The sequence below is a fragment of the Cavia porcellus genome, unplaced genomic scaffold (genome assembly GCF_034190915.1).
Source record: "Cavia porcellus strain 051 isolate PalLab524CR breed Dunkin Hartley unplaced genomic scaffold, mCavPor4.1 scaffold_12, whole genome shotgun sequence".
Taxonomy (NCBI): Eukaryota; Metazoa; Chordata; class Mammalia; order Rodentia; family Caviidae; genus Cavia; species Cavia porcellus.
Window position 1 is genome coordinate 55,585,286 of NW_026947495.1, and position 1,153,433 is coordinate 56,738,718.

A 1,153,433-nucleotide genomic window follows, 5' to 3' on the forward strand; every position below is an offset into this window, starting at 1 on the left:
TGAGGTATCATTTGAAATCCTCCTCAGTGGTTACTCACAGGGTGAGTCCAAAGATTCAACACTGGGCTGGTCAGGTATTCACCCTTCCTCTTCTCCCTAGATGGTCCTAGCCTGTACTGTGTGTTGGCACTGTTATTAATAGTGCTGTTATCATTATCTAAAGTTCCCTAGTTGCTCAGTAAATTACATCATAACTCTATAAAAGCCTATGAGGTGATTAAAATGAGTCATATATGAATAAAGATTTTATTCATACTTCCTAAATATGATGATATAATTTTAATGGAATTAAACCTGAACAGGTGAAAATAATAGTTAATTAAATCCAGCTATAATTTAGTTACTAATATCTTAATGCTGTTCCAAAAACAACTAAAGAGTCAATGTCTAAAGCACATTGCCAAAAACTAACTGGCAGGCCAGTATTTTGTGTGCACTAAATAATAATATGACATTTTAGTATTTATGCATTTGTTCTTTAATTCTACAATTCTCAGCTGGACCCTTTTGTGAGATTACCTATCAAATGAGGGAAATATAGTTGTTGCACCTTTAAATCTCCATTATTCTCATCAGTGACATGTTCTTTGATATTATGCAGAAAAAGCTTCCATACTGCAGGCATACACTGTGCCTTATCCTCAGTTTTGAACAATATGTGGTAGAGATGGTCTCTTTTGAAACTTGTCACCCAACATACTTAATAGTAGATGGGACTTTGAATAAAGGTCACAATAAATAATGTCCCCAATAAAACAAAACTATAGAGTCAGCAAAGTTGATTCCACTGAGCATTTTATTATTATTGACTTTCGTCTTTGGAAGAGTTACTTAATTTTACTTATCCTCATTTTTCATTTAAAATAATGGTGAAAATACAAAGTCCTTACAGTTTCTGTAAAACTGAGAAAATAAATGTAAAGTACCAATAAAATCTCTGGCACAATGCCTTGTAAGTCTAGATGTTATTAGTAAGGGGAAAATAGAAGGAGAAGGAAGACTGGGAGGAGGAGGAGGAAGGCGAGGACAAGGATGAGGACCGGAGGAGGAAAAGGACAAGATGAGGAGAGGGAGGAGGAGGTTATGCTGTTTTTCTTGAAGAGTGTTTTATAAACTTTAATAGATTCTAATTTTACAGCAGTTTTAGCTTTAAAACAAAACTGAACAAGAGGTATAGAGATTTCCCATTTACTTCCTGCCTCACAAAATGCAAGATCCTTGTCAATACGCCCCACTGGATAGGTGCAATTTCTAGAATGGATGAGTTCACGCTGACCCATCCTACTCACATGACGTCCCTAGTTCACATTAGGATTCATTCACGGTGCTGCATGTTCAGTCTGTGGGTTTGACAAATGGCACAATGATGCATCCACTGTCATCCACCATCTTGGAGAGTAGTTCCCCTGACCTAAAATTCTCTGTTCTGCTTGTCCTCCCTTTTTCTCCCTTAGCTTCTGAAAACCACTTGTGTTTTTACTGTTTCTATAATTTTGTCTTTTCCAGAATGTCACAGAATTAGAATTAACCAATATATAGACACTCAGACAGTTTTTCATATGCATTTAAAATTTCTCCTCGCCTTTTTATGACTTGAGAGGTTTTTTTTTTTCTTTGTAACAATAAATAATATTCCATTTTCTGGTTTCCCAGAGTTTATTTCACCAGACATCTAACAATTTGGTTGCCTACAAGTTTTGGTAATTATGAAAAACTGATATTTACATCCAACTATAGCTTTGTGTTGAATATAAATCTTCAACTCCTTTGTGTAAATACCAAACAGTTTGATTGCTAGATCATACAGAAGAGTATCGTTTGTTTTGTGAACAACAGCCAAATTAGGCTCCAAAGTGGGACTCTTAGCTTACATACTTGCTAGCAATGAATGAACGTCCCCGTTTTACTGCATCCTTGCCAGCATCCTTGTCAGTCCTCCGCACATCAGCGTTTCTAATATGAGGTACACAGTGGTACCCCACTTTAGTTTCAATTTGCGTTTTCCTGTTAACATAACACACAGAATAATTTTATATGATTTTTTTCTATCTGGTAAGATTTCTTGGTAAGATTTCCACTAAAATCCTTGGTCCGTTTTTTTATTTTTACATTTAGTTTAATTGAGACATAAATGTGTGAAAGAATACACAGTAATTGTGTACCATGTGATATCTATCTATACATAGATAGATTTTTGTGTAATGCTTAAATGAAGTTAGACGTATCTATCTCCTCGGTCATCTATCATTTCTTTATTGTGGAAACTCAAAATCCTTTCTTCTATTTGTCTGAAGTGTACAGTGCATTATTGTTAGCTATTGTCACCCTACTGTAGAATAGCACACCAGACCACTTTGTTCCTAAGTGCAACTCTGAACTCATTAATCAAACTTTATGCATCCAGTCTTCACCATCACTCCCCACACCCTCAGTTAACCTCCAATATACCCTTACCTTCAGCAGGCTTGACTTTCTAAAATTCCCGTGTGGTACTTGTCTTTCAGTTCTGACTTCCTTAACATAGTGATTTCCACTTCTAGTCATGTTGTGACAAATGACAGAATTTCTTTTTTCTTTAATTTTCTTTTTTCTTTCTTTCTTTCTTTCTGTCTTTCTTTCTTTTGTTCTTTCTTTCTTTCTTTTTTGCAGTCAATAGCATTCCATTATATTTATGTACCACATTAGCTTCATCCACTCAACAGCTGGTGGGCACTTAGAGCTTTCCTTGTCTTGGGAGTGGTAAATAATGCAGCAAAAATGTGGGTGGACAAATATCTCTTCAACATACTTGTTTCACTTGCTTGGGCTGTATCCATCTCCTGGCCTGGAATTTTTGGATTGTATAGCAGTTCTATATTCAATTTTTTGAGGGATCTTCCTATTCTCTACAACTACTGCTCTAATTTTTGTTCCCACCAACAATATGTTATTGTTTCTTTTTTTCTACCTCCTTACTAACTGGACCATTTCTTAAATTAGTTAGTTGCTTGTTTTTCTTACTGTTGAATTGTAATTGTTGATTTGTATATTTTAGATAATAGTTCTTTATCAGCTATGTCCTTTGCAATTTTTTTGCTTAGATTATGTCTTTTCTGTTTTTATTCTTTTGCCATGCCTTTCCTAGTGCACATATTTTTAATTTCAGTTAAGAATAGCTTATCAGTTCTTTCCTTCTTACAGCATGTTACTGATACTATATCTGAAAAGTCATTGCTAAACCCTGTAGATTTTCTCGTACATTAACTTCTAGGAGTTTTCCAATGTTGTGTTTTACAGTCAAGGCAATGATTCATTTTAAGTTAATTTTGTGAAGGTCATAAAGTCTACATCTCACTCTATTTTATTTTCATGGATCTAGACGTTCAGTTGTTCTAGCATCAATCGTTTAAAAGAGGAAAGTTTTATTTCTTCAATATTATTAAGATATAATCAACAGATAAATTATATGTAGCAGGGGGATGTGAAATGTGATGTTTGTGATAAAATGTGGTGTCTGTGTATGTGCACACATTATGAAATGATTAAAGTAAGCTAAATGACTTGCCTGTTAAGAAATTTTTAATGAACAATAACAAAAAAGTGAACCAAATGAATTCCTAAAATGATATATTTCTTTTACATCAGGAAAATAAGTCTTTAGCCTTCAAATTGAAATGGGAAATGTAGAAAAATGAATGAATTCACAATGTATAAAGACCTCTTAGAGAAGCATTAGTATTTTGAAATGTCCTAATCATAAACTTTTTACTATGATCATCTAGAACACCTGCAAATCTGGATTAATGAGTGAAACCAAACTCATGCTTGGTTTTACCTCAGAGTGAGGTTATTAGCAACACTATGACTTTATGTATGACAATGACTCTTTCCTATTCACATATTCTTTCAGATAGACTTAGGTGTTGTGTGAAGAGACCAACTACACTAGATTGCACAGAAAGCTAAAATAATGACACAGTGCTATTGTCAAACAGTTATGACCCACACGAACATAAAGTAATACAAATGTGACATATGCAGTGCAACTTGGCGTTTAGTAGACCACAGATACATAATTAAACATCATGTTGTTGCAAAAGACCAATTAAACACTAAATATGAAATGCAAAATACCCAAAGGGATTCTATTTATGATCTATTTTTCAGTTTACTAATTTTGTCTTTTGCAGTCTCTAACCTGATGTTAATTTTCAACTTACTTCTTACTTTCTGATATAGTTTAACTTCTGAATTAGCTATTTCTTTCTTAAATTGTTATTTCAATTTCCTCATCAAATTTTCCATCTTTTTATATTTTGGTCATGTCTTACATTGTAATAAATACTGTCAATCAATAAGATTATCACAAAATTGTTGTGTGATAATTCAAATACGCCTAATACCTGCTTCCAGATTGTTATGACAAAATCCTGTCTCTTTACAATTGAAGTCAATCATTGTATAAATGGATCCTGCAAAACTCCAGAAGATCATTCAATGCCTACTTTGAGAACTTTTATTCTAATAAGATGGAAAACACAGAGGAAATAGATACCTAGATGTATACAAATTACCAAAGCTGAATCAAGAAGTTATAAAAATTTTAAATAATTGAGTATCAGCCACTGAAATTGAAGATGTAATTAAAATCTTGCCAACAGGCAGGGCAACCTGCTGGAAGCGGGGCATGGGTAGTACCCAGGCCCCGGCACCAGAAGGCCAGGTGGAGCCCCTCGCATTCCTACACTTGTGCTCCCACCCTCTGACCCGTGTCAGGCCCTGAGGCACGGGAACCTGGTACAGGAGAGAAGAGATGGAACTCATGACCAGGCACTTGCCAGGCAGGTGCTTGCCAGGCAGACACTTATGCCACTGAGTTAAAATCTCTGGCACAGAACTTCATCTTCAAAGAAGTAACATCCAGAGATTCTAGGAAGATGGTGGAACAGTAACCAGCAAAGTAAAAAGTCTCTCTGAGTAAAACAGCCCAGATGCTGGAATACAGCATTCTGGAGAAGACCAGAGGGAAAGAAATAGATCCCCTCAAGCCAGGAAGAAACTAAAGTGAGAATCAAAGCACCCAGAGAGAATAAAAGAATTTAAAAACTTATTAAACAGAAGAAAGAAAAGAGAAACTTAGAAGGCAGTAGCCAGATGCACTTTCAGAGCTGGTCCCACTGTGCAAAAAGCATTACTGGAATCCCACAATACACAGTCACAGTGAAGCTGGAGCTGGCAAGCCCAAAGGCCTCTCCAGGAAGACACAGTGGTGGAGTGGAGCAGTGGGCTGGAGAGCTGCACTGGCTGTCAGTGAGTGTGGGGTACTCAGTCCTCCAACGGGAGTGGGCGATTGGCTAGTACTATTTTGGAGTAGGACTGGATAAGCCCAGAACCAGAACTGCAGCCATCTTCATTCAGCCACTCCTAGGGCAAAGCAGAATGGTGAAAACTGATTGGACTGAGTCCCACCCCTGACCACCATCCAATAGTCAAGGTCGAGGTTGCCCTAAAGCTATCCCTAACCAGCCCCACCAGGTGGCACACACTAAAGTGGTGAAGACTCCCAGTGGTTAACTAGCTCAGAAGGGAGGTAAACACAGAAGAGATCAGGAGTTGCACACCTGCAACTTCTGAAGCAACAGCATCTGACATAAACATTTTCATGAAATTATAAAAGAACCTAAAACAGAAATACTAATACAAGTAAAGGAAGAAAAATAATAAAAGAAAGGCTAAGCACCTCTCAAAAAGACACAGATGGAAGAATAAAGGAGTATAAAAAAGTAGGGAAATCTTTGATGAAGAATATACAAAAATTTAGAATACATGAAACAGATTCAAAGAGATTACCAGGAAATTAAAAACTCCATTGAAAACTGGCAAAACTACTTTAAAGAAACTAAAGATAGATCATCAAACCTTGAAGACAGGTTTGCAACTTGTGATTATGAAAGGAAAAGCCTGTTAAAAATAACAAGGAACCAGGAAGTAACAATACAAAGGCTAGAAGAAGACAGAGAATCTATAACTTAAGAATAAAACACAAATGAAATACAAAGGCTATTTACAGAAATAAAGAAAACTTCCCAAGCATAGCAAAAGGGAATGATATTCAGATATATGAGGCATACAGAACTCCAGCCAGCTATAACCAAAGTAGATCTATGCCCAGGAATATAATAATCAAGATCCCAGAAATTCAACATAATGACACAATATTAAAAGCTGTCAGATAAAAGAAGCAGATCACCTATAAAGGAAAACCCATCAGAATCGTAACAGACTTCTCAACACAAACTATCAAGTCAAGAAGAGCTTGGAGTGAAATATCCCAAGCCATGAAAGAAAATAACTTCCAACCCAGATTGATGTACCCTGAAAACTATCTCTCAAACTTAATGGAGAAACAGGATGCTTCCATGACAAAGAGGAACTGGGGAAGGTCATGACCACCAATCCAACCCTACAAAAAATACTGAAGAACATTCTAGAGAGAGAGAAAAAGACCATGGTTTCAGGAACAGCAGCAGAAGGGGGTCACTGAATGGGGCAGACAGTGGAATGAAGGGGGAAAGTAGACAAACAAAGGCAAAAAAATAGCATGGCAGAGAAGGTTGGCCATAATTGCATAAGTGGATGTCCACACAGACAGAGTGGATCAGGAGATAAGGTCCATCAAGAAGCTGTATACAAGAAATATAATTAACTTGAAAGAGGGTTTATGGACTGAAAGTCACAAATGAGAAAATAATGCTCTATGTGACAGGAAACCAGATAAAAGTCATCCATCAGCTGCAGATTGGTTAGATAGGCAACACTTTCATGCAATGGAGAACTACTCAGCTTATAAGGAAGGAAATCCTTGAGGCTCTTGTTGGTAAATGGATACAACTTAAGATCATGCTCAGGGGTAAAAAAGTTCAGAATCACTTAGGTAAATAGTGGGTTGCCTAATTTAAAACCTAAAAGAATTAGTGAGATATAAAATGTGCAATGAACCCTGTGGAAGAGAAAAGAGAGAAACTGTCTAAAAAGGGAAGGTAGTGGACATTGTTAATCTTGTATCATGATTTAAAACCCATATTGTTTTCATCACTCTGTTTAGTTTGGTTATATTCTGTTCCAGTTTGTCTACTTGTACTAGATTTGATGGCATGGACAGCTGTTTCAAAGATAGCAGGATATACTACAGTAAGCACTTTTGATTTCCTATAAACCTAATTTGAGTCCTTGTATTGATTTCACTGTCTTGTTTTGACTGATTATATTTGGATCTGTTTTTTTTTTATCACTGTCTTGTTCTGACTGATCTTATTCAAATCTATTTTGTTTCATAGTATCAAGTCTGAGGGAAAAGGCAACTACTCTGAAAACATTAAGATTCACTATGATACCCATTCTGGTTTGACTATTACCTTCTTTTTGAAGTCTTATAATGTCCCCAATGTTTTGCTTTTATTGATTTCATTCTGTATTGTTATGTTCAGTTTTATTATGCTTGATGATATGGTCAATTCTATTGAAGATAACAAGAGACATTATGGTAACCATTGTGGATCACCTTGCATTTTGGTTTTAAGTCATGTACTATGTCCATCCTTTTGTTTTGACTGATCCCATTTTGTTATCACTCATTTGGTTTTATTCTCTTCAAAAAAAAAACTTGACCACAAAGAAAAACCCACTTTCTGATGGGTTACAGTTGAATACTACAAGAAAATTACAGAAGCTCTAATATCATTATTCCTCAAAGTCGTTAATGAAATTGAAAGGATAGTAATTCTCCAAAACTCATTTATTGAAGCAAGTGTTACTTTGAATCCAAAACCAGAGAAGGATCCAACCACAAAGAAAACTACAGGCCAATTTCCCTACTGAACATAGACACAAAAATCTTTGATAAGATACTGACAAGTTGAATGCAACAAATCATCAAAAAAGATTATACACCAAATAGGATTCATCCTAGGGAATCAGAGATGGTTCAAAATATGCAAATCAATTAATGTAATGTGCCATATCAACCGAGTCAAAGGCAATATCATATGATCATCTCAGTGACACAGAAAAATTGTTTGACAAAGCTTAACACCCAACCACCATAGAAACCCCACAGAAAATTGGAATAGAGTGTCCTTATCTCAATTCAATAAAAGCCATTTTTGACAAACCAACAGACAACATCATACTAAAAGGTCAAAATATTGAAATCTTTCACACTAAAATCAGATAAAGAAATAGAAACAGCAAATAAGTATATAAAAATGTTCAATGTCATTGGTAATTTAAGAGATGCAAATTAAAGCAATGATGATATGCTACCCCACTCCATAAAGAATGACAATTATCAAGAAATCAACCAATAACAAATGCTGGAGGGGCTTCAGAGAAAAATGAACTCTTCTCCATTGTTTGTAGGACTGATGCAACCACTGTGTTAATAAACCAGGGTAGAGATTTCTCCAACTAAAACTAGAAGTTCCATTTGACCTAGCTATTTCTCTTTTTGGTATCTTCCTGAAAGAATTAAAAACATCATACCACAACAATATATGAGCACCCATGCTTATAGCAGCACAGTTTATAATAAGCAAATCTTGGAAACAGATTCAGGTTCAACAGATGATTGGATAAAGATATAGGGATTTTTAGATAATGGAATACCACTCAGCAATGAAGAAGAATAAAGCCGAGACATTTCTAGGTAAATGGCTGTGCCTTGAGACTTACCCCTAAGTGAAATTAATTGAACACCCATGTGTAAATATTGCATTGTTTATCTGGTGCAAGAAAACAAAAGTGTAAATAAGAACCAAACCGTATACTAGATGTTATCAGATAGGAAGACACTCAAATGGGAAGGAGAATTAGAGATGGGGAAAGGGGATAAAATGGAATTGAAAAGCAAAGAATGAAAATGAAGCTTTTATAAATAGAAAAGGGAAGAGACTCCCAAATATGGAAGGCAATGGGGAAAATTATATCATGTATAAGTACAAATTCTCTGTGATGAATGATCATTATGTATATCTAAAATATAAAATAATAATAATAATAATTTAAAAATAAAGTCAATCTCTGTGTCTTCAGAAACAAAACTCAAAAAGCTTCAGACAATGTTACCTTCATTAAGGATATTCAAACTTTTCTCTACTAGTCAGATAGAACAGAGGGGAGGGAGGAGCTGACCATCTTAATTTAGGATTTCACTGAAAATCTATGAGTTCCTTTTCTCCCTAGCCCTGAGACTGCAGGGAATCCCCATTCACCTTTAAAATGCTTAGATGGTATTTCTGGCCTCATTCAAAGTGAAGACTGCAAATTTGTCGGTTGTCTTGAAGCTGGGATTGCTATGTTTGAGTCAATGAGAGTCACCAATGCTTTTATCACAAACCTGGTTAAGCACCAATATTTTTACTGGTTTATCTGCCTTGTGCCAGAAACCAATATAGAATCATCAATCACTGGCTATATGCAGTCTGTCAAGCACTACCAGGGACCAAGAAGTTGCTGCAAATCATTCCAGAACCAGTTCTTCTTTCATTCAAGAGCTTCAACTGTTACATATCCTCCTTGTAGATACTTGTTTGCTCAGCATCATAAAACGTGAGCCATTGTCTTCACTAATTTGAGGCTTGCAATTATATCTTGAAAAACTGCAAAATTTTAGAATTTAGTGAATATCTCGAGGAGAAATTAGAATGTATGTATGTATGTATGTATGTATGTATGTATTTGGAATTGAAACCAGGAATCAATGAGCTATACCCACAGCCCATATTTTTTTTTTTTTTCATTTCAGACTGGGTCTAGAGACTATGATGCTACTACCTCATCTCCCTCCGGGCAGTGCTAGGATTACAGGCTTGTGACACCACACATAGCTCCTACTTTCTAATTTTGTCACTTCCATCCTAAATAACTGCCAAAAGTTTTGTCATTCCTCATTCCCAGCAGAGATCTTCCTGATCCAAACCTAGATTTCCAACCTCTAGGTGCAAAAGAAAAAAAAAATCCATAAATATTATAGACATAGTTGCAAATCCTTAGTTCACATTTGCAAGGTTTTTATGTTTCTCGTAGTCCCTTTGGTCCTTACAGCCTTACAGTTTGGTTGGCCTCTGGTGCATTATGTATATTATCTTTGTGATTGAGCCAAGGGTTCTAACTGTTCTCTGTGGGAGCATTGGGTTGACATTAGCTAGTTACTTCATTCCACAAGAAAAATCTCATGCAAGCTTCAGTTAAATCCAATACAGCTTTTAATACCTGGAGACGAAGTGTCTAAGCACTGTGAAGATTGAAGAATGTTTACAATTTGAGGAAGGGGTGTGGCTTCCCTTTGAACTCTAAGATCTTGATATGAGTAATCATCTTAGAGTTTTTTTTTTACCTGTGTATTTTTCTACCTGTGTGTCACTCATCAATCCATCCACGTATCTTGCTTTCACAGAAATATTGTGGCAATGGATTAGATTGTTATTCAATAAAAATTAAATTCAGTGTTTGCACCCAGGGAAATATTGAGTGGTCATGACCCTGCTGCTGCTGTTGTCCTTGCTGTCTAGTCTCACTGGCTATAGTGAATAAACATTTTATTGCCTCCTCCAATTGTCCTGCTCTTTAAGGTCTAGCTTTCCTAAAGTTCTAGCTATTTTACACTGTTTCTCCAATAAGCCAAATTATGTTAACTAATGTGTTTTATAATGGAACAATTTTTGCTTGACCTTAAGTTAACTAATGGATGCTGCTGTAGTTTTTACATTTATTGCTTTTACATTAACAAGTATTTTATAATGTGTCACCAATCTACCCAATTAATTTTTGTAAGGTTAAATTACTTGTGTTTGAAAACTATAAAAAACATTGAAAAATGTATAACAAGAAAATATATAACATCTTTTAATATCTGCATATTTAATACAAATACATTTTCTTTCTGAAAAGCTAAAATGGAAAATTTGAAGAAAAATTTTCAGGAGTGAAATTTAAAGAAGCAAGTGAAAAACTAATTAAATCGAATGAAAAAACAGGGAGTTTGAATAAAGAGAAACGATGAGAGAGCAAGAGGTCGGATCTTTCAGTAATCATCCATACTTCAAAGGGCAAAGCCAACCTAAGCATCATTAGTAACTATTTCCAGGCACAAGAATAGAGTATATTTCATTTGTATTACAAGATCAACCTCATAATTTAAACTATCAGAATTTTAGATCTAGTGCCATTTTTATATACATAGGTATGTAAAATGATAGTAATTTATTATGCGTTATGTTAGAGTAATAATTGCCCCTGAAATAATTGGTTTATATCTATTATCTTGTGTAATTTTCACAGCAACCGTTTAACATTGCCAGACTTCGTTCCACTTAATCACAGGTCAGCAAACTGGGAGCATAGTCACCATAGAGGATGACTGTAGTCAAAGCAGTGCTGAGATCCTGGGCTGCACAAGCTTTGTCCCATATAACTTGCTGCAAGAGGGACACGGTGTGTAGGTGTACTGTTCCATGTGTAGCCTCCAGTCACATTGGAGACTGAACACTTGAAAGATGCCTCATGCAGCTGAAGAAGTGAATTTTAAATTTCATGCAATTTTAATCAAGTAAAATTTAAATGGTTGCATGTGTCGAATAGCTACCATGGTGGGCAGTATGAGTGAACAGTTGGATAATACAGGGTGCTGAAAATATTCAGCGTATTTGGCAAAATCAAGTCTAACTGTTTCTTAGAGCTAATGAGCTGACATATCAACTCTTGACTTACTTTTTAGTGGAAACAAATATTATACATGGAATAAACTATGCACTAACTTTTATTTGTAAATTACATATAGTTTAATTGTAAATATTTTCTGTGAAATAGAGGACATGCATAAGGTGTCTTCCTTGGTTGAAGGGCAATTTACTTTTTCTTTATTTGGGTTTGTGGTGAGGCTGGCTGGAAACATGCAGCATCCCACACTTGGAAAGTAACAGAAAGATAGAGTGGTTAGTTTTATCTTTACCTAAAATGCAATAGTATTATAGAACTCAACTAGCAATTCTAGTTGACTTCCTCCTTTCTTCTGAAGCAGGCTGACAGGGTGTGCTGAGCAAGTGGTGTGACAGCAAAGGACATTTAGTATGATTCTTGCAGGAGCATGGGAGTGACTCCTTTTCCCTTACATATCCAATCCTGTGGTGATCCTCACACCAATAATGAACAGGATTGGATATGTGCTCTATCCTCTCTAGAAAGCTTTCTCACTTCTCTCTCACAGCCTTTTCAACCAAACAAAAGACATCTTTTGCGTATATAATTATACAAGTAGTGTTTTACTTTCCTTCCCATGCAAGCTGGAAAAGTGAAGTAACATTTGGCATATCTAAGACTATTTTACAAAACAATAGTTTCCTCTTCCAAAGAACTTATGTTCATTATTCCTCCAGAATGAAGTGAAACTTTGCCTCCTTGCTTTATATCCATACTCTCAACTCTTAAAAGATTTAAATTAGTTAGAAAGTTCAAGTCATTCAAGAACTTTAATCCCTCCTCCCATTTCCTCTTCTGCGCCAGTTGTGTTTTACACTTTGTTCAAAAGTTCAGAGTCTGCCTGAGGGTTGTGGCTGCAGAGGGAGTTTGATTGACTGCACATGTGTGAGTGCCACACACACACACATCACCCACCCGGGACACTTTGAGGAAGACGCCCTGCGAGACACACTTCTGAAAAGAGTGCTTGGCTCTGGCCCACCTATACAGAGCTCAGTTCCTAAAAATAGGTGCTTGGTTGCATCCTTGAAACTCACCGCTAAAATAAATTCAGCCATCATCCCATCCACTTGTTGAATAGACCTGTCCGTGGAGCTGGTCTCCACTTCACTTGCTTCAGGGGACTGGGAAATTTGCTGTACAGGAAACGAGGGAGGAAGCTACTCAGTGAAGAATTATAGAGATATATGACATTTCCATGAACTTGGGGTTAAATCTATTATAAAAGGTACGTGGAATACTATCATTCATTCATGTGTGCTTCCAGGACTGCAAAATGCTCTGGCTCATCAGTGACAATCAATGAAAGCCATAGGTCAAATTGTCATTGTTATACAAGGAAATATTCAGTGGGGTTTTGTTATTATGATAATATTCATCATTATTTTATATTATGAAATTTAAGTCTTTATATATGCAACTCTTTGCGAAAAAGCATTTGTCATAATACTGAAAAATAATGAACCCAATTTAATAAAGTCACTGGTAAAAATTTTATAACTTGCAACTAAAGAAAAACTGGATAAAAATCAGTTTGCCTGTAATAGGCATAAATTAAAGTAATACATTAGGAAACACAAAATGGTGTTTTTTAAAATATGGTGATGAAAAGAGGAGTTTGAAATATTTTCAACTGTCTCAGCTTGCTCAGAGAGATGTAGGTAAATTATTCTTTTCCAGTTTTAGTTTGATTCTGTAGCTCTCGCTCTAGCCATGGGCTCACCTCCTCTGGGAGTTTTACTGGAATAAGGATTAAAGACCAAGGTTCTTACACATTTTGCAGAATTAAGAAAAGCATTTCCAGTTGGATCTGCCAGTCCTAATTATCATAACTACAAACTTAAATAGAGAAGACTGAGATTGTACTTTAAACATACCATGCCCTATATACTGTTTCAAATGGATTTTTTTTCTGTCTTCGATTGCCTGCAAACACCTTAATTTGGTCCTGTTGTGCCTTAAATGTTTAGATGTTAAGAGACTGAGTGATTTGGAAAAGACATTATAACAGAATTTCCTAAGACACCAACTAAAAGCAAGGACACTTTAAGATTACATAATACAGCGTTTAAATTTAGCCAGCTGCTGCTGAACTGAAAGATATTTTATTTTTACCAGAACTCTATTTGGTCACTGACAAGCTGTAGATTGTTTGAATTATTTTAAAATTTCATGCACACAGTGCCAAAGGATAAGTAAAATATTTGCCTCAACTACATTCAGTACCATGAATTTTAATATGAAAGAGCACTTATTTAGGGTTTTACTAGGGATTGCCGGTGTGTTTAAAATGTTGGGGCAGAATTAGAAAGTCCTGGATTTTATGCTTGAATATTTTTCTACCCCTTTGCTTCCTCTGAATGTTTTCCCTTCTTGCTACAACCACATGAGCAAACAGCTAGATCCATTTTTAAAAGTCAGCATTTCTCGTATCTGCTATGTGGCAAAGTGCCAGCAGTTTGGGCAAAATAAAGTCTGGACAGCACGATTCTGTTTTCATCAAGTTTAGGGTATCTCAACTGCCTGAAAAATGAGAGTAGACATTCTTCAAGGATCACAGAGGTCTTCACTTCAGAACATGTTGCAGGAGAAATGTCAGGCCCAGCTTCATGTCTCCTGTGATCACAGAGGGAAAGAGTGTTGCCTTTCCTGGGGCTGCTTTGGGGGCAAAGCCTGTAAGTTCATGGATAATTTACTGATGTTTACTGAGACAGCCACCCACCATGCAATCTGTTGGAGTATTCTGTCTCTTACTGCACACCTGCCACATTGAAACATTTTTGCACACCAATATTCTTTTTACAAAGTCAATTGGAGAGCTCAGAGTCCTGTCTAGAGTTAGTAATTTATAGAGCAGATTAGGTACTTAATAGACACCTGGAAATGTAATTGCAAGATTTCTGATTGATCAGTCCATGGGGGACAGAGCTTAATTGGCAGAGTAGTCCTTTTTATTTGCTTCCAATTCCATCTTTTGGGAATATTGAACTTACACTTTCAAATTTAACTAAACCGTAATTTGTTTGTCTCCTATTTCTGAAACAAACACTCCTTCTTCCAAATCACAGTTTCACCCCTTCAAGGGTGATAACTCCAGTCCTTTCTTATTCAGGAACAGTGCTGTTAGAACTGAGTTATCCCGTAAAGGCGCACTGTCTTTATCCAGCTGTGTGGGAGTTTGTATTATCTGTTTCCTCACCCTACCTCTAACATCAAATGTTGTATCTTTTCCTAAAACAAGCTTCCTATCTCCTCTATCTTCCATACTCTGGAGCCTTGTAATTAATCAGGGCATTTCACATTTCTTTTGCTGTTGTTATTATCAACAGTGACCCAGAAACTCACCAAAATCTCTTTTAGACATATTTATAGGGGAATTCAGTCATAGTCTCTCTCCCTTTCTCAGGGCAGAAGCAGGACAGAATCACTCATCTCTGTGATCATTTTTCTTCCACCTGGGCTCCATTCTGAATCTACCCACCAACCCCTCTTACATCTCCCCCACTCTTACATGTCATGAGCCATACCCTTAGAATATGTGAGACACCAACCCTCAGAAACTTCTAGTGGTTCTGCACCAGGAACTGGGGAGAAGGACCATGTGTTTGTTTTTCAATAATTTTTGAAAAAACATCTATAAATCCAGACAAAATTTTTCACATTATTTGTTCTCTGAAACATTGAAATGTATCTCTTAAAAAATTAAGTAGTATGTTTTGACTTGTATAATATAATCACTAAAAGCATAAACAGTAGTTACAATTAGGCAATAAACAAAAGATTTTATTTCCTTAAAATGAGATCAATAGATTAAGCCAGTAATATTTTTATTACTTTTGATGCATCAAATGCTTTATATGTATGTATGTATGTATGTATGTATATATACATATAGAGAGTAATGTACATATTTATATATTTATATAACGGTTCTCAGGACTTTATAGGACTAAATAATGGTATGAATATAATCTGGAAGTGAGCAGCACAGTAGTTAACCCAAATTCCTGGTGGACTAGTGCACTTCTTAAAATTCAAAATACTACCATAGAATAAAGGAATTTATCACATAGATAACACAAAGAACCTCAGAGCCTAATTGGTTTAACTTCTGTAAGCTCTATATTAAGTAAACAGAGGCACAGGAACACCAGTTAGTAACTCAGATAAGGTTTAAGTGCAGAGCCCAAAACCAGCTCTCTAGAGTCTCAGTGCCACATGTTACTCAGCAAGTCTTTGTACTATAATGTCAACCACACTTCACCCCAATGACCTGATATACAATGTGAGGTACATTTTGATAAAGCCTTATTTTTCCAATACAGCCTTTTGTTTCTTTTATTTTGCTTTTCATGTTTCTCTTAAAATAAGGACCAACTGTGTAAAAGGAAACCTAATCCATGTAGTTAGATGAAAATAGTCAATTCAAAAAGTAATGATTGATTCACTTTTCTTGTTACTGAGTACTCGTGTCCATCTTTTTTGTCAATCAAGATTCCTCCTGATAATCCTCACTGTCTTATCATTAGACAGCTCAATTTCCACCAATATTTTTGGCAGACTTTCAAGCAATCTTTGCCTTTTTATTTTTCTAATAGTATACATGATAATTAGTCATCTAGAGCTAAATGCTTTAAATATGTCTGATTCTTCAAAATAATTAATTCCCAAGTTGTTCCAGGCATGCATATGATTTCAAATAAATATATTACTACAATGTTCAGTTTGGGAAGTTTTAGATTTCTAGTTTCTCCTTAGTCAAATATTGAATAGCATCTTCTCCCCAAATCTGAAGATATCATTATGTGTATCCCTAAATGAATTAACTGGATAGTTACCAACACAGAAAAAAGGCAAAAAATTACATGTCACACAAGTTCAACATCCCAGTTCAACATTAAAAATGGTTTTAAATCATGTGCCTAGTGCTTTTCATAAATTTAGTAAATGTGAATTGAATAAAAAGTAATGTTCAAATGATGTTATTTTACTTTTAACTCATAGGAATTTAAGTGTTTTGCAAATGATTTGCAGGTGGACCTCAATTGTGATGGCTTCATATTAGAAATGGTCAATTTATTTATCTATTTGGAAATTGTCTCCCTTTCTAAATCTTTCTTCTTTTTATTTAATTTCTATGAAAGTTTTCTCGATTTTTTTTAACTCAAGAGCCATAACCATCTGTGCAAAGCGTCCTCAGTTGACCAGAATTATCACAATACTATCTCCTATAAAAATATTTTACGTTTTTAAAGATATGCATTTGAATGTTAATAAGAATAGTCACATTTAAAGCACTTATTTGCACTATAACTTCATGGATGATTTATCAATATCTACATTGAGGTTTCTGTTTGTTTTTAGTCAGCACTGTCCTATTATGACAGATTTGTGATATCTAACTGGTAAGCCATTTAGATAAGTAATTAGAAGTGTGTAAACAGCTATAGTGATTAAGTGCTCCAGGGAAATAGTGAAAAATTTCTTTGTAAAGTTAAAGATCACTGTTGATTTATCTACTTTTTTATGTTGGAGTTTTTTAATTTCTACCCATAGATCACTTCATCAAGTTAGAATCCTCTGGGAAAGGCAAAGACTAAATTATGTTTATTCATATGATTAAAGGTTGCTGATTCTAACTGCAAGCTTTACATAAAAGGCACTGTCTCTGCTTCAAGTGCATCCGCAGCCACTTTCCTAGGCACGTTAGGGTAGAAGTCAGCTGCTTTTTTACTAAGATAAAGCCAGGCAGCCTTTGCCAGTTGGCCTCAGGGGACAGAGCAAGGGATGCACAGAGGAAAGCAGCTGCCAGGGACCAACAATTTGATCACCTCCTTCTTTCCCCTGCACCATTCTGCGGTGCTCAAAGTAGGAACAGGACTTCAGTAGGATCTTGACAACTTTAGTAGGAAATATGCTAGTCCTCTGAGTCCTAGAGGTCTCAGAAACATTTATTTTTAGGAATGGAAGTGTACTAGGTCATGTCTGATTTCAGTCACTGACTCATTCTGAAATAGAAATAATTTCAAGATTCGTCATCTCTCCATCATCCAGAGCTGGACAACAGCCACACTTTTCCTCTGTGAAATTTCAGAAAAATGCTTTTTGGAAGGCACATGTTTGTGTCTAATTTCACCCCTTTATTTCACAAAATATCTAGTCCACTTATCACAATTGTCTATTCAAAGCTAGTATTTATAGTTTCTAATATCCCATCTTTAAATAGAAGCAATAAATTATCTCAGACTTCAATTTTTAACGCTTTTGTTTATTTCACCATTTGACTTAGCTGGTCACACTTTTGGGCTATGTTCTTATGCTACATTATTAACTTTTCTTCCAGTTATCTTCACATATATGTGTACGTATATATTTTCTTTCTGCAAAGCATACCACTACCTGTGTTTCCATAGTCTCCATTTCTTTCAAATCCTCAAAGTCTATTAAGATATTCAAAGAATGATGACTGTTTCTTAAATAATGTCCACTATCAACAATATCATGCATAATGATACCCATTTTAGTTTATTGTGTAATACTGCGTAAGACAGCTTGACATAGCTTTCTGCAAGTATTTTTACTGACAAAGTACAAAGTTAAATTTTAATAATAATAGTAAAATTTTCCTACGCAATTAATCTTCTAAGAATAGATATATAACAGGAGTTTCAGCAACTGATATATAAAATTTCATTATTAATAGCATTTTCACACTTTGATCAATGCTTCAAGTTAGAAAGTTTTCATAACTGATCTTTCTGTTTAATTTATGATATTTTTAATTCCACTTCTAGTGCCAGGGGGATAGCTCAATGGCACAAGTGCAACTTGCTTGGCCAATGCAAGATCCTGAGTTTAATTCCCAGTTTCAAAAAAAATCCATTGCCATGAAGAACCTCTGGAATATCTTTGTTGACCCTAAATATATAACCATTCTTAAAATACACAAAGTAGCCTCTATCAGCATTATCACACCATCATCTTCTAGAGATAGTGGAGATCACAGAAGAATTCTACATGACACTATATACAGAAACCAGAAATTCTCTCAGTTTGACCATAATGAACTGAAAGATTTTAAAACCAGCTGCCTGAGTTTGAATTCTGGCTTGCTCACCTGCCTCCTAGTTGACCCTGGAAAAATTAACAACTCAACTTAATTTCCACGTTGGAAAATAGAGATGCTAGTGTTTGTCGTATAGAATATCTGGAAGTTTAAATAAATTTATATTAATAAAGTGACTTAAACTTTACTGTTTGGCACATAGTAAGTACTTGGCACATAGTAAGTGTTAACTAGTAATAATATCATTATTATTTAGTATTTGATGCTAGTTTAAAAATCATTACTAACATAATCTCTGGGATCCATATTTGAATGTGAAGTACCAAATTATTTGTAGGTTACATGTTCAAAATAGCAACCTAGTAAAAACTGTTTAAGAGAGAATGTTATCTTGCTTAATAGTCTTTTCTGTTGTTGAAAGCATCCTTATATTTCACAAATGTCTTTTTCATGTTAAATTAAAATTTTCTGTTCTCTCTGGAATTGTAGAAATACATTAAGTGCCCTCTCTCTATTATATTTATGTCAATACTTTGTGAAAATAATCTTTCAGTTATTCTCATATGATTGGCATCACATCACACACAGACACACAGAGCTAAAGACACCAATCACCTTAATCCTAATGGCTCCAGGTTCCAACATAGCTACTCACAGCGCACTTTGGACCTTGTCACTAGTGTGACCTAGTCTGTAGAATCAAAATACACTCATTTCTCACAATTTTCTCTCTTAATGTTTTCCACTGGTTACTGATCACTGCTGACTGATCTGGAACCTCAGCATATACACTACATTTTCAGTATCTCATGTCCATAGCTCCGTCGAGCTCTGTGTGCCTCAACTCTCTCTGTCTTTCTCTGTCTGTCTGTCTCTCTCTCTCTCTCTCTCTCTCTCTCTCTCTCTCTCTCTCTCTCTTTCTCTCTCTCTCTCTCTCGGATCAATTCACAGTAGCTAAGTAAAGATGGGAAGAAAACTCACACTCATTCATGAGGGGTGTACTGAATGTTTGACCTGGCAGATCAAACTGCTTATCTTGGAAATATAAACTAGAAAAGGCAAAGGAAAACACACTGGCTGAAGGAAAGCAAAAAAAAAAAAAAAAAAAAAATCAAAGGGCAGTAAAATGGTGCAGCATTTCAGATTCAAGAGGAAAAGCTAAACCACAAGCAGGAAAACATATCAAAGATTAGAAGTGAGAGGGACAAGTTTCGATGGAAAGAGCATATACTTCACAATAAAAGCCGAGTCCAAGCCCTGTGTCTGAGAAGTTCCTTGCTCTAGATTTCAGGGGTCATGTTGAGACCCTAACGAAGCTGTGCCAGCCTAATGCCCACTCAGCCTGGCCCTTATTGCCAACTTCAGCAGCACAGCTCACACTGACACACTCGTTCTTACACTTTGTTCTAAATCTGCCTCAACAAAGCCAGTTCAGACCATACACAAATCTGCCTTTCTTTTTTTTCCTGTTTTAGACAAGATTGCGCTTTGTAGTTCAGGTTGGCCTAGACCTCACTGTGCAGTCAAGGATGCCCTTAAACTCACGGCAGTTTCTCCTGCCTCAGCCTCCTGAGTGCTGGGATCACAGGTGTGCACTGCCCAGATTGCTTTTTTCTTTTTAAATTCCCATTCCCAAACTGCTGTGAGTGTGAGCATGTATGTGTGCACATGCACAAACATGTGTTAGACAAAATTTCCTAATTTTGTATGTATGCTGCGAAGTGAGAAAAGCTTCCTAATTTTTCACATATGCTAATATTCAACAATCATTTTATTCCCTTTTAATTGACCCCTTATTACACTCATCATTATCACTGTGTTCTCTATTTTAATACACTACTGAAAAATTTGAAAATAAGCAGGAGTATGTGGGCAATTTAAGAAAAACAGCCACACTGAATTTGAAAGGTTTTGGCCACATGAAATAAAGGTTTAGTTACCAGAGTCGTACATTGAGTGTAACTCAGGTGAAAGAGAGCTGATGGAAAGTACACATAAGACCAAAAACAAATGCTGCAGGTACAGCGCTGAGAACATAAGTGTCTGGCTGACGGGAGGTGTGTGTGTGTGTGTGTGTGTGTGTGTGTGTGTGTGTGTGTGTGTGCAAAGGCAGGCCGCAGTAGACATGTGTTATTTGCACCTGATCAGAGCCACTCGCCAACTTCGAGCTCAGGCTCAACGTTTTATGAGCAATGATGCAGAAAATGCTGCAAAGCACCAGCATTTTGAATTCTTCCTTCTGTGATACTTTCTCTTATGGCAGCCAAGAGTCAGGTTTGGTGAGGTTTATGACATTTTCCCGGGGCCCTGTACTTCTAGTGAGTGGAAACGGGCTGAGCACCACATCTGCTTTCCCTGGCCAGCTTCCCACACAAGAGTGCACTGGGACACCCTGAAAACCTACAGAGGTCTCATAAAACAAGGAGGCCAGTGCACCTGATGACACGGTGCTCTAAAGAAAAGTGTGGGTACATCTGTGTAAGCGCACTGGTGCCTGTGTGCTCTGTGTGGACTCTGCTCACTGGACCAAAGAGGCTAGTTTTCTTCTTCTGGAGTAAAATATGATGAGAACATGAACATATTTGGAATTTTTTTACTTATAACCTTTTTCTAATTGAATTCTCCAGCTATGTAATAACAAGAGTTCTGGCAGAAATTAAACTTGGCAGACAGCCCCAAGTTGACTGGTTTCACTTTCCAAGCAAACATTCTTGCACAGTTCTAATTTTCACTTGTTCTTGTGATGCCCTGCTGAGAATTTGGGAGAATGAGCTGGGTTTAATTGTGGAATGCTCACAGATTCACAGACAGGCATTTATTTTTGTTGTCTCCTGGAAGCGCTGATATCTACTTCCACATAACTTCTCTGTGTTGCTTAATAAATTCTCTTGCAGAATTTTAAATTTGTTTTCTGCTCTTTAAACAAAGATAATAAAAGAAGGTAAGAAAATCTGTCAGCAGCAACCATGAAAAGATCAGTGTGGGAATTTACAATATTATTTCAAGCCAAAATTATTTCATAAATGCTCAATGGAAACAAATTGCATATATACCATATTAAATGTTAAGTAATTTTGAAGCTGGTCACTTTAGTCTAAAATATCAGTTTATTTCTTGACAATAAAAAAGTTTCAGTTCCATATTAAAATGAAGGTTTAATAACCAGTTTTACCAAAATGTTAAGGAAAACATGCTTCTCAACATCAGGAATAATACATAGATATAGTTCTTTCAAATGCTAAACTATATCTCCCTCCCCCGCCGAGGGCCAATGCACCATTTCTGGACTGTGCTGATATATGTGTACCAAGCTGTAAGCTGATGAACCTAAGAGAGTGTTCCTGAACTTATGATAAATTTCATTTTGTGCACTGCTGGATTTAAAGATAAAAAGCTGATGCTGAGTTACCGGCAAGTGATTGACAATCTACAGTTATAAAGAAGTGTCTAAATTTTTAAAATAACTTTGCAAAGAAAGAAAAAGTTGTTTAACTTTACCATCTGACTTCCTTTTAAGTTGTCCTAAGGCAGTAGTGGGAGATCAAACTAAGTAAGTGATCACCCAAGGTTTTTGGTGCAGAAAAGAAGAGATTTTAGGAGACTGATAAAACTCTTTAAAGTTGTAAATGATGAATTTCATGTGGAATTTTAAAAAGAAGCCCAAGTCATAATAATTTTGTATTGCTTTTGGCATTTGCCTGTTCCCCACTCTGCAATCTTCTTTCTTCTCACCTGGAGTTTAAATACCGTTGGTCTAGGAAAACTTTGCTTGCAAGTGTTAATTAAATTCTTTGTTGTTCACAGATGCTACTATCTTAATGTGTGTGGAAAAGAAAAGATTTCATTTTGAATAACATTTAAAAGTTGATTTTTTTTTTATTTCATCCCCTTTTAAAACAAGTTAAATAAACAGCATAAAATGATTTCCTCCACTTACGATGCACTTACGAAATTAGGTTTTAAAGGGGGGGGGGGATACCCATGCCAATTTTATAAGACAAATAACTGTAAATAAATTAAGGGATGATGAGACCTACTAACTATGCAGTCCATCTGTATCCTAAGCAGGGAAGACTATTAAATTACAGTCCACTCTTTGGACTGTTCCTGGTACCAGCATATCATTAGAACTCTGACATCATCTCCTTCTTTTGCAATGACATGCTGCATGTTTGTATGCAAAAGGTATTTAGGTCACGTTAACAGTGACAGGAGAGAGCAACCATAACCAAGCATGAGATTGACTCAAAGTTTTGATACATAAAAATTACTATAGCTTTAATATACAAAAATTCTTTCTCCAAATTGTAAATATCTTGGTTAGAGTATGTACAGCATTATCCAGTATCTCTTCCAATTTAGGAGACAGTAATCAGAAAGCAATGTTGACACTACAAACATTTGAACAAGATGCCAATTATCTTTTATTTTAGAAGCGTAGAAAAACATACAGCTTTGATAAGACAAATAATACCCAAAGATAATTCCTAACATTTTGATTTGCTATTAGCATTTTATCATCACCAAAAATAAATGATTAAAGGCAAATTATTTGGAATATGTTGAAGGCTTTGTGTAGAATATTTCCAAATATATTACTACTTCAAAAGAGTAAATTTGCCTGCAGAATAGGTTATTCACTAAATAGTATTGCATTATTGAGGCATTTTTACTTTTCTACATGATTACTTAACATTTCTAAACAGTTTTCAGTAGAAAAATTTGAAATTTGTGTGGTTTCCTTTCTTTGACTAAGTCTATCAGTCATTACATTCAAAAGCAACAAAAATCATAGTATGCCACAGTTTATAGGCTTACAGAAAGCATTTTCAATAAGAATTTATGTGTGATCATTAAAAAGTTTGTACAATTTCAGAGACAAAATTTCTCTAAGGTAAAATTGAATGATTTAACATATATTCTATTGTTCAAAGGAAAAATGTTATTAATACAAGAAAATTTGCCACTACATCTATGTCTAAGTTGGTTAAAGTTAGAGTTTTATGATTTGGGCTTTCTTTTAACATTCTTAGTCCTAATAAATTTTGGATGCTATCCTGGGGAGAAGAGAAGGTTAGGAAGAGAGTGATAACTTGGGAAAACTCTAAAAACAGATCTAGACCGTGATCATTCGGAATACTTTGAGCACAGAAATCATTTAAGTAACAGTAAATAATTATCTTTTCTATCTCTGTGCTCAGATAACTTAAAGATGGGCATACTAGCAAATTGTTTTCCAAAGCTGCAGATTATTAAAGGTTCCACTCTATTTCATAGTATTTTTTTAATCTTTTAAATACTAACAACATACTTGGAATAAAACAAAAAAGTTTGGTACATATTAACCAGCTTCATGTGGAATTTTACAAAGATGTGAGACATGAAAATTTGTAATTTTCTTAAGGAGAAGACAACTTTTAAGCTATTATATGGGTTATATTCATCCACCAATGACCTGCTTTGACCCTGAATAAGATCAATTTTTGTGCATTCCAGAGGCTTCCGCGTGCTGCAGTCTTAAAGAGGCAGGCACACTCGCTGTGAGTCATAGATTGGCTTTGTGGCTGTCCCCAGGGCTGGGGTGATGAGCTCATTTACTTCCTCTTTCTCAACTTTTCATTTTAACCCTAGAAAACAGAAAGAAGATGCAATTCTTTACACAGGCATTTGTCACCTAGAGAAGAAATCACCCAGAAAGTAGAATTTTAAAAATGGAGAATCCCAGAAAAACGTAAGAAAAACAGGAATGAGCAAATATAAATTTTTAAAAGTGTAGGGGAGCAAAGAAGTTGGAAGACAAATTTATACCAGAAAAGATGGCAGCTCAGTAAGAGAAGGCATAATGTGGAATGATAAGATTTTGAAATTTTCTAGGACACAATTTCAAAAGAAGAGGACAGAACTCAATATAAATAGAAAAAGTACTCAAATAGAATATCCATATTCAGAGTAACTAAATATAATAATGCTTTCTCACTAAAGGTACTTTTTTCCCCACAATGCTAAGTTTTGCAATATAGAATACTTACAGCGGCATTATAACACGTTATAAAGGAAGACTCAATTCCTTTGGTAATAGTCAGAAGGATGACAAAGTCTTAGAGAGGGAACCAGTCATCATCACCTGGGCTGGTCTAGGAAAATTCACTATGCCAAACCCCCTTCTTAGAGACCCCGTAGGAAATTTTTTTTAAAAATGAGTATCTCTTTGAAGTGATACATCTACAGTTTTATAGAAAATATGTAGAGCAGAGGAAACCATGGAGATTCCTTTGGACAGTAAAGAGTAGATTTGTCCCTAAGCTTGATATCCTAAGGTGATTTTCATGAACTTTACATTTCCTGGGGAACTCATGTTGCTTACTAGGGAAATACTGGCAGGTCATTCTCTAGTACTGAGCACTGATGAAGCAACATGTTGAATTCACATACCACTGATGGTGACTTTTTTCTGTTGTATATTCTTTTCTCCAATACCGTAGCCATATGAGTAAGTCTATGTTTCCTTGCTTGTCCAATCCTACACAGAATTATCCATTCTTTCATGATATCTTGTGCTCTCTTTGTTTCAGTCATCATGGTAGATAGTTGGCTTATAAACAGAAATGAAATAACCTCTTTAAAGGAGGAAAGAGTTTAGATTCACATGAATCAGATTCAAATTCTGTTCTCACTATTTACTGACAACTGAAATTTGGGAGAACGCTACTTTAAAACTCCTTAAAATTTTGGAAGATGACAGAAATATTCATTATTTACTATGTGGAATATAAGCCTAAGTCTCACTTTGAAAAGATTTTATTGACACTAAACAAGTGGACATCTCTGTATTATCATTACCATTATATAGAAAAGAAAGAAGAAGACTTAAAGAAGCAAGCAACTTGGTGAAATTCAAACATTAAATGGCAGAAAGGGACTGGAAATCAGACACATAGCTCCAGAGCCAATGGCTTGTCCCTAGTGAGTCTATCTCTTCAACATACGCTTACAAATCTGTCCTAGAGGAGCTTGTGAAAGAAGAAAGAAATGAGGACAAGGGACTTCCAGATGCACTGTGAGTGTCATTTAGCACAATTATAAATGTAATTTTCAAAGTGGAGGGCAAAGCAAAGTGAGCTGCTTGTTTCTGGGGTACAGGGGACTGCAAGAGAAATTCAGCTCCCCTGAGACTATAAGTGATATTCAATCCTTTCCATCTGTTTGGACTTCATTCATTTTAATCTGTTTTCATCCCAATGCAAATAAATGGGGTTTGGGACAATGGTGGGAATGTGTAGTGCTTGCCACCCACAATAAGGAGGGTGCATTGGGAGCTTCTTCAGACATGCCAGTTTCGTCAGAAGGACCAGCCATCTGGAAACTTGTTTTATCCAGAAATGAACACTGAGATGATATAGACTGTTTTATTTCTGGTTTTAGAAAGAAAGTTAGATCAACATTTCTTAAGACCATATTTCTGAACAATCTCTAGTGTTTTTCTTTTCTTCTCCTTTCAAGTGGCTCATGACTAAATATAAGGGTGATTAATCTGTCCCCAGCGCTCAGCAATGTGATTGGTGAGCAGGATATGGAAAATAGATGTTTGTTAAAAGAATGTATGACTAAAGTTTTTCCTTTCTCTGTTCACTTGGATATGTACCAAAATCCCTTTTCATATTCGATGTCTATAAGGTTCAAAGATTATATATATAACTGAATAATTTACTTTTATTTCTAATTCTAATCTCAAGTTTATAAGAATGAAAAGGAACCATTTAAATCTACAGAAGTTTAGCATGTAGTTTTCCTTTGATTTATCTCTAGATGACATTGATATAAATATTTAGGAAGTATCTATGTGTAGCTATTTAGAAAGCAGAAAGGCTTAAATTCATAACTTTAATTAAAAATTTACTTAGAAATTAGTGTTATATTTTAGAGCAACTATGTTTACTTAAAGAGATTGGGTGGAGTTCAATAAACATGTATGCAAGTTTACCTTCCAAGCCAGCAGGCTTTGCCATTTTTTAAAATTTAATTCTGTTGTAATCATTGTTTCTTAACTAGTAAATGGGAATAAATCACATGCCAGATATGGTCGTTAAGAGAATTAATGGTATATTACATGTAAAATGATTAACTTGTAACAGAGTCTCATTAACAGATGGTTACATATGTCTGATTGTGCTAAAGAAGTGGCCAACAAAAGATTTATCCTGTAAAAATATGCATCATCTACAAATATTTAATGATACTAATTAATTTGACCATTTTGATTAAACAAATTACTTTATTCAATTATCGATTTTAACTGGCCAAATCTCAAGCTAAGCAATTAATTTTAAAATGTCTAATCCTTATGTGATTAAATGTTCAAATAGGTCCAACCTAGCAAAATTTTTATACTAATTATTGTCAAAGTTTTTATTAAATTCTATTCATAACTGTTTTACTACCAGAAGTACTTTCTGTGAGCTGAGTTGCAAAACTTGTTAACAATTCTACAGAACAAGAAGTTATTACTACTAGGAATAACAATTCTGTTACTTATGGGGATTAGAATCTAGATAGACACTAGAGTCATATATATATCTATATATGTATATATAGATATATATGCATATATATGTGAGTTTCTTCAGTGCATGACAAGTAATTTCAAAGATGCCTCTAACAAACTATAGTTGATTTACATACAAGAGTGTAATTTGGAAAAAAGTTGGAAGTGAAATATACTTTAAGAAAAATCTAGTAGGTAGTGATTTCCGCCTGGGACAGATTTATGTATACCTACAGGTTAATGGTTACATTAGTTTCCTACTGGTGAGTTGGCAACTTATCATAACAGAATGTTACATAAGCATGAATTTAAATGATGGTACTAGGGGTCCAAAATTCACAAGGAGTTTCATTGCACCAAAATCAGTTTAAGTATTTCCAGAAGTGTTCAGGAAAATCTGCTTCCTTTGGATTTCCAGCTTCTGGAGCTGATCACCAGTATTGCTTCCTTCCACCTTTAAAACCAGCAGTATTTCTCCTCGACCCTCTCTCCTAATTACTGTCCTCACATCTCCTCTCTCACTCTCTTGCTCTCCTTCCTCCTTCTTTCTCTTATTAAGACCTTTATAATTATACTGACCCACTTCTGGAGAATCCAGAGTAATTTTCCCATCTCAAGATCCTTAACCTCCTCACATCCTCAAAACCTCTTTACCATGTAAGGTAATATACAATAGGCTTTGGGGAGCGGGATGTAAGCATATATGGGATAACTAAAACTTGTCTTCCACAGTGCTCCATCTGCTCTTCTTTCTATGAGAAGACGCTAGCTATAAATGATCTCTCTCAGTAAGTGGTGAACAAGGAGAATGGTGGTTAGGGAAGAGTCAGTAGGGAAGAAAGCTAATCTTTTTCATCACCACGAGATACATGCATTTGTTAATGAAAAAAGCACAGCACAGTAATCAGAACGGATGGATTACAGAGAAGGAACAAGGGAATAGGATAACAAAGAGATTAGTTTAAGAAAGGATTTCTGCTCTTTCTGGAAGGATGCCACAAGATAGCTTTTATGCTAGCATGGCACATTCTCTCATTTGTTTTATTCCTTTGCCCTTCCTCCTGTTTTTATTTTTTTTTTTTTAAATCTGTGAGTCAGTGCAGGACTGTGCTCTACACTTACTCTTTCATTTTATTCTCCTTCTATATCTCAATTTTATAACACTCAAATAGGATAAAAATATTTAAAACTCAAGTTGATTACAAATTTTATTTGGCAGCAGCATTTTGAATGTTTAAAAGACATGAATTTTCTTATTAGTCAAGGGATATGCAAATATTCAGAATTATAGAAAATTTTACTCCTGCTAATGGCTCTGAGCTTATGATACATCTATTGGTATGAGAGCCTGTGCGCAAATCCAACTCTGGTTATAGGTCATATTTTTAGTTTTGATAGAATTCAGTTTATCACTCTCCCAACTCAGTTCTAAATCAATTTTCCAAGTAATAAACAGTTGACTTCTTTATAACACATCCAGAATAAAATAGCACGGCCACTACTGTGTCCCTGCAAGCACCCGGGTCTTCTCACAGATGATATCTAGGATCGCTGCAACCCTGGTGCATTTCACTCGATCCCGGGGGGGTGGGGGGGAATACATAAAGATTCTTGATAGATCTTAGCAAATTGCAAAGAAAATATTAAATTATATTCTAGGATTTTTTTCTTACTAATCAGTTTAAGTTGCTATTAAACTTCATAAATACTTGTGAGTCGGGTGTATATGCTAGATCAGCATATAGGAATTTTTGAAATATTTTATTATATAAATATTTTGATCTATTTGCAACAGAAAAAGGCATCATTTTCTTGTTTGAACTTAACCTTCACCAGTTACTGCACACGGGGAAGGCCGTGTTTTGGACACTTGTGCCTCTTAAGAAACAAGATAGAACTGAAGTTAAGCTGTAAGCCCTTGGAGTATGAAAACTTGGCTTCCCTTCCTCCTGAGAAGCACATCAGCCACCTACCTGGACCACACTGTATAACCTTCCACACCTCTATTTCCTATGTATAAATCTATAAAATGGAGATAAAAGTACAAACAATCTCTGTCTCTAGTGTGGTTAAGGTCATGAAACGGACTAATACCTGCCTGATACATAGAATGTCCTTTATATGTATTTATTATTTTTTTTACTTGTGAATGATTTTGCAAGTTCTTTATTCACATCTAAAAATATTAGCATTTTTCTGAATTGTCCCTATTAATAATTAACACTTACATACTATTGCCCACATAAGATCATTTATTTTGAGTGTTTTAATTCAGAAAATCCATCTAAAATCATTTTGTGAACTACTTACATTTCTCTGAAGACTTTCATAACTTTATAAAATATATCAATTTTAGCCTAAATGGTATTTCATTTGCTGTTTTCTGTGAGGCTAGGATTTCTTAAAATTTTCCTCAAAATCATTACCCAGTTTACCCCACACAGTTTCTTGGTGATGCTATAGTTTCATGATTTCTGCATCTTTCGCTCTCACATAGATTCATGTTACTAACTCAACCCTACGATTCAGTGCAGAATTTCCTCTTCTTGGGATGCTTTCCTGGACACCATCCCATTGACACTCCAGATATACTAGGTCCTCCCCAAGGTTCCCAACTCGTCTGGTACAAACCAGGAAAATATCACACTAAACTTCTCTCTATGTCTCTCTCTCTCTCTCTCTCTCTCTCTCTCTCTCTCTCTCTCTCTCTCTCTGTCTCTTTGACTCTGTCTCTGTCTCCCTCTCTCTTTCTCTTTCTGTCTGTCTCGTTGCCTCTGTCTCTGTCTCTCTGTCTCTCTCTCTCTCTTTCTGTCTCTCTCTGTCTCTCTATCTCTCTGTTTGTCTCTCTCTCTCTCTTTCACTCTGTAGACTGAGGCTCTGGAGGATAATGAAGGTCCCTTTTGCTTTGTGTAATCTAAGGATAAAGAAGATTAATGAATAATTATTTTAAACTTTATTCATTATACAATTCAAATAATTTAAGTTTACGATTTCATCTGCTAAAGATGGAAGATGTCTTACAGTTCCTCACCTGTAAATTTCTCTTTTGTATTTCTGATGGCTTTTTTATGTCTCTAAACTATACTAATCAGCATATAGTAGTCTATAATTGTTATGGCTTTGTAGTAGGACGATAACAATAGAATGGTCGCCTATCTCAGTAACTGTAATTCGTTTATATGCATACTTTGCCTGAATAGACTTAGTCATAATAACCTTTCTTCATTTATATTTGCCTGGTAATTCTTTGCTCAATATTTGTTTAAGTTCTATTTTACTTTAGGTTTATTTCTTGCCCATAAAATACGGTTGAACTTACTTATCTTCCTCTTTCAGTATGAAGTCTGTTCGGTGGCTACTTGGACAATAAAAACATACTTGCCTGGTGTGTGCCATATATTAAAGTATTATAGTTTTTGAGGCTTTGTTTTTCTTTGTTGCTGTTTTTTATATGGCCTGTGTTTGACTTTTTGTTGCCTTTCACATGGTTGTCAACTCAGATTCATACAAAACCTTGCTTCACAATCCTAAAATTTCAGTAACTCATACTGGTTCTGGAGTTCCCTTCAGCTTTCAGTGTTGGAAAGGAACATTATAAAAACATCTGAATGATGTTTATCTAGAAACTCTTCATGTCTGCATTATTGGAACATTTATCTTTTCCTTAAATTTAGATGTTGACAAGTATTTGCCAGCACATTGGTGTGTTTAACTTTATTCTGAGTTATGGAAAATGGTTTCAGTCTAAATTTCATTTTCAACAGTGTAATTCTTCTATTATACCTTATTTGTTCTTCCTATTTCCTGAATTGCATACTGCAATGATTTTTGTTTAGATTTTGCAGCTTTCCACTTTCGCCATCTTCTTTCATATTCTTGCTAATGCTCCTGATTTTCTTTCTGTAGCATATATTTTTCTACTTATCTTCAATGTGCATTTTAATTCTCCTAAATACTTTAATACTTTTAATTTTTTAGTTCTTTTCTCGTTCCTTGTGACTCTCGACATTCTACCTCAGCCAGCAGAAAACCAGACGTGACTAACCCAACCCAGGCACTAACAAGTAGTACTAGAAAAAAGTTCAAAGTATTTTTTACTTTATTTTACAGACTTTTGCATAATCCACATTAGGCAAAAAAGATAAAAGAATATGACGATTCCAAAAATCTTTAAACAATGCTAGAGTAAGATAGCTCTAAAGCAACTCATATTTAATATTTATTTTTCAAACAATGACATCAATTACATTATTATGAAATTGTCTTTCTAAAATAGGTTTATTCATAGCTACACTGTGGAAATATGTCTTTCATGTTCAGAAAATAATAAAAAATACTAACATGTTTTAAAAGTAGCTGGGAGAGGTGGCTTAGGACCAAATGCCCAGCACACTGGGAGGCTGATGCAGGAGGACAGACAATTCAGTCCTGGGCAACTTAGCAGCTTACCAAGACTCTTCAGATGAAAGATGAAATCTGTTTCTGGCTTTAGAAATAAGCTAGTGACAAAGTAGTTGGTTTTGTGATCCTTGCACTTTAGAAATCTTCTGCCTGACATTTTTCTTATTCTGACATTATTTTTGAGAAATATAGTCTCTCTATCAAGCTGATGACATTTATTACCAAACTGTTACACTGTGAAGCTCTTAGGGCCACGCTTATAACTCATTTCAGAATTTTAGATAGTTGTTTATGAGATATAAGAATAGACTTGTCATTTCTTAATGTTGTATGAACATATCATCTTTATAAGCTGCTGAATTCCAAATTTGAAACTTCCTGAAGGAAATGTTTAGCATGATTCATATGTTATGCAGCAGTGACCCTTCTGAAATATCTTGTGATATCAGTCTGTGTTTGTTACCAATTCTCTTATAAATAACAGATGTTATAAAATTAGAAAATTCCAGGGTATGTTAGCTACACTGACTATTCTTTATTTTGTCTTTGACATCGAGGAGTTATTATTGCATCACTTCCAAGGAAACACAGAAGAGTAACTATACAGCCACTTCTATGACTGATTGCAGATGTGTGAAAAATTTTCAAAAAAGGACAATGATTCTGCTTATAAATATTGTACCCTTGTGCTTTTGGAAAGTGGTTTGAACATGTACTCTCCATAGAAAGTAAAATTCATGCAGCCAATGTATGTGCCTGGGAAAATATTATTCATTGATTGATTTAGGATTTTTTTTTAATAGTAGAAAGAATTTTAGGTTGAGGCTTGGAAGGTAGAATTCTAGTCACGTGGTGTTTTGTGATTTTAAAACATAATAATGACACAGATGTGGTGTGGTGGCAACAGCCTGTGATTTCAGCAGCTGTGGAAAATGAAACAGGAGGATGGCATGTCTGAGGCCAGCCTGGGCAGCTCAGAGAAACTGTTTCCAAATTTTAAACAAACAAAACCAAAATACAAAGCCATGGTATACAGTTTAACACTCCCTGATTTAACCCTTTGTATTGAAATACTAATATTTAGTATTACTAAACTAAGAAGAAGGAGAATGACAGTAGTGATAATAAGTTGGATTTATTTGCATTACACAAGTACTTATGTTTTAAAAAATTATAACATAAATCTTTCTCTACAAGAATTTCCAAATCTTATGCATACTAAATGTTTTCTTAAGATTGTATAAGTTTCTCAAATAAACCTCTTTTGTAGAACTATCAATAAATACCTTTTAAAGAATTTTTAGAATTAAAAATAAAAGAATTTCAGAATTTTTATAAAAGAAATTTCTATCTTTCATATCTAACTATTGTAACGATAACATCTTGTAGTTTTTAGTATTTCATTTTCTTACAAATTACTTACCTATATGCTACTTCTACTTCACAGGATATATTTTATTTCACAAAGACTATTTTTAATGACCTGCCAATTATGTTTGTAAAACAAAAAATACATAAACTCATTCTGTACTTGGTGGGTGATCGATTCTAAACAGTGAATGAGTGACTTTCTAATGGGTAAAACAAATACTGACCAGACACACAACTGTGAGGAAGAGAATTTTATCTGGGCTCCCAGTTTGTAGAGGTTTCAGGCCATAATTGGCTGGCTCCAAGGAAGGTGGATGCAGAGAAGAGGGAGCTCGAAGCATGACAGCCGGAAGCTGAGAGAGAGATTGAGAGAGAGAGAGAGAGAGAGAGAGAGAGAGAGAGAGAGAGAGAATGATACCTCCAAGCCAGGCCCCCAGTGACCCAGCTCCTCTAACCGGCCTTCCCAGTTACTTAGCCATAAACACATTAGTGAACTAATCTTCTGATGAGTATCACAATCATGATTCAGTTGCTTCCCCAAAGCCCCACGTATAAATGAGTAGGAGCCTCTAGGGAGATGTCTAGGTGTAAACCATGACACACAGCCACGCTCTTAACTGGAAATTTAGTGGAGTCTACTGAATGTCATTGGATTTTTTTTTTTTTTTTACTTATATGTACAATGAATTACTTGCAAACTCAAGAGACAGGGAACTTGCATCATTGCACAATATTAATATTTATAATGCTTTCAAACAAAATAATCACCTGAAAAATTTATTTTTCCTCTTTTCCTTTCCACGGAGCACTTGAGTTTTTTAGCTTTTTCTCTTCTCTTATGTTTGCACACTGATTTCACCCTTCCTTATGTTGCCATAGGTTTTGCATGACAGCAAGCATACTCATTCGTTCTCCTGTGTCCTTTCTCTTTAAAATAAAAACATTCTAAACTCATTTGATAGTGCTCCTCAAACTCAAATTCACCCACAATTTTTAAAATGGGCATTATAAGGTTGGATCCTTCATGTTGCCGTCTTCTTTCCCAGAATCCCTAAGGGAAGGGCTATCCTGTCAACCCAAACATTTACATCAGGTATTATCTGCACCAAGTTAGGAGGATGTGGGTGAACTCCCTTAGAGTAAACTAAACCGGAATCATAGCCTTGTTTCCCCAGGAAGAAACAGACACACATTGATTTAGAAGGTTAGAAAACAATATGGATACAGCTCATTAGCACAGGTTATTTTTTTTTTTTTTAAACTGGGTGGCCCTGTAAGAGTCTGGAGTTAACGACTGGGGGAAAAGTGAGAAAAATAAAAATAAAAATAAAATGTTGGGAGGACACATTAAAATGTTGAGTCTTTTTCTTTATGACCAAACTAAAATGTCTGAGTTATGGATCCAAATATTTTAATGCTGAAGCCACTGATTTCTTGAACCATAACCTTCGGTATTTCCAATACCTTGAAATTTGATAAGAATTTAGTATTTGAAAAATAAATACTATGTGCAAATTGTAGCAAAAATAAATAGGATGAGTATCCATCAATATAAATAAATGAACACTTCTAAACAGTATACAAAATAAAATTTGATTATTAATGTATAAAAACTTTAGGGGATGTATTCAATCAAAACTATATAGAGTTCATTCATGATAAAGTAAAAATAGTACAGTTGAATATAAAATTAGCTGGGTAGGTGGATAATCCACATGGAAATATATAAATATCTTTTCTTTAGCCTGTAGAAGCCTCCTAGAGATTTGTGGGACTCTCATTTTACCAGGATCAATTGAAATAGTGGGCTTTTGTATGGATAGGAAATGTGGATAAAAGGTGAATCTCAAAGCTAGCTAATACTTATTTCTGAGAATTTATCACTATTATGCAATAATAACATTCACATTTATATTTTTCATTTTGGATAACATTCCAAATAAGTGTTATAATTTTAATTAAAGTATGTGAAAATGATTATTTGAATGAGAAATCTCTATGAAACAAGATGAAAATAATTTTGAATTTTTTCTGAGCCACAAAAGTTGTTCTCAACTATCATTATATATGTGAACTTTGAAGATATTGATAAAAAAGGCAAACAATCCACTAAGAAGGTTCAGCGTGGGGCTGAGGTTTGAGGAGAAGCAGGGAGTGATCTGGCTTTCTACTATCTGTTGTTTGGACTTTGGTTCACAGTGATTGTATCAAACCAATCCAAAAGATAAAGTATGCTGAAAAGTCCTACCCCATGAATATCAGGCACTACTGTTCACAACAGTGAAAGGCAGGAACATGGATGGATGAGAATATATACAGTACATGAATATACACACACACAGACACACACACACACACACACACACACACACACACACACACAAATGTGTGTGTGTATACTCCTTGCCCATCACTGATTGGCCCAAGAAAGAGCTCTTGAAATGATTTTGGAATAAAAATCACATAAACTAAATAGTAAACCAAAAGGAGATGATAACATAACAAGGAGCTCTAATGTGAACAAGGATATCTAGTCTCAAAACCAGTCTTGGCATACATAACTAAATAACCTTGTAGAATCAGGTAAACATGAGGGTCCTTATAATTATATTCTCTAAGCATTTCCCTACACTTTTCACCTTAAGAAGTATTTAGACATATGTTTCCTTATGCTTAAAAGGATTGAATTCTATTGAATTAGACTCACCGATCTCTATGAACTTTCTGTCTACTATTATTTTGTAATCAGACAAATATTCTTTCACTATTTTCCACTTGTATAATTGCAGCCACCCTCTATTTTTGTCAGGTGGATGGCTTACATGGGAAACTATCAGGCTTTCTGCAATGAGTTATGACAAAGCTCATTTTAAAAATACGATTACTTTTTTCTTATGTAACCTATGCCTCTGTAAATAAAAGAAAAAATTCCATGGTCTATAATTCTCGCAGTAGTCACATATTTTAGCTAAATCTATTACCTTCAGAGTTAGAGGTTGAGATAAGAATTAAATTTGCAGACTTGCTAAAGATTCAGTCTAAGCACATTCAACTCTGCAGCTTGGGAATTGGGCAGTCATGGAGTGTGTAACTGCTATGAACTTCTGTTCCCTCCTAAATACACTTGAGAGACTAATCACACCTATCTCATGAAGCTGCTAGAGAAGTAATGTAGACAATACTTGGAATATTCACATAACTATAACACATAATACTTGAGGAATATTTATTTTTAGCATTGCATATCTATTAATAAATAGCTATTTCCCATCATAATAATTGCAGGAGGGACTTTTTATGTTTATATAAGCATTTGCTTCTACACAATCATCTGGTAGCTTTGCTTGAAAGTTTGAAGAAAAGAGAGTGACTGTAAAACATTAAAAGTAACATGATATGGACTGGGAGTTCAGCTCAGCAACATAAGTGTCTGCCTGGCAAGAGGGAGGTCGTGAGTTTGATGTCAGTTATCAAAATAAAATAAAATAAAATGATATACTGCAGTCTGAATTTTGATACTAGGGTTTTTTAAATGCCTTCCTGTTTATAAGGTGTTTATACTTACTTATCAAGCCTGACACATAACTGAGCATGCTCCATTCTCTTTCAGGGACTGTTGGCCCTACTGAGCAGGAGCGCAGTGCAGCTGGGAGCGTGAGTGCCTCAGATCTCCAGGAAGGGGTCTCGCTGAAGGAGCGGATGGCGAGGTACCAGGCAGCTGTTTCCAGGGGCGACTGCCATAGCTTCTCGGCTAATGTAAGCTGAAGCTTTTCTTTAGCCTCTGTCTGTCCAAAGACTCTTCTCACTTTTGCGAACAAGAATAATAAATACTAGGCAGTGGGATAAAGTGAAAAAAGGCCAAATATATTGTAAATCAAATTCAGACCACTGAATTTAACCATCAGCCAAACTACACGTTGGTTATATGAACTTGAACCACTATCCTAACCCTTCTCTGAACTAAAGTTTCATTAACTGAAAAAGGGTAATATCACCTACCACCTAGGGTCTTGATGAGGAATCAAGGAGATAATTTATAAGTAAGCCATAAGACACTGTATAAATGTGTTATTAGTGTCATCATTATAACTTAACCTATAGCTGTTCTCTTCAGGAAGGTTGAAATTAAATTCAAATTTTAATAATGTGAGTTTGCATGCTGCCCTCCTTAGTCTCATATATGGTTCATTTGAAATTCTCTGGCAGTATAATTTCTTTTGCTTTTCTCTGTATGCACTAAATCCATTAAGAGAGGCTTAATCAACATAGAAATGAGAAAGATTAGCTATGTAGGCATCTGCAAAACCAATTATGATTATAGAAAACTGCAGGATTCAGAAAGACCACCAATTTTTAGAGCCAACACATAATAAAGTCACATTCAAAAAAATTTACTAGATTCTGGATTCTGTGCCCTTCAGCTTAATGGAACATAACAATATTCTTTTATAATTATATTCACTAAATTAGATGTGTTGCATCTGAGAGAGACAGAGAGAGAGAGAGAGAGAGAGAGAGAGAGAGAGAGAGAGAGAGAGAAATGAGGCCAAAATGTAGTATTTCAAAATAGCTACTCAACATTATTCTTTACAAATTATTTAGAGACAAGGCTGACTGTGCCAAACTCATTAACAATGCTGCAATTCTATATGACATTTAAGTTTTTACATAGTCATTAAAATACATTGCAGACACACCAGTGATTTGGAGTAAGTGTACAGAACTGACACAAGTCACTTGCAAAACAAATAGAACCAGTATGCTGCCTGCCAGCCTTCTTAGAGAGCACCCCCTGCTGGATTGTACAGGAATTTTATTGCAAATTGATCTTCCAATCTGAAAAAAAAAAATGATTTGGGGAAAATAGCTTATTTGATTATTCTGGTTAAAGATTGATTGTTTAGTAATCCATCTTTCATTTAGAAAGATTTACATCCTGCCAATTGTTCATGTAATATGCCCTAAAACTAATATATATTGGCATGAATTGTATTAAATACAAAAGGCTAATAATGGGCAAATAGGTAAATTAATTCTATTATTTGATATGAAATTTTAAAAATCAATGCTGATCTGAAAATCATCTGCATAAAATGTTTTCATTACTTTTTGTTTTCCTTATTTTATGGCCATTTTACTGGCCAAAAATTTGAGTTAACATTACATTTAGGAGATTACCTTGACAATAAGTCAAGGTAAATTCCTAATTTTTCATCATCAGTAACATTTTAATGACTTTAGTTTCTGCCTCTCATACAGACAGCATTTTTGCCTTAAAAATATCCAATTTTCTTTGACTTTAAACTAATAATGTGATAAAGAAGAATATATCTGTTATTTCACAGGATTCCTGCTGAATATATACAAGGAAAAAAATTGCTTTGTTTAGGAATGCACCTGCTTAGCTTAGTTAGTGCATGAAAATTTTGTCCAATCCCCCCTACAAAACATTATCAAACCTACTTGTGACAAATCTCTGTCTAAGCAATGAATTTAACTATTTTAAGTGCAAAATCTGCCCCTCGTGGATTTAAAGTCAAACTGAATTTAAGATATTTTAATCATGTTTAGATAGCTAGCAAAGATCAATCTCTCTTTATCTCATATCCAATCAAATAGTACTTGGTTGGACAGTGGAAGAAATATTCGTTGGGCAATGAATTAAAATGTCAGATTCTGTGCTGTGTTACTTTATTTCCTTTATCTTTTTAATACAATATATCAGTGTAAAATATGTTGCTATGACCAGCCTATAAAAAGAAGATTTAGGAACTCTACCCCAAGGTTTTGTTAGGACTTGAATTAGAATCACTATCCATCCAATTTACAAATTTATGTTATTTCCATTAGGCCAACAGCTCTTTGTAAAGAAATGGATATCTGGGCAATATATTTATCTAAATTTAAGTGTTGGGTATTTAAATTATTTTGTTTTATTGACCTATCTATTAGACCCCAAATCTTATTTCCAAACCAAAAATTAAGAAACAGAATAAGATAAACATAAAAAGATGTGGCACAAAGCAGTCTCAGTTATGTGGTCATTAATAATAAGTTAATTGAGATATTTAGAATATGCTATGGGCTTATTAATTGTGATATATCAATTTGACTTGAGTAAGAATTGTCTAGCTGGTTAGCAAAGCTCTGCTGTGTCTGTAGGTGACTGACATCAAGGAGGGAAGACCCACTCTAAACCAATAGCCTTGTAGCTTGAATGGACTAAAAAGAGAAAGGAGGAGGAAGAAGTTCCTGTCTTCACCATCACCTTAGATACTCATCTTCACCTCCTCCAGGCTTCCAGGAGCAATCCTTTAACTTTGCATGGAATCACCACCCGTCTCTGCAGTTAGCTCCAAGATGTGACCTTTGACTGGGTCCTCCAGCTGTCCAGCTTACAGACTGCCATTTTGTATTCTTTCACCTCTGATCTAGTTTCATAGGTAGTCATTGTAACCTTACCTTCTAAACCTTTATATAATCATATATACCTCATATTAAACTTTAACTGAACTCTAACTGAAGCAGATTTTGGTACTGTAAAAATGGAGCTAGAAAATGCTGTAAACTGAACTTGAGATGTGATTATGGTCAAAGCTCAGAAGGCCAGAATGCTGGTAAAAGTGCAGATTGTAAAGACTAGATTCAACAGTATTCAGATGGAAACAAGGGCTCCATTGACAGACTCCAGACCGTGTATATTATTAAATACTGACAGAAAATTTGTCTGCTTCTTTCATGTCCTTAAACTGGTGCAGAAAATTGAGAATAAGGCCAGTCAGCAAATTAATATGGTAGAAGAAATTTCAAGGCAGCCCAGCATTAGTGTTGTGGCATAGGTACTGTTTGGTGCTTTTAGTCACATTTATACTGAAAAGTAGGAGGAAAAAAACCATTTTAAAAGTTTTCAGTTTTTCCAGAAAGAAAGAACCCATAAAGATAGTGCAAGGAATAGCTCGATTTCTGAAAAAGAGAAGAAAAATAAAACCCAAGTATTTTGGATCAGGATATCAGAAAAAATGGTTAAAGGCTATATCAAGAATCAGCAAGGCCTCATCTTCTTACGGGTTTAAATTTTCAAAAGTGAAAGATTTTGCCTTGAGAAGAAAGACTACAGGCACACTGCTCAACAGCTGCCCTGCAAATTGATTTTCTTGGATTCAATTCACAGCGCTCAATCGTCTAAGCACTAGGAAGATTCTGCAGCCATCATATAAGGGAGCATGGCTACTGCTTGAGCTAGTGCCAAACCTAGGTATCATCCATGTGGTGCTGGTTTTGTATACATGCACAATGAAATAGTTATGGGATTAAGGAGGTTTTCACCCAGGTATCATAGAAAGACTTTGGATGACAGGCACTGTGCCCTTGAAGCTGTGAGAGTGAAGCCAAAAGTGCAAAAGAGACTCCAAGAAACTGGATAATCTGGGAACATGGAATGTTTGAAAGAAGTCAAATGGAGTGAGCAAAGCCAGACCAAAAGAGAGCCCATGAGCTAAAATCACCAACAACATTGTAGGGGTGGAATCACCCAAGCCATTTGGAGTTCCACTTCACTACATTTTTTTGCCAGCTTCTGGACATGGAGCTAATGTTTACCCTGCTGGGATTCTGTCTTGCTTTGTTCTCATTTCTTTCTATCCCACTACTTCTCCATTTTGGAATGGAAATGTTTACATTGTGTCATTGTATGTTGGCAGTGTTTAACTTCTTTTTGAAATTTACAGGAGCTCCTAGCTAAGAGCCTCCCTTAACTCTCAGAGGAAATGTTGGACTTGTATTTTTCAGCAGTGCTGGAACTGTTAGAACTTTGATGACTCTTAGAGATGAAATAAATGCATTTTGCATAAAGAGATACGCACAAGCCGTTCAGGTGCCAGAAGCAGAATGTTAAGGTTTATATTTAGATATCCCCACAAATCCTCAAGTACTCAGAGGTGGACCTTTTGAAATGTGATTGGGTAGTAAGGGATTTATTGTTGGCTGGTTGTTGGGAGGTGGGATTCTGGTTGTAAAAGTTGGCCATCTGCCTCCCCAGCTCCTCCTTTAGTTTTCTGTTTCCTGGATTCCTTCCCCACCCTCCCTTTGCAATGCCATACTACTTTGGAGCCAGCTGACTCTGGACTGAAATATAAACCAGAAAAAAATTCTCTTTGGATATTTTGTCCCAGCTACAAGAAAAGTGATTAAAACACAGTACTAAAAAGACAAAACTCATACAAGTGACCTCATCTGAGCAAGGCAGAGGCAATCCAGGTGCAGTGTATGCCTCTTTAGCAAGTGCTGTGTTCTCTCCTGGGTAGATCTTGCTGTCCAAGCTGAGCCCAAAGACACCTTACTGCCACCACTCACATCTCAGAGCCTTTCTTTCAGCTGAGTGGATGTGTTGCAGCTGTGTCTGGAGATAGTAAGGGCAACAGAAGCAGGGTGAGGGCTGCTATGAAAAATAACCAACCGTACACTCGTTTTCTTGTGTAATGTGGTCCAGCTCCTAAAAGCAAGGCCAAAGAAGAGAAATGAGTATATCAGGGTTTTAATTAATGTGGTAGAAGGGAGGAAACTTGTCCAGGATGATAATTGATGTTTTTCTGAAAATACACTTACTGGGAAAGTATCCAGTTCTTAATATAATTAACGTGGTTTATCAGATTGATTTGCAAGTGATTTTTACACTATTTATAGTTGTTTGAAACAATAAGATTCTTCTTGACAATATTTACCTAAATTTCCATAATTTTTTATATTTTTATATTAATCTGTATATCATCTATCCAGGGACATCCCTTATGTAAATTAATGGGATAAGTGAAATATTGTAGCCTTAATTTACCCTTCCATTTCTTTACTCTTTCTTGAATTTCAAAAGGTCATACATTCTTATGACCTTTCATGTAGTGAATTGCAGTAATTGATTAGAATTTTAAGTATGTTGTAGAATTTGATAAAATATTTATCTAGTATATAGAAACATACAGTTATATCTCTTCTTTACATACAGCATTTTCTGGAATATCTGACAGTCCATGGAAATAAGGAAAGGTTATTCGCTCAAAAATTCAGCCATCTGAGTCTTCACAAGTTTCAGATAATCCTGCATAGCAGTTCAATCTCCAAACTTCTGAAGTAGGAGAATCAAATCCTGAAATAAATGCTGTATTTTTAGCATCTGATTGAGAAATTGCATATTCCAGGATCCCAGGTGTCCACAGTTCATGGTTTGGGAACCTCAGCTCCCAGGCCTCCAATTTCAAGGCCTTAAGGTTTCCAAGGTTATATCAGGACTGCACCAGACCTCAGGAGACCTGCTGTGCTTTGCAGAGTGCTGTGTCTCCTCCCAGCAGCAAGCAGACTTGGAAGCTTCCTGGAGAGGGACCTGGCATGGATTCCACTTGCTTCAGAGTTGTCATCTCACTTGGGCTTGAGTGCCTTCTGGGCTGTGGGGTGCACTGATTCATCAAAAGCAAAATCCTGAGCAGCTCCTGCACTGCTTGTGAGGGCGTAAGATTAGACAGTATTCGTCCTTGTTTTGCAAGTTGCTTCCAGAGATATGTAACAGAATCAGTTTTTTCATCTGTAAGATGATAAGAATAGACCAGACCTTCCTAACGTTAAAGCCCAATTCTGACTTCCAGTGAGAATTTAGAGAGGCATCTTGAATGAGCCATTCCTGGAGTAATGGTGCAGTGTTCTTCTACCTGTTCTTTGAGGTCAAGGATTAAGAAAAACAACCGTGATTCAAATTTCAGTGACAATGTTCTGCAACACTTTATTTTGTTCATCTTTCACAATTTAAATAATCTTTGGAGTCAAAAAGACTTTAACAATTATTCTGAATGTTTTGCTTAAAAATGCTTTATATTTTAACAACTAGTTGTGAGTAAAAATTCAACCCATTACTCTAATATCCACTACTCTGATAATATATTACTAGGGAAATTTATTTTAATAGATATCATGTCCAGACATCAAATTTTATTTGAAATGAGAATTAAATCAGTATTTTGAAAATTCTTCTAATTTCAGTTTAGAGAGAGTAATTTTATTAAGGAGTTCAGTACAAGCTGCTGAAATGATTGTGTATATTTCTAATATACTTCTCATCAGTAATTGTCAGTAATCACAAAAATAAACATGAGAATTCCATTCTCTTAGATGTAAGATTAATTTTCCTTTTTCTTAAATCATCCCAGATGATGGAGGAATCCAGCATGTGCACAGTGCCTGGTGGTTTGGCCAAGGTGAAGAAACAGTTTGAAAAGGATGAAATTACTTCTTCCTGTAATACATTTTCTCGATTCCAATACCAACACCAGAACAGAACTGAGCAGGTAACACCACTATGCGTGACGGACAAATCTTGTATGACTGAACTTCTCTCACTAGTACAAACTACCCTTCTTTGGTGAAAATGTATGATCATTATTCATATTTTAAAAGTTACACATGGTACAATGGCACCTGCTTGTGAGGCAAGAGAATCACAAGTTTGAGGGTAGGATGGACAGCATAGCAAGACCCTGTCTCAAAATAAAGATTTTAAAAGCTAAGCATGGTGGTGCATGCCTATAATCCTGGCATTGTGAGATCCTGAACTAAGAGAATTTCAAATTTGAGCCCAGCCTATGCAATGTAACAAGCAGTGAGACCCTGTCCCAAAGTAAAAAAAAAAAAAAAAGAGGAGGGAAAGAAAAAAAGAAAGGAAGGAAGGAGAATGGAAGCAATGGAGGGAGGGAGGGATAGTGGGGGAGGGGAGAAAGAAGGGGGTTAGGGATGTAGCTGAGTGCAAAGGCCCTGGGTTCAATTCCCAGTACCATATACACAAATATTTTTTTTTAAAAAACTCTAGTGGTAAGTCCTGTAACGTTTACAGTGTTTAGGTTTTATTGGTCTTGTTCTGTACTGTTTTGTTCAGCTTTATTAATACCTAATGATATAGGCAATTCTTTTAAGGAAGCAAGAAGCATTATGGTAACCATTGTTGATAACCTTGTACTCTGTTCTTACATCATGTGCTATGTCTATCCTTTGTTTTGACTGACTGCTTTGTTTTGTCATGTTTTGTTTTATTCTTTTCCAAAAAAAAAAGTAATTAGAACTATGGGAGTAATAAAACCCAAAATGTGTAAATTTTGTTGTAAAAAAGAAAGGAAAAGAAAGTGCTCTAAAGGATACAACTGCAGTGTGTTTAGGTGTGTTAAGATAGATGACCATATTACTGAAGTTTTGTCAGATCATTGAACATAACTGTTTGCAGTCTCACCGTTTGAATGTCCACTTTGTATGCTTTAATCCCGTAACTTGAACAACTATTTCTAAGATGACATTATGTAATCTATTAAGTAGTGATTTCTTACTTTTTTTTGTAATTCTGTATTACTTGTACCCTTACACTGTTTTGTTTTGTTTTCTCTTTTTTTTCCTTTTAATTAAAAAAAAAAAAAAACTCTAGTGGTATAGCTCAGTGATGGTGTTCTTGTCAAGTATATAGGAGACCTTGAGTTCAATTCCCAGTACCTGAAATAAAATTATTTTTAAAAATTTTAGAAAATTGTCCTTAAACATATTTGTAGATTTACTTATATACCTGCAACATTTTGCTATATGAGGCATGCTGGACTATACCCTATTGAGGGTCTCACGTTTTACACACAGATGAAAATTCAATAGCCTAGAGTAGCCAATATACAAACAAAAATTGAAAGCAGTGGATACACTGAGCTTTGCTTCTAGGTGGTAATTCATGACAAACTATCTGCTGATTGTTTTGCACAGATTAAATGCGAATCTGTTTATTGTGGGAATTTTTATTTTTCTTTAAAATCATCAAAAATTGAATACTGGAACCCAGATGTTATATAAAACTACATAATACAACTGCTACATGTTACATAAAATTTTTCCCTTTTCATTCCTTCATTATCATATATCACCAATATTGTCATGAGCTATAATAATATTCAAACATGAGAAGCTAAGTAATATATCTCAGCAGATGGAGCTTGATACTTGGAAAGGTTGTAATTTTACTGGAGGCTGATACACTTAAGACTGTGTTTTTCTGTGAGAAAGGAGGTAACTGGGGAATGAAATTTTGTGTGGGAAATAAAAATGTACTTAATAATCTTTTAAAATTCACATGACGTATAGCGTTGCCTTTTTTTTAAATGAAGCTTTTGTCATTATGTGTGGCAAGGGAAAAGGAAGCACTTCAAGGAGAATGATTAAAAATCTAATATGTGAACTGTGATTTATTTTCTTTTTCTAAAAAGTATAAAATGTGCAATATAACTAGCTCAGTAAACTTATGGCTATACTTCTACCTAATGTTGCCCAAGGAAAAATAACCTAAATAAGAAATTGAAATTGGGCATGCTGGTAATCTAATTTAAATGTTGTAATACAGGAGTCTTGGAATTAACCATAGATGTACGTGCTTACTTGAAATTGATGAACAATACAAAATAAAAGTATGGTAGTAATTTAAGTAAATTCTGCATAGAAGTATGAGAAATGTCTTTGTGGACCCCTTATTGCACAGGAGAGCAGTTTGGACTTTGGAACTTTGAATCTGAGATTAGCCATCATCTCTGCCACCTTCCTGCTGAGTAATATAGACCCAGGGCCACCTTCATGAATTGTGACTCTTGAAGTTACATAGGAGCTTCAGTCTCAGAAGGACTTTGACATAGTTTAACACCATAGTATTTCCAGCTTGAAATTCTCAATAACATTTGAACAAAGAATCCCACCTTTTTATATTGTGCTGGATCTGGTAAAATTATGTAGCCAATACTGCATAGACCAAATCTCTAATTCCCCCTCCCAAACCTTAGTTCAAGTAAGGTAAGGAACCTTATGAGTTATGTACCTATCTCATGAAATTATTGTGGAGATGATAAGTGTGATCAAAAAATATGGTGAAGATTTAATTTTTAAACATGTATTACAATAAAAGATGCATTGCCATTAACCACTTCAAAATACTCTCCCTGGGGCTGGGGATTTAGCTCAGCGGCATAAGTGCCTGCTTTGCAAGCACATGGTCATGAGTTCGATCCTTGTATCGATTAAAAAAAAAAAAAAAGGAAAAATACTCTCCATCACTATGAACACAATTGTGCCATAAGTTTGTTGCTCTTGGAAACAGTTCTGAAGTTCTTTTTGGTCCTTACAAGGTAAATCAGAATTACAGAGAATGCAACTGCTAAGGGCCATCCAACGCATAGATAGGCTCATAAAATATAACAGTGCATCCTCATCTACTTCATTCGTTGGACTTGGTTCTGTTTTACTTCTAGCTCTTCCCCAAAGTTGAAATGAGCAAGAAATGTAAAAGTTTTAACTGCGTTCAAGCCATTGAGAGAGCCACAACTAAAGACACTCACAAAAGATAATTATCAGAACTGCTCCAGACAGGGGCATGAAAGATGGGATAAAGGTGCTCAAAGCACAGGGGAGTATTCTGAGTATGATTAATGGCACCATGCCTTTTATCCCATTTAACCATGTCCCGTATATTTTAATCACATCTCATAAAATACGACAAACAGCAATTTATGTGAAAATATTATCTAGGCAACTTTGTATCAGTTCAGACTTTAAAATTACAAATGGCAGGAAATCTAGCCAAAATGATTTAAAGCAAAAGAAACATTATCTATCCAAAGAGGTACATTCTTATGGAGAGGAGGTTTTATGTAAACTCTAGTGATGTATCAAGAACTGGCTCACACCAACTCTGTAAATATTAAATTTGGGGGGAATTTTTTTTTTTATTTTAAAGGGAGTAAAACAGAACAGTATAAAGAACCAAAACAAAATAGTGTTAGGACAGTAAGAAATAAACAATCATTGCTATATTGCATATTGTTTTCCTCTAAATAGTTGCCCAGACTACCAGCCCCAGACCTGCAAAGTCAATCAAACAGCACGAATGTCGGTTTACTTCCCTGCTTCAGTTACTAGCCTCTCAGCCTGTGTGGTGTCTGGTGGCTTATGGGTGAGGGTGGGCTGGGAGGCAGAGGCAGCTTCCTCGCTGTTTCTCCTCAGCTGACAGGCCTCCTCCGGCACCCACGGGTGCTGCATGACTCCTTTGGTGCTCCTCTCTGGCTGAGAAGGCCTCTGCTAACACAGAAGGAGGTGGCATGGCTTCCCTGCTGCTTCTCCCCAGCTGGCAGGACCTCCACCAGTGCGCAGAGGTTGGGGCTGCCTTGCCGTCTTGTTTCTCCCCTTCCAGCAGGGCCAATGTCCCTGGGTTTATTTTCGCTAAATTCCTGAATTATCTCTTTGCATGAGTTTCAAGTCTCAGGTCCAATGGTTCCTGGGTCCACTGCTTTCCTCCTTCTCTTCCTCATGTTGCTATATTCCAGGGTCTGGACAGCAAAACTTGGATACGTTTTTTTCTCTGCTGCTCACCACTCTATCATTCTCCCAGAAGTTGAGGGATTTTTTTTTTTTTTTTGAGACCAAGACTTGCTATGCAGTGCAGGCATGTTTTTAGCTCACTTTGTAACCAAGGCAGGTCTCAAATTTGCAGCAATCCTTCTGCCTCAGCCTCCCAAGTGCTGGGATTACAGTCGTATGCCATCATACCCAACAAGGAAAAATTTTTAAATCACATGATATCATATTAATATCTTGAAATAGGCCATAGCAAGCATTCTTTTACCAGGAAAACTGGTAATGAATGACCTTTCCATGATGACTAAGGGCATAGATATTAGAGAGATCACTTGCCTTCGAGGTCCTGTTCCCTTAACCGTCTGACATTAGCTAAGGCTCAGAACTTCTCTGTGCCTCATTACCCTCACTTACAAAAGCAAGATTATAGCAGTAACCACCTTATGGGCTTGTTTAGAGAAATAAGTACATTTGTGTTTGTAGTAATTAAAACAATGCCTGGACCTTATGAGCATTGCCATCATTTTGTATTAAAAGTAAGTATTACCTAAATCATATCATTTTTTCTTGACCTCTTAATCTCACCTCCTCTGGATTGGGTCCATCCTCACCCAAATTTCCTGTAGACTCAGAATTCTTTTCCCAGTACAAAACCACATTGCGTCTAATGGGCTCTGAATGGAACAAGAGTGTTCATCCTTGAACAAATTGCTGCAGCTGGAGGTTGCTGATTGGCTTAGACTTCTAGACCTTGTTTACATAAGTGAAAATTCTCAATATATGTCTATCAAGAGAAAATATGTGCTAGGGGAAATAAATTCAAAGATACACAAATCTCCACTAGTAAGTCCCTGAAAATATAGTTTATTATATTTGTAGACTCCACTGAGAATGTGAACATAATTAAAATGCATGGCTCTGGGATCATGTGACTTCTCTAAACTTCCCTTTTCTATCCCCACATGTGATAGGAATACCTATATTTCCCTGAGAAATAAATAAGCTTTAATGATACTATAATACAATAAAATACAATATGAAAGAACTATAAGTATTAATAACTTAGTAATTCCCTTTTAATCAAAGTCCATTGCATGCAGAATTCTGTGGGGAAATATAGTAAAAAAGTCATTTTCTACTTTCTAAAGAAAACTTCATTACCACTGGAAATTTGTGATAAATGCCAAATTTCACTATAGAGAGGAAAGTGTAAAAATTATATTTTAGATATTCACTTAAACTTTTAAATCTGTTTAAATGCATTCCAAAAACTCTTCTATCAGCAGGAAGTGAAGACATTATGTTTGCTATTAGGTGAATTTTATTCTTACTAAGATGTTTTTTGACTATGGCAGTGTTTTCAGTGTGATTATTGAAAGTACTTGAGATCAACCTCTCCTAAATCCTTCCCTGGCCAAATATCTTAATTTGGAAGTCAAGTTTGAGTTACGAGAAAGAATATTTGATTTGGGCGTGTGACAATATTTAATGTCACATTTAGTAGTAATTTCAATAAGTGTAATAATTAAGTCCAATATGCTTTGCTTCTTTGTAATATATTGTAGTCAGACATTTGAATTAGCCATTTGGTTACAGTTTGTCCGGGAAATCAGTAATTGCCCTAGACAAAATTTGAAAGTTGAACCATCTCTGAGATTAAAAGCCCCTTCTGCTTGCTGATGGATCAGGATGTTTTATACATAGTGAAAAACTGTTCTGAAATAGAAAATAAAAGGGAGCCAGAAAATACAGGAACATTCATTTAGACATTTAGGGACATTAATTCCAGACATTTTAAAGAGGACTGTGTGCCATTTGTATATTCTAGATTCATGGATCTTTATTGTTCTGGCTGTTTAACAATTAGCAGTTACACACCTCTGGCTTGTGGAGCATTATGAAAATTAGAAAAAGGAGCTATTCTAGGTCCCTCAGGGAGAGGAGGAGGTGGTAGGCAAATTCTGGTTTTTATAAGGATAGGTTGGGCTATCTTGATTAACTTTTCCCTGCTGGTTAGTTTTTAATATCACTCATTTGACTTTTCTTCTCCAAACGGCCAATATCGCCTCCAGTAAATATGAATGGCACCCAGCTCTCTTTATGAAATTATAAATCTCTTAGCATGTTTTCTGTTGATATTTAAATTGGAAACATCACCTCAGTGTTGTTTCATTTTGCCTTAGTGTTGAGGTTCCAGTATTCTATGCCAGTAAAAATAAGTAGGCTCTTAATATTGGAATGCAAAGGAATACTTCTGAGGAATATTCTTTCCCCCGTTGCTATAACAGATTCCCTTTGTGAGAATCATTCTAAATAATCCATCCCCTAACCTCAAAGGAGTATCCTCAAGATATATTGGAACAAGTACCAGAATAAATGTGTTATGGAGGTGAAATCGTCATTGTCTCTCCCCTGATTTTGTTTTATTGTGTTCTTTTTATGATCTCTGGTATTTCTAGAAATTCTTTTTTTTCTGATTTAGCAGATTTATTAACATATAATTTCTGTACCATAAAATATACCCACTTGATGAGTACAACTCACTAACTCCTAAGTGTATCTGCAGAGCTGTGCTGTACCACCACAATTTGCTTTTAAAATACTCCCCCAAAGAAACCTTGGACCCTTTAGCACTCTAGGATTTTCTTAGTGTTGCATTCCTACAGTCAGGCTTTGACTTTCATCTTCTTATGCGAAGCTCCCCTTCACTTCTTTTTCCAAACTTTTATGCCATACTGAGAAGTTCTTTACATATTAATTGTGAAGCTCTGGAAGCCTCTTCTTTTCTGAAGTTGCTCACTTTTTTTCTTTTTAAGTGGCTTAAGTAGGAAAGAGAGATGGAACTCCAAACATTTTGGAAGTAATCAGTGCAAGTCAGCCCTTAGGTAGTCGCTTTCATGTTAAATCACTGTACTGCATCCATGTCAAGTATCAAAAGCATTCTTGACCTTCAGCCTTCCACTGACTGTGATGCAATGAATGACAGTATATCTATCTTTCCACCTACATCTGCTCTTGCTAAAATCCAAATGTAAACACTCGTGCTGTGAAAGATTATGTGGATTTGGAACATTCTCTGGACAATTTTAGGTTGATAGAAAGCATTTTTGACAGCTTGTGACAGATACTATCTGACATCTGTGTGCTTCAACCTCTTTAAAGGTGACCTATAATTATTTTCCAGCAAATTAAATATACTTTGATAAACTAAATGTCCATATTGCAAAGTATTTCTTGTATGTGATTCAAACCAACCTTTAACTTTTAACGTACTGCATAATTTTTCAAGGTCACATAAATTTCTGTTAACAGCCCTGACATAACTAGATATCAAAACCTAAGTTATAATCGAGGATGTGTCATGTTATATTTTAATTATGTGCACCATTTTAAAATGAATATTACAACTGAATAACAGTATTCAAAATGAAGCAGTCTGGAGTAATAACCATTTGGATCCAGAATCCAAAAACTTGAGTTGTAAATCTTTTGAGCCAGCTACCCACATTAGTCTGTTTTGTGCTGCTACAAGAAAATGATACAGACCAGATGACTTTTAATTTATAAGTTTATAATTTATAATGAATATGACTATTGGCTATTAGTTCTGGAAGTTGAGAAGTATAATATCAAGGTCCTGGCATTTGGCAGGAGTCTTGCCACAACATAAGGTGACAGAAAGCAAGAATATGAGAGGAGAGAGACAGAACAAAAGAGAGAAACAATGGTATTCCACTTATGAGGGTGAGCCTGAAAACGTCTTCAAAGTCCCACCCCCCAATACTATCATCATGGTGAATACTTTCAGCTTGAGATTGGGAGGGAACAAATATTCAAACCAGCAGAATATCAAATCTTTTCTATAAAATGAGAATAAAATACCAGGATAATTTTAAGAAAATAAAAACAATGCAGTTCATGAAAAACCCTTAGCATAATATCTGACATATATTAAACTGTTCAGTCAATGCTGGCTATTAGCATTCATAGTATTTCCATGAAAGCTGACAGAGGACATGATCAAGTATTAAACTGTCTTGAATTAGAATATGATTCATATAAACACTTTATATATGTGCAGAAATACCAAGGACTACTGTTTTTTTCCTGAACTTCACAATTTAAGATTTTTAAAAGTTCTATTTTTTCTCTGGGTGACAATTTCTGCAGTTCTTTATAATATTTAGAAATTAGCTTAAAATGAGCATTCTTATACATGCTTTGGACATATGTTTTGCTGGAGTCGTTGGTGCTTCTAATGAATATTTTTAAAATATACAGTAGAATATCTTTTAAGGAAGACTGGTTAGCCTCATCTAAGACAAATGAGACAAGCTGGACATCTCCAAAGGCAAGGAGAGGAATGCACATAAAATATAGTCTGCTTGAATACATTACATCTCCATGATGCCACAACACATGAAATTTTGTTTTTTAAGTGGAAGCAAATGAATAGGGTAGCATTTGATTCTGGAAGCTGTTTTATTCATAGCAGAGTGACAAGGTGTTCTGAGAAAAAATAGTATAATTAATATATAAATTGAATTCAGCAAAGAGAAAAGGCTATACAACTTGAATAAATGAGCAAAAATAGGAAGATCTGGGAATGGGGGTGCTGTTTATTTTCTATTTCTACTGGGGCTGAAATTAGTGTACTGTGTATTGTGGTTTCTCAGCACGTTTTAGTTGATGTACAGAAGGAAAAGAAAATAATTTGTAAGGGGAAGGAACCATCTCCTGACATTTTATACCTTGTGCAATTGGAACAATGAAGATAGATAAATTTCTAAAATTGTCTTCATAAAAAATTTGTTCAATATATGAGGCTATTATGCACAAATTCTAAGATATAAGAGCCTCTATTTGCCAGAGAACTGCTTCTTTTAAGTTGATACAAATGAATGAACCTTCCTGACCTTTCTCCAGAAAGGCCAGAGAATGCGCTTGAATCTCCCACTGGCTGAATGATGATACCAGAGTCTCCCGTTGGTCTCCTCAGGGAAACAGAAACAGCACAACTCTTGTCCTCAAGAGGCATATAAATAAGGCTTATAGATAGACTAGATGGACCAGGTTCACTCCTTTAAAAATTAAAACTCTAATAACAAATCTTCTCCTATTTTCTCTTTTGATTTCAGTCCTTTAATCAGTTTATGCTCGTTCTCAGTGCCTGTGGCTAAAAGGACTTCAGTGATGAAAGAACATAAAAGACTAACTTTTTAATGCTGATTCAGAATTAGGAGACCAAGAATTCACTAAATAAATATTATGGCCTCAACTAATTATCACCAGTACCACATGAGGACGGATCAGCAGGAGCTCCTTTATGCAGAATGCAGTTATTAACTAACCACCCCAGTTCTCAGCTATGTCATTCAGCAAGTCAGCTTTGCTACACACCAAAAACTCACTTCTCCTTTCAATGTGGATAGAAGCAGTTATGCAAACTCTGGGTGTGGGTTTATAGATTCATGCTTCAATTGATCTCTCTCTCTCTCTCTCTCTCTCTCTCTCTCTCTCTCTCTCTCTCTCTTTTTGTCTACTCTTCCATTCTGAGCTGTCTCTGCCAGGGTCATGACTGTCCACTTCATTACTATGAGTCTGTGTTTATGGCCCTCCTGTCTTGTCACTTTAAAGCTGGCTTTGTCTTGTTAATCAATCTATGTTTGTGTCTCTCTTTTCCACTCACATCCACCTTCTTATACTCTCTAAATCATGGAGGAGCCACATACTGGTTTTTGTAGGAACTGAATCCACAGAATTTGTGTTCTGTGACAAATTTTTGTCATTCAAGTTATGAAACAAATTAACCATGTTTAAAACTGCCTATGCCAACAATGGGGAAAATAAAAGAAAAATATACTCAGGATAAAAAGGTAGTAAGCCCTTTTCTGTAAGCCCAAAACAACTACTAGTTCTTTTGTCCCTTTAGACTGCTTGAGAGTAATCTGTCCAGAAATTCACCCCATAATTCTTGGGAAGCCCTACCACCTTCTCTGCTCCAGCTTCCTCTGACTGAGCTCCAGAGACGTAGTGGTGATGACTTGCAGTGAATCTTCCATCTGCTGCTTCTCAGGCCTTGACCTGGGCTTGTTTAGAGATGTCCTTATACATCACCTCTTACCTCTACTCTGATTCTATTATGATTTAAAATCCAGTCATTTTTCCTATCGGGCTGAGGCATGACTCAGTGGAGGCTCTGGGCACTTAAGCTCTCTTTACTTGTGTTTATATACTGGAATTCCCTGGGTAGCTAAGGTAGTTCTGATTTAATTGTTCTAGAGTATGGTCAGGGATTGTGGCATTTGATAACTCTCCAGATGATTCTACTGTTCAGCAATGAATATGACAATGCAAATCTGAGTCAAGATTTGTTATCTCAGTAAGAACCACTTCCCCTCTTCCTTTCAGATCTGAAGCTAATCCTCTGCCCACATCCCTTGGTCCTTCCTCTGAGCACAAAGCCTTTCTGCTCTGTTCATGCAATCATTTCTCTTCAGATGCCTACTGCCATCAAATAATAGAACAGTGGATTGTGCAGAACAAAAAGAAAGCAGGGGCTTAAAGAATTCATGGTGAAAACATAAATACTAGTCAGCCAAACATCCTATTTAAGGCTCCTCTAGCAAATATAGTTAACATTTTTGTTAATGGTAACCATATTAAAATGATGAGTTGTTGTATATAGATGTTATATTAGAATATTAAGAATAAAGAATAGAATTATAGAAATCAACCAAAGGTCTATTAAAACATTTAAATTAAGCTATACGATTAGAATAAAAGTAGACCAAATGAATTAATAATTGTATCATTTTATTAGATAAATATACGGTGAAAAGTAGGATTCAATTATTGTGGCCTTTCATTAAAATTCTATTTTCTTAAAATTATATTATCTACGTACTTAATGATATTTATATGCCAATAACATTATTTTGTCAAAAACAAAGAATATTATTTATTTGGAAAGTAAAAAAACTTATTAAATAATGCAATAGTGATGCTCAGAGTCATTTCACTTTTTACATAACTTAACCACTGTTCAGACGTTCCCTGGGATACAGGGTGTGCTCATAAAATATAATAAGTCTTCTCAGATCTACTAACATACTACTTTATAGCCACACACTGTAACTCTCAACTTCTGCTGTCCTCAAATGAAGTTGATGGTAATTGCTGTCTGCTGAAGCATAACCATAAAGTTTAAGTCACAGTCACTTTGTAATTTTCCATTCAACTTTTTGCTTCAGAGCCTGTGAGTGTAAGTGTCGTCCAGCTGGCACATAGATGGGTTCACAGGCCATTCTAATGAATCATTATAAAGGGAAACACATTCCCATTGCACACCGTGGGCACCTGCAGAAGGTTAGCATGAGTCTTTGGTGGAAATTTCATCTATGTGAAATACTGCAGTGTATATGCTGCACCAATTCAGTGTCAGTTCTTTTACTATTTTGAGGGGGGAAAAAAACCAAAATGAACTAATTTTCCTGAGAGCATCCATGGATTTAAGAACATTAACAAATGAAGAGTTCTTGACCCTTTTTCCTCAGGAATCCATGACCTCAGAGAGTGGTACAAATACCCAGAACTAAGTTGTAAGCACAGACTCAAGTGCTTCGAATAATCCTGTTCTAGTTGGTTTCTTTCTATGACTTATCTTAGTCATTGTTCGTAATCAGAGTGGTGCGAACAGTGTTTACCCCATTAGAGTTCCACTACTACAGTTTCTCTGCTCCTTAATGGCATTCTGGGCCTATTGTTTCTATAAACCTATTTGTTCTAGTAGAACATATTTTCAATTTCATTTAGAGAAGAAAAAGGCATTTATATCCTCCATTCCTTTAAAATACAATGCATTGAGACAGGGCCCCAGGTCCTAAAGGGAGTAACACCTGAATCCTTCCCCAAAGGCAAAGGATCTCAGCAAAGCAGCTCTTCCACATTTAAACAGATGATCTTAAGAAAGATTCAGTGTTGATAAAGATGTGAAATACAAACCTTTTGACATAATGAAATCTTGTGTCTGTTATGAGAAGGAAAGATAATTTTGAAAAGGTTGAAATAGAAGAGACATTTGTATTTCCTCTTCTCTCTGAAGGCTCATGGTAATTAAAATTAGAAATTACCTTTAATGTTATTATATTGAACATACTTCTCAAATTTAAACCTCGTATTTTCCACTATACTAATAAAATTAATTGTGTTTTCAAATTTTTATAATGGAATGGTAAGTCACAGAATTTTTAGTTTTTAGATACTTACTTTGAGACACCAGAGAAAATATAACAAAAGAAAACATTAACATTACAGATTCATTATGCTTATGGAACTTAGGGAAATCTGAGAAACATATTGTTCCGTGTCGTTCCTTTTATGAAAATGGATGTCCAATAAGTACCTGCCATCAGAGGATATTATTCGGTTATTTTTGGTTCTGGGTCACTATTTCTCAAAATAAATCCATTGTCAGATCTTTGAAAATGCCTGGGTTGTGTCAAGCTTGCCTATTCTTCAGGGTATTCATGTAGAATATAATTTGCATAATTAAAAACAAATTATCATGCTAAAAAAACCTGAAGAAGCGGAAAGCTGAGAAAGGGAAGTGACACTAAGAGGTTCTGTCCTGAGAGTTACACTGTTGGAGAAAAGTGTTTCAGAAATTCTTAGATTTTTTTCTTGCTTCTTCACAAATCTTGGCATCACAGAAGGAGTAAGTGTATATCTTCTCACAACTTATTCTGCATCCCTCTCTACCAAGTGGTCTAGGAAGTAAGCTGTTCGTTGGTTTAGGAAGGAGAGGAAGCTATTTCATTCACCCTATCAGAGGAACAGGGAATATATCCAGATTAACAGGAGAAGTTACACAGCTTTGATTTTTCTTATCCTTGAGTAAATAAATACCAGTGCCCTCTATGGACATCAGTAAATCTTACTATAGCATTTGAAACTGATTCCTTGTCCATGGGGTATCAATCATGTAACTGAATACAGCAGTACAATATATTGTAATGTTTAAAAGTATTTGGAGGAGATTTTTGGAATTTCGGTGACGTCAGTACTTTACTTCAATTCATGAGTCTCTTTTCATAAACTTTTTGCACCCTCATTCTAGAAATTAAACAAGTAGAATCCCACCAAGTACATTTCCTTCTTCCCCACCCCTTTCAATAGAAAAGGCTTTCACTCTTCCCCACAAGTTATTTTCCTGCCTTTCCTCTTAATACAAGCCTTTCGTTAGTGTACAGAGATGAAAATAATAGGAGCATTATGTTTATCTTTCAAGTATATCACAAAATTCATGTTGAGCACTTACTACTTTAAAATGTTAAGTTTTGATTCTAAATATCTAACTGATGGGAATCCAGTTAATACACTGTAATCATGATACAACTTTGTCATTGAATTACATTTTGCACAGTATTTTTCTTCATATCTTCTTTATTAGTACACATCTGTAGAAAATAATGTGTGCATCCCTTATGAGGTGTTGGCACGTGTGCATAACACACCTTAATTTTTTTTTCAACACATTTCCCTTTTTTCTCTCCCTTCTCTCTTGATCCCTTAGCATTCCTCCGTAAAACCCATTTACTGCTTATGCTGAATGTAATTAATTTTTAGAAATCTACAGTGATAGAATTTTAAAGAAAATTGATGGCATTCAATGTGTTAGGCCTTATATATTCCTTAATACTTACCAACGTGCAATCGACAGTAGCTGTTTCTCTTTCATTGCTTTCCTGACCTCCATCATGTAGTTTTTAGAATTCTAAGTAAGACTGAAATCAGTTATGACTTGTTTGCTTGATTTTTCATTTCCATTGATGTCAAACTCCCTCCATAACCCAACAGTCTTGTCTTTACCTGAATCGCTTTCCACTCCTGAAGTTCTTGTAGCTACATTCACCATTGCTGTCAGAAATATCCTTTTGGTTTTCTCCATCTTTTCCTTACTTTAAAGAAAACCTTTATTTTAAAATAAGGATTGAAATATCCTCAAATTATTTTAAAATAGGGGTTAAAAATCTTTATTGTAAACAAAGCTCAGTTAATTCATTTCTGGTTGTAATTAACATGTGTCCTGAAATGCTTTGTTTGTGCAGATAATTTAGATCATCTGCACGAACAAATGAAATGCTTAGATCAGATTCAAATCTATTTTCTTCATTATTACTCATATTTTATTTAAGGATTTAAAATGTTATTCTTTCCAGTGAAAAAGACTTGTAGCCAGGAACATTGAGACAGACTGTGAAAGAAACAGGCAAATTTGAGTAATAAGAAATCTTCATGACACTCTTTGCCGGAAAACTGTGCTTTCTCAGAATCTTCTTACATGTCCTGGAAAACACACAAAAAATCAGACATTAAGTGTAATGTGTATTGAATTCTTTATTAACAAAAATGTATGGCATTGCATTTCTTGTGTTTTAAACTATCTTCCTTTGGATTAAGTAAACCTCAGTGTTCATGAATAACATTTTCTGAGCCACAATACTGAGGAATTTACTGTATTTTCTTTTTTCCTTTATTTTTTTCTTTTTTCATCTGAACTCCATTTAATCTCCACCCAAAAAGTTAGAAATATTCATCACGAAGAGAAGCTGCAAATATACACACAGTTCCCTAGCCTTCTTGTTATCTCACATCTGGACCTGTGAATCAAACGTCACTGACCGAACACCTCCATCTGAAACTCTGCATGAGAAGCTATTGACACAAGAAACACAAAATCAATATTGATGATGGGTGTTGACAGGAGAATAGCTACCTCTAGTTTCAGTTAATAACTATTCTGGAAGCAGAGATAGTATATACCACTGATGGCATGAGCGGTGGATGTGTCTGGCGCTCAGTGAAGCAGCAAGGGTGTGGTCCCCAGATGGTTCCACCATTCTGTTCTCCTCTATTATTCCACCCCCTCCTATTCTCTAAGTTTCCTTGGGTACACTCCCCTTCTCTGTCACCCAGTGTCCCTCTGATGAATCTTCTTTGCTGTTCAAATCAGTCAAATACTTAAAACTGCAAATTGTAACTGATTTAAAAAATAAATAATCGGTAAGTGTTAAGATTTTATTGTCAAGCCTGAAGTCATAAAATAATGCCTCTTATGAGAGGAATGAGTGCAACAAGCATCTTATAATAGTAGATCAGGGACCGTAGAAGAAGCCGCATTGTAGAAGTGATGTGATCACAAACTCACTCTCTGGCCCTCTTCAGAGAACATCCCCATGTCCCGCGGACCAGAATGGTTTGGAAGGATTGTGATATGTACAGGTTCCCTTATTCACTTTCTCTTTGGTTAAACTTCTCATTTATCTGGTAGACCAAGAAATATATGTATTTGAAATTGCTGCTTCCTTAGTTTCTAGACTTAACTTTGTAATGCAATGCTTTGGTAAAAATCGACAGACATCAGTGCAAACTACTCATATTCAATCTTCTTCTTCTTCTTCTTCTTCTTCTTTTTCTTCTTCTTCTTCTTCTTCTTCTTCTTCTTCTTCTTCTTCTTCTTCTTCTTCTTCTTCTTCTTCTTCTTCCCCTCCTCTTCCTCCTCCTCCCCCCCCACCCTGCGTTGGTTTCTAAATCCTAAATTATTAGAAAAATGTCTGGTACAAGGGTGCAGTAAACAAGCCAAGATGGTAATCACTAATGTAACACTGACGAGCCAGTTTTTTTTACACGTATTAACTTGTTTCTTCCTCACAATAACCTTCTAAGGTAGACACTACTATTTTTTTTTTCTTTTCTAAATGAAAATCAGACACATGGAAAACCTAAGTAACCCTTCCATGGAAGGTAGACAAAGGTGATATTAACCAGGAAGGCTGTCTCCGTACCTGTCCCTTATATTTATTTTTGTTTTTATTCTGATAATCAGTAAGTACCCATTATATACCAGGCACAAAAATTTAATAATGAAAATGACACTATTTTGCCATGAAGGAGCTTATTCTATCAGAAGCACAAACATGTAACAAATAATTACGTGTGAGGTGTAGTAGAAGCTACAATAGAAAATATAAATGAGGCTCTCTGGGAAATAAAGAAGTTGTGATAAAATTTAATCTGAATGAAAGATGGTCCAGAAGGACATCTTAGGGCAGAGAATACTTCAGCTGAGACTTGAAATAATTTCTCATGCGTACAGACTATAAGAATTTAGTGAAAGCACAACTTGTACAGAAGGTAAAACAGCATGATTTATTTGTGAATATAATGAAGAGTAATTGAGGCATGAAGGTGGAAATGTAGGCTCAAGTTGATAATAGAAGGAATTATAAGGCATGTTAAATAACTTTTACCTTATTCACAGATGATCAAGAACTATTTAAGAAACTTAAACTGAGGAGCAAGATGAATAGATATCCCTTTAAGAAACATGATTTTGACTGTGTAAGATTGATATAGAGGACATTAAGGGTAGATGGAAGAAGATAAATTAGGGGACTACTGAAATAGTTCAGATTAAGTATAAGAGAACTTAAATGGGTCAGAAGTTCTAGAGCAAAAAGAGTACTGTATTTAAATAGCATTCAACAGTATGTGCACAACTTAAAAATCAGCTGCCTGTTGCCACGAGAGAGGTAGAATGTTATTTCTCAGACCTAGTTTGTGCTCATTTATAGGAGATTCTTGTTAACTCTGGTTATTTTAGAGAATATTTTCTCTTCTTGTGCAAAATTTTTGTATATAATTTCACTGCTCTTAAGGTTTCAGCTTCTTTTCTTACACATTTAGACTTACTTATATCCAAGCTCATCTTTGATTTTAATATACTTTGTGTTAAATAGAAATATTATGTATGTAAAGATAACTTTAGCATATATCTACATAAAATTCTAGAAGGCACCTTTTATTTACTGAATATTCAGTGTTTTTTATGCAAGTTGCTGTTTTAGTGTGTCAAATCCTGTTATTTATGTAGCTAATGTTTTTGATGACCCCATTGAGAGTGCGACTTTTATATGCTCTTTTTATGAATCTTCAGCTGTTTTGGACTCTGAGATATGGCTCTATAAATAATAGCTTTAGAAAAGAAGAGGGCAAGGTTCTTCCAGCAGTGAAAGCTAATGTTTCTTATGTGGAATCCTCCCTTTCAAAAGACAAATGATTTTGTTTTCAACTAAGAACTTTGTATTAAAAATATCATCTGTTCTTTATAGCTAAAAATGACCAAAGCTTAGTTGCAGAAATTTATAAAATAAATTTGCATAATTCAGGATGTGTATATGCTTAGAATTTTTGTCACAAGGGAATATCATTAAGTAAGTAAGTATATATTTTGCATTTTGCACAACTAATGGAGTTAGATAAAATGAAGAACATTATTACAGAAACACAGAATGATAGTACCAATGCTTATCATAGTGCCACACAGCTAGCTGATGTTTGAGAACTGTTGACTGAAAACACACATCCTTAGGTGAATATATCTAAGGTCACTCGTATTTAAACATTCAGTGTTTTTAAAGGAAGAAGCATCTTAATTTTGTTTCAATGCTTTGCATCATTAGTCCCTTAAAATACAATGATCCTGCTAGTAAACTTCCAAAACTTTAGGTGAGACTTACACTGGGCCAAATACAACTAGAGATTTCACTCCTGTATGTACAGGGTCACACAATAAAATTCAGGTTTAAGTGTTCCTTAAGCCAGGTATGTAATCTCAGCACTTGAAAAGCTGAGCAGGAGGATTTCCATGAGTTCAAGGTCAACCTTGGCTACATAGCAAGTTCAAGGCCAGTTTAATCTACACAGGAAAGCTCTAACTCAAACTGACACTCTCAAAAATGTGTCCTGATATTTCTTTACCTTAAATTTTTTTCTCATTCGTATAAATTTAAAATAGGAATAAATGTTAGTTTTCATTGTCTTCATAGTCTCACAACTTCGTGTTTTGATGTGGCCATGTTCTGCCTAGTGCGTTCCACTGCTGCTTCCATAAGGTGCTGGGAAGCTTATCAGACTCACCACTCAACATTCAAAAGCAATTCACTGGCATAGGACTTAAATATAACTTGTTTAGTTCCACTAATATAGTTTATTTAAAAGGGCTGTTGGAAAATACATTTTCCTTGTTTAAATGCTTCTCTGTCTTCCTGGGAATGTTTTTTGCCTTTTTGTATTCATTGCTTTTTTGGCCTAGATGTTTTCCTCTACCTGGTGGTGCTTAGTGTCACTGTGCTGCCGAATTTTCCATAGACATTCTGATCATTTGAACCAGTATCAAGCAGCCTCTTTTTGAGCGCACTTTCTAAAGTGACTGACATCTCATTGCTCTAGACACCTGCTTCAGTACCTAACAATTACGAAAATGTGCAGTATCAAAAGTTCTCTGTCAAAGCTACAAAATAATCACAGGATGATATGGAAAAGTCTAAAATCCCTATTTTTAAAACAAGTTAGGAATCAAATAGTTTTCACAATGTTGGGGAAAAAGCTATTATGTTCCCATGCATTCCTTCCTTGACACTTCGTTAGGCCTCTGCTGTTCACTGGGAATCTAAATACTGTGAATGAATCTGCATGCAGTGGACTAAGAGCTCAGTCAAAGGAGCAGCTCTTATTAGTAAATGTTGATTGCACAATGTGGTGGGTAAAAAAATATAGAGCTGTGTATCGACAATCACAGAAATAGGAAAAAAGAAGCAGAAACCTCTCGAAGAAATCAGGAGATATTTAAAGGGAAAATAAGTTTTGAGCCACATTATTTAAAAAACAAAAAAAAAATATATATATATATATATGTATGTATATAGACACACACACACAAATGATGTAAAAAATTGAGTTAAAAACAAAGGTATGGCAGATTGTACACTGCAATCTTTAGTGCACATTAAAAAGAAATAAGTTTCAAAATGAAACTTTTTAAATGTATATAAATCAAATCCAATACCATGTACCATTCACCAATTTTATACCTATCATTTAAAAGAAATAACTAATTATTCTTTCAAACCTTTAATGGATTGGTATTTTTGCTATATTTTTGTGTTGTTTATGTCAGTTTGACAAATATGTAAATAATTTAACCATTTTGTTTTATTGATCATATTAGTAATGGGTAAATGTTCCAAATTACTGACACAGAGCATGAGTTTCTAATTTTCCCACTCTGCTGAAAAGCTATCATCTACCGTTCTGCCAGTCTTTTCTTTTTTTTTTTTTTTTTTAATTCAGGATTCTTCTAAGAATCACAATTATAGTAATTCATCATCTTGTAAATATAATTTTTAATTGTTTTCTAAAAATAACTTTTGTTTTTACTCATTGTATTCAAATGAGTATGCGTTTGCATTTTTACTCATAGAAACTTACAGTGATATTCCTAGGATGCTAGAAATCACAAACCAGCTAAGCAGATGTGATTTTCTGCACTAGAAAAACCTTAGATGTATGTGTCAGCAACCAACTTTTTGTAATATATTTAGCTAAAAAATGACTTGATACCAGATTGGTATGAACCATGCAAGCATCATAATATTGTATAGTAACTGTGCTTCATTTTCTCATTTAGATTTCAGTTACAGCATAAATATATTTTCTCCCTTTTGGTCACTTCCTGAGATGAAACACTGAGTCCAAGCATGATTTAGTAATTTGCCCAATACTGTAGTTTGCCTAGTACAGGAAGGAGTTAGTACTAATCCCTCATTTCTGGATACTGGTTAATCCACTTGCGAAAAGCATTTTGTTCCTTGCATTTTGGTCCATATTTCAACTTAATTTTAAGGAACTAATCTCATAAATCATTTCATGTGAATTTATATGTAATATTCTGACCAGAATTCTTTATTATATTTTATTTGTTTAATTTAACTTCTACCTGAGCATCATAATGATTCATCCTTTTCTATAACTATATCATCTATAGACACAAAAAATTTCTTCTGGGAAAAGAAAATCAGACCTAAAACCCAGATTATACTATTTGCAAAATGGGAAACAATAAAAGATAGTGACAAAATCTTGGACTATTTTAAGACAGATTTTATGTAAGTTACAGTAACCAGGGGGCAGTAAATTTGATGCATTGATGCTAACGTACCAAACTAGTGTAGCAATTACAGTTCTATTTAGTAATAGCACATAAATGCTGAAGTAGAAACTAACAACTATAAACAAAATTTATGCTCACTTGCACAGCTCATGTTGTGCCATCTCCGACAAGAAAACATATTTAGAGATTGTAGGCATAAATTGTTTTTACGTCAGTGGATACATACTAACCTCAAAGTGTTTGCTCCAGAAAAATGAAAATTTTAAGTGTATGTCAAAAATACACTTATTTACACTTTTCTACTCTAAATATTTTGCATTTGTTTTTCTCAGCAGAGGGATTCATGTCAATAACTCTACTCTCGTAGTATGATAATTAACAGCATGTGTCTGACATTCAAATTTCTCTGGGTACCAGAAAGCTTTAAAAAAAAAATAATTCCAACTTGGTGATAAATGGTTGATAATGTAAGAAACAGTGACCTGGAAAGCACATGCCTCAGCTGAAAGCCCAGCCACATTGTCTCAGCCAGATCATGCTGTCTTTGAACATGAAACCTGTATTGTCAGACATTCATTTTTAAAAGCAGGGGGAAATTCTGATTTTTGTCCATGTTTACAAATCCAAAATTTTAAAATCATTGCATAAATCAATCAAAATATTTCATTTGTCACAGCTGGTATTAGCATGTAGGCTGCTAGGCCAGGTATGAGCTTATAGAAGTGATCACAATACCCCTTAATAATACCGCTGTCTGTTCAAAAAGTACTTCTTATTTCTGAGTAGTTCATAGAATATTCTTATTATATCTACTGGGGGAAAGATTCATCACTGATAGGGAGCTGTCATTTGTATCCATGCATTTTTTTTCTATCCAGTCTTCAATGATATAATTATTCCCTCCAGCACAAGGCTACTATGCATTAACTAAAGTTTGATGCCGCAAACATGTTGTCATATAAAATGCTGATTCCTTGGACTTAATGGAAAGAACACGGATTATTTACTTTTATGTTCTTTCTTTAGAAAATAAAGTGTTTTGCTCATTATTTTACCACGAATACCTAGAACAGTCCTGGGAAAAAGAAGTTTGAATAGAATTAGTTGATTAATGAAAATGTTCTATTTTATCCATCCATACATTCGCTGTCCATTCAGTATATGAACTTTTATTTAGCATGAACTGTATGTCCAGCATATTATGAAACATTGCTATGTGTAAAGATCATTAACTAGAACTAGGAAACTATTTTTTTGAAAAAGTCAATGATCTTCAATTATATTCCACTAAGTATATCCTACATTTTAAAGAGGAATGCCAGATTTTGCATTTAATTCTTAGACTTTCAGAGAACACTTCACATTCTTTTATTAATTCTGCTTTCTAGAAAAGTGTAGTAAAATCAGATTATACTATATAATTTTAAATAAGTGACTGACTACTTCTTGGTTAATCAGACCTGTAACGTATTCTGTGACCCTTAAGCATGATTTTTCAACTTTATTGGATTAAGAAACACCTAATAAATTAATAGCCACACTCCTAGTTGTGTTTAGATGGGTCATGGAGGCATGACCTTGTATATTACGTATGATTTCTAGCTGGATTCTCTTTGGCACTGTTCCCTTCTCCTGCTTCCTGACCACTATGAACTAAGTTGCTTTGTTCAGCAGTTCCCTTCTCTCATGATGCTTCCTCTTCAGAGACAATTCAGCATGGACTGAATTCCTAAAACCATAACCAAATTAAACCTCTCCTCCCAGCGAGGGGACTGTAGCTAATACATATGCCAAATAATTCTGGAGGAAGGGAAAATTGTAGACTATATAGCTAGTATCAAAAAATACTAGTCAAGAGTTCATAAATTTGTACTTATTCTAGGTTTCATTAAGACTTAATAGTTTAGAAGTGTTTAACATATTGTAAAAAAAGTTAGCAATCTTAATTAGTACTCATGTTATACTGTTCTCACTTGATTATTCTTTGCTAACACATATTTTAAAATCATGTTTCAAAGCTAGTTTTGATTAGTCGCATAAGTATAAAGATAAAACTGAAGCTCCAACTTCAAATACATGTGTCTTTACAAAGAGATAGCTGCTCATACATTTATTTTTTCAGTAAGATGTTTAGCAGTTTTTCAACTGGTTGGTTATATCAATCCATCTCAAATTTATAGCAGAATTATATTCTGTAGAGAGAATAGAGATGGATAAACAAAATTATTAGGACCTCCAACTTTTCAATTTTGTGGGTCACCTATCTAATTTAACAAAAGTAATGCAGTGTGTTTTGTCAGATTTTTCTTTCTGGTACAAAATACTGATACTACAACTTTGAAAAGAGAGAGATTTATTTTACCTCAGTTTGTGAGATGTCAGCTCATGGTTGGCTGGCTCCAGGACCAACACATCATGGTAAAGAGTGTAACGGAGGAAACTGTTCACTTCACAACACCCAGGACGCAGGCAGCAGTTGGAAGCACACCCAACAAGGGGCCAGGAACCAGATAAGTCTGTAGGACCGCACCTCCATGACCTCTGTCCAAGCCCTACCTCTTAAAAGCCCATTCAGCTATCAATTACAAATGGGTTGACTCTTCCAATCCAATCACAACCCAGTCACTTCCACAGGAGTCCTTCTATCCAATCAAGTTGACAATCGCAATTAACCAGTACACTCTATATATGAAGATAAGGAGATGTCAGTATCATGATATGGCCTGTTTATAATTGCACTTATATGGTTTACTCAAAACCATATGCACTTAATATGGTTTACTCAAAATTTATATTACACATGACCCTAACAAAAAGGCTGAGATGTGGTGCTACTTATAATTTAGAACTGGTTATTTTTAGTGCACATGTATGGTATACTAGAGATTGAACGCAAGACATTTTCACTAACCTACATGCTCAGTCTTTCAATATCTTTAAACTTTTTTTTCCAATTCAGGGGATGGAACCCAGTTTCTTACTTACTAAATAGTGCTCTACAACGGAGCTATACTCCCAGTCTTTTATTGTTGTTTATGTTGTTCAGAGGCAGAACATCATCTCGCTAAGTTTCTAAAGGACCCAAGCTGTGTTCTAACTTGCAACACTGACTCAGACTCCTACAGTGCTAACATTATTGAAAAATACCACTCTACCTAGCTTAGTGTTATGTATTTAATTCAACTCTAGATGCATATTAATATTGGATGACCAATTTCAAGACAAGAATATCTTTCTGAAATATTAAGATGAGGCTTTGACACAAATTTTTTTTATGATTAAGAATTTATGTGTTCTATGTTGGTAGTATCATGGTGATCATGGCTGTCTTCCAAGCATTCACATGTTCTTTCTCATATGAAGTACATTAGTAGCATTTATTGCTTACTGAAGGTGGGAAGAATTATCTATGACCTAATCCCCATAATTTCTGAATGTGTTAAATTTTCTTACAAAGAGAAATTAATATTGCAAGCTAAATAAAGTTGCTCATCCACTGATTTTCCGACTGGAATATAATCCTGGATTGACTGAGTTGTTCCAGTGTAATCATGAAGGATTCTAAAATGGAAGAGGGAATCAGACAAATGACAGTTGGAAAATGTTCAGTGTGAAAAAGTGGGGGCCAGAAGAAAAGGAAGGAGAGCAGCCTAGAGTTACCAAAGACAAAGGAATGGGTCCTCCCTAAGATCCTCAGAATAAAACGAATAACCTCCTAACACTAATCAGCACCCAACGAGAACCATTCAGGGTTTCTGAACTACAGAAGTGTGAAATAAAATTATGCAGTTTCAAACAACTGAATTAGGAGTCTTTTGTCATGGCAACTAAGCAAACCGAGGAAGTTATTTTTCCCAAAAGTTTCTGTCACTGAAATTAATAAACCAGTTGAAAATTTCAAACTTAAGGCAGTTTTTTTTTAATCTGTTTATTTGTTTGCTTGCTTATTTTCAGGAGGTAATCCATAGCAGTCAAGAAATGAAAAGAAGTGAAGAAATTTCCAAAGCAAATGAGACTGATGTTCTTGAGAGAGAAATGGTAACTACTTAGAAAAACAATACTTTCCCAGTAGTTTTCAGAACTGTGTGCACATTCTAACTTATGGTCTTTCTATTTTATTGTCCTTTAAGTATTTACTGTCAATGCATACAACTGTTTCTTTCTCTACTTCTGAATCAAAATTTAACAAACAATAAAGCAGGCACTCAAAAAATATGACTATATTTCAAATACGTTTTATTATAATGAGTTCCTATATTAAAATAAATGATATAAGCTAAATTGACATCTCTCCATGTATTAGATGAAAATCACTGTAAAATGAAGATTATTATTTGTTGTACTCAAATCGCTGACTTCTTCGAAACAGCTGTTTAAATTTTCTTTAAACACAGGTCTCTCATCTTGAAAAGCACACAGAGCAAACAAACCAAGCTTCTCAGTTCAGTCAGTATGTCCAAGAAACAGGTAAGAGTCTAGTAACATTGGCCACATATCACTTTTCTCTCCGTGTTCCTGAGCTTGAATGAAGGACTTCCAAAGCCCAGTCTTTCCCAGCGAGTAACATTACCAACTCTAACTCATAGTTGCAAATGAGGAAGGCTAGTGTTCCTGCGTAGAAGTAGATTTTGCCAGGGATAATTAAATTCTGTACCTTTCTAAAGTAGCCCATTGCCCACTAGCCTATCAAATATGCATCCTAAAACCCCAACATGGCAAAGTAGTCACTTTGGTGTTTTTTAGGTTTTTTGTTTTGTTTTTAACCTCAGGAAGTTAAAGAAAATTTTGATGCTTATTAAGCTCTCTGAGAACACAATTACCTGGATTATATTAATTTCATAACAAATTTATGTACTAGTTTCCAGTTCTCCAACATGGAGATAGATTAGACTATGAGAAAAGTTCTATATTTTTGCAAGATTAAGCATAGTTATCTTGCTTATCAAAAATGAAAAAGCTCTGCTGCCCTGAAGATTTAATCGATCGCTAACCAAAACATTGTTTAAATGCCATAACTGTATCATTATTTTGTTCTGCATAAAGAAAGCCTTTGTCTATTCTTTTGTGTTTGTTTTATAATTTTTATTATTTTTGCCTGAACATAGAAATAGAATAGCTTATAGAAAATTTGGAAAGTACAGAGAAGCATTCATATTTTCCCCCATATTTCCTGCTACATTCTTAAATTACACAATAAAATAATGTTACAAGCATAAATTTTCCCCTTGAATTTTTTATATGTATTGGGGGAAGTTTCCCATAGCATCATAATTCAACTGAAGCATAATTTTTGTTCATTATATAATATCCCTGGTGTTTTCTTTGTTGTAGTCATTGACACACCTGATGATGAAGAGATGCCTAAGGTTTCAACTAAAATTTTAAAAGAGCAATTTGAAAAGTCTGCCCAGGAAAAGGTCCTCTACTCTGGCAAAGAGACAATGTACCCAGCTAAGGAGAGTAAGGTAATGTAATTTCTCTACATAGAAATGTATTAAGCATAAAATCAGACTTAAATGTGTAAACTCTTTCAATCAATAAACATTTGACCTTTTTTCAGCAACAACAGCAATCAAAAAAAAAAAAAAAATCCCGAACTATCATGTATTCTATTTCAAAAGGACCATTTTGATCTAAATAAGAAAAGAATTAGTATAATTTTTTTTCACTAGAGAAAATGAGGGAAAAAAAGATGTATACTGAGGAGTATGTAAACAGTAGATAAAGTAACAAAGTCAAATTGTAATGTCAGATGTCACTATGTTCTGTTTAAAATTCTCAGGAAAACAAAACAACCCTCAAAGGTACTTGAGGACTTTCACAATTTCTCTGTAGATTACTCAGCAGGTTACATTAGTAAAGGGGAGAAAAGTAAGAATATGTACAAATAGTCACAGATACATTGACTGGGTAATATAAGTTGTTTACATAGTAAAAATAGATCACAAGAACAAGTATCAAACATTGAATTCTACTCCTAAGTCTTTAGATGGAGTATTTATTTCACCTGTTTGTTTTGTTTTGTTTTGTTTTTTTCCCAATGAAGATATCACAGCAGAGTCCTGATTATGGACAGGTAAAAGGCTTTTTTTTTTTTGCAAGCTTTCACTACTACATTAATCTTCATAAGCTTCTTTTCCCCCTTAAAGATTGAAAGTGAATATGAAGAAATTATAAAGCCAACATCAGTTGTGGGTACCTCTTCCTCTTATGCTTCAACCAGCCAGAGGAAGGAAACATCAGTTTCAAGATACAGTGATCATAAAGCCACTTACTCAGCTCTGAGACAAGTTGATACCACTGCTCCAGGAGAGACCGAAGAATTTCCTCCTCCCCCGCCGGATGTACTTAAAACTCCAATAGATGTGACAGCTTTTTCTCAGTCCCCTGAACTCCCAAGCCCTCCTAGAAGACTACCAATCCCCAAAGATGTCTACTCCAAGCAAAGAAATTTGTATGAATTAAATCGTTTATATAAACACATCCATCCTGAGTTAAGAAAAAACTTGGAAAAAGATTATATTAGTGAGGTTTCTGAGATTGTTTCCAGTCAAAAGAACACAGGGAGCTCAGTTTCAGCAGATGTACAACATGCCCGGTATGTTTTTGAAAATACAAACGATAGCTCTCAAAGAGATCTGAACTCTCAAAGAGAATATTTGGAATGGGATGAAATTCTAAAAGGGGAGGTTCAGTCTATGAGATGGATCTTTGAGAATCAGCCATTAGATTCCATCAACAGTGGTTCTCCAGGCGAAAATAACAATGCCAAGGGCATTGCTGATCAAGAAATTATCGCTGGTGGTGATGTGAAGTATACAACATGGATGTTTGAAACTCAACCCATAGATACGCTGGGAGTTCATTCTCCTAGAGGTGGAGTAAATGCTGACAAAATTCCTGAGCTGGCCAGAGGCGATGTCTCCACAGCCCGGTGGATGTTTGAAACAAGGCCATTAGATTCTATGAATAAAATGCTCCAGAATCAAGAAGAATTAGCATCAACTATTACTAAGGACATAACTGGGGGAGATGTAAAGACTGTGAGATACATGTTTGAGACTCAACATCTGGATCAACTTGGACAACTTCATTCAGTAGATGAATTTAATTTACTGCAACTCAGGTCTGAACTTAAAGAAATTAAGGGAAACGTTAAGAGAAGTATAAAATATTTTGAAACCCAACCATTATATGTTATTAGGGATGGGTCAGGTCAAATTCTAGAAATCAAAACTGTTCACAGAGAAGATATTGAAAAGGGGGATGTAAGAACAGCACGTTGGCTGTTTGAAACACAGCCTCTCGACACAATTAGCAAGGACATCACAGAAATTAAAGTTGTCCGAGGGATATCCATGGAAGAAAGTGTCAAAGGTGGGGTGAGTAAAGCAAAGTGGTTATTTGAAACTCAACCTTTGGAAAAAATCAAAGAAGAGTCAGAAGATGTCATCACTGAAAAAGAAACAATCATAGGCACAGATGTCTCCAAAAAGTGTTGGATGTTTGAAACCCAGCCATTAGACGTTCTCAAAGAAACATCTGATGCAAATCCTGTATTAGCTGAAGAGATAATAGGGGGCGATGTACAAACCACCAAGCATCTATTTGAAACACTTCCAATAGAGGCCTTAAAAGATAGTCCTAATGTAGGAAAGCTTCAGAAAATCACCACCTCTGAAGAAGAAAAAGGTGATGTTAGGCACCAAAAATGGATTTTTGAAACCCAACCACTGGAAGAGATTAGAGAAGATAAAAAAGAATACACACGAACTGTGAAGCTTGAAGAAGTTGACAGGGGTGATGTCAGGAATTACACACACATCTTCGAATCAAACAATTTAATTAAATTTGATGCATCACATAAAATAGAAGTGGAAGGAGTCACAAGAGGTGCTGTGGAGTTAAATAAATCTCTCTTTGAGACTATGCCATTGTATGCCATTCAAGATCACCTTGGAAAATACCATCAAGTAAAGACAGTCCAGCAAGAAGAAATCCTAAGAGGTGATGTGCGGAGCTGCAGATGGCTTTTTGAAACAAGACCTATTGACCAGTTTGATGAGAGCCTTCTTAAATTTCAGATAATTAGAGGAATATCTGCACAAGAAATACAGAGTGGAAATGTTAAGTCAGCTAAATGGTTGTTTGAAACCCAACCTCTTGATTCAATTAAATACTTTAGTAATATGGGAGAAACAGAAAATAAATCTGAACAAGCAACAGATACTGTTAAAGGGGATGTCAAAACCTGTAAATGGCTATTTGAAACCCAGCCAATGGACTCTCTTTATGAAAAAGTTTCATTACTGACTGAAAGTGAAGAAATTCATAAGGGAGATGTCAAAACCTGTACATGGCTCTTTGAGACTCAGCCACTTGATACCATAAAAGATAACTTTGAAACAACAGTCACCTTGCAAACTGTAAAACAGGAGGAAATTCAGGGTGGTGATGTTCGTACAGCATGTCTTCTTTTTGAGACAGAAAATTTGGACAGCATACAAGGAGAGGAAGGGAAGGAAACCAAGACTGTAGAGATGGATATCCAACCTGGGGATGTCTCCAGCATGAGGTACAAATTTGAAAATCAATCCTTAGATTCTATAAGTTCCAGTTCAGAGGAAGTTTTGAAAAAGATCAAGACACTAAAAGCTGAAGATATTCAGAAAGGCAATGTCTTAAATTGTAGGTGGCTCTTCGAAAACCATCCAATTGACATGATAAAAGAAAGCCAAGAAAGTGAGGCATTAGTAAAGACAGTGACAGACATCAAAGGTGGGGATGTGAGAAGAGGATGCTTTATCTTTGAGACTTTTTCTTTAGATGAGATTAAAGAAGAGTGTGACCTTATCAGCACCAAGAAAATAAGTACTGAAGAAGTCGTAAAGGGTGATGTAAAAAGCTACACAATGCTTTTTGAAACCCAGCCACTCTATGCAATTCAAGATCGAGAAGGGTATTTTCATGAAGTAACAACAGTTAAAAAAGAAGAGGTAATTCATGGAGATGTACGAGGAACAAGGTGGCTTTTTGAAACAAAACCACTAGACTCAATTAATGAATCACAAACCGTGTATATTATTAAATCTGTTACACAAGAAGACATTCAGAAGGGGGATGTTAGTTCTGTCAGATACAGATTTGAAACACAGCCACTAGATCAAATTTCAGAAGAATCACGTAAAATTGTGTCCACTGTTGACCACATTCAAGGTGGCAATGTGAAGATAAGCAAACAATTTTTTGAGTCTGAAAATTTGGGGATGAACAATTGCGTAAGAACTGTAAGTATCAATGAAATACAAAAAGGCAATGTTAAAACATCTACATGGCTATTTGAAACTCACACTGTAGAAGAATTGAGAGGAGAAGGGTCAGAATATGAAAATATCAAGACAGTTACCCAGGAAGATGTACAGAAGGGAGATGTTAAACAGGCAATATGGCTATTTGAAAACCAAACTTTGGATTCAATTAAAGATGCAGATGAAAGCATCACAAAAATTGCCAAGGAAGAAATCCCAGCTTCCGATGTCAAGACTACCACATGGCTCTTTGAAACAACACCTATTCATGAATTCAATGAAAATAGAGTTGAGAAGGTAGAAATTATTGGCAAGAGCATTAAAGAAACCTTGAAAGAGCTTTACTCTCAAAAAGTGATTGAGGTTCCTGGAATTATCATTGAAGCTGATGAAGTTGGTAACGTCCGAATGGCTAAATATAAGCTAATGAACCAAGCATCTCCCGAGATACAAAAAGAAGAAGTTATCAGGGCTGATCTTGGAAATATAATGATGAACTTACTTTCCAAAAAAGACTGCACCAAAAAAGAGATCATGGTTAGTGAAGAGGAGAAGGGAAATGTTAACTTGACTAAAACTCAGTTGTTAAACAGATCAGCTGAATTTCGTGCTGAAAAAGAGGAGGTAGTAAAAGGTGATGTGCAAGAAGCAATTAAAAAACTGTTCACAGAGGAGAGATCTGCCAAGAAAGGCATTTTAATCCAGGAGGATGAAAGAGGAGACATTAATATGACCATCTATTGTCTTCTTCATGAAAATGCTGGCGATACAGTTAAGCATGAAGAAGTAATAGGAGGTGATGTAAGACGTACCATTCATAATTTGTTGTCTTCCACATCAAACAGCGAAGTATCTGAGAGGGCTAAAATTGATGCCTCTGAGAGAGGAAACGTTCAGTTTTTCACAACGTGCATAGAGACTGGAGCTTTAGAGTATCTCAAACAACTTCAGACAGGGCAACATGAAGCACCAGCAGCTAGGAAGAAAGAAAGAGAAGAAGAAATAATTGGTGTTGATGTGGAGCACACAAAATGGTTGCTAAACAAAAGGCAGTCGCAGGTTGAACGTACTGTGAATGAAACAGACATCATTCCAGGAGATGTGCGTAATACAGCAAAAGTTTTTATGACAGAGTCTCCCAGTACATCTTATAAGACAAACAAAGAAGAAATTATAAAAGGGGACTTGAAATCAACACTAAATTCTCTCAGTCAGGCCGTAAGTGAGACAATAGTGACTAAAACAGAAAAAATAAAAGGCGACATGCAGGCTACGCTCAAGTCACTTAAAGAGTCAACGCAACAATGGAAAGAACCTAATCAACCTGATGCCATCCCTGGTGATATTGATAAAACAATTGAATGCCTTGAAAAGGCTACAAATACAAGGACTGAAATTCTTAAAAAGGAGCTTATACGAGATGATCTTGAAATGACTTTAAGGTCTTTGAAAGAAGCACAAAGAGGTTTCAAAGAGGTAGATAAAGAAGGCAAAATTAAAGAAGATGTTTATGCAGAAACTACAGGATTTTCAGAAAAGCAGGAAACAAAGATTCATAAGGGTGCTGTCCAGAAGGCCAAAGAAAGCATTATTCAGCCAAGGCCAGGGCCACTTGACCAAGATACTCTCTATCAAACTGAAGGTAAATCTCATTATGGAACTTCCACAAAAGAAAGTCATCCAAAAGCCCCCAAATGCACTGTAAAAATTGTCATAGATCGTGAACAAAATAATGATGGGCTTGAGAAAAACCTTAGAAAACTTTCTAATTCATACCATGAAAGTACGAGAAATGTGTTGGAAACAGGTGACAGATTGAATGTCTGGACTGGTACTACCAAAGAACAGCAGCTTAGAGATGTATACATGAGTGGGCAATTAACTTCAACGATGTCCATGAAGGAAAATCTAACAACTAGGGAACCAGAGACAATGAGGCAGCCAAAGAAGGGAGACAGCTCAAAATCTACCCAATCAATTGATAAAACACTTGGAAAGCACCAGATTCAAAGCTGTGAACTGAGAAATGACCATCAGAAGACTGACGCTTTCCATGTAGAGAGTCCTAAAAAGAGCAAAAATATTAAAGTACCAATGGAGATGCAAAGTCCTACATCCAGTAGCTCCAAGCATCCAGTTAACGTGCAAGTTGGAGAAACATCTGAAATTACAAAAGGTTTCCAGAAGCAAACAATGCTAAAGCAAGAAATGCAATATTCTAAAAAGGATATGAAGAAAGATATCATGAACTTTCATCCTTTTCCTGTAGATCAAAACATATCCAATGTAACAGAAGAGAAAATCTCTGAAAAAAGTAGCAATAAATTCAAAGCAACTGACAAAAAGCAGAAAACTGATGTTTATCTGGAAAGCCAGGACTTTTTAATGAAGACAAATACTTCTAAAGACTTAAAAATGGCAATGGAAAAGTCATTTAATCCAGTCAATTTTAACCCTGAGAATAATATGAGAGAAAGTGAATGCTCCCTTCCACCTCCATCTCCTCCTCCTCCTCCACCTTCCAATGCATCATCTGAAATTGAATTTCCTCTTCCTCCTCCACCTCCTTCAATCCTGTTTCCTGAAAAAAATGAATTTCAGCCTCTGCCATCCCCCGAGAAAATAAGGGCTGAATTCAAAAGCTGCCCAAGCCTCCCTCTTCCTTCACCACCAGGAGATGAGAAATCTGAAAGAGAATGTGCATCCGAGTTTCTACCACCTCCACCTCCTCTAACTCCACTTCAAAAATCAGCGCATCTTCTTTCCTCCTCTGTTCCAGAAAAACACAGCAAAACATTCATCCAACAGTATTCTCAAAAAGAAGCCGCAAGCTCTCAGCAAACTTATTCTCATGCTAAAGTCCTAACAAGAAAATCACCACCTCCCACATTGCCCAAGCCTAAATTTCTCAAGCTAAACAAAGATAAAAACAATCAACTTTCTTCTAAAGGTGAAGTGGGAAGCTCCCTATCAAATATGGAATATAAAACTATTCCCTTAAAGCATCAGGAAAGAACAATGGTGACAACTAGCAGGGAGCACATGGACAGCAAGCAGGATATGGTGAGAAAAAGTCTTGATGAAAGAACACAGATATCTATTGATTCTACCAAGTCTCTCGCCCAGACCATTCCAGAAACTTCAGCACTCAAGGGAGAACAGAAAGTACCTCTCATAAAATCTCACTCGTTTCCAGAAAGTTCAAGTCAACAGAGTCCAAAACCTTACATGAGAAAGTTTAAGACACCTTTAATGATTGCAGAAGAAAAATACAGACAACAAAGGGAAGAGCTTGAAAAACAGAGAAAGGAAAGTTCTCGGTACAACACAGTCAAAATAGAAAGCCCAAATCAAAAGATAACAGAGTTGGAAAAGGAAATGCTGTCAGAAAAAACAAACAAGGAAATACCCCCACCCAGAATGGATTCAGAGCTCAGTGTGGGCCAACCTAACCCAGATGCTCAGGTTGCAAGACTGTGCTCTGACAAAGAACTTTCTACAACAACAGCAATGTCAGTCACTACCAATAGACACCAGCATGTTCTAGCAGCCTCTAAAGACAAAAACAACATGAAAAAGGAAGTTTTACAGAGCTCAAAGGATATTAAACAATCTAAATCAGCTTTTGAAATTAACCAGAGTCACCAAGAATATAGTGCACACCAAACACAACAGAAGTGTGTGGAGCAGTTGAACTTGCATCAAAGCAAATCAGCTTCCCCAAGTTTCAAAGTTAAAACCATCAAACTCCAAACTCTAGATCAGACATTGAATAAAGCAGACCAGAGCTTCGAAAGCCATGTGAAACAATCTGTAGTTGATACTCAAACCATTACCAAACAACAGTATCAAGACACTGAGACAACTGAAGCAAACACGGAATATAATAATAAGCAATCTGTGACTGAACGTTTTTATCAACCACCCAAGGAGAAAAGAGTGACAATACAAATGCCTACAGAGTCTGCAGAAAAGAGACATGAAAATAAGTTCAAGATAGTTCCTGAGAAGCAAAGAGAATGTAGGGAATCTGACAGAGAGAAACTTCTAGGGAGTGAATTAAAAAATCATGGATCATCAATAATCAATCCAAAAGAGGAAAAATTCATAGTTGAAAGAAAGCAAGAACATTCGACTAATCAGTCAGCACTAAAGGTAGTCAAGCCAGAGGTTGCTGATGCACATCTAGATTCACAGACTAAGAATTTTCAGCAAAGCTACACACAGACTTTTGAAAGTGGAGTTGAACATAAACAATTGTCCCAGCCGTATTATAGTCTGCAGGAAAAGAAATGTCTCAGAGATAAGGACATACAACAGAAACAAGCCTTTTCCAGTACTAAAGATTCAGGGCAAGAGATTTCACAGAACAAATCTTCATTTTCCTCTGTGAAAGAATCTCAGCAGGGTGATGGAAAATGTGCTGTAAATATATTGGAGTTCTTGAGAAAACGTGAAGAACTACAACAGATTTTGTCTAGAGTAAAACATTTTGAAACAGAGCCAAGTAAAAATGGCCTTAAAACATTTCAGACACTGCTAAATATTACTCCTGCATGGCTGATAAGTGAAGAAAAAAGAGAATATGGAGTTCGCATTGCCACAGAGAATAATTTAGAAAAAGTCAAAGAAGAAGTAACACATATCAAAACTCAAGCAGAGGATATGCTTGCATACTGTGAAAATATAATTCAAACAGTCATGAAAGCCTCCCAAACAGGAAGGCAGGGAAATAAATTTACCACTCTTAATGAAACATCATCAAAAGTTTCTAGTACTAATGCAAGCTGTGGTAAAAAGGTTGAACAGAAAGAAAATAAAATTGTAAAAGAAAAAACATTACACCACCAAGTAGCAACTCACAAGGAAGCAACTGCTAATGATTATGCAAAAACTCATCAAGAAATTAATGCAGAGGATAACAAGAGTTGTCCTCCCTCTTTAAAAAGTCGACCACCATCACCCACTTTTATCACAATTGAGTCTTCTGCCAGACGAACAGAAAACCCTCCTAAAGACGAGCTTTCTCAGTTCCCTGTAAAGGATAGTTGTGTGGAGACCCCACCAAGAAGACCCATATCACATGTGTCTAGAATTCACAGAGCAAACAGCTCGCCCTCTCCACCCAGGAGCCGCTCAGAACAACTTGCCAAGCTCAAAGACACCACTGCAAAATTATCTAGAGGAATCATCCCCTGTACACCAGTAAGCCCAGTTCCAGTTGCAGAGAAGAGGTCAGAGATCATCTTGTCTCCAGCATCGCTTCGTCGTCAAATTAAGATAGAAAGTCGTGATAGAGAGTCTCCGCCTACGATCACAATACCTGTAGGTATAAATCCTGTCAGCAGTGGTTCCTACAGAGAATCCATGAAAGCTCAGGAGGAAGTTAGGAAAGTAGAGAAAAGGGAAACGTATGTTCACCAAGATGGAGTGAATTCCATTAATGGCATAATGCCTGATACTGAAAGTTACGACGCAGTGGAAATCATCCACAAGGTGGAAGCGCCTCTCCTGTCTGAACGTCCCCAGAGATATGAAGCAGCCAATCAGACTGTTCAAATGGCTGAAAATTTTATGAATGACCACAAAAATGACATAAACAAATGGTTCAGAGAATTTGAAGACGGTCCAATTTTTGAAGCAAAATCACAAAGGAGGGTATATGCAAATGGAGATGTAAACCATAACATAAAGCAAGAAAGTCATATGTTTTGTAAGGAGGAATTTGGATCAACATCCTTAGAAAACACTAATTTTACAGACTTTTCTTACAAATATCCTGGAGAGCTCCGAGAACAAAACTCTGTTCAACAACCCAGAGTACACTCTGAAGCAAGGTCTCTAAGTGAACACTTCTCAGGCCTGGATGATTTTGAGAATCAAGTTGTTGGGTCAAAGGTAATATCCTCATCATCACACAGCTCAGAAATTGGCAAATCTGGCTTTGACTTCAAGCATGCCCCACCAACCTATGAAGATGTCATTGCTGGACATATTTTAGATATCTCTGATTCACCTAAAGAACTTAGGAAGAATTTTCAAAAGACATGGCAAGAGAGTGAAAGAGTCTTTAAAAGCCTCTATGCAGCCTCAGATGCTTCTGCAACCGGCATGAGAAGCACCATCCAGGAGGAATCTGCATTTACAACCGGTAAATGAGCTTGAAAAGTGTGAAGGAAGACTAACTCACTTAAAAGCATGTTCTGAACCCAACATGATTTACAGTGGAAATAACCAAATAGAATAACCCAAAACTAACAGCTTCCCCAGTGCACTTCCATCTTCTTTTACTATGCCTGATTTTTCATACTTTCTTTTCACAAAAGCATCTCTTACAGCATGATCCCCTTGTACTATGTGGGAATAATAAAAACTTTTATGTTGATTATTGGAAACTGTATTTGTCAAGGTAAACATAGGATGAGGCAGCAAACAATAATTATTGCAAAAATGTTTAAAATATTATCATTAGGTATGTATTAAATAATATATCACATTACTAATGGTTAAAAAAGTTATTATTTCATACAATTGTTTTAGATGATGCTGGATAACACTCTTTAGCTGGATACTGATGCCCTTTTAAATGCATTATTAAGAGATCACTGAATTAATTTCAGTATAATCTAGTAGTAATTCAAGAAGCAGTTTACATGCCACAATGTGTTTCAGCTTTTTATTTTCTTTTTCCAGTACCAGGAGGCTAACTCAAGGCCTTGCACTTGACGGGCAGGTGTTATACCATTGAGATATATTTCTGCTTTTTTTTCAAGGATTTTTATGCATCTGTATCTGTGATAAGAGTATACATAAAGAATTAGAGTTTTTATATATTTAATTATTATTACTGAATTAGAATTAGATTTTCTAATACTTTCTTACAACTGACTGTTTTACCTTTCTAAAAAGAAATGACAACTTCCATTGACCAGCTGGTCAGAAAGAACAACACATCTTAAAATTTGATTATATTTGTAAGGAAAGAGATTTAAATCATATAAAAAGTATACTTTTTTAGCATCAGAGAACAACTCATTTCATTAAGCCTTCCCTACTTTTTTAATTAGTGAGACTTTGTAATAAATGGATTTGACATAATTAATGTGCATCATTAGTGTACTCAATTCTTTTAGAAACATCGAAAAAAGAGCAAGCTTAAAAATAAAAACTGCAGAAACTAATAATTATGCCTGTATCATATTTGCAACATATGTGTCTAGTTTAGAAGGTTAATATGGTTTCTTAATGTGCTTGCTTCTGGCATAATTAAGCAAAGCTGTCTAATTAATTTCTAATTCTAATTCTTTCAAGATAGCTCAAAGAAAACCAGAAAATACAAAGACTCTGCTGTTGAATACAGAAATGTGACCACACTAAAAAAAAAAAAAAAAAAAAAAAAAAAAAAAAAAAAAAAAAAAAAACACACTATTCATAATCCAGGTCTAACATATGTTTTTCCTTGTTTGTTTTTTTGTACAAAGAACTATGAGCATAATATGAAAGCTTAATTATCCTCACAGGAAACAAGACCTGTGAGATAAGTGAAGTTTCCACATCAATTTGAATCACAATAAAACATTGGTTAGCAGTGTAACCATATAGGGATTAACTCTCACTCAGAAAAACTAGGAAGTTACTGTAGGTACTAAGAGAAGTATGGAAAATAGATGCAAGAACTCAAAAGGCTCTAGAATCTAAAATCATTTAAAAATGTTTCTAAACATTTCAAGATATTCAAATCTTATTATATTATACAAAAGAATTGGTGTCATAGAATTGGTCCTAAATTGTTAAGAAAATAAACACTGTATGATATGATATCCTTGGCTTAAAAAATGTTTGTACTTTAGAAAAATGTGTTCAGAATATTTTAAAAATCTTTGGACAGAGGCATAATCTTAGTATATATGAGAAATTCAATTATCTGTAACAAATGATAAATTTTCTCAGGCCCCAAGGCTGAACTTACTATTGATATTTAACATATTAAAGTGAATGGGTATCTTTTGTTTATCTTTATTTGATGTTAAAATGCCATTTTGTGTAGTGGGTAAATAATAGGGGTATTAGGATAATATTAATCATTGTACCAACTCCTTAATCCTGATGCTAATGTAGGTTGCATCAATCAAAGCAATAGAAAGACAGTAGACATAGAGTTTTTCCACTTTAATTGCCTGGCCAATTAATACTGCTGCTGGTTTTGTCATGTTTTAACAATATGATTGGAAAGAATACCATTTAAGCCTTTGTCAATTTTTATTTTTAGAAACAGCTGCTCCAAGACAAGGAAAAATGTACACTTTGTCAAAAGACAGTTTATCCAATGGAATGCCTAGTAGCAGACAAGCAGAGTTTTCATAAGTTCTGCTTCCGATGCCACCACTGCAACAGTAAACTGAGGTAAAATGTTTTGTGGTTTGTAGAGCAGATATTCAAAGAGCCTGAAGTGTGTGCACATCATCGTGATCCTAGGTAGACGTAAATTTCTCCAGCTTTTGCTGCTGTTATCAGTCCACACAGCTGGACGTGTTCATGTTGCTTAATCAGTTCCTATGACGTTTTCCTTTTGAAATTTTGCTTTCCTAATCAAATCCAGAAGCTGTTCTTTGCTTCCAACATAGAAATCAAGATAACAAAAAACAAGAGTCACCATGCAAATCAGGATTTCTAAGTTAGTATTTTAGTCCAAAGTCTATATTAGATCAGGAGTCTGTCAACTTTTTCTATAAAGGGCCAAGGTAGTAAACATTTCTCACTTTGTAAGTCAGCTTGCTCACTCTTGAGACACAATAATAACACCTACAATTTAAAGGAGAGATTAAACTTGGCTCATATTTTAAGGGATCCCGTCTGTGGTCAGCAGGCAGAAGCTTTATAATTGAATGGTGGAGCATAGGTGCTTAATGTGTAGTGGCTGGTAGATCTGGGGCATGGTGCCATAGAAGGGGCCAGGAATCGTATCTAGCATGGCACGTCTTATCTCCACACCCCACACAGACACACCCGGAAGTGTGCTTCACCAACCTGTTAATCCAGTCACATTGGCATATCAGAATTAAAGATCACTCGGGTCACACTGTTTCTATGAATACTCAGCTTTCTACAAGAGCACCAAAATACTTGCACACAAGTGTGCAGCTGTACATGAGTGGCCTGGCCATGTGCGGATCAAAACTTCAAATGCCAAAACAGGTGTTAGGTTTTAGTTGAAATATGTTTGAGCTAGATTATAGAAGCTTACAAAGAAATTTAGAACACAATCAATGACGTCAGAGGAAAATACTCTTTATTCTCCTATAACAATAGAAGCACACTATCAATACAATTACCAATACACTCATTTTCCAAAACTCTTGAAGTAAATGCATTTAAATGAAGGTGGCATTTCCCTTGGCTATAGATTGAGATGTTGAAATTTATTTTGCTGGATCTAATGTGTACTTCTTAGAATATAGTTTTTCTGGCCTTAATTGACAATGTCAAACAACCCTTATTGCAACATTCTTTTTCCTTGGTTTCCATGACAACACATATCCTGGCTTTTCCTTTTGCTTCTGGATGTTCCTTCTCAGGCACCTGTGTATGTGACTCTTTCTCTGTCCACAAATATCAAATATCATGTTAGGGGTTCTTTAGAAATCTATTATAGGAGTGTATTTTTCTTATTTTTCTATTTTTTCCCATTCACTTCTGACCTGTTATAGTCCCTATGATAATGATTGTGAAATCCCTATCCCTAACCCAGATCTCGCCTCTGTACATCAAATCTCAATAATGAGAATATTTCTCTGATTAGATTTTTCCATAGGTACAGCCAATTCAATATTATTCATTTCCTCTCCTGCACAAAAATTATCTTTGGACTGTATAGGCTAAATGCCACTGTATGAGTAAATGACATTAACTAAGTGACCAATACATGAAGCTATCTTTTAACTTCTTCCCTCTCCTTCATTCTCTACATCCAAGCCATCACCAAGCCCTGTAATTTATTCCTGGCAAATACTTGTACTTTTTTCTCTATTCCCACAGTGCAGCTATTTTTCAAGAAATGATCACCTCTCACCAGGATTCATGTAACAGCCTTTGTGTGTAATTTGTCTCCTATCTCCAGCACTTCTTCCCACCACAGAAAACCTGTCTCAATGCTTTGCTCATAATGTAGTAAAATTATCTTCCTGAAATGTAAAACTGAGGTACTTACCTTCTTAACATCTATAATAACTTCCCCCTTCCCAACAAATCTAAAATGGAATCATGCATTAAAACACAATTCAGGATCTGGTACCTTACTGCTAACACTTCTATCTATTCCTACTTTATCCCATGTACATGTTACTTTTCATGTAGACTGAATTTCTTCAAGCTCCCCCAAATGACTATTTTTGTCTCTCATACATAGCCAGTTAAAAATATCAAGCTACTCCTTGGAGGAATTCCCCTTAACCCTGCTCCATAAATCTATTTAGCTAATGTCCACTCATTCTTCAGACCTCAACTAAGACTATATCTTCCATGAAGCTTAATTTGGTCTCCAGGAATGGGTCAAATGTCCTTCCTAAATGCTCCTACAGCGTCCCCTGTGCTTGCCCCGTCCTTAACATAATCTAATATAATTTCCCTAACATTAATTGTGTTAATATTTTCCTTTCAAACATCTAGTATAGGGCGACATATATTGAGGACCCAAAAATGTTGATTCAAGAACTGTTTGAGATATATATATATATATATATATATATATATATATATATATAAAATAAACTAAAATATAAAGTTCAGTAAATTATTGTAAAATGAGTGTTTTGTAACTACTACCAAGGCCAAGAAATCTAGCTTTGTATGAGCCTCATCCTAATTACAAATGGCTTTCCTCTCTCCCATAAGTAAATAGTTTTCTTCTGTCACTTCCTTGCATATTTATACTTTTGTCTTCAAAGTGTGTTTTCTTAAACAGTATGTTTTAGCCTTGACATTAAATTTGGTATGTATTTAAAATCTTCTTAAATTCATATATTTGTCCTTTATTCTTTTATTTTATTTGTGAAGACCCATGACTTATGACCTGTAGATTGTTGAATTAACAATTAACAATTGCACAATTAACAATTAACAATTGCCAGAATTAACAATTGCACACTCAGTGCAAGTCAGCATGTTCCTTTGTCTTCCGTTTTTCCAAACCATTAGCTAGATCTAGAGCTTTGATTATTTCTTTCCTGAGAATATGTAAGTAGTGTTGGCAAGAGTATAACATAGTACGAACATAACATCTAGTTGTCTTTTGTTCATTGATCACAGCAAATATTAGGACTTAATACTTGAATTTACTTTTTGACATTTGCAAAAATGTGATACTCTAATTTCATAATTTGTTTATCACTTCTTAAAACACTTTTACAAAGAAGTAGTTCCCCTTATCACTTTACTTATGCAATGGCACATTTGGTGGAGGGAAGACAAAATAAATTAATTCTTTCCTTTTATTTACCAATTAATACACTGATTAGTTATTCAGTAGTATAATAAAGTTGTTCTTTATCACTTCCAAAACTTTACTAAATTTTTACTAGTTCATTGGATTCAATCAAACACAATAATTATTACTGAAGCTTAACTTGCCCTCTCCCTGGTCAGCGAGTACCGTTTTTCTTGAGTCCTTTTGACAAAATCCCTAGTAATATTTGAGAACTCCTTTACTATCTGGAAGGCCTAGATACTCCAAGATATCTTTAACATTTTCTGCCCCAGAACCAGATGCTATTTTTACTTGTCTTTAATATCTTTGTTTTTAATTCTTCACATCTCTTTGTTTCTTTTTGAGCACTCAAAATTTCACCTTTATGTTCTTTTATTTTTTCTTTATTTTCCTATGACATTTATTTGTTCTTATGCTTCTCTTACTTTTATTGCTAAAAATCTCTTCCATTTTTTCCTGATTCCTATTTTCTGCTTTCTGAAGTTACATATGAGTTTTTCTAATTCTTTCAGATTTTATCGTAGTCTATCTTAGTTCCTCACTTCTGGCACCACAAGTTAAAAGAAGAAGCATTTATATTTCAGCTCATAGTTTGTAGATGTTCCAGTCCATGGTTAATGGATTACAAGGCGAGTTGGCATGACAGAGGAGCGTGACAGGAGAGAAACAATTCATGGCATAGCAGGCAGAAGGCAGCAAATCACAAGCAACAAGCTTCTCTTTCCTTTTTATCCCAGCCAAGCTACAATCCTTTTGGGTGGTGTTGCCCACACCCAGAGTGGGGCTTCCATTATCCATACCCAGATCTAGACAAAAGTGATTTAGTGGATTTGTCCCATATCACACACCTTTAGTCTCAGCATCACACTCTAGATCCAGCCATCTCCAAAAGTCCATGAGCACATGAGACTTTGGGGGGACATCTATATACAAGACATAACATATTCTAAATGTCCTTTGGTTCATTTTGGAATCCAAGGATAAATTTTTTATCTGTTTTAGAGCCTGTTTTGTGATATGTTTTCATTAATTGCAGGAACAATGCACCTTACTCTTTCATGTTGTCAAAACAACTTAGCCTAAGAATTTACCTCATTTTTATAAATAAAATAGTTTCCCCAGGCTTCAGCAGATGACATTCAGAATGGCTTTTCTGATTTCACAGATATACTTCTATTACTTTTCAAATACTGTTCAAAATAAAATGTGGATAGATCTCTGGGATTTCATGGTCTCTTTTTTCCACTCTCTTGTCTTGATCCAGGTCTTCTGTTTCATATCTGTTGTTAACCTGCTCAGTTTTGATCCCACACTCATTTTTCCTTCTCAGTTTCCTTCTCCAAATGATTGATAGTGAATCGGTTTTGATAGATCAGTCTATAAGGCTCTTCAGTCATTCTTAACATGAGGCATTTGCACATCCTGGCCACTGGAAAGGTGAATAAAATATCCTCCCAGAGTTGGCAGCTATTCTCTGATTTATTCTGATACTTTCAAGAAATACTGACTTGTTCTGTGAACTCAGATGGATCTCTGCAGACCTATCAAGCACCTGTCTTACTCCCTTTACTGTCTCCCATAGAGATGAGACTGTCATGGTGGTCTCATGCCTAATGGTGGTTTGCATTTAGCCCCTTCAGGTTATCTTCTCAGTTTTGTTAAGTGTTACCCATCGGTTCTGCTATCTACCTGATGTATTGGATTTTATGTATACATTCAGAATTAGTCAAAATTATATTCTTTCCCCTAACAAAGGTGATTTTAAATTTATCAAGCATTCTGTTTATTGACCTTCTTGAGGCTCAATGAGAAATAGCATAAACAAACTTTCGGATTAGTTTAAAATCCAGCTAACAAGAAAATGCATGGTGTTTGATTCATGTGCGTGGGCTATTCAAGATTTATTGAAAGTAAAACCATTCACATAAATCATCATTAGCACAGGTTTATTCCTACCATTCTATAATTGCACTTGCATTATAGAATATACCAATATATTATATCAGTAAGTGGCATGTATCATAAAATTGTAAATAGTTCAGGAGATATATCATGAGAAGTATTAGTGATAATTATTATCTGACAGAATTGTTTAATTAGTAGGGTCATTCTGATTGCTAATAAATTAAGTTTATTGAGTCTGAATCATTACTAAAGTAGATAATTTCTTAATTTTCTATGAATTTACAGTAAATATACAGAATGCTAAGTGTTTCTTTTTTTTTTTTTCTTTCTGGCAGTTTGGGAAATTATGTATCACTTCATGGACAAATATACTGCAAACCTCACTTTAAACAACTTTTTAAGTCTAAAGGAAATTATGATGAAGGTTTTGGACACAAACAGGACAGAGATAAACATAATTACAGAAATCAAAGCAGTTCAGGGGACTTTATTCTCAATGAAGAACCATGTGTATGTAAAAGCACTACAGAAAACCCTCTTATACCTGAAGATCTTACAAAATATTTAGATGCTGGTGACACTGAGTGGCAAAGGGATGATCTGAGAAAGTTGGGAGAAAGAAGAAAATTAAATATCATTTGGCCTCCTTCCAGGGAAGTGCCTAAGAAAAACTATTCCTTTGAAGAGGAGCTCAAAATGAGGAAGCCTCAATGGCCACCTGAAATGATTACTCCTCTATCCTCTGAACTTAACACTGAATCACTGTCAGGACAGTTTAAAACTCTGGAAAATAAAGAACCAGACAACATTTCTCTCCTACAATCGTATCTGCTGTCTACCCCTAAGTATCAGAAAATGGATGTTATAGGCATCAAAGAAATGAGAATATATGAAGCCAGAAATGATGACAAGAAGGTAGGAAATACGAATGTGCAAGATAAGCTGAATGAAGCAGAAGATGCAAAGAATAAAAGAATAAGTGGAATGGATCTTAATGACGACAGAAATGTGATTGTGCAGAGTGTTGAAAGGGAGAAAAATGGAAAAACTAATGAACCTGACGGTGCAGAAGTTTTACAGGTTACTAACGCTGATGATGAGCTGGTGCCAGAATATCACAAAGGGAATTTGAATAATAATAACAATAATGTAACAGTCTCGAAACTGAATAATTTCAGGCAGAAGACATCTATTTTAGAGTTTCCTAACCTATTACCACTGTCAAGTGCTACAATCTACACTGCAAGCAAGTACCAAGTTAAAACATTGGGATGTGCATCCAGAAAGTCAGAGTATATTTGAATCTGAAAAAAATGTATTTAAGGGATTACTCCCTGCAGATCTGGAGAAGCAGACTGACAGAGCAACTGCTGGCAGTCCTGCGCAGTCTGCCCAAATCCAGGCTTTGGGGCTTCCTGGTTAAGGGAAGCTCAGTAGCATTCTAACACAACTCTTTTAAACACTAAAGGAATCCATCCAAACAGCAGAAATATACACTTTTCTATTTTTAATGAATATGATCCAACCTGTATTTTATTTTATTTTTTAACTCATTTTTATTAGTCCATGTTTAGAGTCCATCACAATGACGTTCACCTTGGGGATCTGGTACATGTACATAACACATCTTCATTCTTTTCTGATCCTCTTCGGCACCCTTCGCTCCCACTTCCCATCCCCCCTTTCGTCATCACCTTCCCTTTTTCCACAGTGCTATCCCCTTTTATTGTTTCACAATGTGGTGAAGATCACTGACCTACCAAGAAAACTTTTGCCCTACCAAGATCATTTTGAGTGTGATCTATCAGATAGTGTTATATCAACTTTCTAAAAATGCCACGTTTGCATTTAAGAGAATTTGGAAAGGTCACCAAACACTTGGTGTGACGAAACATGAGCAGCCCACGTGGGTGGAAACACACATGTTGCTGCTCAGAGCCTGGAATAATGTGCAGCTCCGCCTCCATTTTCCAGCCTGGAGGACCATCCCGAACTGTCTGTGCGAGAACAGCGAGGCACAGGTCTACGGTGAGATCAGTGAGACCGACCGAAGCATCTCTGGCCATTTGCAGTTCACACTCACCCATGGAGAGATAGGGATGTTCTGTAATAAGACTTTAAGGACTTGAAAATGTTTTGTTGATTTGTAACAATTATAAATCACATGTGTTTCACAAAGTGATATTTGCTGCATTACATTTCATGATTTGTTGTAATTCATTTTAATCTAATTTTATCCTGAATTTAATGAAGTCATGAAATAATATGTCTACATTTTCCTCTCAAACAGCACTGACATGTATCACTGTTTTTCTATGTAACATCGTGGATGTGAGACTCTCTATTACTGCTATTTATTAAAATTCTTATACCTTCTATAAAAATTTCTGCTGAAATAAAATCAAATCATCTGATATACAAACTAATATATTTCTGTAATTTTTTTTCAATTACAAATTGTCATCCTAAGTGTTGTGTTTTCAAACCATTAAGAAATATTTGTTCTAGCACAGGTATTTATCTACTTTACCTCCCCCACACACACATATATCTAAATAATCTTGGGAACTATAAAACCAAAAATACAAACCAAAACCACACAGGATTAATAGGAGCTATAAATATTGCGATCCTTTTTGGCTCTATGTTTTAAAGATATGACAGTTATTATAACTCTTTAAATAATTACCCATATTAAACTATCATAGATTGTCTCTCTAAGCACTTAATAAAAAATATCAATTTTCTCCCAGAATAATGGGGAGTCCATAATCAGAAATAAGCAAAGAAAAAGAAAAGATTTTAGAGGACAGTTAAATATATTAGGCACATTGTGATTTCATTTCTTACTATATGAAATTGATTACTATAAAATCATATCAGTGAAGTTTTTCAGGCTTTTTAGAATCATATTTTTTGACATTATTTTTCTGTTACAAAAGAACATTCTTTTGAAAATTTGGCTTCTAAATTATCTTCTGCTTTTACCTTTCCTCAAATACATTTAATGATTGAGAAAGAAAAACTGATAACATGAATATAAATGAGTGACTTATTATAAATTTGGATAGTGCACATATGAAACAGAACTTATCTCATATTCTCCAACACAAATACAAACCATTGACTTTCTATAAATACAAAACCAAAATGCAGTGTTGAAAACTACTTCTTTTAAGAAAGTATAACACATTCTGTCTTGTGAGTTACTGTGCTTCAACAGACATGTAAGACTTACACTGCATTGATTCACTAAGGTTGCCACAGCTGAACACCAGAGACTGGGCAGCTTCAACAACAAAAGTTTGTGTTCTCTGGGAAGGGTGGAGGCAGAGTTGTTTCTGTCAGAGGACTATCCTCTTGTCTTTCAGGCAGCTGTCTTCTCTTGTGGTCCTCATGTGCTCTTTCTTCTATGCACTCCATCCCTGGTTTCTCGTCTTCTTGAAAGGACATGAGCTCTATGGATTACGGATCATGCTCCTAACTTCATTGAATGTTGGTTATTGTTAGTTATTTCCTAATAGATTGGTGTTGGTACTTCAACGTAAGAGTTTTTCAGGGGTACAATTCCATTTGTAACACACATTTTATCCATTTTAATCAAATAATGTGAAAGGATGCCAAGAAAATGGCAAGCCATGGGACACTAACAGCATTTTTTTAATTTAAGTTGAATTATTACACCTTGCACTGCTCTGTATCTTAATGACTCGACGTTATTTCCCCAATCATTTATGCTAAGGTAACACAAATTTCTATAAAGGAAGAAATAATTTATGAAAACTCATGACATGATATTCTAAATTATGGTTTCTTAGTACAAGTGATCCTTTTACAAAAGTACCTCTTGTTTTCCAAAATCTTCTACTGGGACCCTGTTCACTTAATCTTGTAGTCCAGTCCTAGTCAACTCTGTCAGAATTTGGCTTGAAAATAAACTGACACCTCCATCAAGGAAAAATGAATGCCAATTATTCCTCTGTTCACTTTCATTTAAACAGAAAAGTAGTTTTAAAAATTAGAAACATTTTTCATAATTGTTGGCTGTGTCATCTTTATTAGACATGTAGTAGTTTATAAAAATTCGAGTACACTTTAAAAATCCAAATGTAGTTTTATTTACTAATAGTTTCACTCTAATTATGACGTCTTTCATCTAAATAGCCAGCTTTGAGGACTATACCTAAAAACACAAAAAAATTCAGCAAGATATCTTATTCTTGCAGGCAGTATATTATTTTGCAGGAGCTGTCATAATAAAGCACTACTGAGTGACTAAAGTAAGAAAAAATTATTTTTCCTCCATTCTGAAGGTTAAAAAAGCCAAAATTCAAAGTGTCAACAAGTTTGCTCTCTCCCTTGCTTATCTTTTCTCTGTGTTTGCATATGTTCTTCCCTCTGTATGTGTTCATATCCAATTTTCTTCTTGTAATGACACCACCCATAGCAGATTACCACCAAACTCAGTGACCTCACTTTTTTTATAATTGCCCTTTAAAGATGCCTTCTCCACATGGAATCATAATGAGGCATCCTGGCTGGGACTCCAACATAGGAATCTCAGGAAGGTGTAATTCAACTCTTCTATACAGCAACCACATTTAATTTTTAGTTTTCTAAACATGTGGCTATTAATATTATGAAATGACCTCCCAATAATTTTTCACTTGAAATTTATATCAAATAACTCTGTAATATGTGCATTAATGCTGCAAAATGAATGTTTCTAGAAGCACTATTCTATTACAAAGACATCCAGATGGGCTCCTGATAGACTAAATGCTGTACTACAGAAAACTCCATGGAGGCAGACTTTGGCATGTAGGAGCTTTTACATTATTTATTCAATGCTAGGCCTTCCAATGGGTTTTGTAAAATGTATTCCATCTCCAAGCATATTGTACTGAATTGTCTTGTGAAGCTTCCACACAATCACTCGTTGTGATGGATTTGGGGCTCGAGGCAACATGTTCTATGGATTGGCTATGGTTTACCCTCAGTCCCACCCATTCCCAAATGTTCAACCAGCATATGAATATGATGTTTTTCCCAAATGTTCAACTAGTGTATGCCTATGATGCATTTTCCCCTAAACCAATAATTTTCTGTAAACATCTCTAACTTCTAAAGACATTAATTTTTCAAAGAACTGGAAGGTTAAAAAATGCATATTTTGCTATATTTTGATAGTGATGACTGACTACTATCCAATCGAAGAATAGGGAATATTTTCCATGGCTAAGAAAATGAATTTCAAAATAATAGTTACAGATGTTGAAGTAAAAGAGAAATGCAGGTTAATTTTTTCTTCTCTTTTTTTCCTCTCTGCAAATGTTGCTGAGAACCACTAGAGGTTTTCAAATATAAAATTTTTGAGGTCTTCAGATATTAACAGTGATATGAAATCTCATCTCCAAAAAAAAACTTACATGGAGATAAGAAATAAGCTAGAGAAGTAATACCCACATTCAAAATAAAAGTTATAAGAATATTTGAGAATTACTAAAGAGAGTTGAACCTCAGCCCCCTGAAAATTAACTCTAGAAGAAGACAAATATTTTTGCATGAGTAGAATCTAAAAATAATTTAACTTCAGTATTGATAACTACTTTGTAAAAACTAGTATAGCCACCTAACTACATCTATTTGGCATACATGTTTTACCCTTAAAAATAATGAGAAATAGTAAGACTTAAAAATGTTTACATGTAAATGAAAGAGTAGGGAGAAAAGAATGCATACAGAATGGTCATTATCTTTTAATACAGGACCTTCTATAGAAAGTAAAACCAATGGAAAATGAACAGAAAATTTGACAAACATCACCTAGTTTATCACCCTTAATAGCCATCACTTACTCACTGATGTGTGCATGTGCGTGTGTGTGTGTGTGTGTGCTCACGCATGCACGCGCACACAGAGTAAATAAATCTGCTATCTTATGCTATGGGTAAGTCATGCTGTCTCCCACACAGAGCTCTCAGACTAGAAACAGTCATTCAGAATGTAAAATAATCAATTAGTGTTACATGTGGATGTAAGAAACCCAGGACAATGTACCTCCACAAAGTTTTGCTAAATTAGAATGCCGCAGAATAATAGCAAAAGGATAGAAATGTGTTTTAGGTTTGATAACGTCTTTCTTTTCTCATAATGTACTTAGTTGTAATTTTTTGTTTGTGAAGTTTGTGGTACACACCCAAGATTCCCCTTCCAGAAGTACATTCACAATTGCTAGGATCATTGCCCACAGAAAACCTTTAACTGTCAGCCCCCAGCCGCCTCTCTAAAATGAACTGTATGCAATTTGTGATCAATGAAAGGGAAAATCAGCACAAATCTTAAGGCTCACTCCAGGTCAATTCTTTGTAGGGTTGGCCAAGGATTCCCTTAAGATGGCAAGTAAGCTCAACTTCAGTTCAATTCCTGTGTGTTTTCTATTCCCTTGGTATCAACAGTCACAGCCTAATAAGCCCCCTTGTTAACTTTAGCTCACAACCACCATTAGGATGAACTCAACCTGGACCAACTGATATTAGTATAAATCTTATCTGCCCAAGAAAGCAGACACCATGATGCTATTTTGGAGCTGAATTCTTTTCTGCCTGGCTGACAATGGGCACAAGGTGGCAGTGCAATTGTTAAAATTCTGAGCACCGGTACACTAAGATGCTTCATTAACTGAGGCAAATGCCTAGTTTGGTGGCATGTATCAAACATTTGAGGCATAAAAAGAAATAACAATTGCAATGAAAATCAAAATGTAGTGACTAGCAAAGCTATTGTTCTGGAGAAAAATGAACAAAAAGCTGAGCATGATTAATCAACAGTTAAAAAAACTGGGGACAATTTCACTGTAAGAGTAAATGAATCCCACAGAAACATAGAATGTTTTACCGAGATTAGGCACTATGTAGGGGTGAGTTTTACTCTTCTACAACCAGTAATATATTCTAAACATGCTTCTCAAAGTAGTAGCAAAAATAAGGGGAAAGAAGAAGAGATAGTCTAGACTTATAATTGGCACACTACTTACTGCTCCCTCATTCTGACAATGTCAGCAAGTCCTAATCAAAGAATCAAAATAGGCAGATAAATGATGCATGAGATAGAAAGTGTGGCAGGTTAACTAACGGTCAACTTGTAACACCCAGATGAACTGAGTTAGTGTGACTCTGGGTACGAATGGCCCACCTAAGGATTGTGGCCAACAGCATAAAAGCAGAACTGGGAGGGGAAAATGATATACTTTTGATTCTCCTGGAGAAGTTTTTTGTACCAGTTTCCTGATATGAACTCAGCTGTTCTTTTCATTGGAGGAGCTTGAGTCCTCACTGTCACTGAGGATGGCTGCAGTTCTCTTCAGGGGAGACTGGTCCTTACCTTGAGTGTCACTTCCTGGAACCAGTGTAGATCCCTCAGCCCACTGGCATAGATCTTTCTCCCCACTGGTGTAGACTTTCAAGCCTTCACTGCTGACCTTTGGGCCTTCCCAGTGCAGCCTTGATATAGACTTGCATGAGACACTGCCATGGGCTCTTGACCTCCTGCTGGACTCTTGGAAGACATTGCATTGGTTTTAGGTCTTCAGCTGCACTGTAGGACATTGCCATGGGATCCAGGTCCTCAGATGTATTCTACAGGTTTCTAGTGTGTGGATAGATATCCTGCACTCAACTGCATTTGACTTTTTGGGTGAATATTAAAAAATAATCCCATGAATTATGTGTTCTTGTATTAAATCTATTCTTCTGGAAACCCGGACTATATTAGATACAGATAGATAGATGAGATAGATAGATAGATACATAGATAGATAGATAGATAGATAAAGATAGATAGATAATAGCAACAGTACAATGCCTAATTCCTCCTATAAAGTTAACTCTTAAATTTCACGAGATTTAAGGTTGTGCCATAGGATAAAACAGAACATAAATTCAGCTAAGTTTCAAAGACAGTGAAGAGCCACCTATACAAGAAACCAGTACAGGATTCTAGTCATTGGAAACAGAAAACAGATCACCAATCTAAGTGCTAGAGCATTTAATTACAGCACACAAAATCATAGCTTTACAATGTCTACCCTCTACAGATTGCAGACCCCTTCTGAATGTAACACTAGTAGTGTAACCCCACGCACCCCACTCCTTGAAGCAGGGAACAATCCCAACACTTCACCCAGTGAATCTGAAATACAAAGCATTGATGGAAGGAAGAAGGAGATGGTGCCTGATGGCCACGTGCACACATACAGCTAAGCAGTTGCAAGAGAGGGGTTGCATGTGTCAGATATGGAGGGATTTAGGGTAGACTGAGTGAGCTCTGCGATTGCAAAGCCTTTCAAGCTGGCCCACACACCCAGTACTTAGCACAGTTCCTCTTGGAAACAATGGGGAATCATCTGGCTGTGCTTGGGCCTCTCCCTATTTTGATCTCTTTTCTGATCAGTGAAGATTTAAAAGGTTCAAAGAAGTAACAATTGATCATATTTACTGATGTATCCACCCTGCAGTTTAGTGTGCGTTAAAGATGCTGAAAGCTATTTATTATACATTTTGTTTCTATCCTTGGTCTCATTATCTTCATTTGGCCATATAGAAGTTTCTTCAGACAAATTGGGTAAAAAGTGAGTTCTAACATAATTCATTGTTTTTTGAACTTTAACCTAAAATATTTATTAAACCAGTAAGAGAATCAATGATTGTGTAACTGAGATGATATATAAAGCATAATTAATACTGGTAATCTCTAAGAACAAATGATGAAAAAAATTGATTAAATACCACGAGTTATCTCATCATCTTTTAAAAATATCCCCGCATTTAATACTTTGTGAACACTAATAATCTCTAAGAATATATAATGAAAAAACAATTATTAAATACCATGACCTTTCTCATGATGTTTTAAAAGTCTTGATCCCTGAGTTTAATATCTTGTGTATATGTATATACGTGAATGTGAGTACAGGCATATGTATGTATTTAATAATGCCCAAATTATGAAAACATTAGTATCAGCAATTTTTCAAAGCTGTTCATTTTTTCCTAACAGTCCAACATGTTTAATTTTGATGCCATCAATGTCACCAAATTTGAATACAAACTTGTTATAAATTGACAAAAAATTTTTTTCAATAAACATGTATCATTAACAGGATGATATTTTGTGAATTTTTATTTGCTTTACATGTGTATTGATTTGCTGTTTTTATTGTAGATTGTGCTGATAACCAAATGCACAACTATTAACATAATTTCTTACAAGCATGCTATAGCTTTTCAAAGTGTCCTGTTAATCTCTTCATTTTTTCATCTCTGCTGTTCATAGCAGATTTATTCCTGCTCAAGCCTTCTCTTATTTCTTTAATAGAAGTGGCTCTCAAATGCACGTCACCTTCCCTGATCCTTTCTCTGAACCTCAGATCAGATGGACACCTGCCTACTTGCCAGTTTCTTTTGACTCTTTCAATGACACCTTAAATATAACATGCTACCAAAAAAGCGTCACCTACCTCTAACCTCAAATTTGTTCCTCTTGCAATACTTGCAATAGTGTCTCAGACACTATTATTCAACCATTAGCTAAAACTAGAAATCCAAGAGTCACATTTCCTACCTTTATTTCTTTTATCTACTGCCATCTAAAAGCACCAAATACAGTTAATTTTTGCTACTTAAACAGTTCTGACTCTAATATTTCTCTTCTAATCACATCTGCAATTTTACATGTCTTTTAAATTACTTGATTAATGCTGCTGACAGCAACAGACTCGCTTGCCTTCATACTAAATGAAAACACAAGATAAGAACTGAGTGTGATTTAACTCTCCAGATTTCCTCAATTCCTAGAAATATTTGGCATTAGTGGGTCTTTGATAATTCTGTTGACTCGCTTAACATAGAAATCTAAAACTTGAACCATAGTGCATAGTCCCAGAATAACATATAGAAGTTAGTAAGACTATCTTTTGGAAGTATTTTGGAGGTATATACAAAATATCCTCTGTTAATCACATTGATAACATGCTTAAAAATAATGACAAAGAAACAACAGTCCTACTTTTGGTTGTCAATCTAGATGCTAATGATAACCTTGGTCTTATTTACAGACCAATGGATATATGAGAAGGTTTTGTCATTCCAAGTAAAGGTAAGTGGATTTTATAAGAAAATACACATAGACACACAAGTTTGAATATTGCATGGTCTCTTTTGTATGAAGTTCTCTCTCTCTTTTTTCTTTACTTCTCTCTCTCCATATATATATATATATATATATATAAAATTATATATATATATACATATACATATATATAAAATTATATATTATACATATACATATATATATATAACTATATATATATATGTATATATATATATAATTTAGATATAATAATTTTTTTACACTTTTTTTTCTTTTTATCGGTACCGGGGATCGAACTCACGATCGCCTGCTTGCAAGGCAGGTGCTTATGCCGCTGAGCTAAATCCCCAGCCCCTTAGATATAATAATTTTATAGATTTTTTATATGTTTCAAAATAAGATATAGATAATAGGAAGAAAGAGAAAGAAAAAGGTATTATAATTCAGTGTGGACAATATATCTAAAAGTGTACTGTGACTTAGTAAAATTGTGTTACATGTTTTAGACATTCCTTGACCTAGTAGTCTGCTTTTTAATGTATGTATATGGTAATTTACTTTATATGATCTTATAAGATATATAATGTATCTGGAGACTCTGATGCTGGAAAAATAAAAGGAAATGGAAAGTGGGGTAAAGAAGGGTATTGGAATGGGTTATGTGCATGTACTAATCCCCTGCAGTGAGTGTAATCATTGTATACTGCAAACAATTACTAATAAAAATCTATATACCGACATACTACCTGAAAATTGTCAAAATAAGCCCAGTATTTAAGAATAGATATGCATGCATGCACACACAAATATACACATGCACAATCTGTATTAATGTTCAGTATAAGAGCTTTTAAAGTGTGTGTTTTCCTTATACACTAGGATCAAACATCTGCACATTAGCTTGGATAGACCATTTGGTTATTTAAGGATTGGGAAAAAAGTTTTTAACTTATTGATAATATTTCAAAATATACTTATATAAACAAAATGGTATAACAGATGAAATTTTAAATGAACTAACCTTTCACTTTTTCAAAATTATGATTTACATGGTAGCACCACTCGTTTTTGCTTAGTATAAAATTAATACATGAAATTTCTATGATCATTTAAATAAAATAGGGAAACCTGTGGAGTCTAGAGGTTTAGGAGAATTTTTAACAAGTATTGAAAATGAAAATAAAATGCTCTAAGTTAACTATTACTTAACTAAAATTTTCAGATAAGCAAGGAATCAATTATAGTTAATTAAATAATTACTATACATATGCATATAAAACATTATAAAGTGGCTATGAGTGCACCTTTTTGGTACAGCACTGACCTAGCATGTACAAGACCCTGAGTTCCAACCCCAACACCTAAAAACTGTACATGTACTCAACTTTTGCTGTGTTCCAAGCTTAGAACAGGGACAAGCACTATGGTCTTGGATCTCAGTAAATTCCCGCAAATATCCCACAGATATGGTATGACATAAGGTTTTATTACTTTTGGTGGAGAGTCTATAAATTAGGTTAAGTTACTCAAACAAATTTACTCATTTTTGTCATAACACAGACCAAATTCGATCCTAAATTATTAAAAAAAATTACCAAATATTGTTTTTCTATATATAGATGGCCTCTCAACATTTTTTAAGCATGCTGAACATATTTTATGATCAAGTTGTTCACATACATGCATAAATGTGAATACACATCAGTAGTGTGCTTATAGATATAAAAATTTGCACTAGAGGTACATATAATATATAATGCATTTTTATATTGCATTTCATGTGTGCATGTGTGTGTTATCTGCATGCACATGTGTGCGTGTACATGCACACATACTTACTATACCATGGATACAGCCAGGTACCTATACCTTTATAATCCAAGGATGTATTTATAATGCAAAGTAAAGAACAAAAAATAAGATCACTTATTGAAAATGTCATCAACTGCCTGAAATGCATGTGAAGGAAATTTATCAGTCCGTCTGTCTGCCTTAAAGGCAAGCAAAAAGCAGAACAGCTCTTTTTAAATCGATGAAATTAACAACAGCAATTGAACGTGGCAGAGAGACGTTAGGTAGGAGCCAGTGTGTGTGGGGCCTAAAGACTGCGAATAACTTAAAGACATCAATGCCTCTGCTGCTAGTGGCTCCCTCACTCTCTGTGTGGCTGTAAAACATGGCAGCAGTTGTCTCTGTGCCAGGAAATGTCTGAACGTTACAGGTTCAGCTCTAGTTATGTGAAATAGGACAGGAACTATTTGCCCTAAATACTAAATCTTTTAATTTTCAAAGTGCTAAAATATTTAACTGGAAATGTTTCCAATACTGGAAGATGTGTTTAAATGTCTACTATATAAAGAAGAAAGGAAAATCACATACCTATTTTTTAATTCATAAGAAAATTATTATATCTTCAGCTTTTCAAAAAGCCTACTTTAAATCACCCATGGAGAGATTGCCTACAGAAAATGTTAAATTCCAGGCTTGTGTTGCCATCCTGCCCAGACTACTGGTTCCCTTCGACTTTCCCTGGTGTCCTCAGGGAATAAAAACGAACTTCAATATCAGCAGAAGTAAAACATAATGGCCACATTTACAGAATAATTTCTACAGCTATTTTTATTCCAAGGCAGAAGGCAGGGAGTTGCGAACATAACCAGCACACCTGGATTTCTGCCACTCCTGCTGTCAACGACAGTCTTTTACAAGACTCTCAGAAAGGTTTTCCCTGTTGTCTACCTTTTAAGCTTTCTTCTAACCCTGGGGTTACCTACCCCTATGTCAGCTTTTCCAGCTTTTTTTCATTAGTTCCAGTATTCTGCTCCTGTCTACTGAGAGCTAGCATCAGATGAATACCTAAGGAATAAATGATAAATGAATGGGTGAATGTCAGAGGTTCACGTAGGAATCAATGGTAGCCCTTTTAGAGAATTCTTAAGTCCTTTGTCCCAAAATGCAGCTACCAATAGAGAATAAAGGGATAACGAAAGGGAAGAAGGTCACATTATGGAATGCTTGCATTTTTCCAAAGTTCAGGTTATTTAAAATAATTAGTATCTCCAGTTGATATTATTTTATATTAAAATATATGGGACATGCTTTATAATTAAGTCTTGTCCATTTAGTACTAGCAAGATGCTTTCATGATAAGATAATATCTTTAATCAAAGATTTTTAAGTTTTGGAGAAGTTAAGCTCTTTAATTAAGGCTACTTCCCCCCACAAAAATGACATCTCACACTGAGTTGTGCAAAACTGAAGAGACAGTGACCAAAAATTACTGTTCCTAATTTGGAAGATCTAAGAAGCAGATATAGATGGAAACTATTAAATAGAAACTTAGTTAAGTGAAAGTGATAAAGGGCTGGAAATACAGCTTGGCAGCAAAAGCTGGCAAGCGTGAGGTCATGAGCTCGATCCCCAGTACAAGGAAAATAAAGTAATGAAAAGATTGTTGGAAAATAAATGGTGTAGCAATGTAGCTGGGAACTACAGGAACTATTTGCCCTAAATACTAAATCTTTTAATTTTCAAAGTGCTAACATATTTAACTGGAAATGTTTCCAATACTGGAAGATGTGTTTAAATGTCTACTATATAAAGAACAAGAACATTCAGGAACTACAACAGGTGAAGTGGAAACCAAACAGACAGTGCTTCTATCACTAAGAAGAGGTAACAGTGGATTCAGATTCGAGGACCCAGACCTCAGGATCAAAGGCATTCAAAGAATGTACAAATATAACTGACAAAGTCTGAAATTCCAGAAGCTCAAGACAAAAAAAAATCTTATCTCTTGCTCAGAGTACAACCTGAGGATGGGCTGATGAGGAAGAGAGTCTATTTCATAAAATCCTTCCGAACATCAGTCCTTTCATTTAGTGGCCCTGTCCTCGCCTGAGACCGTGAAGCCTTTTAATTGACAGGCAAAAGTTGATGAGGCTCAACTGTTGGGGATTTCCAGGGGCCAGGTCCAGGAGGCTACACATCATGTTTGCCTACACTAACACTTGGCCAAAGCTTAATGATACAGTCCCAGCTACCTCTAAGGAAGTCTGCGGAATGTGGTCAATGCTGGGCCCAGGAAGGAAAGGAAAACTTCCGTTTAAGGGGACCTCTGACACTGCAATAGAAGCATAGGTTTTCAGATAGAAATCACATTTATCTTTTGTTACCTTTTAACTGAATACTGTTAAAAGTCTGTAGCTTAGTGATTTAATACATATATATTAGGCAAAACAGACACATGAGCAACATCTAGCACATTGAGCAACAGGAACCTAGAAGACGTTTTAGACCAGCAGGACATAGTTTCAGGAGCTACAACAGGTGAAGTGGAAACCAAACAGACAGTGCTTCTCATTATAGAACCAAAGGTGGGGGATCAGGCAGGCTGGATTTCGAGGGAATTGGTAAGAGAACTGAGGGTGTGACCGACTTGGTTACTGCTACAGCCTATGAGGTTTACAAAACCTTCTGCCAGCAACTTGAGAATTGCTTCTACAACTACAAGATTGGGAAAAATAGAAAATGATGAGGAGAGAAATGAATGAGTTAGCAAAACTTAGACTCCAATCTCAAATTCTGATGGATAAAGGTGCAAATTTCAAAGCTGAGCATTAGGGTTTCTAAATAAACATCCTGGAAGAAGAGCATTCTAAAGCTGAACATGAATATGGTTTGGATCAGCATTATCTACTGTTTTGCATTATTTGTGACCTCTGCCTCTTTGCTAGAGCAAATGACAGGCAATTGCATATTTTTGGAGCCAGGTGATGGCATATTACAGACCCATAGGTCACATAGCATCGCTGCTGCCACTGCCACCTCCCCTGCTGCAATTCTGTCCCAACTCTTTTGCAGGAACACCTTTATATGTTGCTCCATTTAAGACAATTTAGTTTTGCCTACAGTTTTCCTTGGGAATTGTGTGTGTTCTCTTATATTTTTCATGCATTATTCAAATTCAGTGCCTGTGTAAGTTTTTACAAATAAAAAAATTCTGGCAATATTTTGGCAAATGTGCTTATTCTTTTAATCTGTGTCTTCAAGTCTGCTGAAAATGCCTATTCTGTTCCTGTGAAAAGAACAGAAAAGTGGCCTTTCAGAGCCTGTATGTATGAAACATAATATATTGTTAATTTACTAATCACTATATTAGTTTTTCTTTCAAGTCTTAAAATGTAGTTATATTTAGAGATACCTGTTTTTGATGCCTAATGAGACACAGATGTTTTCTAAAGCCTATTTGAATTCTAATTATTGAAATATGCCTCAAATATATTAACTAACAAGTTAATTTGACTTTATTAGATATAAAATTACTATCACCTACTATGAATAGTAAGTTAAATGTTTAGGGAAAACAAAGAAAAAATCCTTCCTGTAGAAAAGGGTTTGGAGGCTTATTTTTCTCAAGCAAATAAATAAATGATTTATGATGCAATAAACCGAAATACAATTAACAGATTCAGATGCCATCTCATAAAGTTGACTTTTTTCAGGATTTATCTTAAAAACACCCTGTTGATCTGTCATACTAAATGAGCTTTTTTATTTTAGATGTGTATGTGTTTTACATAGACTTCTCTAAATGATGAAACAATGTTCTCATGCTGTGCTTTTAAATTTGATTTTGTTTCATCACTATTGTGGACAAAAGAGAGGAACTAGAAATTTTTCATTTTCTCCCTGTCAAAATTCCCAGAAGCTAAAGTGTGACTAAGCTTTGCTGGTCTCTTTTGTGTCTTCATCATTGTCCTGCCATTTCAGGCATTTTAGTCCCCCCCACTGCGACTCCTGTCTTCCCGGATTTGGACGGGTCTCCCTCTTGCTTCTTTCAGCTCCACTTGGCTCCACTTCAGTTTTCACATACAGCTCCTCCAACTACAAATTGGGATCACCCAGTCATTACCAGTGACACTAGGTAGTGATACGAGACTCACTTTTCAACCTGTTGGACTCCGGCTCTTTAAGCTTTAACATCACTCTGTTTGCAGAGCTTCTGTTTTTGTAGCCTTTTTGATTCTATACTTCTTATCTCTCTTGATCTGGTGACCTTTTTCAGTCTTCTTTTGACATTTTGAACTGTCACAGTTTTGTGGTCTTTGACTTTGTGTCTCCTTTTGTCTTGAGGATCTTTCTTTAGTCAGGAAATCCTGACCTGGTTTTTCAAACTTCAGACATTATCCTGAAGCTGGTCATGTTGAAGTGGGCCCTGTCATAGGAGGTTCACTGATATCTATTTTCTGAAATATCTGATACCAGTCACTGCCTACCTCAAAACTATCATCTACATCCATTTCTATAATAAACAACGCTATGAGTTATGTTTACTTTCTAATTGTTCCTTTTATGCATATCCCATGACTTCTTCCTCCCTACCCCTCCTTGGAATATCTGTTCCTCAAAAGATGCAGCTGTAGTTCCTCCAAGCATACACTCTGTTTAGCCAGTTTATCCACATCCATATTCAATGTGAATGGATAAATTCCACTGACAGGTTTCTAGCTCTCCAGACTGGACCTTACACCCCAGCTTTTTAATTGGGTTAATTTATGTCCCATACGTGTCTCCCAGCATCAACTAAAAGGTTGGGTATGTAGCTTTGATGTTGAAAAAATGATAATAAAAGAGAATCATGAAAACGTATGCTCAACAAATAATATAAGTCAAAAAAGAATAAAAACAGTCTAGAAATCTTTAGAAATGATTTTGGTTTCATGCTTACAAAATAGAAAATCAGGTTTTAGAAAACATTTAGATATCAAGGAAAAGAGTTTGGTAGGCAGTGGAGATAAGGATATGTAATGCAAGGAATAGGAAAATTATGAAAATCAGAGTAAGTTAATCAACTAAAAAATAAATGTGATATAGTAAATGCACTGAAGCATGAGGATCTGGGGGAAAGAAAACTATAAGTGATTTTCCAAATGATAAAGGGAAGAAAATATTGCTTATATTGCATTTTCATTTTTAATGTTTGGAATTTGAATGTTATGAGAATGTACTGCTTTTCTATTGCTGCAGTAACTGCTTCTCATGCATTTATATTCTCACTTTCTAGTGGTCAGAAGCCCCCAAACTAAGAGATCCACATGGTTTTGCTCTTCTTAGTGTCTCTAAGAAAGAATCCACTTTTTTGTTGTTGTTGTTTGGTTTTTTTTTGTTTGTTTGTTTTTTTGGTTTTTTTTTTTTTTTTTTTGGCTCCACATGTCTCCTATAAAGCTTTGTTCAGGAACCTTTATATACCAGGAAAAGACTCATCTAGGAGAATCATATCATCTCAAAAGCTGACTTAGCCACATCTCCCTTGAGCCATGGCCAAAAGTTCTGGGAATGGGGAAACAATTTGTAAGTATTTGGGCAGGGGATTAATTACTTTAGCAAAGAGTGACTCAAAAGGAAAATAAAAATTATCCACATTTCAGAGTTCCATTTATTCATTCATTAACATGTTAGTCTTATAATTTTTTTTAAAAATGGTATAAAGAACTTCATGTTTTTTTAAAAGCATTTTCACTCATAATCATTTCTGAGCTTTAAAAGAAACCTAACAATTTTTTTTTCTCTTTTAAATTTGAATTAAATTTATTTTAAATGATACATAAAAATGTAAAAATTGTACATATTAATGAGGGGCAATGTGATATTTCAACACATGTATACAGTGCATAATGTTTAGCTCAGACTATACTTACCTATCACCTCAAACATTTATCAGTTTTTTATGGTGAAAATGTTCAAAATCTTTTCTTCTAGCTGTTTGAAAGATATAGTTCATCATTGTTATCATAGTTTCCTTATTGTGTAACAGCAGAACTGCTTGTTCTCTAACTGTGACAGTATCAATTTACAGCTATTCCCTTCACTGTCTTTCAACTGTTCTCAACCTCCATTAGCTACCGCTTTACTCTCGACTTCTTCTTCTAATTCTTCCTAGTTCTAGTTCTAGTTCTTCTTTTATTGAGGTAACATCCTGTAATGTTGCTTAGACTGGCCCTGTACTCATAGGCTCAAACAATAATCAGCCTCCAAGTATCTTATACTACAGGCGTGACCTACCACACCTGACTACCTATCTTCTTTTGAAAAGTGTCTATTAGACCTACTGACCATTTTTAACAGGTTGCTGTTTTTACTACTGAATGTTTTAAGTTTATTATATGTTGGATATTAACCTTTTGTCCAACGTAAAGTTTAAAAAGATTTTCTCCCACACTGTAGATTGTTTCTTCAGTCTGTTGATGGTTTCGTTTGCTGTACAGAATCCTTTTAGTTTGGTACAATCCCATGGGTCTATATTTTCTTTAATTTCCTGTGCTTTTATGGACTTGTTTAAAAGATCTTTGCATATTCCAATGTGTTGGAGTATTTCCCCTATGATCTCTTTTAATAGTTTCATAATTTGAGGTCTGACATTGTTTTTGATCAGTTTATTTTTGTAACTAGTGAAAGGAAGTGTTAGTTTCATTCTCTTGCATGTGTATACCCAATTTTTTCAACACCATCAACAAGTTTCTGCTGTCACCATGCATGATCTTATCACCTTCATTGAAAACTAATTTTCTATAGATGATTAGTGATTGAATTTTCATCTAGGTTTTCCATTCTGTTCTATTGATTTATCTGTGTTTTCCTTATTGAACCTTGTTTTAATTACTATAGATTTATAGTGTACTGTTTTTTGAAGTCAGGTATTGTAAGGCCTTCTGCCTTGTTCTTTTAGCTTTAAGTAGTTTTCACTATGAGAGTATTTTTTTTTTGTGGTTTCAAACCAATTTTAGGATGGTTTCATAGTTACCAAGAATGTTATAATATTTTTGTAGGAATTTCATTGAATCTGTATATTTTCCTACTATGAACATTTTAACACTAATCCATAAACACTCCATGAGTGTGTCCACCACAATTTCCTTAATCCATGTTTTACACAGTTCATTGTGAAGATCCTTCATCTCTTTCACTAGACTTTTTTTTCAGTATTCAACAGCATTTTCTTTTGATTAAAAAGAAAGAAAAATTTCTGGATCTTCAAGAAGTTTCACAGAAAAAAGAAACAAACAAATAAAATAATATAGATATTGAATGATAGCCAGAAAGATGTAAAAAGTGGAATATTGTCCAAAATGTATTATTATTTTTTAGAAAATGGCAAACTGTTCTTCAATCATTTCTTATTTTATTGATAGAAATCCTGGTGGTAACAATAATAACTATTTTTTTAAAACACAAAACTGAAAGGAGAAAATCACACAAACTTTTGTGTGGTTTTTTTCTGAAAATATGCACATACACACAAATGGCTCTCCTAATCTGATGAAAAATTCTAGAGAAATAGATCTCTAGGTATTGTAGGAGGATATTCTGACATCACAACACAAGACTATATTATCTTTATATTACCCCGTGTTAGCCCTATATCATGAATACATTCATTGTGAGTACTTGATGCACATAATAGTGCATCTTATTTCTTTGTTGCCTTTCTCTCCCTCCTCAAGATTTATATTTTTTAAGCAATAAAGTATAACAGAAGAAAAATTACAAGTATCCTATCTTGTATAAGCCACACTAAAATGGCACTTAAAATTAAGTGTGAAACTCCTCTGCCAAAAGCTGCTGGGCAGCCAGAAGGGATCAGAGCTTAGAGATAGCCAGCAGCTAAGCCACCAGTAAAAATTTTGATGGCTTTGGCCAGAGCAACTATTTACCATGCAATACTAGGAAGCTGAGGACCTAACTTACTGGGCTAGAGGGGAAATGGTGTCAGGTAGGGACAGTGCCAACATACAAGAAGAAAATTATTACCTTTTTTTTTTATAACTTCTGCAAATTTGGACAGACACGAGTGTATGTGCAGAACCCCGATTGTGGGACTCGCTTTGAGTGTGCTGGTTGTTGCAGTAAGAAGTGGCATGAAGGTAGAGATGCTTAAACATTCATGAAATTAGAAGTCTCCTTAAATTTTGAATAGTAGAAGCTGTGGCAGCCAAGCAATGCCTCCGGCAAGATTTGAAATTTTGATAGGGTGCTCATTTCTTCTATTTTGTCATAATTAAAATAGCTTTCATTTAAAAGTCAATGTATTTCATCATTAAGAGATAATCACTACTGTTTGCAGAATGTAGAGAGTATATATAGATATATAAAATACCTATACACAAATGATGTATAAATTTTGCATATATATAGAATGTTTTATTTGAAAAGCATAACATGTAAAGTATCATCTATAATTTTTTGTGCATAACATATATATGTATGATTTATGCATATTTTCACACACAAACTTTTATTCTCAAATCTGCCAATTTTGTAGAGAATTTTTTCCTAATTCACTTATATTTAGGTTCAATTCTTCTGCTAGAAATTTGATGAGTTTTGAGCAATGCATCATGTCTGGCAACCATCACTGTAGTTTCGTATAGAATAGATTCCTGGGATAAAATAATCTATAGCATTTCCTATGTTTACCAATCCTACTTTGAGTCCCTAACAACTACTGTCTCTTTACTATCTCCATAGTTTTGCCTTTTCTAGAATATTATAAATATGGAAAAGCAATATGTATCCTTTGCACACTGACTTCTTTTAGTTAATGATATGCAATTAAGATTTCTTCAGTTATTTGGGCAGCCTGTTAGTTTATTATTTTTACTTTTTTTTTTTTTTTTTTTTTTTTTTTTTTTTTTTTTTTTTTGCGGTACTGGGGATCGAACTCATGACCTCACACTTGCCAGGCAGGTGCTTATGACATTGAGCTAAATCCCCAGTCCCCTTACTTTCACTTATGAATAACAGCCCATTCTGTAGATGCACTGCATATTATTCATGTACTTACTTAATTCTGGATGATGATGAATAAAGTTACAATAAACACTTGTGTCCAGGTACAAATACTGAGTATAGGCATAATTTTTCGAATCACGCCTAGATATGGCTAGATAAAAGGAATGTGGTTACTAGGTCACATGGTAACACCATCCTTAGCATTGCAATCAACAGCCAAACTGTTCCACAGTGGCTGTACCACTTTGCACCCCACCAAGAGAGTGAGCCTACCTTGGGCTCAGGGCTCCACCAGCAGTTGGTGGTGTGAGGTTGCAAACTGCAGGCCACAGCAATGTGTGTGTATAACAAAACCTCACTGTTTCACTCTGCATTTCCCAAGTGACATATGATACTGAACGTAACTTCAGATGTTTATTTGCCATTCATGCATCTTCTTCAGAAGTCTCTTGTTTACTTGGTTCTTCTTTATTTGAAAATTTGATAGTTTTGCTTACTTACTATTGAGTTTTAAGATTTATTTTCCTATTTTGGATATAAACCCTTCATCCAATATGCTTTTGACAAATATATTCTGAATGTCTGGCCTATATTTTCATTCTTTTTTTTTTTACTAGATATTGCACAAAGTTTTTAATTTTAAGTAAGTCTAAGTTATTAATTTTTTTCATAGATCAAATTTGTTTCATAATCTGGCGTTTTCTCTTAGCAAGATCTAGAATATGTTCCTTGCTATTATGTTTGTAATGTTTTATAGCATTTTTTGAAAGAAAAATTAACTATAAAGAGAAAAATAAATATGAATGTTTTTTAAGTTTATTAAGCATAAAGTAAAAAAATCATTTTCTGTCTTATGAATAAACAAATGTACTATTTAAAATACAATTTATATCATGTATTCTGTATTTTTATGATTATTCTTCCTTAATTTAATTTCTGCTATAGTATTACCATTATTGCAGTGTCAAGGCATTGTTGGAAGATAATCAGCATGTCATTTGGTTAGACTATTGAAAAATGGCCTTTCTTAGTAATATAGAATAAATACTTTTAAAATATAAGAATGACACTTTGGACGTAAAGAACAGAGTGTGAGAATGAATCTGAATCATAAAATCATTCGAATTAAAAATGAAATTTAAAAGCGAGTTCTAGGTAGTATGTAATATATACAGAAAGGAAAAGATACTGTGTTTTGTGCCATATCTCCTTTATTCCTCACAATTCCCCTTCAAATCAATGATTACTGCACTTTCCAAATGATAAAACCAGTGCTACGGAGAGTTTAGCAAGCCTGCATCAGACAACTGATGTGATACAGCTGGGTTTGGAACTGAGGCCTGACTGACTGAAGAGCTTGAGCAGTTTCAACTACTCAAAGAGACATAATTACCACACAGGACTAAGTAAACCACACATTGGACACAAATAGTTCTCAGGTGAGTGGGGTGTGAGGCAGGGTTGACACACACATAACTAGCTCTTAGTGTGTGGTTTAAAAACACCTCACATGATGTGATGACAAGTGTCAGGAAAGGTCAATCACAACTGAAATAAATCAGGAGGCAGAGCTTTTCGTCTGTTTGAGCTGATTCCCCTTTTCTCCTGGACAGCTACACTACATTTCTCACACTATCTTAGAGTTATTATGCATATGATTTCCAGATCTGACCCTAAGAATCTCCTAACCTTCGTCTTTTTTTTTAATTCTCTGAACGGATTCTTGAATAACAGAATGCAGTAAGTATTATCCATCCCAGCTGAACTAACAAGTGTAAGACATAAATTTCCTATACGTTAAGCCAATAAAACATCTAGATTTATCTGTCATATTATCTAGTGTTGCCTTGACTGACATAAATTGTACCAGAAGTGGAGTTCTACAAACAAAAAGTGTTACAAACAAAAATCTGAATATGTGTGATTAGCTTAATAATTAGGCAGCAGCATAAAAGAAAATTGATATTATAAGTTAAAAAGGTGTAAATGACATATAGGGTGAAATATTTGAGGAAATTGTTGTCTACAAATGAAAATCGCAGTGTCCACTAAGACTCTTGACTAGGAGAAACTGAAAATGCACTCTTGTAATATACATTATTTGTTAATGCACGAATATAACAAGGTATTTTTAAAAACAGGGATGATACTAGTCAAGAATTGCTATGTCTCCAAGAAGTGATGGCCGGAAATAGTGAAAATTAGTGAAATCAGATAATGCATTAAAAAATCTTTCTGGTTGTAATTCTCAAACATTAGGAATTATAATTTGAAAATACATTGAGTACTTTAATCATTGATTTGTATTAAAAGGATATCTGCCTTATCCATTTCTGTTGGTCTCAAAGAGATTCTTTACCAGGCCAGAAGAGCCAACACAAAGAAAAATAAATGGAGTTTAAGAAATATAAATAATGAAGAACTTCAAATGTGAATACTAACACAGAACTACGTGCCAATAAATAAAACAAAAAACTATTATAGTTTTGAAGAGTGGCACTGAAGAGAAATCTGAAGTTCAGGCTTTTAAAACAACAATGACAGTAACAACACCATCAAGTTCCCAAATTTGCTTCACCAAGAAATGGGATAAAACAAAAGTGCATTTGCCCCACCGTAGGTTTTAGGTGTGATCATAGAGAATGGTTTATAAGACAGACCTTCTTGCAGATGAGAGTATGCAGGAGACTCCCCCCTTGGAAATGAAATAGAGATCGGGCCTCATGAAGAATTTTCTCCTCAACTGGGATGGGAGAGTTTACAAAATCCACAATAAAGGGTTCTTGATTGCTATAAATCAGTGTTTCCTTGCTACTCCCACTATTTTCAATTTGTAAGAAGATAGTTTTCTGTTACTACTGTATTTACTGTTGTTCATTGGGTAGGTAGGTAGAGTCAATTTGATTTTAATTTATAGTTTTAAAAAGGCACATCAATTCTGATAGAGAATAATACTCAGCATGTTTTGATTCTGACCCAGATATACTGTGGCTGGGAACTGGTTCCTCCTTCTGAGTTTTAGAGAGTTTTAACTGAAGTAGCAAAAAAGGACAGACTGTAGTAGAAATTGATGAGCTACTTGATTCCTGTTTATGTGGCCATGTCATTGAGTTCTAGCCAGTAAAATGTTCAAGTAAATGACACATGCCATACCCAAATGATCTTTCTTATCTTCGTGTCCATCCTTCCTCTGGAAGGGATTCTCAGAATGGTTTTAAAAGCTATCTACTGAAGATGAAGCAGAATGAATGATTGTATGAAGTAAACACTTTTGTTACTTCTCTTCAATGCATCAATAGAACAAAAATTCGTATGGAAAAGATTCTTATTTTATTAAGCCATTAGTATATTGGAATTCATCACTTGCAAGACAGTACTTCTTCCAAGTGAAATTGAAAAAAGACTTTTTCAGAAAGAGAAAAGATTAAATGGAATCTGAAGTTCACTTGAAACAAAGAAATCGTGAGACTCGATTGAGCAACACACCAAACAGACATTGAAGCAAGTCAACTACCTCAACGTTTTAAAAGATCATTCCTTCTCCAATGTACTAATTAATAATGGTCATAATGATCTATGCATCAGCATATATGAAGATTTATCTTCTAAGTTTTTTGACAACTCAATATTATTATGCTTATTTTTAAAATGAGGAAACAGACACATGGATATATAAACATCTTGCTTAGTGTCACATCTCTTGTGATTTAGACTTTGCATTTTAACTTAGCTTGGCCTTGTCAGAGAATGCACATTCTTAATATTTTTAATGTTTAAAAAATTTACTGATACACAAAAGACCTCACATTCTTACTACTTAATTCATTCTATTTTTCAGAAAGCAGGGCACTTAACATTTTCTTTTCCTTTCCCATTTGGTATCAACGAACTTGTGTGTATGATGGTTGAAGTCTTCAGGTTGAGTGTTCCTGAATGATGTAAGTCAGACTTTGGCTAAAAATATTTTCAGTTAACCACTGTACAACGGTCGTCACTTAATATTCAAAAATCTATAAAATATGAACCTCACCTGTGTTTATGCTGTTGGCCTAGATACTCGACTTCAGTGAATATAGATATAACACGTTAATGGCCCAATGGATCCTTTTCATTTGTTTCTCATGAAAAGACAAAAGTTTGCTTGCACATATTTTAGGTCTTTTTTTTTTTGGCAGATCTGAAACTGTGCTTTGTGTAATTATTCTGTTACTCTCCAGAAAATTATGATGATCTTGCCCCACGAGGCTAAAGTCCAACAAAGAGGATCTATGTTCTATGCCAATTTCAGCTGCTGGAAATTATCTTCCAGTTCAAATTCACTGTTTCTTTTAGGTTTCAATATTCTTCTTTAATTTCTAGGAATAAATTTTTTCAGTGTTAAAAAGATAATTAGTTACATTAAAAGTACTTGGAAGAATGGCCATTTTCACTTTATTGGTTCTTCTTACACAAGAACAAGATACGTCTTTTTATTTTCTGATATCCTCCTCAATCTCCTTTTTCAGAATACTTTAGTTTTCAATGTAGAGATCTTTTTACATCTTTTGTTAGATCTATTCCTATGTATTTCATTTTTTGGATGCTATTGTGAAAGGTGTTGTTTGCCGAATTTCTCTCTCAGTGAGTTTGTTATACATGTACAGGCAGGCTATTGATTTTTTTAAGTGTTGACTTTGTACCGAGCTACACTACTGAGTTTGCTTATTAAATCTAGCAATTTTCTAGTCAAGTTTTTGGGGTCTGCTCTGTAGAATATCATTTTATCTGCAAATAATGATAACTTCTTTTTTTTTCTATCTTTATTCCTTTTATTTATCTCTCTTAACTAATTTCTCTGGCTAATGTTTCCAGAACTATGTTGAATAGATGTGATGATAGTGGACATATGTGTCTTGTTCCTGATTTTAGAGAGAAAGCTCTAAGTTTTTGTCCATTTAATATGATATTGGAAGTTGGTTTGTCATAGATGACTTTTATCAGGTTGACATAAAGAGCATCCATTCCAATTTTCTGTAGCGTTTTGGTTTTGTTTCATTTTATTTTAAAGAGACTAAAACAAAACAAATCAGAACAGAACAATGCAAGCAACACAGGACTTTGAAACAAGACAACACAAAATAAAAACTAGCTACCATAATATTTCCTGTTTTCAAAATAGCTGTCCATACCTTCACCACCATAAAGTCAAACAAAACAAGATATAATAAAGTGGATCAAAACAAACGAATGAAAGCGTTATTATGTGTGACAGTGTGGCAACTATTTTGAAGAAACCAACAGACATTATAGTAGCCATTGTTCATTTCCTGTTATCTTGTTTTGAAGTCCTATAATAATGTATTCATTCGTTTGGGTGTTTTGTTTTGTTTTGTTTTCTGCTTTCTACTGTTTGAGATTTTATTACGTGTGAAGTTATAGACAGCTATCTTGAAGAAAACAAGAGATGCTATGGTAGCCATTTTTAACTTGCTATTGTCTTATTTTGCAGGGCTTTTTTAAAATCATGAATGGGTAGTAGACTTTGTCAAAAGCTTTTTATGAATTTATTGAGATGATCATATGATTTTTGTCTTTGGCTCTGTTCATATGGTATATTACATTTATGGATTTCCATATATTGAACGATCCCTGCATCCCTGAGATGAATCCAACTTGATTGTGGGGTACAATCTTCTTGACAATTTGCTGCAATCTGTTTGCCAGTATCTTACTGAGGATTTTTACATTTATGTTCATTAAGAACAATGGCCTGTAATTTTCTTCTGAGTTGGGTCTGTCTGTCATTTTGGTATCAGGGTAATGCTTGCTGCCAGGAATGAATTTGGGATTATTGCTTCCCTTTCAATTACATTAAAGAGTTTGAGAAGTAGTGATGTTAGATCTTCTCTAAATTTCTTGTAGAATTCAGTAGTGAATTCATCAGGGTATTGGCTTTTCTTTGTTCCTAGGTTTTTAATGACATCTTTGATTCCATTGATTGAGATTGATTTATTTAGGACTTTTATAATCTCAAATCAGATTTGGTAATTCACATGTACCTATGAATGTATCTGTTTCTTCTTCAGTTTCCATTTTATTAGAATACAAGTTTTCAAAGTAGGTGTAGATCATCTTCTGGATCATCTGTAGGATAGATTGTGCTTTCACCCTTTTCATTTCCAATTGTGTGGGTTTGAGTATTTTCTTTCATTTTTTGATGAGATTAGATAAGGTTTAATCAATTTTATTTAATCTTTCAAAGAACCAACAAAATTGCAATGGCATATCTCACAGAATTAGACAAAACAATCACAAAATTGATCTGGAACCAGAAGAGACCTAGAATAAATAGCAAAGTCAATTCTGGGCAACAAAGCAGAGCAGGAGGCATCACAATCCTGACTGGAAATTATACTCTAAAGCTACTATGATAAAACAGTGTAGTACTGAAAAAGAAGACCCAGTGATCAATGGAACCGATTAGAAGATCTAGAAATAATTCCAAACATACCAAGATATCTTATCTTTGATAAAGTTGCCAAACACATTCACTAGAAGAAAGATAGCCTCTTTAACAAATGATGCTGGAGAAACTGGCTCTGGACATGCAAAAAATTAAAATTGAACACGTATCTTTCACCATGTACTAAACTAAATTTGAAATGTATCAAAGACCTAAATACTAACATAGAAACATTAAATCTTTTGAAAGACAGAATAGGTAAAACTTTTGAAGACACTGATGGAGGTAAAGACTTTATGAACGGAACCCTATCTATCACAAAGTGTCAACAACAGGGATCTCATCTAACTGAAATCTTTTGCTCAAGCAACAGAAACAACCAACAGGGTGAAGAGACAATGCACAGTGTGGGGAAAATATTTGCCAGCTGTTCCTCAGACAAAGGATTCTTACAGAGAACATATAAAGAACTCAAAAATATCAGACCTCCCAAATTTAAAGACCCAATCCAAAAATGGGCATCTGAGATAAATACACAATTCTCAGATGAAGAAATACAAACAGCAAATAAATATATTTAAAAAGTTCAAAATCACTGGTTATTTGAGAGATGCAAACTAAAACAACACTGAGATTCCACCTCATCCCAGAAAGAATAGCTATTATAAGAAATCAATCAGTAAAAAATACTGGAGGAACTGTGTGGAAAAAGGAATCATGCTCCACTGTTGGAGTGTAGATTGGTGCAACCACTGTGGAAATCAGTACGGAGATTCTTCTAAAAACGAAGGATGCATATCCCATTTGACCCAGCTATTTCCCTTCTGGGTATCTTCTCAGAAGAATGAAAAACATCATACTACAGCATTATGTGTGCACCCATGTTTACAGCAGCACAATTTGTAATAGCTAGATCTTGGAAACAACCTAAATGCTCATCAACTGAGGAATGAATTTAAAAGATGCAGTATATAATAGAGTACTACTCAGCTATAATGAAGGATAAATGAGAGACTTTTATAGGTAGATACAACTTGAGACCCTACTCATCAGTGAAATAAAGCAGATGCACATGTGTAAACACTATATTGTCTCCTTATTATGAGAAGCTGAAAGAGTAAATAAGATCCAATATGTACAATAGATATTGTAAAATGGGAAGAAGTTTCAAAAGGAAAAAGAAACTGGGGTGGGAGAATGAATAATAAAAGGGAAGGAAAAGAAAAATTATATATAAAAGATGGTTAAAATAGTTATACTATTAATTTCTCTTAGTTCACTGAAAAGAAAGATTTGTGCTATTACTATTTGAACAATAAATGTCAAAATCTTGTACTCTGAGTAACTAATTTAAAGATAACAATATTCAATGTATTAACAGTTGTTACCCTCCTTATTATCTTGTATTGAAGTTTTGTGGAGTTTTGTAGAGGTTTTTTGTTGATTTGTTTTGATTATGGGGGTTGAACTCATGACCTCACACTTGCTAGGCAGGCACTTACACCACTGAGCTAAATCACCTGCAAAATTTTGTTACTTTTTTTCTTTTAAAATAAAAAAAACTATAAAGTAACTGGGTTAGTACTTTAGTTCAGGATTCCTACTGAAGGATTTCCAAGTTGCTACAAATGCTTCAGACTTTTATATAGTATTCACTAGACAATCTTGTGGTGATATTTTTAATATGTTTGACCAGAGGATGTAACTCTTGCGTGATGTTAGATGGAGTGTGGCTTAGCATTGGATTTATCTAGGGAGATTTCTGTTGAAGATTTAAATATCACCAGGAGGAATGATACGTCCCTGTAATCCCAGAACTCTGGAAGGCTAATGTAGGAGGATCACAAATTCAAACTCAGACTGAGTAATTTAGCAACTAAGTGAGATCCCTCTTCAAAATTAAAAAAATAAATAAATACAGGGCTGGGGAGGTATTTTAATATGAAGACCCACAGTTCAATTTCTAGTACACCCCCAAAAAGATTTAAATATTATAGATGAGTGACTATAAGACAGTTTACCAAGATAGTAGAAAGGAGAGTGAGTGTTTGTGGAAGAAAGTCAAATACAAATAATGCATATTGTCACCCCTATGTTTCTTATACAAAATAATTTTTTGAACCAAGAATTGAACTCACAACCTTGAACATTCAGGACAAGTGTTGTGCCTCTGAGTTATTTCCCTGGCCAACAAACTGATATTTAAATGTGACATTTCTATAACACATAAGCCTCATTTATTGTTTAAAATATATCCTGATGAGAATATCATTTACCTTATCCTGTGTAGTCATATTTTGCAATGTTCTTGTTATAAATATTTATAATTAATGTCTCAGTTGAAAAGTACTTGATGATAATCTGAATTGCTTTTCCAAGAATGAAGTACTTGACTCAAGTCAAGTACTATATAGGTCTAACTGGTGAGTATAATTGAGAAAAAAATCTAAATACAGTGTATACTCATTAAAAAATTGCATCCAAAAAACTGAATGATACAAAATTAGAAATAGTTGTAACTACTATTTTTTAAAAAGTCAAATTTGTGAAATAGTGGATTTTGAATTTGGAAATACATAAAATAGCAAAGAATTCCTATATCATGGTGAAGAAAAATCATCTGTAAAGGAACAAGGTTCTAATTAATTTCTGAAAGGATTGTAAGCTTGGGACATGGAGATGGCTTCTAGATTGTAATATTTATAATATTTTAATTCATGTAAGCCACATTTAGAGAAAACTTTGAAATTGAAAATCAGATTTTCACCTTATATAAATAAAGATTACTAATGAGTGATTTTTAACTACTTTTAAAGTTTTACTTGTACTTTCTAATCACAACAAAAATTCCTTTCTCCTAGAAGCTAAAGACAGTTGAGCATGACTGAGTTTACATGAAAAACAGCTGCAATCTTATATGATGTTGTAGTCAGGGTTTACCAGGAGAACAATTAGAATCAGGAGACAGAATTTATAATAATATTTTATAATGGTCACCCAGAGTTTAACACAAGAAAGTGCAGGAAATCTATCCACAAAACTATAAAGACAGATATTGAGCCTAGGGCCTGAATCCCACAGCAATGCCCTGCATGAGTCCAGACGAAAACCAGTGGGGTGAAGGAGCTGTGCTGGTAGATTGAGGGTTCTACACTGGAGCCCAGAAGTCACGCTGAAAACAAGGACCAGAGCTGCCCTGAAAAGCACCATAGGCATCCTCAGCAGCACCGAGATCCCGAGCTCTTCTTGATAAGAACAGTTGAGTACATGCCAGAAAACCAGCATGATGAGTCTGTCCTGGAGGTTAAACAGCACATATTTTCGCCTCTGGAATCAGGAAGCAGTGCTTGATGCAAGGACTATAGCTCCCCCAAAGTGAACCACAGCCATTCTCACCAACAAGTCCTGAGCTCCTCCAATGACAATGATCAAACTCACACTATGGAAGCTAGTCATGTCGAGCTCCTCTGAGCTCCTCCAAGAGAACCAATGGCTCAAACAGCAACACCTAAAGAAACCCACATCGCTAGCTCCTCTTCTCCACTTCTCTATTTATGCTGGCAACTTTCCTCAGGTGGGCCATCTACATGCAACACCATGCTGATTTAATGCAGCTGGTGTTAAGTTGACCATTAACTTATATATCTGCATCTATATCTATATATCTATATCTATGTATCTGTTATATATCTATAACAGGTGTTAAGCTCTTAGATATATATACTTAGCTTTCTAGAAAACTGTAATAGTCTTGGTTCCAGAGAACATACTAATTTATTTACTTATTTTTATATTTACTTACTTATTTTGCAGTACTTATTTTGCAGTATTTTGAATCCAGAGAATTTGAACTTAATTGTGTCCCTAGTCATTTTTATTTAGAGACAGAGTCTCACTGAATTATCTGATCTGAACTCAGACTTTCAATTCTCCTGCATCAGCTCCAGACCACTAGGATTACAGGCATGTACCACTACACCTAGCTTCTACTTTACTTTGGGGGAATCATGGCAAATTTTTTGAAGGTACATTATGGAGGCTGAATAATGCCCTTGTTTAATTTTTATGTGAATCTGTAATATTAATTTTATGTTTTATTATATTAAACAATATGCATTTAATAGGAAAATAAAATATCAATAAAATAAAATATTTAATGTCTAATATATAATGAGTGTCTAGAATAACATCAACATTTTTAACATCACTTCTTTACCTGCTTACAAGATCTAAAAACTATAACAGCAGAAGTAAATTCCTACATGAACTACAATGAAAATACAAATCAAACTCTACCACAGAAATAATCTTTGCTTCAATTATCCCACCTAAAGTATTTTTCACATATGACAACAGAATGTTCCACACTCAAGGCTCACATGGACAGCGTGTGTGCTTGGCTTTCCTTTCCTGTCTGGCAGGCTATACTGTCACCTCTCTTGTCTTCCTCTTTTGTTAGGAGCTTCCTATTAAATTATTTAATGTGCACTTAGCATGAAAACAAATTATCAAGAAAATATCAAATTTAAAATGAGTGTTTGTAATAAACATCAATCTTTTCTGTCAATTATTTGTTTGCTTAAAAAATTTGAAAAATAACGGCAGATATAAATTCTTGTGTGAACTACAATTCTTATGTGAAAATATAAATAAAAGTGTACCACAAAAATAATTTTTACTTCAATATCACACTTGAGAACAGCATGAGTACATAAGTATCACTTACACAGATAGCAAAAGTGTTTTGTTTTTCTCTTTTCTTTGGTAGACCACACTTGACATCTTTCTGGTCTTCCTGTTTTTTTAGGAGATTCTTGTGATGTTTCACTGAAGAATTCTGCTCCAGAATTCTTTTGAGTTCTTTGGGCAGATATGTACTGTTTTTCCTCCGTTGTAATTGGTCAATTCCCAATTCCCTTACCAATCCAATAAGAAAATTTCTTTGTGGTATTTTGTGCTTGTTATTTTTTCTAAACTATGAAATTAAGCCTTACATGTTTAGGATCAAGCAAAACATAACCATTGGCCAATGCTTAGTATTTCTAGTGACATAGTTTTGCTGCCTAACTCCTCAAAAATATCTACCCTGCTTTTCATTTTGTTGTAAAATGTGACCATTTCTGGCTTGTTTTGTGCTGAGGATTCACTATCAAATTTTTGTTTGTTTATCTGTTTGTTCATGTTGAGACAGGGTCTGGTTATGTAATGCAAGCTATTCTTGAACTCTCTGCGTAGCACAGGCTGACCTAGAACTCATGGGATCCTCCTGCTCCAGTATACCAGTCCTGGAATTATAGGTGTACATCACCATGCCAGGCTTCACTATCAATCTTATCATCATGATGTAACATGGACAGTATAAACACTGTTTTGTTTTTCTTTGCCAGATAGGAGGTCAACGTATACCTTTCTGAAATCTAAACACTGTTATATATTTCTTTACTGTGAACTTGAAACATTTTTTTCAGGAATCTTTCCTTACTCTTGTGAATAGTTTGTTCCTGTGATGGTCAACTGCTGTTCTTTTAGCAAATGCAACATCAGTGGGTAACCAGAGAATCCATTGTGGAATGAGATACTTGGGTTACATTATGAAACAAGTACATATGTTCACTAGTTCATATTGTTACTGCACAAATAAAGGCCTGGTGGCCAAGTTGCAGCATGCATTTCTACATTCAAGGTGTAAAATGTCTTCACATCTACCAGGACACACATGTTTATACCCTATTTTGAAGGTTTATTTGGCATATCCTGCCAAAGTTTTAGCAACCGTGAAATGATGTAAGTTGTCCGTCTGTTGTCTTGGTTTAGGACAGTGTCTCAATTGCTTTACAGTTCAAAACAAAGTTTTTAAAATTGCAAATAGCAGTCAAATTTTTGATTTTTTTTCTTTCTTAGCAGGTTGTTTTGTCATCAAAACATAGGCAGCTTTGACGGAAAATAAATCTTGAGTGTCATTATTGTTCTAAAACTCTCAATATCACATCTGTCACTTCACCATAAATCCTTTAGATTCTGAAAATTAGAAATCTTGCTAAGAAAGCTTTAAATTCAGATAGTGAGATATCATAGTAAATATATATTTGAGTCATACTATTGATACATAGAGGATGTTTTACTTGTATCTCATTATTAGTGCATTTCAAACCCTTTTGTAGCCTGTCATCCATTATAATTTCCTTCACTGAAACAGTGTTGGCATTCCGCCTGAAAGGTTTCACCCCTGGCAAGAACTTCGTAACATTTTCTGCCCTAGTTCTAAGGCTGTGTGGCTCAGGTTTACATAACCATTTCATATCATTTTAACTTGTCAAATATTTATTTACATTACTGTTTCATCCTCATCGGAATCAAGGTCTCCTTTCTGTACTCCTCTATCTGTCATATCTTGCTAACTTCTTTGGTTTATGTGTTCCAAGTCATCACTGGTAGCTGAGTCACTTGACTTACTTTCAACATCCTTCAAAGATGTAAAAGCAGTTTTTCATGTGACATTATACATGAGGTAATTCTACAAGAAAAATCAAAATAAAACATTTAACAAAAATTATAAATAAATGAAAATACAGCACAACACACAATATGGGTAAAATTCACTTGTTTAAACTTTGACACATGTGCATGCAGTGTGCATCCACTTGTACCAAGTGGATGAACACAAAGATTGTTTCTTGTATTCCCCCACTGTAGCTGCTTAGATGCACAAACAGCAACCATTATGCTAAAGTACATATATTTATTAGAAAAATATGGTAAGGGCACTTTCAATCCTGAGGAACAGTTTTTAGTTAAAGCCTCAGAATTCCATTATTTAGGCAGTGTATAAAATAAAATATTTGGCTGTTTTTTACTTTAGACATTCAACAGAAATGTGAAAGTCTATTCTATTTCCTCCATGAATGCAAGGTGTTCCATAGCACTCTGTGGGTCTGTGCATTCAATGTGCAAGGCAGAAACAGCAACGGCCTTGCACATTTCACTGACCAATGGAACAGCACACCCACCTCCCACTAACAGCTCCAGTTCAACAGCCAAAAGAGTAGAATGTGAATAACGGTACTAAAGCAGTCTGCTTATTTCTCAGAAATGCAGAAGCGAATTTAAAATATCAGTCCTCCTATAAAATATCAAACCACTGATAAACTGACAGCAAAGTTTACTGTATATAAAATAAGCATGCAGCCAGCCTTTCTCATAATATGACAGGAAAATAAGAAATGGAATATTCTATGGGTTGACCTGGTATTACAGGTGCAAAGACTGAGCCTGCCTCTCAGAGCAGAGAAGGTTTTAGGGAAAAAAAATGAAACTTAATTTTTAGAAAGTAATTATCAAGCAGCGTGGTAGCATAAAGTCCTATTGATCCAAATTTCTGTTTCTGTATGAACTTCACACACTTGCATGACTGGGCATCAGTAAGAGCTAATGATGATTCATGCTCTTAGTTACAGCAGCCCAGTCCCTAGGCACTCAGCTTTGACCTTTTATTAGCACTTTTCTCCCAATGAAAGTAAGATCATTCTCTAGGCACACTTCCTAATCACTCTAAATGACCTGCAGAATTAGTTAAAAGTCAGGCTGGGTGAGGGGCTATGATCCCAAATGAAAGTAAAGACTCCGTCTAAGGGAAGATGCATCTAATTATGTAATCTTGTCAATGATCCTGGGAAACCTTGGTGTTGCAGATAGGGGTTGTGAGGAGAACAATTAGAAACAGGACACAGAATTTTATGATGGTCACCCAGAGTGAAACACAAGAAAGTGCAGGAAATCTGTCCACGATACCAAAGACTCAGAATATTCAGACAAGGGCCTGGATCCCACAGCAATGTCCTGCAAGGGTCCAGATGAAAATCTAGAGCCCATGACAATGAGTCCCATGAGACCAACTGAAGGTCTAGAGCCCATGAGAATAGCTCATGCCAGTCTATTTTATGAATTCATGCTGGGAAGGCCTAAAAGTTAGCAGTGGAAGCTAAAAAGCCTATGCCAATGGGATGAAGGAGCTGTGCTGGTAGATTGAGCGTCCTACACTGGAACCAAGAAATTATGCTCATAACAAAGACCAGGACTGTCCTGAAAAGCACCACAGCCATCCTCAGTGACATGGAGGTTCTGAGCTCCTCTGATGATAAGAACAGTGCAGTACATGCCAGAAAGCCAGCATGACAAGTTTCTCCTGGAAACCAAATAGCACACTTTCCTCTGGAGCCAGGAAGTGATGCTCAATGCAAGGACCAGAGCTCCCCCAAAGGGAACCACAGCACTCTCACCGACAAGTCCCAGAGCTCCTCTGATAACAATGATCAAATTCACACTAGGGAAGCTAGTCATGAGGTTCTCCTCCAGGAGAACCAATGGCTCAAACAGCAACACCTAGGGAAATCCACAACGCTTCACTCTTCTTCAGGTCTCTATGCTGGCAACTTTCCTCAGGTGGGACATCTACACTTTAGCCCATGCTGGTTTATTCAGCTGGTGTTAAGTTGACCACCAGTTTTTAATCCATAACACCTGGAAAATAAAATTATGTTAAAATTTTATTGAAATAAGTCATAATAGGTTTAATTTATAAGAATGAATGTGACATATTATCAGTTAATTTCAAGTTTTAGTTTTCCTTTCCTTTTCTTCCTAAAATTCCATGTAACATTTACACATTCATTTCTGATTGATCGAGCATTATCAAACTCCTAGCACTATATTGGGCACTTAAGTTGCATTACGTTATGGTAATAGAGAGGTCATTAATTTTTTACAATTAGTTTTCTAGTGTCTTGTGCTTTAAGTGGTTTCTGATGCTCATATTGATTAATGAAACCATAAAGAACTGCTACACAAACAACTGGGAAAGTGTTTCTTATCTCCTGTCTCTAGCTGCTCTTCTGACTGCTTGCTCCTCAGTGCACACGGATGCACACACATGTCCACGCCTCCTTTTCACTTTTCAATTCATGTCAGACCAATGCAGTATGTAGGTGCTCTTCAGTGACCAAGGATGGAGGAGTAAAAGAAGATTCTCTTAACTAAAAAATTAAATTCTCTTACTCATACAGATTACCTAATTATAAATTATAAAATTTGAAGATGGACTCTAATAAGATAAGGAAGTATCTTTATTGAAATTTTGGTAATGGTTTGGTTTGTGTAACATTATCAATTGAAAGATTTCTTGAACCATAATGTCAATAAAGACTGTCAGTAATTTAAGACTGTGTCAGGTTCTTTATAAAATATAGTCTTCTGCATAATTACTCACCTCTATTTCAGAATACTGAGTAAAAAATAGCTCTTTCCTAATATTAAAGAATAAATTATAGTACAAAAAAGTATCCCATTTGAATTGTTTCTTCATTCTGTGTGGCTCAAATACTTCTCATTCTAATTATCATACTTCAATTCTCCTTTCAATACTTGTAGTCCAAAAGCTAATATGTTTCACCTTGCAGTATTTTAACAATCTTTTTCTCCTCTGGGATTCCACAGTACAAAATTACTTTCTGGTTTCTTTGTAAATTCCAGATTAACACCCATTCCAACATGCATCATCCTTTTTTTTTTTTTAAATTAGAAGTGATCTCTGAGATTTGTTCTGCTATATTTTGCTTTGCTACATTTTCCAAAAGAACAATGTATTTTCCTTTTTGATTTTCCCTTTTACTCATATATTAATGAATTACATTGGTACTCTATGCTCCATAAGAGATATGTTCAAAGACTCCCAGTTGATGCCTGAAAACAGGTATAGGATTGAACGCTATGTGTCTGATATTGTTTTCTGTACATACATAGGTATGATATAATTCAAGTTATACATTAATGACAAGAAGAAATAAATAATTAGGAATATTACAAGAGAACAACTATAATGTATCATGTAATTTATATGTAACAATAAAACAAAAAGTGAATTTCACATAAATTAAGGTATGAGCCTTTGTACTTGTGTATTTCAATCAGTTTGGAAGAGGCACGTTGTAGGAGCAAAAGAAAACTTTCTAATTATACAACCACAACAAGGAAAGATTACTGATGGCCAATTCATCATACAATTGGCAAAAACGCCTTTTTGAAACTTAATGTAGTCATCTGTGGAAACAGATATTACCCACCTGTGGAGAACAGGGCTAAAATCTTGGAAACAACTCAATTGCCATCAATCAAGGAATGGATAAAAAAGATATGGTATTTTTATACAACGGAGTACTACTCAGCTATAAAGAAAGATTGCATTGAGGTTTTTTTTATAAGTAAATGGTAGTAACTTGAGACCATACTCATAAGTGAAATAAATCAAACTCACATGTGTAAATACTGTATTGTCTCCCTAGTGTAAGAACCTGAAAGAACAAATATCATCCAGAATCTACAATATCATGTAAGGGTAAGAAACTGCTTGAAGACAAATAGTAACTGGGATAGGGGAAGGGAGGAAACAAAGAAGGGAAAAGAAAAAAAGACATAAATTTGTGTGTGTATACACACACACACACACATAGCTAAGATGATTATATTACTATTTGTATTAATTCTTGGAAAAGAACAACAAATACTCATATGATTAGATCAATTTTTCGTGTCTACATCTGGTAATCTAAGTAACCCTTTTGGAGGTAACAATATGCAATATTACAACCATTGTTAAAATCCTATCGTCTTGTTTTGAAAATCTATACAGTTACTGTTTGGGGTTTGTTGTTGTTGTTGGTCATCTCTTTTGCTTTTGGTTTTCTTTTCTGTGTCTTTTTTCCCTCTTAAATAAATAAAAAAAGAACAGGGCTATTATGAGAATTAAATGAGTTCATATTGGAGAGCATGTAGTATTATCATTGAATTTCAGTTCTTCACCTTTTTAGCACGGCTTTTGTGTTAGAGCTCACTATGGCTTGCAGTTCCAATTATAAGTTAATCCTCACATCTGAGAAAGGCAGCTATTGGTTTGATTATGCTTGCAATTTCTATTTCATAGATAAGGAATACTGAGAAAGTTTAACTGACTGGCCTGAGATTAGTCACCCAGACATAACCAGAATTGCAACTAGACAGATTTCTCTTAACTAGTTTTCTGCCCACTAGATGTAACTTTTGTCACAACTGACTCCAGCACAGTAATGCAGTTCCTATTCTTAGGAAATATAGATTTTTCTGCATCAATTAATATGAATTTATCTGACAACTTTTAAAGAGTTGGTGAGTCATTATTAATATAAATAGAAAGCAAGCAAATTTCTTACTCTGTTAACAGGTAGAATGAATTTGCTCATTGCACAGGGAGAAAAACAAATATAAGTATACAGAGAAAGAAAAAAAACATGAAGAAGTTAATTAAGTAAAATTGGTTCATTACATGGTCACATAATTAAATGACACTGGACTTTCTGCCCAACATATTCATGAGTTAGGGGATATAGCTCAGAGGTACAAGCTTCTGTTTGGTAAGAACAAGGTCCTGAATTTGATTCCTGGTACCAAAAAAGAGAAAGGAAGGAAGGAAGGAAGGAAGGAAGGAAGGAAGGAAGGAAGGATGGAAGGAGGGAGGGAGGAAGGAAGGAAGAAAGAAAGAGAGTGAGAGAGACAGAGAAAAAGAAAAAAAGAAAAAAGGAAGAAAGAAATTCCATGAATTTTAGAACAACACAAGACAATGTATCAATATTTATGCCCATTTCAGCTACTTTTAGATTTTTCTTGTTTTTATCTTCTATATTTCATAGTTTTTATTGTCAAGAAGTTGTTAACTGCGCAGATTTGTTTTGATCAGAGCTGTTTACATATAGCATTAATGAAGTGTGATACTAGTGTTACATCTATAGTAGGCTGCGGATTGACTTTGACTTTTATCTTTTGTTAGGCAATCACTGGAATTCCTTAAGTAATATGGTATTTAGGACTCATATATTTTCTAATATAACTGTGGCAAAATAAAAGATAACATGGAAAATATCACAAAATACTTCAAAATGGCATATGGGGCAGGATTAGAAAGAAGAGCTATAGAATGATATAGATATTTGAGTAGGCACACTTCTGCAAGTTTGTAAAATGCTTACCACATTCTAGTCAAGACTATCTCTTTTTTGCTTTCCTTTGTTTTCTTTCTTTCTTTCTTTCTTTCTTTCTTTTTTTTTTTTTTTTTTTTTTGGTACCAGGAATCAAACTCAGGAACTTGTCCTGGCAAGATTAGTTTATGCTTGAAGATTATTCTAAATTTATCTTTTATCAGAGATATTTGTAAATTGTGTGTATTGTAATTTTATAATACTAAGATTTAAATTTTAAGAGTTGTACATTTGCCAAATATAAAATACCTCCCCTTGTGAATAAAGCACACTTTTTTCCTTCTCTCCCAGTTTTAAACTTTGCTCTTTCATTGATTTTCTCATATATTTAAAGAGGGTGTTGAATTTATTTCAAGCTACACAATAATAACAAAATCTGCACATATAATTTTAACTAAACACAAGACAAGGCCCTTTTCAGATTAAAAATTCAAAATCCACATGTGTTTTGGTTTTAAAAACTGAACTTACTCTCTGTATGAATATAGTCATTTCTTAAAGAAGAGACCCATTCCCAAGCAGGTTAGTGGGAAGACACAAGGAAACTGAACAGAACAGGGAAGAAATGCATACACATTCTTATATTCCTCAGCTTTCCCATCACAGGCATACAAAACCTGACCTCCGCAATTAAAAGGAGGGGAGTTTTAGTTTGACACAGGGTTTCAGGAGACTCAGTCCATGGTAGGATAGTTTCAGTGTAGCAACGTATTTCTGGAAGGGCTTAGTGGAGCAAAGATCCTTAGCTCAGAGTAAGGGAACAACACCAGAGAAAGGGCAAGAGACAAGACGCAGCACTCAGGACTTACTACCCTCACACATTGCCCAGCCATATCCAGAAGTGTGCTCTAATCTCCTGGAAGCTTCTCAAGCCAAGCAAGTTGACACAGTTAAGCATAATTACTACATTTCTATAGAAATATCATTTTCTTAGGGAGCTCATAAAATTTAGGCAGGGCATTGTTTTAGTAATCACGAGACAGACGGTTTTTGATACCGTTGGTGTTTTTTTTTTTTTTTGTTTTTTTTTTTTTTTTTGGTTTGTTTGTTTTTTGAGAAAACTGAAGTAAAAGGTGTAAAAGATGATCATTGCAACAGTACTTAAAAGTAGCAGTATCTGCAGCAGCATAACTAAAACATACTATTTCGAGCTATTTGCTAGACAACTCTAGGTGATGTAGATACTTGTTTCCTAATCCTCATAACAACTTTGCAAAGTTGGTTTGACGATCAAAATCAGAAATGGGTTACTCAGGCCAAGATCCCTAGTCTGGTAAAACCTCCATGGAGACTTATCCCCTGCCCAAGGTACAACACTTATTAGTAGAACTCTGGACAACTGAGACACACTTCCCTGGTGGGAAAGAAAACCCTGCACAAGGAAAGATCATTACAGTTTTGAGGAGCCAATGGCCTGAGGAAAGTTTGTCATTTTCGTTTTCTTTTCTTGCTAAGTAACCTCACTTCCCCGGTAGTGTCTGGGTCAGACACATTCATAGGAACACTTCGACAACGTGGAAAATTGTAGGGAGATGTAAGGGCAAAAGAATAGAGTTGTTTGTTTAAATCACCTTTCTGCATGCTCGTTTGGTTTGAGGTGGGTGAAGATGGGGCAAGCATATCTGTAGGAAGACAGGAGAGGTCCACCCGACCTACGCGATGTTCTCACATTGAGAACATCTCTCCATGTGACTCTTCATAGCTCGGGCACTTCTGGGCTGACTGCTGGGAGTGTTCCGAGCCTGCCAAGTACCGCTCTTTCAGCTGCCAAAGGGAGGAGGACGGGGGCGCTGTCTGGTGACTATCTGCAAGACTCCTTGGAGGCAGCGACCACCTCCTGGCATTCGATCTCCAGCAGCGCCGTTTATACTCGAGTCCCAAGACCCCCAGAACAGCGATGCCAAGACTCTGAGCCCCGGGCCGTGGCTCTGGAGACGAGTCACCCGTGCGCCCTTTCCTGCCCAGGCGCGCGCAGCTGGCACCCGCGGGCGCCCCAGGGCCCGCTGCTCAGGCCGGGCCTGCCCTAACACCGCAGCCTCCCGGGCCACGACCCCCACGCGCGCGACCCTCGCGCCTCCCCCACCCCCGAGCCCAGCAGCGTCGCCTCCTCTCCCGGAAACAAGCCTGCTGAGCAAAGGCGGAGGAGAACCCTGGGCCTTCCGCTCTGATTGGTCGCCCCGCCGCGCGGGGCGAGGCAGCGATTGGCTGCCGGGCGTTGTCAGTCGCGGAGGCCGGAGCCATCGCCGGGGAGGCGCAGCCGGGCTCGGGGCTCGGGGCTCGGAGCTCGGGCTGCCGCCGCGGCTGCTCGGCTGGTGCCGCTGAGCGGGTTCGCGCGCTGCCCACCCGCCGCGCGCTGCCCCGCAGGAGGCCGCCGGGGAGGGCGGGCCGGAGCGTCGGGCTCCGGGAGGCGGGGGCGGCGGAGAAGTGATGCTGGCACCGGGGATCCGGGCAGCGGCAGCCGAACAGCGGCGTCTTCGGGACCCTGGCTGCAGCGTCCTCGTGGCCAGCGGGCCGGCAGAGCGGCCGGAGACCACGCGCCTGGCGGGTAAGGTGCGGCCCCGGGACCGCTTCTTTGATCTCGGGAACTCGGGGAATCGCTAGGCGCGGCGCAGCTCCGGCATCCGGACAAAGGTGTTTGGGACCCGCACCGCGAGTCGCCACGCTAGGTTGGGCTGATGCCCGTGCCCGTGCGGTTCCAGCTCGTGCGTTCTCCCTTCCACGTTGACAGACTTTGACTGCGCGTGGATGGCCGTGTGTGTGTGTGTGTGTGTGTGTGTGTGTGTGTGTGTGTGTATGCGCGCGCGCACGCGGTCTGGGCTACTTTGCAGGGAGAGCAGTAGGTCCCCTCTGCATGGACCGATGTCCTTCAAGCATCCAGGCTGGGATGGAATGAACAGGATGCTCTTAGCTCGGCGGCAGAGCGAGAACGCAGAGCGCACGGAAAGTCTACGGTGGCTCCTAAAGAGCCCGACAAATTGAACTTTATTGCGGCAATGAAAGGAGCTGTGGCTCCCGCGCACCGGGGGAGAGGCGCGTTTGCGGAGGCTCCTCAAAGTCCCACTCTGCGCGGGGACTTGGAAGGGGAAAGGCGGAAGGAGAGTAACTGTGGAACCGCCTCGCTGAGGAATACGGGGCAGCAGAAGTTGGGGCGTGCGGTGGGGGACGGAGGCTAATCTCGGAGATTGGTGACTTTGAGGTGTCCGAGGCTCCACAGAGGATACTTACTACACTTTTCAGGAGCGAAGGTTTGGTGTGGAGCGAATTCTGCTCTTAAGGGCGCGGCAGAGGCGCCTGCTCCGTGGCGTCTTGGGCCGCAGGTGTCCGCAGTGGGACAACTCGGCCGAGGCGGCGCGGACTCTGGTGCGCTGTGGCCGGCACCCAGGTGCGGCCACTGCCTCCGCGGACCACCGTGGCGCGCGCGCGCTCCGGGACTGAGAGCCGCTGGGGTGCGCTGGGTGGCTGCCAGACGCTGGCGGGCGTCTGTGCCCTCCAAGAAAGTTCAGGCCCGCAGGGACCTGGAAAACCAGACCGGAGCACTTTAACCACCAAAGGCAAAACAAGTTTACTACCCAGCTTCCTCCAAAGCTTGTGCTGCCTTTGTCTCATATAGAAATGTTTCAGATTATAAGGCCAGTGGACGTTCTATGTGCGGTGCCACCCCTTCCACAGAAGGTGAATTTTATGCGCTTCTGCAAATGGATGGTGCTGTCGGGCTAAGTCCTGATCTTTATAGCTCAGTGCAGTGGTTTTTCTGTCCCTGTTCAGGACGTACAAACTTAGTCTTGGAGGGTGTTTTCTATGTGGCCTGTTGTCTCCGTAGGAAAACTTCTTGAAATATCTCAGTAATAAGAAACTGTCCTCAAGCCAATTCCAATGGGAAGAATCTCTGGGTCCTTGTAAAGTGCGATGTAGTTGCAGGGAGGAATGGAGGTAGAGAGGGCAACTCCCTGCCTGCCTGCTTTAGGAAAAAGAACACTGGCCAGGTCTTCAGCTGGTGGCGACTGTGTCTCGCGGGTACACAGCTTCATAATCTCTTTGATTGAAAAAAATCCCAACAATGCAAAAATACTCAAATCTAAACAGCAGAAATCACTTTGGTTGAGCTCATTTCTGATTTGGTAAGACAGACAAAATGAAAGTAAGTCCTCTAATAGAAGTACCCTAGGTGATTGGGAGGGAGCTGTCCAAAATGTCAGACAGTTTTCAGCAATCTTTGCCTCTCTCTCTCTCTCTCTCTCTCTCTCTCTCTCTCTCTCTCTCTGTGTGTGTGTGTGTGTGTGTGTAAAGATTTTATTTTCTCTCAATTTAGTAACTAAGTTATTCTAAAGCACACAAATAATTTATAGTAAAATAGCAATGATGTTAGTTTTATTTTTCATCACTTGATGAGATGTAAATAGAATTACTGCGTGACTCTAGTCCAACATTTATTATACGTTGTATTTATGTTAGTAGAATATTGGTGCTAAATATTTCTATTTAGCATGCATCACATATAGATCAAAAGTCTGGTTTTCTGACATAAAGTATAGGTTGTTAGGTTTCCATGCACCACTGACATGTCTCCGGATGATTATTTACTATTGCAAAATTGTAGTTATTGTAATTTTCAGGATATTACTATTACTAATCATATTAAACAGTTGGTTTTAGTTTTGTGTTTCATTTGTGCAATTCTGTGGGCTGGCAAAGTATGCTTGCTTCCCCCTATAGGTTGATATGGAGGGAATAAGATTATAAAATGTTATACATTATTAATAAATATTTTTAAGTAATCTTAAGTCAAATCTATCACCAATAACAGCGAATACTAAAAATGGAACTTGGAAAATTTTAACAACTTAGTTGAGAAAGTGATATTTACAGTGATATCAAGTAACATCTTTTAAATCCACATTATATTTTAATAGGAGCAAGCCACAAATCTTAAAATGGAATGAGTCTTTGTGTTCATTATTTAAAGGTGATATATTTTAAAAGGGGAATTCTTGCTTTGAGATACCATTTTTTTCAGGTAATTAAATATATTTTTCAAGTCACTAAGGCAAATATGAATTACAAAGAAATGTGTCAATGGACATAAATTATTAGTCTGAAACAGTAGGGAGTATGTTTAAGTGTAAGTACAAAGGCACACGGGCTATGTGTGGAGAGGCATTGATGTATAGGTGGTAATGGGCAGTGCTAGCCACTCAGTTTATACAAACAATTCAAGTTCTGCCAGTTCTGCAAATTCAATTTTGACTTGTTTTGCTGGAGGGCAGCCCATGAGCTCAGGCTGGCATATATTCTAGTTAGATTTTAGTAACTCAAGTAAATGTCAACTTATCAAGACTCTAGGCCACTAGATTTACGTTTTGACCTATACCAAATTTTAATTTCAGTACTTACTGGTGAACTTTTCTGAAAAGATTATACCTCACATCAAGAGCAATACAATAATAGCATTACCCTATGAAATGAAAGTTGTCAAATAATTACAATTAGAGTTTGTACATTGGTATGTATGGTAATGAGATCTATTTTAAGGTAGTTTGTTTCCAATCATGATGAAGTCATTCCTTTTCTAAAACTAACAATTTTAGGGGAATTACAGAACTCAACCATTAATCAGAGATCTGTTCCCATTCCCCCTCTCTATATCTCTCTCCTTTTCTCTGACACATGCACATACAGAGAGACACACACATGTAGTCAAAAGGAATGTAATCAGAATGTAACCACACTGCACTTGATGGGTTCACAAATCCATGGTGAATGATGAATGTGCTTCACAGGAGAATATTAAGTAATGTTACTAATTATGACATAATAGTAAAATTTAACAAATTGTATTCTGTGCCTAGTATGTGGAGAACACTTTTTTAGTTGCAGGCCGATTCAAAGACACTTGCCCTCAAGAAGTTCATGTTCTATTGGCGGTAAAATAGGTCATGAAAATAATAAATAATATAGAATATTTATTTCTTATTAACCTATTAATCTATCTTCTAGACTCCGTACTCCATGATCTAATCTCTCTGTTTCAGTTTCTCTCTAATATTCACCCATCCACATAAACCTATGTGAGTAAATGTAAGGACTGCAGACTAATTACAGTAATCACCAAATATGTGTTACTGTTGAAGCTTTTACAAGAGCCACAAGAACATGGCATGAGATGGGAGAATAAAAGCCAACAGAAGAAATTCCAAGATGATTAATAAATGAAATGCCAACATATTTGTCCTTTAAAGTAATGTAAGAATTAAGTCAAAATATTTTTCAGAAGAACTAAAATGGGAAATATAAAATGGGACAAAAAATAGGACATTACATTTGTTTTAAGTAAACAACATTTAAAAATATATTTATGTCTGTCCAAAGTTAAATTTACATACTCTTATCCAAAGGAGATGAGGGAGTTGATATTTGTGAAGACAAATTCAAAAACGCATCAAAAGTTTCACGTTCTGTACTTTTAGTAAAGCTAATAAAAGCTCCTGGGGCTTGAGATTAGATATTTCTCTAAAGTTTATGAATCAGTAAGAGGCCTCTGATCTGATTTTCTAATAATAAATATGAAAACAATTGAAAAATTTCCATGTAATTTTGTGTTTAGTTAATATGTACTTGAGGGACAAGGGATGTAGATAAGCAGTACAGAGCTCATCCAGCACGCAGAAGTCTGCAGGTTAGGTCCCCAGCGCTGCAAAGAACATTTTAAAAATCATTATGATTATGCAGTGTCTTAGTTACTTTCTTATCACTGGGACACAATACTGGACTATCTGGCTCATGGCTTTCAGAAGATGTAATCCATAGTCAGCTGTGTCCAAGGTAGGCATAGCATAGCAGAATGGTCTGGTAGAGAAAAGTTGCTCTAGTCATGGTAGCCAGGAAACACAGAAAAGAGGAACATGAGACCCTAGATCGTTGCCCCCTGATGCCTGTGTACATCCAGCCTGGTCCAGCCCACTAACAGCAAGTTAGCTATGGACTTATCAGAGGACTAATCCATAGACGAGTATAGCATTTGTGTCTCCACCATCTCATTTTTCAAACACTCAAGGATTTGGAAGTTACCTCATATGTTAAATCTTGACATACAATCTAATTACAAATAAACATAACAAAATTGTATTAGGTTTTAGTCTTTTATATGTAAAAATATGCAGTTATGAGTCCAATTTCATGTTTTGTGCTTTTGTTATTTTCTTTGAAGCTTTTAGCTTACATTTTAAAATAATATTATTACTTACCCTCCTATGAAGAGTAGGTCTTAGCTTGATTTTCAAAAGCTGGTTTTGAATGATATTTTCATATTGGAGGAAAGCTGAAATTGTACTCCCAAGAAGCTATACTATATAATGAATTAGTGTCAACTTATTCTCAGTTGTAATGTGACAGGGTATTATTAAAAGACACAAAATGCTAAGTTATTTGTGAATAGATTTTTATCATCCAGGAAAGACTTGCAGTACTGCTGTAATGCAATCCAGGCTTGGGAGATAGGGAAAGTCTTCTGATACTGTCTTCTTAATAACTATGGTTTTCTCCAGAATCAAGAATATATAAAACGCTCACTTAAGCCTTTACTTTTTCTGCTTTACTTTTTCTTCTTTCTGCCCAAATTGCAAAACTTTAAAAAAACAATGTGTCGTAAAAGCAGACAATCCAGAAATTGATTGTCAAAGTTAGCTCACAGTCAATCTTGGCTGATTATGAAATTGTGTGATGATAGCTAAGCAGGCGTCAGATACTTTGAGCTGGGAAGAACCCAAGTTGTAAACTGAGTTCCCTTGTAAGTCCTGTGTAAGGAAGAGCTTTATTCCAGGAATTTGATGTTAAATGCCTCAAAGAGAGTTGAAAATATAGCCAGATCTAGAAACATATTTCATAAGTGTTACATATATGTTTATCCAGTCAGTTTTTCTTTTGTGAAATAGTTATGTAAGATGAAACAATGGCATGTGCACATTTATACATGTAACATTTTAATATTTGACATAATATTCATTGAATCAGTATCATGTTAGAACCAAGAAAATGGTATATCAGCATGCTTTTGGGGATAGTATCTAAGATTTATAGGGCTAAAGCAAGTTTGTAGGTGAAAGATTATGTTTAGTTGAGTTTTGTCTTTCATATGTTGGTGTATAGAGACTGTAGAGATTATCTATAGTCCATAAACTAGAATCTCTATACCAGATACTTTGTATGGTCTGTGGAATTCTAAGTGATTGATAGATGAGTTTGGGGACACCAGAATATTCTAAAATGGTTTACAAGCCGTTTTATTTTTGAATGTTCTGGAGAAAGAAAAAGATGTTTAATAAAAGATAAACAGCTGCTTTTCAAAGTTAATTTTATAAAACAACATACACAAAGCAAAAATCTGGGCAGAAGAGGAAAACCTGCATGGAAGATAAAGGGATTCTAGAAAGCTAGGACCTCTTTTTTTTTTTTTTTTTTTTTTTTTTTTTTTGTACTCAAAAAAAGGGGGAGTTAAAATTATTACTCAGTTTCACTAGAAAAGAACATTCTAAAGAGATTATTAGAAGATACATCACTGTTACAAAATGAAAATTTCTAGCTAAAAAGATGGTTATAAATGACATATTGCACTTGCTTCTGAGTTATTATAATTAGCATTTTGTTTACTCATTCTTAGGAAGTATTTTTATGACACATATAGATGGTGTGAGGGCTATATAAATTCCTCATTGTTGTAGTCAGGGGTTGTGAGGAGAGCAATTAGAATTAGGACACAGAATTTATATTATTATTTTATGATGGTCACCCAGAGTTAAACACAGAAAGTGCAGGAAATCTGTCCACAGCACTGTGAGACTCAGAATATTCAGCCAAGGGCTTGGATCCCACCACAGCATTGTTCTGCATGCTCCAGATGAAAACCTAGAGCCCATGACAGTGCCTCCCATGAGTCCAGCTGGAGGTCTAGAGCCCACGAAAAGGGCTTACACCAGTCTGTTTCATAGATCTTTGCTGGGAAGGTCCAAAGGTCAGCGGTGGAAGCCAGAGTCTATGCTGACGAGATGAAGGAGCTGTGCCAGTAGGTTGAACGTTTTGTACTGCAGCCCAGAAGTGAAGCTTCCCCTGCTGGAGCCAGGAGTCATTGCTCAATGTAAGGACTAGAGCTCCCCCAAAGTGAATCACAGCCACTCTCACCACCAAGGTCTTGAGCTCCTCTGATGATAATGGTTGAATTCACACTGGGGAAGCTAGTCATGAGGAGCTCCTCCAGGAGAACCAATGGCTCAAACAGCAACATTTAGAGAAACCCACAAGGCCTACCTCTTCTTTCCCACATCTCTATTTATGCTGGCAACTTTCTTCAGGTGGGCCATCTGCGCTCAGCACCATGCTGATTTAATTCAGCTGGTGTTAAGTTGACCACTAGTTTTTAATCTGTAACACTCATTGAATAAAATTTGTGAGAAATTATCTGTGGACCCTACTACTCCATCAAGGATAATTGCCAGGGGCAACTAATTCTACAATTAGTTGTGGAATTTGGTGCCACTAGACAAGAAATTTGTTAAGTTTACACATGTACCATGGCTTCCTGAATGGGGCTTGGGTACTAATAGACTTCTCTAATTCTGTTTGTGTCTGGGCCAGCAGTTAAATGAATAATACCTATTGATCCCTCTCAGTCAACACAGCTATCTAATCACAACAGAAAATGTACTATTTTTATAATGAGCAAGAAAAAATAATAGCTTACATTGATAAAACTATTTTAGTAATTATTTTGACCTAATTTTCTTTATCTGAAAAAAATAATCTTGTGCTTCTAAACTTGCTGACTATAATACAGAATAGGTCAATCTGAAATTACTTGAATTTAGCTAAATTAGTTATATTCTTCTTTATGTTAATTCCTTTTCTCTGTCATCTTTCTACACATGCTATATATATATATATATAATAAATTATATAAATATATATAATACATTTACAATGAGTCTCAAAGAATGCAGTAGTTTATGAAATAATAATTTTGAATGTGTATGATTGTGGCAATGTGCATACATACACGGATTTATATAGACAATTCTAGCCTAATTCTAAAGACATTGTTGCAAAATTTATGGAGATTTAAAAGTTTATGTGAAATGACAGGTTACAATAGCAAGAAATGTTTTGAAATAAAAATTGAATTGGTTGAAATTACACAGTCAAATATAATAAATAACCATAAGGAATTAATACAAGATGGTACCAGCACATTAACACATAGATTAACATGAAGAAGAGAGAAAAAATACTTCTGACATAATGTCTAAAATATGTGAAAATAAAGTACAGTATAAATGAATCAATCACAAATATGTGGAGAACATCTTAAAATGATTAATATATGCTTCTAAGAATATTGAATAATTCCTCATGAAAATATGCACTTCACCCCTCTACTGTATTAATTCAGATAAAGTGAAGAGTTAATATAAACAAACCTAAAACAAGACAGAAGAAAATAATAACCTAATATGAACATAATCTGAACAACATAAATATTTGACCTCATAATAAGTTAACAATTTCAAGTCCAAATATGTCATAAGAATAATTGCAAATAAATTATAGAAGTATATTATAGACAAATACCAGGAATGGTTATTATTAACTCTTAAAAGTATTTTCCCATATTTGAGCATTTCTCTCAATATAGTTATTCCCAATTTATTAACTCTTTCAATGTGTTGAAAAACTTTAAAGAGAATTATTTATGTTCACCATTTTATCCAGAGAGCCGTACACATAATTGGGGTACAGTAAATACTATCATTGTCTTCTAACATATCATACATATTCTGAAATAAAAAGGATAAATAATTTTGTAATTTATGTCAAACTAAAAGATAGAAAGCCAGTAAGCATTTAAAATGTTAACTTACTGATAAAAATTAAAGACAGCTTTTTATTGAGAGTTTTGCACTCTGAGAGACTGAAGCAGGAAGTTCATGAGTTCACAACTAGTTCTGATAATTTAGTGAGATCCGTTGTCAAAATAAACAATTAAAAAGGGCTGTTGATGTTCATTTAGCGTGAAGCCCTGAGTTCAGTCCTCAGTGCAAGGGAAAACATGATACAGAAAAGGAGGACTTTAGATTCTTATAAACTGCTAATTAAGGCTACTTATCCTTGGTCTTTATAGAATTCTTCAGTTCCATGCCATAGCAACCAATCAGGAATAATATTAAGAAATAGGACCCCCAACAAAAAGAAGGTATCCTGCAGTTTACAGAATAAAAAGGAGAGAAAAGAAAATGGTTGCAGACATTATGGGAGACATAGATCAATTCTTTTACAGAAATCATCACTAATTAGATGAGTGAGTTTGAACCTTTCCCTTTCTGTATTTTCCATTTGCGTCAGTCACAAATTCCTGAATGTGTAGCAGACTGGATCATTGGGCATGTTGATGGTTAGTACTACAAAGACCAGATTCCGCAGAAAAATCAAAGAACTGTTAAGCAGCAAAAGGTCAAATGGTCCTGGGCAGAACAACAGACTGCTATGTGTATGAAGAGCTTAGAAATGCTCCCTTTATTTCTTTTGTAGGAATCAGTTTTATATAATTAACTACATATACACAGTTTTATTAATGTGCCATTTGTACTAGTTTGAAAGTAGGAATATTTTGACCAATACAAGAGGAATGCTTGTATATCAGCGGTGGCAAACCTATGGCACGCATGCCACAATATGGTGTTTGTATCACTGAAAACTCTAAAAGGTTTGCCATCCCGGATATATAATATTAAATAATGATTTTGACTTATGACTTTTAAAAAAATAACATAAAAATTGGTAATAGCATTGACAAATGCTGATGAAATGATTGCAAAATAAACAAAATACAATATTTCATATGAAGAGGACACTACATTTGCACATATGAAAAATTGAGATAAAATATGAACTTCAGTTATTTTTGGAAGGCGTGATAATGGATTTTTTGCTTTTAAATATATAAACTTTCTTGCTAGGAACAAACACTACTTTAAGAATTATACAAAAATCTACACTAAAACAAAGAAAGCAAAAGAATAATTGGAGAAATTGCACTGATTTTACATCTCCCAGTAACTGTCCTGAAAAACCACGGGACTGATACACTTAATTTTGGAGTAAATAAAAGTAATTGTGCAGTATTATTTTTTCTCACATTAAGTTATTACGTATCTGAAACTGAAGTTTGACTAGTTCCTGGGTGAAAGAGTTTTAGGAATAATTTGGGATTTTGTTTCCAAATCTTTTTCTACTGGTCACTTTCCCATTGCAGAGACAAAATTCCCAACACCTGCGATTTAAAGCAGTAGGAGTTCATTACTGTTCACCATGATAAAGTTATGAATTCATCCGTGAATTAGTCCTTTAAGGCGTCTGGTGGCCCCAGGGTCCACTCACCTTCCAAAGGGCCAATCTTTGACCACATGAAACTTTTGGAGCACTTTTTAGATGTAAATTATAACACTTATTTCAGACCTATAGAGATATTGCATTTTGGGCTCAACTAAAGAAATTCTTACAAATAGAACAAGTTAAGAAAGGAATAAGAATAGTATATGTATGTATCTCACCAATAGCCTTGCTAATTTGTATAGTAATGGTACCAATTTTCATTAGCTCAAACTTAAATTGAGCCAATATGAATATATTTTAAGAATATAATGAACAACAGTCCAGTCTTGGTTGTTTTGTCGTTGTTGCTTTGGTACTGAAGAGAACCCAGGACCTTTGCATTGAGCTGCTTGAGGCAGGGTCTGTCTAACTTACTAAATTGCCCAGGCCTGATCCTCTTTCGACTGCCTCCCAGGGTACTGTCTTTATAGGCATTTGCCACCATTCCTAGTTTAGCAGTTTTATTTATTAAGTGAAGAATATTCTGTTAAATTTGATTGTAAGAAAGCTGAAAACCAAGTTTTTTATGTAATTCAGGAAACATATAGACGTATTAAGATTTTGAATTGTGTTTTCTCTTGTTCATGTTACAGATCACAAATTATAACTTGTAATGAACAAAGCTGTCTGGATATAGGCATGGGTTGAATAACCCTAAAAGCATATTTATGTTGCTCTTAAAATATATTTTTGAGCAGAAGTTTATTCTAGCACACTGACTAAGCTTTGCACAGGATAGTGTTAAGGATCTTATAAACGACTTGGACAACCATTGAAATTACTGGAAAAACAGAACTAGAAAAAGAAAATTGGGTATTCATTTTCTATCAAGTCTCTGCCTTTCTGTACTTCATGGAGATATGTACTCTAGAAGTAAAGTCTGTTCCAGTGTCTACGATAAGGTCAGTGTTGTTTTCTTTTGTTACACTGATGTACTTGATTTTTAATATACAATATGCACATGATTACAAGGACGTACAATAAAAATTCTCCCTCTTTTATCACTCTATCATATACCTAGTTAGCATCACCTCATATAGTTTGCTAATCTTATTAGTTTCTTGGTATCTATGATGACTAATTTTATGTGTCAGTCTGACTGGGAAAAGGAATGACTAAATTGCTGCTAAAATTGCTGTATTATTTCTGGGAAGATATCTGTGGAAGAGTCTCACATTGGAATTGTGTTAAGTTTTATATCTAGATGCCCCTTCAAAGCCTTACGTGCTGATACGTAGTGCTTTGCAGAGGTGACTGGATCACAGGTGTGTGACACTGGATTATGAGCATGTGATAATGGATTAGCTGACTAATGAGTTTATAGCTGAGTGAGATATTTGGAGATGAATCCTGGTGGGAAGAAGTGGGATATAGTATCTATATTTATATCTGTATCTATATCTATATCTATATCTATATCTATATCATCTATATCCATATATCTGAAGGCAAGAAAGATGGACTGTCTCAGATCAGGCAGGAGAATGAACTTACCCTTCTGTCCTCTCCATTTATGCTCCAATGCATCCAGTAAGTCCTCTTCCATTGGGGACACCTTTTACTTGGGCTACTAATGTATATGTTCCTCCTATTCCCTTGAGCACTCTGCTTCCTGGCTGACTTGCCATGAACTGTTTCTCTGCCGCCATGCCCCTCTGCCAGTCCACTTGGCCTCAGAACTAGCTGACTGTGGACTTAAATCTCTACAAACTGTGAGCCAAAACAGACCTTTCTTCCTTTAACTTGTTGGTGACATGTATTCTGTCCCAGCAATGAGATAGTAACTAAGATAAATTGGTAGCCCGAGTAAAGTGGGCTCTCCCAAATTTTGGGGCAGGGTGCTTACCAGATGTGTTAGAGCATGAATAGAGAGGTAGAGAAAGGGGAAGTTCATTCTTCTGCCTGATCTGAGACATCCATCTTTCCTACCTTTAGACACTGGCATTTCTGCTCAAGCTCTGGAAATCAGACAGAATCCTGAAAGAGCAAACTTGTCATTCCAGTTCTCTGGCTTTTGAACTCATTAAGTTGCACAAAGACTTTGTAGGTCTCCAGATTGCATATGGCAGATCATGGGACGGTCATTCTAGTTAGTGCATAAGCCAAGTTCTATAATAAGTCTCCTCTATCCTTGTCATATATATGAATATAAGGAGGCCTTTATGATTTCCTCAGGCAATACAGGATTAATTCTCTCAGCTGGTGTTGGGAAGGCAAGTACCACTGGAAGAGAAAGGCTTCTTTTGGGAGTGTGATAACTCTTTCACTGGAAGAGAAGATTCATCAGACTTCAGGAGCCAGTGTTCCCAATTTCATTAATCTTCCCATACCATCCCATTCTGACTTATGGTATCCCATTCTTTCCCTGTTAATACCCTCATTTTATTGGACATTGTGCCAGTTTAGTTTGTGCTGTAATTCAGCCAATCCCAGGTGAGGTTCTGTGACTTTGCAGCAATATCAGCCCTGCAACTTCAGGAAATAAGGCTCTCCCTTAGTGCAAAATGTGGGCCTTCAACTGGGGCTTCAAATATTTAACCTTATCCTTTCCTTGCACCATTTTGTCCAGAAACATTAATAGTAACAGCCAATATCATTTTATCCCTAGTTTTTCAAACACTGATCAGAAATATATAGAGTCACTTAACTCATTTGTTCTTACTAGTAGTAATCATTACAGATGTAGTTATCTCAATAAACATTTCATGTGTAACAGCTAACTATCAGTGTTATCTTTATTCCTGGAATAGGAATTAGATCATAAAATCATAAAATCTAATCAAATTAGAGAGCCAATTTCAGAAATCCAAGATCTTATATAGTTAATTCATTTTAAACATTCTGTTTGTTTGGGGTCACTCTTAGGACCAAAATCTGTATTATTTAGGAATGTGTACAGAGAGGCATATAAATATTTATTACAAGAATTGGTTCATGTCATTCTAGAGAACCATGATCTTCCATCTCTAAGCCAGAAAACTAGTGAAGTTAGTGTTGAATCTGAAGGCCTGAGAGCCGATGTTGTGATCCTTAGCAGAGAGCCAGAGAGCCAAGATAGTCTATTTCTGAGGGCACCGTATGTCTTGTCTTAAGGAGAGAGTGAATTCACTCTTCTTTTACCTTTGTATTTGTTTTGGCCTTCAAAGTACTGGAGAATGCCCACTTGTATTGGTGAAGGCACTCTTCGCTCAGTCTCCAGTTGAAACTCTGCTCTCTTCCAGAGACACCACACAATAACACCGAGAAATACTAATTTACCAGTTATCTTGAAATGTTTAGCCAATTCAGAATTGACACATGAAGATAAGCATTATGTAATCTTCCCACAGATGGTTTATGCTCAAACACTAAATATTTTTCTTTTTCCTCAAAATTTTATATAAATTGAAGCATATTACATACATGCTTTGCATCCTGGTTTTTAAACTCAACATTCTGAGAGAATCACCAAAGTTTATTAATAAGAAGCTCCCACATTCATTTTTACAACTCCATAATATTACATTTGTCCAAAGTTCTATAATTTATTTGTTATTGGTTCCCTCCTGCGAACAATTATACTTTTCCAACCTTCTAATTAACACGACTAATGCTAAAATGACTAACCTTGTACAAAAATCTGTAAGATCCAGAAAAGGAGTTGCTGGTTTAAAGTGTATGTGTACTTCTTAACTTGTAAGTGTATGTGTATTTGTTCATTTTCACATCTGATTATCTTGCCTTCTTTGACTTTTGTATGGTTAATAGAGCTGAAAAGAATTGGACCAAAAACCTGATTTTGTGGTATTTCCCTAGAGACTCCTGTCCGAGTTTGCACTTATTTACCGGCATGCTTTCTATGTATGCAATTTATTGTAACCTAATCTCATTTGGTGATTTCCCAGCCCTTGTTTAACCACCTTGACCACAAAGATAGTCACCACAAAAAAGCTTTTGTCAAAGTAGTTCTTAATTTTGGATAGTCTCCTTTCCCATTGTATGATTTACTAGATAAATAAATTTTATGAATGATATGAGAACTAGCTATTCTACTAAGTGACAATATTAAAAATAATCATACCCCATGTTGGCAAGAATATGTGAATCTGGTACTTTCAGACACTCTTCATTACAATTAAAATCGGCTCAACCTTTTTTGAAAGGAATTTGGCAGTATATAGGAGAAAAAGCCTATAAAGATATTCATACCATCTGATCTATTAGTATTACTTCTGGGAATCTATCCTAAGGAAATAGTACAAACTGTGAAAAAGGTCACATATTTGAAGATGTTGATGAATGTATTATGTGTAATTGAATACCTGTATTAGAAGTAACTCCAGTGGTCAACAATATAATAATGTACATATATTTCATTATAATATACAACCTTTACAAGTAAATATGAGGATTACAATATAAAAATACAAGTGCTATAATGTTTCTTAGGGAAATGTACAAAATAATACACATTCCTATTATAGCTAAAACAGGTACATGTGTATGTAATCATTATTATAAAGCTTTGTAAAATGGTAGGAAAATATGATTCCCTTCTACACTGTTTAATTTCTGTTCTCCAGAATATCTGATGACGTTTTGAATTTTTAAAATGCAGTAAAACACAACTACATCTTTCCATTTGGTTGTATTATTTTGGCACTGTCCCTCACAGCTTTTGGTGGTTCTGGTTTCTTTGCCACTATTCAGGTATGTATGACTTCGCATCTTCCTTTTGTACCAGACGAGTTCATCCCAGACTTTGCCATAGGTGTTGTCCTTGAAAGTACTCTCTCATGCCCTTCTGTGTGCAGAGGATGCCTTAATTACTAAGCTTCCTTTCGGTTCCATTCCTCATCATACTGTTTCTTTTCCAGAAGAACACATTCAAATACATTGACCAGTTGTGAACCTGCTTCCTGCCACTTCTCACTTTAATCTGCTAACACTCTTTCCTTGCTCACTAAGTTGTTGTCATGTTCAGCTTTCACTTCCTAAAACGCACACGTCTTAAATTTTTGCCTTTAATGTTTTAAAAAAGATACTGTATCTCTTAGAATTTATATTCTTTATCAAAAATGTAATTTTAATAGAAATTGTTTCAGAAGTAAAAACAAGTTCACCCAATTCATTGGTCTCCCAATTCTTTATTAAATTCTACATTATTTCATTAACTTTGACTCACAGAAAGTTAATAATATGACAAAAAATCATGCATACAAATTTATTTAACCCAAATAATAGCTATGCACCAGATAAGATTGTCCATAGTAGTAGTCTCCCTTTAATAAATCAAGTATTTAAAATACAATAAGAAAATTATCCATTTTACATATGAATTAATTCATTAATTTCAAGTAAAATGAAAAAGGAGCAGCATGAAGTACATATCTTTCAACACTAACGCTGGGAAATGAATGTAGCGGCATTATCTCTCTTTATTGAAATGCATTTTATATCATAGTGTATCTATCTTTGGCAGTTGATTATCACATTATCTTTAAAGTATTAGGTTCACAGTTAATTTACAGAGACTACAATGAAAGTAAAGTGTCATCTCACATTTGAAGCACTATCTTTGCAGTTTCATGTACTTATCTTTGCTGTCAAGTGAAGTAGGTTTGAATTTCCCCATAATAAAGCTGTTTCCGATATTTTCATCAGTGAGTACATGACGCCATTTTGAAGCTAGAGGATGGTGAGGTGCTGTCCAAATTACCTGCTTGTGCTATAGCCTTTGGGCATTGTCTTCCAGCACTATCATTAAAGAAAAGGTGAATTTAGAACATATTCTGGTTTGCTTCTGTGTGCTACATCTCCTCTTTCTCTCTCCACTGTGCCCTTTTGGGCCAATAGTGCAAGACCTTTGTCTCTTCCTAACCATATTTCACCCTCAGCTCGTCTACATTTTCTACCAATACCAGTTGATAATAAAAATAGTTGTATATCCTTGCATGAAAACTTTTTAAACAGCTTACCAACCTGTACAAACATATTCAAAGTCATATTTATATCTGAATATTCATTCTATAATTAGAAGTATGAATACCATAACAGTTTGCAAATCGAGTTAAATGTTATTTTGATAAATAGGAAAATGGTTTCTAGCTCATTAAGCTTCATATTGAGAACAGTGACAAAGTAATTCTTGGAATATGAATTTGTGTTATGTATAAAAGTGCTAATTATTTTATTTTATTTTATCTTATTTTATTTTACTTTTTGGTACTAAGGATTGATCTCATGACCTTGTGCTTGCCAGGCAGGCACTTTTGCCACTGAGCTAAATCTCCAGCCCTATAAGCATTATACTATTTAATACTTAGTAAAATTAGCTACATGTGGTGGCATATGCTATAGAGGCAGGAGGATTGCTATGATTGAACCCAGTCTGAGCTTAGTAACAGCGAGACTGCCTCAAAATAATAATAATTTTAAAAAGACAACTCAGAAAAAGCCCTAGGTTTAATTTTCTAAATAAATAAATAAATTGTACAGAACAGCATTTCCAAAGTTTACAACTGAGTTTTTGATGAAGTCAGAATTCATCAACAGAAACTCAAACAAAAATTTCACCCCTTTTATTTGCTTTTTGAATGTAGGATTGTTGTTCATCTTTTCCTATTCTGTTGAATAAATGCAATAAATGAGGCAAAATTTCTAACAGATACATTCCTCTGCATGTTTATATGTGTGTACGTGTAAACATATATACGTCTCTGTCTATATCAATACATAACAACCTACCTCACTTAGCTAAGACACTGCTTATAATGTCTTCCTTTAATTCATATCTTTTCTTGTATATAGGAGAAATGAAAATCTTGGAAAACTTTTAATATAGATGTACACTATTATTTTAACTCTTGCCTTGTATTGGAGGAAAATCTCATAGGAAAGCACAGAAGAAAGAATGATCTCAGCATTGATAGCCCAATGAGCACGGTGGTGGGAGAAGAGGAGATGCACCCTGTGTGAGCAGGCAGAGCGTGCCAAGCTTCCTCTGCTCTCCTGACAGCCCTGGCAAATCGTGGACAGGGCTGTGGCCCAGGCCAGCCCTTTCATAGTACGAGGAACACTTTGCTATGATACTTTATTGTTTCACATTTGAAATTTGAAATTGCAGAATACATTAATTGATATTTTTAAAATCAAATTTGCAGAAATCTCCAGTAAGTTTTTTTCTGTAGACTGAGTTTAAAAATGAAGCCGAGAAACCTAGCTAATAAACAAACATTTTTTGAGAAGTAAAAAAGTGAGAGCATGGTAGCTTTCTTCTGTTAGATTTGGGGATCAGGGGTCCTTTCAGCCAGTGATAAGAAAATGATTCCCTGGGCTTCGTTGTTCTTTTTTAACCGAGATAAGATGAGATTACACAGTGCCTTTACAATGATAAATGATTGGGATTCTAAACTTCTCATCATTTTTCTCTCCTGAAAAATAATTTTTAAAAAATCTAAAGCAATGTTTTCAGTATTTTGAAACCTCATGATCAACTTCTATTTCAACTGGAGACTTAGGTCTCAAACCCTGTTTCCTGACCATGTTAGTCTTATTCATTGTTCTATTTATATCTGCAACTTTACCAGTTACAAAACTAACTGACCTGTGAATATCTGCCTTAACTTCCAAGGTGTGGTGAATCTCACGCATTCTTTCTTTTCCATCTAAATTTATCAATGCTTTATTCTAAGAAATTCAGTTAAGTCATAGCAGAGATTATTATAAGTAACTTGGTCTATATTTGATGGTAAGTGTTCTGGGTGAAAGGTTAGACCTGACATTAATCATTATTGCTTAATTTTTCTTTCCTCACATTTACTTTGCTTTCATTTCATATATTCGGTACTGGTTTTAAGTTAAATTAATGTACTGTAAAATTTCAAAGACATAGCAAGCAAGAATTGAGACTATCTGAGAATGGAGAAATAGATAATATATACATGTAGGGAAGATAAAAACTCAGAGTTTATGTACCTTAAAATTATATTCTCACTTTTTGGTATTACTTTACTTTTATGAATATCTTTTGTGTATGTGCATAGGGAACTCAGAACATGTAATATGAACAATTATGTATCCTGGCAGGATTGAATAACTGCATTGGTATATCTTTTAGAAATCACCTATGTGGTCTAAAAAATCCTCCAAATTAGTAAATACTTAGTACCCATCTGACTGTGAAGTTACGTTATGATTCCAGAAACCTGATTTACTAACAATGATTGATGAAATCACAAAAATAATTTATAAAAACGAAGTGGAAGACTTTTAAAGTTTATGTGGAAAATACATATTTGGTAAACAAATGACACATATTTCATTTTAAAACAAGTATTCCATAATTAAAAATCTTTATATATTCCTTACTTATACATTGGTTCGAATGCTTTTCAACAAAGAATTTCGTTCAAAATGGATAAAAACTATATTCCAACTAAACTAATAGCATCACTGTCTATTTGACTACTACATGCATGCAATGCATATTAGTTTTTTTTTAAAAAAATCAAGTGTATATGATAAAAATAGCAAAGACAAGAATATGAAAGATTTTCTGAATAGAGTTGGAAAAACAAATTATTTTCTTTTAGCAAGATTTAGTATTGTTTATGAATTTTTCAATCAAATGCATTATTTTCACTGAGTAATATTTGTAATGATGATCATATCTCCCTTCTAGAATGCTTATTTATGTTTTTCTTTTGCTTGTCTTTAAAAGAAAATAATTCAAAAGTATACAGCCTGAATCAGAGTTATAAATGCTACTGTAATTGTTGAGTGTACTGCTGTAGAGACTGGGAATACAGCAGTGAGAAAAATAAAGCCCCTACTCTCCTAGAATTTATGTTTTAGCCTAAAGAAGGAGACGCTGTAGATAAACAATATTACACCTTAGGTTGTCTGAGAAGAACAAAAGCAGAGGATGGGAAAAAACCTTTTTAGATGCGGGACAAAAGTATTTTAAGTAATGTAGTTAAGAAAGATTATTAGAAGATGAAATGTTTGAGTAGAGAAACTTGGATTGTTTGAGGGCTGAGCCATGGGCATGTATCTGAAGCAATCTGCAGGTGAGTTGCTGTGGGAAGCGTGAGTCTGGTGTGTTAGAGGCGTTTCAGAAATCAGGTATGACCTGATGGAAAGAGTGGGGAATAGTGACCCAGGGTGAGGTTGAAGAGGCAGCCAGAGCCTTTTAATGAACTCTTTGTAGGCAGAGGAGAGATTTCAGTGTCTGTTTTATTTCAGGGTTTTGAATGGGAAGGTGGGGTGCTGTTTCTTGGCTCCCGTATATGGGACTGATGATAGGAGATGAGTCCAGGCCTGTTATAGAGGATTGAGAGGACTGGTGACTTTGGAGGCCTGAACTGCAAACTCCTCTGCTGTTTTCAAACATTTGGGAAATTATTTATTTTGTTTGCTGAATCACATTTCACTCAACTTTTATTTAAGGACATTGGCAGATATCAATGTGCTGTGGACTCTTATGGGAACAATTTTATGAATTTACGGAGTATGCACATTTTATTTTTCTTAAGGCTACATATTAATAATTAAAACATGAACAGATTTAACTACATAAAAGTTAAGTATACTAATTACCATTTCCATCTTTTCTCTTCTTAAATTTAAATACTACTCTGCTGCTTATCACTTCATATGTTTTCACTGCCCCATTTGGTTTATGTTTGCTGATCTGGAAATACTGAGATACATGCCATAGTCATACCCAGAATTCTACTGCATGCACAGATTTGTTTTGCAGGACTTGGGGTTCAAGCCCAGGACCTTAAACATACTAAGGAAGCACTCTACCACTGAGCTACAAGTGTAGGCTTATATACCTAGAATTTTAAACCATTGAATCAGCTTAGAATCAGGGGTGCAAGAGATAGAAATCTAATTCAAAGTAGTTTGGAGGAATTTATGGTCTTACAAGCCGGGACAATCCATGAAGTAAACTCAAGCATGTCAGAATCAAGGTTTTGGGTATCCATTTGGATGTAATGATAAGTAAATATTTCTGTTTAACCTGAATCTTTGAATTCTGCTTACTTCTACCTAATTCTCAGGCATGTATTATCTATTATATAGAATGTCTATATGTATCTATTATATAATGCCTATAATGTCTCATTATATTATACTTAATATGGAATATATTTGGATAAAATGATGTGGCAATGATGGAAAAATTTGAACAATATTTGAATCAAACAAATGTCACATGGATAACCTATCTATTGTTGTTCACTTGAAACTTTTCTGTGATTGTGATTTTTTTTCCAAATGAGAAATAAAATAAAAAATAACCATTGTAGGAATTAGCATATTGAAATATTTAGGTGAAGATGCTAATATAGGTGTTCTAAAATAAAAATGTATTTATTATGTTTATTAGGATAAAAAATCAACCTTGAAAATCTGTATATCAGTGTGATATAACAGAGTGGCAAAAGAATCATTAAAATTATGAACTGAAGATGCAATAATTGAAAGAAGGAGTTTACTGAGTAAGTTAACAGATTAGACACAACAGGAGCTAGAAAAGGTCTAAGAGAAACAATGATTGTTACATAAAGATATAAAAACAAGGAATAAATAGTTGAATTACTTTACATGCATTTAATTAAAGTTGCACAAGTAGAGAAAAAGACAAAAGTAGCGTTTGATGGAATAATGCCTAAAGCTTTTTCAGAACTGTTTTAAAAGCTCAACATAAATATTATAGAATCCAAAAGACCACAGGTCAAATTTTTTTTTTAAGAAAAATAAGATATTATAGTAGCCATTGTTCATTATCAGTTGTTTGGTTTGGAATGTCTTATAATACTTTCATTCTCTTGAATAGTTTTATACTATTTTGTTACGTTTGATACTATTGTGTGAAGGTATGCTCAACTGTTTCAAGGAAAAGAAACATTATGGAAGCTACTGTTGATATCTGGTTGTCTTGTGAAGTGCTGTGTTGCTTGCATTGTTTTGTTCTGATTTGCTTTGTTCTGTTCTCTTTTGTTTTATTCTCTTTAAAATAAAAAATAAAATTTCAAAAGACCACAGGTAAGTTAGAAAAAAGAAGGTAAATTATAGTTAGGTATATTATCATTGAATTGTAGAAATACAAAAATAAAAAAGACATTTGCTTCAATAGTTTAATTTTAACACAATTAAAAACACCAGGGGAAACCAGGATACAGTGAAATGTTGAGTTCAGTGTACCGAATGAACTGTATTTACTACTGAACTGTACCTGAAAAGCGGGAAAAAATGTTTAGACCAAAAATATCTTGAGTTTATCACTAGCAAAGCTGCATTAAAAGGGTTACTTTATATAATAAGAATATTATCCCAAGGAGACCAGAAGCAATAAAGAGCAATGAAGGTGATAAATGTGTGGCTAAATCTAAATGAAATTTGGGCTCTTAAAGTAATACTGAAATAGAGTAAATTGAATTGAGTGATTAAAATACATAGGAAAAAGTAATGTGAGTCAAGGGAAAGTTAAATGAAGTTAACTTTGTTCTTTGGTCCATGAATTTTCTGAAGAGGAACATAAAACTTCGATAAATTATGGATGCAGCTGTAATTTCTAGTGTAAATGAAAGAAAACAGAAAACTTTTAATAAAAAGTTAAAAGTTTTTATTATATTTTATTACATTTATTATTATCTTATTACATTTTAATAATATTTATCTTATTACATTTTAATAATGGAGAGAAAAGTATAATGCTAATTAAAAAGAGCAATCTAAGCAAAGATCTGAAATATGAGAGAAACTGTTTAGTACATTGGAAACAAACAGGAAACATAGGATGGTATAGTCACATCAAATTTTTGATAATGATATATAATGGAAACTGACTAACTACCCGTTTTAAAAGATAAAGATTGTTAAACTGCATTTCAAAAATTCATCTGTAATCTGTTTTCAAAGAAGTAGCTGAAACAAGAGGATGTGGAAAGTTAATTTGAAAAAAAACAAAATAACACATAGGAAACATACCAGCACTGACTTTGATTCTGATTGGGCAGTGACAGATCTTTTAAAATAGCACACTTGTTTAGATATGGCTAGTTTGAAGTGTTGCAAAACTGTAAATCAAAGAGAACTACCATGCCAGTATTAATATTTTAAAAATGATTTAGGATACAACATAGAATTTAATTCACATATATACATAAGGAGATTAAAATTGCTACAAAGAACAAGCCTAAAAACATAGCACTAAACTATGAGTACCATTCTGTGGTAGTTTCATTTTATTTGTATGGAATACTTTTCTTTCTCCTTCTATCTCTCAAAATACATTTGGTTGCATTAAACAATGTCCCACTGTGATGATCTGCAGAGTGATTAATTTGCTAAGTGCGCCAGGTCTTACATTTATCACATTTGATTTTCCTCTCATTAAGGGAAAATCCAGTTACCATTACTTTTGCCCTTTCTATGGAGACCTTACTGAATTAAGCCTTCCTTTGATCTAACTTGCTGTACATTTTTTACCCAGCTCTTCCCCATTTTTCTTAGTGGGTTCTGTATCTCAATCCTTAATCCATAGTTAAGTAAGTTACTTAAAATACTTAAAATAGTTAAGTAAATTACCCAAATAACCTTATGTAAAAAGTGAAAGGATATTGCTTGCTGTCAACACATTGAACAATTAATGGGGCAGATTTAATTTAAACATGGCTTACTGCCTACAGAAAGATTAACCAAGGGTATTTTGGATCTACATTTAGTCTGAATCTCCAGGTCCAAGGGACTGTGGTAACTCTGATGCTTTGATGTCCTTCCTCTAGGAGGTAAGACCAAGTACCCTTTCAGTGTAGACCATTTAGTTATTCTTATTCCACAGTTTAGACCGTGGCATTATGATCTTACTTGACTTGGAACTGTCCATATGTGGAAGGAAATGTCTAGACCTGGGTCTTTGAGTCAGTTTCTTTCCATCATTGTGATCTTGATAGATGCACAGCAAGTAAGCCTTCCCAACAGGAAGCATCCTTCCTTTGAAGGCTTGTCAAAGCTCAAGACACTTGTAGTCACTTAGATTTTCTTTTGTTAGTTTTCCCCTTTGGCCAGAGAAAAATGTGCATGTGTTTTTTGACTGCTCATCCAAAATCCTGGAGTGTGTTAAGAATATCCATTCTCACTCTGCACCCACTAACAGTAACACACTTTGTCATTACGGTAACTTTCTTAGTGAGATCATATCCTATTATGAGAATCTTAATCACTCACATAAAAGAATGCACAGTATTAGTAAGGTGTTTTGTAATTGAGCTTAGTGATGCACATGTGAAAACGTTTTCTACTCATTTATATAAGAGCTGCTTGTGACTTGTTTTCACATAAACTATTGAAAAATGAAGTTTTTCCAAAGAGACGAGGGGGTGATTTGCCTAGATGCTAAGAAATTGAAGTGCTTCTTGGGATGGGCAAGAAATTACTCAAAGTATGTTCGTGCCCTCTAGTAATTTTACCTGGCTTCTAGGAGCAGCAGACTCAGCCAGTCACTCACTACCATAAACAATTTGACTTTCACTCACATGAGCACTAGAACTAATTGTTATATCCAGTGTGCTCTTTAATCAATGTTTCTCTGGCTGTAAATGTTAACTAGCTCCTCTGATAAAGATGTAATTTGTACCAGGAGTTGATACATTACTTAAGGTTTTGTCAAGTTAATTGTTTGTGTAGAATCAAACTATGGATTTATTTTGTTGTTTTAAGAAGCAGAAAATATTCAAAAATATAAACAAGCATTTATTTATCATTTTAAATTACTGTTTTGTTAAGAATTCATATTTCATCTCAGCTTGCATATAAATAAGGCACACTTTTCTATGGGAACATTTTTCCCCCTCTGTGTGGTAAGGCTTGGACTGCTGAACTATTTCAGTGCATTTATATTGACTGAAATTATGAGTTTATTTTATATTTTAGAGCTCGTCAGAATTTTGGACTTCTTTCTCATGAGTAAAAGTCATAGAAGAAATATTCTGCATAAATTATATGGGTATATAAGCTTACATCCTAATCAGAGTCTCTTAAATCTTCATGTTGACTACCCATTTCTAATTAGAGATCTTTCATGACTCAGTGCAGTATATGCATTAGATTGTGACATATCTCCAGAATGAGAATACTTAATAAATTATGGCTCATAAACATCATTAGAATAAATCATGCATAATTAGTAAGAAGTCTGTTATGATAGTATGATATATATCCTTTGATTTTTATACTTAATTGAAATATTTATTAGCTAAACTTTCAAAATATACAGAGCTCATTTTATATAATAATATGCATATATGCCAGAGAATAATAAATATGCTCTTTTCTCCAGATTATCTCATATTTAAAAATCTCTTTTAATGGTTAGCAGTTGTAAATTTGCCTTTTATAAAGATGCTCCTGAAAAGTATTATTAGTATAGACCCAAAATGATGTACAACGTGCTATCATATAGATTTATTATGTTCTGTTTATACATCAACAGAAAATACTACACTTTTTTAGTTTGGAATTGGTCTCATCCAGAGTACATTAACTGGTGGTCTATGGTACGATACTTGGTTTCCTGGAAAAAGATAGAATGACAATAGCCTAACCTTAATTTCATTATCCTCTGCTTTATACTTCCTATATTTTTCATGGGTAGCTGAGAATCTTCACTGCTCAAATGTTTCTTTTCAAATATGAAGAGGATAGCATCTTACCTCGCTCAGAAAACTTTTAAAAGGATCAAATAAGATATTTGTACCTCAAAGTCTTAGACTGGAAACCATGATATTAAGTGGAATGTGTCAGCACCCAAGGTTAAATATCACATTGTTCCTCTTACATGATAAATCTAAAATATAAATAAGGAGCAAAACAGAAGATTGATAGTATGAGATAGGGGAAGAAGAGATGGAGGGAAGGGGAAGGAAAGGGAGAGAAAGGGAATGGAATCAAAGATTTGAGGAAAAACATGGAAATATACCCTTTGTATTTGGAAAGGGGGAAGGATGAGGAAGGATGGGAGGAGTAGGAGATTATGTACATGTACCAACTCTCCATGATAAATGTAACCACTATTTGGTGCAAACCAAATAATTAATTTTTAAATCAATGTATTAATTTAAAAAATCTTGGACTGATAGAATCCAATATTTATAGTTTCCTGTCTTATATGGGCTTTGGGCTTGACTTGCTTTTCTTGTTCTAGAAACTTGAAGTGCAACATTAGGTTGTTTATTTGTGTTTGTTTTGTTTTACTGTTGTGAGAATTCACTGCTTTATATTTCCCACTTAGGACTGCTTTCATTGTTTCCCACAGATTGGAGTTTGTTGTATCTGCATTTTCATTTAATTGTAGATGTTGTTTAATTTGTTCTTTAATTTCATCTTGACCTGCTGGTTGTTCAGGAAGGTGTTATTTAATTTCCTCATGTTTATAGAGTTTTTGTAGTTTCTTTTGCCAATAATTTCCAATTTCATTGTACTATGGTCAGATAATATGCATGGAATAATTTCAGTTCCTTTGCATTTACTTAAGCATGTTCTGCAGGCTAATATGTTGTCTGCTTTAGAGAATGTCCCATGTACAACTGAGAATAATGTGTATTTTGATGTTGAGAGGAACTTTCTGTAAACATTTACTAAATCCATTTGTTCATGGTTTGTTTTGTTTTTAGATATTTCTTTGCTGATTTTTTGTCTAGTTGATCTATCTTTTTGTGACAACGGGGTGTAAAGGTCCCCTGTTACAACTATGTTATTCCTTATTTGATTTTTGTATCTATTATTATTTGTCTTATATAATTGAGTGCTCTCATGTTTGGTACATACATATTTATGTTGTTATCTCTTGTCCTTGACATTTCCCTAACAGACGTCTAATGACCTTCTTTATCTCTTTTGATCATTTTTGATTTGAAGTTTACATTGCCTTCTAACAGAGTAGTTACCCCTGCTTTTTTTCTGGGTTCCTACTGAAAGGATTATTGCTTGTTATCCTTTACTTTCAGTCTATGAATTTCTTTTTCAGTTAAATGTGTTTCTTGAATGTAGCATATTGTTGTATCTTGTTTTTATATCCATTCTGCCAGTCTACTACTTTTGACTGGTGAGTTGAGACCATTTACACTGATGGTTGCAACTGATGTGCATTGGTTTATCTTTGTCATGTTATTTTACTACTGTTGTTTCCCTGCTTTTACCCTAATTAGTTGCTTGCCTGGCCTGTTGGTTTCTTTCTATTGTTCTTGGAATTGTGGTCATTTTTATCTCTGTCTAGAATATCTTTCAATACTGTTTGTAAGATGAGTTTGGTGGTCATGAATTTTTTGAGTTGTTCTTTGTCATGCAAGTACCTTATTTCTCCATTATTTTTGAAAGATAGTTTTGCAGAGTACATCAATCTGAGTTGGAAGTTGTTTTCCTTCAGGGCTTGAAATACTGAACTCCAAGATCTTCTTGATTTAACGGTTTGTGTTGAGATGTCTGTCATGATTCTGATGTGTCTTCCTTTGTAGATGATGTTTCTTTTCTTTCACAGCTTTTAATATTCTGTTTTTGTGCTGAATTTCTGGGATCTTGATTATTATATGTCTGGATATGGATTTATTTGGTCATGGATAGTTAGAGTTATATACTTGGCTTATCTGTATGCCAGATTCTGTTTCCATGTTTGGAAATTTTGTGCTATTACTTCTGCAAATAGTCTTTTTATATTATTTGTGTTGACTCCTGCTTTCTCATTGACACCTATGAATCTTAAATTGTTTTTATTTGCATTGTTTTACAGCTGTTGAATTGTTGTTTCCTGATCCTTTCTTATTTTTAAGAGATCTTTCCTTTCACAATTGCTACTTGTGATCCTGTCTTCAAGATCTGAAAGGCTGTCTTCAGTTTTGTTCAAATGACTTTTCCAGCTTTCAATAGAATTTTTAATTTCTTGGATAACCATCTGAATCCGTTTCATGCATTCTATTTCTGTCTGTTGTTCTTTCTGGGTTTCCTTTATTTTCTTATCATTTTTTGTGTGTGTGTGTGTGTGTGTGTGTGTGTGTGTGTGTCTATCACTACTATAGATAGAACATTTCCTTTATGATTGTTGTCATTTCTTTTTTACCTGAGAGATTATTTCTGATCTGGTTTTCTCTGTAGCCTCATGAATTTGTTTCTTTACTTTGGTTGCTGTCCTTTCAGCATTTTCAGATATGCATCTTCCATTTTCTCTTGTCTCATTATCTGCTGGACTTGTTCTGGGTGAGCTGGAGGTTTGAGATTGCATCTTGTTTCTGTATCTTGTCATTTTCTATTTCAAAAATTTTGTTTTCTGTGTTGATCTCTGTAAGTTTTCGTAGTAGTTAGCTATATCACTAGTATCAAATTCTCTCTGGAAAAAGTTTGTTCTTCAGGATGTCTTCTGTGTGTAGGAGGTTCTTGCTTTGTGTCTGTCTCAAGATCCTACCTTCCAAGTTAATCAAGAGTGAGACAGCTGTATCTGTTTGGCTCAATTCCAAGTTCTTTGATGCTGGCCTGTTGTGAAGATATTACTCCAGAGCGTCCCAGTATTGTTATAGAAGGGAGAACTGGTTATGATAGATACAACATCCTAGCTGAAGTAGTATAATCAGCAATAACAATAGCATCAAGTGCAGTTGAAAAACTGACAAACTGTGGTAGCTATTAATTTTGTACCTTAAACCATAGGAGTAAAATCTACAATTAATATGTTATGATTGATACATTATGTCAACTTGACAAGTTTAAAAGTTTAACTAAGTGACTCAGCAGCCATCCAGGATTTTACTTTGTAAATATCATTGTCTTGAGCAAGAGAAGAGGAAGGGGGTGGTGTGAGTGCAAGGTTTGCCCTGGGTAGGAGGTGGATAGGCTGCATACACTATAAGGGAAAATAGGCTTTCTCTTCCCTCTTTTGTTCTTTGCTTTTGCTGATGCTGCCTTGAAGTATTTCCCCTTAGCCATGCCAGCCTGCTTGGAGCCAACTGATTATGGATTGAAACCTCCAAAAGCTATAAACTAAATAAACATTTCTTTCCTTCAATTTGAATGGGGGTATTTTGTTTTAGCAACAAGAGAAAAGTAACAAAGACAATAACAGAATCAATCACAGATTGGGAGTTTGTATGCAAATTGTTTGCTCTTGGTAGAGTGGTTTTACCCTGTGGTGAGAAATTAAGCAGGGTAGTAGATTAAGCACAGATAACTGAAAAGAAAATACAAGCGAAACTGGAGGACAAAAGATGATCATAAAGCTTTGGGAAACTAAGGGAGAGGGCAGAAGAGAGAGAATGAAGAAGTAAGCAAGGGATTATCTGAGCTTGGGCTCTGGGCAGAGGGAATGGGGTTATTTTTTTGTGGTTGGAGTTCTCCTTAGCCATTTAGAAAAAAGAAAATAAAAATGATTTTAAAAAAGGAAAAGAAAATGAAAAGGAAATAGAGAGATAGAACATGGGCACTGATGTTCAGTGTGTCTTTGTCCCTAAGCACAATGCTGGTTCACCTAACTTACCACCTGTTGACTAGTATTGCTATTGTTGCTTCAAACTTTTCCATGTCACCAGTCCCGCCTGTCTATCCTTGCACCCTAGTTGGGACCCTACTGTCCCTCTGTTCTCTGAGCCTTCCCTCATGGTTCACCTCAGACGTGGCAGCATCGAAGGGAGGGACTGTTCTCTGGACCTTCCTGGGCAGTTCACCTGGGTCACAGTGGAGGCAATGAGAGGGGCCCAAATAGAACATTATACAATTCAAAACGTCTTTTGTCTTATGCCTTCACTAATAAACATAATACCATTTAACTTGCTAAGCTAAGCAGAATTAACTCCATTTCACAGTCCGGACTTCTTCATGTTTACTTCTTCACAGTCTTGTTTACTTCTAACGCAGTAAGTTTATGCTGAGAGAAGATCATTTGAAAATCTAATGATAGTTTTGTTTTCACAGAAATGTTCCCCTTGACTTGGTAGGATAGATGCACTTTGAAGCATTTTTCCTCATTATCTCATATTTTGATGTTTATTTTATATAGTTTCTCTCTTGATAATGTGCAAATGTTTTTCAACATTAGCCTTTTACATATTTGCATAGTTCCTTATAACATGAGAAAGATCTTTCACATTTAACTAAAACATGGAATAAAAATTAAAACTTTTGCTCAATTTCTATCAGAGTTATGCTTTTTACCAGCATTGTGATAACAGATACAGGAGGAGTGAGAGAATTAGGATGTTTGCTGCAAAAAACATGCCATTAGACTTTTTTCTCCTTTTGGCAGGAGATTTAAGAAACTAACACCTAAAATATTAAAATGCATGTATAATAAGAAACATAAAATCTACATTGGGAGGTTGTCTTAGTCACTTACCTCCTTTCTGGGATAAAATACTCTACACCCACAATTTAAAGGAAGAGAGGCTTATTTTGACTCACAATTTTTAAAGAATTCTATCCATAGTCAGCTGGCTCCAAAGCAGAAAGAACATAGTGGAAGGATCAGTGGAATAAGCTGCTCTGGTCATGGTAACCAGGAACCACAGGGAGAAGGGGAATACTTGTGGGGAGATAAACTCTTCCAGATCACTCCTCCAGTGACCTACCTCTAACTGAGTCCCACCTGCTAAGAGCAAAGTCAGCTGCTGAACTCCTAGTGGATGAATATACTGATGAATGTAACAACCCATGATCCAGTCATCTTCCAAATTTCCTGCACATGAGAGTTTAAGGGGTGGTATTTGAAGTCTAAACCGTAACAGAAGTGGACATTGGTTTCATAAAAATTTTACCATAGAATTTTCACACCACACAGTGTTTCCTGGCCTGTAATAGGTAATTGAAAAATAATCATTGCATAAATCTCAGTTTTGCTAATTTCATTTAAAGAGTGACTTAAAATATCCAGCCATCACAGGTGTACTACACCTGCTATATACTATATCTGTGACATCCACTTTTTATTTTATGTCTGCCCATAACCCACTCAATACTGGCCAGACCACATGTCATTTCTTTTAGACTTGTCACTTTCCATCAGAGGGCTTTCTTTCAACTCCTGCATAGGGCAGGTTGTGCCTGTTCAGAGGTTACTGTTTTAGCTGGTAGCATGTTGAATTTGGAAGTAAATATCCAGCTTCCTTACCCCCAAATGGGGATATATCAAGAGACATATTCTATATGGTCTTCCAGCATTTTCCAACTAGATAAGAGGCCAAGGCAGTAACCTACTGAGGAATATATACTGTATTGGCATCTTCTTTTCTTTATCTCATTTTTGCATGCCTTATTGGTACTCTCTGAAGTTCCCCTGTAAATAGCTATGTGCACTCAGTTTCTCATCACATAGTCTTATTCTAGCAATCTAAACTAAAATACCCTATTTTCTGCACAGTTCTAAGGGTATAAGCTATGGGAAAATTATAGTTACCACTACTGATGTGATAAACTGGTTAAGTTTTGCTTTGCATGTGTTTTTAAAAAGTTCTCAGTTTTTATCACTTTTGAGTTTTGGAATTGTAACTGTTTCATTTTCCTGGAACACTGAAGATTTACTGAGGGAGTATTTTAGGCTTAGAGAAATAACAAAGAGAGCAGCTGTAATTATTTCACTGTGAAGCATGGTAGGCAATAGATACATTTATGTCAGAGGAGAGGCCAAAGCATTTGGGTTATTCCAGCCAAACACAAATGAACACTGTGTGTATAGCAGAATCCAGACACCAGTTCAACTGCTTGGGATAGTGGTACAGCAGACAAGGGGGTATATCAAGCTTTGTATGGAAGAATGAGCTAATGACCTTTGGGTAAGGAGAAGAAAAAATTAACCTGCTTTAACTTGGCCAACACAGCACAGTCTTGTTGCTTTTAGTGATAATTTTAGGAAACACTTGAAAAATATGTAAACATCCAGAACAGCCAGACCAAGTGAGCTTCTTAGAAGCGTAATGAAGAAGTCTACCGTCTTATTTCCAAAAAGCTTTTATGTTCTCAGTAAGTAGCAACATCACAATTTTAAATGGGTATGTGTTTCATATTTACAATATAGCACACATATTTTCATAAAAATTCAAAGGTCAGATAAAAAGAATAACTTGTATCACAACAATTATATAGGAATCAATGTTTCATATGATTTTTAATGTTAAAAGTTACTGCTTCTTGTCCAGGAAGGGTTACAGGGTTTTTTTTTTCCCCTAAACAAATTTTATAGTTTAAACCCTGAAGTTATTTTATTAAAAGAAGGAGAAAACATACTTTCAGGATTCCTGAAAGATGAGTTTTTCAGGTTGCAAATAGAATTGACTTGAACAAAAAAATAAAAGTTATTATTAGAAACTGAATAAAACATGATAAAACTTTGTGAAAGATCAATTGATTGTCTCGTATGATAAGATTTCTTCAATTTTAATATGATGTTTACATTAATAAAATACTACTGAAACTCAAAAGCCAACGTATACATAGCCCTATTCTCTGAACAAGTCTAGAAGTTATAGGGAATTTCTTTATAATTTTTTTTTAGATCAATAAGTCAGATCCTTGCCTTCTGAACTTCTCTAAATTAGGTCCTTGTCCTTTGAGGAAATTTGGTGTTCAGAAGATAGAAAATATCCAACTTATATTTTTTACACTTATTTTCTATGTGAAAGTTTAAGTTATTTTTATATTCATTAAGATTGCATAATTATAAGCTTAACATTCATTGATGTTAATTCTCTTCTTTGGGTTCAGGAATGTGGCCAGTGGTACTCTTTGCTTAAGGACAAGAAAAAATTCCTTCTCCAACATCCTGGATTCCCTGAGGTGTCTGGGCTTTTAGCCAGCCTCCCTAGGAGAAATACTCAGCAGCCATGGCCTTTGGACTCCTGCATGGACACAGGCTGAGAAAAGTCTCTGACAAGCTGCAAATCAGTCACACAAAGCTGGCTGCAAACAGGCCAGCAGGGTCTGAGCAAGCCAGACGGTCCAGCCCATCAGAGTCTGCAGGTGCAATTTGCTGTCCAGGTTACCTTTTTTTTTTGTTACTTTTGCACTCCGAGAGTACCAGCCTGTTCTGTTTACAGCTGTATAGAAGGAGGCTGACTTCCAGACAGGTCAAATGGCTTTAGAGAACTTCGGCATTAGAATCCATTGTCTTGCTCTGTGATGATTTTAAGACCCTTTGTGAAGAATGCTAATGATCAGGCCATGCTGAAAGTTGACCTCTTTTTGCTTGGAGTGCACATTTAGAGCACATTAGGAGTAAAGCTGTATTAGTCTCCATGCCCTTGATTTTATTTCTATAATAGACAGATCTGCATGCCATCATTCCTAAACTTTTAAAAGTTTTGTCCTCACCCCAGTTTTCTTTTTCTTCCTAGATATGTAAAAGAGTTTAAAAGAGTTTAAATTGAGGTGACACATTTCCAAGTCTGTAATATTGCAGTCACACTTAAATACAACAAAAGCTTGGGATGATCTTCACCTGTGATATACCTGCAGAGATGCAAGTGCTGATAACCTTTCTGCAAACAATAGCCACTGCATTTAGGTAGAAAATGAAGAATAGAAGATTTTGTAAGTCACATGTTCAACTTTCTCATGATTCTCTTATAGAACCAACAGCATTGGCCTAGGTAGTTTTTGCCATGAAAATAAAACAAAACAAAATAAAATGAAACAAAAAACAAAAGCAAAATATTTTATCCTTACTTGGACCTCAAATAACGAAACTTTTATCACATAAACCAGTGGCATAAAAGTCATGACACATATGATATTTGTAATTCCTCAGATATAGCTTTTGCACAACACTGTTACTGTTTGTGTTTTATATCAGCAGCTAATACTACTGGGTGTTTGCCATATACCAAGATGCTGGGCCAAGCTTTTGTTAGAACTATCCTATTAGAACTTCACAACTGCCTGGTGCATAAGCTTCATCTTCAGAGATGAACACTGGCTCAGTAGTTAAGTTACTTAATTACTTTCATGAATTAGTGTTCAAGCCATGATTTGAACAGTTGAATTAAAATCCTGTGTGGATGTGGTTATTCCATGTTTTGTATTGCTTATCTTCTACTTGAAATACAGTAAAGTCTACTTGACCACTCAGATTGAAGAGCACCCTGATATTGTGATTTTTTTCAGTATTTTTCTATCCATGCAACTCAGCATTTGAGTTCTGAACTTTTTTTTTTGTTTTGTTTTGTTTTTTGTATTTTTCTGTGTGCTGGATACAAAGCGGTGAGCTGCATACTGAGCTATGTAAGACTCCAGTGCTGGTGGTATAGATCTAGGCTTCCAGATTCTTTATAGAACTGCACATTGCCATCTTTGCATGAAAGAATAAAATCTGCCATTCATTATTATATTTTTCTCCATTTTCTCTTCACAATGCATTCACATCAGTACGTGGAAGCATAAAACCATTTTTGAAGCATATTAAGTATTGTTACCTACACAGATTAAAAACTAATATTATTAGGCTATTTTTCTTTTTTTAGAAAACAGTATGTGTTTTTAAAAGTTGCAAATCTAAATGATTAAGTGAGAAATGAGACATTTAAAGGAGGATACTCTAGTTGTATAACACTTTTCTTTTTAGGGAAAGTGTTCACTTAATATCTGCTTTAGGTTAAAAGGAACATTTCCAAGTTTGAAGCCATCAATTACCATGAAACAGCTCCCCCTCCCTTAAATATCATAGACAATGAAAAATATAAAGTCATTTCTTTTTAGGAAATCATAATAATTGGAACAGAAAGAAAGTTTGGAACAGAAAGTTTTCATGAAAAGAAAACTTTAAAGAAAAATGAACCTGGGTACAAAAAGTCAGTGAGCTCTAGGAACAGAGAAAAAGCTGAAAGATAGGAAAAGAATTAAGCCAGAGCCTTCATGTCATTCTCTTTTCATATTGGCTTTGCTGTGTTAGTTAATGCATGATAATGGGACCCTCAAAGTGGTTAGTGTACTAAAAGGGAAATAATTATATGCCAAAAATTATACTTATATGCTATTAAGAAAAAAAAAAAAAAACTTCGAATGTTTTTCTTTATACAAAAAGTAGTCTCAGAAAAAATGTTCCACCAAATATAAAGTCATTGATTTTAGCATGTAAACAATTAGGTTGTCCTTAACAATGGCTAAATATTTGTATGTGTAGTCCCTATTTTTTTTTTTTTTGCCTCCTATTAAAGCATCTTTGAATTACACATTGTTACCATTCTCACCTTATAACGTGTGTCAATCAGTACACAAGGAACATCAGTGTTAGGCAAGAAGAGATCTCTTTCAACAATATCCAAACATCATATCTAAAGAGACTTCTGGAATCCTCCAAACCATCGATCCTTTACCCAGACTAGAATGGGGATGGATCTCTCTTAACTTAGGCAGCAAAATATTTTCTTCATTATTCACTCAAGTATCTTACCTTTTCCTTCATTTTTATCTCCTTACATAATTTAATAATTTACTTTTAATATTATAAATAAAAAGTTCCTCTATCCAGTGTTAGCTACCGTCCTTTTTCTGTTGTTCGACATATAAATTTATCAAAGTAGCAATCTAAATTTCCCAAATCCCATTCATTCCTACTCAATTAATTCTGTCCCAACTTCTGATATTATCATTCCTGAGAAATGGTTTCAATGAGGTCACTGTTAACATCCCTCACACTAAATATAATTGTTGGTTTATTTTTTGCCTTACATCTTAAAAGCATCCAGTAACTTTGATATACACAAGACATTTGTGGGAGGGTACTGGAAACTGAACTCGGGATCTTGTTCTTGCTAGGCAGGCACTCATGTTGTTGAGCCATATCCTAGGCCTCATCCAATAACTTTGGTTACTCTTCCTTTATATTCAGAAAATCTTCCTTGAGGTGTGAGACAGTGTTAACCTGGTTTTCCTCTTAGGATTTGGTGATTCAGTCACAGTCTTTTTAAGCATTTCCTCCACTGTCCATTATTTAAATGGCGCAGGGTATATTTTTCCCTTCTTCATTTATTAACTGTAGTGGTATTTGGGTGCTACCTCATAATAATACACTTTGGGTTACTATGAAATCTACTATGAAGTATAATGATAATTTCTCTAGCTCTCTGTCTCCCTTTTTCTTTTATCTTTCTTCCCTTCCCTTCCCTTCCCTTCCCTTCCCTCCCTTCCCTTCCCTTCCCTCCCCTCCCCTCCCCTCCCCTCCCCCTCTCCCCTCCCCTCCCCTCCCCTCCCCTCCCCTCCTCTCCTCTCTTCTCGCCCTCCCTTTCTCCTTTTCTCTCTCTCTCTGTCTCTGTGTGTCTGTCTGCCCGTCAGTCTGTCTCTCTCTTTCTTTTTTCTCTTTTTTAACTGGAATACTTATCCAAAATTTAGTATTTAAAATTATTAAAATGTAGCACTGTAGTATATGTTTTTCTTGAATATTTCAAAGTATTTATATGTACATTAACATCAACTAGCTAAAGGAGGGTAGAGAAATAACAAAAGACAAGTAGAGAAATTAAAATTGTATATAATTGGGATTTGGGGAACATGGAATTTTTTTTTTCTTTTTTCATGTTTTTGGGAAAGTGTTTGCATTATTCAACAAACAAACAAACATCCAAAGCTATTAATTGATTAATGCAAAGCTATTAATTGATTTTTCTTATAACATGTTAACAAGAAATGAAAAACATGTTTGAGAATAAAACAGCAGTGAAATTGTTTTTTTCAATGTTTAAAACGTTAACATTGTTGTGCTAATATTGATTGAAGTAATTTTTATGCCCATATTTTGTACTTGAGTGACTAAAGATAATCTTGTGTAATTTATTAACAATTGTTACTTTTCCATTATTTTGTTGTGAAAATTTGTTTTACCTTTTCTTAATAAATAAAGTAAAAAAAAAACTTTAGATTGCATTGTTTCAAGTTTTTCTTTCGTTGCACAAACTAAAAACTTACTGGCCTAATTATTTCTATATTTGCATTCTGCATTCTGAGAAGTTTCCTTTTAGAAAAAGAATAAGTACCTGAAACAATCCATAAAATTCTAGGCTTTTGAAGACTCAATTTCATTAAAAGGAGCTGTCTATATTATAACAAGTTGAAACATATGAAATCTCCTTTTTTATAAGTTTTTAATAAGGAAACATTCATTTTAGGATGAATATTACCTAATTTTCAAAATATCAGAATTTTAAATGACTCGAAGAAACCAGCCAATGACACAGTTAACCCGTAAAACTTACTTCTGTTGTATTACCTATGTGGAATGAAGTCACAGATTCTTTGAAAAGAGAAAATTGGTTTATTCTGACAATCTAAACAAATGGACATATAGTTAAATTTATCAGTTTATTTATATGAAAATAAATATTTTGGGAATTTCTTCTACAACATACATTGGAAGGAATTATTCTGATATAAGCTGTCACTTACCTTCCAATGCAGGCGTCTCTGAAAATATTGATGGTTATATTTTTCCAAGAAAAACAATAAACTAGTGTGATAAATAGAATTCAACTCCCAGAGAGGTAAAAAGAGAAAAAATTCATAATTAATGTATAAACATTGAAATTTTATGATTTATAATACTTTTGAAATTTCGAGAGTGCCTTGCTTAAACATTAAATAAGAAGCTATTCATGTTTAAAATAATAATTTATCATACATATCATATATATATATGTGAATATATATATTGCACACGTGAATTGCATATATATATATATATATATATATATATATATATATTGCATGCATAAATGTGCTGTAGTTTTTCTAGAATAGGCTTGGTAATTTCGCAGCTTACTTGCGTGATATTAGAAAATTAAAATAAGTGATTTGGATATTGAGAAGTAGTTGTTAATAATTTTGCAGGGGAAGGAATACGAGATTCTGATGCTCACTATCATGGATTCCTAGCAGTTTTTATAAACAATCTGTCAAAAGATATGGGGGCTGGGGATTTAGCTCAGTGGCATAAGTACCTGCCTTGCAAGCAGGCGGTCGTGAGTTCAATCCCCGGTACTGGTAAAAAGAAAAAAGAAAAAAAAAAGTGTAAAAGATACGTGAACTCCAAGTTTTTTCTCTTTGTAAAGAGTTTATAACAATCACGTAGCTAAAATTCTCTGGGACTATGATGCTGTCTTTGAATCTGAATTACTGGTGATCATTTTAACCTTGATTTTTAAACTTATAATTTAAAATGCTAGTTTATTCTGTTCGTCTCTAAATGGGGGCGTTCAGACACAATCTTCAGTGATAGAAATCCGACAGTTTTTTTGATGAGTTTGGATTGTGTTATTTTCCTCACAATTGAAAACAGAGGCAATCAGTTCAAGATTCATCACTGTTGGTATGACTAACCATTTCCACTTTTCTCAATTGCATTATCTCCAAAACAATGCTTTCATTTTCTATTTTCTCATCATTTTTTTGTGAAATGAAAGCAAAGCAGAATAAAACATTACGATTGCTCAAACAGTTGCTGCTGTATAGACAAAATGTGTTTTACAGAACAGCTTCACGGTGCAGCGCAAGTAGGCAGGTGGTCCTGCTTCGCTGTTTGAAATATTTGCTTACCAACTGATGTTAAAATGGTCATAATTGAACAAATGATGGAAAATTGAAGAGCGTGAGTATATAAGGTACAAAAGTAGGTGTGACCTGCATGTTGAAAATATGGAAGATGCATTTTTAGTGATGAAATATTTCCTAAATACAAGTCAGTTTCTGGACTGTGAAATCTTTGGATAAGGCCTGTGTATTTTTTGTTCAGATCACAGATTTATTTGAGCAGTTATTTGAGTTGTTGGTGTTCAGAAAAAAATTTTAATGTATGAATGAATGAGTGAGTGAATGAGTAAGTGAGTTTTTTTTTTTTAAAGTAAATTTCTAAAGCAGCTCAGTAGTGGGACAAAATAGGCAGCTACATTTAATATACAAAGTATAGAGAAGCTGTTAGTATTAGGCATGAATAGTCAGAATGGAAGAGTGATGAAACTTTGCTTTTTAAGAGAACATAATGCAGCAAAAAGAACAGTTTGCAGTCATATACCTTATTCACAGATTCTGCTTATGAAACTTCAAATATTGAGAGTTTCAGTGAATTACTTCTACTCCCTTTTTTCATTAATAAAACTAAGCTTAGATCTTTTTCATTCATAACATGGAAAAATTATATTTTTCTCAGTGAGTTTCCTGTGTAAAATATTTCTTAGTTTTATGCTTCCTGTTTGTACAACATTCAGAAACTAAAGACCTCTTTTTTCTTGACTTGACAAGTTATTGCCTGCATCGTCTGTGACATGGTGCTCTGAAGCTACACCTTGTGTCTAGAACTTAACATTGGCTCGATTGACCAATTCCTTTTCTGCATTCTATCAGTGATACTCTGTCACTGCCAAGAGCTTGCTCGAAGCAATTTCGGCTCCCAGTGTTTTCTATGGTGGCTTAGTGTTATAAGCTCACATTAACTGTACTTTCTGAGTGGTCAGGTTCAAGATTTGGCTATATTATGGCATCTGGAAATGCACTAGTATTTTACTTCCAAGTGAATAGTAGTACTGATTCAAAATACAATTCAAGTTATAAATATAAATTTTGAAATTTCTACAGGATATGGGCCAGGACTAGCACACCTCTAGTGCTTTTTTTCTTTTTATTAGCTTCAGAGTTGTTATTATCAGTAGGGTTTTTGTAAAAATATTGCTATGTAAATGGAAAATCTGAAACTCTAGAAATCTTTACTTACTTTGAGTACCTCAGTGCATGACATAGAGTCCAAATTAAATTACTTTTTCGTAGATTATGAGTGTCACTTTGATAATAACAATATATACATTTTCTGCATGCCATCAAAATGTAATTGATATTTCTGCCTGGTGCTGGCTTGTGTTTGCCATTGTTTCTAAAGTATCTATTTGTTTTGAGATTAACTGATGATATGTTTTAATTACTCATACCTGAAGTGTTATTTTATTAACTTCTGAAACCAATGAGAATGATTTTTATCTAAGAAACAGCACACTTATTTGTTAAGTAGCGATTACGGAAACATTATGAAGATGAAGAATAATGTGATTGGCTATTGCACTAATCATGTTGGCTAAATGTTAGATTGTTAAACAAGACTCACAAGATGAAAAAAGACAATGTTTCTGAATTTAGTTATAGTGCAAAAATTATACAATATATTAACAGTATTTCATTACAGATATGCATCCTATCCAGTGGCTATTTAACAGCAAGGAGTCAGCAAGGTTCAGGTGCAAGGTCATATTATCCCTTTTAGTATAAATCATACCAGCTGCACTTTCTCTCAGTTCAGGAATCACTGACATGTGCACTTAACTCCTTGGAATCAGGAATCTCAGATGAAATCCCAGCTAGATGAACCTGCTTGTCATGTAGGCATACTTTTGCCACATAACCAGTCTCAACAGTAGGCCCTTTCAGGGTCTGATGGAAACCAAGTCAAAATCATCCCTCCTGCATTATCAATATATGATACTGAGAGCTGGTGCAAAAGTTTCTGGACCCATAGTTATAAAGTGACATTATTAGTGGGCACATTTCATGTATAAATCAGGTGCCAGTCCTGTGGCAGGTACCGTTCTTATTTTAGTACAATAACTAAGTCCGGTTCCGGATCTGCCGGAGTCAGCTTATCTGGTACACCTTTCCTGAAACAAGTTTAAGAAAGTGTAATTTTACACAATGGTGGAAAATTGACCTACAATTTTACTTTTGTTATTTCCTGAAATCCTGTTTAATTGGTATTTTTTAAAGAACGAACTCACAATGGCAAAAAAAAAAAACAAAAAACAAAAAACAACAACAACAACAACAACAACAACAACAACAACAAAAAAGAGGTAATAATGGCTACCCAAATCTGGAAACCAAGAATTAGACAGGCAAGTGGCAGCTAATTTATCAATTGTGAAAAAATGTAAATCCCAAAGTAGTGACACTGAAGGTCAACAAGCTGCATCACAGATCCCCCAAGGGTGTGATTTGTTCAGATACTTAGCTTTGGAAGTAAGTTTAAAGTAGGGGGGAAAGCAGGAGTGTTGATCAAAATTCTGTTTCAGAATACTGAAATCTACTACTTCCTCCTGCCCATCTGCTACACAAATGCAGGATTCAATAGATTGACAGAAAAAGTCAGATTGTTGTTCAATTTAGATTTTTGCATGTGTCAAGGAAGACATGAACTACACCTCTGGTGAAGTTAATGAGAATGGGAGCACAAGGACAGATTTTAAGAACTGAAAAAAATAAACAACAAACAAAAAGCAAAACAAAACTTCACTTCTTAAGAGTTGTGTTGGACCCTGGGAACGTTCCTATTTCGATTTTTTTTTTTTAACCTTATAGTGTGGGATGATTATGTCTCATCATTTACTTACTTTCCAGATAATATTGTTAACTTTTATTTGGGTGCTTGCTTTGTATTACTTGTGTCAATTAGCACCAATTACTATATTATAATTGAATAGAATTTAGCACATGACCCTGTTCAGATTTGATAATAAATAGAACACTGCAATTCAAGTAATTTAGGTACTTATAATAGTTAGTCCATTAGTAACCCTCAAAAAATGACTAATGAACTATGCACAGAAGAACTTAATGATAGCATGGACCATTTGACATTTGACTGCCTTCAAGATTAGCATGAATGGTCACCTAAGCATCTGGTATCTTCTCAACCATCACCTAGCAGGAATAATATTTTGAAAAGTAAAGGGACCCTATTCACTTTAGTCCCTGTAAGGTGATTTAACCATGCTTTATAATTCATTATGCTAAAGACAGTTGATGAAGCATGAAGCACTCATTTCTGAATTTAGTTTTAAAGGAGGTCATGAGCTGATTTTCAAGTTTTTAATTCCCTCTGAAATCAACTTTGAAGTAAAGATATTTTGGTCTCTCTGTGTCTCTGTCTGTGTCTCTCTTTGTCTCTGTCTGTCTCTCTTTCTGTCCCCCCTCCTTCCTTCTCTTTCCCTCCCGGTTTTTATTTATATTATTCAATAGCGACACATATTTTCTTATTATTTGGGTAGTTACTGGGGAAAGAAGAAATTAAGGTGAGAAATAAAATAATAAAAATAAATTTATATTCCTTAAAGATTAGATCTACTCCTTAAAAATGTACTATTTTAGCATGTCATGTTTAATAGTTGATACATTTTCTTATTAAAATCAGATAAGACATGATAAATAGAATACCAAGATGTTTTAACAATTGAGAGTTTATTTTAATTAATATTTTAATATAACCCAAAGTTTATTTGCACAAGCTAATTCTGGAGTTATTTCATATAAATTATGTGTGTTGGATGTGGGATTGGTTTTTTTGTTTTGGTTGTGGAAAAATTAATTTTCTTGGGACAATTACCCTTTAATTTTTAAGTGACTGGATTCTGTAATTGTGTTTTTGTAATATTTCCCCTTAGTTTACATTCTTGCTTATTTAGACTTTTTCTAGTAACACCATGCTACCATTACTGTCTTTCTAGGGTTCTCATGCTTTTCATATCATATCATTCACTTTTCAAATTTAGGTATAGTCTGTAGTTTTTCATACATATATGGGTCTCTAGGTAAAACTCCATTCCATGTATATAACCCCAAGTATTTTCCAATACTTCTTATTCTTCATTTTCTCTAAAACCTATATTAAATAGAGAAAATTCTTAAAATAGCACAACTGATTTTATTCTAAAAGTGAATTGATATCTGCCTTTCTAGTGACAAAAACAAATTTGACCATCTATTATTTTAATGTATATATATTTTTTGTGTACAGACAGTGTACTTTGTATCTGCTCAAACTTGCCATTTTAGAAACCACTATTTGTAAATATTCTTTATTTAGCCTACTTACAGCTTTAATAGATAAGGTAGACTAAGAAGTATATAATTTCATTTTATCTTCAAGAACCTTAGAGTTTTAGTGCTGCAAGAATTTTTAAAGCTCTAATGTCTTTATGTTAGAGATGAGGAAATGGGGACCTCGTGAAGCTTAGAATTTTACCCAGAGTTCTCCAAGTAAATGGTAGCTGGCTCATTTGTTATTTTATTGGAGACTAAAAACACGAATTTCAATGAAAAAGATTAGCTATATGACTTGTATCTTTGCTTATTCTTGCTTTCTCAATTACACTTTCCAGACAATGGACTCTTTGCTATATGTAAGTTGGTGTGAACTTCGGAGGGAAACTTGATGAATCTATGTATATGGGATTCCAGCACTCATAGACTGAAGTATTTCTTTGTTAAACCTGAGTCTTACTGGTTTATACCATGTAAGATAATGTGCAGAAGAATCCTCTGCACAGTGTGGGCTATAGGGGCGGGGTTCATGGTTTCTGAGTTACCCAGAAAAAATTTACCATTCAGAAGGTATTTGCTCTAATGGTCAGCAACACAAATCCTGATCAGATTAATAATTAGTTGGCACTCACACTTACCTCCAGAAGACCTCTGAAGGTAGTGCAGACCCATGTGCTTAGTGTTAGGTTATGAGCATTCTCACATAAAACAGGTTAGAACACTTGGCAATGCAGGCTGTTCATAACTCACAATTAATTGGTTTTATTGGTTGGTTATTGCTTCTATTTATTTATTTCATGTGTAGAAATTGAGTGTAATGTCTTCGTTTCCTATGATTAGTCTTCACCTCCTTTTAAAATACAAGTAGTCATCAATAATTATTTCCCCTTTTTAAATTTCTTAGTGCTTTATTAGTCCACCTCAAAATCTATAAACTTATAGATACAGGCAATGTACTAACTAGTTTGCTTTAAAGCAATAGATGATCTACAACAGCAGTTCTAAATTTTTGCCTCTGGCTTGTATCTGGAAATTTACCCTGAGTCTGGCCCAAGAAGACAAGACAATTGTAATTTTATTTTATTGGTGTAGTTGGCCCACAATTCCATGTAGATATCCCTTCTTCAAACAGTAAAGCTTTGGTGATAATTACATAGCCTTCGTAGATGCCCTCCAGGTTTCCAGTGTTTGCTTTCCTTCATTATCTCCACAAGCCTCTTCTATAATAGGAGTGGGGTTTGGATAAACTAGAAATGATTGGAGGGGATTCAGCCTATTGAGAGATAACATGCTTACATAAGGTCTAGATTAAATTACAGTTGGATGTGAAATTGTTCTTTAATTTTAAATGAACTATGAGCCAAGAAACATATTTTCTTGTACTTTCTTGTAATGTTTACCAGGGGATATAGATAGCATAATATAAGAATTTGAGTATATAAAATTGTTTATGAAGAGTCATTATTCCTTCTTTTGCTGTCCACTCCAAACATACAAACACACACATGCACACATGTCACACATTCATGACATATGTACATATGAACATAAACACATCCTCATACAATAAAATTTTTCTTAAAATACTTGCAATGTGAAGAAATATCTGACCAGGAATCATGCAGTGTTTCCTGTATGATTTATTTTTTTATCAATAATTTCATCATTTGGTAGGTTTCTTTAATTCGTTCAGAATGCTGAAATAGATTTTTCTGTTCATTGTCATCCAAACTGTTTAAAACATAGCAACAAAATCACCTCCTTTTACTTCAAATATTCTTTCCTTAAGTAATTTGTCACTAGAGACAATGTAGTTCATCACATAGTTACTGCATAGGGTATCTGTGTTTCAACTCTCAACTTTAAGTATCTATTTATAGCTATATAAAACTACTATTCTTTGTATTCAGTGGCTTCTTAGCACTTTTATGTACAAATCACTGAGAAGTAGCTTATTATAGAAGTGATCATTCATTTTTGTTTTCTTAAGTTATTAATAATAAGGAATAATCAATGTCATTAGTCTCATTTGGCCTATTTCTCTGGATTCCAGAAAAAAAAATATTTATACTGGCTTCCTTTAACTGTCACATGGGAAAACTTTGCAGTCCAAGCTGAAAATGAGCCTTGAATTCTATTACATTTTCTTGTGTGAAAAGAAAATGCACTGAATGTTATGGGCATGTTAATAGGATTACATATTTCCAAGATTTTTTTTTTTTTTACAGAAGTGGCCTAATTTCCAATTTTAGGAAAATGTAATCAGGTCAAAATGGCTACACACAGAAGAAACACTTGATCTGTTGCTCTCTCTTATTTGTAGAAGTGCAGAGGCATCATCAAACTGTTAAACTGAGATAAGTAGACTTTTTGTTCATCTTAGTTTTTAGTCTTGGCAAATAGATCTTGAAAGATACTAGATAAACTATCAGCTATGGTGTGAATGCATCAACATGAAACATTAAATAATCATCAAGCCTAGCCTTATTTATCTCAATTAGCAATACTAATATTAAAAATATTTAAAAGGGGAAAATGTCAAAAGTATAAAATGTTGAAGACAAATGTGAAATGAGAAAACAAATAGATGAATGACTCTAAATAGATACCCAAGAAAATTTAGTAAATAATGTGACATTACAAATCAGTGAAAGAATCCTAAATCTATACAGGAATGGTATTTGTTTTATCTTATAAATAAAATGATATACTTACCTTACACTTTTCTAAGATGATAAGTGAATTTAAAAACAAAATGCGTAAGCCAACTATTTATACTTTTAAGAGAATTTCCTTAGAAGAATTTAATGTTGGCACATTAAAAGATTCAATAATCAAATAATAAAAGATGAACAAGTATGGAAAAAGAATTTGCAATAAATATAATACTTATTTAGTACATATAAATTAATATATATTAGTATTTATTACATATAAAATAATTTAATAAACTATAAATAAATGTAAGTTAATATTGTCAGATTGACAAAATTCTTAATGCTAGTTAATCTGAGGCTGCAGAGGAATAGAAACTCTCTTAAAATGTGGGTGACATTTAAATTAGTGTTGTCATCTTGGGGAACGATTCGCTCAAATTAAAGATGTACATAATTTTACCCTAGCAATTCTCCTTCCAGATATATTCAATAAAGAAGTTCCTGCAAATTTGAAAAAAGAAACATTTATAAAGATAATCACAAACTATATTCACTGCAGACTGACTGCAATGATAAATGAACAGAAAAATGTAAATTCTTACTGAAAGTATGCAACAAAAACTGTATTTATCAATATAATTAAAATAAGAATGTTGAGCTTTTCAAAAGCAAATTGCACAATAATATAGTGTGTAAAAACAAGATTAAAGACATACAAGAAAATTAGTAAAATATAAGTTTGAATTCATATATGGAGGGGAGAGATGGGGGTGTGTACAAATAAAAAGCATTTAAGTATAAGGAATGGTAGCCTATACCTATTTGGGCAATGCAGTGTGATCCTGTCTCAAGGTAAAAAAAAATTTTTAAAGTAAATGAAGATATGGCTTTGTCTCTATGTTCAGTTATCATCCATAGCCCTCAAGAAAGCATATTAAGATGTGTATAAGGGTGATAAATGTTAAATTCATGATATGCAATTATTTGGAGTTAAGGTCACACAAAGGAACCTTTGTGGTTACTTTAAATTGGGAAGTAGTTTATTTGTAAACTACTTTTTAAAGTGGGTGGAGGATTCTGTGGTGTTTGATGTATTATTTTCTTTTTTGGTACCAGGGATTGAATTCATGACTTTGCTTGCCAGGCGGGCGCTTATGCCACTGAGCTCAATCTGCAGCCCTTGATGTATTATTTCCTATATATCTTTTGTTAGCTTAAAATGTTTTATGAAGAATTTTTGTTGAGTATCAGAAATTTGATAAAATCTGAGGCTTACTTTTCCAAGAAGAATGAAATGGTTCATAATACAACCAAAATTTCTACTAAAAGTAGAGAAATTAATAAATTGTAAAAATAATATGGAGAACCTATCAGAGGTGAACTGAAGATCATCAGTAGTCCCTGAAGACACTATTGAATCTCTATATAAGTAACCTGTTATGTGTGGCCTTGGCTCCAACAGAGAGTCAAGCCTAGGAACAAAGAAGCAATTTTTTATAACCTCATTAATCTAATGAAACTTAAATGTTCTCAGATATGTGTATGGTTTTCTACTTTGACATGTCCTAATTGCTGACACTGCATAAGATTTAACCAAAAACTATAAGCCAAATGTGATTTTTTTTCTATTAGTCTTATGCTTAGAAAGTAAACAGTGGCCAAGGGTGAGAATTAGGGAAGGTGTGTAAGAGAAACAGATGAGAAATGAAAGAGCTTATAGGAGTGACTAGCCTTGATGAAATTCCCAACCTCTATGTCCCCAGAGTCATTTAAAAATCTGGAAATAATTAGAAACTTGCCTGATAGAAATTGTGCTCAGAGCTCAGAAGTTCAGAATGCTGATAGGAATGTAGACACTGAAGGCCAGGCTCAGGAACTTCCAGTTGGACTCAAAGCTTCCATTAGCAGTTGGACTAGTGGGCATGTGAGTTGTTACACTGTGGCATAAAATTTGTCAAAATTTTACCCATGTCTTGAGACTTTGCAAGAGACTAAGACTGGCAGATTTAGGGCTGGGGATTTAGCTCAGTGGCATAAGCACCTGCCTTGCAAGCAGGCAGTCGTGAGTTTGATCCCCGGTACTGATAAAAATGAAAAAGACAAAAAAAAAAAAAAAAAAAAAGATTGGCAGATTAATTGGTATAGCACAGAAGTTTTGAGGTGATATTTTGGAAAATGTAGCCACTGGATTGACTATGAATATCATAAAATTTGAAAATCCTTAGAATCAGCTTCATAATTTTCTTCAGTTCTTTTTCTGATAATGCATGAATCATAATATTTTAAATGTGAATCAGCCTTAGTGAAAGATGGAAAACATATTCAGCGAAGAAATAAGACAGAAAGCTTGTAGTTTGAGATTGTACTAGTTCAGAGTAATGTAGTCATGTTTTGGAAACCAGTTTAGAATCATTTTTTTTCTGACAAAACTCAAAGTTTAGGAGGCTATGTGATCTAAAGAAATAAAAAGATAACATAAAATTTAAATAAAATTAATTATCCATGTGAATGTAGTGTAGTCATCTAAGCTTGGCGAAATGAAACACTTAGAAAATGCCTTCAGCTGTAAACCTCAGAAAAGTCCAAAGTGTGGCTACAGACGTAACTCAATAGTATAGGATTTGCATGGCATGATTGAGGCCCTGGGTTCAAACCCCAGAACTAAAAATATGAGAGGGAGAGGGAAGAGGGAGAGAATTAAAGGAAAGAGGAAGGAAGAAAGAAGAGAAGGAAAGAAAAAGAGAGGAGAAAGGGAGAGACAGAGAGAGGGACAGAGAGAGACACAGAGAAAATGACTGATAATTCCTGCATCAGCAATCTGGGAGGCCGAGGGAAGAAGATTGCTTCAAGCACAGCCTGGGTAACCTTTTGTAGGTTACCCCAGGGCTGTAGTTCAGTGTGAAGTCCCTGGATTCCATCCCCAGAACTAGGGTAAAAAAGAAGGAAAGGAGGGAGGCAGAAAAGGAGAGGAGAAAGGAGGGAGAGCGGGATGGAAGGAAGGAAGGAAGGGAAGGAGTCCACTAGATTTTGGTAGCTTTTTCAGGCTGGATTAGAAGGGGCTCACCAGATGAAGCTAACAGGTGAAGAATAAAACAAGATATGCTTTAAAAAATCTTGCCCTATGATTTCTACCTGCATAGCATTAACTAAAACTAGATAACATTTCAAAATGTTGCCTATATTAGAAGAAAAAGGAGAAAGGAGTAATGGGTAGGTTTTTGATGGTCAGTTTGTTTCCACATGATTTTGTTTTTTCTGGGTCATTAGAAAAATACATAAAAACTATGACTGAAGAGGATAATGAATCAAGGAAATACGAATGTAGCAGGTAGATAATGTGACTCGTGACTATCACTGCAATAAAACAAGTAAGTGTTTTTGCTTTTGTTTTAGCATGTAAGGTTTTAACATACAAAGATGAGATGAACTGTTGAGTCACAGTTTGGTCCTGTATTGGTAAGAAGAGGCTCATCCACTTGCTGCAAATCCAGCTCACCTTCCTTTCCAAACTGAAGAGAAAGGACAAGTGAAGCTGCAGAGTGGAAATATTTTATATCATTTAAATTCATTTAGCACACGATTGTGCTGGTATTTTATTTTGATCACGTGTTCATAATCAGCAATGTTTTTTTCTTCCTCCTCATCCTAATCAAACACTGTCAAATTAAAGTATACTTGGGCCTTTGGTAGATGAATGAAATGACATTTGTAACTCTCCTTGGGGATGTTACTCTACCTGGTTACAGAGCAACATGCTAAGTACAAAAAGTCGCTAGGCGTGGTGGTGCAGGCCTGCAATCCCAGCACTTGGGTCGCTGAGCAAACCTTGTTTGCTGCAAGGCTGAGGCCAGCCTGGCCTACAGAGTGCGTTTAAGGCTAGCATGAGCTAGGAGGGGGCGGGGTGCTTGTTGTTTCTTGGTAGTATCCTTATGAATATAGTAGTATATCTAAGACAAACTCAGATGGATGTGAAGGGAAACTTCTACTGCAAAGTAAGTACTTCTTTATTTGTAGAGTGGGAATCATTGCTTCCTTTTTGGTGGCGTCTTAGATTAACTCTCAATTTTCCAGGGACTCCTCAATGTGAGACATAGAAAGATCAAGTGAAAATTGATTTAAAAGAATATGTGATCAGCTTAAATTTTATTAAAGTATTTAGAGAATCACTTCAAATTTATATTCAAATGATAAATATGGCTTACAAAAATAAAAACAGTACTTGGAGAAATTTGAAAAGTTTAAGCTATAATTTGAAGTTTAACTTTAGTGAAAAATTATGTGAATTTCAATTATAAAGTAGTTGTAAACATCAGCAAAACAAAGGACAATCATTTTAAAAATACAAATTTCACATCATGTCCTAGAGTTTAACCCAAAAACCTTTCTTAAACATTGAAGGAGTTTAAAATGAACCTTCTATGTCACCTAAAATAAAGTTCTAATGTCATTCTTTTTGCATTGTAAGAAAAGATAGATAAGAATATTTTTAATTATAGAATGCTGCAAAAATATTGGTGTGGGAATTCATTCAACATTTAATTCACAGCCAGGAGTAAGTCTCTATGTCAAAATTGTTTGGGATCCCCCTGTCAGTGTTTGAATAATATAGTCATCATGACTTAAATTTGCAAATAGAAGGGATAATCAAAACTTAAGATGAAATACTACTAAATGTTGAATTTTCATGTTTTGGCTATAATTCCTTTTGTAGATTTTTTTAGTTCTTTGCTATTTACTGTAAGTATTTCATTTAAATTTCTGGGGGGCATATAAAATTCCATCATAATAACTTTGTTCAGGCAATTGCAATAAATAAAAAAAATATATGTATATATGTATATACACACACACACACACACATACATATGCTATTCTAATTTCAAGAACAAGTCATGTAAAATAAGAAAACTAACTCTTGTGTACATTTTTCCCAACACTTAGGTTATTATTGGTTTTAGTGAAATCAGTTGCAAGAGAATGACTGTTTTTGTATGTTTAAAAGAGTTAAGTGGGACTAAAAACTGAGAAAAATATTTTGCAATAAAGAGCAGAGGATAAAAATACAAGTGATTGTGGTGGAAGGTATTGGTAGATTAGACTTTCGAGTTGGATGCTATTACAGGTTCAGTTAGTACTGATGAAATACAATAACTACAGGGATAGTTTCTTAGTATTCTACCCTTGATTACATGTCTTGTAATAAATCGTGGGCAGACTTGGTGTTTATTTTGGCTTATGTGCAATTTCATGGGATTGACTAGGCATCCAGAATCATATCAGAAGGTTGGCTTCATATTCTCTGGCTTAAGGATATTTATAAATGGAGGCCCCCTGAGATAACCATAAAATGGAAAATTCAAGTATCATAAAGTAGCCAACTCCTGCTCACACAAACACGCTAATGAAGGACTTTGGATATTGAGGTTACTAGCTGCCATCTAAATTGAAGGAATATCACATCACAGATGGGGAGGAAAGGAGGGAAAGAAGGAAGGGAGGAAAGAAGGAAGGAAAAGAATATTCTTCATTTCATCACAAAACCAAGATGTGTTGAGCATGTGAAACAGAAATAAGCATGAATTTTTGCTACATAGTGTTTACTGCCTGAATAGTTTGATACTCACTATTGATGGTAAAATATTCCTTAATTATATTGTGTGTGTCTCTTGGTCTAAAAACAACTGAACAATAAGGCTGTTAAAATAGAAAGTCAAAAACAATGCAGAAAAGAAGAAAATATATTAATTCGTACACAGTTATTTAACTCTGTAAGGCCAAAAGAAAAATAATTATATTCAGGCCCATAAATCACATTTGATGATAAAAAGAAACATGCCAATTCTAGCTGTGAGACTGAGCAGATATATTCCTGATACTAACTACACCAAAAAGGAAAGACAGTATTTGGTTGCTGTTATTATCAGAATTTGCAAGGGAATAGATTTAATACAGGATACATAATGTATAGGATTGTTTTATAATATTTACCCAAAAAGTGAAATACCGAAGAGTGCAAGAGGTCTGTCTGTATGCTACAGACTTGAAAAATCCATCTGAGACTGTGGAGCCCATGGCAATGTACTGCATTAGTCTAGCTGGAGGCCTAGGGCCTACGATGATGTCGCGTGCAAGTCTATAACAAGGATCCGCACCAAGAAGCCCCAGAGGCCAGTGGAGGGAAGCTACACAGTGTGTACCTGCAGGGTGAAGGGTCAGTGCCACCAGGCAGATGGATCTGCACTTGAGCCAGGAAGTGACACTGAAGGCAAAGACCAGAGCTCCCCAGGAGAGAACTGCCACATTCCTGGCAACAGTAGGGCCATGGAAAACTTCTCCAGGAAGATCGGCAGTATACAATCTTTCCCTCCCATTCTCCTTTTAAGTCATTTTGGCAGCAGTCCTTAGGTGGATCTTACACTTCCACAACCACGGTGACTCAGCTCAGCTGGGCATTTCCACTTTAAATTGACCACTGGTTAACCCATCACAGCTGCCTCTGGTGAGCATACTCGAGGCACTCCATTCTCATCTGACGTTTCAATTAAGTGTCAAAGGTTCTATTTCATCCCATTTGAGCAATAACAAAACTGAGACTTAGAAAATATCTAACTGCAAGCCAAGGTCACGTTGCAAATGGGTGACAAAGTTGAGCTCATTCTTAATTTTTTTCAATTCTTTACCCAGGATATAATTATGTAGGCTAAAGATGTTGCACAAGATTAAGATATAAATTAGTATATTCTTTGTCTCTCTTCCTTTCTCTTCCTTTCCCTTCCTTTCTCTTCCCTCCCCTCCCCTCCCCTTCCCTTCCCTCCTTTCTCCAACCTTCTCCTTTTCTTTTCTTTTTGGTACTGGGAAGCAAATCAAGACCTTGCACTTACCAAGCAGGAGCTTATGCTACTGAGGTCTATCATCGGCCCATAAGCTAGTATTTTCAGTACTGAGTTGACACACATGTAAAATGTTTTTAACTGAAAATATCTAATGTGTACTTTTGGTTACAGATTTGAACAAATTATGTTTTATTTAATCAATACATATTTACTTTGACACTGTGTACCGATTTGAGTCAAAGATAGTCATTTCTGAGGAATAGACAAACTGACTGGTCTTTTGAAGCATCTCAAGTATTTTTCTGTAACTTGGGTCATTGAAGTAAAGTGTTTTTCCAAGAGAAATGATCCTCTGTGTTTCACATAGACAGTACACTCAAACGTCATATCTATATAGACTATTACAGCAGCTTTTCAACAGAGATTCTTCCTGACCATTGTAAAAGGAATACAAAAGTATTTTCTTTAAAAAAAGGAAAAATAGGATCTTCGGTACTGATAAAAAGGAAAAAGACAAAAAAAAAAAAAAAAAAAAAAAAAGGAAAAATAGATTTTGATCTGGTCAAGAATATGAACCAGTGCTTGACTGAAATCCCAGAGGTGCATGCACCCTGTCGAGCTGAGCAAGGAGCACAGGATCATAGCATTTCTCCTCTAGATTCTCTGGTTTGAGCAGCACTGCCTCGTATTTAGCCATGTGCCACTCAGGTGTAAAATATATTTCCCTGAGAATACAGTTTGGATTGAAGTGCTGAATAGTGATAGTGACAGTGTAAATTTGAATTTGTATTTTGGAGTGATTTCATTCAGAGTTGATATTGAACCGTCATATATAAGTTATTAGTGTAGTCCATTGTAAGTATGATTTGTTGAGAAGAGCAGTTGGTTTTTTATTTTTTTCTTTTCATACTTGACCTCTCCTTAATTTCTTTAATAGCAGTTAGGGCTCAGCATGTGTTCTTTTACTCTCTTCCTCTTTTTAGAGTAAAAGATGTACAGAGAGTGAAATACATCAGTTATTTCTTTAGATCTACTTCTGTTTCTGGGATTGGTGATATCATATCCTCATCATAGAGGTGAATATGTGTCTTTTTTATTTTGCAATGAGACTGGCGTGTGTCCTTTTCATCTAAGAAACAAGATGAAAAGAAACAGTCCATCTTCTGAGGCTGTTTGTGCACATTAATAATCAGCCTTAAACTACTATATGGAACTCATATAATTTCACTAATTTCACTAAAGTGACATAATTTTCAACTGATATGAAATAGACAATAATGTAATTAACATTCTATCAAACCATGTTTCATTTTCTTGAAAGGTACTTTATTGAAAAATTTTAGAAGTCAGTTTAACCAAACTGGAACATTTTTGATGAAATAAATAACAAAATATGGCTGATATGTGCCTTTTCCAGAAAGATGTGTATTAATTAGACTCATTTTTTTAGCAGGAGAGATTAATTAGCACAACAATTTTGGTACTATCAGGAAGACTACTCAAAATAGGATTTTGAACTTTTCATGGCAAATATTAACATCATCACTATTATTATTTTGAAATAAGGTCTCAATATGTAGTTTCAGCTGGTCTTGCACTCACTATCAAGTCCAAGCTAACCTCAAACTCATGGCAATCTTTCTGCCTTAGACACCTGCATACAGAAACTACAGGCATGTACCACCACACCCAGTGACATAGTTATTTTTAATATGTGTTGATTAATAAAATAAGTCAATGCCCTGGTTACTAGAGCCAATTTAGAAGACTTATAGGATCTATGTGTTTTGAAGGAATTATTCCAATAAAGTAAAGCCAGAAATGTTAATTATTTGCAATGCATTTATTCTGTAATCCTTTTTAGGTATCCTAACAGTTGGTAAATATAAAACATGATGTCTCATTGAAGTCTTGATCAAATAGCAGAGGTTTGAAATGCACTAAAATATACTGTGGTGGGTTCTACAATAACTTCATAATTCAAGTGTTTCAGGACAACAGGAAAGCATTAATTACACTGGATGCTTCACAAGTAGTTTTACTGAGAGGAGTCTTTTAAAACAATGTACTGTGAGATTTGTGTTGATCTGCTCATATGCTCATCTGGAAAAAAACATTAAATGGCCCTTATATATTTTTATTGAAGGAATCCTGATTTATGGTATTATTTTTCTAGCTTATGTTAGCACAGAAGCGGAATCCCAATTTCAACTAATCTTATACAATTATTTTTTTTTCTTGGAAGCATTGTACCAGTGACAATTTTAAATAATTCTCATGGATACTTTAAATACTTTATATTATGTACATTTTAGTTTCTATAAAAAAATAACAAATTTGTGATTTGGAGGCAGAGAGCGCATATATCATACAGTTCCTAGAAGACGAAAATAAATCTAATTCAGTATTGCTGTTGATTGTTCCCTGTATATACATAATAGAGTACAAAACCTTCAGGCTCAGGAAATAAATGCTGGCTACAGGATATTTTCATTTACTTACACATTTGAATTTGTGTAATGTATATCTGCCTACAATATATTTTTACTTTACTTTAGTTCGAATAACCTAAAACTAAAACAGCAAGTTTCTCCTCGTAGCCCCTTAATGATCACCTATACAGACTTGCAGAATCATCTCGGAACTGGCCTGTCATTGTTGATATGACACAAAATTCTAAAATGAGTAATAAGAATTATGCACAACGAAGGAGGATTTGGAATCAGACATTTTATTTGCACGATGACAAGACATGTTAGAATATTACTTCGTTAGCTTCAGAAATAAAAAACTCACAGATATCACAAGTTTGATTAAAAATAGTGAAGATGTATTTTCTTTGAGTATATAAGAATATGATTAGCCCTGGTGCTACATGCCAGTAAGCCCGTTACTCTAAAAGCCTGAAGCAGAAAGATCACAGGTTCAGACTCAGCATGGGTAATTTAGTAACTATGAGTCTATACTCTCCCCTCCCCCTACAAAAAAAAAAAAAAAAAAAAAAAAGTTCAAGGGACAGGGATACAGTTCAGTGCAAAGGCCTTGGGTTCAAACTCCAGTACCAAAAAAAAAAAAAAAAAAAAAAAAAAAGAAATATGATTATACACACAGTATCAACTCTGATATGATTAATTACTGAACAGTAACTTTTAGTGAGAGCCAAATTTGGGGTGTTCTCAGACCAAATTATTCTGGTTATGAAAAGAATAGAATCATTTTATATAGCTCAAAATTAATGTCCAGAGATTTATCAGGCCTTATGATGAAGGCCCTGATACATCTTTCATTACATTAGTCAAAGAAAGAGGTCAAATAAATGCAGTTATTTTTCCTAGCAAGTGGAAAAATCTATTGTATTTACTATCTTATTGCAAACAATTAAACCTCAGAGTAGTTATCACCAATTTTAAAACTAAGTAATACTGGCCCAAATGTAAACAACTGGGTAATATAATCATGTGGATTCTATAAGCATGATAGGCACTTAAACTTTAATAAGTTTAAGAAAGAGCCTTACAGATTCATTGTGAAAACATTTCATAATAGTTATTATTTTCTCGGTTTGATTAACTTATTCTTATTTGCTGAGTCACAAAGGATATCCCTTTGAGACTTAGGCCTTTCTAGTCCTGACTTAGAATAGGTGATGTCTAGGGAAGAAGAGTATGAGCCTCACCAGGTGGGCATTTACCTTTCTGACTGTTAGTAATCCTGTCATCGAATTTGACTCTTCAAGAATTATCCTTTGTCATGAGGATATGTGACCAGTGTTATCTCTTTAATTATCTGATCAGCTTCCCACCTGATTTCTTGAATTTGTGTTTGAGGTTCTGCATCAGCAAGTTTCACCTTTTTTTGCTATTTAAATTGAGGAAAATTGAATAATATGTGTACTATTCTATCCTTAAGGCTTTCTGTGACTTCGAATTTAACAGAGCTGCTTACCTTTCAAAGTGGTTTGACATTTTCAACGTGTGAGTAGTGCCCTAGAGTTTACATGAAAATGTGTGTAGAGTGGGTCTCTACCAAATCTGTAATTCTTTCTTGTCTCTCCCTTATTATCCTGGGCTTGCCACTTTTAAAATAGACATCATTTATTTTTGTAACCATGTAGAAAAAAACAAAATGCTTAATTTATGTTTTAACCTGAATGAGTTGAATTGGTATCTAGAAAGCCAAATGAATTAATATCTTTAGATACCGGCATCAAGTTCACTTTAAGAAACTACTTTGGTATTTAGAGTAATAGAAAAATTGACACTAATTTTGTCACTTTTCTCTCCTGGCTTATCCTCCCATATCCAAAATTTATTTGCTATGACCTTAGATATTTTTCTTCTTTATTTTTGCCTTCTGTAAAATAGAATATAAATTAGTCATTACTGATTTATAGAACTATTGTGATGATCAAAGATAGTGTACATAAATCCAAACCTTGTACAACCTCTTCATATAATGCATATTCAGTAAAAGCTGTCACAGAATTATTATCAGAAACAGCAATATACTTTCTAAAGATAAAAGTTCTGGCAAATTTAATACAGGTTTAAAACATTGTCACGCTTAGATACATTTAGCTTGTTTTATGTGGATATATTTTTAAATAAATTGTATATTGTTTTATCTACTTTATATGATGAATACTGTTTCATTGAGGTAATGCTTTGACACTAATTTCATTTCTTCCTGTTCTTAATAGATTGTTACCTTTAAGTTCACAGATTATCTTCATGTGTAAATAGGACTCAGTAGCATACATTTTATTGATGCAAGTCTTAGAATTAAAATTTGCCTTAAAGATGAAGCACTTTATAGAACTGAGAATGTTTTAATGGTATTAATTGACCTAAATCCAAACTTCTTTCTTTTTCATCTTTAATGAACTAGTCCATCTTCTGCTTCAGACTTACCTTCTGCTAACCTACTTCTCTAATAAAGACTGAAATTCACATTGTGACATTACAGATTTTGTCATTCACTCAGGATGTAAAGAATTCCACTCCATACCTCTCAATATGTGCATATTCATTCCAAAAACCTTTCCTGAAGCTTACATATTACAGAAAGCCTTTCTAGATTACTTCAACTGGTTACAAGCTGAAGAGCCCCCATTATAATTTTACTACAGAGTTTTAGAATGTCTGTCTTTTCACATTACAATGTGATTATAAACCTCCCATTTTCTATTTCTTAATATATTGAAAAAATCTCCTTGAAAACATAAGAGTCTGTGCTGAAGACGTATACCTGAGGGAGTAGAAAATTTTGCACCTTGAAGGCACATCACATACATTTTTTTGTGAAACTGACTTAATTCAGATTTTAATTCATTATATGGGCATTAAATATCATATTGAATGGTAATTGATGAGTTAGATAACTCTATAATATTATTCTATATCACCCAGTTCCTTCCTATAAGAATTTTATAATGTAGCATATCCATACAATGCTGGTACATATTTGAAATTAACTCCTTTCATTTGTTCTATTAAGTTAAATTGAAGAACTGAAATTTAAAATTATACTTTACTTCTTTTTTTTTTCTTTTTTTTTTTTTTTTTTGCCTTTTTCCTTTTTTTTTTTTTTTTATCGGTACCAGGGATCGAACTCATGACTACCTTCTTACAAGGCAGGTGCTTATGCCGCTGAGCTAAATCCCCAGCCCCTATTATACTTTACTTCTAATCCATACATACCATAAATACAATATAAAAATAGAATTCCATTTATAAAAGACTTTGTGTAACATATGTAATATCTATGCAAAAAATTATAAATGTATAAAAATATTTCTAATTGCCAATTAAGGACCAGTCAGTCTTTTCACAGGGATAACAAAAACACCTTTGTATTTACATCCTTTAAATTTTAAACAAAAATATGATAATTGAAAAAGAATTTCAGTGCATATCAGACCAATGAAAAGCATAATATTAATTCCAACACTCATTTAAAATAAGCTTTTTGGTAAACTCCCAAATTTCTTTGAATTATAGTTTATTCTTATTTAAAGATCAAAATAGTACATGGGCTTCCCACCCTGCAGATTGTTGGGAGATTAATTGCAGTTATATAAGCAGAAGAGCCTCTAATCTCTGAATTGCTTATGAGAGAGATATAATTATTGTAATAGATTGGAATGCTTGTTTCTAGTATTCTAGGAAAAATGATTCATCTCTCTAAGGAAGGGTCCATGCTTAGCCCACTGCTTCTCCTGTGTTTTGGCGACTTTTTTCTGGTTGCTGGGACAAAACACCTGACACTCAACATGAAGGAAGGAAAGGTTTATTTCTTACAGTTTGTGGAGGTTTCAGTCCATAATCAGCTGGCTCAAAGGCTGGATGGCACAACACTGGGGCAACAGTTCAAGGTAATAGCCAGAGCAAAAGGAGAAAAAAGCCTCTTCTCCAGGGCTTATATTGAACACAGGCCACTTGATGTGGCACTCACAAAATCTCCTTGCCACCCTTGTGCAGGATGAGGATATTTACAAAGTAAAAACAAGGCTCCCTGCTGAGTCCTCAGTTAAACTAACCTGCTCAAGTTGACACAACCATAACATCCTGTGTTCCCTAGAACTTTGTTCTGAGAAGTTCACAAATCCCAGATTATACAAAGAGTTTAGAGAATAGACCACATTCCTGCTCCCTCTATACTTGCAAACACATTGTGGTTTGGTGTTACCTACTAAGATTCTGCATTTCTGATGCCATGGGGCCGAGGCTGAAGTGGAATACCTGTAACATTAACTGGGGTGCATGTGTCCTCTAACCATGGGAAACAAGCACTGTAAGGGTCATGTATACTTTCTCACCTCTTAGTTTCTGGTGGCCACATTTTCTGTCCTCAGCAACCTTAAATGAAGCCTGGTCTCTTTGCTGGATAGCCATAGCTGCATTTTTATCCTGACTGCCTTAATGAACTATCATACTTCTTCCCTTCCCCTCAGTCCCTCCCGTCTCCTCTCCTTGTCTCCTTATTATGAAGTGAAGCAGTATCATCTACACTTTTGTCATCTTTCTTGTGTTTTTTGCACAGTCTGGGTTACAACATGCTATTAATGTTGCAGATGTTAAGTAGCATCCAGATATTTTCCTCCACACACACAAAATAGAATTTTTATTTAATTCTTACTGGTGGCATAAAAAAATAAAATGCAGTTGTCCTTCAGAAAGCAGACTAGACTTTGGGAAAAGAGATTCAATGTGATAAATTAAACATAGTACACAAGTATTTATGAAAGAATGGTCAAGATGGAATGTCTGTTGAGTACTGAGTGATGACAATTGCACATTTCTGAATTTTCCACATGTTCAGAACAGCATAATGGAAAAAGAGAGAAGATGAAAGTCAAGGTGACCGAGACTTTTGAAGACTATGAAATGATCCCCTTTACTTCCTCCCGTACTTTCCATTGCAATGAAGTCCTAAGAATATTCCTGATTTTTAAAAGTCAATTGCTATTTGCTTCATTTACCAATATTTAAGGAGATTCTGTGATTGCTTTATTTCTCCACTTGACATAAACCTGTCTTCAGAGTTTGTCTATGGAAGTGTGTTAGCTCAGGATCTCGGAGGCTACCAAGAGCAGGACTCATTGAGTGACAAACCCTAGTGATCTACACTCAGAAAAAACAGTCCAAAAGGAAGGAAGAATTGATGTTCTACACAACAACATAAAAAACAGAACAGACTACAAGGTAATCCCATATTTTAGAAGGCTGACTCTTAGGCTAACAACAAAAATTATCATGTTCTAATAATGAGACATATTAATAGCAAATAGTAAAATCAGGATAGTGTTTGCAGTGCCAAGAGATTTTTATGGGTACTGCACATTTCAAACAGAATTTATATAGAATTAAGACTGAGAAAGTCAAGCAAAAGAAATCAGAAAGACTCTATTTCTTTGTTATAAGTATGTTTGATTTTCACTGATTGATTCAATCTTGACCAAGTGATGACATTAGTCCCTTTAGGAGTTTCTTTCAGTCAGACGTAATAAGGTACAAGTAATCTCTCCTTATTTTCTCTTTCAACTTTATTTTCTCGTTCAGTTGTTAAAGAAAAGCAATTGTATATGGGATGACTAAGAAACAGTTACTTTCTAGAGTTTTATTTGGGACTGATGAAGTTTTGAGGTTGTTTATTCTGATGTTAGATTATCAGCCATGTTTCCAAGCAGTTAGTCATCAATTCATTTAGTGATATCGACTAAAATTGAGCCATTGTGCACATTAAGTGACCCATGGCCTACAGTTTCATAGCTTTTTCAAGTGCCATGGTATTTCAAAGATCCATTCATTGTGTTGTGATATTCAATTATTTTTTTTTTACATATGCATTGCTCCATATTGATAAGGAGTAGATTTCTAAGATCATCATCAGTTTAAGAGATTACTACAAGACTTTCAATTTCCTATTCTGTCACTCTATTATTGTATCTGGCATAATTAGTAAAAATGAGTAAGGCCTGCCAAATAAGGGCTGTGGTTATTGATTAACTGATACCTCCTGCAGGTTTTGAAAAGGAATTTGTAATGTTGCCGTTTTGATGATGGAACAGCAACCGTCTTTTTGTTTTTCCTCATCTGTAGCCATGATGACAGTGAAATGTTAAGTAGTTAGTTGAATTCATAAAAGCATGAAAGGTGGAAATGAATACATTTTTCTGGTATTTTTACTGTTCTAGAACTACGCTACCTTTTTGGCACACTTTCTTGCCTGCAAGATACAAAAAGCCAGGAGAAATTTCAACCACTTGTGTGTCAGCTCTTTTGTCTGATAAGCACATTTTAGAACAATGTTCTTCCGAGGTTGCCAAGCTGTATAAAAGCTTTCATCTTTGTATAATTCTCTTCCTGACTTATTATGAAGCTGCAGTGTCATGATCTTTCTAAAATAAATAAAAGCCTCACGTTATTGCCAATTTTTCTTATTTCCTTCCCTTTCACAGCCACACATCCACAAGACTAGTTGTTTGTTCCTTTGTTAAATCTCTTTTTCTTCCCACTTCCTTTACCTTCACTTAGGCCAAAACTCTGATAACCTGCTCAGTTTGTTAAGGGCCCATTAACAGGGGTTTATCCTTTAGGGTATCACAATGCAAGATGTTTTCAAACTTTAGAGTGGATGTTTATATTTTAAATTTTATACTGTCAAAGAACATTGCCATTAATTCCCCTTAAATTAGTTCCTCTCACTTCAAACACAATTCTCATGGCTCTTGCTACTTTTTGAAGTAGTTCTGAAAGTCCTCTTTCATGGGTGTCCTTAAGTCATGTGATAAAAAAGTGTGCCAAATGCTGCTGCCACTATATGCCATCCAATAATAGAATCGCCAGCTTGTAAAACAATATGGTATGGTTACATCCACCTTATTCATCATATCTAGCACGATGCAACTTCTGTCTCTTACCCAAAGTCACAATGACTGTGACAGGTAAACATTTTAAATGAATTCTAGACCTCAAGGCAGCCATGACATTGCTACTGAATATACTCCAAAAGAGGACTTCCAGACTGCACCAGAAAGTGGTAAGAACGATGTGAAAAGTGTGGTCGAAGTGAGGAGGAGTGTTTTTGAGGAGGATTAGTGACAATGTAGCTTTAATACCAATACATTTTTAAATTTAAATATTCACCATGCTTTCAATCACACTTTATATTATTTTTATTCCCTACTTTAAATTACTTTAAATTGTCTCCCTTTCTATGATTTGCATTGCTCCTCTGCCCAGTTTAATTCCAATTTATTTTTGTATCATTTTCACTTTGCTATCACCAACCATCAGTTTCCAGCTGACTGCTCACTAGAACATGGTTCAGGTGGCAGGGTTGAGACTGCCACCACTTGCGCTCAGTAGATACCTGCTACTATTCCTCTTCCTCAGATATCTTAAATCTTTCCATCCTTCATGACCAGCCTCAAATTTAATATTCTCCCTAAGTGGTAGCTGAACAAAAGCAGCATGTACAGTGGGCTTTAATTAAAATAATGTAGGGAACCAGCTGCATTTGTTACCTAGAAATTGATTAATGAGCTGAGTTTCATTACCTATTCAAACATATGTCTCAGGATGGTAATATCTTTCCAATTTAACCTTGTGAGTGACTATTTTGAAGACTTTTGAAGGTTCTGAGAGCCCTAAAAGTAATTTGAAAATTGTGTTTAGTCTGAAAATGAACAGTTCTGCTACCTTTCTTAGATCACCACTGTTAAAACTACATTGACTAGAGCTGCATTATTTGGAGAGTGTTATGGGTTTTGTCTAGATGTACCCTCAAAGACTCAATCATACATGGAGTAATCACATAGCACTTTTTTCAGAGCTGGCTTGATCTGGAGTGATGATACTGAGATTAAGGGTGTCTAATTATTGAATCTGTCTACTGACTGGTTTAGTAACACCCTGATTCCAGTGGTCTAGACAGGATATAAAAGAGGAAGAAAGAGCAACTAAGGTCCCTTGCTTGCTCTTGCCTGCCTCCTTGCCATGGGTGTTTCTTCTCTGCAATGCCCTTCTGACATTCCACCTTGCCTTGTTGCCAGCTGGAATGAGGTGAAAACTCTATAAACTGTAATCTAAATAAACCTTTCCTCCTCTAACTTTGAGTGTTGAGTATTTTGTTTCAGTTACAAGATAAATAACTAACAAAGATGAAGGTAAGATTGAGTGATCTTATTGATTTCCTGTGGTAGGTTGGGAGATCCTAACTGAGAAAGCAGAATATGATCCTTAAATCAACAGGTCCATACTTCTGTATCACGTTGAGTGACTTTACAGTGTTAGTACATACAGAAATTGTCAAAAAGTAATGCCTTTTGCTTTTAAAAAATCTGAGTGATATATTCAAATACAATGCCCTTCTGTATACAGTCCTAGGCTTATAGTTTATTATCCCCACACCATTTATATTCCATGAAAATATTTATTATAACTAGTCCCTTATGTCTTATAGTTCTGAAATTTAGAATACCTTTTCTTTATTACGAAAGTAGTTTTTATTCAATCATTTTTTTAAAAGAACCAAGTGACTGATTTTTTCAGCTATTAATTTTGAAATGTGTGCAATTAGTTTGATCATTGTCTTGAGCATCAGATACCAGTGATGGGCATTTTAAATAAAATGTAGGAAAATGAGCACCACAGTCATCCTTTTCTTCAAAAAGGACGATTAATGGTAAATATAATATAATAAGACATGCAGTTGGGGTAATAAGTGTGGGAGAGCATTTTTGTTTTCAATACAGAAAAAGATCAAATCGTACAGATGATTCATACAGTGCTTCACAGTGTTAATAGCAACTGAGTGTATCAAGTTCTTCAAGGAAAATGAAAAACTAAGCACAACTGGTGGAGTGTGAAGCTCAAGATTGGTTAAATCTCCTCTGGCAAGAGAGTTGCCACCCTAACTTCTCTCCTCTGTGCACTGCAGGAATTTGATGGTAGGTCGATACTTCATTTATGATACATCATGAATAGGGATGTTTGAAAAGAGGGTATTTTGCACATACCCTGGTAACTATTGTTACTTTGCTTTTGAACTGACTATAATAATGAAAACGAAATAAATCTCTAATACATGTATGTCATTGGATAAAATTTTGTGAATGAAGGGTGGATGAAGAATAGAGTGCTATATAGGATATTTTAAAGTATCTCTGTCCTAAAACTGTAGCATAATGTGTACAGTTTTTTAGTAGATAAAAATGTGTCAGTTTTGTTTATGCCAAACTGTCACTCGACTATCATTCTAATTTTAAATTTCTGTGTCTGCCACACTGTGAATAGGTTGTGGTGTATAAACAAACACTGTGTCAGTGACAGTTTGATGTTTAATGAAAGCAAGTTACAAATCTCTTGGCAAGATGAAATTTTGTGAATTAATCATTATATTTGATTTAATATTTTCTAAAATTTCAGACCTTTTTTAAAGTTAGGTCAAAATTTTATTTTAAGATAATTGCCAAATTGATTTTAATAAAATTTAAATTGCTATATTTAGAAATTAAGTTTACACACATAGTAAATATATACATATGTATATCCACAGCAATGTGTTGCTACTTTCTAATAACAATTTAATCATTATTAACATGGCATTTCAGTTCGCAAAATGAATAACTCACAAATGCATTAATAATTTAAATGTAAATGAAGTTGTGAAAATATTTACATTTTAGGGAAATCATTAACAAATTTTAACATGACCATTGCAAATAATTTTCTAAATATAATTTGTGTGTGTGTGTGTGTGTGTGTGTGTGTATGATAAAACATATACTGTATATGTGAATATATGTGTATACCGTGCTTTCTAGAACCTGGAATTTAAGACAAGTTATGTAAAAAGTATGTAATGCAAAACTATATGCATAGTCAATGTAATTTTAGATGTGTATTTTAATTTTTGCTTAAGAGGTTTTCATTTATTCCATATTTTCTCCACTTAAGTTGCATTTCTTTTGTGATAAAAATTTAAAGTAAAATAGGTATAGAATATTTAATTGATTCGTGTTACAAATCTAGTGAAAACTGTGGTTTATAAAACTAAGAAATATTTACTTTCAAAAATTTTATTTGAAAAATCGCTTTATTATTATCAGTAGTATGAAAATGACAAACTATAATATGATAATATTTGCCTCAGTTTTACTCAAAATAAACCATTTAGTATATTAAGTTACATTTAAATACAGTTTGTCACTTGGATAGTTTCTTAAAGAGGAATTTTCTTCCTCTCCTTTTAAGTCTCTGCCACTACAACTTTGTGTCAAAAAGCCAATCAATTCTGTCAGGGACCAAGACGGTGCTTAAGAAATTGAAAACATTTCTGCTGGCAGGTTCACTATTCATTTTTGACACTGGCTGGTACAATATTGAGCACTTTAATTTATTGAAGTCACTATTTGGAAAACAAAACCCATACATTCTTCTATTTCAACATTTCATTCTATCTGGACACAGTTCATAACTTTTTAATAAAACATTGCACATTAATCCTTTTAACTACAATAAAAATGATAGGTAAAACTATAAACTAATTTGAATTCAAGATTCATTTTTAACATTTCCAGAAATCATGAGGTATCAAACTAAGAGCATTTTGAATGTGGAGTAAAGTGAATTTCTGTTTTGTTCTGTTTGATCTTCATGGCTTAGGTATTTTGGATAGGATTTAAAATACACAAGACTTCTTTCTTTCTTTCTTTCTTTCTTTCTTTCTTTCTTTCTTTCTTTCTTTCTTTCTTCCTTCCTTCCTTCCTTCCTTTCTTTTTTTCTTTTTAAAGCCAAATTTGTTTATTTGTTATTAATCTTACTGCTGACTTATTTTTTGCAAGAGATAAGATGGAAGCTATAGCTGAGCTGGTCATTTGAATGAATTTGAGAACCAGAGTTGAGATGGTCAGGAACTGAGACTAGGTCAATTATCTCAGAAAGAGCTAAGCGCCAAAGTAAAGGGACCAAGTCCCGAGGTACAGGTAATTCTCCCTCTCTCCCTGGGAGAATTGGTGAGCATAAATAATGTTTAGAGTCATGTAAGAGAAGAAGAATTCTGGGTGATTTCAATATAGGGTGTTGAAATTTAGGATTTACCTTTGTAGTGCATTCATTAGAGATACATTAGCACAATTAAACTGACATAATGGTAAAGTATCTGGCACATCCTAGTTCGTGGATTTTATTTTGTCTTTTTGTAAACAACTACATACAAAGATGCTTTTCATTGGTTTCTATTTATGAGTACAATTAAGAAAATCTACTCAATTTTGCAGAGCATATTTGTGAACTTCTTTTCAGTCATAACTTAGCATTTTACAGAAGGCTTAATCTGAAGTTGTCCAATCTTGTGCTTATTAAATCATGTGAAATTAATAATCCTTTATTGCAATGTGATGTTTGAGCTACTAATACTGTATATGTGCTATGCTATATTTGATTTAATACTATAAAATATGTGATAGTGTTTTAATGGATTTTATCTGTGCATGTGGCAAATTTCTAGCAGTATATCCAGGCATCACAAACATGTTTTGTCTTAAAAATATAAGACATAGGGGAGTTTTAAAAGCAACAATCATGTCATTGTAATCCATACATTACATACAGATAAGTATTGCAAATATCCATCTGTATCTTATTTGAATGAACACGATCTTCCTAACAGATCCTAGAATATCTGAAGCTGAAACCTCAACTTGTTGAATTTGTATTTAATGCATAACCAAAATTCTAATGCCTAATACAAAATTCTAGCTGCATACGACTCCCTTGAGAAAGGCCCAAAGTAAATCTCTGCATCACTCATAGCTGAAGTGATTCTAAAATTTTGTGGTGTGAACCTTGTCATAACTTTACAGTGTCCACTTCTGATATAGTAAGACTTATAGACACATTTTTACATCTATCCTGGGAATTTCTGATGAGGAAGACTACATTATTTGAATGTCATGGTGTTATGTACAGGTAGAAAGTGTAATATCCTGTGCCAGTTATCTCCTTGTGAGTTGCAACAGAAAATTTTCCACCTCAATTTTAACATGTGGCACCTTTGTTTTGCCCATTCAGGAAATCTGTATACCCTCCCTCAAAGTGGTTGGTTAAGTCTTAGGAAATGCATTTACCTGGTTTCACTGGTTTTTGTTTTTGTTTTGCTTTGTTTGTTTTCTGTACTTGGACTCAAACTCATAACTTGTGCTTATCAGAGAGGCGCTGTGCTACTGAGCTGTATCCCTGGCCCTTCATTGTTTTTATGCATCATTTGTCTATCTCAACCAAGAAAACTTCACCTTCCTCTAATTTCAGTGGTACAGAAAGCAGCAACCTCTCGAAAGCTTAAGACATGTGATAGTGTTAAATTCTACCAGGAAAAAAACAAAACAAAACAAAAACCTTACATTTTGAAGTGCATTAATATATACTAATCAAATAGTATCAAAAAAAGCACAAAACTTAATTTTTAGTGAAGGCTGCTTTCTTCTTCATGTATGTCTTTTTTCAGTAAAAAAAAATCAGTGGTTTAAAAATCCAATGATGTGTTTTATATATTTTATTTTAAAAAGAAAAAAAGCAAAATTTCAAAATATGATGATTAGGGAGCAACAATGGTATATGCATTGTGTATTATTACCTTCAACTGAGTATCTCAGTTACTCAGAATATATATCTGCATTTAATCATCTGAACAATACTAGCACAGACCTTTCTCTTCGATGAGCTCAGAAAACCAGTACATCTTATCTTTCTTTTATATATGTAGTTTCTTTTAGTCTTTCACACTAGTGGCACAATACAGTGTTTACACATGCGTATCTGATTTATTTCACTGGTGAGTATGGTCTCAAGTTGCATTAATTTTCCTATAAAAGTCTCCAGTTTATCCTTTGTGACTGAATAATACTCCACTGTACAAAAGTACCACATCTTTTTTTTATCTGTTCCTCAGTTGATGGGCATTTAGATTGTTTCTAAGATTTAGCTGTTACAAATTGTAATGCTATAAATGTGGGTGCACATATATCACTGTGGTATGATATTTTTAATTCTTCTGGAAAGATATCTAGAAGGGAAATAGCTGGGTCAAACTGGACACCCAATCCTAGCTTTTTGAGGACTCTCCACACTGATTTCCGTAGCACAGTGATGGATTTTAACTTGTAAAGGTTCTCTTTCATTCAAAATCAACTGAAATAGGATAAAGTCATATAAAGTGAAATATAAGCTGTTGATATTTACATACTTTATATTTCTACCTATATATTTTGATATAAGGAATTTGTACGCTAGATATTGTTATATTCTGACAGATACAAATAAGCTTAAATTTGTAGTAAACAAGTATTTCTCTAATGATAATAGTTTTTAAACAATTAAGGATGTACTTAGAGAACATCATTATAATCAAGGGACTGTAAATTCACATATTGTTATTTCATACAAAAGACTAAATCCTTGAAAATATCTAGTTAGTAGGAATGCTACACATCAGTGGTTCCCAAAGTGAGCCCTCAGAACAGCATCAGTATTACATTTTGATTTCTACGAAATGCGATGTCTTGGACCTCACTTTAGAGCTAGTGAATCAGAAGCTGCAGATGAAGCCCAGTTCATCCTTTATCAAACTCTCCAGGTGGTTCTCATGCATATTTCCGTTTTAGATCTGATCTGCGTAAATGGAAACATTATTTATAATTGGAATGTATGACCAGTTGTGCCTTAAGAAAGCAAGACAATTCTCCAATTGAATGTTTAGAAAAAAATCTTCGTTAAGGAAGCAGTTAAGTGATCCAGCAAAAGCTGAGAATGCACAGCAGTGTGAAAACCACAGAGGCAGCTGAACAGAGGTTAAAGTCAGGTGTTAATCAGAGCACTGACAATTGCATTGTCTCCCTTCATACAGCAGACCGTGAGCCATGAACAAAAACCCAAAAGGACAGATAGGAAAAAAAAAATCCCTGCTTTTCCTTTGTGAGAGCATCTTACTGCTTAGTATTCTTGGTGACTATTCATCTGTTTCCTTCTTGTCAACATGCTGACACCCAGCACCAATCAACACTTATTCCTGTTTCCTTGTTTATCTCCCTCTTTGCTTTTCATTCTAAAACCTTCTTTGTCCAAAATCAGAGTTTTAGATTCTAAGAAAATGACCTGCCACTGTAACAAAGATTTTATAAAAACATACATGCCATAGTTCAAAGATATGTATTTGGTAAAGCCTCTGAAATATACATTGTTTCGTCAATTTTAATTTTGAGAAGTCCTTGGACATGGTGTTACTGATAAAGATACAGTGATTCATAAAAATATGAATAAAATGTAATTAGTGCCAAAAATATAGCTATACTTTCTCTTGCTTTTTCTGTTTTCACATTTCTCAACTTCCTCATTTCTGCCTTTCTACTCACTTCTTATAAATCTGAGGTGCTAGCCTCCATTTGGCTCCATTTTGTGTCTTTTGTTATTCCTCTTTGTTTCAAACTTTCTGCCTTGATATAAGTGTCTTTTCCAAATCTCAAGCAAGCCATTCTTTTTGTATTTATTATTTCATTTACTTATCTACTTTTTATTTATTTATTTTTTCTTTCTCTAGGTTCATTTATTCAAAATCCTTTATAAAATATCTGCATCCCTTTGTCTCTTTCTGTGATAGAATACTTCCTTTATGCTGTGTGCTTTAACCAGGTTTTGATCTCACCTGCCTGAAAAAAATTCTATTGTAGCCCAGGCTGGCTTTGAACTCTTTGCAGTCCTCCTGCCTCAGCCTCTCAAGTGCTGGGATTCAGGCATGTGCCATCACACCTGGAAAAATTCTACTTCTTACTATTTTTCTCTTTTTCATTTTCTTTATACTCTTTTTCAATAAAGTATTAACTACTCTGAGCAAAAAGCATATTGTGTGCAAGATTCTCAGCTTGTACTGCTTCACAGCCGGGTGAATAAGGCATGGTTCTTGCCCACAAAGAAGACAGCAAGCTCAGTGACTTTGACTCATTCTTCTAAAATGTGTCGCATCCATTGTCAGCTGAGAGCTCAGGAATTCAAGATAATCATTTTATTCATTGTTACTCACTTTGCTTTCATACTTGTCTCATTTTCTTTCTTTCCCTTAAGATCTATTATAAAAAAATCCAAAGGCGCTTCCTTAAAGTCCTTTAAAATATCTCATCAGTAAGTGGGAAATTTTATTTGAACCTTAAGTGTTTGAAATGTAATAACCACAACAAAAATATGTACTATAAGAATCTACTTTTCAAAAAAAAAAAAGAATCTACTTTTCAGGTGATATTATAGTGTATCTAATTTTTCCTATTAGCTCAATACCAGATTCTAGAAAAGATTTTTTTTTTTCTCCCAGGTCATTCTCTGGGCTTTACAGAATAACTTGCAGTCTAGGAGATGGAATGAAAGGCTTGGATTTAGGACTTTTGCCCAGTTCTCTTCATAGATCAGCAACTGAAGTTTAAGAACAGTTGGGGAATGGGAAGCAATCAGAAAGAATTATGTTCTTCCTGCACTTTCAGCTTGAGCATTTGGTAAAGCTGCCTGGAAACCTGGCTTCCAACTACGCATAACACTGCAGGTTATGTTTCATTTATTCTCACTAAAATATGAAGAGCTTATTCCACTGTGAAAGAATCAGAGGTTCAGGCTCTAGCATGCCTATTGTTGTTGCTGTGATGGTTATAGTATTTTTTCTTAATTGCCCCTAGTTTGCAAGATGCTAAACAGAAGACATGAGATCAGTTCTGTTTCCTTAGGGAGTTCAAATTCATAATAGGTCTATAAATACACACAAAAATACATACATGAACAAACATTTATGCCATCGCAGAATTTTCAGAGATAAAAATGGCTTTTGCTATTTTCAAGTTTTGGAGTTTTTTCCCATTTTACTTCTTTTGAGCAGAGATATAACAACAGATTGCTTGAAAGTCACTATTCCATAAAAATGAAAGCATGCACACTAGCATAAAAGTAATCAGGATGATGATAATGGCAATAATTACCAACTTTATATTACTGAACATCTCTAACAATAGATATATGTACAAAATTGCTAGATAGAAATATTTATTCTTAATTTATATAGAATGACACTGAATCTCAGAATGGCTAGATAATTGCCTAAAGACCAATATTTTTACATGGCAAAAAAATCAGAATTAAAATTGCTTTCAGAAAACATTATTGCTTCTCTAAGATTAACCTGGCCCTCGATGCTAACAAGTACATATAGTAAATAGTATCTTCCTTACAAAGTGTTCATATTGCTGTTGACATGGCCCATCAACTTGAAATCATGTTCAAAATCAAATATAATAACACAAAAAAATTAACTTGCATGTGTGGCTCCAAGTCTTTACTTATATGTACTAATATATAAGAAATTAAAAGTTAAAGCATGTGCTACCAATAAATAGGCTATAAAGTATAGAAGAGTTTTGAAAGCAATAGAATGTATTTCATGGCACTGGATCAAGTCATCACACTTCTGTGGTATAGCCAGGACAATGAAGGAAGTGAGATAGGAATAGCAAACCACCCGACTGTGAGTGGTGAACATTAACATAGAACCTAGGGTCTTCTGTTGGTGTCTGTTGTGGCTTGTTCAAGTGTCCCTGCAAAGCCTCATGCAGTCATAAAGGCAGCTAAATCTAGCATTTGTGATTGATTCATTGTCTAGCGCTGCAATTGGCAGTGTGAGTGCTGCGCCTGCCCAGGGGAGGAGCCCTATACAGTGTAAGAGAGGCAAGGAGGTGTCCTCCCTTTTCCCCTTTTGCTCTTGTTGCTTGTGGCTGCCATGAACGGCTGCCCCGCAGCCATGCCACCCTGCCTTGGCGTCAGCTGAGTATGGACTGAAACTGCCCAAACAGTAAGCTAAATAAATCTTTCCTTGCTTCACTTTGGGAGTCAGAAGAGAACAGTAACCAAGACAGTGTGTTACTCACTTTCCTGTTTGCTGGGACAAAATACCCAACATCTGCAATTTAATGAAGACCTTTCTCTTGGTTCACAGTTTCAGTCTGCATTCAGCAGGTGGCTCCAAAGCCGCAAAGTAGAGATGGCATGGAGGAAGGGGCGAGGGGAGGAAAGCTGCTCGCCTCATGGCAGGCTGATATACTTTTCCTGTTCATGCACGTGGAGGCAAATCTCTTCTGAGCAGATCTCACCTCCTAACAGCAGGTCAGTTATAGCACTCCGTAGTCCAGTTACCTTCAAAGATCCCCCTCTCTGAGCACATGATTGTTTTGCGGGATATTTTAGATCTGACCTACAGCAATTGTTTGTTGTGTTCTTTAAAAGTTATGATAACAGTTCATTAGGAAAAGCTAAAACAGTGTTTCAGTTGTCTGTTAACCCAAAACATGGAGATTTAACTCATTTAACTCAACATTAATCATTGGTTTTCTCATTTGTCTGTGACTTAGGCAGGAGTCTGGGGAAGGGAATATATCTGTTCCATAGATGTCAGCTAGCTTATCAAAACAGAGCTAGAGGAACCATCACCACAAGGTAGATCACACGTATTGGGCCATTTGGTTCCATTTGTTAACCAGAGGCTCAGAAAATACAGACTTCCTTATCGTGGGTCTCTGTGCAAGCCTGAGGACAGTTCAGCATTTTTGTTTTTCATGGAATCTAGATTTCTGTGGAGCACAAAGGTATAAACTGCCAGGTCTGAAGTTTGAAAGAGAGAACTGGCTCATTCTGTTAATTAAGTCTAGTCAGGGGCTAAACCAGAAAAAAGGAAAGAAAGTATAAAGTAAACAAGACTTTGAAGGTGTATCTCATTGGAGTCCACAGGTGCAATAGTTTACATTGTGTTTACTTAGATTAAAAAGCATAGAGACATAGTATAAAGCTTTAAAAAATTTTCTGATAAGATACATATATATAAATAAATTTAAGCTAATGAAAAACGTCACTTGCTTCCTCCAATAAACCTACAAAAAGAATTTTTAAGATCCAGGGCCCAAATGGGGGTTTAGCTCAGTGGCAAGGTGCCTGCCTGGCAAGCACAAGGTCATGAGTTCAATCCTTAGTAACAAAAAAACAAACAAAACAAAACAAAACAAAAAATCCATAGTAATTTTAAAAAGTTCTCAGGTTAAAATATATTTGCCAATTTTTTTCTCCTTATAGCAATAGAATCAAGATTTGATAATTGGATTTTAATTAAGTATTTGTAGTGTGGGAATATAATGATACTGCATAGCTTTGGATCATCTTTGGGGGAGACACAAGAGAATAGCCTTTTTTCATATTATTGTTTTAACTTGAAGAAATCAATGGTATTACAAGGACTGTTTTGAGGAGTGTTAGCATATTCAGTTTAGAGATGAGACAGCTCTGTGTATTCTGATTTTAGCTCTATGCAACAATAGGAATCTGCAGTTCTGTGTTAAGTATTATAAAGTCAATCATCATCACCAATTTTATGTATAGGAAAGATATAAAATACCTGGAAATAAATTCTTTCCTCTTAAACGTACAGATTAGCCCCAAAAGGAGCTCAATCAAAAATTTTTATAGTTACTCACAAACTGAAAAAAACAAAACAAAACAAAAACAAACCCCTCCTTTCTGGTATACAAGACTAGCTTGCTTCCCAGGATATTTATCAAATGTTACGTCTCTCTGGCTCGTCACCCCTTACACTTGTCTAGACATTCTTTAAATCATAAATAAGACTCTCTGGAGTGTTTCAAGGCATAGCAAATCAAATATAACAGGACTTCAAAAGCCAGATTTTTCACATTTATTCTTCTACCAGTCTTGTGAGCAGGAAAGGGAATTTTCTCTCAGGTAACACTAACTGTGGCACTCTGCTATGAATGTGGCTTTCTGCAGCAGCCAGGCTAAAATGCTAGGGGACCAAATAGCTGTATCGGGGACACTTTCCCTCTGAAGAATAAGAAAAATATGACACCTTCACCACAAGGAATTTATAGACTAGAAAATGTGAAGATTCTGGAAGCCGTTAAATGAGAGCCAAGAAAAGACTAATTTGAGAGAAAAATTGTCTTCTGGAATATGTGACCAGCATGTTCAATTTTCACACAGGTTTTGTCCTTAGATGCCTTAAAGTTTTATCCTGATTTTTTTCTTTTATTACTTTGCTTGACAATAATGTAAGAAATGTAGTTTAAATCCAGAAACTAGTAAGAAAAATGAACTTCTGTGGAATCATTACTTGTGATGAGCCATAAAGCCTAAGTATTATATATAAATTTTAGAAGCCTCAAATCTCAGTGCTTCCTTTCCACAGTTTCTATAGGTCCTTCCTTAGTTCCCTGTGCCTGGCTCCCTGGGCAGCAGGAGTAACAAGATGCCTGTGCTGCCTTCACGGTGATACAGAGATTATGGAAGTAAAATAACACTCTCAGCCAACATTTCCTGCTATGATGTGGGCACTCATTGTCCTGTAGTTCTGCACACACCTGGTACTTTATTTGTAAGGTTTTAAGCAGTATACAGAGAAGAATCACTTCATTCAAAATACTTGATTAGGAACTGTTAATTAAGACTTTATGTGATTTGTGATTAAGAATCTAAATTTGACCTTTCTGCAAATAAAATTATCCTTAGAGTTTTCTCTTATCATTGATAGGCCTCCTGTGATTCATGTCCTTTCGAATTGTAGGATCCCTTCACCTTTGCTGTTCCAGTGTAAAATGTTGCAGTGCTTTAATATGTCTATTGGTTATTGCTTCCCCACTCCACTAGTCATAATCTAGATGAGATTTAATAGCAGCCAATTAAAGATAAAGAATTTAATCACTATATATTTTAGGGATTAATTTGACTTTTTTTTTTTTTTTTTTTTTTACAAAATTTTCTTTTCTAAGCCATTGTTTGGGAAGATATAGCACATATCTTTGTGCATGCGTATATCTAAATTTGAGTGATTTTGTGTAGGTGTTACTGTGTATGTCTTTAAAGAACAAAGAGATTCATCTATTTGATACATTCCTGGCTGGGCACACAGTGAGGTCTTTGTGTGTTGACAGATGTGTTTCAGAAGATAATTAAGCTGTTTTGGAGACCTTGCCTTTTACTATTTTCATATTCAGACTAGTAAGAGAGAGTAAGAGAATAGAATATTCTATGACTTTTCCCTACAAGATGGGGAAATTAAAGCAAAAGTTGCCTAGAATGACAGGCTTAGCAATGGAGATGTGAAAGATGCAGTTTTTATTTTTATTTTATGTTTTGCAGGAAAGCGTTATAACATAGATGTTATACTTTGAATGATAACAGACAAAATTAGAATTTTGAAATATTACACTGAGTAAATGAGCGATTAGAAGTATTTTACATTAATTCACTACCAAATCATCTGAACTGTGAAATAGTTCAGTAAAATATGTATTCCTTGCAAAAGCAGGGATAATAATATTCAATTTTGTTTTAAGCATTCAAGCATAGATAGCTGTATATTAAGTGGAGGAAATGAGGCTACGATGATTTTGCAGTTCTTGAGTGAGATTGCTTTTAGCTTCAATACAATATGTACAACAGCCAACAGTAAAATGGGTATATGATATTAAGTATAATAGCAGTTTTGATTAAATAAAGGCTACATTTTAGAAAATATCTTAACAAGTGCACATTGGACCAAGGAGCAAAGTGAAATTCTGCTTAATGTGGAGAGAAAAAAAAAAATTCTTCATTGCAGTGTTTTATATTTATTTACTTACGGAAAGTCCTAAAGTTTTTTTCTTTTTCTTTTTTTGTCATTCCACTTCAATTCTAAAAAAACAGTTCCAGAGTTTTGTAAAATAAAAAAAGTAGTAAAAAAATCTCTATCTGATTACTGAGAAATGAATATCCTTTATTTGTATTTGTTTATTTGTTTAGCAATGAAAGCAATGATGGTTGAAATTAACTGTAATTGAAAGTAACTGCAAAACAAGTCACTGTTCAGATTTTGTAAGCCAAAATTTCTACTAGTATCCAAATATCAGCATATGTTCTCACTGTGAGATTTTAATATATCCTGCAATGATCATGCAAATTCTTCATTATTGTGCGTATAGAGAGTTTAGTTTGCATTATTGCCTCTTAAAAGGCCAATATTGTATCCATATAACTGTTGGACATGTACTTAAACTGGTTCATTTTGTTAAACAAATTTCTTAAAAGACCACATATTTTATGCAGTGCCAATACCTGCAAAGACTAAAAGACAGAATCCAGAGTTCCTTAAATGATTTTACTCCACATACATTTCATAACCATATAATCTTTGCTGTAAGTAGTTCTGGGTCTTGCAGAAAGAAAAATCAGGAAACAGGCCTACCTTCCAGTAGACCATAAACAGATGGAGGTTCCATTTTGATGACTTTAAGAGGGAGAGACTGGTCTACTGGAGGAAGAAGAGAATAGAATAAAAAATTCTCGGGGGCTGAGGATTTAGCTCAGTGGCATAAGTGCCTGCCTTGCAAGCAGGCAGTGGTGAGTTCGATCCCTGGTACCGATAAAAACGAAAAAGACCAAAAAAAAAAAAAAAAAAAAAATAGATTGTAAAAAAATTATCTACTTCTGGTAGAGAATAATAGAAAAGGGAAGGTGACCAGAAAACATAGCTACATATAATTAAGTGGTGATATTCAAATTATTTATTTTTGAGCTTTGTCTCTGATCCTTTTTTAAAAATTTGTTATTAAATCTCCACCCTGCACTTTGCATGAGACAGGGTCTTGGTAAGCTGCTAGGATGTCCAAATGGGGATAAAACTTGAGATTTGTGCACCACCATGCCTAGCTATCATTTTTTAAAAAATAAAATACCATATTTCTCAATTGCATGAAACAGTAATAAAATTATGTTAGAAGCCATGAGTTGCAAAGTATTAGGCATCTAAAAATCCTCATCAAGAAATGAGGCAACAGTGTTGTACTGGAAATTGTTCCCTTGGAGAAAAAAAGAAAGGATAGCAATCAGCAGAGCAGCTACTGCAAAATTTCTAGTGTAAGTCAAGAATTTCAGAGCTAATTTAATGGTTCTATATTCACAAGAATGATGGGCAAATTTTTTGTGTGTATTTTGGCTCAGTGTTCATTTCCTGTGCTTCCTATGAAGGTGATCAAAAAATGTTCATGAATATTGTCATAGTATGTCACAAAACTAATTTGTATTAAGCATGAACTATGGTTTGTGTCTCGATGTCCCCCTAGAGACTCATGCAGTGACAGGACTATTTCAGAGGTGGCTGATTCTGGAGTGTGTAATGGGGTGGTTAAGGGTGTGTGATTAGTGAATCAGTGCACTGATTAGTTTGGCATAGATCTGGCTAGGATTAAGGGTGTGAGTGCCGCACCTGCTCTGTATATAATATGAGAGGCAGAAAGAAGCTTGTCTCCCTCTCTTGTTACTTTTGGTGTCTTGTGGGCACCGTGAGCTGTTGTCTGTGATTGCCCTCTACTGCCTTGGAGCCAGCGCACTGTGAGACAAACTGTGAGTTACATAAAACCTTTCCCCTCTTCATCTTGGGGTGTTAGATATTTTGTCTCATCAATGAGAGAAAAGTAATTAAAAGAGCATGCATCTTCAATTCTTCTTTGAAAATTTATTGAATGTGTACTTTTAGTAAAGAGTATATATTACTAAAAGGGCTACATTTAGAACCTAAAGATTAAACGTCCCTGCTAATAATATGATGATGAAGTTAATACTGAATCTGTATTATACTTACTATAAGAAAGCCTAGAAATGCTTAACCTATTCTTGTGGATTACTTTAGAAACTTTCAAAAATAGATTGCCCTGGTTTTTTAACAGGTTGTGTTTAAATTTTAGATAAAATATTTAACACCCTTTCTGAAAAAGATAGTAAGTTGGAATTAATAAATTATTAGATGCAATTGAGTTCTTAGGGATTAATTTATTCTCTTTATTTCATAAATTAAGAAACAAAGCCCAATGTGGTGGCACATGCCTGTAATCCTGGCACTTGGGAGGCTGGAGCAGGATGATCATTATAAATTTGAGGCCAGCCTGAGCTATACAGTGCAACACTGGTGGGGGTTGAGGGTAAGGCAGAAGGGGGTGGTCAGAGTGGGTTGAGGGGAGATAATTGGAACTGCAAAAATCCATATATTCATAATGAAGAAAAGTTAATTATAAAGGCTTAATTCTGAATATCTAATAAGAGAATAAATATTTAGACAGTATTTTTGTTACATCACTTTTGAAGTTTTAATCAGAGGTGAAATTTTGCAAAGTTAAGAAATTTTATAATATACTCACAAATATAAATTGAGTTGGATCGTCTGACTTTAAGATCTTTTTCAACAAGTTTTTCAAAGTTGACAACAATCTACCATAAAATGTGATTAAAAGTTGTAACTTAAATTTTACAAATTTAAATATATTAGAGAGTACATTTCTAATATAAATAGTCCTATGAATTCTGAAGAATTTTATTCATTAATTATCTTTAAACAAGAGTTACTAATTTTACACAAACTGATTCTTTATGAAACACAGTATGTATCATCATAACAATGACCAAGTTATCAATGGAAGAAAAATCACAACCAATATCCCTCACAAATATAGATAGAAAAATTCTTAATAAGAGCAAATTGAATCTAATAAGGCACAAAATAAACAAACTATGACTATGGGATATTTATCCCATAAATGAAATGCTGTTTGAATATTCAAAACACGTTTTCTGAGGAACAACATCACACAATTATTTCTGTAAGTGCAGGAAAAATATTTGACCAAATTCAACACTCAGCTCTTTATGATCTTTAAAAACTGTTAAAAAGCTGAAAATATATGAGAAAATCCTCAGGCATTTAGACTATAGAAATGTATGAATAACATCATACTGAATGTCCCGTATCATATTAAATGCAAAGCAATCAGGCTCACTGTTACCAATTGTATCCTACCTTTTATTGAAGTCTCTGGCTAGTAAAATAAAGAAGGAAATATTAATAAAAGGCCTGCATATTAGAAATCAAGTAATAAAATTATAATTGCTTATTTAGAAATTTCTACAAAATCTAAACAATACTTACAAAATTTCTAGATGAACATAGGAATGTTACAGTTAAACAAGTCAGTATTCTAAAAGTAACTATCTTTTATAAAAGCAAACAAAATGAATTTCTAAGAAATTAATAGTAATATGAAAAATAGCCTAGAAAAGTTTTACAAAAGTTATGAAAGACTTATCAGCTAACTACTATGAAATATTGCTGAGTGCAATTAAGAAATACCTAAATAAAAGGTAGGATATGACATGTCTTTAGAAGACTCAATATTATTAAGATACTAACTCTCTGAAAGTTCATCTGTTGATTTAACACTATTCTAGTAATAATGTCAGCATTTTTATGGATCTAAAATTTATATGAAAATAAAAATATCTGATATAAAATAGCCAAAATGATTCCGCATACAGAGTTACACTATTCATACTGACTGATTTTAATTCTAACTCTAAAATTGTAATAATAAATACAAAATGACATTAACGTATAGATTCATATATCAATGGAGCGTAAAAGAGAATCCAGAAATAGACCTACATATTATACAAAGAATTGGTTATTAAATAAATTTTGAAGGTATTGAGAAAAGAACATTTTTAAGAAATAATTTTGAAGCAGTTTATGGGAAAATGAGCCCCAATTTTATTTTATATCATTGGCAAAAATTAATTCAAGATGTATCAGTAAACTGAATTTAAAAGATGGCACTCTGAAGCTTCTAAAAAAAAAAAACCATGGAAAAGTATATTTAAAACCACTTTGATAGGTTGGACACACAGAGCACAAATCATTATAGGAACATAATTTAATAGTTGCATTTCACCTAAATTTAGAATTCTGCTTTTTGAAAAATGCCTTGAAGAATACTGTAATATGAAAAAGTCTTCTACAGACTGAGAGAAAATATTCTCAATACATATATATTAATCAAAGAACTGGTGTCCAGAATATGGAAAGAATTTCCTTAATTCATAGAAAAACAAATAGGCAGAAGACAAAGTGGGGAGCAAAAGACATGAACAGATACTTCATGAAAAGAGAAGCTTAATGTTATCATTTGTGTTTAAGGAAAGATATAGTGATATAATCAGCATTCAGTTGTTGACTTGTGTTTTTTCTACATTATACTCTGATTGATCAGAAATGCCTTCCTCAATATTTTCAATACTGGCTGCACATGATACAGTGCATCAAAGCTGGGCTTCATCCTACACCAGAATCTTAAGGCTAAGGATCCTAGAGAATCAGTAGTATTAGAAAGCTTTTTGGTGATTTTTAATAAAATCTAACTGGGACTTACATGAAGTGTTACCCTTCTGCCTCTAGATTTTATTATTATTATTATTCAGCTATATTAATTGGGCAGAACAATGGATTTTATTGTAGCATTTCCATACATGAGAGAAGGAGTTTCACTGTGACATTTCTGTGATCACACTGTGATCATATCAAGCCTATTTCCTGCCTTTGCTCACTTCCTGTTTCCTAAAAGTATATCCTTTTGTTTCTTATCTCTGTTTATTCATCTACATATGAGGGAAGACATGATCTCTGCTTACCTTTGTGTGTCTGGCTAATTTTGCTTTACATAACCTCGAGTTTCATTCTTGTTCTTGCAAATGATGCAAAGGATTCCATTCTTCTGTATGGCAGAATAAGACTTCATTGTGTAAATTTAAGCCATGAAAGTCTGGTTTACCACTGCCAATTTTATGAAGGTAAACTAGGCATTATGCAGCAGAACAATTACCTCAGGAGCCAGTACTACCCATTTCCTTTAGTGGAGGTTGACGGTGTGGGCCAGAAATGGATGACTTTAAGAATGGTAGAAATAAATTATTGGGTTTAAATTGAACTGTGAGTTTTACAGTTGCTGGATGACATTTTCCCATGTCTCCATTTATAGGATTTTCAAACCTCCCTTAAATCCCATTTATATAAAGTCAGAGATTCCACTATTACTATTTTTTCTCATATGGCAAAACCTCTGGTTTAAAATCTGTGATCTAATCATGGTTTTGGCATTATAGCTTTTCTTATTACCATCCTACCCTGCAGTGTGAGGTTTTTCTCCCTGATTTGTTTTCCTAAAATCCCCTGTCCTCCTCTTTATTATCTATTACTTTTTTTTCGTTTAGCTAAGGATATTGCTCACTGTTACCATTTATATTTGACCTTGGTCCCTTTTTTTCCTGCCTCTCTCTCTCCTTCACTCTCTCTTCTTTCTTTTCATTCTTCTTTCCTCCATCAAACATCCTCTTATAAGAATCACTCAGGAAAAATAATTGGACTTCTAACTTAGAATGAAAATCAATACTTTCAAAAATAGTCAATGTTAAAAATAGAATTGACATACGAAACTGTAGAAGGCACACCTTGAAATTAATCTTGGTGAATATAGTCTATAGAATTAAATAGGCTAAAATTCTTTGCAGGTGAAATCATAAAAACTGTAGTGCAGTGTTGAGTTTGTGTGGTTGTTAAATATCACTTTTCATAAATTTTCATAATTGTCATTTCATAAATTTTCATAAATTGTCACCTTAACCTCAGAGGCTATGCCTTTACTGATCCCTTTCAATGATACAGTGCGGTTCATATGAGACAGTGAACTTTTGACAACTATGAAGAAGACAGTGTTAGTATGTCTATCAGTAAAATAGAACTTTCTGGTCTTTCTTGGAAGCTTAAAGTTAGACCTGTATTAAGAAGCCCTTCTTCCTCCCTGAATAATACAGATGCATCCTAGATAAACCTTGCTAATTGACACTGCACATTTCTCTAAAAAAGTTAACTTTGTATGGTCACTCTCTCAAGATCTTTGGAGGATCTTATAGGATGCCTACGTGGTTTTAAATCTGAATTAAGCATCTCCCAAATCCTGATCAACTCATTCCCTCACACACATCCTGTATTCTGTGATTTACTTGGCAAAAGTCATTATCTAGTCAGTTGCCCAAGCTAGAATCCTCTGATTTCCCTTCCTCTCTCTTCCCTTGAGGTTCCACCAAATGTCTATCCTGCCACCTTTGCTTCAGAGCCAACCTTCCGCCCGTGCCTACTGCACTGCTGCTGTTGCCTCTACCTAGCATTCCCCTATTTTATCCTTCTTTTTCTTGTATTGACACATGTGACTGTAATTCTCGTTCATGTGTAAAACTTTCATCTCGCCAATTTCTATGAGCTAAAAACCTAGCCTTCTCTATCTCCAAAAGTCTCTCAGTGGAAGTTGGTTTCCTCCTTACTCTTGCACCCCCATCTTCTTCAAATCAGCAGCAGTATTGTCAGTAGCATCACACTGTTTCCATATCAGCAGCTAGCAACAGGCCGACCACTGTGCTAAGGATCAACCATCATATTTACTCTGTACCACAGCAGTGGTGTGGAGGAGGAAACTCAAGCTTGGGGAAGCTCAGTAAAATCTAGAAAGTAAGACTTCAACTTGTAGCCATTGCAACCTAACAGATGTACTTTCACCACTGTTTTGCTGTTCTCAGTCGAAGGGCAGACATTCTTAATATCATATCCATTTGTCGATATGTTATTTCTATCTTATCCCTCCTCTTTAACATCCAATGTTCTCCTGTAAGATGATGAAATTTCACTTGCCTCACAAATTCTAGCTTAACAACTCCATCCCTTACACAGGATGAATCACTTCCAGTTATTCTTGAGTATATCTATATTTAAGTCATCTTATTTATAATTATTTACCTATCTGCCTCTTTTTAGCTAACTTATATCTTACTCATCACCATCTTTTTTTGATAGAAGATTTTTCTCTGGCATGGAAATTTGTTTGGACTTATTTGAGTAGCAATGGCAGTAATATTAACTAACATTCTTAAATAATCTGCTAATCAGAGCATTGATGTTTTCTTGTATCTGCCAAGAGACAAGAAGCTTCTAAAGGCCACATTGTTAGGAAATAACAAAATAGGAATTGGAAATGAAGCAACGATATTTCATAGATACTGCTATACTATTATACAACTTTCCTTTATCACAATAATTGCTTTGGAATACTCCACCAGTGAAGGTTTGCAAATCTATTTAAGCAACACTTTTTCAGTCCTAACTCGAGTTTTATCAATGCATTTACCAATTTTCCAGCGTGTAATGACTAGAAAGAGGACTGCTTATATACTTTCATTAATATTTGTGGAAAATGTTTTCTGAGTAAAGCAAATAATGTCTAGTTTCTTAGAAGTCTTAATTCTTTCCTCTTTGTCTTGCTACAGTGGTAAAGGAAAAACAAGTTGATTTCCTACCCAAAGTCTTTAGTGGCTTTTGCTAATTGGCATAGACAACAATTGAAATAGATTCACAGTGGGAATTCTGGTTACCTTTTCTTCAGCAAGAATCTAACACAATCATTCCTCAGTAAATGCTAATGAAATTCATCTAGATTTTGAAAGCGCTCTGGGTGCCTGAGCAGGGCATTTTGTGTAAGACTGTATGCTCATTCGTTATGAAGAAAGTGGGGATTAAAAATATAAATCTTCTCAAATCTAGTTGATTAGATTACTGCCATGCTGGTCATAAGATAAATAACCCTTAACCTGCTTTAGAAAACAAAAGTGGTTTCAGATTAAGTTTCAGATTTTTTTTTTTTCAGATTTTGAAATATTTTCATATTTGTAATATCTTAAGGATTGGACCAAATTTAGACATCAAATTAACTTACTGTTTCATATACATCTTATATATGTAGTCTCCACATAGTTTTATTAACATTTTAATGTGCCAGCATTTTGACTGAAAGTGCCCATGAGATCAGGCATGGAATTTTGCGCTTGAGTCATGTTAGTGTTCCAGAAGTTTCAGATTTTGGACCATTGAGGATTTCAGGCTTTTAAATTAGGCATATTCAACCTGTACTAAGTTTGGGATAGGAAATCAAATAGAACAATGAAGACTAAAAACACCTAACAAAATAATATAAATAATTGTTCCTAATGGAGAAAGAGCAGCTGAATAAATCAAGAACATGTTTTTAAAACACAGTCAACTCCTGTTTCCTCTAAATTCTGACTCAGTATACCCAGGAAATTATCAAATAGTGAATTTTTTTCAAAACTATTTTCATGTAATTTTGATGTATTGTAATGAATTATAAAAGGGAGTAATAAATCATATTATGAGCTATACACTGCCATTCACTAGTGTGAAAGACTAATGCAGTATATATATATATATATATAAAATCTTCCTTCTGACATGTAAATTTTTCTTTCCAATAAGAGGGCTAGGATATATGACAGGGGCTAAAATCCTGCTGTGAAATGTTCTATTTTTTAAACTGGACAAAACCATAGCCAATCTGTTACTGGATTCTGGGTGCTAGAGTCTCCTTCTAGAAGGGATTTTCTGTGTTCCATTTGTCCTGAGCAAAGAATGGGTCAAGAGTAGAGTGAATAGTAGCAAAATTTTATTAGCGTTAGGAAAAGAAACAGGCTGGGCCCTGAATGTTTGGGCCAATTAAAAGTAGGAAAATATGCACACCATACAGTGCTAGGACAACCAGCATGAGAAAGAGAACACGATGTCAAAAACTCAATGTGGACTGACTTTGTATCACTCAGTCCTGAGCCTAACATCAGGTTTAGGCATTCCTAAGGAAAACCTGCTCAGATTCTTTTTTATTTTTTATTTTTATTTTAAAAAGAGAAAAGTCAGAAAAAAAAGGCAAAAAACATAACAGCAAACTCGAAGGTTTTTAAAACAGAATGAAATAAATTTAACAATGGTTGTTATATTGCATATTATTCTCTTTTTTTTTCAAAGAAAGAAAATAGAAAAACAGAAAAGAAGGGTAGAACAATACCAAATTCAAAAAAATTATCATCATAGAATCACTAGGTGATACTTACTCATTGTTGTCTTAAAAAATAGTTGCCAAAGTCACAAAATCAAAGCATCCTGCTCAGATTCTTGTGAGAAGTCCCTGTGCAGAGCTTTGGGAATTGTTTTTCTCATGTGTCCTGGGATTTTGTAATTAACAAAGCATGTCTATTTCCGGACATTCTAGTCTCCTGTCTCAGATCTTTATTTTAATAGTATCTTAAATTAGTTTTAGGACCAAATTCTCTCTTTTTTCCCACAATAAATGTAGCCATAGCCCTCACACGAATGAAAGAGAACTGGATTAAATGAAATGAATGCATAACTGCTCCTGAACCCTTCTGGTCCTTGACTCACCCTTTCGAGTGCCTGAGGACTCTGAGGTACACAGACCTAACCATGAGCAGGTAACCTAACCACCTCATTTCACAGGTGAGGAAACAGTGAAGCCACTGGCCTTGGAAATCACTGTGAGAACAAGACTCCTCCTTGCCACTTGAATACTCTTTGCATTAATGTTGTTTAAGTCTGCCAAGAGAGGGCATAAAAAGATCTAATAGTCTGCCACTGCCCTCATTAACATTTTGATCAACAATATGCCATTCCTAAACTTGGATCCATGAATGCAAAAATAAATGGAAAAATACATATAAAATTAAGTTGGTTTCATTATCCTATTAAAGGAACCATTTGAATTTTGTCAGTTGGGAAAAATCTAATAAAATCAGATGTAATATTATTAAGTAAAGTAATATAATGAAGCTTCAATTTTATAAATTTGGATCTGGATAAGGCCCTATATGGGGGATGATATGTTATCGCATCGTGTGAAATCACATTGGGTCTTTCTTATATATACTCAACAGCAAAATATAGGAACTAGTTGAGGATCATTTAAATGAGTAAACATTACAAAAGGAAATGATGGCTAAGAATTAAAACATTTAACTCAATGTTGTCCTCGTAAGTAACTACTGTATTTGCATTTAAAAATTCCAAAGAGGCTTATCTTTAAACCATGAAATTTAAGTTGTTAATAAATGTATATATTTAATTTAAATTCATTTGTTAACAGGTAAAGTGTAGAATTTATTGGTTTATGTGCATTTAATTTAGTTTAATAACAGAAAACCACATAATATTGTAAATATACTTGATTCGGTAAAGAAAAAGCTGGCTATGAAACACCATTCTCAAGCCAACCTCAAAAGGATTAAAATACCATATTTTCTTCAGCTAATGAAATACAGAAAATATTGCCTTTTAAATTATGATTTTATTTATAGCAGTGAAGGATATTTGAAAACAATACATATAACTTTAAAGGGATGCCACATATTACATCATTAGTGGCATTTCCTAAAGAGCAAAACTTGAATAAAAATGTAAAACAAATATTGAATATTTTTGAAAAACAGGTGGCATTGGGCAGAGTTAGATTTCCTGTCAGTAGCATTCAGTATCACTTTTTTTTTTTTTAATTTTTTATTTTTTGTCTTTTTCCTTTTTTATCGGTACCAGGGATCGAACTCACGACTGCCGCTTTCAAGGCAGGCGCTTATGCCGCTGAGCTAAATCCCCAGCCCCCAGTATCACTTTTTAAAAGGAGCATTCTAGATGGAAGAACCCCTTAGGAGCATTTTGATACAGAATACTGCATTTATTGAAAGATACTGGGTAGCAGACAAAGAGGCACCACAAAATTCAGGGACCAATTCCCGACTGTGCAACTCACTGCTGAGGGTAGCATCGGTTTTGCCAGATAGCATTTCTGACTGCCTTGATATCCCCCATGTGACCTGAAGGAAGAATCTGGGCTTCAATCATAAAACAAGTTAAAAAATAACAAAATGTTTTGTTAAGGCAAACCGTCTGTTCCAAAGCATCAGAAAGAGACTGAGGAAGTTTCCAGAAGCCTCCTGGGGCTCAGGAGTGGGCTCACTGGAAGCCATGGTCTCCCGGGATTCATTCAAGTGTATCATTTATTCCAACTTCCTTAGACTTCTAGGGAATAACTGAGAGTAGAAAGTGAAAATACCTGGAATAAGTACTCCATTTGGTGAACCAGGCCTCTAGGCTCAGTGTGGAGGGAAAACAGGAACAAAATGACCTTGTAGCTGTGGCTCTCAACACAAGAGAATCACCGTGGGATCTCCAAAATAAATAAAACCCAAACATCTGGGCTGCACCTTGGGTTGATTAAATCATAGTCCCTAGGCAATGGCACATAGGCATTGGAGGGATGTGTTAAAAACCCAGTAGGTGATTTAATGTGCAGCCAGTTTTGAGAACTTTTGTTCTATAATAAGGATGCATGAGCAGTATTTCTCCTAGAACTGAAGGAAGCCATCTCCCAGATAAAATCATACATCAGGAGTTGGTAAATTTAACTTCTGCCATTTTAACTAAAGAGCATGAAGGTCTTGAACAATTAGGGAAACTATCTGTTATTTATTTATTTATTTATTTATTTTTTTGTGAACAAAATAATTTTCTAGAGTGTAAATTCTCTCTTTTTTTTTTTTTTTTTTTTTTTTTCTCTTTAAGTATTTGGAAGAGACATTTCCAAGAATATATCAGCATTTGGCTGTTGGGAAAAAGTAACAATCTGGTTATACACAGAGCCAATATATTATGTAAGAAGATCATCTTGTCATTGATTGAATTCTGTGATTCTCGTGTGTCCATGAATATTTTTGATTAAGTCAAGCCTTAGATTATATTTCCCTATAGTTAAAAGTGTTGGATGAAGATCCTACCTCTGTTCAGTATCATAGTCTTTCTCTTTGTAAGTCAGGGAACAAATTCAAATGCTTAGACTTCAGTAGAAAGCAAAAACATATACATATTTACATACGTACCTGCATACATACTGAAAAAAGAAACCCTAAAATGTCAAAGAACCTGGGTTATCATAAGTGACTTGGTACTATTTTTGTGGTCCTGTCTGAGTAGCTGAAATTCCTGTAGGAAATCCCTAACCTGTCTCCTGTCATTGCATTTTCCACTCACTGATAATGCTAATTCCAGTGAGGTCAACTGAAGGCTATAAGGCTTTGCAGATGTCAGCATAAATAACAGATCTCAGAACTGGAGAATTTAAAGGAACCAACATATAGTAAAGTAGAACTGTATCTTGGGTTTAGGAAATTGGGTTGCTCACAAAAGGACCCTAGTAAAGACCTGTGGTGTAAGAGGCATAAGTCTACTCACCTATATTAAAAAGCAATGGCTAGGTGACTTTTTATTGAGAGAGCAATCTCAGAATGAAAAGTGGTCACACTGGAATCAGCCCTGTGGCAGAAAGACATATGCTATATTAAGGAAAAATAACAGTAGAAGCCTGACTAATACCGTGGGTCATTGGTAAGCAAATGGGAAAATCTCACCTAAGTAGGACTTTTACTGTGTGTTTCATTGAAAACCACTGTATTCTATTGATACAAACTACCTCCCAGTAGGTAGTAAGCAGGATGCCGTTCAATTGCTTGCTGCTTGAATTAGAATTTATCCCAGGGACTGGACCTAGACTGGTATGCAAGTGGAACTAAATCACTAATTCAAGTGGGAGGAGGCACAGAGATACAGAAGAAACAAGGCAAGAGCCTGTAGAGTTTAGCTCCTACTGTGCATTATCCTGGTTCTGCCACTTCCAGAAATTGCCAATGGTGATCTACCACACTTCAAAGAAAATGAGCTCACTTTCCATTGCTACGAGTTAACTTTTTTCCTCCTTTTCACATTGCTGTTAGAGACAGAATACCAGACATGTTGAGAACAAGGCTCCATTTGAGGATTGTTGTCAGGTTTGACCTATGCTCTGAGTTGTGGCTCCCAATTCAAGTGCACACGTTGATACCGCAGTTGGAGCTTTCTCAAAACTAATATACTAATATCCTTTCTTATCTCTGTGTTATTCCAGAAGTTCTTCTATGCGCTCTCCTTCCATCTGTAATCCTTTCACCTCCAGATCCTGAATGGAATACAGGATTCTTTATTTTATGTCTTTTGGATTCTTGCACTTATTTATTTAATGTGTCTTCTATTTGGATAAAAACAATGCTTCTGATTTCTGTGAAAGAAATGTCTGCATCTGAAGCAAAGGAAGCGGTTAGTAAATGAATGAATGAATGATGATTCAACATTCCCATTCATTTTAATTCAGCACATCACAACATAAAGAACATTTAAGGTTTTCTTATTTATTTTTAAAATACATTAAATCATGACCATCATCATCAAAAGTGACTTTAGATAAGGAACAAAGGAACTGGCCTTAATTATTCTAATCCATTTTATGAAATTTAAGACAAAATTTCTGACCTCTGTCATCTAGAATTACAAGCAGACACAAATGGATACTCTGTAAAGATTTCTAGTTTATTGGATTCCTAAAGATGGCAGTTATATATTTAGTCCTATCATCTACAGTCTTCTGCATGAATAAGTACTTTTATTGTATTATAAAAATTCTGTCCCCCTTAGAACATAGTAATACTATGCAGATGAGTGAGTGAATTGGGTAACTACTTTATGTGGCAGTTTTGATTGTAGTTGCATAGACACTGTATCATGATTACTTTTTTAACTATGTGAGCTCTCTGGGGCTTATTTTTTTGTTCCTTTATTATAGCTTATTTGTTATTCAGAAAGTTTTACATAACAGTTTTGCTGCTTTGATAAGACTTGGAAATTACCTTATAATGTTGGATTCTAGGCCTAATAAATCTATGATGAATTACAATTGTATGAATCATGGGAATAACTGATAAAAAAAAGTAATGAATGCTCTTACGCCCACTGCTGCTTGCTTTAACGGTAGCTTTCATGAGGTAAGTATAATTTTGCAAAAGTTTAATCTAGATTAACGTAGCATAATAGATTTTTGTTACAAATGTGATCTTTTAAAGTTTCCTGGTTTCAGAGGATTGATAATCTAGGAGCTTTGAGCGCAGTCTTCCCAGATACCATTGCAATTGTTTTGTTCTTTGCCCATGCCAAGTTTATCCCCATTTTTCCCTTCAGCGAATTTGTTTTCCTTCTGCTGTAAATGGATTATAGTTTCTACAGGAAGAGCAGGATACTCACTTTGTCTCAATTTTCTGTCTCTTGCACACAAGGCAATGCCTTGCATTATAAGAGTGCTCATTAAATGCCTGGTGCATCCTCAAATGGTTGAAGCTAAACTGCAACTTCATTGTGAACAAGATTAAGGTGAATGTGACTGATGAGTGTACTCATCTTCAAAATGACTAAGTATTGAATCCATTCCATGACCTCAGTGGTTGTGTCTTTTAGGTATCTGCAGAGCTCTACAATCTCTTTCAGTTCTATGTGTGTTGTATTCTTGTGGCATTTGTGTTAATCAGGCAAGGAAGATGGTTGATTTTTTCTTTCATGTGGTCTTTTTTTCTACTCTTGCTTGAGTCCTACCTGGGGTAAATGAAAGCAGAAATATCTCTTCCTTTGTGCTATGAACTGTTCCTTAGGATTGCATCTATAAATTTTTAGCAGTCATCTAACTTGAAAAGTTTGCTTTCAAGGACAAAGTGTTGGGAATGTGAAAGAATCTGAAGAAAAGTAAGGAAAAAAAAATAAAAGGAAAATTTCCCAATAGAGTATTATTTCACTTTTAAGGATATATATTTCTTGGCCTGTGGATTTGGTTTGTTCATAAATCATTTTTAGGTGGGTGAAAAATTGTAGCACACCGTACCTAAAACTGGTCCAAGTAAATTGGGTTTGGAGGCCCGTGCTTGTGATCTCAGCCCTCAGAGACAGTAGCATCACTTTGAGTTTGAGGCCAGCCAAGGTTACATAATGATTTCAAGGCCAGTTTGAATACAGAACAAGACCCTGTCTCAACAAACGAACAAATAAACAAACCTACTCCAAGTAATTTTGATACTTTTTGTTTTTGCTAATTCATGAAGAAACAACAGAGGCAATTGCAATAGCTTCAGGATTACTCATGATAGGTGGGTCAAAGTTAACAGAATCATTATAGAATTTAATCTGTGAAACTTGTCTTGAGATGTACCAAACTGTACTATTACTATTTAAAAGTTGAATTATTTTTAGTATCCAATAAACTCTAATTAATGTATTTGGTTAGAAAGTAGTTGAAGCAGCTACTTTCCAACAATCTCAATTAAAAAAATAACAGAAAAGAATATTAAAACTTAGCAATAGCAGAATTGGTATTTTAATTAATTTTTAATAACACACAATGTACTCTGACCCCCTAGGTTATTTATTTTAATTTTCATAAATAAGTCAAGAATAACAGTTAATAGTGAAGGCTATATAATAATGTACCCTTTTTTTAAAGAATAAACATTTCTGCAGAACTTACACATAACTGCAGCAAAAGTGAACTATTAAAGATAGAAATGGCAAAGTAAGTTTCTCTGATAATTTTCTCCCCATAGATAAACCAGTTTGAATAGCTGTAAACACACTAAACTATCTTCACAAGAGGTAAGGAAGCCAAAGGAGAGCCCATAGCTCCTGGCTTTAGTGTAGTAAAAAGAAAAGAAACCTTGAAGAGAATACAAAGCAAGAAACTGCCAGACACCCTATCTCCTAAGTATCATAGAAAAAAAGATGCCTCTTGCTGAGAGGAGGGACAGAGAATTCAGGGTAAGCTTTAGATTTGAAATCCAGTACCAGACCCACTATGATGAAACCCAGTGCTGGGCAGACCCCCATGATACCAATCACAGACCACAATTCATGTTTCAAAGTGCTAGCTATGACCGGGGCTAGAATGTTTGGCCCCAACCCTCCTCCAGTCACAGGAAATAGAACAGGGAGAAAATTCCAGCCCCTAAGAAGCAGAATTAATGCTGATGTAGGATTCTATGTTGAAATTCAGTGCCAGGCCCAACATTGTAACACCCAACATTAGTTAGAAAACGAAGCTTAGCAATTATCTAACACAAGACCCGGCACAAAGTCTCTTGACCTACTGCTGTATTAAGTGGATTATGTGGATGTCTTCACAACAGTGAGACTGGAGTTTCTTTAGTTGAGCCAGCTTTGAAGTGGGTCTGGGGTACATCCCTGTCCCAAGACTATGTGAGTACCTGTAACAGGAAGACTGAGAGGTGACCCACCTTAGCATTAGCCTTAGTGACCAAAGAACATCTATATCATGAAGCCCTAACTTCCAACAACACAGATATCTCCAGGCTTGTACTTAGACATGGAAGCTCTGGACCTCCCCCACCATGAGACAGACATCTCAGTGAAACAAACTTTTGTTTCATCCTGCATCACAACTAGGGCATGGACCAATCTAAGTCTAGGCTATGTGACTGAGGTATGACTCTGTTTACTATCAGCGCTAGTGACCAAGGAATTACCTTCACAATACTAGTTCAACCTTGGACAGTCTAAAACTCTTCTTGCTAGGGTAAGAGTAGTAAGTACAGGACCTTGCTTTGGAACTTAGTGATGGCCTGGTAACATCTAGTACTGGGAATATCCACAGAGCCGCTATTCTAAAACCTAAAGTCTCAAGAAGGCCCAGTGCCAGGGAGACACACATGGCCACAGATTATTACTTATTGCAACCAGCATCACATGTGGCTGGATGTAGTGGTCTTGGGTGACAAATCCATCTCTACAGTAGGAAGCCTGTAGCACTGTGGGAATTCATTCTGCCTCAGTGCTGTCCTGCCTATGGCAAGCTTTGGGCTCAAGCTTTGGGCTCAAGACAGCTTTGTGGAATTGGTGGTCACAAGTAAGACATGGGACTGGGGGGCTGCTTCTGCCATAATGATTTTGTCAAAACACCAGGCCAAATTCTCCAGTGTCCCACACAGGGTCCAGTTACTATGGACAAGATGTCCAGGGCTAGCTAGGCTCCAGCTGGAGACTTGCACTGATGGACTAGCTTTTTTAAGTAGTGTTGAGTTCATGTTAACCCTAACTATAGGTTTTAGACAAACTGGGGCTTCGATTAATTTCTGAAGAAGAAAGATTGACAATATCCTAACAGCACACTAACTGCAAACCTTGACTTAAGTGTCAATTACTGTTAAAATAATGACACTACAGGCTCAGAAAATGAGGAGCTTGCTTAGAATTTCTAGGAAAACAAGCACAAACAAGCCAAATTACAAATATTGTAATAAAAATCTTATCCTTCTCTATGCAGACAATGTTGAAATCAACAAGTACCAAGAATTTTCAGTATACCATGACCTCACCGAATAGTCACAGTAAGGTACAGGAAGTGATGTGGTAATAACCAATATGACAGAATTCTCAGTATGACAAATTTAAAAATAGTTGTTTTAAAGAAACTCAGTAAACTTCAAAAAAGCAGAACAAGATGATGCAATACTCTAACAGAAAATTAATGGAGGGAAATAGTGTTTACAAATCAAACATCTTTGAACTGAAAAAATATACAATGTGATAAAACCAAATAAAGAATGCCAGTAGTAAGAAAGCTCAGATAGAAAAGAGAACTAATAAACTGGAAAGCAGTCTACTTGAAAATTCTAGTCAATGGTGGAAAGAGAAGGAATGCAGAGGAATGAAGAAAGCCATAGGAGGGTCTGGGACTGTGGCACAGTGCCTGCCTGGAAAGGGCAAAGTCCTCCAGCCTCCAGCAACAATACTGGCCCAGGAGAGGTAAACACAGAAGACAGTGAGATCAATACACCTGCAATGTCAGAAGCAACATCAAGAAATATTTTCATGACATTATAGAAGAACTCAAAACAGAAATACTAATACAAGTAAAGGAAGATATGAGATTAATAAAAGAAATGCTAAGCACCTCTCAAGCCACAGATGGAAGAATGGAGCAACATAGAAAGGGAGGGAAACCTTCCATGAAGAATATTAAAAAAAATCTAGAATACATGAAACAGGTTCAAAGGCAATATCATCAAATTAAAAACTCCCTTGAAAGCTGGCAAAATTGCTTGAATGAAACTAAAGATAGATTATCAAACCCTGAAGATGCAATGTGTGATTGCAAAAGGAAAGATCTCTTAAAAGTAGCAAGGAACCAGAAGCTTAACAATAAAAAGGCTAGAAGATGACAGGATTTATAACTTAAGAATAAAAAATGTAAGTGAAGAAGCAGGGGTAAACATAAGTGAAATACAAAGGCTAATCACAGAAATAATTAAGGAAAACTCCCCAAACATAGGAAAAGAAAATGATATTCAGATATATGAGACATACAGAACTCCAGCCAGCTACAACCAAAAGAGATCTACACCCAGACAGATAATAATCAAGATACCAGATATTCAACACAAGAACAGAATATTAAAAGTTGTCAGAGAAAAGAAACAGATCACCTATAAAGGAAAACCCATCAAAATCACAATAGTCTTCTCGAGAGAAACCACCAAATCAAAAAGAGCGTGAAGTACTCCAAGCCTTGAAAGAAGATAACCTGCAACCCAGATTGATGTACCCTGCAAAACAATCTCTCAAAATTAATGGAGAAACAAGATTCTTCCATGACAAAGAGGAGCTGGGGGAGTTTGTGACCACCAATCCAACCCTACAAAAAATACTGAAGGACATTCTAGAGACAGAGAAAAAAAAAAAAAAAAAAAAAAAAAAGCCATGGTTTCAGGAACAGCAGCAGAGAGGTCTCACTGAACAGACAGTGGAATGAGGGGGAAAAGTAGACAACCAATGGCAGAAAAATATCATGGCACACATGAGGCAGAGAAGGTTGGCCATAATCACTAACATAGAGGGCTTGGATACACTAATAAAAAAAAAAAAAAAAAAAAAAAAAAAAACAGAGGCAGAGTGGATCAGGGGATAGGGTCCATCAGGCTACTCTATGTAAGAAATACAATTAATCTGAAAGAGAGCTTATAGACTGAAAGTCAAAGATGAGGAAATAATGTTCTGTGTGACAGGAAACCAGAAAAAAGTGAGGATAGCTGTTAGAAAGACATAACCCTTCTATACAATGGGAGAACTTCTCAGCTATAAGGAAGGAAAACCTTGATGCTCTTGTAGGTAAACGGATGCAACTTGAGATCACAGTCAGGGGTAAAAACATTCAGAATCACTTAGGTAAATAGCGGGTTGCTTCCTGAATCTAAAAGCTAAAGGAGTTGGTGGGACAGAAAATATACAGTGCACCCTGTGAAAGTGGAAGGGGAGGAACTGTCCAAAAAGGGAAGGCAGTGGACATTGTTAATCTTGTATCATGATGTGAAATCTGTATTGTTTTCATCACTCTGTTTAGTTTGGTTATATTCTGTTCCAGTTTGTCTACTTGTACTAGATTTGATGGCATGGACAACTATTCCAAAGATATACTATGGTAACCACTTTTGATTTCCTACTAACTTAATTTGAAGCCCTGTATTGCTTTCACTGTCTCATTTTGACTGATTTTATTTGAATGTTTTATTTGATCACTCTTTTGTTTTGATTACTTTTATTCAAATCTGTTGTTTGATAGTATCAAGTCTGAGAATATAGGCAACTACTTTGAAGACAGTAAGATTCACTATGATACCCATTCTGGTTTGACCATTACCTTCTTTTGAAGTCCTATAAATGCCTCCGATGCTGTTTTTATTGATTTTGTTCTGTACTGCTATGTTCAATTTTACTGTGCCTGATGATATGGGCAATTTTATTGAAGATAACAAAGAGACATCATAGGAACCATTGTAGATCACCTTGTATTGTAGTTTTAAATCATTTTCTATGATCTATCCTTTTGTTTTGACTGACCCCATTTTGTTTGGTTTCTCATTTGGTTTTATTCTTTTCAAAAAAAAAAAAAAAAGAATGCCAAAGAGGTAGACAACTTTATTAAAAGAGATTATAACAGAAAATGACCCAAACTTTGAGAAATATTCAAATATGCAGGAACAGAAGAGTCAAAGGTCACCATTTAATGCCAACGTCATATTATCATTAAGCTTTCAAAGGGGGAAAGGCAAAGAGAAGATTCTCAGCTAGTAAAATAAAAGGAATAATACATCAGGATGCCAGAATTCACCTAAAAGAAGGCTTCTTATTAGAAGCTTACTGGTCATGAAAGCAGCATGATTTTCACAGTATTGAAGGTAAAAGACTAAACTGCAGCTGAGAATACTGTATGAAATAAAGGGTAAACACTTTCCCAAATAAAAGTTGGGAGATTTTATCCCCATTAAACCTCATCTAAGGGAGTTGCTAAAGAGAGGTCTTCAAATTAAAAGACACATTAATCAGTAAGGATATATCAGATATTGCGCCTGATCCCAGATGAAGTACCAGTACAAATTCAGAATGCTCTGATGTCATAAACAGAGCACATTAGTGCCTTTATGTCTTTGATATAAAGACTGAAAAAGCAAATGAATTAAAATAGCTATAGTAATATGTTAAATCGTTAATATAGGAAGATGTAAAGGGTATATACATAACCAAATTGTGCAGGAAATTGTTTAATCCATCAGTCTCTCCTTTATATTTTAAAATAGCTCGCATAATTAAATCATGTTTTTTGCAACACTCCTGATAACTACAAAGCAAAAATATACAAAAGACAAAACAGAATTTCGGACTCAAAACCCTATTGCAGTAAGTCACTTAACCACAGGGAAAACTGTATTAGTCAAATCAAGAAGAACCACAATAAAATTAGAAAACAAGTTACAAGCCAGATGTTGTATGTTTATTATCCCAGCTACTTGGGAGGCCGAGGCAGGCCGATTACATGCTAACTTGCCAAGGCCTTGTCTTAAAATAAAAAATAAAAAAGATCAAAGATGGTCAGCAGTCTTCAATACCAACACTATAGAAAGCAAAACAAAAACTAGTTATGAAATGGTTGTAGAAAGGCTTATTTATTTATTATATGGAATGAAAATGATTTAGTTGTCTAATTAAAATACATAGATGGGTTGGATTTAAAAAAAATATGTAAGACCCAAATAGTTTGCTTTCAAGAACCACATATTGGACTCAGCAAGAAGACAAACCATGCCTTCCCTTGAGCAGCCATTGCACAGGCTGGGAAACCAAAAGAGCCTTCCCCGCCCCATCCCCACAAGCAACTGTCTGATTCAGAGGACTCCTGGTGAGATGATAGCAACTAAGGTGAAAGGACTATCTTGGTGCTTGTATTGTTTGCTTGACTTTGCAGGCCTGGGGCTGATGTCTGGGCATCTGTTTGGAGGATGGCAGTGTGCATTGTGGTAATTGTGGGAGATTTCTTTCTATTTTTGAAATCCAGTTTTGTTTCATTTTACTGTTTTGTTTTATTCCTGTATCTGGTAACCTAAGCAACTATTTTGAAGGTAACAGAAGCAGTATAACAACCATTGTTAAATTCCTATCATCTTATTTTTGTTTGTTGGTCTTTTTGAGACAGCATCTCACTATGCAGCTCAGGCTGGCGTTGAGCTCACTTTGTAGCCCAGGCTGGTCTGGAATTTGCAGTGATCCTCCTGCCTCAACTTCCCAAGTGTGGGATGTCACTATGCCCAGCTCCTGTCATCTTGTTTTGAAAACTTATATAACTATAACTGTTTCTTTGTTGTTGTTATTGTTGTGTTTTACTTTTGTTGTTTTTTAGGTTTGTTTCTTAAGTTTTCTGTTTTTTTTCTTTTTTTAAGTAAAATTTTAAAAATACAGTTAAAAAATAACTACATGTCACCTCTAAGGGCATATAAGAAACAGTATACTATGATATTACATAAATGGATTCCAAAAAGAAGCAATAGCCATTTTGGGTAAGAGAACAGTAGACTTTAAATCAAAAGTAGTTAAAAAAAAAAAAAAAGAGAGATGCACCCACACAAATACATAAAGCAAATATTAATAGACCTAAAGCAAGGGATTTACTTGTATACAATAACAGTAATGAATTTAAGTACTTCATTTCAGATGGAGTACTGGACAGTCAACAACAAAAAAATAGTCAAAGAAATAAATGAATTAAATTGCACCTTCAATCAAACTGCACCATTGCACCTGTCCCACAGCTAGAGAATACATTCTTCTCATCAGCCCATGTGACAGTCTTCAGGTTAGATCATATAGTAATCTATGAAACAAGTCTCACGAAATTTTAAAACTTGAAATACTTTTTGTCACAATGTTATAAAATTGGAAATCAATGAGAAGAAAACTGTGCTTGCATTTATAGTTATAAGTACAATGAAAAAAAAACAACTTACTCTTGAAAAACAAACAAAACTAGGAGGGAATCAAGAGAGAAACTTTAAAATTTCTTGAAACAAAGGAAAATGAGACATAATATACCAAGACCTACAAGATACAGCACAAACAACTGGGGAAAATTTATACCAATCAGTGGTTACATCAAAAATAGAAAAATCTCAAGTAAACAACCTGTCACTGCATGTAAGAAACTAGAACAAAAAGAAGAAATGAAATATAAAATTAGTAGAAGGAAATAGAAATAATAAAGATGAGGATGGAAATTTTAAAAAGAAATAACCAAAGCAAAGGCTGGTTCTTTTAAAAAAAAATAATACAATTGATAAACTCTTAGCTGGACTTACTAAAGTTAGAGAAAATATTCAAATAAATCAGAGCAGATAAAAAGTAGACATTACAGTGATACAACAGAAATACAAAGAATCACTGGTGATTATTATGAACAAGTACACGCCCAAAAATGTGATAACCTAGAAGAAATGGGTAAATTCCTGTATGCTTATATCTTACCAAGATTGAATCCTGAAGAAATATAAAACCTGAACAGACCAATAACAAATAACCTAAAATTCTATCATCAAAAAAAATCCTAGGACCAGACCATTTCACTACTGTATTCTACCAAACATTTCAAAGGCAGAAAATTATTCTTAAATTACTCAGAACCTTGAACAGGCGGGAATTCTTTCAAACATATCTATGAAGGCAGCCCTACTCTGATACCAAAGTCAGGCAAGGGCATAATAATGACTATCAACCAATACCTTTGCTAAATATAGATGAACAATCTTCAACAAAATACTTGCAGGTTAGATCTAATAGCACATTATAAAGGTTATTCACTGTGATCAAGTGAGAGCCATTTTAGGGAAGTAAGAAATCAATCAACATGATAAAACACATCAGCAGAATGATGGACAAAGACCATGTGACTATCATAATAAATGAAGGGTACACTTTGATAAAATTCAAAATTCCTTCATGATAAAAATGCTGAGCAAGTTGAATATAGAATAAGCATACTTTCATATAATTAAAGCTGTATAAAACATTATAATGAACATAGGAAAACTGAAATATTTCTTTAAAATCTAGAATAAAACATATATATATATATATATATATATATATATATATATATGGCTACTTTCTGACCACTTTTATTGAATACAGTACTGGAAGTTCTAGCCAAAGAAATATAAAGAAAAGGACTAAACAAAGGGTAATCAAACTGAAAAAAGAGGAAATTGAATTTCTACTCTTGAGTATCATTTTAGATGTAGAAAACAAAGATTTAACTAAAACATTGTTAAAACTTGTAAATGAATTTATCAGATTTGCAGTATTCACAATCCAAAAATTTGTATTGAACCATAAAATCCCCAAATATCCATAGAAATCTTAAAAAGAACAAAGAGGACATATTGTACTACCTGACTTCAATACATGCTTTGAGTCCGTGTTCTTAAAGAGTTACATAAACCAGTTGAATGTAATACAGAGTCTAGAAATAAACCTATATATCTATAGATAGCTGATTTTCAGAAACAATACTAAGAATATACATGGAGAAAGAGCAGGCTTTTTGAATAAATGGTGGTGAAAAAACTGGATATCCACCTGTAGAAAATGCAAGTAGAACCTGTATGTCATGAGTTACAGAAATTCAGCTTTAAAAAGACTGAATTCCTGAAAATAATGAAAATATTCAAACACAAAGACAACACGAGGTAGATGCATCAGGATATTAGAGTGGACAGAGATTTTTTGAACTAGCCCACCATAGTACAGGACACAAAATCAAGCATAGGAAAATGGGATTACTTTCATCTAAAATCTATTGCACAGCAAAGAAAAAAATCATCAGAGTGAAAAGACTACAGAATTACAGAAGACATTTACAAACTATTTATCTGATAAGGAATAAATATCCAGACTATGAAAAGAATTCCAAAAACTCAACAGCATAAGAGAAATAAATAGGTTTAATATCGGGTAATAGGGCTCAAGGACATTTTTCAAAAGAATACACAAAAATGTCGCACATTACTAATCATCAGGAAGATACAATTCAGAACAGCACTGAGATACAATTCACGCCAATAAGAATGTCTGTTATTAAAAAAAAAAAACAGAAGATAACAAGTGCTCGCAAAGATGTGGAAAGAGAATGTTGCACACTGTTGGTGGGAATATGTACTAGTATATCTGTTATGGAACACACTAGTGATGTTCCTCAGAAAATTAAATAGGACCGCATAGGTTCTAGAAAACCCACCACTTAGGTTTACACTCAAAGAAAGTTAAATCTGTCTGTGAAGAGATCCCTGTAGTCCTGTGTTTCCTGCAGTACTATTTACACTAGCCAGTAAATGCAACGAACCTATGTGCCCACTAACTAACTGATGAATAGATAAAGAGAATATAGTTTCTGTACATACTGCAATATTATTTAGCCATAAATGGAATTCTGTCATTTTTGACAACATGGATGGAATTAAAATCATTGTGTTAAGTGAAATAAGCTGGGCATAGTATAGATGTTCTCGCTCATATAGATAATCTAAGAAAAATGTTCGCATAGATGTTTGGAGTAGAGTGGTGATTGCAGAAGGCCGTGGAGAGCCAGACAGCTTAGTAGGGGGTATGAGGAAAGATTGACCGATGGACATAGCACTTCATTATATTTATACACGAACAGTAGGGCAACTATAAATAGTAATTGCTGTGTATTTTGAAGGTCAAGAAGAAAATACTTTGAATATTTTCTTATAAAAATGATAAATGAAGTGATGATTGTGTTTAATCTGCTTTAAATGTATACATATATCAGAATATCACACAGCATCCTGTTAATTTGTAATTTTTGTTTTGTAAAGTAGTTGAAAAATAAAGTTGACCTAAAATTTTTAATTTATTTCTGATGTTGGTAGGGTTTTTGTTTGCTTTTTTATTTTTTCATGTTTAATATTGTAAATATGCAGAAAAATTACTATCCTAATCATTTTTTATGCATAGAGTCCAGGAGCAGTAAGTGTATTCAAATGATTTTTCAGCCTTTACTTTCCATTTCTAGATCTTCTGAATCTTCCCAAACTGAAACTTTCTACGTATTAAGAAACAGTTGTCTTTCCTTGGTGCGTGGAAATCACTTTTCTACTTTTGTCTGTGAATTTCACTCCTATGAATTTAAATACATCTATAGATTTATATCTGTCAATACAAAAAGATGCAGATGACTGTCATCTCAATGGTTTCTGGTTTAATAGAGTCACTCTGTGACTTGGCGGGAACCCGCCCAAGCATTGGGGTTTATATAAAGTCAATGTGGATAGTACCCAGTGGGTGCAGTGCAACATGCATGGACACAAACGTGGGTATCTCGGGTCAGGAAGGGGGAGCATAGGTCTGTTCCCTGTTCTGTTTCTCCCCTAAAACAAACATAACTTGCAACAGAAATGTGGCAGAAAAAAATCTACATAGCCCTCATGTTTATTAAAAATAATTTATAGATATTAATATATTTATATATTTATAATGTATTCTAAATGTTACATACTTTTAAAAGGACCAATGATTATTATCAGGGATTATTCTTCTTAGTAAAGATGTTCTGCTTTCAATTACACGCACTTCTGCTGTATAACATTTTGGAATCATCTCAATAAAGCCTTTCAAAATAATGTGGTAGTTTATGCAACTGAAGTCATATAAATGTCACCTTTTAATACTCATTTCTTAGAGCAGGAGTTAAAGACCATAAATGAACCAGTCCTGTGCCTTATCTTTCAGAGCCCTCTCCCACTTTTCTGATCTTGTGCTAATTTGTATAAAACTGGACATGGTATGAACAATATTGTTCAATATCACTATATTTAAATACAGCAGTTTTAATTTTTGTAACGTATTTGTCTGTATATATTATATAGGCAACCCCCACCCCATTTTGGAATTTGCTTGTTAAATTACAGGCAGAGATAGTTTACATTTCAAATACATTACAAATTTTTCGAGTGAGAATTCTTATCTAAAACAAACAAGTCATTCTTCATATTCAATTTTAGCTGTGAGATTAATCCAAAGTAAAATAATAAAACAAACTACTGTCTTAGTGCTTGTACATTTTGACAATGAAACCTCCGTCTACCCCAGAATTATAACAATTTTCAGTAAGGTTCACTAAAACACAACATTTGGGTTAGAAAAAAAAAAAAAAAAACCTTTAAAGCCAATAGTCTTTGGTTCTAATTTAAATATCCATACTTTTAAACCAAACACTCTCCATTTACTACAGCTATTCAGAGGATTTTTGTCAGTTCTTCTAAATTATGTCTGTCATTACAAAATCTAGATTATCCAAAAATTAATCATCATAGTTAGCTCAGAAACAAAACTGCCCCAAATTTTCCATTGGGCAAGGTATACATGGCTGTACCTTTTATATAAAATAGGAAGTTGCAGCAATAGAATTTGTTAGCTATTATTCCAGATGTGTACATGATATTTTGGTGCTGCAGCTTTGATGCAGTGCTGGTGAAGCTGGGATCTTTATTTATGCTAGGGATTCTTTGAAGTGGCTCTTTTATTAAGATAAATTGGATGCGAGGACATTTTTATACAGTGTTTTTCAAAATTCTTTTAGTGTTATATTACAAAGTGATAGGTAAAAATACACATTTTTTTCATCCCCAGTACACTCTCTAGTACATATTCCCTGTTTCCCTCCAATTTCCAAATTGGAGTGGTGTTTTACAGGTAGAATAAGGACCCCCAAGAACAAAACTGAAAGTCTCAGATTATGAACCTCTTCATGAATTTGGAATTAGTGAGTAGCAGTAATTCTATCCTCTTTCAATTCTCCTTTTTGTTTGTAATGGGAATATCTAACACAGATAACCTATGCTGTTCTGTCATTGTGATTTGTAAGCAGATCATTTGTTTTCTAATGCCACAAGTCTGCAGATGGAGAAAAATTTTACCCCAAAATACTTTAGTTTATTTCCAAAGTCTTACCTACATCAAATTTGGAAGACATTTAGAACTTTTTAGGAAACAAAATTGGACAAGATGTTTTAACTTTGAACTAACAATGTAATGGGTAGAAACTATTAAGATATTGGGATGAGTTAAATGTCTTTTTCCTAGGAAATAGATACAAATCTTTGGACACCCAGATATCCATGAAATTTGTGAAGGTTATTGTTAAAGGAACTTTCCAAATTACCAAGTCAAAGATCTTGAGTTCAGAGATTATCCTGGATTGTTGGGTGGCCCTGATATAACCACTGTGGTCCATGTCAAGGGACACAGAAGGAGTCCACAGGCAATGAGATGATACAGGACTAATATACTCTGAGAATGGAGGAAGGAACCACAAGCCAAAAAATATAATTATTAGCTCTAGTAACTGGAAAAGACAGTGAAACCAGTTCTCCACCCAGAAGGAACTCAGGCTTGCTGGCACCATCACTTTTGCTTTGTGAAACTGATTTCAGACTTTTGACTGTTCTTATTCTAAGACAATAAACTCCTGTTCTTTTAAGCCACTAACCTTGTAATAATTTGTTACAAAAACGATGGTAAACTAGTACAGGAGTCCTAGATAAAACTGCTTTATAATGATAGATTCTGTTACAAAAACTGTTGCTTCTTTGGATATTAATTCACAGTTCTTGAGAAAATGTTAAACAAAAACAAAAACCTCTATGTAGTGGGGTTATGAAGTAAAGGTCAAGAATAGCCACGGTATTCATTGCTGATTAAGAACTAAGAGGGATTTTACAATTGAATAAGATCGTTTGAACTGCTATCCATAAAACTGCATCAAAAACCATTATCTTAGAGTTGCTGAGTATTTTCTATCTTATGCCCCCACCTTTAGCCTCCAGAGAATTTCAAGTTGGACCTGCAGAGACTCTTTTGAAAGTTAAATGCAGTTCAAGGGCTTCAATCCTTCGTTTCCCTGCTGAGACAAAAGATACACTAATTAATGGCTTTTATGAAGAACTTGGCTTCACTGGAAATAAAACCTAATAATTCCTCTGAAGAGTTCATATCTAATTGGTATTTAGCATAATTTGATTTGAATCTCATAGAAAACAGCTGAATAAAAACAGTTGTTATTAAGGATACAAAATTTCTTCAGTTTTAGCTTAAGACTAGTCATGCTCTAAAAGTGAAATACTGCTTGTAAATCTTTTTCTATAGTGCACTGAGTATTGTTTTGCAATGGTGTGCATGTAAAACTGCTAATTAAACAGAATAAGCCTTACAAAGAACAGAGGAACTATTTCATTAAGTAAACTAAATCTTTACTACCTGGAACTTTCAAAAACAGTAAATTTTTCAAGAGTTAAACATTTTCTGCAGAGAATTTTAAAAATTTAAATATATATACATATTATGTGCACATACATATACTTGGTTTTGTTTAATTTTATACCTTTTAGATGGAAATGTTTATAATATATAATTGATATTTATTTGTGATTTTAAGCAATACATATAATAAAAGTTACATCTTTTCTTCAGGGATACCATAATACCGATAACAAACCAAAGTGCAAGCTTCCTGAACCTGTTATGACATATAGCACCAAAGACCAAAGTATGTTTGAACATCATAGCTGTGGTCAAGGGGAGCATTAAGTATGGCTTTGATCGTTCCAAAAACTAGTGTATAAAAGTATAATACCACTCATATAATGCAAAAGATGGAAAATAGAACTCATCCTGCTACTGTCAAGTAAATAAATTTCTTCTGAAGGTGCTCATAAGAATGGCATCTCAAATGCAGTGAACAAACTTCTTGATAACTTCCTCATGGTTAATATGACAAATGAAGTTTTCAAATAAAGAGCCTTTATATTGGCTAATACAGTGAATACTGAAAAAAACCTTAATCAGAATCTGCCGAGTCTTCAAATCCAAGACTTCCTACCAGATTTTGAAATTGAAACCCATTAAAGGCAATGTGACTTTTAAATTAATTTTTCTACTTCTTACAGTCTTAAGTAAAACCTAATTTTTGCTCATTGATCATCCTTTCCATAGATCAGTCTTCTCTTCAATCGTCTGTCCTACTTTTCCTTCTCTGCTTCCTCATTCTTCCCCTAAGTCTCTTCTCTATCGATTTTTTCCTTACTCCTTTGTTTTGTTTCCTCCCTAATACATGTTTGTTCTGCCTCTCCTTTCTTTTCACAATTCCTGTTGAGATCCTTTTAATCTAAACTGCTTAGTCCTTCTAATTGTGGTGGCAAAGCCGATAATCCCAGCACTGAGGAAGCCGAGGCAGGAGAACTGCCATGAGTTGGAGGGACAGTGAGTTCAAGGCTAGCCTGAGCTATATAACCAAGCCTCTGTGTCAGACAAACAAACCAACACTAAAGCTTAAATAAAATATGTAGCCAATTTTTATGGGACAAATCAAAATAAACTATTTTAAATCATTTTTAAATCATTAAATAATGTGAGTGGAAGGCTTTCTCCTCAATACAGTTTCCAGCATTGATATCATTAATATAGCTTAAAAGCTTATTGAAATACCCTGTTTTTACTTTGTTATATTGACCAACCTTGAGTGAAAATGGATCTTTGGACAGTGAAGAAAGGAAGTTAAAGAAAGTCAATGACAAATGATAATTTTCTACTTAAATGTTTGATATTGTGTATATGGCAAACAAATTATTAAGAATTGGCCTGCTGTCCTGAGTGTTTCTGAGTTTTGGTATCGTTTGTTTCTCCCTCCATACTTTTGTATTCTCAGGGCCTGAATTTTCTTGTCTTGTAAATACATTTGATTAACTCTTATTCTATCCAAGAAGGTGTTTATCAATTAAAAAAACAGATCAATAAGTAGGATGCGCTTTTCCCCATTTTCCAGTGTAAATCTAAATTCTGCTGCAATTAAAGCAAGTACTAAGTGGTTAAGAGTGTAGCTCAGTAATAGAGGGTTTGCCTACCATGTGCAAGGCCCTACATTTGAATTCCCAGAGCTGACTTAAGAAAAAAATAAAGAAGACTTCTCATTTAGCTAATAATGCTGAGCCAGCCCTTTGACTTAATTTTTACAAAAGTAATAATATGCACCTTGAGTATCATGAAGTAGTTCATCATTTTTATCCATACAAACTAATGATAGTATTTTTATATATTCTACATTGTAAATCCTATTTACTGGCTTATAACTTATGTATAGATCTTTTGCTCTCTACCTTGAACAAACTTTATGTTTCAGTCTTTGAAGAGATGTATTTGATGTCAATTCATGCTAATAACATTATGCAACTGAATGGTTTAGGACTCCATGAAAAACCAAAAATCTGAACGTTTTCACACTATCTGAAGTCTGGAGATTACAGATTCCATTAGGTAGTAGTGGACAAAAATTGAGAGACAGTACTTTATCTTATTTTACCACTCTGGGTTCTTTTCTGTCCTTTCTGCCTCCTTTATCACAAATATTGTCATCATAAGACTGGCCCTTTGTTCTCGTCTCTATTACTAATCTTATTGTCTTCCAACTTTTAATGCTCATAAGAAAATTTTATTGGATGTTTAATGTGTACCAGTTATAAATCTTTCATTCACAACTTTCCTTTAGATTTGATGGAGTGCTGAAATAAAGATTAAAGCAATTGTTACACTTTAAGATACTATGAAAAATAAACTATAAAATATTAACTGTTCATAAGAGGAATAACCTTCAAGATTATTCATGAGACTCGCTTGAGGATCTTTGGTGTTAGCTCTTTTTTAAACTTTTGGGCAGTTCAAAGCTGAGGAGCTCTTCCAGTCCTGGTTATTATAGGTCTGACTAGGACAACTGGTCAAAGTGTTTAGTCAGTTGCTCATTTGCTTTATCCCTCTTGCTGCCCTTCATTGATTAAGTGTGTCTTAGATGCCAGCTGCAGGTCAGGAACTGCACCAGGTATTGCCTATACATAGCAAGACGAACTTAGTTCCTATCCACTGCAATCTGCCAAAGTCCTGTACAGTGCCTTGCACTTCTACACTGGAGCTGTGTCTTCAGGTATCTATCTGTCAGCATAGAACTTTCTATATCAAGACTTTCCTGACTGTAAACAGTCAATAAGCAGCGTTCACTGCTCCCAGCAGTCCCAGCAGCTCTAGATGTAGCAAATGGCCCTGGCCATGCTTGGGAGGGAAATTTTTACAGGCATTACAGGCCCCACTTCTCATTTCATTGAGGTGCCTTGGATAACAGTGGTACAGGGGTGTAACAGAAAGCAGCCAGCCACAGCCTCCTAAAGCTGTGCAGATACAGAGTCCCAGGTGCAGTGTGCTTTAGAAACTGAACCAGAACCCTCTCTACTAGGAGTCACTTTCCGTAAATATGTATCGTCTTCCTTAAAATACACACAATGTATTCTGGTTTTTTTTATGAGTCAAATCACTAATTTATAGGAAGAATACAAATGAAAGGAATAAAACAATTTTTTTTTTTATGTAAAGGAGAAATGCACCCAGTATAAGTCTACAGCAGTGTAACAATACTGTGCCACTGGAAAACATGTTTAGCATCAATGACAGATGGTTTGCATTCATCCTTCCACTTTTTTAAATGTTTTTTCTTTCACTTTCAATCATTTAAAATTGTAATAGTTATTTCAAATGCCAGCATTCTTTGTGTTGTTTTCAGTTTCTTTGACTTATTTTTATTGCCTGTGTTTCTACTAGTTCATAGAAATTGTTTTTTAACATTCTTTAAATTACTCATTTAATAAAAATTATTTTTCCCCTCTTAGTGAGATTTATCTTGGAATCCTTGATCTCCTATCCTGCTATGAATTATTTGTTTTCTGTTCACACTACCCTGTATGAGACTTCTTTTAATTTTGTTTCTATTTTAGATGAGCTGAACTGTAGAACAAAAAAGTATGACAGTTGCATCCCAGAACTTGTCTTTATTTTACTCTTATTCTTTCTTAATGGCTCTGTTGGACATAAAATTCTAAATTCAATATCTGTTCTCCTTCATATTTGAACATGTCACTCTGGTATTATTTGGCATTTATTTTTCTCATCCAAAGTCTGGTACCAAACTATTCTGTTACACATCATCTGATATTTTAGCCTCTATAATATTTTCATTCTCCTTGGGTTACAAGAGTGTGTGTGTGTGTGTGTGTGTGTGTGTGTGTGTGTGTGTGTGAATATACAGGCCTTTTCTTATCTTCTGGGCTTAATATTGGTGAGTCATTTCAGTCTAAAAACTCTGATGAGATGTAATTTTTTCACATCTTTGATTATATCTTCCCTTCTAGTTCTTCTGTCCTCTTTTTCTTGAAATCTTTTTAGATGAGATCTCTGATCTTCTAAACTCTGTTCTTTCTCATATTTTATTCATATTTTCTGTGTCCTTTAGTATTTTGAAAGAAGTTCTTCCATTACCTCTTATCCGTCAAAGCATCTCTAGTCACTTCCTACCTATTTTCCCAGCCTAATCTCTGTTGGGATTTTTCAGTTTGAAGGGTTTATGTTTCCTATAATTAACTACACCTTGAAGTCTACACAACTTTTCTTTCTTTCTTTCTTTTTTTCTTTTTCTTTTGCAGGGGGGTGGTGGCTATGAATTGAACTCTGAACTCGCATATGCCAGGCAGGTGCTGCCCAGCTGATCTATACACCCAACCCCTAGATGTCTTCCAGAACCTTGTTGCAAAAGCTCTCCCTATTCTGCTCCCTTCACTCTGTGGATATGTACTTTTTCTTGTGCATTATCACTGTCAATACAGTGAGGTTTATAAAAGACTGGAGGAAAAACTTGTGTAACAGCTTGGCTGTACTGAACTGAATAGGACACACATGTTTAATATCTTAATTGGATTAGTATCTAATTTTAAAACCTGATTTGTGTAGCAAATCTGGTCCAAAAGGTTGCCATTACAGAGAGAAAGATACAACTTCAACTTACACAGACATGAATTAAATAGAAATTTCTCTTGTTCCATCCAACCACAGGAATTTCTAACAGATTTTGTTTTGCTTCAGTTGTCTATTTTTTAATCACATTTTTCAGACATAAATAGGTACTTGGCTTGAGTATGCCGGTCTCATAGGATATAGTTAGAAATAATCATTGCTTTTGTGGTACAACTGCCTCCTTAAACCTACTTGATGAGAAACTACATACCTGCCACTGGAAAAGCCTAAGCCTAAACAAGACTTGTTACTACAAAAGAATCCCAGTTAAATTACTAAAATGCTTTAGTCCCAGATAATCTAAAATAATTCCAAATTGTGTTTAAAATTAGTCTTTGTGTTTCTTTTCTGTCAGTGGGACAATTTCAATTTTCAGTTTAATTGGAAATAGAAGGAAACAAAAGAAAGAGTCTTACATTTTCTGAGTTTAGCAGATATTTAAACCTGCCTCTTTCAGTGGACACTTTTGTGATTTCCTGAGGAGTCCCCAGGTATGTCCTTCTGTCTGCGTTTCTGTTGAACACTATTTCTCCTTTGCCAGATTTCTTGTGAGCTCTGACCACTGATGTCCTCTTTGCTGGGAAGCTACCTTCTTTAGCAATGTCCTTTCGCAGTGATGCTGTCTCTTAATCAGGTAAATCCTTAGCTACAGGACTGCAAGGGATCTATGTCAATCTTGGTCATGTTTTGGGGAGGTTAGAAGACAGCATCCCCAGTTTGCAGATAAGGGCCCATCCTCTCAAATTTCGGTAGTGATGGTGATCTCTCTCTCTCTCTGTGTAGTTCAGCACCCACTCTCATCCCTTTTGTTTCACCAAAACTGAGTGAAAGAGTCAGATTTTAGCAGCCCAGGTTCATACTTCTGTGATACAATATTGAGGACAAGTTTGAAGTATTTTGGGGAAACTATAAGGAAGATTACTTAGGCTTGAATTAGGTGACTGGAGTAGAATCCCACTAAAAGCAAGGAATTAACTGGAAATGAAGGCACTGTTACTAATAAATGGTTTATGGCTGTCTCTAATTTAGGGATAAAAGGTTCTGAGTGAACACAAAGAGTGGACTGGCTTTTAAGCATCTAGACAGCATCGATTGGATTGATTAGGGATCAAATTAAATAATAGAGATATTATAAACAAACTCATTAGCTGAGTTAAATGGATTTCTAGAAAAAGTTTATAAAGGTTCATGCTTTATTTTGAACTTTATTAATAACAGAATTTCAAAAGCTTAAAAAATTGAGAAGCATGGCAAAAATATTTCTTTTTATTGCCTCATGACTACATACTATAGTTTTTTAAAAAGAAAGATCAAAATAATATGGGAATATTATTTTGGGAATACACATATTATGGGAATATACATTTAAGCAGGTGACTCATAAGTACAATAAATTCTGGAATACTACATTTTTATAGAATATATATATGGACCACTTATTTACTATCAATTCTGAGAAACCAATTGTAAGCTAATAAAGAGTTATATATTAGGTAGTTTCCTAGTAATTATGTTTTTGAATTAATCTGCATAAAACCATATGAAGTATTATGATTAATTCCATTGCACATGATAGATAAATATAAATAGGACTCCTAAATAACTCTTGGACGTCGCACAAGTAGTAAACAGCAGAACATAAAGTAAAGATCAAGCCCTCTAGTCCCAGAGCTCAGCTCTTAATAATTAGATTCCCAAAAGTGATTGAATGCTTGCAAGTAAATGGAGATTATCATGGACCTTGAGTTGTCCAACAAATAGAAGTCAGAAGGTCAGATTTTTGAAATTCCTAAGTTAGCTGTATTTCCATTGTATAAGATTTTGGGGGATGATTTGAAACAATCAGGAAATTTTCAAAAATGCTATTCTGATAGAACAATTAAAATGCAAAAAAATTAGTAAATATATTATTTCAAGGAAATAAAATACCCAATTGCATTTACTTCTAAATAATGAGCAAGATTTGGCTAATTTGCCTATTAATATAAAACATGTTTAAAAATGACTCTACTTAACTCGCTATGAGGCCACATGATTATGTGCTTACTATTATCTTGTGGCCAACGTGATCAAATGATGACTTGAGGAGGAAATGCAAGGAGGGCGTGGAGTCCTCTCTCTGCTGCTTTAAACTAGGACAGGTGTTCTCTTGGGGAATTCTCCTGGATCAGATGTTCATACAAGGGACAACCCTCCGGAGAAAAGAACTTGAAATGGGTAGGTGAACGGTGTGACTATTAGCTTAGAGAGAGAAGGGAAGAAAAGAGCACATGTTTATTTTTTAATATACAAAGGTTAAAGTTTCTTCATGAATGAGCTTTGCATCTTTTATTTCTGTGTTTGTTATTGGCTTGATTCCATGAAGTAAGGACAGATGGATATAAATAAAACATTTTTTTCATATAAGGAAGTAATTTGTGACTAGGGAGTGTTTGAGTATTAAACTAGAGAAAAGTTCAATTAATTAACAGGTTGTTCTATTAAGCAGTAATCTGTTTTGTTTCTTTACTGTTCAATAGTCTGTTTACCTAATACTTGTTGGCTGATATGCTGAACTTGCCTATTTATTGTGATGTTGTGAAGATGCGTCCCAATCAGTTTAAATATGCTCACCATAATGTAAGTCCTCTTTTCATTGTGAAAATTCATGTTATATACCACATTGATTCTTCACTCATTGTAGCTTGCTCAAGGACATCTCCATTAACAAGTGTTTTACCTTTGCATAGATTTCAAATGCTCTGGTGATGTGTACTGTGCTCAAATATTGCACATCTTTATATAAAAATGAATGAGTGCATCCTGACACTGTACATGGATTCCTCAGAACTTATGATAATTAGGATTTTTAATTGCTATGCTTTTGTTTCTGCTAGGTTATGGCTGCCTTCAAATCATGTGTGTTACATATACAGATAATTCATAAATTTATTTTTGTTAACATGAGCACAACAAAAATTCCTGAATGCCTATAAAATCAGTCTTCTAATTATGTCATGGCTACTTACTGCTATGGGAATGTTTGATCTGTAATTTAGAAAAGGTGGCGTGTTCAGTGGTTTCTTTTCATGACTGTGTCATTTTAACTACCATATTACTACAGTAATATAGTATAAAATCATATTACTACAGTACTCTTGTTTTAAAGCTTTTGAGACTTCTTAGAAGAATAGCCAGCGTACAAAAGCACTTATTTAAATTAAGTAAGTATGAAGTCACTGTTAGTCACATTGGAAGCAAATAGTTTATTCTATTATTAAGTAATCACTATCATTTAAAAGAAATAGGATTTGCAGTGCATTTAATAATCTTATATTAGCCAGTTTATTATGTTAAGAATATTTAAAGAATATTGAATTTCTGAAGGTTTCTAATGTTAACTCTAACAAGGCAATCATTATTTTCCAAAAGCTAATCTTATTATAACAATCATTTTTATGATGATAATGAGTCCAGTTTCCTAGGGTGTTAACGATTATTATTGGGTCCGAATGAATCAGAAGCTGAGAGGATATTATTTCTTGTGAAGAAATCATATGCAAGTTCATGTTAAATACATGATGGGATTATGATATATAGAATCTTTGTTCCATTATCAGACAAAGGAGTGAGTGTGTGTGTGTGTGTGTGTGTGTGTGTGTTTGAAGCTATAGAAATACTTAATCATTAGAATCCTGTGCCTTTCTCTCTCTTTTTTTAATCAGTACCAGGGATCGAACTTACGACTGCATGCTTGCAAGGCAGGTGCTTATGTGCTGAGTTAAATCCCCAGCCCCTCTGTGCCTTTCTCTTAAGTGAAATGTAAAATATTAAATTACTACAGATAGTGCAGGGTTATGATTTCAACTGAAGTTACCCATAGGGAATTATGACATAAACAAATACAACAATTACCCAGAGAAGCTCAAAAAAAACAGTAGACAATGATAGACTCTAACAACTCAAAAAGTATGGAATTATATTGAACAACTATAGTTGAATAAACGAAGTATGCTGACTTAAATACATAGGAAAATAAAAAGACAAGAAGAGGACTGTGTGTGTGAATGGGCAACATTTGGGGAAATGTTTTTATCTTGTTGAGTTTTAGCATAATTGAAATATGCTAAAAAAAATTTTCAAGATAGGTAGAGCACCCAGAGAAAAGGAGCCAGATACTGAAACACCAAGAAGCATCTCAACAGCTCTTGCTAGGTTTTTTCTTTCTTAAAAGTTCAGTCATAGCTTAGGAACTATCTTTAATTTTGAAGCAAAGGATGAATGCATGTGACACCAGTTTAAAATAGCTTTAGGGTAAGTTTAGGGTTTAAAAAATGCTAAAACATAGAATTATCCCTTAACACTCCTTGTTTTTTGGTCCCGTTTTGTGGTGTTAGGGGCGGAATCAAGGGTATCATACATTCTAGGGAAGAGCTCTGTTATCCAGCTAAAATCCCAGCCCGTCAGCGTTGCTTTCTGAACAGGGCCTTGCAACAGTTTGCTGGACTCAGACGTTCACCTCTTCCATGAGGGTCTTAAGACCCACTTCAGGTGAGAAGGGAGAGAGAATGTGAAAGACAGGTTTCTGTTTCTGCTGTTTTCTTAAATCCATGGTGCCATAATTTGGGGCAACTTACGCTGAAGCCCATCAATGCCTTCCCCTTACCATGAAAAAAAGTGCAGTAGTTAAAAGTAAAATATTGTTTTTCGATTTATATGCATGTGTTTCAGATTAGGATGTGACAAGCATTTCTTATTTCATTCATTATCAAAAATGTTGAAAACCATGAGTGTAATCTATCGGTCTTTTCTGGAAATGTGTTGTATTTTAAGATCTTTAATTTACTTTTCTATCTCAGGACATTACCCAGAATTCTCTTCTTCTTTTATTCAGGTGTTCACTGTAACATACATGCAGTAGGCAGTGGTTCTGAGAATGTTTGACAAACATTTAGGTATAAAACTTAAAATAGGAGCATCCCAACAATCAATTTTCTGTACTTCTTTAACCAAACTCTGTATAGTCAAAGCATAATTAGAGGTTACCCTAACCTTTTGAAATGATTTCAAAGTACAAAGCAATGCCAGGATCATTTCAATTTTTTTTTTAAACTTTATGTGCTTCTTTTAGGAAAAAGAAATCTGTAGAAATGACCTTATAGTGTCAGAGATTCAGTCATTCTCTTATTGTTTAATCAGAATGGGTAGTGAAAACAATAGATCATTATTTAGGGTGAAGTTTTGATGGGAAGAGATTTGTTAATTCCAAAGGATTTTTTTGCACTTTAACTTCTCATTTTATAATTTTATATTGGAGCTGGGCTCAGTAGTAGAGTGCTTGCCTTGCATACATGATGCCCTGGGTTGTACTCCTAGCACATGCATAAAATTAAACAGTTAACTTAATTATCTATCTGAAATCTAAACTTTTCTACTGTTTTAGTTATTGCAGCACACATAATTAATTGATTTAAGGGCTGGAAACAAATCAGAAATTGAAAAAACAAAGTTTTTTTGAAGGTACATATAAATTTACTGTTTCACTCTCATCACTTACTATATAAAACCAACTGTGATTTCATTGGGCTGGAGGTTTTGTTCAGTGGTAAAGTCTTAGCATGCATGACCTTGAGTTTGATCTCTGTTACAAAGAGAAAGAAAAGGAAAATACCTTATTAATGTGAATGATTAAAAGATTTAGTCTACAAATTTAATTTTCCTTATACTCCATGAAAAAAATCCACTTACTATTTAGGGAAAGTGAAAGTATGGTGAAAAGTTCCAAGGTTGCAAAGTATAGCTTTGCTTTCCTTACAATAATGTAAACAATAAACACAATTTTTCTTGCCCACTATTGAGTCAATCAACCTGATAAGTGTCCAAGAAAATTCTGAGCACTGTTTACTTGCTAAAGAAACACAGAAAATGGAGTGAATATTGATTGTGAATAAAAAAGACTTGAGCATATATCTTGATGTGGCAATTGACTATGTAACTATGGCCAAATGACATAACCCTCTGAGATGCAAAAATTTCATTTTTGCTAATTAGCTTTAATTTATAAATTACAAATAACTAATTAGGCTATAATCTTTATGTTACGGTTGTCATTTTTGCTCACTGTGTGTTACATTAGTCCTAATATACCACATAACCATTTTCTTCCTTATTGATTGAGAGCTATTTATAAGATTCACAAAAAGTTAAAGATGATTCCTACATTAGGGTGCAAAAAAATTAGGGTCGGTTTTTGCCATCAAGCCATTTTTATGAACTGTGAGATCTTTCACTGGTGTATGTGCTGGAATGGAATTCAGAGCTTCATGTGGTAAGCATGCAAGCAACTGTGGAATGTTAAAAAGATTTTTATTAAAGATTCATTAAAATAGAAATGAATGCATTCTTGATCTAATGCACACTATATAAACACTATTAGAAACCCTCAATCAAGAACTGTTTTTAGTGTTGTCAATTAATTCATTGTACTATGGACTAGTGACAGTGTACTTCCAATCTTCCTCCAGGATTTCAGTATCAAAATCTTGGTAGCCATGGGAATGATGAGTAGGAGATATATTCTCTTACTATACATGCACAACCCAAACTACTGTTTTAATTTTTAAACAGATATTTTTGTAAATGAATACATGTTAATGCTTTTCAAAAGAGGATATCATCTTTGCAGAGTGTTTATTATGTTTTACATGCATTCTCTCATTGAATTTTGTAGTAGCTCAGTCTAACACGTATATTATTTCCTTTTCCACATAGGAAATGCATCTGAAGGTGGCAGTGTCATCTCTTCAGATTTATAGGGTCAGTCAGTTGCCAAATCAAGATGTATGCTTTCTTAAGAAGTAGATAAAAGAAGCTAGAATTAGTGTTTTTATGGAAATTCAGTTGTTTCACTGGTCTATCATTAAAGGATAGTTTCTAGAATAGTAGCTAGTTCACAAGTGAGTAGTTTTATGATTTTACTTAACCATTAGGTTCAGTGATTTACCAACAGTCAGAGTTGTGGCCATTAGAGGTATTACTTTCTCACACAAATACTAAGTGCTCTGACAAAATAAGTTTTCTTATTACTGCACTGATTTAAGTACTAAAATGATTGTTATGCGTATCTTGATCCAATAATTGTACAACATGAATTTCATAGCATAATCAGTTCCACGTATTGTAGTAATGACTCCTAACATTAAGCATTGTTTACTGTTTTGCAAAATTTGCCTTGTGTTCTGCAGCATAAAGGTTTTTTATCTCTTGAAAATATTGAACTTTGGTGATAATTTAATATTTACTTTTTTGCACGTGACTTATTTCCATCATGGATCTCTATCTTGTAACCATTTTAGCTCCCTTGATTGAAAGCAATTTTAGGAATCACTTACATGTATTGTTTCTATCAAGCCACTGATTCTCAAAATGGCACACAGCTCTCATCTCTTGTGCTAAAAAAAAAAAAAAAAAAAAAAAAAAAAAAAAAAAAAAAGAACCTTCAGATTTCCAGGAATCTATAAAATAACTATTTCATCTCTCCTAGTTTATTAACTTTCCCTTAGATCTGAGTATAAAAGAAATGATTTAACTAGGGAAAAGAACTTACTGCAAAGCCTAATTTTATCTTCAGTCTTAGAAGCGAATACCCTTGGAATTACGGTATAAACCATGAGTGAGGAGAAGGGTGGAAAAAGGAGAGCCTTGTCTTCTTATAATATTTAAATGAGTTGACCAGAAGACAAGCTGACTGCCCCAGTACCATAGAAACCAAATGTTATGTTGTATCAAAGGTTATTGCAAAGATTCCAAAGAACTCAGTGAACATAAAGGCAATTACAGAATTGAGTTTGTCCTCACTAGTGGCTTTCCTACCCTCCTCATAAACAGGATTCCAGTTTTACCAAAGGTTCTAGATGATATCACTTTTATAATGTCTTCTCTTTGCTTTCCCCTCCTTCTCTCATTTCCATCTGAGCAAGATGTCTAGGAGGCTTTCTGGAAAGGCTCTCACTCCACTGGAAAGAACTGTGTCTTTGCCTTTGTGAGTGCACACAGTGGCCTGGCACCAGCTAGCCCTGGAGTGCTGAGACTGCTTCCATTAGTGTCACTCTATGGGCATGAAATATTTTTTGTGGTAGCTGGATTGCTTACTACCAGCAATGAGTTATCAGAAAACTGATTCTGTGCCCTCTGGTGCAGGAATGCTACATGGAAATAAAAACACCTTGACTACAGCTCAGGAAAATGCAACCAAATTACAAAATGATCTGTAGTCTTATCTAGTAAAGGAGAAGTAAGCCTTATAATTTAACTGTTGGGAACTATGATGTTTTCAAATACGATTCTATGAAGGTGACTCCAAATTTATTTAGAAGAAAGAGTTTCTCACCATAAGTAAATGAAGAATTAGTGTTTAATCACTGCCCATAAAATATAATATCCTTCAAATATTAATTTTCTCTTCTCAAAAATGGTGTGTACTGTACAGACAGATCATAAAGAAATATTTATCACGAAGAAATACGTTTTCTATTTGTCCAACACCATCTTAGGAAATAAGAAAAATATAAAAATGTGAGGCGTGTGTCTTGTCCATATGTAGATCATACATGTGAAAGATAATTATGGAGGACCTCATTAGGTAGTCATACTGAATTATAGCAACAATTGCCTGGGAATTCGGGCAATACAAAAGACTGATAGGAGATAAAGAATTTGAGGTAGTGTTGAGAAGTCAAAGTGAAATCATGAGTTCATATTATCATTCAAACTCAAAGAAAATTTTGAATCATACCGGAATTGGAGTATTTATAGAATCAAGATGTGTCTACAACTCTGAAAATCTACAAGGGGAATTGTGTTTTTGGTGTGTTTGTTTACTTTATTCACCACCTTTACTACAAAAACTCCCCTCAGCCCAACTGTATCAAAAACAGTGGATCTGGATAGCAATGTTATTTCCCAGAAGATTCCAAAAATATGTCATGTGAACTTATCAAACTGGACTAAAGCACTGCTAAAATTAGAATATTTGGTGTTAAGGAAAACATTTTTTGCCTTTGGAATTTGCTCTGTATACTTAAAAGGCAATTAAATACCAACATGATGGAATATTTCTTGTAAGATTAGTCCCAGCAATCTAATATCTGGCTTCCTTCCATCCCTTAGAGCATCGCTCCACAGTGAAGCTTTAGATCAAAGGTTTTTGATGCAATCTAAAGTGCTGTGTATATTGCAGACTCAGAAATGATTAAAAATTTACATATGACTTTTGTGAATTGGAATGAGTTCCTCATTTATGCGTGCTATAATTTCAGCTGGCAATATTAGTAACCAACAGAATTCTGGAGTATACCCATAAAATACCCAATCTCAATGACATTTCACTTAAACTGTTAAATAATGGGTAGCTGCTGGATCGTTTGGAAACCAATGAATGGTAATTACAAAAAATAACAAGAAACAGTAATTCAGTAAATGGACTGGATTGAAAATAATGTGGAGGCTTAAGGCTTAGGAGTATGTCATTCAATATAGAGTCATCAGTCATGGTATGGTTTTCTTTATATAAAGTCATTATGTATTTCAAGAGCTAAGGACAGATTCACAAACCAGAAACACTGACTGTACATGGACTTAACCCAACACACTGAGCACTGCTTGACTTAAATATGTCCTTTGTATCTCTAAGATGTTTTGAAATAAACATAAATCACCCATGACTAATCTGTTTATGATGATGTATATATTTCATGATAGTTGGCCATGGATACCATATGAACCATTGTATCTTTGTCCATTCTCTTAACTACAAATAAAATCAGTCTCAGAACATATGTAGTCTTCACTTTAAAAAATTTTTCATTCAAGAACAAATAATGCAAATTGCAAGTCTCACCTTCTAAATGTAATTTACTGTGTAAAATATGACATAAATATAGTTGTTACATTAGTTACTTTCTCATTGCTGAGACATAATACAGTAGCCAACACCTACAATTTAAAAAGGAGAGGTTTATTTGGCTTATAGTTCCAGTAGGTTCAGTCAAAATCTGTTGCCTGACTACAAGGAAGGAGAAGCATGATGGAAGAGTCTGATGGAGACACACAGCTACTCACCCTATGAGAGCCAGGAAGCGAGAAACAAGGAAGGATCCAGGGACAAAGTTGCTCTTCAGGGTCACAATACCTGTGACCCACCTGCAACCAGGCCACACCTCCTAATGGCACATGCAGTTAATGAATTCAACAGGGAGTGAATCTACTATGAGTAAAATACTCTCATGATCCAGTCCCCTCTTGAATATCTGAGGCTTTGGGGAGACATTTTAGTTCTGAACCGTAACATTTTACACCTGATGCAAAAAAGGCTTATTATATACCTTTCACTATGAAAAATGAATTTAGTTCAAAGAATCACCAAAGTCTTAACAGCTAGCACTGCTGTAAAATGTAAGTCCAGAGTCTCCTCTGGGACTCAAGGAAAATTCTTAGTTGTGAACCCATGTAATAGCAACTGTTTCAAAAACACTCTACATAGTCCCAAATTCAGAGACACTTCCTTTCTGATGGAACTGCAAACTTTTCAAATTATTTAGCTCTGCTTTTTCACCCCTGATTTTCATTGTAGTCTGGCTAAAAACATCCAGCAATATCTATGTCATAGTCTGAAGATTGGAACGTCTTGAAATTTCAATCTTTAGATTAGTCCATTACCCTTAATCTCAGTCTTTTTGAAAGTCTTATAATGTAGACAAAATGAAAGCAAATTTTCTGCCAGAGCATAATACAGGTGGCATCTAATCTGTTGATAGATTCCTTGTTCCCAACTAAAGCCACCTGAGGCTGGCCTTTTATGTTTATATTCTTATCTGGATTTTGGTCTTCTGAGCTCTGATCAGCAATACATATCTGGCAGTAATCACAACAATCTTTAGCCCACATCTCCAAACTCCTCCTATAAACTCCTCCCCAGAGGCTCTAAAACATATCTCAGGTAAGGTCCCAGCAACAGCTCCACTCCTTATACCAAAATCTGTAGTGGTCACTTTGTCATCGCTGAAACACAACATCCAGTAACCCATATTTTAAAGAGGAGAGGTTTATTTGCCTCAGACTTTCCCAATAGGCTCAGCTCAAAATTGGTTGATTCTGGGGACTAAGAATTTAGCTTAGCAGCATAAGCAAGCATGAGACTATGCGCTCAATCCCTGGTACAAACAAAACAAAACAACAACAACAACTGGTTGGTTCTGTGACCTGAAGAACACACTGAAACAGCTTGACAGAGGAGAATCCAGGAGCAAAATACACCCTTGCAAATCACAATTGGAGTGACCCACCTCCAACCAGGGCTTATCTCCTAATAGCACTTCTAGATATTGAACTCATCAATAAACAAGTTTATTAATGAGTATAGTACACCTATAATCCAATCATCTTTCAAAAATATGAGACTTGTGGAAGGTATTTTTAAATCTAAATCATAATGTTCCACCCCAGCCCTGAAAAGGCTCATCTTTATCTCTTTCTGTAAAATGTATGTACTTCATCTATAAAAGTCACTGAAGTGAATCTTTTCGATTGTCTCAGTTGCACATAGGTTCAAACTAAATCTTCACCTTAAAGTTCTTCCAAGAACAAATATGAACTGTTAGCCCTTACATTTTACAATTAATTTATTATGTGAAATAGACATAGTTCGTGTATCAAGTGGAAAAGGTTATCATTTGAAACAAATACTATCAAAAGTAATTGATACTTTTAAAAAATGGCTTATACATTTGCTAATAGTTATTCTGTGTTTACCAATACCAAAACATAATCAGAATATCATCCTGGATATTGCCATGGGAAACAAAGAATTAGAAATTAAGATCTCATTCTTTGGTACTGCATTATCTTATACTGTAAGTACTGACCACTTGTAGCTGATTAAATTTATCATTTTAATTAAAATTACATTTAAATATAATTAGAAACTCAAAATTTTAATTTCACTAGCCAAATTTGCAAGTGTTCAATACCCAAAAGTGATTTTTGGCTACCACTTTGGACAAGGAAGAACTTTTCATCATCATAAAATATTTTATTGAGCAAGTGCTTGAGTCTGGGAAGAAATAACTTCTATACACTTGAAGACAGAGAATTCAAAACATTCAACCAAACGTAAAGAGTTAATACTGTAGTATAAAATAATATACTTTTAGGCTCCGATGAACTTAATATAGTTACTGTTTGTATTTAAAGTTTGTCCTCAAAGACATCACAAAAGAACAGATGAATATTGGAGATTAAAAAGGAGATGTCTTCGCAAATGCAAACATTTAGTTTTTTAAGCAGTCACATATTTTACTGGATGTGCCAGTGTCACTCTCCCTTCTCAACAGTTCAGCTAAATCCATAAAACAGATAAAAATTATCTAAGTACTTCTATCAAAAAGAGAGCTTCTAAAAAAATCACACATAACTTCAAAACAAATAGCCAAAACCTGGTTTTATGAGTGTGGCTCATCAATTTTTCCTGTGGACTGAATGTGTCACTCTCAAAAGTCATATGTTACATCTGTAGCTCTCAGTGTGATGGTATTTGCAGATGGGATTCTGTGGTGACAGATCCTACATCGTGGGACAATTAGTGCCTTTGGAAGAAGAAATTTGAGAGAAAGATTTCTGACTTTTCACCGTGTGAAGATATAGTGAGAAAGAAGCAATTTGCAAGAAAGAAATGAGAGCCCTTACTGATGAACTAAATCTCTGCCAGTAGATTTGATCTTTGACTACTTTGATCTTCGACTTTGAAATTTCTAAGATTGAGAAATAAATGTCTGCTTTTCAATCTACCAAGTTGAGCTGTTTTCGTATAGCTGAGCAGAGTAAAACAATCCCCTGTTTTCACTTAAAGATTGATGAAATGTGGTAAGATAAACAAGATTTCTTCAGAAACAGGCTGTAGTGGCATTTCCCATTTCTCCAACAGAGTTCGTCTCTCCAGTGTATACTATGTGAGAGGCAGTTCAATAGAAACCTTGACCAGACCCTCCTTGAGTCTCCTGAAGACTGGAAAACAGTTATGACTGAATCATAAATTACAAATATATGTGCAGTTTATTTCACTTAAAAGTATGTTTCCTTGGTTCAAGTGGGAAAGGGCATAAAAGAAGAGGAAAACAAGGAAAGAAAAGCTTTAAAAATCAGAAAAGAAAGATAAGACAAACAAATACTTTATAAATAAGGAAAAAAGAGGTAGGAGGGAGGGAAAGGAAATAAGAAAGAATCAAGGTATACCATATATGGGTACAAATTTCATATGATAAAATTAATCATGTTTACCTAAACTGTATAGTAAACTTAATTAATGAGGTGCAGTTGTACAATTGTTAGTAGTAGACAGCTGGACATGATCACTAGAGAGAGACCAGACTCTTGCTGTGGAATTAACTTTCACTTCAAAAGATTAGACAAGTAAATGTTTGCATTTCCCCTGACCCAAACATGGTTTGTTGATGTGGACATCAGCCATGAGTCCCAGGATGGATCACTTTCTGGGAAGAGATAATTTTATGAAGGAGTCGTTTAGAGTGAACTACTGCAAAACAAGAAGAGGAGCTCTCTCTCTCTCTCTCTCTCTCTCTCTCTATATATATATATATATATATATATATATATATATATATAGCATTAGCCAGAAAAAAAACATTGCTATAATCAGAGAAATGCAGCTGGGCCATCCCAAGTAACAAGAACCGGAAGCTGCCTAGGGAGTGTCTCCAAAGAGAAGAAGCTCATATATTTGGGCTTGAAATACATAGGACACCAGTGTTGTTCCTACTTCAAACAAGGAAGGTCTGTGTGCTCTTTCCTTTGTCTTTTGTCTCCTCACCCAACCTGAGGGATTAAGAGGCAACATTGTGGAAGAAAAAAAAAAAAAAAATAGAAGCTCTTCTATCAAAGAATAGTGAAGTTGACTATGCCTTCTTTCCATGTTGGAACACTGAGCCTAGGGTTGGGTTTCAGCTGGAGAAAGGTGAGATTTTCTACTGGGTTCTTTATTCTATTAATTTAAACTAATCCTTGAAAGGCTAGAAAGTAGCTTCAAAAAGCAGAGGACAGAAAGAAATATGAGAAATTATGTGAAGGGACTTTGGTAGAAAGAATTTGCTTTTTGCTCACAATCCATCAGGGCCAATCTTCACAACCAGATACACATACCAAAACTATTTCTCTCTGAAAGTTAATAATTTGGAATCCTTTCAAAAACTTGTTAAAATGCACACAATATATTGGCAACCACAAATTAAGTGTGTGCATCCAACTTAGCAAACTATTTCTGTTGAGGGCTTGTTGCCATTGTTCTTTGTGGGAATAAATACCAATCCAAAGAGCATTGTTAAGTAGCCCAAAACCCATAAACAGGACCCAGGAGATTTGGTTATAAGATATATCCCTGTAAATGCTTTTGAGGGTTTCACTTTCAATTTTCAGTATCTCCTTTTTCCACATTTGCAGATTGCCAGTGCAAACTTCTAGAATATAAGTCTGCCCTCCTTCATAAGGCAGGAAAGTTTGTCTTATTAATTCCTGATACCAAGAACAGTGCCTTGCACATAGGAAATATTAAACACTGAATGGATGCCTTTTCTGCTTAGCTCCCAAGAATACTGTACAGATAAGCTGAGGTGGTAGACATGACAACATGTTTTAAGTATAACATCAAAGCCAGAAGTAGACAAAAAGTAGCATTATCCAGGATAGAAATGCTTTGAAATGTCCAAATACCATCTTTTTCAGACAGATTTAGTGTCCCTAATCATTCAACTATATTTAAAGTCTAATGGGCAAAGTTGTTTGCTTTGACATTTCCACTCCGGACTGCTTTGAGCCATAGTGAGAGGGTCTTGAGAGGAACCAAAAAGGCAAAAACACAGAGATTTTGAAGCACAAGAAAATCTCTCTAAGAATAAATTGGAAGGGATTTCATGATAACTATCATGCTGCAAAATGAGGCGAGGTGCCAAAGACCTGATTTTTATAGGCACCTCTAAATGATGATGACAATAATGTAATTCTAGATCACTGGACTGGCAACTAGCGTAATACACAGGGAAGCGCAGATGCTAAGGTTTCATTGATCACTGAAATGCCACCTGCTAAAATGCCAGAAGGAAGACATAATTAAAATTACATAATCTGAGGAAGAGCTTTTTTTAACCTAATTTGAAAGTTTCAGAAATATTCTTACAGTAATATATGTATGTGCGTGTGTGCGTGCGTGCTCATTTTAAAAAATGAAGCAAAAATGGTTTGTAAGCCATATTTAGATTGAGACAAGTCTGTAAGTCCTACAGCTCTTTCATCCCCTCTCATTTTTCTATAACTGACAAGGAGAATATATACTTTTGTAACAGCCATTTCCTTTTATAGCCAAGGGGGTTGTTGTGAGGAATCGTGGAATTATAGCAGTAATAGAAGTCTTACATATACTACACCTGATTTCTAGCAGCAGACAGACAATGGAATTTGAAAGTATTCGGTTTAAATTCTGTGCCTTGGGGTGAATGTGGGAGAAGAAAGAGCTCTCTTTTCCCATCATTTTGAAGTCAACATCACATTTTAACCAAATGCACACACATATGCCTGTACTTCTTTCCCCAGCTGCTCCTTCTGGTTAATTTGTTTACTTCCACAAGCTAGGACTGGTTTTATCAGCTTCTCCTGCTACTATAAATCTACCCTATTATCTAATATACAGTAGTAAATAATTTGTATCTGTGACTAAAAACAGTGCCGGCCACCTCTCGGGTGATAGGAATTCGGCAAACCCTGCAGTCTCTCTTTATCCACAGCAGACAGAATCCTACTGTTTGTGTCCTTTTTTGAGTACAAATCCAAAAATGTGAACTTTACGCATTTCTTTGGCAGTTACCATTTACCACTTCAAACTAATTTTGGAGAGTGCAAATTCTTGAGTGGTTATTTTGTATGACTCATGCCTTTCTCATATTTTTCATGGAGTAACGCAGTGACAAGTTACATAAAATAATCAAGAAACTTTGCACTGTGGACTATTAAAAGAATAAATTCCACCTAAGGAAAAAATACATCTATTTAAAAGAAGCATTTATCTCAAATAATGTGAATTTAATGGATTAAGAACAGTGCAGTGATGTAGCTGAGGGAAAAAAGCACTTTTTCATACTTACTCCAGATGATATATAATTCTCCAATTGCACGCTGTGCAGACCACTGCCAGACTTGGGTTATTGGAATTAACTCCTCTAGCAAATTAGTATGGGAATAAGAGAATTGCTATGCTGCATGGTCTTTTGCTTGATTTTCAGTGCCAGATTTTCTCAGGTTCCTTTTTATTTTATCCTGAGTTTATGCACATAAATGTGTATTTGTATCTGAGTACCAAAACTATAATGATTCATTGCTTTTCTACATGATTTATATGCACTAATTTTGTAATTATGAGCACAGTGGATGCATGTGCAAAACCAGAGGCATTCAGAAAAGAGTGTCCATTGAATTTAAATGAAATCAGAATTCCTATTTAAACACAACTCACTAAATATGATTCTGACGTAAGCATAGTATACCATTCTTTGCTACATTAAGGTATTTTTTCTTTATTTCTACAGCAGTTTGTCAAGATAAAGAAATATAACTTGTAACTTTCAGAACAACAACCTGGAGATTAATTCCTGTGACTTCAAAGAAAAATATTATGCATATACAATACACATTAAAACAAAAAAGAGACAAAAGGTGAGCTACTATTGAATATGGTCTCTATTTTATAGATGCAGTAGATTACTTTCCTCTACTGTAGAGCTCTTTCCTGAAAAACCATATTCTTAGTTTTTTAATCCACTGTATTGCTAAGAAACTGACAAGGCACTCAAGATTTATCTTTCTTTCAGTTTATAAGGGACAGAGCAAAGCAGTCTCTGTTGTATTTACCTTTGTGTTTAATACCTAGCATGATGCCTTGAACAAAAACAGTCTTAATTATTGAGGAGATGAATGAGTAGATGAGAACAGTAGTCTGTGTAACCTGAAAAATTCAAAGCTCTCAGGGATGCTTATGCTCTGGCACTAAAAACATAAAATGGTACAGCTAAAATGGTAGAGTGTTAGGTGTTTAAATTGAAAATACCCATACCCTGGGACTTTCCAGTTCACTCCTAGACATATATTGGAAAAATGCATGCTTCTGTGTACCAGATTACATGGTAAAATTTATATATTGCAACATTGTTTCATCTCTTTCCAAGCTGGAGTAAACCTAAATGCTTCCCAGCATTGGAATGGATAAACAAATTATGATTTTCCAGAGTGAAATATTACATAGCTATTAAAATTAAAGAACAACCACAACTCAACTTTAAAACACTATGTTGACCAAAACTGAAAAGTACAAAACAACATGTTACTTATAAAATGTTCAAAAATGATCACAACACACTTATATAGGTTCCTTAAGCAGGGACAATGGCATTACCATAACAAAGAAATTAGTCTATATCCAGATATTTACTTCTATGGTAAAGAAAGAACATTGTGACAGAGAAAGGCTAAGTAGTATATTCTATTTTTTGCCTCTTTTGTTCTTGTACTACTGACCAATTTATGAATTTTGATTAGATTTCCTGTGAAGGTGTTGTGCACATGTCTGTAAATATAACATTTTATGTAGGAAACTAATAAAAACAAGTAGAAAGCTCAACTCATGTTTACAAAAATCTATTTAAAGCTGTTAGGAAATATATTTGTCATGAATTGCTCTATGAAGGCACTGCTGCATTTCTCTTGTTGATTAATATTATACTTAATGAGTCTCTAGGATCATTTTCAATATTAGAATCATAAAGTATTGATATCCAAAGTCAAATAGTTCAGTTCTTTACATCATAATGAAAACACTGAGACCAATAGGCATTGGCTATATTTTGTCAACCCTGAGTATTAAAGGCCTAAAATGTTCCCTTTGTCTCTATCCCTAATTTTATGTCATGGTATTCCTAAATTATTCTTCTTATCATTGAAGTTATAAGCAGATTGTCCAACAGAGACTTTTGAGACAGAAATCATTACAAAAGCAAATTTTATTTTATTTGTGACCTTGCATCAAAAGACTCTGCTTTACAAAAGTGGCCCAGATTTCAGAAATAACATTCCAGATTTATACTGAAAGTAGAATAGGAAAGGCATTACAAAGATGCTAGTCATTATAAGATTTGTTCTGCATATACAGGAGAACAATATTTATGTGCACATAACCATTTACTATTTAAAAGTGAATTAGCTTAGAACATGATTGTTATCATTACTATTCAGTTTCTCACATGCTAAAATCATCTATAAAATAAACAAAAAGTTAACAAATGAAGGGAAATGATAGTTAAAGATCAGGTTTTAAAATTCAGAATCCAAAAATATATAATCAAATAGAGACAACTGTGCAGCCTAATGAAGTACTTTACATTTAATTACTGGTTGTTTCTGATAACTATGTTGAGATATGTAATATATCTTGCAGGAAAGAGGAATTTGATAGGATACATTTTCAAGTCTGCCTTTAGGGTACTCAATAATGAGATCATTTGAATATCATTTAGAGATTATACTTCAAACCTTCAGTCCTAATTCTAAATTCTTCTTCTTCCACTCATATTGCTTTTTGCATTAACTTATTTGTTATTTTGGACTGTGCCTGGTTCCAAAAGGAACTTAAAGCAATTTACATAAAGGTGGGGAGTATGAATATCTTAGTCCACCATCTCAGGTTTGCAAATATGTCATTTTAAAAAAAAAAAAAATATGCATTCTCTGTTATTTAATTGCTTCTGACTCTGGAACCCCAAGAGCTGGCAATAGTTAAACTTAGTCCTTCCTGGAATCTTCTTCATCCCTGGGGTCTTTGCACAGCTTCTATGTCTTTCAGAATATCATGGACATTTTTTTAGGTCATAATCTAGACAGGTGGCTACAGTGAAGCTCTGTTGTCCCCGAATGTACAAACTTCAGTTCTCTTGCTCCAGAGCTGACCTGGGGGTCTCAGGTGTTTGGGGAAGGCTAGCTGTGGCCCAGGCTGCCAAAATACCCTACACAGCCTCTCCTAAGTCTGCAGACCTCCCTTTGGTGCTGGCAGAGGAATGGCGCATCTCTGCTCTTCAGAGTCTCATCTGTCATTCTTGGGCTTCCCTGCTTCCTTTCATGTTTCTCCTGATGTTTACGTGCAAATACCTTTTTCCATCTTCCATAAAACCTTTGTATTTTCTAAAGCTATAGGCATCTGTAATAAAAAAGTAAGAAATATTTGCAAGCTATTTTTTTGTTCTCTGTCGTGTTCCATGCCCACTCCTGAGGCCACTTAATACAGTCTGTTACCTCCTAAAATGAGGCAAACGAAAACTGCAAATGTTGGCAGGAACGAAAAAAATGAGCACTGTATTTATCACTAAATACAATTCAGCATCATGTAAATAGAGAAAATACTTTGAAATTAAAAAAAAGTAAAAAATGATCAAAGTCATGAGAAAAGGATAGGTAGAGAATACAGTACTCTAAGTAAAATTAGCTTTTTAAAATAAGATCATATGTAATTCTCAGAGGTGGATAGGAAACTGGGCTTTGAACAAAAACAAAAACATACAACAGTGAATGCTCTTGAGAGAAAAGTGAATCACTTGCTTCAGAGTCCTGTGGCATACCAGATATGTATTGTCATTCTTCATTCAAGAAAATACTGGTTTTAAAAATAAAAGCCTGTGAAACATCCCTTGTGCATATGGAATATCCACCATGGTGCCATTTGTTTGATTTGTTGCTATTATTTGTTGAGTTTTTATTCATAGGTACCCCTCATCCTCAATCATAATGGAAGCCGAGAACACAACACTAAAGGACAATTTGAGAAAGGACTATTTTGTAAGAGGTCAAAGTAATTTACTCCAAGAACACAGTTCTTTGTCTTTAATTAATAAATATATTTATCTACTTTTCCATTCAATTCCAAAGAGGATTTTAGACCCTTACATAAATACCTGACACTAGCAGAAATAAAATACATTTTAAAAAACTGAAGTGTATTCAAAGATAGAAGCCTTTAGAAAGTAGAATTAAGCAAGTGTTAAGTTTAGGATACAAATACTGCATGTTAATGCTTTGCCGAAATTTTTCTCTTAGTTATAAATTCACTTGGAGGCACAAACGCTGGACACTTCACAATAGTCAAAAGTAAAAGTTAATAAAGTATATAGAAAAATGTAGTTTGATACTTTAGAGAAGTTTCTACCATGTTCTACATGAAGAAAAAATACCCAAATAATGAAAAATGACCTTTACTTTAAAAATTAACACAGCAAGAGCCATACAGATTGCTAATGGAAACCAGAAAACGCTGTCATTGAGAAAGCAGAGGTTTCTCAATGAGAATAAAGAGACTGAGTTTGTGTTTCAGCAGCCAAATGTGTGACCTCAGATAATTATCTCCCTGTGAAGGACTTCAATTTCCTCCTACAGAGATTAAAATCTCCAACTTTATAGGGATGTAAGGTATAAATAATTTCTGCAAAGACTGATGCTTGACCAGTATCAAATGGCAATTTATGTTAGTCTCAACTCTTGTCTTTATTCATGATTTTGGTTGAATGAATGCTTTAGATATCATACCAGACACTGGTGAGTAGTTAGCATGACAGATTAATCCTCGATCACAGACAGTTTGGATTAAATGAGAAAGCAACAAAAAGCAAAATACTCTAATAAGACATTGTATAGTAAGATACCATAATGATGGGTTAAGGGGACCTGGAATGAGGATAAACGATGCCAAGGATGAGTGGTCTCAATTATAAACAAGTCAGCTAGGGAAGGCCTGTAGTGAAGGGGTGAGATGACAGGCACAGAGCTAGTAGGAGGGATGCGACACAGCAGAGGGAGCTAAGTAGACTCCTTATCAATGCATAAGGAGAAGGATCATTCCATTTTCACAGAAGAAAGTGAATGAGAAGGATAGTGAAAGTTGAGGTCAGCGAGCTAATGAGGGGCCAGGACTTAGAGCACCATGTAAACCCTTTACAGCCTTCTAAATGAAATAAGAGCCACTGGACAATTTGAGCACAGTGATATGATCTGGCTTATATTTTAATCAGCTGATCTGATTTCTTTGTTGAGAGCTAGCTATGTAAAGAAGAAAAGAAAGGGAGTAAAAAGAAATAGAGGGACTTTGGGTTTATGCAAATGTGTAGCAGTAGTAGCTTATCTTGTGGTTCGGTGTTAACCTCCAAGTGGTGAAACTTTTTCAGCATCTAGGTGCTTTTCTAAATTAGAGGCAATACAAACTATGATGAAAGACTGCATATAGTTGTCAGAAGAAAAGAGGAGGAAGAAATGACCCCAATGCTTTTATGGCCTGAGAAAATAGACAAACTGAGTTGATGCCTACTTACTGGAGTCATAGGGGTACTAGGGAAAGATTGTGGGAAGAGCCAGGTCTAGAGACAATAATATCTTCATGCAGTGTTCACATTATTTTTTATTTCAGAGCAAAATTATGGCATACTCCTAAATGGTAATTCAGAGAATGTAGTATAAGTGTACAGTTTATTGAAAGTCTAAATGAATCAAGAATATAATATAAGAGATTAGGAGAAGTGAATGGACTGCTTCAGGCAACCTTCTTTATTATTTCTTGCAGGTGCAGTTGTTGTTATATTTGGACAACAAAGAAATCTTTGGCATTAACCTGTAGAGTCCTTTATGCAATTGCCCAGGGAATGTCTATGTGCTTTGACAGTCAATTAAATGGACAGTGCAATTAATTATCTGCAATGAAAATAAATAAAGAGTCTCAGCTGAGTGGATAATCACCTCACCTGTGCATGGAAACAGGCAAGAGGGTAAATAGCCAGGAGTAAACATTTTTTTTTTTCTTAACCAAATGGGAAAATGAAAGCTCTTAATTTTTGTTCTACTGAGCATTACTCTAATAACTTTTGCCTGACAATGTTTCAAAGCAACTTTGTCAATCACCTATCACAGAAAAATTTCAGTAGCAGGCCCATGAGAGTTTTAATGTTAAAGTAATATAATTTCTTGATGAATTCTTTAGGCCTAATTAAATTGCAAGACAACGTCTCCAAACAGCTAAGTAGGTTAACCTTCTCTAAGATGTTATGATTAAATGCCAGTTTAGTGTTGAAGGATATTTTCTTGAAGTATTTTTTTTTTCTTTTAGAGTATTAGTCCTTAAGTCATTTTTAAACAGTAATTGGACATGTTGTCCAGTTCCCTATTGATACTTCAGTTGCTTTGGGATAGTAAGTATGGATCACATACAACATTCTGTGTAGTCTGGTAAAGGAGCATGCATCCAAGTAAGTCCAGAGGCATTTTAAATTATAGAATGCATATTTTAAAAGAATGGATGAAGCATACTGCACTTCAGAACCATTTAAAACTGTTAACTGAAATTCATCAGACTGTAGCTTGAGATATTTTTTAGTTGGGAGGTCCTCTCTGCTAAGAAGAATATTTAGAAAATACTAAAATGGGGAGAAGTATGCAGTACGATATTGACAAATAGGGAATGAAGCCATAAAACAATTTATTCATGAATCAGGGTCGAAAGGAAATAAATAAAGATGGGTCTGTTCTTGCTGCAGGCCAAGAGAATTTTCCATAGAAGTATGCCATTGTCCTTTTGGCAATACAGTATAAGCCTCCCAGGGCTCAGAGGAGTAAACTTCGAGACTGAAGACAGGACACTTACATGGGGCCTACTGAGTCACACAATTCAGCATCTTTTATACCTGGTAGGAGTGCTTTACATGGGAACTCCGAACCAGCAAAAGGACTCATGATGACTGCAATATTCTAGAGACTTTGAAGATGAAATTGATCTGGGACATTAATCATGGTGAACTGGGACAATAGCATTTTAATACTGAATGGAAGGTTTTGTTGACTGGATATTAGTAAGATTGGTCTTAATAAATAAGGTTACTGGTGCAGCTGAAAGAAGACTGGAGCTTACCCATCTAGTCATAGAACCAAGGAGCTCCACAAAAACAGGGAGAAGCATGCAGAAATGAAGTTACCCTTCTGGAGCCATGCATTGCTTTGGAAGCCCCACTCCTCCTCCATACTACACCAGCATATTACAATCCAGTCTTCTGGTTAGGGCTTCACAAGAATCTCTACTAGCTTACACATAGAAAATGAGGAAGTCTAAGAAGACTCTGTCTTTTGTGAAAAAAAAATCAGAGGTATATAGGGTTGCATTTTTGAATTTATTTTTAATTTTCAGAGAACATATGAAAAGGTTTTATTAAAAACAACACAATATTCAAGAGAGAGGAAATCATTTTCTAAATAAACTTTTTTGAGCAGATTTAGATTTACAAAAAAAATGAACAGAAGATAACACGGAGTTCCAATATATTCCTGTCCATACACATTCATAGCTTCCACCACTCCTAAGATCTGCAAATACAGTAATATATATGTTATGGATGATGAACCTACATCAGTACATCATGATTTTCCAAAATTCATAGATTACTTTAGGATTTACTCTTAATGTTGTGTTTTTAATGAACAAATGACTTATGATAATAATGTACCATTACAAATTCATTGCAGTTTCTATGCTGCCCCCAAAATCCTATTTTTGCCATCTCTTCATCCCTAACTCCATCACCAATGCCCATCTATCACCTGTTACATTATTTCCACATTTTATTTGTTGAAAAGCAGAGTTTTATTATTGTGCTAGTTGCCTTTCTAAGAATATCATAAAGTCAGAATTATACAGTATAGAGCCTTTTCAGGTTGGCTTTGTTTTCACTCTGTGATTTAGTGAGAAATTTCATATTCTGTTTCACTTGTTATTTTGACAATGGAATGAGATCTAGACTACATCAGAAGAAAGATAAATAACAGGAGGAATTACTAAAATGAACTGAGAGGAAACAAAAATTTGAAGAGAAGAATAATGTGAGCAAGTGAGGTTCTGAGGTTGTGGAAGATTTTCAAATGTTTTAGAAGTAATTAAGAACAGAAACTGTATGACAGAAAATTTAATGATTGTCACAGATATAAGTTGGAATTATACAATATGGAGCCTTTTCAGGTTGGCTTTGTTGTAACAGTGATTTGGTGAGAAATTTCATCTTTGATTTATCTTTTTATTTTGACAGTAGAAGGAGATGTAATGATAAACATTTGGCTGAGCTTTTAAAAAGTTGTGATGTGGAGAATAATATCGAATTCTGTAATAAATCAGAAAAATTTGAATAAAAGTGAAAGGAAGACAAACCTTTTTTTTTTTTTTTTTTTTTTTTTTTTTTTTTTTGTACCAGGGATCAAACTCACAACTTAGTACTTTCCAGGTAGGTGCTTATGCCACTGAGCTAATCCTCAGCCCCTTAGAAGACAAAATTTTGAAGCTAATGATACAATTTGGCATATGATAAAATTCATAGCATACATTTTAAAATTTTAACACATGGACATTTTAACAGAACTGAAATTTAAGCAAAAGGAATTCAGAAGCCTTATGGAAGGAAATGGTGAATAAATAACACTTTGCTTGCCAAGGAAGATGCATTTTTAGATCTCTCTTACACAGTTGTAGAAAAGAAATAAATAACTAGCCTTTTTCCATTTTGTTCCATTGCAGAAATATTCAGATCTACAGAAAAGTAGGGAAATTCACAAACCCAAAATATCTGCAATTTTAACATTTATTGACTTGTAGCCTCTGGCTTCCCCCACATCTCCTCTCATTCTCCCTTCCCCAGTCTTTTATGTCATTCCAGGACAGCCTGTCATTTTATTTATAAGTAAACATGGTATACACATACACAAACACACATAACAATTATTTTTAAACAATGTAACTACAAATTATTACTGTATTAAAAATAAATACTTCTCAAAATTCTGGGAAGGTGGCAGAACAATAAGCAGCAAAGTAAAAAGCCTCTCGGAGAGAAACAGCCCAGGTGCTGGAATGTAGCATTCTGGAGAAGACCAGAAGGAAAGAAATGGAGCCTCTCGACCCAAGAAGAAACTAAAGTGAAAAAAAAGAAAAGAAAAATTTAAGCATAACACACTTTCACCAAAGACCTTGGCAGGAAGACGCAGTCAAGGAGGGGAACAAGGGGCCAGAGAACTACACTGGCTGGTGGTGAGTATGGGGGACTCAGTGCTCCTGCGGGAGTGGGCAATTGGCCAGGCACCATTTTGGAATTGGGCAGGATAAGCCTGGAACCAGAACTTCAGCTGGCTTCATTCAACCACTCCTAGTACAGAGCAGAATGGTGAAAATTGCTTGGACTGAGTCCTGCCCCTGTGCGAGATCCAATAGCCAAGGCTGAGGTTTCCCTAAAACTATCCCTAACCAACACCTCCTGCACAGCACAGACTAATGGGGGTTAACCAGCTCAGAAGCAAGGGGCCAGCCTGCCCTACCCCTGCTAATACTCCAGCAGTCACCAGCACATTGGGGAAAGCAGCAATCCCTAGCCAGCACACTTCAGAGTAACTATAACCAATACAGGAAGTGCCACGGACCCCAGTACCCACTTGTCTGGAAGAAACCAGAAACATGGCCAGAAGAAGAAACAAAAGGCGGTCTCCGGCCTGCAATCCAAGCAGTGCTGGCCCAGGAGAAGTAAACACAGAAAAGAGAAGGAGTTGCACACCTGCAGTTTCTGAAGCAACAGCAACTGAAATAAAGAAAGGTATGAAGCTATAAAAAAACTTAAATGTTATACAAGTAAAGGAAGATATAATAAAAATAATAAAACAAATGCTAAGCCCTTTTCAGGAAGACACAGATGGAAGAATGGAGGAGCATAGTAAAAGAAGGGAAACCTTTGATGAAGAATATAAAAAATTTAGAATATTTGAAACAGATTCAAAGAGATTAGCAGGAAATTAACTCTGTTGAAAGCTGCAAAACTGCTTGAAACTAAAGATAGACTATCAAATCTTGAAGACAGGTTTGCAGCTTGCGATCACAAAAAGAAAGATCTCTTGAAAAATGATGAGGAACCAGGAAGTAACAATCCAGAAACTAGAAGATGTCAAGAGGATTTATAACTTAAGAATAAAAAATGTAAGTGAAGAAGCAGGGGTAAACGCAAATGAAATACAAAGGCTATTCACAGAAATAATTAATGAAAACTTGCCAAGCATAGTAAAATGAAATTATATTCAAATATATGAGGCATACAGAACTCCAGCCAGCTATAACTATAAGAAATCTATACCCAGACATACAATAATCAAGATTTGAAAATTCAACACAACAGCAGAATATTAAAAGCTGTCAGAGAAAAGAAACAGATCACCTCTAAAGGAAAACCTATCAAAATCATGACAGACTTCTCAACAAAAAACCATCAAATCAAGAAGAGCTTGAAGTATTCCAAGCCCTCAAAGAAAATAACCTGCAAACCAGATTGGTGTACCTTGCAATCAGTCTCTGAAAATTAATGGAAAACAAGATGCTTCCATGACAAAGAGGAACTAAGGGAGTTCGTGACCACTAATGCAACCCTACAAAAAATACTGAAGGATATTCTAGAGACAGAGAAAAAAGAACATGCTTCAAAAACAGCAGCAGAGGAGGCTCACTGAAGTGGGGAAAATGAAGGGGAAAAGTAGACAATCAATGGCAGAAAAATAGCATGGCAGAGATGAGGGAGAGAGGTTGGCCATAATCACTAACATAAATGCCCTCAATACACTAATGAAACACAGGCAGAGTGGATCAGTAGATAAGGTCCATCAAGATGCTCTATATAAGAAATAGACTGCAGCCCTTCCAGGGGGAGAACTAGCAGTGTCTCCTGAAATCCACGCCATGTTGGAACTTAGGACTCTGGGAAGCCAAGCCAGCACCTCCCCTCCCTGGTAAGCGGAGGCAGGGTGGCAGACTGCAGCCCTTCCAGGGGGAGACCCAGCAGTGTCTCCTGAGATCCACGCCATGTTGGAACTGAGGACGCTGTGAAAACAAATGACCATTCTGCCTCCCTGCTTTGAAATAGTGAACCTACTGCTACATGGCCTAGAGTCAAATATCCCACTTCCCCTATCCTCCTTCTCCTCCTCCTCCCCACCCATTAGCAAGTGGGAACCAGAAATCTGAGCATCTCCTGGGAGGTTGACCATAGCAAATAAGGGGGACTTCCTTCTGCCATTTCTTTGAAGGCAAATGTTTTTATTACTGTTTTGCTCTTTTCTGATTAATGGTACTGCTCTATTCAATATTCTGTTTTGATAAGTTCTATAGTGTTCTATATTTCATCTCATTTTGATATACGGGATTGAAAGAACAACTATTATAAAGATAACAAAATATACTGTGATACCTATTACTGTTATCCCGGTAACCTGCTGTGAACTTCTGTACCAATTTCACTGTACGATCTTAGTTGGCTTTATTCTGACTTGTTCTGTGGTATACTTTCAAAATAAAAATTAAAAAAAAAAAAAGAAATATAATTAACCTGAAAGAGGGTTAATAGACTGAATGTCAAAGATAAGAAAATAATGTTCTTTGTGACACAGAACCAGAAAAAAGTGGGGATAGCTCACCCATCAGGGGCAGATTAGTTGGGAAAACATAACATGTCTATACAATGAAGAACTACTCAGTTATGAGGAAGGAAAACCTTGAGGTAGGTAAACGGATGCAACTTGGGATCACAGTCAGGGGTAAAAAGGGTCAGAATCTCTTAGGTAAATAGCAAGTTGCCTCTCTAATCTAAAACCTAAAGGAATTAGTGAGATACAAAATATACAGTGCACCCTGTGAAAGTGAAAGAAGAGGAACTGTCTAAAAAGGGAAGGCAATGGACATTATCCTGTATCATGATTTGAGATCCATATTTTCATTTCTCTGTTTAGTTTGGTTATATATTGTTCCAGTTTGTCTTCTTTAACTAGATTTAATGGCATGGACAGCTATTCTAAAGATATACTATGGTGACCATTTTTGATTTCCTATCAACTTAATTTGAAGCCCTGAATTGCTTTCACTGTCTTGTTTTGACTGATTTTTTTCAAATCTGTTTTATTTGATAGTATCAAGTCTGAGGGTATAGGAAACTACTTTGAAGACAGTGAGATTCACTATGATACCCATTCTGGTTTGAGTATTCTTTTGAAGTCCTATAATGTCTCCAATGCTTTGTGTTTATTGATTTGTTCTGTTTTGCTATGTTCAATTTTATTATGCCTGATGATACATGGGCAATCTATTAAAGATAACAAGAGACATTATGGTAATCATTGTAGATCACTTTGTGTTTTGGTTTAAGTCTTGTACTAAGCCCAGCCTGTTGTTTTGACTGACCCCATTTGTTTTCTCTCTTATGGTTTTATTATCTTCCAAATAAGTAAATAAATAAATACTTCTGGAATATTACTGAACAAACAAAGAGTGTGTAAATCTCCCGTTTACATATGTACTTTTAATTTATAAAAATAAGGATCAAATACATTCACAAATCATTTAGATGATATTTTTAAAGCATAATTTATTCTATGTGTCTTTTCCTATTTTGGTATCACCACATTTTAATCATTGAAGAACACTTATTTCTAAATTATTTGGTGGCAAATGCTTTGATTAGAAAATTGCACATTTAAACATGTTTTTTTTTCATGAAATTAAAAAGTGTCTTACCCTCATAACTCTCCTGAATAGAAAGAGAACAAAATAAATGTATATAAAGAAAGAAACATCGGTGAAGTTGTGACATGGAAGTTTAATTAAAATATGATTGAGACTTAAAACTAATGTTTTTATAGTGCATAGTGAAAATATCATCTTGGTTTCTTCAAAGCAAAGATACATAATGACAGAATATATTATCCATAGTTTTTTTTAATAAAATCTTATTAAACTTATTTTTTGCAATGTAGGTTTTGTAACATTTCTTCTCATTCTTCACATGGGTGATTTAAAAATCAAAGCAGATTTTAAAAGGTATAACTTCTTTTTGTATTTTTTCTACAATTTTTGCTTCATGCAATTTAAAAGAGCAAATATACTGAAGAGGAGTTATCTAATTGTTTATTATTTGTTACTAAATTCTAGCCTCAATATGTCTGAGAATACTATAAATGATCTTGTATTTTTTCACTAATAGGTCATTCAGCAAAAGCCTGGAATGTTGCTTAGTTGGGTACTAAATGATTCTTACTGCATCTTCCTAATACAGATATTTGAAAAAAGATTCCAGCTACAATCTTTTCCACTTTATGTTTAAGTTTGTTATTTCCTTAATGTTGACTCAGTAATGAGTGTTCATTATGGGCATTCCTTCATTTAATACAGTGAGGTATTTTTTAAATAAAATATGAATCCTTGTATACATAGCAAATAGTCATGTATGAGTCATGAAATTCTAGTGTTTGTATCACTGAATTTCTTCTCTAGAATGAATTATACTGTGTTCTGCAGAAAATTTGTTGTCCTAGCACAGAGAACTCATCTAGGAGAAAAGCCTGCCTGTAACCAAACAGAAGAGCATTTACTAATCATTTAGCCATTAGCTTAGGCAACATAAGAGAATCCACTCTGGAAAGAAACCATGAGTCTGCTCTGTATAAGAAAGACCTTAGGGAGACATAAGAAAATGTGCAGAATATGAAGGAGCCTTTTGCCACAATGGTAACCTTTACACAAATTAGAGAACTCATGTGAAGTAGCCTCACATTGCAAGAGCCTTCCATCATCATTTATCTTTTACAGTAAATGAACAAAACTATATTGAGCATAAATCATATGAATACTATTTATATAGAAGTGTCTAGTCTGTCTTTCCAAATCAGGACCTCACACAAGAAAGAAAACCTATATGTATGATCAGTGTGGAAGAAACTTCATCCAGAGTGTACAATTTCATTTGTGGAGATATATGAAATGGATGCTACATAAATATAACAAATATGGAAAATACTTTATTCAAGTAATAAACTATGATTCATAACAAAGAATAGATGCTAAAGAAAATCAGTGCCCATTATCACTGTAAGAAAGTCTTCACTAACAATTTATTGTTTTAAAACATCAAAACAAATTCACACTCGAGAGAGCCCCCTTTCTGTGAACATTGTGGTGATACTTGCTTTCAAGCTCCAGATTTGGTGTCCACAAGAAAACTGATTGGAATAAAATTTAGCATGGGTAAAAAACAAGAAAGTCTTATTTACCAAGAAATATACACTTTTAAAAATACAGGTTTACTTAAAAAGAGATACATAGTTTTTAAAATACTGTGTGATAGTGTGGACAGAAATAACTTCAAGGCGGCTTGGACTCAGAAAAAATTTTGTTGTTAGACATATATCTGAAAAGTTTAATCTGCTCAGTTTTGTAGTATTACTCTATTACTCAGTGAACAAGAGGACTAGCTATAGGGATACTAGTACAGTAAGGGTTATCAAGTAGTAAACTCAAAGTTACATGGCAAGCTTTTAACATTTTTCAAGTGAATTTAATGGGGTTAATGTTTCATTGTGATTGGAAAATGTTACCTGTGTCCATTTTGGTTTTTTGAAATGATATTTTAACTGCTATCCTAGAAAATGACCAGCTTTTGTGTTTTCATAATTGCTTCAAAGAAAACATTGTCTTTGTTTGGTAGGCATGAATTGCTATTTATGTCTTGGTCTTCATCTTTTTCTCTTTGCCCCCAACCCCAACATGCACCATAGACTGAATCAGCATTCTTGCCCATTGAGAATACTACAATTGATTTTAAGTAATCTTCCTGTCCAGCATATGGCCTCCTGTAATCCACCTGTCACAGTGATTATGAAAATGACTCATGTTACATCTGGGCTCTAAACTTTTGTCTCAAAACAAAGTGTGAAATGTGTGTCAATACCTATGACAGTCTAAACAACCTGGACCTGATCATCCTTCTAACTTTGACATCCTTCTCATTTTCCCCTTTCTCTAACTGTTTCAGGCTCCCTGGCCTCCTTGCCTTCCTTCAGTCTGCCAAGAATAGACTCACCCAAGAACCCATGAATACATGACTACCTCTCTATTGCCTTCCTCCCCAGATACATGGGACTGCCCCTCAGGACTCTCAAGTCTCTATTAGGGGTGCTTCTTTGGCCACATGATTAAAAGTAACTACTCTTCCCCTTACTCTGTTCTAATCTTCTTCCTTGCTGTTAGTCACGATGTAGAAGCCTCTCTCTCTCTCTCTCTCTCTCTCTCTCTATATATATATATATATATATATATATATATATATATATATGTAGGCTTCCATTAAAACTGGAATATGAACTGCATTGTTAGGTCCTCAGTTACTAGATCTTCAGTTATTCAATAAATAGCTGTCTAGCAGATGTGACTTTTTCTCATCTCCCACTTGGTTGACCCAATCCAACCAAACATGAGACATAGTGTGACTTCCAGCAGACGCCAGTTTTGCTCTTAGCCTGCAGCTCCCAGATCACTGCATCCATTCCTCTTGAGCACCATTGGCTAAGCCATTCAACTACCACAATAGTCAGAAGATATTGCTTCCAAGATTAGCTTCATACTGGTTTCTATATATGAAATTTTGTTTGCTTACACTCAGCTGAGGCATATTTTCCAATATAGAAAGCAAGGGCAGGGATCAAAGGCCTAGTAACTGTGGATTTCTCAGAGAACATTCTATGAAAACATTCTCATATATGACTATTTCCTTGGAGAATATATTCCCAAGGTAGTTACTAGATATTCATTAAATTTCTCTTGTTCAGTATCCCCCTGGAGATGGAAGAGGTCTGTGTGCACTAATTTCAGTGCTTCTTGTTTGAAGTGCCTTTAACTTAAGCTTCTGCATGGGCTGAGCATTCTGCTAAAAGAAGCAGATACGTGTTTTCTATTTGCTTTTAATAACATGTACGGTTTTGAAGGGCAGAGAGGATCTCTGTCTAGGTTACTTTTAAAACTTGTATACCCACTTAGATATTCAAAACCATTATGAAATATTCTCAAAATCAGGAAGGTTTTCATGGAGCGTGGCCAACTGTGTCTTCTGACCTTGAATTAAGAGAACACTTTATTGATAAACTTACTATCCTGGTTAAATCTGACACTTGGAAGTAGGCTAGTCCATCTGTTCAAATAGCTTAAAGCTTTTGCTGTCCCCTTTATCACCAGAAGTGATGGAGACAGTGCATATTTTCCAAGTTTCACATGTCTGTCAGCCACAACTAGATCCCCAACTGCTCAACTATCCATGTCCTCAGTGTCTAATGCTACTATTCAAGTCCCAGATTTCCTTGACTCTCAGGGAATACAATTTCTATGACCTAAATAGGAGCTGTTCACATCTTCAGTGCTATGTTACGATCCATAATGGACACTGGAAATATATAGTATGCTATGGTTGCACAATGCCAATTCATTGTGTAACAGGATGACAGAATAACACATTTAGTTTTAGTTTCCAATGAGGCCAAAAGACATTGAAAATAATAAGTGACAATTTCTCTTACGTTCTAAAGTATCATACTATCTACACCTGCCTTGAAAATGAGGTTTTCACTTACTAGATCACTGGTTATCTATAAAAGAGAATAGAAGGGATTTTAAAAAGTGGTTAGACACAAGAGAGAAAATATTTTTATAAAAAGTTGCCTGCTATGACACATTTCCACAGAGGCCAGCAAAAGGGAAACAAGACTCACCTCCTCTAAATGCAAGCATCAAAATGAAGTTTTGAGAGATCTTTCAGAAAGTATGATGGACTGAGACTGGCTCACTGATAGAACTCTTACCTAGCATGCACAAAGCCATGACACCAGGCTAGAGGAGAACAGAGGGGAAGAAGTTTTCCAGAAAGCATGATGTTTTCCCTGGGAGTTTAGTGACACATTGAGAGAAGAAAGGGCAAGAAAGTGAAATTAGCTCGTGACAGACCAGAATAAGATGTGATTGGAAAATAACTGTTTTCTCAAGGCCTGATCAGAAATAGTTTTGTAAGCAGAGAATTACTGGGGTTTTCTAATTGGGATTTTTTCCCCTAAGAGTGTAGGCTGGAGATCTGATGAAATTCCAGAGCATGTGGATGAATCCAGACTTTTGAATACCCAGATCTGCAGTGAAGGTCGTGATGTCCCTGTAAACAACCAATTGGACAATGCATCAAAGACTTTCAGCAAGAGTTACCAACCAAAGAGTGTTTTTCAGAGAATTTACAAAGCACACCACGGATTGAAAGTTACAGCTAAATACATAGTGAGCTAAAAAAGTATTGACTACAGCCTAGGACTTTTTCAAATTGGGAAGCTGTTCTCTGTTACTTATTTTTCCCTGCCACCTTTCAAACTTCAAAGGGCATTGGCAATCTCACTGATATATTCTGCTACTGATGGAAACATCCAATGAGTATTTACAGCTACAGTAAATAAGAGAAGACATTTAGCAAATTTTTATCCATTTCTTCTCTCTCCCTATTTGGCTTTCAAATGTGTAGTAATTGGTTACAAGTTTAGTCTAGTATGTTCTATGACATTTCTCATTTGTCTCTCATGAAACCTTGCTCAGTAATAGCTAGCTATTTCACAGCTAGATTATTTTAGAGTTAAATATAAATTTTCCCAAATTCCGGGCATACCTTTATTTTTATCCCTTATATTGCTCTCCTGAAATTGCATTGTTATTTTGAAAGGCATCAATGAGAAGTTTTAAGGGATCATAAATCATGACATATTAAAACTTTAAATATATGAATGTGGAATAAATATAAACTCAAAATATTAATTTAACAGGGCATGAAATTTGAGGTTTGAAATTATGCCTTGTGGAAATTGTAGTTTTTCTAAAATTCTGCGTTTTATATTGAAATGATGATGCAAGTGTAGTTTCTGTACATGTATAAATAACAGTTTTATTCCTATATGTTTCAATAATGTTTTCCTTTCATTGAAATTTGATATGTCCATGTTTTCTTTGTCACAACATTACCTTTTTTTTCTTTGAAGTATTTCTCCCCCTCCCATTAGTTGTGTTATCTCCTTCAGGAATGTGAATCTTTTTGCTGAGTTTTATAGCTCTTAAACTAATCTTTTAAATTTCATAGCTTCTTTTTCACAAATGTCTTTTCTGCTTTCCTTTACCGAGCTCTGAGAATGTATTAATATGCCTTTCCAGATCTTTAATTTCATTATTTTGTTCACAGTTGTTGTTTCTCTTTTGCTCTGATTTTTATTTTATTTAATCCTTTTGAAATTTGAAAAATAGTGATCACGTTTTAATTTTCAATAATTCTAACTAATAAACGTGATTGTTGACTGATACTGTATAGTCTGAGTTGATGTGTACTAGTTACTACTAGGATTATTTCTCTCTAGTAGTCCTCAGGGACAGTGAATCTAGATTGTGAATGTAACTTCCTTGCTGCCATGTATTAGACTGGGTTTGTCTGGCCAAATGTACTCTAGTATTACATACAGAAATACTTGCATATCAAGATTTCTGAAGAGATATAGGAGCTGCCTGGGGTGCGATTCCACTTTTGGCTTTGGCTTCAGTAGCCACAGATTTAATATCTTGTAGTTGCTTTCTTTAGAGATCTGTTCTTCCAATATTAGCTGGGGCAAGCTCAGTAATTGGCAATTATGAGAACTGGGGAATTAAACAGTGTAATTTTCAGTTATTTTATTAATGAATCCATTGATTGCTAACGCTTAGGTCTTCCTCCCTGATCCTCTTACCTCCGGTCTCCGGTTTATTGCAAACAACTTTTGAGAAAACTCATTTTTTAGCAGATCTGTTTTTATACAACTATGAGTTTATAAATTTTGTATGGTTTTCCACCGGTCTTATGCACACTATCATCCAGAAACTAAAGATTTAATTTGATTCCACCCTCCTTCTTCACCATAATTTTATTGAGCTTATTTTATATTTCTTTACATTTTAATGGTTCAGTAATGTCTGAAAAAGTGTGTTCAGATGCCTTCCAGTTTTAATAACCTGGATTATTGTATGTAGACTTCCCATTATTAAAAAACAAATACATCTTTTTAAATGTAGCATATCTTGTGATTCTGAACTAGCTTTTTGAACTACTTGATTTGTAGATAATTAATATATAACTGATTATGGCTTCTCTCTCTCTCTCTTTCTCAAATTCTTAAATCTTCTCAAACAAGGGACTTCATCAGAGTGGTTGAGGTGAAGAGAACCACTCTTCTTTTGATACCATTAGTGAATAATAAATAGCAGTGAACCCATTTCCTATTTGTATTTTATAATTTACTATAAAACACGTAAACATTAAGGATAAATTTAATGTGGAAACTGCGCTGGGAAAATGTCATGGCTCAGCACTGTATACATATTTTTTACCTTATCAGGCTTGAGTGTTTGGGTTTCACATCTACAAAGGTTGCATTCAAAATATTCTCCAGTGATTTTTCTTTCTAAGCAGCCTGAACTTTTATTGACTATCAGTTTTTTTTTTTGTTTTGTTTTGTTTTGTTTTTTACTATTTCCTGAAAGTAATGGAGGAATCTTTTATCCCTTGCTCTACAAGAGCATAGACATTCAGGAACTTGTTATCTGTCAAAGAAGAAAAGAAAATGAATATGCATAGGGTAATTTCAAAACGCTTTGTCCTGTTCCTGGGAGAGCCTTCCAGCCATGCAACCTTCAGAATGTAAACAGAGATGAATGAATGATTTAGCAGTAATATTGTTTTCAATTTTGATATGAGTTTAAAAGTGAAAGTTATTCAGGGTATCCTTTCATTCAAATTAATCTTCCTGGAATCCTTCATACATTATTCAAAACTCTATAGTGGAATGACCAATTTCCCCTGTATAGAGGGTGGTTTATTTTCTTTTGAATAGAGCCTTGCCAGCTGCAGAAATAACCATAACTCAATGACAAATTTTTAATATAAAATATTTTAAAGTGTTTTTGAAATACTTTTTTCTATTCCTTTCTAGTATACGTGTTTATTGTCAGTCTAGTTTATTAGTGGCTAAATAACAGTATAGTCTCATCAAAGAAAGAATTAACACTCTATTGGTATTTAGTAGATAATTTTAAAATATATCTTATTTTGTAAACAATTTATAATCTAGTCGCGGTTATCTGTGTGTCTCAGGAAATTTGTTGATAATGAAAGATAAACATGTGACAAAGCCATCAGAGTGTAGTGATAGCTGGCTGCACTCGGGGGCTCAGAGTGTGCAATCTCATCCAGCTTCAGAAATGTGCATTTGCACGACACTCAGTGATACAAGCATAAAAAATGGACTTTGAGAAGCACTAAAATATGAGCTTTAATGAGCAAATTAAGTAATCAAGTTAACTAAGTAAGCAAATTAACTAAGTAATATGTCCAGTGGTTTTTCTTTGTCCCTGAATTACAAAGAGTATTAATAATTCTAAGTAAACTAACCATTGTTACCTAATTTTCACATTCTTGTTCCTGAAGAGCTGGCTCCATGGAGAAATGTAGAATCACAAGGAAGTGTTAAGTAATCTAAGAGGCTTGCTTAATCAAATCTCAAGTATACATCTTCACCATAGAGTGCTATAGTCAGCCAGACAGGTGTTCAGCTAGACCAGCAAGAGTCCTTCTCCAATCAATACACTCTTAAATCCTGAGCTCTTATATTCTACACTAAAAAGAGAATCCTTTCTGCATCATCTTTTTCTCTATTACATGGTTTCACAACATTATTTTTCACAAATATTATAATTCATTTTATCACCGTATTACATTTAATTGCTTCTTTACAGTTCCCTAAAATTCCTACTCTCCTAGACAGAAAGTCAAGATTCACTTCAGGGCTCATAGATTAGGGTAGACTTTTTTTTCATATAGATCTCACATTTCCTGTTATATTTCCTGCTTTTAACATTTTTTTTAAAAGTTTCTTACTTGCTGGTTAGCCTTATTGACTATATTTCCTAAATCAGGTGTTCATCAATTAGATGAATATAGGAAATTAATACTAATTGTCATAAATTTAATACAAGAGCTCTAATAGTTGAAGGCAAAATTAAAACAAGGCTTGTAGGATATATGTTGGTTTAGAATCATATAGTAATTCTGTTTTTCTAATAGGAAATTGAATTTTATGTACAAATGCACTTTAACCTGACAACTGGACAAGTCTCAGTGGAGTATTAAACTGACTTTTTGTTTCAATGGGAAAATGTTTGACCAAGAATTAATCCTTTTCCTTTTTTCAGGTAAACTTTTACTATCATTAAACTCTGTGGAAGTTTTAGAAACAGATCATTTTAAAAACATGTAAAATGAATGAGGCAGTAACCACGATTTCTTTGTGATGTTCTGTCAAACTAATTGAATTTTCCTCTCTGTCAGAATGATAGGCCTGATATATCAGTTAAAGTAACAGCTGTAATTTACCTTGACTTTAAATGAGGTTCAATTTCCACTTGCTTGGCATACAAATTAGGAGGTTTTTAGGCTAGAATCTTCCAGGGTTAGAGTTTATTTATCCACTCCAGAGATTTATCCAAAGCTCTCTAAAAATTTTATATCTATGCAGTTAGGTTTGCAAAATGTTATAACCATGTTTGTATAAAAGATAGGGAACTCAGTGTGTGTGTGTGTGTGTGTGTGTGTAGAGAGCGAGCCAGAGAGAGACAGAGACAGAGACAGAGACAGAGACAGAGAGACAAAGAGACAGAAAGACAGAGAGAATCTGCAAACAAAATGTCAGCTTGGTTTGAGCCAACACACATAGCAGCATACCTGTGTCCCAGTCCCCCCCAAATGTCTTTCCACTTAATTACCTGCGGGCCCTGGAATACTTAAAATCAACTCCGTCACTTACTAAAGGCAAAGAGAAAAGAAACAGAAATGTGGAGAACTACAGATAAATATTTTACAAGTTCAGAGATTTTTTTTCACATATAATCGATACAGTAGGAGAGGTGTGATTCTGATTATGCATCACATCAATCTCATCTACTTACTTAAGTGTCAATTTTGTTCTCCTGGAAAACCAAGAGAAGAAGGTTACACTGGAAATGAAAACCCTTTTGAATAGGAGTTGATAGTTCAGTTGATAAACTGAACTCCTACCTGTTTTTTCATGTGATACTCAGACCATCTCTGAGGGGTAAGATGACAGTTGTACTATAAAAGCATGTTTTCATATAAGAAAATTAAGGTCAATAAACATTAGTCTTTACCTTACACCCATCAGTTCAGTGTCCACATATTGTGCTGTTGTCACTGCACATACGATGTTTAAGCCTCACTTACCATTGAGAATCTGGAGGCACACACAGGGCCTGCAGATTACCATTTTATGCACCTAAAATGAAATAAAGAACAGCCCTAAGGAAAGGGAATGTCCTCCTAGAGAATATGTTTCAAAGTGCCAAACTTTTAACTCACCTAACTAAACAGCAAGAATTTCATGCAATTAAGTTCCAAGTTTTTGAATTAAAATTTCCCTACTTAAGGATTTTCATACGTGAAATAGACTATATTTTTGTATGCCTCTGATTCTACCAGATTCAGAATCTAAAAACATGAGTCCTTTCAGGTTAATGACATTTGCTCCTACAGAAACTATAAGTGGATCAAAGTTAGCTTTTAGTATTTTCCAAGAATCAAATTCAAGTTTTACCACAATTTGCAAAATGCACACAATAATATATTTTGTCACAATATGTGACAAAATACATCAATGTCATATCTACAGAATTGATTTGGTGGACAAAAAAAAGAATTAAAATAAGATTGCCATTGCTCCATTAGTCACTTTTTATGTCTGGAAAAATTACTCAAATATCCACAACTTAAAGAAGAGATCTACTTTGTTTCCAAAGGACTCAGTGCACGGTTGGTTGGTGGGCTCCAAGGCAGAAACTGCTTGGTAGACAGGCAATGACAGAGGACCATCCTCAGCTCATAGCAGCGGGAAGCAAGGAGAAAAGACAAAAGTCAGCCAGAAGAATGTAGGCTTCCAATTCACAATGCTACTGATCCACCTCCAGCCAAGCCCCACTCCTAAAAGCACATTCAGCTACCGAACTCAACTGTGGATGAATCAGCTATGAATAGAGTATCTCCATGATCCAGTCACCATCTAAACACATGAGTTGTTTTGGGTGCATTTTTTTATCTAAACAATACCATTTCATCCCTGACCTCCGGAAAGCCTCATGCCCATCGCATTATGAAAAACATATTTAGTCTTTCACTAAGACGTGGCAGAGTCATAACAGAATTGCTGAAAAGTTCAAGTCCATGGTTTCCTCTGAAACTTAAGGTAAACTTTTAACTGTGGGCTCCTGTAAAAATTTAAAAAAAAAATAAAATGAATGCAGTTAAATACTTTCAGGATACAATGTCACAAGTTAAATGTTCCCATTCCAAACCAAAAGGGAGGAATAAGAAAACAGAAATCAGATGATAGAGCAAAAAACACTGGGGCAAGTATTAGATCCTAATGCCTGTGTCCAGCACCTGGGGGAAGTCGTGACAAGATGTGAGCCACAAGGCTCAGGTAACCCTGCACTTTTGCTTTTGCCAGTTGCAGCCCAAGTGGCTTCTGTCTTGAGCTGGCTCCACTCATGCTGATGGTTTTCCTGATTACATGTTCCATGTTCCCAGCACCTCCAACTTGCTGGAATTCCCCACTCCACTTGAGGCTTCATTATCACACCTCCACATATTACCCTCTCAAAGGCACACTTTGCACTCTCCCAAGTCTTGTGAGAGCTTAGTGGAAGCCTCCATGGCTGCACAAACCTTGAGTTTTCATGTCTGAAAAACCAGCACCACGTGGCTAATGCCAGGCTATGCTGCCAGAGGAAGAAGCATCTGATCCCCGTGGACCACTGCTGCAGTGTCTCTTATTGTTCCAAGGTACCCCAGAATTTGGTGGGTTCCCTGGGGATCTCTCAAAACCAAACTTTGAATTTTGGTGTGTTTGAGTTTATGATTGCAGGGATCTTGCTAATTTTTGAAATGCCTTTAAAATATCTTTCCTATTGTTCATATTCAAAGTACTGTCCTGATGCAAACTGCTTGGCTTCCTTTTAATGCCAATCTATTGAGAATAATAAATTTGAGACAAGAGAATAATGTATTTGGTTCCTCAAGACACAGGAGAGTGAAAAGGCAGGACACCAACTAAAAGGGTAGAGATGATTCGATAAATTTATAGATGATAGATGGAGAGACAGACAGACACATACATACGTGTATTTATATACATATATGCATATATAGATTGATTTTCTTGTTGGCCATGGTTGGCTGATTCTAGGTCCAGAAAATGGAAATAAATGAAAGAAATTCTGAGAGACAAAGAAGTTCTTTATCAAATAAGATGCTTTCTTACTGAACTGCTAGAAGCAAGTCAGAATTCAGAAGGATTGGTTATAATTATAATCCCATCAAGCTATCTTCATGAAAAAGCTCACAAAATTTTCAAGGTCCCAAAAATTATAGCTTGTGTGTTTGTGGTAGACAAGCAATGTTTAAAAAAGGAGTATCTTGTCTGTAAAGGTCAAGACAGATCATCAGAAATCAGCCTTATAAAAGTAAACCAATCAATCACTTTCTTAAAAGTTTACAATATTCACATTTTCATTTATTGTAAAGACTTCAATTAGTAAATGTGACCCAGATACTATTTTTCTTAGAATATGAAATGCAATTCCTGATGCATGTGGTATGTACCCTTTTCTTAATGACAACAAAATGAAATTTTTTGCATCCAATTGTGAAAGGTCACCACAGCAATAATTCATATAGATTATTTTAAAAAGCAAAATAGTCTGATGTATATTACCAAAGATTATTCAATATTTTGTTAAGGACATTGATATTTTAGTTAAAATGGATTTTGGATTAAGGAAAACAAATTCTAATCAAATTATTTTAAGAGGGAATTCTGAGGATCTCTACTAGGTAAACAAATTCAGATGTGGTTCAAGGAGCTCTGTTCTTTTTGTGGTTCTGCTTTCTCTGCATGTTTGTCTGAATCGTTTTTCATGCTCAACAGTTTTGACATCAAATATTTGGGGACCTTTTCCCTCATACCAAGCAATTCTTTGAGACCAGTGAGTGCCCTACAGTTCAATTCAATTCTGATACTAACCACTTGGAATTAATGTCAGACTCCATAGATTTAAAGGCTCAGTCCCACAAGATTGCTTCCATTTCAGAGGCCAATTGCAAACAGCAGGACTCCAGATTATCCACACTTCTGTGGGTTATCGGGAATTCCTCTGATGCCCCCCTCAGCCTTAATGATTTGCCAGAATGGCTCACTGAACTTGGAAAGACATTTTACTTACTATTACCAGATTATTATAAAGGATACAACTGCAGATTACAAACAGAAGAGGTGGGTAAGGCAAGATGTTTGGGTTGTGTCTTGTTTCTTCTCCTCTCCCTGGAGGTCAAGGATAAAGCCAATAGTTCTAATCCCTTAATTCATTAGTCAAGCCCTGGTCTTTTTTATGACTGGCCCCCATTCTGAATCTAAAGTTATCTAACAACTTCTAGCCACCATGTAAGTCAACAACATACAAAAGACAAATTTCTTTACACCTAAGATTCCATGTGTTTTAGGAGCTGTATATCAGGAATGAGAAACAAAGAACAAATACATATTTCTTATTACATTGCAGTTTTAGAACAGCTTCTGTACAAAATGTCCTCCGTACTCCTTTATCAAATTTACAAATAGATCAGAAATAGAAAATGACTTATAACTGTAGATGCATAATTGAAATTGCATTTCTGGAAGCCATCATCGAGCCTCTCCTTATCTGTTTTTGGTCTGAAATCCATCCTATGCTTACTTCTTAAATTAATCTTTGTTGTGAATGGAATGGTCATGTCTGATGATAGTGATCTTAATTGAGTCACTGGGACAGGTGGGCTGAGGTTACCCTCTGTTTCGTAGCCAAGGCTAAGTGTCTTAGTTCTCAGAAACTTGTACACTACCCAGAAGCAGAAGTAGCATTGTAGAATTTACTAGGCATATAATATCCTGGGCCCCATTTTAGAACAGATGAATTATAAACTTTGAAGTTCTTCCCCAGAAATCTATTTTATTGAGCTCTGTGTAATGAATGCACACTATTTATTCTCTTCTAATATTTATTATGATAAAATGCATATAAGATTCATCAATCATGACCACTGTAACTATATTGTTTAGTAGTATTAAATACACTTAAAATGTTGTACAGCTATCATCACCAGACAACTCCAGAACTCTTTTCATGTTGTAAACTGAACTTTGTATATTAGACAGTTTCTTGTTACTGTAACAAAATAGTGAGATTGGCTGCTTTATAAAGAAGCTATGAAGCTTACGATGTAAGGTGCTTAAAGTCCAAAGTTAGATGGTTACAACTGTTCAGACTACAGTGAGATTCTCTGGCTATAAGACAATGTCCACATGCAAAAGAAGCATTGCCTAGCTTTATTGTAGCCTATGCTGAGAAAAAAATAATTCATTCAAAGATTAGCATTAAACTTGTCTGAAAGCAGTGCTCAAAATAACCTAATAACCTTCTACCAAACTATACCTCTTTAAAATTACACCATATCAATACTTTCATACTGGGGACCAAGCTTCCTGCACATGAAACTTTGGGGGACACATTTAATCCATATCCAAATTCTAGTACCCTACAACCATTAAATAGTAACTTACCATTCTCTCTTTTCTTCACTGTTAATTACCATTCTATTTTCAGTCTCTACAATTTTGGTTACTCTAAGCATCTCACATAGAAAGTAGAAATACACAGTAGCATTTATCATTTTTGATTGGCTTCTTTCACCTAACACAATATTTTCAAGTACATCCATGTTATAGCTTGTGTCAGGGTTTCCTTTCTCATTTAGGCTCAATGTATATACATATCTATCACATTTTGGTTGTCTATCCATCCATGGACATTTAAGTTCCTTCCATATTTTAGCTAATATGAATAATGCTTCCATGAGTACAAGTATAGAAACATTTCTTTGAGATGCTATTTTCAATGTTTTAGTATATACAGTACTCAAATGGAATTTCTGAATCATATGGTAATTCTATTTTTAATTTTGAAGGAATTCTATACTATTTTTCCCAGAGCAGTTATACCATTTTATATTCCCTCCAAAAGTATAAAAGGGTTCTGATTTTTCCACATTATTGTCAACACTTATTTTCTGCTTTTCAAAAAATAGTAGCCATTCTAATGATTGTGAAATGATACCCTACCGTATATTGGTCTATATTTCACCAATGACTTGTGATTTTGAGCTTTTTTTTTTCTTTCCATTTTTTGAACATTTGTGTGTCCATTAGTACAAATATCCATCTTATAACAGTATCATAATGATTAAATTACTGTAGCATTATAGAAAGTTTCAAAACAGGAAATCCACGTCCTGTATTCATTTGGAATCACTTGAAATTTAATATAAATTTTAAAGTAGAATTTACTATGTCTGTAAAAGAGTCATTGGGATTCTGATTGGGATTTATTGAACATGTAGATAACATTGAGTAATATTAACATCTTATAATTAAGAAAATGGACACGAATATGGGGTTTGTTTCCATTTGTCTTTAATTTTTTCAGTAGTTTTATAGTTTTCATTGTACATTTTTATCAGGTTGATTAATTACTATGATTTATTTTTATGAGATTATTATGGAATTATTTTCATGCTTTTGTAAATAGTCCATTGTTATTATGTAAAAATTCAGCTGAGTTCTGTTTGTTGACTCTGAATCCACCGCTTAGCTGAATTCACCACTTAGCTGAAAATGCTCGTTTGTCTTATATTAATATGTTACTCCTACTTTTTTGTTGTTTTTTTTTCTTTGCTTAGTATTTGGGTGGAATTTTCTTTCCACTCCTCACATCCAATCTATTTGTGTCTTTGCATCTAAAGTGAGTCTTTTGTAGATCACATTTTATAGATTATATCTTATACATTACATTTTGTAGATTACTTCTCTATGTCTTTTGATTGGAGAGCTTAATTCATTGACATTTAATCCATTTATATTTGAAACAGTTGCTCTTAAGGAGTAAGTTACTTCTATCATTTTGCTGTTTGCTGTTTACCTTATAGCTTTATGTGCTTCTTTTCCAGCACTATTCATTGGCTGGAGTAATTCTTTAAATGAAATGTTTAAATTATTTTCTTATTTCTTTTGTTGTATTTTCTTTGACTATATTTTGTGGTTATCATGAGGATTGTAGTCAACATCTTAAAGTTATAGCACTCTAGTTTGAATTTATGCCAGATTAAATTTAATAACATAAAAAATTCTAATTCTTTTTATTTTTTTTTCTTTTTGATATGACAATACTATACATATATATAGAGAGAGAGCACCAAAACATAAAATGAGCCTTCTTCAAATATATTAATCTTTGAATTTATATAAAAAACAAAAAGTTGAGCTACAATAATGATTGTTTTTAAGAGTTAAAAACCACTGTAACATGAATACTTGCTTTTAAAATAAGTCATAATATACCTTTATTAAGATCTTTATTTTTTAATATAGTTTCAAATTACCATCCACTGCCCTTGCATTTCACTTTGTAGCATTCTCATGAGCATTCCATGTAATGTAGCTTTGGTTTTTCTGAGAATGTCTTCATTTCTTCCTCCTTTTGAAGAATTTTGCTGGATACAGGTTTCTTTGCTGACAGTATTTTGTTGTTGCTGTTACTTTTTTCTTTGACAGTGGTTTTTGTGTAGTAGTTTTAAAAGTTTATTCCTTTGATTATTTCAGCCTATTGCCTTTGGCTTCCAAAATTATGATGAAAATCTGTTCCAAATCTCATTGTGGATCTTCTATATATGATGAGTCACTTTTTTTCCCTTTCACAATTCTTTTTCCTGGGCATTTGCAAAGTTTGATTAAAATATATCTTGTTGTGAGCCTGAATTCTCATCTCACTTGGAGGTCTTTTAGTTTCATTTCTGTTTATAGTCATGTCTTTTACCAAATTTGCAAAGGTATTAGCCATAACTAAATCAAATATTCTCTTCACCTGCTGTTCTCACTCTTCCAAACTCCATGTATTGGTCCTTTTGATTATGTCCAACAAAGATCTTAAGCTTTTCCTGTAAATCTTATTTTTTTCTTTTAATTGGACTCAATAACTTCTGTTGTTCCATATTTAAGTTTTCTGATTCATTTTTGCCTGCTCAAATTTGTCTTTGAGTTACACTACAGAGTTTTTATTTAAATTATTATACTTTTCAGCTTAAGGATTTCTTTTTTGTCTCTTTCAAAAATATATGTATATCTCTCATTGGTGCCACAATTTTGTGCATTCATAATTCTGCTAAATTCTTCCACATCTTCCTTTAAATGTTTTAATTTCTTTACAAGAGATAATTTTAAGTATTTTTCCAGTACATTTGTCATCAATTATTTAAAAGTTGTTTTTATCAATTTATTATTTTATTTTCAATGGCTATACTTTATGATTTCTTTATATGCCTTGTTAGGTTTTTTACTTGACAGTTCTCTATTCTATTCTAATCTGTTCTATTCTATTCTATTCTATTCTAATTCTGTGATAATTCTGGAAATTAATTCGCCTTCAGGTTTTTCTGATTTTTACAATTTCTATTTTTATTATGTTGGGGACTAATTAATTTTTTTTTTATTTTTGGTATTTTTTTTGATTATCACAGAGACTAATTCCAAATTTCTTTCTTTTTTTAAAATTTTATTTAAAAGGAAAAAGAGAAAAAACAAAACAAAACAAAGTGGTGTAAGGGTACAAGTAGTACAGAACTACAAAAAAAAAATAAAATAAAATAAAACAGTAAGAAATCACCAGTTAATAGATTACATATTATCATCTTAGAGATAGTTGCTCAACTCACAGTATCAAAGCATACAAAGTGGACATTCAAACAGTGAAACTGCAAACAGTTGTGGTCAATGATCCAACCAAAAACATTAATATGGTCAGCTATTTAACACCCCTAAACACACTTGCTGTTGTATCCTTTAGAGCACTTTTTTTCCTTCTCTTTTTTACAACAAAATTTACACATTTTGGGTTTTATTACTCCTTAGTTCTTATTACTTTTGGGGGGGGGGAATAAAGTCAAATATGGCAAAAAAAAGCTGTCGGTCAAAACCAAGGATAGACATAGCACATGATGTAAAAACAGAGTACAAGGTTATCAACAATGGTTACCATAATGTCTCTTGTTTCCTTAAAAAGAATTCTCTATCTCATTAGGTATTATAAAGTTGAACAAAACAGTAGAGAACAAAACCAACAAAACTTAAGCATTGTAAACATTACAGGACTTCCAAAGGAGACAATAGTCAAACCAGAATGGGCATCTTAGTGAAGCTTATTGCCTTCAAAGTAGTTGCCTATACCCTCAAACCTGATACTATCATACAGAATGGAACAGAGTCTAATCAGTCAAAACAAGATAGTGGGAGTATTATAGGACTTCAAAACAAGTTAATAGGAAATCAAAAAAAGTTACTATTATATATCCTGCTAATTTTAAAATTTTCCCCTTAATTAAAAAAAAAAACAAAAACAACAAAATAATTTTTCTAAAGAATAAGGGAGAGATTGAGATTAAAGAGGACATAACAATATAACAATACAGGTCAAAGCATGACTGTTTCAGCAACCTAGTACTTCACTACCAAATAACCCGACTTAATAGTAGTTACCATAGTGTCTGTCTTTTTCCTTGAAATATTTGAAAAAACTTCATATACTATAGCTTCAAATATTTCCATATCAACAAGCCCAGAATAAAGCCTTTCCAATTAATAAGTGAAAACTTTATAAGGCTTCAAGGCCACATAATGGGGAATCATGATTACCACATATTTTTATATATTTGAATCATTACTTACATTAGGGAAACTATTCGGTATTCACACATGCGAGATTGATTTATTTCACTTATGAATATGGTCTCAAGTTGCGCCCATTTATTGATAAATATCTCAATGTGATCCTTCTATATAGCTGAGTAATACTCCATTGTATAGAAATACCACAACTTTTTTATCCATTCATCAGTTGATGGACACTTGGGTTGTTTCCAAGATCTGGCAATTACAAATTGTGCTGCTATAAACATAGGTGCGCATATATCACTGTGGTATGATGCTTTCAGTTCTTCTGGGAATATGCCTAGAAGTGGAATAGCTGGAATAAATGGGACTTCCAATCCCAGCTTTTTGAGAAATCTCAAGACTGACCTCCACAAAGGTTGTACCAGTCTACACTCCCACCAACAGTATAGGAGAGTTCCTTTTTCCCCACAACCTCTCCAGCATTTGTTGTTGTTGGTTTTCTTGATCCTGGCCATTCTTTCAGGAGTGAGATGGTATCTCAGTGTGGTTTTAATTTGCATTTCTCTAATGACCAATGATGATGAACATTTTTTTCATGTATTTATTTGCCATTTGTATTTCTTCATCTGAGAAGTGCATATTCATCTCAGATGCCCAGTTTTGGATTGGATCTTTGAATTTTGGAGGTCTGAGTTTTTTTTAATTCTTTATATGTTTTAGACAGGAGTCCCTTATCTGAGAGAGAGTTCACTAAAATCTTTTCCCTGTTTGTGGGTTTTCTTTTCACTATGCTGGAGATTTTTTTTGACATGCAGAAACTTTTTAATAAGAAGTGTTCCCAGTTTTTGATTCTGGGAAGTATTTCCCGTGCGGTTTGTGTCCTGTTCATGAATTCTCTACCTACTCCTATGTCTTCAAGTTTTCTACCCAATTTGTCTTCCAATAGATTTAGTGTTTCTGTTTTAATATTCAGATCTTTGACCCATTTAGATTTTAATTTAGTACATGGTGATAGACATGGGTCTAGCTTTAGTTTTTGGCAAATGGAGAGCCAGTTTTTCCGGCACCATTTATTAAAGAGACTGTCGTTCTTCCAGTGAACCTGCTTGGCTCCTTTATCAAAGATAAGGTGGTTGAGTGTGTTTGTAGTTGTGGTTGTATCTTCTAATCTATTCCATTGATCTTCGGCTCTGTTTTGATTCCAATACCATGTTGATTTTACTACTGTTGCTTTGTAGTATAACTTCAAGTCAGGGATTGTGATGCCTCCTGCCTTGCCTTTGCTGCTTAGAATTACCTTTGCTATTCTAGGTCTCTTCTGGTTCCAGATGAATTTTAGGAGTAGTTTCTCTAGATCTATAAGGTATGTTGATGGTATTTTTATTGGGATTGCATTGAATCTGTATAACAATTTTGGGAGAATGGCCATTTTCACAATGTTTGTTCTTCCTATCCATGAGCAAGGGATGTCTTTCCATTTTCTGAGATCATCTTCAATTTCTTTTTTCAGTGTATTATAATTTTCCCTATATAGATCTTTCACTTCTTTCGTAAGAGTAATTCCTGAATATTTCATTTTTTTGCTTGCTAATGTGAAGAGTGTGGTTTCTCTTATTTACATCTCTGTGATTTTGTTGTTCGTGTATAGGAATGCTATTCATTTCTGAGTACTGATTTTGTATCCAGCTACATTACTGAATTTATTTATTGTATCTAAGAGTCTTTCAATGGAGTTTAGGGGGTCTTCTATGTAGAGTATCATGTCATCTGCAAACAATGATAATTTAACTTCTTCTTTTCCTATCTTTACCCCTTTTACTTCTCTCTCTTGCCTAATTGCTCTGGCTAGTACTTCCAGTACTATATTAAATAGGAGTGGTGATAAAGGACATCCTTGTCTTGTGCCCGATTTTAAAGTAAAGGCTTTCAATTTTTCGCCATTTAGTATGATGCTGGCTGTTGGTTTGTCATAAATGGCCTTTATTATATTGAGGTAAAGACCATCTATTCCAATTTTCTGTAAAGTTCTTATCATATATGCATGTTGGACCTTATCGAAGGCTTTTTCTGCATCTATAGAAATGATCATGTGATTCTTATCTTTGGCTTTATTGATATAGTAGATTACATTTATTGATTTATGTATGTTTAACCATCCTTGCATTCCTGGAATGAATCCCACTTGGTCATGGTGTATAATCTTCTTGATGATTTGCTGCATCCTATTTGCCAATATTTTATTGAGGATTTTTGCATTTGTGTTCATTAGGGAGATCGGTCTATAGTTCTCTTTTTTAGTTGGGCCTTTCTCAGGTTTTGGGACTAGAATAATATTTGCTTCCCGGAATGACTTAGGAAGGATTGCTTCCCTTTCAATTTCATTGAATAGTTTGAGGTGTGTCGGCATTAGGTCTTCTTTGTATTTCTTGTAGAATTCTGCAGTGAATCCATCTGGGCCTGGGCTCTTCTTTGTAGGTAAGATCTTAATTACATTTTCAATTTCATTAACAGAGATTGGGTTATTCAACAGTTTTACATGCTCTTGATCTAGTTTTGGTACTTCATGTGTTTGTAAGAATCTGTCTATTCTGTGTTATCAAACCTTTGAGAGTAGAGGTTTTTGAAATAGGTGTTGATTATCTTCTGTATTTCTATTGGGTCTGTAGTGATTTCACCTTTTTCATTTCTTATTGCATGAATTTGAGCTTTTTCTTTCCTTTTTTTAATAAGGTTGGCTCGGGGCTTAACGATTTTATTTATTCTTTCAAAGAACCAACTCTTTGATTCGTTGATTCTTTGGATTGTTTTCTTAGTCCGTATTGCATTGATTTCTGCTCTGATTTTTATAATTTCCTCTCTTCTTTTGGCTTTGGGCTTGACTTGCTCTTCTTTTTCTAGCTGTTTGAGGTGTAGCATCAAGTTATTTATTTGTATTTGTTCTGTTTTCCTGATGTGGGAACTCAGTGCAATAAATTTTCCTCTGAGGACGGCTTTCATTGCATCCCACAAATTCCGGTAAGTTGTATCTGCATTTTTATTTTCTTTTAGGTACTGTTTAATTTCTTCTTTAATTTCTTCTGTGACCCATTGATTACTCAAGAGTGTGTTATTCAGTTTCCATATTTTTCCGGATTTTTGCAGTATCTTTTATCATTAAATTCTAATTTCAGAGTGCTATGATCCGATAACATGCGAGGGATGATTTCAACTCTTTTGCATTTGTTTATATATGTTCTTTGAGCTAATATATGGTCTGTTTTAGAGAATGATCCATGTACTGCTGAGAAGAATGTGTATTCTGATGTTGTTGCATGGAACATTCTGTATATGTCTATCAAATCCATTTGTTCACAAGTGTTATTCAGTTCTGTTATTTCTTTGCTCATTTTCTGTCATTAAGGTCTCCTGTTACAGTTGTGTTACTGATAATTTGAGTTTGTTTTCATTTCTGTTAGTAGTTGTTTTATATAACTGGGTGCTCTGGAGTTTGGTGCATGTATATTTAAGATAGTTATCTCCTCCTCTTGGAGTTTTTCCCTACTGAGTATGTAGTGACCTTCTTTGTCCTTTATGGTCATTGTTGGTTTAAAGTTCATGTTGTCTGCAAACAGAATGGCTACTCATGCTTTTTTTTTTTTTTTTTTTTTTTTTTGGATTCTTGCTGCATGAAGTATTGTTTTCCATCCTTTGACTTTCAGTCTGTGAGTATCCTTCTGGGTTAGATGGGTTTCCTGTAAACAGCATATGGTTGGATTTTGTTTCTTGATCTATTCTGCTAGTCTGTTTCTTTTGATTGGTGCATTGAGACCATTTACATTAATGGTTATTACTGTTAAATGCTGGTTTATTGTTGACATGTTATCTCTCTGCTGTTGTTCTGTTTAATTATCTGCTTTGCTTAGTGGTTTTTTCCTTTGTGTATCTAAACTGTCTTTCAATATTTTTTGCAGGGTTGGTTTGGTGTTCATGAAGTTCTTCAGCTGTTCTTTGTCATGGAAATATCGTATTTCACCATCAATTTTGAATGATAGTTTTGCAGGATACATCAGTCTAGGTTGGAAATCATTTTGCTTTAGGATCTGGAATACTTCACTACATGCTCTTCTTGACTTTATTGTTTGTGCTGAGAAGTCTGCTGTGATTCTGATAGGTTTTCCTTTATAAGTGATCTGTCTTTTCTCTCTGACAGCTTTTAATAATCTATTCTTGTGTTGGATTTCTGGGATGGTGATTATTATATGTCTGGGTATAGTTTTATTTTGGTTATGACTATTTGGAGTTCTATATGCTTCACTGATCCTGATGTTGGTTTCTGATCTCATGCTTGGGAAATTTTCAGCTATTACTTCTCTAAATATCCTCTTGACATCCTTTATGTTGTCTCCTTCTTTTTCATTAATCCCTATCATTCTTATGTTATTTTTCTTTGCATCATCTTGCAGTTGTTGAATTGTTTCCTGATTCCTTGTTATTTTTAAAAGCTCTTTCCTTTCCTGTTCACTAGCTGCAATCCTGTCTTCAAGGTCTGAAATTCTATCTTCAATTTCATTGAGGCGGTTTTTACAACTTTCAGTGGAGTTTTTTATTTCCTGTATATCTCTGTAGATGTGCATTATGTATTCTGTTTGTTTCTTATATTGCTCATCTAGGGATTCTATCTTTTTGTTTAGTTCCTCCAATTTTTTAACTGTGTTTTCTTTAGATATATTCAGAATCTCTTTCATTTCTTTTATCATTTCTTGTTTTTCCTGGGAGATTATTTCGAGTTTGTATTTCTTTAAAGCTTCCTGGAGTTGCTTGTTAATTTCAGTAGCTATTGTGTCCGATATTTGAGGTGAATGGCATATATTTTCTTCTATATACATTGCTCCTAGGGTTTCTTGAGATGGGCTGGATGTTTGAGATTGTAATTTGGTCTTTCGTTTTGTCATTTTCCTATATTTCTGTGTTTCAAGTGTTAATTGAAAACTTCCTCAGGGTCTGTTGGAAATCCCCTTCTATGTTCGCAGCTCCTGAGACTCTGCCACCCCGTCACCCCAAGCCACTGGGCCTGTAGAACCAATGGCCCTCTTCTGCCTGTTTAGAACTCCGTAGTTCCAGATAAGCTGGGCTTCAGGGACACTGTGCGCCCACCTGCTTGTTGGAAGCTCCACAGTTCTCCAAGTGCAGCTGGGATGGGGAGGCGGATGTAGATGCCTCAAACCCACTTATCCACTTCACTGCACCTGGAAGCCTGCAGGGTCCTGAACAGTCTGGGCTTTGGGCAGAATGCACTGAGCACTTACCACAGGCCGTGGGGCATCTGGAACCTGCGATGCTCCCCTGCTTGCTGAGATATCCACAGTCCTCCAGACACACGGGGAGGTGGATGCAGGCACCCCAGATCCACCCAGCCCCTCCAGTGCACACCGATGGTGAGGTGCAGGAGTCCCAAATAGGCTGGGCTCTGGGGATAGCGTGCGCCCGCCTACTTGTTGGAAGCTCCACAGTTCTCCCAATTAATTTTTGTAGCCTACATCTATTACAAAATCAGAATAAAATATAAAGTTAAAAATAATTTGGCCTCTGCCTTCCTCTGGGTATGTTCTTTCAAATTTCCCTACACATGAAATTGTTTTCATATTATTGTCTTTATTCTCTGTCTCTCACAAAGGAAAAAAAAAATGATGTGGGGAAAAGGGTTCTGCCTCATTAAACTCCTTAGAGGTCACTCCAAGGTCTTTCTAATAATGGAGGGAGGTGCAAGAACAATGGCTGCTCCCCTCACTGTCTGCAACCCTGTGATAAGAAGCCATCATCATTAGTTAGAACACAAGTCCGTAATATTTACAGGGCATCATTCTTTTGCCCACCAAAGTCCCAAAGCCATGAGAAGTTACTTGCAGATCTCTGTTATGAGACTGGTCTAGACACAATGTAGGCAGTACTAAGTAGACAGCTTAAATTGACTAAAACTAATCACAATTTCCCATCCACATCTCCTTGAACTTGCAAGCCTCCAAAAGATTTAGAGTTCTAAAATTGTTGCAGTAGATAATTCTGCTAGTGTAGTTATTATCAAGGTGGGAAACAAATGACTCTTCTTGTAAGTCCTGTCACACATTGTTCCAGAACTCTCTCCTCTCTGTGTGCATTAAAATTTGAGAAAAGTTGGTTTTGACTAATCAGAGGCCATATCCATATCTAGCAGTAAACCCTCAAAAATACAGGTACTACTCAATTGTAGTGAGTTGAAATGTACTTTAGACATAATTGTAAAGTCAACCACACGTGAAACATGTAAAATATATTTGTTTAATAAGGTTAAATTTTCCAACACATTATGTTTAATGAAATAAAATTAAGATTATTTCTTAGGATATGTTCTAAACAAGATAAATTATTATTTATTTGGTTTGTTTTGTATCATTATTTATGATTATAGAATTATATACCCCTGAACAGATATTTTAAAATACACAAGTTTTGTTTATTTTTTTTTATAGCCAGGCTGAACTCCTCTCTCAGTGTTTCCAGAGCTGGGATGACAATCATGTGCCACCACACCCAGCTTATATTAGCTTTATTATAGAGGGTATAATTGAACATAAAAAAATAGCTTATAGTAATGGTGGTAAACCTATGGTATGCATGCCTTAGTGGGCTGCTTGTCATCCCTGAGAGCTTTAAGAAGTCTGTTATGCTTATAGCATTGAACTATCCCATTTTAAATATATAAATATATGTATATGAATATGTATGTTTTACTCTCTTGCAATATAAAATGTTTTTTTTTTTTTAAATCTGTCTGGGGGAAAATGCCCCGAGCTATATACAGTTTTCCACTTGCCATCAAGTAAATAACCTGCCTGTCCCCAGAAGATATCAGTGTGTCATCACTGTAAAAGGAAAGGGGCAATATACACAACGTACACCATAGTGTAATATTTTAACGATAACTCTATAATAAATATAAACAACTTTAAAATATCTAGCAAAATATACTTTGAATGTGATAAATTTTGAATGTTTACTTTACTTTTAATATAATTTAATTGGAAAGTATAGAACGTGATGTTTGACAGTGGCCATCTTTGACAGTAATCTCACAGTACTCCTTCTGTCTTAACAATTAGTTCTCTGCCACTGAAATGAGCCACTTCAGACTCAAAGTTAATTTGCACTGTAAATTTGAAACTCACTTGTTTAGGCCAATCCCAATACTCCTTAATGCTGACTCGAAATTTATGAGAGAAAATGGCAATATAACAAATCGTTTCAAGATCTTAAGAGTTTTTCTGAACTACCTGTGGTTCTCTATTAAGAGAATCTGATTTCCATTCACTCATATTTTTCATAGTCAAATTATGCCCCCCCCCCAAAAATTGTCAACTTTATTCATCTTTTTCCTATTATCACTGATGACTTGAATTTGGGCACTAAAAGAAAGGCAAGACTTAAAAACTATCTGATATTAAAAGTTGGTGCAATTTCGGGTCATTAACTTCAGTGAGAAGATAGGAGTAATAAGCTAAATATAGTTAGCATCTGTTGGCTGGATCATGGTCATAATCCTACAAATTCCTTTAATATGTATTCTTCTTGTAGTGATCATTACTACACTATAGAAGGTGATACATTTTAAAAAGCTAAAAGTAAGTGTGTTCTCATTCTATCTACATACTATCTCAAATATGGAGCAGAAAAAGCATCAAAGGATACACTTTAATCAGAAAGTTAAATTTCAAATATGACAACTGGAAAAGTCCTATAGAAGCTTGTTTTGTGTCACTTCTCTTAACAGATTGTTGAGCATGTTAATAATACAGCAAGTGAGAATGATTTGTGAACCAAAGTCAATTTCCACTTAAGCATCTACAAAGTATCTTAAACCTTCCCCTCAAGGGAAATTCCATCTCTGCAAAATCATTCTTAATGAGTTGCCCTATTATATGCGGTTTTTTTTTAAATATCTATTCTACGTATTTTCTTTTTGACAGAATTAAGTTTCATTGTTTTCTTATTATCCTTTTACTGAAGCTAATTTTTAAGATTCATTAAGGCAGAATCTGTTACTTTGCTTGTCTTCTCCGTAACTCCACCAAAAATCAGAAAGATAGCACAGTGTGATACATCTTAAAGTTTATTAGAAAGAACTTTAAGGTTCTGTGCATGAGTCTATACAATTATCTCCACCTATAACATTAATAATACAGTAATAAATGGCTTTTCTACTGCTTCCTAAATACAAAGTACTACTTTAGTATTTTACATGATTTAGCAGTATAACTCTTATGAAAAAAGGTAGATATTAGAAAAACAAAATCTCATGATCAGGTGAGGTAAGGGAAAGACAAGCACCCAGAAAGTTTGTATATTAAATGTGGGTTCACTCTATCATCTCACATACAGGTATGCTCAAGTAATAATGGCATATTTGAAGTATCTACCAACAAAGGTGCTAACATTGATGTACTTCAATACTCTTAAGATTATGTAAGACTTAAAGCTAAAGCTTTGCATGTGTTCTAAAAGTAGCCACTCATCTTTTTCGTTATAAATTTGAAGCAAAGGTTATTTAAAAAGGCAAGTATAAGAACACATGTCAGAATACATACAAGAATAAACTGAGAACTGTAGTCATTTTGTTTGAGCTTCTTAAGAGAAACAAGACATGTGGCAATTCATTGAAATTTTACTATAAAGACAAGAAGCATCTGTAAGGTGAGATCTGACAATTTGGAACTGTAGATCATGTCCATGGCAAGTCCTCTCTGCCCTGATGACCTGAACAAGAGCAAAGACAACTCAGCCTTTGGCTGACCCAACTTTTAAACGTCTGCCATACTTCGGTGTGAGAAATGAAACTATTCCATTTTAATCTTTAATTTCTAAGTAAAATGAATATATATAAAGGATCTTTCTGAAACAGAATTCAAATAATTTATATGAAGTACTCATTCTAGAAACCACAAATGCTTTGTGATTTTTTAAAAATCTCTTTTCTTTCAGAGAGGGATTATTAAGGGGACCGATGTGTGTAGCTTAGTGACAGTGTTGTGGTTTAGATCTAGAAATGTTCTCCAGATCTCTCATGCCCTCAGAGGCAATGCTTTTGGAAAGTTATGGGATCATTGGGGCGCTATGTTCATCAGTGAATTCATCCCTTGAGTGTGTGATTTAGAAGATGAATCTCCCCCCTCATGGCCTCCTGAAGGTGAGCAGCTTTTCTCTGAGGCAGGCTTCTCCACCATGTCCTTCCTGTATTGGAGGCAGCTGCCTGTGGACTCAATCCTGTAAATACCCTGAAGCAAAACAAACTTCTCTTTTAATTTGTAGGTGTCAGGCATTTTGTCCCAGTGAGGAGAAAATAGCAAAGACAGAGAGCTTGCCAAGCATGCATAGTACCCTAAATTCAGCCCTGAAAACTAATAAAAAAAAAAAAAAACTGACACATTAAACACACAATTACAAATCATATAATGTTGTTATTGCAGGAATTTCTTAACAGAGGCAACTAGAAGATGAGACACTAAAAATGTGATTTCTTAGTGTCTATGAAATAGTCATTCCTCTCTTCAGACAGTAATAAAGTTTATACTATTTTAAATTGACTTTTTTGGTAAGAACAATTAAGAAATTAAAATTGTTCTTTACTGAATCAGATTTTATTTTACCAACTCAAAGTTCCATGATGTTACAATTTAAAAAAAATATAATCCAACCCAATTCCAGAAAAAATGTATGTGTAATTTGAATGCTAATAGTAGCTTGTTCTTATCAATTGAATGAATATAATCAGAATTTATCCTATATAGTATAGTGCAAGACAACGCAGTGTAAGTTGTATGAGCACAAGGGCTTGAATTCTGATGATTTTCACTTAAAAGTTCAACTTTACTGATTATTAGTTGAATGACTTTTGTTACCTAAAATTTCCTAACTTTTACTTCTAAACAGCTGATGTAAACATGAATGGAAAAATTTACCAGAAGGACCCTTGTGGGAAACAGGTGATCTAATAGATGTGAGCTATTGTGTGCAATAAATGAAGTTAAAACGTTATAATATAACCTCAGTGCCCTACTGTTCATTCATGTTTTTCACAGTTAGCTGATCACAAGAAAATTTTTATATTTGCATTGACATTGTGGGCCAATCTGTTCAATTCTTCCTTTGGTCACATGAATAAAATACTAATTTAAAGTATCCATGTGATTCTTTAAAGAAAATGTTCTCAATAACAAACATAAATGTAGGAGGCAGACAAAGCGTCCACACAAATTATTCTGGAGGAACCTGCTAGTTGTTCCAACTAATTCCTTAATATTAATGTAATATATTTTTCATTTCATTCTTAAGCTAGAAAAAGAAAGCATTTAAGTAGTAAGAAATTTGAAGATACTTTAAAAAGTCAAAAATTAGTTTTCTTAATTTGTTTGTATTTTTAATTTTGCTTGCAATGTTCATAAAAAGAATAAATATTTTGTCTCTGTTTCTGATGCTATAAACAAAAAATCTTATGTGAGGTAATTAATAAATAAAAGAAATATATCTTTCACATTTCTAGAACCTGGGAATTTCAAAATCCCAGTCCTACCTGATTCCATGTCTGCTCCCTAGATGCTTCATTGATGATCGTGTCTTTTAGTTTATCCTCAAGTGGCAGAAGCTACAAGGAGGATGAAGAGCTCCCTTGTGCCTTTTCCAGTAAGACCCAATAATTCCTTACATGAGGACTCCCTTCAGGGATTACTCATTTCGTGATGGCCCTATCTTACAATATAATCACACTTATGATAAAATTTCCACATGTGAATTTGGGGAGATATGTTCAGACCATAACAGATACCTATATACAAATATACTTTTGAGAAAGGCAAGTATACATTATTTATAATCATCTAAAACACCATTCTGTAACTGAGATTAGACGGTAAGATACATTAGCTCCAAGTGATAAAATACAAGTTATCACCAGAAGGGAAAGTGAACAATTTAATAAAGATGTGACTAGATTTTTTTTCTTCCTTCTCTTCAATAAGGTTATTTCTTTCCATCATGAGGGGCATTTCTCACAATGACCTTTGTGAAAGAGCAATTCAGTGACATTGCCTGTGGAAATCTTCTGCAGCTTCTAAGTCAGTCCTAGGTTTTGCTGCAAGGCAAAAAAGCGTATTGTTCCCAATCAGAATCCAGTGTGCTGTCTTCAAGGACTCGCTGTACTATAAATGCGGCTCCACCTCTCACCGTGAGCTTTTATTTTAAAAAATAAGATGCTAAGATATTCGAAAGGAAACAATAAATGTGGTGATCAAATATGCAAATATTCAACACACATTAAGAAATTTGTGTGTTATGTATGATTATTGTGAGCAGGTCTGTCTAGAAAATAAAAGCTATTATTTAGATCTCAGTAAGCTAGTAACTTGTTTCTATAATTATTAGCTATTAACATGCGTTTCATTTAAAAAAAAAAAAAGTGGCACTACACTTCTTTAGCAGTAGGCCCTGGATGGATGGAAATTAGTCAGTGATTTCTTCTTGTTAGTCTAGTAGCCAACCTAGTTGAGAGCTGTACATTCTGAAGATGGGAAAAAATTGAAGGGAAGGGTAAGCCACATGCCTAGCATAGAAAGGAGCAAAGGTAACCACCTGAGGGCCTCATTAATATCAGACCCCCTTATTGAGTTAATTGATAATCTATTGCTATTACTCTTTTCTCCTGAGAAAAATGTAAAATGAAAATGCACAAAATAATATTCATTTGGTTTATTCCTACACTTAGGGCCTTCTCTTGGCCTGATTTTTGATAACTCAAATACTTCTTAGCAACTGTGTTGAGTTATAATAAATTCCAGTAGGAAAAACTAATAAAGAACAAGCATATTACATGAAAAGTCTCAAAGACCATCTTACATCTTCGAGTTATTATTCCACATATTCAAACCCCTGTATTATAAACTGTTGGCTGGCGATTCTTTGTTTTGTTCTGTCAGCCAGAACTCTGATATGATGACAGATGACTGGCAGGGTTGTGGTACTTAGAGAAGATGGGAGCAGAGGCCGTTCTTTAAAGATGATGATGGGATTAAAAAATTGGCTTTTAAACCAGAATGCCATTTTGTGTAGTTTGTCAAAAGTCTTTGTTTCCCACAACTGGAAACAATCAAATAAGCAAATTAATTCATATACTTTACGAACAGTAATTCATATGTTCATGCTACAGTTAATATGCATACATAAAATCTGCAGTATGTGGTATGAGAGTAAAATATTCGTTTAGTCATTTATTTAAAATATACATATTAAGGTCCTTATAGTGGCATATACCTGTAATCTTAAGCTGAGGTAGAAGGATTGTAAATTCACAGACAGCTTTGGCAACCACAGAAACCCTGTCTCAAAAAGGAAGAAAAAAAAAAGTAGCTAAAGCTGAAATGACTTTTTAAAAAACTAGATAGATAGATGATAGATAGAGAGGGAAACGGACACAGAGAGGGATAAGCTATCTATATATGCATACCACACACTCTCCAGGAAAAGAAAACTTGCACAAATATTTTAATACTAAGTTTACTGAGACATCATGAGAGTAATACAAGTTAACTTTGGTCTCTACAGTTACAAAAGTTGCTCAAAGTAGTGGTCATTAATTTCCAGACATTTATGAGTACCCCAAAATATTGCTTGGATAACCTTGGTCACTGATACTGCTGCACATATATTTTTAATTTCTTCTCTAAGGGTTGGCAGTGTAGTGGGTTTTCTGTGATACACAACATCCTCTAAGCTTCCCAATATGATGGGAACACCATCTGTTGAAAAAAGTCATACTATTTTTTTCTTTTCCTGAAGTGTGTATGTATTTTTTGCCTGATTCTGTATAATATATATGTATGTGTGTGTATGTGTATATATAAATGAATAGCACTTAATGGTAAAATCAAATTTATTCAAATCTGTGAATTTCAAAAATCAATATAACTAACCACATGTACAAAATAAAAAATGGAAGTTCATCTGGATAAATACAGTAAGGGATTTGGTTCAAAATTAACATTTCTTCCTTATTTAATAACAACTCTAGGATAGTGGTAACAATGGATTTTCTCAATCTGACAAAGCATTACATTTAGTATGGATGACAAAACTTATAGCATATTAACAAGACGAGGATCCCACTGCTAGCACTTTTGTGCAACATCATACTGGAGGAATTGCCCTCTTTTCATCTCTGGGCTCTCTTACTGATTAATTCCACCAGCAATCATAGAACAGCTTTATGTCCACCCTATCATTGGCTAAGAGATCAGCCATATTTCCAAATGGTACTTATAATCACACCAGGCAATGCCAAAGCCATTTCATTGCACTTGAAGAGTTCATCAAAAAAAGTAAGTCATTCTCCTAAAGAAATAACCAAAGTTTCATCTACTGTAGCAACTGTATAATATTTCCCTTTCTGACTATATTTTCATTTGTGCAGAATGATGTTTCTTTCTAGAAGTGTGTTATAATTGTTCCTTTCTCAAGAGTGGTATTAAATTTTGAAAACAACTCTGTTCCTTTATGATGATACAGATCATTTTCTACAAGTGAAAAACTGTAATTCTTGGCATTATTTCCTATACTTTTGTCAAAACTTTTAATATAATTATATATCCATAAATTTAGCTTAATGTATCAGAATAATAAAAATTATTCAAAAGTTTCTTGTTGCTTAAGTGGCATAATCTATGTTACATTTGGGTTAATAACTGTTTATATCAGGAGATATGTAAACAAGAAACTTCAGGATGTTACTCCCTTCATAATATTAGAACAATCATGGTGAGCTAGCTTAGTTCTGTAGTGTACCTTTCACCTTAAAATTTAAAATTAAGTGCACTACTATTGTTATTAATGACCATGGTGTGGTGCAAAGGATGAGGGACTACTCAGAGTTACTGTCCAGTGTAAACTCCAAGAGGGCCCAGAGGGCTACCTTGCTACGATCTCTCAGTGCAGAGTCTAGGCAATAGCCCCAAACTGAACTTCTTTGGCTATTTATTGCTAGAACCAGGAAGCAAGGATGAAGGACAAAAGAAGGACATTTGTGCATCCATATAGGATACAGAAGGGACAGGGTAGTCTGCTACCTTACTGACCTAGGACTAATGTAAATCATTAATTAGAATATGGAGCACACAAAAGCCAGAGCATGCATTCTTTAAGAAAATATGTTTTGATTCTGTTTGGACTGTGGCCCTGTAGACTATCTTTATCTTTAACTATCCATTCCTGGAGGTTGAGGCTGGTGACTCTAAAAGTCCCTTTATCTCTACATACCCACCAAAATACACACAGCTGCCCAAAGTCTCCTGCACTATGATATTTTTGACTCCTTACACAGTACAGCATTTTTACTTGAAAAAGCACTAGTCCAACAGTGATGTGTGTTGCTATCTGAATTGTATCTATTTTTATGTAAAGTCTTTGGTTTTGAGCTAGAACAAAAGTGAGACATTTATCAGGATACCAGTGAATTTTGTTTTAGTGAAGGATTCAGTTCAGCATTTTGTTTAAACAAACACAGGGGACCCAGTTTTCCAAAAGTAGATAAATCAATAACAAATATAAAAAAAAATTTCAAAAGATTAGAAAAGCAGATAACTTGGTTGTTTGTGAAAACAATATTAATCTACAGGAAGAGAAACTGTTAATTAGTAAATTTACCAAGATTTCTGATCTTGCAGTCAACATTTTTAAAAAATGAATTGTATTTCTCTATAATGCCAAGGCAGTTATCTGACAAGGTGATGCAAACCATATATTTATAAAAGACATATATAAGAGATTCTGCTGTGCTCTGGGTTAAATTTTGTATCCATAAAAAAGAAAATATTGAACTTCTAATCCCTGGTATTTCAGAATGTCACCTTATTTGGAAATAGGATCTTACATAGACAATAAAAGGAAAATGAGGTCATCAGAGTGGGCCTCATCTAGTAAGCCTGAGATGGACACAGAGGAAGGACACAGCCACAGAACTGAAGAGGCATGCATGTTCTCACCAAAAAAAAAGTCAAAGATTTCCACAGACCACTAAAAGCTAGAGAGAGAGAGAGAGAGGAAGGAATGTTCATAAATCTTACAGGATGTGGGGTCTTTTTAATACCTTAATTTTAGACATACATAATTTTAGACAGTCTGAAAACAGAAAATTCTACACCTAGTCCCCTAGTTTTGAGTGCTTTATTATGGCAGAGTTAGGAAACTAATGCAGTTCCCATTAACATTATTTGTTGCATTTAAAACATTTGAAAGTCAATAGAAGTCGAATAATAATTACCTATTGTCAGGGGTTGTGAGAACAATTAGAACCAGGACATTGAAATTATAATATTGTTTTATAATGGTCATCCAGAGTTAACACAAGAAAATGCAGGAAATCTATCCACATCACTAAAGACATGGAATATTTAGTTGAGGACCTGAATCCCACAGTAGTGTCCCACATGAGTCCAGATAAAGACCTAGAACTCATGATAATGCCTCCCACAAGTCCAGCTGGAGGTCTAGAGCCCACAGGAAGGCCTCAAACCAGTCTCTTTTACGGATCTATGCTGGGGAGGTCCAAAGGTCAGTGGTGGAAGGGTGAAGGAGCTGTGCTGGTAGGTTGAGGGTTCTACACTGGAGCCCAGAAGTCACACAACAAAGACCAGGGCTCTCCTAAAAAGCACCATAGCCATCCTCAGTGTCTCAGAGGCCCCAAGCTCCTCTGATGACTAGCACAGTCGAGTACATGCCAGGAAGCCAGGGTGATGAGTTCATCCTGGAGACCAAGTGGCACATACCTTCCTCTCTGCAGCCATGAAGCAATGCTTGGTGTGAGGACCAGACCTTCTACAGGAGAACCTAACAGCTCAAACAGCAACACGTAGGAGGACCCACAATGCCTCAATGCCTCAATGCATAGCTTCTCCTCTATATCTCCACCTATGCTGGCAACCCCTCTCAGGTGGTACATCTACACTCAGCACTACACTGATGCAATCCAGCTGGTGTTAAGTTGCCCACCAGTGTTCAATCCACAACACCTATTTAGAAGGAAGAGTGAACTAATGAGAGAGAGACACACACATCTTCCTGCCATTACATTATATACTGGCTCCACCCCCAGGCAGGTGTAGCATTCACACCACCACTCCAAGCGCTACACAACAAACCAGTCACAAACTAGATTTAGTTGTGTCCATAACTGCATGAGGCTTGGGGGCCATTGACATAAACCATGACAGGTATAGAATTTTGAGATCTTAAATTTAGTATTAAAATGTTTTCCTTTGTTAACATCAATAATAGTATACTGGTACTAAGTATACTTAAACAAGAAGTGTGCAGATGGGTCTGTGATAACACATTCTAACTATTAATAAAGTTCATGTTAAATTACTAGGAATAGTGCTAACAAATAAATCTAACAATACTCAGCTCAAGGATAGAGCTTTTTGTCCGGCATGTGTGAGGCCCTTAGTTCAATCACCAGTACTAAAAATATAGAACAGATTATAATTGTCATTGGTCTCTGAACACTCAGTTTGTCCTTTTGTCCACTTTTAAATGTAATCTTGCATCACAATAGCTTTTCCCTCAATCATACTCATCATATATATTCACAAATTCTAGTATCAAAAGCTCAGTAGTGCTTCTTTCTGACTTTAACATCCGTGTCCCCCTATTTGATTCCTGAGGGAGTGCATTCAATGCCTCTAATTTAATAATTCCATGGGAACGAAGTTCACTGATAAATCATCCCCAAGAATGATCCGAGTAATCATTTTCTGTTGTCAGCAAATCATTTTAGAAAATACTAAAAGTCTGTTAACTTGTATTTCTCAGTTCCAGTAATTAAATATTGAAGACAAAGAGTAGTCTTTCTATGTTCTCTTTCTCCTTTCTCTACTTGTGAAATTTCTTTTAGGTTCAGGATCCTAACTTTCAATTCTAAACAATAATATACAGATAGCTTTGTAATCCAATGCAGGGCATTAGAATATTGCAAAGATTTGGTTTTTAAGTAATACTTGAGAAGGGCTGTATTATTTTAATATCTACAATAAATATTAAGTATTCTTCCTTTTTCTTATGTGACAATGATTTTGAAATTTCAGTTGGAAGGAGCTATACTGTGACAGAAGGTGCTGCAGCTTATCTTTAGAGTTGAGATGGGCCCTGACCCATAATCTCTACAGCACATTCCTACTCTAATATAGTGTTATGATCCACTCAATCCATGCTGGAGACTTTACACTGTTGCTTTAGATTATGCTCACCATTCTTATAGTTTTACTTTATGACATTAGTAGCTTCTGAAACTTTAGTTTTACATAAAGGATTTTAAAAAGCATTGAGGAAATTAAAAATTAAAAACAAACCATGTGCTTATTTTTCTTCAAAGCTTGATCAATTTAAAATGATTATTATAATCAAGGTTTCAGGGACTCCATCCTAATTACTCTACATAGGAAATAGGTTTTGTGGCTTTTGGCCACTTGATATTTTGTTATCTTTTGTGCAGGTATGAAGGAGAGTGGACTGATGGAAGAGATTCATTATAATGTAGTTTCAGTTCCTTGATCCTGTCCAATGGGGAAAAGTGAAGACAAATCTGCTACAAATAGATAAGCAGAATACTGGATAAACAAAATTAGAAGGCCATTTCTTCTTTAGGATTCTCTCCTGAAAGGCCCGTAGAGATTATTTCTGTACAGGACCTGAAAATCAATCAGTACATATTAAATATGTGCACTTTGAAAATAGAAATTGACATCTGATTTATTATATCACATAAATAAAAATAAGACTGTGTAGAAAGAAACATTTTTATGCACAAACCATCCTTTCATAGGTGAAATAATCATTATCCTTTCAAAGTAAACTGAAAAGGAAAAAGAAAACCCATACACCTAATCCAATCTTATAAATTACTTGCATTGAAAATGAAAGATAGCTTTTGGAGTTGACTGTTTAAGACAGCAGATGTAAAAATTGAAATTTTGGCAGTCCCTGTCAGTAACTAATGAGCTTTGGGGAAACCCAGCTGATACAGACGTTGCGTAGATTACTATCGAAGCTAAAGGGATCTAACACCTACAGTGCACCATCTTCAAGGTGGCACATGGAGTTGACTAAAGTAGCTTTTCCAAATGACTGATAGGATTATGTAGCATTTCAAAAACCTATCTAATGTCATATTCTTCAGGGTACACAGAATGGACTTTCTCATCACATACACATATTCCTTCAAAGTAAAAAAATAAAAATTCACAGTGCCTTAAATTCTTGATGACTGTCTTACATGTCCATAAAATTGTATGTAGATTTTCTTTTATGATTGTTAGCCCTGCTATACCCATGGAAGTTATCCAGTTTAAGGGTTCTCAGTAAGAAATCCAGAGAATTTGGTCAGATACTAGGAGAACAGAGAGAGAGTATGACCCGCTGTAGTAGGAAAAAGTGCTAGAGGCCATGAATATGCAAGGTTCTTGTACTTTGTAGTAAGGAATTCCCTTTCTGTGATTGGTTACGTTATGATTTTACAGTTCACTTCTTTGCTATGAATGGCTGTATACGAACTAATTTACTAGCAACTTTCAGTGTGTTGATCGTAAATATAATTAGTACATGGTTGCCTCTGTTTTTTTCTGTACATCTGGATGTAGGTTTTACAGGGATATACAAATCAGGCATTTTCTCTCTATGTGTTGGCACTGAAAAGATGCTGCTAAGGGACTTAAAGGCGAAATTCATGCATAAACATTTTCAGTTACTCATATAGCTCTGTTATATCAATGTGTGTGTTTGAAAGGATATAAAATTCAAGTGGATATGGAATATATTGACAAGCAAGATCATGAATCCCTGTGCAAAACATTGTGGCTCCAATTTTACTCGACCTTTCTAAACTATCTAACACTGTATCCACACCCTCCAATTTAGCAGTCCAATTTAGGGTTTCTTCTAAAGCCTAGTCTCACTGTGGGCTCTCTACCTTGTTTCCAGAAGATCCTTCTTGGTGATTCATAGCCTCCAGTGACTTCTGTTAAACTTTAGCATAAAGTTCAAATGTCTGATCACAATCTAAAAGATCCAGCAAAAATTCATGCCTATCCAACAGACTCTCATTGTTGTCTAAAAAACAGCAGGCATCCTTTCTCTTCTCTGAAGGTCTCAAAACTTTTGCCTTGTTCTTCCCTCTGCTTGTCGAGTGAGTCCTCACTCTTCGTTTTTGTGACTGACTTGTGCTCTTTTGTGTGGCAGCATCAAAGGAGAAAAACTGTCAAATGTTAAGTGAAACATGGTGAAAAACTGCAACCACCTGCAGAGGCGTTGGTGCTTCCATTTGTCTGAAATTCTTTATGACAAATTGTCACACACATGTGGGAGTGGTCTGAATTCCTCTATTTTTTTTAAGAGTAGGAGAATTATTGGAAAAAGTATGGAGACTAGGAATAACTCTTGAGAGACAGGAGCGGCCCCCGATAGTTTGCCAATGTGCTCACTTCTTAAAGGCAATTTTACAATGCCTAAATTCCTGTATGTTTTTATCAGAAAGTGAAGTCATCTTAAATCATTCTATATAGAAAATCAGAACTGCACAAAACAAATGTAACCTAAATTTGGGTACTTAATTTGCATAATTAATATGAAATCTGTGTTAAACACATTTTGTGTTCTCTAATCTGCAGTAAATTCTACTTAAGACCAAATCTATTCACAACAGGTAATAATTCACATGTTTAAATCATATGAATTCATTTTTTAATCAAAGATTTATTGAGCATTTTCTATGTATGTATATATATATATATATATATATATATATATATATATATCTCTAAAAGTTGTCATGGATCATTTTCAGTTTTTTTGGTACTGAATATTGAACTCATGACTTTGGGCTTGCCAGGCAGGTTCTTGTGTTGCTGAGCTATATCCCCAAGCTCTCAGTTTTTATGTATATTCTTTAAAAATCCATCACCTGAAGAGTAAATACATTAAATTTTAAAGATATTTTGTTCTCTTTTATGCTTTACCTGACAATGTTTTCTGCATCGTCACTGGACTGGTCACTGAGAATACAAAGTTCCTGATTTCAGTGAGCTCTCACTCTGGCTGAAACGAACTTGAAAAGTTTTCAGTATTCTGTTAACACCAGCATAATAAAGTTACAGGGTAATCACTTAATTGTGAGAGAGGTGGCAGTGCTTCCTTTAGCTGGTTTACCTGGAACATCTAACAGTATTTTAATTCGAAAGAGAAGAATAGAGAGACCTGTTAATAACAGTGTCTCTAGGCTTCCCCTGACACCTGGGACTAAAGGTGGCTTCCTTAGTTTCTTTCTTCTGCTTCTCTCTTAGCAAGTTTCTTCCTTTGCCTGATGGTCATTAATGATGACAGTCAGAGTAGCAAAGTGTGTTTGTGAGTAAACCAGGTCTCGGAGAAACTTAGAAGGAAGATGGATAAGGGTTGCCACTGAATGGGTGGAAAATAAATAGAAAAGGAACATAGAGACGTGTAAATAGTCATCTCTTTTGGACATCCTATTACATTTATGATTTCAAGAATTTAAATATCCTGAAGAGGTATACAGTAATGTAAAAAATATGCCCATTACTTTGAGTTCTGTGACTGAATCATAGAGTACACTGAAAGGTTAGTGGAAATTTACCAGGAAGACAAAGAGATGGCACCCAACCAGAAAAAACAAAATGGTTTAATAGCCACAGTCAGTTTTCAGACAACCAAAAGTATTGAACGTATCTATAAAGTCACAGGACATCATTATGAACATTTATCATTTTATCAGTTCAGAAGATAGCATCTCTTATCAACTAGGTTTGCTTCAAGTTACATTTCAATTTGGGGGCTACAACCAAAAATCCTTTATATATATATTTTTTTAATCTTATACAAATTTTATTCTTCTTTAAAATGAACCGCTTCTAGTGATTCAGATATTTAAAGAGGCGTATCCATTTATACATGTCAAACACCATGAATTGAAATTTCTTCTCATTAATTAAAAAAAGAGAAAAGCCCTTAGTGTTCACATATTGAACATTTGAGATTTTTGCCTAAGTAAGGAGCACTGATAGTCCATGACATGAGAACTTAGGGTTTTCCCGAGGAGCCAAGTTGAACACATACTCAGGGATAACTATTCTCTCAAGTATTTCATAAGCCTGACCAACTACTTTCTCTAATTGTAACTTTGTAAACATTTCATCTGAGGAATCAAATACAACACAAGCCTAAGAGATCCGTAAACTTACGGTGTTCACCTTCTATAACTGTCAAGGATTTATTGTCCTCAAGCAGTATCTTCTGTTTGTTGGGAAGCAAGTTTTTATTTCAGTGCAGATAGATGACATACAAGGTAGTAACATTCTTTTCTTAGCTGTAGGATAATATCTTGGGCTTCTCTTACTTTGGATTTTTCATCTTCCAAAGCTAAAACTAACATTCTGCTGTATTGGTAATTTTTCAGCAGTGTATAAGCATTGGTTGGCACCATGCAGGTATAAAGGATCTGAGTTTACCAATGTCTGCCAAGTTTTTATTCATTTTCTCTTTCATTCGCTTCTTTATGTCTTTTTTTTTTTTTTTTTTTTTTGTACCTGGGATCGAACTCATGACCTCATGCTTGCCAGGCAGGCGCTTATGCCACTGAGCTAAATCCCTGGCTGCTTCTTTATGTCTTGAAGACTATCTTGAAAAGACTTTTGCTAGAACCTTTCCTAAACCATCTTCTGCCTGAAAATCTGCGGCCTTTCTCTCAGAGGGACACTAGAAACGCCAAAAGGGGCTGACAGAAGGGAGATGGCTGAGCCTCATCAGACGTGTCCAAAACGGTACCGTGGATCAACCCTTCTGCAGCTGTCGCTCTCTGCCTCACATCCGAATCCCCTGCAAAGCTGTTCCAGCTTGCGTGAGCCCAGTGTTCCATGCTTCAGGCCTGCAGCACCTTCTCATGTCCCCACTACTGCTGCTGCCACATTAAAAAATCTAGGATGTATGTATCTTAAACATTCTGTGTGAGCTGTCTACTCCCTTGTTAAAAAGTATAGTACCCCATCAGAAGTAAAATTTGAAAATTCCATTATGTATACATCCTACTGCAATGATGGCTTTCTTAAATTTTTGAGCAGAATTAAGCAATTCATTCCATCACCACCAATCCATACGTAATTTAAATGATAAAGTAGAATTATTAAATACAGGGCTGCGTGGTTGTGGCTCATACTTGTAATGCCATCACTTTGGAGGCTGAGGCAGGAAAATCGTCATGAGTTTTAGGCAAGCCAGTACATTCATGACTAGCGTGAACTACATAGTAATAAACTGTTTGAAAACACACACACACACACACACACACATATGCATGCATAACAAACAAAAAAACAAAGAAGGAAATGAAAGAAAAGTAAGCAAGAGCAAAATAAAACACAAAAGCCAAAGAGGTCACCATATGTGAAGAGTAGAAAAAAAGAAAACAGCTTCAGAAGGCCTCTCTTAAACAAATATTGTTCTGTAAATAATTCTGTCTGCAGAGTATGGAGAGAATTGACCTTTTACTTTCAAACTGTTTGATCACATTTGTGTTTTCATTAATGATTCAAGCTGTAGAGTCATCAGGTTGTGGCCATCTTTGACTTTCCTTGGCTACTTTATCATTCCAATCTCTGTCTTCTTTAGAATCCTAATGCCCAACTCAAAAGAAAACCAAAAACTAAGACATTAACAAATGCTTTTCACTTAAGATTCTTCTCTGCTAGGAGCACATGTGCCTTTCTGTGTTGGGCTGATTTAAACTCTTGTACATTGTGAGGAGGTTGACAGTTTAACCTTTTGGACAAACGTTAAGAACATAAATTAAAAGTGATTTAAAGTCATGCTGGCCACGGGATGACGTAGTAAAAAATGCTATTTGTAATCAGGAGACCCTCACAAGATGTTTAATCTGCCATATACCTTGATCTTAGACCTCCAGGCTCCTGAAATATGAAAAATAGGCTTATGTTATTTATAAGCAAGCAAGCAAGTGAGGGAGGGAAGAAAAGGTAAAAACTCATTTAGTAGCTAGAGCTGCAGGGTTAAATGACATCTTTGGGTTGTGAGACCCAGAACCACATGTAAATTTTACCTCATAGGGCCCACATCATATTTATTACTCCAAGACAAGTAATGACTGAATATGTAGAATAATTGTACCTGAGATTTTAAACCAAAACTACCTGCAAGAACAGTTTAAAAATCCTAAGAATAAAATTGGAAAATAGACCAAAGAAAAAGGAAGATGAAGCAGTGAGACACTATAATAACGTGAAAGTGAGTTAACAGAGAAAGGTTTTGACTAAGTCTGTAATATATTACTTCAGTTTTATCCCAATTGTAAGTTACCAGACCATTTTATGGGCACTCTAATGTCAGTAGAAGTGCATGTCTAACAAAATAATAGAGTGCATTACCAATTCTTCTGTGATGACCACTGCAGAGGAACTATTATACCCATTTGTCAATGTTCCTTGGTGTCTAATAGCTTTAAAGAATGGGAAGTTGTAAAAACTGTTCAACATTTTAAAGGTATTATTTCTCCTCGGACACATTTCATTGAATCATCAATTTTGAGTAGGTCATTTGTCCACCCATGCCTTTCCAGTAAACTAACTGAATACAACAAAACCACATTTTGAATGACAACAGAAAAACTAACAATCTGTGAGTGATATTTGAAAGGTGTATTTATTATTTCAAACAGGATTGATATTTTATTACACTCTGAAGATTGAGGTTACCAAAGAACATTAGAATAGAATATACACAAAATAAATATTGAAAATAATAAAATGTGTCTTGCGAAAAAATAGCCTGGAGGACAGAAATTGCACCATAATGAAGACATACTTTACAGTGGATACATTTAGCAAAAGCTTTTTGAAGCTAGTTTATGAAGAGTTTATAGTGGTGTAGTTACGCAAAAATGCTTGCTGTACCAGCTCTAACTGCAACCTTCATTCAGTAATCCCTGTTCCCAACTCTCTGTTCCATCATTTGTAAAATAGAGGACAGGATCAGGTGATCTACATAGTCCCTCCCAGATAGATGGTGTCGTGGTGCTGAGTGACAGAACTAAAATAAAGATAATTTTTTAAAAAATTGAAAAAGACGGCAGTGTGGAACCAGTTTTTCAAAATTTCTTCACATATTTAAGTTGCAGCCTTTCAATTTTTTGGATTATGTACTTTTCAGTTCCAGTTATTCTATGTACTAGTTTTGGGACCTTGTGCAGATCACTTATTCCTCATACTGAAAAATAAAATTAATGATATTATTATATGGGTACATGAAGATTCAATGAAGTAGTACAGACAAAATTTAGTACCAAAAAGAGTTCAATAATGTTATCATTTATTGTTGATATCTGGATGATATATTATTATCCAGCCAAGGATTATTTTATTCTTCAATTCCTTATTTTAAAAATCCATCTGTACTTTTTGTGGATTATTATACTTGACATTGATGTTCCATTATTTGCAGGGAAACATCTTTGCCCCCTGTTACTTATTACTTGGTTATTTAAATGTGGGTTAATATGTTTCTGCAATGGTATATGTTTTTAATGTATTTGCTTATATTTTCAAACTATAAGTGACTGAGAAGGAAATGTAAAAAGTCATACACGCAAAGGAATAAAACACAGCTCTCCTTGTCTTCTGCTAAGTTCTGGTTAACTATCTAGGTCTTGCGTATTGGTGACAGAAGACATATTCTTGGTGATTGTGGTTATATAGTGTTCTGATATAAATAGACCCCCTTTTGATTCAATTCAGAATTTTCACAGCAGTTTTTGCTTTGTTTTCCACTCTGCCTTCTTTTTCCTGCTGAGTTCTTACACATTTTTCTAGAATGCGTTATCTGCCCTGTGGTCCTCTGTAGTCTTGGTAACTCTTTGACATAAACCCTGAAGGAGCGCTGACGTGGAGACTGCCCTGAGGAGCTCTGAAGTTGGGTCATTAAGAACTAACGGAGCTCCTGCTCACTAACCCATACTCCTCAAGGGTTTAGCAGCACCTAACTGGGGACACCCATCTTGAAACTATTCAGCTTTGGACTCTCCTGTTATCAAGCTGGAGTCATTTTAGGCATGATGATTCTCATCTCTTACTACCATGGCACTGGGAAACTCTTATTCCTTCTCAGTCCCTCTCTGCCCAGACCTGCCTGGCTGCTGCAGCCTGGTTTGAAGGATGGCCAGTAAGGTTGTTTTATTCTCAGGTTCCAGAGCAGATGTGAGATGATTCCTCAGTGCAATAGCTATTAAGCATTTTGGAAGGTGTTTATCATGCGACTCCCTTAGTCAGGGTAGAGGGCCGTGTGGGTTATCTTCTTTCTGTTCTTCTTGTATTTCTCTTTCCTTTCAATTGAAGGAAAACCTCCACAGCATTACTTATTTTTTCCACTTTCTCTATGGACTAAACCTTTTGCACTGAATCCTCTAGATTTGGCTCTTGATATTTAAATCCAAGCATTTAGAATATTTTTCTCTCCAGCAGCTGGTACTTGCAATTCAGAGCCATGGTTTTAAAGGCTATTGTCTGCACTGTTGACTTACAAAGGTCAAATTAATTGCTCAGAGACCAAAAAATGTTTTTTATTCTTTCTGAATCACCCTTACCCAGAGGCACAGAAAAAGTGGTCTCTGCTTCTTAAGTCTAATAGAAAAAAGAAAGCTAAAAGAATTCAAAAAAATCAGCACCTGCTTCAATATCAAAATACTCACTACCAAACAAAAGTCACAGCAGAATACAATGACAGGTATTCTGTACATGTACCTGTAATTACCTGTCTCCATATGATAAGAGAAATACAAAACAGTAAGTGTAATGGTAATATGCTTCTATGCTAACTTTAATCTTCACCAATTACAAAAAAATTAATGTTAAAGTGTTTTTCTATAACAGCTACATGAACTGAGTTTGATTTCCAAAATCTTCCCAAGTGAACATGCTGTCTTCGTTCAATCCTCTTAGCAGTGGGCAGCATTGATTCATTTATGTTTCTTATATGCCAAGCACTGGTAATCAATAGATATAAAGAAACAATAGATATGACCCTAAGCTACTAAAACCAGAATTTTCTCATGAACAAAAATATACATAGTATCCCTTTCAGGAGAACCTCCCAATCCCCATTTTTTGTTTTGTTTTGTTGGGTTTGTTGTTGTTGTTGTTGTTTTGTTCTTTGTGTTTTTTTTGCAATAAGTTTATGACTTGGAATCCTCATTTATTCTCTCTGGCAATAATCACTGTAACTGTGTATTTGGCATTTCTTTCTCTACAATGATAAATCTATCATTGTAATATGCCCTAGTTATCTCTAGATAAACAATTTTAAGGCCATGTTCTAAAAATGACTCCTCTGAATGAAAACTACAGTACATAGGAAACATCTGTTGGATATACTTCCAACCTAATAGCTATAATTTTCCCTGAGACACAACTAGTTGATTTTCAAAAACTAGGAAATAACTTCGTTAGGGTAAATGATACAAATTTGGTATAATTCTCTTCTTTGTTTGTTCCTGTAATATAAATAGAACAGAAATCCATCTATCCTTGCAGTCCTTTGCTAATAAAATAATCTTGCAGTGTGACTCTAATTACTCAATAATATGTCAAAATCTAGAGTTGAATAACATTTTACAGTTGCACAAGGGATCTCTCAACACCCCATTTATCTAGGTTTTAAAACAGTGATATTTTAAACCATCTTTATTTTTATAGTCTGTGATCTGATGACAAGTCAGCATGACTTAAAGATGATAATGAGGTTGAAATAAATATACTCTTTGTATATGTATCTAGGAAATATATATATATATATATATATATATATATATATATATATATATATATATTTGGAATGTATCTACAAACAGTTGTCAGAGTAGCTTTTCCCCCAGGCTTGAATTTGGGAGAAAATCAACTGCCTTTCAACCAGCAGAACTTTCTGTGTTTTTGGACAAATTTCACTTTAATTGCTATTGGTTATCTATAATTTGAATTTATATATAATTATAGATTTACAATTATATATTATTGTTATTTTAAAATAGCTCAGTCAGCCTTGAGTAGAATCAGATAACTCATAAGAACAAGCTAGATTATGCCTCCTTTTCCAGGGAAGATACCCAGTGTTATTTTTTATCAGTTTCAAAATCTTTACTAATTTGTCCATTCATATAAGAGAAAGGATGTTCAGACCTCACAAAACCTACCTGCGGATCCCTTAGGACCTCTATCTCTGTCACAGACAACAAGATCCCCTCAATTTGGCTGTCTCTCTGGGACCCTGTTTCTAACCACATTTTGGTCTTCTATGTGAGCCCTTAGTCTTAATGGAAGATGTGGCTCCCCTCAGACATGAACACCAAAGAACCTACGTGGCAGAGTTTTAAAAGTAGATTGACAAAAATTCCCGGATCTTTACATATGAAGATTTTTGCATAAGGGCAGATAATACTAACGATAAGCCAAGACTGCAGCACCAATGACCTACCTGCTTCTTCCCTCTTTCCTTGCTTTTCTCCCTCCCTTCCTCCTTCCCCCTCTTCCTTCCTTCTTTCTCCTCTCTTGTTCCTTTTCTTACTCCCTTCTTCATTCTTCCTTTACTTTTTTCTTCTCTCTTTCTTTTGGAAGTAGAGGGTAATTTTCACATAGTAGATACTACTCTCTCTCTCTCTCTCTCTCTCCAAATATATATATATATATATATATATATATATATTTAAATTTCACGAAAAAATAAATAATACTCTGTGTGTATTCTGTGAATGAGAAAATTCTGCTTGAACAAAATACATGAGAAGTATTCAAGAGTATAGAATTAAATAAAAATCAGGCAAAATCAAGTATGTAAGTATTTAACAACATCTGAATTATCAGAACAGTACAAGGATTAGTGTAGATGACACTTTTACCATTCCAAAGCGAGACGGTCAATTAATGATTATGAAGCACATCTATTCATTCCTACTTCATTTGGGACGTTGAGCATCATTCCTGCGTAATTTCTAAGCCTTCTGTATACATTTGTCATAGTTCATCACAAATGACTTTAAATTATCTTTGTGTGTTTATATTGACTTATCTTCATGGGCTAAGCTATGAATTACTTTAGAGGGAAATTTTATGTGCCCAGTACTTTTCACGAAAAATAACATATAGTAAGAGGCAATAATAAACTTTTGAATTTACCTAAACTATGTATAAGTAAAGCTAATCCCTAAAATGTGAACTTTGGTCTCAGGTCTAGTTCCAAGTATTTTATTTCTGCCTTCAAAATTATTTCATTTCTCTTAGGTTGGTTTTAGTGCTTAATAGATTCATTAAATCAGAGCTATTTAACATTTGCTTGAAGAACAGGAGAGAAAGGTCTCTCTTCCTGAACACAGCCCTGTAGACTGAAGGTCCTGATGTGATGTCTCTAGAAGTTATTGGAGAAGAAAGCTGTCACCATGCAAAAGTTATTGGAAGTCACCTCGGATTTTGTCCCACAATCATGTATCCTGCAGATTGTGATTGAAAAAGTGTTAAGTGACAGTATTTATGAAATTTTTGGAACCTTACAAACTCAATACCATGATTTCTTTGTTGTATTTCTATAATACAATATATATGAAAATGTAAACATGAAAGAATGACCAGAAATACAGAGAATTGATCTTCACATTGTCCGAAAGAAACAAATAAGTATAAAGCAAGAATATTTTTGTTTGTTTAGTTTTTGAGACAAGGTCTTGCTATTAGTTCAGGCTGGCCTTGAATTCATGACAATCCTCCTGCCTCAGCCTCACAATTGCTGGGATTACAGATGTATGCCACCAGGCCCAGCTAACAGTTTAACTTTAGTAGTGTTGTTCTTATTTGAGACAGGGTCTTGCTTTGTAGGTCAGGCTGCCTTCTAATCGCTAGGTAGCCTCAAATTCATGGGAATACTCCAACCTGAGCTTCCAGAATGCTGATATTCCAGACAGCTGAGTTAGTTAGAAATATTATAGGCAGTCAGACAGGGCTAGATCCTTGAGGGAGCTGGCATAGAGGACCACATGTCTTGCAACCTTTAAGGAGACAAATACCTCCCACCGTGAGCCAGATCTCAAGACAGAAGCAAAGCAAATACACTGATATCCCAAGGATTGTTAGTCTAAAAAGTTCTCTATCAGCCTGAGGAAGTCAGGAGTCAGCATCCACCCCACTACAGGAAGAGTCACTGCTGTTAAGCATGCTCACTTACAAGGTGACTTGCTTCCCCATTTGTTCCTGATTTAATCAATTTTACCTGAGCAATTAATCTTACTGGTTAACCACAGTTCAGTCCCACCTTAAGGCCACCTTGTGAGTTCCCATTTTTCCCCACCTTGGACCCATCTCACCTCCTGGGTTTACTCTATAAAAGTCCCTAGAAAAGACAGAGTCTTTGGCAATCCACTCAATACCCCTTCTGTTCCTCAGACAGAGTTTCTGTCTCTCAATAAATATATTCTGATCTTAACCTCCATTGTTCTTAAAATTCATTCTTTGATTTTAGAGAATGTGAATTTGTATCAGACATGTACTAGGTTGGGAGTTTCATTCCCCTATATCGCTGGGATTACAGGTGTGAGCAGGTTGAGATTACTGGTTTAAACCAAAAATATTAAAGTGGAATTGAAGAGTAGAAATTAGAAAAATAGAAGGAAAAACTATGAGTTTTCTAGGAAAATGTTCCATTATGCCAACCTATTTTATCAACTATTTGAGAATAAAAGAAAACATTTTTAAAATATCATTTGTTCAAAGTTTATAGTTTTCTTAAATGTTAACTGTGTAAAACCTAAAAAGACAAGAAATATAATTCTTAAACAAAAACAGGATTTCTTTTCAGTTATTCACTGACCAATGTGAAAAGATACAGTATTAATTTACTTGACTGAAATTTGCCAGTGTTTTCAGAGAGTATGAAGTCTTTCCTAGTGGGGATTGTTCTCTAGAGTTCCAGTGACTTTAAGGTTCAGGTAGATGATCCTTTTGTTAGTAAAAGGTAATTCAAACCTTGCATTGTCTAGTCAAAACCTGAGAAGTTGACTAGAGACCACTGAGGAATTCATACTGTGGACAGTTGATTGACTAAACCTAGAACACTGGATTATTCATCATGGCCTTCTCATTCCTAAACTAAGTTTTAAACTGTTCTCTGTTATTAGCAAGTTCCATTTTAGAGCATTCTTTTAAAAATCATATTGTTTTCTAGTAGACAGTTTCACAAAGTAAACAATTAGCATAGGCTTCCTTAGTTAAAAGTATTGGGAATAATCTTAATTTAATGTCTCAGATTTTATTTTTTTCTCTTACATTCTTTCTTCTGTTTTATGCTATAAATGATATTTCCTGTTTGTAAAGAGAAAACCAGAAAAAGGAACAGGATGATCTTTCATAATCCTGCCCTATATATTGTGCTTGTGATCTCACAACATCAAGTAATGATGTCATGAACCAAAGGAGGAGGTTAGGAGAATTTTTTGGAAATATAAGAACATTAGCTCCTAGATTTTCAGTAGGGGTCTTGTGTAAGTGGCCCCTGAGGCTTTTTTGAAGGGTATATTATACAGTAAAAGCTAAAGTTAACGATGCTTATTATATATACCCTATATATGTCTCCCTTCCCTATTGGGTCAGTATTAGCAGAGTGACTGTTCTTGTAATCCTATAGTCTGATTCTTATTTGGTGCATGTTGTACCCATTTTGTGATAAACAGCAGCTTGAGATCAAACTATAAGTAGTCCAACCTCCTCCAGTGAACCCAGATAGACATAAGACATATTTGTGGGTGACCCGAACATCTGTACCCCATACTCCCATCTTTTTCCAGTAGTACCTTTGGCCTTTGTGTGATGGGAAGTCTAATCTCAAGCTGCTGTTTTTCTCAGGATAGGCTTGCAGGGCTGGCTATTGCACCTCCTGTTAGAAGACCTGATTCTGGTCAAATTTGCTTCCAGCTACAATCTTGGTGCCTCTCAACTTTTGCACTGGGTTCCGCCAGGGCTCAGTCCCTCTCTGACTGTCCACTGATGTCTTTTTAACTGAGGCATCTATAATAATATTGGGCTATGGAAATTTTTATATACATTAAAAAATGGTATTGCCCAGAATGGGATTTCATTAAGAGTATGGGGGAGGTTGTGAAGGGAAGATGCTAATCTGAAAGTATTTTGTGTTAGGATGTCAGTCTAGTTACAGTTATACGCTGCATGTCAAATGTCTTGGCCTAAGCTTGAATTTATTGTGAGTATGTCTAATGCTTCTTGGTAGGAAAGCCTGTAAATCTCTCACTGGCAGCAGTTACCAGACATAGATGCACCTGTCCTCCCAGCTGGGATTTGCTCATGGGAAAGAAGGTGACTTCACACCATTTTATCGTCATGGACAGCTGTAAACATCAAACCGCTTAGGGCAGAACTGATCTAAAATCTTATGATCAAATAAATTCCACTTGAAAATATTTTGCTTTTCTTCATTGGTTCATTAAAAAGTTTCAAGACATAGTTTGATAAAAATATTTTCCATCTACTTTTGTTTTAATGACTTAGTGAACACCAATATTTTCAGATCAGATTAGCTTGGAATTTATTTTAAAGTCCTTTATTCTGTTTTTGATGCAGGCATTATAAAAACAAGGCGTCTCTCAAGTCTTGACCATAACTCTTTGTTTTTGCCCATTTAAAAAATATTTATCTTTTTGGCCCTGAGCATAAGCCCAGAGTCTTGTGCATGCTTTGTAACTGCCCTACCACTGAGCTAATCCCCACCCCCCTCCTCCCCTGACCTGTCCTAAGTCTCTTCCTCCCTTCCTCCCTCCTTCTTCCTCCCCTACCTCCCTTCTTTTTTATCTTCTTTCTTTCCTTCCTTCCAGGCAGGATCTTAGTAAGTTGCTCAGCCTGGCCATTTGAATTGTCTATTTTCTCCTTACAGACTGAGCTCTGTATGAGTTGGTCTATCTCTGTTTGGTTGTCACTTTTCTGTATCAGTGGGTCTATTTCTAGGTAACCATTACCTTCTCTAGCATACTGCCATTCTGCTAATTCTGTGTATATTTATTTATGCTTGTTCAGTCCTTCCTAAGTGGACAAATATTTGAAAAAATAATGAACTGGTTTTCACTGAATACGGAGATAAAGATCTCTAAAGATTACCAGATTCAAAATCATTCTAAAAACTGAGAAGAGACTTTGATTTTTTTTTTGAACTCAGTTATAAATGAACTACAATAAACTGTACAGATTATAAGAGCACAGTTCCATGAGTTTGTCAGGTGTATGTACTCATGTAACCAATATCACTGTCTAAAGGTCGCACTTTTCTATTACTATAGAAAGTCCTCTCATACTAAATTATAGTTAATTTCTTTCAGCAACTGTCCTGATGATTATTATACCTTATTTTTGCCTTTTCTAGAACTTCATATAAATATTCCCATAATGAATATGCCTTTTTATGTGTCATGTTTATTTTACTCAGTTTTAAAGTTTTCTGATTTATACATACTGTTCTTCTAAATAACTGGATTAAGGAAAGTCAAGAAATCTCCCATGCTGGAACTACTAGTGGACAGGAAGAGATTTGGAGAAGGGGTAACAAGTGTAAAGGGAGGAGTTGAGGAAATTATCAAAGTATGGAACAGGAATATGAGAATATGCCAAAAAGAGACTCACTATTCTCTGTAATTAATGTATGCTATTGGAGACCATTTTCATGGCATCAGTTATCATGGACCCCTACAGTGAGTCCCCAGTCTTCTGCCAGACTTATGGCACAAAGAAAAATAGAAATAGACAAGAAATACAAGGAATTGGGGTTTTGGGTAATCAGTGTTCTCTGGGAACAAAGACCAGGAGTTTCCAGCTAGCCACTGTTTTATGACCTAGTTCAGTGGGAGGGGTGTGGAGCTTTCCCTGGAACAGCATGGAAATAGTTGTTGAAAGGGCAAATTTAACATCATAAAAGATACAAGTTAAGATTCATCCCCACACCTGGGTACTATTTTTCCCTGTGTTGTCCTCAGAAGACCTCATCCTGCCCCATGAGTGCCACAGGCACACTGATCATCAAGATCACAGTAGTGACAAGTGATGGAGAGGAAGCAGGATTTCCGCATTCCAAAACTGCCCACAAGGTGGGGCAAGGAGGGCTCTAATTCCTGGTCCCTCAATATACCAGTAAAAAAGGAGAATTATCCATGAATAATGAAAGACTGTGCTATTTAAAACAACAACAGTAAGAACAACAATGTCTGGAGAATTTGTCAGACATTTTCTATCTCTAATGACTTGTTCTTACAAATTCTAAAGATACACACATTGATTCTTAGTAAGTGAACTTTGGAAAGGCCATCAAACTCACGTAGTTCATTATTATAATAAGACACTTCATAAGCAGATTGTTTGAGGAACCGAGCTGAGAAATGGGGCACATTCTAGAGCCAGTAGCACAGCCTGGGCTCCAAGCCTTTCCAGCTCTACATATTCCTATGCCATTGGCATCCTTTTTCCTTAAAGTCTCCTGTGTATGATGATGTATGCATAACAGGCCATAAAGTTAAGAGCTCCCAAAATAAATATTCCCCTGAAAGTCTTCTTTAAAATACATCCTCAGTAATAGTAGTAGTAACTCTTTAGGGCTGTAAAGGGTGGTGTTTGGGTAGAATTGCTAAGTAAGTTTACAAAGAAACATAGTCAGTTTGCAGGCAGTGAAAAGAAGCTTGCCAAGGAAAGCCTGTGGAAAATGGATTCATCGAATTAGAGCAGTCTGTGATCAACTGCCAAAGCCAGCTTATTTTCTTTGCTAGTTCCAAAAAGGGATGGCTGGAACTTTGTGTTGATGGAAGGCTATCTCACAGAGCATGCTGGCAGAGGATACTTTTTACCGGCTCAGGTCAGCGTTATTATAGACTTGATGGGGTACTTATGGCACTGGTAGGGATTTTTAGGTCAAAAAAAGTGTCAGTATAGAAGATTAGGGGCCAAAATGTGCTAGTTTATCTCTGAGTAGAGCAAAGTAATAAAACAGTTTTAGGGAAGCAACAGAGACAAACTGCTTGAACCTAATAATCTGCTTCTATTGCAGAATTCTTGGTATTACTAATGAGACCACAATACAAAATTTTGCCTAGGATAAAAAAGCGAATAATTGTGGAAAAGAGTTAAGCGTGACTTTTTAACAGGAAAAGACGTTTATTCAAAGGTAGATAAGGAGACGATTATAATATGAGAAAGTAAACTGTTTTCAAATTAAGTCTTCTCCAAATACAAATTACTTTGTCCAAGACAGTCTATTTGCAATTTTGTGGCAATTTTATACAGTAGCAAAAGGAGAATTTGAAGAACTTGCCTGAAGTGCTCATGTAGACTGAAACTTTCTAATTACTTGTTTCTAATTACTTGTAATTTTTTTTCTTTTCCCTTAGATCTGCTGGAGACTCTTCAAGAGTTGCTCAACCCAGGAGTGGAGAGATTCAGTGAATGCTTTTCCCTGATAGGAATGCAGAAGTTTTCATCATAAGGTAACAACTGGTTTCTGTCTTTAGTTCTGTGTCTTTAGAAATGTATGAAAAGTGACTTACAGTAGGCAGAAATATTAAGGGAGCAACAGATACTTTGCTTTTTGAAATCCGTACAGGGTTTCCTGCTTGAATTTATTTATAGCTTTGTACCATTTCTTGATTTGTATCTCCCATGTGAAATATGCCCCAAAGTAATTGCTCAGCATATATTATTCTTACCTTTGAGGTCAGATGTTATATAGAAGCCAGGATAATTGTAAAGCACCAGCCGGCTACTTTGGAATAGATACAGCATTAGCAGAGAAGATGGTAACATCCCTGTGACACCCAGAAGAGGTGAAAGATTGGCACTGCCTAGCAGCTCTGGGATTGGAGTGGTCGAACCTCAGGACATCTGTGAATGATAGTGTGGGGAAAGTTCTGTGGGGAGCAATAGTTGCTTTGCTTTTTGACATCTGTACAGGGTTTCCTGCTTTTTGTACATCTCTATAACTGAAGTTTGGATTTCTATGAGGTTTTAGATTTTTAAAAAGAAATGATCCTTTAAGTCCTACATTTTCACATAAATTTAGTTTTATCCAACATTGCCCAATGCCACTGATTCCTCCTGTCAACAACTTAAATTTAGAACGTGTTCCTTTTTCCTGTTCATCCACAGTGGTAAAGAAGCTCTCCTCTAGAGGCCTCAGGGGGATGTCTCCTTTTGGGCAGGAGCTCTTGTCATTCCAGAGCTGTGAGAAATCTTACCCAAACGGTCTGCCCCTGGGATTATAAGGATGCCCCATAGTCTAAGATAGTTGTGTACTTTAGATCTCTGGTTTACTCTGCAGAAGCTCTGATTCCATTATCTTAGTGTATTCATACAGAAAATGATTAAGGATTCAGTGGTTTGGGGCCTGACTCAGATCCTGACTGAACACTGGTAGGTTTCAGAGTGGTGGAGCTGCACTCTGGGAAAACCAGCAGTGTCATCACAGATGCTGACACCTAAGGCGCCTCAGAAATAAGGGGGAACACCTGCAGTGCCCATGGCATCACTAAATAAGACTGGCAGAAAACAGTCTGTAGCTACAATTCATGATTTGGGAGTTGTTTTATCATTTGCAAGAATTTTTGTCTTATCTTGGCTTGGTTTGGTCTTGCAGGTTTTGTGTCTTAGGTTTTGCTTTTGTTTTATGAGCTAGAGAAAGAAAATGAGAGAAGAGGAAGATGGAGAGATTAACTTTTTAAAATTTACAAATCTTAGTATAGGTTTAGGTTTAGGTTTACAAAAAAATGAATTTGAAATTTCCATGCAACTCTCTAGCCCAATAGTTTCTTTGGTTGTTAACATGCTGTATTAGTATGATACACTTATTAAAATGGATAACCCAGTATTGTTATAGACTGAAGCTCAGGGTTACATAAGTGTACCCTGTTCACATTGTATCTTCTATGAGTTTTACAAATCTGTAATATTTCCATCACTGTCATATCATACAGAATATTTATTGTGCTCTAAAAATGCTCTGTGTTGTTTTATTCACTTCCCCCTGTCTCAGCAGAAACCCCGGCAGTCTCTGATGTTCTTTTAACCTTCTTTTTAAGATGTAATAAAGTAGGAATCATAGCATACATAGCTTTTTCAGATTTGCTTCTTTTGTTGAGTAAATGTGCTTTAAGGTTCATGCATTTCTTTCTCTCTCTCTCTCTCTCTCTCTCTCTCTCTCTCTCTCTCTCTCTCTTTCTCTCTCTCTCTTCCTCCCTCCCTCCCTCGCACTTTCTGTCTCTCTTGAGGGTTTGTTTCATTGCTGAATACTATTTCATTGAATGAATGTCTTAGTTACTTTTCTTTTTGCTAAGACAAACCCACTATATAGTCTAGCAATTATAGTTGCTGTCCTCCTGCCTCAGCCACCTAAGTGCTGGGATTACAGAGATGTCCTACTACGCCTGGCCAGAACTTCTTTTAAAGTTACTTACTTAAAACACTTGCCTACAGATTTCTGAATAGATGTGTTTTTGACTCATTGGGACATAAAGAGTATGATACTGGATCAAAAAGTAAGAGTGCACAGTTTTATAAGAAACTGTTAAACATTCTTTTGCAATAGTGGTACAACTTTGCATTCATATCGGCAATGAATAAGGACTCCTACTGTTTTTCATCCTCAGATGTATAGTGGGTTTTTCAGTAACTTCTGCTTTATTTATTAGCTAACTAGTTTTTGCAGTGCTGAGCATTGGATCCATGACCTTTTGCATGTTAGACAAACACTATCACTGAGCCGCATCTCCACCTGTCTTATGTTTTAATTGGTTAAAATCTAGTTATATTGAAAAGAGATTGTGACTCTCCAGACTACTCTGGATTGTGAGCTGCTTGTATCTCTTTGAGGACTGATACATAATAACATTGATAAAAATTTGAACTTTTCCTAGCAAACCTATAATGTTGTTGTGTTTTTTGAAACACATGTTATACTTCTGAGTGTGTTTGTGTGCCTACTATGCTCTCCTAAGAGTAAAAACATGTTTCTAGTAATGCATCACTGAAATGAAAATGTGTAGAGCATATCAGAGTTACTTTATTTCTTTCTATGAAATGTGCAGGTGCTATAAATCTTAATATTAAAATTACCCATGTTTAATCCTATTCAGTGCTAGCTTTCTGCCATGAAGAACAATGTCATATATATAAAATTAAACATCCCTAATTTTGTATACATGATCTTTTATTTAAATGGCTCAGTGTATAATTTTTGCTCTTTATGATTCCATGATATATAATACTCATTCCATTTGCACATATTCATTATTTAGATTTTGAATTTTGATCTGAATTATCTTCATGTGAAAACTGAAAGTGTGTGAAAATAGAATCTTGGAACACTTAGAGATGGCAGAAAAAACACTTAGAGATGGTAGAAGAATATTGTCCTTTGAGGATGGCTGTCATTTTCTGTTCAAAGCTTTAGTGCTCTTCTCTAGAGACTTTTCTAGATCCCTTCCCAGCTTTTCCTTCCAAGTTAGGTCCAAGTTTTGAAGCAAGAGTTGCTTCCTAAAAGAATTGCCAGTCAAAATTTTTCAATAAAATGACATGTGTAGTCTACCAGTCTACCAGTGTTGCTTTTCTCTCTTGGAGAGAGAGAGAGAGAAAGAAACAGAGAGAGAGAGAGTATATTGTATGTTACTAGGAATTATGTACTGGGACTACAGGTTAGTGTCACCATATCTGCTGTTTTGCAGTCAGAAGGAGGATGGTGAATAAAGCATGTCAGAATATTTGTAGAAGGACAAAACATTTACTTATGACCATTAAAAGGAATTCATATCTTTTAAAATATGATCACAGTGTAAGTTGAACCTTTGAATATAAACATGAATTGCTTTCCCAGAATAAGAAAATGGGGTCAGAGGCACTTCAAGGATGGGGCCACATATTCTTGAGTAAATGGACCAACTACTTTTCTTTCATAGTTTCAATGTCTTTTGGAACACAATTATTGTTTACATTTTAATTCTTTCAGTTCATGTTGCCTAAATCGATCATTAATTATAAAACATAGATCATAGGTTTAGGAAACCAACAAGTATTTCATAAATGACAAAGAAAAAAAAAAAAAAAGGCTAACTTCTTGAGATTTGACTGAGGAGTGGAAAGATCAGGCTGAATCTGATAGTCATACTGAGCTCAGCCTTAAATTCCAGAATAAGAAGTTTTGACTTATCCTTACAGTGAAGGCTTCTGAGAAGGATAATAAGAAGATAAATTTAGGTTTTGAAGAAGAAAATCAGCCAACAGTAAAGGAGATGAATTAAAAACAGGGAAAGCAAGAAATGCAATTAGCATGCTAATTAGCTCATTACCATGAGCAGGAACCTGGACTAGGCTGTTGACCTCCTTGGGAAGGCTGGAGAGGGAGGGTGTTGACAGAGAAGGTTTCTAAACTCATTAGGTTAATGGTCATTGATCACCTTTCAAGTGCTGGTCAGTAATCTAGGCCAATGAGACCACCATAAAATCAGAACATATTCTACCAGGGTGCTGTGAACTGCTTCCCTCTCATTCCTCTGTTGAAATCCTAATCTCTGAAGGCATAGTATTAGAAGCTGAGACTTTTGGAAGATATTAGGATTAACTAGCAACTTGTAAGAAGTGGCTAAGGAGCTAGCTCTCTCTTTCTGCCATGTGAGTTTACAAGGAGACATTGGTAGTCTGTACCCTAGAAGAGGGAGCCCCAATGTGCCAGCACCCTGATTTCAGATTAGGGGCCTCCAGAAGCATGAGGGGTAAATTCTTGTTATCTGTATGCCTGGCATTTCTGTAAACAAAAAGAATATTAAGCACTAAACATAATTAAATAAATCCAATGTGTTAAAATTTAGAAATGTTCTGCTTAGCAGAAAAAAAGGGGGCTGGGGCCATGAGCAGTGTTACAGTATCAAGCAGGGCCAAAGGAACAGGCCTCCGCAAGGAGGTGAGATTTGTGCCAGTATTTGAGGAAGGGAGTGAGGGAGCTCTTGCCCTGAGCAAGGGCATTCCAGGCAGAAGGCCAAGGAAGTCCAGGAAAATAATAATGGGGGCTTGAAAAGCCAGTGGAATCTGAAGAAGGAGCATTGTGGTTGTGAAGACCATTGATGATTCTAGCTAGAGCAGCTTTGATACCAGCGTCAGATATCCTGGTCTCTGCTGCTCAAGTGTCAGTATGCAGGAGAACAGTAAGGGTAAAAGGACTCAGGTTTTTTTTTTGTTTGTTTGTTTTGTTTTTTTTTAATTTTTAAAAAAAAATTTTTTTAAGAAGCAAAATAGAAAAAAGGGTAGAAATAATACAGAATTTCAAAAAAAATAACAGTAAGAAATCAACACTAGCTAATATATTATCTTAGAAATAATTGTTCGAGTTATAAAATCTAAGCTTATAAACAAGCAGACAAACAATGACAGCACAAAGTATTCTTTTCGATGAACTAGCAGAGAGGAGTCAGGTTTGTCATTTTTGTTCCAGGCTAAACCTGAAGAAGATGCAAGGATTGGCATCTCAAAGTATGTGATATGTAAACATGAATATGTCACAATAAAACTGAATCCTCTACGTAACTACCTCCCCTCCCACAAAAGAAATCAACACAAAAGCTCTTCAAGCTCTAGGCTTAAATGCTTTTTATGTGGAGCAGAATAGGGAGGGTCTTCCTAAGCAGCATGCCCAAACATCACAATGGATTTTGACCTCTTGTAGCTAGCTACTAAGTTGAGTGTTAACAAGGCCATATGGATTTTGTTAATCTAAATAAAAGTTTTCCACTAGCTTTTCCATGAAGGTTCTTTTCAGCCAGGAAATTAGGGAGAGTTGGAAAGGGAACAAGAAAGATAATTTCAAGGAAGCCCACCATATGATTTTCATATAAAATTCTAAAATAGAGAGGTCTTGCATTCTATACTAGATACTAGGTACAGGAAAAATCCAAACTGACATAGTCTACGCCAGCCTTGAACTTAGTATATGTCCCAGGCTGGCCTTGAGCTCAGGATCCTTTTGCCTCAGCCTTCCAAATGCCAAGATTACAGGTGTTCAACACCATGCCAGCTATCCGAGTGGTTAGTTTTCAACTGTACATTTAAAACACATTAATAATGCCTTCAAATCTTTCTTGGGTAAAAAGTGTTGATAAGTTTGAAAGACTAAAATTAAATATGTTAGAATTCAAACTGAAGGTGTGGCATCCCCTTTGCTCTACCTGTCTGCTCTGATTCCATAACAAGGTACAGAGGTGACATAGTGAGGAACTGAGGTGTCTGTGTGCTTTCTGGGGGTGATACTGCAGTGCTGCTTAATTCACGGAAATCCCCTAACTTTCTTTGGGTCATTATCAAAACTTGGTTTATTAACGTGCAAGGCTTTCTAAATGTGACATGTCACTTTTTTTTCTTCAAAAAGCCCAAGAAACACATGGCTAAAATAGGGTTAAGAGTGGAGCCCACTATGTGATAGTTTCAGTAGCTTCTTACTGTGTATTTTTAAAGGTTTGTAAGAATTCAAGCAGAGCAATGACTCAATACTCTCAGTTAGAATTTTAATGATAAAAAGAGTATATAGAAACCAGTGATTTAAAATTTGGTACAGTCAGCCTTGGTTTCTGCTGTCTTTATAAACCAGAAATAATATTGAATATTAAAACGTTTTCCTGGGCCTAGGATTTAGCTCAGTGGCCTAAACGCCTGCCTAGCAAGCATGAGGTCATGAGTTCAATCCCCAGTACCAATAAAATAAAATAAAATCTTCACGAGATAAAATACTTTTCTATGTTATATAACAGTACAGACCAAGAAAATCATTTACAGAAGTGGGAGTTTAGACATTTAGAAAAATAATGCATTTCAATATAAAGGCTGGGCTTCTTTGAGAAAGTGTGCTAATGTTGACATGAGAGATGGCAGGAGTTAGCTGAAAGTTATCTGGTAGTAAGGAGTTTTGTGAAGGAGATCAGATGTGTGTTCAAGGTCAGCCCTTAGCCCTTTCTCTTTCTTCTTCCTTCAGATAGCCATCATCATGCCTCCTGTGAAAACCCACTTTCAAGAATGCATCAGCTTTTTATAATTTCTAAACAATGTGAATTTAAATGGTAATAGATTTAAATGCTATCTCCATTTAAAATAATTACAAAACAGCCTGTTTACTCTGTATGTATGATCTGGGGGACTTTATTGGTCATTTTTTGATTTAGAGGTTTCACACTTGATTATTTTTACTTCTGTTTTATATTAGAGGAACTATATGTGGTTCCCATAATTGTAACATGATGCGGTTCTCATTGCTTTTAATTAACCTGCTTTTTCCACAATTGATGTGGCTACATTCATAAGCAAATCAAATATTCTGGTTGCACTAGTTTGTGTTATTTTTTACTATTTATTGTGTGATACCTACATTGTTATGTTTCAAATTTAAAACATAATCTCTACACTTTCATAATCTATAATAAGTATCACAATTTTTCCTTGAAGGCATTGTCCTAGAAATTAATTTTTTAAAGGCCATGTCATTGATTTTGTTCATTGGAAGAGGAAAAATATCAGTCATAAAATGAAGATAGACAGGTAGTATATTTGTTATTAAGAGACTCAGGGATTTGGCAGTAAAAATAAATCTTAAGAAAAAATTGGCATATTATATTAAGAGGAAGGGATTGGAATTGTTATATTTGACAGCAACCCTGGCAACAGAATAAGTAGTTACTTAAAATAAAGGCTTTTAAAAAGCTTTTTATTTCTATTAGTCATTGTAATAGGATAAAAAACAGAATCCTTAATTTTTATAAGCACAGATGTATGCATAAGTTTTTTGCTTCAATCACAAACTACTTAAGACTCATGCTTTATAGAAGCAAAGTAAGAGAGAAAATAACATTTATCAAACATCCAAAGCCCCCACATTAGGGACTGAAATAAATTGTTTTCCCTTTCCCAGCAAAGAGCAGAGAAAGAACAATTTGGATGGAGGATAGAAGTTAACTAAATGAGTGTATGTGGCTGGGCTGCAATCTAGAGGGACCACAGTGAAACCAATGTGATTATCTATCTGCTCTACCGCTGGAAAACTTAGGCAAAATCTAGAGTTGAGGGGTCCTGGGTGCATGTGTGTGTGGGTGTACCTGTGTGCATTTGAGATATGATCCAGAGAGAGGCAGATGGTTTTTGTTGCTTTGGGAACATCACTTCACCTTCTTGCATCTGAATTTTTCTGAGAAAAACATCCACTTAATGTCACAATAGCCTTACAGGAACAATTTGATGGTTCCTGCTAAAAGCCTGTAAGCACTCTCAGGATAGAAGATCGGGTTTTACAAAGGTTTCACCAGCCTCTGTCGATCTTAATTTAAGGAATTGAAAACCTGATGGGCTTATTTACCTATCCATCAGTTACAGAGAACAGAAGGCAAGAATAATTTTCAGAAATTATTAAAATGTTAGTCAAATCACCAATTACAGATTCACTATTCAGTGGTAATTCTAAACTATGGGTTCAGTGTAACTCTCCAGAATATCTTCACCATTTTAAATAACAGCTAAATAGGAAACATTTAAGTGTCACAAAATGACCTCTAGAGCAATTTCTTATACTGTGGTTTTTGTTTGTTTGTTTTTCTGAATTGTGGATGAGGGTTCAGCCATATCTGAGCTGCAATGATTCTTGAATATGTTGCTGGTACCAAGAAGTTTTTTGTTTTCACTAGAGTAGCAACTACTGTATATAAGAGGCTGTAGGCTACACCAAAATCTTACATTAATCAACATTTCATTACTGTGACAAAATCTATGATACAGACAACCTAAATAAAGCAGGACAGGTTTTCTTTGGCTCATGACTTTATAGGTTTCAGTTCATGAGGAGCTGGTTCAAAGGCAGATACAGAACAGAAGAAGGGTGTGGCTTAGGTGAGCTGCTTAACTGTAGCATCCTGGAAGCAAGAGCAGGAGAAAGGCCATAGAGGAAAGAGTCACAGACCAGATAGAGTTCTGAAGGTCATATCCCTGTGACTCACTATGTCTCTAATTCTCCAACTAGGTCTCTAATTCTAATAACCTAATAAGCTATGAATTTGTCAGTAGGTTTCCCTGACTGAAGTCACAGTCCTAAGAATCTTCACCTGGTCCAGAAACAGCCAAGATCATCAAGCATAGGTATTATAAATTGATTGAGGAGAAGAAAATTGCTGTTTTGTGCTTGTTATTAAAGTAAGCATACTTTCACACTGATATTTTTATGAGCTGCAATGATTCTTAAATATGTTTCTGGTTCATAAAAAGATCAAGATGGCTGACCATCTTTTGGCTAATGCTTTTAGGGTTTTTAATTCGTGTTCTGATTCTAACTTTCTCCTGAAGTGAGTATCCTAATCTTTTAAAGAGTGATTCATGGGAAGAGGTTGATCCCAATAAAATAATTAATTATAAACTCATTACTAACAGTTGATTGTCAGAACCACAATACTTTACTGATAACGTCTGTCATCCTATCTGTGAGACCATTGGCTTTAAATTGAGACATTTAGATTAATCACTAGTTTGCTTATAAATTCCTAAAATAGCAATAGGATACATTTTTAAATGAGCATCTATAGAGTCAATAAGGTCATGAAATTTAGGATATTTTTTAATAAATTAAAGTGTAACCATCAATTAAATAAACACTTTTTCACTAACTATATAAGGTTCTATGTCTTCAAAATAAATGGAAATAAGCTTGAATTCACAAAATGAGGGTTATTTTGATGTCTCAATTGATTTGCATTGCTATATCTAAACACATTTTTCTTTGAACTTTTCTAATTTTCAGGTTTTAGTTTTTTTCCCACTAAGTCTTTCAATATACTTTCAAAAATATTTCCTGATTTTAAAATGCAAACTCAAAGGTATCAACAAAACAAGATTAAAAAAATAAAAACAACTATACATTTTATTTACAAAAAAGAAAAGACAAACAACATGAATTTTATACCTGTCATTTCATTGTAATGTGAATGTGAAATCAATTTGATCTTTCCCAAGTTTTGAAGCCTTTTTACTCTTGAAGAGATCTCTGAGTAATGCTAATTAATATATATTAATGCTAATTAATATCCACAGCAGCAAAAAAAGAATGTCAATGAGGCTGAAGCAGCACTGGGTTGCTACTATAGTAATTAAATACCATGGACTGTACCTGCTTGCAAGCAAGTGCCTGCTTGCTTCTTGACAGTAAGCCTTCAAAGCAGTGTTGATCTTGAGATAAGTACATGAACAAATTGCATATGACATTTATGACAAGACTCTAGAGTGCCATTTCTGTTCTAATTCCTAAAAGTGTTAATGCTTGCAAGTTTTAAGTATAGTAGTAAAGTAAGTATGAGGTCTCACATGGCTCTACATTTTATTCTCTTTACAGTAGAAGCAATAGATAAAAGACTATGGATGGTTCATTCACTCTTTCAACAATATTTTTTGCAAATTTCATAAATCATTTCATAGTTAATGAAAAACACTATACAGAAAAGAACAAAATGAAATGAGCAGATGTAACAGAGTGCCTCCTTGATGTCAGAATGCTATGGAATTCCCAGGAGAAAAATAAGCAAAGGCAAGGGAAGCATCCAAGCAAAAATAACCAGTATGTTGCAAGGACAGCATCACTGCAATGTTCCCTGTGCAAAGCTGTAGGACCACAAAGGCAACTGAAGAGGATTTCAATTAATATTTTGCAACAAATTATTTCATGATGCTTTTAAAGTTAAGGTTATTGACATCATGCCCACTAAAACTTCTGAAATGTTTTCTTCATAACCCTTCTTCTTACCCAAACAAGGACTGATTCAGGTATTACAAAAGCTGTTGCAAGTTGTGGGTAGACCTACTGGGCATTTGTGGGTGGTTATTTTTGAAAATTTCAAAGGCATATGTGCTTCAAAACAAGACTTCAGAATATCTGCTTCCCTTCACTAAACCACCAACAAGACTTCTCCTGAACACAAGCAGAAAAATAGAAAAAGCCTACTAGTAAGCTTTTATTAAGGTAGACTCTTTAAAATCTATTTAAAACCTCTATGTCGTATTTTATAACATAAAGATGCAATAGTTTGGAACTAAATAATGATCTCTAGCCTACATTTCCAGTGACATCGTCCAACACAATTCATATACTTTGGTCAAGCTAGCAAATAAAAACTTCCCCAAATGCACCTTATGTTACATCATTTCCAACAAATTCCCCTAATTTGTCCACCAATTTATTTCCTGTCAAATGACCATTGGCATCATGATACCATCACTGACAACCTCATTTCAGAGTAGACCTTTGTTTTTCAATTTTAAAATCATACAAGCCTTTTATTGCCATTCTGTATTTTTGGATCCCTGTCTACTTGACTTATGAAATTTTAATTATCTCCATTATGTTGAAATTTCAAATGTACTTTTATTATGTAACATTGTTATATGCGTTGGTTCTATTTACATGCCAGATGTATTTACTTACTTATATTCTAGGTGTTTGTCTTTCTAATTTACCTTTGAAATCCTTTGAATTCAGTGTGTTTAGCCCATATTCAGTGCTGAATAAGTGTACATTGCCAGCTGATATAATAGAATGGAGACTTTGCAATAACTGCTAAGCACCAGAAGTGCCACATCATCATCAAGAACCTCCTGGCTCCCCGGGTTAATGTGCATTAGGTATAATTCTAAAGCAGATTAATTACCACCAATCATGAAGAACTTAAAATACTCCAAGAATGTAGAAGCTACACTTGAATCACAATGAAGTTTAAAAAAATCTCTCTGCCAAGCCTATAGATTGTCTACTGTTATTTAGTTGGCCTTATTTATTTTTTGGTAATCATTTCCTGAGAATGTGCAATTCTAATTCTAGTACAGAGTCTGTATCTTAGGATTGAGTTATAATTAGCTCTGCATTACACATTGTATGCAATTATATGTCAACCATAAAATAAGCACTAGCCAGTTTTCAGAATCAGAAAAGAAATCACCTTTAAGGTATTGCTTTTTCCCTTTTCATTCTGATTGGTTTTCATGGGAAATCAAGTTATAAAACCATTTGGTACATAAAGATATGTCTTTTCTCTTAAACTAGTGGTAAAGAAACAATAGAAAGAAAATGGTGTGTTACAAAGTAGTAGCTTCCTTTAAATTCTGTTGATAGCTAACTGATTGATGCGTCAATTAAACATAATTCATAGAGTCATAAGAGATAATAAGTACATATTTCTCTATGTACCAATGCGGAGGTAGTTTGAAAATATATTAAGAGAAAAAATAATCAAGGTAGAGACCAGTAGGTAGGATATACTATACCATCTGTGTAAATATAAGTAAAGCAGAATACAGTATAAGTGATCTGTATATATGCAAAGGATATGTTGAGAAAATAAGACAATGCTGGTTATACTGATTGACTTTGGAAAGGAAAAGAAATTATTAAAATGAAGAGATAGAAAAGAAACTTTTAAATGAATATATTTTATGGACTTTTATCTTCTAAATTTTGAATCACATAAATATATTTAACTAGTATAAACACCTTTAAATTAAGAAAAGATAAACAAAAGAATTTTCAGTGACAGAACCAATGAAAGTTTTCTGAAAAACAGACTTGTATCATGCCTGTAAGGATCTGAAAAAAATATCTTCAGAGCTCTTCCTCTTAATATTGTTGACATTCACAGATCTGTCAGTGTTAGACTCCAGGATCTGAGCAGAGTCGTCAAGGAGGTAGAAGATGGAATACAATATCTTGTTCTCTATGGAAGGGCATGGGAGTAGATACCAATAATCTACATACTCATGAGGTTTGAAATTTGAGCACATTTTCAAGACAACTCAAGGAACTCAGCTCACAGTTCACAAATGCTTCCTCTATAAGACCTGGGAAAAAGGAATAGTATAAGTAAAACAAAAAACAGCTTTTATATCCTATGACTGCTGAGCAAATGATCATAGATAGGGATGCACACACTATTTCCATTCTTCTCTAGAGCTCAAATACTAACTGAAACAATACACCTCCTGTGGAATCTTTCCCAGCACCCCTTAGCAAGTATAAATTCTCCATCCTCTGTGCACCAAGAGTAAGCATTATTTAAATGTTTTAAATATTTTAACTTCTAGCACATAGATCATCATGGCTCATGGCAACCTGCTTTTGCATATAGCTGCTTTCCTTAAAGTCTTTTAGTCTTTTTCATCCTTACATCAGTAGCATGTGTTGCAGTAAAATCCATGGAGTAGAGATTTAGTATTTTTGAAATGAGTGAATGACTTTGAAAGAAAAAGGACACTATGCAAAATGAAAGACTAGCTATAAGATGATTTAGAATACAATTTCATTTCCTGAAAAATGAATTACCTGGACTCATAGGAAAAAAAATGGAGTCCAGATATACTTAAGGAAAAGTGTTGGGTAGGAACCTTGATGAATTAATAGAAAAAATTAGTTAAACAAACTTTTATGAAACAAGGAAATAAAATTGTATACAGTAAGGTATAAAATGTATAACCTTATACCAAGTCATGCAAGAATGCAAGTGATAGCATTTCAGGGAGATAAATAAGACTTGGAATGTACTAGGACTTCAGGAGACAAATCATGCAAATATCATAATACAAGTAATACATGGCATAATAGAAATATAAATGAAATGCTACGTTGCTTGACTTTAACATATGGCTTGGATTGGATAGTGGAGGTGATTCTGGGTGGGAGAATTAAAACAAGTATGAAGCTATATATTTCATGGTGTGTAAAACAAACATCTAGTTTCACTGATTGGAGTGCAGAATGCATAAAGAGAATGAATAGAAGATCAAAGTAGACAGATTAGGCAAGGCAGACTGAATGTTTTACATAGCTACCATTCGAGGACTGTAGTTAGTAGTAGATATGCAACGTAAACATTCAGGGCCATGATCTTAGTGTGCTTCAACAAGACTAACACTATACCCCTGGAACACAAAAACTGTCCTAGAGAAATTGTCCTGTATGTCTTTTTAAAAATGATTGATCATTCAGAATTTTAGTTTCACTGCAGGAACAGAAAGATCAATGAACAGGAGATAGCAAACTTGGAGGTAAAATAAATAAAATGTGAAATTTTAAAAAGCAGAATTATGCACAATTATTTAGAAAATGCATGTAACATTTACACTAACTTAGAAGAAAAATTGCATTGCTATCTTATATATCAGTAGCTAACACGAAAAGGGAACTAAATGAGTTTATAAAACTGTGCATAAAACCTTTGACAATTTTATTTAGTAACTGTTAAATATCGTCATTCTTATTTCCTTAATTTCTAAGGGCAAAATATTGTAGTTAGCAAATGTCTTTGGGGGCTGGGGATTTAGCTCAGTGGCATAAGCGCCTGCCTTGCAAGCAGGTGGTCGTGAGTTCGATTTCCGGTACTGGAAAAAAAAAAAAAAAGATTAAAAAAAAAAAGAAAATGTCTTTGTTTAAGCTCCTTTAACACAATGCCTCAGACTGGGTGGAATATCAATAACAGAAATTTATTTCTTAGAATTCTGGAGACTGGACGTCTGAGATCAGGATAGCAGCATAATCAGGCCCACTTATGGGCAGTAGACTAACAACTTCTTACATCCTAACATGATGGACAAAGGAAAAAGAACTGTTTTAAAAGAATACTAATCTCATACCTGAAGTTCTACTCTCCAGAGCATTAATTTTCCACAGCCACACACCTAATGCCATCCTAAACATCCAAGAATTTAATGCCATCACACTGGAGGTTAGGATTTAAACCTATGGAGGAGGTTGGTGGCTAATATGTAGCTCATAACAGTAAAAAATTCATTTTTATTCAAAATAACTTCATTTACAGATGCTGTTTAGTAATGTTTTCCCATCAGTGGATACCAAAAGTTGTACTCTAAAAATGAATCAGTGTTTTAGGACTCTGAAGAATAAAAAATTGCACGTGATTGGCATGTTCTAAATTATGTTCTATAAACATTAATCTGTTCAGTATGAAAACAAATTTATTAAATGTTCAGGAGATGACATATGGTACTACTTATTTCTTCATATAAATTTTAAAAATTGAAGAAAATGCTTTTTCAAAGATTGCCACTAACCTGTTTAGGCAGGAATTTAACAAGCTAATCTCTTTTTTTCTCATAAGGGTTAAGGGAGCTAACAAGTTTTAGATTTATTGCTGGCCCTTTTGTTTACAGAGAGTAGAAGATGAGTGTCAGGGTTCTTTTTATCATAACAACATGAAGATGGACATCATTGGAATATCCACTAATTTTTTGACCCAAGATGGAGGAGACAAAGATAAGCAGTCCTTTTGGAATAAAAATGCATTGCAACCTAAGAAATACTTAATAGGGACTGGGGATTTAGCCCAGTGGCATAAGCACCTACCTTGCAAGCAGGTGGTCGTGAGTTCGATCCCTGATACCAATAAAAAAAATAAATAAATGTGAAATTTTAAAAAGCAGAATTAATAGCACTCACAGACAGAGATTTCTTGCAATTCGATAAGTAAAAGGATCAAATTTTTGGAAGAAAAATGGACCAACTCATAAGTAGTTAATTTAAAACAAAGTAAAATGGCTGTTAAGCATATAATAAAATCACTCTCACTTATGATAAAATTCAAATTAAATAACACATAAGTAATAAACACTTATGTACAGTTCACGCTTTTCTAGACTCTTGAAACAAGAAACAACAACGAACAATAAATAACTGCAGCCTTTAGCTGTTATCTAAGGAGCTTACAGGGTAGTAAAGGTAATTATTAAATATAAGCAAGAAAGAAAATGTTATATTAAAAAGTGATAACTGCTAAGAAAGTAGACATAGAAACTGAATAGGAAACATTGGACATGAAATTGTTATTTTATTGAAATGGCCAAAAAAGACCTTTTGAAAAAGAGATTTTTATATGGTTCATGATTAAGCCATCCTAGGATCATGTGAGGTAGAACAAAGGAGTAGAGGGTGAGATAAAAAAAAAAAAAATTAAGGGAAAGAGAATAAAGAAAAATCACCTAGACTGTGTAATTCATTAAATAGAACCAGATTTTTACTCAGAAAAATGCCAAAGATTTGGAAGGCTAAGGAAAAGTATTGGCATGATCTTCTTACCTTTTTAAAGAATTAGTTGCTCTGGCTGTAGTGTAAAGAGCAGAATAAGAGAGGTTAGCAGAGGCAAGGATGTGAAATAGTCCGAGTGAGAGATAGTGGTGGTTATGTTGGAAAGAAAAGTTTCCAGCAGGTACAGTTTGGAGGTAGGTATGGGAGGTGTGCTGACAGTCAGACATGGAAAACGAAATACAATCAAGAGGCAGATTGTCAAAGCAGATGCAAGATGAATTATAGATATTTCCCAGTATGAAGTTTACTGATAAATCATAGATATCATTAGTGGCCAAACACAGCAAAGCATTCTTCCTTGGAAAGGTAGAAGACTATCAAATTCAGCTCTCTGTACCATGTCCTTTGCTCAACATGTCCTACAGTGTCTGAGGACAGGCTCTTGCTCAGACTGTGATATGCAAGTAATATATGTGATAAACTGCTTGAACAGGAGATGTCTTTCAATTGTGAAGCATCTTCTTAAATCTCATTAATTTTATAGCTTATGTGATCTTTTTCATGGAGCTATGCTTTTATAAATCCACAGGCCTGGATTCTTATTTTCGCTTTGTTGGGGGGTTTTCACTGTTAGATTTCAACATACACTCCACTAAAAGCGGTCCATAGATAAAGACTTCCCTCTAGAAAATACCATTTATATCTACTCCAACTGTCATGGCGTGTTTACAAAGGGATCTAACAAAATTTTCTATATTAATGTACAATTCAGTAAAATATCTAGAACGTACATATAAATTTGGAAATCATTAGCATATAAATAGTACTTAAAGCCATGAGATAGGATTTGATAATCAGGAGAATGAGAAGAGATAGAAAAAGGAAACCTGAAATAGCATTAGAATTCATAAAAGTGAAGTGGTAAATGTTAATCATGAGTCTTAGATTATGCATACTATTTTATTTCGAAATTTAGGTTTATGTAAGTTGTCTTTGAAATAATCATAGAAATGAGAGAGAATATTTGTTATAATAATTATTTTATTTAATAAAAAGACATTGAAATGACTCAAATGATAGAAAATAGTTAATTGTGTTCACTTATCCAATGACTAATGAACAAAGACTTGGAAAACAATATCCATTTATCTTTAGATACTGTGAAAGCATATATTTTTATGTAGATTTTTAAAATCAGGAAAATCTTCCAAATGTTAGAAGGAGCTATCACTGAGCAGTAGGTGGTTTTGTTTTCTACCTTCTTTGTTTTCCAAATAAATTCATTTAATGAAAAAATATAATGATAGTTAAGAAGGTAGATTAGAAATTAATGCAAAAACATTTTGAGCTTGTTGATTTTAATTCAGTAACACATTTACTACTGAGCTCTTTCGTCATGTCAAACAAAAGGGAAACAGCAATGAAAATAGAGAAGGTCCTTCCTTCATGGAGCACACATTCTGACAAGAGATTTAAAAATTAGAATAAAATACAGGTATACCTCAGTTCAGCTCGCAAACAGAAGCATTGGGCAAAATTTTGCTTCTGTTCACAACTCCACATCAGGTGACAAACACTACCACAGTCATCTTCCCCTGAGTAGCTGGATGAATTAAATTCATGAACTGAGGTATCACTGTATGCATAACATATGCTAGGCAGTGACAAGTTTATGAAGAAAATTTAGGACAGAAAGCAAACTGTCTAATTAATAACATACTTTGAAATAAAAGTTCAATATGAAATGGATGTTGACCTATTAACCATCATTTTATCATTGCCAGTGTTAGGTAAGAAAAATTCAGTACCATGCCAGTATTTTGATAGCTGCTTTCATAGAAATTTATTATCAGCAATAATGTATCCTTGCATTCTTAGCATACTATGAGTTACCAGAAACAAATTTTGATTTTAACAAATACTTAAGTCTACATTGAAATATTTTTCTTCTTTATTCTATCAGTGTAGTGAAATACATTGAATGATATTCTAATATAAAATCAATAATGTCTTGGAATAAAACTACTTTTTTAAAGTTAATTATATAAATTTGTATAATATACTTCTATGTGTATTTTATATTTATAAAAAAATGTAAATTTATATTGTATATTGCTTTTATATATAAATATGGTATTTAGATACATTTACATTCATTAAGAAAACTATTATGTCTTTCTGAATTGCTTGAAAGTATTCACAGCACCATCAATGGAATATTTATGCAATTTATGCAAAACATTTTTTAATTAAATTGAAATTCAAACCTCTAGATCTAACTACTGGTTTCCAGAAAATTTAAGAGATTCAGAAACCCAGTTAAATGATACAAGGGACAATCTGCCATATATAATATAGCAAAAGTTTAACAAGAGAAGTGACTTGGTTTCTTCATCTGATTTTGTAGCAAATGCAAAGGTTTTCACCTACTATAAGGAATTGGAAAAAATATGTTAGCTATTACAGATTATTCTTTACATTGTATCTTATACCCTGTAATACCAAAAAGGGGGAGAAAAAGGAGGGGAATATTAGAGGAAGAAGAGATGTAATTAACAAATACAAATTGTGTTGTATTGTAACTTGAACAAAGCAATGAATTTTTTAAAATTACTGCCTTTTAAAGATGTTGAGGGAGTTCAAGAAAAATGATAAGATTTCTAGAATTAAAAAAACCTTTAAACAAAATTAAAGTGAGATAAAAATTAAAAATAGGAATGGAATAAGTAATGTAAACAAGCCACCAGTCAAATGGATTATATATAATGCGCACACTCATTGTAATATTCTATTTTATTTTGATATTGAAAATGTCTACCATAAAAAGTCAAAAAAGAGATTGACAGAGATTTGCTTCCATTGTATTTCTATTTCTATACCCTTATGTTGTCCTACTCTAAAAACAAACTCTACTTGGTTTATTTTTAACTTTGAGAAAATTGTCAAAATAAATATTTTATGAACTATATTTTTAGACACAAACATTCGATAACAATTATTCCATTTAGTAAAATAAAAATAAAATGTTTGGGGTTAAGAAACTAGTAAGATTTCCTAAAATGATATTAATTCTTAAACATAAAATGATTTATCTAAGCTATCTAAGGTGCTCTGCAAGAAAAAAAGGAAGTGTCCTTGTTTTCCTCTCCTTTCTTCCAATCTCTCTGTAATGGCCTCTATCAAAAGAATCTCCTTGAAACCCAAATAGCAAATGAAAACTTAAGTTTACAAAGTCAGAGCCCTCATTTCACAGAGCTGAGTATACACAAGTATGCTTTGAGCTGAAGCATATGTTAATAACTGGCAATCGAGTATAATATGGCATTCACGTTTGTCTTGTAACCAAGTAATACAAAGGACATAGAATAAAGAAATGATATTAACTTTAGGAACAAACAACTAAGCTTAGCACATAACTTTTAAAATATATTTAAAAAGCTAAAACTCTTAAAGCTTATCATTTTATCCATAATATGGAAAGAATAATGTCTATTTCATAAGGTTATAAAGAAAAATTAAAAAGTCAAAAAATTATACCTGGTTAATAAATGTCAACTGTTATAATATTTTATATATTTTATATGATTAATTTACATTATTATCATTGCTTTATGTTTTACTTAAATGATTTTCATATAAACATTTCCATGTGTAACATGCACATTTTACTTACATGTCTTAAATAGAAAATATTTGCATTTTACTTAAAAATGAAAGTGTAATAAAATGTAAGAATATGAATATTTTGATAACTTAGGAATTAGACTGTTTTTATTATGATTCACATATTTATGTTTCTACTTTAATGATACTCTATTTAGGCAACAAAATAATACTTACTAACTAAAATAATTAACATCTTCATCCAGAACTAAACTAATGTAGTTCAGAGAGAATTAGATAATGCAATTCATGCTTTATAAGTAAGCCTCTTACTTTTTCATTGATTTCCATTAGACTAGGAAGAGCACTGGTCCAGAAACAACCATGAATTGCATTATCTAATTTAATTAAGGTGAACTGGAAGTTCCTCTAAAGATTCAGCAGACAGAAAACTAAAATTGAATCTTAAACTTGCTTTGTAGTGGACATAAGCTTGTGTCATTTATCATGATTATTCACTCTTACATTCCATGAGAGAAGTTTATGAATAATTCTATAGATATCAGGCTGCATTTACATGGGCAAAGTAGGCTTTTCCATAAGCGAATCAATTGCTCACTTCAAAACAATTCTACGATAAAATCCTATCTTTAGTCTTACGAGCCATATGTCCGATTGGGTGATATTCAAGTCTATAAAACTCTTTTATTACACTCAGTATAGTCTCATTTGATCCTAATATCTGTGAACTCTTCTTGCCATGAATTTTCTTGGCAGAGCATGCAATGTGCTTACATCAGTACAACTTTGATCTGAAGTGATTTGAGGGGAATTGATATTTTTTCAGGACAAGGAGAAAAGTTAAGGCTATAAAAAGAGATCAGGCATTAAATGTTTTCTTCAGGTACCTGGTAGCAAGCTGACATACTTCAAAAGTTCTAATAAATAGAGAATGAGAAGTTGGCTGATGGGCTGTAAATGGCCAGACTGTGTTCTAGATTTTGATCTAAATATCATAGATGCCCACCTTTCAAACAATTCCCAAGATGATGTTCATATGAGCTACCTACTAAATGTTGGATTTTTACCAAACCATTTGTTTTCTGATATCTACAGAGAACAAATACTCAGTATTCAGTATATATTTGTTTTATTCATTCACATTTTGTCTTAATGTCCCCAAGAGTTTTTTTTTTTTTTTAATTCACCTATTCTTTTAAATTTGCTTCTTGTATGAGTCCAAACAACTTAGGTAAAGGTCTAGTAAATTCAATATATCTCATTATGAGGCTCCTGCTAGAAAGAACAAAATGGTTAATGCTAACTTAAAATAAATTTATGAAAATATGGAAGTATTCATAGTCCTTATCAAAGAACATAAGCATTTCATTATATTTTATGGGATTTTTTTGCTAAGAAAAATATATTAAAATTAAAAGTGGAAATAATTACACATATAGATGTATAACCTGTTTTTACCCATTCTATAATAATTCATCAGATGCTCCTCAAAATACCACTATGTAATATTCCATTTTTGATACCTACAATCATTTGTTTAATGGTTATCCAAATCTCAGAATTATGGTTGTTTTTATTTTTATTTGTTAATTATCAGAAATAATTCTATAGTGAACATCCTTACATCTAAAAATCTACCCTGTTTTCTTTGATTCTTTAATCTGAAGACTGACATTGTTAGGGTAAAAGTTTTAGATTTTTTTTTCAAGTATTTATTATCACTTTCCAAGAATTTTCCATTTCCCAAAGCTGTCCCAATTATTCTGCCACTATCACAACAGAACAGTCAATTCTTTATGGTCTCACTACTAAAAATCATAAGCACTATAACTGTATATAATTCCTAGAACTTGTGTTGCACAACTTCTTGTGTTTATAAGCCAATGTATGTTGTATACTGCATATAATTCTGTGTGTTATTTTACTACAGCAAAGATTATGTCACAAGTCCATATTCGCTTCTTGGAAATTAATGAATGTAGACATGTATCAACATTAAGTACTTATACTGGTGCTATTTAAAATTTAAATTATCTATATGAGGCCCAAAATATACTGGGTATTATTCATATGGCCACTTTAACACACACATACACCTGCTACAATATGATATCAGCTGTAAGATTTCTAGAAAGGGAAGTCAACTTCGATAAAAGAGACTTTAAAATCTAATGAAATGTAGAGCCACTAAATGTCCAATCTATAGGAGAAATCCATCAGTAACTTTTGAGGGCAAACTAAATGTTTGAATCTTCTCCAGATCTAATTATCTTTTTTCAGAATTACTTCCTCTCCTGGCTTTGTTCTCTTTTGCAACAATTATATCATTTACAATTAAATGCAGAGTAAACAACATATTGGCAATTTTTTCAGCTTTCTAGAAACATCCGTGTACAATAGAAAAGGGTCGATTAATTCCCTACTTAACCCACTTGAGTTCAAAATAGAATTTTTTGGATGAACTCTTAGTGTGAACTTTTGAAGAATTTCCAGTGGTTATCAATTAAAGAATATGCTTCCTTTGCCAACAAGAGCCTACTGGTGTCTTTCACCTGTGCTTGTACATCCATATAGAATACATGAAAAATACTAAACAGCACTTTAGGTGTTTGAAAGAAATTGCCAGTCTAGAATTTGCCTGGAGCATAGTGGAAATGAAGGATGTTCTTGGTGGTGGTCTCTCAGCCCTCCCTCCCTATAGTTGTTGTTGAACATTCAGGGCCTCCTAGAAGAGCAGACTCATGAACATCCATCTCCCACACTCTTCTGTTTTTTTCCCAGCCATAGTCTGAGTATGACTTTAATCACAATTCTGCACTAATAAAATTGAGCTTGCTTATCTCAGATTTTCAGGAAGAAGATCTTACTTCAAAGAATGACTTCAGTGGTGGAAATTAGATCAATGTGTCAAGTTACACACATAATATTACTTAAAATTTAGTATTACCATATCCTAGTATACAAAGAGTGCATAAGTGAAAAATAATTCCTTCTCCTACTCTTATCCACCAGTCACGGTCCTCTTCCTCAAGACCAACCACTGGTAGGAATTTCTTGTGCATCAATCCACTAGTATCTCTTGTATTTATATTTTAAGTGATTTTCCTTGTCTTTTTTTTATACAAGTGACATCAGTATATACACAATGTACTTTTTTAAAAAAAAATTAACAATATCATAAATTAGTTTTGGAAAGTACAACCATTCCATCTTCTTTTTTTTAAATTTTACTTACAGATTAAATAAAACAGAAAAACGGTAGCAATAATACATACCTTCAAAGAAAAAATTAACAGTAAGAAATTGCTAGTTGATGATTACATATTGTCCTCTTACAAATATTGTTCAAGTTACAAAAGTGAAGCATTCAAAGTGGGGATTCAAACAGTGAGACGTACAAACAGATCTGTTTAACTATCCAACAAAATCTTAGTAACATGTTTATCAATCCTATACATTTAACCATACATGCAGTTATCCATACCTTCATTTATGTTAAGATTAAATAAATCAAAGCAGGCTAAAATCACTCTGAACAAAGAATAATAGTATTGCTGGATTTCACATCATGTCACTACGGGATCAGCACTGGGTAATGTAGTAACTCTTTTTCTTCAAAGTAGTTGTTCATTTCATCATGCATTATAAGATCATTTCTCATAAACTGTTTATAGGTTCTACACGTGACCGAGTCTCAACATGTATTTCCATCCTTTCTATATTAGAGGGAGAAACAAAATAAAGCAAGACAAAACAAAACATATTCCTATAAACACATGAACCAAAGAAGTCAGATAAAACTATTGTACAAGGTGTTCTACAGTGGTTACTGTGTGGTCTCTTGTTATCATAAATAGAATTCTCTATATCATCAGACATAATATAATTGAATATAGAAGCACATAACAATATTAATAAAAACAAATCTTTGTAGATAGTATAAAACTTCAAAAACAGATAATAATCAAACCAGAATCAATCCATTTTCATGTATAGAAGTACATAATAATATTAATAAAAACAAATCTTTGTAGATAGTATAAAACTTCAAAAACTGACAATAATCAAACCAGAATCAACCCATTTTCATACAGTGCTATTTAACCAGTCACTTTGCAAGTTATTTAAAGTATTTTTCAAACTTTTGCTGTTATAGACAGTATTGCAGTTGACTAGACTGTACGAAGAAGGTTTTCTGAACATAGAATGTGGACCATTTTAAAAATTTTAATATAAAGTGACAAACTGTCTTTCATAGAGATTGTACCAACAGTTTACTTTTACTCTTAAAAACATATTACAACAAACATTAGATTTCTGCAAGTATAAGGAAAACTTTTTAAAATACAAGTGTAAGTTTCCTTTAAAGGGATGTTGGAATTTTTGTCATACTATTTTTTCTTCAAGTCATATCTATTTAATTACTTGCCTTGTTTGCGTATCATTAGAAGAGAGCTAGTTGATCTTTCTGGAATTTAACCAACCATTAATCACGCCAGAGAGAAATCATATCTACTGTAACATATCAGGTTAAGCATGATTCTGTAACCATTCTCAACACATAATTTTTCAATGCAGATAAATTTTTTTCTCAGTGACTATAAAATGAAAAATTAATCCAGTTTATAGATAATTAGCTATGTTTTCTGAATTATTTATATAATGTATAGTAAATTGTTTAACTTGTTATCAGAATGCTAATCAAAATTTTATTTATTTTAAAAATTGCATTTTAGAGAGACTGTGTTTTTTTTAAAAAACAGATAGCACGTGTACATGGTAGCAAATTTGAATTCAAAGTAGTGTGCACTGAAATTCACTGATCCTTGGTTTCCTTTTAGTCAGATATTTTTCTCCCAGAATCAAAATACTTTTAATCAATTTGTTGTAGAAGACTGTGTTTATTTGTGTTTATGTTTTCATAAGTATATATAGTTATCAATCCAAATAATCATATGTCAGTGCCTTACTTCCTTTTCCCTAGGCAATATTTGTATACTGGATAGATTTACTCTCATCAATAACAGTAGATATTTAGGTTATTTGTAACATAATTTACCTAAATTACAAAAAAGTGCTACAGTAGAATTTCATGAAAATGTGCCATTTTCTCCATGTATAAGAACATCTGCAGTCTGAATCACTAGCAGATCTCCTAGACAAAATAGTTGCTTCATTTTCTGTTGATCCATGTGGTTAAATTGCCCTTCATGGCACATTTTACCAATTACACTTCCGTTTCCACATACCTCTGTATCTGAGGGCCTGTTTCTGCACATCCTAAACAAACCGTGTGCTATCAATATTTTGGTACTTGCAAATACTAAAGGAAGGAAATTCTGGTGTGCTATAGTTGTGGATTTTTTTTGCTTTTTGGTAGTTTCCTTTTTATTTTCTAAATTGGAATTCTTTATTTGGTTTCACTCTACTTTTATTTATTTAGCAAAATATTCAGTATCTTTCCCAGTTATAAATATTCTTTGTAGACAGTATTTTAATATATTTGTTATTTTGGAATGATTTTATATTTACAGGAAATACTGCAAAGGTAAGACCTCTGTATTCATTTATTTAATTTTGTCAGTGTAAACACAGGTTGGGTAATACACGGATATTCATATGTGTATAATTATTGTTGTATCTACACCTGTGTATATTTTGTACGTAAACATAAACTCATGTTTGTGTCTCTAACTAATCCATTAGTATAAGTTTCAGTCTCATCTTCCTTTCTTATTTGTATGTAGCTTCTATTACTCTGACAGTGTGAATTATATTGCTCTCTACCTTCCCTGGTCCTTTACTTGTGGTTCAGTCCCAGAACACTTGTAAAGCATTTTCAGAATTGTTAACCTACATCCGTAGGAGAAACAAATTTACTAACTAGAATTTTCGTTGTAGTCTAATTTGGAATTTTTATACTATTTAAGACATTGAGTATCATTTCATATGTAAATAGTATTGGTAATATTTATTTATAAATATTTTGTACTGATAACATTAGTGTTTGATCCCTATCAATTGCAAATTTCTTTTCCATTTTGTTGTTTGACTATATATATCTTTTATCCATGGCAATGCTTTTATTTTATGAAAAATATAATCTCTATATCTTGTGGATAAAGCATTTTTTAAAAGAACTAAATTCATTTCTTTCTACTTGGAGGACATCCTTAATACATTTTTCTGAATAGTTGGGCAACACAATTAATATAATTTTTTCAATACTAAATGATTTAAATGAATGTATTCATACCCTTATATACCCATATTGAACTTTTTTGTATGGCTTTTACCCTATTCTTATTTTGCTTTGTTTAATTTTATTGCTGGAGGAAATTGCACCACTAAGTACTGAATTACTATAAAATTTGTTCTAAGAAATATGCAGCAGACTCTGTAACTAACTTGTAACAGTATGCAGGGAATGAGAATTACATCTTTAGAGGGAAAAATATCTCAGTCGATATGAAATTTTCTCCCAAAGGAGAAATTCGCACAAGGGAATTCAGCACCTTGAAAAGATACCCAAACTCACAAGTGTTCGAGTCACTTACATACCATGGTGAGGTATTTGCATATAGTCTCTGCGAATCATTCTGTATTCTTTAATTATCTCTGGTTGACTTATGATACTGCAATGCAAGTATTTGTCATACTTTATTATTTAGGCAATAAAGACAAGGTAAAATTGATACATGTTCAGAATACAAATAATTTGCTTCTGAATATTTATCATCTTTGGATAGTTGAATCCAGGTCTGTAGAATTGACAGATACAGAGGGCTGATTTATATTTCCAGACACAGGTATATCTATCCCAATATTTATTTGGACCCATGTTTCATGCATCTCTATATTTTATAACACAATAAATCTAACATTATGCATTTACATAATCATAATATTTCCATTCAGATCTTACATGATTTGAATGAAACCTACAACCTACAACCTTGTTCTTGCTAAAATTGAAGACGTGGAGGTTTTTAAAGGTGGAATGGCAGATTGGGAATGTAGCTAAGAGATGGACCACATGAATAGCATGTGTGAAGTTCTCAGTTCCATCCCAACACCTCAAAAAAAGGAAATCTAGTGCCTTTCCTAGGGTTGAATGCCTGTGTAATGGCCATAACAAATTTAAATCTGCCCACTTCAACTAGAAAAGGAATGTTTTTAAAGCTATTTGACCATATTGTTATTTTCAGAAGTGTTCGTAAGGAAAAAAAAAATCAAGTAACTGTCCTTTTATAATTTTAGCTGAGTGGTCAAATTGTACAAGAATATAAAGAATAAGATTTGATGAAAATTGAGAAAAAAACAGTAAATGTTCTTTGCAGTATGCTATCAAGATGTTTTCAGCTGTGTAGCAGCCAGAAGAAAGAGGTAAACATGATCTTTCACCTGCATTTAGGGTAAAAGCTACATTTCTTCCTGTGGTTTATAAGTCCAGACATAATATGACCCCTCCCCGTCTCTCTAACCCCATTTGCTCAACATTTCTGCTCTTTGTGCTTCAAGTATCCTTGACTGATTTCTGCTCTGTTCTAAGAAAATTTCAGCTTTTTTTCTCCATTATCAGGGATTTCATGTTTTCTATTTTTTCTGCCTAGAAAATTCTGCCTGAAGGTCTTTCATATCTGTCTTTATTTATCCTTCTGTTATTCTGTACTTCTGTAGTCCCTGGCCTGTCTCTGGGAGCCTCTCCTCTGTTTATTTGATACCACATTGCCCTGTTTATTTCTTCCAGAAAACTTACTTCCATCAACTGAGGAAGGAGCCTGTTCACTCCTTTAGAAGGACAAATAGGATTAGTATCAAGTGTGTATACTGGACAGTCAGTAATGGTGGACCTTTTCAAGAGTAGCGTATGAACTGCAACCCAAAACACACCTATCACAAAGTACCAATACTACAAGTAGAACTAGATATAGAAGTTTTGGTTTAGGAAAAAAAATCATATATTAATCTTTTATCTAAAAAGCCACACACACATATGTGCCATAGGATTTCCACACTGGGTTCAACACTCTGCAACTTAAGTTCATATGACAATTAGCAAGCCACTTAGCATCTTTTTGTCTTTTTTTCTCATATATAAGGGAGCCTTAATGAAATACTTTGATGTAAAATAGAACGGCATGCTTTATACAGATGTTTGGTTAATTCTTTTGTTATTAGTTCTGAGTCTATGCAACAGTGGTAGAGCACTAAAGAGAAGACTCTTAACATTTTACGTTATAAGCGGTTACTGGAATACTGTTTTGTTTTCTAAGTAGAACTCTTAGTCTCTTACTTTCTAGCTTCTTGTTTTTGACCCTCCTCATTTCTCTGCCCCCTTTAACAGTCAAACTCCTTTGAAGGTTGTTTGCACTCTCTGCCATCTCCCTTTACCTATTGATCCAATTTTTATTGGATTTTCTTCCTGGCACTCCACAGGGACTGCTTTACTGAATGTCTCCAGTGGTCTCCACCTCCCTAAACACAATGTCATTTATTAGTTTTCATCTTGCTTGACCTACTAGCCAGAGTGACACATTGACTACTTGATTTTTAATGAACAAATTCTTCACCTAGCTCCTAAAAACATGGCTCTCTGCCTAGCCCCTCTCAGTTTTCATTACCAGGTTCTCATCTCCCCAACTCTAAGTGATGGTGAAACTCTAGGTTAAACCTTTGATTCTTTCTATATTTGCATTCTCTACTAAGAGATTTATTTAGCACATCTTAAATCACTTATCTATATACTTAGCCACTCCCAAATTAATATTCCCAGCCCAAACTTTACGTTGATACCACATTCTTAACATTTATCATCTTGATATTTCCAATAGGGTATCTCCTAGAATTCTCAAGTTTAGCATATCTAAAACTTCTTACCTTCTCACCTACTTCCCAAATAGTACTACGGACAACTATTGCCATGTCCATTTACATTGGATCCATCCTTCAAGTAGCTCAGAGTCATCTTTGTCTACGTTTCCTTATTTCTTAGATCTCATATTTTATCAAATTCTAGTTACATCTTAAAATATACTGCAGAACTCCAGCATTTTTCACCTCACTTCATTGCAAGCACTTTCAGCACTGCATTCCTGCCTTTCTAGTACAAGAAAAGCATCATTTCTTACCTGGATATTTCAATATCCTCCTGCTTCACTCTTAGCTCCTGTCTTCACTCTCACCTCCATATCTGTCCTTCATAGAGTAACTAAAGCAAGGCTTTTAAATTATTATTTCTCAGGTCACAAGTGGAATCCCAAGGTGCTTTAGATAATATCCCACATCTTTACTGGAGCTCATGAAAATTTACTTGATCTAGTCCCTGTTTACTTCTCCACATTTACTTGCTACGATCTTTCCTTGTCTGTCCTTCCTTGAACACAAAAGGCCATCATATCTCTGTGACATTAATCTATGTTTGGATTATCTTCCTTCAGATTATTTCCAGAGCTTTCTTCCTTATTCCATTTAAGGTTCTGCTCAAAAGTACCTTCTGCTTGGACAGATTCTAACTTTTCTGCCCAATGCCAACTAAAACAGAACCCCGGCTCCTTGTCCCTCACTTGAGATTGGTTTTGCTTGTTACATTTACAGTGTGTGCTATGTTTTTGTCTGTTTCTCCCAGTCCACAATAAGTCTCACGAGGGAGTCAGCTGTCATGTCCCAGCTCCCAAGAGGATTGGTCACTAATTGTCTTCCAAAGGAAAGAATGAATGGCTTCTTTTAAATGTAGTATGTACGTGCTGCTGCAATTATTTCTTCAATAAAGTTTTAATCTTTTTTATTTGATTGGACTGAATGATCCATGTTCTTTGATAATTGTTTTAAGTGAAGCTATGAAATAGCTGTTTCAAAAGTGAAAATCAAGGAGAGATGAGAATCCAAAAGCTCATGTGAATCAACTTCACCCTCCAGCCTGCACAGCAGTCTGGGAACTGTTCCTCTTTATTGAATGTTTATCATATTCTTATTACCTTCTCAGCCTTTCGCAATCTTAACAGGAAACATTTTCAAATATTTAATTATTCTTTCTATTGAATGCCTTTTTTTAAAGTCAAATCAGATTTGATCACAACTGTTTCAGCTAATTTCTTTTGTTGATCTTCTAGGGAAATAGAAAATTTCATATACAAAATGCATGTTCAGCACAGGGGTACACAGTAACCGCACTAATGCTTGTCAGTGGTTGTAAATTGAATTATGTGTGGACAGGAAAGAATTCTTTAGCCATTTTAAAAACCTCAGGATTTTGATTATGAAACTTATTTTTATTCATTTAATTAATTTGGTTATTATTCATTTAATTAATTTGGTTAATCTCTGTTTCACCCTCCACCAAAACACATAGAAAAGCAACACTTAACGCTGAAATGATAATCTGAAGTTTATGAATGTAAAAGTAATGATTAATTTATCTCAATGATATTTTATAATACTCATCTGTGTGCCCCCTGGAAATACTCAGTACAACTCTGAGGAGGAAATCAGTAAGGAAATAAGGAGCTAAAGTAGAAAGAAAAATAATGTCTCCAAGTTGAAAGTCATTTTCTATGTTTGTTACTTTGAAAAAAGATTAAATGGAGGCTGGGGCTGCTTTCTAATCAATCAGGTCATTTTTTTCTTTTTCATCATGTGTTAGAGCATCTCAAGTCACTCTGATCGGCTTTGAGGTGGGAAAATGAACTACTCTTGAAAAGTAGAGCTACACTGAGGTCATGCCTTTATTAAAACAAGGAAAAGGCACATTTCCAGGACAGAAAAGTCTAAGTCAACTGCTTTTCTTTAGGTAGTACATAGCTTGTTTCTGATCATTATTGTAAAGAAGTAAACAAAAAAATTAAAACTGAAACACTGTAATGCCACCATCAAACAGACTCATGATTAATATTTTTGCATTTCTTTCCTGATTTTCTTCTATCTGTGTTTTAGCATGTTAATGAAAGAACAGTGTAAATTATAATTATGGGTCTTGACTTTGTTATGATTTTGGGGGGGGGGTGCTGGGAATATAACTCAGGGCCTCACATTTGCCTGGCAGGCGCTGTTCCGTATATCCCTGGCCCCAGGATCTTGATTTTTGATTAATATGACAATGCATCCCTGGTTCTTACACATTTGATTTAAATTGTCACATAGTATCTTCACATTTATTAATGTGTATTAGTTTACTTAACCATTTATTTACTTTGGATATTTTGTTTACTTCTAATGTATTATATAAAACTCTGTGTGTATGTGTGTGTGTGTGTTTTGCTGAGGATCAAACTCAGAGCCTCATGTATACTCTGCAAATACTCAATCAGTAACTACAGTCCCTATGTAAAACTTTTCTATTATTTTTGAATAAGTTCCTTTTAACAAAGAAGAATTTGGGATCAACTGCTTTCAAAGCTTGTCTTCTTTCTAGTATTTTGGTCTCATGCATTTCTCATCATTTTATTTTAAATAACTAATTTGGATCCATAAATTACTCCTTGACTATCACGGTTAGTTTAATTTGTTTGTTTTTGCAACTGATGAAAATTTTCTCATGTCTTTAGCCATTTGTGTTTCTTTCTTGGAGACTTCTGGAGTATTAGTATTTAATATAAATACTTCCGCAAGTAATTTCTGCAAATCAAACAAAACTAGTCCAACATACATTTAAATTATATTTTTGTTCTGTTTGGTTTATCTCAGTACTGAATAATATTTTTAAAATGTTCAAAACCTTGTAGCATATAATGTCCAAGCATTTTCTTTAAAAAATAGTACCAAATCTGTTTATAGGGAATATTGTTATAAACAGATTTGTTCTGTCTTTTGCTTGTCCCTTCAAATCAAGTAAAATATTAACTCTTCATATTTTCAAATATTTTTTTACTTCATTCTCATCTATACACATGCATGCATACAGGCAATCAATTATTCTTTAGATTTTAGGAAAATGGATAAATGAAATAGCTTCAGTACTTAGTAACTTTTATATATGACCTCTATATATTAACTGTGTTTCTTTGAAGCTATATAAATATTTTATTTCATTTTCAGAATTTTTTTGCTAATATAAGATGTATAATTGATTTTTATATATCATACATCTCTTATTTATAGATTAGTTGGCATTTTGTATGTAATATATGGATATGAAGAAAGATATGATGCTTCCTTCTCTCTAATCCATTGACTTTAATTTTATCCTTGACTTATTGCACAGACTAGAACCTCCAGCATAATGTCTACAGTACAAATGAACATCCTTGAATTACTCCCCTCTTTAGCTGTACTTTTCACATACATGCTTTTGTTTGTACTTTTTCTGGTTCCTTGTTTTTTTTAATAAGTGAATGTTCATATCTATCATTTATTGGAAATTATTAAAAAGATATACATTTAATTTTTTATCCTATCAAAATAGTGTATTATTGATTTTAAATACCAACTCAAAATTATTATTACAGTAGTAAACTTCACTTGTCATACTCTAGTATCCTTTTTCTTAATTGTACGTATTCATTTTACTAATATTTTGTTAATAATTCTTGAGTCTGTTTTGGTAAGGGATTTTGGTGTGCAATTTTCTTGTGAACTACATATATGTAACTATCTAGTGTTTTAGTTCTATTTATAGACACTCAAATTGCCCATTATTATTGTTTTGTCTAATTGTCATTTAGATTCCCTTTCAATTTTACCAAATTTTTTGCTTAATATTCCTTTTTGTGTCTCATTCTATCAATTTGCAATCATTTTTCTTCTTCCTGGAAGACAGCTTTTGAAAGGTTTTCTAGTGAGGTCTTTTAGTGTTGGTACCCAATTATTTTTCTGAAAATATCTCTCTGAGTGGTTAGACATGTATCTGACTCAAAATTAATGTGATTATTTCCTCTTAACACTTTGAAGATGATATTCTTTTGTCTCCTGTTTTCCACTATTGCTATTGAACTGTTTTACAGTAATAATTCATTTTTGGTAACTTGCCTTTTTCTCTAACTGATACTATCTTTCTTCTTTCCTTGATATTTTTACCATTTCCCAGCAAGATATGTACATTACTTTTTATTTATCTTGTTCAAGATTCACACTTACGAGGATGACTTTCATCAATTTTTAGCTCTTATCTCTGGAGGTTTGACTTTTCTTTCTTTCCTTCTGGAATCTGTTATATGCAGTAGAACCGCATATCTCTTCATTTATTCTTCATGTCTCATCCTTCTCTCTCAACTGGTTTTTCATATTTTGTACCTTTTACTTTCTCTTTGTTGTAAAGTAATTAATTTCTTCAGTTCAACTACCTTATTTAATAAGCAAGATCTTTTTGTGGGAAAGTAGGAGTAGACACAAAGATGCAGAACCTTTTAGGAATTAGGGAACAGAATTCATTCTGGGATTGCCTTGCTTTATGTTAAAAATATTAGTCATGAATACTTTTGTGGGTAAGCATTTTTAATGGAAAATTGTTGTAGCCTATGGAAAAGCGAACTGGTAAATTTGAGAAGTCATAAATACATTGAATATTACAGAAAATAAATTGAGATCCCAGGGTAACAGGTGAACAAACACATGAGCTACCAGAAGGGTATTTAGTTTCTCTGTCGAGCATCCTATGAACACAAACATGCAGAGAGAATAATATGTACATAGGTTTTTATTTTGGGGGAGGCATGGCTACAGTTAAATTTGGCACTCGTAGGCAAATTTGGAAAGTGTTATTACTATCTCCTACAATTTTAGTAATCAACTTTAGACTAGTAAATATATGGGAGAGGGAAATGAATATTTATTAAACATTTATGATACTCTGCATTAGGCTTGGTGTATGCCTAATGACATGCCTTAGACATCGAGATGCTGAAACTCAGAAAAATCAAGCTTGGTCAGCTGACAGAGTTAATCTAGTGCTTCAATGTTTTACTGACAGGCAACTCATTTTACTGAGAAAAAGGCAGCATAACTCTTTGAATTTGTTCAGTTTGAAATGAAGGGGAAAAAGTCAACAAAAAATAAGCAAAAAGCATAGGAATATGATGGAAAGGAATTTCTTGCCATCCTCTGAAATTTAACAAATGCCACCTTACTTTCAAGGAATAAATAGCTGGCATTTATTGTATTTTTCAATGCAATTAGATTAGGGTTTTCTCTTGTGTGTTAAAAAAAGGATTCAGTTTATATTAGTCTATTGGGCCACTCTTATCATGTACAATATAATGATAAGAGCCATTATGAGTTAAACTATATATTTTGTACTTAATTAGTATAAAAGGTCAAAAGGCCCTGTTTTAAAAGTGTCTTAACAAAATATGTTCAGCGTGGTAGCATTCCAGTTGGATACTGTAATTCATACTAGGTATGCAGCCTCCTAAATGTTACTCATAAAAAAGACAGAAGGAAAATAAGAAGAAAATGAGACCAAAAAACCGGAAAGAAAAGGAAAGAGACAAGAAGGTAAGGAGAGGGAACAAAGGAAACAGTAGAATGGTAATAAAGAATTTTTAATGTCCTTGAAGCAAGTGAGGGATGTCTCACTAACAAAGGACATAATTTCTTTCTGTAATGCAGATTGTAAAACATTTTTGTCTTTGAATGGTAAGTGTTTAGAAAGAAAGCTACATAAACAACCTTAGTCATCACTGTCCTCCAACACCTTCTCACTTATATTTGGAAAGTTTTTCAGAGTAGTTTACAGTGCTTTCTTTGCTGTGAGTCTAGCCTTCGGGCCCTTGACCAAAGCAATTTGTGTATTAGAGATTAGGGTGTGATTTTGTGTTGAGATGAGGAAGAGAAAGAATATGCCAGAAAAATAGGAAACACGTTGGTCTTTTTTACATGAGATTTGTGAGAGTGCTGTAGGAGCTGGTGCACTTGTGCCCATCTATTCTGCTATTCTAACTTTTGCACAGTTGGCTGCAGTGTGGACAAAGAGCCTCCTGCTCAGTGTAGGGAAATAGACTAAGAGGAAACTGAAAATTCAGGTCTAGCTGCCCTTCTCTGTAACCATGTTTTGGATTGTAGACCTGATCTGCCTCGTTCTTTTCCAACTTGATTTTCTGAAAGCCCACCAGATGTGCCAGACGTGCCAAATGTCCCAGATGTGCCAGATATCAGTCCTGTACTCCAATGTAGTGAACGCACTATCTACACAGACGGCAGGTCTCTAACAGAATCCTGGGAAGACTGTTTAGAAAAACATACAATGAGAAAAGATTTAAAACTAGAGAGATTATAGTTATATATTATTCCTTCAATTGTACCTCCCCTGTTTCTTTTTCATATGAAACAAGCTCAACTGCTGAAGTCAATCCATAGAAATTATTCTTAATTCCTCTCCTTTCCTGTTTCTAAGAACCTCTTCCACTCCATCAGCAAATTTCCTCAACTCCCCTTCAAAACCTTTCTTACCTGTTCTCTCTCCCTATGTGAACTTTCTCCACTTCTGCTCCTACTGTGACTCAAAATACTCTAAAGTGTGTGACCCATGCAGCCCTCGCTAAACATTTTGCTATAAATTCCTGGTTGCTTGTTATCACTTGTTAAGTTTGTGCATGCTTCTTCTGATGCACATCATATTAATCTCAGTATATTATGATTTATACTACATTGGCTACCAGACAACTAATAAACTAAAAGATTTTATCAACCCTAAATAAAAATTTGATTTGACTGACTTAATTACATACCTACATATACAAATACAGGTATATGTGTACATCTTGAAAGTTTATCAATGTTAAATTCATATGCATATATACCAGTAGATTCATGTATATGTGTATGTAGTCCTGACAATAGTGGAGTGATGGAAGATTTAAAATCTAAAATGTTGATGAAGGCACATCATGGGTATCAATATAAGCTTTGTGAGCAAGGTTTTATTCTTTTTGTTTTATAATGTGGGACAACAAAAGACTCCTTTGGGAACCCTCCTTCCTTTAGATTCTAAAGCATTAGTGATGTATATCTCCTCAATGTACCCTGGGTGGCACAGTGAATGTCTGTTTGCCACAGACAACTTGTATTATCCTCCAAACTGGGTTCACCTTGCTCATTAAAATTAAAAATTTAGAAAAATTCAGTCCATTCTTGTATAACCCAAATACTATCTTAAAACATTATCTCAGTCATAGAAACTGCTTAATTTAATATGAAATGAAGGGTAGATTTTAAATAAGAACTTCTGTAAAATATTTAATTGAGTTACTTAGTTTGCACAAAAAAATAAAAAGAAAAGAAAACCATCTAAGCCACCATAAAGAGCATGGTAATTGGCATGGTTGATGTTAGGCTGAAGGATGTGAACAAATATAATTTATCTGTCTGTCAGGTCTAGTTGTACCTCATCAAGTCCATGAGTGATCCTTCATCTACCCCAAATTATTGCCTTGTTACTTGTAGACAATCCAAGCAAAACATATCTGATTGCAGTCCGTTTATAATCCCTAACATACAAATGGAAAAAAGATAAATATGCAATTTGTTAATCGTTAAAGACACTGTGCTAAAAATTATGAAGGAAGTGGTCTAAGAATAATAAAAAATGAGCTAATCTTTTGTAAACATGAATTATGACAGCCTCTATTCTTCTCTCAAAAGTATAAATGTGAGTAGAATTCTCAAAAAGAGCTTTAGTAAAATATTTTTATTTTTTTCTATCTAAAGATTTGGACTAAAACAGAGTTAGCTTTACCAGTTAAAAAACCGTTTTTCTATTAAGCAACAAATGAGACCCCCCAAATACCAAAAAAAAAAAAAAAATCTGAAAGTGCCAATATTTATAGTTTCTCAGAGGAATAAATTTCAGTATCCTAAATAAACCTAAAACAATGCAAAAACAGGTTTTGCTCTTTGAACAAAATGACATATATTTTGAACCTCAACCTGATGTGCTTGATGGTACTAATATATTTTGGAGAAGACAGGATAATACTGATTATTCTTTGACATTAAAGCATAAGCTGTCAATTATGTAAATTTTGGGCAAGAGAATTATTGTTAAATCACTTGCAGAGATGTACCTATCCTCTTCTAAAAGTCATCTCACAATTTACAAAATAATAATCTTTGTTTGATTTTTACAACTTCATTTTTGAGATTATTAGAAATTGAAATTAAGTAAACATAACATAATTTGGTTTACAAAAAATATAAATGACCAGTTATGGTTTTAATTTGAATTTAATTTAAATAGTTTTATATTCTGTTTTGTTTTTTGAGGCAGTGTCTCATTAAGTAGGTGAGGCTGGCCTTGAACAGACTGTGTGGCCCAGATTAGTCGCCAATTAGCAGTGATCCTCCTGCCTCAGCCTCCCAAATAAATGCTAGAATTACAGGTGTGTGCCACTGCACCTGGCAAAATGATTTTCTTGAATGCTTTTAATGATTTTCTGTTTTCCAAACCTTAACTAATAACTAAATCAACAGTGATTGGTTATTTCTCCAACAGTTAAGAAATATCTCTATTTTTTCAGGAGAAAAGGCATATTGAATATGACTCAGATTTTCTTAAGAACAGGTAAAATCCTTTAAAACAAAGTAGTCTAAAACCAGTTGGCAGAAAAAGCATTTCCCAAGTATTGTGCTTGGTAGAACACTAGTCCTCATTTCCTTTCCTGCTGTTTCTCTCTCTCCAGTCAATGTAGAGTGAAATCAGTAGGAAAGACAGCTGTTTAGACCAAGAGTCACCAGCATCCCTCAATCCCAGGTCATTTCATCCGCCTCATACTCCAGGAAGCACCTGCCCCTATCCCAAATCAGGGCACACCCAGGCCAGCAGCAGCCCTGTCCCTGGGAAGCTTGCGGCAGACAAAAAAGTCTCAGGCCCCAACCCAGAGCTAAAGAAGGAGAGTTTGCATAGCCAAGACCTATAGAGGATTTTCTCACACACTAACCTGGGAGAGGTTCTGCTCTGACCATCTTAACTTGTTGTCTGTGCACAGAATGCTCAGGGTTTTTTGTTTGTTTTGTTTGTAAGTACTGAAAATTATGTCTCATTCTCTTTTGAACCAATTTATACCAAAAACCAACCACCTCCTGTTATTTCTTAGAGATGCCAATTGGTATGAAATGCCTTGTATGTTTTTATTGTTTCTGTTATCTTTATGCCATTGGCTCTAACTGGTATATAAAGATACTTTCTTCATGTTTTTTTTTTTTGATGGACCATTAAATTTACTTTTATATTTTATCTCACTCCCCAGGAAATCTAATTCTGGAGAATTAAATTATCTTCTCTATCAAGCCTTGAAGAAGAGGTCAGAATATTGGACTAACACAGCAACCTCATTCCAACAAGGCTACCAACCAAATAGCAACAATGAGGATTAACAGTGAATAAAAGTTTCAACTTTCCACTGTTGGCACTTAAAAATGAACAATTAAAATAATCCAAAATAAGAGCATTCTTTATTTGGATGAAATTTTGAAAGTACTTTAAAACAGTTATTTCTCGGAGCCAACTGGTAGCGTTTTTATAATTAATAGTTCATTCTTAGTTTATTTTAAATTGACTCTTCATACATATGTTTTTCCCTGAAGAGTAAATCCTGAGCCTTAGTTTCCAACATGTTACTCATTTCACTTTCTTACCACCACAGTCTTCCCATTGAGGCAGAAAACAATTTATTTTCCTTTCAGATTTTACTCTGATTATATATGATCAAGAGTATAAACTGTCAATTTTAGCTTCTCTGACTCTGATTAAAGATGCTTCTCCTTTCCCAGCCCATATTCCTTCATTTCTATTCTCTGCCCCACATCTTAAGTATTAATTTATTTTGTAGTAGCCAATTTACTTGCAAATGAAATCAGATGAGAAGTAAAATACCATTTTAGGAAAATTGAAGTTATAAAATGTTAGGGAACGAATGACCTGTTTTGTGTTCTACCTCTTTCTTACAGATACATGAGAGGTGCACACAAAGATTTAAGCTATCCACACAACAGTGAAGTAGACAAAGGATTGGGGCAATTCAAGTTCTTCTAGCATAACCTCAGTATCTCAGTTCTGGTCTAGAAAAGTCTGAAATATTTGGAAATCTCCTCAATTCTCTGCTCTCTTTTTCTCCATACAGAAAGCTTGCTCTGGGGTCAGTGCAAAAAGCCAGAACACTGATGGAAGGCCTGCTAGATCTGTATATGTGGTGACTGTGTCATCCTCCAGAAATTTTTCCCAGCTCAGCCCAGACTCCTAATTGTGGTCACATGGGCTGCCAATTACCTAGCTCATTATTCCTAATTAACCCATTGTGAATGTCCATAATCATTCATCTCTATGATATCATCCATTCCCTTAGAAGATAAATCACCCTGTGGAAACAGAATTGGATTTGGAGGTTGCAACATGAAGCTCTGGGTCCTAAAGCTGTAGCTAGTGGCTCTTTGCCTCAATCAGCTCTCTGAGTTCTCCATTTTTATGGTAATGTTGGTAGTGATGCTTACCTTAGAGGAAGGGGCATGTCAAAGTCATTAAATGCTCTTTATAAAATTTTACTAAACCAGTGTTTAAATAAGTCCAAAAATTGTGTTTTCGGCTGATTTTATTGAATCTTTTTATATTTTTCTACTTGCCCTTTCAAATGTTTCCTTTGTTGTTTGGCTTAAATAATGTAAGGTGGCTTTTCTGTCTGCTCTGATAAGAGAAAGGGAAGACTGCCCTTTTATAATTTATATTCACTTTCTGTTTTCAAAGTTTTTCTCACTTGTATCCAATTTCTTTTCTAAGATATTTCAAGATTTAAAATAAGGCTCAAGAAGTGATTCTGCTGTGAGATATCACGCAAAACACATAGATTGCTGCAGTTGGGCACCCAGATGGAGGTTTTGCTGTGAGCTCCTTCTGTGTTTAAAATGTGCACAAGTCAGGATCTGTCATTTCCCCCTAAAAAGCTCCATATCTGAGAAGAAAGAAACACACAGCCATACTGCCTTCCTCTGAATACAGCTATGTACACTATTGTGATTTAGAGGCTTTTACTTGTTTTATGCCAAAATAAAATGAGATATAAATTCAGCAGAATACTCTTACAAAGAGAAGGGTATTTGGGAAGACAGAGATCTACTTGTATAAGGTATTTTTATTTTCTCAAAGATGGTTGAGAATATAGCAGGTATGTTAATGAAAAACAAGCCCACCAAACAGAATTCTTTCCCTATCAGATGCAGTGCTGTGGTTTGGATCCTTGACTCCACAAAGGCTCATGGGCTCAGATATAGGGATTCAGGACCCTAATTGCATTATGGGGGCCCTGAGGCTCACTTGCTATCAGGAGGTGGGGCCTGGAAGGCTGTGTCTCCTCCCTGGCTCCTTCCCTCCTTCTTCTGCTTCCTGACAGCCATGAGCAGCTATCCCACTGTCCCCTCAGTATTTCCACCATTGCATCCCTGTGTTTGAACCGCTAAAGATGAACTTCAACTTCTAAAGTGGTGAGCCAAAATAAACCTGTCTTCCTCTAAACTGCAGGTATCCGATAACATGTTCCATCCAGGAGAAAGTAAATAAGATAGATGGACAGAATGTTTTCACTACTGTGAAATCCTATAGGTCTTTGCATTATTTTCTAATAAAGCTTTTCCATATATAGTATCTCTTAAGTTTTGCAATATATATCTTTAATACAGAGTACACTATTTTATAGAGGGAGTTTTAAGGTGTTGTTATGAAAACAGCTATAAATACTCTTAGAGGAGTTATCTTAAGTAAACATTAATAATTTAAAAATTAGACTGAAAATGATTGGTTTAGAAGTTGATATTTTGTCCAGATATTTTAGAAAAAAAAATGTATAAATTATAGCAGTGATGTACATAGTTAAGGCATTGAACTTGAAGATATATAAAGTTTGTGCTCTCAGTTCAGTTGACAACACAGGGAAATTATAATTTAAGGGCTGTGTACTTTAGAACTGTGGGATTTATCCTACAATAAGGATTACTTTGTTAAAACTATTTTTTTAATATTTAAATACATTAAATATATTTAATAATTACTCAGAAATGCCATTTGTTTAGTATTTTTATTTCAGATCACATAAGAGACAAATTCATTCTGAGCAAGAACTATATATTTTCAGGCAGTTGAGATCAAATTAATGAATTTTTTGAAATTTTTAAAAATATTAGTGCTTTGGTGAAGAAATAGAGTGAAATAAAGTGGCATTAGAAAAACTACATAACATGATTACGCACCACATATAAGTACAGGCAATGTGTTGCAATGGGAATTGATAAATTGTCAAAAGAAAAGTATATATTTAAAATACAAGAAAATTTGGCCTGGGGATGCATTTCAGTGGTATGTAATTTACAAATGGCCATGAATTCAATCCCTAACAGCACATATAATAATAATATAATAATAATAATAATATTAAAGGGAAGAGAGTGGATTGAGAAAAAAGAAGAATCATGTATATGTAGACATTCCCTATAATTGATATGATCATTATGTTTATCTAAAATATAACAATAAACTTAATTTTGAAAAATTTCAAGATATGTGAAAATTATTTTAAAAAGTAAACTAATCATTTATCTTGACTGTTTAGTAGTGGAATAGTTAGCTGTAGGTACTATATAAGTTTCTGTATCTGAAGGATTATTTTATTAGATTTAAAAAGTATCATGTAGGACATAATTATCATTATGACAAAGTATTTATAGGGCAAAGAGAAGAAAGATTAGAAACAGTATTAGAATGAAAATCTTATGATTCATGACCTTGACTCATGACTTGCCTATATATTCTTTCTGTTAGAACTAAAGTATTTGCCTATGAATGACAGGAAACCAGATATATATTAACTGTAAACAAACACAGGTTTATTTTTCTCATATAACGAGAAATCTGGAGAGGTAGCCCATGGCTAATGCAGTAGTTTCAAAATGTCATTAGTGCCTCAGGCTCAAGTCAGCTCTCCTTAGCATGTTGGTTTGTAGCCTTATGGTATACCCTCCAGGCAGCTTGTCACATCCAAGACAGACAAACCAGCCACAGAAGAGAAACTGTGCCCATTTTATCAGGAAGATAAAAGCGTCCCCAGCATACTTGTATCCCCTGAAGAAATCTGTTTAGTGTTTATCAGTCGGAACTGAGTCACATGGAGACTCATTAAAGATAAACAGAAAATAGAATTGTCATGATGTCTTTGACCAACTTTGATCTAACACCTGACCCATACAGGTACAATGTTGTCAAGAGAAGGAGAATTGATTTTGAAAGGCTAACAAATAGCCTCAAACACAAGGACCCAAAAGCCCCTAAGAAGAATTCTAGGTGCCAGATAACCAGAGTTAAACATAAGATTAAGGGCACAAGACCAGACCAAGCCAGCCAAAGATGTCTGACATCAACTGCAATGAATTTGCCAAACAGCAAGTCTGAAGACCAGTCTCACAGAATGGCATTCACTTCAGATTCCAGCCCCAAGTTAAGGGGTTACCAGGGTTACCCACATGTCAGATCATCTTGCTACTACGCTGGCTCCTGGTGGACTCTCAAGGGCTCTGTCATTTGTTATGATGACTCACAGAACTCCAAAAAAGTATTCTACGTTAAATGAAAGTATATTATAGTACAAAGCAATGAATTTGGTTTAACCAAAGAAAGAAACACATGGAACAATGTCAAAGAATGATCGAAATGCCAAACTTCTAAACATTTCCTTATGCAGTCCTGACTTGAGGGTGATACAGTGCCGAAAGTATTGTCAGCTAGGGAAGTTCACCTCAGCCTTGGCGTCCAGAGTTCTCACTAGGACTCAGTAGCATACTGCACAAATGCTAATCTATTTTTTTTTCTTTTTTTAACAGATGCTAATCTTTAGTCTGGGTCCTTTCTCGGATGTTCAGGATTTATTCTCTAGTACCTCCAAGTGATCAAAAATGATGTAGAATTTTCTTAAGCCTCCACCCCATAACACATGGTTAGTCTGTCTGTGATCAAAACCTTCAGGCACAGAAGGACTCCAGTCAGGCAAGACACTTAAGGGACTTAAATACCAACTCCTGGTCTATGGGTTAAACTGTCTTTGGGTAAAGGTATTTCTTTTCTACACAAAGAAACTGAGAGGCAGCTCTCATATTTCTGGCATCCAAATGTACTACCCATCAATTTGTGGTGTCAAGTTCCTGTTTAATGTAGAAGTCTCTAGCCCTATACATTTTTTTTAACCTTGAACTTTCATCCTTCTACTCAAATCTTGTGGTATAATCAAGCATGTTCCAATGCCACTAATCAGGAGGAGTAGGAAGCATTCTTAGTACCAGAAAATATGTGTCATTTCCCCCGTATATCAACACTGATCCCAAGCTACTTGAGGCAAAATGCATTCTTAATTTTCATTTTCCTTTGTCCCTTCTGGCCATTCTCTAGCAGCATTCAACATCACATCGTGAATTCTGCTCAGCCCCCATGATCTGGGCACCCAAGGTGCTGAACTAAGTTCTTACCTATCTCAAAAACTGAGCTGTTGCCCATGTGGGCTTAGCCCCACCCCAGCAGCACATCCTTGGTCTCCGGATACCTCAAAGAGTTGTCCTGCAGCAGCTGTTGTCCTGTTCTTGCCACTGCCACTAATACTACTAGAACCTCTTCACAAGGAAGAGCCGTATGTTCTACCAGATCAATGGTCATTTAACTTCCTACATGGCCAGGCTGCCTTGGCCATGACTATCCATTAAAATTGTGTGAAAACTCATAATGGGAAATAAGGAATCTGATAAACTACTTTATTTTGTTGGGATACCTACAAAAATTTGCACTTAGTGACACTGCAAGCCAGTTAAAGAAGTTAAAACAATTTGGAAAAAGTCACAGAGGTGGAGAGTGAACAGACCAGAAAAGAAATTGTGAGTTCTACCCTTGCTCTTCCTTTGCTACTTGCCAAAAGGAACTGGATCCAGCAGACTTGCTGCATGAAATTTTCTGTGTGCAAAGCTTATTAGATATCATAGCAATCTCTTTAAGTTTCTACTACGATGAGTAAACCAGTATCAGCGAGAAAGAAAATCTCTCTGTTTGTGACTCTGAGACTCTAAACCTTTCTCTGGCTCAGTTATTTCTTTCATTTTTAGAATATTAAACTCATGAGTCCTATTCCATTTCATTCAGCCACTGCATTCAGAGTCACCAGTCTGCTTTCATTCATGATAGAATTATAGCTTTAGATCAGTTCAATAATATACCCCTCATTTTACTAATGGGAAAACAAAATTATAGACTTTACCAAATTAGTAGCAGAACCAGAATGAGATCCCAGATCTGTTTTCTCATTATCTACTATCTTCTGGGCATGTTTTAGTTTCGAGCTTTGAGAAGGAAATGAAAAATACAAATCAAGCTTGTAAGAGAGACTTTCTACCCATCTCCACTCATGTTCAGTATCGATTCTTTGCATGCTTTAATAAGGCGCCAGTTTCTGGAGGCCTGAATTTTAATAAAGCCAAATGACTAAGTGGTGACAATAAGAAGTAAATGGAAATTTTTGGGATGTCTTAAAAGAGGTAGAGTGGGCTCCATCTGCTGTGTGGAATGCAGACATATTGCTGGCACCCCAGCCACCATGTTGGAATAAGTAGTTTTGGAAATGGAACCATTAAGATAAGAAATATAATATCTGGAATCTGACACTGTGAGGATGTCATGACACCCCTGAATTGCTTATTGAGACATATCTGCCTTCCTACTTCTGTCTGTCAGAAGTGAATTTTTACTTTAGATTTAAAATAAAATCGCTCTCAGTTGGATTTTCTGTCCCATGCAGTCAGTTAATATAAAATGACTTAATGTAAATCATCTTTTTATGTCTTTTGCTTCTTAACATTTAATATTTCTGTTCAGAAATGTATTTTAGTACATTCAAGTCCTTCCTCTCATTACATATTATTCATCATCTACAACCCTTTTATTAACATGGGCTTTTATATTGGTGTTTATTGCTTTCTGAGAATGTCTTTAGTCTTTAAATCCTATGTAGCACCACTTACCAATGGAAACGTGTTCAGAAAAATGTGTTATCAGGTGCCTACTTCACTGTATGCACATCATACATGTCCTGTACACACTAAGATGCTATGATGCCACTAGGAAATATAATCTCAGTGACCAGCTTTGAAAATGCTGTCATTTACAGAGACATTATTTGTCATGTGACTATAGTTTATAATATGTTTGGGACAGGGTTTACCCACTCTTCAAGATCATTTCTATCACTCACAATTTTCAGCTCATTACTAAGTGAGTATTTTTGGCACTCAATCTGAAGCGGTGCAGAAAAAATGAGAAAGATAAGGAGACAAAGGAGGAGACCTTTAGTGGAATGGGAGAGTTTCATGGGGCAGGGAGGGTTCTCAAATGCAAACAAAGAAGTGGGACTATTTTTATTAGTTTTGGCTGGGGGAGTAGTTTGGGAGCTGGGCAAAATGACATATTAACCGCTGATTTGAAGGAGCATCTGCCTATGTAAAAGAGGAGACAGATTTACTAGGGGCTGGAGTGGAGGCTTGGGTGGTTGTGGAGTTTTAGGACTGGAAAAGGCTTAGCGTAGGCGCAAAAGGTGGTGGGAGGTTTAATCTCTGGAATGAGAAGGAGAACGTAGAAGTTACTCTTGGAGAAATAAGTTGTTTCTCTGGATCCGGTAGCAAGTTAGGAAGATATAGCTAAGCCCCAGGCTAACAGAATCTATCGATTACTATATAAATGCATAAATATCTCAGTAAATAACTTGAGAATTGTATTATGTAAATGTTTAGTTTATTACCAGCATAAATTATTTATAGTATTAAAAGCAACAGCTTGTGTGTGTGTGTGTGTGTGTGTGTGTGTGTGTGTGTGTGTGTGTATTCCATACTTCTGAGGCAGGTATTAGTATCATTCTTCAAAGAAACAGAATCAAAGAGGTTTATTAATCTGCCTTTGAAACTTCTTAAGATGCTTGTTTTGCCAGATAGAGAAAGAACTGAATACCAGCCTTTAGAATATAGACAGACCTTCCACCATCCCCTGATGATACCTTAAATTAACGGATGGCACTGAGCTCTCCACTCTGTAGGGCATATCCTAGATGGTGTCCCTGCCACCTAGAAGCTTCAATACCATTAAAGGCATTACTGTGATAATTCCTTCATATCAGCAAATAATAATCACTTTTCTTGTCATGTTCAGTGCTTAGCCACATCCTTAGCAACAGTGTCAGGATGCCGTCCATACAGGAGAGTTCTGCCTAACACTAATAGTCAGGCCATCTAACTGCTTTCTGTCCATCCCAGCAGCAGACATATGTGGCATCTGGTGAGTATTTTATAAAATCAAAGAATCCGAGTCTACATGATTTGAAAATATTAAAGAAACTTGCTATCTTTTCCCAACCTATCATGAACCTCAACTATAGTTACCATTAAATAATTCTAATTTTATTTTCCTTTTAGTATTTGTATTACATTGTCCCAAAACAAAAGAGTTTACAAGAAAACATACCTTAGAAATACTCTTCTTTGTTCAGGTGAACAGCTGTATGAGACTTACCTTGCTTTTTTATATTTTCTACAAGTTTTTTTAAAATAATTTTTTGGTCCTCAGTTCTTAACTTGTCACTGTTTTTTGATTATCTATAGTAACATTTCTTTCCATTTTCTACTTCTTAGTGAAGTTACTTATTTTACTACCCAGCTCAAAATTAATCCTAACAAGTGGCTCTGATCTCAGAAATAAACACTCTCCCATTTCGATCCATTACCATTTTCTAAGGAAGCAGGAGAAAGCAGGTAAAATATGGAGATTGATCTCCAGTGGTGAGGTAATTTTGTTTAGTGCATTCATTTAAAAAATCAAGCTGGGGCTAGAAGTATAGCGCACTGACAGATCATTTGCTTAGCATGCATGAGGCCTTGGCTTTAATCCCCAGCACTGCCAAACATTTCCAAAATACTTTTAAAAATTTAACTGCATTTGTTATCCTTTAGATGGAAGTCTGAATATTGAGAAAGATAGCAAAGCTTAAGACATACACAACTGATTTTTTAGTCAGAGATGTGACAAATTTCTGGAGCTTTGCCTTTAAGAGCAGCCTGTGTCAGTATGACTCAGATAAAAGAACACCCATGTGTTCTTTTCCAGCAATAAAGTTTCTTGTGAGTCAGTTTCTGTGATAGCAGAATGGGAAGGTAAAATGATCATTTCACAAATTTTGATAAGCTGGAGCTACGTTTCATTTTCCTACAGCCTTGATGTATTTGGAGGTAGAGAAAGGAGTCGCGATACTCAGTTTCTGTCCTACAGAAGGAAGTGGAATTAGTGGTTGTTCACCTCCTCAGTGGAGCCCAACAAACACTGGGGAAATGGTGTGTTTTGCAGTGGGCTTTGGTGAGGACTTTTATTTAATTTATTTTTTGAGATTATTTACTTTTCATTTTTAAAATTTTTATTGATACACATTTTCAGTACCCAACGATTATATTCCTTGTGAGGAGTTGATACATGTACAAAAACACATCTTAATTCGCTCCCTTCTCTTCCCCCTCTCTCCATCTCTTGACTCCCTTTCTTTCTGAAAAAGATCTATCTCCCTATTTCCTGTTGTATATCTTTTGTTTTGCTCTTTATTTATATTATAGGTTTCTTATCTAAGAGAAATTATGAGAAATTTAAACTTGTGTGTCTGATTTATTTCACTTAACATTGTGATCTCAAGGTGCATTCACTTTCCTATACATTACTCAAGTTTTGTGTTCTTTATGAAGGAGTAGTATCTTCATGTATCATCATCATGTATAATATGTTATCTTCATTAATCAGTTCATATAGTATAGGCTTCTTCCAACATTCAGCCTTTATGAATTATAATGTATATATGTAGATATTCATGAATCATTATACAGACATCTTTAACTCTTTTGAGAAGATACATAGAAGGAAAATTAAGTCAAGTGAAATTTCTATTTTAAGGGGTTTTTGTTTGTTTTTGAATCCCCATTTTTATTTCCATGTGGATTATACTAGTTTACATTCTCACCAACAGTGTAGAAGTGTGCATTTTTCCCTGCAGCTTCACTCAAATTTGATATTATTTGATTTCTTGATGACATCCATTCTTTGTGGAGTAAGATGGGATCTCAGTGTTGGTCTCATTTGCACTTCCTTAATGGCAAAAGATGGTGAACATTTTTAATACATTCATTGGACGTATATTCTAAGAAATGATGACTTTTTAAAGAAGTTCAGTTCAGAAAGAGATAAAAGGCAGGAAGCATCATCTGAGGTGGAAAACATTCCAAAAGTGTTTTGTTTTTAGATGTGAGAAGCTTGTATCTGTGGATTAGGTAGGGTCAGCCAACTACTATAATACCTACTACACCTGTCACTTAAACCCAACAGTCTCACTTAACATTACAGTTCAGCGAGAGCCGGACTTAGTGGGCAGGTCTGCAGTTGATCAAGGATCCAGGTTCCCTCAATCTAGTTACCTTCCATCCTCCACAAACCCGGATGTTCTGTATTAGTGAAAGGAGAACACAGAGGACTGCACAGGAAGTGTTACGGTATATGCCCACATTCTACTTGTCCATTCGACAGCTCTTACTTACAAAGACCTCCTAACTCTAAGGGAACCCAGAAAATGTGACTTTACTGTGTTCCAGGAGAAAATGGAAAGAATTTTGGTAAACAGCAAGCCTTCCTCTGCTACAGAATAATTATAAGCTGGAAAAGAGCCAGTATCACACACACAAAAGGTGATGAAAAATAAGTAAAAATGTATTGTTGACTGAGTGGGCAGGACATGAGATAGAAGGCATCAATGGAGATGTTCCCCCTTTGGACAAGGGGTAGAAAAATTCATCCTCTGAAACTACATAGAAGGTCGCATAAGTGCCAGTGGATATCCAACCTAGGATTGTGCAGTCACCAGATTGCCCTGTAACCTCCGGGGGAACTCATGAAACAGACAACAGATACATAAGATCACTATGTAGAGTTGTGCATTGTGTGTGTTGCACAGAAGTACCCTGACAAGAAAGCAAGAAGGGATGATATCTGTCAATAGTTGGCCTCTAAACCCCACACTCTAAGACTGTTTTTATATTCTTCCAGGTGAGCCATACATTTTTCTCCCCAATGGAATCACCTTCTGTCTAAGGAACTACGAATTGCTCAGGTGCCTTTTTCTAATTCAACCATGCAAAGAAGGTACTTTACCTCAAATTCGTACAGAGAAATTACATGCTACCAGCTTCCCTGCTGAAGAATAGGAGGGACTTGGACCAGGCTAAAGCAGACATATGAAAAGTGACACTGTGTATCTCTGGGTGGGAGTCTAATAGCCCACTTGAAGAGACTTTGGAGAAGGGTTGTATAATATCAGAGCTGGGTCTTTGCATTATAATTTTACTATATTTGAAATAATCCTGCTTTCTAGTATAGTAGGCTATGGAACAATTCTATCATTTCTAGGGTTTTTAAAGAATTCCTTAAAAAAAAAGACCTCCTTAAATAAGACTTATCTTCACAAATAGTTAGCTACCTACATTTTGCTTGCAATGGAAAAGCCCCAAAATAGCATTGCATCTACGTTAGCCCCTAAAAAGCTGGATGACCTTAACAATCTCTTCACATCTATGAGTCTACACCTTCTTAGCTGCAAAATGCCCATTTTGTTAGGACTCACAATTCTTTGAATACATGATTAGCAGTTTACCTTTCAGTTATGACGTTTCTAGATTCTAGGATATATAACAAGCATAGCAATTTACACAAATATATTTTCATGTAAAAATTTAGGAGACCCAGAACTGTACAGCCTTGTAACTATAAGTTCCTTTAAAAATAAAATTATTTATTTAGAACACGAAAGTAAAACATTATTTAAATTTATATAAATACTTAGCACTAATGTAAAGTAAGTAAATATAAAAATAAATTTATGGCAGAATTTAATGAGTACTTACATTTTATAAAAGCATTGGTTACATAGTAAACATGCTATTGGTGTATGTGTATTATTGTTATTATAATAATAACTACTGTGAACACTCTCTCCTCCCTAGGACCAGTATTATACAATGAATATTTCAATTGCAATTTAAAATTCTTCAAAATTGAAGTTGTATTTTAGCAGCATTTGGAATTAGTTTTTAGAACCTTTCATTCTGGTATGGCTTTGATTTTCTCCAATGAGCCTTTACTGAAATACTTTTTTCGTTTGGAAAATCAACTGGAATGATTATATAAATGCAAATAATATAAATATCTAAGCAATAAACTGTATAAATTTCTGAGCAGTATATTATCTTTATGTTTTTAATGTACATTGTATCACATTTTGTTGTTTTGCAAATTTTGTTTTTAGTTGTTTTCTCCATTGGTCTTTTGTCTGATCATTTCTTATTCTGTAACAGTGGTTATCATCAAATGTTCAGAACTAGCATGCATTGTTGGTCATCTTTGAGACAGTTCTATTTTATCCCTGATTATATGATCAAAACAGAGTATCAAATATTCATTGAATCATCATTGAGATTTTTAATCCCAATGAGGGAAACTTTAAACCTAGTTTTAGATAAGAATATCATTTTTTAAAACCTAAATAATAACCAAATCCAAAGCAACAGTAAAATCTTCATATATAAAAATTTGCAATGGACAAAACAAATGGAAGCAGTATTCTGAATGAGAATTGTGAGTAATCTAGTTAAGTATGTTGTAATAAAGCTCAGGATAATAAAATGTTAGGATTAGATGTTGTTCTGGCTAAGGGTTACAAGTAGAACAAGACAATATGGGAAGTGCAGGAAATGTGTCTATACACTAAGACCTAAAGAATCCAGCTGAGGGCTTGGATCCTGTGGCAACATCCTGCATGAGTCCAGCTGAAAACCTAGAGCCATAACAATACCCCTCTGTGGGTCCAGCTGAAGGCCTAAAGTTCACAATAATATCTCATGCAAGTCTGTTTCACAGATCTGCACTAGGAAGGCCCAAAGGTCAGTGGTGGGAGCTAGAAGGTCTAAGCCAGCATGATGAAGGATCTGTGCTAGTAGGTTAAAGGTTCTGCAATGGAGCCAGGCAGGGATACTCAAAGTAAGGACCAGAGAGCCCCTGAAAATTACCACAGCCATCATCAAAGACGACAAGGTCTGGAGTTCCTTTGACAGTAAAAACAACTGAGTTCGTGTCATGAAGCTACATGACAACCTTCTCCAGGAAACTGAAGAACACACATCTTCCCCTCCTGAGCCAGGAAGCACTAAAAAAGACCACAGCTCCCCCAAAGTGAATCATAACCATTCTCAGTGACACCAAGGTCCCGAGCCAAGTTCATATCAGGAAAGAACCTTGATGTAGTCCTCCAGGAGAACCCACAGCAACAGGAGAACCAGCAACACCACGGAGAAACATCCATACTACTTCCTCTCTAGTTCTCTTTTGTTTTTTATCTTTGCAGCAGTGCTCAGGTGGGCCTGCCACGCAGCACCACGCTGGTTCAGTACAACTGGTATTACAAGTTGGCCACCAGTTGTCAATCCACTGCAGAAGTATACTAGCAATCCAATAGTAAGAAGTTCTTTACAGATGAAGAAATTGAGACTCAGAGAGGCTCAAAGCTTCCCGAGAAAGCACAGCTTTTCAGGAGCACAATTTTCAGATTGTGACTGCTATCAGGATTATTTTTCTTCACACATCTCAAACAATTTACACAGAATCCTATGGCTCCGTTCCATCCCCAGCTCCACATAAAAGTTTATCTGGGACACTATCAGAAGCCGTCCTAGGCCCACTATCCCAACTATGAATAATAAGCTCAGACCAGACAGAGGCTTAGCACAATCTTACATCTAAATTATTTCCTGCCATGGTTCATTTTCTTTGTAATAAAAACCAGATCTTTTTCCTTGGGAGCAGTTTAAACTTGCAGTTTTGGAACTATAACTATGAATATGAGGTTCTTAATCATCAAGATATTTTTCTCAACACTTAAATTGATGTTCTTTTCAGAAATTCAGAAAACAAATTTTGCAATCACTTTTCATACTTACTGAAAAGAAAGTAAAAGAACACACAAAAGAGGCATAATTATGTGGCATATTTAATCAACAACTGTACAGACAAAATGTCAGAAATAAGGATGCATGTCCAATGACTCACCATGCTATGGATTTGCCTCCAGAGCTTCAGTATTTATTAGAGAAATAACATAACCTCGTTAAGAGCACGACTCCTGGTCCCTGGCCTAGATTCTAATGCTGGTGCTTTCACCTGAAAAATGAATGGCATTGAAGGAATGATTTCTCTGAACTTCAGTTTTTTTAAGAGTGTACTTTCTTCCTGGTGGTTAAGAGGATCAACAGTAATAATATATTTGCATATATTTATTGTCATGCCTCACATGAAGTAAATACTGCACTTTCTGAAGTTGATTCCTATGCTGTATAAACTACTGGGCCAGGGATTTAGCTCAGTGGCATAAGTGCTTGTGTGGCAAGCATGAGGTGGTAAGTTCTATTCCTGGTACCAAAAATAAATAAATAAGTTAAATAGCTAAGTAACTTGAACGTCTCCTCCTGAATTAATCAGCTTTTCTATTGCTAGGACAAAATGAATGCTAGACACAATGTAAAGGAGGAAATGGCTTATTTATCTCCTGGTTTGAGACTTGCTTCCATTGCTCAGTGATCTAACATGAGGCTGATTATCATGGTAGGAGGGTATGGTGGAGCAAAGCTTCTCCCTTCATGGCAGCTGGGAAGTAGAGCCCAAGAGCAGAGTGACAGAAATGAAAATGTTAAAAATCAGATATAGTCTCCAAGGTCACCCCCCCATGACTCACCCAAATATACCCAAAAATGTGCTCCACTAATCTGCTGGATATCTCTTAAGGCAGCCAAATTAACAATCACTAAAAAATGAATGACAAGAAATACAGTATCGCCAAGCAGAGAAACACCTTTCCCAGTGCCAGTTATACAGAGAGTGCTCTAGAAGTGGCTGAGTGTACCCAGGATCAGGTGGCCAACTAAAAACCCAAGAGGATACTAAAGATTGTCTCAAAACCAAAACTATTTTGGATAATAAAAGGCTTATAAATATCTGAATAAAAATTCTTTTAATTTATCCTTATCAATGTATAAGACTATATTGATAAAATAAGCAAAATTATCTTTAGAATGACTACAAAGCCCTGTCTACCTTTACTTGTCAGATGTATTCTTTGTGTTCTTTCTTGGTCTTCCCAGTTGTATACCATGAAAAGATTCTGCAGCTCATGAAATTATTTAACACGTGTGACACTGGTCAGTCAAATACTACAGAAGAAGCATAGCTCTAACTTCCTTGTATTTTATCATAAAATAGTTGATACAGATCTCACATGATATGCAAATTATAATTTGTGTGATCCAATTGATTAGGAAATCTATATGTATTAGGAAAACACAGAAGATGGAGAAGTATGAGAATAGGCAGTTTATGAGCATATTGAACTTTAGCTTTGTGTATGGGCTATGATGTGGGAATTTTGCACATATTATCATGAATAAAATTTATTACAGTCTCATGAAATGTACTTATGTCAGAAGCAACTTTCCCAAAGGTCGCATAACTAGTCATTAGCTCAGAACTGCAAGGTCCCAATTCTTTCCATTATATCATATTTCTATGATAAAGTAAAATTCAATCGTTTATGGATGTTTTCTTCTTACCAGCATATAGCTCAAGTACTTGTCAATGAATTACCACATCTGGAGCTATTTCTGTTTTTTGCTTGCATTTTCCTCTTATAAACTTTTATAAAGGCTGCATTCCAGGAGGAAACACAGGCTTTTCTTCAAACATAAAAATAGGCTAATGGCAATGACAGGGATGACTGTGAAGGGGGAAGAAAAGCAAGTGGTATTGCCAAATCTATATTAGGAGTTACAGTCTTCATTATACAAGAACTCAGGCATGTCATATTGTGAAATAGCATATGATAGAAGATACAATGTGGAGCTATGATGGATTCCATTTACCATATGGTGTGTTGCTACATCCTATTTCCTTGGGAATATTCTAAGGATGAAAGGAGAATGGAATCTTTCAAAAATGTATTGAATAATCATCTGAGTCTGAATGGATTTTGATTATACCAACATGCACAATGACTCAACAAGGATAATGAAATACCACGTTCTCAGAATGCACATCACACCATTCTCTAGCTATCAACTTCAGTCAAATATGAATTGTTTCAACAGGGTAGGCTCTCCAAGGGTTATCCTGTGACTCCCAGGGACAACTTATGAGGAACCAATGCCAAAAGTGACTTATGAATTGCTAATTGGCATTCATAACAAATAGAACTTCACATTTTCAGTGGTGCTCTGAAACATGAGTAGTGAAAACAGAAATCTCTTTATTTTTGTTTTTGTTGAAAGGATTTGGCAGTGTTATCTAGAATAGATTTAAAATCATAATGCAGAACATTTGCCTACTCAGAGGCTAGATAAAAAGAATGCTGATTTAATCATTATCCTTAAAGCTTAGTATTACTGAGGCACTGAAACAGAAGAGGCTAGATACTCCTGTAAGAGATGAACAAAGCACTTTAAAATATTTTAATGTGAAAAAGCTCACCTTGCCTTTTCATGGGGTATAATGAGAATGTGCAATTTTATGGTTAAAATTAGTGTCAAGCATGCAGTTGAAGGATTAAAATGTAATATAATAATTACATCAAGAGGTTACAGTAACAAAACATTTTAGAATTTTTAATTTCTGTTTTAAAGTTTGTCTTCTCAATTTCGATTTTAAAATGTTGTATTTTGATTAAGATATTTCAGCTCAAGAATTGTACTGCTTCATTAAAATTCTTAATAAATATTCTTTTTTTTTTTTTTTTTTAAAAAAAAAAAAACAGTGGCAAAGTTTATTCAAGAAAGCACAAGTGAAGAGGGGAGTAACTGGGTCTGCGGAGAGAGCTTGAGCGGAATAAAGAGAGAAAGAGGGAGAGACCAAAGATACAAGTAGACGCTGCGTCTGGGAAACGCAGTGTGGGGAATGGTGAAAAGTTAAGCCAGCAACATTCCACGTGGCTGCCTTTCTTTAATAAATATTCTTAAAGAATATTCATTAATATTCTTGATAAAGAATATTTTCCAAAGAGTTGCACAAAGCATGATCATGGTAGGTAAGCTATTCATCTTTACCTTCACTAGCCAGTGTGGCCTTAGCTGAGAAATGCTCCTTAATGTGAACTAACATGCTCATGTAGGAAAGAGAATTCCATGCTTGTTTCTTTATTCGGGATGGCATTGAGGACTACTTGTTCTCGTGTGGGAAAACTAATTTATTCCTTAGTATGCTAGCTTCTGGCATCAGGTTATTGTTTTCTCAATGACCCTAGGAGTTAGGTAATGCTATATTTGATTTGCAGCAAACGTGCAGAGAAGGGAAAAAAGACTAGAAGCAATATATATCCTTGGGTCTAACCAGCATTCAGTTCTGAACCTCTGTGAGTCTTAAACACCTAGCTAGACATTGTAGGTCAGTCTGCATGGCAGAATAATAATATACACTGCTGTCAGAATTGCTAATGTATAAGCTAGTTATTTACATTAATCCATAGTCTTTCTAAAATTTCCTGTTTGTATACCTCAAGGTAAATTATAAAATGAGAATGGAGATGAGTTATGTGATCAAAGACAGTTTCATTTAAATATTTTTAGTTTGTATATTTTTATGAATTAAAACATTGGCCAACCAAATATTCTTTATTGCCAAGAGTGTCACCTTTTCTCATAAAAAGTTATGAATATTTTTACCTTCTCAACTAAAGTTATATTATTGTGATGCAAAGTAATAAAATATTTGGCACTAGAAGTTACTCTATGTGATGGAAATTTTATGTTTATTATATGTTATTTAATATAATTGTTTGGCTCAAAAGTTTCAGTGGAACAGAAAAACATTATATATTGGATTTTAACACAAACCAATGTTTGGCAGAGCAACTCAGCTTACTCCTCTCTCTCTCTCTCCCTCCCTCCCTCACCCCCCTCTTTTCCTTCCAGTGCTGGCAATAAAACCCAGTTGTAGGACTGAGCCACATCCCCAGCTCTTTTGTTTTTTGTATTTTGAGACAGAGTCTCATTAGTGGACTGCAGTTTGTCCTCTTCCTGCCTCAGCTTCTGCAAGTGCTTAGATAACAGGCATGCATTACTACACATAGTTTGTTCTGTTTTCTTCTTTGAAAGCCAGCATTAGAAGCTGAAAACTTAGAGCAGAAAACTCTGTTGCCAACCCTAGCTCTACTCCTACTTGATAAGGTGATCACAGACCACAACTTACCCCACAGTCCTCAGCTATGTGCCATTTTTCCTTGGTAACTTGAATCTAGTAAGAAAGATAAGGGACATATGCTGGCTTCCTTAACTCACCCAAGACAAATATAAATTATATGCTTTTCTGTTCCACATAAATAAACATCATTGGCTTGACTGGGACCAAGAAAAGTTTTTATTGAAATTTCATTCTGGAAAGGAAGAATCAAATCTATTTGCAGGCTTCGCTTTCACAGTAGCCTTGTAGTCACTTGAATTCACTGAAGCTGAGACTGCAGCTATAGCCAGCTCCTTTCCCTGTTCAAGGAAAAGAGGGAGAAAATCCCACAATGCATTGATGCACTTATTTCTATATTTATTTGTTCTTTCTTTAGAATGCAGACCTTTCTTCCAAACCAGTGGAATGACTTATTAAGCCATTCACAAATCTAAGTGTGATTAAGAGACATGCCCTGAGTTCCACCTAGATTTATAATGCCCTCTAAATTTTTACATTTTTTATGTTTTATCTCTAAAATAGAGACAACATGTGGGAATGTGAAAAGGATTAGCCTTAGGTTATCTGAAAAACTGCTTTTGAAGCTTTTTTTTTTTTTTTTTTGAAAACATGGTTATGGTAAAAATAACAAAGAGAATGAAAAGAAAAATCAAGTTTACACTAGATTCACAGAATTTTTTTGTTTCATTGTGATTTTGGGAATGATATACTGTAATCTAATCTCATGAATAACCAGAGCTTCATAAGTTTCCGAGTTTGCTAATTGGGGCATATAACTTGTTAATACGAATGCCGAAACTTAAATCTGCAGCTCTTGGCTTAACAAAGCAAGCATGAATGTGCATTGGTAGAATGGGAGCAAAAGCTTATAAAATAAAGAAGGGTGGACATTTCTCTGGGTACCGAGATCCATTAATCCATCCCAAGCAGGACCAGTGGTTGTGTCCTCCTGAAACAGAAAAGAAGTGAACTGACATACAGCTAAAATTGATCTGTCTTTTAACAACCTCTTCAATGGCAATTTTTGAATATTAAATCAACCACCATCTGAATTGCCTGGGTAGTTCTTAGAGGTGGATATTGTACTATTTCATTTAGTCCTACCAAATCAGAATGTCTGGGAAACAGCCCAGAGCATCTGCATTTTTAACAAGCTCTTCAGTGACTCATATGCTCACAAGTTTGAGAAAGCCACTCAGAAGAAGCTGAATTTTAAAGAAGAGCAATGAGCTCTCTGAACAGGATCTGAATGTATCTTATTTTTCATTGTTGTTCTGTTTCTTAAAGTTGAAGAGAGCATAGCTGTATTAAAGTAATATTAGTACAGTGACTTTGGTGATTAGGAAACTATTTTTAAATCAAAAAAGAAATAGAAGTAATCTGTAAGACTGTGGATAATAACACTTGATTATTTTTCAAATAATGCTCAAATGAATATAATCCTTTGGTTTAAATATAGGAATTGTCTTTTATTATGCATAGAATTTATGTTTATTTTTCACACTCCAAGGCCATCTCAAGGATGTATTATGCTTTCTGCATCATTTGAGCAAAGATATTATTCTTGAAGTTTTAAATTTTAAATAAAATAGTATAATAGTAACAGTGATTAGTAAATTGATTTTTGAAAAAATATCAGTAGTTACTATGCATATTTTGGTTAATGGTTTATTCCAATGTCTTTTGTTTTCTTCTTGAATTAATAAATTCCTATTTTCTGAATAGTTTGAGATTTGCAGCAAAATTGAGGGGAAGATACAATGATTTTTTACATGTCCTCTGTCCATACTTAGAAATTGTCTTCCCAAATATCAATGTCTCCCAGCAGAGTGGTACATTTATTACAACTGATGAATCTGCATTGACACATCATAATTACACAAAGTCTGTATTTTCTTCAATTAGTCTTCATCGTTGGAGTTTTGCATTCTGTAGATTTGGACAAATGTAGAGAGACATGTGTCTATCGGTATAGCATCATACAAAATAGTTTCACAGCCCCAGAAATCTGCTGTGCTTATCCTAGTCCATCCTCACACAACTACTGATCTAATATCTCCATATTTTTCTTTTTCTAAACACTCATACTATTGGAATCTTGTTTCTTTACGATCAAATGCTACAATAAGTGTTTAAATAAAAAAACTTATAAAAGACACATTGTCTTTATCCCCTTCAATTCACTCTGCTATCCTTCTAATACACTTATCTCATGGCTTGGAGTCTCTTTTAACACTGAACAATGTACCATAGTTTACTGATATACTCAGTTACTGAGGTACATCTATTTGCTTCTGTGTTGTGAAAATTCTTTTATAAGCATCCATGTGCATGTCTTTTGTGTGGATATACGTTTTTAGTACCTCAAGTAATTGCCAAAGACCAAGATTGCTGGAAGATATCAAAGAGTAAATTTTTTCCTCTGGTTCTGTGAATTTTCATGCCATTGTCTTAACTTTGCCTTTCACTTTGACTTTCTTAACTTTCATAAACTCTAGCTTAGCAATTATTTCTTTTGTGGATTTTCTCTTTGGTATTGTATCTAAAATCTTGTTGATTTATCTAAAATATTCTAGATGTTCTTCTGTGTTCGTTTCAAGGACTTTATATTTTGAGTTTTATTTATAAGCTTATAATCCATTTTGAGTTGATTTTAGTGAAATGTGTAAAGTTGGTGCCTGTTTCATTTTTTGCATGTGAATGTCCAGTTATTCTAGTTACTATTGTGTAACAGATATCTTTCTTCCCTTACACTGTCTGGGCTGAGTTGTCAAAGATCAGTTTATAGTTCTGTAGCACTGTTTCTATACTCTGTATTCGGTTCTCTTGATCTACCTGTCAGTTCTTTTGGGAACACCATACTATTTTGATCACTGTAGCTTTATAGGAAATGTTGAAGTGAAGTAATATTGGTCCTCTAATTTTGTTCTTCAATATTTTGTTGGCTATTGCAAGTCATTTGTCGCTATATAAATTTTACAATGAATTTGTCTGTAGTATTATTAAATACCTTGAGATTTTGATTGAGACTGTGTTGAATCTATAGAGCAAATGTGGTGGAATTGCCATTTTGATAACACTGAGTTTTACTGGAGCCAGGAGTTTAGCTCAGTAGTGTTAGTGCCTTGTTGGCAAACAAAGGTTTTGAGTTCAATCCCTTGTACCCACACACACACACACAAAAAAAAAATCAGGTCTTACTATCTTTTAATATGAAATGTGTATTCATCTATATCATTACTCCTGATTTATTTCTTGAAGTTTTGTAGATTTTTATAGAGGTTATATACATATTTTATTAGGTTTATATCTAAGTATTTCATTGAAAGAAGGAAAATATGAATGGCACTGTGCTTTAATTTTAAAATTCAGCTTATTCATTTTTCCTATATAGGAAAGAAATTGACTTAATACTATAGCCTGAAACACTGTTATAATTATCTACTATCTTCAGAAATTTTATAAATTCTTTCGAATTTTCTACATAGATAATCAAGTCATCTACAAAGACAATATTATGTCTTCCTTCCCTTTACATTAGCTGGGGCTCCTGATGAACTTGAAAATGAGTGGTAAAAAGATACAAACTTATATACAATGTATTGATGGATCTTGTTTCTTGATCCTCTTTCCCTGTGTTTCTTTTCATTGCTGAATTGAGGCCATCTACATTAATGGTTACGACTGGCATACATTGGTTTGTCTCTGCCATGCTATCCTGCTGCTGTTGACCCTCCACTTTTCCCCTTCATTCAGTTACCTGTCCTGTTTGGTGATTCTCCTCTGTTGCTGGTCCTGGAACTATGGTCATCTTTATCTCTCTCCAAGATATCCATTAGCACCCTATGTAGGGTTGATTTTGGTGCTCGTGAATTCCTTCAGTTGTTATTTATCATGGAAGTATCTTGTTTTCCATCAATTCTGATGGCTTTACAAGGTACATCAGTCTGGGTTATAAGTTGTTTTCTTTCAGGATTTGAAACACTTTACTCCAAACTGTTCTTGACTTGATGTTTTATGTTGAGAAGTATGTTGTAATTTTGATTGGTTTTCCTTTATAGTAATCTTTTTCTTTTCTGTAACACCTTATAATATTCTGTTCTTGTGTTGTATTTCTGGTCTTGATATCATATGTCTCGGTGTAGGTTTATTTTGGTTATGGCTAGCTGAAGTCCTATATTCTTCAATTTGCTTGGGAAGTTTTCTGCTATTACTTCTGTAAATAGCCTTTTTATTTAATTTGTGTTGACCTCTACTTCTTCACTGTTACTCATCACTCTTAAATTATTTTTCTTGCGTCATCTTGCAGCCATTGAATTGTTATTTCCTGGTTCCTTGTTAGTTTTGTTTTTTTTTAATTTCATTTAAAGAAAGACTAAACAAAACAGAAAATAGGTAGAAATAATACATACATTCAGAGAAAAAAATAAACAGTAAGAAATCACTAGTTGATGTTTACATATTGTCATTTTACAAATAGTTGTTTAAGATACAAAAATGAAACATGTAATGTGGGAATTCAAACAGCAAGACCACAAACAGTTCTGTTCAACTGTCCAACAAAAACTTAGTAACATGGTTGTCAATCCTATACACTTAAACATACATACAGTTATCCATAGCTTCATTTATGTTTAGATTAAACAAACTAAAGCAGGTTAAAATCATTCTGAACAAAGAATAATAGTATTGCTGGATTTCACATCATGACACTCCATGATCAGCACTGGGTACTTGTAGTGTCTTTTTTTTTTTTTAATTTAGTTTAAAGAAAGATTAAACAAAACATAAAACAGGCAGACATAATACATAATTTCAAAGAAAAAAATAAACAGTAAGAAATCACTAGTTGATGATTACAGATTGTCGTTTTACAAATACTTATTCAAGATACTAAAGTGGAGCTTATAAAATGGGGATTCAAAAAGTGAGATTGCAACCAGTTCTGTTCAACTATCCAACAAAAACTTAGGAATCTGGTTATCCATCCTCTACACTTAAACATACTTGCAGTCATCCATCTCTTCAATTATGTTGAGATTTAATAAACCCAGGCAGGCTAATATTACTCTGTACAAAGAATAATACTATTGCTGGGTTTCACATCATGACACTCCAGGATCAGCACTGGGGTTCTCCAGACCTGTGAAGCTACACTGGGGCTTCCCTGATAGCCAGGGGTACATGATGGTGTGGCTGCATCTCTCAGCCTGCCTAAATTGGGACTCCCCAATGGTGGTAGGCACACAGGGGTGTGTTTTTCTGATTCTCCTTGTGTTTGATGGCTGCCTAAAAGAAGCAAGAGTCTCCAGTGATGACATACAGGGGCACAGGGCTTACCTGGCTGTGAATCCCTGCTCATGCTGGCTGACCACAGGCTTCCAATGGCAGTGGCTGACAAGCAGAAGCAGATCTTTTTCTTTTATTTTTTTTAGAAAGACTTTAATCAGTATTCAGAGAAGAAAGGGCTGTATCATATCATATAGTGATCTTAAGAAACAATACTGCTAAACATTCTTGGAGATTGTCAATATGTATTAGCAAATCAAAGTTTTGAGGGCATCCTATAGTTATATATGTTTGTCAAACTTTTGAATCTTGATTTAATTTTTAAGCAGATTTAGTTTCACAGGCATAGGCTTTTTCACTATTCACATAATTTTTGTCACAATAATTTTCATTTAAAACTATCTTGGAAAATGTTAAGCTCCATAATTCTCACTCTAGAGAAAGGAAATCTTCTATCTTTGAAAGATTCATTTCTCCGAGGCATCACCTTCAGAAAGAAATCCACCTTGGAAGTAAAGGGCACTTTTACAAGAGATACTGAACAACATAACGGGAACTTCGATAAGAAACACAAGATGTCTCCAAAATAGGGTCTTGAATCTACCTTCAGTGAATGTCTCAGCTTTCACAATGTGGGAAAATTCTGTATAGGTGATAACATGGGAGTTGGTGGACATCTCTGGCTCAGATGTGCATGTGTCCAATAACATTAACTTGACATAACACTGGAACACAGAATATCTATAGAGAGCATTTCCCGTAAGATTGTTTATTAAGTGTTGCTTATAGCAGTCAGATGTTTGGTAAGACAAGACAGCAAACAGAATTCTGTATACTTTGGAGGTTATGTATTTTGAGTAGAAGGTCAACGTGCAGACAAAAACAGTATTGGCATTTACTTAACAAAGAATTCTCTCTTGGTTCTTTCCCAGAGCCTCTGAGACAGAGGCATGCTCCAAAATTTCCTCCAAAGACATGTGGCTCTAACCAGATACTTAGATCGTGGCTCAAGTTACCATCCAAATTTTCAAGCTATGGAATAAGAGTTTTTAACCTGTACCTTCCAAAGGATCAAGAGTAACCAGCAATTCTAATCAACTATATGAATTACAGTGCTATTCCTGTGGCTTAAGTTTAAGCACGTTTTCTTCAAAGTGTATATACTGCAATAGTTAATCTTGATTTGTCTACTGGATTATCTACTGGAAGCCTAGAAAATGAGTAAAAAGTACCTCTGAGTGTGTCTGGGTAGGTCCAGGAGGTACAACATTGGAGACAAAATCTGGTCCCTAGGCTGTTCCTCTCTCATTCTTTTCCTATGCTGTCTACTTCTGACAACCATGAATTTAACAGCTTTCTTCATGATCCTTTTGCCTTGAAGTTAGCTAGTCAAGGAAACAAAGCTGTAAAACCATGAGCCAAAATAAACAATTCCTCCTTAAAGTTGTTCATCTGAGGTATTTGTGAAGGTGACAGAATCTGATCAATATACTTGCCAACATGAATTAGCCAAAACATGTAATTCCAAAGAAATAAAAATAATCAACCTGCTGAATTGGGTGATTTGTATACTTGCAATTATATGAAAATAACTATGTCAAAGAAGAAAAAGAGAAAAGAAACACACAAGTTTTTAAAGAAATAAAAGTACCATAATTTCGCTGTATGAAAACCAAAAGTAATAAGAAAAATATTTCACATTGACAAAATTTTAAAACAGTATGGAATATATGTGTTGACTATTACCTTTTTGTGTTTTTAAAGACAATAACAAGCATAAATGCAATTAGTAAAAACAGAAGAGAAAGTCAAAATAATTAAAATGAATGAACTCTATTTACATTATTAATAAACAAAGTCAATTAGTAGTTGAAATTTTTGCCTCCTCTAAATGTCTGCTTTCTTGGCAGTCCCTTCTCTTCAGTAACACTCCATGAAAAATATATGAATTCACTACGTGCAGAAATATTTCTAAGTAAGTACTCTGCTATAAGTATTCCAGTTCTTAGGGCCTGGGGATTTAGCTCAGCGGCATAAGCACCTGCCTTGCAAGCAGGCAGTCATGAGTTCAATCCCCGGTACTGATAAAAAGGAAAAAAGGACAAAAAAAAAAGTATTCTAATTCTTAATTATCAGACAAAAGGCAACCCTCTCTTAAGTAACTGATATTTTCAGCTTTAGGGGAAAATTCATCCAGAAAACATGTTTCAGTTTTGGGATATAGAGCAAACAGTTGCTATCCTTCTTTTCTTAGTTTATTTAAGATCATCTCTCCAAGTGCAGTAAACTCGCCACACCAACGATAAGCTTATAAAATAAAAAAGACAGTGTTTTTTGGCATTATCTCACCAATGAAACAAAGCCTGGAATTCATGAATGTTTAAGTAAAGCCTGCTTCTGCTTGCCTATCTGGTACACCGCTGCCTATAGTGGTCCCTACCTCCACTTTGCACAGAATATTTCTCTGTCCAAGATTTCATCTTTTGTTATTGGTTGCTGCAGCAGTGTTGTCAGCTGGTAAGTAGCTGGGCTCAGTTTACAACAAATGAATTCATATGTTTTAGTAATAAGGTCAGAGCCTATGGGTGTCAAAAGGGCCCTCCAGTGATTTTTTGCAGTGTTTGGTGAAGGATGCTGGTATGTGGATGGCATAAGGCTGCAGAGGAAAGACCAATTGGTACTTGCTCTGTTAATTATAAATAATAAGAGAGTAAATTAAATCTTGCTGTATCCTTATCCTGATTCAAAGAGACATCAATTAATTGGCGCTTCTCACAGTTCCCCATCAGATTATACCAAGTTGTTAAGGATGCTTACTCAAGTTCCTGTTCCCAAAATGTGTGCCATTTCTGCAATGGCAGAAGATAATCTATGTATCAGAAGGATGGGCACTAAGGTAAAGCAGATGTAAGATGAGAAAAGAAGCTTGCCCTAGTTTGCAAAGAGATGAACTTTTCTGAAAATAATTTCAGAAAAAAGTAAAAGCCCTTTTAGCTAAGAAAATATAGTATCCAAAAATATATTTTATTACTTGATTAAAACAGGATTATCCCAGAAAACAGTGTGTGATTTTTCATTAAGTGAATGGAAACATAAAAATGTATAAACTTTTAAAAACTGTTTAGAAGACTTTTGAATTTGGCTAATACCAGAGATGACAGAAAATGTGATTAATTGCCATTCATAATTGCAGTTTCATTCCAGTGGTTATTGCTTGTCAGTATCAATTAATAGCTTAACAAAAACCTCATTCATTCCAGAATATTAAAGAATGGTGGCTTGTGGGAATTATGCTAAACTAGCACTTTCAATTAGATTTTGAATTTTATAGGGTACTGAATAATAGTTTATGAGTTTATAACACTAAGTACCAATGAGTTATTATTGAATAGTAATTACTATAATTACATATGTTTATCTGGAGAATTATAATTAATAATAGTCTTTATGTTTAAAAATAGAATATTACACTTAATTTTCACCTAATGTATGGGTTCTTAAATGTTTTGCACCAGGGAATATGTTGCAAAAATAACATGCTGCAATGATCTAGAAGTGTAAAGAATATGACTGTTAGCCGATTAGGAGGGAAAGATGACAAGCAGACAAGGTACAATGCAAGACATTACACTTCTGTGCACACAGTGTATAATCTAAATTCTGTGCTCCAGTTTTCTTTTTCTTTTGCATAAGCAATTTACCATATGAATTTATAAGGCAGGAGTATATAAAGGAACAAAATGGAATGCAGTACAACTTCCTACTTCAGAAGATTGAAATTTGAACATTAGTCTGCTTCCAGAATCTTTTTGAATTTGTTTTCCAAAACTATTTTGTTTATAGAATTCAACTTTCCATCAAACTTTAGAAGATACGAAAGCATATACATTTCAAATTTGATGCCATAAAATACAAGTTTTGCATTTAGTAATACATATAAAAACAGTCTACAAGGACATTTCATATTCAAATAATAAATTCAAGAAGACCAGAAAATCCATTAATCAAAACCTCAGAATTCATAACTAAAATCTGATAATATTGTTAAGCCTAAATATTCATAGTGCATTTGACACCTACTAAATCAAAGTCCAATTCCCTTTTCAATAGCATGGTTGTGCCAATAGCATTCAACTAAAAAAGAAAAATATTCAGAACTGTTTGATAAAATTAAATGAATGCCAAAAGAAGGCCTGGTATTTGGGAAACATGTCGATCATATACTTGATCCACTGATGTTGTAATAATTGTACATTTAGAGTTGAGAAAAAATGAATCCACTAAATCACAGGCTGCTGTTCTTTATTTAGATTGCTGTCCTCATCAACTGATTTATTGAATTATCCAAATATTGTACTTTTAGATGAGCTTAAGTTATGCCATGCTTTATTGTATGTTATTGTTTTTCCTTAATGAATTAGGAACTTTGCAGAGTTCAGAACATAGAATTACAGTTTGAGTAAATTTAAAGCAAGATGATACCATTTAGAAACAAAGAAATGTTACTTCTCTTAGTCTACTAAACTTCGTTCACAGACATTATGTGAGCTACCATTAACCATTCTGCCAACACAGGTGCCTCACATTCCTAAGGACAATTAAGCCTTGCCTTTTATTTTTTAACAAACTTGTGCTTAGACATTTTGATGTATCTTAAATACAAAATTATAGATTGCCTCTAGAATAAAGTAATCTGTGCTCTGTCCACACCACCTTTCTTCTTGCTGGTTTTACACCTTACAGAAAATAGCTTTACTTATCTGTGCCTTGGTAGTTTTGTTCATAAAATGGAAGTATATTGTACCTAATTGCCCTGTTTTAAAGATTAAATATATAATACACACAAACATGTACAGGAGTACATGAACATAGTGTTGGCTAAAAAATGAAACTTAATGACTTTTAAAAGCTGACTTCACAACATTGTTGCTATCCTGGATGTGGACTTTTCTCCAGCCGGGCACATCCTCACTGACTTCAGCTCTTCAGCCTTGCCTGTCCATGTGGTATAGACCCCTAATGCTATTTTATAGTGTTCAACTCTGTGAGGGCTGCAGCTTTGAAAGGAATGTCTTCTACGTCTTCATACAAGTCATTCATAATAATCATCAAAACGTGGCTGGGTAGCAAGTTCCTTGGCACACTAATGGTGGTATCCTCGTCAAGTGAAACTGATCCATGAAGCTCACACTTTCTTTAAAGTGGTTCATACAGCTTTATGTCTGCTATTACCATTTTTCTCATACATGTCTATCTCGTGTATGAGGCTATCCCGAGAGATATTATGAAACCATTTTCTAAAATATGTATTTATAAAACTAACAGTGTGCATTTCCAAATCTCTTCCAAATAAAGTTTTACATAGATAATTTTTATCTCAAAATCACATGTTAATTAAAGTTTTAAATATGCAATCTAGAGGCTTACTCGAATATATATCCCTGCATACAGGAACAAACAACAAAGGAAGATATACCACTAGAAAAGACATTATTATCACTTGGAAAAAAAGAAACCAAAATGACAACAAAAGAATATAAACTGACTTTCAAGGTGTCTTCAAATGCTTTGCAACAAAAAGTTCACATTTTTGTTTTATGAGATACATGTTAACTATAGCTCTTTAGGCATCTCTATTTTGCAGTACCTTCCCCAACTATATATACTTATCTGTAAAAGATCTTTAATAAATCAAAATTCATACATGCAACATAAAGTACAATGTCAGAACTACAGTTTTTGAACTTTCAATTTAATAAATTTTGATGAGGCCCAAGAATCAAGCTTTTATTCCCGGTGATATTACAAGCACTCCATAGACCTCTTTATTTAAAGGCTTTCTTGACATTCAGTAAAATTCTTTCCTTTTTAAAAATGAATCATTGTGGCCCCTGTAATAAACATACTTTTCCATTACTTTAAAAATTAAAATGTCAAAATTTACCCATAAACAGTTTCTTGATCACATAAATATTGTATATGAAGAACTATGCCTCTACGATTAAAGCAGTGTGATTTGAAACTTAATTACACTACTCTGATTGACTTAACTAGATAATTGCTGATCTCAATTACACACATAGATAGGCATAGAAAGGCATAGACTAAGGAGACTATTTCAGAGAGGACAGATTTAGCAGGTTTAATCAAATACTAACTTTCTTTTCCCTCAAGTTTTCTGGGTAACATCTGATAAAATTCAGGGCACAGCCTCTATCAGAAGGCTTAAGATTCAGTCACGGTGACTGCATAAGACAGACAACCATTAAATATCTGTGCCATGAATGAATGAATGTAGACAGGGCTTCTCTCATCAAGAAAAAATAGGATTGTTGAATATCAATTGGCTGTCTTAATCACTTTCTTCATAGCCAAGAAAAAGTACCTGACACCACAATTTAAAGGAAGAGAGATTTATTTCTGGCTTACAGTTTCAGAATTTTCAGTACTCATATGGTCAGCTGGCTCCAAAACAGAAATAGCCTGGAGGAAGAACACAGGGAGAGGAAAGCTGCTCACATTATGGTGGCCAGGAAGCAGCAAGAGTAAAGGCAGAGCCAGGGTCAAGAACTTACGCTCCAGGTCACAGCCCCAGTGACCCACCTCCAGCCAGGTCCCATCTCCTGACAGTGAGCCAACTGTTGCACCCTCATAATCTATTCACCTCCCAAAACCAACTTCTGAACACACAAGGCTTTGAGGACATTCTAGATCCTCACCATAGCACGGTCCGGTGTCCCATCTATATCAGTGCCATGTCCTCCAATTTTACCTACAGCCATTCTGCCAAAAAGTGAGAGGTGAAGGAAATTAATGCCACTATCACCACAGTGACACCGCCTTGACCCCCTGTCACCCTTGTATGATGGTAACCCTTCTGCACTCTAAATCACAAAACATGTAAGGAGAAAATGCTAGACAAAAAAGGCTGCTTCTCACTTCTTTCAACTACCGTTATTCTAGATCTCTGGGCGTAGCAGGCTGAATATGTTGCAGGACTTTTATCATGTCATGGTCCACCATCTTTTCTCCTTGCTTTATCCTTCCACTGGGTACTGTTGATTCTAGAACAGACAACCACTTGGTCATGTAAGTAGCTTGTAAAACCGATGTCTTCTTAGTATGACTGACTATGAAATCTTGATAATCTCAAGGGGCAGTTATAAAATCTCCCACTCTGTCTTTATGTGTCTGTCACCTTTCTGAGTGCACCACTTTGAGGTACAAAGCACCTCATTGTGTGGCGGGTAGACAAACTGAAAACAAGTGACTGTACTCTAATGCTAACAACCACTTTGGAAAAGTTCCTTCCTGTGCCTCAAGATACAAATTTACAGACTAGAAAGACAGTACTAGGTTAATAAAGACATCTATATAGAAACAAACACTTATATTTGATGACATACATCTGGATGTTAGAGCAGATGTTTTGATTCCTTAAAATTAATCAAGATGCACCAATTGATCATTTAATCCATGCAGAATGCTGCCTTCCATAATGAACATATTTCTTTTCCTGACTCAGTCCCTCTTTTAAGTTCAACCATATTTCTAATTTGTCTATAACATAGCACTTTTTGTGGAATATGGCTTCAGGGATTATAAACATTTAAATGAATTGCCCATGGGTCATGCAATGTTTTGAAAGAAATGTTAAGGTTACTTCACTCAAGAACATTCTTAATTAGTGAAATTAACTTAACTTCCCCATGGTAATTTACCGAAAAACATTGAGAAAAGTCAAGTAAAATATTTCCTAGTGAACACACACAAAATCTGCCCCTATAACCCTATTAGACACTTAACTTGTCAAGGTGTCCTTTGAAAATGATTACATTAAAATCTTGCATAATTGGAGTAATGAATTTTTCCCTACACCACATTATTCTATTTGAAGATTATTATCTATCATAAAGCTTAAGCAATGTTAGTGAATATTTCCTGTTGCTTTTCTGAGAGCTCAGCATTATATGGACATGTGAACAATCACTTGCAGGCTTGTAAAGCACAGCACTGAGTCCTGGAAAAGGTCATTCAGATTTCACCCCAGTAAGTGGAGAATACCCAGAACATTTCAGGAGAATAAGAGGAAGCAATTCTCAATTGCACATGTGAAAATTTTATTTTGGAGCATTCTAAGACTTTCTAAAAATGAAGCAGGGTGCATTGGTGGCAACAGCTAAAGACTACGCCTTCCCCATCCCACATTATGTCCATTAACATCACATCTCTGAGAACAGAGCTTTAAAAGGCCCCTGGAGTCATGACACATAAAAGCGCTAGACCAACATTTTCCTTGTTTGCATCAATATATTCAAACTAAATTTTCTTGAGATTGTCTACAAAAGAAAAACCTCACCTTTGAAAATCAAGCACAGGAATCTTTAGCTTCTGTAATGCATGCATTTTCTTGAGAGAACAGAGTAACTAAAATCAGAGATATGATATGGGTTCTCTTAAAATTCTAACCAGTGTCCTGATAGAGTTTCAAGAAGCAAAAATATCCTGCAAGGGAATGAAGCTGTGTTCCTGAGTTTTAATGTAATACTTTTTCTCATTTACATGTGTTTCAGGGAAACCTGGCAATGTGAAAGTGGGTGAAGTTCTGGAAGGTAAGAAGTAGTGTAGATGGGGGGCATTTGAAGGGCAAGCATCCTGCTCTTCCCTGCAAAATTCTGCTACTCAAACCACAGAACAAAGTGTGTGTAATAGGAAACTTAACAATACAGTGAGAAGCATTCCTTTTAGCAGAAAGGACGATACAGAGGGAACAGATGGTGGTGAGTGTGTGGTGTGTAGGGCAAAGCACTAAATACTCTTTGACAGAACTTGCCCCCAGATAGAACGGCAGCACCAGGGCTTAAATCATTTTTTATATCGCTCATTGACTTTCGTTGCCTACCAATAAGTCTTCAGAGACTGAATTTAGTTTCCAGCTTCACTTTCCCTTTTTCTGCTAACATTACATGTCCTATGCTGAATTTGGTTAGCCCATGACCCCAATTTTGATTTCCTCACCCTTTTTCGATCTTTTCCTCCCTTTACATGACATTTTTATAGAAAGCAACTATTACCCCAGCTATTGCTATTTGCTTTTCACATTTTGCATAGTAACCCCTCCAACAACAAGAACAACAACAAAAGCTAGAGAAGGAAAGTGGTTCTCTACCTTAACCATACATCAGAATCAGTTGGGCAATTTTTGGGATTTTATTCTATTGTGATTTCTTCTTAAATTCTGGTGACTTTCCTACAAACAAAGAATAAATCTCTGCAAAGCTCTAGTATGAGCCATCTGAACAGAAGTGTTTTTTTTCAAAATATCTTCTGAGGACCAGTATTCAATATGTTTCTGTAAGTACTGGGTCAGAGTCTTCAGAGATATGAAAGGATTTACAGAGATTGTTGTAACTGACCATAAGCACTGCTGAGATAACACAGTTGGTTGAACTGGAAGCCAGGCGTTCCTGATACGAAGATATTTGGCTCAACTTATCGTAATACATATTTTACCATAACTGCTGTTGTGTTTATTAATTTGTAACTCCCACTTGTGGAGGGCAGTAATTTGACTTTATTAGTATTTCTGACTTTCTAGTACCTTTACAAAATAGGCTATTGGAAAGCAAGTCCAAGATGGAAAGTAGGGGCTGGTTTTGTTTTGACTCAAGTTCATAGGCTTTACAAAGGCGATCATACAAAGTGATCTGTAAGTGATGCGGTTCAGAGTTTTGATTGACTTTAATCTATTCTAAGTGACAAATTAAATCAGTGCTTCTCAAATTCAAATCATCCTTTCATCTTCTTCACACCATTGGGAGATACAATGTTGGATAAAATGGAAGATATTTTGATGAAATTCTTCATTACTGTATTGCATCTTTATCAACCAGATTTTCTGTAGCAACCTTCAGAGAGGGTTAAGAAAAGGTAATTTTTTAAAAATGTATATATTGAGTAATGTGGTGTTTAGGTCAAAGCACTAAATACATTTTTAAATGTATATACTTGACTGAAACTTATGCTCTTTTCAGATGACACAATTGAAACAAAAATAAAAACCCATTGAAACTTATTCTGCTATAGTTCTTCTAAAGTAAAATTGATCATTGAAACAAAAGTATTCCATTAGTTTGAAATTTTGTCTCTTTCCCTTGAGTTATCTTATCTAATTGGTTATTTAAGTGCATAATTATTCTTTTCTTTCCTTTTCTTGGTCTTGGGAACAAAGATCAAACTCCACTCTTCTTTTTTTAATTGCACCGTTGGGGTGGGTGACAATAGATTAGATTTTGTTCATCAAATTATTATCATCTAAGGACAAAGTAATGTTTCGAGGTGAAGAGAGTAACGGATCTTTCTCAGAGCCTTTTCTTGGAATGGTAGACATTGTGAGAGGGAGGAAGCTCCAAAGGACTAAAGCTGAGGTGTCTAAAGGCACTGATGTGTGGGTACAGTTTTCACTGGTATGCGTCCGATTAAATGACTTAATGTGGAGGCAGAATGGCCTTTTATTGTAAACAGTACCCTTGTCTTTCATTCATCCTATTCTAGGCTTAATATAAAAAAGTAGAACACTATATTTATTACAAAACATTTCTTATTAATAAATTCTTAAATTCACTGGGTTGAATTCCAATTTACTCAATTTTAAGGTTTTTTTTTTCCCCTACAGAATAAGGGATTTTTTTATCATTCAAAGCATTGGCTGATAGCCAGCATTATAATAAGATTGGATAATCTATTCTTGTCCAAAATACACTTGCAATTATGATGAAAACCCTGACATAAGAAACTAACTTCACTATAATATGATATGTGTTACAATAGAGGTACAAATAAAATATTAAAGGATATTGTGCCTTAAAAATGTTAAAGTAAATTTCTAATAATCATTAGATTCCTACTTTTCAAACAAACTGGCCTATTACTAATTTAGGAAACAATTTATAGTTATTTCCTTATCTTTCCTCTGAGATTTTTTAATTGAATGGAAAATACACTTACACAAGTAAAATAAACTAATCTATGCAGGATTGACTGTTACTTTAAAGCATTTCTTAAACAAATTCATCTGGATATCAGCCTCTCATACAGTTCTTAGAAACTGGGTGCTTTCTCATTCCAGTATTGCCAAGTCTCCCATACCATACATGCATTTATATCCAGTGAAAATCATAAATAACATAATAACGACAGAGAACTATACTACATATCCAACATAATGCCCATTACATCAGAACATTAATTTCAGAAGCTTTTGAAAAGCCATAAAGTGGGTTTTAATTGATTTGAGGAGCCTTACTCCAAATATTCCCAGAATGTAGCTGTCCTTTCTATGTATTGTCTGTTGGGACTCACAGGGACCCTGAAAATTAGAGTGCCCCGAAATCACTTCTTAGATCTGCATTGTGTTTGTGATTTGCTAATGATGGTTAACGTGACGTGTTCTGTCCTCTGTGCATATGGGTCATGGTGATAACAGCAGTAGTCCTTCTCTGCCACAGGTTATCAGCAGTGTGCAGGGAGACACTACTGAGATAGAAGGATAGTTCTTCTCCAGTGAACTGATTTACAATGAAAGGAAAAATCAAGCCCATGTTTTTTTGGTCCATCTCCCAGATTATAGAAACTGACTGTCTCATTAGTGATTAAAACACCAGCTGTTAATGACTTGGAGCCAGTTGACCGGTTTAATTATCTTGGAATCTGGCTAAATTTCTCTTCTTTTAGCCAACATGGGGATTTCTTTCTTTTTAAACTCACCCTAAAGCAAAAAATTTCCAATGGTCCTGGAAAGGGAATATCTCTGCTTTCCATGGATTTCCAGGTTTGGTATGCTTTTGCTTTAGTGATAGTTACAAGCACTATGCAACTGGCTTTGTGATTAATACTGCAGTAACAACATGAATTTAATCACAATGTACACAGTTAAGCTGAAAAACTGTGTTGTTTTTATTCTCTGAAACTACTCTCATCTCTTTCACTACCCTTCACACAGCAAGTAGTAGAACTAAAGTGTTAAAGCTAATCCAAACATAGCTTGGGGCCAACCATTTAGTCTCTCTACATTTAACTGTTGCTTTTGAAAATTATTTGGCTTTGCTGTTTTTCCCTCTCTTATTTTGATCCTTCTTAAGCTAGTGTTTGGGCTATGGGGCAAGGCTTAGGTGATCCAGCACACTGATAAGGAAGGATTTATGAGTCCCCTATTGATCCTTGAGTCTGTGCTGGCAGGCAGGAGTCTACAAATAATGATTCACCCAGCCGCATCACGGGGCCCTCTGCAGGGCTGTGCTGCTGACTTTAGAGCATGGTTGAACCTCTCAGGTCCAGATCAAGGCCCAGGGATGATGTGGTGAGCTCAGTCTCCCTTTCATATGCTTTCACTGTGTCCTCCAAGGCAGCCCACTGGCCCTGCCATTAGCCTTTCTGCCATGGGGCTGAAACAGCTGCAGGGCTGTGGACTAGACTCTGCCTGACCATTTCCTCCTGCTTCCCTGGCTTGGTGGGACAGCTCCCTGTGAGTCAGAATCTACCCCACATTTCAGTCTGCCCTCAGAGCCCCGCAGAGAAAGAACAAGGACATCCCTGCTCTGGGCGTTGTCTTAAAATTCTGTAACATTGCTGCAGATTTGGCCCAAAGAAATGAAGTTAGGACCCACTCGACTACCCTTATGTCTTCTCCTTTCTTTTCTTTTCTTTTCTTTTCCTTTCCTTTCTTTTCCTTCTTATCTTTTCTTTCTTTGTTTATTTGTTTCTTTCTCCTTCCTTCCTTCCTTCCTTCCTTCCTTCCTTCCATCTTTTTGAATGGGAAAGGAAAGGATGGACTTTCTTTTTCTGTGTTGTTTTTTCTTCCTTCTATCTTACCCAACTTTCCTGATGTATTTGCAAAAGGAACTATTCTTTACACTGGCAGAAACTTTATAATCTGTCGTTTCCTAATGTAGAACTTCTTATTCTGATGCTAAAGACATTTTAGAAATTAATAGTATCTTCTATTGCTTTCTATTCTCCTCCTCCTCTTCCTTCCTTTATAAGGTCCTTTCTCTCTCTCTCTCTCTCTCTCTCTCTCTCTCTCTCTCTCTCTCTTTCTTTCTTTCTTTCTTTCTTTCTCTTGTTAAAAGTACTGAGCACTAGCCCCCTTTTGGGGATGTTAGAAGGATGAAGAAGTAGCTTATAAACAGTAATTTACAAAGAGGTCACTTATATTTGCAAATATATTTGTTGCTTTAGTTTTAATATTCATCTTCAGATATTAATACCTTAAGCTAGTGTAGATTTCTCCAGAGAGTATGAATGTCATTTGAGACATTTAAATGTTTTAAAACTTGATACTGGCACATTTGAGAAACTATTTACTATTGATCATATATGCTTAATCTATAACATATAATCAGTAATTTTAATTTTTGTTGTTTTTATTTTTTAATAGTGCTGAGGGTTTGGCCCTGGGTCTCACACCTGAAAGAGGAGAATCCACCACTGGGCTTTTTAATGAGTTGCTTTAAATATTCAAAGCAGTAATCCTTAATTTCTTAAACAATGTTATAATATTTTCAAGAATTTGTTAATAATTGTGAGCTTTCTACTTGTAAAATATTTTCACACTCACAAAATTAACATTGCATACAACTTAAAAGTAATATCAGGTATTAAGTTCTGTGTCTGGTAGGTTTCCAGACATGTCAGAATGACTAAATAATACAGGCATAAGTGATTAAATCATCAGCCATTTATGGTCAACTCAAATTTTCAGACTCTCATCTCCAGAGTTTGGACGGTTGAACTGAAAGTCCCAGCACTATAATCATGCCTTGGTCTCCAGGGCCCATTCTGAAGATACTTAGGGCTTTCTAGCAACCTTCACAATGCAAAACTCACTCTTTTCATTCTGTGTATTCCAAGAGTTTTAGGAGTTATATGGCAGGAAATAGCAGCACAAAAATTTCCCCCATTATTACAGCCAAGTTAAACCTGAGGAGCTCTTGGTAGTATCGCAGTTCCAAGTTCAGGCAGACAGAGAATTCAAATCCAAAATAAATAAATCGGTTCTAAAAATCAACTAATCAAATAATAGAAAATATTTTAATATTTGAGTAATTAATTTGACCTGGTGTTTCACAAAAGAGGCTACCCAAGGTCAGCAAACATAGGGAAAGATGTCCATCCTCAGTACCACACTGGACATTGGAGAGTGTCAAATTAAATCAGAAAGAGACAATGCACATTCACCAGAACATTTAAGACAATGACAACTCCTATAACATGGAGTAAATGGAGTATTCATACACTACTGGTAAAAATGTAAATTTGTGTACCCATTTTTTTTTTTTTTTGGTCTTTTTCATTTTTTATCGGTACCAGGGATCGAACTCTCAACTGCCTGCTTGCAAGGTAGGTGCTTATGCCGCTGAGCTAAATCCCCAGCCCTGTGTACCCATTTTGAAAAACTGTTTTGCTAAGCCTAATATAAATGAATATATGTGCTTCAAAAGACAGACATATAAGAAGTATGTAACATGATTTATATTAAAATAGTGGGAACAACTCAAATAATCACTCAAGTAACTATAGAATCATCAAACTTTGAAGTAATGCTTAGAAGATTTTGCAGTAAATACTTAGAAAAGAGTATACAATTGGAATAAAAGAAAGATAGGTGCTTTGAAAATAATGTTAAGTAACTTCAGCAGCACAGAACAGTGCACACTGTATCAGTTCATTTTTGTGGAACTAAGAACGGGACCACTGATCTATCTTACAAGAACAAATAGTGATTATGTTTCAAGTCAGCACAGGGGAAGTACCTGAGCTTGTAGTTACATGGGTGTGTACATGTGGTAAACATTAATGAAGTTATGTACCTTTGTCTGTTTTTCTGTATTTTGTGTATACTTCAAGGTCTAAAATTTTACTTTAAAGGAGTTGTTCAATTTATGGAAGACTTTTGTTTCAAACAAAATCCTTTAATTCTTTCTCATTCCAAAAAATAGTGGTTTTAAATTCCAGAAGGCTCCCGTGAGCATTCTGCACAATAATAAAAGGATATCCTGCAATACTTTCTGTAGAGTTGAATTGGTGGTTGCAAATAAAAAAAGGAGTCATATTTTCATAGTTGCTCTCAACTATACTAGCAAAGTTGAGCATAACGAAAGGTGAGGTATTCTGAAATCCCTTGATAATCAATATCACACACAGAAACAATATCAGAATATTAATAACAGGGAGGTAAAAATTTTACAGATAAATTATATTTCTTTTTCTACTTATGTGTATGGTTGAATTTGCATACCTTTTTATAGAAAAACAGAAGCTTCTGCATATACAGAAAAACTAAAAGTAAAATAAAATACAAAGTTACATCACATTAGAGTATGCACAGATGGGGAAAAAGAAGTCAGAAAAATAAATAATGCACTAAAATTAGGTGACAAATGTTGGTTTGCTTCAACCATAGGTTTCAGTTAAATATCTGGTATTATATTACCTTCTTTCAAACAGAGTGAATGCAGTGCTTTTCGTTGTGATAATTTCCAGCCTTTCTCTCTAAGGAATATTAATTACTATTCTTCCTTCTAAACTCCAGTTGCTCTATTACTTGTTATCACTTAATTGATCTTTATTATATTATATCTTGTGTTGCAGCAGTTGTGTGTTTATAAAGCAATTATTTTTCTTTGAAACAATTTTTCTATAAGACTAGGATCCTTGTAATATATAAGAAATACTCAATATATTTTTATTTATGTATCAAATGTTTGTTAATTATCAAATATGTATTAGCACCTTTTCAAATACAATTTGTTCTTTTTAGTCCTCACATACTAAGTTATTTAGTTCCTATAAAACTTATGTCAGCTAATTACTGTTAGTTTCATTTTATGACTCAGATAACCGAATCACTGAAAATAGGAGAAATTCATATAATAAGTGTACTAGCTCCAGACCTAAATTTCTAAATAACAAAATCTTGACTATTTTTAGCTTAGCATAGCAAAGTAGGAAAAGGAAACTTGTATGTTTCATGAATAAACTTTTCTTTAGAGTGTTACCTTTAACTTAATCATAGAAACGTTTTCTTTGTTTCAGAAAATATAGAACATAAAGTTTGTTCTCTGTAATTACTGAGGGTTGAGCTTTCACCACTCATTATTCTACTTGAAAATTCTCCAGTCTGGTATTTCAGTATGTTTATCTTACCTCAGAAAAACTTATACAGTCTTGTGAGTATAACTGAAGAAGTGTTAACTAACTATTTGACTATCTTTTATAAACAGAATTCAAGTCCATAGCTTGCTGACTCAGAAAAAGAGCTGCCATGTTATACCATAAAGGTTCATTAGATGTAAGAGTTCAGTGCTCTGTTAAATATTTGAAGACTAAAAATTGATTAGAATTTATTTATGGATCCTGATAGTCATTACATTTCTTTAATAAGGTCATGCTCTTATTGGCTGCCATATACTAGCATTGCTCAATAAAGTCACTGTGCTACTGAGAATAGCCATTATTGTGTTATGTCCAGATAAAATACCTCCTGTTCCCAAACAGGACACCTGGTCAAAACATGTGGGAACATAAATAAATTTGAATCACCTGTGATTTCACTCACTTGTATTTAATACTGATAACATTATGGTTCTTTTCTCTTTTTCCTAAAAAATTTAAACCTTTTCATTATTTAAGGAAAAAAAGAGAAAAAGAAAGAAAGAAAGAAAGAAAATAAATAAATATGCTCTCACTGGTTCGAATATGGTTACATAACTGATAAATTATGTTTATAAAATACTGAGACTGATTAGAGCCAATGGATTTTTTATATACTGTTACACCTCCTGAAATTTTGAACTTGTATTCACAACACACAATAATAAAGGACAGAACCAGTTTCTTACAACCACATCAACAGTGGTTATTATTTTTCTGTCTTTATCAGATTCAGTGGTATCACAGTATTTTCATTTGCCTTTATTTGTTCATTAAGATAATTGAATGTTTTCCATGTGCTTGTGTCAATAGTTGAACTTCTGTGAAGGATTTTTTCGTTTATGCCATTTGCTTGTTTCTTCTCTATTACACTACTCATGTTTTCTTAATAATTTCTAAGGTCCCTTTCCTAACATTTATCCATGTGTCTTTCTATTAAATATGTGTCCATTTATATAACCATTTTATAAATATATAGACATCTCTCTTTCTATATTTTTCTTTTTATGTTTTTGCTACAAGGTTTTGACTTTTAAGTCAAATTTAAGTAATTGAAGCTAACAGTCTTTTTTTTTTTTTTTTTTTGGTTCTCAGAGATATGCACTGGAGAACCTTTCCTATCATGCATTTAAATAAATGCAAACATTCCTTTTAAGGTTTTTATTATTTTATTTTTACATTCAAAATGAACCTGGCTAGAGCTGGACATAGTGGTGCATGTCTGTAGTTCTAGCACTCAGGAGGCTGAGAAAAGATGACTGCTGTGAGTTCGAGGCCAATTTGGGCAACATAGTAGGTTCAGGGCCAGACTGACCTACGAAGTAAGACCCTGTCTCAGAAAAGAAAAAAAAAAAAAAGCCAGTGAAAAACCCTGGCTAAAATTTATTTTGTTACAAGAAATAAAGAAGTGATCAAAACAATTTTGTTTTTAGAAAAAATTTTCCACTTGTTTTAATACCATTCATTAAGTAACCTATAATTTGCCCACAAATTTAAATATCTCAATTTTATAACATTTTGGTTATAAAATTTCTTCTATTTATTTCCACCAGTTTATCTTTATGTCCTGATGCTTGTACTGCTTGTAATATACTTCTAATTGTAATGTATATTATTATATATTATTTTGGAAAAATGTTCTACAATCTACTTTATAATTTTATTATGGATACAATAAAATATTCTCTGTTATCTAGAAGCATAAAATACAGAAGTTTGATTATTCTTATTTCATTATTCTTGGAAACCATGATGCTCTGAATAATAAATTTAGCAAAAATGACTCCAGAGAGTTTCAGTAACACATTGTGTATTAACATCAGCTTTAATTGCATCGTTTTCTTCATTCTTTATTTTTTCACTGGCTTTGTTGCCTTATTTGATTATTTTTTGAAAAAATCTCTTGTACTGTGTTTATGCCTGCTAACCATCTTTCATCCTATTTTGAAGTGATGTGAAAGTATATATAAAAGCTTTCAACAGATTCTCAAAGGAATTCATGAACATAAAGATTAGGAAACACTATTGTATACATTTAAACTGTCTCATTAGTGGCCAAAACTGAATGCAATTTCACAAATTTCCTCAGACTAAGACTTTAAAAATCCACATGACTCAAATGGCTCTGACATTATTTGAAGAAATGTATGCAAAATAAAATGTTAATGTCTAAAGTTATGATGCCAAAATAAAGTGCCACCCACAATCTGTAGCATCTTTTTGTTTTCAGAATAACTGCAACAAAAACTCCCACTTGGAAAACTAGGATATAAAACAGCAGAGACTGATATGTTGTCTATACCTTGTGTCATAGCCTGGCTAACAAAATTCTTTCCTTGGTTCATTCATTCATTCTTTTATTTCATGCATTCAAAGTGTACTGAGCTCCCTAAGTACCGGGGGGGGGGGGAGACAGAGAGAGAGAGAGAATGAATAAGGTATGTATATAGCAAAACAGACAACAAGATACATATAATTCATGATGACCACAACTCTTTAAAGGGAATATAAAAATGAAGCCATCTATATCATACAATCTAGCATTTTTCTTCTTAAATGTTTAAACATGTAAATACAAAAATAGTTATGCAATAGTTGTATGATAAGCAATGGATTTATGATAGTGAACAAAATAGATTAGAAATCCTTTTCTCCTGGAGTCTCCATTCCTATAGAAAAATAAGAATAATTAAAAAAAAATAAAAGTCAACAAGAAGTTCAGCGTTGCTCAATATAGTGAAACATTAGAAAATTGATAGAGTAGGTATATGAAAAGTTATGGATTTTAGACTAGGTAGGCTGGGAAAGTGTCACTGTGAACAAGCTTCATGAGCAGAGAGGGTTTTGTGACAGAGCCCTGCTCTGGAGACATGGAGAGCAATGCAGTTGTGTTGCTGAAGCATAGAGGAGCAGGCAATAAAGCTAAGCCAACAGGGACGGGTCTTGGAGATCACTGGAAGCCCCTTATCTCTTGTAGAGGTACTGGAAGGCAGGGAGCCAGAGGAGTGACTGAATCTGGTTTCTGTTTCATTGGGCTCGCCATAGCTTCTGTGGTGAGCACAAATAGAGAGGGCTGCAGACAGGTCCTCCCATAGAGAAGCTACTTCAGAGACCCAAAGAAAATATGATCATGCTTCTACTAGGGCACTACTGGGGGGAACTGGTGAAAGGTGGCCTGAATATATGTTGAGGGTAGAGCTAATATGATTTCCCAAAGGATGAGCTGCAAGGCTTGAGGGGAAGAGAAGAAATAATGATAGTGACAGGGTTCTGGCAAGAGCTAGAAATATAGCATGTTGCAGTTTTCTTAGATGGAAAAATTTATGGAAGGTACAGGCTTGAAGGGAAAAGATCAAGAAAAGCAAGTGGAAAGGTCAGTGGCCTAATATTTAGAGTAGAGGTCTATGCTGGAGGTACCAATTTAGAAGCTTTCAGTGTGTTTATAGTTCTTAAAGCATGAGGCTAATCCCTTTGCCAAGCACCCCTCCTGACAGAGGAATGAGATTATAATCAATTAACCCCTGGCTCCTTATCCATTACTCCTATCAGACAAGCATTATGGAAGATGCTCCTGCCAACAGTAGAGAGATGCTGTGTATCTCTGTTAGCCCACTTTCTATTAATGTAGGTTTGCAGTGTGAAAATGTCATTGAGTATGCAATGGAAGACCCAACTGCTACAACAGACTTAGTAATTTTCTACAATTACAGGTTTTTGGATTGTTTAATGATCCATCAATCTCTTTCTATTCACTGAATTCTATGGGATAGTTATCAAAGTCAGAGATGCTGCACAGGCATGGCTTTGGAGGATAGAACTCTTTCTGTGAATTCATCTCACATAAAAAGGCTCTTTGTTCTGTCAATCCTCTAGCCTCATTTTAACGATCTCCAGCTTGGCCTTTGCTTCCACTGAATTTTTACTCTAGACAAGTTAAAACACTAGCCTTGAGTGGAGGGGCATGGTTAATCTTCCTTTGGAAAAGACATCTGAAACAGGTACTACAGGCAAAAGGCTAATCGTTTCCTTAGTTATAGAGAGAATTCTACAATGGAATGAAATGGAGGACACACAGAAAAATAAAATATGATCAATGTTAAGCTTAATAAAATAGATGCATGGAATTGCACTGGGATAACAAAGGAGGAAGGGGAAGAGAGAGAGAGGAAAAATAAAGCATATTTAGGAAAAGAGACAAGATACAGATAATTCATAATTACTGTAACTCTTTAAAGGGATTATAAAAATGAAGACATCTATGTCATTCAATCTAGCATTTTTCTTCTTAGACATCTAAACATGTAAATATAAAGATAGTTGTGCAAGGATATTATTGATATTTTTGTAATTTTAAAAATATCAAGCTTTAATACATATAAAAAGAAACCTAAATATATAATTTATTCTTATCATATAAAGAAGTTCAAAGGAATGAACTATTTCTATATGTATCACTGTGAATGTATCCAAAGATTCTGAGTGAAAACAATGAGTTGCACAGACGTGCATATAAAATAATACCACTTTTGTTGATAAAATAATTCTGTTTGTTGTTTGCATATCAACAATAATTTTAAATGTCTGGAATTCTCCCATAGTACTTATAACAATGATTACAGGGTATGGGCCAAGAAATCAGAATTTCATTGAGTAAAATATTAATAGTAAAATAATGGTAGAAATTCTGTTTTTTGACAAATTTAATTGCTTTTAAAAAATGAATTAATATGTACCAAGAAATTAAAAATCAGAAATAAAGCCTTTAAGGTGAGTTAATATAGTAGAAAAGAAAAATGATACAAAGAAGCATTAGGAATGAAAATAAAGGAGCATGAGATGATGCTGCTGCATGAAGGAAGAGCACCACCTTTACTCTCTGCCCAAGTCATGGGGTGCAGCTCAAAAGCAGTGAGCCCAGGAAAGGAGCCAACTTGGTGTGGAAGGTTTCAGGATGGTGCGTTTCAAACAGTAGAGAAGATATGAGGCTGTGTGATGCGAAGAGCAGAAAGTATCAGAGATGTAAACTGGGGACTTAGCAGGAAGAGTCAGGCGAAAGCCATGAGGAGGGCTGGACTGCTGGAAGGGTGTGGTCTCCTACACTGTGTTACTGGTTGTCTCAGGTGGACATAGTTTGGCTGTTGGAGACCATGTACTGTAGCCATCATGATTACAGACTTTGTTTCTTCCTATCATGAGACATTAGACAGAGACAAAATCAAGCCCTTCCCACACCCTGCTCTAACAGATTGTCTGCTTTCTCTGGATAGATGATTAATTCCATAACTTTCTTTTTAAATAAAGATGGCAATATCATCATTAAAAATAAGTACATAAATAATATTCTAGACGAGTATTTTCACCATGTAGTAAAGTAATACATGTTTTCTATTATATGGGTTGGTTATTATGATTCAATGTGTATTATAAAATCGAATTTGCCTGTCATACTAATAAAATTCTCAGTGTTTTTTAAACTTCCTGAATTGAGGAGCACTTAATTATGGCTTCACAACCATGACTACAATGGATATCAATACTTAAGTAATGAACAGAAACAAAAGCAGTATTTTACTCTGTTTTATTAAATAATCAGGAATCCACTTCTGTATTACTTTGACATAAATGTATATTCATTGAAGAACCAGGAATTTAATTCTAAGAGCACAGAGCTCTTCTGGGGTAAGAGACCTTTAGCCCAAACATTTGATTTGAAAGCAAATGGTAGAGCTGAACACTGAGCACACAGGAGAGGACCAGTGGGGTGGGTGTGAGACACAAGGCAGGGAAGAGCAGGTCAGGGTGCCTGGTGTGGGGGCCAGGAGACGTCATCACAGAAATGATGAAATACAGCAGCATGCCAGGGCGCCACAGCTGGTCATGAAATTCTTCAGTGGTGATGGGACAAAAATATACACATATAAGTCAGTCTGACTAAAAAATCTGGAACAGAGTTGCCTCTGAATCTTCATTCAGTGTTGCCTCATGGATACATTTAACTATTGTAAATCTTGGAATGACACACAATTAAACCAAAAATGATCCTGCTTAATCTGAGGCTAGTAGAGCCTTTATATTATCCACAGACATTTATATGTGTGAATATGCACAAGGAGACTTCATTTAAAACGTCTTACTCAACTGGGTTTTACAAGCAAAAATAAACTGCCATTTTGAGTATAGGACTAGGCATGGAAACTACTAGCAATGGCCAATGCCTTTCACTGACGTCTTCATTATGGAGACAAGAGACGAGGCTAAATTATTCACTTTAGAAATATAATTTTCAACATTAATTCCACCAAGATGTAGCTAGCACACAATTTAATACTTCTGCAAATTAAAACATAAGCTTATGCACTAAGTTATAACAAAAATAAAAGTTGTTTTTTCCATTTAAATCTCAAAGGCCCATGTGAGAGAGATTAAAAGGTCTGTTTTGTCTTTTTTTGTCTTGGTATATGCATGTCATGGTTATTCTGAGTCTTTCCAGAGGGATTTAGGCTTTTCAATTCTTTTGACTTTATCTTCTTACCTTTTAATACCGCTGCTTTGTAAGAAATAAAATAGTCCTCTGAGCCTTCCTAGAAGATATAATTGTGCAAGACTCCCTGGTCTCCTTCTTCAGCTGCTAATGGTTAATTGGTTTGTGCACTTGCAATTTGGTCTCCTAAGGAGAGAAATTAAATTTCTTCCTTTTAGCCCAAAAGAACATGGATATTTTTTGAATGTTTTCATCTTATATAGACTTTAAGGCAATGCGTTGAGCAATAGTTGAGGGGAATAGAACAAGAACAACGTACTCAAGAGGATAGTGTCATTACTGAGTACACCAGTTATAAAAGAAATTACCTAAGATGTTAGGCATCTTATTTTACTGTGCCTGCTGACCGTAACATGGAAGTCTAGATACAGTTTTATTTTTACATACTTGCTCATTTGATTGAAAAAATAATGATAGTGTTCTGTAGAGAAGGTTTTTAGTCATTTTTTTAAAAAAATCTAACTTCCAGACATGGTTCTGCCACTTAGTAGTTATGCCACTTTTGACAATGTACTTAATTTCTAAGCTTCTTTGCTCTCATATGCAAAACAAGGGCAATAAACTTAAAGAATAGCTGAATTAGTAACACTCAAAATGCCACACAATAAAATTTCAATCAATAATAGAATTTTATTAGTTTGATATCCACATGATTTCTTAGCCCTTTAGATTTTTCTCTGGTAATATAAAAATAAACAAATGATATTTTAGAAAACCATAATACATTGAAATAAAATGTTTGTTAAGATGACCACATTAGTGTGCATAGCAGCTGAATAATTTAGAGGAACCTTAGCACATTTATTTCAAGGTTTCCTTAGGCAAGGTTTCAATGTAATTATCTGTAAAATAAGAACGCCATAAAGAACAAGCAGAAATGATATGAACTACATGGAATAAGTAGAAATTCCAAGCTATAAAACAGTGTTCAAACATCAGTTTTTTTCTTGGAAGCCATTTTTAAATTCATCTAATTCCCTTATGTGAAAGATGAGACCAATAAGAAAGAATGTATAACTTACCAAATTACACAGATGGTAAAGGAGAATCCCATATTTAAGGAACACTGTTCAAGAGTGTTGTCTGCTGGTTGCTAAGGTGTGCACACTGTCATATTTTGTTGTTACCCTTCTAGTTCTTTGATATATCACTGCCATAGCTATCATTCAGGGCCAGAATATAAAAAATCAGCATAAAACAAGGCAGCCAACAGATGTTGTAGAAGGTCTGATTCTGTCTTAGAAAAAGGATAACCGCGCAGTATTTTCCCATCTCACCACATCACCCGTTGTTATGGTCACCCTGTATCTACATGTTTCCCTAAAGCCTCATGCAGTCATAAGTGGGCTTTTCAGAGGTTGCTGGATATGGGGTGCATGATGCTGGGATTGAGAATATAATGCTAGAATTGATTCACAGTGTGATGTGGGTATTGAGGTTGCTTCATCCTGGATGTGAGTGTTACTGGCCCAAACAGGGTGTCTCCTGGATAGAATATGAGACAGAAAGAGCATTGCTGCCAGTCACATGCTGCTCCCACTGCCTTCTACCTACCTAAACCTACTGTTTCTCCTCTGTGATGCCCCTCTGCCCGGGGCCAGCCAGTTATGGACTGAAACCTCTACAAACTGTGAACTGAAACAAGCCTTTCCTCCTTTATCTTTGGGTGTTGAGTATTTTGTCTCAGCAAAAAGGAAAGCAACCAAGACACCCATGTTTCCTGAACTAGTTCCAGTTGCAAAAGCATCACCAAAAGTTTCCAGCCACATGTGTTTGAATGAGATATTATTGAAGCAAAGCCCTAAGTTCAGTAATTTATTTCTGGAAAAAAAAATTACTTCAAATCCAGACAGCCATATGTTTGACGTTACCCTTTACGCTCATGGAGAAAAACTTTTAAGATTGAAGCTCCAATAACACCATTTCTGAATACAACATACAGCTTTGCTCCCCCCAAAATAGCATACTCAAGCTATTTTCAGAAATTTAAATATCATTGAATATCTTGGCATTTATATGGAAAAGTAAGTAGTGATGAGAATAGGCCTGTTCACTGAGAACTGCTCACATAAACTAAAGAAACGGAAGTTCACTCCACTAGGTGTTCACCAATCCTGGGATAGCCTTGATATTTAGGTAGTTTGTATAGTTCTGGAAGTTAGTATGGTTCTCACATATATTTGTTCAACTAAGCAACTATCAGATATTATTTGGGTCTACACCAACAGATGAAACTATTTTGTATTATTGAAACAAAAGTGAAATTGATAGCCTAATCAATTAGACAACCTAAGCTACCTCTATATTCAAACTCTCATGTCTAATTTTTATATTACATATATATCTATTCAAATATAACATACATACTCTATATCTTCTATATATTAATTTATATGCACATATTATAGAATACACTTTTTTATTTTAATATTCCAAAATATTATCCAAATAAACTATTAGTACTTCAAAGGCCAGGAGAGTAGCCTTTGTAAATAGCAAAAATATTCAGTGTGAATTACTTAGATGTTAAGTGTTGTGAAGAATTTAGTTTTATGTCTGTTTAGGAGTATTCATAAACTATAAAGAGAAAAACATTTCCAAAAATCCTTAAAAATAATTTTTAAGAATATATTCACATCATAGCCTCAAGTATAATTAAGTTGGTCTACCCTGAATAAATAGAGTAAAATGCTTTTCTCTAACATAGGTCATGTGTCTGTTAGTAATAGCATATGGAATCGGGTTTTATTCATTAGTCAGGTATTTATTACATAATTCTCTTTGAAGCAGTATCTGAAATGGCTTTAACTGTTCCATTTTTATTAGTATAAAACCATAATGCTTAATACTCTTAGAAGATAAAGTTAATTATAAGGAGGGTTTAATTAAAATATGTTCAAAAATATGTGTGTTCTATTTTCTTCATCTTTTCTATTGTCTAGTTCTATATTACAGAATTATAGACTCCCAGAACTTAAAAAATATCCCACAGAGAGAAGTCAACCTGCCTAACAGCTCCCCTAGAAATGAAAACATTAAGGCTCTGAGGGTGGTAGCTTACTCAGGTGAGCCCCAAAACAGTAGAATCAGGACTCCCCAGTTCCTAATTCTCACTGTTACACCAAACCACCCCTGTCTGCAGTTCCTTTCAGCACTGGCTCTGGCTGCACGGTTTGTGGTTCTCTCAGATGCAGAAATTATCATAACTAATAATACTTTGTGATGAACAGGGTTTCATTCTGTGTCATTATGTTTTGTGTGACTTTTTAGAGCCTGGAATATAATTCATCATAATAGAATACAAAATAATGAAAGAAGTGGGAAGTAATGAGATTCCACTATATGAAGACAACAAATCCAAGAGAAGAAAGATTTCTTCAGTTTCCCATGATATTAACAAATTCTTCATCTGTACACTTAGGAGCGCATTATGAGCTTCGTTATGCATTAGATTTCACATTCCATAGGTGGCAAAAACAGGCATTTTTTCATGATGCAAGTGTTACAGAAAGCTGAGAGTTTTGTGGACAGTCTCCCCAACATGTCATAGGAGTATCCATAGATGAAATGTTTTTGTTCTGTCGCCAAACTGTGTGTCTGTTTGTGGTGGAACATTTCATTTTGCACCTTATGCATTCTTACCTTAGATAAACATTATCATAGTCTTTATCGCAGTGTCTACTGCATTCCTGCCAAAATTATTATTGCTACAGAATTAAACAATTCTGATGCACTACCAACTGGGCATGTGTTTTTCTCATTTCTGTCTGGTTCTTTCTGTAGGACAGTTAGTTGTACCCAGGGCATTAAATATGTGGTTCATTAGTTATAGTTATGGGAAAAGACAAAGAAAGCAAAAATGGAACATTTATCTCATTTATATCCGTATTGTAGTACAAATGTGTCTTTCATATGCCGCATGCCTCTATAAGCAACTACTTTTGTGATATATGATGCATTATTTATTTCTGTTCTGAATGGAGAGAGCCAATTCAGAATAATAAAAATCCCTGAGGAGGAAATTTCTACAGATATGATCAAGGGTGAAATTATTTTCAAAACCAAAGTAGGAAAAATTCCAGCAAAAACCTAAGAAATGATCACAATGACAATATTCTGCAATCAGTCTCCAGCCCTCTTTAACAATTGTAAGGCCACATTGTTATACAGAGAGGTTTATAAAATTAAAACTTTGCAGCTGTTAACATTCTCCAGTATTTAGTCTTATTTGTGTGTTTGTTTGCGAGACAAGGTCTCCTTATGTAATTCAAGCTGGCCTTACGCTCACTATGTAGCCCAAGCTGACCTCAAATTGACAGCGATCCTCCCGTCTCAGCCTCCCAAGTTTTGGGATTACAGATGTGACCCAGCACACTCCCCTAGCCATTATTTGTACCAACTTTATTGACGTATCATTCATAAACTATACCATTTACTAATTCAGAAGGCACAATCTAGATGTTTGTTTTTCATTCACAAATTGTTTAACCATCACCACAATCAATTTTAGACAATTTGCCTCAAGTTCACCCTTTTGCTATTACCCCCTAAACTCTTCCCCTCTGATTTTCAAGATCTAAGCATCAACTAATGTATTTTCTGTCTATAGACTTACCTATGTTGGACATTTCATATAATGGAGTCACATAATGTATGGTTATTTGTGTACTGGCTCTTCCACTTAGTGTAATGTTTTCAGATTTTTTCCAGGTTTAGCATTTAGCAGCATTTGATTCCTTTTTATGTCTGTAAAATATTCCATTGTATAGAAACACCATATTTTGTTTATCCATTAATTATGTGCACTGGAGACAGTTGTTAATATCCTTTGGATTTTTTAAATCATGTTGCTAAAGACGCATTAACAAATTTTGGTGTATTTTTTTTTTCATTTTCCTGGTGTATTCTTTGGGACAATTGCTGAATTGTATAGCTTTTTATATTTTAAAATAAAATGTGTATTCATACTTAAATAGATTATTGTCACCTCTGTGGAGGACAATTAGATCCTCCTTCATAGCCAACCCTTCAGCCATAGAGAAGGTGCATCATCTCTTTGCCTGGTTTCCAGATTAAACTATTTCAAAATCTGTTGTCTCAGTCACATTTGGTTCAGCCTGAAATTGTTCTAAAATCTCAACAATTTTTGGCCTTCATACTTTGGATAAATGAGCATTTCACTATGAGGATTATAGTATTCGTTTATTGACCACTCTTATTTGCAGGTCCTATGCTAAATGTTCTACCTGTATTTCTGTAATCCCTAAGGTTCATAGTATTATCCCGGAATTATAGGAGAGAGAACCAAGGCTCAAAGAACTTGAATTACACAAAACTACAAGTCATCTGCTCAAAACCATGATTCCTTTTGCATACTGAGCTGTTCCACATTGAGAAGTTTTTAACAGTGATCACAAGTAAGATTATTCCTTAAACTCTATATAATTACTCAAGCTTTTCACATATAGTCCCAAATGTGAGCAGAAATTACTGTTATACATTCAATACCAAAAGTTTATTAACTTCCAAATTTCTCTTTTCTCACAAGTCAAAATAAGAAATGTTTTCTATCAAAATACCAAACAAAATACTACTTGTGAAAATAACCATACTCCCATACAGTTTTAATGCAATCCCAATCAAAATACCATTAACATACCTCATAGATCTAGAGAAAACATTCCTAAAATTCATTTAGAAACAGAAGAAACCTAGAATAGCAAAGGCAATTCTGGGCAACAAAGGCAAGGCAGGAGGCATCTCAATTCCTGACTTGAAACTATACTACAAAGCCACAGTGATAAAATCAGCATAGTACTGGCAAGTACTTCATGGTACTAGACCTGAAGATCAATGGAACTGATTAGAAGACACAAACACAACTACAAAGACACTCAGCCACCTGATATTTGACAAAGGGGCTAAACATGTTCACCAGAAGAAGGATAACCTCTTTAATAAATAAGTGTTGGAAAAATTGACTCTGCACATGCCGAAAACTGAAACTAGATCCATACCTGTCATCATGCACAAAACTAAAGTCTAAATGGATAAAAGATCTAAATACTAAAACAGAAATACTACTGAAATACCAAGATCTATGTTCTAAAACAGAAATCTACTGGAAGACAAGGTAAATAGAAATCTTGGAGTCATAGGAATAGGCAGAGAATTCATGAACAAAACACAAACTTCATGGGAAACATTTCAAAGAATCAACAGCTGGATTCTCATATTGAAAAGTTTCTGCACTTCAAAAGAAATCACCAGTGGAGTGAAAAAGAAGACCCACAGAATGGGAAAGAATTATAGCCAGCAACTCCTCAGACATAGGACTTATTGAAAAACATCAAGCCCCCCAAATTCAAAGACCTTCTCCAAAAATGGGCATCTGAGATGAACATACGTTTCTCAGATGAAGATATACAAATGGCAAATAAATACATGAAGAAATAAATGTTCACCATCGCTGGTCATTCAAGAAATGCAAATTAAAATAGCATTGAGATTTCCTCTCACTCCGGAAAGAATGGCTACCATCAAGAAATCAACTGATAACAAATATTGGCGAGGCTGCGGAGAAAAAGGAACACTTCTCCACCGTTGGTGGGAATGTAGGCTGGTGCAGCCACTGTGGAAATCACTATGGAGATTTCTCAGAAGACTAGGATTGGAAGTTCCATTCAATCCAGCTATTGCCCTCCTGGATATTTTCCCAAAAAAACTGAAAAGTTCATGTCACAGTGATATATGTGCACCCATGTTCATAGCAGCACAATTTGCAATTGCTAAATCTTTAAAACAACCAAAATGCCCATCAACCACAGACTGGATGAAAAAGATGTGGTATTTTTATACAATGGGATATTACTCAGCTATAAAAAGGATGATCTTGCAGTCTTCATAGGTAAATGGAGGCAACTTGAGACTATCCTCATAAGTGAAATAAAATCATATTTATAAACATCACATTGTATCTCTAGTGTAAAAATTAATAAGAACTATAGGAGTAATAAAACCCAAAATGTGTAATTGTTATTGTAAAAAAGAGAGGAAAAGAAATTGCTCTAAAGGATATAACTGCATGTATGTTTCAGTATGTAAGTTAGATAACCATATTGCTAAGTTTTGTTGGGTCATTGAGCAGAATGGTTTGCAGTCTCACTGTTGAAATGTCTACTTTGTGTGCTTTAATTTTGTAACTTGAACAACCATTTCTAAGATGATGGTGTTTAATTTATCAACTAGTGATTTCTGAGTGTTTTTTTAAATTCTGTATTATTTCTACCTTTTTCCTGTTTTGCTTTTTTTCTCTTTAAATAAAAATTTAAAAAAATACTTATAAATGAAAGTTTCAATCATGAGTGCATGCATATTGCATGCATATTTTGGGACCACAGATATCTAATCTGAAAAATTTTTTAAATTAGCATAAATATCTACAGCTCAGGCATACATTTTAAATTTATATTGCAGACTGATATGAAAGTGACTCCCTATGAAAATAGGAACTATGAACATCTTTCTCATTGCTGTGAGAGCATGAGTCAGCAGAGTAAAGACAAGCCATAGACCGGAGAGACAGCAGTGTGTGGGAAACTGTAGCAAACATATCGCAGAACTAGATGAGCCCTGAGCAAAAGCACATCAAGTGACAGAGCTTCAGTGCTACCCAAATGAAGAGCTCTAGAGAACTCAGCTGCTCACCTTGGACAAAGTGTAGACCACACTGACAGGAATTAAGACCACCGCAGACATTTGGCTAACACTCTTTTTGAGACAACTGCAGATTCTGAAAGGAAAAAAAAAAAAACAAAAAACCCTTAGGAGTCTCAAGTGTTTACTCAATATTTTGTTAGAAGGAGGTGACCTTGTATTAGTACAACAAGAAGTGGTAAATTGTTGTGATTAATAGTAAAGGCCATGTATTGACTAGTTATGAAAATTTTTTCTGTTAACTACATGTGAAAAGATTTCCATCAGTAGTCAGTTATTCATTCTAATCTTTACATTTCCTTTACAAAACTCTTGAGTTTTAAAAAAGAGAGACCAGGTACTTTCAGAGTTGGTTATTTAGGTGGGCTGCTGCATCTGACCAATGCAGAAAAAGATAAACAGCACCCTGGATATTTCTTTAGCAAAATTTATTCTTGTTTGACTTCCATAGGTGTAAGACTGCCACAAATTCTCCTTAATTGGCACAGTTAAATACAATGACATTATTTACAGATCTCTTGCCTGGAAAGCTTGTTTCCTTGGTCCTCCTCTTGGCAAGAATCAAGGATTATACTAAAGTGTAGTTTTCAATGCATGTGTCATCACAATTTCAATATAGAATTATGCACAAAGTGTCCCCCTATTGTTACAGGCAGTTGAGTTAGTTAGAAGTATTATAGGCAGTCAGACATGGCTGGGCCCTTGAAGAAACCAGTGCAGAAGACCAGATACCTTGCAAATGTGGGGGAGGCAGATACCTCCCGCTGTGAGCCAGACCTCAAGACAAAATATCGAACAAGTACATCTACATGCTAAGAATAAACATCAGGGATTGATATTATAAATAGGTCTCTATCACCCTGAGGAAGGCAGAGGAGTCACTAACCCAACCCCTACAGACACAGCCCATGCTCTATATTCATGTTCATTTGCTATGTTTCTCATTCCCCCATTTGTCCTCGATTTAATCAAATTTCCCTAAACAAATTGTACCTGTAATCTTATTGGTCGACCATGGTTGTGTCCCACCTTATACCCACCTTGTGAGTTCCCATTTTGTTCCTTACCTTGGACCAGCCTCACCTTGTGGTTTTGCTCTACAAAACTCCATAAAAAAGACGAACTCTTTCACAATCACAACCCACTCAGGACCCCGTCTGTCGCTCCTAAAACAGAAGCTTTCTTTCTCTCAATAAATATATTCTCCTCCGTTGTTTCTAAAATTCATTCTTCGATTTTAGAGAACACGAATTTATACCAGACAACTAATGGGTTAGGAGTTTCTTTCCCCTGTATCACTATTAAGATAACTAGTTCTAGTTCTTCATTTGCATTGGTCGGATGGAATCTTCCATGTGATTTTAAAACTTTCCCCACTTCCACTCCCAATTTACGTGTCTTAAAATTACATAGATTTGCAAAATGACACAGCTCTACCCAGCAGGAAGTCCCTAAGCCAGTGAGTCAGATGAAATAAATTCCCCCGCTACCTCATTCTCAGGCTTAGACTGTATCCAGGTGGAAGTAATATTAGGAAGGTAGAGCAGGAAGAGGAGTGGAAAGGGAAGAAACAAGAATTAAGATGTGTTATATACATGTACCAGTGCCCCACAAGAATGTAATCGTTATGTACCTCAAACATGTACTAATAAAAATTTTAAAAGTTTAGTAAAAAATTTTTAAAAAGAAACTCAGCAACTTAGAAAACCTGAATTTCCTAATACGGAAAACATTACTATTCCAGCCTCAACCAGGAGGTGGTTGTGAGTGAATAACAGGTTTTGGAAGGCGTGAAGCTGGAGGTGACTATCCCAATGTGCAGCTGAAAGGAACATCACCAAGTGGCCTCTTCTTTTGCACCAGTGGTCCTTGCCACCCAGGATAATGGCAGGTCATTAGAACTGCAAGCTTTAGTCCTTGTACAAGTCCATATTTTACAGACAGTTCTACTGATGCTCCTTACCTGTTTGATTTTCTTGCTATCAGATCATGTCTCCTTTCCCTTCAAATTTGAATTGTCCTCACTGGGGATTTCATGAAATACAAGAGCCACCCACTGTGTAAAGGCAGGCAGCCAAGACGCTAGAAACTAAGGGGTAAGCATGGAAAACATTGTTTCAAACTGATGCCTTTTAAAAGATTGTTTTTCAAATGTTCATGGAATCAGAACTATTACAGTGATATACAATATAAGATTTCTATGTCTAATTGAGTGATCTCAAATCAAACAACACAATGAAAAGATGCCTATAGGAAAATTGCCAAAGAATAAAATAATTACAGCACTATGTCTAAGAGAAAATTTCTTGAATCGAGTACATTTTTATATAAAACTTTCAAATCACTTTTATATAAAACTTTCAAATTATTCTATAATAATCATTTTTTTACATTGCAAATGTACACTGAGTTTTCTGTTTCTGAGCTGACTGTGATCTCTGGGTAGAGGGAAGGTTGCTTCCAAATGCAGAGAAACGTTAAAATAACAGTGCCAACCAAGCTTTGATAATGGCTGAGGTGCTCTCAGTTATTGTATTTGATTTCAAGTCCCACCAAAGATTGCAAGAATTTGCACCCCTGGAAGTTACTTTCAAAGGACTTAAGAGTTTTGCTAAACATTAAAAACAAAGAATGAGGTTAGTTACACAATTTGGGAATGTGTGTTTTATTTTTTATCACTTCTATTAGGAAATTTACTCAGAATCACTTAAATATTTTGCTCTTAAATTACTATAATTTCCACTTGCTTGTGTCCTAAAGGGAAAATGTTTTAGTCTTATACCCCTGCAATTAAAATAATACTAATCCAGTGCCACTCTGCTCATAGCAACAATGATTCAGGGTAAAGAAGAAAAGTCAAAACTGGAAGTCTAAAAAGAAGCATCTCCCAGATGTCACAAGTTTAGAAAGATAACTAGTCAAGAGCAAAGGTAAAGGAAAACACTGAACAAAGAGTGAATTTTTAAAAATACAGGGAGATATAGGAAGTCTATTAAGATAGGAAATGGAGACAGATAGGGTTCATGCTAAATCTATGATGGCTGTAAAAATAGGGAGAAAAATAATGGACAGACAAAATAAATCTGGGAAGGTCATAGGCAAGAAGAGTGAGTGAGTCTTTGAGCCTTACAACGTTTATGCAGGTGTGGTATCTGATGTTCTCTGTCCTGCTGTGTTAGATCTTGCAAGAACTCACCACTGTGTGTGACGGAACCAGAACGCGAGATTGCTCACTACAGGGGAAGGTACAGAAGAAAGCAAGCACCACTCCTTTAAAGTTAAAATAAAGTTAACTTAAAGTTAAATCACCTATTTCTTTCCCCCACTGCTTTGGCACTGAGTAGAATATAGGACATAATTGACCCTAAAGTAAAATAAAAAGAGAAACACCAATATATGGTATTTCTCTTTATCATTAGAGAAAACAGTAACAACCATTTCATTTAGTTAATTGGCTACACTTTGATTATCTGTTGCTCTGTAACAGTACCCCAAACTTATTGGCTTCAAGAAATAAAATAATTACGATCTCTTACGAGCCTGTGGGTTGTCTAGATGCTGCTGGAATGTTCTTTTCTGTGTGTAGTTGGCTGGAGGTTTGGCTGGCCTGAAACGTCTAGCAGAGCTCACTCACAAGGTTAGGAGTAGCTAACGACAGGTAGCTGAGCCTTCAGCTTAGGTTGTTAACCCCAGCGCCTTGTGCCTTCTCCAAAAGGTTTTTCTGTAGAATATTCATTTCTCATGGCTGGTGGCTGGATTCAAAGAAGGATCATCCGCACATGAGACTTGAAAGCCACAGCTCTTTTAAGGCTCAGTGACATTAGAAGTTGCATGATAATATTTCTGCCATCTTCTTTTGTTCAAGACAAGTGTCTGAGGCTCAGATTCAAAGTAGGTAGAAAACTCCAGTTAAAGGACAGAAAAGGTGAGGAGCTACTTGCAGCTTTTTGCCCATTACTACCTACCATGTTCAAAGCACTCAGGCAGATGCTTTATCCATTCTAATTTTTATAAACCTCAGATTCACAAAACAAGTTATACTCAATTTGTCAACTAAAAATTGATGTTCAGATGATAGAGGTAAAAAAATTAGGTAGAATTTGGATATGACTCCTTCTCTATATATAGTGCAAATAAGCTATACAAAGGGTGTGTAGGGTGGACAGTGGCTTATATATTTATTAAGCAAATGGTATGGCTGTTAGTGGCTCTGAGATTATGAGCTGAGTCCCCTGCACCACACCTATCCTTTTAAGACTTTTAAGATACTTTTTAAGACTGTGAGGCTTATTCAATTTTCACTGGTATAATTTTCTGTACTGTCTTTTTTCCTTGTAGTTCCTCCAAATAAACAGGTGTATTGAGTTCTTGCCATTAAAATTAACAAAATAAGGTTGGAGCAAATTATATGCCTCTAAATTTTTCAATCATGGCCAGTTCTGGCCTGATCAAATATACTTAATTGAAAGAAACCTAAGGGGAACATGCTTAGCTGAATTGAAAGTAACTATTATTACAACTAAATTAAATCCAAACAAATTGTACTATAAAATATGCATAGCTATCTAACATTTTAATTCCATGAAAAAATTATTCCTTTAAAGTTCTTCCTTGTAATTTTTCTTGAGTACTGTTTTAAATTTTGTTCTTTCAGGCTATAAAAACTGCATGACAAAAAAAGCATTGAATTAAAAGTAGTTTTGTCTATATAAACATCTGGTTGGATAGGTTTCTTTTCTGCTTCTGCTTCCTTTTTCACCAAATAGATCAATTATATCACTGTTTTATGAAACAGACATATAGAAAAGTTGAAACTGTTTGAAGTTTTGAAACTTATTCATAAAGAAAGATTAAAAGACTGGTAAGATTTGGCTTAGCCTAGTAAAAACGTATTAGGAAAAACAAACTTCTCTCACTAATAGAATTTCTATATTTTATGAAAAGAAGACAAATGAGAATTGAAATGAGTTATGGAGTGAGCAGATTTCTTTACAGGTAAATTTGACCAAAACAGTATAAAAATGCTAAATTGGACTTTCATAGAGAACAATCTTTTGATGTAAGCTGTTTTTTTAAAACTATGAAGGTTTGCATATAGTCCATACTATTTAGAGGGGTAGATTCTGCATGAAGCCATGGAAACAGGTGAGATGACCTACAGAAGTACCTATAGGTTAGGAATATATGACATGATTGGGTGCAGATTCTTGAGTTACTGGTCAGAAATATGCACCACAACAAGGTTAATTTGCTTAATCAAGATCATTGACTGAATTAAAAAAACATTCTAACAAAGTGACTTTTTTCATTGATTCTTAGTAAATTGATTCTACATAAAAATGCAAAACAAGAGGAAAAGAAAGAAGAAACAAAAACATGAAGTCGAGATAGTCCTACTATATCACAATGAGTTTGACATTATCAACAATGTACCACCATCATTTTTCTTTTTTATTATTTAATTCAGCAAGCATCAGATTTTGGAGTCTGTGTAAATCTTTTATTTCGTGCAGAGAATAAAAAAGCACATGTAGACTTTCTGGGCAGGATTTTCTGAAATATGGGTTCAGTTCATATTTCATTAATCAGAATTCAGTCAAATGACTTACCTTACTTGCTTACTTCACGTTACTGGTTTATTTTTTTTATTGCTGGCACATTCCCAGGACTAGTTGTGTGTGTGTGTGTGTGTGGTGTGTGTGTGTGTGTGTGTGTGTGTGTGTGTGTGTGTGTAGGCAGGCAGGAGAAAGTAATAAAGGTAGAAGCAGATCACATTCTTTCACCAAAAGTGCAACACTAGAAGGCATGAATGCCTCAAACACAAGACTGTTTTTAACTCTTAAAAAAAAAAATCCTTCGAAAACACATGTTGGATTTTTTAGTGCAGACTCCTACTGTAATTTCATTTGAAAATCAAACTTGCTGTGAATTACACTAGAAATTCTCAAAGCTAAGCAATGAAATAGTGTAATTTTTAGCAAGTGCCAACAGTTTTCATGTGAATAGGGCCTTTATTAAAAATATTTTAACACTCCTGTGGATTAATAATGTGTGAGCAGAAAAAAGACATGTAGAGCCTAGCGCAATTATCCTTCCATCCCAATTATACTGTGACATTAAATCTTGTGACATTTAATAAGCAAGGCCATTTCACCCATGGCTACTTCTAGTGCAGACAATTTATGCAACAGTGTTCCCATAGAAAAAAATATGAAAGAAGGCATTCCAACATGCTGATATGTCTAACAGCCCATGAAAATTAAATAAGGTGGAGCAAAATACATAAACTGTTAATATTATGATTACCTGGTACCTGAGACAAAAGAAAGATCAATTAACAACACTGACTATTAATCCATCACAAAAAATAAAACAAATGGAAATGGATAACTAATAGGTTAGCTAGTTGTCTATAAATAGGAATTGAGAAAGTTGTTTTTCTTCTCATAGGCAGCATTTAAAGCTTTTTTCATAGTGTATGTTCATCTCACATATTTGGCCTAAATGATATTTTTGAAATTTTAATAAATAACATTAAATTTATAAAATGCCTTGTTATCTTAAAGAGTTTAAATTTTTATATTTGAGTTTGAATTATCTAACTCTTAAATTATTTTGGTGTCATAAATACCTAAACTTTGCATATGTGTGCATGTATGTCTATGTACTTTATCTGTTATTGGCTTCTGACATATTTCCTTTCAAAGGGAGAGTACATATGTCTAACATTTATTCTGAATTAACTAAAATGCTACTCTTAAGCTATTTAGCATCAAGTAATAATGAAGAAAATATAAGAAGTGCTGATAAAACCTCTGTTAAGGTCCATTATTTTTATTTTTTATCTTTATACTGCTGACATGATGGGGGAAAATGTATAGAAATCAAATCAGCAAATGATACATTTGCATGGCTGTGTTATACCTCAGGGAACCAAAAGGAATTTCTAATATATATCTGTTATTTTTGAGCAACAGAGTTTTCAAGAAAATTTACTGGATTTATTTAAAAGCCATATTTTTGCTAAGCTGAAAACTTTGTACTATAAAATGTCCTCTAGACTAATTTGGTCTTATCAAACAGATGAAAGTCCTTCACTGAATCAGGGAAGAGATTATCTGCTAGAATCTTGGACTAGTTCATTATTTTAAGAAACAAGTATCATAGTCATTAGTGTATCTGTTGCTCATTTCTATTTTAAATGTTCCTTCCAGAAAATAAGGCCCATGACTGACTTACCTGTGTAAACTCATGGTTACCAGCCGGTTTGTGACTATTAACATAGGCAGAGGCTATGTCAATTGTCATGATCATATAAATGGTTTTTGATATTTAAACTATTCAGATCCAGAGGACAATAACACTTTTCTTCTTTGTTTTCATGACTTGGGTTTAAGAGTTATCATAAATAAAATCCTAACTCCTGTTTGGGGACATTCTTGATAATTTGAGCATTTTTATTATTTCAACAAATATAATAAATGAGGGAATTAATGTCTATTTGAGTTGTTTGACCTAGAAATAATAATAATAATAAATAATAAATGTGAAATCAAGTTGATTTAAAAAATGAGAAAAGCATAACATATGATAAGGTGTATCAAATGGTTTTATAACATCCTAAGAGCCCTAGGGCTTGTCTTCCCCTCTGTTCTACCCCAACCACCAATAGTATCTTCTTCCCCAGGCTGGTTCCCTGTGATTTAGGACAATTTCTAGTGGCAGCAACATCTTTCCTTTTTTAAAGTAAGAGGAAAATAGAGAACATAGCTTCACCTGTTTTCTCCTAAGAACTAAGAAGACCTTTGTAGGTATCACTGTTCTTAAACTAATTACTAGGAAAAAGATGGAATCCCCAAAGACCAATTGCAATATTCTTAATCCTCTAATTGACCTTTTCCTTTCCCCATGGAAAAGAACTGGAATGGGTGTTGTGGCATCAACCCCAAAAACCCTAGAGGGAGATAATGAAGAAACAGATGTAGAATAAACATACTAAGGGGCTAATGAACCACCACATTGAGAGAGAAACACAGAAAACAAACCATGCAGAAGAGTGAAGTTAAAATCAGAGGAAAAATAATACACCCAGGACAAACAAAAACTATTGCATTGTTTTTTAGAGTGCTAAAATTTTACAAAAATTTATACTTGTTAATAGAGATATTTTATTTTTCAGGGCAAAAGATCATATATACTTAAGATGAGAAGGCATATAGTAATGTCTTTTAGTTAATGTTAACTCATGATTTGGGGTAAGGGTTCCACATAAGAAGGACTGATTAGTCCTGTTTCTGTGGGTGTACTTTATCTGCATGCAAAATTTTAAATATGTAAGTGTTGCTATATCAGACAGTTTGTTACAATTTGCAGAGCACAGATAATTATGTACTCAACTATACTTAAAATCAATGAGCTTGTCTGTGATACACTTTAAGGAACATTTTGGTAAGGAACTTTCTTTTGTTCACATTGGATAACAAAATTTCTTGTAGAAAACCTATCTCCACCATCATTTCTGTAGAGAAATTTATCATGTTATAATCAGCTACCAGTTCTAAAATGTACACAGTTGTTATACAAATATATCAATACATAGCCTCAGGAGTCTGATACCTTCCCCTCCTCAATGAAGGAAATGTCACTAAAGGGAGCCATAGTCAAATAAAAGAACCACATCTGATATGATACCCATTCCAAAATGGCTGCCTCCTTAATGAAATTTACCCTGAACCAATCCAGACCTCAGAATCTCAGGAAAGGAACAGATGTTTGTGTTTGGAACAAGAGCCCTTGCCTATTGATGGGACCAAAGAAAAATCCTCTTAGAATCTAGAAACCTAAGTCTGTTTCAAAAGCCAATGAACTGTCAGCAGAAATCACAGCCCAACCTGAGAGCAAAAGTTTGTTTCCAGGATACTTCAAGCAATACTCTCTGGTTTATTTACGGGCCAGAGGGAGGCTACTATTGAGAACTCAACTAAGTGATTTCCTGGATTGATTGACTTTGCTGTGAAAGTGTTTTCAACTGTCCTATTTCCTCTGTAGCATAATCCTAGGCATGTGTATACTTGCCCATAGTATGTTTATTTTTAAATAACTAGGATTTTTATAATGTAACATTTTCTACCTATGAAACTGTAGCAAGCTGCCTTTTCTGGAGGTAACTTGTAGCTCTTCATCATTTGTTGTTGTTGTTGTTGTTTTATTTTGTTTTGTTTCTTTTTTTTCAAAATTCTCCTTCTGGCTAAATCTAGAATGCATGCTGGAGTTTCACTTATTAATGCATTGAAAACGCACCCAAAAAAATCATTTTTACTTAAGTACTTGTTAAGATCATAGATAGAGAGTTGTAAATAGCTATTGCTTTGGAGCTATAGTGAAGACACGGAACCTGCACTACCTGAAGTTTTAGAATGAAGATTAAAGGAATAGCAGTTAGTATGCCTGTATTTCACAAAGATTTTGAGCTGAGAAGTGTCTCCGATCACAGTTCTCTCTTGGTCAAACAAACTGAGGATTTGTAGAAATGAATGGACAGCAGTTTCACTGACCTGCAGTGCCTTACAAGGTCACATGTGTTCACCAGTAAAGTCCGATATTTTCATATTTAAAACTATGGCTTCTGAAGCACACATCTAATATTCATCTCTTACTGGATTAGTGAACCTAGAACACAGTACGTTAACCTTAAAGATGACTTTGCCTCATGCAAGTTGTCTTCCACTCCTTTGTTGAGTTGAAACAGAAACAATTCAGATATAAACTCAGAAATCATTTTCAGTCTGGAAAATAAAATCCATCATATTTCTTCTTTGATGAAAAAGAATACCTAACATATTGTTTAATTTGAAAAAATGAACAAGTGACCTGGTGATGAATTACTTTAGTTCCTAACATAACTGGGAGACAGCTTATAAAAATCTCTTCATATATAATGATTAACAGTAGGGCTTTTGGGGAGTTGGTGATAGCCTGCGGAAAAACAAAAAATTGACTTCATTCTGTAGCAGTATGCAGATTCATCTGCAGTTAACAAAATTACTAATTTCTTTATATGATCTGGCTTTTGCCTTTTATCACTGAAAAGTTAATTTATGAATAGTGAACTAACAAAATCATTATTTTCTCCCCCGGGATAATATGTTTGCAATAAATGGGACATTAACCTTTTTAAAGCTAAAGCCTGAAACTGAGTCAAGTGGTGTTAGCCAGTGTTAGTATGTTTTTCTTTTTATTTTTTGTACAGATGAAGTATGTTTCCTACTACAGCTTGATAATGTGCTTTGCATGATGTATCAGCATAACATTCCATAATGCAAGCTAATCAGTTTTGTGCAAATTCTTCATATTGCATTTTCCCTAAAAATATTGAATACACTGGGTTCTATCCATTCTTTAGGGTTCATTATCCAGATTCCTTGAAGTCTGATTTTCCAAATTCCAGTATCCTTTTGTTTCCTTTTTGAAACTACTAAACATTTTACTATTTCTCAAATATTCTGTAATATTTTTGTGTGAGTTTTAGAATGAAGTTTAAAAATCCTTGTAAAAAAATATTTTGGTATTGATGTCAGCCTGTAATAGTGGATCACAGTAGACAAAGTCACAAACTTGAGAAGGACATTGTACAATAGCTCCTATTTTTAGCTTATTTAGAAAGCAGGATCTAAATATTTTTATTATGATTCAGAAATCTTTCAAAATTAACTGACATTGCTGATACATTATTAGAAATCTATGTTGCATATAGAAATTAAATAGAATATTTTAATCAACATATCTTAATCTTGGCCAATTTATTAAAGAAGTAACCAGTTAGAGTAGTCTGCTAGATGAGAAAAAAAACATAATGAACCTTGAACAAGTTTCTACTTGTATCACTTAACTCTGGACCAGAAAATTGAATTATTAGCATAAATTAAGGAACTCACACACACAAAAATAAATATATATGAAAAAATTGAGAATTGAATATCCACTATTGCCTTAAAAGCAGTGGGGACAAACAAAAAGATAAGAAAAAGACTAAGAGCTTATTTGCAGTCCAGGAGAAAAGTAAAATGAGCTAGTGTTAGTGTAATGTACAGTCTTAACAATGTATACATTCCACAGCACTATATGTCAACCTCTAAGAAATATATCTTTGGTAAACAATTTTAAAATATTTTAATGTTAGTAAAGTTGTCCATCATAGGATTTTTCTTTTACAGTAATATAGATAATTTATATACATAAAATGTCCAGTAATAGATGATCAAAAAATATAGTCCATTCTTACAGTATAATATTATGATCCATGAAATTGTACTTGAATATTTTATGATTTAAAAAGCTATTTATGATATATGTTGTTCAGAAAACAAGCAAGATATAAAATATTTTTCTATTTTAAAATATATTACACACATAAAATTATAAAAGAAGTATGAAAATAAATTCCTAATACTGATTACTAATTACAGTTATTAATATGTTTTTTTATTTTGTCTTTCCAGTTTTTAAATTACTTTGACACATTACTTCTGTAAATGAAAAAATGTTTAAAACATTCTTAAGCACTTTTCCTATCTTTTATATATGTTGGATGAAAAGCTTACATTTTAAAGAATTGATAATTAGCGATTAACTGATTTCTTTGAATGCTTCATCTTATAGGAGCTAAAGTAAAAGTAGGCTAAAGTATTGCAAAATTTCTTTATACTCTATATTCTGTATATTTGTTTTCTGAAATAGTTTTTGTTTTTATTTTAAAGAAAACAAAACAAAACTGAACAAAGCAAATCAAAATAGAACAATGCAAATACACAGAACTTCAAGATAACAAGAAATTGGCAGTGGCTTCCATAATGACTCTTATTTTCTTTGAAATAGTTGTTCATACCTTGGCACATAATAATATCAAACAATAAAATAGTATAAAATCAATTTTAAAAAATAAAAGCATTACAGGACTTCAAAACCAGATAACAGGAAACGAACAATGGTTATTATAATCTCTCATTTCTTCAAAGCAGTTGCCCATATCATCACACATAATAAAATCAAATAAAAAACAACAGAATAAAACTAATCAAAACAAAAGAGTAAAAGCATCATAGGACTTCAAAACAAGATGATAGAAAAATCATCACTGGCTACCGTAATATCTTGTTTTCTTTAAAATAGCTTATCATACCATCACACATAATAAAATCGAACAAAAGAAAGCAGAATAAAACCAATTAAACAAATGAATGAAAACATTATAGGACTTCAAAACAAGATAGTAGGAAATCAACCATGATTACCATAATACATCCTATTATGTTCAAAATAACTGCGTACCATCAGACACAAGACAGAACAAGACAAAACTTAACAAAATTGAGAAAACAATACCATAGTTCAAGACAAAACAATAAGAAATTAAGAGTGGTTACCACCTTCCCCTCTTAGGTGTTTTCTCCTCTATAACTTTTATAATATCTGTTGTGCTTTTTGGCTCCCACTAACTCTATTTTTTATTACTAGGGTTCACCTGTATGAGTACAAACTATTTCGCCCATGAACATGATCTCCAGTTGTATCTATTTACCTACCAGAGTTTCGAGATTATCCTACTTTATAGCTGGGTAGCTTTTCATTGTATGAAAATACCACATCTTTCTTATCCATTCTATGGTTGATGGGCAAGTTACCCTTGCTTTGTTTTTTCAGGTCTCCTGTCACTTGGAACAATTGTTTTCTCTCCTTTGATTTTCAGATTATGAATTTCCTTTTGAGTTAAATGTTTTTCTTTTATACAATATATTGATGGATCTTGTTTCTTGATCCTCTCTCCCTGTGTTTCGTATTATTGTTTAATTTGGGCCATCTACATTAATGGTTATAACTGGCTTACATTTGTTTGTCTCTGCCATGCTATTCTCCACTTTTTCCTTTCATTCAATTGTCTGTGTTGTTTGGTGATCCTCCTCTACTGCTGTTCCTGGAACCATGGTCAACTTTATCTCTCTCTAGAGTATCATTTGGCACTCTGTCATGAATTCCTTCAGCTTTTCTTCATCATAGAAGTATCTTATTTTTCAATCAATTTTGAAAGATAGTTTTTCAGGGCACATCAGTCTGGGTTGGAAGTTGTTTTCTTTCAGGATCTGAAACACTTCACTCCAAACTCTGCTTGACTGGATGGATTGGGTTGAGCAGTCTGCCATGATTCTGATTGTTTTTCCTTTATAGATGATCTGTTTCTTTACTTCAACAGCTTTTAATATTCTGTTATTGTGATGAATTTATGTGATCTTGATTATTCTATTTCTGGATGTAGATTTACTTTGGTTATGACTATCTGGAGTTCTATATGCCTTGCTTACCTGTATGCCACATCATTTTCCCATGTTTTGGAAGTTTTCTGTTATTACTTCTGTAAGTGGCCTTTTTATTTTATTTGTGTTGAACCCTGCTTCTTCACTGATACCTGTCACTCTTAAATTATGTTTGTTTGTGTCATCTTGCAGCTGTTGAATTTTTATTTCCTGGTTTCTTGTTTGTTTTTTGTTGTTGTTGTTGTTGTTGTTTTTAGAGATCTTTGCTTTCATGATTGTTAGCTGCAATCTTGTCTTCAAGGTTTGAAAATCTATCTTCAGTCTCTTTCAAGTGGTTTGCCAGCTTTCCATTGACTATTTAATTTCCTGAATATCCATTTGAATCTTTTTTTATGTATTGTAATTCCTTTCTGTATTGTTCATTCAAGATTTCCATCATTTTCCTATGCTCTTTTGTATCTATGTCTTTTTTTAGATATGCTGAGTAATTCTTCCATTATGCTTGTGATTTCATCTTTTACCTGAGACATTATTTCTGATCTGATTACTTTTACAGTCTCATGAAGTTGTTTCTTTACTTCAGTTGCTATCCTATCAGAGATTTCAGGTGTATGACTTCCATTTTCTTTCATGACTGTATTTTCCAGACTTGTTTTGTGTGGGCTGGAGATTGGCTTTCACTCCTTTGTCTTGACATTCTCTTGGGTTCCTACCAGCAAGCCAGTTATAGGGCACCAGGCATTTCCCACATTGGTAGCCCCTCCACATTGTAGGGAAATGGGACAGGCACCTGTGTCCCTCTGACATCAGGTTTACAGGGAGATAGCAGGGCATGTGTGGGGGTTCTCTAGACCCGTGCAGCTACACTGGGGCTTTCCTGATGGCCAAGGGTGCATGGTGGTGGGACTGCACCTCTCAGCCTGCATGTCCACACTGGGACTCCTGTGATGGTGGCAGGCACAGAGGCGTGTGTTTGTCTGTTTCTCCTGGTGGATGATGGCTGCCCAAAGGAAGCAAGGGCCTCCAGTGGTGGCCTGCAGGTGAGTGGGGCTTACCTGGGTGCATGTCCCTCTCTTGCTGGTTGCCAACAGAGAGCAAGCCGTTTGGTGCCAGTGGCCAGCATGGTTCTCTCTTCCCATGCTGGCTGTCCACAGGAAGCAGCTTTCTGGTGGTGGCAGCCAGCAGGGTTAGGTCAATCTGCTGGTTCTCTCTCCCACACTGCCTGCTTGCAGAAGCAGCTTTCCATAAAACAGTTTTTATATAGTAAAGATCTTACAAGAAAACATGATCTACGTCACAAGTGTAAAAATTAAAAATAAGGACTTTAAAATTAATTATTAAAAAACAAACACCCATTTCTAATAAGTTTTCTAGTAAACCTAAAGTTATTTTTTCTTCACCTTCAAATGTCTGAGAAACCAATAAAGAAATATTAATTTTGTATCCATTAAAGGTTAAGATAAAAATGAAACCTCTACTTACACTATTATTCAGTATTTTTCTGGAAGTTCAATTATAATAATAGATAATTTTCTAATACTAGTAAAAGAGATAAACTGTGAAATTTATTATTTGTATGCAATGTGAATGTTCACTGAGCAAAACCTAATTGGCAAATAGATATTTATAAATGACCAATTTAGCTATACTTGATTACTTAAAAATTCATTGGTCCTCCATATATATCATTCATAATCAGCAACAAAGATAATGGAGGGAAAATTTCCTTCAATTTAAAATAGCTATTTAAAAGGCCAGTATATAGCTCAATGGCAGAACATTTGCCTAGCTCTGAGACCCCCTATGTATGGTAGGTACTACATCTTCATTTTCCAAGCAATGAAATTGAAGTACAGAAAGGTTTCTCATTGCCTGAAGTTGCATAGTTAATAATTGGAGGAGCCACAGTTTGAAACCAGGTAGACTGGCTCTTAAGTCTATCTTTCCAAAATGATGTATACCACTCAACACTCAAGAGGTATTGCAATGTTTAAGAGATACAGGTAAGTGAAGTCACTGCACAAGAAAAGGAAATATAGCCTTTGACAATGTTGTACATGATAATTACCAGAGAGCAAAAATAAGCCAGCCATTTTGGTGCATATCTGTAACTCTAGCTAGTCAGAAGGCTAAACAGGAGAACTACAAGTTTGAGGCCAGAGTGGACAACTTAATGAGTTTCTGTCACAAAAAAGAGTCAGAGATGTAGCTCAGTGCTCCATGAGTTCAATACCCAGTATGGAGTGTGGGAGATAAAGGAGATTAATAGCAGGATATATTGTAGTAACCCACTTTGACTTTCCATTATCTTGATTTAAAGCCCTGTATTGCTCTCACGATCTTGTTTTGACTGATGTCCCTCTATTCTGTTTTGCTTGATAGTACCAGGTTTGAAAGTTTAGGCAACAGCTGTGAAGATAGTGAGATTCATTTTGATGCCCATTCTGGTTGACTATTACCTACTTTTGAAGACCTATAATGTCTCCAATGTTTTGGTTTTGTTGGTTTTGTTCTTTAATGTTTTGTTAAATTTTATTATAACTGATGATATAGGCAATTCTATTAGAGATAGCGAGAGGCATTATGGTAACCATTGTTGATCACCTTGTATTATGCTTTTACATTATCTATTATGTTCACCCTTTTGATTTGACTGATTCTGTTCTGTTATGTCACATTTGGTTCTACTCTCTTCCAAAAAAGTAGTAAGAACTGTGGGAGCAACAAAACCCAAAATGTGCAATTGTCATTGTACAAAAGAGAGGAAAAGAAAGTGCTCTAAATGATATAACTGCATGTATATTTAAGTGTATAAGATAGATAATGATATTGCTGAGTTTTGTTGGATCATTGAACAGAACTGTTTGCAGTCTCACTGTTGGAATGTCCACTTTATAAGCTTTAATTTTGTAACTTGAACAATTATTTCTAAGATGACAATATGTAATCCATTAACTAGTGATTTCCTACTGTTTATTTTTTTCTGTAAATCTATATAACTTGTACCCTTTCTCTGCTTTTTTTCTTTTTCTCTTAAATAAAATTTTAAAAAAAGATTTAAAAAATAAAAAATGTTTGATTTTTCAGACCACTAATGATTAAAATGTTGACTGAGTTTCCTAAGGAGTTAGGTGTGAGGATAGAGAAACAAAGGCTTGTATTCTGTTGGCAGATGAATGCGTTTCTACGGGACAATTTTGCAAGCAGTACTAAAATTTTTTAGTTATGCCTTTACACTCAGTAACTAGTGATTTGAAGAAATTAAGGAAGTATGTTGTGTGTGTGTGTAAGAGAGAGAGAGAGAGAGAAACACTGTAGTTATATGCCTGAAAATATGCACCAACATGCTAAAGTTGGTTCTTATTGATGGAAATTTTTATTTTTATGTAAACTTTCTTGTATTTTCTGATTTATTTGAAATAGAATGTGATTCTGATATAATTAGAAAAATACAGTTATATTTCGACAATGTATGAATTAACTCAAATGTCCTCTACCATTATGAAGAACCAAATTGGTTAGGAATACTTTTGGCTGAATGGAAAAGTAGGCAGTTCCAGATCTAATTTAGTAAGTGAACAATATTTTTAAATAATCAGGAACTTTCTGTTTGTCTAATTCCCAACTCTTAAGCAAGTCTGCTCTTCTGTTTTGTATTTAAAACCTCATGTTATAAGTAGGCTGCCTTAGCTCTTACCTTTACATTCATCCAACAACTACACTGAAGGGAGGAAATATAATGGCAAAGATGTGGAGAAGACTCATGCTGTCTCAGTAAACTTTCCCTTATTACCCCTTTATCTGCTTACCCATGTCTACCCTGCCTATCATTGACCAGGAAGTATGGTATTCCCACTGCCTGCTTAGCCTATGAACCAGCACAGGGGCTGAGGCAGGATTCCCCCTACACTCTCAGCATGGCTAAGATATAACCCATTGCCTTGTCCTCACTGGAACAAAATTAGGCTTCTGTTATCTGTGAGAAAGGTGTGAAGGTTATGTTAAGTAGGCCTATCTGCCACAGGATCTGAATGGCAACTTAGTAAACAAGACAGAGCAGCACCTTCGCATGAGATTTGCTGGATAACTAAACTGAAACATATTTCAAGTTAATCACACCATTTTACTATCATTTTTAATATAGAAAATACAGAATCATAGATATCAAGAATATAAAAATCACCCAAGCCAGTTCTCTTCATTAATGATTAAAATGGGATCCAGCAAGGTTATAATTTACTCCACAGCGCTTGGCTGTAACGGAAGAGCCCAGCCCCGTCTCCTATGTTTAGCTTTTAGCATGCTTGATTCTGGGTAATTAGAAGCAGTGCTATACTGGACTTCTCTTTTATTGTTTTGTCAGAATATTTTTTTCATTTATCATTTCCTTGTTTTCCCTCACTTTCATCATTCCTAATCCAAATGAAAGCCCTGTCACATTTTATGTTGGTAAAAATGAATAAACTGAAGTGAAAGTCCACAACACATTGAAACTTTTCCTTCTTACTGGCTGCCCCACTGTGAGCACCACTTACTTCTACCTCAGTGCCACTTCCCCACTTGAGTTGAGTCCTCAGTTCCCAATGCCTAATAGTTAATGATTCAGTAATTTTTTAAAAAAATTTTATGGGAAAAAAGGTAAAACAAAATTTCATTACAACATGATAGGAGAATAATAATAGTTAATACATTGCATATAATTATTATTTTTAGTTAGTCATAGTATAAGATATGGGCATAACAGTTTTCCAACTAGCACAAACCTTCCTTTTCAATTAATTAAGAAACGCTAACAGTATAACTAATTTGCATTTTTTTCTCTCTTTGCCTTTCCCCTTTCCCCCATTTTATTTGGTTTTTCCTTTTCAACAGTTTCTTCCCATTTCACAATATATACTGTAACCTTATGTACTCTTTTACACTTTATTTACTATTTTGGTTTCTCACACCAGGGAGAAAATGTTTACACATGTGAGTTGGATTTATTTCCATAATGAATATGATCTCAAATTGCATGCATTCACCTATAAAAGTTTCAAGTTTATCCTTTATAGCTGAATAGTACTACATTGTATAAAAATACCGTGTCTTTATTATCCATTCCTCCACTGATGGCCATTTGGATTGTTTCCAGAATTTAGCTATACAGACTGTGCTGTTGTAAACATTGGTACACATATATTACTGTGGTATGATGTTTTAATTCTTTTGGAAAGATACTTTGAAGGGAAATAGCTGAGTCAAGTGCAACCTCTAATCCTAGCTTTCTGAGGAACCTCCATACTGATTTCCACAGTGGTTGCACCAGGTTGCCCTCGCCAAAGGTGGAGAAAGGTTCCTTCTTCCCAAAAGCCCCACCAGCTTTTGTTATTGGTTGATTTCTTGTTGACAACGATTCTTTCTAGAGTGAGGTGGAATCTCTATTGTTTTGATTTGTATCTCTTCAATGACCAATGATGTTGATTTTTTTGATACATTTATTTACTATTTGCATTTCTTCATATGAGAAGTTTGTATTCATGTCAGTTGCCCATTTTTGGATTGGGTCTTTGAATTTGGGGGGACCTGATTTTTTTTCAGTTCCTTATACGTTCTGCATAGAAATCTTTTGTCTGAGGGACAATTGGCTAAGATTATTTCCCAATCTGTAGGTTACCTTTTCACGCAGTTGGTGATTTTTTTGGATGTGTAAAAGTTTTTTAATACGATGAGATCCAAGTTGTTTATTCTTTGTAGTATTTCTGATGTAGTTTAAGTTTTGTTCATGAACTCTGCCTATACCTATGTCTTTAAGATTTCTACCTATTTTCTCTTTCAGTAGATTCAGTATTTCTGTTTTAACATTTAGATCTTTGATCCATTTTGACTTTAGTTTAGTGCATGGTGATAGACATAGATCGTTTTAATATTCAGCATGTGGAAAGCCAGTTTTTGCAGCACCATTTATTAAAGAGGTTATCTTTCTTATAGCAAACATATTTAACTGTTTTGTCAAATAAGATGACTGGGTGTGTTTGCATTTTGTCTGAATCTTCTAATCTATTCCATTGATCTTTGGGTCTGGTTTTTGCCAGTACATCTGGTTTTATCACAGTAGCTTTGTAATATAATTTCAAGTCAGAGATTATTATTCCTGCTGCCTTGTTTTTGTTGCCCAGAATTGCTTTTGCTATTGCAGGTCTCTTCTGGCACCAAATGAGTTGTAGGGATGTTTTCTCTAGATCTCTGAGGTTTGTCAATGATATTTTTGTTGGAATTGAATTAAATATGTATAATAGTTTTGGGAATATGGTCATTTTCACTAGGTTTGTTCTTCCTATTCATAAGCAAGAGATATCTTTTCATTTTCTGATATCCACTACAATCTCCTTTTTTTAGAGTACTATAATTTTAAATGCTTGACTCTTCTGCTTCTTTTGTTAGATTGATTCCTAAGTATTTCATTTTATTGGATGCTGTTATTAAGGGTGTAGTTTCCCTAATTTCTTTCTCATGACTTTGTTGTTTGGGCACAGGAATGCTTTTGATTTTTAAGTGTTGACTTTGTATCCAACTACACTACTAAATTTGGTTATTAAATGTAGAAGTGTTTTAGTGGAAATTTTGGGACCTTCTATGTAGAGTGTCATGTCTTCTTTGAATGATAGTTCAAATTCTTCTTTTCTATCTTTATTCCTGTTATTTGTTCTTTTTTTTTTCTCTGATAGTTCTTGCTAATGCTTCCAGAACAATATTGAATAGGAGTGGTGATAGTGGAATTCTTGTTTTGTACCTTATTATAGAGTCAATGCTTTCAGTTCTTGTACATTTAGTGCTATGTTGGTTGTTGGTTTCTCATAGGTGGCTTTCACCAGATTGAGATAGAGGCCACCTATTACAATTTTCTGTAGTGTTTTTATCATGAGTGGGTGCTGGACTTCATTAAAAGCCTTTTCTGCATCTATTGAGGTGGTCTTATGATTTTTGTCTTTGATTCCATTGATATGGTATGTTACATTTATTAATTTGCATATTTTGAATTATTCCTGCATTCCTGGGATGATTCTCACTTGGTCATGGTGTTTTTAATCTTCTTTACAATTTACTGAATTCTGTTTGCTAGTATCTTACTGAGGATTTTTGCATCTATGTTCCTGATGGAGATTGCCTCTAGTTCCCCTTTTTAGTTCAGTCTTTTTCCAGTTTCGGTATAGAGTAATGAGTTAGAAAGTATTGTTTCTCTTTCAATTTCATTAAATAATTTGAGGAGTTTTGACATTAAATCTCCAGTAAATTTCTTGTAGAACTCAGCAGTGAATCTGTCAGGACCTAGGCTTTTCTTTGCTAGTAAATTTTTAATTACAGTTTCAATTTCATTAACTGATAATAGATTTTTCAGAATTTTGCCACTAATTCCCAGTGTCATTGCACTATGGTCAGATAATATGCATGAAATAATTTCAGTTCCTTTGCTTTTACTAAAGTATCTTCTATAGGCTAGTATATGACCTGTTTTAGAGAATGTTCCATGTGCAACTGAGAAGAATGTGTATTCTGATACTGTTGAGCAGAACATTCTGTAAACATCTACCAAGTCCATCCATTTGATTACAGGATTAATTCAGTTCTGTTACTTCTTTGCTCATTTTTTGTCTAGTTGATCTCTCTCTTTTGGACAATGGGGTGTTAAGGTCCCCTATTACAGTTGTATTATTGCTTATTTGATTTTTCTTATTTGTACCAAGATTTGGTACATACATATTTATGGTTGTTATCTCTTCCCCTTGAAGTTTTCCCATAGTAAGTATGTATCAACCTTCTTTATCCATTTTGATCATTTCCAGTTTGAAGTCACATTGTCTGCAAACAGAATAGCTGCTCCTGCTTTTTGTGTGCTTTCCTATTGCATGGAATATTGTTTTCAATCTTTTGACTTTCAGTCTATGAATTTTTTTTCAGTTAAATATATTTCTTGTATGTAGCCTGCTGTTATATCTTGTTTCTTGATCCATTCTTTCAATGTTTCTTTTGATTGGTAATTCCAGACCATTTACATTGATGTTATAACAGATATGTATTGGTTTATTCTGTCATTTCTTTTTCCCCATTGCCACTTCCCTGTTTTTTTCCCTCTGTGCAGCTGCTCGCCCTACTAGATGGTTTCTTTCTGTTGTTCTTGGAATTGTGGTCAGTTTTTATTATCTAGAATATTTTGCAGTACTCTTTATAGAATTTGTTTTGTGGTCCTGAGTTTATTCAGTTGTTCTTTGTCATGCAATATTCTTATTTCTCTATTAATTTTGAAAAGTAGTTTTGCCAGGTTCATCAGTCTAGGTTGGAAACTGCTTTTCTTTAGGAATTGAAATATTTCACTTCAAGCTCTCTTGATTTGATGGTTTATGCTGAAAAGTCTGAACCATAATTTTGATGGACTTTCCTTGATAGATAATCTGTTTCTTTTCTCTGACTGTTTTTAATATTCTGTTCTTGTGTTGAATTTCTGGGATGTTAATTATTATATATCTGAGAATAGATTTATTTTGGTCATGTTTAATTTGAGTCTATATGATTCACTTATCTATATGTCAGATTCTGTTCCCATGTTTGTAATTTTTCTGTTATTACTTTTTCAAATAATCCTTTTTATCTTATTTGTGTTAACTTCTGCTTTTTGATTGACACTTATTAGTTTATATTGTTTTTCTTTGTATCATCATGGAGCTGTTGAATTGTCATTTATTGATCCCTTTTTATACTTAAGAGATCTTTCCTTTTATAGTTACTAGTTGTGATAATATCTTCAAGATCTAAAAGTTTATCTTTGATTTAATTCAAATGGTTTTGCCAGCTTTCAGTGGAATTTTTAATTTCCTGGATATGTGTTTGAATACTTTTTCATGCATTCTATTTTTTCCTCTATTTATCTGTCCCACTTTCCATTCTTTTTCTAGTGTCTATTTTTTATCTCTCTCTCTCCTCTAGATTTGATGAGCAATTCCTTTATGAATATTGACATTTCTTTTTCTTTACCTGAGAAATTATTCTGATGTGATTTCCTCTATAGGTTCATGAATTTGTTCCTCTCAATTTTTATCATTTCAGTAACTTCAGGTTTGTGTCTTCCATTTTCCTCTGTCTTGCTGTCTGCTGGACTTGTTCTGGGTGGACTGCAGGTCTGATACTACCTTTTGCTTCTGCGTCTTGTCATTTTCTATTTCAAAAATTTTTATTTTGTTTTCTATATTGATCCTTGTAGGTTTTTGTGGTAGTAACTATATCACTAGTATCTAGTCTTCTCTAGGGAAATTCTGTTCCTCAAGGATGTTTTCTGTGTATAGGAAGTCTATAGTTTGTGTCTGTCTGAAAATCCTGCCTTCCCAATTACTTAAGGGTGAGATGTTGGTATTTGTTTGGCCCTTAGTCCTTTGATGTTTGGCAGTGGTGATGTTTTCCAGTACTGTTACAGAAGGGAGAATAACTGATTACAACAAATATGACATCCTAGCTAAAGTAGTATAATTAGCAATAACAATAGCATCAAGCACAGTGTAGAAGCTGACAAACTGTGATAACTATTAATTTTATGCCTTAAACCACAGGAACAAAATCTACAGTTATATAACAGAAGCAATCATGAATTAGAAACTGATATGCAAAGTATTTCCACATAGAAGAGTAGTTTTACCCTGTGGTAGGGAAATTTAGGAAGGACAGTGAATAAAACAAAAATAACTGTTCTATTTATCTTTGTCCCCAAGTGCAACACTGGTTCAACTTAAGCAACTGTTGTGGGAATATCAGACAGTGACACCCCAATCCTCTCATTGCAGCACAAGGCAAATAATGTCAGTTTTGGGGGTGGCCTTACTGATGATGTCAGTATTGATCATTTGTGTCAGAATATGTCTTACCAAGTTTCTTGTGTTACTTTTCTCCTTCGTAGGTCATAAGTTAATGACAGGGAAATACTTTGTGGCAGTGTAAATGTTCTGTTTCTCCTCCATCACTCCCACCTTTCTGAAAACTATTATTACTATAGTAGTTGACAAATGATTTCCTAGCTCCATTGCTCCTGGTACACTTATTAGTATATGTTCTAAAAGAAGAGCTTTCTCTTCTCTACTATTTATTTGTTTATTTTATGAGTGTGGCTTTACAAATTTTTATATTATTCTAGAAATTATACTAATATGTATTGTTCTAATAGGCAAATTTTCCCAGATTTTGCCAGTGAAAAAGCTGGCTTCTATACCCACCCTGCTCTACCCTTTACCTTCTGGATAAATTACTTAAGCTCTCTAACCTCTGTCTTTACCCCATAAGAAAATGACCTAATGGGTTTAGCACCTGCCACTATGTAATGTCACACCCAAAGAGCATGATCGTCATATCAGTATTTGGGTGCAAACCTGACTCACTACACATATCCAACAAGCTGCATTAATTTTTATAATTTACCAAAGATATTTTTATGAAAGTAGAACTGGCATATGAGTGGATGTTCTCCTTATAGATAAGAAGGCCTATTTCTTCCTGTCTGTGTATCACTGAATATTGACAGTTTTAAAACAGGCAAGTATTACAATACTGTGATCTAGTTGCTAGATGCCTACAAACAACTCTCTTGAGTACTTCTGATCGCCAACAACTTTCATGTGCACATCTAAGAAGTTCTTCCTTTGATTCTCGTCTGTTCTAAACTTGTTTATTAACAATTTACCCTCTCTGGTGGCTTTAAAACATACCTGGATTTTGATAACTCTCACAAATATGACTCTAATTCAGAAGTATTTTTTGTTTGTCTCCTGCTCTCTCCCCGATGAATGTCCTCTTAGCACTTTACTGTCTGGCACTTACCACAATTTTTCAATTAATTATGTGTAATTATATGCAATCATGTATAATCACCCTCCCACTGGAGGGCACCAAATACTATGGTTTATGAGGTCAGAGACCATGTCTGTCACATCCATTCAACATGCAGTGGAAGCCTGGAAATAATAGCTGCTTTTTGAAAGAACATTTCTGTACTTGAAAATATTTTTAAGGATGAACCCTGTATGTACATTGCACTGTGCCTTTTTTCTCCTCACATTGTCATTCAAAAGAGAAAATTAGCATGACAAAGAAACCAAATTAAAAAGTAATTTTAATTAGTTCCATGTTCATCATGAAAACTGGCATCTCTCATACATTTTATGGCAATTTCTACCTTGGTTGTCTGTGTGGGGAAGCCCCAATGTGTAGAAATAATGCCACTGTTTCTTATAGTGTTAAAATGTGCTTTTATTATATTATATTTTATGTTCAGTGTTTAGTTCAGCATCTATAAATGGGTGATGCTAAGTATTTTTTCAAAGACTGAGTTTGCACATGAAGCTAAAATCTTTGGAATCGATGACAAAAGTAGAGAAACATACTGTCTTCTTTGAAAATAGCTATAAAAAAAGTTAAGTGAGAGCCTGCAGGTGAAGACAATTTGGAATGTTCACAGAACAGGCTCCCTACCCCACACGGCTAACTCAAGGTGAAATATGGTAGGAGGAGAGGCAGAGAGATAGGCTAGGATCCCAGCTGTTGAGACCTTTTGAGACTGTTAAGGATCTGAGATTTACTTTTGTTTAATGAAAAGGGAAATCATTAATGATTGTAAGGAAGGGCATCATGTGATTCAAAGTATGGTTAATCCTACCTATTGGCAGATTCCATATTTGAAAATTCATTTCCTTGCTAAAATTTATCTGTAAACCCCAAATCAGTACTTGGGGCACTTTCAGGGCACAGAGGAGTGAAAAAAACGAGTTGCTTAATGCACACATTCCCAGCTGAAGCAGAACAAGGTGACACTCTTTTTATTTCAACTTTCATGGTAACTTTTTTGTGATCTTTTTAGTGCCCCATTTCTTGCAAGTTATTGTGCCTTCTCTTGCTACATTAACTGTTTAAAAAACGCCCAAGAATCATGCTGAAGGACAGCATAGAAAGCCTGTGATGTGCCTCCCAGAGATGATACATGTGTTGATAAGCTTCATCTAGGCATGAATCATGAAACTGTTAGCCATACACTCAAGAGCAATGAACCGGAAATGTGTGTCAAAGAAAGATATCATTGAATAGAAATAATCACATGGCAAGATTACGTATTGATTGGCCGATAAAAACTTTGAGACCAAAGGCTCATAGGAATATATCTTAATATTTCCCATAAGAAAGACAGATAAGTACAAAGGATTATACTTTGTATTGATTTTATAAAGCATAACTGCAAATAATGGGAATCACCAATACATGTTTAAAAGATCACCCTGGCTATGACATGGAGTATGGGTAATAATAGAAGCCAAACAAAATACGGAAGATGAAAGTAATCTACAATGGCATTATGGTGGAAGTACAAACCAAATTCAAGAATCAAGGATTGCCTAGAGATAAAGACTCATGGAAAGGACTCTTTGGGATCCTGTCCAGCCTTGTCAGTTTTTCTGTTTCAAATCCCCAGATTCCATTTTCCCAAAAAACTTCACTATGTGAAACTGTCATTTTATATAGCTATATGCTTACAATTTAACTAAGTATATAAATACAAATCTTTTTTTTTAAAATCCTCACAGAATGAAATTGATATTGACCATTTCATACAGATTATGTTCATTATTTTTAGCTAGTTTGAGCCTATTTCTTTTATTTTTGACATAATTAATGGGCTTTAAATGACTAACAATTTTCTCTCAAAAGATGTGTTTCTCATCAACTTATAAAACTGCTACTAATCTGCCTAAAAAACAGCATTTTGAACCTTGTTATCATCTAGAGAGCCTCAAAAAAGATACTCTCCTTCCCTGCCATCAAACTGCTCTCCTTTCTGTGGGAGAGTTCTTAGCACATACAGCACTATGCTTGCTGCCATGGTGGTATCCGTGAAGTGTCCACCTTTACAACCTTTAATCAATTTAATTATGATTTTATTTCTTGATCAGAGGATTTTCTACAGAGGAAGTAGGCCTGAAAGAATCTTTTTTGCCATTAATCATAAAGACTTCTTTTTTAAAATTCATATAAAATTTAAGAGGTTTTTGGTTACAGTAATTAAACAATGAAGGCAAAACATACTACTTTAGCAGTGAGTCTTTAGAAGCATATACTAAGCCAATAGATAAATAAACATATACCATATGGTTGTTACCTGCTCAAGTCCATGTTCCTTTCTTCTCAGCGTGTTTCTCTGTTGTGCAGGTTCCCTCCTCCTTGTGTCCCTGTTGTTGGGAAAGACAAGCCCCCCAGCCCCACACATTTGGAAGTTGAACTGTCAGCCCTGGGTGATCATTTCACCACTTCTACCAGGTACTGACTTAGGAAAATCATGTGAACCAACTTTGGCCAGAGACCCAGGAGAAGTCTGTTAGGAAAACTTGAGAAAGATTGTCCACTGATGAAGATATGTATGAGATAAACACATTTCTAGATGAAAGGTTCTGTGGGCTAGTGGAACTGGAAGATGTGTAAGCCATCTTTCACCCACTGTGGCCCAGGTGTGAAGACAGAAAGCTGTTCTTTGAGTTAATAAGTGATATTTGACATGCGATTCACTTCTAGTCCTTTAATTCATCACTCCTATGGAGGAAACTTTATTATCTACAATTTATTATTGATTTTAATCTTCTGTGCCTTTTGGTAGCCAAGAATAGCCAATATGGACCACACTTTAGGATTTTACTAGGTTGTCAGTACAAGATGCACATATTTGTGCATTTTGATATCTGTGAAAAATGTATAATTTTGATTCAATAAACTTAAGAGATTTTTTCATTGTTAAGTGTATTCACAATATACAAAAGCACTTTAATTAAATATACAAAAGCACTTTAATTAAATATACAAAAGCACTTTAATTAAAGGTGTGATCTGTTAAAATGTGATCATTAGAACCCAGAAAAATCAATATTCACTTGAAACAAACAAGATAATGAATCATTCATCATATTAAAAAATGCCAGTAGACCACAAAACTAGTCATAAACTCAAGATGAAATAATCAAGATTATGATATGTTTTGATTCTTTCCAAATATGTTTTTAAATATAGTTAGCATTGTTTCCATTTAAAAATTCATACCTATTAGCTATTAAAATACAGTCATATTTGCGTAACAGCATAAATTGTGAATGTCAATTTTGCTATATTATAGCTTGAATGGGGATAAGTGATGTCATTGTATTAAATCATAACATTTTGGAGAACATAAAAGACATGCAGACAAGTTACTATAGGACCCAACAATCTTTTAATCGTGGCATTGGCTATTTACTCCTCCCAGAATGCCATGAAGTAAAACTGGAGACTTTTCAGGGGCATTAAGACAAGTTCAAGCAGAAAAATCATTCCAGCTCAATTTTGAAAGGATGCAAGGGAGACAGTGGGCTAAGGATTTCCAAGAAAGGCTGTCCAAACAAAATCGTGCAATCTACAACAGCTAGAGGCAGTGAGGCCTTGAACAAAAATGCTTGAAATGTATAGAGTAAGGTAGGATGGAGCATAGTATACACTCCCTACCAAATTCTTTCTTCTAGGTGGTTTGAAATGACAGTAACAAAATTCTAATCTTTGTTCTCTAAAGAGTGTTACTTTTCCAGTCACAAATATGTTGACATCATGCACAAGTAAGAATTAGATCTTCAATTGTCCTCAATATGCTGCCTTTTTTGTCCTGATTTTTTCATTATATTTAATTTTTGTTTTGGTCAGTACACAATAACTGTCACATTTTTATGCATGCATAGAAAAAGTAAAACAAAAGTAATAACAGTTTACTCAGGGTACATGCCAACTCTACGCTAAGAATTTTTTGTGATGAAGACAAGAATTATTTTATTTGTGAAAAAACTGAGTTTAAGTAGCTTGTCCAAGGTCAACTAGTAAACATAAATGAGAATTTGACTCCAGGTCTATCTAATCCTCAAACTTAAATTTGTATCTACTATATTATGCTTCCTCCTTGCTTTTTAAGCATGGATTTAAATAGACAAGATTAGCTCTTTGTTTTGAAATGTTGGAAAAGGAGGTGGGAAATATTTTTTTCTCTTTCTGTAAGTCTATTTGTTCGTTTTTGCAAAGATCCATTTGCTTTAGTGTGCTATTTGGATTAAATTGTATTATAATGTCTGTGAGAAATGTAGCATTTATTAGTAGGAAATAACACATAAGTACCTGTTTTATCTAAAAGATCACTAAATAGCTGTCTAAAGATTGGTCAATTCCAACTGATCAACAAGCTAGTGATTTTCTATCAGCTTAAAGTATTTATTGTTCCCTTGAGTCAAATTTTATTCCATAAAGTGGGGTAAGCCTAATCGGAGAATAAATTTAATGTGTGCACCAGGAATAATATACATTATTTTGTCTTCTACAAATAATTTTTCACAGATGTACTTTGAGCCCCAGAAAAATTCTAGAGGTCTATAGACTGAAGTACAGGTAAAACAGAAAAGTATGAACACTTCCATCTTTTTCTTTCAGATAATTTAAAATCCAAGTCATGTACTGTTCTAATTTTTTTAAAGGCCAAAAAATGCCATAGAAATAAAAATAGATGGCTAACCTTTGAGGCAATTCTAACCTAGCCATCCTCATTCTGACCTTCACTACTTCAGTCCATTTGTAATCTCCTTATTCTTTATCTGAAGTGATTTTAAATATATTATAATAGGCTAAAGCATTTGCTTTTACCAAGCATCTGTATTTAATAACTAGTGCAAAAATATAACTGTGTGCCTATAACATTATTATTTCATCAATAAGATAAAAAGATAAAAAGTCTAAATATCAAAGGGAGAAATCAGATATTACATATTAAATCACAGCAGCCCACACACTTATTTGTATTTTCACATCCAGATGGAAAAATTGGCTAATTACCAACTATTTTACATGTCAAAGGAGGGTGGTGTTAGAATTAACTATACAGCATGATTTATTCCAAACTATAGTTTCTCTGCAATTTTCTTGTAATTATATTTTTTCTTTTTAATTTTTAGAAATTGGCTTTTATTGGCTGTTTTCATTTAACTTCTGTAATGATTGTAATGACTTATGAAATACCTCAGGGGGGGCAAATTAAAGCAAACCACAGAAATCAATGCATGTAGAGATCTTTTGGATATTTGTTTTCTGCTTGAAACCAAGTCGTACAAATTAGAAACCACTTGGGATGATAGAAAGAAACAATGTCTAGGCCTCCTTTTCATTGTTGTTGTGTTCACATCAGCACTTTCAATATCTAAACCATGACAATATTTGCTGAAAACTCCAAAACAATTTCACTTTGAAGGGAACAATTTTCAGCTCAACTGAAACTACAATAAAGGGGTTAGGGAAAAAGAGAAGAAGATTTAAAAAGAGACCTAAAGTTGGCCATGAGCAGAATAAAAAATATTTTAGTAAACGCTATCATTTCCTTTTTGGTTGTTGTTAAAGTGACAGTACAGCCTAATTGTATCACAATTTTCAAATTTTAATTATTGAATTTATAAATAATACATACATAATGATGGTTCTACTTCTAATCCAAGTCCACATAGCTCTTTTGGTTGACCTCCATTGAGTATGTGTGTTCTGTTAAGAACCTTTGTGCTCAGTGGTATCCATACACATATTCATTGGCTCCATACTGCAATATATCACCTCTTTAGTAAAAATCAATATTTCTCTTTACAGGGGCTGGGGATTTAGCTCAGTGGCATAAGAAAAAAAAATATTTCTCTTTACAATTCATGGCAAGCATGTTGGTGTCTCAGTAATATATTTTGAGGCTGAAAATGTTGCCATATTGTCAGAAATACATCTCCACTTACACTCATGATTCATTCTCTTATTCAAAAACCAGGTAAATATCAAATAAACCTATATTCTTTCCTCCTTCATGGCTTTGACTTGCCTTCTTTGTGTTAATATCAAATTAATAAAGAAACTAAAATAAATGAAAATTAGAAGATGGTTATATATACCTATATCTCCTTAAATATAGTATTCTGTGAGATTCTAACAGGTCAATTATTTAACCACCAGACACATTTAGTAAATATTGAATTATGGGTGCATTTAATCCCTGTAGAGACTCTTGGGGTCCACAATATGTTAATGTACTTATAAACATGTCACTGTCACATTATTAGGATATTTTGGTATTTAATGAGGTATACTGGGAAGCAGAAAGGCACAGATACCGTGTACAAAGTTTCCCAGACTTATTTAATTATAGAACACTTTATTCATAGAACACTTTCTTCAAAATATAAACCAACTGTGACAGTATGTGGTTTCACTGTGATTTTATTAATATCGCCACAAGATAAATGCCCCATAAAGGCCAAGAGTATGTCTATGTTTTTTCAACATTTTATATCCAATGTCTGGCACAGTATACAGCATCTGGACTCTGTTGGTCTAATTACACTTTAGCTCCAGTAGGGCACAGGTCTCAGTAATTTGCATTATCCATCTGTGATAAGTGTGGCAGGCTTTTTTTGGTGGGATTTTTTTTTTTTTAATCGGTACTGGGGATTAAACTCATGACTGCCTGCTTGCAAGGCAGGCGCTTATGCTGCTGAGCTAAATCTCCAGCCCAGGCAGGCTTTTTTTAAAGTTAGAATTCATTTTTGGCAGTCCTTGCTTTTAAAAAGAAAATCATCCTGTACATATTAGCAACATTGTACAGCTCTGCATTCACCCCAATTAAGATACAGCGTGTTTCCATGTCTGCAAGTTCTCTCACACTCCTTCAATGCCGGCCCTGTCCCCTATTTGCCGTTGTCCCTGCCAATCACCTAGTAAGTGATGTCTGTCCCTATCATCCTACCTTTTCTAGAATGATACATATATGGAAGCAGAACAGTAGTGGACCCTTTTGACTCTGACTTCTTCCTTCTAACAAAATACATTTGAGATTTGTCCACGTCATGGATTGTATCACCTTATTTCTTTTATTGTACATTAGTGTACCACCATGTGAATGTACCACACTTTGTGTGGCTCTTCATCTCTTGGTGGTATGTGAAGTTTTTAAATCCTTGGCAGTTATGAAGATGGACCCTTGTGTACAGGTTCTTGTGGACTTGTGTCCCCATCCCCCTTGAGTACAAAGGAATGAAATGGCTAGATCATAGCATAAGTATATGCTTAACTTTCTAAGTCAACTACCAAACCACTTTCTGATGTGGCAGTATCATTTTTTATTCCTACCAGCAATGCATGGAAATTCTTCTTGCTGTATATCCTTACTAGTATTGAAAGTGTCATAGTTTTGTTTTGTTTTTTTACATTTGGGACATTCTAACAGGCATGTGGCAGTTAGCTCAGTGAGCTATGAGTGCATTAATCTAATGAGTGATAATGTAGCATAGTTTTCCATGTGCTTATCTTCTATCTGTACATATTTGCTGAAGTATCTGGGTTCTTTTTTGGCTTGTTTTTCAAAATTGGAATGATTGCTTTCTTATTGCTGAGATTTGAGAGTTCTGTACATATTGTAGTGAACAGTCCTTTATTACATCATCTTGTATCTACTTTTTCCAAAGTGTAGTTTGGTTTTTCATCCTCTTAACAGTGTGTGCTGTGTTTTTGACTTCAAATGATTTTTCTATCTTGGTATCCTGTTGTGAGTCGAAAATAATAAGCTAAAACTACTTTGGTGGAGTTTCTGTGTCAATACACAGAGAGCTTTCACTTTTACTCCATTTGAGTCTATGAGAGTAAACTTTCAGGGGACAGAGTTGAGACAGTTGTCTCAACTAGTCCCCTAATTTAGGAATCTGGCTTATAACACTCTATAATCAAAACTCTTTTCTCTGACTCCGACCTTAAACATAGGTGGGTTTCTGGTGATCTTTAAAGACACAAACTTTGAACATGGTCACACTTGGCCTCTCTGTTTCATCTTGATTCACAGCTACCAGCAGGATGTATCTCGAATACTGCAAATAAAAATATAAACTGGTTGCTTTAGATCCATTGATCAAGTAAAATTTGTAAAATTCACGCATCTTATATTTCCGATTTGATCACCAAACTATGTAAATGTAATCAAAAAATGGAGGACAGGGATAAATTATGTAAACTTTATGGGACTTTGGTGGCAAGTTACCAGGTTTCCATCTTCATTATACTAACTACAAACAGTGAAGCACTATATTTTACTTCTTATAAAGATGTCCAAAGGAGTAAAGTAGTGATCTATTGTTTGGTGTATTTTTTTCAGATCCCTTAGTGTGCAAAAGTTTATTTGTTTTGAATAAATGGCTTGCATAATACTAAGCAGTCTAGAAGAAAATACATGAAGTAAGAGGACCAAAAAAATAGAAATTTATGCCAAAGTTACGAGCAATGAATGCTAGTATTTACAACTTACCGTAAATTAGACATAAGAGAAGTGAAAATTATTTTTCTAAGATATGTGATATTGAACAAATGAGGGATTATGGCAGAGATAGATACAGTAGTAGTAGTGTCTTTTTGAGATGACTTTTATTCAGCGTGAGCATGACTAATCAACAGAAACAAAACCCATCATGTTATAAAATTTAAAAGATAGGAAAGTTTAGGGCTTCAGTGTAAAGCTGCCATTGATTGGCAAAGCCAGTGCTGTTTTGAAGATGGGCAAACTACAAATACTTGGCATGAAGTTATTAAACCTTAGAATCATTAAAATAAATCCCCATGGTTTAATTTCAAGGTCTACCTACAGGCAGATAATTTACTCATCACATAGATGAGAGTGCCAATACACACAACTGCTCTTATTTCTCCTCATGAATTTAAAAATGTATACTCACATTTGTTTCATGCATGAATTATGTTAACATGAGCTTCAGCTAAAGACAGCTCCTCTAGGGAATCTTTTCCTTCTGTCATGATTTATTCAGCCCCAACTATATATCCTCTATCATTATTCTCTTAATGTTTTACTTTAAATTAACCTGAAGTCATTTTTAAGTGAACCTCAAACTAAACAGTAGTATCAGACTATTGGGTTAGTAACATTATTTCACTAAGATATGTAAAATAAATATGAAAATAAAAACTGTGCATGGACCTAAAATTGTCTTTCATGATATACTTTGTGAATATTGTTCTATATCTTTGTAGGTTTCCAAGTGCAATATATATATATATATATATATATATATATATATATATATATATGCCTGTTGACATTGCAGGTGATACTGGTTCCTTAAGTTCTTTCACTTAAATTTGGAAATTATGTACTAAATAACTACATAGCCGGGCCCATCATGCAGCTGGCCTCTCTTGCCTTTTTTTCATATTTAAAATTAAAACTTTTCCAACTCAGTGTTATAGTGCTAGAAAAAACTACGTATGAGACATGTAAAGGATAACAAAAAAAAAAAAAAACCCACAGTATACCCTAGAGAATTGAATTACCCTCTAACCTCCGCCTCTTGTCAGTAAGATAGAGATACAAGCATTACTAACAACTCTAAATTTTTTAAGGATTAAATGATATTAGATACATAAAACACTGAATCACAATTTATTAAATTTAGGAATATTGTTTGGCTATACAGAATATGAGGTAGAGGATCAAGTTAAACAACATCCTGAGGAAACAATAAAACAAATTTGATTTCTTTAGACCATCAATGTACGTTTTTAAAATGTGGAGGGAACATTGTTCTAGATTATTAGAGATTTACAAAACTTGACAACCGAATTCAAGATGTGAGCCAAGTTCCCAAAACAATCAATACTTGGCAATATCTTACCTATAACCAGATATTAGATTATATTTGACAATTATTGTTGTTTTCATTAGATTAAAACAAAAAGCTACATAAGACCGTGTTCTTAGTTCTGAGTAAAAGGTGCTACTGTAGTTAGGAATAAAGTGACATGCTATCAATAGTTTAATTTCAAATAATTCAACCAAAAAAAGACAGATAAAGGATAGAATAAGCAAATAGGGCAAAAGTTTTGCAATTTTAATCTACAAGGAGCTCTATAAGAGCTTATTGTATCAAACTTTATGCTTTTCTATGAATTTGAAAAATCTCATAGTATAGAAAAATTAAGTATATTGCTAAGGAAAGAGATTCAATTGTTTGGTTTTTCCCCACATTCATGTATTGCTTTGATACTATTTTTAAGTGTTTAAAATAAATAAATTCACCACCATAGAGAGAACGGAGCAAAGAAGAAGCAGTATACAGAATCACCACATCTCACTGAGGAAATTTTTCTTTTTTCCTTCTTTCTCTCCTCCCTCCCTCTTTGTCTCCCTCCCTTTTTTTCTCCCTTTTTTGTTTCTTTCCTTCCTCCTTTCCATTTTTTCTTTCTTTTTCTGGAAAAATAAACAGGGAACTCTCAATCCTTTTTCATTTTGTTTTATTTCATTTTAAGATAAAGGAGATTTTTCTTTCTATATTTTCAATATTGTTTGATTTTTCCTACATTCGTATAATGCTTTGATGCTACTTTTAAACGTTTAAATTAAATACATTCACTGCCAGAGTATTTTTAAATGATTACAATTAACTACTTAACCAAAATTATCAGAGTTTCTTTGAAATAATTTTCCGTTGAGTGCAATAGGGCACATACTTACACCAATCCTTCTGTGCAGAGTGGCAGCTAGAGACACTAACTTGACTATAAAGATAGCAAAGGTTACAGAACACAGACAGCTGGGAAAGAGAGAATGTTTGTCACTTATGCCATTTATTTGAATATAAGAAATACACAGTTGCATGTTCTTTAGCTTCTGCAATTTGCCAGTTACAAAATACAGTGTTGTGTATATGGTCTTCTTCACTGCTAAATAAATTTAAAGTTTTCTGCTGGAATACATTTTGCTTGTCTCAGTTGCAGTTTTATAGAGTAGGATAACCAGTAGTATTCTTCAGATCTTTTTCTCCTTCTCTTTTCCCTATTTCTCTTTTTCTAAAGAGATTAAAAAAGAAATTGAACTGCACTAGGAAGTAATGGTGAGACTAAAAACAACTTTGTCAGCAGTTGAAGACATTAAGACTCTCGATGCAATATTAACTGCATCACCAGTTTTTCTCCTGCTTGCTCTGAGTGTGGCAGGATGTGGTAGAGCATCTAGCACCCACTCCAGTCACTTGCTTCTTCACCAACTTAAAGACAAGGTGGACATTCCCAGTATGCCTCTAGGACAACTCTCACCCACACTTATTAGTTGCTGCTCAGGCTATTCCAGTTTGTTAGGCATTTTGGCAGTAACCCGTGTCTACAGTAATGCCTATAGGAAACGCAATCACACACCCAGTCACATGAGAATCAAGATGGATTTCTGGTACTGCTACTTCTAGTTTATGAGGCACACAAGTAATATTTCAGCAGAATAGGAACATCTGAATTCATTCTGCTACTCTTTAGGAGACCGAAGCATCTAAGGGATTCTATCATTAGCATTTTGACTCCATAAGAACTACCGCCACCGTACTGATGCATACAGCAGCAAGATGCCTTCACCTTCAACCCATCACTGATTTGCATGCTTATATACTGTACACATATATTCTATGCTTCCTCTTTCTGAAATTCCTACCTATAGTCACTAGGCCAATAATGAAAATAAATTAGATAACAAGTCAACAATAAAAGCAATAGTGAACAAGAAAGAAAATCAGAATAAAGTATTTGTCACCCGTAGGATAATATATAGTACTTTCTGGGATTCAGAATAAGAGCAGCAAGTGGCATTTCCACAAAACTATAGCAGTGCTGGTGAAGTCAGTACACTGATAGAGTAGCCCAATGGACTTATCTAATCAGTTTTAAAATGAAATATGAAGATCTATAATTTAATAAATATTTCAGCAAAATACAGATAAAATGTGTTTTGTGCTAGTGCATGATAAAGAAATATTTTAACATTTTAATTCCTAAATAAAATAGTATTGGCATAGAAGCAATACTCTACAAATAAAAACAGCTTAATGAAATGATAATTTATGAATTAAAGTAAAACTGAGTTACCTTGTTTAAAACAAGCTGCCGTGCTCCTTGGCATTCCATGTTCAGCAAGCTGTTGTGTCATGCAATGAGATTTTATGAGAAAAATACCATAAGTCAAAGAGAAGAAAAGAAAGAATGGAACAAATACTTGAGAGGCTCTCAGGCATGTCATGATTTCAGTGTTCAGTGTAGAATAAGTTAGCTATGACCTAAATGACACTGATGTAAGACCCTACATTTTTGCCTAATTGATGAATAATTTTGAAATTGATACTTGATTCACTATGCTCTATAATTTATCATGTTTGTCCCTCTATTAAAGCAAATAGATGGATTACTACCCAAAAATAATAAGAAAAATGTTCAGTTAGAGTCATAGTTACAATTCTCAAATCTTTCTTCAATATCCTGCTTTTAATTGTAAAAGAATCCATTAGCAGTTTAAAAGAAACACCAAACTGGATTCTACTCCTTCATGTCCATACCTAACAATTCTGTTTCTTACTATGGTTATACTTTTTATTTCAATTGACTTATTTATCATAATAGCAAGATGCTATACTTAATTAATTAAAAATTTTCAACCTCTAATTAAGATATGAGGCACTCTGCCTCACTGCCTGGGTTCTGGAGGTTTTGAACTCTAACAAGCCAAGCATAAGGCCCTGGCACCACACTCTGGGATTGCATCCATGACATACATGGAGTATCCAAGCTCTGCGCAGCTCAACCTAGTGCAGTACATCACGGGGATGCCCAGCCAGCCTTATAAGCCACAGAACAAAAGTCTCCAGTGCCATAGTTCAGGAGTGTGTCTCAGCTAGCCATGGAATTGAAGCTCTGCCCGGGACAGCATTCCATGCAATCCATCATGAGGGTGCCTAGCCAACCATATGAATCCCAGGGGAAAATGACAAAATGAAAGAGTAAGATGCAATCTCCATCCTCCAATCCATTAAGAACAAACCCAACAGACAGAAAAATGGAAGAGACTGCAAAACACAAAACTGAACTTTCTTAAATGATAGCAACTGACGTAAAGAAACAACTCCATGAAGTAATAGAGGAAATCAGATCAGAAATAATCTCCGGTACAAAATGAAACGACAAACATTATGAAAGAAATGTGTGTGTCTAAAGAAGATTTACATTAAAAAATAGGGGAACATAGGAAAATGATGGAAACTTTTGATATGTAAGACAGAATTAGAATGCATGAAACATTCAAAGGGAAATTCAGGAAAATAAAAATTCCATTGAAAGCTGTGAAAACTGCCTGAATGAAGCTGAACATTGACTCTCAGAACTTGAAGACAGGATGGAAGCTGACCATCATGAAAGAAAAGATCTCTTAAAAATATCAAGGAAGTAGGAAACAACAAGTCAACAACTGCAAGATGATGCAAAGAGAAACAAACAATAGATTATCTTCCCATGACACCTATCAATCTTATATTGTCACTGCAAATGACATATATGTGTTCCAATTATGAGAGCTCTGAGCTAAGTAAGAAAAATCTTAATAGACATAAAAATCAAATAAACAATAATACAGTCATAATGTAGGGCCTTAACACCCCATTGACACAAAGAGACAGATCAACCAAACAAAAAATCAGCAAAGAAAAACAGAACTGAATGAAACTTGTGAACAAATGGACCTAGTACATGTATACCAAATGTTCTACCCAACAACATCAGAATATACATTCTTCTTAGCTGCACATGGATCATTCTCTAAACTAGACCATATACTAGCTCACAGAACATGCTTAAGTAAAAGCAAAGGAATTGAAATAATTCCATGCATATTATCTGACCATAACAAAAAAATGGAAATTAATGACAAACCCCAAAAACCCCATAAAAATATGGAAATTCAATAATGCTCTCCTAAACAACCAATGGGTCATAGAAGAAATTAAACAATATCTACAATTGAACAAAAATGCAAATATAAGTTACCAGAACCTGCAGGACACAATGAAAGCAGTCCTCAGAAGGAAATATATAGCACTAAACTTACATAAGGAAAATGCAATAAACACAAATAAACAACCTAATGCTGCACATCAAACTTCTAGAAAAAAAAGAGCAAGTCAAGCCCAAAGCCAAAATAGTGGAGAAAATTATAAAGATCAGAGCAGAAATGAATGCATTGAAACCAATAAAACAGTACAAAGAATTGATAAAGTATTGGTTCTTTGAAAGAATTAATAAAATTAATAAAACCCTAGCCAACCTTATCAAACAGAAGAAAGAAAAACTCAAATCCATGCAATAAGAAATCAAAGGGTGAAATCACTACAGACCCTGTGGAAATACAGAGGATTATCAAAATCTACTCTGAAAACCTTTACTTTCATAGGTTTGATAATACAGAATAAATGGACAGATTCCTAGAAATGTATGAATTACCAAAGCTGAATTAAGAAGATGTAAAACTGCTGAGTAACCCAATTTCAGTTAATGAAATTGAAAATGTAATTAGAACCTTACCAACAAAGAAAAGCCCAGGTCCTGATGGATTCACTGCTGAATTCTATAAGACATTTAGGGAAGATGTCAACACTCCTCAAACTCTTTAGTGAAATAGAATGGGAAACAAGTCTCCCTAACTCATTCCTAGTAGCAAGTATTACCCTAATACTAAAACCAGAGAAAGAACAATCCAAAAAAGAAAATTACAGGCCAATCTCCCTAATGAACATACATGGAAAAATCCTCAAAAAAATACTGGCAAATCTAATGCAACAAGTCATCAAAATGATTATGCACCATGATCAAGTGGGATTCATCCCAGGAATGCAGGGGTAGTTCAACATATGCAAATCAATAACTATAATACACCATATCAACAGAACCAAGGACAAGAATCACATCACCATCTCAATAGATGTGAAAAAAGCTTTCAACAAAATACAGCACTCATTCATGATTTTTTAAAAAACCCTACAGAAAATCAGAATAGATGGTCTCTACCTCAATCTGATAAAAGCCATGTATGATAAACCAGTGCCCAACATCTTACTAAATGGACAAAAACTGAAAAATTTCAACTAAAATCAGGAGCAAGACGAAGATGTCCATTATTACCATTCCTATTCAATATAGGCATGGTAGAAACATTAACCAGAGCAATTAGACACACACACAGAGAGAGAGAGAGAGAGAGAGAGAGAGAGAGAGAGAGAGAGAAATAAAAGGAATAAGGTTAGAAAAGAAGTGGTTAAATTATCATTATTTGCAGATGATATGATACTCTATACCTAGAAGACCCCCAAAACTCCATTTAAAGACTTCTAGATATAGTAACCACATTTAGTGATGTAGCTGGTTACAAGGTCAACACTCCGACATCAATAACATTCTTGTACACAACAAACTCCCTGAGAGAGCAATAAGAGAAACCAGACCTTTCACTATAGCATCCAAAAACATGCAATACTTAGGAATCAATCTAACAAAAGAAATGAAAGATCTATACAGAAAATTATATTACTCTGACAAAGGAAATTGAAGAGGATTTCAGAAAATGGGAAGCCAAAATATTGTGAAAATAGTCATTCTCCCAAAATTGTTATATGCAATTCCAATCAAAATACCTTTTGCATACCTCACAGATCTACAGAAATCATCTCTAACATTCATCTGGAACCAGAAGAGACCTAGAATACCAAAGGCAATTGTGGGCAACAAAGGTAAGGCAAGAGACATCACAATTCCTGACTTGAAGCTATATTATAAAGCTACTGTGATAAAACCAGCATGGTACTGAAATAAATATAGACCTGAAGATCAATGGAGTAGATTAGAAGATACAGCCACAACTACAGACACACTCAGCCACTTCATCCTTGACAAAGGTGCCAAAAATGTTCACAGGAAGACAGATAGCCTCTTTAATAAGTGATGGAAAACCTGGCTTTCCATATGCAGAAAACTAGATTCATGTCTATCAATAAAATAAAATCAAAATGAATCAAAAGTCTAAATATTAAAACAGAAACACCAAATCTTCTGAAAGACAACATAGGCGTAAATTTTGAAGACATAGGAGTAGGCAGAAAGTTCATGAACAAAAATCAAACTGCTTAGGAAATACTTCCTAGAATCAACAACTGTGATCTCGTCTTATTAAAAAAGTTTTTGCATGTCAAAAGAAATGTCCAACAGAATGAAAAGAAACCCATAAATTGGGAAAATATCTAACTGTCCCTCAAACAAGTACTTTTAACATATAAAGATTTTTTAAAAATCAGGCCCCCATATAAAGAGTTTTAAAATTTGTATAAAGAATATTTTTAAAACATATAAAGAATTTTTAAAAATCAGGCCCCCAAAATTCAAGGACTCGGTCTAAAAATTGGCATCTGAGATGAATACACACTTCTCATATGAAAAAAATACAAATGGAAAATAAATATATGAAAGCATGTTCCATATCATTGATCATTATAGAAATGCAAGTTAAAACCACACTGAGACTCCATCTGACCCCAGAAGGAAAGTCCAAGATCAAGAAATCAACCAATGCTGGAGGGGCCGTTGGAAAAGGAACTCTTCTACACTATTGGTGGGAGTGTAAGCTGGTGTAACCACTGTAGAAATCAGTGTGGAGATTCCTCAGAAAGCTTGTATTAGAGATTCCATTTGACCTAGATATCCCATTTCTGGGCATTTTCTCAGAAGAATTGAAAACATCATACCACAGTGATATATGTGCACACTTGTTTATAACAACACAATTTGTAATAGCCAAATGTGGACACAACCCAAGTGCCCATCAATCAAGGAATGGATAAAAAAGGTGGTATTTTTATACAACAGAGTACTACTCAGCTATAATGAAGGATTGCATTGAGACTTTTATAAATAAATAGACACGTCTTGAGACCATACTTATAAGTGAAATAAATCAAACTCACATGTTTAAATACTGCATTGTCTTTCTAGTGTAAGAAACTGAAAAAGTATATACGATCCAAAATCTACAATAAATACTATATATGGGTAAGAAACTGCTTGAAGAGGCAAAGTAATTGGGATAGAGGAAAGGAGGAAAGAAGGTAGGGAAAAAGAAAAGATACAAATTTATATTTGTGTATATATATATATATGTGTGTGTGTGTGTGTGTGTGTGTAATATAGCTAAAATTACTACTACTAATTGTATTAGCTATTGAAAAAGAAGTTAATATTTGTATGATTGGATCAGTTTTACATGTCTGTATCTGTTATTCTAAGCAATCCTTTTGAGGGTAACAGTATGCAGTGTTACAACTATTGTCAAATTCCTATCATCTTGTTTTATAAATCTATACTATTATTGTATTGGGTTTATTGTTTGTTTGTCTCTTTTTATTTTTATTTTCTATGTCTGTTTTTTTTCTTAAATAAATAAAAACAAAGTAACTAAGACATGAGATTTACTTAGGTTTAAAAATATTAAGAAGTAATATCCATAGGAGCCCAGATGAGATGTGAGATGCTTATATGTGTTCTCCCTTACTGGAGCATATATTATTCTCTGTAGAAGAGATAAAAGTGTATGTTACTCATGATAAACCATGTGATAGATCGCTGAGGATAGGTATTGTGAGCTATAATGACTCAGTATATGTAGCATCAAGTCTAAGAATGTCATGTTGCAAATTTGACTATTTCCATGCCATACTAGATATCAAATATCAGATTTACTTATTATTATATAATTAACTTGCATTTTAGTAATGAGTTTTTGTTCTCAATTTGAATGTTGAAGTGTAATAAAATTATTTATTTTTATATATCAAGTAAAGACCTATAAAGACTATTTGACCAAAGAGAAACATATTAAGGAAAGAAAGCCCACTTATTTGCATGACTTCTACTCATTGTTCATTCATAATTTTTGAGTAAATTAAAATCTTATATGCTTTTCACAGATTAATTCAAGAGCTATATAATAAATAAATAGACAGGTAGATAAACAGACAGACAGACAGAGGGATAATGGACAATACTATGACCAATCAGCTTCCCTTTGAATTACACACCCACAAAAATAACCTTGTCCTAACAATACAATAAAAACCCCCACCTAAACTTACAAGGATTTTCTTTTATTGTGCATAATCTTTTTTTGGTTCTCTGTGTATAAATGTTGTAGCCTTCTATATATTCACACAAAAAAGTATTCTGCTGCTAGGGCCGATCAAAGAAATAATTTAGTTGACATCCAATCATTGAAGAATTACAGGTCCTCTGCATGTGGTTCACACATCAGTTCCACTCATCCCCTTGATGTCAAATCCCAAAGACCCCACTGGAGAAATGATGTGCCATATGGAAATGGATGAAAGAGAACTGCATTTGAGGTTGTCTGAAAAACAAAAAAAAAATGTCATTTTAAGATTAAATGACAATTAGAATATTATCTGTTGGCACTTCAACTGGCAACAGTTTGATATAAAATGATGCTCCAAACATCTCTGGGGATAAATTCTTTTGATCTGAGCAGAATGTTATGATGTACCAAGTAGTGATAAAATATTTACCTGACTGTAAAGATTCTTTTTTCCCTTAGAAAAGTTGACCTCATGGTTCTTCCCCTTCTGTGAATGCTGCCTGAGGTCGTCACCTCAGCCGTTGCCTCAGAGTGACAGAGTGGAGACAAAGGCAGGGGGTAGGAACGGCACCTTACAGTAGCCCGCAGAGCCTTACTGTACTGTGGGGTTTTCCTTAGGGCATAATGGGCTCTCACACAACTCTGTTTTAAGTACTAAGGATGACAGATTACCTGTGTTTTTCTTTTCTACTCTCATAGAAGTTCTTTTATTTTTAAACAACAAGATGCTGTCCAAAATTATGACAAACCATGTCCAGAAGTCTTTAAATTGTGTTTTTGTGATTTAAGTTTGATTTTCCCTCAGAATCAACTCCTTTTTCACTATATTAGTTTATTTTCTGCAGATTGTCAATCATACTATAATGTCCTTGGGCCAGATATAGCCCCGAGATGTGTTCTCTTACATTGAACAGTATCATCAAAATAACTGAGTTAAATGCCAGCATTAGGAAACAAGGGAGATTTTACGTAAGAATTGTTAGCTTCTGACTTTTCTCCAGTAGGCCTCAATCTTCCCATTCTAAACCTTAACATTGGCTCATTACCCTCATTTCTATTGTGATCTAGACTTTTGAACTTTGGACCTCCAGTTTAGACAGACAGAGTCATCATCCCCTAAATGAATGTCCTGGACAAATCATTGATGTAACATTCCATCAGATTCTGTATATGGGGCTCAGCCATGATCTGAGTACCTTTAAAATATTAAACTTAACCCCTGTTTTTGTTCAAACCCTAAATAATGGCATCTCCAAATGAATTTCCTTCAGTAACATTTTGCTAATTCTAAACCAAACAAAAACCAATTCAGAAATTTGAGTAGGGCTGAAATACAGAGATTAAAAGCACAAAATGTGCCCCCAGAGTTCTGCAGGAAAAAACATACCTGGAACAATAATTATAATAAAATGCATCATCAATATTTTAATAATAGATATCATTTATTAAATATCCTAAGTTTTAGGCAGAGTAAATTTTTATGTCTCTATACCCGTCGTGTCTTCCCATTCTCTCTTCAAACCACTCCAGACAGTCCAAATTTCCATATGGTCCACTGAAGCAATAGTAGTACTTGCCAAGTACAAATATTGTGAGAATTAAACGGTACCATCCATGTGAATTTTCAAAACAATGTTTGGTAAATAGTAAGTTAGCTATCATTATTATTCTTACACTAATACTAATACTTCTCATGTTTGCAGCAGTGTTTGGCACCATTGAACATTCCTTTTTCCTTGAAAGATCGCACTTGGTTTCTACACCCTCCTTGGTTTCCTCGTAATGTGACAGACTTCAGTTTTATTTTCTGGTTCCTTCTTTAGTCAGACCTTCAACTACACCTCTTTCTCTTTCCTATAGTTTCTCCCTTTCCCTCTCCCTCTCCCTGTTTGTCCTTGTCTCGCTCTCTCCTTTCCTGTATCTCTCCACAGTAGCCTTATCCTGTCCCTTCGTTCAGGTGCAGTTTACCTGCAGTCTATGTTCTCACGATTATCAAAAGTGTATTTCTAGCCTGGATTTTTTCTTTAAGATTCAGGCTGGCATAACCAAGTGCCTTCCTAAAATATCTATCAGAACTGAATTCCTGATTTCCTTCATATATTTTTTTTTCCATTTTGCCTCATTCTCCTGAAGACCTTTTTCCCATAAACTTGTAGAATGATTTTTTTTTTTTAAGTTTCAAACCACTCAGTCCACCTTGCTGAGAGCACCGTGTAGCTTGCTGACATCTCTGCTGGTGTGTGATGGCTGCTTACTCTAACTGCAAACTTGGGGAGACAGAGTTCAACAGCATTCACTGTTTCTAGCGACTGCCTGGGTTTGTCACTTGCTGCTGAAATTCAAGAATAAGAAAAGATGCTGGTCACTAAATCATTTTCACCACCTGTGCCTCCAGCCAGGGATTTATTTTGCCCAAAGACCTACTGAACCTTAAACTATACTTGGTTTGTATCCAAGGGTCATGAAGACAAGTACTGTAAACAGTGAAAGCTTCCGATTACAAACTACTTACTTAGTTATGTTCATTTGGCCAATTACTTGATTTAATTTTACTCTCTGATTGCCTTTTGGGATTATGCTGAATAAATATAATCCATTAGAAAGTGAATATTCTTCTAGTGATTCTAATACTTGTTCTTCCTGAAATCTCCATATAAATCGGTGTTCAAATGTCACCCCATGAGAGAAGCCATCCCTCATGAGCTGATCTCTCATGAGGCTTGAGGACCCATTCTGGACTCATGCAGGAGAAACGAAAGGCAAATTGCAACCTCAAACTGCTTTGCTTTTCTTCTAAGACATTATATATTTATTGGTTAAATTGTTTGTCACAGCAGTTGTTGTTTTGATTGATATTGTTGTCATTGGTTCTCTCCATAAACATATAAACTCCACAGGGGCTTCATATGTTTTTGCCCTGCTGTATTCCTAGCACCTAAAAAAATTAGACATCTAATGAGCAGACATTAAATTTATAAATGATTGAATACTACTAATGTGTAAAATATATAAAAACTTAAAACAATGATTTCAGAGATCTCATTCTGCACCTTTTCACATTTAAAAATCTGAAACCATAGTTATATGCAAAGACAGAAGGAAGCTACACGGTAAAAGTCCTGAACAAATTCAATACACCAGGATTATATCTCACATCTGAAGTTAATTGTTCATTAAAACTTGTGCCCATGCCATTTGTGGAATTCTTGGTTACTAAAAAACGATAAAGCTAATATACACTAAATCTGTCTTTGAGTTGTTGGGGAAAATGATTTCCCCACACTAACAATGAGAATTCAATCATCCTTTCTTTTCCATTGATGATTCAAATATTTTAAAGGTTCTTTTTCATTTTTTTCTCCCAGGTTCTAGGTTGCCTCTTTATTGAATGTTTCTAATTTTTATTAACACTAACTGTGCATATTAAAAGGGTACAGTATATATTTCAACATATATATACAGCATTAAGTAATCAGCATTTCCCTCTCCCAGTCATTTCTTTACACTTAGAACCTTCAAACTCCTGCCTTCTAAATCTTTGCAAAATATATTATGCAATGAACTCTAGTCATCCCACTGTGCTGCAAAACACCAGAACTTACTCCTCCTATCAAAATGCGTGTTGATAACCATTATCGAATTTCCGTTTACCCCTTGTCCTCTCTTCCCATCTTCTAGTAATCATTATTCTACCTGCAAGTTGACTTTTTTTAGCTTCCACATATGAGACAGAACATACAATATTTGTCTTTCTCTGTCTGGTTTCTTTAACACAGTGTCCTCTAGTTGCATCCAGTATGGAACAAATAGGATTTCATTCTTTAGGCTGGGTAATATTCCACCATGTATTTATAAATCACATTTTCTTTACTTATCGGTTGGTACTCACCTACATGGATTACACTTCTCAGCTATTGCAGATAGTGCTGCAGTAAACATGAGAGTGCAGAAATCTATTTTGTATGCTTACTTTATTACCTTTGAATATGTACTCAAGGGTGGAATAGCTGAATCACATGGTAACTGTATTTTTAATTTTTGGAGAAACTTCCATACTGTTCTCTACTGGCTATGCTAATTTACATTCCTACCAATGGTGTATAAGTTTCTTTTTTCTCACATCCTCACCAGCATTTATTTTTGTCCTTTTGTTAATAGCTGCTCTAACTGACATAAAATGGTATCCCATTGTAGGTTTGATTTGTGTTTCCTTGACAGCTAATATCATTGAACATTTTTGTTAACCACTTGTATTTCTTCTTTTAAGAACTATCTATTCAGATCATTTGTCTTTTTAAGGGGATTACTTGTTTGTTATTATGTGTGGTTAGGCCATTATATATTCTGAATATTAATTCTGTTAAGTGAACAGTAGGAAAACATTTTCTCCCGTGTTGTAGATTGCCTGTATATTCTGTTGATTTTTTCTCTTGCTGTGGGATTTATCCCAGTGATACAAGGACAGTTCAGCATACAAAATCAACACATGTGATACATCAAATCAATGGAGTCAAGGAAAAATTGTGATTACTCAATAAGTAAAGAAAATATATTAGATAACACTCAATCCTCTTCATGATAAATCTCCAAACAAATTTGGCATTAGAGGACCATATCTTTACATGACAAAGGCTATATATAACAAACTCACAGCCATCATAACACTAAAGAAGGAAAGTCTGAGAGTATGTTTTAAGATCTGGAATGAGGCAACGATTCCCACTCGTATTTCTCTTGCCATCTTACTGCTCTCACTCAGTATAGTACTAGAACTTTTAGCCAGAGAAATTAGGCAAGAGAAAGAAATAAAAGAAATATAAATAGGAAAGAGAGAAATGAACTTTTCCCCGTTTGCTGATAATATGATTTTATATATAAAAAACCTAAAGACCCCACTGGGAAACTGTCAGAGCTGATGAATGAGTTCAGGAAATTTGTAGGATAATAAATTAGCATGCTAACATCAGTAATGAATTTATATAACAAGCTTCCTGAAGGGTAAATTGAAAATGCAATCCCATTCATTATTGCTACATAAAATAAAATAAGAATAAATTTAACGTAAAAAGTAAAAAACTTCTACAACAAAAATTATAAAACGTTTTTGAAATAAATTGAAGAGGATAGAGTGAGAGAGAGAGAAAGAGAGAAAGCGGATAATTCATGTTCATGAGTTAACAAAATTAGTATTGTTAAAATGTCCATACTACCCAAAGGAATATGTAGATTCAGTGTATCCCCATCGAAATACTAATGATATTCTTCAGAGAAAAACAGACCAAAAATTAATACAAAACCACAAAACACCCAAATAGCCAAAGCAAGCCTGAGCAAAAAGAGCAAAGCTACGACCATTCAATACCTGATTTCATGACATACTGCATGACCCTAGTACCCAAAACAGCATGATGCCGAACTAAAACCAGATGCGTAGACGAAAAGAACAGAATGAAGATTCCAGAAATTAACATACACTTCTATGACCAAACGATTCTCAACAAGGTGCCAAAAGCAAACTCTTTAATAAATGGTGCTCGGGATACCAGATATTCATGTACAGAGGTTGAAAGCAGGTCCCTATCTCGTACCAGTTAGAAAAATCAATTCAAAATGTATCTAGGTCTTAGTGTAAGACCTGGAATCTGAATGACGAGAAGAAAATAGAGTAAATGCTTCAAGATATTGGTTTAAGCTATAATTTTTCAGATGTGAACCAAGAGCACAGGAAACAAAAGGTTAGAAAGAATGGAAAGAAGGAAGGAAGGAAAAGGAAGGAAGGAAGGAAGGAAGGAAGGAAGGAAGGAAGGAAGGAAGGAAGGAAGGAAAAGAAAGAGATGGAATTTTGTCTCATTTCCTAAATGACACGTAAGGCATATTGTGACTTGATGAAAATGTATGACATCTGTGTGTACAGCATGTGAGCTTTGCTGGTCAGGGAGATTTACTGTTGTGACTTGGATCTCAGGGCTCTTTTCATCAGAAGTGGTAGAAGCAAGAAAAGAAAAAATATAAAACCAAAGCAATCTGTAGAGCTTTGCAGTGATCACTTAGAAACCCGAATTGTGTGAACCAGACCACTACGAACAGGAAAAGAGAAAGGAAAAGATAGGCAAGAAGACCATATTACTTAAAAACTACATAACATGTGATGTTCCCACATGTACTAATCCCTTTGGATGTTACACATTCTTCTAATTTTACCTCTCATGCGGCTCATTTAAACTGAACCATACTTGTTTACCAATGTAGACCGTGTGTGTAAACTGGCAGTATGATTTAGAAGGTGTGAGACTCTTAGGTACCGTATGCAGACTGGTGTGTGGCAGCAGAGGGAATATGAACAGGGATTATCCTACAGGCAATCTGAGGCTGTGCTCTGCGGGCTAAGTGAACTGGAGGCCTGAAGCAGCAGCTTGAATTGCCTTTCTGGTACCTGCATCTCTCTTTTGTGAATAGACACTGACAACATCTGTAAATTGCATGGAATAAGAAAGGCTGAAAAAGAACAAAATAAAACCTAGCATCAAACAGTGATGTAAGATGAAAGTGACACACATAACCCTGAGTGGCAAAAGTTCACAATTCTGAGAATATTTAGAATAGTTAACAATAATCACTTTTTCTATTATGCTATCACTTTTTCTATTATTTCTATTAGAAATCATTGGAATGCTAATTTTGGGGCCAAGTGTTACCTCTACAACAAGGACATATATGAAAGCATTTGAGATGTTGCAGATGAGAGAAAACAACTACTGGCAAAAAAAAAAAAAAAAACATATTGTCTGGTTAAAATTGGAGAAGGACGACGGTGTCCTATAAAACTTCAAATGAGTGTCACCATTGATTTGCATTACAGCATTTTCCAGCTTTTAAAAAGCCCTGAGAATTCTGTACCTCCAAATGTTAAAAGAAATGTCTTTCAACTTCACCTATTGAATTGATCTTAAAAACATTTTACCAGCTTTTATTCCCACTAATATATTCCTAATAGATTTTCTTTTGCATTTCCAAACTGGAGCCTTCTTCCCAGGACTGTGATATTGAGTTTGTTATCTCAAGCTTCACTCCCATTCAGTCTCCGACACATGTTGACTGAAAGTGCTTAATTGGCACTGAAGATTTACTAGCAAAAGCTCAAAACATCACTTTCCAAATACATTTCAGTGTGTTTTCCATTTATTTTGACTACAGTACCACAAAGAGTACTGGACCAAAGACTTTCTTTATCTCCTCCCATAATCCTCCTCTTGTTATCTTCCAGCAGAACTATTGAAGCAGGCAAGGCTTAAGGAGCTGACTTCTGAATTGCATCCAGCCATCCCTTGCTGTCCGGGGAAGACTGCTTGCACAATGGACCACCATACACTCACCACCCTGATTCATTTTTCACAGTTGTCTCCGACCTTTTCTAGCAATACCAAAAAAGAAAGGATGAAAGAAGAATTACTACAAAGAAACATAATGCTGAAAATTCTTGACAATACTAAATTCTCCTCCCAAAAGTGACTAACAGCTTTTCTGGCACAGCAGTGCAATGCTGACAAGATGTGTTACTTAACTATCAGATTATGAATTCTGTAGGGGAAACCTTTGGACAGTATCAGAAATACAAAGCACTGGTACACTGAGGGCTAAGTTATCATCACTTCTCTTGGGCTTCTGTGGTTTTAAAAACGTTGGTACTTTTTCTCCTCTCAGTGCCAATGAAAATTGATAATTGGGGTCAAGTGGGGGACATGTAGCTGTGACAGAATGACTATGTGAGTTTATCATCAAGAACATGGCTCTAAAAACCACGAATAAAAATGTAGAGGTAGCTGATACTCTTTCCTAGCAAATATTTGCCGTCCCTTTTAAGAAATCATGGACTTTTAAGTTGGAAGAAAGCCTAGTAAATGTCTCTTTTCGCCCTTTTATAAAAGTATCCGAGGCTCGGTGAAAAGAAATGGTTTGGTACAAATAGTGAATTAAATTTCCTGTCGATAAGTTGAGAGAGGGAACGAAACCTTGGTAAGCATCACCACAGGATTAGCACAGATCTGAGAGCTCTTCTAAGGGAACCAAGCAAGTTGGGCAAAGAAATAGAAGGCTTCCTTGTTTTAGCCTTTCTGGTTGTTAACGGGTAGGACCTGCAGTTTGTGCCAAGCTGGCCTCAGTCACAGTTGTCTTGATTAGCAGGAAGCTCTTTCCTCAGGTTTCTCCAGGAGCACAGGAAGCTACTTTATTAGGACCCTGGCCCTCCTGCTTCCCTCCTTCCTCCAGTCCCTGCCCACCCCATAGTCTCTTTTTCTAACCCAACAATGCACTTGCTGACACAGCTGAAGCTAACTCATTGTGAGTCTCTGGTCCCTGTTTTTGCTTTGTTTCCCAGCCTGCCCTCAGCTGCCATCACGTGATCTAATTAACCCTCATAGCTACAGAAGTGGAAAAATCAGATACTTGTAAAAATGCATTCATCAAACAAAACTGAATTGGCACAGTGCTGAAACTATTCATTCACTAGGAGGCGTGAGGACCCACTTGGCCTTGTGAATTGTTTTTTAAAAAAAACAAGGAAAGATATTAATAGCGTTAGACTGATCAGTGATCACTTCTTAGCTAAATGTAACATTTCTCTGATAATGAGTTTTGAAAGCAGATAGGTTTTAACGGATTTATATGGCTATTTTGCATCATTTATAAGATCTTAATGTAAAAGTATAATTTTTTTCAAGGCACTGGTACCACTGGGCTATAAGAAGTATTCCAGAAATCTACTTGTTGAAAGAGTAATAGTAAAGTTAATTGGCCTCCAATTAGTTTGTCTTATTTTGTTTGCCTTTGATAGTCAGTGTTCTCATCGCATCCTTCATCCTGGAAACTGCTCTTATTAGACTTTTCTCAAGACACCCACCTATAGTCAGATTACAACTAGACATGAACCATCCCAAATTCTCACACATCTCAGGGAAGAAGTAGCTATGTCCCTCTAAAGGTACCCAACGCACCGTACAAGACACCGAGCTTAGCGACTCTGACATTTAGGCAGAACATTTCTTGAAAATCCAGTGAGGTTATATACATTTGAATTGATGCATTTTACTTGGCCTGTATTTATTATGTTGCCAAGTCCCGTCTGACACAAGTCTTCAGAGATGAGTTGCAGATAAACAAGAAAGAAGGGAAGCCAGGAAGACGACACATCTGTGGAGGAAAAAGCTCCTTCCGTGGCTGATAGCTCATGGCAGCAAGCCTATCCATCTTATGAGACTGTTTCTTCCTCATTCTAGTCAGAAGAGAAAAATACAAAGGAAGAATAAAACGTGGTTCCATGAAATAATGATGCATGTGCTATTTCAGTGATTCATCGTTGAATCTGAATACCTGAGAGGGTATGAGAAGAGGCCAAACAATGACTTGAACATCGGTATTTCTTCATCTGGATTTCTCTTTGCTTCCAATCTGGAATCCCTGTCCCAGAAGGACTCTCTCTCTGACCACCTTGTCAAAGTTCCAGCTCGGGATGTCCAATGGTGCTCATTCTTCCTGCCCCAAATCTACTTCTTCCTCCCAAGCATTCTGTTTTTAATATTGGTTCCACTGTACTAGCTTCTCAGTTACAAACCTTGAAATCATTGTAAATTTTTAAGCACTGATTCATCCCTAGGATGTTCCTTCTATGTCAGTAAATTGCACATTCATACAGTCTTTTCTTTCAGGCTCAGTGTACAGTCCCAGCCTTGTAATGACATTCTGGAGTGGCATCAAACATCCTAACCAATCATCTCCCTATAAAATCTCCCATGTTTTCAGTCCACCCTAAATGCCATTAAATTGCCAAATGTGGTTTTATCGTATAATTATAGTAACCTTACTTAAAACTATTGGATGCCATCTGCGTGGAGGATACTGTCTAAACTCTTCATACCAGATTAAGGACATTGTTTGTCTGTTCCCATACTACATGTCTAGATTTGCCCTTTCCTTGTTACAATATGAACTATTACACTAAAAAGAGTCTTCATCTTTTTTGCATGAGTAATGCATTCTTCCTGTTACTTGTAAAAAATATCATTATACATCCCATCTGTGATTAATTTCTGCCTATTTTTAAGATACAATCTATAAATCACTTACCATGGGTAATATCCTCATCCATCTATACCCCAACTAATCTAAACATTATGTTTCAATTTATAGAATAATGTATCCTTCCTTTTAAAAAGAAAATTGTGTAACATTGCGTTTTGTATGTGATGTCTATGTTTTTCAAGTTCAATAGGTGATCTCAGTGACACCTTCTTTAGCTGTCAAAGACCACAAGTGCCCTGCAAATGTCTTTAATTATCTTACCTTTGTTTTTCCATGTGATATCAATGCATCTATTTTTGTGAAAACACTCCATCTTATCTGATTAACCCAGTTAATTGCTTTGACTCATACTGCAGCTTATTCTCTTCTACATTAATCCAACTAGATATTTTCCCTAGTTTTTATTTGTTTCTCTCCTTTGTTATTCCTCTCAACCTTCACAGAATCTTTTTTCCTGCTTGAGTCATATTCAGAGCACTCTACTTGAGTAGATGCATTGGCTCCTGCTTACCCAGGACAGACTTTGAGCAGCTCTTTAAGCAAACTAGTAATTGCAGAGGAGGTGATGATAGATGTCAAATGCTTAGATACCATAGTGTCAAGTTGTGGACAAAGTAGGAGCAAATATGTTTGTTGGTGTACTCACTGGTCCTGGAGTAGATTTTCTTATTAACACAAGTTTACTGACTCAATCTAGCCACAAACAGTCCCATATTTTCTTTTTGTAATTTTTATTTATCTCTAATTTTAGTTAAATTTTGAAGATAACAAAACCTCAGACATTATTCCACTCTAATGCATAAATAACCAATACTTTTAGAATGTCCTTTTCTCCTTCTTTGTTTTATTGAGACAGAAATCATATAATATAAAATTACTGATTTCTAAAATGCATGATCTAGGGGCACTTAGTATTATACACAGTATTATGCAACCATCACTACCTTTGAGCTCCAGAATACTTTTGTCATCCTGAAAGGAAATCTAGCATCCAAGAAGTAGTTATTCTCCATTTTTCTTTCTCCTAGACCCTGTCAAACACTAATTTGATTTGCATCTTCATAAATTTACAGATTCAGAATACTTCACATAGTTTGAATAACTTAGTGCATGATCTTTTATGTCTAGTTGTTTTCACTTAACATTCCATTTTACAGAGCCATCCATTCTGAGGCATTTTCTCTTTATGATTTAATATTCCACCAGATGGATATGCTCAAATTATTTTTTACTTAATTTTTATGTTGATTGTCACTCTTGTACAGAAATATGTTTTTTCTGTATTGGCCTTCTATTCTGAAAATTTACCAATTTGTTTATTAGTTTCAGTATTTTTATTAGTTTGTAGAATATTTAGGATTTATCAGAAATAAGATCATTTCATCAATGAGGAGAGTTTTTCATCCTGCTTTTCAGTTCAGAGATCTGGCTGCAACTCACAAGACAGTGTTGAATGGAAGTAATTAATGTAAGCATCTTTGTCTTCATGCTAATCTTTGACAGAGTTTTTGGTCTTTTATCACTGAGTATGATGTTACCTCTGAATTTTTTGTAAATGCCCTTACTCAGGTTGAGAAAGTTTCCTTTTGTACCTACTTTTTGGAGTGTTTTTATTATGAATCAATATTGAATTTTTCTATATCCAGTAGTTATAATAATTATGCATTTTCTATCTTTATTCTATTCATTTCATGTATTATTTGACTGGTTTTCTTATGTTGGATCCAGCCTACTTCCGAATACATAATGTTGAGATCAAGCTATTGAATTCAATTTGTTGGTAATTTGTTGAGACTTTTTGCAATTTTATTCACAAGGAATATAGGTCTATCATTTTTCTTTCTTGGGATATCTTTATCTGGCTTTGGCATCAGGGTAACGCTGGTGTTAAGGCTTGTGTTTGGATGTCCCCAAAGCCTCATGCAGCTATAAATGGGTCTTTGTTAGAGGTAGCTGGATCTAAAATGTGTAATGCTGGGATTGATTATGGTGCAATGCTTGGGTCAAAGGCACTAGGATTAAGCATATGGACAAGATATAAGGGTCAGTATGATCTGTAACTGACCTTTGCTTCTTTGCTGCTTTTGTTCACTATGAATTATTTCTCCTCTGCAATGCCTGTCTGCCACGCCACTTTGCCTTGGAGCCAGCCAAGACTGAAACCTATATAAACTGTGAGCTTTAGCTTTCCTTTCACTTTGAGTGTCAAGTATTTTGTCTCAGCAGTGAGAGAAAAGTAATGAAGACAGTTGACCTCACGGAAGAGTTAGAGGTATTTATGTCTTTTTGGAAGAGTCAGAGAAAGACTATTACTAATTTTTAACTGTTTAGTGGAATTCATCAGTGAAGCCATTGGTCATAACCTTTTCTTTATTGGAAGTATTTGATTATTCATTCAATTGCTTTATTTTTATAGGTCAGTTCAGATTTTGGAGGGAATTTGTGTTCTCCATACCTTCTCTGGTAATGTTAACTTTCCTATAAATTGTATAGCAGCTTTGTATGAATATTCAGCACAAAAGGGGGGAGGGGAAGGAATAGAGGGGACAGGAGGGAAAGAAACTGAGACAGATGCTATATTTGTGTTTATTAGTCACCCTGAAAAATACAATTTAATCTGAGCAACACTGTACCCCCCAAGAAATCCTCTGATCTGACATACATGTTTATTACTTTCTCTATGTATCCACCACCTTTTATAATGAGTCCATTAAATTGTCTTTCAGCCTTTTCAGTCAATAATTATACATCTCTATTCAGAGGAAAAAAGGAGATAAGATCTAACACGTATACACAAAGCCTAGCAGTTTCTACAAGCCCAATCATCAATGAACTTTTATTGAGCACTTACTATGTCTCATCCACGCATGTTGTTGAATTTTGGGTATACAGTAGTGTTCAAAGCACAATTATCAAAGTCCCATCTTATGATTCCTTTTGTCAAAGACTCTGTTCACAAGACTGATTTCCATCACATGCAGAGCTCAATAGTGCTGTTGAACAAAACAGTTGAAGACTCGCATGCCAGGGGAAGCGAAAGACTAATTCAGCAATGATCCCAGAGCTTCTGCTGCCCAGGAAATAGTTCATGGTGTCACTCAGGAAGTATTGTGAAGCTATATAAAGGAGCATGTGTTTGCAACTCTAACCCTGACAAAGAAGCAGTTCTTCCTGCCAAAGAGAGTAGAATAAATCCCTTCCCTTTGTCCCAGCACTGCTGATCTGGCAGAGAACACAGGAAGTTCACAATAGATACAGTGTCACAGGGTTAACTAAACCAACAAGCGCCACATTAGGGGTTAACAAGGAAAGCAGGAAGCCAGCATTTGCAGAGTCTACTGGACAGAAGCAAAATCCTGAAACCACTGAGAGAGGCGGTACCCAGCATAATCTCAACCGCCAACCCTGAGATAATCTTCCCACAGCTCACAGGGCAAAAGAAAGAAACAGCCACTCTCAGAAAAGACACCCTGGGAAAAGAGTGGCCCTGGCCACAGAAAAGAGAATCTGCAGAGTCAAAGCCAGACAAGCTTGCTCCTACAGTCCTAGCATAGAATTACAGCCAGCCCTGGCACTGGATTCCAGCTCTGCCACTGTCCCACTGTGACATTGTGTAAATCACTGCACCTCTCTGAAGCTTTAATATTTTGTCTCTGAAACAACCTTGCAAAGTGTGAGAACTGGAGAAAACAAATGTAAAGTAAACATTTGATAAATGGTAGCTGTTTGTGCTCTGAAGAATGTGTTCAGGTGTCACAAGAGAGTCTCTTGGTAGTTTTCTTAAAGGTCTAGCGTGACTTGTGCTATTCAGAGTCAGGGATCCAGTGAGGATGCCTGCCTTACAGCTGGCTTTCAGTTTCTTTCAGCTTTGGTGTGCCCTAGTCAGGCATTACTTACAGATTTATGTCTCTCTCACATCTCCTACTTCCTGCCCCCCCCCACCATACTAGGTGCTGTTTAGGACCAAACCCATGCTTACTCATCTTTGTTCCCAGGAATGCTCATAACTTTTGCACATACTGGTTACTCAATAAATATTTAATACTCTGCATGCCTTTCCTTCATCACTTTTTTTTCCCTTAGAAATTCATACCGTAAGAAAGCTACAGTTATTTGTGCAGGTATACATACATATGGATCTGTGCACAGACATACACATGAGCTTCTGTGATTCCCTCATAACATCTTCCCTATTTATTGAAGGGACTTTTAAAAAATTTTTGTGTATGTGAACTGCAAAAATAGCAAAAATATATGAAAAATACTCTCCTGCTGGGCTTCAGAAAATGCAAAGGAGTTCCTTAACTTGTTTGGTTATTTTTCTATTTAGGACTTTGAAAGTACTTGATATTAAAAGTACCTAAAGAAATTAAGATTTGAAACAGCAGGCAGTTGCTCGAGTATGGTCAATGTGTACACTGACCACAGCACCTCATTTACTATTCTTTGTTGCTGGTTTTAATCTTCAGACTCACATATACCAATTTTAAACCCCTGAATACTCCATGAGCTCTTTTATGAAAACTCTGTCCTCCCTGTGATGATCTCACTGTTAATTATTTTTTAATAAGCAACTTCACTCTACGGATCCCAGAACTTGGCTGAGTATGCTAGTGTTAAAATACAGACAATGTGAAAAGGGCTACAGTATTTCCCCGGTATCACAGAATTGTCAAGACTTCAAGATGAAAGAGCTTTAGGAAAAAAAAAACCTCTATTCTCTCTTCATTCTTCAGGGCTGCATTCTTCTGTGTTATTCAGAGGAAATGCAAGCTCAACCTCGAATAGGCATCCTCACTTTCAAGCTGTGCCTGCACACAGAGTCAAGAGTCTATTTGTGTTTTCTTTTTTTTCATTTTTTTATTAAAAAAAGATTAAGATAAAAGAGGACATAACAAAACAGGTCAGAACAGAACAATTTAAGCAACACAGTTTTCCACTACAAACCAATCCAACATAACACTAGCTACCACAGTGTCTCTTCGCTTGAAATATTTGAGTATACCTTGATATACTATAGTATCAAAAATAAAAAAGACAGTGTAAAACCATTCAAGAGAGTGAAAGTTTTACAGGGTATTCAGAACCAACTAATAGAAAACGAACAAAGGTTACTATGTCACCTCCTTGTCTATAAATATTTTGTTTATGCTATCACATATAATAAAATCCAATAAGATACAACATGATAAAACCAATGGAGACAGAAGAACAAAAGCTTGGTGGGACTTCAAAACAAGATGTTTTTAAATCATCACTAGCTATTATAATGTCATGTTTTCTTCAGAATAGCTGTTCATACCATCACAGACAATAAAATCAAACAACCTAGAATAAAACCATTCCAACTAATGAATAAAAACATCATAAGCCTTCAAAGCAATATAGTGGGGAATGTGATTACCACATACTTTTATGTATTCTTACCATTTCTTATACCAGGGAGACTATATTGTTTTTATGCACGTGAGTTTGATTTATTTTGCTTATTAGTATGGTCTCAAGTTGCATCCATTTACTTATAAAAATCTCAGTGTGATCATTCTTTACAGCTGAGTAGTACTCCACTGTATAAAAATACCACAACTATTTTCTCCATTCCTCAGTTGATGGACACTTAGGTTGTTTCCAAGCTCTGGCGATTACAAATTGTGCTGCTATAAACATAGGTGCACATATATCACTGTGGTATGAAGTCTTCAGTTCTTCTGGGAATATGCCTAGAACTCAAATAGCTGGAACAAATGGGACCTCCAATCCCAGCTTTCTGAGAAATCTACAAACTGACCTTCTCAATGGTTGCACTCCCACCAATAGTGCAGAAGAGTTCCTTTTTCCCCACAGCCTCTCCAGCATTTGTTGTTGGTAGTTTTCTTGATCCTGGCCATTCTTTCTGGAGTGAGATGAAATCTCAGTGTGGTTTTAATTTTTGTTTCTCTAATGACTAATGATGATGAACATTTTTTCATGTATTTATTTGCCATTTGTATTCCTTCATCTGAGAACTGTGTATTCATTTCAGATGCCCATTTTTGGAGAATTTGGGGGGTCTGATTTTTTTTTAATTCTTTATATGTTTTAGACAGAAGTCCTTTGTCTGAGGGACAGTTCACTTCACTAAGACTTTTTCCCAGTTTGTAAGTTTTCTTTTCACTATGCTAGAGATTTCTTTTGATGTGCAGAAACTTTTTAATAAGACATGATTCCAGTTATTGATTCTGGGAAGTATTTCACGTGCAGTTTGATTCCTATTCAGGAATTCTCTACCGACCCCTATGTCTTCAAGATTTTTACCCAACTTGTCTTCCAATATATTTAGGGTTCTCTGTTTTAATATTCATATCTTTGATCCATTTAGATTTTAATTTAGTACATGGTGATAGGCATGGGTCTAGTCTTAGTTTTCAGCATATGGAGAACCAGTTTTTCCAACACCATTTATTAAAGAGACTGTCCTTCCAGTGAACATGTTTGGCCCCTTTATCAAAGATAAGGTGGTTGAGTGTGTTTGTAGTTGTGGTTGTATCTTCTAATCTGTTCCATTGATCTTCAACACCAGTACCATGTTGATTTTACTACAGTTGCTTTGTAGTATAACTTCAAGTCAGGGATTGTGATGCCTCCTGTGTTGCCTTTGCTGTTTAGAATGGTCTTTGCAATTCTAGGTCTCTTCTGGTTCCAGATAAATTTTAGGAGTGATTTCTCTAGACCTATGAGGTATGTTCGTGGTATTTTTATTGGGATTACATTGAATCTGTATAACAGTTTTGGGAGAATGGCCATTTTCACAGTATTTATTCTTCCTATCCATGAGCAAGGGATGTCTTTTTCTTTAAACTGCAAGATTTAAAGTATCAAAGCTATTTTAACAGTTACAAGTTGTGTTCCACTCCTGCACTGACCTAGTGAGGGTTTTCTATTTGGCTGTATCTTCCAAACACTTACTCTGTCCATCATCCCCAGTCACCCAAAGGCCCTTCATTCATTCTTTGGTCTCATCAGTGAACACCCTAAGCCACTGGGTGGGAACTGTCTACACACTCTAGATAGTAAGTCCTGAGTATTACTCTGGCTAATCAAGAAAGAGAAGGCATGAAGCTGGCTATTGAATGAACTTAACCTGAACAAAGAGCTAGAAAATTATTAAAAGTAGGCCTTGAAGTCAGGGTAGGTGGGTGATGTTCAACTTTCAACCCTTACTAGTTCATGTGATCTTGGGCATCTTAGTTTTGTAAGCCTCTGTTGCCTGTTCCATAAAAATGGAAATAATATTGCGGGTCACAGGAGTTTGGTGAAGACTTAATAAATTAATGCTCCTGATGTGCTCACACCATGTAACACTCAGAATACACTGGATAATATGTCTAGCTATTATCAACCTCAATGAATTGAACTGGAAAAAACAAACGACGTAGCTCTTTGTTACCAACGTCTGCTCTGTTGTCAACTGTTGCACTGGGTGTTCGCTGAGTGCCGAGATGTCCCTGTGTGAATCTTATTCTTGTTTTCCTGTTCTCCACCTCTCTAAAAACCACTGCACATGTCTACATCAGAATTTCCTTACTTTTACTAAACCTGACCTTTTCCCTTTTTTGAAAAATATAAGACTGTATTTGTGACTCTGAGGTTTTGCAGTGACGTCTTTCCTGTGCCTCTTAGCCCAGACAACTGCCCAGTAGGTCAGTACTCAGTGCCTCTAGTTGTCCAGGGAAGATGGAAAAAGCCTCTGTGGTAGAATGAATCACTAAGTTCATCAGTAAAGTGGAGCAAAGACAGTTTCTTATTATTCTTTGAAACAGTATTCTGTCCTATAAATTTGGAATTATACTTCTTACCTAAAGATTTAATTAGTAGATTTTCAAAGCTACTTAATCCTTTAGAAAAAATTTATCAACCTCAATAAGATCAACAAATCTCTCCTGATATTAGCTATATATGTTTTTAAGTTGGATCTTAATGTAAGTAAAAAGATTAACAGCAAGACTGTTTACCTCTTTAATCTAGAATCTCAAACAACACTCAAGCCCAGGGAAGGCTAACGTTTATTGTAACTCCATAATGTAGCTCAGAAGAGTAGGAATTAACTCAGTGGAAAGAGGAACGCACTGAAGAGTTCAAAGGAAAATAAAATGAAACAAAAAATAGCCCGCACATTTGACCGAATTCAAATCATTGTTCCTTATTCCTCAACCACAAATAACACTAAATGCGATTATAGATTTATAAAGTAATGAAAGATCTGAAAGTCAATGTATTGTAACACACATACAGAAATTACAGAATTGCACAGAAATTAAATATTATTCTTAGCAGAGCAGCTCAGAAAGCGTATTTTGGTCACGGGAAGTTTATTTGGGGGTGAGAACATGAGGATCCATTTAAAATCGTTTATTGACAGTTGGTAAATCACTTTTTTTGCATTTTTCTCTTTGTAGTACAGATGGAAAGATAACATCTCCCAAACTCATTTTTCATTTGTACATATGTGTGAATTAGCCAGTGAAAATTATAAGTTTTCTTTGTGTGCTTTATTAAATTCTGTCAAGCTGTTATTACTACTGATTTTATATTGTCTAGTACTTATGAAAATTGACAATATAGGCTATGAGCTCATCTTTCCAAAAGACTTTTAAATGTCTTCTCAAATATCAAGCAACTAATGAAAATGCCTAAGTATATAAATACCTAAGCTCACTCACCACTTAACACTTTCATTTATATAAATAAATTACTCAGCTTGGAAAGTGTTAGAGGATTGCATACACTATGGCAGCCACTCTGGAGCTCCTTTCCTCATGACACAGACTGAAAGTCTCACTGCTAGTTTAGGTATTAGACTGTCTGGGGGACAAAAACACCTGCTGTTCTTCTCTTCCTCTCTGCTGGGAATTTCCCAGACTCATATACAAGGAGAATGTTCAACTTCCTAAAACAGCAGAGGCTTTCCAATTAAAAGCAGTGAATAATCTTCCTGCTGCCTGCAATTTCCTACCCAAATGGTGTTCCATCACTCACCCCAAACTATAATACAGTCTAGTTTCACTGTTAAGAAATTAGTCATTTTTTCTTTTTCCCTATGGTTCAATGCTTGACTCTAATCACAGTGATTCCATGGACGTTTTAAGACAAATAGCAAAAACGAAGTAATCTCAAAAAATTTAAAAGATCATTGTCAAAAATAGAAATATTTAGTGTCTGAATTCTCCCCTTTTTGAGTTATATTTAACAGACTTGAATTTTATTGCAAGGCATTAACAATTTTTCCATCCTCTTCTATATGTATTTTCCTTAAAACTCTGAGGAACTTGAATTTAAACCACTATGATATTAAGGAAGAAGAATTGTGCTTCAGTGTCCTGTGCTTCAAGCATGTAATTGGAAAGGAAAAGGCATCAAAAATGAGAATAATCACAAGGTATTTGGGCATCAAGTTGGCATATCTGAGTTGTGATTTATACTGGATTAGTCATTCTAAAGCTTATTGTGGCAACACCAAAGGGAAAACTTAGCATAGTATATAATCTATATTGAATTTAACCGTATTCACTTAATGAGTACTCCATTTGGGCACTCCCCTAGTAGATGTAGTCTCTTGGTTTTTGAAAGGCATGTAAGCCTAGAAGGATCTATAACCCTTTTCTCTAATACCTTAGAAAACTAATAGTATTCAACAAACTGTATTTGTTACCCACAGTGCTATGGGATATCACCATGAAGAAGGCAGACCTTTTCTTCCAGTGACAGAGGGAACTTGGGAAGAGGCAACTAAGAGAGAGCGTGATAAGGGGCTATAAGAAATGGTTTTTCAAAGGGGTGGAAAGGGGCGCCAGTCTCTGCGATAGGCAAAACTGGGAAGTAGAAATGTGACGAGGGTACAGCAGAGAAAGACATAGTCAGCCTGTGCCTGTTCCTTTGAGATATCTATAGCACATTTAAGTGGAGGCGTGGGGAAAAGTTGAGTTTGCAAATTTTGAACCTCAAGAGAGATACTTTGGCTGGAGATTCAGATGACGAATTGTCAGATTTTGGTCATTGAGATCAACAGGGAAGAATATGGAGCATAAAAAAATAGCCTATTTAAACAAAAAAATAAAATAAAATCTTCGTTTTTCCTAGTGCATGTTAATTATACACGTGTAAAAGAAGTCTTAAGAATTAGTATTAACTACAGCTTTGACTCAGGAAAGGAAGTCCATGTAACAGCCCAAAAGAGAATAATATCAAGTGATAAAAGATATAAGACAGCACATCTCCACAACAAGAAGGGAGCAAGGATCATCTTGAAAATAATCCATTTAATTTAATGCTAAGTTATAATATTAATTATATTTAAAATATAAATCATACTATATAAAAATATAAGTGAACGGCTAGATACACTTTTCTTTTCTACTTCTTATATGGCCAACACACAAAATTGATTCATGTGTCTCAGAAGCTACAGCATATCTGAGACCAGAGGGTAGAGAGAGATTCATTCCCATCAATGTAAAGAAGCTTCTAGTGACAGGTGCTATGAAAAATAGAGTTTACTGTGAAGATTTCTATTGCTTCCCTAAATTTAGTTCTCAAATATGCATTGTATTCCTACTGTTAACTTTAGAGATAAAGTTATGAAGAACATGCATGAGGTCCTCACATTTTTGAAGCTTCCATTCTCATTGAGGGAGACAGAATATTAATATCATTTAAAAGTTTAAACACACACGAAAAGCTATCAAGTAGTGATGAATGCTGTGGACAGGATTAAAAAGCACTGCTTGTTCCCTTCAGCTGTGATATCATGTTAGATGCTAGTAGAAAAATTCTCCAACATTGCAGAAATTGGTGAGTTGGGAGAAAGGAAACAATTGTAGGAGTGAAGTTTCGGGAGGGATTTTGGAAGGGCATGGATACAGATCTCAAATTAAAGTGTTGGCCTTGACAGAAAATCTCGAGGACTCTGCTCCAGAGAATGAGTTATGTACATCTCGCCTCAACTCTGTTTTTACAGACTTCACAGTGAAGCCTGAAATCAGCATTTACACTGGGGGGATTAGCAAATGCTCTTCTGTTTCTTGAACTTCTGTTTGTTAAACATTTACCAACACATCACTGACAAAGAGTAAGAAAAGCTTGGTGTAGTTTATTGTAAAGAGGAAAGGCATTTCTTGTTTGATGATACAGATTTATTTTCATCAGAAGAATGTTATGTAGGAGATTTGAGGCATTTAAATAAAATTTAGGTGGCTACTGTCACTGAATGCCACATAGATTTGTGTACCTGGTAAAAATTTGTAATAAGTGATCCCAATAATCCTGCCAAACTCTTGAGATGTTACTAGAAAAAGATTTCTAAGAAGAAACAAATTCAAGTTCATTTTTTTGCCTTTTTAAACTTTTAAATTTTTTCCCCAAAAATGCAAATATAAATTAGCCACTAATAAATTGTTCCTATTTTTGCTGTCACCACTCTTCAGTCACTCATAAGTTTCATTTAGAAAAGCCTAAAATTTTGTGATTTAGACTTTTATTGCAATTCCAAAAAACATAAGAATCAAGTCAGAGATGGAAAAGAGGTACACATCTGAACAGTTGAAATAGCAAAACTAGTATGAAAACTGTAATTTTAAAAACTTGGCTGGTTTTATGTATTTTGTTTGAGATTTCTCTTTTTTAAAAAGTTGTTGGCCTTTGCCAGCAGTAGTTTCATTATGTTTCTTTGGCTCAGAGCTACAGTGTGTGACAGGATAGTTCAGTGCATATAATAAGAAGCCTTCAGAGAGTGAGCAGCCAGAAGAAACTTCCAATACTAAAATCGTATTAGACAAAGCATTGCAATTTTATCAAGATAAAATATAAGGGAAACTTTAACAAGTGACAGTTATGCATGTTAGAAATTTTCTTCTACCCTTTGTGGAATATTTATTTTACTTATTTTTCAACAGTTCTAATGACCATGATTCCTGAGACATACACATAAATTATATGGAGGCAGGAGAAAAATGTTTCACATGGTTCATGAACTATAGATGCAACTACTAAAGTTTCCCTGTGCTGGGCTGTTTTTGCTCTTTGCTAAAGCCAAAGATGTATTTGTAAAGAGCTCATTTTAACCACTGCAACGAAGGTATTTCTGTAATCTCATGTGGTTGCATATATGTGGGTTCTTTTGCAGTAAGTCACTAATGCACTTCATATCCCTGGTCAGCAATAGGCAAGTCTTTGGACATTTCAGTGAGAAAATCTCTTCCCTTTTTCTTAGAGTGGAGAAAAATTATTACTCCTACTCTAGAGCCAGGGCCTCCTGCTGGTGAAGAATGACTGAGAGACACAGTTCCCTTAGTTCTAGGACTGTTGGCACTCAAGTCCAGTTTTCATTCAAGCACAGGAGGTCTATTTGTTCTGATCTGAATTTAATCTTTCCCCTAAAGATTATTTCCATGACAGGGCCATTACTGGGGAACTAGTCTCCATATCACTGGCCCAATTCCAAGAAAAAGTGGTGCCCATTTGTGGAGTGACATCTCACCAAGAGTAATACTTCTTGACAGGGAAATGTGAAGTTTATGCAGCATGTTCAGCCAGTTCATCTTACCACTCATTTATTTAGAGCTTTCTTTTGTTATTCCCTTTCCTCAATCAAAGATGAAAACCCACTTGCTATTTCACTTTTTGTTGTGCTTGTGTGGCTCTCTGCTTTTTAGAAATGAAAAGAGTCATGGGTAGGGTGTGTGCACTTGGTCTGTTTTAAGGATCCAAAAACAGACTGTGTGTCATGGCAGAAATTTAGATAAATTCAAGGAGACTGAGTAGAAGGAACACACTGAGAAAATCCTATTATTGTGATTTGGCTTTTCAGGTCTCAAGAGCCTGAGTACTTTCCATTTCTTAATTGCAGGCATACTATTTCTAGAATAATTCATGAAGGGATTGTGTGAATTAATATCTGTGAAGAATCTTTGAAAATACAAGCTGTGAGAGTGTGAGCTTCTTGTTAGTGTGCACATGAGTCTCACTGTGGCCAGAGCTGTTTTCGTCTACACCTTTGTGAACAGACTTCTCGATAACTCTTATATCATTGGTGTAGGATACACAGATGCTGACATTTTCTTTATCTTATCAGAGAAATTTCACATAACTACATCATGGCCACTTCCTGAGTGACAGTGATTATATGATTGCTTTGCATTGTAAGGTAAACCTTGTTTCAGAAGGTTAAAAAGTGAAAAATATTGCAGTTCAAACAATCAATGAAATAAGGAAATGAGGGAGAATTTCCTAGATGGCCGCATCACATGTATAAATTTGATAAATAGCCTTTGAAGAATTGTTCCTGATAGTTTGTCATTGTTAATGTAATTTGTAGTCCTCAGATGTGTATTTGATCAACTGGAATAAAAAGAAAAGAGGATTTGTTATTATACTCATTGGTTTTCTTCTGAGTACATTGGAGCTGAACTTCTCAATATGGGATGGACAATCACCACCATCACTCAGCCCACAAAGAAAGTAATTGAATAAGTGGGAAAATATTCCTTTAAATCTGAAAAGCAGTGTGGTCACCCTCTTGTCCCTCAATTACAATGTGTGAAATACTGTTAGTATTTTGTTGAAGATGCTTCTCTGACTTATTGTATTTTATTAAACTCCAAAGTGTTTTTTTTTCTTTATTTTAAAGAGAATAAAATGAAATAGAACCGAACAAAGCAAGAACAGAACAATGTAAGCAACACAGCACTTTACCACAAGACAACCGGTCATCAACAGTAGCTACCATAATGTCTCTTTCCCTTGAAATAGTAGAGCATACCTTTACATACAATAGTATCAAACATAACAAGATACTATAAAACCATTCAAAAGAATGAAAGCATTCAAAACCGAATAACAGGAAATGAACAATGGCTACTATAATATCTCATTTTCCTTAAAAAATTTATTTATGCCATCTCACATAATAGAATCAAATGAAAAACAGTATAGAACTAGTCAAAACAGAACAAAAGCATGGTAGGACTTCAAAACAAAATGATAGCAAATCAGCAATGGCTACCATAATGTCTTGTTTTCTTCAAAATAGCTGTTCATACCATCACAGACAATAAAATCAACCAAAACAGAATAAAATCCATCAAACCAATGAATAAAAGTATTATAAGACTTCAAAACAATATAATAGGAAGCCATGATTACCATAAAATATCCCATTATATTCAAAATAGCTGCCCCTACTATCTGACAGCGTAAAATCTAACAAAATAAGACAGAACAAAGCCAAACCTAACAAAACTGTGTAAACAATGCAAGAGTCCAAGATAAGACAATAATTAATTGACAGTAGTTTCTGCCTTTCCCTTCCAGTTTTTTCCTCCCCTTTGCTCTTATATTAACTATTTTGCTTTTGGATCCCATTAACTCCTTCTGTTTCTTATGCTAGGGTTCACACATATGAGTTCAAACTGTTTCAGCCATGAACATGAACTCCAGTTGCATTTATTGACCTACAGGAACCTTGAGATTATTCTGCTTTCTAGCTGGGTAGCTTTCCACTGCATGAAAATACCGTATCTTTCTTATCCATTCTGTAGTTGATAGGCAAGTTACTCTAGCTTTTCTTTTTTTTGCCTCCTGTCATATGGAACAATTGTTTTCTCTGCTTTGATTTTCAGTCTATGAATTTCGTTTCCAGGTAGATGTGTTTCTTGTATACAGTATACCAATAGATCTTGCTTCTTGATCCAGTCTCCACAATAAAAAAGCCACTCTTTTTATTACTGACCGTCTACATTAATGGTTACAACCAGCTTACATCTGTTTGTCTTTGCCCTGCTATCCTGTTGTTGGCCCTCCACTTTTCCCCTTCATTCAATTGCCTGTCCTGTTTGGTGATCCTCCTCTGCTGCTGTTGCTGGAACCTTGGTCATCCTTATCTCTCTCTAGAATATTCTTTAACAGTCTATGTGGGGTTGGTTTGTTAGTCATGAATTCTTTCAGTTGTTCTTTATTGTAGAAGAATCTTATTTTTCCATCAATTTTGAAAGATAGTTTTTCTGGGTAGATCAATCTAGGTTAGAAGTTTTCTTTCAGGTTTTGAAACACTTCACTCCAAACTCCTTTTGACTTGATGGTTTGTGCTGACACGTCTGCTGTGATTTTGACTGGTTTTCCTTTATAGGTGATCTGTCACTTTTCTCAAACAGCTTTTAATATTCTGTTCTTGTACTGAATTTCTGAGATCTTGATTATTATATGTCTGGGTGTAGATTTACTTTGGTTTTGGCTAGTTGGAGTCCTATATGCCTCACTTATCTGCATGCCAGATCCATTTCCCATGTTTAGGAAGTTTTCTTCTATTATTTCTATGAATATCCTTTTAATTTCATTTGTGTTGACCCCTGCTTCTTCACCTACACCTGTCACTCTTAAGTCATGCTTCTTTTCATCATCTTGCAGCTGTTGAGTTGTTATTTCCTGATTCCATGTTATTTTTAAGAGATCTTTCCTTTCAAGATCACTAGCTGCAGTCCTGTCTTCAAGGTCTGAAAGTCTATATTCAGTCTCTTTCATGAGATTTTGCCAGCTTTTGACTGAGTTTTTAATTTCCTGCATCTCTCTTTGAATCTGTTTCATGCATTGTAATTCCTTTCTACATTCATTCAAGGTTTCCATCATTTTCCTATGCTCCTCTTTATTGTCTATGTCTTCTTTAGATTTGCTCAACAATTCTTTCAGTATGTTTCAGTTTCTTTTTTTACCTGAGACATTATTTCTAATTTGACTGTTTTTACAATCTCATGAATTTGTTTCCTTACTTCAGTTGCTATGCTTTCAAAGATTTCAGGTGTGTGACTTTTGTTTTCTTCCATGACCATATCTTCTATATTTATTGTGTGGGCTAGAGGTCTGAGTTTGCCCTTTGCTCCTTCATTTTGATATTCTCCTGAATTCTTCCCAGCAAACTGGTTGTGGGGTCCCAGGCACTTCTCAGGTTACCTATCCCTAAGAAGGTAGGGGGATGGGACAGGCAGTTGGGTTCCTCTAATTCCAGATTTACAGGGAGGTGGTAGGGTGTGGAGGGGGCTTCTCCAGAGCTATGCAGCTACACTGGGCTTCACTGATGATCAGGAGTACATGTAGGTGGGGCTACTTCTCTCAGCCTGTGTGTTTATACTGGGACTCCCACGATACTGGCAGACACACAGGGATGTGTTTGTCTGATTCTGCTAATGGATGATGGCTATCTGAGCGAACCAAGGGCCTCCAAAGGTGGCCTACAGATGCCTAGGGCTTACCTGGCTGAGTGTCCATGCTCCTGCTGGCTGCCTGCAGAAAGGAGCCTTCCAGTGGCAGCTCCCTGATGGTGAAGGTGGATCTGCTGGTTCTCTCTGCCCACACTGGCTGCCTGTAGGACGTCGCCTTTTGGTGGCAGTGCACAGTGGGCATAGGTGAATTATCTGTCTTCTTCAGCCGATGCTGGGCATGTGGAGGAAAGGGCCTTCTGGCGTCGGCCCTCATAGGGCAGAGGCTGGCCTTCTCCTGGTTCTGTCTGCCCATGCTCTGTGCATGGAGGAAGGGGCCTTCCACTGGTGGCTCCAAGCAAGCCCCAAAGCAATTTTTTTTTTTGGTCTTTTTCATTTTACCAGTACCAGGGATCAAACTCACGACTGCCTGCTTGCAAGGCAGGCGCTTATGCTGCTGAGCTAAACCCCCAGCCCCCTCAAAGCAATTTTTATAATACACTATGGCAAATACTAAACTGCTGCTTGGAAAAGCCCATTATGAAGCGACATTAATTCTCTGTAATCTCAGGAAGATCAATCTGTAGATTGATTTCTTCAAACTGATGAAAGGTCTGTCTTCTTAGGATGCTGTCTACTCAATGCCAGGAGTTCTAAATTGTTGTTCTAGACTAGGATTTCTCAATCTCACTACTGTTCCCATTTGTGTATCAATAATTCTATGTTGATGGAAGTTGTCCTGTGTATTATAGGTTTTTAATATCATTCATCTCCTCAAGGTATCAGAAACACTGCCCCTTCACAAACGTGACCATCAAAAATGTCTCCAAATATCCTCTGGGACACAAAATTCCCCTTGTTTGAGAACTACTACTGCTCTAGGGTGCTCTTTTCCAAGGTAAAAAATCCAAGAAGAGATGCTTCAGTAATGCATTCTAGTTCTTTTGATTATGGTGGTCAAATGGAAAGTGAGAAGATGAATTAACAAAAGGTTATATGCAAACCGTAAGTGAGGAAAAATATTTCCAGATTCTAAACTCCATATCATGAAGCTACATGAAGCTATACTCTGAGATAAGTTAGGGTCAGGGAAATGTTGAAAGACAAGAAGGACAGCCTCTGCCTCTCTCACTCTGAGGAATTTTTTGCAAAGGAGTAAAATAAAACCTCAAAAGTGTGAAGAAACATCCACAAACATGTAATCATGCTTTCTTCATTGCCCACAGTATCTTGACACCATATTTTTTTTCAGAGATGACTTAAAAATTGCAAGTTTTTCCTCAAGATAGAGATTCAAAACAAAGAAGAACAACAGATATTGTGCTATAGTTGAACTAAAATACTATTATAACATCAGCTCTGTTCCTTTAGTAGTTTATTCATGTATAAAATATTTGTCACCTAGCTGCTTGCACATAGGCACATCTTTTTAAAACATAAATCATCTGTTCTTTAGTATTCAAAAGTTAAGTCATGACAGTTCATGGTTTCCTTTTTTAAAAAAACACCTTTTTTAAAGCAAATTTGAGTTCACAGCAAACTGAGAGGGCATTGCAGAGATCATGAGAGATAGCACAGGATCACATAACTTCTGCTCAAAGCCCTTCAGTTGCTCCCTTTTACTTGGAGCAAAAACCATAGGACACACAAGGGTCTGTGAGTCCCCATTCTGTGGTTCCATCTTTTATGTTTTCCTTTTGTTCACTTTTTGTTACCTGTACAACCTTCTTGGTGTTCTCAGAACACATTAATTCTCACTCCAGAAGTTTGTACCTGCCATTTCGTTTACTCATCCTCCCCTTCCAAGGATATACACAGGCATCACTCCGTTACACTCCTTTATCTCCACTTCCGCTTTAATGTCTTCTTTTTAACAAGAATTTTCTGTATGTCTTATTTAAAGCTGCTGTCCCATCCACTACCCACATCACTACCTTTCCCCTTATATTCTTCTAAATTTTCCTCACAATACATATGTTCTACTATATTAATTCCTTTTTGTTTTGGTCGATCCAGTCTTCCACTCCTCCTAAGAACAAAATTGAATGAAAATGAATGGACTATTAGTGTTTTGTCACATATTATATCACAAAACTTTGATATATATTATATCTATTGAATGGATCATGATGAGGTTTAAATATCCTTATGACATGGTTTGAAATTCATGAAGATAAATAAGATATCATTAAAATAGTTTTAAAGTATCCAATCAGAGAAGTTTATGGAGCTTTAAGATATCTTGATATTTAATTTTGAAGAATGTATTTCAGGCTTTATGGCTTATGTATAGGGTTCCCCCAAAGCCTTGTGTAATCATGAGTAGGCTTTTCATAAGTGGCTGACTCTAGAGTGTGTGATTGGTTTACTGTCGAGTATTAGGTCTGGGGGTATGAATACTATGCCTCCCTGGAGCAAGTAGCCTGCATGTAATATAAGGGAGGAAAATAGGCTTGCTTTTCCCTTTTTGCTCTTTGTTGTCTTACATGAACTGTTGCCTCTCTGCCATGTGCCTCTCTGCCTTGGAGCCAGCTGACTGTTGATTAAAACATTTGCAAACTGTGAGCTAAATAAACCTTTCCTCCCTTAATTTAGGACATCAGGTATTTTATCTCAGCAACAAGAGGAAAAATAACCAACACATAAGCTATATTGGATATGGTCTGTTTTTTAATTCCTGTTGCCTTTAGAAAAAAAGAAGCAGGAGTCTGACATAGGAATAGTGATATCCCAAAAAGTTTTCATTATGAAATTTAAATATGAAGTTTAGTAAATGTCTTAAAATAACTGTGATTTTGAAATGCATAGATATTTCATAGAAAAACATCAATCAAAAAGGGAAAAGCAAGCCTATTTTCCTCCCTTATAGTACATGTAGGCTACTTGCTCCAGGGAGGGCATAGTATTCATACCCCCGAGTTAATTAATTTGGTATAAAAGAAATACATAAAATTAATGTTTCAATCATTTCATTTCTTGAAAAGCACATTATGAAAGGATAACTGACAATACATGTGGACATTGTATGTGAGAGAGATTTGCTTGTCCCACAGTTTTCTTCATTAGAGAAAATGTGTGTGTAGAATGAGTGTTTAATCTCCTCAGCCATGAAGGTCACGCCCAACAAGCCCACTTCTTTTTTGCTTTACCTAGAAACCAGAGGAGTAGGCACAGCTAATAATCTTCAGACAGTTAGAAAAGGGGAGATCAGGGTACAGAACTCAATAAAGGACCTTTGACTCTACTTATCACCTATCAGATGCACACACTTACCCCCAAATCTCAAAGGTAATATCCTATGTTAATGCACTCAACCAGCCCATAGATGCTTTCAGCATTTCATGTTCCTCCATATTCCATAACTGGGACTCTCTTTTGCCTCAACTAATAGTTCTGGAAAGCCTCTGGAAATTGTTCCTGAGACCATCATGGCAGTTGGCTTAATCATATTGTGTTGGAGGGAAATGGCACTTAACTTTGCATACTTCAGAGCACTAATATAAGGAAAGTAAGCAAGAGTTTCTCAGGTACCACTCTGGCTTTACGAGATTGAGAGAAGGCATCAGTCCTAAGTGCTCCCAATAAAGACTGAAAAGAGTCTTAGAGCAATTGCCTCCATAGAGAAGTTTCAAGAGATCCTCAACTATTTAGCCAGAGCGACTAGAATAGGTCATTCTCTCCCTAATTTAACCAAGACTGGAAGAGGTGACCAAATACAAGAGTACAATGCAAAATTTCAATAACAACAGCAAAAAAGAAAAAAAAAAAAAAGAACTCCATAACTTTCTATTAACAGAGGTAAAGAAAAGGAGATCCATTAAGTTGCCTGAAAAATTCAATGTAATATTTCTAAGGAAGCTCAATGAACTATACAGATTTTTTTTTAAAAAAGCTTTCTTAAATCAAGAACATGATATATGAACAAAAGAGGTAAAATATATTCCACAAAGAGACCAAAATTGTTAAAAAGGAACAAAATAGAAAGTCTCCATTGGTAGAATACAATGGAGAAAATGAAAAATACAATAGAGAACTTCAGTGGAGTAGCTGATTAAGCAGAAAGATCTGTGAACCTGAAGACAGATCATTTAAAAATATCCAATCAAAAGAGAAATAGAAAAAGTAGTGAAAAAGTATTATAAAACACTGTTTTGACTTACAAACACTATTAAGTAAACCAATTTACAAACAATGAGAGTGTCAGAAGGAAAAGGAGAGAAAGATGCACATTAGTAGAAAGTGAAGAGGCAGAAAAAGATAATTCTCCGCCAGATACAATAAAAAAATGAACAGAAGTGGATATATTTACATCAGAAAAAAATAGATTTTAAGTTAAAAAAAACTAACAGGAGTAGGAAGATCATTACATAATGAGAAAGAAGGATAACACTTTACAAGCAGTCAATATTGAAAATCTAAATATCAAAGCAAATATTAACAGAACTAAAAAGCTACAGACCACAACACAACAATGTCCAAGACTATAGTACTCGACATTGAACATATAGGTCATCCAGACCCAAAAAAAAAAAAAAAAAAAAAAATCAGTAAAAAAAGAGTACACTTGAATTATACCATAGATCAAATACCATACAGAACATTTTATACAACAGAAGAAAAATACAAAATCTTCTCAAGTACACAGAGAGTATTATCCAGGATAATATTTTAGACCATAAAACAAACAAATTTTAAAAATATTGAAGTCATATCAAGTATCTTTTTTTAACCACAGAAATAAAAATCAGCAACAGGAGAAAAATTGGAAAGTTTGTAAATTTGTGTAAGTCAAGCAACATGCTTCTGAGTAGTCAATGGGTCAAAGAAGAAGTCTAAAGAAAAGCTTTTTTAAAAATCTTGAAACAAATAACCATAGAAAAAGTCTAAAAGTATAGGATGCAACAAAGCAATCCTAAAAGATAAGTTTATAGTGATAAAAGCATTGCAGAAAAGGAAAAGTCTCAAACAACCTAACTTTAAACCTTAAGGAACTGAAACAAGGAACCAACAAAGCAAAAGAAACATTAGAGGAAAATTAAGTTGATTAAAGACTCTAAAATGTTGGAAATAATCAACAAAACTAGGCTGTGCACACTGTAATCTTAGCTACTCCTCAGCTCAAGAGGCCGGGGCAAGAAGATCGCAGACTGGAGGGCCAGCGTGGGCAATTTAGCACGGACCTGTTTCTAAAATAAAAGGAACTGGGGGAGGGTGTGTAGCTTAGTGGCGGAGCACGTGACTAGCATGTGCAGGGCCCTTGGGTCAGTCCCCAGTATCATGAAAGGAAAGAAGCAGAGAGAAAGAATGGGGGAGGGGTTGTGGATAAAAAAAGGAAGAGAAAGAGTAAAGGACATGATCAACAAAACTAAGATTTAGTTTTCTGAAAAAGTAAACTTAACAAAAATCTTGAGAGACTTGTTTCAGGGGAAAAAAAATATTCGAATAAATGAGACCATAAATCAAAGAGGAGACATCACAACTGATACCACAAGAGTATAAAGAATCACGAGTCTACTAGGAAACATTATATATCAGAAACTGCATAATTCACAAAAAATGGATAAATTCCTCAAAACATGTAGCCTACTAGTCCATTGTAGGAAAGTGAGGAAATAATAAAAACTTTCCACCAAAGAAGTGCAAGACCAGATGACTTCACTGATGAAATCTACCAGTCATTTAAAGGACAATTAACACCAAACTATGTCACAGACTTCCAAATATAAAGAAGGAAAGAACATTTTCGATTTCATTTAATGAGGCTAGCAGTATCAAGATGCAAAGCCAGACAAAGTCATTAGAAAAAATTACAGATCGGTATCCCTGGAGAACATAAACACAAATAACTAGCAAATCCAATTCAATAACACATAAAAGGATCGTGCACAGTGATCAAGTGGAATTTATCCCTGGGATGTAAGGGTGGTTCAATTCCCAGAGTGTAAGAATATGAAAGTCAGTTAATGTGATAGATCTTACTAAATTGAAGCACAAAAATCTTTTGCCAGAAAAGAGTTGGCTCCAGAGAAGTGGTTTAAATGAAGTAAATTACACTTATAAAGACAAGAGTTTCATATTTCTTGTTTGTGATATCTAAAAAGAGTAAAAGGGAAAGACAATTTGAATGTAGAGGGGAGACTATTGAAGAGAATGAGATTGAGGAGAGAGAGAGAGAAGTGGAATGGAGGATAAGCAGAGAGATCAGATCATAGTATGACATACGTATGCATGAATGTGCAACCCCAAAATCCATTGTTTTCTATAATTAATATGCGCTAATGAAAAATAAAATGATCTGGTCTCACAAACTTAAAAATATTAGTCATCTCAATAGATACAGAAGAGGCATTTGATGTGTTTAAAACAATTTGGTGATAAAAACTATCAGCAAATTAAACAAATAGAATATACTTCAACATAATAAAGGCTACACATGACAAACTTACCATTAACATCATACTCTATGGCTGAAAACTTTTCCTCCAAGATCAATGACCACTCCACTGCCAGTCATAATGGCACATAACTATACTTCTAGCACTCTAGAAGGCTGAGGCAAGAGAATGATAAGTTCTTGCCCAACTTGAACCACTTGATGACCTAGTGAGAATCTGTTTTGAAGTCAAACATTTCAAAAGACCTAAAGTTGTAGCTCTGTGCAAAGACCCAGGGTACAACCCCCAAAACTGAAGAAAAAATGCTATCTCATTCTATTGTTACTATAACAAAATACCACAGACTATAATTTATAAAGTATAGAAATTTATCTCTCAAAGTTAGGCAAGGAGCTCAAGATCAAGGTGCCAGTAGATTTGGTGTCTTGTAAGGACCCTGGACTCTGCCTTGAAGATGGCATCTTATTGTCACATCCTTTAATGGGGAAGAAGATTGTATCCTCACATAGTAGAAAGGACAGACAAAAGAGACCCAAGCTCTCTCTAAAGTCTCTATTATAAGGACTTTAGATCATTCATGAGAGCAAAGTGATTCTGGTCTAATCACTTGTCCCAAAGACTACATCTTTTAATATGATCACGATGAAGATAAAGTTTCAATATGAATTTGTCAGGAAATACTTATTCAGCCAGGGCAAATGCCCATTCATACCACTTCCATTCAGCATACTACTGAGAATCCAGTCAGGTTAATTAGACAAGAAAAAGAAATAAAACGGGTCCACAAGAGGAAGAAAGAAAATTGTCTTTGTGCAAATGACAAAAGGTTGTGTATATAAAAAAAAAATCCTCAAAAATCTACTACACACCAATGCAATAAGGAAATTCAATAAAATTTCAGGATTTAGCATCAACATACAAAAATAGATAGATTTTTATCCAATAACAATGAAACATCCAAAAAAGAAGTTAGGAAAATAATTCCATTTATAACAACATCAAAAAGAACAAAATAAAATTAACCCAAGTAGTGAAAAATTTAAACTATTTTTAAATAGGGGACACAAATACATAGAAAGTAGCCTGTTTCCGTGGCTTGCAAAGATTAATATTGTCAGAATTTCTGTACTGTTCACAGCTCTCTCTAGATTCAATACCACTATCAAAATTTCAATTATATTCTCACAGAAATAGACAAACAATCCTGAAATTTATAAGGAGCAAAAGACCTGAATTAGCTAAGAAATCTTTAACAAGAAGAACAACGTAGGTACTTCCCAATTTCATGGTGTATTACAAAGCTTCTGGAAGCCTAGGATATATGACACTGTATAAGAACAGATGTATAGACCAAGGGAGCAGAATGAATAGCTCAGAAATAAATTTACACGTATGGTCAATTTATCATCCCAAGGGAAATGGATAGTGTTTTCAATAAATTATTTTGTGAAAACTGAATGCAAAAGAAAAACATTGGGAAGCTTAGCTCCCACCTTATTAACAGATCAGCTCCAAATTTATTAAGAATTTAAACATAAGACCTGGATCTGTAAAACTACATGAGTAAAACCTTGTAGAAAAACTTTTGACATTGCAGTGGTCAGTGATTTGTTTGGAGATGGATCCAAGGAAACAAGTAATAGAAGCAAAAGCAGACATGCGATTACATAAAACTAAAGGACTGCAGACAACAAAGGAAATCAAACAGCAAGTGAAAAAATAGCCTATGGAATGTGAGAAAGTATTTGCAATTGATATATCTGATAATGAGTCTGAATACAAAACATATGAGGAGCCCAAAATTCTCCACCTAAAATAATTCAAGCAAATCTACTAGCAGCTTGATCTTCAGTTCCTGGCCTCATAACTTTACGAAATAAATATCTATACTTTATAAATTACTCAATCTGTGGTGTTTCTAGCTCAAGAAATACATAACCTCCAAGGAAAGTGTGCAGCTAGAGATCTATGGCAAGGACAATTCTACCAATTTGAGGAGGCAGCACAGTTCAATGATTCAGAGCCAGATATTCCAAGTGTGAAATCAATTCTGCCATGTATTTGTGCAAAAGCCTAATCCCCATGTGCCGAAAGCCTTTTATTATAAGATAAGGATAATGGTAAGTACTTGTCTTTAAGAACTAAGAACTGCATAAAGAATGCACATAAATAATTCTTACAGTGTGATGGAGAAATTAATTTCACCAACCCAATAAATGACCACAAAGTACTAAAAGGCACTAATTTATAAGGGAATGGATAAGGGAGTCTGATTATCTAATTTGAAAAATTTCAAATGATTTAATCATAAACTTATTAATTTCATTATAGTGAATTTTAAGGTCTCTTTGAAGGTTTATAAAGTGCCAACATAGTCTACTGAGACTGAGCCAGCAGCATGGATCTGTGTATGAATATGTGTGTCTATATTGGGGTGTCTAAGGGGGGACTATCTAATAAATTATAAAATCAAAAGTTCCAGTCATCTGGAAGTTAACAAACTTAAGAGCTGGGAAATTCACATAAAGAAAGAATTTGAAAAATAGATGAGAAGTGGTAATTCCTATGAAGAAGCCCTGGAGAATACTGTGCTGCCTGGTGGGAAGGTTCCTTTCTACTAGACGCCCTCAGGGAAGACTTTATAGAGAAGCTTAGAGTAGGAGAGGAAAATGAATGAAAAGGCAAACTGCTAATCAGCTTGTGGTGAACTATAAATGATAAACTAAGGCACTCTACTGTTAATAGGGAATACACAAACTATCGAGAAATAAAACAAATGTATCCCAGGAAGAAAATAATTAGGTCTTAAAATAAAAGGAACTAACACTAACTTTTAGGAAGGACCAAAGTGATAGATTCTGTGGCTTTTGAAAAAGTAATTACTGTTAATCAGTTTAAATCCCCTGCTGGTACACATTTGCTCCCAAAGTCAAGTATTTAGGGATACACCTGAACAAGATTAGTACCTTGCACAATACTTTGCCATTAATAAATAGTTTATAAATACATATTTACAAAATTAACACCAAAAGTCTTATAATGCAAGCCAAAGAGTCTTTTCAAAACTAAGTATCTTTTTCAAGATGGGATTAACATAGCAAAGTGTCCAATTAGCAATCACAACTGTCATAAGAATTATCTACTGTAGAATTATCTAGTAATTATCTACTACTGGGGATTTAGCCCAGTTGTGCAACACCTGCCTGGCAAATGTGAGGTCCTGAGTTCAATTCCCAATACAAAAAAAAAAAAAAAAAAAAAAAAAAAAAACCTAGTTAATATTTAGAATATAGTTAGATATTAATATCTACTTTTTTAGTCTATAAAAGCCTTTCAAGTTGAGCTATCTCTGAGACTATCTGAATAATCAAAAATTGTCCTCCTCGTTTTTATCGCTAAACAAAGATTAAAAAGTAATCACTGACTATGATAATATTTGTTAAGCATGATTAATCCTAACAGCTAAAATTGAAAGTTAGATATTAACTAGTTCTGAGTTAAGCTTTTGTGATTTTATTTGTTCATGGAAATTATTGTTTTAATTAAAGACACAACCATAGTAAATAGCAATAAGTGGCTCAGGGTCTACATGCACTACCAATTATAAGAATTTAATGTATATTAGACACCACTAATACTAGTATTAAAAGAGGAAGGAAATGTGCATTCATATTCAGGGGCCCATGGCTGTGAGTCCACTGTTTGTACTTGTTATTAAGACGGTGCCTGCCAACAGTCTGTTCAGAAATACCCATTAGAGATATAAAACAAGAGTCTATCTTAGCTTATTAATGGAAAGTTAATGAGTCAAAAACATGGTCTCAGTCGCTCCCTGCTTCCTCTCCCACTGCAGACATCTTTCTTTCTTTTTCTTGGAAAAATGTTTAGTAAATGATCTCTTTTATTTTCTGTTACCCAAGACTAACATGTAGAAATGCACTTCTAACATAACATGATTACATCTGGACTGAAAAACATTTTGCTGTAGCCTCCAGAGGTTTTGTCAAAGAATAACAAGTATATGAATCAACCAAATTGTCATCGAGAATTTAATTTGTTCAGAGCTGTGTAGAACCAGGTTGACTCAGAGGAATCTACGACATCCTGCTTTGGACATATGCACACAATATCCTGGAAGATATATTATTGATAAACTGGGCATAACTTGATGAAAATATTAAACCAATGAAAAGAAAAAGAAAAAAACTGTCACTGTCTTAGGAAAAAGAATTTCTATTTTGACTATTTCAAAATGCTGGGCAATTTGACATTCAATAAAATGAAATATTTCTTGTATATTTGTAATTATATATAAAATATTTTATCAAATTGTGAAAAACAATTTGCTTCCAGTACATAGGCAAAGCTATAACGTATCTCTTCCCAAAATTACTTCTGACTAGATTTCAAGACAAGCAGCTGCGATGGGACTTGGAGCCGAAAGTACATTTTCTAATTTATAGCCTCAAGCGTGGTACCCAGGACTGCAGCCTGGGCTGCCAGGCAAACCGTCCTCACCTTGATGGCTGGGCCCTCATGTAGTACACACACAGTGCTCTTCTTGCTTCTGACATGATTATTGTCTTCCATTTCCTACACTATGTGAATAAAATAGTCTCTGCTTGGAACGTTCAAGTCAAATCAAGAAATGGTCTACCATAGCATAAGAAAAACCGAACAGTTTGAAAATGGTTTCATGTTACTTGGACACCTGTCATGCTCCAAGCCCTGTTTTCATAGCAAATATTTTATGAATCATCTTTACTCTCCAAGTAAATTCAGAGACAAATTACCTGCATAGACTTTTTCAAAGAAACGAATACAATTCCTTATATTGTGATTTAAAAGAGAAATGTGGAGCAGGGCTGGGGTAGGGAACACAATGAAGTCATAGACACGTGGACATCTGGGCAAGGCTGGACTCCCAGGAGCCTCACAGTGACTGACCCAGCTGCAAAGGCCGACTGATTTGAGTATTTTAGTAGGCATTACTACTCAAGAACAAATAAACAAACAAAAATCTCTGAACAAAATGCTCTTTCATTCACTTAAATGACAGCTCAATTCCTGAGAAATTCAATATATATTTAAACTATACTATGTCTTTTTTTATATTAAAGAGATTTTAAAAAAGGACATAACAAAGCAGATCAGAACAGATCATTGAAGCAACACAGTATTTCACCAGAAGATAACCCATCATTAACAGTAACTACCACAATGTCTCTTTCTTTGAAATAGTTGAGCATAACTTCATATACAATAGTATCAAACCCAACAAAATAGTATAAAAACATTCAAGAGAATGTTTTTTACAGGGCCTTCAGAACCAAATAACAAAACAAACAGTGGCTACTGTATTATCTCGTTTTCCATAGAAAATGTGTTTATACTTTCACACATAATACAATCCAGTAAGGTACAGCATAGGGAACAGAAGAACAAAAGCATGTACTACACCATGTCTTTATGAAAACAAAACAAAACAAAACAAAAAAAAATGGTTGCAATCTTGTATAATTATATCTGGATATTTCACCTTCCTGCTATGGGAAAACCACATAGGACAACTCTGTATGTAGAAAGGCTGGCATCCCAGGCCCCTGCCAACTAGATGCTAATACACACTCTGCTTTTATAATTCCTGGGCATCCCCCAAGGAATGGTACTGAGGTTATTGAGAGCCATAATGTTCTCAGCATGGTATGTGATCACCCACCATTTCTGTGTGCTGCTGTCCTGGTAGGTCCAGGCCATGCCTATCAGGACTCCTTGCCCATAAAGATGAGCAGACTATCTGGCAGCTTCACTGGTCTCTTACACAGGCTTAAGGTGCCTGGCTGCTTCTACCTCTACAGGTGGGCTTGGACACACAAGCCCTTCAGGCTCTGTACACCTCTCTCTGTTTTTAAGAATAATTCCTAACGAATTGAACATGCAAAATACTGGGAAAAAAGATTTAATACAAAGTTTTATGAGTTTTTTCTCAAAAATATGTGAAGGAAAATGTAAGATTTTCCTTCAAGGAAGCAGAAGCTAGTGAACGTGCAGCAGTAGGTCTTCCAATGAATACACGCAGTCTGTCAGAACTCAAGTTGTGTCAGTGATGGGGAAATCACATTTTATCACCTCCTCCATTCTTGCTTAGGGAAGTTCTATATAATATTTTCTACATAAATAAATTCTAAATTAAAATCTCATCACATTTCTCGCTTTACCAAAATCTTCAGTAGATTTTTTTTTATTCAAACATCTTTAAAGAAAACCACATACCCAGAAAGGAAGAATAAAACAGAGGAGGGAGAAAAGTTGGAGGTAGGCATAGCTGAAAGATACAAAGTAACAAACAGAAGGAACTAGTGGAAAAATGTAACACAACATGGAGACTACAGGAATAACAGTATCAGTAGTATTCAGGAGTATTTCTAAATGAGATTTTAGTTGCTTTATAATGAAGAAGGCATAAGATGATGGCTATTCATTCATCTCATACGGACATGCTTTCCTTATGTATCAACTAACAATATGCTACACACTTAAATAACATTTATTTTAAAAGTATTTTTAGAAGTAGATTTTTTCTTCAGATAAAAAGGGGTACATAAAAATACATTTTATTCATGTGCTCATAATATCATTTCAGACCATAATGGACCCGTAAACCTTCGTAGTCCTATGGATTATGCTACAGCTGAAAAATTCTGTCATTCAGTATCTTTTAATGTGCCTTTCTGATTGGATCTGTTCTGATACACAGATGCTGTTGTGGTTCAGTTGCCTGCAGTGTTTGGCACAGAACATGCTGCATAGGTTTGTAGCCTAGAAGCATGAGCTACACCACACAGCCTCGGAGCATTGCAGGGCAGACATCTTGGTTTGCAGAAGTATGTTATTATTATGTTAACAGTCGCACAGTGACAGATGGGCGAAGGAGGCATCTTTTGATAGCCACATCATTAAGTGGGGCTTGGCTGTCTATGAAGAAAATAAAAGCACCTGCACTTTAGCTGGACCTGGGATGAGGCCTGGCACCCTTCTCACCCAAGTGTCTCCTTGACAGCGTCTGAAGCAGTTTTGCAGATCTCCCCGTCATAAGAAGTACTGAACCCCGATTCAGCCCATAGTCTTACATGGGCCCCAGGCTCTGGCTCCAGAATCCCTCCCTCAAGTTATCACATCCCCTTGCTCAGTGCCACCACACCCTGCCGGGGCTGGTTCCCTAGGTCTTCCTCCTGTGTTTTAACTGCTCCCTCTCGCCTGGCCCCTCCTTACCTCCTGCTATCCAAGGAAACCTACCCAATCTTCTGTGCTCACTCTGAGATGTTTCCTCTCACACCTCTCTGTGATCAGACCTTCACCTTTCCTTCCCATCTCACTCTGCTCTGTCCTCCTTCACGGGTTTCTTACTGGCAGCCGACTTTGACAGTGAGCTCACAAGGAACCAGAAACTGTTCTTAACCCCTTTCAGTATTAACCTAAGTCTTCCTTGTGAAAATCTTGTGAAATAGTCACTAATCGTGTCCTCATTTTATAGACAGAGAACTGGGATCTAGCAAAGCTAAACAATTTTCCCAGGGTTATTCGAGATCATTGCACTTTTTAAAAAATCTCTTCTTTACACCTGCTATCTTTCTCTACACTGCGACCAGGAAGCCTCCGCCACATCTTGCTCATCTTCAAATCCTTGCTCTCAGTAAGTCCTAAGTGCTGTTGCAAGAATCAAAAGTAGTGTTTTCTTCGTGGGATCAGCCCAGGAAAGGGGCTGTAACTCATGAATTCATAAAATGTCAGTTGGTTTTCCCACAATGATTTTTTGTTTTCCAGTTCCCCTCCCTGCTCATAAAATGAGAAAGCTGAGAATGCTAGCCCATAATACAGCAACTTGCAGTTCAAGTAATAAAAGAAATTGAAAGCATCTACAAGTATATTCAAGTGACAGATTTCTAACATTTTTTAACAGATTTTAAGTTAAAATACTAAACACGTGTTCATGTAATATTTAAGATTATATATTAATATATTTTATATTTGTGTTAAATTGAATTATCATAAGTAATAAATGAACACATTTCTCTTTTATTGTTTCAGATGTATTTATTAACTGTGGTTTCAACTTTTTTGATCTTTTTATACCTATTCTTTGTACCCAGCCATTCATGGCAATTACAACCATTTTTCACCAGCATATGTTCTTAATTTGGGGCATTTAGAAGTCTCTGAGAATTTTCCAGATCTTGATATTTCAGAGCTTTTAATAGTTAAGATTGTGACCCTCAGAATTCCTCAGCCTCTAACTCTATGTATTACTAGCTGGATGGCATTAAGTAAAGTTACTCATCATCTCTGAGAATCAATTTTCAGACCCATGAAATGGATTATCTTAGTTACTTCCTCTACTTCTCAAAATGCTTAACCCAATATCTGATTCATTGCACATGCTCAAAAAATATTATTTTTAAATTTCATATATGTCTTAAGAGACTAATTTTTAAAAATAAATGTCTCAACTATCTATTAGATGTGGAAGAGGCAGAGTATCCTTTGTCACTTTGATCATTCTGCTGTATCAAGTTGCATATATTTCTTTTAGTTTCCCTTTACTGATAGAATGAGAATGTGTTATCTGATATTGGTCTTTCTAATTCACAAATATATAATATATGAGTTCATTCTACTTAATAAACCATATCAATTTTTAAATTACTTTTTTTTCACTGCTCTTTGGTGAAACCTTGAAACTTGGCATTTTCTAAATGCTAATTGCTTTTTTTTTTTTTTCTCCCTCGGGTAATTCATTCAGAACACACACTTTTGATGTGGGATTAGTCTTATACAAATATTTTGCAACTAGAAAATATCAAGTAAAAAGTTAAAACTTTGCTTTAGATGCAGAGAACATATTTATTAAAATGCACCAATGATTTACAGTCACCGTACTGCCTGAAGTCTCCAATGGGGCGATTCTGCTTTCTGTTTCTATAGTTCAGGAAGCTGATACATAAAAAGTTCTTAATAAGTCAGTCTGTTGAGATGTTTTGTTTTGAAATCCAGAAACAAAGAATTTTGAGAGGGAGAGCCAGAGGGGTATTTACTATGCATTCACAACTGAACACCAAAATCTGCTGTTGTTTTGCATAACACTGATGAAAAGTCATCCTTTCTATGACTAAGTAGCCAAACTTCCAAATCTTTTGACACTGGATGGGGATATTTTTCAAAGGGGAAGGGTCATAAAAATCTATTCAGTCCACACATATTGTATGTTTTTATATGGTCAAACTATTTCATTCAATGTTCTGTAAATTCACACATCCTGAAAGAGCTGTGTATTTGTGATTCATGTAATTTTCAGTGAGTGAAACAGGCATTACAAGAGGCTCAGGATTTTGCTAAGCCAATGCCACAGAAAATATCAGTGCAGAACTAATACAAGGAATTAAAGACTTTTTTTCATATCTTCCCTTATTATTGATGCTGAATTTACTTCTTTCAAAGATATGAAAGTATTATTTTTTCATTATATGTACGGTAAAATAAGATAGATAAAATGAAGTATAACACAAAATAAGTTATACATATTTGCAAAATCTGATCTAATATAGAGGAATAAATTACTTTTTTTATTTTTCTGTGAATGTGTTCTAGACACTTAAAACTAAAATGAAGTAATTTTTTATTTATAATAGTGATGTTATGATCACTGTTATTATTTAACTAGAAGGCATAATAACAAGGAAACTGAGAAGGGGACGGAATGGCAGTGTGGAGAGGAAGTTATTGCATCACTGCACTGTAGAGGACACAGATTACAGCACGCCATTCGAAGTAGAAATAATGAGCTATTACAGAACTTTGCTTCGAGGAATGAAGTTGTAGGCATCAGATGTGCATATTTCTGCTCATTGCAAAAATCTATTTTAAACCAATGTTTCTTAATAAATAAAGTAGAGAGTGTGAGGAAAATTAGTTTTGTTCTTTTTAATGACCTCAGTAAACTATGAAAGTATCACCATTGTGAAACAACTCCCAGCATCTCAGTTCCAAAGAATCTCAGAACCCTGTGAGCAAAACCTTTCATAGCAGCCCACCAAAGTCCTAAGGATTCCCACGGTGTCCCTGCTTGACTCCAGCATGGACCGAAGTAGGCAAGGACAGTGGCAGTGCAGTCAGACAGGTGGGTTCCAGAAAACTCGCCAAGTATTTTTTTTTTTATTTTAAAGAGATTAAGATAAAAGAGGACATAACAAAGTAGATCAGAACAGAACAATTTAAGCAATGCAGTATTTCACGACAAGACAACCCGATACATCAGTGGCTACCATAATGTCTCTTTCCTTGAAATAGTTGAGCATACCTTTATACACAGTAGTATCAAACATAACACAATAGTACAAAATCATTAAAGAGAATAAAAGTATACAGGGCATTCAGAACCAAATAACAGAAAATGAAAAATGGTTACTTCATTATCTCATTGTCCATAAAGATTTGTTTATACCATCACACATAATAAAATCCAATAAGATACAACATGATAGAACGAATGGAAACAGAACAACAAAAGCATGGTAGTACTTCAAAACAAGATGATATTAAATCATCACTGGCTATTATAAAGTCTTGTTTTCTTCAAAATAGCTGTTCATACCATCACAGATAATAAAATCAAACAACAATTTCAACTAATGAATGGGAACATTATAAGGCTCCAAAACAATGTAATGGGGAATCATGATTACCATAAACTCTTATGTACTCTTACCATTTCTTACACTAGGGAGACTATACAGTATTTATATGTAAGTTTGATTTATTTCGCTTGTGAGTATGGTCTCAAGTTGCATCTATTTATTTATGGCTATCTCAATGTGATCATTCTTTATAGCTGAGTAGTACTGCATTGCATAAAAATATCACAACTTTTTTATCCATTCCTCAGTTGATAGACACTTAGGTTGTTTCCAAGATCTGGCGATTACAAATTGTGCTGCTATAAAAATGGGTGCACATATATCACTGTGGTATGATGTTTTCAGTTCTTCTGGGAATATGTCTAGAAGCAGAATAGCTGGATCAAATGGGAATTTCAGTCCCAGCTTTTTGAGAAATCTCCAGACTGACCTCCACAATGGTTACACCAGTCTACACTTCCACCAACAGTGCAGGAGAGTTCCTTTTCCCCCATACCCTCTCCAGCATTTGTTGTTGGTAATTTTCTTGATCCTGGCCATTCTTTCTAGAGTGAAACGGAATCTCAGTGTGGATTTAATTTGCACTTCTCTAATGATTAGTGATGATGAACAGTTTTCCATGTATTTATTTGCCATTTGTATTTCTTCATCTAAGAACTGTGTATTCATCTCAGATGCCTATTTTTGGACTGGGTCTTTGAATTTTGGGTGTCTGATTTTTTTTTTAATTCTTTATATGTTTCAGACAGAAGTCCTTTGTCTGAGGGGCAGTTCACTATGACTTTTTCCCAGTTGGTGGGTTTTCTTTTCACTATGCTTGAGATTTCTTTTGACATGCAGAAACATTTTAATCAGACGTGATCCCAGTTATTGATTCTGGGAAGTATTTCTGTGAAGTTTGATTCCTGCTCATGAATTCTCTACCTGCCCCTATGTCGTCAAGATTTTTACCAAATTTGTCTTCCAACAGATTTAGTGTTTCTGTTTTAATATTCATACCTTTAATCCATTTAGATTTTAGTTTAGTACATGGTGATAGGTATGGGTCTAGTTTTAGTTTTTGGCATATGGAGAGCCAGTTTTTCCAACACCTTTTATTAAAGAGGCTGTCATTCTTGCAGTGAGCACGTTTGGTCCCTTTATCAAAGATAAGGTGGTTAAGTGTGTTTGTAGTTGTGGTTTTATCTTCTAATCTATTCCATTGATCTTCAGATCTATTTTTATTCTAATACCATGTTGATTTTATTACAGTTTCTTTGTAGTATAACTTCAAATCAGGGATTGTGATGCCTCCTGCCTTGCCTTTGCTGCTTAGAATTGTCTTTGCTATTCTAGGACTCTTCTGGTTCCAGATGAATTTTAGGAGTGATTTCTCTAGATCTATGAGGTAGGTTGATGGCATTTTCATTGGGATTGCATTGAATCTGTATAACAGTTTTGGGAGAATGGCCATTTTCCCAATATTTATTCTTCCTATCCATGAACAAAGAATGTCTTTCCATTTTCTCTTCGACTTCTTTTTTCAGGGTATTATAATTTTTCCCATATAGATCTTTTATTTCTTTCCGGAGATTAATTCCTAAGTATTTCATTTTGGGGGGGATGCTAGTGTGAAGGGTGTGGCTTCTCTTATTTCTCTCTGTGATTTTGTTGTTAGCGTATAGGAATGCTATTGATTTTTGAGTACTGACTTTGTATCCAGCTACATTGCTGAATTTATTTATTGTATCTAGGAGACATTCAATGGAGTTTTGGGGGTCTTCTATGTAGAGTACATGTCATCTGCAAATAATGATAATTTAACTTTCTCTTTTCCTACCTTTACCCCTTTTATTTCTCTCTTGTTTAATTGCTCTAGCTAGTATTTCCAGTACTATGTTAAATAGGAGCGGTGATAAGGGACATCCTTGTCTTGTGCCTGATTTTAAGGTAAATGCATTCAGTTTTTGGTCATTTAATATGATGCTGGCTGTTGGTTTGTCATAGATGGCCTTTAACATATTGAGGTAAAGACCATCTATTCCAATTTTCTGAAAGGTTCTTATCATGAATGAATGTTGGACCTTATCAAAAGATTTTTCTGCATCTATAGAAATGATCATGTGATTCTTACTTTTGGCTTTATTGATATGATGGATTACATTTATTGGTTTACGTATGTTGAACCATCCTTGCATGCCTGGGATGAATCCTACTTGGTCATGGTGTATAATCTTGATTATTTGCTGCATCCTGTTTGCCAATATTTTATTGAGGATTTTTGCATCTGTGTTCATTAGGGAGATTGGCCTGTAGTGCTCTTTTTTAGTTGGGTCTTTCTCAGGTTTTGGTACTAGAGTAATTTTTGCTTCCAGGAATGACTTAGGGAGAATTGCTTCCCTTTTGAGTTCATTGAATAGTTTGAGGAGTATCAGCATTGTCTTCTTTGCATTTCCTGTAGAATTCTGCAGTGAATCCATCTGGGCATGAGTTCTTCTTTATAGGTAAGGACTTGATTACATTTTAAATTCCTTTAATAGAAATTGAGTTATTCAGAAGTTTTACATCTTCTTGACTCAGCTTTGGTACTTCATATGTTTCTAGGAATCTGTCCGCTTCTTCTTTGTTATCAAACCTATGAGAATAGAGGTTTATGAAATAGGTGTTGATGATCTTCTGTATTTCCACAGAGTCTGTAGTGATTTCACCTTTTTCATTCCTTATTGCATGAGTTTGAGCTTTTTGTTTCCTTTTTTAATAAGGTTGGCTATGAGCTTTTCAATTTTATTTTCAAAGAACTAACTCTTTCATTCATTGATTCTTTGGATTGATTTCTTAGTCTCTATTGCATTACTTTCTGCTCTGATTTTTATAATTTCCTCCCTTTTTTTGGCTTTGGGCTTGACATTGCTCTTCTTTTTCTAGATGTTTGAGGTGTATTATCAGGTTGTTTATTTGTATTCATTCTGTTTTCCTGATGTGGGAACTCAGGGCAATATATTTTACTCTGAGGACTGCTTTCATTGCATCCCACAGATTCTGGTAAATTGTATCTGTTTGGTTTGCTTGTAGGTATTGTTTAATTTCTTCTTTAATTTCCCCTGTCCACCCACTGATTGCTGAAGAATGTATTATTTAATTACCATGTGTTTGTGGGATTTTTGAAGTTTCTTTTATCATTAATTTCTAGTTTTATGGCACTATGATCTGATAATATGCATGGGATAATTTCAATTCTTTTGCATTTATTTAAATATGTTCTATGGGCTAGTATATGGTCTGTTTTAGAGAATGTCCCATCTACTGCTGAGAAGAATGTATATTCTGATGTTGTTGGTTGGAACACTTTGTATATGTCTGTTAACTCCATTTGTTCACGGGTGTGATTCAGTTCTGTTATTTCTTTGCTGATTTTCTGTCTGGTTGACCTGTCCCTTGGTGTCAATGGTGTGTTAAGGTCTCCTGTTATAATTGTGTGACTGCTTATTTGAGTTTTCATTTCTGTTAATACTTGCTTTGTATAACTGGCTGCTTTGGAATTTCATGTATATATATTTAAGATTGTTATCTCTTCCCCTTGAAGTTTTCCCCTAACTAGTATGTAGTCACCTTCTTTATTTCTTATGATCATTCTTGGTTTGAAGTTCAGATTGTCTGCAAACAGAATAGCTACCCCTGATTTTTTGGGGGTTCCTGTTGCGTGATTGCTGTGCCTTGTTGAGCTACAGACTCAAACAGCACCTGACTTATGTTTCACTTATAAGACAGACATTAGGTGAAATCATCTTCCAAGATCCACTCAGTTCTAATATTCTAAAATTGTCTTGATTTGAAAATCAAGCAACACAAGTTCTGAAAGCAAATCCAAAGCATTAAAAATGTCTATTCGATTTTCACAGTTCTATTAAGTAATATATATATATATATATATATATATATATATATATAGCTGTTGTCTTCGCAAATAGAAATAATTTCACTCTTCTCATGCTGAGGCTTTACAGAATTCAATAAGACCATGGGCAAACCCAGGTCATTTCTCCAAAGTCAAACTGATGACTGTTGTTAACCAGAAAAAACATCTGGAAAGCCATCTGCTACAGTTCATGCTGGGCCTTTCAAACTCCAGCTATTTCCTGCTATCACACACAGTGTCCTGAATAATTCTGTAACCTACTAGACCACCTTCAGTGGATTTTTCAGGATAAGGATACTGCCAGAGACAAACTGATTTCAATGGAGGAGGACAGGTTAGGTATGACCTTGCTTTGAAAGCAGAGGCATGAATTAAGCATTTTTCTGCAAGTTATTTTAAACCAGAAAGTGTCACTTCTAGTCAGAAGCACAATTAATTAATCTATATATTCTATACCAGTGCATGTAGGGCCTGTTTGGTGGAGTCACAGTGGCATTATGAAGCATGTGGGTCCTACGGCAAGGGTGCACCTAGCACAAAGCAAAGATATCAGCCCCACATGGACATTGACAACATAGTGTGATAAACCTCAGAGCAGTGGCACCAACCTGTAACCGAAAGATTCTGCACAATGCCATTAGTGCAACTCAGACTCTGAATGGTGAAAAATTATAACGAGCTGTACTTCACTGGTCTGCCTCGAAGTAATCCCATAGAGGTAAACCATAGCAAATTAGTTGCATATTCCAAAATAATGAATTTTTACTTTAAAATTGCCACAGCTATTTTCACCGCTTACCTTTTCCATTTAATGGGAAACCAAATTCTTTCATTTTGCCCATGATGTTGTGACTTCTTTCTAAAACTATTGGAACCTTGATGTCATATGAGTCATTCCGAAGTATTGTTTTAGTCTTCATCCTCTTTGCATCTTGTTTAGACCATTGTACTCCGTTGGTCTCTATGCTTGGCTAGCTCGGATTTATTGTTAGTTGATAGTTTAACTATGGCATTTTGTTCAAAAACATAAAATAAGTAACATGTTAAATTTTCAATTGATTAAAAATTGTCTAATAAGTGTGAAAGTATTAGTCCCAAATTGTAAATATTTCATCACTTTGTATCTTGCCAGCTTTGGTCCTGTAGTTGATTCTGTAGGGTTATAAAAATGGTCCGGTTTACATTGTAAATTGTAAAATGCCCTGCCACCCTGCACACAGCTCCCAGCCCATTCATAAAACACTCAACCCTGACCACTACTCTCTAGTTTCACATTTCTCCATGACCTTTCATTGTAAAAGCAAAGATTCTAGGGCCACTTCATTCAGGACACATCAGGAGCTACTCTATTCTAATAATTTAAAAAAAAAAAAAAAGCAAAGAATCTCACACGTGAACCTGTATGAGAATAAAACCCAAAGAGATTTTTTTAAATACAAATTCTCAAGCCCAAACCTTAAATCCTGAGTCTGATTAGTGTTTCTGGGTTCACAGCCTTAGAGATCTCACCCAGCAAGGCTGAGGTAGCTTCTTCCCTGGGAACTTCTGTACTTCTAACCTCTCCCTCATCTCTCTACTTACTGTAAAGTTCTTGCACATAGAAATCTACATCCCAGTACCTAACAGAGCACTGGAGAAATGGATGCCTGTTCATCATTAGATTTTTTTTTTTTCAGTGCAGGGGATAGAAACCCAGGGCTTCATGCATATTAGGCCATAGGTGTACCCCTGAGCTACCTTCCCAGTCTCGTAATTACTTTTAAATGCCATAAGCACTACTCAAAATAATTCTGTCTCATTTCACAAATTTAGAAAGCTCTGAAGTTTAATAACTATCTAAAATGATTGAACCAAGTGTTCTGAGGTTGAAAAAATGTACAGAATATTGGGTTTGGTTCTGATTAACATCTATTTCTAGTTATCCTCAGAAAAGAAATTCTAATGTATGACTATTATGATCATTGTGAAGATGATTTATAAACATGAGGATTTTTTAAAAATGATTCACTTGCTTTTAATTTCTGAGTTGTTAAATTCTAATGGCACAGATTCTCTAAATAAACAGAGCAAGAATGAAATTACATTGTTCCTTTGTGTCAATGTATTAGTGTTGTCACATACAATTCTTCCTTAATGTCTTTATTTTTAATATCATAGAGTAGACACCAGTTTGGAAAGCTGTGGGGTGAGCAATGAATCTGAACCTAATTTTCTTTAAAGTTCATAAAGCTCTGTTTTCCCATAATTCTAGCCAGTGCAATCCCCCTATAACCCACTTTCCCAGGGTATCATTTTGTTATAAAGTGATATTTCAGCTAAAAGCACATGTAAGGTGATTGAGCTACTTAAGTGCCTTGTGTGACTCCTCACGAGGAACTGTGGTTCAAGAATATGGGAGAATTAGTGTAGTGATTGCTTTATTCTTGTGTTTTGGCCCTTGTGGATGGGAAGACACACTAATAAGATGTAAGATTGACTTTTACGCTCTTCTCTCTAACGGGAACACTTTTCCTCTTCACCTAGACCTTTCCTCCTGATCCTTCCAATCTCAGCTTTGAAGTCACATTCTTCAGCAAGCTCTTGTGGCTCCCACCAGGATTAACTGCCACTTCTTTTATTCTCATCATAGCACCAAACACTGGGCATCAAAATTGTACCTTTCCTGTCTGGTTTCTCCATTGGACTATGAGTTTTTGGAGTGAGAAATGCTGTTGCACTTTCCATTGAATCTCCAGGGTTCAGAACAGAACTTAAAATAAAATAGCATGCGATAAACATTTATCAAGTAGCTCAATGGTTTAGGTGTATTCTTTAATATAAATCACCGTGTATCATCACAACCTTCAAAGTACTTAAATTTTTTTCTTGACCTTGTTTTTATACCTCCAAGCCCTGACATATTATAGAGTGTCTAATTTTAACACAGGAATAAATTATACAGGCTGAAAAGACTGAAAGCACAACAATCTGTGTTCAGTCCTGACTCTGCACTGAGTAGAAAGGTCACCTTTGTCAGATTAGTATGTCTTTGTGGTACTGTTTTCTTAAATTGGATAGTCTGATTTCTAGCCTCAAAATTTTATTAATTCTAAAAGCATTTATATTTCAGGCAAAATGTATTTCAATGTTAAATATTAGCCTCTTATTGTCTAATGATGTAATAATAAAACTTTTTGTGATGCTAGTTTTTAACACTAATACAATGATTTTAACCACATAGCATTTTCCTCTTTGTGCTAAGCAGAATGAATAAGAGAAAGAAAAGATAACTGGTGGACAATAATGCTGGTTACGGCTTTGTGGTCAAATCTGTAACCAATGGCAAAAATTTAAGGATTGGTGTAGGCGGACAGCCTCCTGCAGTTCATGTGTTGCCCTCCCTCCAGTTAGTGAGAGCCATCAAGTGGTCAAATGATACCAAAGGAATCAAAGCAACATTAACCCAACCATCTAATCGGGATATGAGTCACAACATGGCCACTTCCTGCTCTACACTGAAGAAATAATGGGAACATCTTTTCCTTTAGTGTCTCTCGGGCTGTACAAGGGTCTGAGGAACTAATGAGATATTATCCATGGTAATCTGACAAGTGACCATGGAAATGTTTACTGTGAGACAGTGCACACTGCTACACAGCCTTCCTTTGAAATAATCTATCAGTAAGTATTTCTTAAGCACTTAGTAACTATGAAACACAGTTCTAGGCATGGTTCGAAAAGAAGCTCATTCATCTTTCCAACTAAGCAGAAAATGGCACATGTAAAAAGAAATAAACAAATAATTATAGTTATTTTCAGAACTTCTGGAAGGTTTACTTTATATAAGAAGATCAGTGGCCCTATGATTTGAATTGAGAGTTGCCAAGATCTGATGGAGATGATTTCAAGCAGATGCAAAGGCCTGGAGACAGAAATGAGCTTGGCATATTTAAGACATAGACTTGTGATGGTAGAATGTTACACAGGAGGTCAAATATGAGTCCAAGAAAAGAGGCAGAGGTCAACCCATAAAAGAGCTTTGTGGACTCAAGTGAAGAGTTTGGGTTTTAAGATAGGCATGGTGGCACGTGGCTGTAGTCCCTGTCATTTGGGAGGCTGGGGTCACTTGGGCCCAGTTCAACATAACAAGATCCTTTCTATGGGGGGCGGGGGGATAAGTTTTGTTCTAGGTAGTAGAACATCACTGGAGAACTCTAAAACTGTGGAGTTATCTACTCAGTGCCCCCAATCACTGCTTGTCTTAGCTACATTTCTCTTTGCTGAGACTACATACCAGGAACTCAAAGTTAAAGGGGGAAAGATTGCTTTAGCTCACAGTTTATACAGGTTTCAACCCATAATTGCTGGTCCGAGGCAGTGGTAGATGGCCGAGGGGCAACAGTTCGTGGCTGCAGAAGATAGCAAAAGCCACAAGAGAGAGTGAAACAAGCCTCTTTGTGCCCCTGATATTGTAAGCAGGCCCACCTTAGGGCAGGTGCAGCACTCACACTGAATTCCAGCACTGGACAGTGAATCAATCATAACTCTAGATTCAGCCATCTCTGAAAAGCCTGCCTCCCATGACTGCATGAGACTTTGGGGGCACATCTAGACACACCATCACACTGTGTTAGCTGTTTTCTCCCTGCAGAGAGAAGGACAGGCAGATAAGCAGAAAGGCAGTCTCTCAGGGAAACTGGAATCAACTAAGCACATGTGTTGTTTTGTTTACTTAGACCTGTTAAATATTTTATTCAACCAGCTTCACTTAACTGAAAAGGTCACTTTTAATTTATTTAGTATTGGCTTGCTTTACTGAAAACCTAAACAAGATCAGGAGTCATTTGCAATAAGTAGTGACTATCAGTCTATGATCCTGGAATTCAAAGTGAATGATTATTAGAATTTATTCCTCTTTGTTGACTTATTAATTACTTTTAGTATTCCGTTTTGAGAAAATCTCAAGAAGGAAGGCTAAAGAGTGAATTTGGATTTATGGAGAGCTTATTTTAATAAAACCTTCCCATGCTTTATGCAAAATTAGGTTTATCGATGAAAGCATATCCTACATGTCATCTGACTATTCCCACACAGTTATCCACAATTATTTACTTGGTGATACAGCTTTATACTTAGTTAGAACCTTATCTGATAGTTTTCACCTATTCAAAAACCTTCTCAATCTAAATTAAGATGTTTTAGCAGAGAATGAAACATAATAATAACGGCATCAGCAATGCTTATTCATTTATATGTTTTAACATATTTAGCCACTGGAGGTATCTTGATACATCTACTATGTGTTCAAGTTTACAAAATTTAAAGGAAGTATTATTTTAAAAATCAATCTAAGGGGGGCTGGAGATTTAGCTCAGCAGCATAAGCGCCTGCCTTGCAAGCAGGCAGTCGTGAGTTCGATCCCTGGTACCGATAAAAAGGAAAAAGGCCAAAAAAAAAAAAAAAATCAATCTAAGTATTATCAAGAACAAACAAGCTGGTAGTAAATGGCCATAATATCAGCACTCTGCAGGGTGAGGTAGGATGATCATCTTTTCAAGGCCAGCCTGGGTACGCAGTGAGACCCCATCTCAGAAAAAAAAAAAAAAATCAGTCAATTATTTAAGAGTATTTAAGCAAGTTGAAGTGTGCAGATCACCACTGTGGTCCTGTTCCAGGCTGCTTCCAACATGTGCACATATGTGCAAGGATTCCTGTCTTCACTGTGGGTATCAAGGCCCCCAAAACAGAGGTGATCAGGTGTACACATTGACCGCTGACTATAAAGAGGCAGCTCCCTGTGGCATCCCTGCAAGGTATGACAGTCACGCCCTCAGAGCTACAGTACAGGAAGGGGCTCATCTAGAGAGGTACTTCTAAATCACCCAGCAAGAGGCACTTTAATTTGAGTGTGCGCGTGTATTTAACAGGACTCAAAATCAAGCCAGAATTCTTGAAATTTAGGAAAAGCTCTGGTTTATTCCATGACACAAAAAATTTTGCTCAGAACCTGAGTGGCAAATTGGTCACAGACAGACCATGAAAAGCTCTCTTAGGTAAGTATTGACCTTTTTAAATTGGCTTTGGAGAAACTATGAAACATAGGATAGATATTCCCCAGCTGGTGACTCTGACAATTATTCTCATTGAAAGAGTGAGTTTGAGACTTATCATATTACCAACATTTTAAACAAAAATTATAGAGTATCCCAAATTGCTTCAGTCACATTTCTGATTTAACAGTGAATGTATTTAAATGAAAAAGAGCTAACGGGTTTGGTAGTCATGGCAACATGATATGAAAATATACCATATCATTCAAGTCTATTAGCAAAAAAATACATTAACATTCCAGAGGTTCTTGATGTCCTTTAAATACTGCTAGCAGAGGAGGAATGAGAAAAAGGAAAAAAAAAAAAAAACAGAAGCTCTGAAGCATATTTAATTTCTACTAGGAAAATGCAGATTAGAAAATAATATAATCTAGATTCCAAATAAATTTTGCTAAAAATGAAATTGATATTTATAAAGAACATGTTGGACATGTTGGTAATATACAGCTGCAGTCCCTGCATTCAAGAGATTAAAGTTGTGTATCCCTGCGAATTCAAGGCCAGCCTGAACTACACAGCGAGACTCTATCTCAAAGGACAAAATAAATAAAATAGTAATAGTAATAATAAAATGAGAAACATACAAAAAAGTAATAGAAAACAAATTTGATCCCTTACAACTGCACTGTCTGTCCTTCAAGTAAAGCCTAAAAGTGAAGAATAATTTCATATTTTTTACCATTTAAGTGTGTTGCTTTTAAAACATAGAATTTGTGACTATTAATCCAAGAAACAAAACTCAAGAATCACAACTTTTAAGTTTAAGCAAGCATGCCAGATATTGGAGCTTTACTCAAAATCATAAGATGGAAAGATGATTAAATAAAATTAGTGCAGATAATTTAAGACACAGAGAGGCAAAAATGGAAATCATCCAAGTCATATTCATTAAAATCCCAGCTAACATTTTGAGGCCTATTCTTAACGTTTTCATGACAGAAACCCATATTTAGTTGTACACTTTTTCTTATAAAAATAGAATTAAACTATGCATATTTGTCTGTAATTTAAGAATGTAAGAACCTGGCTTTGATGTCTGCTATACCTGAATTCTAGTTTAAGTTCTTGGTTCCATTTCCAAAGGTGTGTTTTGAGGCCCAGCCCCAACTGCTTTTATGTGAAAAGGGGGGTGTAATAAAACCAGCTCTAGTAAAGGAGAATTTTCAGACCAAGACAATATTAAACCAAATGAAAAAAAGACAACCAATACATGCCAAAACAGACCTGGCAGAATGTTAGAATTCTCTGCCAAAGATTTTAAAGTAACTATCACAAAAATGCTTCAACAAGCAATTATGAACACACTTAAAACAAATGCAAAAAACGGCCTCAGGAAAAAAAAAAATCTCAGCGAAGAAACAGAAAATAAGGACCAAACAAATTTTTGAACTAAAACATTTCTAACAGCATTTTTAAAAACTTACTTTATAGCCTACAAACAGGATGGAGAAGACAAGAGAAAAAAGTGAACTTAGAGATAAAATAATAGATATTATTCAATACAAACAGAGACAAAATAGACTAAAAACAAATGGAACATAGCCTCAGGGACCTGCAGGACTAATGCAAAAATATACTTAACATCCTTTGTCATCAGAGTCTTGTAGGGAAGAGAGAAAAAAAGATAAATTTCAAAAACAGTAGGAAAAAATAATAATGAGAATTTCTCCAATTTAGACAAAACAAAAAATAAATAAATAAATAAACCTTAGTCCTATAAATTCTAGAAGCTAAGTAAAATCTTAGATAGAATCAACTGGTAGACATTCATACCAAAAAATACCATAGTCAGATTTCAAAACTATTCTTGAAAGCAAGGAGAAAAAAACATATTATTTATAGATTTAAAAAATCAGTAATTATGGGTCCCAGAATACATTTTTAAACTTTGGAAGGATAATAATTCTCAACCTAAAATCAGATATCTGCCCGGTGTGTGTGTGTGTGTGTGTGTGTGTGTGTGTGTGTGTGCGCGCGCATGTGTGTATGTGTGCATGTGTGTGTTATCTGTATGTTCTCAGATGAAGGAAAATTGAGGATAATTGTGGCCAGAGACCTGCCCTGAAAAATTGGCTGTAGAACAGTATCTAAATGGAAGTAAACAATTAAAGGAGGACTCTTGAACCATCAGAAAGGAAGAAGGGAGAAACAGTATTCATTTTCATCCTTTTGAGTGGGCAGCAAAGGATGAGGCTGGTCACCTTGTGACGACTTTTGAACTCTTCTTAGGAGGCTTTGTGGAGGCTTGGCAAGGTCTGGAGCAGACCTGCCCTGGCATTGAGTAGTGTGACCTGACCTGGCACTGAGGATCTCTAAGGGTATCCAGGTGAGCCAGGAGCCTGGGATGTGGTGACCCGGAGTGAGAGGACAGGGACCTAGATGGGGACGTCTGCAGAGGACCTGATGATAAGTGGTTTGCTACTGGATATAGTTAGATGTTAAAGTCCAAAAGGGTCACTTTGAATTGATCATACGGGAAGATGGAAAGAGAGGCTTTGTCCAGGACTATGCCAGAATTTTTAATAACTGGAAGCATAATGTTAGAATCAACAGATGGAAGAGGGTTCTAGTGAAATGAAAATGAGGAGGTCATAAATTTAGTAACTAGTCCGTGAGAAGTAAAGTTAGAAAAAATTATATGCCCTGGTTGTTTTATTCTCATATAAATATCCAAAAGCCACATTTGTCTATTTGCATATTAACACCACCCTCAAATTTGAAAACTTCACAATAGTCAAAACCATTAACTATGATATAAACTATATGTATACAGTGATTGAATACAACAGAAAAATGATAAAGCTATCACTTAAAAACAAATGTTCAAAACTCATGATTTAAAACATATTTAAAAATTAATAACCACTTTGAAGTATAAACATTATGTAGCATCAAGTAATAATTAACTATAAAATACGAGTGATAGGCATACTTTAGCATCCCAATAAATAATCTATAAAAATAATTGCATAAAGTGTACAAAAACAATATTTCATAAAGTATAACATATATAAAATTCAACCAACAATTTAAGAAAAAGATAGTGAATATTAATTTTCAAAAATGTGAAGTCCTTAAAAAACTAGGTTATCATTGTTTTAATTATGTTTTTGGAGCACATTTTCCAGATCTTATTTAAAAAGTCATTCTGAACCCAACGGGGTCGGGGGAAGAGTGAGAGAAAAGTGATGACCTAACTCTGAATAATTTTTCTGGTAACTCCTTCATTGTCAAACAATTCTGAGTCTTATTTGAGATCGCTTAAGATAACTTTTGGTTATTCACAAGAGCTGAAACATGTTTTAGTGAACGCTGCAGTTTGTGTTGCAAAGACTGTAGTAGCAATTTATATTTCCTTAGTTTCATCACTTTCAGATGGAAAGTCTCCTCAGAAAGTCTTTGAACTAAAGGAAGAATGAATTATGCCAAAGTAGCTTTGTTGTTTTCATTGTTCTTCTGCAAGTAAATAATTTTAGAAGTTATTTACATGTAGAAGAATGTTTTCTAAGCAGATTTATCTTTGTTTACATAAAATTTTAATGAGTTTAAAACTGTGGCTGAATTATAAGATGGAAATGAATCGAATTCATCTGTTAAAAAATCTGAACTAACAATGAGGTTACAAGTCAAAGGCTGAGGTAGCTCAGGGCTGGAGTGCTTGTGTCGCGTGTGCAGTCCTGAGTTCAATCCTCAGCACCACAGTACAAAAAATGTTTAAAAACCACTATCTCAGTTCTTTAAAATACTATAAAATAGAAATCTGATGTTTGAATTCACTAGTAGATAATTTTCCATTGTAGTGTTTTAAAAGTAATTATAGCTAAACTCAAAGACTGAAATTATCAGTTACAGATTGTTTCCCGTTTTATTCCTCCTCTTAGTCCTTTTCTCCTTCTTCTTCCTCTTTGTCTTCTTCTTCTTCTTTCTTCTCCCTCTGTCTCCCCATTCCTCTTCTTTCTCCCTCCTTCCTCCCTCTCTTCTTCAGAGGCAGTCATAACATGCCTGTATGTATGCTTGATATGACTCTGATTCAAAGTGCATTGGATTTAAACTTTGTATAATGCTAATCATTCCTACATGAGATAGCTAAATATCCCATCTGCAATTGTTACTGTTACCTATATTTCCTACAATTATTATCAAAAAGTGACTTCATTTTCACTATCATTTTATTGTCATGAAACCACTGGAAATATAAAATGTATGGGTTCACCAGAATTTTTCATATTTAAATAGTACCAATAATTATTATCAAAAACTAAATTATTACAAGAATGTAAGCATTAGCATGAATGAAATATTTTGACTACTTAAAATCCACTAGAAGTTCCAACAGATCAGATCAGACAGCTATGACAACTATATCTACACTGTATCTTCAGCGCTTGAATTTTGCCTAGTGTACAGGAGCTGTTCGATATATATATATATATATATTCTAAATGAGTTTTTTAGAATGTGCATTTCAGAATACTTAAATTCTGCTATGGAATACAAGAAAATAAGATGAATGTGTTAGGCACAGAAAATAATTTAGAGTCTTAAAAGGAATAGGCAAAATTCATAATCTATATTAGGTAGAGATAAATAAGTAAGCAGTTTTTGAAGACCAGAAAGAATTGATAAGATGTGTCTTTGTAAGTGCATTAGGATTCTCCAAAGAGGAAGACCAACAGGACTGATACAGATATAGATACATGCGTAAATATATATATATATATATATATATATATATATATTTATATATATAAAGACACTCGCTCCGGGAATAAGCTCACATCATTATGGAGACTGAGAAGTTTCATGTCAGGTTCTGTTTAAGGTGATCACTCTGGGACACAAGCAGCATGGCTCAGTGCATGTGCAAAAATCTCATAACCAAAATGTAAGTCTCAATCCAAGACCAAAAGGCTTCAAATCTGGGGGAGAACTTCACAGGCTGGTGCAAGTTCTGGACCCCAAAAAATCAGAAGGCTGGAGTTCTTATGTCTGAGGCCAGGAGACTGGTCCCAGCACCAGAACAGAAAATAAAACCCTCTTCTCTATGTCTTTCTTGTTATCTCTCAGTTCCTAGCCTGTTGGATGAGGCCTCCTCACACTGAAAGCAGATCTTCCCATTAAGTCCACCAATTCACACATGAGTGTCCTCTGGAAACACTTTCACCCATACCCCCACCAAGGATGCCTTCCTGGTTCTCTAGTAAGGCTAAGTATCCTTCATCCAGTCAAGCTAAAATTAGCCATCACAAATAAAGTAAGAAGAACTTATGTAAGTTCCTAACATATGCATCATATGCTAAAATATGCTAAAAATGAGAAGCCCAATAGGCAGGTGCATTCAATCACCTCATCCTTAATGACAAATCAGATCCATTGCTGCTCATCAGCTTTAGTAATGTACAGTTTTGACCAAGTGTTTTCCCCTCTTTTATATAGAGTGTATGTGTGTTGGTCTTGCTGTTCTCCATATGTCAAGCTCCTCTACTCAGAACTCACCCTTGGATCTCATGAGCACATCATCATTGTCAGAGAGAGATGGAACATAAAACATTTCATGATCCAGAATTCCAGTAGTGGTCACCTGTTCTTCTGGCATATATTCAGCCCCTTCGTGTGTCTCTTTCTTCTCTCCATGTGTTTAAACCAATTTAATGTACCAACTGATTCAAAATCTCCTAGTTTAGTCTGTGAATTTTTAGTTCCATGACCTTTAGGGTAATTTGTTTAATCATGTGTCTCAAGTCTACCTTGCACCATGTTCCACATGACACAATGTTCATGAAATTATCTATGTAAATATGTTTTACATTATAATAAAAAACAAGCAAACTTACTTTGTAAAATTTTAAAGCTTAGCACAATTTCCCATTTTTTCTTTCCAGTGAGTTGGTTTGAGAGCTAAAGTACACTTATTATTCACATGGTACAAGCTCTGTAAGTGCCCTGTGGTTTAATTTTTATGTTCTTTTTTGCTCTTAAGCAGATATTTTAACTTTAATGGGCCCAGATATTTTTTTGATTAAAGTAAGAATAATAGGAATTCTTAAGAGTTTTTAAATTACCCCAAATCATAAAAGTCAAATGCCAAGTGCCATCTACTTGATAACATAACTATAAATAAATTATTCAAAAAGAAAATACCATCATACTTTTTTTAAATCATTTGGGATTCTGTTATGTTAACGCAGTAGATTTATCATGGCCTGTGGATAACATAGGAGGAGGCCAGTGAGATGGGCTCATCTTTCAGTTTCTCCAGATATGCAATTCAGGTCAACTTGCAACAAAATCATCATCCAGCTAAAGGAAGGAAGACTACAAGAAATCAGACTGACTCAGCATGAGATGTAAAATTATAGCCCTCATGGATACAAGAGCAACATGCCGGGCTGCTGCACTTGGGTTTGAGTTTGTGGGGCTCTCAGTGGGAGCACAAGTGCCCAAGGTCCTGGTGTAATACCCTACAGAGAGAGTGGAGAAATGGTAATCTAATTTCAGGTATTTCAAGGGGCTTCCTTTGTTTATGAGCCTTGCAATTGAATATCAGTAGACTTTCAATTAAATATCAACTTGAAAATCAGTGGGAGATAGAAATAAAAAAGAGACCATAGAGATTGCACCAGATGCTAATGAACATGGCAGACTCCCAAAAGAGCCAAGAAAGCAAGAACTTGACAGCACAGATTCTTGAGCTCTTCTTTATTAAGCTTGGCAGAAGGCTAAGAGTAATATAGTAATATAGTAGTCCATTTCCCATTCCTATAACAGAATACCCAAATCTTGGTGCTTTATCAAGAAGAGAGATTTGTTTAGCTAACAGTTTTGAAAACTGATAGTCCAAACAACACAGCACTGGCTCTGGGAAAGGCCCCCTACCCTGACTAGTTCACAGCAGGGCAGATGGCATCATGGTGGGAACATGTACAAGAAGAAGAAATGACAAAAAGAGTCAGGAAGCCAGAGAGAACCTGGGGTTCTGAGAGGAGAGCTAACATAATCTCTACTAAAGTCATGACCCCAGTGACCTAATGATGTCCTTTCAGCTCTGCCTCTTTTAAGTCCCACCATCTCTTAACAAGTCTCCTACTCATGAAACATACTTGGAAACATACTTCAGCCGTATCCTTATCACAGCAGTGAGGTCGGGTAAGCTCAAGTAGGGATTCAGCATAACCTTAGAATTCATACAACTTTGTGAAGACCAACGAACAGAGAAAGAGACTGTTTATGGCAGGATTCTCCATCTACAATCTGCTTGTCAGGCATAACCATAATTTGAAGAACAATACTTCATTAAATATGAAGAAAATGAAATCTCCCTTTTATCAGCTGAATATATTTGAAAAGTTCAAGTGTTTCATCTTGTAAATTGACACTAAGGATAATTTCTATACTTTCCAAAACTGACATTCTGTCTGATCCCTTAAATATTTGATTGTGCCCTAAATGAAATTCTCTCTTCCTCTCTTTCTATTAACACTACAGGATTCTTATCCAATTCCAGCCTTCTCAGATGTTTCCCTCACTATCTCAGTTAGTTATTATTATACAACCAACTACCCCAAAACATAGACGCTTAAAGAATATGGTGTCTCTCTCACAGTACTATTGACCAGCTACTGTAAGCTGAACAGTTCTTCTCCATGTCAGATTTGGCGGGTTCCTACGTAGCTATTTTCACTGAGATCTCAACTGGGAGTGGCACATTCAAGGTGGCCTCATTCACATGTTTGGAGATGACATCTGTGACTGGAACAGGTTAAGGCTCACCAGACCTTTCTTTCTGTCATATCTGATGTGGCATACATCTGTGAGGGCTAAAGCAAAAGCTATTAGACCTTCCAAGATCTAGGTCTAAAAGTTTTCAAATGCTATTGCTACTGTTGAAAGCTGATCAGCAAATTCAAGGAACATATCACATTCAACTTAAAGCCACAATCCCTATGTCTCAATAGGAACAACGGTCAAGAATTTACATAGCATATCTATGCATCCATCCTCATCTTCCCAACCAATAAATATTTCTACTGCTGAAAAGTGGATGTTAGCTCTCTTTACTTTTTTTTAAATGGCTTTGCTACTCAAACTCTTCAAGCATCCCCCAGGACTTTCTGTAGTTTGACAGTTCTGGACTGCTTTTGTTCTTGCAGTGAGCCATGATCTCTCATTGGAGTCTACCCAAGACATTCTCTACTATGTTATTCCTCTTATCTAATTTACTTCCAATCCCTGTTTAGGTGTCAAATTAACCATCACTTCTACAATAATCACTCTCCATGCCCCCAAGATGGGTTTAAGTCTTCCCCTATGGATTTCAATAATATTCTGTCTCCTCTTGTATTATTTTCCCCATGGATACTGAAGATGCAACCAAGGGCCTCGCAGGGCTGAATGTGCACTGGGCCACTAAGCTACACCTCCAACCCCAGTCTTTTGTTCTTGACTTCACTCTGAAATTGATGTTGTTAAATGGTGCATAATGGTTTCCATATCTAGCTTGCTGAGTAATCTTCTAACTTTCTTTTGTCTGGGCTATTTTTCACTTGTCATTCCTCCAAATCCTTAAACATTACTTACCTTTAATTCAATAGTTAGTTAATTTAAGAACAGATTCTATCCAGATATTTATTCCATGGAGAAGGAAAAGGTGGAAGAAGACAAAGAGAGAATGGGGGAAGGTATTAGGGATAAGAAAGCACTCAGTGAGCACTGCCACAGTGGCACCTATGTTACACCAGGATTCTTCCATCTAGTTGAATCTGCTCACACAGTGGAGAGAGTATAGCAGGGCTGGCCCTAACTTTTGTCGGGCCAGGGGCTTGAATGCAAATGAAGGCTCATATACTGTATACTACATGCCATTAAAGCAACCAAATATGAGTGAAACTATGGTTGGGTTTTGTTGGTGGTGGCGGTATTTTGTTTATTTATTTGTTATGGGCGTGAGGTGAACCCAAGGCCTTTGCACTGGGCTACATTCCTAATCCTGCTTATTTTTTACTTTGAGTCAGGATCTTACTAAATTGTCTCGGCTAGGCAGCCAGGCTCCTGTGTCAGCCCTGTAAATATTCAAGATGACAGGCATGTGCCACAACACCTGGTTCAAGAACAGTATTTAATCATGCCATTCAGAGCAGGAAATCAACACACACTTGATGAATTGATGAATTAATAAGTAAATACACAAACTTTATTTAAAACCTTTTAATTTGCTCTTATTTGCTAACATGTAACTGTGTACTTCTCAGCTCAACCAGAGAAATTCCTGTACAACCTGATTGCTCTGTATTTCTAAGACTATTTCCTGCTGTTTATCAAATCCACTCTTGGCTTTCATTTTTATGACAACACAGTAATTTTTATTACTGTTTCTCCCTCTTATCCTTTGATGAACCACTTGATGGATTTGTTAAGATACAGATCAGGGTGTATTATTAAAGCCTGAAGTGACAGGAATGGAAAGAAGATGACAAGTCTTTCTTAAATAACAATCAAACCTGGTAGTTTTCTGTGCTGATAATGCAGCCTTGCAATGTTGGACACCTCCTGTCCTCCCAGCACTGGCAGGGTGTAGTTTTCATCTCATGACCTGAGGTAGTCATCTCAGCTCCCTCCACCACACCCACCTGCTACCCAGACCTGTGGAATTCAGGAGAAGCAGTGGTTTTGCACTTACACTTTTAAGACGCTACTTATGTCACTTTTTCTTTTAAGACACTGTAATATCCCACTGTTAGAAATCAGGAGGCACATGGCAAGATCCCAAGGCAAGGAAAGATGAGAGAAAGTCATTCTTAGCTGGTATCCATGTGCCCAACTACAATTTAAGGATTCTGTTCCTGAAGAAGGAGAGAATAGACCTTGAATATAAAAAAGTATCTTTGCAACACTTTCATTTATAATAAATACTTGTTGCATAATCCTTAAATACTTGTTACATGATAAATACTTGTTACCTTATATTAAATACTTGTTATTTTAAAAGCTTGTTACACAATAAATGCTTGTTGCCTTATAGTCTTGAGTTAGAATAACATTCCAATTCTAATCCTTATTAGTTGTGTAATCTGAAGCAAGTTATTTAACGTTTCTGAATCTCATTGGCAAAATGTAAAATGCAGTATGGAGTTTTCAGAGCTATTGAGAGAAATAGTGCATATAAAACACCTAGCGGGGCACCTGGCATGGAGTGGTTGCTCAGTAAGCAGTAGTTACCATGGTGATTGGGTTGTACTATATTCTTTATTAAAACTTTTCTGACTTTCTTTAACCCTCAGGGAATTCCTTGTCTTTACACACAATTTCAACATTTACTAATCAGTTCCATGCCATCAAACAGGTCTGCCCTTGTTTCTTCTGTTATGTTTCTGTCTCTGCAACTAAGAAAAGCACCATCTCATATTTCTGTTTTATCAACATGCCTCACAAGATAATAGCATAATTGGTCAAAGGGTAATATAACTGAGACTCATGTAGAACAGCCTTAAGCTAGGATCAAGAGACAAGAATAGCATCCATATCATAGGTTTTCCATGTTACTTTGAGAAACATGTCAACATCTTGCTGTAAATGGGAATATAAATAACAGCAGTGTAGTCCAGCTGGGTCTTGTCAATACTAACACTTTCAAGAAGACTTGTACAACTCTTTTGTCAAAGATGAATTGTGGCAACAATGACTTTTCTAATTACTTAATCTGAGGATTGTACAGTTATTATGCACTTGAACTTTGGACTTAATCTATGGCCCCCCTTTTTTTAATCTATAAAAGCAAACATAGTGATCCTAATACATTAGCTTATTATGTGGGTTAAATAAGATAATGCACATATATTTGCTTGCTCAATACCTTGAACACAGTAAGAGCTTAATGACAATGAGTGGTTGTTGCTGTATTATTTTTTCTGTTTTGCTCTCAAGATATATATTGCCTTGATTGATCCAATGACATTCCAAAAATCTGGAGAATTTCCCTGGGTCAAACAAAAATGAACATATTACATGGAAATGACTAGATTATGAGATTAATGGTTTTAACAATTGCATACCCATTTTCAAAGTTTAAATATAAATTTCTGAAGTCACTTATGATCTGATAATTGACTGAAATAAATAAACCAGGAGTGAGTCAGTTAGAGAAAGTAATCCTTGCCATAAATGGCCATGCAATTCTGAAAAACTGGCCCCTTTGGTCCAAACTCCAAGGTCTGTCCTTGGGCTGTGATGGCCGTTTGCATTCTCAGATGATGGCTGTCATCAGAGATCTGTGATTATTTTCAATGAGATATCCACTCTCTCGTTTCTCATTTGAGAAATGGGCTCAGTCTTCTACATTGAGGGATTCTTCCACACAGCACAACTTGCTATCACTTATAGTGGACTGCTCAGTGAGTTGTAAATGATTTACCTGTCTTGATAACACGGCCTGTGGTTGCTATAAAAGCTAAGAAGAATCTTACAGATGGTGAGAAAGTTAATCAGAAAATTCAGAATTAAGATACAATGACCTAAATGTTATAATAGAGGTACAGACTGATTATTTGAAAGGGTGGAAAGGGTCTGAACTGAGCTGACACAATTTTTCCTGAAGACTATAGTTCAAGAAGTAGACACACAAAAGCATTGATTAGATTGATCATTGAAAACAAACAAACAAAATTTAAAAATTAGATTGTGCATACATTTCATCAGCAAAGCACCTGCTTGGCAAGTGCAAGGTCTTGAGTTTGATTTTCGGTACAAGAAAGAAAAATATTACAAAAAAAAAAAAAAAAAGCAAAAGTTAATTAGCCAATCATTAGACAATTACACACTTTTACCACTTGAGCTGATATTATTCGCACTGATCCATTTGTTTCAGAAACACTCAATTTAGTTTCTTTCTTTGTACTGTTTTCTTTATCTCTTAGGAAACTTTTCAAAAATATAAACAATATACCATTAAAAACATGTTTATGCTGAATATTGTTGTGACTGTACTTCATAACTGACTTTAAAAGAATATACTTATGCTTGTTGTATAGCTCCTGGTCTGGCCTTAGAAACCTTGACAGTTTCTCTGTGTTAGGAGTTAGTTTCGATAAATATGTTTTGTAAATTAGCAGTGATATAGAAAGAAGTATTTTGAACCATCTTGGTTATGGTGGATATTTTATTTATACCTGACTCAAAGTATTGTGGTTTGGATTTTATTTATGGCTCATTAAGCCACATTTTCAGGTTCAAAAATTCTCCAAGAAATAAACAGTAAGGAAAAGGATTTAAAATTATTTTAAAGCACTCATTTTAAGGTCATTTGTCTCCTATTCTGCAATCCATTAGTGCATAAATGGATTTAGATGGAAAAAAGATATTTTAACTGAGGTATTAGAGATTATCGCCTACAAAGTCCCTGATGCTACAAATTATCGAGCAATTCAAGGTTAAGAGGCCCACCCCATCTAGGCAGAGGTGGGAGTGAACCACAGAGGCCATCCAACTGCCAGTCCACAGGGTTTTTCTCCACACCAACTTGTCATTCCTGATTACAGGGAAAAGAAATGCAAAATGAACTCATTGGCTTTCTTTTAAAGCTTCTGAAACTTACATAAAGCATGAGACTTTGACAAGTTCGTTCAAGGGTAAACCATTGCAAGAAAACTTACTGAAAAAGAAATAGTGTGTGATCATTCATAGTAAAAATAAAAAATAATATTAATAACCAACAAAACACTGATGCTCAATAAATATTTGACCTTTGGAAGTTCTGCATCTGCATTTTTGAAAACCTATGATTGCTCTAAGGCAAGAACATGAGGCTTTCAATGCAGCAGCATTTTTACTCCTTATCTTTGAATACAGGATACATCTTCAGAGGATGTTTGTGGAAATTCCATCCCCAAAAGGAATCTATCTTTAATGCTCAGAATGGAAACAAAGAGGAATGAAGAGATCTAAAAAAAAAATGATTCTTCTCACTTAAAATAAATTTTAAACTATTTTATTTTGCACTTAAAGATAATCAGAAGCCAAATGTTATGGGAGAAATAGTCTACTAAAGAGTTACTGCAAATTTGCAAGGATCTGGATTTTTCTCTTTTTTTAATATAAGCATGCACTGTTTTTTGACAGTACTATGATATAACTTCATATTTGTTTATGAACCAGTAAAGTGACTAGTTAAATAGAGGTGCATCTGTATATAGACAAATTTGTAAACATCATTTATGTAACATCGTCTTGCAGAAACTGTGGCCAGACAGGGCAAGGTATGTATTTTACTGGTTTCTTTGCCATGAATTGCAAGTTTAAAGATTTTTTACTAAAATCCCAATTAACCAGAATACTATAAGAAAATTTGCAGTTTCTTAGATACAACAGCGCAAGTGCATATTCAATCTGTTAAAATCTGCATCTATATATTTATAAGATCTGAATTTCATGAAAAATTAACCAAATCATCAATAAAATATTACAGCACACCTTACAAAGCAATATTGAGTCAATATACTTTGAAAAATTTTTAATCAGCATTTAATATAGTTATTTCTATATAATGCTTTCAAGAATAACAGTCAGTACAGCAATCAATATGGGAAAAGTTAGTTTTTCTTGATAATAGGGTTTTGAGGTTTATTTTCTTAGAAAAAGTTCACTGTCACCCCACCTGTGAAGCACATAATTTTTTGAAGCACTAGTTTTGGAAACTGATCTGCCTAGAAAAGAAAATAAATGTTTTCTGAGATTTAAAGTCTTATTCTCAATGATTGAGTTTCTAAAGTTTATTAGTATCATAAAAATTTATCTATTCAAAGAGTTACAGAGGGTACAAATCGATGGCACATTTATTTACTGACATAACTTATATGGTTTCATAAAATATGTTGACTCAGTGGTCTGATCATCTAATTCAGAGGCTGGCAATACACAGTGTAGCATCTATGGGGGATCTCCTTCTGAAGGTGGTGGTCATTTTTGAATCCCTATTGTCTTGTTTTAAAGTCCTGTATGATTTTCATTGTTTTTGTTGGGTTGGATTTTGTTCTGTTTTGTTTTGTTTGATTTTATTGTATCCTATGGTTTGGACAGCTATTTCAAAGATAACAAGATATATTATGGCAGCCATTTTGGGCTTACTATTGTCTTGTTTTGAAGTCCTTTATTGCAGTCATTGTTTTATTTTTATTGATTCCATTCTGTCCTGTTTTGGTTCGTTTTTACTACGTCTGAAGGTGTCTGCAGTGATTTTGAATACAGCAGGAGGCATTATGGTAACCATTGTTGATTTCCTATTGTTTTGAAGGCTTGTGTCATTTATACTGGTTTGTTTTGATTGGCTTTGTTCTGCTTTGTTTTGCTTAGTTTTATTCTCTTTAAAATAAAAATTTTTCTAAAAATTTTTAAATAAATGTGGCTTCTCAATGGAAAGCCTGAAGAAAGGAAGACTAAGTTGGAAAGAACAATGCAGTTTGGGTGAGGTCATGATGAAGGGTCCACCAGGTTGTAGAATGATCTAGGAGGACAGTGACCCTCAAGCTAAATCTGAAGCAAATGCTGGGTTCAGGCTGCATTGTGACTCAGGGTGCACCCAGGAGGAAGAGAGGAATAACAACTATCTTCAAGATGATATCTCCAAGAAAACATGAATTTGTCAACAAATAGAGCGCAGGACCTTGATTTGACAAATTATCCTCTCACAGAACATCCTATCTTCTGCCTTCATAACTGTAATTTCTTGAATGTTTACCATGTCCCTGGATTATAGCTAGCACAGAATAAACTTAGTAGTCACACAATATTGCGAGATGAACACTATTAGTCTTTATTTTATAGATAACAAAAAAAGAGAGAGAATCACTTCATACTGTTTGCCAATGCACACTAGTACAACAAGTTCTATCAGGAATAGGCTACATGGAAATTCAGAAGTGTCTGGGGATGGAGGTGACCAGCTCCTGTGGGAAGATAATTTGGTAGTTGCCAGAGGTAGTGAGAGGAGAGGGTCAGCCAGGGATCACCAAGGTGCTATGTTTGGGGGGATAACTCACTGTACAACCACCTGTGGGCAGAGATCACAGGCCCTAATGCCTACGTAGCCAAAGCTGTCAAGAGGATTTTAAAGAAAATGAGCTGCTTCCTATAAAGATAACCTACAATCATCGTAAAGCCTCCTTTCTAAGTGCATTGGCAGAGTAATGAATGCTGGGTTTCATAACAATAAAAATAAGTTATGTCCTAGACCTGATTTTTCCCCCTAAGGGTTGTTAAATGAAAAAAGTATTAAAAGCTTATGACTTCTTTATGCCGTTTTATATCTTTACTGAAGCAGACACTCTGGATCAAAACTTAATTAGTTTAATATAAATTGATGATTTTTAATAATTGCAAATAACATTTAATATGCAAGGATATTTTCTTCCTTGACTAAAATTCAGGTAAACTTTAAAATTTGCCATGAAGTTTCCTAGCCAGGCATTTTGAGGACAGATACTGTTTGGCTGTCCTCAAAACACTCCATCAAGCCTCTTTTGAGTCCTTTGTGAGAGGTCTAGTGCTTTACGACTGCATCATATTTGGACCGGTTAACACCTGAGATAGTTTCTCATCCATTTCAAATTATGCCCAGTAAAATCTGGCAGGTCAGCTCTCAGCCTGAATTATGACTGAGTTTTAAAGCAGTTGAGACTGTAGGGAATCTGTTCTGTTTTAAATTGGCAGTGCCCCCCAAACACTCATTTTGAGGGCTTAATCCCCAATGCAACAATATTCAGAGGTGGGACATAGACGTGTGATTGAATCATGAGAGTGCTGACCTTATGGATGAATTAATCCACGATGAGTTCATAGCTGAATGGACTGTTTAGGTGATGAGGCCCAACTTCAGGAAGTACAGGAGTGAGACTTTAAGGCTTTAAGGGTATATCTGATTCACAGACCTCTCCCCTCCTCTCCTCTCCTCTCCTCTCCTCTCCTCTCCTCTCCTCTCCTCTCCTCTCCTTTCTATCATGAAATGAGATTAGTGCAACCAATCATTGTCTACAAACATGAACCAAAATAAATCGTTCCTCCTTTAAATTGGTTAAGTCTTCTCAAGTACCTTGTAATAGAAACAGACTAACATAGAATCTAACTCAGAATCCTTCACAAAACAAATATTACATATTCATGCCACTAGTGACGTTAGGACCTACCATTCTTAACTAAACTCCAAAGCAGAAGCTTTTGCATATCTTTATATTATGCAATCTTACTATACCAGAAGTTCCCCCTTATTGGTTTTACAAAAAGCCCTTACCCCCTGCCACGTTATACCCTAGCATGCCAAAAGCTCTGAATTTTTCTTTGATCTCTCACCAGAAACAATGTGTAAAAGAAACCAGGACAGAAGAGAAAGAATCTCATACTGTAGAATCAAGTCTAACTAAGATTCATACCTGTGCCCACAAAATATTAAACATTAGTCTTAATTATTCTGAGAAGTATTTTATCTGATGAGTAATCATACCCTTCAGTTCCTGGGAGGGTATGATTAAAATAGTGTCCATATATGTTGAAGAGCACAGGATGGTGTTGGACAACATGAAGATGAAATAGTAGCTGGTTTGTTTTACATCCTATACATCTTTAATAAGCAAATTCCCCTTTACAGGAATTACATATTTGAGATATTAATTTAAGAGGGATGATACATACTATGAAAATAAAATCCAGTAACATTATGTGATGATGTGTAATTCAATATATTTAGAACCCTGGAAAGTGAATAATAAAGCTATTCCTGTGGAAATGTATTCAGAAAATCAAATTCATTCCCTGAAGTGCAGTACAATAAAATCGAAACAATGTTACATGATTTACAGTCCTGTAATTCAGACTTTTAAAGTTTTCTCATGTCAAAAACAAGGGATTATTTCTCTCCTCTTCCCCAACTATATACATATTCTACAATGACAAGGAAATTTACACATGTGTTCTTAAGTTCCAATTTAAACCTCTTTTTAGCACCCTGTGGTAGTAAAATATTCATATAAATTATGTAAGTGCAACTGGTTTAGAAATGTGGTTATTTTCTCACAAAATAAAATGGTGTATTAATCCTATCTATTTCTAGAAAGTAAATTCTCCCCCATAGATATGTATGAAACATCCCCCAGGGTATTGAGGAGACAATTAATTAAGTTTATGGGATAGCCTCACAAGTCTATCACTGCCCAAAATTTGTCCATGTGGTTTTTTATTTTATCCTCCCAGAACTCAAAAAGGGTATCATTTTTATATATTTTGCAGGGGAAAAATTAAGGCTTCATGAGTTCTAGAAACTTCCCATGTGCTGTAGAACAATGGGATGGAAAGGATCAGGTTTTGATCTAAAACTAAAAGGGGCTGCTGTGACCACTGAACCACCGTGGTCTCTGTTAGACACCCACCCAGAAGATATGCTGAGAGCAATAGTACAGGGACTGACTTCGTGAATGGTCAAGAACTTGACTTATGAATGCCTCACCCATGCTAAGGTGACACAGGAGGCACCTGATCGTAGGAAGATTTTTTTTCCCCTCTCTCTGTCTTTTCTGTGACAGTAGATACTGATGCATTAAAATTATCTTACGGCAAAAACAGGGATATCTGAACATTATAAAAAAAAACTTGTACTCCTGAAATAGAGGGCATCTGCTAACTGGCTACAAGTCATTCTGAAGATGGCACAAAATCATGCTACAGAAACCACAGAGCTCTCATAAACTTCGGTCACTTTTTCTGTAAGTGACATCTCTTTATGGGAAGAGGAGCTAAATCTGGAATGCTTATGAAATGACTGTAATGACAATACCTAGAAATGGATGGCCACAAAAACAAAAACTCTTCCTGAACCCTAAAAGACTCCTACTGGCCCTTCAAAACACACGAATGTCATTCTCTCCCACTGTCAGAAGTTAATTCACGATTAATGACTATTAAGTCAAGGAAAATGAAGGTTCTTTCTATTCTGCCAACTATGACAACCTGTCAAAATATTTAAGGTATGATGATTAGCGGTTTTTATACCTAACAATTCTTTTAATAAAAATAATACTTGCTTACTGAATGACACTCAAACAATATGGTAATATGCAAAGAGTAAAATAAATGAGATGTGAATACCATTCTCTAGAGGAAATCTGGCTTCCTCATCCTCCTAAGCATACACAGCCACAAATATTCACTTATATAAACAGTAAATAGTAGTATCATGCTACACAAACAAATGTTAATGCACAGCTGTCTAACCTACTTTTTGAAAAATATAACAGTACCTTGTCTTAGAGATTTGGCTTCTAAAAAATTGAAATAATTAGATTGAGCTGGAATTACATTAGACAGATAAATGCTCTAGAGCTCCAAATAGGGTATTTCCAGAGAGACCAATGTTAAATTAGTTGGGTTTTTTATGGAAATTAGCATGAAAAACTTCAATAAAAAGGGGGGGAAAGGTAAAAAAATTGATGCATCAAGAGTAATTCTTTCATCACATCATTTGGAATCTTAAATAAATTACTAAAGAGTATAGTGTTAATTTCTAGATAACCAAAGTAGCTGATTTATTTTCCATTTTAAAGTGTAAAAAGTTTTCCAAAAATAAAAGTAAAAAAGAAATGTCAAAGCATCATCTTTCCAAAGATATGTTTTGTTTTTTTGTTTGTTTGCCTTTTTAAAACATCCATTCCATTATTTACAGAAAATAGATGGAGGGAGGGAAGGAGGAAAGGACACTGGAGTTCTTGTGATAATTGAATTACTGGTCTGAATTCTTTGCTCCCGCACAGCAGTGTTCCATATCACCCATTCTTAACAGTGGGGAAGGGGATTTTCCCCCCTTTTTGTCTCTCGGATTGGCTGTGACTGGCATGAGAGTTTGAGAACACCTCCTAAAATACAGAGCATTGTCTTTCCATTACTACAACAACATACCAGAAAAAATCAACTTACAAGGAGAAAATGTTATTTGGCTTACAATTTTTAAGATTCCATTACTACAACAAAGTAGCAGAGAAAATCAGCTTATAAGGAGAAAACATTGTTTGGCTCGCAGTTTTCAAGATTTAGTCTACTGTTGCTTGGCTCCATTGCTTGTGAGACTGTGATGGACATGGTAGGCAGCACGTGCTAGAGCAAAGTTGCTGACTTCATGGTGACCAGGAAGTGAAGGGTTTTCCCTCAATGGTCTCACACTACACTCTACTTCCTAAAGGCTGTGCTATTTCTCAACAGCACCACAGACTGGTAACCAAGTCTTTAACACAAGGCACTAAAGGACATTTCAGGCTCAAAATATAATAACACAATTAAGGCAGGTTTGAATATCCTGGAGCAAATTCAAATCCTAGACATTCAAATCATAGGCAAATTCAACCGTACTCAACTGAGATGAGTTGAACCCAGTAAACTTATACTTTGGGATGTGAGCTACTGAGTTCTACATAGCTACTGATTTGTTACACAGTACTATTGTTGTAATAGTTGATTTATAATAATTGTAAGTTATCCAAAAGATAAATTTGTGTCAGCTTTAATCTGTGAATATCTCTCCTTTGCAGTGTGGTTAGTTATGATATTCACTATAGGGAGAAAGGCAGTACAGGCTTGACCCAACCCTTGCCAATGTAAGGGACTTTGGAATCCTTATATGTAAAATAAGGATATTTTTCTAGTAATAGCAGTCATGAGTTTCATGACAACAAAATGATTGGCATCGGTCTGTATTTGGTAAATAAATAATTTACCAAATTAAAGCCTTCAGGATATAAAGCACCCATCCAGTTAAAATCCTCATGCCTTTTAAAACCATGATATGGATGGAGTTGTGACTACAAATAACAGCCTCACATGCTCTAAATTTTACTGGGACACTAACTGTTCCAAACATCCTTTCTTAATGGAGAAGACATCCTTAGGAACTGATCTCCTTAGGAATGGAGATCACAATAAGATTCCATCATTTAGGATCACACTTTCCTGTATGGTAGCTACCAAACACATGTGACTATTTACCTCTCAGTTCAATTAAATTAAGTATCTATGCAATTTCTCAATCATACTAGGCATATTTTACAGGCTGTGTAGCCATACGTGACTGGTGGACACTGTGTTGGGTAAGAGAGATACAAAAATCTCAGAAATTTCCCCTGGAAAGTAGAGGAAAGGGGCCCAATCCATTAATCATCATCTCCTAAAATTAGGAGTCTAAACCCTTTGGAGCTGAGGGCTATGCATTTATAAATCATTTTAGGAAGGAAAAAGGCTCAAAAGAGAGGCAATTATCAAGTGTAACATCACCATACAAAAGCTACTTTAACTGATACAAAAAGACTCAGGATACAGAAATTTTAACTTTTGCCATTTTACCTGTATTATCTGTCATTCAATAAAGCTTTATCTTCCAGCAAGGCAAAACAAATATAAAGATGTTGTGGCAAAGAAGGCAAAGGACTCTATAATCCTTGCAATTATCAACCAAAAGCAATGTGGGCTCATGTACCTTGAGTAGTTAAAATTTATAAGATTATATAAATCTTAATACTATTATTGTGAATCTGAGTCTAATATTATGAGTCTGAACTTGAGTTAACTTAGGTCTTGACTTGCTAAACTCCATATGTATGAGGGGCTGAGGGGCTTCTTAAAGAAACAGTGTCCAGTTTGGTTATTCCTTGACAATGAAACAACAAAACAGAAAGACTAAGAGCGGCCACCCCTTTTGTTACAGGCTAATGTATTCACCTGACTCCTCAATTTTGATAGTATAAAGGGAATAGTAGGAAATTTTGCATTATGTGGGAAACAGAGCTATACTCATAAATAAAAATGAGAAACAAAAAAAAAAAAAGAAAAAGGACTAAAATTGCCTATTTCAGTACAAAGCTTAAAGTACACATGAAACATCCTCAAGGTCTCTCAGATATAATTTTGGAGATAGTTCACCAAGGCGCTAAATTTTCCCACAAGTAAGTATTGCAAATTCTACCTTCTAAAGATCACCTCACTGGGTCTGGGGATTTAGCTCAGCGGCATAAGTACCTGCCTTGCAAGCAGGCAGTTGTGAGTTTGATCCCCAGTACCGATAAAAATGAAAAAGAAAAAAAAAAATAAAAATAAAAATAAAAAAAAAAGATCACCTCACTAATACCTCCAATATTGCATGCTTTCCACTAAAAACTTTCCACTCCCTATCAAGAGGTTCATTCCATGTTCATTCCCACCTGAACCTGTGAAGGCCACAGAGCATGGAGGAAATTAAATCACTTTAGATTTGTGCACCATTTAACAATGGAGATACATCTTGAGAAATGTCTATTAGGTGATTTTGTGGTTGTGTACATGAACATAAAGTGTACTTACCCAAACCTAGATTCTATAGCCTATCGTGTACCTAGGTCTGTGATATTGTCATTTCTTCTAACTTGTACGCAGCATTTTAGTATACTGAATACTATAAGCAACTGAACACAATGGTAATTATTTGCATATCTAAACATAGCAAAAGTACACCATGAAAGAAAAGAAAAATAACACACCTATAGGTACTAACCATGAGTTGAGCTCTCAGGACTGAAAGTTGGCTTGGGTGAGTCCATGAGGGGCGCATGACTGAACTTGTAGATTACCACGTATCACTTAGACTTCACAGTCTACACTTGGGCTAACTTGATTAAAAATATTTTTCTTTATTTAATAATGAATTAACCTTAGCTAACTGTAATTTTTCACTGTATGCGCTTCTTAGGTTTTCTTTCCACTTTTTGACTCTTGTAAAAAACAGTTTAAAACACACATTCATCACACTGTTCTGTAAAACAATTTCTTTGTGTCCTTACCATATGATATTTTTAACTTTTAAAGGTTTTCAATTTATTTTTACTTCTTAAACTTTTTTTTCTATATCTGAAACACTAGCCCACACATTAGTGTACGCCTGTGCAGGGTCAGGATCTTGACTATTGACACCTTCTAGCACCTCATTTTGCCCCCTAGAAAGCCTCCACGGACATAACATACCTCACCTCCTGTGATGACAGTGCCACATTTTGGAATCATCCTGAGGAACTACCTAGTGCCACGCTTTTGAGAAAGATGTCCATGGCAGCCTTCTTTCTTTCACCAAAGACTTATAATCTCATAATGCTCCATGAGTATTACTCTATTAACAAAAAATTTTTAGTGTTAGAGCCCATGCTTTAAAACGATTAAGGAGTTGTTGAGATCTGCAAAAGCTTGTTAAAGTTTCTACTGTGGGTTTATTTGCATGAAGCTCTCCCTTTCCTGAAGTGGTATTTTTTTTTCCTGTTCTTCATCTGAGCCTTCCTAGCACAGTTCCAGCAACTCCTCAGTAGCCAGTGCCTCCGCAACCAACTCTAGAAGCTGCTCTGTGTCACCCTCATCCACCTGCAGGCTAAAGTTGCTTGTTGTCTCAAACAGGCCTGTTAGCTTTTTATTTTCTCTCCCTTGGCAAGTCATTTGAAATAACAGCCTGCTCTTGACTGCCTTCTTCCAGATGCTATCCATGTATTGCTTGATGGCATTATTCCCAGACCAAGCAAGGCTCTCGATGCAATCATAGATATTGTGATACTTCCATAAAATGCTCATGATCCTCTCAGTGACTTCCTTAAAAACAGCCAAAACTCTCATCTATTCATTGGATCGAAGAAGTGATGTAATAAAGATAAATTATAAAATAGGATGTGCAGAGGCATTGCCACCCAGAAGCAAGAGCTGGAAAGGTATGCCATTCTCCAAACAATACTTCTCTCTGACACTGGCACTGCAATTCAGGAGCGCATTTTGGAAGAGAAACTGGGTCATTACTTCTTATTGCTCCTGTAGTATCCTGACACTGTGTGTTTCTTGATATGCTAAAGGCCTTGGGATATCACTGTGTCAATCACACAAATTGTTTCAACGTGTAGCCTTCAACATTGTCCTTAAGCAATATCATTATCTTGTCTTTAAAAGCCTTAAAACCTTGGCCTCCCTATGGATAAAAGTTGTTTTATGTATCCATTTCCAGAACAGGGAGATTTTATCTATATTGAAGATTTGCTCTGGCAAGTAAGTTTCCTCGGTTATTGGCTTATCTGGTTTCAAAACGTTCTTCAGTTGCCTTCACATTAGCACCCACAGACTCGCCCCTCCCCTTTCACATCGTGTGATGGATACTGATTCTTGATTCATCTAAATTACCTAAAGCTACCAGTACATTCATGTCATTGTCAGGTCCAACCTTTTGTTTCAATGTGGCACATTAACTGTTTGCTTTAGCCATGATTGTCATGCTACAAAGTGGGAAATGCTTGTGTGTCTGGTCTTCAATCTAAGCCAGTAGAAGTGCCTCTGTATCTGATATATCCTCCTTGAATTGTTTCTCATTGCCTTCAATGAAGCAGATTCTTTTAGCAATTTCTATGAGTTTATTCACGTCCTTTGAGACTGTAGCTATAGAGCAACGAGACTGGCTGGTCTAGGAGGCAATGTCCACCCTGATTTCCCACCTTCACCGCCTGTAATCAATTTTGATTTTATTTTCAGGTCAATCACTTGACACAACTGCATACTGGCAACAATTTACTGTGGGTTTGTTTTTTTTATTCTTAGGGTCTGTGATGAGCAAGACGACATGAGATTAAATCAAGCACAAGAGAAAATGAAGCAATCAAAATACAGAATAAAGATGAGATGTAAAGGCTATTGCCTGCCTAACACGACATATTGTTTCACAGTAAACTATTTTTATAAGTCAAACGAATACACACTGATTAATGATAAAATATAGGCTATTAAATACATAAACCAATAGCTGTCGTTTATTTGCATTCTCAAGCATTACATACGGTACATAATGGAATGTGTTATATTTTTATACCATAACACTACTAAGTGGTAGGAATTTTTCAGCTCCATTTTAATCTTATAGCACTATTGAATATGAGGGTCACTCATTGAAAAATCCTGGTTATGTAGCACATGACTCTGCTTTTTCAAGCCAGTTCATAAAAACCATCATGCACTCTTGCCTTGTTCTCCTTCCTTGTTCCCTTGAGATATGTCATCTTGCAATAACCTTGCATTGGACCCTGAAGAAGTCCATGTAACCTGTGCAAAGGCACGTATGAAAAGGGAATGGGTTCTCAAGCTTACAACCCCAGCTGAGCATTCCACCAATTTCAATTTGTATACTAACAGCTATTACAAATTTTTCAGCCATGAGAGTGAGCCTTCTTGAAAGTATACTCTCCCTGCCCCAAAATCAGCACCTTAGCAGATGAAGTACAGAACTGAGACAAACTTCCCTGTTAAGCCTGCTCATTGAAGATTCTCTGGCAAAGTAAATGATTATTGCTGTTTAGACCACTACCTTTTGGGGTGACATATCCTATATTCATGGTAACTGATAAAAGTATTTTTTTGCAATTTAAAAACTTAGTGACTTAAAGCAATACAAATTTTATATCTTACCATTCTGTAGAAATTCAACATGAGTCTTATGGGGCTAAAATCAGGTAAAGTGTGGGCTTTACACTTTTCTTAGTCATTCTAGGAATTCTGGTGGAGAAGTAGATGGCTTACATTGTTCCTTGTCAACTCTGTTTTTACACTCTTCTGTCTCCTAAATCTGTGAAATTTATGAATTTTCTCACCATCCCACACACAGTATTACTGATCTGTGCTGCATCTCACCTCAACATAATATTCCTCTTTTCTTTGGTTTCCAAAAGTAGCAAATCAAATGAAACAAAGCACAGTAATAAAAGATAAACCTTACAGGCTGATTTTCCAAAAAGTGCGAGGAGCCAGAAAGGCTACACCTACTTACTAAGAGCAACAGAGTCATGCTTTCAATCTGCTCATGGAGCACCAGGTTGCTTATTCTGCTTCCACGAATGGCTCATCCTATCTCCTTTTCAGCAGGACAAAAGAAAGTGGAATCGTGCAATGGGTGGCAGAGCTGGGGAGCCCCTTCCAGCCCTGACCCCACCCTGACCTGCAGCTTTCTTCTTGTGTATACAAATTGCATTGCTCACCTGACCTCTCAATTTTCCTTTCCCTCACCAGTATGCACAAGAGGAAGAGAGAGACAGAAATGTATTTCTAGACTAATATAAACAATGCCACCTACCTCTGTCTCCTAAGAAGGCAGAATGCTACTATTTTACCTTAAAATATACTTTCTCCTTTATTCACTTGCATGAACATGAAGAAAATATTTGTGTAACTTTGATATTGAGGGAATACTGTGAATTCAGTGGTCTAAGGTCTTTAGGAAAAATGTGTTTTTGTGTGGAGTTTTTTTCCCCTCCTCATGCTCTCGGGTGACCCAGAAATCAAAAATCAGGCAGTACAAGCAGACTGAGACAGTTGCTAATCAACACATCAAGATACCTAGTAGTGTGTGCCTGAGAAATGAGACAGGCAGTCTTGCCAGGAGCTGTCCTTGTCCCAGAACGTGGTGCCAAAGGCAGGAAGAATAACAAACCCAAGCATAATCTAGGGTCTGTAGGAGTGCTTCAGAGTTTCCAAGGAAATTAAAAACTAATAACCAGATTACACATTGTAAGCTCTGTGCCCTGTGGACTTCTGCTGAATTTTGGATGAGAGAGAAGGGAGGAAAGGCAGCTAGGGAAAGAAACAGATCTTTCATTAACAACGGTCACAGATGTGGCATAAACTCCTCTTTTTCCTACCAGTGCCCAAGGACTCATGAAGTCATGGATATTTGAACTATGTTAAAATTGTGTTAATATTTGTGTAGGAAGGTAGGTTAAGCCTTGATGAACAAATTTTAGCCAGCAGAGTTGCAAACGATTTGAAGAATTTAAAACGCTATAGCCTCAAATTGTAACAAAAAATGGCCCCCCAGCCAGTACACTTCAGTTTGTTAGTTGCTCAGAGAATAGTTCTAGTTGCAGTTCTTGTTACTTTTGTTTCCTAGAAATAGCCAATCACTATGATGCATAGTGTAAGAACCAATCCCCAACTGACAAGCCAATCTGCCTCTGTGCTTCCTGCTCGCTTATCCCATATAAAACCTAGTCCAACATAGATCAGCGCAAGTTATTCTGGGAATGATCCTGATCAGTTCCCATCAACATAAATAAATCTACCTCTAAATCCTGAGTGTGCTTTCATTGTTTCTGCTTACAGGTGGCACAGTGAAGGCTGCAATCAGGAAGCCACATGGAAGCACTAGGGGTCAAACACTGTGTCGTGATGAGCAACATTCATGTATCATATCAACTCATGTAATTCTTAGCAAAAAGGCATATTTCTCACATTTCCAGGGAGGCTAAGAATTTCTGCAAAACCAAGCTGCAACCCTAGCACTACAACATGCTAAGATCCAGTTGTCTCATCTGTGGAATCAGATAATTCCTACCTCCCACTTCTCATTAAGTGAAGATATAGGAAATTACTTGCTGGGCACAAAGTGTGGCCCATAAATAACACATGCTTAGTAATGGCAAACGTACATGTATATTTGTGTACATATACATAGTATTTCTTTACCCTACAGAAGAATTGATCTTGTAAGCCAATTGGGGGGCAGACCCTGCTTATTAGAATAAAAAGCAACATTCTAACTGGGGTTTTCTGGACCACTAAAGGAAATAGTTTACCCTGGGTGCAAAATATAGATTTAGTGTTCAAGGAAAGATAAACAAAAACCATTTCTTGACTACCACTTCACAATGACTAAGAAAAAAATTTAAATCCAGAATTAAGTATAAGAATGAAACAGGGCCAGGGATTTAGCTCAGCATGTAAGCACTCACCTGGCAAGGGCGAGAACGTGAGTTTTATCCCTGGTACAAAAAAATAAAATAAAATAAATAAATAAAAGAATGAAACAGTAAAAAATAAATAAATGAAAACTGAAAACAAAACACAAAACCAACACAGAAGTCTTTATTACTGTAACTTATGTATTATGTATGTCTTATATACTCAAGAGCCTTGGAATAGGCTTGGTGGGATATAAGGACACAGAAATTAGAAGCACCTTGGAGAACATCTAATCTAAAACTTCCTATTTGACACACAAAGAAACTGTGGCTCTTTGCACGTGAACCTCCTGGCCCCAAAGTCACCCAGGAGGTGACGAAACTGCTGGGAAAGTTCTGCTGTTGACTTGGAGTCTTCCCTCTGGACGACAGAGGGACCTTCTGGGTCATGGTGAAATGTACACATACAGTGCAATGCAGGTGCAACTCCAATGGAATTCCAAGTACGTTTTTCTGTTTTCCATTTGTTTGAAAACTTGGAAGTATTTTTGCCGAGTTGTAATTTTGTTTAACATTCTCCTGCTTGACTCTTCTCTTCCTTTTATTTCTCACTCTCTCATATCAACCAGCAAGCCTTACGGAAGATGCCTTTAAAACATACCAGTCTGGGCTAACCCTAACCCTCTTTTGCCTGGACAATAGTCTGGTAGCTTATCTCCTCACTTTCTCTAAGTATAGGTTGGTTTAATGAATCTAGTAAAGCCTTCCAAAGTGCTCTGCTGCACTGGCGATAATACCCAAATGCTCTATGTGGTATACAAAGTCCTGGGTAATCTGGTTCCTGCCTTCCTCCTCCTCCAAGTCATCATCCACTTGGTCCTATGCTGCAGACATACTTGATTTCATTGTCTTCCTGAACCGTCCCAGTTCCTTCCTATCTGAGAGCTCTAGTGCTATGTTGTTTCTCCCTGGAGTATTCCTCTATGAAAGCCTCCTGCATCTAATTACTTCTTGTCAATCACATCTGCACTCCATGTAACCCCTCAAAGGTACCTTTCCCAATGACCGAGTCTAAATAAAATTTCTAGTCACACTGTATCTCATCACTGTTTTATTTTCATTGCAGCATTTAATAACTTCATGTTTTATTTCTGTTTGATTTATCATGGTAATCCCAGCACCTGTAACAATGTATGACAGTAGCAGATGTTATACATAGATAAAATGAAAGAATGAATGAATGGCAGTACAAATAGCACAGATGGTACGGGAGAGTCCTCTGGACCACTGAAAAGACCCGCAGACTAAAAAGAATATATGAGAAACAAGCTTGTAACACCAAATATTATTCAACTTAAGGGTAAAATGAAACCACTCACATGTTTTCTTGAACCTCATCCTGCTACTGCAATTTCCACATAGTAGGCTATTTCATCACAATTGTTCTGTACAAGTACCCTAAGTCTTGTAAATAGATATAAAATTAACAACTTCTTTGTGTGTGTATTATATAGACCTTTATTAGCTTTATTATATTCATTTTATTTTTTTATTTAAGAGGAAAAAGAGAAAAACACAAAACAAAACAAAGCAGTGTAAGGTTACACATAATACAGAACTACAAAAAAAAAACATAACAGTAAGAAATCACCTGTTAATAGATTACATATTATCATCTTGGAAATAGTTGCTCAAATCACAGTATCAAAGAATACAAAGTAGACATTCAAACAGAGAGACTGCAAACAGCTGTTATTCATTTTATTTTTATATCTTTTGATTTTCTCTCATTTCTTTCTTTTTATTTTATTTTATTTTATTTATTTAATTTTATTTTTTGGTACTGGGGATTGAATTCATGACCACCCACTTGCAAGGCAGACGCTTATGCCACTGAGCTAAATCCCCAGCCTGTCCTCTCATTTCTTAAAGGCTTTCAGAAACATTCCTTTCTAAATACCTATGTATTCCAGCTATAGGTTGATTTCCAAATTTTAGTCCAGACTTTTAATAATAGAGCAGTAAGAAAACACCATGAAAAGGAGCATGGACCCTAAGCTTATATATGCCTCCTCCATTTAATGTTTGTATTTTCCCAAAATCTTCTAAATGTGTGGCTGAATGAAATGGCCACGATTCATACAAGTTAATTTCCAAAGTGCAAAGTTAGCATTGAAGAAACAAAAATAAAAATAACGTGAAAGCCATTGAGTCCCTCTGCCTGAAAATAATGTCACACACTCAGAGCTCCCAGGTAGCCTTGCCATGGACAGCAGGCGACCAGTAGCCTCCAGGCGAGCTAAGGCAGCCTTCCCTCTGAGGAGCAGCACCCTCCACACAGTCAGTGCTTGAAGTGCTGGAAACAGTGTTCCTATAACTCTTACATTCTGAAGGGGTTTGTTTTTGTTTTTAATCTGAGGGGTCCTTGCTTACTAGCCATAATGGGCTAAATCTCTAGTTTGCTAGATTACCCTCTGTTCACTTGAGAAAACTTGAATTTGAAACATCTTCTCCACCCTTTTTATTTTCCAGATTCTTTTGTGGATTCGGTTACCCATGGACTTTGAAACAAGAAGATTGCCTGAGGTGAGGGACACGGTTATCTCTATTTCAAACTCTAGGGAAAATCTGTGCTTCTTTTTGGATGTGACTTGCATCTTTAATAGCAGAGTAGGAAAAATGTGTTCAAAGTTAAATTTGTTTAAGTAGATGTAGTATTGGTTACTATGTTGTCAATAAGAAAAGCAATTTCATATCAAAGGATAAGATCAGTAGCCACTTTAGAGAATGCCCATATGAGAATATTAGATACAGTTTTTAAATTAGATAATAATTAGTCACACTGACTAATGCTAGTTACTGACATCTCAATTACTACTTCTGAGCAGACAAATAAGTACATGAGCCTAAAAGTTTTAGTCACAATGTTTACTGCTGCTGAAACATTGGATTCATTCATAAACTTGATACTCACTTCCAAAATCTAAACCAAATCGTTTTACAGCTTATTAACTTACTACAACTTGACTGATAATAACAGTGCAAAAATGTACATAAATTACAAAACTAAGAAATAAAGGGTTATGAGAGGTTTCTTCAAGAGGGTGAACGTGAAATGGGAGATACAAATTGAGCTACAATATTGCATTATCATAAAATGCAATGAAAATATTATAATATTTGAAAAATATATAAGAAAACATCTACTTCCATGAACCTAACAAACCCACTTGTATTTAAGCCTACTTATATTCTTTGTTGCCACAACCAAGCTCATAATTATCAAGGTGTTTTTTTTTTTTTTTTTGTCTTTTTAATTTTTTATCGGTACCAAGGATCAAACTCGTGACCACACACTTGCAAGGCAGGCACTTATGCCGCTGAGCTAAATCTCCAGCCCATATAATTATCAAGTTTTAAAAACAACAAAATATTCCTTCACACACCTCTACCTTAATTGATTAATATTTCCATCATTATTATTTTTCTTTCAATATAGAAATATTATTATAGATGCAATTTTTAAAGGATAGGGATTTTTTCTCTTTCTTTCCTTAGAATACATTTTTTAAAATGGATTTGTCACATCTATGCTTCTGAACATTTCTACAATTTTTAGTAGATTATACCAATTTATTTTTTAAAGGCATAAAAATAATCCTTCCTCTGGTCACACCCAGGATCCCAGATTCACATCAATCTCACCGGCCAAGGAGAATTGATGTAACTGTCTTTCTGCAATAGATTGGAAAATATTGTCTTCTTCAGGCTTTCATTTTTACTTCTGCGATTAACAGGAAGATCATTTTAACCTTTTAACTAATAATTTTATTTCTCCTTCCATGTGGTCTGTTCCAGAGTTTGCTCAGGGCTAGGGCAGCATTTTCAGCAGGAAACCAAGACTCATAAAGCACAGAGGCAGAAAGGCGGAGGGTATTGTTTGGATTATAGATTGCACAAGAGGGAAAAGCAACACAGGAAGACACAAATGAAACTGCGACCAAATCACAGAAGGTCACAAAAGGAAAAGCAACTATGAGACTTAGAGGTTCTTTTCCTCTAACAGTTCTGGCAGATATAGATTAGCTGTTCTTAAAGGGATTTACCCAAGTTTATTTCATAAACAGTAATAAATCTTGTTTCCTGCATCCATTCAATGCATGAAACAATTATGTCCTGTGGTCTCCAGGACAAGGATATTTGGTATCTCTAACCACAGGTTGAACATGTTCTTTATAAGCACAGCTCTAGAATGTCATTGTTAGTTTTTTGTAATCAGTGGTATTTCAGTTTAGGAGAGAGAGTATCTTTCCCGATTCACCACTAGGTTCATGCTTGAAAACCCTATAACAAAAGAGAGATTAACAAGATAAGTACACATAAGTTTGTTTAATACAAGTTCCAGGTGACATAATGGCCGTCATAAATCAAGACCCAAATACATGAAAATACTTATCCTTATATGGACAGCTGTGCAAAAGATGCTGGGGGGATTAAGTAGCTGGCCTTGATTATAAGAAACAAGCAATCTAGTAAAGCCTGTGTATTCAGATTCTTCTTGACCTCCCTGTGTGACGTTTCCTCCTTCCTTCCAGGTCAGATAATTAAGGCATGAGGTTCTTCAGGGAAGAAAGGAGGTTGATCAAAAAGAGACCTGTCTAGGTTTGATGGTCTGCTTTGGGGTAGAATACTGAAACAGTGAGAAAACTTGCTTCTTGGCATTGTGCTCATTTCATGGTATCATGTTCTGAAACCCATCAATAGTTAAATAAGAATTCTACTTTACAATTTGACAATGTACACTACATTGGGTTATATATTTGATTCATGTTACATCGTCTCACTAATAGGTTTATTATTAATATATGAAGCAATCTAAAAGATAGCATTTGTTATTATAGCAATCAAGGTCAAGGAAAAAAGTCCAATATTCAGTCTGACTACCAAACCACATTATCATATCTATTCCAAGAGACTTGGAAATTATCCCAAACTTCATGAATATAATTTCTTTTTATTCTATTCATTTTCTATTTTGGGGGGGGGCATGAGTCAGATATGTGTGTGTATTTGTGCTTTCAGATGTTTTTAACATACAAAATGTCTTAGTTGTTAATTTTAGTAAATAATGTATTATTTGATGCATGGACACATTCAGTAAAGATGTTCTTGATATGTTATAGCAATAGGAATAAATAATAACTGACTGTAAGTATCTTTCTAGCATGGAAGTTTGTGTGCTAGGATTTGATTCAATGTGATCTTATCTAATCTGTGAGAAATAGAATGTCATGTCTATCACTGTCCTATCACTCACCTAGAAAGAAAAAGTGTTTGATTACCAGACACAATTGCTTTCCTAGAGCGACTTTGTTTCTTTTAATCAGAGGAATGGGTGATAAACCCAAGAGCAATGTAAGAATTATGGCCTGGTGCCAGGCTTCCGTAGTAAATGGAAATAAGCAGTGTGAGTTGTATTTCTGTTTTCTGTTTACCCAGTAGTATAACTTTGAAAACAATTGCATTATTAAAATTCACGTATCAAAAGCTTTAGCAGTATTCCATATCTAAAATTCTACCAACCTATATAGTGGCTTCCCTTTAATTCTTATTGTAGTTAAAATATAATATTTTGGTCCAGTAAACTGCCTTGATAATACAACTTTGAAGATGTAGCAATTTGGCCCATGTTTATCAAACAGTCCTTACTCTACATCATGTTCTAGTTGAGAACTGGCTTTTAAAAGGTAAAATTGTGTTTTCTCTTTATTTGGTTGGTTTCTGTGGTTTGATGCTAGCTATTTGTTGCTAATTTATTCACTTATTTGGTTTCTCCTGGTAAAGAGCATATTACAGAGATAGTAGCAAAAAATTCTGGGTGGCAGCTAAACATTTAACTGTGTGAATGTTTCACCTACATCACACCAAACGTTTGGCCACTGGAAATTATTCTCAGTTTGTATTCAGATGAGATGTCAAAAGCATTGCTTACCTTAAAATACAACTTGCAAGATCCATGAAGTGTATCTCAGCAGGGGAGTTTAACAAAACAGAAGATTGCTAACTAGCTGCATAGTTACTAAGGAAGGATTCTCGGGGCAGAACATAAGAGGCCCTTTCACTCTATAATTTAGTAGTCATCCAGTGAGTATATGCATTATTGTTCACACTAAACTTCAACGCAGGAAATGATGCATTGGAGGGTGACGTTAATTTTTTTCCCCCTAAAAGTCCCATGCTGCATATTTATCCTCTCCTTAACCTTTGCTGAACTGTTGATATGCTTGATTTTTGACTGAGTATATTACATGGAGCTTTCCAACTGGCAGCTTCCTGCCTTTTGTGTACCAGGAATACAGTGTATTATTCTAAAAGTTACCCTAGAGAAGAGGAGCAAAGGATGACTCAACCATGTGGAGGAAGCTTTGAGAAACTCATATGAATCACCCTGTGGAATTAATGTTCTCACATGTTTTCTCTCTCTCTCTCTCTCTCTCTCTCTCTCTCTCTCTCTCTCTCTCTCTCTCCCTATATCTCTCTCCCTCCCTCTCTCTTTCTCTCTCCCCCTCTTCTTTCCAACAAACGCTGTTCAGTGTTATTCATCATTGAAAATACACTCTGCTACAGACGATTTAGTTTATGTGCCAGAGCAAATACACAGTTACAGACAATTTATTTAATGCAACCAGAAAGTCTTGGTATCTGCCAATAGGTCCTAGTCGGAACAAGAGGAACAAGGAAAGCAGGAAAGAATTTAGCAAGCTTAATGCAGAAAAGGGAGTGTTTATAAATCTCATTGTCTGTGTTACATTTGATCACTTCCTGTTGTAAAAAGGTGTCTTTGTGGATAGACAAAGGCAGAAGCAGAAAATAACAGTCCAATTTAGAACTTCCCCTGTCAGAGAATAGCAGGCATGTTTTCAGAGAAGTACAGCAGTGTTGTACATTATAGTTGTACAACCTATAGAAACAATATTCAAACAACAGTTGCAAATACCAGGACAAAAACAAGAAATAGTCCTCAAAATGAGGTAGAGAACTAGGGAAATCAGTACTGAGTGTCATGACTCAAGCTAGTTTCAAAAGAGGGAACATGCATGAGAGGCAGGGAGAAAAATCAAGGAAGACTCCCAGGTGTGTGGGTGTGGCTGACATATTACAAGGACAAACATCTCTGGTCACCTATGGCTCCCAACACACACTGGCCATCAGGCAGCAATGGCTGTGAACCTGGGCAGTACTGGTCATGTAGCCAGGTGCAGTCCAGTCCTATTGGGAAGGAGAGGTTCGGAGCAGTCAGGACTGTCACTCACCGTGATGGTGACATCATTTTCTTTTCAACTTCTGACCTCATGCGGATAGGTTTGTCTGCTCCCACTCTTTCTTTAATAGTATTCTGTAATAAATTGTATCTGTGTTGTTCCTTTTTATTGCTTTTTCTGTGCTGCTTTTGTTGAAAAAGAAATTATTTTGTGGGAAGAAGATGAAGAAATCAACTAATTGGTCTCTTTCAATGCTAAATTGTAGGACCAGTTGATTACTTGGAATCTTTGTATAATGATCATAGTCTTTAATGCAAACTGCTGCCTAAATGTACTGTAATGTAAGTACAAATTATATTCACAGTACAGAATTTCCTGCACAGATACACTGAAGTCTATGAATCCATGTAATATTTCTCAGACCAATCACTCCTTCCTTTTTTGACATCATATAAATGGATGATAATTTATATAAACAATTGACTCCTCAAAGTCAAGAAATTGAAATTATACCGGGAAATAGACTTGTGTCTTTGATCTGACACTGACAGTTTTGTTCCAGATGTACCAACTAGGTAGAAATAGCAGAATTTTTTAAAATCCTCACTTCTTTTAATTATCTTTTAATTGACTTCTATGTCCTTTAATGAAGTTTCAAGGTTTTTTAATCTTACAGAGTTCATAACTCCTGCATACCCATAAAGCCACTAAGGACAGAATTTTACATAATAATTGGTTACTTAAGTGCAATCATAGTAGACAAGCTATAACCTGATGGCTTTGAATTAGCATAGACTTTGATAAGATTTTTATTCCACTGCCCTGGGAATCATATGTTTTAAGATAGAATTGTTTAGAATTGGACAAAAATCAGAAGTAATAAAAACTGAAATTCTCAAATTTAGCTGGCCAGAAAAATAATGAAATTGAATTGGCTCAGGAATTATTCTTTCTCTTCACTGTATCTCTATCTTCAAGACAGCCCAACAAAACAGGATAAAAGATTTTTAAAACATGTTTATGGAGATGGACTTTCAGCTACCCTGATTTGATCATTTCACATGATATACTTGTATCAGATTATTATCTGTCCCCCATAAACATGTAAAATTATAACAGAAAATTATAATAAGATTTTTGAAATATAAAGGAAAGAGAATACTTAATGATGAGGGAACCCAATTATTTTATTTAAAAACCTAAGTTTATGAAGAACAAAATTGTACTCTGTACTGAAATGCCATAATTTTTCAAAGAGAGTCTGAGGTTCACTGCAAAACGTCTCTCACTTTGGTCATTATTTCCTGTTTTGGAATGATCTGACTAAAAGTTGTGATAAATTTGCTTTTGACCTGTATAGCAAATGCTTTTCATAGTGAACAAAAGGAATAATATTATTGAACAGCCAAAGACATCTTTAAACCACTCGTCAGAACAGACCATGCCTAAGAAATTGTGCCTGTTTATGGCTTGAATAGGAGCAAATGATAGAGCTGAATGTTATCAATGCAATCTCCTCATTTAGTATGTGTAAAAACTTAATGGAGAGAAGACTACATAACTTGCTCAAAAATCTCAAAACTTGAGCTTTTCTTTTATTAAGATATCTATTAATATATCTATTTTAAAAAACTTTCCACTATTAGTGGAAATGTGACATAAGCTCCAAAATACTAAGATTTCATTTCATTTAATATTTTATTTAAAAGCATCACCATTCTAAACTTTTTCAATATTTCACTATATTGTTCATGTGTATTATTTAGTATTACATTCTATATTTATTTTAGACTTCATCTCAGTTAGCCTATATATGGAAATTGGCCTATACTCATAAATCCGTTTGCTCTGAAGGTAAACTTCTAAACAACAGAATTGCTTACTGTTTCCTGTAAGTTGCACTCCAATGAAATCTAAGGGATATATTTTAAATTTGATGCATCTAAGTGATCAAAGTTGAACCAGTTACCTTGAGATCATATTTCAAAATGAAATATTTGACAACAATAGAGAAATTTTCCTTGTATTTGTCTTAACTTTTCTTCATTCAATTCAATCATATGTGGTTGCATGACACTTTCTTTGATCATCAGATAATTCTAGAAGCTAAAATGTAGGTGAGAATGTGGTACGCATTAGTATTCTGTGAAAGGATACTCCAGAGTTCAAATCCAAACTAATCCAATATGGAGGAATTTGGAGCCCTGAGAGGACTATTTATATGCCTTCTGAGTCAGTCTACATCAAACTAAGTGTATCTAAATACTTAGAAAGCCATTTCCACATCTACCAAACAACTTAACATCACCCTTGAACTCAGAAATCAGAGATTTTTTTCTTTCCTTATTCAAAGATTGATTACTTATTAAAAGAAACTGAAATCTGGATCCCTGTGTTAGTGGTCTCAAACTCGTAGATCTCTGAAGCTGTTATACTCAGAATGTTTTGAAGACGTCATCTAGCTTTTTATTATGTGGGTTATATTTGTCAATATTTACCATATTAGAAATTAAAACTCAAAATTAAAAAATTTAATTAATTTAAAGATGCAATTAATTAACTTTATATTAAAAATTGTTAACATCTGTTTTTGTTTTGTTTTGTTTTTGTTACTGGAAATCGAACTCATGACCTCATGCTTGCCAGACAGGCACTATGCAACTAAGTCATATCCCTGGCCCTTTTAACATCTGTTTTTAAGGAAAAATAACTACTTTTTTCAAAACAAGTTAGTGAGGTGACAAAATTTAAATTTTTTGCAAATGTCCAACAGAAAACTGCTGAATTCTCATGGCTGCTTTTGGAATGAATTGTGTTGTAATCCATTATTTTAGTTGAAGTATAAGAGAAAATGAAGGACAGTGGTAAATTCAACGCCATATGTGAACATTCTGTTTCTAACGGTTCCTACCCTAGGAAACCTGGCAGGGGCACCTCAGCCCTAAATCTGCACAGTACTTCACAACCAAGTACCCTGCTTCAGTTCTCTTCACCCCTTGACAATGACATCTCAGGGGTTTTGTGGTCCTTGAAACACTTGGGTGAGCCCTGACTCTATATACTGTTGCAGGATGTTTTATTTTGTTTTGACCCCTAAAGGGTACATTTTATATCTCTGAAATCCCTGAAATAATAAATCTTAAGTAAATGCTCCAAATTACCTTATCTTTTATAATAAAAAGTCTTATATGATCCTAAGACTTTTTAGTTTAATCTCTTTATTTTTCAGATAAGAAAATAGAAGCTAAGAAGGGCAACATGACTTTTCCAATGACATGACTTACATAAAATGTGATAAATTTTATACTCACCCACTTATGGGCATTTAATACCAGTGCGGTCAGACAAGCCAACACACTGAATAGATATGGCTCTAGAAAAATAAACTTAAGAGCCCTGCCCCACACTCATGAATTCACATAGTTGAAACATTCTACCATTGAACCCACTATTTCTGAACCGCATACCATAGCAATGCTGAGGGAAACAAGGACCTACGTGGAAGAAACATGAACTTGTTCAAGATCTCTAAGACCCTAAGTCACGCCAGTTAAGGTGAAAACAGACTGTCTTCCATAGAGAAGAACCAATTCAGTATAGTTTTACCCAGATGTTAATGCCATTCATGATCTACACTGGGAATATTAAATGGAGAAGCATTTCCAGATCTCGGCCTAGAAGGCACCTTCATGCTACCTTGTTCATACAATCAGTTTGGATAATCCTGAGTGATCTTTTCAGGGAGGCAGAAACTGGTTTCCATGGAGCTATCCATAGTGCTCATCTTAGGGAATCATTTTTCAGTGTTCTGGCCAGTTTAGCTCTGCTCTGCTGTCCAAGTATTTCTAAGCCACCCAAGCTTTTTTTGAGTTTTACTATGGTTACTTCTCAGAATTGTGCCTGTGTTGTGAAGCCTGAAGATCGCACACTACCGGTTAATGCCATCTGTCCATTCCTTTCCTCTTCGCAGTAGCATCATCTTTACCGATAATCAGCCTACCCACTTCTACTCACTGCTCAAGTAAATTACCCCACTTATGACAAAAGAATGGTCAGTGCTGTCTCTAAGAGTAGCTACTGAGCATGATTTAAATATCGCTACCTTGCCCAAAGCATCTTCTTTTATCCTTGCAGTGTGGCAGAATTCTCATTTGGGAATTGCAGCATCAAAGAACAATAGTGACTGAATTTATACAGGGCAATGGATTGAGTATTGATATGTACACCTTGTCTAATTAACATTCACAGCATCTCCATGTGAGATATATATATATATATATATATATATATATATATATATAGTTGCCCTCACTTTACAGTTAAAGGAACTGATTCACACAGAAGTTAGTAACACATTCAGCTTAACACATTCATTTGATAGCAGAATCTCATACTCACATCTAGCTGACTATACTACACCCAATGTATTCTGCCTAGCAGAAGAGTCTAAGACAGTGGTAGTAAACGTATGATATGCATGCTACACTCAACTGTTTGTTGTCACTGAAAGCTCTGTCACTACCACTGGTCTAGGAGAACGTTAGACATCCTTAAATCCGTTGCTCTTTTTCATGGAAACAACATTTGGCATTTGGCTCTAGCACAACTTTGATTTAGTTACATTTTATTTCTCTGTTGGGTATTCACTGTGCTTAACCATGGTAGGAAAGATTTATGTTCCTTGCAAACTGATTGAGTGCAGATGCTATGCCATCAAAAATCTCTAGCCTGTTTCTCCATACCAGATAACAGCAATTAAGTCAGAGTGATTTGCTCCAGGCCAGAAATTCATTGACTAGCCCAAGGCATCTTTATGTGTTCTGAGCATAGAGATAACTTTAGTGCCATGATGCTTATAGCCAGACTGAAGGAAAGTTTTGCAAATGATGAATTTGAACTCTATTCTTTGAAAGCTAGATGTAATTATCTCCATCAGCCTTTGTTCACACTTTTAGAGCTTATTTCCTATTTGCACTTAATCTTCAATCTCTTCTAATTTCAAAGTTCCAGAGTTCAGAGAGCCAACTTTATGTTATTCACTCCCTTGACCAGACAGCTAGTCAATAACAGAGAATAATTACTTCCTCTCAAGGATTCTAACTTAATCACGTTGTTGACCGTATAAGGTAAACGTCAATAGTTCTGAGAATTAGAAAGAAAATATATCTTGAGAGTCATCTTTTCAGCCTCACACAGCGCATCTTCTCGTCTCCTAAGATTCATGTCCACCCAGTGTGCAAAATATCTTCGCTCAGTTCTGCTGTCTCCCCAGGTCACCACATATTACAGCAGTAATTCAAATCCTACCTAAACCTCATCTAAAATTTCATCTAAATATCATTGTCTCAGAAGTCTCAAATGATTTATAGTTATCATCTAAATCATCTATTTCAGGTATGTCTGAAATGCTGTGTAGTTTCCAGCAGGAGCAAAAGTCCTCTTTGTCACTTCTCACAGCACAGTATCTTTCCGTAGATCTTCCCACCAAATGGTTAATATTGGAGATTTGAGAGTAGTCAAAGAGCTCCCAATACCTCACAAACATTTTTAAATTTGGCCAGATTCAGTTTTGCTTTCTGCTTAATTGTATTACAAATGGATGAAAGTTAAAGAGCCCCTCTTGAAAGTCAGCCAGAAGCATTTGGTATGTTGATGCCTGAAGTGAGACCTTCCTGATGTCTCAATCAATCACAGGAGCTTCTCTGGCTTTGAAAATCTTGGAATGTATCCTAGCAGATTTGACTAATTCCAGTGTTTTTCACTGCATTGTCAGTCAATGACATACACAACCTTCTATATACACAATAGCTTCCAGACCAAAGCTGTATGGAAGTGTACTTTCGAATACTTAAGTTGACAATTACATGTAAAAACTAGGGTGAAAATATAAATTTCAAGTAACTCAGGTGTCAAAAACTTTCTCTCTACTTACAATTACATTTAAATGAAACATCTTATGTCACAACAGATGATGGAATTGCTTGGTGCGTGATTGAGACATATTTTCCAGTTTTACAAATACTGAAAGCAAACCATTCTTAAACTTAAGGTGATATAGTATTTCCATATAATTAAACATTTTCCTGTATATGTAGACTCAAATCAGTTGTCATTTTAATAGCTGCATTGTTTCATTATACTGTGTACAACCATGAGTTTTTATTAATTTGTTTCCAACACTTTGTTAGTCTTTGCAATATGTCCCCTTACATTGAAATAGTTTATATACTTTAACATTTATTCCAGAAAGTATCTTAAATTTAATTAAAGTGATATCTTGTATCAAAATGTAAATAATACTGTTTTAAAAATCATTTTATTTGATTTTGTCTTAGTCCATATTTTACTTGCTAAGTATATATATATTAGTTGAAATAAATTAGCTGAATAACCCACTAAGTTACTGTCAGTTGTGAATACATTATTTATATATTTGTTTTCTTAATGTATTTCAGTTATTGAGAAGGATCTGAGGAAAACATTTGGTGCTAGTAAACTGTGAGGAAGGAAGAATTGAGGAAAGACTTTGAGTTAGTCACTTTTTTGTTATTAGGACAAAATGCCCAGCACTCACAACTTAAAGTAGGAGAATTTTATTTTAGATCAAGGTTTCAGAGGGTTCACTCTATGCATGATCAGCTGGTCCAACGCAGAAATGGCATGATGGAAGGGCATGGTGAAGAAAAGCTGCTCCACTTGAGGAAGCCAGGAAGAAGAAAAAGATTCTGCCTTTCCAAGTTATTGCTCTAGAGATCCATCTCCAAGTATGCCCACCCCTTAGCAGTATATTGAGTCATCAGTGAATTACTCCACTAATGAGACTAGCACTCCATGATCCAGTCATCTTCTAAAAGCCTCACCTTTGAACACACAAAACTTGCGGGACATTTTAGATCTAAACCATAACAGGCCTGGATCATGAAGGAATATCAGTAAAAGGTAGCCAAGCATAGTATGAGAATCTTTAGGAGAATAGCTTGCTGGATGGGCTGGTGAAGAGTTACTAAGAATGGTGAAACATGGTGGAAAACAAGCATTGCTTGATTCTCTGCTAGCCCTAAGGCGTTATCTGATCAATGTGCACAGCTCAGTGCCTTGTTATTAACCTTCCTCTGCTGTGAAAGAGCAGGTGTAGCTGGAGAAAGCCAGGGCACTGTCAAGGGATTAGGGAAGATGGAGCGAGCACAGCTCAGAGACTGAGTGCTCACAAGCACAGCACAAAGGTCAGACCCTGGAATTGCATCATGCTCACCAGGGCAAGGGGTACAGACTTCTGCTGAGGGAAAGCCTCATCTCTTTCACATAATTCTTCTTCCTCCTGTTAAGACTTTTATTCCACTCTATAATAAATAAAGTCTAGGTTTATTCTTAAGCATATTACCCCTTCCAATTTTACAATTCATTTATATTTACCACTACATTATTCTATTCTCTTTAATATATTTCCAGTGACTCTTTCTTACCTTCCCTCTGTATAGCTAGACTCATGTCAGATTCCAACAGGACCAGGAGTCAGGTGCAGAAGTAAAGTGGCCAAAATCCCCACAGTGAAAGCATAAAAGGAGCTATTGACCTGCAAAGCTGCAAGCGGTGGCCCTCTGCATGCCTTTTTCCTCTAATTAGACTCTTCTCCTTCATAGAAGCATGTGGTCCGTGTGAGTGTGTACGTGTGTGTGTGTAGTGATGGGGCACCCTGGCCTCCTGGCTGAACTGCATGCCCAGAAGGGTGCTTGGCTAGCATTGTCCCAGCTCCAAAAGGAAGAAAAAAAGCCCATTATCTCTTTATAAAAGCTCAAAATAGAACTTTTTTAAATGCTGCACAACCTCATAAAAGCTCCGATCTATTTTTTGACTTCCTATAACCACTGGGTCACTCATCCACAGTGTTGCTCTCTAGGTTTTTCCAAATCCATTTGAGTCCCTTCCTCATGTATAACACGTTACAGTTTTTCCAGGTTGAGTGCCATTTCATTTTTTGTATGTTTTAATCTAAATTTAGTACAGTATGTCTCAGTTTAGTGATGTCTGCAACAATTCCCAACTTAGACATTTTTCTCAAACTTTACTAGCAATGTGTTATTTTCTTGCTTTTTCCGAACTTCCCCACTGTGTTAACATAACAGATAATATTTGTGTAGTGCTTTACAGTTCACAGACTACTATCAAACCCATCATTTTCTGAAAAGGAGTATTATTAGTAATTCTTATTACCAAGTCAGAGACAGCCTAGTTTGGGGCTGGAGGTATGCCTCAGTGATAGAACACTCATCTGGCAACAGCCTAGATTCAATCACACAGAGCCACACAAGTATCACAAAGATACACACACATATACAACTCTCTCTCTCTCTCTCTCTCTCTCTCTCTCTCTCTCTCTCTCTCTCACACACACACACACACAAACACACACAAACACACACACACAAGATTTGTCAAAGGCTATCCAGTTACAAACAGTTGAGACTGGAACTCATCACCAGTCTCTAAAGGCCATCATCCCTTTTCCACCACCCAATGAGATGTTAAGGATAGCAAATGCAGTTGTAATAATTATATAGAAAGAAAAAAATAAATATCAGTGTCTAGAAATTTCACCATAGATTTTTGTCACATATAATGTGTTCCTGTGTTTGTCCACATAAAAGGAAGACACATAAAATCAGGGGCAAGTGCCTTTACAGACATTAAGAGTTAACATTTATTTAGCAGTCACAATGCATCGTACTCTATATAAAGTACTTTCCAATACTATCTCAGTTAAGTTAGTAACAGCCCTGTGAAGAAAGTACCTGTATAACCCTCAGTCTGCAGACAAGGAAACTGATTCTTAACAGATCTTGCAGGTCACACTGGGTTCATAAATAATGTGATAGGGACTGGAACCCTACACACATGCCAATGACCACAAATTGACTGCTAAGCCGTTACGATACTGAGGGCTGTTCTATAACCAACCTTAAATTAGAATTTCAGCTGCACATTGATTGCATTGATTTTAGAAATATTTAATCTCCCCGAAGTTCAGTTTTTCTATCTGTGAAATGATTAAATTTTTTTTTAAAAATCAGCACTTAGTTAGTACTCAACGAATGTCAGCTGATAGGCTATGGACACCACCCACCCTCTATGTCTTTAAGTGTCTCAAGCTCCTGATATTTGTTCCAGTCAACCTCTATGGTTTTCTGTACACTTAATCTTGAGAAGCATCATCTGTTTTATATATATATATATATGCATCCATGGCTAACCAGGCAGTCTCCTTACTTCCCATATCTGAGCAGGTCTCTTACCACACAAAGTGAGGGTATCCATTCTTCACATGGTGCTGTTATTTCAAATGAGGTAGTAACTGCACCGTCCTTTGTTTTAAAACATTATTGCTGCTCTCTCTTCTTCCACAATCTTTTTCTTCAAAATGCCAGAATTCATTTGATTATTTTCTATGGCTATTTGAGCACATTCTTCATGCATAAAAAAAAAAAAAAAAACCACAGACTCAGCTACAGCTCTCGTTTATACTACATAATTTCAAAACAGAGGTTTTTACCTCTGTTTCCTGCTCCATCTTCTTTTCCACTGATAGACTGGATCATGGACTAATCCCTCTGAGGCAGAGCAGTGGTGCTTGATATTTCTCAACACTTAGGTGGATTTGTTCTCAGAGCCCTCTCGCCTCAGGCTATTAATTGTCTTTCTCCAAGATTTTGTTTTCTACTTCTCTGCCCTTAGAATTTATGCAACAAACTTTCATTTTGCTTTTGACCTATAGTAACTTGTGTTAAACCTCTCTTCAAAAGGCAGCATTTTAGAGGTGGTATTGGAATTGAAATTTAATTTGTCTATGAATATGGCCAAAAATGTAAATTCTAGGCTCAATATCAAACCTGATTCCATTTTCATATAACAAATTTAAAATGCCTTTAGTTAGAACAGACATTTTATGATTTGAATTTTTCTGTAAACTCAGTCCACATAGTCAATGTAGTAAAAAATTAAAATGCATTAGGCGACATAAAATTATAAAAAGAGACATGTGGATAAGCTTTATTGATATTACAAAATATTATAGTGAGACTTCCTGTCTAATTTTCTCATTTTGGGGTACCACGTTAAAATCAGTGAGAGTTATAAGTAGCACTTACATAATTAGAAGTCAAACCTGTTTGGATCCACAGCACTTACTCCAAACAATTACATTTTTGAACCTTTAACAGATGGCAGAATTAAGTCCTGGTGAGTCTTTTCCATAGTAGTGGAGCCAACATGCAGTAGTAGGTGTCATTGGTGAGGATTTAGTTTCACTTGAAAATAATCTAGTGTACAAAAACTGCTGTATCTGATAGTGCATGTCTGGGACTTTGGCAGAACAACTGCGAAACTGCTTCCACTGTTTAGTCCCCAGTGTGTCTGCATAGCCCCAAAACAATGGTCAGGTTGGTAGGAAATCTATAACCCAATGGGAGGAGGACAGGAAAGCGAGGCAAATGAATCCACTGGCGAGGTTAGTTACTCCGTGCAGACAAAGCCAAATGTTCTTTAATGGAAGTCATTTCTCTTATACCTAGCTTTTTGGTGTTCTGTTGATATAACATCATGGCCTTTTGAAGATAACCAAATAAAACAATAAAGAGCCAAGAGTATTCTTTTGTAGACATATGAAGATTATACTGTAACAGCCAACACTTTTTCACTGTTTACTGGGTGTCAAAGACAGTGCCATCTTCAGATGTTACCTTTTTTAATCTTCACAACTGCATGTGGGAGAGACGCTGGTTTTCTTCCCATTTCACACTTGAAAGTGCGACTAATGGGTTTCATACAGTGGGGAGGTGGCAGCTAGAGTGAAAAGAGACCGCAGGATGTAGCATGGAGGATTTATCCCTGACCCCTGTGAAGGCAGTTTTAGAACAGTTGCTGGGTGGGAGTGAGAAGAGAACCTGATTTTCTCATCAGTCAGATCTCTAGAAACAGGAACAGAGGGGAGCTGATAGCACCTACACATTCCTTTAAGTGCAGGACAGCTGCATTTTCTCGCCCAGGCTATCTGGTTCCACTGTGCTCTTAAGCCTTTCAATATCTACATCCTGAAGCCTTATTTAAGTAGTTTCTGATTTCCTAAAACCAATTCAGTTGCATGCAGTTTGATGCTACAGCAGTCCCATCAGAGGTGCCATCACCATTTTATAGACTAATGACAGAAGCACAAAAAGATTTCAAGATTTGTCAAGTGTGCAGGGTTAGCTGCTGAGAAACCTCAAGTACTAATAGCATTGTACAATTGAAGTCTCTGTGAAACTTACTCTTCAGAACTGTTAATCTCTGGCTTTGGTTTCTTGTGGGAATGCTTCACCGTGTTTCCTGTGAGCTTGAGATCTTCTGTAGCCACTGACAAGTTCCGTGATGCTCCAGTGTGCTAGGTGAGGACATCTTGAGTGGGCTGAATTCACTTGAGAGTACCAGGCATTTTGCCATCTCTGATATTACCCAGGAAAGTAAAAATGTGGGCAGGGTAAATTCACAGAATGATTCAGAGAGAAGATCTCAGAATGCTCAGTGTTTGAACAACACGTCAGTCACCTTATGCAATAAACCCCTGAACTAAGGGGTTTATTGACATCTAAGAGTCATATATACAGGTCTGTAAAGATCACTGTTTGCTATAAAGCTTCAAACTATGAATTCTAGGAATGTTCTGCCAAAGAAATGCCCTGTGACATATATATTTTAGAGCAAATCAGTAAGGAAGCAAGCATATGTTGGTCCAGTTTCTACTTACCTATGATGTAAAACTTAAAAAATAAAAAAGAGAACCAGTAGTGGTCTTTGATCTAATTTCCTACCAGTTCATAAGTTTGTTCGCTTTGTCTGCTCCTGTAACATGAAGTTAATGCAATTTCCAAGCCATTTTTGTGCTAAGGCAAAAGAAGATTTTCAGTTGGCGTGCACAGGCCGGAATATCTGAGAACATTTCAGAGACTACTCAGAAAACAAAAAACGCATCCTACAAGTAAGAGCTCTCTAGACCATGAGAACTTGTGGCTACAAAATCAGCACCATGATCCAGTTGTTCATAAGGGCTCCAGAGGGTCTCAAGTGTGGCTCTGAATGACATAAGAATAAAGCATAAACTGTTCTCTTTAAAAGTCACTTTGTCTTCAATTAAAGACAACTCTCATACCCATGCTTATAGAGGCACAGATCACAATAGAGTAACTATAGAAGCAATTTCAATGTCCACCAACTGATGACTGGATAAAGAAAAGGGTTCGATATGCACAAGACTGCTATTTAGTCATAAGGAGAACAAAATCATGTATTTTGCTGGACAATGACCAGAACTGAAGACCATTGTCTTATTAAATGAAATAAACCAGCCCCAGAAAGGCAGAATATCAATAAGCTTTCCCCTATATAAGCAATCTAAAAAAAAAAAATAGAGAAAGGAGAGAGGACAGGAAACAAGAAGTAGTCTTCTGGATGCAAAAAGGAATTAGGAAAAGGGAAAAAGGAGAGGAGGGTTATGGGGATGAAAATAATCTAAATATGTTATATACATGCACACCATGACAAATTCTATTCTGTGCTGCTAATGTGCATAAATTAAAATAAAATGTCCAACAATTCAGTTCCCCTATTATAAATTCTTGATTTTTTCTGTTCAATGAAGTAATGATGTAAAGAGGAGACAGAGAGATACTTAGAGTCAGTTGATTTCTTTTATCATATCTTTAATGCATCTTTCAGTCTGCCAAACTTTCTCTTTTGTTTGTACCTGAATTATTTTGTCTTCAACTATTCTCAAGTATCATTCATAATTGCTTCTCTCTGCTCTCTCTCTGTCTCTCTCTGTCTCTCTCTCTCTGTCTCTCTCTCTGTCTCTCTCTCTGTCTCTCTGTCTCTGTCTCTCTCTCTCTCTCTCTCTCTCTCTCTCTCTCTCTCTCTCTCTCTCTGTTTCTCATCTTTTTTGAGACAAGGTTTCATTATGCAGTTTAGGATGGCCTCAAATTCATAGCAGTCCTCCTGCCTCGGCCTCCCAAGTGCTGGAATTACAGACATGTGCCACTGCATCCAGCTTTGTCTCATTTTTAATATGTTGAGTATTTTCTTTTCCTTCCCTGTTTGTACTGCTGGCATCCCATTCATTGCTCAAGTAACTGAACTTGTACATGGTTTTATATTGCTAAACAATGATTTCAACAATATTCCAGCTGTCTCTGGAGGAAGGAATACAATATTAAATATAAATCAGCCTAAGCCAAGTGAAAGCATGCTCAAGTAAGGCATTAAATTCCCCTTCTGATTTCCAAAACCATGTTGAGAAATAGCTGAAGAGGACGTGGCAGTGGTGAAAAATTATCGTGTAAAGAGCCCCTGGTTGTATCAAATTTTGCTTTTTTATTGCCTTGGACTTGGCAATAAATTCTGGAAGTCATGCCCTTTTGATATATTTCCTAGATCTCTGCTAACTGTAGCATTTGGCAAGATGAAATTCCAGTAGACTGTTTAGCAACCTCCTGCTCCTCCAACAGCGAAACATCTCAAAAGGCCAGTCACAAAGCGAGAGCAATGACAGTGTGGATTCCAATTTATTTCTATCCTCCCTTACTGTCTTGGCAGAGACTGCTTAGGTTGGATAATGTGTAGCATAATATTTGAGCAACATTTTCAATGGGTCATATTTGGTTTTCCAAATGTAAGGAAAACACATTTCACTTGAACTCCTGTGGAGATTGGAAAAAGAATGCAAAGTGATTTGTTGAACCTCTACTCTGTCCAAAATATGCTACACATACTGCCTCATTTACAACTCTCTTAAGAAATATTTACAAATATGCCTTTCAAAAAGATAGAAAAATTGATAATGCAAAGAAATAACTTGCTAATGACCACCTTGCAAGTAATAAGGATACGAATGAACCCATATGAAGAAGAAAGAGAAGGAAAACTAGCATTATTAAGCCATGCCCTGAATGATACAGTTCATATGTGTTACCTCATGTATAGAAACTCTCTGAAGTGATTAATATCATACCCTCTAATTTACTGATGAAAGACAAAGGGATAGCACTGGATACCATAATGTATCCAAATCAAAAAGCTTATGGGAGCTCCAGGATTTGAACCAGGGTCAATTGACTCTAAATCTTACTATGACAACACTAAGTCTACTGTTTTTAACTATTCAACCATGTGTTTTGAGGCACTCAAAATGGAAGTTCAATACCAAAATGTATAAATTACTACCATATTTAAGAAAATAGTTACTAGTCCTTACAAATACTAAAATAAAAAATTCTTATTTCACTCAAAATATGAAGATCATACAAGTATCTCCCAAATACCAAGACGGCTATAACAAGAGATATTCAGCATGCCTGGAAAATGTTCCTCACTGTCTTTCTTTACTGGTGTACACATAAGACTCCTTAAGAATGCATTAGGAGTTCAAGATAATAATGGGTGAGGAGAGAGCAACCTTAAAATACCAAGCCCAGCAATCTAGTTAACTCTATTGCTCATTCAGAATTAGATTTCTGCTGAAGTGTATTAATAAATTCAAAAGATTTCAAGAACTCAGCTGGAATAAATTCCAGATGTTAGATCTCTCAATAGAATTAAATCAATGAACTCATTCTAATAAATTTCTTTTACAGGAACAATTAGTGGTGCTTAATCTTTCCTTTGTTAAAGTTCTGCTTCCAAGCAATGCAGATTTTAAAATTATATTTTTCTCCAAAATTTATTATTCTCTTTAACGCTTTAGATCTCTTCAGGGTTGAAGATTTAGCTTAGTGGCACAGCGCCTGCCTGGCAAGGGAGAGTTCCTAAGTTCAGTTCCTGGTGCAAAAAAAAAAAAAAAAAAAAAGATTCAGATCTCTCATCTCACAATATAAGTTTTAAAGATAGTTTATTGTCTGTGCCTGGCCTTGTGCTAAGTGTTTTCCTTGCACTGTTATGTGAGGAAGGTACTCTATAATCTCTGTTCAGTGGATTAGGAAATTCTGGCTCAAATAAGATTAACTTTATTTATGTCATATTCCTAAGAAAAGCTCAATTTCAGATCCAAAAGTTTCTGACTACAGAGGCTGAGCTCTTTATGAGCATTCATTGAATTCATGCCTGGTCAAATAACTGTATTCAAAAGGAGTAGAGTGGTAGATCATTGGCCTGCAAGGAAGGGCTGTGTCTTATGTTCAGTTTTGATTTTTGCCGTTTAAAAGTAATATAAAAAATTAGAGTCTGCTCAGAAAAGAGCAGTTTAAAGGTCAAAAGACCCATAATGACTTCAGTTGAAGAGAGATCTTGGAGGCCAGTAATATTTAATGTCCGTAATTGAAAAGTTGACTTGGAGACTGTGATAAGCCTGTGAATGGAGGACCAGGAAGAAATCAACTCCAAGATTCTTTAACAGTCTGATTCTGTATGTTTCACATGAGTCCAATGAGAAGAGCCAGTGGAATCTATCTACTGGCAGAGAATGAGAAGACTTCTCTGCTAGAACAGTTTATGGTGGCAATTGTGTCTCACACTTACCTCATCAATGGAGTTTCTAACATAAGCCAGAAAAACACTTGGCAGGAATCTTAAGAAGGAAACGTAAATATAGAATGATGGATTAAACCAGATAAATTTTCCAGACCTGAGAGCCATGAATTGACACATAACTGTTTCATGTTTGCAAACCTCCAAAACAATGTGCTAAGATTCCCTGGAGCATTAGATGCCATGTTTCTTCTCTTTCCAAAAGGTTTCTAGTAGAAAGACAGAAATAAAGAAAAAGATTATCTGGCAGTAGCATCAGGATTTCAGGTTTTACAATGGAATTCTAAAATGACAGAGACAAGGTTGTGAGAAAATCTATGCAAGAAATAATGAGATAGCTCTTAAGCAAATGTTTTGAACAGAACAAAAGTCCATTGAACTTATGATAAAACAAGGATATTAATAAGATAGAGAGGCAACAATTCTAATTAATAGGAAATCTTTCTTTGTTAAATGTCATTGTGAAGTGGGTCAATGAGTGAAAATTTTAAGTTAATAGAAAAGACCAAATTCATTTTTAAAAAGCAATGCAGTCTTAATGACGAACACAATGAGAAGGTAGGACCCACATAGCATATACCCAAAAGACAGAGGTAATTTGATTTAGCTGTTGTCAAGTGATATTTTCCTATAGAGGAGCACACATAATTGTTAGAAGTCACCACATCACGGTCACATTCTGTGACTGTGTGTTTCATCTCTTTGTATCTCAAATACCACTAATGAACATGCACATGCATGCACAAATTTAAAAAAATAGCTTAGGCTCTGTCTAGACACACAGGGTTCCAGTTCAAATCTCTATCTGGGATTTCAAATAATGCCTCACGAGTTCCTAGACTCTCAGAACAGCTAGAAGTTTCAGAGGAAAATCACATTCTCCCTTCTGATTGCTTTGTCATGTACTGTCTATATTTGATCCAAGTGTTACCTATATTTGAAAGCAACAAACAATTTATATGTTGAATTCCACATCTTGGACATCTTCCGTTTTCTGACATACAGTGTCTTTCCAGGTTTCCCAGGGTAGTTCTGGACTGATAGACGGTAGCATAAAGACTCATTCTTTCATGAACAGACATAAAATGTTCTATCTCCCTGTGCTCAACCTACCATAATTTTCAGTTTCATGGGCATTAATTCCAGCTCAGGTTCCAGCCCCTCTGCCCATGTTGCTCCAGATTAGACTGACATCCTACTGGTTGCCTGAGCTATAATAATTGAGCTTATGTAAAGAAGGATAAATTATATGTCTATACTATAGCCTATGGAGTCAGAAAAATTTTTTAAATTGAATTTTTGTCCCATTTTCCAAACAACTGCAATTTCTAAATTTATAACTTACATATAATTCTAGTGTAACATTTACAATAGCTTGGTAGGGTGGTGAAAAGTTAGGTAGTCCTTAAGATCAGAAACTAATTCATAAAGCAGTATATCTTAATTGGTGCTATCAAGGACAACACGAGGAAGACTGGAAGCAGAAGACGTTTGTCCACAGTGACAATACTGAAAACTCTTTTTGAGGCCTGCATCAAGAGGAATGCAGTCCAAATGCTCTTATTTCTTAAATTTGAAAAAGTATAGGAAAATGAATTCTGTTCCCTTCCACCACATATCTTCTAGGTATGTGGCATTTTGTTCAACTCTTTCTGATTTTAGCCTAATTTATTTTATCCATACTGCTTCTCCCTAAATGACACTTGTATATTTCTTCTGTCAGTCTGCACATCATCAAACTAGAAGTTCTGTATAACTCCAAAGGCTGGCTCATAGTAAAAATTAAATAAACACAGAAGCTCCTGGAGTTTCGATAGGGTTATATCCTGATAATTCCATCATAACTTGAAAATGTCACAAGGCATAATCAAAAAGGCAGTTAACGCACCTACCCTACAGAACATCATAGCTGAGCAACACAGCACACCATAGAATCTTCGTTGTTTACTTTCTTGACCACATGACTGACTGAAAGCTGCAGCTCTCTGCCACTGCTGTGTTTCACAAGTCTATAACCTCTGGGATTGTGGGTAGTTGTTAGCTCTGCACAGGTGAGCTGACATCCCTTAATGGAGAGTGGAGAGGCAAAAACAAGATGGATATTTGATGACGTGGTTGGTCACTGAAAGAAGCGTTTGGTCAGTGTATACCCAGTCGCTGTAGCTTACATGTTCTGTGTGTTGAAGGACAGCATGAGAGAAGGGGAAGGAAGACAGTAGGCAGAATACATTTGCCCACAGAGACAAGACCAAAGCTCTTGCTGAGGCTGTAATATAAATATCAGTGTAATTGGGGGTCTGGCTGTCACCAAGTACTTCCAAAAAATTAAACTCCTTCCTTCAACAGATACTTACGTCAGATGTTTGTCCACAGTGACAACACAGTGACAACAGATACAATAGATATTTGCAGATACCTACAAATATGTAGGTCTGTGGTACCAAAGATAATTAAGGCACCTTAAAGATAATATTACACTCCAGTAGGAAAATCCAAAATTAAGTGACCCATGAAGAAGGCAGAGAGTTGGGGGAATTGTTTTTGGAGTGTTTTTAAAAATAACAATAAAATTCACTAAAACCAGGCTCTTCATTATAATCATGTGAGCCAGTCGTAAGTGCTATCGGTGATAAAATACTCCTCTCTGCCGGAGTGCACCCTTCCTACTGCTTCCAGACATACCTACTGAAGAACCAGGTTAAATGTGTATGCTGGGTAGCTTTCCACTACAACTGAGATGGTTAACTTATAAATGAAAAGGTTTATTTTCACGCACACTTTAGGGAGGTCTAGTTCATGACTGATTGATCTGCCTGTGGTGAAGCAGCACATCATGATGAAAGTGTGTGGAAGACAAAAACTTCACCTCGTCAGCCAGGAACCAAAGGGGAAGAGGAAGAGACCAAGGACCTACTACGCTCTTTGAGAATATGCTCTCTCCCCACAGGATCTGAAGATCTCCATGAGGTTCTGGCCCCTAAAATTCTCACCACTTCCCTTTAGCACCACTCTGGGACCAAGCCTGTAATACAGGGGCCTCTGCACACAGTGATCCAAACCATTACAACACTTTGTGCCTTGAAGCTAGTCCTTCATAAAAATAGGCTTCTAGAGAATGCTGCTCTTTGACCACATTTGACATGATAACTTGATTACAGTGATGGAGGACAGCTATCTAGCAATTGTAATGTTGGCAACAGGGAGTATTTAATTCAGTACCATACAAAGGCAATTTAAGAACTTATTGAGGCCACATAACGTTATATAATAGGATAAGGAAAATTACATGCCACAAAATATTAATGCTATCAAGTGGAGAGTTGATATATACTTTCAATTTATCTTTGCCAAGTTGTTGAGGACATCTCTCAACAGTGTGGCTACAAGAACATACTCTAATGAATCCAAATGACTCTGGAAGGTCCTATTAATGTAGTTCAATCTATGGATGCTCTTCTGTGCATCTCCCTTGCCATCTTCAGTCTCATCTTTCCCGGAAGCCCACTTTACTATACTCTCACTTTCTGATGAAATACTACCCCCAAGATTACTTTCAGTGTAATCCATGCAGAGTGGTATGAAAGACCATTTTTCACCACTGTGACTTGGCCCTTTCCTGCTGGTGTGCACATTACAGCACAGTGCAGGCACCAGCAGTGCAGCTGGAGCCCCTGGAGTCGGAGGAGTTGGTCCACAATGGGAGAAGAGGAAGAGCTGGTCCTGATACATGAGGAAGGCTTTGTAGAAAATATTTGAAAAATAAAGATATTGAAAGCCAAAGAAATAGTTTAAGAAAATAGACAAGAATAAAAAATATATTGGATAGTCAATAAAAGGGAGTAGAATTGTATGGCTACATTGTAGGTATGTGATAACCTGTGGTGCAGTAAAGAATTTTGTTCTAACTTTGCTGAATGATGACCTACTAAAGCAGAGTGAAGATATATTGGAAACTTCATATTAATTACTGAAAATCTTATTTGGGAAATAATCAGGATCCATCAAATGTATGATCACAGAAATTATTTAATTGTATTTTTCAGTATTTGAAATATTAAAATGCACAGTTCAGATGCCTATATGTTATGAGTAATAATATGATTAATATCTATGAAACTATCTCTCAATTTAGAAAAGAAAAATTATTTTTATACATTTGTATATGTGTTTTGTGTCTCCTCCAACCTGCTCCTTACTTCCTCCTCAGTCTATCTACTATGCAAAGTTCTGTTTTATCACTTTCTTTTTATTTATAAAGACAAAAGATGTATTGCTTATATAGTCCTAAATAATACATTGTTTGGTTTTCATTGGTTTTTGTACTTTAAAAGATCATATCCCCCTACATGTAGTTTCCATACCTTGCTTTTTCAATGCATACTGTTTTTAAGACTTACACACTATATATATATATATATATATATATATATATATATATATATATAATTCACTCATTGTCATCACTACCTAATGTGTCAATGAGCTCATAACACATTTATTAATCGTTCCTCCTGCTGGTGCACAGTCCAGTTCTTTGTCATTTTAGCAGTGTCTCCCCATACACACACACAGGAGCATCTCTGCTATATAATTAGGAGAGGAATAATGGGAGTGAAGGTTATGTAAGTTTAGCTTTACAGAATAGTTTGCCATATTTTTCTATTGCAATTAAAACAATTTAAAGACCCACCAGCCCTGAACCACATGAGTAGCAACATTTAATATTGTCTGATGCCTTGTCTTTTTACCAAACAAGAAAACAAAATGTTTGCCAGTGTAGTATTAACCTGTGAATTTCTGACTACAGTGAAATTTTAAATGTATTTATTCTCTATTATTTCTTCTAGGATATACTGTTTTTATGTTTTGCCTATTTTTCAACTAAAATGCTTTCATAATTATAGAACTATTTCACTATTCTATATTTTAAATCAGTATTGGTAAAAATGTCCCCTTCCGTTTTGTCTGAATTTGCACATTGTTACCATACTTTCTTTGAATTTATTTTTATTATTTGAAATGTCTCAAATATTTGTAGTTTTGCCTTTTATATTACAAATATTTTAGATTTATGTCTTCTCTCTTTTCCTCTTAATCCTGTCACAGATTTGTCCACCTTAATAGTATCTTCAGAGAAACAATTTTAATCTGTTGGCCATCTGTTTTAATGTTTATTTCATTGGTTACTACAAACTCATCTTTATCATTTCTGTTATTATACTTCTTTGGGGCTTCGCTTGTTTTCGAACATCTTAATCTTCCCTAGAGATTTAAACAAGTTAATAAACCTCTAATGTGTCAATACACATTAACCCTACCTAAAAAAGTATAAGGATGTTGGAACAACCTATTAATATTCACATTATGATCTATCTTTTTAAAATTCTTGAATTAGAGTTAATGTATTTATATAGACCACATTTGTTTCCATCTATTTGCCTAGTAAACAGTTCCTTTTCTCTGTTGCTTCTTACATTTCAGACTATCCTTTTTAGACAAATTTCCTTCTTAAAATGGATATAAGGTTAATATTCCCCTAGTGATTACTTGTTGCAAATCTTTATCTGTTGTTTTTTAAATGAAAATACATCTATTTTATCCTCATTCTTAAAAGATAGTTTTAATGTTTGTGTTAAAAATTATTTTTCATCTGCCCATTGGAAACATTATTCCATTGACTTCTGAGTTCTTTTGATGTTGTGAATTTTACTGTTAAATTTTCAGCTTTTTAAATTGTCTTTTCTCTAGCTATTCTAAGTACTCTCTACATTTTTGATGTTCTGTAATTTTAGTGGTTATGTCTAGTTGTGGATTTCTACATGTTTATTCTGCAGTGAGTATTATAGAATGCATATTGGCCTAGGCATGCTGCTGTTCCCTGTGGATTCATGTTTTTCATCCGTTCTGGAAAAATTTCAACCAAATATTAGATTTATATATTACACCCCCTCTTTTATCATTAATCTCTCTTACTGTGACTCCTGTTGCATTTAAAATTAACATTCTTGTATTTTTCTCCATGTCTTTTTAATTCTTTCCAAGAATGTCCATCTTCTTGTAATGATATCATTTTATCAAATCTGTCTTAATCAACATCTAATTTGCTGAGTCTGATATGTTCATTTTAGGTAGAAATGGAGAAACATTTCCAAGACTTAAGATAATTTAGAAGGATATAGAATCATTTCAAAGACTGGGACCTTAATTTTTTCCTAAGTAATTTACATTAATAATATTACCATATTGTTCAGTTAACTATAAGACATTTATAAAACTCATGCTAAAAATTAACTTTATTTTTTAATTTATAAAATTTAAATTATCTTTTCTAAATGTCATAGGTAACCTTTATTCTTTGTTTTTAAAAGACAAAATGAGATGTTTATAACATTTCAAAATTCAGTTGAAAAACATAACACAGTGACATGTATTTGAAAGCTAACTACATTGATTTATTTCATGCATAATCATCTCTCAAAGCCCTTTCAAGCTTTTTCTTCATATCCATAATGTGATATGCATGACCTAATCAAAGGTCAGCACCATGTTCTGTGTGCAATTTGTTACTTTCAAAAAAGAAAGAAAAGTTCCAAGTCCAAAGAATAAAGCTGAATCCTGCTATTGGACAAATTCATTTATTATTGCCTTTATTCAGAAACAGGTGAGTGCAGAGCTGTGAATACACTATTCTCAGCACTAGAAAACTGGCCACACTTCAATTAGCAATTTGGTAAAAAACTATGCAGTGTCAGTTTGTAAAACTTAGTATTCTTTGTTATATATTAACTTAGGATGCCAAACTATCACCATAACTTTCTTTTTTAAATTTTAAGGCCTTTTGTAGTAGCCCTTAAATATGTTGTGTCTTTTCAGTTCTCCAATGTTACAAATTTTTCAGAAAAAATAGATTAATATATGTAATCTGATCTTACTAGAGTTACTAAGAATGAATAGATATTAATATATCTGATGATATTCTAATATCTTCTAAGTAAAGAGATAATTTTTTTTTTGTCTTTTTCCTTTTTATCGGTACCGGGGATCAAACTCACGACTGCCTGCTTGCAAGGCAGGTGCTTATGCCGCTAAGCTAAAATCCCCAGGCCCCGAGAGATAATTCTTTCATTCCTTATTTTGTTGACTTTCTCCCTCCTTTCTGATTTCCTTTCTTCCCTCTCCCTACACTCCACCCACTTTCCAATGCATGACTTGGCACAGTATGTTGGTATTTTCTCCTTTCTTATGAGTTCAGTATTAGCCAGTCTCAGCATTTGGGTCTTCTAACTAAAGTAACTTCTTAATTATTAATGGTGGCAAAGGGGGACAGCACTGTAGGAGTGACAGTCCCCTGTGCTGTTAGTTGGAACAGCCAATATGATGATGTTGGAGACTTTCTGACCCTTAATACCATCCCTGAAGACTGAAATTCTACTATTAGCAATTTATTCCTGTGGGTCAGGGCATTGCCCCTTATCAAAATGCAAATCCCTCTGAACCAGAAAATGTCTTAAGCTGCTATCATTCATTAACATCATATAACTAATTCATATGTTGGAGTATTTCCAGTGGAACTAGGCTGAGGACAATTTTTTAAGAATTAGAGATATCCAGTTTGAAAGGTGCAGGACAAGATGAGGTCTCTAACCACCCAGAAAGCAATAGGAAGCCATCGTAGGTGGAGAAGAGAAACAGCAGGAAAACTAGAAGTGGAAGGGGCTCACAAGAAACTTATCTAGTTCCCAGCTTTCCCTTCTTCACTTCCTAACAAAGTATGAATTTTTGAAAAATGAAGAAAAGAAACATCCACATGAATGTCCCATGAGTGTAGCCCAAGAGGCACAGTTTCCCGCACCATCTCATCTGGGATCTCATTAGGCAAGAGTCATGAGAGTGAGAAGCAGCCATAGAGATTAACAGATAGGTTGCCAAATACGTGAAGGTGTCAGGGGCGAACTGGAGGTTATTCACTGCATTTGCAAGATTTCAGAATACATATAAGTAATTTTGATCAGAACTATTAAAACTAAGCATAAAACTGGTCAAAAGTCTTGTTTCATTCTGGTGGCTTGGTATTCGCTTCACCAAACTAGAACTGAATATGATCCCATGTGTTCCCCTGATCTTTCCTTAAATTTAGTAAGCATTTGTGGTATTCTTATTTCTACAAAGTTCACTGCCAGTTTTCTGGGGAATAAATGAATAAGAAGTACAAAGGAACTGTTCCCAAGTAGGTACTAAGGCATTGCAAGAAGAAAATAAAGCAATAAGTATAATGCTAGTTAAGATTATAATGTGAGCTCTCTGGGAGATCCAGAGGAAACACAGTGTGGTAAGCTGAGTGTTAAACAATGCTCAGCCTTTTACTTATAAGTAACCTGGTCTCCCATTCCTATAAATATTGGCAGTTGGGGGTGGTCATTACTTTCCTGCAGATGACCTAAGGCAAGCCATCGGTATTCACTGAGGTGAGAGATAACCAGAAAAATCTTTGAAATTCATCATTGCCGAAAAGAGTCTGCTCTCACTTCTGCTAGAAATTCCCAGGAATTCAGAAAGCAGAGGGGAGAAGCAGGAGATGGGTAGGGAAGTAAAAAGAATTAATATGTGTTCTGCACCTGTACCAGTTCCCCAGCATGGATGCTATCTTTGTGTGCTGCAAAGATGTTCTAAGAAAAATCTAAAAATTGTAAAGGCAAGCAGGAGTTAGAATATCTCTTGAAGTATTTTCTGACATTATTCCTTCCCAGACAAGCTTCCTCCTTGTTATGGGAGAGTCACGGTTGGTGTGGAGAGTTGCCAGAGTGCTGATGGTCACACAGGGGTCAGAGCTGAAGTAGCAGAAGGCGTGGAGGCTGAAAAAAGAAGGCTCAAAACAGGCCTCTCAAAGGAGATGCACGATACAGAATTTCAGAAGGAGAAAATTAGTGGGACACGAATTAGAAAGGGGCTGTAACTGAAGTTGGAGTACAAAGCCAGGAGTCCATTAGTTGCATTGATCCCCACAATAAATGTTAGCATTTGAAACTTGTTATGGGAGAGCAAGATATGAGCTCAAAAGTGTTTGAATGGGCTTTGTACTGTGTGGATATTGCCAGACAAACCAATCTTGCTTACAAAGGTCAGCGTCTCTTTGTGTCCCCATCCTGCTCCTTAATAAATAATGATAATCATTATGTGACCATTCATGTCACACATTTATTAGGCAGCTTCTGTGCTGCAGGCTCTGTGCAAAGTGTACAGAGATTCAAGTGGAAGCATTTGGCTCCTGAACCTGGAAACCAAAGAGAACCTACAATACACAATCGGAGCATCACTAAATTGCGCCCATATTTGTGAGCAAGGCCAAGAGATAGCCTTAGAAGAGGTGCTTCAGTTTTCAAATAGTCATGCCTCTCTTACAGAATGTATCTCATTCATCACAAAAGTCTTTTGCTTCACAGCCCTTTCAGAAACAGGTGTTCTGTAATAATTTAACCTTGAAGACACATGCTGTAAAGGACTGTTAAAAATATTACTAAACTTTTTAGGTAACACTCAAGGAAGTTGGGGATTGTCCTGTAGGTCTCTTGTACGTACATGTCCAGTTCTCCAGCCCATCTGTTCCTTTCACTCAAGCTCCTAGAATCCTACACCAATGGCAGGATTTTCACCTCTCAATATAGAACTGTACGCCTTACCTCATAGCCCAACTGACTTCCTGAGGATAAAGCATCATATTCTGTAAGAGACAACAAGCGTTGATTCTGTTACCATATGTGAGACTTTATTCATTCGGTAGATTATCTATTTTAACCAATCAGTGTCCTAAGGTTTCAGATGATAATGCTCCAAAGGATCAACTTTAATCAGTTATTGATTACATTTGGGAAGCCCTGGATCCAGATTAAATGCTTGTGTGACATGCCCTTTGGTAAGTAGATCTGCTCCACTTGAAGGCTTAAAGTTGTTTGAAATGCTATAAACCAGGTTTCACCAACAATTGTTTTTAAATTGTGACATTTTATCCTCATTTTACAGCAAGAAGCATTCTTTAGCAATGTGTTGAAAGGCAACATGAGTTCATTCTGAGTCTTTGATTGTGTTTAATAGCTTCACTGTCAGACAGTGAGTCATGATCTTTCTCTTCTGTTTTACAGTTTGTATTTACACCTCCTTGCAGTTGATAAAAGCAATATAACAGGCTCTACCCATTGACAATGATGATTCCTTTATTTTAATCAGTGCAGAGGAAAAATAAAACTTAGCATGATAAAGTGTAAAACCCATTCCTTCAGCCATTTTAAACTTTATGAGTTATATACATAGTCTTACAGAATGATTATTTCATAACATTAACTATCAGCATTTTCTTTTGATTTGTATGAGAAATTTTGCTTTCTTTTTATCAGGCTCAATTTAGTAAATGAGGCTACAAAATTTTTTATCTTGTCTTTTTGCAAGTCTGCATGTTGTAAACATTTATAAGCATGCCATTGTAATATTTAAAGGGAAAAAATCAATAGCAATTTTCTCTCCAATCCGATAAGGCTGAATTTGTCTAGCAGCAGGGTGTGGTCTGAGTAAATGGGCTGTAAGGAGAACACTCACCAAGGAATAAAATTGGTATTTTTGAGTCCACATTGAACTTCAATTATTATTAATAATTTGTTTCTTGCTTACCTATTGATTAGTGGCATTTTTGAGAAGTCAGTTCTTCTAGAAATCTTAGTTTAACTGTATGTTTGTTTATTTCACATATACTAATGTCTTCAGTCATATGTTACTAATTTGAAAATAAGCTTCATCTCTTTTGGTGAAATACCTTGGAATTCAACCAATTAGATATCTCAATACCTGGTTGGTACTAATTCTACAGATAGAAATATATTGAAGGTCATGTGAAGACAGGATATAATGGCAGAGTATAAGATAGATGTAGTCTGACTTTTTCTGCAAAGTACTGGCTGGTAAATATTTTTAGCTGTGGGGGTCATACACTAAAGTTTCTGGCACGACTATTTAACTTTGCTTTTGCAGCATAGAAATATGCATAAACAAATGAAAGAATGAGCATAGCTACTTTCAAATAAAACTTTGCTTACAAAACAGTGAGCAGGCTAGGTTAAGCCTGTACACCATAGTCTGTTAACCCTTGGGGAAAGATATCACCCCCCTGGAGATTATATTTGGTTGCAAAGAAATGGTGACATTTTGTTGACCTGTCCACACAGACAAAATGCTAGAGTATCTTTGGACACTGAAGATATTTCAAATATATCTTGAATCTAGTGATAGTAGTATGCTTATATGTCCTGCTGAGTTAGGAGTCTGACACAGGAGGATCATATGATTGAGGCCAGCCTGTGAAAGTTAACTAAGCTCTGCTTATTCTTGTCAAAGTGCACACAAATAAAAAAATAAAATAAAATAATAAAATAAAATGTGTTGTAATATCTTCAAGCCCTTGTTCAAAGTTTGCAAGATTCTAGGCAACCAGTTCATGATTACAGTGTAAGAGACCAGATAAGATTCGGGAAAAGATACAAGATAATTATAAACCTTTATGTTTTACCAAATTGTCCTTGTTACTTTTCTCTCACTGCTGGGACAAAACACTCCACACCCAAAATTAAGGACGGAAAAGTTGAAAAGTTTATTTAGCTCACTGTTTGTGGAGATTTTAGTCCATAATCAGCTGGCTTCAAGGCAGGATAGTGTGGTAGTGGGACAACACTTCAAAGCAGCAACCAAAGCAAAAGGGGAAAGAACAAGCCTCTTTTCCTGCCTTATATTGTACACAGGTCACCCTACTCCAGGGTTGGTTTAGCACTCACAAAATCTCGGTGCCCTTCTCTTGCACAGGATGAGGATATTTACAAAGTAAAGATCCTGGCTCCCAGCTGAGTCTGTCAGTAAAACTTGTGAACTTCTCAAATTGTCACAGGGTATCAATCATAACACAAATATTAATAATTTAGGGCAAAATATATTGAAGTTGGAGTAGAGGATAAGTCTGGTCACAGAGAAAGTTCAGAACAGGACTATTCCTGCAAGTATTCCAAATGAGGAAATACCATCATTAGAGAAATAGGAGTGCTGGTGGTAATTGGAAGCTGACCAGGCAGACAGTGAAAAGAAGATAGTCAATCTATCCCAGGCATATTGAACTGCTCTCTGATAGAAGTTATGGGCATTAGGGTGGAAAATATTTGGGGAGCCTATGGAGAGTAAATCACGAGAAGTAAGCATGGAGTGGTTGATGAACCACTGAGAAACGTGGAAACCTGTGTTAGCAGCAGTTAATGTAGCTGCTCATGTTTTTCTGTCACTCTAATTCCTGCAAGATTTAATTAAGTTCACTGTGGAATATGTGCCCATGTTTCTGATCAACAGATCAGGTAGACAGCTGCAGAGACCGAGGAAGGGGATTATCAGGCAGGGGTTGACTGAAATTAGAGACACTGGCATTGTGTTCAGGTGTGGCAAAACTGTGAGAGCCTGAAATGAATCTTTTCTTTACAATGTCTCATTTGGATGCTACATAGGAAAATCAGACACTGTGCCCAGTACTGCATTGTTCCATGGTTGTCTGATCTACTGCAAATCATACTGCCTACGTTTTTTTGACATATAAAGAACTTTTACTTTATGAAAAGAGTTTAAGAGATGCAATGAGAAACTAAAACATTTGCAAGATGAAAAGTGCAAACAGAGCAACACAATAGGTATTATGTACAGTAGGCATTTCATGTTGAGTTATTGTAATGTAGAATATTTTTTAAATAGGGAGAATAATGCCTTTAACCTTCTGTGTATATTTAAACACTCAAAAATACTTCTAAGTTTCATGATAAATTAAAGGAGAATACTCTATGTTAATTTCATAAAGGCAATAAAAGTATAAAACATGTTGCTTTTATAGCCATGAGACGTGTGTGATTTTGTACACCATTTATGTAGATTTATTCTAGCCTTTCCAAAAAGAGGCACTCTATTTGTTCTTTAGTAAAGTGCAACCTTTCCAATCAGTATAGAATAATAGTTCCTACACACATCACAATTTGTGACTTCTCTACACAGGATTTGCCTGACAGGAAAAGGACACTCTAGTTCCAACGAATGAACATCTCCTAGGTTAACAAAGCTCCTAAAAGGAAACACACACACACACACACACACACCCTTAACTTAGAGTCTCACAATAGTTAAAAACAGCATGACTGACATCCTTACTCACATGGCCCTTAGGCAACCACATTTGGGGAGTTTCTAATGACCTGCAGAGGTAAAGGAAATGAACTTTACAAATTCAAGCCAAAATGCATGCTAAGTGAGCCAGGAGAGGCAGGAGATCTCAATGCACATAGCTTTGATTGTATTGAGCAAGCTTCGCAAACAAGATAAATCTGCGATGAACAGTAAGTGTGACTAGGAGCCACACTGGATTATCTACCTACCTGTCCAAGGCGACTGGAAAACAACCATGTACAGAGCAGCCCCCTGGCACTGATGAAACTCTTTGTGTATGCAAAGCATTGGAGAGAGGTGCAATTGCTTTGGAAACAGAGCCCAAACCAAACAATATACCAAGTTTGAAAATTAGAAATGCAAGCAGCACTTGTTTTTAAATAAAGAAAAATGTAGAAGTAAGGTAATAGCAGAGGCCCTCATACTTGCCAGACTAGAACAACAACCCCCAGCAGAACTGTTGCTAGTGGGTCCTGGACCCCTCAATATGGGCTGGCCTTTAGACCAGAGCTACACTGGTCTAGAAGAGTCTAACTAGAAGTGAAACCCAAGCACAAGTGGATAAGTAAAGTTAGATCTGGCTTGGAGGTTCCTGGTCCTTACTGATCCTCATTTTCATTGCTAGTAGGTGAAATCAGGTATACACACAGGTATGCACACACACACACACACACACACACACACACACACACAAATCCCTCGTGAAGAATTTTCATATTCTGGAGTGCTTCTGTTATCTCTACCCAGACAAGATTCTGTGGAGATTCTGTCCCCATCATATTGACATTCATCTTCTTCCCTTTCCGTGAAAATGTGGGAGAATTCACCTACTCTCCAAGTGGTTGTCTTGATTCTAAACAATCCACTTGGTAATTATTTTAACTGCAATAAATCTGCTTAGGCATGATTATGAAAGCATTATTCTACCCTGCAGAGCCCTCTTCATTCAGCCTGCTTCATCACAGACCAATTTAGTGGATCCTTAAAGAAAATAACTTCTTCTGGCTGCTAATCTATGGAAAGAACACATCCCCTTAGCTCACCAGTCACTGTGCACTGTGGCAAACAGGGCTTTGTGGATTTTGTGCCTGTATACAATAGAAATAATGGAAATGAGATAAATACTTTAGAACAAAGGCAATAAAGTATTATTACTGCCAATGAAGGGCTGATTTGTTTCAAATGCCAATTGCTTAGAACAAGGATTTTGCAAAATTAAATAATAAATGATTACCATATTGGCAGTGTATTCCCTTATTGATCTTCTATGGAAATCAGATTTGACAGAAAAATGCCTGACATGCTTAAGAATAAATTAGACTAGAGCACATGTCTGTGATGAATTGTTACCCACTTTCTAATTTGCCTACAGTACACTTTCAGAAGCACCCAGATACTTATAACTTACATTGCTGGATTTCTAGGTTCTATAGGCTAATAAAATTGAAAAATGAAAGTGTCATGACTAAGAGCGAGGCTATAATGCAATAGTTCTTTTAGGCCTAGATTAGACTCACGCAGAGAGTTTATTTAGAACAGATTCCCAGCAACTTGTCCTCCAGTGTTGCTGATTTGCTGATTATAGAAAGGCCTAGGAATCTTCATTTACATTAAGTAGCCCACAAGCTTCTGGGCCAGTGGCCTTTGATAGGACTTTGAAAAAAACTGCATCGGAGCACATCCTGCTTTTAAATTGTGTCTCACAGGACAAATATAAGAAAGTTAAGAGGCTTAAAATAGCTGAAATCAGAGCTGGGATCAAGCCTCTGGTTCAGAGTGCCAAAAAAGAGGAAAAGGATGAAAAAGGAATACATACGTAGCCAGGCCACGTACCTTGCTCCACTTTGTCTGATCCTCACTGGATCCATGCCTTACAAGAGAACCCAGAGCTAATCCCCTGTAGTCCTATCACACCCACTGAGCTCAATGCTCCTCCCTTCTCACAGTTCAGTAGGCGATACTGCAGCTTAAAAACAGGCTACTCACTACCAGAAATTAAAATAAAATAAAGGAATAAAAATCTGTTACACAAATACTTGTCTACTTTCTCTAAAGTAGATAAACAACTGGATAGTTTACTTAGTCTACATTCATCCAGATGTCCTGGCTGTAACAGAGCACACCATGCGTTTAAGCCTTCTGTTTTGATGTGCATTTCCATGCTTGAACACCGAGTGTCTGATGAGCATACTGTGGAGACTGCAGTGACAATACAGCTTAGAGACATACATGGGAATTCCTGCAAACACCTTCTGTCCCAAAGCTTGAGATAGCTCAGGTGTTCAAATGGAGAGTAGGTTCCGCTGAAAACCACGTCACGTGCAGTGATTAGCTGCTCAGGTCAGCACACAGAAGGCTCTTTAATTCATAACATAGCTAAAGTAGGGTATGGATGAAAATGCCAAGCTGAGATCTGGGTACCCCAGGAAGCCCTACAAAGAGAAGGAAAGGAAGAATTTTTTTCCCCTGAATTCATGGATATTTCTGAGCAGAATTTTGCATGAAACAAAACTGGTTCATTATTTTATTGCATTGCTTGTTGTCTCTGTCCTGTTTCCTTGGGCCTCCTTTTCACTGCCTTCCAAAATTGCCCCCTTCCTTTCTCTCTGGAGAATTCCATGCTCCAAAATTCACTGCTTCCCTTCTTTATTCCCTGTGAGAACTCATATTCCTAAATACAATTGGTCTGAACCAGTGAAAAGAATGCAAAGACATTTGGACTAGTGTGATTAGTAGGTACAAGTGGTCAATAGCCCCTTAACCTTTCAAGAAATATTTAGCTTTTTAAAAAGACTGGAAAACCAAGATTACACAGTAATCTCAGCACTTGGAGTCTGAGGAAGGAGGATCACTCTCTGCAAGCTTGAGCCCAGCTGGGGCAAATAATGAGTTCAAAGTTCAACCTGTCACAACAAAAACAAACTATAAAGTTAAATTATAAATTGAATAAAATAAATAAAAACATTATAAATTATAAAAACAAATAAAAAGTTACAATAAATGGATAACCCTTGAAAAGTGAATCTCTAAAGTGTTGAAATGGCAGGTAATGTAGCATATTAGAGCTACATGAACTGTGGGGGAAAGGGAGGTTATACCTGGTCTGTGTTTACCTAGGGATCTTCTACAAGGCTCTCCTCCAAGAGGCTCCTCACATTTAAAGCAACAACTTCTATTACTCTACTTGCAAATACTATAGCTCCCCAAGGTCATACATAATGTTCTGAAGTAGCCAATGTAGAATTAATAAGACCATCAATATGTCTATGGTAGGCAAGAGCTGGGTTGAAGGAAAAGTGACAGGCATTTGAACATATGGATCATGTATCAAATGAGTTCTGTCAGTATTGAAGAAAAAAAATGTATTGGCCTCCATAGACAAAGAACCATGTTGATGGTTAATTAACATGGGCCAACACTTCTTAGTGATATTCTATGATCAATATTTCTCTATTATGATATTTATCTCTAATTAATTTTAGCCCAGGCTGAAACAGCAAGCCTTAGCTGCACGAGGAAGGGAGTTTGAAATATATGTTACTTTACTGTGGAATAAACTAGTGACTAGCTAAGCTTTGGGGAAGCGTGGAAGAAATCATTTCACACCACTGCTCTCTGTTATGTGTTTCAACCAAAGAAACTCTGCACAGAGGAAAATCTAAGAGGCATAAAGAGAAAGAAAGTACATGTATGTCCAGGTGCATCTTGAGGCCTGAGTAGAATTCATCCTTAAGGGCTGGCCAGCTTGCTGGCATTTGCTACAGAAGGCAAATGTGTACAGGTTTCGCTCCATTCTTTTTGTAAGAGAGTGAGTTATTTCTTTCTAATCTTAGGAGGCAATGGATTGGAGCAACAGACAGAGCAGCTTCTCAAATCTAAATGAGCAAATTCATATCCCTTCTCCTCACTATTTCTCAGTCTTCCAGTTTGGGACAAGGTTCTCTTTCTCTCAAGTATCATTCTTTTCATTCATAATATGGGACTAAGATTTGTTATTATCATCCACAACCTCAGAGGAAGTGGTAAGGCAGAAGACAAGCCTGAAAGGGCTTGACTCACTAGACGCATTCACGAGGTAATTAGATAATTAGGTTATTAGGTAAAAGGAAATAATTTAATTGTGTGTTTAGTGTGGTATAACAATGGACCATGTATGACAGCATCCTGATTTACTCAGTCAAACAAATTGGTATAATCTGGGCCATCTTTAGAAGAATACCCACGGCCATGGGTATCTAGGATGGCAGGATTTACTCTTTCTCAAAGCTGCCCTTCATTGATCTGGGGTAACTTGGTCACACTAGAAAAAGATGACTAGTTAAAGTGTATGGATACCTGTGTCATAATTTAGGGCTGTGATGATTATAATCTGAAAAAGAGAGAAAGTCCACTGCCCTAATTAGGCCCTGTGTATACAAAGATCAGTGAATGATTTGATTTCCTGTTAGCCATTTAGCTATGGGCCGGAGCTCACACTGAGACATCCAGGGTGCACCTTAAAATCCAGCCTGTCACTCAAGGTATGAGTCTCATTCCCTCAGAAGAAGGAGAGAAGAACAGGCCCAGCTCAAGATGACAATCCCATCATAGGTTCCCTCTTGATTATGCACTTCTGTAACTCATTTGCTATTTTTCCCTCACTGCAATGAGCACTGAGTATGCTAAGATATAGTTTTTGTTAACTATTATAATAAGAAAACACTGGATTCTCTTTTAGCACTGCCCACAATTATAGAAATACATAAATTCACAAGGGAATGGAATTACAGTAGGTCTTTGTTTTGTTTTTTAAGTCTTCCCAGATTCTGCCCTTTCTCTTCCTTTCTTCTTCTTTCCCAGCTTTGTCAAATAAACCTGTAATAAGAACATTTAATAATGTCCCAGGAGTGCCTTTGAGAAAAAAGACCTTTGATAGACAGTCTAGCTCATCCCAAGCAAACTTAGGTCATAATCACCAGTGAGCATCTCCTTCTGCCTCATTAGATCATAGCTCCTTATAGACAAGGATCTTGCATTTTCACCCATTTTTAAGTCCTAGCTCCACCACTGCCTGCCTCAGTTCCCTAGTCAGAGACATTCTGAGACAGTGTCAGTGCTGGGAACACAAAGAAAGCCAAGGAAGCAAGCTCTATGTCTTGGAGCCTGGCGCTTCCTGGAGAACTGGGTCATCACTAGCGACAGTCCTGCACCTCTGCACCCAGCAGCAACTCCAGACTCTTCTCTGACTGTACTGCCTCTTCTGTCCCCACCACTCCTGTGCACTCTGCCCCAAATGTCATCTACCATGCCTTCCTTCGGTTCTTTCTTAGCACAGTTCATTAATGTAATTTTTCACATGCCTTTCTTGGTATCAGTGTCTTTTCTGTGTCTCATATTCAAATTTTCAGGAATTCATTTAATTATAACACAAGACAAAAATGTTAACTCAAATCAGAAGCCACTAGCTGGTCTGTAGATGGCCAGGTCTTCAGATGGCTTAGGCCCAGTCAGCTGTTGTCCAAGGTAACTGTGTTACTTAGCCAAACAAGTCCATTTGGCGTAGTACTCTTCTAGACATGTACAGAGAAAAGCTTTAGGTACAGCAGGGCCTCTGCCATGCAGCACTTCCAGCAAAAAAACAAGTTCTCCCAAATCTTCCCTGTGTGCTTACCTAGCTCTGGGGCTGAACCTTTGCCTTAGGCATGGCAAGTAATAGGCTCCTGTTAAAGGGGAACACAGATGGAAGCTCATTGTTAAATGTCAGCAGTGTGCAAGACACCGAAGAGATGATTGAGTAAAACACTGTCCCCAGTCTCAGGGAGCCTACAGACTCACAGTGGAAGATAAATATGTGAGCTTCTAAAAGCAGCAGCTTATCACAGTAGCTCAAAGTATGGGCTTTGAACATTGTTCAAATTATGGTTTTTCTATGTACCAGCTGAGTGATTTTAACTTATCAGCTAGTTATCAGCTGTAAAGTCAGGCTTCACTTTGAAAATATAAATAGAAAGAAAGATGTCCATGTCTTAGTGTATTTTCTATTGCTTATTATAACAAAATACTGTACTTGGCAAATTTATAAAGGCAGGAGATTTAGTGCCACAATACCAGAGGCTGAAAAATCCAAAATTCATCAGTTGTATCTGCTGAGAAGCCTGTGCTACTTTGTACCATTGTGGAAACAAAATATGGAGAGAGGGAAGGCATTGTATACAAAAAAGAAAAGGAGTCAGTCTCCTTATGATCGCTAACTTATTCTCACAAGGAAGTCTTCAATCCATTCGTGAGGGCTCTGTCTCATGACCAAAACACCTCCTTCTAGGTCACACTCCCACACAGCCACATTGAGAAATTATATGAACTTTCATAGGACATGCTTAAGACCTAAAGTCTAAGAAATGGGCTTCTCAGCACACAGACTGGTGGTTTGTGAAGAACTAAAATATAAAATATAAATATACAACCCTTCCTTTATGATGCTGTAGCACATAAATTTACACATTAGCCATTTAACATGGTGCCTGGACACAGAGACTCTACTGGAGAATAACCTAACTGCTAAAATGCAAGCGCCCATAAGGGGTGGTGGAAGGAACAGAAAGAGAAAGAAACAGTCAAAGAAGCCACTATCAAAATGTCAGAGGAAACAGTGAGGCATGCCTGTGCACCTCCTGTTATAATGGGTGAGCGTAGGATTTCTAAAGATTTGCACTAATTTTTTTTTGTTCATCTAGGTCATTTAGGATATTGTTATATATGAGCCACCATTTTGAGGGTTTGTTTACTTAACTTTAATACCTCTAAGTAAAACATAGTGTGAAAAATACATGACAACACTCTTAGACTTATTTTGACCAAGTCTTTCTATCATCATTGGCATTTCAAGCTAAGTACTGCAGTTAAAAAGTCTAAGACGAAATTGTAAAAGAGAGTTCACTTAAGGATACAGCTATACTTTTACTTCACATGAAAAAATGAACAGAAAACTAATAGCCATCAAGATTTCTTTCTGCTATGTGATTGCTTTGACCAGGGGAGGCAAAATTGTACTCATTTAAGTTTCTGAATAAAGTTAAAAGGTCTCTTTTCTTAATGAATGAACAGAAAAAATTTTTGACCAGAGGGTCACAATTTATATTAACACGACCAGAAGTATGATGGTGCTGACACTTCTGTGAAGGGCGCTGGGTGTAGGAAAACAAATTGTTTTGATGAATGGAAAAGCTGAATGTCACAGCAGCAATTGTCCTCTGCAGTAATGAGGCCAAGACACTCCCTGCCACCCGCTGAGCAAGGAAGTAAAGGGAGACAGTGCAATGCATTCAAGTGACAAGGACGATCTGCTAAAAACCAGGATCATAACATCACCGGTACCATTTTTTTAATAAGAAGAAATAAAATGCTGAAATTTTGAAGCTGTGACCATCTTCATTTTATGTGTAAACAATGATCTTCTATTCAATCAGATCAATTTTACCTTTTTCTTTTTTGTACTGGGAATTGAACCCTGGGCCTCAAGCATGATAAGCAAGTGTTCTACCACTAAGCTACACGCCTAGCCCTTTGTATTTTATTCTGAGACAAGGTCTTGCTAAATCTCCCAGGCTGGTCTTAAATTTAAGATCCTTCAGCCTCAGTCTGCCAACTAACTTGAGGTGCAGGTGTGCACCAACCCAACCTGGCTTTACCTTACACATTTTTTAGGCTGATGTAAATAATAGCAATCAACGTTTGTGTGAATTTGGCTCCTCCACTACTTTCTTAAACTACCTAATAAGTAGAAGTCTTGTTTTGTATAATCTGTGCTTTAGGATCTTAATATAAATATAATAGGATAATATTTTAAAATTCTATCAAGAGGAAGGACAAGGGGACACAGATACCATTCCTGCCACTGGCAATTTAAAAAAATCTACGGCGCTTTTCCTGTATACACCATTGCAAATACAAGAGGAAATATCTGAGATGCAGTGTATTTGAGCAGAGTTCAGCAGGATGCTTTATAATTCACTGTTAGGTATCTCTCTGTTCCACTTTAAATTTCCTGAGAATGGAAGGTACATTCACTGGCAACATGGTTCCAAGTGCTACAATCCTTAGCAGGATGATTCTAAATCTCTAAATAACTTTTCCAAAAGAAAAAGAAATAGAAAATAATGTGAAGCTCACATGGTGGTAGTTTAGCTTGTTATCAGCTCCTTTTTGTAATAATAGAAAGTAAGTCCAACTTTGTATTTAAGAATCTACTTTTAATTCTAGAATAAAAAACAGATCTTTAAATAATGATTCTAAAGTCATACAAAGTACATTTTCACTCAGAACATTGCACAGTTACCATTATCAGATTTTCCCCTTGTGAGCAAATGACATACATGAAAAGGGTTACATTTTAAAGTTAGAAACAAAATTATAGGTTGGACATATCTTCCTTGGAAGAATGAATATCAGGTCAATAGATTCACTACATTTCCTTTCCTCTATGCATTTATTTAATTTTTATTCGTATGGTGATATTGTAGATCAAGGTAATTTTCCATTTATCAAGTAGATATTTAAGAAGAACAGGAGAAATTGTGCAAAAGAACTGATATCTAGTAACTCAAAGCATTGAACCAATACTTCATAGATTTAAAACTAACCAGGGCATTTAAAACCCTTGGTTTTTCATAAGCAGCCTTCTGGGTTTTTGTTCACAGGTCCAAGTCTTTCCAAAGATGTGAAGTTTACCATTTGCAAAGAAAGATAAAAAAAATTGATTCTCTCCTACCTCCAACATCTCCAGTGGATAGTCTCTTAGTCTTAGCCATAGTATTTAGTGTACACGTATTTAAGAATAGAATCCAATCTCATAGGTTCTTATGTCTGTTATATGCCAAACTCTAAACAACCTGACACTTCATTGTGTACCTACTATGCTGGCACACAACCAGTTAGTTTGACGTGGAAATTTGGGAAAGCGAAGTATTCAAGATCAGAACAAGAAATTTTTGAAGTGTCCAACTTGTCTTTTGTTTTTTTTTTTTCTGATTAAAAAATGTATATATGGGATGTTCTTTGTATACATACATGCACACACACGCACACACACATTTAACAAGTAATTTTTAAAAAGTATCCATGTAACCACCATCCAGTAATTTTCAACCTCTTTATCTTGGTTTAAATCATTTAATTCTTAGCACAATGAAATGCCACTTGATATATGAGATAAAGATAAGATTTTTAAAACATTTTCATGTAAACCCATTAAAACTACCTTAACCATATGAAATTCAGATCATTAGGTCAAGAATGTAGCACTTCAAATGATAAGTAATCCTTTTTGTACTCTAGTTTCTTTACAATTTCAAATATCTTCTGAGAAAACTTATCACCCTAATACAATGCTGCATTACACCTTCAGAAAATCCCACAAGAATAAAGATGAGTCTTCTCTGGAAACAAGCTGCTACCCACTACCCAGGTCAACCAAAGGCCCTGTGAGTACCAAGACACCTCAGGAGAGAAAATGTGCTGTGTATGTGCAAAGGAAGTCTAGACCAATTGAAAACACAACTGAAGGGAAAACATAAAATGTAAGAAGACAGATAATTCTTTCCTAACGATTAGTTTATATGCTGATGGGAGTAAAGTGTCTTCTCACAACTTTGGGATGTATCCAAACACCTTTCAGAAGACAAAATTCACCAATATTGCATGAGAGAGAGAGAGAGTTTGAAGAGGAATTTTGATTAAACGTTTTGTTTGAAGGATTTCAGAAGTTGCTCCACTTATTTAACTTAAGGCTGAAATAGTGAGAAAAACAGTAAGATCCCAGAGGCAAAATTCTTTCTTCTGTAAAAACGAGTCTTTTGCCAAAAAATCCTTGCTCTAAAGCAAGAAAAGAACTGTTAACACTTCTTATTGTAAAACGGTTGGTATCCTTCTTGCCTAGAGGGTAAGTAAACCTGAAATTCATCAACCACGTGGGAAAATTGCATCTATTTAGTAATAAAATGTGTTTCTTTTTGTCTCATGGAATCTTTGTATGTATTCTATAGTGATCTATAGATTTTGAAATTATTAAGCTGCATTTATAGTCAAGGCAATTTAAAACAGTGAACACTTAACAAGTGTGCAGACTGGGGCTGGGAATTCAGCTCAGCAGCACAAGTACCTGCCTGGCATGCACAAGGTCATGAGTTCGATCTCCAGTACCAAAAAAAATAAAAATAAAAAGAAGTATGCAGACTATATGCAGAATAAAACTATGTAGTCTGAAAATACTACAAGGGAATATGCAGACTATCTTGCATTAAAAAATAAATGCTAAATAAATTGCATGAAAGTAGAGATTGGGGAAATCAGTATTTTATAATCTTTATTTGGCTTTACTGCCATTGGTGATTACCAGGACGTCAATTTGGTTTAACAAGTTTATCAATAAAGTATGTAAGTGTTTTGCAATGTATGTAAAGTTACGTGTGTTAAATCAAGGACAGCATCTGTGGACTCAAAAAAGGAGACAAATCACGGTCTGTTCTTTCTTCTTTATAATCAATTCGTGTTCAACAGGGTCGTTTTAAGATCCCTTATAAACTTTGCAGGTGTTCAAATAGAACCATGTGTATTTGCATTTTTTAAAAACAAAGACAAATTTTTGTTCATCGGACTCATCTCTAATTCCTAAAGAAAAGTACTAACTAGTCCTATGAGCAATAAAGAAAAACAAGGACTATAAGAATATCCTAAAGACAAAGAATGCTTGTCCTGGTGAGGGTTCATGCATTGCCTGAGGTTTGGGGTAAAACATGACCAAGTGGCATTTAAAAGGAAGTATAGCAGACGTTTTCAGAAATTAAGCCACTCCATGCGTAAAAGATGTGCACTATACAGTTTTACCACTTAAGTGCTATGGGAAGTGATGACCCGCATTTATATATACGATTACCCCAATTTTCAAGAGCAAGATGTACTGCGACTGGGAGGTTACTCTTTTGTTTTTCAGGTGTAAGGGCTCTATTTAACCCTGCAGCGTACATTCCACCACATCAGTCGCCCCTGTGCTTTTGGTCCATTCATGTCACTGAATTCCAAATAATCGCCACTAAGATAGCAGTATGAGCTAGGCCCCTTTATCGAATTAATCCTTCAGGGTTGGCAACCCTTCAAAGTTGGCTTCTCATTTTTCCCTCACAATTATTTGTAAAGTTATAAGGGAAGCAGTTGTCCACATAAGCAGGGAAAAGCTGCAATCCACACAGTATAAGTGTGCAGATGCATTCTGCAACCCAAACACGTAAGTTATTCCTAGATAACAGTCTTCCTTTCTTTTTGTTTTATAAGGGTCTAAATTAGTTGGCATAAATAAAAAGAAGCATTCGTTTTTATTTATGCACCTTGGAAACATCTATAAATATGTAAAATGAACACATTTTGAGTGTAATGAATTTCATAATTCTATTCCTAGATAAAAACACTTTCTTGAGAAAAAAGAAAATAATTATTTCCTGATTTATTCCAAATTAGCTAAAGGGTCTAAGACATAACTGGGCAAATAATCTATGCAAATAAGGAGAGACTTCACATATTGCTTTCCTCTAGCCCCAGATTTATTAGAACACGAGGCTATGAAAATAACTCATGGCTTTCTCTGCTGGATCTGAGTCTGTGCGGGTAGACTGACTGCTTGGGTATGGACCATGGAAGCCGCAGAGCTTTGCAAAGGCCAGGGTTAAGCAAGCTAGAGACAGAGTACTCTTTCCTCAGGTAACTCTTTCTTTACATACTGCTGACACCTCTCTTTTGAGTGACTTATCATCAGATAATGTGAAGACGGGAGCTTTACCCCTTCAGAGGGAAGTTCACACTGTTGTGTACGAAGAAATAGTGATTTTATCAAGTTCTGAGGCCACCAAACTTGATCACTGTGTAAAGTAGCTTAGCTGTAAATGCAGCAGTGATTGGACAGTATAGGAGTGATTGCTGCCAGGGATGTACCTGTATCACAATTTGTGATTGATTATAGCGTTATTATATTTGACTGGTTCTGTGCATTGTCTTTTTGCATCTGTGTATAAGCATGAATAATTCCACTTAAGGGAAACAGAAGCCTTGGCACAAAATACAATGAGAACTCCCCCCATTCCACTTGAAGGTACAGTGAATTTATGAGCCCAAGGGAAAGTGGGAGTTTTTCGGGTGTAAGTCTGTCAAAGATAGTTGAAATAAATGACATGGTACTTGCAGGAAAATAGAAACGGTCAATAAATTTCTTGTTCTTACTTCAGTGTAATTCAGAATAGGTTTATCTCTAAATAAGTAAGCTTATAATTAGCATTTACCTGTTAGCCAAGTGAACATTTTAAAATCTTATTTGTCTAGCATCTTTCTAATCAAATGAAAAATATCATGAAAAGAAAATTCATTTCATGATAAAGAAATGGAACACTAAACTTGGTGATATAACATGCGCTAAAAAAAACCCTTTAAAATCTAAGAATAAGATCAAGTAATACATCTTAGAAAATACATTTCCTTCATTTGCTGAGAAACTCAGGGCTTCCTCAGAATCTGGCAAAGCATCTTTCAAGAACATGCAAACTTTGCTGCTAACTATTAATATATTACTAGAAAAGAAAGTGTCATCTTTGTGACCAGCGAATGCCATCTAACATTCAGCTGGCTAGTTTGCTAGCCCCCTCTGCCTGATACTGAGGTCAGGGTAAGGGAATTGGGCATGAATTTTCCAGAAGTTCCCAGGTAGTTGAAATGAACTCTCCCTGCTGCCCTTCACAAGCAGGATGCAAGACTATTTGCCTCCTGTAGATTTCTGATGCTCCAAAGATCTTTCTGCCACTTAGTTTTGTATCCAAGGAAGAAGGAAGGTGCATATAACCTATGGATGAGCCTATGAGTAGGAAATCAAAGTTGGAACCAGGGTCAAAGAAAGAATGTGTTCGTGCAGACAGGAGGATCCTGTAAAATTCAGCGACCTGAGCTCACCAGTAACACCCAAATTTCCTAGTGTATTTCTATTCATTACTCCTAGGAAATGAGACATAACTCAGGAAATTAAGGCTTTTTGTATTTGCTGATTTGATGGGCAGAGGAGAAACCTAGCAATTTATCAGAACTTAACCTCTACCAAAACACCCTCAGAAACATGCCCAAAAGTGTTTCACCTGGTATCTTGCATCCTTTAGCCCAGTAAGTTTGGCATAGGAAATTAGCCATCAAAGAAGGCATTCATCAAATGCATCAAGAAACTTCTTATCAATATAATAATATATCCATTCCATACTTCCCAAAAAACCAATGTCTTGCTCTGCTCTGAAGACTTTGCTTTCCTCTGTGCTCTGTGTAGTTTTTTGTCATTGTGTTGTGGCAAGTTTGGTTTTTGGTTTGTTTTTTTCTTTTTTTCCTTAAAGAAACATAGTACACAAAAGTCTTCCCACCCCAGTGTTCATGATATTGCCTTTTATGAAAGCCTGTTAAATTGTGTGGTGTATTCTCTCTAGTTTAGAGGCAAAGACTGATGATGCTTTTACAAGTTCCTCTGATAATAGGGGCCATTATTTAGATGACAGGAGCATATTTATTCTTGAAGACATCTAAAGGTAAATTAAAATGTTAGATCCTCAAATTGACATCTGGCAAAACAAAGGTTATTCCCAGTGTGTAAAGTAGATACTCGCTTTTGATAAATTCATAAAAATGCATCTATTATTTAGTAGTGTCAGCAGCACTCACCCAGACACCTGAAATTTCACTATTTTAAAATGCACTTAAGGTTGCCTGAAGTATATAACAGGCATTTGGAAAATGCAAGATTTAACTGTGTTTGATTCTAATTGTATGAAGAATATAGCAGTAGCCAAGGTGCTTTTGGACCTTATTTGTTTTTACTAATGCCTTGATCATAAATTAGAATCTTTTTACTTTTGCTATTCCATTTAGGAAAGTATTGCTTAACAGGAGTCTAGGACTCTACTCATTTCATAAAAGTAATATAACTTCAAAATTGACTAATTTTCTCACCTTTAAAGGAGTCATATAAGAATGTAAGAATTTTTTTGAGTGAATCTATGATTAAAAGTCTAGGTAGTACAGAAAAAAATGTATATGGAATTGCACTAAATGAGTTGGATTCTCCGGGGTACCCGATGCCAAGGGGAAGGAAATGCATGCCGCAGCTCTGAGACGCAGGCCAGCCTCAGCAGGGGCAGAGAAGCCTCCGAGCTCTGAGGCCCACGCCTGAACCTGCAGCCTGCACTTCTAGGTGCGCTGTTAAGGTGCTGGGGCCGGTTCCCTGCCCCTGCCCCAGTCCCAGTCCCAGGTGTGTTCCATCCTAACCAAGGCTGAGCAAGAAAGAGCAAAGTCTTCTAAAGAATTTCATAAATCTCAATGCCCTCTTTTCTATGGTCTTCATTTTGCATTTTTATCCTTTTAAAGTTTATACACAGTATAACTTCCTTTTTGGTGAATTTTGACAGACTCACATATTGCATAACCACAGCAACCTCTATCAGTGCACTGAATCATTCTGTTGCCCTACCCTCCAGATCCATCACGCCGCCTCTTTCGTTTTTTTCCTTTTTTTTTTTTTTTTTTTTTTTTTTTTTTTTTTTCCTTTTTTTTTTATCGGTACCAGGGATCGAACTCACGACCGCCTGCTTGCAAGGCAGGTGCTTATGCCGCTGAGCTAAACCCCCAGCCCCCACGCCGCCTCTTTCAAGTCAAACTCTCACACTGTCCTTAATAAAGAGCAGAAGTGTTCTCTGTTACTATAGATTTGTCATTTCCAGAATATCGTGGCTATGGCTTGGATCTGGAATGTCCTCTAAATGCTCATGTGTTGAGCACTTGGTCCGTAGTCTCTGACACCACTGGTCAGTAATAGAAGCATTAGCAGGTAAAAGAAAGTTACGTCATTGAGGGCATGTCCTTGCAATAATATTGGGACCTCAGCCCTTCCTCCCCTCCCTGCCCTCTCCCGCTTTCTTTTCTCCTTTTCCTTTTTTTCTTCCTCCTTTTCCTTCTTCTTCCTCTCTCCGTCTCTCTCTCTCTGTGTCTTTGTGTCTTTCTGTCTCTCTGTATCTATCTCTCTCTTTGTCTCCCCCTAACCCCCGTCTTCTCTCATCTTTCAGACCGCCATCGGGTGAAACGTCTTCTCTGTCACACACTCCTATGATGTTCTGTGCCGCCACAAGCCTAAAACAATATGGTCAAATGACCATATCCTGAAGGCCCTGAAACTACGACTCAAAATAAACCTTTTCTCCAAGTTGAGTATTTCAGGTATTTTCTCACAGAAAGAGAGGGCTGCCTAACACAGTCATATAGTAGAGGTCTCTAGCATATAGCTTTTGAAATCTTGCTCCTTTTGTGTAACACACTTGAGATTCAAACATGTTCTTGTAAATATTATTCATTTGGATCTTTTTATTACTGCGTTATATGCAATTATGTTTGCTTACCTATACCTGATCTGAGGGACACTGAGTTGTTCCAGAATTGAACATATATACAAATATATTCATAATTTTGTACAAATATGGATTTTAATTTTATCTGAAATATCCATGAGTGAAATTTCTGAGCCATGTGATAGCCATATGTTTAACTTTATGAGAAACTATCAAACCATTTCCCAGGAAGCTAGACCATTTGCCACCCTCCCACCCCGACTCTGCAATGTCTGAGATTTCTAGTTGGTCTCCATCCTCTTGCTTCTGGATATTGTCAGTTATTTTGTTTGCCATTTGTCCTGTTTTTAACCACTCTAATAGATGTCTAATGATAATTCATTGTGGCTTTAATTCACTTTTCCCTAAAGATTAATGAGATTTCGCACTATTTCATGAACTTATTTATATTTGTGTACTTTCTTTGGAAAAGTCATCTGTTCAATGTCTTGTCCATTTTTTAAAAATTTGGTTGTTTGTTGTATAGTTTTGAGAATTCTTTAGATATTTTGTTATAAGTACTTTTTGAAATATGTGATTTGGATGTATTTTCTCCTAGCATATGGCTAGTCTTTTCTTTCTGTTAGCAATGTCTTTCTCTAAGAAAAAAAAATATAATCTCAGTAAGATATCTTTTATAATTTATCAGCATTTTTCCCTCATGGATCAGGCTGTTTGTATGAAACCTAGGAATCTTTAGCCAACCCAAAGTCCCAGAGAGTTTCCTCTTATGCATTGCAAATATTGGAATTGGAAATGGAAAATTTAAGGTATCAGAGAACATTTTAAATTCCCAGTTGGATTTTTAGCACCTTGAAGACAAAAGCCTACATCTTATGATGACATCTTTGTGCCTTGTCTTGTCCCCATTCTTGTCATCCATTAGATGTTTAATAAATATGTGTTAAAATTAATAAGTTCCTTTATATAATCAAATGTGTTTCAGCATCATGTAGTGAAACAAGGGTCAACTTTTAGTTGGCTCCATATCTTGCTGGTTATGTGATCTGGGAAAGCATTTCCTTCAATGCTCTGGGCTGGGTTTCTCAACTTGAAAGTACAAATTAATAATGTATTATAAGATTTTTGTGAGTATTATATGTGGTAATATGTTAGAGTGTCGTCATTATATCTGACATATGGTGGAAGTCAATGAAGCATTATTTTATCTTTTTCCTTTTCCCATTCCAATTCAAACACATGTGTATCTAGCATCATGTAACTGAAACCTCCATCATGCTGTCAATTAGGATGTTCTGTATTTGCTCTTTGAATATCTTCTTTTTCATGCCCATGATTATTTATCAAGGAAGATGAGAATGACTAGATCTGGCCATTTTCTGTAGATTCTCTTCTTAAGACTTTCCTTACACTGCACAAATGTAGAGGGAATGAAAAGGTCAAGTTTGAAGCAAGGAGAAACCAAAGGGAAAACCTTGGCATCTAGCATTATGAGTTTGTCCTGTACATATTGAAATGTGGAAGGCAGCCTTAAGCAGATTATAGCAACTCAGATATTAATCTATTATGAAATACAAACTGAGAGAGAATGGTTCTATTCATCATCTGTGTAGCAAATCATTAGCATTATTAGTTATGCTACCCATTTTTTAAAATCCCAGAATATTTCTATTCAATTAAGAAGATTTTCCAAGTTAGAAGGACTCACATGTGACTCATGAAAGGAATCAAAAAGTTTGCTATAGTTTCTAGTGTCAGAAACAAGGTTAGAAGACTAAATCATCCCACTTCTTGATTGAATAGCACAAAATAATTCCCAAAATTAGTTTTTTCAGAAGCACATGCCAGTTCAGTGTCTTGAGGCGCTCTGCAAAGTGACTGTTTTCAGAAATGGTCTAAAAGGAAGGAAGGTCATAATGGTATTTTTTTCTAATAAAAGTGCTATGAATTAAGCACTTCTTCAATGCCAGACAGTGTCATTGAGGCTTTTTGTATATTATGTAATTTAGTTCTTATAACAAGCCTACAAGATAGATGCTGAGTATTTTTATTCTTCAGATTCTATGAACAGAAAAAGTGCAGACTTAGTTAAAATACCTGCCCTAAGGTCCAGCTACTAAACAATGACTAAGGCAGAAGCTGAACTCAAGGCTGAATAACTGAAAAGACTCTGTTTTTAACTGCTATCCTTTATGCTTTAAATCCTTCATGGTTTATAGCTTGCAGAAATTGTCTGTAAAATATGTAGCGTAAGTTTTAGAAACAGTGAATCAGTGATGTTTCTCACATTTAGTTATGCAACACAATGCCTTTGATTAGGTGCATATGTATTTCAATTTGCAGTTACAAGATTAAAGGTCACTCTAGTTTTATGTTTCCTTATTAATATCAAAAACATTTTAGCACATCTAGATGCATAACACAAGTATGTTACTCTCCTCAAGCTCACCTGAACAAATGTGGAGATACTGATTAAACAGTATTGATACCTGTCAAAAGGTAATTATCATTTAATAGAGCTGAAAGAAATCATTCCTTTAACCTCTAAGGCAGAGAAAAATTTAAGCCTATAATATTGCTGTTATGAAAATTATCTGTGTTCTTCGTAAAAGGACAAAATTCTACTTATGGAAGAATATTTTACTTATGGAAGAGTAAATGTTTGTGTGTTGGTGAGTGAATGACCCGATTGGCAAATTTTAGCCACTTAGAATGAATTTTACAAATAACTTTTGAGACCATATGTTTATTTGCATGTAAAAACAGAAATGTTATGAATATATTTTTAAGAAAACACTAATATATAGTGTGAGTTGCCTTAATTTACATGCATCTCCATGCTTTCACATTACATTTGTCCTCATGATTGATATTTTCAGTGGCTTATTATAAACTTCACCTTTACAAAAGAACAACATAAAAAGATTCATGAAATGCTAGAAGTCACAAGCAGAAGATACATATTAGGTTTGGGGATCTTCTAAGCACTCATAATACATGAAAACTGAATGTGCTCCAGAAGAGCAAGACGCTGCCTGTTTAGCAGTGGTAGAGGCTTCTGGTTTACGGGGCCAGCATGATAAAACTCAGTGACCACATCTGATCAGCTCCTCAGGCTTGGTAGGTTTCTCACTCCATGGAGACTACTCAACCATACACCTCAGTGGATTTTTTCCCATCACAGTGGGAGTCACATACAACCATACGGGATTTTATCTCTCATTTCTTTTTGTATACTTGTGGTTGGCTCCAAAATAATTCATATGGGAACAGTCATAAGTAATAAGTCATAAGTAATCCAAGTTGGACTGTTAATTGACTAATCTGGACAAGAAGAGGCCAAGCTCCAAACCTGCATGTATTGTTAGAGCTAATGGAAAGCTTAAGCTAATAGCTAGTTATTCTGAGTGCTTTGTTTAAAGATCCATTGTTCAGATATTACATTCTGTTGTTTTGACAAAAAGCTACTGTCTGTGCCTAAATTTACAGCGCCTTTCTTTCATAACTGGTGTTCACTTAGTAACTTACTGAACCATCATGTGGCAGTTAAGCAGGAAGTGACCGAGAAAGCAATTTCGACTTGGTTCGGGAATCCCATGTTACAGTAAATCAACCGAGTAAACCAGTATGTTCAAATTCTACAGTCATTATCATTTGAATAACTGTTATTCAAGTTAAGAACAAATAGGTATTTAACAGTTTAAAGTCCTTTACGTTTCTTATACCTTAACCTGGCAAGTACCCCAAGCCCATATCAAAATTAGATTATACTAAATATATGTAAGACCAAAAAACCATTTAGTTTGCCATTTTCATCTCAAGAGGTTTTTTTTTTTTTTTTTTTTTCATTTTCTATTGACCTGGAGAAACTACAAACCTCTGCTATTTGCTTGTGTAGCTTCTTTGTGTTTATTCTTGAACTTAAGCTAATGAACTGGGTTTTAATTACATTAATAAACTTTCTTAAAATGAAGCTCACAATCAAAGGAATGCAAATTAAAGTAGCATTAGGATATTAACATTTGGTTCTCAGAGCAGAAGTATTAATTTTTAAATGATAATGCTCAATGCTGATAAGGTTACCTTTAGATAATCATTCCTATGCACAATTTATAGTAGTAAATTTAACCCTTTTGGGAAGCTTTAAAACATTTCCACCCTTTAAGCCAATAATCTGATTTCAAAAACTGTATAAGAAACCATGTAACCATGTGATGTAAACCATGTGATGGAGTATTTTGTGGGGAAAATTCCATCTCATCCCCATCCCCCACAATCCTTCCATAGAGATTAACAAACTGTTAAAAAAAATCCCTGACTTTGGGATTGGAAGACCCAGGTTCACATCCGAGCTCTGTCGCTCACTTTTCTTAAATCTCACTACTCTTGTCTCCCCTAAAGCATGAGTGACAGAACTGATGACATAGTATTTTCCGAGCAGTAAATCAGAAAAAAAACAAGTAAAATGATCTAGGTGTGGTGCTGACCCAGAATAAACACTCTATAAATTTATTTAAAATTAGATTCGAAGACTAGACTAGAAATGGATTCAACAGGATTACATAGGTCAAGAACTGCACCATATCTGACGTAATTTGAATACTTTTTTAAAAAGTTTTTCACCTTCAATTTAGTATTTGGTCTTGTTTTGTCTTTGGAAGGAAAAAAATTTTCCTTAAAAAACTATCATTTGATTTGGGTGTCCACTTGCATGTTAGTTCTCAAAAATTTACCATCCAAAGCCACACCTCCAGTGATCTGCTTCATCCAATTAAGTTGGACCATTCAGCTAAGGAACTCATCAATAGATTAGTCTACTTGAAATTAACAGCTTCACGGTCCAGAGTCTCCTAAACAAATTAAAGTGACAATAGATTGTCCATTGCAGTTCCCCCTACAGAGTTATCTTCCCCAAATAATTATCGCTGAGTCTAACGTTATAAACACTGACCTACTACAAGAAGGAATATAGAGATGATCTGTAACATGTATCCATGTATCCATGTATTACACGCATATGTGAATAACAGTGCAAGGCACCACAGATAGTTTAGGCAGTTGGTAGGTGAACATTTGCACCTGATCATTAGTACAAAGAATTTCCTCCATAATGCTATTAGCTTATCACTTTCCTTGTTTTATCCTTCTTTGTTGTACTCTATTGTATCCTTTTTATTTCATTTTGCCAATTACCTTTTCCCTTCCATCAACGCCCTCATGTGAATTCTATTTTGTTTTCTACAGCCTACCTTATAATTTTTCCTTCCTATACTTTTTATTGTCATGTTTAAATTTCTAATTTTGGATTAATTTTGTAGGATTGGGTTTAGTCCTCTGTGATCAAAGTGTTAAAACATTCTTCCTTACGAAATTGTGTGGAAGCACAGAACTAAGCATTGCTTATAATGGACATGCAGAGAAGACTGTAGGTTTCTTTCTCCAACATTTAGAGAGCCAATGGCCATTTTAACGTTGGCTACTCTCTTTTGTATTAGTATTTTGAGACAATTTAGGATTTTGTTTAGCTTTTTTGTTAGTATATGTTTGCAATACATAATAATTATATTCATCTTTGGCAACTGGTACATACAGAAAATTTGTCTTTCAATGAGCAGAATCTTATGGATTTTTTAAAACAACATTTCACATATACACAGAAAAAACTTATAAAGGAGTACCAACCTGAACAAATGGGTGTGGGTGGCAAATCCTTTAGTGTGAAATTCTCTGTGAATTGATAAAAATGTTAAAGCAATCCATTTTCTCTACTCATTCTGTTCTGTTGGCTGAGGAGAAGAGATGAGGCAGAGCTCCCCTTAGCACACTGGAAAGGTTAGGATACATAGGCTTGGTTTTTCCCACACATCTCATCACCTCTAGATGAGGATGTGACAGGTTTTACTATGACACCTATCAATCCTCACTAATTAGCAGTAACATGTGCATGTGATGAATATGACCAGAATTAGATGGATGCTGGAGCTACACAAATGTAATGTACTGGAAAGCCCAAAAAAAGAATTAAGAAATGTTTGCTAAACAAAACTACATCTTTCTTTTATGTGCTTATTTTTCCCCTTCAGTCATGGAATATTATTATATGCCAGACATGAGTAAAGTAATTTGGATAGCATGTCTAGTTTATTTTTTTCTCTCTTCACATTTTAGAGGCTTTTAAAAACAAGCCACATAGCAGAAGAAAGACAGGTGGAGCAACTTGGAATTGCTTGCCATGTGTAGACCTAATCTGAATTTAATGATCTGCATGATTAGGAGGGAATGACAGACTCATCAAGAAGCAAGTAGAAATGTTTCAAGTTGGTAAATATTTTAAATCCAACAGACTGCTTTAAGTTACCTGCTATGATAGGTGCATTTCCTTTTCATTGTGGAATGGGTCTGAATTGTATAAATTCACATGTCATTTCCTGTGTTTCTAATATAGTTGGTCTTGCTCGGTAACTTTTTTTTCAGTGTTTGGTATTTATTGATCACAGATACTATGCTGAGACTGGCTTGAAATACTAAGATGCAAGCTCTGAGGGGCCTGTTAGTGCCTCTCACAAGTTTGTACATACTGGTCATTCCAAGTGTCTAAGGTTTCTGCAGTTCACTGCCTAGCAGGCAGGGCAAATCTGAGTATCTATTTATGAAAACAATCATCAAAAAGAACAGTAAAAACCAGAGCATCATGTATTGTATTGTTCACACTCTGCCTCTCAAACTTATAAATGTTATTAATTCAGAGTTATGAGATGATAAAGTTCTATCCATCTGTTCAGAGAATTGGGAAAAACTATTAAAAGCTTTATCACATATGTAACTTCTTTCATTTAATATCACAAATCCTGAAAACATTCAACACTTGAAAATATATATCAAAATGACAGTGTGGACGTTAGGGAAATTATTTGATTGCTAGCTGCCAAGATCTATCTTTATTGTACATATTGAAAATCTCAGGCCAATTTCAAAGATTCAAGAAAATGTAATACAAAAGTTTATTTTTTTTAACCTTAGCAGTGTAACTTTTGTTATATTCTAGAAATTGCCTCCAGACAACTAATCAAGAGTTCAAAGCAGCTTTTGCAGCCCTAGACTTTCTGTGGCTCAGAGAATCTTGAATAACAAATACTTACAGATGGTAATTCTCTGCACACAATGTTTTAGATTAGACTTTGTAAGATAGAGTACTAAGAGATTGAACTATGCACTCTAGGAGTGGTTTGAGGGGATTGGTGTGACCAAATCCCTGGTCAATCATCTCTAGTCATAATTAGTTTTGACTATTGAATGTAATGTACTCTAATTTTCTGTCTGTGTCTCTCTGTCTCTCTCTCTCCCCGTCTATCTCTGTCTGTCTCTGTCTCTCTCTCTCTGTCTCTCTGTCTTTATCTCTCCTCTCTGTATTTGTCTGTGTGTATGTGTCTGCATATGTCCGTACTTAGTAAAAAGAAAATTTGACAGTATTGCTTTCAACAATTAACTCTGGTAATCATGTTACAAGAAAGCCCTTTTGAATTGTAAGAACTCACTAACAGAGAAGCAGCCATTAGGATGGCTTCTACACACAGCTATACATTGCTTACTCTTCCAAATGATAGTCAGTTCCAACAACAGCACAATACTCAGAAAGCCTCTAGGGACTATCACATCTTTTTCTCCATCCATCTTGATGTACTCTTACAGATGCCCACTTTTTTGATAAAATTCTGTTCATTGGCTAAATTATTGTACTTTAGAAGCACAGTTATCTTCTCAAATTGTTTCCTGATACTACCAACATGCTATTTTTTGGAACCAGGGAAATGATTCAGGTTAAAGTTTCAATGTGATTTCAGTTCTGCAGATGAGATGGTATGTATCTGGCCGGCAGCGTATCTATCAGTGTGTGAGGTGTCACTCTACAGGCATTGATATAATATACCAAGAGAGACCAGGAAAGGGCTTTTCAGAGTTACCCATGAAAGTTGTTGTGTCCATGTATCTGAATCAGTGGGCTGACGACCAAATAGGAAAAAAGTTCTTTCACATAAAAGCAAAATTTCAAAGTTAAAGATCTCCAGCAGGGTGCCTCTTTTCATTTCTTTCACTAGTACCAGGACTGGCCAATAATTGAGGATGCCACATATTTGAAAGAAGCATCCTATAGTTTCTGGGTAAACCTATGTATTTCATAGTACTTGGTATTCTAAAAGTTGAGTATGAATATTATCCCACAGATTTGTTACTTTTGGGTTTATTTTGCAAACCATGCCCAGAAAAAATTAAAGAATCTTATCTTATTAAATCTACTATGAAAATGATGTACTGATAACATTCTATGGTGTGGCTGAATAACAAAAACATTCTGTCTTGTCAAAGAAGCCAGACACAAAAAGCCACCTACTGTACAATTCCAGCTATATGTATTGTGTAGAGTAGATGAGATAGAAACAGAACACCAGTTACTGCTTTTCCAGGAGCTAGAGGGAAGGAAGAATGGAAGTGACTGCTTAACAGGTCCCTGGTTTTCTTTAAGGATGATAGTGATGTTTTGGAAGTCAGTAGAGGTAGTGGTTGCACAAACAGTGAATGGACTAAATACCACTAACTTGTTCACTTTCAATTCTATCTACTATGGATTTCACCTCAATTAAACAAAAAAGTTAAAACACAGGAGAGATGCATTATTAGGGAAGATACAGAGTCCACCTAGACCAATACCTAGACACCTCTCAGAAAAACTTAAGTTATATAGCAAAAATATTTAATTATTAAATATACACAAGGCAGTTTGTCAGTCTCCAGTAACAAATCAATGAACTTAAATTAGCCCCATCAAGGACTTTTATCATTTTTAATACTCATAGTCCTACATTATTAAAATTAGGGATGAAGAAAAAGAATGATTGTGTGACCATTTCTGAAATCAAGCCAAGAATAATATTTTTAAAATATTTTAGGTGATGGCTCTTTTTAGAAAATATACCTTCTCTTCCTTGAAAAATTTAATGGATTTCCTTACAAGGTCTTTCCAAAGTTAAAGATTTATATGCTATTTCTATTTTATGTTAAATTTTGCCCAAATAGGTACAGTACTCGATAGAATAGGGTACACACTTCTTTTCTGAAAGTTATATCTGGATATTAGGTACAGTACTCAATAGAATAGGGTATATGCTTCTCTTCTGAAAGTTATATCTGGATATAAAGCTTCAAGAGCCAGAGAGGAAGAAGAAGATACAAAGCATTTGAAAAGTCAAAAGAATCTTGGTCAGTGTCTGATAGCCCCCTTTCCCTCTCAGGGAGGAAATGGAATATAGTTGGTTCTTCCCTAGTTTGGAGCCCTTGGGTGGGGTGGGAGGGCTGGATGCCTCATGTCCATGGCTTTAATGGGCAAAGCCAGAAGTCAGAGATCAGAAATTAGGGCTTTCGTAGAGCTGAAATTTAAAACTAGAATTCTTAAGTCTCATTCTAAGTCTGGAAGGCAGAGCCTGCAAGGGGCATTTAAGGAAGAATAAGAGCAAGGCAACCCCAACAGTTGTGAGGAGAAAGGTAATGCCCTGGTGACTTTTTTTTTTTCACTTTTATTAGGATGCATTTACAGCACATAACAATTACATTCACTGTAGGAGACTAGTACATGTACACAGCACATTTTAATTCTCTTCTTTGCCCACACCTCCTTTTATTCTTCCAGAATCAGGTTCATTTATATGTAAGACCTCATAAAGTTAATATCATATACACAGGTTGAAACCCTGGCCAGTAAGCTGAAGAACATACGAAACATTTAAGCCGATAATACTAAGTCAAGGTACACTTTTAGGTACATTGTCTACACTAGATTACAATATGGTTCTTTCTTTCTCTTTTTCCTATTATCTTTTATTTTGCACTATTGAGTTTTTCATATAATAGGAAACCACACGATCTTTAAGCTTGTGTGTCTGAGTTTTATTAGACATGAATACTTGGATCTGGTAGGTATTCAAGGTTGTGACCAAGCACGAGAGACATGGGTAAATACCAGTAAAGAGTAGAGGAGGCAAGATTACTATCTCCAAGTATAGATCAGGAAATGTCAACACCTGACTCAGATAGGCAAGACTTTTTCTCATTTGTTCATTTGCTTTTGTTGTGTTTGCACTGCTTGGGTGGCATCAAACCCAGGTTCTCGGTCCCAGTGCTGGGGAAATGTTCTACCACTGGCCTCCACCTTCAGCCCCAGGCTTAATACTCTGGGCAAATATTTCACAGATTTCTAGGATATGAATCCCACAGATACTTTTTGAGACAAAATCTACTTCAGACTTTCAATACAACAAAAGAGCTTATTCATCCAGATAAAAGTGTTATATTTATCTTGGTCACTTCATGAGTAAAACAAGTAATTATAAGGTTCGGGATTTAGCTCAGCAGCACAAGTGCCTGCCCTACAAGCACAAGATTGTGAGTTCGATCCCCAGTATCAAAAAAATAAATAAATAAATAGAAACTAAGAAATAAAGAAGTAATTATATGTACTTCCCATCTCCTGGCAAAAGACAACACAGCATGCATGTCTATATTTGCATGCATACATGGAAACGTATAGAAATATTTTTCCAAACATGATTTCTAGAAACATGGAATGGTTTTTGAAGCCTTTCTAAATATGTACAATTATGTTTTCTCTCAAAGTCTTATTAGCTTCTTATATCTATAAAGTCATGAAATTATTTTACTTTAAAATAAAGAGAAAATAATAATATGGTCAAAAAAATAAACCTTTTAGCTTGAATACTAGACTTAACTTCTGACTGTATTATTTATTTGATTACAGGAAGCCTTCCCAAATGTATGAGCAGAGAATCTGGTGGGATATTTAATTTATGGTGGTTTGGCAGAGAACAAGAAAGCAAGCTGACTGCTGTAGGTTCTGTATTCATGGGGGAGTAAGGTAGACAATTTTAAATGTACCACTTCTACCTTCTGTGAGTTCCCTGATTTCATACCAACCAAGTGAACTTAAAAGAAAAGCAAAAGTGATTAGAGAGAATAAAAAGAGTGTAAAAAGAGCAAGCCCCTTTCAATGGGATTTAATCATTGGACACAACAGGAATACGTACACGGGAGGAAAAACATACCAAAGTTCGTGATCCACCAGGGGGAATTTTTTAATTTACCCTTCATGTCAGCTACAAGTGATGATGGTGAAAGAGAAGATGGTAAAAGCTGAGAGTCTGCAATTATTATTTCCTTGAGCCAAGGGAGGTGCACGATCCATTACTTTCCCATTCCACCTCCACCTACCGCCTGACTCTGAGTCACTGCGTGCTGCCTCCGCCAGCGGAGTGGGAGTTATTATTTTTTTTTGAAACCTGAAAGAGTAAAAAAGGTGTTCATTTTCCACACATTCCTTATCCTGAAGGTAGCTGAGAATTTATGCTCTTATCCCCAACAGGGCTGATGTCTTTCGGAGTAAATAGTAAGGAAGGCTGAGAAAACAGCTCAGCACTGACCCTGTCCATATTGGCTGCCCAGTGAGAGGCAGAAGAGCGAGGCTAGAGGTCAAAGAACCCCTCTTGCAAATCTTGTTTCGAATGCCAAGTCCTGCAGTCTGCTGAAATAGGATTCAGTAAAGTTGCTGAGGTCATTAACTTCCTCTGTCTTGAGGACAACACCCATCTCATTAGATTTAAAAGCAGCTTTTCCAGGCCAGTAACCTCTTGCCAAAGCCAGGGCCACTGTCTGCATACAGCAGAAAGGAGCTCTATCTTTTGCAACATCCATGGGGACAGATTCTGAGGAGAACCAGCCGTAGTAGCTGTAAACAGAGATGAAATAGATGACACTGAGGGCTCTGAAGCTAGGTCACAGAGCTGTGACTACCAGAAAGCAGACTCCTTGCGGTCCTCTTGGCATGGTGGCTGCTGAAGACTTTGTCCACAGATTGTTGTTTTTGAGGACATCTGAAGCTTTCTCATTGTTTCAAGACAGTAGTCTAAATATTCACAGAGGTTTAACAAAAAAAAAAAACAAAACAGAGATGCCCAGGTGCCCTCTTTCCTTAACAGTGACACTGCTAATTAGAATGGTATTTTTAGATAGTGTTCTGGCACCACAAGAGCTCAATAAAATGATCATGCCCCTTGCACTAAGCAGGCTCACCTTGGGGAATTATCTAAAGAAAATAGCAGTTAAGCCTTCTTGTACAAAGATGTTTATAGCCACCTTATTTGCAACAGCACATTGCTGGAAACAACCCAAATGCTCAACAATTAAGGAGTGATTAAGCAAACTTTGGAACTTTAATATGGTAATAAAGTCTGTGGCAATGAAAATGATGAATATTTGAACTATGTAAACACTTAGAAAGCCTATGTAAAACAATGCTGCATTAAAAAAGGAGACCATACAATAGTCAGAGCACAATAGAAAATTAAGTACTTGATTATCGCAATGTCAGTATCATTTCTTAACAACGATAAGCACAGAAAAAGTCACAGTGTAAACACAGTATGTCCCTTATCTGAAATGCTTAGGACCAGAAATGTTTCACATTTCTTTGGCTTTTGGAATATTTATATATGCATAAAAGATATCCTGGGGTTGGAACCCAAGTATAAACACAAATTCATTTATGTTTCATTCGTGCTCTATATACATTGCCTCCAGTTGTTCTTATGCAGTGTTTTTGTTGTGCCTGCGTTTCATCTGTAACCCATCATGTGAGGTCAGGTGTGGAATTTTCTGCGTGTAGCTTAATGATGACTCTCAAAAGTTTTCAGGTTTTAGAATATTTTGGATCTCAGATTTTTTATTTATTAGGAGTGCTCAGTCTGTATATAGTTAGTGCTCAGAGTAAATGAGGTTTTGTATTTTTAAGGAAGCTTAAGGTGGTGTTTTCATATTTTTCAATAAAGCTATTTTGAAATACTGTATAGTATTTTAAATGTTTGTTATTACTGTGGTATAGAACACGATGAAAGTATCCATACCTATTAATCGACTAGTTCATTTGCTCTTTACTTCTGACCTATACCATTAGGTCAACATGGAGAAGTCAGTGCTTTAAAACAATATGGAATTGGCCTTACCTAGTAGTTAAGTGCTAACTTTTCTTCCAGTAATATCCACACCTGAATCAAAATATAAAATTAAGATTAAAAAAAAAGCCAAATAGTCAAGCAGAAGAAAACTTAGAGCCAAAGACTATCTGAGTAAGGTCAGATGGAAGAACCATGAGAAGGTGTTTGCTCCTTGGTTTACATACCCAGTTACAAACACAGAATTGGCTGACAAGCAATTCTGAAAGGGGCTTTAGGTGCTCAGCGCTTCCAGGGTCAGTTTTTATTCTGCAGTCTTTTTTCATATTTCACAGTATAGTGATACAGCTACTCCTTGGACAGGACCCACCTTCGGTGTTCTACAAAGGGTCTGATACTATTCTAGGTTCTCTGGTGAAAAGAGGCTATGTAAATTCTGATATCCAGATGAGGGGCACCATGAGACACAGGCCTATGTGATGTTATTAGCAATATTTTGTTTCTTATTGCTGAAATAATTCACATAGCTAATTGCAACAGAACACATAAAATCCTTGAATGCCACGCTTCACTGAGCCTTCAGCATTAGTGTTTGAGTCTAGAATTATTTATGGAGGCCTTTTCTTGAGACTGTAGTGGTGTAACTCCAGCCTCACTGTTCCTTGGGATTTTTCATTTGAGAGAAGCATTCACTTCCTCTCTGTTCACTGCTAATGAAGCCAAATGAAGGAGGCAAAAGCCCTCTTTCAAGATTGACAAAACTTTGTTCACCTTTGGAACTTTTCTAAAACTGCTTTTCCAATTTCATATCACTAAACTCTTAACAACTGTTCAAATCAGCAAGAATCATTGATTCATGGGTGCTACATTGAAAGCAATTTCCACTCTTCATTTCCAATCATTCCCACTAGTCAGCTTTTCTAAATCACTATAGCTATTAAATCAACATGGATATAAATGGCAGGTCTGCCCCTGCAAATTTGGGTCAGTTTTGAAATTACAAGAGATTTCTCCAATGCAGCTCTTTCCTGTTAATGTGCAGTGATGGAAAGAGGACAGTTTTCAGAAAAACAGTGTTAGTTGCGACCTCGTGTAGGTTTTTATTACACAGATTCTCCAAATTCTCACCTGTTACACAATAATAATAGTATCACTTGCCTCACAGACAGTAAGGAGGGTCAAATTAAATATGGGAAACAGTAATTCAGCTCTATAGCCTGATTTGTCTCTTTAACAGAATGGTGCTGTGCTACCTAATGTGCTCATTTCCTGCATTTACTGCTTCCCTATTATCCTTGTTAAGAACTTAATAATATGACTCCAGGTTACTGCAGAAAAGTCTTCCACTTTTGATTATTTTTCTCTGTTATATTATGTATTTTAGCAAGTTAAATGGTTCTTTGAAGTGAGTTAAATGATAGACACTAAAAAATAAAAGAATCTTCATTCCTTTGTCAGTATACAGTACAGAGTGACATTTAGGCACATGAAATACAGTAGTTATTAGCAAAATAACAAGGATGTACTGTTCCATTATTCTCTTAGTGATGGGAAAGTATCTCCTTTTTTGAAACCTTTTTTGTCTATCTTCTTAGCAACCATAAATTACCTACAACCCTGGCAAATTTGTAAAGGAAGCAAGGAATGATTCTCAAATGTCAGTTCAAATAGAAACACTGAGGACCTTGACACTGCATGCACAAACCCATTCCCAGCCCAGAGGTTTGGTAAACATCTCAAGCATGCTGTTTCCTTCTTTTAAGGACCCAAGTATGAAATCACAGTTACAGATTGTTTTGCATTTTGATTAAATAGAAGCAGGAAATCTTTGAGCCATGATTACAACCTGGCCAGTCCACATTTTGATCAGTTTGAAGACCATTGTTATGGTTTATGCTTAAATACCCCTCAAAGCCTCATGCAGTTATAGGGCATGAGCCTTTAGAAGGCAGATGAATCCATCATTTGTGGTCTAGCACTGGTATTGGTAGTGTGAGTCCTGCACTCACCCAGTGGCAGGAAGCTAGCATACACTATAAGGAGGGAAGAAGGCCTGCTTTTCCTTTTTGCCCTTTTGGGTCTTGTCTCTTACAGCCACCATGAGCAGTTGCCCCGTAGCCATAACACCCTGCCTTGGTACCAGTTAACTGAACTGAAACCTTCAAAAACTGTAAGCTAAATAAACCTTTCCTTCCTTCATTTTGGGTGTTAAGTATTTTGTCTCAGCAATGAGAGAAAAGTAACCAAGACAACTACCCATAGCCATGATACCTAAATTCAGGTGTGGACATGTAACATGATATATTAGAGAAAATACAGGCTTTGGAGCCAGTGCTTGTTCCATTCGAGCTGTGTTGCCACAAATTAGTAACCTGACCTCACTGTCTTCTGCCACATGGAGAAAAGAACACGTATAGGATTGAAGTGGTATTTTTATCAGGAATATAGGTACTAGCAGGCTCTCAAAAGTGGTAGTTTTGTTGATGATTACTAACGTTAAGAAATAAAGCCTGCCAGCTAAATCAAATGACAGCTTTCTGATTCAATGGCATCTGATTGTATTTCTCTTGAATTTTTCTTATTATCTTAAGTTTCTGCTGAAGCCTCAAGGCTGACACATTAACTTGTGTACCATCATGTTTTAAGGAGAAATTCTTCCCCATCCACATAAGACTCCTGTATTAGTCAGGGTTTTACTAGAGAAAACAGATATAACACAAATGTATAAGAAATTACAAGATTGGCTTATGATGATTAACCACAGAGTCGAATGAGGAAGCGTGCAGAGGATGTCTGCAAGCAGGAGATTGAAGGATTATTGAATCCAAGGTCTGGAGTTCACTTCAGTGTCCTGTGCAAGTCCACACCAGCAGATCAATGGATCTGTGATGGAAGACTAAAGAATCTATGCTGGGAGACTGAAGGCTCTAAGGCAGAAACCGAAGAGTCTGCACTAGAAGCCAAGAGACAACATTCAAGCCAAAGGTGAAAAAGATGGAAGCGTCCCTAAAGAATCAAATCTCACCTGTCCTTCCTCCTTCTCTTTTATTCCATCCAGAAGGTGAGCCATCCTAGGGTGGGTCTTCTACAGCCTAGGTATAGAATTGCTAAGCTGACTTAGTTAAGCTTCTAAATATTTCAAGTTGACGCAATCAATCAACCACTGCAACACCCCAAAGGGTGGCATGATTCCATGGCTTCTTCAACATAATCCACTTCAGGGAAGGGCAAGTTGTTAAATGGTACTGAACTATAGCCATTGTTAACAGAATTTCTACTAACAGGATGTTTTAGAAGATAGAGCAGCCCTTACCCAAAGAGTAGGAACTGGGCAGTCAGCTCAGCAGTGCATCTCATGTTTCAGCAACAAGAGTTGGGTAGGAGATTTGAGGACGTGTGAGGGGTTAGCTGGCAGAGACCATTAGTAAAACAACCTACCACATGCACCAAAGAGCCAGCGTTTGGGTATCTGCCATCACCAGGAGAACACCCATCCCAGATTGCTGTAGCCAAATGCAGGTGCAAGTGTGCAGTCTGCTTTACACCCTCACCTCCTTCCTACTCCTGACTGGGAGCAGAGGCAGCCCAGTGGGGGGGTGTTGGGAGAGAAGAGCAGAAGAAGAATCAGACTTAGCCAGGAAATAAAAGCCCTGGTCCCACCCCAATCTAACGACTGACTGGATCTGAGCTTGAAAATAGAGTTTCTTTAAATTAGATGAGAAGTTGAAATTTTGATATAGATGACATTTGACTTTTCAATATCTTGAAAAATGAGACTTCTAATGCCACAAAGTGACCTGAAAATCTATGAGATGAACCCAAGATAATGGCCAAGAGACAGAAAGGAAGAACTTATAGCACAGAATTCAATACGAAGTGACGTGAGACAGATGAATTATTTTTTATGCCTGCATTTGACCAAGAACAGCTCCTACCTATTCCTGTGTCTGTTTCCCAAGGGTCCAATGTTCACTTGCCACTTGCAGATTCCAAGTGTGGAGATGACTTGAAATGGCACCAAAACTCTTCTGACACAGATCATTCCAGACCTGTAGCAGCTCCCTTAATTTGTTTCAAGATAAAGACCTTCCTGACATTTTAAAAATTGGTGCCAGCCTTTAGCGCTCATGTCACATAACTTATTTAATTCTATTTAATTTGACGCATCAGAAGACAGATTGCTATATCACACTTCATCTTTCCTGCAGCCTCAGCAGAAACCTATCATCATATCTATGCAACTTTATTGTATTACCTGTTTTTCTTCATGGTGGCCCTGAACCCCAGAAACGAGGGGTGTAGAGAAAGGAGCATAGGCATGGGAATCAGGCAACTCTAGGTCACTGTCTCTCACACTAACCATACTGTTTTATTATGCTTCTTAACTGCTCTGACCTTGGTTTTATTGCCAAAAAAAGACATTATATCTGGGTATAGGACTTTAAAGGATAGGAATTCAAAGGATAAATTAAATAGTATAAATAAAAGCTTTAGCACAGTATTTGGCACATAAATGCTAAATACTGATAGATTAAAATACAGTGATTGTATTTACTTTCCTATTGCTGATACATAATACCTGGCATTCACACATTAAAAGAAAGGTTTAATTGGCTTATAATTTCAGGGGATTCAGTCCATGGTTGGCTGATTTCAAGGCAGTAATATAATGACCGAAGGGCATGATGGAGCAAAGATGCTAAATTCATGGTAGCTGGAAAGCAGAAGACAGGATTGGTGCCGGAGAGGAAGGGTTATGGGACTAGACATAGTATCCAAGGTCATGTTTCAGAAACACACAATACTGTGCTTTATTAATCCTCTGAGTGGCTTCCAAGCTAAACAAATTGACCCTCTACTGTAACAACCACCATTATCATGATGATCACAAAGATAGCCATTACAATGAAAGAACATTGCTAAAGCAATGTACCAGATTTATCACTGGGTCATGAGTGTTATTATCCCAACACAAAAAATGACACTTTCCTTTAGTATACCCTGGAGAAAAGGAATTTTACAGCAGTTTCCTCCAGAGTTTTTTATCCCTCTCTGCTTCTTTTCTATGTTCCCTCCTCCCCTATAACTCTCAGCTACATCACGTTTCAATGATCACTTTATACCTAGTGATTACAGGTTGGAAATTACAGGGATAGGTCCCTTAGAGCAATGTCACCAAATCTGTACAGATCCTCTGTTCTCCGCTTTTCTATTTTCTACATGACCACCATCATACTAACAGGGACAAGTAATACAAAAATGGACAACTGGGTTACACTCCTCCGGGAGAGAGCAATAGCTAAAAGATGCCTGTGCAAAACACACAGACCTACTAACCAGACATTTCATCACATTATTCCCATGTAGACCAATAAAACTCCAGAAATTAGCCCCTCGTTACTGTCTCCTTGATGCACACTCAGTTTCTAGTCTTGTTTCCCCTAACTCAGGTTTTTCTACCTCTCTTTTTATATAGCTCTAAAGTACTTTTCCAGCACCTTAGGTGTAATATCATTTCCTTAAGGTTGATTCCCAGAAGGCTGAATTGTTCAATGTAGAATCACATTTCACTGGAACTGAACCCGGATAACCGGGATGGGTCATGAAATTCTATACCTGGATGCAGATAGGCCAGGGCAGGCACTATGACCTGGTTCCACCCGAGCTCTGTCTGCCTAGCAAGGTAGTGACCGTACTTTCCCATGCATTTACTGCCAGACCACTTGTTACGTCTACACTTTACTCATCTCCAACACACAACCACACATTTTTTAAGCACAAACTGAAATTCTCAGAGGCAAGATTCTGAAACCCTTAGAGGAAAAAACTACTTCTTTCACTTCAAGATAGAAGACCTCACCTTCTCACTATTCCCCAGCAGGCTAATAGGTCCGTCATCCTGTACAAAGCCTAGTTACCACCTCCTATCAACTGCTTTTCTTTTCCTATCTCGTTGCAGCATTCTTAGTTCCAACAAAGACTTATAAAAATAGCAATTTTTCTTTTAAGGGCTGTTCCCTCTGCTACAAAGCACCCAGTCAAAGCTTTGAAATAAATTTATATTGACTTAATTAAGTCATTAAACAAGATACTTCTCTTTTTTTCTTAGTCATAATGTTACATTAGTTTCATCTACTTTCCCTTTTAGGTAGACATGGTATAAATTCAAAGATTTCCAGTTCAAATTTTTATTTGCTGGAACTATGTCAGGCTATGAATACAAATTACAGTATTCAGTAATTATTCACCGCTTACAGGCAGTGTTCTAAGTGTTTTGTAAACATCAGCACACTTAAGAGCCCTATATGGATAAACATCAGTTAACAGCCCTACGTGGATAGGTGTTATGATCATCTCCACCTAGATATGAGGACACTAAGGCAGAGAGAGGTTAAGTAACCCTATCAAAGTCACAAAGGTGGTGAAAGGTAGCATTCATATCCAAATAGTCTCGCTGTGGATACCATATTTTAACTAATAGACCATCCTGCCTGGTTATATAAACCGGTTTCTCATTCTCTATCTCGTAGAAAAAAATTCCTAATGTAGACATTTTTGTCATAATTTTTGGATATAGAAAGAGTGATCTTGAAATGGCATAATGGCCCTTCCAAATCATAATCTGGCAGATCGCAAATGCAGTGCAATACTTGTAAATCTAAAATCTAGCGCTGAGCATGGTGGTGTACACCTATAATCCCAGCATGTAGTAGGCTAAGGCAGGAAGATCCCTATGAATTTGAGGCCAGCCTAAGCTACATAAGGAAGTTCAAGATCAGTCTGAACTAAATAGTTAGACCCTGTCTCAAAGTAAATTAATAAAATCTAGTTGCAGTGGATGGCCGGTTGCTTGTCTGAGTATATACTGGGTAGCCTTTGAAGGAGAAACATTAAAGAATTTTTACTAAAGAATCATTTTCTGCCTAACTTTGCTATCAGTACAGTCATTTGATTATGCCTTTAACTAATACAGAGCACATGTACCTGGAGGGTCCTTTAATGAATCCGTTTTGTCAATTACAATGAAAGCCATAAATTATTACAACATAAAATGAGCATAGACCAAAGGTGCCACACTCCTGTGAGCTTTGTGGTACACCCTTAACCTAAATTGTACTTTTTCCTTGTAAATGGAATGAAAATTACATTGTTTTGACCTTTGGATCATTGGCTCTTATATTTTATATATTTCCCAGAAGAATTCACGAAGATATACAGTCATTTAACCTGCTCTTAGAAAAAATATAGAAAGCACAAAATACTGAGCATGTAATAGGCTTCTTTATGGATTAAATTATTGAACAATTCATACTTGGATCATTATTTTGTGCAATTTATAACTTCTAGGAGGCGATTTATCAATAATTTTTGAATGATTTTCCAAAACAAGTGCAAATCAAAAAAGAACAATTTACCTTTAATCTCTGTGATGAGATCCTGAGTACTGTGGCATTGATCTCATGCAATCATAAATAGGATTGTTGACTCTAGGAGGAGATATTGTGATCGTGTCTCACACTAACTCTGAAGCTCTCTTGAACTAAACTTTCCCACCTTCACCCTGTGCTCTCCCTCCAGAATCTGTCATAATATACAGTCATCCTTTGTCATCCTTAATCTATATAAAGTGGCATGATATCTGCATGTTAGCTACACACATCCTCCTGGCATACTTTAAATCATCTTTGGATTACTTACAAGACCTCATATAATGAAATTAATAGATAAATTAGTCATTATACTATCTTATTTGGGAAATCATGACAAGAGAAAATAGTTCAGTGCAGACATAATGCCTTGTTTTCCAAGTTACTTTCAGTCTGTGTTGTTCTGAATCCACAGATATGAAACTCAGTGATTTGATGGACCAACCATGCTTGTTAAATACCTAGTATAAGTAAACCACTAGACTTAGCAGTAAAGATTTGGAAGCAAATAATAGGTGGCTCCTGGCTTCAAGGAGTCTGTGGTTCACTGAACAAAGAGTGGTTTACAACAAAGGCAAAAAATACTATGAGGGAAGCACTGGTAAAGTTACCCACGATACATAGAGGTGGCGCAAAGAGCAGTGGGCAGTTGACTAGAATAGTCAGCAGTAGTTCAAAGGCCTCTCGTTCTTTTAAACTAGATCTTGAAGAATAAGTAGGAGCCAGACGAATAATATCTAAGAGTGTTTTAAGACGGAAAACTCAGCAAGAACCAGATTATAGAATATGAAAATAATTTGGACTTTATTCACCATTCCCAACAATAAGACACTGTCAAAGAGCTTGAATAGAAGTATAATAAGATTTTGTTCCTCTTCCAGAGGTCTGATGATGGATAGAAAAACCCAGCAAATAATAGGTGGCCCCTTCACTCTGAAGAGAGTAAAGGCAATTAAAAATCATTTGAAAAGCTCCCCAAGAAAATATATTCAGGGGCTGGGGATTTAGCTCAGCAGCACAAGTGCCTGCCTGGCAAGTGCAAGGTTGTGAGTTCAATCCCCAGGACCAAAAAAAGAAAGAAAGAAAGAAAGAAAGAAAGAAAGAAAGAAAGAAAGAAAGAAAGAAATCAAAAAACAAAACCAAGGCAAAGAGACATTGTTTTAACAGTAGAGTAAGATGACTAGGATCACAGCGGTGGACACAGTGACAAAGACAAGGTGATTATTCACTCTGGCTTGGGGGAAGTGGTGCTATTCTGTGAGGCGAGGGGAGGAAGTAATCACTTTTATAGTGCCATTATTAGCAAATAACAGAAAACTTAAATGAAATGATGCAAGTCAAAAGGAGATTTATTACCTCAGGTAACCATGACAGTGGTGTGAAAGTCAGGCAAGCCCAAGATGGGTCAGTTCAACCACACCCGTCAGGATCTGGGTTCTCTTTCCATCTTTCACTGTCCTGTCCGTGATGCTCACAGACACACTGTGGAGCTCACAGTTCAAGTGCTACCTGGGAACACACCAGCAAGTGTCAGCACAAAAGGGAGGAGCACCCAAGGGTCTTTCTTTCAGATAAAAGAAGGAGTCCCAGAATCCCTCAGCACCTCTCTGCTCAAGTGTTGGTGCCACAGTGGACACAAGTGTGCTGCCAAACCCAGTCACTAGCTAGGGGTAGAGCTCAGTGGGCATGCGCTTGCCTGTCATGTTGGAGGCCTTATGTTCAGTCTTCATGACTACAAATGAAAAAACAAAAAAGCAAACTCAGTAACTAACAGAGAAAAGAGAACCTCACACAGGGCCCCTGGTCAGCCTAGTTCTGTTAGTAATGTGTCTGCCTCTCCTGGAACTTTGAAAGGGTGTAAGCCAGAAGCACAGGGAAGAATGGGAGGTGGTGGAAGGTGGCCCGACTGCTGCAGGGGAGATGTGAGCTCAGTATTTCTTTCACAGGCTGGTGGAGGAATCAAAGCATGCGGAAGAAAAGAAAAACTCTTAAGAGAAAGGTGATACGTAAAGTTTCCTCAATTACACTCAACCGAAATGAATCAAAGTTGCAATTCCCTAACCTCCTGTTTGCCCTGCATATCTAACCAGCAATATTTAACAGACATCTGAATAATGGGTGTTCATTTGCCTCATTGTGTTCAGATATCTGTAGCTACAAGCTCTCTCTGCAAATTCTTCAAACTTTATTCTTCTTTCAAATTCAGTCTGTTCAATCTCTGCTTGCTGGGGGTAAGAATAGAAGCCAGACCTTACTTAGACTTTGCCTTTGCTTCAAAACCAACTCATTTTCTCAAGTAATATTTTCCCAGAAGGAGATGCTCCACAGTTTATCCATTAGCAGATATTTTAGTAGGAAGGAATCTCAGCAGCTATACTGTGCAAATGTTGGTGCTCAAAGCTTATATACATCATGGAAGTCTTCGTCCTCTGACCCTTATCACATTTGGTAGATCTCTCTCCACACACTTTAATGTATTTTTCTTGACATACAAGTTTATTGTCCTGGGTTTACTACAGTCTGATCTAATTATTCTTCAGTTTTATCATAACTAAATAAACTAAGTATAGTAAGTAGGGTAAACCTAATCAATTTACATTTTATTCAAATAAGTGAGGTTGAATTTGCTGTTTTTAATAAAGAAACCCACTCGAGACATGTTACTTTTGTTCATGTAGAAAAGAATAAAACTATTTTTAATGCTTCAGCGTTACATTAAAAATTGTGGTAGCAGTGTCAGCTCTTTTCTGTACCATATATGCCATTAATCAGAGCATTTAATAACAAACTATATGTACAAAAGTCCTTCATTTAGCAAGAACCCAATTTCATTGGTAGCTTAAAACTTTACCTTTCCCCTAGCTGACCCAACAGACCAAAGACTAGAAGGCTTTGTCACACATCAGTTATTTTCTCAACCTTGAAATTTATCCACAAGGAATTAAGTAAAGCTCCTTTGATGTAACAGAAAGGTCAACTTCATTGTCACTGTTTTTCTAACATGCTCTTTGTTGAAGCAATCCTTTTTATTTCCCCCTCTTTAAAAGTTTAAGTTGGAATCCACTAATGTGATAAATTGTTGACTTTCATCCTGGTCACCCAATTCCACAAAGTCAAATTGATCAAAGTCGAAGCTATTTCTCACCTTGCTTTAATCTGCCTGCCTCCATGGAAGATGGAAGGTAAACAGTCAGACAGAGCTCCAATTACCAATATCAAGATAAAAAAGAAATGAGTTTCTTTTTCTACCTTTGAAATTATCTATGGATTAATGTAAAATAAATTTCAGAACCTCAGGTACTTGCTTGCTTTCTCATTGCAAACAATAGGTTCTGAACAAGAGCAATACAGAATGGAGGACCAGCAAGTGGAGTGGCCTGGCTACCAGGTGGCCAGTGAGCACCAGGACAGCATGGCAAGTGTGTGAAGGTCTCCACTATCAAACGAGGGTTTCTTTTGTTTTTATTCAAATGAAACTTATATTGGCAAACAGTTTTTTTCTATTTTCCCAAAAATCTATGTAGAAGATACAAGGTTAGGAAGATTTAAAAGAGAGCCCGCATTATAAGGTAAGTCAGAAGCAATCTGATATTATTTCACTCTAGAACAGATACCTAAAAGGAAGAATATTCTGGGACCATAAAGCTCCCTTTTGAAAATTTTAAGAATTGTTTAAAGCTACTAAATAACTTCCTTTTGCATGTGGATTGCTCATTTTGCCCTGACTAGAGTCATCATTGCTTTTTTGGCAGATCTATCATTTTATTGGCCTGAATTAACTAAAATAATTCATACGTTATATCTACCTTTTAAAAATTCTAAAAATCTATTTTATGCAATTGTAATATTCAGAATATTCATTCAAATAAACTCTGTCCAGTGCTATGCTCTGAGAATCTAGAAGCCTTTGGCTCAAGCCTATGCAAAGGCAGATTACTCCGTGCCCCATACAATCAGTGTCCACATTGGTTTGTATTTTCATTTTTATAGTGAGCTGGCCGCTTTACCAGTGGTTGATGTAAGTTCCAATTGTATAGATTCACTTCCAGGTGGCCTTACTGAAAACAAGCTCTCCAAGGATTTTGCCTGAGCGTTAACCTTGAATGACAAGGGATACCGATGCCAGATAAAAGAATAATGCAAGGAGAAGCAGAGGGCACTTGACTCAGCCATGTGTTCATATCCTAAGCCATGTTATTCATATCACAAAGTGCCACCACTAAATTTTGTCTTAATGTTTATCTTTGGCTTTTATTGGAGTTGACTTCACAACTGGTTGGATGAAGTATGCTCTATCATTTGGATAATACCCATTATTTTTTGTCTTCCCCTTTTCATGTAAAAATGTTCTCAAATTTAATAGCATAGTCCTCTTTTGAAAAATGATATAGATAGGTAAATAGATAGATGGATAGACCCTCCAAAAAATGTATACACATTTCAGCAGTTGACTGCACTAATATATGCCTGGAAGCTAATGGCAAACATTTTGAGCACCTCTTGTAATTATAGAGGCAAAAGGTAACTTGCACTAATACCATGATGTCTCAATAAATTTAGTATTAAAATACTTAAACAAATTTTTCCTGACGATATACATATATCAAAACTATATATATGATATACATATATCATCAGGAAAAAATTATATATATATATACATATATATATATATATATATATATATATAGAGAGAGAGAGAGAGAGAGAGAGAGAGTCATAGATGTAACTAATTTGTCATATTTTTCTGTTTTGCACTGTTTGTCAGAAGCCTCAGGGCAAATCCAAAAAGAAGGGCCACTAGCTATTAGTACTACAATAATAACTCTTAAAATTAATTTATCTGATTCTTTCCTCCTTTGGAGCTGGTGTAGTAGCACACCCCTAGAAACCTAACACTCCGGAAGCTGAGGCAAAACAATTAGATCCCTGTGAGTTTAAAGCCAGTCTGGGCTACATAGTAAATTCAAGGCCAGGTTGAACTACATAGAAAGATCCTGTTAAAAACTTAAAAAATGAAAAAGAAAGAAACAATAAACAATTCTTTTATCCTTTGGATCTGTTTTTCCATGTCTTTTTTTATTTGTCTTATGTCTACTACATTGTCCCCCTGAAATCTTCATTGGAAAGAGATGATCCAGAATACACTCAACTACTAAAACATTCTGATTTTGACATAATAAATTTCCCATTTCAAAAGCTGTAATATGAAAGGTTTTATAAAGAAACTACAGACAGTTATTTTTATCTTTTTCTCTGAAAACAGAAAAAAAAAAACACAAATGAACACAATGAATCATACCAGACATTAAAAACCAACTAGGAAAAAAATGAAGATTTTGTTCAGGTACCTTAGGCAAGTGAAGGACATTACAGAAACATTTTCCAGAGGTCATGAAATAGAGGATAGTTTTAACAATTCTTTCACATCACCTTAAATATGTGATCACTAAGTTCTGTTAGATTTTCTCTGTTTTTTATTCCTGTTGCCTTTGGGCCTTTTCAGAGTATGACCCATGGCTTGCTCATTTCCAGTAGACAGCACAGCATCTATTCTTAGTAGGACTTCAGTAAGTATTTTTTGAATGCCAAGTGGATTTTCACCTACTCAAAGACTTTCCTCTCTTAAAAAATATTTCAAGGTGCTTTCCAATTCAGTGATTTCAATGAATGCACTTTCATCTTATGTTGCCATAGATACCATTTCCTTAATATGGTGCTTGATGCAGCCCCTCGGTTTTGAAATCATTTTCTCTGTGAACAGGACATTATCGAATTAAAAGAAGCCTGCATCCAAGCATTCGTCTCACTGTTGATGTACCAAAACTCAACTCTGAAAAACAGACTGTCATCTCTAAAATCCAAGAAAATTCACATAATCTATTTTGAGAATTTTTTTCTTTACTTGCTTTTGCTAAAAATGATTGCCCAGCTAATGTAAACAGAGTTTGGACAATTGCTCCAAGCCAAATCATTAAACTTAATTTTGAGTTTTGAGAAGTCAGCTTTCTAGAACACTAAGGGGCTCTTTATGGTTTTTATTTCTTTGCCTGGTGCTTATTCTTGTCAAGCTGTGAAAGAATTGTAATCTCATTAAGAAATAAGGGTGAAAGTTTAAAGCAAATGTTAAAGGGCAATCTCATTACTTTATGAAATCTGTAATGTGTTTAAGACCCACAAAGGTTTTTAGCTTTAACCAAATTTTTATCTGACTTCAACAAAATTCTGTTAGTGCCATATAACAGGAATTTCTGTCTCTTTTGTACACTGATGTGTTTCAAGTGCCTAAAATACTGTCTGACACAAATCTAGTCTCCATACATTTGCTGAATGAATATAAAAAGTTCGTGCTAAGCAAAAACTAGCTTTCAGTATTATTTCTATTGTTGTCCAATTACATTTTCCTCATCATTGTGTCTGATGGATGTAAAATCACTGGGACAGGAATCCCGGAAGGAAACACATGGGGCACGCGAGCAGCTCCCAAGATGGTCAGTGCTCAGTGTACTTGCCTCCTGAAATTTGAAACATCAGGATCACTTATCCTTTGATCAAATAGTCTTTGAAACCTTTTCTCACCATTAAACCACATGTTTACAAAGGGAAATCTGCCACCTGAGCTTTCATCCCTCACAACCTGTCCTCATCCCCCTGTTTCTAATCCTTCCCACGCTTTCCTCCCTAAGACAGTGAAATCGATATACATAGATATACAAATATAATTAAGTCCTGACCTAAAAAGAGTACATAAAGGTTTTATTTGCAGTTTAGTTTTCTTATCCAACCATGGATCTTTGGGATTGTAGAATTATTTCTTAGTCCTGAAAGCCCTCTGGAAACAACATGGCCTGACACTACTTAAATCTGTCTTTTCTGCTCCATAAGCGGGGTTTCCATTGAGGAACCAAAGGCAATCCATTGATCCTTGTATTCCGAGTGAGACTTCTTGGTGAGTCCTTAGAGACCCACAAAAAGCTCAGATGCATAGCTTTTATGTCCCAGTTTAAGCTCATTTAGCGATGAGAGGCAGAATCTAGAGAAGGCATCCATAGAAAGATAGTACTCTCTGGATCTGTGTTGAGGAACCATTTATGAAAAACTACTTCAAAAGAGTCATTCACGGGGCTGGGGATTTAGCTCAGCAGCATAAGTCCCTGCCTTGCAAGCAGGTAGTCGTGAGTTCAATCCCTGGTACCGATAAAAACGAAAAAGACAAAAAAAAAAAAAAAAAAAGAGTCATTCACTGAAAGAATCCACTGAGACTTGTCTCTCTATGTGATAGAAATTCATCAGTATAAAAGGCAAAATAGCCAATCAAATAGTGAACAATGAGTTGATACATCAGCTACTTGAAAAGTTCTGCCTTTGCCTAATTGAAGAGTGAGGTGGTCATACACAGTCTTGAATACTCTGCTGCAGGCTCTGGGGCCTGTGAATTAGCAATCTTTTAGAACAGTAAGAGCAAAGCCATCTGCTAGACATGGTCCTAAACTTAAAAACCCACCAACAAGAAAAATCACCAGAGCTTGTTTGTTCTCCCTTTGAATGACTAAGGAAAGTCACTGTAGACATGAGAGATGGAAGAAAAACATGTGAACTTTAGATTTAATTCAGTTCCCCAGATTACACTTAAAATGTAAAGGTCTAGTTTCTATATAAATGAGAAACTTGAGTCATATTTATCATGTTTTCATCCACTTCACATATGCATTGCTAAAACTTGACTGAATTCCTTATAAAAAAATAGCATCATATCTACTCTCTATGAAATTTCTTTAAAGGGCAGAAATACTTTTATTTGCTATAATGAGCTACTTGACTGTTATTCCATAACAATACCTAATCTAGGGCAATTCAGCATGGCAGCATTTTAGAAAGAACTTGAGGTATTTTACATTAACTTGACTATCTAAGTAAGTGTGTGAAATTTGCAACAGCTTCTTGAGTCTAAATGCATTAAATATCACATGATCCCTATGTATCCCTAACATCAAATGCCAAACTTCCTGGGAAAAAGCCACCATGGAGCAGCCAATACATGTTTGGTGGCAGGAGGCACGAGCTATTGTTTCTTTCTGCACCAACAAGCAGTTGTTCCACAAGACACAGGCAGGTTGAGATTTACAGCAGTCCTGTAGCCCTCAAGTGCACTGGCATACAACTTGCCCTGAAGTCTTCCCTGTGAGTTTACCCTTCATGTAAAATGTGTAGCCCCATGCCCAGAACATGGATTTTTTTATGTGAAAGCATGATTGCCAGGTTGGGAGCAGCCTCAGTGATAAATAAAGAGAAATGAAAAGCAACTCTCAGCTTCTGAACCTAACCCTAGTAAAAAGAATGAATCCAAGAGATGGATCCTGGAGCAGCACATCATTGGTTTCCAAAGTAGCTATTAATTTCATTGGTGTGTGTGCGTGCATGTGATTGTTTTTCTTTTCATCATTTTTTAAAACATAAAAGTAATATTTGAATGTTGTAAACTATTCACACAATCAGAAGTACATACAATCAGAGAATAAAAAATGTCCCTCTGTATTGGCTGCCACACAGTTCCACTCCTATTTCCAGAGATAATGCCTGTTAATTATTTTCTAAGTGTTTTATTTGGGGCTAGGTCTAAATATTTTAATTTAATACAACCAAGTGTTTTAATAATACTTGTAGTGAAACTCATTTATAATTGAAAATCTCATTATATTTATCAAATCCCCATTATATATTCCTATGAAGTCCCTGTTGGAATGCTTTCATCAGTAACTCTTGAGATACATAAGCACAAGTACAAGACAACTCCTTCTTATGTATACTAGAAAATGATGTACATCTCAATAGGTAGGTCAATGCTTTTATTATATGTGGATTGAAAAACAGTGGTAGCAAAAATCAGCAATGAAGCTCTCAATATATTTAAATGAATCAGTACTTTTTAGTCACACACACATATACATTTGAAAAGATGGTACCTAATCCATGAGACATTATTTAGTTTGCAAATAATTATTGGTGTGCAGACAGACTGAAATCATCTGAGGAAATTAATTAATTCATCACCGCTAACTACAAATACCCAATTCCAACAAACACACACACACACACAAAAGAAAGACACACACACACACACATGCACACACCTCAGGCTTTTGAAACTTAGCTTTACCAGGCTATTGAAACTTTCCACTGAACAGGGAAATTCACTTAAAGTAAATCTTTAGAAACTTGCTGTAAAGCAATACTGTTCTAAATGGGTCATCATTTAATTTTTGGACATTTGTGTTTTGAAGCACAAATAGACTTTCTATTCAAAAATAGCTCTCAATTACATCAGATTTTCTGAGGATCTTGATTCTCAAATACTTAATCATTTATACTTAATTTGATAATCTCCTAACAAAAATAAATAAAACTGTTATTGTAATGGTGGTGTAGTGTGGGCGTATGTGGCATTTTCTATTGTCCTTGAGATTTCACAATGTGCTTAGCTCTTGTTTTTGGAAAATACACTGTTAGAAACAGGATGATGTAAGGTATTTGCAGCCTTCAGGGGGAAGCAGAGACAGAGAGAGACAGAAAAAAGGAAGAGAGAACAGTGACAGAGAGACAGACAGAGAAAGTGAGAGACCCAAGCAAGGTCGTAGCTGGGTGGAGCTACTCAATCTGCTTTGTGATCTTTAGCAGATGGTCTTACTCTGTGTACTTGGCTTCACTGGATTCCTAAGCAAAGGGCATATAAATGAAAGTACATTCTGTCCATTTATTCAAAATTCTCTCAAAGATTACATTTTCTAAAATAAAGTACTCACTTACTGATCCATTCATTTTCTTGTCCCATTACACGTACCATGATCCCATTAAGTACTGAACAATTCTGAGTCACTATTTATCCCAGGAAAGAGATGTATTTTAGTTTAATGCAGGTGTATTTCACAGGTCCTCTTGTATTTATTACCACTTTTTTCCCAGGGGGAACATGTATTTCAAAGAATAGACATACTTTTACCCTGACATGTAACTCTTCCAAAAAAATTTTTTTTCTTTTCCCACTAAAAGAGAAAAGTGAACTAGCTGGTATTTAGGAGCCTGAGCAGAAGGTTTTAATAGCTGGAACAGATGGGCTGCTTAAGGTACCATACCTCTGGAGTTACTATTGTGATAAGTTCAATGAATGTAGGTAGAACCAGGTAACCCTTAATGCAACATTTAACTCTTAACATTGATCACTCCAGCCATCTGTGTGCTACATAGTACATCATTTTTTATTACCTTCAGTTTAAGTAACATCCAGTAAGCTCACTAAGCCTCCTAAGTCCCTTTCAGCCCCACACGAAGGAAATACACAGACCCAAAGACAGTTATCAGATAAGTTTTAATAGAGTCCCAGAAAACTCTGCACGTGTTCCTTGAGGTCCTTGATTGTTATCCTGGCAGAAAAAAATGTTTATTTTCTTCATATTTGTCCAGTTAAAATGTACAACTTCCCTTTGGTAAGTAACAGAAGAAAACTCACCCTCTTCCCAGCACCTAAACATCAGAGAAGTTTCAGGTCCCAAGCAATGTAAGCCACCCAAGTGACACACTACAGCTGAAGTAGAAAGGCATAAGCAGCCTTCAGGACCCTTAGCAAATGGGATTTTAGATCTCAAAACTTGAAAAATGGCATTAATCAAAGGACTGAGATAGGTATAAATTCGTATTTATGTGACATAATAATAGTAAATATTATAATCTTTCTCTTAAGAGCTTATTTCTTAAATATACTCATATTCAGATTTGGTTCCATGAGATCCTTAGTCTGTGGGCTTCAGCTGTATTTGTTTTTAAAATAAAAGGACTTGTGTTTTTTTTAAACACAGGTTCTATCATTTGCCTGTCTACTCATGGCATGTCTAAACTGATTTCTCTCCCAGCTTAGCCAAGATCTAGAAAACACTCTCACAGTGGCATATCTAACCCTCCTCTCCTTTGGAAGCCCTACTGAATAAAATGTGCTCAATTTGGAAGTCACAGGTATTTTCTTTTCACATCTAAGTGGTCTTAAGTAAGAACCTAGGGTGATAAAAGAACCCTATGTTTCACTAAGATGTACTGCTTCCATACTGGGGCTGTTATTTGCCAAGCTACAACTTCAGTAAGTTTCATCAATCTTGGAGCAAAGAGATTCCCATTCATGATTATCTATAAAGGGCAAGTCCCAACTCCCAAGCCCCTATCTGTAGGAACTGGCATGGGATCCCTGTTGTGCCACTTTGGTTAGTATGGCTGCTGTCATCCACACTCACTGGGCATGGGTTTGGGAACCACTCAAATCAGAGGATCACAAACCATGCCTATGTCCGACCAAGATGCTACCTTTTGAATTAAGAGATACTGCATGTTGCTGTTTGAGCTATCTGGAGACCATGTACTTTAAACTGTTGGTTTTGTTCAGCTATTTTTCAATGGTAGTGATACATGTGTATAGTGGTGTAATCCTACATCAAAATAAGAAAGCATGTTCAAACTTCATGAGCATATACAGCACTATTTATCACAGTCATGCTTGTAAGACATGTTGAACATCATCTGAGAGGTTCAGAAAGGCTATAGTGGTCTCAGTCTATATGAAGGCTTTGCAAAACTACTCTGCATATATGCTTTGGAATAGTCTGAATTTTGAGAGCTAGTTTCTGCATCTGTAAAGGCAGAGACCCACATCTATAGGCCAGTGGTGGTGAACCTGTCACATGCTTGCCACAGCAGGCTGTTCATTGTCATTGAAAGCTCTAAATGATTCACCATTACTGCTATAGACTAATAAGGCTGATGGCCAAACATGAGCAAGGATCAATTATTCTGTTTATTATAAAGGTGAAGTTGAGCTCACCAAAATCAGTTGTGAAGGAATTCATTTATCTAGGCTAACTTTTTATAAGTAGCTTAAACATCTGTATTTCCCGAAAGTATCATAAAATTATATCAATTTTTAGAAGGTCCGTGGCATATCAGATATTTGAAATTTCTTATTTAGTAAGGCTGAAAATATCTTGAGTTTTCTTCAGTTCTCTTTAATCCCTCAGGACCTAGCATGAGTATTATATATAAAAGGTAAAATTAAAATACTGTTGAATTGTTGAAAGAGTACCCCAGCTTAAAATCAAAAAAATATATATCAGATTATTTTTAGGGTTCTATGCTACATTTCTCATTCTCCCAATATCTCTGTTTGATGAGCAGAAACATTAACTGCATTCACATTTTACAGTCAGGAGAAGAGAAATTTTGCTTCATTCAAGAGAGCAATGCAGTTGTTCACACACTAAGAGAGCCAGAGAAAGAGGGAGAGAATCTAGAGCCTTTTCTGAATGATTTGTGATGTCCACCACTATATCTATCTGAACTATGTCTCAGAAAGGACACAAGTTCTTCTATAACCCCAACTCCAAGTAGAATATGACAATATAGAAAATACTCAACATGGCTTCACTGAATAAACAATGAATATAAGGAGAGGAATTAAGAAAATGACTACAGGATTGAAATGTGGCCTAATTATACCTCATCAATTCATGTAAGGAGATACTGAAATATACCAAGACTAATGTGTAGAAGGCTTATACTAAGTGGTAATGTACAACTGTTCATTCACAATGATTTGATGTTGAAATCTAGTTTCCTGTCCTCTTTGATGATTGTTACAGAATGTATTAGGTGACAGACAAAATGCTTATAGTCAATTCTGAGTCACTTTTTAATCTGAATTTAGAATCACTCAAACTTTTCTTACTAATTTTAGCCTCAAATACTAAAATCACAACAACTTCTCCACTCCATGCTTGTTGATTTTTTTTCCTAAAGTGAATATCTTACTGGTATTTTTGCAATTAGTACATTGCCAAGCTTCAGTATAGGGAAAGGTGAGAGAAATTTCTCTTGTATGTCAAATCCTGAGTCTTCCCTTCTTGTTTTTTCCCCTGCAGGGTAAAAAGATGCACACAGTTTAGAAGTAACTTGGATAGATGATGACAAAAAGTAACTTTGTTGGGCTGGGGATTTAGCTGTATGGCATAATAAGTACCTGCTTGGCAAGCACAAGGTTGTAAGTTTGATCCCTGGGAGCACCCCCAATATAATAAAATGTTTTTAAAAAACTTCACTAGATGTAGAGTTTTAAGCAGAATAATCTCAAATTTTTCTGCTATCCACTACTGATGGACTCTCTCACAACTCAAAGAGTTTCCTAAAGATTCTGGTAATTGCACGTAACAATTGGCTTAGGTCATCTTTTTAGAAATTAACTATGGAAATAGCTAGAATAATCTCAACCCAAACTCTTTGTGTGACTTAAATAATAAACTCTTCACCCACTGAATTAGTTACTTTCTTGTTGCTGGAGTGAAACACCCAACACTTGCAAATTAAAGGAAAATAGTTTTATTTTGGTCTATAGTTTTGGTGGGTTCAGTTCCTGGTAAGCTGGCTCCAAGGCAAAACTACATGGTGGAAGAGTCTGGCATAAGAAAGCTGTTCATGTCATGGTGGCCAAGAAACAGAAAGAAACAGGGACAAGGGTACATCCTTCCAGGCACAGCCCCCTAACTAACCTCCTCCAGCAGGCCCCACACACAAACAGCATACTCAGGTATGAGCTCATCAGTGATCCAATCACTTCCCAAAAGCCCCACATCTGAACATAAGACTTGAGGGGGGGCATTTAGATCTAAACCATAATACTAGAGTATAATATTACCCTCTCCTAGTTCCAAGGATACTTTACGACTTTATGAATCAAAGATATGCTACAGTTTTTGTTATTGTACTTCATTAGTGTGAATGATCACATTTATTCATAAACAAAGAATAGTATTGTCAGACAAAATAACTTCAGTTTATTTCATTTCTAAGTACTTTATCCAGATTATAATTTAGGTGTTATCAGTACTTGTTTCTTCGATAAGGGTCACTTAGGCTTTGAAAGTTATCACAACAGGTTGTGTCCCACAGAGATGGTTCATTACCTCTATAATGGTCACTAATAGTACAGCAGAGCTAAAGTATTAAAATTAGAATAATGCTCTACATAGAGCAGGAAACGGTCAGCCTGGAGAGGTTATGGCAACAAAAACTTAGGGGTACAGTATACAATTTTCTCTTTGTTGTCCTGTGTACTCATGAAGTTATCACACATATTTGGATGCAGATATGTAGAAATAATCTTTTTTCCCAGGAAAATTATCAATTAGCTGCATTCCAGAGGTTAGGAACTTGGAAGGAGAGAATGGGAAAAGCTCTGATTTCTCGCATTTGCCTAACGTGCATTATAAATATCCATACAAGTATGATCAGTTTCAACACTAGCAGGATGGTGCTCAATATGAATGTGGGAAGAGATGTGGTGTCTGGCTGAGTCTAATGCAAGTGAGCGCTGGTGCACACCGGGTTCCACAGGGACTTCCCAGCTCCGGAGCTCCCTGGACGTCTGCTCAGGTTTTCCTGTGACAGCAGTCATCCACCCTTAATCCCACCACTGCACTATGAGTCAATCACACACTTAATTAATCATAATTAATGTCTCAGGGAGCAGGTGTCATTTCTAAGAATATCCCCTCCCAAAGTAAACTTCCTGTGTGACATTTTAGAGTCTTGAACTCTACTGCTCAGGAACACCACCTAGGACAAAGATAAATGGAGAGTTAAGTTCGTTGTCATTGAAATTAAGAGAGTGGAACCCTCTGTTCTCTCTCCTAAATCCACTAATGAGATTAACCAATGCCTCCACCTGCTTTCCTAATGAATCACAGAATTCACCTTGAAAATTTAGTAAACTGGTAACTCAGCAGTGCTTTCTGTTTGTTCTGTTGCTCTCCGCACAGGTTCTTTTCTCAGATAAACCACATGCAAAGCAGGATCAAATGTGGCCACATGCAGACTATACAGATCCAAGCTGCAAATGCCTTTGTTGCCACAGAGAACTGGGGAGACTAAATCTCATGTCCAAATACTGTTACCATCTTATTTATCCTATTATGTCACCAACATGCTCCTAAGGCTAACATTTGCAAATAGTCACACAAAATAGATGGATTTTTTAATCCATAAACAGCACTGGCAAAATTCCTTTTCGCTATGAGAATCTGAAAAGAAGGGACAGTACTAATGAAATGTAATGGAATAATGTACTAGAACAGCTATAATTTTTAGGCCTGGTGAAATTATAAATTAGATTAAAATGTGGGTGACAAATGTTGGGTCTAGGCTATTTCCCTAGAAAAGCACAACAATTTATATAGTCAATTTTCAATTATCTGCCCAAGGAGAAATAGCAATAATGGCAATTATCCAAAAAGAGTAGATAATGAACAAATTCATTTCTTTTTGACTTTGAAATATTACTTTAAATTCTAAAACCAACACTTGAATGTGTATTTTATATTTCAGAAAGTTACAGTGCCTTTAACTTAGATACTGAAGTTACACGTTTGAAATCATACTGTAAAATAGTGGCTATACTTTTCCTCTTGTCTCATAAAATATGTTCCTGCTATCTAAATTATACCTGCAAATGTGTCATCATCATGACAATGTTAAGTTCACCCTAAGGCTGAGGAAATTTGCATCTGTACATTTCCTATTTCCTTTTTCCTGGAATTGATGGTAATTAATTATTTTGGTTGAAAGAATCCACCTTCCCTATTCTTGTTCAGCTAAAATTGATTTTTTAATGTGCCAAGAGAAGGCAAAATAGTGAGCATTTTAGACATGAAGTTATGTCTAAACTTGATATATTTAAACTCCATTATCTGCCCATGAAAAATTGATTAACTGTAGATACATTTTATACCTTTTTTAGTGCTGGTTTGATTACTTTCATAATGTGTAAGCTGTAATGAAAATAACAATATCTGGTAGTCTCGCTCATGGTTTCATTCGGTAGGTCTAATTTCCTCCAGTCTTTGATCCTTTTCTTTATTTAATATTTTATAGAAGATGTTCCATATAAATGCATAAAGTACTATTTGTTTGCATAGAAAGTTTTGCAGAAGCAAAGGAAAAAATGTCATATGCAGGAACAAACATCTCCAAAATGTTATTTTACCAAATTGAATATTCAGTACCTGTTTACATGCTGTCTTAGTTAGTTTTCTCATTGCTGAGACAAAATACCAGACACCAGAGTTAAAGGAGAAGCGTTCATTTAGCTCAAAGTTTGTAGAGGTTGTAACTCATAATCAGCTGGCTCCAAGACATAATGGCACATGGCAGAGGGGCAATAGTTCATGGTGGTGGAAGACAGCAAGAGCAACAAAGGAAGCAAGACAAGACTCTTTCTGTCTCTTATATTGAATCCAGTCTGCCTGGCTTAGGGTAATGCCAGTCTAATTAGTGGACTGATCCAGCAGTCATCCACCCTTAATCCCACCATTGAACTATGAGTCAATCACACTTGAGATTCAGCTACTTCTGAAAATCCTGTGACCTCATGACACTTTAGGGGGACATCTAGATACAAACCATAACATAATCCTAAATGCTACCTTCATAGAAATTATTTTATTAACATTAGGTAAATAATATATTAAGGGTTATAGAATTATAAAAGAAGACAGAATCCATATGGACTCAAAATCCACTAGAACAATGGAACAGTCCTGTTATAGAATGAATTTTTTCCATAAAGCTAAATATCCCAATTTTTGTAGTCCTTTTGACTGCTTGCTTCGAGACTCCTTTGCTTTGATATTTGATTTGTTATGTATTTGGGGTTTGACCAAATTTGATCCACTCTCTTTTGAAACTGTGAAAATTCATCTTCAATTGGACCCTGACAGGAAATATGGCTCAGCAGATGAGCAGGCTAAATTCAAGCAGTGCACAAGAGACTTATTTCACTAGGCCATGACTTTCTCACTGTTAGAATACAGATAATACCAAAAAAAGAAAAAGGAGCAGAAGATTGTGGTGGTGATGATGGTAAATGGTAAATGTAAGTAAATTAGTCCTTAGCATTCAGTAAATGTTAGCGGTTGTCACAAAACCTAACATTAATTGTTACAAATATAGCTAACATTTATGCCCACCTGTGCAAGCACCGTTTTAAACTCTTTCTGTATATGGATTCATCTAGATTTCAGTACAACCTGTGATTCTGTTAGCCTAGTTTCACGTTTGGACCAAGAGAGGTTGACTTACAGACAGTGGCTGAGTCAATATTTACACATTGCCATATACAACCATCATACTACACTGACCATCATTAACCAAGACAGTCTTCTGTACTACAAGCCAGAAACTGGATCTAGTGGGACTCCCTCATGTTTCCACCCCTACTTCACACCTGCACTTCTCAGATGCCTGAGTATGATTTCTTGTGGAAGCCATGTTTCAGTCACTCAATTTTAGCCAGAACTCTTTCCAAAATATGAACAGACACAGATGCAGTGGTGTACACCTGTAATCCCAGCACTCAGAAAGCTGAGGCAGGAGGATTGCCATGAATTCAAGGCAGCCTGGGCTATGAAGTGAGTTCAAAGCCAGCCTGAACTACAGAATGAGACCCTGTCTCAAAAACAAAACAAACAACAAAAAAACCTGAACACACACACACACACACACACACACACACACACACACACATAAATATGAATGGCAGGAATAGCACATTATATTTATCAGACCCAAATATTAGGCCAAAGGAAAGCATCAACAGACAGGTCTACAATCATTCTTCAAATACAGTTGTTCAGATTCTGCCAGTCTTAGAGCCATGAGAGGTGAAAGCAGAAGATCAGAAGTGAAAGGGAAGGCACTTGTATGACTAGTCAGCTTTCCTGTTGCTGGAACAAATTACTTGACACACAGTTTAGAGGGGAGGTTTGGTGGGCCATAGTTGCAAAACTCTCAGTACAAGGTCAGCTGACGCCACAGTGGAAGGGCATGGGTGGAACAAGGTGCTCACCTCATGGAGGCAAGGAAACAAAAAAGGGGAACAGTGCCCAGAGCAAGGGAGCAGGAACAAGATACTGACTCCAAGGTCACATCTTCTCTGCCCTGCCCTGACGTGTATGCTTAGTTACATTTCTCACCCAACATCCAAAGTTAAAGGCAGGAAGGTATATTCAGTTCACAGTTTGTAGAGGTGTTACTCCATAATCAGCTGGCTCCAAGGTATGGTGGCTTCACAGAAGAGGGCAATTCATGGTGGGCAAAAGAGAGCAAAAGCAACAAGAAAGGTGAAGAGACCCTTCGGTCCCTTATACTGTAGGCAGTCTACCCACCTTAGGGCAGGTATAGCACTCGCTCCCTTAGTCCCAGAACTGGACCATGAAAAAACACAGTCTCTAGATCAGGCACCTCTGAAAAAGTTTTCCCCTCTTGCCTACATGAGGGTTTAGGGGGTTATCTAGACATAAACTATAACTGTGTGTTCCAAGTCAACCAAATTGACAATCTAGTTTAAATGTCACAGTGCTTATGCCTACAACCCCACTGACTGAGAATCCTTACACAAGCAGCGTCAGCCCTCCAGCTCCACTCTGCTGCTCTGAATGTGAAGATATTGCACTACACAGTAGGTAAAAGCCACTCTCAGGCTAACCCTGATCCTCATGAAGCCTTTGGCTTTATACTTGTTTGGCATGCACACATTGTTGTTTAATTTCTAACATTATAAAATACAAAACTCAAGCCAGAGATATAGCTTAGTAGCACAAGCACCTGCCTAGCAAACTTAAGGTCCTGAGTTCAATTCCCAGTACCAAAACATAAAATAAAAATACATAACTCAGCCAGCCCTGAGAGTGAATACCTGTAACGCCAGTTCTCGGAAAGGTGAGACAGAAGGATGTCCATGAGTTCGAGGACAAGCCTGAACAGTGGTCCAAAAAAAATGAATAAATAAAAATAGAATAGAATAGAATGAAATGAAATACAGCATCCAAGAAATCTCACATACGAATCTTTATTTCTGTTTTCTTTTGAAAAGCTGAAGATGCAACATTACTTGGACTCTTTTTCTTTATGGCATCAGTGAAAACCAAGTAGACCTGAGCAGTGGCTTCACTTCTAGATGATGCCCATGCTCGGTGGATCACTAGGGTCCCTACTGTTCTGTGTTCTCTCTCATGCAGTCTGCTCTCTAACTTATCTTTAACCTGCTCTGGTAATCATCTGAGTTTGCAATCCTAGGACCAGCTCAAACCCTCATTTGTGCATGTATTCTTTTTCCCCCCATTCAGTGACCCTCTACTCACATTTTACCCATAATCTATCTGCTAAGAAGAAATCTTTTTTTTTTTTTTTAACTTACAGGTTTCTCCCTTATTTCTCTAAACCCAATTAATTTTCAGGATTTCTAAAGTTTCTCTCTTATGGTGTCCACTTAGGATTTTGAAGTTTGCTAAGCAACAGCTCCTCCTGCCGCAAGCCCCTCACACCTCCTCATCGCACAGATGGGGGCAGTGCTCAGTGCTCTGCAGCCCAAGTAGGAAGGAGGAGAATCTGGCATGCTTGGTCCAGCAGGTAGGGGAGGTCTGCACTGCCCACTGCACAGCCTGCCACTGAGAAAGACAACCAGCAATGCTGTCCACCCAGAGACTAACATCAAGACCAATGAGTTCAGAGAAAAGTTGAGCTTCTGTTTCTTCTGTCAGTGTGTGCCTGCTGTAGCATGCAAATACCCTTGCTGTAAAAGCCTTCTTCTTAGCTGACACACGGGGAAATAAAGCCTTAAAAAGATATATCTTTCAAAATCACATTTACAATTATCTATGAAAACTTTGATTTTAGCAGTGGGCTCTTTTAAAGTGAAGTATTGTTGAACTAAAGATATGCTTCAGATGACCTGCAACAATTCTTATTTAGAATCTGTTTTTAAGACCGTCACTAACTGAGTCTTCAATCTCTTTTGCTGAAATAACTTTGTCCAAAGGGCAGTTGTATTTCAGTGTTTTTTAGTTGAGAATGATACAATTTTATGCAATTTTAAAATTTTATAAAATAGTGGCATAGTTGCCTAAAGATCATAAATAATTGTCAAAATAGTTTCATAGAAAATGATTTTTAAAAAGCAAGATGAACAATCAGAAAATTCATATATGCTTTTAGCCATAAAAAGCAGAGGAGGTTGGTAAAAATGGCTGCAACCTCAGGAGAGGAGCAGCAGCCTGTAAGAAGACACTTAGATCCTAGGGTTCAGCATCCGCCCCACCACCCGTTATGACTCGATACCCATAATTTGCCCTTTTTGAAGCTACACTATCCTTGTCCCTGCAATAGCCAGTCGCTTAAGACTGCTTCCTACATGCCAAACTCAGCCAGCTACCAAAGTACAACTGTTAGTAGAAGACAAGAGAAAGCTCTGAACAAATCCCCTGTGTGCTAATTTGTTTGACCTGTTTGTTCATTTGTCTTTTGAGACAGGGTCTCTCTAGGAATTTAGGCTTGCCTTGAACTGACTATGTAGCCAAGGCTAGCCTCAAACTCACAGCAATCCTCCTGCCTCGCCTGCTGAGTACTGGGATTACAGGCATGCACCAACTCACCCAGCTCACCTGCAAGCTAATTTGCCAAAAACAAATTCAACAAAACACTAATTCACTGTGTTCCTTTCTCCTTTTCATTATTTACAAACTTTCCAATAATTTGCACCATATATGTTGATTTTCACAAGCTTTCCAGATTTCTATGAGGTTTTAGTGGATTATTTTTTTCCCCTCAGCTTTGTGACAGTGTTCAAATGTCTAGTTTGTCTTAGCCCTGGTCATAGTGGAAACAGAGGGTTCCTCAGATGAGGACAATGGAGCAGAGACAGTACAAAGTCAAAAAGGACTAACAGAGTGGGTTATAGACATACGGATTCTCTAAAATGAAGAGGAATCATTCCAGGACTACATTTAAATATATTAGGCAGAATCAGCCTGCCCATAACTTATCCTCTTAGAAACCTAGGAGCTCAATGGAGAAAATGTACTAAATCAGAGGTAATGCAGTTACTTATTGTGATAAGCACCATGGAAAAACAAGCGTGTTGCACTGTGCAGGTCAGCTGGGTTCTTAGGCAGCTGTGAGGATGGAGAGAGCCGCTTGTGTGTCCCCTGCCTTCCAGGCCCATGATAGGATTGCAGAGTCTCCTGGAGGTTCTGTGAGGCCATGGGATGTGCGGTGGCCAATGAATTAGCTGCCAGTAGAAACAGAGCCACTTCCAGAGTATTTAATTGCCATTAACTGAGGTGTCTTGACTATGACAAGAAGCTTCACTTACAAGGCCCAGGAAAAATTTATAGAGATCTTAATATAAGAAGCTCTAAGCTTGTCTGGTTCATGAATCTGAAAGTAGGCCAATATGGCTAGATTACAGTAAATCACTAAACAGCCAACAGTCTTCAGCAGTCTCTGTCACTCTAAACTGACTGCCTTGTAGACTGCTCTGTTTACATTCCTGGCATTGCTTTAAGGCAGATTAAGTAGTCTGACTTTAAATGGCTTTGATTTGTTTACACAAATCAAACTCTCATATTTTATCTCATTCCTCTAGATTATGATCATTTTTATCAAGAACTTTGCATGTGGGCTATTGATATGCTAATGTAATCCTTATGCCTTTTCTGAGCTGAGGGCCTCTATCCTTTCAATCAATAGTGAGATGCACTTGGGCATGTAGACCCTCCATAGCTGAGCTGAGGACTGGGATGGGAAACCCACAGTATTTTCCAAAAAATAATGTTTGACACTGTGGGATTTTTGAACTCTGCTTTTTACATCAGTTTCTCATATTCTGGCAACAAAATCTAGAGGAAATCTCAAAATTTTTATGGGACTTCTCATAGCACTTTTAATGTTTATGTGGCAGAGATTGATATTTTTACTTAATGTCTTGTTTGCAAACAAAATAAGAACCCCAAGGAAAAAGTAAATTGCATGATATGCAGTTTATCCTCTTTGGAAAGAAATAAAGCTGAGTCAGCCTTCCCGGGATTAGACAACTCAGGTACCTTTTTATCCTTGACACTGCTCAGATAGAGCTGCTGATATTACAACTGCCTTTATTGAAGTTTGGTAGATTTAGAGGAAGGACGTCCATCTGATATTACAGTCATTTTTGTACACTTCTTAAAGATTTAAAGATTTTTATTTGAGGTGAATGAAATCCTGCTTAAGAAAAAGAAAGTAAAGGAGGGGAAGGGAAAAGGATCTGTGAATTAAAATTGAATCTAAAGTAGACTAGGCTCAATGCAAGGTATTTTCCTATGCAATATTATCCCCACACTGTGGACGAAGCAGCTCAGAGACATTATGATCACCTGGCTAAGAATGGCAATTAAAAGAAAGGGCAGGTTCTTCCTCCTAAAGACCTTGCTCTTTCCTTTCTACAATTTAGACTAGAGTGTAAAAGTCTCCTGCATGTCACCAATCAAATGGTCAGATGTGACATTCTTTTTTAATCTCCAGAATTTTCCACAAAAAAGATAAATACTGGACCACTATTGATCACTTATATACATAGATTAGAAGCACCTCTACGCAGAGCTGGTTTGTAAGAAGCTGTGCTCTGCTAATTTTCCATCTTCCCTTTGTTCAGTCTCATCCCCTATAATTAGCACAGTCTTGAAAATAGAAATTTTCTATGACATTAAAATTCTTCCCCAGCACACCCTCTAATTATTTCATATCTTCACATTAGGGACTAAGATACTTATGGTGAAGGGTAGAACTGTTTGTTACTTAATTACTTATAGAAACAGCAGAGGAAAACTCAGACAGAGAGATTATTAACATAATTTCTACTTGACTCCAAGCCACATCTTTCCAGAGGAACATAGGCACGCTGTCTCTCACAGCCTGGACGCAGACCTTACCTTTGGCACAGTTACACTATTAGGATCTCTTCCTTCTTCTTATCAAGGCTTTACCTATCTCTGCACCCACACTCCCAGCCACTCCCATGCTTTCCATGAGGTCCACAGCTGATTTGTAGCATCCCTCTGCTTTGTTAAGTTGATGGGATGGGGTCGAGGCTGCCAGTGGTTCATACATATATGTTTTCTCTTCTCTTCTTCTTGGCCATATGAACAGTCAGCACTGTCTTGCCTTCCTTTGAAGAGTTGATGTACCTTCCTCACGTTCTCTGCCCCTTAGCGTAAGTTCTTGGGGAGGTGGGCATAGAGTACAGGAAGTTGAGGGCCCTAAAACACCAGGAGGACAGCTGTCTAGCCACATAGAAGCACCCCTTTAGGCTATTACACAATTCCAAAATTACCATCTATTGTGTTAAGAGTCAGTAATATAAGGCTTATTTATTACAGCTCCAAGTGCGGGCTTACCTAACAAGATGCTTATGTTTATAAGTGTGTGTCTGTATGAGTATGATTCCCTCTATTTTAGAAGCCCCAGAAGGACTAGGACTTTAAAAAAAATTAAGCTGAATTGGTGCCTCATTTGGAAATACAGCAGATGGTCATCAAAATGAAGAGTGCCCTAAAACATCTCTAGTATTGGGAATGCCATTTTCTCATTTGCAAGCAGCTGTCTAGAATTTTGTAAACAATCTCATAGGTGACTAATTTGGATTAGAGAACAAAAGGGATACCCATTAGTTTCCATATTAAAATGTATCCTAGTTCATTACTCATGCAAATATTCACTGTTTCATCCAGCAAGTACATTCCGAACACATTCCACATGCCAAGCAGTCCTCTAACTGGGTTGATCAATACCAGATCTGGCTCCAGCTCACTTCAAGATCATGGTCCCTTGGGAGGACCAAATATCCACTAAATTCCCACGAATAAACAGTTTATTGCCCTATTCTTTGACTTCTCTTTTATAAGCTAAGAAGCATAAGACAGCCTATTCCTCAGATTTTCTTGTAATTTGAATTATACGTCATGTAAGTGTAAGGATTACAAAACATTTACTGTGCTTTACACTTACATTTGATAAATCATAGCTGTTAATATTCTCTTAATTTAGATAACTTGATTTGTGCAGTAAAGGAATCTGATTAGACTGAGGGAAAGGCATGTGAAAGACAACAGTCTTCCTTGTACATTAACCCCAAAATGGTGATTAAGCAGTTGAAAAGAATGTTCCAAATTTTTAAAAGTGAAATAAAGTAAAAAAACAACTATATTCAAAGGACCTATTTGAAAGAAATATTTTAAGGAATGGAAGAGGGATAAATTCAGGGTCGCTGGTGACTAGAAAGCCAGGGGAAAAATACAAGAGGAAATTATGCATAGCCTTGGAAACTCCCATGTACTCTTGTTAAGAATTTAGTTTTCTTCCTAAGCACTAGAAAAAAAGCCATCAAATGGTTTCCAATGGATAGTGACACAAAATGATGCAATCACTTGTAGAAGGACCACTCTAACTGAGATGCAGAAAAAGAATTAGAGTGGAGATAAATAACACGCACCAAGTCCACTTGAAAAGTCCCCGTACGAGTCATGGTAAAAGACACCCACAGCTTGAGTAAAGTGAAGAAGGGGAGCTGGAGAGAGGTAAAGCGGTAAGAGAAATTTCTTACGTGACATTGGCAGAACATGTACTACAAATGGCTGTTAGTTTTGCAGAGAGGTCAAGGTTCATTTCACAGAGATGGGGAATGAAAGAGGATCAGGGTTGCAGGGTTAGGAATTTACCCTTGTGCAGGGTACATTCAGGGACCCCTCTACTACTCAGGAACTCAGCTATATATGTGGCCCAGGATCCTATAAGCACCTGTGAATGTACCTCCAACATACATTCAAGGTAATTAGAATGTAGATTCTGCATCTATTGCAAAAAAAAAAAATTTTTTTTTTGTTTAGTAAATAAACTCTACTTAGAGTGGAAAAAATAAGAGGCCCTAGTGACTTACCCTTGAACTTGGTAGCAAAGGAGACTGTGAGTCAGAGTTCTCCAGAAAAACAGAACAAATAGGGCATGTGCATGTGTGTGCGTGTGTGTAGATTTATTTTTAGGAAGTGGCTCAAGCAATTGTAGACCCTGGAGACTGGGGAGAAAGCTGCCATCTGAGTCCAAAAGCAGACTGCTGACACACCAGGAAGAGCTTTTGTCACAGATGAAACCTGACAGCAGTCTTCTAGAGTAGTCCCTGTTCTCAGGGACCATAAATTTTGTATTCTGTGAGGGCTTCAGCTGGTTGGATGAGACCCACAAATCTACTCCAGATTCTGTGATGTACATGTAAATTTCCCCCCCAAAAAAATTTCTGTCACACGAACATCCAGGATAATGCTGAACAAAATACCTGGGAATTCTGGTCTAGCCAAGTTTGTTCATAAAATTATCACAGAAGCACAAAAGTGTTCCCAGGCACTGTAGAAGATGCCAAGGATACAACTTCTGTCTTGACTACAGGATGAGCTCTGGAATCAGCTTGGGCTCCAGAGCTTACTTTGCCATTTACTTTCCCTCTGACCTCAGGCAAATTGTTCAACAACTCTGTGCCTCATCTTTAAAATGGGGAAAGGACTGTCTACTTATTAAGATTATGAAAATTAAATTTGTTAATAAATAAAAAGAGCTTAGGAAACAGAACCTAGTAAATGCTCAATTAATGCCAGCTCTTATTCTTAAGATAGACAAAGACTTATCCTTACTATGGTTCCCAGGGCCTGGGTTGTGTGATAAGCATTCAATAGTGACAACAGAGGATGTGCTACAGAAGTGCCCAGTCTAGCCTCAGACAAATATCTGATGTAAAGAGAGAAGGCACAGATGCCCAGCAGCCATGACTTAGAGAATTCATGAACTAGCTCAACCTCCAATTCATTCAGAGGTATCTGCCCCGTGAGTGGGCTGGCATGCTTGTGAAATAAATTCATCCTTCATTCTTTCTGCTGAGGGGCTTCTTGTTAACCTGAATGGATTTTTATGAATTCATTTTCAGTTAAACCAGTCCATTTCTAATGGAGCAAGTCCTCCTCTTACCGCTGTGGGGAGACAGAAAAAGACAGGCGGGATGAAAAATGAAAGTAAGGATCAGGAGAGAGGCAGAAGACAACAAGAACCCTAATGCTTCCCTCCTGAAGTTTCTCTAATGGACACTGCCCACCATGCCTCATGCCACCAACATGGCATCTTTAAAATATATTGCGCCAGATCCTTCACCTATTGGCTTTAAGTATGCACTAACATTGAAGTTTTATTCTTGCCTTATGATAGGTCAAAGTACTTTGTCCAGAACTTGGCTACAGTAGATTACAATCCGCTTCCTCACAGGACCATACAATGTGCACCATAAATACTTTTTCCCTTTGAGCATTCTCGTTATTCTTTGTTCTGAGAAGGGATCCACCTCTTGTCTCTACCTGCCCAGAGAAATTCTCCAGGAAGCCCACAACGCTTCCTTGCAGCTCCTGCGGCAATTAGAGAAATCCTAGTTGTACGTCTGTGCCAGCTGCTGGTCTGGAGCTTAGACAGGGAGGCTGTGCAACAGCGCTCGGCCCTGCTCTCTGATTTTTCGAGACATTGTGAAATCATTCGGCAAATTATTCAGCTTAGAATGCAGTAGCCACTGTGAAGTTGGCAGGTTGTTTTAATTATCTTTTTAAATTAAATGCTGATAAAGTTCATGATCATCCTGAGTTGATCATTCACATGTTTTCCCTCTGATTCCTTCTCTTTCAGTCCTCCAAGCTAACAGTTTGATTCAGTCATTATTTTTTTTAAATTTAGAATCAGGACTGGTGCCTCACAATTTCCAAGATGGGCTCTTTCTGACATTCTTCAGTTGGGCGCGGGTCCGCTTATGTTTGATTTCTGTACTTATCAGCCACATGTACTTATGTGACAGTCCTACATCACATAGTGGAAATGGCTCAGGTCATCTAACCTGCTGTCTCGTGCTCTGTCCTCATCACCATTCTGCTATCGGGGCTCATGGCATGCTCCTCTCCTTTCTGGATACCAGCCCTGGCCAGGCTTCCCTCACACCTTAGAGTAAGTCTGAGGAAGAGGACTCGACAGAAAGTGCAGATGCAAGTACCCTTTGGTTTCTGATGAGCCTCTCCTTGTGGGACAGTTCCCAGGTCCTAGGACAAGGAGAAGACAGGAGATGCTGCAATGACTGAGGGTCCTGTCCTGTAGCAAACAGATACAGGCTTTTGCAAAACGTTTGCTCCTCTATGCCACTGCAAAGTCTTTGAGCCTCAAACCTTCACACAAACTGCAGAAGACACACTCCAAAAAGAATGTGACTAAGAGGAAGGCTGAGGTCAGAGGGAGCCAAAAACGTTGGTGGCACACAGCAATATTTGTAAAATGCTGTTTTCCACTGTGTTCTACCAATGTCTTTCTCATTAAAACAATCATGCTTCATGTTCAGGGCCCAGCAGTTTGCTTTGCTGATGGTGTGTTTGCTCCTGGATTTGGACGCACTATAACAAAACTCCTTCCCAAACCATCCCTCAGTCACTGAACACAATGCATTGTAGACCATTCCCTTGCCCAGCTCCTAGGTTTGCACATTTTTAGAGGCATCAAAAAAGGTCACTGGCATTTGGCCACATCGTGTACTCTTTCCTGAGACTTTGCACCAGTCATTCTGGGCTAATGTCTCTGAGACCTGGAGAGAATGAAACACAGTAGAGAAGGACCTGGAAACACAGTAAAACCACCATAACCACAGCAATCACTCGCCCACTCATACTCTGAGGGCAATATGTCATAAACTCTTCAGCAATTTTTAGAATTATGTAAAGGTTTATTTCCCGTGTGCCTTGATGAATATTTATTCAGCTGTGAGCAAGGTTCATGTTTACCATCAGACTGTGACACCATGTGATGAACCCTCACTCCCTGGCACCCAGAACAGGGAACCTGAAAGGAAGTAGGCACTTACAGACAATTGTCCATTGAGTTGGCATAAGCCACATAATGCTAGCACTTGGAAAATGGCCTCTAATAAGAAGTGATTTTCCACCAATGGAGTCTACCAACCATCCCATAGATCTTTCCTAATAGCACGAAATATCCCTCAGACCCTAGGAATCTAGTGTATCTATATACTGTCTTATGAGCTAATAAGCTTCACTCCTTCAAAAATGTTCTGTGGGCATTCTGCACACTAGAAACATGATCAACAGAGGTCATGTAATTAAGAAACCTATCATAATGGCTCCTGGTATTTTTGCACCTCTAGTTTGTGTCAAAGATAAATTTCTCATGGATCACACACTGCCATCAGGCAAGAAAACCCTTGTCTCTTTCTTTATCTCTCAGGAAAGCAGAAGAGAAGGCAAGTGCATAAAACTGATACAGTACTTCTAAAAGGACAAGGTTGAATCTGATCTAATTTTAAAATCACGGTCCTAAAGACAGACGGCTGTTTCTGAGTGCGTACCGTGTGCTATGCACTGTGTCATGACAGCCTATGGGAGCCCATGGGAATAGAAACAGCCCCATATGGTTGGTTCCATGGTACTTTCACTTACAGATTAGGAAACAGCAGAAATAAAAGTTTCTGAACATTTCCAAGACTAGTATGAGTCTCAAACTACACCTTCACGTTGGCATCATGCTCAAGCTCCAACACTTGATGTCTAGCATTATAAACTATCTGTGATGTCCCTCACCTCTGACTGCCACATTTGAATATTATGTCACAGAGAGCCTTTTTCCAAAGTAATAGCACTGCTTCTCCCAGATTCAAAGAGAACTCTCATATTTAGGAGCCATTTTGGGTCCTAAAAACAGTAATAGCTGTCTTTCATTGACTGTTCAGTATGTGCTACTCACCATGTCAGACATTTTGCATAAATTATTTATAATAATAACAAAGTATTATACATGAAGTAATAACAGGACAGAAAATGGGGCCAAGATTTGTCCCACTTAGTTTCATTTTTCAGCTGTTAGGTATGTCTGATTTCTCCATGGCCTGCTCTTTCCAAGTCTCACATTTCTTACTTTCCTGGTCCTCTGTTGTTTTCCTCCTTGACTGGCCTCTTCTGCAACCCTCCCCTTAGTTGAGAGTCAGCAGCTTAGTGACCAGGATGAGGTGAAGTGTTGAGTGGGGGACAGATGTGTAGGATGACAGAACCGGAAGTAATGTTAGAAGGGGAAGCCGTCAGGAGTAGGATTGAAGTTAAATGTTCCAAAGCCCCACCGGAAAAATAAGGGAGGAAAGCAGTGGGGTGGCAGGTGGTGAGCAAGTAGAGCTCACAGCAGGACCAGCTCTCTCCATGAGGACACGGTGGGAGCTGGCTACGAGCCACAGCAGAGCTGTCTGGGAGAGAAGAACTCTCTGGAGAACACTGGCATGATTTCTTTTCTTTCTTTCTTTCTTTCTTTCTTTCTTTCTTTCTTTCTTTCTTTCTTTCTTTCTTCCTTCCTTCCTTCCTTCCTTTCTTTTTCTTTTTTTGTAAAGAAAGAGAACGACACTGAAAGGGAAAAGCAGCTTTTCCCAGCCACGCTCTGACATTTGTGTGGGAGTCCTATTGACAGATGACTAAATCATTTCTCTCTGTCATCCTCAACAGTCACCTCCTGCCTCCAGAAGTCATGGCCCAGGGAAATGCCTTCAAGGACTAAACCACAAAGTGACTTCTCTCCAGCCCTTAACACATGAGCAGCCTCTAAGTGACAGGCTTCACTAGGTCCAACCTTTTCATAGAGCAGGGAGCACGGTGGTAGGGAGCAGGCTATGGGGCAAGCACCGTCGCTGGCCAGATTTGGAGGAGGACAAAGATGTAGCTGGAACAGAGTGGGGTAGGGATTCATTCTTGGTAAAAAAAAAAAAAAAAAAAAATAGACTTCAGTCAGAAAACAAACTCAAGGAATGTGCAAGGTTTTTCCAGCCATCAGCATAACGCTTCCCAAGTTTCAACTGAGGAGTTAGTATGTTCATTTAGGTCACACTTGCCAACAATTTTGCCTCATCAATTTTAACATGGGCACATTGTGCTACATATTTGAAGCTGATGATACCAGTAATGATTATCCTGGACAGGTATTGATTTAGTTGAAAAGACTAACGTGTGTCGGGGAGTTTACTATGTTGCACAAGGAATTGATTATAAATTAGAGTTGTTTGAAAAACATCTAGTTTTTGATAAAACTATCAAAATTGAGAGTTTGATATAAAAATAAACAAGCATTTTTACCTGATCTAATCACTTTGATTTTATACTAACACATCAAAAGTTCAGTCAATTTGACTGAACACACATACACACTGTCCATTGCTTTTTGCTGATCAAAGGTACAATCCCAAGAAGCGGCAGTGCATTGTGAGGGTGAGAGAAATGCCTCGGGTGTCAGACAGGCTGGACTTGGGCTTGGGCTTGCGCTTGAGCTTGGGCTTGGGCTTGAGTTTGGGCTTGGGCTTGGGCTGGGCTTGGGCTTGGGCTTTGGTACACAACAGCTGTGAGAACTAGGATGAACCTCTGAGCAGCCGGTGTCAATGTCCTGGTTCTGATGACAATCACTGAGAAAATGCAGGGAAAAATAATTTGTACACTGGAAAGTTCTTCTCAATATGCAGTTATTACTATTGGTAATAGTCACATAACCCCAAAGCCAGTTATTCATCAATCCTTTAAAATATCCACACTATATATGATGCAATTACAGAAACCTTCCCATGTTTGACAGTCTTTCCCTTTCTAATTTGAATCATGCTTCTTACTAGCCTTCAATAATGCCTTCTATTTACAATTTAACTCAGCACCTCTGAAGATTGTAAGCCCAACCACTGCTGCAGTTAATGGAAATTCTGATTTTTATGAGTAACATCTGCTGTGACATCTGTCTGAAACCCAAGGAGAGGTTTTAGTGTTCACAAGCAAATTGAGTAATTACTGTGTAATTACAATTTAAATTGTATAGTCAGTGATCTGCTCTCAAAATCCATATCTTTTGTACTTAATATTAAAAGCACCTGGATTCTTCGAAAACGGGGAGATATGTTTTCAAAATCTATTTAGAGTAAATGCCTGCAGTCAAAAAGATGAATTGTATTAGCTTCAGAAGCAACAATACAGTAAAGAGGGGGAAATGAGACTGTGGAAAGAGTGTTAATAAAGAGAGAAAACTGGGAGGATAACTCAGAGAGAGATTACCAAGTATATTCTCAGTCGTTTCATTGTGAAATTGACAAATATTTCTGGCTGGAGAACACAGAGAATCATAAATAAGGAAAACAGATCAGAGATTAAAGTTTTCACCTGTCGCAAGCAAAGCCCATTAATTATGACAGCTATGTGGGCTTTGGAAAACTGCATCCTATGTACAGAGTAGAAGAATTAATGAGTGAGTCAAGACATAGTATCTAGTAAACCTTTATAACTACCTATATTTACAATAGTAGAAACTGAGACCATACTATGCTAAATGGTTACAAGATAAATCTGTGTTATTTCCTCTAAACTCACTTTTAAAACCTTAGCCAACAAATATTTATTAGCCACCTATTATAACCCGAGTGTAATTCACATTGGTCCGGACTCTGCAAGTGAGATGGAACGCTGAGACAAAGAAGCTATCAGCTTGGCACAGTGAATTGAAGGCTGACATTAGAGCCTGGTGGCCTGGGTGTGAATCCTGACTTGCTTGAGTAACCAGTCAGCGATTTTGAGGTACATACACCGAAATTCCGCATTCCCCCACTAAATAGAACTAGAAAACTCTCTAAATACTCCGACCTTCAGTTTCATAAAGTCTTTGCGTGAGAACTGGAGAAAATGCACAGTATCTGACCCAACACTACTGCAGAGCAGTGGTAGCTGTGTTGTTATTATTTGTGATTATCATATAAATAAATGGCAAAACAGGTTTAGAAACCCCTACTGAAGACCTCTGGAGAAAAGACCGACACTCTTTCTGGACAGCGTGAATGAGGACACAGTAAAGACACCCAGCAAAATTTGCAAGAGTCTCACATTTGTGCACTATATGTTTAAATTACAGACTTCACTAATAATCCATGTTGAGGCTTTCACGAAAATGAGAGGATTCATTTCTTAAGACACAAGCATTTGCATAACCTTGCAAGCAGGCATACATTCAGTTTCTAAATCGAAATGCCATGCTGAACACCCACCTTCAACAAATAACCTATTAAAAATTAGTTACTGTGCAATTGTGCTAAGATCAAAGGGTTAGATTTTTAACAGCAAAGCACTTTCTTAACAAATTAGCTCTCCCATTGCCTTCAAAAGTCCTATTAAGGGATAGCGGGAGTGATGTGGTACAATAGTTAAATTTACCTGAATGCACCTCAAACTTGTCCATCAAGCGTGCGCGTGCGCGCGCGCGCGCACACACACACACACACACACACACACACACACACACACAGGTTCTTTTCTTTAAGAAAGTGGCAGTAGCATCCAAGCAGGCAATGGAACAGAAGGAGGACCATTAGTCAGTTTGCTAAGTAGAGATAGGAAGCAAATTCAATGGAGCAGAAAGATTTGATGGGGAGAAAAATGTGACTGGTTCTCTAAGGGATAGACAGTGGGGCAGTGTATAATTTCTCCTCCCTTCACTAAACTTGCCTGTTTATCAGAGATGAATCAACACCTTACATTACACCTTATGCAAATGAGAGTGGCAGTTTGGCAGCTAAAAAGCATTCTCCCTGCCAGAGTTAACTCCACTCCCACTGTTGTCTGGGAAAAGTGAAAATAGACTTGCCCCCTTCACTCCTTGACTTCTTTGCCAGTAAAATAGAGTCTTCTTAGCTTAAGGCTAGACTATTGGGCAGATGGCAGTGCTTCCTGTAGAGGTTTGAACCTGAAGCTCACAGGTTCGGAGAATAATTTAACAAAAGCATAAATTAGGATGCCAATGACTTGAGATTATACAATGAATACTTGAAGGAAATTCAACTCTTATACACAGTTTGAAAACTTTTGGAAAATGTTTCAATGAACATGAATCAAACAAAAGTCACCACTCTTTTCTGTCACCTCTGAAATAGGTATAACTTCATCTGGAGAAAAGAAAGTTGAAAGTTGTCTTTCTTTCTTCATAAAAACAGACTTGATTTTACCAAGTCTCAGGAAAAAATGGGAGATATATGCTGAAATTATACAAACAGCTGGTCTACCTATGGAAAAATAGTATAAGTACACTTGATCCGGTCCTGGTGCAAATCCCAAAGGAAATACTGAAAATTCTCTCCCTGTAGTTCCTAATATATATTGGTATCCAAGGTGTTGTTTATCCGTATAGAAGAAAATTGCTTTAAATGATCTATTAAAACTATTTCCAACCCTGACATTTGGTTTTAAGGATAAGAACAGAGTTTTTAACAGAGACAAGCTCAATGCTGAATTCCTGTATGAATGAGGAGCTGAATTCTATTGTAGAGTAGATGGTTATCTAAAAAGAGAACTTGCCTAGACAAAAGAGAATGTGTTAACTCCATCTCAGAACCACTCTGCAACACAGGTCAAGCCAAGGCAAGGATGTTCTGTGGGCCACAGAGTCTTTATATATACTTAGACCAAAAACAATATCTTTTATTATCAAGAAGTATTAGTATGTCTAAAAATCTTCTATATAAACATTTGTGCCCACAATAGAGGACTTGAAGTGAATAAAATATATGTCATTCAAGTGGGGCCTAGATTTTTTTCTTTTAAAAAATCCAGCAATGTCTGAATAACTGGCTTCATAGAGTGTATCCTTTATAAGGGCATAATGTGGGCAGATGAGGAAAGAGCAGTTTACTCTGACTTGTCTGTCCTTGAAAATAATAGCATGATCTCTTTTTCTGAAGATACTAAGTCTCAATAGGCTGAGATTCGTGTTCTAAATCAGAGTCTACAGATTCTTTTATCTAGGTCACAAATGGTTAACTTTTCTGCAGACTTCTCCCCATAAAATGTAGTAATGAAGTTTCTAAACTAATTATGTTCATAGACACATTGAAATCCTCTGATGCAAACACTGTGCTTGAGGACAGGGTTGACATTTTCAAGCAAGGTAAGAAACTCCACTTCTTGTCATTAATTTCATGGAGAATGACAACATGATAAACAGGCCTATGCGACCCTCATAACCTCCTTGAAAAGATTTTTTGAAATGCCTTTTTTAAAAGCTAACAGGAGCAGTCTCCTATGCACGGTGTGGGAGCATAATGTGGGCCTCAGGAGATCTTCCTACTTATGCTGGAAGGTCAACTTTTCTTATTCATTCATATCTAACATTTAATCATTGTGAACCATGTTGTATCTGAATGGAGACAAAACTTTAGGACAAGAAAGACAATAGGAGCAAGACTCCAATTTGGCAAATTCCCCAGAGACACAGGGATTAAATGGAAACTTGTTCACCTTCTCCAATTAGCAAACCTGGCTACAGTGGCATCGCCACACTTGCTTGAGCAGTTGCTGCAAAAAGTACAAATGAAATATATCAGCCATCTAATGAGGACCAAAGGCCCCAGCCAACCACTTCCTTCCCACAGACAGTGAGAAGCACACAGACTTCTCACAAACCAAACCAGACTGATTCTTAGCCAGCAGCTACGGAGCCATGCACTAATTAGGAAAGTAAGATGCCCCAGACCAAGATATGAGAAATTGGAATAGTTACCTGAATACAGCTTTTGAGATTTTTGTATTTTCCAAGAGAGTATTGCAAGGAAAGAAAAAAAAAATACAGCTGGGGAAATAAGAATGGGAAAGCTATTATATGTAAGTGACTTTCTGTGTCATAATGTATTTCCTTTAAAGGAATAAGTGTCTTTTCATTTTGCTTGTTTTTTTCTTAAATACCAGAAACTATTAACTTGACTTTGTCCAGATTTTTAACCACTTGAATAGAATGTGGATTGGCATAAATGTTAACAAAGTTAAAAAAAAAAAACCAACTGCATTAAAATTTATTCCCCAAACTAGGTTGTCTAAGACACATATTATTACAAAATGGTAAGGACCTATATTATCAGATTTTCCATAAGACAATAAGAGGCAGTGGTCAAAGCAAAACAAAACTAAAACATATGAGACCTCTCCAGTTTTACCAATGTGTGCCTGAGTTTAAAATCCTGGAGAAAAGAAACAACCACAACCTTTTGGTTACCTTTGCTGTTTCCTGGCAAGTAAAATCCACTGTGCCTGCTATTTGAATCCAGAAAATCCCCCTGAATTTGTCTACAATGGGCAATGAATCCTTGTACCATCTCATACACTTTTCTATGGCCTTTATTTCATCACTCCCTGTGATATATTGAAATAAACCAAGTGACTATTCTCTGCACTGCTGCACACAGTAGAAATAATATTAATAACAACACCCATATAACTAATGTTACATTAAATATTTAAATGTATGTTTAATTTTTTAAACACTAAAATTAATGTTAGTGTTTATTAAGCTTTAATTGTGCCAACTGGTATCAAATGCTTCCCTTGAATTTAATTCATTTAATTTACATAAATCTGAAGTGGGAATAGTTTTCAAATCTTAAAACAGAAGATTTATTGCACAGCATTGATAGAGCTAGTTAGTGGCCAAATTTGAACTCAGATTGTCGGACTACATGATCTAAAGTTTTAATTTACAATGCTGCCACTAAGTCTCTATATTAATCAGGTTTTTCCATTCTTAGGATACAATGTCCAACACTTACAACCCAAAAGAGCAGAGGTGTAATTTGGCTCATGGTTTCAGGGGATTCAGTTCCTGGTTGACTGACTCTATGGCAAGATCATCGTGGCAAAAGAACATGTGAAACAAAGCATGACATCTGGGAACCAGAGCAGGAAACAGGGTCAGACAGGGAAAGCCCAGGGGCCACGTACACTACCCAAATTCACACCTTGATGACCCACCACACCCACAAAAGCATGCTTTATACTCCCCAGAGCAGTTCCAAAGCCAAGCACGTTGACACAACTAAGTTCAACACCACAGTCCCTTACCAAGTGCTTTTCAAAGTTACCGACAAAGAAGAAGAAATGTTTGTAGCTAAAACTTTTAATAAACATTCAACACTTAAAGACAGTCAAGATACTAGAGTACAGTTCAGTTTAGACCTGGGAATATAGCCCACCAGGTTCCATTAGGCTACTTTGACTAGATGTCCAGGAGGACTCCTGCTGGGAATCTCCAGCGAAGAAACCTCAGTGTGTGGCAGTCAGGTCCGATTATTACTAGACTTGGTTCATCACAGATTGCAGGATTGCTGATTTCAACCTCAGGTGCTGAAGGTGCTGTCTAGGCTAGGCATGCGCCATGTACAACTTACAAGTTCTTGTCCTCTTTTTCAAAAATATTATAATAGCAAATATTTAAAATATTTACTGTATGTTTTATATATTATATAATAGTTTTAATATGCATTATATAGTACATAAATATATGTACATATATTTTACATGCAGCACTAAACTATTCCTCTTTACTCAGTGGAGCCCAGGGAGAAGTTTGGAATGTTGGTTTAAGGTATAAGTGATACAGTTATTCATTTCAGTGTAAACTCTTGGATAAATCACCTGGAAGACTTCAAAATAAGCTGCCTTATGTTACCACCCTAAAGATCTCCCAACCCATGTGTTCTCATCCTCACACCAAAAATTGACTTAGTGCTGCTCTGTAAAGTTGATCCATAAAATACAGATTCCAACTGTTTGTATTGTTTCTCTGCAGTGTTAGTGGCCTGAGAAAAAACTGCAGTTAGGGATCGATGAGCCAAGAGGGGAAGTCATGCTTTTTACTAGTCTGACGTACTTTCAGGGATTTTAGCCAGCAGATCATTGCTGGTGAATGTTCTCTGACACCACAATTAAGACACGTGAAGTATCTAGGACAAGGCTCTATAGAACCAAAAACACTGTCATCTGTCTGATGTCCATATCTTTGCCATCTCTGAGAACGCTAAATGAGGTAAACTTGGGCAGAGTAAGAAGTCTGTTAGACTAAATATCCAACAGTGGAAGAAAGATTGCATAAATGGAACACAGCAGCCTTTGAAAATGAATGATATGACAGCACACAGTAGCATGCAGAAGTGTTGCTGATGCCTTTTAAAGGAGGGAAATGTACAGATGGCATGAAAATGTACAGATGACACTGTATCATATTTATAAATGAAGCTGTATAAAATGATAGCAGAAAATATCTACATCTACTTGTCAACAATGCTTATCTCTGTTCATGAAAAGATAATAGTTGATTTTTTCTTTTTCTTTTAACTTACTTGTATTTTCTAAATTTTTTGTCTTACACAGGTATCATTTTGATGACGCTAAAACAAAATCTCTTAAAATTGAAATACTCTTAAAATTTACTATGAGAAAGATGAAATCAAAAGTAACAGTGTACTGGATTTACAAGTACTTTTAGATAGATACTCAAATAGGATTATGTTTACCCCATAAAGTAGAAAAACATGATTACCAGCCTCCTTCCCTTTTATTAGACTTCTTTTTAAGAAATGAAAAATGCAATTACAAAAATGTGATGCAGGTCATTTACAATTTTAAGAGGGGAATCATGGACCATATTAACTCTCCAAACTGTGTTCCCAAGAACCCTTTTAAAATGAAATTCTGCAGGCCATGCTGCAGCTCTGTCTTGAGATCCTCACAGGAATGGAGCATATTAAAGACTCTGAGCCATCCTGCAGTCAATAGATCTGGTGAACTTTGTTTCACCCAGTGTTTCCACCCATCAGTGTTTCACAACCCAAAGTAATAAGACAGCACTTTAAAAAACTTCTTCCAGACCCCCATGAATATATCACTGCTATTTGCGTTTACTTATAAGCCTACTTCTCTGGCCCAAATAGATGATAAATAAAAATTCTTACTTCTGGCGGTTGCTCTAGAAATCATACCCCTTTGGTTTTTGGGGACTCAGAAGTGTTGACACGTCTGTTTGTCTTCTGGGAATGACATGTGTCCAGGGAGTCGTGGAACCCATTATTGCACTTGTGCATCAACCCCTGAAAGCTCTGCAGTTATTAGAAGGTTGTTCTTCACCCCATTCCCATTACCCAAAACTGCAATTTATCTTCTGAAATCTGGCAATAAATTGCCTCATTAAAGAATCTTCAAGCTTATTAAAATTAACATAACTCTAAAGATAGCTTCTTAGAAAGACAATTTCAACAGTGAAGTCATGTTGTCCCCAAACTGTTCGGTGTAGATGGTCTTATCAGCAGTGTGGATGTGATATGAGGTGAAGCATCTTGTTAGGGAATCTCATAGAAGAACACAGCCCAAGAGCTGTTGCAAATAATGACTGTGGCTATGGTAACCCAAGGTGAAAAGCACTATTTGCATCACTTTATCACTCCTTAGAGATGCAATTTACACATGTTACTGCTGTAGCTGGATAAGACGGATGTAATCATAAATGACCCAGCGCAATAGCAAGTCAGATAATTCATAAGAAATCGGTTTTGAAAGACATGCAGGAAGGTATAATTTAAGGCTTTGACAGATGACAACCTGTGAAACACTGAAAGATTTCACCTCAGAAAAGGTTCAGGTTCTATCTTATATTTTCTGAATTTCTTTTGTGTTCATGACCTATGCATTTATTGTCTTCTGGTAGAAATATTTTCTAAAACACGGAAACCTTATGTTTTATCCAGAAAATCTACTTTAATCTAGAAACAGTATAATGGAGTTATGTGAGTTCACAAAACCAGAGGTAGAAATTTGCCTTGTATAACATAGCAAAAAGAGCCAACTATTTTAATACAGTAAAAGCATATAGCATCGTATCTTTTGAGCATATCACATAAATACTTACTCTAAAATATAGTCTGCTTATGTATATTGTCTCAGCTAAGGGCTCATGTTGATACTAGTATCAGGTGACAAGTTGATGTTTATAGCTATCTACAAGCCATTTACTCAAATTATTTATTCATCAACTCCAGTATTGTGCTGTTATGCTAAAGAACAGTGATAAAGATAGACATAATAATGAGAGTGATAAAAATAGTGAGAAGCCAGATAAAATTCTTTGCTTTTATAGAGCTTATAGTTTATCAAAGAGGCACAGTTAAAAGCAATTGAGAAAATTAGCTATCGATTGAAGCATCTTCTTGTATGACATGAGGAAACAATCAAATTAAAGCACAATCAGTGGTAAAGTTATGAAGGAATATTGATAAAGAAGTGATAAAGCTATAGTGCAGAAAAAATAGATTCATGAATAGTAATTTCTTAACAATAATTTCTTTTGCATTCTCATTTTTAATTATTTTCTACCATAAGCTCAATAGTCTGCCATACTCAAAAGCTCTCTATCCTTAAAACAAATCAAATAATTTAATACCACTTTTTGTAAATGTTTTCTTCCCACTGAATATCTCTTTTCCACAGCCAATTTTTCTCCTACTGAGCTTTTGCTGTTCATTTTTAAAATTTGAGATGCAAGTCAAATTTTGTCTCTCTGTTAATCAACCAATCATCCTTGTCAAGATTTAACTATTTCAGTAATAGCAGTATATAAATGGTACCTCTAATTACGCTTTATTTCTTCCCATGCATACTACATATTTACTTAAAGCACAGAATATACCTTTTGCTTTGTATATTTAGTGTAATGTTAATAAATTTTGATACTTGAATTGTCAAATGTAATTAATGAACAAAAGCAAACAGAAACATAGAGGTCCATTTTCAGTACCAAAAAATTAAAATAAAGAACAGAGAATAAGTTTTCATATTGTTTACAGAGTTGCCAATAGGTATATTTGCCAACATGTAGCATTATACATTAAAATGAAATCATCACTTAAAAAAAAGAATCAAATGAATGTTCAGCAATTTAAAGAAGATGCCTATGGTTGCTTATTTTTAAATGAAGACTATAGGGTGATTTCATCACAAAAGACAGAGAACAAATTTCTGCCAAGAGAGAAAACCAGATGTCATCAAATGCAAGATCACACAAGAGCCATAGGACATCCAATCAAAAGACACATGTCGTATGCTTTCAGAAAACATAACAAAATGAAGTATTAAAGTGCTCGAATCAAAGGATTCCTCCTCACATGACAATACCATGTCATATTTTCTAAACTGAGTACACTAGGGATTCATTTGTTATAGTGTGGTTTATAATTCTCTCAAGCAATGGTAAAGTGACCGGAAGTTAATAATGACAAATATTAAACTCTGGTTGCCATTTTAAAGTTTAATATTTATCTCACAACCAGTCTAAATGTTAGATTACTTTCATCTTTTTTTATATTTAGAGATGTAAAGAGAATGAGGGTAGCATAGGGTTCTTAGTTGCAGACATCAGAATCCACTTTATTGGGCTGAGTAGAAAGGAAATTATGCAGAGGCATCAGGTAGTGCATGCATCCCTGGGAAGTAAGCTCTGGATCTGCCAACTACCCAGCCCAAGCAATGTGACTATGAACAGTGCAGTCCCAAAAGTTCCTCATTATTCTTTGGACACACTTGGGTTCCACTGCCTCTGTTCACAACAAGATGTATGCATTTGGAGACTGAAAATCTACCTCTGACATTTCAGTAAAACTCGACATTTTTGTCACTTTGTCACTTTGGTTTCTAGGAGGTCCAAACAGCCAGAAAGCGGCTACCACCTGTGATGCTCACTCCTATGTCTTGTCCAAGGGCATCTGATTGATGGGAATTAGGTCATAGGACTTTACCTATTGTAAAAGAGCCTGGGAAACTCAACTACAGACTGCAGCTTCTTTTCCAATTGGCCCATTTCCAGGAAGAAAAGCTACAGGGGGATTGTAATGGGAGATAAACTAGATAAATTACCATGTCTTCCCAAAATGGACAATTCTTAACCACAGTCACATAGCTAGTAAGTGTCAGAGCTTTCTGATGTCATCTTATGATTTTCCCAAGATAAAACAGTTGCCTATCATGATAGAGATGATTAGCTCACCCGGCCTTCAGAGTTTAATTAAGATATATCTTAAGAGCCAGTGTTTTCTTCTGACCTAAAATTGTACGAGTTCCAAGCATCATTATCGATTTAGTTTTCTCAATATCTTAACATTGGTTAAGTGAACAGTTCATATTACATTTCAGATAAAAGTTGCATTATAACATTGATAGGCCTATGGAGAAAAAGTTATGAAGTTATATTTTATTATTGACTTTGCCTTACATCTCTGTAAAATAATCATGCAATAGCCATTTTGAGCTATTTTCATATACATAGAATGTTTATTATGGCTACAAAAATGCTATTCAGAAGACTGAGTTGTGGACATTTAATATTCTAAAGTTGTATTTGAAAAAATCTCCAGTGTTATATCACTACTTACAGTAGTCATAATGACATCTCTAACCTGTTTACTTCCTTTTTTTTATAAGTGCAAGACATTTTTACATAGGTATTATAAAATGAAATTGAAAACTTCTTATGAAAACAGCTGGAGATATCAAGCTGTTTGTTTGTTTAGAGCAATAATTAAGTTAAAAAAACTGCTTTTTCATCAGTCACATTCATTGGCTGATTGTTCCTTAGGAAACACAGATAATCCTTCCTGACTTTGTCTTTACTTATATTTATATTAATAGTGGCAATACTTTACATCTATTCAGCTTCTAAAGTATTTTCAGTACATTATCTCATTTGATCCTTACAATGATCCTACAAAGTAGGGCCAGATGTTATCACTTTCATTTTATAGATGAGGGAAGAGGCACAGATTTGAACAGGCTTCAGAGTTAAAGACTAAAAATCTGGAAGTTGAATCCAGGTCTTTGGATGTTGTAAGACTGATTGCCTACAAAATAATTTCCATTTACAGCAGCTACATAAAATTATTTTGGGCTACTATAGATTCTAATGAATTGATTCTATATAAAGGATCATTTGCATTATAAAAGCAAATGAAAATGCAAATGAAGATCTCCAAATCTGGGCTGGAGATATACCTCAGTGGTAGAGCACTTGGCTAGCATATGTGAAACCCTGGGTTCAGACCCCAGTATCACACACAAAAACCCACCAGTTCTCTTTCATATGTTATCAGTTGCTGCAGAGTAGTAACATTATTTGACCTAATATTAATCTTAGGTCATATTCCTCTGTGTCACAAGTTATCTAAGAAGTAGCTATCCAGACTCTCTACATTTTAGATAAGAAATACACTAACATTTCTCTAATTCTCAATGATACCTATTTATATCATCCCTCCCATAATGGCCCAAGCAAATACTCTTTTGGTATCATATAGCTCATCACTTTTAAAATTCGCCCAGCTGCTGTTTATATTAGTCAGATGTCTTTCCTCTCATCATCCTTCATATTTCTAATAAAAATATACTGCCTTTCCTTTCCCAGTTAAGGAACACCACCCGAGGCCCCTCACACTGCCAAGCTCCCAGGCACCTATGATTAAATGAGTGATCGCTCTGCCCATCTTTAAAAATGTGTGTTATATAAGGCAGTCAAGACACAATATCCATCACTGCAAAGGAAGCCAAGCATTTATTTAAAATAATGAGATATCCTCATTTTCATTTTTCCCTGAGAGGATTGTAACGATGTTAAAAATTTCTCTGAATTCTGGAACTAGGGCAATGCATTGATTTGAAGAAAGCTATAATCTTCCCTTCTAATTTGAAGAGCATGTTCTCAGTAAAATAAAGTGTGGCTTTCAGAATAGCAAGGGCTCTGAGCCTCCTCAAACATACCCTCACCCCCACCACTCCCCTCTCAAACTGGTCCCATTCTCCCAAATAGAGGAATTATAAAGACCTTTTCAACAAATGTCAAGGCATATTGAACTAAAGAGGCAAAAGGCTCAAATCATTTCTTCCAGATTTAGGAGAGAAATTATTTCAACTGCAAGTCCTAGTAAACATTACCTTTGGCCTTATGCCACTTCCCTTGCACATGATCTATTGGTTAAGTTCAATTCTGGGGCCCCTTTGAAGAAATTGGTAATTAAAAATTTAAAAGGAACAAATTGGCTCTTTGTCCATCTGAGACGGAGGAGTCAGAAGGCTTACCTCTAGAGCATTCAGGGATTTCCGCTTCCAGAGGCGCGTTCCTTTAGCAGCTAAGGAGGCTTGCTTAAAAGAAAGGCTAGGAGAACACGCCAGCCTTGGTGACTGAGAGACATATTAAGTTAGCAAGCTGGATAGCATAATGGTTTGTGAAATTCTCCCTTCAAGGACCATTATCTAGTGTTAATAGTGTTTTATTTCTTTCTCTCCTGTACTTCTTTACAACATAATTACAAGAGTGAGAAAAAGAGAGGGAGTTGGGCATGAAGATAACCATATGCCAAATTAATGCAGCTCTGGCCTTCGGGGCTCATTTATCAATTAGATCTGTTTCAGTCTAAGCCCCTGGATTTCCCCACAGAATGAATATTCCTTCTCTCATATACTTGCTCTGAACAAAGTCATTTGAGATCAAAACATTTTTCAGAAAGGACCTCTTTTACTCTAGTCAATATCAGGGTGTAACACACAGTAGCATCTTACACATTTCTAAAGCATTTCATAGACACAAATAACCCTTCCTTCCTCCTTGTGTCTTTCTCTTCTTCCTTTTGCAGTCCTTTACTTTCTTCTTTTTCTCATCTTTCTTTCCTCTGTCCTTTTCTGTCTTCCTTCCCTCCATCTACCCTTCTGTCCTGTTTTTTTTGCCTGTTTTCCTCGCTCACCTCTCCTTTCGCTAACAGTGAGTTTATTCTTTATTGACTACTTTATCTTCACATTTATTTCTAAAGTTATCCCGATGACTTCTATCTTCAAATCACTTTTATAATGCCACATATTCTGAGAGTATTCGAAGTCGGCTCTGGATGACAGAAATACAGCTAATTTGAGATGAGATGGGAGAATTGTCCTTTTCTCCAGAAACCAAGCCTACATCTTAGGAACTAATGGTTTGTGAAATGTGCCATTGTCTTAGCTTATCTTTCTCAGCTAGTATGAATTTGTAAAGGAATTAGAGGAAAGGGAAGGTGACAAAGAGAAAGACTGCTGAAAACTGTGAATACTCTTCACATGTTGTTGAACAGCTTTTTTTTTTCTTGTTTCAAACTAAAAATAAGCCAAATTTTATGTTCCTTTTCACAGCTGTGTTTCATTCTTCTTTGAATGCTAATTATAAATATTTCACCCTTTGAGAGCTGGTTTATGGAAAAGAATTTATTTGCTCATACACCAGCTCAAATCAAGAAAATTAAAGTACAAAGCAGAGAACTCTAGGGAACAAAGTATTTCATTTTGCTGCTACCCAGCAAAGTAGGTATTAGAGGCTGAATTTTGTCCTGCAAAAAGGACTTGAAATTTTAACATCAATACCTTGGAAAGAGACCTTATTTGAGAATAGGATCTTTACAGAAACAGTCAATTAAAAATGAAGTTGTTGAGAGGGACCCTAATCCTATACAACTGGTATCCTTATGAAAAGGAAAATTTGCACACAGAAGTCATACACACAGGAGCAAAACCCATGCAGATAAAAGCAGAGATCAAATGGCACATCTACAAATCAAGGAATGCCCAAAGTTTCCAGCGAACTTTGGGCATTCCTTGGCAGGATGGAAACATGGAGCAGATTCTTCCTCACAGTTCTCAGCAGGAACTACTCCTGTCAAAATATTACAATTGTAGCCGTCAGGATTTTGAAACAACTGTATTTGTTGAGCCACCCGGTTTCTATCACTTATAGAAATAGCAAAATAATGTTTTAGCTGACACTGTGTCTGCATTTGTGATTCATCTTACTATTTATTTTCTGCTTTCCTTTCCTGGGATATAAGTTTCCATATGATTCTTCAGCTCATTGCCCAGCACCTAGTAGGTGTTCAGTGCATCTTTAATAATAAATGAGAGCAGTTTACTAGGAAATATAAGGAAAATCAAAACCTAAGATATATTCCATGAGAAACCAGAGGGTAGACACCAGCCATTTGGTGGAGTCCCTGCAGCTTTGCCCATAGGTGAGGCAAGGGGAAATGATTCTCAAGTCAACTCAGTTTGAGTAACAACCAAGACAGAGGAAATCAATGCTGCCCTCAATCTGCTGGTATTAGTTACTGCCCTTTAGAGACACAGAATCACTGAAATATATGTATTTAGAAAGCAAATTTTTATAAGACATCATCTCATGAGATTATGGAGCCTGGGAACATTTGTGATCTGCTCTTGCAAGAAGGAAAGCTGGTGATGTTCCAATCCAAAGTTAAAACTTGAGAACTAGGGGAGCCAATCTTGTAAATCCTAGTTTGAGTCCTGGAGTGCCCGCATCTAAGGGCAGAGGATGGAGGTCTTAGCTCATGTGGGAGAGCAGGCTGGCCCTTCTTTCACCTTTGTATTCCTCTCAAGCTCTGAACAGACTGAGTGATGTCCACTGCACTGGTGAGGGAGACCTTCTTTACCAGCCTAACAATTCAAACGCTAATCTCCTCCAGAAAATCTCTCACATACACACATAAATAGAATGTTGTACTAGCTGTCTGAGCATCCTTTAGTCAGTGAAGTTGATACATAAAATTAACCACTGCATTGCCTATGTCAGGAGGGAGAAAAGAACCCGGTCATGCAAAATTCACAGGGACACTTCCTGCCTGTCCCTAGGCTTTGCCTCTGCCTAGACCAAAGGAGAGTTTTAGTAAGACTGGTAGGGGTTTAAAATAAATTATCCAAAATAAAAGACAAACCACAATGCAGTTTCTAAGGGAAACATAAATTGAATATTCTACCCCATTAACTTCCTGAAAGGTGAAGGTGAATATTTACTGGAGAGCTCCTTGAATAAGGTAATCTTCAATATAGTAAGGCCCCTGAGGACAAAAAAAAAATCTTTTGAGTGTTCTAGTTGAATGTTCTTATTTGGAGGGATTTGTATTTAATGGATGACAAGGTAATGTGTCATCAGTGTCTTGTGGTTGTGGTAAAGCTGCTAAAAGGAATGACAAATATTTTATGTGTAACTTTCTATTTCACTGATACATTAACTTGTCTATTAAACAGAATTCTTTTTTGGTTTTGTTTTTAATCTTGAAAAGCTTGAAGAATCTTGAAGAATCTGCCAGAGGATGCTGCTTGGCAATAATCAGTGCATCTCCCAGAACTCCTTAAGTGACTTTTTCAGAAAGTTTGTCTTTGCTTTCCAGTGGGCTTTGGCTTTCAGTTTTCCAGGAAGAAAGAGACTTCTCCAGCAGGAAAATCTGTGTTGTGTACTCACTATGTCCACATAGACCAAACTATGTCTAGTTAAAGAAATTGATCGGTCTGAGTGCTCAGAATTTAACACCATAAAGTAATGAATTGCTGTGGCCTGCTTGTTCCCATTAGGTCCCTCTCTCTGCATCCTAATACTGTCTCTCTGCCTGAAAAGAAGAACCCTTTCCCCAGAAATTCATGTGATCTAGCAGAGGGTGTTATTACCTCAAATATAGTTGAAGATTAAAACAGATATTAGTGTGTCCTTATTTTATATTTAAGGCTACTGGAACAGAGAAAATGTAAATCACAAGATAGAAATTCTTAGAGTAAACCAGAGTATCCTGGCTCATTACGGAAAATTTCATCCAACATCTGAAATTAATCTTTAGAGTTTAATGTATCGTGTGACTCTTTCTGGTCTTTAGTTATGCTTCATGCGCAAAGGCATATTTTTGTATTTGTTTGAGTATCTGGGAAATTTATTTTGTTATCAACAAAAAGGTCATTTTTTTGAACCCTGGGCAATAAGTTCCCATTATCCTTAGCTGTTCTTCAGATTCTACACTTGCTCCTGTTTAGATTCACTGTTTTTTAAAAAGAGGATTTAGTAAATATTAACTTGCATTTGGCAATGACTAAAATGTAATGTTATGCCTATTTGTATTCTCACATCTGAACAAAAGAGGAAAAAGAGATGACTAGAAATACACTTGTTCTCTCTCTCTCTCTCTCTCTCTCTCTCTCTCTGTGCATGTATGTTTCACAACTACAGAGAGAAAAGTTCACAAAATATTTTAAAAATTCCTCAACCATTGTACCTACCTACCCCAGTTCTAGCATCTTCAAGCTTCAATATGCTTTTTGCAAATAATTTCTTCTGATATCCCTATGGAATTAGTATAGTGCAGCCTATAGCAAGCTAGGATGAAGGTAATAAACGTATGAGCCACTGGGAGAATAGGAGACTAAGATACTCCCTGCAGGGACTGGGGTGGTTCTCTCATTCAAAATGACCTCTACTGTCCCTCCAGTCTTGAGGCAGCTGGGAAGTGACCATGTGCCAGTTCACCTAATAGATGTATGACCTTGAACAAGTTACTAATATATGTGAGTTTCTATTCTCTCATCTGTAAGATGAAGCAAGTTATACCTTTCTCATTCCACTGGAAGGAATGAAGTTTTATAAAGTAAACTAACATAGAATACAGCACATAGCACAGAACCTAATCTACTGTATGCATCTTCATCCCTTCACCTCTCATCATCCCTCACTCCTCCGCCTTTGCTCAACCAATGACAGCTCTGCAGTTCACCATACTCTCTTTCATGGTGCATTGTCATAATGTACCCAGGTCCAATCCAAAAAAATTCCTAGTTGCCTATGAAGACTCAGTTTAGCTCATTCAGTCAGAACTTTCCACACCATCCTCCCAAGGGCTCCCTCGTTGCTTGACCCCAAGATAGAATGGAGCCTGGGGTCTGTGTTACAGTTTAAGTGGATGGTGGCCGCTGGAGGTGTGCTCGGCATGGTCTGCAGGACTTTACCTTATATTCCAGCATTCTATCCTCCACCACCTTTTCTGTGCATTCCAATACCCTCAGGATGAAATTCCTTTAACCATGTACATGAAATCTAGACAAGGAGTTCCTTGAGACAAGTCAATGGACTCTGATGCTCTTTTCCCATACCCCACACAAAATAGCCACTCAATAAATTTTTGATTAATTGGTTGATTGACAGATAGGTAAGTTAATAAATGGATAAATAAATTCAGGAGTTAGCCAGAGGCCTGACTATGGAAATAAAGATAGTAACTTGATTCTGTAAGTACAGGAAAGGAATGAAAAAAAGGAGATAAAAGTCTGAAGTAGAGCAATCCTCCATTTATTAATGTTTCTGAAGATGACCTAGCAGGAGTGTGCTTCAGGTGAGACTGATTCAGAGTCCCCTGACTACTACCAGTAGGTGGCTCACAATTTAGTAGCAAAATTACCAGAGGACAAAAGCAGTCAGATGGTAAAAGTAGGCTGACAAGAATTAGACACACAGTGAAAACAACACTAGAAAAGAAAGTTGATTTCTTACTACCATTTTGATCACTCACAACTCCTTGAAATTTAGATAGAGTCACCTAGTGTTCCTAGGTTGAGAAGCACTTTTCTAAAATCCTCTGCTTCTGTCACTTCCTTTTACTTACAGTTTAAAGTTTCAAAGCATCCTTCTTTGTCTTGTCATTTTTTATCAGGCTTAGTGCACTTTAGAGCAGAAATTTCCTCCAGGAGGACAAGAATACTGAGTCCTCTATTTAGAAAGTACTTACTATGGGCTGGATGCAGGGCCAAACTATGCCTACAGCCATGTTGCTTGAAGCCACTCTCATATTCCGTTACAACCATAAGCACACTAGTGCCAATCTCATGGATTACACATCCACCACTAGCTTTCAGATTAGAGTAGTATGTATTTTGTCTCTGCTACTTTTTACTCATCATATCTTTTCATTTTATTATGACTATAGTGCTTAGAAACATGATTCCCAACCTCTAATCCCAGCTTAATTCTGTCAACACAGTATGTACATTTAAGCATGCAGCTTTCTTTAAAACAGACTTTGCTGAAATCGCTATCATCTCCTACTTCTGCCTTTCTAGACTACTACTTTCTGCTGCAATTAAGAAGAAAACACAATTATTCCCATGAATGAACTTTATGATCTGAGGTAGATATCTGTCTATTAATTAGTGTATGTTTACAGTACATGATCACCACATTTGTCACAGGGAGTTGGTACATGTACATTACACATTTGCAACACCACTTAGACCAACTCCAGGATAAATACTGCCAGAAATTTGAAAAGGCGCTTGTGTGATGGTTTGCAGGCATTGGGGGTAAGGACAGCCTCTGCATAAAGCTTCATACAAAGTAGAATTATGACATAAGAGCTCTAGGAGCCAAAGTAAGGAAAAAGCAAAGAGCAGTGGGGAATCCTTCTAAGTGTAAGCCGAGAGAGACACAGAGATTTTCCTGTGGTGATCGATGCAATCTCAAATATAGAGCTAGAGAAAGCAAAGAGATGCTGAGAATAGATTCCTTCATCAGAGTCAAGCAAACAAAAACTCAAATTTGGAAAGATAGATAAAAGATCTGAGACCACGTGAGACTTTCTTGTTTGAAAGAAGATATCAGTGCCAGGAAAATACTTGACCGGAATGATATCCTCTTGTGAAGAGAATGCTTTTTGAAAAATTAATAATGCTTCCTTATTTCACATTCATCTAGAGTTTATAGACAATATATTTACTGGAGAGACATATACCATATACATAGACAACTTCTGCGAGGGAGTGAGGAAGAGGGGAGGTGGTGATGTCAGGACGTTCTCGGGATTTATGGAAATGAATGGCCATGTTTATGTTAGCCATCACGAGTAATTCTTATATCCCTGTTATGTTTATTTGAGGATGTAAAAATGACTAAATAAATCTGAACAAAAATTGTACTTTATTGATTTTGCAGAGTTAAGAGGAAGATTTATGAGGCATGGAGCCTTCTGTCAGGAACGGAAGAAACTAGAGCGAATGCAGAGATGCCAAACTGCCACTAAGGCCCGTGGACAGTCTCAGCTCAGACTTCTCTGTACAACATTAAGATTGATTAGTAATATGCCGCTTTTGCAAAATGAAAAGAAACTAGTGCCAAGAAGGCATATTCTTCAATATCTGGAGTAGACCTGCTCTCAAGACAATGGCTTCAAAGGTCTCCTGCCTGTATGTGTTGACAGTTGTGTGCTGGGCCAGTGCTCTCTGGTATCTGAGTATAACTCGTCCCACTTCTTCATACACTGGCTCCAAGCCATTCAGTCACCTAACAGTTGCTAGGAAAAACTTCACCTTTGGCAACATAAGAACTCGACCTATCAACCCACATTCGTTTGAATTTCTTATAAATGAGCCCAACAAATGTGAGAAAAACATTCCTTTCCTTGTAATCCTCATCAGCACCACCCACAAGGAATTCGATGCCCGCCAGGCTATCCGGGAGACATGGGGGGATGAGAACAATTTTAAAGGGATCAAGATAGCCACCCTCTTCCTCCTGGGCAAAAACGCAGATCCTGTTCTCAATCAGATGGTTGAGCAGGAGAGCCAGATCTTCCATGACATCATTGTGGAGGACTTCATTGACTCCTACCACAACCTCACCCTCAAAACATTAATGGGAATGAGATGGGTTGCCACTTTTTGTTCAAAAGCCAAGTATGTCATGAAAACAGACAGTGACATTTTTGTAAACATGGACAACCTTATTTATAAACTCCTGAAACCCTCCACCAAGCCAAGAAGAAGGTATTTTACAGGCTATGTCATCAATGGGGGGCCAATCCGGGATGTTCGCAGTAAGTGGTACATGCCCAGGGATTTGTACCCCGACAGCAACTACCCACCCTTCTGTTCAGGGACTGGTTACATCTTCTCAGCAGATGTGGCTGAGCTCATTTATAAGACCTCACTCCATACAAGGCTGCTTCACCTAGAGGATGTGTATGTGGGATTGTGTCTTCGAAAGCTAGGCATCCATCCTTTCCAGAACAGTGGCTTCAATCACTGGAAAATGGCCTACAGTTTGTGTAGGTATCGCCGCGTTATCACTGTGCACCAGATCTCTCCAGAAGAAATGCACAGGATCTGGAACGACATGTCCAGCAAGAAGCATCTCAGATGTTAGAATTTTTACCAATGTAAATATGTTTCTTTTCTTTTTTAAGAAATGGGGCCTAAGGCGTTGGTATTTTACAGGCGTCACCAGGGGTAATGAACTAAGGAAGGGGTTTTGTAAAACTTTTGCTTTCTTCTCCTAGTTTCTTTCTTGGATTATCAGTTTACAAAAGCCAGGCTGTGGTCATAGAAACAACAGTGATTTAGAAGGGCCAGATTTCATTCTCAGCTCCTAAGACATTGCCATTTATCTCAAAAAGGGACTTCCAGAAAACTCCTAGGACTTATGCACTGTGCATCTGAGATAAAAATCTGGTTCTGGGAAACTGAAACTCACAGTAATGTCTTCATATCATCTCTACAAAAATAAATAAGCAAACAACTTTTTCAGAAACAATTCAGAAATGATGCACAGTCAGAAAGACACACTGGATGTGATTATTAATACTGTATGTGCTATTGCTATGCTCAATTTTTACATATATTGCCATGTAATCTGTATAGTACTTATAGTTCCAATGAGAATTGAACTTAGTACTGGCAGGGAGGCTGCAGAGAACTAGATGGGAATTTCAACTTGAGAATCAAATATTCTGTGCATTTGAAAGACAACTCTGCTTGCTCATCCAAGGATTAAACCTGGTCAGTAGGTGGAGTGTATATAAAATGCTACTTACGGTAAACAAAATTTTTTCTTTGCTCTTTCAAAACAAACATTACACTACATGGTGCCTCCAAGGAGATTTTGCCAAATGTAATAATCTTACCTGCTTCCTTTCACATAATGTTTTTATGTGCATTTCACCATTTCTGGATCAGGCAGGCACATGTCTCCATAGATAGACAAGTTGACAGAAGGCCAGAAAATAAGTCATTCAAGAGAATAAAAAGTTATATATACATATATTATAATTAACATAAGCTTAGCAATAGTATAATGTGTCCCTCTCACACATTTGCAAAGCATGTGAGAAAATTGTTAATGGGTATCAATATTTTCTGAAAGGTTTGGTCCTCCTATTGATAGATGGAATATTGTTTAGCCTCTGAAACACCCAAGCACCTTCAGGAGCATAGCTGTTGGAGAGATTTGGGGTGACTGTCACTCAAGTTCCTGGGAAGGAAGGGTGAGGAAGCTTGGAATCAGATCCTACTGAGGCCACCAAACTTATCGGACCATGTGAGCAGGCCACTCAAACCTAATGTATTTCAATATGCTCATTTGTAAAGTGGCTGTAAAAAAAACCAAAAACACCTACCTCACAAGTGCTGTGAGAGCAAATCGCATTTGCTAAGTATTTTGAGATCCTTAATATATAAGGTGCTACATAAGGCAATGCATCATGCATTATGCTAAATGCTAAAATGATTATGATAATTACATTGATGGTCATGAGTAGTAATGAAATCCTCTTAACGTAAAATATACCAAAATAAAGCTCAACTATGAACTATCAGTATACCTAATTCTACCAAGATACTGACTTCTCCTTGGGTATAAGTTAGTTGTTTGGGGAACTTCCATTTCTCTGTCATTTTTTCTGTGCTCAGTGAGTAAGTTATTACTTCTGTGTGTTGCCTTGATATTCCAAGGTGCTGAAAGAAGTCAGCTGCCTTTCTTTGGGGAAGAACTTAGTAAAATGCATTGAAGATGACTGATATCTCAGGGACCATTTGACCTGAATCCTCTTTAAGAACTTTGAGGACAGGTAGAGTGAGTCCATCTCTATCAGAAGAAGTCTAGGCACTCAGAACATTAGCACACTGCATACCCACCATGCTTTAAAAAATTCCTAGTTCCCATTCAGTGAAATCTGCACAGCTGAAAAAGTACACTTAGTTACTGCTTTTTAACGTAAGCTTTGGAAGCCTCCACAGAAGCTGATACCAAAAAGGTAGACAAATGGATGTTGTGGCCTATTTCTTGAAAATACTGGATGTCTCATTCCTAGTCCAAAGTAGCCAATGTGAGACAAGACTTCCCGTCCCTTAATACATCTTCATCTTGTGGTCAGCAGGACTGATGATTTTGACGACAAAGCACTGTTAGGTAGCCAGGGGAGAGATGGCACAGCATAAGGCAAAGCCACACCCCAACCCCACCCTGTAACTTTTCAACTGCTGTGAGTTCCAGTTGCCGGAAAGACTCACAACTGCATAAATGGTTTACCTCCCCCCCCCGGGCAGCTGAATCAAGTCTCTGTCTCATACTACTGCCTTGCATCTACTCTGTGCTCAGTCAAGCCCCTTGTATTGTCAAGGAACTGCACACTGTAAACATCATGTATGTACATCCATGAATTGTTTTGTACGTGTCAAAACGGAGTCTGAATAGACCCCTGACACTGAAACGGAGCAAAAATCAGAAATTCGTGTCTTAAAAAACTTTTTCTTAACTTTTTTTATGCTAAGCCGTGCCCATGTGACAAATATGTAAATATTCATGGAAGGCCAGTGTATATATTTTAAAGTTGTTTTTTCCTTCTCCCCAGTTGTATGTACAGTTAGAATTTGCTTGCTGTGTAATATTTTCTTCTGCATGGAACTTGGTAAGGCAAGGTCATCTGTCCACTATTTCAATAGCCTTAAGCATGTTTACTCTTTATTTTATGAATGTTCAAACGACTGTTTAAGTGATCAAGTAAATGTTTTAACTTGCTACTTTTGTTAATTTTATATCATGCAGCTGACCAAATTATTGATGCAATTATTCGTTAAGCCATTATTATCATCTTTGACATAAAATAATGTTTCATTATAAATGGCAGTATTCTGGAGCTGGGAATGTAGCTCAGTGGTAGAGTGCTTGTCTAGCATGTGCAAGGCCCTGGGATCCATCCCCAACACTGCAAAAAGATAAGAATAAAAATTAAAACTCAGTGCTCTACAGGATCATTCAGATGATTTTCACAGAAACTCTGTGACTTCTCCCCCAGTTGTGTTCATTATGCATTGGATAACAATGCCAATTAATGATCAGTGTTTTGTATTCTTAATGTTTCATTTTAAATTTATTTTTAGTAAGAAAAAAAATAATTTTATCTCTGGTGGCCAGTAGATGTGGCTTTGTGTCTTCTTATATTGGAACAGTTTCAATATACCATAGGGTACTTTTAAATAACAAGAATCAAAATGAAGACGATTTTCAATTTGAACTAAATTCAGAAGAACAAGCCCCTTAGGTTATATGGGGGAAACAAACTTTACAGAGAAACTGAAGAAGGAATTTTTCAATCAAATTTCTTCTGCCAAAAGATAGTGGATATTTATGTACAGTGTCTGGGATTCGTTTTCTACTTTTCCTATATGTGGGTTCACTGGGGGAATTGATTATGTCATTTCTTCTGTAAAGCTGAAGATAGTTTTTATAAGCAACAAAGTGACTTGTGAATGAAAGATGTAATTTACTAGAAACGCTTGTTGATCATTGACATTTAGTAATATCATTATATATGAATGATTGTATTTATGTATTTATTTGTTCAAAGTTGTACATACCGTTTTGCCAAAAGTAATTGTCTGTAAAAGTGCACTCTCCGGGTTTGTAGTACCACTTAGGGTTACTTGGGTTGCCAATCAAGCTGCTAATCAGAATACTATTTTTTGTATCAATGTTTAAAACTAAAAATGACAAATAGATGCTGATTACATTCAGTTTCTTCACTTTCCTCTTGAAATGTAAACTGTTGATTGAAAGCACGATAAAAATGTACAGGCCCATCTGTCATGATGAAGATTATGGTTCCATAAAGCTGATTTTTTAAACCACTGGGACAAATAAACAGACGAACATAATTGATTGTGCTGGGTTTTTTTTAATGAATCTCTTTGGGGAGATGGGACTATTAAAATTAGTCAATGCCGGACAATTATCAGAATCTTCTCTATGACTTCATCGTAAGTAGTGGATCAAACCTTTCAGAGTTTATTCCCAAGAATCCAGAACAACTCTACTGTCAACATGGAGACTGTTTAGTCCAGTAAGCAGACGATGGGTTTCTTCTGGAATTAGGAAACTGGTTATTCATTTGGCCTTTCTCTGCCCGAAGGAAGTGTTTTAACTAGCCTCTGCATTAAATTGCATAGGAGAAACTCGCTAACAAATTCTAACCCCAGGGAGACATCATGTTAATAATATGATTGGTGAATTAGGGCATGTTAAATCGAAGGCAAAAATGTCATTCCTGTGTTTCACCCACACATGTGGGTGAATTTGAAATATTACATATAAGTTTTAAATGAATTGGGAAAGAGTAGTTTAGGGCTTCTTTATCCCATACCAGTAGATGCTAGCTGCAAACGCCTAACTGTAAGCAAGACACTAAACACACTTCAGAGACAAAAAGGGGACTTATTACCTGTCGATCTAGCTAAGCAGTTCTTCATTTGTTAATGGAAATTTAACTTTGGAATTACTCCTTCTCTACTTTGGAGTTCAGAAGGTAAAGTCTATCAGGTGAGCTGAAATACGTGAGTGAACAGTAAAATCACAAAACATACATATCACTATTCTATTTAAAAGACTGACATCAAGAGCAATGGTCTAAGAGTCTGTTTCCGGAACCGATGACATCACCTTTACCCAGGAACTTGTTAAAAATACAAATTATTAGACCCCAACACAATCTGGAGGGAGGGTGTAGCTCGGCATTGTTTAAACAAATGCTGTAAGTGATTTCCATAAAAGCTGACGTTGAGACTCAGCTAGAGCAGAGACTGCGAAACTAGAATGTGAACTACAGCCACCTGCTGCCCACTAGCCAAGGACAGTTTTATCATAAATACAGAGTGGACCCTAACACTGAACTTCTACTGAGTGAACTATTAGACCAATAATAATTCCATTCTTCTTTTTAGTAGCTATATATTACAAGAAAAAATGTACTCAATTACTCTTGCATTATATTTTAAATTCCATCAATATAAAAACCATAGAAATTATATTTCTCTATCATTATTTATGTACTTTCATATATCAAAAATTTTGTCTCTTGGCCTGCAAAACTTCAATTGTTTATTATGATATATATATATATTTTATATTACAATCTAGAGAAATGGGGAAACATCTGAAAAAGGTGTTAACATCTAGAAATTTTCCAACTCTGAGTGAGAATTCTCATCAATAAAGCTTGCTGGAATCATCTCTTCTTGCAGCTAGGGAAATGACAATGCTGTCCTGATAATGAATTACATGAAAAACAAGCAGCTGCATATATTTTAAAATATTTCCCTTTTCCCTCTCAGGGTGATTTTTAAAAATTGCAAAAGCTTGAATCTAATTGTAACAATTACCCATGGTTTAATTAATATATTGCTTAAAGATGGATGGGTATCAGACCTAAGAGGGTGGGTTTCATATAGCTTGATTATCATAATTACAAGCATTCTATTTTCTCATTTACTTAATTGATCGTCATAGATTTCCAGATGAATTCACACTACTGGAAGAGAATTGAATACATTTCTAAGAGGAAAAAAAAATAACAGAAAAAGGACTATTTAGAAAAGTAATGTGTCCCGGAATATAATCCATGTAAGCATGAAAAATTGCCTTTGATAATATCTCCGTACCTCTTTGCTGGTTAAAATGGGCATTTCTGTGAAATGAAAAAGAAATGAATGAAAAAGTATTATTGATTCAACCATATCTGTAATAACACGCGCTCTACTGTCTCTTCAGCTGAAGTTGCCCAGTGCTCAAGAAAAATTTTCCATTTAGTTTTTCTTATAGGATCTATTAGTTTGGTACATTATGTTGACTATTTGTTATGCCTCCTGCAATGACCTCAGTCCTCACCTGGAGGGAGCATACCATAAGAGGTGATTTATTCTCTCCGTGAGGTTTATTCCAGAGCATTTACTCAGCAGTGGCTGCCTGATAGAGCAGGCTGGGCAGAGTTATGTACAGGAAGAGGTGGTGTGAAGAAGACTATTTTTCAACAAAGGCAAGGATGACCTCAGCAAGCAGGAGATGAGGGGAAAAACACTAAAGAATTTCTCCTGCACACAGGCTTAAATCTTCAATACAGTCCTCTGTGTTGTTTAATCCTAATAATAGCCCCCAATGATAGATTAGCAAAGAGGGTACAAAGAATTTAGTAATTTATAGAATAAATTCACATCTTCTGGCTCTAAAGTCCATGTTTTTAACCAATTCAATATGTTGCCTTTCAAAAATAAGAAACATACTCCACCCCCACTATATTGCCCAACCCCAATTTCCATGGAACTCACTGTCACTGTTTTAATTTGGTTTTTCAGACTGAAACTTTTACTGCTATTTTAAAACTTGAGTTATCATTTACACACTTCAAAATTTATCTATTTAAAATGTACAGTTCTGGGTTTTGACAAATGTATACATATGAGTAACCACCACCATGATCAAGATATAGAGTTCTACCACACCCCAAATTTTTTCATACTTCTTCATAATCAGCCCCTGACTCCAGCCTCTTGCAATTACTAATCTCTTTCCAAACTTCTACTTTACATGAGATTTATATGTTACACAGCACTCATCATATATAAAGTTTAATGAAAAGGAAAATATTCCACAGATAATGTATTGTAACACTTCTGTGTCAAAAAAGAAATATTGGAAAGGAACAGAATGGAAAATAAACTATCAGTGTCTAGTGAGTAATAATAAGGTATAAGTCAAAAATTTATAATCCCACTCTCTCAGTTTGGCCTAGCGTATTAGGAACTATAATGAAGCTTCTGTCCTTTACAACTCACATATACATTTTGGCAGAGATAACAACCTATAAGTTCAATTCTATTTGTTTCCTGTTGGAAGCCAAGAATCCTCCAGAGAGGCATCCATCACCAGGTAGGTCATGAAAATGGCAAGCACTGCCTGTACTCTGAATTTGTCAACACACCTGTGTCAAACCACCCTTAGGTGAGTTCTTTTGCACTGCTCATGTGTCTTTTGGTTTCTTTGAATATGCTAATTCACATTTCCATTAGGAATAGACAACGTTACAGCTACATGATTCCCAGAAAATGTCATTGACAGAGGATCGGAGTTAACTTAGAAAGTATGCTATTCACAAGATGTCCCTCTATCCTACAGGGAGGTCAAGCCATAAGTAGCTCAGTATAAAAGAAAAAAATATGATACTGAGGAGGGAGACAAGATGAGGGACTTACACAATCTGCAGCACACTTGCCAGGTTGCCATGTGCCTTGTAATTAGCTGAGAGTTTTGTTAAAACACTGAGTTCTGGGGTACAACCTGAAGTTCTGATTTTTCCATCCAGATGACACTGATGCTGCTGGTATGTGGACAGGCCTTGGAGTAACAAGGCTCTAGTATTCAAGGCTAGATTCTAGTTGAGGATTCCAGTATTTGTGAAGCATCTATTTGGGATCACGCCAAAGGCCTTTGCATACATTTCCTCTTTATTCCCAAAAACCTGTAAGAAAGAATTAAGAAGTAATCTAAAGCTTGAATCTCCAGTATAGTTTTAGGTTAGAAATTTGGTTTTTTGTTTGTTTAAATTTCTTGTACATAGATTTCTCCAAGACCTTGTAGGACAAGACTGAAGTCCTAAAAGAAAGTAACACATTCAAAGAACAAAATCAACAGAAAGCAAAATATTATACTACAATTTTGTTGATCCAGTGCCCAATAACCCAATGCAAGATTGATTCTATGTTGCACACAAGTTAGAGTTCATCACCTGGAAGCGAGTCAAAGTCAGGCCTGACGGCTTCATCTGCCTACCAACAACCAAACACTAAAACCAAAGAATGGCGCACTGTGTACTGTAGAGGAGATAGCAAGGAGAGGCACGCAAGACCAGGGCACAGGGCTTTTGGTCCTAGACCACAGAGACAAAAGGGAGCAGGAAGTATAGAAAAAGCACACAAGTATGCATATGCAGTCTGTCAACACTTGCAAGGTACAATAGAAGGATACAGTGAAAAGACGGGTTGCCATTAACTCCCTTCAAAATATTATCCTCATTATGGACATGCTTATCTCATCACTCTTGTCACCTTCTGAAGCAGTCTAGAAAGGCTCTTTGATGAGCAGCTTTAGCTGCCCTGTTGCAGCCATCTTGATGGCCTGAGTCAATTTACTTTTCATGGCCATTTTGACTTTGGAGAAGTCAGAAATTGCATGGTGAATAAGGTGGATGAGGCTACTCCGTAAAGTTTTTACTAAGCCTGATTTTCTATTGAATGACACTCGGCAACAGTATTTGCCATATTTTTAATCATTCCTGTAAAGACACGAAAGAGGATTTCAGCACTGCTTCAGAAGGCAGCAGGAATGACAAGCTAGAACAATGAATGATGTGTTCAAAGTGAGCGGGGGATGCTTTGAAGTAGCCTGATAGTAATGTGTCTTTCAGTGTAATTTTTAAACATGCTTCATATATTTTGATTATACCTCACAGTCACTCCTACATATGCCACATAAAGTGATCAGATCATTGTCATAGAACATGACCATTTGGGAGCCAGGGATTTAGCTCAGTGGCATAACTGCCTGCCTGGCAAGCACAAGGTCGAGAATTCAATCCCCAGTACCAAAAAAAAAAAAAAAAAAAAAAAAAAAAAAAAAAAGACCATTTAATCTGATTACTTGGGTGAAACAATGATTAGGGTGCAGGAAAGGAAGCTTGTTTCTGGGCATAAACAAGCAAAGCAAAAATTAAGTGGTCCCAACCCAAAACAACAAATCCAGCATTTTATTATTTTCATCATCTGGGGGCTGAGGAATTCAGCAGGTCAAGTCCCAGAAAGTTAGCTGCCTTCCAATGTAAAAAACCAATAATTGCAAGATAAAAATCTCGGGTTTCTTGACTACACTCCAAAGATTTTTATCCAATTCTATTTGCAATTCTGGAAACAATGGAGGGGGAAACCCTGGCTTTAAAGGTCAGAATCAGAAATATGTCTGAGCTCAACTGGGCAGTTTGTGCTTGGGGTAACAGACAAGTCTGTAAAGTCAGCATAAAGAAACAAAAGATCTGGAGTCCAGACACGTAACCCAAAGAATATGAGAATAGCTGAGACGACAGGGTCAGAACCCAGGCAAGAGCCAAAACACCCATCGGGATTATTTCATCCTGAATGACAAAACACAGAGAACCTGATTTTTACTTAGAGCTCTTAGCATAGAATACTTCTTTTTTTTTTAATTTTATTTAAGGAGAAAAGAAAAACAAAAAAGCAGAGAAAGGGTACAAGTTATACAGATTTACAGAAAAAAAATGAATAGTAGGAAATCACTAGTTAATGGATTACATATTGTCATCTTAGAAATAATTGTTCAAGTCACAAAATTAAAGCTTGTAAAGTGGACATTCCAACAATGATACTGCAAACAGTTCTTTTCAATGATCCAATAAAACTCTGTGATATCATTTTCTATCTTATACACTTAAATATACATGCAGTTATATAGTTTAGAGCACTTTCCTTTCCTCTCTTTTGTACAATGACTATTACACATTTTGGGTTTCATTGCTCCCACGGTTCTTATTGCTTTTTTGGAAGAGAGTAAAACCAAATGTGACATAACAGAACAGAATCGGTCAAGTCAAAAGGGTGGACATAATAGATAATGTAAAAACATAATACAAGGTGATCGACAATGGTTACCATAATGCCTCCCGCTATCTCTAATAGAATTGCCTATATCATTAGTTATAATACAATTGAACAAAACAGTAAAGAATAAAACCGACAAAACCAAAACATTGGAGACAATGTAGGTCTTCAAAAGTAGATAAAAGTCAACGAGAATGGGCGTTATAATGAATCTCATTATCTTCACAGCTGATGCCTAAACTTTTGAACCTGATACTATCCAGCAAAACAGAATAGGGGAACATCAGTTAAAAACCAGATGGTGAGAGTAATACAGTGCTTTAAATCGAGGTAATGGAAAGTCAAAGTGGGTTACTATAATATATCCTGCTATTTTTTTTCCTTTAATTAAAAGGATAAAAATAAAAAAGTAAATAATGGAGTGGAGATTGAGATGAAAGAGGGCATAACAGCGAAACAGCGCAGATCAAAACATAACCATTTAAGCAGAATAGTGTTTCACCACCAGATAATCCTGACCTAAAAGTAGTTAACCATATTGTCTCTTTCCTTGAAATCCTTGAGTACAACTTCGTATACTGTAGCATTAAGTATATCAAAATAATGTAAAACCATTTAAGAGAATGACAGCATTACAGAGTATTTAGAATCGACTAACAGAAGATGAACAATGGTTTCTGTATAATCTCCTTGTCTTTAAAAGTTTTTGCTTGTACTATCGTACATAATAAAATCCAATAAGATACAACCTATTTAGACCATTGGAGACAGAAGAACAAAAGCTAGATGAGAGTTCAAAACAAGATGATACTAAATCAGTATTACCTATTAAGATGTCATTTTCTCCAAAATAGCTGTTCCTATCATCCAATCTTCTCTGCCTCATTTCTGTTGAGCTCTTTTTCTGTCAGTAGCTATCAGTTTGTCTTCTTCATTTTGTTCTCTGCTCCATTCGTAGTGGCCTCCCCGCCACTATTTCTGGATTCTTTGTATTTTTCTTTTTTTAGAATATCCTGCAATACTCTCTGTAGAGTTGAATTGGTGGTTGCAAATTCCCCCAGTTCCTCTTTATCCTGGAAGCACCTTGTATTTCCATCAATTTCCAGGGACAGTTGTGCAGGATATCTCAATCTTGGCTGGAGATTATTATCTTTCAAAGCTTGAATTATTTCCCCCCCACGCTCTTCGTGATTTGATGGTTTGTGCAGAGAAATCTGCTGTAATTCTGATGGGTGTTCCCTTGTAAGTGGTCTGTTTCTTGTCTCTGACAGCTTTTAATTTTCTGTTCTTGTATTGAATTTCTGGAATTTTTATTATTATATGCCTGGGTGTTTCTCTGTTTGGGTTGTAGGTAGCTGGGGTCTTGTATGCCTCATACATCTGAGTATCTTTACCTTTTGCTAGATTAGGAAAATTCTCCTGGATTATTTCTGTGAGTAGCTTTTGTAGTTCACTTGTTTGTGTCCCTACTTCTTCTTTTATGTTCTTAATCCTTAAGTTGTGGATCCTCTTATCATCTTCTTGTCTTTGTATTATTGCTGTTTGTTTCTTTGTTATTTTTAAGAAGTTTTTCATTTCATTCTCCCATATTACAAGTCTGCCCTCCAGTTCAGATAGTCTGTCCTTAGTTTCTTTCAAGCTGTTATGCCAGTCTTCGATAGACTTCTTAGTTTCTTGGTAGTCCCTTTGAACCTGCTTCATGTATTCTATGCTTTCTCTATTTTCTCCATCAAACAATTCTCCCCTCTTTTTCTGCTCTTCCATTCCACCATCTGTTTTTTCTTGGGTGGTGCTTAGCATTTCTCTAACTATTCTGCATACTTCTAGCTTCAGGTCGTTGATAACTTCATTCCTGAATTGGTCTATGAGGCTCTCTATGGCGCTTTATGTCTATTGGTGCGGTGTCCGCTATTGCCTGTTTCTCAGAATTGGGGGCCGAGGAGCCTTTCTTGTTGCTGCCTCTTCCCATATTCTCTGTTCCTTATATATGCAAGCTTATATAGGAGACCCAGCTTCTCTCCCTGTCAGCCACAGCCTGATCGAATTGCGCTGGTTAGGTGTTCCCGCCCACCGCAGCGCACCAGGGAGTTACGGACCAGGCAGCCTATGTGGAGGGTCGCCCCTCCCGGCCACCTTCACGCTCTGGGATCTGGGTTGGGCCTGCCTACCGGGTCTGCCAGCAGTGTCACGCAGGCCAGGCACTTTTCACCAATCCCACCTGAGAGGGGGATGTGTGGCTGGAGTCGCCACCTCGCCCTGCTCCCGCAGGACTGCCCGGGCCCAGAAAGTCCTCCGCTGGAGTCAAACTGTGGTAGGGTGTCAGTTTCTCTCACTCACCTCACCACAAGTCAGTGCACGCCTCCCTGCCCGTCCTGTTTTCGACTCCATTCGCAGATTGCCGTTCTCAGAGCTTCCGCACATCTCTCTCCTTGCCGAGCCGCTGTAGAGGCAGCCAGCTGCCGCGCGGCGGGAAACCCAAATCGCGGCTTCCAATGGCGCAGGGTCCAGCCTCCACACCAAGGCTTTTCTGTTCCTGTTTTAGCACCAGGACTGCATTCCAAGTTGGTTTCTCTCAGCCCAGTTCGTTCCTGAGTCAGCAGAGCATATCTCCACCTGCTTATGTCTCCTTAGTCCGCACCATTCCTGGCTTCTGAGCCAAGTCTTTCAGAGAGCCTCTGGTAGTTGCTGTTATCTGTCCGCCATGTTCTCCCGGAAGCTAGAATACTTCTAACCACAATGAAGTAGGCTGGTTACAGAACCCTCACAGGGAGCGCTGTACTTCTGTATTACAGTCTAGAAATACCCTCCATCAGGTGCAGACATAAATAAGTATTTCTCAAAGAAACGTGAAACATTTTGCAACACCTTTTCAGGCCCTTTTTATTTCCAAGGCTAACAGAGGAGAGAGACAGTGACTGTATTAAAAGTGGAAAAGAGCCAACAATAAAGAGAATCAAATTTTTAAAAAGAGATGACGAGCAAGGAGCGAGCAGGAAAGAGCAGATGGCGGTAATGCAGGGTGACATGGAAGAGAGGAAGAGGCACACCTGTTTTGGGAATTTGTTGCTCAGTATTTTTTTGCTTTTGCCATTCTGAAAAGTATCATTTATGGATTTTAATCCACTTTCCATCAAAATCTCTTGCACCTAGATGAGAAATAAGAATTGCTCTCCAGAGTTGGATACCAACCCAAGTTTTTTCTAATATAATATACCTGTCACGTCATATTTCCTTATATGTCACTTTTGGCTTGCTTGTTTTGCTTTGCTTTATTATCATACTCAGTTGGTTTTCATATACATACGAGAAATACTACATTCCCTTGCATTACAATTGTAAGATTTGCAGTACACTGGATCCCAGCGGTGAGATCATTTGAACTTTAAAGGGCATGGATTAGAGAATAATTGGAATATAAGTATTTAAAAAGAGAAGGAAGTTATTGGATCATTTTCTTTCCACAACACAGCTACTACCTAAAGCAATTTTACTTTAAAGTCTAGCTTTAAAGTCAAAATAATGGAATTCATATTGTTTCTGATAAACTATGAAATCAATTTCAGTTGAGAAACCTGTCATTGTGTTTTATTACTGTTTGGTAGATGGCAGGATACTGATGAAAGTCTATAGAGGCATATTCACTCATTCAGCCATTTACTAACAAATAGCCCTTGAAGGTCAACTGGGTGCTAGACAGAATGTTAGCACCAAATGCTATATACTTAAGAGTTGACTGTGTCATACACTTTTCAAATCTCTAACTTCTCTGTGATGGTGTTCAAACTCAGAATATATCTTAAAAATATTTAATCCCTGGACTATACACAAATGATGCTTCAATCTAACAGAACAATGGTCCAGGGTCACTGATTCGGAATTGTTCATAATTTTATCCTTTGAATCAACGGCTTTGTTTTTCTATGAAAACTCTAATGCATTAGAATATTGGTTAGATTAATTCTAGAAACCAAAGAAGAAATGCAGCAATCCAGATGTAGGCATATATATTTGCCTCTTCCAGATACGAAGCAATATGCATTGACCCAATCAAGAACCAGTAGGTTTAATTGATGTTTTGTGATGACACTTTGTTTAACAAGCAAAATGTTATATTAAATTCTAAATAGGCTTAAATAAAATACTGTATAATCTGTGTAGTTAATAAAAACACATTGCATAATAGATTGTAAGCATCAGGTGAACAGACTACTTGGTCACCTAATCTAAGTCACTGACAATGTCCAATCTGCACCCACAGTCATAAACAAACAGCTGGATGTGATTGGTGATCTCCAAACCATGCAACAATTTCCCCACAAGGGTTGAGGATCTCTCTTTTAGTTTTGTTGAACTACACATTAATACTGAAAGGGGCTTATTTAAACTTTTCTATGCAAGGTAGCTTCTCCAGTGGTCTGAAATAACCTTTGTATCTCACACCACCATACTACCCACACTTCAAGACCTAAGTCAAATGCTATTCACAGCAAGCTCTTTATTACTCTTTATTATTCAAGAATATAAGAAAGTATGAAAATCATTTATAAGTCATGAGGGTTGGGGGGTTTCTTGGTGTATTTGAGGATACCATTTAATCTCTTTATATACAAGTTCATCAAACATAAGGCTGAAGCCACGGAATTGTTCACAGTCCAGTGACACAAGGATTTACTGAATCTTTTCTCTTTGTAGTTAAAGAACTGACCGGTTGTTTTGAAGTGGCTCAAAGCAATGACTACCATCCTCGGGTTTTGCAGACATTTGTCTTCTCCCTTGTTTTTTCCAGTTTTCCCATCTCAGTATTTGGATTCTCAAATTTCAGGTGCTCAGATTGGAACTCCAGGAGCTGCCTGCACAGCTACTTCCATCTCACCCGAAGAGTCCATCACGAGGCCCTTAAATGTCATCAGACTGTATTAGTAATTTGCTAGCTCATCTCTATAATCTCACTCTCCTTTTATAATCTCCCAACCACAAAGCAGGCAGAAGTCATTATTTTGTTTTAAAATAACTAACATTTTAAAACAAAAATTGGACTATATTACTCTCCCTCCATGCTTAATACGTTTCATTGAGTCTTCCAGAGTACCACGAATAAAGCAAAAACCCTAAATGTGATCTGAGAAGCTTTGAGCGCTAGAATCTCTGACTGCCTGCGATTCTGTTCATTCTAATGAAATGATGATCCAGGTTCCCTCAGCCATAATTATTCATAACTATCATTTGAATCAGTAACTTTGTTCTTCTATGAATAATCTAATGGGTTATGATATGGCTTATTTTAGTGTCTATAAACCAGAAAATAATTACAGCAACAAAATACTGCCACATTCTTCTCATATCCTAATCACCCTAAGTTTTTGCTTCCAGGAGCCTGGCCAGCCCTGTCCTTCCTGAGAACCTACTCTGATCTCCTTATGTAGTCTGCTCTCTCTCAGTGATTCCTCATCATGGATTCTGGTAACTTGTGCTGCCCATCCAGAACCTCGGGTAAGTATCACTCTTCAGGGAGACCTTTCCAGACTCTTCCATCTGAAATTATCACTCATTTGCATGGTATCTCATTATTTTCCTTTATCACATTTATTAATAATTGCCTATTTGATCATTTATTTGTTTAAATTCTGTCTTCCCATCTGGGTTATAATCTCCACGAAGCAAAACTATCTCAGCCTTGTCTATATCGTAGGTCTAATACCAAATGGAGTCAGACAAAGAAGGTGGCCACTGAGTATAAATTGAATAAATTAAATGCTTTTTTTTATTAATCTCAAGAGAAATTCTAGACTCTCAAACAGTTCGCAAAAGTAAATTTTCTTTCATCCCAGTTTTCTTTTAAGCTATCCTATCATTTAAAAGTGATGAGAGTAAAGTGATGAATTACGAATCTAATACAAGTTTCAATATCCAACAGCACGCACATCCCCTTTTAACTTACTTAGCCCCCCGACGCAGAGCGCTCACTCAGTCCTGGAGGGCTCACATTGTATTTCCCATAAACCCCATCATACATGTAATCCTTCAAAGACTCGCAAGTCTGAGCCCCCTACTATTCCTTCCCAGTTGCTTTTTATTAGGATACTGCAGAATGAAGGCCAAATGTTTTCAGAAGGACTCGCTGGCATTTGGAGAGCTGCCCTGTTCTTTTCATATCCCCATGAACCTTCCCTGCCACAGCCCTACTAAGTACATTCTTTCTTTTGCCTCCGCCCTTTTCACAAGTTATCCTCTCTCCTTGAAACTCTGCCTCCTTTCTTCCTGTCCCTTTCCCTACCTGTTCACCTGAGACTTGCTTTTTCAGTGTATAGTTTTCAGCTTTGAAGACATTCCTTCTGGAAGCTTTCCCTAATGCTCCCCTCCATCGCTTTCTAAGTTACATGCTTATTGTGTACTTCAAAGGCACTTCATCTTTTTAAGAGGCTCATGCTTTAGACTATTTGCCAGTATTTACCAGTGTATTTACAATGCATCTCTAGATCCACGAGAACAAGAATTGTACCTGTCTTTGTTAATTTATTCAATCATGCATGCATTTGTTCAGCAGATGCTCACTGGCTCTTGTTAGGAGCCAGAAACATTCTGGTCACTGGCAAAATAACAAATGAACAAAAATGCCTAGTAGTATAGTTTTGATTTGTCCATACTGTAATGTATCAAGTTTCTAAAACAAGGGGCAGATAACACGCTCATGAATTCAATAAATATACACAATGTACTTACTATATACTCAGAACTGTGTTACGATCTATAATGCTGAACAAAATAAATTAAGTCTGTATTGTCAGAGTTTATGGTATATTGGAGGAGACAAAATTCAAACTAATAAGAATACAAGCAAATAAATATATAAAACTCTGACTTTAATTGTCTTTCAGTGGGTCCCTTATTTCATACCCTTTTTTTTTTTAAACTTCAAGTCTCCATTAGGGCAAGGGACAGCAAAACATGGCCCACCATCTGCCTTTGTAAATAACATTTTATTAGAACACAGCCATGCCTATTTCTTTACAAATTATTTATGGATGTTTTGGTGCTAGAATGTCAGAGCTGAATAGTTGCAACAAAGACCATTTCCCCACAAAGCTTAATATTTACCATCTGGCTCTTTATGAGAATATCTTTCAACCTCCATGTTAGGGGATAATGAAGTCAATTTATTAGGTTCTGTTGGCAAATTTGTGAATGAAATAGGATTAGAACAGAATGGCTCAAAATATAATGAAACAGGAAAAGAGATGGAGGTCAAAGTGTATAAAAGATAATAAGGATAATAAGGTATATAAAAGATAATGAAGATAAATAAGGATTTTATTTTGTGGCAAATTATTGCATTTTAACAAGTGTGGTTGAGCCATAGACCCCAACGTGTGAGTGTGAGAGGATACTTGCTCTCACCTTGGCTTCTTAGTGAGAGCAGTTCCTCACAGTCCCTGAGTTTGTCTCCAGGTTCAAGTTCTTCCCTTAACAACCACACTCAGTGATTCTGCCCCAAACATGTGACTTTGGGTCACCTTTGTCCAGCAAATAGAAGGATCTTGCGTATTCAACTGGAATTTTAACCTCTAAGCAATTTACTCTCTCTACAGATTTAGCTATTCTGGACATTTAATATAAATCAAATATTGAAATGTGGACTTTTGTCTCTGGTTGTTTTTATTCTGTATTGATTTGATTTTTTTGGCTTGCTGTGTTTTGGGAGAGGTTGTTGCATGTTTCAAGATTCATCTATGCTGTAGTAATAAAAACAACTTCAGTATTTTGTGACTGAATAATATTCAATTATGTAGACACACCACACTGGCATACATATTTTTTACTTTCCCTATAAGCCTTTGTTATTCCTATAGTACTGATAGTGATTTTTTTTTTAAAATCTTGATGTTGGGAATTTGTCTTCTTCCTCCTCTTTGTGATCAGTAATATAAAGATTTATGAATTTTGTTGGTCTTCAAAAAATGCAAATTTTAGCAACCTTGATTTTTTTTTAATTTTTAAGACAACCCCCCCCAAAAAAATCAAGAAGCAAACAACTCCCCCCCAGAAAACCAGTAAAAGCAAAATGACAACAAAAACAAAATCAATAGCAATATAAGATTTCAAGCCAAGAGGATAGGAATTTAACAATGGTTGCTATCTTTTATATTATTATCTTCTGAATAGTTGCTCAGGTTACCAGGTACATGCATGCAAACTTGATCAAACAATAAAGTTTCCCTTTCAACAGTTTCTTTCCCTTTTACTGTATCTATTGTAACTTTTGGATCTTATTTACTCTTTTCAGTTTCTTACTCTAGAGATACAATATTTATGCATGCAAGTCTGACTTGTTACATTTATGGTATGGTTTCTAGTTGCATCCATTTATTTGTAAAAGCCTCTAGTTTATCATTCTTTTTGGTTGAGTAGTGTTCCATTGCATAAAAATACCACAACTTTTTATCCATTCCTCAGTTGATGGGCATTTAGGTTGTTTCCAAGATCTGGCTATTACAAATTATGCAGGTATAAACATGGGTGCACATACATCACTGTGGTACAATGTTTTCAGTTCTTCTGGAAAATACCCAGCAACCTCATTTTTTTTCGCTATTGCTTTTATTGTATTGATTTCCACCTTGGTTTGTATTATTTACTCTTTCGGCTTACTTTTGGTTTAATTTTTTAAAATTATTTACCTTGGGCTGGGGTTTAGCTCAGTAGCATAAGCGCCTGCCTGGCAAGCACAAGGTTGTGAGTTCAATCCCCCATACCACAAAAATAAATAAATAATTATCTTTTAGTTTCATACCGTAAAGTTTACATTATTGATTTTAGGTCTTCCTTCTTTTCTAATCTGATACAACATACTCTGAGTTATATATAGTTCATACACTGTGTTAGCTGCACCCTATAAGTTTTATACTATAGAATTTTTATGTGCTTCCGTTTTCATTGACTCATCTTTATTTAGAAGTGTACGACTTAATTTTAAAATAACTGAGTATTTCCCAGTATTTTTTCTACGGCTTATTTCCAATTAAATTGCAATATTGTCAGCAAACATACTTTTAATGGTTTCATTTATTTTAATTTATTATGTTTTGTGGCCAAGTATATGGTCTATGCTAAAATTACTTCATGTGCTTTTGAAAAGAATTTTTACTTAGTTTCTTAAATAATTTCTTTGTGGATAATCTCTTTTTGATGAACTCCTGTTTTCAAGTCTTTCTTTTCTATTCTATTATTTTGACATATAGATTGGTGTTTTATTTTGTTTTGCTTTGCTTTTTGCTTTCACAGTAGCTGAACTTAAAGTCTTTGCCTAGTAAGTTCAGTGTCTAGACTTTTTCAAGACATTTTCTATTGATTGTTTTTATTCCTATAACTGTTTCTTTACATTTCTCAAAACTTTTCATTGAAACTGGCAATTAATAGTTATACAGCATGCCAGTTCTAGAAATCAGGTTTTCCCTATCATATGCAGGTTTCTTGTAATTGCTGTTTGTTATGGGAGTATAAAAGTTGTATTCCTTGAGGTACATATATACTAAAGTCTCTGTTCAGTACAGTTATTGGCCCGCTAGTAACTGGACAAAGCTTTCCTTAAATGCCTTGAATCAATACATTTTCTGCGCTTTGCCAAGGCCTTTGTATGTGTTGGGGCCTACCTTCCATGCTCTAGTAGGAACTTTAGCCTTCACTTGCCGCTTGCATGGAATTTCAAATTTGTGACCATTCTGCCTTCTCACATCTGTCCTGGATGTGTGCACAGCCTCTCACGGGGTTCTCAGACCTATGTCAGAGTGCTTCAAAACCCTCTTGAAGACAAGGCATTCTCCAAGTTTTCTTTTTAAAGACTTTTATGTAGTCTTCTGTTAATCTAAATGGATAATGCTGACTCAGGCAGCTGTAATTTTAAACAGTTGCCACTGATGGTTTTAGACTACTGTTTCGTTGCTTGAGCTTCCTGACTATCTCAGTAATTGCCTGAAACATAAAGCTGTAAAGTTACTTTCAGTAAACCAGGGTAGGTAATGGTATTGGTCTTTCACCATGGTGATAGTAGATAATGGATTTTACTAAAGAGTCATTTGGGTGGACTCAAGCAGAACATGTCTAGGTGGCCACTCGACTACAGGACTGAGGGAGCAGGTGCAGCAACACAGTCAGCATTCATTTGCCAAAGTCCTCCTTGTTGGGACAACTTGTCAGTATTTTTGTAAGACAGATTATCTTACACTTAGTACACTGGTCTAGGTGTCTTTGGCACCTTGGGACAGCCAAACTTACACTTAACCTCAAACTTAGATCCGTAAGTCCCCATCTTGTATCAGAGCATATTAAATTTGTTACTCTTTCAATGAAGGAGCATGTGAAAAGAGTAGATTGGAAGGCAGAGATAGCTGTTAGATGATACTTGGTCAGTTAACTTCATTTTTAACTAACCTCAGAGATAACTAAACCACATTAGAGAATATGTGAAAAAATTACCCACCAGTATCACTGTTCTAACATGCTTATTATTTCTTAGGATTTTTAATTTTTCATTGGCACATAGCAACTGTACATATTAATGGGCTGTAGTGTAAAAGTTTAATAGGTATGTCCAATGGATAATCCTTACATCAGGGCAACTGGCACATCCATCACCTCACACATTTGTCATTTCTTTGTCATGGGAACACTCAAAATCCTCTCTACTATTTTGAAATATTCAACTAATGGTTGTTACCTATAGTTTTCCTATTGCTAATGCATTATTCTCTACATTTCTTTCAAGTGTTTTTTCTGTGTACACGTTAATAATATTTTGCATATTACCTTGAACCCTATTTTATTAAAGACATAAATATAAATATTTTAGGTGTTGTTCAACTCTTTCTGTATGTTATTTTTAGTGGATACTTTATATTTCCGCCAGGGTATGTATTATAATTTAATCAAAATGTCTATCACTATCAGAGATTTCTGTCAAAATATTTTATCATTCCAAGAATAAGAATTCCTTGGTTAAGAAATTGTGTATTAAAATTGCTTATCACTTTTCTGCCTTCAGACTAGAATTGCTATCTGTCAAATAATAGCACCAAGTTCAGTGACTATCCTTAAAGAGAGAAACACAGCCTTCAGTTGTACGAAGAAAATGGATCATATTCTTACCTGTGGGGATCAGCCCTTCTGCAGATACACTAGACTGTCCTAGTGGGAGCCTAATTGAGCAAAGGTTAGACCCTGGCATCCAGAGGAAACACTCTTTTCTAGTGAAATGGAGATCACTAGTATGTTCAGACTATCATATTGATCTCACCTTCCCTTTAGAGACCTAGGTGGGTCATGATGTCTCACAGATAAGGGAGAATGCTTTTGCTGGGAACAATTACATAGTCTGAAAGTGATTCTTCACACTTCCCTGAAGGCGTCTATCTACCACATTTTTCTCTAAGTTTATTTCATTCTATTCCCAGGAAAACAGTCTGTAAAATTCGTTAAGAAGAGTCCAGCTTGCAGTAGCAATGTACCCTCTTTGCATGAAAGATTTCATTCAATTTATTTTAAAATAAGCCCATGCTGAGAGGATTGCATTTCTAAAGCTTGGGAAAGGAAAGAGACAATAGCAAACATTCACTTGCAGGTCAAAAAAAGATAGAGTGATCAAAATCACTACCAGCCTCATTTATAAGATAATTAGCAGTACTCTACTTATATCAATTAGCAGTCGGCCAAAATCAATGTGAGTTTCCTTTATCAGATTCCCATTTCTCATTATCTTCTTCCCATAGAGAGTACTTGCAACCTAAGTGTAATAAGACTACACAAAACAAGCCAGAAATGCTTTTCTCTTTCTCAAATAAGTTACATCTCCAAACACTCCCTGCACAGAGGTTTTGGGTGACAGGGTGTACATAACCCAAAAATAATTTCTTGTTTTAAGAAGAATGGAAAAGAGGCCTTTGAGATTATATAGTGTAGTGATTCTCAGATACCAATCTATATGCCAAAGCCAGTTGACAAATAAATTAAAAAAAATTTTAAAAGCACCATAGAGTTTTAAAAATATAACTACATCTCACCCCGAGGTAGGACATAGAAGATTCTAATGAGATTCACAGATTAGTGTTACTCTTCTTCTCAACTAGTTTTGGAATCAATAAAATGGACCAACATTCTTATTTTACAAAGTAGAAGAATGGAGACTTGGAAAACATAATATGCAAGCAATTACTTATGGAGACAAAATAAAATTCCCCAGGTCTATTACACTGCCTACTTAAAACTATAACTACATCCTAAGGGCTTTCAAAAACAGCTTGAGGGTTTACCAAGTAAAATACTAATGAGCTACATGTGCACTCTTTTCAAGAACATAGTTGTGTTTTCCTAAACAAAGAAGACTCTGGTGACTAATAACTTAGAGGTAGGATTGTAGTTAACATGCCCTCTATATTTTCTTATTACCTCAGCACAGATTCACCTACACGGAACAAGAAACAGGAGAGGGCAATTTTACCTAGCAAATATTTATAAATCAATCTAAGCACCTCCTAACATTTTAGACTATGGTAGGCCCTAGCAATAGATGTTATGAACCAAAGAGAACTCATCCCTGCCATAATCAAATTTGTAGCTAAGTAAGGCTTCAGGACAATTAAACAGGCAATTTATAATTTAATATGAGGAGCGTTATGACAGATGGGTTATAAGGAGCAACCAAACTTTTAAAGCATTTATACAATTACAAAAAAAGGATTTTGACCAACAAGCATTTCCTATTGATTCAAAATGGTCCAAGAAAATAAAAGATGTAAATATATTCACATGTAGCTATAATTTTAGCATTTTGCAACAGTCAATGAGTTAAAAGAGGAGACTCTATGTTAAACAGGTTGGAAAAGTCTCTTCCCTCAAGAGAGCAATAAAATTGGGTAAAATTATTTTTTTAAAAGAACTTAGAGCTCTGGAAATGGACTAACAGCAAACAACAAATTGAGGAATGTTTATTTATTAAAAAGCTGCTAGAACAGCTCTAACAACAGTGGGGAGCTACAGCTTTTTGCCTTGGGTAGCTCACATTTCTCTTCTCATTCATTTCTCTAGCTCAGTCAGGATGGTAGTTTTGCCAGGGTGAAGCTAGCCATGAAATCCAGAGCACTTTTGCTGGAGCAGGTTGACCTGATTTGGAGTAGAAAGTACAAAGCCATCCCTACCGTGCTGTCAATAAAAATAGCGGTATTGGTATTCAGCTAAGGCAAAGTCAGCAACTCTGAAAGCTTGAAGTTACGCCACAGTTAGAGATAATGTGATCCAGGAAGTTACACAGGATGTTCCTGGAAATGAGAGAGGCATAGAGGAGCTATAGAAACTCTCCCTGCATCTCTGGGTGACTGGAGGTACTTGACCCACATGGTAGACTTAGGAATAAAAATGAAAGTTGAGACAGACTTCATGACTACCTGAAATTTGAACATACTCCTCCAATTCAAATAGAATAATGGACACAGAGTATTAGAATATCATCTTTAACCAATCATTAAGTGTTCACTAAACTGTAGAGAAGCAGATGGGACTCCCCTAAGCATCATGGATTTTTTAAAAATAAGAATAAAAATAAATTGGGCAGAGACATCAAAAGCCTCACATCATAGAGAAGAAAGAGCCTGCACATTAAATCTGAGATGCTAAATCATTTAAGCAAATAAAAATTTACCACCAACAACTAGAAGGGAGAAGATAATACTAACCCAGAACTGCCATAAAACATTATCTATATTGCCCAGGGGAAATATTCTCTGAGACATGAAAAAGAACAGTCAGGTATTACCTACAATCAGAAAAAAAGCAACAAAAAAACATTGATTCTTGAGGGGGATAAAGCACTTGATTAACACATTTTTAAAAAGCAATTAAAAATATGGAACAAATTAAAGAAGCCATTTTTAAGAAATTAAAGGAAAGTCTGACAAAAATCACTCGTGTATAGGAAAACAATAAAAAATATAAATTACAAAATGGAAACTCTAGAGTTGAAAAATAGAAGAAACAATCAATGTTACCCTAATGGCAGCGTTGAGATGGCAGAAGGAACAATGTACACCTAAAAAAGGTTACCAGAAATTATCCAATATGAAGAACAGAAAGGAGTGAATAAAAATGTCCCTCACAAACCTGTGGGACAATCATAATAGCATAGTTGTAAAGGGACTCCCACAAGGAGAGGAGGGGAAAATGGGATAGAGGAAATAATAATGTCTAAGTCAGTGACAGATGTACGACAGGAGTCCAATAAGTCTATAAGGAAACTGAAAAATTCCTACCTCCTAATGAACACGCCAAGAAGAGCCAAGAAAAAGGAATACAGAAGAGCTCCCAAGAAACGTCACAGCAAAAGATTCTGCATATCTCAACAAGCTTTTTTAAAAATGTGGAGACATGGATCCCAACACCAAAAGGTTTTTTCCCTAATAGAGAAAAATGTTCATAGTGCAGTATCTGCGTATAAGCAAATATATGATGAAAAAGAAACTAATCAAGAAACCAGCCACGGGCATATTTCTGAAAAGTGACACCTCTTCACGCAGAACTGGAGGCAGGTCCAACAGGAGGGATTCCAAAAGGATGCATTGTCCCTGTAGAAGGTGACAGGTGCAGGGGCACTACTGTGGGACAGCATGTGGAAATGAAAGGTGGCGATGATGACAATGCTGACCCAGAGGCCCAGGCTACTGCGAGTGCTCATGTCCTAATTTTAATCAAAAAAGGTTTGAAAACTAAAATAAATAAGCATTTTTAGAAAAAAGCTTATTAAATAAGAATACAAAATATATATATAACTATGTAATGCATTTGTGTTGTAAGTTATCCATTGCTAAAAAAAGTGTCTAAGATTTAATAAATTAAAGCATATGAATCAAAAATATAATAGGCAAAGATTACTGCAGAAAGAAAAATATATTTTTTTATAATTTTAGTGTTTCCTAAAAATACAGTGTCTCTAAAGTCCACTGAGTTCTCACCACTCACTGGCTTTCCCAGAGCAGCTCCCCATCATGCCAGCTCCACTCACCATGAGTGCCCCCTGCAGGTGTACTTTTTTTTAATCTTTTTTGCTTATTTTTACTGTATATGTTCAATGCTTAGACATGTTTTGATACACAAATATCACTGTGTTGCAGTTGCCTACAACATCAACATAGTTACATGGTGTCAGGTTAATAGCCTAGAAGCAATATGCTGAGCCATATAGCTTAGGTAAGTAGTGGGCCCCACCATCCATCTTCCTGCATAAGCACAGCATATCATGTTAACACCAAGATAAGCTCACATAGTGATGCAGTTCTCAAAATATAGCTTGTTGTTAAGTAACATGACTGTATTGGCAAGCCAAAAACAGCATGCAAAAAATATTATATGGTTTGAACAGGTAAGAATTATCCCAGAAATTTGAGGTAGGTCTAAACTTCAAATTCATTAATGTACTACATTACATTAATATAAAAGAGAAAAATGATTTTCCCAGTAGACAAAGTAGTTGACAAAATTGAACACTCATTCATTTAAAAAAAAGTTCCCAGCAAACCAAGAATAGAAGTGAATTTCTCAATCTGAGAAAGAGCTAAGAGTGGAACAAAAAATAAATAATATACTTAATAATGAAGCACAATTATATACAACTTGCCTCGTATGACTGAGAAGACAAGTATATTTCACCACTTCTCTTTAACATTTTGCTGGGTGTATTGCCATTAACCATCACAATAAAGAAAAAAAAACCTGAAAGGTTACAGAATGGAAAGGGAGAGATAAAATTGTGTTTCACATGTGAATATGTATGTAGAATAACCCAAAGAACAACAGCAAAATGGCAGAGTTAATGAGTGACATTCGCAAGGTGAAATACACAAGATTGATATTCAAAAAGCATTTGTAATTCCTTATATTACCAATAAATATTTCAAAAATGAAATTATGTTGGTGCCTTGTACTAGCTGGTAACTGGTTCTAAAAGCACAACAAATACAAAAAAGAATGAGCCCAAAATAAACTATCTCTACGGGAAGGAGTAGCAGTGATGAGGCCGTGGACACCAACAAGTTCTAGCTTCCAAACAGAGAACCAAACAAATGAATACCCAGACAAAGTTTGTGCATCAGTGCATCCGGTCCCAAACTGAACAAGTTTCAGTGGAGTACCAAAGTAGGACTGTAAGAAAGTATAAGAAAGTAATTCTCTTACAATAGCATCAAAAAGAATGAAATACTTAGAATAAATTTCACAAAAAAGTGCATGACCTGGTACATTCACTGTTATAATAAATTGCTGAATTAAGAAGATAATAATAAATAGAGACACTTTGTGTACACAGGTGAGATGCAGTGGTCAAAGTCCTGTTTTGTTTTGTTTTTCTTAACTGACAACCTGATCTAAGATTTCTATGGACATGTAAATAATGTTGAATAGCCAAGACCATTAAATAATGAAAAGATAAATTTAGAAAACTCCCATCACCCAATTTAAAAATTTAATGCAAAATAAATAAAAATAGTGTGATGACATTCTCAGGGTAGAATCTTAGCTCAGTGGAATAGAGTTGAGATTTAGAAATAAATCCTTAAAATGATGGGTCACAAATGTTCAACAAAGATGTCAAGCAGTTCAATGAGGAAAGCATAGTCCTTTTAACAAATCATCTGCAAAAGCAGCAGATATCCCTATGGGAAAAATTATTTTAGACTATTATCTCACATCATACACAAAATTAAATCAAAATGGATCATAAACCTAAATATAAAAGAAACTGTATGGCCTGAAAATAATGTTTTACGAATTATCAAATTGTGCCAGGCATGGTAGCACATGCGTATAATCCCAGTTACTTAGGAGGCTGAGGAGGATCACAAGTGTAGGACAGTCTGGGAAACTTAGTACAACTCTGTTTCAAAATAAAAAATAAAGTGATGTAGCTTACTGTAAAGACCCTGGGTTCAATCTCCAGTACTGAAAAGAAATTTTTTTACAGAAATGCGATGAAACTTTTTATTGAGGCAATGTAATATCATGATCACGGAATCCAATAATGCTTAAACTCTGACCCCACTAACAGCTTCCGGGGGAAGATGTAAACACATGAAAAAGCAGCTAATAAAAATCAATGTACCACTTCATAATTAACTGGGTATGATGCCCAAATCTGAGAGATGAAAATTCCAACAAACTGAATTGGAAAACCCAGAATTATATCACCACCACCCCCTGCCTTCATCAAGTGGCATTTTTCTGTTTTAAATAGCAGGTTGATACTATCCAAATTGGATGAACATAAGGGAATTTATTGTGTTACAAGTGCAAAGACCCAGGTAGCTTGGCTTCACGGGTACTTTATGTGGTAACACAATGCCACAGGGCTGAGTTATCTTTATGTTTGTATCCTAACACACACCTATGCAAGGGCTCCACAGGTTGTCCCCTGTGTTTGGAAGTCAGATGCCAGAGTCCAACATCACATCTTCCCAGTTCAAGTCAAGTGGGAAAGAGTATTCGCCTAACAGCCCAGAAAAATTCTTATTAGTTTCTGACCCCCAAAACAAGTGCTATGGCCAGGACTGAATCACATGCACCATGAGCAACCCAAGAGCATAAACTGAGGGTAAGGGGTGGTTTCCCAGAAATAAACTGAGTAATTTCTTCTAGGAGCACCAGCACGTAGACACAACAGAGGTCCCTAGCAGCTGTGGTTTTCTAAGCTTAGAAATCTCCATTAGATTAATATAAAATACAACAATAAAAATCTCCATGAGACCCAGAGTGAGATGAGGGACAGCACTAAAAGGTACATTTGAATGTCCAACTAACAAAGGGACAGTAAAAACTTTTTAATTTAAAAAAATGCAAATGTGTCTTTTACATTTATTCCCAATTCCATTCCTTAGTAAGACAAAGCACCATAGATGAGCTACTCTGTGGGAGAAGAATGAGAGGGAGAGAGGCGGAGAAGAGAGAGAAAGAGAAAGCCAGAGAAAGGGATGGAGGGCTGAATGACCATCCCTTGTAGGCGAGCCCTGCCCCCATCACACCAGCCATGATGAAGATGGAGGATGGAGTCTAGAAAACAACCACCAGTGGCAGGTGGTGATGGGCAGGTCCACTTGGATGAAACAGACCCTGGGACAGACAGTCAGCTGCACAGAGAGCAGAGCCAGAGTGAGGCAGCAAAGCCATCTCTTGTAAATGACTGAGTCTGAGTCTTTAATCTTCAAGCCAGGAGAAAGGACAAACCAAATTAAAGAGGTGCTCTTGTACACTGACCTTTCAATATGCAGAGATTTCACCTGCTTTGAAAGGGATTCAGCCATCAGCTCAGGATCCCTGTGCCTTGAAGAGGCATAAGGAAAATACAGACACTACCCTCTCCCTGATGCCTATAAATTTGTGTAAAAAGGAAGAAAGGGGCCTAGGAAAAATCGTGGAGGAACCTGAACCTCCAAGGAACTGGTAGCTTTCTTTCCCTTCATGGGTTTTGCTGGCTTTGACTTTTAGTGTCTTTGAGATTTTGAAGCAGACTGAGCAGGCTCCTCATCATAATTCCTGAGAGCCAGCCGTGAGGGACATGAGCTTCCGCAGGAACTGCACAGAGAATGTTTGGCACCACCGTAAGTGTTCAAGATGGAAGCCAGACTAGCCCAGCAGAGTACGCAGAACACTCTCTGTATTTGCTCTGTTTGAGAGGAAGTGCTTTCCCTTTTTGAAGTCTGGCTTGGCCACTGCCAAATCTCTTGATGTGAAACTTTGAGAACATTACCAGTTAATGCTGGGAACCCCTGAGTCAGGTTTCCCAAGTTAGAGGATATTGTGGAAAGTGAGGAGCTGGGGAAAGAGCAGCTTCAGGGATAGAAAGATCCTGACTGTGCTCCAAGGAAGGGCATCCAAATAAAAGGGTACAATGCTAGGAAGAAGAGGGAACTGCCCTACGTGTGGCATCACAACTGCCTGAATTTCCTAAGGGGAAACCGTGTTGGATGAGAGGGAGCATACTGGGAATGAAAACTGATTGCTTTTCAAATTCAAAGTCAACTACAGGTGGACAAATTGTACCTGCTTTGGGGAATCTTGTGTTTGAAATTCTAGGACAAACTGTGTTTTGAATAGAAAGGTGTGATAAAGAGTACTAGTGAGGAAATCATTCCTTAAAATCCCAAATCCTACACCCTTTGCCAGGGTTCCAATTAAAGTCTACAAGAATAGGGCAATTAATAGCTTTTCTATTTTTACAGAAAGCCAAGTGCAAAAAGCAACTAAGTAGCTTGTTGGTCAGCGATCTACTTTAGAAGTAGAGCTAACATCAGAAATCACGCAGTTTTAAGGTCAAAGCCTGACCACCCTGCTAACGAAGCCCCAGACTGGTGATGGGTTTATATCCAGCCCAGTATTAAGGAGGCTGCAGACGCCTGTCCACATCCAGCAGATGCTGCCTGGCTGGATGCAGAGCCTGAGTTCTCCGGGGCTGCTTGTCTGTGAATGACATACTGTCAGGGAAGGAGTTGGGTGGGGTGGGGTGAGGTGGGGAGAGAAGGCTCCCTAGCTTTGAAGAAGGGGATGTATTTCACACCTGGCACCGCAATACCAGACTCCTGTCTTCCTTTCAAGGTCCATTTTCCCCTCACTGAGAACACTTAAAGAGGAGAAAATAAATTCTGCCCATCGGAAAAGGGCACGTTATGATGAAAAACAACTCTGAAGACACTTCAGCACATAAAGTCTTTGAGCTACATCACTGACAATGGTTTACAAGTTTATTTTCAATTTGTGGTTATGCTGAGCAGACATTTTGGGCTGCGCAGCAGTAACTCAGGTGGCTGCAGCCTCTTCTGCTCAGTCCGGCTGCTCCCGGTGCATTGTCACAGGCCAGCAGGTGCAGATTCACCCCGACGCATCACCCGCAGGACAGCCAGCCAGAAGAGCTTTCAAAATGACTTTCCTTGCTGTTTTTGCTCAGTGTACAATTCTAAGAAAGAAGAATTACTTTTTACTTCTGAAGGAACGACTTAGAACAGCAGTCGAGAGAGCATGGGCTTTAACTCCACGTTCGAATCCCAGCACTGGCACTTGCTAACTGGCAATCCTTGAGCATGTTATGTAAACGCTCTGAAGCTGACTTTTCTTTCTACATGGGAAGAATACGTGGTTTATAAAATGGGGCAGTGGAGGAAATTAAGGGTGATAATAGCCATTATCTTTGTAGGTCCCATAACATGAGAAGATATTGTGAACCTTGTGTTTAGGAGAGCAATGGCACAAAATAGGTGCTTAATAAATAGGGTCTGTATGAATGGAACAGTGAATAGCACACCCCGTGGGATCTGACATTTAGGGACATAGCAGAGCTAAGTTCCTCTTAATTAACTTCTTCCAAGGGAGAAAAATCAGCCCACTCTCTCTCAGCCTCTGTTCCTGTCACATTGTTTCCATGATGCAGTATGCCTGCTATCTAAGAAATTTCTTCTTTTCTGGTTTGGGTATTTTGTTCCTAGTATCCTGTGCTTCAGAACAAACTGAAGCAAAACATTCTAGTAGCTTTATATCTCCACAAGCCTTTATTCTAGCCTGTTATTTGACAAGTAATTGGGTGGGTATAGGCTGAAAATTCTTACCTTTGGAATGTTAAAAATCAATTTCCCATTGTTTTCTAAGCTAGTACTGCTTATGATAGAAATTTTGAAAAGGATCAGAAGGTAATAAGGCTGTGCCCTGGAGTCAGCCTTGCTGAATTGTGTTGTAAACCTTCCCAGAAGGTGCCACCCACACAGATGCACATATGGCCATGTTGTGTATGGTTTCACACTGTGGTTTTAATTTCATACCACCCTTTTCTCAAGCCATCATAGATAGCCAGGTTACTTTTATGGCCTTTTCAGGGCTAAAGATCAAGGGATCTATGATAAATTAAGGGTAGATTGTGACATGGATGACTTCAGTAAGAGTGGCCAGCAGTGCAGGAGTTGGTTTCACTGATAGTAATCTGCAGCAGAACTGTGGTGAAGGAAGATGAGGTTAACTACCTGCCAAAGGCTTCTCACTGAGGAGTACAGAGGTTCTCAGAGATCACAAAGGAATCGGAGACATATTACAGGGGAGGCTCAATTCATCACCTACGTGTAACCAGTGATCGGAAAAGCATGTCACGTTTGGGGAAAGGGACACGTTTGGCCTCTCTGGGGAAAAAGTCAACCTTGTCTGCAGCCTTTAGGCCCCAAAGGGGTTGCACGTAAGTAAAGTAGGTAATGTCCTGAATGAGAGGTAGAAAGTCAGGGCCAGTTTCTTTTTTTCTTTTTTTTTTTTTTAGCAATCATGGTTTTTTTTAAAGAGGGTAAAATTAAACAGAACAAAATAGATCTTAAGAAAACAATTTAAGAAACACAGATTTCAAAGTGAGACCACTGAAGATCTTCACTGTCTATCATATTGTCTCCTGTTTTCTTCCAAATAGTTATCCATATCTTCACACACACTGAATTCATGCCGAACAAAATAGTACTAAACTGATCAGAACAGGATGACAAAGGCATTTTAGGTCTTCAAGACCAGATTATAAGGAAGTCAACAATGGCTGACATAATGTCTCTCATTCTCTTCAAAATAGCTGTCCATATCTTTACATATGTTGAAATTAAACAATACAAAACAGACTAATATCACTCTGGACAGAGAATAACAGTTTTACTAGATTTTATATCATGACACTACAGAATTAGCACTGAGTATCTTAGTGTCATGGTTTATGTCTGTGTCCCCCAGGCCTCATGAGTTTGCATTGTGCATTTGTGATGGTTTTGTCTAGTGCTTGGATTGATGGTGTCAGTGCTCCACCCACATAGTGGTGGAGCTAGGATGTGATGTAATGGCAGGAAGAAGGTATGTCTTGCTCTTTTTGCTGGTTCTTGATTGCTGTTTGCAGCCACCACGAATGGCGGTCCAGCCATGCCCGCCTGCCTTGGAACCAACTAAGTGTGGACTGAAACCTCTAAAAACTGTAAGAAATAAATCTTTCCTTTCCCAACTTTGGGCTTCAGGTATTTTTGTCTCAGCAACGAGTAAAAAGTAACTAAGACACTTAGTGTCTCATTTTCTTCAGAGTATCTGTTCATTACATCACACACTATAGAATCTATTCTCATAAACTGTTTAGAAGTTCTACACATGTGTGAATCTCTAAGTGTATACCTATCCTTTCTGTATTAAGAGGGAAAAACAAATCCAAACAAGACAACAAAACAAATTCCTAGAAAAATATGAAACAAAAAAGACATATAAAACCACAATACTAGGTGATCTACAGTAGTTACTATGATGTCTCGTTATTTTCAATAGAATTGTTTACATCATCAGGCATAATATAACTGAACATAGCACTACATAGCAACATTAATAAAAACAAAATATTGGAGACATTATAGGACTTCAAGAACAGTTAATAATGAAACTGGAATGCATATCCTATTGCATCTTGTCATCTTCAGAGTAGTTGCCTCTGCTCTTAGACTTGATACTATCAAGCATACCAAATTTGAATAAAATCAGTCAACACAAAAGAGCAATCTAACAAACCAGATTCAAATAAGATCAGTCATAGTAAGACAGTGTAAGTAATACAGGATGTCATGGTTCATGTCAGTGGTCCCCAAGCCTCATGTGTTTGCATTATGCATTTGTGATTGGTTCATTGTGTAGTGCGTGGATTGATGGTGGCAGTGCTATACCCACATAGGGGTGGAGCCAGGATGTGATGTAATGGCAGGAAGAAGGTCCTGCTCTTTGCTGGTTCCTGCTTACTGTTGGTGGCCGCCATGAACTGCGGCCCAGCCATGCCTGCTTGCCTTGGAGCCAACTGAGTGTGGACTGAAACCTCCAAAAACTGTAAGAAATAAACCTTTCCTTTCCCAGCTTTGGGCTTCAGGTATTTGTCTCAGCAACAAATAAAAAGTAACCAAGACACAGGGTTTCAGGTTAAGTTAATAAGAAATTAAGGATAGTTACCATAGTATAGCCTGCTATTTTGGGGATGGTTGTCTCTGCCCTCAAATCTCGTATGAGTAGACAGACTGGAACAGAATAAAATCAAACTAAACAGAGTGATAAGACTAATGTGGCTTTTAAATCCTGATACACTATTAACAATGTCCTCTGCCTTCCTTTTTTAAACAATTCCTCCTCTTTCCCTTTCTCAGGGTGCTTTGTATACTTTAGGTCCCACTAACTCCTTTAGTTTTTGGATTAGGGGGTAACCCACTATCTACCTAAATGATTCTGAACCTTTTTACTCCTGAGCTTGATCTTGAACTGTATTTCTTTACCTACAAAAGCCTCAAGGTTTTCCTTCCTTATAGCTGAGTAGTTCTCCACTGCACAAAAGTGTCATGACTTTCCAACCTATCTGCAGCTGCTGGACAAGCTGTCCCTATTTCTCTCTGGATCTCTGTCACACAGGGCACTGTTTTCTCATCTCTGACTTTCGATTCATTAACCCTCATTCAGGTAGGTTATATTTCCTATTCAGATCATCTCGATGGACGCTATCTCCTGATCTACTCTGCCTGTGTTTCTTTTTGTTAGTGTATCAAGGCCATCTGTGTTAGAGATTATAGCCAGTCTTCTCTGCCTCATCTCTGCTATGCTATTTTTCTGCTGTCAGTTGTCTAATTTTGTCCTTCATTCCACTGTCTGCCCCATTCATTGAGGCCTCTCTGCCACTGTTGCTGGAATCCTAGTGATTTTTCTCTCTCTCTCTAGAATGTCCTTCTGTATTTTTTGTAGAATTAGATTGGTAGTCACAAACTTCCACCGTTCCTCTTTGTCTTGGAAATGTCTTGTTCCTCCATTCATTTTGAGAGACAGTTTTTCAGGGTACATCTATCTGGGTTGGAGATTATTTTCTTTCAGGGCTTGGAATACTTCACTCCAATATCTTCTTGATTTGATAGTTTGTGTCAAGAAGTCTGTCATGATTTTAATGGGTTTTCCTTGATAGGTGATCTGTTTCTTTTCTATGACTGCTTTTATGTTCTTGTGATGAATTTCTAGGATCTTGATTATTATATGTCTGGGTGTAGATCTGTTTTGGTTGTAGCTGCCTGGAGTTCTGTATGCCTCATATATCTGAATATCTTTTCCTATGCTTGGGAAGTTTTCCTTAATTATTTCTGTGAATAGCCTTTGTATTTCATTCATGTTTACTCCAGCTTCTTCGCTCATGTTTTTTTAATTCTTATTATAGAACCTCTTGTCGTTTTCTAGCCTTTGTATTGTTACTTCCTGGTTCCTTGTTATTTTTAAGAGATCTTTCCTTTCATGATCACACATTGCAAATCTGTCTTCAAGTTTTGAAAGTCTAACTTTAGTTTTTGTCAAGGAATTTTGGCAGCTTTCAGTGGAGTTTTTAATTTTCTGGTGATCTCTTTGGATGTTTCATGTATTCTAGATTTGGTTTATCTCTTCTGTATTTACTTCTCCTGAACTTATTTTCCCTGGATCAGTGGCTGGAGGCTTTTTCTTGTTTTTTTCTCTTGTCATGTTTCTTTCAGGCAGGTGTATGGTGGAGGTCTCAGGCCTTTTCCATATTGCTTATGATTTTTCTGATGCGTGCTAACTAGAAGATTGCTGCCCTCTCCAGTTTACTGTTGATCTGTAACGTGCATGCAGGAATGATGTGGGCTGGTCCCTCTCTTCTGAGCTAGTCAACCAGCAAGTGCCTTCAGCACGTTAGTCTGGGCTGTGTGGACATCACAAGTTCCAGTTTCATCCCTAGCTATTGGGTCCCAACCAAGGGCATGACCCAGCCCAAGCAGATCCCACCAGTCCTCTTTGGGCCAGGGGTGGCCGACTGATGCCACTGTAGTTCCAGGTTCAGGCCCATCCTACCCAACTCCAATATGTCATCCAGCCAGTCACCCTCTCCACGGGAACCAATTCCTAGCACTCACCATGGGTTAATGCAGTTCTCCACATTGGTCCACTCTCTGTTGTGCAGTATCCACCCGCCAAGGGGCTCACCAAACCCCGATTTCAGTGCTACCATGACTTCAGCACAACCGTGAATCATCTGACTCCAAGGCATGCCCAGCACAGTGCAGGGCTGGCCCCAGTGAGAATGTGTCTGGCTTCAGACTTTCGTCCACATTTCTCCTTCCTTCCTTTCTTTTTTTTTTTTTTTTTTTCTTTTTCATAAGTTCCTTCTTGGGTTGTGAGAATCCCTCTCCTTTCATCTGGTCTTCTCCGTGCTGTTAAATTCTAGCATCTGAGTTGTTTTTCTCAGAAAGGCTCTCTACCCTGCTACCTATTAAGCTGCCATCTTCCCCATGTCCTCAGGGCCAATTTCAAAAGCAGAAAATAATAGGAGCAACCACCCAGGCAAATGCAGAAAATCTCAGGTGCTGGGAGAATAGCATGGATGAGTTTCAGAGAGAAATGGAAAGAGCTAAAAGAAAACAGAACAAATAGCTAGGGCATGAATAGTTGCAGCCATGGGCAAAACAGGAAGTGCCTGTATGGAAACTCACTTCGAGGAGATTGTCCGGACTCACCCTTCTGTGCATCCCATTGCAATGCCAATAGAAGGCTATCATGAGTCATGAAGGTACGGCAGCACAGGAAACTGCAAACACTTACCAACAACTTGACACTCTGAAAGGAATTTTCTACTAGGAAAAAAACCTCACATGAAAGCAAGTGATGGAAATAACAATGGAAAGCAAAAACAAGGGAAAGAAAGAGCTTCCCTCTGTAAAACAGACAGCAGGTTGGAGGGAGTGGAAGAGAGAAACTAAAAAGAGAGCAAGCCAAACACTTTCACCTCATATTTATCCAAATTTAATTCAGAAGGTAAATATTTAGGTTTCTAGAGAGACTAGTTGGAGTTTATTTTCCTTCCAGTCTTCTCAAAATACTCCATGATCATAGAATCCTGTTGCTGCTGCAGCAAATTACTAAACATTTAACAGATCAAAGCAATACAAAAGTATCATATTACAGTTATGTATGTCAGCAGGCCTACCTGGATCTCACTGAACTAAAATCATGGTGATTATAGGTCTCTGTGCTTTCTAAGGACTACGGAAGAACTGATCCCCTTGACTTTTCAAAGCTCTGGAGGTCACCACATTCAACAGACCATGGCCCCATTTCCTCTGTCTTCAAACAGCATGTCAAGTCCTTCTCATGCCACGTCAGTCCAACCTATTTTTCCACCTTCCTCTTCCACTTTTAAGAGCCCTTCTGGTCATATTGGTCCACCAGGTAAACTAGAATCACCTCTTTGTCATAAAGTCACCAGGTTAGTGATCCTACTCCAATTGCTACATACATTTCCCTATGTTATGCATAAAATAGTATAGCCACCAATTCTAGGTATTAGGATGAGGACGTGGCAGGAGCATCACTCTGCCATTAAACAAGCGTTGTCAGTAAAAAGAAGCATCAAGTCCTAGGTAAAAAGCTTGCAACAAGTGGCCCCTCTCTATTAGATACATACGCTTTCTCACTGGGAATTGGAAAATTGATTATTCAGAACATAAACACCAGCAACACCTACTTATTATTTTGGTTTGTTTGCCCTTGATGAATTACTCATTTATTCCCCTAGTTGAAACATGGAACTATTACTGATAAATCTTTGTGTTTACTATATTTTATTTTCTTTTCCTTTTGTTTCAATTGTTATTTTTTGTTAGTACATGTTCACATTGCTTCGTGAGGAGTTGGTTTGTGTATGTAGCATACAATAATTCCCTCTCTCCTCTCTCTTCCATGTCTTTGTCCCCTTCCATTTTCAAAAGATCCATCTCCTTGTTATCTTTTATTTTGATATTCAATGTGATATTCAAACTTGTGTGTCTGATTTATTCCACTTAACATTATGGTCTCAAGGAGCTTCCATTTTCCTACAAATGACTCAAATTCATTCTTGATGGTAGAGTAGCACTCCACTGTGCATACTTTTTTTTAATTCATTCACCTATTGATGAATATTTGGCTACTTCCAAGATTTAGCTGTTATAAATTATGCTGCTGTAAATGTGGATATGCAGGCATCACTCTAATAGTATGTCTTTAACTCTTTTGGAAAGCTACCTAGATGGGGAACAGCTGGGTTAAATGAAATTTCTAGTTTTAGTTTTTTGAGAAATCTCCATACTGATTTCCATAATGGTTGTACCTGTTTATACTCTCACCATCAGTATACAAGGGCTCCTTTTTACCTGAAGCATTTGTTTTTATGTTATTTCTTGATGATCATCATTCTTCCTAGAATGAGATGAAATCTCAGTTTGTTTCAATACACATTTGTCTAATGGCCAGAGATGTTGAGTGTGTATTTTGTATTGATTGGATATTTGCATTTCTTCATCTGAGAAATGTTTGTTTTTTTCAGTTGCCCATTTTTTGATTGGGTCTTATATTTTTGGGAGGGTCTATTCTTTTGAGTTCTTTATATATTTAGATATTAGTCCTCTGTCCAAGTAATAGCTGGCAAAAAAAGTTTTCCCACTTTGTAGGAAAGTTTTCCCACTTTTTATTCTGTTGCTCTTTTTCACTGGCATAAGTTTTTTCAATTTAATATGATTCCATGTTTTGATCTTTGTTACTATTTCTTCTACACCCTTAAATCTATTTGAGTAGGGTCTTGCTGATTTCTGAGTCACCCAAAAAGTATGTTTCTTCTTGTCCCTGTGCAAAACACTTCATTTGTTTTCAACTGCACTAATTTCTTTAGCAATCACACCTTTTCTGACCCCTGCTGTACATATGATCCTTTTTAAGCCAAAGTTTAAGATTTCCAAATTTTTCTGCCCTATTTTTTGCCCAAAATTTTCACTATAAATTTGGCTGAAAGCAACCAGCAGTACGCGTGTTACATCCTGAATATTGGGTTACCTTTTAATTTTTTCCACAAGATTAATTAGTCCTCAGCCTCCTCTTCTCAAGATGCTGGCCATGAAAAAAAAATGTAGACAAATTTTTTCCCAGAGTGTTACATGACATGCGCTCTAGTCAAACTCCCAAAAGACTCACTGTTCCCAGCTGTAGCCTCATGAGATTTTCCTTCACTGTTTACAATTCTGGTTGTCTGAACTGTGACTAGAATCATCCATCAAGGTCTGCTTACATCTCTAGCTTGTATCTCCAAATCATTCCAAACTTGCTGCAAGTCATTTCCAAAGGCTTCTGAACCACATGGTCAGTTGTACTCACAGTAACTATTCCACTTCTCTGGTACTGCTTTCCTGTATTAATCAACTTTGCCATCATTGGAACACATTACCCAACACCCCCAAATTATAAGAGGAGAGATTTAATTTGGTTCATGGTTCCAAGGAATTTGGTCTATGGTTGGCTGGCTCCAAGAAAGAAACATTGGTGGAAGGTTGCACTAGAGTAAAGATGTCTAGTTCATAGCAGCTGGAAAAACAGTAGGGAAACAGTGCCACAGAGTAAAGAGGGAGGGACTCGATATAGTGCCCAAGGTCAGGCTTCCACTGCCCACTCAAACATAACCTGAAATACGTTCCACCAATCTTCTGCATGACTCTTAAGCCAAGCAAGTGACATGATCAAGCTTAATCAAACATGAATCATGCATGCCTTTGTTGTTTCAAATGAAAAGTTATGACTGAACCCTCAGTCTTCTAAACTTTTGTCTATTTTATCTTCTATGAATTTTATGGCTTTCTTTTCATTAGGTTTGTGATCCACTTTATTTTTAGTTAATATTTTGAAGAGTATAAGATTTATGTATAGATTCACTTTTTGTTTGTAGATGTCCAGTTGTTCAGTACTATTTGCTATAAAGAAAATACAGCTACATGTAAACCCATTTTCAGTCCAAAATTTTCATACTTTGTAGTATATGTCATTATTGTGGTAAAAAACATAACACAAAATTTACCATCTTAACTATTTCTAAATGTAGAGTTCACCAGTGCTAAGTATATTTACATTGTTTTGCAACCAATTGTCAGAATTTTTGGTCTTGCAAAACTGAAACTCCATTTGTTTATTTATTGGCTTTTTTGAGAGAGTCTTGTTTTGTAGTGTAGGTTGGCCATTACTTCACTATGAAGCCCAGCCTTGCCTTGAACTTACAGCTATCCTCCTGCCTCAGCTTCCCAAGTGCTGGAATTACAGGCAGGTGTCACCACGGCTAGCTAAACCATACCCTTTAAACAACACCCCAGTGCCAGCCCCAGCAAATCATCAATTTTCTTTCTGCTCTTAGGAATTTGACTAGATATTTATTTTTTAAAATTTTTATTTAAAGAAAGACAAGACAAAACAGAAAGTGGGTAGAAATAATACATACTTTCAAAGAAAAAAAACAGTAATAAATCACTAGTTGATGTTTACATATTGTCCTCTTACAAATAATTGTTCAAGATACAAACGTGGAGCATATAAATGGGAATTCAAACAGTGAGACTGCAAATAGTTCTGTTCAACTATCTAATAAAAACTTAGTAATATGGTTATCAATCCTATACACTAAAATATATACTCATTTATCCATATCTTCATTTATGTTGAGATAAACAAACCAAAGCAGACTAAAATCACTCTGAACAAAGAATAATAGTATTGCTGGATTTCACATCATGACACTCCAGAATCAGCACTGGGTACTGTAGTGCCTTTTTTTCCTTCAAAGTATTTGTTCATTTCATCATGTATCATAAGATCAGTTCTCATAAACTTTTTATAGGTTTTATACAAGCATGAGTTTTAACATGTATTTCTATCCTTTCTATGTTAGAGGGAGAAACAGAACAAAGCAGGACAGAACAAAACATATTCCTATAGACACAAAATTAAAAAGACATATAAAACTGCTGTACATAGTTACTGTGTTGTCAATAGTATTGGCTATATCATCAGATATAGTATAATTGAATATATCAGTACCTAACAGTATTAATAGAAATACAACTTTGTAGATAGTGTAGAACCACAAAAACAGGTAGTAATCAAACCACAATGGGTATCGTCATTTTCAGTATAGTTGTCTGTACTCTCAGACTTGATATTGTCAACCTTAACAGTTTTGAATAAAATCTGTCAATAACCAAAAGCAATAAAACAAATCAGATTTAAATAAGATCAGTCATGATATAACAGTATAAGTTATACAGGGATCCAGATTAAGTTAATAGGAAATTAAAGATGATTACTGTGCTATATCCTGATATTTTTGGGGTAGCTGTCTGTGCCCTCGGATCTAGAGCTTATATACAAACTGGGATGAAATAAGTTCTATCTAGGCAGAGTGGTGTGAGTAATATGAGTTTTAATTTCTGATACACTATTAGCGATATTTTCTGCTGTCTTTTTTAAGACTATTTCTCCCCTTTCACTCCCCTAGGGTGTACTGTGCATTTTTGGGTCTCCCCAACACCCTCAGTTTTATACTAGGGGGGGGGCAACCTACTATTTACCTTCTCACTCCTGAACTTGATCTCCAGCTGTATTTCTTTACCTATTAAAGCCTGTTTTTCCAACCTATCCATAAATACTGGTCCAGTTGCCCCTATTACTCTCTGGTTCCCTATCACATAGAGTACTGTTTTCTCATATTTGATTTTTCAGTCCATATACTCTTCTTCAGGTTAATTACATTTCCTTTAAGGAGCATATTGGTGGACCCTACCTCTTGATCCACTCTGCCTGTGATTTCTTTTTTCCCTTATTTTAGTGTATCTAAACCATCTATATTAGAAATTATATCCAACCTTCTCTGCCTCATTTCTGTTGTGCTCTTTTTCCATCATTAGTTGTCTGTTTGTCTTCTTCATTTCACTTTCTGCTCCATTCACTGGGACCTCTCTGCCATTGTTCCTGAAATCCTGGTACTTTTCCTCTCTTTAGATTGTCCTGCAGTATTCTCTGTAGAGTTGGATTGATAGTTGCAAATTCCTCCAGTCCCTCTTTATTATGGAAGCATCTTATTTCTCCACTAATTTCTAGAGACAGTTTTTCAGGGTACATCAATCTGGGCTAGAGGTTATTTTCTTTCAGGGCTTGGAATACTTTGCTGCACACTCTTCTCAATTTGATGGTTTGTGCCGAGAAGTCTGCTGTAATTCTGATGGTCTTTCCCTTGTAAGTAATCTGTTTCTTATCTGACAGCTTTTAATATTCTGTTCTTGTATTGGATTTCTTGGATCTTGATTATTACATGCCTGTGTGTACTTCTGTTTTGGTTGTAGGTGGCTGGAGTTCTGTATGCCTCATACATCTGAATATCATTTCCTTTTCCTATGTTTGGAAGTTTTCCTTAATTATTTCTGTGAATAGCCTTTGTAGTTCCTTTGTTTGTACCCCTGCTTCTTCATTCACTTATTCTTATTCTTAAGTTATACATCCTCTTGTCATCTTCAAGCCTTTGTATTGTTACTGCTTGTTTCCTTATTATTTTTAAGAAATTTTTCCTTTCCTGATCCCATATTGCAGACCTGTTCTCTAGTTTTGATAATCTATCCTTAGTTTCTTTCAAGTAGTTTTGCCAGCTTTCAGTGGAGTTTTTAATTTCCTGGTAATCTCTTTGAACCTGCTTCATGTATTCTATATTTTCTTTATATTCTTTATCAATTGATTCTTCCCTTTTTTTTTGTTCCTCCATTCTTCCATCTGTATCTTCTTGAGAGGTGTTTAGCATTTCTTTTATTAATCTATTTATATCTTGCTTTACTTGGTTCAATATTTCACTTTTGAACTCATCTAGAGGTCCCAAAGATATCGCTTTATGTCCACTGGTGCCGTGTCTGATATTGCATGTTTGCCGTCCTCAATCTCCTTTGCATTTACCTTTCCTGGTTCAATGTTCTCAGGGTTGGGGGCTGGGGACCCTTTCTTGTTGCTTCTTCTCATATATTTTGTTCCTTCCATACAGGTGTTTATAGGAGGCCCCAGTTTCTTTCTTTGTTGGTTACAGTTTATCTGAAGTGCACTGACTAGGTAATCCTGCCCACTGCAGTGTATTATGGAGGTTCAAACAGGGGCAGCGTATGCTGGGCCCTCCCCTCCAGGTCAGTCAACATGCTGAGGGCTTCACTGCATTAGGGTGCACTGCCAGGCATAGGGACTTGGTTTTGGCTAACCTATTGTGCCTCATCCCCAGGCATGATGCAAGCCAAGCACACCCCACCAATCCCACTGGAGAAGGGAGCAGCTGACTGAAGTCACCACTGCTCCTTGTTCTTGCCAGTCTTCCCAGCCCCAGAATGTTGTCTGTTGGAGCCCCTTTTTCTGTTATTCCTGTCACTCACTGCACATCGATGCAGGTTCCCTGCCAGCTGAGTGCGTCTCCAATGAGTTGAAGCAGTGGGCTTTCAGGTAGCTCAGTAAGTCTCAGCTGTGTGAGTTCAAGCACTGCAGCTGAAGCACCAAGCCTTTAGCTGTAGCACTGGGACTGTATGTTTAATTGGTTTCTCTCAGCTTAGTTTGTTCCTGAATGGGGAGGATCCATCTCCCTTTGTTCAGGACTCCCCATGCTGTATTATTTTTGGAATCTAAGTTGACTATCTCAGGGAGCCTCTATAGCCTGCTGTTATCTATCTGCCGTCTTTACCAGAACCCCTAGATATTTCTTTTAAGTGGAACCATATAGTATTTACTTTTTGTGATGGCTTATTTCATTTAGTATAATGTCTTCAAGTTTTGTCTGTGTTGTAGTACATGTTAGGATTTCCTTTCTTCCTAAGGCTAATATTCTCTTGCATGTTTACACCACTTCTTACTAACCCATTCATTTTATGATGGACATGGGTTGCTCCCATGTTTTGGTTATTGTGAACAATGTTGCTGTGGATATGGGTGCAGGATGTACTGATGTTTTCATGTCATCAGTGTCACAATTTGGAGATCTTTTAATATTAAATGAGTTTGTTGTTTGGTTTCTTTTTAAATAGTATCATAATGCTTCATTGCATTGATTAACCACTATATAATCAATTAGCCTCATACTGATACATTTGTGCATTTTATACTTAGTAAAGTTTCAAAGGTAAAAAATTTGTTATCCACCAAAATCTACTTGTTTCCAAATTATCTTTCTTAGGAAAAATAGAAAATAAGAGATTCTCAGATAAGTTAACAGAACTTCTCTGAGCAATTTAAAGTGATATATGGTCTAGTTGATATGGAAATAAATAAAAGAATTAAACTCAAGGTTGAATAACTTTTGATGGTTAGCATTGAAAATGTTTAAACAGAGGCTAGGGATTTAGCTCAGTGGCATAAGCACCTGCCTGGCAAGCGTGAGGTTGTGAGTTCAATCCCTGGTACCACAAAAAAAAAAAAAAAAAAAAGAAAAGAAAAGAAAACAAAAGAAAATGTTTAAACAAAACATTAAATATAATTTTTATACTATGGATACATAATGCATTTTGAAAATAGAAATTTATAAATTGAAAAGGAGTTAGAATTAAACAATAATGATTTCAAAATAACCTAAATGAAAAAGAAATACAAGAACATATTAGAAATTTACTAGAGTCCTTAGCCTAGTAGAAAAAAGCCAATTGTCTTTATATTTTACTGTTTTGGGTAACTCAAGAAACATAAATCAAAATATGCTTAACATAGACATTGCTAGTGGCAGAATTTTAATATATATATATATGTATGTATGTATGTATATATATATATATATATATATATATATATATAAAGTTATCAGAGAATGATGACTTCACCTGAAATCTTTAGAAAAGGCAAGAACATCAAGAAAAGTATCAAAGAAAGTATCAAAGAAAAGGAAAATATTACTGTAAACTGTAAAAAATTCAAATATAACAGAAAAGGATAACACAACATCTTTCATAAAGCAAAGAGAATTTAAGGAATCAAAGTGAAAGACTGAAGTCAAAGGAAATATTAACCAAATAAATAAACATCACCTAAATAGGAAAAATAATACAAACAAGCTGAAGAAGCTTAAAATAACCAATGCTATCTATCCACAGGAAAGAAAAGGAAAAATATTATATTTAAGAATGGAAACTGAGAAAAAAGGGAACTAAGGATGGGGATTTATACCTCCCTAAATGCATATTATAGTAAGAGGAACCCAGAAAGTGCATTTCTGGGTGACATTTTGAATTATCAGTTAGATACTAGAGATTCATGTGGTCTGTGCTGGAATTAGAAAACATGGATGTACACTGGGAGGGGTATAAGATCAGATGGGAAAATGCACATGCTCTCACAAAATAACCACAAAAAAATATTATCTGTGGCTTTTCCAGGCTTCTTCATAGAAGATGGCATAACTCATCCATCACCCCAAGATAAACTTGGGCAAGAAAAAAAGTAATCTTCAAAGTTAAATATTCAGAATTACTATAAGATACACTTTTAGGAGAAGACACATCTTTAGGCAGCTATTTTAAGGACCTAGAATACAATTCTATAAAGGGAAATTGGCAAGTAACATTGATATAATTAATTTGCCAGCTGTAAAATATAGAGTAAAAGGCACAGTATTTTTTAATGATACTGTGCAAATGAAAACCTCATCTATTTAAAGCTAAGAATTGAAAGTTTACAGGAAGAGGAGATAATCCCTTAAAGTTATGGTATTTTATAAAGGGAAACTTTAAGAACATCCATTCTAATGCTGTGTTAGGAAATGAAGACATAAAACAATGGATAAGGAGTAATGAAGGGGCAGAAAACAAATTAGCTTTTAAAACAGCCCACAGTGGCTGGTAATGTCTAAAACATTTCATTTTCTGAAAATAAGGAATACAAACAAAGGGTGAGAGGTGGGAATAAGAAATTCTCATGCACAAATGAATTTAATTATGTGCCAAAAAGAAAATGCAAATGGGAAAATTTCAGAAGAGTACATTTTTTCCCCAAAGTAGAAAGTATTATTTATATATTGCAGCAAAAAACAGAGGTTAAATAAAACAAAATGTCTGTATTCAAACACTAAAGAAAAAGAGTCACAGAACCACTTAAGGGAAAAGAAATGCTTTCAGCTAGTACAGAAGGCTATGCCCCCGTTAGGACAGGAGGAGACAGCAGGGTGAGGAGCTGGGGACTCAGGCTTGGATGATTTAGGTTGAAGAATGAAGGGGCCTCTGAGCAAGGCAGAGGCGCTCTTGAACCAAGCCTACTATATTAGTGATCTCATCTGGTGGTTTGGTCCCCCCACTGCCCCATCCCAGTAATGCTCAGAAGCTGAGAAATTGGAAGAGTTGCCTGCATGCCACTGGGACTTCTCACAGAACAGGAGGATTTCAAAATCACGGCCAGGTTTTCACTGAGCAGCCCACTTCATTAGGCCTGTTGGATCGCATCAAGGGAAGCCATGGCTTATTATCGCCTGGCTGATAAGCTGCGGTTTGGGAAACAATTATCCTGCCCTCCAAAGCCATCAGAATAGGCACCTGACTTCTTGCAGTGATAATCAGGATGTATGCAGCCTGAAGTGCTTCCTGCAGTCTTTGAAATCCCATCAGAGACTATTCATGCCTGGCAGAGTCACACATCCCTCTCTCTGACTTAGGAAGTTCCTGTCCCCCTAGACCTGGCTGAGCATGCCCTGATTGTCCTTCACAGCTGAGCTCAGTTCACTCCTGATGGAAACCAGGCTCTTTGTGGCCTTGGCTCAGGTCAGTTACACATGTGTGAACAAAACAAAATTGTGTAAGTTTGCCTGATCACTGAAAGACAAGTCATTTGTAGATAATGGACGCACCTTGAGACCACAGTGGTAAGTGAAATAAATCAGACACACAAGATTAAGTATCTCATGGTTGTGAGAAACCCAAAGAATATATAAAAAGTAACATAAAAGATAATCATAAGTAGGAAGCTAGATTCTTCTCAGATGGGAAGGGAATCAAGAGATGTGGAGAGGAGAAAAGGGAGAGGAAAAGGGAGTGGAAAGGATTCAAAACGTGTTAACAGTGCACGACATACCAGCTCGGCACAAGGAATGGGAATATTAGGTACTGTAAACACGTGCTAATAAAAAAGAACCGCATTTTTGATCTCTATTGAATCTTTGATATAGACTAAACCACACTATAATAAATATTGAATATACAAATGAATGAATGAATGTTTGATATCTCTTGGAATAAATTTAAAGTGTTGTTCCTGCACCTGGAGCATAGGCCTCAGCTAACGACTTGTGCAAAATGCAGATTCTCAGGGCCTTCCTGACACCTACAGTAGAAACTCTGGGGAGGAGCTCCTCAGCCAGCCATGTTTTAACAGACTGATGATGATTCGATGTACCAAGCTGAGGAACCATACCGTTAAAATTGAATCTGAATCTATTTTTGCTTTAGGTCAGACAAAAAACAGACTTAAATGCTTCCAGGAAAAATAAAAGTTATAAAAATGAATGAACACACACCTGTAATCCCAGCACTCAGGACGTGAAGGCAGGAGGATCAGCATGAGTTCAAGGCCAGCCTGAACTACAAAGCAAAACTCTGTCTCAGGGGCTGAGGATTTAGCTCAACGGCATAAGCGCCTGCCTTGCAAGCAGGCAGTCATGAGTTCGATCCCCGGTACCGATAAAAAGGAAAAAGACAAAAAAAAAAAAAAAAAACCTCTGTCTAAAATAATAATAATAATACATAAATAAATAAATAAATAAGCTAAGGTGAAGGGAAAGGTGTAAAACAAAGCGTGATGGTGATCTATTGGGTAAAATAGAGCCTGACCATGCCTACCATAATGGGGGACAGCTGTGCTGCCCTCCAAATTCTGTCGGCCAAATCTTTCAGCTTTCCAAGAGATCATAGACTCATGGATTTTATTGCAGCTTTTATCATGTGTGCACAGGCCACACAAAATGTATTTGTCAGACAGATGCAACCTGCAGGCAGTGTTAGCATTAGGAGCTTATACAAGTCTCCATAGATGGTTTGGCATTATTGCTAGGGACAGGAGTGACAGGAGAGAGAAATATTCTGTGCCTATTTTGTGGTTTTTTTCTTTCAATCTGATCTTGTTTATCAGATAAAAAGAAGGAAGGATTTGGTTTTATCAGTTATTAGTTTTATCTAATAGCAGATTTGATATTAAAACTTAATCATTACAGCCCTTGCTCTAAGAACTCACTGGAGAATTGGATATAAAAATTTTGCTGAAGGAAGGAGTGTAGTAGAGTTATAACAAAATTATGGGTCTTCACTCTGAATGCACCCTAGTCCCAAGTTATCCTGAGAGAAGTCGTCACTAATGGTTTGAAAGATTTTGTTTTGTTTTTTCTAGTTTCATTTTGGTCAATTCTTTCCCTTTACTGAATATACAATTTCTCAAACTTTAAGGAAATTGCTAGATCTTTAAAAACAAAATCAAATAACAGCAAAACATAAATTGTAAAGAAGCAAAAAGGCAAATGCTTTTTATGTACCTGCCCCTTGCCAAAATTTGAAAAATATCAAAATACCGACAAATTTCACTTTGGCTTCAGCAAACAAATGAAGAATTTAATCAAAAAATGTCCTGCCTGAGAGGTGGCACACAGCCTTGGGCGATCTTGATGGAGACTGTGTCATAGAAAGGGTTTTAATTTCTTACGCGGCCTTAAATGATAGCTTCTGTGTCCACATCAACTGGTAAAAGGATGACAAAACTCAGAAGAATTCCACATACAAACCCTAATGAGATAGTTCAATTACCCACTGAAAAACAGAAAAGGCAAATCAGCAGGTTTTTATTCAAAAAAAGGTCCGAGTCTCTCAAGTAAGCAAAGACTAGTGAACAAATGAAACGGGAGAAGGAATGCCTGCTTTCCAAGAATGATTTTATGAAGAATCCTTAAAATAAGTAACTACAGAAAACCTGCAGGTAAATGAGGCTGTGCCACTTGGGCTGAAGGGGAGCGGGAAGCCAGGAGGGAGGGAGCGCCCGCACCCTGCTCTAGCAGTCAGTGAGTCTGGACATGCTGGGGGTGAAGCAGAGACAGGGCTTCCCTCTGTGCCAAAGGAAAAAGTCCACTCAAGAACCCTGCCCGAAAACGGACCACTCTGCACAGTGAGAGCCCTGTCTTTGACCAATGCCAGGATTGTAGTATCAGATAATGACATTCTTTTTTAAAAACATTTCTGTTTTGGAGAAAAATCATATTTCAGATTATAAAAGTAAAGGGTCATGCTCCTCATAACAGAAAAGGTATAATTCAGGACCAAAAGCAATAAATGGAACACAGAGGTATCTTATAATGTTAAAGGTACATAATAAGTTGTAATAAGTATGAATCTATGAAGAAATAATCTGGTATCAACATTCATAAATCGGAAGCTTCAGGAATTTAAGGAGATAAAGGTAGAAGCATATTAATAAGAAACCTTAATCCACTTGTCTCAGACAATGACTAAGTAGACAAAACAATAAATATGGATATCAAACTTTATATCCTAGAAGCAGAGAACACTTTTTATTTTCAAGACTACAGAGTATTCATATAAGCTAACAAAGTGACAAGGAAAAACTATTCCATGTCTAAAGGTAGATGTAGGGTAATCAATGAGCATAATACATTAAAACTATAAAGTAATAACAAAATCAGAAAACAAGTTCAATTACATAGAAATTTAGATACTTCCTCTTACCTATGGAAAAATTATTTTGGAGAAAAACTCCAAAATAAATTTTAGAATACCTTGAAAGTAAAAACAGTACCACTACTACATGTCAGAATCTATGAGATTGGGTAAAGTAGCACTTAGGAAACAATGCAGAAACTTTAATGCTTACTTTAAGAAAAAAGATAAAAACAAGCCCATTCAATAGAGCTTACAAAAAGAGCAACAAAATAAACTGAAGAAAAGCAGAATAAAATAATTGATAAAGAAAAATGTAGCAACAAATTAAGAAACAAATAAATAATAAACATAAGCCCAAAATAAATGTTATCCAAAAAAAGAGGAAGTGAAAATACATAAAATAAGAAATAGGAAGAAATTATGTTTATAGGAAAAGTTAAATAAGTCAGTTTATTCAATTTCCGTTGAACTTGAAAATCCAAATATAGTAGGTAATTTTCTAGGTAAATGTAATGTGCCAAAACAAATTCAAGTATGAGTAAAATATACAAACAATTTGAGTAGAAAATGGTTTCAAAAGATGTACTGCAAACTCTTCTGGCCAAAAAACATATACAAGGACCAAATGGTTTTGTTAAGATTTCTTACAAATCTTCAAAGAGCAAATAATTCTATAGTGTAAGGAAAGAAAGCAAGGCTCAATGTTTCTCTCTCTCTCTCTCTCTCTCTCTCTCTCTCTCTCTCTCTCTCTCTCCTCTTTCTCTCTCTTTTTCTTTAATACCTGGGATCAAACTCACTCCTCAGGTTTGCCAGGAAAGCACTGTGCCCCTGAGCTGTATCTCCAGTCCTCGATGTTTTCTCTTAAAAAACAAAGATGAACTTGATTCCAAACTTCAATGAACATTTTCATAACAAAAATTATTGTAGATCAATTTATCTTATAATTATTGATATGAGATACTCCTAAATAAAACATTAGTAGATTCAAGCATCATACTAAAAGAAAATGATGCCCTGGGCAAGTAAGATCTTTCCAGTAAGAGGAGAATTTTCAAAATTAGGAACAGTATTTATATAATTCACTACAGTAATAGATTCAAAAGGACAAAAGTCATAAACACCTCCACATTTTCTGAAAATGCATATAAGTTTAAAATTTCATATGTGACTTAAAGAATCTTCATCAATCGTAAATACACAAGTATTTCCTTAACCTAGTGAAGTATATTCATTATTAGGCAAATGTAGAAATATTTAAATCATCCTCATTAAATTTAAGAACAAAATAAATGTTTTCATTTTCACCACTATTGTTTAACACTATTATACATATTTGACAATGAAATTAGGGACAAAAATAAATTAGATATACAAAAACAATACAATAAAAGATAAAATTAAATATAGATTATATCATTTATACCTAGAAAACATAAAAGAATGAATTGAAAATTGATCGCAAACAATAAGTAGAGATATTGACATAAAATTAAGATATAGAAATTAACAGGATTCAGATAATCAACAAGAGTAAGGTATGAAATCTAATGGAAATAAAGTTGTTTTTTATAATTTTAAATTAAAAGCAAAGTAATTACAAGTGAAATAATAATAAGCATATAAAAGTTCTATGGACAGAACTATAAAGTTATCTTTAAGTGAAACAAAGCTTTGCATTAATACAGCTAGCTCATTGATAAAAGATTCTATATCATAAACAAAGTCCTATCATTAATTCAGCTAATGTGATCTTAATATAATTTGGAGGAGAATAAGACAGGGGATAAATCAGTTTTTTTTTTAAGTTAAAATGAAAGTGAATAAGCAAGAATATCAAAAATGAGAGGAAACAAAACTATAAAAGAATAGTGAGGGTTGATTGATTCTAGCAAATGTGTAAAGACAAATATGGATATACCTAAAAATTATCATGGTGTATATTGACAGTGTGATCAAAGTAACAGAAATCCAGAAACAGAGTAATATGCAAAGAGATTTCCTCTGTCACCAGTGGCACCCATCATCAAGAGGGAAAAAGAAAGGAAGAGAAACAAGAGGCAGAGAAGGATGCAGACGAGTGGGAAGGGAGGAATACAGGAGTGGACGTCAGCAGTTCTAAATTCATTAAAAGAAACCATAAAGATTTTTAGAAAAATATCTTCCAAATGCCTAGAGAGTAGGCCTTTCTGATTATAAAATAGAATTCAAAAATGATGGCCTAGAGTGAAGGCTCAGTGATACAGCACTTGTCTAGCATACTTAAGTCCTGAGTTTGATCTGGCCAAAACCAAAACAAAACAAATCAAAAGTTTTAAAAAGACTGATAAATTTGACCACATAAATATCAGAATAGCAAGAATAAAGGAAAAAGTCAGACTAACCATGGAAAAGCAGGAAAAAGAGTTTAAGTTCTCTTAAAAAAGAAATCATCACAAATCTACTTGTAGAAGACACAAGGGTATAAAGAGCTCATGAGACCAAAATCCCCACCCTAAACAGGACACATGGAAAGGGGCATCGCAGCCCTGGCATTCCTCAAGGGTCACAGATCCTGTTACTAACTGAGGCCTTGTTTTAAACTGCATCACCGTTCCCTTTTCCTTCTGCCAATGCTGGTTTCCTTTGTTCCCACAAGCCTCAACCCAAGGAACCTTCGGCATGAAAGTCTCCAAGTTTCTGTTTCCCAGCATGAGGTGATGTTCTTTTGACCTTTGGGAAGGGGGTTATAAAAATGAATGGCTAATAAAAACAAACCTGAAATAAGATTCTTTCCATTTCTGCCTATATTACTGATGTTAGCTCTTGTCCTTTTCATTAGGACAATGAGATTTCCCTTTTGTACTCTGTCTTCTAATTTTATTCATGGCTTCTTATGATTGGAAATTTTGACTTTTTAGCAGCACATCTGTTAGTCAACAGCATTTTGAACACATATTTAGTGTGTGCTAAGTATGTTGGAAAGATTTCTTGGGTATCAGAATATACAGGGATATATAAACTTGGACTATTGCCCTGAAAGCCATAAAATACTGACTTGCCAAGATTACTGTTAAATAGGGTGACTTTAAAGTACCTAATTAGTGCCCAGACTACAACTGCTTACATTTAAAAAAAAATGGAGAAAGACTTATATCATATGCAAATATAGGAAAAAAATGCTAAGTGCTAAATTGACAATTATTACTATAAAGGTTAGAAGAAGATCATTTCCGGGGGATGTGGTCATGACATATTGATTGATAAGTAAGAACTGAAGCCAGAGCCTGTAAGGTAAAAAGTCTACGGAGAGCAGTTGGAGCTTCTTCCAGGGGAGGGAGAGCAATGATGTGGATGCAGGAGTGAGAGGAAAATGTTTGAATATGGGCAAGAGCCCACCTGGAGTAGAGGATTTCAAGTTGTAAGGATAAATTGTGGTCAGATTAGAAAGAGCATTAAATGCCCCACTAATGAGTTTGGGTTTTGCTCATAGGAAGCTTCTATAGATTTATGGGAGTTAATAGCATGATGAAAACAATATTTTAGACAGTTTGGCAGCCAGCCACATAGATTGGGGTCAGCAAGACAGACAGGAAGGGCAGAGATGGGCTTAAGCTATAGGCCAAGCATTAGTTACTAGGCACCAATAGGAAGCTAGAAGTGGAAAGAGAATAAAATAGGAGAGAATTTTTGGAGAAACATGAAAAAAAAAAAAAAAGAACTGGAAAAATGTTCACTTTAGGGCATGTCTCTGCTGTCACTTGTTGACAGAGAGGGCGGACAGAGCCCAGATCCATGCTGATTGATCCCAGCAAGCTAGAAGTAGAATTCTAATGGTGGTGGATAATCCCAGCAAATCCCAATGGGCCTTTAATTTCACTGAAATTCAGGCTATTTCTAGGTTCTGGCTATGAGGCTGAAACTGAGTTTTTTAGCCCACAACACTCCAAGTGGCTCCTGCTGGTCTGAACTCAGCTCCCCGACCTCCTGCCAGCTTGAATTCCATTGTGCCCCACTCTGACATTAAGTGGAGCCACTAAGTGGAGCCAGCCCTCAGGTGCTCTGAATTATGACTTAGAATGGCCCCTTTCCAAAATGGCTACTGGCCAATCACCCTCTCCTGGGGACTTCTGAACCTGAACAACTCACCAGCTACTGCAGTCCACTCCACAGTGTTCACTGCTCAGTTCCACTAGTGTGTTTCTCTATGAAGGTCTATGGGGTCACCGGGGGTCACTGTGCAGGTCCAGCTGCCTCTCCCATGCCTCGTGCAGGGGCTCAAGGAGAAAATGCTGCTTGCCACCTCCCTCCTCTGCACTATGGTCCTCCTCTTCACTCTCCCCATAAACTCTAATTCTCATTTCAGATCTTTTTGGGGTCTAAGAACTCACTTCTCTCTTCTTCTTGTCCTCATACTGCAGCACTGGATTCCAAATCAGAAGGTGTTTCTCGGCTGTTCACCATTCTACCATCATCCCAAAAATCTCGCTGTCAGAACTGAAGGCATGAGGTAAAGTGGGAGACTTTGTACTGAAGGGCAAAGTTTTAAAAAACGAATGCTTGGTCCATCCATGCCCTTTTATCTTAAGAAAAGGAAATGGAGCTGGTGAAGAAGAGAAAGAAAGTTAAAGAGAATGAGTGGGAGCTGTTGTAGCAAGTACTTAGAGAATCAAAGGCAAGGAAAAGGTCAGAAGGAAGGTAGGGACAGAGGATCCACTCTGCATCAGATGCTGCAGAAACGTGGATGAAAATGAAAAATAGATGCCTATGTACTCAGCTCTGGAGACATCAGTGTGCTTGCTGCATGTAGATTCAGAATGATAAGGTGTTAGTTGCAGAACAGAAAAGAATGGGGTGAGCTGTGGGCTTGAGATCAGATTCTTTGGGTTTCAGTCTTATGTCTTCCACGGCTTGCTGTGCAGCCTGAGCAAGCTGCTTAATTCTCTATGCCTCTAAATCCCAAATTTTCAAGTAAAGACAACAATAGTTAACTCAGTGCCTACCTCACAAAGGTTTGCAAGGCTAAAAACCAGTGTGTATGAGTTGCTTAACACAGCATAGATTCAGAGTAGGAGCTCAAACATGTTTTTTTGGTTATAGTATTACAATTTTTGGAAATGGATGCTGGTTGGCATTTGGCCAAGGATCTTGGTAGGAAAAAACATAGCAAAACTAGCAAGAAGATTTGGGAAATCATCCCAAGCACAGGTGCATGCTTATCTGCAGGCATTTGGGAAGATGCCGTAACAGGAGGGCAAACTGAAGGTACCACGAGATGAGGAAATTTAAAAGTGGGAAGAAAGAGAGGATGAGTTGTCTAAAAACTCAGGTGACTAATCAGTTTGAACAATAAAGCTACAGTCTGGAGTAGCAGACTCTTCGTGTCCAAGGTCCTTTTAGATCTACATTCACCTAGAATAACATTTGATCAGGTTGGTCTTTCAGCTTTGACTTGTTTGTGTATGGAATCACAAATCATCAAAAGCAACTTGCCCTCTCAATAATAATTTTAAAAATCATTTAAACAAAAAGTTTTAAATAGTGTGAACAAGCCAACTAAATCTGGTAGGTTGGGTCCTTGTTTCCCAAAAGCTGCTGGCTGATTGGAGCAGCATGTATTTGTTCTAAAGAATGATCCTGATAGCCAACCATTTATGCCTTCATCTGCTTTCTGGGTTTTCTCTGTGTAGCAGCTTCTCATGGTGCAAGAGATTCAATTATTGATCTAGAAAGTGAATAGGAAAAAGTTTACCCAGCAGGCCTACAAGCCTATTTGATCCCAAGAGAATATGAGGGCATCAGATTTTTAAACAAGCAAAGAGAAGAACCTTATGAAGATAAAGTGTTGTGTGCCATAGCTTGTTATTCTGAGCAGCTTTGAGGCCACCTGCCTATTAGACTTGTTTCTGTTTTGGCCATCAATACTGCCCTGGAGATGGCTTATTTGTAAAAGAAGCAGGATGTAGGATATGCATTCATTTGTAAAAGATGACACCACACACATTCTGTAGCTAATACTGTGTTCGTGAACTTTACCGGTGACTAAATACATTTGATTTCTTACAGCTGAGCTTCAGTAATTGGTTTTTGCAGCCTCAAACACATCCAGCAAGGAAAATATGAGAAACCTCGCTCTCTCTCACTCTGCTTTTTGAAATGGCTTTTGCTGCAGATGGGAAAAAACCATCTCAGCTCTGAGTTGGCAGTTCTCAAGGTCAAATCTCAGAGAGCTGGCACCTGGGAACTCAAAGGCGAGGAGCAGGTGGCTCTGGAAAAATAAGTGACCCTGAGGGTAAGCAGCCAGGGAGGAGAGAGGCGAATGGCAGTGAGGGGATGGTGGTGGTCAGAGAAAGGGGTGACTAGGGTCCTCCAGACCTCAGACTCACACCCACAGTTCACAGCAGTTTAGTGTGTTTTTTCCCCCAGGCCTGATACAGCCAGGAGGTCTCTGGAAGTGCTCTGTAAGCCACCAAATCACAGAGCACAACAAATTCCAGACATAACTACCATTGGGGGCTGGAGAATCATTATAATGTTATGTGAGATTTGGCTGTGAAAAGAAAATGTGGGCTCATCCAATGGATTGATTAGTTAATTTATTCAAAAAAAAAAGGACTAAATGAGTGGCATTTGCTTTGGCCTTGAAAGCACTGAATTATATACTGCAACAGTTTGGTTCATTGGGTCTCACAATTCCAGGAGAATTGGACTGCTTGATATACCTCTGATGTCTTCTACATTTATAATCTGTGACTAAAATGAGAACTACAAAAATGCATCAATGTGATACGCAGAATAAACGTATGTTTGCCTTCTGTACTGGTTTAAGGCAGTTACGATATAAGGAAATGTGTCTGTCATTCTTCTGTCACTTTCCCTCCTCTTTTAGTTGTCCACACAATATGTGTGGCTTTTTCCCTTTTTCCTGGGCTCTCCTACTATGGGGCACCTCAAGTTCCACTCTTTCCTAATCCCTTTCTTCCCTGAAACTCATTTTTAAAATTATTTAATCCTATACTAATAGAGAAGCACTGGTGAATGATTATTTTCTTGATGCTATTTTCATTTTCACAACTCCTTGATTATAGTAGAATATTGTATAAGAAATAGGCCTTGGAAGGAGATTTGGGGGAGCAAGACAGTTATTCCCAGGACATCATAAATCATATTGTAAAGGCAATTAGTACAACCATCTGCCTCTCACTCTCTCCTTTTGTTTTTGTCATCACCAATCATAGGACCTTCTAAGTGTCAGGCTACTGTGCTGGTCCTGGATGCCAACACAGAAGTGTATGCAGGCTACCCACAATAGGGTGGGTGTAGCACTCACACCCATAATCCCAGCATTAGACCATGAATCAATCACAAACTTTAGATGCCTGTCTCCATGACTACATGAGGCTTTTGGGGTGCACCCAGACACAAATTATAACAACGAACCTAACAATAATAAAGATAATATTAGTTGTTATAGCTTACATCTAAAATAACCCCTAAAAGTCTCAAGTGTGTGGAAGATCATTGGATCATGCAAACACTAAGCTCAGTGGTGGTGGGTTCAACCTGATGAACTCATAGTTGAATGAGCTGTTAGGAGATGGAGTCTGAAGAAGTTGATCACTTGGGGATATGACCTACAAGGGTCTTCTCTATGTTATGTTATATTCTCAGAATCCTGTCTGTTAAGGAAGGAGACTTCTCTCTTCCCTATCCCTTTTGCACTTCTTTCTTCTGCTGTTTTCTGCCACCATGAACTGTTGCCCTTTGTCCTGTGCCACCCTGACTTGGAGCCAGCTGAGTATAGACTGAAACCTACACAAACCATGAGCTAAATAAACCTCTCCATACCTAATGTTGGACATCAGGTATTTTATCTTAGCAACTAGAGAAAAGTAACCAAGTCATAGATATTCTCTCTTTCTAATATTTCATTCCAACATTCAGGAAGGATAAGTTCCAAGAACCATCAAAGGTATCCTGGAGCCAGAGATTTAGCTCAGTGGTATAAGGAAGAAGACCCTGTCTGGGAAGCACAAGATCATGAATTTGATTCCTGTACAAAAAAAAAAGTATCCTGGATACATACCAGGGTCACCCAGGACAATGACTACCTTGTTTCCTTCTTGGTACTGAGAAACAGACTTTGAGGTGGGATTTAAAGCATACAGTCCAAGAGGGACAATTCTCTTTCCTCTGTTGTCTACTGAGTGCTGAAACATGGCCTCACACATTCTGTGTTCAACATGCCTTCAGCACTGAGGAGTATCTGCGCGCTTGGCTAAGGAAGAGGGAATATTCCTTTAAGCTCTTTGGGGAAAGCTTTTAAAGTTCTTAATATTTCCAGTGGTCCAGATCAACATACAGGATTCTGAGAATATAATGTAACATAGGAGAGTCTGCATGCAAAGTTGGGATATACTATGTGACCACACTTGGTAGCTATTGCCTATGCAGCTAACAGAAAGGGAGACATTAATTTTTAAATTCATTCTGTTTCTTTTGTCTAGGAGTTAATCTAGATCCTCATTTATTCTCATGAACTCTCCTATTACTGGACCTCCCTCTTTTCTAGTTCACTTTCCCAGAGGCTATCAGATTGATCTTTCTGATAAATTGTTCTGGCCCCTTTCCTGCCAAGAATCACCATTGGCTTCACATTGGCTTTTTTACCCTCTGGGGCCAGCAGGCATCACAAATGAATGAAGTGGCTGGACTTAGTGAAATGGAAACACTTTGATCTGCAAGCCAGGAAACAAACATAACTTCGATTTTTTTCCGTGTGTCTTAAAAACGAAGGCCTGAATCTGTAGTTGATTTCCCCAACTTTCATTAAGACTTGGATATAAGAAATAACTCACTTTGTTCTTTATGATATGAAAAAAATCCTGCCAGGTAAAGGATTGTATGAGTTAACGTGTTGGTTTGATTGTTTAAACAGAGAGCAAAGTACAGTAGCTAACATAAGGTGTATTATTCACATGAAGTCTACAGTGCGGAGAGTTCCAAGATGTCAAGTCTTTGAGGACTCAGCTCTACAAGCTCAAAAGGGTACCTCGGTCTCTTCTAACTTGTTTTCAAAATATGGTCCAGGGATTCCTGGCAATGTCTATGGCCCTCTTAAGGATATGCAAGTTAAAATAATTTTATAAGGATACTAAAATATCTTTGCCATTTTAATTTTAACTCTACCATGAATATACAGTACACTATTCTAAAGGTGATTAAAAATAACAATGGGAAACCTTGAGCTAACAGGATCACTTCAGTGTATTTGGATGTCTTTCATTTATTCACTTAGTAACTATTACTAAATATAGTAGTACAATTTACATTTACTCACTCAACAAAAATTGGTAGCTCATTTTACAGGCAAGATCTAGTGAGAGCTGCTGAGGGTACAGTGAGATGCAGAGAGATGACCTCTGCCCTCATAAATTTAATGGTCTAGAAGGGACATCAAAGACTAAACAATGAGAAACACAATTATTCAATTATAACTGTGATAATGTTAAAAACTTATAGCTGTAAGAACAAAACCCAGGGACAAGGGGAGACCTTAATGTGCCTGATATCTGATGTAGACCTTATCACTGAAAGGCTGAAAAACATTGTTACTAAAACTGTGAACTGCTATAATCATCCTCCTTGTGGGGCATGATTGATGACAGCCAGTTCTTATCAGAATCTGAGACAGAAGACCTGGGTAGACAGAGTAAGGAAGCTTTCAATGTTAAGGCACCTTACATTTCATCTGTGTAGCTAAGACAGACACCATACATACCAGTTTGCTTAAGAAATCTTTCCTTTATTTCAATGAAATTAATAAATCTATTCTCATAAGTATTCTGAGTGAAACAATTAATTATATGGTTATTCTACTTATAGCTTTTACCAGAGTATTAACCAAACAAATGATTTTGACTAAATTAATATTATTATTATATCTTTTTAAAATAAGGAAGCTACTATTCAGTTTTAGAAGGTGTTAGGGATTATGTGTCCTCCTCCCCATAATATATGTTGAAATCTGAACTTTCAGTATCTCATTATGTGATATTATTAGACATATTTCTTTTTAACTGAAAAACATTGTAACATGAAGTTCTATCCACTCAGGAGACCACATGTCTGAGGCCAGCCTGGAAAACTTAGCAAAACTCATATTTAGTTAAAATGAGAAGTGCTGAAAATGTGACTGAGTGTCAGAGAGCATGCCTAGCATGCAAGAAGCCCTGGGTTCAATCCCCAGTACTGTGGGAGAAGGGGAAATAAGGCCATTATGGTGAGCCTAATTCAGTAAGACTGGTGTTCTTATAAAAAGTGTGAATTTAGACATCGACCCACAGGCAGGGAGAGCATCACATGAAAACCAAGGCAGAGATTGGGATTGTGCAACCACGAGGCAGCCAGTGTGGCAGATCAGAAGAAGCCTAGAGAGTGTTATGGAATACACTCTGCTCGTGACTCTCAAAAGGAACCAACTCTGCCAACACCTTGATCTAGGACTTCTTACTTCTCTCGTTGTTGAAGCAAAATACCTGATCCTCAAAGTTAGGGAAAAGAAGGTTTATTTCTTACAGATTGGAGGTTTTAGTCCATATTTAATTGAATCCAAGGCAAAATGACATGGCTGAAAGATAGTAGTTTATGACCACCCCTGCAACAAGTGTGAACCAGGCAAAAAAAGTGAGAAAAACATGCCTTCTTCCATCATTACACTGTTTGCTGGCTCCACCTCTGGGTGGGTGTAGCACTCATACCACCAATCCAAGCTCTAGACAATAAACCAATCACAAATTCTAGATTTGGCCACTTCCATGAGTGCATGAGGCTTAAGGGGCAGCATTTCACCCCTGCCCCCACCAAAGACTCATGCACATCCTTTATGCAAAAGACATTTAGTCCATCTCCAAGATTTGCTAAAGTCTTAACAGTTTCAGCATTGCTGAAAAATCTAAGTCCCAAGTCTCTTCCAAGATAGAAGGCAAACTCTTAGCTGCAAGGTCCTATACAAATGAAATCCAAGTTAAACACTTTCAATATACAACAACACAAGATAAGCATTACCATTCCAAAAGTTATAATCAGGGGAACACAAAGCATTGGAAACAAAGCAAGTCAAAAATCCAGCAGAGCAAACATTTAAGTCCTAAAGTTTTACTCTCAGCATCTGAAACAACTCGGTTGCAAGCTCTAAAGGCTTGACTGACTCCACCTCCGTGGCACTTCCTGGGATTTTAGCTCCCACAGTTTCTCCCTTAAGCCCCCTCTGCTCTATTTTTGAAGCTTTCCTTGGATGGTCTATGTTCCTGGTTTTACCAAACTTCTGGGTTCCCACTGCATCTTTGGCTTTTAACTCACAGCTTTACAATATCGCACTCTCAGGGGCACATTGCCTGGCCCCTCAGACCTTCTGAAATTGGGATGCAAGCTTCCTTAACCTCAGAACTCATACATTCTCCATTCTAAAACCAGTGCCACATGGATGCTGCTGAGGTCTGCTATTAGCTGGAGCAATAGCCAGGCTTTCCTCTCTCTTGGTGGTAGAGTTGAGTGCCTCAATCACTGAGCTCTTCTGAAGCTGATTGTGAGGAACAGCTTCTCTATGGCATCACCATTCTGGAATCTGTTGCAGCTGCCACCATTTTTGAACCTTCTGTGGCCTATGTTACCTCTCTGGAACATGGCACTCTGTGGCTTTCTCCTCTGAGCCAGGTCTTTTACTTTTTCAGTTTTGAGCCTACAAAGGGTGGAGACCCACTGCTTCCCAAGTGCCCCCAGGCCATCATTTTTATTTCTCTGTTTTTGTTTTCAGCAATCAAGATCTCAGCTCTAACTTTACAATCCATAGTTTTCTGGCCAAACTCACAATGTTTTAAATCACCCTGCTGGGCTCTTGTTTTTGATTTGCAATGTAAATATTGCTGAAAGCCCCCAACAATAGCCATGCCACCACCTCAACATTTGAATGCTTTGAAATTTCCTTTGCCAGATTAATCAATAAATTGCCCTTAATCTCAGTCTCAGGCAAAGTCTCTGGACACAAAAAAAAACTCAAACTTTCTGCCAAGTCATAACACACACTGTGAGGAGTCCAACAACCAATGCAGTCCTTCTTCCCAGCAGAAACCCTCTGAGCCTGGTCTTTACCAGCAGGCTTTCTATCATCCTTTTAGTCTCCTAAGCTCTGACCAGAATCTCCCCTACAGAACAGCCTAAGCTGTTCCAGTACACCACTCCTTCAGGAGATATCTCCAAACCTTCCTAAACTCTTCCCACAAGCCATTTCCAAAGGCTCTTGAACCACATGGTCAGGTATAGTCACAGCAATGGCCACACTCCCAGTACCAAATTCTTTCTTAGTTACTTTTCTATTTTATTGTTGAGACAAAAATACCTGACAACCAAAGTTAGGGAAGGGAAGGTTTATTTCTTACAGATTGGACATTTCAATCTATACTCAGTTGGCTCCAAGGCAAAATGCCATGGCTGAGGGGCAGCTGTCCATGGCCACCACAAATAGAAAGTGTGAATAGCAAAAGAGAGAGGGACGTGCATTCTTCCTGCTATTACATTGTATGCTGGCTCCACCCCTGGGCAGGTGTAGCACTCACACTACCAATCCTAGTGCCAGACAAAATGAACCAACCATGAATGCTAGATTTAGCCATGTCCATGATTGCATAAAACTTGGGGTAGCCATCTGACATAAACCATAACAACTTCTAACTTCTTAAACTGTGAACAAATGAATTCCTGTTGTTTATACATTCAGTTTAGGGTACTTTATGGCAGATCTAGAAAACTAATAAAGAAATAAAGCAGCTTAAGAAAATTTCTCATTCAACTGAAAACCAGGGATGGCAGAGACAAATCAGTGCAAAAAGATACCAACTGCACAGGACTGAGCTTCCCAGACATGTGGTCTATTACTGTTCTGGATACATTCAAGATGGTGTTTCTGGATGCAAGTAACATTTGAATAAAGGACATTGTCCTCCCACTGTGGGTAAGCCTCATCTAATCAGCCCAAACAAAAAGTTGAATAAGGAGGAATTCAGTCTCTCTGCTTGAGCTGAGACATCAGTCTTCTCCAGTTTTCAAACACTGGCTTTTCCTGGGTCTTGTTCCTGTTTACCTTTGGACTTAAACTAAGTCATCAGCTTTTCTGCTTACATCTTCAAGTCCAGGTTTTTCCTTACACTATTACTGACAAGGTCTCCAGCATGCTGGTGCAGATCTTCAGATGAATAGGCTTGGATGACTCCAGGAGATATTATTTTACTCCCCCCAAATAGTTTTGTTTCTTTGGAAAAGTGTAATATAGCTTCCATGTTAAAAAAGAAAAATTCTGTTTGCAGCATTTACATGTGTTAAGACCAATTGGCTTTGTTAATGTCAAAAACGCAGCTGAGAATATTTCCATTAGCAGTCATGTATATTCACACTTTTGTTACTTTTGTGGTTTGTTTTGCTTTTTCTAGCTCCTAGACTAAGTATAAATGCAAGGTTCCATTTATCTGTATTCAATTTCTTGTGAGGAATATAGTGGCTGACACGTGCCTCACTATAAACATGTTATGTTAACCAAATTTAACTCAGCTTCCAAAGGCGGGTGGAGGAGCAATTTTTTTTTACATCAAAATGCATGTATTTAAGATTCCTTTCTTTCTTTCTTTCTTTCTTTCTTTCTTTCTTGCTACTTCATACTGTCACTTTAGAATCAATAACTAGCTGGTTTTTCTGTTTTGTTTTTAGGATTGAACCTTGGAAAAGATAAGCTATTATAAAAATATTCACCATATAGTCAGCTAATAGAAGCAGGTAAAATATAAATGGACCTGGTAACATTTGGCAGGCCCATGCATAGCCTATCTAGCATTCTGAACTCTGGAAGATTCACAGTTAATATAAAGTATAATTGTTTGCTTTGGTAAGCCTCTGTTGGCACCTTAGATGATCTGGCATTTAGGGAAAGCCACCAAATCGTTAGGAGAGTATGCAAGGAAGAACTGCAGTGAAGGTCAGCATCATGGTCATTGTGAAGAGAAAGCACAGTAGCTTGAAATGCAAGCTGTCTGAGTTCTAGCTGTGGCTCTGCCACCAGCAATGCCTGGGACATGAGCAATGAGTGTCTTTCTCTCCTGGCCCAGCTTTCTTCTACCTGATGACAGAGTGTTCTCCTGAATCTAGCAAAGAAGCTTTCAGGTATGACGGACGGTGTCTGCTAGTTTCCAGATCCAAGAAACGGAAAAAAATGGAAAAAAGTTCAGTTCAACTTGATAACTATGTGTTTCCTTTCTGTTTTTATTCACAATATTTTGTGGGTGTCGTTTTAAGTTAGCCTGTGCTCAGTGGGAAACTTTGACTGCTGCCTAGGGGGAGAGTCTATACTGTCTTCAGTTTACCCTGGTGCTGTATTGTACTTGAGACTGGGTGAGAAAACATAGGTTTAGATTCAGCTATAAGCATGTGGGGTCCCATAAATCCTCCTTAAACAGTTGTGAATGTGCAGGGTTGTGCGTGTACAGTTTAGAATTTTTTCTCTACTTTTTCAATCAAAATTTCAACTCCTCAGCTTTTTTGTTCCTTTTAGTTGAATAAAGCATTTTGCTAGCTATTTATTGTATATTTCCTAAGGTTTTACATATTGGTTTCATTTTAAGGATCAGTAACTCCTGGTACTCGGTTTGGGTATTATAATAAAAGTAATGTTTTTGTTATACACTTTGTAATATAAGGAAAAAAGCATTATTGATTGAGATACACCTAAAATATTGTTCTACAATAAGATTGCAGGAATAAGGTAGGCGTGAATTAATCTATCCATTTAGGATGAGGGCAAAGACAGCAATGTTAATGCTTTCATGCAAGACCAATAATTTGCTAGCATTTGATTAGTTTTAAAGTGTGATTTTCAAAACATATTGACTTTTTAGAAAACTGAATATAGTTGGAAAACATAGGCTTAATTTTAAAGTTGTGGGCTTTCAAGGCTTTTTTTGTTTTGTTTTGTAGCCTCATTTTCACAAAACTCGTTGCAGATTGACTTTTGATTTTGTTAGTAGTTATATGATGCAAATAATACCAAGAGAAGCATATGGAGAACAGAACTTGTTTAAGGAGTCACCAAATGGATGTAGGGCATTTAATGAGTCAAGAAAAATTAAGAGAATATTTTTACTGTTTATTTTTTCTCTTGCTTTTGTTGTTTTGTAAGCTTTCTAATTTAACTCTCCTTCTGTGATACCCAATGGCAGAAGTACTCTTCAAATTTGCCATCAAAACTTCATTTTTAAACACATAACTCTTTCCAGAAACCCTTCCAAACTACAGAGTGCAGTGGCCCTTATTTCCGATCTTGGAACAAGCAAAGAAAAATATTTATTATTATTTATTATTTCCCCAATTTTCACATCCCCAAAGGCACTTGACAACAGAGAAATGTCTGTTCACATTAACCCATTTTAAAAACACTTAAGGAAACTGTGAAGTCACTGTTCCCTGTATCAGTGCTACCAACCTATGACAACTCTCCTGGCATTTGCTTTCAGAGAGAAAACATTTAGTTCATTTTGTGAAGAAACAAACCGAGACTTTGCCTTATCTGCATTGTCTTTTATGTCTTGAAGCCTGCAGGGTCCAACAGCAAAAGTGCTTTGCTAAATGAGCAGAGAAAGGCACCTCCGGAATGCTCAAACAAATTTCATTTCTTCATGGGGAAGCCAGACACACCTTTCTGGTCATGAACAGTCTACCTTAGGCTAAAAGTTAACACTTTTATTAAAAAATATTCTTTTTCATTAAAAGAGTTCATCCTACTCTTCTCATATCAATGGACTCGATATAGTCTAAAATCTGATATCAAGCTATCCCAAGGGAAATTTGTGCTATAAAATAATCTTTTGAAACACAGACAGCCCCTTGTGGCCTCTGGGTGGAGACAGTGCACTGGGAGGAATGGAGGTGCGGTGCTCAACTCACCAGTAGATTGGGCCCTCGCTTTGCCACCCTGCTGTCTTTGTGACTCTGGTAGTTACACAACTAACTAATCCTTAGTTTTCTTTTTATAGATCAAGCGTAAGTGAGGATTATTGCAAACTTGCCTGTATAGAACTTGATGGTAACTATAGTATTTCTTGTAGAAGACTTTAAACCCAGAATGGTTTGCAGAGGAATGTTCAGCTTTTCTCAGGCACATCATGACTTGAGAATCCATGATTTTTCCAAGTCCACTCTTCCCTTCCTTATTTACTCAAAAATCTCAAATCATATTACAAATAACCATTTGGTTGCCAGGAAAGATTAAAGGAAAATTATTTCATTCAGTTTCTCCAAGCTTATAGAATTAGAAGGACTGTAATGACAACAAACTTTTAAGCGTGAGCCCCTCAATGCACTGCTGCTTATGCCTCGTGCAGGGCCTCTAACCATTTCCCTAAAGTTGGTTGGTTCATGTCTTTGATATGTGTGGAATCTCTGGCTACTAAGGGATGATCTGTTGATTCTAAAAACAGCTTTGTCATCCACAATCTAATGATCATAGCATATCCATAAAATGACTTTGTGCGGGCTATAATACTGGCATTATTTTTGGTGGCCAAATAAATTATGGAAGTGCCATAATGCTGGGCAGGAAATCTGGATAGTTCACCAGCTGGACCCGCCTGTGCAGAGCTGCATGGGAAACACACTCTTTCTAGATGAAGCAAATCTGATAAGCATTTTCAGTCTCCTGGCAAGAAAAATCCCAGGCTAGCTAAGAAATCAAATACCTAATCCCAGTTCCATTTATTCTTGAAATAAGCTCCTGCTGGACATATTTTGGGACGCAGACAACACTTGGCCAACAGATGTTAATGATTTAAGGGAAGTGGCTATTGAACTAAAACAGCTTTTCTTAGAAAGATTCTTAAAAGATCATCACAGAAACTAAGTATTAATACATTAGTGTGCCTTTTCCGTTCCCATTTCTCCAGGCTGAACCTTAGTATACTGCTTTAGTGTACTAAAGTTTAGTATACCAAGTTCCTAGCAAGGATTGTTCTGGTCCCAAAGTGACCTGTCACTCAAAGTATCCAAAGGTCCCTGACAGTACCATTCTCACCAGAAAGCTGATCTCTACCAGAGACAGAGCAATGAGCTGCAATGGACTCACAGCAACATGTGAGTAACTGGCATCCTTGACACCACTACTATGGTAGCATGTGTATTTTTTTAATACTCTCTTAATTTAAATAAATTCATAATTTTTGAAGTTTCAGGCTTTGTGAAAACAGGAAATAAAAAGTGCCAGGATCAGCCAGCATGGCAATACAGACCTATAATTCTAGCACTCTGGGAAGTTGAGGCAGAAAGTTCACAAGTTCAAGCTTTGCCTGGGCAACTTACTGAGTTAGCAAGATCTTGTCTCAAAATTAAAAAATAAAAATAAAAAAATAAAAATGGCTAATACCATAGTTCAGTATGATACTTAGCCCTGAACTGCAAAAACAAATCTCTAAGACAAAACAAAGCTCTAGAGCTTCCTTATTCTTGGCTCTTGCCGTTGTTTCACAGCTCTCCCGTGTTTTTACTTTTAAAACATCCTTCCTCTATCCATCCACAAATATTTACTGAACACCTACAATATCCTCCTTGCTGTTCTGGGAGCTCAAATACATCAGTAAGTAAACAAGGCCTCTAACCTTGTGAGCAGCTGAGAAGGCTTATATTAAACATAAGTAAATTTTGTAGGCTGTTAGAAAGTGATAAATGCTTTGAGAGAAGAAAAGGGAAACAGGATAAAGGGAATCAAGAGACCTGGACACGTCGGCTCAGGTTTACCCTTTTAACTGTGGAATTCAAGAGACCACACTGAGGAAGTAACATCTGTACTGAGACTTTGGGAAAGAGAGGGACTTGGCTGAGGAGCTCTGGAAGGAGCTTGTCTCCAAAGAGAGGAGCAAAGCAGTGCCGGCAGGTTATATGAACAGCTGGGAGGCGGGGGTGGAGAACAGAGAGCATAGCACCATAGGCTACTTTAGGGTGTTCGGCTTCGCTCCCTTGCCTTCTAGCATAGCAAGTGGGTCTTTGGCAAAGACAAGCTAGGGGAAAGGAGATAGAGGATTCAACTTGCACATAAGTTTCTATGGTCAGAGATTGATTATATTTTCTCAAGGTCAATACTAGATAATACAAAGCTCCATATTCAAATAAGAAAAGGATACTGGAAAATTTTGAGAACTATTCTCCCATCCTTGTATTCTGAGCTAAGCAGACAGTGCATTTGAAGACTATGTTTGAGGAAATGATAGTTGAGTGCTTGAATTTATTCCCTTATCTTATGTGGCCTTTGGTATAAGGACTTCTTTAAGGATAACTTTACAATATGGTCACCTCAAAGACATCAACTGCAAACTCGAGGACCAGGAATGAATATGAAGCCTCAGCTTCAAAAGTTTTTACCACAGGACACAGATACAGAGAAAATTCCCAGGTTTACTCATTGTTGAAAAATGCATCAATTCTCTGCAGCAGATGGCTTCAAGGTGATTTGAAAGCTTATATATCAATATCTGCTTGTGTACTCATGTGCTTCCTCCAAGCCAGGCGGGATGATATTTTGGGATCATAGTACATTTAATATATTCTCTTTATGATTAAAAGCTTCAGAAACATAACCTCTGGCACCAATAAGAAAACTGTCTGATCTCATATTTGCATGATCTTTCTCCTTTAATCACAGGGGAAATTTCTTTCTGTGCAGATTATAAGAAACAGAAGATTGGGAGATACAAGCATGACTTCCAAGAAAGACTGCCAGCAGTGTACATCAGATGATCTCTGAAATCCTGTGATCTTTTAAAATACATTCAATGAGTCTAAGTGTGAATGAGTTTGTATTAAAAAAGCCATGACCATTCATTCATTCATTCATTCAAAAATATTACATAATTATTATAAGCTAAGTTCTGTGTATAGTAAGTCCCCAACTTATGAACATTTGAGTTGTGTACTTTCACAGATATAAATGGAGTCAAATGTCAGTAGTAATAAAGTTCTAAGACTCTGTGATAGATTGGTCATGCCTACTCCGGAAAAAGCAAAGTGGCCTTGTACAAATGGAACATAGACTTTCACTATAGTATTTTAAAAGGCAACAATGAACAGATTCCTGGAACTTAGCGGGATCTTAATATCAGAGTTCAACTTTATATACTTGCTTAAAAACACGTTTCTTGCCTTGCTGATGGAAAGAAAAGAGCTGTTTAAAATAAGGAGCAGGATTTAGGTCTAAAAGTGGTCCTCTTGTGGTATTGAGTGTTATTCCAGTGATATTTTAAGGAAATGTTCTTTATCATGCTGGTACTGAAAAGTACAAGAACAAATTGGTCTTTAAGGTGAGAGATGGAAAAGTCAATCCTTTTCTTTCACCCACAGTGAAGAATCATTCTGTTTCCCAGCTCTTGGCTGATCTTCTCAGTAATGTGGTACTAAAAGTCTAGTTATCTGTCAATCACTTTTAAATTCATTTTGCAAAGCTGATGATGGAGCTATCACAATCTTCTACTAATTCCTTTAATAGAAGTGGTTTTGAGAGGCTGCCAACACTGAAGAAGATCTGGAAATGTTACTCCTCAGCCAAATTGTCCTTTTCTTGATCTGCCTGAAACTACCACTTGAAATTTTTATAGCTGGATTCATCGTTGGTCTGATTGCAACCACTGACTTTCTACAATAGCCTTCTGATGATGGGTTTTTCTTCTGGCTTATTTTGCCAGTTACATTTTGGATTTTCCAAAACATTTTTAGTAAAGGTCTATACCAGTGATGACAAATCTATGGCATGTATGTTATTATGTTTTTCTTTTAAGACATAAATGTCAGTGTAGAGTTATTTTTTTTTTCTTAAATTAAAACCTCACTATTCAGTTTTAATTGCAGTGTTGGCATTGGTCTCTAAAAGTTTTGCCATTATTGGTCTATACCAAATAGCTTAATATCACCAAGCTTCATTTGAAACAACTATCATGGCGTGTTGAAAGCAAATTAAATGACAAGATAAACAAGGAAAATGCAGATTTTACTTGTAGGCTATGTGGTATGATAAGAAGATATATGTGAATTTAAATGCCAGTACTCTTTTTGACCATCTGTGCATCCAGGGAAAAGTTACCGCTCTGAACTTCATGACCTTTATCCGTAAATTGAATACAGACTTGCCTACTTGCATAATTACAATAAGATTAAGTGATATCATATGTAGGACAGGTACCTGGAATATGGTAAACATCATGGTTGCTATTTGTAGTGTTTATCTATCTTAATATTATTAACAATTCACAAAACAAAGATGCAGAAATACTAGGACTGTGCAACTGCTAAGTAACTCCAATCAGCTGAGGGTTCTTTGGTCAGTTCAGATCGGTATCGCTACAAGACAAAGTATAGCTATTTTAGTATTTACACTTTCAAGCTTTGGGTGTCATCAACTATCAGCTCTTAGTGTTAATGGGCCTCCTGCATTCTCCTCGCAGCCAGAGCTCCCAGATACGAGTTGCCCTTAGGAACTTTTCCAGTGACTGGAGATGGCACCTCCCAGCAGTTCTCCATCGCTCTCCTTTACTCTCTGCAGCTACTGTCCTCAATGTTACTAGCTGCTGGCCATTTTCAGCACCAGTAACCTTTGGTCTTACCAGCTTTTAGTGTATTCAGTATGCTCTACTTGAGAAAATCACAAATAGGTAAGAATGGTCTATTCAAAAGAGACTTTATGGTTTATGCTGTGACAGAAGGGGAACAGTGTACAGACTGACCCATTACAGGTGTAGTTGCTTATATAGGAAAAAACCAAAGGTGGGCTTGCACATGGGCAGTGTCAGACTTTCTGTTTAATCACAGATAGTGGAGGGGCTAGTCACGGACCTGATTAATGATACCTGAGAAGGTTAGAGTCATCCAGAGAAGTTGCAGGGTAGAGTCATCTGGAATGGACCCATGACTAAAGCTTGTTTCAGCCAAAGCAAGTATCTGCCAGAGTGGCCATGGGATATCTGACATAGCCTTGGTCAATTGCAAGGTATTTGAAGCTATAGGGAAAAAAATTAAAAATACCTCATAGACCATGTCCTTCTGTCCTGTATCATGAGATTGGGATTTTGAGTTGAACCCAAAGAGTCAACAAGGGCACTTGGGCTGCTTTTATCTACACTGTCACACCCAAACTCTCAATTCTACCCAGAAGGAGAATGAGGAGGAGAAAAAAGAAGAGGAGTGAGAAGGGAAAGAGAAAAAGGAAGGGAAGGGGGAAGGGGAGAAACTGTGTCTCAGATAATATTCACAAAACATCCCAAGAAAAACCCTCTCATCTATGGCTACTGGAGCCCAGTAATGACTGAGGATCCCTGCAGTGTGAAGGGTTGGATTCTTCTTGTCCCCTTGTCTCCCACCCATCAGCTATGAGGCTCCAGGGCAAAAAGCAATAAAGCTATACATGGTGAAGCTATAATCCTCCACCTCCTCTTAACTTCTATTAGGTTTGTCCTAAGTCTCCCTGTATAATTCTTTGCCATAACAAAAGATCCTAATTAGTCGATGGCAATTTCTAAAACCCAATTCAACAGCAGCTCAAGTCTTACTTGAATGGATGGATCAGTTCAATCAAGCAGCAACCAGTTTATTCCTGCCTCTGCTCAATTAGGCCCTTAGAATGTTCATGTTGGAAAGGAAGTTAATGATCAACTAATTAATCCCTCTCAATCTCAAAATGAGTGCACTAAGCCTGAGTGAAGTGGAGTGGAACTTTGGTGAGGTCACACTCTCAGCAAGAAAGCTTGAGCGGAAGGCATTTGGGTTTTACATATTAACATCATAGAATGTAATTAGTTTGATGTGTGTTTCAATATTCTTGTTTTGCTAAGGCTGCTTAAGATTTAAAAAAAAAACCTCAAACTGAAGCTGTCTCTTCTCATACAACTGTGTCTTGTTCTTTGATCCCAGGAAAATTATTTACTTTCTTAGATTTAAAAGCCAGATCACAAGTTTGATGAACAAAAATGTTACAATATAAGTAATGAAATAAAAAGCAAGACTAATATCTATGGCACAGTGGCAACTATCAGGGACAGGCATCTGGGCCCTGCCAGGACTCTGCTTAATCTTCTGCATAAAATTTTTGGATCCAACATTGAGTTCTCAATTCCAAAACGTATAAACTTCAGGTCCTGCAATCTTTTTTTAAAAATTTTATTTAAGGAGAAAAAAAAAAAAAAAACAGAAAAAGGGTACAAGTTATACAGAATTTCAGAAAAAATAAACAGTAGGAAATCACTAGTTAATAGATTACATATTGTCATCTTAGAAATAGTTATTCAAGTTACAAAATTAAAGCATATAAAGTGGACATTTAAACAGTGAGATTGCAAACAGTTCTGTTCAATGATCCAACAAAACTCAGTAATATTGTTATCTATCTTACACACTTAAATATACATGCAGTTATGTCCTTTAGAGCACTTTCTTTTCCTCTCTTTTGTACAATGACAATTACACATTTTGGGTTTTATTACTCCCACAGTTCTTATTACTTTTTTTGAAGAGAATAAAACCAAATGTGATATAACAAAACAGAGTCCATCAAATCAAAAGGATGGACATAATACATACTGTAAAAACAAAATACAAGGTGATCAACATTTGTTACCATAATGCTTCTTGCTATCTTAAAAAGAATTGCCTATATCATGTTATAATAAAATTGAACAAAACAGTAAAGAACAAAACCAATAAAACCAAAACATTGGAGACATTACAAGACTTCAAAAGAAGATAATAGTCAAACCAGAATGGGTGTCATAATGAATCTTATTGTCTTCACAGTTGTTGCCTATACTCTCGAACTTGGTAGTATCAAGCAAAACAGAATAGAGGAAAATCAGTCAAAATAAGATGGTGAGAGCAATAACTTTCAAATCAAGTTAATAGGAAATCAAAGTGGGTTACTATAATATATTCTGCTTTTTAAATTTTTCCCTTAATTAAAAAGATAAAAATAAAAAAAGTAAATAATAAAAAAAAGGAGATTGAGATAAAAGAGGACTTAACAACAAAACAGCACAGGTCAAAACATAACCATTTAAGTAAAATAGTGTTTCACCACCAGATATCCCGACATAAAAGTAGTTACCATAGTATCTCTGTCCTTGAAATCTTTAGGTATAACTTCGTATACTGTAGCATCAAACATATCAAGACAATGTAAAACCATTCAAGAGAATGAAAGTATTACAGGCTATTTAGAACCAACTAACAGAAAATGAACAATGGTTTCTGTATAATCTCCTTTTCTATAAAAGTTTTTGTTTATATTATCACATATAATAAAATCCAATAAGATACAACATGTTAAGACCGATGGAGACAGAAGAACAAAAGCTTGATGGGACTTCAAAACAAGATGATATTAAATCAGCACTAGATATTATGATGTCTTGTTTTCTCCAAAATAACTGTTCCTACCATCCAACCTTCTCTGCCTCATTTCTGTTGAGCTCTTTTTCTGTCATTAGTTGTCAGTTTGTCTTCTTCATTTTGCTTTCTGCTCCATTCATTGTGGCCTCTCTGCCACTATTTCTGGAATATTGGTATTTTTCTTTTTTTAGAATGTCCTGCAGTATTCTCTGTAGAGTTGAATTGGTGGTTGCAAATTCCCCTAGTTACTCTTTATCTTGGAAGTACCTTGTTTTTCCATCATTTCTAGGGATATATCAGGCTATATCAGTCTTGGCTGGAGGTTATTATCTTTTAAAGCTTAAATTATTTCCCCCCATGCTCCTCGTGATTTGATGGTTTGTGCCGAGAAGTCTGCTGTAATTCTGATGGGTGTTCCCTTGTAAGTGATCTGTTTCTTGTCTCTGACGGCTTTTAATATTCTGTTCTTATATTGGATTTCTGGAATTTTGATTATTGTATGCCTGGGTGTAGCTCTGTTTGGATTGTAGGTGGCTGGGGTCCTGTATGCCTCACACATCTGAGTATCTTTATCTTTTGCTAAATTAGGGAAATTCTCCTGGATTATTTCTGTGAATAAACTTTGTAGTTCATTTGTTTGTGTCCCTACTTCTTCTTTTATGTTCTTAATTCTTAAGTTATAGATCCTCTTATCATCTTCAAACCTTTGTAATTATTGCTGTTTGTTTTCTTGTTATTTTTAAGAAGTTTTTCATTTCATGCTCCCCCATTACAAATCTGCCCTCCAGTTCAGATAATCTGTCCTTAGTTTCTTTCAAGCTGTTATGCCAGCTTTCAATAGAGTTTTTAGTTTCCTGGTAATCTCTTTGAACCTGCTTCATGTATTCTATGTTTTCTCTATTTTCTCCATCAAACAATTCTCCCCTTTTTTCTGTTCTTCCATTCCACCATCTGTTTTTTCTTGGGTGGTGCTTAGCATTTCTCTAACTATTCTACTTATATCTTGCTTTAGGTCGTTAAATACTTTACTTTTGAACTCGTCTATGAGGTTCCAGAAATACCACTTTATGTCTATTGGTGCTGTGTCTGACATTGCATGTTTTCTGTCCTCATTCTCCTTTGTATTTACCTTTCCTGGATCAGTGTTCTCAGGATTGGGGGCCGAGGACCTTTTCTTGTTGCTCCCTCTTCCTATACGTTTTATTCCTTCCATACAAACCTATATAGGAATCCCAGTTTCTTTCTGTGTCAGTTACAGTTTGTTTGAATTGCGTTGGCTAGGTGTTCCCGCCCACTGCAGTGTACTAGGGAGACACAGACCTGGGCAGCCTCTGCTGGGCCTGCCCCTCCAGGTTAGTCAACCTACTGAAGGCTTCACTGCTAGGGTGCCAGGTGCTGGGATGTGGTTTGGGCTAGCCTACTGGGTCTTAGTCTGCAGCATCACCCAGGCCAAGCGCTCCCACCAATCCCACTTTAGAGGGGAGTATGCAACTAAAGTCACTGCAGCGTCCTGTTCTGGCTAGTCTGCCTGGTCCCAGAATGTCCTCTGTTGGAGCCTCCTAATCTATGGAAGGGTCCCTATTCCTCTCACTCACCGCAGGTCGATGCAGGGCTCCCTGCCAGTCCTGCTCTCAACTCTGTTTGCTGATTCCCGCTCTTAAGGGTTTCGCCTCTTTGTCCCTGCTGTGCCCATTCAGACGCAGCAGCAAATTCAAATTGCGCGGCTTCCAGAGGCGCAGGTTCCAGCTTCAGCACAGAGATTTTATCTGTTCCGGTTATAGCACTGGGATTGCATTTCCAGTTGGTTTCTCTCAGCGTAGTTCGCTCCTAGGTTGCAGGGTATATATATCTCCCCTTGCTTAGGACTCCTCACACCACATCATTCCTGGATTCTAAGCTGGCTAACTCAGAGAGCCTCCATAGCTGCTGTTATCTATCCGCCATGTTCTCCCAGAAGTCCGGGTCCTGCAATCTTGGATTGCACTTGGGCAGCATAGTAGAATGGAAATACTTTGCAACCAGACTGATTGATGTTCAAATCCTGGCCTTAGAGAAGTTACTTAAGAACTCCACACATCTATATCCTCATGCATAAAATACATATGATATAACTGACTTCTGAAAATTGTTGTGAGGTTTGGGAAGGAGAGAAAAGCCTTTAATGCCTGGTCCAGTGCAAAAGTGCAATACAATGTTTTTGGTATTGTATTAGGATGTTGGCTCATTTGATAAGAATACGGGCTTCAGAATCACATATACCACATTTAAATTCCTGCTTCATATGGCAATACTGACTGTGTTATCTTGGGCCAGTTAGTCTTTCCAAGACTTATTTTTTATCATTTTAAGAATGGGAATGGTGAGACCTAACTGACAGTTGTTTAAGATTAAATGAAATGATGGAAGCCAGGTGTGGTGATACACACCTATAATTGCAGCTACTTGGAAGGTTGAGGAAGAAGGATCAAAGCATGAGGGCAGCCTCTACTGTTTAGCAGTTTCACTGTTTCCAAGTAGGGAAGATAAGTCAGTGGCAGAGTGCTAGTCTAACACACAGGAGGCCCTGAGGTTATCCCCAGAACCACAAAAAAGGAGGGATGGGAAGTGCTCAGAGTGACTACTTTGAGTCACAGGTTTGGTTCATTCCTCAAGAAATACTCAAATAGCTTAACTCAGTGCTTTTTAAAGTTTTGAAATATCATAAACTATAGGTATGAATATATACATTATAACATGACTACTGTGTGAGTCAAAGTCAATAATGCAGAGCCATGCATCACACAATGATACAATGATCTAGAATGGTACCTCTGAAAATGTGAATAGCATTGTGTCATACACTTCACTGTGACCCATGCTTGTACTTTTCTTTAATTCTCCATTTCGATTGTAGAATCCCACGAAGTTTGGAGGAAAAAAGAAGATAGGCATGTAAAACTTGGAACATACTCAACCTCATTCTAATTACATGTTCATTGTGAATTTTATATTAAATCACCAAAATGCTGCTGCCACAAAGGTTCAATACCAATTTTTTTTTGAGTCAAGGTTAGACTAAAATATTGACTATTCCATTTTTATGAGAGTTATTATTCTGTCTTCCAGGTTATGGATCCATTAGTTTACTGAATATTCTATTTAGACAACAACACAGTTTCCTTTCTAATAATTACCCTCTGATATACAGTCTTGATTTCCTAAGCTGATATTCTATATGAGGGATAAGTAAACTATAGGAATAATTTATTCTATTGCTGACATTTCATGATTCTATAGCAAATTTAATTAATTATAGCACAAGCTTATAATTTTTATAATATTTTTGGCCCTTGATGACTTGTAAGTTATATTATATGGTTCAATATGCCTCTTCAGATAAGGATGCTTGCTTTGTAAGTGGGTGGTGGTAATAGTGGTGGTGGTTGTTCTATGTGTCTTTATTAGCTATATGATCCATGTTTATATGAAGTTGCTCATTTGGTTTAGCATTTGTCTCCTAGATCCGGTGGATAAAAGAGAAGGCAGATAAAGGACCATAAATAAGTATTGTTTCTAGCATCAACATTTAAGCAATCACTATAGCATTTTGGAAACTGGTACTTTTGACCATTTTTTAAAACCTTTTATGTGTTACATTAGGTAATGAACTCTGAGCCTCATGTGCTAGACAAGCCCTGTCACACAGCTATATCCCTCACCCTTTTGAAATTGTGAGACAAGGTCTTGCAAAACTGCCCAAGTTGTCTTTAGACCTGATCTTCCTTTCAGCCTCCCAGGTAGTTGGGACTGTGTAACATCTGTGCAGCAATGCACCCAAACTTGACCATCTTTTATGGCCTGTCCATTGCTACAGGTGCGGGCTATCTCCTATTGTGGGGGGATGGTAATTTGTGTTATTTAATAATGTCTCTACAGTGCTGAAGGAGTTTGTGGTTTAATTTTAAGCATAAACTCTTATAACTCATTTACTTTATATGCTATTGTGGTTTGTTTAAATAAATGTCCCCTCAAAGCCTCATGCCCTCATAGAGGTGGCTGAGTCTAGCATTTGTGATTGGTTCATTGTCTAGTGCTGGGATTAGCCATGTAAATGCTGCACCTGTGTGTGGGGGTGGGGGTGGGGCCAGGCCAGCATACAATATAAGGGAGGGAAGAGACATCTTTTTTTTTTGTCCTTTTTGTTCTTGTCACTTGAAGCCATCACGAATGGCTTTCCCTTAGCCACACCACCCCATCTTGGAGTCAGCTGAGTATGGACTGAAACGTCCAAAAACTGTTAAGATAAATAAACCTTTCCTTCCCTAATTTTGGGCATTATTTTGTCTCAACAATGAGAGAAAAGTAACCAAGACATATTCATTGTACTTGTTAATCACTCTTGCCAAAAATATTTTATCCCAAGCCAAAATCTCCAGTAACAACAAAAACAACTAAACATCTTCCACAAATCAAACTTATTATGCCTGAATTAAGGCAACTGTCACTTTAAAATCATTTATTGCCAGTGTTTATTTTTTAAATAAAAATTGTTTTAAAGTGAATATGACGTTTTGAAATACATATACATATTACTGATTACCATAATCAAGTTAATTAACAAATGTATCTCTTCACATAATTGTATTCTTTATGTGTGATAAAAACATGTAAGGTCTACCCTTAGCAAATGTGAAGAACACAACAGAGTATTATTACCTATAATCCCTGAGCTATACATGAGATTGCTACAATTTATTCAACCAAGTAACAGGAACTTTAAACTATGACAAATGTCTCTCCATTTTACCTGGCTACTACTATTCAACTTTCTGATTCTGTGAACTTGACTTTTTTAGATTCCACATATGAATGAGATCATCCAGTATTCCTTTCCTGTCTGGCTGATTTTGTGAACAGAATACCTTCAAGACCATCCATTCTCCTGAAAATGGCATGAATTTCCCCCTTTAAAAGTTTGATATTATTATATTGAATTCTTTTATATTGCTTGTATACATAACAATCTCCTTGTCCACTCATACATTGTCAGACACTTGTTTCCATCTTTTGGCTATTGTGAGTAACGCCACAAGTAACACTGAACTACAGATGTCTGAAACATTAACTTCATTCTGTATGCACCTGGAAGTGGCAATGCTGGATTATACAAGAATCCTATTCATGATTCCTGAAGAATTGCTATAGTATTTTCCACAATGGTTGTACCAACTTACAATCCCTACCAATAGTGTGTAATATTTTCCTCATCTCCAGTCTTACTAACATTTCTTTGGTAACAGCCATCCTAGCAGACTTGAATTCACTGTGGCTTTAATTTGCATTTCCTTGGTGATTAGTGATGTTTATCTTTTTTAGTGATTTTTACCTCTATTGTTGGTCATCTATATATATTAGGAAAAATACTATCAAGTCCTTTGCCCATTTTGATTTTTTTTTTTTTGCTTTTGAATTTGACATTAAATTTTTAGACATTAAATTCTTGTCAGATACATGTTTATATTCTCCCCCATCTATAGACTCTCTTTCTTGTTTCCTTTACTGTATGGAGGCTTTGCAGTTTGACATAATGCGTAAGTTTATTTTTGTTTTGGTTGACTATGCTTTTGGTGTCATATAAAAAACAAATACCCACTTTTGCCAAGATTAATGCCAACAAACTTTGCCCATTTTCTCCATCTTACACTATCATGCCTTAGGTTTTAAATCTTTGATATATTTTGAGTTTTTCTGGTATGGAGTAAGAGTCCAATTCTACTGTTTCTTGTGTGGATGTCCACTTTTCCCAATATATTTTACCAGAGACCATCCTTTTCCTATTGTAAATTTGGTACTCGATATATAGAATGCCAAAGATAAGCTGACTATAAAGGTGCGGGTTTACTCCTGTTCCCTTGGTCTGTACGTGTTTTCAGGCCAGAACCATACCACTTGAATTCTTAAAACCAGTGAAATTAGAAGTGTGATGGCTTTCTCTTGCTCAAAACTCATTTAGCTAATCACCATTTTTTGTGGTTTCATTACAAATTTCAGGATTTTTTTTTTTCTATTTCTGTGCCAAGTACAATTTTGGATTCTTGATAGGGACTGCATTTAATGTGTAGATCATTTTGCATAGTTGGGCAGTAGTATGGTATTTAGGAAGCTCTTATTTTAGGAATCATGCATGTATTCACAATGCATTTCCTATGTTCCAACACTTGGATTTGTCTTGTAAATCAATTTTTATTGTCCCTGTATCCTAAGTTCTCTTTTTCAGCCTTTATCCTATTATATAAATGTACATGAGCTATCTCAAATGTTTTTTGGAAAGATATAGAAGTCTTTTGTATTTAATCTAATTAAATACAATTATAAATGATATCTATTACCAGATTGCAAGTTCTACAGTTATTCATGTATATTTTATTGGTTGAGCAGATGATGGTCTTGGCTCACACTGTTTTCACTCACAAGTTGTACAGAAGACTGTTTAAAGAACATATTCTGAACATCAGCAAAGCGGGACCTGGGAGTCCAGCTCAGCAAGCAGCTCTGTGCAGGGACTAGAACAAGTCACTTGACCACTCTGAGCCTCAGCATCCCTAGCACCAAGAAGAATGAAGTGGTTGGAAGGGATTATTCTCTATTGTCCCTAGAAACCCTGCTGCTTTTAATTCAAAGGTTATCTACATGGAGTGTGAATGTTTGCCTTTTTCTCAAGCTAATTCCAGTTCTTGTCAAACCCAATTCTCTGTGACTGGATGCATGCCTTATCCTTCCCCTAGGGCGCTTCTCACTAGTTATTCTTACTAGGTATTTTATGAAAGTGCTGAATATCATTGCAGCAATGCAGATAACATGAAATGGAGGAAAGAAGCAATGTAACACAATTTCATTGTGCAATACACTTTTATTTTCCTTTTACTTTGCAGTCATCTTTGAGTAATCATTGTGTAAACAATAGAATGGAATGAAATTACATTAAATTGTATGCAAATGGCTCTAGAACACCTTCACAATTATGACAAGGCAATTATAAATAACTTTTTTTCCTTAGTAATATATATTTGCTTTTTAAAGTACATTAAAGAGCTGCCGTATCTAGGGTTAGCTAGGAAAGAGCAATGGTACCATCCCGGGAGCCCACCTCCCTGAAAGTTGAGACTCCAATTTTGAAAATCCTAAGGTTCACTAGTTCCATAATACATGGTCAAGCAGAGGGCTAACTGGGTTGAAAGTATTTATTCTTGAAACTTAACAGCACTTTTACCTTTTAGTCATTGCACAAAACCCTATTACTTTCACTCCACCTGGGAATGCTGCAGAATTTCAAGTAAAACTCAAGATTATGGTATTTTCAAGTTTATCACCTTTAGAATAACAAATCCTATCACTTATGTAGAGCCAAATCAGAGATGAGTATATAGTTAGCAATCTAACAGAATGGCAACATTTTTTATAGCATTCTAAATGTTCCAATGAAGCAAAACTTACATATGCCACCTTATGTAGAGAAAACTTTAGATCTGAGACTCTTGCAAAGAAAAAAGCCTCAGGCACATTCTTAATATGAAAGTTTGCAAGGCACCTCCCTCTCCCAAGAGACAATCAGATTGTGGATTGGTTTTTAGGCAAACAAACCAAAAGAATAAGCATCCAAGTTCTTAATTCAGTCATTTCAAAAATTAGAAGTTACAAATACTCCAAAGATAGACTTGAAAAATTTTTTGTTTAAATAACAAGAGATTAACTGCAAGAAGCATATAATCAAAACTTTTCTTTTCTTATAGCTAAGGTGTATAATGCATAAATATATGAAAAATAAAATTCACAGTCAGTTTTAAAACTAGAATTCAAGTTTGGCTAATAAATCTTAATTTTATAAGTATATTAATTTCTAAGTACAACATAAAAGAGGCAGTATTGTCAAATGTACAATTAAACTATTATAACAGAAATAACAACAATGAAAGGAGAAATAGGCTTCTAATAGAAAATTCCTTTTGTTGCCAATAAATAGGACCACCTGAGTGTATTTCAGATTCTTTTCACTTAAGGGCTATCCGAATTGATTGCTAAGAATATTAAATAGCTTTTGGAAAAATCAGCAACAGTCGTGCAGCTGTGGCATTTGCTTGTTCTCGTACTGTGGATTGCTAGAGAATAAAGCAGAACTCGGAGTGTTGCAAGTTTTAAAAAATTATTTTTATCCCATTTCAATGAAGCCAGCCTCTTCACAATCTTCCGATTTTGCTGGGAACTGGGAGTGAGGGGTGGGAGGAAGTGGGTGGGGAGCGGGGGGGTGGGGGAGTGGGGTGACAGATCAGGGTGCTGGCCAGGGACAGACATCAGCTCACACTCAACTGAGCAAACCCAATCAGCTTCACTTCATCAGGAATCTCCGACCCATCGCAGCCAGAAGCCTGAAAAGGAAAAAGAAACCTTCAGTCCTGAGTTGTCACTGCTGCAGGTTTTAAAAAACTTGTTAATGTGAGAGCAGATGCAAGCACAGGCACAGCGTGTAACAGAACCACGCTGCTAGCTCTTTCAGGGTAGATCCCAAGAAATAGCTATTGGGTGCTATGTGACATCAGAAATCTGGTCACTGTTTAATGCCCATCATTACAAAACCAAGGGTTGGGGGAAAGGGAGAGAGGAGGAGAGAGGGAGAGAAGAGGGGGAGAGGGGAAGAGAAGAGGAGAGAGAGAGAGAGACAGACACACACACAGAGAGAGAGAGAGAGAGAGAGAGAGAGAGAGAGAGAACTAGCCACTGTGTCCTCAAGTATAGAGCAGCACCACAACCCCAGGCTTCAGGTGTGAAACAGCCAAGAAAACATGATGGCCTAGCAGCCCACTCCAGACATTTTTTTTTTTTTTTTTTGCAGTGCTAGGGATTAAACCAAAGGCCTCCTGCCCTGTACCAACGACCCCTAGTCCACTGTACCTCTGATCCAAAACTTTTCACTAGTTACTCTAAATGTACTTTATAATTAGATCCTTTTAGTAATAATTATTCAGAATGTTGTGAAAATAATTAAAAAGGATTAGACAGGTCATCAGGGGGTGAATTAAACCCAAATATCTGCTGTACAACTGGCCAGAAAAAAGAAGGTGATCAAGTCGCGGGATGGTTCACAGGCAACTGCAATTAAAACACTAGAAAGTGAGTGATAGAGGGGAAGGTCTCTGCTTACACAGTTTGGATGCTGAACATGTGCCACCACCCCTGTCTTGTCCATGTGTTAAAGGCTGGGTCCTCATAGTGGTGTAACAGGGAGGTGATGGAACCTTTGAGAGGAGGACCTAGTGGGAGGTACTTTGGTCACTGGGCTGTACCCTGGAGAGGGACTGTGGGAGTTCAGCACCTTCCCCTCTTTTCCAAGTATTAAGGTGAGTGGTTTTGCTCTGCCATGCACCCCCACCACAATGTGCTATTTCACTACATACCCAAACAACAGAGCCAACTGATCATGGACTATATCCTCTCTGAAAAACCCTTTTCTCTTTGTAAGCTGATTATCTCAGATATGTTTGTTACAGTAACAGAATGCTGATTAACACAGCAAAATTCCTTACCAGAACAAAATTTTGTTGCAATATTTTAGAACTTTATAAATTGCCTAGAACGGGCCCAAATGCTTTTTTTCCTTACTTCAAAATTAGAAGGCAATGGAAATAAGCTATTGCCATATAAACCTCCCATAAATTATTTTAAATTCTTTTCTCACTTCCTCCTCCCTCTTTTACACACATGCATGTGCACACACACACACATTACCATTCAAAGCTTCTCCTTTACCCTCAGTACATAAATCAGAACTGGACATTATGTAGGTATCCAAAATAAGGAGAAAAATGTTTGATGAATGCCTGGGAATGGATGATTATCAAAGGATCATATAAACTTGTCCTGAGCTTAATTCCTGCTAAATTATTGTCAAAACTATTAGTTTCCCATGGAAAATGGACCTTTCCAATCAGTACAATTAACCTACCTAGCACAACTTGTAGTCTTGTGTATTTTTAGCATGTTCCAAAAAAGTACATAAAACAGGCTGGGAATAGTTCAGTGGCATAAGTGCCTGCCTGGCAAGCGTAAAGTCCTGAGTTCAACTGCCAGCACCCCCCCAAAAAAAAAAAAAAATCATGAAACAAGCCTGTCAGTGCTAGCATTTTCCATTAAAAAGAAGCTAATTAGAATATAATTAAAAATTCTAAGTAACTGATTTTAACTCAGTTAAGCTAACAACACTTAACTCAGTGGTAATCCTAATGCTTATTTAAGAAAATAGCCAAAAGGGTTGGGATAGTAGTCATTACACAAAGACAGGCATCTACTTAGTGCCTGTCCAGTGATATCTCTGATTTCCCTTGACATATGAGCTATTCAGGGAAGTACAGTTTCCAATATTTGTGTTGCCTGGGGCAGTGAGATCAGAGAGGCTCCACTGCCTTTGTATTAACAAGGATGCACAGGCACAGCAAGCAGGCGTTGCAGCGGGGAGTCTCCCAGTGGCATAGCTAAGCTGATCCTGCCAGTCACCTCCCCACCCACTTTCTCATTCCATTACCAATTTGCTCATCTACCCTCTGACATCCTCCCTTCTTCTCTCCTGTGGAGCTCTTGCTAAGATCACTTAATCCACTGAATATGGCAGAGACAATTTGTGTGGAGACCAGGTGAGTGACAAATATCTCAGGACCAACTATGCTGCTGCTGGTGACAAAATAGGGTCATACTGCAAGTGGGAAGTATATGAAAAGCTTCAGAGTATACCAGAAATTTCAAAGCTACAGCAGACATTTGGTAATTTGAATATCAGGAGGCTAAAGGGACTAGGAATAAAATCAAAGTGTTCACTAGTGGTTAAACTGACTAGAAAGAAAAAAGAAATCCCTTCCAGTGAAGAGTAACAGAAGTGGAGACACACAGGGAGAGTGGGTGGCCGGCCTGTGGTTATTACTGTGGACCTGGATGAGGGGAGGCTTCTGCGTGGCCACTCCACTGCCATGCTTGTTTCCTGGACTGTCTGTCCCCCGAGAGGAGGGGGGTATGTTCACTCCAAGGCACTCAGCTGCCCTGCCCACCTCCTGCTCTCCCTAAGCCATGGCTCTCTCCATTCTCCTCTTCTCTCCTTGCTTGTGCCTGCAGCTTACAAAGGAAGACAACATACAAATGATCTTGAAACTCAGAAAAGGGATCAGAGAACCACCCAAGAGTGTTCAAACTTCTGAGTGTCAAGATTTTCTTGTATTCTTCAAAATCATCAAGGACTCTAAAAAAGCTTATGTTTGTGTGGGTTATTTTATTGTTCTCCCTGTCTTTGCAATTAAAACTGAGGAAGTTTCATATGTAAGCAGTAAAATAATATGTATAAAGTATTTTTAAATAATGTAAGATCATTATAGTTGAAAACAAGTTTATGCAGTCAACATTATAAAATCTTAGAAATTAAAACAAATACTTAAATACTTGATTCATTACACAGTAATAATAAACTCACTACATATTGACAAAATAAAATGTATAAAATGAAAAATAACCATAATGCCCCCCCAAAACTAACAACATAACCACTGAGAAGATTGATACTGCTTTCCATTTTTGCAAGCCTCTTTAACGTCTTGCCTCACAGAAGACAGTTGGGTATTTGCACATATTTCTGCATTTAATCCACTTGATTACGTTGTTTCTCCTGGAGGACATAAAGACAATCCAGCCTCACATAAATATGTACTCAGAAAAAGGAAGAGCATTTTAAGGGCTCTTCCAAATGTCTGTGGATATCATTTGCTAGTATACCAAACTTTCGAAGTGCTAGTTTCTTAAAGGTTAATTGTGATGTGGAACGCGAAACTGTAGCATTCAACTCCATTCATCTGTCTTATCTTTGGAATGGATCTTTTATTTGTGCATGCTTTTTAAGCATCACTGAGATTTTTGCAGCTTTTTCAAATGTTAACATCTTCATTATAAAGTTTCATTATACAATGTTGACAAATCATAATCATTAATATCACCCATCATAAATCCCATTAGAAAATTTAAGTTTTTTTAAAGTGTGGAAAGCTGTCAAGCTTACAATGGAAAATGCAAGTTTTCCAAAATCCTATTGTTACTTGAAAGCTTGAATTCATTATTGACAAAAAATACTGCTTTTTTTTTTTTAAGACTTGACTTTACTGTTCATTTTTTGGGGAAAAAAATCAGCCAAATAGTTAATTAACATTAAACTCAGAACACGTTACCAAAAATAACAGTTCACCAGTCATTATTCATGAATAAAAATAGTGTTTCATTAAAAAAAGTTGAACTCACAATATCACAAATATTTTTCTTGGAAACTATCATTGTACTTCAGTATTCAGCAGAAATGATTTCTATTTTGTGGCATGAACTATATAAAAAGAATGTATCCTCAAGCTGTGATTAGATAAAATTAAAAACATCTTCTGCCTCATTAGAAAAATTCCTAAGTAAAAGTGACTTCACTTTTTTTACCACAAGTGAGCAATGATTATTAGTAGAGTTTGATATTGATGCCTTGATTTGTGCCACCATTATTGGTTTTACCCATTGTTATGATTTGAATCTAAAGTGTCCCCTAAAAGTCCTATGTGTATGAAGATAGGGCTTTTGGAAGGTGACTGGACCATGGCAGCTTTATACTTAGCAGTTGATCAGTCACAGCTGTTGGGAGGTGGCACAGGGTCAGAGTCTGTGGGGATGGGAGTGTATGCCGTGAAAGGGTTTATTCATGTCTCTGAACTTTCCCTTCTCTCTCTGCTTCTTGGCTGCCATGGGATGAGCACCTTTTCTCTCCTAGGCCTTCCATTATGCCATTTCTGCCTTGGAACTGACCAACCAAGGACTCAGTCCTCTAAAATTGTAAACCAAAATAAAACTTCTCCTGTTTTACATTGCAGGTATCGGGGAACCTCAAAGCTTTGACACCTACATCTTCCAAGCCTTCGCTTCAAAATTCATAACATGGCATCTTTGTCCTTCCTAAGTGCACCTCTCCAAAATACGCCACTATTGCATGCTGCTTTAAAGCGCATGATCAGTAGGAAAGGTACTCAGACTTTCCTATATAACAGGGGCTAAACCTTCCTCAAAGAAGGCATCCTCCACATACCTCAAGGAGGAAAATCAAAGCTCAGAAAAATCTGTATAAACCTTATTAACTAACCCCTATGTTCTCAGGCACTACTCCATGTTCACGACTCTCATCCAAGTCCCCTTGCCGCATTACATTTTCACAATCTACCGTTCTTTATTGTCCAATACCATTATGACTGTTCAACTTTAATAGCTTCATTATGTCCTCTGCTCCTTAGGAAAGCTCCTGTGTCATTTGTATGCTCTTCTCTTGTTAATCCTTGTTAATCACCAGTTTAATTCTTAGACTAGCCAAAAAGTCCTGCGTGCTATCTGATGAATACGTACTATCTGATGAATATGTACTCTAATTCCTAAGAGCCCCTTCTCCTTACCCTGCCTGCGGGGCCAGGGGGTGTGGCTCGTGCCCCCAGAAGGCACTGAAGGTGTGGCTGTCCAGGATGTCTCACCATGATTCCCTCCACCCCAAATATGGGTGCATCTGAGAATGAGCAGGAGGCTCTGGAAACACAATCCCTGCCTCTACTCCACAGACTGTGACTGGACTGGTATGGGCTGTGGCCTGGGTACTGGGATTTTTTGAGCTTCCCAAGTGATTACAAGGTACTGTAGGGTTTGAGAATTTGCTAATTCTTTTCCAGGATCTCCCAAAGTTGTACAGCTCCAACGTTCTTTTGGCCTTGGTTCTTTTTTTTTTTTTCCCTTTTTGTACCGGGAATCAAACTCAGGACTTAGCGCTTGCAGCCTTGGTTGTTCAATGCATCAGAACCACCTGGAAAGCTTGTAAAACAGATTCCTGTGTTTCAGCCCTCAGAGACCAACTCCTGGGGCCTATCATGGGGCCCAGCATTAACATTTTTATTGGGTTTCCAGGGTCCAGGTGAAGCTAGTCTGAGAGTCACTGCTTTAGACTAGGAGCAGGAGGCCCAGGCTGCTGCATGGCTCTTTAGTTTTCCCCGTTTTGGTACTAGGGTTTGGGCTCAAGGCCTTTGCACAGCACTCCTCTCCCCCTTTAATCTTGAGCTGGGTTCTCTCCTAAGTCTCTAAATTGTACAGGTTGGCTCCAATATGAGATCATCCTGTTTCACCCTTTCAGAGCGCTCTGATTACAGGAACATTCTAGAATTAGCCATTTCCCTCCAGATCTTTATCTCATCTTTCTCCTTTTCTTTTACTTTGCTTGAATTTTTTGTTTAAATTTTAAAACAAAAACAAAAAAAAAAAATACAGAATTTGAAAACAAAGTACTATGAGATTAACACTGGTTAATATATTACATATTGTTATCTTCAAAGTAGTTGTTGAGATTATAAAATATGGGCATGAAAAACTGATCAAACAATGAAAGCATGAACTGTTCTTTTTGATGAACTATCAGAGATTAGTAGTGTAGATATCTATCGTGTGTGTGTGTGTGTGTGTGTGTGTGTGCATAATTTTTCCCCATATTTCTCTCCTCCATTATATAGCCAATATTCTTGCCCGCTGGGCTACTGTTTTTATTACAGAACCAGGTATACAAGATGAAGACAAATATCTCTTTTCAAGCTGAACCAAGCGGGTAAGCTGGGGAGGTGAAGAAGATGGCAACTGAGTCATCCACACAAAGCATCTCAGTGTTGGCAAGGCACTGGATCCAGCAAGGTGTGTGATCAAAATTCCCAAAGTCCAGGCTGCACCACAAGCAATCAGTACAGGACCCTGGGTGCGAGTAATATTTTAAAAGGGCACTTATGGTCCCCTGACTCAAATTATGGTGCAGGGAGGTAAATAGGTACGGTAACAAGATACCGCTCTTCTTCAGACAATTGTCCAACTTCTGACTTGCTTTTTTAGGAAGCAATGATATCTCTGAGATTAAATTCATGATAAACAGCTGAGAGATAAAAGGACCATACACAGCAGCAATAGCAGTAGCAGCTTATGAGAAACAATGTTGCTAAAACACTTTGATCTTTTATTGTTCAATAAAATAACCAAGTTGATGAATGAAATCAATGCATGTGAATCTCTGGTGTATTATCAGGATGTTAGTAGCCTATAGAAGATTAAGCCAAAAAATCAGTTCAAATTAGCTCTGTCAAGCGGATCCCAATCTGATTGGTTACTGATAACAACAAAGAAACCGTTTCAGGTTTTAACAAGGACTATGCAGAAAATTAAGTGACAGAAGTAGAAAGTCACTGTTGAGTCTGGTTTTCTTTAACATCTTTAATCTTTTGGGAAAAAGGCATCAATTTCCATTTATTGAGAATACTGCAAGTCTACATTGTAAAGCTGTAGTAAGAAGGAACACAGGTATGGATTTGCTTCTTGGGTTCTCCTTTACCAGACAGAAGTAAGGTACAAAAAAGACCCCATCTCAGGTGACATAAATGTATTCAGTCACCCAGAAGGAGAGATCCACACAGATACAGGAAACTCTGAGGCCGTGCACTGCACAGTCGCCTCTAAGCAGGAGTAATTGTTGAGAGCACGGCCATAGGGCTGGGCCAGAGCAGTCTTCAGCTTTCATGGTGGGATCGTGACCAAGTAAGCCCCACTGAGGTGCAGGCTCCCAAGATGGAAGGGACCTACCACCAGTCAGGTACACTAGAGATCTAACGGCGGCACCTGCTCAGAGATGGCTGGGGAATGCTCAGGCCATGGGTTTTGGAAGAGGACAACGAGGCCTCACCCTTGGGAACACTTTGGAACTGTAGAAGGATAACTCTATCTGCACCCACAAAGGGACACTGTCAGCAAGAAGAGCAGGTTCTAAAGGTAACAAGATTCCACTAAGGTGCTAGAAATAGAGATAAGGAGGGAAGAATAAAAAAAAAAATCCAAGGAAACTTACAAAGTTGACTGGAGGAGGAGATAAGGGAGAATGTTATACTATTTTTACTGTTTAGCCCCAGAGAAAATGCTAGCTGTGGATTAATGGTAGGGAAGGTACAGTGTTACTTGTTCCTGTGTTATAGGAAAGCAAATTTAGAGCTAGTGGGAATAAGCCAGCATCAAAGTTTCTAATGCTTTTTTCTCAGTCTGCATATCCAAAATTAGGAAAATGTTCTGGAGATAGTATAAAAGCTGGAGGGACAGTTAACTGGCTTGAAATGCTGACAGAGTGCCATTTTCTCATCATATGCTGTCACATAAACAAAACATGTTTACAAAACTACAAATGAACTAGAAACAGAGTAAAGGTGACAGTACAGTCTCAAACCAGATGATGAATTTTGCAATTTGTTAATCTAGCACTCTACATCTGGATAAAATGTTCTTTTATTAGCAAAAGAGAGATAATTTCTTGAGATACAGTTTTTCTTTTTTTATTCAGCTAGGGCTTCACTAAATTGCTAAGCTGCCCAGGTGGACTCAGACTTGTGATCCTCCTGACTCAGCCTCTCAGAGTGCTGGAGTTACAGGCCTGTACCATCGTGCCCAGCATTGTGCTGCTCTTTTATCATACAGTCTGGCTATCTGAAATCAAGAGAATCAGGACCCAAAAGGTTAATTATCACCAGGTTCACATTTATAGTAATTAATTTTTAATGTTTTGGCCACACACATTTTTTCATTTAATTCTCACAAGAAACAATGAAGATAATCAACAAACACTGCATAGTCACATGCTGGTAGGCTGGTCATCTAGATGCTGAATTACTCATGGCATTCTCAGTGGCCACGGATCAACTTAATCTATAATTTTAAAATGAGTCACTTATTTGCCTTAATGTACTATTTGCTAAAACTTCCAGGAAATCAGTTACTTTCACCTGCATATCTGTACCTTCTCTCCATCTGCATGGCTTCAAAACCACCATCTCAGGGCTTCACAATGACCCACAATGCCCAGTAGTCTGTATCTCTGTGACCACCTGGTGCTTGCTTAAAATCACTAGCGCATGAAAATTGTTAAAATATCTACTCTCCACAAAAACCTGTCACTGTGCTTTCAAATGTGAAGGTAAAATGCTATGCCTTTGTTCCCAGCTTTCAGCGAGTAGCTCCACAATCCCTTTCAATAATCTACACCATTTCCACAACAATCAGTCTCTGTTTTTAAAAGTTAGAACCACTTGGCTTCCTCTCAGGACAGCTTTAGTTAGAATGCTGCTTTGAATAAAGTCTAATTTCGTATGGTCAAGTTGCCATACACACCGAAGGCAAAATGGTCCATCTAGGCTTTTCTTTCTCAAATGGCCACTATTAGTTTAAGATGTGACAGGGAAAGGATCAGCTTTGCTTATAGAAGAGGACATTTCCAGGCATGATCAGAAAATGCTCCCAAATGTTGCTGAGGCAAATAATAAATACAAAAACTGATCTCCAAAGAAAACATCATCATCAACAACAACAACAAAATCAAAGACTAGGGTTGTTAAACTATATTACTGTTCTTTGATGACAATAACATGGCAAAAATATTACCTCTTTCTATAACTTTCCACTTACCAACTTAAATGTCAATGTTTTTAAAGCTTTGGGATCATCTACAATCTTCTGTAAATTAGCAGCCACTGTAAAATACAAACATGGAGAAAAAGTGTCCAAGTTATTTCCAATAACACTAGATTTTCACATCAATGATTCAGAAAATTTGACTAATGATGCAATAAACTGCAAAAGCATTTCTTTCACAGACATTACAAAGTCCATATAAATGACCAAATTACTCTCTTACAGATATTTTGTATAACCATTTATATCATTTTGGCAATCTTGTATCTATGCACATCTGAATTAATCACTGGATGTCAACCCTACACTTCAAATAATAAAATGTGAAGTTTCTTTCTAGTGGAAAGTAGAAATGATAGCAGTCCCCAGTCTCAACCGTTTGCTCTTCTACACTGATTAAGTGAGAAATTTATTAGCCAGGAGAGGGCAGTACCAAACAAAAGAGGAGACTGCAAAAAAAGCTTCCTTGGGAAATAACGGGTCAGCACATGTAAACTCCTGGCCTATAAATTCACTCAGTTCACTGCATCCATTTTTATCTAAGCAACAAAATACAGTGGCTAACCTCTATGACTTGGGCATATGTTTCAGCGCTCTCAGAACATAGTGATCTGTCAGACCTGTGAAGTGCCACCTTGAACAGTACCTGAGTCTGCTGAGCAGGGTCAGACACCAGAGGCTGTCAGTCTGTAGCTTAGTGCTGAAGATGTGCTTTCAGAATCAGCAGGATTCATCAGAGACCTGCCCTGCTCTCTCTGGTGTCTTGATGTACCTGATACCTCATACCTCAGTAGAGGAGTCAGCTTTTCCTGGTGACTCCTCTAACTTAGAGGACTATTTATGAGCAGAATTATCAAAAGGCAACAATGCTGGAAATTGAAAACTTTGCTTTTTCCATATCCAAACTTCAAGGCTAAACTACTACTAAGAGTCAAGTAAGAGTCATCAGTTAGGGAGGAAGTTAGTATTGGAAAAAAAAAAAAGGACAGGAGGTCCTATTTGTCATTTTTGTTGAGAAAAATTATCTGCTATTTTAGCAGCTACGCACCTAAAAACCCATCTGAATTTTTAAGATTAAAAAAAATTTTAGAGAAAACAATAAGCAAATATTTTGAGAAAAGGGCCTCAAGTAAAAACTTTATAAATGGAAAACAGAAGGAAACTTGTGTCTTTTTTTTCCCTCTGAGATTGATGGAAAACAATTGAGAGTCAAAGATCTGTTGCAGATTAGTTTATTTCATCTAACCCACAACTGCAGAGGAGGGACAAAAATGAAAACTATATATTACTCCAATTTCCCTTTACTAACCATCATTACAAGCATCATTTTATCTTCATCTGTTGCCTTCTTGATACATCCACTCTGAGCAATCTGGGAGACTTCACTGTTAGCAACCCCTCCCGCTCTCCTGTCTCCTTCCCCTGCCCCAGTTACATATAAACTGGTACATGCGTATCAGACTTGAGCTGGGCCACCAACCCCAGAATGGTCTGCACCGCTAAGCTTCTTCTGGGTCTCAGCAGAAGTCTGAATACTGATTATCATTCAGTAATTCATGAAAGAAAGACTGGCTCTTGGAGTACAAAGCTCTGCTGGAAAAGCCTGTCTACTGGAGCCAGGACTGATTGTGTCAGGGCATCCTGACTATATGCAAATTGCAGCAAGCGAACACAGAAACCATCTTCTTAGATCCTAAATGTGCTATAACAGTGCTTCTGATTTGGGGTGATTTCACAAGGGGCTGTAAAGTCTCAATATGAATTTCAGTTCTTTTATTAGAGTGTCTCAGTTAATATGGATGATTTACTGCCTTGTTCTGGGTCATCTAATTTCAGTCTGTTCTAACGTTCAGCCAAAAGCAGAGCTCTGTCCTCCACGAATGCACATTCGTCTCTCCTGTGTACTACGTGGGTACTGGGGCGGCAAAGCAGGCTGTAGACTAGAAGACTAGAGTCGCTGGCATCTTAAACAATCATCCTGGGACCCAGGCTTCTCAATTGTGAGCCCCATACCTCTGGGACATTAGAAATTCAAATTCTGTCTTTAGCTCAGAGCAAAAATAGCAAAACTGGCCACTTACCTGATTACTTATCCCAGCTGCTAGGCTTATTTTCAATTTAGTTGATTCTAATTTGTTGTAAAGTGCTATAAAACACCTTCATTTAACTGACATCACATAAAATTCAGGGTGATGCGAATTTCTCTTCCAGTAGCAATGCTCATTAAAAAGAAGGGTGTCACTGTTTTCTCCCTTCTCCTGACTGTGCACCTGGATTTCAAAAATAAAAATACTCCTTACCTGGAACGTGAGTTGAGAAGGAAGGGCTGGTTGGGTTGGCTGTGACTTTTTAGAGCTCCCTAAACGTGTGGAGATTACTGAACTTGATATGCTAAGAGATGAGAGATTCTAAAGACAATGGGATTCTGAAACCTTCTTATCCAGTGGCCATTTAACTCATCTCAAATCCCTCCCAGCTCCTCTGAATAAACTCCTTCCTTTGTTCCCAAATAAACACATTCCCCTGATTTCACACAGACCCTATGGCCTTCTCTGAGCTTATACGTCCTCCTCCTCCTCAGGCTGTCATTTGGAAAAACAAGGACACCAGAAATATGCACGGAGGCCCCCGCGACTATAGTCCTCTGCCATGTTCGCTGTTTCTGTTTCCTTGCATCACACTTAAGACTTGGATACCTGAATACCAGTCAGGGCTAGAAGTTTTTATTTACTTTTTGAATAATATGTGGGGCTTATGGTATGACAGGTATTATAGGTATTATGCTTTCTGGAACTGTAATAATATAATTAACAGGTGCATGGGAAAAGGTGCCAGTGCTCATATCTCCCCAGGTCTAAATTGAGAGGGAAGTGAGATTCCCTGTGCTAATCCACCTGAGCTGAGGCAGCAGAGTTGACCTTTCTTTAGCAAACTAATTCTGGCAGTCTTCAGGCACTGTTTTCTCTACAAATTCCTTGTACTACTAAAATCCTCCACATTCTGACAAAAAAGGAACAGTTATATAGTGAATATTTACAATACGTGATATTCTGAGTACTCAAAAGGTGTGATAAAAATATGGTGAATGTTTAATTTTTAAAGAAATTACTGAAGACACACTACCATTAACGCTCCTCCAAACACCCCCACCCCTTGCTTTGTGCTTGTATCACTATTCTTGTTACTTTACGAAGCAGTTCTGAAGTTCTCTTCCACTTCTGAATTGTATTGCATGGCTGTCTTACTGTCCTGAATCAGTTAAACATGTTTACCTCTCATCATTTTGCATTAGGGAAGAGCCAGAAGTTGCATGGTGTCAGTTCTGGTGGGTAAGGTGGATGAGGACATATCACAATGTTTTTATTTGACAAAAAATTGTCATACTAGAAGTGATGTATGTCAGGAAGCTCTGTCATGATGGAAAGTGAAACTTCCATCAATAGAATGATAGGATAAGTGTGTTTGAAGCAAGAGAGAATATTTTGAGGGAGATTAAGGGCAATGTGTCTTTTATTGCAGTAATTTTTAAAAATTATTCAAATTTTTGCTCACTCCTTATGTTTTTCTCCCCAGATAGCAGTTTATTACCCAACAATCTCATATGATATTGATATCATGGTGGTGGTTAGTTAATTCATTTAATTCCAGCTCATACCTAGCAAAACTTGTGAGGAAAGAGGACCAATGAGCACCAAGTGTGGTACTGTCAATAAAATCAGAAACACAGTCTGGGGGTATCTCATAAGGTGATGACTTCAAAATACTGCTTTAACTACAGAGACTCCCTGAACATCTGCTATGTACATGGCACTGATACAGAACAATAGCTGGAAATGACAAAGAGACAATCCAAGCTCTAAGCAAGGAGAAAAAAGAGATAAACTGAGGCTTTTTCTGAGTACTGCTACCACGTGTGACCTGCCTGGACTGGGGCAAGTTCTGGTTGTCTCTGTGCTGGGATGCAACAGTGAAATGTGGACATTGATGATGCCTACCTGAGGGAGTTTTTTGGGATCTAACTGCATTAATACACATAGAATGCCTACAACAATGCTTGGTGTATCACAAGTGAATAATAACACAGGTGACAGAGCTCCACCCTGGACACCTGTGATGTCTTAACTGGCTTCCCTGCCTTCAGTCTCAGCTCCCTACAATCCTCTCTCATCACTCATCAATTAGAGAATCTGGACCACAAATTAGAATGTGCTGCCTCTTTAGGTAATACCGTTTCAACTTCCAGGTAAAGTCCAACTTTTCTCTTGCTCTAGCTTCCACCTACTTCTGCATCATTTATTTTGCTATTTCCTACCCTAAATTCCCAGGCAGACTAATTTCCAACTAGGCTCTCCTCTAGGTCTCTACCATTGCTCTTATTGTGTGCAGAAATCATCTGTAAGTTCTGAATTCCCTGCTAGATTAAAACATTTTTACAACCAAAACAAAAGCTTATTCTTTGTAAAAGGCGTAATTCTGAAATATATTTACAATGACTTCTTGCACCTCCACTGTTAAAACCCAGGAGAGGCCACCGCTAGCTCTCATCTGAGCACCATAGTAGCCTGCAGTCTCCTCACTTCTGCCCTGGCCCACCACAGCCAGCCTTCCCAGTAATTTGGTGAGCCTGTTGACCGGGAGTCAGACCGCTACATTTTCTTCAAAACTTTCCAACATCTTCCCAGCTTAGGGTAAAACCCATGGCATTTCCAATGGTCCCTGCTAGAAGCACTGCCCTCCATGAGAAACCCTGTTCTTCTAATTTCTGCTCACATGGCCCTACCAACCCATTCACCACCTCCAACATCCATTTCACTATCTTTACCAAGAATTTTTCTTTCTTGTAATCCTTATCACCATGTGACCCACTAGGTGTTAATGAATAATTTTTGGATGTGCGCAACTCCACGTGCACAGAACAGAAGCTCCAATTAGTGCAGACCTTTTCTGTCTTGTTCACTGCCATGCTCCCAGAGCCAGAGTGTCAGTCTGTGTTGAATATATGACTAAATAACAAATAAACATTTGAGACACTAGAATCCAGTTGTAGTTTATCAATATCCTCTAGAAACATGCACACAAAATTTCAATACAATTTTAGAGGATTCCTATGACTCTAAAAACCCCAGATTAAGACCCTGCTATAGAAAAGTTATTCATATAAGAATTTCTACAAATTTATCTCCTAAGTAAGAATTCTATTTGTTTTCCCAAACCAAATGAACTCTTGGTTCATCTCAACCAAGTATCAGGTATCATACACTGCGTAACCATGATTTTAAAGATTCACCATTTCTCATTCAAGTGTTTTCTCAGATGGGATTCTAGGTCACCCCTCTAAGCTGATAAGCTCCTAAGAGAGACTAGCAGAGAGTTAGTCCAGATGAAAAGTCCATCTACAATGAGTAGAAAAGAATGATGACAATGAGGATCAGGGCAACCACAAGAATAGAAGCTTAAATGTAAACTTAACTCATAGTAATAACCTTCCTTCCTCTTTTTAACATTCCAGAACAATCAATCCTGCAAGAAGTATTCCCAGGTGGATCCCAGCAATATAAGGGGTAGACTGTAGTGGGTACTGTGTCCAGATACTCAGATCATTTCTGAAGGCAACTGTACCCTATCTGCTAAGGTTCTGATGATATTTCTTTTAGTCCCTCTGGGCCACAGGCAATTGTGGTGCTACTTAGGCCACAGGCAATTAAGGTGCTACTTATGTCAGGTCCTCTCCCCAAAAGCAGCCTGTATTCAGTAACAGGTTGTAAGAATAGAAAGGCTTTGTTGCCTCAGGCTGGACAATCATAAGGGTCTTCTTCGCTCCAAAGCTTGCTTTGCTGAAAGAGGCACTTGCTGTAGGTAAAACAAGAGAATTCCTTCATCTGACAAATTCTGTGTACTTTGCTCCCTGACAGATACTGATCTAGAAAGCACTCCTCCAAAACCACCTACATACATATCTATGCCTGAGCTTTTTCCCTGGAAAACTGTAAGACCACACAAGGATGGACATGACATAATCAAAGGTGTCTCACCATATCAAATTTTATGACAGAAATGATAAAATATTGGAGGAAAGTGGAAAATGAGTATATTACATGTAATTTTTATTTGCATTTCATTCAAATCAAATTTTGAATGTGAAGAAAAAGCAGCAGTCAGAAGAGATTCTAGCTGGGTGTTGTGGCACAAGCCTGTAGATCCAGCACTCAGAAGGCAGAGACAAGAGGACTGCCATGAGTTCGAGGCCAGCTTGGACAACAGAATGACACTCTGTTTAAACAAAACAACAACAAAAAAGAAGAGATTCTGGCTTATTGCAGATATTAAAACACACAGCTTTTGGGGCTGAAATGTCCAACAGATATGAATATTAGTATTACTTACACATAGGAGGGAAGTAATTTATGGGAAATAAAAGACCCAGAAATATACCTGTTATTCTTGTTCGAATTTGGGTAAATTTCAGTTTGTTAGTATCATCTTGTGTACAGTGTGAGAACCTGAAACAGGCTGGCACAAAAAACTGGCTATTTCAAAATCTATTCTTCAGAATCTAACCATAAATTGGTATTTTGATCCTGAATTTCCTCTAATATGTTTTAAGGTAGAGTTTTATGAACTGGCTCACAGCGCAGTAATGGAAGTGTCCAATAATCATTATGTTATTATTGCTCATTCTGAAAGCAATGAAATGGTATAATCAATAAATTTGTAGGCTCATTTGGATAGTGATATTGATAGACCAGGGAGTTTATAGTTTCATTTCTCTTCAGAAAGACAAAAAAAAAGTTAAAAAAAAAAACAAAGGAACAAACAAACAAACAAAAATACTGAATAAGATTAGAAAATTTTAAAATCATGCCTGCCATGAATTCCTAACATTCATCTGACATGAAGGTAAGAATTATTTTCTTAGTAAAACAAAGCAGTAAAACAAATGTTGAAAAGTGCTCTAGCTTAACCTTGGCATTTAGTCTTGAACTTCTTTAAAATTTAGGGCAATTTTTATATGCACTTTTCTGGGGAGAGGGTGTACAGTTTTTTGCCAGATACTCCCCCATCCGGGACTAGGGTCATTCCTTTAAAATCTTAACCATCGGGCTGGGGATTTAGCTCAGCAGTGTAAGCACCTGTGAGGTGATCATGAGTTTGATCCCTGGTACCACAAATAAAAATTAAAAAAAAAAATCTCAACAATCACACTTCCAAATACTAGTATCTCTTTCTTACATTAATATAAGTAGTTAAAAGTTGAGGTTTTTGTTTTGTAACAGTCTCACTAAAAACTGATATACCATGTACTACATATACTCAAGCGTAAAATATAAAATTTCACATCTGGAGATACTTGTGAAACTATCACCAAAATCAAGATAATGAACGTCTCCATTTCTCCCAAAAGTTCTTCATGCCCTCAGTAATTTCTCAAGACTGTCTCTTCTCTGTCTTTGTTTTCTTCAAGGAACCACTGTTGGTTTCCTATCGCTATAGATTAGCTTCCATTTTCTAAAATTTCATACATGTGAAATGAGTATTATTCATTTTGCTTGGCTTCTCTCACACAGCATAATTATCTTGAAATCATCCATGCTGAACTATGATCAAGAATTCATGCCTTTGTATCACTTAGTATTATTTTATTGCATGATATACCTCAGTTTGTTGACATCTTGCTGGAGCAATTCTGAGTTTTGCTGTTACAAATAAAGCTGCTGCTAGTGTCCATGTATGAGTCTTTTCTTTCTGCTTAGCTACTACTCAGGAATGGAATGTCTACATCACATGGTAGATGTATGTTTAACTTAAAAAAAAAAAAAAACAAAAAAAAACTACTGCTATTTTTTCCAGGGTGTTTGTACTCTTTTTACATTCTCACTAGGAGTACTGAAGAAATGACTCTAATTTTGATTTCTAAAGATATAAAGCAAAGTCTTCACAGGACTTTGGTGTCTCTGGCAAGGTCTTATTTAATTGTGCTAGACATCTAAATTCTAAGATAAATGTTTTATAACCAGGAGCATATTCTGGAAGTATCGGTGGACTATCTATAGTATCATTGGGACTATCTATACATAAGGAATGAAGGTAAAATACACTCTGGGATTCTAATGATAATTTTACTGCCATGGTTAAGGGAAGATTCACTGGCACAAGTACTACAAATTAAAACAACCAGTCAATTGCTCTCAAATACAGCCTATTTATAAGAGTAAAAAAAGTCCCCTTCAATGCATATAATCACTTAATAATAAAAACACAGAAATAAACTCTAAGTTGTCTTTACAACCTTGTCAAATCATATAAATTACAGAGAAGTTCTAATCAGGCAGAAGACATATGGCAAAGGAAAACAAAAAGAAATGCTTAACTTTACCATCGATTGACTCTCTCATCTTCACTTTCTTCTTACCCTGATCTATTTTACAGAGATGTTTTCCACAGCCCCACATTAATAGGACACACACAGCTTGAGACTTAGCTTAGTGGCTTCTGGACTGGGAAAAGCTTTGGAAAAGTTAAAATTAATGAGACAGTAAATACACGGATATGAGGAATGCTATCTAAATTATGGGCCAGTGCAGCCAACTGAGGCAGAGCCATCTGGCATAAACATGCAGTCCAGGGAAACCTGAAGGACTCTGAGCCCAGTACTCTGGGGCGGCCATCCAAACAGAAGCTTACACATGTGGCCAGCCCCACAAATGAGGGGAGGTCCTGGCTTCATACACAGCATGTGGCACTATCCAAAGGAAGGACATCTACTTTATCTTCATGCCTCAGCTATTTCAAAGTCTTTGAAGTAAGAGTTTATCAGTCAGTATAAGGTACAGAGCAAGCTGGTGCTTACTCATAAAATGGTTTGATGCTGAGGCACAAGCCAGTGTGTGGGTCACACCCTGAATAAAGTTGCTTTAGCCTTTTCCCAAAATCATATTCTCCTGAGCCTCCTTCACTGTCTTTGAAGGACTGGCCTAGATCAAGCAGTGAGTAAGAAAACTGGCTGGGTGTGTGCCATAGTATCTCTAATGACAAAGTAAAACATTTAAATAAAACTTTTTTTGCAGAAACATTACAGCCAGTGCAGAATCAGAGATGAGGTCAGGAACTATGGGAATGTGAAAACAGAATAAGGCATACAAAAATCAAATAATTTTTAAAGAATCTTCTTGTTTCAGTGCCATAATCAATGTAATACTTCTGCTTTTTTTTTTAAACCAAATTAATAACTGCTGCAAGAAAATACACTGGGACAGGTTTTCCAGACTTTTACTTTGCACCTCCAGCTTTAATTTTATCTAATAAAGCGTGAAACAATAATAGCACTGAACAAAGGTCTTCCTTTAACACATGACTATAACCTCATACACCCTCCGCAGTCTCTGCCACCAGAGTCCTCCATCCTCTGACCTTTCTGATGCACAGCTTCCGACCTCCCTTTGGAGAACAGAACATCCAGACTTTGCTGGCAACATAAACAGGTCAGCAGGAAGGGGCAGCTAACTCCTGGTTTGGGAGGTAGTGGGAAAAACACAAAAGCTGATGTCCATGCTAGAAATCTGAAACTCTAGATAGCTGCCCTGAGGTTCATTGGGTGGCCCTAAAGATACAAAAACCCAGGTCACCAAGTAGTAGACTGTGAAATTAGAAGTTAATAAAAACACATATACAGAAATTAAAAGTCTCATAGGCTCTGCCATAGAATTCTTTTAACAGTGATCCTGGCATCTGTTGAATGGTATAAAGTTTACAGCTACTTATTCCCTTCATTAGTAATTTCTTATGTAGTAATCTTTGTATCATTGAGTTTCAAAAAGTACAAATCTAACAAAAATTAAATACTGAATATGTTTCTCCATAAAAGCATGAAATTCACACAAATTTCTATCCATCTTGTGGGCTGTCAGTGTTACTATTGATGGCCCCAGGAGGCAGCAATCACTGGCAGAAGGCTGTCCCCCCAAAAAGACAACTAAGGACAGCTATAGGAACTATGTCTTCATTTCACTCTGCCAGGGATGATTTTTTACCCCTACAAAATTTGGATGATAAAGTGATATAATCATCCTATTTACATGGGAGCTAGACTGTTGCCCCTCAACAGTAGACCTATCTGTCACTTCCAGGTTTCCAGTCAGAACTCAACGTTACACCTGGAAGCAGCGGACATCAACCAAGGAAATATATCTAAAAGCGTGTCTTGCCTTAGTACAGTCATCTTACATGTTTTATGTTCTTTGGCCTATCAGCCTGGTTTTCAATTTGTATATACGATAATTAACCTTATAATATCTCTAAGATAAAGAAATCAATCTTATGCTGGAAAAATAAAAGGAGGGGTCAGGGATACAGTCCAGCGGCATAACACCTGCCTGGTAAGTGCAAGGTCATGAGTCCAATTCCCAGTTAAAAAATAAACAAACAAACAAATAAATAAACAAATGACTTGGGGGTAGTTAAAAGGAGGGGGAATAAAAAAGGGAACTGAAATGAGTAATATATATGTATCAATTCCAATACCAATAAACGTAATCATTGATATACTAATAAAAGTCAAAAACAAAGAAAAAGACCAGTTTAAAAAAAAAAAGGCCTTCAAGTACCTGGTGTTAAGAAAATATGAAGCTCTCTTTCAGAAGCTGTACCCTCTCCTCTCCCACCACTGATTAGCAGAGCTGAAAGATACAAAAGCTTGTAGGTTCATAGCTGAGGATGTAGCTCAGAGGCAGTGTTTGCTTAGCATGTAGAAGGCCCTAGCTTTGATCCCCAGTATAGCAAAAATAAAAAAGCTTATGATTTTTATCTCCAGGTTCCCCTGTGTGTTACTGCCATCCAATCTGTAGGATGTTTAAAGATTTCTTTCCCCAGTCCTATTACATGTTTAAAGAACTCTTTCCCCTCTCAAACCAGCAAAGGCCAAAGCAGCATGGGGACAGAGACAAGATCTGCTCAGCTCACTGCTGTGCATCCAAAGCCCAGTAGTGTCTAGTTCTCAAAAGTGCACTGAGGAGTAAGTGTGGTATGAATGAGTAAATGAAAATAAGCCAGCAGCCTATTTTATTGAGGACACTATTTAGTACTTCCACTGCAAGTAAATGAGACAGAAAGATTTTTCATAGTACAGAAACTTGAGCAACTAGAAATTAGAGATGGGATTGTTCTCCTTTGGGGAAGAGGGGTGGATTCTTTGCTTGTTCCTAAAATGTGGCCAACTCTGTCAAGAGTTCAGGCAGACTAGTGTACCTTCTGGCTACAGAACACTGAACATGAGACATCCGCATCCTTTCCTTCTGCAGTAGGACCACCAGACACCGGAAGCTGAGGATACAACCTTGCTGTTAAGAGGTTATTTCTCCCACCCCAACAGCATGTCCTAGGCCTACTTTCCCTTACACACAAGTAGGATTTGAACTGAGTTCTGCTGTCAGACCAACCTTCTTGAGCCTAATTTCTGCTGTCTCCAATGCCATGGAAGCTCAAGGCAGCAAGCTATAATATTTAAATAAGACTCTTCAGATTGCTCTTTTTATCAAGAGAAAACAGCTCCTGACAAGACCATGAAGAACTTGATCCCTCTGAGTTGGAGGGGTAAAATGGTGAGAGGTTACATATGAGGAAGTTCAAGTTACTGCCAATTAAAATGCATGGCTAAGGTGTTTTTGTTTTGCTTTGTTTTTAGCAAGAGTGTGTTCTAATATGGGTACTATGATCTCTCACTTATTAAACAAATTTTGTATAAAGTGTATCACAAGCTGGAGTTCCTATTAGAAGTGGAGAGATATAAACAATACAAACTCTGCCTTGAATATCGTGTGGGCAGATCTGTGACTACAGCACATTTCCGGGGGTGCTGATGGAGGAACAGGAACAAGGTGCAAGGTCAGCCCAAAGGTTCCTCGGTCAGACACCAGGAAGTCATATTTAACCTGGGTCTTTAAAGAACAGTGGCAGTTTGTCATGAGAACAGGAAAATCCCAGGTGGAAGAATACATAAAAGATGTGTGAAAGAACACAGCAGTACCGAGAGCTGCACCAAAATGGTCCAGCAACTTGAAGCCTGATGGAGTCAGGGGATCAGAGCTTACAGGCAGGGATGACGGTGTAGGCCAATTATCTAGGCCTTGTCCACCAAGGAGTATGAACTTTACTTCAAAGAGAAAGGGCTTTACTATGCACCAGGTAACAATGATATTAACCACGCACACTGAGAAACGTTAATGCTGGATATGCTCATCACCCTGATTCAACATATTACACAGTGTATACATCTATCAAAATACCACATCGTACCTCAAAACTCTGTACAATTATGTGTGCATTCAAAATGGAAATTTAAAAAGGTTAATAGTGACAAAACCTTGGGGAAAAAACTCTAAAATTCTGGTTTTGCTTTGTAAAATAAACATGTTTTATTACTCATGTTATTTGCTGATTGGAATCAAGTATATAATTAAATACGTTAAATTAACTTTTAAATCTATATTTTAAAACAAAAAGCTTTATATGTCTATAATCAGTCCTTATGACTATGCTCATGTAAAAAGAAGTTCTCACATAGGCTACAAAATTTTAGATAAATTAAAGAGGGCATTAAAGTTCTTGGTGTCAGATGCTCATACAGCCATTTGTGCCCTGTGGGCATGGGGTATGGATTTTAATGCAGCTAACCACATGTACGGGAGCTTTTTTCTCCAGATGATTCCTTAATTGAGAAATCATAGCACCCCACATATATTAACGGCCCTAATTGAACAGATAAGAAACACTTATCAAAGAATCAACTCATTTTTCTTTCATGATATTGTTTTCTTACTACTAAGGTAATGGAGAAGACTTAGTATTGTGGAGAAGTAGCTCAGTGGTAGAGTGTCATGCCTAGCACGCCAGAGGCTATAGGTTCAATCTGCAATACTGGAAGAAAACCTTTCCTCCAGCTAAGGATTTATGAGTTGATTTTTTTGTTTGTGTATTTGTTTGCAACAACATGGCATGAATAAATGTGGAAGGAGAAAAGGAGCTATAATGTACCCTCCTGACAGGAGGGTCATCATGGGTCTCAGACTCCAGCCTTTCATCTTCTGATAGGACTGTGTGCATCACTTACAATCAAGAGGAAGCTGTTCATCCTACATTTGAGATTACAGAAAAAGCCCAATCTTTCTTCATTACCTTTTCCCACAGTACATGTTTTATAACCTTATTTCTAAGCAGTGCACCTTAATGAAACCACTAGCCTTACTAAACTCTTGGCGGATATACATAACATTTAGGGAAAAACATTTAGGGTTATTTAAGTAACAAGACATAGCCTCAAAGACTCCACACATTCACTGCCATCACTATTAATAACGGATATTAGCTTACATGCTTTAAGAAATCAAAATACCCATTTAGCACTGACCATAATGCATAAGGAAGTATTTTTAGAAAACAACTATCCTAAAATTCAATACCTTCAAAACAACTTTAAGACTCATTGTTTTAATGGGTTCATTATTGTAATTGTTTGCCTTATGTATTAAATACTACACATTATTTTGGAAAGAAAAGAAACACTGAGTATGTCAGCTACTAACTACAGTGTTTATACTCAAGGCTTTTCTAGTCTTTGTCCCTGTAATATTTCTCCAGATTGCACTTTAAGTGTTATAGATAGATGACCAACACCACCAGCATGCACGGCAAGCTGGTTTATTAGGAATTCCAATCTTGTCAGAGCAATGAAACCAGAGACAACCTTAAAAGTATACTTCAAGAACAGGACTTTTATGACATAGTGTGATAATTATCAAAAGATTTTTTGTTGTTGCCATGATTGGGCAATTATTTGAAAGAATGCAGAAGTAAGACAGACTGGTCTCTAAGGGCTTAAAGGAGACAAAATCATTCTTATGTAAAGAAAAAACAGACTGAAAGGAATCCAGAGAATAATTATTGTGCCTTTTGCTTTGGACCTTGCAATGCTACTGAAGTCTCTGAAGTAGATGACCACACTTCAGAAATATTACATATTTATAAGGGACCACATTCCACAAGTTCCTCAATACATATGAGATAAAGTACAATTATTTGAATTTCAGAATTCCATTCCTCCCTTAATAGATAAAGAGAGAATTTGCTGTTTTTCAGCCTTAGTTAGTAGATACGTGGAGCACAACAAATGGATCCAGACATTTTATGACAAGTAACAGGTAAAAAATGAAAGGAATAGATGTCACACTGACTTGAGGAATAAGAAAAAGCAAAAGGAGACAAACTACACATTTTTATTAAGGGAAGAGACAAGAAACGAACACCATTAGGTCATCTGAAGCATAGGTAGTTGCTGCCAGGTAAGTAAAGCTGTTAACCACCTCAGGGAAGGGAGCTTCGGTAGGAAGTGTGGGAGAGGGGCCTGCACCGTGTGTGGTAATGAGGCTGAGTGGAAGAGGAATCACAAGCAATCAGAATACAGAAGAGGAGCCAGAAGAGATGCTGGCGTGGGGCTGATCATCTATAATGCACTAAGGAATAAAAATCAGAGGAATGTTTGACAGCAGTGAAAAGGGCAAACAAGGCTGGGGGCTGTATGTGAAGTCACCGAGAGAACACGTTAGCACTGTTTATTTTGATGCTATTTAAGGCAGCAAGATCTCATTAACTGGGAAGATCTGGCTTTTTCTTCCCAGTGGGAAAAAATAATCAACCAAAAATCTGTGAGCTGCAACTTACAGCCGTCTCTGGTTCAAAAGACATGGCACACTTGAAGATGACATGGTTCCCAGCTCACGACAGTTCCGCTACAATGCAGACATCTCCCTTCCCCTGGCCCTGTCACAGCTTCTCCTAATCTCACACTTTCATTGGATTAAGAAGAGGATTAACAGATTTAGGTTAGCCAACTAAGAGAAAAGGAAGACTGTATACACTCTACAGCCTTTTTAAACCCCATGATAACATCATTCCTCCACATAGAAATATCTATGGTAGCACAGGCATAGTTAGAAAAGTTAACTGGAAAAGGTCATAGATTACTGGTGAGAAACACAGTGATATGTCAATTGAGATCAGATATAAATAGTACTTCTTTTCTTGATGTGTTCTTTTCAAGGCTATGTAAACTTTTAGTAAAATAATCATGAAGGAGAAGACTGCTGAAAGTGTAAACAGATATCAGCTATGAGATGGTAGAAATAACCCAGGTGGCTGAAATCCTATCGATTTACAAGGTTGTTTTGTGCTCAGCTCATGGACAGTCCCACACTGTGCCGCCCATGGAATAGAGACCTCTGAACAACTCCCAAAGAGCATGTCTTTCCACCACATTCCTCTTAACGAGACTTTAAACTTCTTGACTGCTAATGTGCAAGTTGGGCAAGTCCCCAGAATTATTAAATAGTTCAGAATAAATAAAACTATTATTAACAGTTAACAATAACATACTTACTGAGACTCAATTCTTACAGCTATCCTCAGAGACTGGAACTAGTATTGACCCCATTTTACAGAGAAAATTGAGCCCAAAGGTGATAAAGCAACTGGCTGAGGGTCACAAGCTTGGGAGAGAGGAACAGGAGCAGAACACAGGCAGTTCTGCCCACAGCACTTGTGTTTCAGTCTGCCCAGACAGGTATCTACTTTGTTAAAAACAGATCATTAAGTGCTTTAAGATAGGTATCCAAAGTAAGAATCCAGCCTTGGGAGGCACTACTGGTGGCCTCTGTGTCTAGGGTCTTCTTTCCTACACAAAAGCCAGTGTCAGTGTGATTTCTGCCTCATCCAACAGCCAATCTTAGCTTGTAAAAAGGTCACGAGGTATACAAGAAGATCTCTGGGAAACTGAATAGTGAACCAAGAGAAGGAATAGCACACACATCACAAAGCCCTCCATGTTCTCTACTATGTCCATGTTAGAGAGAACTGGAACCAACACTTCCCAACATTAAACAGCATCATCTTTTTTTACCTTAGTGCCTTTCAGCTAAGATTTTTCAAACCCTTCAATATTTGAGAACTTGACACCTGCTTCGATTAAAGCTGTCGAAAGTAAACTTGCTTTGAGAATTATTTTATTTTATTGATGTTTCTGTAACTTTTTTTTTCCTACTTTAAGGAAAAAAATACTTTTTTCCTGCTCTAAGGGGAAGAGAGTCTTTTATTCTGTACATTAAGTTTTCATTTTATAAAAGAAAAAGTGTTGCTGAAATAGATCATGGCGATTTAGTTTACACTAAGTATCAATTTTAGAAATTTATATGTAAAATTCATAAGAGATCATGAGCATGTTTAAAATTACCTTAAGATATGACAGCATTGAGTGGATTCAGGAAAATGCCTCTAGAAACTTTATGGAGCAAAAAGAGAATGAGAAGATGGGCTGCTTCACTGAGTGGTATGGGTCGTGCGTTATGTGAAGGCAGCCACAATGAGAGACGGGCAATCAGTGACCTATAGCTTTAACTCCGAGCAGCCCTGAAAGCACCCAGTGCTCAACCCCACAGAACCAGGCTGTGCAGTACTCCCAGAGTGTGCCTCTTGCTGTTCCTTTTCTTCTGCCATGCCAACTTCCTTTAGTGTGTAAAATGTTCTATCAGTCATCAGCTGCTTTGGGTTCTAAAGCACTCCAGTTATACTCTAGCAATACAGCTGGTCTTTCCTCAAAACAAGGAATAATAAACTATGGACCTTAAGATTTCTAAATATCTACCACTTCCTCAAAATACCAGTCAGCTGATCACTAAGGTGAAATGCCCAATTGTCTTCACTAGCAGTTTCCACAGTGTTCCCGTGGGTACCCTATGTTCCCATTCACCATCCCCAATGAACCGGCTGTTCTGCTCAGGGATTTTTCTTTTCTTTCTTCTTTTTCCTTCCTTTAAAAAATGTTTTTTGGATACTGAAGACTGAATTTGGGAAGGGCTAAGCTACACCTCTAGCCTGAGCCTCGTTCTAAAATAGTTACCTAGTCCAATCAAGAGTTGTTTACAACACATGCATTATGGACAGGGATTTTATTTTTAATTTCAGGAAATTCTGAAATAAACAGAGAAGAAAACATCAATAGCTATTAGAAGCATAGTTAAATATATAGGACAATGGGCAGTAGAAAAACTGTTATAAGGTTGTCCACTGAGAAGCACAAAAGAAACTTATTTTTAAATCCAGTGATGGTATATTAAAATTTCTAGTTGTTATTAAAAGAGGGACTTTGTTATTAAAAGAGAAACACGAGATGTCATTTTAAGGGACAAATGAAAGAAACCAATAGGTTGAAAGCTTAAGGGACAAATTAGAAGCACTTTAAAATTCCAATTAGATAGTTATTAGAAATTAAACTAAAAACAAAAAAATCTTCACCCAGAAGATATTTCAATCAGATGATAGTACTAATTAATGACAAAGGAAAGGATAACAATAATATATCCTCAGCAATCAGCTTATCAAAGGTGGGGATTTGTAGCAAACAAGAGAGGCACAAAAGGACTGCAAAGGCCTGGCACTTGATATGCAGGCTCTAGAAAGATGGATGAAGGCCCCTGTTCAAAACCAAATGGCATTATGGCAAGATTATGCAGAGGATTTATTTCTGGCAGCTGGAGGTCAGTCAAACATATATATTTTCCATTTCCAAAGAGTTCATCTGCCACAGGTCGATAGTGTGCTGTTCAAACATACATCCAATGCTTAAGTTTAGTAAAGGCTGAACGTTAGCACTATTCCATGAGAGCTATTGGCATTAGGCTTTTAATGAGGAATGGTGAGATAAAAATGATGAATTCATTCTTGCCTGGGTAATGTAATAAAAAGTGACTGCATGTCTAACTTACAGTTTCTAGAATAATTCTGAAAGACAGAAACCCCTGGAATTCCCATCGTACTTTGTCTATAAATCTGAACAGGGCAGATGTGAACCTGAATTTTTGCTGGTAACTTATGCCAGCAGTTTGATTAAGATCAACAAAAATTCAAGAGCAAAAAGAACCTTGTATTTCTTTATATTGTGCACAATGGTATAAGTAATTAAAAATTCATTCATTAAAAATATTTATTGAATAAATATTTCATTATTCTACTGTGCTAGGAAATACTCACTGGTCAACAAAGCAAAAAAAAAAAAAAAACACACACACACACACACATACAAACTCAGTCCACTGATAAGTGAACTCTCTCTTGACAATGACAATGAATGACCAATGTTTCCTAGAAAATACATTTTACTAGGCATTCCTCAATTGGAATCCAAAGTGACAATGATACAAGAAACCAAGGTTGCAATGGAATGCAATGATAAAGTAACTTTAAGAAGAATCCAGATCACATGGTAAGCAATGAAACAGTGCCTGCTACCTGAGTAGCAGACTTCATCAACACTTTTTAAAGTTCGTTAGTCTGCAAAATCTTACTGACAATAAAAATGGTGTGATGGCCAACCAAGTAACGACTGAGAGAACAGTGAGCATACTTCCTCAATGACAGAACTTGTCATAATGAATATCAGTCTAAATCAAACTAGAAAAACCAAGCCAAGAAGAGACTATGTCATTAAATGGTATGTCTAGTTTGCAGCTGTCATTCACAAGAGAATATTCAGCCCTGGCAGAACTCTAGCACTGGGAAGGGACTAGAATGACTTGGAGTAATGATTTGTCTGAGGAGAAATGTACAGGGACATGAGACAGAGCTGCAAAATGAGTTTGTCTGAAGGGAATAAGAGGTTTTAAACTTAGGTTAATTGATAATATTCAAGAGCAATAAGAGGATGCTGGGATAATGCTGTAATCATTTTTGCGCAGAACAACATGTCTTGCTGCTTCTGTTTCCTGGTTATATGAATATGGAGTGTAGTTGAATCCTGCAGCTCCATATAATAATTCAGTTTAGTCTTAATGAGCACTATCAATGAAGTCTCAACAAATGACCAGGGAATCTGTATAAGAGACCATCAGCAGGAGTGACTCTCACTGTAAATATTCTGAAATGGATCCTTGTGGACATAAAGAGAAACAGGTTAACATTTTATGCATTAATGGTCTTACAGTGAATGTTTCCAGAACTAGATAATTAAATACATATTATATTCTTCTGGTCTAAGGTCTTGTCTAAGGATGCTGGTGAGTTATCAGGGAAGCAGAAGTCTTTAGAAAGCTATGGAGATTTATGTCTTCAGCCTGCTTTATCCTTTAAAAATATTCTTAAATTACTTTCAACACAGCTGGGGAGATAACATGCTGTGTAGGTAGGAAGGAACAGAGTGGCACTATAAAGTAGCACTTATGGACTTGATGGGCTCAGAGTCTCAGGGGCCTGGGCCATAAGTGTACCTCAGTGGAGAGGAGAGAAAGGATTTTTGCTATTTCGGATTTTATGCCCAATTATTTTCTAGTCTTCTGGGATTTCTAGGCAAGCCAGAGCTAGATTCTTATATCAACTGTCCCATTTTTTAAATGTTGAAAACAAACTCCAAAAATATTATTTGTCCAGACCAAACAAAATACATTTGCAGGTAAGATTGGAGCCTTGACACCGAGGTTGCAACCTTTGCTCCAAGGCAAAAACCCAAAGAAACTGTTGGGAACTTGAATCAGAGCAGAAAAACGGATGTGGGAGGGATTATTGATTAAAATGTGGTTCAGAGGTTTTGCAGTAAAAATTTGCAGCTCAACAAATTTCAATTTTGGTATGCCAACAGAGGAAAAGAATTCCACTGGCACACAGGCACTCAATTAAGACTGCCTAGGTTCATTTCCTCAAGAACTGTGATTAAATTAAGACTTGCAATAAAAATGTAAGCTGCAGTAATTTTAAAAATCAGGTTTTCGCAGTTTGGGATTTTTTTTTAACCTATTCAAACAAAAGGAGTCATGGTTTAAAGTCGGAGAAAAGCCTATAATATATAATTAAGATTGAATTTCTGCATACCAAATAGAGTTAAGAGCATGGAACAAAACAACACAATCAGCAATGAAGCACCAACTGTGCACCAACTATGAAAGAGGGGGTTGCTTATTAAAAATAAACACATGGCATATGAAATCCAAAGGAGAATGAATAAACAAACTGGATTTTGCTCTCCCATGAAGTGTGAGATGCACACCAATGAAATATGAGCATCACTGCAGGTATGTGCTGGTTTCCCTCCTCTTTAATATTCCTCACAATTAAAAATAGGTTGCAAAGAACACATCTCAACAGCATGTTTGAAAACTACGTAATGTTACCATGGCATAACCTAAAAGCAGTGTAATAAATTTTCTGAAGAATAATTTACACCTATGTTGAGTGTTTCTGTAAGGCATTTTAAAAGAGCTAAGACCATTAACATGAGGATTATAGAGCTTGCAGTGGATATTGTGGCTGATACCCCACAATCAAGTGATGGAGACCTCAGGCCTGTTAGGATGGGAGGTAAAGCAGCATGAACCAAAGAGAGGAGAGCCAAGCCTTGCTGGGGGGCTTTTAAGAAAAACACCACGTTCCTCACTAAGGACAACCAAAGCTACTGTGAGGAAGAGAACATGCAGCTCTGTTTGCCTGGCAGCCTCAGAGAACATGAAGGGAATGAGGCTTCGGGCAGAATCAAGACTGCGAAAAACTGGGCTTCGAAAAGGAAAATCCACCATAAAAACTTCCCCTTCTTCTGGATTTTTCAAGTTACATGAGTTAAAAAGTTCTTGTCACACATTCTGAATACTTTCCTGGTAACTTTAGCTCAAACCACTCTAACTAAAAAAGCACTACACTTCTACAGAATCATTCAAACTCTTCAAAATGTTAAGCGTGAAGCTTTCTCCACAATGCTTTTCTGATAGGCACTGATTGTGTTCGTATGAAAATACAGAAGAATCTCTTCGTCTTGTTTTAACAGTTTCTTAAAACACCATCATACGCTAGGACTGATATATTCTGCTTTGAAATGAGTGTTACCGACTTACACACACAAATGGAGTCCATCTGGACAGTATAACTCAATCCAAAAGACAATCTTTGGAGTCTCCCTAAAGGAAAACTTGTTGAGTTTGACCCAATCACTTCCATTTGCTGCTCTTGTGTATAAACTTGTATCAACCAGTAGGCATTTTAAGTGAATGGCAAGGGAAGATGTGCTAGTATCCAAAACACAACTTAAAAGCACAGAACTCCCCACCATCGTGTGCAAAATGAATTAGTTTCAAATATAGAGTCTGCCAAAAAATGCATATATCAGGAAAAGAAAAACTTGCATAAATATTTTAATCTAAGTTTACTGAGACACTGTGAGATTAGTATAAGTCACCTTTGGCCTCTACAATTACAATAGGTGCTTAAAGTGATGGTTTCCAGACATTTATCAGTACACTAAACTGCTGAAGTGTGTATACAGTTTTTTTTTGGCAGACTATATTTTCTGAATTTATTTGTATAATTTATTTGTTCTTTGTATACATTTATCTGTAAAGATTACACATAATCATTTTCCTGCCTCTGGAGAAAAAGTAGAACTTCAGACTGTGTATTTAGTAAACAATATTCAAATGTGCAATTACTATTTTTTTTTTTTTGCTACCAGGGATTGAGGGCTCATGACCTTGATCTTACCAGGCAGGCATTTATGCCACTAAGCTAAATCCCTGGCCTATTTTAAATTATTAATAGTATTGATCTCAGTATATATACACAACCCTAAATTCCAAGCATTTTTGTGTCACCTCATAACATTATTTATTTCGATGAAGTTCACATAAAACTAACTTTTAAAGTGGACTATTCAATGACATTTTGTTAAAAATGTTGTACAACTATAAATTCTACCTACTTCCAAAACATTTTCATCACTCAAAAGAAAATCCTTATCCACCGAAGAGTCACTCCCAGTTCGCGCTCTGGGCAACTATAAAACTACTCCTTATCATGGGTTTGCTTATTGTGTACATTTCATACAAATGAATCAAACAATATGCGACCTTTATGTTTGACACCTTTCAATTAACATGATGCTTTCAAGGTTCATTGTGTAGTATTTTAATAAAGTGAAAAAGCATGCCAGAAAGACAGTTGGTTTTTGAATTCCCTTGAGAGAAGTCTAGCATAGCTATGGGTCCTATAGGGATGTAAACAAAATAAAGCCCTCAGGACAAAAAAAAAAAAAAAAATCAACTACACAAATTTAGAATAAGAGTAAATCCAGTGAGCAGCAGCTTGTTAGAAAGAGATTTCTAAAGAGGCTGGTGGCAAGGAGCAAGAGACAAAGGAAGCAATGACTAAACCTTAATGATGAAGGCCTAGGTCTTCAGTATTTACATAATTTTCTATATATTTGAAATATTTCATCATACATACGTTAAACATTCAGAGTAAGTGGTTTTTAGTTAAGTTTAGAATGATTTTAGAATGAGATACTGACATCTGTAGAATTCTAAAACAGTATTTTCATGAGGAGCCCCATGCTCTGTACCCATACTGCCTTAGGTATGTGGAGTTTGAGTGTGATAATAGTACTCATGAGCACTGCCCATAATAATGAGGGCACTAGAAAACTAGAGAATATTGGAGATGGACAGAGGATGCTTTAGGACTCACTTTGCCTCTCATGAAGTACAATGAAAAAGGGGTGGGGAACCTTTGCTAGTTTTCAAAGTTCTCTTGTACATTGTTTCAGAGAACAGAAACTAAAGGAGACTGGATTTAGGCTCAGTATCAAAGCTCTAAGCAATAACTCACAAATGAGAAGATGCTTCTCACAAGGAGAAGCTTTTTGACCCTGGAAATTATCAGTAGTAACACTCTCTAGCTGCTTTTCTTGCTCACCCAGATCTTCATCTCTGGTAGGGTCAACTTCATGGACCATGGCCTGGGCAGACACAAGGCATAGAAGGACCAAGGCATAGAAGGGTGCTAAGTTTCTTTAATGCTCTATATCAACATCTTGAAATTCTTAATGTTTGAACAAGGAAACCTGTATTTTCCTCTGGTACTGACCCTGCAAATTAGAGCTGGTCCTGTCTCTAGTTATAGGAATATTAATCATATCTGATGAACTTTAGGCATGTTATTTAGTTGATTTATGCATTGGTTAATTTTCTCCTACTGCTGAGGCAAAACACCTAACACCTAAAATTAAGGAAGGAAAGGTTTATTTAGCTCATAGTTTGTGGAGGTTTCAGTTCATATTTAGTTGGTTCCAAGGCAGGGGTGGCATGGATATGGGGCAACCATTCATGGAGGCTGTGGCAGATACCAGAAGTCAGAAGAGTGTAAGGGCAAAAGGGAGGAGCAAGCCTCTTCCCTTCCTTATATTGTATGCAAGCTACCTGCCCCAGGGCTGATGCAGCGCTCATACCACCAATCCCAGTACTGGATCATGAATCAACCACAGACTCTAGGTTCAGCTGCCTCAATGACTGCATAAGGCCCTTGGGGGGGGGTGCAGACACAAACCATAACTGTCTGTATCAAAGAACAATGGAGTAGGGAAACAAACCTATTTACAAATGAACCTTAAATTTAATGTTAACATTACTATCCAATCTTATCATTATAGGGCCAAGGCCATTTAAAAAGCCCTACATTTTAAAATTTTCTCTATTTTAAGGTATTTTTCCTATATCTAATTTAACAAGTTTTGTCTCTAACAATTACATTTATCAAGATTTCTAAAGTGCGCCACTTGTTTCCTGAAAAAAACAACTTACTGTCTGAACTCGTATTTTATCAATTGATGACACAGTATCACTGTCAAGGGAAATACACCTACATACACAAGACTGGGCACAAACTATACACAGAATTTAGCTTGTGGGACTGGGAATGGGAGTGGAGAGGAGGCACATGTCCCACATACTAGCCTGTGACAAGCCCTGACATCATTAATGCACTTTACAGAGGAAATTTAAAGCATTACCTAATTGAATTAAGTCAAGTTCATGGTCAACTGGCCATTCCTCTGTATAAATAACAGGCTTAATGTATTGTCTTCCATCTAGGTTGCCCTGCTGTTGCCTAATAGCATGGCTTACTTGAGATTGGGCTGTGGATTCCCCACTCAAATTTGTGGACATTCCTTTTGTTAGGTATCAGAGAAAGAACTACAACTCACAATGCAAGAAAAGGAAATCACTGGGTAAGGGAACTGGAGCTCCAAAGGTGATACTGAGGAACACAAGTGAATTCATATTTCTCTCTTGGGCTCCCCTCTTCGATCTGGACTTTGGGGCACTGAGCACATGCTGGACAACACTGCCAGGCAATAAGAAAGAGCACAGGGAAGCAAGCAGAAAACGAAACAAGAACGTGTCCTTAGGGTCACTTTCTGGTTGACAATATGTAAACTGTTTGGTTGGCGCACTGTATCTAGTTGCTTATTCCTGAATGCCTGTTTTAATGTTGTTTTATACCACTTTACCGCACTGTTTGGGGCAGAGCAGGAATGGAAGAAAGCAAGAGAGGCAGGGCCAAATATGTGTCTCGGGAATCACAAGCAGGACCATGGTGGATCAGTTTTTATTTCTTTCCTGGAGATGCTACCTTCCTCCCCTGCCACAGATCTGAGTTTCATTTTATTTGGGTTAATTGCAGTATGGTATTTCACAGAAACAATCTTCTACTGGACAGGAGCACAAATATTTAACTCTAAAATAGAGAACAGAGCTACCAACTTGTCAGTGCTCTGAAAAGGCCTCATCATACTCATGTAATCCCGGAATCCTCAGAATAACCTTGTGACATCAGTGGGTCACTCTATGGGTTAAGACAACACTGAGGACCAGAGAGGTAAATCAACTTCTCTGTGTCTCATATAGCTACACATATACATATGGCTGGGCACTGTCATTAGCAACAGAATTAATACTCATGGTTCTTTCCCACTGTATATGGCCTTTATAGTTGTATTAGATTCTGAAAGTTTAAACAAAGATGGGGACACTTTAAAAGTTAATCACCAGAAACAGTGTGACATGAGCAACCTAATATGAAAATCTAAACTCAGAAATGCTTTACATTCTAAAACTAAGATGATATCCCAAGTAGAAAACTCTATACCATGAGCCTTTGTTTTATGCATATACTTATTTAAAATATTACATAAAATTACCTTCAGACTATGTGTGTAAGATATATGTAAAACATAAATGAATTTCATGCTTAGATTTAGGTTTCATCCAGGTATCTCATTTTCTATATGCAACTAAAGTCTGAACAACACTGAGGTCTAAAATGTCTCTGGGCAGCATTTCAGATAAGGGATACTCAGCCCGCACATAATAGTGGAGATTCATGTGACCACTCAGGACACATATCAAATTGATTTTACTAATAACCTATCAATTCAATGTTGAATTTAACAATAAACAATCTGAACTTAATTGTTAAATAACTTAATCAATTTAATAAAACTGTAGGAAATGTTCATTAATAGAGACTATAATTCTGTATCATCTACTTCTATGCATTTGGATGTTTATTATTTCTACTCCTTAGAAGTTTCAAAACTCTCAAGTGAAGCAAGTTAATTAAAAGGAGGGTGAAAGCAAAGCAATGATCAGTACTATCAGATAGTTTCACCAATTTAGGAACACTCCGGAAATCACCACTGTGGGAAAACATTCTCCTAGCCCTACATCTGCTTCATCAAGACAAAAGGCAGCTAAACAAGAATATTATTTTTTTGAGCCTGCATTCTTTACATGAGGTCACATAAATGCTGACTTTCATTTAGGTAATTAGAGTCCTTGTCCCTGAAAAAAAATCCACTACACATCAACTAAAATTAATGGCCTTACAATGGCAGGTTTGCTTTAATTTAATGAACATGAATATTTTATGCATTTTGTATTCTGTTATAATAATAACAGTTCTACTGTATGTATAGTGCTACCTTACCTCACATCACAATTTGTGTAAAAATCGGCAGTATTATGAAAATCGGCAGTATTATTCATCTTTTTTTGGGAATATACACAAAGGTCCTTTGGTTACCAATTAATATTAGTAAAATGCCTGCAATTAATGCTTATGTTTTGCCTTTTTATAGGAGTTCTAATTTCCTTTTGATATAATAATTGGATTCAGAATTATTACATGGCACTTCTGAAGTTTTCCTAGTCCCCAAACAGTAAATTACAAGTCACTTTTCAATGCTCTTAAACAAAAATGAATCTAGAATGTTGAAACCATTTCAGCTTTCATTTGTCCAGTCCTCCAGGGCTTTGTTTCTCTCTCTAGTTCCCACACATCTCAGTCAAATGAGAATCAAGTTCAGGCAATAAAGGCATCTAACTCAGAATAAAATAAATGTTGAGACCCTCTGCCAATTGAAAGGAGTCTAAAGGAAAGAATTTTCTTGCCTTCGTTGATAGAAAACCATAAAACACCATAGGAAAGCTCTCAACTGAATAACTCAAAAGTGATACCTTACATGGTGACTCAGTTAAAGTTGAAAGACCAGGCTCTGGTTTTTGCAAGTCATTATGGTGAATGGCTATTTACAATGTCCTTGGTGCTCTGACCCCAGCCTCTTCTTCCAGCTGTACTTCATAACACCCTTTGCTCATTCACCTTATCTGACCTCCCTGGTTGCCTTTTGCAGAGTCCATTATCTCTGCACATGTCCAGTATGAATGGGCTAAATCTCAGGCTTCACTCAGACATCTCCACTAGAGGATGTTCCTTGTTCTTGGCTCCAATTGAAGACCTTCCTACAATTTAAAATTTCCCTGGTATCTATGGATGGACACCAAATGTCTGGCTCTCATGTTAGGGAGAAGCAGTTTTCACAAGGGCAAGAAACTCATCATTTTGTTCACATGTGGACCTACCACAGAGGGCATTAGATACTTTACTTACTGAATGCAAAAGTAGGGAAGTTTTAGGGCATGGATGACAAAATATGGCCCCTTCCCTACTTCAGTATGGAAGACAGTGCCACACTAGGTCAGAACAGGAAGTTCCATGGAACCTTCTGGAAGCAGCACATCTGCCATTGGTCTTGGGGCCTCTCAGTGGCTGGTGATACTGGTGAGCAGTCTTGGAAAAGGATGAGCAGGAGCCAGAGAGAATACCAAAGGTCAGGGGCAAAGTGATTTGAGGATTCTGGGGATGCACTCCTTTTAGAACTCCCAGTGATATCTAGGCACACCTGTTAATAATAGCCAATAACTATGTAATCTGAAGGCATTTGAAGTGCATGGATATTTCATAGCAAAGGCCTATAAGAATAAATTGTCACTGCTTGTTAAATATATAAAGCCACTGCTCAGAGTTACTCTCGTACAGAATTCTGTATTGTTATATAGAAATGCATTCTGAAATATCAAAGATTAATTTCTTACATAACAAAAATTTTCATAAGCATTAAAATAAGTCAAAGTTTCTTTGTATTTAAAAGAAATCCTGAGTACTTCAACAAACCTACTGTGTCAGATGCTGAGAGCCCATTAGAATACTCTACAGGATTTTAATGCTTCCCAAGAGCAATGCTGTCCAAATTATGTCCTTTAACCTATATTCCACTTTTGTTAGGTACTAAACTCTGGCTGTGTATTGTTCTCACTCAGTACCACTGCCAAATATAAGAACCACAGGCAAAATAGTGAGGAAATTAATAGTCGGAGGAAAAGAAAGACAAGCAAGTATTTAAACAGTATTGATGCCTTTCCTGTCCTGGCCCTGCATATCACTGAAAGACAAAAAGATCCAGACATCTTTGCCATTTCAATCCAGAACTATCCATTCAATGAAGAAATCAGTCATGAGCATAAAGAGTCTAAAAAACTAGCTCCAAACGACAAACTGGTAAGAAGGCACAGTGTGTTATAAATGTGTCCTCAGGGGATCTATTATGAATAGACATTTTGTATCGGATGTCCTCATTTCCAGTAACAAATTTTTCAGAACTGAAAAAGTTCCCTAGCATTTCACTAGTAAGAAATTAAGCAAAAAACAAAAGAGAACAAAATCTAATGGGGATCCCAAAATCTAATGGGGAACTCCTTCCCATTTTACCCTAGTGTATGCTGGCTGGAAGGATAGACAGCCAGACCTAAGAGTTTGCACCTATGGATATCTGAATGCTTTCTTCACTGAAGGTTTCTGCTGTGTGAGTCTATGGCTCATCAGCCACAGAAACCCACAAGAAAACCTGTGTTTATGGAATGGTTTGCTGTGGGTTCTGAAGCAAAGTGTACTTTTGAAAACATTAGCTCAATAGCAAAATTGGGCACAACAGCTGATTTTACAAAGGGGAGACTTACAATCTAATGACACAGACAACTTTCTCACTTAGGTAGAAGGTGGCCAGTCAGTTTCTCCTTGTCTTAAAATCCATCTGGGGTGACAGCATTCTTATACAAATTTTTTCATGCAAAACTTACATGTTGAAAGATTAAGAAGCAGGTCTTCTTAATTAAGATTGGGAAGATTGTTATTTAAAAAAGAAAGGTAATCAAATTCAAGATACTTCGTCAAATTTAAAACTATAATTAAACATAATGCCTTAATAGCCACAGTAAGCCCACATTGAGTAAAAAATGTGGGCCTAATTTTGATATTAGTTTTTAATTTTTTCAACTGAATAAACTAGGACCTCTATTTCCTGCCATCTGAGAAATTAATATGAGACACACTGACTGATAAATCAGAAAACAGCAGTAGTATTTCATTTTGGGATGAGGAGTTTTGCCTCTCAATCTATTACAAACACACTGGCCATTGACTTATATCTAGAATATTATACTACTGGTGGATTAGTTTCTAAAGCAGGAACATACATACATGCACACACACATACACAATCACAGCCAGAGATGGATCAGTCTACTAATAACAAGTCATTTAATTTAAATCCTATATACTGGAAAATATTAGAAAAGATGTGTAACTATCACAAAGAATAGACTAGATTTTCTCAAGCAAAGTTTTCTTTACCAGAAAATAAAAGGAATTTCGGTCACAAGTAAGGAATGGGAGCTGGACACAGCAGTGCCCACCTGTAATCTCAGCTCTCAGGAGACTAAGGTAAAAGAATAGATTGCAAGTTCAAGGCCAGTTTAGACACCTGTGTGAGACCTCATTTCAACATAAAGGCTTGGGATGTAATTCAGTAGTTGCAAGTTTGCCTAGCATATGTGGAGGTCAGGATTAAATCCCTAGTACATCAATCAATCAATGAATCAGTCAGTCAATCAATCATAGGATCAGACAATATAGGGATTACTATAATACAACAGTCAGGAAATTTGATGGGATCAGGTGTTATCTTTAGGCATATTTGATTTTAGAGTTAAAACACAGATTAACATTTTAATTAAAAAGGGACAATTTAAAGAAATCGAAAAGAACAAGACTCCAGTGACAAGACTAATCCACTAGCAGGCTCTTATTTCACTTAAGTGAAATTAAGTACAGATCTTAACTGGGCTCTGTACCAATGGCTGTTAAGGAGGATACCCATTCCTAGCTAAACAAAAAGTGACAATGTTAACTGAAAAAGCAGGGCTCATGGTGTGTTTTACTGCTGCACTGATTCATAATCATGTAATGTAGAAAGAGGAAACGTCATTAGGGAAATTACAGCCATGATTTATGTCAGAAGTTTCTGGTAGTTATATTTGTCCATATTTTGAAAGATAGCTTTGAATCACCCTATTTTTTCTTCAGATCAGGGGTTCTTTACAAGGACACCCTTACATGGGAAGATGATGATTAGGTTACAGGCAGGTGAGCACAGAGTGTGGCCGGCTGCCCGGGGTACACACTCACTCGCCAATAGGGAGTACGATCTCTGACTTAAGTTTTCTAGGAACACGTTTTTCTGCTTAATTCCACTGAATTTGGGGTAGGGAAGTATGGCCACTAGAATGACAGTGATACTCTGTTAAAATGAGAATTCTATGAATTTTATTTCACTCTATTCTACTTAAATAAAACTAGAAAAATATATTAACCTTAGGTCTCAGATCAAATTAATACTGTATTTGTATGGTGTGTGCTTTCTCTGTACATTTTTTCTGGTGGGGCACACACAAAGCAAAGAGCTCTTTGGATGTTTAAATAGCAACAACACCAGCCGGGCATGGTGGTGCATGCCATAATCCCAGCACTCAGGAGGCTGAGGCAGGAGGCACTCTGTGAGTTTGAGGCCAGCTTGGACTACCCAGTAAGCTCAACGCCAGCCTGAAAGACACAGCAAGAACATGTTCCCCGTGCAAAAACAAAAACAAAAACTCCAAAACAAAACATACAAAAACCAAAACAAAAAAGCAACACTAATCTTATTTTTAAGAAGTTCAACTGCTGTAAATATTGAAATTATATGCCAATTTTTGTATTATTGTATTTCCTCTTTAGGGATTAAATGCTTCAAAATGTTGCTCTGTGTGTGGTGGAGGGGCAGAAAGAATGCCAGGGATTGAACCCAGGACCTCAAGTGTGCTAGGCAAGTGCTCTCTTACTGAACTACAACCTTGATCCTCAATAAACACTTTTTTGAAAGAACAAAAAGATATTTAGAAAACCAGGAGCAATGAGCTGCAAGCAAACTGGTAGCAGTCTCTTTTGAAAACAGAAACCTAAGGCAAATTTAACTGTTCCACATTTATTCCTGGTTAAAAAAATATTTTTTAATATTTTTTATTAATATAAAGTAATCAGCATAGCACTCCCAAGGCACCTGTAGTCTCTTGTTTTTTTTTTTAGAGTATTAACATTAGTGTATAGATGACTTTTAATCAGAAATCACTCACTGGATTTACTGACATCATTCAATTAGCCTCAAGTCTGTGTAAACTCAAAAAGGCCTCAAGGAGTTTTCTTCCTTTTTTATTATCTGTCACCATTTTAAATTCATAACACTGGGTCAGGGATATGGCAAGTGCAAGGTCCTAAATACAATTTCCAGGACAAAAAAAAAAAAAAAAGAGAAAGAAATAAAATCACAACACAGTTCTTCCATAAAGACCTTTGTTAATGCAAACTTTTGTTCACTGAATTTCAACATCAGTTAAACACTACAACGTAACCACTGAACTGAACATAAGAAAGAATACATTCATTTTTCTCCAAGGCTTTCCTCATAGAAGTGCACTGCTGCTCAGTAAATCCCAGGCACTCATGACAGACTTACACAGCCCAGATTAGGGGGGCAACAGCGCTGCACACCACTAACTACATGCTCATGAATAAGCAAAGACTCTGTTGCTTGCACACTTTGGAGCCCAAAGATTCTTTGCCATTATATGGAAAAATAAAGCTGACACCACCTGGAGTGTGGTGCTGTACCTTGAGTGGCAATATTAGTTTTGTTTTGTTTTATTTTATTTATTTATTTTTGGTACCAGGAATTGAACTTGGGGCCTTGCACTTGCTGGATAGGTGCTGTGCTACCAAGCTATATCCCCCACCCAATATTAGTTTTTTTTTTTTTTTTTTTTTTTTTTTTTATTTAAAGAAAAGGAAACGAAAGAAAAAATACATGGAGATTAAAGAAAAAAAGGGTAGAAAAATAATACTAAATTACAGACAAACAAAAGGTAAGAAATTGCCAGTTGATAAGTTACAAATTGTCTTCTTCGAAATGGCTGTTTAGGTTATAGAATTAAAGTATTTAGAATGACATTCAAAAAAGTGACCCTACAAACCATTCTGCTCTATGGCCGAACAAAAGCTCCGTAATATGATTATCAGTCCCACCTATTTGTTTTACATCTCTAAGAGGATAAGGTTAACCATATCAAAACAGAACAGAACATTTAAAAAAAAATAAAAAACAATTTAAAGAAACACAGATTTCAAAGCAAGTCCAATAAAAGCTGTAACTACTTCTTGCATTGAAAATTTAGACCAGTGAGGTTTTTTCATATGAGCAGTATCTGCACCATTTATACATCCAAATATACAATGCCAACAAGGTAACTGGCATGGTTTTCAAACAGGCTCCTCCAGAGTAGAGAATCAAGTGAGACTTGGCAGACAAATGATAGGTAGGATAAGCTAAAAGCAGTCCAAATGTTACTGAAAGCAGAAACTGAAGAAGTGGCCATGAAATTCTAGTGTATATAAAATGTACCTGAGCTATTTATTAAACATACTGATTTCTACAGTCTATGTCCAAGACTCCTGATAACGTAAATATTAGGTTGGAAGCCAGAAATGTGCATTCTTAATAATTACCCTAGACAAGATCCCTAGGCAGGCATCTGAGCCTCCACTTTGAGAAAAACTCAAGTGTCAGTAGACAGGAGGCCCTCTGGATCAACCATATTTCCTTCTCAAAAGACAGGGCTTAACAGTCACCTAAGTCAATTTTTGAGACAGACAGACAGACAGACAGAGAAAGAGAGACAGAATCAATCATAATGATTTGCTCTTTCATTGTTGGAAAGAAAGCATGACATTTGAATTGTCCAAAATTATCAGCTCATGCACTGATCCAGTATTAAATTTGCCAAACGATTAATCATATTCACTTGGCAAAATGCTTCTGCACCTATGTGTAGCAAGGATGACTGTAACATAGAAGACAGACCTTCCTAAAGGCACCTTCAACCTCCCCACAAAGAGAAGCGAGTACCCCAAAGTACAGCATGATGGAAGCCAGGTGTCACAAGGCAGGACAAATCCAGTTCTCTGGCATTTTCGATGACGGTAATATGCTCTCCAGACTGTGGAAGGGAAGGAACAGCAGAGATGACACGTACAGTAAGTCCTGAAGGCACAGAGGAGTTGAATAAGATTCTTCCAGGTGCAGAAAGAGAACATTCCAGGAACATGACCAACATGTTGAAAAGTTCAGAGAGAGCTTACAGAAACATCAGAAAGCTTTCATTTCAGTAATAACTACTTAGCTAGACTCAAAATCAGTGGAAGAAAACTGCACAAATGAATGCAGAAATAGCTTCCTTTTTCAAAAGGCTGAAATTCCAACATCTGGCTCTTAAACTCCAGACATATGTTATTATAAAGCCAAGCAAGGGTGGTATAAAAACACATTAAGAGCAGTCAGTAGCCCCTTGTCTGGAAGGCAGCTGCCAAGCAGCTTCCTCTCCGGTCATGCATCGTGGAGCCCCAATCCATCTGGCCTTACAGATTGGAGGTCGGTGGCTTTGTATGAGCTGCTGAGCAGGCCATGTAACAGCATTGCTTAACACACCTGCTCATGTCTCCTCTTCTACTGCCCAAGACCTAAAACTCATTAAAAGAAAATAAAAAACAGCATGCACTGCAAAGGCTGAACAGAATTCAGAATTCCTATTTTCTTTTACACATAATTTTTGGTTGTTATTTTTTCCCTTATGCTTCCTTAACTGAGAAAACTTCTTTCTAATGGGCTATTTCTTAACCAGGAGGCACTGGAATTTCTCTGCTGCCTCATTATCAGTCATCCTTGGGAATCCTCTTAGAAACAATGGAATAGGGAGACAGTCAGATCTATCTATATTTTTCAGCCAACAAAGCTAGGCCAGATAAGCAAACATATACATCTACTTTTTCATCTCACAAACTTACTTTTATAAACCCACACACATCCAGCAGGTACTGCCATGCTTATGAATGTCTACTAAATAAGGCCTCAAAATGCTTCCTGCTTTTTGCCTAAGGTAGTGCTGAAATTAAGTACATCTGAAGTGGGTTTACAATTTAGATAGTAGATTTAATTTCTTCACTGCCTTACTTCTACATGAAAGCGATCACTCCATGCCACTATCCTGGCCCTTCAATCCAGACTCTGTTTTGTCATGGTTTCCATGCTACAGGCGGATTGCCCTCAAGCTAGATAATGCAGACTTCTTTGTAACCTTTGTTTGCTATACAATAGTATAAGCCTTAACATTCATGGCTCCAGAACATAGATTATTGCTTTTTTCATGCTGCCCTAAGCATTTACTCTAAATCAAAAGAAAATGCTGATGGGCAAAAACAGATTCTTAATCTATTTAAATGTTAGCTATTTTATATTACAGAAGCTAAAAAACCACACACACAAGAAATCATTCAAACTTCTAAATGAGTTGGACTATTTTTTTGTACAGAGCTTACTCAAGCAGCTTACTTCATATTTGCAAATGTTCCTTGAATTTTACATCTTGAGTGAAATTCCTAAAACACTACAGCCCTATACTCAACGTAGGCTTTGTTTCTAAATAAAGTGTTACGAGTTATGTTCGTATTTTAGAACGGGATTTTTTTTTTATCTCTAATAAAGTGTTTATTCAGGGCCTACTGTAAGATTATGAGCAGGCTGGGGCACTAGGCACATAACAGTTTGCAAAACTGAAAAATTCTAGCCTTTAGGAAACTGATGCTTAAGGGAGAATCCGTGAAGATAACAAAATAAGTGAGTGAGGTGTACAGCCTCCTGGATAGGAGGAGAACAGGTAGAATAAAGGAAGGAACTGGGCAAGAGCTGGGGTGGTGTGCAATCCTAAGAAGCGAAGTCAAAGAAAGTCTCTTTGAAAGGTACTGTTTAATCACTAGTAGATATGGGGTGAGCATATAAATACAGAAAATGAGATCCTGAAAGGAGAAGGAAGAAGGAAGGGGAGGAGGAAAAGGGGAAGCAGGAGGAGAAAGAGAAGAAGGGAGTAGCGGCAGCAAGTGTAAAAGCCAATGTGGCTGGGGGAGGGGAGTAGTGAGCCGGGAAGAATAGCAGACAGGAAGTCCTAGAAGTGACCAGACTGAATGCAGGTGTTGCAGGCCACTGAGAGGTACAGTGATAATCCCTTATTAAAGGGTTAATGTAACCTGGTTTACTTTCTTTAACTGAAATGTAAGTAACTCCCACAAAATCCACTCTTTTAACATGTATAATTCAGTAGGGGTTTTTTTTAGTATAGTCACAATGCTGTGTGCATAATTACTAATTTCAATTCTAAAATACTTATGCCTAATCCCATATCTATTGGCAGGTGCTCCCACTTTCCCCCTCATTTCAGTCCTTGGAAACACCCTTGTTTTTCTCTTATAAGGATCTGTTTACTCTGGATACTTAAATCACACAGCCTTTGTGTCTGACTTACTTTTCCTGGATCTCTCTGGGTCCAGAGATGAGAACAGACTGATGGGACACAAGGACAGAAACTGAGATACCAGAGAAGACATAAATGCAGATATTCAACTAGTTAGATGAGAAGGGCTTGAAAAAAGATGGGAAGTGAGTTGGTGGGTAATGGTTCCATACTGGAGAGTAGGTATTAGGAAGCACAAAGTCAAGGATGACCCCATGTATTTGGCTTGCATACTGGGAAAGACAGAGCTGATGTCAACTGAGGGTGTTTGACCACTGCAGGGGCAGATAGGGAAGTAACACCAGGGGCTGGAGTTGTGAATTAAATTTTGGATGTGTGTTACTCTTAGAAGTGAAGGTCCTCAAAAGGGAACTGGATTTGAAGAGAGGTCCAGGTCACAGGTACAAATTTAGAAGTCAGACAGTAAGTGTATTAGTCATTTTCTTGTTGCTGAGACATAATACCCAATACCTTCAACTTAAAGGGGAGAAGGTTTATTTTTGGCTCACAATTTCAGAAGTTTTAGTCTAAGGTCAGCAGACTCAAAAGCAGCACGATGGAAGCGCCTGTTGCAGAGGAGTAATGGAAAGTGGATTGCATCATAGAGCCCAGGAAGCAGAGAGAGAAGGAAGGAGCCACAGAAGAACACAGTCTTCCAGGTCATACCTGCAGCTACCCAGATTGCAGCCAGGCCCTACCTCCTCACAGCAAGTCAGCCACAGGGCCCTGCCCTCCAGGCCCATCACCTTCCAACAGCTACAACTCTGAGGGCAGGAGGCTTTGGGGGACATTCCAGATCCCAACAAACAACAGAAAGTATGTAATACCATGATACCAGATGAAATCACCAAAGGAGCAAGTGATGAGAGAAGAGACAAGGCCCCAGGAAAACGTCCTCGGACACATCAAGATTTACAGTTCAGCAAGATGAGGTAATACCAACAAAAAAGGAAACACCTGCAAGATGTGGAGTGGCATTTTAAAAAACAAAGAAAAATCTGGGCATGTTGGTAAGGCCTGTAATCTCAGCAGTCTGGCAGGCTGAAGCAGAAGGAGCACAAGAGTCCATCCTCAGCAACTTAGCAAGATCTCATTTCAAAATTAAAGGTGGGATGCTGGGCATTTAGCTCAGTGCAAAAACTACTAAAAACCAAACGAACCAAACAATGAAAACCTTATCACAGAGGAGAACTTCTGTCAAATAATCCCAATGCTACTGACAAGCCACATAAATTGAGGACTGCGTGACCTTGAGACCTGGGAGGAGGCAGGGGGTCTTCCTCCTCCCCCTGACTAACTCCACTCCATCCACACCTAGTTTGCATCTGCTATCCAGTCCGCCAGGTGTATCTTCCCCAAGGATAGCTTTAAAAGCAACATACTGAGTGAAGTAGGGAAATAAAAAATTCTAACCGCAGTGGCTTCAAGAGATCATGATCATAAAGGAAATGAAGACAGGGACAATTTTTGTTTTGATGGAGGAAATGGTGATATCAAAAGTCCCACAAAGAGAGTTTTTTAAAAAATCAAAAAATAACATTTTATGTTAGTGGTGACATATCTAGTAAAGAGAAAAGTAGATGATGGAGTAGAGAAATGTACTTTTATGTTATAAATGAACTCTAACTTAATTTCTTCCTTTTTTTTTGTACCAGGGATCCAACTCATGATCTTGCACTTGCCCGACAGGTGCTTAATGTTGCTGAACTAAATCACTGGCCCAATTTCTTATTTTCTTTCTTTTAAAAACTCAACAAACTTGCTGTGCATGGAGAAAAAAAAAAGTAGATTACCTAACTTCAGGATGCATCAAGACCATACTTAAAAACAAATGTGACCTAGAAGGCCACTCTAGGAAGTAAGCCCCAGACGCAAGCCTTTCCTAGTGAGTCAGTGCCATGTGCAGACTGTGGTAAGAGAGAACAATGCTGCACCAGGAAGCAACCTCCACATGAAAACCAGTGCCATGGAAGCAACCTCCACTTGGAAACCAGTGCCATGTGTGGGCCACTGCCAGACTGGGGACAGCCAGACCCCAGCCCTTTCCAGGGCACGGACTGGCAAACAAGAACATACACACACACACACACACACACACACACACACACACACACACACACCTATAATAAGTGACTGGCTTATCCAAAGAAACATAGGCTGTGATGATAGCTTTTGAGGTGAAATGCAATTGGATGCCTGTGGTGTTTTAGTGTTTCACTGAACTTGTAGGTCTAGGGCCAGTGGTCTGATCATAGGTTCAAAAGATCATGGGACACAGTGTGGCACCAAGGCAGGGGATCTTCTTCTGAGTGTGGTGGCCATTGATGATTCCCTATGGTCTTGTTTTGAATTTCTATATAATTTTCATTGTTTTGTTGGGTTACATTTTGTTCTCTTTAGTTTTATGTTAAAACCAATGGCATGAGCAGTTATTTCAAAGATAGCAAGATATATTATGGTAGCAATTTTGGATTTACTATTGGCTTGTTTTGAAGTCTTTTACTGCATTAATTGTTTTGTTTTTATTGTTTCTGTTCTGTTTGATTTTTACTTTGTCTGAAGGTATCTGCAACTATTTTGAAGACAGCAAAAGGCCTTATGCTAACTATTATAGATTTTGTAATGTATTAAAGTCCTGTATCACTTATACTGGCTTGCTTTGATTGGTTTTACTCTGTTTTATTATCCTTGGTTTTATCCTCTCTAAAATAAAAAAAGGGACCTAATGTTTCTCATCTTCCTAAACATCTGCCAGAATCAACTCAAATAAGAGACAAACTGATTTTTTACTTTGTAGCCAATAAGAGATGTTAGTAAGTTTTTAAAAGAGGGATTAAACTATTATTTTCACCTTTTTGACTAATTTTTAATTCTGGCTGCTTAGCATATGGACCACAGTTCTCTTTAAGGAAAATGTATCTTGCAGAATATCTTGAGTTAGCCAGTAAGCGTTCTCCTTCTTTCTTAGGGTAAACTAAGACATAAAGGTGTTTGCTTAGCTTTTCCAATCGGAAGAAGAGTGATCAACTTTGTCAAGGAGCTAGAGGGTGAACAGAAAAACATCTGAAATGGAATTTAAAATAGACACTTAAATTGAATTGACTCTTTTTTTTTTTCACTTCTCCCTTCTATTTAATCAGAAGACAGCTTAGAACTCTGCTAGCCATGAGATCTCACAGAATTGTAAAGGAAGGTGTGAAACAAGACATTTAAGTAGATGCACAAAAATATAAATAAACATATGTTCACTTCCTTAAAAAATATGTCAACATCTTCTGTGCAACACTCGGCAAAGGAATCACAGCTTCTTTTTGAAAACAATGTTTACAGTTCATGTACAATTAAGAGGAGGAAAAGCTTACTTTCTCTAATTAATAAGTATTTTGTATCTCTACATACATGGTGTCTCATTTGTATATAAATAATACACAGATTCTTTACTCAGAATACTAATTCCCCACTATAAACTCAGGATGTATTCTTATTTAACACATTCACAACAGGACCATAATCTATATGTCTGCTTGCTGGGAGTTTCTGAATCACCAGGAGAACACATGAGACTGTCCCACAGGATGGCATGGGAAGATCACATGATGACAGTCACACATGTTCCACTGGTGGCACAAAATGGTGGGTGCATGTCAAATAAAATACTGTGATTTACTTTATAATAATCTACATTACCAAGTTTCCAGAAACAAATTATTCCAATAGGTATATCTATATCAAATTTTCTCTCAACCACATACTCCAAGCAGTATTATTGGAAAAGGATTTATTTTTAAATTGATTTTGAAAAATAAAACATTATTTAAAGAGTATGTAATTACAAAAGTTAGTTTTTTTGATTTGAGTATTTTTGAAAAGATTTTAGCATAACACATCTTCTAATTAGTGTGGTTATGATTAATAATATAATTAATGTAATGCTTTAGCATTAATATGCTAAGCAATCTTGACTACACGAGGTCATCACTATGAACAGACTATACCAGAGTACATTATATTAAATCTCCAAAAACTCAGAATTTGCTGTGGTGCATATAGTACATCTGCACTTAGGAAGAAATTGCTTACAGATTTTCTTACATGACTCTGTCTGCCTCCTAGGTCTTTTCTACTTTGTTTTCTTTGCTGGGAGGTCCATCTGCTGTCGCTTGTTCCTATCAGTAGGTCTATGCCTAGTAAGCTCCTCCATTTCCATTTAGTTATTCTTTGATTCTTAAAGTGGTAGAAAGTCCTCATAATTTCATAGTGGCTCTGCCACAAGCCAGCTGCCTGGCTATGAACAAAGTACTGGACTCTCTTTAGGAATTTGTTTCCCTAACTACACAGCAAAAGAGCTGGCTGGAAGGATGCTTAAGACCCCTTCAACCTTAAGATTTTATGATTAACACTGCTGAAGCCTGGGGAAACTAACATGAAGGTTTATTAGAGAAACTCTGAGAAAGAGCCTCAGAGTTACCCATAGTTTGATGCAGATAAATTATAGCATCTTATCTTCATTATATTATGGATTTTTGAGTCTTAAAGACTCTTTGTTATATTTTCAATAAGTGAGGCTCCTCGTTGCCTAAGTCACATCCAGACCAACAAGACATAATTAAACTGAGAGGTCTGGAAGAAAGAAAATTGTATGTAAGTCTTAATGAAGTTTCACTTAAGAATTCATAAAAGTACTTTTACAAAACTGAGTGAATCATTCCTTAGTGAAAACTTTTACCTCTAACACCCTTTTATTTGATATATTTTCATTTACTATATCAACAAAATGACACTGTATAGTAAAAAAACAATTTACCTATAACTACATCATGACCATCAACCAAGCCAGCAGAGAAGAGCTCCTGAGATACACCATCTGCCGTATCTGTCCAAATGTGAAATGAATATGTATTAGTAACCATAAAATAAAAATCAACAATCCAGTACAATGCAAAATACATTTTTTTTCACTTAATAAAATTATCCATGGGAGTTTTAACTCAACAATTCAGATTCTATCAGAACAAAAAAAATCAAAAGTAACAGGAAATATATTTTCCCATATGCAATTTGTGTCTGGCTATTTAAAATTGTTATATGAGATTATAATTTTTTTTACTTTTGAGTTGAACAAAATCTTTTGCCCACTGGCTACCATCTGAATTGATCCTCATAGGCACCTCTAGAAAATGTCATTGTTTTCTGTGACACTGCTTTTCTTTCTTACCAAGGTTAATTCCAGGCATCATCAATCCTAGTCTATCTTTAGTAGCTACTGAGTCAGAATTTATAGCAAAGGTTGATGGGTAGCATCTGATACAACTTTATATTTAGTATAAACAGCTCATGAGTTTGTTGGACTATTAATATGAGCCACTTAAATTTATGCTATTAAGAAACTCCTTTAACATGACATTGATCATTTGATAGCAACAGAATCGTTCTGTTAGAAAATGTAGTTGAGTAAAATAATGTGGTCTCTCAATGATAAGTGACAGGAGTCGGCAGTCTCATAAATATGGGACTGAACAAGCAGTGGCAAGTGAATATAGCTGAAATGATCTAATTGAAAGGTTATGAATGAACATGGATGATAACACTTATCTTCTATTCAAAGACTTTGTAAAGATGGATTGAGAAATTATAACATGCTCAAAAGAACTATTATGAACTCTATGTTTTTACAAGGGAAAAATTTGTAAAAACGCTATGGGCTTTTCAAAACCTCACACATTCCTAAAACCATAGTTGGACATTAAGAAACTGGCTGAGCAACCTTCAACAATTTACACGAAGGATGAATGGATGTGTCTTCCTAAGTCAGAGCCTCTGACAACATAGCTGTTGAATCAAGCAGACATCTAAACTGAATTGTAAATGTCATCCCAAAAGGTATCCTCAGCTGGACATGGCGAACATGTAAATGAGCTTATGTGTATGCATGTGTGTGCACACACCTGAATGTCACATGAGCACACGCACACACACAAGGGTACAAATGGAAGCACACTTTTGCAGTTCTTAGGATTTAGTGTTTTCAGCTCCATGTCTGATAAAGGATAATTACTTATCAAATGGTTAATGTGCTGATGATGCCACTGCAAAAGGCCTGCTGAATCTCATCTAATGTGCTCTGGATCCTTTCATACACCATTCAATTCCACAAATCGCCAAAAATTTGAAACTCAATGCATATTCCAGAGAAACTGTGTTACTCTTCCATTTTATTGATCCCACTTCACTTACTAAACACTATGAAATTTCACATAAGGTGATCTTGTCTTGGGCATTGTCCTTTTTGTCAGTGGTATATAAATGTCTTTGTGATGACATGATCCCAGTGTCACAGAATGGAAGGGAAGCACAAAAAAGGCACTATTCTGAATGTAGCATCACTTTCTGACACTGTTAAAACATTCAGCCCAAGAATTGCTTCTTCCTGATGCCACCTAATCTCCAGGAAGAGAAGCATATTGAATTAATGTGCCCAACACATAACAGGCACTGGGCATAAAGCAGGCAGTCCTTATATTCCCACTAACTGATCATCTGTCAAGCACTTTGACATGTTACACCATCTCTAAAACAATAAGATCTTGCACTTGAGTAAGGAGCTGCAATCACAGAATGTAGTTTAAAATGGATAAATCAAGGACACATTGAGGGCTAGCACTAAAGCAGTTCCAAGGAGATAGACATTTCTAAGTGATTAAAGTGTATAGATGTCTTGTATTTTCAGGACTCTTGGGCACCTGATGAATCATAACAAAATGGCAAATAGGTAATGCTAGCTGGCCAAGATGGAAATTATTTTACATCTGTGTGTATGCCATTAGACAGTCATTCTGCAAGCATGTAACTAAAACATCAGTAATAGCTGAGGACAGAAATGTGAAATAATTATTTCATGTTTCATTAGTGATCTATTTTTTTAAGTTGATTACCATTCCTAATCTCTAAACAGGTTAAACGATCATATGTTAACGTCTGCTTTTTCAGAGCACACATAGACATAATAGATACAAATGAGGGCAGAGAATATTTTATGTATGTGCCACATATATTTATTCATGTTTCTGTGCACCATGCATGTCCCGCACATGTGATGTGCATGAAGGGTTACACTCATTGTCTGGGATGCAGATGGCATCAGTAACCATAGAAGCACGGTGCTACAACATGGTGACTAGTGAACAATAGACCTGCACAGGGCTGCCCATAAGGCCCGTGCTCATGTGGAAGTCAGTATTATGATTTCTGTCTGGGCAACAAAAGTGGAGACTGTCCATCTAATCCTGCCACAAGAGACTGAAACAGTCAGTGCAAATGGCCTAGGAATACATAACAGGGCCATGTTACCCGTATGTATTCCTATTCAGAAATTTCCTTCTTACATCTTAAAATTATAATTGATTTCTTGCCACAGTAAATTTTAAACAATAAAACGGAAAGAAACAACCTTAAAATAAGAATCTATCCTTTCTACTTGAAACATTCATTTAATAATGACTAGATTTTATTATAGTATTGCCTGTCAATATTTTTACATTGTGACAAAATAGAAGGCTTTCTGATAACCCTAACTGGTATGATACAATGTCACAGAACAACTCTAAATTGTTAAAGATGAATACCCTGGGAAAGAAAAATCAATTAGCAAATTCATTACAGCATTATGAACATCTATTTCATAGAAAATACTTCATATTTAGTTTAATCCAAATGTGCTGGGAGTATATTAAATCTGTGCATTTGCAAAGAAAAAGAGATCAGAACCAGTGAGTTTATGCTTACATATAGCCCAGGAGCATATTGTGTCTGAATAGCAGTACATTTAAAAAACTGAACACGAAGATATTTAAATAGGTTTCTCCAGTTTCCTGCAGTGCCCACCATTCACTTCAGCTGCTACAGGCATCTGAGTTTGTGTCTTCTTGCAGGAGATGATAACGAGGTCAGGCAGTTTACTGACTGATCAGCTATCAACCCAGAAAGTTCTTATACCTCAGGGTTTTCAAATTTCAGCAAATACAATTTATTTAATCAAACTGAGATTTATATGGAGCTCTAATAAAGTGGTGTTATTAGCATATATATATAAATTACAATAGATGAAAGTAATGTACGTTACAAAAGTATTCAATGTACATACCTCTTTTATTTTTCTAAGTTATGTTGGTTATATTAAGTATACTAAATATAACTAAGATGTAGAAATTCTTTTTCCTAACAATTTGTCTTCTGATCTTTTGAAGATATTCATATATATTATTTATCTATTAATTAATCACGATTTCTTAAGGCTCTCCTGCGTGCGGGGCTCTCTGCCAGGTGTAGTAAGTCTTTCAGGCATTCAGGAGCTGAAGGACCAACCAACTCATCTAACCTTCTGGCAGCTATAACTTATTTAAAATACTAAATTGTATCAGCTGCAAGACTGGCACTGTTCCCACCAAGCTAACCCTGGTGCCTACAGCAAAAAGAGGCCACAAACACTCCTCAGTATAATCTTCATGAAACCTGAACTGAGAACAGAGAGCAAAGTATGTTAGCTGTTTAAATGACACCACTGTTTTCTGATCAGCTCTCATTAGGACTGCTGATGCTTCTCATTATACTTATCCTAATTTCCCTTAGGCCCTGCATTAGCATACCAGTACTTATTTCCATGGTTGAGATAATATACCCAATTTATATGTTTATATATACTTGCCATATGTGTCATTGGGATTCACGAGGTGAGCAATAGTTTGGTTTAGAATTCTTACACTTACCAAAAGTCCCTTCCTCCTTCCATATTTCTTTCCTTCTTTTATTCATTTACAGACAAAGCATTTTTTGAATCGCAAATTATAACCACATGCTTGTAATCAATTTCTAAAATGTTTCTTATAGCACTAAAATAATAATTTTAATTAAAACTTACCTCTTCCTGGAGTAAACTCAAATCTTATGTCATTAAGTTCCTTTCTGGAGTTTCTGAAATATATAAAATAGCACATTAAAATCTAAGGAAGGAGAATTAAACTAAGTGAATTCCATTTTTTAAAGATGCTACTAACATGCTGAAACATTTTACAATTCTGGATTATCAGTTTCCTTGATTAGAAGAGATATGATGATAATAATAAAGATATTTCCTTATTGAGTAAGTTTACCTTATACAAACATGCTTATATCACAAAATTTAAAAACCAAAAGGTTCATTTTTATAAAATATGCATAAAATAAGTAACCTTAAATCTAATTTTGTAATTTAGTATCTTAGGTGCTTTTTTTCTATACTGAATCTACCTTATACATTTTTCCTACTTTTCCTGGAAGAAACAGTATTTTATTAAACAATTTTTAAAGTATAACAAATAAAGAAGTTATAGTAGTTCAAATCATGAAACAAAAGTCCCAAAACAAAATAGACATTTTGTAGTCAGAAATTTTACCTAAATTTAGGAACCTTTAGAACACTGCAAAATTGCCCACTGAATATATAAAATTTCATTTAAGTAAATGTAAAATTCTTATATAAAACTATATATACATATTTAATTAAAATTAAATGACACTGGGGAGATAGAAAACTAGTAACACTTAAGGGCAGACAGCAAGCTATAATTAGGATAATTTAACCTTTTATAAGAACACTAAAATATTACAAGTATCTCTCAACAGATGATAGAATTAAAGTTAATAAAAGCAGGTAATATTTAAAGCAGAATTTTTATCTACATTAACAAACACTGATAGACTAAATAAAACTTTAAACTAAAAAAAAAGAAACTGTGTTAGTAAACATGAATTAGTAATTTTTATAAGAATTCAACTACTAGCCCTGGGCCAAGAATGCCCAGGACAGAGGCAGAGGTGGCCTGAACACCCTCACTGGACATCCTGCTGGGTAGCCAGGAAAGGCTGAGCACACTGTTCTGTACTCTAGCCTTAGCTTTAAGCTCTACTAACGTATTCTGGTCACCAAACAGTACTCACACAGTGATTTGACCCAAAGAGTGAATAACTTCAGGAGGCCATAAAGATGCAAAATACTTAAAGTCTATTAGAAGAAAGTCCTCAGCACCTAGTGACTGATCTCTAACCCCTTCCCACAAACCACACAGAAGAAACAAAGGCCAAGAACTAAAGCAATGCCCAAGCCTTCCCCAGGAGAGCCCTGAGCCAGGCCTTTGTGCATCTTCCCAGGTGTCTCCATCTGCATTATCACCATTCCTCCTGAGACAGAATGGGACAGGGCACTTCTGCTATTCCTGATAGATGCATGTCAGCAGTCCTCAAACATTTTGTCATGGGATTCCTTTACATTCTTAGTATTAAAATATTTATGTAAGTTTTTCTTTTCCTGGCGTGTGTATACACTTCTTTGGCAGGCTCTGTTATGTACATTCACAGTATGTACACGAAGGGTTCCTAGAGAGCTTTTGTGTACATGATCTATACCTATCAAAATATTTAGTGTATTAGAAATCAAAGCTGGTGAATTTTCAAAATATTAATTCATTTCAAGATGACAATTAACTCATGCTTGTATTTTAAAAAGTTCAAAAATCCCTATAAAAAGATAAGTAAATCAGTGAAAAGAGCACATTGTTTTCAATTTTTATAAGCCTCTATAATGTTTGGTTTAAGACATGTGAATTTTGCCTGAGGGGGGAGGTAAGGAAGAGGGCATAAAGGGACTGAAAATGACCAATATACATTTACCAGCTCCGCAAACAAACATCACTACTCTGCATTGCATACACTAATAAAATTTTTTTAAAAATAGCTGAGTTCTTATCGTGCTTTTGTGATCTGATGCAATGTTGCATGTTATATAGGAAGCCACTAAAAACTCTTACTGGACATGAGTGAAAGAATGAGAGCCAAAAAAGATAAAGAATTTCTTAATATTATTATAAAACAGTTTTGGCTCTGTGGAGCTTAAGAGTCTCAAGAATTTCCACAATGTCTACATCATACTTAAGTAACACACACACACACACACACACACACACAGAAAGAGAAAGTGATATTCACAGATTTTGTATCTGTGAGTCAAATAACTATAGCCCAGGGATAAAATATAGTATAACAACTATTAAAACAGCATTTCCATTGAACTAGGTATTAAAATAACCTAGTGATGATTCAAAGTATACTAGAGAATGTTATATTATCATACCATGTCAATATATATAAGTAACTTAAGTAACTGCAGATTTTGGTATTTGGAAGGTAGTTCAAAGGATGATTGTATATCCTTCACACACATTCTGTGGGTGTATATTACAGAGTCTGCTCCAAATTTTGCATATTACCAAAACCAATCACCAAACATTCCTTTCTTTAATAGTCTTGGCTTGCATTCCATATATGAGCAAAGGTTAAATTAGCAATAAAATGGACAAAAAGAAAAAAAAAATAACCACTAGGAAAGCAAGTACTATCGACATATTTAATATGAAATTACATAAGGAGAAAATTTACAAAAAGAATTTAATTCAATACTAATTAATGTCACTGTTCTCTACTTTGATCAGTCTTTATATTAATTTGTTCCACTTGGGGCTGGGGATTTAGCTCAGCGGCGTAAGCACCTGCCTTGCAAGCAGGCGGTCGTGAGTTTGATCCCTGGTACTGATAAAAATGAAAAAGACAAAAAAAGAAAAGTTTTGTTCCACTTAAGATCATGGCAAGCGAGGTATAAGAACTGTTCCAGCAATACCACGCACATAATGATGCTTTAAATATTAACGCCACAAAAGTAATAACCAACACTCAGAATCTACATCTATGTCCAGTCAAGTATCTATTTTATGACTCTGAACCTGGAACACTTGCTTTGAAAAGATTACAGTGATTGATTGGGAGTAGAAGATTTGTCCCATCAAGATGAAGTGTAGTTGGAAAAATGCCTAATTGTACTTAACTACTGAAGGTCAACCTTTTATAAAGAATTAATCTTTTTGGGCTTATACTTAACACCTCTAATTGAAAGTACATTTACTTTAATTGATATCACAGAGGACACCTGATTTCAAGGAAGCTGCAAATAGGCACAATTTAAAGCCAAAAATTAAGTCTGTGCAACTTTACTGAGAAAATGATAATCTGAGAGTAATAGTTGTAGGACCCAGCTGCTCTCCTTGACTCTTACTAAAAACTCTCTTAAATCCTAAGGTTAGAAATTCTTGAGAGCTGGGGATTCAGTTCAGTGGATAAGCACCTGCCTGGTAAGCCCAAGGTCGTCAGTTCAATCCCTGGTACAAAAAAAAAAAAAAACCTGTTATATATATTAAGGCATGTTATAATGTATATCCAGATGTTTACCAAAGCCTCATGAGCTTGCAGGCGGGACTTTGGGAGGTAACTATATCACAGAGGCGTGAAACTCATCAGTTGATTAGTGACACAAGATACAGAGGAAAATTATTTTGGTAAAATAAATAATAAAAGTCTATGGTTTTAGACTGAGGCAAGAAGATTACAAGTTCAAATCTAGACTGTCTCAAAATAACAAAAAAAAATTTAAGCAATGGGGATTATAGGTCAATGTGAAGGATCTGTGTATAATCTCCGGTATTGGTAGTGGGAAAATCAATAGGTACAAGAGGGTGTACTGTGAAAATGAGCTCCCCCCATGTAAATATCTGAATCCCCTCTCATAGGCAATACACATTTTAGACATTTGTGTATCTTTCCTTAGAAGTCTTTGCACATAATAGCCAATATACATATTTAATACAAATGGTAGTATACTATATCCACTACTCTGTACCTTAGCTTTCATTTAGCTTAGAATAATACACTTCAGAATTTCCCCACAGTAGTTCATCAAGAGCTATTTCATTCTTTTCTCTATAGCTACACTGTTTTCCATTGTATATCTTTCTTGAACCAGTTCCCATTCACTGCACAGACTGTTTCTAATCTTTCACGATTATAAACAATGCTTCAAAGAATAACCTTGTCTTAAGTCATTTTCTAAATACAAGAGTATAAAAACGAATTGCTAGAAATGAAATGCTTGGTCAAAAGATATGCACATATGCAATTTGATAGGTATTATTAAATCCCACTTCATTTAAGTTACACCTTTTTATATTTCCACTGGCAATTTTTAAACTCCATTGTAGGAACTAAGTGTAAAGCAGGAACTGAATTAAAAAACAGCAAGACATAGAACCCTGCCTGTGGGCAAGCTTATTCCTCATCCAAAGGAAGCTAATGGTATCCATAACTGGCTGGTTATGGTCAAGCAGGAATTTAGGCTAATTTTTCACAAAAACAAAAAAAAAATGACATTATGAATGAAATTCATAGTTTCAATTGTTGATAAATAATTTTGAACTTTGACACTAATATGGAAGCGAGATTTAGTCTACTGTTACTCATTAGTAAGACCAAATATAAAACATCATTTCTGCTGATACAAACTGTGGGCAATAGAAGTATCCTAAATTTTTTGAATGGTAAGACTTTGATGTTATTTTAACGAATCCACTAAAAGAAAGTCAAATAAATAATGCATTGGCCCACAGACTGAAAGCATGAAAGAAAATAACCATGAGAAAGAAAAACAAGACCATAGGAATTTAGCAAAAAGAAAATATACTCTATGAACTTAGAAGTGATTCTTTAAAAGTTTTTAATAATTTCTATTCAGCTCTGACAAACTTTTTTTTGCTATATCCATTTATAATGAGAAGTTTGAAGACATAAATTAGCACACTTTAAGTGTTTCTTCCTATTTTCTTTCAAATGACATAGTGACGACACAAATGAGGCAGGTGGCTGGAAAAGTGCAGACAGGAACACAAGAACTCTTCCTGGGATGGAGGTGCAGGACCCAGTGCAACTGAAGGCTGGACTTTGTAGGATATAACACTATCTGTGCTCTAGTTGCCCTGTGTCAGGACCTTTCAACCGAGTCACTGCCCTCCAGAACACTAGCTCAGGACCATCTACACCTTCAGTTTCACAGCAACATTTCTTAGTCCATGGCAACAGATACAGAATGTGCTCTACAGCCACAGAAGTCCAAAGATTACTTTGTTAAAGGGTATCAGAAAGATGGCCTGTCTGGAATTTTGGGCCCTCCAGCCCAAGGATGCTTCAGAGTGGGGATGAAGCCTACTATTTGTGGTGAGCTGAGGTTGCAACAGCTCTCGGGGACCCTGTGAGGGTAGCAGGGACCATATTTGCACGGGACACAGAAGCAGCCCTTCTTAGCAGCAGAGGGTAACTTAAACCACAGTCCTTGTCTTTCATCCTTTACCTGATACATCAGCTCAGGTGAAATGCTGGTGTCCAGGAAATTCCAAAAAGACTCCCACCCACCCCACTCCTGGAACACAGACCCATCAGGGGCAGGATGGAATCATTCAGATGGATGACATTTTTAGTTCAGCTCATTGTGCACTGAAGTGAAGTTCACCTCTGCTGGTTGTGGAGGAACAATGCACTAATGCTCCCCCTGAGCTGGCCAGCCTTCCCCCTGAACCCCAAGAGGCAGCTGGCACAGGGTAAGATTATATGAACTGCAGAGACAAGGTCTAGGTTCAATACTGTTTGGCCTTCTGTAATCTATTTACTCGACTATGCAAGAGGAGAAATATAGCTGCTGTGGTTTAAATATGTTCCCCAGAAGGCACAAGTGAAAAACTCATCCCCCTGTGCAGCAGTATTGGGAGGAACCAGTGGGAACTGTTTCAGTCGCGTGCGTTCTGCCCTCAGAAGGGGATTCATACCAACTGCCACAGGTCTCAAAGGCTGCCAGTTCAATCGCTTGGTCTCTTCCCCTCTCTTCATCTTTTCACTATGGGCTGTTGTAGTAAGATGCCCCTCAGCACATGCATGTGCTTGATCTTGAACTTCTCAGTTCAAGAATCATGGGCCAAAAGATGACTGTTCATTTACCAATTGCCCAATCTGTATACCGTATTAGTATCACAAAGTGAATAGGACAGTAGCACTTACCATGTGCTGGAATAAGCCAGGTGTTTTAATGTGTTATTTCACTCTATACTCAAAATAAGCCTTCAAGAACAACTATTACTACCTATTACTTTACAGATCAGAGTACTGAGCCTTCAGAAGGGCAAAGGACCTGACCAAAATCGGCTGCCTGAACAAATCCAGAAGTTGACTGATGCAACCTGCCATCTTCTCCAGGGCAATGGCCTCATCTCAGAACCCCTAGCCTCGCCTGCACTCTCTGCGTGTACTCCAAAATAATCTCTTCTTTGTACTCCAGATCTGTCCTGGAGCCCATCAGCATATATATCTAACCAAACCCATGTCATTTTGTGCTTAAAACCTCCATTTCCTTCTTCTCATTACTAAAACAAAATCCAGAATCCTTAGCAGGCTCCTGCCTCTCTTCTCGACATCCTTTCACTCTTCTCAGCACCTATTTTGCCATCGCCCACTGCAGCATCTCAGGAGAACCAGCTTCTCCCATTGGAAATGTCCATTCATGCTCCATTCCCTTCTACCTGACTGGCTTCACTCCCGCTCTGGGGCCTGGCCAGGTCTTCTCGGTGAGGCCAAAAAAGGAGGTAAGGTCAGCTGCAGCTCTGCGAATATACCACATTTTGTAAAAAGGTAATTGCTACCTTAACTTCTAGCTCAACCACCAAACAATAAGATTCAAATCCCATCCCACCTTGCCTTTTTGATTAATCTTCCCTCAGCACCCCACGCAGTGCCTGAGAGCACACAGATAGTATTTGCTGAATGAATTAATGCAGTATATAAGTCTGGCTTTTATAAAGTGCCTCTCCTGTGGCTTGTGAGACCATCTCCTCTTTCTAGTTTTCCCCAGGTCCCAAGCTGCCCTTTCTGGTGGCCCAAACACTACTCTATCTCTGTCTACCTATCTCCTCAAGATTTATGGTTCCATCTTTTATAAAATTCTCTATTTATTCTCTCCCTGTATGATTAATTCCAAATCCATAACTCAATCCCAGATACTTTCCCAGAGCTATAAATTCATTATCCCACTGCCTATATATAGTATCCCTCTATGTAATGTCCAGTTACCAAAAAAGTCAGCACATCTAAAACAGAACACATCACTATTCCTCTCCAATTTATTTCTGCTCTTTTAGGCTGCAAATGACAGTGACAACCAAACACAAAAGACCTGTGGATGTGTCTTCCTTAAGATCTCAAATCACACATTTCTCTACAACTTCACTATCACTGACCAAGGGAAGATCACCACCATCTATCAAAAATTAGAATAAATCACTTAATGAACAAAGAATACACACACAACGTGTACATGCACATATATACACAGTGTTACTGTGAAAGCTGAAGTTCTAAGAGAAAAGAAAAAGGAACATAAACCGTCAAAGGAGCCATTCTTCATGGTATAATTCTTGGCAGATGAACGTGTAGCCTAGGAAAAAATCACTGTACTGAATGAAACATGGAAAGCTGAGCCAGTGTTAGGATAGGTTGAAGGAACCTAGAGCACAGGTCAGAAACAACAGAACCAGGAAGAAACAGCAGCAGCACACTGGGGCCAACTGGGGTGGTTCAGAAGTGAGGCTCCTGTCTGGGCTTTCCTGAGCAATGACTTTAAATCATTGAACGAGGAAGCTTTAGGAATTGGAGGCTAAAACCCAGACTGGTCAGCAGCGCTCATCCTGCACTTCAGCTCCTCACAGGCCAGGGTGCTCAGAAAAGCACTGCACCTCTAACTTTCAGCTTCTTCTGCAGTTAATGGAGGAAATACGCTTCCTTACAAGTGAAATGAGCTGTGTGAACTCCCTGGTACAGCTGCAAGGCATTATTATGACTTATATTTTGAGGCTCACAGAAATAGAAGGAAAAACAAAGTCGTATTTCCAGCCTGAAAAGAGTTTATAATCTTCTGGGAGAAGGACAGCTGGCATAGGTAAACTACACAGAAAACTCAATGTAAATAAGTGCTTTAAAAGCAGTAGTGGTACAGGAAACATCACACACTGAGAGAAAGGTGTATTTCTTTTCTTTTGGCTCTTTCCTCATCCATCCTTTGCATGCCTGTCAACTGAATCTTTCTCGGAGGTAAAGGGCCAATCACAGAATCATATAACTTTACAACTGCAAGGGGCCTCAGAGGTCACCTAATCCATTCCCCTCATTCCTCAGGTGAAGAAATTGAAGCCAAAGAGATTAAATGGTTTGCCTAAGATTACAAAGCTAGTTAATTCATTCAGTACTTCATAAATTCTTATTGATCACCTACTAGGTCTTAGGCCTATGCTGGGAGCCATTAATGGCATAAATGACCCCCATACCTGGGCCCTGAGACTTCTAGACCACTGCTGTTTATTCTAGATAGGGTGGTTCTCAAACTGCAGGTCGGGTGAGCAGAGGTGCAGTCTCTAAAGAGAAGTATTTCCTCCCCAATTATACCTACCATCCAGTTAAGAATCACTACAGGTGACTTGTAGATAATACATTAGGGAGCAGCACTCACAGACAGCTCCCAGATACCCACTAAAGTCAGTCAATGGGTAGATTCATAAGATAGTGGAGACAGCAACAACCAGAGTACTAATTAATCAGGACACACTGTGCGGAGGCAAGATACAGAAAAAGCAAAAGCTAGTATAAGAAGAGAGGCTTCCCCAACCCAGGTCCTGCTCTCAGCACAGGTCTGGGAGAAGGGCCATTCTGTAAAATGCACAAAACTTTCTGGGAATGAAATTGAGGGGAGTGGGGCTGCATCTGGACACTCATCCCAGTCAGCCTGTTCTCACTGCCCACTGAGCTGTACAGTTCCCCTGACAGGACACAGCGCAAAGTCTGAGATAATGAGAGGACAGTGCTTCTGAGTCCACAGGTTATCTACCAAGTGCAGGTCTGCCCTTCCATGAAACAGACTTTGAAAAGAGGTAGATGGTAAAGGGGGACTGTCTGGTGCACACCTAGACACCATCATGCTGAGTGACAGCCCACCAGGACATGGCCCGGGTGAGATTATAGCAAGCAAAAGAGCCTCCTGCTCATGGATACCACAGGAGCTACAAACCACACTGGAACTGCAGGGCTGCAGAAGGGGTTAGAGGAGGTAGCTGCCAGGGCAGTGAGAAGAGCAGACTTCAAACCAGGCCTTTCTTCCCTAAGCACTGACCCCTGAGGAGACCACAGGCCAGGAAGAGTCTCAGCAGACTGAGTCAGGACTGGTGGGTGCCGGTGACAACCAGACACTTACTCTGAGCTTCTGCTTCCCTAGTAACAGAAAGAAAATAAAAAATCTGGTTGGGACAGACTCTTCCTTGACCCTGAATGTCACTGAAATCATAGGGGTCTAGACTTGCTGAGACATGGGAATAGGGAACTTCCAGCCAGGTCAAGGCCGGGAACTCTGGTCAGATCCCACCAGAAAAGCAAATTTCCCACCATGACTCTGAGAATGCTAGGGGATCCAGCACACTCTGGGCAGAACCAGAAGCAGCCTGAGACTCACCCAATCAACAAAACAGGGTTATTGCACCTACTGCAGGTTTTGTCCTTCTGTCCTAGTATTGTCTTCTATCATAAGGATCAATCTTTTTTACGTGTGTGTATGAGCACAATTGTACCTGTTTTCTATTTTCACTCCGTAACATCCTACCTTGCTTTTTTATATACTTCCACACCAGAGTTGCTTCTTAGAGAGACTTACATTTGTTTGGCTGCTTTGTCAATAGCTAGATACAACCTCTTTTTCTACTGTCTCGTCTCTTTTATTGCCTTCTTTCTCCTACTGTTTTTATTTCCTTCTCTACTTCCATCTCTCCATTCTCCTTTAAAAAAAATCTGTATTATTATGTCTTATTATTCTCTCTTTTTTTGTTTTCTTTTCTTTTTTCCCTTCTATCTATCTTTTATTTATCTATATGCTGTGTGAAACAGCTGGCTTAGTTTTTTCCTTGCCTACTGTACCATGTAACTGTGTGTCCTTTTCTGGATCAGTTCTGTCAAGTTCTTAGGTATCAGACAATGTATGAAAGGTAAAAGATTGGCTTCTCATATGTTGAGGTTACTGGTAGTTACTGTTTCCTCTCAAAAGACTACAGACCAAACCTAGAACCCAGAGAAAAGTAGAAACTCACACAGAGATATACCCTTAACCCAAGGTATACCACACACACAAAAAGCCACTTACAAATAAAAACCCCACATTACAGTAGCAGATACATAACATCCCAACTTTTCTACAAACCTCTACGCAGAAACAACTAAAATGAGAAAAAATAGGCAAGATGTTTTCAAAAATATGTAACTCCCCAAAAGCTGATTCCATAGATACTGAAGTGGATGAAATTCAGAAAAAGAATTTTTAAAACTGACAGATAAATGAGACCAAAGGGACAAATAAGTAGTTGAAGGACTCAATTACTGGAATGACCAATGAGCTATAAAGAAGATATAAATAAACAGCTGTTTGAATTGAAGACAATGTAAGAGACGAAAGACTACTTTAGTAAAGAAGAACTACACAGGAAGGCTGGAAATAAAATCTTCAGTAAGTCAAATAAAAAACTCAACTGAAAGTCTAGGCAGCAGACAAGATCAATCAAAAGAATATCAGGAGTTGAAAATGGACCATTCATACAAGAGCAAAGGAAAAAGAATAAACAGCATGGAACAGAGACTACAAATAGAGTGCCTGGATAAATCTAAAAGATAACTTCATGCTTATTAGCCTAGAAGACATCTATTCACTGAAACTATTGCAAAAACAGGGGAACTAGATGGCTACTCAGACAGACATGACCAGAAAAGAACTTCCTCATGACATACCAACACTGAATGCCAACAATTCAGAATAATTTAGAGCAAAAAAATAATTAAAAGCTAATAGAGAGATGTGACAAATCCCTTATAAGGAAACAAGTCAATCAGAGTTACAGCAGATTTCTCAACAGAAATCTTAAAAGCCAGAAAGTCTTGGAACAGTTTTTCAAGCTCTGAAAAAAAAAACTTGCCAACACAGATTATCATATCTTGCAAAGCTATTCTTCAAAACTGAAAAAAGAAATAAAAACCTCTATGATAAATACAAACTACAGAAACACATGACTACCAAGCTAGTATTGTAGAACACCCTTAAAGAGTCCTCAACACTCCAAGAAGACAACCACTACATAAGACAAAAGGAAATAGTAAACCTCATTGGGAAAGAAGATAAATGAATGAACAATAGAAAAGATTCAAACACCAGAAAAATAACAAAACGACAGGAATTAATACATGTCTTTCAATAACAACATATTGTTAATAATCTTAACTGTCCAGCCAAAAGTCACAAATTGGCACAGTAGATCAAAAAACAAAACCAATCCCTATGTCATCTACTACAAGAAATATACCTCATCTAAAAAGAAGCACACAGACTGAAAGTGGAAGGATGGAAAATGATACCCTAAGTAGCTATAGCTTGAAAGTAACCAAGACTAAGTACTCTCATACCTGACAAAGCTGACTACAAACTAAAACTGATCATAAAAGATGAAGAAGGCCACTATATACTGTAAAAGAAAGAAATCACCAAGAAGAATAACAATCATAAATACATATGCACCAAACATCAGCATACTCAATTTTAAATATTACTTGACATAGAAGGACAGATATACTGCAATATAATCATAATGGAGGACTTTAATACCCTAGTAGTAAAAATGAGTCAACTGGAAAAAAAAATCAACAAGAAAATGTCAGAATGAAACTACATTATAAGGGCAGAGGATTTAGCTCAGTGGCCTAAGTGCTCGCCTGGCAAACATGAGGTCATGTGTTCCATCTCCAGTACAAATAAATAAATATTAAAAATAAGCATTAAATAACAGATGGATTTAACTGATATTTATAGAAAGTATTATCCAACATTAACAGAATGTACTTTCTTTTCGGCTTTCCATGGAAGTATCTCCAAAATATACCATGTTTTTGGCAATAAAGCAAGTCTCAATAAATATATAAACTACTAAAACCATCTCAGATATTCTATCATATCACAGTGGGAATGAAGCTAAAAATCAACAGCAAAAGAAAAGACAGAACCCACACAAACATGGGGATTGAATAATATTCTCTTAAATGATCACTGGGTCACCGAAGAAGTCAGGGGAGAAATTTAAAATTCTCAGAATCAAATGATGATGGAAACACTACATTTCAGAATCCATAGGATCCAATAAAAACACTCTAAGAGGGAAGTTTATATAGCTATGAATGCTTACATTAGAAAAAGAGTAAGCTCAGATAAATAATCTAATGATGTACCACAAAAAAGAGCCAGTAGAAGTAAATAAATAATAAAGATCAGATCAAAAATTAATACTAAAAAAATATACAAGATCAGTGAATCAAAGTGTTGATTTTTTGAAAGGATATACTACTGGACTAACAAACTCTTTATCAAATTTAACAAAACAGAAAGAATGCTCAAATTAATAAAATTTAGAGATTAAAATGGAAAGTTATAACACACCACTGAAATTAAGAGGATCACCAGAAATTTTATTAAAAATTTATATTTCAATAAATTGGACAATCTAGAATTCCTAGACTCATGACCAACCTAAACTGAACAGCAAGACATACATAATCCCAACAGATCAAGAACAAGCAATGACATTGAAGCAGTAATTAATACTCTACCAACTAGAAAAAGCCCAGAACTAGGTAAATTTATTGCTGCATTCTACCAGACCATTAAACAAAAACTAATATCAATGTTCTAACATTTCTATGTACTAAAAAGGGAAAAGATCCTCTCAAATTTATTCTATGATGCCAATATCACCCTAATGAAATAAGATTAAGAACTCAACAAAAAAGAAAAACTGCAAACCAGTATTCTGGAGGAATATAGGTGCAAAAATCCTTAATAAGATCCTTACAAACCAAACTCAAAAATACAGAAAGTATTTTTTGTAAAAAAATTACTGCAAATTTATACTTCAGCGAAGTAGTAGCAGGCTGTGTGCCTCAGTACCTTTTCAGGATACAGAAGCAATCGATGTCTTTATCCTTTTGGTATGATGAACAACAAAGTATGTGCATATGTGCAAAAATGGAAAAACAGGATCTTCTTCAACCTTATGCTCCACTTTATGCTCCAACATGTGCAAAACTATGCAACTAGTTTTGTGCATGTTCACCTGAGCATCACAGAGGGTCCAACAGACCCACATCATTCCAAATTTGTTTAGAAAATGTTTTCTTTTGATTTTTCTGGTAAAAGCAGCTCAATTCAGTAAAATGGCACATGAAAAACTAGACTTGCAATTTTTGGAGGAGCTCAAAAGTGAATCATCAAATTATTCAGGTTTGGATGAAGATGTTCCTTTATGGTAAAATACATGCTTTCATAAGAGAAGAGTGGTGTGGGTGGATGATGATGATGATGATGATGATGATGATTCTGACACTGGTCCTATGAGCCAAAGTTCCTGTGACAGTGAAATGGAGCAAGAATCCATTGATAGAAACATAGAAAATGCAGACCTCCTTAATTCAGATGACAAAGGAAACAGTAATGTGACTACATATTTGACTAATCAAAATGTTCCAAATGACCACACAACCAAAGGGAATGATCCAATGTTAAGAACCTGGTCCTGGAAGGAGTAAAATGTATAGGTCAGAATGTCAGCATTGTCATTTAATGTTGAAAATTGTAACAAATGAAATGCTACAAGATACTATGAAATACACAAAGGTTGAAATGCAAGTAAAATCTTTCTATGTACCAACAAACATATTAAAAATGTGTTTATTATGATACCTCACTAGCTGAACTGAAAGCATTCACAGATCTGCAGTACTTAGCAGGGATTTCTCATGGTGATCACAGGAATGTAAAAGACTTATGGAAAAGTAATAAGCCAAAATATGGCATAAAATTTTATGCCCTTGTAGATGCAAAGATTTATGATCTCAATTTAGATATTTATTCAATAAAATATAATTTTACAAAAGGAATCACTATAGGCAAGGAGAAAGGCTATAGTAATAAAAATTTCACATAATAATGCTGCAGAAATGAAGGTTAAGAGACATTGCTATACCTATCAAAGCTCTACTTCAAGTCAAAGTTCTCCCAGGTGTATGTACCTTCATGTATTGTGTGACATATGCACCAAGTGTGAGAAAAATAACTGAATCAAATACCTATCTTTTTAACCCTTGCCCTTGCATTTGATTTGTCTCAAAAAGCTTTTAGATCAGTGAACATTCCTAAAGGGGAATATATCTTTTACATTGTACCTCCATATACCCTAATGTATATACCCTTGGTCTAGAAAATCGGAAGTTGGTAGCATCCATAATTCTAGTTACATCAAGTCATCCAGCATCCAGTGCAGCCAAAGATCAAATGTTAAGTAGATCAAAAAAGCACATTGGTCCCTCTAACAAAAAAGCATGAATGGTAACTGATTAACACACTTACACAGTTTTCCTCAAGTACAGTCACTACCTTGACATCTCTTTAAAAAAGACGTGATCTTATGCACTAAATGTCTGCAGTGAATACATTTATAGAACTTACTTTTACCTGTAGGGTAAAAGGAAAATGGAGTGATTACTTTAAAAAGTAGACTCATGTATAACCCTGGTGAGTAAAACCACAATAGTCTGCCCAAAGCACACACTTTAAGCAAAAAAACAAAACAAAACAAAACAAAACAAAAAAACCAAAAAACCAAAAATCTTTGCATTCATATTAGGTAGAGGTCTTTATATATGTCCTTTAAAATTCAGCTGGTATCACTATAGAACCAGCCTTAATTAACAACACTTAACTGAAGTTTAGGGTGTGTTGGTTTTACTGTAGATGACTAATAGATTCAATTTGTCCATGATAGACACTCCTCTTCAATGCATTAGGTTTCCAAGATAACAAACTAAGGCCTTTATCATAGAAATGTAAAGGAACTTTTAGCACGTGAACCAAATAAATGTCCACTTGGTTTCTGGACATCATGCCATGGTAAATGTATTTATACTATACATACATGGTAAATGTATTTATTCCTACTACAGTGTATAGGAAGGTGAGGAGAGCTAACACTGTTCGCAGTGGAGTTTTTTGTTTGTTTTTTTCCTGAGACAGGGTTTCTATTTATAGTTCAGGCTAGCCTTTGAACTCATGGAAATCTGCCTGCTTCAGCCTCCCGAGTGCTGGAATTACAGGTATGCACCACTGCGCCTGGATGGGGTGAGTCTATTTTGAAGAAATGGAAACTTTCTTCTTTAGGGCATAAGCCATTACAAACACTATTAAGGCCAGTTACCAGCTTCTCTGCCTACTATTTATTTGGCCTATTTAATTCTTAAAAATGGATATCAAATCATTTCAAAATAAAATCACATGTATAGCTGAATATTTGGTTATTAAAAGTGAGGGGTATGTGTGTGCATCTCAGTGACAGAATGCTTCCCTAGTATGCATGAGGCCTTGGGTTCATTCCTCAGGACTATGAAATAAACAAACAACAGAAATTAAAAAAAAAAAAAACAACTTAAAAGAGATACTAAAGATACCAGTTGTGCTAAATAAGCACTAAAGTTAGTTTTGCTTGCTTGCAGCTGAGGCAGAAAATGTAAACTATTGCACAATATAATTCTTACTTTAAAAAAAAAATACAATGCAGATTTTTTCCCTTGGTATTAACTTTTAGGAGAAATCTACTATGGAAGCTCTTTTATTAAGAAACACCAAGTAGTGTCTCCACCTTTATTTGTAAAGGATGGAAACTTTTTTGATACAAATGATTCCAGCTATATGGGGCAAAAAATGGAGTTTTTTTTTCCTCCCACATGCTGAAGGCCCAATATTAAACTGCACCTGAGTGATGGCCCTGCTGCTAGAAGCTGAAGCAAGACAGCTGAGGCACACTGTTTCCTGATGATTTACCTGAAGAGAGGAACTTGGTGCGCCTGGTGAAATGGAGGCCGATACAGATTTCTTCCCAGGCTCCCTGGTTGTGTCAAGTGCTATAACAGATTTCTTTGTGGACTGTGTAAAGTGCTACAAGGGGCAATTCTGATTCTGCACTACATTTTCTAGGGAGCATCAGAAGGGTTCTGAAGTCTGTGCTCAATGAACATGTATCTTTCACTTCAGCTGACACATCTGTGGGAGGCAAAGGTAACAAACACTCCACTGTGAACAGGTAGGGAAGAGACTAAGCAAGTAATTTCTCTTTTTACCTATTTTAAAGGAATAGTCTGCACTTACAATCCATAACCCTCATCCATTCTCATATTGTTAAATTTAATTATTTTACAATACCATGTGTGAAAAAGCCAGGAGAAACTTTCTTCCATTTCTAAACTAAATATTAACACTCTGAACATCCGTGATGGATGCATTTTGCAAAGTTACTGTAAATATCCTGGCCTACAGGTTGGCGGTGGATGCATGATGTCTGACATTCAATGGAAGCCCTGTGTCTGGTCAAAACCTGGGCACGCACTCAGTTGAATCTCCAAAGTCCGTTGCTTTACAAGAGAGAGGATCATTTTTTGCTTAAAAGTTTTAAAGAATATATGCTATTGACTGAGTTAGTTTCCCATAAGAGAATTTTAGTATAACTGTAACAGTATCAAATGCATGAACTGTAATAAATTCTCTAAATTTTAGCCAGGCAATCATGAAGCAGCAAAAAGCATGCTTTATTTTAACTTCGCTAGTACTAAAATTTTGCTATTTTATGTATAATTAAATCCAAAAAATCTATATAAAATTAGCAGATTTAAAGGAAAATAATCATTGCAATGAGGTCTAAAATATCTGCCAGGAAAAGAGAAAAATATAAATGACTAATTAATGAGAAATGTTAGTATCAGTGTCCTCTGGGTTAAAAATACAATAAAAATCTTCCCTGGCTTTCCCACAGGCAGAAATATAAAGTAAGTGTAATAACAGGAGGATACTTTCACTTTTCGCTGTTTGGGAATTGGCCTATAAGTAAAATGTGTTTACAGTCTCATATGGATGAGCCTTGGGCAAAGCCATCAAAAATCCTCAAGATGAACTTTCCTGAAATTACTTCAGGAAATAGTTATTCATATAGCTGCACAGAAAAATAATTGCTATTACACTGATGTATGGTGAGTTGCTGATGTCAAAAGGAAAAAACACACAGGACAGCACCTGTAGGCAACTGGAAAAGGATAGGACATTTATGAGGAATAGTATCAAAACAAAATGAAAAAAATTCAAAAATTGTCTCAAGGTTAACAAAAGCAGGCCCTGCTGACCTTTGAGTGATTATCCAGAAAGTAACACTCCTTTGGCCTAATAGGTGAGCCCGGGAAGCTTCCCACAGTTAACAGAGCCCAGAACGCTAACGTAAGTGAGGTTTGATTCATATGATAGGATTTAAAGTGCAGACTAATGCCCAACAGTTTCCAACTAAGTTTTTACTAAATGTATTATCTGTAGAAATATTTAGATTCCTACAAGCAAGAAAAGGGAAATCGAAGCTCTCCCTGGGCTGTCCCCCACACATGCCCTCTGCCCTCTGCGGGCCCACTACTCCTCTGACTGCACAGCTTTTACTGAAAAGCGATTCTGAAAACATAGTTGCTGTGTGGCACCTGTCCCCTTCTTACCTATTATGGGTTGAAATGCACCCTCACCCGTAAGGGTTTGTATGTTTAAGTCCTAACTGTGAACAGCTCAGACCATGCATATATTTGAGGAAAGAGTCTTTAAAAGATAAATAAGAATAAGTGAGGTCAACAGAGTGAGCCAAAGCTAAGACAATGGGAGTCCTCATAGGAGGAGGAATTAAAAGGATATAGACAAGTGTGTGCCTGAACAAGGACCCCAGGAGAAGGTGGCTTTCTGCACGCCAGACGGAGAGGTCTCAGGGAAACCCGAACCTGCCTACACCCTCATTTTAGACTTCTAGAATTAGAAAACAGATTCCTGTTGCTCAAGCCACCAAGTGTGGTACTCTGTGAAGGCAGCACTAGCAAACTAATACCATTTGATCCTAACAGATCTTTAAAGATCAACATTTGTTCCTTTGCTAAAAACTTAACTGGTGCTCAGTTTTTGGAGCACTAATTTGTGACACACATTATTACAGTGGTTTTGGAAGATACTATCCCTTTAACATATAAGGTAAATAAAATTATATCAATCAGTTAGCATAGAAATCAATCCATCCTAACTAGAAAATTCCAAGTATCTCAAGTTTTCCCAAAGTGGAAAAACTCTAGGCTTATTCACAAAGCTCAGTCTGCAGAGGTGCAGTGTTACCTTCTCTGTGGACACATCTGAGAACAAGACTCGGCCCCAGACAAGCGTAACAAGCATTCTCACTCCCGAGGCTCAATGCTTTTGTTTGCTATGTTTTAACATATGCTATGTGGCTGTCAAATAATGACACTGATTCTCATGTATGAGTCATGGACACACAACTGCCTCTTTACACTAAATTGACAGTCGGGCTATTTCAGAAAACGAAGCCAAAGAACAATGGGTTCAGAAGGGAAAGTCAAGAGGACTCTCAAGTGACTAACATGTCAGCAGAGCTCACCTCTAACATTTTGGGGCAAAATGAAGTTTTCATTCATTGTCGACTATAAAATTTAATTTAAAAGAATTATTTATTTTAAAAAGTAAAATTTTCAACAAAATTCTACTAGAAAGATAAAAAGATATTAGTCATTAGTTAGTTAGGAGTCTCTTAAATAAATACACAAAATGCAAAAGAGGGGTGAAGGGAACTACAAACTTACGTGCCATCTCCTTCCCCAAGATGCCTCACACAGTAGAGGACAGCAAGATCTGATATCTAAGTAAGTTCTCAATAAATATTCATGAAACTGAATTGACTCAAGGTGTACAACATTCCTCTTTACCTGTTGCTTCATATTATACAAAAGGTAAATATATGACAAAATTCCTATCTATGGAAGTGACCAACTCAAAATAAACACTGAAATAATTTAATACTTTGTTCTTGTGTTGAATTTCTGGAATCTTGATTATTATATGCTTTGATGTAGATTTTGATCTAGCTACTTGGAATTCTATATCCTTCATTTATTTGTATGTCAAATTATTTATCCATGTTTGGGACTTTTCTGCCATTATTTCTGTGAAGAGATAATAGTTATGACCTCTTGTGATCACAGTGTGGTCACACAGGGGAGAAAAACTGATTATAAAAGGTATGACATCTTGGTTGAAATGATACAATTAGAAGTAACAATAGACTCATGCATAGCCTGGCTAGTGACAAACTGTGGTCATTATTAGCTTGATATCCTTAGCCACAAGAGCAAGTTCTACAGTTATATAACTTATAATAGTAACTTGTATGCAGTGATTTTCCACTTAATAGAGTGATTTTACCCTGTTGTGTGAAGTGCTAAAGAGGGATGGGGTAGGTTAAAGAGATGGAGGAGGTTAAATTACTTGGGGCAAATTGCCCAAGTAATTTAAAAAATGAATTCCTAGGAAAAGATCACTAATGTTCCTACAAAGGGCAGAGCTATGGTCAACGGAGTAGATGTCAAATTTGGGAGATAAATAGGGTTTATAATAGATATTTCTGGCCAAGAAGCTACTCCTCTAGAATACCAGACCCAAAACCCAACATTGGGAAAGTACACTCAACTCAGATCAGACTCAACAAATCACAGGCACTTTAGTTTTGGTGCATGTTCCTTCTAGGTGGCTGAAAAACTTCACATTTATGGTCCTAAAATGCTGCTGCGAGCCCCCCGCATACTGAGCTGCAGGACAATCTAATGTGTGCAATGAATGTAAGGCCTCTGAGTACAGGGAGCAGAACACAACTCCCACAACTGCCTGTTTTCTGACCCTTTTCTATCCTTACCTCAAAATTTTTTAGCTGGCCCTGAGAGATGTCAAAGAAAAAAAAATAGTACTCTGTTGGTAGATGTACTCAGACTGGCATAGCTTTGTTTCTAAAGATGTTTTTGAGATTAGGCAGGGACTGTCTACAAGGCAATTTAACTTCCAAGTCTCAGCATGTTCATCTGTACATAAGGTAGTCACACAATGAAATTAAGAGGACCAGATGAGAGAAGGAATAGAGTGCCTGACAAAGGGAAAGCACTCAGTCAGCCTTAGATAACATCAACAATGATAAACATAACATTTAGTCACTGAGTTCTCCATTGACTAGTCCCTGTCATAAAATCACTTCTTCCTCATCCTTTTACACAAACTAAGCAAGAGGTGAGGTGTCAAATGTTCCAGAGTCCTATTCTACGATTCCAACATATTCAACAAAATTTCAAGGAGTACACATCTCTATCTCTTCTCAAAAATCCTCATATTCTTTGAATAATGGAGTTGTTCATTTCTGTCACTCAAGAAATCATGATTCTCCAACTAAGAGTCTGAAAGAAACAAAAAGAACGATCACTAGAACTGACCTCAAAATCTTGATCATTGCTAGTGAAATAAACCTATTAGAATACTATGATAACCATCTCAAACGTCTTTCCCTTAAAAACAGCTATTTCCCTTCTAGTTGTCTTCCTGGGAAAATGAAAAATGTCATACCACAGGATATATGTGCATCCATGTTTGTAGCAGCACAATTTGTAAGAGCTAAATCTTGGATACAGCCTAAATGCCCATCAACCAAGGAATAGATAAAACAGATGTGGCCTTTTCATATAGTAGAGTACTACTCAGCCATAAAAAGAATAAACTTAAGACTTTTACAGGTAAATAGATTCAACTTGATACCACACTCATAAGTGAAATAAATTAGACCCACATGTGTAAACATATTATCTCACTGGTATGAGAAATTGAAAGAATAAATAAGATCACAAAATGTACAACAGATATTGTGAAGTGGAAAGAAACTGTTCAAAAGGTAAGAGGAATTAGGGTGGGGAAAGGAGAAAGGAAGGAAGGGAAAAGGAAAAAAATACAAGACAGTTTTATATTAGTTTCTCTTAGTTCACTAAAAAAAAGCTTTGTGCTAATGTAGTTTGGAGAGTTTTTTTATGCCCATATCTTGTACTCTGATTAACTACTTTAAAGATAACAACATGCAATGTATTAACTATTGTTATTCTCCTATTTTGTTTTGAAATTTTTTATTTTTCCATAAAATAAAAATAGTAATTTAAATATGTGGCTTTATTTGCATAAATTAAAGACTGTAGTTTATGTGAATATAAACTATATACTTAGAAGACACAGAAGCTGAATGCAATGATAAACACTTGTAATCCTAGTACTTGAGAAGGTGGGGCAGGAGGATTAAACATTTGAGTCACACCTAGGCAACTTAGTGAGACCTCGTCTCAGAATAAAAAGGGCTGGGAATATAACTCAGGGGGGAATAGAGCCCCTGGGCTCAGTCCTAAGTACTGAACAACAACAACAAAAAAATAAAAATAAAGGAAGGAAAGAGAAAGACTAAAATACACTATGGCATCTGGTCTGTCACAAACAGGGAATTCCTTAAGACAGAAGACACAAGACCCATTTCACACATGGTTGGCCAGCACTGCTGGTTACCTTCTTCCCATACACCTGATGGTGCTCAAATGTCACTGACATTATATGCTCTCTACTATTCTGGGCTTCTCTGGACTCAAAAGTGCCTGGAGGAACAATGCACCAACCTCAAGCTGTTATTTGTGACTCTCATCATCACTGTTATTATGGGTCTGTCACTCAGGATTGCTCTTGGCTATCAGGGACAGCATGGAGCATATGAAGATGACATTTCCATGTTTTGTATTCTGAACATTAGATATCAGTTTGGTTGCCAAATGAGCAGCGGGTACCATGCTAATTATGTAACTTTTTAGAGCACTAATAGGCTCTCCCACTGAGCCAAGTGGGAGGGAAAAAATACAATACTCATTTTCATCCGTGCTTTAGTATACTGACCTCCTCCTTCTGCCTACTGATGTGTGCATTAATAAAACATTTTAAAATGACCTGGAAGACTTTTTATAAACCAGAGTACAGATCTGGCTGCCAAACAGCTGTGTATTAGAAAGAACTTGGAGCCCATATCAAAGTTGGCTGCCACTGACTCAAGTCTGGCTTGGGAACCTCCTGTGTCCAGAATGATTGTTCATGCTTTTGAATGGTTACAAGTGAAAAAAGATTTCTGCTCTTTAGGAGTCTCAGACGATGAAAGTAAGGATTCTTTGTGATGTTTGTCTTGCTTTTCCTGGGTCATAAGGGACAGTTCAATTTCATTCACTGTCTGAAATATAACCACTAACACTTTCTTACAAGATCCTTTCCATTTTAGAATAATTATTAACACAAAAATATTTCTACTACTTCAATCATAAAACATCCTAATGGGTAGTTCTTCAAAGCAAATAAAAAAGAAGATTTAATCCTTTCTTACCTCTTCTTTCTCTTTTCTAATAAAATAATATATATAAAATATATATCAAATGTAATACTTTAAAATTGAATAAAGTACAGTGGGCCAATTAATTAGATATACATGATGAAATCTGTGAAGATAAATGTTTTACTGATGGGTGAGGTAAAATGAAACAAGGAGGGCAATCACTCATTCAGCTCAGATATGAACCAGAGCTCAGCACAAGGCAATGCTCTAGTCTTGCAAGAGAGAACATACAGGAATGAAGTGAAGAACACACTGTGTTCAACGAGCTTATGAACAATCATAGAACTCACAGCCAGAAAGAAATTGCACATGTGAGAAGCGAAGGTACCACAAAGGTGTTTGATACACTTTCCTCAAGATCTTATCCTGGGTATTGACACCACCAATGCCTGTCTCTTGACACCACCAATGCCTGTCTCTTTATCTACCAAGTTTCTACCCCATCGCTGGCTGTAACTCCTCCTTCCAACAGGATATGAAGCAGCAGAAAAAGAAGCCAGGTTGTTCCCAGCCTTCAAATTCCCTAATATTACCTGGCAAGCAAGTGCATAGCATAGAGAAAAGTCACTTCTGTTCAACTATTGAATTGATGGAAAATGACTAAGGAATTTCAATGTGTATTAAAGTTCCTATATTAAGACAGACAAGGATGGGCTGACCAAGAAAATGTTTAAGTCAAAGTATTTTTCTGTTACCTTTGCCCAAATCAGAGTGGTCACTTTGACAACATCAACACTGCAGTACTATGAGGCTGTACATGGAAAGGACTTGCCATCACGGTTATGTGATGATCAAACTAGTGCAGAATGCTCAGGCAGTGGTTCTCTACCTTCAGTCATTCTGGTACCTTTATTAGTGAGGGTTACATTATAATACTCTATTACACAGAGATAAGTAACCTTGTGCCTTTGGAAAAAAATGAGTTCCACATTGCTGGATACTTCTTGGCATCAAGCTAGCCTAATTTATCCAGTGTATCTTCCCTCTGTCTCTAGAGGTGAAAAAACAGAAGTGATCCAACAGCTCCGCTACACTCTTTCTACAAACAGGATTATTATTCTTGGTGGCACAAAAGCATTTGTTCAGATAGTCAGAAATAGGCTTGGGAGCAGAGGTGTATAGGGAGAAGGTGGCATTCACTGCCAGTCAGGCATCTCTGGTTAGTCAAGTTGCAGAAGAGCTGCACTCATGGCGTTCTTAGAACACAAGAGCTTCATTCCAACACCCGTTTCTGTTCCCCAAGTCAGTAAGGAAACCCAGCAACAAAATACCAGGATTCCTCCTGCCTGCTGACAGAGCAGGAGTTGGGAGCTCTCTCTCCACATCTTGTGAGGGAGTGGCTAGGAGAGAAGAGACAGACTGCTATGAAGAAGCTTCTCCACAGCATCTCATTATTAAAAGGATAATCTGAGAGTACTCTAATAACAAAATAATGAGCATCGGACTCCAACAGCTAATCATTAAGAAAATAAGTTCAAAATAACCTAATTTCTCTCTCTGCTATTATAATAAACATTTTCATTTCAAGGGAAAGTTTTAGGCTTATTCTGTTTAGACTAAGGCATATTTTGGGACATGGTGTGAATTCTTTTAGATAATAACTCTCTTTTAGAGTAATTCTTTTAGAGCAGTAATTTTTTAGAGTAATTTCCCTGTAAGTGCATATAATATTCATATATCAGTTTTTAAAATAAATTTAATCTTTACAGAGGGGTGAGTTATTGTACTGAGCAGGAAAATTTAACCATCAAAAGTTCTTTTCTTTTGTCCTCTTCTCTACTCTATCTACATGGGTATTTCAAGATTTGGCTCAGCAGAAACACAAACTGCAAAATTCAATCACTTCTTTGTAATCTACAAAATTAAATTAATAAAGATTATAAAATGAAAATAGAAAACAGAAAATGTTGGCAAAAATATAATGCATTAGCCTTTCTCTCTATGTTTACAGGTATATAAATTGACACATACTTTTTCGGAAATGCTGTTTGGCAACGTATTTCCAAATTTCAAAAAAGTTATACTACCTGGCCTACTTACCACTTCCACATTTATGAATCTGCACATGAAATAAGTAATATGACAATTTTCTACATAAAGCCAGTTTTTAGAGAATTGTTTATGACAGCAAAAATCTGGAATCAAATTAAATCTCCAATGATGGGAAGATAGTTAAATAAATTACAGCAAAATAACTACAAGATGCAATATTACATAGCTATTAAAACTTTGTTTATAGAGGATTTTTAATGACATGAGAAAATGGTTACAATGTAATCCTAAGTGTAAAAAGCAGGCAAGAAATTGCATTCAAAGTATAATTGAAACAATAAAAAACATAGAAACAGTAACGGAATATAAGGAAATACTCTAAAACATTAGTCATACTTATTCCTGAGTGATGGTCCAGTGAGTAATCATTTTCTTCTTTGTAACCTTGTATTTTTTAAATTTCCTGTATGAACATGAAAGACTTGACTAAAGGCTTAAAAATAAAAGAATCTTCGTATGGGTTTGAGCAAATTTTTATAATTGTTCTACTTTTTTTTTTTTTTTTTTTTGTCTTTTTCCTTTTTATTGGTACCAGGTATCAAACTCACGACTGCCTGCTTGCAAGGCAGGTGCTTATGCCTCTGAGCTAAATCCCCAGCTCCATTTTTATAATTTTTAAAACCTAAGATTATCAAGAATTTAACCCACCATATTAAAACAACTTTTGTAAATGTCAACCTGTCATCTCTGCAAAACGAAGGGCCACTTTCTACTGGCACTTAATACAGCCACGCTTCACCACTGAGCAAGTAAGTGAAAAGCATTTGCTGAATTGAATAAAGTGATAGCAGCCCCTTTCTGAATACATGGAACTGTTAACCCAAAAAGTTGCACATGTCCTGTGTGCATGCTTCTACAAATTTCAGGCACAATGAGAATCAAAAGAATATACTCCCTAATATATTCGCCCATCAAACTCTACTTTCAAAGGAAATGCTTCTAATTTTCCTTTCTTAAATCTATCTAAATTACTAGTGTTATGCTCATTTAACGTGGCACCCTGGAAAGTAAGGTTTATTTTTAAAACAAGATTTCTGTGCCTATCATTGTGCCAACGCAGAAGACACAGAATGAACAAAATACACCTGACGGCTGCCCACTTGGCACTTACCAGCTGCTAAGTCTGTGATCTCACCTCATTAGGCATGTTTAGGAACAGCTCACTGTTCATTTTGATATTGTTTTTAACAAATTTAATTGTAACATGCTAAAACTAGTATTACTGTTTGTGATAAGTATATGTTAAAATTAAAACAAAGCCATGCAATCCTCCCAATTCTTAAGTTATTAAGGAAGCAATATTGAAAATAATGTTTCAAAGGATGCATCTATGTTTATGGGAAAGGAAGCAACTGCTCTCAGCTACTTAAAAAGCGCTTTTCTCAGGCTAAACTCACTTTTATGTTGCATTGGTTAGAACTATGCTGTTCACTGAATGTCAAAAGAAAAGGATTCCTCAGGCTCTATGGCCACCAACAGATAATAAATAATGGAAAAGAACCATTTATAACAAAGGATAAATCTGAGTCATTTGTAGGAAAATGGAAGGATCTTGAGGCCATAATAATAATTAAATTAAGTCTGTCACAGATGATTCAAATCACGTTTGAATATGAGAGACTCCAAATATAAATAATTTGAAGAGCAAAATAAAAAAGAGATGATAAGAATCAGGGAGATCGACTCCTGGGAGAAAGGAGCGGGCCTGGGGGAGAAAGGGAGAGGGCAGAGCAGAGGCGAAGAAGTAGTAGAAATGATCAAGATGCAATACCATGTGTACCAATTTCCTGAAATGAGTATAATTACTAGGTACCACAAACAGATACTAATAAAAACTTTTCAAAAACAAGTCACATAATCTTTCCCCATATCTTTTTTTGCAGCATGTTTGAAAGTAGGGAGCCCCTTTGTGTGGGTGATGTAAAACTCAGAGTTTGACTTTTCCTAGGAGAATAGTAACATTTCTAGTTGCTCATATGCAAGCAAGAATTTCCTTCAGTCAACAACAAACAGGCACCTTTGCTAGCCGTCTGTCAGAGCTGGACTGACTGCTGGCCTTCCCTCAGCAAAAGCATTTCCTCATGTAACATCAGGGCCAGCTTAGAGTCCAGCAGTGTGGAACCTGAACCTGGTTAGGCCCTGAAGAAATAACTGAATGCTGTAATTCAATGAGGACATGCCTCTGACTTCTAAAATGAGTCACTCTAATGGGAGTTAAAGTTAATACTATTTTTCCATCTTCTGCGAAAATAGTGTAGGCCAAGTTTGCAGCTATGTTATCTCAGGCTCCTTATAGAAAGAACAAGGAGGTAAACTCCTCTTGAATTTAGTTTCAAACAGAAGCTTTCCTCTGCATAATCTTTTAATCTTACAGGTTTACTTTTATCAAGAGAAGAGGATTCTATAGACAACTCTAATTTCCCTGTTGCTAATTCTAATTCCCTGAAAGCAGAATTTCCTTCTGTGACTGTAATTGTATCACAGTGAGTTTCTAGATCACTCTTTTTCCCTTCTCAAGACAGGTCTGAATTTTCATTTTATATCTCTTAGTTTATATTTTTACATCCTAAACTGACCTCAAATCTTCCCTGAAAAAAGGCAAGGTGGAAGTAAATTGTTTGCTTAACAACATGGGTTTATATAAATGCTTGCTGGCTTCCAATTCCTCCAGATATTTTCACAGTGCATCCCATCAGTCTTTCCCATGTCGTTATCTGGTATGCTGTTTTCCATGCACATCACAAGCTCCTCTGGTTAAGTAACTCTTTCTTGGCTTAAAATAACACAATTTAAGTCAGGGGTTAGTGGCATGCAATTGTAATCAGTATTCGGGAGGCTAAACTCAGCTAACGTGGGTTTTATTAGGGTTTTGAACTCTCTTTTCCTGATTTGTGGCTTGAATCAGTCTAACCTCCTCTCCTGCTCCATTTCCCTATTTATTTCAATGAGCAATAAGCAGAAATTAACACTGAACAGGGATTATATGCACAGATAATGTACATTTATGGTAGTTAACATTTTCTCCTCAGTCATTGGATTAGTATCACCCCACAGATGTTCATCTCTCTGTGGATGAGTGCTCACTTTATAAATTATCCACACACAACCTAAACTTCTGCCTGGATAAGCAACATTCCTTTCAACAATAGTAACTTTACTACATAGTCTGTATAGCCAGTTAGGTCAACATAGTTAAAAGGCAAGTGTCACAATGTAACAGTAAGTTTGGAGGGTCTCAGCTCTAGCTCCATTCCCTCTAAGTCTGGAGCTTCCTAAACTGGGTAACAGATTTCTGAGGGCCATTAACCCTACCTAGACAGTGTGTAATGCTATCTAAATGTCAAACATGCACTTGGACAGAGGAAGAAGCTAACTATACAGCTTTCATTTGACTTTTAAACCATAAGCAGGCCCCCAAGTCTAAGTACTATCACCTTTTTAATGCCTATCTCCAATGCCTCACTCCATCCAATCTTCAACTACAGACTGCTGATCACAAATACAAAATTGAAGGCCACTTGCACTAGAAGCCAGGGTTCATTTACTTATCATTTAATTTGTTTAATTTATCTTTATGCATCCAAAACAATGTTTGACATATGGTGAGAACTTAAACAAAATGTTTATTGAACAAATGGAATTAATTAACCTGAGTTGTATTTATTAGTTACTGATAACAAACAAGAAATAAGCATCAGCAGTAACTCATAAAGGCAAATGTAATTTGGAGGCTGATGATTCCTAACTTTTTAATTAAAAATAAATAATAGAAATCACAGCAACAGGAGCAATTAAATGTGTATATACAGGGGGAAAAAAAGGTGAACAAATGACCCTAAAAAAGTAGCTGAACAGTATTTCCCTGCTTGATTAAATCAAGGCCCAGCTGCTTTCAAACCCTAAAACACGAAAGCAATCTAAGTGTGAATGTTTTCTGCAAATGTCCCTTGCGGGAGGGAGAGGGAGTACCAGGGCAGCGAAGTACAACGTGCTTAGTACAACGTGCTAAGAGTGCTAAGAGTGAGTCAAGAGCACACACAGGCATAACTTCTGGTCACTGATAAGAATGCAGGCTGCTGCAAATACAACTGGAGTCCTGTCCCTGTTTTTTCACCAGAACTTAAGTCACCGGCACTATTTTATCAAGGCTAAATTTCTGACTCTGTGCTTTTAGCGGCTTAGTTACATATACTTTTAAAAGAAGGAGTTAATTTTCATTTTTTTCTGTGCTCAGGAAGCTGAAGATTACTCACTATAGAAATTTCCTCACGTGAGGATCTCTTTATATAAAATAACTCCCCACACTCCATTTTTTTATATCAGAACAATAATAGAAGTGGCCATCATTATGAGGATTTAGTTAGTGGAACGCAAAACTCTCAAAACAGAGAAAGGACAATATTTTATAAAATATTCCCCACTTTGGGTAAGTTGTTTGAAAATTCTTGTTTGTCTCTGAAACATGCTAAAATGTTTTTATATAGCTCCTTTCTTCTGAGTCATGTAAGGGCAGAAGTAAATAGCGAAGTTGATTTTTGGGTGACAGGATAAAGGTCCTCGCAATACTGCTGAGTACATCAAGGGAATTGTCAGTTTAATGACAAAGATAACTTCCCTTAAGGTAACCTTAGACTTAATGGGCCTTTCCATAGTTTCAACACTAATAGCATGGCACAGAGTAGGGTAGAAAACATGTATGTGTCCTTCCTTCATTGCTCAATATGCACCCTGAAGTCCAAGGCCACCATGATAAGGTTAAAGCACTTAAACATGGTGATTTACTGAATGACAGTCAGTTGCAGCCTAAAAGAGGCTACTAAGCATACACTTGACTCGTCCTTAAAGTAACCTTTTTAAAATACTGGAATATGACTCAAAAACTATTTATAAAACAAGATGCTAACCCTGAAAAGAATCGCCTCTAATAAATTTTCTAATATAAAAGAAAGTAGAGAAAGGCTAGTCACTTAGAAAGACAAAAGGGTACTGCACTGGGCAACCCTGGACCAGGGCAGAGGCTGCAAGTCCAATGAAACCATGAAGTGCTTTCTGAAAGAGAAGAGGCCATGAGCACTTTGCACCAAGGCCTAAGAACCCAAGGGGAAGGAGATAAACAGGGCTGCATGGCCTGGGGTAAAAACCACCCAATCATATCTAAAATACCCATATCAATTCCAGTAAGCCCATTGCCAAAGGGCTTTAAATACTTTCAATTCTTCATTCAAGTCAATATAGCAAAATACATAAGAAGACATTTAGATTGTGACTCTCCTGCAGGTAGCCAGTATAGCCAGGGAGAAGCCAGCCCAGCCTCTACACTCCTCACACTGACCACTACAGGGACTCTCCCGTGGGTGGCCAGCACAGGCCAGGAGAAGCAGTAAACACTACAAGCCTGCCAGCCACCACCACTTCATGAACCTGTAGCCAGTGTGGCCCAGGAGAACCAGCCAGCCATGCCTTGGAGAAGCCATCAGTGTTTGGAGAGAAGCGCTCTCATACCCTATCACCTACCCAGGAACCTGAGTTAGGAGAAACACAGGTGTCTGAACCATCCCCCTACACCGTGGACAAAAAGCCAACATGGTAAGTGCCTGAGATTCCACAACCTGCTTGTCCAAAAGAACCCAGGAAAATGTCAAGACAAAGGAGTAAAAGGCAATCTCTGGCCTCCAGCCCATACAGAACAAATCCAGAAGACATGGGCATGTCAGAAAGTGAAAGTCACACAATTGAAATTTCTGGGATGGCAACTAAAGTAAAGAAACTACTTCATGAGGCTGTAAAAGAAATAAGATCACACATAATCTCTCAAGTAAAAGAAAAAATGAAAAACATAATAATGCTAGGCATATCTAAAGATATACATTAAAAAAAAGGAGCATATGAGAATGAGGGAAACCTTGTATAAACAATATAGAGAACTGGAATGCATGAAACAGATTCACCGAGATATCCAGGAAATTTAAAATCTTTATTGAAAGCTGGCAAAACCACTTGAAAGAAACTGAAGATAAACATTCAGATTTTGAAGACAGGATGACAACTAGCAACTGTGAAAGGAAACATCTCTTAAAAATAACAAGGAACCAGGATACAGCAATCCAATGTCTGTAAGATGATACAAAGAAAAATAATTTAAGAATGATAGATGTCAGTGAAAAACCAGGGTTCAACACAAATGACATAGAGACTAGCAGAAAACTTCTCAAGCATAGGCAAAGGATCTAACATAAAGATATGTGACCCATATAAAACTCCAACTCGCCATAACCAAAAGGAATCCACCCCGGACATATAATAATCAAAATCCCAGAATTTCAGCACAAGAAGAGCATATTAAAAGCTGTTAGAGAAAATAAACAGATCACCTATAAAGGAAAACCCATTAGAATCATGTCACACTTCTCAATACAAAAACGATCATCAAGAAGAGCTTGAAGTATTTCAAGTCCTAAAAGAAAACAACTTCCAACCCTGAATGATGTACCCTGCAAAACTATCTTTCACAAGTAATGGAGAAGTAAGATATTTCCATGACGAAGAGAAACTGAAGGAATTTATGACCGCCAAATCAACCCTACAAAGAGTACTGAAGGATATTCTAGAGAGATAATAATAATGGTTCCATGAACAGCAGCAGAGTAGGACAGCTGACTGGGATAGACGAATGAATACAGGGAAAAGCAGGGAGCTAACAGCAGGAAAGAAGTGTAGCAGAGATGAACGAGTGCATGGTCGCCATAACTGTTAATGAAGATGAGCTCAATTCACCAATAAAAAGAAAGAAAGGCAGAATGGATCAAGAAACAAGATCCATCAATATGTGGTATATAAGAAACATATTAACTCGAAAGGAAATTCATAGAGTGAAGGTCAAAGGAAAGAAAACAATGCTCCATGTGACAGGGAATCAGAAAAAAGCATGGCAGCTTACCTATCAACTGCAAGAATGGGTAAGATACAGCATTTTTATACAATGGAAAGCTACTCAGCTATAAAGAAGGATAATCACCAGGCTCTTGTAGGTAAACGAATGCAACTTGTGATCATGCTCTTGGATGAAATGGTTCAGACCCACATGGGTGAACATCAGGTCATCTCCCTAGTATAAAAAACTTTTTTTTTTGAAATAATTTCCCTTGTGAGAGTATAAAAAACTGAAGGAGTTAGTGGGATCTAAAATGTACAATAGATATTGTGGAAGTGAAAAGGAAGGAAATGTCTGGAAAGGGAAGGTGGTAGCCACTGGTAATTCCCTATTATTTTGTTTTAAAGTCTTGTAACATTTCTGTTGTTTTGTTTTTTGATTGGTTTTATTCTGTTTGGTTTGATTTCACTATGTTTGATGGCATGGGCAGCTATTTTGAAGATAACAAGATATATTATGGTAGCCATTGTTGATTTCCTATTATTTTTTTTGAAGTAAGTTCTATATTGGTTTCACTGTTTTGTTTTGATTGGTTTTATTCTGTTCTGTTTTATTAGATTTTATTAGGTCTAATGGTATGGGCAGCTATTTTGTAGAGAACAAAAGGCATTCGTTTATGATAGCTATAACTGATTTCCTATTATCTTACTTTGATAATAAGAAATCTACAACATCTGTATCACTTTCACTGTTTTTTTCTTTTTTGGACTGATTTTATTTTGTTTGGTTTTGTATTCAAAAAGAACAAAAATTTAAAAATTTTAAAAAGTTAAAAAAAGACATTCTCTTCAAGAAAATAGAGAAAACAGTACACTAAAATCACTTTGATAACTGAAAAGAGAAAAAAAGAAGTATTTAGTAAACAGAAAATCCCTTACAGCTTCTACAGAATATTTTACAAGCAAAAACATGCTAAGTTCAGTGGCACATGCCTCTAATCCTAACTACTAGAAGCTGAGGCAGGAGGATTCCAAATTAACAGGCAGCCTGGGCAACTTAGCAAAACTTTGTTTCTATAAAAAAATTTTAAAGAAAGGGCTGGGAGGAAATATAGCCCAGTGACACAAACACCTACCTGGAAAAAACAAGGTCCTGAGTTCAATTCCCAATATAAAAAAAAAAAAAAAAAAAAAAAAAAAAAGAAGGAAGAAAAGAGCAGGAGGGAAGGAAGGAGGGAAAGAGGAAGAAAGGAAGGGCTAGCACTGCACTAGAGCAGTTCCTACCATGTATGAAGACCTGTGTTCAATGGTGGGGGGCAGAACGGATACACACACAATTTTTTTAAAAAATTGCTTATGTTGAACATCCCTAATCTGAAAATCAGAAATCCAAGATGCTCTAAAGTCTGAAACTTTCTGAACACTGACATCACACCAGAGACAGAAATTCTATACCTGACACCACAAGATGGGTTACAGTCTAAGCACAAGTACACAAAAAATATTGTATAAAATTACTTTCAGACTATATACATAAGGTATGTATGAAACATAAATGAATTGTTTGAACTTACCTCATTGCATATATGTTAATATCATCCAAAACTAGCAGAAAAAAAAAAAGATTTCTAGCTTGAAGCATTTCAGATGAGGAATATTAGTCTGTACTCATTTGGATCTTAGAAACTATAACAGACAAAAATAATTACAAACAGGAGTATAATGAAGCTACTGCAAAATCAGCCTTAAAAAAAAAATCAAGATAATCCTGAAACTGTGCTGGTGATGTTTTTTTACACTTCTTCCTCATTCCAGGTGGGTTTTTTTTTTTTCCTCTTATCCAGCAAAACACAGCTAGACCCACACAGTGAGAGAAAAGGTAGCGATGAGGACACAAACAGGCAGCCACCGAGGCCACCACACCACACCTGTGCAGCAGGCCACAAGGGTCCACAGCTGGCTCCTTCGGGTCACACTGACACTCAAAAAACTACTCAATTATACGTACCTGAGTGAGCCATATGTCACATTATATAAGTTATTCAGTACATTTAGTATTTCCTATGCTCACATCTTTATTTTATCAAACTGAAGTATAACAAGAACCATATAAACCAAGGTTACGTTTCATGATTTCCCCAAGGTAGCTTGTCCAAAAGTGCCACGCACAAATGACTATGCCACTTGATTCTGAACCTTTCCCCATTGTCCCCAAAACAGTTATTAGAATGCTAAATTAAAGAGAATCCATATTCTAAGAGTAATACAATTATTAGAGGACAGCTACTCTTTCAGAGTTCACTAATTATTGACCAAAATGACTATGCTAGCCTCAACCAATATATCTAACTGCCTTAATCATTACCTATATAAAGAAAATGAGAGCGAGGTTTGTAGAGTAACAGTATTGTTGTGCTTGTCAGTCCGGGGAGTATGCAAACCTGCGATAGTTAACTGTGGGGTAACCAAAATGCAGTATTCCCCAGAGTCACTCTATAGATCAGAGGTGCCAGCAAGGAAGGAAAGCTGGTATCTCACTCCCTGAATGGGTTCTTGCTTAAAGAGCTGACTTCTCCATTAGCCCTAGGCCTAAACACCCAAGAAAGGAAAAAAGAAAAGAAAAGAGAAGAAAAAAGAAAAGAAAAGAAAAAACTAGCAAGAGACAGCAAGGTACAGAGAAAAAGCTGCCCTAGAGCCTTAAGCACTTGTGCTCCCACTTCTTGGGTGGCCAAAGAGCTTGCTGGAAGTAGACACACTGAAGCCACCTTGCCATGAGCCCACTGCAGAGGAACACAGTGTCCCTCCCCAGGAGAAGGGAAGAAACAGCAGGTCTAGCACCTTCTGAGCATCCCACCTTGGACCCAGCAGAGAGCCAGCCTTGGGATGCCATCCAGTTAGCCTTAGTGAAGCACCAACAACCAAGAAGCAAATCCACTCAGAAAGAAGAAAGAGAGGGAAGGGACGTAACAGCTATGTGCTCCTGCAGGCAGAGGGAACAAGTAGGTGAGAGGGGACAATAAAGGCTACACTGAACACAAAGCCAAAGTTCAGACCAGACTCAACTTTCTTAGTAACTCACTGGGAATTATGGCCCAAGTTCCAAGATGCCATTAAAAGATGAACAAAGCCTCGGCAAAGCTCTCCTGAAGGCAGTGACTAAGGAGAAATAAAACTTTCATTTTTTAACTCCAGGAAGTACAAATTGTTCAATAAACTCATTAAAAAAAGAATACATGAAGGGTTATTATGTATCTTTTAGCCCTGAGTGTTAACTTCCTTATTTTTTTTTGTTTTGGCCGTTCTAGGAATGGGATAGGTGAGGGAAACAAAATAGCCTGAGAAACGGAAGTCTTTTTAGCTACTTAGATAATGCTAAAAATAAGCAAACACACATTTCTCAGCAACAGAGCAGTTAGGCTAATGCAGTCAAAAGGCCAATCTGACTAGAACCCTTGGTGTGATTTACAATGTGAGAGTTTAAAGTGGTGCAGTCCTTGCTGTGGTAATAAACAGTCATTCTGAGCCTCTGAGAGGACTAATACTTCATGTGAACATTCTCAGAGAAAGCTTTAGCTTTCAGGAAGGGAGCAAAATGGTGCAATCGAGCCATCAAAAAGGGCGTAGATCGAAGGCTGAAAACTTCATCAGCAAATTTTTGACTGAGTTAACCTTGTGTCTTCTTCTTGACCAGAAACCAGAGAACCAACTCTAGACAAATGTGTAGGCTTTGATTTCATGGAAATCATGAAATGTGAATGAATTTCATGAAATGTGAATGAATTTCATGGAAATGTGTAGGCTTTGATTTCATGGAACCCCAGAGGTTCTAAATTAAGAGAACAAAGAAACAGCTGGCATGATAGCACATGTCCCGTACAGGTCTGTAAGGAGTCACTGTAAAACATCCACCTGGTGCAGCTGAAGGGCCCCTAACTTCTGGGCATGGAAAAACAAGCCCTCGTTTGCAACATGCTCTGTCTTGGAGAAAGTGGGCTGCTTTTACAAGTAGGCCTAAAGCCTTCCCATGCTTTTTTGCTGAAAGGAGAAATATCTCTACAAATAAATATGGATCAAATGGGTTTTGAAGAGTACTTACAGAAGTAGTTTGTGGCCAGGTATACTACAGCATCTCCAATATCCAAATTCACTAAAAACTCTGCCACAAGTTATATTTTCCTTTTTGAGCTTAAAGTTTCCTACTTAAACTCAATGGGAGAATTCACTGAGTTAAGCAGATTACTGAGAGTGTAAAACTTTATTTTCTAAGAAAATTATTAAAGAGTAGTTCTTCTATGTGTGTGACAGTCTGATTTCTACATGGCCTAGCAGCTGGAAGTCCAGAAGATAATCTCTAGTTAACTCTATGCAGCCAAATTCTGATTAAGACCCTTATCAAGTGTGGGTTTTCATCTTGCCACAGTTCTCTAAGATACAGTGGATATTTTCTATCCTTTTCTTAGCCTACACTTCTCAAATTGAGTAATGTTCTTCATCTTTTTCATGAACACTGGACCAAGCCTGGCTACTTCTGAGTCCATTTCCAGGCCCAAGGCACAGGGCTCAGTACATGAAATCTGATAGAAAACTCTATCCGAACTGTCCAAGTGTTCCAGTAAACGGCACCTGCTTTGTTCTTTAAGCTTCCTTTGTTTTTGATACTATTCTTCAGTTACATCTCTACTTTGTCCTTGTAGCCTAACCACTACCTTACTACCAGCTACTAGTATCCAAATCTGGCAGCATATTTAGACATGTATTGCTGTCAACCACTTCTTGGGTAATGCTCCCTAGGAGATTTGACTCTAGGGCTTCCTTTACTCACATAACTGCTTCCACAGAACTCCAAAAACTAAGTGTGGTCAACTGCAGCAACAGCCTAATGAGTCATGCTATTTGCAAATAGAATGACCAGCGAAAGCCCTGATAATAGCAATCACTGAGTATACTTTAAGACACTAGGCCCTTGCTCACATCTTCTTTGAACTGTCAGTCAGTGCACAGAGAAAAACTATAAAAGAGGCACTACCGAAGACTCAAGAACTATGACAGTGAACTAACTGAAGAAGATACTAACTGCCCTGAATTAAGCCATTCCCTTCTCACCATCGCATAATACCTGGAATCCATGGCAAATTTTGAATAATGACAGACACAGGCAGGAAAATAAACTTCTATTTCTAAATGTGCAAAAGCCCTGACATTTCTTTTATCATGTGGCCTCCAAAATATTTTTATTATTTTCATTATTATTTTTACTTATTATAAAGTTTATATTCCACAGAATAAAATTTACAACCTAGTCTTTATCAATCTGTCCTTCAGGACTTTTCTTTCTTTGCAAGTCATACAGGGTAGTGTGCAAATGAGAACCCTCCAGGATCATATAATACAAGCTGGAATTTCTGTCTACAGATACAAAACAAAGTGTGACTCTCAAGGCAAGAAAATTAACTTCTGAGCTTTGAATTACTTTATCCATAAATGAAAATAATATTAGTATCTGTTGCACAGCAGATTTGGAAATAAATGAAGTGATGGGGCTTTAACACATTGCCTTGAACTGGTTTGCAGGGGTAAATGTTATTTGTAACAATCATTAATCCAGGTATCAAATAAAAACTTGCAATTCCTTATTCTGTGTTTATGTTCACATTCTTCCGTGAAATGATCAAGTGAATTGTTTATAGTAGTGAAAGACTGAGAAAACTCTACATGTATACCAGCAGAGAACCAAGCATAAAATTCTAAATGAAGGGATTAGATGGGAGCTGTGGATTTGGCCCTCTGTCCCAGAAACATACAGGAAAACATCACTCCACAAACTACTGGGTACTTCTATGGAACTGCTCTCATCTTCTAAAAGGGATGGGACATGGTATTACATATTTTCATAGACTGTCTCTATGTCTCTACATTACAAAGACAGAAGATTCATATTGCACACATGTCTATCTTCTTTGTAATACTTGGCAGCCTCTAAGTGTTCTGTAATTACAACTCAAGGTCTTGAAAGTTCACGGTTCAACTCTAAGGGGTCCTCAATGTAGTCATTTGTTATGGTTTGTGTGTGGATATCCCCACAAAGCCTCATGTCTTCATCCAGGGCAGGCTTTTTGGAGGTGGCTAAATCCAGAGTTTGTGAGTGAGTCTAATGCTGGGATTAAGGGTGTGAATGCCATACTTACCCAGGGGAGGTAGTCTACATACAATATAAGGAATGGAAAGAGTCTTTCCTCTCCTCTCTCATTGCTTTTGGTTTAGAGCCAGCCAATTTTGGACTAAACCTCTAGGAACTATAAGCTAGATAAACCTACCATCCTTTAATGTTGGGTGTCGGATATTTTGTCTCAGCAACAACAGAAAAGTAACAAAGACAGCACTGTATTAGCCTTTTTAAAACCACGAAATGTGGGGCCAGAAAGTACCACAAAAGTAAACTGCACATCATGAACAGAACAGAGTTCCTTTGCTGTCGGAATAGTGCCCTCTCAAAATGCATCTAGATCTAAATCTCAAGAGCCTGCATATATGTTAAACTTTGTGGCAAATGAGACCTTGTGGTTAGAGACTTTGAGAGGGGAGGTTGTTTCGCACTGTCTAGGATGATCTACTCTAATCACACAAGTCATTAAAAGCACAGAACCTTTCCTCACTGTGGTCAGAGAAACAGAAGCAATGACTGAAGGAGGATTAGAGAGACATTAAGGTTCCGGTTTTCCAGATGAAAGAAAAAAGCTAGAAGCCAAAAGACAACAGCAACAGCCTTTAGAAGCTGGAAAAAGCAAGGAAAGAGACTGCCCTCATAGGGCTCCAGGAAGGAACGCAACCCTGTTGACATCTTGCTTCTTACCCAGTGAGACTCATGGTGAACGTCTGAGCCACAAAACTGAAAGATAATCAATCTGTGTTGTTTTGTTGTTTCAAACAAGTTCATAGTAACTTTTTCTGACAGGGATGGCAAACTATACAAACTTATGAAATTCACCGGGCTACACAGATTTCTCACAATACAACCAGTTAGCAACTTCATAGGTTTCAGCAAGGAGAACAAAGTTTTCTAGTATTTTGGGATTGTAAAACGAAGCTGAAATTATATTCCAGGAAGTCTGATTTCAATGGAGAAAGAAAAGTTAATGCAAAGAAAGTCCCCAAAGTGAAATATGCTTGTTACCTTTTCCAAGATTCAACTTTTGAGGAAGAAATCTTACCATTCATTATCTCCAGGGATACAGTAACTGAAAACTGAAATAACTTTGCAAACAGTCTCTAGAATTATTCAGCTCTGATCAAGAGGACAAGTCCTAAGAGAAAACCTTCCCTGACAAAACTGGAGGAGAATTTTTAGAATGCTAAGAGTAGCAGGTTACCACATCCAGAGCTAGAAAAAGTGGAATATAAAAAGGGAGAAAGGAGAAAGGCTCTATGGAACAGCAGAAAGGGTAACTTAAAATACTAAGGCATTTGTTAAAACTTTAGGCTGTTATCAGACAAGGAATCAGGTAATTAACAATGACTTAAATGCCACCAAAGTTTTTAAGACACCCATTACTTTCAAGATTATTTTTTTCCTCATGCCTACAGTGCAATGACATTAAAAGGTCTGCAAGAAAGAAGCCAGAGTTCATGGAAGATTAATGAGTCTCAGAAAAAGGTGGCCCACTGGTTGGGTGTGCACGAGCAATGGTCAGGTCACACAATAGTGAACTTAAGATGGGAGGACAGCATGGAGGCTGCCCAGCTGCTCTACTCTTAAGGCTGACACTGGGGTTCAATTCCCGGTACAATGAAATTGCATCATTCACCCCACTCCTCTGCCATCACACAAGTGCTCCCCTGATGTTTTTTCTCTGTCATAGCTACAGCAGGGGACCGCTCCAGAGATGTGCCAGCTTCTGTCTTTTAACTGTCCACAGGTATCTAGCTCCACTGTCCTTTCCATGGGATAACAGAGGAAAAGGGAGATATTTGTTAACAGGGAACATTCTGCCAATGATGGTCTGGGGAAAGACGCTCACCACACTGGCACCATAAAATGTGTACTTGAGACCCAGAAATAAGTAGAGCCCATAGATACTGGTGAGGAGCCCAGGAACCAACCCACTGGTGTACAGAAAGGGCAGAGCGCTTTAGGAAAGGCCACATATAGCATGGCTGCTATTCTATTTCTGCCAACCACCCTTGCAGCAGAGCCCATACTTGTTTTAGACACAAAGTATTTAAGAGAACAAAATATAAAGGATATACCTAAAGTAAGGCTGGAAATTTTTGTAGATGAAAGTCAGCAAAGAAATATTTTTGTGCATTTCCCCATAATGTGAAGGAAAAAAAAAAAAAGAGCTGCCTTACCCTAAAAAAGAATCCTGTTGGACATCTTAATATAAAAAGTTCATGAACTGTGCTCTTTGTTAGGAACCATTCAGTTAGAGTTTGTGTAATACACATTTGTTAAAGATCTATCGTGTCTGGAACACTTTGTGAGGCTCTCGGAACATAAAGTCAATCATTCATCTCCTCCAACTGTCATGTTCCCCATATGTCACTTCCTGTAATCCCAGGGGGCTCATAGTGAGCAACCAAGGATGGATTCCTTCTAGATTATTTATTAGAAGGAAGAACCCAAAAGAAAACTTCCAAATGGAACCCCACTTTTGTGTTCTATTATTGTTAAGCAAAATGCCAACTTGGAAACCATTAATTTTTCACCTTTCTAGTACAAGGTCTTAGGTACAATTGAGCTTGTGCTAAGAAAAAACTCAGCCTTAAGACAGAATAAGAAAGCAGGGATGTAGACAGCCTCTCCTGACCTAGGACTCACAATCAGCCCCTAAGTAATCCCAGTGTTTGCAGATGTTAGATTACTTCCTCTGTTATCCATCTTCAGAGTTTTCAAATCTAACATTTCAAAAAGGTCAAAATATAGTGCTAATAGGTATTTTCTATTGGGCAGTCTTCAAAACACCATTTTTGAGTAGTGTAAGTTTTTCATGCGCTGCAATACTGAAAAATGTGGAACTCCCTAAATATCCTATAACATATTTCTATTCCTGTCACTGTGTTGGGGATTGAACCCAGACCCTCGTGCATGCTGGGAAAATTTCTACTACTGAGCTACTCCATACGTTCTAAATAATATATTCTGGCACATTTAATTGAATAGTAAAGTAGTCATTAAAGAGAAGCTATAGATTTTATGCTCATTGATATGAAAACATATCTAAGACATCTCACAAAGTAGACTATATATGCTATTTTATAATAAAATATTCATGCAATAATATATTTAAAATTTAAAGTCTAATACACTTGAAGATAAAAATCTAGAAGAATCTTTTCAAGAAGGTAGCAATGATTTATTTCTGGTAAGGACAATATGAATGATTTTATTTCTTGTTCCTTTTTATCTTTTATTTTGATTTTCTAAGTTCTAAAATGATCATGTTTGATATGAAAATAAAGAAATAATATCTTTAGAGTCTCATGCATCACCTATAATTTATAGCATTTGAATTCACAATGTCTTCTCATTCAAAAAAATGACATTACCTCAAAAGAGGTAGTATTTAATTCCTCTATTTTCCTCCCCATATATTATCAATCTTTCTGAATATAAACCTTCCCTCCTTTAGCATGCTTACTGGCAGGTGAATTTTATATGTATAAAAGGCAACATCCCATACTATGTTCAAGTGTACATGATGTACACTTACATTCTCTCTTTGTACCACAATATCAGTCACACTGGATTCGCACCAGGAGACTCAGGTGCCTGCCAGCCTCTGCAATTAGCTCTGAGACTGCAGGAAGCCCAGTCAACATCTTCAACCTTTCTTTTTTCTCTACTGCTAGCTAGGATGAGGAGAAAAATTAAATCAGGCAAGTTATGTGATAATGCTTTTAAAATTATATAACACCACAAATGCAGTTCCTAGTTGAATCATCATCTTACAAACTCCTCTAAGAAAGTATTTTCAGGTATTGCTGTCACAATATTTAATGAGTTTACCAGAAAACCCCGTTTAAAAGACTATTTATATGAAATAGTAGTAAGAAGATAGGCTAATATATAAAAACCCCAAAAGCACATACGTTTCTTACTGCATTGAAGAAGAAACTGAATAAAGGTCACAGGGTCAAATGGAAAAAAAAGGCTAATATGCTAAACAGAAACAGGTTCAAGACCCATTTCTGCCTCTTACTGGCTTTACAGTGTTGAATCAATTACCACATGACTCTGACCTTAAACTCCTCCCTTGCGAAACATCAGTAGCAATAGTACTCAAGTTATAGTAATTTATGATGACTAACAAGACAAAGCATATAACATGCTTATCACAGTGTCTGGTACACAGTAGGTACTTCATCTTTTGAAGGACATCACTAACAACAGACCCAAGATGTATAGCAATTAATCCAATTTTCAAATGAAAGCAAATAATCAAAAGAGAATCTCAAAAAGGTCTAAGTAAAGTGTCACATATTTTTCAGACTAAAGAACTGTATTTCTACTAGATGGGCACTTAATAATATGTACTGCTCTACTGAATAAAAACATGGTCTTGCCAGATTCCCTTACCAAAGTCCACAGCCTGACACTGCCTCCTGGATTCACCCTACCCATTATGCTTCTCAAAATGTATTTAACTAAAAAACATAAACACTGGTTACTATGGAAACAAGCAAACCAAAGATAACATCCAGACAAAAGGGCTCTCACCTTCCTAGAACTACTCATAGCTCTTCTTTTTGTCTGTCTTCTTGCTGCATTTATCACTTTCTACCTTGTATTAGAGTCATTTGTGTGCGACCTGATCTCTCCGCCTACATGGTAAGCTTTTGGAGTGCAAAAACCTTCTCTTATTCATCTTTGGATTTTCAACACAGCCTTGCACAAAGAAAGCAGAAACTAAGTAGTTGTTGGGGGGGGGGGGAGAACATGTACTAAAAAGCACAGCACAACTGAGTATTATTCCTACGCTATTTAACCTTTTCAGTGAAAAAATTAATCAAGCCTCCTAGACACTTGATTAGTAAGAATTATGCAATTAACCCTATTTTACAGGCTGGAGAACATTTAAAAATTCTAATTCTTCCTGAATAATAATATGATAGAATTAAAATTCAGGCATACAAATGCTAAAATAATGATCAGTCTTATTTTAACAGACTTAGCTTTCTTTATGAAATCACATTACTAAGTCTATTCTTTACAATGTAACTTTTAATAAAGAAATAGAAATAATAAGTCAAATTAGGCAATGCTTGTTATGTTCAAGGATTTTTGTCAAATAATCCAATGGCAGAGGTCATTTGCCTCTAAGTAGGAAAGCCAATATTCACCTTGGTCTCTAACCAGACCATCAGGGTCTAATGATGCTGTAACACAATAACGAGGCAAATTCATTATAAGTACATTGATGGACACATCATATTAGAGTATCAGAGTATGACAATTTTTATGGCTGCCTGAAGCAAAACTGTAAATGCAATCCATAGAGCTTAGCTGTCAAATTCTGAGCATCACTAACACAAAGGAATTAGCAGTGTAACACCTAGGTTCATCATTTTTCCAAGTCAATGGCCTGATTCTAAAAAATGCATATTTAATGTCAAATATGTGACCATTTTTATCTTGTGAAAAATATACCAGTGGTAAAATATTTGTGTAATATTTGACTTGCTAGAAATTTTATTACAGTTATTATAAGGCTGCCCACTTGATATTTGTCTCCTGAGGTGTGTTTAAGAATATTTCCTTATCTTGTAACTGACTTTTGATGCTCAGTTTTTTAAATAAGTGACATTATCATATACATAATGGATAGAAGAACACTTGCAAAGTACACAAAAGAAGAAAAATTAACATCGTAACTATCACCATTGTTTAACATTGAGACCTACAGTTTTTTTTAATCTTAAGTTTTTTTTTTCAATCTTATAGTTTTAAAAGCAAATTTGAGCAATAATGCATTTTTTTCAAAGAAGGAATTAGCCTTTCACTCCTTTAATCTTTTGTTTATAATGCCCAAAAATGAACATATAATAGACACTACCTATAGGCACTAGGTACTTATCTGTCTGTAAAATGTAACATTTTCATAAGTAAAATATTCCCCAGTTTCCTACTTGCAGAATGAAGAAGGTGAAGAAGCGGGCAGGCAGAAGGAGGAAGGAAGCCATGGTCCTGGCAGGTAGTCTGTAGAATGTTAAATCAACAGGAAAGTCAGAGTCCCTTTTCCACAAGGTAGAGGCAGCCAGTTACAGAGCACTGGTTTGGGACTGATCAAAGGCTGGTTTCAGCTGAAGTCTTCTACTCACTAGTCTGTGGGGTGAAGGCCATGCCCCAGTAGCCTCAAGGGTAAAGGAAGGCAAGCGAACTTTTGGACATCCACACACTGTGTAGGCCAGTGACTCACAAAGAATGAGGGCATATGCATATAAAATCATATCGGCTTCGATCTGAAATATCCCCCAAAAGCTCTTGTGTTCAAACATGGGTTCCAGAACTGATTAGATCATGAGGTCTTGAATTTCATCAGTGGATAATCCACTGATGGATTTATAATTGCACAGCATACTGGAAGGTAAGAAAGATTTTGGAGAGAGGGAGTCACAGGAATGTGACCCTGGAGCTTGTGCCCAACCCCTTCCTCTCTGACTCTGTCTCTTTGCTTCCTGGCTACCATGATGTGATTCGATTTTGCCCTTTTATAATGATATTTCTGCCTGAGCACAGGCCTAAAAACAATAAAGCCCACTAACCATAAGCTGAAATCTCTGAAGTTATGAACCAAAATAGACCTTTTCTCCCTAATGAAGAGCTAATAAACACAATAATGTATATATGTGTATACATAAATATGCACACAGGTATATCAGAATCTTAAGATGGTAATAGAACTGAATGTGAATGTTACCCAAACAGGCCTAGGTTTATTTTAAATCTGGCTAAGAATAGCCTTCCAGCTTCCTATCACACAGCCTAGATCAGGAGATAGTTGTTTGGGCCCAGAAATGATCAAAAGATTTAGAGTAAATTTCAGATGGAGAAGCAGAGTATAAAGAAATTGTATGGCAGAGATCAACACTGACTGGCAGGTGTTTGACTCTCAAAGAGTGTACATGACTTTGAAGGCTTTAAGGAAAGAAAGTTGTACTTAAAAGGGATAGTGGTGATGGCCACCCTGCACATGATAGATTATGGATAGCAATTCTATAATGCATATTCATTTCTTACTTAAACATTATCCCTAAAACTGGGGGCTCACAGAATGATTATGAATATTATGTTTCCATTTAGGTTATAATCATATGTACATACCACACACACACACACACACACACACACACACACACACGGATATTAAGACAACAGCTACTTCAAGAACATTTAAGTTCATAGGTATTAACCTCAGGTACTCACTAGTACACCTGTCAATCTCACACATTTTCTTAGTAAATTTATTTTCTTGCTTTCTTATATACAGATTTTCCTCTTTCCTCAAAATTCTAATGACTTACTTTCCTTCCTTGCAATGATATCCTTTATTTTACCAATAAAACAGACATAATATAAAAGGATTTCCACAGCCTACCCAAGTCTACAGATGTCCTTACACTGCTCAATTCTGGTAATGTTTCTTCCACTTGATTTATAGGAACAGCCCTCCCACGCTCTTCCCCTTTGTCTGTGAGCGCCTGCTCATCTGTGCACCAGCCTTCTGCCCTGTGTTTACTCCCTCCCTCCATGACGTGTCTGATCTCATAGCACCAAATGCAATATTCATTAACACTTCTCAAATTTACATGTCTAAATCAGATATTTTTGAAATGATGCATTCAAATACCTACTTGACATCTCCACAAAAATGGCTCAGCCCTACACGACCAAAATGAAATTCTTAATTCTATTCTACTCTGTATCCTTTACTTTTTGCCCATCTCAGGAATAACAATTCCATTCATCCACATTTTCAGTCCAAAACCTTGACTAAATTTTTAAATTTTTGCTCCCTGACCCAGTAATTGTTTATCATCTCCATTGGTCACCAATCTGGTCCAAGTCACATCATCAATCACTGACATTGAGATCACTCATCAAGGACTCCCCTCTGCCAGTGTATGGTTTCCATATTCTCTATAAAGTAAATGCAGTGCTCTTTTGAAGAGTGAACTCAGATGACACCATTCCTCTGTTGACCACCCTCCAACAACTTCCCACCCTCTAACAGTGAACAGCCAGTTTTTATCACAAGCTACAGAGCCCTATATGGTTAGGCCCTTGCATAGCATCTCTAACCTTACCCCTCACTACTCTACTTACACAGGTTTCCTGGATATTTTTAGAACTTCTTATGTTTCCTGAAAAGAACCACTGCAGTTTCTGTCTGTCCTGCCTCATGGCTGGATCCTCATTTCCATCAGGTCTGTGTGCTCCAATATAGCTTCATTTAGAGAGCCCTTCCACAGTCCCTTCCACAGTTGGGAGAAGTCTGGGACCACTCTAACAGTCCTGTCCCCTGGTGTGTATGCCCTGGGGAATGCTCTCCTCTGGAGTAGGAACAGAATTTAGAAACAGGAAATGACACTCTTGGGATTAACCTATAGTACATGGCTAATGGGAATTTTCAAATGTAAGCAAGGTTCTGAATCACCTACTTTTGAGTTAAACAAAAGAGACAGTATACTAGGTGAGACTAGCTTTAAAAACCCAAACTTTCACAGAAGGACTGAGGTGGGCAGACGTCTGAGGTTCCCTGCTGTCCCGTAATAAGCAGTCTTGTGAAAGTATCTGGGAGAGCCAGCCAGAGGAATGGATGGCCTCAGTCTACAACTAAGTGGAATTATATTTTACCATGCACCCAAGTGAACTTGGAAAAGAATCTGAACTCCAGCAGAGTGCACCTAAATCTCAGCCTGCTGAGATGATAAGCCAGGAGCCCCGCTAAGTGGTGTCCATGCTTCCTGACCTACAGATCCTGGAGATAACAGGTGGATGCTGACTTAAGTCGCTAAGTTTGTGCTAACTTTTTACACAGCAACCGAAAACTAATATAACTCCTATAATGTAAGAACAACATTTCCCTCATTTTCTATCCTACTGGTATAGCTTTTCTTTCCAAGAATGTGATATATAAAATAAGAATATTTGAAGTTTTCCTCTGCACCTTACAATGCATGCTTCTGGAGGGCAAAGAATTTATCTTTTCCATTTGCCACAGCTGTATCACAGAACCCAGAATACTACTCCATACATGCACATAGTAGGTGCTCAATAAATATAGAGTAGATTTAATGTTTCCATTTACTTTATCACAGAATGATCACAAAAATACAATAACTCAACTTTCAAAGGCTATTCCTCAAATTGAAGTACAAGGACATCACTTTCAATATTACTAACCAATAAGGAAATGTTAACCAAAACCATAATGAATCATCACTTCACTTCAGTTAGAATGGCTATTACCATAAAGACAAAGGATATCAAGGAGCTGGTAAGGGCATGCAGGAAAGGGAACCCTGACACGCTGCTGGTGGGATGTAAATTAGTGCAATTATTATGGAAAACAGTATTGAGGTTCCTCAAAAACATGGAAAACAGGGCTGGGGATTTAGCTCAGTGACATAAATGTCTGTCTGGCAAGCATGAGGTCATGAGTTCAATCCCAGGTTCCCTCCAAAAAAATTGAAAACATAAGTACTATATGATGTTAGAAGTCCCATTGCTACGTATATATTCAAAGAAAGGAAATAAGTACATAGAAGAGATACTGGCACTCTCATACTTATTGTAACACTATTCACAATAGATGAGATGAAAACAACGTAAGTGTCCATCAGAAATGAACAGCTAAAGAAAATATGGTACATATACACACTTAATGGAGTACTATGTAAGCCATAAAAATAATGAAATACTGCATCTGACGTACCACCATAAAGAGAGCTAGAAATCATTATGTTGAGTGAAATAAGCCAAATATAGAAAAAGCAAGTACCACATAATCTTGCTGAAAGTGCACAAGTTAAAAAAAGTAGCTTCACAGAAGTGCAGAGTAAAATGGTGGTCAAAAGAGGTTAGGAAAGGTAGGCAAGAAAGGAGATGGGGAGGGAGAGGGAAGGGAAAAGGGAGACAGGGAGACAGACAGACAGACAGACACTGGAAAATAAGTCTCAAAATACAGTTAGAAAGGAGGAATAGGGTGAATAGTTTTACAGTTACGTTTATTATACACTTCAAAATATTTAAAGACATGCTTTTGAATGTTCCCAACAGAAAGACATGATAAATATGAGATGATAAAAATGCTAATTACCTTAATTTGATTATTACACACTGCACACATGTATCAAAATATGAACTGTACCCCTTAAATATGTACAATCTGTATGTGTCAATTCAAAAATAAAACATTAGGTAAGTGGTTTCTAACAAATGCCAGAAGACTGTCACCTTTACACTACTGAATACATTAATCAATGTTTTAGGTAAAGATTAAAAAATAGGTTTTATCAAATTAGAAAGTAGCATTTGCCTAAACATTATAAATAATATGACATGTTGACAATAATTGAAATATATAGTGGACAAGAAATGAATCAAAATCAACAGGCATTTACTTATAGTGGATACTTATAGTCACACCTGAAGTTTTAAAACAAGCTGCAGCTCAGAAATGAGCTTAGAAAAACAAATCAGCTCTTTTTAGTTGCTGCTGATTCATAATGACTTGTCACCAATGTGCCTGGATATTTTAGAGGACAATTAAAACATGATGTGCTGACTCAAACAAAAAAATACACAGTATGAACTGCAAAAAAAAATTTTTAAAAATCACGTAACTTTACCATTACCCTCATCTGCTCAGACCACATCTATACATCTGTATTTAAATATGGCTGCTACATTCAAAGAGGACAAGATTAAAACTGCCAAATAACTGCATAAAAAGAGCTCTGAGATCAATAGGATCTAGGTTAAAGCAAGTTAAATAAATTCCGAACTTCTTCGGGTATTTAATATATCTAATCTTCCTTATAGTTTCCAAAAAAGATACATATGTGTATGTGCACACACACATTCAAATGCACACATCAGTGACAGCAAACCTTTTAGAGCTTCAATAATACAAATAGCTCACTGCAGTACACATGCCATTGGGTTCAACACCACTAGGCATACATTATGGACAGACAGATGAGTAGTATGAATTGTTTCTTTGTATTTGAATATAAAGCACTTTCTTCATGAGACATCTGGTAGGACTAGTGATCTGAGCCACACACATAAAAAGAAACAGCCTAGACCCATGACAAAAATGTAGTCTAAGCAGGCATAGATAAAAATATTAAAACAAGTGACCAACCAGCATTCCAAGAATAACACAGAAACGTGGAGAAGCAAAGCTAAAGATACTTGTAGCACTTTTTTTCTTAGAAAAAGGTAAGAATAAGGTCAGCACATATACAAATGGCTCTTGAAAAATAAAAGCTTATTTAATATTGTTCTAGTATCTGAACCAAAAAAAAAAATATTTGGAGCTGAGGCTTAGGCATACACCTTGATTTTTATCAAGAGAGCCTGAAATTTGTTTTGAAGGGCAGAATTAAAGCCCACAAGAGTCCAGAATAAGAAGGCTGGTTGAATCTACAGAAGGAAGAACCAACAAAGCTTTTCAGTACGAAAAGGGCTACTGGAAAGAAAAAGTGAGCTGATATGCGTGCTCAGAAACCAGGTAAAAATCCAGGAGAAGGGCTAAAGAAATGGCTCCTGCATATATAAAGTAAAAGACTGGATTAATAGATTCTAAAGGTCATGGTCCACACTGCGTAACACTTGCCCCTCTCAGCACATCAATGACGAACATGGGACCTGGCACAGAGCCCCTGGGACAAAGCAGGTCCCTCACGAATACTGGCTGAATGAATGAAAAAACTAGCTTTTAAAAAATGCTAGAAGCATCTAGTTCCAAAAATAAAGAGAGTATGGACTATTTTATTCTTTGACAGTAATACTTAAGTTCATTCACTATGAATAATAATTAAGGCTACGTTCAACTCAAGGGGAAAAGTCTTGAAAAAGTTTCACTTCTTAGGAGGGAAAATAACTAGGAATTAAACCACACTGAGGTTCCTGTGAAGCTCCCCTGTTAAGTCTGTGAAAATGCACTGCAGATTGTAAATGACCATCAGAAATAAGAGGTGATTATGGTGACAGTAATCTGTCCTGATGGATGACGGTAACTCTGAGTGCTAGAAGCTAACCTTGCTGATAAACCTAGGTTTTGCAGCCTCCACTCTGAACATGTGCATCAGACATGTGTACTTTTGTCTTAATAATGTCAGGAGAACATATATAATTTCTTTTAAAACGCTTAAAAATATCGCAGAATTCTGATTGATCTGGTAAATTATGCTGCTTATGATAACACTTACACAGTTTTCTTTCCTCTTGCAATATCAAATTGAGTACCTGCAAAGACTAACCTTCAAATTTAAAAATTCTTAAAACAGAAACAGCTTTTATTCACTAGGCTATCAACTGTCAGACACCATATTTGTATCCATTTCCTAGAAGAATGAAGGCTCTTTCAAAATATATCTGTCATTTCTCCACACTGGTTGATCAAACCTGCCACTGAAAAACATTCCGAACAGGCAACTTGTACTACAAGCATGGTTTATTTCTGTCAGAGACTGACTGCTGGAGTGTGGAAAAAAAACTCATTAAAAATCTCTTACTGTGATCTTACATTGTTTAAAAAAAAAATGAAAAGAAAGGCAAGAAAAAATGTCTTAATGAAGGGTGCACTAAGCCTGGAGACACTCTCATATGGTGCTTTCCTTTCTTAGTCTTCTTTAGCAAGCAATTAAGAGAGCACAATTAGTTTTGGGAATATGGCATACATTGCCTGTTTGGGGAAATGAAATAAGTTAACAATTTTATTTTATGCTAATATTATGAAAAGTTAATGAAGAGAATCAGAATATTATACTATGGAAGAACAACACAAAACAAACAATAGTATTGTTTACCTTAGTCTTAAAACGAGGTTCACAGCACAAGAAGCTTCCCTGTAGTCTTCACTAGCATTGGGTTGGCCCTATAAAAACAAAATAGAAAACACTGCTGTAAACTTTATCAGGGAATAGATGAATAAAATCACAATATTGCTCCCTTCATTTCTGGAAATTCCAAAACTAGCAGTTCTTATACCTGCAAGTCTTATTTGGCCCCAAAGCACCTCTATCTGAGAATCAGAATGGCGCCCATTTCCCATCCTAATTGTGGATATTAATGTTTGCTATAGAAAGCCTCAGTCACACAATGGACACTGTAAGCAACTGGTATTAAGTCCAAAGCAAGAGTGGCCCTTAAAATCTGAGCAGCACACTGCTGTCCCCTGGGCCTCACTGATGCGTAAAAGTAAGGCACCCTTGTATGATCCCTTGCAGTGGATCACGCAACAGAAGTCAGTGGATCACACAACCATGCATCCTTCCTACCTTTCTCACTTACAGCCCACTTCCCTGAATACAGATTATCAACTAGCACTGCCTCTATTGCAGAAGCCCCAAATTCCTGGACGTGAGTAGACCTCCTTGATAGAGTAGATCAAGACTGACCAGCTATGGGATCACGGAGAAGTCATTCTCTGACCCTATTTTCTCATTTACAAAACAGAACAAACTCCTACCTTAAAAAATTATTGGGAAAAGAGTATACGAAAGTAGGTATAAACTATATAGTGTTAAATACTAGTTATCCTGATCTCTTTTCCATTTCTTTTATTCTCTTTACTTTCGGACCCATAATTACTCCTCATTTGCCTTCTATCTCTCAAGTTTATTCCTGCAGTTCATGTAAATTAGGTGATACAACACAAGGGCCTAACCTGAATTTCTATTTTGCCTTTGACCAGTGATATAACCTCGCATAAATACTTAATCCTTGAAAAATCTTTGCTTCCTTAGCTGTCAAATAAAAACAAAGCCTCAAACAAGTTTCCTGCAGCCATCCCTCTAACCATTTCTATTATAACATCTATAGCTATTTCATAAAACACATCAGGTAAAGCTGAAATAAATTTATATGGAATACACAGATTTAGAAAATTATCTATGATTCTAGGGCTGATGATGCATTTCATAGATTACAATCATTTTGAAAGCAAAAGAACTTGCCTACTAATTATATAGCTAAACTAGAAAGTGGACCTGCACTATGGCTCTCTGACCATATTTCCTCTGGGATTGCACAGAATCTTTTATCACCACCCAGTATGACTCACAGCACAGGTCTTCTGTCATATACCTTTTATAATTATGCATTATAAATACAATTCTCAGTCACTGGGCTCTTATTTTTACAAGCCAAGTTGTAGAGATGAATTGGTCCATAAAATTTAACAGTAAAAGAATTATAAAAAGAAGTGACAGAAATCCAACCAGGAGCCAAAAGAAAAGTATCAATTAACTACAAGGTTTTGAGTCCAGAATATAATAGAATAATGAGTCACTTCTTTTCCCATTGCTTATTTTCCACTACACAAGCAATTTCAGAGGTAGTCTGGTAAATCTACACTTGTTCTTGAGTCTATCATTTAAACTCTGGAGATCCTATAAAGGATGGTCAAGAGTAGCAATAATCTTTTCCTCTATATCTATTTAAAGACTTTATGAGCTCCTGATTTGGAAATACTACCCTGAAATTTCCTGGCTACCTAAAATACTGGTGTTCTAAAGGTCTATCTGCAAAGCACCTCACAAGGAAATGACTGGCAGAGGAGCATACCTGAGAGTCATGCACGGAGAGAGACTGTATTTGGTCGGGGATACTGCTGGCATTCATCGAGATCTGTTAAAAGAACTACCCATTAGAGTACTAGAAAAAGCCAAAGGAAGACATCATGCTCACTATGGTTATACTATATTGCACTTACCAGCAACAATAATTTTCAGAAAGATGTTAAAGCAGTATAGTTCAAATGCTTTTGACTGCCTGAAATGGAATCACCTAGATTTCTGGGTCCCCTGGCCATGATTCAGAATTTTGTGATGATATGAGGTCTCTGTACCTTTAACAATTTTCAGGGAGACCCACAGCTTTTAAAGAACCATTCACCTAAAGTGAAAAAGGCATGGACTATGTGATACTTCAAAATTGATAATAACTTTTTCTTGTTGCATGATTTCACTGAATGTTAAGAGACCTTTAATGAAAGGAAGTCATAGTCAGTAAAACTTGCTTCTTAAATCATTACTTTGACTAATTATTCATGTATTTCAAAAATATGTAAGGGTAAGTGAGTTTCTAAGAAACTTCTTTCAACAGAAATGCTAGAGTGATAGGTTATATTTTCTCTCAGAGTCAGAATTTTGATCTGAAAGTGATACCCAAATTGTTTTTGCCTCAAGCCCTACTTTTGTGAACTCTGCTCTAGACTAAAACTTGAAAGACAAAAAAATTCAAAGAAACAGCAATGGAAACTAACGAAAAAAAAAAAAAAAACCTATTTCTAACTCACTACCAATTCTAAAATAATCAGAAATCATCAGAAATTCTTTGTGGCAAGAATTTCTAAAGTTTAAGAGAATAAAACTGTCACTGTGTGTTTCCACAAAAATAATCATGATAGTGTTAAGGTAGTATAGATAAGTGTCTGGATGTCTACAGTTCGTAACGCATCAAACAGCTAATGTAGATAAATGGATGAAGAGACAGATATGGAAGTGATAAAGCAGGTATAATCAATAAAGACCTCAGTGATAGATATATGGTGTTTGTTATAAAGTCTTTTGATGTTGCTGTATGTGCAAACAGTTCTACTGGGCATAATAGTACTTAAATTCCCAGCAATTAGGAGGCGGAGGCAGGAAGATTATGGCAAGCACCAAGGCAGTTTGGGCTACACAGTGAGTTCAAGACTCACTATGACTGGAATACACAGTGAGATCCTGTCTCAAAAGATCCACACCCCCCCCCAAATATGTAATGCATTATTAGAGAAAAATAAGAAAGATAATGACTATGTTAGATGAACAAGTAACCTTTATAACCATTCAGAGGGCCAGGGCCTATCCAAATGACCTCTAGAGATGAAAGATTCAAGTTGATTTTATAATTTGAATTGAGGCTTGTGATACAACCAAAGACTATAGCAGCACTTGCAGCATATCATATCTTTAGTCAAAGAGCAACAGTGATCGGGGCTGGAGATTTAGCTCAGCGGCATAAGCACCTGCCTTGCAAGCAAGCAGTTGTAGATTGATCCCTGGTACCGATAAAAAAGAAAAAAAAGAGCAACAGTGATCTAAAAAGTCTTAGTGGCACTTACGTAAAGGAACAGCTTCTCTTTCTCTTGGGGATGGCGGAAGAGGCAACTCCTGCCCTGCTCCCTTTCTATGGAATTAGCACCAACAGCTGGTCAACCAGACTGGGAAAGGGCACTGTACACATACCCCTCCAGCAGAAGTCACACTGGAGCAACACAGAGGAGTCCTCAGAAACCATGCAGAGTACACACAAGTGCTCGAAAGGGAAGTCACCAATATAAAGCATTTTCTATGAGTGACAAGTACAGTCCCCAAGTGCCACCATTACGGATGCATTCTATGGAATTAGGGCATGCCTTTAGGTACAGTCTTTTTCATTAAAAACATACAAAAAAGCTTGCGTTAAACAGCTGTCACTTATCCGCTATACAACAGAAATTTATCAGATTTTTTTCCTTTTAAATAGCTTGTTATAAAGATAGATTTAAAAGAATGATGTTTTGATAGAAAAGAAAAGGAAAAGAAAAACTAATTCAGGACAATACTCTGGAAATGAATCTGTATCACAATAAAACAGAGGAAAATATCACAGAATGGACAGAAGGAAGAGACACTTGCTTTCCAACTTTACATAGAACTATACTTAACTCCTTCTTCTATTTTTAAAAAATACTGTTGCTAACTGCAATGTATTACCCTGTATCGAAATCCTGGAAGAGAGAAAGGATGTCAGTAAATAAACCACTGAAATCTGAATAAATTCCAAAGTTCACATAATTGAGAGTAATGTAGCAACACTGGTATTTGAGTTGTGATAAATACCAGAATTATATGAAAGATTAACAGTAGGAGAAGGCAAGTGAATGCATATAAGAACTCTGAACTATCTGTAACATTTCTATAAACACAGAACTGTTGCAAAATGAAAAGCTGTCAGTACAGCAGATTTCTGATCATAAATCTAACTTTCACCACCGTTACTGAGAAGGCCAGTCATCTGTACTAACAACACCTTTAATGTTCAAAATACCCAGTGAAAGCTGTCTGTAACGACTAAGGCTCACCATAATGAATTTAAAGGAAGAGATCACATCTTTCTCTCTATCCATATATAGGTGTGAAACAAGCATGTATACTATTCTGGTAGGCATCTGAAAAAAAGCTTTCACTGAAAATAATTTTTAAAGACTAATGACAGTCTAAAAACTATCAGGCAATAGTACAGAGTAATACAAGCAATAAATTTTGCCTTCACATAGTTTAATCTGTAGTAAAATTAACTCAATCTGATCAAATCTAATCTAATTGTATCCAGGCCACGTGGAAGGAACTTTATTAACGCTATGGGAATTACACAAAAGATGAGAGCCTGCTCTCTAAAAACTTTTCATCTCTCTGGAAGGGGAAATTGCAAGCAATTGTAGTAAAATTAACTCAATCTAAATCCACATAAAATGACTAAATGTTTTCATAGTTAACCTATACCAGACTTCCCATAAGAAAATCTTTTTGGTACACCTCGGGACTCCCATGTGGCTTCAGCCAAGAATCTTTCTCCCTGCTGCATTATATTTAGGTGAAATATGCACAGCTTTCCCATTTTTCAAAATACTTCTAAGATGTTTTTCTTTCTTATTCTCCCTCTCCCGCCCTCTCCCTCTTTCTCTCCTCTTCACCCTCCCTCCCTGCCTCATTTCTGAGGCAGGTATTTAAAACAAAATCTTCAGGAACACTAAGCACACAGTCATTCTGGATTCCACTATGGACTTCTGGATTCAGAGTGATCTGTACAGTTTTCCTAGTCCTGATCCTAGTCACAAATTAGAATCAAATGTGAACAGTCTTTTAAAAAATCAGTTTCCTAGACATCCCTGCAAATTCCAAATTAGAATCTGTGTGTTTGTGTTTAGGTACCCACATTTTTAAAGCTTTTGCTTTTCTCAGATGTGGAGTCAGAGCTGTGAATCCTTTATTTCCATTGAGTGTTGTGATAAAAACACTGCCTTAACAGATTTCCTAGTGAACATCCTTTTTGGGCAATGAGACCAAAATATATGAATAATAATAATAATAACAATAAAAAATTTAAAGATAGTTTTACATTTTATATAGAAAACTAGAGTATAATGCAAAATTGACAGAGTCATAAAATAAATATATATTATCTCAGAGCCTGATAAAAGCCACTGTTCAAAAAATTCCAAAATGGTTGGTTAAAAGAAGATCACTAATGGAATAATAGTTTAGGTAAGATATATAAAGTAGGAAACATTACCTAAGGCAGGCTTGCAATCTCCCCTTCCAGAGAAATGCAAAGTTTTTAGAGAGCAGCCTCTCATCTTCTTTTGTGTAATTCCCATAGTATTAATAGAGCTCCACGTGGACTGGATACAGATTAAATATCTGATCAATTAGTTATTACTAATATCAGTACTATCCAACTATAGTCTTCAAAGGCTTCTATCATCCAAGTGGAATAAGATAATAAAAAGAGGATGGACTATTTACTTGTGACAAAATATTAATTACTCCTGAGTGATTATTAGCTCAGCAAATTATTTCTAAAATATTAGACTAGAAACACAGGGCCAATTTCTCAATGTGCCTGGATATGAATCATGAGACAAATGGTCTAATTCTGAAACCTTACAGTTTACACTAGAAATTCTCTTGGATGTAGGAGAACTTTCAAATATGGCCCAGGATGAACCTTATCTTCCCCAGGTCCTTCTGGACAAACATTCCACTCTGGCTTTCTCCATCTTCTTCAGCTAATGACAAGACACATGCTATCTCGGACTTTCTAGGAGGTCAAATAGCCCTGCAGGAATTAAGCACCTCTAAAATTCCCACATTTACTGCAGCAGCTTTCTCGGTCTATTCATGGTACTACAAAGGCTGTTTTTTTTTTTTTTTTTTCTGACACCTCAATTATAACATCTTCTAATGTTTATGCCCACTTCTCACCATCTCATAAATATTTTAGGCTAATCATGTACCCACTTCATGTTTTCATTTTAGTGCGTGGACATTCACATCAGTAAGAAACATGTCTGTGCCGACTAGATGCACAGGGAACACAAAACACAAATAAAATACCACTTCTGTCTTCGAGAGGATTACATAAAAAACAACTAAACTGGTATTTAAATGATAAGCATATTGAAAAGCTTATCAAAATACTCTAGTATTTAAATACACCATTTGGCACAGATAAACCTTTTCACTTTCAAAGATGTTTAAAGGTATAAGGCACATTGTCAGAAGCCATATTATTGGTACAACTATTGATAGCAGCTATGAAAATCTGAATCAGCAGACACTTCGACAATCATAATTTTAAATATTTATACCGTACTGTATTTGCTTATATGCCCCTTAGTGTACACACAAGAAAGTTAATGGAATGAGGTTGATAACAAGCAACCGACGTGACTGCCAAGGAAGAAATGAATCCATTCAATGTAATACTGTGAAGGAACTAAAAATAAAAGGACAGATCTATAATATCTAATATGAGAGACTTTTAAACAATAAAGTGAGTTACAAAAATGTATGCTTTTTACGATTTCATTCATGTTTTAAAATGATATGCTAGAGTTCTTTATATATCCTTATGTGTAAATGAACAGAAAAAGCTCTGGAAGAGAACAATGTAAACAACCTCTATAGAAAGAAATGGCAGCCACAGGAGCCATGTGGGTAGCTGAATAAAACAGACTTTTGGTTTCCATTAATTTTAATTCTCTTATTTTTTTTAAGCTTTACACACCTTCTCAATAAGACCCACTTAACCAACTCATCTAAGAATTGCAAACTCCTATCACATTCCCTGTGCCTTCAATCCATTCTATTTTTTACTTTTTCATTTGATTTTTTTTTACCGCTCGCACGCCACTGAGGCAAATAACATAATTTACTTTTACTCCCATTAAGCTCTATAAGGACAGGAATTTTGCTGTTATTCTTACTGATAGCTCCCCTGACTCCTTCTACAAGTGTGCATATAGTAGGCCCATGATATGTATTTACTGAATATTTACACATTTAACACTCTTTTATAAGAGATAAATAAAATGCATTACATTTTGTTTATAAGAAGCAGTTTGGAGTGGCAGGAAAATCAGAAGAGTGATTTAATTAAAAGTTGAAAGGTCACAGAAACCATCTTTGTAGCCCCTGGTAACATAGCTTAGGATACTGATACGTCAGCCCTACCAAAAGGAAAGTATCAAAATGCTGGCTGGGCCTGAGAAGCTGTGGAAAAACAGGCAGAGCAACTTATCCCTAGACTCTGGTGAGAATGTCTACGTGCAAGCACATAAATCCCTTCGGACATAAGAAGCTTGGTCACATGCTTCCTTAAGTACACATCAACATGCAATCAAGTGGGAAAGTGGGCAAAGAGAATTCAGAGTTTATGACATCTGGTTAAGATGACTCTAAACATCCAGCACATCTGTAAAGTCAACATGTCCTATTTGGGAGCCCATCTCCAGAGGACAGCAGCATCCCTGCGCAAAGTCTACATGTGATATCACAGGACGAAACAGAAGAACTACCACAGGGAGGAAGATAGCCCAAAAATCCCAGGAAAGGGCTCACCATTGTGGTGAGAAATACAAAGAAAGAATGGAGGGAGGAAAAGAGAGAGGCTTGAGATCCTGTAGCCAATCTCTTGACAGGCCCATCTCTCTGATGCCACTGAAAACTCAATGATCAGATTTACTCCATTTAACCAAAAGGAAATGCCTGCTAATTTTTAAAAAAAGCAGGGATGGATTTTATTTGAAGCTCAGAGTTCTCCATTTTTATGATGAGAACTTATCAAGATACATATTAATTGCTAAATCTGTAAAATATCTGGAGCTATTTAAATGTGCTTAAATTTCCTCTAGGAGAATTAGTGAGCTACAGTCATTAGACATTAAGGCATTAGGGTAATTAATCACATGGAGGAAGTAAAACAAAGCTCATCTCTTAATCAAAAGATGACTAGTTCTCAAAGAGAAGCAGTTATTAAAAGAGTCCTTCTTGACTACCAAATTTCCCTGGAGATTTAAAAATCTGGAACTTGTAGCTATTTTAGTATCTGCTTTATTGTAAATTTAAAAACCTGAAAACTTTGGACTATATGCTCACTGATATTTTCCAAATGAGAATACTACTAAAAGATGAAAATTATTACCAAGTTGGTGCCAAGGTCTCCACTCAGTGCTTTACATATGAGATTTCATTGAGTCTCATTCAAGTAGTATGACCATCCCTTCTGATGGCCAGGAAATGGAGGTTCAGGGAGTACAGCAACGTGCTGTGATCTGCATAGTCCAAAGTAACTCCAGACAGAATCAGGACCTACAATATCTATGCATCTATCTTCCCTTTCTTTTCTACTCTCCGCGACTTTATGGTGTCTCCCAAATGGACCAGGCTCTGATACCACAAGCCAAGAATGAGGCAGTAGATGTATGACTAAATAAATAAATAAATGCTACTCACCTCTGGATTTTCTTCTTTTACTCTTCTTGACTGTAAAACAATTGTATAATCAATTATTACACATCTCCAAAAAGAAAATATCATTAAAATACAATGCATGCAGATTAGCTAATGGTCACCAGTGTTATTATTTACCTTTTCCTGAGAAGCAGCTGCTTTCCCCTCTTCACTTTTCTCATCAAGCTCATCATCACTCCACTCCCAGTCACCATCTTCAGTTTTATGAAGGTGACCACTTGACCCTGGAACTCGCCTCACCTGAATGCAAACAAACACATACCATCCTTCACTAGTCAGACATACACAGTGCTCTTCGGTGCAGTTACTTGAGTTACATGGGTCATGTTCTACCCTGAAAATAACCTCAGTGATCTATTCAGGGATAACTAGACATTCATATCCAAAACTACTACACAACCTCCTGACTCCAACACTTTCCACTTTCCAAAAACATTATGTTCCTGAAATGCTCTACTAGAACAAAGTATTTTGGAAGAGTATCATATACATAAGCCATTAACCATTGAGCGAGCTCATTTTCCACCTTTACTCAGTTAACAACTCTGTCAGTTACTGTACAAACAACCACCTAAGAACTGCATACAGGCAACTGATCCAAGGCAGGGAGTCGAAAAGGCCAATGAAGCACACGGACTAGAGGTATTAGCCATCTAAAATCTACACCCACAGAGCCACCCTTCTGCTGCCACTTTGTTCTTTTTCAGAATCTGACATCACACTTAAAATCCCAGGATTCTGCATAACCTATGTGAGCAAAACAAAATGGCACCAGACTACGCAGACACTGTGAGCACATTCTGACACTTGTGGGACTGTGGGAACACAGCATGACCATCCACAGCCTTCTCAGCTTTTATGATATAATCAGACTTCCTCAATTATTTCTTTTTTTTTTTTTAACTAAGATAGAGATGTAATCCACAGAGCATGCTTTCCAAATGTCTTTGTGAAGAGGAAAAAAAAATTTTTAAAGGACAGAATGGATGACTGAGAATGAGCCTTTGAACCTCTGACCAAAGTCATTTGCCTTTTAAAAACTACTAAGATATAATTAAGTACTGTAGCAGATGAACATGAAGTGAATATCAACTGCTAGCATTCCACTGTTCAGAAAAACTGTAAGTGGAAAAGGACCTTCAAGATCATGTAACTTGACCCCTTCAGTTTATAGAGGAGGGAAGAGGGGAAGGTCCAGAAAGTAGTTCAAGATCATACAGCTATGAAGGCAAATGAAAGTAAGACATTGGATTTGGATTCTCATTCTCCTTATGACACTGAACGAGTACCAGAATGAAGCCATCGAAAGATATCCTATTAAAACTGAAGACTGCAACATGAAAAAAAATGGATTTTTTATAACAGAAACCATCTAGTTAGGCCATGGGTACATCATTAAACTACAGAGAAATGCCAAAGAGCATAACTTTAAGTATATACACCTCAGAACAATGTGAAGCCATAAACAACACGTGGCAGTGTTGGGTTGGGTTTCAGAGCACTGTCAGGTAAGAACCTGTACAAGTAACCCTATGAAATACAAATCAAAACTACAAGACTTCCTCTTGCCCCAGTCAGAATGGCTGTCATGAAGTATACAAAACATATTAAACGCTGAGCAGCATCTGGGGATGGGGGAAGGAACGCTTCTACACTGTTGATAGGAATGTAAGTTAGTAATCAGTAAATTAGATTTTGAAAACCAGTATGGAGAGTTCTCAAAAAAGCTAAAAATAAAGCTACCAGTGGAGAGAGATATTCCACTCTTTGGTATATTTCCTAAAGAATTAAAGTAAGCATACTATAGAAATACCTGCTTAGCCATGTTTATTAGAGCACAATTCACAATAGCTAAGCTATGGAAACAAAAATTGTCCATCAACATATAAAAAGTTTTTACATGTGTATTTAAAAATACATACATGCATATACAATGGAGTACTATTCAGACAAAAAGAATGAAATCGTGCCATATGGAGGAAAATGGATGGAACTGGAGACCATTATGTTACGTGAAAATAAACCAGATCCAGAAAATTAAATAGCATGCTTTCTCTCACAGGAAGCATCTTTAAAAACAATTTTTTAAATGTTAAAAGATGGATGATATAAAAGTAGAAAGATTATTAGAAAAGAGGAAAAGGATAGGAGGAAAAAGGGTAAAGGAGTGATGGGCAAATAAAGTCTGTTATGTTCATATACAAATAAGCCAAAATGAAAGCCATCATTCTGTATATATCTAATATATTTTAATAAAAAAGAACAAAGGGTAACGTAACCACTTGTTCTAGATGAGCTCAAAAAAGAGAAAGTTTAAAAGCAAGTAAAAAGGTTTTCATAATTATAAAGAATTATAGCAATTTTTAAAAATATGTTTCCATCCCAATATTTTTTAACAAAAAATGGAAACAGTAGTTAGTAAAACCCCTACTGTGCTTGGCATGTCTTATTTTTTCCATTTGGATTTTGAGTTGCTGCAAAGACCTATTCTAATGATAGTGATTTTAACAATGCTTATGGATGCTGGTAAAGTACCATAGGAAACAATGCTGACATGCACTTCAGGAATTTCTGCTCATCTTAAAGCTACAAAAGGAAGATAAAACAATTTTCTGTGGACATATACAATAAAATCAATTATGTTTTTGGCAATGTAAATCATGGTAAGGGGCATTTGTTGATGACTACATTTAAAAGAAAAAACTTAAATCCATACCTATCATAAAACATACTGTTAACTAAGAAGTGAGAAAAGGAACAAAATCATATATCAGAAACAATAAAATTTCCCCTTTATTGAAATTGTAGAAACCAAAGCTGCTGATGAATTAGTATTCTTTAAGAGATTACAATAAGGAAATTCCCCCTTCCTAGAAACAGTCCAGCTTTACACCCTAAAATTTAGTTCACACCCCTCCCCTTAACTCTGCTTGCCAGATCTGTCAGCTTCATTTCCCCAAGAAGAATCCAATGACAAACAATGAAATGGCTGTCCTCTTCCATTTCCATTTTATTTTAGAACTGTAACTGTTCCCCTCTGTTCTATTTGCTAGAATAAAGCAAGATAAACAAAATGTCTAGGAATATAGCCCTGGACATTGAAAGAAATGATGGAATGGTCCTTTGTGCAATAAATAAAGGTTAAACAGATACAAATTTCAGCTAAATTAAGACAAAGAACATTTAAAAATCTAGGAAGATAAAAATATTGATACAATATAGCAAGAATAAGAACCCGTGTTTGTATTTGACATGTCTCCCCAAGGTTAGTCTCTGGAATAGCCTTGTGGCAAAATTTGAAAACAGGGTTTCATGGTGTATTTATGTGATACTGACAAGTGATGAGACCAAAAATCAAATTTTAAAAGTTGTATTCTTATAGGGAGTTTATGGGGGGGGGGGTCCTTCATTTTTTGGAGTCCAGGAGCCTGTGTTTCATGTAGTTTAACAAATGGGCTTCTTTTTCAAGAACAAGAGAGTATTTGGAAAGTAAAAACTTCTCAACAAAGGTGTGTTAAAAGCTTCTATTCTCCCTCCCAACTCCTACAAGGATGACAAGGGAAAGTATCAATGCTCAGAATTCCGACTGAATTACTGTTACCTTGCTTGTTTTACATTAAATGATTTGCTTACTTAGTAAAGTCAAGAAAGGGTAGAATTAATTGAACCTCTATTTTTGGTTGGGAGTTTTTTTTTTTTTTTTTTTTTTAACTAAGTACTAAGGGATATCTAGAGGCAATCACAATCCCATGAATTCCTCAAGTCATTGTTACTAACAGTGAAGTTTAAAAAAAGTTTCACTTGCAGTACTGTTTACTCCCAAGACTGAAAACAGAATAACATTAAGTACTTACATTTTTCCCATACTTGAAAGTAAAATGATATTCTCATTCTCTAAACATTATCATAAAAATCCATTAAAGAAAAGGATCAAAGTTCTGATTCTCGAACATGAGTCATCACATTTCGGCACAACATATCAACAGGGCCACCTGGCCCAACACCAAACAGAGAGGAAGGGTCTGAAGGAGAGGGGGCAACAGTGAGCAGGCTGTCCAGGGCATCTGACCTACCATACTGCTGAACAGGAGATTAAAGTGACAAAAAAGAAAACATTGAGGAAAGTATAACGCAGTCTGTCTCAATCCAGTACACCTGCCTACTTCCAAATCACATCTTCAATTCCTACATTAACTTCTCCTGGATACAGGCTTTCCCCGTCAGGAATCCTGTACAAAGGTACTTGCCCACGTGAACATACCATGTGCTCACACCCGGACACCCTGGAGCCCGGGGGCATGGATTACCCATCTGAGTGTGCACCAAAGACACAGCAGAAATCAACACACAGTTACACATTTCTATGCTTACGCATTCTATTTATTAGAACTATAAAAAAAAAACGGCTCTAATTAGCTGTTTATAAAGTAGTTGAGAGACTGCCAAGCAAACAAAAAGCTTTCTAAATTATAAAAAATTAACAAACAAAATGAGACTCAGTTTTCAGCAGTAAATGTTTTATTATCTCCATAGCTAAGAATCAGGCATGGGCCGGTACCCACTGCCTGGTCTCACTATCCCCTCCAGCTGACATTGTCCTGCCTCCAACTTTATCCCCTATCATGCCAGCCTACAGCCACAGCTGCTCCTGATGCAGCACCTGCATACCCGTCCCCTGGCTGGATAGCCCCTCCTATCCAACCTCCCATAGACAACACACTCTCTGCCCACTGACACTGGCCCTACTGCCCTAAGTGAATACACCTGTGCATGGCCTTCCCTCTCTCACCTAAGCTGATGGCCTTGGAAACTCTGTCTCTTAGTTTTCTTCTCCAAGTGCTGAGTTGGATACGAATATCTCAGCTATTTCTCAAACTTGGGTTAGCTACTCACGACCCATCTGCTCATCTTCCATGCCCAGTCTCATTCTGATATTAAAACACTCCAAGTGCCTCCCCCACACAGCCACCTTCACCACCACCCCCATCATGGTGGCCAAAGTGCACTCACCAAAGGTCCTAGTATAATTCCAGCACATGAGAAACATTTAAGACATGACAAGTGATATTATTATTAATACATTTTATTTTTCCTCATACCCAAATCTATCAAATATCATACTGTGCAAATTTTATCTTCTCAGGTAAAAATGAGCTCGGTTAGGTCCCCTTCAAAATTGATCTCTTGCCTCTCCTATTAAAAGGAATCTTCTGTAAACTCTGGCCTATTTTGTTCTGCCTACTGCCACTAGGCATACACAAGCACTTGTTAAAAAAAAAAAAAAAAACTGACAATAAACATTTGCCCAGCAAGTGCAACGTCGTGAGTTCAATTCCCTGCAAAAGAAACCACTGACACGTGTTCACTATTGCCACAGGATGAGTCCAGAGTTTCTAACATTCACATCTCTAGCCCAAAATAATCTTTTTAAAACTTATTTGCTATTATATCCCAGTAGATGCCTTACAATCCAGTTGTGACAAAACTACTCTCTTTCCTTACTCTACAACTTTAAATATATACTACATAAATTCTTTGGCCTGATCAACCCTTCCATGGCTTTTAATTATCTTTTTTTCCCTAATCAAAAAAGCACTTGTCAATCCTCCTATTTGAAATTTTGTCTGTACCTTTCTATCATTTACCCTGAATTATCTTTGTCAAATGACCTATCAAACTGTATACTCCTTCAGGATGAAGAGCTTATTCTAGACACTTCTAAAAATATTTTTTTTTCCTTCTCTTTCTAAGACAAAGCCTTACTCCACAGTTCAAGCTGAACTCACTTTGTAGCCCAGGCTGGCCTTGAACTCAAAGTGGTCCTCCTGCTTCAGGCTCCTGAATGCTGAGATTATCGGCACACAGGAGCATCCTTCCCAGCCCTAGCTAAAAATCATTTTTTTTTATTCACTCAGTCAACAAAGTTTTATAGAGTATCTATCTGTGTAATAAGGTCTAGGTCAAAGATGAATAAAAACTCAGACCTTAGGGTATTTCACAGCCCAGAGACAGCAAAGTTAACAATTTCAATAAAATGTGGGCACTGTAACAAAGATACAAACCCTGTGAGACTGGAGAAGAGAGGATGGCTATCCAGGGACAATGTGGAACGGTGGATGCTAAGAGATCAGTAAGATTTTGGCACGCAGAAAAAGAAACATTATTCTACCCAGAGAGAAGTAAAAACCCCTGAGTCCTCCTGACTCATAACATGGCTGGATCACAAAGCACTAGGACCTATGGTTTGGTTTAAGGAAACAGCTGAAAGCAAGGCCAGAAGAACTGTGTAAAGAACCCTGCACAATCACATGAAAAATCCAAAGACCGCAGGAGCTGAGCAGAAGTGTGACAGGGAAAGACGGACAACTGATTACTTGTGTGACCTTGCGAGAGCCTCTCCCACTGTAAGGGACGCCCAGACTGGTGGGACAGCTGCGCTCTCAGTGGCCAAATTTTCTGGTTCTTCTAAAGAAGCAGTTAATATAGATTTCTATGTAAATGTTCTTGATTTGTAAAGTGTTAACGAGTGTTACAAAAGTAAAATCTACCCTGCATTTTTAAAAGTCTAAAAAATGTATGTCTGTGGCACAAATTTGGCCCATGCGATCACACCTTCTGCTTTGCATCACATCAAAGTGTTTGGAATTCAGATCATAGAAAAGTGAAGAAAGAATTAGAGCAGCCAAGGGGATAAGGGGAGTATTCAAATTTGGATTCGAAAACAGAGCAGAAGACATAGTAGGACTTGAGGGTAACAAAACAGGGAGCAATCAGTGCGTTAACTGCCTCACTCACTATGAACGCTTAAGTGACACTAAGTGACCTAAAGCCACAGTAACCACAGGAACCCACAGCAGCCAATCTCACTTCCACAGAGGTTGACAGAAAACAGTAAGACAGAAGTCAAGACAAGCGCATTCCAAATTCCTGACACACAAAAACAAAGCAAGATAATGAAATGACTGCTGTTTTAAGAAGGCTGTCCGTGAGGGCTTAAAGGAAAGGAAGGAAGATATTACTGGAAGCTACAGGAAACCTGTTACACAGTGACACTGACATCTACGGTAAAGAAGGAAATAAAACTGTTCCTAATGAACTCGATGATCAAGCTAAAAAGATTTCCAAGCAGAATACTTAAAGTGACACCTGGACTCTGCTTACTGTCTATGATAATATGTGAACAGACAGAGATGAGCTAAGGAACATCTATTAAATATACAACCTACGCCAGGCACAGTGGAGAAGAAACAACCTGAGAAGGCTATTAAGCTGCAAACACCAGCTCTTTCTTATGGAAAAAAAGGATGACTTACAGAGTAAAACCAAGAACCCAGGTAGTGGGACCAAGCGCCATAGAAAACAGTGGAGGAGAACAGAGGCAGGGTCGAGGAAATGGCACCATGTACATGGGCAGATTCCAAATCGCTGTGGACCAGGGTCCTTTCTGTCTCTGCCTTTTGGGAAAGCCTGTAAGGTATACATCCCTCTATGGTATTTTGGGTAGGTATATGGCAGCTATCTGTCTCTTTAATTCAAGGATCTTCATATCAAGAATGATATACAAGGTGCTGTGTCCTGGTCCTAAGGAGCCTTATGGTACTCAGACTTGATGTAGATAGCAAGGTCCTTCACTTTGTGTCACACATTAACAGAATGAGACTTCTGGAGATTCCTGAAGTATGAGAGTATATTCTATATGTGACAGACATGTGAATATTCCTCATCAGAGGAAAGATAAGAGGGAAGATTATTTTTTCCAAAGATGCCCACAAAAACATTTTTTGTCCCATAGGTTCATCTAGGATCTTGCAACTCCACTACTAAGAGATGAAGTCCTGCTTGAACATGTGTGGATTAGTGCCTCACCCATAGCCAAAACAACAAAGAAGTGAGGCTGGGTCAGCAAAAGATGATGCACCTTCCACTTGGTAGCCCACCAGCTCTGTGGCCTCCAGGGTGCCAGGCAGCCCTGATGAGCACCAGAAAGTGAAGGCCTGACCACCTATCTGCGGCTGCATGGGGCCAGAACCACTCAGCCAAGGATCTCCCGAATCCCTGACCCAGAGAACCTGGAGACCTAATGACAGCACTGTTGTTGATGTTCTTAGGCCACTAAGTTCAGGGTGATCTGTTATGTGGAAATATGTGATCAGATAAGGACAGTGACAAAGTGATTTGTTCAATTTAATTTTCATTTTTGTATACTTAGTAATTCTCTGCAAATCATAGGTTATATTTGATATCCTTGCCATATCAGAAGCAGACCACCACACTCTGCTTCTTGGTCCACCTCTAGACATTCCGGGCCTTCAAACATTTAGGTTTTAATTTACTTACAAATTATGTCCATCTGACCATGTTGTTACACATTAAAATAGCAAGAAGAAAAACTTCTATAGCAATCATAGATAAGTGGCTTCAGCTCATTCTTGGGCCTTTTAACCAGTGATTTCTATTAACATTTTTTTGCCCTCTTATCTAGTTCGGCTAAAATTTGGCATTATTTTCTCTAGAGTATAAAAGGACAGAATAAAGATATGAAAATACAAAAATGTTACTATAAGTAATCAAAAATTCTAGAGAAACAGATTTCTATGAGTTAATAACTGATTCAAAACACTAGGCTAGTTTAGTGAAGTATACTTTGTAGAAATTTCTTTATAATGCACTACCATTTTCTAATGTTAAAAAACCAAGTTTGATAAATGTTTCTTTTCAAATAATGACATGGGAATTTTGTAACTTTGGAAAACTACATAAAAGAGCACTGGATCAAAAAGAATGTTCTGGAAGTCGGAAGGGAACTCATTTAAAGAAGCACAAAGCATAGAGAAACAATTAGATTTCTTATTATGCTTTAGTCCTATCAAACCTCCAGTATGGCATTTCTCCAAGTTCAGGCCACAAAGAACAATGACAACAGCCACCAGTCAAGAGAGCAGCATCCAATTTTGCACATATTGTCTTTGGGAACAGCTAAGCTGATCTATAACTTTAGTTAATAAAGAAAACAATAGGAAGGTTCTGTCCTGATAAGACAAATAATACAGATGAGAAAACATACATCTTGTAAAACCAAAGGGAAAAAAAAAAAAAACAATATTTGGCACTGGTGCAAAGCTGAAGCTGCCTGGCTACAATAATAAGTTATGAGTTAACTACAGAAGAAGGAAAGGAGAGAATGCAAAATTAAAGCACACAGCCAAGTGAATATTGCTGTAGGAGGACTGACTGCTGGAACTGGAGAAATCTAACAAGTAACAGAAACACAAGATGATGCTCAGTTTCAGAAGTTAACCTGGATGAGCTATAATTCATGGTTATTCAGTAAAATACTAACCTAGATATAGCTGTGAAGATATTTAGATATTGTTAAATCCCAGAATTTACTAGACAGCAGGGGTAATTATCCTTGATAACCTGGGTGGGTCTGATTCACTAAGCTTTCTCTGAAAAAGGAACTTCACGTGAGGACAGCAGGCTGCACCACGCCCTAGAGTTCCAGCCTCCCCGCCCAACAGCCTACCTTGTGGGTTTCAGGCTCACCTGGCTGCCCCCTAGCAAGACAGCTTCATGCAATAAATCTCTTATAGGTGTCCTACTGCTTCTGCCCTCTCTGGATGAACTGGACTGATCACACACTATATCCAGTAGCCTCACTACTATTATTTATGATCAAAAGGCAAATTAGCCAGCATAAGAGAAGTAGCAATAACAGCATCCACTGGGTTTAGTTAACAGAATATGGTAATGTCTCCAAGTGACACAGAGGAATTGATCAGAAAAGATATAAAGATGAAAAGTAACTAGGGTGATATGAGCTCTCATAACTTAACTGACCTTGAAAAGACACCTAACCCAAGATGATGGGATACTTAGTTAGTAGTTAAAATATCACTTATATTAAGTCAGTAATAAAGCCATCTTGATAAACCTTCTATCAAGACGTAATTGTGATTAGGGATTAATGACTCAGGAAAGTAGCCTGGAAAAATACTCAATGGCGTAATTGTCATGAATGAAAACTGTATCTAGACTCAGCCACTTTCACATAAATATAAGACAGAAGATTGGTGTCATATTGAAATTTCCCTAAAATATCCAACTTTGAGAAACATACATTCATACTGTACTTGCAAGTAACTTTTAAATGCCTCCTCATACTGTACTTGCAAGTAACTTTTAAATAAGCTTCCTCATAAAAATTATTGCTAACTGTCCTACAGATACATCTTAGTTATTATTCAGTTTATAGCACCAATTAAATGACAGAAAAAGTACACTAGCATACAATAAATTTCCAGTGTGTTCACCATTATCAAAAGCCAAGTCTTACTGCCTACTTAGACCAAGATCCACATCTCTTCCATGTGAAAAAGAAAGCCTGAAAAGCAGATACCAACCATGTCCCCCAGGAACAGAGTTCTACAGTTTCTCACTGTTCATAAAGGTGTGTGAGGTTCAATTGGAAGCAGGCTGATTCTTTGTGACTGTAAAATTAATGCACTGTGTATAGCCAATTGTGTACAGCTAATTAAAAGCATCAAGTGAGTCATCAAGATAAAATAAGTAAAAGCTGACAGAGAACAGTGTCCACTATTATGTAAAAGAAAACACAGGGATACACACACCCACCTCTAGGCAAGTCTGTATGTGCAGACATTATTTCTGTAGGGGTTTACAGGATGGGTTACAGCTGCTAGGTTGGACCAGGGACTTCTTTTTCACTACACTGTACACGGTTAAAGGAGCCCCAATAGAAAATACCTTTCTCCTTAATTCTGTGCCAAGTTACAAATAAGACCAAAAAGAATATAGAGTCCAAAATTTATTATCTCGAAAGTGATAGTCAAGAATATAGTTTAACCACTGGTAAGTAACCTTTCTGCACAAACTAAGCCATGGATTTAGAAGTAACTTACCCATCCGGCCCAACGCAATATTAACCATCACATTCCCCCCCTCATACAGGCAGAACCATGGTGACCCAATATCCTCCAGGAGAAAGGGAGTAGGAAGACGAATGAGACTTTCTCCCTCCAATGTCACCAAACAGGTAAATCCCCGGGCAGACAAAAGCCAAGAAAGGATTTGCAGGAAAAGGCAAGTAAGAAGATCATGTTGTTTTCTGAAATCCTCGTAAGTTCATCAGGTCCACGATCCCCCAATCCAATGAACAGAAAGCCCCACTCTGTGAAGTACTGTTCAACCCTGGGAACCAACACCCTATACAGACAGTACTGGTTCAGAATAGGCTATAAGAGTATTCACGGAAGGAAGGAAGGAAGGAAGGAAGGAAGGAAGGAAGGAAGGAAGGAAGGAAGGAACAAACGAACAAACAGCCCTAGGCTAAAACATAAGACACAGGAAAGTCCTGGGCCAATCTACCTCACCTTGAGACTCAAAAGCATATTATCATATTCTCAGAAAACAATCACTCTCTGCCACCACAGATCCTTCCACTGCAGCTAATGAGGTTGAGTTCAGGGAGGCTGAAAGGCTTCATTTATTAGATCTGCTTAAGCAAAGCAGCAGCTGGTGCCAAGAAAACTGTGGACTTTCTTCTATGCATGTGAAGATCCTGAGCGAGAAAATGAGTAGTTCTAAATGGCAAAATAACACAGGAACTGATCCTCAAAAGGAAAGAGCCGATCTGCCTCTGAGAAGACATATTAACATCCTACCACACTGGGAATAGTTCACAAAAGCAAACAGGTCTGTGTTGGTTCATGGAAACCATTTTCCTTTGTAATCACCTCATCCCGCTACCCTGCTCCCTGTAAAGGCAGAGATGTGAGGTTAGTTTGAAGTTAAAAAGTACATATGTGAACATGCATCACACACACAGAGCAATGACTTATACCTTCGTTTGAAAAAGTGAAGGCTGATTACAGCATAAATTTGAACTCAAAGCCTAGGATTCATCACAAAGACTATATACAGAAACATGGCTCATACTCAACTATAGATCATTCACCCCAATTTCCCATCCTATGTCTCACTCTTTCAAAAGTCACAAAAATGTCAATAGGCAAAGAATTCTCAACATTCTCATCTCCACTGGAGGCTAAAGCCTCTACAGAGGATGAGATAAGAGCTTCCCAGGAAACTGCCAAGTCCTGAGTGGGACAGCATTATCATCAACCATCAATATTATCAACCACAATCTGGTTGCAGAGGCATCACCTTGGGTGAGGAAGATAGAGAGGTTGTCTGTCCCCCATGGGAAGGAAGAGTGATGAATGCCATATAAGTGTCAAAAATTTGAGAGACAGATCTTCAACCCTGCCCTCCTCTTGGCTACCTCCTGTGCTTTGGCTAATTTTTTTTTTTTAATGAAAATGTACACAAGTGGACAGGTAATAAAAATAGAACAGTAAATCTTATTTACCCACCTCCAACAACTATCAACATTCTGCCAATCACATTTCATATATGCACCCCAACTCTTTCTGACAATCTCGGCCATCATATATTTTACCAGTAAATATGTTAGTATGTACTTCTGTTAGAAAAATATGTTTTAAAACACAAGCAAAATATCAATTTCATATCCTACAAATTACCAAGAATTTCTTAGTAGAATGTACAGTTAGTCTATGTTCAATTTTTTCCCACTGTCTTAAATGTCTTTTTCAGGGATCGGAGACATAGCTCAGCTGCATAGCACCTATCTGCCTGGCAAGTGCAAGGTCCTGAGTTCAGTTCCTCCTACTACCAAAAAAAGTCTTGTTTTCAGTTTATCTATTCAAAATAGAGTCTAAACGAAGTTTTCAAGTGGTCCACACTCTTTTTTCTACAGTGGGTCTCTCCTAGGAAGCAGAATCCAGCAATCTCTGACTAAAGTGCTATTGTCTTCCAACCAAAAGGACAGACTTAAGCACTTCACTGTTTTCCTACTGCTAACAAAAAACATTACTTTCACAATGATAAGACTCCTGCCCTTTGCATCAAAAGGAAAATTAATTCTCAGTAATAAATAAAAGCTATGCTGTAGACTCCAAGGTAAAAAGGCTCCAGACAGGCCTTTTATTTCTGGGGCAATGTCTCAACTGTGCTTCAATTCAATTTTGCAAAGGGCCATCAATTTTACTTTTGCTAATTTATTTCATACTAAAAAGAGACTTCCAGAGCAGCAAAATAAATAATATAGATTTCCTTATAAAAGGTTCTAGAAAACCATATATTCTAATTCATGGGTTTTCCTAACAAAAACAGTATCTGATCAGCCACTGATTTTAAAGGAAACCAAGAAATAATAGTCATATATTTCCACAGGGTTAATAAAAATAAAATTCATTTAAAAACTCAAAGTCTCAAGGGTCCACAGTTATAGCAGAGGGAGGGAAGCAAAAACTGGGATAAAAGCAGTTTCTCAAGTAATCTGAACCCCAGTATAGGATCTAATCTTCTAAGGGTCTACTCTTTATCACAGATCCGCCAAGCAATAGTAAAAGTACATTATGGTAGTACTGATTATTTTTTGTGAGTTTGGTTTGACTTTTCTGTGTTTTTTGGCTTAACTGAAGTAACAGTTCAATAGCCAAACTGTAAATGGCTAGGAAAAAAATGACAAGACACTCAGAAAATTGAGAAGATAGTCCATTCTTGAATTAAGAGACTGAGTGTTTGCTAGGTGTGTCAGCTCCTCTTCTGGGCTCTGGGCATCCAGATTTCTCTCTCCAGGCCATAGCCTCCTGCAGTTTACAAACATTGCACTTGTCAACTGGGCTTTTCCATCTGGACCCCCAATAAGCACCTGAAGCTCAACATATTCACAATATTCCTCATCTTTTCAGCAAATGACTCCTTGCACCTTCTAGTCTCTAAGTCAGAAGTCAAGAAGCTCACTTCAGTTTTTCCATAAATTTGTCCCTATCTTTCATCACCCCCTCAACCTCTCACCCCCAGGAAAATCTTTCAAACCTAAATGCTGTCAACTCTACTTGCTCAATCTGTCTCCTGCCTATTCCATGTCTATTTCACCTTAGTCCTCACCAACAGTCAGTGAGCAGCCTGTCTGCTTTCTGCCCTGCCCTTCTTACCAACCAGTATACTGTAGCCAGCAGCAAACTAGATCATTGCTTATCTCTGCTTAAATTCTCAATGGCATTTCCTCAGAGCTCAGAAAACAAAACAATGTCAACATCACCCATGCTCATCAAGATACACAAATACTTTGCTTGGCTCCTGCCACCTTTGCAGCCTCACTTCTGTGTGCCTTCTGTCTCCATCACAAAAACTATGACTTTACTAACCTACTTCCAAATACCCACCCATGCTTGTCCCCCATCCAAGATGAGCTTCCTTTCCTTCTGGAGAAAGGAGACTCCATTCAGCCTGCATTCCATCATGTCCTCAACCACCACACCCTGTCCCCTACTACACTCTGCAGCACTCACCCTCATGCTTGGCTGTCCTCTCCAAGTCTATAGGGCCATCATCCTCCCAGTCGTCCAGGCCCAAATTCACACCATTAACTTTCATTTTCTCTTTTGATTCTCACAGGCTAAGATCAAGTCCTGTCCCTCCTGCCTTAGCACAGTCCTAGTATACACTGTGTTAAAAAATCAATGTGTATCAAATGAATCATTATTTTTGTGAACCACTGTGCTCTGCAATCCTCTATAGCTCACACTCCAGCTTACTCATCTTCAATATCTACCCTCTCCACATGCAATGAACTTTTGTATAAACACAGGTCTCCACCGACCTCAAAAGTCTCCTCACACCTAGGGTATGTCTCTCTTAGCCCTTTACCACCAAACTCTGACAATTATTCCATTTGTATTTCCTCATCATCTCCGATTGTCCAGTTTCTCCCCTTATGATGAAAACTGAGCCAAATCCAATCTCTTTTTGTAAGCCCTCACTGTCCTTAATCTTCTGCAGAAGTCAAAATCACTGACTACCCTCAATTCCTGAGTTCCTGTGACAGCATTTTCTTTTTTCCCTTCCACAGCTCTCTGCACCTTTTTCATTCCCTAACAGTTGCCCCAGGTTCTCTGTGCAATGTCCTCCATGGCAGTCTCATGTGATCACATGGTTTCCACAATCCTCTCCATGGAGAAAATGCCTAAATATAACTCAAAATCAAAATCCCTCTCAAATTATGCACTTCCATAAGCCTGCTGGAGACCTTCAAATGGGAATCCCACTGGAAGTTCAAACTCAAATGCATGCTCACAAACTCCTGATTTTCCCTCCTAGCTAGCGCTCCTCTAATTCGCATCAGCTTAGTAAAAGATACTGCCATCCTCCAGCCTGTGCAGCCTCCAGCCCCTTCCATGGTCTCCCCACTGCCCACCCCAATGCCATCTTCTACCAGGAATTTTAGCACTTCAGTGTCATTGGTTCATCCCTCTTTACACTGCTGTCACAGGTTGGTTCAGATCTTCTCTCCTCTTGCTCATCCACCAGAACACTATTTCTCCTTCACATTGTCCCCTGCTCCAACTCCTTCTTACCTAAATTCTAATTCTAGTCTTTCCCATCTTCAGAGCACCTACCATGGCTCCTTACAATGGCCAATGTGCCAAAGGCACAGCTCACAGTGTAAAGTGCTTCACGTTCTGGACTCAATTCAGCATTACCAGCTCGTTTCCCACTGCTTCTCTTCATGCAGGCTTTCTTCTGGCCCAGAAGTTCTCAAATATCCCTGATCATAAAACTCACACAATCATTTGCTAAGAAGGCAGATTTCTCTTGCTGAGAGTAACAAAGGGAAAACTTTCAAAGGATCTGTAAGGTAAACTCAACACCAAAAAAGAGACTTTTGTGGGAAATGGGGTGGGCCTATGGAGAACAAAAGAAATTATCTTTAACTAATTCAATTATTTATAATTAATTTCTCTCTCATGTATCTATGGCTGCTCCTCAAATCAAGTTACAACACTGGGACTATGATGTTTAGTTCCTTACTATCATCAAAACCTCCAGCAGAGTTTGTTAGCCATTCATGTTCTTTTCTCTTCCTTTGTTCATTGACCTTCCTAGAGGCAAAAATGCTACTCAGGTGGAGAATGTGAACTGACAATCCCTAATTGTTTTGACAATGAAATATGAGAATCACTTTAAAATCTGGCACAAAAGTCTTAAATCAATACATATTATTTTCCTAAGAAAAATAATTGAAACAGAAACTAAGTATCTTTATGTCTCCTGCATTCCTAAGAATTAATTACATTTACTCTAGTTGCTAACTATAGGGCTTGCAGTGTTCAGGTTCACATTTATTTTCACATTGTGCATAAAATGTTTTTAAATCTAACTGTTACATACATTGTTATATTCTTTGAAAGTCTAACATATAATAGATTCAAACTAATTATAGAAAATTTGAGAAAGAAAAGGATGAAATGAGAATCCCTCCAAAGGGTGTCAGTACAGTGTAGTAGTTCCTGTCTCAGACAGATGTCAAATTAAGTTTCAACAGGACCATTTACTTGTCTTTACTTAGCCAGTTTCTTCATCTGTAACACCGATAATTAACTCATCAGGTTATTACATAGAAAAATTAAAAAAAATGTGAAACTCTTAGTCCAGGGCCTGGCAAAACTTGTAGTATGTGATCAAAAAATGCTTATTTGTGTTGAATTTTACTCTGGGAAAAAAACAAAACTAAATGAATCCTCATCTTCAATAACTCCCACAGAACAAATTACTGTGAATACAACCAAATATATGAAGTTTAAAACTCTTATCTGTTTTCCTGTTTAAAACTCTTATCTGCCAGCCTAATGTAACTATTTTTGGATATTTGATATCATCATTGTGAACACGGTTAACAAATGAATGGATGAAGATGACACCAGGCCACAATTTGTCTCTAAGTTCTCTATATAGGAAGAAAGATGTGGCACTCAGGTTACAACGTTATAATGAGATTTAAAGTATTAATGATATAATGTCTGAGTTAGAAGATAAACTTCCTTATGAAGTTTTTTTCATATTCATATTCCAAATCATATTCATATAAATAGATAGGCTGATCAATGAGCATGATGGAGAGGAGCTTACAACAGTGTAATTATACCCAAAAGAAGATAGGGGTGAGAAAAGGCTAAACTTGTAACTTATTATTCTATGACATTTGCTTACCAGATATTACTATAGGTCCTGTTACTAAACTAGCTAGGATTGAAGCTGACAAGCAACACCTGGTAGGGTGTCTTCACCAGCACCCTGGCAGTATCTGGGTGCCAAAACTCTAACGTATCACGGCTCTTTCAGTCACTCCAACTCTCAATGCTATGTCTGAAATACTAAACTGCCCCTCATGAAAGTATAGTCTTGGCTCATATTATCCATTTCACCAAGTATTACGCACTTCCACATCTTTTCACAGAGAAACCTATTTATAGATTCTACAGGACAGGGACTCTGGCTGTTTCATCTACAAGTCCTCAATACCTGCAGACCAACCAGGACACACTAAGATAGAGATATATCAAGATTAGTAGAATAAATAAATGTATATAATCACTTAATGCTTAAATTGCACAAGGGCATTATATGATTATGAGACTGTATGTCTGAATCACAATCTACAAAGGAACTGAAGGTAAAATTAATATTGGGAATTTACTAAGTACTTAGTGTGTGCTTTTCTATATCATATATAAAATATATATGGATGTCTTAGTAACTTCAAGATCTATGCAGATGAGTATTACAGATAAAAGTCTATTAAAAAGAGTCCACAGACACTAAATGATTTTCCAGAATTTCACAGAAAACTAACACTGCCTCTCAGAATTTATGTAGGGTAACTGAAACAACTGGAAAGAACACTGCTGAGTAATGACTAGATTTACTCCTTTGTATTCTTAGTCAAATATTCCAACCTACATTACTGCCTAAAATATCATGAGTACCTTATAAACACAAGACTTTTTAAATCAATTGTACAGATTATTAATTATCAGGATAATAATCCACGGCAAGGAATGGAGGTGGCGAGAAAAGGTAACCATCAGTAACCATGTACCTTCTCAGTCAAAGTTGACACAGTCATTTCCATTAATGTTTTTTCCTTCTCCTCAAAGAGGATACAGAAATCTGCATCAATGGTAGTTTTAATCCTGTACCTATTCCATGTGCTATTCCAGCTGACTCATTACAGTAACTAGAGCTTGGACTCACTTTCTCACAGGCTGAAAGTGAATGGTTAATGCCACATCTTGTGACAGGGACACTGTCAAGGGCATGAGCTCAAGTGCATCTCCAGTGATTCTGGGCTGGAGATGCAAGGACCAAGGACACCAAGGGTTTATTGGTACTTATTACCAAGGGCTATTTGTCATGCCCCCTCCACATCTCCACCTGAACTGTTTTATCTCCTTCTTTTATCTTCTGCCATATGTAACTGTTACCACTACACCATGAAACCCTGAGGCTGTTCTCTTATTTCTTGTTTCTTGCAACTATTACTGCTTTTTACTAAAATAACTGACTGCACAGATTGTCTTCCAAAATGATTCATTCAGTCACTATGCAGTGAGAAAGAGACATCTTATGGAAAATGGGCAGGTACAGGAATAGGGCATGTGTCTTAGTGACAATCCCAGCAAATCATCATCTTCAGTGGCATCTAGCCAGATAGGCAAGGAAGCCTTGGAGGCACCAACCTGGTGAAAGAGTATGAGAGACAATAATAAAATGAGTTCATCAAGTTAGCTGAGGTGAGTGACAGCGTAGTGATAGCCAGCATCTAATAATCAATAGTACGTGACATCTAACTGTACATTTCAACAGCTACTGAGTGAAATCACTCTTGAAGAGTCAATATCCTTGTTAGCTTTTTATTAATGTCCATTGGTTGGTGGCTACATTTATGCTCAAAAAAGAGTTCCTAATGCTTTATTCCCCAACTACTTAAAAGAAGAGGGCTGTTTAAGTATTCTTGAACTATAATTTTCAGAAAGTTTAAAAGTCTTTATATACTTATCAAACCCTCAATTACCTATTATAAGGTACTAAGCTTTATGAAAGATTCATATTTTTCAATGAATTAAAGTTATTAATAATTTTTATGGTTTGCATTTTTGTGGTGATGAAGATCAAAGAGTGAAAAACTACAAGTGCTTTACCACTGAGCTACATCCATAATCTGATAATGCGTACATTTCTTAACACTGATCTGTAGCAAACTAAAATAATTTCATTACACAAAATCTGGATTTCACTAAATTAAGAGTATCAGGTTGATACTGGTCTTCATGTCTTATGTGGCAATGAACTGGTAATGCTCCACTGCACTGACCAAGAACACATTTTTAAAACACCATACCAAAAATTGTAGTACAAATACCAAATCTCATTTCTTCCAGTGATATAATTTTGAAAGTTATACAAGGTAAGAGACAGGAATTTCCACTACTTTTGACACTCCAGCTTTTTCAAGTGAAGAAGTGTGAAAGTGAAAGGATGAAGGACAGGCCACGTAGAGAAAAAGGATGAGAGAAAATGCCTGGGTAATTCTTGGACGGGCTCATCCATCTCTGAAAAGTCAATACCAGGCAAAGCCACGAGTCAATTCTTCAAACAGTTTATTGTGGCTAATTGAAAATATTGCTATTTCAAGGTTTGTATTGTATCTCCAGCTGGAAAACTTAAAACTCATTATAACAGAAATGTTTAAGATCAGAGGAAGTCCAGCTAATGTTTTAACTGCAGGGAACCCTATCAGAAAGGACAGCAGAGTAGTGGTGGCCTTGGTAGGGGCTCTGCTGCAGGTAAGGCCACTGAGTTAGACCCCTGGGACTCTGGGTTCTAGTTTAGGCAGAGGTATCCGCATGACCAAGATTAGTCTGTTTTTTTTTTTTTTTTTAAGCCTGTATTTATTGAGTGCTACTTACTGCACAATTCTAAGAACTGTGCCCCTACATTATATGTTTTTACATACAGCTTTATTGTAATATGATCACCTACCATATTATTCAATTTCTTTGAGTGTATAAATCAACAGTTTTTAGTATACTCACATAATTATTCAGACAGCAGTAAAATTTTAGAAAAATCTTATCACCCCAAAAGAAGCCTCTGTGTCTACCAGCAATTTCCTCCCATTTCCCGAGACCTCCAGCCCTAGGCAATCACTAATGTGCCTTCTGTCTCTATGGATTTGCCTATTCCTGACATTTCATATAAATCAAATTATATCATATATAGTCCATCTTTCTATTCACTAACTGATAATAGATGAATAATTTATATTTTGAGCTACCATGGTAGCACTGGTATGAACCTGCATATGTAGGAGTTTTTTTGGTGTGTACACACCTTCTGCCATTTCTCTGCAGTAGGTACTTAAAAGTGGCGTTTCTGGGTCATGTGTTAATCTTGTGAGGAAATGCCAGCTGCCTTTTAAAGTGGCTGCCCCACTTTAGATCCCCACTAACAATGCATGAGTATTATACCAATTTATCCACATCCTTGCTGACACTTGTTATTGCCTGCTTTTATTGCAGCTTTTCTGGTGAGTAAAAAGAGGTATCTTTTTGTGGTTTTGATTTGCATTGCTCTTCCTTGCATTATCCTATTAATCCTAAGGACACCCTGTTGAGAAAAAAATATCCTTATTCCTTACCGGCTCCACTTGGCAACAGTGGACTGAAGAGGTTGCACCCACCCGAGTGCCCTCTAATGTGAGGCACTATTACAAGGTTTCATTTGATCCTAAGAAAGCTGTGACAAGCTGGCCCCTTAAGAGCCTTCCAGTTACAACGCTCTCTAAGTTAAAAATCTCTTTTTCTCTGTGACCTTAATATCAGGAATATTAGGACTTCTTCTAAGAAGGGAGTTTGTGTTCTAATCAAAACATCAATACAGCTGCATTCCCACCATGCAAGCTTAGAACCGAATCTAAGATTCATGTTGAACAAGGACATAAAACTTAATATTGCAGCTGAACCAGACAAGTGCAACTGCTACAACCACTGATGAAGATAATTCTATGTTTAATGTACACGTTGGGTGTTACTCTTTCAGCTTCCTGTTTACTTTCCTGTCTTTACGTTACTTTTACCTTCTTTTTTGCATCTATCAAAGAAACTTTATCTATTACACTGTGTGCACCTTTGTAACCTATGTCAAATCTTTTCTGAAACAAAGTGAAGTAGGAAAAAAATAAACACACCAAAATATTTCGAAGTAGGCTTTAAAATAACCCACAGCTGCAGGCCCTTTCATTAAATTGTGTACTTTCCTACTCTCTAAGAAACAGAAAACTGCTCCTCTTCTGTACCTTAGCAGGAGGAAAACGCTTTTATAATATTTTAAATTACACAAGTATTACAAAATAATTTGGAGAAAGAGAAAGATAGGTAGTTAGTACCCAGCAGGATAAAGGAAAAATGCAATGATTCTTTGTATATTCATGAATACATGCAAAGGTTATTCTCCTAGCACATCTCTTTTAAGATTTTTGTTCCTATTTATTTATGTGTAAAATTTCTTGATACCTTTGATAGCTCAGTGCTGCTACAGAAGGCCATAACTCACAGTTTGAGTTTCACAGCTTCCTAGAAAAAGTACTCAACATTTCTATAAATTCTTATTCTTTTACGAGTACTTATTTAGATTCCATGAGTATCCATGCTTTAATGCAGTTCTTTCATTTCTAAAATTTTACTGTACCTAAGGAGTAAGGCACTAGTACCAAAAGACATATTCATCCAGACAGAAAACTATAAACCACAAACTTCTATCAGGTCCACATTAGTACAATAAACTACGGAATATGCATATAAATAATTACTACACAGCCATTAAGAACTGCATAGAAGTATGCTGGCTGACACAGAAAAAGGTCTAAATTACTGAGAAAAGTAAGGCAGCCAACAGTCAGAATTAATATAAGGTCATGCATTAAAAACATACACACATCCATCTGTGTAATATATTACATACATTCACAAAGAGCTAACTGTAAGAATGTGTCACAAAATACTGAGAGTAGTTATCCCTAGATGCCAATATTTTGGGGAATTTTAAATATCTGGATGCTTTTCTTTATCAATTAAGTTTTTCATAATAAGCATTATAGTATATTAATTTTTTACCAAAACAATAAATCCATTTTTCTCAAGTGCTTTTTTTTAACTCCTACAATGTGCAAAGCAGTATCCTAAAGTTATCAAGACAGAACTCAAAAATTAGAAAAATTTAAAACATGGCAAAAGAAACACTTATTGCAAGTAACATAAGATGGAGTGTTGGCACGACCACAGTGTGTTTATGTCATTAAAATTTAGAAGAAAAAGCGACAAGAACCTTGCAGCTGTGAATCCATAAAAACTGTGTGCATGTGTGTGTGTGTGTGTGTGTGTGTGTGTGTGTGTGTGTGTGTTCACATGTAGGTGCTGAAACATCAATGGAATTTGTGAAGGATAAACTGGATAAAACTGAAGGAAGTAATGTTTTCAGAAAAAATGTACAATGGTAAAATATCTTATATAATACTTTCTATGGCCAATCAATTACAGGTTCAATGTAGGTGAAGTTTAGTATTCTCATCAAAGAGCAACAGTGATGAACATTTTAAATAATCATAACATAAGAAGACAATTTTGGAGAATCTATCCAGATTACTAGTGTTTTTATCTTCTGACCCTGAATTTCTAGTTTAAGTATTTAGATCACTGAAAAACTTAAAATATAGGCAAAATGATATACATACAAAATGAATGAAGAAAAGTTTATAATTTCAAATATTTGGAAACATTCAAGTGTGTTAAAAATTATTACATTATATCTTAAAGAATTATGTAGCAATGAAATTATGTAGAATAAAAAAGTGCGCAAATTGGGTGCAGATGTGGAAATATACTCAGAGAGAAAAAGCAAGAAAAGAGCCGCATAATATGGTACCATTCAGGTTAAAATGAACAAACTCTATGACCAAATACTCATATTTGAGCAGCTAAGCAACATATGAAGAAAAATTTCTAAACAATAATCCTGGCAATAATTGGCAGGATTTTCTTTATTAGAACTTCTATTATTTGCCTAAAATATTATAAGATGAGAATGAAAGAAAACTAAGTTTATGCTGCTCATTCCAACAAATGTTAGTTTCCTCACACTGCCCTTTAACCTGTTATCTACTGTGAGCAACAGAAGGCCTAAGCTGTTTTAGGAATAAAATAATAGCAAAGTGATGAAAAGCTCTGGACTATACAGGTAACTTGAAATCATTTTAGAAAACAAAAAACACAGCCAATAAAACACAGTCCAAAATGCAGATTCAGCAGACTCAGGTCAGGAACCTCTCACAGTTAGGACTGCGATCTGTCGTAGAAATAAAGGGTCTTGTAAAAGGGAACCCAGGCTTGGAGGTCAATTTCAAATGAAAGGTCAGGCTGACAACGGGCAGGCCTAAGTCTTAGAAATTTTAAAAGAAATTCTTAAATAAACAAACACCATTTATTGGAAAAGCTTAAAGACTTAGGAAGTAACAATTATGTCTTTGAGAAGAACTGCCAGAGCATTTAATTGTGTTGTTTGTTTGTTTATTTCTGCCAGCAGTGAGGATAGAGCTCAGGGCCTCACACAAGCTTGGCAAGTGCTCTACCACAGAACTACATCTCCAGCCCTAATTGAGATTTCTAAAACCTAGATTTCAGGATTAATAACCAAAGGAGCGAGCTTTTTGTGAAAAATGATTCCAATTTGAGAGAAATTAAATTGGCTGTGTGCTACTGAAGGGCTACATTATTCCAGAACCTCAATTTAGCAATGAAATTCATGATAAGAATTCTGTCTTCCTATAAAGAACAATTATGGTTTCATTAAAGGCAGTCTTATTTTGCAGTGCACAAACTCCGAGAACACTAATACAGTACATCAAGACACCAGTATATTTTTAAGATAATCACACTCAGTTTGGAGGAAGGACAGTACATTTTAAAATATTAGCTTTGGAGTTAGGCTAACATTCTAACACTTACCAGATATGAGACTCTGAATAGATTACATATCCCTTGTCTGCATCTGTTTTCCCATCTGCAATATGTAGATATAATGGTACCTGCCTTGTGCGAATCTCTGCTGACTAAAGGAGAAAATAGCAATCACTTCGCACAGTGTTTGGTCAGGTTTCAGTTCAATAAAGATTTCTTGGTACTTTTATTCCTTTTGTTACTATTATGGTTGTTATTAACACCTCTTCTTCTATTTTCTATATATTTATCAGACTAAAAATTTAAAAGAATAGGTTATACCTGAGATTACATTTGGGCTAAAGCTTAAAATATAACCCATAATTAAAGATACTACATAACAATATAAAAAGCAAACAAAGCTCAAGGAATTATTTTGATGACTGTCTACTTTTAATAATAGATTTATCACCTGGAACATGGTGGCTGCTTTATATCACGTAATTGTAAACCTAAAAGGCTATCTCAGTTGGTTATCGTAACATAGCACCTAATATTAGCGTTAATGGCAATGCTACAAAATATCTCATGCTTTTAAAATAATCAGTTCATAGCTATTTAAAATGCAAGTCAGAGGATGACTGGGATTTCTGTCCTCAATTCTCAAATTTTCTAAATTTTGCTTGGTTCTGATTCTAATTTTCTGATTCTAATCCCCATACAAATAACTTCACAACATAATGAACAGTCCTTGTAGAAATATTCCAGTCTTGAACTCAAAAGCTTTACACAGTCCTCTGCAGGAAAATATTTTGAAAGGTTTAGAGAATCTGAAACTTCTGGAAAAGATGTCTAACCTCATTTATTACGTGCTAGGCCTAGTTGGGAGAAGAAATCATCGGTCCTAAAAGACATCAGGATGATTACGACAAGTGCACAGCAAGCACCATTTCTGTTTGCCAGTCTTCATAAAGCACTTACACATACACAGAAGCAGCATAAGCATTTCTTATTAGGGAGGCTGCCAACAAATAAAAGAAGCCTGTACTCTGACTCACCACTTAACCTTACATGATCATTCCACATCAATGAACCTACATTTAACTTTGTAGCACACAGAACTGCCTCATCAAATACAGGGCTTTTTGCCTCACAGGTATCTTAAATACTAAAATGAAAATGCCTGTGAAAATATCCCAAATTCTGGGACATTACTGAGAATTTCATGTATTTTATATTCCTTATTAATCCACTAAACACAGTTCATAATGACTATGTTCTATGACCTCACAGAATAAAAAAGGTTTATACTTTCCTACCTCTGTGGTCAAAATCTCAAGAATCACTCACTTCATTGTAAGTCTGTTATAACTATTATTCACAACCCAATTCAGTGATTGTCAAAGGGTGTAATCAAAGCATTTCCAAGCCAACCAAATTTTAAATGTTCACTACCCATTCATGACACAATGCTTTCAGCAGCCCTGGCAAAATTAACCTGCTACAGAAAGTACGTAACAATTTAAATTACCCACTGGAATCACACACTTTCTAAAATTTCTTCTGGGATTACTAAGCCTCATTCATAATTCTGGAGTTAAATGTGATTACTGCTAAAGTCAAGAACACTGTTGGAGACCACAGTATAACAACCTGTGACCCACTTTTGCAAAATTGCCTTTCTCTAATGTTTTCTCACTGCAGTGAAGAAACAACGAAGCATTTTGCCAATGTTCCAAAATTAAAAGACTTAGGGCCATAAAGAATATTCTTCCTTCCAGAAGGCTCTTCTTCAGTCTGTCAGAGATAAGTATCTTGATCACACTCTTCACTCAGAATAAACAAATATGTATTACCTACAAATATTTAAATTCATATTCTGACCATCTCATTTCTATTATACTGTCAGTTTAGAAGTGCATTCATGTAGAAGTGCTATTTTAATTATAGGTGAAGTATGTAGCATCATACATCACATTTCAAAAGAAAGGTAATGCATTAGCAAAGGTTAAATTAGCAAAAATTAAATTTATTGCATATTTAGTCTGTGATATGTACTATTACGGTCTGGATCCAGACTGTGGCCAAAAATTCTATATGCGGTTGGATAATTGGATCATGGGGATTCTGTACTCATCATGACTGACTGATTCATTCCTTTCTCTCTGCCTCTTGGCTCCCTTGGGTTGAACACTCTCACCTCCACAACTGTTTTCTGTTTTTCCTCCTCTAAACTGTAGGTTTTTGGTACACAAATATGGTGTCTAGTGACAGAAAAGACTAAGATATTGGTGCCAGAAGTGGGGTCATTGCTGTGACTACACCTGATTATATGGCTTAGAAGCTTCTGTGCCTGTATTGTGGGAGGAGTTTGGAAATATCTGGAGATGTCAACTAGAGAAACTCTGGAATACTATAAGCTAAGTTTGATGGAATAACCTGGTCACAGCTCAAAAGACCAAACTTCTGATAGGAATGTTCACAATGAAAGCCAGATTGAGGAAGTCTCACTTGGGAACAATGATTCCATTATCAGTTAGACTAAGGGTATTTATATCACATCTTGCCAGAAAGTTCATCTTCATTTTGCCCATATTTTGAGACTAAAATTAAGAGTGGTGAACTAAATAATCTGGAGGCAGATTTTTTAAGGCAGCCCAATGTCAGGCTATGGTATGGGTACCTTCAGGTGTTTTTAGCCACATCTACAGTGAGAAATAGGAAAAAACCACAAAGGTGAGTGATTTGAAAGTCTGCAGTTTCACCAGAAAGAAAGGAGCTTAGCATTTCTTTAAAAGCTAAGTACAAGAAAATAGATGACTTGAAGTTATCACAGGAATCACCAAGACCCTGTCCTTCACAAGAACGAGGGTGCAAAAACATAAACTTTCATTGGAAAAAAAAAATCCCAAGTTCCCTGCTAGAGAAGGAACACCAAGGGAACTGGCTCCATAAAATTTGTTTCATAGGGTTCAACCATTTGGAAGCCTCTGTAGCCAGGAACTAAAGGGGGCTGGCAATGCCCAAGTGTTAGCCTGCCCTACTGTCATCCACATGGTGCTGATTTTGCAGGCATATAGAATGCAAAAGTTATGAGGTCATGGAGACTTCTACCAAGAGGTCAGGCTGCATACTTGGAGAGGGCAGTGAAAGAACCTGTAAGACTAAAGCTGAAAGTGCATTTGAGACTCTAGAAGTTGGAGAAGCCAAGAACATCTGCTGAGGAAAGTCACAAAGAGTAAACACATATCTATCCCAAGACATGGCTATGAGTGGGTAAAACTAGCGTTGTCATAAGCACAGGGATGCCAAAGCCCTTCGGAGTTCACATCTATGCAGCATCTCCCACGTGATGGACATGCAGCTATAGGATTTCATGTTTGCCTTGCAGGGTTGCAGTCTTCCTTTGGTTTGACTTCTATCCTGTGTCTGCGTTATGGAGCAAGAATGTTTACCTGTGTCATTTTATACTAGAAACATTTAACTTTCTTTTTGACTTTCATATTGGTTGATAGCTAAGGGTTTGCCTTGAGTCTCAGGAGAGATTTTTGACTTGAAAATTTTAGCAGTGCTGGAACTGTCAAGACTTTGGAAGCTTATAGAGATGGACTAAATTCATTTTGCATAACAAGATAAACATTATTCTTTTAGGGACAAAGGGTAGAATATTATAGTTTGAATCTAGAATGCTTCCCAAAATTCTCATATGTATATAAGATGACTGGATAATAAGGGATCTATACTAATCAGTGGATTTATCCATTGATGAGTTCATTCAGTAGTTGAATCTACTGTTAAGAGGTAGGTCCTGGTTGGAGGCTGGTCACAAGAGGCATGACTTAGAAAAGTGAATCCTTTACCTATCTCATCTTCTCTGTCTCTCTTTCCTGGCATGTGTTGAGCACATTTTCCCCTGCCGCCACCATCTTGTTTCTGCCTTGGAGACAATCAACTATGAACTGAAACTGTGAGCCAAAATGAGTGCCTCCTTCTTTGGTTGTGGGTACCAGTATTGTCTAGTGACAGGAAAATGACCAGAATGGGCTGTTACGGCTTGTGTCGAGACTCTCCCCAAAGCCTCGTGTGGCATAGATGGGGCTTTTCAGAGGTAGCTTGATCCAGGGTGTGTGATGCAAAGATTGAGGGTGTGTGATTACTAAAATAGACCACTGATTGGTTTGGCATAGTTCTGAAAATGGATAATGGGAAGGCCTACCCTGAGCGTGGGTGGCTTCAACCAGGCAGGGCAAGTGGCCTGGAAAGGATAAAAGGGAGAGAGTGACTGATGAAACTGTTGTTGCTTTACAACTTTGGTCTTTTGCTGCCTTCTTCCAGCTCTGCCACGAACTGCTTCTCCTCTGTGTTGCACCTCTGCCATGCAACCCTGCCGTGGAGCCAACCAACTGTAGCCTGAAGCCTCTAAAAGCTGTCAACCAAAAAAAAAAAAAAAGCCTTTCTTCTTTTAACTTTGGGTTTAAGGTATTTTGTCTCAGCAATGAGAAAGTATATAACTAAGACAAAGGCATTGACTTAAGCCGTTTCAAATATACTATTTAAGTCAATGATATAGGTTCTACTCATACCACTCCATTTGTCAGTTGACATCACTACGCTCTGAAAAGGAGGGATATCCTGGCTACTGTTGACACTTTAGTGAACAGAGGTATCATAACTTGGACCCAGGAAGTCTGACTCTTTAAATTGTGGTTATATAGTATTTGATATATTATGACCAACAAGGATTTCACATATGTAAGTTTTGAAGCTTAGAAATAATACTGAATTTAAAATATTGTTAAAGTGATATACACACTCCTCCATGACCTATTCAAATAATTACTATGGATTTTGCACTTATCATTTGCTTACTTTTTAAAAATATTACCTCAAATGTATATCCCTAAGTATTATATTACTTAGTCTTGCTTGTTTTAAGACTAAGCAGACGGGCTGGGGATTTAGCTCAGTGACATAAGCACCTGCCTTGCAAGCAGGCGGTCGTGAGTTCAACCCCCCGGCACCGATTAAAAAAAAAAAAAAAAGACTTATAGCAATGAAAGTACCTGCTAGGAAAGCACAAGCTCCTGAGTTTGATTCCTGGTACCAAAAAAAAAGTCTAAAAATAGTATCACTTTGACCACAGTCTTCTGTAGTTTCTTATTTTTACTCAACATTACATTTCTAAAACTTATCTATACCATTCATTTCTCAGCAATATAATATCCTAAAGTGTGAACATACAATATTTACTCATTCTTTGTATAAGCTTATTAGAGTGATTTTCTTATGTTTAAACATTGATGCTCTACACATACTCATGAACGTCTCCCAGTGTAGTATGCAAATGTTTTGCTAGACGTGGCATTTCCTAAGCGTAGAATTCCTGTGATACTTTTCATTCCCACTCACTGTTCGTAAGAGATGCAAAAGGTCTACATCCTGACCAAAACATGGCATTTTCAGATTTCTTAGTTTTAGCTGACAGTAATAAAGTGGTATCTCATTGTTTTATTGATTCGTGCTTTGTTGAATACTGATAGTGTCATGTATCCTTTTATATGATTATGAGCCATTTCTTCATCCGAGAACACCTATTTTGCATTATATTTACTTTTCTCCCAAACTGAAGTTCTTTATATATTTTAGATATCAATCACTTGCCAATTGTTACTTCTTAAAAATACCATTTCCCAGCATGGATGCAGGCTGCCATTCGGATTCATGCAGGAAACCAGCATGGGCAGGGAGAAGCAGCCAACTTAGCCCCTGCATACATGCAGGTCACCACAGGGATTCTACCATGGGTAACAGGATGGGTGGGAAAAGATAGCCAATCACACCTTGGAGAAGCCACAAGTGGCTGGAGAAGCCTGAGTATCTGGAGAAGCCTGTCTTACACCGTACCAGCTCCTGGGGAAGCAGGATTAGAACAAACCCAAGTGCCTGACCCATCCCCCCACACTGTGGATGGGTAGGCAAGGTGGAAAGCATCTGGGACCCCACAACCCATTCATCCAGAGGAACCAAAAAAATGTCAAGATAAAGGAGTAAAAGACAATCTCTGGCCTTCACCTCATACAGAACAAGCTCAGGAGACACTGACATGGAAGAAAGTGAGTCACACACCTGAAATTTCTGAGATGATGGCAACTGAAGTAAAGAAACTACTTCAAGAGGCTATAAGAAAAGTCAGATCACAAATAGTATCTCGGGAAAAAAAGAAATGAAAAACAAAATAAAAGGGCTGCTGAGTGTATCTAAAGACATTTTAAAAAAAGAGCACAGGAGAATGAGGGAAACCATGAATGAATAATATAGAGAAGAAATGGAATGCATGAAACAGACTCAAAGAAATATCCAAGAAAATAAAAACTCTATTGAAAGCTGGCAAGCTGCTTAAAAGAAACTGAAGACAGACTGTCAGACTTTGAAGACAGGATGGCAGCTAACAACTGTGAAAGGAAACATCTCTTAAAAATAACAAGGAATCAGGCAATAACAATTCAATGGCTGCAAGATGACACAAAAGTAATTTTAACATGATAGGTGTTAGTAAAAAAAAAAAATGGGAGTGAACACAAATGACAAAACGTGACTACCTACAGAAGTAACAGCAGCTAACTTCATAAGCACAGAAAAAGGACCTATCATATAGATAAGCGAGCAATAGAAAACTCCCACTTAGCCATAACAAAAAAAAAAGATACCCAGACATATAGTAATCAAAATCCCAGAAATTCAGCACAAGAACAGAATATTAAAAGCTGTTAGAGAAAAGAAATAATCATCTACAAAGAAAAACCCATCAGAATCACAACAGACTTCTCAACACAAACCATCAAGTCCAGAAGAGTTTGAGGTGAAATATTTTAAGTACTGAAAGCAACCAACTTCCAACCCAGACTGATGTACCTTGCGAAACTATCTTTCAAAAGTAATGGAGAAACAAGGTACTTTCGCGACAAAGAGCAGCTGAAGGAATTTATGACCACCAAACCAACCCTACAAAGAGTACTGAAGCATATTCTAGAGAGAAAGAGATAAAAATAATCCCAGTCCCAAGAATAACAGCAGAGTGCAGTCACCAAGTGGGGCAGGCAATTGTGTAGTAGGGTAAAGTAGGAGCTAACAGCAGGAAAAAGCATTTCAGAGATGAATCAGTGCATGTTGGTCATAACCAATAATGTAGATGGTCTCAGTTCATCAATAAAAAGAAACACAGGCAGAGTGGTTCAAGAAACAAAATCCATCAATATGTGGTATACAACAAACATAATAACTTGAAAGGAAATTCACAGATTGAAAGTCAAAGAACAGAAAACAATGCTCCATGTGACAGGGAACCAGAAAAAAAGCAGGGAGAGCTTGTCTGTCAACTGCAGAATGGATAAGCTACAGCATTTTTATAGAATGGAAAGCTATTCAGTTATAAAGAAGCTACTCAGCTACTCAGTAATAATCACAAGGCTCTTGCAGGTAAACAAATGCAACTTGTGATAATGCTCTTGGATGAAATGGTTCACACTCACATAGGTGAACATCATGTTGTCTCCCTAGTATCAAAAACTGAAGGAGTTAGTGGGATCTAAAATGTACGACAGATACTCTGAAAGTAAAATGGGAGAAAATGTCTGAAAAGGCAAGGTGGTAGTCACTGGTAATTTCCTAGCATCTTGTTTTAAAGCCTGCATCATCTTCATTGTCTTGTTTTGATTGGTTTTATTTTGTTTTGTTTGGTTGGATTTCACTATGTCTGATGGAAAGAGCAGCTATTTTGAAGATAAGATATTTTATGGTAGCCATTGTAGATTTCCTATTATCTTGTTTTGAAGTCCTGTATCATTTTCACTGTTTTGTTTTGGTTTTATTCTGTTCTGTATTGTTAGATTTTATTAGGTCTGATGGTATGGGCAGCTATTTTGAAGATAACCAGAAGCATTATGGTAGCCATCGTTGATTTCCTATTATATTGTTTTGAAATCCTATATTGCTTTCACTGTTTGTTTTAATCGGTTTTCTTCCACTTTATTTGGTTTGATTTTAATATATCTGATGTTATGGACAGCTATTTTGAAGATAAGAGGCATTATGGCAGTCACTATTGATATCCTATCACCAGTCTGGTACTGCTTTCACTATTTTGTTTTGAATGGCTTTATTCTGTTTTATTTTGATTTTATTGTCTTAAAAATAAAATTTAAAAAAATCTTTTTCCAGTTCAGAGTTTGTCTACTACGTTAATGCTGTCCACTGATGAACAGTTGTCCTTAACTTTAATGCAGTTGACTTTCAACAGTCTTCAATGGACTTTATTTTTAAAACTCTTCTGTGGCCCGAGATACTGTATTTTCTTTTTCTAGAAGGTTTACAGTTTTGCCTTTTAAATTAACTTTTTTATTGATGGGGTAATATGCATGCTGTAGACACGATTTTTACATGGTTGCATACTTAGAACTATTACTTAGTAGGCAGTTCCTCCTTTCCACACAGATCCAAATACATCTCTGCTCCATGTCAAGTTTTACTGATAGATAAATCAATTTCTGAGTTATTTCATTGAGCATTTGTTGATCAGCAAAATCACAATGTCTTACTGTGCTACACTGTGTGTTGTTTTGTTTATTAGTACATGTTTGCAGTACATGCATTTTACACTCAGCTTGGGAAGTTGGTACATCAGTTTGTTTCTTTTTAATCCTCTTTCCTCCTCCTTTAATTTCTCTATCCTCTTTCTACTCTTGTTGATATTATTAATCTTAGTTCATGTTTATGGCCTCAGGTTCAACTTTTTATAATATAATTTTAAAATAATTAAATAAAACATCAGTGTAGGGAATAAACAATGGGTTAAACACAACTCTCTCCCCTTGCTGCAGACCTAATGAGTGCATCTGTCCAAAGCAATCCCACACTTCACATGTAGTACACCACTCTATTTCAGCCCCTGGTTTTTCCTTTCTACCCATTCCTTCTTTTCAACTCTACTTTCAGTGAGATAAAAAATGCACAATATCACTATTTAAGACAGAATTTACCAAAATGCAAGCATGAATCACACACCTAATGCTGAAAAGCAGTTACAATGCTGTTGATAAAATAATAAACTTATTTTATTTCTCACAAGTACAGAATGTAGAGGAAAAAATTTAAGAAGCAAAATTGTCTATTAAAAGTTAGCAATTTTGGGGTGGATTTAGCTCAGCAGCATAAGCACCTGCCTTGCAAGCAGGCAGTCATGAGTTCAATCCCTGGTACCAATAAAAAAAAAAGAAAAGAAAAAAAAAAAGCAATTTTTTTCTTATAAATTCAAAAAGAAGTTTTCAACAACTATTTGAAATCTACTTTTCAATTCACCTCATCTAAGGCTCTGGGAACTATAACTGTGATATGTAGTTGGGTATGATGGGACACATCTATTTTTCCCATATTCCTATTATTTCTGTATTCCTAGCTTCTCAGGAAGGTGAGACAGGAAAACTGCAAGTTTGAGGACAGCCTGGACTACCTGGCAAGATCTTGTCTCAAAGTAAGAATTTAAAAAGGGGCTGAGGTGGTAGCTCAGTCATACATAGATCATCTGCCCAGCTGGGTTTAATCCCCAGTGTTGCAGGGGGATGTATTATGCAATGCAAGAGCTTTTGTTAACCTCAATTCTAAGGAGGGGGGACCTGTCCTCCCTTCAAATACTGACAAGAAATACAGACTTCATTCAATCTTTGTTGGATGAGGCCTGCAAGACAACTTCTCAAACTCCCAGAAGGACATGAGAAGTCCCATCACCTTCACTTCTCTGGCCAGTAGCTCCTAGGTACTTTTTTATCACCTATCACAATAAGCACTGATGACAGCAAACTAAACAGGCTAGCCCCTGCTTGTCACTGACTCATAATCCATTAATTCTCACTTCTGTCATGCAGCATTAACTTAATTTTTTTTAAATCACTGAACCAGGAGTCAAAAGCAGGAATACAGATCTTAGTCACTGTTTAAAAATCCATTCAATCTCTATTGAATTCAATGCCTCCTCTCTGTAACACAGCACAGGATCAGACCAGTGGTCTTCAGAGTGCACCCTTTGAAATCTTCATGTTCCTTAAAAACCCTTATATATAAACTCTTGGGCTTCTAGGTTTGGTTTCTTTGATGCTTCACAGAATTTGAACACCAGTGGTTTCAATCATCCTCTCATGATCTTGTTTATTTCAAGGTACATGTAGAAAATAGTAACATTTACATAACATGTTCGGGGGGGGGGGGACTATGAAGCAACTTACATCAAGACCTGCATACAGTCATTCCAGGTCCTGCCCAGTGACTTGAGGGACAAAGCCATCAATGCCCTGCTCATCTGTATGCACTCTTCCTAGTTTCTCAATGTGCTGGTCACAGCTGGGAAGCTCTGGTTAAGATCACAGCTAGGGTCACTTCCGTATAGAGATCCTTTACAATTTTAACTCCAGACATTTAATCTTTGTATACTTTCTATTAGAAAATGTCCATTAAAATGAGTTCAAAACTCTATCCCAAACTCTTCCTTATAGTTCACACAGAAACTCTCCATCCTACTTTACCTCTATATCAACAGGCTACTGTTGTACACTTTCCTAGTAGTATATATAAGGGGAAGATAAGAATGTAATTAGTAAAGTCAAGAAAGTCAAGCACTCTGGCAATAGGCACACCAACTTTACTAATGAATGTAAGAGCTAATATAAAAGAAGCCATGCAGTCTGCCTCAGCCTAGCTAGCAAATAAGATCCAGGGGGCTATGCCAGCAATAAAAAGAGCAAAATATAGGGGACGTGGAGAAAGGAATACCAGTACCTCAAAGGCCAGAATAAAGGAAGAAAAGCAGCGGCTAAATATGGGTATTTCAGTTACAACTATATAATCATAAAGCAAGGCTATCAAATCGATCAAGTTCATATCAAATAAAGGGATCTTAGCAACATGGCTTCCTTCTACTCAGGAGGCTGAATAGAAGTCTGTCGCCATCATTTGCAGCACCTGCCCTGCTTATTAAAACTGTATCCTGGGGGGGTGTTAGTTGGCATTTCATTACAATCACAAGTACTGATATAATAAGCTTTAGAGAGAACAGGACTGTGTTGGCTTGTGGCTTCAAAGGTTCCAGTCCATGGCCACTTGGCACCACTGTCTGCGGACCTGTGGTGAGGCAGGGCATCGTGGCAGAGAGAACATGGTAGGACTGAACTGCTCACCTTTTAACAGTGGATGGATGGAGAAAAGAGCAGAGGGGAGGGGAGGGGAAGAGGAAGAGAAGGAGAGACACTGGTATCCTAAGATGCCCTTTGAAGGAATGCCCTTTGTAGGATCTTTGGGGGACTAGAGGGTCTTCCTGCCTGGTACGCCCCACCTCTTAGAGCTTCCACCACCTCCCAGTAGTTCTCCCATTCTGGGGAACAAGCCTTTAACGCATGGTCCTTCAGGGATAATCCTAAATTCCAATTGTAGCATTAGTCATGACCCCATAGTCACTGAATGTGGCTTTCTGGAAACAAGGTATGGGTACTGATTATACAGCAAGCTTCAGAACCACTGACTTCGGCATTGAGTTTCTATGAGGAAAAGGATATAGGTGAGTAGTTTCAGAAGAAGGAAATAAGAAAAACTAGAAGGAAGCCTAGAGAAATAACATCACATCAGGAAACTCTGGTGAGAAGGGCTGCTTTAGATATGTTTATTTCTGAAAATGTTTGCCTTGTCCTACAAATTCACTGTAACTATTAAAAAATGTATATATGTGCTAAATAGTAGCCTCTCTAATTAGTTTAAATATTCATCAGTAAATGGAGAAATCAGAAATCTTATCATTAAAACATCAATATTTTTTAAACAATCCTCAGTAATTTAGAGTGCGGAAGGAAATTATGAAGACTTCGTGCGCTGGCAAAAGCAAGAATGAAGTTTTATCTGAAGAACAATGTTGTTGCTACTGGGTTATTGTGCTCTTTAGACACAAGAAGAAAGAATGAAGGACCACAGTGAAACTCACCAACCTCGGGCATTAATTTCCTTAAGAAAATAAAAGGCAATTCTCATGTGACATTTAAATGCTTCCTTATGCTCACTTGTATAACACACTTCCTGCTTTACAAAATGTTTGCTGATTCACAATGAGAGGAGGAAGAAGAAAGTAAAAAAAAAAATAAAAAAGAAAAGAAAAGCATTTATGGAATCCCTGTTACAGTCCAGATGCTGCTACAGAAATATTTGATATAAACTGTCACATTTCAACTTCACAAAAACCACTGGGGGAGGGGAGAAAACTAAGGCTCAGAAATCCTGGGTGACACGCCTGAGTCTGCAGCCAGCCAAGTGTCACCGGGGATGGAACTTCAAGGTTATACTTCTTTTAAATGTTTGAGGCAATGATTAAGGAAAAAGAAAAAAAGTGACCTTTCAGACTCCAGAAGTTACAAATGGTTAAGATCACAGGGGAGCTGAAACAGGATGCTAGTCTGTAACCAAAACAAATAAAACTGGCAAAGTTCAGCATCGAAACTGTGGTGCTAGCCAAGATCAAGGACGCTGGTTATGCCCAACACCTGCGAAGCCTAAATGACTGACATGCAGCCCCCATTATAATCACTCTGTTGTGAGGAAAATGGCTTGATCACTGCTTTCAGGCTGGCAGCTGGTTTATCATTTGTTTGCTCTGAACAGAAGAGATTACAGAGACAGAGTAATGGGAAAAATAACTCCAAACAGCACACTCCGCCAGACCCACATTGAAAATAATTCCTTGCTTGAGAAGAGGTTGCAGAGCCAAAGAGCTCCCCACATTTCTTACTACCAACAGCTCTTTCCTAATACCTTTAATGGCCCTAAAAATTCAGAATCCCAAGTTGGGACCTACATAATAGCATCCCTATCGATTAGCTTTAGTACATGGTGCATCCTAATCTCTCCTGGAGTTACTGAAAGCCTCAGTGTTGTAAAACTGTCAGAAGATCTAGAATTCTCTTTCCAAAACAGCTAACTGCAGGTCTAGGATAAAAATGAAAAAAAAAAAAAAAAAATGCACACAGATAGCAGTTCAATACAAAAACAAATAATATCTGGTAATATATTGTAGACACTGAATTAAACATATATATTTCTCTGTGGGGGGTATAAGAAACATTATTCTACAATGAGAGATCTGAGACTAAGGCTTGATCTAAGGCTGCATCAGTAACAATAATCTGTAAGCCATGCATACTGATTTGCTCCTGTAGTCCCAGTTACTCAGGAGACTGAAGTAGAAGGACTGCTTGAGTGAAAGAATTCAAGACCAGCCCAGTCAACATAGCAAGATCCCATCCCTTTAAAAAAAAATGCTATAAACCATATATTGTTTAAACAAGCAATTCCATTCCCACAATTATATCCTAATAAAATAGATAACATCTTTGCAATAATACATGCACATTGATGTTGCAATAATACATGCACTGTGATACTGTAAAAAACACTAATCTAAATATCCATCAAGAAGAACTTATTCATTGTAATCCTTATGAGAAGAAAGGTACACAGCCATTAAAATGATTATATAAATCTCACACGAAAGACATCCATAGTAATCTGCAATAAAACTTCAGGTGGTTACAAAGCAACAGGTACTGTATGAGTCCACTTTTGTTCTCTGCAGAAGTGACTCCTTAAGATGAAATGAAGGTCTTCTGACGATGTTGAGGGCTGGCTGGCACTCCTAGCCAGTAGGACCAGCAGCATGTACAAGGACCAAAGGCAAACAGTCATGTGGAGAACTGGGGTAGGGGTATCCAGAAAGCTTAAAATGAGAAAGGAACCCTACTACATACAGGACCCTACTACATACAGGAATCTTATTTGGGGGTCCTGGTATTAACCATGGAAATCAGTGGGATTTCTGTGATCACAGAGGAGGCACTAGAGGGTACCCATGTCACTCAGAACTGCTCTATGAGCTACCAGTGGAGTTCATGACTGACTGAGTTGTCTCAAGGGCCGGGATTGCTCTTACCCTTTAAGCAGCACTTGGTGGTCCTAGTTCTGTGAGCAGAGCATTCCTGGACCTTTCCTCTGTTAGCCTCCTGCAGCTTTCCACAAAACCAGAACTTCCAACCTACAAAAGACCCTTTTGGCCTTAATAAAACAGGATGTTCCCAGTTCAGTCCCAATTTACTTATTTCTGCAAATAAACTGGTTACATAACAGCCAAAACAACAACAGGTAGCCTTTTAAATGTGGGTTGAATTAAACGCTGTTGTTTGCATTGCTTAGCTTTATTATTGCTTAGTAAAAAGGCTCCTTTACTGTGATATAAATAAAGTCATTAGACACTTTTCTAAATCAGCACTTAAAACTGTCAGAAGTAATTCAATAGGAAGCTTAATCAAAGTGCAACCTTAACTGGGTCCCTTCCATTTTAATTTGGGTTAAAACTATGAAATGTCAACTTTTTTTTAAATTTCTGGTTTAAAAAAAAAACTAGTTCTCTATTAAGGCAGTCAAATTTGCTGGGTGCAGTAGTACACGCCTATAATTCCAGTTACTGAGGAGGCTGAGACAGGAAGATGGCAACTTCAGGGCCAACCTGGGCAACTTGATTAGAGCCTGTCTCAAAATCAAAAGGGCTGAAGATATGGCTCTGTAGCACAGTTTGCCTAGGATGAAACTCAACAAGCTCAAGACATTAATTTCCACTGAAAATACTGTAGAAAAAAAAGACAAGTTTTTTTGAATGGCCCCAAACAAGCAGAGAAAGCTCCTTCCTGTTATGATTTGTCCAGTGTACAGCATTCCTGCTGGCCTTGTGATCAAATGGCCCCAATGAGAGGACCAGAGAAGGAAGGTGGAAAATGCTTCCACCAAGTGATTTCTTCACTTTCCCAGGATACACAAGAGGTCCATCACCTCCCACTTCTCTAAAATGTGATACTCATTTTAAAGATTTACGAAGTTTATGATATAGGAAGTTTAGATTTCCCCTAAATAAAGGGGAAAGCAATAAGCAACCCAAAATCAGAGAGTAATAAAATGACTTTTAAATCTGTGGACTTAAAATACGTTTAATTTTATAAATTTGAAACACATTAATTAAATACGGGAATTTAATTTAATTTTGGGAAATGGGAAAATTTATGTTACGTGCTAAGAGAAGCAATGATAATAGAGAATATGCCAGGTGGTAGGACTTGGATTTTTGCTACCAATCAAAAGTGCATAATTCACAGAGATCCAGTGAATGGTAAAGTCCATCCAATGTACTTTAGGATCAGGTGGTAAAAATGAATCAAGTTAATTGGTTCACCCAGGATTCTCAGAAAACTGGTAATGATAAAGGGTTTTAACCCTATGATCAGCTACACCCTGAGTCTTACACTTGAAATGCAAGAATATAGGACCAACTGAAAAACACCTTATTATTCACCTTTAAAACCAAAAATCGGCCAGGGATTTAGCTCAGCTGAACAAGTACTTGCCAAGTAAGCACAAGGTCATGAGTTCAATCCCCAGTATCAATCAATAAATAAATAAATCCAAAAACAGGTGTGCTTTATCCCCTTGTATCCACCCATTAATTCCTACCAAGTTCTTCCTGTCACTCCATAGCCCTGCTCCGAGCTTTAGTTCAAGTAAGAGTTACTGAGCAAGCCACTGCCAAGCACAGAAGACACAGGGAGTGACACCCTTCTTGCTCCCAAAGACCTCAAAAGGTAGTAGGCAAGGCAGAGTGTCAGAAGGGAAACTACAGATGATGCAAAGTCCAGGTGGGAGGCAGGTGTATGAAAAGCATCAAAGAAAAGAGCAGGCTTAGAAAGGTGCATGTTTGGGAGGTGGGGTCCCCCTCAACAGTAAGATTGCCTTTGTAGAAAACATGGGGGTTTCCAGATGGTGATTCTGGAAACGTGTGCCAGAAGGTGAGGCAAAGAGACGCTAAAGGAGAAGCTGCAGAACATACAAGAAGTAATCAAAATTACAGTGAAAATTTTAGAATATTTAGAATAGTAAAAGATACGCTGTCATTAATCCTCAAAATATTCCCCCTCACTTTGAAAACAACTTTTCAGTCTTCCTTGCCACTTCCTAAAGCAGTTCTAGAAGTTTCCCTTTGTTTGTTCTTAGTTTTTGTTGGTAGTGGTGCTGGTGTTCTTTGGTGAATGTCGTTAGTTGTGCTGCCATGGCTGCCTCAAGGTTCTGAACTGATTCAAAATCATTACTTTTCATGGTCATTTTGACTCAAGAGGCAGAAGTCACATGATTCCAGTTCCAGTAAATAAATAAGGTGGATGTGAATACACTAATGCTTTCAAGACCTGCCTTTCAGCTGGATGGCACTTGGCAGTATTCACTGTTTCGGATCACACTTTGTAAAGACACTCAGGAATGAAGACTTCCAGAACTGCCTCAGAAAGTGGGCAGAGTGATGGAATAAATGTCTTTGAAAAGGCAATGGGTCTTTAATAAAAATACTTCTGACTTAATATTCTGATTGCCCCTTATAGATCACAGGGAACCCTGCATGGTCCCTGCCTTCCAAGTGGCATGACCTCATTGTGTATATGGCAAGTTTTAAACCATTGAGAAAAAAACTACTACATTATAATTTCAACAAATTCAAAAGGCATTTGCTCTCTGCAACTCTAGCCAAATTCCTTTCCATCTTTGCTGGTTTATCTACCTTTGGAAGAAATGGCAATGAGGATGAGGAGCTGGGACACTATACAATGGACAGCTGCCTTACAGGCCAGGCAGCTGTGGGGTGTGTTGCTAGAGAGGCTCAGGGAGCACAATGCACTGGTGGCAAGGTAAGTAGGTAGGTGGGGGACTGTTTTCAATACATACATACAAATCAAATTTCAAACGAGTTGGCTCATATACACGAGCCTTTGGAAAAAGCAAATTTCCCAAAGGCAAAAATGAAGCACAAAATGCATTTGAATATACAGACTTCAACCACCTAGCAAGATGTGGAATAAGGTCACCAACTCTGCCTATTTCTAATAACATAAAACAATCAGTCCTCCATAAACAATCCTGTAAAAATCAGTATCTCTAGAAATGTCTCAGAAACTCTGTCTTTGTTTCTGAATCTCCAAAAGTGGAATTTCAAAATCAATGAAAAGTTACAAATCTTGGTGTTTTTAAAAATACCTCTGTTTAAAATTACAGACATTACCCCAGCATCAGAACCAGCAAGTCACTATTTCTGGAACAGAACCTTTCAGTTCCCAGGGAAATGCAACCAAAAGGGGTCACTAGCCCACAATATATCCAACTTTTAAATGTCTCAATTCTCCTGTTTCATTGAAAGCATTTCCCTATAACGTTTCCCCCTCCTTTTGTTCTAATTCACCGCAGCAAAAACACCAATCACAGACCTCACAGTAGGCATAGGACAAAAGGAAGAAATTTACAGTCACAAAGGCTATTATGAAGCTAGCAATTTCTATCAAGCCTGAAATGAACTATTCTGATAGCACCCCCTAGCGACAAAAAGCACTGCTATCACCAAAGGACCTCTATTCTAAAATTACACAACCATTTACATTTTTTAAATTAATGAAAATATTAACGAGTTTATACTCTTGGGGAGCTACCCCAGTTACAGTCTTGGTTAAACCAGGAACTTTAACCTCTCCAGTCTACTGTTCTAAAATAAAAATAACACCTGCAACCATTATTCTTCTTTGAGCTTGTGGGCTCCTTTGCTTCCCAACAAGAGGAAAACATAAGAAACACACAGCTGTAAGAGCACTGAACTGTACGGCCCACTGAATCACCAGGGGATTTTATATTATACCCATAATGGTTACAGAGGGAGGCCTACTGCTCGTCTATAATTATTATGTACTTGACTCCCTCCTTCATTTACCCAGTTGTATGGAGAACTGCAGAACCAAAGAACATTTTAAAACTTGCCTGCCACCCTCTTCAAAGGCTATACACTTGTCCACAAAATACGGCAACTATTAACACGGCCACAAAATACAAAATACTGAAAGCTCTCCAAAACTGAGATTTTTTTTTTACATGAATCATACAAAGCATATTAGATTATTAATAGAAATGAAATATAAAATAAATGCAAATGTTTTATTTAAAATAAAAAATGGTAATAGTAAAAAGTACTTAAAACATTATTCTTTAATGCCTTGCCCAATAAAATAACAGCACAACTGACTAAAGTGGCCAGTGTTCATGGCTCAGTAAGGATTCAACATGGCTTTGATTCCTCTACGCTGAATAGTCTGATACATGCAAAATCCCAAAACTTTAGCTCAATCTGACTAAAATCTCATTGCTGCCCTCTACTGGGATGATCTGAAACAAGACTGAACTTTGTAGAGCATTTGAAATCATCTAATTTCTTCTCTCATTTTTTAGAACATTCAATAGCTTATAAACTAATTCCAAAATTTCAGGAGGGAGGAAGAAATGTTGTAGCAACTCAGATGTAGTTTCAACTAAAAGACTAAATAGCTTTGGCCTCTGCCAATATCTGACAATATGGCCTTGATCAAAGTAATTCCTTCCTGAGTCTCAATTTTCAAGTCTATTAAAATAAAAGATTATGAACCAGGAGATACTTATGATCCTTCTCCATTTTAAAATTATGTAATATTCTAAAGATTGTTTGACTTGCTCTGAATAGTTGGTTTTTCTTTTCCACCCATATTTAGAAATTTAGAAATGATTCTTAGTGATCTAACATATTTCATCTTCTGAACTATCTTATCCAACATATGTCATATTCAGGACTTCACCTACTGGTATAATGTTGTACTATCTGAGGTAAATGTAAACCAAACATGCAACATGTTTGGAATACACAATAGTGTACAGAAATTCACAATAAATGCCCTCTGTGTATGCCAGTTCCATGACCTTTCCCATGCCCACAGCACATATGCTATGCCCATCTCCTAAAGCATTGATTCTTTGCTACTTTTCAAGTTTTGTATATCCTGTGATGCATGCACTAGGTTGTCCTATCATCTGTCTGCACCTCAGTGCTGGAAGCAGTTTGAGAGAAGTAGAAATAGTAACGGCAGTGATGGTGTCTCCCATAGCAGTAGTGGTCATAAAAATTATAAAAAGTTAATTAACAACACTGCAGTAACAAAATTAGTAATAAAGATAACATGATTATAAAAATAATGAAATGTATTATAATGATGATAACAAGCATTCATTGATTATTTTGTCCCAATCACTGTGCTACACACTTTCAAGGAGTTGCCTGATTAAGTTCTCCCAAACACACTGTATTTGCCTTTTATGAATGAGAAGCTCAACTTCTGAGAGGTATTCAAAACCTGGGATGCTACCAAATTCACACCAGCTACCTCTCTCCCCTTCAGAATCACCAGTACACTGTCATCACATTATTTCCTCCACAACTGTTAGAACCCTGCCACACCAAGTTCCTGCTCACAGTGACATGGGCTTACAGCATCCCCAAGTGGCCATGAATGGCATGGACACCTCCCTTACACCTGTTAAATGGTAGACAACTTGCTCTGAGAATTGACACATATACTTCTATCTTACTACTTAGGCTATTCAACTCTGCGTATCATTGTCCATTCTTTTTTCCTCTTTTTCCTCCCAAGGCAAACTTTACTAGGAAGACCATGTAACCAGAAATAAGAATAGAGGCTCCTTCATGCCTCTTACTAGCTGTGAGACTTTCTGGGCAGATCCTTGTACAGTTTACACTGCCATCTGTAGAGTATGATAATGACAGCTGCCCTATTTGGCTTCAAGCATAATTGTTTGGAACAAGTAAGAAAGCGGACATGAAAGTGACCAGAAAGCTGTGAAAGAATATTTGCTGTGTACATTCAGTTCCTGCTACACACACCCTCTTTCTCTCTTTCTCTCTCTCTCTCTCTCTCTCTCTCACACACACACACACACACACACACACACACACACACACACACACACACTTTGTACCTCTCATGGCAGAGAGGGTTTGCTGCAGAGAGAAAGCCCTCATTCTTGCCCATGGTCTGCAACTTGATAGGTCAGGAAAGAAAACATGAAAATAGCTGAACAAAAACAGCTGAACAGGTAACAGCAGTGAAATAATGACAGTAATTTTTTCTTTCTCTTACAGCCTTCTGTGGGTGTTTCCTCCTTTCTATCATCACACTAACCCTGGAGAAACAATCTCTATCACCATCTCCTGACACATCTATCAGAACTCTGACTGACTTCCAATTTTAGTACATACCTGTAAAACCTCCAGTCTGCTGGAGCCTCAATAACCCTTCTCCTTATTGACATGATATTCATGACATCACTATGGACTACACACCTGCTCCAAGTCCCAGCACAGGACCAGGCATCCTGTGCAGATCAGTGCTCATCTGCACACCAGCATAATACAAATGTCATCAGCTCCCCTGTATAGACTGGGCTCAGAGAGGCTCAGCAGCTCACTCAGTGGGAAGAAAGCTCTGGTTACTGATCCTTGCATCCCAAATGCAAAGCCTGGAGCAGCACAATCTCGTTTACCTAAACCTGCTAGCAAACTGCACCTTGTGCACCAGATTGCCCTCAAAGCACAGAGAAATGCTATCACTGGCATGCTACGAAAGTACAGCCATAAATACACAAAGCATAAATATTTCTTAGGAAGGTTAATGACCCAGTACAGTGAGTATTTTCACTTTACCTTTTGATATTTATTGTACTGATTCAGTGTAATGCTAATGGATCTCTCCTATTAATAATATTTGTGCTTACAACAAAAAAGCTGGAAAATACCACCTGAAACATGACCAAAGTTAAAGTCACCATTGAGAGGATAAGTCGGTATTACGTGCCTCTTAGTATGATACGCTAAGAAGTTTCCTGTCACAAAATGCATAAAGTAAGTCTATATAACAACTGGCATATATTCCCCAAAAGTGTCGTGACTGTAAAGTAAAAACAAAACACGGGACTGTTATCAACTAAAGCAGACACAACAAGTAAGTCATTCTGGGTTGAGTCCTGCACCAGAAAAACAACATCAGTGAGAAATCTGACTGAAGTAGCAAAATTTGATTAAGATTCAAAAAGTATACAATAGTATGTGTCAGTGTTAATTTCCTAATTTTGGTAACTGTACTACTATAACCTATGACAGTGTACTTGTTTTTAGAAAATTCAGACTGAAATAGAAGTAAACAGCACCATGTCTGCAACTTTCTATTTCTCATTTTTTACAAGTCTGAAGATATTCCAAAATAAAAAGTAAAATCATTGGTCAAATTATCAATATATAGTATTATACAAATGTGAATTAACATTTCTAACCAGTGATTCCTAAGCATGCAGGAAAATGAAACAGGGACAACAGTTGTGGGTTCTTAACAAGAAACTTATTTTTACGGGCTGATATAACAAATCCTGGGCCTTAACAATGTCCTGATCTTTGCAATTCACACTGATTTTATGCAAATATAGTACCAATACAATATCCCTTTCTCCTTGACAAAATGACTTAGAATTTTGCTTAACTTTCTTTTTTTTTTTTTTTTTTTTTTGGTCTTTTTTGAGATAGCGTCTCGCTATGCAGTTCAGGCTGTCCTTGAGCTCACTTTGTAGCTCAGGTTGATCTCAAACTCGCAACGATCCTCCTGCCTCAGTCTCCCGAGTGCTGGGATTACAGGCATGAGCCACCACGCCTGACTAAACTTTCTAATGCGGTTTCTTTGTGCATACAGAGAAAGACATTCCAACAATCTCACTTTCCATGAAAACACAGACAACCCTAATAACTGTATATTGAATTTTCTTACCTCATCCTTCTCTAGGGCCAATACATCCTTTGGCTAAGCAGCTGGCATTTACACAACAGTGTAGTTGCTAACCCCTTGCCCTTTATCCTGCTATATGTGGGTTTTAGAAAGCCACAGAAAGTCTGAATGTGGTGACTCAAGGTTCATGTCATTTGCATAAAACTTAGACATCAGCCAACTCTGCAGATTAAATGCTCCTACAGAAGACGCACATGGTCCTAAGCATCTGCATTCCATTTTAACAGAACTCACCAAATTAATCCAGTAAAGTACACAATTGCATATCACATACTTAAGTTTTCAAATCCTAAAAGGTAGCTAGAAATGTGCTCCTAAAGAGTCAGATAAGAAGCCAAATGGCTATGAAGCCTTTTCTTCTCCTGCACAAGGATAAGTGAAAAGTTGAAGTTACATAGCTGCACTTAACTCTGTTCTCAGACATCACTATTAGCATGTTCTCATATAGAACATACGGAGTACGCTGGAGTCCAGAAACACTGGATCTCTCATTATCTTTCAGTACATGCCTGAGGCTGAAGAGAATTCCTACTTCACAGGTAGCAAAATGTAGTGCCAAAGAAAATCTAGATGATACCTAAATTTGTCAACAAAAGGACCAAGAATTGACTACATGTTCTACAGGAGTGAAAAAAACTTCACTAACTTGTATAAATTACTGTGCATAGGAAAAAAGTCATTTGACAACATAAGGTATCAAGGAAGCCACATGATCTGTTTCCATCTTATTTATTTATTGTTTTGGAAATCGAGGTGTCAATCTAGATGAAGGAAAGATCATGTAACCAACCTGGACCTCGTAGTCTGGCTAAACAAAGGTGTGATGGCTTCTAGCTCTCTCAGAAAAAGAACAATGCTAGTGCGGTCACCAGCATTATCTCTACTAACTATGAAAATCACTCAAGTAAGAGAAAAATATCTTAATTTTTGTTACCATAAGGGAGGAAGAAAGAATGTTTTAATAATACATTTCCAATCAACATAGTTGTCTATGTTGCAACTTCATGGAGAGCCTCAGTTGTCATTTAAACAGCAGCATATCCAACGGCTCTCTGTTTCTATTTGAAAAACAACACTGTGAAAATGAAAATTAAACTAATAGCATCAGGTAGCCTCTGAGGAATAAATCTACCACATGGAAGTCAGAGAAAATCAAGTAGGAAAAGCACAGCAAATAGGAAAGTAGCAGAGAAAACCTCAACAACAAGAAATCCATGAATGAAAACCATGAATAACAATAAAAATCTGTGCCAGTTTCTCAACAGAAGTTAATGAGAACTGTAAAAAACAAGGAAATGTGAAGCCATCTTATGATAAAGGTTTTCACTGCACATGGTAATTAAAATAACATTTACTTCTCATGGCTCAGTCTGCACAAGTAACTTCCAACCAAAAACACTGTGGTTGCTTACAGCATCATAAGATAGCAACAAAGAAAGAGGGAGGTTTCCCACTACTCCTAGGAGCAAGTGTATACCAAGCATTTGGGGAACTTCAAGTGAGAGAAAAAAATCATTTCAAGTGGTCTTTCTATGGTATGCTCGAGAATCTGTGATCATTCAGTCAGCAAACATTTCTGGGCACATACTACGAAAAAAGAAATGTACTATAATAGTGCTGTCTCTCTGAGCACACTGCCAAAGAACATATAAGAAAGGAGTACAATAGAGCTGGTAACTGACGTGTGCTTGGTAGAAGTGCCAACTTTACAAAGCTACAAACTCAAGACAACACACTGTGGGCCGCTTTATTTCCTTCAAGTTGCTTAAAGAACTATTGATATTCTCTCTTTACTACCCTATGGCACTATTAAGATTTTTCTCCATTTGAAGTATGGATGACAAAACAAGGCCTAGAGTTTAAGTCCAAAATCAAGGAGCATATCAGATGAAGACATGGTTAGAAAATCACATCTCTCAAAACTCTAGCTGCTTACTGATTTACTGATTCAGATATCTGCAAAATCAGGTGTGGAATACAATATAGTGTGCTACGGTTTGTATTTACAAAGCCTCATGCACTTAAAGGTCGGGTTTTTCAGAGCTGGCTGGATCTAGGGTGTGTGATGCTGGGATTAAAGGTGTAAAACTGGAAATAAGGATACTGCATCCCTGGGTGTAGTTAGCATCACCCAAAGGGCAGGTAGACTGGATGGAATATAAAGGTCAGAAAAAAGGCCGGCCACTGCTCTTTTGATGCTTGCCACTGATTGCTGCCTGCCGCCTTCTGCCTGCCTTGCCATGAACTATTTCTCTGCTGTGATGCTGCTCTGCCATGTCATCCTGCCTTGGAGTCAGCCAACTATGGACTGATATCTCTACAAACTGTGAGCTAAATAAACTTTTCCTCCATTAACTTGTGAGTGTCAAGTATCTTTTATCTTAGCAACACAAAAAAGAATTAAGACACACTGACATGTGATACATAAATTTAAAATGGAAAGGGAAAGAAAGTCACAGCCTGAACTGTCTTCATTTTCTCAAATTCATGGAAGCCCCCAAAAAGATTATGTGCTGTGTTCTGAGAACTACAAATGGCTCAGTTTGGCTAGAGGTTAAATATAAGGCTGGAAATTGAATTGTGCCATAAATTCAGCAATAAGGAACTACCCTTCATAAGATAGGAACCATTTTTTACATTTCTATTTTTTATTTACTCTTGTTATTATTAATTTTGGAAACTATTCTTGAGTGTCTTATACCTTATAGTGTGTCTAAGGAAGAATAAAAAGAAGAAATAGAAATTTAGAAATCTACTACAATTGTCCAGTGGAAAACAGAGGAGCTAGGTGTGGTACATGCCTGTGGTCCCATTAACCAGGACACTGAGGCAAAAGGATGGCCATGAATTCCAAGTCAGCTGCATGTTATGTACTACACAGTGAGTTACAGTCAGCCTGAACTACATGGGGAGACCCTGTTTCAAAAACAAAAAACAGAACAAAACAAAAAATACAGGAGAAAAAAGTTCCTAGCAAAGTGTAGGAGGAAAACATAAAGAGGAAACAGCAAATGAGCAGATGGGGGGGGATAAGATGAGTATGATCTTAGGGTGTGGGGCTGAGATTTCCAGAAGAATTAGAGAGCACAGGAAGATTTGGCTTGGGAGAGGGTCCCACTGTTGGAAATCATGGCAACTGAAGAAGGTGGTAGACCATTTAACAAGGAGCTGGAGGTGTAAGGGTAAAGCACTTGCAAGAAAACGGACCAGGAAAACTGCAGCTGTTAGGAATTAGCTAACAGGATGAGAATGGATGAAACTTTCAGAGTGGGGGAACTTTCCAGAGAGACAGAGAAAGAGAGAGAGACCTTTATAAACAGGCAAACAACAAAAACAGCACAGTCTTCTGTACAAGGATGCTATACAAACCAAGAACTAACAGCATTTAACCTCTTGCTGATATTTTTAGGCATGTGATCTGTCTTACTTTTCTCATTGCTGAGACAAAAAATATTCAACACCCAAAGTTAAAGGAAGAAAAGTTTATGTAGCTCACAGTTTGTGGAGATTTCAGTCCATAATCAGCTGGATCCAAGTCAGGGTATCATGACAGAGGGGCATCACAGAAGTGAAACAGTTTATGGCAGGCAGAAGACAGCAAAAGCAAGCTAGCAAGCCACAAGTGACAACTGCAGCCTTCTTCTGCCCTTTTTATATTCTATTCAGGCTACCCAGTTTAGGGTGGGTACCAAACTAACCAGTGGACTAATTTAGCAATCACACAACATTAATCCCAGAACCTTAATCCTAGCACTGCACCATGAATCAATCTCAGGGTTTCATACTCTAGATCCAGCCGCCTCTGAAAAGCCCCAACTATAACCACATAAGGTTTGGGGGACATGGAGACCCAAGTCAATACATGATCAAAAGTCCTGGGGCAAGATTCCAACAACCCCGGGAGTATCTCCAGGGTCCTCTCATAGCTAGCTGTCACAAGTCTCCAAAATGAGTAGGCATCTCTTAATGTGTTGCTTCAGATGGAAGCTTTGACCTTCTGTGCTTCCTCCTACACGTGCCACTTGATGGGTCATCCTCCCTCAGAGATGTCTGCATGCCAAACTTCTCCAATGTAGACACAACAATCACCCCTTCCAAACCCAATGTTATGGCTGATATCTAAAATGGCCCCCAAAAGTCTCAAGCACATGGAAGGTGACTGAATTGTGGGTGCATAATATTAAATCAGTGGAGGAGTCTATAGCTTGATATGCTGTTAGGAGTCTGGTTGCAAGTGGTCACTGGGGGCATGACTTAGAAAACCAGACTCTCGTCCCTAGGTCATCCCTTCCCTTCTGTCTCTGCTTCCGGGCAGCTGTAGGATGAGCAGCTGTCCTCCCCCAGGCCCTTCCACATGCATGTCTGCCTTGCAGCCAGCAGACTTTGAACTGAACCACTGGAAGCTGTGAATGAAATAAACCTCTCATCCTTTAAGAGTTTCTGTTGTCAAGAATTTTGTCTTAGCAATAGGAAAGTGAACAACACACCCAGAAGCAGCCCATTCCACAGAATTCTGTTTGGGAAGAAAGGCTCAGAGATCTCACCATGAGGTGGGAATGGAAGATCATTCCACTAAGAAGGTTTTACAGTCTGTTTAAAATAATTCTGAAGCATCAGCTAAATATATTTTCTATACAATCTTTGTCCAGTAGTTAACATTCAATTACTTTACCCTAAATAAGGTGTGAGGAGCTGCCAAACTAAACCAAACCAATGGTTATATTTTAAGTTACATCTCAAGTTTCGTATCATAAGTCCATACATAAATACACTCACACATACTATTTAAAAATTTAAAATGTAGAATGGAAAGTTTTTCAAGGAATCATGAACATGATTTAGTTTAGACTACAACAGGGACCACGGTTGTTTTATGAGGGAAGAACTATATGCCACAGATTGACAAAATTACTTTAAAATCAAATCTTTTCAATTTTATCATTTCAAACTATATTTAAAAACTGACCATTCTAGCCAGGCATGGTGGCACACTATTGCAATCCCAGCACTTGGGAGGCTGAGGCAGGAGAACTGTTTGCAAGTTTGAGAACAGCCTAGGCTACAAAGTGAGCCCTAGGCCAGCCTGAACTGCATAGTGAGACCCAGTCTCAAAAAGACAAAAAATTTAAAAATTTAAAAAACAAAAACTGATCAGTCCTCCTTTAAAAAACCTAAAATGAAGCCAATCAAGAATATTTTACCTCCTATATATAAACCTGATCATATCCCTCTCCTGACCTTTCAGCAAAGCTGTTCAGTGGGAAAATGAATCATCTCAATTTCACATTGTTTCCACAACCTAACATTCAACAGCAGACTAAGATAACCAAAAGGCAAAGGCACTGCTTATCTTAGTAATCACTAATCAGATATCCTCTATGTAAAGGGGAAATCCTTTTTTTCTTTTCCTGTGGGTTTCATTTCTCTGAGAGAGCACCAGCTCCTACTGGGTGGCCAGGACTAGTGGCACGTACCTTCTTGGCTCTTTGGGCTATGTCTGGTGTTCTTGTGAGCAGCTTCTCAATCAGGTACTCTCTGTTCTGCAAAACAAATGATCCCAACAGTTTAACACCAAATAAGATACATGTAAATTCATACTGATTTCAAAATAGCAGATTTACTTGGGTTTTTAAGCATGTTACCTTGGCTTTCTGGAAGAATTTGCATTTTAAAAGTTCTGCTGCTGTGGGCCTGAAAGATCAATAATAAATTAGAGTTGAAACAATGACCACTTAATAAAAACACTGCCTTGATGACACAACTTAACTTGAGAGTCTTTCTGGAGGACCAATTTTAGACTAGTGAAACCAAAAAGTAAATTAATCATGAGCTGGCACCAAATAAAACAGTGCCAAAACTTCCAATTCTTTCTAAACATCTCTACTGCAAAACACATAAACTCTTGTAAGTTAAATGCTTGGGGCATGATCAATTTTCCATCCTTCATTCTCACACTTCACTGTGAACTCAGTGTTTTTAAAAGGTGGCAGACTAACAAGTTCATGAGCTAAATTCCTATATTTATTAAGAAACATACAAGCTGCTATATAGTTTCCTGTGCTGTGATTCCCCAGGAGCAGCAGCTACCGCAAGAGGTCTACAGTTCTTGTGCACTCAGGCCTGCCAGTAAATGAGCCTGTCCCAAGAGAATGTGAACTACGGCTTCTCAGAAGGTTATGAGATGATTAATAAAATGCAAATCCACTCCAAAGCATTACTAGCCAGGTCTGACTGTTTCCTCATAGTCAGGTAACTTGTTTCTCTAGCACATATTTCTGTAATCTAAAAGTTAGGTGAAAAGATTTGGTTAGGTTTCATCAAGCATCTGAGTGCTCATTGGATGTTAATAATACTTCTGACTTTGAGCATTTCAAATTTTGGATTTTCAGATTAAGGAGGTAGTACAGTCTTGAAATATACCCAAATCTAAAATAAATCCAGAATCTGAAAGTTCCCAGAATGTTGGATCTAAAATACGAGAACTGTACCTCACAGAAAGTGGCAAGCACTTCTACTGCAGCATCTCCAAGGTGGTTCTTTCACTGTTAGTGATGCTAAGTTTAAAAACTTTAAAAAAGTTTAAAGGTCTTCTCTGCAAAGCTATGTTTCCCCCACTGCAATTAGTAGGTATTCTGTCGGGTAATACTTTGGCACTGTATAGATACCATGTGCCTGAAAAATCTTTCCCTAATGATTTTAGCAACTTTGCCTTAAATAATTATTTCATAGGAGGTTTTCTACTTCCAGTATTCTATGTTTATCTGGGCTTTTCCATAAAGAAAACTTTCTTTTACCAATAGTTTCTTCTAAGAAGTCAGCCATATGGAGCAGGGGTTGGTCTCAGTGGTAGAGTGCTAATGTGGATTGCTCAAAGCTCTGAGTCCAATCTCTAACAGCAAGCACATGTACACTGTACACACACGTACACACACACACACACGCACATACATGCATGCACACAAACACACACACACACAGCACACACCTCATGCAGAAAAAAATCCAATAAATCTAGAGCACAACACAGTAAGACAAGAGGCCTGATATCACCCATAGGGGGCAAAGGCGAAACAGGAGGGCACTGTTCAAGACCACAATATAACAAAGCCAAGTGCAACACATAAGCCGTGACTGAATGTCAGGCTTGGAAAAGAAGCTACAGAATATGTCTAGAAATAATCAGAAATGTGTAATAGCTGGCAATTTTAGAAAATTATTATTCATTTTCTTTCCTAAGTATTGTGGTTATTTGGAAGCATATCCTCATTTGTAGGAAATGCAAGCTGAAATACTAAATGTGTGATTTACTTTCAACAGTTTAATAAAAATGTAGACAAAAAATATTGAAAATGTTAATTATTGAGTCAAGGTAATGATACAAAAGTACTGTAAATTTTTTTCACATTTTCTGTATGTTTTAAATTTTTCACAATCACAAAAATAAGAGAGGAGAAGTAAGCTTCACTGAAATAGGTCTTCTTTCAGATAATCACTACCAAAAGTACAAGCTATACTGTATTATATTGGGACAAGGAGTGCAAGTTCAAAAGGAGTCCTCAAGCTTGACAAGATCAGAAACCACTGCTTTGAACCAGGGAGCGACTAAATGTCCCCAGGGAACAAACCAACACATAAAAAAGAATTAAGAAACGTCATTAAGCACATTAAGTACAAACTGTCTCAGTCTACGGCAGCCATAAACCGTATTTGTGTGCAAAGAAACCGTCCATCTAACTTGATTATTTTTTTCTCCAAGTTTCAAACGGAACACTGTCTACAGGTGTTTGACAAAGATCCAGGGTCTTCATCTCCACTACAATAAAAAGCTGCTGACTGCCAGTTGTTTTAAGTAAATAAAGGCCTAAAAACTGGAAGGTCACATTCTTTGGGAAGCTCTTAAATTCTTGAATTTGTATGAGAACTTAAAAATAAAAAACTATCTAAACACTGAGCATGACTTAACTCTGGCTGTTATTTGAAAGTATAGTCTTCCTGATTGTCTGCATTGTGGACGGTCTTCATTTACTGTATTTTCTTCCTCACAGTCTCTCAGTAAGTATTTACTGGGCACCTACTGTTTGTCAGGCTTTATGCTGGGTGCAGGCACAGGATTCAGGATAAGAACAGAAGGAGATAGTGCTTTGGAAAACAGCCTGGCTACAAAGGGTGAGGGTGCTGAAAGCCTCGAACAGTATGAGTAGCTGCACATCAGACTTCAGAATCTGGGGTACAAGGACAAGGGCTACAGAGAGACTAGGATCACAGCCACTGTGCAATGGCTTGGCCCTCGCAAAGCAAACAAAATTTTAAAAGCAAAGAAGCTATCAGGTGTGATGGCATAAACTTGTAGTCCTAGCTACCCGAGAGGCTGGGGTGGGAGGATCACGTGAGTCCAGGAGCTCAAGGCCAGCCTGAGCAACGTAGCAACACCCCCAACTCAAAGAAACAGAAAAAAAAAAAAAACTAGAAAGTCTACAAAATAACTTAGATTTAATTTTTCTAAAATTTAGAGAACAGAAAAACCTTTAAAAATCAAGAGGATTAAGTAATCACTGTTTTGTCAGCAGCATGGCTGCTCTGCCTAGGATGGTTACAACAGTGCCCCCAGGTGGCCTCTCTGCCACTGCTCTCCTCCTTGTTCAAATCATCATCCACGATGCACCCCAAGTAAGTCAGAAAGAGAGAGAGAAGGAAAGGTAGTCAGTCCTAACCCTTTCTTAGCTATCCTCAGTGACCTCAGCAGCCTAAAACCGAATGTGCTGGACCCCACACCTCCAGCTTCACCACCTCATGCTCTCACACTCTCTCCCTCAGCTATCGTGCTCTCACCATCTCTTGCTCTTTTGTGACAGAGCACATATTGCTCTTCTTGCTCCAAAAGGTTGCATAACCACTGGCACACCCCACTTATCAGTCAAGACACAATTTAAACGCCATCGCCTTCAGAGATACCTCTCCTAGCTTGTACCAGCAGAATTCATTCCTCCCAACTCGGTGCTCACACACTCACTCTCTGCCCATACTCTCCTTCTGTATTTACCTGCATCCATGCCTCTGCCTCCACCCTACTGGGTTCTATGCCCTTCCAAGGCAGGGACCATGCAGGATTCATTGTTATACTCCTAGTACACAAAACTGATACCGCTCCATTTCATGCTATGATCACTCAAGAGGGGAAAGTGAAGCTGCACTAAAACTCCTGCAGCATCAGAGTCTAAGAACCTGTTCCATGTAGTTGGAAACAGCAGAGAGATGCAATAGAAATAAGGGTCATGCCACCAGAAAGGGAAGGAGGACAGTGGAAGTGCCACGGTGGAGAATCAAAATGCTCCCCTCTTTCCTCTGCCTCACCCCCACCCTCCTGCACACAAAGGGTCAAGAGTGGGGCTGAAGTAGAGAGAAGGCTGGGAAATGCCAGGCATACCTTGAGATACAACACTGGGGAAATCTTTCCTGTCTCCAGCAAGGTCATTTCTATAGTAACCAAAACGATGAAGGGGAGAGCACACCGCGGAAAACCCCTTCCTCTGTACTCCACTCTACCCATGGCATTTATCAGCAATACAAAAACACGGTGATATAAGTCTAAAGTGGCTTCCAGAAATTTCATTCATTGTTTTTTTTTTTTTTTTTAAACAGGCTTAAATGTTAAGTTATAGATCATTCCAATTCCCTACCGAGAATAAACAGCAGGTCAGTCATTTTTTTTATGCTCAAGTAGCTGAAGTGTTTAAAGCTTTGGGGTAAAAATCTCACATGTGCCCAAATTATCTCCATGAGAAAGTATGGAGGAAAGGAACTAGGAGAAATGAGGCAAGAAACTGATGGTGGGTGTGAGGAAAGCAGAAAAGCCTGGTGCCCATTTCACCTTGGTGATTTTGCGGTTTCAGCTTTTGTCTATTTTTTTAGTTTAATGACATAGTAACCAATAAACGGTTATTGTGGAGCCATTCCTGCCACCTGTCTTTTAGCAAAGAACCGTAAGAGAAAGAATTCTGCATGATCATGCCTGTTAGCAGACCATGGCTGCTAACAATCAGCAAGTAGTACAATGTAATAGAAAAACAAACACTGTCTTACAAGAAATGTTAAAATACTACTAGCAAAGGAAGCAATGGTCCAGGCTAATTGGTGACTCAATTTTAAGTCCTTTAAAACAATGCATTAGTCTGCAAATACCAACATTCTCAGAAAAAAATCTCTTAAAAGGATTCAGTTAATACATATGGGTGAACCAAAGTCCACTGAGACTTAAAATAATTCTCAAAAGATCTGGAACAAATATGATACAGTTTAAATAGTTTCAACATCTTGCATTAATACATTCCAACTGCTCACTGACCTCAGGCAGAGCTGCTTTTCTCACCCCACCCTCCTTCAAGAAATATCCAACTATTCATTTCTAATGGATTAATCTATTATCCACCCTCCAATTGCTAAAAGAAAATGATTGTTCTTTTCACACATTGACATCCATACAAAATATGTAATCTATAAGACCAAAGTTCACCCTTTTAAGAAATAGCAAGATGTTCTACTCTGCACATAAAAGTAACTTTGTCTATCTTAGTGCAAAACACAGACCTCCAGGAGACAAATGGCTCCAACATGTCAGTTCTCTCTTAAAGGAAAATCTCATGACCCCTCATGTTTGACAAAAGGCATATCCACTTCACCTTGAGACTAAGAGCTCCTGCATGGCAGAAAATCTATCCTGGTTACTGTTTCCCTATGACATATATAACTATGTATATATTTTTTCCATTGCCCAAAATGTTCTCAGCAATCTTAGGGTTTTGGTACCCAATAACTACTTTCATATCATAGGTAGATGATCCATATGCAAGCAACCAAAATAAATAAAAATGAACAAGAGTTTTCCCAATTGACTTGAATCTAGTCCCTGTTTCTGAAACTCTTTACAGTGGGTTGAAATCACCTCCCCAGATTATAAATTCTGTCTCTAGGTGTTCAAGAAATAGTACCGACTACACAAGACATACGAGACACTGCACACATGATGAGTAGCTCAGATCCTTCTTTTAAAATACTTAGGAATTTATGGGGAATCTGGGTGTGTAAGTCAACAAATGTACACAGTGTAATAATTGCTACAAAACCCGTATCATCTAAAATCACTGCATAAAATTACAACACCTCTACTTGGACGGGGTGGGGGGAGACAAATACTGGATGGCAACCTCAGTTTTCTGTGGCCACAAGGATGCAGGGCACTATAGTCACATTCTATCCTCCAAGGAACCATATGAAATGTATTAGGCCCACTGTACAGAGCAGGAAATCAAGTCTGTCTGTAGATGGGGACAGAGACAGGAATCTCACCCAGATGTATCCAACTCTAAGAAGATGCAGCATTTGAACTAAGTACAAAAAATAATTGAAAAGGGGGCAAGAAAGAACAAGAAACTTTAAATAGCATGAGCAAAGAGAACTAAAAATATTTTGGAACTGTCACAATTTCAGAATTGTGTCACACAATAACTTATTTTATCAATTCAGTAATGTATACATATTTTAAAAGGATATCCCATATAAAAAATGATTCAATAATATTACTTTTTTCCATTCTCACATACCATGAATTATTTTCATGTGTTTGTTTTTTTCCTCCAAATTCCTCAGTAGCCACAGCTTTTTATTAAAAGAAAGTACCACCTAGGAAGCTGATATCCACCTGCCAGTCTACAAGTGTTATAGAGAACAGCTATGTAACTGTAGGACACATTAGGTTACAGAGAAAATATCTAAAAGTAGACCTTAAACTATTAACATTTTCTACACTGCCTATGTTATTAAGAGAGTACAGTGAGGGAAATATTTTGTAAGACCCTGAATTTATGATATACAGCTCCTTTCTAAAGGAATTTTTATTTTTTTATTAGTATTTTGCTGACATTGGAAGGAACTTCATATTTGAGCTCATATAATAAAATGTGGAAAGATTTTCAAGATTATTGAGAAATAAAAATGGCCTGTAACTATACTGTATGTCAATCTAATTTATTTTGACCAAATTACAGACCTCCTACAGAAACAAATTGTTCAATCATGAAGTACACTACACTATCCAGAACTACTTTCTTAACAAACTGGAACTCTGTGACATTACACAGCACCACCACTAGGTGGGATCTCAACCAGTTCAAGTATCTCAAAGATTAGTAATAATCCAGAGCTAACTGGAAAGAGGAGCACTGTACCTACTTCTCTCACTGGGCAATGGAGGATCAAACCATCTTCTTGGTGAGGTCAAAATTTTACTTTTGACAATGATGCCAAATATAAGGAGCATACAAGGAGATGCTAAAGAACAAAATGAGAATCTAAGAGCATTTTTCACCCAAAAGTAAAGAAAATTCCTCTACCCACAGTCTATTAACACCATAAGAAAAATAAGCCTTAGAAATAAGACCAGAAATAGTCTGTATTACTTATAATAAATAATTTCAAGATGCTTCATAGTCCAAAAAATCATAAAAGTTGTCTATTTAGAGAAGGAAAGCCTAAGTGAAACAATACTTTACTGTGTAAAGTTAAAAGGCTTAATGAGTTTCATGAAGAATTTAAGATAAAAAGAAAGGAATCACTTCTAACAGCAGGGACTGTCCTTGAAAGAGAAAATCAGAAAAGTGGTACCACGCTGTAAGACATAAGTGTAAAATGGGACAAGAAGGGCTGCAGTGGACGAAGGATGACACCACACACCACCAAGTTCCCACAAAGTGAGCTTCACCCAGACATGGCCTGGGTGTAGCTCACCCCGTGAGCATTCTCCTTTAAGCTGTAAAAGCACACTGGGCTCCTGGAGTATTTCAAAGTGATGGAACTTAAAAAACAAGCAAATTCACAAAACAGACACACGGTGTGGGCAAAACCCACAAATAAATAGGAAACACTAAAGTTAATTTAAAGTCATTTGCTTCTGTTTATAAGATTAATCTTTCTAGGCATTAAAAAAAAAAACTCCTTAATCTTCTTTACTGATAACCTTTTCAATAGCACAAACAACTTGTTCTGCAACTAAAAGGAAGCTCATGCAAAATTCAATAGCTCTGCCTGGTTTAGACCGCAGCTAGCTGGATATTCAAATCCTGAGAGGTCATTCAACCTACACAGTGCAGAATATTAGCTCAGCTTCTGAATGCAGCCCTGCCAATTTCTTTTGATTTCTGTTTAACTTCATTTCCTGTGATTACAGAGCCCACACCTAACAAACACAGTGAATCTTATTAATGAAAATTTTTCTCTGGTTCCCTGCGGTCCTCTACCCACTTCTTTCCCCTCTGGGCCTTGGCTGCCTTCCACTAACAGGATGGAAATCTGGGGACCAGAGCAGGGTTCCCATGAGGCTATATGTGCCTTTCTAGTGTCCTCATGCAGTCTTTCCCGGCCACAAACAAAGCGTTGTCAGAATTCAAACCAGTTCATTAACTCCTCCACTGAATCTGACATACCTTTTGGAAGGATCTTTCTGAAGACACAGGGACAGTAATTTTCTAAAGGACTTGCCATACTTTTTCATCATTTCTTTATCCTCCACTCCCGTTTCTAAAGTAGGTGGATCATTCTGCAAAGTCAACATTAACACCTGGGCCAGAAATAAAAATGAAGACAAAAATCTCAGTTTAGTAATTGCTACAACAGAATTTTTAATTTTTTACAAAAGCATCAAGGCTTTTCTTTGATTAGGTAAAACATGCTTTCCGATTAACTTTTTAACTTTCTAGACACTATGCATTGAAAATACTCACTATGCACTGAAATTTCCCTTTGCAAATTTGTTCATGTACCCTTTAACCTCTTTATTTCACTGACACAACTTGAGAAATTTGCTCTGTGTATTAAGAATGATCTCCCAAAACAACCAGGACAGAATTTTCTGGGAACTGGCTCGCACAGGGCCTCAAGGAGATGTAACTCCAGCCCCAGTTGGTTGGGAAAGAGGCAGTGGAGGGGAGAGACGTTCAAGTGTGCAGCCCATTCATAAGAAAGGAACTGCCTGTACTCGGACTCTGCAACATATTATCAGCCCTAAAAATAAAACCAAAACATCCCAGGAGGTAATGATTTCCTTTTAAAAAGAAAAGAGAAAAAATATGCAGAAAATTACTAAAAAGGCTTGGAAAAACTGAAACAAGAAGATACTGAAAGATAACTAGAACATAACTGAGTTACAAAAAAAACACAATCAGATCCAAAAGCCATGCTGTCTTAGAGGGAACAAAACAAAATAAAATAGCACTTCAAATCAAAAAGGTAAAAATCCCACTCTTTCATACTAACATCAAAATTACTTGGTTCAAAAAAATGCAGAATGTGTAATAAACTATTGACCTACAAAATGAATAAGCCTCATTAATAAACAAATTAGCCTTGATTTATGTAAATGATATACATGTCAAGACTTTTTCAGACACCTTCAGATGTGTGAATAGATGAAGGAAGTGACAGTTTATTATTTGTGGAGGATAATCACCAAAAGGAAAATGTGGGAGACTGCAAACTTTGAAGAAATATACTAAAGGATATCAGATTGAAACAAGCAAGTACCATTTTATATTTATTGGAAAATACTAAGAAGTGGAGAAAGGAAAAAAAAGAAGTAAGTAAAGCTGGATGGAAGAAAAAGTCCTCAGTTATTCCACAGCTTTTTTTTTTTCAAAAGATACTTTCTGTTGTCTACCCATCAACCTTTAAATTCTGTGCTAATAAACTTGGATACATTTAAAAAGATACAAATACTTAATAAAATGTTAAGTACAAAGATGTAAAATCTCAACAAAAATGTTAAGGATGCATATAGAAATAAATATGTATCAAAAAAAAAGATAGTGAGAGGGTGTGGGTACAGCTTATATGCTTAGCATGTGTCAGGCACTGGATTCAATCCTTAGCACAAGAGGAGGAAAGAAAGGGGAGAGTGTCAGAGACAAAGAGACAGAGAGGAAGGACGAAGGGAGCATGGAAGGGAGAGAGGGAGGGAGGAAAAAGGAAGGAGGAAGGAAGAAAAAGAAAAGGAAGACGGAGGAAGGATGTGAGGGAAAGAAGGCAGGCATTAACTTCACTAACACTTTAATAGAGAATGTTGGTGATTGATAAGATTATGGATGATTATCTTTCTTCTTTATTCTTATTTGTACTTCCAAACTTTCTCCAATAAGAAAATATTATTTTGCAGAGCTGGGGCATGAGGTTACCGGGGATCAAACCCAGAGCCTAAAGTTTGCTAAGTATGCCTCCTATAACTGAGCTATATCCCCAATCTTTTAGTTTTTTAATCAGTAAAGCTATTTATCTTTCTTTAACTTCATTTTAATTCTTACAGTTTTTCCCAATAAACATTTAAAAAACCATAGACCATACTATTTTTAAAAAAAATACTTTCAGAATCTCTACTGAATTATTTGAGTCTCAAAAAAAAAAAAAAAAAATCCAGTTGGAGAAATTAGCTCTGATGCTACCATAGAACTAAGAAAAATAATGAGGTAGGCCAAACAAAAGAATAATGAAGAAAATAGAATCCAAAGTACATTTCTTGGCTGGTCTGAGTGCAGTGGTGTTTACAACTAATTGATCACAACCAGTTACAGATTTCTTTGTTCCTTCTCCACTCCCACTGCTTCACTTGACTAGCCAAAAAAAAAAAAAAAAAAAAAGACAAAGTACATTTCTTTGAACTATCGACATTACAATAAAAAAACAGGGGTGAAAATGGTGTAGACCTAAAAAAGAAAGACCTAAAAATCTGGGAAATCCCTCTGCAAAAATGACATCACTATCATCTGTTCTATGTCCTTTGAGGACCAGGGACTGTTCTGATCTCAAAGGAGTAATGACCACCAACATTGGTCACAGCTATTGGTTTCATCAACCTGATCACACTCTTTTTTCAACTCTGTGCCAAGAATATAAATCAAGCCCCGAAGCTGGAAACTGTACTTTATTTATCCCTTCTGTCCACTGAGAAAATCACATTCAATTTGGCTGCATTCCCTCATTAATTCTCATAGCTACAAAAAGCAAGTATGTTCAAGAGAATAGAATACGTCATCCAATCACATTTCACACCCGTCACATTATTTCCAACAGTAATTACTTTCATAGGAGGATATTTGTGATAAGGTGCTGCTCCTGTTGCTAATTCAATGGCAGTTATTCCAAAGCTCCACATGTCAGCCTTGAAGTCATAGCCTCTCACCTAAGAAAGAAAAAAAAAGTAGAAAAATCACAATAATGCAGCTAAACATCACAAAGTCAGTATTCAGTCAGAAATCCAGAGCTGTCTATGCACAAGTTTCATTCAGTCTGCTAAGAGATAACAGTTGAAAATTAAAGTTACATGATGCACTTTTCTATAATGACTGATCTGAATGACATGTTGGTACATTTAATGATGTATGTACATATATACATATATCATATCAGTTGAGGTAATGTTGTTTTACCTGTTCCATGACTTCAGGGGCCATCCAACATGGGGTGCCAACAAATGTTTTTCTTACTTTATTCCGCGTAACATCACCCCCTGTTGCTAAGAATGCACTTACCCCAAAATCTGAAAGAAAAAATTTAAAAAGCCAACCTTACTTTAGGTTAAGACTCTACTGCTTATATAGCCTTACTTTTTTTTAAACATCTCTTCCTCAAGAACTCTGTAGCTATCGTGGCTTTCCTCACAATAGCCTGCCCTGCATCCTCCAGGGTGTGTTTTGATCTTTTTCCTCTTTTACTCAGCCCAAGCTTGCGCTGCAGAACCAGTTTCTCGCTCCCTCTTCACTTTTATTTTTTTAAATAACTTTGCCACTGTCTTTTGCTTATTTCATTCAATTAAAAAACAAGAACTCTGAAGTGTGGTGAACTGCTATGAACTGTTCATGGAGCTGTCAGGCATGTGCCAGGGTGGCCCTGCCATCTTCTCTACCCTGTACTAAGAGCACACAGGTGAGGGCCTGCAAGTCCACCAGTCCAAGTGCCTGGCACCCAACTATCCTTTTTACTGAAATGGCATTGAAAGTCATCATTAATCATCAAGGCTTATAACACCATTGAAAATAAAAATACATTTTAAATGAATATAAAATGTCCTATCTTTTAGCCAAGATTCATTTCCACAAATTATTTATTTTAAAAAATCACTAAAGAAAGTAAAACTAAAATGTGGTATAGCCGCTTTAATTCCAAGCTGCTAGTGTTTCAACAATCTTTTTAAACAAAAAATGAACAACACTCCACATTCCCATGTCCTTGACTAAACAGCAGTCACTAACACCTTAGCCAAACTCATAATAGCAATTACACCAACCCAGGTACTCAAAGCCAACTTGACTACATTCACTCTCATGCGGTTATCAACAGAAAGAAAAAACTCAAGTCAGCAAAAACCGGTGTTTTCTGATGTATGCTTTCTGGATAATTTTCAGAACTACAGATGGTCTGGTCTATATAATCAAAACAATACTTTTCTGTTTATCAGAATATTATTTATTAGATTTCATTATCTATAAAGATTAGACATGCTGTATGTGCACACAGGCACATGTGCATGAATTATCTCTGTATGTGATTCTACAGAAGAGAGCACCTGGCATCTGTTAATACATGTGATCCTACTTACATTTTAACATAAAGGTCAAACACAGTTATTAAATTAAAGTGCCAACTATACTCCAGAGTAGTATACTCACTGGTGACAGCCAAGTTAAGGACTCAAAATTGTAGATAGTAATTTTAAAAGGCCACTCCACACCTCAAAAGGACACAGGTATGTGGTTCCTGCGAACTGCTCTAATACAACTTTCTTTCGTTGACTGTCAGGATGACATCAATACCCAAAGAACAACCTCAAGTATAAATCAAGGTAAAATCGTAATGACATTTTGCTCTAAGTTGTTCGCATTAACTTGGACAACTGTGTGACTTAATAACATTGTTAAGTATTTCTCCACATACAAGTATGCTGTTTCATTTTATTTACATTTAAATACCATATACTTAACTCCCAACAGGATTTCAATCACAAACAAAAGTAAAAAAAAAAAAAAAAAAAAACAAGTAAGCCTGTTGCAACTGCTATTCTAATGCTAGTATTTAGCAAAAGCATATTCTGAAAAACTAATTTAATTCACATATATGGGCCCAACTTTAAAACTCTAAATTCTCTTTCTACAGTCAGGAAAGTACAGCTTGTGGAAGGAAAAAAAAAAAATCTCTTGAGCCAATCAAATCACTAGGAAGAAGATACAACTGATTCTCTTAAACAAGAGTTAGGTAAATTAAGTCATCTGAAAGCATCTACTATATCTGGTTAGAGAAAATGTAAGGCTTCTAAAATACTTCAATTGAGTTAATATTTATAAAAAGAAGTTCAATAATAATTCAACATTCAACTTTGTTATGATTTTATAAAGTGATAAAATTCAATGAATTCAACATTCAACTTTGTATGATTTTATAAAGTGATAAAATCATCTGTAAATAAATATAAATATGGATAAAAGTTGCTTTAAAAATAATTTTAAATGGAACTGAATCAACTGTCTACTGTGAAAACTCTTCTTAAAAGACATAGCCATATAAAAATCCAGTTATAATTAGATATTTTTTTCAATTTTTTTATTCACAATTTTTTTTATTTTTAAAGAGGGTAAAATTAAACTGAACAAAACATCGTAAGATAACAATGTAAGAGACAGATTTCAAAGCAAGATAACAGACCTTCACTATCATACTGTCTCTTGTTTTCTTCCAAATATTTGTCTATATTTTCACATACAATGAACTCATACAAAACAAAATAGTATAAAACTGATCAGAACAGGATGATAAAGGCATTTTAGGTCTTCAAGACCAGACAATAAGGAAGTTAACAATGGCTGCCATAATGTCGCTCATTCTCTTCAAAATCGCTCTCCATACTTTCATGTATGTTGAAATTAAACAAAACAAAACAGGCTAAAGTCCCTCTGAACAAAGGATAACAGTACTGTTGGATTTCACATCATGACACTACGAATCAGCAGAGTACTTTAGTGTCTCTTTTTCTTCAAAGTAGCTGTTCATTTCATCATGCATTATATTACTGATTCTCATAAACTATTTAGAAGTTCTATGCATTCATGAGTCTCTACATGTATACCTATACTTTCTGTATTAGAGGTAAACAACAAAACAAACCAAGACAAAACGAAACAATTCCTAGAAAAACACGAAATGAAAACGACATGTAAACAACAATAGCAAAGAGCCCAGAACATTGACAGTATAGGCCTTCTAAACAAGGTGGGGAAAAAAATGTTTTCAACTCTTTAAAGTCATTTTAAAGGCTGGAAAAATAGCTGAGAAAGATGTATAGTAATAACTCATTACGGACAATACCCCTTTCAACATATCTTTCATGAGGCACATATTTATTCATAGAACTTTAAAATTATAAACAGATGGTTAAATGTCTTTAAAGCTCAGAACAAAAATTCCAGAAGCAGAAAACACCCATCCCAACATCCAGTAACTCTTATAACTGTAGAATAAACATACAGTTTGCTCCTATATAGTATGGCTAATGTGTATGCACAGAGATTTGTATGTACTGAGGAATAGAACATTCTGACCAAAGTACATGGTGTGCTTATACAAACAGGAAATTTGATATATTCTGTTGAGACAGGTCACACATAACAGTGAGAAGAAAATGGCAGAAAGTAAAGTGAAAAGCCGCCTGTCTCCTAAGAGGCACATCTGTACAACCAAAAGGAATGCAGCCAGACACACGAGGGTCAGAAACCACAAGTGCTCCTCCAGCAACACAGACCCAAAGGCTCATATGACAATGTTAGCCGGCCCCTCTTCCTATCTGCAAGAGTCACTGGAAGAGATGAGTAAAAGCTGCTTTTAGGAAAAAAACAGAAAGAATGCCTTCATCCTGATAACTAAAAGGTCCTAACATCTTCCAAATCCATCTACTTCTCTTCCCCACAATCACGGCCCCTATTTCAGCCACTGTTACTTCTCGCCAAGATTCCTGTGGCAGCCTCGAAGTCCCTAAGTGCTTGCTCTTCCCAGCACCAAGCTCTAGCAACCAGGCTTTGCAGCACACATAGCCCTCTCTGTAACTCTTGGTGGGCTCCTTGTCCCCTCAGGATGAAGTCAAATGCTGCATGCAGCCTAAGGCAGAAACCTAGTTCCCCTTTCTTCACCCCCATCATCTGTTCCTCTCCCAGATCCAAACATTTAGCTCTAGCCCCAAAACTGCTGACTTATTTTTCATCCCATGACCTCCGTCCCTCAGTGTGGCCTCTAAACTGGTGTTTGTACTTGGTGGACATCTTCTCCTCCGGAGGACAAAACCAACAGGAAGGAGTATTTGCTCAGTCTTTCTTAGTGACAGATGCAGTCCTGATATCCTGACTTGTGATGTGATGTGCTCCCATCACCTTTGCCTCATCTGTGGAGTAATTCTGGCCACTTCCTTATTTTGATGTGTCAATGCTAAGCCTCAAGGAGGTGTGGCAAGATTTGGGGGATGTAGTTACCAGATCTGGGGAGTGGTAGATCTACAAACGGGCAAGAGCTGAGTATCACAGTGGTAATGCCTAAGATAGACTATTACCTAGCTGTGTGACTGCACGAGAGACTTAACCTTTACAGGCTTCTGCTTCCTCGCCAGGCTTCTCACTAGGTCTATTTTTATATTACTTCACATTTATGAGATTCCCTTACTTCTTTTTACCATATATAAATATTCCGTACAATAACTGGTAGGTGGAACCATAAGCTACATTTCTCTGCCCTTTAACAAACTAGGCGAGTAGGCTAAGGGGACAGCATTAGCATTCTACAGCTGTGGATAGAAAATAAGAGAAAGATATGTTTCCTAACTTTAAAAATATTAGCTTCTCTGTTCTTACATCATGTACTATGTCTAGCCTTGGTTTTGAATGACAGCTTTGTTTTGCCATATTTGACTTTATTCTCTTCCAAAAAAAAAAAAAGTAGTAAGAACTAAAGAGTAATAAAACCCAAAATGTGTAAATTTTGTTGTACAAAGGAGAGGGAAAGAAAGTGCTCTAAGGGATACAACTACAAGTGTGTTTAGGGGTGTTAAATAGCTGACCATATTAATGTTTTTGGTTGGATCATTGAACACAACTGTTTGCAGTCTCTCTGTTTGAATGTTCACTTTGTATGCTTTGATACTGTGACTTGAGCAACTATCTCTAAGATGATAATGTGTAATCTATTAACTGGTGATTTCTTACTGGGTTTTTTTTTTTTTTTTGGTAGTTCTGTATTACTTGTACCCTTACACTGCTATTGTTTTGTTTTGTTTTTTCTCTTTTTCCTTTTAAATAAAATTTAAAAAAATAAAAAATGAAAAAAAAGAAACTAAAAAAAAAAATATATATATATTAGCTTCTCAGTAGCATAAAATCTGAAATAACAGACGACAGTAAAGTCCAGTGCTCTGTTCCCTCTGCAGGGCAGATGAATTCTAACAGTAGTGGTCATGAAGGACTGAAGCCAAATTGGCCCTTGGACCAGACCTTGAAAATGAGGTAAAGGGGGCTGGGAATTTAGTTCAGAGGCATAAGTGCTTGTCTGACAAGCTCAAGATCATGGGTTCAATTCCTGGTGACAAAAAAAAATTAGGTAAAGATTTGGACAGAAACAAATTCCTAAAAAAGCACAGCGTGAGCAAGGGACAAGTGTGGAACCAACAAAAAAAGCTTCCTGACAGCTGCCAGGGTCAAAAACTCAAATACCAACAGGGCCAGGCAGGGACATCAGGGAGGAAGGAAGGTCCTGAAAATCAGCAGCACAACCTCAGCAGCTTCTCTGCTGGGAGAGCCAGCCCTATGGAGCCCCACGGGCCCACACTCAGCTTCAAAGCTTCTGCCACTCAGCTAGGAAAAAAGGCTGCTGTGGGGGAAATGTGGAGTGGCTGGGACCTCTCATTTTCTCAGAGAAGCCAAACGTCAGAATCTTTATGTTGATTCTTCTTGGCAATAAATCTATTAAAATAAAAAAATAAAAATCAGAAAAGCAATTCCTCCTCAGTCAGTCTACAAAACTAACCTGCCAAATAAGTTGTCTTGATGACTGCATGGGTTAGTTAGTGGGGATGTGTGGTACTGCAGACTGAACTCAGGGCCTTTGCACTGAGCTACACCTACAGTCCTTTTCATTTTGAGATAAGGTCTCATTAAGTTGTCTAGCCTGGGCTCTAATTTGACAGTCTCCTGCCTCAGCCTCTCAGAGTACTGGGATTATAGGCATACACTATGACTTATAGGTAGGATGCCTAAAATTTACCTTAAATTTGCAACATATATCATGTGATATAATTTGCAATTCCACAACCCAGGTGGTCAGCTGGCCTTCTAACCAAGAATGCCCACTGCTTGAGAGGGACGAGCAAAGCACTTCATTCAAGATACCAGAAACAGTTGCTACAAGTATTTCCACTATCTGTATCTAAATATAGATTAAGTATGGCCAGGTGAGATATCAGAAATGGGTTTTTATTATTAGGGGAAACAGTAACCTACAGAGCAGCATGATGCTATAAAAGGCTTTCTCTGGTAAAGAAAAAAAATTTTCAGCACATAGAATGGATAAAACATTTAAAATATTTTCCCCACCCTTTCATGAATAGAATAAAAGAATTCAGGCTGAAGTATAGGCAATATCCACTTTTATGTGTATGTCAATGTCTGATGCCAAATATATAGGTAAAAGAAAACTACATCTACAATCTTGGCATGTGTGCCTCAAGTGAATTTTTCTTGCACCTACACAAAAAAGAAAACAGGGATTTCCTTGGGCTCAAGGAATAAATCATGACAAATGGTTCGGGATATGTTTGCTAATGAATGGCAAAATTAGTTTGAAAATAAATTTTCTTAAGCCTAAGAGAGAGCTTTGAGTAACCAACCCTCACCTATCTCATATTTCTACACATCTACTATTGTATTTTAACAGGAACCTAAGCTGTCCATGGGAAAAAAACTGGCTTTAGGTCAATTCAACACTTGAATTAACACTTTGTTAAAGACTAACAAAACCAATGTTTGATAGCTCAGAGCTTCCTAAAGTGGGCCTATAGTGGAGTACTATGAATAGTGATTCCCTACAGAGCTCTGAGTAGCTGGCTGGGGGTCAGATGGAGTCCTAGTTTCTTTAGAGGCCCCTGAAAGTATGTAGCTCCAGGAAGCCTCATTTTCTCAATGACATGATTTTATAAAGCTGGGGTAAGATTGCTGAAGATCCAAGAATCAAGGGAGAGAACATGTACCAGATCCAATTAGCAACCATGACTACTGTTGCTCTCTCTTTCTCTAGAGAAGAAATTGGGGGGGGGGGGGCGGCACGGGGGTATCTGTACAGGGTGTTCAAGAAGGAAAACGGGCTGCAAGCAGGCAGACCATAGTCCTACCCAGCAGTAACATCAACAGGGCCAGTATGTACACAGACTTGAAATAAGAAGGATTGCACAAATTCTAAAGAAAGTACAATGGTTTAGTGGATATTGTACTTGAAAACAAGGAAGGAATAATATAGATTAAATGACTTGCCAAGAAATACACAGCAAGTTATTGAGGGTCTGAATAAAATCCACAGCCCTTCACAAAGGGAGTTAGCCACTTCACCCAGTCTCCCTTTCAGGAAAATTCAGAGTAGTTTTTCCCGCTGAAAAGGAAATCCAAAATAAAATAATGGCGTAATATCCCATGACTTCTAAGCTCTTCCTTGAGTACAGATCAAGTTGTGATTACTCAACTCACAAAACTAGTTCGCAGCTCTCTGGCTAATCCTAAATGTCATATTTATATCATCAAAAACAATCCCTTTATAATTTGGCTTGATTCCCAATCAGGTTCCCCTGCCTCATAGGAGACTCTTGCACTGAACACCTGGGGCATCCTCAGTACTGCCAGCATCCAGTTACCCTAAAGCCCACAGATTAAAAAGGACACCCCTGAGAAGTATACAAAGACCGATATTGTAACTTAAATTATGCAAAATGCATAATAACAGGTACAGAGCAGAAGCAAATATTTTCTTAATTCTGTTAGGAACAGACTATAGAAGTGTTTTTAACAATGTGTTTCGATCTTCTCATGCTGTGCTTACACTGGAATGTGTGTCAGCGGCACAGCACCCGACTCCTGTTCAGCACACCCCCCTATCCAGGGGTAGCCCAGGCTTATGCACTGTGGGCTGGCACAGTTGGGACTTAGACTCCTGTCATTCCAATGACAGCCACCATGGGAAAATAATTAAATATACTGTTACATAACCTGAACAACGTGGGAAGAAAAAATGTACTCCTGGGCCCAGTGTGCCACACTCAGAACTGAAAGTACCATCTCTGGCTGGAATTCTACCCATTTTCTTGGCAAAAGAAAGCAAGCATCAACCACAGGAAGCCACAGTATTTGCAGCAGTAAAATCAGAAGCATGTCTCTTCCATTGCAAACCAGTCTCCTTATTCCAAATCACAGTTCTGATCATAGCATTGGTCAGCAGAGGCTCATTCCAGACCACAATTCAGCCAACTGGGCTCCCACAATGGGTACTGTGTCCTGACAATTACAATGCATATCCAGTTGTCACATACTTTGGCTAAATCCTGTTTGCATCTTTAAATGGTCAAGTCATCATTTCTGTTCACTGCTTTAAATGTATAATTAAAACCAAGACTACATCTACCAATTCTTGGTTATTTTTGTTTTTAAACTAAATAGGAGAGACTTTTCACTTTCCTGGAGGTTTGCCATCATCAAATGTCATCATAACTCCCCTAGGCACTGAGAACCAAGTCTGAGTGGAAATAAAGGTTGTGCCTTCTTCCTGCCTTCGATGAAACCCACTACAGAACCTGAGGGAGCCAGGGGCAGCACCACCTCAGAGGAGACAGAGGACACCCGAAGCATCCAGGTGGACGCTATGAATGGTCTGTGACTAGAGCCCTGTTCAGCAGAAATCAGCACTACCCAGGGCAAGTTCAGAATGCAAAGCCCAAGAGTCCAAGTCAGGATGTGGTAAAACCTGGGACAGCAGCCACCAACACTCATGAGTTTGTTTCCTTCTTGAAATAATGCCACTGTGTTCCCAGGAGCAGTTTCCCCTGTTATTACAGTTATTTCAGCACAATCATGAATGTGTGCCCAACTGTCAAAGGGCCAAACAGTGACCCATGTGGTGTAGTATATGTGGCCCTATTCAGAGGCATACGATAGGGCCTGACCAACCATCGATAAGATGAAAGAGAAGAGGATAGGCAGCAAGGGGAGGATCCAGTGACCCCAGAGGAGTCAGGTTTCTACCCTAACAAGGCACACTGGAATCAAACAGCACAGAACCTAAGTTCCAGTTACATTCCCTGCTAAGTCACTTCACTTCTTTGAGCAATAGTTTTTCAACTTTTCACATATGGAATGCACATACAAAAGATTTTATTAGTTGTTAGGGAATACACTAATGGCTGAATACCCAGCATCCACTTTAGTTCTACTAGGATGGTGATGCTGTCTGCCAAGTCTCCTGGGATGGATCCTACATTTCTGAGCCAATTACCGCCCTCTGCTCAGCTTTAGTAGTGAATGGTCTGAAGGTCTTCCCTAGTCCTGATCTGTGAGACACAAGGGGAATAGCATGCAAGTTCATGCAAGTTCATGTGTTTCCTCCTATACAGAAATCACACTGGCCAGGCCCTTTTGATTTCTACTTCCCTTCCTGCTATGTGCAGAAGTTATCCTGGAAGCAAGAACAGTCCATGAAGATAGTTGCTGCCCACTATACTGGCTGTGCTGAGAGAAAAACAAGAATGAGTCCATTACCTTTGTGATATGCCTGGGCCTCTGCACTGCCCAAACTTTTTTTTTTTTTTTTTTTTTTTGTCTTTTTCCTTTTTATTGGTACCGGGGATCGAACTCACGACTGCCTGCTTGCAAGGCAGGCATTTATGCCGCTGAGCTAAATCCCCAGTCCCTGCCCAAACTTCTTGTTCCAAAATAATCAAATGTCTTTGTTGCTTAATCTCCTGTCAGAAATGTATTCTGATTTTTACCCAATGGTTCTGTAACTCCTATAGTCTCCTATCTTTCCCCAACCCACCCAGATTGCGAAGGGTTAATCACTGTATCAAAGGCCAAAGTTGTCACAATCCCTAAATGGCCTTAGTAAAAATTACCAAAAAAACAGTAACACACAGTGCAATTTCAGATTTTAACACAGTTCCAACATCAAGCATGGATTTAAAGCTGCAGCACAAATTAAAATAAATGCAGAGGCATCTCAAAGACGTTGGAGGGCACATTTTGCAAGAAAAGTCTAATTTATACTTTTTTTCCCAAGAGTTGCCATTTGGAGTAACTGGAAAACTTCAAACAGGACGACATATTTCTAGAAAACAGGAAAGAAAGGAATCTTCATTATTTTAGTCCAGATCCTTACTATTCAACGCGAGTTCACAGACCAGAACCATCAGCCATCATCTGGGAAGCTCTAAGAAATGCAGGATCTCAGTTCCCTGTGCAGAGCTGCTGGGTCAGAATCTTCATTATAGTGACAACACAAGCAGATTCTGTGCACATGGAAACTGCCAAAGCTTCCTAGCAGGTACTTCAAGCACAATTCAATATGCCTAGAATATTTCAAGGCACAACTAACTCAACAGCTTCCTCTTTCACTTCTCAGATGAAGAGAATCACAGTGGTAAAAACAGAGTACCAGAAAAATTTGTGTGTGCTTGTTCATTCTCTCATGACACAGAAAGCATATGGACAACACAATGCAAAATCTAAGTCACAGCTCACACAGTTAGACCTGTCTGGCCCAGGGACTCCTGACTGTGTCTAAGGTATCTACCAAAACAAACAAATCCATACATTTATCACATATCCGTGGACACAATTGTGGCTTATATCTAGATGTTCCTTCAAAGCTTCATGCAGTCATAAGTGGGGCATTTTGGAAGTGGGTGGGTCTAGGGTATGTGATGCTGTGATCAAGGATGTGATGCTATGATTAAGAGTGTTACCTGCCCTAAGGGTGGGTAGCAATATAAGGGGCAGAAAAAAAGTCACTGCTTGTTCCTTGTTGCTTGCTGCTTAGAAACTTTTGCTGCTTTCTGCCTAGCATACACACTGTTTCTCCTCTTCAATAATCCTGAGCTACCTGATTATGGACAGAAACTCCAACAAACTGTAAGTCAAAGTAAGCTTTCCTCCTTTAACTTTGGGTGTTGGTATTTTGTCTCAGCAAGAAAAAAAAACTAAGATAGACATACTCAGATTTCTACAAAATCTTTTCTAATTATGAAACTCATTTATAATTACAATCCTTATTAACGTTCCATCAATAACAGTTGCTCAAAAGAGATGCTATGGCATGGAAGAGAAGCTGGGGGTAAACATCTTTCTCAAAATAGATGTTTGTGGCACAACTCCTTTCTCTCCTGCCCATAAAAATCTTGGGTAAATTGAGGGATAACATTATCTTATCAGAGCAACAATCTTGAATCAGTTCACCTTTTAAGCAAATTAATAAATATGTTGGCACATGATCCACTGTTGGTAATCAATTATTAATATAGCATCTGTCCTGCTTGGGAGAGAGCCTGGTAGCCCAAGAATAGACAAAATCAGAAATGATCCCTGGACATCCTCCCTTGTCACTCAATCCTCTTTGCCCCTCATCAAGTGCCTGGCTTTCCTTGTACTTCTTTCTGCTTGTAAGTAGTGATCAATAGCCTTATTGGCTCTATTCCCTGTAGTAACCATCCACAGCATGACCACTAAGGCATTCACAGTTAGAAAACATGAGTTTGTGGAATCTCCTGAGTCTGGTCCTGGAGAGTCACTCATCAGCTGCCCTACCTAAATGCATGTTCCCTAGTGACTAATAAGGGCCAGGCACTCCTTGACTCTTTCTAAAACATTAGTGAATGGCAATTTCACATTTCCTGATGGCAAAAGAAGAAAAGAAATTAGAAAGTATCATTTTATTCCTTTGTACAGACATATTTTTAACCTTTAAAAGTAACAGAGTCTCATCTAGATGGATTCTTGGTACTACCATCAAGTTCCCTTCAAACATGGCTGGATGGCTGGAATCCCAGCCAGCTGTTATGACAGTCCCAGGCAAGACCCAGCTTTCTCAGTTCCAATGATACAATGACATATGTATTCAAGAGATCACCGCAGCTTTCTGTTAAATATGATCATTACTGTCAACAAATGAAAACAAAGATAATCCCCAAATGACAAGTCTATCCATTCTTCCTGAATCCCTAGTGAATAGGAGAAATATTTTAAAGATGCTCTAATAAAAGAAGCCGGAGAACAGATACTTGGCTTAATCCCTACCCCATTCCTAAAACCATCCTGATCCTGGAATGCTTCAAAATAGGGCTGAGAATGACTTTGTGACTGTGTCTAATGAAGGGTCAAACAAACATTTTTAGCTCATGTAAGTCCTTAGAAAGCATGCTATCAACTTTCCTTATTTTACAGCTGAAGACGCTGAGCCCTGGTGCAGCTGAACTGTCAAAAAGCATACTGTTAAAAATCACATGGCAGGGGACTGACAAAGACAGAGGATTCTGAGGGCGCCTGGGAGTGACCTGCTTTGATGACCTTCGCAATGACCTCAAGTACACCCACAGTTGCTCAGCAGTCCTTAGTCCCTTCATCTTCTGAACCGTCAGAGCTGCTAGGCATAACGTATCACACGAGTATTATTTCCTAAGCTGAAGCCATGTCTCTGAAGTCAATGGTGGTACTGCACTGGCCACATCCATGAACACAGGAATGAGCAACTTAGATCAAACATTAATTAATAAGTTAAAATTTTCAATGCAATACTTATATACCTGCAGGTGGGCTTTTCAACACAAATCACTACTTAACTAGATCTACTATCAAAAGCTTCCATTACACCACAACAGCCCATCTGTATATTTGAAAGAGACAATCCCTAAGGGAAATGACTAAAATAATACAACTCTAGTTGCCACAAGTATTTAAAAAAATAATTGACATCATTTCCACAAAGTTTTGAGAAAGATTAGTTGAGGATAACATAATCTTCAAAGAATCTGCATATTTTTAAATTCACACGAGAGAAATCATATTTAAAACTACTAGCAATGGAAGGTCAGCAAACTAGGAGGATCACACACTAACCTCTGTTGTTCAGTACTTTTAATCTACACTTACTGTATAGCCATACGCTCATTAATTCACTCAACTATTTACCAAGCTCTCTTTCAATGTCATTTCCAGTTCTTAGCACCAAGGCTTAAGTAACAAAGAGAAATCCCTGTTCTGGTGGCCTAAGATTTAAGTTAGAGTTGGGGGGAATGGGAGAAGTAAATATAATGAGCGAAATTACTAAGTACATATACAGCAGTGGTTCCCAGACTTTAGTGTATGTCAGACTCAGCAGAGGACTTACAGCTAGCTCTACCTTCACTGTTTCTCTCCATTACTATCAACCCTAGGTTGCTGCTGCTGGTCTAGGAGCACACCTCAAGGACCCCCTAATGCAGAGCCAATGTGTGCAGCCAGGAAGAATAGAGCAGGGGATATGAAATGTGGGACAGAACATTTGCAATATATCACAGGATGGCCTGGAAGGCTCAGTGATGTGACGTCTGAGCCAAGACCTGAAAAAGGAAAGGAAAAAGTAATTTCACACAGAAGGAATAGTCTGAGCAAAGATCCTGAGGCAGGAGCAGTCAAGCTAAGGAGCTCATCTGTTTGTAGAAGAGCAAAGGAAAAGAAGAAGCAAGTGAGAAAGTCAAGTAGATAATGAGAGGCAGGATGCTACAAGGCCTTATTAGCCAACTGAAAGATTTTGACTGTCATCTGAGATAGGAAGGAATAGAAAACTTTTCTGTGAAGGGATGAAACAAGTCCACTTGGTTTAACAGCATCCCTTTGGATAGTGTGGAGAGAATTGACCACAGAGGGAAAAGGCAAAGGAAGAAGACTCCTTAGGAGGTGACTGATGTGATCCAGAAAAAGAACACACAACAACATCCTTGCTGGGCACATAGCAGTAGGGTTCACTGAGGCATAAGAGTGGATGAAGGGTGTAGATGAAAGGCAAGAGTCTTCGGGACCCTAGTTTCTGGTCTGGTCCCTAGAAGAAGCAGGAAAGACTAAAAGGAGTGCAGTTTGTTGGGGGCACAAGGGTCACAGAGTTCTGCACTGAAGTTAGACAGTTGAAAGGACACTTGAGAGCCTCATAAAGTCACATGATAGGTGACAGAAACCATGACGAGCAAAGGGCTTGGCTGAGGAAAAAGGTTAAATTTGTGCCCAAGGTTATTAGATGGTATTTGGCTTCTGGGTCATCAAGAGTACCCTATATACTCAAAGGTTAACTTAAATACATTGAAATATACACACATATTATCTCTATTTTAATTTCCTAAAAAGCTATAATTAATGTATGATACATGCAGTGACTTATAAGCTATTAATGACCAAAGCCACCCCTGTTTCTAATTCATATTTATAATTTAACCCCAGGACAAACTATTAAACTAGACTGAATGTGGCTAATTTGAACTCTCCAGGAATAAGCATTTTTCTCCACATATACAAACCATGGACATTAAATTTTTAATAAAGCACTAAGGACTTAGATTAGCTAAATAAAGCACTTAGTAAACTGATTTAATGTTTATTTCACTTGAAACCCCATGGTTTCAAACCCCATGGCAAACTCCATTGGCAGTAGACACAGTGTCTACAATGCTTACTAAAGTGTTAACTTAGAGAAGTGCACATAGAACATAGTAAATGTTGAATAAATACCTGTCAACTAGCCACGTAAGGCACACTGAGCTCAACACCCTCCTAACCCTCATTTTTTTCACCAAGGAAGGGGTAGGCTATAACAGATGGCAAACAGAAAAGCAAATGAAAAAGTAAGTGAAGAACCAAGTTAAACTACTGTTTCCAGTCTAACCACTTGTTTGTTTTTACCCAACCCTCCCCAGTTTTTTTTTTTTAATTTTATTTAAGGAGAAAAAGAAAAAAAAGTAGAAAAAGGGTACAAGTTATACAGAATTTCAGAAAAAAAAATAAACAGTAGAAAATCACTAGTTAATGGATTACATACTGTCATCTTAGAAATATTTGTTCAAGTTACAAAATTAAAGCATATAAAGTGGACATTCAAACAGTGAGACTGCAAACAGTTCTGTTCAATGATCCAACAAAACTCAGTAATATCATTGTCTATCTTATACACTTAAATATACATGCAGTTACGTCCTTTAGAGCACTTTCTTTTCCTTCTTTTGTACAATGACTATTACACATTTTGGGTTTTATTGCTCCCACAGTTCTTATTACTTTTTTGGAAGAGAGTAAAACCAAATGTGACATAACAGAACAGAGTCGGTCAAATCAAAAGGGTGCACATAATAGATAATGTAAAAACATAAGGTGATCAACAATGGTTTGATAATATCTTTTGATAACATGTAACTGAAGGACAACACTGCAGGCTCTTCATTAAAGAAATGAAGACAAGAAAGAAGAGAAGCAAGGAGGCAGGGAATAAAGAAGTGGAGAAGAGAGGCTGAGTCCCAACTGTCCCATGCCTTCCTAGCCACTTCCTTGATGCTCAGCTCTGTGCCCCATTTGGCTGAGCGCGTACAGCTGAGGGAAACTGCCAACAGGGACTCTTCAGTGAGGGGCGAGTCTTCTCCACCGGGCTCACCTAGTAAGCCTTCCCTGAGTGGCTGCTCAAAGAATGGAAGCTGCTTAGCAACTCCCCAAGAATCTCTTACTGGCACATTATACACGGCATGAAAACCCAAGTTTCCAGAGGACTGCATTACTGGTTCATGCTAGAAGTTTCACCAAATGTTATCATTTGTCGAGATCCCCAAAATCAAGGAGGAATGCTAGTTTACTGTCCTTATTTACTTCAGCCAAAAAAGAACGGACATGAGATCTTTATCATAATCCAATCAGCCACAATTCACGCAAATTATTCCTGAAACATTAGGGTTCACTCCACAGCACTTCATGCCACCCGAGCATTTTAATCTCCATGTAGTGTACTCTATTTACTAGGTGTACCAAACATCCTTAAAGTCATGTTATCCACCTCTTTTCCTTAACCTTATTAATCATTTAATTGTCAGCTGCCTAAGGCAAAGCATACCTAGAGTCAGAGGTGAAAAATATTTGTTAAAAGACTATTTTCAGTCTTAAAAATATACAGCAAAAATATCTGATTACTTTAAATATTTCCACTTCCCCTTATGGTAAGCTAAGGTTTACACTCACTTAACTGAACTTTCAACCATGCCCTACACCTGTGCCCTCTGCCAGCAACAGGCATATGTACTTGCAGAGTCCCCTGGTGAGACAAGGTGTCAGCATGTCTGCACTGGGTCATAGTGACAGGAGCTCCTGAATACCTGCCATGATGTAGGCACTCTCTGGGGATGTGGAGATGTCCAAAAAAGTCCCTGCCTCTATAAAGTGTCCATTCTGGAGGAAGAGGGGAAGGAGAGGTTCCATGTCAGCACAAGGTCACAGAGTGGCAGGCAGAGTAGGTAGAGCACTTTAAAGCTGCTAGGGTGAAGGGCTTATCCCGGAAGGTAGAGACATTGGAGTAAAAGAGTGGAAAAAGTTTGGCAAGGAATAAAGTCCCTCAATCACGGAGATATAAATCAGTGAAATCAAGCAAGAGGACCATGAAGAAGAAGCTAGAAGCTCTGCAGATCCCAGAAGGAAACAGGTTCCTCCTCTACGATTATTAGGGAGCTAGATCGTTATTCAATCATAACAATATTGGGTTTATTTTAATTAGTACGCATTTTTAACACATAATGATTATACACGTCATAGGAAGGTGGCACATCTTTTTACATCTCCTTCCCCTCCCCACCTGTCTCTCTCCCTCCATCTCTTGGTCACCTTCCCATTTGCGAAAGATCTATCTCTGTTTCCTTTTATTTTGCTTTTTTTTTTTTTTTTTTGCTACCGAGGATCGAACTCAACACTGCGCACTTGCAAGGCAGGGGCTTACGCCGCTGAGTTAAATCTCCAGCCTCCTTATTTTGCTCTTTAATTTATTTATGCTTTGGGCTCCTCATACAAGAGAAACCATGTGATACTTAAGCTAAACAATGGTGTTAAATTTTCCACAAGTGAAGGACACAGTCAGACCTGCACAGCAGATGCTTTGCTCTGGTGACACTAGGGAAACTGATCAGGCAAAGAAAGAGGAATGGCAAAACCTCCTTTGCTTCCTGATCTCACAGCACCCTGAATAAATAAAAGTCCTATACTATTTTACAACAGCAACTAATTCTAAAATGGGACATATTTTAACTTTTTTCCTGAACTACAGGACATTTGGGAACATGGGGCCAATAAATAGGAAGACACTAGCATCTCCTGAGTTGATGCCCTGGGGGCTTTCACAGCTTGGCAATACCCATTAGAGGCTGTTTTTGGTGTAGACTTGGGGCCCAGGCTGCCCTGCTCAATGAGGCAGCCTCCTCCCTACAACACAAGGAATATCTCTCCAAGCTCTAATCCTCCCCAAAGAAGTTCATTTTATTGGGGCCAAAGTACACAGAAGGAACACAAAAGAACCCAATAGTGATGAGCATTAAAACCCCAATCGTCTTGTACCCCTTCTTTACCATCATCTTGAGAATACTGTAATACCAAGTATTGGAAGCAAGTTAAGTCATGAAACTGAAAATGCATTCAAGGCTGATGAAGATACAATCTTCCTCCCAGCAGAAGGAAATGCTGCCTAAATCATATCAGTTCCTTAGTGAAAACCCCACAGAGTAAGCTTGATATGAATGGCTCAGACACACAGACACAGGTGTGTTTCCAGAGTGTAACTTTTTATTTTCTAGAGTTGTAGGCTGGTTAACTCAGTACCAAATTTGATTCCTCTGTTATAAAACTAGGGATCATAAGTACAGCCTACATTCATTCACAGTGTCACAGAATACTTTGTACTGGGTGCCTTAGTCATTATTTCATAATTGATATACAATACCCTACACCCAAAATTTAAAGGGATAGAAGTTTATTTTGGGTCATATTTTCCTTCCATGGTAGGCTAGTTCCAAGGAAGGACATGGCTGAAGGGTCTTAGCACTGGAAAGCTACTCACCTCAGAGGGCCAGGAGGCAGAGAGAAAAGGGAGGAGCCAAAGAGGGGTATACAAACCCTCCAGGAAATGCCCTCAGCCTCTGCTGACCTGACAGATCTCCTAATAACACACTTAACTATGGATTCATCCGTAGATTAGACCACTGATGAGCATAATGCCCCAAAAATCCAACTGCCTGCCAAACACTCTTCTTCTGAACACAAGAGGCTATTGGGGAGCGATCTAGATCTAAACCCTAACACCAAGCAATATAAAAACAACAGAAATTTATTGGTCAAAATTCTGGAGCCCAGAAAGTCCACCATAAGACAACACAGTTCAGGCTCCGGTGAGAACCTGTTTTCTAGTTCATAAATGGCCCCTTTTCTATACCTTACATGAAAGGGGAAAGAAAATTCTCTGGGTCCTCTTTGTAAGGGCACTAATCCCAATCATGAGGGCTCAGCCCTCATGAAGTAATCACCTCTCAAAGGCCCTACCTCCTAACAAACACCACACAGAGGATTACGTTCAAAGTATGCATTTGGGGAGGATGCAGACATGTAGTCACAGCACACATACACCTAAAACACAAAATCTGAAAATGAGCATGAGCCCTTCCCACATGTAATACAGTATTGTGTACCTAGAAAGTTCTTGAGAGATTAAATGTTTTGAAATCAACATTTTTATAGAATTTAAGAGCTGTCACTAATTAACCCTAGAATACACAGATGTGCAGAGTACCTGTCCCCCACCTCGTGACTATTAAAACTGATTCCTATCATATTTGCTTAAAATAATGTCTCTCATTACTCCTGGACGAACAGGCTTAGTTACTTGCCAGGCAAAGTACTAAGGTCTTCCTTACAAAATGACTTAGCATCAAATTGGAAAATAAAAAGCTATACTCTGGAAGAAGCATGACTCTCAAAAGGCCACTCCTCCCTCTATCACATTTTACAGCAAAACATTTTGCAAGTTTATTATTAGGAGGTTACATATTGGCTTTCAAAGCAAAGGATAGCGTAGGAAGGAAAGCATTTTCCTTGAACTCAGAGTAGCCAGTTCTCTGGTTTTAATTCCTTAAATCAAATTTGAATTTTCCAAATCCAAAAACAGTATGGGGTCACTGCAGAGCTTCATTCTATGCAAAATGACCTCTAAGATGATTATCTTATCTCCTAAAATCTTATCAGTGATACTGTGTATTTCAAGAGGAAGGAGCCAAGAAAAAGAAGCACATGTACAAAACAATTACCAAGGAAATTCCCCTCAGCTGTAACATAAAGTGCCCACTATGTGCAAGTCACAGAAAAGGCACAGTCCTTTATAAACGCTTCATCCCAACCACCACTCCCACCATGGGTGCTTCTGCATGTGCCCTTCTGCATCCACCAGTCCCATGGGCAACCCTGCACTGGATCACACTAGACACTGCCACCCACAGTGAGGAAAAAACCCAGAAGCCTGAGATGGAAAGAAAGACTCAAGAAACCTTACCTTGGGGAATCCTAACTGAGAAAAAGAAAAGGACCATGTGTTCCAGACAGCCCAGAAAAGAGTTCAGATCATTAATCTGACAAAAATAATGGGGTGAGTTGACTGGCTGAGTACCAAGTGGCAGAATAAAGCTGGGTTGACCCGCCTTGCATTTCAAAGGCAGTTCACTGCTCTTTTGTCCCTGTTAGTGAGAAAGGATCATTTCATAACTGAACAAAGAAAATTAGTTGTATTCCTTATTATCTGAGCACCAAGATTAATGATAATTTTACTTCCAGATTCTATCATTAGTAAGTATTAACACTTTATAACTTATAGAATCCCTAAGAGTTGAACCTCTTGCAAGACAAATTTGAGGTACACAGGATCTCCAGGCAGTGCAAGCAAGAGATACGGTGATCCCCCTGCTCCAGTAACCCTAGTGGGAAGTAGCAGCAGTGGCAACCGTGAAACAGCATCTGTTGGCATCTACTGTATGCCTACTGTGTGCTATCCATTGTTAAGATCCCTGGAGATGAAGAGCTGCATTTGATTTCACAGAGAAACATGAGGTAGGTTAAATTTTTAACCTCCTTTGTGAGGACTAAGTCTTAAAGAGGTTCCATAACTTGACCAAAGTCACAGAGCTACTAAGTGGTGGCCTGGGAATCTTACCTAAGCCAGTTGATACTAAAACCTGCCTATGCTCTAAAACCTGCACTAGTATACTTTAGGCTGGATGGGTTTCAATTTTTGCTCTGTATATTTTAGCTATTGCTTGTTTAGTTTCATTTCTCTCAAATTGTCTTTAGCCTGTGGGATGAGAAACACATCACAGAGTGATAACCAAAACACACATGTACAAGGCATTTAAACTGCTTACAGACAAAATTCAAAAGAATAAAGATAAGACCCAAAACAGTGCTGGTGGGCAGGGTAAATGAATGAAGGGTAGTGTAAGACTGGTAATTATGGGAGCGTATGAAGAGTATGAGGCAGCTCATCCTCTCTATTGTGAACTACGTTTGCATTTTTAATAATAAAAAATTGATAATTTAATGGGTCATTTCCTTTATTTCACTAAGTCATACTTGTATATGGCTTAAAATTCAAAATATTATCAAAGGTATACACTGAAGAGTGGCACTCCCACAATATTATCCCTCTTTCTCTATAAAAATACCTTGAGAAGTATTTTTTCCCCTTTTCTTTCACAAAAGGTAATGATTATTTCTATTGTTTCCCACCTTGTTTTATTCATTTAACCAAGCAGTCTGGCAATTTTGTTTTTCATGTCAACGTATAGGAGCTTTTATTTCTGCTTTACAGCTGGCAGATAATCTATAGTGTAGATACACCATACACCATTTTAACCAGGACACCAGAGTTGTTTCCAACCTTTTGCTATCACAAGCAATATTCCAGTGTCATTCCCAACATGCCCAGGATCAGTCAGAGGATAAATACCTAGCAGTAAGGTAGCTGCAGCAGTGCAATAAATGTTCAACAACCAACTCTTCATCCAAAAAAACACCCTGAGCATTCAATGTGCCAATTCCCATGGTGTAAATATTCCCACATGGCTGATCACCAACAATCACCATGATGTTACTGCACATGGCCTTAGAAAGAGATGTCACCCAGAGATGACTTCAATACCCCACTGTGTTGCTGAGACACAGGACAGTTTTGAGAGATAGTTAAGATTCCTCCCCACTATGGATGTAACTCTTCATATTACTACCAACAACGCTCTAAAATGCCTATCTTGGGGCTGGGGATTTAGCTCAGTGGCATAAGTGCCTGCCTTGCAAGCAGGCAATCATGAGTTCAATCCCTGGTACCGATAAAAAAAGGGAAAAGACCAAAAAAAATAAAAAATAAAAAATAAATAAAATAAAATGCCTATCTTCTGAAAGTCTTCCCAACAGAATAGGGTCAAACTTTTGGACTTGAGATTAATGGTTGTTTAAAACAGTCTTAATCTATACTTTTCTGTTTATAGTGAGTTTGATGTAAGTTTCACTCATATATAGGGACACTATCAATTGTTGTTTGTTTGTTTGGTACAGGGGATCAAACTCATGACCATGAGCTCACCAGGCAGGTCCTTACGCCACTAAGCTAAATCCTAGGCTCAACAACACCATCATTTTGTGATCAGTACACTGCTTTTATCCATTTCCCATTAAGCATTTCTTACATTTATTTCATTATTGCAACAACTATAAGGAGGAGTGGTTTCATGAGCCATAAAGCTTATATAGCTTAAATGTTCTTCTTAAAATAAGGAATATAAAATTATGAGTGCCATAATCAGCTATAAGTGTATTTCTTCAAAATAAAAAATTTTTAAAAACTAATTCTTTGGAGTCTTAGTCCCTGTCTTCTAGGATCCTTTTAGACATTCAATAAGAATGCCTACATAAAATGCTTTCTGGTTGCAAAATGGTTTCCCTTCACCACCCAGAACACTCTGTGCTCCCAGAAACATACTATAGTCACAGGAACCTAAATCTGAAGCTTCAGTAGCTACAGAGGAATTTAGTGTCTGCCTGGAAGATAAGCATTATCATCATAATCTCACATATGGGGAAACTGAGGTTTAAAGATGTAATAACATGCCTCAAGTCACATAGCAGATGTCAAATCAAGACTATTTTATTCTAAGGGCATTAACAGATTCCCAACAGTGGTGTAATTTATATGTCTTACTGGTGGATGGCTTGAACCACCAGTGGTACACACATGACAGCTCCAGCCATGACTGTACCACTTCTACCACCAGGGATACAATCCACTCAATGGGACAGTCATTCATGTACCACTAGTGGATCAAGCTGGCAGAAACATATTAAATCAACTATTGTACTTGACCAAATCTATCTTTTCAAAGGTAATCACTTTAATTATTAGGTAAGGATTCCTACCTAAATTCCCAACTTATTTCTATTTGAAGTTTTAAAATATATCTTCCTTCCTTTAAAACTAAGAAGCAGAGAAAGCCCCTCTACATGTACCTAACTAACAACACTAGAGTTAACTTCTTTTTTTCTGAGAGCTCCTCTGACACTAAGAGGGGCACAAAATGAATCAAGGTGACTTACAGTTTAATCTCTGTACTGGGACTTTGCTTTCTTGCCAAACTTTCATTTCTCATAAACCTAAATCTTCAAATTGGGAAACAAAACTGGGATTGAGGACTATGATCAACTCTGATCTTATAACCAGGTACATGAAAACTCCAAGTCTATGCTAGAAAAGGGGATTCTTCCAACCCTAATTGAAATGAAACCAATTTGTCTGATTTATTTGGGGCAAACTTCAACATTCCTAACAACAGAAGTCCATTCAGTGATTTTCGGCAAGGATGTGGCTAGAAAAGGCTGCAATAATGCTTAATGCCTGGAAGCCAGAAGACTGCACTAACAGCAATGACAGGGACTATACAGTGCAGGAAGGGAATGCCCAGCTCAAGCATCCCCATGAAGAGATGGTGATAGCTCAAAGGATCCCTGAGACAGACCAAGGACTTGGTATAAAATATGCCAAGCTTACAGGTTACTCTGACAACCTGAAATAAAATGAGATACTGTAAGGAGGGACCATGCGCATCTGATGCATCCATTCATTGCAGCCCCGGACCACTGACTGTCAAGAACCATGCTGAATCAGAGCCAAGAACAAAAAAACCCTTGATTTTCAGAGTTCATAACTTAGCCACCACATTTTAAACTTTCAAGTTCATCAAAATCTTTTTCAATACTACTTCTAACTATTATACAAATATGTATGTATATAATATATATATATATATACACACACACATATATATCCAACAAAACAATGTGAAAAGTAAAAGAAACAATAAAATAAGAAGTATAACATTCTTTATCAAAAGTTCTGTACTAAACTAGCAATAGTTGAAGATCTAACAAAGATTTACCAAAATAGCAAGAAAACATGATATGCTTTATACCCAAACATGCTATGCATGCCATGTCCTGTAGAACAGGGTGGCCTCCGTACATTCTTAAAAGGGTCATAAAAATGATCAACATTCCCTGAAACTGTAATACTTCTGTAAACAAGAAGGAATTTTTATCTTTATTAACTTTACCTGCTATTTGTACCGAACCATCCTCACCCAGAAGAATATTACCAGCTTTCAAATCCCTGTTAGAAAAAAGAAATGGGAAACAAATTGTAGAGAACTGATACTAGATTGACTCAGGAAGATTTTTAAATATAACATGAAATGGAACTGTTTGACAGTTACTGTTTTATGAATACTAAAATTGTATCTGAAAATTTAAAAGTTGTTAGGATACATTGTCATGTTATAGTTTGCTCTTGGGCACACTTAAGATTTTAGCAATAAATATTTTATGTGAAATCATTATCCATAGTTAATTAAATCACTACTTAGTAGACTGTTTTATACTTCAGAGTTAAAGTACCCCTAAACTCACTCTCTATACTTTCACTTTTTCAAGAATTAAATCTCCACCGATGTAAAGTTTTACTTCTACTTAAGTTTGTCTGTATTGCTATTCTAAATAATCTCATTGCCCTCTAAAAAATAAATCTGATTGACCTCTTCTCTGGTGCAATACTAGTAATGAACAATAGCTATAGTATTCTATAGGATATTCCTTCATTATGTACAACCTTAACACAGAGGTTTACAGAGTAAACAACACAAAAAAGTGACAATTTTTAAGCTTGATTTCTAACATATTTTTCTAATTACTGGAAAACAGAGTAGGGATCACTAAATGCACAGTTCACTTATGGTTCAGGGTAGGGGAATAAGATTATTACTACTGATAAATAGCTATCTACTTGCAAAATTCCTAACATCCCAAGTAACATCTTTTCGAAATCTCACACATGTTATGTTATGTTATGTTTTTTGGCTACTTAAAGAATTAGAATTCTATGTCACAAAAGAAGATGAAATTAGTGTCTCCTCCTTTCTTCTCACCACCATGTCCAAAGTAATTAACATATAAGTTCTAACAGTCCTGGGTGTATTAGAAAGTTAAGAGATGCTATCCAGCTCAACTGAATATACTTGAAGAGTAATTGTGTTGATTAACTTTTTACTAAGTCCACTCAGCACTTTTTATATTCCACTCTAATATTTTATTGAAAGCATACAAACCAATTCCAAGGATACCAATAATATATCATCAAAATGTATTGCTGTTTAAGCTCTGTTTCCACTCGGTTTGGGTTTCATTTTCTTAACAATCAGGCTCAGTGCCTTGTATGCAAAGCACATGCTCTACCACTAAGTTCACCCTCGATCCCTAGTATTCTTTTTTTCATATTTAGTCTGAGATATAATGTCAATATCTACCTGCATGCAATATTTCTCTTTCTTTATACCCTATGACTAAACATACGAGTGGACCTTCTACAGACGTCATACCTGTGAATCTGACCATTTCTGTGTAGATAGTCTAAGCCTTCTAAAACCTCTTTAAGAATTGTCGCTATTATTGCCTCTTCCAAAACTCCATTCTTGTGCTCTCCTCTGTTGACAATGTATTTAATGATATCCAACATGGAACCTGAGTGGACAGAGGAAATAAAAATTAATTTTATAGGCACTTTCATTACATTTTCAGATTAGAATTCTATTAGAAAATTGAATAGGAACATCAAAATAGTATTTTTGCTCATTTATTTAATGGAAATATCCCCAGGGCATACTACAAATTGAATGGTAACCCCTTGACCAGGACAGTTTGCCAGGGCACTTTCATTGTGAATGTGAAAAGGATTTTTGGGCTGGGAGTGCAGCTCAGTTAGAGCTCTTGCCTAGCACACACAAGGGCCTAGATTCTAGCTGTAGCAACAGAGCAGTGAAGGAAAAAACAATCACAGGCTCAGCAGATGCTTCTTAGGAGGCTGAGGCAGAAGGATACTTCAGCATGGGATTCAAGACCAGCCTAAGCAGCTTAGTGAGACCCTCATCAGGTATAAATTTCCAAACAGGTCCAGGAAGGCTGAACTGATAGAGGAGCAAGACGCCAGGAAAAAGACAGCAGTAAGCTGCTGAGAGGAAAAGCAACGGCTCGTCCTTATCACCTACAGGTCAACGTAAGGAAAATATGTCGCCTCTAGACCTCTGCTTACAACCCAAAAGATTGCTTTCTGTGAGTCTATGCAATCTTTATTTTCATCTTCCTAGTGCTTCAGGTACTGACTTTCATAATAAAAAAATAAATATTTAGTACTTTGTCAGAAAATACAGATGGTAACCTTGGCACTGTGCATCCATGTTTCAACATATACTAATTAATATTCCAAACCTCATTTTGTAAGCCATAATTACCTGGGGGTTCAACATTTCTGAAGAGTTAACAAATGGTTTACCTCAGGACCTGAATTTGGCTCGGGGCTGTGTATGATTAACTAACAAGACTGAGTTTCCCCATCAAGTGTTACCACACCAGACTAGCTAGCCACCCCTCATTAAGAGATTCTATGTGATAAAGTATCAGATTCTATGTGATAAAGTATGGGTAAATGTGTATCTTTCTCCTCCAAGAGAAAAAAGAAACCATCTGCTTATCTACTGACTCTTGGATCTGGAGACCATTTAGAAAATAGAAATTCTAAGGTATGAATTTCTGACCTGATGAAAGAAAAATGGCCAGAAGTCCCTATCTGTCCATGTTCCTCTAAGCTGCAGACCCCTGTTAAAACCTAATCCTCTTTGTTAAAGCCCAGAGAGACTGGCCTGGATTCTTTTTATTTTTTTTATTATTATTAGTTTTATTTTAAAGAGATCTTTTTAAAGCCAAAGATTCTTATCAGGCCTCAGAACAGAAGGCCAGGGATAGCATCAAGTTTATAAAACTGAAAGATTAATTGAGGTAAAATTGTCAATTTGAACAGAATATTTGGGATTATTAGAGCCCTGACTACCAAGTCATTTATCTTCTTCAGCCATGGTGAAAAACCATGGGGGGATTGCAGGGTGGGGTGGGGGCACGACAGGACCTACAATCGTAACACTGTAGGAAGCTGAGGCAGGAGGATCACAAATTCAAACCCAACCTTGGCAACTGAGCAAGACCCTGTCTCAAAATAGAAAATAAAAGACGGGCGCATCTGCTTAGTGCAAAGATCAATCTACAATGATGAAAAAACAAAAATATAAGAAGAGAACTGGTTACTACGTTCCTGAGATTGACTTGGCAAAGCAGGCTCAGAAAGAAGGAGCAGGCTCCAACTCTCAAAACAATACTTCAACTCTGCCCTGTTTTCCTTTTTCTTTCCCTTTTAATTAAAACCAGAGTAGGCACTCAAGAAAACAAAGACTAACAGACTGAGGAGAGCTGGAAGAGAAGAGACCAGAACTAAGCTCTCTGAGCTCCCTACTGAGACTGACACATGCAGACCCAAGCCAATTACAAGGCCTTTGTCATCTCATTTCAGGGTCTCTGCTTGAGCCAACAGAGTTTCTTCAAAAAAAAAAGAGTTAATTAAAATGACTGAGCCTTAACTGAAACTGGGGCTACAGATTAAAATGGGCTCTTTACCAAGAATTCAGCTGCACCAGTATTGGCTTTGCCCGGCACCACGGATCATTCTCCTCTGCTCCTAAACCACACTTCACCTATTCTAACAATTATAGCGAGTGATACCCTGGAACCCTGACACAGGAGAGATGTAGGTTTGCTAAGGAAACCACTGAGCTTTCTAAGCTTCAACTTTTGGATCTGTAAAACAAAGGTGATTATTTGCAATGTAGCATAGTTTTTATTCCTCCAGTCACAAATTCTACCACCAACAGTTCCTCCTATGTCTATGACCTTGGGCAAGTTGCATAACTACCTTAAACTCTGGTGTAGTTTCTGAAAACCTGAGATACGAAGCCACTCAGAGATTTTGTCAGTTCCCATGACATAAAGAAAGGGAACTGTCTTGAACATGATCTAGACATTAAGTCATTCTCTCTCTGTTAGAGATGTTAAAATTTTTTTTAAATTAAATATATGACTATGGAAGGACCTCGTACATTAAATTGACAATGACTTACATAACTTGAGGAATCTAAGGCTAGAGGGGAAAGTTACTTTCCCCTGCCATGTACAACAGGATGAGAATAGCACCACTTCTGATCAAGTCTATAAGCAAATAATTTATCACACACGTCTCTCCATGTCAAATGAGTACCACTGGATGGCAGGCTTCTTAGAGAATTTTTTTTTTCACGATGTCCACACTCTAAATCTCCAAGGTCCGGCATGGTAGCCACTTGCAAATGAGATAATTGAAATGAGCTGAGTAAGAATAGAAACTCAGTTCCTTGGCCACACTTGCCAAATTGCTCGAGAGGCACATGTACTAGCAGAAAGTGAACAGCATAAGTATAAAAAAATCCCTCAACACAGAAAGTTCTAACACTAATAAATAAATGACTTCATTTATTGTGATGTGTTAAGGACTTCAACAATGTTTTTAAAAGGTGTTTAATAAAAAGAAAGGACTGGGCTGGTAGCCCAGTGGTAGAGCACTCAGTACGCATAAGGCACTGGGCTCCAACTCCAGTGCAGAAGAAGGGAAAGAAGGGGAGGAAAGGAGGGAGGGGAAGTAGTACCCTGTGGAGGAGCCCTTCTGGAGCTTGAGCACGCAGAAGAACACCTATGGCTGAGGAGAAGCACAGGGAAGGGCCTAGAGACATCAGATGCCGTAAGGTTTTGGGGGCCTAGAAGTTCAGGTACGTCATACATGGGGAAGGGGACACAGATATTCCAGGAAGTTAAGACGAAGTATGACAGGCTTTGAATATCAATATAAAGAAATCTAGCCCTTATTCTGTTGCAAGACTAAACCATCTAAAACTCAAACACAGGAATGAGGGGTCAAATTTGAATTTTTATTCAATATTCAATATGCTAGATCCTAAAGGGGGGGGGGTAAAAAGAAAATAAACAAACCATAACAAAACCCACTTACCTCCACTCAGTAATTTCATGACCAGCCAAAGTTCATCTTTTACCACAAAAGAAGTATAATAGGTGACTACATTGGGATGGCTGCACTGACTCATGGCTTGGATTTCTTTCTGCAAAAACCAAAAAAAAGTAAAACATGACACAGTCCCACAGGGCACAAAGTGGGAGGCAAAATGCAAGTGAACTACAGTTAAGCACATAAATAACTCTTATTCAAAAACATGGGTGGGCAGCAACTGGGAGAATGAGGGGAGACAAAAGAATACAGCAGGAGCACTGCAGGTTCAAGGTCAGACTGGGCAGTTTAGTGAAACCTAGTCTCAAAATAAAACTGTTTAAAGGGGCTGGGGATATAGCTCAGTCAAGCATTTGCCCTGCACAGATTCAGTCCTCAATACTGAAAGAAAAAAGCACACCAGTGCTACATCCAGCAGGGGGAAGCCTCTGTTCAGATCCTTGCCCTCACTGCAGTGAAGAATGGAGAAGTAGAGTTCTTAGCAACAAAGGAGGAAGTCAAGGATGGTACAGTGGGCATTTCAAATTTATTTAAAGTGTGGCAAGTGCAGAGGGGGCTGAAGGGCAACTATCTTAGCAGCACAGTGGTGTGTAAGAGCAGGGGCATCCTTCTCAGGATGCCCAGTAGGTATGAGATATACTTCATACTTACAGAGGTTAGCAGATTTCTAAAAGTAAGTGATGAATTAGGCCAATCTGGGCCCCAGCCTTTGTTTATGAGAAGGAGGCAAAGTCAGCATAAGTAAATGTGAGTAGCACTTTCATAAGGATACAGTAGGGTACATTTTATCAAGTACATTGTACATGATAAGCACCTAAGATCTTACACTTGTCAGCCACAGATAAGACTGTGATGATTTTACAATGTTAGTCATCCATGTTTCACCCTGGGTTTCTATTTATATCGCTCTGCCCCTACACCAGGGGAGGTACTTAAGACATGGCTTCAAAGAAGTTCCACAAAGACTCTCAATGTTGTCAATTGACTAAAATTAGAATTTGGAAGTCCCCTACACACTAGCAGCCTATGGATTAGCCATAGGACAAGGAACTTCAGATCAGCCTATCACCCAGATAACACCTACTCTACCAGCAAACAGATCTGCTATTTTCGAAGAAGTGCCTGCTACCTCAACCGAAAGCCTCAATAGTCAGAGCAATAATTGGGTGGGCTGCTAGGACACTAGGTCCTGGCACCAGCCTAAACTCTGGGAGAATCTTATCTCTTCTCCCAACCAAAAGGAGACAGAAAAGCTGTCTCTGCTTCTTAGGAGTGCTATGATGGGTAGTGAGAAAATGCATGTGAAAATTCTAGACTATCATTTCCAAAACTATCTTCCATGGGAGATACTTCCTCCAGAATAAAAAGGATGGGAGTAGGTGAGGTAAAGTAAAATAACCTTGGGAAACTTCAGATACTGCAACTCACTCTGAATCACTAGGAATATTAGTAATGTCAAAAGCTCTGAGAATTCCCACAGTAGATAAATTATTTATAAAACATTATCATAGTAGAAAAATAAAATTGTATGGGCCACATTTTGGAAGCATTGCTATATAGCAAAAAGTCTTTTATAAAGACATTTTAAAAAAACACAAAGCTCTGAAATGAAACAAAAGGAAACCTTCCATAAAGCGTATTTTTTTCTGCTCAAGTTCACATTGGTTTTGATTTGCTGTTTAAAGGCAATGCCAGATGACTCCTATAAAACTGCAGACTCATGCTAACTGTCAATTAAAGGTACCCGACCATCACAACTCACTTTCAAAGTGCTACCCCAGAACCACAAGAACATCCTACATCATCAAAGCAGTCTCATGCACGCTATTATGTACTCACCATCAAAGAAAAGTGCATTTATACATCCTACAAATAATTTCAATTATAATGAACTTTTAGTTAACTTCGAGTTAACTCAGGTACTTGACCAGCACATTCAAACTTGGGTTATTATCTTAGTATATCTAGTACTACCTAATCCTCAAATTACTAAGAAAATTCCATGTGCCAGATAACTTGGCCAGAATACCACAGCAGGTAATACATACAATGCCTTAATATAGGACACGTTTATTTAAAATGCTTCCTACCATGAGCAAACTCCTAAAAAATACACTACTTTTCTATTTTTTCATGATACACATGTTTTCTCTTTATCATTTGGCTCATTTACTTAATTGATGATGCAAATTCTAGAACTGACAATTTTCAATTTGACAACTACATTCACTTAAACAAGATCTGGAACCTGAGGTCCAGTTTCCATCTGTTTGTGGTACCAGGTTCTGATACCATGACATGCTTCTGAAGAAGAAACAGAACATTGTCCAGTCCATACCTATTTTCAGACAATAGTATCCACTCAGTAAGGGGACAGTCAGCTAGGATAGTCTACAGCAGCTGAAAGGATATGGCTAGAAAAGATGTCCCCACTGACCACAGAAATGAGAAAAATGTGTCCTGAATGGAGGTGTGCTCTAAATTTTCACCATCTTATGTTCAATTTAAGTGTTGCATATCTACCTCCCTAGCTCCAAACTTTTAAATCATTAATCAAAACATACAGTAAATGATGTTCTTCATAGGAATGGCAAAACAAGGTCAGGTCAAAGTTAGGAAAAACACAATTTTTTAACCTTCACATTTAGATGGCTCTAGTATCACTTCCTAGCTACCCAGAATATCAGGTTCTCTGACGTTACAAAGGGGCAAATTGTACATCGGTCTACTTCTGTGTCTGGGTTCAACTCATCTAGATAACCTATGTGTACAACTTACCAAATTCTTAAAACAGGGTAGGGAATGTCACAGATAATGCTCCTTCCCTAGCTGCAAGGTAAAGACAGATTAGAAGAGGGGTAGGGAACCTGGGAGCGGATCTGCGTTAGACGAAGGCAGATCACCCCACACTCTTCTGTGCACTTTGCAGTCATTCTGTGCCTGGCCGGGAGTCCTTAGCTCTAGTTCCCACTCCATGCCTGACACATCGCGGTCTTCCCACACAGCGGAGCCACTGATGCCTAAGGACCTTATGAAACCTGCCTCCAGGAAGAACCCGTGTCACTCTGCACTAGGACGTGACCTGTGTAATCAATAAACCAAAAACGGGACAGAAATACATTTAAAGAAAAAAATCGAGGTCCTCCATAAGCCTATCTAACCCTTAGTTTATATATTAACCTTTAGTTTAGCTGCCTTCTAGAGAGGTATAAAAAAAGTAAAACCTGTAAAATGTAAGCATTTCTTGAATCAAATATTCTTTTTACAAAATGATCTCCTACAGAACAGAGGTACAGCAAATGGGGTGGTGGCACAGAATGTGCTTAACATGCATGAGGCCCTGGGTTTCAGCCCCCTATTCCCTAAAAAGACACCTTACATTTACTTTTAAAACACTGGTCAGGTTGGTATTTTAATTCTCTCCTTGTAACAAAATCAACTAAATTGTCCAGCTTTTTCCCAAGGCCCTAACTTCATTCAATGGATAGGGAAAAAAATATTTATACCCAAATATTATCTTATCTTATCATTCTTAGAGCTTATCATTCTTATCTCCAAAAATAACTAAAATATTGCCCAAAAATGAGCAAGCTGATGTAGACTTTTCATCAAAATCTGCCCAAGGGAAAAATGGGTTCTAGTTCCCTTAAGCCAGACCACAATTCACACAGAAGTGAGTGTCTGAACTTCCAACTCAGAAGGTCTGGGGCGAGGCCTGAGAACATGCATCTCTAACAGTCTCCAAGTGGTGCTGATGCTGTGAGTCAGGAGCCAGACCCAGAGTGGCAAAGCAGTAGATGGAGCTTTGGAGAAAAAGAGGGAGCTGCAGGGGCTGGAGAAAGGGGAGAGGAAAAACACAAAAAGCAAAAGGAGTAAAAGGACTGGGGAGGAGAACAGGCCAAAGCTTACCTGAGAGAGGGGCAGGAAGCAAGGCTGAAAATAAGGGCGAGTGTATGTTTATATTGGTTTGAACGTGACACAGGACAAGGGGATAAATTCACACAGATGGAAAACAGGAGGTCAAAGGTGGAAGGAATCAGAGAAATGTGATAACCAGGCAACACATCTGCCAAAACTGTAGTCCAGGAATCTCACACACAGCTCCCTTAGAAGTCCAGATAAATAAATAAGTCCGAGACATGATTGAGTGCCAAATCAAGCTATGGCACACGATTTAATCTCTGCTCACATGGCTTCTTCTGGAACACATCACAAGTGAAATTTCACAACAGTGGAAACGCCGACCTAAAATGAGGGAGCTAGTAAGTGCCTGACCCACCCCTGAAAGTGAACAAACCACCACAGTGAACCCTCTGCTGGGCCCATGGGGAGGGAAGTATCAAAGGACACCCACACTCTGCTCCTGTGGCAGGCAGCAAACTTTGCAAACCATAAGGTGGTATGGGTCACTTAGATGGCTCTTTTAATGTATCCTACCCTAGAAATATGAACGGTTTATAGAGAAATCACCCTCTGAAGATGGAGGAAAAGACATGAAGTGTAATATTTATGAGATTTTTAATATTGCTTTATAGCCTTTGCTCTCTCCCTAAAATCTTACTTTTATAAATAGTATAATGGACAAACAAGAAGTAGTATTAACAAAGACCTGAAAAAAATAAAAATTAAAAATTAAAGGAAAAAAAAAAAAAAAAGACCTGATCCTCCAAGAACTCTGTTAAGAAAAGCTACACTAAATTATGGCTGGTTCTGAAGAAGTAAAAACCGAACCTGCTTGATCACCCAACCAGGTTACCCAGTCTTTTTTCACTTCACTTTCCCTTTCTGTAGAGAAATACTGTGAAATGACTCCGGAATGAAATGCCTGGCATATAACACAAATGTTAAGTTAATTTAGTGTTTCAAACTCCAATCAGTAATCTGAAATTTCCCCAATTCCTAACTTGGCCTGAGGGCAAAGAGAGACAGACAGAGATGAGTGTTCACCTTTTTCTAGTAGGATATGCATAAGCATATACTTACTTCACAGAGAAGGGTGATGTGACAGGTGATTAACCCTTCTGGTTCAAGGAGTTTTCTGTAATGTAAGGCTGGATTATTTGGTCTCTGTTTCTTTTTTTTTTTTTTTTTGGTTCTGAGGAACAAACTCCATCCTCCACCCTGAGCTGCATCCCTAGCCTCCCAAAATTTTTTAAAGACAAAGTCTCATTAAATTGCCAAACTGCCAACACTGGGCTCCAACTTGCAATCCTCCTACCTCAGCCTCCCAGAGTGCTGGGATAGAGTATATGTATCCATGTTCAGACAGGTCATGAGTTTTTAGCTCCCCTCTGGTCTATACTGCTCCCATCCATATTTTCCAAGTGGTTGCATTCTGCTTTTAACTTCTACTATTTTGTAATACTGCACCTATCCTGGTAAGTAGCCTCAAAGTCTTTTGGAATAAAAAAGCTACTAAATATATACTTACGCAAGGTGTTCACACACAAAAAAAAAATACAAATTTGGCGGTGTAAGAATTTTTTAAAAACTTAAAGCCTGGTTTCTTTTGTCTCTGAAACCATGAGATATACAATGAAATAAAAGGAAAGGAGATTTTGTTACTGAAAAGGAAGCATTTAAATGGATTCTAGATTCAAAATACTAAGCCATACTTAACCAAATTAGCATATTTTTGCAACTTATGTAAATCCCAAATAAATTCTTTATCTGATAATGGTGGAAAAATATTCTATTTAGTTCTAGTTAAGAAATCAAAGCTATTTAAGCTCCCACACTATGCACAGTTAATCTGAGGAGGTAAGTACATATTTCTAATTCTATCTAAAGCAGTGAGTATCAATCTTTGCTGCACACTGAAATCACTGGGGAACTTTAAAAATACCAATGCCTGGCCCCGGGCCAAGGAGGCTGATATAAATGGGTTTAGCATACAGCCTGAGAACAAAAATGGCCAAAGGCTCCCAGGTGACCCTCATAATGCAGCTAAGGCTGTGAACTACTCTGAGCTAAACACTGAGATGCACTTTTCTTCCAATGAGATAGTGTCTCTGACACATTTCCACACTGCAATTTAATCTAAAAAATACACATATACATATTACCCACAATTTACAAATACTGTCAAATAAAATATGTATTTTCAAAAAATAAATAAATAAAATATGTATTTTCAAATGCAAAAGATAACCAAATACACAGTATCTTTAAAATATATACAACCCACTTCAAGCATTCACATAATTCCTTAAATGATATGGGGGTAACTGAGTTAAATAAAAGCACTAGTGAAATTCACACACACTACCCCAATCTTCCACAAAATCAGCCTCATTAAGAAAAGCTACTTAGTCTTCATAAATTAACAAATCTTGTAAGTAGTGGGATTGAATATAAATAAATAAAAATAAACTTTAGTGATTTTGAATAACAGCAAAGAAATAGAAGAAGATTAACAAAGCTTTTAAAAGAACACTGTACTAGGGGCTGGGGATTTAGCTCAGTGGCAAAAGCGCCTGCCTTGCAAGCAGGCAGTTGTGAGTTTAATCCCCTACCGATAAAAAACTGAAAAAGACAAAAAAAAAAAAAAAAAAAAAGAACACTGTACTTTTCTGGACTATCATTTTTAAACATGAAATATATGACTGTAAGATTTTATTTTAATTATAAAAGACAGACTATTTAGGCCGCAGACTCATCTCTCTTTTAGGAAAAAGTACCAAAAGGGAAAAACCTATTCAAGGAACAATAAGTCAAATATTCTGTCTTGTACTATTTATGAATGAATCAACAAATGTCGCCAGCTCTGCAAGTATTTTCATGTGCCTTGGTATCTGAGTTTCTGAGCATATATAGCGTAAAGTATCATGACAGAAAAATCCCTCAGAGGCAGCCAGGAAATCACAATGAGTAAAACATCTTCTTGCTAACAGAACACAGAATAGAATGTACATCCCAGGGCTTGCTTTTGGTTATGGGGTCACAAAATAGGGACACTGCAAAAACTGGAAAAAAAAATCTTACTTGGAAATGTAGAAGCTTTTGGTATAGTTATTTTATTCTAAAGAAAAGCGAAACTGAAATACTGTAAGAAAACTCCCAGAACTCCAGAAGGCTGAAGGAGGAGGATGACAAGTTTGTGCCCAGCTTAGGCAACTTAGTGGCTTACTAAGACACTTACAACAGAAACAGTTCTTGGGATGTACCTCAGTGCAAAAGCCCTGGATTCAATCCCTAGTACTAAAAGGAAGGGGGGAAAAAAAAAAAAACCAAAACACAGTAAAGGGTTACTTTTCAAAGTTGATTAAAAATACTCTTCAAGAAACAATAACACTCATGTCTGATACATATCCCTTATATATAATAGTATCAGAATCAGACTCAGCTGTCCACAACTGCTTTTAGATCATTTAATTGCGGTACTCAAAAAAGTCCACTAACCTATCATGCAAAGCAGAACCAGGAAGAATTTTTCTAGACAGCCTACTTGTACTGCTGGAAAGCAAGAGGCCAATTTCTAGTCTGCTGGTGTATTTGGCTTCATCACCAAATCACTGTGAACAAGAGAAGAAACATGTCTTTTTCTTCTTGTACTGTTTCCTGCCCCGTGTCTGGGTGCTATGAGCCATGGGGGTTCTGCCAGGGCGCAAGCTCATGCCAAGGTAGCAAAGTCAACTCCTGTCCCTTCACCCTGCCTCCTCAGCAATGCACAGTCTTCCTGGAGCAGCAGCAGCATAATTCACTGCAGGAAAAAAATCAAACAAAACAAGAGGAAAGATAATACAGCAAAGGACAAAAGCATCTGTCCGTCTCACTCCAAACATTTTCCAGAAATGTGAGGATGACAAAAGTGAGATATAAAGAAGTAAGATATACACAAGGCAGCTGCAGTGGCCCATGCCAATAATCCCAGCTATTCAGGAGACTGAGATGAAGATCCTGAGGTCAAGGCCAGTCACAAGTAAGACCCGTCTGTAAAAGAAGAAAAAGTAAAAAGAAAAAAAGCAACAAAAATAAGAAAAACAATAAGATGTAATTCTCAATCTGAAATGTTTTTGGCATTTTTTCTACTCTGAAAATAAGTGTGTATAAAGCCTCTGTTACTGAGAATACACAAACTCAAGAAAGTCAGTCTTTCAAAATGCTCATCTTTGCTTGTTTTTTCAAAAGAACAGCATGAAACTTAGCTATTTCTAACTGTATAAAAGAACTTAAAAGTAAATTCAATTAGGATATCTGGAAAACCTATGGTATAAATGCTAAATCTGGTGCTCCCAAAATAAAAATTAATTTCTAATGAAATTACACATATTCTTAAACTAATATAATTGTTAGAGAACTGTTATATTTAGCTCTAATGTTTCCCAAAAGTCTCATTGAGGCCCAAGGAACAGGTCTCCAGGAAAATGACAAAAAGGGTATATTCTTGTCCCTAACTCCTCTTTTATTTCTCTGCTTCCTGGCTGCCAAGAAACAAGTTTTTCTCCACAATGTCCTTCTGTCATATTGTTTCTGCCTTGGAAGATGCCAACCATGGACTGAGACCCCCAGAACCGTGAGTCAAATAAATCTTTCCTCCTTTAAATTGTGAATACTGGGTATTTTGTCCCAGTCTAATATGAGAGCTAAAATATAAGTATAAAAGTAATTAATATAAGAACTGTAAGACTAAATTTGTTTTGTATTATTTATTCTCTAATTTCTTAAAAATGTTTTCATGTGTTCAAAAAAGCTGAAACTCTTCCATTTCTAATTCTGTCCTCAATTAGACTATACTTGAGTAAACAAAAACACTAAATCATGCAAACATAATTACAAATCTAAGTGGTAGAGACAAATGGAAGTACAAAACATACTGCTGAGAGCTGAAATGCTCAAAATAGTATTACATTCAGTGAAGTACACTTGTATTTTAATGATAAACCCTTGGGATAAAAGATTACAACAAACAACCAAAGGCAATTTGTTCCCACACATGAGAAATGGGCTGAGATATGAATAATTAATTAACTAACTAGAAAATTCTTAAGTTCAAAAAGAATGGAAAAATACTTTCATACATGCAATAAAGAAAATGCACACAAGAACTCAAACAAAAATTATACTGTGTAGATTTCAACCTAAAAGCCAGAAGCTTTTACGCTAGTATATTCTACCATAGACATGTTTTGCAAAAATATCAATATAACTCCAAAGATTTACTAAAGTACGGCAAATGAAGTATTGGGATTTTGTTTTATTTTGTTTCTTTAAATTTCAAATATAAAGTGGGGGATTCCAAACAAAGGAAATGCTCAGAGGCTACCAAATAACTGCATTTAAAATTGCCTGTGTCAGATAGTAAGGGATAAATATTCTTCAAGTAATCATTAAACTATGTAAATATCTAGAACTTTATTCTCCAAAATAACCTACAAATCATAGCTAACTCATTCCTATAAGAAGAGGAACGATGGACAGGAAGAGAAAGAGAAGAGGGGAATAGAAGGGAGGCGAGGGATGCAGGGAAAGGAAAAGAAAGGGTGGGTGAATGGACAGGCACAGGAGATCAAGAAAAAGAAGAAATAATAAAACCACAGGAGAAATCAAAATCAGAGTAGAAACCTGGTTTTGAAGAAAAAATTCTCTTGATTAATCTATACATTTTGTCAGAGAGACAGAGCAAGTAATCAAGAGGATACAGGAAGAAATGAGCAAATATCAGAAGTGCAAATTGTCCATTTCAAGGCAATTTTATTATGCATATAAGACCAGATAATGTGTTCCCAAATCTATGATTTCACAGATTTTTGTCACACTACAAGTTACTTGGTTCGATCCTAAATTCTGAATAAAGCATTGTTTGCTAGTAATTAGTCTTTTGTTGAAATAAATTTAAAAAGGGATTTTGTTTTTAAAAATCATTTTTAAATATACATGATCAGAGAATTTTGCTAAGAAAATTTTTGTTATCTAACATAATTCTCCCTTAAAAGAATGAGAAGACTAAGGACCAGAAGTAAAAGTCATTCTTCAAAAGTGCTCCTGAGGAATTCTGCAGGAAGTCACGAAGCTCTTTTCCTCTACCAATGTTCAACTCATGACTTTGTATAGTCCTTGTTGCTTTGAAATGAATTGGCTCATATCTGCCATCCAACACAAGCTAAAATATTTTAATGATCATTACATAACTTCATAATGTAATTATTTACTATTTTTCTTTCTCCCTTCCTTTGCTTCTTCCTTCCTTTCTTTTAAAAGAAACAAGTACCTGTCTGGACAGTGGGCTGTGATTTCTCCTATAAGTGAGCTCTTCTATCCTAAGAAGTAAACTGTAAGTTCTGATTATATTGTTATAAGTGTAAGGATGTGAACATGAAGCTGAGTTTATTTGAGTAGGTACCAAAGACAAACTAAAATTCCACAGAAACATGTCTGGAGTCATGAGGTTTAAGTCTCAAGTTCAAAAAATTCAAGTATGATGATAAACCCAAATTTTCTATCAAGCCCTAAATTAAAAGAGAGAGAGACCCTACAGGTTAGAAAAGTGGACTTTCAGGTAAATAAAAAGGACCATGTCATATTTATGGAATTTATTTTGTCCAGTTTATGTGACTGCCTAAAAAGATGGATGACTTCAAAAAAACTGATTAATTCTTCATTCATGTAATAGATTTTAAAGGAAGTCAAATGTGCCCTAGAGTAGCATCTCTAACCTTTGAGGCTGACCACAAGCCTCAGAGAATCAAGCTCTTTCAAGAAACCTCAAGGCCATCTGTACATAGAATATACTAGTTTGCAAGACAGTGCTTCAGACTCACTTAGCAAGCCTTAAATTTCTACTAGAGAGCAAGGACTCTCACAATGGGAGATACATTAGAGAATAGCAATCCGGATACCGATATGCCAAATCATTTCCAGGCAAATGAAACAGAGCAGAAAGATATCTGTAGCTCAAAACTCTTGCCAATCACCATCTTGTTTTGACTGATGTTCTTCTATTCTGTTTTGCTTGATAGTATCAGGTTCGAAAGTTTAGGCAACAGCTGTGAAGATAGTGAGATTCATTGTGACGCCCATTCTTGTTGACAATTACCTACTTTTGAAGACCTGTAATGTCGCCAATATTTTGGTTTTGTTGGTTTCGTTCTTTACTGTTTTGCTCAATTTTATTATAACTGATGATATAAGCAATTATATTTGAGATAGCGGGAGGCATTATGGTAACCATTGTTGATCACCTTGTATTATGTTTTTACATTATCTATTATGTGCACCCTTTTGATTTGACCGACTCTGTTCTGTTATGTCACATTTGGTTTTACTCTCTTCCAAAAAAGTAATAAGAAGTGTCGGAGCAATAAAACCCAAAATGTGTAAGAGTCATTGTACGAAAGAGAGGAAAAGAAAGTGCTCTAAAGGATGTAACTGCATGTATATTTAAGTGTATAAGATAGATAATGGTATTACTGAGTTTTGTTGGATCATTGAACAGAACTGTTTGCAGTCTCACTGTTTGAATGTCCACTTTATAGGCTTTAATTTTGTAACTTGAACAAATATTTCTAAGATGACAACATGTAATCCATTAACTAGTGATTTCATACTGTTTGTTTTTTTTCTGAAATTCTGTATAACTTGTACCCTTTTTCTGCTTTTTTTTTTCTTTTCTCCTTAAACAAAATTAAAAAAAAAAAAAAAAACTCTTGCCAATCCTGCATAAGTATAGAGACTCATTTACTAATCCATGGAAGTCCAAGGAATGGGCTCCCTCTTTGTTTTCCCATCACCTTAGCTTAGTGTCTGGCATTTGCAGTGTTTAGTAATTATGGAATTAACAGTTCCTGCTCCAAAACTGTAAATATCTCCCAGTGGGTGTTAAGTTAATTAAGGTTACTCATTTAAACTATCATGGTGTGGTTAACAACTAATAAGGATTAACAAATCTCAGAAATTATCAGAGGATCCATGTTGGGATGCTCAGGAATATACAAAATAGACCAGCAATACTTCACTGAATGCTATTCACATCATGCCATTATAATGTTCTAATCTAATTGCTGTTTAAAGGTTTTTTTGGGGGGGAGCATACAGCCTTGTACTTCCATCTAAAGTTCATCCATTTTATGGGCCTAAGCACACATAAAAATTTTATTTGCCAAATAAGTTAGTATACTTTAGACCTGTAACTAGCTTAAATTTCAGAAATTCTCACAGTACTCGTTCAACAGTATAAACTTCAATCAGCAATTATTTAGTATCAATGATCTTCTTAATCGTTTCTTTTCCTCCTTTCATTCTCAGAGCGGATGGCACTATAATTAGCAGTTTGCTTCAGAAACCATGAGGACTTGGATTCTTCTCCAGCAAAACCTGGAACCGACTCAGTGGTCACAGTGGAATATTCTATGCAAAGAAGCAGAGCCTAGGGCCAACTGTCCAAATCTTGTGTGCCATCACATCCAGGTTCTATACACAGAATCCCTCTTACCATGGGACAAGGATGGTAGAGGAAAAAGGAAGGTGGAGGAATGCAGCACAGAGTAGAGGTCAGGAGGCTATACACTTTTATCAGGAGTGACAAATAGTCCTGTGGTCACCAAATAGTTGATGATTGTGACTTCTGTGACATAATATTCTCACAAGATAAAAGATCCCAGTGGCCATTGTTTCTTCTAAGAACAATGGTTTCCAGTTAACATATGGCACAATGTGTGAGGTGATGCAGTGTACTGACCTGTAAATAATACACACTCATGGAATTAAAGGATTATTAGGAAACCAGATCTCCCAACACTGCCAAAATGCAAACCCGCAGAAACAATAAAAGTGCAAGCAACATCAGTATTCAAAGTTGAAAGGCTGACAGCAACTTTGCTCCACACAATTTCACGTGTCAATAAACAACCACAAAAGCCTGGCCACCTTAGGCAGACTATATGATAAATTCTGTTACTTTTTGTTTGAAAAAGACCTGGGAATAGTATACCTTAAAGAACCATAGCTGTTCCTCCTTTCTTTAAATAAAGCAAGACATTAAAATGTCAAAAGCTCAAGGTTAAGATCAAAGCAAGAAACTTTTTAAATTAGTACCCTTTTCAATAACTAACTCTGCAGATACTATGCTCAATCACTAGCATTACAGATGGAAAAAAAAGATGAAGGAAATAAATTAACCACCACTAATAGGCTAAGTAATAAATCAGACTAATGGAACTAACCACACAAGTCATGGAAGCACCAAGCCTTAGACAGCAGTTGTGAGTACCTCCAAATGGCAATGCTTTGCTTACTGGTTCCAGGAAAAGAGACAAGAATGAGGGTCTCCCTGCTGACCCCCAAAGGAACCACTACACAGCTACCAGGCCATGCAGCTGATAATGCAAAGCCAGCAAAGGGCAAGTATGAAAGCTCTGGGCAACTGCAAGTTGATAGAGACCAGAGACCATTGCATCAGCCCAGCCCAGAAAGTGCACACAAACTCTAGACATTTCTGTATAAATATTCTGCTGGCAGCCAAACGATGCTGGGGTCTCCAACTAAGCACCACAATAAAACCCTAACACCAAGTTCTTGAGTGGCATTTCCAAACAGTACATAAGTTTAACATATATTCTGAACTTAAAAAAAATAAAAATTACACATACATATAGCCACATGATTTGAGGACTCCTAAAGAAATCTTAACTATTTTCCAAGTAAATTCGCTCTTAAAATACCCCAAAGCTGTTTGATTATTCAACTAAAGTTAAAAAACAAGTTAGCAGCAGAGGCAGGAGAGAGCTCATCCCAAAGTTTGTTCAATACTTTTTTGGGACATCCAGGGAAAGAGCCCTTGAAAACTGGTTGGATGACAAAGGCACAATTTTATTGGTCACCATGAGGGCAAGGAACAAACAGCTTGAAGCAGTAGTAATTTCCATAAGCACAAAGCACAGCTACAATTCTCAGGGGAGCAAAAAGTAAATGTATGCAAATTTTAAAAATTAACATTAATATGTGGAAACCCTTGCTTTAATCTAAATTGTAATTGGCAAGCTGTTGCTTCCATGCCAGTGAAATCTATACATTGTGTGCCTACTTTAAAATGAAAAGCCAAACAGATCTGGAAAAGTACAGTTTTATCCTTGTCCTTAATTTATTCTATAGTGTACTGTAATTAGCCTGAAATAAAAGCTATATTCTGAGTAAAGACAAAAAGCTCTTGTTAATGATACTCCATTCCCAATGTAGAGTATAACAAAAGGCTTCTTTATTTAGAGCCAACTGCCATTATACTTTGAGGCCTGTATGGAGCTATTGGACTAATATTTTCACTGGGATTAGTGTTGGAATAACCAATCAGTTAAGTCCTCCACTGTAGTTTTATATTATCCTCAAATAAATGGCCAAAAGGGAAAAAAAAATAAAGAAAACTGGCAGGCAGAACCACAACTATATTTATGAGATTAAACTCTCAAACCCTTCACAGTTTGCTGGGCAACTAATAACCATTTGCCAAGCTGTTCATTTAATAATGAATCAGTTAAGCCAAAAGCAAATGTTCCTTCAACCAACCAATGCTACTACAGTCATATCCACACCAACAAGCTCCAGTTATTCATGGAACATATTTCATTTTCAATAAGAAATACAAGTTACCTTGTAAGAAAAACAAACTTGTCAGTGCCAAATGCAAGCTACTATGCATTTTTAAAAATGTCTCCCATTTGTATGCAATTCTCTAATTTATAAAAGTCCCCCCAACAAAAGAAATAATTTAGGAGGTAATTTTTTTTTGTACCAGGGATTCTAGACTGAGAGCCAGAAGCTCATCATCCAACACTGCAAGCAGAAACTACGACCTGAAGTCATTCTATGAAGTGTGATCTCTTGATACGCAATGGAAGGGAAACACTGAAACCCTCAGGGTTGTGCAGAGTAGGCAAAACACTGTTGTCAAAGCAAAGTGCAGTATACCTTATACAACAGGATAGGTACACATTATTAACCAGAAGAGCAAGAAGCAGTGTGGGATGCTCCCCAAGAAATACATATGTCAACACAGACGAACACCCACCCACCAATACCCGACTCTTCTCCCACACAGTTCCACACACTCATGGGTTAAGAAGAGCAGAAGGTTTCTACTTTTCACTTTTACTTACTAATAGTTCGTCCATACTGGTCTGGCATTTTTCCAAGTTGATCCGCTTTATTGCCACACGTTCTTGCCTGGGTTTGCACAGTGCAGCCTGCACCACAGCAGTAGCGCCACTGCCTGAAAGGAAACAAAGACAATATAAACTATTAAATGGCATACTGTCTAGTTTCTATTTGTGCCACTCTCTAATAAATAAACATCCATATTTTAGACCCATGCCCACTGACTTTTTTTTGACGTTTAACTGCTAATGTAATTATCTAGGTAGCAATAAAGAAAAAACTGGATGTTTCCAGACAATGTATGTCTCAGGATACAAGAACACAACCTGAGTAGAAGCCACAGCTACCCTCAGGTCCTCATAGTTTCTAACTGCTGTGTGCTTACAGTATCACGGGTTCTTCTTTGACATCAGCCCACACCAGACAACCCAGCCTGAGATACAGTACTTTAGGATTTCTATTACAACAGGACAACTCATCTAAGTTGAGTTCCTTTAGAGATTACCCCTTTAGAGTGTACTCTATAGTTAGAAAAGTGGAAAGCATCCTGATGGTCTCACATTAAAAGCACAATTTTCCAAGATGCTACACAAAATGATGCAAATGTGTAATTACTAAAGCTCCCGTCATTCATGAGTTTCCTATTTCTAAGGCTTAGTAATCATTAGCTAACACAGCCAAATTTCTAAGAAACATTATCCACATCTTGTAAGGGCAAAATATAGATGAGCAATGATTTGTGACAAAGCACAAAGAGGTCCTAATCTGATTTATATTCCATAGAGAACAAAAAACAAACCATGGTAAGGTATCTTGATTTTGCAAAAAATGCCTCTCTAATTACATAAATACTCAACTATTTGAGTATCAGCTCAATGATCAGCTGGGCTCAGGATTGTACATATGGGGGGGTACTAGATGTGATTATCTTTCTCTCTAAAGTTTTGCTTGAGCTAACACCTTATGAGTTATTCATGAATACCCTGGGGGGTGGTAAGGAAGTAAGGAAGATCAATTATTAGCTTCCCTAATACATGGGCTGAAAAAGTGTGATGCTGTGTGGTGCAAAGCAAAGCCTTTTCACACCAAGGAAGTGCCTGAATGAGTGTTCATACCACTGTCCTCCTCCCCTATGGCTTCCTAATTAGTTCTGGCCCTCTTATCTGGGGGCTATGCCACATACTCTAATGCAAAGTCTCCAAATCCAAGATGGCCAACCTTGTTTTCCTGAGAGGAAAATCCCCACACACTGACATGCTGACCACCCAGAGTACCATGAGCACTTTGCTTATGAAATCTTCTGCTCTTTCAATCCTTTACATTTTCACTATTAACCTCACGTTATATGTGAGAAAACTGGGACTCAGAAAACTTGCCCAAAGTTGCACAGCTATTAAGTACCTGGGCTGGGATCTGAGTCAGTCCGCCCAACTCCAACCAGTAGCTACACTTTTCTTCTACTTCCCACAAGCCAGAGCACAGCCTTACCCTTCTGACTTATTCTGCCTTTACCAGAAAAAGTTTCATTAATCTTATATGGTGAAATAGGTCTAACCTGGAGGAAAGGTTTCAGTAAGCCTCGCCTTTGACAGCTCAGCTCTGAAGAGAGCACTATTGCCAGAGGTTAGTAGAAGAGCTTCCTCTCCATAACTCCACAACTCTCTGTCACATGCTACTCAAGTCTCACTACAGTGGCCCACTGGCCCTGCAGATCATAGCATGTTGGGTTCAATCCAGAATGCTCCAGATACCATAGCCTAACACTACAAACAGCCCCACTGATAGCAGAGTATTTCTACCAGTCTCCAGAAGAAGAGATTATGAGTGGAGGGTGCAGCAGAGAAAGTGCTAAGTAGCTCATTAGCACTGGGCCCAACACCCAGCAGGGAAGTCAACAAACATCTTTAACTAGCTGCTAAGAAGTTATTCATCTCTCCTTGTTGCAAATGTCTCCCAAAACCACTTCTCCAGCCTTAATCTACAGTCTAGAACACTCTCAAGTCAGGGAAACTGAAAGCCAAGAATAAAGAAAGCAAGCTCCCACAAAACACAAAACAGCTATGTACAACCCAGGGTTACATCTCAGTTCTCCAACTTCCACTAACACATGTGAAGATATGCATCCAAATAAGAATTCAAAAAGCAGGAGGGAATAGCAGGGAAGTGTCCTATTAGCGCTTTGCAAGTAGACAATTACAGAATAAATATGAAGCTTCAGGACCTGAGGGCATTGTCACAGCATGAATAGGTTTAATTGTTCACTGGACACTTAGGAGAGAAAACCAGATAGATCAAGAACAAAGCTGAAGGTGGAGGGCAACTTGGAAACCAAGGCAAGTCCCTCACTTGACAGGTGAGAAAACAGGCTCTGGAGAAGAATAAAGTTTGTTTTTTGTTGTGGTGGTGGTGGTTTGTGCTTTGTTTTGTTTTGTTTTGGTTTGGTTTGTTTTTCCCTTTCCCGCAGTAACTGGAAAACAGGATTAGGATCTCAAGACAAGACAACCTTATGCCTTTTCCGCCACTTCCTACAACAGGCTGGTATTTTTTTCACATTGCCAGTCAAGCTCTGGTGGTCTGAAATCAGTTTCCTGGGGGTGAAGGTATGCTCTTTTTGAAAAGAAGCATCAGAATGTATGTTACGAGGAAGGGTAAGAAATGCTATAAAAGACACTTCTGTTTCAGTTATATCCAAGCTAAAGTAAAATACGCTTTACTGTGAGCCACAAACAAAAACTGGAAACCTGCTGCACTAGATTAAGATTCCCAGGATTACAGTAAATCCATGCTTGGAAGGAAGGAAAAGGTGACCTAACTATATGATCCCAAAGGATGTTTAGGATTAATGTAAAGACAGTCTTGCTCTAAGAATTTTTATGAACTTTGCCAATTAGTTTAAGGGTAAGTTAAAAATGTAAGATTTATAAATCTAGAAATTACAGATAAGCATTAAATATGTAAAGTAAAATAATAGCAAATAAAATGTTAAATAGCACTTAGTCATCTTTTTGAATGTATATAACTCATTAACATTTGGCAGTGTTAATTTTAATTACACATCATGCACTGCTTTGGAAATAAGGGGATCTAAACATTTCTAAATTTTCTTCATTTATTCCTATAGGAAATACTCAAATACTGCCTACCACAGGATTATGGTATACATGTCCAAACTAAAACAGCATGGCTCTAGATCCTTTCGAATTCTGTTTTAAGTCATTCTGGCTGAAATCACTTTTGTAAGTAATTCTAGATAAGAACAGATATTTAGAAGCTTCAGATATTAGTTGTATCAGTGGCTATCAAAAGCAAGGGATTCCTTGAGTTCAGTTACCAAGATGATGACTCTTTCTTGGGTTGTCACCTCTTCTCACATCTCCCTTTGCTATTAAGCTGCTGGTATTAAGGGAAATCACCAGAAAATTGTGCAGCTGTATTTGACACTGTGTTATCTGAAGAAATCCTTCATAGAAACATAATTCAGTGTTTTAATTTTGGGTTTCTCTAAGTCTCTAAGGAAACTAACACATTTCTTTCTTAAAAACATCTTACTGAACAGTGTATGTTCAAATTTCCTACTTCTACAACCATACAATAAATGTTTATTTGTATTTAGTGGCAGATTAGAAATGTCTCCTTCCAAATAACTTAGTGGATAATGAGAAATATGCAGCATAGTATTTTCCATGTTAGTTTAACAGTCAGAAAGCTCAGCTTTATGCTTTCTACTTAACAAACAGCAGAAACTATTTCTGTGACTTCTCCTTGCCCTCTCTACTCTGCAGCTTTTATCCCTTCAAGCTTAATTCAGTGGTACTTCAATTAAGTCACTCAGTGCTCCTGGAGGCTACCCAAAGCAACACCTTCTTGGAACATTACCACTTGGCCACCATATATGAGAAAATGGGCTGGACGGCCACAAGAAAACTTCAGGCACAGAAAGGCAATAAATGATGTTTGCCTATATTAATCCATCAACAAACAATAATTAGACTACCATGTGACAGGTAGTTCACTAAGTAATAAAGGTCCAAATGTAACTGCTCCTGTTACAAGTGGATCAACTCCTACATAGAGATAAAGAGAAATAACTGGAAAACTGCTTGGTACTGAATGTCTCCCTAAAATTCATATGTTGAAGTTCAATTCCCAACATGATTGTATTTACAGAGGGCCTTTGTGGAGGTAATGAAGGTTAAATGAGGTCATCTTGGTGGAGGGTTAGTACTCTATCAGGAGAGACAACAGAAAACACTTTCTGTCTCCTCACCATGTGAGCATAGACAGAAGGTTGCTGTCTGTAAGCCAGAAAGAGACTTCTCACAGAAAATGAGTCAGCCAGCACCCTTTTGGCCTCCAGAAATACAGAAATATATTTCTGTTATTTAAGGCCCCCAGACTATGGTATTTTGTTATGACAGTCCAAACATTCAATGTCTGTTCTAAATCACTTTCCCACTGACACCTATGGTAAATAGGCTCCACTAATTACAAGTTCTCAGAAACTTCCTAATTAAGTCAACAGTAAGAGACAAGATTCAGCTGAAGGGCTCTGGTAAGGCATTGTTGTTCCCATGTTACTAAGACCACCTATAGAAAAGGTGAGATGGGAATCCCACCCATCCATGATAATGATTTCTTTTGTGGCTTTGGTCTTAATTTCTATCTAAATTTCAGCTTCCTTAGTGGACATAATAAAAATCTACCTTTATGGCTTGTTAGCATAAAGTACTTCACATCCCTGAAAAGCATCCATCAGTGAACATTAGGTAGTCTCTAGGACACACAGCCCCATGTGCAACATCAAATGGGTGGTCTTTATAGGGCATCCACAGGAAAAGAGAGCACTGTAGTTCCAAATCAGTATGAAGTTTTGTTCTGTTTACCAAGAAGATTCTGTTGTTTTAAAGGAAGGGAGCGTTGCATTTGGAAAGCAAAAGATTCAATGAGTTCTAAGGTCAGACACAGCTTAATAAAAATCTAAGATATATACGATAACCCATACAGATCAGAAAGAGTGATGAATTAATATCCTATGGCAAAACTTTTGCCTTATAATGTAGTTTACCAAAAAATAATAATAATGTACTTTATTATCTAACCCCCCAAAATTATTTAAAGCATCTCTGTCCTTTCAGATATACAGGTTCATATTCTAGCACTACCAAATACTAACAGATTATCCTTAGATAAGTTAATGTACTGAGGCCTTAGTTTCCTCATTTGTAAGAAGATAATAATAGTACCAAGCTCATAGGACAGGACCAGTAAGTTGGTACCCAGGAAGCCTTCAAATGTGCCTTATAAACAGGAAGCATTCATCAAATTTAGCTAGCATTGTTCCTTTAGGAACCTCTCCAGGTCAATTGTATTCTGTCAGTTTGTCATTTTAATACTACATAATATTTAATAATACTGACGTATCATAATTTAGTAAGCACTCTTTTGTTGCTAAGTATTTTAGTTTTTCCCCAATGCACCAATGTAGCAATAAACATCTAGTTAATACGTAAAAATACATGTATACATGTACACATACATGTACAGATCAATCCCTAGCACCACCAAAAAAAAAAAAAAACAATAACAAATACGTGTGTGTGGGCAGCCATAAGAAATTTTCTTTATGTTAAAATTGAAAATGGCCAATTGTTTAGCAATTCCTTTTTATAAATGGCAAGATTTTTAAAAAGGCATTACATTAGCTCTGACATTCATGATATGGTCACTGGAAGGAAGTTCTGTCATCACATCCTACTTAAATGAGGAGCACCCAGCCAAACCTCTAATAAGAGCCTAATCATGTCTTAGCATATGAAAGGACTCTATTATGCTCACAGGTCTTCTGCCAGGGAATAGAGTCCAGGACAGTATCAGACTCCCTTTTCAAGAGGTGCTGGCTGATGGTGTGTAGTGAACAAAGCAAATGGCTTTGGTTCAAATGGTGTCTTCCAATCCTCTTTCTCCAGCTTACTCTTTCGTTCTATTTATATCAAGTGTCCCACCTCAAAGCCCATAAGGCCAGCCAGCCATACGAGGACCAGAAACTGATTAGAGGAGGATGCCTGTAAATGGGCCCACGTGACTGTTATCAGCTGCCTCACATGCACAAGGCCCTAGATTCAATTCCCAGTACAGCCTCCCCACAAAAAAGTCAACATAATGAGAACACATCCTCAGGGCCCTAACCCAAACTGCCTCACTACACACCGCCATTCATCTCTTGCTATTTCACACACAGGGAAGGAGGCCTTACCAGAGCTACTCTTCTGACATTCAGTTCATTCCACGTGAGAAGAATACATAAACAGTAAAGTTCTAAGTCTAACACAAAGGATGGAACTGTGAGATGAGGGTTACATGCAACTTATAAAATAGGTACTATCAATGACCTGTCTGGATAAATGGTACAAACCAGGTAGCTACACCAAGCCTGGTATAGCAAGCGTTTCTCTAGGCGCGTACAAACTAATTGATCCTCACCTCTGATCTGGACAGACTACCCAGCCTGGGAAAGCAGGCTTGTGAAAGCACTTAGTGATCACAGACCTCACCATGAACAACAGGGTGTCAAGAACCACCTGGTAATATCACAAGAAAAATAAAATGTAGTCCTGGCTTCTGATTTTTAGAGAGACAATGGGAAACTGGGGTCTTGAATCAAACTGGAATTAATGTAAATAAACCCATATTGGAACTCAATCATATCTAATACAACAACTAAAAACAAACAAAAAAAAAAACCCTATACTGCATTTACCAAATATATAGAAAGTAATACATGGGTTCAGGTCACCTAACAAAAAACCAGTCATTTAATAAAATTATCTTTAGGGAGCATAGGTAAATTTTAGGCACTAAGTTTAACAGGAATACAAGTAATTTTTTTTGTCTTTTTTTTTTTTTTTTTTTGTCTTTTTATCGGTACCGGGGATCACAAGTAATTTTTAATAGGCCATTAAATAGCAGGCTCCAATTTCCACTTTATTCAATGTGATTAATATTGAGATTCACTACTACAAATTCTTGTTTTCTTAATGATACACAGTAAATTTTTTAAAAAATCTGTCTGTGAACATGATTGCTTGCCAATTAAAAAGACATTGAACATTTGGAGCACTGGCCCAGCACGAATGAAACCCAGAGTTCAATCCCCAGCCCCAGAAAAAAAAAAAAAACAGTAAGAAATCACTAGTTAAGAGATTACACATTATCATCTTAGAGATAGTTGCTCAAGTCACAGTATCAAAGCATACAAAGTGAACATTCAAACAGAGAGACTGCAAACAGTTGTGTTCAATGATCCAACCAAAAACATTAATATGGTCAGCTATTTAACACCCCTAAACACACTTTCAGTTGTATCCTTAGTGCACTTTTTTTCCCTCTCTTTTTTACAACAAAATTTACACATTTTTGGGTTTTATTACTTCTTAGTTCTTATTACTTTTCTTTTTTTTTTTGGAAGAGAATAAAGTCAAATATGGCAAAACAAAGCTGTCAGTCAAAACCAAGGATAGACAGAGTACATGATGTAAACCCACCCATTTTACAGATTAAATCAGCCAAATGGAAGCCAAAATTCCACAAAGGGATGTCCATTACTATTCACAAAGATAAACACATACACTCACAGGCAAAGGCCAAAATAAGCATTTTGATTAGAATATGGATGGTGTGCTGGTGGTCTCTGGCTCCTTATTGCTCCAACAGTAAGCCATCTGGAAATGGGAAGGGATCTAAATACAAAAAGAGGAAGTAATATCTTTGAGGTTGATCTCGCTCCATCCTAACTTAGCTCCATGCATACTGACATAGTATTCAAAAGAAAACAGTATCCCTCTAATCCTAGCGGGTAGGGCATAGCATTTAGGTGATGGCAAGGGGAAAGTTCCTTTGTCCCAGAGAGTTACTTCAGAACTTGTCAGCTATATTTACAGGTCGAATTTTTAGCCTTCCGGGTAACACAGGGGTAAGGTACAATCTTAGTGGCCTTCTTCAAAACTTATCAGTATATCTATCCTATTAAAAAATTAATATGTGTCTAACCCCCAATGCCATAGATTTAACCAGATTTTTCTCAAAGCCTTTGAGACAAGTTAACTGTATCAGCAACTCTTAAGATGTCCATTTAAAAAAAGCAGAGTCCTGAGCCCATTCACAAACTACTAAATGAGATTTACTATAACTGGAGGCCTAGAATCTGCATTTTTAAAAAGTATCTCCAGCAACTCACCTGTACACTTAAATATGAAAATCAAAGTTGCTGAATATTGGCTTCTCTCCTCATCCCTCTACCAAGATTCCAGGACTCTGGGGAAACCAGTTAGTATCTTTTTAAAAAAAAAAAAACAGAAACATTAGATATTATTTAATATAAAAATCCAGTTCAACAGATGCTAGAGGCCTGAAAGGACTGAGAAGCACAGAGTAACTGCAGGAAGCGGCCACCAGAAAGAGGGCTGTAGGACCAAAGGAAGGAGGCAAGAGTTATTAGGAGCCAAGCGGAGAAGACCCAACCAACAGGGAGACACAGAGCTACAGGAAATGCGGGCCCCTCAGTAGTTCCAGGAAAGGAGCCCTTTGAGAGTCCACATGGGGCTGGATTCATACTTCCAAGGGATAGATACTGAGGCCACTCTGAGGGGTTCCCAGAAGTAAAAAGAATCTAGAGATGTGAACCAAGAACTCTGGGCACAGGAGAAGACCCTCTTAGAAAAGCTGACAACAAACTAGTAAGAGTCTGTCCCTTCTCCCTCCCCCAGCCTTCCAGACTGGCCTTCAGCCTTCCTACTAGTAGAGTTTAACAGGAACACAGTAAGCAGAGGAGGAGCTGGACAGCTAATCACCAGCCAGTGCATGAAGCAGATTCTAGAAAGGTCTCTCTAGAGTTTACTGGCAATCACTTAATAAGGAACCTAATGTTTATCCACCAGCTTCACCAGGAGACTGGGGCTCCTCAAGTTCCAGACAATGGTCAGGATTTAATTTTTCATCTTACTTTGTTTCACAATTCCTAAAATAATCCTTCTGAATATGAAATATTCCCAAAACATTTGCTCTGCACTTCTAAAGCCAGCCCATCCTTCTCTAGCTCCTGTTGGTCTTGTGGTAGTCAAGATTGAGGGTCTGGGTCCAAAGCTAGGTGACCTTGGGCAATTTGCTGCTGTGTTTTTGTTTGACAGTCTTCAGTTATAGAATGTGAGTGACAGTAGTCTCTTTCCCAAAAAGGCTGTCAATGTCAAAAACAACACTGAATGCAAATGCAATAATATAAATGTGACTGGCACATGTGTCTAATAATACCTAGACTATTTGTATTTCTATTAGCAAGAAAATAATTATCCTAGACTCCTGGATAGAAACTAGAACTAGGTCTATTATAATTCCTTTTTATCCTTCCTCCCTATGGTCATTTCTGCTCCCCCTGAGGACCAATTCCTGCTGGCTTCCTATTAACCCCCGCCCACACACACACACATACATACATGCACACATGCACACTTTGAATCCTACCCCTGAAAGCCAGCACTGACAACTTTTGTGCCATAATGACTGATATACAGAAAACTATGGAGAAATTATTCATTGTGCAAGATACAATTAGTTCACAGACAGTGACACATCTCTGGCAACCACTATCCATGCAGCAGCAAGTAACTAAATCATTTTTCCAAGTTCAAGGGCAGAGGGGGGAGTTCATTCACTTTAGTATCACCCATCTCTCCTGCCCTTGCCATCTGACTTGATTGTCCTCATAATCAAATTGCTGCTTATCTTGTCTCTTTGGCAATCCAAATTTCTCCCCCAAGTTACAACCTTTTTAAAAACCAGGAGGTGAGGTTCACCTCTGCTGATGAATGACTCCCTTTCCCTTTTCTTGATACACTTGCTCAGAAGCAGGGACATAGTGATGTAGCCTGATAGGACAGCAGAATCTAAGAGCCACAAGATGCTAATTATAGGGATGCAAATGGACAGCAGTACCTTGACAACCCCAGCAGGCCAGAGAGCACCACTGGGTGGGAAGGAAGGGCTGAGGAAGCAGTAGACTACTAGAGCGCATCTGAGAGTAGCAGAACGAACCATGCTGGCAACACCTGCACCTCCCACTTTATCCTGGGCTCTTTCTAATGGAAGCCACATACAAATGTCATCAATAGGAGCCTGGTGAAAGATCAGGAAACTGTGATCTCCTAAAGTTCTAAGAAAGTGGCCAAAGTGATAGAGTATGTTGGAACTGAAAGATACGCAAATGGCACTTTACTCTTGTAAAGTGTAAATGCTGACTTATAAGGCACAGTGGTGTGTCTGAGAGCTGTGTTTCTATACATTTACATGTGGCATGGCACTGTTCTCCACAGACTACAGGATGAGCTGCTAGAGCACAGGAGACACAGCTTTCTTAAATCATCCGCAGAGGTTCCAGGCACCCACCTCGGAACAAGGGAGTGGAAAGAATGGAGACTTCTTGACCAACCTCCTCAGCCCCAGTGGCCCAGTAGGGAAAGAACATTTACCTGGCAAAACAGGTACCTGAGGTAAAGGTGTGGGCATCAGCCTGGAAAAGGGTCTCTTCTGCCTGCAACAGCCCAGAAGGAAAAATCTCTCTCTAATAAACCATAATGGGAATTTTACATGTGTTCAACTATTCAAAAATGAAGATTTAACATTCCCTCCGCTCCATCTACATGTAAGATTTTACTGTCTGATTTTCAGGTGCATGTTTCAGAACTTCATTACAAATAAGTCAATAAAGGTGAAAACAATACTATTTCATGCCTTAGGAGATAAAGTATAATTAAACTTCAGAACTATATATAGCAACTATAGTTGCAATTAGATTGCAATTTTATTTTTTCAGTATTGGGTTTTGAACTCTGGACCTCTGTGCTGAGCTACATACCCAGGCCTTTTTATTTTTTTTTATTTTGAGACAAGGTCCTCTTAATTTATAAGTTTCCAAGCTGGGCTTGAACTTGTGATCCTCCTTTTTCAGCATCCCAGAGTGTTGGGAATATAGCAGTGGGCCACCATGCCTGGCTAAAGATTTATTCATCAAGAAAGCATGATACCTCGAACAAAGTAAATCAAGTTAAACAGCTAGTCCCTTCATTTACTAGCATACACTGAGCACATGTGCACTCCACATCCACTATAATCCCAGCACTTGGGAGCCTGAGGCAAGAGGACAGCTGTGAGTTCAAAGCCATAGTGGGTTTCAAATTGAGTTCAAGGCCAGCCTGAACTACACAGGGAAACCTTGTCTCAAAAACACAAAACAAACAACAAAGCCACACACAGAGCCACTAGGCCCATATTAAACAAATTTCATAATGGGAGTATTATATCTGAATTCAACATATGCAGATTATTTGGTAATACTGTAGGAAAAAGAATCACTGCAAATTTTTTCAACTGAAACTTTCCCACAGCATGATTCCCACTAACTCAGATCTCGGGCCTTTAAGAGAAACAGACATGTCTTCTAGCAAGAACTGCTCAGGACAGCCTAAGTTTCAGTGTGGCTTATAGTCATTTGCTCACTATTTTTTAACAGCAAACAGATTAAGTTGATAAGTACTTGCTAAATTAATATTTTAACAGATAAAAGTATGTATTCCCTTTCCACTTCATTTACTTCATTTAAACAATAGGGAGTTTTGATTAACTAATGTCTCTACCTTGAACTCTAAGAAGACAGTTAACAAGTCTCTCAGTTTGCTTTGTTTGCTGCCAACGTAACTTCATCTGCACATAATTTAATAAAAATGCTCATCAGCCAACCCGTTAAGTTTGAATTCTGGGCCACAGCCTACTACTACACCATGCTGAATGGACCAAAATCCTAGAAAGGGCCAAGATCCAGATTCAATCTCCTAACGTGTCCATTAGCTTCACCTTGTTACACACCAAAGATAACCTTTCAATCAATCTAGCCCCATTAATGACAACACAATGGATAGATATAACAAGTCCTCCACCAAGGACACAGGGTGAGGGGAAGTAGCCAAAAACATGTAACACCTTGACTACATGTAATAATAATGCCTTTACATACAAAGAATAATAGCATCTTGGAGCTGGAAAAAACTTCAGTGTCTATCTCATACAATCTTGATGACAGAGAATATGTGCTTGTTTATTCATTCAACAAATTTTATGCAGCTTCTAGTATATGCCAGGCACTATTTAAGGTGCTAAAAAGGAAGCACAAAACCAAAACTGCCTCCTCTTTATATTTTAATATTGGAGAAAATGTGGATTTCAATAAACCATTTCAGATTACAAAAAGTTCCAGACATTTTGGTGGGAGTACTTGAGCTGTGCGTGATGCACAGGCAAGCCATTCTGAGGTGGTGACACACAGGTGACAGGGGAACATGCAAAGATCTGGAAGCAGAGCACTGTAGAAGAGAGGACAGCACATGGAAAGGGCCCACGTCACAAATAAGTCCGAAAAAAGAAAGAAGATTAGTGCAGATGGATCTTGCTAAAAAGGCAGATGCTAAAAAATGACCTGACAGGTAGCAGGAAAGTGAGCACACACACACACACACACACACACACACACACACACACACACACGCGCGCGCGCGCGCGTGCGCGCACGCATAACGTCATATAGACAAGAAAGCTCTGTGCATTTTGAAAAGAATTCTAAGAACAGGCCGACACGGGTACCAGGTCATTCTGGTTGCTATGTGGAGGTAGGCTGTGAAGCAAGATGCAGTGCAACAGTTAAGGAGTTGCTATAAATGTTCAGACACAAGTTAACCACGGCATGAGTACAGGTGGCCACAGAGGTAAAGGAAAAAAGTGGTTGGATGTGGGAATATCTGGATATAAAACCAAACCATGTGTGGATAGATGAGAAATTAACTACAAGAAGAAAACGTATGGGTATATTAACATTAAATCTGTAATCACCTCTACTGTAATCATCATTATACTTTATAATGAATATCCATGATTTTCTCTTTACCCTTCCCAAAATTCTACCAATGCTCACACAGTCACTAGAATATAGTCTGCATGCTCCAGATAACAATTAAGAAAAGTTTGGCTGCCATGCACTATTCAGCCTCCAGCCTCAAGGACAAAGAAGAGTACAGACACCGAGAGTGACCAAAAGCATGATGCTCCCTCTTCCACATACTGAGAGGAAAAACTCAAACAGGAGGACCTTCCATATCTCAACAGGTATTTCAGGGGGAAAGACTTGTTCTGCCATCTCTTAAAGATGTATACTCATGTATACTGCCCTTCTATACAAGAATATTTAGAAAAACAAAAGAGGAAATAAAAAATTTGGCATTTATAGGAATTTTTCCATGCAACTCTAAGTTTCAGAGACTTAAAAGAAATAATTACAAAGTGAATTAAGGCTCTTTTCCCACCTTCCTTAAAAGTAAATTACGTTAAGTAACAATGACAAAGAGAGTATTTAAAAATCCTAGTAACCAAACATAATCATAATTGCATATTATGTTCCTATCATTATTCTCTCACACAGACACACACACACACACGCATGCATAGTCATAATTATGACTTTGTAATCTGCTATTTTCATTAAGAATTAAATCACATTTCTCACATTTTTAAAATACATTTGTAATTACATTAACCATGGCCAAGATCTCAATATGTTACTGAACTATAAAGTACAGCTTTTAGTCCTTGAGCCCTTCTTTATGTCAACATTGCATAATCATTTTAAAGGGATACACTCACCTTTGATACAAACAAAAGTTGAAACAATACCAAATGCACAAGTTTCAAGGCTCTACAATATTGCTGCCTTTGGTAATTCACTGAGCAGCTTATAAAAAACCATTTGTCTGTGAATGATTTGCCAAATCAAAAAAGAAAAATGAAGTAAATCCATTTCATTTAAAGATTATTTACCTAGGACATAACAACAATTCAAAAAGCACAGCAGTAAATCAGCTGAGCCAGAGAATGTGCACTCCCTTTTTAACAGGAGAATCAAACATGAACCTAGAGGGGACATCACATTCTTCAACACTGTAACTCAGCCAAAGCCCAAGCATTCACTTGATGGCAAGCACTTCAGCAAAAGTCCACAGATGAAATGCTGCAGGACAACTCTGAGTGATTCAAGGACAGAGCTACACTGGAGCAGTTGTCTATACTTAAACACATGTGGGTAAATTTAGAGCACAACGATAAATGTTAAGACGAAGAGATTACCACACTGTATTTTAAAGGTGTCTTTACTTTAAGGCTTCCAAACTCCTCAATGCGTATCTAAAAAAGTATCACATGCTCATATAATCACCAGCTTCACAGCTGTCCTCCAGATTCTTCCCCATGGCATTGTATTTTAGGCCATGCTAAAAGTAGCAGAGGTCAAGCGGACTGTCAGGGGCTTTAGTTTCAGAAAACATTCAAAAGGAAAATCATGTATCCCTGGAAACCTTAATACTTAAGGGGTTACCCCATTTCAGGTGACATGGGGTTGACACCACTGGTGTCTGTTCTCAGCTTGAAAAAAAGCCAGCAGTAGCTTTCCAGTGAGGCTCTAACAAGCCTCCAGAGATCGGCGTGTCCTCTCTTCTGTATTTTACTCTAACCTTTGCCTATGACTCCAGCTACTTCTGAAGAATGTCTGAAGGAGAAACAGGTGGTCACCTACACACCAGATGCTATCACAGAAGAACCTGGACTCCATCCTAAAAAACTGAAGCAGGTTTTACTTGGCACAAAAGTGCATCATGTTTCACAGCCACTGGTGCAGAAGCGCTGGATTAAGGAACCACGATAATATCCTTTGTAAAAGGATTTGAACATTTATATGTATTTGAACATTTATATCAATGCAGATTTTCACATCTTCTGGCAGGGCTTATATACACGGAGCAAAGAGCCCAAAAGGACATCCAAAGTCTTTGGACAATTGGTATTCTGCTGTATCAAATATTGTTTCAAATAATTAAGCTGTCAGCAGGGCCATGGAAGCGTGTGGGCTATAAAGGCATGTGGATGTCGTATTAGATTTCATGATAGTGCCTGACCTGCACTACAATCCCTTATGTTCTCCAGTAAAAACCACAAGCAAGGCCAACAAAATAACCTTCCATTTTCCATTCACCTTCCTTTCTCTCTTGAATTTTAAAGTAACATTTTCAAGTAGGTTTTTTTTTTTTTTAATGTGTATTAGGGGCTGGGGGTGCAGCTCAGTGGCAAAGCATTTGCTTAGCATGCATGAGACCATGGGTTCAATCCCCATCACCACAAAAATAACTAAAGACATAAATAGAAAAATGATTTTAAAACTATGTATCAAAATACTTATGATAAATGATTAGGCAAAAAAATCCATGGGAATATCAAATATCATGCCATTAGCATTAGAGATCAATATACTTTAAATTCACATGACTCATATATACCACATTATTATCTTACCTAACTTTCAACCTTAAAAAAAACATATTTAGAGGCCAGCGATATAGCTCAGTGACACAAGTGCCTGCCTGGCAATGTAAGGTCATGAGTTCGATCCCTGATACCTAAAAATAAAATAAAATAACATATTTGAAGATTTTTGTGATTAAAAATGAAATAAGAAAAAAACTTTGGTTAAGCAAATAACTTCACATCATTTAACCATTAAATATTTAACCCTATAAACAATCATATAGTCTTTACTAAAGAAATTCACAGAAATGTGTACCTGTCGCAAGCTCAGGTACCTAACATGATCGAACACAACACTCTCCCACTAACCCAGATAAAGACTTGACATTTTAACATGAGGGTTCAAAACTGTCAACTTAAAATATGGCTCTTTGCTGTACACTTTTCATCTATGAGACACAAGCACTGTTTAAAACTCACTCAATTTAACTGACAGGATTTTCTTTTAAGAGACAGATCTCACAATGTCGCCCACACTGACCTCCAACTCATGGGCTCAAGCATTCCACATCACCACCTGGGTAACTGAGGGAACTTCCAAGAGAATGGGGGTGGGTAGTTTAACAAAGAGTTAAAACTTCAAAGAACAATTCATGGCTCACATTTTCCAACTACACTTCCCCAGTTAACTTTTAATTTCTGTCTTCACACTTTCATTTATTAAATAAATGATAGAAATTCTTTCCGAGATTTTCTCTTTAAATATTTTGGATTCACAGCCCACGCTGCAGAGGCCAAACCTCAGCTGGCAACAAGACGCTATGTCTGACAGAAAGGTGTGGGTGGAATACAGCCCACAGAAAGAGACCTCTGAGAACACACTAAGACCCAGAATTCCAGTGCAAAGTGGCACACATGTATATTCATGGGTGAGCCTGGGCTGTTTATTTTGCCTGTCTGTCAAGAAATTGCAAACATTCATTTCAGGAGCTAGCAAGCTCCAATCATCATGAGCCCACTCACTGAGCTGACCTTACACCCTTCAAACCACGACTACAGAAAGAAACTCCTTAAAATACTATTGTAGTCAATATTTACATCACCACACACAATTCACTGAAAGAACAGATAAATTACACACAAATAATTTACAGCTAGTCAGAATATAGTCACTTTGGTTACATTCCTAAAGTAAAGCAGTGTGGAGCTGGCTCATTCTTGTTCCCAGAGCCTTCCAGGACCTGCTGAGAATAAACACCACCTTCCAACCTGCCCCTTCCTCACCCCAAATCAAAGTGCCATAGCCAGTGAATGAGAACATTCTCCTTGCCTGAGTTCCTGAGCTGGTTCCCAAAAGACTTCTTAGGACATGGAGTCAAAACAATATTCAAGGAGACTATCCAATGAAAAGGTATCTCCAGTCATCATAAAAAGCAAGGACAAAGAGCAGTTTTGTCCTGCTTGAAACAGCTCTGAAAGATTATTCCGTCAATGGCTCCACAGAAATAGAAAACAGCTAGCAGGAGATGAGGTTTTCTCAGAAGGCAGATGCTCCTTGTTCAGCTGGGAGCCAGAAAGCCAGGATCCCTCCAACTTTATATGGACCACCTGCATCAGAAGTATCTGGCTCTTTGAGAAAAAGATAAATTCCCAGACTTGGCCAAACTTCCCAGACTGAATCTCTAGGGATATAGCCTCAAGAACTGCATTTTAAACAAGCTGCCAGGGAATTCTCTGTACAACAGAGATTGAAATCACCATCAACCTTGAACTATTTTGAGAACAAAGTTCTGAGTATTTTCTTGAAAAGAAATCAAGGACCCAGTGCATTAAACTACTAGGTCTCTAGCACTCACAAGTGCTACTGATCATGAGTACACACAGGCCCCATTCACTTTATACTCGAATACTTTAAACTCACTGGGAAAACTAAGGTCCAATGTAATACTTCTTACCATGCAGAGCAGAGATGTGTATCCCAGTTTCTCTGACACAACAGTTTTCTTTACATATAAGTCCCTCTAATAAGCAAGACAAGTAGTGGCCTCTTGCTCTCCTGATGTCCTTCACAGGTGGTCAGCCATGATGCCCCCCTCCAGTCCCACCTCAGAAACACCCACTTCCACCATAGACAGCTAGATGCTAGAGTGCTAGAGTGCTAGAGTCAAGTATCTGGATTGAATCACTGCAATCTGAGAGACATGACACATGAATGTTTGGGAAAACATCTATAGAATTTTTAAAAAGACTGTAACAAAGCTATAAGACAATTTAACAAGTTACCCAAGATAGGGCTAGGAGAATAGGGCTATATGCAGAAGATGGTGGGCACTCATTTTCATCTCAACTTCAGAGTAACTACTGAAGTACCTGGACTCAGGCTGTGTGCAGGTGGAGTTTCTGATACGACACAACGTAGCACTGCGATGGAGGTTATATAATGCCATCACTGGGAAGATTTTCACGAAAGGACCTCTATCTATAGGGCAGAGTGTCTCAGTCTTGGCACTACAAGTTTGGTAATTCTTTGTGGGAAGCATCATCTTGTATAATTGCTGTTCTGCAGCCCCTCTAGTCTTCTACCCACTACCATCAGTAGTATGTCCTTACCTTCTCCAGTTGTGACAACCTAAAACAACCTCTGACACTGACAAATAGCCCAGAGGGTAAGGGGAGGGAGGAGAAATCTCCCTGAGTTCCAGGACCATGGCTATCAGAGTCAGAGGGGCTCTGCCTAAAAGAAAGAAAAAGAGAGATGGATAAGGGAGGGAGTAAGTAACCAGTTGTCTTTTCAACATACCAAGGTCCTGGCTTGCCCAGTGACTAAGAACTGAAGTGGCCTGAGAGGAAAATCCAGAAATATGGATAATTTGTTATGGATGATCTGCCAGAGATGTCAAGAATTGACAGCCCTCAGGAAAACGATAGCAAGAAAGAAATGAAGCCAAAAGAAGGAAACAGATACTGTTTTTCTTTATGAGACCCAGTTATAAGCCCTGTAAAAAGCAGAGCTTCTGTTCCTAAGAAAGCACTTTAACCGAGATTGAATGTATAAGAAAGAATATTTTAGAGTTGTCACAGTGTCAAACTGAGGTTTCATGTCATCTTAAGCGGTGGTGAAGTGACACTGAAACTGAACACACTGGCATGTGAAAACAGAGAAAGAAGGGAGAAGCCTCTACTAGAGTCTGGTCAAATCTAAGGGCCTCCTGCCACTTGAAAGTACAGTAAAAGGTTAGAAGAACAGGATATGTTCTTGAAATGCTTACAAAAGGCTGCAGGTGCTTGCAGAAGGATTCTGAGGGCTTAACAGGAATTGACTCCTTGCCAATGGACTTTTATTAAGTGCCTAAATACACAAAGTGCTATGCTGGGAAGAATCCACAAAGCAAGGACACTACACCTGGCCTGGCCCATTGCGATAGATAGCACAAAATAACCTTAAAAAGAAATCAGAGAGACACAAGTAAGAGTATTCCTGTGTCCACCAAGGTAGTCCTGTGCTGCTCTTTGCCCTCCACCAACCAGCTCCAAAACAAATAAAGAACCTGTCATTCAAACAAGAAGACCAGATAAACTGGCAGAACATTTACTCACACCAGAAACAGAGAGGTTACAGAAGAGAGCAACAGTCCTTCAGTGCCACTGCCCAGGAAACAGGAGGATAAAGAAAGCAGAGGAGGCACAACCTGAGTCCCAAGAGTGGGCAGAACTCAACAGGAGGCTGATGGAAACCATTCTTAAGTGTTTTTCCCATGAACAAGCCAATGCATTTGTTCGCTATTTATCAAGCATCAAGCTTTCTAGTAACAGGACTAATAGTGCACACCTATAGTCCCAGCTGCTCAGAAGGGAGGTTCACTTGAGCCCTATAAGTTCAAGGCCAGCCTGGGCAACATAGTGAGACCTTATTTCACTGAAATTTTAAAAAAAGTTTCCAATGATGGAAAATTACAGGAAAAAGAGTATTAGCGCTTCTAGAGATCTTCTTTGTCCCCATGCTAGAGTATGAAATAGGCATAACATCAGGTAAAAGAGAAAATTTTACTTAATTATTTCAGTCATTCATTCATTTTATGGTGATGGAACTCAAACTCAGGGTCTAGATGGAGGGATTTTTCATTGTTTCTTGATTTTTGCAATAACATAGGAACTAGCACATACTAGGCAAATTCTTTACCACTGAGCTACAACCCCCAGACCTGACACCACAAAACCCCAGACCTGAAGACAATTTCTGATGTTTTATTTGGGTTTTTGTTTTGTTTTGCTTTGTTTTGTTTTTTTTTTGCCAGTTCAGAAGCTAATGATGCATATAATTAACTGGTTCAAAAGCAACTTTAATGTTTAACATGCAGAAGCATACATATATACTCTCTCCTAACCCCACTGACATTCATAGCACAGTCATTTTACCAAGTCACCACCTAAACTACAGTCAATACAACCTAACATCATCATGATTTAAGGGTCTGCTAACCTGTAGGATTGTGTCACCCTAAAATGATCAAATGCAAATGCACTTTTAGAGGCAGACACTGTCAATGTAGTATACAAGGCAAGAGCAAAATCTTCCTGACTCTCCTGACACCAGTTACAGTATCCCCATATTTCTCTAGCACAGCATCCTGCCTGGGTTGTAAAGGAAACTATATGCAGAGACACCATAATGGAAAACTGAGACCTCTTTAAGCACATATATGCTTTCTCTTATAAATCCACTCAACCATTTCTTTCTCTGTAAATAATGTCTCTTAAACCCATGTTTCTAGTTCCAATCTCTTCTCTGAAGTCTTAATCCTCACTTATCCACAAATCATAGCCATTACTAGGGCTTACTAATTTTCCTTTCAGTGCATAAGAGCCCCTCTCTACCCTGCAGGGCCACATGACTGTTTCCAGCTAAGAACGTAAACCATGATGAGTACCTCTCTCCAACGCCAAGGCAAGGAAACCCTGCACGATGCCTGCTTCATAACTCTTTTCTTCCTGCCTTCGAAGTTGACAAATGAGAAAGCCACAGGACTAAAGCACCCTCAGATGCTGCAAGAAAAACAGCTGGCCTGAGGCATCTCCCAGACCCAGAGTGGACTTTTTTTTTTTTCAGTCTTTTTGAGACAGGGTCTCACTATGCAGTTCAGGTTGGCCTTGAGCTCACTTTGTAGCCCAGGCTGGTCTCGAACTCGCAACAATTCTCCTGCCTCAGCCTCCCGAGTACTGGGATTACAGGCATGAGCCACCACGCCCAGCTCAGAGTGGACTTTTGAGAGCAAGAAACATCCTTATGTTGTGTATGCGCCTATGATTCAGAAGATGTCTGCTACCATTCCATGTTTTCAGTGGTAACACAAGCTTAGTGGACATCCCAAAGGTACCACAACTCCATCTAACATCACATTTTCCACCTCTTCTACCTCAATTCAGACAGAATTATCTCCCTCTTATTTTCAATATCCCTGCAACCCTGGACCCTTGTGAAGCAAATGTACAGCAGCAGTGTGACAACTTTTTATTGATGGTGATGAAAGCCCTAAACAAAAGTCAAATTAATTTTAACATGATTTTTTAAAAGCATGATAGAAAATTAAAAAATACACTTATTTCGCAAGAAATGATTTGATCATAAAAACTGAATATTTTAGACATTTAACTTTGAAAGCTTCCTCTTATGTTAAGAATTAACATAATTAGAAAAAAAAATCTCAGTTCTCCCCCATCCTGAAAAATACACCAAATCTGAAGGCATGAGAGTAGATAAAATAGGCACATATATATGTGCATATATAAATAAAAATGGGGGGGGTCACCACTGCTCAAAGCACACTGGAAACTAGTACTCTCCACAAATATCACCAGCAATTTTAAAAATTAAAAGCTTAAATCCACAGAATTGCAATGCAAATATCAAAAGTTCATTTAAAAGGTCATTTATCATCATTTTTTCTCCCCAGTGTTTCTTGGAAGGGCCCCACATGTACTGGCTTAGAAAATGGCTATGAAAGAAAATGTATGCTGTGGTTTCAAAAAAATTTCTAAATGTTAAGTGTTGAAAATTTTAGTATCCGTTCCCAGATCATGCAAGCTACTCATACACTGAGACACCCACTCCCATTTGTTTATGTACTAGTTGAGTAAACCATCACACTATGAGTAAGAGATCTGAAATCTGAACATGGGGAAATATTTAATCTTTTTTGTTTTCTGTAGAAACCATAGGGAAGGTTTCTATCTGAAAGAAATTTAAATAAAATGATATACAATTATGATGCTACTTGTCTTTCTCTGAAATAAAGCTAAAAATGTCCTTTACAAATTTTCAAATGTGAGCAGGTATTATCCATTTAAAAAAGAAAGAAAAAGGAAGTGTAATTAATTGACCTATTCTCTATTCATGGAATCACACTGAACTGAAACTTCAGTTCCTCTAAAACAACTTTAAAACTCTTGCACTTCCAACATTTTAACGCAAAATATAATTACCAGTAGCTATAAATGTAGCTAATAAAAGTATTTTAACTTAAAGTAACCCAAAATCCAAAGCATGACTGTTTATCTCTCCCATCCCACCTAAAGTATTACTAAATACAGAGGATTGCTCAACTTCCCTGATTAACAGAAGTATGTACTGTAATTAGACACACTACCCTCCATTTGTACCATATGAGTCAGGAGGAAGTATTATTAATTATTTATTGGTCATAACACATCCATCATGTAACCAGTATACATGTACACCTGTTTATAAAAGTCATTTCTGTTCTAGAGTTTATAGAGAGTTCACCAACCCTGGGAACAGGTAAGCAGGATGTTCTACCTTCTTGATCATGTGTGGGCCTTTAATCTCCACACTGGTAAGTTCTGGGTGGTATCTGGTGGTAAGAAATACTCCTGACTCAAAGATGTGACCTTTGGGGTGGGGGCTCAGTGATAGAGCACCTGTCTCCCATATGTGAGGCCATAAGCACAATCTCTAGCATCACAAATCTTAAAATGTGACTTTATAACTGATTTTTTTTTTTATTTTACTTAGTTCTGAGTAGCAAATATACATCCACTCCATAAGGTGTGATCAATATCCTGACTTCTGTCCCTAAATAATTCACCAGAGGAGACCAGCACTACTCGCGGTGAAAGGGCAGATAGCTCACTGGTATACTGCATGCAAATACCTCTTCTTTCTGCACAGTGCATCCATTTAAATATTTCTGCATCTGGCTCTGAATGTAATTCCCAGATACAAATACACACTGGCTCTAATCCATCAAGTCAAACGCTGTAGTCAGTGTAACGTGGAAGACCAGGGACAAAGACGTAAGATGTCATACTTAACTACCCCACCCTAGCACAGTTATTTTAATAAATGACTTTACAGATCTTTTTTCATTTAGGCTCCAGGAAGGAATGAGGAATTTCAGTTGAAGATAACATTCAAAAGAAATCTGGATGCACATTTAAAAAGTGTATCTCTGGTCTGCCGGGTCTTTTGTTTCTCTCACTTTGAATAAGGTAAAAGGAAGCTGGAGTCTGACTTGAAAACCATATACACTCCTTTTATAGAAAAAGAACCTGCTTGCATGGCAAGGAGTTCCTTAACACCTTATGCTCAGTAAATACACCAGAGGATACATTCATTCAGTTCAAGTATTTGCACAAGGAAGTTACTGAAACTGACTGTTCCAGAGATTGCTGCCTCTACCTCACATGCAGTAAGAGAGCATGGAGCTCCTGCCAGCCCCACCCTCCCTCCCTATCAGTCAGCCTCCAGAAACAGCTCTCTTCTCTGCCTACCTCTCCACTCTACCTGCCCACATCAAACTTGCCCAGCTCTCCGTATGCTGCACCCTACAGAAAATGGCTTCGCCTTGTCAAGTCATCTGAGAAACTCCAGGAACCAGAGTCAGTGTCTAAAGAGGTAGGCTGGTTATTGTAGAACCGTTCTCAGCATGCCTCAAAGTGTACCAAGCTGCAAAAGAGGAATCCCATGCCGCATGATTAAGTTGTCATTTTGTTTGTTTTTTGTTTTCCCAGTACTGGGGATTGAACCTACCGCCTTCTTATGAGATATATCCCCATCTCCTTTTTATTTTTTAGTTTTTGAAATAAATTCTCTCTAAGTTACTGAGTTGCCTAGGCTGGGATCAAATTTGCAATCCACCTGCCTCAGCCTCCCAGAGGTACTATAATAGGCATGCACCACCACTCAGTTCCACAACTAATCGTAACCTTCACAGTTCTAAAGGGAGTCACTGGACACAACTGTGAACCTCAAGGAAAGGTCATGCTTCTAGTTCTTTTTTTTTTAAAACAGTAAATTATAATGATTAGTTACACATGAAGACATTCTCTTTAAAATATATCATCTCAGGACCACAGGCTCAAGTCCACTCTGACTTTCATGTTCCTCCTGCCACCCTTGGACTCAGTGTTACCAGTCTGGTACATGCCCTATTGGTTCTTTTTCTGGACACACAAACCTTTGAGATCACAACAAAGATACAGCAAAGGATCATAGGCTCCAGCACAACTTGTCTAGATCCAGGTCAAGTTAAGTTCACTCTTGCCTGTGATCCACTCAGCTGTGCCTAGATGAGTACCTGCCAGACACTCTTCCCCCTAGCCCACAGGATGCTCCCTTCATGCTGTGTGCACATGAGAATCCTAATAGTGAGAACAAATGTCCATGGAAATACAACCAAGTACATGAATTAGACCTAAGAATACCGGGGTATTCTTAGGACCACAATTAAGAGCAGGAACACAAAACAAGTTGTGCAGATTTAAAACATACATAAATGTCTTTTTCTGCTATAGTAACTACAAAGCATCACATGGTTCCTGTGAAATGGTCTGAAACACTTGAAGCAGTCCCTGCCTCACTTTAAGTTCTTAGTAAATATTCACTGTTGTTAATTAGATAAAAAGATGTTCACAATATAAACTTCCTATTATAAAAAAGCTCATTGATAGTATCACTCTTTGCCCTAATTTTAAAAAAAAATAGTGTAATCTGAGTATGGAGGCACATACTTGTAATTCCAGCACTCTGAAAAGCTAAAGAAGGAGAACTGCAAATTCAAGCCCAGCCTGGCTAACTCAGCAACTTATTGAGGTGTATCTCAAAATAAAAACTCAGTGCAAAGACCCTGGGTTCAATTCCTGGCACTGCAAATAATGAAGTTAAGACAAAATAAAGAAGAGCCAGGCTTCATGCCAAATCCCTATAATACAAATACTTGTATTTGGGAGGCTGAGGTAGTATAGCAAGTTCAAGGACAGCCTAGATAACTTAGCAAGACACTATCTCAAAATGAAAAGGGCTGGGGATGTAACTCAAAAGCAGAGACCATGCCTACCATGCACAGGGGCCTGGTTTCTATCCCCAGCACTGAACAGACATACAAAATATACAAAAAAGACTGAACCACTATGGTGAAAACTGTTTATAGTATTTACTTGTGAGGAAATTATATGCATTTTAGCTTCTCTTTGGACACATTTCTTTTGTTTTTATTGGAAGGGTGATTTGTTAATAAAATCCTTCTTATGATAACAGAAAGGAAGAAGACATGAGATACTAGCTGGAAGAGAAATTTGTAGCTAATGTCCTCCAGTCTCTTCTGAATTGCTTTCCACCAAAACATAACTGAAGAAGCTTTGTTTGTACTCTTTAAATCCTGAATGCCAGCCACTGAGCATAATATACAGAGATAAAAGGTAGTCACTAACATTTCACAGCAGCATTATAAAGAACACAGAGTGCAGTGATCAATCCCTAATCATCCAGACCAGGTTCTACAAGGAATACGTATTACTTTAGAAACTTCTTTCATCCTTAATGTTTCTTTCAACATGACTAATTACTGGGAAAGGAGTGAGGGAAGGAGAGAAGGGGGGGGGAATACACACCCTGAAGACCCATCAATGGGGAAATAATTCAGTTATGATTATGATAAATCAATAACATTTATTGATATATATTGATTATATAGCATAACATTCCACAATCACTTTCTACCAATGTAGGAAAACAGCATAAAAGTCTCTGAAACCATCCATGTAAGAAACTAGAGAGGCTGCTGGATAGCAGGAATCAAGTACTATGTTCTCAGGAGCCAGCCCACTCAGGACCACATTTATCCTGCCAATCAGAAGCTCTGCCACTTCACACAAATCACTCGGTCTTCCTGAGCTTCCATCCTCATTGATATGAGGGGGCATATCCGTCTCTTGAGATTGTAATAAATAAGTGTGACACACCGACACAGACACACATACACAAATCAATTCATAAGGTCCACCAAAAAGAAAGTACATTTTATCTATATAAATTCCACCTCAATCAAGATGGTTTTTAAAAATATATATGCACTAAAAATGTGACATATCATATAATCCCATAATATCTCAAATATCTCAAAGAGCTAAACGCTTAGCAACAGAAATCAGACTTGTTTTTCAGGGGCTAGGAGTGGGAAGAGTGAAGAGTGATGTTTTTGTGGGGATGGAGAATGATAGAGATGTTCTGGAATTAGACGGAAGTAGTGGTTACACAACATATGAATATACTAAATCCACTCAAGTGTTTCATTTAATTTCATTATGTAGATCTTTCCTCATGAAAAAAAAAATGTATACAAAACAATACACACAAATTGAAAGACCTATTATAAACATTCAAAAGGTTGACTAAAGTGGAAAAAAGTTAGTAAAAACAACATGAGGGTAAATTCAAAAATCATGTAACCACTGATAATAATCAGACCACTGACAATAGGGTGCCATAAAATGAAGTAAGCATGCTCTAGACCTCTACTCTGGAGGTCTTAAAAGGCTATACTGGTTTGCTAACTTTAAAAAAGAAAAAGAAACAGCTAGTGGGAAGGCTCAAGCAAGAAGAGAACAGAGATCCTACCTCAAAATAAAAAAAAGATAAAAAGCGCTGGGGATATAGCTTAGTACTCCCTGGTTCAATCCCCAGTCCTGCCAAAGGAAAAGAGAAAAGAGGAGGGGAGGAGAGAAGCAGGAAGAGAAGGGAAGCTTACATTTTTGTTGTTTTTACATATTCTCCATACCCAAAACCCTTCCAGGGTCCACAGCCACCACCAAATGGCCAAGAGGCTAATCACAAACAACTCATTTTCGGATCATCCAAACTGAGCTTAATTTGATTTGGGGGGGGGGGGGTGTCTGTTAGCTGGATAAGAGTTCATTGTATGACTCTTTGCTCCAAGATGGCCCTTCCCTAAGTCCTGTGACCAACTGGCCTGGCAGCCTGGTATTAAGTTTAAAGGGCTGGAATCAGCTCAGAGGATACACACAGTGTCAGTAATAAGACCATGGAGCTTGCATTGAACTCTTGGCTCCTCCAAATACCATACTGAAAACCCTGTTTATTCTGTGTCTATTTTCCAAACCACAAAGACTTACATGTCACCTGCTCAAATACAGTGAACCTAACAGAGTTTTCTGGGATTCTGTTTTCACCAAAATAAACTAAAACACTGCCCTTTTAAGTAATTAGTCACAATTGCCAGGTTCCCTTGAGGTGACAGAGAAGAGACAAACCTGACATTTGTGAAGAAAGAGGAGCTGGAAAGAACTATACAGGAGGAAAAAAAATGAAACAGGGAAACATTCACTTCCTGTAGGCTAAGTAAAGACTTGCATCTTAGAAAGTTAAACAAGCCTTTTATCAGAGCTTGGGTGAGGGTCATGACCGCTGTGGCACTGGGTGGAGGACAGAGTGGCCTCTGAGAGCCCTCGCCTGCTCTCGGGACCCGCAGGCGGACACTCTGTTCGCTGCCAAGGGCGATCTGGCATCTCTCAGGATTGGACAGTTATGCAATACATTTTTTTTTCTTGCATAGCATCCCTCCCACAGGGCATTCCAATAAATTTGACAAAGGAGATCATTCATAAGGTGGATAAAATTAGCAAAATGAGGAGAAATTTTTTAACGTGGAGAAAAGACATGAAACACAATTCTGACATGGGCGGTTCCCTGGCACTTCTCCCCTGCACTTTCACCCACTCCCACCCCACATGCAGTTGAGGTGCAGTGGTGAGAAAAGGCAAGGTGACCAAAGACACCTGGAATGAAAAGACTGAATCAAACCAGAGGCTGACAAAGGGAGGGAAGCCTTGCTTTCTGTCTCCTGGACGAGGTACATCTTTTCCTGGGCAAACAGTAAAACCATCTTCTCTCAACAGATTTGGCTTGGATTTGTTTGTTTGTTTTCATTATTTTGTTTGAGGCTGGCTATTTATCCTACTTGTTACATAATAAACATTAGTCGCAAAATGTTTTCCATCTATGACTTACCAGCCTGATTTATTTTGACAGAAACATGCCTGCCCATCAAGGCAAAAGTCATGTTTAGTAGTTTCACGATCTCTTTGGAATCCTTGCAAGAAATTGCTGGATTTGGGCAGTCCAGGCAAAGAGGCTGAAGGTCTTTTTGCAGTGAAATGAGTCATCTAATGAAATGGTAAAGTACCATTGTTAGCCTGAGCAAACCTTAGAAAAAGAAGTCTTTAGGCAGACAAACACTATAAGCTGCCTTCAAAAGAAAGCATTATTCCTGTGCTTTCAATCTCCCAAAGGCAAGGCTAATCCCACCACATCTCTTACACCCAGGTGATCTCACCAACAGCATAGGACTCTGATCCCAGAGAAGACTGAGTGGCCTAGCTCAGCACTCCCAGGCTTGGGAGTCACCTGTACATCATGCTTCACCCTATAGGAAGCCCAATCCAAAAAATCTCATGGGAATGAAGTCTTTTAAACAGTCAGCCTAGGTGCCCAGGGTGGGGAAGTGGCTGGTTCGTAGCAGTGGCAGCTATGCTGTGTCAGTAGAGGACCCTCTACACACGCTGCTAGGGCAGATAAATGAAAATAAACTCACAGTGTTGAAATGAATCTGTGACTATATTTCAGTGCAGTGCTATCAGTCTTCAAAAGCATCCCACTATGCTAACTTAACAAGGAAGAGCATCCCATAGTGCACAGGGAAGGCACTTCATATCCCACAGGGATGTATGCCATCACAGGCTCACCGAGTCCACTTCCTAAGGCCTCTGTGACAGAAGAGCAGAGTCAGCATGGTGGGAAGTCCCCACAGCCAGAGAGAGGCCAGCCTCAAGAGATAGGAAGGGAACAAATTAACTGTCCTCAATTCTTATTTACAATAACCTCTACTACCTTCCTAGATAGCAGAAATAAAGAGCCAAAAAAAAATTAAGATCACACTTTAGAATGTCTTATTACATGAAGATAGGTTACCCTATCCCTGGACCGGTTACACACACATACACATGTAAAACATGCACGCACATGCAAACACACACTGTGTTCATGTTCTTAATAAAAACTAGCCCTGGAAATGTAAATTCTCCAGCACACACACACACACACACACACACACACACACACACACACATACACATACACACACACACACACACACCCCACAACCTATCACAAAGTAAACAAAATAGCTTGCTAGCAGTAAATCAATGAAAGTTTTTCTCCTTTGTGAATACTAAAACATGTAGGAATCAAATATCCACCCCAGCCTTGGGGTGTGGGGTGAACCTTCACACTGAGTTATATTACCAGTATTGTTTTTTTTGTTTTGTTTTTGAGACAGGGACTCAACAAGTTGCCCTAGCTAAGCTTGAACTTGCAATCCTCCTACTTCAGCCTCCCAGAGTGCTGAGATTACGAGTAGTATCCAACCACACCTGGACCAAACATAAAATGTTTTATCAGCACCCAAGCATCCACAGACAATCCTTAAAATGGAGTGGAAGGGATCAGAGATGGAATCAACAGTGTTTCTCCAAAGGACAAGCACAAAATTCGCTCCCCTCCATAAAAGTAAAGGAAATAAAAACACAGTAGCTCCTCTAGCATTAAGACAGAGGTAAGGAAAGACTGAACTGGAGACAGTAAAGACCATTTGATAGTCTAAAAGATGGATGGATATTTAAACAGCTATTCAACAAATAATGTTCACCTCCTATCAAGTGGCATGAATCAGGTTAAAACTTGGGACAGACACGCTTCCTACTCTCCAGAAACTTAAAAGATACCTGAGACAATAAGCTTTATACCAAAGTAGCTATACTACACAGATATGGTATCCTACTGAAATACACAGTATCTGCTTAAACGGAATATATATATATATATATATATATATATATATATATATATGAAATAGTAAGAGACATGTTGTTATTAATGACCCTCAAAGTAGTCCTTGCTTCAGCCACACTACCCTTATCCTTTTTGCCACTTTTTGAAGCAGTTTTAGTAAGTCTTCTTTCATTAATCCTTTTGAGTATAAAAAAAAAAAAACAATATGGTGAGTGCCATCCAACAGAAAGACAAGTTTGGAAAATACAATACTGTGTCTCCATTCACCTTATTCACCAGATCTGGTACCATGTAATGGTTATGAAAGGCAGATGTTTAGAATTGATTCAGAGTATGGAGGCAGAGCATTTAAAGACATTGGGAAGATTTATCCAGCAGTTTCTTTTACTTTCCTACCACTAAATCACATAGGGTTGTTTGCAGGTGTCCTCTGTTCCTCTGCTGTCCAGACCAATGCCAATCAAACAGATACTCATAACCAAACAAAACAATTTACCTACTCCATTCCTGGCCTTCTCTCCGGGATTTGGAGCAAGCAAGCACTCATCTCAGTGCAAAACCACTGCCTCTCCATTGCTTTCTGAGCAAACTCTTTGTTGCCTAATAGTCTAAGTTTGGGAACTAAAGAAGCCATTGATTAGAAAAAACTTTTCAAAGGATAAGATGAAGAGCCTTTCTACCTTGAGTACTTGAATAATGACAATAAACAATGCTGCTTTTGGTTAGTAAACTCCTATCTAAGAAAATAATAGAATGAAATGAAGCACAAGGAATGTAAGACTCTTCACGTCCTTCCATAGAGAAGATGCCCTGTAATAGCATGCCACTATCTTTTGCAGTATAAACCATAGTAAAATAAGAAAATAACACTTGAATGATAAATGTTTAAAGTATCTGTAAATTAAAATTAGCAAAAGCAGGGGCTGGAGATAGGGATGTAGCTCAGTGGTACAGTATTTGCCTAGCATGCCTGAGGCCCTGGGTTCCATCCCCAGTAGCGAAAAAAAGAAAAAGAGAAACAAGTGGGGGGGCTGTGAATGTAGCAAAATAGAAAAAGAGAAAGACACAGAAAGAAAAGAAAAAGGGATATAAATGTAGCATAAGAGAACACCTTCCCAGCACACCCTCAGTGCTGGGGGAGAAAACAACTAGATGCAAGCAGAAAAGCAAGTTTAAGGAACTTGTCCTTTCCTTCTTCCTAACATCAAGGTAAGTGACGGCCCAGAAGGCATCTGTGGAGTTGTGTACAGTCTAATTAGCAGTAGCAGTAAATGCCAAACAAAGCTGAGGACTCTAAGAAGCAACACTGATGTGGTAAATACCTAGGGAGAGTTCTCCTGGGACAGACAGACAGCCATTCTAACGCAATACAACAGTAAGACTGAGAGTGGACTTAAGAGTGACCCCAGTGGGGTACACATCAAGTACCAGCTACTTACAAGGCTGAGGCAGCAAAATAACATGAGCCCAGGAATGTGACTAGTATGATCACACAGGAAGACCTCCAATTCAAAAAAGAAAGCAAAGAGGGGAGAGGAAATCAAAAGGGCTCTTAGGAAAGAAACTCAATCTGACCCTGGCTAATGCTTTTAATCTTGAGGCTTTGATTTCCTCACTGACTTGATACAAGTATTTTAAATGAGATGTGCCTAAGGTTGAGGATATAGCTTAGTGGTAGAGTGCTTGCCTAGAACATGCAAAGTTCTAGGTTCATTGGGTGGTGAGGGGGTTTTACACCTGTAAAGCAATTACCAAACACTATTATAAGGAAGACAGAGACAAAGAGGAAGAGAGAGGAGTTGTAAAGCAATTAGCAAAGCAGCTACTATAGCACTGATAAAGTGGAAGAGAGGACTAACAATACTGATATCATAGCTCTTGAGATGATATGTGTAACCTATGTCAAAAGCAAGTCATTTCAACCTGATTACAAAAATAGTCCATAAAATTAAAGTCACTATTTCTAGGGAAGGTTCTAATTCCAACCAGCTGATTATATGTTTGCACAATTTCGAAAAGAAAACTTTATTAAAACTGTTAAAACTATATGTGTCCAATTGAGAACAATATGACTGCCTTGTTCCCAATTAAATACTTCCTTCCACTAGACCTGCCCTTGATTGTAGGGATCTTTTGTAAAATGGACCATCTTACATAATAATTTTTTAGTCAAAGGTAAAATCTTTGAGTTCTAATGCTTATTGCAGAGTCAGAAATAATGGAATTCTTTCTACTTCCTAGATCTGCTTCTTTTGTTTTTTGTTGTTTTTGGTTTGGTTTAGTTTGTTTTGGTTTGGTTTTGACACAAGGTCTCATTATGCAGTTCAGGTTGGTCTTGGACTCACCTTGTAGCCCACGCTGGCCTTGAACTCACAGCAATCCACCTGCCTCAGCCTCCTGAGTGCTGGGATTACAGGCATGCTCCACCATAGCCGACTAGAAATCTGTTTCTTTGGAATTGAAATTATTCACTTACTTAGTTAAATCAGAATGACCTGCTATTGATTTACACACAGGCAGGAAAGTGAACACGTGGGCTGGATGATGGGAAGTAAAAACTTCCACTACAACTGGGACACCGCAGTTCAAAGGCACAAGTCGATTAAATTCACATCCTGTAGTCATTTGTTAAGTCTTTAGAACAATGGTAAATGTAGTAACTGGGAACAACAAAAAAGCCATTGTTTTGTTTCTTTTCATTATTTCTCTTCCTTGTTGAAAGTTTAAGCACTGACTGTCCAAGATCAGTGTACATATGAGACAAAGTATGATACTAATCATTCCCAGGAGATGAAAACATGACATTAATACATGTATATACAAAAAACAGATAAACATATATATAATTCAATTATTCTCAATGTACTAAACTTCAGAAATTTTTGTACACAAAATTACCAGTTTGACCAACACAATTTAGTTCTGTCATTTCAATTCTGTCTGTGAACACACTTTACAACACATAGTAAGTGGCTAGAATTTTGCAAGCTGAATTGAAATCCTTTCCTTTAGGACTGGACAAGGTGCTGAAAGATGGGACTGTGGAGATGGCGATTATTTTTAAGTGTTACACACCTCTATTAGCGAAATAACCTCACCAGCACATAATCACTTCCCTGTTTCTCTCCTGCCAACCTTCCAAGTCTTTCAAGGTCAGTCCTCCAAGGCAACTTCCCCTTTATGTCACCAAAATGTAGCAGGGCCTGTTACACTCACCAGAGCTTCACAGAGAGCAAATAAATAATGGGAGGATAATCATCTGTTGTCCCCTCTAGTAAAAGCAGGAGACAGAAATTCTGCTCCTCTGCCAGCCCAGAGTTGCTCGGGTCTTTCAAAGCAACAGTCTCATGGCTTTCCTCAGTCTTGCTTTCATTTATCTGAGAAGCGAGGAAGACTTCCAGCCCACACAATGTCTTGCACTACCTGCCAGCTTACAGGCATATTTATAGAGGGGTATGTTAGCATCTATTTTTGTTTCTTTTAAATTTTAACAGTTTGCTCTTTGGGATGATTTTTTTTTATTCTGGTTTCCATGTTGGGGACTACATGAACAATAGAATGAATAGCTTTCTGTTTGTTTTTGTTTTTACCATTTGGTATGGAAATCTCTGCCCAAATTCTGTGTTCTTACTGCTGTCAACACTTCAGCATGAATGCTAACAACTGTTTTAAGCTTCTCAAGGTCCCCATCATTGGTTATGGCAAGTAAGAATTACTGCTTTATTTGACTTATGTATCAACTGTATTTTAAGTATTTTATATGACAGAAGAAAGGATGATCAGATGGCCAGAGAGCATTTTTAAAAAGATTCCTCATCCTCTTATATCACCTTTCTACCAATATAGTACATTTATTACTATGAGCACATATACAAATTGATCTGGAATATAAGCATTTCTAACAGTTTCTTATTTATGAAATTTATAAATAAATTCTTGAATTATCATGAGTAATCCTTTTCAGACCTCTCAAAAGGAACCTGTTAAAATACTAAATAACCATTTTAAAAAGTTACCATTAAAATACAAGGCATAAACAGGCAAGGTGGCATATGCCTATAATCTCAGCCCTGTGAGAGACTGAGGCAGGACAATCACAAATTCAAGCCTAACGTGGACAACTTTGGGAGAACTTGTTTCAAAAATAAGGAAGGGAGATGTTAGGGATTTAGTTCAGTGTGAAGACCCCAGGTTCAATCTCTAGTACCACAAAGAAAAGAAGGGAGGGGAGAGAAAGCAAGACAGAGATAAGAAAGAGCAAGGAAACTAGCTTATAGGGAAAACCTATCTAAAGTATCATATAGTACGCATTTAATTAATATTTACTGAATGTGAATGTATTCTCTCGTCGGTTAAATTTTAATTAATCATACCAATGTAAGGGTATACTGATGCAGAAAATATACCTAGTAAGAACCTTCACATAATGAGTAGTTTCCTATGTAAAACAATCACGGTAGCAATAAATAAGTCTGTCTCTTTGCATTCTTGCAAGTATTAAGAGGCTAACTATGAAAGGACTTTATACCAAGCCAAACCCTGAAACCTACTCACTCCTCAGAGCTAACTGGTATTATTATGATCACCATCGTCATTTTTATTTATTAGGCTTTATATATTCATGATCTTTAACTCTTACAACCCTGCAAAACCAACACAATGGTCCTGATTTTCACAATGAAGCACAACAAGGCCACACAACTGGCTCAGTCACAAAACCAGCAAAAGATGCCACTGGAACAGGAACGGGGATCATACTGCTTTGTAAGTTTCCGCTCTAAGTGCCACGTGATGCCACTGTAAAAATAGGGATCTTTTAGACATTCATTCTGTCCTGATAAAAGCTAAACAGATATCAAAAGAAGAAAAGGCAAAGGAAACTTTCTAGAAAGGGTGGGACCTTTGCAACCAGATATGACTGGATTCAGATCCCACAGTGTGACCTTCAATTGACTGTGTGATTGTCAAACTCCCACTTGCTAATTTATAAAAAGAGAATAATCACACTGACCCTGAAAGGAATGAGGTAAGAAGGAGATACTTGTTCAAGTACTCCATCTAGACCTTGGCCAAAAATGGGAGCTCCATAAACGTTTGCATGAGATGCATCTTGTCAGCGTGAATGGCTCTTACAGCCCCGAGGAGGCAAAATTCTTGTGCACATTCTTCTCAATGATTACTGTGTATCAAGTAATTAACTCTCCAGAATAAACTTTTGTTCCATATGATTTTTCCTGTGTCATCTATATTTTCACACACATACATACAAGTGTATCTTTTGCCTCTATACACAAAGAAAAAACATGATGTACAGTCATACATTTTACATATAATAATATTCACACATACTTTGGCACTTGCAAGGGAGGAAAAAATATATGATGAAAATTAAAATAAAGAAGAAAGTTCTTTTTTTAAAAATTCACTATCGGGACTAGGGATTTAGCTCAGCGGCATAAGCACCTGCCTGGCAAGCAGGCGGTCGTGAGTTCAATCCCTGGTACCGGAAAAAAGAAAAAAAAGAATAAAAAAAAATTCACTTTCTTGGGCCAGGGATATAGCTCAGGGGCATACGCACCTGCCTAGCAAGTGTGAGGTCATAAATTTAATCCCCAGTTTAAAAAAAAAATCACTATCTTACAGCACAGTCATACTACAGTAACTGATAAAGAAGAATCCATACATTATAGCATGTGTTGCTAAATCCATCTGCAGAAAGGATAAACAAAGGGATAGATGCAGCCAAAGGGAAAACTTTTAAATTTTTTATTCCAATCTAGTAATCAAATAAAGGTAGAAAAATTCACTTGATTTCACAAAATAAAAACTAAAAGAATATACATTCCCAAATATATCTTAAGCCAAGCACAAGCACTACGTAGTTTTCACTTCCCTACCACAGCAATCAAAAGAGATTAACATGCCTATCAGCTAAAACCAGACTGTTAAAATGAAGGCTTTAAATTGTACATGTCCTTACCAAAAAGGCTTTAAAAAGATTTTTCTCCTAAATAACAAAGAGCATTGCACAGTTTTTAATAAACTAATGTTTAATTTTGTTTCTGTAATGAAGGAATTCTTAAGCAGATTAAAACAAAGAATTCAAGGTTACTAGCAGGAATTTTCTAAAATGCAATCACACGATGTAGTCATCTCTTCCAAATACGCAGGAGTTCACTTTTCTTTTTCCCAACAATAGGTCCTACAAAATAATAGTCAAAACAATCTTCTAGTAAACAAAGAGCTTAAACGCTACCTCTCAAATCAGATACATTTCAAGTGATCTGAAGCCAAACAAAGACATCATTTTATGAACATGGCTCTTATTAAAAGAGGGAAACTACTGTTCAGATTCCAAAGAACACAGGCTCCAAAGGCAAGGATTCAACCCTCAGGAGTTAGTCAAATAGTCAACCTGCCAGCCACGACTTTAAAATGAATAAAAGGGGGCTGAATGGAAGGAAAACAAGGGAAAAGGGTTACCTAAGAGTGACCCTCAGGAGGAAATCTTCCAGGTTCATTTGAGAAATTTTCCAGAAATCCTTCAGAGGTATAGCAACAAACTTTCATTCCTGAAACACTGGACTGCCAAGTACATCACAAGATTTGGAAGGAACCAATCCATAGAGAAGATAATGCTGAGATAAACAATGACATAAGAAAATGAATTCTTCCTGCAGTGTGAGGTTCCAGGCACATTTTTCAGAACCTTGCTGTTAGCACGTAAACACGATAAGCTACTTCACAGTACTTTACATCCAGCAGAAGAGGCAAGAACATATCTCATGATTCAAGTATCAGTATTTTAGAATTTAAGGCAATTTACAATAGCGAAAGGGAATCAGTTTTGGGGATTTTTACATTTCATATGGAAAACAGATTGCTTCCAAGAAAAAGTATTTACTGACTGAAAGAAATAAACTGCTTTTTAAGCACAGGAATAGAAATTTTCTAACAAAACATACATTAGATCATGATTTACAGTCAGGAGCGCCAATCATTCTCTCTTTCTTGCTCTCCCACTTACCCCCAGGGCTATCTTAGATAGGTAGGCAGTTACTTAGGTAAGGCCAGTGTTACGAAATTTACTAATTCCTAATGCCTGCTGTATCCGAGGTCTCTTCTCCACCTAAAGTTTCTTATGTTATGCCCTAACCCAAGAAGGTATTTGAGTTTAGGGAAGTTCCATGAAGGGATCCTGGTAAAAACTAGATTCTGAGTTTTTGAGATTAAAATTGGGAGAGAATTCAGCAAGTCACATAGCTGTGCAAGGAACAGAAAGAGAAAAACTGGATGAACTACAAGGGTTTATCAATGGGCCAAAATTTTGACTAAGCGGAATCTATATCAGAGTGAAGAGGTGCACAAATAGTGGATAAGGAAGCCAGATAACAACAGGAAAAAAGGAACTCACAAACCAAGGCGAGTGCATATTCCCTGGCGTTCATGCTAAGGATGTAGGGTGCTGAATACAAGGATGCAAAACTTCCTGCTGCTGTGCTCATGTCCACCTCTAAGGCCCAAGACAGTGCATTTTTACTGCAGTTCTCAAAGACCTAGATGGATGTTCAGCTTTCCCTGAGCTGCTGCAAAACCTGAGGCGGTGGATGAGATTCCTGTCACCCTATTCTCAAATCTATCTTTACAAAGCAAGCCCCATTACTTGGGTAATTTTAGTGAGCTGCTATTCCTTGTAATAGAGAGGATAGGTTAATCAACTGTCATACGCTATATTCCATCTTACCAAATGACAAACTCTTTCCATAACTTTGTTCACAGTGATAAAACTTCATGACATTTTATTTTTAGTCCATAAAATGATGCAACTTCTACTCTCCAAACTCAGATGAGAATTTTTCCTTTTCCAACCCACCACCACTCCACCCATCATTTTCTCCTGTTAGTCCTTGATATTATAGGTCTAACTCAGGATATAAATAAGGCAAGATGCCTTCTCATTCTAATTCCCTTTAAAATTTAAAGCCAGCAATGGAGGCAAACAAGCAAGTCGTTAATTAGTACAATTGCAAGAAAGGTTCACACTATAGTAAAGTATAAATGCAGTATCACTGGAAATTCCAAATCTAGATATCTATCTCACAGAAATATGGAGAATCTAGAAATAATCAGTAATTTCATCAATAAAGGAAATAGTTAAGTAAATAAAGGTGCAACCATATTACAAAAATGAACCCAGAACAGGAATTTTGTTTTGTTTTGTTTTGTCTTTTGTGTTGTTGTGTGGTGCTAGGGATCAAACCCAAGGCCTTGTACCTGCAAGGCAAGAGCTCTGGAACTGAGCCACATCCCAAACCAGGAATACGTTACAATGAGTGTGGATCTATGACAAATGATCTGGAATCATAGCTGTGCACACTTTACTAAAAATATACAGAAAATATCTCTCATATACACATGCTTTGAAAAAATAGTAATTGTAAATTATAACAACGAAATGAACGGTTACCACACTACAGATAAAATTATTACATTTCAGAGAAACATACATGTGCATCTGTACATACAAACCCATTTGAAAGAATGCATTATCAAAGTAGCCACAGATTAAAATGAGGGCTGTTATTTCATCTACTTCACATTCAAGTGGTTTAAACACTGTAATTTAGGAGCCTTTTTTAAATAAAATACTCATGTCAATAGCTATTTTATCTTTTCTTCTAAATACTGTAACATCCTTGAAATTTAAAAGACCAAAACAATTCAAGATTCACAACGTCAAGCTAAATCCCCAGAGATTCATTTCTTCCACATGCCCACAAAATCAGATAGCTAGTTCTATTTTTAAAAATCACATTTTTAATCAATCAAGAAAATTCTCAGACTTCCAGCTCTAGGCTTCATATGAAAGGTCAGCATGAAATCTGAAAGTCATTACTCTGTTCAACACACAAATAATAAGGAAGTTACTTTTTTTAAAGGGCTTGGGGCTGAACCTACAAGCAAGGGTTCTGCACAACTAAGGCAGTTATTCTACCACTGAGTTATACTCCAGGCCAGAAAATCTTTACTCTTAATTTCTTTCTATGCCAGAACGTCCTATACAATGACTGGACTTAAGGAAAGTGGACAATAAGGAAAGTGCCAAGTATCAGAATAAGGTGTTTCCTGTAATAACAGAGGAAAAAGGGCAAAGTATAACAGGTAATTTTAAGAATTATTAAGACAGGCACAATGTAGCACAGGTCTATAATCCCAACTATAGAGGAGGCCAAAGCAAGAGAACTACACAGTGAGAGACACACAACCCATTCCAAAGAACACAAAATTACATTATAACACAGACCTGAGATTAGATTGTATTCAATATGTTTTGTGAAAACATTTTAATACGAAAAAACTACATTAATACACTCTTGGCCACAATCATAAAATATGTTAAGACTATCAGTATTGTTCAAGAATTCACTTTGGCCAAACAAGTATCTAAAACTACTTTATTTTTATTGCTCTAAACAAATTAAATTTTAAATTACTGAAAAGAAAAAGAAAAAGAGGGCTGGGGTTTTAGCTCAGCAACACAAGCACCTGCCTGGCAAGCACAAGGTTGTTGAGTTCCATCCCTGGTATCAAAAATAAAAATAAAATAAAATTTAAAAATAAAAATAAAGCAATTTCCAAAAAATACCAATGTAAGGAAGGGGGTAGAAGGAGAGGACACATTTAAAAAAATAGACATTTAAAAAAATATACATGTGGGCTGAGGATTTAGCTCAGCGGCATAAGCACCTGCCTTGCAAGCAGACGGTCATGAGTTCGATCCCCGGTATGGATAAAAGAAAAGAAAAAAATATACATGTTTATCAATCCCCCATGATGGATACAATCATTGTGTACTGCTAACATGTATTAATAAAAATCTAAAAATTTTAAAAATACCAATTTATACTTTCTTTCAAAAGTCTTATCCTATTTGAACTTACACTCTTTTTTTTTACCCCCTTTGGTACTGGGGATCCAACTCATGACCTTGTACTTGCCAGGCAGGCACTAAACCCCTGACTGAACTTATACTCTTAAGACCAAAACTGAAATGAAGCTTACCCACTCATGGGACATAAGACTACTGCTGACTTTTTCCCCTTTTTACTGATCTTCACTGTCCAAATTTTCTGTAAGTATCATCTGTTATTGTATGTAGTTTAAAATAAACAAGCCTCAAGGTTTTTATAACCTCAGAGGTATATATAACATCCTTTGGTCAAACCTTCCTCCTCCTGTGAGAAAAGGGGTAAGAGCCAACCATAGGAGGATTTTCTACAATTCTACCCTATGCCCAATGTCTCCCTTTGAATAAACAAAGTCAGTTAGCATTTAAATCTTTAACTTTATTTAAAAAAAAAAAACTTTTAGCCTTCCACCTACGTCTTTAGAGCAAGTAATATATTATAGTAGAGGTTTTGCTAGAAAAATCTTGAAATTTAATGTAAGGTAAATTGCATATCCCTTTCTTTCCTTCTATTATTTCTGCCACTGGTATACAATAAACCAAAGAAAACAAGCTAATTCTGTCAATAAATAATACCAGGTGCCTAATCTTTCTATCTAATAGGCTGGCAATTCTTAAAAAAAAAAAAAAAACAATAAGCAGTAAAATACTGCTGGCTTGACTTCAAAGTAAAGAACTGTCTTAATTATCTAAGCAACAATCTGCTTTTAAGTCAAGCAACACAGCGTGTTATTTTTAGGGCTGTGATAGATTTAGCTCACTGACTTCTAGGTGGCAGCAGTTATAATTGCATATGCATACAAACTATCTATATTTTTAACGTGGTGTTGCATTTTAAGAAAGTCTGGGATGAAACACCCCCAGACTTAAAAAAAAAAAAATCACAGTATGTACATACTTCCTTTGAAATGTCAAATCTTAATTAATATCTTTAAATTTTTTAGTACTTTATATGTTCCTGAAGTCAGTTTTATAGCAAATACTCTAATACTTAGTTTACACAGCAAATTAGTCTACGAAACATATCATCAATGACACTAGAGCAACCAGCATGAACACAGTTAGATAATAATTAGTGACCCCTACCCAAGTGAAAAACAGAAGTTAGGGCTGGAAGTATATAGCTCAGTGGTGGAGCATCTAACATGCATAAGACCCGGTGTTCCATATACAGTACTATCAAAAATTTTTTTAGTTTTTATTAAAAAACTGGAAAAGATAAAATACTTATTCCAATAAAAATTAACTACCAGTTAAAACATTTTGGTGGCCCATGCATGGTAGTATGCACTTATAATCCCAGCTACTGAGGAGGCTGAGGCAGGAGGATGGCAAGGTAAGGGCCAACACCAACAACTTAGCAAGACCTTATCTCGCTATAAAAGCTTTAAAAGGGGCTAGAGACATAGGTCAAGACAGGGCACTTTGCATAGCAAGTATAAGGCCAGGGTTCAATCTCTAAATAACACAAGAGGACAAAAATGGGATAATACTGCTATACAGTCAAAGGGATACCTCCCCACCAAGTCCCCTTGAAGGAGGCAAGGGAAATTTTGAACAACTGTATCCAGGTAAACATAACTTTTGATACGATGAACTAAAGGGACGACAACCTACATGCACCAGTTAAACTTTTACTTCTCCTGGGGCCCGGAGTGTCAGTAGCCCCTTCTCCTCTAAGGCTATTTAAGTGTACATCAATTGTTTCAAGTTAGAGTTAAACAAGACCTGGCCAGGCACCTGATCAGCTCAGAGTCAGTTTTCAAACAACCTAGGAATATTTATTTTGGCAAAGGTTAACAGCCTAGCCCCAATGCTGACCTAGGCCAAAGACATTATGATTATGAAGCTCATCCTAAAGATCACAATTCGAAGCTACACAGAAACACTTTGTACTAGCCCGGCTTCAGTCACCAAACTCTCAAGCCTATTAAAAACATTTCCACAACAACCCTCGCTAAGGTCAGGCATGAGGTCTGGGACTCTAGAAACCTGAAAGGGTATCCGCAAGGTAAAATTAAAATTTAAAAACAACTACAGAGTAAAACATTCTCTGTTACAGCCCTAGTCACTCAAGAAAGTGAAAGGTAAGAAATTACTACTCCTGAACTGCCCAAAATTACATCCACTGATCGCCTCAGATTTTTTTTCACCCCTTAACCACTAAGACTGTCTCCTAACAAGGCAAGTATGTTTGCCTTGAATACAGAATTCAGAATAACAGGGGTTGTTTTGTACGAATTTTTATTAAGATACTGGCTTTCACGCTGAGTATTTTTCTTGCTTCCTGGTCTGTAAATCAGTCTAAGCCATCCGTACTTTGATCAGAACTCAAGGAAACAGAGACAACCATGGTTCAAACCTACCTTTCAAGTGACTAAAATTAGTCATTATTTTTCCAAAGTAGAGTTAATTTCAGAACTTCTTTGTAGTTTCATCCAAAAAAGAGAACCATTTCATAGAGGTGTGGTTTGGTTCTGCTGTTCTGGGGCACTGCTAGGGATCAAATCTAGGCCCCTCTTTACGTGCTCTCCTACCAACCTATACTCCCAACCCCAGTCAGGTCTTTCTTCATAACATAAAAGATAACCTAAAGTGATCCTGACCACCCAAGATTCTAAAATGATTTTTTAAGGAAGTGTGACTTTTTTGGTGGTAATGGTGGTCCTAGGCATTAGGCTCAGGATATGCTGAGCGATAAACTCAATCTTTTCTTTCTTTGCGGATTGCTGTTTGGTCTCGGTTAAGACTGGCCTCAAATTTGCAACACACCTGTCCCAGCCTCCTGAGTAGCTGGGCATGTACCATTGGTACATGGGTCGGTACTGGGTTTCATTTAGAAGGAAACCTCTATGTTTATAGAAATCACATTTCCAAATTGAGTTAAGTGAACTCGATTTTTTTAATGTACACTTTAAAACTATCACCCTAAAACAGTTTTATCATGCACCCAAAAGAATAACTCTTCTCCTAAATATGCAATTAGCTTTTATATAGGGTACAGAGTGAAAATGAAAGGTTTTTATACAAACCAGATGCCTCTCCTTTTTGTACTAAGCAAGTGAATGGCAACGCCTGGAAATCCGCCTCCTATTACTTCCTGAAGTAATGTTTAGCCAGGCTTACTATCTCTGAGAAACTGCCATCAAGCACTGCCCCACCAAGCTTCAGGTGACAATGGAGGAGGCTGCGTCTGTACCCTGTAGCAAGGCAGTTACCGGCCACAAGTGGCTCCTGGGCAACTGAAGAACTGTATTTCACTTCTTTAATTTTAATTTAAATAGCCGTATCTGGTTAGTGGCTCCCACACTGGAAAGCCTGATACACCTCTGGAATGCTGCTGCCACTCAGCAGTTACAAAATACCAGGCTGGCAGAAGGGATGTGCAGAAACTTTGCTCCCTAGTCTGAATGGTCCTACCTATTCCTATTTCAGGACCTTCCTTCCCTACCAAGTTGCTGCTGCTTGGACTTGCTTTGCAGTGCGCGTGTACACACACACACACACACACACACACACACACACACACCACTACTAGGCCAACGGGCCTTAACCAAAGACTAAAACTAAACTCTACTGAAACAGACCAACCAAGAGATAATGACTGAAATGAAGGTATTGTGTGTTCATATATAACATGGTTTCCAAGTTAAACAACCGTCCTGGTAAAGAATGATGTTATAAACATCGTTTTAACACCTAGATGTAAGATTTTGCTGTGATTTCCACATGGTAAATATGTCCTCAGATATATATTTACTCTATTAAAATGGCAGTTAATCTACTGTCGAGGATGCTGGGGATGAAATGCAGAGCCTCATGCACAGTAAGCAGTAAGCTCTCCTGCAGAGAGCACTTGCTTACTATTAGATATATCCAGTTAAAAACCTTACAGTTAAAAAATTCTTGAGTTGATTACACTTTCAATTTCTTCCTTTTCATCAACAAGTAAATATACCAACAGGGAAACTGTAATGTAAGGAGAAGAAAATAATGAACGAGGTAGCACTCACAAGCCAGAAAGCTTAAGAGCTTCAGGGCTATTGACAAGGTACTTCAATTTACCGGGCTTTCAGTTATAAAACTGAAGGCACTGCAGGGGATTTTCTCTTCAGTCTCTCCCAAAACTGAACTTGCTCATTCTCCCCATATGCTTATGCCACCTCTCACTTGGGAACTGAGTTACAAAAGCCAGCAGTGACCTGTCACTCCTTTCTCCAGGACCCCTCTTTTGCTGCTCCTCTTCCCCTTTCCAGGTCACCCATCATCAAGCAGCAGAAGACAGAGGCATTGCCAGGGAAGGGAGGAAGGAAGGGCGGAAAAAAGGAAGGAAAGATGGAAGGAAGGAAGGAAAGAAGGAGGGAGGCAAGCAAGCTAACTAGCTAGCTAGGAAGCTAGGAGGGAAGGAACACTACAGGATAATTCCAATTAAAATCTACCTACGCAATACATTACATAGATCAATGCACCAATGCAGAAAGTGTAATCTTGTTTTCAACATTAAACTAAATAGGGCAGGAAAGAAAGCAAATGAAACACTGGAACATCCCTTACTACAAACCCTGGTGCAAACAGTTTAAAACAGTGCTTGCCATGCAGGCACTTGTGACATGGAGCTAAATTCCAGCCCCCTATATGTATATACATATCAAATCTTCTAGGATTGCAACCATCAGTAGAGACATTATAAGAAGTCACAAACTGTCATAGATCAGTAGCTTTCAAGACACTCCCTAAACTTCTGTCATTTACATAGTAGAAAGTCATCCGTTTTCCATCAAGTTTGTCTGGCAAATAGCTCCAACAGTGACTAAATGTTACAACTTTTATACCCCATAAATGTCACCAAATTTTATAGTTTCACATAAAAAAGGAACTACAACAGTACCTCTATTTCCAGACTTCTGAGAATTACTGATATACTAAATACCACTTAACCTGGAAGAAGTCTGAAATAAAATCATAAACAAAAATAAATGTTGAGGTCTCTTTAAATGGTGTTTTCCTGTATATCAAAGTATACAATCAGTTTAAAGGTCAATTCAACTACTTTCTCAATGTCCAGGGCATTTTTTAAAGCTAAGCTAGGGTTTATTCTCATATAATTGTTTGGCAAGTACAAAGGAACTTGAAATACATCAGCATTTACTCACACTAGATTCCAAAGAGTGTACCTAAACCAATTCTAGAAATAAAGCACTGCCAAGTCATTCTCTAAAATACTACTTTTATTTTGCTTTCCAGTTAAGCCAAGCCTGAAATGTCTTTGTATTTTTTTTGTATCAGGAATCAAACTCAGGACCTTTCACTTAACAGGCAGGTACTTGTTCTGCTGAGCTGTACCCCCAGCCCCTAAAATGTCTTTTAATTAATGTACTGAGTTCTTCCCTAGAATCAAAAATTCGATAAAAGAATAGCAGATTTGGGAAAAGAAATATTTGAATCATTTCATCCACCCAGAAGTTATCTGGCATAATTTAAGCAAAGTGGGGGTAATAAAACCTCCCATGATGACATGGAGAATTCTACTTAAGCAGGAAAGAAAACTATTTTGAAAAAGATACATTATTATACATTATTTTATACACACACTAGGGATTGAACCCAACAATTGAACATATATATATATATATATATATATATATATATATATGTATGTGTGTGTGTATATATATATATATAAAAAATGTGTATATATCTATATATGTATATAAAGGAGCCCAAAGAATTTGAGGAATCAAACTCATGACCTCGCACTTGCCAAGCAGGCACTTGTGACATGGAGCTAAATCCCAGCCCCATATATATATATATAGCAGTGCAGACTGAACCCAGGGCCTTTGCACTGATCCACATTCACAAGTGTTTTTCTCTTACTTTTGAGACAGGGTCTAACAAGGTAGTCCAGTTGGGTCTAGAATGTACAATCTAGGATTACAGGCAGTTGTTGCCATGCCAGGGTTGGCCTTTTGTGATTTATAAAAATACAACTCCAGCCATCACAAAGACGTCCTGTTCTGCAGTTCTGTTCCTGTGCTTCACATGGAGCCCCTGATCTCCAACAGCCTTGATTTCTCCACAGTAGGAGGGCCACTGAGCTTTAAGAGTTAGCTATAGGGAACTTGGTTTTTTTTTTGTTCTTTGTTTTAGTAACCTCAGAAGTATAGGTAACAATTTTGTTTTAGAACTTCTTCCTTCTGTAAGAAAGAGGTGCTTGTCAACCACAGGAAGGATTCTCTATAGTTCTATCCATGTCCAGATTGCCTGCCCTTTGCAAATAACAAGTTGCTAGCATTTAAGTCTCTAACTTTATAAAGATGACAATTACATAAACATACAAGCAGTAAGACAGAGATCAGTGATATATACCCAAGAAAGGACAGCTGTAGCTTTTGAGGAGTACTGGGCTCCTGATCTTGCCCTGCAATATCTACGTCAAAGGATGCCTGAATTCTGACAGGCAGCTCAGGGTCCCTCTGCAACCAGCAGAGGCAATGTCCAGTATGACTCAAGTCAGCCAGGCCTCTGTCCACTCCAAACACAGGCAGGTAAAAGCACTCAAAGTGCTTACTCTTGATCTTCAGGATTAATGAGCTAATTTCTACAGAGTCCTTTAAGCTGATTGGCCCAAACACAACAGAGTAAGTGCTGTCATTAACCACAAGCAAGATCAAATCCTTAGGATCCAGGGAGGCAAACTTTTAGATATCAGACCATGTTCCTTCTCCAAAAAAGGAAGGGAGTATTTGGCTTCAGAACTCAGCCCTTCATCCAGAAAACATTTACCAAAAGCTTAATATGAGGTGTTGGGTATGCAGAGGAGAAACTCTGTCCTCAAGAAGGACATAGAGTTTGTCCAGGGCCATAGCAGGCATGTCAGTGCTGATCTGCCTAACTGCCAACATTGCCAGAGAACGTGGAGATGGTTCTGGAGACAGAGATGGTTTCTGTGTACAGAAATCACTTACTTGGGGTCTTAGAAGCAAGTCCCGATCAGAGTGCTGGTGGCATGGCTATAGCCAATGAACGCACACATGCCGGGATTACACATCTGCGTATGTACACTTCCAACAAGCACACTGTACTTCAATAGAGTACACACCTTAAAAGGAGACACAAAGCTCTCTGTTCCACAGATGAATGACAGGACAGCAGGATCGTGTTCCAAGCAGAAGGAAACTTCCTTGCAGAAGCCAGGGAGGGAAGCTTTTCAGCAATGGGGACAGAATCCCCCTGACTGGAGAGTCCATCCTGAGGCTGGAAATGACAAGCTGTGGCTAGAAAGGGAGGTCAGAGATCATTCCCAAGAAGCTTTAAACACTGTGCTTAAAATAAGTCTTGAGGATGACAGGCTACTGAAAGAGTTTAGGCCTGAAAACAATGCAATAAAAAAATAAAACAAAAACTGCATTATTGAAATACCACTTTAGTGGTAGCAATGCAAACTACAGCTGAAATAAGAATGGACAGAAAGAATGGGGATTAGGAAATTATTACAACAATCCTGTAAGAACACACAAAGAAGCCAAGTATGGTGGCACATGCCTGTAATCCCAGCACTCAGGAGGCTGAGACAGGAGGATCATTGTGAGTCTGAGACTAGCCTGAGTATAAAGTGAGCTCAAGACCAGCCTAAACTGCATATGGAGACCCTATCTCAAAATCAGCAAAAGGGTGGGGGGCACCAGGTTTAGTGGTGCATAACTATAATCTCAGCACTCTAGGAGGCTGAGGCAGGAGAAATGCAAGTTTTTGCCCAGCCTGAGCAACTGAGTAACTTAGCAAGATACTGTATCAAAAATTTAAAAGTAAATAAACAAGTAAATAAAGGACTAGGGATGTAGTTTAGAAGGAAGATCCTGAGTTCAGTCACCAGTACCATCAAAAATTTTTATGTTTCTGATGAGGGGTTGAACTAAACCAGTGAGGTTAGTCACTTTCTGACTGCTGAGACATAGTACCCAACATCCACAACTTAAAGGAGGGAAAGTTTACTTTTGGCTGTTTCAGTGCATAGTCAACTGGCTCCAAAGCAGGAGGACAGCATGGCACCGAATATGACAAAGGAGAAGCTATTCATGGCATGATGGCAGAGAAGGGAGAGAGAACGAAAATGGAGCTGGGAAGGGAGATACACCTCTGGGTCACACCCACAATGACTGCTTCTACAGACCAGCCCCACATCCTAACAGCAAGTCAGCTATAGCCCCCTTAAATCCTATTACCTTTCAAAAGTAACAGCACCTGAGGCCTTGCCTTTTAGCACCTGAGGCCTTGAACGATATCCAAATAAACCACAACACCAGTGGTGGTCAAAATGGAGCATCTGAGACTGATCAGGGAAGATGCTAAGGATGAAGAACATTTAGGACTTGATGGTCAACTAGATAAGGAAGACTGGTAAGGAAAAGAAAGAGCAGGATGCCCAACATATTTCATAGTGCAGCGTTTTTCAAGATGGAAAACACATAAGGAACAGAGTTAGACACTGACTGAACCCTGAGAATGAAGTTCTGGGAAGCATCTAAACAAAGACATTTAAAAGTTCATCCAGATACCAGTTCCAAGTCAGGGAGATCATCAGCACACGTGGACCATGGAGCTGTGGCACACAGGGATCCAAAAGAAGTACAAAGGACAGAAGACAGAGCAAGGCAGCCCAAGCTATAGCCATTCCGGAGAAATGAAAGATGGTGCCAAGCCCCCAGAGGCAAGACTGAGGACTGCATGGCCCACTAGACTGGTCCAATGGTTGTAGTGAGTTTAGAGTAACTTGTATTTTTTAGGGGGAAAGCAGAAGCCAGATTGCAGTGAATGAGAGTCACAGATTCTTCAAGAGGCTTAGCTGTGAATGCAAGGAAAGAGATAATAAGTAGAAGAAAAAGGAAGAGGGTTTTGTGAAGGCTAAAGCAGGAGGACAGGAAGTTCAAAATCAACCCAAGCAACCTGGTGAGATCCTGTCTCAAAAGTTTTTAACCAGGCCTACAAATGCGGCCCATTCTCAGGGTTCAACTCAGTGTCTCTAGCATGAGCAGGGCCCTGGGTTCTGGCCTTAGCAATACATGCTCACACACAAAAGAAAAGGGATAAAGAAACTTGAGAACACATCTAAAATGAGAAAAGGACAGAAGAAGGGGGCAATGGAGATGACTTTAACTGAAAATAAAGGTCCCTGTCCTCTCACTCACTGGGATGAACAGTGAATATTTCTTCTAGTCAGCAGCATTTCCTGCCAGCATGGCAACCTCCAGGGCAAACTCAGAGGTGGAAGAAAAGTGCAGTCTTAGCAGGTTGCTCTCAGAGCCCTTCCCTAATGGGCTGTTCCTCCTCAGCAACCTTCCCGCAGGATGCTCTCACCACTTGTCAGAGGGCCATTTGGCAGCTAAAACCCTGAGCTGTCCAAATCGCCAGGAGCTCTACAGGTCTCTCCAGCTTCCTCCAAACAACAGCACAAGTAGCAGCAGTGTGGGGCTGTGGAGGTACAAAGTGAAGCCTGCCATACCTGGGCCTCTGGCTCCCCTTGCAAGTCACCCACCGGAAGGAGATGTGGGCAGCCTCCCCCTCCCTTACTTTCTAGCAGGAACTCTTCAAGCCACTTCAAAGTCTTGCCAAAGACGGGCTGTTTTCTCTCCTGATAACCTGCATCTGATTAGCAAATGGAGAGTTTATAGTAGTTATGTCTGAGACTAATTGAGAGTGTGCACTGTGCCAAACAGTATTCTCTGATCCTCAGGACCCTATTTTTATCACCTTCATGTTACCAGTGAGGGAACTGAGTACAGACACATCTAAGTAATTTGCTCAAGGTCACAAATGCCAGTGACCCCCATGGCAGAACATGAAACAGATCAGGTCATCTGACTCCAGAGCCAGCAGTGCTACAATTTATTTTCAAACATCATCAAAAATGGAGAGCACAACAAACCCGAAGAGTCAGGGGAAAATGTATACTATTAGTCACAAAATAAGTACATCAATGAAGCAAGAATTACAGTCATTTTTCCATAAATTGCTTTTACCCAGAGATTTTTTCCCACTTAAGAGCTAGAGCAGAATATTCAACGGAGTGGAGTTTTTTATTTTTTAAGTACTGAAGATTGAATACAGCACTAAACTACGTGTTCAGCCCCTTTTGATTATTTTATTTTGAGATAGGGTCTTGCTACAGGAGCAATTCTCTTGTGAATACAGAAATGCCACTGAATTACAAACATGAAAAACGGTTAAAATGGAGCTGGGGTATATCTCAGTGAAAAAGTGCTTACCTAGCATGCTGAAGGCCTTGAGTAATTTTATATGCATTTTACCATAATTAATATAAAGAAACATTTCTACATATACACTTTAGTATTTATCTTTCCTCCCACCCAACCTCCTCTCTTTCTGTAAAATGATTCAAATCAAAGGCCTGTCTTAGTCAAGCATCTCAGGCCTCTTCTATTATTCTTTTTAAAAAGAAAAAAACCCTAATCCAAGTCAAAAGACCAGCAGTAGCAGTAAAGCAGCCTAGTATGAAGGTCTAGGAGATCAGTACACACGCTCAGCACTTTCGGGGGCATCCAGAGTCACCACTGTTGTCCCCCTGGACATGTACAAAACCACTTCCAATCCATCAACTACAGAACTGCCCAGAAACTCTGGGAGCATGGAGAGAAGTGGGAGCACCCAGAGCTGGCTGCAGACCCCATTTTAGGAAGGAAGGTTACTGTTCCTTCAGGAACTGGCCCCGGGCCCTGGTAGAGGGGATGTCTCTGAAAATCACCTGTACAGGTCAGCAAAGCCTCTCAGGAGAGAATAACCAAAGCACTCAGAGGAACTTCTGTCCAACCAGGGCTGGGACTCTAGGAATCAAGCTCTTTTTGGTGACTAAGATGACAAATTAACTGCAACTTTCAGACCTTTCCAAATGACCACCCAGGTCAGACGTGAAGCAATGCTGAGAAATCAAGTGCAAAAGACCATGTAAAGAAAGGCTTGTCCTGAAAAAGTTCCAAGAAAGTCAAACATTTTGAAGCGTATTTAGTGCTTCTCAGAGGAAAATCAACAAAGGTAACAGCACTGCTAGAATTACAGAAATAGATACTGCAAAGACTAGAACTTCTTGAATGAAAAGCTCATCAAGGTTGTTCCATTCGCTGGGAATGCTTGAGCCAACATTTTCATAATTCGCCTTTTATTGTCTGTTTAAAAGTCAAGGTAACACTATGTGTCACCAACAAACAAACAATATTTCAAATGTTACACTTTCGGTGACCATTATACTATTAAAGAAGGAATCTGGGATGCATTAAAAGGAGAGGTAAGAAACAAAGATTACTCAAGTTGAAGCATATAAACAGATAAAAAGCCTCACAAGAGCAGTTGCATGTACAGGAAACAAAACCTGAAGTCTACTAACTCAAGGTTATGATGTGCAAGAATTTAATAATTTCACATTTTAACCCTTCTCTAAGTATAAGGCTCCCTTCAACCAACTTTTCGTCATCTCTAGATTACTTATAAAACATTGCAAATTCTCAATTGCTTTTTTATAACACAAACAACAACAACCCCAACAAAGAGAAAACTATTTTTAGGCTTGGAAAATCCTGTGTTTGTTTTTGTGAAACAGAAGTCACTTGCTCTATTTGGATTTTAGTAAACCTTTTCTCTCCTAAAGCCACGGCCCAGCCTCCACCCAGAAAGGAAAAAAGAAAAAGTGCTCAGAGCCCCATACCAAGCTGGAAAGTTAAAGCACCAGGCTTTCCCTTAGCTTTCTGCTCAGGCACTTCCGAGCCTCCTGCTGGTCGCAGTTTACACTGCCAGAGTCCTATCATATGACACCTGCCTTATGGCAAGAGAGCTGCAAATCCTGTCAACTGGTATTCTTGTTGAAACTGGTTCAGTGTTTAAACTACTAACTTCTTGCATTGTATTGTTTAAGCAAAGGGGCTTAACCACAAGTTCACTCTTAATCACTCAACTAGCATTAAACACTAAATGGAAATGGGGTTGTAATTCCTTATAAACATTAAGCCTTTGCAAAACCCTATTCCAGCAATTTGATTTTTCAGTAACAGGACTTCTACCCAGGACATCTCCTTTAGTTTGGAAAATATGACATGAATTTAAAAATGTAGAAAATCCCCTCTCACAGCATGAATATGAGAGAAAAGACTGAAGTATAATAGGCAGATGTTTATGTTCTCAAACTCCTCCCATAACATTTTTTTCCATCAAATTAGCCAACCATAATTAACAACGCTGTACTGCAAACACAAAGAGATCCTGCAGTTAATCCTCCTGAACTAAAATTTTATTCACTGGTTTACAAAAGTGATTAACTCAAAATGTTGTTTTCAAAAGACAAAGCTTCCATTTTTATACTACTAATTAACTAAATAAACTCATAATGGTTACATGTAAATTCTGGTCCCTAAACCCATGGATTCCATGGAAAACTCTAGTAGACACTTCATCAACTTTTGTCCCTGACTCTACATGTTGGGGACAGAGGATAAATAAGACACTGGAGGACCTCACCGTGGGCTGGAAAAAACAGCAACAGAAATCAGTAAGCACCTTACAAACTCTTACCCAAACTTCAAAATCCACCTCAGATATGTCCCTATCTAAGGCACATCCAACTTCCTTATCTCTCCTAGCAGTCACTGTCTGGCTCCCCCAGAACTCAATCATCACAGTCCAACAGAATCCTTTGTCTCCTAATATTGTGAAGACCTTGAAGTCAGGGAACACTGTTTATTAATTTCTGTATTGCTACCACCCAGCACCAATTCTTGGGGTACAGTAACACTGCAAGCCTTGTTGAGCAAATAAAAACTATGGAACTACATGCATGAGATATGTAAAAAAGCGGGGAGACTAGCCGTAACCACAATCTTTAGCACAGGAAGAACCAGGCTTTTCAGAAGACAGGCTGGCCTTGGAAGCTACGACTCACTACAACAAAGGCAACTGGGGGGGGGGGGTACAGATGGAGCTCAGTGAGTCTATGCAAATGTGGCCAGAACAGCAGATTTAGGGTACCATCACTGAAGAACATGAGAAAAGCCACACAGGTTGAAAGCCAAGGGGCTTACCTTCCAAGTTAACAGGGCTGTCAATGAGGCTTGAGAAGCCTCTCAAGTTACTTAAGCCAGCCAGTAACATGAAGATTCATCTCTCTAAAGACTTTAGCCAAGTCTTGAAAGACGTAGCTTTTCAAAGAATTTTGTCTACAGATGCCAATAGTTACACCAAGCTATTGTTTCATAAATGTCCATTTTCTCCTATATATGTATATTTCAGTCAGTATCATTTAGGTAACCAGTGATTAAAAACTCATTTAAACTTTTGTTGGATCATTGATCAGCACTGTCTGCAATCTCATTGTATGAATGTTCACTTTACATGCTTTAATTTTATAATTTGGACAACTATTTCAAAGATGACAATATGTAACCTATTAACTAGTGATATCTTACTGCATTTTTTTCCTTGAAATTCTGTATTATTTGTACCCTTTTACTGCTTTGTGTTTAATTTTATTTCCTTTCTTTTTTCTTTAAATAAAAAAAACTCATTTAAACACTTAAATTATTCTTTTAAAATGTGTGAAAAACATTTTTTTACTGTGAATGGGAAAAAAATTACGATAAATACCCCCAATTCCCCTTTCATCCCTGGTCACTAAATATCAAGAAATTATAGCGCAGCAACATCTCATTCCAGAAACTGAGGGCTCACTCCCTAAGTGGCAGGTCTCTTAACTGGACAATCCGGTAGGGAAGGTTCTAAGTGAAGGGATGACAGGAATCTCCTGCCCTTTCACGTGCTCAAGGAAAAGTAATGCCAGCTTCTTCTTGCCGGTTCACTTTGCCAGGTATTTAAAAATGCAAGATAAAGTGATACGTGTGCGCCGACTGGAAGGCACCGAGGCAGGCAGCAGATCGAGGACAGCCTCGGGTTTCACTGGAGCAGGTCGGCCCTGGACCAGCGCGCAGCATCCGGCCGGCGGGGGCGGGGGCGAGGGCGGGAGTGAGAGGCCAGGGCGCGGGCCCCGAGGCAGAGCCACGCTGCCGGCCGCCGCCGAGAAGGGAGGACAGCATCCTCTCGGCTCGGGAAGCGCTGGGCCTCCGCGGCTACCGTGCGGCCCACTTCCGCGAGGAGAGAGGGCAGCGACGTGAGGCGGGGGCGCGACCGCGCCCGTACGATCCCCCAGGACGCAGCCCGCGGGACGCCGGCAGCCAGGGCGTCGCCCCGAGACCCGACCCCGCCGCCTGCCTCCATCCACGTGGCCCGGGCCCCTGCCGCGGCCCCGGCGCGGGGAGGGCGGGGTGCGGGAGCGATGCGGCGGCGATGCCAGGTCCCCGCGCCGCGCCCCGGCGATCCGGAGATAAAAGTTTGCAGCATGCGGCTAGTCTGCAGTGCGAGTCACATCCGCCGCGCCGCCTCCTGCCGCGCCAGCGCGCAGGGAATGAACACACACATTTAAGGTTTTTTAAAAAGAATAAACTGTGGAAGCCGGTAGGCCCGAAGCCGGGAGCCGAGCCTCCCTGCCGGAGTGCGCGCCCGCGAGCCCCGCATCCCGCGCCCCGCGCCCGCCCGGCCTCCGCGCTCACCGATCACCTCCTGCAGCTCGTACGCGTCCCTGCAGATGGGCCAGCCCACAGCCGGCGCCGCGGGGGCCGGGGCCGGGGCTGGGGCCGGGGTCGGCGCTGCTGTCACCGGGGCCGCCGCTGTCACCGGGGCCGCCTGCTGGGGAAGCGGGACGTGCACGGGCGAGACGCTCGGCTCCGCCATGATGCCGCTGAGGAGAGCGCAGGGCCGCGCGCCGCCGACCTCCACTCGAAACTTCCCCGCCTCGCCGCCGACACCTCGCGGCCGGCGCACGCCCTCCCCGGCCGCCCGCCCTCCGCGGGAGCCAGCCGCGAGGGGAGGGAGTGAGGAGGCCGAGGCGGGCGGAGGGAGGAGGCGGCGCCGGCGGAGGCGGGGACAGCCGCGAGGGGAGGAGGCGGCGGCCGCTGAGCTCGCCCAGCCGCGCTGGGCCCCCGCGGGAACCGCCGCGCCTCGCGCGCCCGCCCGCCCGCCGCCAGAGCGCCTCCCCGCGGGAACCCGGCTGCCCGCGTGCGCTAGCGACCCGTCGTCCCCGCGCGATGCCCAGGCGGACCGTCGTCCTCTCCGGGAGACGCCCCGAGGACCTGAGGGCGGGGTCGTTGAACGGCCGGGCCTGGGCTGCGGGAGCCTCCCTGGCCGGGCGGGGAACCTTAAGTTCATTTACAAGTTAGGGAGCGAGACACCTGCACCGCGTCCAGTTAAAAAATAACCTGATTTGTAACTTTCCGGCGCTTTCCCTGCCAATAACCCTTTCCTACCTTGCCTATTCTAATCTCGTCCTTTTTTTTTTTTAAGTGAAATTTGATTCCTTAAATCCCTGGCTATTCACATGTCTTGGTGTGTTTAAAACCACCTAGATCCCAAAGAGGTGAGGTTAGGGGCTACGAAGTTAGGCTAAGAGAGGGCTGGGGGTGCGGCTCGGTGGCACCGCCCTTGTCTGGCCGACTCGAGGCTCTCGGCTCGACCTCCAGCGCTGCTGGCGCCAGGATGGAGAGGTTTTAGACAGCTTACTTCAGATTCCATGCCCTGCACGTGAGATGGTAACCGGTTAGGACAGAGGCCAGACACCAGGCGTTTCCTTGACAGAACATAAAGAGTTCACTGAGGCATAAATAAACTGCACTGAAAAGTTTTAATTAATTGCTGCTTTTCAACCCTCCCCCCCCATTACCTCATCCTTAAAATTGCTATGGTAAAACCATTGATCTTTCTAATTATAGATGTCATATTTAACATTCAATGTGCCCTGTGTTCCCTCCTAGAGATGACCAAGATGATGCCATTCTTGCCTTGAGCTAAATCCGTGCCAGTGAACTAATGGTCATCTTGGTCATTTGGCCGATTACCCTGTCTGGTTCTCTCGATGAAAACTACTGAAGAAATGAGTAAAAAATAATAACCCTATAATAAAAACTAAGAAAAAATAGTCTTTGTCTACAATTTTATATGCAAAAGTCTCCTTAAAGGGTTTTTTTTTTTAAAGATAACTCAGAAGAAACTCAGAAACTTACCAGAAAACATTAATAAAATCTATATAATGTCTTAGAGCATAATGGAGCAGTCGGGATAAAAACACTACCAGTCTCCTGGCTTTGAGATGAAATTTATACTTAGCTAAAAAAAAAAAAAAGTACATTCTTTTATGTACAGATGCTTGACAAAAACAGGTGTTGATTTTAATGTCTGTCAAATATATTCTAAACCTCGGATAAACAGGGTAGCCCTTTCTGCACACCACAAGGCTCACCTCTTCAAGACCTGGTGCTCTTCTACCCCCAAGAAATTTGAAGGACTGTTTTTTAACAGAAAAACAAAATAACTAAATAGGGTCTCTGTTTTGTTATGTCACATCAGTTTTCAAACTCTGAAGCAATATTAGGAAAGTTGGGAAAGAACATGATGCTTTTGAGACCAGTATCACAGATCTGAGTCAAATAGAGATCATTTTCTCTGCCACAAAGAACAACTGTTCCATAGTTAACAGACTAGATATCTGTCCTTAGCTGCCTGCTTTACAAATGCTACTGGAGTGACCTAATCACCTCCTATAGACTAAATGCTGTAGGTACTAGTGCATTGGATTAGGTTTCAACATACAAATTTTGAGGGAGTCCAAACATTCTGACCATAACCCAGAGAAACAAACCTCTCCAACAAAAGAGAATTATCTAGCACAGAATTGTGCTGACTTTGAGAAACCCTAACACATAATGAAGCCGTTGTTTATACAATACTTTAAAAACATAATTAGACCCTTATTTTTCCCCTTTTGTGTTTTAAAGTCTCTAAATGAATATGTTCTTTATGTATGAAAATACATTTTGCTTATACTTTAAAGACACCTCATACCATCTTTCAATTTAAATCTAATAATGGATTTTCATGGAAAATTGTGTACTCATTGATTACCTCTTAAATATATGTATTCCCAACTTTAAATACTACTTTACCCAATTGTTTATGGAACCATTAATGTACAAATCAAATCTAATGCTTTTATATAATTTTAAAATATTTTTTCCTGTTCTAATCTTCGCATAGCAAACTAATGCCAAAAGCCACTGAGAGCAGACATTCTTCTTTAAACTGAGTTACTGGTCAGTAAGAGATGGGTCCTTTCCTGAGTCATCCATCTTGCAAGTTGACATCCTGGTAGCATTTGGAAAGCGGTCGGCTAAGGACAGATATCTGGCCTGTGACTGTGAAACACTTGTTCTTTGTGGGAGACTAAATGATCTGTGTTTGTCTCAAATCCGTGATATTGGTCTCAGCAGCGTCATGTTTTCCTACTCGGTCCCAAGAACATTTCCAGGCTTTCTAATCCCATTTCAGGACATGAAAGTCAAAATATAAATTCATACTACAAAATAGAAGTCCTATTCATTTGATCAGTTTTTTCCTTTTCCCTTAGAAACAGTCCTTAAAAGTTCTTTGGGGTAGAATGGCAGCAGCTCTTGAAGGAGAGGTGAGCAGGTTTTGCTTGATGTAAAAAGCTCCCTTGTTTGTCAGATAATGGGTATGTGCTGTCATAAAGGAGACCTGAAGAAAGCTAGGGGGTGTAGCTTAGTGACGGAAGGCTTGTCTAGCATGTTCAAGGCCTTTGACCTAATCTCCAGTACTTAAAAGAGAAAGAGAAAAAAAGGACAATTCTCTCTCTCTCTCTCTCTCTCTCTCTCTCTCTCTCTCTCTCTCTCCTCTCTTGCTCCCTCGCTTCCTCCCTATCTTGTACACTGGAGGTCAAATCCAAGTTTTCCCACTTAAAACAGTCCCTTACCAAGGACCAACACATCTAAAACCACACCAGGGAACAAGTTCACCCCTTCCCCAAGAGAAGTAAGTTGGAATTCACCAGCTATGAAGCAGTGACTGGGTTGTCACTAGATATCCAATTGCCTGGTGCCTTGGTTTTAGACTTTCCCACCTCCAAAACTATGAGGAATTAATTCCTGCTGTTCCAGGCTTCCCAGACTACAGTATTTTGTTATAGAAACTTAAACAGACCAAGACACTGTGGCCTTTACTCACTAGACGCCTGTATCACCCCTCTCCTAAAGTTCTAACTAATCAAAACTGTCTCCAGACATTATCAACTATCCACTGAGAGCAAACTACTGATTTAGGGAAATGAGATATACAAAATCATCATGTCTTAAATGTGTTTTTGAAGCAGATATCTGCTTTGCAAGGAGCTTCCGCAGGATTCATTCACTTATTCATAAACACTTTCAATGTCTAAGGGAAGATGGATGACCTGGGGGCCAAGATCTTCACAGAAAAGTGCTGGATTCATATCTTGCCTGCAAATTTCTCTGATTTTCGATTTACTTACCTCTGATTTTCAGTGTACTGATATAAAAAAGCCTAATAAAAGCTTTTACTCAGATTGTTATCGCATAATTTGTACATAAAGGATATCGGGTAATTGCTGACCTGCGGTAATGAAACAATTACCACCACCATCATTACTCGTATCCGTCAAGATTTGTAATAAAATATAGAAGACAAACATAGATGCTAATATCTATGAGGACAGAATATTTTTTGGCTTATTGGTATTGTCCAATACTTATGATAACAATCTCTGCTATGAGTACACACAGGAAATAGATGTTAAATGAATATAACACTTTTTTTTTAGCACCAGGGATCTAACCCAAGCCTGTGCATATGCTAGGCAAGTAGTCTGTCACAGAGCTACATACCAAACCCTGTAGCAGTTTTTAATTGTTGAATCCAGATACAGAGGCCTGTGCCTGTAATCCCAACTACTCAGGATAGTGAGGTCAGATGATCAAGAATCTGAGTAAAACGTGGAGAACATTAGTGAGATCCTATCTCTGTCTCTCCCTCCCAAAAGAAGTTATAAAAACATGCTTTTAGATATCAGAATGAGTCAGCAATACCAAGCATGGATCAGATGGGAGGGAAATGGAAGAGAGTGATCTATTTGGAAGCCACTGCAATAGTCAAGTTGGTGGTTGTCAATTAAGCTGCAATATTGAAGATAATTATGAGGGGGTAGATTTTAAACCTGTTTAATGAGCAGAGACACGGAATTTGATGACAGATGATATTCCTTTAAAAGTCAAATTGTTTCAGTGTATTTTTTAAAGTTAGATTACATAAAAGCAATTTATAAAATATTTTAGAAATTCATATATTGAAAGAATAGAAGGTTCTCTGATCAACAGATGGTCTTTTGTTCATGGCTAACTTGTAATCTAACACTAAATTCGCTCCCACGAGATGGTGAGAAATAGCCAGATGTTTTAGGGTAGGAAAAAAATCAATCACCATATTTTCTATCTCTGGTCTCTCATACTTACCATTCTAGTAACTCTGTTTAAGAGAAAAAGTGTGAAAGAACTAAATTCTGACTTGAAAGATTGCTTCCAAAAATAAAGATCAGGCATTATTTGAGTTAGGGTGATGGCAGAGCATAACAGATAGGGCATGGGCTTAAATCAGATGAATCTGGATTTGAATCCTTGTCCTACACTTCTGAAGCTTTCTAAGATTTTGTTTTTTTAAAATTAGAGTCAATCCTGCCAGGCCCCTAGGGTCACTGATCTGATCCACAGTACACGCTATAGTAGTATAGTGGTGACTCCAAACAGGACTCAGCGGTATCCCAGAAAAAAATTAAGGCCCCATTCTATTGGTGAATAAACTTCGGTTGTTTAATGCTACCCAGTTTGTACCGCTAGATAACAGCAGTCCTAAGAAACAAAGACAGCAGGATTATGGGATTTGTGGTTTAGCCAACTATGTTTTATTTGGACTGGCTTTAGTAGTGGGACCACCACTCTATCAAAGCCTAGACTTTCCACTATGACTGTTCTTAATATTATTGTATTTACTTATCTATTTTTGGTACTGATGATTGAACCCAGGTCCTCATGCAACTAAGAATAACTGAATTAAGCTCCTAGGTTTTAAATAATGATTTTAAATGAAAAAGAAAAACAAAATATAATGAGTATCTGGAGGAATTCTCAGCAGAAATATCAAATGTCTACCTGAAAAGTACATTTCAAGAATATATTAATCTCAGTAGGAAAAGAGAGAAAAATATAGTTACTGTAATCCAGAAAAAAATAGCTATCATAATCTAAAAGTACACATTGATTTAGTATAATCATTCTATGTTTTTATATCGTTTTTGGCATGTTAGTCTGTTTGTTAGGCTGTATGCATGAGAATTTGCTTTATGACGATAAGATAAAAAAATGAATCTGAAAAAAAAAAGGGGGAGACAAGAGGAAGGCGAAGGGAAAGAACTGAATGTGCTGTGTACATGTACCAGTTCTCCACAATAAAAGTAATCATTATGTACTTCAAATATGTACTAACCAACAAAAAGAATATATGTATCTCTCAAACTTTGAAGACAAAGCCATCTTATATGTAACATAATGATAGAGGTGTCACATACTTTCCACTAACAAATTGATGTGAACTATTATCCAAGCTGATGTGATTCAATTTTATTAGGTTTAACACAATTTAGTGTTAAAGTGTCATTAGTGCCTATTTCCCAGTCATAAATGGAGAGGCTTACATCTGTATTAAACTAAATTATTACAAAAACACCACTTTTTAAATTCATTACACATGATTTAAGGGATTAAATTTGTATAAATTTAAAATGTATTTTCTTTTTTTTGTCTTTTTTGTTTTTTACCGGTACCGGGGATCGAACTCATGACTGCCTGCTTGCAAGGCAGGCGCTTATGCCACTGAGCTAATCCCCAGCCTCTTGAGTCTTCTCTTGCATTTTATATTATTTGAAAAATTGCTTGGGTAACAATTAACACTTCTTTGTTAACCACAGGAGTTTCTGACCATGATTTGGATCCTGATAGAAGCCCTACTCTTTCTATCCAAAATTTTTATATGTAGCAAGGGTGACCCTGGGCTAAAACACCAGAAAGGATGATACTCATCTGATATTCATATTCATCAGACACATATCATAGCTTAATGATATCATCTATCTAAATCCAAAGAGTGTCTTCTTTGGCAAAATGACATCAAACTGAAATTTAAATTAATTTAATTATTCACTGCTCTGTATCTATTCAAAGAGCTCTAACAAGGAATATATTCATTAAGTACAAAACAACACTGAAAATATTTTTCATCCCTCTTACCTTCAGATTCAAATACCAAGGATGTCTCAAGGGTTTTCACTTCTCTCTGTTCAAAAATTCTTTTACCAGAACAATCCAAAAACCCTAAACATTCTTCCCTCGCCACTAAAAGGCCTCCCCAACACCCAACTCAGCTCTTCAAGAGAAAGATCTTAAAAAAAAAAAAAATACAGAAAGATCTTGGGTTATACATATTCTGAGAAGCAAAGGAGGCCCAGGGGCTGACCTGCTTGTAAGGAGGTAGGCATAAAACACAATTTAACTTACTGATATCCTTTTATTCTTTTAACACTTTTTAAAAGTATTTAAAAAAATAACTTTTTTTTTTTTTGCAGTGATACAGTTTGAATCCAGGACCTCACCCATGTTAGGCAAGTGTTCTACTGCTGAGCTACACCTCCAGACCCTCATTCAGTAGATGTATTTTTAAGAACTATGAAATATGCATACATTTTTTACTCCTGGAGGAAAATAAAAGACAAAATTATCTTGGCCCTTAAGAATTACATAATTTGGGGAAAAAGCCTACTTTATCCAATGTCCAGACTTCTGGAGCCCAAATCTCCTCCAACCCCCATTTACTAAAACATGTAAACAACTGAAATTAGGAGACCCGCCAAACCATAACTCACAGAGCAGTAATAGGATTGGTTAGTCTGTCGGTCAAAATGAATCACTCCTTTTATTAGTGATTGGCAAAGATTTAAAAAAAGAAAAACATAAAACTAACCCCTTCCTCTGATGCTAATGTCAAGAATTACAAGAGAAATGGCTTTGGCAATGATATGACAAGAAATTTAAAAGAGGAATCAAGATATATACAGATACAATTCCCTGTGATAAATATGACCATTATGTATATCTAAATTATACCAACAAATTTAATAATAATAAAAAATTTAAAATAGGGGCTAGATTGTAGCTCAGGGCAAATAAGGCCTTGGGCTCAATCTCCAGCACCACACTATACACACACAAAATTTTATATATATATATAAAGTTACATGCAAATGTGTATGTGAAATATATATATGTAACACATAACTCTGTAAAATATATATTATATATAAATATGAAAACCAGAAAAAGAGAGAAGAGAGCAAGAAAAGCAGAGCTGGAGAGGCACGAGAGAGGAACATACTTTTGACCTTATGCATTAGGAGAAATAACCTTGAAGATAGCAAAGGATTATAATGAAACAAAGTTCCTTTGATGCAGACCCGGCCCACATCCAAGGAGACACAATCCAGGTGCACGCACATATGTCTACACAGTACGAGCAGTGTGACAGTATCACGCCAAAGACACTGGCCCAGCACGGCACATTGTCGTGCCAGAAAGCCAGTACAGTGTTGCCAGGTCTTCTTGTTTCAAGAGAAGCCAGAAACCTTGATTTTTTTTTTAATGAAACTTCTCAGTTCTTAAATACTGGTCAACTCTATAAAATATGATCCAGGATGTGATGCCATAAATATAACTTGTAAAAAACAAGAAAACAATATTAAATATATACATAAATGCATATGCATAAATACAAATTTAGTGAAATTTGAATAACAAATGATAAGTCCAGGTAAGGAAAAAAGAGAGAAGGCACACAAAGCACAAAGATTTCTTCTGCATCTGTAATGTTTTATTATTTTAAATAAATCTGTTATATATATATATATATATATATATATAACATAACAAAACAATTTAAGCAACACAGTATTTCACCACAAGACAACCTGATATAACAGTAGCTACCATAATGTCTCTTTCCTTGAAATAGTTGAGCATACCTTCATTGTGCTTGAATATTTCATAATTAAAAACAATAATGCTTTGCAGGCCAGGTGAAACACTTGTATCTCCAGCAGTCCAGTGGAGAGCAGCTTGCAGCCCCTGTGTAGCACACGCTTCTGCAAGCATGGAGTCAGGGAGAACAGTACTTGGGATGCGCTCAGGTCCAGGCACTTGTGACCCAGTCAGTCTTGGCTGTGGCTGCACATCAAAATCACCAATGCAATTTGTTAAAAATCCCTGTGGTGATTGGACACAGTGGTACAGAGATATTCAGTAAGTTGAAGCAGGAGAATTGTTTGAGCCCAGGCATTTAAAACTAGGCTGGGCAATACACTAAGATCTCATCTAAAAAAAAAAAAAGGAGGTATATTTAAACTTGTATTTCTGACTTATTTCACTTAACATTATGTTCTCAAGTTGCATCCATTTATCCATGAATTCCTCAAGTTTATCTTTCTTTATGGCAGTGTAGCTGTATATAAATACCACATTTCACTAATTGATTCATCAGTTAAAAATAACATCATTCTTTTATTTGTTGTAAAATTTTGTTTTGTTTCCTAAAAAAATAAATTGCTACAGCCAATTTTATATAATGATTAATAAAGTAAATATTTTTAAAAAGGAAGCAGTAGGATTAAGGATATAGTTCAGTGGTACAAGGTTTGCCTGTTACCTACTAGGCCATGTGTTGTACAGCCAGCACCCCGCCCCCCCCACACACACAAATCCTCATGCCCCTGTCTCACCTATATTCTGCTAATCAATAGTCTGACGTAGAAATTGGGATCTGAATAATTCTGTTGTGAAACCAAAGTTGAAAATAACTGTGAAAACCTTAAGGACATCACTGTGACACAGGAAAACCACAACGATTAGCAAAGCATAGGGGCCAAGGGACTACCAGGAGGCAACCAGGTTCAAAGCTTTAGTAGTCATGGGTGACTCTCTAGAACCAGACAAACCGAATGACAATTATTTAAAAAAAAAAAAAAAGGCAAGTAAGAGTAACTTAAAACTTCATTGAAATAACCATTTGGATGAAAAATATTAAGTTTTTGAGGAGTTTTAGGTTCACAGTAAAATTGAAAGGAATGTCCAGAGATACTAATGTACCCCCAAGCCCTCATACATGCATAGCCTTCCCTCTTATATACACCCAGAAAAATACATCCATGCAATTGATGAACATATAGCACATCACTATCATTCAAAGTGACAGTCCTGGGTAGGCTACTCTAGTGGTAACTGTATGTCTCTATACAATTGTACAAACTCATGGAATAGACAATACCAGAAGTCAAAAGAAATACTGAAAAGTTTTTTTATTTGATTTTATTTCTTGCTGGATATTGAACCCACTGCCTCACGCATACTAAGCAAGCACTCTTCCACTAAGCTGCACAACCGGATTGGATGAAATATTTGGCACATTATTTTAGAAAAAATAATTCTGTCCACCCTCACCCTCCAAGCACAAATTTTCTGCACAAGACTGGGATGATGGAAAGTTTAAGGAGATGATATTCCTACTTTCACAAGAGCTTAATGTATAATGGGGGATGAACAAATAAACAAATAATTACTCCCTTAGAGTCAGGGAAACTTGTAATGTGCATAAGATTATTATTTGACCAGGCAAGGTGGCAAGTATCTGTAGTCTCAGCATTCAAAAGCTTGAGGCAGGAGGATGGTTTAAGATGAGGCTTCCAGTCTAGTTTGGGCAACATGGTGAAATCACGTTCTTAGTTACTGTTCTCTCCTTGCTGAGACAAAATATCCAGCGCCCAAAATTAAGGGGAGGAAAGTTCACAGTTTGTAGAGGTTTCAATCATTTATGGGAGTGGCTTCACAAAGGAGAACAATTCATGGTGGGCAGAAGACAGCAAAAGCAAGGAGAGAGAGAAGTTTCAGTCCACTCATCTATGGTAGGTGTAACACTCATACCTACTATCCCAGCATTGGACTATGAGTTAATCACAAACTCTAGATTCAGCCATCTATGCAAAGCATCCCCCCATGACTGTATGAGGCTTTTCTTGTGGGAGGAGACATCTAGACACAAACCATAACACACACATCTTCAGACAAAACAAAACAGGGCAAGGGGTGCATTCAGTGGTGGAGTGCTTCCCCAGCATGCGTATCATTTTGAGTTCGATCCTCACTACTTCAAAGAAAATTATTGTTTTGCCATGAAGACTCCTAAAGTGGATATTGCACCACCACGTCTTGTATTAATCATTTTCAAATGGTCTGGGCTTTGTAGAAGGGCTGCTAAAGCTGACAGAGAAGAGACATACTGAATGGAATGGCCACTTAAAACAATTTACACTTCGTATTAAGTTAATATATGAAATACGCTAAAAACATGCTTTGAAAGAATATTTGCACCTTAAATTAGTCATCTTCATCCACCAAAATGAAGTTTTCTTCTTTTCTTCAGGATGTTTTTCTTCGACAATATAAGTGAGACATCAGTGTGATTTTCTTTTTCACAACCCCACAAATGCATAAGTAAACTTGAAATTTTTATAACAGGATAAAGGTGGATTTCAATATACTTCTTTAGGATAATTTTTAGGAACCTCTATAATTGAAAGCATTTCTTCAAAAACATGGTACTGTAACAATGGCGGTGCTTTATGGAGACAATGCTAAGTAGTTCAATTAAATTGTCTCTCTTCATCCTTCCCTCAACCTGCTGGTGTAGATTATATAATATGCATTTTTCACAGTAAGAGAAACTAAATTTCACAAAGGTTAAGTGACTTAACCCTAGTTTCAGGATATCTGTAGCAGCACTGAGATTCAAATGTACTCAACTTCAAAATCTTAAACTTCGTATTAAACTTCTGTCTCTTGACAAAATCATATACATATACTATTTTACATAAACATTTTTAAACCACATTTTAGTCACTTAACTAAGCTATAACAAAGACTAATGATATGCTATGCAGTTCCATGGCATAAAGGAATTAAGGCTTTCCTCTTGGAGAAGAAACTCTCCAAGAAGGGATATTCTCAATTTATTGTTTTTTTGTTTGTTTGTTTGTTTGTTTGTTTCCATTTTGGCAATTTTGAGTTTTGGGACAAATATTCCTTTGGTTGCATTCCTCCTCCTTCCAAATATAAAAGTTGCTTGTAAGGTCAACTTAGGTACTTTGTGAATAATGCTCTCTGTTAATGTGTCTTTAATGTAGTAAAGTAGCTGTTAATTTGAATAGTCCATAGAAATAATGCATTGTTTTGGTTCCATAGTAGTTAATTTTCACTGTCAGGTTGACTGGATTAAAGAGTATCTGAGAGTTGACAAAGTATTTTGGGTGTGTCTGCCAGGGCGATTCCGGGCAGATAGGTAAATGATCTGAGTGGAGGAAGAGAGGGAGATACACCCTCCGTGGAGGTGGGTCAGCTCCCTGGGGACTCATATGGGAAAAAAGAGGAAAGACAAATCCTATCCTCACACCCCCACCCCACTATTTTGGATGTATTCTTCTATTCCTACCTTGGACAAAAGAACTCTATGGACTTTAAACTCCAGCAGCCTTTTGATTCCTCAGGCCTATGAGTTATACCATTTGCTTCTCTGATTCTGAGGCCTTTGGACTTGGGCTGAGCCACCCTCCAGCATCGAAGTATCCATGTTGCAAGTGACTCATCCTGAACTCTTGGCCTCCATGATCACGAGAGCTATTTCTCCTAACACATCCTCTCTTATCTATCTATATCGATATCTATATCTATATGTACATCTATATCTATTGCTTCGGTTTTAAGTCTTTGACTAATGAAGATATTGATAACAGAGATAGATAAAGAGGAATAGAAAACTTCTTTCATTTCCTTTTTCTTTCTTCCTTCCTTTCTTTCTCTTTCTTTCTTTCTTTCTTTCTTTCTTTCGTTCTTTCTTCCTTTCTTTCTTTCAGTGCTGGGGATCATCGAAGGCTATTGGGCATGCTAGGCAAGTATTGTACCTCTGGGTTACACCTTAGCACAGCTGAACAGAATTTTAAGACTATGTACCTTTGATTCATTTTGTATTTCTGATATTAGCTGCTTACACTGACAAGATCTAAAATATGAATTTTGTTTTCAATATGATCAAACTCAGGGTCTCGTATACTAGACTAATGATAAGCCACTGAAACAAATCCTGAACCCTAAGGGTTCGATGCCTAATACAATAGACAGCACTGATAGTCCATGGTGTGAACTGTTTATAGGGACACAACATAAATACATTTAACACTTCCTACTTACCATTTTTTTTGAGAGATAAGGAACTTAGTGACTCTGTATATGTAAATCAATGGGTATAATAACATCTGATTGCTGCTAATATCTCTGAACAAAGGGATGAAAGAAACAGATTGGCGAGCCAGCTGTGGCCGTGCATAACTGTAATCCCAGCTACTGAGGAAGATGAGGCAGGAGGATAACCAGCCCAAGGCTAGCAAGAGACTGTCTTAAAGTAAAATTTAAAAAGGGCTTGAGAATGTTGCTCTTGTATCCCCTAAAGTTCCATGTGGTAAAGTCCTGCTGCCCAGGGAGGTGCCATTGGGGAGGCTGTGGAGCCTAGGGGAGGTCTTTTGTTCACTGGAGGCCTTCCCTTGAAGGGGCTGGTGGGGCTAGAGGTCACTTCCTACTTCTCTCTTGCTTCATGGCCAAGACTGAGCTGCTACTTCCAGAACAACAGTGCTGACTGATCATGGACTAAACACTCTAAAAGTGTAAGCCAAAACCACTCTTTCTAGCCACAATTGCTTAATCCCAGCACTCTGGGAGGCTGAGGCGGGAGGCTTGCAATTTGGGGCCACCCTGGACAATTTAGTGGTTTAGTAATACCTCAGAAAAAGAAGCAGAGTACAGATGTAGCTCAGTGTGAAAGTCTAGGGTTGAATCCCCCTAGTACCATAAAAAAAAATCACCTTTTCTATTTTTAAGTTGATTATGTCAAATATTTAATATGATAACAGCAGCAGCTTTCATGTGACGGATGTGAAAGTTTTGGTCCCTACATATGAGGCAGAGCAACCATGGTGGGGCTCAAGAGTGGTACTGTGGAGACAGGAGTCAAATCAGCAGTAATGGTGGAGATCAGACAGGGGAAGGAGCATTGATGTTGAGGATTAGGGAGTCTTGTTCTTGGCATCTCAGCTACCCTTAATTTTTTCCCCCAGCCACAGGAGATTGAATTCAGGGATCCCTAAACAATATCCCCAACCCATTTTACGTGTTGTATTGTATTGTATTTATATTTTTTTGAGACAAGATCTCAATACATTGTCCAGCCTAGGCTTGAATTTGCCACCCTTTTGCCTTAGCCTGCAGAATACCTGGAATTCACAAGCATGTGCCACTGAGGTTGACTGAGTGATGCATCTTTATCCAAATTTCTGAAAGGCACACTCCCATTTGGTCTTGGTACTGTCCAAAAAACAAGTCCTCCAACCTGGGAGATCCGTCACAACTGATCATTCAGGCCTTTGCATCAGGAATTGTGGAATCTACGTTTTTTACAAACTCATCTGTTACTTCTTCCATTCTTGTTACTTCCTAGGCTTTGATTTCCCTGAGAATATGGATTTCTGGAATCAGTGGGCGTAACTCTGAAAGTAAGCAAGGGATTGTTAGAAACCTGAGCATTTGAGAACATCTCCAGAGCTGTCTCCCGGCTCTGCCATGCCCTCCTGCCTTCCTCTTTGGATGTCATCTGAGTGTCCCTTCTGTCCAGGTGTCGGGTGTGCTATGTTTTCTCTGGCTCTTCCAGCAGAAGAAATCCAGTCATTCCCAGGCTTATTCCTGTTATTACTACAGTACATTCTCGGCAGAAACTATGAGCTACTATCGTGCCAAGTTAGCATGTGCTGGCTTGTTCCAGCAATGGGATTTTCAGTCACAATTTCTTTTTGATTATTCATTCAATAGAATATCCAACAAGAAAGAGTTTGAGTTACTAAAATAAATTCAAACATTTCTTCAGATTATAAAAATGATGAGGTGGAAGTCTAGGGACAGGAGCTAGAGACCAGGCTAGGCTACATAGTAAGACCCTGTGTTAAAGAGAGTGGTAAGGGTATAACTAACTCAGTGGTACAAAGCAGGATGCCTCAGGTTGGATCCCCCAGAACAAAACAAAAAGGGTGGGTTGAATATTCAGTTTTTCACTTATTATCTAGCAGGCTGGTGGTAATAGGTTCTTTTATTCTAATCTTAAACACTAATATCTGTAATGTTCAAGCCACATGCCATACTTCGCACACTAACATATAGGTTACAGAATGGCTAAAAAGGGTTAACTGTGAATGCGGGATTCTCAGGTAGGGCTGAATGCTTATAGAGAAATGAAATAACCATAGATACCCAGATAAGATCACAGACCAGGTAGAGCTTGCTTAAGCCATGGGGCTTACAGGAGGGGGACAGAGAGCTAGAGTTTGTTACATGCCAACCTGCTGAGGCATTCACCAGGTGTTCTGATGAGACCACAGGTTGGTATGTGTGTCCCCACCATACCCCAGTGTTGGGTGCCCCTCCTATTATACAGTCCAGTTATTGGCCTTGGGTACCCAATATGCTCATAAGACTGGTTTTCTCTAATATCACTTTGACATAGCATATGTCCACATCCCCCAGATTTAATATGAGAAGTTGACAGGTGGTAATTTTTATTAGCACAATTAACTTATTTATCTGTGTGCATTATGAATGTGCTATGCAGCTGGGGTTTGTTCCTTTCCTACATGTTTGGTGTCTCCAACATGTGGTGCTTATCTATTTGCACAGGCAAGTTGCCAAGTCATTCTGTTTCAGCATTTGTACTCAAAATGGATACACTACTATTTTGTAAAATGGAATTACTTAGGGCCCAGGTACAGCCTGAAAGCTACCATTCCTTGTAACATGGAGTAACTCACAGCAGGACATGGCCTGCATTACACATGCGCAGACCAGCTAGGCTGATGTTGAGTCCCTGCCCCTCCTGTGATGGTGTTAGGGCCAAAGGCCTTTTGGGGGTAATTACAAGTGAATGAGGTCTGTGATAGTGCCTTGCAAGTGTGTGGTCATGAGTTCGATCCCCAGTACTGATAAAAAAAGAAAAAGACCAAAAAAAAAAAAAAAAAAAAAAGAAAAGAAATCTCATCCTGAGCAACTGGGCCCTAATGATTTTGAGTTTACTATGAGGTTAATGTACCTCACCTATTAGGTGTATTACTTGTAAGAGGGCAATTTACTCTAGAATTCTTATGCAAGAAGTCTGAGATCTCACACTGTGTAAACAGAGTGTGGGAACACACTCCAAAATAGAAAACTGAACATTTAGAATCATTTTAGAGCTACACAACCTACAGACCAGTACCCAGAGCAAGGCCCTTACCCTCACTCCAGTGTACTCCACTGAACCTGCCACTTAGATAGCTTTCTTTTTGGCTCTAAGTACTTTTCCATAAGAATCTCCTGGTTGTTTTGCATTTTTATGGCTATTGCAAAAGGGATTTAATTTTTGTCTTTTTGACCAAAATAATTGCTTATATAAAAGGAAGCTATTGATTTAAAAATGGTTTTTCTAATTATTTTCAGAAGCACTTTCTTTTTGTTGTCTTGTCCAATGAGTGCAGGCATCATAAGGTAGTATAACTGTTGTCTGGTGCTCTCATCTGGTCTTAGAATGCTTCTGACCTTTAATGAGCAATCATCATGCTGATTGTGACACTGCTGTGTTCAAGAGTATAGACATTTGTTGAGTCAAGTAGATGCTGACTGCATTAAATGCTTTCTGAGTCAGGAGATCAAGAACATATGCAGGACCTAATATTTGCTTTTGTGGCTTTGTCTTTAGTTGGTCTCTGTGGATTCTTTCAACGTGCCTGGTCCTACTGTTCATGGTATCATTTTCATATTTTTGTTATTATCATAGTTTTTTGGACTTCTGCTCTTCCATTCCTTTATTTGGCTTCTTTTGGTGGATTTTTTTTTCTTTCACTTCTTTTAATGCTTGAATTGCAGGCAGTTAAGATTTGTCTATGGGCCAAATATACCCTACTGCTGGATTTTGTAAATAAAGTTTTATTGGAACATAGCCATGGTCATTTGTTTGTAGATTGTGTACAGTTGTTCTCTTGCATACCTTCTGAGCTGAGAAATGTGACAGATTGTGCAATCCTCCAAACTCAAGTTACTGGGTGGCCCTCTGCACACTTCTCCCAACTGCCCCTTGGGACCTGGCTTGTGAGCTTCATCAGTCCGAATTATATAGTCCTAGCTTCAGTTGTTTCCTTACCAGGCAAAAATCCCTGCCATTACAATTGATATGTTCTGGCAAAGAGAGATAAGCAGTAGAAAATAAATCAGTAAATTAGAAACTACAAGTAGAAATAAGAGGCAAGAAGGATCACATAGGCAAGACTGAGGTTCTTTTGTGTTTGTGTTCATTTGGCCACTCCACCATCTGTGAGTACTGATACATGCTTTAGCAAGCCCCTGAGGGGCAGCTGATCTCTCTCTACACCTTCTCCCTTCACTTCCCAGGCTGCAGCTGATACAGTCGGGCTCTGTTACCTGTGGGTTGGTCTGAGTCCTCGGGGAAGAGATGCAGCTAGAGGTTTGACAGGGTTGTGAGACACTGAGTGTAGAGAGGGGAGCTGAAGAGTGAGGCTGTGAGATGAGACATCGCTTCAGTCCAATACCATCAGTCTTGCTTAAGACTCTCTACTTGGGAGCTGGGGATTTAGCTCAGCGGCATAAGCGCCTGCCTTGTAGGCAGGCAGTCATGAGTTCGATCCCTGGTACCAGTAAAAATACAAAAAAAAAAAAAAAAAAAAAAACCTCTCTACTTGATCTGTGATCAGTGAGCATCATAACAAGCTTATGAGATTTGTGGTCACCTGTGCATTTTTTAAAAATAATGGCAGAAATAGGATACCACTATCTGGAAAATCAGCTGCACTTCAAAGCCTAGCATGTAGTAAACATTAGTAAGTTTTCTAAATAAAGTAAAATAATTGTATTTAATTTCATGTTCCCACTGATTTGGTTTTTGTCTAGCAGCAAGGTGTGTTTTGGGAACATGTGCTTGCAGATATTGCTGCTATCAATAATACAGTTTTATCTAAAATAGAATATCCAACTTTATTTACTATAACTGCAGATGCAATGGTCAAATATAGTCTTTTTTCTAAGAAAAATCAAATTTAGTTATGGCCGAGGAATATACTTGCTATTGGATTACATATTGATATATTTAGAAGCTTGATATTTCCTTAATGTAAGGTAAGTTTTTATCTTGGATATGAAGACTTCATAAGAAAACTCTTCTGCAATCATCTTAAAATTAATAGCAATCTCAAAAATATATTTTAAAAATTAAATAATGTATGTTTTGATAATCTGTGTTTCTATAGGTTATAGCCTGCGTAAATGGTATACTGCAGGGAATATGTCATAATTTAAGTCAACATTTATGGTTATGTGATTGAGGTTTATAGCATTATATTTACTAAATATTAATGAGTAAAAGTGACTTCAGAAGAAAATCATAGAGGGGCTATAGCTGGGTCTATTCATTATATATTTGTACTGACAGTTGGCTTCAATTATGTAATTTGTGTGACTTTGGACTATTAATGTGTAAAGTGTCAGGAGAAAATCAAATGGACATAAGGACTGCTCAAAGTGAAGGAAGTTACAAAGAAACATCTGAGATGTGTGTTCTATAGACAGGGGACCCAGATCCCATGAGGTTCAAAATGATTGGTATTGCCATACAGCTGTAGGTTTTGAGATGAGAATTAGTAAGTTTGCACAATTGCAATCCAGCATTTTTGCCCCATACTGCTAAGACTAAAGGTCTGGATGCAAGGACCGTTTTGTCACAGGAAGAGGGAATGTAGACAGAAGGCTGTGCTCAGCAGGATGGACCACCTGTAAATGATGTTGATACTGATGCTTGCAGTAGCAGACAGATCCTGGATGACTTTACTAGTATTAACAGCTCCATCAAGCCATTGACATTTCATAGCTAGCCTGAGGATTGGTCTGACTTGAATCCTAAAAGTTCTGCATCCTAGAAGCTCCTCTTAGTCTTCAGAAGACCCCGGTGGCTGATCATCCCATGTACAGAATTCTAAATGTTCACAGATGACTCTGTGACTCTTTTGGGGTGCTCATGCTGCTGTCTTGTTCTTCAGCCAGAATGGAGACCTAGTGTCTCTTCATATTTATTACCTCATATTTACCTTGCAAGGCAGGTGCTTATGCCACTACCTGGGCTCTGTCCTGGAAATAAAGAGGAGCAGATACTGAAAGTGAGTGATTCTTCTCAAAAACGGAGTAATAAACGACAAGTACTAGGTTTGGGATGCAAATGTCACCTACTTCTTTGAGGTTGTGCAGAATGATTTCTTGTGTACTTAGTTGCTTTGGGGTATACTTGATGATTGTTAACAATTAGGTTTTTATTAGATTACTAGACTATTCAGTTCTTTGGGGTCAGCTTCCAAGAATCAGGCAGAGTTTTAGGGAAGCAATCTAAAGTTATGAGAGGGCTGAAGCTGCAGTGTTCTAGAGTGAAGGGTGGTTCCACTGACCTTTCCAGCTGCAGCATTGATTTGTTCCATGTTGGATTGATGATCCCTTCAAAAATAACTTGGTGGATGAAAAAACAGTTCTATGTTTATGTTTAAGAGGAAAAGCTTTAACCACTGTATTAGTTATCAAGCTCTATTAAACAACTCCAAAATTTAGTGGCTTCAAATGATAGTTATTATCCCACACAAGTTTAGTGGAACAGGAATTAGCAAGTGTCCTGGATGAATACTTCTGTCCTGGAGTCTCATCAGTTGTACTCAATATACGGAGCAGCCCTGCATCCATCAGAGGATTTGTCAGGAGCCAGAGGGTCTGCTTCCAAAAGTTTCCCATACCTGTGGGCAGACAGTTCTTGTTCCTCCCGCAAGAACTTCTCCACAGAGTTGCATAAATGTCCTCACAACACCACAACACAGCCACCAGCTTTTTCCAGAGTGCATGATCCACTCTGGAGACCTAATGGGAATGACCTAATTTCAGAAGTTGCTGTCTCACTTACAGTTTTCTATGCTTTAACGGAAGTCAATTCAGTTCAGAATGGATGAAGGTGCAAGAGTTAGGGGCCTGTCTATATCACACTGTCGTAACAAAAATACCTTAAATTGGATTTCTTACCAACAACAGAAATTCATTTCTTGAAGTTCTGGAGAGTAAAAGTTTACATAAAGTCACCAGCAGATGTGGTGTTCAGTGGAGACCCCTTCCCCGGTTCACAGATGACACCTCCTCATTGCAGCCCACATGGTAGAGGAGTCAAAGGAGCTCCCTGGAGTCCTATTTTGTTTTGTCTTTTTCATTTTTGTCGGTACTGGGGATCGAACTCACGACCCCCTGCTTGCAAGGCAGGTGCTTATGCCACTGAGCTAAATCCCCAGCCCCTGGAGTCCTATTTTTAAGGACACTAGTAATATTTGTGATGGCTCCACCCCTCATAAGCTTGTCACCTTACAGAGGTCTCACCTCCGTTACCAGGATAATTTTGGTTAGGATTGTAACATATTAATGAGGAAGCACGTAAACATTCAGACCAAGCAGAACCCCGCTGGTCCTGTCACTATAATCATAGCTTCTGCTGACCTAGGTGTGCTGGCTTAGGAATAATAGAAGTCTACCTTTCAATATTAATTCTATGAAGGGCATCATCTGCCAGTGTTGGCTTGTAGCATTACTGTTCTTGTTGTCTACAAACAAAAGAGTTCTAGGAAGTGTTTTCATTTTCTAAGTTCAGTTATGGAAAGGAAATCTTGCCTTTCCCATGTGACTTGAACACATTTTGCTATGGAATGGACTTGTTTTCTGCTCTTGTAAAATTCACCATAAGCTAGTACTAGTTGGGTAAGTGCTTATGAGGAGCTACAAGAATGCACTGCTTGGTTTCTTTTCCCTTTTAGGTCACATTTGCAGTCCCTAGGTCTTTACATTCCTAATTGTATGAGGTTGAGAATATAGTGGGTTTTACATTTATTTATACAACTCTAGAGAGTTATATAAAAAAGAGTTGTTGAAGCAGTGTGGCTCTAGAAATAATGTCCTTAAGCTGGAGGCTCCCAGCAGAGGTTGATTTTGCAGTTTCTGGAAATAATAATTTTAGATGCTACAGGCATCTAGTGGGTGGACAACAGTTGGGAAGCTACTGAACAACCCACAATGAAGGACAGTGAGTGCCTGACAAAAGAGTAATTGAGGCTCAGGTGGCAGTCGTGTTGCAATGGCAAACAGAAACACTGAAACAACAACGAAGATTTGAGGGAAATTTATTTAAGGATGCTGACATGGAATCAATTTCTCAGAATGTCAGGCGCTGATCTCTGGTGGTCTAGGTTTTATATGGGACAAGCGAACAGGAAGTACAGGGGCAGAATGGCTTGTCAGTTGGGGATGGGTTCTTACACTATGTATCATAGTGACCAGCTATGCATCACAGTGATCGCCATTTCTAGCAAACAAAAGTAACAGAAACTATAACTGAAACTATTACCTGGGCAGCTAGCAAACTGAAATATACGGCCTGGGTGGTGGGGGGCATCTTTTGTTTCAATGTGGCAAAGAAAGCTAGCGCAGGTAGTGAGTTTCTCTTCTCACCTGATCCCTATGCCCTGGTTAGTTCTCACTGAGGAAGCCTGAAGGAGGCAGATGCCATTGAAATCCCCAAGTGGGCAATGGAACTAGCAAACTAAGGATGTAGGTTTTTAAATATGAGCCAGATTTCTTTTCTTTTTCTTCTTTCCTTCTATTTTTTTTTTTTTTTTTTGCACTGGGTATTAAATCGAGGATCTTTGCATTGAGCTAAAATCCCAGCACTTATTTATTTCTTATTTTACAACAAGCTCTTACTAAATCACTACACTTCCTAATCTGGGCTCAAATTTGTGATGCACCTGCCTCAGTCTCCCAGAGTGCTAGAACTGACTGTTCTGTCACAACCAGGTACAAGTCAGCATTTTTATTTTACCTTCTTTGTGGAGTACACAGGATAGAAACGTAATTTTAAAGGAGCAGAAATTTATTTTAAGGATTTTCTTGGAACAACAATGAAGTTTATTTGCAAATACATACTTTTGTTTAGCTCAAAAAGACAAATTCTTTCTGCGAGAGTTGTCATGTTTTGCTGTAAGAACATCGTAGAGTATATTTACACAAACTAAGATGGCTATAATGTCACTAAGCAATGTAATTATGTAGAACCAGTGTTATATATGCAGCCCATAGTTAATCAAAATGGCACTGTATGCAGTATGATTATAACTAGATTTGTAGTTGTTAGAACACCTGCCAATAGTTTGGCCCTGGCCTACGAGTTTGCATCATTCTCTTCTCTTATTCCTAACCACTTGCATTTATGGGCTGGTGTATGTGCCTTCCAGTTGCCCTGGAACTTTATGTCACTAATTGAGTCTTGAAGAGAAAGACAAGTGCTTTCACCCCTCCTCAGATTGTGGGTAAAGACCTGGACAGTTAACACTGGGTACCTGCTATGAGAATCAAGTGGCTGAAATAAGGAGGAAGAGACTGCCTGGAAAGGAAACAGGGACTGTACTCAAGACCAAGCTTAGGTGTCCTGAAAGTACAGGCCTTGAGTCAAGACCTGAGTCTTCCTTTCAATGGTAGTGGCTCTGTGTGGTCTCTGGGACTTTAGGGCTCCTGACATCAGATTACCATGTGATTGCTGTGTTTGTGTCATACCTTGGGGTGATATTTTGACATACACAGAGAACTGAGAAACATCAGAGACAACCTTCCCTGAAGGTGAAATGTGCAGATTTAGGCATGAAGACTGAGGAAAGGTCGTAGCTGGACCATGCAGGTAGATGAAGATGCAACTGGACCACATAAGTGTGGGCCCCAGGCTGCAGCCCCTGATGGATGCCAGAGTTTCTGTTGTGCAGGAGGCCATTCACATCCCTATCACAGCACCTGTGCTGATGCATATCAGAAACTGATTACTGCGAGAGATTTATAAATACAAGCATACTAGTTGGCATCACCGCTGACCCTGACTGACTGTTTGAGCACACCATGATGGGCATGGCTTGGCTGAGTTCCATGACAGCAGGATTCATCAATAGACAGTAAATAGATGCTATTTTTGCAGTGCCATATATGCATGCGAGTTTGCTTCTGCCTCCACTCCATTCCTGACCGTTTACACTTTACAGTGTATCACCGTGTCTCTTCTTTCCCGAGCTATAGTGGTGCAAGCAGAAGGAAGTCACCAGCCAAGTAACTTCAAAAGCCAACTCTTCTATAGTCACCAGAGGGAAGAAGTGGAACATCCATGTTCTACAGAGAACATAAGGCCAGAGTCACTTGCCCTTGATACCAAGCAAGGGAGAAGGTGTTGTCCTCTCACATGTGCTGTTTGGAGTAGAGATGCATTGCTCTCAAATGTCCCATTCGACCATGATGTTGATGATGCAAGAGAAGTAATAACATGAGGAGTGGCTGTGCCACATGATCTCCTAAGAGTTTCTCACAGTGCTTTTCAGAAGATTCTTCACCTTATGTGCAATTGAAGAAGCTGAGGTTGAGTAACTTTACACTCTCAGATCTCTTACTGCTAAAAGTAGGACTCAGACTTGGCTCAAACCTGGCCAAAGTCATCAACTTTAGACAATATCCATCTCTGATCACCTAGCATTAAGCACTAAGCCTTGCCTACCTGGCCTTAAGCACATGACTTCACCTAGTCTCGCCTTCCTGGGCCTAATCCACCTAGATTTAGTCACCTGGTTTAACCATATGGCTTTAACTGAGTTTTTACTAGCCTCTCAGCCTTATCCATCTGACCTTAACCACTTTGCCTTATCCATTTGATATTAAGCTCCTGGCATTAACTTCCTGGCCTTAGCAATTTGTCAAATCCAAATGACCTCACCCACTTAGATTTGGCGTGCTCCTGATCTTAATCTTCTGCCCTCCATATAATGGCATTATTCCTCATAACCAGAGACCCCTGGCCAGGTCCGCCGGCCATGCCTGGCCTTGACCCCTCAGCCTTATCCACATAACTTACTTACCTGGCCTTAACCTCCTAGTCTTGTCCAGGAGGACTTACCAGTCTGGTTTCATTCTCTTACTCTCCTCTTTTGCTTTCTTCTTCTTTCTCAGATTACAGCGATCCATGTCCTCATCGTCTCTACTGTCTGTAGCACCATTTCTTGTTGTATCTTCCCCATTAACAGAGCCCTGCTAGCCCAAAGCTACCTTCACTTCTTGCAGTGTGGGCTCTTATTTTTTATAAAACTTGATATAATTATCTCCATAGGACCCGATAAGATTTGGCAGAGGTGGTCTGAGAGGGCTTTGATCCTGTATCTGCTTGATGCCATGTACAAGAGATAGCTCTTGTCTACCAGGGAATTGTTGATACCTGGAGGTTGGTGGGACTTTGTTAAGTCTCCAGACCACATGGGCTTGGCTGTATCTGGGACCTGGTCAGTGATAGAGGCAGAAGTACAAGAAGTACACAAGGGGAATAAAAATATTATGTATATTTTTTTCAGAGCTCTGGAAAATCCTTATTTTTTTTTGTCCCATGATGGAATCCAAAAGAGAAAGTAAGATGGTGAGGTTAAAGCCCTGTCTCTACAGTGATCCCAAAATTTGGAGAGTTTTAAGTGAAATTCTCAAAGTGACACAGCGGTGAGCATCTCCTAGTGTATATTTGTTCTCATGTTGTTACTTCCTCAGATAAACTCCTGGGCAGAACCACTGGATCTAAAAGCACTTTTGACTTGATGTGCCATGCCTAGCCCATTATAGAGGCAATGGTGCTCAGTTGTGACAGCTTGTGGAGGGCAATTTTAGTGTACCTTGATAGACTATTACTTAAAGAATACTTATGGGACAGATTACTTTGCCCTAAGAAGTATTTATTTGTGGAACATCAACTCAGGCTCTTGTGACTGGTCCAGGCCACATGTTTACTTCACAGTGTTAGCCACACTAGGAGCCCAGGGTTCTTGGTATTAGGTTCATTTGAGCATTACTTGTCTTTTTTGTTTAATTTATTCTTATACATAAAACTAACTCTACTCCTTACAGTGAGTCCCTGTGAGGAAATTTGAAAGTAGTAACTCTGTTCCCCATTGGTCTGGTAACCCACATCTTCTCCTGGGGGACCATTTGTTTCTGGCCAGCAGTAGTCTGACAGTCCAACCATACCTGCTACCTCTGGTCACACATGGCCCCTTGAGCCCAGGATATGATGCCTCAAAAGGGCCTGTCTGGTTGTCTTTCCTGTCTGTCCTCTTCCCTGGTGTAGGGTAGAGTATCCGAGGACTTAGCCTCATAATTTGAACAAGTCTCGACTTGTTTAGTGTCCTGTCAGGCTCAGCTTCTTCAGGTTCTCTGTTCTTGTGGTTGTGTGGCCCTCTCTCAAAGGGCGAGTCATGTGACCACTGCCTCCCCCTGGACCTCAAGCTTGAGACGTTGAACATGTGGTCTCCTTAAAGTACAAAACATAAATATATAGTTAATTGTGGATTTAGTACATATTTAATAAATCCTTTTCTTACATTGGTGCAGATGTGTGAAATATTTTTGCAATGTGCAATAAGCACCTCTATACTATTTTGTGACTTCACTTTTCCCCTTAAGAAGGCACTCCCTGTCATAGTTTTTGGTGGGTGTATGATGTTATTTGATACATTTTGTTATGTAACATCTTTTTTTCCATCAAACTCCTGTGTCTCTTTGTGGACTATTAATATAAATTCATTTCTCCCTGGAAAAGTTTAAGATAGAGGAAATCCCTGGCTGTGAGTACTGTATTATAGGTCACCTCACCTGCTGGAGGGTCTCTGGCCTCGAAGTTCCTAGATTTTTCTAGGTATATCTTTGGACACATAGTGAGTTGATTTTTTTCTCCATGCATTCCTGATTTAATCCAGAACTGCTCTTGATGCCATCTTCAACCAACTGATCAAAGAGTGTACTGATCAAATACATCCTCCTTTGGAATGTATTTTCTACTGCTTCAATATTGAGTTTTTCAACTTTAGAATAAGACTCTAGGGAAAGGTTGAAAATTTAACAATAGAATGTGGTCAAAACATAGAGTTACTTAAATCATTTTTGACATGTTGTAACTACTTGTGAACTTCACCTTGTCAAACAGATACCTGCACACACACAAACACATATCCACATATGTGTGCACCCACTCATACACACAGATTATGGGTAAATTTAATCTGATATTTCTGTAACAGGAAGACAGATCTCTGCTGTATGATAAAGGAGCATAACTTCTGGTAGGCCTGTCCAGTAGGATAGTTTCAAGAAGGATGACAAAGTTTCTCTTCCTGTTTGCATATTTCTAGCCTAAGGAACATTTTAAAACTTAGCTTCTGCCCTCAGTCCAGGGTGTCTTTTCTAGGCATGAACTGATGTTCAATGTTATGCTGCACTGCGAGTTGTGCATTGTTGGCCTAGAGGGACTGTGTGGACTTGACTAGGACACACTCAAACTTGGATTAGCAGCCAGGTGTCCTCAGGTGCCTGTTCTGCCAGTGGTCTCCTGTGTGTGTGTGTGTGTGTGTGTGTGTGTGTGTGTGTGTGTGTGTATGAGAGAGAGAGAGAGAGAAAGAGAGAGAGAGATTTGTGCAGTTAAGGCATTCTGATTCTCAGACCAGCTTTTGGATTGTGATCTTTTCCACCAGAATTCAAATAAGACTCACTCAAGAAGCCCATTTTCCTCTAGTCTAGAGGAGATCAGCATCTGGAGCTCTTGTGTGTGATCCAACATCCTCACTGTCAAGGTGAAGGCAGGAAATTACTCAGGTGGGCAAAGTGTGGAGCAATGGGGAGGGGGCTGAGCCCTATAGTATTGGGACTATAATATTAATTCCATTGCTTATGTTTCTTCCTCCTTTAGTAAGCTTGAGCAACCATGGTAAATATATTATTGATGATAGTTAATCACAGGTTAAACTGAGCAAGATTATAATACTGTCCTCTGGCATATAACATGTAAGACATTTCTGACAAGGACAAGTTGCATCTGTAAAAATGACTTCAGAAGAGTAAATCACCCAGTAATGTCCATTTAAGTACACTATCGCCCAGCTATCTCCATTTAAGTACACTCTCTGATATTCACAAAGGGACACAATTGCTAACACTGCATTTCCCAGAACCTGTCCCCATTTTCTGTGATGTATGGTTGTATTTGAAAAAAGTTCTTCACTTGTGGGAAAGAAAGGACCAACCAGCATCAGGACCTAGGAGCCAGCCACCCCTCTGAGGCTGCACTCCCTGGCTTTGTCCTGAAGTCATCTGAAATAATGGAGCTAGGAGGCTGGGGGCAAGGCTAGACTGGTACTCCTGATGATTTCTCATCCACTTCAAGACCAGTACGTGTACCATATGTCTTTGTGCAAATTCTCAGCCTTCTATTTTCAGAGTTTGTATGGTGACAGTTAGGTATGGGATTCTCTTTTGGTACAGTGGACAGAAATTTATCCCTTGGTTTTTGTTCAGGCTAAGAGGTCCCCTTTGCTTGACAAGTCCTCAGTTGCTCAAAAATCCCTTACCTTAGAGCTAATGTGGGACTCAATTCCTAGGATAAACAGAGAAGCATAGAAAACCTTACAGTAGTAACACAGAGGGAACTTTTTCCTCTGATTGTTTCTCTCCCTTTTGTAATTGGAAAAGCCTAAGAAGTCCACACACAGGGCTCATCATATTGGCCCTGGGATCAAGAAAGAGACACTGGGTAGATTGACAAATGGTGTAAGCAGGTCAGTTGGCTGACCTGTGGGTGGAGCAGATGGGAACAGGGATGAGCATGTGGCCAGCTCTACTTGGAGGTCTTGACTTCATTTGTGTCTCAGCTCTGTCCACTGTCCTTAAATTCTCACTCCTCCTCTGCCCTCCTTGACAGAAGTTGGGACTCCAGGCTTGTACACAAGTGTACACCTATACCTTTGGTTGCAGGGTGCTACTATTGTTTTCCTCAACAGAGTGTGTGTGGGGGGGGAGTGGTTATGTTTGTCTCGCAGGTCTATCCAGGTGGGATTGAGGTGGGTTTGTAATCAACTACAAATCCAAGCAGCTGAATTGACAAATTTTGGGATTTTAGTAGCTGAGCTCAGCAACCACCCGAAACAGACCTCTGTTTCAGAGTCAGACCAAGTGGCCCCGAACTGGGTTACAGAGTTTTCAAAGCAGAAAACCACAAAAGCAAGACATCTTATTGGGAACAATTCAGCTAGAATCTTACATTACTTTTGGTTGACACCTGCATCCTGCTTCTTTGTTGAGCAGGCTAATTTCCTTCTTGTGGGTGCAGCTTACTCTTCTTTTCTCATGGGACATGTACCCTGAGTAATTTTTCACTCTTCTAAGTCAAATACAGGGCACATGATGGTGTCTGTTATGCTGAGTTACAACATTCCCCACTAGTTGTAGTACATGAATCAAATCTTTGATGCCTGATCACTTTCCTCATCTAAAAATGATCCAAAATTTCTAAGTCCTCGAATTGGGAATGTATAACCATTAACTTAATAGATTTGACTCGGCCTTGGACATAATGAATTAGACAACTTATCATGCAAGGGCCAATAGTGATGATTAGTAGGAGGAGAACCAAGGGTCCTGCCAGAGCTGAAAGTAAGGTAGCCAGCCATGGGGTGGTGGAGAACAAATTTTCATACAGCTCTGTTGACGTTGTCTCTCATTTTTTCTATCAGCTAGACACTTTCTGAGCTAACACTGTCCTTAATAACTCCTGAATGGTTGGTGTAAAAACAACAGGATTCACCAAAGGCTAGGTAGGCATAGACCTCCTTGTTTTAGCAATAGGAGGTCTAGACCTCGCTGGTTTTGGAGGACTATCTTGGCCAGGGAATCTAGAGACTCTTCTAGGCAATGAACATTTTGTTTAAGTGTATCCAGATCACTGTCTATTTCTTTGCTCAATATCTGGTTATTTTGGTTTCCAACTATGAGGGCTATGGTTCCCAGTGCTGTGGAACTGGCTATTCCTAATTCCAAAAGGGCCGGAATTAGGACTAGGGCTCTTTTTTCTATCATTAGGGTGGTTAACCCCAAATGTTCCCTACCTCCTTCTCCAGTATACTTGGGGAAGAACATGAGTTAAAATACAGAGTTCGGGGTTAAGTCCAGTGAAGGCAGCCAGAAGAGCATGAGGGGTTAGGCCATTTGTACAGGCAAGCTAAGTTCCCAGCAGGGAGACTAAATGTTGGTTGAGGGGATAAGAGACAATTTGTAAATACACAGTTAAACTACAATTGATTTTGAAATGGGGAATGCTTCAAGGGGAAATTTACAGACTGAATGCAAAGTCCAGAGCCCTGAATGCTGCCCAAAGTGAAGGACTTAAGCCCTTGTCCCCACCAACATAAAGAACCAGAATCAAGGTTTGAGATGTTTACAATCTGAGTTTGATTGTTAGTCCCAACAGTAGCATTTACAATGAGTCCCATGTAGTAGGAGGGTTCAGGATTTAAGCATAGCCAACAGTCTTGGGTAATATTGGGGGATGAGCTATTAAGTAATTTAAACATTAATGCCAGAGATTGAAAAAGGGCTTATAGGTTGCAGTTGTGCTGGGATGTGAAAAGTGTTTGGGGACAGATGGGGGAGAGGGGAATTCATGGCAGGGAAGATAACTGATCAAGAGGGAGACCCTTTTGGTGGCAAGGCAAGCCCATCAAGGGGACCTATAGGTTTTGGATGGATTGGAGTGTTTCCCAGCTTTCTTTGAATGGTGAAGAACAAACCAGGTCCCACCCAGTGACATAAAGATGAAAGCCCCAAGTTTTTCCTCCATTCCAAGAAGAATCTGATGATTGTTTAGGTCAAAATGAAATGTAGCCCTTATGGGAGTCATATCTAGCTGACAGATAAGTGTGACTTTTTGATCAGAGGGCTACAGTTTCACAACACCAAGCAGTTTGGTGACAATGATAATAGTGACACAGGTTTGAGCCAGAACTAGTGGAGCATCTGTCCACTTTAGGGATCGTCAAACACAAATAAAAGGGGATATTTGGGTCCAACAGGAAATATCCAGCTGATCCCAATGATCCAAATGCCCCCACTGGAGGAATCCAGGTGGCTGAGGCAAGGCCAGTGAATTTAGAGTTATTTGTGGTAGCCCACCCCATAATTGAACAGAGAGGGCAGTGTTAAAGAGGGGATCCCTGAGGCTTCTAGTAATGGCTTAGGGTTACTCCATCTGAAGTTCTAGTCAAAACCCACATATAAGCTACAGGGTGACAGTCTTTTATGGGAATGGGTGGATAAGGAGGATTATACACATAAACAGACTTAGGACCTGCATCTTTGGAGCTTGACTTTTAAAGGGTCAGGAGACTTAGATAGTCCACTTAGCTGGAATTTCTGATCCTGTTGGCTTGAAGTGGGAGTAATGAATCCAATGGCTTTTTCCAATGACCTTGATGACTGTTAGACTACTCAAGATGACATCATAGGGTCCTTCCCAGCGGTGTCTAGGGATGTGGGCTGTCTCTTTTTGATGTAGATTTGATCACCAGGTTGGGCTGCTAGGGGATCATCAGGCCTCTTTGGAAACAGTCTTGTGAACCCAGAATAAGCAGTGGGTCGAGTGCAGGAGAAGCTGGAGAGCCTGTAAGGGCTAGTAACTTTCCCATTAGTGACAGCAGTCAACTTATCATTTTGAACATGGGGGATCACAGCAGGTGGTTGGCTGTACATGGCCTCAAAAGGACTAATGCCCTAGAGGTAAGGGGTACATCATACAAGCAGAAGGGCAAAAGGAAGGAAACTTATCCAGTTTTCACGGGTCTCAAGAGCAATTTTGAAACTTACCTTTATGGCTCTGCTCATTCTTTCTACTTGGCCTGAACTTTGAGGCTGGTAGGCACAGTGTCACTATCCAATTGATTTCTAAAGCTGCAGCTAAATTTTGAGTGATCTGAGCTATGAAAGCCATTGTCGAACCCCAGGGAGGTGGGCAAATCAAATCGAGGCACTATCTCATAGAGGAGTTTCTTATCTTCTATGAGAGCTGATTCAGTCCGAGTGGAACATTCTTCGGTCCACTGGATGAATATATCTATGAGAACTAAGAGATATTTATGACCCCCTCTTCCTAGGCCCATTTCAAAAAAGATTATTTCTCAGTGGTCTCCAGGGGTAAGTCCTCATCATCTTGTTTGAATATCAGTAGAAGCCAGCTTAGGGTTCACCTGAAGACATTGTGGGCATTTTTGGCTGACCTTTTTAGGATGGCAAGATAATTTGGGGATTAAGTAATGTCCTTGGAATAACTCTGCCAGTTTGGTCCCCCTAAGTGAGTGGCCTGATGGGTCTCCTGGATGAGCTGGGGGCCTAACATTTTGGGATGGGAATTCACCAGTCCCGTAAGGTCTACCAGTCTTCTGGAGAAAGTTTGGCCTCTAGGCTCTTGGCTAGTCTCAAGTCTGAACCTGAATAGGATGATCTGGGTAGCACGGGTGGCAAGAGAGCTGGAGGGAACTTTATAAGCTCCACTGGTTTTAATGCCACCTCTTTGACTATTTTATCAGCAAGGATACTTCTATGAGCTACTGGGGTGTCTTCTCATTGGTGCCCTGAAGAGTGCATAATGGCAACCTTTCAGGGCAACCAAATGACAACCAGAAGGTCTGAGGTCTCTGGGGCATTTTTCATCTTTGTTCTTGCTGAGGTTAATAGTCCTCTTTCCTGATAAATGGCTCCATGAACACGGATGGTAGCAAAAGTGTACTGACTATTGTATATATATTGTATAGATTTATTCTGTCTCCATTTTAAGGCTTGAGTAAGGACTATATGTTCTGCCCACTGAGCTGAAGTTCCCCACCCTAAATCTTGGGCCCATATTACCTCAGTTTTGGTGGTCACTGCAGCTCCTGCTAGCTGAGTACCTTGGTGGAGGTAACTGCTACTATCTGTGAAAAAGCTAGCTTCAGGCTGGGCAAGAGGGACATCAGTCAGGTTGGCTCACAGGCTTGAGACCAAGTCAATAATACCCATACAATTATGTATCAGCATTGAGAAGTCATCATTTGGCAGCAGTATCGTTGGACTGAGGGCAAAGGTGGACAGGAACTCCATGCAGTCAGGTTCTAGTAGAAGGGCTGGACAATAAGAATGTTGGAAAGGCATCTATTAGGAGGTGACCACAATAGTGCCTCCACAGCATGTGGGGCCACTATCTGGAGCCTCTGGTCAAAAGTCAATTTAGAGGCTTCCTTGATGAGCATTGCAGTGGCGACGATCGTCCACACATAATTTGACCACCCTGCAGCTATGGGGTCTAATCATTAGGAGAGATAGGTGACAGGCCTCTCCCAGGGGCCAAAGTACTGGGTTAAGATTTCTTTTGAGATCCTATGGCTCTCAACCCCATGCAATTGGAAATGTTTGGCTAAGTCAAGGAGAGTGAGGGCTGGGGCATTTATGAGAGTCTGCTTTAAATCACTGAAAGCTTGTTCCTACTCAGTCCAGGTTAGAGGTCCAGATGGATCCACTACAGTAGGGGTGAAGGATGGTTGAGCCATTTCAGCAAAACCCAGGATCCACAATCAGCAGTAGCCCATAGCCTCTAGAAATTTTCTAACTTTGCACTTAGTCTTTGGGGAAGGGATTTTAAAGATGTTCAAGTCCTGTGGATCTTTTTTGTTGTTGAAGACCTTTAGGGCTATCTCCACTAACTCAAAGCGTGCCTTACCTTTGAATCCTTCTAATCTTTGAAGACTTTTTTAATATCTGGGGCCAACTGGGAGACAAATGTGATATTTAGGACATGTCTGTTCTTGGGTGCCTCCAGGTCAATAGGTGTATAAATATGATATACCTCTAGGAGGTGCTCCAAGGATGCAGGTGGAGCCTCATCAGGTCCCTACTTACCTCTGAAACTTTAGACAGATTGGTTGGCTTCTGAGCAGCTGCTTATAAGGCTCCCAGGAGAGTCTGGTGATACTGTTGAGAGCCTCCTTTCCTTGATCCTTCCAACTAGGGTGAGTGAGGGAAAATATGAGGTCCAAATGGGCTGGGTCAAAACTGAGATGGTCATCCAGTCTCAGGATCAATTTTTGTCCCAGGGTGTGGATGCGTTCTCTTTCCTCAGAAGTGAAGAGAGTCTGGAGAAGCTGTTAGCAGTCATTCCAGGTGGGCTGATGCATAAAAAAAAAAAAAAAAAAAAAAAAACAGACTCAAGGAGGGAGATGAATCCCTGGAGGTCCTTCTCCAGGGGCACAGTCTCACAGAGGGGTAAAAGAGGAGCCAGAGGGGCAGAAGTGGAGTCAGAAGAGCAGGGGCCCAGAAATTGGGCTCTTTAGGGGGAAAATGGTAAGGAGCAGGGCATGAAGGAATCAGGGGTGAAGAGTCAAGAGGAGAGGGAAGAACAGGCAGAGGTTTGAGAGAGGCAGGTTTTGTAACTGTGATGATGGGTTAGCAGGGGGTGATCCACTTAGGAGGGTCCAGAACCAAGTCAATCCAGGTTTGTATATAGACAACTTGGTCAGGGTGCCCAGGTGTCCCAAAGATGACCTAATGGAACTATTGACACAAAGAGAGGTTAAAAGACCCTTCCAGAGGCCAAAAGATCCTGAAAGTGGGTCGTTTAAGTTCACAAAAAGTTCAGAGTTTCCATGGGTAAATTGGTTCACCATAGGAAGACGATCTCCAATGAAATTCCTGAAGATTGTTAAGGACACGTTGCATTAGTGACAAAGAGGCAGAAGCAGACTGATCCACGACACAAATAACAGATACTAAGCCAGTGATGAGATTAACAAGACAAAGACAGAAACTATGTCAGTCTGTAAATTGACACCAGGAACTATTTGGACTCTATAGTCAACAAGTCCCAGCCAATGTCTTGGTCTGGGAATGAGTCCCAGAGACTCTAAAGTGTCCAACGTCTCTAAGGACTCCTGAGGGGCACCCCACCAAACTGAAACAGTCTTATCAGTAAGGATGTGGATGGCTCACTCCAAATTAGCGTCCAGGGTTTTGGTTTCAGTTTCTCTTTGAAATAAGGAGATTCCTTGGGGGTGAGGAACATCTTTCGGCAATCCCCCTAAGGAATAATTACCTCAAAGAGAGGCTTGGATTCTATAAATCCCTAAATAGGGATTCTGGATGAGCCCCAGATGAGGTGGGTTCATAATCAATATAGGAATCCAAGCAGTGGAATTAACAAATTTTGGGATTTTAGTAGCTGAGTTCAGTGACACCCATATAGACCCCCCTTTCAGAGTCAGAGCGAGTAGCCCCAAATTGGGTTCCGGAGTTTTTAAAGCAGAAAACCACAAAGCAAGACATCCTGCTAGACTTTTACATTACTTTTGATTGACACTTGCCTCCTGCTTCTTCGTTGAGCAGGCTAATTTCCTTCTTGTGAGTGCAGCTTATTCTGCTTTTCTTACAGGACTTGTACCCTGAGTAATTTTTCTTTCTCTTAGATCAAATGCAGGGCACAAGATGGTATCAGTTATGCCAAGCTGCAACAGGATGACTGCCTGTTTCCTATGGATCAATAAGTTTTGACTTCCCCATATATTACATACAAAATGAAACGTTAAATAGGATAATACCTTGATAAATATTATCTTCTTTTGAATACGTGGTATTGCAGAAGCCCAAGGATGCTATACCACTAAACCATTTCCCCAGACCATTTTTATTTTGAGAGAGGATCTTGCTAAATTGTATAGGCACAACATGCACTTAGGATCCTCTTGCCTGAGCCTCCCAGAGTCCTGGGATTACACACCTATGCCCGCATGCTGGGCTGATAAACAGTATCTTGATAAGAACAACTTGACCTGCTGTTAGCAACAATGCTGACTCCACAAGTTTTTATAACCTCAGAGGTCTGTTTCTCTCTTCAAATTTATTGACAGTAGGAAACCAGTTTCAAATAGAAAAAAAATGTTACCTTTCTTTTTTGTAATTCAGTTCAATGTACTTGGGCATTAACTGCTTACTTATTTGCATATGACCCTTCATTCACTGCAAAAGTAGAATAACTTTGATTTAAAAATGTCTTTCACTGATAATCATTACACAATGCATACATATAACATATATGCCTTGAATTTATGCAGTTTTTGTCTATTTAATATCCTAAATTAAACATCACTTGCATAACACAATCAAAAAGTGTTTGCTTTCTTTTTTCTCTCCTCTTCATCTTTTTCTTTTTCCTTCTTTATTGTGTCTGCCCCCATTTTTGCCATGTCTCTCTCATCTGTTTCTCCTGTCTCTCCTCCTTTCCTTTTTTCTCCCCTCTTCCTCTTTATCTTTCCCACCTTTGACTAATCCCTCTAGCCTTCTCTTTTCTCATTCTCTCTGCCTTCCCTCTCTCTCTGTGATCTAGGCAGGACTCAAATCATCCCTGTTTGGGCTCATGTTCCACCCCAGGATGCTTTTCATAAGATTAAGTTCTTTACTTTTCAAAGAATGTAAAAATCCCAAGACTGATTATTTAACTAGTTACAGAAAATAATTTAAATGTATTGGTATTGATTGGTAAAAGCTTTATTTTAACCTGGGTAAATTAAAAAGTTAGTATCTCTGCAGTAAATTCCTAAACATCTGCTTGGATCAACCTAGGTTATTAGGCAAAAGCATTCTGTGGTCATCAGAGCAGCAAAATTTAGTATGTAATGCATTTCAAAAAGTAATAGATGTCTTTAAAATGCAAGAAAGCAAAACTCTAAATTCCGTCACGCAAATGTGAAGACAGCATATTTGAAAGTCTTACTGATTAGTTGGAGGTTATCAGACTGCTTACCTCATGGAATTGAAGAAAATTGCCTACTTGGTTTTAACCCTGTGAAGAAGCTGGAAGCCTGTAGCCTTGCTCAGCACTGTCACATGCAGTCCTTAGGACAGGCTGGGACAGAAAGGGAGGACTAGAACCTTGAAAAGAACAAGAATTTTTCCCATCCTAAAGTAATGAACTGAACATCAATTTTATTACTCACCTGAAGGCATCCCATATTTTGAAACGCAGTAGGCTTGAGGGCCATCTACTCAGCAGAGACTCCTTTGGGGGCTTTTCCTGGCTGCCCTCCTGCATCCCACCTCTTTCCCATGATGCCATAGCTTAGTTTACTTGTTTCCTGGGTCTAGTTTCTCTGTCCTTAAATTATATTTTAAAAATTTTAACAAATATTAACACGTTATTTGATGATTTATCAGGTGAAATAAAATATTTTATATTTATTTCCTTTTATGATTCTAGAACTAAGAAACATATTGGACACATATTTCTCTCTTAGTTTATATTTGCTGAAAGAGTAGATTTTTAAAAAAATTTCCATGCACATTTTTCTTATTTGCCTTCTGTTCTAAGATTTTCTGTGTGTTGAAGAGGTGATAGCTTTCTCATAAGCCATTCTCCTTCCTGGAAACACAAGTGTGATCTCCTTAAAGAAATGTTGTTTATTAGGGTTTTTTCCCACTTATTTTGCAACCATGTAGAGGAGTGGAATAAAAGTTAATTCTAATCTTTAAATTCTATTCTATAATTGTCATAGAATCAGATTTTTAAGAGCTGTTATTTATGATCACACAGTCCACCAGCAGTAGATGACCTCAGAGTGTCTAGAAGACCCAGTGACCTCTCCATAAGCACCTGAGTACTGGACTCCAGAAGTCCCTGGGGGAAGGAATTGAACCAAGCAATTCTCACCAAGCTCCCACCCATGTTAAACTGAGGATGTTATTGGAGGCCCTTGCAACTGACCCATAGATTGACAGAGTAAAAGTGAAAAAAATTAAGCAATTCTTCAATAGAAACAGCATCTGACCCAAAGTATCATTCTTAGCATTAAGAAAACTAGTGAATTTTAACTTTGAAATCCTTGTGTTGTGAGTTTGGTGGCCTCATGGTTTCTCACGTTTGTTAATTAATGCCACCTAGGAAGGAGCTTCTGCCAAAAACATCTGAACTGATGAAAACTGGGATGATGGTGGATCAATAAGCAGCAAAATAAAAAGCCTCTTTGAGAGAAACAACCCAGATGCTGGAATGTCACACTCTGGAAAAGACCAGATGGATCCTCTCCACCCAGGAAGAAACTAAAGTGAAAAAAAGAAAGAAAGAAAGAAAACTTGGACAGAAGGCGTTAGCCAGATGTGCTCTCACTGGAGCTAGTCCCACTGCATGTGAAATGCCAGTAGAATCTGAAGATGCATGGTCATGGTGAAGTTGGGGGTTGGCAACTCTGAGGGCCTTGGTGGGAGGACATGGTCATGGAGGTGAGCGGCGGAGTGGAGAACTCACCAGCTCACGGTGAGTGTGGGGGACTCAGACCTCCTGTGGTAGTGGGCGATTGGTCAGGTGCCATCTTGGAGTTGGGCAGTATAGTCCTGGAAACAGAACTACAGCTGGCTTCATTCAGCCACTCCTAGCACAGAGCGGATTGGTGAGAATTACTTGGACTGAGTCCTGCCCCTATGCACAATCCCATAGCCAAGGCCAAGGTTTCCCAAAGTTATCCCTAACTGGCCCCATTGTGCAACACATATTAACATGGTGAAGACTCCTAGTGGTTGACCAGCTCAGAAGGGAGGGGCCAGCCTGCTCTGCCTCTGCTTGTCCTCCAGTGGTCACTGTCAGATTGGATAGGGCAGCAATCCCTAGACAGAATGCTTCAGAGTAATTATAACCAATGCAAAAGTGCTGGGGATGCCACTATCCACTTGTCTGGAAGAAACCAAAAACATGACAAGAGGAAGAAACAAAGGCAGTCTTCAGCCTCCAACCCAAGCAGTACTGGCCCAAGAAAGGTAAGTACAAAAGAGATGGGGAGTTGCACACCTGAAGTTTCTGAAGAAATGGCATCTAACATAAAGAAATATCTTTGTGAAATTATAAAAGAACTTAAAACAGAAATGTTAATACAAGTAAAGGAAGATATAAGACAAATAATAAAAGAAATTTTAAGCACCTCTCAAGAAGACACAGATGGAAGAATAGAGGAGCATAGAAAAAGGAGAGAAACCTTTGATTAAGAATATACAAAAAATTAGAATACATGAAACAGATTCAAAGAGATTACCAGGAAATTAAAAACTCCTTTGAAAGTTGACAAAACTGCTTGAAAGAAACTCAAGATAGACTATCAAATCTTGAAGACAGTTTTGCAACATGTGATTGTGAAAGGAAAGCTCTCTTAAAAATAACAAGGAACCAGGAACTAACAATACTAGGCTAGAAGATGACAAGAGGACCTATAACTTAAGAATAAAAAATGTAGGTGAAGAAGCAGTGGTAAACACAAATGAAATACAAAGGCTATTTACAGAAATAATTAAAGAAAACTTCCCAAGCATAGGAAAGGGAAATGATATGCAGATATATGAGGCATTCAGAATTCCAGCCAGCTATAACCGAAATAGATCTACAGCCAGACATATAATAATCAAGATTCCAGAAATTCAACACAAGAACAGAATTTTAAAAGCTGTCAGAGAAAAGAAACAGATCACCTATACGGGAAAACCTATCAGAATCATGACAGACTTCTCGACAGAAACTATAAAATCAAGAAGAGCTTGGAGTGAAGTATTCCAAGCCCTGAAAGAAAATAACCTCTAACCAAGACTGATACAACCTGAAAAACTACCTCTCAAAATTAATGGAGAAACAAGATGCTTCCATGACAAAGAGGAACTGGGGGAGTTCATGACGAACAATTCAACCCTACCAAAAATACTGAAGGACATTCTAGGGAAAGAGGGAAAAAGACCATGGCTTCAGGAGCAGTGGCAGAGGGGCTCACTGGATGGGGAAGACACTGAAATGAAGAGGAAAAGTAAACAATCAATGGCAGAAAAACAGCATGGCAGAGATGAAACAGATAATCATTAACATGAATAGCCTGGTACACTAATAAAAAGAAACACAGGCAGAGTGGATCAGGAGATAGGGTCCATCAAGATGCTTTATATAAGAAATATAATTAACTTGAAAGAGGGTTTGTGGACTGAAAGTCAAAGTTGAGAAAATAATGCTCTATGTGACAGGAAACCAGAAAAAAGTGGGGGTAATTCACCCTTCAGCTGTAGATTGATTGGAAAGACATAACACTTTTATACAATGGAGAACTACTCATCTTTAAGAAAGGAAAACCTTGAGGATCTTGTAGGTAAATGGATACAATTTGAGATCATGCTCAGGCATAAAAAGTTCAGAACCACCTAGGTAAATAGCAGGTTGCCTCCCTAATCTAAAAACTAAAGGAGTTAGTGGGATACAAAATGTACAATGCACTCTAAGAAAGTGAAAGGGGAGAAATTGTCTAAAAAGGGAAGGCAGTGGACATTATTAATCCCATGTCATAATTTGAAACCCATATTGTTTTCATTACTCTGTTTAGTTTGATTATATTCTGTTCCAGTTTGTCTACTTGTTCTAGATTTGATGGCATGGACAACTATTCCAAAGATAACAGGATATACTACAGTAACCATTTTAAATTTCCTATTAACTTAATTTGAAGCCCTGTATTGCTTTCACTGTCTTGTATTGACTGATTTTATTTGAATCTGTTCAAGACAGTGATCAACTGTCTTGGCTTGACTGATTTTATTTGAATTTGTTATGTTTGATAACATCAAGTCTGAGAGTATAGGCAACTACTCTGAAGACAATAAGATTCATTATGATACCCATTCTGGTTTGACTATTACCTTCTTTTGAAGTCCTATAATATCTCAGTGTTTTGTTTTTATTGATGTTACTTTGTCCTGCTATGTTCAGTTTTATTATGCCTGATTATATAGGCAACTCTATTAAAGATAACAACAGACAGTATGGTAACCATTGTTGATCACCTTGCATTTTGGTTTTAAGACATGTACTATGTCCATCCTTTTGTTTTGACTGACCCCGTTTTGCTTCTCTCATTTGGTTTTATTCTCTCCAAGATAAAATAAATAAATAAACATTTGAACTGTCCAGTGTCAATATCATACAGCAAGTGGTGAGGCGGGAATCCTGGCAGCAAGTCAGAGACTGGATGAGTTTGTGGCTATCAGGCACTTGTGTTAATAGCACTGGATTTGGGCTTAGGTTGGGGTGTAAGGCTTTCCTATTTGCTACAGGAGTTCAAGGGTAGACAATGCTAAGATTTTCTTTTTCTTACCTCGCTGACTTCAGAAATATTGTGAGAGGAGATGGTGCCCTTTGTGTACACAGGCTTGTTTAATGTCCACAAGTGTGTCCCTCCTGGAATGATCTTTCAAGTAATAGGGCAGGTGGTTTGATGGGTGTTTGAGGGATCTGACCTAGATGACTGTACACAGCCCAGCCTTGGGCAAGCTTTCTGTTCCACTTCTTCGCTTGGCCATCACTGTCCTCTTGATCTAACAAGAATTTCTTGTGTGTTCAGATGAGCTCTGTGTATTTGACCTGGCCGGTGGAGTTTTGTCCATCATGCATCAAGGGCTGAGAAACCTGAGGGGAGAGGAAGTGTTGTGGTCAGTAGGCAGCCCCAGGAAAACAGAGAGACTGGGGCTTTTCCCTTCATCTGATTATAGGAGAAGAACAGAGTGCTATGTCTCAGTCTCGGGAGTGTGACAGGCTGGAATATATTCCCCTTTTTCCATTGGTGTATGGCTCTGATGCTGGTCAACACTGATTTTTACTACTTTTTCCATCTTTGTCTGAATACATTTTCTTTTCCCTCTCTGATTGGCAGATTGTAAGTAGATATGAACCCATCAAAAACAAGGAATCCACACAACATCCTGCAGTCAAGAGTTGGGACCCCTAAGAACTAGGCAGAGCAGGAGCTTATAGTGACTGTGACTGGAGCTAATAGTGAAGGCTGGTCACTGTGAAGGCAGGCAGCCTTCAGGTCCTTCCTCTGGGCTCCTCTTTCAAGGTGGCCTAGAGCTTTCATGATTCTGAGATCCTCTGGCCCTTCCTGCTCTGTGTAAGTCTTGACTGCTGATATAGGCCTTTCTGGTATGTCCTGGGATTTGGTGACACAAGTGCCTCTCATACATTGGACACAAGGCTGTACTCTGTCCTTTTGCCCCTCTTCTGCTCATCTCTACTCTGCTCCCTGCAACTGAGCAGCACACCTGCCCATACTCCTGTCCCACCTGGGCTCCTTGTCTTCTGAGGCAGCTCCAACACACCCTGGGTTAAAAGACAAACTGTTTGTGGAGTGAGAGTTGCAGCATCCTTCAGGTGTCCTTCAGTTGTCCCCCAAGTGCCCCCCAGATGCTCTTTTATTGTAGCAATGTTCTGTTTTTACTGCTGTGAGAGCGACTGTAACTCCCACTACTTGCTTTCTTTTCTCTGCCCTTTTTCCTTTAGAAATCCTCCAACCCTAGTTTTGAAAACTTCATTCACTTTGTGGCCTATAGATTTTAGCACAAATGCTTAGCTAGCAATTAGACTTTTAACAATGAATGAACTCTGGTGAAATCCTGAAAGACCTCTTCCTCTGAGGAGGCCATAAGAGCTACCAAAAAAGGAAAAACAAGTTTATCTCAAGGTGACGAAACTGCCCACAGTCTGTGTGTCAATTAACCACATGTAGAAGAAGATCTTGTAACATTCCACAGCAATGTTAGTGCTGCAAAAGGTGGTAACCCTTTGACCCTGTGAACTCATACAGGGGTATGCAAAGAAAGAGAACAAAGGAATTGCTGCCAGCCAGCAGTTCAATGGCCTGAGTTGACTGATCACTGCAGCTTAAGTAAAATAAATCTCACTGGTTTCTCAAATCTTGATGTCCTGTGAGTAATTTTCTTGAACATACTGTTACATTGCTGTGATAAACATGTGTACAGAAAATTAATGTGAAGTTTATTTTATTGGTATAGTTTAAATTTTATCTGAAAGTTAAATCATTGGTTTGAATTAAAATATTTTGGGCTAAGCAAACACTTGTTTTATGCTTTGCAAAATCTCATTGCTGAGAGTTAAAAACATAGAAATTCCAAACACTTCCTGAACCTTTTTAAATATGCAAAAGATTCAATACAAAAGAACTAACTGATTCTGACTTGAAGCATTATTAGATCTTTGATGCTCACCAAGTAGAGACCTGAGGATATCACCACCACTGGGGCACAGTTCAGAAGCCTTTTGAAGCACTCAGAGCATTAATGAGTAAATGAGTATAAAGCATATATGCAAATTAAATGTATGTAAAATTTGTATATACTTATATACATGTAAGCATCTGTATAGTGAGTGAATATATATTATATGAAAGAATAAAACGTGGACAGTACTTGGCACACAACAAGCACCTACCACTAGCTCCTGATAACTGTTCTGATTATTGTTCCCATCATTCTTCTCAAATCTTTTCCTTCTTCATTTAACCACTGCCAACCTATGGTTTTCATGATTTGCTCCATGAAGAGAGGGAGAGATTTGAGAATGATGCCAATAGCGCCCCACATATTTCCTCCTTTAACCCTGAGATTGACTATGAGAGATCTTGGATGCCCTGGAGGAGGAGGCTGGAGTCTAGGATTCTGAAGTAGGTGAGACGTCCTCCCTGAGGTCTTGAGCTGGAAAGAGTTTGGGAAGCACTGTGGAGAGTGGGCCTGCATTGTTAGTCATTAATGAGTCACATCAGAGAGCAGGAGGGCTCATGAGAAGCCACAGGAGGCCCAGGGCAGACATGGGGTGATAGGGCCAAGGGACAGGAGGTAGCCTGGGGTACGGATATCAGCAGATCTTTGAGGACCTCAGGGAAAGAATTTGGAGCTAAAATTGGACACAGCTGCCTGATGGCAGTGGTCCAAAGCACTGGCTTAAGGATGAAGCATAAGCACTAAAGAAGCCATCCTTGGCAGCCATTCTTTCAGGAAGTAGTTGAAAAATATGACCTGTGCCTCAGGGAAATTGCATTTTAAACCCAGGACTCTGCAGTGTTGCATCACTGAACCTAGGTGTGTGGCCCTTCTAGACGTGAGAGGCAGTGGGTGAGTCTGGAGGAGTAGAGCCGGGAGTAGAGTCAGATTGGATGAGACCTGGGTAATGCCAAATGAAATCACTGTTGCAGCCAGAGCTGTGACTTGAGGTCATATTCAAACTATCAAAGTCTATTTCATCCTTTTCTAAAAAAGAAAAAGTCTCCTTCGCTGTGGAACACTCTAGTTTTGGACTTAATGAGAAATGTTTAAGAGAAGAAATGAGTTAGATTTTTACCTATTTTATAATTTGTATCAGTTTTCAAAAAACTTTTGTCCCTTTTTATTCATGGAGTGCCCCATGCCACACATTATGTATATTCATTTAGGAGAGGGCTGCAGTCCTGAGGTTGAATCTATAAGTCAGATCTGCACTTACTTCCTTAATTATGGAAATGTAATGAAGCGTGGGAACATTTATTTTTGTTTTGAAGTAGTGCATGCATCACCTAATAATGATTGCTTAAGGACATATTAATTATTAGCATTGTGCTGGAGAGTACTGGAGAAGTAAGTATTTTAATGGTAAATAATTCCTAGCTGGCAGGCAAGGTGGCAAAACAGGCCAAGCCACAGACCAGGAAGACGCCTGTCAGTAACGCAGGACTTTTGGATCTAGAGTCTTGTGAGACCTATATCCCAAAGACTTGAATCTTTGTCATTTCATTTTGAACACTGATTTTTGGACACTGTTTTGATAGCCTAAGAGGTCGTATAGCAGAGCACTGTCATGGAGACCATCTGCACCTCTCGGACCCTGGTGTCAACATTTGTAAAATATGTTGAGGAAAGTATGACCAGGGCCTCATAGGATCACCCTGTCTTGGTAGCTCAGATTTTTTGAATGGAAAGTCAAGCATTGGATACATTAGATATGACCATGTAAAAGGGGTGTTGACTACCTTAGAGATGTTGCAGTTTAAAGGTTTCATACCTGCTCCCATAAAAAAAAAATAAGAGTTACTAAGAGTAACTTTGTGCTTTGTGTCTGCTGAGTGCCAGGCACAAAGCCTACCTATAGTTTATTTTCATAACTACATATAGGTGGTCTTCTAATTTCATTTAACAGACAAGAAAAACAATACAAGGAGACTTCTGCAACCTAATTAGAGGGCCCACACTCATGCAACTAGTGGCCTTTGTATGTAATTGGAAAATGTGTTGCTGTCTTTTTTCATAATAATACATTTTAATATGATAGATAGCAAATGTGACCAGAAATCAACACTGAACACTTCTCAGCCCTAGGAATACAGTCTTCCTGACATGTTCTACTGGGGAGTAGGACAGGAAACTAGCATGCCAGTAGAATCTGTTCCCTGGATCACAACGAAGTGGGTACAAGTGCTTGTGTCAGGCTGTCAGGAAAGTGCGGGTTCAGTCACGGAGGCAAGAGGGCCTTTAAAATGCAATATGATAGTAAAGATGTCAGGGTAGGAGTAGCATGAATATAAGTGAGACAAGGCAGTGAATGCAAAGGCCCTGGGTTAGGAGTGTCCTTATCCTGTGGAGAACCTAGAGGAGATGAGGAGAACCTAGAGGAGAGGCTGACAAGGGGTGGAGTGTTGGGGTCCCATATCACAGAGGGCCTCGAGCCATATCCAGAGAGGCTGCTAGCTAGACCTGAGGCTTTTGAAATATAGTTCCAACTTGAAACATCTAAATCCAAACTTGAGTTCATCTCTTAACTCCAAGCTAATTTCTCTTTATCTGGATAAAACGCTGGGAGGGAAGACTGAAGCCAGCCAACCCATCTTTAGAATCCAAGCTTCTGGTGGCATTCAGGACTTCTGGTCACCCAGAATGACTCCTGAATAGGGCCGTACGTGCCCATGTGGGGCGCTGGCCAGGTGATGAGTAACTTTAATGAAGAGATTGTCCCTAATCCATGTCATCAAACTCTCACTGTCTCCACAGATAGGGAGCTAGGAGAGGGTCTGCTATGGAGATAGAGTTTTTTACTTCTATTCAGAGTAAGAGCAGGCAGTGTGCTGCTTCTTGTTTTTTCTCACTTCCTCTGTTCTCCCCAAGTCGTAAGGTGGGAGGAGGATGTAAAATTAGGTCAAAAGATGCTGGGAGCTGTCCCTGCCCTGAAAAGAGACCCTAGAGAGACTTAACCTGCCTGATTGGGGTGTGCTGAAATGTTGCAACTTCTGTTCATTCCTTAGGCCCATGCAGAGTTCACCAATAATGAAACAAGTCACTGAACTGACTCTCTGAGCTATTCAAATGTCTATTTAAAGTTATAGACAGTTCAAAGGTGGTCATGGATGGTAAGATTGTCAGTGATTTACCCAGGGATGGGTTTGTGTCATTACATGTGTGAAAACATGTTTTACAACTAAAGAGTGAGAGGGTTAGACAGATAATTCAGGTATGAACTTCAATTTTCTAAAATACATGCCCCTCAGCAATACTGACACCGCAAAGAATAGTTTAGAAAATTTCAGTTCATACCTGCATTACAATCTATTACATCACATGTTTCCATTTTATAAACTGTATTTTAAAATGGTAATCACACTCATATAAGTAATATTTTTTCTCTATTATGATTTAATAAAGACCATTAGTATAAATACAGGGCTCTTGAAAATGTAAGCATCTCGATTATATCATATGAGTCTCTAGTTTACTTTAAGAAAATAACATTTATTTATATAGTACTTATTACTTATTTATTATATAAATGCTTTTTTCTCAAAAACACAGTAAAAAAAACGACTCCCAGGATCCTTTCCCAGTGACAGTTTTTGAACGTAATTGTAAACATAAAAAAAAAAATACTAATAGTAATTCAATTTGACACCTACAAATAACATCAAGTAGTTCGGAACAACATAACTCATGCTCATATACCAAATGTAATCATCTGGATTATTTTCTTTGATAATAATGCCCCTTTGGAATGTTGTGGCGTTCCCAAGTGTTTCTAAATGAAATGAAAACCAAATTCTGTTAAGAAGTCTTTTTTTAGGAAATCATTGGTCCTAAATATGAATATGCCTTCTTATCTAGCCAGTGCAAACTGAACATGGACGTGGTGGGGAAACTGGTTGATATTTGGGATGTATTTGGGGAGCAGAGCCTGGGAAAGGCAGGATACCGACCCTGGCTAATGCTTTATTTTTACACCTTACTTCTTGGTGGGATTTGATTTCTCTAAACGTTTCCTGTAAAGATTTTTTTTTTTTGAACTTTGCCTTCAAGAAACCTAAAACTTAAGTTCAGTTTTGTAACATCTTTACCAAGGAAGCATGAGGTAAATGTTGCATTAACCTGTTTATAACATTCAAACAATGCATATAAAATGTCAAGGGGATATTTGTGGAAATGAGGGTGGAAACATCTATAGTGCTGGTAGAAACAAACTCTGAGGAGATTGGATCTGTGCGCAGTCAGACAGCAGGTGTTCTTTTTGGATAGCAGGCATATCCTTAGCTCCCCCGTTTGACATGAGTGCACAGTTCATTTTCTCAGATGCTTTACAAGAAAGATGTTGATGCCACATGGGAAGCCAGATTATCTTTGGCTATAGTGTTTGTCCAGGAAGATGTTGACAGAGCCAGAAGCCTGAAGTGCAGATAAAATTTGCTTTGGCCCGGTGGCCTGTATCCTTGAAGCGCTGGGAAAGGGGCTCCATTGCTGTCTCATGGAGGACAGAAGGTGGAGAGTGGGGCTTATACTTCTAATGCTTGCTGTAGATGAATTTCAAAGCCAAATCCTATTGTAGTTTCCATTCTGTAAAACCCCTCTAAGAAATTAATGACAATTAAGCAGGCTTTTACTTGTCAGAAGTGACTGCAGAATAGGAAGAAATATAGATTGATGAATACAGCAATAGCTGACCTTATTCCAAAGGAATATATTTCTTAAAACCAATTTATATTAGTGACTGGAGGTATATTTCTTAGTTACGGTATTTTGAGATTTTAAAAAAATGCACTTTTATCTTCTTATTTCTAAGAAAGCATTCCAAATATGTTGTTGAATTTCAGAATTAATCAGTAACCATTGCAAAAGTGGACTATTCAGTCTTTCTTTACTTTAAAAAGGGTTGTAAGTTTTCTTGAATTTTTATTCAATTTTCCAAAAGAATTAGTATCAAAGAAATAAAAAGACTTTGTTTAACCTTAAGTCACATAGACTTCATTGTTAATGGGGAAAAGTTACCAACTGGAGATATTATTTTCTTACTCAGTAAAGCTGAAAATAGTTTATGGGAAGAAATTACATTAAATTTACTCTTACTGCGCAAGCCATGATATTAGTAAGCAAATTTATTTTCTTATAAATGTCTTGTTATTTTTAAAATATTTTCACTATATGCTCATAAATATGTATAATAGCTTAACTAGCCTACAAGTATGTGTGGAAATTCCTTTTTACAGCTCCCCCCTTTTTCTAACATGTGAAACACTGAAAACATTTTTCAATTTCATTAAATTAAAATGTGAGTCTGGAGAAAGCTAACGCAATGGTCCATGCAGCATGATTTTATTATAGAGGTCAAGTCCCAAAGTAGTCATCAGGTTGTTCTGAGTCTTCCTTAACTCTGATATACACAGTTCTTTATAGTTTTCAAGGGTCTGTTTGTACCTAGTGGCACTTGAGCCTCATAAAAATGCAGCTGAAGAACGAAGCATAGGAAGCAGGTGAATGATCTGCCCCAGTTGCTCACTGCATCAGTGGCAGAGCCTAGTCAAGAGCCGTCTGCCTTTGGCTGCTAATGTTACCTTCTTCCCATAGGACTGGAAGTAATTAAATCTGATAGGCCAAATCTCAGTTTTTGCAAGTTGATAAGGCCCTGGTAGGTAAATCCCATTTGAATTTTTGCTTGAGAAATTCCTCTTACATTGAAGGGTTTAGTGCATGGAAGAATTACCTGGGAATCTTGGGAAGGACTAGGGCTCAGGTCTCACCAAAAATACTGGCTTATTGCCCTGGGAGTGATGTGGGTTGCTCCATCAAACTTCCATCAAAGCCAGATGTGATGATATATGCTTAGAATCCCAGTACTCCAGGAGGTTGAGGCAGAAGAATCCTAAATTCAAGCCCAGCCTGGACAACTCAGCAATTTTGTGAGGTCTTGTCTAAAAACAAAACAAAAATAAAATTGGCTGCAGGTACAGCTCAGTGGAAAGGCCCTGGATTCACTTTCTAGGATTGAAAAAGAAAAAACCTTACAAATCTTCCACTATAAAGGTCATAAACAGCTTCACCGGGAAAGGGAAAGTTCATATGGATTGTGGGAATTTACCCAAGAGGGGACCCTGGAAAAGACGGTCCCAGAGTGTTTTTCTAAAAAATGTTAATGGCAAGAGTTTCTAGCATTTTGATCTGTCACTAACTTGTGTTGTCTCTTAATCAAATTTCTGACCTATAAAATAGGAATAACAATCCAAGTTGCTGCATGGATCATACAGAGTAATAGTTTCGGAGTCTCTGAAACTTGTAACCTTGTATAACTACAAGGTGTGCTTATGTCTTGTATGCTGTCAATGTTCTGTCTAATAAATATTGATCAAAATGCTTATTACAAGTTAGCATGAGTTGAGAATATAAAATTGAAAAAGGAGTAAGACTCATTGTTATTTCTCAAAAATCCTCAAGGTAGTGGGAGAACTAAACGTATGTACATAACTAACCACTTTCTACATAGTATGTATTAGCACACTGATGAGTGTGAAGTGCAGTGAGTTACCCAGAAAGCTTTACCTGTGTGCTAACACATCATGCACACATGAGTGATCCTTGCTCTGGGCTTGAAGGGAAGACAGTGCTAGAGGGAGGTGATGGGAATGTGCCCTTGGGCTCAAGGCCCTGGCATGAGTCCAAGAAAATGGGACATTAGAGGGCTTTGTAGAAGTATATGGGGATCTCTGGAAATACTCTTTGTATTACAGATGCTGGTGATCTTTAAGTATTTTGATGATCCCTTAATGTTTGCTGGGACTTAGGATGGAAGGTTAGAGCAGCCTGGTGAAGACTATCACACGATGATCATGTCCAGGGAAACAAAGTGATCTGTCTATGCACTTCCTCTGAGTTAACTAGCTCTCCTAGACAAGAGCAGAAAAGAAGGTAGGCAAGAAAGACATCATTGAACAAAAGGGTGGGGCACATTGCACAGATTTTGGCCTCGGAGGTGTGGGCTCAAATTCTAGTCTACCCCTTCCAGCTGAGCTCTTGACGATACTGATGGACTGCTGTAAGAATCTTTATTCATGAAACAATGATGAGAGCTCTGATGTGGCATTTAGTGAGAAAAGACACCTAAATTTCCTGGCTTTCATTTGTGAGTATTGAATCAACTCCAGGTTGGAGAATGCTGTCAGCAGAAGAGGAATAGGAGTTGGAAAGCACTTTCAACAGGGTGATTCCTGGAGCTTATATTCTAGCTTTGGCATGTGAAGCACTGAAACCAATAGAAGGCTAAAAATTAGGCTTCAGAAAAATATGACTGAGGAGATGGAGCCTCAGTGAATTAGAAAAGTTAGGTGAAATAAGGAGGAACAAGAAGCAAAAGTAGAAGCCAAGTTATTGAAGAATGGAATTTCCAAAATGAGAGTTTCAGTCAGCAGTTAAGCAAGTACTGACCCTTCTCACTGTCCTTAATTTAGGTCTTCACATTTTGTGTTATCAGTTAATGTAACTTTTTAATTTAAAAAATTCTCTTTTTTCAAAGGAAATTGCATTTATTGATTATTCTTTGGTCACTTTGAAAAGTTATTTGAAGTGTATCTACAGCAATCAGCAAAGTTCAGATTACTTAGAGCTGAAATGGTTTCCTAGGAGATTGCATAGACAGCAGAAGTGAGAGAACGTAAGTACTCCATTTCTTGAGTAAAAACTCTGTGGTGCACCAATGTGGATTCAGGTGGAGGTAAGAAAGGGTGAGAAAGCAAATATGGCACTCATCCCAAGAATATACCATTTAAAGATTTTGTTACGGAAAGCAAAAACTACAGATGTGGCACCATCAATGCCAGGGCTGGTCCCCTTGCACCCATGGTCGAGCTCTGTGGAGGTCAGTGGGCTGGCCAGCACTGTGGGGACACTCCCAGCTATGCAGGGGCTCAGTCAACTGCAGTCAGTTTCATTTCATTTTTCTCTAACAGCTAAAAGTTTGCATCTTAGAGATGTTAATGTGAATGACAAGGCATTTCCTGTCACCTGGGAGTCCATCTGTACTGTGGCTGATGACTTGTCTAATTTGCCTCGCCCTGTGTGTAGGCATCAGCCTGTATAACACCCATTCCATGTGGTCGCAGCCTTAGGATGAGACCGCATTTTCTACTTAATATGTTACTGCTCAGAATCAACCTCCCTATGATATTTTCCTTTGTTAGGGAAAAATTGGTGGGTACCGTGAGGAACCACTGCAAGGGGAAGAGGAAACAAGATAGGCAGCCCACACACACCAGCCTCCTCCAGTAGATCTGAGCTTTACATCTGATTCCATTTGAAGAAAATTTTTAGAATACATATGGTATAATATTCATATGTATAGTGAACACATTGTGGAGCTTTAAGGGAGTCCAAAGCAGTGGATTGGAATGAACTATTGTACATTTTGTTTCCAGCTGTGGAATTAATTGGTTGCATGTTGGAGCCTGGGCCAGTCTCTCAACTCTTACGTGTTTGCTATGTCTACCTTTAAACCCCACCAATGAACACTGCAAGTTTTTCAAGAGATGGCTATCTCATCATTTTTAATTTTGGATCACCATATCAACAAAGCAAACAAACAGTTCTTCAGCAAATTTTCCAGTGGATACCATTCAACTGTGCTGTGTACACACAGTGCCACAAAGATTTTAGTATATTCCTACAACATAGGCCTGTCTGCTTCACCTTGGGAAATACCATTTAAGTTTAAGAAGCAAATTAAATATTTAAATACTAAATATTGGTTTCATCTGTGATGTGGAGAAAAATGCTTTCTTAGATCTTTGGGTTATAGGAATTTTCAATCATGACTTTGGCATTTTTTTTTTTGCAAATCATGCCAGAAATACCAAGTTTCCTCAAGTTGATATATTGTCCTTAAAAGGACTTCACTTTGTTGAGTTTCTGATGAAAGATCAGAAGACCTGATGTCAGTCTTCTATGTTTCTGTTCGTTATTCCAGTGCAGGGCACAGTCTTTAACTTTGCTTTTGCTCATATTTTCTTCCAAAATGCTACTGTTTCATGACTATTAAACAGAGCAAAAATAATTCTCACCACCTCACCAAATGAGAAAAATGAAATTAACACTACAGTCATGTTTGTCAATCTTGTACACAGACAAAAATGAAGAAGTTTAATAGTCATGGTAATTAGTCTAGTCTTCATAAATTGTTCATGGATATGCAAGTCATGGATGTATAATTCCATGTTAAAAATATTTCACAAGTAGAATTTTGTGTTTCTAGCTTAATATTTAATGACATAAGAACTGGTTAATTCATTTTATAATTTCACCACTAATTTTATTTTATGCTACACAAATATATCTACATACAATTCATGTCTTTAAAATTTGGAGGATTTTCTATTTAGAAAATAGGGAACAGTGTCCTGTATAATACATTTGCAAGCATGATCACAAAATATCCACCCCCTAAATCCAAGTCCTTTCATGATGTAGATTTTTATCTTCTCTATTCATAGCTGCTTATGTCTCCTGCTTTTGGAATCTGGGGTGGTCTTTTGACTTGTGTTGGCCGACGGAACACTACAGGAGCAGTATGTGTCAGTTTCAAGCCTGGGCCTCAGGAGTATGACTGACTTCTTAAGTGTTCTTGTCAACTTCCTGGTGACTAGGAGCACAAGCCGGGGCTAGCCTACCAGAGATTAGAAACATTGTGGAAGAGTGCCAAGACTCCCCAGCTGATAAAGCTGGCCATGCAGCCTACCTGGCAGTGGGGCACAGCCAGGGGAGTCATCCTAGCTGAGAGCAAAAGAACCACCCAGTGTAGTCCAGCCTGCAGCTCTGACCCACAGAGTCAGGAATTAAATAAACTGCTATATTAATAACCATATTCTGGAGTGATTTCTTATACATCTAACTACTGTTCTTAGTTAATTTTGTTGCAAGTTTTTTGAGTGCTTAGAGTATTTGGATTAATTCTTTCTAAGAATAGCTCTTTTTCTATTTGTCTATTTATATATTAGGAAATTTGAAAACTACTGATGTACAGAAAGAGGAATAAAAGAAGTACATGTCATACTACTATAAATTTTTCTGTATGTTTGTCCAGTTTTCTAAACATACACATATTATATGTAATTTGATAGATTTTCTTTTTAATTAAAAAGTTTATTTCAGAACATTCCTGAAACATCCTCATTGCAACTGACATCCTACATTTTAAAACAATCAGTTGTTTAGTTTTTCATATTATATATGTATTGATTAGTTTGAAAATACTGTATTTAAAAACTCAATTCCATGCCATTGATACTTTGGTAATGAAACAGTAAACATTATTCACACATTAACATTCCCACCAATACTGTACAGCAGTTATTTCACTAACCCTTAGCCCATGGCATATACTTATATTGAGAACAAACACTAACTTTGCCTTTGTAAGGGAAGTATTAACTATGCATGCATGTCATTAATGAGAATTCAATATTTACAAAATTTTTAAAAGTCAAACACAGTGAGATACTCAAATCCTAAGTGTACCATATATAAGCTTTCAATGTATAATTCAAATCCCTGTTGAGATATGAAGCCTTACCCTGTACCCCAGAAAGTGCTTCGTTCTTTTCTCAGTCAGTGTTCACCTTTACCCTTCAGTGACAAATACTTCACAATTTTTCCCACCACTTTTATGTGTTCTAGAAATGTATGAAAATGGAATGATACCACATGTAAGCTTTTGATCAAAATACCTTTCACTCAGGACAGTAGTTTTGAAAATTTCCCATAGTGTTGTGGCCATACAGCTTCCTTCCTTCCCCTTCTTACTCAGCACCATTCCACTGAATGAGCCACGGCAGGTTTAGCCCTTCTTTTTCGGTTGAATGTCTGAACCATTTCCAATTTGGGGCTATTTTGAATACAGCTGCTATGAGCATGCTTCAGAAATTGTCCTTTTTTGCGGATATATGTTTTCATTTTTCTTAAACCCTTAGGAGTGAGATTATTAAACTATTGGGTAGGTATATGTTTGGTTGTATAAAAAATTGCAAAAATTTTCTCACTAGTAAAATTTTCCAATCCCATCAAAAATGTATGAGAATTATAGTTACTCTGTATCTACAGTCACTATAGTTATTCTATAACATTTGACACTGTGGACCTTTTTAATCTCATCCATTTGTGGGGAGTTATAGTCCAGTGTATTTTTAATTAACTTCATTTTTGTAATGACCTTCATATTAAGAGCTCAAATGTCAAAAAGTATTAAAAACTATATAAATAAAAGATAAATCTCTGATCTAGTCATTATCTTACCATTTGGTTTTTTGCTTATGCTTCCAGAGCTAATTTATGCAAATAAAAGCATGTAAAAATAAATGAGTTTTTGTAAAAGAGATTTTCACATGAAATGATACCATGTTTTTATTTTAACGATATTTCAGATATTATTTCATCTTAGTATATGTAGTATTTAGGTCACTTTCTTTTTTCTCTATATTTACAGTGTTCCTGATCCTTTGGTATTATTAAAATGTTGAAAAAATGTTGCAAATTATTTTCTATGTATATAAATGAATTTCCATATGTATGTGTCTAAAGAGTTCTACATGTGCAAGGATACTTGCAGAAGTGAGATTGGGTGTTGAGTGTGTTCTTTTGGATCACCTGGGATATTATCCAGCGGTTTAGGCAAGCACTATTCTGTGTTGCTAGTGAGAGTATTTTGTAGACAAAATTGATATCTACAGTCAGTAGTATGTACTCTTTCTCAAAAATGACACGTTTGGCAGAGTCCCTGACAGTCAAGAAAAGAACATTTCTGGGCATCTCTGGTAGCTAAGTTTGGCCTGTGTTCAAGTTTAGGAAGAAAAGCAGTATGGTACCTTGCAGGTCCCTGCTCAACAGACATCTATAAAGCATCCTTTGGGTCACCTTCTTCCTTTTGTTCCCTCCCACTTCTGGTGGTTTGGAATTAGTTGTCACAACCATGTACTACAAGGTAAAAGCTAAACCCAAACTGAAAATAGAAAGATGCTAAGTCTGTGTTACAATGGAATGTTCCACTCTGGACTATCTGGCCAAAGCACTATAAGAAAATATTCTGCAAGAAAGCTACTACTCATGTTTTAAAGTAACAGTTAGTGGACTCCCTATTTGAAGGTAAATCTAATCCTGACTAACTCTCGGGGCAACTGGGAGTGGTATCTAAATAGTTTAGTGTTAGCAAAGAACTCTTTGTTCCAGTGCAGTGAACCCTGTCTCATTTTTGTGGTTGCCAGTTGTAAACATTCAGGTGCTTCCTTCTTATCCTGCCAATGTCTTCCTACATCTAATTGGTTAAGACATGTTCTCATAAACCCACTAATTTGGTACACTCTGTTTCTATTACCTCATAATATATGATATGTCTGAACACAAATACTTATATAAGTATATACATATAATCCCTCCAAAGAAATGTATTTTACTTATCATTAACCTAAAATGTCATTCTTCTAATGGTATTCTCTATGATTTCCCATCTGTTACATGAGGCCTTTTAAATTTCTTCCCCCATAAAGGAAGTCAGCCTTTATCCCCTTCCTGTTCCTCTAGATCAATACTCTCTACCCTCCAAAAAGCTATTGTGTATATTAATCAGTATATATACATTTTATGTTGAATTTAATTATGTCTTCTCTAATTTTTTTACCACTTGTTATTGTTAAATTTCAATAAACCAATAATAACAGTATTCAAAGGAAATTAGTACCCAGTAGAGAGTAAGACATATATATATCTTGGGACAGGGACAGCCAGACCACAGCCTCTTCCCATGAGTCAGTGCTATTCGTGGACAAAGGATAAAGAGAAAACAAGGTCATGTCAGCAAACAAACCCAGTCTGGGAACCAGTGCCATGCATGGGCCACCAGCGGATTGGAACAGCCAGACCCCAGACCTTTCCAGTGATCAGACTGGCAAACAAGAAGTACCAATCCCCACCTCCGCACACCCACCCCGTAAGCGACCAGCTTCTTCAGAGAAACACAGGCTGTGATGATAGCTATGGAGGTGAATGCAATTGGATGCCTGTGATGCTCTTGTGTTTCCCTAACATTGTAGGTTTAGGGCCAGTGGTTTAATCACAGGTTCAGAGGATAGTGGTACCCAATGTGATATCTAGTGGGGGATGTCATTATGAAGGTTGCAGCCATTGTTGGTTCCCTATGGTCTTGTTTTGAGGTCCTATATCATTTCCATTGTTTTGTTGGGTTGGATTTTATTCTCTTTTGTTTTGTTTAATTATGGCAGATCCAACAGCAGAAGCAGCTATTTCAAAGATAGCAAGATTATGGTAGCCATTTTGGATTTACTATTGGCTTGTTTTGAAGTCCTTTATTGCATTTATTGTTTTGTTTCATTGTTTCTATTCTACTCTGTTCTGTTTGATTTTTACTATGTCTGGAGATATCTGCAGCTATTTTGAAGCCATCAAAGGACATTATGGTGACTACTGTTGATTTTGTAATATTTTGAAGTCCTGTACCTCTTCCACTGGTTTGTTTTGATTGGTTTTATTCTGTTTCATCCACTTTAAATTTAGGTAATCCCAAAAATACTATAAACAATATCACTTGGCTTAGCTGGGTGCAGAAGTGACCTTATCTGGTAAGTGTGTGTGTGTGTGTGTGTGTGTGTGTGTGTGTGTGTGTGTATGAGATGTTTGAGGGCCTCAACATAGGGCTACAAACATGTTATGCAAGCACTCTAGTTCAAAGTTACAACCTCAGTCTTTTTGTTTTATTCTGAGACAGATTCTCTCAAAATTTCCCAAGTTGGCCTAAAATTTGTGACCCTCCTGGCTCAGCCTTACATAGAAAAGGGATTACAGGGGCAGTACAACCACAGAGGTAGGAACTGGCATGACATACCCCAACCCAAACAATGCCAGCCGCCACACAAGCTGAATGAGGCAAGAGATAGGTTCTCATCTGGAGACTGGAGGAGCTAGGCCTGCCATTGTGGTGATGCCACCCCCTTCCATCCCAGGCCTCTAGAATTGTGAGAGAATATACTGTTAGCTGTTTTAAGTCACCAATTTATAATAACTTATTACAGTGTCAAAGGGAACTAAAATTATACTTAAGTTTTTATAACATCAGGTTAAACATATGTTTTTCTACCAACGTCAACATACATGTAAATATAAGCTTGTTAATTTTATGTAATTTTTATTCTTTTTTCCCACCTCCATAGCCTATTATATTTCCTTTTGGTAGGATTATCCAACTATTTAAGTGTTTTAAGTGTTAATATTAATCTATGTTTTAGATGTGCATTCTTATTACATAGTTATTACAAATGCATAATTATTAGCTTATTTCATAACCACCACTTGCATATAAACAATTATGTAGACACTAATTGTAGGTTTTATTAATTACTACTAATTATTTGAACTACATTTCCTGCATTTTAATTTTTATACTTTGGACTAATCTTTTGATGAGAATAATTTTAAGAGTATATATAATAAACTGGAAACATGTATGCAGTTAATACCATAAAGTCTCATCTCTCTTTTGGTTGGCATTGATTCCACACAGAAGGCAAACTTTTGTTCTGAGGTTACAGGTTGGTCTTTCATGGTGCAGAGAACCTGTCTCAAGTATAACATACTGGTAAAACCTCAGCTGCACAAATGATTTGTCCAGTTTTCTCTAGTTAAAGCAAGAGGGGTTTTTATTGAATTTATACAAATAACTATACTACCATGAAAATCAGGTTCCCCTGGGATTTGTTCTTGAATAGTACCATCCTTCCTGTGAGACCCCAAGAAACCCTTTGTTCAACATGCAATTTCTGCCTTACTATTTACAGCAGAACTTTCATGTGTTAGGGAAAATGTGCTACTTTGTAAAGCACAAGTAATTGGCTATGCTTGATTTATTACAATAAGCAATAAAATTATAAAGGAGGAGAGTAACATCCCAGTCAAATGTAGTGACCAGTGTTTCTCCTGCAGATAATATCATAGCACGGACAGTGAGGGCACTGGTGTTTCTCCAGGGCTTTCTTTTCTTTTCTGGAAAAATGCATAATCTCTAAACAATCACTTTTTATCAATATGAAGCATTCCTTCATTTGCAAATGTTTCCATTTACTTGTAAAGATAATTTAGAACTAATGAGGAATATGGAACATAAAACAGTTTTTATTTTGGTACTAGGAATTGAGCTCATGACCTTGTTGCTTCCGGGCAGGCACTGTGCTACTGAGCCACATCCCTGGCCTAGATAAGGCAATCTTAAGACAAGAAGAAGAAGAGGGAAAAGAGGGAGGAGAAGAAGAAGAGGAAGAGGAGGAAGAAGAAGAAAACGAAAAAATGGAAACAAAACTTTTGTAAAAAAGGAGAGGAGAGGACGGGAAGCAACTGAGAAAAAAAGTGAGATATGTTATGTACAGGTGAATGTGATCCTTATGAATATTTAAAACATACCAATAAAATTTTTAAAAGTTTTTAAACTGATAATATTATTCTTTTTACAAGATGAAAGAATGAAATGTGACTTTTTACAGGGTCCCAGAGGGACATCTCAAAGATAATTTTGATTGAGAAAGACATCCTGAAAATATGGCTTATTTGTTTGTTTGTTTGTTTCTAAATTTAGAGTCTGATCTTGGGAAGGCAAAAAGCTAAGAGAGTGGCTGGAATAAACTTGGTCAGTTGACTAAGCTCAGATCACAGGAGCCTGAGAACAGAAGGCTGCAACTGCACCTACATCAAAGTCTCTTTTCCGTAGTTTCATTTTTAAAAATCTTCTAAACAATTAATCAGCACACTTACCATGCACATATGCAGAAGGACACTGCAAGAAGATTGGAAAGAATTGAAAGAAACACAAACAGTAGAAGACAATGGAGAGGGATGCTTCTGGGACCAATCGTGTAGCATAAAGAGATAATGAGTTTATTATATTACGTAGTGCTCCCCTTGTCCTCTGAAAAATCGCCAACTTCAAGTCTAGTTTTATTCTACCTTTAATTGTTTTTAAAACAAGGGAATACTCTTGTATGATGTTTCCTGGTCAAGTCTGGTACGCGGTAAGCGTCCAATCCCAAGGCACTTCCACGACAAAACTGTGCCCCTCTGAGCACAGGTAATTGGTCCAGGCCCCAATCTATAGGACTTTTCCAACTGAAACTCAACTTTAAGCCAACTTTTTCCCGTAGTATAAAATATAAGATATAACATCTGGGAATTCACAAGGGACAGTCTTCATTCCATATGGAGAAATTCACTTTTTGTTGTTAGAGAATCAAGCCAATACTCAGGGAAGTGAAAGGATGGCAAAACATGTTTTTAGTCCATCAGTAATGGGGATTCAACCTAGGGCTTTGCTCATGCTAGGCAACTACTCTACTACTGAGTTATAGCTCTCAGCCCTTCTTATTTGTTTTTATTTTGAGATAGGGTTTCAAGGTTAAATGGCTGAGCTTGAACTTGCAATTTTCCTGCCTTCGCTCACAGTAGCTGGCATTATAGCCATGGACCAACAGGTCTGTCTGTCACAAGGGAGTTCCTTGTTCACGTGTTCCTGGTGAGACAGAGAAGGCTTGCCTCTCTCTTTTTACTCCATAATGGCAAGTGAGGGGGTGTGGTTTGATCGTTATCCTTCCCCTTGCTTCTTTTGGTCCCCATTGCTGCTCCCTCGAGGGTGAACTGGGACAGTCTGCCTCAGTGTCCTCCTGTCACCCCTAAGGTTACTTTCAGGCTTTTCTCTGTGTCAATCTGATAGGATGTGTGGCTTGGCTGATGGCCATGGTCCCCCTCCGCTTCTCCTGCTCCAGATGCTGCTGCCTCATCTCTGAAAAAGCAGGGAAACCATAAAACTGAGATCAGGGAGAGATCGAGACCCATTATTAGCAACTCTAATGGTCCCAACCTCAGCATACTGTGACCAGCACAGGTAGCTCTCCTAAAGATGACCCAATTTTCACTGTGCCATTTTTAGGAAATGTGACAACTGTCCATCAGCTGCTACTATGACAGCTGGAGCTATTCTGCATGCTCTGTACCCACACCAGAAGGTTTCTAACCTGACAGCTATGGGTCTAAATTTGAACCAAACAATAGAATTGAATTTGGACCGATTAGCCAGCTCAGATTTTAACCAATCAAGACTTTAATTTGGACCAATCAGCAGGTTTGTAGCTGCTGTGTAGTCAGCAGTCCTCTTACATTTCATGAGTTGCTCAAGATGCTTCCCTCTGTGGTACTAAACGCTCTGTGCTGCAGCAAGGGCCTGTTCAAATAGGGTTTCACACTGGTAGTACTGTAGATCTACCTGTGATCCACTTCTAAGGGATCATAGGCTTGGAAGTTTTCATAAATCTGCTCAAGATTCTTATCTTCAGAAGTATAGCAGAACAGTTGCTTTAAAAAGATCTATAAACACTTGGAACTGTTAGCTCTGAAGAGCTCAAGTGACCAGTAGTCCACAAAGATCAGCAGTGGAGACCAACCATCAGAGTCAACTGGTATCAACTGGCAGTTTCCAGATGTGGCAGAGACCAGCAATTGGCAGGGGTAACTGAAGGTATCCAGCATTAACTGGTGTTGACTGATGACATTGGAGCTCAAATCTGTAACACTAAGGGCCAAGGAGCATCAGCGCTCAAAGTCCAAGGCCACTAGCCAAGTTGCACTTTGTCAATTCATGATTTCTATCTGAATTGAGAAAAAGAAACCTCAACTGCTTGATAACACTGAGACTCAGATCAATAACTATCATGTGTTTGTATTGGTTCACAACTTTCTTGGATTCAGGAGCAATAATTTATTCTTTGAGTTTAAACTCAAAATAAATAAAGGGATTTTGTCACTTGCAAAAATCCCAAAGGCCAACTGCCTATTTTATCATTACCTAAAGTCACCTTGTTTTAGAAATGGTTGTTCCGGATTTTCAGTTATAAACACAATTTAGGTCTCTCAGCTTCTCTGAAAGACACATCTCCAAAATTCTCTAAAATGCTATTTCTGTTAAATGTCTATCGTGCTTGTGAAAAAAATCATTTAAAAAATTTTTGCAGTTTTAAAATTGAATGGTGAGCACAAGCTCCTGCCTAGCAAGTGCAAGGTTGTAAGTTTGAGCCCTGGTACCTAAATAAATAAATAATTTTAAAAATGGTGAGGTGGTTTATAACATTTGAGTTCTCTATCATTAAGTGGTTCAGATAATACACATCATCACACATCTACCATATAAACGTTGCTATGTTGTTTATAAACATGTACTGGACAGTTTAGGCCTTCACATCAGAATTCCATCAGTCGAAAATCCTGGAAACATTTTCCTTAATTAATTCTGATAACATCTTTCTCTAAATATTTCTCTTAAATTCATTTGTTTGATTTTCTTTAATATCATGATTTCTTATTTAAGCATAGGTAATTGAACTTCATAAAGATTTCTTAACAGAATGTTATCTTGGTCTATACCGAAAGGTGTAAAAAATTTGGAGTGGGTGTTTCTATGAAAAGCACCAATGTTAAGATTATTTTATAGAGTGTAAGGAAACTCTTAATCCTTTGTATTAAAAGGGTTGGGTTTCTGTGTACTAAACTCCTCTGTCTCTTAAGTCACTATAAGTGGAAGATAGTGACCCTTTTTCTAGGCGATGTCTTCTTTGCAGTGACAATGATGAATGTAAATGGTCAGAAAGTTCTGTTAAAATGACATTGCAGCATAAAAAATATGATTCTTTAGGCTGGTTCTGACTGGCCTGAGCTAGGTCTTAGGGAATCTTGCATTGTCCCAGGCCAGTCTTCTTTTACTAGGACTTTTCAGTACTACTAGATTTTAGACACTGAATAAAGAAAGAAAAGTAAAGAAATAAAATAACTAAATTTGTTTAAAATAAGAGTAATTGCTAGATAATCATTCTGACCTCAAGCCTGACATTAAATTGGAGTTGGTTAGAAGATGTCACAATCATCTGTTCTGTTCTTATTTCTTACTTTTCTTTGTCTTAACCAAAGGTCTATGGAACTGAAAAACCATAACTACATAACTCTCTATTCCCTTACTTAACACAGATGGTCTTTGACCTACATACAGTATTGTTGTAGCCTGATAAATTGATTGTAACTTGAAAATATCTTAAACTAAAATACATGTATGAACTCCCCATAATGAATGCAATCATTATTTACTCAAACATGTACAAGTAAAATGAAAAAATTTTTAAATAGACTTTTGGTATAAACAATCTAAATCATCACTTCATCTACTTTACCTTAAACATGTTCAGAATGCTTATGTTAGTCAGCAGTTGGACAAAATCATCTAACACAAAACCTATTTTATAATAAAGTGTTGAATATCTTATGTAACTTATGGAACACCATACTAAAAATAAAAAATATCATGGCTGTATGGGTACTTGTCATTGACAGATGATTAATACACATTAAATTCTGGTTTCTACTGGATGTGTATTACTTTCTCAATATAATAATGTGAGAAAAATCATACATTGAATCATCATAAATTGAGAGCTGCCTCTGTCTTCATTTGTCATCCAAAGAACAAGAGATTCTCCAAAGCAAAATAGTATTTATTTGGGAATACAGAAACATTATGACGAGTGTATGAATGCTGTAGTGAACTTTGAATGTATTCAAAAGGGTTGATGCAAGGGTTGATTTCCTTGAAGAAATCTTTTTGTATAACATTTTAGTGGCCTTTTCACAAGATTTTGGTTCTAGTTCTGGTAAAGATGATGGATAGATAACAGCAGGCTCCAGAGGCTCCCTGAGATAGTCAACTAGGATTCCAAAATAATATAGTGTGAGAAGTCCAGAACAGAGGGAGATGGATCGTCTCAACCCAAGAAGAAACAAGGTGAAAAGAACTAATCAAACATACAATCCTGGTGCTACTATTGGAACAGCTAAAGATTCGGTGCTCCCACTGCAGTGCCTGAACTTGCACGGCCACAACTTACCAAGACACTGGAATTCCCGCCGCTTTGACTCACTGGAAATGCAGTCACACTGAGGTCAGGGGTCAGCGAGCCAAACAGAGAACTGAGCTGGTGGGGAACCTGCATCAACCTGCGATGAGTGCTGGGAATAAAATCAATCCACAGAAAACAAAGGGGCTCTAATGAACGACATATTGGGGTTGGGCAGACTGACAAGAAAAAGGAGCAGAGGTGACTTCAATCAGCTGCTCCGTGCCCAGACAGGATTGGTGGGGTGTGCTTGGCCTGGGTCACACCCCTAGCTGAGTCCCAAAAAGCTATCCCAAACCAATTCCCTTTGCCCAGCAGCACACACTAATGCAGTGAAGGCCTCAGCAGATTGACTGACCCGGAGGGGAGGGGCCAGCATATGCCAACCCTGTTTGCATATCAATAGCACACTGCAGTTGGCAGAATCACCTAGACAGCATGCTTCAAAAAAACTGTAACCAACAAAGAAAGAAACTGGGGCCTCCTATATACACCTGTATAGAAGAAACAAAAAATATGAGAAGAAGAAGCAACAAGAAAAGGTCCCCAGCCCCCAACCCTGAGGACATTGATCCAGGAAAGGTAAATACAAAGGAGATTGAGGACAGCAAACATGCAATATCAGACATGGCACCAGTGGACTAAAGAGTTATCTTCGGAACCTCATAGATGAGTTCAAAAGTGAAATATTTAACCAAGTAAAGCAAAATATAAATAGATTAATAAAAGAAATGCTAAGCACTTCTCAAGAAGACACAGATGGAAGCATGGAGGATAACAAAAAAAGGGGAGAATTGTTTGATGAAGAATATAAAGAAAACATAGAATACATGAAGCAGATTCAAAGAGATTACCAAGAAATTAAAAAGTCCATTGAAAGCTGGCAAAACTGCTTGAAAGAAACTAAAGATAAATTATCCAAACTGGAGGACAGATTTGCAATGTGGGAGCATGAAAGGAAAAATTTCTTAAAACTATCAAGGAAACAAGCAGTAACAATACAAAGGCTAGAAGATAACAAGAGGATCTTACCTTAAAAATAAAGAATGGAATGAAGAGACAGGGGTACAAACAAAGGAACTACAAAGGTTATTCACAGAAATAATTAAGGAAAACTTCCCAAACATAGGAAAAAAAAATGATATTCAGATCTATGAGACATACAGAACTCCAGCCACTTACAACCAAAACAGAGCCACACCCAGGCATATAATAATCAAGATCCCAGAAATCCAATATAAGACCAGAATATTAAAAGCTGTCAGAGACAAGATACAGATTACTTATAAAGGAAAGCCCATCAGAATTATGGCAGACTTCTCGGCACAAACCATCAAATCAAGAAGAGCTTAGAGTGAAGTATTTCAAGCCCTGAAAGAAACTAATCTCCAGCCCAGACTGATGTACCCTGAAAAACTGTCTCTAGGAATTAATGGAGAAATAAGATGCTTCCAAGACAAAGAGAAACTGGGGGAATTTGTGACCATCAATACAACTCTACAGAGAATAATGCAGGACGTCCTAAAGAGAGAAAAAAATACCAGGATTCCGGGAACAGTGGCAGAGAGGCCTCAATGAATGGAGAAGAAAGCAAAATGAAGAGGACAAACAGACAACTAATGAAAGAAAAAAGAGCACAACAGAAATGAGGCAGAGAAGGTTGGCTATAATCTATAATGTAGATGGCCTTGATACACTAAATTTAAAAAAAGAAAAAAGAGAATCACTGGCAGAGTAGATCAGGAGGTAAGATCCACTGAGGTACTCTTTATAGGAAATATAACTAACCTGAAAAAAGGTAGATGGACCAAAAATCAAATATGAGTAAACAATGCTCTATGTGACAGGGAACCAGAGAGTAATAGGGGCAACCAGACCAGTATTTGTGGATAGGTTGGAAAGACAGCCTTTAGTAGGTAAAGGAATACAACCAGGGATCAAGTTCAGGAGGGAGAAGGTTTAGAACCACTTAGGTAAATAGCAGATTGCCCTGCCCAATTTAAAACAAAGGGTGTTGGTGAAACCCAAAAATGCACAGTATACCCTGGGGGAGTGAAAGGGGAGGAATACTCTTAAAAAAGACAGCAGAAGATATTGTTAATAGTGTATCAGGAATTAAACCCATATTACTCACACCACTCTGCTTAGATAGAAATTATTCTGTCCCAGTTTGTCTACAAACACTAGATCTGAGGGCACAGACAGCTATCCCAAAAATATCAGGATATAGCACAGTAATCATCTTTAACTTCCTATTAACTTAATCTGGAGCACTATATAACTATACTGTTTTATCATGACTAATTTAGTGAAGTCTGGTTTGTTTAATTCTATTTGTTATTGAGAGATTTTATTCAAAACTGCTATGATTGAGAGTATCAAGTCTGAGAGTATGGACAACTACACTGAAAATGACAAGAGTAACAATGACACCCATTCTGGTCTGATTACTACCTGATTTTGTAGTTTTATACTATCTACAAAGTTGTGTTTCTATTAACACTGCTATGTACTGATATATTCAATTATATCTGATGAGATAGCCAGTTCTATCAAAGATAACAAGAAACAACACAGTAAACATGGTAGAACTCCTTGTTCAGCGGTTTTATGTCTTTCATTTTATGTATCTATAGGAATATGTTTTGTTCTGTCCTGCTTTGTTTTGTTTCTCTCTCTAATATGGAAAGGATAGAAATACATGTTAAGCCCATGCACGCATAGAAACTATAAACAGTTTATGAGAACTGATCTTATGACACATGATGAAATGAACAAATACTTTGAAGAAAAAGAGACACTACAGTACCCAGTGCTGATCCTAGAGTGTCATGATGTGAAACCCAGCAATACTAGTATTCTTTGTTCAGAGTGATTGTAGCTGGCTTTGGTTTGTTTAATCTCAACATAAATGAAGATATAAATAATTGCATGTATGTTTAAATGTATAGGATTGATAACCATGTTACTAAGTTTTTGTTGGATAGTTGAACAGAACTATTTGCCATCTCACTGTTTGAATTCCCACTTATATGTTCCACTTTTGTATCTTGAACAATTATTTGTAAGAGGACAACATATAAACATCAACTAGTGATTTATTACTGTTTATTTTTTCTTTGAAAGTATGTATTATTTCTACCCATTTTCTGTTTTGTTTAGTCTTTCTTTAAATAAAATTATTTTTAAAAAAGATTCTGGTTCTATTAGAATCTGTGGGTGATAGTTGCTATCAAGCAACTATACATGAACTCTGTCTTCATAACCTCTTGCCTTTTTTCATTTACTCAACTTTGTTAGGATTAACACAGATGAATCCGTTTTGATCCTGACAACTTTCACCCATCTAAAATGAGAGAATCCTGAGATGTTTGAAGTAGTTGGAATGACCTCATTACCAGGTGTGTGCATCAGTGAGCTCCAAAAAACATGCTTCCTATCCCCAAAAATCAGTTATCATAAACTTCCCCCTCCTTCAGTTATTTATTATGAGATTCTTAGGTGATGAGCTCAGTGGTTTTGGAAGAGTGTTCAAGAAAATGTGGTACTGTTTGGTAGGCCTTGCCTATAACATTCTTTGAAGCTATTGTCTTTGAGTCAGTCTTGGCGTGCTTCTTGGATCAAGGACCATTCATGACATTTTGTAAGTCCAAGGAATTTCCCACGTCTTTCCTCTGTTCTCATGTCTGAAAGATCATGACTTTAGAGGACAGAACTTTGATGTTGGTAACATCAGTATTAGGCTGTTTTCTGTTGCTATAACCAAATATTTGAGATCAAGTACTTATAAATAAGGGAGGTTTAGGTAGTTCAGAGTTGTAGAGATTTAATAATACAGCACTGGCATCGCTGTAAGTACCTCCCTCATTTTGTCACCACATGGTGGATGGCACCATGATGGGAGTGTATGTGTGAAAGAGAAAGCACATGATGACACAGGAGAACAGAAAGATTCAGAGGCCAGACTTGTTCCTTTATAACTCCTACTTTTGTGGGAAATAAACAAGGTCCCTCAAGAACTATTGTAGTCTCTTGTTGGAGCAGAACCTCCAGGGATTTCCAATGACCCCAGAGACCTATTGACTTCCCACTAGGCCTCACCTTTTAAAGATTCATCAGCTCTCAATACTCACACACTAGAGTCTATGCTTTCAGCACATGAATGTTTTGGGGGTACATATGTAAACCGTATCCAACCCATAGCAATATATTGAGTAAGCTAAGCCCAATTTTTGTGTTTAATTTTTAGCAATCAACACCAAGTGTCCTCATAGATTCTTTGACACTTCATATCATTAGTAAATCACATCAATCATATCTATTCTAAATAGGCTCAATTTAAATATAAAATGTGATATTAAGTTTCTTAGCTATACTATTAGTAAAATTTATGATTATTTTGGAAGGGAGAATTATAATAGTGACATCTCAGTAGCTTTTTAATCAGATTTTGGAGCATGTCACTGTTATTTTTAATCAACTAAATGCTAGTTATTTACAACATCTCTTCTACATGTTAGGCAGTTTGTTTTAGAGTAGAATTGTTGTCATCCACGCTATTACACTTGGCTATTACACTCAGAAATGAGTTTTATGTGCTCTGTTTTTTCAGCTATATAATTAACAGAAAAATATCAAGTTTTATCTTTTGGATTTTAGCTCTGGTCATTCCTGTGTTTAGTCAATTTGCAATGCTGAAATGGCAAGACATCAGTAGGTTTCGCATGTGCATTGACGTAAGTATTGCAATTCATATCATGAAGCCAAGTTCAACAAATAAAAATTAGTGTCAATGGGTTCAACATCATATTTGAACTGGAAAATAAACAAATGAATACTCTGAGAAAAGGGGTGACTGCAGTTCAAAAGATTAGAGAAAATTATGTTCAGACTGGGAATACAGCCCAGGGGCTACAGTGCTTGCCTAACATTTATAAAGCCCTGGGTTTATTCCAAGGATTGGATTTAAAAAGAAAGAAGTTTTATGTCAGAATATTTCTGGAGTTTATTTTGATCATCACTATGGATTTCCTTTTGGCTTGCATAATCTTACAGATGTTTGCGTTATAAACTTTTTGTGCTAATATGCAGTACGATGGATGTGTGTATAGCTGTGTGCTTAGGTTTTCATTTTTTTCAGTCAATCATAAATACTTTTCTAGTGTCTTTGTTATAAAACAAGAGTTCAAAAATCTGTGTCACAGTGATAAGGCCTGACATGACTTGATATTTTTCAATAAAGTGATGATATCAGCTTGTTTACTTGTAACTTTTTCATTAGAGCAGAAGAAGCACAATGCAGGCAATTTACAATCTGCCGCTTAACTTTTTGATTTCTAGAGTTTTGGATATATAGATGTTTCATTTGGTGACATTTATATTAAGAAATGCTACTGTGCTTCTTTTATTTCTGCTTCAATTTATTCTGCTTATAGATTCAAGGTATCTTTTAGATAGGCCTTGAGCATCCTGAAATCATGTGAAAACATGAGAAAACAGTGTCTGTTTGTTGCTGAAGTATTTTGCTATATCATTTTCCCTTACTCATTATTAAGAAATATCAGTTGTGTTTTTTTTCTTAAAAGTAATTATATCATTCATTCTAAAATGGCTCACTGCATGCTAAGCCACTACCTAATTGTGTAGTTTAAAACACAAACTGTTGTATCTCATTCAAGCAGGGCGTGGCTGGGGGAGTTTTCTGTTCCATATGGAGGTCTGTCAGCGGTGGTGTGTTCAGCTGATGGTCAAGGTCCTAGACATCTTTGCACACAGAACAGAACTAGCACTTTGGAAGGGGACAGCAAGGATGCAGGGCTCAGGTGGGACTATTGGCTGGCGAATGTGTGTGGCCTTGCCAATTCACAGCTGCTCTGAGAAGTAGTGTTCCAGAGACCTGGGTGGAAGCGTTGCTGAAGCCTCTGAAGTCACACAACCTCATGCTGACATTTTCTATTGTCTAAAGCAGTCCCAGGTCACTCAGATTCACATGGAGAGAAAACAATCTCATCTCTCCATGGTAGGAGTGTCCAAGAATTCACAGTGTTATCTTTAAATGGCCAAAGCCTGCAGTAGGAGGCTTTCCCTCATGTCTTCTTTTAACTACTTTCTTTTTCTTTACAGACCTTGACAGATGGTACTGCTTTATAAAATCTATTGGCTTAAGTTCACTTAGTTAAAGTTTAGAGTTTTATGACATGTATATGAGGAGTGATAGAACTATTTGGTGAAAATTTAAATTAAAAAATTAATTTATCACAGTAAAAGATACACCATCACTAATCCCTCTCCAAATATTCCCCTTCATTTCAAATACATGTCCCGTTGTTCTCACCACTTTCTGAAGGATCTCTGGAAGTCCTTTTTCATAAGCATCATCATGAGGTAGAAAAAATTTACAGCAAATGCTGCTGGCAATGCCATCCCACGGAAAGGTAGGCTTGTCAAAATATTACGGTGTGTTCTCATCTACTTTATCACAAAATCAACATGGTTTCTGACTTTTCTCCAGAGTCAAAGTGACCATGAAAGGTAAACGTTTTGAATAGACTCTGGATATCAAGGAAGCCATGATGGTGCCTTTCACTGTAAAATATTTTTCATGTCAGTATTCACTATGTTTTTTTTTTTTATCTTTTTCTTTTTCTTTTTTATGGGTACCAGGGATCAAACTCATGACCACACACTTGCAAGGCAGGCGCTTATGCCGCTGAGCTAAATCCCCAGCCCCCAGTATTCACTATATTCACTATATTTTTCTATTATACCACATATATGTCACATATCACACACACATATGACACCAACTACTTCTTGCCCTAAGTAAGGATGCCCATATCTGTGTTCATGACACACAAGGCTGAAAAAGCTAAGAGTACCCTTCAGAGGGGAAATAATTCATTTAGTAGTGAGTCTCATGTTCTGTTTCATGGCCAGTATAGATTCTCTTTCTCTCTTTTTTTTTAATTTTATTTAACGAGAAAAAGAAAAAAAAAGCAGAAAAAGGATATAAGTTATACAGAATTTCAGAAAAAAAAAGTTGGAAATCACTAGTTAATGGATCACATATTGTCATCTTAGAAATATTTGTTCAAGTCACAAAATTAAAGCTTATATAGTGGACATTCAAACAGTGAGACCAAACAGTTCTGTTCAATGATCCAGCAAAACTCAGTAATATCATTGTCTATCTTATACACTTAAATATACATGCAGTTATATCGTTTAGAGCACTTTCTTTTCCTCTCTTTTATACAATGACTATTACACATTTTGGGTTTTATTGCTCCCACAGTTCTTATTACTTTTTTTGGAAGAGAGTAAAACCAAATGTGACATAACAGAACAGAGTCGGTCAAATCAAAAGGGTGGACATAATAGATAATGTAAAAACATAATACAAGGTGATCAACAATGGTTACCATAATGCCTCCCGCTATCTCTAATAGAATTGCCTATATCATCAGTTTTAATAAAATTGAACAAAACAGTAAAGAACGAAACCAACAAAACCAAAACATTGGAGATATTACAGGTCTTCAAAAGTAGATAATAGTCAACCAGAATGGGCGTCATAATGAATCCCACTATCTTCATAGCTGTTGCCTATACTTTCGAACCTGGTACTATCAAGCAAAACAGAATAGAGGAACATCAGTCAAAACAAGATGGTGAGAGCAATACAGGGCTTCAAATCAAGTTAATAGTAAATCAAAGTGGATTACTATAATATATCCTGCTATTTTTTTATTTATTTTTCCCTTAATTAAAAGGATAAAAATAAAAAAGTAAATAATAAGATGGAGATTGAGATAAAAGAGGGCATAACAGCAAAACAGTGCAGAAAAAAACATAACCATTTAAGCAAAATAGTGTTTCACCACAAGATAATCCCGACGTAAAAGTAATTACCATAGTGTCTCTTTCCTTGAAATCTTTGAGCATAACTTCGTATACTGTAGCATCAAATATATCAAAACAATGTAAAACTATTCAAGAGAATGACAGTATTACAGGGTATTTAGAATCAAAAATTAAAATTCAAGTCCAGCTTGTTACATGTCATATTTTAAGAAAAACAATATTTTGAAACTTAGTTTTAAATTTTATTGCAAATATGAATATTTTCTACTTGAAACCCTTCTTTCCTTATATTTATCTACAAATACCCCAGCACACATTGATTGGCAGATTAGACTTAGGAATCCTGCCTTCTCCTTCTCTGAATGAATAGCTCTATTACTTTTTTGACAGATGAAAATGACTGCTTGCTGACATTCTTAATGATATATCAGGCAAGATGTTGTGATCTTCTATGTAGCTTTCTAACATACTTTTTCTTTTCCTTCCCACTTCACAGTCATTGTTCTTATTAAGATGAAATAATTAAAACGATGAGGAATTGTCCGTTTTCATCTCTCAAGCTCATTTATACTTTGCTTCATTTTAAAATTCATTTTTAGAGCCAAAAGCAATGACCCTTGCTTATAATCTTAATGTTCAGGGAGAGTAAGGTAGTAGGACCTTGAGTTTAAACCCAGCCTGGGCATCATAATGACTTCAAGAGACCCAGCCTCTCTTTTTTTCTTTTTATCAGAGATCGAACTATGACCTTGCGCTTGCCAGTCCAGGTGCTTATGCTGCTGAGCTAAATCCTCTGCCCCAATTTTCTTTCTTCCTTTCTTCCTTTCTTTCTTGGAGACCCAGTCTCAAAATAAAAGATAAACCATGCATAGCAGCGTACACCTGTAATCCCAGCACTCGGAAGGAAGGCTGAGTGAGGCAGGAGGATCACTGGGAGTTCAAGTCCAGCCTGGGCTAGACAGTGAGTTCAAGGCCAGTCTGAGCTACAGAGTGAGACCCCGTCTCAAAACAGAAAGAAAGAAAGAAAGAAAGAGAGAGAGAGAGAGAGAGAGAGAGAGAGAGAGAGAGAAAAGAAGGAAGAGGAAAGAAAGAAAGAAAAAGAAAGAAAGAAAGAAAAAGAAAGAAAGAAAGAGAGAGAGAAAGAGAGAGAAAAAGAAAGAAAGAAACAAAGAAAGAAAGAAAGAAAAAGAGGGACTGGATGTGATACTGGGTTCAATGTCCTGCATCAAAAAAAATTAATTTTTTTAGAAAAGGATACAAAAGTTGGTATCATTTTGTTTTGGGGGGTGGGTCCCGGCCATAATAACACCATCTTATCTAATCAATTCTGCCACAGACAACCCCACTCCACAGTGCCTGCGCCCAAGCACCCTTACACAGCTGGATGAAGGCCATCAGATGTCATCATGTTCCACCACCGAGGCTGGATGACTCTATGCATATCCCACACTGAGTCTTCTAGTACATGAACCACAGTGATAGCTCTTCATCTAGTTCTTATTCTTTAATTTCCCTTAGTAATATTTTGTAGTTTTTAGTACGCAGACCTTGTATATATTTTTATTAAATATATCCCAGCACTGGAGATGTGACTTTGTAGGAAAGCCCTTGGCTAGCATGTGTGAGATCCTAGGTTCCTAGAACTGAAAAAACAAATTAATCCAGGTGTTTCAGGATTTGATCCTAGAGTAAATGGTATTTTAAATTTTTTTTCAAATTTTACCTGTTGATAGCATATAGAAATATAATGGACTTTCATATATTTATATTTATCCTAAAACATGCTAATTTAATTCATTAGTTGTAGTCATGTAAAGGAAGATTCCTTAAGGTTTTATGTATGTACAATCTATTTGTTGGTGATAAAGGCAGTCCTACTATTTCTTTTTAACTTTTATGTTCTTTATTTTTCTCTTGCCTTCAATACCATGCTGAGGAGAAATGACAAGGGTAGACATCTCTGCCTTGCTCCTGATCTTAGGGGAAATGGGTTAGGTATTCTGTTAAATGAGATGTCAGTGGTCAGATTGTTAGAGAATCTTGTATCATATCAAGATTTCCTGTTATTCCTGATTTGCCTGTTGTTGCTGCATAACAACTCACCCGAATATTTGGCAAAATAAAGCATTTATTATCTGACCTTTTCTATAGGTTACAAGTCTAGGTGTGGTTCTAATGGTCTCTGTTCCTGATCTCACCAAACAGGAATCAAGGCCCAGCCGGGCTGTCTTCTCATGGTTCAGGTCTCTTCCAAGCTCATGCAGGCTGTTGTCAGAATTCAGTTCTTGTGGTTGTAGACTGAAGTCCTTGTTTCTTTTCTGGCTGTCCATGGAGGTTATTTTCCCTTCTAAAGGCCACCATCAGGTCCTCTGTGACCTTCTCGCAACGTGATGCCTTCCCTCCTCAGAGCAGAGGACAGCCTCTATCTAGACAGCTGCGACAAGGTTTTGTATGATGTAACATACGGGAGTAAAAGTCCCATCTTCTTACAAGTCCTGCTCATGCCCCAAGCGAGAGGATTAAATAAAATTTTTATACTGGGGGCAAGATCACACGTGTATATTCCTTATATATTAGCACAAAAAATACAAACACATTTTTCTCTTGCCTATGCCTTTAATTTTTTCTCTTGTCTAATCTTGTACTTTTCCATTTACAATAGTAATAGCATACTTTAATTCACATCTATTGCATAAACAATTATTAGACTTATTCGTATTTTCCTTTTTTGAATGAACTAATTTTAAATTTCATTGATTTTTTTCTGTATTGTTTGCCCTGTTTTTTATTTCACAGATTTCCTCTGTTATTTTTTCTCTCTATTTTTGGCTTAATTTGCTCTCCTTCTTACAGCTTCCTGAGGTAGGAACTGGTATTTGAAATAAAAGATCTTTTCTTCTTCTCTGTATAAGTATTTAAAGTTATAATTTTCTTCCTTTTTTTTGATACATGGTCTCACTAGGTAGCTCAGGCTGTCCTCAAACTCCCAGCAATCCTTCTGCCTCAGCCTCCCAAGTGCTGAGATTACACACATATACCATCACATCAGGCTATCACTTTCCTTGTAGTCATTACAAATCCCATAAGTCTTGATATGTTGTATTTTTGTTATCATTTAAAAAATATCTATGACTTTTTGTTTGTTTTTTTTACATTATATTCCTGTCACACTTTTTTTTTTTTTTGTATTGTTGCTGGTTTTTGTTTTTGTTTTGGTGCTGTAGCTTGAACTAAGGGACTAGAGCATGCTAAGCACACGATCTACCATTGAGCTATAACCTCAGCACTGGCATGTGTTTTTAAATGTTTTACCCAGCTTTGTAGTGCTGAATGTTACTCTAAGACAGCTAGTCTAGTACCTGGATGCTATCATGGCAGAAACCTTGTCCCAGAACTATGAAATTTTAAAAACAGAAATAATTTATTCTAAGAGGTATTTTACAACCTTTAAAAATATTGAAAAGTGATATTTGTCTTAAAGGGATACTGAGGTAAATAAAAATAAATGTGAGAAATCTTCAACGTATTTATCTATGACTACCTTTATGCAGATCAGTGAAAAATAAAACTTCAAGATACAGTGGTGATGAAGAGGTTTTATCAAGATTTCAGTGTCTGTCCCTCCAATTTTGATCTCTATCTGCATTCTCGAAGATAAATCATGCATTTATAAAACATTATTTTTCTCTAAACATAAATTATTTCCAGAAGGGGTTTATAGTTCACTTAAAATAGTTATTTGGAAACTACTTAAGCACAGAAAATATGTATTTAAAAATTTTCTAAATGGAAATTGCATTTACATGGTTTATATCATGCCATCAGTAAAGCTAAAGTCTCTCCAGTTTTCCCTTATCAGTTTAAAAATAATAGCAACAGTAATAACAGTTAATACTTACATAGACTTTACTTTGTAGAAGGTAATCTAAATCCTTTTTATATGTCAACTTCTTTAATGAGCCAATGGGTAGACAGTATATTGTACATGAACAAACAGAGCTACAAAGAGATTAAGTAATTTTCCCAAGGTGACACAGCTAGAGTGATTCAAATGTATTCTGAATAAAATCTGGAGAAGGTGCCTTTGTCCTAGCCAAAAAGAAGACATCATTAGATGATGTAATCAGTAAATTTTAATCTCTTTTGATTGCTGGCTTAAGTCCCAAGCTCATATGTAAATAACATCTTGCCAGATTAAGTCAATTGCCTGCATTCATTGTATTAGACTTGTATCATCATGTATTTATCTTTTAATTCAGACCAGAATTGAGGAGAAAAACCACAGTCACATCAGGGTAACTCAGATTGAATAACTGTTGTTTTTGCTAGCATTGTTTTACTAAGATATCATTCCTATCTACTAAAATGAAAAACATTCTGGGTTGACTCACTAAAAGAAATTGTATTTTATTGCAGGCTTGCAGGTTGGGAGACTTGGAAAATACATGCACATTTTGAACTCCAGGAGGAAGGCAAAACTTTCCTAAGGTGCTTGAAATCTTAATGATTGAATCTTGTATGTGTCAAATGCCCTCAGAGGTTAACTGCTCATCTTATTTGGTGGAGAATCCACTGACGAAAGCAGAAAATGGTGACTCACAGAAAGGGGAAAAGAAGACGCCCCTAGCAGGGAAGGAATGGGAGTTGAAGAAAAGGTCCCCAGTGTGTTCATGCTTTCATTAGTGCATGCTAGGTTTCATTCACAATCAAACCAGAAAAACTGCTCCACTTGAGTGGTGAAATCTCCCAAGATGGGTTATAGTGGATTGCAAAGACTTATGGATTCTTCCAGCAAGCCCAGAGACAGTGTAGACCTGATTTGTTAAGAACATGTAGGGCATCTCCAGAGGGGCCTGAGACGGTGGGAAGGTTAGCATTATAGTCATGCCTAGGAGTCATCTGAGGATTGGTTCCAATATCCTCAAGGATACCAAAATGCATGACTTCTCACGTCTGTTAGACAAAATAACATGTTTTCATATACAATTTATATACTTACAGTACTTACTGCATGTAAATGCAATGTAAAGAGCTTCTACTATGTTGTTTAGGGAGTGATAACTTAAGGTATAGGCTGGGGTTATAGCTCAAGAGTACAGTGCTCGCCTAACATAGCTTGTGTAAAGCCCTGGGCTTGATCCCTAGCACGAAAAGAGAAAGGAGGGAGGGAAGGAAGGAAGGAAGGAAGGAAGGAAGGAAGGAAGGAAGGGAGGAAGGAAGGAAGGAAGGAAGATCTACATGTGCAGTACAGACACAATTTGTTTAATGTTCCATTCACAGTTAGTTGAATCTTTAGATAGCATAACTATAGATACCGAGGGCCAATTGTATTCCACCAGAGATTCCCTTTCATTTGGACTCCTTGTTGCCATGGCTGAGACTTTGTATAGATTACACCTGAAATGAAATCCACTACCGCTGACTAACACGCCCTGGAGTGATGATACAAGCATGTCTCCTCTGGGTGGGGTGATGGTTATCGAACTTGGCCCCTTCAAACCTTTGAGCATTGGAGAAAAAGATACTGCTTCCTCAACATGTTATCTAAAAATAAAAGCAATACTAAGTCAGAACACAAAAATTGTACACTACAGGAAAAAGAAGATAATTTCTTTCCAGGTTTTCAGATTTAACATTCTGATAAATTGATTGAAGTTGAACTAGCTTGTCCTTCTACCACACCCCTGCCACATTTTTTGATGTCTTTAGCATGTGTTTAATTTGCCATTCAGTAATCCCAGTACTTGGGAGGCTGAGGCATGAGGATCATTGCAAGTCTGAGGTCAACTTGGGTTACAAAGTGAGTTCAAAGTCAGCCTGGACTGTACAGTAAGACCTTATCTCAAACTATATATATATATATATGTGGTGAATGTTTAGATTTTTTAAAATACATACATATATATGGTGGATGTTTAGATTTTGAAAACAAATACATATATGTAGTGGGTGTTTAGATTCTAAAAATAAAAACATTACAGTAAAAGTCATATTGCCATTAATTTCCTTGAAACGAATCCTTCTAGGCTTCAAGTACACTTATTCCAATGACCCTGCCACCTTCGATGCAGAGCTGCAAGTTCTCTTTTGTGAATGTGTTTTCACGGCTGCCACAATGTTCTGAATGGATTCAAAACATTTGCAGCAATTTCTGCCAAACAGAAACATTGCAGTGTGTCCCCAGCCACTTTATTTACCAGATCTGGCACTGAGTGACTTCTGACTCTTCCCTAAAGTCAAAAGGGTCATGAAAAGTAAACATTCTGAATCAATTTATGACCTATAGGTAGCCTTAGTAGTGTATCTAAAAACACTCAAGAAAAAAAACTTCCGGATCTGCCACAGGAAGTGGCAAAAATGCTGAGATCAGCGTGTTTGAAAAGAGAGGCAGTATTTTGAGGGGCGTTAAGGGCAGTTTACCTTTTATTGCAGTAAATTTTTAAAATGCAAACATTCACCATATTTTTAAAACACTTTGTCCTATAAAAGCCCGAGATTTAAAACTGTTTTCTATAGCTTTTTGTTTTCTCATCGTCATAAATATCCAGGAATTGAGACAAGGATTCAGAAGTCAGAGCAACAGACTTTGGAAACAGGCTGAATCAGGTGAGGCTTACCATACCCAGGCTCAAAACACTTTTGATAAACATTTCTGCTGGGAAACAAGGGAACTCTTATCTACAGAAATACACTGCAGAGAATTGGAACCCATTATATAAAAATAATAATTCATTTTACATATTAATATAATTTATATATTAGTGTATTTTACATAGTAATACAAATCTGATGCATTTGCAAATTTGAGACATTATTAATTCATGTGCAGAAATGAACCTAATTCTACAATTATAAATAAAGGAATTAGAGTTCTAAGAAAAGCATGTGAATTGAGACAATTCAAGTATTTCAGAGCATAATCCTTGAAAAAGTGATTTCATCACTTCTAGGCCTTTTGGCTAAGATCAACTGAAACAATTATTTAATGACAATAATGGACATATTTTAAATTAACATACTATTTTGCAAAATTCAAGTCAAGAATAAATCTTCATTGCAGGTCTGAAAGTGAGTTAGCTTATTTGAAAATGGAATCATTTTTTGCCACAAATTTTAACATATATATAAAATCTATTATATATAGAATCATGCACAGAAACCAATTATTTGCAATGCAGACCAAACATGTCTGAATAAATTGAAGAGTTTCATTAAGAACTTGGCAACAAAAGTTTATATTTATAAATATGCTATTTATGTTGAGATGTCAATGGGTTTAAAAATGCTAATAAAATTATGACTTATGGGAATTTAAGTATATCTTTAAATTTTTGTATATTCAAAAAGTGTTTTAAAATTAACTTCACTGTTTTAATCCCTGAATTAAAGCTTCTTGGCAAGTGGACAGGTCCCTTGCGAAATGAACTGTTTCTAAATGTGGATTATTTATGCAAAAGTGCAGAGTGAATTATTAGACTATAGCTGTGGATGACTTTGTGAAGTAAGTCCCAACTGCTCAGCTATACTCAGGGTACGATTAACATCAAGCCTATTTTCTTTTTCTCAAATTAAAAGTGGAAGTGAACTTAAACTCCTAGATGCCAGATCGCAAGGAAATTCTACAACACACTTGGGGTCCCTCAACCCCTGTGCTCTTTTCATCCTAGTGAAGAAGTCCACCCAGTTTCATTTCTGCGTGGAAGAGGACATTGTATCTCAAGACCTGCTGTTGCCTGGTGGCTGTCGTCCCTTGCTGCCACATGCTGCCCCTCATTACTGTCCACTTACTCTCCAGGGCCATCGGAACTCACCCTCAGCCAAGTTTGGCCACAGGTCACCCTGAGCTTTCACAGAGGGCCACCTCTGAGGGTGGCTTTGCTTGACTCAGGGTGCCCTCCCTGGGTTTCCTGGACATCACCTAAGTGCCCACGAGGCTGAGTTCTTCTGCCAAGAGGCTGTACTTGGGCTGATTAGAAGCTCAGTCCACGCAGAGGAGGCAACCACTGTCTCTCCATCTTAGACACTCAGGAGGACTGGGGAGGGAACTGGCCAGTTTCTTTTCTTTCCTGACTCTCAAAACACAGAGTGCTCACTCCACACCCTTCATCCGAAGTGAGCTGGCCTTTGAGAAGGAGCCAGATTATTGGTAATGGGAAAAACCGTGTCTCTTTCCCTGATCTGTCATCCCACCCAGGATAATTCAATGAAACCGCTGGCATCGGTTTTTAACAGAAGCAACCAAAAGGTCACTGCTAGCACTACCAACCGCAACACAGGCTAAAACTTCAGCGGGTCACCCCACCGTCTTCACATCATCAGAGTCTTCTGGTTTGTGTTTTATTGTGTGCAGTGCCGGGGATGTACACTAGGGTTGTGTGATCACTTCTGTTTTTAAGCGTATCTACTCTTCCCAATTAAATATCTATATATTCTCTCGAATGCTGAATATACATGGAAATTATAGATGGGACCTATGTTAAGACACAGAGTGCCATTCAGCAGGTGTACCGTGATAATGGCAGTGTTGTACATCAGCACTGTTTGATATGACAGCCACTCACCACCTGTGGCCATGAAAACTGTGAAATGTGGCATGTATAGCTGAGAAACCGAAATGTAAATTTCACTTGATTTTAAATCACTTAATCTCACAAGTTACTAATAATATGTCAGATGAGTATTTGCTATAGTTATTATTCCTGAAGTTAATCAAAATTTATTTCCAGATTGTCTTTTTTCTTAAATTCTTAGTTTAAATGTGAATTTAATACACTCCTCTTTTTAAAAAAGCAAACAAAACACTCCATCACTATTTTTTAAAAAAACCTGAAAATATGTGGTTTTGTCTTTTCATCAAAACAAAAATTTTTTACAGACTTGAAAAGCAGATATGTTTGCTAGATGAACCTTACCCATCAGCTTTTCTCTCTCCCGCAGAATGGCTTTTATAAGGTAAACATTTGCAGTAGTAACATAAATAATTTCTCTCCAAAATTAACACACGCTGAATTCTGAGTGCAAAGAGGCCGTCTCTACCGCCTCACCCTCTGCAACCCATCTTTCTGTCAACATGGCCTGTCCTAGAGAGGCGGCTCATGAATTGATTCATTTATGAAATATACTTCCTTCTTCTTAAAAATAAAACCTTACTGTGGAGAAAAAAATTTAAAATTAAAAATAGATGTGAACACATGTTATTTCTTTACATGGCATCTTTGAAAACTTTTCCTCAACTAAAACAGGAGTTTGGCTAGTAGACTCACCCAACATAGTTGAGTTTATGTCCCACCCCAAAAAGTTAAATATATATGAAGCTTAATTGTCTTTAGCAGGAGGTATTTTAAATTACCACAGGGCCACAATTCTGCCCACAGTTATTTTTAGAAGCATGTTCATATTGGACAATTGCATCCTCTGCTAACAAAGGCTAAAATTAGAAGCCAAAGATCATTTATCTTCTCTCATGCTCACAAGGCCCACATTCTCTAAAATTATTTTCTAAATATTTAACTATGCAGACATACTTCCAATGTTCAAATATACATTTTTAGGTAGCTGAACAGTGAATCTGCAAAGAAAAATGATTTACTTTTGATTTTGTAACAAAAAAGTTAAACAATTTCTCCACCTAAGGATGGAGATGTTAGTTCAGTGGCAGAATAGAACATTTGCCAGGCATGCATAAATCCCTGCACTCAATTCTCACTGCACACAACAAAACAAAAACAACAAACAAAAACCCATTGCATGTATTAGACTTTCTAAATACACAAGAATTTTGCTGCTGTTTTGTTTTATGGTATTGCAGATAGAATCGGGAAGCTCTACTACTGAGCTACATACTTAGCCCTTTTTATTTTTTATTTTGAGACAGGGTTTCACTAAGTTCAAGGCTGGCCTTAAACTTGCAATCCTCCTGCCTCAGCCTCCAGAGTGCTGGGATTAGTAGTGTATGTGCCACTTTACACAGTATGAATCTTAATTATCAATACATTTTTTCATAAGTAACTGACACCTTTAAAGCCTTCAGTAAATATGCTTTCAGAGCTAGTCATGGAAGAAATTGAATAGAATTACACTTCAAAATTAGCTATTGGGGGCTCGGGATATAGCTTAGTATCACAGTGCCTCCCTGGCAAGTACAGGGTCCTGAGTTCAATTTCTGGTACCAAAAAAACAAAAACAAAAAACAAGCTATTAGTTTGCACATCAAATTATATTCTACTCAGGTGTAATATTATAACTAATTTAAAGAATGTAATTTTTTTCCTTGACTTTATAAGATAGTGGCCCAAGGAATGTACCAGCACTATAATAATAAATTTATTAAAGAATTTGCAAATCTATTTATATTCTGTATGGCTATCATGTAAAACCATGATTATTTTAAATGCTTAGTATAAAGGAGAGTCATACATAAGACTGTACATCGGAAATGTGCCAAGGGCATATGTGAGTGAACAAAAGGCAGGAAATTCAGGCTGATGCCTTAGGAGTTTTCTCCTGTGAGTTGAAATATTAAAAAGAATTAGATACTGAAGGAAGTATGCTTGTACCAAAGGTAATAACAATGCATCAGTGGCTCGGCTCCCAGCTCAAACAAGGATTGATTAAATCCCTCATCCATATGACGTGGCTAGGGGCAAGTGCCTGAGAAACACACAGACTTACATTATCTATTTCTGTTGTACTTAGTACATGGGACCTATGCCCCTTACAAATTCACTGCTTAGATGCTGTGAGGGGAAATTTGAAAGTGGTGACAGATTTGTCCTACAGAGTGTGATCCTTGTCTTCACCAAAGAATCAATAAAAATAAAAGGATTAAAATAACAGCAAGAACTATTCTCCCTTCAGGGAGAAATAAACTTCCTAAATGAACTAATAAAATATGACAACAGCTCCCTGAGAATTAACACAATCTCTGTCTCTAGAATATTACAAAAGCAGGATCCTCTTCATCTATGCGATTAAGGTGTGTGAGGCATAGCTTCTTTAGAAACAGGACTGCACTGCAGCAGGGTGTGAGGAGCCCACGTGGGACCTACATCTGGAGGCAGCTGTTTCCTCTGTCCACGGATGGTTCTACTACTGTGTGCCTTGCAACTACACAAACAGCTCAATAATTGTCTATTTGATCAAACAAATGAATGCAAAAAGAAATGAAGTTTGTTTGTATTGCTGTGTAACATAAGTACCCCACATATAGCTTCAAACACACACATGGTCTCATAGTTTAGGTGGGTCTGGAATTTAGATGGTGGTTATAGCTCAAGAACTCTCAAGAGACTGCTGTCAAGATATTGAGCTGAGAACTAGGCATGGTGTTGCATGCCTATAATCTCAGCACTTGGGCGGCTGAGGCAGGAGGATCATTGCAGGTCTGAGACCAGCCTGGGCTACAAAGTGAGCTCAAGTCCAGTTTGAACTTCATAGTAAGACCCTGTTTCAGAAAAACAGAAAGGTAGAAAAAGAAAAAAAAACAAAAAGATACTGAGCTCTGGTCAGCTGTGGGCTTGGCTGGGGCTCTAGGATCAGCCTCCCAGATGTCCCACTGATGTGACTCTAAGAAAGAACTCTCAGACTCTTGTGGCTGTTGGTGCAAAAACATACAAAAAGCCCTTCAGTTCGTGAGCATCCTTACTACATGGTAATAAGATTTCTTAGAGCAAATGATCCACAATTGCAAGTCAGAAATTGCAACATTTTCTCTGACCAAGTCATAAAAGTCATACTCTGTCACTTCACGTCTTATACGTTACACAAGTTAGCCCCATTCAGTGTGGAAGGGAGATGACTACACGGGGACTGGGATATCAGGAAGTGGGTGTCTTTGACTTCCTTGGGGGCTGGCTACCATGGACAGCTTATTGGAACTGCCACTAGAGTTATATACCCCCATCTTTTGTGAGCCTTACCTCAAAAGTGAGCTATAAACTATTGGGTGCTTGTTGGTAAGACGAGTCCCACTTATGCCTTTTTTTTGAGACAGCATCTCTCTATGTAGTCCAGGCTGTCCTTGAGATGAACTTGTGGGTCCTCATTCCTCGGCCTCTCAATCTAGGATTACAGGTGTGCACAACCGTGCCCAGCCTGAGGTTGCTTTTATGTGATAAATGAATCCACCCCCCCCATTGCTGATGGCATTGTATGGCTACACTGTGTCTCTAGGTCCTTTCCAACCAAAATGTACTTGCTCTCTCTTGTTAAGATAGAAAATCTAATTCCTATTTCTGATAATAGTTACTAATACACTAGTGTGTTAATACCATTCAGTAAGAGGAGTCACTTTAAGGGACATTGTGAGGATGGATAGAAGCATTAGGTATCTATGTTCGAGTGCCCTTTCCTGTAGCAGGTTTGCTATCTCTTGTGCAAATGTCTTAAACTCTTTTGCTTCATCTGCAGAATAGGGCTATCAGAGAAGTATATGGTGAGCCCCGGTCCAGCAGGTTGCACCAGAAAATAAGACCCAGGAGTATAACATTGCTGCAGAACAAGAATTTTCTCCTTTGGGATGAAGTGGGTTTGAGAGGGCTGGAAAGCCTCCTCCCCTCATTAAAAAGACACAAAGGGTTGAGCCTATAACGCTGGGGTTCTTTGACATGGCAGACTTTCATTTTGTTCAAACTGGGTGTCTTTCTCTATGGTAGGATCAAAAAGAATCATCCAAAAGCCAAATTCATTTATGTCCTTTGTATGTATATTTGGTAGTTTGTTTATTATTTAATCCTACAGATAGGCTTTTGTTCATAATCCTTGAAAATACCAATCCTGAGCAATTATTAAGACATTTGTCTTAGCAAACATGGAGTGGAGAAGGTAGTAATTTTAGAGATAATGGATCCAGAGACAGGGTATTATCTTGGGAAAGTGTTAATCCCTAAAGAGTATCAGTGGGACAAGACCTCTGTGGATGGCTGGTTATGGCAAGAGCCCTAAAAGCCATTAAGGCAATTGGAAACAAAGACTGAGCTCTGTCAACTGGAGAAGTTTGGGAACCTAAGAGCAAATGTTAAGGAGCTGAGGCAAACAAAAATGAAGAAACTTGTAGAGATCCCAGATTTCAAAGTATCTGGAATTAGGTGAGAAGAAATCCAATTATGCAAGAAAAACCAAGAGAAGTCAGAATATCAGCACAGAATAAAGAAGAGAAAAGAGTGAGCCAAAATGCAAATGGTAGCCCTTGTGACTTAACACTTAGAACTCTTAGAAGAGTTTCTGCTAAATATTGTGTCAGTCCAGCTCCTGACCTGCTGGAGTTTCAGGTATGACATCATACTAATATGTCTGCCACTGGGGGATTCTGAGAATATTTATTCATAACTCCCTCTCCCCGGTAGAACATACAATCTATAAGCATTCAGCTTTATCACAGGCTCTAAAAATCTTACCACTAGAAGTATGTAGAGGACTTACCTTTTGCTATTTTAAAAACAGCTGAGAAAGTTGAAATAGGGCCTTCTAATTACATGACATTAAATAATAATATTAACTTTTCTAGGTGTGTCCATGATATTGTGGTTACAGCAGAAAAATGTGATTGCTGCTTTGAGTCCTAGAAACCTAGTCTGGCACCTGGTGTGATTTGTTAGAGGACTGCTGTTTTCTAATAACCTGGTTCTGTAAATTCTTTCCTGTGGAGCAGACATCCGGTGTTTGACACTCTCATGCTGGGGACAGCTCTCATCCTGTCCCCCTCGTCTTTCCCTGCTTCACTCACTGGACTGCTTATCAGTTTTCTAACTTCTAGATGTTATCTAGTGATAGCTGAAATGGGACCTGTCATTCTGGTTTTAGCAGTTTGCTTCCTTCCTCAACCATTGTGCAGTCTCTCCTTTCGGCTATGTGACATGAGTTTTCCTAAATGACCTCTTTCTTCTTGATGGGATCCTGGTTTAGTGTGCATAAGAATGTTTGTATGTGTGTGCGTGTGTGTGTGTGTGTGTGCATGTGTGTATATGTGATGTCTTTATTTTGTTTGGCAAAAGTGTGAGCTGAGATATTCACATTGGTGACTGCGCTGCCTTTCCTGAATTCTGTCTGAAACACGTCAGCCTTTCTCTTCATATTTCAAAGTCATATTCCTCTTTGGACCACTCACTAGATTTAATTTTCATCTGAAGGGTGTATTCTACACTTAACATTGGTTAGGCAGAAATTATTAACATTCATTGAATCCAATGACTGATCAAACTTTTTCTGGCCTGGAAGTTCAGTGCCTATTAGCACAAAAACAGACGTGTGGATCAATGGACAGAATAGAGGATGGAAAAATAAAACCAAGATACACTCAGGCATCTGACCTTTGAAAAGGGGCCAAAAGCATACGCTGCAGGAAAGATAAACTCTTTTTTTTTTTTTTTTTTTTTTTGTCTTTTTCTTTTTTATCAGTACCGGGGATCGAACTCACGACTGCCTGCTTGCATGGCAGGTGCTTATGCCGCTGAGCTAAATCCCCAGCCCCTAGGAAAGATAAACTCTTTAACAAATGGTGTTGGGAAAACTGGCTGTCCACATGCAGATGATTGATTCTAGATCCATATCTCTCACCATGTACTAAACTAAAATCAAAATGGATCAGAGATCCAAGTGTAAAACACAGACATTTGGTCCGTTGGAAGATAAAATAGACAAAATTCTTGAACACAAGTATAGACAAGGACTTTCTGAATAGAATTCAATGACGCAAGAAATAGCATAAAGAATCAACAAATGGGATCATAAAATATTAAAATATTTTTGCACAGCAAATAAAAAAACCAATAGAGCAAAGAGAACCTACAGAATGCAATATAGATATAGATATCAGCTATTCCTCAAAAAGAGAATATCTAGAATACATAAAGAACGCAAAAAAATTACAATACAATAAAAGATCCAATCAAAAAATGAGCAACTACAATGTAATAGACACTTCTCAGAAGAAGTACGAATAGCCAATACACATATGAAAAAATGTTCAACACCACCAGCCATTAGAGCAATGCAAATTAAAGTGGCACTGAGATTTCCTCTCACACTAGAAAAAGTGGCTATCATCAAGAAATCCAGTAATCACAAATGCTGGTGAGGCTGCAGGAGGGGGAAAAGGAAGCCATCTACACTGTCGGTAGGAATGCAAATTAGTACCACCACTATGGGAATCAGTATGAAGACTCCTCGCAAAACAGAAACTAGAAATTCCATTCACCCAGGTCTTTGCCTTCTGGGTATCTTCCTGAAAGACTTTAAAGATATCATATTATAGTGATATACACATATCTTACATAACAACAGCACAAAGCATAGGAACTAAATCTTTGAAGTGGCCTACATGCTCACATTACCGTGCTGCTGAATAGTTTGAGTTGAATGATTTTGGGAGGCCCTGAGAAGCAAATTCTTTCTGACTCTCTTTTTTGTTTTGTTTTGGTAGCGTGACTTGAACTCAGGACCTTGCACTTGCCGGCAGGCGCTGTGATGCTGAGCTATATGCCCAGCATAGCTGATGTGATGCTGTGATGCTGAGCTATATGCCCATATAGCTTTCTGACCTTCCCTCTCCCTATGCTTTTTCCTTCCCCAACAAAGGCCACAGAAATCAGAATTCTTTTTCTCCAGGGTAGGTCACAGAAACTAGAGAGCTCATTCCTCCAGACAAGTCATTTTCCGTCTCCCTTCTCCCTTAGGGCTGTCATTCCAGAGAGGTCTTGCTGGAAAGTCAGGAGAAAGGAATGCTCCGCCGAGAGCCAAGATGACTGCAAACAGGCAAGCCTTGCTGGGTTTGCCCTCAGTCCGGCACTGTTAAATCACCCCTTTTGTCTAATCCTCCTTCTAGGCAGCAAGCCTGACTTCACCACACCTAGGAATAAAACACCGAATTTTCCTAGGTCTTCATTCTGGAGGCTCCCATGTCACATATAAGTTTGATGAAATACACCTGGTATTTCTTTTTCTTCTCATCCTGTCTCTTGTTGGAGTATTGGCTGAGACTCTCACAATGGGTGAGAAAACGCATTACATCTTTCAGCCCCTGCTCTAGTAAACTCAGCAAATACAGCAGTTTGGAATGAGCCATAATATCTTTAGGCATTTGTTTAGTCAGTTTCCTCATTGCTGGGGCACGATGCCCAACACCCACAGTTTAAAGGAGGATGGGATTATTTTGACTCAGGACTGCAGTTCCTGGTCGGCTGTGCCCCTCCCCCACAGAACTGCCATGGTGGGGTGCCCAGGACAGGAAAAACTGCGGACATCACCAGGGCCATGAAGCAGACAGGGAAGGAAGGAGCCGAGGAGGGAAATACAGCCTATCTTGGTTAGTTTCTTTTCATTGAGACACAATAGCCAGTACTCACAATTTAAAAGAGAAGTTTATTTTGGCTCAGTTTGTAGAGGTTTCAGTTTATAGTTGGCTGGCTCCAAGGCCTAACAGCATGGCAGAGGGGCCTGGCAGTGGAAAAAGACCTTCATGGCACAGCAGCAGGAGGCAGAGAGAGAGAGAGAGAGAGAGAGAGAGAGAGAGAGAGAGAGAGAGAGAGAGAAGGAAAAAAGAGAGCAGGAAGAGATAATGCCTTTCAGGCCACCTTCATGACCCACCTCTTTAGACCAGATCCCATCTCCATCTTTTAAACATGTAAAAAACATTCCCAGCTCATGGGCTGTGCAAACTCTGCCTGCGAAACAATCCCACAGATGTTTCTTGCCATCTAAGGAGTATAAGCAGTGGGTGGACGCGGGAGCCACAGTCTGTTTCCTTTGGCTGAAGGTGATGAAAGTTTTGTAGGAGACTTGAGCTACACTGAAGTGCTCGGATGCCCGCGTAAACTCACAAGCAGTACAGAGAAGATGACGGCTTCTAAGCAAGGAAACTATGGCAGGGCTTCAGTTTAGGAAGATTAATTTGATGAGAGTTCAGAGGATGGAACACCATAGGGGATCCGATGGGAGTACACAGGGAGAAACGAAGGCATTTAAATTAGAATGATTATTGTGGCAATTGAAAGATGGAGACAGAAGGGAGGGATTTGGTGCTTTTATTAAGAGGCAAAGTAAGCATATTGTCAAGGAGAGCACATTTTAATAAATAAATTCTGGCATAGGAATGCAGGGTTTAGTGGAGCCAGATGAATCATGAATACAATCATTAGTAAAACAAGGTTTCATGATGTCACTGTCAAGTTTCGCTCCACAAACTGGAGTTCTGATTCTTGTGCTGCTGGATGCAGCAAGATAAATTCCCAGCAAATTGACACCTGGCCTAGAGAGATTCTGAGATCCTGTATCTGATGGTGAACCTGATATTTATTTATTACAGACTATTTGCCATCAGAAAAGACGGCGTCTCAGGAGAAGGGAGGACAAAAGTTATGTACAGAAACAGATTTGGAGGACACAGAAATTCTAAAACATTTCTTAAACATGAAAAAGGCAAAAAACTAAAGTTAACATGATTGGGATTAATCCACAAGGTGAAAAATGTAAATTCTCTTTTGTAAAACTGAACAAAGAAATTAAGAACTCACAAGGTCTATGATCTTCAAAGGATAATCTAACAATCTCAGTCTTTTTTATCACTGTTGAGGCTCAGAAAATGACACCCCAAAGTATGATGCTTCAGTATGCTGAATGCTTTGAAGTGAAAGAACCAAGTCACTCAATCTTTCTCCCACACACTCTCCTGGTTCCCACACACCCGTGCCTTGATCCCAAAGCCCAGGAAAGGTTTCTTTGAGGTTCTCCTAGGCACCTACAGGGTGAATCCTCCCAAAGATTAACTCACAGGAAGAGACACAAGAGTCACAGTTGATTCTCAGCCCAGGTAAATGTTGTCCTAGGTTATTCTGTTTATTTTTCAGAGTCACTCATCTCCCCTAGAAATCATTAACTCTTTTCCTAAAATTGCTTACAGTCTCAACTTCCCTCTTCCCTATGAAAAGAGAATCTGGGGTTCAATGACGTGGCCCTTCTTTTGAGTTTCATCCTCCCTGTGATTCCCATGCACTTGTACACTTATACATCTATAAGCCTTTCCTCTTGTTCATCTGTCTAATGTCAGCTTCGTTTACCCTCAATCATTGAGCCCTCAGGGGGTGGAAAGTTCCGTTAGCCCTAGTCGTCAGAGTTTTCCCCTCTATGGAGAGCAGAAACTAAATGCCAATGTTGTTCCATCACCTCCAATAAATGTCCACGAACACTCCTTTGTACAACTCCAACTTGCATCCCAAGCAGAATGTGCTCCATCAGTGGCAGCAAGAACTTCAAAGGATGATGGGGTTATGGGTGAAGGGAGAGCCCTACAGCTACATAAATGTAACCTTGAAAATAGGTAAATTGAAAAGATGATAGAAACTAGGAAGTGCTCTCAACATTCTGGTACATGTGTGAAATCTTTTTCTACAAGCTAGTAATGATTGAGCATTCAGGAACCTAAGCATGTCTTCAGAGTCATATCCTAGAAGGTTCTGAAAGACTACACCGCTGTTGTGGTCACTATCTACATACTGAGAGGTTACTGCCCTATGAACCTCCTCGGCAGAGGATTTAGAACCTTTTCTTAGGGAGACTAAGCAACTTCCTGTTACCACCTGCACTGAGTAATTTTGAATTGCGTTAGTAAAAACAGCTTCCTTTCATATATCAAGAAGATGTAGCACAACTTTAAATATGATTAGCCCATATAGCTAAAAATGGCAAACTTAGAAAAAAACTTTTTCCTGTCACCGATGTAGCTTGTGAATTTGCAGCAACACTGCAGACTCACTCGAAGAGCAAATTCTCAAAGAATTATGCCCTTCTTTTTCCAAGAAATATTAATACCACTTTCAATATTTAGGATATTGTATATTATATGTAGTGATTGATGGGGAAAACTTTGTGCTTATAGCCTAATGACTAAAATTCTCGCAGAATTTTCTCTTCTCTTCAAAAAATTCATTGCCAAGTAGTATATTCATTATTCTCTATTGAGTACACTTGGTCGCCAATTACATGAAAATGTATTGTAAAAATAATTGCTTTTCATCCTCATTAACCAACTATTAGGAAGAAAAATGATGAAAAATCATTCATCATTTTAAGTCTGCAAAAGCATTTCTAATGAATCCTCTTATCAAGGTACATGTAGAAAAAGTATTCCCCTCCTTATTTTCTGGTGAATTAGGCAGCACATGAACTAAAAGGTAGATACTCCCCTCAGGAGCACCCTGCAGCATTTCCCATGAAATACTGAGCCCTTTGGCATGGGCGGGGTAGACATCACATCTTGCTTCCCTAACCTTTTTTCACAGGCTTTGTAGAAGATTTAATTGAACCTGGCATTCCCCCTTCACTTCACTACACAAAATGCACTGTTTATTCATTTTTGAGTAATTGCAGAGAAGCATTTATACCATCCTTAAGATCCTGTGTGTCACACACGGGGAAAGAAAGGGAAGTACTTTCATACAGCCCCACAAATCCACCGGAACAGCCCAATCACACCTGTGGTTCTGTTCCTGCCCACCCCCCACCTCCCCCACACACCCTCGGGGGTACTGGCTGGATCTTGCTTACCCCTGCCCCTCACCTGCTGCTCCCCAGCCTCATTCAGTGCCTGATGATTGTCTCCATCTGGGCACTCAGCTGATGGGCTGTGATCTCCTCTTCCCTTGGTGCAGGGTTGGTGTATCATGGTTGAGTTTCTGTCTGAAGAGTCTTGTTATCTTCATCAACAATCGGAAGTGGATTAACACCACATTCCTTTAGCAGGTCTGAAGGGACCAGGGGTTTAGTTTGGTAAGTTTCTCAGTTGTTTTTGTTTGTTTGCTTTGATGTCTTTCAGCTCCAACTCAGGGCCTTACACCAACTACAGTACGCAAGCACTGTACCACTTAGCCGTGTTCCCAGCCCCCGTAGCTGTCATAGGCCCAGCAGAGATAAATAAAATCTGCCCAAATCAATATGATCTAGTCATGGCCTTCTGTGTACAAGGCAGGGAGGATACAATCCTGCACAGGACAAGCTGCACAGGACAAAAGGCCCATCTGAGCCCAAAGCTGGCAGAGGCTACCTGAAGAAGGTAGCAGCTGACATAGCCCTTGGGAGCCACTGTATTAGTCAGCTGTCCCATTGCTAGCACAAAATACAAAATACCTGACACATATACACACACATACACAACTCAAAGGAGAAAGTGGTTTATTTGGTTCTCGGTTTCAAAAGTTCCAGTGCATGGCTGGCTCTGAGGCAGGAACTTCACGGCAGAAAAGCATGGTGGGGCAAACATTCATTATGGCAGCCAGATGGCAGGGGAGAGCACCAGCAAGAGAAACACTCTGCAAAACCTGTCCACAACTGGCATGACCTATCAGCAACTGGACCCTACCCCCTACAGCACATTCACCTGTGAAGAATCTACCGACCAACAGGCCAACTGTATGGTCCAGTCACCTCTCAAGGAATCTCTTACGCTAGTCAAGCTGACAGTTAAGTTTAACTGGCACGGCCATTCAGTTTGAATGGGCGGAGAGGGCAATCCCCAGAAGGTAGGATTATGTGAGGGCAAAGGCTACTGGCAACATGGGAAGGGCTTGCAGAGGACTGACACCAATAGTTCAGCTGCAGCAGTGAACTCACAACCTCAAAATCATCTGTAGGGCTTTCAAATCCCAAATAGCAGAATTCTCCTACCAGCCCACGAACACAAAACTTCTGATAGAATATAGCCAAAGAGCCAAAGCAAACTGAGAATGTGCATCTCTAACTATTTCCCAGATAATGCTGATCCTATGCTGGTGTCCAAAGATCAAGCTTGGAGAAACCCCAGACAAAATGTAGCACTACTAGACAGACAGATCTGAAAGGTAAGTGGAGCCTGGTTTGAATGGCTATGAAAGTCAGGTTAAGAATTTTGGTTTTTACTGATTATTCTGGGAAACCAACGGAGTGATTTTTAAATGGGGTGAGGTGTTTTAGGGCAGATAATCTAATCACTCTGCTAAGACTAATTTGGAAAAGGAAAGGACTCATCAAAGACTTTTGAAGTAAATAAGGCTCCTATGTAGATGTGGAAGAAGGACTAGCAAGAGAAAATAGTTGATATAAACCCTACACACTTATTCTCCTTTAAACTAAGTCTAAAACCACACACACACACACACACACACACACACACACACACACACGTGTGCGACTGTACAAAACATTAACTGCGGACTCCGGGAGAACATGGCGGACAGACAACAGCAACTACCGGAGGCTCTCTGAAAGGCTCGGCTCAGAGGCCAGGAATGATGCGGACTAAGGAGACATGAACCAGTAGAGATATGCTCTGCTGACTCAGGAATGAACTGGGCTGAGAGAAACCAACTTAGAATACAGTCCTGGCGTTAAAATAGGAACAGAAAAGTCTCGGTGTGGAGGCTCGACCCCGCGCCATTGGAAACCGCGATTTGGGTTTCCCGCCGCCCGGCGGCTGGCTGCCTCCACAGCGGCTTGGCAAGGAGAGACGTGCCGAGCTCTGGGAACGGGAGTCTGCGAACGGAGTCGAAAACAGGACGGACAAGGAGGCGTACACGAAAACTGACTGGTGGCGAGGTGAGTGAGAAACTGACCCCCTACCACAGTTTGACTCCAGGGGAGGACTTTCTGGGCTCGGCAGTCCTGTAAGAGCAGGGCGCGGTGGCGACTTCAGCCACACATTCCCCTCTCGGACGGGATTGGTGAAAAGTCCCTGGCCCGAGTGATGCTGCTGGCGGACTCCCTAGGCTGGCCTAACCCAGATCCCAGAGCCTGACGGTGGCCCGGAGGAGCGACTGACTCCCGTGTAGGCTGCCTCCTCCGCGACTCCCTGGTGCGCAGTGGTGGGTGGGAACAACTAGCCAGCACAATTTGATCAGGCTGTGGCTGACAGGCAGGGAAGCCGGGCCTCCTATGTAAGCTTGCATTTTATAAGGAACAGATAATATGGGGAAGGGAAGTAACAAGAAAGGCTCCTCGGCCCCCAATTCTGAGAAACAGGCAACAGTGGACACCGCACCAATATACATTAAGCGCCATATAGAGAGCCTCATAGACCAATTCAGGAATGAAGTTATCAACGACCTGAAGCTAGGAGTATGCAGAATAGTTAGAGAAATGCTAAGCACCACCCAGGAAAAAACAGATGGTGGAATGGAAGAACAGAAAAAGAGGGGAGAATTGCTTGATGGAGAAAACAGAGAAAGCATTGAGTATGTGAAGCAGGTTCAAAGGGACTATCAAGAAATTAAGAAGTCTATCCAAGACTGGCATAACAGCTTGAAAGAAACTAAGGACAGACTATCTGAACTGGAGGGCAGACTTGTAATATGGGAGAATGAAATGAAAAACTTCTTAAAAATAACAAAGAAACAAACAGCAATAATACAAAGACAAGAAGATGATAAGAGGAGCCATAACTTAAGGATTAAGAACATAAAAGAAGAAGTAGGGACACAAACAAGTGAACTAGAAAAGCTACTCACAGAAATAATCCAGGAGAATTTTCCTAATTTAGCAAAAGGTAAAGATACTCAGATGTATGAGGCATACAGGACCCCAGCTACCTACAACCCAAACAGAGCAACACCCAGGCATATAATAATAAAAATTCCAGAAATTCAATACAAGAACAGAATATTAAAAGCTGTAAGAGACAAGAAACAGACTACTTACAAGGGAACACCCATCAGAATTACAGCAGATTTCTCTTCATAAACCATCAAATCACGAAGAGCATGGGGGGAAATAATTCAAGCTTTGAAAGATAATAATCTCCAGCCAAGATTGAGATATCCTGCACAACTGTCCCTGGAAATTGATGGAAAAATGAGGTGCTTCCAGGATAAAGAGGAACTGGGGGAATTTGCAACCACCAATTCAACCCTACAGAAAGTATTGCAGGATATTCTAAAAACAGAAAAATACAAAGAACCCAGAAATAGTGGCGGGGAGGCCACAACGAATGGAGCAGAGAACAAAATGAAGAAGACAAACTGACAGCTACTGACAGAAAAAGAGCTCAACAGAAATGAGACAGAGAAGATTGGATGATAGGAACAGCTATTTTGGAGAAAATGACATCTTAATAGGTAATATTGATTTAGTACCATCTTGTTTTGAAGTCTCATCTAGCTTTTGTTCTTCTGTCTCCAATGGTCTAAACAGGTTGTATCTTATGGAATTTTATTATGTACGATAGTATAAGCAAAAACCTTTTAAAGACAAGGAGATTATACAGAAACCATTGTTCATTTTCTGTTAGTCGATTCTAAATACTCTATAATGCTGTCATTCTCTTAAATGGTTTTACATTGTTTTGATATACTTAATGCTACAGTATACGAAGTTGTACTCACGAACTTCAAGGAAAGAGTCAATATGGTAACTACTTTTGGGTCGGAAATATCTAGTGGTGAAACACTATTCTACTTAAATGGTTATGTTTTGATCTGCCCTGTTTCGCTGTTATGCCCTCTTTTTTCTCAATCTCCACTCCATTATTTACTTTTTTATTTTTATCCGTTTAATTAAAGGGAAAAAATAGCAGGATATAATATAGTAACCCACTTTGACTTTCTATTATCTCGATTTGAAGCCCTGTATTACTCTCACCATCTTGTTTTTGACTGAGGTTCCTCTATTCTGTTTTGCTGGATAGTATCAGGTTCGAAAGTTTAGGCATCAGCTGAGAAGATAATGAGATTCATTATAATGCCCATTCTCGTTGACTTTTATCTACTTTTGAAGACTACAATATCTCCAATGTTTTGGTTTTGTCGGTTTTATTCTTTACTGTTTTGTTCAATTGTATTACAACTAATGATATAGGCAATTCTATTAGAAATAACGGGAGGCATTATGGTAACCATTGTTGATCACCTTGTATTATGTTTTTATATTATCTATTATGTCCACCCTTTTGACTTGACCGATTCTGTTCTATTATGTCACATTTGGTTTTACTCTCTTCCAAAAAAGCAATAATAACCGTGGGAGCAATGAAACCCAAAATGTGTAATAGTCATTGTACAAAAGAGAGGAAAAGAAAGTGCTCTAAACTATATAACTGCATGTATATTTAAGTGTATAAGATAGAAAATGATATCACAGAGTTTTATTGGATCATTGAACAGAACTGTTTGCAGTATCATTGTTGGAATGTCCACTCTACAAGCTTTAATTTTGTGACTTGAACAATTATTTCTAAGATGGCAATATGTAATCCATTAACTAGTGATTTCCTACTGCGCATTTTTTTCTTCTGTAAATCTGTATAACTTGTACCCCTTCACTATTTTTTTTTTCTTTTCTTTTCTCCTTAAATAAAAAAAAAACATTAACTGCAAAGCTTCTAATGTTAATAAAATTTAGGAAAGGAGGCTCACTAAAGAAGCTTGTTAAAAATGTAAATGCCTTCTAAATACATTCCCAAGAGAAATAGATGTATTTGAATATACTTGTAAGCCCAAGCTCATAGCAATATTATTCACAATAGCAAAAGCAAGGATCCTTTAGTTGGTAAGAGGGTAACAAAGTGTGGTATACATACAATGGAATATTATTTAGCCTTAAAAAGGGAGTAAGTCCCAAATACATTATACTAAATAAAACAAACCAGTCACAAAATGACAAACATAGTATGATTTAACTAAAGAATAACCAAATTCATAGAAACAGAAAGTAGAATACAGTTTTCCATGAGCTGAGAGAAATAGGGAATAAGTGTTTCAGGTATAGTTTCTTCTTTATTTATTTATTTTTGTCTTTTTGAGACACAGTCTCACTATACAATTCATGCTGGTCTTGAACTCACTTTGTAGCCCAGGCTGGGCTCAAACTGTAAGTTACTCCTGTATAATCCTCCTGCCTCAGCCTCCCACGTGCTGGGATTATGGGCACATGCTCCTGTGTAGAGCTTTTGGAATGATGAAGGACAGTGCAATGTTTGCAAAAACAGTGTAAATGTACTAATGTTATTGGGTCACACACTTAAAAATCAAGATGATAAATTTAATATTATGTATAATTTACCACAATAAAAAAGATGCAATTCCTGAAGCAGCCCTACTAGAGAAGGTGATTCCATTGGTCTAGGGGCCCAGGAATCTGTGCTTTAATGCCAAGTCCAGGGGATTCAAAAGCAGGCCCTGAAAGACAAGCAGTCTTTCTCAGCACAGAGAAAAACAGCTCCAGTGAAGTGAAGTCTGTTGCAAGTCAGGAGATAGCATTTTGCTTACGGTGAAAGTTTTCCAGGTGCCATAGTGATGTTTTGAACATTTCTCTGAAACCCCAACAACAGCCTTCATCTGGGCCTCTGCTCACCCTCTAAAGACGGCTACCTGAGAGAGACTCGCCTCCTGAAGTTCTTGTGCTGCGTGTTTCCTGTGGTAACTACTAGAGGCAGAAATAGAGCAACATAAACACAGATGAAGAACTTTATGTGGTTAAAGTAAAACGCCTGAATTTTATGGCTTGAACTTTGTACGGTTATTGACTGGCTGAAAGCTCCCTTACAATGAGTGTAAATTAAATGTGAGGCAGGATATAGTCTGGCAGGAAACAGAGCGGACAGATAGATGAGGATAACAGGAATCAGAGACGTGGAAGCAGGAGAGAGAATGTAATATGCATTAATGATATGCATTAAAACCAAAACGTTTTCACCCAGGGGACCCAGAGGCTATTCCTCCCCAGCCTGAAGTTGTGCTTTGTATACAGTACATTTACTTCTGTGAATTACTTTAGGAATTGAAAATTATAGGATCAAATATATCTGACTCTTCTGCCAGTCCAAATAGTAATTTAGGGACAAGGTCTCTGAACTTAAAAGAAACCAGAAAGGCAGGAACCAAGCAAGAAGAAAGATACTTACTAAGCAAATTATGACAATGAACACAATGAATTTTTCTTAAAGTGAGAATGTAAAGACAGTGTGATGATCAATTTTATGTACCAACTTGGTTGGATCAGCGAGTGCATAGATATGTGGTCAAACATTATTCTGGGTGTATCTGTGAGGGTGTTTTAGATGCAATTAAGATTCAAACCGGTAAACTTTTGATGAAATCCGATTGCCCCTGAAATGCACGAGAGCTTCATCCATGTTGAAGGTCTGGAAAGAATAACAGCAACAACACAATTTCTCCCCCAGCAGATCCCACTTTGGCCTTCAGCACACCATCAACTCCCCTGGTTCCACAGCCCCCTGCTGGGCTTCAGATTTGAGCTGGATTGCAGCCTCTCCTGGGTCTCCAGTCCACCAGACTTTCCTACAGACTTTGGATTTTCCAGACTCCATAATCACATTAGCCAATCCCTGAGACTAAATCTTGCTGTGCATATGTGTGCGTGTGCTATTGGCTCGGCTTCTCAGGAGAACTCTAAATACAGGTGGTAGGTGAAGTGTAAATGTGTCTGATAAATCGGGACAGGTAAAGTGTGTGGTTGCACTGCTTTTTTACTTAGGCCATGAATTCTTAGACGTTCTGGTAGTCAGGAGAGGCATACTCCACACCCTGAATTTCAGGTTGTTTTGACCAGTGTGGCTGCTTTGAGCAAAGAATGCAGGAGAAGTTACCACATGGCTTCTGAAATTGTAACAGTCACAAGCTTTCACACATTTACTGAAAGTACATCTCAGTCCCCTGAGGGGCCACTTAATAACTCTGAACACCCTGAGGCTGCCACGCTATGAGGCCAAATACCACACCAGGAGATGCCAGGTAGGTTCTCCAGTGATAGCCAACACACAGCTCTACCTCCCTTCATGCTGGCTGTATCCCCATCCCAGACTTGAGAGTGAAGGTGGCCCCAGGCTGAAGTCTCCCAGTGAAGGCCACGGATACCCTGAAGAGGCGCAAGTCATCCTGCCAAGGCTTTTCCAATACCTGCTATGCAGAATTGACCCAATAGAAGAGTTTAAAAATTTTTAATGAAATTTTTTCTTAAATTCTTGCAGTGACTTTTTCTATCTCAGCAATCTTTAAAGGATATATACATTGTAGAGGAGGAAAGAAATCTAATTTCTAATACATACTTATTAGCCATTAGGAAAATGTAAATAGTTAATTCTAAAGAATTTTTCCAGCTTTCTCAACTTTATCTATTGTTATATTTGAAAAACACAGAAATTTGTAAATTCATGCAATTACTACTAAGGAGAGTGTCTTTGTTATTTCTCTCACTGCTGAGACAAAGTTAAAGGAGGAAAGCTTTGTTTCGCTCACAGTTTGTAGAGGTTTCAGTCCATAATCAACTGGCTCCCAGGCAGTGTGGCCCATGGCAAAGGGGCAACCGTTTATTGCTGCAGAAGACAGAAAAGCAACATGAAAGGGAAGACTAGCCTCTTCTTATACTTTACTTTGTATGCAGGCTACCCACCTCAGGGCAGGTGTAGCTCCCACACACCCTTAATTTCAGCCAGAACAATACCAATCCAATAAGTGGACTGATTTACTAATCACATACCTTTAATCCCCACATCACGCATTCTAGATTCAGCCACCTCTAAAAAGCCCTATGACTTCATGAGGCTTTGGGGGAACATCTAGACACAAACCATAACATTTATAGTTGGACTGGTATGAACCGTACCTGCATTTGGAAGTACCATTAGATATTTTTACCTTTTATCTGATTGGGTGGAAGAGGTGTGCATAGACTTTTAGTGGGGTTTTATAAACTACAATGATCTCAATACTCTCAGCTACCAAGAGAGATCATTAATATTATCCAACATCACATGCAGATTTGGACATCAAAATTAATGTTACTCTCCATAAACAAATATTAGCTCTAATGAAAGATAAATGTGTTACTATCTTAAAATTGTAATTAAATTTACAGTATAGACTACTAGCAGCAGTGGGGAAAAAGTCCAAAGTATCAGTGAGAATCTAAGACATTGTTTCCCAAGGTGCCACACAGACCCAGCAGTTGGTGAGTAACGTGAGCCAGTGCTGTGCTCTGGCACACAGATGCGAAGAACAGAAGTGTGCGAGCAGGGCTGCCAGTTTATTTCAAAGGCTCAAGGTGAACTCCAGCAAGATAACAGTTCTGGGTCACTTCACTGCCCATGTCCTAGAATGGAATGAGGGAAGAACCACACAGTCACAGTAGACTACCGACAGATGGGAAGCAGGCTAGGGGAAATTCTGCTGAGAGGTAGGAGTTGGAACCAAACAGTGGTCCAATACAATCCAGTGGCCACCAAAAGACAGTCTTAGCCCTAAATGCAAAGGACTGGAGGCATCTCCCTGTTCTGGGACCAGCAGCGCGGTCTTGGCCCAGTGGTACAAGCAGACAAGCAGCCTTGGCCTGCAGCAGGACACCTGACGACCAGCGTGTAAGAGAAGTCAGTAGTGTGAAACAGAGGGAGCCGTGCAAGGTCTGCAAGAAGGTCACTGCACACAAGAGCAACCTGGGCTTTCCCTGCCCGAGGGTGCCAAACAGATAGCAACTTTTCAACATTAAGAAATTGGGAATGTAGGTTCTTAGGAAAGACACAAAGACCAAGAACCATATACATCTATAAGACATCTCTGAGGAGAAGATATAACTAGTGATAGAGCTATCTAACGTAATAAATTTACAAGCATCAACACAGAAAGCAAAATAAAATAAAAAATAGAGAATGATAAGACACAGAAACAAAATGCAACCGTAGACTTTCAGCTCACGCAGTACAAGTCTGGAGAAAAATAAGATAGAGGAAATCAGAAGCCACCCACTGGAACTTTGTGAAATGATAGCAGAAGAATTGAAAAAAAAAATAGATGAGGCTCTAGTAAAAATAATCTTCAAGTTTAAAAAAAAGAAATGATGGGGGCTGGGGATTTAGCTCAGCGGCATAAGCACCTGCCTTGGAAGCAGGCAGTCGTGAGTTCGATCCCTGGTACCGATACAAAGGAAAAAGACAAAAAAAAAAAAAGAAATGATGATCAAAATAAAAAAACATTACAGTACACACAGATTAAAAGACAGAAGAGCTTAGGAAAATGATGGAAACTCTAAATGCCCAACATAGGAAAGAAATGGAATCAATGAAACAGATCCAAACAGAAATCTAGGAAATTGAAAATTCAATTGAAAAAATATGCAACAAATAAAAAAGGAAAACATAAAATAAAAAAAGAAAGTATATGCAACAGACTGAATGAAGGCAAAGATAGAATATAAACTCTACAGGATAAGACTGAGGATTATGACCACAAAAATAAAGATTCCTTAAAAATAGCAGAGGACCATGAAAAACCAATTTAGCAGTTGCAAGAGGAAACAAAGAATGACATAAGTTTGTCAGAGTCCATGAGAAAGCTGAACATAACACAAATGCAATGAAAAACCTTTTCACAAAAGATGGAAAACTTCCTAATCATGGATAAAGAAGTTGACATACAAATAAGAGAGGCATATAGAACTTCATATAGCCATGACCAAAAAATTCTACACCAAGGCATGTAATAAGAAGATTCCAGAAAATCAGCATAACAACAAAATATTATAAGTGGTTAGAGAAAGGAAACAAGTCACCTATAAAGGAAAGCACATCAGAATCACAAACCCTCAAATCAAGACCTTGAAGTGAAGTATTTCAAGGCTAAAAGGAAACAACCTCCAACTCAGGTTGATATAACCTGCAAAACTATCTTCCAAAATCAATGAAGAAATGATATTTCCATGACAAAGTAAAATTTAAGAAATTCATAACCACCAAACCAGCTCTCCAAAAGGCTCTAGGGCAAGGCAGGAAGCATCACAATCCCTTACTTGAAGTTATACTACAAAGCTACTGTAATAAAATCAGTATGGTACTGAAAAAAAAAAAGACCTGAAGATCAGTGGAATGGATTAGAAGATACAACCACAACTACAAACACACTCAGCCACCTTATCTTTGATAAAGGGGCCAAACATGTCCACTGGAAGAAAGATAGTCTCTTCAACACATGGTGCTGGAAAATTTGCTCGCCATATGCTGAAAAGTAAAACTAGACTCATGCCTATCACTATGTACTAAACTAAAGTCTAAATGGATCAAAGATCTAAATATTAAAACACAAACACTAAATCTTTTGAAAGACAAAGTAGGTAAAAATCTTGAAGACATAAGGGTAGGCAGAGAATTCATGAACAAGAATCAAACTGCATGGGAAATACTTCCCAGAATCAATAACTGGAAACTCTTTTTAAAAAGTTTCTGCATGTCTAAAGAAATCTCCAGCATAGTGAAAAGAAAACCCACAAACTGGGAAAAAATCTTAGTGAACTCAGACAAAGGACTTCTGTCTAGACCATATAAATAATTTTTAAAAAATTACACCCCTGAAATTCAAAGACCCAATCAAAAAATGGGCATCCGAGACAAATATACAGTTTTCAGATGAAGAAATACAAATGGCAAATAAATGCATGGAAAAATGTTCATCATCATTAAGTCATTAGAGAAATGCAAATTAAAACCACACTGAGATTCCATCTCACTCCAGAAGGAAAGGCCAGGATCAAGAAAACTATCAATAACAAATGCTGGAGAGGCTGCAGGGGAAAAGGAACTCTTCTGTACTGTTGCTGAGAGTGTAGACTGGTGCAACCACTGTGGAGGTCACTCTGGAGATTCCTCAAAAAGCTGGGATTGGAGGTCCCATTTGACCCAGCTGTCCCACTTCTGGGTGTATTCTCAGGGAACTGAAAACATTATACCACAGTGATATACGTGCACCCATGTTTATAGCAGCACAATTCGTAATAGCCAGATCTTGGAAACAACCTAAGTGCCCATCAACTGAGAAATGGATAAAAAAGATGCAGTATTTTTATGCAATGGAGCACTACTCATTATAAAGAATGATCACATTGAGATATTTATAAGTAGATGGATGCAACTCAAGACCATACTCATCAGCGAAATAAATCAAACTCACATGTATAAATACTGTGTCTCCCTAGTGTAAGAAATGGTAAGAATACATAAGATACAAAAACTCAGTAATTACAGTGAAAGGATAAGAATCTGCTTAAAGGGGAAAAATAATATCTCAGGGAAAATGAGGAAAAAGAAAAAATAAGGGAAAAGAAAAAATGTCTAAAATTATATAAACACACTTAGAATAGCTAAGATGATTGCGCTACAAACTCTGTAACTTTTTGGAACAAAATAGTTAACATTCACAGGATTGGAACAATTGTTCATACTATTGTGCAGTGATCTGGGAAACTCTTGAAGATCATTATGTAAAATAACAACCCTAGTTATGCTCATACCACCTTATTTTGAAGGCCTATATTATCAGTGTTTTGGGCTCTTTGCTATTGTTGTTTATATGTCTTTTTTGTTTCATGTTTTTCTAGAAATTTGTTTTGTTTTTTTTCTCCTTTAATACAGAAAGGACAGGTATACCAGTAGAGACTCATGCATGCATAGAATTTCTAAAAAGTTTATGAGAATCGACAATACAATGCATGATGAAATGAACAGCTACTTTGAAGAAAAAGAGACGCTAAGGTATCCAGTGCACATCATGATGTGAACTCCAACAATACTATTATTCTTTGTTCAGAGTGATTTTAGTCTGTTTTGTTTTGTTTAATTTCAGCATACATGAAGGTATGGACAGCTATTTTGAAGAGAACGAGAGGCATTATAGCAGCCATTGTTGGTCCTTATTGTCTGGTCTTGAAGACCTAAAATGCCTTTATCATCCTGTTCTGATCAGTTCTATACTATTTTGTTTTGTATGGATTCATTGTATGTTAAGATACGGACAACTCTTTGGAAGAAAACGAGACAATATGATAGACAGTGAAGATCTCCGATTGTCTTCCTTTGAAATCTGTGTCTTCCATTGTTATCTTATGATCTGTTTTGTTCTGTTTTGTTTGGTTTAATTTTACCCTCTTTAAAAATAAATAAAAAATTCTTTGGAGGATATTTTAGAAATAGATAATGAAGACCACAATTCCAAGAACATCAATAGAAAGAAGCCTCCAGTCAAAGCAAGCAATTAAACAGAGAGGAAAGACAGGGAACTAACCACAGGAAAATAATATGACAAAGATAAATCAATACATGTCAGTTATAACCAACAAGGAAAATATTCTCAACATACCAATCAAAAGAAACAGTCTGGCAGAATGGATCAAGAAGCCAGATCCAACAATATACTGTATATAAGAAACATATTTAATTAAAATAATTCATAGACAAAGTCAAAGCATGGGAAACAATAGTCCACATGACAGGAAACCAGAAAAAACAGGGGTTAACTATTCTATTTGCACACATTGTGAACTTCAAGCCAAGACTGATCAAAAGAGACAAAGAAAATCACTATATACTCAGGGAAAAATCAAAGAAGAGATATCAATCATAAATAAATTTGCACCAAATACCAGCTCACCCAACTATATGAAACAAATATTAACAGACATGAAAAATCAAGTACTAATACAATTGTAATGGGGGGCATTAATACCCTACTGTCACAAATAAATCAACTAGACAAAAACATCAACGAAGAAATATCAGAACAAAACTAAACTTGTGAACAAATGGACTTAGTAATTATCCACAGAGTGTTCCATCCCACAGCATCAGAATACACAATTTTCTCAGCAACACATGGGATATTCTCAAAAATAGACTGCATACTAGCCCATAGAACATGGTTAAGTAAACGCAGAGGAACTGAAATTGTCCCATGCATGCATACTAGCAGACCACAGTGCAATGAAATTGGAAATTAATGACAAGAGAGATCACAAGAACTTAATAAATATATGGAATTTAACAATTGCCTGAGCAAACAATGGGCCATACGTGAAATTAATGAAGTAATTACAGTTTTTACAATTAAGTGATAATGCCAATATCATATACTGGAAATTATGGAACCCAATGAAAGCAATCATCAGGGGAAATTTGTAGCAGTGAATACCCATAATCAAGAAATATAGCAAGCTCGAAGGTACAATTTAATGTTGAATGTCAAACTTCTACAAAAAGGAAAGCAAATCAAACCCAAAGCTCAAGTGAAGGAGGAAATTACTATGATGAGAACAAGAATTAATGCAGTGGAAACTAAGAAAACAACGAATAGAGTCAATGAATCAAAGAGGTGGTGCTTTAAAAGATTAAACAAAATTGAAAGATCCTTAGCCAACCTATCAAAGAAAAAAAGGAAAGAAAAGATTCAAATCCATGAAACAGGGAATGAAAAGGATGAAATCGTAGCATATCCTGCAGAAATCCAGACAATCATCTGTACCTACATCAAGAACTTGTAAGATGGAAAATTCAGAAGACATGGGCAGATTCTTAGATACATATGAAGTACCAAAACTGAGTCGAGAAGATATAAAATTTTAAATAAACCAGTATCAGTGAATGAAATTGAAGATATCATTAAAAAACCTATCAATAAATAAAAACCGAGGCCCTGACAGATCTAGTGCTGAATTCTATAAGAAATTTAGAGAAGACTCAATATTGCTACTTCTCAGACTCTTTTAATGAAATTGAAAGGGAAGCAATATTCCTGTAATGACTGATTGATTGTCAACTTGAGAAGTTTAAAACTTTAACTAAGTTGATTCAGCATTTCTACACCCTAGGGTATAGAGGTCCTACTCTAGAGTGGCCCTTCACCTGGAAGGTATAAAGGGAAAATAGGAAAGACAGACATATTTCTGTTCTACAGAGGAGCTCCAGTCTTTGCCTTCAGCTTGGACATCATCTTCTGGCTTCTAGTGAAAATTTTTGTCTTCCTCCTTAGATCCTTCAGCCTTCCAGGGTCGACTGTTCAGCTTTACAGTGTAGACACTTCACTCTCGGTCATACACTCTTCAGGCTTCCATCACAGACACATAGGCCTCCTGTTACAGACTTGGACGGGACCCTGCAGGACTCTAGAACTTGGACTGAAACCTTCGGTCTCCAGCGTGCAGACACCCACTGCACGCTTCCTTGTCCAACTCTGTGGCTGACCTTGTAATTTCTTACACATTTGTATATGTTGTGTTATATCTGTTTCTCTAGTAAAACACTAACTGATTCAACTCCCAAATCCAGAGAAGGAACCCACCAAGAAAGAGAACTACTAGCAAATCTCTCTAATGAACATAGATGCAAAAATCCTCTATAAGATCCTGGCAAACAGAATGCAGCAAATCATCAAGAATTAATGCCAATACTGTATACTAGAAGTTAAGGAGTACGATGAAAGCAGTTATAAAAGGAAATTTATAGCAGTGAATAGCTATAATCAGGAAACAGCAAGCTCAAGTAAATAATTTAATGTTGAACTTCAAACTTCTAGAAAAAGAAGAGCAAGTCAAGCAATTAAGTCCTACCCCATGACAAAAGAAGATTCATCCCAGGGGTGCAGGTATGGTTCAACATATGCAAATGAATAAATATAATATACCATATTAATGGAGATGAGGGCAAAAATTATATTATCATCTCAATAGATGCAGAAAAAATGTTTGACAAAATCAACAACCATCCATGATTTTAAAAACCTACAGAAAATTGAAATAGATGTTCATTAATCACAATCTGATAAAAACTATCTGACAAACCAACAACAACATCACATTAAATAAAAGTTTTCACTTAAAATCAGGAACAAGACAAGGGTGTCCACTATAGCTACTCTTATTCATTATACTTCTGGAAACATTAGCCAGAGCAGTTAGAGAAGAGAAAGAAATAAAAGGAATAAGGATAGGAAAGGATGAAGTTAAACTATCACTATTTGAGGACAACATCTGCATCAACATCAACATCAACATCAACATCAACATCTACATCTACATAAAAGATCCCTAAAACTCCGCAAACAGACTTACAGATTCAGTGTCCAAATTCAGTAGTATAATTGGATATAAAGTCAGCACTCAGAAATTGATAACATGTACAAAAAACCAATAACATTCCTGTACACAAATAACAAACTTACTGGGAAAGAAATTAGGGAAACAGCACATTTCACAATAGCATTCAAAAAAAATTTAGGATTTAATCTAACAAAACAGGTAAAAGATCTATACATTGAAAACTACAGTACTCTGAAAAATGAGATAGAAAAGAATGTTACAAAATGGAAAGAGAGCTTGGGGTTTAGCTCAGTGGCATAAGCACCTGCCTGGTGAGCACAAGATCATGAGTTGGATTCCCCAGTCCCCCCCCAAAAAAGGAAAGATATCCCTTGCTGATGGATAGAAAGAACCAACATGGTGAAAATGGCCATACTTCAAAAATTACTGTACAGATTTAATGCAATCTCAAATAAAATTCTAGTAGCATACCTCACAGAATTAGAAAAAACAATCCTAACATTCATTTGGAATCAGAAGACACCGACAATAGCTAAGGTGATTCTGGGCAACAAATTCAAGGAAGCATCACAATCTCTGACTTGAAAGTTTACTACAAAGCTATTATGATAAAAACAGCATGGTACTGGCAAAACAACAGACCCAAGGATCAATGAAACATATTAGAAGACACATAAACAACTCTAGACATATGTAACCACCTTATCTTTGATAAAGAAGCCAAATATATTCCCTGAAAGAAAGATGGCCTCTTTAATAAATGATTCTGGAAAGACTGGCTTTCTACATGCCAAAGATTAAAACTAGACCCATATCTTTCACTATGCACTGAACTAAAATCTAAACAGATCAAAGATCTAAATTTTAAAACAGGAACACTAAATCTGCTGGAAGATAGAATAGGGAGATCTCTTGAAGACATTGGTGTAGCCAAAACCCAGTTGCACAGGAACTATCAAAAGAATCAATAACTGGAACCTCATCTTACTAAAAATAGGTTTTGCACAGCAAGGGAAACCACCAACAAAGTGAAAAAACAATCCATAATATGAGAAAAAATTTTGTCAGCTGTTCCTCAGACAAAAGACTACTACCTCAAATACATAAAGAACTAAAAAACACCAACCTCAAATTGAGAGATCCAATCCAAAAGTGGGCATCTGAAATGAACAGACACTTCTCAGATTAAGAAATAGAGATAGTAAATAAATATGTGAAAAATGTTCAACATCATTGATCATTTGAGAAATACAAATTAAAAAAACACTGACTTTCCATCTCACTCCAGAAAGAGTGGTCTACATCAAGAAATGAATTAATAACAAATGCTAGCCCGGCTGAGGGAAAAAAACTCTTCTCTACTGTTGGTGGGAGCATAGACCAATACAATCACTTTGGGAATCAGTGTGGAAATTATTCAAAAAACTAGGACTAGAGGTCCCATTTGATCCAACTATTCCCCTGCTAGGAATCTCCCTAGAAGAATTAAAAACATATTACCACAGCAATATATGCATACCCATGTTTATGGAAGGACAGTTTGTAATAGCTAAATCTTGGAGACAGCCCAAATGCCCATCAACCAAGGAACAGATAAAAAAGATTTGGGTGTTTTATACAATGGAGCACTACTCTGCCATAAAGAATGATAAAATTGTAGGTAAGAATGATAAATTTCTAGGTAAATGGATACTCCTTGAGACCATACTTTTAAGTGCAATAAATTGGACACACATGTAAATATTACATTGTCTCCCTCGTGTAAGAAACTGAAAACGTAAGTAAGGACCAAAATGTACACTAGATATTGTGAAATAGGAAGAAATTGCTCAAAAGAAAATAGGAACCAGGAAGGGGGAAGGGGAAAGGAAGGAAAGGAAAAAACAATAAAAGAAGGATAAATGAAAACAAAACTTTATAATTAAGGAAGGGAAGAGGGGTGAAGGGAGAGTAGAGGTCTGGGAACAAAAAGCAGAATCAAGATATACAGAGATCCAAATCCCCTATGATGAATATGACCATTACATATTCTAAATTTACCAATAAATTCAATTTAAAAATAAGAGGGAAAATTAAAAACTGTAATTATATCATACTTACCAGTGATTTACTAAAGGGTTTCTTGAGATTAATTTGGCTATATTCATTATTTATAGTGTTTCTGCTACTCTGCTGAATTATGTAATGAACATTTAAAATCCAACATGTATAAAACCCGACCTGGTGACCCTTGTAGTCTGGAGAATTCTGTAAGGCTTGCTCACTTGAACAAACTAGATAATTCTGCAGAGCAGAAAAAGTATATCCATGCTAGAATCCAAGCAAATGACTACAGATCCTTTATGCTGGACATAAAGGAAGTAATTCCATAAGCAATGCATGATTTCGTTTCTTTTCCCAAGGATCTATAATCATTTAAACTTTTCAAGGTTCTTTCTGTATTTTCAATTTGGTAATGAAACAAAGAATAACAAAACAACAACCCCCACCCCAATAGGCATACACTGGACCTGAAACCTTAAATGGGCTAGTTTTATTTATTTTTAAATTTTATTAAGCTTACCTTTTGCTGTGCTCACTTCAGTAATACATATAATAAACTTGTCTTTTGCTGTAATTATAATTTTCATAAAATGACTGCAAAACACAAGAATATAAAATAATTCAGGCTACACAAAACTGTTTTTTTTTTTTTTTCTTCCTGGTTTAACACTGTGAACTGAACTAAGCCCTCTTCCTCCTGCTCTTCATATAAATAACTGGATCCTGGGAATTCTACCGTCCTTGAGGCCTCAGATAACTACTGTTCTGTTTTCTGTGTCTCAGACTCTTGTGATTTCTGAGAGCAGGGGACAGCCCGGAAAGGCAAAAGAATGTTGGATTTTTGTAACAAAGCACATGAATCCCTATTGCATATGGACGCCTCATGGTAAAGGAAACAAAGAAAAAGAGCCTTTGAGAAAGTTTATTGTTGCCTCCAATAAACTGGTACATGTTTAAAAGCATATTAGTACTAATAATATAGAGACATTCCAATTCTTACAAAGATGAATACTTTAACAAATGTGTGAGAGCTCACACTTTCCAGCCCCTCCTAAGCCTCCAAGTTGGCATCTGACCCAGGCTTGGTCTGACCTTGGGCTCAGTCTCTGGCAGCTCCTCAGCCACCTGGAGGCCAGGAGCGTGGCAGGCGGCTTAGCCCCACCTTGTGGTGGGCTCATGTTAACGGTGTCCTGAGTCTCAGCATGCTGAGTGCCAGGTAACTGTCATCTTCAGTCTCAGCCAGCTGAGTTACCCATCAGCCAGTCTCCCTCTAGGTTATAGAACTTTCCCAAGCCCCCCGCGCCTTGATGTGCTGGGATGTCTGTCAGCCTCTGCCTGCCAACCTCTGACTCTTTTGCCACACGCCGTACCCCAAATGCAGTGATTTCAGGTAACTGTGGCTTCTCACTCACATGTCCGGGCCCTCAGTGGCTCCCTGGTGCCTGTCTCCTCCCTTGTGTCTCTCCCAGCCACTCTGCCACCTACATAGGCTCCCCCTTGAGGGCCTAGTCACACAGTTCTGGCTTGGGCTTTCTATGCTTGAAGAGCTTGGGGTGGGCGGGTTTCTCAGATGGCCCATCTTTACAGAGAAGGGTCCCAGACAAGAATATGAAAGATACTGCTGTAATAGGCTTGGGCTCAGAAATGGACACAATTCTGGTAAATTCTATTGATCCAAGCAGCCTTGATTCTAAAGTAGGACCTCTTGGTGGGAAGGGTATCAAAGAATTCGAGGTTTTCTCTAAGCTGCCATTATTCCTTTCCCCAAAAGTCTCTATGGTTTCAACTACTGGCAAGAGTCCAGCGTCAGTCAAATACAGGAGTAACCCAGTGTGGCTGTGCCTGACCTCATTTGTTTCACGCTGCATCTGACAGATGGTTGCCCATGATTTCTCATGAACTCCATTTTGCACACTGTGCTTGGGTTGGGAGCATCTCTGTGCCCAGCTGTAGTAGTCCGGATTCTCCACAGAAAGGGAACTAATGGGGCAGGAGGTATGGTATGGGGGAACAGGATCAGGGGGGCAGTTGAGGGTCAAGATCTGCAGGGGAAATCAGTAATTTAGAGGAGTACTTATGCTGAATTCCAATGAAGTCCAAAGGTCTGAAAATCAAGAGAGCTCACGGTGTAGTTCCCATGGACAGCTTGAGACTTGGGAAGAACTGAAGTTTCAGTTCAAGTCTGAAGGCAAGAAAAAGGCTCCTGTCCCCGTTCAAAGGCATTTTGGAAAAAAGAATTATTTCTTATTCAGGTTCAGGTCAGACTTTTTGCTTTATTCAGGCTTCAACTGATTGCATAAGGTCCCTTAGAGGAAGAAAGCAAACTGCTTTACTCTGGCTACTGATTTATGTTACTCTCAAACAAAAATACTCTCAGAAATATCCAGAATTATGTTCCACAAAATATTTTTGCACACTGTGGTCCAGTCAAATTGATTCATAAAGTTAACCATCACACACCATCTCAGTGTTCCCGGTCTTGCACAGCCCCTGTGATCACTCTTCCTTGTGGCAGAAACTACGCACCGTGAAAACAATTGTTTCTGTGCCTGGTTTGTAAGAGACCCATTTCCTGTGTGGTCCTTCTAATAGCAGAGTTTGTGATGTGTTTTTATGAGGACAATTAAGTCAAGTTCACACCGGGTAACAGAGGCACAGTTGTCTCCGCATATACATATGCATTAGGTTGTTGTGCAGGATTATGGAGGTGTCTGCAGGAAAAAGAAATAAGGAATACCAATAATGACTAAATTCTAATATTCGTCCAGTGCTCTATAATTTACAAACAAGTTTCATGTACCTTGCCTCCTGCTGTCCCTCTGATCCTGATAGCATTAAGATGAAATCTGCTTTGGAAAGGAAAATATTAATAATAACCACACAGTGCTCATGACTGACCTGTATAATTCCTTTCTTTTCAGCACCGTTATTCATTTATTTATGCTCATGATCCATCCCACAAATGCATATTGAGTACTCAGTGCGAGAGATAAATTGGTGAGAAAAACAAATGTGTCTGTTCTCACAAAGCACACTGTCTATTATTGGAGACTGCTGCTAATTAAATAATATCACAAATCAATATAAATTTAGAACTGTGATCAGTACTTTAGGTAACATACATAGCAGTATAACAGATACAAAAGTGATCACTTGACTGATGCCAGAAGAAAAGATATTTACCAGGGTAAGGGGTAGGGAGAAGCCCCATGTTTCAGGAGGAGGGAAAAATGCTAATATTTTGTAAGAGCTTTGAAGGAAGGCTGGGGGTGGGGGCGCTCCAAGACCTGAAAGTCAGTGTCCTTGCAGCACAAGCCCAACAGGGTAGACTCTGTTATTTATACTAAGTCCATTTGCAGGGGGAAAAAAACAGCCAGGAGAGTAGCAGTGGAATCAGAGCTTGAATAGTGTTCTCAGTCCTCAGTGCCTGCTCCTCCTCTCTACAGTTTGCTGTTTGTGATGGGTTCAGTCTTTGCATTTTATTCAAGGAGGATAAAAATACAACATGGCCAGGGTAGGAAAAATACAACCAGGCAAAGGAACATCACTGTCAAAGAAAGCCCGGGGGAGTTGCAGAAAGCCATGAGCTGGGAATTTAAAGTCAGGGAGCTGAGTTCCTGCAGAGAACTTAGAAAAAGTAACGAAGATCAAATCTCTGTGGGAGAGGGTGCATTCTGTGATTAGGATTCTGGATTTGAAACAAGTGTGGGTCCATCCATTTGATCGTGGCAGATGATGATTCTAGTGTTGGAGCAGTCTAATCTATCACACTTTTCTCCCTAGTAGTCTTTAGAAATAGAGTCAGTGTTCATCTAAATAAAGCATTTTCACTTTTGTCCCCTCTGGAGAGGAGGATTGAATGAACTCAATGCCTTCTCAAATTTCTAGTGATTCACAAAGCAATAGATCTTCTGAGTGCACTGAAATACAGTGTTGGGGCAAAGTGAGAACCAATACTAAGGTTCTTTGCCTCCCAGAGGGAAAATGCTTTGTGCCAAAAACTCCTTCCTAGAAACCACTGCAGGCTAAAGAAAGACTGCACTGATCAAGAGGAAACATTATTGTGTACATAAAATATATGAGAATGCTAATATTTGGAGGTAAAATAAAGCTCAATTTGGAAATCAAATTATGTCTTCATTGCAAGAAATATATATAAGTGAAATTGCTGATTTAAGCTGCAGCACAGAACAAGTGGATTTAATGGATACCTACAGAATGTTTCATTCAACAGCAGGGGAATAGAAATTCTTCTCAGAAGCCCACAGAACTTTTTTTAAAGCAGACCATTTTTTAGGTCATAAACCAGATCTCAGCAAATACCAAAGAATTTAAATAACCACTTGCCTCATCTCTGACTACAATCAAATGAAACTAGAAATCAACAGCAAAAAGAATCACTGAAGCTCCACAAACCCAGGGAGAATGAGTAATGTATTCTTCACTCTTGACAGGTCAGTGAGCCATGAATGAAAACAGAGAAGACATTTTTTAAAAATCCTAGAGCTGAATTACAGTGGAAGTATAATGTATGTATCTGAACCTTTGAGGCACAGTGAAAGCAAGTTCAAAGAGGGATCTGTCTAGCTACAAGCACCTATATTAGAAAAACAGAGATAATAAATAAGTAACCTAATTATGCATCTCAAAGTGCTAGAAAAATTAAGAAAGAACAATCTAAATCCACAACTAGTAGAAGAAAAAAAGTATAAAGTTCAAAATGGAAATTTAGAAAATTGAAATAAAAAATACAAAAGATTGATGAATAAAAGTTGGTTTCTTTGAAAGGATGAGTAAAATTTATAAATACTTAACCAAAATTACCAAAAGAAAGAGAAGACCCACATTGACATAATTGGAAATGGAAATGTGAAATTAACCACAGACCTCAATGAAATCCATAAGATTGTGAGAAATAATTTCTAAAATGTATATTTCAGTAGTGGGGAATCTGAAAGAAATGGACTCCCAGACACTGATAACATAACCAAAATTGAGCCTAGAAGATATAAAACCCTAAACAGATCAGTAACAAACAATAAAATTGATCCAAAAATAAAATCTCTACCAACTAAAAAAATCCCACGACCCAGTGATTCACTACCAAGGTTTATCAGAACTTTGGAGGAGCACTAATGTCAATCCTTTCATTTTTCATTGTAATTGAAAGAAAATGAGCACTTTCAAATTCATTCCAGCATTGCCTGATGCCAGAGTGAGATAAAGAGTCAACAACAGAAAAGAAAATTATAGGCCAGTATCATTGATGAATATAGATGCAGAAATTTTCAATAAAATACTTGCAAGTGAGAATTTAAAAAATCATTAGAAAGATTACACACCATAACCAAGGTGGCTCCATCCCAGGGGCTCAAGGATGATAGAACATATAAAAATCAATAAACACAACACACCACGTAAGCATAATCAGGATAAAAAATGTCAATGGTCATCTCAATAGATACAGTGAAACCTTTTGTCAAAATCCAACATCATTTTATGATAAAAATGTTGGTGAAAACAAATATAGAAGGGCCTCACCTGAAACTGGTAAAAACCATTTGTGACAAAGCCATCCATAGCCAGTATCATCCTGGGTGGGGAATCCTGAAAACATTCCCTCTAAAATGGGAAAGACAAGGTGTCCACGCTCACCACTCTTGCTCAATATTGCACTTGAAACTTTATCCAGAGCAATCAGGCAAGAGAAAGGGAAAAAAAAGGTGTGAATAGGAATAAAAAAGAAACCAAATTATCTCTATTTGCAGATGATAAATAATTTACATAGAGGACTTTAAAAACTCCACCTAAGACTTGAGTAGATAATTAAGTTCAGCAAAGTGATAGGATATAAAATCAACACACAAAATTCATAACATTCCTATATGCCAATAATTAATCCATTGAATAAGAAATCAGAAAAATAATTTCAATTATGATACCTTCAAAAAATCAAATACCTATAAGTCAATTTAAAGAGATGAAAGACCTCTAAAACAAAAGCTACAGAGCACTGAATGGATCGAAGATAATATTAGAAAATGGAAAGACATCTTGTTGCTGGGTAAGCTGCCTGAGTCCCTCCCTGGCCAGATCTCTGAAACTGTTCTTCTCCTGGCCCGCGTTGCAGACGCTTACCAAGAGGGTGGGTGAATAAGCTGCCTGAGTCCCTCTATGGCCGGATCTCTGGAGCTCTGTTCTCCAGTAGAATTAATATTATTAAAATGGCCATACTACCAAAAGCAATCTATAGACTTAATGCAATCCTAATAAAAAATTTTTAAAATGCAATCATAATTAGAATACTAACAACATTCTTCACAGAACTAAAAAAAAGTGATACTAAAATTTATATGGAACCAAATGAGACCAGAATAGCTAAGGAATTCTTGAGAGAAAAAAAAGAGCAAAGCAGGAATTCCAGATTTCAAGACATACTACCAAGCTCTAGTAATAAAAACAGCATGGTAGTGGCATAAAAATAGCATGTAGAACAATGGAATAGAACAGTGGATACAGACACAACCTTGTACACCTTCAACCATCTGATTTTTGACAAAGTTGCCAAAAATATGCTGGAAAGAAAATAGCTTCTTTAGCAAATGATACTGGGAAATTGGTTATCCACATGTAAGGATTGAAACTAGAGCTGTATTTCTCATCCCATACTAAAATCAAGTTAAAATGGATCAAAGTCCTAGATATAGCACAGAAATCTTTAAATTGCTGGCAGATAAGATGGGAAAAATGCTAAGCCGTAGGCACCAGCAGGGACTTCCTGAACAGAGTTCTACTAGCACAAGAAAAAATACCACATATCAACAGATGGCACTGCATCAAATTAAAATGTTTCTACATCACAAAGAAAACTATAGTGTGGAGAGACAACCTATATAATGGGGAAAAATTACTGTCAGCTAGTCCTCCAAAAGAGGACTGATATCTAGAATATATAAAGAACTCTCAAAAAATCAACCCCTTCAAAACAAATGACCCAATTAAAAAAAAAAAGTGGGGAAACGAACTGAGTACACTTCTCAAAAAAAAAAAAAAAACAAAAAAAAAACAAACAAACAAAAAAAAAAACCACTGCAGTTGGTCAATAAGTACGTGAAAAACAAGTTCATCATTTTTGCCATTAAGGAAATGCAAATCAAAACAACTTTGAGATTCCATGTTAACTCGGTCAGTATGTCTTTCATCAGGAACCCAAAAGACAGCAAATGCTGCCAAGGATGTGAGGAAAAAGAAAGCTTCCTGTTTTTCTGGTAGAAATGTAAACTGGTACGAACACAATGGAAATCAGTGTGGAGATTTCATTTGACCCAGCTATATTTCTGAGTCTATTCCCTAAAAAGTCAAACATATCGTAATACATAGTAGCTCATAGTACGGTCACACATGTATACTCGTGTGTATACTACAACTCACAATAGCTAACCTCGGGAAACAGCCTCGATGCCTATCAGAAGATGAATAGACAATAAAAAAGTGATGTAATACACAGTGGAACACTATTCGGCCATAAAAAGAATGGAATCAAGTCATGGGCAGGGAAGTGCATGGACCTTGAGACCATTATGTTAAATGAAGTGGGACAGGCACAGAAAGTAAATAGCATATGATTCCTCCAATATGGGAAACATAAAATGTAAATAAATGAAGACTAAAACAAAGGAGGAATGGTAGGAAACACAAAGGCAGGCTTTGTAGGGGTGAGGTGGAAGGTTGGAGGGAGGAAACAGGAAGGGGAGGGAGAAAGGAAAATGAGAATGACAAGAATCATCTGACAAGTCCCCAGTGTGACTACTATGTATCACAAACACAAAGGAAGTTTTTAAGTAGCAGCAAGGGTGAAATCCGCTCACACTGGCAGGCTGGCAAGACGAGGGACACTCGCCAGGCCCTGAGCAGGACCTGGAAAGGTGAAAGCAGGTGCTCAGAACACCTTGTGAAGACAGTGTTGACTGGCTGAGGGAAGCCATCGATGCTGACGGTTTGGCCTGGAGCTGTGGCTCAGAGCGCTGGCATGACGGGGTGTGCCCACCTGAAAGACAGCCCCGTAACTCCCATGGAATCCAGAGACGCTGACCAAAGGGACATGTGGTCGGCTCTCGGAAGACCCCTTGCATGAGTGTTAGACCTCTCAGGTCTACAAGGAAACGGACTTACTGCCGTGTACTCAGGGACTTAAGAAATGGACGAAGGAGAAGAACAAAGCTCTTAAAACAATGCTGATTAAAATACACTTCTCCAGACCAAATCTCAGTCCCACTGCGTGTCTCTGGAGACTAACAGGCCTGGGGTATGAATTCCTAACCTTTTCTCGGTGGCAGGTAAAGGATGTAGGTAGTGAAGGAGTCAAGAGTTGAAAGAAAGAAGCTCACATCTGATTGCAAGCTTAGGAGACACCTAGAGGAAGAACCGGCCAGCTGAGTCCAGTCAGTCCCCAAACTGATAGAGTCTGCAGTAAACCATCTAAGTCAGCATGCTTTGTCATGGGAGTAGAGAACTAAAGCACGCCCTCGGCATCCCACAGAGCTGTCCCTGATTGGCAGGCGGTTCTTTCAAACCCCCCAGGACCCAAGTGGCCCCGCCCTGTGGCTGAACCATCTCTAGCATCTGGCTTCCAAGATCCCTGGGAAAGGCAAGGACATGAAAAAGGAGGAGGAGATCCCTTTCCCATTCCCTGCGAAGGTGATCCCTGTCTACAGGGAAAGTTGAGAAACATAGTCAAGCAGTAGAATTAGAATAGCGGTAAGTATACGTCTCAGGAACCAGGTTCCTCTTAAGTATATTTCTCAGTGAGTATGGGGGGGGGATAGCTAAACTAGACAGACATCAATATGTCAGTCTATTCCAGTTCAGACGCGTCATCTCACGTTTCCATTGCTCCTCACCAAAATGGTGTCTGGGTGTGTGGAGCTGGGGCGTAGCTAATCATGTGGCTTGAGAGAGAATAGAGTGCTTCAGATCAGCACATCAGGTGCTAGGAAAACTTCCTGTTTTGCCTGTGAGTCCCTGAGCCTAATTCCCTGTTGGCGCTCAAGGATGTGACACTCCGGACCTGGGATGAAGCTGATGGTTCGGCCTGACTCTGCCTCTGTCAGCCTCTAGCATACAGTCTTAGGTCCTGGTGGTTCACTGGCCCTCTTAAGACTTCTGTGTCTCCTCAGGGGGGCCTAATGGGGTCTCTCCCTGCCGTGTACTCAGGGAGAGCATTTGGCTGATAGCTTTGGAGAACACAGAGCCCTCTGGCTTCCGTTAGCCTACACATGGTTCACAGAAAACAGTGGTGACCCTGTGCACACTAGAAGGAGCAGACAAGACAGGACAAGACAAGACAAAAGGGAAAGGAAGGGAAGGGAAGGGGAGGGAAGGGGAGGGGAGGGGAGGGGAGGGGAGGGAAAGGGGGAGGGGAGGGGGGAGGGGAGGGAAGGGAAGAAGGATGAAGCTCTGTACCTCCGAGCTTCTCCTTCCAGCTGCTGTTATGTTGAGTCACGCAGGACAGGCTCTTCTTGTCTATGGGTCATGTCATACCACAAAAGCTTTGGAAATCTGTGACAAGCATGGAAGGCATACATGAGAAAAGTGTAAGTTTAACCTGAATTATTTAAAACTACAACATGACTAGCTGTAAAAAGAGAGACGGCGTAAGTAGATTAAACTTAGCTGTCACTGAGGCCAAGACAATAGATACTTCTAAAATAGAGCAGCGGAGATATGTAAGTGTATAGATTTCATTCAAAGCTTAAAAGTAGAGGTAGAAGAACAAAGCACCAAAGACATAACAAGGCTCTGGGGAATGGAAGTAGGAATGGAGGGGGACAGAAACGGAGACTTAAATTCCTATGTCACAATTTTCCTGCATGATATGTGTTCCAAAACCCATGTGCCTTAATTAGAAAACACTGTTAAATTTCACAATGAACAGAACAAAGACATCCTCATCAATAAAGAAATGCTAAATAAGATACAATATAGGAACTAAACTGAATATGGATTTGGAGAAATAAATGAACTAATGATGCAGTAGACCTGCCGCATTTTTAGATGTCACATTGGAAGATCCCACTGGATGCCTGAAGGATCGTATGATAAAAAGTCTTACAAAATATTACAGTTTTTCCTATACATACATACCGATGAGAAAACTTAGCTTATAAATTAGACAGGGTAAGAGATAAACTATCTAAAAGTCTCTTGGACCACAACTAATAATATAGTGATTATAACAACCTACTATGATAAAAGTTATGTGGGGTGATCTCTCATAGTCTCAATTTTTTTTTTTACTGTACTGTAGATCTTAGCAATCTTAGTGTATGATTTTTTTTCTTGCCTTATTAAATGGGGAATTTTTACTTCAAGGAAATCTTTATGGCTTCTCTTTGGTGTATCAAGTTTCCAGTATAACTACCTTGTACCATCGTTCAGTACAGCGAGGGTGACTGGAGCACAGGCTGTGATACCAGACAGGCTTACCTTAGCACTAACCTGGATGACAGCGAAGTCACCATCAGGGGCGGCACGGGTATTCTGGACAAAAGGATATTTTGTGTCCCAGGTGGGACAGGGAAAGATCACATAAGACTTCATCGCATTTCTCAGGCCAGCAGCATTTTAGACTTATTAATTGTTTATTTCTGGAGGATTCTGTTTAATATTTTTGGACAACAGTTGACCATGGGTAACTGAAATCACAAATAAAGGAGAATTGGTTGCTGTATGTTTTTGTAAACAAGAAAACCTACACAGGTATATACCGCAACCAATTTTAAATGTAGAGGAAGAAGATTGTTATATATTCTGTATTTTTATTTTTTATAAACCATACAGGCTTAGCGAGGATTACATCTGAAATCCCAGCTACTTAGGCTGCAGTACGTTTGCAAGTGTGAGCCCAGCCTGGTGATTTAACGACTTAATGAGACCCTCTCTTAAAATAAATACAAGGGCGGGGGACATAGCTGGTGGTAGAGAGTGTGTAAAGCCTTGGGTTCAAACCCCAGTACTAAAAGCACAAAGCCTGAGATTACATAAATTATAGCTGTAATTTAAATGTGATTTTGCACCATGGCACTGCCCCCACCAACTGTGTCATATGCGAGAGCCACGTGATCCCCTCTCCAGTTTCCCACCTTTGCACAAAAGAGCTGCCACCCACTGCGGAGGGAGCGGTAGTGCAGATGGGGTGCCTAAGTGGGTCCTAGCAGCTGCAGTGATTCTGCACAAATTACACCCTGTCTCCCTTCTCCTTTCCCGGGGAGACACGGCAGGCGGGGTGACTCAGGAAGGCGGCCAGGCAGCGGGCGGGCAGTGGGGGCGGGGGGAGGAGGAATGATTCAGACAGTGTGTAAAAACGGCCCTCACATGCACAAGTAGGGGGTGGTCCGGCTCCAGGACAACAGCTCTCCCTGCCCTACCGTTTGTTTTTTCTTCCTGCTCCCCCCAATCCTCTCTCTCCTTCACTCCTCTGGGTATTTATCTTAATCCATTTATCTGGATGAAATGTTCCAGAGGTTGTTATAATGTGTCACGATAAGAACAGCCCCTTTTTTATGTTTTGGTACTGAGGACTGAACTCGGCCTTTGCATGAAGCTATATCCCCAGTCCTTTTCTGTTGTTTTGTTTTGTTTTGTTTTCATTTTGAGACTAAGTCTTACTAAATTGCTCAGGTTTGATTTGAATCTGGAATGCTATTATCTCAGCCTCCTAAATATCTGGGGTTACAGGGCACCACCATCCCCAGTCAGCCCCTTCTTCCACGTTCCCCAAGTTAAAAGTGAATACCTGAACTGCTATCTTTGAAGACAGGGATCTGATTTTATAACCCTTCTCAGGTGCCTAAAACATGGTAGTTACTCAATAAGGGAGGCCGAAAACTCCAGAAAAACCTATCTTGGTCCTTCCATATTATGATATTATTTTTATACCAAGATCATAATTAACACAAAACGTTTTCAAAGAGGTAATATATACAAAGCTTGTCAGGTATGTTTATCAAAGCCCCTCTGCTTGGTCAAAGTTTACTGCATAGTATTGGTTCATTGATACATGCTTCCAGTCCTTGCATTTTTCTTGTTCTCATTACAGGCTATGTCAAACCATTGGTCCTGGGACCTAGGATTCTGTTTTGGTTAACTGAGCCTAGTATTTTTTTTTCTTAGTCTTATCTCAGTGAAAAAGATTGATATGATGGTATCTGGCTGGGACCCAACAATTACAACGACCCAAACTGAGTACTATCTCAGTGGCATGTAGCACTGTCTACCTGTCCCCGCCTACAGGTAAGTCCACGGAGACCCTGCCCAAGCTGCCCACCAAAGAGACCTTCCAAACAGACCCCAGCTGAGCTAGGCTGGTCCACATCGAGGCCACTCTGTGCCATGGACAGAGCTCACCATGAGTAATGGTGAGCCAACTTCCTCCTTAAAACCTTTCAAGTTCCCTGTGCTCTGGATTTCCCCAGTCCAGTGTTGGGGAAAGAAAACTTTCCCAGCAGACACAGCCTCCTCCATGATCCATCAGTCTCAGACTCCCCACCCGCAGATACAGCCAGGGGAAAAAGAAGATGGGAGGGGAATGGGAAGGAGCAGCTAGAGGCTCACGTGCTTGTTTCCTGGGACCTTGGACCCCCTGGACTACAGGAGCTGGACAAATGGAGGCCGAGGAAAGGGCTTGATCTGGCTTTTAAATCCAGGTCCTTTAGACAAACCCCAGAACAACTTCCTGATGGCTGCAATATCTTTTCCCTACAGCTGACTGTGGAATGGCTTGGCTTGGCTTTGTTGCCATGATAAATTGTAGTTGTTTTCATTTGTTGCTCCTTATTTGAGCCTCTAATTGGCATGTAGTACAATACAAACTATGCACATCGTGCAATGCACCAGACAACCTTTAGATTTAGTCCATTTTAATTAGATTTGGTTCATTTTTGTGTATTAATATGATGGGTTCATACACTCCTTTTTAAAATAGGGAAAACCATATTTCTGTAAGCCAATTGAAAGCAGGGGAACCTCAGGAGGGACTGTGACCAAGAAAATAAAAGTTGTCCTTTTTGTTTTCCTGTGTGCAAACACTTTCCTTTTCTGCTTTCTCTGGGTCGTCTTGTTATACTCCCCATGCATGTGGTAGATAGAAGACACTCTTCCACGCAGATCCAGTGTCTATGTGACTTCCGTGCAAGCAGCCAGCCCAGCCTGATGGCCTGTTTTGGTATATGATTTCACACTTCCAGGAGAAAGGATCTGGTAAACCGGGTTTGGTTGACCACTTCTGGTCCAATTGATTGGAGGCAGGGGAGGACTGTCCCGCCTCTGACCCTCTCTGAGATGGGGGTAATGCTGCCGTAGAACGTGTCTTCGAGGGTCGTGGTGAAGGTTGAAAAGTCAGTCTTCACGGAGTACTGTGCACCCACCTGGCACTTAGCACAAAGCATAATATTTACCAGTATTGCTGCTGTTACCTCTTTGGTTCTGTAAATGTTGTTAGTTTATACTTTTTTGACAAGTATGAGGTGAAAATACACAAAACTCACTGAAATATTTATACAAGTAAGAATCCTAGACTCTCGTGGAAATTATCTCAAAGAGTTTCTTGTACCCAAAGCTATTAACAATAGAGCATTTTCGCTTCTAAAATCCCATTCCTGCGAGCTTCGGAACTTGATGTGTAATCTGACACGCGTCCAGCAGGGGGCAGGCCTCCCAAACGAAAATGCTCTGTGCTGCGGAGAGGTTGCTCCACGCAAAACCAGTGATTCCCAAGAGGAGGGCGGGTGGGGTGTGGAAGCTGCTGGCTTTCGGGACAATCTTTAAGAAATGAAAGAAATAAAAAAGATAAAAGTCTTAAGAACCAGGAAAATTTCTGATCGTGAGAGTGTGACCGCTTTGGTTTCTTGGCCCTGACCACCCTGTCTTTGCCTCACTGTGAGTCTGTCTTCCACGTTTTTGGTCACCGCCTGCTCTGAAAACCTCTACTCCGGAAAATAACTGAGACTTGAATTTAAAAAACAAGCAGTAAGGATTTAGTTCACTGGGAGCACAATTAAGATGGCAATAGCACTAAAAGCTGGAGCTGCATTCAGGGGTTTCACTTTACTCACTAAGAGAAGTGGAGTGTTAGTGTTTTAAAGCAAGGACACGGGAGGCAAATAGGACTGTGTTCAAATCCCAGCTCGGGCTGTGTGCACGCCTCGCTCTCCAGCCCTGAGTCAGTTATTGGCCTCTTACCCTCATCTGTACGCGGGGTAACAGCAGAACCATCTGAAGTTCCCTGAGGATGAGACGGACGTTGCTTAACCCAGAGAAAACTGACCAGGACAGTGAAAGCTCTGCGAGCTGCCACGTGGAAATCGTCCAGGTCAGCGTGGCTGACGGAGAGCCTCCTTCCCCGAGCAGGTGGGTTTGTGTGGTGTCTGTTAGTGCCCAAAGGAATCACTGCCTCTGCCTCTGTTTGTGTTTATTTTTCAGCTTGCGGTTCTTGGAGTCAATGTAATGCCAGATGCAGGGCTACAGATTCTCAAGGGAAACTTTTTCTCCAGAGTCCAGAATAAGACAGAAAAGCACCTCATTGTCTTCATGAGATGATGGGTATTTTCCCCCTGATTTATACATCCACTGTGTGTAGAGCTTTTCCAAGGACCAGACTTTCCCAGACTTTCCATGTGGGCGGATGTAGCACCAGCCAACATTCTGTGGGTCGATGCCTCCTATCCTGCCCCATTCTGGACTTTATAAGCCAAGCCAGTGAGTTCCTAACTGCCAGCTCCCACCCTAAATGACTGGTGCATTGGCACAGGTACACTCTGGACTTTTCTTTTTTCCTTTTTTATTGGTACCGGGGATCGAACTCACCACCACCTGCTTGCAAGGCAGATGCTTATGCCGCTGAGCTAAATCCCCAGCCCCAGTCACTCTGGACTTTGGTTTCCTCTTCAACTGTGACCCCAGGTCCTTACTTTTTCTTAACATTCACCCATGTCTTAAAAGAATCCTGTTTTTACTGAATCAAGAACTTTTGATTACTTTGGAACAGTTTGAGGTTCTCTAGTTTGTCCTATACCCAGAGGTAGAAGTTGTTCTTTAAAAAATTAAAAATTGAAATAAAACAATTTTAACTATCACATTTAGAGGAAACTTAGAAGCAGTTGAAAGCCAAGACACTGACTTGAGTGTTGTGGAGAAATGCTGAGCCCCGGGCACTACAGGGTGGAACTAGGATGTCCTCAAGGGGATTCTCACATTCGGCAATCCAAAGGCTGAGAGAATATAAGGCCACGTGTCCCCTGCCTTCCAGTGTTTGACTAAATAACGAGAGCATGGGCAAAGTAACCAGATGTTCAGGGGGCCCTTTTCTGAAATCTTCCCCACCCAAGGAGTTAACTAACTCCTATAAAAAAGCCTGGACCTGGTTAGTGATCCCACAGGCTTTAATCTGATGTGATGTGTTTGCAGGGCAACAGTGAGCTAAGAACACCAGAGTTGTTGGAGTCAAGAAAATCTGTAGGTGAAAAACAGACATAGTCAAAATACTGCTTCCTGTTCTGGGAACTCCGTCCATGGTGTTCTAGGGAGTCTTTCCAGCTCTGGGATAGTTTACGACTTAAGGAGTTTCTCTTCTAGGGGCTGGGAATTTAGCTCAGCGGCATAAGCACCTGCTTTGCAAGCAGGTGGTCGTGAGTTTGATCCGCGGTACCGGAAGAAAAAAAAAAAAAGTCCAGGAGTTTCTCTTCCACATGCATTTTCTTGTCACAAAAGCCCTCTGAAATAAGGTGGTGTTGCCAGAGCAGTGACTCTAGGAACACAGCAGAGGATGTGAACAGGCAGGACCTGACTTCCTGTCGCCCAGCCAGAGCACCTAACGCCAATTCCTGTGCCCAAAGGGTAGACTGAGTTAGTAATGGCAGCCAGCTCACTTGTTTGGTTGCTGTTTTAGAGGCATTGAGTCTATAATATAGATTCTCTGCTTTTGATTGTCTTCATCCACATCTACCATAAAGAAGGTTCGTGGAAAGAGACCGACCCGTGACTCCAGAGTAAATACTCTGTCCTTGGTGCCGGTGTTGTTCTGTAACCATAATCAGCTCTAACAGCATCACGACCCTAACTCAGAACAAGCGTGTTATGGGACAGAGCTCCCTAGAGACACGTTAGTCTTCCAGAGAGGCAGGCTGGAGCTTAGGCCCATCCGTCTAGGTCCTGTGATCAAGGTAAGTACAGGAAGTAGCAATTTCACTGATCCATAATTAGAGTTAAGGCAGCGATCATGACAGCAAGTGAGAAGTCTTGAGGTCAGGAAGGCCCATTTTACAGACTCATTTGCTCATTTAAGATTCTTAGGAATTTGGGAATACGTTTTCTGAAACAGAATCAAAGACATTGTAACCGAGGACAATTTTGATTGTGTCCTTAAACTGCAGCTTTCTTAAAAGTGCAAGTTTAAAAATGTGATTTTTTTTGTCTTCTTTTTACTACCTTTATTTTTTCTATCCTACTTACATTCTGTTGTCAAATACAGTTACATTAACAGGCCTTGGGGGTGAAAGTTTCAATATGTCTCTTTGGGGAACACAATTTAAACTATACAACCTGACAAGCATTTTTTGTTTCTGTATCTATTTTCCCTAAAAATGACTCTTTCCAGAGTCACATTGGAAAACTAATTCTGTGACCTATGGTACACAAATGAGTCTTCTCCCCCTCAAATCCTTCTATGAACTAATTACTTTTATTTTGCATATTATAGCCCACATCTACTTAATTATAGGAGGAGCAAATGCATAATCATAATTTCTATATTTTGAAAAATAGTTACTTTTCGTCCCCCCCCCCCATAAAACAGTCTTTCGATCCCTTAAGAATAGGTCTGTGAAACAGCTTCCCATGGGAGTATGTAAGTTTTCTGCCACCCTCTTCTTTATCCCCAATCTCAGGTAATCTTGCTCATTAATTCAAGGATAGAGCCCTCTGTGAAGACATAAGGGGTTTCTCTCATCATTTGCCATAGTCTTTCGTGAGGCAAATATCCTGCCACAGGATAGAAGGTGCTCACCCCGTACTGTAATAGAACATACTAGGAACTCATTTCTTCTCTGTTGATTTGACATAAAAACTCTATGCACCATGGTTTTGCTGTCTTGGAGCTCAGCCTGGTCTTAGGATAAATATATTAAAACATTCATTGAAAATACAGCAGGCTTATTTTACCAGTTGATTACAGTTACTCTTATCACAGACACCATTCCACACTTTCCCTTAGAATACACAGAAAAACATAACATAACGATAGCCAAAAATAGAGACAGCTCAAAATAAAAGCGGCCGTTCTGGGTAACCACCACAACAAGAGCCAACAAATTATGTCAGTAGCCTTTTGCCTATCTGGCCTTGGCCATACAAATATGATGGTGTGACTAATGACATTGGAAGCTCTCGCTGTATACTAAAAGGAGCACAGGTCGGATACAGTCCTTAAAGGAAATGAAGAGGTTTGTCTAAAACCTCATGACTTTTGAAGCAGTCATGTGATAAAGATATGAATGTAGGAACTCAGTCATTTCCTCTCAGGCAAAAGTTATCAAAGACAAGCAGACAATTGATAAGCATATAAATAGTGTAAAAGAAATGAGTTTCACGAGGGTGATAAGCATTGCCCTATTCAGCTAAAAATCCAGCTAACATTAAAATATCAGTTACCCCTCTGATGACCAGAAGTTGTCTAATAAGTCAGTAGGTTGACTCTAGTGAAAGTGGCTGATTAATTATAGAGTCTGAGCTCACCCCACAACCTTGTCACTCAACAGGCTGTTGATGCCACTGCCTGCTCCTCTCACCTTGAGGAGCTTGGTTGAGTTTGTCTCTGAAGCTGCCAGATTCCTGAATTCACCCCGATTCTCAATGGAATCTTTCCAGTCCTACTCACACACTTCTTAGCTCTCAAAACAGACAGCAAAAACAACAGAATTTCTGCTGGAGTGTGGGGCTGCTAATAGTTTGACATACATCTCTACCTCTCCTAGGGAGCTGCAACTTAACAGGTGTCAAAATTTGGAGCAAAACACAGAGCAGCATTGCTTATATTACGCTACCTCTTGGATAAGGCATTAGATAATCATATTCGTTTATATTTTTTAAGATAAACAATGAAAGAATAAACAAAATCTAACAAAAAGTTACTATCTCTGATAGAATTTTCGGCATGGCTAAAAAGATAAGAAATATGAAATAAAAGTGGCCTTTATTTTAAGAATGTGGAAAGAGACTCCATGACCTCTGGGGTGTGGCTTTCTCTCTGCCTGACACGTGGTGTAGGGGGCATACATATAGCTTAGGTTTGGGGTGGCGCCTAAGGGGCATTACTGATGCACAGGTAGCCCATTGGAATTTATTTCACCACACAGGTAAATTGCCTAGGGGTGGGGAAGGTGACCTCAAGATAGAGCCTCTTGGTTCCCCCTCCCAGCCTCCCACCACTGCAGTGTCCCATTCAGGGCAAAATCCTTTCAATCTCCATACAGAAGACTGAGGGGAAAGCACAGGTGTGAACATAACCATTTTCTAAATGTACTTGGTTTTGCAGTTTTTGTTTTGGAACAGCTGAGTGCTAGAACCAGCTGAGAGCAGCTAATGGGCCAGTTGTTGCATTTTGAGGAATTCTGTGAACCCGTTATGAGAGAGCAATTATTAAAAATTAATTTATATAAACTTCATATTGTTATATTAAGACAAATAGTCAAAGCTCATCAGGTTTTATTTTTATTATACTTTACTGATACATATTCTGCTGATGTTATGCAGATGTATTTTATGCCTATGATAGAAACACCATGTAATGATGTGCAGCTGTATATGTTTCACATTCTGCACTCAGTGACTTAGCATGTTAGCTTGAAATCAAAGAGGCAATATCTACAGTCAGCCCAATGTGCTGGTATATGCCTGTAATCCTAGTTATTCAGAAAGAAGAGTCAGGAAGATTAAGAGTTTGAGGCTAACCCAAGGAAGTTAGTGAGATGTTCTCAAAAGTAGAAAATCATCAGGAAGGAAGGGAGGGAAGGAGGAAGAGAAGAGTGAAAGAGAAACCAGGGCTTTTATTCCTAAGGAGCCAGTTGTTAAATATTTACTAGTACAAAACTACTTCAGAACCATGTTAATATTTTACATCACTTAAAAGTTAACATTTTGTATAATTTAAAAGTAATCACTAAAAATAGCAAACTAAAAAAACCCCAAACTTATTAAATAAACATTTAACTGCCAAAACAGTGTGAAGAAAAATTATTTCAAATGACTTCACAACATCGTGTTTTACTTTACCTATTAGAATATAAATATTAAAAGGAAAAATAATGCAAATGATTGTTTTTTTTTTTTTTTTTGGTATCAGGGGTTGAACTCATAACCTATCACTTGCCAGGCAGATACTTGTGCCACTGAGCTAAATCCCCAGTCCCTGAAAAATTCTTAATCTATGTTAGTCTTATTGCTAGTAGTAGTAATTATATTATTATTTTGAAACTAACATATACACACGTTATGTATTTAAACGTGTATGTGCAAATAATTTTCTTATTAGGTTAAAACTTAGGTGCTTTCAGTATTTAAAAAAGCCAAAAAATGTAAAACCAAGTATGTTTTAAAACTCAACCTTAAATTTTAAATATTGGTTTAAATTCATGGGGCACTTTTTTCTTTCTATAAAAATTTATTTCCAAGCTTGCCACTGAAAAAGTCTAGAAGCACTGGCAACTCAGGAAAAATATGTAGACTTAGCACTCAGGTTATGGTCTCTAAATACCATTTCCTACTAAAAAAAGACAAGGGCTACCTACATAAATAGTTATTCCACATGTACAGGGAAATATACAAAATGATCATGAGATATTATATATTTTTTAAGAAATCAAAGAAGATATCAAAGGCTACTGAGGATGTCAAAAAGGCATAGGAGTCAGTTTACAGTAGCTCTATTAAGCCAAAGATAGAATAACTTGAAAAAATACATACACACAAAAACCTGTGAGCTCACAATAATTGTCACATTATAAAAGAAATTCAGGAACTGTTTTCAGCCTCACTGTTTGAATGTCCACTTTGTATGCTTTAATTTTGTAACTTGAACAACTATTTCTAAGATGACAGTATGTAATTTATCAACTAGTGATTTCTTAGTGTTTATTTTTTACTTCTGTTTTTTGGAATTTTGTATTGTTGCTACCTTTTTTCTGTTTTGCTTTTTTTTTTTTTTCTCTTTAAATAAAATTAAAAAGAGAAAGAAAGAAATTCAGGGCGATCTACAGTTTCCGATCTCCAGGAAGTCCACTGAGACTGAGATTCCTCATTTTCTGACCCACTGGCTTTCAATAGGAGAGTTAAAACTATGCTGCAGGCCTGCCCAGCTTCCTGAAACACTGGAGGATGCTTGGGAAGTCCCACAGGCCTTGATGGACCACAACTTGTGACCTTCTTTCAATCTGGGGAGCTGAGGGCTCATGGGGTGAGCCAGCACTCTTGTGCTGGCTTGGGGAGAGCTTTGAACCATTGCTCCCTGCAGTTAGGAACCCATCCAGCTTTCTGAAACACTGGAGGAGGTTTGGGAGGTCCTGTGGGCCTGACTGGACCATGCTAGCAACCTTCTTTCAATTTGGGGAGCTGAGGGCTCGCAAGGTGAGTCCCAGAGTGCTTGTGCTGGCTGGGGGAGAGCTTTGGACCATTGCTCCCAGCAAGGGCACAGGAGGTGATCTCCAACACGCATGGGGGAAGCTTTGGAACCTCACTCAAAACCCAGAAATATAGGAAAATGACAAAATGAAAGACCAAAATGCAATCTCAAACCTCCAGCCCATCCCAAGAAAGCCTAGCAGCCATGTACATAGAAGAAAATGTAAGCCATACACCTGAAATGCCTGAAATGACATCAACTGAAATAAAGACACAACTCCAGGAAGCTATAAAAGAACTCAAATCAGAAATAATCTCCCGTGTGGAAGAAATGATAAGTGTAATGAAAGAAATGCTGAATACTTCTAAAGAAGACATAGTTAAAAAATTACAGGAACAATGCAAAAAGATGGTAATCCTGAATGAACAATATAAGAAACAAACAGAATTCTTGAAGCAGATTCAAAGAGATATACAGGAAATCAAAACTTCCATTGAAAGTTGGCAAAACCACCTCAACAAAAGTGAAGATAGAATTTCATACCTCAAAGTCAAGATTTCAGCTAGTGAACAGGAAAGTAAAGATCTTTTAAAAATAACAAGGAATCAGGAAATAACAATTCAACAGTTGCAAGATGATGCAAAGAAAAACAATATAAGATTGATACGGATACATGAAAAAGAACACAAATGATTTCAAGAGGCTCTAAAGAGTAATAGTTGAAAATTTCCCAAGCATGAGAATGGAAACTGACATATGGATCAGTGAAGCATACATAACTCCAAATAGCCATAATCAAAATAAAACTACACTCAGACATATAATAATCACCATCCCAGAAGTACAACACAAGAATAGAATATTAAAAACTGTTAGAGAGAAAAAAATAGATCACTTATAAAGGAAAATCTATCAGAATCACAGCAGACTTCTCAACACAAACAATGAAGTCAAGGACAGCATGGAGTGAAGTATTTCAGATTCTAAAGGAAAATGACTTTCAATCCAGACTGATGTACCCTGAAAAACTGTCCTTCAAAATGGATGGAGAAATAAGATAATTCCATGACAAAGAACAGCTGAAGGACTTCATGACCACTAAATCAACCCTGTAAAGAATACTGAAAGACATTCTAGATAGGCATAGGAAAACACCACTAAGAGAGGCAGACAATTAAACAGAGTGGAAAAGTAAAGAAGCAACGGCAGAAAGATAACATGTCAACAATAAACCAATATATAACAGTCATAACCACTAATGTAAATGGCCTCAATTCATCAATTAAAGGTAATGGACTGGCAGAATGGATCAAGAAACAGCATCCAACCATACACTTTCTACAAGAAACTCATCTATCCCAAAAGGAAACTCATAGACTGAAAGTCAAAGATTTCATGCAACAGGAACCCAAAAAAAAGCAGGAGTAGCTATTCTGTGTGCAGACAATGTGAACTTCAAACCAAGAATGATCCAAAGAGACAAAGGTCACTACATATTAAGTAGGGGAAAACTTCAAGAGGAAGAGATAACAATGTTAAATATATATGCACCAAATTTGGGAGCACCCAGCTATACAAAACAATTATTAACAGAAATGAAAAATCAAATAAACAATAACACAATTATAACAGGAGATCTTAACATGCCATTAACACAAAGGGGCAGATCAAGCAGACATAAAATCAGCAAAGAAATAACAGAACAGAATCACACATGTGAACAAATGGACTTGATAGACGTATACAGTGTTCCATCCAACAACAACAGAATATACATTTTTCTCAGCAGTACATACAATGTTTTCTAAAATAGACCATATAATAGTCCACAAAACATACTTAAGTAAATACCAAAGAATTGAAATCATCCCATTCATATTATTGGACCATAGCACCATGAAACTAGAAATTAATGATAAAAGAAATTGCAAAAAAAAAAGCCCCACGAACACATGGAAATTGAATAATACACTCTTGAGCAATCAGTGGGTCACAGGGGAAATTAAAGGAGAAATTAAACAATACCTACAAGCAAATGAAAATACAAATACAACTTACTGGAGTCTGTGGGGTGCAATGAAAGCAATCCTCAGAATATTTATTGCAGTGAATTCCCACATGAGGAAAACAGAATAAACACAAATGAACAATCTGATGCTACACCTCAAACATCTAGAAAAAGAGCAAGTCAAGCCCAAAGCCAAAAGAAGGAAGGAAATTATAAAGATCAGAGCAGAAATTAATGCAACAGAGACTAAGAAAACAATCCAAAAAATCATTGAATCAAAGAGTTGGTTCTTTGAAAAAATAAATAAAATTGATAAGCCCTTAGCCAACCTTATTTTTAAAAAGGAAAGAAAAAACTCAAATTCATGCAATAAGGAATGAAAAGGGTGAAATCACTACAGACTCTGTGGAAGTACAGAAGATCATCAACACCTATTTCAAAAACCTGTACTCTCATAGGCTCACTAGAAGAGAAGAAATGGACAGATTCCTAGAAACATATGAAATACCAAAGCTGGGTCAAGAAGATGAAAAGCTGATGAAATGCCCAATTTCTATTAATGAAATTGAAAATGAAATTAAATCCTTACCAACAAAGAAGGGCCCAGGCCCAGACAGATTCACTGCGGAATTCTACAAGAAATACAGAGAAGACTTAATACCAACTCCTCAAACTCTTCAATGAAATTGAAAGGAAGCAATTCTCCTAACTCATTCCTGGAAGCAAATATTACTCTAGTACCAAAACCTGAGAAAGACCCAGCTAAAAAAGAGAACTACAGGCCAATCTCCCTAATGAACATAGATGTTCTAGACATAGAAATTCTCAATAAAATATTGGCAAATAGAATGCAGCAAATCATCAAGAAGATTATACACTGTGACTAAGTGGGATTCATTCCAGGAATGCAGGGATGGTTCAACATACATAAATAATAAATGCAATCCACCATATCAATAGAGCCAAAAATAAGAATCACATAATCATTTCCAAAGATGCAGAAAAAGCTTTTGATAAAGTCCAACATTCATTTATGATAAAAACCTTACAGAAAATTGGAATAGGTCTTTACCTCAATACGATAAAAGCTATCTATGACAAACCAACAGCTACCATCATATTAAATGGCCAAAAGCTGAAAGCCTTTACCTTAAAATCAGGCACAAGACAAGGATGTCCATTATCACCACTCCTATTCAACATAGTACTGGAAATACTAGCCTGAGCAATTAGACAAGAGAGAGAGCAATAAAAGGAGTAAGGATAGGAAAAGAGGAAGTTAAATTATCACCATTTGCAGGTGACATGATACTCTATATAGAAGACCCCCAAGACTCCATTGAAAGACTCCTAGATGTAATAAATAAATTCAGTAATGTAGCTGGATACAAAGTCAACATTCATAATAGCATTCCTATACACTAACAACAAAATCACTGAGAGAAATAAGAGAAGCCACACCCTTCACAATAGCATCCAAAAAAAATGAAATACTTAGGAATTAATCTAATGAAGGAAGTAAAAAATCTATTCAGGGAAAATTAAAATACCCTGAAAAAAAGAGAAATCAAAGTGGACCTCCAAAAATGAAAAGACTTCCCTTGTTCATAGATAGGAAGAATAAATATTGTGAAAATGGCCATTCTCCCAAAATTGTTATACAGATTCAATGCAATCCCAATCAAAATACCACTGGCATACCTCATAGATCTAGAAAAATCACTCCTAAAATTCATCTGGAACTAGAATAGCAAAGGCAATTCTAAGCAGCAAATGCAAGGCAGGAGGCATCACTATCCCTGACCTGAAGCTATACTATAAAGCTACTGTAATGAAATCAAAATAGTACTGGAATAAAAACAGACCTGAAGATCAATGGAATAGATTAGAAGATACAGCTATAGCTACAAACACACTCAGCTACCTTATCTTTGATAAGAGGGCCAAACACATTCATCGGAAGAACAATAGTTTCTTTAATAAATAGTGCTGGAAAAATTGGCTCTCCATATGCTGAAAACCAAGACTAGACTCATGCCTATCACCATAGGTACTAAACTAAAGTCTAAATGGGTCAAAGATCTAAATATTAAAACAAAAACACTAAATCTGTTGGAAGACAAAGTAAGTAAAAATATTGAAGACATAGGGGTTAGGTAGAGAATTCGTGAACAAGAATCAAACCACATGGAAAATACTTCCCAGAATCAATAACTGGGATCATATCTTATTAAAGAGTTTCTTCATGTTGAAAGAAATCCCCAGCATAGTGAAAAGAAAACCCATAAACTGGGAAAAATCTTAGTGAACTGTCCCTCAGACAAAGGACTTCTGTCTAGACCATATAAAGAATTTTAAAAAATCACACCCCCGAAATTCAAAGACCCAATTCAAAAATGGGCATCTGAGATGAATGCACAGTTCTCAGATGAAGAAATATAAATGGCAAATAAATACATGAAAAAATGTTCAGTATCATTAGTCATTAGAGAAATGCAAATTAAAACCACACTGAGATTTCATCTTCATAAAGAATGGCCAGGATAAAGAAAACTGCCAACAACAAATGCTGGAGAGGCTGTGGGGGAATCAGGAACTCTCCTGCACTGTTGGTGGGAGTGTAGACTGGTGCAACCACTGTGGAGGTCCGTCTGGAGATTCCTGGGATCTGGAAGTCACATTTGACCCAGCTATCCCACTTCCGGGCATTTTCCCAGAAGAACTGAAAACATCATGCCACAGTGATATATGTGCATCCATGTTTATAGCAGCACAATTTCTAATAGCCAGATCTTGCAAACAATCTAAGTGCCCACCAACTGAGGAATGGATAAAAAAGATGTGGTATTTTTATACAATGGAGTACCACTTACCTATAAAGAATGATCACAATGAGATATTTATACATAAATGGATACAACTTGAGACCATACTCATAAGTGAAATAAATCAAACTCACACATTTAAATATCTAGTATAGTCTCCCTAGTGTAACAAATGGTATGAGTACATAAGATTTTATAGTAATTATGGTTCTCTATTACATTGCTTTGAAGTCTTATAATGTTTCCATTCATTGGTTGGAATGGTTTTATTCTCTTTTGTTTGATTTTATTATGTGTGATGATATGAACTGCTATTTTCAAGAAAACAAGACATTATGGCAATCTTGCTGATTTACTATCATCTTGCTTTGAAGTTCTACCATGCTTTTGTTCTTCTATTTCCATGGGTTCTATCATGTTGTGTCTTACTGGATTTTAATATGTATGATAGTATAAACGAATTTTCTATGGAAAATGAGATAATATAGTAGCCATTGTTCATTTTCTGTTATTTGGTTTTGAATGTCCTGTAATACTTTCATTCTCATGAGTGGTTTTATACTATTTTGTCATGTTTGATATTATTGTGTGTGAAGGTATGCTCAACTAAAAAAGAGACATTTTGGTAGCTACTGTTAGTATCCAGCTATCTTGTTGTGAAGTGCTGTGCTGCTTACATTATTCTGTTCCGATTTGCTTTGTTCTGTCCTCTTCTGTTTTATTCTCTTTAAAATAAAAAAAAGAAACTCAGTTTTACCTTCAGAGGCTGGTGGCAAAGTAGTTATTCTAAAAACTGAAAAACAGGAAGACAGCCTTTATTCTACCATTTTTTAATAAACTATCACTAGATAAAAAACTAGATGATATGAGAAAGATCTTCCCAAAATTATTCCTACTAACAAATGTACAAAGAATAATAGCATTAAATACAATATTGAAGCCTCTAATAAAATAATAGTGTCTGACATAGCCTCAATGGTGGCTGCAAGTAGTAAGTGAAAAGTGGTAAGTGAAGATCTTGGTGACAGAGGACATCATTCCCAAGAAGAGGGGAACAACGTAACTGGACCTTTGTTTGTACCAGGCATGCAAAGAAACAGGGAAATGAGATTCATAAAGAGAGTCTGCAGGGAAGATCCAGGTCTTAGAATTAGCAGACAAGTACATAAAAGCTTTTATAACTGCATTCCATATGTTAAAAAAATTAGGTAAAGACATAGAAGATGTTTTAAAAAGATCTAAACTAGATTTCTAGATCTGAAAACCATAATGTTTGAGGTTAAAAAATATATATGGGGTGAAATTAAATATAGAGTGAATTTGCAGAAGAAAAGATCACTAAACTTTAAAAAGCTAGCAAAAGAAACCACCAAAAATAAAGCACACAGAAAAGGACATTTTACAAAAATGAACAGTGTTGGTGAACTGTGAGACAGCCTCAAGTCAAGTGTAGGTGTAACTGGAGTCCTAAAGGAGACTGTTGATAATCTCCATAAATATAAATGCAAAAATTCCAAATAAAACTTTAGCAATCAAACCTGATCATACAGAAAAAGGAAATGCATTGTAACTAGGTGCAATTTACCTGAGGTACTAAGAATTTAACATTTGGAAAGCAGTTCACCGTATCAACAGACCAAAAGTAAAAATATCCAATAGGTATAGAAAAAGTATTTGATGAAATCTGACATCTTTTTTAAAAAGCTGTCATCAAATTAGGAAAAACAAGGAAATGTCTTTAATTAGATAAAAGAAGCCTATGACATAAACTATAGCTTACATCATACTTAGTGATTATCCTTATATTGAACAATTTCCCCTTAAGGTCAGGACCAAGACGAGGATGTCTGCCTCACCGCTTTTGTTCAAGACTGTACTTGAGTTTTTAGACAATGATGCATTAATAATAATAAAAGCAGCCTGCTGCAACAATGCATACCCATAATCCCAGCTACTTCAGAGGCTAAGGGAGGAGAACAACAAGTTCATGGTCAGCATTGGCAACCTAGCAAAATCCCTCTTAAAAACAAAAATAAGTTAATTTAAAAAGATATTTCAATGGCTTGATAGTCTACATATGAAATCTGAGAGAATCTTAAATTAAAACTGATATTTCAGAAAAGTTATAGATATACAATCAATATACAAAAATAACTATATTTCTACACACTAGCAATAAACTATCAAAAATTGAAATTAAAATAAGGCAGTGTCTTATCACACCACAAAAATATGATGCAGAGATAAACTCGACAAAAGATGTGCAGAGCTACTAAAAGTTATAAAACATTTCCAAGAAAAAACCCCCAAATAAATAGACATACTATAGTCACATATCTGAAGATTTAGTATTGCTAAAAGATAAATTCTTTCCAAATTGGTCTATAGATTAAACACTGTATGCTTTAATCAGAACCATCACTGATTTTTTGTGGTAATTGTCAAGACAAATCTTAAATTTACATGAATTTTTTTTTAACTGTTAAAAAATTGAAAAGAAAAAAAATTGATCAAGTAAACAGTTTTCCTGATCTCCAAATTTATAAAGCTACAGCAAGACAGCTTGGTACTATGTAGTCAAAATAAACAAAAAGAATAGATCAATGGTACAGGTTAGACTCCTAAAATAGACCCAAACATAAATGAAAAGTCTATTGTTAACAAAGTATAAAATATATGCCTTGTAGAAAATGTAGCCTTTCAACTAATAGCTCTGGAGAAATGACTATCCATTGTGAAAGAAATGAACCTTGATTTACATCTCATACAATATACAAACTTTAACACAAACTGGATAATACAAATATGAATATAAAAATCTCAAATCATAGAGATTTTAGAAGAAAGCATAGGAAAAAATGTTTGCAGCTGTGGGTCATGCAAACATTTCCTACACATAGTTCCAATAGCACAGACAGAGAGCAGATATTTTCAAATTGTGTATCTGATAAATGACCGGTATCAAGAATATCTAAAAACTCTCTAGAATCAACAAGGGGAAAAAACAAATACAAAAAGATTAAAATTTTTAAAGCTACTTCACCAAGGGCTATAGGAATATAGCTCAGTGTCATAGCACCTACCTTGCAAGCACAAGGTTGTGAGTTTGATCCCTGGTATCAAAATAAATGAGGGGGAGGAGAAAAGACACTTTACTAAAGATGATATATGGATGGTAAATAAGCAATAAAAAGAGGCTTAACATATTTAGTTTGCATTTAGGGAAATATACATTCAAACCACAAATACCATTACACCTATAAAATAGCTAAAATGTAAAAGATTATCCATGCCAGTGCTGTGGAAGATGAGGAGGAACCAAAACTCTCATACAATGAACGTAGTTAAAATGTAGAAGTAGGAGAATTTTTAACACATGTGTTATGGTTTATGTCTGGATGTTCCCCCAAAGCCTCATAACATCATGGGAGGAGGCAGGCTTTTTGACTCAGTTCAATCTACAGTGTGTGACTGATTCTTAGTGCAATGCTAAGGTTAAAGTGTATTAGGATTAAGGCTGATTGATTTATGGATCATTCCAGTGATTGGATTGGAGCTTCCCTAATCCAAGCAGTCTGGATAACATAAAAGGGGCAAAAAGAGGCTTGTTTCCTTCCTTTGCTTTTGTTTCTTTTGCTGTCTTCCTCTGCCATGTGCCAGCTTGCCTTGGAGCCAGGCAACTATGAACTGAAACCTCTACTAACTGTGAGCTAAGAAATCTTTCCTCTCTTTAACACTGGGCATCATTGTATTTTGTTTCAGCAATGATAGAAAAATAACTGGAACACTATGGATGTACCCATGAAACAATCACAGCAATCAAGATGAGGACATCTGTCATTTCCAGAAGTTCACTCGCTCCCCCACCATAATTCCTCTCTTCTGCCTTCCTCCCTGTCCCTAAACAGGCACTGACAGTTTTTTCTCTTACTATAAACTAGCTTTCATTTATTTAAACCTTTATACACACAGAATCCTACACTATACATTCTTTTTGTCTGGCTCATTTCACTAGGTGTATGCGTGAATAGTTGATTCCTTTGCATTGCTGAGTAGTGCTCTATTTTGTGCCTAAGCATGAATTGGTTTAACTTGTTCACTTGTTAATAGACAATTGAGTTATTTCCACTTTTTGCTATTACAAATAGGGTTACTATGAACATTCTTGTATGACACATGCTTTTTCTTTCTTTAATATCTAACAGTAGAAAAACAATAATGTGGTAGTCATATAGTTAATTTTTTATGAAACTCCACTGTTTCACAATCTTATCAATGACTTATTGAGTCAATGACTTACTGACTTAGCAGTGAGTAGAGTTGAGTCTCAGAGATCTTTGATGATTTTCTCAGTGTTGCTCAGCTCCTAAGTGGTAAAACCAAAAATAAACTGTTCTCCCACCTCTGCCAGAGAAGCTTTCATCAGCCCATAGATATTCCTGAAAACATAATCTCCTTTTAGGTTGAGTCTTGCCAGGATCAATATAGTATTATTGGAAAAATAAGAGCTTAGAGATCTACAGGGAAGAGAGTGTTTCAAATTTTTTTCCACTAAACGTAAGTCTTAAAGGTGATGTGTGGCATAAAGATTCCAAGGCCAGGGAGTCTGGGGGTCTGTACCGTTAGCTCCCTGTGGAAACACATCCCATTGAAATATGAAGAGGAGGAGAATCTCATTTATATTTGTATAATCTAGGTTTTCCTAACCTACAGTTGTTTTCTCACAACATGTAACAAAATGTTATAATCATCATAATAAAAATGTGTTAGCAGGGACTGCTGGTGCATATCTGTAATTCTAGCTACTCGGGAGGATGAGGCAGGAGGACCACATGAGCAACTTAGCAAAACCCTGTCTCAAAATTTTTAAAAAAGAGATGGTGGTTGGAGATGAAAGGGATTTAGCTCAATGGTCCCCAGGTTCAATCCTCCATGCTACCAAAAAAATAGAAAGTTAAAGATATAATATATTTTAACAAAATTAGAATTCGGGTTGCTAGGACACATTAATAACAGTTTCTTTTTGCTTAGTCTCTTCAGACATCATGAAAAATACAAGTAAGGCCACAAGTCCTCCAAAATAAAATTCATGTACCCAGGCATCGACCTAAGGCTTCAGTACAGATTGTCTAGACTTCAGAAGAAGACTATTTGATCCTTATATTGAGTCAAAGCCTATTGAGATTTGTTAATTCTAAGCCAAATTATTCTTTGAATTTCACTAGAAGAAAAAATCTTGAAGCCTCTTCAGAGCTGATGAGCAAAGCCCTATTTAGGCTGTAAGTAGGTCTCTTGAGTCCTGTAGATTGTGGAGGCCCGATCAAACCAAGAGAAGAGGAAGTACTTAAAAACAATGTGTTCATCTCTGTGACTTTTTGCCTACAGGAGCCACATTCTACTAAAGACTGTGTGACCAGACCACATTTATACTTTAAGAAGTCATCAAATTTTCAGTCAGACTGTTTACATTGCTTCCGGGCCAATATCCTTATTTTGAGTGTGATTTATTTTTCTGTCAATAGAGGAAATCATACCAAATCAAAGTAGAGAGCATTGGAAAACTTAAAATAAATAAATTTGCCAGTTCTTTTCCGCCCATACTGTCGGTGACTTTTCAGAGTGTTGTGGTTTAGATATAAAATGTTCCCCCAGAGTCGCATGTGTTTAGAGGTGGGGCTTTGGAAAGGCAGTTGGACCGTGGGGATGCTATCCTTACCAGTGGATTAATAACTGGAGTTCACAGTTGAAAGTTCGAAGAGGAAGTGGAGCCTGGTCAGAAGAGGTGGGTGCTGGGAGTGTGACCTAGAAGGGTGTATTCTTGTTCCTGTCTCTGTCTCTGTCTCTGTCTCTGTCTCTGTATCTCTCCTTCTTCCTCTCCCCCCGTCCTGGCCCCTCCAGTTCCCATGGCTTAAGCAGCTTTGCTCCTCCATGCCTTTCCACCATGCTGTCTACCTAGAAGTCACCAACCATGGACTGAACCCAACACTCTGAAACTGTGAATGTAGTACACCTCTCTTCCTTAAGTTGAGTGAGGGTCTTAGGTATTTTTTCCTAGTTATGGGAAGGTGACTAACACACAGAGAGATGAAAAGCTGGGCAGGAGGATGAGAGAAGACTGTGTGGAAACTTCTGTCTTCTTCATTCTGTGCGTAGAGATGCTAGCTTTCATTGGCCACATCACTTCTCTTCCCTTTCCCTCTGGCATGACTGAGATCAGCACATAGAAGGTACCTGCAAGTGATTGGATCTTATACTCTTCCTCTGCTCCCTTTGCCTGACTGTGAGCCTGCCCTAATCACCTCTTGCATACACTAGCTGTATGCAAGAGCTGTGTGTTATGATGTGTCAGCATCTGCTATGATTAAAGTTCTGACATGAAAGTCCTTCTCTGAAAGGGAAAATTTAAGGAAATGTTCAGGCTTACAATGAATGAAAGTGTTTGTAACTAAAATGGTGAATCCTAACTTTGTTTCAGTGGGCATAGGAAAGCATTTAGTGATTTAGACTGGTGGTCAAAACTGTCTCTTATCTTCTAACTTATCATGCGTACAAAGAGTTCTGGGACAGTGAATTCAGCCCAGGCCATCTCCTCACCAGGTACCCACACTGAGGATTCCCTGGATGAAGGACAGAGTCAGTAGCATTTTCTGTTTCCAATCCACAGCTGCAGATGTGAAAGATGTCAGAGGAACTGGAGGTCTAACATGTCACACCTGCTTTCAAATTCTTTCATTTCTTTTGCACACCACTTCTTTTCATACCTCTATGTCCTATAAAGTAGCATTTCTTCCTTTTCCTTTTCTCCCTCCCTCTTGTTATTGGATGACCTGTATCCCAAGACTACGACTTTCAATCACTTGTAAAGTGTGTTGCAGTAATGCACAACTAATAGGATCTAGCATTCCCCAGTTTGCAAACATTTTTGTTGAAAATATATTTCGGTGGATGCAAAGTTTCCCCCATAAATAATCTAACTTTCAACCTAAAATCCACAAGCCTTCTTTGAACTGGGAAAAAAGATGTGGAATTATCTCCAGTGTGTCAGGAATTATGCATAACTGGTAGCCGGCTTATCCACTTTTGAGCCACATATAATAGCTCTGGTCATGATAAATATTTATAGAGCTTTATTTCTGCTCACACACAAAAAAGTGTTTTTGATTCATTAAAATCTGGGCATGCCTCTGGAAGTGTCACATTTTTAAACGTTATCCATCAACTGAGCTGTGGTACAAAAAGGTTGAACACAGCTTCTCCAGGGACCAACTAATACTATTACCGTGAGGAAAACCCCAGTGAAACCTTGATGTAATTTGAGGGAGAGAAACTTCTCTATTGTAATAATTACATTATTATATTCATGAATCTTGAATGAGTCTTACCTGTTGAATGTTTTTGCCTTCTACATTCCTTTTTAAACTCATTTCTTCCTGTAACATCTGAAGCAATTTCAGGATGGGTTTAAGACTGTTAACTGGTTCCATTTGCTGCTTCCCTTTCTTTCAAGTGGAATAAAGTAAATTTGTCTACTTTTAGTTTTCTGAACTCATCAGTCCAATATTTCAGATGTTGGAAAATACAGCCACTTAAAGTATCTTCATATTTTCAAGGAAAAAAGGAAAATGCAACTTAATGGGGCTGAGCCTTGAAACAAGAGCAGTATCTGCACGCACTGACAAGGCCGGAGAGAGAGATGGTTCTTGCCTCACGGGCTTGGGAACTGAGATTTTGCTATTTTTATGTAAGTTTTTAGATTAATGCTTCTTCTTCCACCCTTGGTTTTAGTGGCTTTCAAAAGAACAAGTGGAGTTGAGAGAATGGGTAGAGGAAAAAGAAAGAGAAGTTAAAAATAAGCAACTAGAGATCGTTTTTAGCTTTTTTTCCCCCTTAGAATTTCCTAAACCCTTATCAACTCACTATGTGGGATTAAATTTGTTTTGTTTTGTTTTTTTAAAAGAAACTTAGAGAACATTGTTTCGTTTTCACAAACAGAACTATGCAACTCAGTATTCAAGTAGAATTCCGAAGTCCTGTGCTGCAAATCCGTGGTGCAAATGGTTTCCAACTGCAGCATATGGTGGTGTTTTCTGCACAAGAGGACAGCAGGTGTGGCAGCTCTGAGAAGGGATTCATCACATCCCGCTTGACTGGCCGCAGCAATATAAGGAAGATCCTAGCAGTTGGGGCCTTGTGAGGAGCCAACCACCTAAGGAAAGTGGCTCTGGGAAGGGGCTCCTGTGGCGGGCAGAGCACTGTACATATGGGTTGAGAGCAACCGAGCACATCAGAGAGAGTCAGCAGAGCTCGTCACTGACAGACAGCTGCCTGAGGAAATCAGAACCGTTCAAGTTCCTGGAAGCTAAATAGCCACAGATAGCACAGGAAAGGCCGTCTTCCAGCAGCTGAGCCTCGGGCCAGAATGGTCTGGAGCCTATGCTAAGCTTTTGGCAAAAACAGAGAAGGTGTTAGCATCAGGTAGGCGGAGCACATGCAAGGAGCATAAGAAACCTATTGGCAGAACTAGGTGAAAAATGGGACGTAGGGCTCTGAAATGGATCCTGTTATAAAAGTGGGACATGAGGGTAGAGTCAGAGGAGCAGGAGAGCTGGCAGTGCAAGATCTAGAGTTTCACAATAGAGCTTGTTAATAATCCCTTCTATTTAAATTATGGTCTGATCATGGGTCTTTGAACCTGTAGGAACTTCTTTCTCAGTGTGCAAAAAAATTCAGTTCTCTGAACTTGTCTATTACACATGACATGTTTAGAGGCAGTGGCCAAAACTTCCCATTAAGACTAGCTTTGCAACTGCAATGAAAAGGTCCACTGGCTCGGGGTAACTAGAGAGCCGAAGATGGATCTGGGAGTTACCTGTCTGCTGGGTCAAGGACTCATGTGCTGTCCTCCTTTGGTCTCTTTCTTCATCCTTTCCATCTTTTTCTGCCTGGTGCTGGGCTGGAAAATACTTTAACAATTAGTTTTCTGGAAAAAACAGGCATATAATAGCTCCCTGTAAATTCTGCAGATGTAAGGGAATGTACAGCACAATTTACCAGTTTTTATGTGGAAATTGTTTCCTTTCTCAGCTGTTATTTCAGCCTACTTTATGAGCAGTTGAAAAATTTTAATATTTTGATTTTCCTATTTGTCATATTATCTATTCTACCAGCTTTATTTTGTTTATATAATTCTCTATTCTTTTTATGCCTTTATCCTAGTCATTGTTAAACTTTTTTGGTAATAAGATAGATTCCTATGAGATGCTGCTAGAAGCTTCTTTCACATGGCTATTAACCCATTAAGTATTGTTTTTCATGGTGGTTATTCAAACCATTATAGATGGAATCCATGTACTGTTGTTGTGCATAAATGTGTCTTTGCGAAAAGAAGGGGCCAGTGTCTTCATTTTACTTCATTCCTTGAACAATAGTCTAGAAGACTGATTAAACAATATAATTAGAATTTTTTCTTTTGAGAAATAAATGGGATTAGCAATTTATGATGTTGACTATGGCTCTGAAGTAGGTCAGAGTAAGATCTGAAATCTCTCTCTTTAACAGATAAAAATGTGTATGTTGCAAAACTAGAAGAGATCATATCATAATTGCTACATTTCCATAAGACATTCCCTTGCTAGAATATATGCTGACTTGTAATGTAATAAAGCAGAGACACCTATCTATCGAAACTGCCTAAGTGAGTTGATTGATAAGAGGTGGTGACACCTCCCTAGGACTCTTTATAAAAGCGATCCAATGCCTTCCTTCCTTGTGATAGTCACTTGAACAAGCCCATGGAGTTGTGTGCTTGTGTGTGGAGAAGGGATTTGGAGTCCAGAAGACCACGTTCTCTTATTCCCAACTCCTTCCCCCACCACACACAAAGGGATCTCTTGTAGCATATATGACCTTTACTACATGGGGTCTAGGGTTGTCTGTTGTGTTGAAAAGCTCTGAAACTAAGTGGGCCCCAAAATTTAATGAATTTTCCTCTGGTTGGTGTGTGATGACCCTCTGTTGAGTGAAAAGGTGCCTTGTGTCTGGCCTGCTGTTGATGGAGGGCTACCAGGTAACAATGTGGAGAATCAGGGACTCCATGGCTAATGTATCAAACCTAGGGTCTTATCCCATGTGACTGTAGCTGTCTTGCTTGTGTTTTGAGACTGTGTCATTTTTCTATGTGCCCTTCACTTTATGTCCCAGTTTGCATCTTTTTTGCATAGATTTTCATACTGAAAATTTCTAGGAGTACCAAGGCTTCTACACTGGTGTGGGTTGCATGCCTATTTTCTTTCTATATGACATCATTTTTTGTCAGCATTTTGCTTTGGGAAACTTCCAATCTCTCTCTATCCATTTTCCTTCTCAATCCCAAACAGTGGGTCATGCTGATGCTTATATCAACATCCTACAGGCTACTGCCTTAGTGACAGACCAAAAAAATATCTGGCCACTCACCACTGCTACCTCTGTCCGGGGGCCACTTTTCCACATGACTAATGTCACTCCTGGATCCCTGGCCATTCTTTTTGTTGGCAGGAGCACAGCCAGAGTAGCCATTCTCTTGTTGTTTCCCTAACTTAACCAATTTCTTCCAGAGGAGAAATTGTCAATAAGCTCATGCACAGTTATGGGAAGTTCTTCTGCAGACAGAAAGGCCCTTCTTTGCAGAAGGATGACTTCCCAGTCCTCCCTTGCTAAATACAACCTGGCCACTATGTCTACCTGTATCCCACACAGAGATAGATCCACTAGACAAAAAGTCAGCAAAGAAATAATAGAACTGAATCATAGCTGTGAGCAGATGGGCTTAGTAGATGTTTACAGACTGTTCCACCCAACCACATCAGAATACACATTCTTCTCAGCTGATCATGGGACATTCTCCAAAATAGACCATAAATCATCCCAAAAACATTCTTAAGTAAATGCAAAGATATTGAAATTATCCCAATTCATAATATCTGACCATAGCACACTGAAATTAGAAATTAATGGCAAAAGAAATTAGAAAACCTGCATAAATACATGGAACTTAAATAACAACCTTCTGAACAACCAGTGGGCTACAGACAAAATTAAAAAAATAAAGCAATACCTACAATTCAATGAAAATACAGAAAAAACATACCGTAATCTGTGGGATGCAATGAAACTGGTCCTAAGAGGGAAATATATAGCAATAAATTGGCATATCAAGAAAACAGAATGAGCACAAATAAACAACCTAATGCTTCATCTCAAGCTTCTAGAAAAAGAAGAGCAAGTCAAACCCAAAGCTGATAGAAGACAGAAAATTGTAAAGATTAGAGCAGAAATCAATGCAATTGAAACTAAAAAAATACAAAGAATTAATGAATTAAAAAGCTGGTTTTTTGAGAGAATAAACAAAATTGACAAACCTCTAACTAACCTTATAAAGAAAAAGAAAGAAAAAAACCAAATTCATGCAATGACTGAAAAGAAGGAAATTACTACAGATTCCATGGAAATTCGAAAGGTCACGAATACCTACTTTGAAAATCTCTACTCACATAGAGTGGAAAACACAGAGGAAATGGACAATTTCTAAAAATGTATGGACTACCAAAGTTCAACCAAGAAGATATAGCAATTTTGAATAACCCAATATCAGCTATTGAAATTGAAAATGTAATTAAAACCTTACCAACAAAGAAAAGCCCAGGTCTGATGAATTCACAACTGAATTCTACAAGAAATTTAGAGATTTGATGCCAATACTCCTTAAACTCTTCAATGAAATTGAAAAGGAAGCAATCCTCTCTAAATATTCCTGGGGCAAGTATTACTCTGACACCCAAAACAAAGAGAGAGCCAACCAAACAGGAAAACTATAGGCCAATCTCACTAATGAACATTGATGCAAAATTCTCAATAAAATACTGGCAAATAGAATGCAGCAAATCATCAAGAAGATATACATCACGATCAAGTGGGATTCATTCCAGGAATGCAGAGATGGTTTAACATATGAAAATCAATAAATGAAATACTCCACATCAACAGAGCCAAAAGCAAAAACCACATGGTCATCTCAATAGATGCAGAAAAAGCTTTTGATAAAGTCCAACACATTTTCATTATAAAAAAAACTTCAGAAACTCAGAATATACAGTGTCTACCTCAATCTCATAAAGGCTATCTATGACAAACCAACAGCCAACATTTTGCTAAATGGAAAAAAACTAAAAGCTTTCACTCTAAAATCAGGAACAAGACAAGGAAGTCCACTATCACCACTCCTATTCAATATAGTTCTGGAAATACTAGTCAGGGCAATCAGAGAAGAGAGAGAAATAAAAGGAATAAAGATAGGAAAGGAAGAAGTTAAATTAACACTATTCGCAGATGACATGATACTCTATATAGAGGATTTTAAAAACTCCATTAAAAGACTACTAGAGATAATAAACAAATTGAGCAGTGTAGCTGAACACAAAGTCAACACTCAGAAATCAATAGGATTCCTGTACCAAACAAAAAACTCACTGAGAGAGAAATTGTAGAAATATTTCCTTTCACAATAGCATCTAAAAAAACTAAATACTCAGGAATCAACCTAACTAAGAATGTAAAAGAAAATTAGGTTGAAAATTATGCTTCACTGAAAAAAAGAGATTGAAGAGAATATTAGAAAATGGAAGAATATTCCTTGCTCTTGACTAGGAAGAACCAACACTGTGAAAATGGCCATACTCCCAAAACTGTTATACAAATTTAATGCAATCCCAATCAAAATATCATTAATGTACCTCACAGATCTAGAGAAAATACTCCTAAAAATCATTTGGAAACAGAAGAAACCTAAAATAGCAAAGGCAATTCTAAGCAACAAAGGCAAGGCAGGAGGCATCACCTACAAAGCTACTGTAAGAAAATGAACATGGTACTGGAATAAAAATAGACCTGAAGATCAATGGGATAGATTAGAAGATTCAACCACAACTACAAATACACTCAGCCACCTTATCTTTGTTAAAGGGGCCAAACATGTTCACTGGAAGAAGGATAGCCTCTTTAATACATGGTGTTGGAAAAATTGTCTCTCTACATGCCAAAGACTGAAACTAGACCCATGCCTATCACCAGTCTAAGTGGATCAAAGATCTAAATACTAAAACAAAAACACTAAATCTACTGTAAGACAATGTAGATAGAAGTCTTGGAGACATAGAGGTAGCAGAGAATTCATGAACAAAACACAAGCTGCACAGGAAACACTTCAAAGAATCAACAACTGGGATCTTGTATTATTGAAAAGTTTCTGCACTTCAAAAGAAATCACCAACAGAGTGAAAAGAAACCCACAGAATGGGAAGCAAGCAACCCCTCAGACAAAGGACTTATATCCAGAACATATAAAGAATTGAAAAACATCAAGCCCCCCAAATTCAAAGACCCTCTCCAAAAATGGGCATCTGAGATGAACACACAGTTCTCAGATGAGGATATATAAATGGCAAATAAATACATGAAGAAATTTTTACCATCACTGGTCATTCAAGAAATGCAAATTAAAACAGCATTGAGATTTCATCTCACTCCGGAAAGAATGGTTGCCATCAAGAAATCACTGATAACAAATGTTGGCCAGGCTGCGGGGTAAAAGAAACACTGCTTCACTGTTGATAGGAGTGTAGACTGGTGCAGCCACTATGGAAATCACTATGGAGATTTCTCAGAAGACTAGAACTGAAATTTCCATTCAAACCAGCTATTCCCCTCCTGGGTATTTTCCCACAAAAACTGAAAAGGTCAGATCACAGTGATATATGTGCACTCATGTTCATAACAGCACAATTTGCAATAGCTAAATTTTGGAAACACCCAAAATGCCCATCATCCATAGAATGAAAGAAAAAGATGTGGTATTTTTATACAATGGAATATCACTCAGCTATAAAAAGGATGATCTTGAGGCCTTCATAGGTAAATGAAGGCAACTTGAGACTATACCCATAAGTGAAATAAATAAGAATCATATTTATAAATATCACATTGTGTCTCTAGTGTAAAAAATAGTAATTATAGGAGTAATAAAACCCAAAATGTGTAATTGCTATTATAAAAAAAAGAGGAAAAAAAAGTGCTCTAAAGGATCTAACTGCATGTATGTTTAAGTGTAAGATAGATAACCACGTTACTAAGTTTTGTTGAACTGTTGAACAGAGCTGTTTGCAGTCTCACTATTTGAATGTCCACTTTGTACGCTTTAATTTTGTAACTTGAACAACTATTCCTAAAATGACAATATGTAATTTATTAACTAGTGGTTTCTTACTGTTTATTTTTTTGAAATTCTATACTATTTCTACCCTTTTTTTCTGTTTTGCTTTTCTTTCTCTTTAAGTAAAATTTTAAAAAAAGAATAGAGTTGCTAGGCTGATGATGCTCAGTGGTAGAGTAGTTGCCGGGCATATACCCCATGTATTCACAGAGAATCTCTTCCAGAGCCTCTGCAGATACTGAAATCTGTGGCTGTTCAAGTCCCTTTTGTGAAGCAGCATTCTCATACACTCCTATGTATCTTCACTTGTAACATCGAATACATTGTAAATGCTCTATAGTTGTTACAATGTATTGCTCAAGGAGTGTGTTAAAAAAGCCTGTATGTGTTCAGTACAGACACAATTTTAAAACTATGTTTATTAAATAGTCTATCTGTGTTTGGTTTTATTCACAGATATGGAACCTGTCCAATACAATGGACTGATTCTTCTGTTTGCAGAGGGAACATTTTGCTTTTTGCTTGTTCCTTATTAGCAAACAGTGGGAGCAACTGTCATTAAAATCATATATTTTTATAGACCAATTTTTCTAGGGAAGAATTTCATCTTAAAGGAAATTATTGGAAATACAAAAAAGGCAATGTCATGTGGATTCAGAGTGAATTTAAAGGTCTTAAATAAAGAAACATCACCATAGTACACATGTCGAATTTCCCCTATTAATGATAAGGAAATTTATTTCTAGTTTTTTAACAATTCCTCATCTCCCTTTCTGAAGTCTATTAGCATTGGCAGAGTCAGTCTTTGGCTTGTTTGGCTTCTTTCATGACACATTTTACTTTAGAAGGTTCATTGCTACCCACCAATTTCAGCATCCCTTCTGCACAAATGACACCCAAATCTTTATCTCTAGTCCAGATACATACGCATCATTTCCATTCCTACCATGATGGTATTTATTGGCCAATTCACTCAGCATCACACTGTTACCCCAAAACCCTCCCAAACTCACAACCTCTTCACAACACATCAGGCAGAGGGGGTGCAATTTGAAGACTCCTGAGTGACAAAGTGCTAAATATGCATGAAGAACAGAAAGAAGAAACTAAACTGTGAAACTAAACTAGGGGCACAGAGGCAATAAGGAGGCAGGGCACATCCTTCACAAGGCCGTGGACCAGCACTGTCCCTGCAGGATTCAAATAGGAGATCAGCAACTGTGAGCTGCCTACACTGTCTCTACTCAAGAAAGAGATTCACGTTATCTTAATTACCCCAGGACCCACTTTAAAAACTTTTTTCTTACTTCCTTTGAAGTCTCAAAGTGGGAAAATATGAGAACTGAGACTTGGATAATCCCAAATGTCCATAAATCCAAGTAAGGCATACTTCTTTGATTCTCTTGAGTGTTAGAGACCAACTTTTGAATTTAGATCTAGGTGCTTTCTCTGGGCTCTTTATCTAGTTACTTCACGTCTCCTCTCTACCTTTGGAATTCATTATCACAGTGTAGTGAGAAGATCACATTAGTTGTGAAAACTAGTTATAAATTAATGTTTTTATCTTAGTACCATCAGGTAAAGGATTTTCTGGCTCTGTCTGGCCTCACATTAAAGTGTTCCTAGCCAACTGAAGGAGTGTCACTAAAGTGAAGGGACATTTTTAAGAGAAAATATGTAATTTGCAGCAGTTTGGAGAACACAGGGATGAGAAATGGCATGGTACAAAATATTGATGCTGGACTCCCAGAAAGATGGAGCAGGAAGCTCTAGAAAAATCTGCCAAACCCCAAGAGCTCACATAGGAGTTGCCATGAAGCTGATCAGCACGTGCCTATTGAGAATGAATTTTAAATATTCCAAACAACTTCATAGATGGAGGGAATTGAGAAACATTAAGTAGGATGAATGGGAAACCCTTCTTTTTTTGAAGTGCTGAACATCAAATCCATGACCTT

At 36.7% G+C, this 1,153,433-nt stretch overlaps 4 protein-coding genes, 2 long non-coding RNA genes and 1 pseudogene across 16 annotated transcripts; 4 read left to right on the forward strand and 3 right to left on the reverse strand.

Moving 5' to 3' along the window:
* Positions 1 to 12,777: 12,777 nt before the first annotated feature.
* Xirp2 (xin actin binding repeat containing 2) lies at positions 12,778 to 86,741 on the forward strand. Its single transcript, XM_013142640.2, has 9 exons — positions 12,778 to 12,961; positions 36,724 to 36,869; positions 43,304 to 43,441; positions 67,480 to 67,563; positions 67,920 to 67,992; positions 68,857 to 68,990; positions 69,675 to 78,984; positions 81,103 to 81,236; positions 86,556 to 86,741. The coding sequence occupies exons 2-8, from the start codon at positions 36,813 to 36,815 to the stop codon at positions 81,195 to 81,197; spliced, it is 9,891 nt and encodes a 3,296-aa protein (XP_012998094.2). The 5' UTR covers positions 12,778 to 12,961; positions 36,724 to 36,812; the 3' UTR covers positions 81,198 to 81,236; positions 86,556 to 86,741.
* On the forward strand, positions 86,732 to 88,646 carry LOC111754140 (xin actin-binding repeat-containing protein 2-like). The gene has a single exon (XM_023561131.2). The coding sequence runs from the start codon at positions 86,917 to 86,919 to the stop codon at positions 87,520 to 87,522; it is 606 nt and encodes a 201-aa protein (XP_023416899.1). The 5' UTR covers positions 86,732 to 86,916; the 3' UTR covers positions 87,523 to 88,646.
* A 39,320-nt stretch (positions 88,647 to 127,966) lies between these two features.
* Positions 127,967 to 657,531, forward strand: B3galt1 (beta-1,3-galactosyltransferase 1). Of its 9 annotated transcripts, XM_063259212.1 has the most exons (6): positions 128,067 to 128,206; positions 317,250 to 317,345; positions 386,705 to 386,743; positions 435,117 to 435,224; positions 533,613 to 533,666; positions 652,538 to 657,531. In XM_063259212.1, the coding sequence occupies exon 6, from the start codon at positions 652,766 to 652,768 to the stop codon at positions 653,744 to 653,746; it is 981 nt and encodes a 326-aa protein (XP_063115282.1). In that variant the 5' UTR covers positions 128,067 to 128,206; positions 317,250 to 317,345; positions 386,705 to 386,743; positions 435,117 to 435,224; positions 533,613 to 533,666; positions 652,538 to 652,765; the 3' UTR covers positions 653,747 to 657,531. The 9 variants fall into 9 exon arrangements, with proteins under 9 accessions (XP_063115283.1, XP_063115282.1, XP_063115281.1 ...); XM_063259211.1 differs by lacking the exon at positions 435,117 to 435,224; XM_063259214.1 differs by lacking the exon at positions 386,705 to 386,743.
* On the reverse strand, positions 399,913 to 410,045 carry LOC134478299 (uncharacterized). Its single transcript, XR_010050842.1, has 4 exons — positions 409,665 to 410,045; positions 408,589 to 408,673; positions 400,873 to 401,007; positions 399,913 to 400,225 (listed from the first exon to the last, which is right to left on the reverse strand). It is a non-coding gene; the product is annotated as an uncharacterized LOC134478299 (long non-coding RNA).
* Positions 657,532 to 705,897: 48,366 nt separating the features above from the next.
* On the forward strand, positions 705,898 to 722,061 carry LOC134478300 (uncharacterized). Its single transcript, XR_010050844.1, has 3 exons — positions 705,898 to 706,011; positions 706,238 to 706,326; positions 720,565 to 722,061. It is a non-coding gene; the product is annotated as an uncharacterized LOC134478300 (long non-coding RNA).
* A 10,075-nt stretch (positions 722,062 to 732,136) lies between these two features.
* Stk39 (serine/threonine kinase 39) lies at positions 732,137 to 1,005,817 on the reverse strand. Of its 3 annotated transcripts, none has more exons than XM_063259207.1 (18): positions 1,005,393 to 1,005,812; positions 951,280 to 951,392; positions 936,179 to 936,287; positions 932,637 to 932,778; positions 931,320 to 931,375; positions 908,011 to 908,120; positions 907,662 to 907,763; positions 905,020 to 905,153; positions 897,187 to 897,235; positions 897,019 to 897,084; positions 845,974 to 846,096; positions 845,839 to 845,868; positions 838,859 to 838,921; positions 837,100 to 837,167; positions 786,687 to 786,739; positions 782,577 to 782,645; positions 742,812 to 742,876; positions 732,137 to 733,669 (listed from the first exon to the last, which is right to left on the reverse strand). In XM_063259207.1, exons 1-18 carry the CDS (start codon positions 1,005,571 to 1,005,573, stop codon positions 733,595 to 733,597), a joined length of 1,608 nt encoding a protein of 535 aa, XP_063115277.1. In that variant the 5' UTR covers positions 1,005,574 to 1,005,812; the 3' UTR covers positions 732,137 to 733,594. The 3 variants fall into 3 exon arrangements, with proteins under 3 accessions (XP_063115277.1, XP_063115279.1, XP_063115278.1); XM_063259209.1 differs by lacking the exon at positions 1,005,393 to 1,005,812 and adding an exon at positions 965,012 to 965,227; XM_063259208.1 differs by lacking the exon at positions 907,662 to 907,763 and having other exon boundaries at positions 1,005,393 to 1,005,817.
* Positions 1,005,818 to 1,145,524: 139,707 nt separating this feature from the next.
* Positions 1,145,525 to 1,153,433, reverse strand: part of LOC100714716 (lupus La protein homolog) — a 12,293-nt pseudogene continuing 4,384 nt past the window's right edge.

Bases quoted from the DNA above. Each gene is read 5' to 3' on its own strand.
- Xirp2 (XM_013142640.2), top strand. From the start codon at position 36,813: ATGGCGAGGTACCAGGCAGCTGTTTCCAGGGGCGACTGCCATAGCTTC. The intron at 67,564-67,919 runs GTAACTACTTAG...CTTTAAACACAG, and splicing joins ATGTTCTTGAGAGAGAAATG to GTCTCTCATCTTGAAAAGCA. The intron at 67,993-68,856 runs GTAAGAGTCTAG...TCTTTGTTGTAG, and splicing joins TCAGTATGTCCAAGAAACAG to TCATTGACACACCTGATGAT.
- B3galt1 (XM_063259213.1), top strand. From the start codon at position 652,766: ATGGCTTCAAAGGTCTCCTGCCTGTATGTGTTGACAGTTGTGTGCTGG.
- Stk39 (XM_063259207.1), bottom strand. From the start codon at position 1,005,573: ATGGCGGAGCCGAGCGTCTCGCCCGTGCACGTCCCGCTTCCCCAGCAG. The intron at 846,097-897,018 runs GTACGTGCCACT...GTTTGCATTCAG, and splicing joins TAGCCCAAAGAGCCAAGAAG to GTGAGGCGAGTTCCAGGGTC. The intron at 786,740-837,099 runs GTAAACAATACT...TATATATTTCAG, and splicing joins AACCTCGTTTTAAGACTAAG to AAACTCCAGAAAGGAACTTA.
- LOC111754140 (XM_023561131.2), top strand. From the start codon at position 86,917: ATGAGGAAGCCTCAATGGCCACCTGAAATGATTACTCCTCTATCCTCT.